General features: G+C 42.2%; 49 protein-coding genes and 1 long non-coding RNA gene across 94 annotated transcripts; 23 read left to right on the top strand and 27 right to left on the bottom strand.

Moving 5' to 3' along the window:
- Positions 1–7,515: 7,515 nt before the first annotated feature.
- LOC311009003 (BPTF-associated chromatin complex component 1) lies at positions 7,516–12,616 on the bottom strand. Of its 2 annotated transcripts, none has more exons than XM_084002980.1 (5): positions 12,286–12,616; positions 11,586–11,680; positions 11,202–11,440; positions 10,854–10,961; positions 7,516–9,949 (listed from the first exon to the last, which is right to left on the bottom strand). In XM_084002980.1, exons 1-5 carry the CDS (start codon positions 12,304–12,306, stop codon positions 9,885–9,887), a joined length of 528 nt encoding a protein of 175 aa, XP_083859106.1. In that variant the 5' UTR covers positions 12,307–12,616; the 3' UTR covers positions 7,516–9,884. The 2 variants fall into 2 exon arrangements, with proteins under 2 accessions (XP_083859106.1, XP_083859107.1); XM_084002981.1 differs by having other exon boundaries at positions 11,202–11,422.
- A 298-nt stretch (positions 12,617–12,914) lies between these two features.
- Positions 12,915–16,077, top strand: rnaseka (ribonuclease, RNase K a). Its single transcript, XM_084002982.1, has 4 exons — positions 12,915–13,872; positions 14,343–14,425; positions 15,101–15,227; positions 15,606–16,077. The coding sequence occupies exons 1-4, from the start codon at positions 13,798–13,800 to the stop codon at positions 15,621–15,623; spliced, it is 303 nt and encodes a 100-aa protein (XP_083859108.1). The 5' UTR covers positions 12,915–13,797; the 3' UTR covers positions 15,624–16,077.
- Positions 16,078–16,168: 91 nt separating this feature from the next.
- On the bottom strand, positions 16,169–23,016 carry alox12 (arachidonate 12-lipoxygenase; the record flags this gene model as incomplete). Its single annotated transcript, XM_084002975.1, has 14 exons — positions 16,169–17,210; positions 17,583–17,753; positions 17,891–17,991; positions 18,469–18,590; positions 18,828–18,997; positions 19,085–19,171; positions 19,613–19,816; positions 20,348–20,491; positions 20,619–20,791; positions 20,938–21,044; positions 21,283–21,405; positions 21,514–21,595; positions 22,562–22,763; positions 22,870–23,016. The coding sequence occupies 14 exons, from the start codon at positions 23,014–23,016 to the stop codon at positions 17,031–17,033; spliced, it is 2,013 nt and encodes a 670-aa protein (XP_083859101.1). The 3' UTR covers positions 16,169–17,030.
- Positions 23,017–28,264: 5,248 nt separating this feature from the next.
- pelp1 (proline, glutamate and leucine rich protein 1) lies at positions 28,265–39,870 on the bottom strand. Of its 2 annotated transcripts, none has more exons than XM_084002286.1 (19): positions 39,685–39,870; positions 39,454–39,518; positions 39,159–39,264; positions 38,898–39,047; positions 38,480–38,551; positions 38,331–38,390; positions 38,034–38,190; positions 37,634–37,766; positions 37,445–37,532; positions 37,055–37,143; positions 36,844–36,957; positions 34,730–34,880; positions 34,030–34,183; positions 33,886–33,941; positions 33,641–33,774; positions 33,376–33,478; positions 31,471–33,087; positions 30,596–30,898; positions 28,265–28,812 (listed from the first exon to the last, which is right to left on the bottom strand). In XM_084002286.1, the coding sequence occupies exons 1-19, from the start codon at positions 39,823–39,825 to the stop codon at positions 28,720–28,722; spliced, it is 3,786 nt and encodes a 1,261-aa protein (XP_083858412.1). In that variant the 5' UTR covers positions 39,826–39,870; the 3' UTR covers positions 28,265–28,719. The 2 variants fall into 2 exon arrangements, with proteins under 2 accessions (XP_083858412.1, XP_083858413.1); XM_084002287.1 differs by having other exon boundaries at positions 30,596–30,895.
- A 44-nt stretch (positions 39,871–39,914) lies between these two features.
- On the top strand, positions 39,915–43,499 carry med11 (mediator complex subunit 11). Its single transcript, XM_084002289.1, has 4 exons — positions 39,915–40,124; positions 41,051–41,181; positions 41,377–42,019; positions 42,078–43,499. The coding sequence occupies exons 1-3, from the start codon at positions 40,055–40,057 to the stop codon at positions 41,605–41,607; spliced, it is 432 nt and encodes a 143-aa protein (XP_083858415.1). The 5' UTR covers positions 39,915–40,054; the 3' UTR covers positions 41,608–42,019; positions 42,078–43,499.
- arrb2b (arrestin, beta 2b) lies at positions 42,942–55,278 on the bottom strand. Its single transcript, XM_084002288.1, has 14 exons — positions 55,149–55,278; positions 50,376–50,406; positions 50,221–50,281; positions 49,039–49,083; positions 48,761–48,957; positions 47,862–47,989; positions 47,639–47,774; positions 47,477–47,561; positions 47,190–47,262; positions 46,166–46,303; positions 45,975–46,058; positions 45,291–45,367; positions 45,044–45,098; positions 42,942–44,449 (listed from the first exon to the last, which is right to left on the bottom strand). Exons 1-14 carry the CDS (start codon positions 55,169–55,171, stop codon positions 44,350–44,352), a joined length of 1,233 nt encoding a protein of 410 aa, XP_083858414.1. The 5' UTR covers positions 55,172–55,278; the 3' UTR covers positions 42,942–44,349.
- A 2,428-nt stretch (positions 55,279–57,706) lies between these two features.
- On the top strand, positions 57,707–72,059 carry cd99l2 (CD99 molecule-like 2). Of its 2 annotated transcripts, XM_084002978.1 has the most exons (10): positions 57,707–57,877; positions 60,870–60,923; positions 61,375–61,440; positions 61,656–61,781; positions 63,350–63,430; positions 64,988–65,056; positions 65,589–65,639; positions 65,728–65,847; positions 66,067–66,132; positions 66,656–72,059. In XM_084002978.1, the coding sequence occupies exons 1-10, from the start codon at positions 57,817–57,819 to the stop codon at positions 66,715–66,717; spliced, it is 756 nt and encodes a 251-aa protein (XP_083859104.1). In that variant the 5' UTR covers positions 57,707–57,816; the 3' UTR covers positions 66,718–72,059. The 2 variants fall into 2 exon arrangements, with proteins under 2 accessions (XP_083859104.1, XP_083859105.1); XM_084002979.1 differs by lacking the exon at positions 63,350–63,430.
- Positions 72,060–72,911: 852 nt separating this feature from the next.
- Positions 72,912–88,444, bottom strand: mtmr1a (myotubularin related protein 1a). 4 transcript variants are annotated; one of them, XM_084002972.1, is made up of 19 exons: positions 88,152–88,444; positions 86,732–86,840; positions 86,630–86,653; positions 85,568–85,591; positions 79,610–79,697; positions 79,341–79,435; positions 79,128–79,235; positions 78,937–79,035; positions 78,395–78,478; positions 77,686–77,835; positions 77,307–77,495; positions 77,037–77,222; positions 76,774–76,932; positions 76,640–76,687; positions 75,341–75,433; positions 75,141–75,254; positions 75,016–75,059; positions 74,806–74,938; positions 72,912–74,692 (listed from the first exon to the last, which is right to left on the bottom strand). In XM_084002972.1, the coding sequence occupies exons 1-19, from the start codon at positions 88,256–88,258 to the stop codon at positions 74,534–74,536; spliced, it is 2,013 nt and encodes a 670-aa protein (XP_083859098.1). In that variant the 5' UTR covers positions 88,259–88,444; the 3' UTR covers positions 72,912–74,533. The 4 variants fall into 4 exon arrangements, with proteins under 4 accessions (XP_083859098.1, XP_083859099.1, XP_083859097.1 ...); XM_084002973.1 differs by lacking the exon at positions 85,568–85,591; XM_084002971.1 differs by lacking the exons at positions 85,568–85,591; positions 86,630–86,653 and adding an exon at positions 83,863–83,931.
- Positions 88,445–89,876: 1,432 nt separating this feature from the next.
- Positions 89,877–108,868, bottom strand: mtm1 (myotubularin 1). Its single transcript, XM_084002976.1, has 16 exons — positions 108,772–108,868; positions 103,437–103,518; positions 101,977–102,049; positions 101,097–101,191; positions 99,521–99,631; positions 98,350–98,451; positions 97,439–97,522; positions 97,194–97,343; positions 96,471–96,656; positions 96,185–96,367; positions 95,802–95,957; positions 95,620–95,667; positions 95,426–95,518; positions 95,080–95,193; positions 94,808–94,984; positions 89,877–94,672 (listed from the first exon to the last, which is right to left on the bottom strand). The coding sequence occupies exons 2-16, from the start codon at positions 103,491–103,493 to the stop codon at positions 94,481–94,483; spliced, it is 1,821 nt and encodes a 606-aa protein (XP_083859102.1). The 5' UTR covers positions 103,494–103,518; positions 108,772–108,868; the 3' UTR covers positions 89,877–94,480.
- Positions 108,869–115,211: 6,343 nt separating this feature from the next.
- nat16 (N-acetyltransferase 16) lies at positions 115,212–141,130 on the top strand. Of its 3 annotated transcripts, XM_084003177.1 has the most exons (6): positions 115,214–115,350; positions 130,314–130,501; positions 138,196–138,421; positions 139,635–139,859; positions 139,990–140,330; positions 140,536–141,130. In XM_084003177.1, exons 2-6 carry the CDS (start codon positions 130,461–130,463, stop codon positions 140,762–140,764), a joined length of 1,062 nt encoding a protein of 353 aa, XP_083859303.1. In that variant the 5' UTR covers positions 115,214–115,350; positions 130,314–130,460; the 3' UTR covers positions 140,765–141,130. The 3 variants fall into 3 exon arrangements, with proteins under 3 accessions (XP_083859304.1, XP_083859303.1, XP_083859305.1); XM_084003178.1 differs by lacking the exon at positions 130,314–130,501 and having other exon boundaries at positions 115,212–115,350; positions 140,536–141,128; XM_084003179.1 differs by lacking the exons at positions 115,214–115,350; positions 130,314–130,501 and adding an exon at positions 135,041–135,114 and having other exon boundaries at positions 140,536–141,129.
- Positions 141,131–146,943: 5,813 nt separating this feature from the next.
- LOC311008997 lies at positions 146,944–150,691 on the top strand. The gene is made up of 2 exons (XR_014596598.1): positions 146,944–148,839; positions 148,911–150,691. It is a non-coding gene; the product is annotated as an uncharacterized lncRNA (long non-coding RNA).
- A 5,157-nt stretch (positions 150,692–155,848) lies between these two features.
- Positions 155,849–168,947, top strand: acox3 (acyl-CoA oxidase 3, pristanoyl). The gene is made up of 19 exons (XM_084002801.1): positions 155,849–155,970; positions 156,589–156,745; positions 157,326–157,423; positions 157,550–157,685; positions 157,770–157,844; positions 158,039–158,128; positions 158,269–158,412; positions 159,461–159,549; positions 161,034–161,130; positions 161,577–161,759; positions 161,927–162,049; positions 163,019–163,139; positions 163,450–163,572; positions 163,735–163,848; positions 163,934–164,049; positions 164,799–164,973; positions 165,062–165,129; positions 165,281–165,367; positions 167,824–168,947. The coding sequence occupies exons 2-19, from the start codon at positions 156,599–156,601 to the stop codon at positions 167,941–167,943; spliced, it is 2,106 nt and encodes a 701-aa protein (XP_083858927.1). The 5' UTR covers positions 155,849–155,970; positions 156,589–156,598; the 3' UTR covers positions 167,944–168,947.
- A 7,360-nt stretch (positions 168,948–176,307) lies between these two features.
- Positions 176,308–189,513, bottom strand: htra3b (HtrA serine peptidase 3b). 2 transcript variants are annotated; one of them, XM_084002308.1, is made up of 10 exons: positions 188,759–189,513; positions 183,254–183,353; positions 182,948–183,080; positions 182,777–182,866; positions 178,572–178,766; positions 178,407–178,439; positions 178,165–178,279; positions 178,024–178,078; positions 177,067–177,162; positions 176,308–176,951 (listed from the first exon to the last, which is right to left on the bottom strand). In XM_084002308.1, the coding sequence occupies exons 1-10, from the start codon at positions 189,171–189,173 to the stop codon at positions 176,783–176,785; spliced, it is 1,401 nt and encodes a 466-aa protein (XP_083858434.1). In that variant the 5' UTR covers positions 189,174–189,513; the 3' UTR covers positions 176,308–176,782. The 2 variants fall into 2 exon arrangements, with proteins under 2 accessions (XP_083858434.1, XP_083858433.1); XM_084002307.1 differs by having other exon boundaries at positions 178,024–178,081; positions 188,759–189,512.
- Positions 189,514–194,039: 4,526 nt separating this feature from the next.
- On the bottom strand, positions 194,040–208,236 carry sh3tc1 (SH3 domain and tetratricopeptide repeats 1). Its single transcript, XM_084003659.1, has 19 exons — positions 208,051–208,236; positions 206,575–206,646; positions 204,022–204,152; positions 203,455–203,560; positions 203,105–203,245; positions 202,785–202,983; positions 202,616–202,692; positions 201,711–201,906; positions 201,498–201,628; positions 201,111–201,149; positions 199,673–201,025; positions 198,331–198,471; positions 197,751–197,972; positions 197,495–197,675; positions 196,929–197,079; positions 196,704–196,826; positions 195,973–196,123; positions 195,691–195,887; positions 194,040–195,536 (listed from the first exon to the last, which is right to left on the bottom strand). Exons 1-19 carry the CDS (start codon positions 208,157–208,159, stop codon positions 195,285–195,287), a joined length of 3,972 nt encoding a protein of 1,323 aa, XP_083859785.1. The 5' UTR covers positions 208,160–208,236; the 3' UTR covers positions 194,040–195,284.
- A 3,365-nt stretch (positions 208,237–211,601) lies between these two features.
- znf16l (zinc finger protein 16 like) lies at positions 211,602–215,386 on the top strand. Its single transcript, XM_084003534.1, has 3 exons — positions 211,602–212,649; positions 213,417–213,641; positions 214,003–215,386. Exons 1-3 carry the CDS (start codon positions 211,899–211,901, stop codon positions 214,701–214,703), a joined length of 1,677 nt encoding a protein of 558 aa, XP_083859660.1. The 5' UTR covers positions 211,602–211,898; the 3' UTR covers positions 214,704–215,386.
- Positions 215,387–229,042: 13,656 nt separating this feature from the next.
- ecsit (ECSIT signaling integrator) lies at positions 229,043–609,949 on the top strand. Of its 4 annotated transcripts, none has more exons than XM_084003175.1 (8): positions 229,043–229,050; positions 606,766–606,941; positions 607,122–607,527; positions 607,610–607,833; positions 608,368–608,425; positions 608,608–608,756; positions 609,234–609,339; positions 609,442–609,949. In XM_084003175.1, the coding sequence occupies exons 2-8, from the start codon at positions 606,801–606,803 to the stop codon at positions 609,708–609,710; spliced, it is 1,353 nt and encodes a 450-aa protein (XP_083859301.1). In that variant the 5' UTR covers positions 229,043–229,050; positions 606,766–606,800; the 3' UTR covers positions 609,711–609,949. The 4 variants fall into 4 exon arrangements, with proteins under 4 accessions (XP_083859301.1, XP_083859300.1, XP_083859299.1 ...); XM_084003174.1 differs by having other exon boundaries at positions 606,763–606,941; XM_084003173.1 differs by lacking the exon at positions 229,043–229,050 and adding an exon at positions 606,349–606,468 and having other exon boundaries at positions 609,442–609,948.
- On the top strand, positions 246,281–248,058 carry sstr1b (somatostatin receptor 1b). Its single transcript, XM_084002816.1, has one exon. It carries the CDS (start codon positions 246,490–246,492, stop codon positions 247,594–247,596), a length of 1,107 nt encoding a protein of 368 aa, XP_083858942.1. The 5' UTR covers positions 246,281–246,489; the 3' UTR covers positions 247,597–248,058.
- On the bottom strand, positions 280,605–285,099 carry cd248a (CD248 molecule, endosialin a). The gene has a single exon (XM_084003165.1). The coding sequence runs from the start codon at positions 284,858–284,860 to the stop codon at positions 282,485–282,487; it is 2,376 nt and encodes a 791-aa protein (XP_083859291.1). The 5' UTR covers positions 284,861–285,099; the 3' UTR covers positions 280,605–282,484.
- On the bottom strand, positions 413,624–418,647 carry rce1a (Ras converting CAAX endopeptidase 1a). The gene is made up of 8 exons (XM_084002916.1): positions 418,327–418,647; positions 417,429–417,531; positions 417,232–417,315; positions 416,484–416,562; positions 416,220–416,387; positions 415,898–415,969; positions 415,749–415,811; positions 413,624–415,043 (listed from the first exon to the last, which is right to left on the bottom strand). Exons 1-8 carry the CDS (start codon positions 418,494–418,496, stop codon positions 414,814–414,816), a joined length of 969 nt encoding a protein of 322 aa, XP_083859042.1. The 5' UTR covers positions 418,497–418,647; the 3' UTR covers positions 413,624–414,813.
- peli3 (pellino E3 ubiquitin protein ligase family member 3) lies at positions 420,539–443,934 on the top strand. 6 transcript variants are annotated; one of them, XM_084003169.1, is made up of 7 exons: positions 420,539–420,854; positions 431,439–431,636; positions 434,757–434,886; positions 435,664–435,765; positions 437,494–437,718; positions 441,182–441,370; positions 443,103–443,934. In XM_084003169.1, exons 2-7 carry the CDS (start codon positions 431,464–431,466, stop codon positions 443,700–443,702), a joined length of 1,419 nt encoding a protein of 472 aa, XP_083859295.1. In that variant the 5' UTR covers positions 420,539–420,854; positions 431,439–431,463; the 3' UTR covers positions 443,703–443,934. The 6 variants fall into 6 exon arrangements, with proteins under 6 accessions (XP_083859295.1, XP_083859294.1, XP_083859292.1 ...); XM_084003168.1 differs by having other exon boundaries at positions 431,436–431,636; XM_084003166.1 differs by lacking the exon at positions 420,539–420,854 and adding an exon at positions 420,875–421,034 and having other exon boundaries at positions 431,436–431,636.
- Positions 447,200–462,598, bottom strand: rab1ba (zRAB1B, member RAS oncogene family a). Its single transcript, XM_084003152.1, has 6 exons — positions 462,292–462,598; positions 457,680–457,752; positions 457,475–457,570; positions 454,038–454,133; positions 452,762–452,893; positions 447,200–451,714 (listed from the first exon to the last, which is right to left on the bottom strand). The coding sequence occupies exons 1-6, from the start codon at positions 462,303–462,305 to the stop codon at positions 451,520–451,522; spliced, it is 606 nt and encodes a 201-aa protein (XP_083859278.1). The 5' UTR covers positions 462,306–462,598; the 3' UTR covers positions 447,200–451,519.
- On the bottom strand, positions 463,242–473,663 carry LOC311009559 (tyrosine-protein kinase receptor TYRO3). Its single transcript, XM_084003832.1, has 15 exons — positions 473,429–473,663; positions 472,367–472,428; positions 471,131–471,749; positions 470,166–470,321; positions 469,751–470,080; positions 468,595–468,787; positions 467,782–467,873; positions 467,457–467,570; positions 467,115–467,195; positions 466,768–466,860; positions 466,089–466,210; positions 464,878–464,987; positions 464,440–464,599; positions 464,203–464,339; positions 463,242–463,963 (listed from the first exon to the last, which is right to left on the bottom strand). The coding sequence occupies exons 1-15, from the start codon at positions 473,532–473,534 to the stop codon at positions 463,609–463,611; spliced, it is 2,730 nt and encodes a 909-aa protein (XP_083859958.1). The 5' UTR covers positions 473,535–473,663; the 3' UTR covers positions 463,242–463,608.
- Positions 477,227–515,490, bottom strand: ehbp1l1a (EH domain binding protein 1-like 1a). 9 transcript variants are annotated; one of them, XM_084003156.1, is made up of 31 exons: positions 515,220–515,490; positions 508,289–508,346; positions 508,089–508,184; positions 507,949–508,002; positions 507,470–507,648; positions 507,239–507,378; positions 505,743–505,811; positions 505,180–505,413; positions 504,148–504,318; positions 503,797–503,982; positions 503,543–503,683; positions 502,509–502,736; positions 502,256–502,315; positions 502,062–502,167; positions 499,095–499,505; positions 488,273–492,765; positions 488,126–488,180; positions 487,700–487,903; positions 486,878–487,426; positions 484,090–486,423; positions 483,745–483,832; positions 483,373–483,539; positions 483,242–483,290; positions 482,656–483,156; positions 482,519–482,570; positions 482,342–482,385; positions 482,132–482,243; positions 481,216–481,315; positions 480,178–480,251; positions 479,596–479,710; positions 477,227–479,166 (listed from the first exon to the last, which is right to left on the bottom strand). In XM_084003156.1, exons 1-31 carry the CDS (start codon positions 515,321–515,323, stop codon positions 479,073–479,075), a joined length of 11,268 nt encoding a protein of 3,755 aa, XP_083859282.1. In that variant the 5' UTR covers positions 515,324–515,490; the 3' UTR covers positions 477,227–479,072. The 9 variants fall into 9 exon arrangements, 8 of the variants coding, with proteins under 8 accessions (XP_083859282.1, XP_083859283.1, XP_083859285.1 ...); XM_084003157.1 differs by lacking the exon at positions 499,095–499,505; XM_084003159.1 differs by lacking the exons at positions 486,878–487,426; positions 487,700–487,903; positions 488,126–488,180; positions 488,273–492,765; positions 499,095–499,505.
- kcnk7 (potassium channel, subfamily K, member 7) lies at positions 521,786–523,548 on the bottom strand (the record flags this gene model as incomplete). The annotated part of the gene is made up of 3 exons (XM_084003106.1): positions 521,786–522,378; positions 522,698–523,093; positions 523,212–523,548. 3 exons carry the CDS (start codon positions 523,546–523,548, stop codon positions 522,062–522,064), a joined length of 1,050 nt encoding a protein of 349 aa, XP_083859232.1. The 3' UTR covers positions 521,786–522,061.
- taf6l (TAF6-like RNA polymerase II, p300/CBP-associated factor (PCAF)-associated factor) lies at positions 524,289–529,887 on the bottom strand. The gene is made up of 12 exons (XM_084003533.1): positions 529,759–529,887; positions 528,947–529,115; positions 527,757–527,843; positions 527,485–527,635; positions 527,326–527,376; positions 527,034–527,128; positions 526,877–526,951; positions 526,452–526,672; positions 526,219–526,351; positions 525,852–525,980; positions 525,241–525,737; positions 524,289–525,164 (listed from the first exon to the last, which is right to left on the bottom strand). The coding sequence occupies exons 2-12, from the start codon at positions 529,091–529,093 to the stop codon at positions 524,819–524,821; spliced, it is 1,932 nt and encodes a 643-aa protein (XP_083859659.1). The 5' UTR covers positions 529,094–529,115; positions 529,759–529,887; the 3' UTR covers positions 524,289–524,818.
- cth1 (cysteine three histidine 1) lies at positions 530,666–532,676 on the bottom strand. The gene is made up of 2 exons (XM_084002898.1): positions 532,339–532,676; positions 530,666–531,926 (listed from the first exon to the last, which is right to left on the bottom strand). Exons 1-2 carry the CDS (start codon positions 532,345–532,347, stop codon positions 530,946–530,948), a joined length of 990 nt encoding a protein of 329 aa, XP_083859024.1. The 5' UTR covers positions 532,348–532,676; the 3' UTR covers positions 530,666–530,945.
- mta2 (metastasis associated 1 family, member 2) lies at positions 534,365–564,299 on the bottom strand. The gene is made up of 18 exons (XM_084003361.1): positions 563,901–564,299; positions 555,006–555,073; positions 551,969–552,062; positions 544,397–544,514; positions 543,094–543,157; positions 542,818–542,935; positions 542,626–542,728; positions 541,324–541,423; positions 540,315–540,503; positions 539,994–540,068; positions 539,845–539,903; positions 539,657–539,757; positions 538,955–539,094; positions 538,612–538,840; positions 538,390–538,479; positions 538,181–538,299; positions 537,370–537,512; positions 534,365–536,891 (listed from the first exon to the last, which is right to left on the bottom strand). Exons 1-18 carry the CDS (start codon positions 563,926–563,928, stop codon positions 536,738–536,740), a joined length of 1,992 nt encoding a protein of 663 aa, XP_083859487.1. The 5' UTR covers positions 563,929–564,299; the 3' UTR covers positions 534,365–536,737.
- Positions 565,053–605,791, bottom strand: eml3 (EMAP like 3). Of its 2 annotated transcripts, XM_084003161.1 has the most exons (24): positions 605,375–605,791; positions 586,071–586,247; positions 585,877–585,991; positions 585,206–585,706; positions 582,707–582,817; positions 582,416–582,444; positions 578,973–579,008; positions 578,139–578,259; positions 577,855–578,004; positions 576,109–576,178; positions 575,901–576,011; positions 575,469–575,564; positions 573,078–573,212; positions 572,616–572,754; positions 572,284–572,435; positions 572,072–572,197; positions 569,097–569,228; positions 568,941–569,008; positions 568,531–568,619; positions 568,231–568,328; positions 567,866–567,953; positions 567,688–567,786; positions 567,483–567,613; positions 565,053–567,026 (listed from the first exon to the last, which is right to left on the bottom strand). In XM_084003161.1, the coding sequence occupies exons 1-24, from the start codon at positions 605,400–605,402 to the stop codon at positions 566,817–566,819; spliced, it is 3,012 nt and encodes a 1,003-aa protein (XP_083859287.1). In that variant the 5' UTR covers positions 605,403–605,791; the 3' UTR covers positions 565,053–566,816. The 2 variants fall into 2 exon arrangements, with proteins under 2 accessions (XP_083859287.1, XP_083859288.1); XM_084003162.1 differs by lacking the exon at positions 585,206–585,706 and having other exon boundaries at positions 605,375–605,785.
- A 339-nt stretch (positions 609,950–610,288) lies between the features above and the next one.
- LOC311009547 (uncharacterized protein) lies at positions 610,289–622,834 on the bottom strand. 4 transcript variants are annotated; one of them, XM_084003813.1, is made up of 7 exons: positions 622,706–622,834; positions 615,775–619,107; positions 614,185–614,862; positions 614,006–614,055; positions 613,853–613,914; positions 613,448–613,765; positions 610,289–612,095 (listed from the first exon to the last, which is right to left on the bottom strand). In XM_084003813.1, the coding sequence occupies exons 2-7, from the start codon at positions 619,018–619,020 to the stop codon at positions 612,079–612,081; spliced, it is 4,371 nt and encodes a 1,456-aa protein (XP_083859939.1). In that variant the 5' UTR covers positions 619,021–619,107; positions 622,706–622,834; the 3' UTR covers positions 610,289–612,078. The 4 variants fall into 4 exon arrangements, with proteins under 4 accessions (XP_083859939.1, XP_083859940.1, XP_083859938.1 ...); XM_084003814.1 differs by lacking the exon at positions 622,706–622,834 and adding an exon at positions 620,560–621,324; XM_084003812.1 differs by lacking the exon at positions 622,706–622,834 and adding an exon at positions 620,567–621,324.
- Positions 612,128–630,995, top strand: zfta (zinc finger translocation associated). 4 transcript variants are annotated; one of them, XM_084003819.1, is made up of 5 exons: positions 612,128–613,149; positions 623,598–624,110; positions 626,059–626,415; positions 626,701–627,156; positions 627,654–630,995. In XM_084003819.1, the coding sequence occupies exons 2-5, from the start codon at positions 623,645–623,647 to the stop codon at positions 628,124–628,126; spliced, it is 1,752 nt and encodes a 583-aa protein (XP_083859945.1). In that variant the 5' UTR covers positions 612,128–613,149; positions 623,598–623,644; the 3' UTR covers positions 628,127–630,995. The 4 variants fall into 4 exon arrangements, with proteins under 4 accessions (XP_083859945.1, XP_083859944.1, XP_083859942.1 ...); XM_084003818.1 differs by having other exon boundaries at positions 612,128–613,159; XM_084003816.1 differs by lacking the exon at positions 612,128–613,149 and adding an exon at positions 621,730–622,646.
- An 830-nt stretch (positions 630,996–631,825) lies between these two features.
- On the bottom strand, positions 631,826–658,916 carry rtn3 (reticulon 3). Of its 3 annotated transcripts, XM_084003478.1 has the most exons (9): positions 658,614–658,916; positions 651,815–651,868; positions 644,891–647,905; positions 639,479–639,686; positions 639,006–639,144; positions 637,965–638,034; positions 636,417–636,463; positions 635,487–635,545; positions 631,826–635,401 (listed from the first exon to the last, which is right to left on the bottom strand). In XM_084003478.1, exons 1-9 carry the CDS (start codon positions 658,702–658,704, stop codon positions 635,353–635,355), a joined length of 3,732 nt encoding a protein of 1,243 aa, XP_083859604.1. In that variant the 5' UTR covers positions 658,705–658,916; the 3' UTR covers positions 631,826–635,352. The 3 variants fall into 3 exon arrangements, with proteins under 3 accessions (XP_083859604.1, XP_083859602.1, XP_083859603.1); XM_084003476.1 differs by lacking the exon at positions 644,891–647,905 and having other exon boundaries at positions 651,821–651,868; positions 658,614–658,877; XM_084003477.1 differs by lacking the exons at positions 644,891–647,905; positions 651,815–651,868 and having other exon boundaries at positions 658,614–658,873.
- A 784-nt stretch (positions 658,917–659,700) lies between these two features.
- Positions 659,701–666,805, top strand: men1 (multiple endocrine neoplasia I). The gene is made up of 10 exons (XM_084003437.1): positions 659,701–659,836; positions 661,135–661,615; positions 661,703–661,911; positions 662,168–662,296; positions 663,075–663,115; positions 663,236–663,323; positions 663,479–663,615; positions 664,672–664,816; positions 665,252–665,425; positions 665,519–666,805. Exons 2-10 carry the CDS (start codon positions 661,180–661,182, stop codon positions 666,041–666,043), a joined length of 1,884 nt encoding a protein of 627 aa, XP_083859563.1. The 5' UTR covers positions 659,701–659,836; positions 661,135–661,179; the 3' UTR covers positions 666,044–666,805.
- Positions 666,806–667,760: 955 nt separating this feature from the next.
- map4k2 (mitogen-activated protein kinase kinase kinase kinase 2) lies at positions 667,761–690,880 on the top strand. Of its 2 annotated transcripts, XM_084003163.1 has the most exons (32): positions 667,761–668,196; positions 675,192–675,249; positions 675,355–675,445; positions 675,754–675,818; positions 676,711–676,766; positions 677,480–677,527; positions 677,829–677,871; positions 677,966–678,038; positions 678,403–678,534; positions 678,664–678,726; positions 678,818–678,899; positions 680,268–680,384; positions 680,558–680,636; positions 683,244–683,302; positions 683,388–683,437; positions 684,983–685,021; positions 685,403–685,436; positions 685,853–686,009; positions 686,155–686,324; positions 686,501–686,542; positions 686,864–686,948; positions 687,096–687,175; positions 687,322–687,382; positions 687,460–687,583; positions 687,655–687,719; positions 687,798–687,901; positions 688,045–688,222; positions 688,356–688,424; positions 688,509–688,595; positions 688,675–688,745; positions 688,833–688,888; positions 689,219–690,880. In XM_084003163.1, the coding sequence occupies exons 1-32, from the start codon at positions 668,104–668,106 to the stop codon at positions 689,304–689,306; spliced, it is 2,619 nt and encodes an 872-aa protein (XP_083859289.1). In that variant the 5' UTR covers positions 667,761–668,103; the 3' UTR covers positions 689,307–690,880. The 2 variants fall into 2 exon arrangements, with proteins under 2 accessions (XP_083859289.1, XP_083859290.1); XM_084003164.1 differs by lacking the exon at positions 684,983–685,021.
- Positions 690,881–691,492: 612 nt separating this feature from the next.
- On the top strand, positions 691,493–695,812 carry LOC311009254 (RNA-binding protein 4.1-like). 3 transcript variants are annotated; one of them, XM_084003306.1, is made up of 5 exons: positions 691,493–691,595; positions 692,530–692,554; positions 692,848–693,277; positions 693,583–694,316; positions 694,549–695,812. In XM_084003306.1, exons 3-4 carry the CDS (start codon positions 692,866–692,868, stop codon positions 694,299–694,301), a joined length of 1,131 nt encoding a protein of 376 aa, XP_083859432.1. In that variant the 5' UTR covers positions 691,493–691,595; positions 692,530–692,554; positions 692,848–692,865; the 3' UTR covers positions 694,302–694,316; positions 694,549–695,812. The 3 variants fall into 3 exon arrangements, with proteins under 3 accessions (XP_083859432.1, XP_083859430.1, XP_083859431.1); XM_084003304.1 differs by having other exon boundaries at positions 694,515–695,812; XM_084003305.1 differs by having other exon boundaries at positions 694,434–695,812.
- A 733-nt stretch (positions 695,813–696,545) lies between these two features.
- sf1 (splicing factor 1) lies at positions 696,546–711,095 on the top strand. 5 transcript variants are annotated; one of them, XM_084003302.1, is made up of 13 exons: positions 696,546–696,695; positions 698,258–698,681; positions 702,817–702,948; positions 704,715–704,790; positions 707,299–707,451; positions 707,885–707,974; positions 708,072–708,255; positions 708,416–708,531; positions 708,679–708,786; positions 708,882–709,077; positions 709,166–709,388; positions 710,115–710,279; positions 710,442–711,095. In XM_084003302.1, exons 2-13 carry the CDS (start codon positions 698,276–698,278, stop codon positions 710,768–710,770), a joined length of 2,178 nt encoding a protein of 725 aa, XP_083859428.1. In that variant the 5' UTR covers positions 696,546–696,695; positions 698,258–698,275; the 3' UTR covers positions 710,771–711,095. The 5 variants fall into 5 exon arrangements, with proteins under 5 accessions (XP_083859428.1, XP_083859427.1, XP_083859425.1 ...); XM_084003299.1 differs by lacking the exons at positions 696,546–696,695; positions 698,258–698,681 and adding an exon at positions 701,768–702,154; XM_084003298.1 differs by lacking the exons at positions 696,546–696,695; positions 698,258–698,681 and adding an exon at positions 701,768–702,154 and having other exon boundaries at positions 709,163–709,388.
- Positions 711,096–712,897: 1,802 nt separating this feature from the next.
- Positions 712,898–721,303, top strand: LOC311009160 (glycogen phosphorylase, muscle form). Its single transcript, XM_084003149.1, has 20 exons — positions 712,898–713,234; positions 715,312–715,413; positions 715,588–715,666; positions 715,767–715,870; positions 716,587–716,718; positions 716,905–717,016; positions 717,096–717,178; positions 717,306–717,449; positions 717,551–717,643; positions 717,992–718,138; positions 718,304–718,467; positions 718,598–718,712; positions 718,838–718,939; positions 719,054–719,201; positions 719,290–719,348; positions 719,552–719,693; positions 719,786–719,993; positions 720,536–720,670; positions 720,838–720,904; positions 721,095–721,303. The coding sequence occupies exons 1-20, from the start codon at positions 712,992–712,994 to the stop codon at positions 721,242–721,244; spliced, it is 2,529 nt and encodes an 842-aa protein (XP_083859275.1). The 5' UTR covers positions 712,898–712,991; the 3' UTR covers positions 721,245–721,303.
- A 2,229-nt stretch (positions 721,304–723,532) lies between these two features.
- LOC311009127 (protein C-ets-1-like) lies at positions 723,533–726,887 on the top strand (the record flags this gene model as incomplete). The annotated part of the gene is made up of 8 exons (XM_084003100.1): positions 723,533–723,623; positions 724,558–724,677; positions 724,759–724,962; positions 725,357–725,410; positions 725,523–725,708; positions 726,035–726,259; positions 726,346–726,464; positions 726,675–726,887. The coding sequence occupies exons 1-8, from the start codon at positions 723,587–723,589 to the stop codon at positions 726,885–726,887; spliced, it is 1,158 nt and encodes a 385-aa protein (XP_083859226.1). The 5' UTR covers positions 723,533–723,586.
- A 4,337-nt stretch (positions 726,888–731,224) lies between these two features.
- On the bottom strand, positions 731,225–733,386 carry LOC311009223 (bolA-like protein 2). Its single transcript, XM_084003243.1, has 4 exons — positions 733,295–733,386; positions 733,038–733,102; positions 732,419–732,516; positions 731,225–731,470 (listed from the first exon to the last, which is right to left on the bottom strand). The coding sequence occupies exons 2-4, from the start codon at positions 733,098–733,100 to the stop codon at positions 731,371–731,373; spliced, it is 261 nt and encodes an 86-aa protein (XP_083859369.1). The 5' UTR covers positions 733,101–733,102; positions 733,295–733,386; the 3' UTR covers positions 731,225–731,370.
- Positions 733,387–733,697: 311 nt separating this feature from the next.
- On the top strand, positions 733,698–735,568 carry slx1b (SLX1 homolog B, structure-specific endonuclease subunit). The gene is made up of 5 exons (XM_084003234.1): positions 733,698–734,120; positions 734,202–734,253; positions 734,396–734,719; positions 734,990–735,205; positions 735,365–735,568. Exons 1-5 carry the CDS (start codon positions 733,948–733,950, stop codon positions 735,392–735,394), a joined length of 795 nt encoding a protein of 264 aa, XP_083859360.1. The 5' UTR covers positions 733,698–733,947; the 3' UTR covers positions 735,395–735,568.
- Positions 735,569–736,604: 1,036 nt separating this feature from the next.
- On the bottom strand, positions 736,605–741,003 carry LOC311009194 (membrane-spanning 4-domains subfamily A member 4A-like). The gene is made up of 7 exons (XM_084003216.1): positions 740,888–741,003; positions 740,554–740,675; positions 740,295–740,405; positions 739,983–740,036; positions 739,014–739,172; positions 738,528–738,650; positions 736,605–737,571 (listed from the first exon to the last, which is right to left on the bottom strand). The coding sequence occupies exons 1-7, from the start codon at positions 740,892–740,894 to the stop codon at positions 737,533–737,535; spliced, it is 615 nt and encodes a 204-aa protein (XP_083859342.1). The 5' UTR covers positions 740,895–741,003; the 3' UTR covers positions 736,605–737,532.
- Positions 741,004–741,533: 530 nt separating this feature from the next.
- LOC311009546 (lysosome-associated membrane glycoprotein 1-like) lies at positions 741,534–750,839 on the bottom strand. The gene is made up of 6 exons (XM_084003811.1): positions 750,704–750,839; positions 748,475–748,935; positions 747,980–748,105; positions 745,575–745,638; positions 745,064–745,237; positions 741,534–744,377 (listed from the first exon to the last, which is right to left on the bottom strand). Exons 1-6 carry the CDS (start codon positions 750,750–750,752, stop codon positions 744,238–744,240), a joined length of 1,014 nt encoding a protein of 337 aa, XP_083859937.1. The 5' UTR covers positions 750,753–750,839; the 3' UTR covers positions 741,534–744,237.
- A 3,142-nt stretch (positions 750,840–753,981) lies between these two features.
- On the top strand, positions 753,982–757,432 carry ing2 (inhibitor of growth family, member 2). The gene is made up of 2 exons (XM_084002999.1): positions 753,982–754,247; positions 756,164–757,432. The coding sequence occupies exons 1-2, from the start codon at positions 754,103–754,105 to the stop codon at positions 756,862–756,864; spliced, it is 846 nt and encodes a 281-aa protein (XP_083859125.1). The 5' UTR covers positions 753,982–754,102; the 3' UTR covers positions 756,865–757,432.
- A 1,651-nt stretch (positions 757,433–759,083) lies between these two features.
- rwdd (RWD domain containing 4) lies at positions 759,084–762,089 on the bottom strand. The gene is made up of 7 exons (XM_084003151.1): positions 761,900–762,089; positions 761,125–761,205; positions 760,785–760,894; positions 760,391–760,541; positions 760,131–760,221; positions 759,757–759,937; positions 759,084–759,667 (listed from the first exon to the last, which is right to left on the bottom strand). Exons 1-6 carry the CDS (start codon positions 761,921–761,923, stop codon positions 759,813–759,815), a joined length of 582 nt encoding a protein of 193 aa, XP_083859277.1. The 5' UTR covers positions 761,924–762,089; the 3' UTR covers positions 759,084–759,667; positions 759,757–759,812.
- Positions 762,090–779,669: 17,580 nt separating this feature from the next.
- On the top strand, positions 779,670–921,447 carry adam19a (ADAM metallopeptidase domain 19a). The gene is made up of 23 exons (XM_084003148.1): positions 779,670–779,852; positions 803,051–803,124; positions 841,054–841,130; positions 863,621–863,699; positions 873,183–873,259; positions 880,057–880,240; positions 884,486–884,551; positions 885,154–885,225; positions 885,435–885,601; positions 887,828–887,912; positions 890,414–890,556; positions 890,930–891,107; positions 894,444–894,533; positions 896,307–896,502; positions 898,007–898,115; positions 901,179–901,383; positions 904,947–905,024; positions 910,279–910,387; positions 911,473–911,614; positions 913,524–913,623; positions 914,405–914,656; positions 917,483–917,691; positions 920,599–921,447. Exons 1-23 carry the CDS (start codon positions 779,723–779,725, stop codon positions 920,648–920,650), a joined length of 2,874 nt encoding a protein of 957 aa, XP_083859274.1. The 5' UTR covers positions 779,670–779,722; the 3' UTR covers positions 920,651–921,447.
- Positions 921,448–925,533: 4,086 nt separating this feature from the next.
- On the top strand, positions 925,534–934,578 carry LOC311009126 (PC-esterase domain-containing protein 1A-like; the record flags this gene model as incomplete). The annotated part of the gene is made up of 6 exons (XM_084003099.1): positions 925,534–925,624; positions 925,950–926,029; positions 926,907–927,139; positions 931,434–931,584; positions 932,481–932,733; positions 934,487–934,578. Exons 1-6 carry the CDS (start codon positions 925,549–925,551, stop codon positions 934,576–934,578), a joined length of 885 nt encoding a protein of 294 aa, XP_083859225.1. The 5' UTR covers positions 925,534–925,548.
- A 7,810-nt stretch (positions 934,579–942,388) lies between these two features.
- On the bottom strand, positions 942,389–988,577 carry lrch4 (leucine-rich repeats and calponin homology (CH) domain containing 4). 2 transcript variants are annotated; one of them, XM_084003752.1, is made up of 18 exons: positions 988,193–988,575; positions 962,988–963,132; positions 961,759–961,888; positions 958,919–959,024; positions 957,736–957,982; positions 956,355–956,451; positions 955,882–956,002; positions 955,646–955,752; positions 955,493–955,545; positions 952,439–952,594; positions 952,075–952,143; positions 951,822–951,876; positions 951,669–951,732; positions 951,456–951,557; positions 951,282–951,376; positions 950,898–951,035; positions 950,511–950,588; positions 942,389–942,712 (listed from the first exon to the last, which is right to left on the bottom strand). In XM_084003752.1, the coding sequence occupies exons 1-18, from the start codon at positions 988,362–988,364 to the stop codon at positions 942,563–942,565; spliced, it is 2,085 nt and encodes a 694-aa protein (XP_083859878.1). In that variant the 5' UTR covers positions 988,365–988,575; the 3' UTR covers positions 942,389–942,562. The 2 variants fall into 2 exon arrangements, with proteins under 2 accessions (XP_083859878.1, XP_083859877.1); XM_084003751.1 differs by lacking the exon at positions 942,389–942,712 and adding an exon at positions 949,511–950,168 and having other exon boundaries at positions 988,193–988,577.
- A 6,181-nt stretch (positions 988,578–994,758) lies between these two features.
- On the top strand, positions 994,759–996,393 carry LOC311008954 (histone H2A.Z). Its single transcript, XM_084002915.1, has 5 exons — positions 994,759–994,902; positions 995,182–995,259; positions 995,417–995,530; positions 995,624–995,753; positions 996,051–996,393. The coding sequence occupies exons 1-5, from the start codon at positions 994,900–994,902 to the stop codon at positions 996,110–996,112; spliced, it is 387 nt and encodes a 128-aa protein (XP_083859041.1). The 5' UTR covers positions 994,759–994,899; the 3' UTR covers positions 996,113–996,393.
- A 12,639-nt stretch (positions 996,394–1,009,032) lies between these two features.
- Positions 1,009,033–1,053,263, bottom strand: mllt3 (MLLT3 super elongation complex subunit). Of its 3 annotated transcripts, XM_084003295.1 has the most exons (14): positions 1,053,141–1,053,263; positions 1,052,279–1,052,459; positions 1,033,441–1,033,523; positions 1,032,426–1,032,569; positions 1,030,134–1,030,172; positions 1,029,311–1,029,439; positions 1,026,260–1,026,841; positions 1,019,307–1,019,376; positions 1,018,932–1,018,985; positions 1,017,843–1,017,981; positions 1,017,043–1,017,139; positions 1,016,862–1,016,930; positions 1,016,335–1,016,406; positions 1,009,033–1,011,382 (listed from the first exon to the last, which is right to left on the bottom strand). In XM_084003295.1, the coding sequence occupies exons 1-14, from the start codon at positions 1,053,150–1,053,152 to the stop codon at positions 1,011,251–1,011,253; spliced, it is 1,803 nt and encodes a 600-aa protein (XP_083859421.1). In that variant the 5' UTR covers positions 1,053,153–1,053,263; the 3' UTR covers positions 1,009,033–1,011,250. The 3 variants fall into 3 exon arrangements, with proteins under 3 accessions (XP_083859421.1, XP_083859423.1, XP_083859422.1); XM_084003297.1 differs by lacking the exon at positions 1,016,862–1,016,930; XM_084003296.1 differs by lacking the exon at positions 1,018,932–1,018,985.
- Positions 1,053,264–1,055,243: 1,980 nt separating this feature from the next.
- On the top strand, positions 1,055,244–1,082,345 carry focad (focadhesin). Its single transcript, XM_084003147.1, has 44 exons — positions 1,055,244–1,055,313; positions 1,058,781–1,058,852; positions 1,059,032–1,059,106; positions 1,059,346–1,059,500; positions 1,060,752–1,060,850; positions 1,065,174–1,065,275; positions 1,065,534–1,065,759; positions 1,066,312–1,066,521; positions 1,066,605–1,066,692; positions 1,066,969–1,067,162; positions 1,067,540–1,067,800; positions 1,069,682–1,069,786; positions 1,070,025–1,070,126; positions 1,070,555–1,070,682; positions 1,071,019–1,071,145; positions 1,071,260–1,071,394; positions 1,071,828–1,071,878; positions 1,072,174–1,072,257; positions 1,072,674–1,072,806; positions 1,072,897–1,073,085; positions 1,073,183–1,073,304; positions 1,073,388–1,073,480; positions 1,073,591–1,073,679; positions 1,074,013–1,074,054; positions 1,074,134–1,074,242; positions 1,074,420–1,074,536; positions 1,074,623–1,074,861; positions 1,074,942–1,075,031; positions 1,075,337–1,075,484; positions 1,076,192–1,076,311; positions 1,076,893–1,077,015; positions 1,077,264–1,077,341; positions 1,077,498–1,077,569; positions 1,077,696–1,077,798; positions 1,077,958–1,078,038; positions 1,078,160–1,078,288; positions 1,078,500–1,078,615; positions 1,078,867–1,079,127; positions 1,079,222–1,079,311; positions 1,079,452–1,079,629; positions 1,080,076–1,080,173; positions 1,080,743–1,080,994; positions 1,081,099–1,081,174; positions 1,082,013–1,082,345. The coding sequence occupies exons 2-44, from the start codon at positions 1,058,796–1,058,798 to the stop codon at positions 1,082,084–1,082,086; spliced, it is 5,421 nt and encodes a 1,806-aa protein (XP_083859273.1). The 5' UTR covers positions 1,055,244–1,055,313; positions 1,058,781–1,058,795; the 3' UTR covers positions 1,082,087–1,082,345.
- hacd4 (3-hydroxyacyl-CoA dehydratase 4) lies at positions 1,082,232–1,086,690 on the bottom strand. The gene is made up of 7 exons (XM_084003150.1): positions 1,086,476–1,086,690; positions 1,085,276–1,085,382; positions 1,084,355–1,084,482; positions 1,084,156–1,084,265; positions 1,083,772–1,083,878; positions 1,083,072–1,083,203; positions 1,082,232–1,082,443 (listed from the first exon to the last, which is right to left on the bottom strand). Coding segments are annotated over exons 1-7 (669 nt in total). The 5' UTR covers positions 1,086,478–1,086,690; the 3' UTR covers positions 1,082,232–1,082,360.
- Positions 1,086,691–1,090,289: the final 3,599 nt, after the last annotated feature.

Genomic DNA, 1,090,289 nt, shown 5'->3' with positions numbered 1-1,090,289 from the left:
CAACAACATGCTTCCTTGTCCCGAGTAACGCAACGTGACTTAGTAGATACACCGGTGAATAATACCAGGGGCAGACTTTACAATTGGGCAAGGATGGCAACCTTAAAGAGCCACAAACAGCTATAGATTTATTATGTTTACATAGCACCAATATTCAACCATGTTACTATTTTAACTCCTTGTACTGTGATATAACTAACAAGAGGCCCCAAAAGAACTTAGAAATAACAGTACACTTAAAAAACACCGAAAACATTCTAGCAATACATTTTAATCTGACATGTTGCTGGTTACACTGCAGATTTTACTCTCAGAACATAAGGATTCAAATATGATGCATTATTGTTCCTTAAACTATCCAGCATCATATTAGAACTGAAAGCAAGTACATTTAGATTTCTTTAATTTTTCAATTGAAGTAAAATTTTGAATTCAGGGCTTGCTGTATTTATAGTTTTACTTCAGAAAGAAAGTTGAGAGTACTTCTTCTACCACTGCCAATAAGTGTTGGAATTAGGTGGGAGCTGAGCTCCCGAGTGAGGACTGACTGGCTCCCATGAACACAGTTAACTCAAATATCTGTGGGGGTCTCTGAAAACACAGCAGTAAAATATTTTAATTACAAATAAAGCTATTTTCCCTCTATACGTCTTGACGTTAAAGATAAATAGCTTGACCTGACAAGTAATAAGAGTAGCCTGGACATGTAGTAAAGCATCATGAATGCAACATGGCTGCTCTACACAACCATGCCACTATGCGTGCAAACCATCAATTTGAGAACTTTTCAACAAAAAATAAAAAGATCAGTTTGTATGCATACAGTGTGTGTGTCTATGTGCATGCACAAGTGTCACACGTAGTCCAACATAGCTGTCACTAAAGTCGCACCTATTTAATTGTAGCCTATACTCCATTTACTGGGGAGAGGTTCATAGATCACTTCAAATTGCCCGTAGGTGTGGATGTTTATGACTTTTTAATATTTTTTTAGAATATTTTATGAAATTGTCGTGTGCCTTTCAACATACTATACTATGACTTTTTTTTCAAATGTTTTCCCGAAAAATTTAAATATGGCATTTTATGGTTGTTTTGGACTCCCTAACACTGACTATGCTTGACCTGTGATACAAAGGATTTTTGTGACTTTTTAATATTTTTTTTAGAATATTTTATGAATTTTGTCGGATGCTGTTTTTTGTGAATTTTCGACATACTATACTATGACTTTTTTTTCAATTTTTTTACCGAAAAATTTGAATACTGCATTTTATCGTTGTTTTGGACTACAATACGGACATTTGAATATTTTTTATGAATTTATCTTAGGAATTTATTTTGACTGGCCCGTGACCCTGAATACAGGATAAGCGGTAGACAATGGATGGATGGATGGATTTTGACTGGCTTTTTCGTGAATTTTCGACATGCTATAGTGTGGCGAGCTCGGCTCGTGTGAAGAAACAACAGAGATAGCTCACTTTTCGAACAGCTTTATTAGCAACCTGTGCTACCACCAACAGTGCATACATGTTAGAACATGGCCCCGGAAACATAACACCCGCCCCCAACTATATCCGCAATGGAGTCCCTCTCAAGTGTACCGGCGCTACACAGCAAGACTAAGACACAACTTTTCTGCCGAACGGGTCAGATGAGAGGCAACAGAGTGGGCGGAGAATGGTCGGATAAGGCAGTTGGACGTCTGGGCGGTGTGTGGGGGCCTTAAGAATCCAGCACAAAGTCCCGCAGGTGTTGAGGCAACTGGGATGGCCGGCGAGCCCGCTGAGAAGGTGCGTCTGTCGGGTCAGAAGAATGTAACGGGGTCTGAGGCCGGACCTCCGGGTCGGCCTCAGCTGCAGTGAGGGTGGGGGCTTCCCTTACTGCCTGCGCCAACGGCTGGTAAGGGGCCAGTCTATCCCGGTGAAGGGCCGCAACCCGGTTGCGCTTAACCATCCGGACCCGGTACACCACGTCAGACAGTTTCTCCAATACCACGTCCGGTAAGCCCACAGAACTATAGGGAGGTGCAGGTCCCAGTCCTGCTGCCGCTGGCTGGTCAGGATCGCGAGTTGAGTCGCCAGAGTCCGGTTGAACCGTTACACCAAACCGTCGCTCTGCGGGTGTAGTGAAGTGGTGCGTGTCTTCTTTACGACCAGTCACCGGCAGGCCTCCCCAAAAACCCGGGACTCAAAGTTCCAGCCTTGGTCGCAGTGCAGCTCCTCTGGCACCCCGAACCGGCAGAACATCTCGTTGGTCAGGTACTCAGCAGTGGTAGTGGCGGTCTGATCAGGAACCGCGTACGCCTCTGGCCACTTGGTGAAGTAGTCCATTGCCACTAGGACATACCGGTTCCCACTGTCAGTGACTGGAAATGGACCGAGGACGTCGACGCCCACCCACTCCATGGGAGCCCCCATCTGGTACTGCTGCAGAGGGGCATGAGAGCGTCGGGTCGGCCCTTTCTGGGAGGTGCAGGAGTCGCATCGATGGACGTGCAGCTCTACGTCCTGGCGACAACCCGGCCAGTAGAACCGGGACCGGAGACGATGTAATGTCTTCGTAACCCCGAAGTGCCCAGAGCCAACTGTTGGAGGATCTGTGAGCGCCGTCGACGAGGAATAAGGAGCTGGTGGATGTGACGGTTCCCCATGGGAGCCTGCCAGCGACGATAGATGAGGTCTCCCTGGAGGACCAGGCTGGACCACTGGGAATAAAGGGCTTTAGTCTCCATGTCCAATGGGGATACGGCCGTCCATGCTGGTCGTTGTCCCTGCTCCAGCCAACTCCGAACCCGGGAGAGGATAAGGTCTTGCCTCTGATCTTCCTGGAGTTGCTGGGGGTCGAGAGCCTCGTGGTCACTGCTGCCATCGTCTGGGGGGTCAGCGTGCAGGACTGCCACTCTAGGGGTCGACGCCTCCCTCTCCTCAACGCGTTGGCAGTGCCTGCATTCCCCCATCTCACAGGGCCGACGGGACAGGGTGTCAGCGTTGCTGTGGAGCCGGCCTGGGCGATGTTGTACCTCGAAGTCGTAGTCCTGCAGTATCTTCAGCCACCTGGCCAGCTGACCAGGAACCAGGAACCTCTGCCCGTAGAGGTAGGGACGGAAGTGGCGGAGCCCGAGGATGATGGCCAGACGTAACCCGGCCTGGCGAATGGCTTTGAAAACGTCTCTCAGGTTACATAGAGCCCCTTCGATATCGGCCGCGTGGACCAGCAGGTCGTCGAGATACACCACACAGCGGCTTGGGGGGATGTCGGCCAGGACCCTCTCCATCAGGCGCTCAAAGGTGGCCGGGGCATTGTAGAGCCCGAAGGGCATTACGGTGAACTGCCAAAGTCCCTGACCAATGGAGAACGCCGTCTTTGGTCGCGCCTCCTTTGCCAACTCTACATGCCAGTAGCCGCTGCAGAGGTCCAGGGAGCTGAACCACCTAGACCCAGCAATGCGGTCGAGGGCGTCGTCAATGCGGGGCAGCGGGTAAGAGTCCTTCCTGGTGGCTTCGTTGAGGGGTCTGTAGTCCATGCAGAACCGCCAGGTACTGTCTTTCTTCCTCACCAGGACTGCGGGTGCCGCCCATGGACTATCAGACGGCTCAATGACCCCCGCCGCTGCCATCTCCCTGATTTTCTCCTCGGCCGCGTTCCTTTTTGCGAAGGGCAGGCGGCGTGGGCGGAGACGGATGGGGCGTGTGTCTCCAGTGTCAATGTGGTGCTGGACCAAGTTGGTCCGGTTACAGTCCTCGTCGTTGGCTGCGAAGATATCAGCAAACAGTTCCAACAGTTCCCGCAGCTGGCCCTTTTGCTCCGGGTCTAGGCCCTCACAGCTCTGCTGGAGCAGATCCTCGACGGCAGCTCTGGTTTCAGCTGACGGTGTTTGGGCTGCTGGAGGGGGCGCGGCAGCCCCCCGTACTAGTGGTGCCAACGGAACTTCGGCGGCCGCTGTGTCAAGCATCACAGACGCAGAGCCCAGGTGAAGCTCGGCCCTGGTGACGTCGATGTAGGTGCCCCACTTGGTTAGGAGATCCAGGCCAATGATGCAGGGGTCTTGGATCTTGGCCTACCAGAAGTTGTGGTTGGTGATTTGGCCAGCAACAGACACCTGAACCAGCCCTTCTCCTCTCATCTTGGCCCGCCCACCGGTGACTGTGGTTATATGGCGTTGTGTGATTTTCCAGCCTCGTGGCCTGGCGTCCTTAGTGTTGGGCAAAACTCCTGGTCGGACCAGGGATATGGTGGAGCCGGTGTCGACCAGAGCCCTGCATGGGGTCCCGTTGAGTGTGCAGTGCAGGTACAGTCCTCGACCGCTGCCCAGCCGGCCTAGTCTTGCGTATGGATCGGTGAGGGGTGGTGCATCGTTCCCGGGAGGCGGTCCCCTCATTGTGCCCCCCCGGACTAGTTTAACGGAGGATGGGTCGAGGGGCCGGGGCTGGGCAGTGGCGTGCCATGTGGCCTGGTTCCCCGCACCTGTAGCAGCCCTCAAAGTCTCTGCGGGGCCGCCCTTGATGTCGCTGTCGTGGATGGGGGGATGTGGACGTCACCTGGCGTGCCACCTCCTCTTCGTCACTTCCTTTGTAGACCGCTTGGCACGCCCAGTGTCTCTCCTGAGGAGCGCGGTCCTTTGGCTGCAGGACGTGCTCCACCCGTTCTGCCTCGGTTAGTGCTGAGGGAAGTGTCATTGGCTCAAACAGGCGAACGTGCTCCTGTAGTCGCTCTGGTTGGAGGCCCCGGATGAACGCTTGGAGGGCGACTTCCTCCTGTGTGGCACTATTGAAGGTTGGGTAGCCCCGTCTTGCGTAAAGCTGTAGGTCAGCAGCGTAGGAGCCCAGCCTCTCCCCTTCTCTCCTCTGCCGGCGAGCCAACTCATTCCTGGCGTCATCAGGGAACATCCGGTGGCTAAACCGGCGCTGTATAGCCTGCTTGATGTCGGCCCTCTGTAGGAGCTCCCCTGGCTGTAGATCAGTGAGGACCTGTCGGGCCTTTCCCTCCAGGGTGCGAGGGCGACGTGCCCTGCTGTCTCTCCCTCAGTCCATGCATTTAGCTGTGCCGCCAGCTGGACTTGGAGCAGATAAGTCTCTGGTGGTTCATCTCCATTGTAGCGTGGGAGTTTTATGGTAGACCCGCGGTGGCCTCCAGGTGGCGTCGTGTCTACTCTGCGCGGTGTGACGCTGGTTACCGTAGCCGCTGGGGTGGTTAACTCCGCTCGCCGTGGCGAGGGTGCGCTGACAACGGCCCCGTCAGGGGGGAATTTGCCGTCTTCGCTCTGCCGGCTGTACCGTCTGTCTAGCGGCGGGGTTGCTAGCGTGTCCTGTACCTCAAGCTGGGCAACGAGCCGCTGTATCTCCTCCTTGATGGTTGTCATCTTCACAATCCCACTTCTGACACCAATGTGGCGAGCTCGGCTCGTGTGAAGAAACAACGGAGATAGCTCACTTTTAGAACAGCTTTATTAGCAACCTGTGCTATCACCAACAGTGCATACAGGTTAGAACATGGCCCCGGAAACATAACACCCGCCCCCAACTATATCCGCCTCTGGCCGCAAGGCGTAATGGGCAATGGAGTCCCTCTCAAGTGTACCGGCTCCCCAGCACTACAATAGTATTTTTTTTTCAGAAAAAATGATTAAGGCTTTTTTTTTTTAAGATTCTCTCCAGGCAAAGGGGCCCTTTTTATTTACTTGTTGACAGAGAGGAAACATGGGGGAGAGAGAGGGATGTGACATGCAGCCAAGGACCTCCAGCCGGGATTTAAACCGGTGTCGTCTGCATATATGTGTACATGGGTAGTTGCATGCACTCTAACCACTCAACCACCTGCAAGCCATGGCTTATCCTTTCCATGACTTATTTCCACTCAATACACTCAGACTTTGATTGACACGCGATATACAAGCATATGTTACGACTTTTAAATCATTTTTACAACATTTTATGAATTTTGTCGATTTTTCACTTTTTTTTCGACATGCTATAGTATGACTTTTTTTTTTTTTTTCTACAAATTTGACCATGGCTTTTTATGCCTGTTTTGGACTCACTACACTCAAACTTGGCGTGACAAGCGATACGAGTGATTTTTATGACATTTTAATATTTTTTATTAATTTATTTTGACTGACTTTTTCGTGAACTTTCAACATCCTATAGTATGACTTTTTTTTCTGAAAAAATGTCGGATTACTTTTTTTGGTCAATTTTCAACATACTATACTGTGACTTCACGGTGGTGCAGTGGGTATCACTATTGCCCCACAGTGAGAGGGTTCTAGGTTTGATTCCCTGGGACGGGTTCAGGTTCTGTGGGGAGTTTGCATGTTCTCTCCGGGTTCTCTGGCTTCCTTCAAAAGTCCAAAGACATGCAGGATGGGGAGAGGTTCATTGATCACTCCAAATTGCCTGTAGCTCTGGATGTTTGTGACTTTTTAATATTTTTTTTAAATATTTTATGAATTTTGTCGGGTGCCATTTTTGGTCAATTTTCAAACACTATACTATGACTTTTTTTCAATTTTTTCCCCCCAAAATTTGAGTATGGCATTTTATGGTTGTTTTGGACTCTCTACAACCAGACCATGCTTTCCCCACGATACAAAGGATTTTTATGACTTTTTAATATTTTTTTAGAATATTTTATGAATTTTGTCAGTGTGCCTTTTTTTTTGTCAATTTTCAACATACTATACTGTGACTTGGGGTGTGCTGCATGGTGGTGTAGTGGGTACGACCGTTGCCTCACAGTGAAAGGGGCCTCCGTTCGATTCCCCCAGACGGGTTGGTGTTTCTTCTGTGTGGAGTTTGCATGTTCTCCCTGTGTAAATGACTGTTTGCTCTGGGTTCTCTGGCTTCTCCAAAAGTCCCAAGACATGCAGGATGGGCAGAGGCTAATTGATCACTCCAAATTGCCTGTAGGTGTGGATGTGTGATTTTCATGACTATTTAATAATCTTTTTACAATATTTCATTAATTTTGTCAGGTGCCAATTTTTGTCAATTTTCGAAACACTATACTTTTTTTTCAATTTTTTTCCTAAAAATTTGAATATGGCATTTTATGGTGGTTTTGGACTCCCTACACCCAGACTATGCTTGCCCCACAATACAAAGGATTTTTATGACTTTTTAATATATTTTTTAATATTTTATGAATTTTGTCAGGTGCCTTTTTTTTTGTCAATTTTCGACATACTATACTATGTCTTTTTTCCCCCAAAAAAATTTGAATATGGCCTTTGATGACTGATTTGGACTCACTACACTCAGACTATGCTTGACATATGATACGAGGGATTTTTATGACATATTCATTTTTCATACCAATTCATGAATTTTATGGAGTGACTGTTTTCGTGAATTTTCTATGACCTCTTTTTTTTCCAGATGGTGACGAGCTTCTTCTCTCACTTCATCGTCGTCTTCGTCTTCATCTTCTTCTTCTCCCGTCAGTCAGAATGGACTCTGGAAGGCTGCACGCTTTAATATCAAGATGTTAATGTGACGGTGCTAGTAAGAAAACATTTCAGAAAATACGTTTAATTCACAATTGTGACAAATAATACATACATATTTAATTAATTCCAGATATTATATTGTACAATGTTCTCTCCAAACAGATAATTCGTACTGATCCTACAAAAGAAGCTACAACAATCAGACATCGCATTTTCTTAAATCAACATTGGACGACAACAGGAGTGTTACAGCATTAAATGAAAGGAATTGATCCACTCAATAAATACTTATGTATTTCTTGCATTATTTAAGCATTTTAGCGTTTAACATCAGTATGTCTGTCAGTGGTGGGAACCAGGCTTAGGCAGGGTTCGAGTTATGATTTAATCTCTGTGGGGGTCTCCAAAATAAACTATAAATGCAGAAGTAAATATAGTTTATTATTAAATAGTTGCGCCTTTAGTGACGGCTACGTTAGCCTACGTGTGACACTTGTGCACACACACACCCACACTGTATGCATACAAACTGATCTTTTTATTTTTGTTGAAAAGCTCCCAAATTGATAGTTTGCACACATGGTGGCATGGTGGTGTAGTGCAGCCATGCTGCATTCATGAGGCTACTCTTATTACTTATCAGGTCAAGCTATTTATCTTTAACGTCAAGACACATGTGGGAGGGAAACTAGCTTTATTTGTAATTTAAATATTGTACTGTGTTTTCAGAGACCCCCACAGATATTTGAGTTAACTGTGTTCAAGGGAGCCAGTCAGTCCTCAGTCGGGAGCTCAGCTCCCACCTAACGCCAACACTGCTCGTATCGTATCTCAAGTCTAGTCTGAGTGTAGTGAGTCCAAAACAGTAAAAAAAAAGCCAGTCATATTTTTCTTTAAAAAGTCATAGTATAGTATGTCGAAATATCATGAATAATTCATTAAAGTAATCATTAAAATTCATGAATTGTTGTAAAAATTATTAAAAAGTCATAAAAATCCCTTGTATCGTATGTCAAGCAGTCTGAGGTTCGTGAGTCCAAAAGAGTCATAAAAGGCCATATTCAAATTCAAATTCGTGAAAAAAAAATGAAAAAAAAGTCATAGTTTAGTTTGTCAGAAATTCACGATAACTTGTCACTCAATAAAATTAATAAATAGTTGTAAAAAATTATTAAAAAGTCATAACCCCCCGCTGGCATTAACTCATTGACCAAGAAGCTGCAAGAAGCAAACTTTCATCAGTGTGTGCTGCAGGTGTGTGTGTGTGTGTGTGTGTGTGTGTGTGTGTGTGTGTGTGTGTGTGTGTGTGTGTGTGTGTGTGTGTGTGTGTAGGAAAGCGGAGTGGATTAATATTGATGTGGGTATTCTCTTACTGATAAAGTGGAACGGATTTGATCGTGAAGCAATGGAGAGTGCTGGACAAATTAGACCCGTCATGTACTAATATTTTTAACGGCAAATGTGGGGGTTCCAAAATACTTTTTTTAACAGGTGGGGGGTCCTGACCTCGGATATATGGTGGCAATGCCCATGTGCTGAGGACAGTCATACAGTTGCAGTTAAATGATGCTGCCGTTATCTACGCTCTCTTCAAAGCCCCTAGACTCCTGATTTAGATTGATTTAGTTGTCTAAAATACGTCCACATTGCTTTGCTCCTCCTGTCTCTCCCATCTACTGAATGTAAAACACTGAGATAAAAAAACAAAACTATTCCTTTAAAATAAAATGAGTGTATGATCTGTCCCTCTGTGTTCTTGTAACCTCTAACACACTTTCACTGGCAGGTTAAGAGGAAGGAAGACATTTAGACAATTTAAAGTTTAAACAATACACTGAAAATATACTGGAACCAATCAGTCATCACAAGTCCAAAAAAGAAACTAGTCAAATATGTTTGGCCTAACCTTGTATCTTGATTTAACACCTGCTAATACAATCATAAGCTAAATATTACTATTTACATTGTTCAGATAAATATCTGCTTTCCGATCCTCGTCCATAGCAACGATGGGTGCATCTGGTTTGGGGAGTGTTTCATCTTGTTGATGTAGCCGAGGTTTCTCTGCTGCATTGTGTTTGTTTTCCTGGCCTCTCTTTTAAGAAACACAGGAAGTAGGAATGTTCCAACAGCTTCCTCGCTGCATAAAGTCACTCTTCTAGGATTTTCCGGACAAAAAGTCAATGAGGAAGAGAGGAAATGGTCTAAAATAAAAAAAAATATTGCAGTAAACAAAAACATGCCAACCCTCTCACAGTAGTGGGATGTGTTGGAATGAATTAGAGACACTACAATATGTTTTACTATATTTACTCTAATGTGGGTGCTCAGCATCTTCTGGCTCAAAGGAGAAGTCCAGTTTATAACAACCTGGCTCTTATTACTTGGCTTGAGTTTTGTCCATCATTTCTAGTCCACAGGAAGTCAAAGGTCAGCGGGAGAGCAGAGGAAGGTCACTGGGATTCATGATGAGGCTCGAGTCCAGGTTCAGGTTATCTGTAGAGACACAAGACAACAACACTTTACATCTCGAGACGTTTTTATTATTGTCAACAAGTTCCATGAAAAGACCAAAACGAACAATGTGTTTTTCTATGAATCACTACTTTCTGACTTCCCTGCCCTGGCTGTGGCTCATAACAGTAAGGCCATTATTTTCCTGGCAGATAAAATGCCCAGGAATTTCCTTATACAGCTGATCTTAGCAGCAAATGTTACTAAAACAGCAGGAAATGCATTTGCAGGGGACTATTTTCAGTAGCGTATTAATTCTGATTCGATGCTCTAGTGAGTATTTGTGGCAGCAGGACGATGAATGTGGGATTAAGTCAGAATAAACTAGTGAGTGTGTGTGTGTGTGTGTGTGTGTGTGTTCATGGTGATGTAGGACCATGTCACCCAGTACAACAATGATCTATTATTAATAGTTTTTTGACAAGAATGGAGCACTATGGCACAGAGGAATAAAATACATCACGCTTTAATACACATACAATACTTGTTAATAGAATACATATATGTAGGTTCGGAGCTAAACTTGGGATTTGTAGACAAGAATAGAAAAACTGCAGCGACACAATCTTGTTTTCCTTTAGCACATTAAGAATGTACTTTTTTATTTGATTATTATTTCTATTTGCTGCTAAATTAATTCACTTAATTACTAATTTGTTATCTGAATTAACACATCAGGTATGTTAGTGTTACTGGCCCTGTTTTACTGTGTTTACTGGACCATTTGACTGTTTATGTAAGCAGTCATCAAGAAACATGGAGATCTCCAGGCACACAGAAATAACTAAAATATTAGAAACTGGGGCGTATTCTGCTCCTGTCTGTCACTCAGACATTCCTTCCTCCTACATCAACCTCTCTGTGTGATGCGTGTCATGAAATTCACCTTGATCAAAGTTGTTGAGTTTTTTGGAGTTGGATCCTTCACCCAATCCCTCGATGTCCACAAGGTCGCTGTTGACATCTGAGTCGTTAAGAGCACTGAGGGTCACATCTACACACACACACACACACACACACACACACACACACACGAGAAAGATTACATGTGTGTTTGCAAAAACAAATACTAGTTGGCCAAATCATAACTGACGAAGGGAAGTTAAATATATACTTGATAAAGTTGATCACTTCAACAAAATAATATGAAAATAAAACTGGCTAGGCATGGGATGATGTGACAATGTCATTAAGGGGTGATGGTGACAGTAAACAGGTCGTTTTGCTGACTAACCTGCGGTCTTCGGTTTCTTCATGGTGGTCTGCCTGGAAGTCTGCATTCCCGACGTGACGACAACCTGAGACGTGGGCACAGTGACGACTGATGGAGCGCCCTGCGCTGCCATGGCAACCGCAGCAACGGTTTTCTTGATGACCTTTTTAGGCCCGTCAGAGGAGGTGGGCGGGGCTCCGTCTTCGTACAGCTTCCTCTTCACTGTGCCCTTCGCCTGACCACTGGAGGGAGGATGGGAACTAAACTGACTTTAGTATTTGACACCAGGATAACAGGAGCATCCATGTTCAGATTCTTTGGACATTTGCTATGAAATTTGCCACAAATAAAGGTCTGTATGCAACGTAAACGCAGTATTTCAGTGTGCATGTGTGTGTGTGTTACCCTGCAGGACTGGAGTCTGCCACTGGGTGAAGCTGCATGGTGAGCTCTCCTAGTTTGGTGAAGGCAGCTCCAGCTGCAGAGAAGATCTCCCCAACCTGTCAAACACACACGTTATCATTAAAACTGGACTCTGCAACGTCCTGGTGACGGTTTGCAGAGAAATGTTAGACTCCAATAATTAGTCAAAGTGGAAATGCAGTTCCATGGGGTATGTATGTATTATTCAACAGGGGGACGACACAATCAAACAAACGTGTGCAATATATAGTGTGAAGAATTATGTACATGACCAAAACACAATGTAGACATTTGAACTTTATGCTGAAGCATCTCTCTTCCCTGGCAGTGAGAACAAACCAGGACAATCAAATGGACAGTGTGTTCACTTCATTCAAACATATTGTGTATGAATTAGATTTGTGGAAACAATGACGGATGATTAAGTGATGACCAATCAGCACGCAGCAGTCGCATCATTAATTAACAAGTGATGACCAAATAACTTTCCTGGGTCCATCTCTCCACACTCAGGTGACCTCACATTCACCGTTATTTCTTCCTGCTCCCGCGAGCGGCAGCGGGAAACGTACTGAGGGGCTCGTGCTCGTTTGCGTACGTCACAAGTAAATAATACGGTTGATACGGGCTAACTGCGGCGGCAAAACTACTTCTCGGTGGTTCGTGTGTAAAAATGACTTACTTTGGTGGAGGCTGAGGTCATTGTGCTGGTCTCCGTGGCACCACACACTGTAAACGGTCTGTTTGGACTGTATACCGGGTAGACGGAACTGCTGCTAAGATGCTAACAGTGTAGCTAGGTAAGTTAGCATCTGGTCCTCCCGGGGAAGCAGAGCCGCTTTTAACGTGCTCTTCCGCCGCTTTCAGCGTCGGTGCCTGGTGAAGACCGACATTTGAATAAACCCCTGCATGGTGCTATAAAAGTAGTTTTGTTTTATCTACGGTGAGTAACGTTACCACTGGGTCAAGTCAAGCTCTGACTACAACAAGGCTAGGGCCGCCTTCAAGGTCTCCTCGTAATTTCCATGTTCAGTAATGCTCTCTATTGCGCCCCATGTTTAACGTCCACGCGTTACAATATAATGTAATGGTGAAAGTCTACGAAGCTTTGGATTTCTTTTTTTAATATGCAATAAAAAACAATGACACACTGAAAATACACACTAATATTTAGACGTGTATCAGGACAAAAGGTGGAAACCATCGACAGTGAATAAAAGTATAACATTACACAATTAACACAAAGAATGCATTCAAGTGATTCATAATGTTTAATGTATTTAAAAAAAATGCTCTGTTGCTTATCAAAATTATTCCGTAACAAATGAAAAATATAGAACCATTGAACTCAGCACGCAGCATAGCGACATCTGGTGGTTTGCATAAATTAAAGCAGCCATTCAAGTTTCAAACCCAAATGAATGCAATAAAAACAATAAAATTAAAAAACATTCCCAGTTTTGTAGGACACAACCTTTGGATCTTTTTACAGCCTTCAGTGTTCCAACATCACTTGCAAATCAGTCAGATGTACGCTTTTACAACATCTTAAACACATAACATCAGTTACAACAATGCGTACAAATATAAAGGTATCAGACAGAGCAGAACAATAGCAGCCACAGAAAGAAATACTGTACGTTTTCTGTTATACGGTCTGTGTGGGTTGAAGATTATAGTAATTCCCGTAGTACATGAACGCAGCGTCGTGTACGTCATGCCTCGTTCATGCTCTCTGGTTAGAACCCGTAACAGGCAGGAGAAACGCACCACTGCTGATTGTTACATCAAAATAAATCACGCCACGTGATTTATTACAAGTTTACCAGCGCAAAAGTTTGCTAACAATCTTAAAGAGAACACGCGGTCACTTTCTTACGCCAATAATCGTTACACGTAAGAGTCTATGGGAGCATTTTTAATCCAAATGTACTTATATGCCGTTTGATTTACGGTAACATCAAACCTTAAAAACCAATATATATAAATTATTAGGTGAATTGAATCTACATATTTGGTTTGAAGTCAGTAATTCAGTTCTTTTATTATTATTTTTTAGTAAGCTGACTAACCGTTAACATCCCGGAAACTTCCGGTGTTCAGTCACAGTCATCTGACGAACCTGACGGAACAAGTGACCGATGTTTGACCAGCAGGTCAACTTTTTTTTGTAAAACTAACGAAGACTTTAATCATGCGGGGCTTGATTTGTGGACCCAAACTCGCCGCGTGTGGGATTGTGTTGAGCACGTGGGGGGTTATAATGTTGGTGAGTGTGATTTTTTTAAATTTTTTTGGTTTATTCTCGGTAATCATACTTTCATTTCCGACAGACAGTCAAGTTACAACCGTCCAACACGCTTCCTTGTAGTGAGGGTTTGGAGTTGAATGTGTTTCCTCGGTGATATAAACGAGTCTTATCAGACCTCCAAAGTTGTTTGGAACATGTTTGGAACACAAGACCCACAGCTTTGTAGTTCAGAGCAAGAGAAGGGAATGTGAAACATCATTTGCCATAACGTTGGTGTAAATCAATCCATTTATATAAAGGATGCCCTTTCTTTTGCTTTCAGTGTATTCAACAATGTCTGTGCTCACACGATACATTTTACCAATCATGCAAGACATCAATTAAATGTAATCTCCGTCCAGTAGCTTCTATGTAATCTACATGTTCTTCACAGAACAAAAGCCATCGACCCTGCATGTGTTGACACCAGTCTCCCTCCTCTTCCTCAGGCCATGCTGGGGATTTTCTTCACCACACATTCAGCAGTGCTGATCGATGACGTGCCTTTGACGGAAAAAGACTTCCATGACGAGTGAGGCTCCAGATCTCTGCCTACACAGCTGCACTGTGGCTTCATGATTGGCCACCTGCTCCAAACACATAGAGGACAGCATTTCACCTCCCCTGCTGGCTCCACACCATCTAAATCTCAAACTAACTACTCACTAACCGCACGACTAGAATACGCAAAGTTCAATCAAACTGCGTGATCTCTGAGAGACTCCTCTCTCATAATCTAAGCCTGTAGTTCAAGTTGTCCATCTGTGGTGTTTACTGCAGCAGTAACCGAGGCTGTAGGCTCCGTGTATGTTGTGATGGTCTGGTTATCAGGTTGAATCCAAAGTGGCAGATATGAGAAAATGGCCAGCACCGTCGCCTTGTCTTGCTCGCCACCAGGACACCACCTCTCCAGTAGAGCGTGTGGTGGGTCCCGGGGACGGCCCTCGGTTGCCGGCTTGTATTCAGCAGGCACAAGGCCTCCTAAAGACTTGCAGATTGAAACGAAAATACCAGGCGTCTTCTCATTTCTGTCACGCACTCTCGCCTCTAGAGGTACATTTGGTATTTATCACGAGGGCTAGCTGGTTAGCATGCTCATTTTGAACAATTCCTTTAATAATAACACCTAAATATGAGCAGTATCATCAGGCTTTTTTTTTGTGAGATGTGCACTTATTTCATCTGCTTTGATGTCTTTGTTTCACAGTCCGAACCCTCCTCTGAAGATCTACGCCCTGTACGACAAGGTGGCCTACAACTGCTTCATAGCAGCCGCCATCTACGTCCTGTTTGGTGTTTTCTCCTGCTGCCAGATGAAGATCAACAAGCAGAAGGTGATTTAATTATTTTCTTTTTAGTTTCTTCACTTTTTGTGGACCAGGTCAGACAGAACGGTTGAAACCAACTATAACACAGTGGTATCTCTTCATGAAGACACTTTCTTCTGCATACATAGGCGTTTAGACCAAAAGCAGGCGTGGCTGATGTGTGAGTGGGCTCCAGGTAGCGTTGAAACTTTAAAATATTAACTGCAGTATGATCAACAACTAGGAATAAAACATGTGTGAATTGTGATAATTACTTTAAAAACAGGAGGGTTGGGTAAGTAAGGGAGCTCTGTGATACGTTCCTATTCTTAGAATCACATTTGTGTCCTTTGAGCTTTATTTAATGATTAAACTGATTAATTTGTGTGACTTGTTCTTCTTTAGGAGTACCTGGTGCACTAGTGCCACCTGCTGGACTGAGGAGCTCCCGGCAGCACTGACTTCCATCTCAGGGTTTCAAACTCTTAATGATAATGTACAGGAGGAGCTTGGACGCTGTGAGAGCAGATCCATGTATTTAAGATGAGATTAATTCGACCTCTGATCACCAGAGCTGCAATGATTTGACTGTGTTTGTAAAAACTACGTTGGAACAAATAGTTGTCCTCCAGAGTCTTTGATTGTTCTTGTTAAAAATGTAAACGGTTGTAAATTATTTTGCCTCAACTTTGATATGTACTGTACAAGAGAATGTATTTCTGATTATTGCCAGTATCCATATTTATGTGCAGTGTTAGTCACTAGATCACGGTATTAATTTATTTTGTCGGATAAATCATGAAGGTTGCCTTTATTTCAATGTCTAATGTCGTAGTCCAGCATCCGTTTCAAACATTAAATGTATGTGGTTAACTGAGTCTGCTTGATTCGACTGTTTATTTGACACAAACCTGAAACATTTCCCTTTTTTTCTACATTTACCCTTACATTGCAACAAGTGCAACTTCTCCACAGTTGGTGGGACTTTCCAGCTTTTCAACACATCGTCAGCATTGTTGCTACAATTACAAAAGTTTAAGGCCATAAAAAAGTGGTAAATACCCAAACATAAGAATACTGGCTGTGTTAAGAAATGAAAAGAGCACAGTGACAAAAAGAATCCAAGTTTAGCTCGAGGAAACGTACGAGCTCTTGGTTGTAACGGACCTTCAGTCACATAACAGGCGGCTGCATATGGAACGGGATGGATATGCGTGCTCCACCTGACTACTGACTCAGGGCCATGACCTTTGACCCCTTCCCAATTAACCACCTGATATTAACTTTTCAGAGAAAGAAGCAATTTTTATCTACAGCATTTCACTCAACATGGTATATTTCTCACGTCCGTCAGTCTGTCTGCCCCCTAGTGGACAGGAATAAAAGCACCCATGCGTTCTGCCAGGTGAGTTTTAGTTTCTCCATGGACTTCAAACACAAGGTACATGTTTTGTGTGCATTAGCAAGTTACGTAAATTAAATCCCACCAACGGTTGCATCACTTTTTGAATAAAGGTTTGAACAGATTCGTGATCTGATCTCTGCTGCCTTTGTCAAGATTGTAATCCTAAATAATCTGTCCGTTTTCAAATAAGAAACTTGGGATGTGTCTGCTCCGCACAACCTGATTGGTTGTTGCCTTAATTATCATGCTCTCGCTATTTCAGTGTGAAAGTACTCATAACAGAAACAATCAACACAGTTAAAACACAGTTAAACTACATTGACGTGGCCCCAGTGTGGCCTTTAGAAATGGATAACCAGAATGTTTTTCCCACTTGCCTCTCAGGGCCTCCATAATTCATGACTGCATGCAGCCTGTGAGTCCTTCTATATGGTGATGCTATTTTCAATGTGGCTGGGCAGCAGGAAAAGGTACTTGAGCTCCAGGCCTTCATTCTGACTCACGATGTGCTCCTCGATCTCCTTCAGCTCTGCTCTGAACTTGTCAATCAGCTCCTGGGCCCGCCCCTCGGTGAAGTACTCCTCTGTGTAGTGGCCCAACGCGATCTAGGCAGGAGAAAACAGGAAGCTACTGAGGAAAGAACAACTGGATTGATATTTCAAATGGCAAAAAACAACTGATATAAACACACAGCATCTATATTTTATAAAATGTTCCCGAACATAATGGCTTATAGTGTCTGAAAGACCAGGGCAGCGTATGCAAAGCCAGTCTTAACACGGCTGAATACAAATAAACTATTGCTGCCTATTTCTAGCCTAATGTCCTTATTTAACTTCACCAAACCTGGTTAAAATGCTTTTAGTCCTAATGAGCACATGGGTGACATGAATGGTTCTCAACGTTTTCTGTCATTCTCCCCTTTGGAAGGGCAAAAGATTTCATATTCCATATAAAGCAGACAGAGGTGGACTCACTGCGTCTGGTTGTGCTCGACCCAGATGCCACGTGATAGCCATCTGCACACAGGACTGGCTGACATCAGGAAGGGTGGCCATGATCATCTCCATGGTAACCGCATCCTTGTCTAGGGGTGGGGGTTGTCTCATGGTGCAGGGGGTGTTGGGAACCCAGGCACACCAGTCGAACTGGAGACACAGAGACAGAGAGTGTGTGTACGATATGTCTGACTGTGGCAGCAACACTTTACCAAGGCAGTGAGTCAATGAGTAAGTGTGTGAGTAAGTGTGTAAGAAAGTGTGTGAGTAAGTGTGTGAGTGTTCACCTGTCCGTTGTTAGTAGCAGCATGCTGGGCTGTGCAGGTGAAGATGGTCACTGACAGCAGGGTGGAGAGTTCCTCTCTGGTGCTGAGCTTACTGGACAGTCCTGAACACGCATCCATCCACCATCAAGAATTAGACGCACAAATATAATGTCATATATATATGTCACTAAGTGACCAACACCAGATCTATGCAGTTTTGTTAGTCAACAATAAAATAGCAAAGGTGTATAATAAACAATTGCTTTCTAGCTAGCCAAGGCAACTGCAACCTACTGTATGCTAAGCTAATATTAGCCAGCTAGCTGTAACTTACTTAGTACACAGCATGTATATGTTGGTTGCTTTGTAATATTTGCTGATGAAGTCATTCCCAAACAGAAAATTACAGACTTTTTTTTACTTATTTACAAAATAGCTTTAGATATACGGTACGATTGTGACGTAATGTCAATGTTTTGACTGCAGTTCACTGAATGACCACCGGTGTCACTAACAACAAGGATTTACTTAATGTTCCACACGTTACCTTTTAAACCTGGATTCATTAAGGATAAAAATGCAGCATGTTAATAACTGACCGAAGTTGGGGAGTTCTGCAAAGCCTTCCTCTGTTATGTCTCGGATCCAGGCTTGGAGCTCAAGGTCCTCCTGCACATCGTGGTCTGACGTGTAGAAGAGGTTTACCATACCTGAGACAAAACTGAAGGAAGATGCACAATGTAAAGCATTTTATACATTTTGATATAATGAACTGGTATTTTTACCAATCAAATCTGAAGTATTTAAATCGCTTTCGTCCTTTAGGTGCCACACTGCACATATTCCATTTCACTTAGAAACGTGCCAGTTATTGAATATACTTTCAATCTCCCAGATATTTAGGTCTTGTGGTTTTCAAAATAAAGCAGCATATATCAGCTGATAGGGTGTTATCTACCCGAGTATGGCCTCCCACAGCAGCAGCGCGTGTTCTCTGTAGAAATAGTCTGGGAGCTGGGAGACTCCTCGGTCAGTGAAGTCATTGTTGGGCTGGAGGGAGCGGTAGGTCAGCTCCTTGTACTCATTCTGAGCCAGAACCAACAGGCCGTCGCCACCTGTAGACACAACCTGCACACAGACCAACCTAACAACTGTCAGCAGACTGGTAACCATCAATACTGTGGCTGTGGTGAGGCGGAGGGCCCAGTGACTCACCCTTTTGAAGATGCCATCTGCTGAGATGAGCTGAGAGCGCCCCCTACAGTTGATCTCCAGAGTGTAACGCAGGTGAGGGGCCAGGAGCTGCAGCATGACGACACAGAATACAGATAAATAATAGTAGCCCGCAAAGCACTGAAGTGATGAAGGTCTAAAAAAACAAGATGTCACTTTCTCTTTTATGCACAAATATTGTGTTCATTCATGTATTATTTCCAGTCACTTTTACTTCTGCTTCATATTTTTGTTTGTCAGGATACCATCAATGAAACAAAGCACCGCAAATGTTTCAAATTAAAAGCTTGCCAGTAATGAAACTCCTTTACAAACATCTCTGCATCTCCAGTTTTTTCTGCGTTTTGAATTCCATTAAAGCTGCATACCGTATTCGTAAATTCGGTAAAGCAGTTTTACAGTCATCATGTAAAGTAAACACACTATTACTCTCCTTTGTCACCAGAATTGTAAACAGACGTGGTGTACATCATCTAACTGAAAACTACAGTTCTGGGTCATACGACTTACCTTAAATATAGGGTGCACAGCAGGTAGCTGTCTCAGAGTGGCCACACAAAACACCTCTACCACCAGGTGAGTCCGGAGCAGGTGAGACAGCACCTGGAACACCTGGAACTCAGCGTGACGCACCCACATCTTAGCCAGTAGCCAGGCGAGGGGCGGGTCTCTGGGCAGGAATATGGGCGTGTCCAGGGCTGGAGTCTGCTCTAGCTGAGGACAAGGAGGTGGAACCACAGACTGTATATAAGTGGACGTTGCCATGGTGACATCAACCATTGGTTTGTGGACTATGGGTTTTGAAACCTCGACTTTGAGATTTTTGCAACCAATCGCCCCCTGCTGGCCAGTAGACAGAACACAAGTTTAAGGAACTTCAGCTTTGGCTTCACTTTTCAGAACCGGAGGTTGCCGCCCGGGGGAAACTATGGGTGCTTTCAATAATTAACTTATGCTTATCAATAAACCTACTCTTGCACTCAGCACTTATTAGATGTGTTTCATGTTGACATATATAGATATATATTAGAGCTGCTCAGATATATCTGGGGGCACCACAATTAATCCGCAGGTCGGGTCATAAAAATGAACATTCAGCAGATGGGTCGCCTGTACAGGAAAACTGAACCCAACATGTCACTGATGTGCATACAAACAGTCACACAGGACCCCTGAAGCTTGATTAGCACCTCTTTGCATGCAACAATCTCATGTCTATGAGCACTATGGGTGTGAATGACATACCTGTATAGCAATAGGTACAAGTCCGTCGTCTGGGTGTTGGTACAGGAGACAGAGAGGAACAGCGATGTACTGAGGTTCGCCCCTGATTACGTTGGTGGGAACCCCTTCCATGACGGCGTAGTCCAACAGGTAGATATTCCCTGCCTGGGTGGGAGGTAAGCAGAAGGAGAACAAGGACATGGGAGGGGCAGAATATGAGATGAAAGAACATAATGACACAATTCTGCAGTTGGTATATTGTGGAGATGTTAATTAGAGTAGAGATCGCCACCTTGAGTTCTTTGTTGAGGTTGGTCCCGGCCGCCATGGAGCTCTGCACCATGTCTGCTACCACAGGGAAGTTCTTTGGCAGCTTCTTGCACCTCTGGATCATCCTGGGGTTAGACCCGTTCATACACTGGTAGCCAAAGAACCAGTCCTCCTTCCAGTGATCCATGCAGTACTCTGAGACAAACGCACACATACTAGATGAGGTCATTGTGAACTTAATGTGCATCAAGTATAGAGATCAGAGGATCATGCATGTAGTGTGCAACAGGAAACTTTTCCCCCATCAGGCTTTGGGAGAAATGTGTAGTGTATTTCCCCACCAGCTATGGGGCTCCGCAGCTTCCAGAAGATCCGTTTGAAATCGTCCAGGTCATCCCAGGACTTCCCAAACCTGATGGTCAGCTTCTTCAGAGACAACTCCAGCAAGCTGATGAGAAGAAGTGTGTTCATCACATTAGAATATTGTAGGAGCTCAACGCTCCTCTTTAGGACCAACAGTCTCTGTGAGGACCAACTCACAGAGGACTGTTTGACGGTTCACACCTGGTTTTAAGGTGGTGGGGTTAGGTATTTGGTGGTGACGGGTTAAAGTAAGAGCTCGAGGCATGTCATCAACGCGGGTCCTCACATGTACAGCAAGACAAACGCATGTGTGCGCCACCTACGCAAAGTGTAATGAATGTTCAAAGTCACTCCTCTTCTCATTGTCAAAGCGGACGTCTTGGGGTAAATCGGATTCTGCTTTGGCGTCGATACATCTGGGGATCCCTGGAGCCCACGTGGCCCATCTGAAGGACAGAACCACACAACAAGATACAAATATGAAGACATTAACATGACAACACATCCAGTCTGGGAAGTGAAGCTGTATCTCTGGGTTGTCATGTGTGTTGGACCTGTAAGTCGCCTGTCTCTCCTGCAGCTCCGTCTTCCTGTGAGCCAGCAACTCAGGTATGGAGTCATCCCGCTGTGTCTTCGCTACAGAGGCAGGAAGAGGAAGGAGACAGGACAGTGCAGCTTTAGCAACAGTTGGGGTCAAAGAGCAACCTCTGGGTCGGAAAGGTGAAGCCAACGTGGACGCGCCTTAATCTTTTCACTGTCATTAGCCACATCTGGATCACATGTTTCTGTAACACCCGGCCTTTAACTTGCATTCTCTCTACTGGCCAGCAGGGGGCGACCCCTCGGGTTGCAAAAAGAAGTCTGATTGCATGGAAGTCTATGAGAAAATGACCCTAAAATAACCATGAAGCAGGGGATGTTTTGGGGCGGGGCTACCTGGTGATTGACGGGTCGCTACAAATGCAGTTAGCTACTAAGATGACTTTAACTTACCGGTAGCTGTAAATTTGAACTTGATTTATGAAGCTTTGTTAACAGCTTCACAACACAAAGCTGTAGTCCACAAACCAATGGGTGATGTCACCATGACAACGTCCACTTTTTATATAAGCCAGTCTATGGTTGTACCACAATGATATGACGCAATATGATGCGTGACATCGTGACATCTCTAACCTAACAGAGTTAAAATGGGTCTCAGCTCAGTGTCTTAGAAATTGCAATCATCATGAATAATCCACGGATCCAGTCAGGATTTGAGTAGCATATATTTATATTGCAGAGGCAGAAAGTAAGGGTGTGGAGGCTTAATCGTGATCAAGTTGCAGAACATTAGCCATGCTGTAATCTTTGCCCCACCCTCCATTGAACAATAGGATCAGTCACAATGTTCTACAGACCCCACCCATCGAAGCACAGGCTGGTTCATAGCAGATTCAAATGCACAAGTTTTGCATGTTGCTGTTGTTGTGCCTGCTATAAAGCCAGCCTGATGCTTGGCTATAAAGAGAAATTTGAATGTCATCCTGCATCCAGTGATAGAGGATGCTGGATGACTAGTCTGGATCAGTGTGGAGTTGCTTCTGAAAGCATCTTTCCTACCTGTTCCCTCTCTTATCTCCAGCTTGACGTCTCCTACAAGCCATCGGTAACAAGGGAAAGTCAGCACGCTGTCTCCACCTGGAGGCTCCACCGTAACGTAGCGACAGAACCAGTTGTCTTCAAACCAGTACCTCTGTTTTTCCAGTCTGACCAGTAGCAGGGAGCCTAAATGGGAATGGCTTGTCACCTTGTACTGATCCACCTGACGGAGATGGAGGGATGGAGAAGCAGATAAAAAAATCTCATCATACTTACTATCACTGTTAAATGATGCACTATTAAGTGATGACATCACCATTCATACTCACCGCTCCGCGACAGAAGTCCAGTCCAGGGTTGTCCAGCAGGGTGCGCTCACTCTCTCCTTTCTCGCCCACCAGCGTCACATAGATGTAGTTGTTGGTGCCTGAATACTCCGATGTACCAGTCGCTACTGTGACCGTGTAGACTTCCATCTAAGGACACAGTAACATTATGTTTATTACTATGTGGAGGACTATGTGGAGGACTATATAGAGGACTATGTGAAGGACTATGTGGAGGACTATATAGAGGACTATGCAGAGGACTATGTGGAGGACTATATAGAGGACTATATAGAGGACTATGTGGAGGACTAAATAGAGGACTATGTGGAGGACTATATAGAGGACTATGTAGAGGAATTTGTGGAGGACTATATAGAGGACTATGTGGAGGACTAAATAGAGGACTATGTGGAGGACTATTTGGAGGACTATATAGAGGACTATGTGGAGGACTAAATAGAGGACTATGTGGAGGACTATATAGAGGACTATGTAGAGGAATTTGTGGGGGACTTTATAGAGGACTATGTGGAGGACTATGTGGTGGACTATGTGGTGGACTGTGTGGAGGACTATGTGGAGGACTATATAGAGGACTATGTGGAGGACTATGTGGAGGACTATGCAGAGGACTATATAAAGGACAATATAGAGGACTATGTAGAGGACTATATAGAGGACTATATACAAGACTATAGAAGACCCCCACCCAACAAACACACACACACACACACACACACACACACACACACACACACACACACACACACACACACACACACACACACAGCTGGTTACCATCAACAGTGCAGCATTAGTATTTATACAACATGATGGTGTTGATGTCTCTGAGGAAGTCCAGATATTTCTACAGGAAATGTTTACTTTGTAGATGCGACACTTTCTTTTTAAACACCTTCGCTAACTTGCAGTGTTTTATAGTTGTTGTTTTCATGTCCAGCATGTCGTAGAAATCATCTGCAGCCGTCACATATTCAACGAGGGCAACATCATCATATCTGATACTAATTTGAATACCATTTCAAAAGGAAGCAAATTTCCACACCAGAACGATGCAAATGAGCAGATGAGACCACAGATAAGTAGAGTCCACATACCGTGACTGTAGTCGGCTTATCTTAAATGTAGTGAGATATTACTCACTAAGCTTAATAATTATTAAATTCGGCTTTGTGGATGAATGTTGCCGTTGTATTCAGAGAAAGGATGTGGTGCACTTTGAAATTGGTGGTAAAATAGTTCCATTAATTCTTCTCCAAGCTCCGATCTCAGAGGAAAACCGTGCTGATGTGAACATATTAGCAGTTAAACAAGTGCATGGATTCATTGACCGGCTCAGCCGTCGCCACGTTGAGAGCCGTGTGGAAGCAATCCCTAAATCATATACTCTGGATTCTGTGTAGCGCTCCTTTAAATGCCAAAACATATTTGTGCGTGAGAACAAACAGACCCATTCCAGCATTTCCGTGTGTGACCCCAAACTCACTAAGCCAGTCTCGTAAGATCATTAACTTTACAAAGCAATCATGGCAGACGCGATGGCAGGTGCCAGGAATGTGACTTACTTTCACCCCATAAAGAGTAAAGAGCCTGAAGGCGTGTTGAAGTTTTCCCTAAAGTTTGAACGGAGGATGCAGCATATAAGAGTCCATGGAGGGGAAGCAAGACAAACACTCACCTTAGAGCAGACTTGTGTTCACAGCTGAGTATCTGCTCTTCTTTTCTTCTGGATTTTCTCTGGCACTTCCCTCTCCTCCCCTTCCCCTCCGGATCGTATTTCTCCTCTTTTAAAGTTTCTCCTCACAGATCTGTTGGACGGTTGTCTGGTCAGAGGGAGGGTTTCCAAAGTGTCTGTTTCTCAAACACTCGCTCTCTCAATCTTACCTCACAGCTCTACTGGCTCTCTCCTCTCACACTCGGGGCTTTGTGTAGTCTCACCTTGTCTGCAAACACACACACACACACACACACACACACACACACACACACACACACACACACACACACACACACACACACACACACACAGTTGCCAAAGGGAAGTTGAGTAAATGCTGCACAGATGGGGTTGTCAGATTACACGATAGCACACCAGCAGCATTTGTCAATAATGTGACATTCAAAGGCTGAATTGAAAGAAAAAAATTAAGTGAAGTTAAATAATACGCCAAGTTCAAGTAGGAGATGGTGCATTTCTGGCTTTTTTATTCAATAGTGACACTATACAAGAAACATTACAAGATTTGGGAAAATACATTGATTCAAGTCTTGTTTGTTTCTTAACTTCCTATTGCTGAATCTACTAAACAGTTCATTGGCCGTCTGGAAGCTGATTTATAAGCATCATCTAAAACATAACTCCCCCGACCTGTGTGATATATTGTGTTGTATTTAATGTCCTCACTAAGAAAATTAAAGAGATAGTTGAACCATTTATTTCCTTGGGGCTACAATAACAAACAATTCATGTTGTTTTTTAACAGACCACATGTTATTATAGGCCTCTACCAAACAGCTGAGATATCACCTTCATGTAAAATATAAAACCACATACTGTAAGTTTGCTGGTCACATTTTAGTTTATAGTTTGGTTTAGCATTTATGTAATGTTATCAAATTAAGTCTTCTGTAAATAATGAAAAAGAGAGAAAAATAAAGATTTATTTTTTTTAATTTCGTAGCAAATATTTTTTTCAAATTTTAATCACATTAGCATAGCTTCACGGAAAAGAACAATTGAACCGTTTGTCATTTATCGGGTTTTAAGAAAATTATTTGTGTTTGATTAGAATTGTTTACATAATTCTGAAACTAGGATACATAAAAAAAAACACCCTTAGCTTTGAAAGGAAACCAAACAGAGGAATCATGTGCTCTTTTCAATGCTAACTTCCCCTGAGGAGCCTCGTGGCGGTTCAAAGGCACGCCGTCATCTAGCGCAGTTTTAGAAACAACAAAACAACGTTAAGTTCAACACATTTTTTTTTGTGACGTTTAAACTCGTCACACAATAATAAGCCTGTGTCACGTAAAAGTGGACGGATGCTGTTGATATCGCGTTTACTGAGCCTCATTCAGACGTCTAAGATGACATAGGAAGGGATGGGAGGCTACATGAGTTGACGTCAGTTACATTTGGAAATAAGAGAAAAAAACTGGATTTTATCACCTCATCCTCCAGATGATGATAAAGAAGTCGGCCCTGAAACACAGATTTTCAGGGTGTATGTGACTGAGCTGGATGATGATGCTTCTCCTCCTCCTCCTCCTCCTCCTCTTCCTCCTCTCAGATCACTTCCCCAGTCATTTTGTGAAACCATTCAACAGAATGCAGAAATGCTTTACAAAAAGTCCTTATAATTTTTTTTTTAAATCAGCATCCAAGATTTTTTTCGTCCCCAGGTTAAAAAAAAAAAAAATATATATATATATATACACTTGACTGATAACCTGTCTCAGCACTTGTACATATATATATATATATATATATATATATATATATATATATATATATATATATATTAGTATATTTGAAATATATTTACATTTTCAATAGTATTTTGCAAATATACAAAGAAGAATCTAAAAATATACTGAAAGGGTACAAACACCTTACCTTTAATAATTTTTAATAACACCTTTATCACACTTTATATAATAATAATCGTCCTATAGGACACGTTCAATACATGCTCATAATTGTTAATGCAACAAGGTATAAGTACATGCACGGCCATGAGTACTAAATATACTTGAAGTTGCTCCATTTTAGCACATAAAAGTACACAAACTACACTTCAAATTTAGCTTTTCTTTGTCTGAACTAAAAATAAACTTGCAATAGCAAACTTGAAGTTAATTAATGATTAGCACACCTGAAGTACACCAATGAATAGTGTCTGCAGGTTTGCTCCATACTAAAAGTACATTCCTTTTTCGCTCGTCTTCCAGGCTCTGAAGAGTTTGAGCTGCTCTTAGATTCCAATCTTTTAGCCCTGAGCTCTTTTTTTCTGTGTTGGAATGTGAGCCTTCGTCCTGCAGAGACAGATAGAACGAGCTCAACAATGTGAGATCACATCACAGATGGGCAAAGCAGGACACGGATCGTTGACCGCGAACAGTCTGGTTCCACCAGAGCCAGGAAGGCAACCAACCATTCACATTCAGGTATTTTTCACCATCAGGCACCAAAACTCAAGTCTGCAGTAAAGTGAGCCCCCAGGTCTGAAACCATGGCAACGACGTCTTCCTCACCATAATAACGATGACGAGCAGTTATGGAAAGTGAAGCCAAGACTGAAGTGTCTTAAACTTGCATTCTCTCTGCTGGCCATCAGGGGGCAACTCGTCACATTGCAAAAATAAGTCTGATTGTATTGAAGTCTATGAGAAAATGGTCCTACTTCTCTCTTGATTTATTATCCCAGTAAACATTGTAAACATGAGTTTATGGTCTCGGTCTCTAGTTTCAAGTCTTCTTCAATCCAGCATGATGTTCATTTACTACATTATGGTCCATTTAGAGTCACATAGATATCAGGTCGTTATCCCATAATCAACATAATCTGTATGTTCATTTCTTTTAAATAGAAAATAATCTTTGTGTTCATATTTATTCTTTAATACAGATCTGCTAGAATACCCATGATTGTATTTCTATGTTTCTCGTGATCATGAATTAACCATTTCATTCCTTGTCTTATTGGTTATTCTTTCACAATACACAATGAGTGATCTGCAGATCTCATGTAAATTTGGGTAACCCAACCGTTTAGAAAGTATTTTTCGTTGATTAAAGTCCCAGTCGGCAAGTCCGACGGATCGAGGGAACTGTCAGATTTTGAATGTTTACAACTCTCGCACTCCTCCCCCACGACCACCGAGCTCCTCCCCCACGACCACCGAGCTCCTCCCCCTCGACCACCGAGCTCCTCCCCCTCGACTTTGTGCCCTTTGAAATCCCTTGAGATCACGCCACCTTTGAAACGCGGGTCCGATGTTGACTCTGGTTTTATCACGGGCACCGTCGCAATCTTTCTTTTTTTCCTTATTTTCCACCGGTGTGTTCTTTTCCTTGGTTGTTTTGGACCTCCTCGTTTCGGTTTTTAACGAGGAATTGGAAGCTTGTTGCTACTTCCCTCCGCCTCCCCCCTGTGATAGTGGTACGACCCGAGGGGGGGAGGGGCTCTGTGTGTGCGCGAACACAGCCCTGCGTGCTGATTGGACAGGATGATCCGGGCACCGTCGATTTTTTTGCAAAACAAACAAACAGGCTCTACGAGCACGTAGCTTTTTTTTCTAAAACCGGATGATTTATGTTGTTCTATCGGAGCGTAGTGTCGGCTTCAGTGAATATAAGGGTACAAAGAAGTAATTAGTCACACATTTATTTATTATTTTACTTTTTATAACAAAGCATATAACAATGGTGACAAAGTAAAGAAGAAACGTATAGATCCAAGAGAAGCACTTACTACACTAAGTGAAGGATACCGTAGACAAGAAAACAGGCTAGTATTGAGAAAGTTACATTTCACCTCCATGCTGGGCGGCTGGGACCAAAGACAACGTTCTGCTTCATGGTGAACTACTTCCTGCTAATTACAAGCTGCATGATGTGACAGTAAAACGTTCCTTACGCTCCACACAGCGTCGCTCCAGGTTGGGAAATGTGTTAAAGTAAAGCAGACGTTGTACCTGTTGATCAGAATGACTAAAGGTACGGATGTTGCTGTATGGAGGCCACTAAACCTTGAAAATATCACTCATGATCCAGTATCTGCTGTGTCCATGGTAACGTCAATCACATGGGTTCACGTTGACAACGGTTTAGGAGCGGGTGGAACCTGAGGCGCCGTCTTCGTCGTCGGGGGGACAGGCGACGAAATCAGCCAACATGGAGGCCATGGCGTCCTCATCCAGCTGAGGGACAGACAGAGACAACAGCTGAGACGTGGTCATTACAGACGTGACAGGGTGCTTCATGGGAAATATTTTCACAATGACATTTTAGAGCCACTGGAAGCCGTGGAGACGCACGTCAACATCTTGGCTAACTATATGGAGAAGTGGTATCATGGGCGACTGAAGCCGCCTCCCAAGTCTCAGCATGCTGATTGGTTGATCCAGCATCTTGTTGTTTTCTCCATGTTTGCTTTTAGACTCTGGCTGTACGTGAAATTAAGTGTTCTCGAGGGCTCATCTGGCTAAAACATACAGTTTAAGGCTGTGAGATTTTACTTTTATACTCTGTGCCATTATTGATGTTGCCATAGCAACTTAAAACATGGCTTTACACACTTCTAACTGAAAAACCTACATTAGAGCTGCATGATATGTCGTTTCAAATTCACTTTGTCATCGCAGGATTTGTGATATTAGCAAATTAAGCCACCTTTCATCTAGGGCTGCAACGATTCATCGAGTTACTCGATTAACTCGATTATGAAAATTCCTCGAGGCAAAACATCTGCCTCGAAGCCTCGTTAAATTCCTATGACGCGCCTATGTGCAGGGATCCAATTGTTCCACACGGACCGTTGTTCAGGAAGCACACCAGCGCGTCATACACGGTCATTCATTCTGAATTTAGTTGGCGCGATGGCGGAAAATCAGCCTCAGAATGTCCGTAAACGACAGAGAGTATCGGGGCTAAACAACGGTATCCTGCTTGCCCATGTGAGCGATTTATTTCTGACAACAAAACGAATGCGTAAAGTAGTAAAATGTGTGACTAGATGTCTCCTCGTCTCCGTGGCGCATTTCTCCGTTTTGTTGTATATCGATCACTTCTCATCCGCCATCTTGCGAGTGACGTATAGAGTTACGCTTATGCATCGGACGCTCGTATTGGCTCCCGTAGCGGCTTTTACAGCCAATCGGAAAGCCTGATTTACGCTTGGCTGTGAGTGGTTGTGTTTGCCCAAACGGACGGAGGAGTTCAAAGCAGAGAAAAGAACGGTCAAAGAGTTACTGTAGTGATAGAGAAAGCTAAATACATAAATGGCACAGAAGAAGTACACTATATACACACATATTTAGGGCAGGGAGAGGAAAGGGCCATTGCTGGCAAAACAAAACGTAAATTAAATGTTATCCATGTTTTATCCAAGTTGATTTAACTGTATTGTTAAATTCTCACTGGCACTTAATAAATGGGCTTAGTTTTGGAGCCAAATTTTGGAGTTGGAATGAATACCTCTGTTTATTTTTTTTAGAAATGCTTGATCATTTTACAGCCACATCATTTTCGTTATGCATTATTTGTTTTGGTTGTTTAAAAACGCAATTTTTTTTATCCGATTCCTCGATTAATCGATCGATAAAGTGCTAAATTAATCGATTACAAAAAGAATCGATAGCTGCAGCCCTACTTTCATCACCTTTGAACTTTTTTGTTGATAAAAGGAAAATTATTCTCATTTCCCATGACTAACCCAGGATTAACCAATATAGAGTTACAGCCTACATCGGCCCGCACCTCACGATGAATATTTTTGACACCGGTGGCTTTGTGTGGGAGCGGTGCACCGTGACCAGCGGATTGGCTCCAACCATGAACTTTACGTGACCCCTCCCCTTGAACTCGCCACTTCCTTAGTACTCGCTTCGCCCTGAGAAGGGAACGCGGCTCCCAGCATGACTGTCAAGAGTGAGAGGGGCCAAAGGAAACAAGTAAATCCAGAAACAGCCATGAGTTCGTTACCTTTTTCTTCTCAGTGCTCCGCCCCGCCTCCTCCTCCGTCTGTGCCTCATCCCTCTTCCTCTTCACTCCTTTCGCCTCCTCTCCATCGCTCTCTCCTCCTCCTTCTGTCTCCTGCTGCTCGGCTATCATTTGGTCTCTCTTCTCAGCGACCGTCTCCTCTTGTACTTTTGCATTCGGGTCTGTTGAGGTTTGGAGATCTGCTGCTTCTCCCTCTGGAACGCCCGCTAGCTGCTCCTCCTCGTGACTGAACGGCTGGTTAATGCTCACACTGACTTCCTGTGCAGCCTCGGCTCCCGGCTCCTGCTGGGTTGAAGAGTCAGTTTTAGCATCCTTGTAACAACACTGCAACAATAACCGCTTCATTTATATGCTCTAAGTGGAGGAAAAACACGTAATAGATCATAGCAGAGGGCACAGAAATACTCCTGTTATATACAGAAATTACTATTTCTGTCAGTCAAGTCTGGTGGCTCTAAAGCGAGCATAGATAAAGGCTTCAGCTGTCCGACAGCGAGGTAAAGCAATGAAAACATTTTAAATATTGCGTACATTTAAACTGATACAGATTATTTTAGGTGTTTACAATACGTCCACAGCAGTCCACTGCTTTGCTCCCAAGTTTTATAGCTGTGTGTTCTTAATGTTTGTTGGCTTTGCTGACGTTAGTTCCTGCATTTTTATGTGGTTTTGGTTGCAGACAGGATACGATTATAGATTGGTATTCATCCGATCAGAAGAGCCAATCAGATAACGATCAGATTCACTTCCTGGTAAAGAGGTGAGAACATAAGCAGCTCTACATTTAACTGACGGTATCCGTCTTCTCATCTCTTTTCTTTCTATTTTGACACTCTGAAAGTGTTGACGCTACCAACCTGTTGACTCTGATTGGTTGTGCATTCTTCTGTGGCGGCCGTCAGCTCAACCTCATTGGCTCCTTGCTCCCACGACCTCGCCTCCTCCTGCAGTCCTGCTGCTGCTCCCTCCTCCTCGGTGTCTTCCCTCTCCTCCAGTGCTCCTCCGGTGACACACAGGATTTGTGGCATGGTGGGGTCGTCCATCCTCTCGCTCTCGTCCTCCTCTACCTCCCCCTCCCGTGCCTCCTCCAGGACGCCGATGCTCTCCACCTTTTGGACCTTCAACCTGTCCTCCCCGAACAGCGACCTGTTGGTCTGGATCTCCTCTATCCCTCCTTCTGCTTCTCCCTCCACACTGAATCCAGCCATGCCTCCTTCATCCACCGCTGCTCTGAGCACATTCCCCCCCTCTCCGGCCTTGTCCTCTGCCCCCTCCAGTGGAGGTATATCCCCATCCTCCTCCTCCTCTTCTTCTTCTTCCTCCTCTTCCTCCAGCTCTTCCCCCTCTTCTTCCTCATAATCATCATACTCCCCATCATATATCTCATCCTCAGGGAAATCACTCGCATCCTCCTCGTCCTCATCCATCCCTTCATCCTCCTCGTCCAGGTCTTCATCTTCCTCCATGTCCTCATCCTCTTCCTCCTCCTCGTCCGTGCTGTTGATGTTGATGACGGCCGAGTCCTCGTTGCTGGCAGGTGGCGGCTGGTGCTGGTGGAGGTGCCGTCCCTGCTGGCCCAGCTGATTCTGCAGCTGGTGCATCTGGAGCGGTAGACCCATGGAGCCGGACTGGCCCTGTGCAGAGGGCTGCATCAGCATCTGCTGCAGCTGCGGTCGGCCAGGCAACGAGTCCCCCAGACCGCCAGGTGGAGCTGTGAGGGTGCTGGAGTTCATAGGTGGAACCAGAGAGACCACCGTGGAGCTGGGAGGAGGGAAGGAGTTGATAGGGGTGGTGGAGGTGGTGAGAAGAGGGGAGGAGGTGGCGAGGTCATTGGGGAGCGAGACCCTGTCTATTGTGGTGGTTGCTGTTGCTGTGGTGGGGACCATGGTGACAGATTCTCCTCCTGGTAGTGTGACGGTAGTGCCTCCTGGGGCAGCAGAGGCCATGTTCTGAGAGTTTGCCGCCGCGGCCGCTTCATCCTGCTGGTTCTCCATGTTGAGCATCCCGGGAGGAACGATGACCACGCTGTCATCCGAGTCACTGGCCAGAGAGATCTCCACGTCCTCCGCCTCCTCCCTGTCATAGCGGACGAAAACGGGTCTCTGCCCCTCTGGAAGGCCCAGCCCGGCAGGGTCCTGCTGGTGGTGAGCGTGCGGGGACAGGATCATGTCTCCCGGGGTGGGTGCCTGACCCGGCAGCCCCGGCACCAGGGAGAGGTGGTTCTCCAGAGAACCCAGCAGGGAGGCGGGACCCAGGCCGAGGGAGTGGCGGCTGGGGAAGGGAGGACCAGGGGCAGGGCCTCCGAGGAGAGTTGGCAAAGTGAGTCCAGTGGCAGATCCCTGGGTGGAGGGGAGGACTGGAGCGGCGGGGGTGGGTTTCAGGGTGAGGGGGGGTAGGGGGAGGGCGATGGAGGGAATGCGGGGATGGAGGATGGAGTTACAGATGGTCAGAGCCTCCGTACAGAATGTAGAGACCTGAGAGGGGAGAGAGGGGAAGAGAGACTCATTAAAAAGTGTGAAATGCAAAGTAGGCTCAATACATTTTGTATTTATAAATGATTCAGTTATTATGTACTTAGTTACTTTCCTATGCTGGTAACTATGCTGAAAAAGGCAATGATAATGTCTGCAACTTTACATTAAACATCAGGAAGGTTGTGTTTATCTGCTCAGAGTGAAGGTAATCCTACTGCCACAGACAAAACATCTCATCTGTTCCTCAAACCTAATCCTAAGTCTAACTCCCTCCCTCCGAGCAGTCACCTGGAGGTTGCGGTCATTGCGCCCGTTGCTGAGGATGGACACGGCACAGGTGAGAGGTGGAGGCCAACAAGGTGACGGGACCAGGACCAGAGCCAGCAACAACCTGGAAATCCACAAGAACACTCATATGAACCCATCCTCACTGCAGTACACCAAGAGTCTTCATCTGTGTCACCTTGGCTACACCATCTAAATGTTATATAACCTTACATCTGGCCCATGAACTAATATGATTTACATTCAAATCAACAACCAAATGTGGTACCTGTACAGCTCTTTCCTGGTGAGGGCGCTGCTGTACTGCCCGCTGATGCACCCTGCAGAGTCACATGACACGCTGCTGCTGGACTGCTGCTGCTGGAGACGCACGCACAGCGGCAGCACGACGTCATGGAGACGCTGTGAGAAAACACACAAATCACACACTGAGTGTTTGTTGTTGGAAAAGAGAACCAGACGTCCTGACGTGTGCAAGTGAACGAGGGGCTGCATGACGACATTGACATTTACCTTGTGGATATCATCTTTCAGCAGTGTGCCGCTGCTCAGGATGATTTGCCTCAGCGCTGTGGAGAAAATCAGAGCGGTTACACCAGATTTGTAGAAGACCAGCAGCCCAATAAGGATCTATATTCAACGTGAGGAGCATCTCACCACTGAGGGCTGAAAGACAAGTGTCCTGGTTAGCCAGAAGGTCTCCTTTCCTCTGCAGCGAGGGCCCGGCGGTGTCTGCTATGACCAATGTTTTTGTCCTCCGTGGACCCGGCTTCCCTCCAGGAACCGCATCTGCTGTGAGACCGGCCCGGAGCTGCAGGACGGGACAACACAGGGGGGACAGCTGAAGACAACATGCTGCTGCACCGACACACAGTAGACGCCTGCTCCTGCAAACTACGGGTTCACCGAAGGTTCAAAAAGCTGTGCTATAAAAATGAGCTATTTTTACTATCGAATACATGCTGGTTTAATATGTCATGTTCTGCTGCTACGGGAATCTCAATCCAAATAAGAACAAAAAACTAAACTTTCTCTCATAACTTAAGATCAAAAACAACCAAGAGGTGAGAAGTTTATCGTAAAAATGTGGCTTCAAGTTGGATAACAGCTTCTGGCAGACAAACACAACGTTAACCGCTTTCAAAGGAGATATGACGCCACAGACGGGACCAAATGAAACGGACCATTACCTCCATTAAAATGACATATTTCTCATGTTTGAAAATTGTTGGAACCTTGTGGCATAATGCTGGTACACAACTCAATTCACTATATAACATAGGTCTACTTATTTTTCTTAATGTGGAACATTTAAAACATTACACCTTTAAATACATTTCAACTACATGGAACTGACCTTGACAGACTCCGCCCCCGGTGTGATGTCACTAAGCAGGTGAGTAAAGAGGAGCTCTGAGTGGCCAGGGCTTCCCTGAAGGATGCTAGCAGAGGCTCCGGCCACCTGCACCCACAGCTCTACGGTCCTGTAGACCGACACCCGCACCGAGCTGTGATGGAGAAGACATACGATAAAATACATAACGCATTGTGTGATTTGTTCCTTCTTATGTGATAATTCCAATGTTTATTTTAAATCAAACTCACTTCTCTATTATGATAGTGAGCGGGACACGCGACACCCCATGAAATCCTCTATCATCCCATCCCAGATATAACCCCGTCATCCACAGCGCTGCTTCCCTCCTTACAAACCCTGAGGTTTGAAGTGTACTAAAATTCTTCCATGCCTCAGCCCCGTACATTTGTGCTATTTTTCAATCTATTTTCCCATGATTTTGTGTAAACAGGAAGATTATCATGAATCAAAAGGTGTCACTGCATAAATAACAGATAAATACAATTTTACAAAGGTGTTTTTGTATCCTGAATTTTTTTAATCCGGTTCTGTGTTTCCACCATTAAAGTGAGCCATACATTCTTTTCCAAGTCACTCATGATGATAATTACGATTATCTCTATTAGGGATGAAAATTATCGAGTAATTCATTAATCGATAGTTGTTTCATCTTATCGATTGATGATCGATTAATTGATAAGCGGCAATTCTTCTGAGAAGCTGAATTTCCCTCTGAATAGGTTCCATCTACTGTATACGTAACATAAAATGCTATCTTCCTTATGATATAAAGAAAAATGCAAATCATATTTTGAATAATTTCATTTTCATGCATCAATTTGGGAAATTTTGAGAACCAAAATATGACGTTTCGTTTCCTGACCAATTTCTTACAAACTGCTGGTTCTGATCCAAATGTTGACATACTAAATGGGGTTGAGGAGTTTAAACATTCAAGAAAAGATGAAAACAAAAATGACTAAAACACAGTGCTGAGCCTTTAAACTACTCGTTTATTATAACTATTATTATTATTAATATAAGTGGGTGACTATTCCTCAGCCTTCCTTGGTGTTTTGGTTTTGACTGAAGCCTCGTTCACATACGTCGCCACTCGCCCATCTCTGAGCGACAACTGTCAATGAATGTGAATGTGTTCTAGTGGAATGTGTCCAGGACAGGCGATGCGATGTGGGCGGGGACGGAGATGAAATAACTTTAACTTTCTGCGATGCGAGTGAAGCGAGTACCAATCGGAATGTAGAAAAAAGATGATTGACAGTTGACGTCAATAGAGAGTTCCAGAGTTGCGGTTTGAAACTCGCCGTCGGCGGCAGTGATTTTTTTTTTTTGTCAGCGAGTAGAATTCAGCGAGAAAGCGAGTGACGGGCGAGTAGCGACGTATGTGAACGGGGCTATACGCGCCGTCAAACTCGCCAGCTGAGGGGGGGGTCGGCGCAGGGGACGCCTTGCCATGGCGACGGTGGAAAACAGAACGTTGATGAGCCAAACCAGCCGCGATACGCGCTGCTGCCGTCCTGTTTAGGCCAATCATTAGAGCCGCTAGTTAAGTCCATTTGCATGGATAAAATAATTGGGCGAACATCGAGACTATGGCGGCCGAAATTAGACTACGGCGGCGCGCCATAGTCTCGTCGTGTGGGAAACACTGCTCCCGCTTCTCGTTTGTCTTGTTGTTGTCGTCAGAGCCCTGCTTCGCTTGTGTTTAAAGTACGTCTGGCGTCAAGCGCGCCCTCACGTGGACTGGCGGGGAATTACGGGTTCAAAACGCAATTAATTGCAATTAATTTATTTTAATCGAGTAATTTCTTATCGACAATTAATCGATAATCGATTAATTGTTTGCATCCCTAATCTCTATAATGGAAACTCACCATGATCGGAATAAAATCCTATATCATCCTATCCCTAGTTGTCAGACACCTGATGATGATGCCCAATTGCCCCCACAGCCCATTTAGCAGCTGCCATCTGCAGCTCTCTCGCTCAATACTGGACCATTTTCAAAAACCGTTGTCCCCATTAGTCACAAAGACCCAAAACCACACCATAACGGAGCAGTTTGTATCCTGTGTATCCCCACTGAGGGTTACCTGTAGGCTCTCTGTTGGCCCAGACTGGATTCAGGTTGAGGCGTCCAGGCAGACAGCGTTTGAGAAAACAGTCTCTGGAGCACAGCAGCGAACTGAACCATGCCGCTACGTACTCTGCAACACACACAGTACAGACCCAGCATCAGCATCACACACCTGATTTATATGCACAAGTCTAAAAAAGTGTGTGTGTGCACACGTCAGTACTCACGCTGTGATAAGAGCTGATAACACCTCCAGTGTGTTGGTGTGTATGATGGGCAAGACCAGCAACCTCACGCTTCCATCTCCTGATAAATTCTGATACACACAGAAACACACAGTCAGCTAAAAAACATGGATTACATCAATACGGTTCATTCTGGTCTGAAGTGTGTTTTCTGACTCATTACAGCCCCGTTGGTGTCTAGACAACGAGTTAGTCCAGAGGATATATGCACTCTATTTGAATGACTGTTTGTAGTTTAACATGTGTATTAAAAATGTCAGGCGCTGGTTTGAGTTCAGTTTGGAGATTGTTTCATGCATTTTGTGCTACAGTGTATTTTAAACCATTAAAGGGTCCTACTGTGAAGTACTCAGTGTGAGCGTTTGCACTCACTATGCTTTTGGAGCTGACGGCGAGGACTCGGCACACCAAGTTGAGGATTGGTCTGACAGGCAGACGGACGGCGGAGGCCGGATCCACCCTGGTGGACAGAGAAAAGATGTGGTTTATTTCTGGATTTCAGTGAACTGGCCCTTTAAAAAGATGGGGGTTTTCCTTGATGGTAGTGTGTGCGTGTTGTACCCGAGTGTGTGTTTGAGTGCCTGGCAGACAGCGGTGTATCTGTGCTGGAGCTGCAGCAGCAGCAGGGGATCCGATTGGTCGAGAGGATGAAAGGCAAGCTCCACGCCCGGACCTTCATATTCCACGGTTCCATCTGTCGCAGGAAACAACAAGAGCTGAACAAACCGCACCATCAACACGTATAACTGTCCATTTAAGTGAGACAGTTATCAATCCCTCCACGAATTTGTGGACTTTCTTGCAAATTTAAATGCCCGATTTCACGGCAGCTTTTTTCCATCTGTCTGACAAGAAACCCTCTTTCATAACAAATATACAGGGAGAATTATTTTGTCCCTGAACCCAGTTCATGAAGACAAACTGAACCTCGACTCTACAGAAAGATTCAACCATCACCTACCTGTTTCTGAACCCTGGTAGATCTGAGCCAGCAGGCCATCGGCTGAGGCCAGCAGGCAGTGAATCTGATTGGTCCAGCCCTCAGCTCTGCCAGCACCCACCCCTCTGTCCAACAGGCCCCCCAGGCAGGGCAGGCGACCGTAACACACACAGGCCATCTGACAGAATGACAACAAGGCAGTTAGACGGAAAAAAATACAGCTACTGCTATTCTGTGTGCAAGCCAGAGAAAAGAACCAATTACACACATATTTATCAAGACATCAATAAAACATTTTCAACTTTGAGAACCACAAACCTCTTGTGTTTTCTTGTTTGTGCTGTCCATTTTGGAAAGAAAATAGGCTCCCAGTTTGTCCTGAAAGAAAAGATGGCTCAGATATTTTATCTAGAACAAGTCTTCAACTCGTGTCTTCTGTATCTCATCTGTCCATCAGTGTCTCTCACCCTGAGGGATCCACAGGCTCTGGGGTAGTAAGTCATACAGGCTGTCATCCCCTCCATGGCTGCCAGCTCACACTGAGATTACAGGAAGGTGGGTTAGTTAGTATCAGGGCCGCAACAAGTGACCATTCATTCACTATTTACTCATCTCTTGACTAGGACTGTGATTGTTTTAGTCATATTCTACGGATATTCCATCAATTATGCAAGTAATCATATAAAAAAACACCTTTGCTGTGTTTAGAACAATAGTTAACAGAAATCATGGAACCAGTTAGTGCATTTAAGTGTGTATGTGTGGTCAATGAAGATTACATTTGTGATCTAGTTTCAAAGAATAATTTCACAGTCGGTCTGTAAGGTGAATTTCTGGATATAAGTGTTCATCTGTAATTGTAATGGTGCTGCCGTGTCTCCTGACCTCTGTCTTAAGGCCCAGCAGAGAGGTGAGGATGCCCAGGATGGAGTTGAGGCCGACCTCCCTGGCCAGCTCTGCCAGCTGGGACGAGTACTGCAGCAAGTCCTTGAGAATGTTCACCGCCAGCTGGATGGTCTGAACGGGAGCCTGAGACTACGGGAGGACGTCCACGTACACGTAGGAGAGAAACCAGAGATGAGGGAGACGTTCAGGTGTCCGGGTAGCAGTGAAATCAGGTTAAATAGACGAGGCAGCTACTCATACCTGTATGACCTGCTGCAGGGAGCGCAGCCAGGAAACGCAGTGTTGCTGGAACAGCTCACTGGAGCTGTCTTTAACCAGCATGGAGAGCAGACAGAGGCCCTCAAACCTGCACACACAGGGGAGACGTTACCTCCATGCTACCACATCATTCATTTAATTATACATGGTGGGTGAAACATGACAGCTGACAAGAAACACTCATTTTACATCTTTAACTCGTCATACTGAGTGTTAATAATGTCGTTTTACTATGTCGGGCTGACTTTTAAAAAAAGGGGGCATGTCATTTTCTCACCTGGTCTTACTCGAGCCCAGTTTGGCATTGCTGAAACCCACGAGACCCCCGACGGCGCTCGAGCCCTGCAGAGATAAACCCACGTGTTCAAATAAAAGTGTTCACTGTTCGTGAACAAGCACCTGAGCCCTGCTGCATCTCCAGGTGTCAGCTCGCTGAACAACAAAACGTGCAGCAGGCTAACAGATAGCTAGCTTCCAGGCTAACGAGCGCCTCCGGGCCGGACCCTACCTGTGTCTGGAACACGCCGTGTTCCCTGTAGTTGGCCAACAGAGCCGGTAGATACTCCGGACGCTGTTCTTTCAGAACCGACACCAAACCTTCCGTTAGTCGCATCGCAGATGGACCACGCAGCCAAGCCGATGTAGCCATCTTGCCTCACTGCCAAGCGCACGTCACAACCGTGCGACGGTGTGACGTCAGTTAAGGGACTTCTTTGTTGTTGTACAGCTTCGGACGTTCATCTTCAGTCTCGTTGAGGTGGACTAAGTACAGCAGACTAACATTTACACCTGGATTCGTTTTTCGGGGCTTCACTAAAGAACCGAAAGACAAACTTGTTCTTGTCGAGCTGCTGCTTGTTGCCACTTCCGGTCCACTGATGGCCAATGAGCGGCTCCGAGCTCTGGAGGACGTGGAGAAGGAGATAGCGACGATCCTGCAGTGTGCCGGTGAGGAGAGTTCCCTGAACGCCACACACAGCTGCACGTTTAAACAGCTTAGATCCTTTATCGTGGTCCTAGAGATGTGGGGCCCAACAAGCCGACTTAGTAGTACTTAGCAGGATTTTATTCATCTCTCATAATCATTACTTTCATATTTTAAACTTGAGCAAGGAAGGATTAGCAACTAAAAGTGGGTAATAGCCCCAGAACCAAAGTCAGACCCCAAAGGTCCCATTGGATGTAAAACATTTTTTAATATTTATTTATAACGTAAATATCACCAAGACAGGGTTGTATCTTGTAGAAGGGCCCAAACAAGTACAACATAATTCAGAGAATGAAAATGCCAAAAGGTATTTCACTGGTTGTTTCATCAACATTTGGTGCCTGAAAGCAAATATGCGGCCCCTACATAGGTTCATCTATTAATAATTATTGAGAAAAATGTTACTTAAAGCTGTGCTAATTCATATTTTGTTATTCAAGGGGAGCATTTAACAGCTAAAGAGTCGGATATTTTTCTCAGGGTTTGGAGGAGACCAAAAACAGAGCTATAAGAGAGCATGAATATTGGACTAACCACTAACATTAATACTAACATTACTGCAAATGAATGATAATGTCATTCTGCTGAACGTGTACAGTAGGGATGGGACAAAATAGGATTTTATCACGTGATCGTGGTGAATCTTCATCGTTGTAAAAACCATAAATATAATGATTTAAAAAATACAGGATACAAATTTCATTTTATATATCCTTTAAGTAGGGAGGCCTTATGATTTATGATCATCTTATGTAACATTTAATAGTTTTTCACAAAAAAAAGATGTCTCATCTGTGACGCAAAACATTTTTTTTCTTAACAACATCTGATGTGATACCAGGATGTTTAAGTGTCATTTTAACAGTTTATATCTGATCCCTGGCAGGTACTATAGTTATGGAGCTCTCCAAAGACAAACACAACGCCAGCCTGCTGGACCGACAGCTGGTCCAGTTCCAGAGCTCCGTCGGCCGAGTGGAGAACGAACTGAGCGGCCAGATCCGCTACCTCACACAGGTCAGACACTCCGTAGTAGTACACGAGTTTTAAGTGCATCATGGGAAAAGTAGTTATTTTTGTTATCTCTAATTTTTGTTGTTTTTGTACAAAAGATGTACTATTGTAACAAATCTAATCTCATTCATCATCAAACGTTAGGAGTGCATCGTTTTGTGAGCAGCCGAACAAAGATTCTCCGGTCTTTTCCTGCAGGTAGCTACTGGTCAGCCTCACGAAGGTTCCACTTATTCAGCCAGGAAGGACTGCCAGATGGCACTGAATAGAGCCGAGTATGCCAAGGTCAAGCTGGGCGAACTGGGCCGGACCTGTGAAGTCATGTTGGAGCAACAGCAGCAGCAGCAACAACAACAACAACAACAACAACAACAACAGCAACAACAACAACAACAACAACAACAACAACAACAGCAGCAGCAGACATGAGAGCAGAGAGGGAGCTCACTGGGCTGACAGCTAATGTGCCAGCAGCCTTAAAACCTTTTCATAGATTTGTCACAAGAAACGCAAGGAAAAACTCTTGTATATAACATTTTTCTCTTTAAATAGTGTAAAGCGATAGTTTGGAGTATTTGAAGTGTGCTTTAATGAGGTTCGTCTTACCTACAGTAGATGGTGTTTGGAGAAACAGACAGGAGAACCAGCAGAGGAGCAAAGTAATGTTCTGCTGTGGAAGTATTTTAGACACCAAAATATCTGTATATTATGTGTGTATTTTATATTTATAGTTGAGGCTATTTTCACCACTTTAACTTGCTGTCTGACAACTCGTTCTGATGTTGAACTTAGCAGCTATATCCATCTCTCTTTAAGCCACAAGACTCCGTTGACATAAACAGTAATTTTACCTCATAGAACAAAGGAGTTGCTAGTCTACCGCTGCCTCCATCAGGTAGTTAGTTTGTGTTACTGTGTGACAATGGTGAATCCAGACTAACACTTTAAAACACCAAAGTCAAGCAATTACTTACTAACTCAGAAACTGATTGAAGCAAAAATGACTGTTTTTGTCAATGGAGTCTTGTGGCTTAAATGGAGGCTTCCAGTTCCCCGTCAGCAATGGTTGGAAGTAAAACGGTGAAAATACTCTCCACTTTAAATGTAAACATAATGTAAATGATAGAGTGATATAGATTTCTTTAAATACGTTGCAGTACACGGCTTTGCTGTCTGTTACTTCAAACTCTGTCTACTGTAAGTAAAACACTGACTACAGAGGAGACCCAAATTCAAGCACACGTCCAAACATCACATCCCTCTCTTTAACAAGAAATGACGTGATGTTCAAAAGGTAAAAGTAACAAAGAAAACATGCTTTAATCTGACCAAGAAAGATCTTCATTGACTCTGCCCAGCTGGTAATCCTGCCTCACTCAGGTTAAATATATAAAAGTACTGATTTGATGAGAGGAATAAAATCCGGCTAACATGAGATCAAAGCGAGTGAAATTTCCCTCCAGGACTTTGATACATTGCAGGACAAATCGGGGCCAAGTGGAAAGAAGCCTGATACTAATGGACGCTGACTGAAGCCAAGTCCATTAACAAGTCTGCTTTGTGTTCAAACCCTCAGTGACGTCGACCAAACTGTCCTCATTAATGCTCGGGACGTCATCCCACTTGTCCTGCACGCTCTTCTATCAGGACTTGTTTAGCTTGCTCAACAATGTTCTGGCTAATGATGTACCACGCAGCTGCCCACCATTCACTGAACCGCGTCATCGCTGAGCCTTTTGTCTTGTTTTACATCAGCAGAAAAAATGACATCACCCATTTGATAGATTTGTACATTTTATTGAGTAAAATAACATCAAATCAATAGAGCGACTTGTAACGTTTTCTTTCCATGTGAAGTCTTCAAATTAAGGGTTTTATACATCTGGTGTTTGATTAGAATGGTAATAGCTGTGGTATCTTATGCTTACATAGCTCACATTTACATCTCTATAGAAAAAGTCGTAGATACAAAAACCACGAGACTGTTAGACACCGACTACGACACAGAAATACTGCATCCAAATTATACATTTATAATTATAAATACAGAAGAATTGAAGCAAATCACAGATACGTTACTATCGGTTTACGTATCTGACAGTGTGTAACAACGAATTAGACTGGTCTGAGGTCAAGAAGAAAGAGTGTCTCCGTTACATACTTTGTCCACCAGAGAGCACTGACAAGCTGATTTTTACACTTTGCAATTTTGGAACTGGAAAAATAAATTTGATTAACTATTAGCCTATTCTGTATAGGTGCACTAAACAAGGGCAGATCTCCAGTGGTGGAAGAAGTACTTGGATAAAGGTAGAAACATAGTCTAAAAATAATTTTAAATACTTTGTATTCTTCTGGGTTGATTACTAGTATAATACTGCACCTTATCATATAAGCTTATATGGGTTTTTATGTAAAAAAGCACCATAAGTGACCATTGTTGTAGAGTCAAAAGTGTAATATTTGCCTCTGAAATGTAGTGGAGTAGAAGTATAATGAAGCATGAAGTGGAAATACTCAAATACAGAAGTACAAGTATGTCAAAAGTACTTACAATCCACCACTGCTGATAGGCCGAAGCTAGATTCACACAATATCTGGCTGTTTAACAGAAATTAAAAAAAACAAACAATTGAAATCAGTTAATTAATTTTAAAGATATTATTTCATTTCAACAAAATAAAATAAAAAACAACTTTAAAAATAAAATCATTCCTGTTTATTTGCCTCGACCCTCTAGCCTGGTTCTGCTCCACATACATTTGACTGATTTCATTATAAAGAGGATAAATCAACAGGAAGTCAGAGGTTCCCCTGAAGAGAACCGCCGACCTACGATTAATATAAAAATACTACATTTATACTTTTGTTTAAAGGCGTCCTGGTTAGAATTATAATTCCTGAATGACAGCAGCGAGGACAATACTGATACCAGTAAAGCGAAACCCCCTTACTGTCTCCTCACTTCGCTGAACGAACACTGACACCATAGTTGCCTGAGTTACTGACCACCTCCTCGGTTTTCACACTAACATACAACCGGTTGGACGATAACAAGACACACAGCTAGTAGCCTGTACAGAATGAATGGCACAATTAAAACATGTGGCAAGACTCAGGGAGCTGTCGTCACACGTTCTTCTTCCTGCAACCTTCGGCTCAGACCGGCGACTAACAGAAGGGGTTGCTCTCGTCCTTTTCATCCTTCATCCCCGTCAGGCCGAGCCGAGCAAAGTCTTCAAACACAAAGTCATCAAACTGTGTGGAAGAGCTGAAAAGAGAAAGAAGAATGTCATCACCTCCGTGGATCATATAGTTTATATATATATATATTTATAGGATTTCCTGTTTACACCACTTTTGCTGCTCCCGTTGCTAAGCAACCAGCTGCGGTTAACAAAAAAGAGCATAGAAGAGGAAACTAACTAAAGATTTTACGATTAAAATGGAGCCAGAGATCATATTTTATTCTTTTTATTTTATACTATGTTGTATTCTGCCGCATCTCCCTCTGCTGATCCGCTTGCAGACGCCATGTTGATTAAAATCCTCCTCGCCGGTGCTCAGTGAGTCTTGGGATAAGTTGGGCTGTGAAGGATCCATCAGTTGATCCTCTGAAACCGGTGAAGGAAGGCAGCATTTCTCGGCTACATTTGAAGGCGTCTTTGAAATGGGACAGCCATGTATTTTGGGATTTTGGAGTGAACTGTACCTTGAAATTGGTTGGTACTCGCTGATGTAAATGTTGTTTTCTAGGTGTATTTCTTGAGTGTATATAATTAAATAGGTGCACAACATGACCAAGTATGTGACCTTTAAAGGGTATCTCCTCTTTCTTTACACACACACACACACACACACTTACTTTGTCTCAAACTCTATGAGGTTTGTATCCACCGCAGCATCAGCCTCTGGAGCAGCTAGAAACAAGAACACATTAAGTGATTAAATCACACTCTAATCCTCCCAGCTCACACAGCTCCACTGTTAACAGTAATGAGGTGTGTGTGTGTGTGTGTGTGTGTGTGTGTGTGTGTGTGTGTGTGTGTGTGTGTGTGTGTGTGTGTGTGTGTGTGTGTGTGTGTGTGTGTGTGTGTGTGTGTGTGTCCTACCTGGCTGTGGTTGGGAGCTGGACTGGTCTGCAGGTTTGGGATGCATCAGGACAAAAGGAAGTTCCACTGCTACATCCCTGAACACACGTCAACACAAATGCAAGAGATACAATCAGCTGAACAGCCTCGTTACCACCATCATATAAAAGCAGCGCCATGTTTGTTCTCTCTATTCAAAGTGAAATAGTAATATATTCAAGAGTTATAATATTACTTCTGATTTAGCATGACACTTCTGTAACAGGGTCGGACCCACAACGGGCAGTAAAAACGCACTTAATTCAAATTGATGCAGAAGAACTTCCTCCTCCTACATTAATCATGATGCCACTGCTAGATTCAAGCGCATTATAACACACACTACTTTGCTGACATGCAGTATTTATTCCATTCACTCCCAGATTGATTTCTTCCCATCTATCACCTGCAGTACGACAGGTTCAGCCAATAAGCAATGTCACCCATGGCAACGGCTACCTGGCATCGTCTAGTAACAACAATGGTGGATCGTCTTTTTGTAGTCGAGAACCCACACAGAGTTTATGGATCTGGTCCCCGGTACATCTAAATCACACATGTTTTTCAACACGATGTCTTCTTTAAGATTTATTCTAGGTTTTTGTATATCTTTCACACAGCACATCCTTTGTTAATTCTAGAAAAAGCTCAAGAGAGTTCACCTACCCTCCAAGAGACACCACCAGTTTGACTTTGACTCTATAGGAAACCAGGATCCCCATCATCTCCTTGTTAGTCCCTTCTTTTACTCTGCAGGAAACATGGAGACATTATTCATATCCATTAATCTGTGTGCTTCTTTGCTTAAAATGTTTTGTCTGTCAGATGCCATTGTATGTATAAATATTTGTATGTACATGGTGCTGGAGGCCAGGTTGGTGTCTTCATGCTTTAGCTTTCCATCCAGGGCCAGGCCCCTCTTTTCCCTGTTGGTACCCAGCGTGGGGGTCAGCGTGTAGACCTGGCAGGAGGTGGAGCTGGGAGAAACCTGGTCACTGAGGTTGGGGGTGGGGGTAAAGGTCAGGCAGAGAGGAGGAAAATGGGTTCAAGTTAGAGAGTGATCCAATAGTTATGTGTGTTGTTACATACTGAATACTAGGAAAACAAAATGAGGATTTGAGATTTTGAACTGAACACATGTGGGATATAACACTATACTAGGCTGGTAAGATACTGTATGTTGCTGGTGTTCAATTCAATGTTTAATTGTGTCTTCATGTGTGTTTAAAATAGTGTCGTCACAGGATATTAACACCATATACAAATATTAACACACTTGTAGTTATTATTATAGATCGTAAAGAAAACAGGACCTAAAATTGATTCCTGGGAACCCCTATCTTAATGTTAAGCATTGCCAACATACAGGAATGTATTGATTACTGAACAGGCCTACCGGGTACAGGCCCAGGGGCCCAAAATGTCAGTGGTCCCCCTGACCTTCACCTACAAACCAACACAATTATAAATCTTCTTTGTGCCCCTTTAATACATTAGATACCTCAGGAGGCTGAGGAATATGCTGTTGGTGTTCAATTCAATGTTCAATTGTGTCTGCTTTTGCGTATATGAAGTGTTGATGACAATTATTAACACACTTTAAGTTATTAATATAGGTCGTAAAGAGAACAGGACCTAAAATGTATCCCTGTGGAACCCCTTTGTTAACGTTAAGAGGTGCCAACGTTCTCATAGAATTAGATGGCTAGGTATGGATGGATTACTGAACGGGCCCACCGGGTACAGGCCCAGGGGGCCCCCTGGCCTTTACCTACAAACCAACTTTATCATACATATCATACAACACAGTTTAACAAAATAAACAATGCCATGACATCGGTGAAACCGGTGAAAAAAGGACAATGGGGTTGAAGAACTCACTCTGCTTCAACCTGGGCAACTGGACACTTATACTGGGCCGTGGAGAATAGACAGATGTCAGCATACTGACGCACTGAGAGAAGGAGAACAGAGGTATTTTAATAATTAAGCCTGATGGGTCTTCTAAGTCAGCTGAGTTACAAAACACCAGATGAGTTGACTTTAATGCTAGCTCCCAATAACAAGACATTGTGGTCCCATGTGGTGCAAACATTCCTTCGCTCATTGATTTGAAGTGATAATAACTGAAACAAGAGTGTGTGTTTGTAAGGGCAGTTGGGAGTTACCAGATATCTTCACCCTCTTCACACTCTTGGTGGAGTTGTTGGTGACGTGGACGTTGACACTGATGGGCTCTCCGTGGTAGTACAGCTGGAGAGAGACAGACACTTAGCGGTGTGTGTGTCTCAGCCACCAAACAGCACGTATAAAGTCTGTGTGTGCGTTACCTCCTTATCCAGCGAGGCCTCCAGGTGCAGAGCTCTATCAGACATCAGGAAGCTGCGGCTGGTCTCCACCATCGGTTGTGGACCTGGCGTCTCCGGAGCGTACTGAACCTTCCGGATCAGCAGCTGCACAGAGTTCCTACACACACAGAAGGGTCATATACTGAAACTACAACCAAATGTATGGTCTCTGAGACATACAGTGTGTCATCTGAATGTGTTAAACCTTTGGTGGATCTTCTCGTCCGCGGTCTTAGCACAGAACGCACGAAGCTCATAGTCCACGCCGCACGCCTTCCCAGTGTCCTCTGCTCCTGGCTGGAGGGTTACTGAGCAAGGCAGGTTCTGGGGGATCTGACACAAGGTCAAACAAAGGGAAACCTAAACAACCGCTCTAGGTGCATGGGAACATGGAACACTATAATGCTAAACATATATTAAAAGATATTTTTCAAGTAACACGAGGATTAAAAAAAGCCTAAAAGTTATAATCATCAAGGTCACAACACTAGATTCTCCTTCTTAACGACTTGGTTGCATCGGTTCTTTCAGTGATTTATTCCACCAGGACAACTGCCAACCAGGAAGCTCTGTGAGGCAAGTGAGGAAAAAAAGCACTTAAGGCTCTTGTGGCTGTTGAGTTCAGCGTCTGTTATTGAGTAAACCAAGAAGAAACACTGTTGATCCTGACAAGAACTGCTGCCAAACTTTGTATCTGTGTTTTCACAGTTGGGGGAAAAAAAGTATGTTTAGAAAATGTTTCCAGGCAAACATGTTGTTCACCAAAACAATTTAGAACAGACTTAGAAAATAGATCCGAAGTAGTTTTCTCACTTGCCTCTCAGGGCGTCCGTAGGTATCACTCTCTATCATTGAAAAATAACACAATATACAACCTTCTTGTGTACAAATTTACATTTTCTATAATCTTTCATAGAATAACACCAAAAGCAACTTTTAAAATCGAGCTGAAACGGCATTTCAACAGTATCCATCTTCCTGATGGTGATGTATTTCCCAGTGAAACAGGATAGGCAGTCATAGTGACATATATGATCCTGTGAGTTGCTGAAACAACAGTGGTGTCTGAGTGAAGCTGAGGTTCGTGTTTAGACTTAGTCTTACGGTGAAGTGGAAGGGGTGGGCATGCTGACCCAACTTCGTCAGCAGCCTCTCCTGCAGGCGGATCAGAGGCGTCTTTTTCTCCTGCAGAGGAGGGAATGCCTGGATGGTGTTGACGTACAGATCCTTCCGGAAGGAAAGGCCGAGGACGTCCAGGTCCTCCCGACCATAACGGAACGCACAGGTCAGAGTCACAAACACTGAGGATGGATGAAGACGTGGATTAAAGGGATGGTTCACTCATCCAGTCAGTCTTTGTGTCCATCTTCACGTTTTCTCACCTTTTCGATCTTTCAAATACTCCGGATCCACAAGGATCACTCCATCTAGAACACACACAAATACAGATCAAAGCATTGTGTATGTGGTTGTGTGTATACGTCAGTCAACAAACGATAAACATTATCCAGACTAGATTCAACTAAATCGGTATTTTAAGGAACAAGCCAACGTTTTGTGGGGAAACTGTCTGGAAGCTGTCTTTCTGCAGTGTGTATATTACTTACACCCCATTCAGAAGCTGCTTCTGTAAACCAAACACACTCATAAAGGGCCCACACTGTCTCATTTCAGGCGCCCTCAAATGCAGTCGAGACATGCGGCCTTCGTTTGCCCAAATTTGGAAACAACTGGTGTGTCCTTTGCAGCTCTCAGAATCCCACAATGCAGTGCCCACCAGTTTGTTGAAGTGAAATGTCACAGCTCTTGATATGAACTCTGAATCATGAACGTTGTTAGTTTGAGGGCATTGTTACTGCCGATAAACAGGTTTTTCTAAGTTAAAAGAGGGACCCTGAATGCACCATTAGTATTGGTCTCTGGGGCGATGGACTAAATACTGAGGGTGGTGATGGTCTTGAATGAGAATGACGGTTTGTGAGCTGAAGTCTAACTCTGCATGTGTGTGTGTTCCTGTTTTTGGTTACTTTCTAGGACACATTTCAGACTAAATACCAGCTGAGTGAGGACTGCTTGTGCAAATGGGGACAAAAGCCATGTGCTCCATTTGGCAGAAGTTGAGGTTTGGTGGTTACGTTGGTGTTGGGTTAGGTTAGTAGAGGTCATCATCATGATCATTTTGAATTTTCTTGGATATTGATTTGGTAGCGTGGTAGTCATCATAAAGTTGCTCCGCCCTAACACATACTCTGCTCTATGGTCTATTTAACTCTAAATGGACCATAATTCACTAAATGAACATCATGCTGTATTGAAGAAGACTTGAATCTACAGATTGAGACCATTAACTCATGTTTACATCAAGTAAATTAAGTGAGAATTCTGGTCATTTTCTCATAGACTTCCATGCAATCTAATTTATTTCGCCCCCTGATGGCCAGAAGAGACAATGCCTGTTTAAGCCCCTTAAGCCTTGGCTTCACTTTTCCAAACCAGATGTTGCCGCTTTGTTGAAAGCATTTCCAGATAGACTTGCATGTATGTTTGTGTGCGTTTAGACTTACCTACAGGATCTACACGGTCTAAGTGATCGACAAAGTCTCGCTTCCCTAGATAAACAGTGAGCTGTGGAAAGACGAGACAGGGATCAGGATAATCCAGGACAGGAGATGTTATAGAGAGGAAGAGACAATTATAAGAACAAACACACACATCCTACCTTGCAGTTGGGACTGGACTTCTTAAAGACTCTGTAGAAAGGAAGAGAAGCGTATCTTGTTAACAGAGTGTTATTGTATCAGCATTCTTCAATGCAGTGCTGCGTTTGAAAATGTCCACCGACAACATTCAAGCAACAACTGTGGTTTCAATTGTAGAAGCGCTGAGCAATAAAACGGATCACTCCCTCTTTGATTGGGGCTTGTGTTTGGTCCAGACTTTAAAGGACATTTTCATGTATTGGCTCGTCATCTACACTCACTGTATTACTGTATGAGACCGGCCTTGTGACTTAGTATTGTGACTCAGTATTGTGACTCAGAATTTTAGGTGTAGGGTGGCAAAACTGTTGGAATATTCAAGGTGGAAACTTTCCATGGGAATCAATGGGAATAAAATGGAAATACAGGGCTTATTTTCTCATGCAAATGCAAAGAGAAACTTTAACGCCACTCTACAAATTTCAAGTTTGATTAGAGTCCCGGTCTGAAGACATCTATAAAGGTAATTCTGAATCACGTAGACTTCCTTTTTTGTCGACTATTATTTCTGGGGATCCAGTGTAGCCGGCAGATGGGACTTCCTCTTTCATGTGCCAGTCAACTGTTTCTAGTCCAATTTGAGCTGCGAGACAGGAGTTGAGAGACTCCGTCTTAAACCATCTCCAACGTGATTGGTCAATGCTACAACTTCAAACAGGAACCACAACGCTACCAGAATCCTGTCTCTGTGGCCTAAAGCTTCCGCTTTCATATGCAGATATCTATTTATGGAGATTATGAGCATTAGGCCCCAGGTTTTTGACAAGGAAGCAGAATGTGCCATTTCTAACCTAAAGCATGAATCAACCGCACAAAAAACTAAAAACAGTATAATGGTCACATGACCACGATAGGGACAACATTTGTCCATGTAGTTTTTCAGCGTGAACAACAGCAACATTAAGGCCTAGTTGGTGTCGAGGATGAACAGCAACAAGCTGGGAGAGTAGGAACTGTGGATCACATTACACCCCAATACACACAGTAGAATGACGTCATATTTCCTGTTCTTCACACACACACACACACACACACACACACACACACACACACACACACACACACACACACAAACACAGTCGGCAGCCACAAACCAATCCTCCAGTTTTGTGTAAACACAAAGTGAGCAGCATCAGCGATGGCAGACTGCTATGAACTGTGGGACAGGAAGTTCACCGTAAACTACAGCTAAATGTGTTCAGGAGTCCTGGGAGATATTTACTGCCAACAGCCGCTATAAGGGCAGCGGAACGGAGCGGATTCAACAACAGTACGTGTCCGTGGCCCGTCTATGACCTCAGCGGGCCCATTAGATTACAGTATGTGGCGTGGAACACCTCTGATCCTCAGGGAGACATCAATCACTATGTGGAAAAGTGAAAGAACAATAGGAGAAATGGTGGAGGAACCATTCAGAAGTCATTCTAAGGAAATCTCCACCCTCAGTGTTAGACATCATCAGCAATGCAAGTTTATTTGTAGAGGAGCATTGAAACATGGCAGCACTCAACACTTCTTATCTTACTTTTTTTTTATACTAACAACAGTTCTACAGTTAAGGTACTGCAGAATTATTTATTATAAACGAGCACAAGAGAATAGAAAGAACAAGCTAATAATAATAATAATAAGCTTTAATGGCCAAGTAAGTTTGAGCACATACAAGGTATTTGGCTTTTTGTCAATCTACACACAGAAATATACATACAGCTAAAACAACGATATCAAAATGAATAAAGATAAACATGAACATTTTACTACTATGTACAGATATAAATATACGTGTAAATACAAGCACCAGACAAGCCTCGAGTTCGCCATTTTGTCTGTCGCCATCTTGGATTTTGGCCATCGCCATCTTGGAATGTTTGCAACCAGTGAAGGAAGTTATGGACTTTTTTACTCTTAATGGAACATAATTTACTAAATGAACATCAAGCTGTATTGAAGAAGACCTGATTGAGATTGAGGTCCATAAACTCATGTTTACAACGTTTACTGAGATAATAAATCAAGAGAGAAGTAGGGTCAATTTCTTAAAAACTTCCATGTAATCTGCAACCAGAGAAGTCTCCATCTGATGGCCAGTAAAGTTCACCACGATCAACTTATTGTGAGTGTTTTTATTGTGACCTGCAATAAAATCCTTTAGTTTAGCTTTACAGACTTTTAGGAATTCAGCTGCACGCAATTCAAAAGTGGCTATATGGTGGAATCTGGGAAGAGCAGCCAATGCGGCCATCTTGCTGAGGTCAGTATGTAAACACAACAATAGCTTGTTTATTGTGGCTGTACATCTTTAAAGATTGTTTTAACTCATACTACTTTTATAATATTGTTATCATGAATTCTTTTGGCCACGAGTCAAGTTGTGGTCTTTTTTGCTAACTCACAGTCGGTATGGAGTTGAGAAATTGTCTCCAGGCAAAGCAGAGAGAAAAGAGCAGTGACATGTCTGCGCTGAAGCTAAACAGGAAGAGGGTGAAGGCTATTCCAGGAAATGTAAGCAGCGAACGCCAGGAATTATTTTGTGACCAAGTGTTGAGGTTGATCAATCAATTGGTCCACGTGTGCGACGGCTCAAAATTTAAACTGTGTCTTCATCATTTACATTACTGTATAAAAACATTGTCACTGGCCTACAATCAGAGCTGTTGTCTACTCCATTCAGGCCAAGTCAGCTTTAGATTTATGCACACTTCTGCAGTTTTACCAACATTAGCATGTCCCTATCCAGGAATGTGCTGCCTTTTACATTCTGAGGAAAGAAAACAGGGGCAAAGAACAAAATGCACATCCTGGTTATCAACAGAATGTCCATTGCTTCCTCAACACGGGTCGTGTGAAGCCCTTCCTGCCAACCCTTTATCCTACAGGCAAAAAACATGTAATCATCATAAAACCCAACTCAGCAGGTCACGGAGCCACTGAGGTCAGCACCGTGGACAGGACAGATCCCCGCTCAGCTCACACACAATATCATTTGAAAGTAGAGGAATCACACCAAGACTAAATAAAGAGATTCAACCTCTAAAATGTGTAATATTTTTCCCTCAACACAAGAAATAATCAAAATCTTACACTGCCATATTCTAAATACAATGAGTGTTTGTCTATTAAAACCTCAGTACAAATAAACTATTATTGACATTGTGGTTAAGATGATAAAACAATCTGACTCCATGTCATTTAAAATGGATGTCCAAGGCTATCAGGTGATTCACATTAGCAATGGGTTAATTTGCCCTTGCTTTAAAACAACTGCAATGGCCAAGCCTCATGCTGTGCAAGAATGTACTCCAGTGTTTATCAGAAGCTAATATGAGGCTACAGCAGTCTGAATTAAACCAATCAAGTGACAGCTTCCAAAGTAACAGTCTTTTAGTAACTTTTTGAAGTAGTTAATGAAAAATAATTTGTCAGATCACATATACTACAACTGTAATTTCAGTGTGTCTAATTCAATGACCACTTAAAGGAGCTGTGTGTAGGATTTGGTGCCATCTAGTGGTGATGTTGCGGATTGCAATCAACTGTACACTCACCAATCCCTTTCCAATCACGTTGGTGATCCTACAGTGATCTTCGGAGACCATAAATACGTGAAAAGCCCCGTCTAGCGCAAGTGGTCGGTTCATCCGTTCTGGGCTACTAGATTGGCTACCTTCCAGTGTTTCCAATCGGACTTGGTTCCGGAAACCGTATGCTAGTCAACGGCGAGAGATTTTTTTTTTATCCTGTTTGAATTGTACTATAAATTACACATAATTCTTGATGTGTAAAATTGAAATTGACAAACATCATCATGTGTGTAATTCATGCCACAATTCATGCAGGATCAAATAAATTTGTGTCTCTCATAGAAAGCTTTTCATACTTTTTTCCAAAATAAGAGCCCACTCCACTGGAAGGGGCGTGACTTGATTTGAGGATTTCGGTCTTTGGCGACTCCTAGTGGTGGCCTGCTGTATAGACCTAGAAAGACATACTCCTGTATCTAAACTTTCTGTCTCTCTTGTATTCATGGTTTAGATCTTTTTTTGTTATTTTATGCATTGGCAGTTATATAAGACACAAGGTCAAAAATAGTCGACAAACAATACCCAGTTTACGAAAAAAAAATGTCACACTAGAAGAGTGGAACTTTATCAGCCACTTCTGAATGGTTACTATGTCGCAATGATGCTAAGTTAAACTGCACACCAAATAAACGGTCACGCACCTGCCCGGTTTAACTAAGTCTGACTTCTTATCATTAGCATAAACTGCATCTAGCCTAAACATGACTCATTATTAGCCTACAGAGCGGCACAAACTGTGGCTACATTCTTTCAACACCCAAATACGCCTCGCTTTCTCACGAGGAAGTTCCGCCGGACCCCTTCCCAAAATGTATACATTTTACGTCAAAACGTTTTACGTTTAAAGTCAAACGTAACCGTTCTGTCAGGGCAAGACTTTAAACTTTTTTGTCTTTTTGCCGTCCACTCTTCAATTCGGCATTACTATCAAACGATATTGATCAATGTATTTTATAAATAAATCTAATTTAAGTGGTCTATAGTCGCGTGAATCAGATTAGGTTTCAGCGAGAAACATATGTGTTGTTTTTGTTAAAAGTATGCTTCCCCTTTTCCCCCCCTCACGAGAAAACGGAGCGGAACGTCAGCTCTGTTTTCTCTTCCCATCCTGTGACCCTGACAGCACACGACACCGCCGGGCGAATCTCCTACCTGGTCCCCGCTTTGTCCCCCATCTCCCCGGTGTGCTGTGTGGACGCGACGTCTCGTCTGTGCCGGTGGTTCGCTGCTGCTGCTGCCTCTGCTGCTGCTGCTGCCAGCTTTTGGAATAATTCCGCCTGTTTCCGCAGTTAAGGGACAATAACCACGCCTACATGTAATATGATGGACACCACAACCACCCACCTGCAAACCACCATGCATACGTACTAGTGGTATAATAACAGTAATAATAAACACTGGTGGCTGAGTAGACTCCTCTACCTCAATATATAGCTGAGGTGGGCTCCTTGTAGTTGCATCAACTGCTTTACTGCAGTCAAAGTATCACAATGTAAAACCAACTAAATAAAAAATCCTGTTTAAAATCCTTAACAGCTGGTTTCAACCTGATCAATCTTGGTCACAAGATTGATCTGAAGTGTTCCTGAGATGATTAAAGGGAGAGGGAAGAGGAAAAGCACCTGATGCAAAAAATCTCCACAGATTGTTGTGTTTAAATATTAATTTATCTTAATTTAATGATTAACAATCTGAGGTTAATAGGGGAAATCTTTATCCGGTGGAACATCCAAAATCCGTGAGATTATTATCTGAAAAGTAGTAACTACAGCTGAAGCCAACGCTGAAGTGCCCCTAAGCTTGCATTCTCTCTGCTGGCCATCAGGAGGCGACTCTTCTGTTTGCAAAATGAAGTCTGATTGTATAGAAGCCAATGAGAAAATTACTCTTCTTGATTTATAACCTCAGTAAACCTCCTTAAAGTCATTGTAACGTTGCCTCGTGACCACGCAGGCTACTTTAACACTTGGCTGTAAAACTTATAATAAGGGAAGCTAACTTTGTTAACATGCTGTTCGGGTGCCGCTCTGCCGCTTGTGTTCATCAGATCCTCCAACTATGGTCTCTTCCTTTAACTGCTTGCAAAAATGCCAACGAAGGCGATGAAGTTGAGGCTTAAAAAACGTAGTTCACAAACTAATGGGTGACATCACGATGACTAATCGGGGTGGGTGTGGCTTAGAATTGTCCTCCAATCAGAAGATAGGTGGTTCCAATCCCAGCTCCTCCAGCATGTCAAAGTGTCCTTGGGCAAGATACTGAACCCCAAATTGCCCCAGAAGGCATTGGTGTGTGAATATGTGTGACTGTGTAAATCCTGATGTGCAGGCGGCTCCTCTGCCAACAGTGTATGAATGTGTGTGTGAACGGGTAAAATAGACTGAATGTAGTGTAAAGCGTCTTCAGAGGCGATTCTAGAGTCTGTTGGGGCCCCAAGCAAAATTTTCAGTGGGGCCCTTCCGACTAAACAATAACAATAATAATCTTCTAAATAATCTGACGCCAACGAAAGATGTATGAAACCAACGTTTTTTATATTCAAAATGTGCATATATAAATGTCAAGAACAATAAAAACAATATAATAATCATTTTCCATCAGCTTCTTTTCCATAGCAGTCCACAGGTTGACGTGAAATCAAATTGATTTTTTAAACATTCATAAAACAGCCCTCGGGCCGAGTCTCGGGGGCCCCCTGGCAACTCGGGGCCCCAAGCAGTTGCCTGCCTTGCCTGTTCACAAACAGCGCCTCTGAGCGTCTTTCTAGTAGCTAGAAAAGGTCTATATAATTGCAGGTCCACTTACCATTTCCATTCACTTGCTACCACTGCGTTGCTATGCTACAAGTGCAATTAGCTACTCAGATTATTATAACGTGGAATTAGGAAGATAACTTTGTGAGCAGCTTCACTTCAAGCAGATGGATCCAGATCCATAAGATTGCTGCTCAGGAATCCACTGCAGTCCAAATATAGTCACCTCTTTCACTGGTTGCAAATATTTCAAGATGGCGACGGCCAAAATGTCGAACTGGAGGCTTCGAAACTGCAGCCCACAAACCAGTGGGTGACGCCATGAAGACTACGCCCACCTCTTCTATACAGACTATTCTCTAAAGGGTGGGTAATTTGGGGTGAAAAAAACTTGAGAATTTGACTTTGATCCTTCACCAAACTGGAAATGTCCCGCCCCCTTTGTTCAAAGCCACTTCCCCATCACCAATCATGCTCGAGATTGAGGGCGCACATTCAGGAAGTAAGCATTGGCAAGACAGGCAATTCTTTTCTCCAGCCCGACTTTTGTGATTGGAGGGGGGGTTTACAGTCCTGCCAAGGCCACAGATGATATTTTTAAAAATGTTTAGTCAGATAATTTAATTGATTTATTACTATGGGTAGCCTATGTTATGAGGATTTCAAGAAATATAGCAGAAAGTATTTCTGGATAGAATCAACTACTCAACCTTTAATCCAAAAATATAGCACATTTATATGTGTTTAAGATGTCTGAGTGGACAGGTCCTGTAGATGCAGGTCACGGTTAGAACTTCATATATAATCATAACATAGTTTGGGATCATCTAGTTAATTTTTTGGCAAATGCAAACCGTTGCACCGAGGGTTTTACTTTGAAAGGCGCGACAGGAAGCGGCGGCGTGTGGGAGTGTCACAGAGAGCCATAGTGAACGCCTTGTATGCGGCTTTCTAGACGGAGCTGAAAACGCAGGCTGCAGACCAAGTGAACGGTGACAGTACAGGCCCGTTATTTGAACCCGCTGCATTATCACTTTGTACCGAGCGTCGTGTGTGGAACCGGAACCATGGCCAACCGCCCTCTGTGGTCACTCTGCCTGCTGCTGGCGCTGCTGCTGCCGCTGGACGGTAAGGCTTTGTCCCGCACACCTCCGCTATGTTCTGCCTTTTGTGCCGCACTTTGATTCAAGGCCGAGTAACGGTCTACCGGCCTGGAAGCAGACGTTAACGGGACCGAGAGCAGAGGCATCCAGCTTTTACATATCCATTCAGAATAATTATATTTTATTATATATATATGTATATATTTACACGCAGCTTGATTCAGTTATTACGGCTCCATTTGCGCCATATGTTACCGATGTTAACCTGCTGTACCACATGCATTATTCATTATTTCATTATGTGTAATTGCACTATAGAGGTAGTTAAAGGAGATACGATCATTATAATGAAATCTATCTCTATATATGTGAAACTAATTATTCATCACAGATCAAAGTGATGGGGCACCACCCACAGTATCCTGTCTGTCTGGACTGCAGCTGCACATGCCATGCTGCTGGCAATGATGTCACTCTCACTCTCACTGACTTATATGAAAAGTTAGCCACTTCAACGTTAATCATTTAAAAGCAGATGATTTCATTCTGTGCTACCGGGGCACCTTTCCTCACCCCCACGAATCCCCCAGCATGCATCACCACCGCCCAGACGACCAGGTCTGCATGGTAACCCTTCCATACGGTATATGGACCGACTGTGTGAAACAAGAAGATTTACCCAACCTTTGGTCGTGCAATGCTATGATGCAAATTATGCAAATGAGATGCTAATTATGTGAATTAATTTAGCCTGAGGGGGGGGCGGGGAGGGGGGGGTATTTGAGTAATTAGTCAGGGTTAGGTAAAGATTTGGTGTTGGTAATGATTGCATTTACATATCCAATAGCAGTGCAGTCTTTTGCCCAAATTTAAAATCAGCGCACGTCACTGTGTGGAGCTCTTCACTAGGGTACCATGTGGCCAGGAATCGCTGAGTTGACCTAAAAACGTTTTAGTGTGGTTTAGTCACATCTGGCTGGTACCCTTGGCGCTGGACAGTATGTGGGTGGGGCATCTTGGAGGATGGATGAGAACACAGCCCAGTATGCCGATATATGCCGGATTGTGGACTCGGGCTGGTAGATGGCAGCGCATCTGACTTTCACGCAGGAGACCAAAGTTTAAGTCACAGATCAACAATGAACGCTTGTGAATTATTCACCGTCATCACAAGGTGTAGTTGCTGATGCCTTATCATAATTAAAATGTGCTAGTAACAAGCTAATTACTTCATGAGCCCGGGTCGGGGCATTTCTTGGCCTCATTATAACATTTAAATTAGCCGCTAACGCTGGCGATGACGTGCCCTTAATTATGCATCATTTTAAGCTTTAATATAATTAAAATAGGTGAGTTGTATATGAGTTCAACCCCTGCACAGTTGTAATAAACGGGTTGAGACCGAACCGTTGTTACCAGGCGGTTAACATGTTAAGGTGGACTCGCTTTTGGAGCCTCAAGTGGCCGTTTGCAGAACTGCAGTTTTGGCACTGCGTTGAATTTTTTCGGTTGCCGCTGTGTGTCACCCCAAGAGGCTTGAACATTTAAAGTTGCTCCATATTCTCTTTTCCAGGAAGACAAAATATTGTATTTTGCTATAAAATATGAAGAAATTGATTTTTGTAATATTTTCTGCATTCATTGTTAAATTGGTGCATAATATGAGAGGGGATGGGCTCCAACATTTTTCTACTCACCCATAGAGGTCAGTGCAGCAGTGCGCTCTCTTCATGCTCACTTAAGTGAGGAGTTGCTCTCTAAGATAATTCATTAGTCCCACAGACATTTACGGTGTTACAACTGAATCAATAAGAAACAAAGCAAGATATAAAACAGACATAAATGGTAAAAAAAAATACCCCAAAATGTAAATGTACACAGACAGATGGATGAGTTCATGGAGATGTGAAATGTTGATATTGCACATGACCGATCTACTGTCAGCAGTGTTGATTTGATTAAGATTCAATCATAGCTCATTCAAGAGAAAATGTCATGATAGGGAAGGCTTTATAACTAGGCTTCATTCTCAGACCTCTGTGGTAATGGTAACCTTTTTCATGGTTTGGTGGAGCGAATCCATTTAGCACTTTACATCAGGCGTCCCAGTGGGGCGAAGTGGTTCAGCTCAATAATAGTAATGGTCCTGGTTCGATTTTAACCGGGTGCCTTTGTTACATCTCTCTCCCAGCGGTTCCTGTGTGTCTGTGCTGTCAACTATTAAATACAGGACAAATGCCAAAAAAGAAATCATCGCTGGCATGGATAAGAAGCCAAAACAGAGAGGCTGGACTGAAGTTATAAGATAAGATAAGAATGGATTCCCGAGGGGAATAAGTTGGGACAGCAGAACAAGAAGAGATTCAAAAAATTGAAAAGTGAAAGAATAAATCAGCATAAATCAGACGGCATGTATACGTCTCATTGTTTACCCTTTAATTCAGGAGATCAGTCTTTTTCTCCAAATTAATTAAAAACCTGCTTATATTTTATTGATATGCGGATCCGATCAAGAAAATGTATTACAACTAAAGATATTTATGAAGTCAAACCAAAATAATGTGTCCTTTTAAAAAAGAGACAATATTTCATAGCATGGATATTAATAAATCTTAAGTTGATCTGAAAGTATCACTGTATCATTATAGTCAATAACTGGTAACAAAGCGTCCTCACTAAGGGTGTAATCAGTTTGGTCCTCACAACGATAGATAAACAAGCACACACACGTACTCAGGCCATGTGTTTGTTTGGGAGGTTAGCGTCTGTTTGTTTGTCTCTGCTTTTGTGTCCCGTCTGGTAAATGATCTCCGATAACAAATAGAGAGGATTAGTTGGCCGTGGGCCCCGTGTGGCTCCTGGTTCATGTCCGCGTGACACATCGACACCAGCAGGGTGTGAAAAACTGTTCACATCAGACCAGTTTCAGTTGTCACTTTACATATTAGTATGTGTGATTTCATTTTGGTTTTATGTATCAGATTCAGTGTAACATGCCTGTTTCCTCTGGACTGTAGTGCTCTCTCAGGACTTCGACCTGTCCGATGCTCTGGATGAGGACAGTAATCCGCGTAAGTACACCAGAACACCATTGACCTGTTTAATGTTGAGGGGCTGTATGGTGTAGGTCACTGATGTAGCTTTACACGCTAGGTTTCTCCAACAAATACAAAACTTTATCATAATTATGAGATCCGTGTCTCGTAATTAGAAAAAAACAAAACAGAATCTCATAAATCTGTATTTTTTTGTACAATATAAAAACGTTTTAGTTGTATCGTCCATGATGATATCAGATCTACATTCATTTGCATCAGCGTTACTCTATGAGATATGTTATTATGAGATAATAACATACAGAAATGACTGACCAATGGCTGCCTGCACTCTAAAATAAAAAAAATGTGCAGCAAAAACATACAATTAGGATTTTTCAGCAATGAACTCAAACGTACAATACAATATCCACTTATTATTTTTATGACTATATACTGTATATATATTATTGCTCTCTCTCAACAGCGACCCCGTCACCGAAGTCAACAAAGTCAACAAAGCCGGCCGTACCATCTGGAGGAACAGGAGGAGGTAAGAACCTCCAGCAGCTACTGATAGTGATCATTTAATTCTACCATCATTGTATAATTTGATGTAATATATTATCCTACTTCTGCAGCAACACCCATGATAATACGGTTTTCCACAAAGTATTTTACATATTACATTTGAATTTCTGTACTGAACTATAATGCTGCTTCACACCGAACCCGTCAGTTTATTTGTGCTTTCTATGTCCTGTGCAGAGTTTAATCTGGAGGATTCACTTGATCTTGGAGGCACCACCACCACGACCACCAAAGCCCCACCCAAGGTTGTGCCCAAAGTCCCCGCAGGTACCAAGGCCCCGGCCAAGCCCAAACCCAAGCCAGGTAAGAGGACCCCCATATAGGTTCATAGCCAGCACGTCAATCACAGACACCACCAGAGCAGCCTCCAGCCACGGAGCTCAATCCTGACAAATAAGCTGCTGTAATGCATAAAGTTGGTGGTAATTAAATGGGTGGGTATTAAAAACCACTGACCTGCACCTGTTAGTTGCAAAATATGGATAAATATATATTTCAGTGCCTTTTTATTGGGCGTCAACCTCACATTTACGCAGATGTTGTCGGAAAATAGACTTGAATTAGTATTATTATTATTATTATTATTATTATTATTATTATTATTATTATAATAAATAAACAATCAACCAAACTTGAACATACAGCATGGTGATGAGAACTCACTAAAATGACAGAAACCGTGTTTTGGGAAAATGTACTTGAAGCCTACTTTTACTTGGCCTAGTGTTGTCACGATACCAACATTTTGGTACCGGTACCGGTACCAACATGTGTTTCGGTACTTTTCGGTACTTTTCGATACTTTTCCAAATAAAAACTGAACGCAAAAAATGTCATTACTGACTTTATTTTAATAGAAAATCTTAGAACGATAACATATTAATCAGCAAATAAAATAAAATACCACAAAGACAAGCTTTTCTAATGCACACAATTTAAAAAATGTTAAAATATAAATACAATAATATAATATAAAATATAATAATATAAATAAACCAGCTTTTTCTTCCAGAGCTACTTTTGTTAAGAGTGAAGGGCGGTGGCGCTTGCTTTTAGCACTGAATGTGGTCGTTCCCTGAGCTCAGTCTGCAGGTCTGGGTGCTGGTCCTTTAAGTGTTTGGATAAGTCGGAGGTGTTTCCGCCGTTAGCCATGCACGTTTTTAAACACCGTTTACACAGTGGTGCATCGGCGTTAACTGCCTCGCCTTGCGCATTTGTTTTAAGCTAAAGTACGGCCATATCGCACTTCGCGGCGCTGGTTTGTCCGCAAGTTGCGGCGTGGTGACGGTTGCAGCAGCCATTCTCCTCTCAGTGCTTCTCTCGCTCGCGCTCTCTCGCGCTCTCTCTCTCTCGCTCGCTCCAAGCTTTCCTCCTGCTCCGTTTGTTGTTCCAGTCCACGCTGCTCGCTAACTTGCTAGCGGTTTCCTCCGGCTTGCCTTTTATCTCCCCAAGCTGCGGCTCGCTCCTCGTCCTCTCGGCTGTAGTTACAACGCGGTGACGTCACGTGGCGAGTTCGCCCCGCTGTTGCGGGCGCTGCCGGCGGCGCTGCAAGTACCGGTCCCGTCCAAATGCAATATGGTACCGTTTTAAATGCCTCAGTCCCCTGGTACCAAATTAGTACCGGTATACCGTGCAACCCTACTTTGGCCCATTTGCTAACATGGAGGGGTGGGGTTTATGAGCTGTACTGCAGCCAGCCACCAGGGGGCGAACAAGACACTTCGGCTTCACAATAGGGGCTCTGTCTAATAAGGTCTTTTAATTCCAGTCCTTATTACCTTCTAAGTTGACGTGTTGTTATGTTCTTTTACACTCCTGCTTTTGCCTTTATTTTGAGAAAACATTGACCACCGACCTTTTGACCTCTGCAGCTGCTGATGACTTTGACCTAGCTGATGCCTTGGACTCCAACAATGACATTGGTGGCAAAGATAAGAACAAGGGGCAGGGAGGTGGGTGGGAGTGTCTCCCGTAGGAGTCATGTCTGTAGCTGTTAGTCTGCATTTCAAAAGAGATCTCAAGTGGATTTAAAGCCACTCTGTGTAGAATATGAATCTCAGAATCCATCATAGACAGCGATGTAGGCTGATTAGTGTTAACGGCTCTAATCACATACAACTTCTACACATAGCGGCTTTAACAGATGGTCCTTATCTGTGGTTTATAACTGACCTGCAGTATATTTAAGGCTGGGCGTTTTAAATTCATTTATTTGGTACCAGATTATAAAGAACCCTCGCCCTTTAATAAATATACTGCTGCTGAACCCGTCCACTCATCTACATTGTGGCTGTGTCCCAAATCACTCACTACTCACTACTCACATCACAAAGTACTTTGCTTTATTTATTAATTTATGAAAAAACTCACAGCTAATACCACTCCTTCCTTTCTCATCTTTCACAATAAAAGCCCTAGACATATCTAAACGCTTACTGGTTACCAGGGGAACTTCATTTAGTCACAGCATTTACATAAGAGGCAACTAAACAAGTTCTTATAATAGGTGTTTATCATAAATGATGATGTCTGTATTTATTATGGATACATAGTCCTCTATATAATCCACTACACAGTCCTCTACATAGTGTATATAGTCCTCCACATAATCCTCTACGTAGTCCTCTATATAGAACTCCCTGGAATGTTGGGTTGAAGTGAATAAGTGAGTGATTTCGGACACAACCTTGGATTTCCTCTGGGCCATGTCACATGTGTCCCCATCAAAGTTCTCCAACTCTCCCACATACGTCCTTCTGAACACCGAACACTTATTTAGTGTCCAGACATCATCGGGGAAATTCTGACAGAATCTGAATTTGTTTTGCAGTATGTGAAAAACAAAAGGACAAAAGCAGTAGACGTATGATTCTCCTCAGTCATTCTGATATTCCTGTAAAACATCTAAAACCATGAAGAAACATACTGCTCATTAAAAAAGGAATTTGAACTTTAGATAATTGCCGTCGGGACAATTGTCCCCACAGTCTGCTAGAATAAGTCCTCTGTTGTGGAGTGCTACACAAGAAGTAAATATCATTGTTCCACGAGGAGAGAAGGAGCTCATTGTTTCCATCCGTTGCTCATCTTCCCTCCCACTGCTGCCGCCACACTGTCACTGTCTCTGCATGCGTAGTCCTCTTTGAGTCTCACAAGTTTATGTCACAAGTCCATCAACACGTGCTTTAAAAAACATATGGTTTATTTCATTCATTATTTTTGCTTGTATATGCCTATATATGCATATTTATTTATTTAGATATTGACTGCTGCTGTTCAAACTTAAAATATATTGTCATGTTATAAATTGGCTGATATCTGCATATCAGTCATTTTGTACATGACAGAAAAAAATAGATCGATTTGTTTGCAATTTTTGCAACATGAGGAGCTTCAACGGCCGTGTGAACGACAAGTAAAGCTCTGGATGGTTTCCTGTACCTGTAAGCAGCTTCCTCATCCCGTCCTCCATCCTCCAGTGGGCTGATTATCTCCGTCTCCTCTTTCAGGGGGATTTTCTGACGGCGATCTGTTCGATGTTGGTAAAGACGATACCTACAAACCTGACAAAGGCAAAGGTAATGACCTGGACCTATTCTGCTCCTTGTTTCTGGTGCATACTTTTATTTAACAGGTTTACATGCTTTCTTGCTGAAAAAACTATTATTTTTCCCATCCGGGCTCTGCTGCTGCGCCTCTTCTCAGCCTCTTTCAGAAATGCTTGTTTGACCTCCTGCCCCTCCCTCCCAAAAAACCTAATGTGCTCTGAGTTTCTGTGGAGAAGAGTAACTCCATTTGCAACATTGTAACTCTGGAGACACTCTGGAGACATTTTACATGCACAAAAAACTATATCACTACACTGTTGCCCATACATTTTGTTTCCAGACACAATCCTGTATTCCTATTTAAATGCATGAGTAATCACTTTTCAAGGTGCAATGATTACACTATGTGTGCCAATGACCAAGGTGAAATGAATTTATGCATAACATTTGTTTGGCGCTATAAAAGACATTTGCAAATTATTCCAACAATGGGCGACCCTGTGTATAACAAAGGAAAGGGAAACAGTGGAAACGCATAATCGCTGCTGTTCTGTTCTAACAGGTGGACGTCAAAGTGATGACGATCAAATAAACCAGTATGACGACAACAATGGTGAGTTTTCTCCTCTAGTGTTTCTGCATACGTGCATGTCTATCCGGCTGCTTCCTATCTATTCCATACTATGTATGTGTGTTTGCAGAGACCACAGCAGAGGTGGGCACCATCGCGGGGATCGTTAGTGCGGTTGCCATGGCGCTGGTGGGCGCAGTCACCAGCTACATCTCCTACCAGAAGAAGAAGCTGTGCTTCGGTATACAACGTGAGTCAGTCCCTCAGGACGCTGAGCTCACCGGTGTGTCACTGCTGCTCAGAATGGCAATACTAGAATCATGCATTTATGCATATAGTATGAATAGCTGGTGCAACAACCGGTAACTCACACTTATCATTGTAGTACGAGAAGTAACAGCGCAGTTAGTAACCATAGTGACACAGAATTTGTATTTGTCGATCCTCACTAAATGTGTTGTTGTGACAGAGAGCCTGAATACTGACATGGTGAAGGCTGAGAACCCCGAAGCCGTGGTGGCGACAGAACCACAAGGTAAACACGTCTCCACTCACATCTACTCAACACTGTTACACTCTCATCTGTTACCGTAGGACACCAAATAGAAAACAATATTTAATTATTTTCTGGAAAATACAGTAAACCTTTCTGCCGGCATTTCATCATTCTCTAAGGTATAACACAGGCACTTTCTGGTTGGATGGATGGATGGATGGATGGATGGATGGATAGATGGATGGATGGATAGATGGATAGATAGATAGATAGATAGATAGATAGATAGATAGATAGATAGATAGATAGATAGATAGATAGATAGATAGATAGATAGATAGATAGATAGATAGTTAGATAGATAATCATTCTCTAAGGTTTATCTATTTCCCCAAATCCTTTTTTAATAATAATAATAATAAGAAGAAACCATTAAGACATTAAAAACACATTGACATTACACCCACTGCATTCTATGTGAAGATACATTGTATTGTTGTCGTGTGCAGATAAAGATGATCTGTGTTTAAACCACTAACCTGCTTTTATTCTGCCTCTGCAGTCCAACAGACTCTCCTGGAGCCACCGAATGCTGAACCTCCCACTGAAGAGAACGCTGTGTAACACACTCACCAACCTCACACATACACACACACACACACACATACATGAACACACACACATACATGAACACACACACATACATGAACACACACACACACACACACACACACACTACCCACCTAACCCCCCCTGCACACTCACACAGACATGCTACAGGATAGACTGTCTATTGAGTAGCATGTCCTTGTTGATCCTGCAGCACTGTGCTGTAAACGTTGGGATTTGTAGTCCTTCTACGCTGAATGTGAACACTTGATTTTTTTTTTGCTGTAAACATGGCCGAAAGCGTGTCGATCCTTGCCAAATGTACGTGTATATAGTTATTTATTGTTTACGATTTGAACACCACTAACTAACGTCGGTTTACAGTCATTCAGCCTCCAGCATGTCCTCTTTGATTTCTCCGCCGTGTAGCATTTTGCGGAGCACACAAGGATGTTGGAATACTAGACAAGAAATTACAAAAAGAAAATCCTCGTAACACCTATGGGTGTCGAGCTTCTTTGAGCTCACAGGGAGTCAGTCGCTGTTTAGTGACCTGGATTTCAGGCGGATTAGTTGAGTGATTGATTGAATTTTAGGACTTGCAGCATGATTAAAGCTGACGTTCGAGTGAACCAGGGAGCGCTCTGAGACCTGCACAGAGTTTCCTTCTTTTTTTAAATGAATGAAAGTCGTGTTCAGCAATCAGCAATATTTCATCTCCTGACTTTGAATGGAATTTAACCCGTTTTAGTATATAACTTGATTATTTGTCGCCAGTCATAGGTGTTACTTTTGTTAAAGTGCAGTGATGGAAATCAAATCTAAACTGGAACAACACTGCACAGGAGCCATGACTTGGAGGTGTGTCTTTGCTCTTTTGCTCTTAGCGAAGGGTGACCGAAGAACCTTTAACAATATTAGATTTCTATTAATGTAATTCATAATTGGCTTGTAGACTGTTGTGATAAAATGGACAGATAAGGTAGCCAACCATTATCACAGTAGTCAGGTACTTCATAGGCGAGGAGACTTGTTTAATTAAGGGCAAAGCTTGGACTCATAGAACTCAAGTTACTTAATGTAATTACGAGGGCACAAGTGAAATGAAATCATGCGTTTATCCGCCCTGTGATTTGGATCTGCTCCCCAAATTGAATGGGTTCTTCCTTAGCCAATGGTACACCTTTCCACCAAATTTCATGAAAATTGCGGCAGTATTTTTTCCGTAATCCTGCTGGCACACACAAACATATCCAATCAAATGATCAGAATGATGTTATAATAAATAATTATGATGAGAATACAATTACTAATCATTATTAATTAAAGTTTCCCAAGAGGTTTCATTCCATTTTGACCCACTTGGTACATGTATTGCCGTTAAATGGACTCTCCTATTAGCTAATAAAGTCCGTTGTGGGACGTACCTCATAGAGCTGGACTTACTGCAGGTAGCGACTGTTTACGTCATGTGACAGTTACATCATTAGACGCTACGTGCCACTCCATGTACACCCTCCTCATGTTGTCGTTCTTGATGTACAAAGTTGCCTTATTCAGATTTGGATCTTTTTGCAGTGGGGAAAAAATAAGGCGTCTTGTCTACTTACAACCTGTGACTTTTTATAGTGTAAATAGATTATGTTTTTTCTTATGTTTTTTTTTTTAAACTAGCCTTCAACGACAATGCCTAATGAAGGGAGTCTGGCTTGGTTTTCCAAAGTGGTGATGGTGAAATAATTGTGATGAAAATTATCAACGCAAATTTAGTTGAAAAAAAACGTTGAGGAAAATTTAACAAATCACCAAACTTGTAGCATAAAAAGGATGCTAGCTAAATCAGTTCCTCTGCAGTTAGAGCTAAAAAAATGCACAGCGCCTACTTCTCTGTCTCTGTTCGTTTGAAAAAGGGGAAGCTATTCGAAAAGGAGAAAACATCAGCACTTTGTTTCTGGGAAAAGCAGACTGTGACGAGGTTCTTGGACAGGCAGAAAATTTGTGAAATGTGACTTTTTTGTTGTTGAAAATGACATTCAAAAGCTAATATTGTTTGTACTATGTTTTATTGTGTTAGCAGTGAGGTGCCAGCTTGTCCCATGGTGGCCATTTTAAATTCACGTCATTATGATTAATTCTACGGCGAAGGTGTTTAAAAGTAGCATTACGTCAACGCACAAGCTAAAGAGAGTTTTGATGGTGTAGCTGTTTTGACAGCATCAACCAATAACAACACGTTAAAGGTATCCTGTGTATCCTCCAGGCCCAACAATAAGCTAGTTATGTTGGCGCGTTGCTACGTTTCTTGGTGCGTAACCACCATAGAGATTAAAAAAGCAGTAGAACAGACATTTTAATCAAAGTCAATGTAGCAGGATGGTCAGAGCGGCGGCCATTTTTATGTGTGTAGCGGGCCACTTCCGCATAAAGCAAACCGACTTACGGCAAGCAAACGACTAGCAGTGGTGTAGTAACGTCTACAAGCGTAGAGAGACGGACTAAAGGAGTAAAATTTAACAACTTAACGCTTCAGCTTCACCCTTATCACACTGTAGGAAAGCACATTGCTATTGTGACTTGATGAGATGATGAGTAATTTTCTGTAACAACTGCAACATGTTGGAATTAGCGGAATTAGCTAGCTGGGAAGCGGACAGCTGGCTAGTTAGCTAGCTAGCTAATTCTTACATTCTTTAATGTTCACTAGTTACAAACGGTCCAGACCTCCTTCACGCCGCTGTGGGGAAGGACGAGCTAGCTAGCTAACTGGAGTTGGCAGCTAACAACTAACAGAAATCGCCATTTTCTTATGTACTAGTCAAACGACCGCTGAAAAACCGTTCCGTGTCTGTTCGACTCCTATTTGATTTCTACGCTCAGCACCAACTGTCTGCGTGGACTTTAAAATGGCCACGATGGAGCGAGATTAGTGGTGGAGAAGTGAGGTATTTGTGACCGATGTGTGACGTCACAGAGGAGTTTGAATCGGTTGGCACCGAGGTGTTCCTTAAAAAACAAGAAGTCTTTTAGCCGTGTAGATGAAGTTAGCAGCAGTAGTTAGCTTTAGCGTCATAACGAGTGCTTATGCAACGTTGTGATGGTTGTACATATTACTGTGAGCGGTTCTGTGTTTGTACTATTAGCAGTGTGTAAGTGAGCGTATTTATGCTCCGTATTATACTCTTCAGTGTGTGTGTGTGTGTGTGTGTGTGTGTGTTTACACTCTCCGCCTGCTCTTTTTACACTTTGTACTCGACTTTCCTAATAACGTAGCTTAATGTTTTTGTAGATAGTTCCGCTTCCTTGTTCTGTACTGCCAACGCTTTGTTGTTTGCCTAAAGAGGTCGTACGGTGTCATGAGCGAGGTCCGGAATCATTCAGCGTTTTTTCTATACTGTCTGATATTTAGTCTGTCTGTCGTTTTATAATGCTGCTCAGAATCTCTGGTGATGGATCATCGATGTGGACTCGAATGATCCCACGTTGTAACACATTGTCTCATTGTCCGCCACGTGGCTCGGCTCGGCTCATTTTTGGTTCCCGGTTTATTTTCAATCTGAGTCGATTGAATAAAGTAAAATTGTGGTCAGCTTGGCTATTGAAAAATGGTCGGTTTGTACAGTTTTCCCTGTGTCGCTCCTCTCTGACCAATCAGAAGTCTGCATTGTCTTACTACCACAGGGGTCACAACCTTTTTGAGACTTCTGAGAGAAACCTAGGGCATCTTTAAACATAAATTTGCTCATGCATTTAAAAATGCAATTTTAATTCTAAAGTTGGGAGCGTTTGAGAGGCACAGCTGGGTTTTTTTTTTTCCAGCTGAGAGCTTTAGTTGCTATGATACAGAATCTCCACAGGAGTAAACATGTCTCTAGAGGTAGAGTACGCTGTCTGGATGAAGGGGAGCTGGCGGACTACCCTGGAACTACCACATACTATCCACAACAACAAAAAAAGAGCGAGCCATCGAGCCGAGCCGTACCACGTAGTGGAAATGCGACAATAACGAATAACGCTGCGTTCACGTCATGGGTGATGGGAGGTGATAGACGACTGGCTGACGGGATCTTTGTTATTTCCAAACGTTCCCAGTCACAATTATAACTCGGACCCCCTTCATGGTTCACCAGTTTCTATAGGGTTTCTGTTGGACCAACGTATGCCTCTAGAAATGCGCATGGTTCCTGGGTCTTTGTTACCCCTGAGCTTATTAATTCACCTTCAAACACACGCTGCCAACCAGCCAGCTGATGTGTTTCTGCAGATCTAGAAGCCGTCACGTGACGTGAACGTGGCGGAAGAAAAATACCTGAGTAGTGTCTGATCGGATGGTCTGTATCGACACGGAGGTGAATGCGTGAAGGATTTTTGCGGAGGCAGTATGTGTTGTATGAGCGCTGCTGGTGGTGGTGTGTCACATATCTGACAGGATGCAGCACAGTCCTATGTTTATACCACGCCCCAGTCTCCTCCACGTTGCCTTGGAGAAGCAGCCGCTTCCACCCACAATCCCTTTGGGCCGCGCCTTCTCTTAAAGACGCTGCTTAAAAGCGGGCGAACAAACAGTGTAGCTGGTAGGTTCACCCCCCTGAGAGTGATGCATGGACGCCTTGTCATTCAAATGGTGCTTCTCTCTTTGCCTTACGCGCTGCACAGTCCCACAGGGACGCGCCACAGTATTCACCCAACACCCCCGTAGCTGCACCCGAGCAAGAGCAGCACCCGAGGCCTCCAGCTCCTTTGGTTGGTCACAGCACCCAGACAACCGGAAGGTGGCGGCGGGTGTTACATCAAGCTCGGGCTGCAGACAACTGAACTCCACACAAAGCAAAATAACAAACCTTTCTGTTAACTGAATGTATTGAATGTCTTAATGTGATACAGCAAAAAAAAAAAAAATCCTTTGGCCTGTAGCAAAAATGCAAATTGACCAAAGACGTAGCGTTGATCGAGATTGGCTTTGGGATTGAATGGAAAAAAAAGGTTTTGAAATCATGTTGATGGAAAAGGATTTGATTTGAACATTTGATGGTTTGGTTGATGGAGTAAAGAGATCCGCTGAGATCTTCTGAATCATGTGTAACGGTTACACGATGACTCAGCTATTATTGACACTGTGGATGTTGATTCGGTGTGACCATACTGCTGTTTGGAGCTTTTTACCAGACTGTACAGGACATACAGTGGTTCATAGTCAGGTGTTTGGATGGCGGCGGACTGGCGAGGAGTTTTACAAAGCGTGCTAAAAATAATCGAGGCCGTCATAAAGACAGTGAGATTTAACAATGTAAAGAAATTCAAACTAACAAATTGCAAGTGCGACCTGACTTAGATTTAGTCCTTAGTATGAATCAAGCCCCCCCCAAAAAAAACTATTTCCCATGATGCAACTTTACAGCAATAAAATCCGTGATTAAAGTGCTCCTTCAAAGGTGCATTGATTTGCTGCTTGGATGGAGTTGGGAAGTCATTCTACCAGCTTTGGTGTGACTGATAATAAACTCTACGTGGTTACAACCAATATCAAAAAAGCAAAAAGATTGATTCATAAAAAGACATTTCAAGTTGTTATTCCACTTGAGATGAATTTTTCTCAGTCATTTTTTGGATTTGGGGAACAAATTGTTCCGATTATTTTGACGCCACATGAATGCAGCAAGTCTGGGCTTGACCTTACCGTCGGTTACCGTAGCAACATACATTTTATCAGTGCAAGCCTGCTTCCCAGGAATGGATTTTATTGTTAGCTCGCTTTGTAAATTGTCAGTATGGTATTATAGGAGCGAGATCACATGACCACGTGCTGCCACGGCGACGGTCCTCCCTCTGCAGTACACTCGTGCCTCACTGTGCCATGCAAAGCCAGAATCCTGTGATTAACAGGCAGATAAACCCAATGAGGCCAGCGAAGCGGTTGATTCAGTGAGTTTGAGGCTTGAGGGTTTGAGGCTGCTGGCTTTGCAGGGCTTCCTGTCACATACAACACATACACACCTCCAGTATTGTGCTCATACACAGACACACTTTGATGCATGCTTTTCTCTTCATACACACGATCTTGAGTGTTGATGACAACTGAATGTTGGACAGTCTTCATTGCTTGAAGTGTAATCGTGAACTCTGCTTTCTCTCTTATTCCACTATGCCTCTGGCAATATCTTACAGGTAATTGTTACTAATATGAAACAATAAAATTTTAAAAGACAAGAAAATGTTTTGAATTCCTCCTTTTTTTATTTATTTTTTTTTAAGTGGAATGTCAGAAGTGATTATGGCTCGTTTGGGAGGTTTAACTTCTCATAATTAGACATTTTACTTACATAAAAGAAAATGATTTGCACAATTGCATTCCGCAGGTAGACAGTGTGTTAACATGTTACATTGCATTTAAAGAAAAGGGATGTTGTTACACTAAAAATAGACGACGGTGAGAATTAAACCTGATGGGTGCTTAACTCTTAACAGGTCTGCACTATACATGGAGGCTAAGTCCCGCCCCCTCCGGTGTCCCCACTTAGGGAGGGAAAAAAATGTAAATTGCGTGCAGAATTATCATTTAAACGGACAAACATCTTCTGTGTAATTCATGGCACAACTCAAACTCAAACAATACATGATTTGTCCGTCACCGTTGACTACCGTACATACGTTTCCTGAAATAAGGTCTGATGTGGAACAGCGGAAGGGGGCGGGGCTTAGCTTCTCTACAGACCTGTAGTTTGGTTCATTCATGAGGAACAAGGATAAGAAACACAAGTGGTTTACAGTAAAGGACAAAGTGGTTGGGAGGATGTGGGTCCAGTGACATGGTTGGCAGATGGAAAGGCAACATAAAGAAAGTAAACATTATGTTTTAAAGACATAAAGGAAACATGTAGAGTAAGGCAGTGTGTCCAGGTGGTGCAGAGAGAAGAGCAGCCGCCCAGCAGTGAGGGAGCTGAGGTCATCCAACACAAGTGCCAGCGTTTGCAGGTGGGAAGCACCAAAAATATATTATTTTCACGTTTTTTCCTCCTTCAAATGATTCCTGCTCATGACTCTGGAGAGAAGTCTGACGTCGCTCATAACGACGACTCTAATGTGGATCGCTGGCGAAGGAAGGGAGGGAGGGAAGGAGCATGTATGGATTATTTGAAGCTTTCTGCAGTCGCGTGAGTAACCGAGCCCTGAGACAAATAGTAGCAAATCTTCATACGAAAGCAAACGCACCCACACAGCTGGCCTTTCTGTGCTGGGAGAAGGTTTGAAGATAATATAAATAATGAGTGCAGGCTTTGTCAGGATTTGTTTTTTTTAAATAAAAAGGTAACGCATTCCTTCTTATTTGTTTTTCACTAAAATGGATGTTCACTAAAAAAGAAGTGATCTCTCTGTGATGCAATAAATAGATGTGTCATTCCATGTTTTAGTGCCATTTTAAAGATTTTTAGGCATATTTTGATAATTATTTGGTCATCGTTGGATAATCGTGGCATTAAGACTTCAGCCTCACCCTTCGGCACTAGGAGAACTTGGCCAACAGGAGATTCTCAGTAGACGGGTGTTGCAACATCAATTCACTGGGAAAAGTTTTGCGTGGAATGTAAAACTTTTCTTCCACCCTCCCCCCATCTGTTTTCTTCTTCTTCATGTCCCCATAGGGACTCATATGTTTTCAACACTTTCTTTAAATACTTTACAAACATCTGGAGATCATTGGACTTTGCTAAAAATGCATTTAGGAATGTTATTTTATAAAATTAAGAATCTTCTTATGAAGCCTCCTTCACATTGTAAACATCAGTATTCGTAGTAACTGGGCTAAAACATGCGTCCAACTGTGTGTGTGTGAGTGTCAGACGGATGAGTGCAGGGGAGTTCCTGTGTGTGAGGGGGAGTGTTCAGAGGAGGAGGACAGGGAGTGGGAGGTGGCCTCTCTCTGCAGCTCCTCCACCCTCCTCTGGAGCTCCGCTCTCAAGATCAGCAGCTCCTTCAGCGTCTGGTGCACCGGCACCTGGAACACACACATCCCATCACAATCGCATCCCAGTCGCATCACAATGAAGGAGGAGTTTTAAAAGCTCTAAAGGTTAAACTCCTCCCCTCCCTCCCTGGCCACCGGCGTACCTGTGGTCTCATGCGTGGGTTCCAGCGGGCGTAGTAGGCCGTCCACAGCTCCAGGTGTCTGGAGGACACCAGCGGATACAGGACGTGGTGCTCATAGTCCACATAGAAGGGGTTGGTGAAGTCCTCCGGCTGGCTGGTAGGGGAAGACATTGAACAGTCAGAGAATCACTCCTGTCACTGTCACTCTTATCAGGCTGCTTAGTGTCTTACCTGTTAACGTAGGACCACAGGGACACGGTGTTGGTCTGCACCTCCTACAGGACACAGGAAGACCTGAATGTGACTCGGCTCTGACAGACATGTTACCGCTGGGGAGGAAGATAAACGGCACGTACCTTCGCTGCCCTCTCCTGCTCGCCGTTAAAGAGGAATGTACCGAACAGACAGCTGTAGAGGTGGTCCAGCACGGTGATCAGGAACAGCTCGTTGAACTCAAAGGCCGATGGGAACTGCAGGTCAGAGGAGAAGTGATCGTGAGCGGCCTCGAAATGATACGACATGGAGCGATGACGCAGTCAGAAGGACGGAGGCAGACCTGTCGAGTCATCTGCCAAACGCAGTCGATGAACTGGACGAAGAGCGGCGAGCGCTCCGAGTTAGCGTGGTTGTCGTCGCCGTGGCCAACGCGCTGAAACAGGAAGCAGACGTGGAATGATGTGTGGAACATTTAAACAACATGGAGTGACGTCAAAACAATAGATAGGTAGGGAAAGTGTTAGAAATAAAAGGCTTCCAACTGTCTTCTCGCTGTGTCCTGTTTTCCTTTAGGTTGCCTTCAAGAGTCGATCAAAACATATGGATTTCACACTGTTGTTCTACTTAAAGGCATTTTTAAACCTGGACCCTTTGTTCCCATGTTATTGTGTCTAAAGGGGACAACAATTCCTGAAACAGGTCAATAGTGATCGACCGCTAAACTCCTCACCGTCAATGTCCGACCACTGAAAGTGCTGTTTCTGCCACTAAAAGGCTCAGATTGTTGTCATACGGGTCTGATAACATTATGGAGAGGAAGCTGCAGCGAGATAAAACCCTTTTATTTACCTTTAACTCGATCCCGTCTGTTTGTTACCGTGTGCCTCGCTCAAGTCTCCTTCTGAAATATCACTTCACATCCACATAGTGGAAATCATTAAAAGATTCAGCAACGACACTGAAAGTCTGATAGAAAACATAAAAGGTATGATTTCATTTCTCCAACATGACAAACTGTCTAACTCCCATAACAACTCTCGATTTCAGACGATGTCTTATTGAGCGACACACAGGACGAACAGACGGGACCTAGGTTGGGTTATTTGGGTTAATACTGGACCTACTTCAAAAGTGGTTGTCCCCATTCGGGGTCACTTAGACACAAAGACATGGGAAAATAGGGTTGAGCTAGCAAAATTATACCTGAAGGGTTTTTCACATCTGGAATGTGTCACGACCATTTATTTTGGGGAGTATAAAATAATATCTGCATTCTGCCCATTTATCTCCAGGGATGTGAATTAAGGTGACAATTAAGAGACCCTAAATGTACTTCTTGCATCTCCCCTCATCACACTATAAACGTATTGATAAGCTCCTTCTAATTGCCCACAGGTGTATCCACAGACTTGAATTCTTATATGTATTATTTTGTTTATTGCATCGTTTTTTCTGACTTTGTGCACCCACAACTGTTTTATCCTCATTATTAATCCCCTTGTTATGCTTCTTACAGTGGTTTTTATGCTGTGTTGGTTTGTAAATGCTTTGAAATTAGTAAATGGAGCATATAAGTAATGATGATGATAAATGAGTTGGTTTCAGACATGGTGATGTCATCACACTCGCTGGTCCTTACAGCAGCAAACCTGTGTCCAAAGCTAATCCACTCTTTCTCCACCAGAACCTGCAAACACACATGCAGGGCGTTACTGAGCTGCACAGACGTAGATGTAGACTACAGGGTGAGGCTGCTGCTGTGCTGCTGCTGACCTGGAACCCTCTGAGGGTGCGGTAGTGACTGTCCAGCATCAGCATGGCCAGAGAGGTGAGCTGAGCCGTCCGGTCCCAGCCGTCACTGCAGTGAACCACCACCGACGTCTTCCCAGACTCCAGCTTATCAGCCACCTTCGCTGCTCCGGCTAATAACAGCTAGACACAACACATGGGGGGGTGCATTAGTGATGCCCTCTCTGAGAGAGAAGGGGTGTGATTTAGCCTCTCTGTAGGGACAAAGACACTTCTGTGTGAGTTACCCGTATGTACTCCAGCCAGTGTGTCTGGTCTATAGCGGAGTGCCAGTGGGCTTCATCAATGGTGGGATAAACCACGTCCTTCATCTTCCTCAGAGACTCCCTCATCACATGGATGTTTGGGATTTCCAGGAAGTTCAGCTCCACGTTTGGGTAGACACTCTCACTTTCGTAGCCTCCGTCCTTCGCCTGCATGTGGCGAGAGAAAGAGAATAAGATGAGTCGACGTGGAACACAAAGGTGAGCAGAGAGGAAACGGGGTCGGCGTTGTACCTTGTTGGTGACGGCCACGCTACTCTGCCGCGCATCAAAGATGGTGAGCTTGTGGGACTGGGCGTTTGCGTCCATGATGATTTGGAGGAAACGTTCATCCTCTTTACAGCGGCGGTCTGCCGGTCCGACCAAAGGCTGGCTACAGCGTATGATGGTGGCCTGGGACTCTGGGTGAATCCAGGACAAGACCTGATGGAGAGAGCAGGGTCAGTTCAGGACCAGGACGACTGACAGGAAACGCATCAATGAGCCACACGGTAGTTCTTCTGTCTCGATCAGCACCCGGCCGCCTCACTAGAGCATCAACTGTGGATTGATGAGTGAAAGATTGTTTTGTCGACGGCTGTCTCCCACGGCAACATTCTCTCCTCGGACTCACCGGGATGCGGTGCTTGGCTCTAAACACAGCTACTCGTTTGATGTCTTCTTCCGTGATGTTGGTGGGGATGACCAGGATGGAGGGGTAGGTGTCACACAGCTCGTAGGCAGCGTTTATCTTACTGATGGTCCAGCTCTCGTTAGGCAGGCCCTGATGACACACATGGAAGGAACCATTACAGGAGGATTCCATACAATACTGCAATACAGTGTTTCCTGCGGAACCGGAGATTTGTTGTGGGATAAATTTATATCATATCTTTCATCGGCAAAGCTACAGAGTCACAAGTCTGAGTTACTTTTCTCTAACAAAAATACTGATTTTATTCAGAAATTATATTTATATTTAAAATATTCTAAATATATCATTTTTTTAGATGTCTAAAATTTGTTTTGCTGCTGCCCCCTGCTGTTGCTCACGTGCCAGTACTCCTGTCTGTTTCTGTAAGTGATATAATGACTATGGACATCCGCCAATCAAACGCAGCACTTCCTGCACAGCCGTTTCACATTAAAAGCCTCCAGTAGCAGTGGAAAAGAATGATCGGATCTTGGTAAGCTGTCTAAGTTGGAAAAAGCAAACATGCACCACTTTAGCCATAAAATGACAATTCAGGATAAGAAATGACACGTTGGTTTTCAGGCCAATTTACATCCATTTTTAGAAAAGTCATACAACCACTCTTCAAAACAGAAGAGTGTGCAGTTACCTGACGACGATACTCTGCCATTGGGTCGTACACCTTCCAGCCGTCCACAGGAAACTGCTCCTTGTACAAGAAGGCAAACAGCGGCTGCCAGAGAGTCACAGGATAAATGTGAGCAGTCAGTCACTATCAGATACACAAGCTGGAGTTCACTTTATATGAAGATTTCATATTTACACTATACTGGTAGGACTTTGAGAAGGATTCTAAAAATTGGAAAAACATCCTGGAGACGGTGGACACAGCCACTCCTATTCAATAATAATAAGTTTATTTATATAGCACCTTTAAAAACACTTTGTTTATTTATTTCAAATAATTAATCAATTGTTTACTATGTAATCCCATCAAAACCTTGCAGACAACAAACCGATATCGTCAAAGTTTATTTTCCTCAACAAAAGTTTACAATGATGTAACAATGACATGAACCCTCCTATACTTCTTTCCCCGCCGTCACACCAACACAAAGTCTGGAGGCCTTGCAGCAATCTAATCAGTACACAGACACGCCATGTTAGTGAAGACATGTGAATGAGACTGACCAGGCTGTGGGACAGGGGGAAGGCATGTTTGGCCAGCAGCTCCACCACGTCCGGATGGCTTTCCTCCGTCTTATAAGCAAACCTGGGACTCCTCATGTCCTGATGCAGGGACGACATCACAACATCAATCATCGTTGTCACTGCAGACTCATCACACGTATTGCTGACATGAATGGTTGCTTCTCTGGTACCTTGCAGACCAGCTCCAGTCCTTTGGTGTTCTCGCCCTGGTTGGGAACACTGATGGTCTCCAGTCTGCTGATGACTCCCAGGTTCACATCAAGAATGAATGGGGAGTCCTGGAAGTGCACGGACAGACATTAACACACAGCTGCAAAACACACACACGTCCTGGGATTGTGAATTAAAGGTATTAATTCAATAATAAATGAGTTCTGAAGTACCCTTTCCAGGCTGATGTAGTAGAGCTTGTAGTCTGTGATGGTCAGGGTCCCATTGACCAGCCCACTGAATGGACAGATATACATCACATCCTTGACTGCACGTCAGCACACAGAGAAAAAAAAAGGTATCAATTTATGGGCAGGCAAGTAAGAAGTTCATTAACTGCAACATTTAAAAAAAAAAAACACTTTCACTTTCTGAGTTTAATACAAATTATTTTATTTTCTTTTGAGGCGAAACAATGGAAAACCATGTGAGGTGAACTTACCTGTGGTCTGGATGGTCTCCCCTGGGAGCAGAGGAACCTGGTTCTGGGACATCGTCACCGGTGAACCGTATCTCAACGTTGGAATGTTCTGTACAGAACACAGAGCAGTCAGTGTGACTGGAGTAATCAGAGTATTACTGACCTGTTACACTAAATACAGTAAATGGCTATCAAAACAGGCTGTTTCCTGAAGTTTCACTGTCTTTTCTCTCAGGAATTGTAGTTAGACGACACCTGCTACAAGCTAACCGGACAAACACTGTCAATGCTCGTAAAAGTAGCATGCACCGGACAATGACAAAGAAATGAACCACGCCCATTCAGGTCTGATGAGACAACAAATTCACACGGATGGATTCACACTCAGAAGTAACAGGATGCCATTTACTGCAATGAGGGGAAAGTTTAGGAAGGTTCTACTTCAAGTCCAGCGCCTTCTGATGCTAGAAACAATAATAAATCATTTGTCTCTCACCGTTGACTACTGTACATATTTATTCTGATAAAGGTCCCATGGGGAACACTGGAAGGGATGTGACAAACAGACTGTTCCAATAGTATTATACTGATGAAAGAAACATATCATCAACTCACTGTGAGTAGCCACAAGAGAACAGATGTTAAGAAATGATAAATAAACAAAAAAATGAAGAAAAATGTACTTCTTTTTAGATTGTGGTTTACAGGCAGTTAAACAAAAACAGAGAATGGTAGAGCCACACTCATAACTGTGATGCATTATGAGCGTGTTGATTTCTTCCTCATCACAATGCACAAATACAACACTGATGACAGAAATATCGTAGTAATATTTCAAAATGTTAGTGGCGTTATTAATTAGGCGACAGAACGTAAAGTATGATAAGCTCCCTGTAAAATCACTTAATAAATGAACTCCAGATTTGTGAATCATTTCCTATAATGTCCTTTTAGCACTGAAATAGAAAAGTACTCCTGTGATTAAGTATCTCACGTCCACAATGACACAATGTCCTGACTTGTAGCCCATACTTGACTGTATGTTATGACATCATTTTTTGTATTATTTCACCTTGTGAGTCACCATGGCAAAATATGGTGCTGAAGACACCTACTGGATGTAGCCCCCCTGTGACCCTGAATACAGGATGAAGTAGTAGACGATGGATTTATGGATGGTTGAGGCTCTATTCGGTGGCCAGAGAGAAGAGAGACGAGTAAACTGCTGAAACTCATTTCCAAAATGAGAACAGGTACTCTGACCTGCTAAAAACTGCTTTAATCAGTTTGAAATCAACTCAACCGTGAATCCAAACAAACAGTCACGACCAATGTTTTCTCAGCACAAATGTGAAGAAAATAACCTCCAGTCACTGAATAATGAACCATGACAGGACTTTCTCACAGTCATGGTTCACTCCTGTAAGCTGCAGCCTTATAGACGTGGGTATTCTGCTGTGTATTTACTGTTGGTATATACTTATAAACAGATATACTTATGAAGGTATATACCTAAACGACGCAGCAGGCCATCTACAGTTGCTGCAGAAAACTCGTCACATACTCTGGATGAAGGGACCACATCACACATCAGTTCTATCTGAATTAAACTCCCCAGAATTTATTTTAAGACTATTGATTCCTTTAAAATCAATGAAAACGTGATTGCTAGTGCGAGGCTAGGCTAACATTGTCGCTGGGTGCCAGGCTAGGCTAACATTGTAGCTGGGTGATAGGGCTAGGCTAACATTGTAGCTGGGTCTAAGGCTAGGCTAACATTGTAACTGGGTTCTAGGCTAGGCCAACATTTTAGCTGGGTGTAAGGCTAGGCTAACATTGTAGCTGGGTGCTAGGCTAGGCTAACATTGTAGCTGGGTGCCAGGCTAGGCTAACATTGTAGCTGGGTGATAGGCTAGGCTAACATTGTAGCTGGGTCTAAGGCTAGGCTAACATTGTAACTGGGTTCTAGGCTAGGCCAACATTTTAGCTGGGTGTAAGGCTAGGCTAACATTGTAGCTGGGTGCTAGGCTAGGCTAACATTGTAGGTGCATCAACACTTCAAATAAGTCAACACTTCAAATAAGTCCTCCAGAAGCAGTCCTCCAGAAGCAGATCTCCATCAACAAGGACCAGCGTGCTGAGATGCAGAAGATGAAGGCAGAGAAAGAGGCCCTTCTACGTGAAAGGGAGGCCAGCTGTCTGCAGCTCAGTGCTGAACGGCAGCTCCTTGCAGTTGCTAAAACCAACGTGGAGAAGTGACAACAAGAGTTGAGCAAGGTGGAGGGAGAGGTGAAGAAGGCCCTGGAGAAACCCCAGGCTTCCCTTCAAAGTCCACACACAACCAGCACTGACGAGGACACAAAGCTGGTCAGAGACTTCCCTGAGGGAATCATCGGCAACCAGGAGGAGGACATAAAAAATCTCACGGATGCTCTGCAGAAAGCGGAGCAGGAGCTGAACTCCGAACGTGTCCAGCGGCAGCAGGAGACATCGTTCCTCGCAGGTGAGCTGGGAAAGGCCGGCCAATACCATCATTTCCACGTTGGCGTCATTGCTTGTCCCTATGACCCTGAGGGCTGTGTTGTCTGGAGCTTTGTGCTCCTGCTAGGGTTTCCCATGGCAAATTGGTCTCAGGCGAGGGGGCCAGACTAAGAATGGTTCAAAAGACCCCATGTCTAAACGAAGAAAAAGAGGAATGACCCAGCCCGGAGGAACCCCGGGGCCCCTGTCTGGGGAGGGAGGGCCTGTCAGCGAGCGCCTGGTGGCCGGGCTTGCCACGGAGCCCGCTCGGGCACAGCCCGAAGAAGGGACATGGCAACCGCTTCTCAGCCATCCTGTGGGCTCACCACCGGGGGAGGAACCTGCAGGGTAGTGTTGCTTTCGTTAACGAAAATTATGACGAAACATCGTCGTCAACGAACCTTTATCACGTGAGAAAAACGAGACGAGATGCAACGCAAATGCTGGTCATGTGACGATAACGATAATTAAATGTATAATGCAATATTGTAGACGAATAAAAACGAGACTGTGGTTTACAAAATAAAAACAATGCTAAAATGTGTCTTCATTTTCGTTGACATAAACGATGCGAGACGAAATGTTATAACGTTGTTTCGTCTCGTTTAGTCCCGTTATTATTAGTAGGCTCGTTCCAGATGAACTGCGCCTCGCCTGGAAAGCAGACGAGATCAGCGGAGCAGCAGGAGGCGGAGCCTAAACGCTGCGCTCCAGTCAGACAGTTTCCATCTGCCTTCGACGATTTGACAGGAAGTCATAGAAAAAGTTACATCCTGTTAGACGCGATCTGTAGGCTATTTGTAGTTTGCGACCTCATTCGCATTTATCTATATTTGTTCATAAATATCTGTGGGAATCAGAATACTTTAGTAATCCCTCGGGAAGTTATGCAGCTGCAGTTATAAGAGAAAGAAAAAGAGTCAAATGAGTATAAAAATAAATATTAGTAATATTTATTGCCATTTTTTTTATTGCCAGTTATACTGTATTAAATGTGTATCTGGGTAGTGGTGCTTTCGTTAATGAAAATTATGACTAAATATCGTCGTCAATGAACCTTTATCCTTTATATGAGGAAAACTAGACGAGACGCGAAAATACTGGTCATGTAATAACATATTTGGTTGGTAAAATAATATGTTGTTAATTCAAATCAGAGCATCTTCTGTGTCTGGAATAGATGTATTCTTGAGTGCATATGGTAACAATAATATAATAATAAGATAACCTTGTTTGAATTGTGAAATGGGTTTGGCTAAATACAATCTTTGACTAAAACTAGACTAGAATGTCATCAGTTTTCGTCGACTAAAACTAAAGTGTCATCAGTTTTCACCGACTAAAACTAGACTAAAATAGTCATGGACAATTCTGACTAAAATAAGACTAAAATGCTCAGAATTTTAGTCGACTGACACTTGACTAGACTAAAAATAGGATGGACATGACTTAAACTAATAAAAACTAAAATGATAGCTTGAGACAAAGACTAGACTAAAACTAAAAGTAAAACAGGCCGCCAAAAACAACACTAGTGTGGGCCCAACAGCATCTTTGATTAGACTGATTAACACACGTCTTTCAAACTCCAGGCTGTTGTTTTTTATTTCTGAGTACAACAGCACTGAAGGGAGGTGAGACACGAGGAGAGGAGCAGCTGGATGAGGCATGCAGACCAGGACAGCGTGAGGAGGAAGGACAGACAGACGGAGAGACAGACAGACGGAGAGACAGACAGATGGAGAGAGACTTGCCAAAGCATTTGAAGGATGCTCAGAATCACTATCTCCACGGTAACTATGCACTTCATCTTGTGTATCTTGCTGCCGGGGAGAGCCAGCATGGAGACAGTGAGAGAGTGAGAGAGAGAGAAAGAAAGAAAGAGTGAGAGAAAGATACATTATACAGTAAATAGACTTTAAGCAGATATCTGCATATGGATGCACCATCTGTGGGCAATGAGAGAAGAATCTAAATAGTTCCGGTGTCAGTTTGTAGGCTGAGCAGTATCGACCAATCACGTTTGAGCAGGTTTGGTTGCATGCAGGTAAACAGATTGAGTGGAGAGCAACGCGTTGACCATCCGTAACCATACAAAGATATCACCTTTTATTAGCTTAAAAATAAACTGAGTAACTGACTGTGAGAATAGGTGATTAGAAAGAGGACACACCCATAAAACACATAAGCCATGATGCCTGTGTGTTCGGTACCAGGATGTAACATTACTCACACTTTCTCTTCCCGGCTGATAAAACGAGTTGCTGGATAATACACATCAAGTAACAGGACGTTACATTTTTACGTGCAAAATAATCTATAAATAAACTAAAAAAACATCATATATGTAATTCATGTCACAATTCCAATTGGATCGAAAAATGATTTGGCCCTCACTGTTTACTACTGTACATGTTTTTTCCAAAATAAAGTCCCATGAGGAACACAGGAAAGGGTGTGACTTAGCCTGGCTATTGTAACTCATCCTGAGTAGGACATGAATGTGATGACAATCCATCCAATAGTTGTTGAGACATTTCAGTCTGGACCAAAGTGGAGGAGTGAGCAACCCAGCCAGTATCTTTTGAGAGTTAAGAGATCCACCCACTGCAGAAAATGTGACACACAGATGAATGAAGTCTTTTGTTGTAAGAGTTCCATTCCACTGGTGGAAACTTGAGTTTCAGATTTACACTAAACTAGGAATAGAATGAGATAATAAAATGCTCTCAAAATAAGGTGAACGTGGTTGGGATAATCATAGATATCGTCACGTCTAGCATCATTGTAGAGAAGGTCAAAAATGTTTTATTCATCCATTTTTTGTGCAGGTAAGCCTCATGATTTATGATCATTTTATTTTTATTTGATTGTTTTTCACTAAATAGGATGTTCATTAAAAAGATATGAGATATGATAAAAGATATGATATGTAATGTGATACCAGTCTGTTTGAGTGCCATTATAAACACATGTTGATGATTATTGGGATAATATCGTGAATCACAATTACTTTGACCAGGATAATTATGACATGACATTGTCATATCGTTCCATAGCCTCAGCGATTGTGTAGGGCTTAAAGACAAGGGAGCGTGAAGAAAGGTACAGAGAAAGAAAAACAGAAGAAGAGATGAAGACTGTTTTGAGCTTTCTATGAAGGGTATAGTACTGAAGTCCTGAAGGTTTGAACAGGAAGCACCTCCCATCCATCTATTTTCAACAACCACGCAATCACATCCTGTTTACTTTACATGAAACAGCCTGAATGTGGAAGAAGTCAAAGACACAGCAACAAACAGTCAAGTATGTGACCACTCACTTTCACTTTCTGCCAAATGTACTGTTCAGAAGGACACTATAGTTAGCAGGTAGCTTTAGCCTTAAGCTAAGCACCACCGTGTGTCTGAAATGTATCGTGTTTATCTGAAGACAAGCGGATGAGACTACAGCCCTTACCCTGGGATTCAGCCGCTTGGACATCTGCAGATTAAACACACCACCGGACACACACACACACATACAAAACAAATGTAGTTCAGGTGAAATGGAAACAGCTAAATTCACTGTCTGATATCAAACAGAAATGTACTTTTACCGCTTTACCTCCATCATTGAACCTGACAATGTGAAGCAGTAAGGATGTAAGCATTCTGTGTTCGGTGACAGACGGCTGCAGCCACACACACACCCAAAGCAAATGCAATGACGCAGATTCCGATATCCGAGCAGATACAGGGACTGGAAGCTGCTACGACGTAAGAGGAGAGCTACAGAACAGCCGAGCAAAAATCTATTTGTGAAGGCACATTGAAAAGCGCTGCGTGCGACACGCCGCCTCATTCCACCGACGTGATGACAGCTCCTTCTGGGACGTTCTGTCTCGTTTTAAAGGTCATTTTTCAACAAACAATTACTTTGGTTAAGGGATGTATGCTGCTGACTAGACATAGGATGATATGTCATGATTACGGGCAACATAATTGCAATTCACAATATTTTCCCGATAATCATCCAAATGTGATTAAAACCCTTAAAACGGCACTAAATCAAACTGGAATCACTTTGTTTTGTTAAGAAACAATTTGGTTTTATTGCATCACGGATAAGACCCATCTATTTTTGGCGAACATCATTTTATGTGAAATGCAATTTTAAAAAATCATAGGGTTTCCTTACATAAATAAATAATGTATTTTTGTACCCTGTATTTTATAAATCAGACTATTTTTCACTTCTCTACAATAATGAGCAAGACAGCTTTTTCAAGTAACTTATGACGATATTCACGACCATCCCAATAATTCACCACGATCAACTTATTGTGAGTGTTTTAATTGCGATCTGTGATTAAATCCCATATTTTCCCATCCCTCCTGTTTACCGGCAGCAGCAGAAGACAAACTGTACAGCAGCTCGACAGTTGCTTAGAAACGAAGACAACAGTTCTGAAACAGTGCATTTACACACACAAAGCTCTGCCCACATACTGAAGTGCACACACACACATTTCTGCCTTACCATGAGCGCTGATCTCCTCCCGGCCTATTAGTTACAGAACACAACGTGATGAGAGATGCTGTCAGCGGAGTGAGTGTGTTTAAGTGTTTATCTGTTAGCTACCTTGTTGTCCCGGTTGTTCGTGATATCAGCTGGCACTGATCCTGAGATCTGACTGGAGATGGTGGCGGCTATCAGCTGTTTACACCACTCTACGTGAGAACCTGTTGGACTGAACAGAAAGAGGTGATATTATACAGTCAGTACAACTAAAACAAGATACAAGTTTTAAGAGTTTTACTAGTATTTTCATGGTTATCGGGATAATATCGTTTATCAGCGGATTATTGCACACTTATGCACGTGTATGCTCTCTGAATGACAAGGAATTAGAATTATAACTAGAATGTTTCTTCAGTAAATGTCTTAATTTTGATTCATCAACACCATGATTAGACACCATTTGATGTAAAAAAAAAAAATGCTATAAAATTGTAAAACACAGACAAAAACACCTATTATTCACCTACGCAGCAGCAAACTGCATGACAGCCACCTTTCAAAACTTTTTGAGAGATTCAAACGATTTTATTTACTTATGGGAGAGTTTCATGCCCAGATCACATTAATACAGCCCTTGCTCAAGGGCACCTCAGTGGTGGTGATGATGGAGGGGTGATGCTTCTAACTTTCCCCGCCCAGATTTGTGCTGCCGTTCTTGGGGATTGAACCTCCTGGTCACAAGCTTGTTTCTCATCATATGACTTTAATCACCGTGTCAGGGAGTTATTGCCATTTCTCCATAAACCATAGACTACAATAAGATAAAAGATACAGAATATTGTTCCAATAATAAGAAAATAAGGGTCATTATAAAGTGTTATGAATAATTTATCTGATAACTTTGTTGCATGATTAATACGCTGCATGTTGTACAGTATTTTTTACACCTAGCACTTTGACAATCTAAATGCAGCAGCTTGTGAGAGGAGTTTCCTAATCTTACATGAAAAACACACACGTTACTTAATTAATAATGAAATGTGATAGTTTTGGACCGTTACTGCCACTGTAGGTTCTCGTAGCCGGACATAGCGCCACAGCACCCTGTCAGCACCCATGAACGCATCTGTCAACACAGAACATCCCTGCGGAGTGCATTAGCTGTGGCTAGCTGTGGCTAGCTGTAGCTGCTAGCATGCTAGCGCAGCAGCTGTGGCTAGCCGTCTGTCAACACTGGCGGACTACTGTTGGACGACAACATATTTCTGTCTTCTCCTTGTTCTCACGGTAATTTAGACACGTCTGTAGCTACTATACTGTCAAACTACGGTGAATAAATCGGCTAATATTTTGTAGCCTTTGCTTTTTGGGAGAACACGTTTTAAATGTTGAAATGGTGAAATGTTATGCATTGGATGTACGCCGAATTAAAGACGCCGTGCTCTTGCTTCGGGAATATTGTGTGTAATAATTCAGGGAGAATTAAAAAGAGTAAATGGACTACGTATGACATGTTTGATGTAATATGGAGCTCACTCACCTGTCCAGAGGTTCACCGGTGGTAGCCCCGCCGGTCGGCGAGCTCCGGAGCTTTCTGTTCGGCCCTGCTCCGTCCGCCGCCCCGGTAGCTCCGGCCTGTTTCTCCATCTGCCGGAGAGGTGTTTACTTTTTGGGTCAATGGGGCGGAGGCGGACGGTTTCCTGTGATACGAGGATGCCGATGAAATCAAACCCTTTGTTTAATTCCAACATCCGCTCTCAGCGCGCGTGCCCGTCACTATTAAAATATTTCTGAGTGCTTCCTGTCATTTAGTTGTTTGTGCTTCCTTCCTCCTCACCCGCATCTCGTCCTCGCGCTGCAGCCCCGCCCACTCACAACAGGCGCGAGGATGAGAGGAGGCAACCGAATACCATGCAAACTGAAATTTCAGAATTAAAACATATAATTATATATTACATTATATATATGTCTTTAAGATAATGAGAAGGGAAAATATATTTATCTACAATTAATTTTATTTTTTGGGGAAAATTCCACATGAGAGATGGACGGACTCCAATGTTTTATTATTATTATTATTATTTTAAATCATAAACGGCATGACTATGGCACCACAATTAAAACCATTGAAAATAAGGCAATTATACTAATTAAATGAAATAAACTAATTGTGTTTGATTAACTAATTTGTGTATTATTATTTATTATTATTAAATTAAATTCCCCAAATCGCCTCCATCCAATAAGGAAAAGCTCCCTAAAAAACCTTTTAACATGAGAAAGGTCAGGGAGAGCAACTGAGGAGGGATTCCTCTCCCGGGATGAACAGAAGTCAAATAGATACAGATAACAAAATAATTACAACATGGAGAATCCATATGACAACAATGATGCATGTAATCACAGCGGTGATATCAGTAGTAACAGTAATCACAGAAAATAAATTAAGATGATTATCACTAATGACACCAGCGGATATAATATAATCATAATTAAGCAGAAATAGTATTTGTATATGGAGCCCTGTTATGGATAGTTTTGTGTGCCCATGCCCTCATGATTTCTTATAAAAAGAGACGTGTTCCATCATGTTTTTAGCGATATGGCATGTTCAGGTGTGGTCGGTCTGTGAAACTCCCCTCTACATCCACACTCATGATGTCACTTCCTTCTAGATGACGTGAACGTGGATCTAACATATACGGCGCCTTAAACAGGGCGTTTCTTTTAGGAAATGTAATAAAATAAAGGGGCCTAAAATACACTGCACCCATCACAATTAAGGTGTTGCTATAACAACCTCAGCTCTTTCTGGTTGCGGGCTTTTCACCACATGTTGAACCGGACTGCATTCTCTACCATTTAGACATAAAATCAGCAGTGAATTTCTAAAATATACACATTTAAGAGGAAACATTTGGCACCGGGGAGATCTGATTAACAGTGATGGAAGTAAAGAAGCTGGAAACATTGTGGTGCAGTGTAGAGAAAATAACACCTGTAAATAATGTAGAAACGAAGGTAAAATGAGATTCAGGTCCATGACTTCATAGCCCTGTTGCATGCTGGGATGGTTCCCAACAAAACTACCTGATCTGCCACTTAAATAAATGCTGATCAGGGATTCAACTCTACTCGTTTTGCCTTTGTGTCAAAATAAAAGCGCACCATTGCTTTAATGAGCTGATGAAGTAAACTAGGACCAACTTGAAAAGCATGAATAAAAACATGTCAAATTACCGAATAAACAACACATGCAAGGAGCCAGTCAGAAATCCTTAAATTAATTTAATCAGTAATATTTACATAACAGGACCCATCCAACAAACAGTGGAGAGGATATAACATGATTAAAAGAAATACATTTGAAATGTATTCTGATTCCGCCTTCCCTTGTTGATGACAAAAAGATCCTGAAACACATTTCATGTGCATTTATTAAAAAGCGGGCTATATTACGCCACAAACCCCCTCAAACTACAATCCCCTACGTTAATGAAAGATTACATTTGAAATGAACGACGACAGGGTGCTTCTCCGATTCATCGCCACAGAGCCGGAGTGAATCTGAAAGCTGAAGATCCCCCAGAGAACCGAGAGGAGGAGGAAGAAGTCGAGGTTTGTGACACGTGAATAATTTCCAGAAGCTTCCGTATTTCATTCTGGGTTAGCGAGTCCAAACCGAAGAAATGCCCTCAAAAATAATAATAATAAAAAATTAACCAATGGAGCAGAAATCCAATATTTATACCAACAATTTCTGAACCAACATTACTTTCCTTTTTTATAAAACTGTAAGATTTTACACTACATAAAATAATTGTATTTTACAACAATAGAACTTTAGACAGTAAAATAGGTTTTGATTGAGGTAATTACATCATGGTTCTTGTACAAAGTAAAAAATAATAAAAATAGATTTTCCTCTGTTTTTTCCCTAAAAACACAACCACCCGACCAATGCGCACGTTTTTATGTTGCTGTCCCTTCTGTCTCTGCTGTTTAACCTCCTTATAGTGAGGTCAGACCTTTCACTGAGGACGTTCAGTCAGAAGTATCCATTTGGTAATTGACCTCTCTGTGAACACAGGACTCAGGTTGCACTCCCTGATCTGCCCACTGTGACCCGCCCGGACACAGGCGGGAGTCATGTTTGAGATTTGACATAGCTGCAGGAAGCCAAAGTCCTAAATCCACTTGAAACTCCATCGAACACCAAGTTTCAGTTCATTCTGACCCTTTTCTGTGGGTCCACTGTTGCCTTAGTGATGGCAGAAACAAAGCTTTGGGGGACATCTACTGGCCAATGTTTGGAATTACATTAAAGGTTTGTTTACTCTAAAAAATAATGAACATTTCATGTCAGGACTCTCTATTAAATGGCACTAAAACGTACTGGAATCCCCTTACATTTAGTTAAGCAACAATTTGTTATCGTGTCACAGATAAGACACGCATCCTTTTTAGTGAAAAAACAATCAATCACTTTTGGGCCCTAGAGGGGCCGGACTTAAGTCGCAGACTGATAAACAACAGCATGACGTCATCCCAAACCAGAAGACACAAGGCTTTACTTGACTTTGGAGGCCTGAACCACAGAGCAGTCGATCTCAAACATGACCCGGGATAGCTAGAGTACGTTTCTCTGGAGAGGTGAAGGTGATTCCCACAAGAATCAAGGCACGAATCTGGACACGACATGACACACACTTGCAAAATGACTTATTGCACCTCATTCACAATTGCAACGGTCACAATGTAAATACGACGCCTCGTCTCAATGCAGGTACACAAGGGAAGTCCCACTCTGCGTCCTGTGTACATCACACGAAGGTGAGTCAACGACAACTCCCGACATCCAATCACAAGCGTTCAACGCAGGTCAGGAGAAGGGTCGGCTGAGTAGTATTGGAGCTTAATATTCATTTGTGAAGGAGGTTTTTTTTTTTTAATGAAATGTTACAAATATAGTGCGAGGTGGACACGATCTACAGCGGTAGACTTCCAGGTGCATCTACCCTGTATCAGTTTGAACCAATTATTCTGAGCACCCTTGGGTCTGGAGCCTGAGCAGCGCACTGCTGCCGTGTTAAGGCTGAACCGCTACCAGGAGCAGGTCTGGAGCTCCTTATAATAGCAATATCTGTTGGTTTTATTCTAGTTTTCAGAGATGGACCTCACAGAACAACACATCCGACACGTTATTCAATACCTCTCTCACACAGCTCCAGTTATTTTAGCAAGTTGTTTTCGGTTTGGTTTGTTTGTTGGCATGATTACGGGAAAACGACTGGCCATATTTTTACGTAGCTGGGTGGAAGGGAGTAGCTCGACAAAGAACCCGTTCATCTTTGGGGCAGATACGTTATTTTTCGCTAATGGAAACGTCCAGTCCACCATGAGAACAAATACGGCGGCAGAGAACTGAAACTGATTGACAGTCTGAGCGTCATCTTGACAGACTGAGTGATACAGTAAAAACATTTGTGACAGACGCGTTCACCAACAGCTGGCCATTATATTTCTCTGATGACTGTTTTTCAAACTAACCAAAATGGGAGCCCTTGGGGTTAGCAGCAAAATCCTCCTATCAGGCAACTCTATTCTCCGTTTCCCAGCATTCCCTTTAACCGAACACAAACACACTGTCGTCCAGGTCACGTAATGAGTTTGACACTGTGGACATCAGCTCCACGACGGCAGCAAAACCCAGAGACGACGACCAAACAAGGTGCTTCTTTTGGACAGGTTGGTTTTCAATTGTTCTTATTAGGGGATGTTAAAGCTTATTTGAGTGAGGAAACCTTCCCAGAATTAATATTCAAATCAAGGTAAGTCAAAAGGATGAGATATTAAATCAGTCAAAAATCTATATAATTAGCCAATTGTTTTCCTTTTTCTGGCGGGTAATATCCTACAAATGTACCTTGTTTTTGGTTGTTGTTTTTAAATAGCTTTCCCCATCACTCCTGTCAGTTATGGTAACATGTTTTGCACCAATTTCCATGTTGATATCTGTTGACATCAACAGTCAATTTGCTGCACAAATTTGGAGCTGACAGGGCAAAAGCATGAGCAGCCAGCCAAGTAAGCAGCTATAAACAAGTCAACCAAATTAGCTAAACCATTTAGAGAACTCAAACACTTTATTTTTTGGCTCAAACTTTCCACTTTAACTGTGAAAACTCTCACATAGAAAACCAACACCTGTCCAAAAGGCACAAGACATCACATACACTTTGAGTTTGGACGTGGGACTCTTCAGTGAGGGCGCACAGAACATCTAGAAACAGTCTGGTTTACAAAAAGTGTATTAAAGGGGGAGTGAGAGCCAACCGGTTTATTCCTGCTCACCGTCCCTAAACCCGCGTGCTGGCTGAAAACATCTTGGCATGGTAAGGCCATCATGGACCTGGGCTGGTTTCTCTAACCAGGTGTCTGCATTTAGTGAGAACATAGAAGCACAAGAGGTGATCCAGGATCAGAGGCCAGCACCACTTCATGTCCCTAGACTATCTTGAGCATCCGAAAAAAATACATTTCAGACCTCATCGAAGCTGCATTCATCAAAGTAAATTACTGATTAATTCTAACCAAACTCAGCAAGTCGGCCAGAACTGCATTCGCTCTCGGCGCCGTAGCTTAGGAAGTGCTGGAAAATACTGCTTAGGTGAGCTTAGCTGATAGCAGTGGCCGAGGCAGCTCTAGCTTTCATCCTCAGGGGATGAGCAAAAATTCCACATCAATCCATCCAAATCTGACACACTTGATATATACACTTAGTTGGAGACGTCCAGTGACGTCCACTGTCGGAGCTCTGATCAACTCCTCGCGGGAAATGGAAACACTCAGCAGCAGTGCAGCAAGTAGGAAGAAGTGGGAATTAAACATCTTGATTAGCATTTCGCTTTGTTCACACAGGACACTGACGCCGACAGGAAATGTGTTGTCTCTATTTTTGTCATGACTGAGCAGCCTTTGGGTTTCTCTGCTTACATTTTAACACCTAGTCTGGTTTAGTTTGACCAAACAGTCCCGACTGCTTTCTTTCAAAAGGTAAAAAAATAAGCTTCTCAGTCAACTAAATAAATGAGAAGCTCAACGTCAGTTTGATGTGCAGCGATAGTTTCATGGTTGTTAGCCTAGCTTAGCAAAAACAGTGGAAGCAGGTGGGAACATTTTACCAGAATTATTTTTCTTCATAATTTCTTTTTTTCAGCTGTGCAAACAAGTGTAGTAAGTGATTCTTTGTTTGTTGTTGTAATACTCATTAAAGCCACAAGAGGCTGGAGTGCTCTATGATACTACAGAGAGGCTAAATTATGCTGACAAAGCCTCCCCCCCACCTGTTCTTTAGTTATAAACACAGGAGAGAAATGTATTTCCATCAAATTTGCCACTCAGGGGCTTCCGTACAGATCAGAGCACGACGACGCACAGAGACAACACATGACTTGGGCTTTGTTCTGCTTCCCGTGTGAACGCCTATACAAACCCACTGTGTGTCCTGTGTGTTCAAGCCCTTGGACTGAAAGCCACTGAATGTCTTTAAGGCTTCCCTGTATGGTATGGTGTGTGTGTGTGAGTGTAGAAAAGTCTTGTAACAAGGCTGTACTGTGACATATTGCATAAATCACCATCATCATCATCACCACTATGGTGTTAAAATTACCCATCAAATCTAAATCTTATTAGCATTCTTTGTTATCAACAGTTAGGACTGCACAATACTAATTAATTCCCTGCGTGTGAGAGAGACTGACAGAAATCTGAGTGAAGGACATAAGTGCAAGTCAACAAGTATATCTGAGAGAGAGCGTGTGTGTGTGTGTGTGTGTGTGTGTGTGTGTGTGTGTGTGTCACCAGCCCTCAGAGGGGAGTTTGTAGGTGTGTGTATTGCTGTGGTGGTGTGGAGGAGGTGGAGGAGGAGGTGTTGGGAGTGGGGATGTTAGCCAGGCGGGAGGGAGGGGAGTCGGACAGCTGCAGCTCCTCCAGCTTCTTCAAGTACTCGTCTCTGAGGGCCAACAGCTCCTTGTAGCGCTGCTCCACCGGACTCTGCTGCTGCAACGCGAACACACACACGTTACTGTCAAATATGAGGCCAATATAAGAAAAAGAAGTAAAAAGTGCGGCAGGTAAGAAGGAAAATCCCATGACTCCAAAGCGACCGACACACAGTGAACCCGGCCGTCCTACCTGCTGTCGTATGCGTGGGTTCCAGCGGATGTAGTATGTTACCCACAGCTCTAGGTGGCGCATGCTGGCGACGGGGTACAGGACCCTGCCGGACTCCGGGGTGTAGAAGGGGTTTAGATACATTTCCATCTTGCTGTTGACCAGAGACCACAGCGACACCGTCTTCGACCTCACCTCCTGCTCAACACAAAGGGTGGAAATGGTGAGAGGCTGCCAGGTTAAGAGGAAGAATCTCAGGGCAACTTGGAGAAGCCAGCGTGTTCTCTACTTACATGCTGGTCTCGTGCACTCTCACAGTTGTAGAGGAAAGTCCCGAAGCAACAGCTGTAGAGATGATCCAGGATTGTCAGCAGGAGGCGCTCGTTAAACTCGAAGGCTGTAGGGAACTGAGAGGAGAAGAGGAACGCCGTTACAAATTCTGTCTGGGTCCCGTCAGCTCTTTAAGCTAAAGGCCATGTTTCTGTTCCAGCGCTGAATGGCATCACCAAATAGTGATGACATTTGCCAGGGCGCTTCTTGTTGACTTCTCCGTATTCTTCTCCTGAGTTCATGATGCTCCGGTGGGAGGTCCGTTCAAATGAGGCGGCGCAAAGAACGTGTTCGATGTGTTAAACGTACCTGTTTAGTCATCTGCCATACGCAGTCGATGAACTGAACAAAGATGGGCGATCTGTCCTGATCCGCATGGTTCTTGTCACCGTGACCTATCCTCTACACAGACAAATCACAGTCAATATCCACTTCCTGTATAAATGTCAAATGGAGACAGAAACACACAGATGATCATGAATCAGAAGACAGGAGTTACTTACCGAGGCAAACTTGTGCCCAAAGCTGATCCATTCCTTCTCAATCAGCACCTGAACAACAAACACAACCGATCTTCACTTTCTGTCTCACTGCAGCTGACATTCAGTAAACGTTCAGCAAAACCACTGCACGGGTGCTTTTAAGGCGTTTTCTCTGATGTGGATGAGCAGTTTGTAATGCTGACCTGGAACCCTCTGAGGGTGCGGTAGTGACTGTCCAGCATCAGCATGGCCAGAGAGGTGAGCTGAGCCGTCCGGTCCCAGCCATCACTGCAGTGAACCACCACAGAGTTCCCGCTGGACACCTTGTCTGCTACTTGGATGGCTCCCGACAACACCAGCTGCACACAAAGACACCGTTTGTGATGCTCCTTTAGCGCCATGCATGATGGTCTATAATGCTTGATGAGTGACCATTGGTTGTCCAATCATTTTCAAGATGAATTGTGGGATATTTTGAGTAAACTATATGGGATATAATAATATAATAATAATAATAATAATAATAATAATAATAATAATAATAATAATAATAATAAATAATATAATATCATATTCCTTTTCATACCTTCACATGTTCTAGCCAGTGTGTGGACTCCAGACTGGACAGCCAATGAGATTCCTCCACATTGGGGTAGACGATGTCTTTGAGTTTCTTCAGGGATTCCCTCATGACGTGGATGTTCTGAATGTCCAGGAAGATGAGCTCTGCGTTTTGGTACTCATCACCCTCGTAGCCTCCTCCTGTGGCCTGGGGACAGCAAAGATGTTAAAGAAGTAATATTCCTTTACATTTTTCTCCCCCTAACGTTTGTCCCCTTTAAGCCCAGAGAGTACTTCCTGTCCTTTCTGACCTTGTTGGCCACAGCATTGACGCTGGGCCGAGCGTCGTAGATGGTGAGCTTGGCGGTGTCGTTTGCCTCCCTGATCATGTCCAGGTAGCGCTCGTCGTCCTTGTTTCTTTTGCCGGACATCCCGACCAGAGGCTGACTGCAGCGTACGATCACCGCCTGGTTCTCCCTGTGGATCCACGATAGAACCTGAAGCATAAAGACCAGTCAGTACTGTAGGACCCGGACTCAACACTGCTCCATGGTGATAGTCGTCAAGGACTGAATAAAACCAGCAGCTCAATGTGCTGCTCAAGTGTATTCTGACTCACATAGACTTTATATAAGTCCTCGTGCCTTTGTGGACTGCAGTTTTTAAGCCTCAAGTTCAGCATTTTGGTGATCTTTAATTTTTGCAACCAGTGAACCGAAGTGTCCATATTTGGATGGGCGGTTGATCAGAACCGAACCCAGACCAGCTCCTGACCAGGAAGTCGGGGTACGGTTCTTCACAGAGGGGTGTGAGTTCGTTTGGGTGCTGCAATTACAACAGCTGTTTCCAAGGCAATCAAACTAAACGCTTTGACTCTCTGTTTTTTTTTGCTCCACAGTTATACTGGCATTTTAAGATTTTTGTGATATAGTTTGCAATCCAACACATCCCACTCAAAAGGATAATATAATTCCTAAACACATCACTGTCTGTTTAACTCTTTTAGTTTACCAAAGAAGAGGTTCTGTGCTCACCGGTATGCGTGATCTTGACCTGAAGGCAGCCACTCTCCTGAGGTCCTCCTCTTTACTTTTGAAGGGTACGGCCAACACAGTGGGGTAGGTGTCACACAGGTCGTAGTTCTTATTGATGAATGTAATACGCCACTTGTAATTAGGTAAACCCTACAGAACACAATGATGGTCGTTAGTTAGACACTGAAACACTGCAGGATTATCCTAAACTTCAGTCCTCGTGCTGCACTTGTTTTCCTCCTCACCTGCCGTCTGAACTCTTCTACGGGTTTGTAGATGTCCCAGCCGTTCTCCCCGTACTTCTCCTGACTCACATATGCAAACAGTTGCTGGATGGAGGGAGACAAGGAGACTTTTTATTTGCACATTGCAAAAGTGTTTTAGCAGCAGCAAGAGGGATTTAGAGGGTAACCTTGTTTTTTCAACCTGGATCCTATTATTTGTGTCTTAGTTGTTAGATATTCTGTCTACATCGACAGAAAACAGACAAATCTGAGACATTATAGAAGATTGATGAATTACTGAGAGCAGACATGCAACAACATCATATGTGATTGGATGGCTCTTACTGAAACGCTTCTCTGGCAATCAAGGTTGGCTTTTCTCCTCATGTTTGTGTCATTTTAATCAAAGAACCAGATACAAGCGACCCAATTGTCAGAGGCCTGATGCCGTCTATACAGGAAATCTCTGAAATAACACGTGAGACATAAGGATCCTTCAAAGATAAACCTGTGCCAGCATTATAACGCTGCTTGCTGGGTTGTTGTCCAATACTGCCTGGAGGTAGTTGGCAGAATAAGTGTGAGGATTTTCAGCATCTCTGCTGACAGTAGCCTGATGAGGCCAGCTCTGACACTCATATTAGCCAAGCAGATGTAGCTGTGGTGTGGACGGCTAGCTGTGTGTGTCGTGGCTTACGAGTGGGCTGTGTTTCTGCATTCAACCTTAGCATGAATGTTGGGCGTTGAGACAAGTGGAGAATGGTTGTAAGCAGGAAAATGTACCAAGTAGATATATCTGCTGCGATAAATACGTGATCTTTTCTATGCATTCCCTTCATGGCCCAGCAAATAAAAAGGTCTCCTTTCTCTCCAGATACAAGGTTACCGTCTGTTCGTCAGCAGATGGCAGTAGAGGTTAGAGGCTGCCTTACCAGAGCGTGTGAGAGGGGGAAGGCGTGTTTGAAGAGGAGCTCGAAGATATCTCTTCTGCTGTGACCTTCCTGCTTCAAGGCAAACCTCAAGTTCCTCATGTCCTGAGGGCGACAGAAGACCAAAACACAAGCAGCATATTAGATCACACAGAAGCATTTCCTACAGAAAATACGGTTTGTGCATCGATGGTCATATGGACTTTATAATGCCATGAAAACTCCCTGATTTTTATATAGTATTCCAGATTTATAATTACACTCCTATAACACTGTATTTAAAAATAAACTAATTACTACACTAGCCAGATATTCCTCCCAGTAATGCCTGACTGAGCGCCGGCTGCAGGTAGCTGCCTTTAGTTCACCCTTGTGCCCCACTGTAATAAAAGTTATTCTGATGTCCTGATGTGAATATTAACCCTTCAAAAGCCAGTTAGTTACATACTGCCACTGTTGTTTTTTTATGAATATATATATATATTTTTTCTGTACTAGGAGAACTTATTTTGTTGTTTTTCACAGAAGGGATCAAAGATTTACAATTACACTGATTTTGATGTGTTTTAGTTTTTTTTTGTATCCAGATGTTAAAGTTCCACTTGTTACCTTACCGTAGAGAACAAACTGTTCCCCCCTGATGATCGCTACTAAATATTCATTCATTTTTAGAATTTTAAACCTTTAAATGTCAGTTTCTGTGATGCCAAAAAGATGTAATGTTCACTAAAGGTTTCTTTTTCTCAGTCTGGAATATGTCAATGATGAGCAGCAACCTTGATTTTGATGTTGAAACCAGGATGCGGCATGCAAAATAATGAGAAAATTGTTCAATATGGTGGAAAATAGTAAAAAAACAAGAAAACGGTTTAAGCCAGGACTCATGATTTAAAGCCTGACGTAATAGAATGCATGATTTATGCAGCAAATTGTGGTTTTAATGGGGACATTTCTGCCCTCAAGGGTCTGAGTGTCTGTAATTTGGCGACACAGTTTATTCTAGCCTTATTATAGGAGCTGTAGTTTAGTATATTTATAGTGTGTTCTCATATATTTTTCATATTGTGTATTCTATATCTAGTGTTGACGTGTAGATTCACTGTGTGTGTACTGCTTATTGTAAAAACAGCTGCAATGACATTCCTTTTGTTGTCCCCGTCTCTCTCACACCTACCTTGCAGGTGATATCCAGCCCGTAGGAGTTCTCTCCTCTGCTCGACGCCCCACCCATCTTCTCCACCCGACTGATGGCACCCAAAGGAACGTCCAGCGTCACCACCACATCCTACAACAGGGGTCAGCATGTTGTTACACTCCCTTACATGCTAAATAGAAAAGTGTACAAATGTGTGACACACACGCCCATGCCATCAACTACATCAACCACCAAGTTCCTGTCTATCAGCTGACAACATTTCTTCTGATTTTACTGATCGGCTCTTCTAATCAGCCTTTAGAGAGACCACCGACCAAACCACGACTATCTATTCTTCAACGCACTACTTCGACAAAGCCTTCAGAAAAATAAATAAAACATTGACAAAACAAAGCATTAATAATGGATTAATATAGCACTTCAAAATGAGGAGGCAGATATCACTGAGTCCATGGCTTTCCAGAGTAAAAGCCTCTGGTATTTCACGTCAATTTGGGTTGTTGTTTTTTTTTCCCCCATAAAAATTAACCGGGCAGTCACAGGTAAATGGGTGTCAGCTGTCAAAAGCCAAATTAACCAGAACTGACATCCTTATTTTCATTATTGACTTATCATATGATATATGGACATTTCATACATCATCAGTGGCATAAAATGATCTTAAAATGGTAATGATATACCTTACATACACTGAGCATATCAATTTTCCTTCATTAATTATTACAACAGTTTAAGTTTCTTATCAAGCAGTTATTATGGATTGCCACAAGGTTCAACTAACTAATTTATTATAAGGCTTGTGCTGGTCGGCGATCAGATACTCTATTAATGATTGAAGAGACAATCACTGATCATTTTTATTACTTCAGGAACTTAATCGTTATAACAAAGTAAATCTGCTCCATGCATTTATCTGCACAAGTGACTCTGCTCTTTGATTTAATGCAACCTCTCGTTCAATGCTGACAACTGCACTTTGCAATCTGACAAAAACCCTGCTGTGTGTGTGTGTCTTTTTTTTTTTTCCGTGTGCCACTATCTTTCCATGCCAGGACCATTCTTGCTGGACCGACTTGTGAATGTATTAGCCCGCAATCATTAACAGTTGAAAAACAAATTCTTACTGATGCATTTTATTTGTTACCGACTTTGTCTTAACATGTAAACAGCAGAACTAGTTTTTCATGTTTGTAATTATAGAGAGACGGAGAGAAGGAGGGAGGGACACCATTTCCTTTGAGCTGCGTAGCCCTTTTAAGCTCATTGTTTGGTTTTTCCAGCCTGCAACATTACTGTTTTGGTTCAGTCTCACCACTCCGATTAGCCTTTTCAGCAGGCAGCCGCTGTTCCAGTGGAAAAGCTCTGACAATCCCTCTGTATACTGCAGCCCAGCACCAAGGAGCAGACAGACTCAGGCAGAGATCTGGCTCATTTAGCAACTAGAGAGACATTTGTCAGGAGGAGCTGGAGACCGAAAATGACTTGCATTCCTCAGGTGGACACAAACAAACTCCAACTCAATGCTCACACACACACACACACACACACAGTTTTGAGGATGTGACTGGCCTCATGTGGGTTTAACGGGACTTACAGCGTCTGAGCTCTTGAAGTGGAGTCTGTAGTTGGTGATCAACACTTTGCCTTTCACAGCGCCGTTGAATGGACAGATGTAGATGATGTCTTTATCTGCAAACACATTAATAAAAACATCATTATGGGATTTGCTTCGCCTCCTCCTGCAGGTCAGATCTTTCACAGGCCTCATTGGTTCACATTCGAACTCTAGTTCAGACATCATTATATTGTTGGTAAGCAGTGAGTAGTGTAAGGGAGGAAACCATCAGACATACAGAGAAGAGGAAGCAGAAAAAGAGAAGAGAGCCATGCAGCAGGTAGACTATAAATACCATCTACTCTGAGTGTTCAATAAGAGACTAATAAGGACACTCAGTACGTGGCATCTTAATACATTGTCAACTGTGAAAATCACTGTTGGAGTTTAATCCGCCAGGATCACAGAATACTGACTGATCAAGTTATAAGATGCGATGAATAACTCAACATATCTGCTACAACAAAGCCCAGTTCAGTTATCATAATTTACGCTGTAAATGTACATAAACGGTGCAATCGCATCATTCCTTCTTTACGTGTTTATGGTGCCTTTTGAAATGAGACAGCCTTGTCGCAGCCGCTCTGATGCTCGGTCTTCAAATGCAGCCTCGAAGGATGCGGCCACCTAATTGTGACACAACTAGTGAGTGAACCTGTAAACCCCACAGCAGGGACTGGATGTGTCAGACTTCAAGCGACCCTCACACAGCACCTCAATCACATGTCTCCAAGGAGTCGAGGATAACTATGCGGTGCTCGTAGCAAAGACTTCTGACGTCTTCTGGTTGCTTTCAGACTGATTCACGTGTTAGATCCTGATATAGAGGAGCGCTGTTCTCTGGGCTGCATGGACTCACCTATAATTCTCTCCTCCCCCGGCAGCAGAGACACGTCAGCTAACAACTCCATCTTCAGAGACTCTCTGGAGGTCTACAAACACAAAGACTAAATATTAGAATGAATGGCAGCAACACATTTATTAGAAGGAATGCTGAGGCTGTAGAAAATAGTGACAATTCTGTGCATTATCTAGAGCTTATGTTTCAGTAGTACTGTAAAGGGATAGGGGGAGAAAGAGCCAGTTTGCTTTGTCCAGTTGAAATGTGGTCAGACGCAGCAGCCAGTGAGATGAGACGCCATAAACACAGCGCTTTCCCTTTGTAAGATGTTGAACTGAGAAGCTGTGACATGGAGGAATTAAGCAGCTTAGCAACCACATTTGACACCGCTGCTCTTCATTCTAATTTGGCATTTTCAGTTATTAATTTAATTTTCCTTCCATTTGAGCCTTTTTGTATTAGTCTTCTCTTATTCAGTTCCATTCAGTGAGCACTGGGCTTTCAATAAAACGTTTCTCTAAAAAAGGACCAGAAATATGGTTTAAGCTTCATTGGGTTTTTATCACCGAAAGTTTTTATTGTATGTCAGGAAAGGGGGGTTGCAGTCTTATATATATGTTTTTTTTATTCTAAAAATAAATGACTTATGACTGAAACAGCTTTTTGCAAAGACCAGTGAGCTGATCATTTTTTCAATCCAGCAGGTTAATTAGGGGATACTGACTGAACAGAGTAAGATTAAAAGCTACTATTACAAGGCTTTGAGAGTTCATCTATAAATGTCTGTCAGAGACCACTTTAAAAAAAAAATCAATATAACGCTTAAGCGCATGTTATATTTAGAATATTTTCACTGCTTTACCTTGCCATCAGACAGCCCTTTCTGACCGGGAACTGAAGCCTTTATCTATTCTCTCTTCAAAGCCACCAGACTTCATTGATAAAAAAAGAGTAATTTTACCTCTCAGATCACAGGAGCTGCTGGTTTTCCGCTGGCTCGATTGGTTAGTCTGTGTTATTGTTTGAACAAACTAACTTATGTTTTATAGTTGTCTAAAATACATCCACAGCAGTACATCGCTTCGCTCCCCTGCTGGTTCTCCTGTCTGTTTCTCCAAACTCCATATACTGTATACAAAACATCCAAACACATCCTTTTTCAAGAAAAACTAAATAATCTTTAATCTAAATATCATAAATCATAAAGTCTCCCTGCATTTATTTATTAAAAAATGTATTTCTATATCCTATTTTCACTTGTCTACCATGATAACAAGCTAGACAGCTGTTTTGAGTCACTCAAGTGACAATATTTACGATTATCTTGATAAAATCCACCACGACCGCCTCACTGAAAATCCTATATCGTGGTGGGCGAGTGATTTTCCCAGTATACCAGGTGAGATTTAAATAAATAAGTAAATGAACATGAACTCGCTGGTACAGGTATGCAGTTTAATACATGTGAATCCACTTACACTGGAAATGTGTGTGTCCAAGGCGTTGGAGTTGTAGACTGAGACTGGTGAGGCCATCGCTCAGGGAGGGGGCTTCCACAGGCTGAGGACGAGAGACACGGACTGTTAGTGGAGTCAGCAGCAACGTCCTGCTCCTAAACTGGGCTCTCATTGTTCTCTCAGTTTTAAACCAGACTATAAATACAGATTAACCAGCTGAAAATATGAGAGATACCAGAACCTTTACATAACCACTGCAGGGCCAGAATACACACAGTAATACTGTAGATACTGTCAACAAAAGAAGCTTATTTAGTAATCCAGGACAGCAGTGTTTTTGTTTGGTTTTGTTGTTTTTTTTACCATGAAAAGATTAACTTTTGCAATGCACATAATGACAACACTGCATTAATATTACATAGCTTTTCATCTTTCCAATGAGCCCAAGTGAAGTCATGACTGAGAGACAGAGAGAAAAATTTGCACTCACAAATGAATAAATCATGCTATTAGAAGCTACCAAGGCTGACCCCAATGCTTCAAAGATTCAACCGTTGCCATGGTAATCAACATCCAAATTAGTATTCCAATGCAATGTTTTTAATATAACTGCATTACCCCAAAAGTCCTAAATGGCCCATGAAATAAGGTGAAGTAATCCCACATTATTCCTTATGCATCAGGATTAATTATCATTAGATATTTTCAGACGGATAGCGCAGTGTGTGTGTGTGTGTGTGTGTGTGTGTGTGTGTGTGTGTGTGTGTGTGTGTGTGTGTGTGTATAGGCCTACACGTGGTGCTGTCCCGGGTACTGAAACGCAGCAGAGGAGATCAATTAAAAGTCTCAACAAAGCCAGATGTCTTACTTTACATGGTGGCATAGGGCACAGTCTATTTATTCTTTCCATTTGTGCAAATATGTTTTCCTTTTTATGACGTGATTATTGAACATTTTTCAGCCGTTTTCAATAAAGAGTATAATATAGGTAAATAATGACTGTAAGTTTGAGGAGCCGTTTTAATGCATGGTCTTACTGGGACTGAAGCCTGATGGCTACTACCGTATGCTCTGTGTGTAATGTTTTGTTTTTATACCCTGACACAACCTGGCCGGAGAGGGGAAAACACACTTTTTCTAGCAGCTGTATCGCTGATTGACTGACACAGTGACGGGTGAGAGGTGATTGACGCTACGACAGGGCTGACACATAGAGACAAACAACCATTCACACTCACATTCACAGCTACCGGCAATTTAGAGTAAACCATTAACATAAATATGAACCATCATGTTAATGATTGAATTACTCGAGAAAAAAAAATTGTTCAAAGAATAATCTGCCTCGTAATTTTGCTGTCAAAGTTCACCAGATCGATGCATTTCACTCTAAAAGCATGTCCACACTGTGCTCCCAACAAGGCATGCAGCTCATCATTCCAGGAAGATCACTGAAGACTTATGTTTTCACAAAGTGATCAATAGCACCACACGTGAAAACCCTATGAGCACCAATGAGCCCGTGTATACCATAACTACCATATGCATCATCAATAATTAACTACCTAGCGCTCTTCGAATAACAAATTACCTCGTCCAAGATTACACACAACAGTTGGTAGAGGCAAGGTGAGTAATAGGCGTTTGTACTGGCAGACGGTAACAGCGCACCACCATGCATCCCAGCTGTCACTTAACTGTAGTCACGGCAACACCTCTAAAAGAAGACTCAAAAGATGGATACAACTGTTAATTCATGACTGAAATTTCAACATATGCACAAAGACAGATATATTCTCATAAGCATTATTACTTTCAGACTAATAAAGCCGCGTTTATGACTGGTTCTGCTTTATACATCTCAAAATAAATGTGAAACTGAGTCTCATTTCCACTCCCACAGTTTGCTAGCAGTTCCAGAAGATGTAGAAACACCCTTAGACATCCATTTGCATATCGGGATAATGATCAAGATATATTGATGGTGACACTGTTTCTTAATTACCACAAACATAGAGCTGACACATTTTAATATTTAAGGGTGTAATATATGACTGAAGTTGTGTCCCAATTCAGCAACTGCAGATGACCGGGCCTTCATACGCTAGATTAGGGCTGTTGGAATGAACTACGGGAATCGAATATTATTTGAATAGTAAAAAAATCTCTACTATTTGAATGCTGAAATTTGTATTTGATTTCCAAAGCTGGGAAAAGAAGGCCGCATTTCTGGACTTTGAGTCTTCAAAAATGGGACAGACGCTTCACATGCAACCTCAGAAAGATGCTCCCGCTGAATTGGGACACAATATACTGTTAGACAATATATGTTTGTCACTCATCATAGTTTTCCATACTGGTTATATTGCAGGAACTAACTCATAGAATAGGAACTCCAGCAACGTGGCTCTTCTTTCATCAAGTTGACAAGAGTCAGATGTAAGAAAGAAAGGCTGAAGCAGCAGGGACGAGACATTTTGACATGTACTGGGTTTATCCAGGGTCAGTCCAACCAAGCCGTGATAACATATGTTCACGATGGTCTCAGAGCCGTGAAAAGCCTGGTCCAACCTTGGCCGACCGGCGATTGCCTCCACCCTGATAGCGATGTTATTCATCAATAAGAACCGGTCCAACCAACCACACTATTTGGTCGGTGGATGAGTTTCAACATTTGTGGCGAGATATTGTACAAACTGTAAAAAAACACAGTTGTCTGAAAAGAGCTGAAGGCAACAGGCTGTTACTATGTTTTGACGAGCACACCTCCAACACATCATTAGGTTAACTATGTCGCCTGCAGTGGAAAAACACTGTAGAAGCACGGCTCGACTGTTCATGGCCGTTCACGGCATGGCTCGGCATGTTTACGGTGGAAAAACCCAGGACCCTACATTTTCTCTTAAGACTCTATGCTTCTTTTTCAAAAACAACATAGGCTGGCAATTTGTATGGTTTGAAGTGTTCAGTAGAAACCAGATGTTATTCATATAATTTCATATTTATTCATACACATAAATTTAGTCGAAAGAAGAACAAGTGTGTCATCACATTTTCATAAGGTATGACAAATAAAAAAGGGTTAAAATAACATCCATTTATTCATTCAATTCAAATGCAAAAGTGAGTCTGCTTAGAGGCTTTAGAGGAAGGGCGAGAAACTGAGAGTCTGCATTTGTTGGTGAGTCAGAGAGAGGGTGCTTTATGGAAAGGGAGAAAAGGAGAAAGAAGTGAAACTGAAACTGTATTTAGAAATCATGGCCATTAAAGGTCAAACTAGCAGAAACCACCAGACTAAGTAATCAGTCATAACATGGATTGATTGATATCAGATAACAACACAGCGGACGTGTTGTATCCAGTCTGTTCTATGATTTGCTTTTGTGGCTTCACAGAGGTTTGTGGTTTGGGACAGTAGAAGGCTTTCACTAACAGACGGAGGCTGGATATGGGGCTTTGAGGGCAGCAGAAATGATGAGAGAGCATGGTTAAACATCATTCTTCACGTCAAATTTTGGGCTTTGGTGACTGGAGATTTGGGAGAGTAGAACAATCAATATACCCATATTTGGTACATATAACTACACGCAATATATGATGCCCCATTATGTGAAAGCTTGTGGCAGGTGGACAAAAAGTACATTTCCAACACTGGTTGGGGTGTCTGCTGGAATCAGATTCAAGACACTGGTATGTGTATATCAAGCTGTGAATGGCTCAGGCCATTTCTGTAGCTTCTGCATTTCTGATGCACCTGCCAATGGATTTGCTACTCTGTCACCACTCAACCAAATCACAAATGTTTGCTGTTCTGGTTCCACAGTGGTGGAACAAGCTCCCCATGAACCTGAGAACAGCAGAAACTCGTCTCTATCTCATATTGTTCAGTTGTATGCACTTACTGTAAGTCACTTTGGATGAAAGCATCAGCCAAATAAATTCAATATAATGTAACAAATACTGTAAGGGTGCCTTTTTTCGTGACCACATACTAGAAAAGAACAAAAACTGTATCCACGATAACTACATGTCAAAGGTGTGGACTACAAAATAAAGGATTTTAAAACACATTGACAAAAAGGGAAAGGAAAGGAATTGTATTTATTCTTTATGCAGGTAGAGCTTATTATTTATGATCATCTTATTTCAAATAATTGAATGGTTTATTCTTTAAAATAAGGGTGTCCTATCTGACACAATAAAAACATTTGATTCCAGTATGTTTTGGTGGCATTTTAAGAGTTTTAAGAATAATTTGATGATAATATCATGAATTGCATTATTTTGGCAGGATAATCGTGACATGGCATTTCATCCCTAACTTAGAAGCCGTACAACGCAATAATACGTGACGAAAAATAATAATGAAAATGACACTAAAACGCATAAACTAATGCACATTTTTGTCAAATTAAATCACAGCCAGGTGTCAACATTAACACATATCCAACATTTACAGTAAATTCATACTGATACATTTACATGTCAGTCAATAATATTGGCCACGCTGCTGATGCGGGGATGTGGCTCCTGTAAACAGAAGCTGGTGCGGTAAACCAGGCCAGCAGCCGAGTCTGCACACGCTCACACTGACAGGCTTCCAGCAGGAATACCTTCGAACCCTAATCATGACCGTCCGTGTGTGTTAGCAGGTATATTCACCCTCTCAAGCACACTGAACCGGCGCACAATGCTACATTTGTTCGACCGACTTCAGCACCGGAGCCGCTTGTGACCCGGTGACCTGATCGTCATAGCTTGGTGACTAATGACGAAACAAATCACAATACAACAAAGCAGAAACACTTTCACTACGACAACAGTCTATATCTGGAAACGAGATCACAGCGAAATAACATCTAAATATCGCGAAACAACGAGCGAGGGGTTGGTACAGTGTAATTCATGGTGGTACGGTTAGCTAGCAGTATCCACGGACTAACCGACCATGACAGCAACGGAGCACTTTGCGGTGTGGATACCCAGCTCCAAGGTATCAATACACAACCGAAGGGTGGATTTGGGGGTTTTCACTACCGTGAACCGAGTCGCCGTGAGAACCGAGTAGCTCTGTGGGCTAAATGTGAGCACACAGAACAGTTACAAGCGGAGTGGAGCAGAACAAAGCTCCGCCAAAACCCCCTAAACTGAACTTTTTCCAACTTAGCCATTCCAATAGACACAGCTGTGGAGTTGCACCAGGAAATAGCGAAGGCCTAGACGGTACGACAGCTTGTTACATCCGAAATCCAGGCTGTTTGTGACCCACAGTGCACAGAAACCTCCGGCAAACGCTTCCGAAGAACACTTTATATGAAATCGAGTGGGCTCGTTGTGGCCAAATGTCTTAACTTACCCGCAAAGTGCGATTCTCCCGTGGCTGAATGTCGATGTGTTTCCCTCAAGCCGCAGCAGGAACTTACCCTACGTCACGTGCCGGGCTGTCATGGCGCGGATTGGCTGGTTGTCAAATTCGAGTCGCAAAGGTTGCAGGGAAAAGTAGTTTTCAAACGGGTGCCATATTCCTTTGCATGGATCAGTATTAATCTACAATTTTGTATGTTGCCTGTATGTTATGTGTATATTTTATGCAAATAAACAAGAAACAGATGCCAGTAAATAATTCAGTTCACGTTTTTTTTTTTAGACTTTTTAATTTGGGCAGCAAAGAGGACAGACATATTCACAACAATACTTTGACATGAGATATATACAGTAGATATCGTGTTTTACAACAAAGGTAATGGGGGGAAGGAAGTCAAGTGATGTCATTTTCAGGGGTGTTTTATTAATGTTAAAAATGATCTTGATGATACAACACAAGCAACAGACTGAAGAGTGAATGCTGAAATAATTTTTTTATAGGGAACAAAGTTCATTGATCACATTGAAGATGACAGAAACTTCAACATCCAAATAATCAGGAAACCCCCACACACTGATCAATAACTGCTTTTTGAATCACATCATCCACTGGAACACGTTAGGGGTCATCAGAACCCTCCAGCATCGGCCCAAAATGAACCCAGAGGAAAAAGGAGAAAGAGCACAAACACATCAGGGACGCTCTAAAAACGTGTGGATACCATAAATTGGCTTTCATCAACAGAACAAAGACACAACACAGACAGAGAAGAAAACAACAAAAAAAAGCAACAACATTGTCATTCCATACATTGTTGTATCTGCGAGACTCAGGAGGATATTCAACAAACACTACATCTGCACTTCAAGCCCAGCAACACCTTGAGGCAAAAAGCTTGTCCACCCCAAGGACCATCTGGACAATGTTGTGAATGTGGTCAGTGAGGAACACACTGCACAAGCGAATGGCAGGAGAGCCAGTTCCTCCAGTCAGGACTCAGCAGTTCATTTGCATCTGAAGGACCAGGGAGATGCAGATGGACTGCATATCCTTTGTCCTTTAAGGACACCAGGAGACAGATGGTTAAAGAAGCCATTTTCGTCAACCTGCCCATCTCTCACCAGAGGAGGCGGTTTAAGACATAACCTATTAAACACACAACAGTCCTCAGATCAGTCCCCAGACAAACCAACAAACATCCACACTCGGATCCATGGTGGCAGGATGGGTCAACGAGTCTCAGGAGACCCATCCAATACATGCATGTGAACAGTTGCCTCAGCGGCTCAGGACCCACCTGCCCCCACCGAAGTGCTAAAAACTCCAGTTTCACTTGTCACGTGCCTCTCATGGTGTTAACATCCCGACATTAAATACCTGATCTCCCCACTAGTCAGTTCAAACTTTAGAAGCCTCTTGGATGAGAGGAGAAACGTCTTCAAAAACCAAGTCTAGTTTCCTGCGATAAAGCTTTCAAAGATAACCACGGATGACTGAGAACCTTTACATTATTTGGTTTTAATATTATTAATAAGAGTTTGCATTGATGATGATTTGGCCCTGTCTCTTACAGGGTAGCTGTACTATTGCAGCCTTGGAGACGCCACAGGGACTTTCACCCTGACCTGGATGAGCCTATGAAACTGTTTAGAGAGCCACCAATAAAGATAAGACATGAGCACGCCTCCGACATTTCAACCGTCTTCTCTGTCTTCTCTTAAACTGTACATTTAATCTTTATTAAAACTGTTAATGTCTTCTCATGTGGGTTGAATATAAATAAGCATATATCATAAAACTCAACCGGACAGTGTTTGAAAAGTGGGAAGAAGTATTCAGGTCCTTTAAAGTACAACAAAAATACAAATGCCAGACAAATGTTAAAAAGTCAAAATAATAAGTCAAAAACTGTCCCAATTGAAACCCACTAAAACCAGAATATTTTATCTTGCGACTATAACAGCACAAAGCCATGCATTCTATAATATCAGGCTTTCAATAGAGCCCTGGCTTCAGACTTGTTTGACTATTTATATTCTCCACTATATTTCCTCTTGTTAGCCCAATTGGGCAAACACATGCTATTGTCCTGGTTTGCACCAAAATGCATCAATGTTGTTGCTAGTCGCAGACTGTGTGAAAATATAAAGCAGCAGTGGGATTAAGCAAACTGGTGTTTAAAGAGTTAAAACAGCTGTAATTTAACATTCACAGCAGTAATGTAGCAGCAAACAGCTATTGTCTATGTAACGATGTAGTGGAGTAATGTCTACCTGAGCAGAGAATGAGGTCACTCTCCCTCTGTGTGTGTGGTGTTATCTGAGCTTCTCTGTGCTTTGTTTACATAGCAGGGCAGGTCGTCCATGCACGGTGCATGTGAGCGTGCCCCGCCTGCTAGCTACACAGCTATCATATACAGTTACAGCTTATAAGACCGGCCGTCAGGGTCATCAGCCAACCCTCTGGTTCCTCCTCCGGTAAACAACTGTCACCACTATCAACATTTTTTACACTGTCAGCACCGTTATATTTATAAGATTATATGTATTTATTTTAATTATTTGTATTTATTTATTTATTGAATTTTTTGTCTATTTAGTATTTCATTGCTGTTTTGGGAAGGGGACATTTTCGTCCTCTAAAGGTAACAACTTTAATTTTTTTTGTACAAAAATAAAAATGCATTTAAATCAATGTTGTTCCTAATCATTAACACATCCAATGAAAAACATTCCCCTAGCATTTAGTATTTTATTTTTCATACAAATAATCAACAGTGGTAGGCTATTATGTAAATGAACTGGCATTGAAAGGGTTTAAATTCTGAAAATGTATGATTATTTGGTAGTTATTATCATGGTTGAAGATGGTTAAAAACAGTGAAATTAATGCATAAATTCATGGCATATTGTTACAACAAATGTTAGGACATCAGAGCAACTTTTTTTTAAAGCAAGACATACATACAGGTCAAATCAATGGTATGATTATATTTCCCTGTTGGTGGTTGAAGAGGATCTGCTTAAATCAATAAAAAAAAAAATCACTTTATTTTAAGTAGTAAAACAATTCAATTACAACAGTCTAAATAGGACTGTCCCACTGTACCTGAAAAAAAAAAACTTACTTTTTGGTTAAAATTCTGATAACAAAAATGAAGACATTTTAAATGGATTCATCTTTTGTTGCGATGACAAATTTCTCCAAATATGAACAAAATACTTTTATCTCCTTTATTTTTCCCCTCATTTGTTCTATGTATCTTCTATCTTGTGAATATTTTCAAGTACGAAATCGTGCAGTAAATATTTGATATTGTGAAGCATCAGCAGGAAGAGAGGGATAAACTCCCAACTGTAGTTCTCATTTGTAACAATAGAGGACAACAGAGAACAGATGGTGCAGTGTTTTTGAAGGACATACGTGCATTGCTAAAGTTTGGCAACATGTTACATTTCATTAAGATCACAAATAACAAAACCCTGCAATAAGCTGACCAACAGCTGGACTGGTTGTTTAATTTAAACTTAAATTTGTAAAATAAGATTTTTGTCAGTGATTTGTGAGTTATTTTGGCAGACAATGAATATGTTGTTTGTGAAAGTTGCTTTGAAAATGTACTGAAAATGTGATTCCACTATAGCATTATCATTTTCCACACACAGTTATTCGAGTCAAAATGAAAATGAAAATGCAATAATTGAGAATTCACATACTTGTATGATGGCTGTTCTATGACCAAATTAGAATGAACATGGAAAAGCTGTTTGAAATGTAATTTTAAAACACCAAACACAAATCTCCTCCACAAATGTCAAATTTTCAAATTGTTAAAAAATTACATTTTCATTTTGACTTAAATATTGCTCGCATAAAACGGAATGTCAGGTTTAATTTTTTTTTACATATTTTATTTATACGTTTTCTGTTTTATAAACATACATCACAACTACATGGGAATCCCCCCCCCCCCCCCCCCCCCCCCTCAGGGATAAAGACATGGGAAAAACAAACAAACAAAACAGAAACAAAATGAGGCTCATAAACAAAACAAAAACATGCTCTTATGGATTCAAAGCAATATAATACAGAACAATCAGCACCAGCCCCTGAATGGTCTATACACATTTGCGGCAGCCAATATACACATCTATATGTACAATACTCACAAACACTTTGGGCCATTGTGTATAAATTAGACAGAAATGGTTGCCACATTTTGTCAATGGTTGCAGAGCTGAGAAAAACACTATATCGCACCCTTTCCATATGTAATGAGTTGGTTATTTCAGCCAGGTTTTGAAAGAAACCACATCTTCATTTTTACAAAGGGTTAAAATATTCTTTTTTGCAGTAAACTTGCCATATTGTATTGTCTTTTGTTGTAAGTGGGATAGACCTAATAGATTTCTGGTCCCACCTATTCACTTTTAAGAACTGGAGGTTGCTGCCTGAGTAATAACAAGCAGTATTGTTTCTCATAGATAGGTTGTGCTCTTTTGTTCCCTTTATAAACTGTTTATTTCTGACCTTAAGAAAGGTTGTATTATTTAAAACAACGTAAACAGTCAAATATTCCACGGTAAGAAGTTGGAACCTGGTGTGTCCTGTGTTTTACTGGTTAAGCATATAACCACAGTTGCCATAATGTCCATAGTAAATAATATGCAATATAGCAAAACAAAAGAAATAGCACATACGAGGATAGAGAGGCCATGATGTCAGAGAGTTTTGGAACAGCATTGACTTTTTAAATCAATGTGCGGTCCTATCAGCAGCGTGAACATTGATTACACAGATGGGGATGTATCTCCCTATCAATACAATATTACCCCCCACAAGGTTCCACTGGTTGATTAAAAGGTCAGTGGGATTCGAGAGGGAGGTATTATTAAATGATTTCATATCTTCAACTGCTCGGGGTCTTTATACACACTATGTGATGTGTCACATACTCAGTGTTTTAACTGCTGTGACCCTCCACTTAATGTGAATCATGGATATCCTAAAATCTACTATAATCTTAGAACTCCAATAAATGCATTAAAAGATAGAAATCAAATATTGAAAAGATAGCTGTGTTTCCATTGAGCTTTAAAGTGAGATCATGGCGGTGTATACTGAAAGTCTTAATTTCCCTGACCTCCAGTATTTTAACTGCTGCAGTGCTGTACAAGCGGATTCCAGGACCCTGTGACACCGCTTCTACTAACAGGTGCATTTTGTCAAAGAGATTTATAAATATCTGTTCCTAAGCGTTTTACTGTTTTCTTGTTTTAAATGAATGAATGAATGAACAAATTTGTATTTATTTATCGATTAATATTTTGAAAATGTTGGTTCAACTGAAACTATTTTAATTTTGTACGACTAAATTTCCACTCGAAGGTAAAAGATTTGTATCATCAGCAAAGAAAAGTATAAAAGGATCTTAAGTCATCCAACTTCAAGCAGGGAATCTCTGTCTGTCTGTCTTTGTGTCCTATGTCTTGATATCTCCCATCTCCTTCATACTTGGCTGTATTACTGGGGACTCGAGGATGTGCAGTGTCAAAACTGTTGCAATTTTGATACCTGACATATTCATTATTAATTACTTTGAATAATCAAGTGAACAGCACCCAGTTCGGGCAGAAGCTTCAGGGCTCTATAGACAGATTTGAGCATGTCGTCCACAGCAGACCGCCCATTGACTGCAGCTCACTATTGCTGCTGGATGCTGATCATAACAACCAAACTGTTCTTCATTTCCCTGGAGTCAATGAACAAAAAACATGTCCTGAATGGTCACACTGGAAACAGACACTGCATTAGTCGCCAACAATTTAAAAGCCATTGGGCCAAGAACAGATCCTTGTGGCTCCCCATGAAGACGCTCGGTCAAATTGCTCTCTGTCAAACATAGCGAAGAGACACTAATGTCTTGAACTCCACATGAAGGTTACCAACATAACAATCAACTCCCTTTGAGCTCTATGCACCATGTGAACATATTTATTTGGAATTTGAGAAAGAACAAAAAGAGAGAGGCACATGTGCTTTCTGAAATGCATACTGACGTTTAAGCAGAATGTTATTTATAGCAGGGCCCTGAGTGTTTTATCCTTTAGTTCACTTTCACAGGTCTGATTGCATTTTGATCCACTTTGTTTGAAAAAAATACAGAGAAAAAAAAAAGAAGCTGAAATGAGATGTGCAATGCAACTGCTGGTCCTCCTTGGAAGTCTCTGCACGTCCCTTTGATACTGACACACACACACACACACACACACACACACACACACACACACACACACACACACACACACACACACACACACACACACACACACTGATAGCGGAGGGGGGGAGGGCTGCGGTGATGAGCCGCTCCAGTGAGTCCAGTACGGAGGCTTGACGTAGGGAACTGGGAGAGGCGGGGCTTGTGGTGGATCGCCGACAGAGCCGGTCTGTCCGTCTTCCATTCATCACCGGAACTGTGCAGCTCGTGCATCAGCCTGTGATACCGCCTGCCATCCCGTCTCCTCCGACCGCCGACACCAAGGACACCGCCACCGGCCATCATCCGCGGTAAGACCCGCAAGAGCAGACGGCTGGAAAGGCGGCTGCCGGTTAGATAACGGACGGCTCGGTGCTGTCCTGTAGGGTCGGGGTGAAGGAAAATTACCAGCCGACAGCATCCCTGCACGGGCTGCTTGTGTGGAGCGCGTGCGGCGTTCAGTAGGCGCTCGGTAGGCCCGCTGGGTACATTGTGACGTATCGGATTTTCATGGTATTGTTTGATTTCAAGCCCCCCGAATTGGTGTTATGTAATATTCTTTAAAAAAAATGTGTTGCAGGCTTGTGGGTGATGACAGCATAGTGGCTCTGTGGGATTATTCCTATCTTCTGTGCTCGCTTTATCACTCATGACGACACGGTGCTGAATACGGAGCTCAAACCTTGAACATGTATAGCATCATCAGGGTTTTATTTTGTTTGGGTTTTTTTCCTCCCACCTCCTCCCCTGCCAGTCGAACACATTGCTGAACACAACACACGGAATAAGGTCATATGGGCAATATTCAATTTAGTCCCATTCATCCATTCTATCCGCTCAGAGCTGCTCCTGCGATACAACGGGATGACAGATGAGAACATGTATAACAAAAGGCAAACACCAAACAGCATGACTCTTATGTAACAACACTACTTTAAACCATGTTGTCGTTGCTGGTGTTTGTTTATTGTCGGCTGGGGTTGTTGTTTTTTGTTAACATGTTCTGGGAATTAGAAGAAAAATAGCAGGAGAACCTCAGTGATGATGAGGATGCAGCTATTTTGAGATGTTAACAATTTGGGGTTTAAGTGGTTTTCGTAACTGTTTCATCCGGGGCTGAAAACAGTATTCAAGTCATTTTTTAAGCAAATCTCCGTTTTCTCTGTTTCACATCATTGCAAAGTCGACATATTTGGACCACTCAGGGGAATCCTGTCTCAATTACCTGACATGTTAGTCATGTTCATGATCCTCGTTTCATTTTGTTGACATATTAGAGTCAAAGGTTTTAACCGAGGGCATCTCTTTGTTGTATCACTCCATAAATCAGAAAACCTAAAAGAGAAAATACATTTTCACCATGTTTTTAGGAATAAAATGTTGTATAAATCAGTTTATGAATGATATAAGAACAACCCCGTCTGTAAAAACTGGAAAGTTTGGTGGATGTAAGTGATACTGAAGTGGAGAGTCTGAGAAAAAACATTTAAAGATACTGATTGTAAAATGACTTTATTACATTTTGAACACTACAGGGGAATCGAGCAAAACGAAGTTACTAATAGATATCACCATGAAATTCTCCAGGCGATTATTTACATGATTACAATTATTACAAGTTTTCTGAAAATGTATGTAAAAATATGCAAATGAGCCATCATCTAATGGTTACTTTTGGTAATTTTAGGAAATGCAAAACAGGACGTGTTGTGGAAGCAAAATCACCCAAAATCATCCAAATCACAATTTCCCTAAAGCTCAAGCTGAAACAAAAACACAGACCTGAAACCGGAGAATGTCTAGTATTTGGCTTGAAACATGACTTGAACGCTGTCAATTCACTTCCTGTTAAAGAATCGACTAATGAATTGTGTCTTGAAGATGCAACGTGTAAAATACAATGTAATAATCATTCAGTGTGGTCTAAGAGGTTATACTTCATACATTTTTAATGTTATATCCTCCTTTGCAGGGTGAGGCATGGAAGGGCTTCACTTTCTGTTGAACTGATTAATCAGCCATTCAATTCATTGTTTAAAGCTCCAGATAACAACTAACACATGGTACATGTTTTGATGGAGTAAGATTTTTATTGAGGTGGGGTTTTTATGATGGGATAGAAAACAAATTATCTTTATTTCTTAAAGTGCATTACTGATGGCAGGTAAGGATGGAGGTCTTCAGGGCTTTCCTTTATGAACCAGTCAGCCAGAGACCCCATCCCGCCTGAACATGATCCAGAACATCCCAGACTGGGATCTGTACTGATTTGATTCGATTTGGCACTTCAGCACTTGCCAAATCGAATCGGCATCTCTGTGATTTGGGGTCATATTTTTTTCTGCCTCTTTCCTGGTTGAGAATTATGGATTATTAAAGAAAGGTTGAGAGCAATGGGTGTGTTGCCATATTCCCTGATTCAAACCGCTATAGTTGATTTGGACAATCAAACACACCTTATGTCAGGTGAAGACGAGGAGTCTGCCCACCAAAACAACATTTGGCGTATGATATTTGTTTCCCCCTTTATGTACATACACAAAAAAAACAAAGAAATAAATCAGGTGTACGGACAAGGAGCACAAAAGAGCAAGGTAAACAAGGAAGGAATGAGATATGGACAGGTGCATTTTTAATAAAAAATGCGAGTGACAAAGTAGCTGGCAAATTGCATACATGAACAGTGAAAGGGGGAGTGGAAGAGTAATTTACAAACATGAATATTTGCCAAAAATAATCACAAGATTAGAAGATTACAGTCTCAAATACTTGCATCCAAGTTGTCCATAAAATAAATTATATTAACGTAAGTTTCATCCAGTGATGGATTCATATGATATTCACCAGCTTTAATTTTATTATATCATGGCAGGATAAGCCTTTTACAGTTTCATATTGTAATCTTATAACGAGTGTGTGAAAAGCAAACAAACCTGATGTCGACTAAAGTCCATCATTCAAGATAACTAAATGTATATGTTCAATATTTCTTACCCGGAGCATACACATATAACACAGCTGATTTATTTATTGCTGGTAATTGCACACATTAAAAGCAATGCATGAGTTGTCTGATGGCACGGACGCGTGCGAGTTGGGACCACAGTTATCAATCTTTCATCCCCCATCAGTTCATTCAGCCTCTGGTTGTAATTGTGAGTGTTTGATCTGGGGTTTCTATGGCTTTTATAGGTGGAAAGGACTGCAAAGGTGTCAACAAGCAGGTACTGAAATGGCTTCAAAGCCACCATTGTATGCAGTCTATTGGGTGTAAAATCAAATATTAAAACTAATGCATTCAAATTTGAACCTAATAGCTATAAATACGCATTGGTATCTGAATTTTGTCAGCATTCAAGAAAACATGTTTTTCAATTTTTGCTGTTTCTGAATGTGAGCGCACACTCGGCTCAATGCCTACATTAGCATGCTATGCTAGCATAAGTAGTGCTGATGATAATGATTGATGTTTAGCATGCAACATTTAGTGTGTTAGCATGCTCACATTTGCGCTTGAACATAGTCACTTTTAACACGTCAACATGCTAATGTACAGACTACGTAACATTGTTAACATGCTCAAAGTTTTACAAAATCGCATTAACGTGTACATTTTGTGAACATGTAGACACAAAGCATGGTGGCGTACTAAAGTTAGCATATGTACTCGCTAACTCATTTCCATTCAAAGTGATTGGGCTCACAAACGTTCTTGTAAGAGGAGATTCTAGACTCTCCTATATGTAGATATAGAAGACGTGAAACAAACACCTATCACATTACTTCTCCCGTTACACTATCACTCATCACAAAGTGCTGTTGATTGGCTGATGGCTCTTTGGTATGGAGCCATGAAGCCAGGGGGGCAGGGGGGCAGATGCCAATTGCAGTAATGGAAAACAGTAACTTCTGGGGGTATCAGACTCCCGACGAGGCTGGAGTCCACTGCATCCACGGCTTCTTTTATTGACACAAAAAAACACACAACAATCGGGTTATTTTGGCTACATTTTGTACACATTTCTCAGTCACAGTTGCAATGTATTCTGGGAAAATTCTTCCCTCACTCGATTTGACTATGCATGTGGAAATACGCCATTTGGCGGACCATCTGGACTCTAGATAACCACTAGCCCTTCATCCCGAACAGAAATGGGACACACCACACTACATGAGACTGCACAAAATGGAGGGGTAGGACCAGGTTTAGCTTCATTCTTAGTGGTCACAAAATATGTCAACTTGACATGAACATGACACGATGTGATTAATGCACTGGTATTATTAGAAGCCTTTTGTTGCATGAATGCTTGGTTTTAGTTTTTTATTAAGGCTGTGGCACAATGTTGGGAGCCAGGGTGTCTGTAGGTGCAAATCACGCACACATTCGAGAGACTAAAAGCTGCGTTCATCGATTATTTGGCCACTTGGGGGCAGCAAACAAGCTGAAACTGCATCTGGTAAAAAAAATATACCCATTTCTCTTTTATTCGAGTTTCCGAATGAAGCGTTGAATCTGTTTCATGATACTTTATGGTATTATCTAAAATAATCCTCAATTAAACTAAAGAAATTAGGTTTAGTTAGTTTGATAATGAGTCTTTCTTAAATTAAATCAACTTTCTTTAATGAATATAACTTTGCATGCAGCAAGCGGGAGAGATAACAGGTTTTTAGTGGAGTGAAAACGTTTTTAAAACATTTAAGGCTAGTTTTTAAAAGGCTGAACACCAACAAATATGGATTGAAGCAGAATATTTTGTTATAAACATGAATTGTGGCAATGAATACATTATGATACTATGCACAAATACCCACTTTAAACACTACGAATCGACATGCTACGCAACAGACCCAGAGCAACATTAGTAATTCATCATGTTACTGTGGAATTTAAAGCTAAATCTCATGAAAGCTAAATTAGCCCCCTGAGTTAGCTCTGGTTGATAACGGCAGCAGTTAGCTAGCTGCCTCATCATCTGTGCATGCTCACGAGTGAAGTTGCTGCTAACAGTTAGTTTGATTTAAAAAATCGCCCAGGTTGAAAAACATTTAGGTCCAATATTTGCTCCCCCTTTTTTCCCTCGCAAGCTGCTTTGAATCCGCAAAACCAAAATCGGAGAGGCTAAAACGCTCCGTAGAGCCGACAGGAACTGCAGAGTGGAGGTTAATTCACCGTGGCTCTGTGACTACTCCTTTCACATTGCACACAGTCATCTGATCCATTGTTCATATAACACTATTGATTAGTGCAGCTTTAAAAAGTGACAGGACGGGTGTATTGTTTCTCAAATTGGCAGCCATCCCTCCAGCATCTTCATCATCATCATCATCATCATCATCATCATCATCATCATCATCATCATCGGTACTCTTACTATTCACTGTTATCAGGAAATTACACGAATGCAAACTTTGCTGTTGTCATGCAAGCTCTCTGTCCAGCTGCTGGAGGGAGAGAGAGAGAGAGAGAGAGAGAGAGAGAGAGAGAGAGAGAGAGAGAGAGAGAGAGAGAGAGAGAGAGGGGATGTGATCTGATGCCTTTTGACAGTTTGGTATTTGGAATTGAAAGCGTGGAGGCATTATTGTATTAATCATGGAAGAGAGAAAAAAAAATAGCAAAGCACAACTTGGACATCCTATTCTTTGCACTTTTGTCAACACATTTACACACACACACACACACACACACACACACACACACACACACACACAGTCCAGCTTCTGTCTTCCTGTCCTCTGCAAACAGAGGCAGGGCGTCCAGCAGCGGACGTCCACACCGCCGCGTTTCCGTACATTCCACACGGGGCTCCGCGTGTTACTTAGTGTGTTGTCATTGCAAGCCCTAAAGTCTGCTGTTTCAAGCTCGCTGATTTTCTGCGGTGTTATCATGACAAGCTTCCATGTTCCTGGCGTCGCATGTGGTCATGTGACCTCCTACCAGGCTCTCGTGTGTGCTCAGGTTTTCTGTTACCTATGCCTCGATGCATGTCACATGATCGCGGCTTTGCTGTGATGTTTTGATGCAAATGGTCTGCAGTTACACTTTGGATATTTTTATTTCTGGATATTATAAATCCAGCGATTATAAATGGATGAAGCATGTCCTTCAACCTACCTTCATCTCATTTTAAATCTATGAATTCAGTGTTTTATTTATTTTGAGAAAGAAGTCGTTTTAACGGAAAACCTGACTTGAATATCTCTATCCATTTTATTTTATTTTAATTCCAAATTGTTTTAATTTTGTTCGAACTTGTTTTTTATATTTGTATATTTTTTATATTTTTAATATATGAATTGATTTTATACTTCTTCACTAATATCTGATGAATGTACAACTTTTCACTTAATTTATTTTTGCAACTAGATGCCACAACCCAATCCCTTTTTATTTTTTATTTAATTAAATTTTTTGTTTTTTCTTCTCCACTAATTTCTGATGAATGTATTTTACTCTCACTTGTTTCACATTTCCATTTCCATGTAGGAGGAATATGTTGTGTTGGTTGGTGTTCTTGGGTTTGTTTATATGCTAAATTAAAATCAATTTGAAGATTTGAATAAATATTTGAATAGCTTGAATAGTGATTTTCCGGTGATTTGTACGCTTTGGCTCTCTGAGGAAATGGTCTCTTTGGTGAAACCAGGCAGCAACCTCAGGTCCTGAAAAGTGAAGCCAAAGCTGAAGAGCCTCAATTTTGCATTCTCTCTATTGGCCATCAGGGGGCGACACCTCTGGTTGCAAAAGAAATCTGATTGCATTAGAAAATGACCCTGCTTCTCAATTGATTTATTATATCAGTAAACATTGTAAACATGACTTTATGGTCTCAATCATCTCTAGTTTCAAGTCTTCTTCATTACAGCATGATGTTCATTTAGTAAATTATGTTCCAGGATAAGCTTTAAGGCGGGGCTACCTAGGGATTGACAGCTCACTTCCAACTTTCCAATGCAGTTACCTACTGAGATAACTTTAACATAGCTGTAAAGTTGACCTTTAATTATGAAGCTAACTTTCTTAACAGCTTCCAGAATCCAGATGGATCCAGATGGTAAGGTTGCTGCTCGGGGTGCTGTTCTGTCTCTTGTGTTCATCAGATCCACCCGTCGCTCCTCCACAGTTCAAATATGGTCACTTCCTTCACTGGTTGCATTATGGCCAAAAATGCCAAACTCACAGCTTCAGAACCGTAGTCCCCAAACCAACGGGTGTCACGATGATACGTTCACTTCTACAGTCTGTGGGTGAAACAACAACGTGGGCAATAATAATTCTGTTTTATGTGTGCAGAAATTCAGCAGCTCACAAACATTTATGCAACCTGTGACACAAAAGTGCAAAGAATAAATCTGCCTTTGACTGTGCATGTGACTTTTCAGCCAGTGTGACATTGCGTTACACACACACACAAACAAACACACACACACGCACTGTGTGTCGCACTACAGGGACCTTGGAGATTAATGACTGTATAGGTGCTGCAGTGCAGAGGGGAGGCCGGGGGGAGAGGACAAGAGAGGGAGGGGTAGATTTAGGAGAGGAGGAGGAGAGAAGCAGGAGGAAGGGGGGGATGGTAGGGAGGCTGAGAGGAAGGAGGAGGATGGGGGTGGTTCAGAGGAGAGATGGAGGTATGAATGAGGATAGGAAGACGTTAGGAGTGGAAGACTGAAATAGAAGGAGGCAAAGAAGAGGTGAAAGGCCGAGAGGAGGCTCGGAGTGTAGAAGGAGACCAGGAGGAGGTGGAGAAGAATGTTGTCTGCCTGAGCAGTTTTATTGTTTGCAGATAGGCCTGACTCGTGATTAACTACTGCAAAGTCAAATAGGGCTCTGTGTATATGTGTGTGTGTGTGTGTGTGTGTGTGCGCGTGTGCATACAGTGATGCATTGCCTTGCTAGCTCCCTCGGAAACGCAAAAACACAAAAAAGCCTTCGTTTCTGTCGTCTCCACATCTCTCCCCTTCCACTGCTTCATCATATTTATTACACCCGCAGCTGTCCGTGGGTGTAATGACACACACGTAATCCCCACCCATCCCCCCACAGCCTCCTCCCCATGACCCTCATTTTACTGCAGGAGCAGTTCAGGGCCACCAGCATTCACTGCGTTGACGTGCATTCACGTTACATCACAATCCAGGATTTCTGGAACCCCGGCGTCTAATATATGCTTTTTATAGTCCAGATGAAAAAAAAGCCCTTTAAACCCTATCACAACAAATATCAAAATCCAATTTTCTTCTTCTCTTCGTAAGTGTGGTTACGTAAAGATTTCAACCAATAAGATAAGGGGATCCATCCATCAATCAACCTGCTCCTAATAACCACAGACCCCTGTAGCTCCTTTACAGTTCAATCAAATGCAAAGCATTTGATTTAAATCCCTCTTGTAATTGAACGGCGCTCAAATATATTGCTTCAGTGGGGAATAATCACAGTACAGAAGATCAAGACGGCCTAACTTCCGCTTCACTGGGACTTCAAGTTATTTTTAGAGGGTATTTTTAACGAGCACTTGTGCATGATGATGACCCAGGACAAATAACAGCAGGACGGAAATGGATCAATCCCTGCTCGCTGCAGTGCATCGCCATACCCCAAACCATGCAGCCCAAAGTCTGACACTGACACTGAAACTCAAATGCAACGATGGTGATATTTTCATTGTCAACAAATCCCACGTGCTCAGCCGAACTGTCATTGAATGTGCCAAATATGCTGAATGTACTGTAAATTATTAAAAACACAATAATGGGCAGCCTGGTCTTTTTAAAAGTCACCTCCCCAGACAACACAATTGTCAATTATGATTTCAGAGGAGCGATAGACTTGCGTCCTGTCCAGGGTGTACCCTGCCTTCGCCCAATGACAGCTGGGATCGGCTCCAGCCCCCCCGTGACCCTGAATACAGGATAAGCGGTAGAAAATGGATGGATGGATTTCAGAGGAAACATTTCCTCCTGTATTTAACTGATTTTGATCCAGCCTGGTCTCCCAAAAATGACGTTCCTACACAACGAAACTGCATTTGGAATTACGCTTGCTCTTGATGTATCACAAATCGGTTTCTAAGGGACTCACACGATACAAACCGGACCCAGGCACGATTGAGCCTCAAGTCCGGATTGTTTGGCCAACGCTCCGTTAACTACTTAAGAACGGTACGCTTGGAAGAGGTGGATTACACATAACAAGCAATTTAAAATGTGTTAATAAGTTAGACAATCTGTTTCATCTGTGGACCATAAATGACGATTAACGAAGCTTCCACTTCACAAGTTTGTTTCCGCCTTATTAAACACTGGATGCAAAATAAAAAAAGCTACTTATTCAGTAAATATGCCAAAAATATGTATTTCTTATATGTATGTCTACTTTCTACAAGCTCTTTTACTTACTTTCCGTTTCTAAGCCAATGACACATTTCTCTACTGGCTGAGCTGGGCCAACAATCCACCCACATGACAGGACAAAAATAATATCCTACATAATATAACGTTATAGCTTTTTTGTAATAGATTGGTATGGAAAAAAAGTATTTCTAGAATTCTGTTGTATTGTAAATTAAATCATAAACTATTTCAACAATAAAATGTCACATAGTAATATAACTATTACTGACTGACTGCGTGTGACCCACAGGTGAACACAAATCTGACCACCGCAGCACATTCTGTGAAAATCTGCTCAAATCAGAGAATTGCACTTGTGTGCTCCAATGTTCAAGTCTTGATGGATGTATTTAGGTGCGGATGGGACAATAACTCAAATTTAAAAAGGGAAAATAAAAGGGAGCCCAAGACGTGTTATGCCAAGCAGATCTGGCATAACAAGAAATAAACCAATTCCATTTCAGATGTACTTTCAGAGCTCTCAGGTGTTAATTTGCGACAGCTGACACCACTGCAAAAAATGAAAGACTGTCACAGTGATTATAAATAATCACATCAGTGCTCAGAGGGGAAAAGCTATTTGGAAATGACGATTTAAAGTACGCCTACGCCATTAATTACTCTGTTCATTCGTTAAAGCCATTACAGTCCCAGCCAATCAGATTTGTTGCTCCCAGCCGGAGCCTCTCTGGCTGCCAGTCGGCTGGAATCACCTTTTCAGCTATTATCCAGCCACTGGGATTAACTGTAACAGAACAGGAGCAAATATAAAACACTCTCAGATTTTTCATTTATTTTTTGTGTTTCCCTTCCAATATTTGAAGGGCCAGTGTCTAGCATTTAGGGGGGTCTATGGCATAAATTTAATTTAATATTAATAACTATGTTTTCCTTTGTGTGTATCAATAGAATTTGGTAGAAAATGAGAATTGCTATGTTATTATGTTAGCGTTAGAGTGTAAATCTACATAAAAATTGGGTCCTCTTCACAGAGCTTGTCGCCATGTTCCTACAGTAGCCCAGAATGGCCACTGTAATTCTCCTACACGCTTGCCACAAGGGAGAAGTTTCAGTTGTGTGCAATCTGCCACCTCACCACTAGATGACACCAAATCCTACACACTATCCCATTAAGGCAGCTGAATAAACAACTGACAAAATACATTTGCATTTACAATCACATTTCTTCTACATTGCACTCATTTTAAACGTAAGGTACCTGCTGCTTTCTCGGTAGTACCAGCTGAGATACTAGAAAGTGGAGTTAAAACACTACGGACCACTGATTGGTCAGAGATAATTGTAACTTGCGTGATATAAAAAATTCTGTACAAACCTGCCATTTTTAAAAGAAACGTCAATGGCAGCCGTCATTTTTGATTCATGTAACCAAAACTTTAGCACAACGCTTCATTTGAAATATGCTGTATACATACACATCAAATGTAAGAACATTTGATTTCAGGGGCACTGGGGTCAATGAAAACCAAGGCAATGTCCATACATGGTGTTTAGGGGCCTTAACCCTGTGACACGCCAATCTACCGAGCATCAGTGAGATTGGTGACAAGGGGTGCCTGCGCAGAGCCCAAAGGTTATAAAATGACAAAACCCAACCACCCACAGCCTGTTCACCCTGCTCCTGTCCAGCAAGAGATACACAAGTATCAGCTTCGTTCCTCTCCTACATTCTTTCTCCACCCGTTATCTTATAATATAGTTTTGTTTTTTGTCTGTATTTTTCTTACCAAATTGGACTGCAGATAAAATTTTGTTGTGCAAATTATACAATGATGATAAATTGAGCCTCAAACCTTATAAAGGAAGCACAGAAAATGGAAAGAAATCACCAACAATATCATTGGGAGCTTGACTGCTGTGGTTGCTAAAAAGTAGTACAATATCTTATCAAAAGCTCATCAGGGGATTTGGAGCTCACAAGAATGCTACTACAGCAACTGGTAAGCCTAAACTTCCCCATTCTGAATCATGCAGAATGCTTCAGATAACACATTATTCATGACCGATGCTACGTTTAACAGGTGGAGGTCTTAAACCATTAAGCACATTTGCTGAAGCGGTTCAGTGAATGCTTGGAGAAAGCAATGCTTCAAACAGTGGGGTAATGCTTCCTCTGGTGCTGGTTAACGGACTCTAGAGTTCTTAACCAAGGTAAGGGCAACATGAATACATTGCTTTTTTTCTCCTTTTTTAAATTTGGCATTTAACTACACAAATGATAAAGTCCATATCTTTCCTATCTTTATTTCTAGGAAAACCTCACCTCCTCCAGATCTCCTGCTTCCCTGGGAGGTCCGATACCAGCCAAAGGTACAGAAGACTGGACGTGGGTGACGTGGATGACATTGCATTGCAAGAACTGTGTATGAACATTAGGACTTTGTACAAAAAAAGAGCAATGTTATGCTCTAGAAATTAAAAATGGTCAACATTAAATTGTCTTTGATTCTTTTATTTCCAGTTATTTTTTTGAAAACGATCATCATTACCGTCGTTATCACCATCTGGGTTATGTGGGCAGTGTATAATACATGTTATTATACATTGCCCAGGCAGGGATTACCTCGTTGCCCTCTTCACGGAAAACATAGAACATGCGCCCGTCTCCGCAACACTGGTATGCAGTGTTGTAGTGTCCTACAAACTACCACTCACTACATGCTAATTTCTCCTCGACTCATTCATCAGCCCACAGTTTACAAGCTTAAGTGGAATGTTGTAAGAGGCCATGCAAGTGTAGATATTCCCCATTACCAAGGTGATGCCACCATGGGGTCCCTCATACACAACTGCATTAAGACCTGGTCACACCAGATTTTAAAACTGCAAAATTCTGCAGCGAAATCGGTTAATTCCAATGGGATAGCTACAATCTGTGAATTCCCTCCGATGAAGTGTGCAAAACATTTACGTGGGTTCAACTCTGGTGAACTTTGACCTGTGTATTTGCACCAATGACCAATAGCAAGCTGATAGAAACAAGCTCAGAGGGTTAATGTGACTCAGGCAGCTTTCACCAAGGATCCAAGAACTGTGGTTGAATTCAGATCATCTACCACATTTGATGTTCTGCATTTCAACTGCTTGTGTGTCGAAGCCCCGAAGTCGTTTGCGGTTTTCTGAAGCTTTCTTCTTCGCGTCTGAAGTTGTATTACGTACGTTTGCCTTCTGTAACTCCAACCAGCAAAGGGAAACATTTTGTATCATTTCAGCTTTTTCAGAGTTCAAAATTCTACAAGCCAACAGATGACTACAACATGCGGAGCTGAAAATATTGTGGCACACTCACTTCTTCCTCCTTACTGCAGTCATCTAATGCTGGGACCAGATCACGCAACATCTTTCCCTATGGTCACGACCATAGAGACACACCGATGATACCTTGCAGTCTTTCCCAGCCTGCATGGCGTGCAAAGGTGATCCTTCAAGACCAACTGACCGACTTCTGGGATCTGGAACTTTAACTACCATGACGACATGGAACGCGTTGTTAACATTGCCAAACTGGTCAATAGAAGGGGAAATATTTGGACACGATCGGCATCCTGAATGAGGAATTTAATTTTGTAGTCCGATCCAATTGGACGACTACTAATCAACTCCACTCCAACTGCAGGGTTGCTGCAGGAGGATAGCAATCAGCTATCAGCTTGAGAGTCAAGACCTGCTAAAGGGATATCAAGTTATGACCAAGACCAGGGTGTATCAAGATGGAGACAAGGCCAAGACTATAGGGATTGAGACTGAGTCAAGACCATGACCCGACCACAATGCCGTGTTGTCTCTTGGATGCTCTTTTGGAGAGGAACTCTGTGGTTTAGGAAGCCAAATTACGTCAAATTAGAACCGTCAACTCAAGTTGAGTTATCAGTTGAATTTGAAGCAGGAACAATTGCACAGGAAATGTAGTTGTGGTCTTGACTGGTCTCGAAATAAAATCCTCTTTGTGAGGATGTGAAAATGCAGTCGAAGACAAGAAAAAGTGAATTAAAATCTAAATATATCTCTTAGTCAAACAAAATATGTTAACGTTTTATAATAATAATATATTTTTTTGTTTTGTTTAAGCCCCAGTAGTTTCATTAATACAATCTCTGGTTTCCTGTACAAGTACGAAGAGTCACTGATGAGAGCAGTGGAAGTTATTATAGACTTGTTTTCAGCACCAGGGACTCTCCACACTGTGACCTATTAAACAGCCTGCTGCAGAATGAGACCCAGTATCGGTTGGCATGCCTCTCCCAACATGGAAGGTATTGATTTTTAGATGGCACATTAAGGTCATTTTCATTGGGCTATATTAAATTATATTTACTGCAGAAAATGGCATTTATTTCTAATCCCTAGTTGAGGCATTCACAAGTAATGCAGTGAATATCTGAATGCATGGATCTTGTAGTGTATAGATACATCATTTAACACTATTTTAGACTTATTTCTAATTGGTGCCCTAAAAATAATCCACATCTTGTAATACAGGTATAACCAAACCCTCTTTATTACAATTTGTTTAATCAATCATTTGATGTAGACCAAAACTTTGGTGAAACAGCTAATTAAGCAATTCTTTTAGAGTCTTTGGAGTTTCATGCTATTTTATTATATATATATTATTAAATAGCCTGCCCATTTATAGAAATCTATTTACAATGGGGGTCACCTTTCTCTTTCAATACCAATAAATCCAAAGGTTGCCACTAACCGTGACCTCCATCTTTATAATGTCCCACTATGGACTCATCCATTTTGCCATAATGGATGGTCGCTAAGATTCAGATGTCTCTGTACATCATTCCACAAGGTCATTTTAGAAGGCAGACCTTGAGTCATACTTTTCTTTTTAACAGTCACATACTTGCATAACAGCTTGTGTGGTCCTGTAAGTCAGTTAGCTACATCCAGTTAACTTCTTATCTCAGGCCAATTTTATATTTAAAAAAAAGTAAGAATCGTGCAGATTATATTAGAGAGAGAGAGAGAGAGAGAGAGAGAGAGAGAGAGAGAGAGAGAGAGAGAGAGAGAGAGAGAGTATAATGGCATTACAGCTGTGAACATTGCAGTGTAGTGTGTGCAATTTATTTGTCAGGGAAAAAATAAATTCCTGTCTTGTTGTCAGCCAGCTGATAATTAGAGTTAGGCCCAGAAGTTAGCAACAACTCTGGCTCAGGAACACTTAAGGTAGGCTGACCTTTAAGGTGGACCAGCCCTATTCATCAAGTGACAACTGCTCCTCTAAGTCTCTTAGCTTTTTTATATTTAATATTTTTGTGTAGCAGATAAAACAGTTAATTATTAATATCTACTGCAAACTCTTCTGTTTGTATCAGCAAAACACAAATTCAAATTTGTACTCAAATTCAAATTCTGGTGCATATAGGCCTTCTGTCATGTATCTTTCTGTTCCCCCAACAATATATACAATTATTATTATATATTTATACAAAAATGTGGCTATATTTACGAATGGTGATTAATCTGATTAAAATTTTGAATAGTTTGACACCCCTAATAAATGTATATATAAACCACGATTAGGGGTGCTAGTCATTTATAATCTCTGTCGAGGACATAGGACTTTTTTTTTTGTCAGAGCAGAATGTATTATAAGAGATCTAATGTCATTAAGCAAATATGCACACGTTATTCATGATGTATAGAAACTGGTAGAAATGTTGCATAGCCATTTTCTTTCTTTCTTTCTTAGCATAGCTAACCCTACACAGAACCAACCAGTGTAGGTGATTAAGTATATATCGCACAGTTGTCTTATTGTCAACAAGCACAGCGTAATGATGGACAGATTCACCAACTAATCATTTTCTGGTGCCTGTGTGTCAATGGTTTGTTTCATGTATAGGCGGGGCAGCGTGGGAAAAATGACATGGAGCCTGCTATCGTGCAACAGAGCGGTTTGCTTATGTGTTTGCGTCCGCATGGAGCCTACTGGCATGAAGCGCTGGAGCCGAGGAACCAGCCCTGGAGACATGAATGATTTTGGTGACCCATGTTCTCATCACACCAACAGGATAATCTACCGAAGACATGGTGTGTTCCTTTGAGTTTTGTATTATTCGGCTGCTCAAGATACCTGTTATCTATTCTGTGTGGCGGTGTGGGAAGGCTAAGAGGAGAGCTGGCAGCATACTCCAAAAGAATCAAATCTGGTTCGTTGAAATGACATGCTCATGAGGAATGTGTGCCACATTGTGTAGTGGCCGGAATACCACTCGGCTTCTCTTAACATGCTGAGTTTTGCTCTCTTTGATAAACCATCAGGTGAACAATCTCTTTGGAGTTACAATATATTATTCCTATGATGCCACCTCTTGGGATTTATGGTTTTGTGGCATTGCTGAAACTCCTCCTCACTATTGGCAGAGTCTTTGTGGTCATTGTTGGCACCATTTTGCGTAACCAAAAAAGTCATCTGACGGAATGCGCTTACATCCTTTTGGATTACGAATTTCTCATTTCCATTAGGTCTTTTCACACCAGAATTCCAAAGCCCCACCCCCCACCCCCCAATCTGGCACGATCATCATCAAATGACCGGACCCCAATCTGCTGCGAAACTACTAGCTATTGCTCGCAAGTGGTGATGGCAATTCTCAACGGCCTTTTGCAAATGTGCCAAATTCCATTTTGTTTGGAGTACACTGCCAGCCCGAAGAGAGGGAGGAAGTTAGAGCATGAGAGAGTGAATAGGGAGAAGAATGAATCAATGAGTGTGTGTGTGTGAGAGAGAGAGAGAGAGCAGGAGAGGGAGAGGGAAACACAAAAACAAAACAAAACAGCATCGCTCTCATTGGCAGGACCAGCCAAGCCTGACACCTCATCTCAAAGCATCAAAGCAGGATGGAAAAATACCAGTGTCCACAGTGTGTACGTGTGACCAGACACTGTTTTCACTACAAATGCCCTTACAGCTCACATGGCCCATTGATAGATTATTGGAACATGTCTAGCATTTCTGTTTTAGCCTCTACAAACCAACAACTCCCCTAAGGGACTGACAAGGCCCCCCTGTCCAATCCCCTCTCTTAATGGCATGAAAAGACAGTGCTTAGACACACACAGCACAAGCTGACAGGTAATGAAAAAGGGCCAATAATAACCAAGTACAGCCACGATAAAGTATGCCCAGAGGTTGTGTTGTACAAATGTATCCCCATTTTCTTTTTCAGTTTCAAAGAAACACTCATCCATTTGTTGAATGTAACATGTGATAGTGCTCTTGTATTTGGGCTTCTTTTCAATAGACAGCCTGTTTATTCAGAACTACTTTGTACAGATTAAGCATTGAGCATTTCAGCATTTTCCAGTATCCCTGTGAAGTCTCACAGTAGAAACAAAATAGGTGTAGAATGGACATCCACACACTTGTAGGCTATTATACCGCTGGAAAGCACATTGCTATTGTTAGATGAGTGACAACTTTTTTTTGGCTCATTTTCTGTAAAAAGTGCAAATTAAAACAGTGGAATTGGCAAGCTAGCTTACTTACTAGTGGACAGCTGGCTAATTAGCCAGCTTGGTATTTTATTAATTCTTTAATTCTACACTGGTTACAGAAAATTAGTTGAGAAGCGGGCTGGTGTACAGCGACAGTGTTAGGTCTACCAGCCCCTCGCCTTACTCCCCACCACCTCGGAGAAGGACAAGCTAGCTAGCCAACTAGTTAACTGGCTAACTAGCCAAATGTCTCTGCAGAGGTGCATTCACTCTCTTCCTGTTGAGCTGCTACAACACTTTCTGACCGAAATGAAGTGTGTAGTCTCAATAACAACTAACAAAAATTAGCATTTTCTTTTGTAGCTATTAGTTAAACACTGAAAACAGTAAGATGTCCGTTCTACTCCTATTCAATTTCTATGGTTACATTCTGATCTACACCAGCAACACCGATCTCACCCCTAACTCGTCAAATACCGACATTTGGTCAGTGGCCCTACGCTTCACACTGATCTACATACCCCTCTACCGTCAGTTGGTACCGTAACATTTAGGCAGCGAAACAACTTGATTAAGATGAGGAAAAGATTGTGGTTTGAGTTAAAATAAGCATTTTGTTAGATAGTTAAGTAGTCTACATTTCCGATGTAGGACGTAGTAACATTACATAACATTGTTACGTAGAAAGTAGAATATGTTACATGTTATTTAACATAAAATAAGTCAAAGTAGACTTTTGGTTTCACGCCAGACATGAACATCTGTCTCCCAGGCAAAAGTTCTGTGAAAGTACTGTGCACCAAAACTACTTTGTTAACACATCATACTCTAGTTTGACTTGTAGGGTCACTGACCATACTGCTGTATTTGACAAGCTGGGAGTGAAAACAGCCCAACAACAGACACATTTCTTCTCGCAAGTTTTCAATTTCAAGATGTAACTATCTACACCTGCTAAATAATGGCATGCACTTCTGTATCAGGTGTAGACTACTGTATTGAATATGTGTATGAGGCAGATGACATAAAAACATGTTGGAAACAGGTCCGGTGTGATGCTGTGGAACTGCCTGTTCTGCTGTGGAGTGTTATCAGCATTTCAGCAGCACTTTAAAGGTGCTACTGTAGCATTTAGCAGACATGGCTTATGTACCAGCATAACCTGTAGACATGTATTCACAAATAGAATAAAAGAGCCTTGTTTTCAAATGTTAAGCATGCTAGACCTGGAAATAAATTACATTTTCAAAACATTTCATAATTTTGTCATTTTTTTGAACAAATTGGTACCATATATATGTAAGTAGGATTTTACTTTTGAAGGCTTTCTCACAACCTTTCCTTAAGTTCATCTGGATTGTTTCTCTACATGATGATTTCTTCAACTTGGTCATGCAAATGTATGCTGAGTAATGATCACTTTTGGTCCTACCTGGATTCTGGTCATTTCTCTTTTTGGTGATGTGGTGCTGTACTTGATACTATCCTAGTCCGGCCTTCTACTCCATTGTCATCTATCAACGGAACACTCTAAACCCAACTCCTACCTTCTGTACTCTGGGACAATGGCTCATCCTTGGAAGGCACTATATTTGTGTACCATTAAGTGGTTCTAAGGAAACTCTCCATGATAGCCACTTAGCCCCGGCCCTTCTCTTTCCTGGGGTCTTTTGGGTGCTGTTCTTCAGTTGGGATCATTCTCTTCTTTCTTTGTTAGGAGCTTCCAGGACTTGGTCTATAAAGTTGTTCTACTTGACTACAGATGGGTATGTCTGGCTTGGATCTAGTTCTTTCTGTTGAGGTGGCGCCTCACTACAGTCCTTGTCTTTCACTAGCTCTTCCTTGCTTCAGTGCCCCATTGTGACTGTGAATGTCTTAAGTATAAAGCTGCCCTGTGTGTCTGTGTGGCCATCTGTTAGTTCAAGCCATTCAGTCCCAGTAATCCTCTCTCTCTTTGGAACCATGTGTCCACAATTGGGCAAATGTGGTCTATGCGGAACAGGAGGCTCCTAGTATTCCTATTCTTGAACCTGCATTCTACTCAAATGCAGGAAAGCAGCGGGGATAGTGTACTGCCTCAGTATATGCCACACTTGATGGTCCTTATGAGTAGTAAGTGGTTCTAAGCTTGGTTTCACAGAAAAACGTGAAATTACCACAACTTGTTAACAGCGCATTACATGGTGGTGGACACGTATTCAAATGATGTGATGGCACCACAGAAACCATGCTAATGGAAAGTCAGGATCCTCTGTCATGGTGGACCCGTGAATTAAACACATCCATGTGACAGACAAAAGCAGGTTCCAAAAACTCACAGGAAACAAGAGGTTGAAGCAATGCAAAGACAAACTGCAGACCAAAGGAAATCGAACGAGGAACAAACACACACCGACAAACACAGCAGGAACATAGACACTGGACTAAAGCAGACGACCTGACACTGACACAGGGAACCAGGAACGAACTAGACAACAAGACACAGGTGGTGAGACATGAGGGCAGGCTGAAAACTAAATGGTGAAAACAAAGAGAGCAGAGCAAGTCTCTTGCCGTTTCTTGAACAGAAGTGATGCACAGAAAAAAGGAGGGAAAACCACAAAGACAGGAAGTCAAACAAACAGGACACGGAGGCATTGGACTTCAAAATAAAATACAAATATTAAATGCAAGACCATAACAGACTTTCTAACAACGTACAAGCAAGTGTTGTTAAGTTATTGTGAAGTTACATTTGTGACCCTTTTGTGATGTTTTGCCTAAACGTAAGTATTTTTTGGCTAAACCTAGCTTTGCTGTCAGAACCCAACGTTAAATTGTTTCCGTGATGGTGGCATTTAGTTTGTGTCTGGTGTCCTGTATCTCTAAAATATTCGATGAGGTTGTGACTATGGTCGTGTTCTGGCTCTGGAATTGGGATTCAGAAGAGATCATGTCTTAAGCCGCTTTCTCATATGAACTTTGAACATTTGGCCTCATGCAGGAAGGCTATAGGAACAAATTTCTTTTAATTTTTGTTTGTATCCACAATTTCTCCTTATTTTGTTAGTACCCACTGCTTTCTGGGATTCACCAATGTTTTCTTATTTTTGCCCTTCTCTTAGGTAAGAGAAAACATTACCAGTGGTCGAGAGCACTTTTACCAACATAAGAAAAAAACAACTGGTTTTCACAGTCCACAAATTGTTTGTCCAACGCAAGGAAACGTAAGTAAAATTGAGGAACATAAAAAAAAATGCATGAACATCATATAATCAAATTGAGATTATTATATGTTTTCAGAATAATCATAATGGATTGCTAAAGAAATACTATTGGTCCACTGATCCCAATTAAGATTATAAAACGCTTAGTTGATGTTGCAGTCATTCAGCTTCTGATGGATCCAATTTCATTCAAGTGGGATTTGTCACTACGCACACCAGGGTGAAAGCATATTTGGATGGTTAAGAACGTTTGGTGCATCTGGGGTTGACTTAATTTATTCTTGTTTTTGATGTAAGAGAATGTTGCTGCATGACACCCTATGTGTGGAGAATCATGTTCAAACGTTGTCTGGACTTTCCCTTTCACACATGTAGCAAAAAAACAGGAGATTGTCCATGTTCTCACTTTTGGGTAGTCCCTTGCTGTTTCTTGAATATGTCTGGCAAGCTTGGTGTCGGCCCCACGATAAAAATATACATGCACCTCTGTAAAGTCTAGATAAGTTCAGGGTAGCAGTAGTGAAAGGGGCTGTATTGACCCACTAAAGTGCAGTCATTCAAGAGTGGATGTGTGTAGCATTGAATTGAAAGGCAGTATTCCAGACTGATTTTTTTTATAACAGTTTTCAGTTTTCCTTCATGTATTGACATATACTGTATATCCATTGAGCTTAGATCAGTAGTGGATAGTTGGATGTTAGTGTTTCCTCGCCATTGTCTTTTGTTTGAGCCTGGCTAGCAGCAGTTGAAATCCTATATCTCAGACGCCTCAGTTATGGACATTCAATTGTGTCTGTCTGTGAGCTAGCTTACTGAATTCTGTGTTGGACCTCCATTACAATTTGCAGTCTCCTGCTCATTATAATTGTATTGGCATCTATCATAGCTAGGGCTGGGTATCATTTGGAATTGTTTGTCATCAGTGCAAATGCAAAACCTCAGTGTTACAGACACATTACTGTTTCTATTTCGGTGCATGTGTGGCACAGGGGGTAAAGTTCAAAGGTCTTGTGGTTCAATTTGTGGTAACTATAACTCCAACTTGGTGTCGAGTTCCAATGAAAACAATTTGCTATCATCGATGTCCACGGCCAGCAAAATTACATTCCCACACAACTAAACTGAATTGTGAATTACGTTTTGAGGGAAAAGTATTATCTCATGGACTATGTTTTCTCTTAACATATCACAAATACGTTTCAAACTAGTCCGCCCGGCGAAGGGAGGAGGTCGGGGCGGGGAATGGGCTGTCACCAGGATACTGTGTTTGTGTCCTCTATGAGTCAAGTATTTTTTTGCCTGAACATAACTAGAACTTTTGTTGCATTTTGTTTAGTTTAGTGGTCATTTTCAAACTTGTTTTTTTTTTTTTACTAAAGCTAAACATGTAGTTTGGTTGCGTTGTTTTTGTATTTCAAACTGTTTAAAGCTGTTACCTTTCGGTCTGGAATAAAATATGTTACCTCGGAAACGCAATTGAGAGTGCAGTTTAGTTGTATGGGAACAGAATTTTGTAGGGGACAGGGATTGCCATAGCAACTCCTTCTACTCGGTCGGGGGACCTGCACGCTGGGTGTCAGGAGGGGGATTAATATGAATCTCCCACGCGTCACCCTTTCCCAGTGAAATGCAGAATTGGCAGGTGAAAAGAAATACTATCCTATCTCAACACAAACAGATGCTAAATGCCCACAAGGAAAACGCAATCACATTAACCATATCATTTTTTTAGGTCAAAATATCTGATCAGTGAGGGCAGCACTTGACAGCTTAATCAATTAAATATTCTTAAACAATTGTGATATCATACCCAGCCCTATCTTTATGATATTGTATGTTAACATATTTTGTTGTATCTTATCATATTGTATCGCTTCTTTGTATGGATTCTTGTGTTTTGTTGCACGTTTCCTTTTTGCACAAGCTTGTTTTATTTGATTTGATCACACTGTACAGCATCATGTGTTAATGCATTGTATCTTAACTTAATTAAATGCAAAAACCTTCATAAGAGCAAGCATCTTGTTTTTGTTTTCCTTAGTGCAGAGGCCAAACTTCTGGCACTTGTACAATACTATTTAATGTGGTTAGCAGCCACAACACTTTGCTTCCAGAACATTTGGGGAACTTTCTGAGCACTTTTCATAGATAAAATGCACCCTAATGTATCTGGATGAGGTAAAAGTATTGTGTGCTTTTAGGGCATATGGGACAAAAGCGTCCGTAGCTTTCTCCATTTTATCTTTGTCTATTTAATTCTGTGAATTCTTTAGCTAACTCCTGGACAAATACCAGTGTTTGCAATGTGGATTGGGTATCAGAGGGTATTAGTGTATGGATTAGGGGGCTGTCGGTATGGATTTACAGGATTTATGGGTAAAGACATAGGGATCAAGATAGGTGCCAGTCTTCTACTTCCTGTGCCTGTTGTCATTTATCTGTTTTGGTCCATCTTTTTGTCTGTTTCTGCCTCTTCAGCTTGTCCCATCTATGGTTTATTTCTCTCTGTCTTGCTATTTTTTAGTCCCTCTGTTCCATTCATCCACTTCCCCCTGCATTTGTCTCTATACTGCTCACTTCTTACCTATTCCCACAACAGTCCAAAATGGACTACATGTTGGCTTGTGAATGCACCCTTAATCTAATACAGCTACCTGGCACTTATCTCTTATCCCGGCAGTCATCTGTTTCGCTTTCCTTTTGGTCACTTCTGTGGGATTGATCCAAAATCTTGCCATCAATAGTTATGTTTTTGGTAATGTTTTGTCACCTTTTTTCTTCCTGTCCTGCTAGTTGTTTTTTTCCCTGTACCAGTATCATCCCTTTAACTCCTATTTATTCATCAGTACAATGTAGTGATGTGTGTATGTTGATATGTTATATTTGAGCGCTTATTTTGTTTCTTGACACAGCTATTATCCAAGCAGAGATATTTGAAGGAGCTTGTATGAATCAAAAGATGTCCATTCTGTGTTTCTGCACCAGCCAGAATTTGTCCACCTGTCAGGAACTCCTAAATCCTGGTTTAAGACAAATAAATGCCATCTACAATAACCTCTCCTTCACTTTATATCTCATCAGTTATTTCAAGATGAAGATTGATACCAGCCTGACTATGCTCCAGCTCCCAGAGGCCCTGTCCCAGGCGGGCCTTCAGTTCTCCGTGGCTACTGAGGAGGACTTCGATGAGATCATGGCTATGAGCCAGGGCATCTATGGGGGCCTAGACTACCTTCCCACTAGATACACCAATTGGCTGCAGGAGACCAACCGCACAGTCATATTGGCTCGCAAACAGGGAAAAGTGGTACGTTAAATACAGCGCATGCATAATCACGGCAGATACAGTCGTATCTCCATCCACTTAGCCAGGATAGTACTTATGATGTACATTTTATCATCCTCACCCAACATCGAGGATCCAATGAACATTTTGAGTCAACTGTATGCAACCTCTGCACAACTGGTGACAAAACCAGTCATAATGGTTTAACAAGCAGCCATATAATTGCTGGTGCCAGCCCTATATGTCACTCTGTGGCTGAGTAAGTAAGTAAGCAATAAGTAAGTGACTGATCAAAGTTGCACCATTGTTCAGTGGAGTGTACTATGTCACCAAGGGGCGTTGAAGGAGTCACTTCGACACGGACACACGGACATCACTTGCTGCAGTCTTTGTAACGTGAAATGCAAAGCATGTCTAGAACATAAAGAATACGATGGATCTAAAAGCTAAAGAGTGCACCGTTTATCAGAGCCTGAAAGTTAAATCCCCCACAACAGCTGTAGGCACAGTTAACGTTAGCAGAGCAGCTGCAGCTAATTTTACCATGCCTGCAGCAGCGTCTAAACAATCTAACTTCACCCCGAATCGACAGCAAAACTCTAAGTGAAGCATTACAAACAATCAACATCAACATCTATAGGTGATTAATTGGCTCATTGGATAAGTTGTAGGAGATACTTAGGCCGTTTACTGTGATAACTGTCTTGTTTGGCTTAGAATTTTTACTATAATTCACCAACAATTAACGGAAACTCCTCACAACATATTTATATATACTGTATTTAGTCACCACAACACTGTATGACATTTATTTGTTTCCGAAACCTTAGTATGAAACCAGTATTTGTGAATTGCAGACTATTAATGGGGAAATATCACAGTAAGACAAACTGTGCTAACACAGTGGTGCTAACAATGCTAACACAGTGGTGCTAACACAGTGGTACCACAAGAATGCAATATTCAAATAACTTTGGAATTACTGGTCACATGTCACATTATTTGGTATGGCTAGCTGTGTCCCCAACCTCTAACTACTGTTCCATGCTAACATGGGATGTATAGTATGCTGCTAGCACAACTAAGATGGATATACAGCAGAAACTGACACCCACTCCATGCTAAATTAATTTGTTCTTATTTCCAAAATCTCTTAAACAGCTACAGGAAAGATGTAAACTTGTAAAAAGGACACATAAGTGTGATTGTTTTTGTCTTCCTTCCTGTTCAACAGATTGCTCTGGAGTCAGTGTGTGTGATTGACGATGGGGAGACTATGCTGGTGGAAGGTCTACGTGTCGCCCCTCAGGAAAGAGGCAAGGGCGTGGCAGGAGTTCTGCTACGCTTTTGCTGCGAGCTGGTCAAATCCAAGTACCCTGAGGTCAAAGTAACCCGCTTGACCCGCGATGATCAGCTTGGGCCCAAAGATTTCCAGAAGTATCGCCTCATAACCAAGCAGGTACCAGCAACAAAATAAGACTTTCTGTGTTTTTGGTCTGGGCTTATGCTTATGACGTTGCAATCAGCCTTGCTTTCTGTTTAGCATTGTAGTTCTTTGTCTGCTCATACTGTGGCTTGCTTCCCTACAGGGTATTCTGCTGGTACGCTTTAGAGCTGAAGACCTCAAGTTCCGTCTTTCTGAGCTTGGCCCTGTTGGAGACATCCAATCTTCTTGGTCCACCTCCTCCAACCCTCCTCCGGTGCATCTCGACCATACAGCTGTCCAACGGCTGTATTTGACCACTGACTTGATGCAGGAGGTCCTTCCAAATGCCACCATCATCCAAGACTGGCAGCCATTCAAGCTTTTGCCCAGTAACATGGCCATCGTACTGAAGAAGGATATTGACTGGGTGGTGGATGATGTGTCCGACCCCACTGTTGCCAGTCTCTGTACCTTCCCTTTCAGGGTGCCCATTGGAGAAGACTGGTAAGTGCTGATTCATAATGCTTGTTAAGTCAGGGATAATTACTGTCCATAAGAAAGTGTCCAGTAGTACTGCCACTACATAGTAGTATACAGAGCGGTCTGCCATAGCACCAACAGCAGTACCATAGGGTGTGTGATTTATTTGAAGAGTTATTCATTTTCAAATTAAGAATTCATTTTCACTGTTACACTTTTGTTTAACCAGGTATTACCTGAATATTGACATGTTCGGTAAAGACCTGGACCGGGTTCGACAGCAGTTCCTGAGCCACCTGCAACGCCACACTGCCACCCTGAAGGGTCATGTGATGTGCCAGATGTTCCTAGACCCACCACTCTGGAAGCCCATGGCCGAATTCTGCCAAAACACCTTGATGGTGGAGCTGGTGAAGGAGTACACCGAGCAATGCGTGGTGGAGTCAGACGTCATCTAGTTACATAAGGTGGATGGGAAAGAGGAGAAGTTGAAGGAGCCAGAATGGACTGAAGACGAGGGTCTAGACAACAAGGAATGGACACAACTCAATTACACTTAACAGAAAAACACAATCCTCTGTACGGAGGAGATAGAAACCAAGCAAACAAAAGAAGGTTCTAAAAATCAAAACTTCTAAGAGTGCAGTAAGTTATATTTAACAATACACAAACAAATATAGGGAGTGGACATAAAACCATGAACACATCATGTAATCAGCTACAATAGGCCATTTACAAATATATTTGTAAAAATTCTAATATTCAGTTTGTGTCAATGGTGTTGATACAATTTTACAGTCATTTTTAAGTACCATTATTAAGGCTGTAGTTTTGAGGTGTACTTAATATTTTGTGCCCCCAATGAAAATAAAGGATGGGGGCTAAATAACATAGAAATCCTTTAGAGGTTTTCACAGGTAAAATCCTTTGGACCAGATCCAAAACTGACCTGTGAAAAACAGTTCAGACTCTGTTTACCTGATTGCAACGTTAATTATTAGCATCCCACTGCAAACTATGCTTACATCAGGAAAGCACAATGTTAAAATGTCAGCAACAGCATCATGTCGTATATTTAATTTGTTACAGTCTGAAAGTGTCGAACATCGAACAAAAAGAAAACATGTTTTTAAAGTCATTGTAAGAACTGTAATGTTATTATTAAGTACGCATATCTGTACTCGGTATCAGCAAGTACTCAAGTGTAAGTACTTGAACTTGGTCTGAAAAAAGTATCGGTGCATCCCTACTACAAACTATAACCTCAAAAGTGACTATAGAGCTGAATCATCCTTATTAACTTTTTTTGAGTTTTATTACAATGATTACAAGCTTGTTCTCGGTATGCCCACCCTCTATATGTTGTATGACATGGAAAGGTGTAATAAGAGTGATGAGTTTCGAGAGGCTTTCTCACACCGGTAGCAGTGATGTAACCTAAAACCTAAAACAGTCAACATGCAAATGCTATTCTTTGAAGAAAAAAATGTAAGTACCCCTTAGGGCATCTCAAACCTTTCATCTCTGTTCTTTCTGTAAATATGAACCTTCTAAATATGTACGCAAGCTGAGTTGGGTTACTAAATCTGCACAACTCTGAAGGCACTTTATTCAAACTACACAGACAAGTTGTGTCTACGTTAGAATGAACATTAATAGTTCAGTATCAAATAGGGGTAATTTACAGATCCCGTCATTCTAATGTGGATGGACACATTAACTAGTATTACTGTAGGAACACCTACAACAAATCTCTGCAGAAACAACAAACAAAGCCTGTTATTGAAATGAACATGTTCAGTCACAAAATGGCTGACAATTATCCTTTGTTATGGTCAAGCTTATGTCTTAGCTTTTGTCTTTTTATTGTTTCAGATATTTTACTGTACATACATATATAAATATATATGTTACTAATTTAATATTTTCACTTAAATGCTGCAATAAAATGTTAACAGGAATTATTAACTTCTGAAGCTGTAAGTGAAATCTAGGCTAATTTTTGTAGATTGCTAGCATAATACCAAACAAAATGCTAATGCTTGAAATTGTTTAACAAACTACTGTGCAGTTTACTACTGGCTTCAGCTAACGCAGGGAGAAGAAATAGAATGCAAATAACTATGTTAGAATTAACAGACATATATGTTTTAACCATCACTAATATTAGTTGGCCTTTTGAAAAATAGTGTTTCTTGTAATTATGCAAGACCAGTGATAATAGAAGCATCGGCCATGTCAGAGCTAGCTTATCTCTATTTTCTGTCCATACATGAACAGAATATTGTGGATTATACCATGGCCAAGCAGCACATGCCCATTCAAATGCTAACTGCTTGGCTATAGGGATGTTGGTTGGTATTGTTGGTTAAACAATTTTTCCAGATCGAAATATCTTGACAACTATGTTCCCCAATCCTAATGACACTGTTTAACCCCCTTTTTCATAATGGCACCAGGTTCAAGTTTTTACTTTAGTGAAATACCACATCTATTACATGGATTAGCCCACAATTTAGTCCAAAATGTAGTACACACATTCCCCAGATGATGAATTGTTCTAAATGTACTGACATTCATTTAGCACCATCATCAGGTCAACATTCAACACTTTAGTTAATAACCAACTACCAAACCAAACATGACATATGTATTAGCAAATGCTAATTTGGCATTCTAACATGTTAAAGTAAGATGGCAAACACAGAAAACATTATACCTGCTTGGCATCATCACATTAACCATCATTGTGAGCATGTTAGCATGTTGAAATTAGCATTTAGCTCGAGCAACGCTGTGCCATGTACAGCTTCATAAAGCTGCTAGCATGCGGTAGACGTGTTGTGGCCATGGTATGAGCACGATACCAGACAATGATGTGATATGTGACATGAAAATAATGAACTAGGTGGAGAAAATGACGATCAACTTCATACAGTTTGGTCTCCACCTACATGTAATCCATTATCACCTACATATTTAACTTACTACTCACTACTAGAGGCATCGCTAGGGCTGGGCATCAGCACTTGATACCTTTATTGTATCAACTAAAAGTACCAAGTAGTATTGAAACTTTTCCAGTCAAATGATACCTGATATAGATTATTTTTGTGCCCAGATGAAGAAAAAAAATGACAATTTGTTTTCTGGGTTTAAGTTGAAGCCAATCACGCAAAAAGCGCACAAGCATTCTCCGATTTCCTGCCTACATATGGCTCTCAACATGGAGATGTCTGAGCCGGCAGCTAGCAGCTAACGGTGTGAACAGCACTAACAGCAGCAACAGTGCTGACAGAGCTGACCGTTTGCAGTAATCTATTGGTATCAGCATCATTTGAAAGGTACTGACATAGTACTTTTGTAAATGATACCCAGCCCTAACCATAGCAGGCTTAAATGTCTTCAACATTTTAAATGTTTTCTCTAGTGATTAATCGCTCCTGTGACATTAAAATTACATCATATTGAGTATCCATAGCACAGTGCACTCGTTACACTCTCCAAAGCTCCCTTTAAATGCCCACGCAGAGGGTGTGTCACAAGACCATTCGTCTGAGCCAGGCAGGAATATCTTGTTGGAAAAACATCTCAGTTTGTATAGAACTATTTTACCTCCCTGTTGCCTTGACCAGCTTTTATCTTTACTTTGATCCCTTCTTCTTCTGGTCTACAATTTTCTAGGTGTGAGGATGACTGGGCCTATTTTCTGAAGAAAGCCTAAAACATTGTACAAAAAGGGTCTAAACGACAGACATCCTTTGAAAAAATATTAATATTTTAGGAAGGACCTATTAAAGTCGTTAATAATCCTCAACATATTCGGTGGAGCAAATCAAAACAATGATCTTTTCACCCTATTCTTTGTAACCAAAGAAATCACCACTTATCTAAACTGATGCCCTATCATTTGCTGCCAGGAGTGAATTGAAGATATGGAAGATTGGAAGGCCATGGGTGTAATTATTTTAACAGTCATTTTCTTTCCATGATCACAGAATTTCTTTTTGTAAACTATTTATGAATAACATTTGTTTAATTGTGATCACAGAATCATTATTTTTGTAATCTTTGCTTAACTTAACCCAAACTGTGTTCTCATGATTCTAGACATACCATCAGGATTAGATAATAAATAATTTTTGACATGTAAACTGATATTCTGGAGTTCCAAAAAAAGTTGCATTCACTCAGATGACTCAGATTGCTGTGTGCTCCTATCGGTCAATGTGATCGCCACAACAAAAGAAAACAAGACCTTCTGTTGGGACACTGTGAGGCATCCCAGATGTGACATCGGTTGTCATTACTTCACGTCACAATTCACAGTATAAAACGAGTGATTGTAGCCCACGACACTCATTATCTGTCCTGATCTGAGCAGACACAGTCATCAGGCTAGAATTGGGCTGATATCGTGTAGTCTGAACCATGAGTAAGCAAGATAGGACATTAGTCACATCCTTCAGCCGATCTTTGGGTATCCCTAGGCATTCCCTGGTCTGGTGGCATTGGTATTCCTATCAGCATGTTCTTTGTCTGCCCTGGAGGTTCCTTTGGGTTAGACATACCTGGATACCATCTAAAAGGAAGGTGCCTATGAGGCGTCCTGAACCACCTCAAGTAGCTCCTTTTGATGTGAACAAGCAGTCGCTCAACTGGATCCTTCCAGATGTTTGAGTTCCTTTCCCTTTCTTTAAGGGTAAGAACAGACACCCTGTGAAGAAAACTCATGCGATCTTAATATTTTGGTCGTTGCTGATTGTCGAGGGTTGTGAAGTAAATCGTGAGCTTTGCCTCAAGAATGACAGTTTCATGAGGCACTGATTTCTCAGCCAATCTTGTGGTCGATTTTATCCTCACTTGGGAACACATAATCAAGTCAAGAGGATTCATTGACTTAGGGAAGTACCTATCTCCCAACCCAAAGTGCCCAATGACCATCATGACAGTAGGTGAAGGCTGGAATGTAGATCGAAGTACTCAGGGCCCCTTTCACCCAGATAGTTTGGTAAATCCATCTTTCCCTCACTTGTTATCAAGTTCCTAAGATATTTGATACTCAGGTTTCTTGTTGATAGCTTATCACTTAACTTATCAACTCAGAGTTAGCAATCCATCAGTTTCTGGTAGAGTACCATTGAATTCATTGGACTTGGATGTGCTAATCAAAGTTGAATTAACACACATCATTTGTCCCCTTTTGTCTCTAAATGATCATGAGAAGTCAGTTTTGGTAGGTTTTTGTTCATTTTTTTGAATCACGAAAACAAAGCATGTTCATTTGATCGTTTTCTTTGGATTTCAAGAAAACAACAATTATCTAAAACCATGTGCTCTACTACCTTCTGTATGAAGGCTGTCTGGGAAGATAAAGATTTTAAAAGCCTTTACCCAGTGATGAGGCCATGTACATATGCAGCCCTTCTCCACCCCAAACACACACACACACACACACACACACACACACACACACACACACACACACACACACACACACACACACTAGTTGAGATGACTTGACTCTAACCAGCTGAGTCATCTTTGAAACATACTCTGTACATTTAGTTAGATATTTTCACAGACAAACACACCCTCTGTTAAGTTACACATAACCCCAACCTTAACCCTAAGATAGCCAGTAGAAGTATCCTTCAACATATTTTGCTATACTCATTTGATTTTTTTCGCTGTCTTGTCATAATAATATGTAATCCATGTAAATGCTGTAAGTTTTGCTGGAAAGCCACTTGAGCTCATGAGATGCCAGAATGAAGACTTTTATTTTAACACTTGAATGGTACAAAAAGCTCACGATAGCCTCATTTGGAGGAAACAAACAGTGGCCAGTCATGAACCTGTCAAACCATCGTTGATCACCTCACTTATAAATAATAATAATAAAACTTTCTATTTTCAATGTTCACTCAATGCGCCCTGCTGCCCCTTCACTTTTAGCACCATTTCAACATGCTTTCTTTTTTACTGAGTCTTGATATCATCAGCTTTACAGCAGGCAAAAGATGTCTTAAGGTTTCTGGCCAATTTCGTTGTAATTTATTTGGGGGCGGGGGGGGGGGGGGGGGGGGGGGGGGATGCTTTGTAAAAGTTCCATCTTTTTCAAAATCCAACCCACTGTCATGGTAGGTCGTAAATGTTAAAATAATTACCCGTTGGTATAGAACTGGAGGAAGGAGATCGGAGTCAGCTCAAGGTCCAAACAGGGATTTAATCTTGATCAAGAGGAGAATTCACAGAGCAACATGCTGGTCTGTTACAATGTGTAGACTCAAAATGTTGTGAGACAAACATGATATTTATCCATCTTCTTGTGGGTGTGTTTTCACTCAGTTCACAGGGATGGAAGTCGTAAACTCAAATGTTTAACCAAACCTTGCATGGGTCTCAAACCCTACCTGGGTCATAAACCACAACTATGTCGCAAGGCACACATGGGTTGCAAAACACACACAAATGGCCACAGGCCACAGGTCACAGGACACATTTACCAAACCTTCTCATGTGTAAGTCTTCAGTTCAGATATCTCTCATCAAGAAGTACAAAATTTCCATATCAGTAAATAGTTACAAAATGCAATTTATTTGTTTTGTGTGCGGGAACACGAAACACATTTTTTCAAATGTTTTCACGTCCCTCAGCACGAAGACAATGCCAATGGAAAGTCAATTAAGATTATTTTTTCGTGATGGACACACAAATTAAACACATCCACATGACTATGCAACAGCCAGATCTAATGGTGTAGTATTAAATATTGAGAGACTACTCAAAGTACTTTCAACTATGAGAGTGTTCAACACCACATGTCCCAAAGTGTTGTGAAGTAACATGTTTGTGATGGTTATCCAAAAACCTAACTTATGTTGTGTAGCGTGGTGCAGGCACGTATGATACTTTCAATTGAAACACAATAATTTAAAAGTCGGGCTGAGTGAAATGAAAAAAATTGAAAGTTTGTATTCATGTACACAAATAAGTAGATTACTTGACTATTTCACGAATTGCCATGAGAATGTTGAAATGCCTCAGTATGCTTAAAAGAGAGTAGGTCGTAATAGAAAATTGTGTATACCTATTACAAATGGGCAAAAATTAAGGTAGGCCAAACATTATTAAGGAGGAGGGCCTCCTTTTCAATAAGTCTGTATATTTTGTGTGTCTTTGTAGTCTGGATTTGATGAATGGTATAAAAAGTGATAATATTTCACATCCCCCCTGGTCCAGCCATCAGAAAGGGGCTTCTAGAAACTTAGAAAAGTACTCCCTTTAAAGCATACTGAGGCCTTAAGATTACAATTTGACGTGTAGTTTTTTGTGTAGCAACACACTTTTTTTTACCCCTCGAATTGCTAGGGTTATTGTGGCCTCAATAAGATGGCCTACACAAATAATTTGCATAGCTCTTATATTAATCCATTTTTGTTCACCTATTACAGCACTCGCATAAAGTTGACTCAGTCATCATTGCATGTGAAAGAAAGCATCCTTCAGATGCTTTTATTGTGGCTTATCAAGAGCATTTTGACATTCCAAACATATTGGCATGCAAATTAATCTCGTTTCTGTGTTTCTTTGCCTTGTTAAGACCCAAATTGTTCCACAAACCTACAAGCCCTCAATGTACATGATACCCTCGAACACCAGAGCCAAAGGGGAAGAGACTCCTTCAAACTTCTTTCACCTCTTTAATTTGAAGTACTTCACACATTTAAAAAAGTATCTGCCACTGAGTTCTGCAGATTGAGATCAATCCAACAAATGGGGTTTGATGAATTTCGCTGATCACCAAACGTTTAAACACTTCCTACTTCACACAGAAAAGGTGTGATCGTTCAACCCAAGGTCTAAGAGTTTCCTACAGAATTATAGTGACTGAATTTTGGAACTGGACTTGGCATAACAGCAGTCCACTTCCATGCTTATTAATAGATAATCTATTGTTATCGATCACTAAAAAAGTAGTTAATAAGGGATTTTTTGGGGGGGGGGTGGGGGGGGGGGGGTGCATAACCGCTAAACACATAGGCTAATAGAGGTCTACCTCTTTACCCCTTTTTTTATACCATGTCTTTTTAAAAGTCATACTTTGTAAATCGTTTACACATTTCAACTAATATATTTCATTATTGTTAATAATAGTTCTATAATTTATGCAGGCTTTATAGGAATATAAAGACAAGTATTAAAGACAACATTTGGGTTGCAAGATTGTGAAAAACCTATTTGGTGTTCATCTTTCATCATAATATATTCTGTATTTTGAAATAGCTCTTCAGCGCTCAGCATATCGTCTTTGACTGCTGAGTATTTAACTCAAATTATTCGCAACTTGATTAGACCGTGTGGCTTTATTAGAAAGCAAGGACTGGAACACACATTTTTTACCGTTCAATTTCAAAGGCGGTGGCACTCTTCTTTGCTTCAACCAGTAAAGATCTATGACATTTCCTTAATGGCCACCACGGTGGTGAAGGTTTGGTAAAGTTTAGGTACAAAAACAACTTGGTTAGCGTGACAATATATTGTGGTTTGGCTTAAACACAAAAACATTAGTTACACTTAGGGGACCTGTTTAAACCAAGAGAATTTCGGGTCAACAAACCTTATGTATTGATAGGAAATGGGAAATGAATTGTGTCAATTATATATTATAGCTAGTGCTGCCATTGCTCTCAGACAGTCTTAAGGGGGTTTTCACAACCGAATAATCCAAAAGTATGTTTTTTTTACTGCTTTATAAAGCATTTATAAATGATTCATTACCCGTTGACAAAGCCTTTAGTAACAACTCATTAAACTTGGAACCACTCTCCTTTTAAGTATTATTTATACGTATGTATGGTTTATGCTACCATACAGCTAGCATGGGGCATGCATTACCAGCATATACAAGTGAGGGATACTAACACAGAGGGTGCCCTTGATGATGAGGAAAATAAGGTTAGATAGAAAAAGGGTTCAAAAACAAAGAATAGGTTACAGACCCTGTAGCGTCCCCAAGTCCCATTAATCAGGGAAAGTATCTTCAGCCATGCAGTCTCAGATGAGTTTTCACTTTTCCAGAGTGCTGGATGTCTATGCTTACTTCAATACAATGAAAATATAGTGCACAAATATACAATATGCTCAGTAGATCGGCACTGGATTTTATAATATTTCTTCGCTGGATGTGTATGCATTGCGTGAGTGAGGGAATCTCAAAGAAGTGCCAAATTTCATGACTGCTGAAACTTCCACGTTTGTCAATTAGCTCACGGTTATTTACGAAAAAGCAGGTTTTTTTTAAATGCGAATGCAAGGCTTTGTTGAAAATTGACATTTGTTTTTTTCGTAGCCCCATAGCACACAAACAAAATTCAAGGGTGATATCATCAGTGGGTGAATGTGACGCTGAATTGAATTATTGAAAGGTGTTTTTTTTGTTACTTATAGCACTTTGTTTAAAAAATGTGATGATTGTATACTTTGTATACAAGTGACTAAAATGCTAACACATTGTGCTGCAAACCCTATATGTTATTATAGGGTTCATTGTTATATAAATGTATGTTTTATGACTTACTGTACAAGCCATTGAGTTAGTGGGTAAAGCAGCATGCACTTTAGTTGTCTTTGGCAATAATAGATAAGCTCCCATCTCCTGTAAAGTAGCATCGACTTCAGCGAAAAAAACATGTTCTTGTCGCACATGTCTCGATGTCCAGAAACAATCATCCTGTGTCATGTGAGATAAGCCTTTCTCTGTCGGTTTGACAATGTTTCTCCAAAGCTGAACCATTTGACAAATGACATGTAGAGCAGTTTGTACATCAGTATATCATGGCACTGAAAATAAGACTATATTTTAACAACTATACACAATAAGAGGTTGAAATGGCTTTGTTCTGAGGGAGTAATGCGGGTTTGGGTTAGATAAGCCACGAGATAAAAAAAAAAAAAAAAAGTAACTAGGAACATTTAGTATACTAGTTTTTAAGTACTTTACTTTTTGTGAGTAATTCCATTTTGTGAGACCTTATACTTTTACATTTCAGAGAGAAATATTGTCCTTCTTACTCCACTCCATTAACCTGACAGCTGTAGTAACTAGTTACTTTAAAGACTAATGTTGTTACATGCAAAATATAAATAAGATGCACTGCTAGAGTTTAAACTAGCCAGTGTGATGATAGAATTGTGTAGGCTTCAAAGATTTTTATTTTAATATGCACTCAGTGATGCAAATCTTTATCTGTATACATGAAATCTTTCTCTGTGCTTGATTTGTAGTGATTGCTTGATTGGTAATGCCTTGGACCTCCACAAGGGGGAACATGAACAAAACTTCCTCATTTGTTGTATTTTAAGTAAAGACGAGTGATGAGTCTGTGTTTTCTTTCACGTTATTTTCCACCTTTTATAGGAATTTCTCAACATTTTTTGAAAAACTTTCTGTTAGCTGAGATTGTAGACCTGTCATGTCTGTGCCTTCAAACCCTTTTGCTTTCGCTCAGAGAGTTGCATAAGAAGATGGACATTAGCTTAGCATAAATACTGGAGGTTAGGGCAAACAGGCACTTGATTCTATCTAATGTTAAAAAAAAGAAGCCATCTTCTTTGCAGTCTCTCTGAATGTGGCCGCTTATTATGTACAGACAGGTTTATTGGGACGCTGCACTCAGTCATTGCACCCGACTGTTAGCTAACTTCCCTTAAAACCACAAATTGTCTTTCTACCATTTCTGTCGAGTGAATTAAAAAACATAGACATGAGCTTCCACTACCTAAAAGAATGTTAACAACTGTAAAATGTTGAACTGTTCTTTGAAGTAAAGGGTCTGGAGGCACATGTCAGGACATGTTTAGCATAGCTTAGCATAAAGACTGGGGATGAGGAGAACAGCTAGCCTGGCTCTGACCAAATGTTAAACAAAGGGGAGTTTTTATAAAATGTTGAACTATTCCTTGAAGGGTTTGACACCAGCAGTACGTGAAAACATATTGATATTTAGAGTCACACGTTAGTCCTAATGAAACAGCAATATAACAATGTGAAAACAAACATGAGGTCTACTGATATTTTACTGAAGTACTTTTTACATGCATAAACTTCTGAATGCAGTATTATTCCATTGTGGTACTGATAGCTTTAATAAAGGACCCAAGTCCTTTTCCACTTCTGTTTATTTATTATGTGACTACCCAACATAGTTTTCATAATTATAGTTTGATATGAAATATTTTTGTAGCACAACACTTTGATTGCTGTGCAGTGGAATATGTATTTATATAAAATATTCTCCCAAGCATATCAATAAATTGGAAGTCGCAGAAAAAAACTGTTCCTATCATGTCCTAAGCAGCACAATACAATTCTCACACATGTTCACTGTACATAATTAATAAATTCATTCATAATGACTCAGGCCTGGACAACAGGATGCTTCTGTATGGAGAGAAATGAGTCTCAATAAAGTGAAAAATACGATTGATGTTATTTGTGGATAGGAAGACACATTTGTGACCACTAAAAATGCTCATACATATTTGTGAATCTTATTAGCCACGCTAGCGGCTAACTGAATGGCAATGTCAGTCTGATGGTGAGTTGGTCCACCACTTTGTGATTATTGGTTCTTGTGATCCCCTGACATTTCTTCTAGCGCCACCATCAGGTCTAAATTTAACCTGCAAAACTAATGACATTTCCAGCATCAGCTGTACTTACAGTATGTATGTAAATGTAAGCATGTTTACATGCAGGTAGTGAATGTCATACCTGCTAAACATCAGCATGTTAGCAATGTTATTGTGAGCATGATAACGTGCTAACACCTACATGCCTAATTAGCCTCACAGGGCTGCTAGTAAACTCTTATACGGCATTCAGACCAAAACGTGATATAAATTTGTTGTGGCGTTACTCGCGTTGTGTTTATACCAAGCAACAAAGCAATCCGGCTATTTGCAATGAAAGCTGGTGACATGAAGCTAAAAACTATCTAGCTCTGAAGTGAACACGCTCCGGAGCAGGTACAGCGTAGGTTACCATGGTGATCTACTGACAGGACTACATCCACAGAGCTTCTGGTCAGTGCCACTGTCAGTGAGAAAAACAGCTGGACAGATTCATGCTCGGTTTGTCCCAACTGAGGACACCAAAATGGACAGCCATTATTTCATCTCACAAACTATAAGTCATAAATATATTTAATTATTGTGAGGTCAAGTATATAAGACTATATCTGCAGCAAACTTGAAATGACATACTGCCTGTCATTTTCTTCTCCTCTTTATATCATACATTTAAAATAGATAGATTAAATTCAAATTTGAACACTAACAATAGGCATAAAAACATACAAATCCTTGGATTAACATGAAGAAAATATTCATATCTATTTTCTAATAATTAAATTCAATTTTATTTATGGTGTCATATGACAACAAAAGTTATATCAGGACACTATACACATTAAGCAAGATTAGAACTGCATTATTAGACTTTTAGGCAGAAATCTGAAGCAGACCAGACTCTTGGGTTCCATCACATCTCCCATTGCATCCTGTTGTGCAGACAGAGGTACATGATAAGAATAGCTTCCTCCTGTCCCTCCTCGAAGTTGAAAGATTTTATTTTTTTTAATTTTTCACAATTGTATGATATATTTCATGTCATGTAATTATTGTACTTTGTATTCGAGGAAAATAAAGATCAAATCAAATCATTCTTAGGCATGGCCAACCACAGGAACTGGATTTATGACTATGCTGCTATAGACTCTGATTTGGAGCAGCCACACTGCAGGATGCCGAATGATCTGATGCCATTTACGTGGCATTTCATGACTCGAAACAGGCTCGAAAATCAATCAAACACCACCTGTTGGTTAATAACTTGTTAAACGCTATGTTGCTCCCTTCTCAACTTGCAGCACACACTACAGGTACGGATGCTGTAACATGCTGAAAGGCGTGGGCTGATGCTGCAGCCAATCAAGCGGACGTTTCCTCTTTCTCCATGGTACACCAACTCCCTTCCCTGTAACCCTGTATCCAATTACTTTGCCTTCCTTTAATGATGCCATGGCAACACAAGGCCGTGCTGATGCTATAGGGAAGTGAATGTTTGAGGTTGTACAAGTCATCAGGAGTCAGGTTTGTGGCGCCACCCCGACAGTAATCCTGTTTGTCCCCGTTCTCTCCTTCATGGTTTGGCCTTTTGTCGCTTATGGCCCCACATTTTGAAAAAAAGGGGAATAAATGACATAATCCGATCTCAATGGTTTATACTAGACATCACACAAATATCACACACTCGCTATTATTATTATCCATCCATCCATCCATCCATTTTCTACCGCTTATCCTGTATTCAGGGTCACGGGGGGGCTGGAGCCGATCCCAGCTGTCATTGGGTGAAGGCAGGGTACACCCTGGACAGGTCGCCAGTCTATCACAGGGCCAACATGTAGAGACAGACAACCATTCACGCTCACATTCACACCTACGGGCAATTTAGAGTAATCAATGAACCTATCCCCATCCTGCATGTCTTTGGACTGTGGGAGGAAGCCGGAGAACCCGGAGAGAACCCACACTTACACGGGGAGAACATGCAAACTCCACACAGAAGGAACCTGGGCCGACCCGGGAATCGAACCCAGGACCCTCTTGCTGTGAGGTGAGAGTGCTACCCACTACACCACCGTGCAGCCTATTATTATTATCATTATTATTATTTGAAAACATACTTGGCAATATACGCCTTTCTGATTCTGATGAAATACATCCTTATGTTTTATAATTAAATGAGAAATATGTTTTGAAAGACAATTATTTCACTTTTTGTCTTTAACAACAATTGATTGTTTTTCATTGTGGCATTTCCATGACACATTAAAAGTCAAATTACAAAAGAAAAAAATGGAGGTGCGGACCTGTTATATACCAGTGTTGTCCAGCAGAGAGCAGCACATATGTACAAAAATCATGGAGCTTTTTGACTTTTGGCCAGCAGAAGATGTGTTTATGAGACCAAAATGAAAAACTAATCGACCAAGAGTGCAGCATATTTTGTACTTTGTTTGACAGATACACATGTGACACATGTCTTTTAAGCACATCAGGCACCTTTTGGTTTATTACACTTGAATAAAAGCATTAAATCAATCAACTATTTCATATCCATTGGCCAATAGCATGGCATGATAACATTTCAGTTTTTTTAAACAAATTATATATAAAACATAATATTAATTACTACAACAACAGCAATAACAATAATAATAGTTTGCAAACAAAACACTGATTCTTAGGTTCAGGTGATTATTCACTAATAAAAACATGAATATTATATTCTATTTCTGCCCAAGAAAATACCCTTAAATTCTACACACCATTCAGTTGCAGTTCATAGTGATGTTGTAGTGTTGAACACACTCTGGTTAATGTAGAAACAGGTCACCTGGATATTTATATAAGAAAGAGCACAGAAATGGGTTATAATCCTAGTGTTTAATATCAGTTAGGACACTGGTGTAGTAAACAGTTATAATTAGAATAGTAGTGTGTACACTTACTGGTATAGACTCACAGAATGCATGGCTTTGATATGTAGAAACATAACAACGAAGTGTATGTGGTCCCCCTTGTCCCTGCTAGGCATTGAGAGACGGAGCTCATTAGCATTTAAAGGTGCAGGCACAGAAACAGCCTGTTCTCAGGAGAGCTCATTCGAGCAACTTTTAGACAGCTGAAATTCAGGACCACGGATGGGTTTGGGGCAATGCATATTGAAAACAGTGTTGTTGGACCTCTGACAGCTGTGTGAAATTGATGATAATCAGTATAATAGGGGACCTTTAACCATCAGTTGTATGTTGCTATGGTTGGCTGTCCATTTTTTACAGGCCTATTTTGCTTTAACTTATGCTTGTTGATATCTAAGTAACTCTCCCAGTTACTGCAGTAACACTGTAAATGTCCTGCTGTGGGAGAAATGAAAGATTATTTTATTTTGAATGTGGACAGCCAGCTCACAGGTTTTATTTAACCTGCAAGGTTGGAATTGACATTCAAAAAGGAATCTAGGCTTCTAGGCTAGTCACAAGAAGTTATTCATTGTTTATTGTTTGTATTCATTGTTAGTTATGGAGAAGGGGTTGGATCTATTTCAATCCTTTTTGGAGATTAATTATGAATGATTTTATTATTTATGAATGTTGTTCATAATCAAGAATTTGTTTGTTGTATTCACATTAATTATGTATTCATAAAATCTAAAAATATATTTATTATATACTGTATTTATAAATGTAATTTCAGACCCTCACAGCCTCTCACACTGTACCAGGTGACTTCAGTTAAGTCCCTGATGGTTCAGGGCTTAAAGCGGGGCATTGGGGTGCCCCTAAAGCTTTCATTCGACCGCCTTGAATGTTCAATGGTGCAACAATTGCATTGAATTGACAAGTGTGGAGTAGGTACTCTTATTTTGAAGAGTACGTAGAGGAAATGGCTAGTTCCGGAACCTTCCGCTGGAAGAGGAGGAGGTAACTCTCCTGTCATACAAATAAACGTAAACCGAAGTGTACACAGGTCACCTAGATAAAACCCAGAGTAGAAACACGGCGACATTAAAAGAGGAAGTTGAGCTATAAGGTAAGACTTAACACAAACTATCAATATTAGCTGTTTAGCTGCTAACAAAAAACAACAACACTGTACTGCTTTTATAGTAACGTTAGAGCTTCGACTCCATTCAAATCAGCAGAAAGTGTTAGACTTATCCGAGTGAAGGTGTCACTCTACTAAACAACACTAAACAACAAGGAGTGGACGGTGACAGTTGTTAATAGCACTTTATTCCGCCCTCTTCGAGGGAAACACACTGGCTGTGTAGCTGCAGGTAAACAGAGATTCAGAGCTCCTTCAGCCTTGAACTCTGTAACAGCAGCTGGAATAATGAACTCGGTCTAAAGTTAACTCTGCTGGGAGATTGCTATCAATCTTTATTGCGTCACAGATCAGACACGCATCATTTTTTCATGTGTCCCTACATACATAACATGTATTTATGTCTCCAGGATTATTAATTCCAGTCTTTATTTTTCAGAGGCAAAGTTTAAGTTTAATAATCTCTTTATAACCTCAGAAAATATCTGAGTTTTTTAAGGCAATCATCTCAAATCAGATGAAAGCTGTTGAAAAAGATTAGGAACCAAATGTTACACAGTTGATCATCTGAAGACCTCATCTGATTCCCTTGGTTCTTCCCAGAGAGACCAACATGGTGCTCCACGGTGAACCCCTTCAGTCTGATGACAAAGTCGCTGATGTCGGCAGTGGCCTGCTGGATTTCTACAGGAAGAAAGCCTCTTTCAACTGGACGGAGATGCTCAGCTTCATAGAGGGAGACGAGATACTGGCATTCAAGGTAGCTGTCTGCATGGAGTGCTTCCTGTAATAAGGCTCTGCATTTTTCACAATAGGTTGTTTACATTTTGACAGAGAGGTATGACATGCAACAAAGGTCCTAAGGCTGGAAATGAACCTGGGTCTGCTGCAGGTTTTAATGTAGTTAATCAAAGCCCCGTTGTGTAGAGGGTGATCATTTATTTAATTGAGTTATCGTCTTTCAATGGGATCATATCAAGATGAAATGGTATATACCGTGATACACTATTATGTAGTGTAAATTGATAATAACGACATACAAATGTCAAATTAAACTGTCTAAATTGTATTTCTCTATTTGTGTGCATACATGCAAACATCGTTATTGTATATCTGGAAATATTTGTTAATTTCTTGCCAAGGTTTGTAATAAAATGAGATATATTTTAATTATTTAATATAGACATTTTTATTATTGAATTACCAGAAAACATGGTGCATTGTGATACATATCGTTATCAAGATATGAAATTGATTTTGACCTTATTTGTAAGGCCGTTAAATGGACGTTATCAGTCCTCGCTGCCATTCTAATGCTCTGATTCTTCTCCGTGCTGCAGCAACATGTGTTTAAGACTCTCGAGGATGACCCTGTGTTTGCACGTCGTCCCGGGGAAGACCTCCCTCTGGAGAAAATGAGAGAGCTCAACTTCCTCAGGTATCAACATGCAGCCACAGACGGTTTCACTTTTTGCACCCACTGTGAATCCAACCATACAGTACAATTACTATATATTCATCTGTATAATTGAGAGAAAATAAAGCTTCATATAAAACTCTACAGGGTGAAACAACTCTTCCGCTACGACTTCCTGACAAAAGACGAGATCATGGCTAACCCCTGGAAGACTGTGGTTCTCAACGATTGTCTGGGCATGTATGACTGGTCCTTGGGGGCCAAGTTCTTCCTCAACAAAGGGGTGAGTGGGCATTGTTGACTGGTGGGAGGAAACATTTAGTCGTCTCATCCCAGTGAAAGATGCTTAAAACATCTTCTGTTTCAGATGTTTGGAGCGACGATTGCCAACGCAGGATCAGTGAGGCACAACAAATTTGTTGAAAACACAGAAAATATGACAGTAAGTGTTGAACACAGTAACAGGAGGGGAGTTTGAAAGCTGACGGGTAATGCTGCATTCTGGGAGCACACTGTCCTCATACTATTTACTAGATATAGTTTATTTTCTCCCAAACTCCACATTTCTAAATACAACATTTTGCTTCCACATCTAATCGGTGTGACATTCATATTCATCGTTTTTCGCTTTTGTAGACGTTTGGATGCTTTGCGCTGACTGAACTGAGCCATGGCAGCAACACCAGAGCCATGAGGACCACGGCAACGTACGACCCCTCCACCCAGGTCACTTACGCACACACACACACACACACACGTTTGTGTACGAATATTACAAAATATTATGTCACAATTTGCATTCATGACCTCATTCAGTATTTCTACATTTCTGGCGACTTTTGTTAACTTAACCTTCGACTCCGCAGGAGTTTGTGATCAACTCTCCGGACTTTGAGGCTGCCAAATTCTGGGTGGGGAATCTGGGCAAGACGGCGACCCACACTGTGGTGTTCGCTCAGCTCTACACACCTGACCAGGTGTGCCACGGCCTGCACTCCTTCATCGTACCAGTAAGACTCTGACCCTCGACCCCAAGCTACACCCAGTTAAAATGAGACGCTGTTATCTGATGTGACAGTCACACAGCTACATTTAAAAAAGGTTTTGCACTTTGGATGTCGTCTGGACAACGATGGGAAATACATCATTTTGTACTTGTAAACAAATAGAAATCAGGAACCATCTCGATCTTCTTCTGAACAGATGGGAGATGGATCTGTTCAATCTTCTGGGAGGAGTTTTTCAAATTGTTCCATACTTGTAAAGGGCATATCGTCACATGATCTATGACATTATCATTGTTGGAGGATTTCATAGCAATTGAGCATCACATATGTCAGAGGTTTATCTGAACCAAATTCTAAATTAATCTGTTTGCATTAAATACACACAAAATTAAAAATGGCTTACTTCTAAAAAGGCGGTGCTACTGAACGCCAACCTGAAATATGTTTGAAATCTCATTAATATCGGCGCAAGTAACTATGGCCTTCCACACATTAGGGGGCGCCAAGGAGCCTGCCAAGCACACATGAACCATATAATTATACTGTGGGCATCATGTTTGAAGTGATACAAGGGCTCTATCATGCTTAAGCCCAATTAAGAAATGAAATCTGATAATTCCTAGTTTATATAGCAATATATTGAATCGTGACCGCTGTATCGTGATGCGTATAAGGTTATAAGAAATGGTTATCCACAAATACATATTTTAATAAGAATGCTTTTGAATCTGTCATCCAGACATAAACATATAACAAGGAAAGTTGACTAATGAATAATAGACAAGTTCACACTGTGAACTTATTATGTTTTAATCATCTACTGTGTATATTAAACAATTGAGCTGTTCAGCCATGAGGCACCACGGTGATCTGTGTGGCCAAGCGGCACCCGGTGGCAACGGTTCAATTCAAAATTGTTGCGTCATCTGATCAGCCTTTAGAGAGACCATCGATCAAAATATCAGCTGATTGGAGGCGATTGGCTATCTTTTGTACAGATATCATCACTGAGATGTGCCTATCCAGTTAAACTATTACTAATGTGCTGCAGGTGAGAGATCCCAAGACCCTGCTGGCTCTGCCTGGTGTGATGGTTGGAGACATGGGCAAGAAGCTGGGCCAGAACGGGCTGGATAACGGGTAGGTGGAGCAGAGGGAGGCGCTGGACCTCATCAACAATCTTGTTTCCTTTTTATCTCACGGTTGTACAATTTTGTCAGTTTCAAACGCTTGGAACTTCATGTAACTGTGTAAATGACCAGCCTAAACATGATGAATGCCACCTTAGCATTCATGAGAATAGTACATTAACATAATTAACAGAATAATAACAACATAACTGTGTAGGGTGATTAATATCGTGTTTTCAAACTTGAAATAGCTTGAAGTGATGAAATATAAACTCAGATTACAGCAGACTAACTGCCCAACGTGTTTGTTGGTCAGGGTTCAGGTAGTAGTGGTTAGCAGATAACAAAGAATAAATTATTATGTTTTATCTATTTCCATTCTTGAGCTTCAGGCTCCAAATTCAAAGCATTAGCTTCAGATCCTGCTCCAATGGGAACAGTTCAGGCCTCAAAATGAACATTAAGTATCATCTCATACTCGGGCGATAATTCAAAGACACACACACACGATGTTAAGCACATGTTGGTCAGTGCCTAAGTAAACAGCTAGATGGAGCTACAGTAACGGTTTATAGCAGAGGAATGTCAGACCTGGAGGCTTCAAGCTTCTTCAATGAAATAATGTGATGCTAATTTCTGCTAAACATCCCAGTAAATAAGGCTGACGTGACCAGAATGCATGTGGAACCGCTTCATGGATTCTGGGGATGGATTGTTGAATTATTCTCAGTCTTTGATTTCATTATTTATTATTTTTAATATCTTTGCTGATAAAAGTTGTTTAGTTTGAGATGTTATATTTTTTTTGTGTAAAGCACTTATGAGTATTTCTATGGAAATAGAATTGTTTGTATTCAATGCTGGTGAAATGATAATTGTGAGTTACCTGTGCAGCAACCAGGTTGACTTTTATTGTCATTAAAGATTCAACATGATGGTTTCTAACATTGTGACCCCAATGTGAAACACATTGTCTTTGACATGAAATTCAATCTTTAGCTTTCTGGAACGTGTAACGCCTTCATTGTGAGACTTTGTCATCTGATACTCTGGTGGTGAATTGTGTTTAGAGATAAAACAGATTCCAGTTTCCAGACCTGTTCAGTTTATTTTCTCAGTCAAAAGAAAATGTCAATTGTTAGTTGTTATGGTGACAACGCACATCAGTGGGGCAGCTCCAGAGACGGATGTCTAGCTAGTTAGCTACATGTTAGTGCCTTTGGGCTTTGTGCAGGCACCTCTTCTCACCAATATCACTGATGCTCGGTAGAGCCCTCCTGTCCCGGGCCGTGAACATCCACCACCAGTTTGTAATGTTTTCAGTCAGGATGCTTTCTATTACTCTTCTGTAAAAGTTAACAACAACTTGGCACAGAAATGTTAAGTTTCCTTAAGAATGACAGTAAATGTACACTATAATTCCCTGTGTGCTGCTTTGGTGTTACACGTGTTGACAGTGTCCGTGTAACCATTTTTCTCTCATTTTCCCTTCAGGTTTGCTTTGTTTTGTAATGTGAGGATCCCTCGGGACAATCTACTGAATAAGACCGGAGATGTTACTCCAGATGGCCGCTACGTTACTCCATTCAAGGTTAGCACCATTTCTACTGGTGGCCAAAGAAAGAGGCATTTAAAAGCACCAATCTCAGTTAATTACAACTATTTTTAACAGTTGGTAGAATGACTATGTGTAATGGGAACGGCATCATAGTGATGAACCTACCAAGGTTACTGTCTTTTTATTAAAACATTTCTTCCTAGCACCCTATACCCTTTGGGTGAACTGACCCGTTTAAAGTAGCGTGGGGTAAGGGTCTGCTTTTCATTGCTGGAATGATTTAATGAGCTCCCAGGGGCCAAATCCATATAGATGTGGTGAGAAGATGGCTGGTAATGACAACCAGGCCTGGAAAATTCCTCTGGAACCCCGTGAGAGGTGTTAATAGCCAGGACAGTCCGGGTGTTGCACCACAGAGTCAGATAAGTCTTTAAGCTTAACTGTGTGGTATCACCCGTTGTGTCTCTCCTCTCCTTCAGGACCCCAACAAGCGTTTCGGGGCCTCTCTGGGTGCCCTGTCAGGTGGCAGGGTGTCCATCACCAGGATGTCGCTGGTCAACTTGAAGCTGGCTCTGATCGTTGCCATCCGCTTCTCGGCCAGCAGGAGACAGTTTGGACCCAAAGACACCGAGGAGATTCCTGTTCTGGAGTACCAGTTGCAGGTCAGGATGGAGGATTTGAAAGAAAATGGGCCTTATCAAACTCCAGTGTAGCTTGTCAAAGTTACAGAAGATCTAAATCTACGTTATCCATGTATATACTGTATATTTCATTCATGAGAGTGGATGTAAATGTTTACCCAAATTCTTCTTCTTCTTCTTCTTCCCAGCAATGGCGTCTGATCCCATACCTGGCAGCAGCGTATGCTTTGGAACACTCCTCCAAATCCATCTTCATGAACTTTGTTGAGTTCCAGATGGGACAGATCATGAAGGACAAGAGTGACCGACAAGTGAGTCATTATGATCCACTTGTTTATGTCTATGTTCAGAATCATACTATATAAACTTAGCTAGCTAGCTTGTCCATCTTCAGAGCTGGCTAGTTAGCTAGCTAGTCCTGGGATCTCTCCTTCTGGCCAAGTAGTTTTAGTCTCTTAAGGCCCCCACACACCGCCCAGACGTCCAACTGCCTTATCCGACCATTCTCCGCCCACTCTGTTGCCTCTCGTCTGACCCGTTCGGCAGAAAAGTTGCGTTGTACACACCGCTTCGACGTGCTTCCGACACCACAGCAGCGTGTACGTTCTGCGCTTGCGCGAGATGCAATAAGCCTCCTTAACAGCGGGTGGCGCTAGTCTCGTGCCAGTACTCCAAAACAGGAAAACAGGAAATGACGGAACGGAGTGCAGATAAAAACAATGCACACACAGTCTTGGTTCAGTATTCGTTCGACTCGAGAAGACCTTTGTGGACTAAATACTTGGCATTTCTGGAAAGATGACTCTGGCTAGGGTGACACTCGCGTTGTGTGCTCTCGGGCTCATTATTTTACGAAAACTTCGTCTCAGTAGGGAACGAGTAATACGGAGTTTACCATCGTCACTTCCGCCCCGCCCACACACCGCCATTGGATACTCTGATTCGCTAGCACACCCCCAATCAGAGTATCCAATGGCTCAGACGTCCAACAGCCCACCTCCTCAGACTTCGTATGCTCAGTCTGATCAGACAACGTCCGCGCGGCTCCGAAAGCTTCCGACGCAGCTGTACACACCAAACATATGTGTTCCCGACCTCGTCCGAGCCTCTCCAAACGCTTCAGACGTCCAACGGTTGGGCCGGTGTGTTCCTGCCTTTAACTTGCTTATACCAACATGCTTTGGTGTGTGTGTGTGTGTGTGTGTGTGTGTGTGTGTGTGTGTGTGTGTGTGTGTGTGTGTGTGTGTGTGTGTGTGTGTGTGTGTGTGTGTGTGTGTCAGGCGGAGATGGGCAGGGAGATCCATGCCATAGGCTGCTCCAGTAAACCACTGGGCTCGTGGACCGCTCAGAGGGGGATCCAGGAGTGCAGGGAGGCGTGCGGTGGACATGGATACCTGGCCAGTCAGTCTCAAACATACCGACACTCACACACACACACTCTCACACACACACACACACACACACACACACACACACACACACACACACACACACACACACACACACACACACACACACACATTCTGCCAACCCCTCGACCACCACTCAAGCTATAAACTAGGACCTAAATTCATTTAACAGCATTTTTGGGTCTCTTTTTCTCTGTGTCTCTTTATCTGTCGTTAACACACACAGTCACACACACACACACACACACACACATACACACACACACACACTCAGAGACCTCACTACCTTCTCTCTCTTCCAGTGAACCGGTTGGGCGATCTGCGTAATGACAATGACCCAAACTGCACATATGAAGGAGACAACAACGTCCTGCTGCAACAGACCAGCAACTACCTGCTCAGCTGGCTCCACGCCAAACGCCACGGTCAGTCTCCCATGGGTTCATTATTACAAGGTTTTGTTGCTGTCCCATGGCGACAGGTAAAAAAATATTCCTTCAAAAGGTTGAACATGAAAGTCCAGTTCTGCACTAGGTTGTCTCCTCATCATCTCACTTTTTGGTGATTGCCGTGATGTCTGGTTTCAGGCGGTGAGCGGATTGAGTCTCCTCTTCACACTGTTGATTTCCTGAATGATTCCCACGAGATCCTGGGAAGCAAGTTTACAGCAAGGACGATGGAGGAGTGCATGGACTCTGCAGGTACTCCCAGACTTCAGAAACATTTCTAAATATCACTGTTACAACAGTTTAACCCAGTGAATTTACTGCTTTTTCATCATCTCAGTGTCACTGGCAGCCTATAAGTGGCTGGTGTGTTTCCTGCTGGAAGAGAGCCAGATGAGGCTGGAAAAGCAGAGGTCCTTGGGAAAGGATGACTTTGAGGCCCGCAACAACAGCCAGGTAAGACGCACACATCTTCCTCCTTCGGGTGGTCCGTCGTGTCGGATGATGACTGCAGCTTTGATGGCTTTAGAGTCCGATGAGGGAAGCACACCCTCTTCCACAGGAAGTACACGCAATGAAAGAGGGTGGTGTTGGAATAGCGGCAGCCTTACATTTTTGTTTGGTCTGACGCTGCTCAGAATTGCTGCTACAGAAGGGGGGTCAATAAGAGAAGATGGGATAAGATGTTTTTCCTTTTGACTAACGTATTTAAGGAAGCCTTCTTAACACCTTGGCCAAGGATTAATTATGGTGTTTTTTTTAAATGTTTGTATTTATTCATGTGCACCGCCCCTTCTCTCAAATACAATAATTAATGTATGAGGAATGATGAGAAGACATATTGTTTCATGACTCCAGGCCAGCTGCTTGAAACAGAAATAAAAGTTGTCTGTCGATGGGTGTGCGTTGTGCTTCTGGAAAATGTGTGTGTCACTGTATCCAGTAATTTTTTGGGAGGTTCATGTTCCTTCTGGGTGGAGTTTGCATGTTCTGTGTTAGCGTGGGTTCCCATGGTCCAAAGACCTGCTGGATAACGGATGACTCTAAATAGCCAGTTGGTGAGAATGTGAGCTTGGCTGGTCGGTCTCTATGTGTCGGCCTTTCTTTCTGATGCAAATTTAAAAAAAATGCACTACAGGAAAGCACTACTGTTTTTGTTTTATTCTGTTTGCAACAGAAATTATAAGTGTTCCCTGTATGTTTAGGTCTACTACTGCCGAACCCTAGCCATCGCCTACATAGAACTCAACTGCCTCCAGAGGTTTCACGATCTGACCACTGACGACGACACACCAGCTGGTCTCAGACCTGTACTAAGCAAGCTCTGTGCCCTGTATGGGTTGTGGAGCCTCAGCAACCACATGGCCACACTCTACCAGGGTACTGCACTCCATACACAGCATGCATCAATCTGGACAACACCTCCTCCTTGTATTGGTGTTCGTAACATCGTTGTGTTTCTGTTCAGGTAGTTACCTGAGTGGCAGGAAGCCCACAGAGTTGGTCCAGATGGCCATCATCACTCTCTGCTCCCAGGTACAGAAACATCCCATCCTCTGCATTTCTTAGTTCCACTCTTTTATACCATTGCAGAGTGTTTATTATGAGTCCTTCTGTACCTCCTACCTGTCCTCGTGAAGCTGGATGATGAAGTTATGGCAGCTGTCTGACTGTGTGTTTCCTCCAGCTGAAGGATGATGCAGTATCACTGGTGGATGTCTTCGCCCCTCCTGATTTCATCCTCAACTCACCTATCGGCAACGCTGATGGACAGGTAAAGACATGCACACACTTTTTTATTTTACCCTTTCCATTTTTGCATTTTTAAGAATATGGTGAGTTATTGGTATCAGGTAATGAGTGTTTAAGAACTCCCACCATAGTGACTCAGTAAGAACTCTCTATTCCCACATCGTCACACTCGGACACTTAGTCAGGTTAAGTGTCGTTCTGGGAAGAAGACTTCAGACTTCTGGCTGCCGTCTCTCTCTCTTCCAGGAAAACACATACAGCGTTGTGTTTGCTCATAAATTGTCTTTGACAGTTGTTGACAATGACTCTTGTCTGCCCTTCCTTTTTCATAAAACGGCTTAACTAATGTTTGTTCTGCTGAGGAATGACGTCGTCATGCCGACCCACGCTGTGTCGTGTTATTGTGTCAGCTTCAGGGTTTGTCCAGTTTATTTTTGCAGCAAATTGGTCCTTTTTTGAGACATTTTTAAGTATATATGACATTTGAGAAAGTTTATACTTTACTATTAATGCTATTAATGCTAATACCACCGACTTCCATTCTGTCTCGACTACAGCTTATTGCTTTCTCCTTCATCTTTCTTATTAAATTCAGTGATATTACATTACATGACTCTTAATTATGGATAAGTCACATCACCAGGCAACATACGGTTTGAGTTTGCTGGATGTGGAGACTTTATAAATCATTAAATACTTTTTTAACCGTTTCCATGAGGGGATTGATGCGATTCATTCTTTATCAGTCTATCATCTGAAAATAAGTTCATTTTACCCTCTTCTATTTCTTTTGTATATTAAAAAAAATTGATACAGTAAGCGGTAACTTTGCACTGCAGCCGGTTTCTCGCAGAGTTTTTCCAATAGCGTTAATAGTTAAGCTGTAAAGCCGTTTTTCCAGGGCCGTGAACTTCGCTAACTGTCTCGCTTTGTGAGTGTGAACTTCTTGCCGTGTCATCACCATTCATATTTATACAACCAAATTAGTTTATGATTAAATAGTTTCCTAGAGCAGTGTCCAATTTCCATTACAGGAAAAAGTCCTGCATACAAGATGTGTCTTATGTAAAAGTCCAAAAGTATAAAACTATGATAAAGTACCAAAAAGCTGTTGGTGATTCATAATCCAAAACAAATTAGCTCTAAATCAAATTACCAGAAAACTGATACACAATGTGGCCCTCGGGCCTTCTGGGTATCTGAGGCCTCAGGGCAGATGCTGCTGGTTAATAACAGATATGAATCGTCGTCATCATGATGTATGATCAGTCTTAATTTGATCTACTGTAGTAAACAACACAGTTTAATCCTGACCATGATCATGTGTCATGTCTTTGTAATCCTCATTCCTGTAAACGTACAACAACAACAACAACAACAACAACAACATAATGAAGCAGAGAGAGTTTCTTCTTATTGAGGCGTCCTGCTGGGAATCCCACAGATTAATCAAAATGCAACCACACAAACAAACTTCCTGTTCTAGTGAGCCATACCGACGCCATAATTCCTCAAATCTGTTTGGGTCGTTTGTCTGAAACCAGGAAGAAACGAGACACAGTCGTGTGTTTCCAGCACCCTCCGGCGTTGCCTCTTCTTGTGGTTGGAGTGGATCCAAAAGTTGCTTAGATTGCAGCTGATGTGATGTCTTGTGAGACAGGAAGTGATGATGACAGCTCAGATTATACATGTAGGGAACTCCGTCATGTTCAAACATGGCATGAAGACTGGAGTTTTACCCAGAAAGTTGTGGCGGTGCACCTATAGCGTGCTAGTTGGTTTCGCCCAGTTAGCCGGGTTAATTAAGCTCAATGGACCACGAGACTGCGTGCTGACAATGTTAAACTGAGGTCGGGTTCATGTGAGGATAAACTTCAGACGTCTTATTTACCCAGGCATCAGCTGAACGTGTCGATTAGTGGAGCGAAACAAAAACAGACTGGAGGGCGAGTCCTTCTCGCCACGGCGTTCAGGCTCCTCCCACATTCACACCAAGCCAAAGTAACTCATGTTAGAGTGTTTATAATGCATATATGCGAATGTGTCCCAGGGTAAAAACTGGGTCACATTCACATTACAGACATTTCAATTCTTTTTAAAATTATTTTATTCATATATTTTTATTGACAATATGCCAGAGTCTTAACTCTTAAATAAGCATTATGGACAATGAGTAACAGTTAATCATTTTCAGAATAAATGAACAAAAAAGTTTTTTCCTATCCCCAAAAACTGAAACCAGAAAACTCAGGTATGGTGAATTTTGTTTGATTGACTTTTTTCCTTTCTTTATTTCGCTGCCCCAACCCGACAGTTCCCTGGGTCAATCCCATTCTCTCAACGTGTTCAACAATAAATCAGTCCTTTTAGAAAATGGTTCCTTTTTAACTCTGTTATATTGAGAGTGAACAACAGAAGATTGAATGGGATCAGGACCTCACATCAATAACACGTTCTCCTCGTTTCTCCTTCATGAAGCTCTACAAGAACCTGTGGTCGACGGTGATGCAGGGCGACCAGGTGCTGGAGCGCCCCTCCTGGTGGAAAGAGTTCTGCTCAGACAAGCCTGTGGTGGGATCCCTCCGCCCCAAACTCTAGCAGCCTCTCTCAACTCCACCCCTACTGGTGGGTCCAACCTGGGACATTTATGTGCCACGCCTAAAAAAGTCCAACCATTTGTCAAATAGCCCAGAATGCAACACTGCACCTCAGTTAAAGGACCATACCAGTGATCACTGTTCATCGGCCACCGAGCTAACATAAACCATGACCATGTTTACCAAAGTTTCTTGATTTTTGAGATTGTTTGTGCGTTTTGGCGATATACATATTAGCGAATAGCTCCACCCGGGCCGAATACGTAAACTGGAAGCAGCCAGACATTAAAACAAGTGAACCCAGAACCTGCTTCTAGCTACGGACGCAGATGTGATTTGATATCAATGTGTGAATTTTAATGTCTTTTATTCGAGTTATACAGTCATTTTATAATGATTTATAAGGCTGTGAGTTTCACAAAGTTGAATTACATAAACCCAATTTCGTAGAGTGTTTTTATACACCGTTTCAACTTGAATGGAGGCTAAAACATGGAGGCTGAGCTCTACTGAAGTGAACACTGATGCACAGAAAGGATCTCTGTTGATGGAGAGAAGTCAGAGTTAAACTGGTATGGTCCTTTCAGACAACATAATGATTATTATCATACTGGGAAACACCACTGGAAGTGAGACATGAATCTAATCCGTCCTCCCTGAAGATCTCTGGCTGGCAGTAAGAGGACCAATAACATGTGGGTTACTGCTTATTTACTAATTAGTTCATTTCTAGAAATATGTATTGATTTAATAATTACACACTAAACAAACATGATTGGTGGGAGGTCGGGAGGGTTAAAGACTTTGTGATGTGAATGTTTTCTTAAGGACAGCAGCCGTCTTGTATAATGTTTTGTATAATTACAACGTGCCGGTTATGATGGAAAAATGTATTTTGTAAAATATGCATATATACCTACAAACCTTAATGTTGCTGCTTACTTTGATTCCGTTGTAAAATATGTAATAAATAATTTCTGTCAAATTCCTGGTGATCCCTAACCCTTGATATCATTTGTACACACAAATTATATTTTTCATATTATTGTCATTTCCTAATTTCACATTCTAAAATGTAACTGACCCTTATTAAAGCCCATGTGATTGTGATTATTAATCTGTAGATGATACAGTTCACTATGAGCCTGCAAAGAATAATCACAGTTCTGTGATTTGATATTTAACACATAGCAAATTAAATCATTTACTCAAACAAGTAATTGTGTAATGGGTTGTTTTAGTATTTGTTGTGCTCCAGTGAATCCCGTAGGCAGCATTAATAAGCAATCATCAGATATGGATGTCATAAAACCGTGTCATAGATCAGGCTGCAGGAGGGACCCATGATAAAAATAACTTTATTTATATAAAGTTTTAGGAAAACCAAGTTACAAAGTGATTTACAGTAGAATTAAGATAAAGTTCATTGAGATCAATATATAATAAATAAATAAAGTACACAACAGATGCTCAGCTGAGGGGCCCCGGACACCTTTCATGATGAGTCTGGATTTTGGGGCCATTAGCAGGGCCCTGCTGGAGGATCTCAAGCAGCCATCAGGGCAGCAAGGATCTGTAAATCAGTGGGTTTTTGTGAGTCGCTGCTAACTCTGAACTTGTCTCGTGTGTCAAGACCAGATATACAGACACAGTACTTTCACCATTTATAGTATCGGACGTCTGCCCGAAAAAGCCAAAACTCTAAATCACACATTGGCTTGTGACAGTTGGTCAAATGAAGATGTTGCAATAAAAGGGAAGAGGGAGAGATGATGAAATATGGGGAGTAGATGGCATTGTGCCAAATGTAAAACCTCAGATTTAGTAAACGACTACAAGACACGTCGCCAGCTCTCCAATAAAATCACCACGCCAGAAAGATGAATAGACTTTGCACTGCGGAACAATAAAAGATGTCAGAATGCAACAATGTGAGTTAGGTTCAGCCTTTCACACACGTTCAGTTTTTAAGTCATTTGTGAGGTCCCATCTTTAGGTTTAGGACTAATTACATACAAACCAAGTGTCATATTTCCATTATTATGCCACTATTTCTGCTCTTTTATTATCATCATCCTATTACATCCACTGCTGCTGCTGTTATTATTTTAAGTCTTCATTTAATGCAATTATTTTTGCTATAGCAGTTATTACTGTTACGCCCCACCCTTGGGTAGCCCTTTTTGGGGCGAACAACAATCCATCACTGACCCCAATAAATTACAAAAAGACACGGTTTAAACCAATAAAATCCACAGGACAAGAGGCAGCAGGACCAACAGAGGCCTCGCCTCCTGCTGCTGGAGCTTAAGTACTTCCTCCCAGGTGCACCTCGTTGTCTGATTCAGCTCACCTGGGCAGAGCCACTAGAGGGGAAAAAGGGACAACAGCACAAAGAACACATACAGCCTAAAACCCCCACCCTTAAAACAATGAATACATCATTTGTCAAGACAACAATGAATTACCACCATAACATTTATTAATTGAAATCAAATGTACTTTAATCTTAAATTATGGAACTTATCGTTACCTACTAAGGCTGTATGTTTGAGTGAAATACATATATCAAAAGCAGTCTAATATACTCGGTACTATAATCAGACAAAATGTCACTCTAGTCAGGAACCAACAGTGTTGCTCAGAGCACCCAGTACTAAAAAGAAACCTCTGCAAGCTTCAGCATGAAGCAAATGTGGAAGCAAGTCACTCAGAATTGTAGGCTACTCCTGAAAAATAGGTGTCACACTTGGGATCAAATGTGGAACAGACAAGATCTTATCACATACACAGAAGGGACAACTACAATGCTGCCACTACGTTGTAGAATCAGCAGCAAGTAGCCAAACATGTGGAAACTCCTCCCACTGGGTACAAAACGGGTACAACCATGAGGTGGAACAGGTAAACCACAAAACACGAAGTTACTGCATTTCCTAACATAACAGTAAAGCAGCTGACCAACCCAAAAGTTGAGAGCAACAGCCACAGAGCTAAAGGATCACAACGAGTAGCCCAAAGACATCCGTTTCATCTCGTTTTGTCCATCCTGATAGATTGATGATTGGATGGAGGATGTTGTACGTTGTTCAGATTGTAAAAACCCTCTGAGGCAAATTTGGGGCTTCATTGATCAATTGAATTGAATTGAAATGTGAGTTTGTAAGACTTGGATACCTTTATTGTTCGAACCTTCACCAACAAGGCGATGCTTTCCATTCAGTTTGCGTGTTTGTCAGCAGGATTACTGAAAAACGATTTTGGCTTAACGAGCGCTACTTTGTCAGAAAACTGGGTGATTCCCCCACATGAAGGATTGTAGGATAGAGGTGGTTTTGTGGATTTGATGGCAGCACAGCAGCAGATGGAGCTCTACAACGGATTGGCCATTTCTTCAGCCTACCCTGGTCTAGTAGTCAGAACAACGGGTTTCCACTTGGTTCCACCAACAAAATCAATGAAACAAAACACATATGAGGTTCATCCCAATCTAGCAGTACAATGGCATGTTTGTATTGTTAGGAGTAGAGGGATTGTAGCTCCTCCTTTTCTTTCTTTGCTTTTCCCTCTGTTTTCACGAATTAATGGACTGGTTTTCATGAGAGATCTAAGGGGTGTGGTTAAGTGGTGCTGAGGTTGAGATAACCTCACTTGGAGAGGGGTGTGGTCTCCTCCCCTGGAATCAAGAAAAGGAGACTCACCTGTGTGTGCGGGGGGGCTGAGTGGTGGCTTGAGTGAGCGCCACGCAGCCGGGGACGAGAGTCGGAAGACGAGACGCACCTGAGCCTCTTGAGAACCAGTCTGGTGCACGAAGACCGATCCACCATCATTCTTTTAAAAACTCTGAACTGAAAACCAAAGACGAAGCTCGCCGCTCCTGAGAGAGCACAGGTCTGAGCTGGCGGTGGTGTCGTCCTGGAAGACCAGCTATCTCCGGTAGGCCGACCCACCTCCGCACTCCTCTCTAGGTGAAAACCAGTCCATCTCCGCTCTGCTTCTTTCCCAAGGTCTTTCTCCTTCTCACGCACTCCAGGTTAGGACTAGCATCATGTTACTTCTGCTTAAATCTCCATAGACCCGACTAGTCCGTAACAGTATTAACACCCACTGAGTCAGTGTGGTTAGCTGGACTGTTTCCCATATATGAGAGACTTTCTTTTGAGGGCTGATTATCAGCTGACATACTTTCGTATTGGGACCCAGCTGTTATTTAAAACAGACCTGATGCCAGTCTCGCATGAAACCAAGCCAAGAGCAACTGGCAGCCAACGTGAAAGCCTGTTATCATGGTCTCACAGGCCAGCGCTCCTTCATTTCTGTGGCATGTGACGTTTATAGCCACTGGATCGCCACATAATGCCTGTTTGAACCCACCGCAGGACGAGTCAGCACAACCGTGTCTGCTTTCACCATACTGAGGTTATCGTCGATGCTTGAAACTGGGCTTTAAGACCCAAATGAATAATGTGGTCTCTAATTAAGGGAGGTTCGCTCATGGAAACGGGGATGGATGCTCTTTACTGTGAAGGGAGACAACAGAAATAGATCTGTAGACATGTCCTCGTAAAAGTTCTACCACAAGCTAAGCTGATGTAGCACAAAGGAACCTCTCCCCAGCCAGCTCCTCCGGCACTTTCTGGAGTTTCCTGAGGTGTTCCCAGGCCAGATGGGGTCAAATCTCTTCAGCGTGTTCTCAGTCGCCTCGTCGTTGTACCTCCACTGGGAGGCGTCCAGGAGGCGTCCTGACCTGATTGGTTTCTCAGTGTGATAGAGCATTGCAGAGCTTCTCACCCTGTCTCGAAGAGGAAGCCAGACACAATGGAAACTTATTTCACTCGCTTGTACCCATGAACTTATTCTGTTGGTCACCAGCCAGAGCTCCAGACCACAGGTGTGGGTTCATCAACTTGTGGAAAGGAAACGTGGAAAGGAATCAGACTTCAGTTCGGTTGTGGCTCCTTGGTTTGTGTTTGATGTAAACTGATGCTTCATATAAGAATCAATACTAAAGTTTCTATTATATTATATTATATTTTTTAGTCCACACTACATTATGACATTTTTATAGCATAGAATAATATGATATACTGTTATTTCCTGACATTTTTACAACTGTTTTATCACAGTTGTAAATGACATGTCTCATATTTTTCTCATGGCATACTTCACTATGAAATTTGTTTTTTTTATAACATGCTGAAATAAAAAAAAATAAAAAATAAAATAATACATTTTGCAGGCATCGTCAAAAAGATTCCGTTGTCTTTGCCACAAACCTGAACCTGGTTTGCCAGATGAGGTAGAAACGAGGTTGCATAATGTTATGAAATATGCTCTATCGCTGATGTCACACTTAGAAATATCTTTACACAGATATCTGCTTGTCGTTGTCAGACAGATTGGTTCAGAGACTACACTTTTATAGAATGGCCATTCTATCCTCTAGGCTTTTATTGGGATGTATGTCATTTTATGTCCGTGTCACCAATCTGATTTGGTCATTATTCAAAAGGAAAAAGACAACAAGGAATTTGCAAAAAAAAAAATTTAATTCAGTCTTCTTGTTTCTTGATTCTGACAACAACAAAAAAACTCTGTTCAGCGATGCCTGGACCATTCAGGCATGATATACTTGACTATTAGGCCAAAAATAAATAAATTAATAGATATTGGGTTATTCTATACCAACTTTCCGATAGTTTACTTTAAGCAGGTAGCAAGAAAGCATGGGGGTTTGAGCACCAGCCCTACAAAGCAGATGTTCCCAGCAATGGGGCTGCATATGTGATATGGTATGAGATAATTATGTATATTTGTGCTGCATTTTTTCTCATCGTGCAGACAAAACTAGTGTACAGATTTTTAACTACAGCAGGTCATCAGTGTCAGAAGTCTGGTTTTAATTTTTTAAATATCTAAAGGCATCATCAGAGAGCTGTTATCCTTCTTTTTAAAATGTTCTCACAGGGAAACACAAGATGTTGGCCACGTCCCTGTCTACCACTAGACTACCCACTGGGTTAAAAAAGGTGATTATGTCTGAAAAGCATCACCTTCTGTCCTCAGTGACTTTATCAGTGAGCCCCAAAAAGAGTCTCCTTTGTGTGTTTTCCCCTCTACATTCCGGCATGCAAGACTTGTTTCCACTCAGGAATGTTTATGACTGGCCACGAGGAGCGCTCAGCCTTGTTTCCACAGTCAGGTATTGTGCTGCTGCGCTGCAAAAAACCGTCCCATGAGTCATTGCCTGTGACCTAGATTTATAGGTGAGGAAATGTGGACAAAACGTTGAAGACATTGGAATTCTGCACAATCAAGCCATTATAGATGCAATAAAACCGAGTTGGTTTGTGGAAACTTTATTTGGTGGAGAACTAAGAGCTACTGCCAGAAGCTCATCGAGAGGATTGCCTTGTTGGCAACTTGCATGTAAACATTTGGTTGTGATGAGGTGATAAAAGCACAAACAGCAGCGGTGAGACTACAATAAAACGTAAACGATAAAACCTACTCTTCATTCCAACAGAGTACATTGTTTAAAACTTCATCAACACACATGTGGTTCACATTTGGTTATGAAAGGACAACTTACAGCAATAAAGAATCATTCCGACCACAAACCACAGACAACATGACATGTTTAACATCGGTTTGGTCACTGTCGCAAACTAACACTGGAATTTCATTGCAATGCTTTAAAATACAATTTGACACAAAGGATCAAGTTTAGCAACTGACCTCACATTAATATTTGAATTGACCCGTTACACATTCAACCTACTAAATGCAGCTGTGGTACAGTCTCTTACATGTCGTCATGGAAAATGATCCATTTGGTTCAAAAGCTCTCACATAAGGGGACATGTGTTTGTTGGCCAACAAACTCACAATCAGATAAAAGTTCAATTCCGTCCTTGTGTCCAGTGCAGCGTTAAGTCTGGGATTAGGTGGGGCATAATGTCTCATACTATTTTGGTAGTGAGCAATTTAGCAAAGAAACAATTGTTTAAGCTGTACTAATGCATATTCTTTTATAGTAGTGTAAAATGAATCAAATGACAATGTGAAAGGGGCACATCTACAGAGAATTAACATCTGTACACTTCTGGCCTGGTACCAAACTAAGACAAACGTACAACAGACAAAGTTGTGCATTAGCTGGAGAACGTAGACCACTTATTAATTAAGTCAGGCGTTTTTCTCAGGAGTTGGTGGAGCCCAAAACAAAGCTAGAAGAGAGGGATATTTTACTAAACCTCTCCAAAATGATGCCAAGTGAATGCTAAGGTTTCTCTGTGTCTGATGGGTGTGTAAACAGGCAGGTTTGCTAACATGTCTACCATAAGGTGATAACTTTGTATGATGATATGTCAGTGTTGTTTACAGCTTGTTCTGCTCGACCAAGTGGCCAAAATAATCTGTTAATGCTATTTTTAGCTGATATCTATGACACCATATTAGGGCCACTGTAAAGTCCTAAAAGTTGGGGTTGCCCTCTAAAAGCCAGAGTGTGTTTCTTCATAACAAAACAGGTTTCATTGCAGGTTCCACAATCGGTTTTAAATATGAAGTTGGCATTGGTGCATTTATTGTTGGGCCAAACTGTCAATCATAAACCACACGTAGTGACTCTCACCATCAGTCCATTCATCCGTTCTGCAAAATCGCCAATGAATTCTGCTCCCCAGACACATCGTCCTGGTCTTCCGAGGGAACACTGATGTGTACCTGGGCCAGATGAGGGATAATAATCCCTCAGTGTATCCTTGGTCTGCCCCGTTGTCTCCTCTCAATTGAACACAGCAAAAACACCTCAAAAGGAAGGCATCCTAGAGATCAGATGCATGGAACACCACGTAACTTTCAACATAAAGAAGTTCTCTTTTCTAAACTCCTTCTGAGTGTTTCATCCTCACTAAGGAAACTCATTATTGAGGCTTGTATCCAAAATTCTTTCATCAAAACTCAGGACCAGAGACAAGGGTTTGAATGTAGATGGACTGGTAAATCAAGATCATTGCTTGTTCTGAGCAGAGATCCCACTGTAGAGGCAATTTTGGGGAGCAAGTTACCTCCCTTAGATTTACATTAGGGACACCAGGGGCCCTACATTGCAAGTGCTGGCCCCACCAGGATGGAAGGTTCAACTGAATTGCCAAATGTGTGTCATACAGTATAATGGTGGGGGCCTTGGCGTGTTGACTACAAAGATGAAAACCAGTTCAATGGAAAAGCAATGCAATGTCTTTCCTGGTCACAGAACAGTGGGCCGGCCCTTCCCCTTGCATGGATACTAGAGAGTCATATGAATTTTGTGGACTTGCAGAGTGCTTATGACCATGTCACCCAGAAAGAAAAATGCAAATTCACCATCATCCCCTTTATTTAAAAAAAAATGTCATAGAATTCAATGGTACATTCATCAACTTTACTTCTATCTTAAAAGTTGCAGCCTAACAGCCATTATTGCCTCATATTAACGTCAGATTTTCGAGGAACAACCCTTTTGTGGAATTCTAGACTGATCAAAGTGAAACAAAACATATGTTAAAAGATTTGGTTTTATGTGCTTCTGTGTGCACTTATTCCAACGTTGACCTAGTCTGAGCAGGTGGAAAGCACAGCTGTACATCCTGGTTAGCAAAACTGCATTTCACCATTTGTCCATGGGCTCCTTTACTCTGGTACGATTAACAGCCAGTTGCAAAGTATCAGAAGAGGTGTGCGCTTGACAAAAGTCCCATTGTATTGGTGCAAAGCTTCCACCATCCACCGTGTTCTTTCACAAAAATAAGGCCTTAGATATTGGTCGAACTCAGGATGAGGGGTGCTTCTGATGTCTACTGCATGATAACGTCAGGTTCAATGTTAAAGAGCAAGTCATCATTGTCCCTCCTGACCTCCAGCAGTAGGGCTGTCTCCTCTTGTAGTGCCCCCTGCAGGTCGGCCGTGGCCATCAGAGGTTTGCCATTCAGTTTCACAATAATGTCCCCATCTTTGATACCACCTCTGGAAACAAAGAGAGGGATGAAGAGACTGTTATAGATAATGCACTTTAATTCGGAAGGAATAAGATTCTGCATGCTGCTTTTGTATGAGGAAAGAATGAATGAAGATAACTCACTTCTGTGCAGGTGAGTGAGGGACAACTTCATGGACATAAATCCCACTGGTAACATCAGGGAAGTCTGGGTTCTGCTGTTTTAGTTCTTCAATTAACCTGGAACCAACAAATAAACCGCTCGTAAAAGAAAGTCTATTATCTAACCAACGTCGCACGCCATCCTAGGCTGAAGCATAATAACAACCAATCCTAAAACAACCCATAGTTGTCCTGTCTAAAACCAATAATAGAGAATAATCTAGAGCATCCAACAAATCAAATCAAGATGTTAAACACATCAGGATATACAAATTTAATGTACACATCAAAGCAACATTTTGAAATGTATTATAACTGATAACTGCAGAGGGTTTTAGGGAGATGGAGTGGTATACAAGCATGTAAGCACTATAAGATGTGTGTAAAGTACATCCACATGGTCAAGTAAAAAATTGTCTGAGACCAGATTTTATTAAGCCAAGATAGGCATTATTCAAAAATTACACTCAATTTCCACATCTGCTTTTTCACAAGCCAATGCATATAGATCTTACATTCAAGAGAGTCACCTAGAACAGATAAAGAAGAAATATGCTAAATAGTGCTCCAATAGCTCCTAAAATGTGTATATATATTAAGTATAAATAAATAGTATTTTTTTGGCACGTAAAACAAAGGTACAAACTATAAAGGTGCATTTCACTGGGACAAATTAGCAAGGAAAGGGATATTATTTAATATTTATATAATACATGAGAATAGAAGAGGACCCATTATAGGTCCCTGTGGGACACCTTTACTACTGCTTTCCAGAGCTTTGGATTTGAATGTTGCTCTGAGCAGGACTTTGTGATTGTAGTGTGTAACACAGTATGATACCATTACTTCCATCTATCCATCCATCCATCCATGCCATCCATCCATCTCAAATCAACATATTTCCAAACAACACAATAATTATCACCAGTTCAAACTTACGATGGTGTGATGGTCAACATCCTGATTCCAATGAAACGCTTCTTTATTGACCTCACTTCTGTAAGAGACTCCAGTTAGTTCCTGTTGATTCCACAGGATACTCGCAGATGTTTAATTCTGTGGCATCACTATCAGACTCACCCTTGCTGTGCTTGTCTAAGGAATCATTGAGGAAGCGAGTGATCCTGTCCGAGGGAATGGCAAATGAGATTCCTGCTGCAACTTTCAGAGTGTTGATGCCAATCACCTCACCATCCTCGAATACAGAGACACAGCAGGGCCATGTCAATAAATATTTACATTTTGAGATTGTTAGGAACATTTTTAAGCAAAGAAAGATAATTATAGCAATCAAGCTTTGAGGTAGGGAACCGAAGGCTTACCAAATTGACAAGTGGTCCTCCTGAATTCCCGTACTGTGAACACACAAAAAACAGTACTTTTATAGTATAGATTGACAGATTTGTCACATTTGTACAAATTGCACAAACATGACAAATCATAATTTTGAGTCAGAGCACATGTTTTCTGCCTTGCTATATTCTCACATTGATAATAGCATCCGTCTGGATGTAGTCCATGTCGGAGTCCTTGAGTCCCAGCTCCTTGCCGTCTCTCTGGGCGGTGCTGACGATGCCGGTGGTGACGGTGTTCTGGAGGGCAAAGGGGCTGCCGATTGCCACCACAAATTCCCCGGGCCTCAGGTCTGCACTGTGGCCCAGAAACAACACGGGCACTTTCATCTGGAAGGAGTCAGGGAACAAACAAAGAGTAAGATAGAATGCTGGAGTATGATATAACATATTTAGGGAACCCTTTACAAGCAAGAACGCACAATCAAATTCAAACCTACAAAGAGTGTCCAATTCACCTAACATGCTATGGGCTGTGAAATGAAACTGGAGCAACTTAGCTGGAGGAAAACCCACAATCACATTAGGAGAGGAAGCAGACTTCACAGAGAAAGGCTGGGGATTCGAAATCGGGACCTGGTTGATACTATAATGCGCAAATCAATCCGTACATTCTGCCCCATCGGTACTGCGCATGTGTAAACTAGTTCTACACACCTGTGGTTAAACACTCTTGTGCACCCTATTTTCCCCTAATAATGCTAAATTTTTAACCAAAAAAATCTGTGTTGAAATTTGAAAGCAAGTTAACTATGTTAGCAACCAGTGGAAAGTACCGTATAGCCAAGCTTTGGATTAAGGAAATGGTCTATGCCACAGTTATTTAGGATTCCTGTCACGGTTCCCCTCTTTCCAGCTGCCATTCTCCCTCCATTCTTGTTCTTCTGTGTTTCCTCTTCCCTTATGTGTCCTCGTGTTGTATGTCTAGTCTGTGTTGTGTTTGTGTGTGTGTGTGTGTGTGTGCAAGCTCTGCTTGCTAGACGGGTCCATGTTTCTCCACACACCTGGTTGATTTGGTGCAGCTGTTCCTTATCTAACTAATCACCTGCCACAGTATAAAGACCCTGGGCACTCACCTCTCTGATGTCAGATCATTCAGCCACCCAGGTGGTGAACTCACTCTCAGGCTCACTTGGGTTTTTTGTTTATACTCTGTTTTTGCATCTGTTTGTCCTCAGTTTCCAGTAGTTCATTACAAAACCTCTAAAAAATACAAAAAATGCGCCTGCTAATCAAAAGGCTTATAACGCAAAACAAACACAACGTACAAACATACAATCCTGGTTGGAAAAAGTTCAACGTCTCATTAATCTGCACTGCAGACTAATCAAACCTCTTGTGCTGCTTCTCTGCTAATGAATCTACCGTACATTCAAAATGTCACACAAGCCCAAACATTTCAGCTTTGCAAATAAGCCCAAATGTATGTCAAAAATTCAACCGCAATGTTCCCATTTTTTGAGACACAATTGCTATTTTAACAGTTCCAAGAAGTCTGTTTGCAAGTACGGAAAATAACGTGCATTAAAAGCAACAAACATGACGGGAACACAATGAAGACCAATGAAATAGTAGAAAACCACAAAGCAGTATGATTATGATGATGATAGCAACTGTAAAACACACAAAGTAAAGTGAATAAAAATACTTTTGAAGAGTAAATAACTATGCAGCTATATGCTAAATCTGTTGTAAAGAGACACAAATAAAAAGAGTGGGGATATGATGAAAAGATGGGTGGAGGAGGTGACGGGGAAGGGAAAAATGGAGCTGAGTAGAAACACATGCTCAGCAGACAGATGGTGTGGCAGAGGGAGAGGAAGGGGTTTCTTTAAGGTGGAGTGCTTTGGATTGTGTTTCTTTCTCTCACTCCTCCCTGTCTTGGTGCTGATCCAACTCTCAGCTCTAACGCAGCGAAGTCAACCAAGGTTCAACTGATATTGGTTCTCGAAAGCATCTCGAAAGCATATTTTTGTTGAAATTAGTGACCCCTCCCTTTGGTGTCTTCGTCTCTACAAACACATCTTGTGTGGGCAGGAATTTTAAAAACCTACAGCAATAATATAGAAGTTTCATAACATACCAAATCAGGCTCTCCAGCTGAACTTTGGGGAAATATCTATACAGTGAGGCAAAAGCCATCTAGAATATATCTATTGATGGAATGTGACAGCCATAAAGAAATATGCCTTGAGTCTAAACATAGTTTGAATAAACTGTTGGAACAAGATGAACATCCACCGAGACTCAAGGATGAACTGATCAGAATTTGGTCACACTCACTGACCTTATACAGAAGTGGCCCGCTATGATGGTTGCAATGGCAACAGTACACACGAAAATGGCCGCCGCTCTAACCAACCTGCTACGTTGATTTCAATAGAACTCCTATTTTTTTCTATGCGTTAGACATAGGCCGGATACCTCAGGAGGCCCAGCTCACACAGCTCACAAACATTGTCCTCTTTGTCCCAACACAACACTGCAGCCATGCTTCAGCACACTCTGCATCAAAGACATACAACACTAGCAAACTAACTTCTGTGCGAATGTCCCAGGTCATGACTTCCTGGAGGAGCTTAACTTTTTTAATCAAAACCTTAATCCCTCCAAAGTACTTTTACAGCCTTATATTAATCACTGGAGGCAGGGCGGACAACTTGGTGTCTGGTGTTAAGAAACTAAATGAAGATTTAATTTTCTAAAATATTATTGAGAAATTGAATAAATAGTTAACATGTGCATCAGATGACTGGTTTATCAAGTGTAGCCGGTATCAGGGAATTGACGTAAGAGAAAATCCCCACTTTTAATCCCAGAGGTGGTATGAACTGTGGATGTGCTGTCCACTCAAGCTGGAAGTATTGGGTGTCACCCGGAGGTTTGGATTCTGACTGTGCTCTATTATCCCACCCTAAAACCTGGATACATGACACACTGTTAATGCACAAGTTCAGTCTGCTGACCTTGATGAAATGCCAGGAAAGACACATTACCCTGACTGAGTTTTACTGTCTCAAGGAGTGCTAATGGAGGCCATGAGGAGGGTGGATTAAAGCTACGCTGGGGAGTCATCTTTTGAAACAGACACTGTTTTGTTTACATCCAAAGTTAGGACTCAAAGCTACAATTGATAACTATATAATAAAAATAGCTTTTTGTCATATTTGCGCAATCTGTCACTAGGCAGCAACCTCCGATTCTGAAAAGTGAAGCCTATGCTGAAGTGCCTTAAACTCGCATTCTCTCTGCTGGCCATCAGGGGGTGACTCCTGGTAGCAAGAAGGTCAATTGTATGGAATTCGATGAGAAAATGACCCTAGTCTTCTTCAATAAAGCATGTTTTTTGTTCAGTATTTTATGGTCAAATTTAGAGTAAAATAAATGATAAAGCAAGGGTATGCCTACTCTGTCCTCGCTACTCTGCTCTGGCCTCACTACTGTTGCTACCATGACTACCAATGCAATTAGGTACTGAGATCCCTTGAACACTTAGCTGCAACGTTTATCTGCTGCTTGAGTTCGTCTGATCCACTCAATGTTTGGAACGCATTCCAAATATGATCACTTCTGTTCACTTTTTGTAAAAATTCCTAGATAGTGACAACCGAAATCCAAGATAGTGATGGCCAGTCTATCCTATATCACAACAGTAGTACATGAGACGGATAGTCTGTGAAAAAATTTGATTCCTCTGCCTTGTTTTAGTGCTCCTAATGGCATTAGCAATATTCTACTGGACCCAAAGAAAACCTCAGAGCCCAGAAATGTCCCAGAAAAATAACACAGCTGTCAATCATGGGCTTAACAGTGGAGATTATTCTATTTACCATCTTCACTTCAATTGTAGACCCGATATTGTTCTCATGCACATTTTTGTTAGAAGCTTTTAGCTGCGTGCCACAAGGAAAAAACGCAATTTGGACCACCGGTGGTGGTTCTTTACAATCTGTTGCTTATTTTGTATTTTCTTTGGATGTATGAATGGAAATGTCTTCCACTCATGTCTGGAAATAATATCAAATGATGCATAAGATGGATAGAATATAATTTGATGGAATGATGCAGCCATTAAAACATGGGTTTTTATTATTTCACTCACATTCTTTCCATTTAAAGAACATTTAAAAAAGGGAGAGGAAAGTTTCAACAAGGTAATCTCTATAAACTGATATCTGCATAAGAATGTAGAATCTGTAGGCAAGAGACAAGATTTTGGTATTGCAAGTCGTCTGGTTTCCGCTTGTAGTCTGAGTAGTATTTACCTTAGAGGAGCAAAATGATTTCCTTCAGTTCTTATTTATAGTTTGGAGCACACCCCATGAAAGCTTTGCACTCACCTGTGCATTGATTTTGATGGTAGCAATGTCTGACTTTTTGTCAATGTCTTTGATGCTGGCTTCATATACATTGCCGTTATGCATCTGGACCTGCAGGAAGGAATGGAAGAGGTTTAACATCTCACATGAAACCAGTTCTAGGTCTTGGCCTATTGGGTTGTATTTCCGTACCTTGAGGTGCTGTTGGCCGGACACCGGTGTGGTGCTGGAGACTACGTGGGCGTTGGTAACGATCAATCCGTTATCTGACATTACAAACCCAGATCCACTTGACAGAGGGATGTTCCGACCGAAGAGAGGGTGCCTTGGGTGTGAATGAAACAATTAGCTCGACTGGTTTCCGACATGGTAAGTCTCAATATGTGGGAACAGAAACACATTTGATGAGTATATATTACACCTACCTTATAAAAACCCATTTACTAAACATAAAAGCAAAGTTGTTTTGATTCACACACAAAGTCAGACATTCAGTACCTGAGGAAGAGTTCGATGTGGACCACAGCAGGAGCGATTTTCTCCACCACGTCGGCTATGAAGTTGAACTTGTAACGAGGACTGGCAGGATTTGAAGTACCTATACTGGCAAGAAGAATTATTTATTTTACTAATCAGTCCACACTTTGATTTAGGAATAAAATAATAAAATTAAGACTATCTTAGTTTTGTCACTTTGGGGCCTCCATACGTAACAGTCTCTGAGGTGGCACCTAAATCCTTTTTCTCTGAGTTCCCTGCCTCGCTGAGATCTGCAGTACTGTGTATACATAAAGAGAGTAAATCTGTCGGGACATTCCAGTCCCCTCTGTTCCACTACCCAAACATTAACAAACCCACCTGATGGCACAAGCCTGGCAGCACTAATGGAAAACCAAGTTTACTTTTGCCAGGATCTTGTCGTAGCCTCCTTTACCGCCCGACCAGTAATGATGAGTTACACGTCGTCTCTACAGCTGCACTGTACAGCGCTGAGCCAAGTCAGCCTTTGAGGAAATTGTGGTTTGTGATTTTTAGACTGAAACGAGATTCTCAAATGACAGGCAGAATCCAACCCAAAGCTGCAGCCACTGGGCTTTGACAATTTCACGTTTCTTATTACAGTCTTTAAATATCATCCAATAACCAGTCAAATATTTCTAGGAAAGATGTAAGGCTAGCACTGTGGCCTCCCAACAAGAGGGCACCGGGTTCAAACCCACTGGCCGGCCCTTCTGTGGACTTTTCTCCTGCTTCCTCCCACAGTTCAAAGACATGCAGGATAACCCTGTGATAACCTGTCCACAGTGAACCCTGTGTAGTTGGCTGGGCGTTCCCATTTAAGGCGGGCAGCCATTTTGGTATACTGTGTGTATGTGACCATATGTATTTGATGTAGTCTCCTCAGTCTTGTTATAGAAAGTGAGACTGTGGGTGAAGCCCCTGTGTAATACAACGTTATCACAATGCCCCAGTTTGACAAGAAGAGGTGATCAGTGTCTGAATCTTATTAAACCATGGTTTGCTTAGTTTCTAGTGTGAACACTTTGTTTGGATTCCCGGATCTGTCACAGGAAGTTCTGGCAGGCTGTCATTCAACAACAAAACTAAATCAGCCAAGAGTAGGAAACCAAATGTATAATTGCCATTTTCTCCAATGACTGAAACACCTGAATAAGAAGCTGGTACAGTTGTATACAGAGGTGCTGCTGGTAGTAAAGCCGTAATAATATTATTTGAACTGCAACAAAATGAATCTGTTCTTAAATTTTTCTTCGAACATCGATGTTAGCTCTACTCTCTTGTCCACAACCAAACAATGTCAAGGAAGAGCTCAAGTAGGTCATGACGACAGGTCTGAGGTATGTCATGCTAAGTTCTTTAGTATGCTGTCATAATTGACCCTTTGCCAAGGCCTGTTGCTTCGAACAAAAAGGGATTTCAGAGAGAATCTGACCATATTCTGCATGTGTCGTCATTCAAAGCTAACTAATGATGGGCTCACGCGGCTCCACTGGTTTTTATGTAGAAATGTAACATTTTATTAGTTTCCTTCCAATCGTTCCAGGTAACAAGTATCACTATTACACAACTTTTAACCATGACTAAAACCAAATCCACAAAACCAGCCTGAAAACAGACAAAATCTGTAATGGAATGGAATAAAATGTATTAGGTCAGGGGTATGATGCTGGCTGTGAATCTGGCAGAAGTTTTTCTCCTTTTTAGCTCAATGTTTGGTCTCCACCAGAGAAAATACTAGTAAAGAGGTTACAATAAATGTCTTTCTCCGTGTGTGAGGATTGGTCTGCGGGCAGGCACACTGAGCAGATGGAGTGTTTTAAAACGGCACATGTGAACACTTTCATGAGCTGCAGGGAGTTTGAATCACTTACACATGGTCATATGGGAAAGAATCAAGAGTAAAAGTGAACTTTACTGTAGAGGGTCATATCCTAGTTCATTAATCCTGTTTTTTTTTTAAGCTCGATTACTGATTTCTTCATTTAAAAGAAAAAAGACCTTGGGACCTGCAGGTCAGTCACCCATATATTTTAAGTTAACCACACCCGTAAGTATGTAATGCTCCAGTGACATTGTGTGTGTGTGTCTGTGTGCCAACCGCATACCCTTTTAACCCAGACAAAATAAAGGGTTTGTGATCAAAGAGAAATGTAAATAGTCTGCCACAACTCTGAGCTGCAGGGACTTCCTGTTTCCTCCGTTGATATCTCCCATTGGTATATCTGTCTGTGTGTGTGTGTGTGTGTGTTTCAGATGACTGTAGTCTCCAGAGTGTGGATTGCGGTGATGATTGTAGCAGTCAGCAGAGCTGCAATCTGTTTCACTCATCAGCACCGAGAGGTCCGTCCGTCTGTCCAACACAACAAACTGGCATCTCCCGTATTGTGGATATGTGATGACTCCAAATATTTCCTGTGAACTCCCTGACCACTCCTTTTGGCATCTGGCTAGTGATGAGAAAAGTACCATCGTTCCCTTTCATAGTGAACGGCGATGATCATACGTTGGTGCGCGCGTAAATGTCAAGCTATGTAAGGACATTAACACCAAAAATGATGGATGCAACCTAAACAAATAGACTTTCCAGATGTGTGAGCTGTTAGTGAGGTTGTAGAATACATTAGCAAGTGGACCAATACTTAGGCCACATGTATTTGGTGGAGCATAAAAGTCACTAGATGATCCAAGAATATCCGAATAAGGATATCTGAATGCCAAACACCAGGACATACACTTTGACTTTATTGAGTTGTAAATTGGCCGCTACAAACAGTCCAGTGGCAATCAACACGTTTAATAGCCATTGATGCCCGCCGGTGTTTGGGTTTAATTGGTGAAAAGATAATTAAATTAAATCAAAAAATTAAAGTGAAAAAATGGCGGTCAACGTGTTTGGCTGCAGTGGTGACGCTCTACTTTTTACAAGTTGGGTACACGGCAGGAAGGTTGAGACTCCACAGTGGGAGAGACAGAGAGAATGTGGCACACATGAAGATGGTAAAACAGCATGTAGCGAACAAAGGATGATTATTTAATGGCCCAGTTACTTTCCTCCCCGTTTGCTTTTGAACGGAGACAGTAGTCTAATAAACTGCAGGCGAGAGCATGTATATCAGTATGACGGAGGAAATGAAAAACATGTGCAGAAGTGTGGACAGGAGGACGACTGTAAAAGCAGCAGATGCTGGCGTCGTTCCACAAGATACTGTGTGTGTGTGTGTGTGTGTGTGTGTGTGTGTGTGTGTGTGTGTGTGCGTGTGTCTCCCATCATGGCCACCATGTTTATTATGTTATATTCCATCTTTGCCAGGTGTGAGCCTGTGGGGAGCTCATGTGTTCCCTCATGTGTGTCTGTCCGTCTGTCCACAGCTAATCTCCCATACTGCTGAACCTATAGAGTTACTTGGGCGGAGCCTAACTGTTGGTAGAAACGGACAATTCTTGAGTGTTTAAATTTTTGTGCAAAATTGGTTGCGTTTTAGATAATTCTAATGTTGTAAAATGTAAATTCAATTTCAATAATATGCTAATATATATATTGCTCATTAATAACATGTCGTTTGTGTTCATCAGATCCACCCGTCGCTCCTCCACAGTCCAAATATGGTCACTTCCTTTCACTGGTTGCAAAAATCCAAGATGGCCACGACCAAAATGCTTGAGGCTCCAAAACTGTAGTCCACAAACCAATGGGCGACGTCACCATGCATGACTACGGCCGATTCTTATACAGTCTGTGGTTCCTATGCTAATTAGGATCAAGATGCCTTCAATTAACCAGCACAGATGGATTCATGGTTATTAGAACACAGGAGGAACAAGTTTAAGAACACATTACTTTTTTAAGAACAAATTTATTTAAAAAAATGTAGGACGATATTGCCGACCAAACATTCTTGCCAATCCATCCCATAGTGCTTAATATATTTCATTCTGAATCAAAGTGGTTTGATGTACCTAACATTGCTCAAAGTTCCTTTAAAAGAGAGAAACTGTGTGACCACACACACACACACACACACACACACACACACACACACACACACACACACACACACACACACACACACACACACATCGACCTCCTCATCCCTTCGCTTCAGACAGAAACGCTGTTTACAGAGCCGGGCCTGCACATGAGCTGTGTTTGGGTTGAGGAGTTATCTAGGTCAGCCTGCCGGACAGAAGAACGACTATACAGGAGGCGTGGTTAATTCCCAACGTCTGCTCAGATACCCAAATAACTGGTTCTGGTCTGCTTTTAAGAGGCTGTTAAACAGCACCTGCCCTCTAACCAGTGTTTATTGGTGCTCCGAAGCATAACTCTGGTGACCGAGCCTTATTAATCCGGCTCTTATTAATGCGGAGACACATTATGGAGGTGGGGGGTTGAGGTCCAAACCACAATCTCCTGATGAGTCAGTATGATGTTCTGGGAAACATTTTTGTGCGAGTAACACCAGACTGAAGTTCATTCTTAGAAACAGCATTACGTTAATTACTGTGGTCGCTAAACTGCTTGAGTGCAGAAGTTATTCTTGTTCTCATGTTTTTTTTTGTTTCCAAACAGTTTAATGTGCGAGACCACCTCCTTCCTGCCTGGAGGAGGGCCGACCCGGATTTACCTTCAGATAAACAAGCTTAAAATCAGATTATTAGACGTATTTGGTATTTGTGTTTGTTTATATTCCTACAAATGGAGGAACGAGCATTCCCACAACTCTCTGCCAAAAAAAACCCCCCTATTGTTGGGTTTTGGAAAAGATTGTGGTTTTGATTAAATAACTCCAGAATTGACATTATTAAGTATGGAATTTTCAGATAAGTCAACATTTGGATTAAAATGACAGTAAAAGTTGCGAAAGTTAATAACGAACGTCACATGACAAATTCCTCAAAGCTCACTTCTGGAACGCGAACTGTGGTCTCCTTGGTGAAAGTCGCCTGTTCACTTTCAAGTCGTCCTCTTCACTATGTGGACATTGTCACTCTAAAACAAACGTACCCATTGTCCTTTTTTATACAAAGTTCAATCTACTATTAAAATGTGGGAAAATATGGCATCAACAGGTTGTGTCATATCGATGCCCCGTTGATTTATCGGCAACCAAGGCAACGGAGACAACTCGTGAGTCGTGATGAAGAGCAAACCATTTGAGTAATGCGAGGAAGCAAAAGGTCAGCCTGTTTATCAGGATCTGTTTACGCATAAGTTGGCTTCAAATTAATTTGTATGAACGAACATCATTCATTTAAACTTGCCTTTTTTTCTTCTGGTCCAAGTCATAATAAACAACACGTGGGATAGATAGGAAAGAAGTAAGTGTTACAAATGAATTTTAATTGATTCTGTTGATTGATTTTGTTTGAATATAATAAAATAATAAGTAGTATGGCAAAGGGCTCTGCTCACTGCCCTACACCCATGAGATCCCTCTTTCTCTCTGTTTTACGAGGCCACCCATGCATGATGAATCGTACCTGTGTTGGTCTCACACGGTCCCTTCTGGACCTGGGTGATGCCGGGGACTCCCTGCTGCAGAGCCTTCCTGCTGGTCGCCTTCAGCTGGCACACGTTGCCGTACGTCTTCCCGTCGCTGCCGCACACCTCCTGGCTGAACTTGCACCGACAGAAGCCCTTGGCGAGCCTCTTGCCGGCCGGGTGTTTGCACACCAGTCCGTCCCCGCAGGGCAGGTCGTCCTTGCGGCCGCACGGCTCCAGCTCCGCCTGCGCGCACACCAGGCAGCAGTTGCAGCGGTCCGGCACATAGCCGCTGGGGCAGCTGGGACTCGGACAGGTACTCACGTCGCACCGGGTCGGGCACTTGTCTTTTGGCTCAGCGCAGGCGGACTCCTTGAGGTACAGGAACACGGCGGCGTACAGGAGGACGTGCATGTTTTAAACGGAGGCTTTTTGAGCGGATAGAAACTAACAAGATACTTTTACGCGGAGATCACGTTCCCTGGCTCCGCGCTGCGCATCCGATCTTCTTTACAGATGGAAATCCACACCCACAGTAGACAGGTTTTGCAAAATACATATAAATAAAGCGATCCTGATCGAAATGAACCCTGCAGTTTGGTTTTACTTGGTGCAGCTGCGCGTAATTGTGCGTCCAGAAGCGAAGCTGAGGGCTGAGAGCATCCAGCGGAGTGAGACAGGCTGTTTTCTGTCTGTATGTCGGCCAGACAGACTGTCCATCCACTCCTCCTCACTTGGCAGGGTGAGCGCCTCTAGCAGCGAAGTCGGCCGGGGAGAGGGAGGAGATGCGGGGAGTCGCTGCGCTCCTGGAGGCGGAGCGACGGAGCTCCGGCGCAGACGCTGGCAGCATCACTGTCCCCGTGTATGACCTCAGAATCACCTAATTCTCCCTTCATACATTCCCGGCAGGTCTGGTGGGGACAGACGTGGAGGAGGCTGTGATCAGGGCTGGAGCCAACGTTTTACAAATGCTGGGGCCAAAGCACTAAACGCTTTCTGTGAATTTTTAAGACATCCCATGTATTCTGCTAACTGTGTATGTAATATCCTAAAGTGATGCTGTGAATGCCGTTTCTATGGAAACATTTTTACTAAACACCTTCATAATATAGGCCTATTAACGTGAAGCATTTTTGTAAAGAACTCAAAACAGGTTTGAGTCTAAACACATTGGACTCTCACCCAGGAGATCACTGTTCATGTCCCGAGTTAAGCCAGAAGGCTGCCAATCCATCCCATAGTGTATATGTCTCAAGTAAATTCTGTTCTTAAATATGCCATTTCTGTTATTCTAAACCAAACCACAATCTTTTCCATACCAATTTTGTTGTCCAGAAACAGCTGGTGTGAGGTGCACAGACTGCACATTTACAGGAAACACCCAGAACAAAAACAAATACCTTGGACACAAGACCAGGCGGGTAGATTGTTAATGAAGGATGAACTCACAACTCAATATTCCAAAAAAACAGGGAAACTATAAAACACATTACTCCATGCAAAAAGGTATGAGGCAAACAGATTGACAACCAAAAAAATGATCCAGATGATTAAGAACTAACAGACAACAAAGTGGGCAGACATGAGGGCAGGCTGGAAACTGAGTTGAAACAAAGGGAGCGGAGCAAGGCTGACGAGAACAACACAAGTGATGCACAGAAAAAAGGAGGGAAAACTACAAAGACAGGAAGTAAAACACGGCACACATGAGGAAGGACTCTTTTTCTGATTTAAACTCAATACAACCCAAGACCACTAGCGGATAGATGCTCAGTAATGCGCCGAGGTTTAGCTGTTTGAGAATCAACATTTGACTGCAGCAGCCCACGTGATCAATATTATTGTGTGTAGAAAACAGTGAAGTGTAGAGTCAGTGGTATTACACTACACAGGTTCCTCTCTCTGCATGGAGCTGTGTCTCGGTGGTGTGTTCAGGCTCCAGGCTGCTCCATGTGCTTTTTTTTTTTTCCTTTCTTTCCAAAACATGAAGTCATTCTTTGGTGTAGACTTAGAATATGAGGACATGCTTTCACACTGTCCCCTTGTAAGGGCAATTACAGACCATGCAGTTACACAACACTCGCACATGCACACACACACACACACACACACACACACACACACACACACACACACACACCTTTGTCGTACCAATTACATAGCTTAATCAGTCAGTATACATGTATTCCATCACTGCTTGCCTGAATTAAAACTACTCTATAAAGGTTTTGCAACAATGACCTGAGGGTTAGCTTGGCTCCCTCGACAGATGTGAAGTGTCAGTGCTGGTGTAGCTTTTCATACAGCTGCATGTGCATCCGCCCCCCTTACTGAATTTACTCCAGAGACGATTCCAACTTTGGTTCCTCTACTTCATGTAAGGAAAGGAAACCTAGAGCAGCAGCTGTGGTTGAACAATAGAAATAGAACAGGAATAGAGGGCCAAGAACTTTCTGCAGTCTCCGCTGGTTGCCTTGCAACTGTTCCCCGGCAACGGCTAGCAGGTGTATTTTGTTACATTTGGACGTAGTAGATTGCTCTTCTCATCTAACGCTGCACCAAAAAAACATTTGGATTTTCCGTCTTACATGCCATATTTTATGTAACAATTTCTTTAAATGGAGAAAGTGTTCTCAGCGGAGTGGAGAGTCTGACACGACCGACCGTCGTCGTACAGATGGAATAGGTGTGGAAATGTACCAACGGACCCAGTGACACCGTAGAAGCAAACACGTTGTGGACTATTGTGTTAATTCTCCCTTTTATAAGATGGTTTAGATCAAACTGGAAGACTGTCTTGGTGTTGTTGCCAGGTGCAGTCATGCATGACGATGTGATCGTGTCCCTGGATAGATGAAGCTGGTGTTCATCACAGCAGCACTGGTCAACACGACAAAAACAAAGACTCGGGTTGTAAAACGTGGAATTTCCCTCGGTCCAAAAATGACCTCACTCAGCAAAAATGTTGTTTCTTCTTGTGTCTTTAAGCTGCTTCTCACGTGGATAGGAGTGTATTGTACGAACACACACACACACACACACACACACACACACACACACACACACACACACACACACACACTATACAGATGTGAAGCTGTTTTTAATTCTTGCTTTCCTCCGATGGGGACGCTGGCTGCAAACTGCTCGTATCTACGGGAAGAAAACCTTCCAAGCTTGTTTGCACAGACGAGAGGCGTGTCGACTGAGACATGTGTTTCTCACCCAGCCGTGAGCGTGTTTGTTTGAAATAGTCTGGTCACTTGAGAGAACACAGGACTCCTTGTTCCAGCAGGAATACACACTTTGTGAAAGTAATAGAGGGATGGAGACGGCACTTGGTCATATTTATCTGACAAATCCTGACTCATTAATTAAGCGCTCCTCCAGTGATCATAAAAAGAATCACAGTGTAGCAGACCGCAATGACGCCAACACCCTTGTTATTCATAATAAATAAAAACGTATCATCAGAATAATTTAAAAAATGAAATAACCACATAAATCCAGACATGAACAGAAAACAGGACTGTGTTGAACAAATGCTCATGTCAGCACGCTGGTATCACTTTGTATCATATTGACCATAAAGCAGGGGATGCTTTAGGGCGGGGCTACCTTGTGATTGACAGGTCGCTACCACGCTACCTATGCAGTTAGCTGCTAAGATGACTTAAACACTTAGCCATCAAGCTAGTATTAAACATTGAGAATGACTACGTATGCTTGGCAGCTCGAGAGGTGAACGGGTCCAACAAGGTTTTTCCTAAACCTAATTAAGTGGTTTCTAACTTTGGTTTCGTAGCAAAATCTCATCCTGACTGACGGAAGAAGTCGTGCCGAGCGGCACAAAGAAAAATGGACAATTCGTGCCGCTCAGCACAAAACCAATAGATTAAATTTCATGGCATGCCATAAGAATGTAATAATTACAGCCACAGTTGCCTGGCTGGCTCTCCGCTTCTCCTGTAATTGAAATCCCATCCAGAGCGACATCCTTGTATTTTATAGTGGATCTCTGATTTATTTTCTTCTGTGTGAGAGCTCCTTCTACTTTTCAGGAAGTCAAAACTTTTGTTTTATATAACACATATAGATCTATTTTGGAACAAATATAAAGATAAAAGCATATTTTAGCATATATGTGTTTACACTTAAATTGACACCATTAAAAGTTTGCCAAATTATTAATTATGTACACATAACTATCACTGGATTACTCTGAAACTGAAGAAAACTTTCTCAGGCAAGTTTTTTCCTGATTTCCAGCAGACGTTTGATGACACACACGGGAAGTGTAAGTCACTCGGATTGATATCCATGTGTGTATGCATTGATTGAGTTATGACTTCAAGAAGGAGAACAGATTTTCCCTCAACTTCACAGCTCCAGACTCAGGATTCAGACCTCACCCAGACACCTAGTTATTTCTTTTCTCTCGCCCTCTGCAGACACAGTGACTTCACATTGTCTCGCGGCCAAACAGACGCTTCCAGAGGACTCTTTGACTAATTTGTGGTCATCATTCAACATGTTCGGCTGTTGAATTCTTCCAGACTAATTGAGTGTAGGGTGCATTATGGGTCATCAACTGTCTGTCATTAGTGTAACAGAATCCTATAATGACATTTCCATCGTCTTTCATGAGAGTAGAGCCACATCTGCTCCTACGCTCATTGAAAGTCTCGTCTCCAACTAGAGCAGAGACTTGTTTGTTCAGGTATGCTACATGCTGAGAAACCGACTAGCATAGCCAGCAGGTGTCACATCGTATTATTAGAGGCAGCAGTGTAGAAATCCTGATATTTAATTTCTGATAGTTTTGGAAAATAACATGGTTTAAGTAAATTCTAGAGAGGCTGTCACGCCCCTTCCGGTATTTTCCACGGGACCTTATTTCAGAAAATATCTGTACGGTACTATTATTTTTTTGGTTCCTGTTTGAAATGTGCCAGGAATTACACGTTTGTCATTTTAAAATAAAATTTTGCAAGAACGTCTCAGTTTTGTGTGAAAACGCTCAGTGAACTACAGCTCTCATGACGCTCAACATATGTCTCAACACGGCCGTTAGCATGTCTTGCTAGCTAACGTAGCTACGTTCCATCACTAATGTAACATTATCTTACTTGATGTGTTTGAGCCAGCGACTCTTTTTATCAGCCGGGAAGAGAAAGAAGGAGCGAGACCTGTTGTTAGCATGAGGAACGTTACATCCTGGTACCGAACACACATCGCAGCTTCAGCAACAGTTATAGGACAAAATGCAACTTTATTGACATGCAAAATTATCTTTAAAATTCACAAACAGGATGAGAAAATTATTTACCATACATATTTTTTCTCAAAATAAGGTCCCATGGGGAACACCAGAAGGTTGATTTAGCTTCTCTATAAAAGCAACATTTCTGATAGACCATATCAATCATGAACTACTTTTCTTCTCCTTTTAAGCTGATTAACTTGACAAAAAGAAACATGAAGACACCAGTTGCGCGCTTCTGTTTAGCCAGCTGCCACACTGTATAGCCTATTAGATAGTTTCTGGGCATCAGGCAACATCATTAAAAATATGCGCCTGCAAGTGGTGTTTGGCCCCAGCCACCCAGGCCAGTTAGCGAGCGTTAAACATTGAATTAAAACTGCATCACAATGTATGTTCAACGTATGAGTTGTCAGACTCATTATTCCAACAGTGACTCAAGTTCTACAGCTCTCTGACAGACGACTGTTTCAGAGTAACACGTGTTTCAGTTTAACTAGACTGTGTGAGCGAACTGGAACTTGCTCGTAGTAACTAAGGTAAATTATTGGCATATATAATAAACATGGAGGAGTAGAGTTTTGAAATAGATTGAATTTTACATGGTCACCTTCGTGTTCTGTTGGTGTTTTCAACAGCTGCCGTCGCTACGAGCAACCACGGACGCATTTGAGAGTCACCAGTTACCACAGTCACCCGTTAAACGAAAACACCGGCGGCGTCTGTGCCTGCAAGCTATTAAACACGTTAACCACCACTGCACTGATCAAAAATGTTTGTTTGTAACTTCCATTTAAAACGCATTAAAGTCGAACCTGGGAACTTATGTCATGTGTTTGTTTTTTTAGGTTGCAATCTCGATTGTTGGTGGTTAATGCCCTTGCACAGTTTGACGAGCTGTCGCACTCAACCAAACTGCATACACACATTAACCTACGTCATCATTGTTTCGAAAAGGGAAGTTTGACTTCGTAAAATTTCATTATATGCAGATGATCTACTTGTGTTTATGAGTCATTGAGCATTTCATTCAAGGGATGATTAGAATGGCTTGTCCTCTTCCTTAGGTCTTAAAGTTGGGTTTTCCTTTGGAATCAGTTGAATTTGTTATCTTTATGATTACAGCATAATAATCCATTAGGTTTCTCATGAAACATATTTTTTTCTGTACCAAAAATGAACATTCATCCAGCCATCTGCTGTTTTTGTTGGACCAAGGCAAAAGTTAAGTTTCTCTTGAGTAAAAAAAGCTTTGAAGTGTCCTATTGTGTAATCTTGTACTGTGATGTCCTTCCATACTGCTGATCTGGCGAGATATTAATCCTCCTCACGTTCAGCTCTGCAGCAAATGCTCTGGCCTTCTGGTAGAAGAAGAGGGAGAGCTCCCGGTCTACTAGGAAGTTGTGGTAGATGGTGGCGAGGCGGGTGCACAGCTTCAGCTGAGACCTCTTGTTGCCCAGATCCATGGCTGCAGCTAGAGCCAGGTGGTAGTATCCTGCAGCATCGAAAGGGTCCTGTAGACAGCAAAATGTACGGCCATTATTTTCACATTGGCAAGAATTGAAAATGAAATGCAAATAAGACCAAGAGAGACTATTTTCAACTGATATTGTAAGATATTTGGGTAATTTCACATATTGTGTAGGTGGCTATCATTGAACCCCTTGCCTTCAGGTCATAGAATATGATGTCCCCCAGTGTCTGGTACACCCTCACATAGTACAGAGTCTCCTCATCAAACAGCAGAGGTGTTGGACAGAGGGTCAGGGCTTTCAGGTAAAAGTGTTCAGCCAGTTCGTACTGGTCCAGAGAGTGGTAGAGAGAGGCCAGACGATGGTAGGCCACCCGCTCGTTCAGACTGTCACCTGTGTGTACAACCAAACACAAAGGTAGATACAGTTATTCATGTATGGCAGGTATATATAATTTAGTGTTGGAGGTTGTCCTTACCCAGAGTGATACTGATGTCCAGTGCAGTCTGAGCAAACTCCACAGCTTCTCCATACAGCTTGAGACTGAGCATCAGTTCAGTCAGCTTATTACACAACCTCAGCCTGGAACGCACACTGCTGCTCTTCACTGCGATGGGCAGAGCCCGGTCCTAAAACACAGAGATACAGGATATTACAATCAGGCTGCTTCATGGTGGAATCTATATTAAAATAAAGGGTGATATTTTAACACCGCTCGTCCAGGCAGCCAATGAAATTGACCAAGAGGCGGACTTTACTACTTACCCACTTCCTTCTTATTTTTTTCCTACTTGTGGTTGGAACGGCCAAAAGTTGATTGTAGGGTTTTTTATTTAATTAACCCAAAACCTCCACTTTTTTATGGGCTTCATAATCAAACAGTTGATGGTGGTGAATTTCAGATAATCATAAATCATCACAAGTGACTTGTTTTCCACCAAATGTTATCTGTGATGCAATTAAAATATTTGTGTTGTTTTTAACAAAATGTTAAGTGAGACCAGTATGTTTAAATGCTATTTTAAGAGTTGAACGTGTGTTTTTCTGATTATTGGGATACTATTGTGAATTGCAATTATTACGGCCAGGAGAATCGTAACATAAAATTCTCATCGTTTAAAGCTGGACAAGGCTGTTCTCTGTGATCAGGGCCTGAGAAGTGATGTTTAAAATGAGTATGGAGTGTTGTCTCCAGACCATAGACCATACCCTGTAGAAGGTGATTGCCTTGTCCCGGTCCTGGCTGCTGTTGAAGAAAATGTCTCCTGCAGCTTCCAGAAGCTTCAGTATGAACCTGGTGTCTCCTGTACTCAGAGCGACATCCTGGGCTGCCTAATGACATCAACAAAAACAGTTATAATGTTCTTCTTCTTCTTAAACTATAGTTAGTTGGTTCTGATGTTGATTGCAATGTGTACACAGCTGCTCTCGGACCTGAACGTAGAGGTCCACCAGCTCGGTCTGGTCCACCAGCTGGTAGATCTTCCCGGCTTGCAGCCAGCCGTATGCCTCCTTCTCCCTGCAGCCCAGGTCGATGAAAATACCCAGACTGCTCTTGGTGTAGTCGAGAGCTACCCTGTAGGCCCTGAAAACATTCACAGATTAGATTAGTCCTGTTGCTACAAACATTAAACTTAAACCCATCATAGGGAGAGCAAGTCATCCTCCCATTGGAAGATCAGCCGGCTCCTCCAGTCCGCATGCCGAAGTGTCCTTGGGCAAGATACTGAACCCCTAACTTTCTTTATATAGCACCTTTTTGAAAACAAAGTTTACAAAGTGATTTGACAGACAAAGCAAAAGCGAGACACAAGGTTCAATAACAACAACGAGGCCAACCAAAAGCAAGACAAAACACTGATAGAAAATTACCATGGATGGAACAATAAAAATACAATACACACAAAAAGAAAATGCAATGAGTGCAAAAGTAAAATGAATAAAAGCGGTCTGTTAAAATGTGTTTTAAGAAGTGATTGAAAAGAGAGAGAATGAGGCACCTCTCTGTGCCGAGGGTGAGGTAGAGCTGGCTGATGGCCTCCAGTGCGTCCCCCTCCCGTCCTCTGTCCCCCGTCTGTGTCAGCAGCTGGACCTGGTGCCGGCTGTAGATGATACACTGGGCCTGGTCTGGACTCTCGCTGCCGTACAGACGACACAGGTGTCTGGTGGCAGCGAGCTGGCCTGGCAGAGAGGGACAGTCCGGCTTATTAAAGCAATAAAACGGTACAAACATGCAACGGAGCGAATGTCACTTACAGTCCAACAGCTTGGCGCCGATCGCCAGCAGCAGAGCCCACTCGTAGCATCCCTTCCCGAAGTCCAGCTGCTGCTGCTTCACGTAGTGCTGACCCAGCTCCAGCAGCACCGTGATGAAGTTGGCCTCGTGACCTTCTTCATGGAGCTCGGAGAAGAGCTGCACGGCCTCGGTGAGGTGTCTCTGGGCCAGGCCTTTAGCTCCGGCCTTCAGGCACAGCAACCCTTCATCAGGAGGAAGAAGCAGAGTCAGCTCACAGGACTACAGCGGAATATTTAACTAGTAGACATCACCGTGGAACTTCTCCAGTTGATGACTTGCAATTAGGACAATTCTTTTTTGTATTACAAGTTTTCCGAAATGATATGAAAAAAGAGACATTATCTAGTGGTCACTTTTGATGAATTAAGAAAAACCTACAGACACAAATAGACGAAGTAGTAAAAAAAACACCTTATAGTGTATTGAAATTCTTTCAACTAGTTTTAAAAAGGAATGTTGTGCAAGCAAATGATCTCAAAACTGACCAGTGTGTGAAAAGCAATATTTTTGTCGTTGATGTCTCTCTTGAGGTGATCTTACCCAGGTTAGCCTGAGCTACAGCCCAGTTGGGCATGTCCTCATACTCCTGGCAGATGTCCACAGCAGCCTGGTAGCTCTCTGCTGCCCTCCGGAGGTCCCCCATGCATCGCAGTGCCACACCACGCATGTTGAGGACCACACCTTTGTGTCAAATTAAACACATGAACTTAAACTGTGATGAAGTAAAATGGTTGTTTGCCTCTAAATTGAGGCTAATTATTGTGTGTCAACGAATCACATGTTCACATTTTTAATGGCCTCCTTAGTAAAAAGCAGCACCAACATTTGAGTCAAAACAAGGTTAAGTGCAGAGAATGTTGATGTTTTTAAAAAACGGCTCAAGACTCATCTTTTTAGTCTGGCTTTTAATTAACTTTCTATTATTTTAAGTCTGCTATTTTATTCCCCAAGTTTTAATCTATTATTTTAAGTTTGCTTATTTTAGTAGTTTATACTGATTTTATTCTATCCTATTTAGCTATTTAGCTTTTTTTTATCTAGTTTTTGCTATTTATTTTATTACTGCTATCTTGTTCTATTTTACATTATTTTATCTCTTTTACCGTCGACTGACGGGAACCAGAGTCCCTCATGGTGTGGATGGCCTTTCACTCACCGATGTCTCAGTGCCGAGCCATGTCTCTACAGTTTTAGCCAATGCAGTGCGTGGGGGTGTGTGTGTGTGTGTGTGGTGTCCATACCCGAGTTGCGTGCATGTTAGTGTGAGTGTGCGAGTGTGTTCCGGGTGGGGGGTCGGGTCTTTCTTTCTGTTGTTGTTGTTTTTATTGTTGTTGTTGTTTTGTTCTTATTTTCTAAATTTGTATTTTCTGTACGGCACTTTGTGTTGCATTTACCTGCATGAATGGTGCCATATAAATAAATAAAATTGAATTGAATTGAATTGAATTGAATTGAATAAGTGTTGAAGAAGGGAGTGGATTCTGCAAATGAGCACAAATAATTGGCAGTTAGGTCACTTTTATCTTTTTTGTCTTACAACAGATGGTGGTTGTCCTGTGCACTCTTAGCTTATTTCCACTCTGTTGATGGACTACTTTAGTTTGCTAGCTAGTTAGCTCACTTGCTATCTCAGAAACAAAAAGTATGTATTTTAGCATGTAAACTACAGTTACGTACAAAAGCAGAAATTAATAAGAATAAAACAGCATTTTTTTTTTGCACACTTATGCAGAATATGCGGCTGAATTGAGCTCCTGCTGTTCAACTCTTCTGTGATCAACGACATGTCAGGGCATCGATGTATGTGGTAACACAAAGAAGAGGGAGAAAGAAAACTGATTTTATAATAAACACCCACATAAATTCATAAACACCCACCGACCTTCCTGAGGGGTAGTGCAGTGTTCTGGCATCGAAGCCAGAACCGAGTCCAGGATCTCCAAAGCCACATCCGGCTGAGCGTAGTCAACGTGAAGCCACGCCAGCCAGATGAGGGCAGCGTTCCTGTCTGGGACGGAGGCGGGGAGCCGCTGGGAGGACGGCCCGTTGCTGTTGATGAGGGCGTGCATGTGGCGGATGGCGTGTCCGACCATCCTGCTCTGGCAGAACATCTGGCAGAGGCAAACAGTGAGCTGGTGGCTCATGATGTGGTGCTGATGGCTTCCTCCTTTGGTAGAAAGGAGGGCTCGGTGTAAATATGGCGCCACCTGAGGCGGGACGGCTGCGTCCTGCTCTGGGATCCCATACAGTTTGTTGACATTGTCGAGCACTAGCAGCATGCTGCTGAGGCGCTCCGCCAGCGTAGCGGAGGGCTGCAGAGACCCTCTCCTGGCCGAACTGACGCTGAGGTGGGGGAGGCTGAGTTGGCCGTACAGCTTCCCCAGGGTGAGGTATGCATGACTGGGGGAGACGCCCCATGTCGTTTGAGCTTGACAGCAAAGAACAAGTAGTCTCTCCAGATAAGGGACGACGCGGGGCCCCTCAGCACGAGTCCAGTGGTGCTTGGCCAATAGATGACAAGCCCTGGCCTCCGCCATCTTGTTGTGCGACAGAACGGCTTTCTTGAGGATGTATTTGAGGGCGGAGTTGTCCTTCAAGCATTCCAGGCAGTCGGGGATCCCCAGCAGCAAGGCGACCAGTCGCTCCGTCACGGCGAAGAAGCTTTCAGTGTTTTTCTGCAGGAGGTAAATGGCGACCAGGTTGGCATAGACGCTGGCGAGCAGCCGGAGGTCGGCGAAGCCTTCCCGTGGCACGCTGAGGGCTTCCTCGAAGTAAACCCTGGCCTGGCTGAACTTTGACCTCCCAGCGCAGAGCTTACCCAGCAGGAAGCACAAACGAGTCTGGGACCAAAAAAGCCGCTTCTTCCTGGCCGTTTCCCTAGCAACGCTGAGGAAGGCAATGAGCTCATCTTCGCTGGAGTGACCGGTGAAGGCGGAGGAGGCGAGGAGTTCGGGGGTCAGTCCATACAGGGCACCGAACTCCACTTTGTAGTCCCGGCCCTCCAGGAAAGAGAAGAGGGGGATGAAGCTCTCCGTGTTGGTGGTTCCTTCTACAACCGGGTGGGCGGTGAAACAGGGAGGACTCGGGTTTGGTGCCTCTGTGGCCTGGACCGAGTCCTCTAGAGTCCCGTTCATCACTACGGGATCTGGCAACGAGTCTTTTCCTTTATCAAGAATCCTCTGAATGTTTCCCTTCAGCTCCGTCAGCTGAGGATCTACTTTGCTTGAAGAGCTGACTGAAAAATAATCATCGGAGGGGAAACTTCAGAAATATAGAGGAGACGGGATACTTACAAAATAAATATAGGTGGCGATACTTACGTGAGGTTTCCTTCTCAGAGTCTTGGTAGCTGATCACATCTGAGATTGAACACAAAGCACAAGAAACAGAATGAGAAAACACCCGTAAGTCTCAACTACTGGTGATTAAATCATGTCAATGTGAATGCTGTGCCAGTCCTCCGTGGGTTAAGCTTTAGATGCATGGTATTTTTAAACTCTTTTCTTACCCTCCACAATAAAAGCCCTAGATGAATGAACATGATGTGAAATGTCATGTCATTTGTAACAGGAAATGGTAACATAAATTATTTTTGACTCTAGGATTATTTTCATAGAAAATGACAAAATATCTACTTTTGATAACTTGTTGAATTTTTTTTAACTCTTGATACAAATCTGTTAAATCAGTGTGACTTTGTGTCTCACCCAGTTTGTAGTTATGGCCAGTATCATTTTGAGATGTCTTCTTCAATAAGGCCGATGTTTCCTCGATGACTTTGTCGTCTTGCAGACAGAAGAACGTCCCGTCCTCTCCGTCCAAAAAAATATCTTCTGAGCTGCAGAATGAGATGCAGTATTTCATAAACTCTACTGTAATAATAATACTTTATTACACAGTAATATTGGTGATACACTCACTCATAAATGTCAGCAGAAGGTTTCACCAGGCTTGTTCTGACCAGACCCACTTCTCCTGTCGCCTCCTTCCTCCCTGTGAACCAATCAAAGCAAGACACCAGAAGTCCCACGATGATGATGCGATCCCCGGGCGCCACGCTCAGCTCATCTGGGCCCTCGGCGTCGTACTCCACCGTGGCCAGACAGGTTCCTCTGGCTGAACGAGGAGGAGGAAATGTCAGTTATGTTTTTAATGCTGTTTAGTACACACTGACCATAAAATATCACAGAGGAACCAACCTGAGAAACTATGAATAATGTAGGCCTTCAGCTTGCAATCTGAAAATGATCTGTATCTTGTCCAAACTATGTCTTATTATGAAGTATTTTAACAATCAAATTGTACAACCATAAACTTCTTAAACATAATAAGAAAGTTGAGTCCAAAAGATCCTGGATAATTATTTTCTTGTTTGTCTACAATAATATGATTTCTATGGTTGGGAAGTATAGTTTCTGAGCCTTCTAATGCACCTGAACGCACCTTGCATCTGTATACACGTTCACTATCATTATTATTATAGTAGGACAGCCTGATCCCTCACAAATATATGGAATTACCCACAATAATGCAACAATAATAAAATTAAATATATATCAAATTAATATATATTAATTTATATTTGATTCCCATTGCAGTTAAAGGTTGAGTAGGTGATTCTATTCAGGAACACTTTCTGTTTTCATCCTCATAACATACCGATAGCAATGAATCAATGAAATGCTCTGACATAAAACATTAAAAAAAATGTCATCTGTGGCCGTGGCAGGACTGTAAAAAGTCCATCCAATCAAAAAGGTTGTGCGGAAGAAAATAACTAGACGTCCTGCCTGTCTGTCAATGCTGACTACCTGACTGCACCTACCAAACTGCAGAGGGAAGTCACAGGAGGGTTTCCCATCACCAACCAAAATGCTCTCCGTACAGGATTTTAGAAACCATCTGTGGACAGACGGGATCATGTTAGCGCCTCATATCCACTACTGTACTTGTGTTCGACTGTGTGGAGCCCAGGCAGGATGGATGGGACTCACTGATGAAAAGGGACGACGGGCTCTAGAGCAGGTTTGGGTGTGGTCCCTCGGGCCCCGTCAGCCAGACAAAGGACGGTCCACCCTGAGCCCAGGAAGGGAGGCTCAAACTGGGCTATGTCTCCCTGCTCCAGGTACAGGTCTCCTCCAGAGGTGGAGCTGTCGAACATCTGGTTGGTGCTGCAACTGGCAAATAATGAGCCTGAGGACACACATGTGAAACGTCAGCATGTCATGTGTCTGTTATTACTTATTATTTTTGTTGTTGTTTACCAGATCATTTTTAGGTCATTTTAAATATTGAAAATGTAGTTTTTACACACCTTCCTGCATGAGGATGCCCTTTAAGATCAGGTTTAGAGTTTCCTCCTGGATGGAAGCCTGTATTGCGATGTCGTCCTCCAAAGAACTGAGCCAGAACTTCTGGTCTAGCAACAGATGCTCCATACACCGACCCAGGAAACCTGGAGGAGAGGAGATGGGATGAATGACTGCTAGCATCTTTACTAGCAACAGTAGCACTAGCATTCCTATCCAGTACACCACAGCTCATAAAGCACATTCCTACATCCCTTCCTGCAGAACTATACTTACTTTAATTGTTTTTTTTAAAATATAAAATATGTTTTGTTTTTGCACTTTTGCCTGATTGCAACTTAAGTTTAAAACATACCTATTGCGTAATATGTGGTGAACTTCCATATCTCCTCAAATGTCTTGAATGTCACATAAATAACTTTTTCTTCACTGTTGATGGAGATGAGATGAGTAGACAGCTCCTGTAGACGGAGACAAGGAAATGGTTTCAGAAATTAGATTTCCTTCTGACACAGAATTTTATGTCTAACAGTCAGAAAATGAACAAACATCATCACCAGAATGTGAAGATGTGTTGACGTTTCTCTGCATATTTACTTTTCCCTGACGCGAATGAATGAATGAAACTACAACCTATGCTCTATGCAGGATGAGGCTTAAAGGAAAGGATAGTCTTTTTATTTTTTAGTCTATTTATTTTAAGTGTCCATTTAACCATAATACATATTAATTTTCAACACAAAACTCACTGTCTGGCTACTAGAATGCAGAACTGCCATCCAAACAGCATTTACAATCTAATTCATTCATAACTCATGGAGGAAGTGGACTTTTGTCCCGCTTAAAATGCCAGGAGCTGAATGTGGTAACCAGTGTGTGTGTGTGTGTGTGTGTGTGTGTGTGTGTGTGTCCAGAGCCGTACCGTGAACAGATCGCTGACCTCGGTGCTGTCGGCTTGCAGAATGCGCAGTTTCCCTCGCAGCATTTCCTGCGAGTCTTCGTCTGCAGGAAGACACTCGGGACCCCGGACCAGATCCAGCAGCACCGGCAGAGCTGAACACACACAACACCGTCACAATGTCACGTCTCCTGCTCACTACGTTTCCTGCCCCACATTGGTTATTATCACTATTATTACTATTATTATTATCTTAACTTTCCTTAAAAAAGTGCCTCATTCTGTTTAGGCAGCAGAACTGCGTGTTTCAATCAGGACAGGAGCATCAGTCAGCGCCACCATCACTTCTTTCCACGTGGACTTCCAGACTCTTCAAACTAATTTGTGATACGTCAAGAGAAAACGTTATCCTCGAAAATCCTTCCCCCTCCAAACATAGTTAGTGAGTTTGTGGGGGGCTGAGTGTTTGCTCAGCTTGTTTCTAATGTAACTGGATCCTTCATTCAGTTCAAATACATAGTTAAGAACCACCAAGATTTAAAAAGTGCATCCTAAAAGACTTCATGAGAGCTTCTGGCAGACGACTACAATGATCTCACATCACTGACAGGCGACCGTTACCTTTATTCAAATGACCTATATTCAAATCTCTCAGGTTTTAAAATTGTTGGCAATATTTGGGTTCTCGACAACTCAACAAAATAAAACATTTTATACCTGTAACCCTCAAAAGCCAAAATAAAGACACTTTTTTAAAGGGTAAGCTGCAGTGGAGTAGTGCAGGAAAGAGTCCAAAACCCGGAAATGAGTCAGCATGTTTCCCTCTTCTCAAAGTAAATGGGTTTTTGGTTAGATGCCTGAAATCAGGTCTAAACACAAGCGTTCTTCTACAAAATAAAAAGACTAGACTACTAGGAATAATCAGACCACAATTAAACTTAAAAAAGGAAACAAAACGGGCACATTTACAATGTAAAGTGACAAAGAAAAAAGTGAAATTTGAAATGCAAAAGCTTGAATTGTGATTCTTGAACTGAACGGATTCACACTTTGATTTGTTAAAATAATAATATCCAAATAATAATCCAAAAGCCACACACCTCCATGAGGAGAGTCAGCTGCTGTTCGATGCCACAGCCTTAGTTAATGTGTGCCAAAAGAAAAAAGAATGAGCTGGGCAATTTCTAAGTGATGTTATTAAACCAGCGTTACAATAAAGTTTTTTTCAACTACAAATTCGAATTGAACACGATCAAGGTCAGAGAGAAGGAACTTCTCCAGGTTCTGAAAGCGTGTTGTCCTTCATCCGCCGACATATTTATTTTAGGACAGAGAGTACACATGCAGAGTAAACAACAGTGCTGACAGGATTTTAAACAAAGCTCCTATGAGGTGAACTAGTGCCACGGTGTGACTGATTAATGAATGACTTCCAGGTTCAAGGTATAATCCCACTTCACCTTCTCCCACATGACTTCCACTTTTACAGGTCTGGTGTTCTCTTATGACTAGTCCAGGTTGACGGATGCTACTAGAGGCAGGATTTTATGACACCAGAACCAGCAGCAGGACTTCAGGTGCCTGGTTTGCTCTATAATAGATACTTTTCAATGCGGACAGCCGAACTTCAGGTTGATCCAAAAAGATAGCTCATCTGTGGATCTGACCTGTCACTCAAAGAGGCCCTCAATTATGCTGTCCTTTAAGGCCATATATACTTTAAATGGTGAGTTGTGTAAAATTGGAGGCATGGATCAGGCTGTAAACGTGTTTATTTCTGCTGTAAAGTTGAGTCATTTTAACATGAGACTCAATCAACCCTTTTACAGCCGTAAACATGGAATTAAAACTGTTAGCAGCATCAAGATGTCTGGGTGTTACATTGTTAACTATTACAGTTCTACAGAATTCAGACAGACGACCATTTCAGAGCAACAGGTGCTTCAGTTTAACTAGTGACCGTGTTAACTGGTGACTTTTAGCTGAATGTGGCCAGACTAATTAAATTGAAGTCTCAATGCCATGTTCTGCAGGTGTTTTTAACAGCTGCAGTCGCTACGAGCAACCAGGGACCGCTTGGTAAATACAATTAAGGGTAATTTCCAACGTGGAACTATTTCTATTTTTGGTGTCTAAGTGTCTAAGTTGAAATTGGTCCAATATTGAGTGAGAGCATTGTGGATGGTGGAGGCTAAATGGGCTGGTCCACTGAAAAGACTTGTTTTATCCACTGACAGGCTCAGATTATTATTATTATTAATAGTAGTATTATTGTATTATTATTTGTATTATTATTATTATAATTATACATGTCTGACAACATTATAGAGAGAACCGTACAGAGAAATGAAACCTTTTTCTTTATTTTCTGTGTCGTTTTTTTGTATCTCCCTCAAGGAGAAGTCTTGTTTTGAAATCTTGCAAATGAAAATGGAGTTGACCAAAATCATTTAGGATATCTGTATGAAACTGTTATCTCAGGTAGCCGGAGGCCAAAATCTCCGTCCTCTCATCCATCACATGAAGGTGGAAAAATGTGACAACAACAAATAAAAACTCAAACCAAAGAAGAGTTACCTGTTGGGAAGCTTTCTTCACATGTTGACACATTTCTCTTCAGACTTGCAGCGTCTCTGGAGAAACCTTGCACTGTTAAAACACCGAGGAGACGACGTGAGCAACATGGAAGCAACACAAGACAACATCCCCAAACAGACTCAACTGACTGTTCGTATATCATTTACAGTGATTGACATTTTTTTTTTTCCATATTTCCTGTTTGAATTGAAACAGCCTATGATGTTTGACAATTTGAAAGAGAATTTTCAAGTCAAGAAAGTCGCATTTTGTCGTAGAACTTTAAATTATAGGTCTGTGAAAATACATAATTAGAAAGTGGACACACCCGACAGTAATTAGCATTTCTCTCTGTGTGTTCGGTACCAGGATGTAACGTTACTCACACTAACAACAGGCCTCACTCCTTCTTTCTCTTCCTGGCTGAGAAAAAATGTTGCTGGATAAAAGACATCAGCTAAGATATCGTTACATTAGTGAAGGAACGTCGCTAAGTTAGCTAGCTAGCTAGCTAGCTGGCAAGGCAAGCTAATAGCCATGTCGGGGGTGTACATAGCGCAACATAAGATGGAATTTAGAGAAAACTCAGTGATACTACGACAAATCTACGACAATTTCTTTACATGTAAAGTTATCTTTTACATTGAAAAAACATTGTGTGGAATTCATGGCACAATTCCAATAGGACTCCAAAATAAGGTCCCATGCGGGGGCGTGGCTTTTTACCCCCCCATGAACGTGCTCATTAATAATCATGTCACTTAGGTATTCTAATGAGATTTCTAGGAGCTAATTGACCAATCATATATCAGACTGTGATTTATTAACATTCCCTTCCACTTAAAAATATATGTATATAACTTTAAATCTCAGTTTATCACCTGGACTACCACCAGGAAGTGTCACATCACAACTGGTTTGGAGCCAATCGTGGTCCAGTATGCAGCTGGCAGAACATATTGTGTTTATGTAAAACTTTAGAAACCAAAAAATATTTGAATATTCATATTCGGGATTTTTTAGAGGAAAAATTGGAGTGGATTACATTTTCAATTGAACCTCATTAGACTTTTAGTCAGGACAATATTTATATGCATTAAAAACATGTCTGAAGGTTATCTTAATAATATTTAATGGATTATCTAAAAGGGCTAAAATAAAAAATAAAATACTTTAATTTTTAACTTATTTTTTAAATTATAGTGAACATTCAGGGATGGCGTTCATGCTAATATAGTCCATTTTAAATAGTGTTACCCATAAAAAGTTAATCAATTTATCCAAATGGCCATATGAAAATAAATTAGGATCATACAGAGAACATATTATAAACTAATAGAGGCTACTAGATTCATTTTGAAATCCCCAAAATAATTGAATACTTGGCCTTTTATAATGCGTTATATTGACAACATAATATCATAGCAGTCTAGCTCTGAAGTTCCTGTAACAGAATCCCAGCAGCAGCCTACAGACCCATCCCGCTGTGTCGACTTGGTTTCTCCGCCACCTGCCGGTGCTGCTGGCCGTCTGTCGAGCTCTCTCTCCGGGTCCCGGAGCCGCCTCGGTCCGCCCTGACTGACATGTCCGATAGAGCCGTACGGTCCTCTCCCTGCTCCCCGGTGATCAGTCAACACCTCGCCGTCACATGCTCCAGCACGGCGCGGCAGACGGAACTCTTCTCAAACTAGAGTTCAGCTGATCACAGGAAACGTAATGATTGTCGTCTTTTCAAAATAAGAGCCCCTTCACAAACGCTTTTGAACTCAATCTACCTATAAACGTTGGTCCTGTCATATATTCCTCCACGTTAATAACCTAATAGCCTATATGGTTATATTAGAGTACACAATGATCTTGTGCTTTGTAATCTAATGTTATATTCGTCAATAGAGTTGAGTTGATAGTATTTGTATGAATTTCGTTTTTATATATTTTCAATTTTTTCTAAATATATTTTGAATTGAATATATATATATATATATATATATATATATATATATATATATATATATATATATATATATATATACTCATGGAGGAAGAAAAAATGAATAGCGTGTGTGTGATTGTGTCGTTTTTGTTGTCATTGATTTATTTATTCCCATTTTTCAAACCCTATTTCTGTGTTGTGGGTTTGCATTGTTGTTAGCTAACATTATATTTGTTTTTTCACTTTATTTGTATTTTCTATCTTTATTTTGTGTTTATTCATCAGTATTTCTTTAATCTGTGTTCAGTATATTAAGCTGGAACTTTCGTGCAGCATTTGTTGTAATCCGATATTTGGCCACAGCAGTGATGTGTGTGCCATAGTAGGATAGAAAATGTTTTCGAATTATAGAAACTATTTCAATACAAACATGATTTGTAATCTCTTATTTTGAAGTACATTCACTGAATTTCCTGTATTAGGCCCCTCTGGTTAACTTGACTCTGACAGGCTTGATCCCTGTTCACACTCATTTGGTTGGTGTTATTTCTTCTGGGTTTTAAAAAATATACATACATAATATATAAAAATTCATATTACAGGTTGTATATCTGCATATCAATTCAAATATCAATATAATTGATTGACTTTTTGTAAGAACATGAAACGTTACAACCCCTCCTCAAAAATCCAAGTGTGCATGCTTTCAGGTTAATAATCACTCACTGAACAAATAAAGCTCCTTTCATTACCAAATCACTAAATGGGACACTCCATTGATGCTCTTACATAAAGACCAGTTGAACTTGTTTCCTAAACATAACCAAGGAGCTCTCATGTTCTCTGACACTCTCCTCTGTTTGGTTGTGGTGTGGGCCTTTCTGGTGAGTGTTTCATCTAGAGTGTGTGTTTTCACTGAAACATCCCAGGAACAGACTCAGCATTTCCTTTCCTCCAGTCAGTTCCTCTGTCGGCTCGGCGTCGCAGCCGCAGTGTTGCTCTAAAAGTGGAGCGACACTCGGGGGTTTATAACAGCGGCGAAGGGACAATCACAAGCTACGTGATGGCTCAGCACAGCACATTCTGCAAGGCATCTAAAACACTTTATTACACTTTGACTCCACACAGGAGCTGTCAGATGACTAACTGGTGTAAAGCACATGACTATTTAGTATTTTATGTCAGTGTGAATAAAAGTATGATGCAATGAGGTTAACTTTGACTTCAATAATCGATCATTTATTTAAAACTGCATCACACTATTTTCTAGTCGTAGGGAAAATGTTAACAAACAGCTGCCATAGCGTTTATTTTGAGTCATCATTGTGTCCATGGATTTAAGTGAAATATTCACTCCACTTTTAGCTTTAGTTTGGTCCCCACCACCTCCCGAGAGCTGTGAAAATGCTCCACTTTGTTCTCCGGCTATCCTCTGAAGCTCAAGTTATACTTTCTGCATCTACGCATGCGGACATGAGGGGACACGTGATGTGAATTTCGTTATCAGACGACCCAGTCTCACGGCAGATCATGAAATAGTGACGATATTCATTCTACAAAAACAGTGGAATGGAAAGTTAATTGGGATCCTTTTTTGTGTTGGACACTCAAATTAAACACATCCATGTGACTACGCAACAGCCAGAGCTGGTATTATATAAAATAAATTAAATATTGAGAAAGGTGGGTCAAACAAACACAGGACTTTCCACCATGAGACTGATGTTCGAGGGCATGTGTCCCTTGAACATCGGTGTTGCTGTTAAGTGATGCATTCCTAACTAAGTGGTTTTGTGGCCTGAACCTAATTGTACATACTTCTTGTAAGTCCAACCACAATGTTTTTCCTCAATTTAAGTGTTTTATTGCAAACAAAAACATAGTGCGGGCTCGAAAGAAACTTCCAATTAAACTACACCCAGACTGGGTTGCATGAGGGTGTGTGCGTGTCGACATACCGCCAATTTGTTGTGACATCGCAATCTACTGCACGTCACAACTCTTGCCCTTCTAGTGGACAGTATGAACACAACTATACACAACTCTGTGTACGCGGCCATTTGGAAGTATAACAGAGGTTTAACGTCTGACTGCTGATTGGTCAGCCTGGTCTCGTTTATTGAGAGTTGGTTTTGGTGAACAGGTTGACAAACAAGCACAGGACTTTCACCCAGGAAACCGCTGTTTGTTTCCTGCATGAAACCAAAAGTCAGTGTCGGCTTATTTCGACTTACATCCATAAATTAACCGCGTGTTAAAATAACGTGACTGTAGTCCGATCCGAGAGGGAACACATTTAGATTACTATTCTAGTTTAGTTGTATGGGAAGATGATTTTCTTAAGAGACAGGGTTGGTTTGGTGCAGAGCAGGTAGTGTTGGTTTATAACAGCTTTTTTCCCACTGAAAAATCTAAAAATCGAATAACGGCTTGTATTTTGCCTTTGTCTCCATTCTGTTAGGTTTGGTTTGCTCACTTCCTCTCCGTTTATGATCTGAGCTGTCACATTTAATTGGTTTAGTTCACCTCTGTTATGGACCCCAGATTTTTGTAAAGCCATCTTTAAACAACAAGTATTGGTTATTTATTATTCCTTATTCATTTCTTTATTTATGAGTTTGTTTGTTAGTATTTCTACATTCAATGTTCTCAGTATATTAAGCTGAATATGAACTTGAGTGTAACATGCATGCCACTGTGGGATACAAAATGTACTACTGCAAATGTTATACAATGATTAAAAAAAAATTACAATATGAAAATCTTTTATAGTTGTATGTTAATTTATAAAACCCATAATTATAAATTAATAGATTACCAACATTTATGACTTAACGGAAAGGAAAACACGTGCAAATGGGAATTTTCACAACCGTACAACCCAGAAGTTGTATTATATTTTAAATTTTTTATTATTAATGTTTTTTTATTAATTGATTTTAATGTATCTATAAAACACGGGTTTATAATATATTAATAATTAATAACGCAATTTAGTTGCAACGTATAAATCCTCTACATTAGAAAGTAATATTGCTATAACTGACAGTGAATTTCCTACTGTATACTTTAGAGGGCGCTACTTATGAAATCTGACGACTCCAGCCACTACTGCAACTCTGCTGTTGCTGTACCAATGTCAAGTCATCTGCTATCAAAACGTGTACTTCCTTTTATTGCTTTCAAAACAAAAGCCTATTCGTCCAAGCCACGGTCAGTCATCTGTTGTGACATGATCGTGCATTTATTTTGAAGACCCACTTCCCTTACATCCGGCCTTACTCCGTCAAACCTAACTGCTGTCTTTCAACATCATCCAAACATTAGCTTGTTGAGTAGCTTTTAGCTAGCCAAACTCTTCCGAAAATAGAGCTCGGAGCCAAGCTAACATATGAGTCGCAAAAGAAACCACAGTTTCGTTGAAACGAGCCTGTCTCCCGAAGTCCACGGCGCCTACATGGAGCCTCCCGGGTCAGCGAGTCGAGCCGACGGGGATTTCCTGGAGCTGGAGCACGACGAGGAGCTGCTGTGCTCGGTCAGCGACATCACCGAGCACCTCGGCAGGAACATCACCGTGGTGCTGGAGACAGCGCTGTCTGAGATCCGCAAAATGGTCAGCATCAGGATACGAGTGCTGAAAATGGAGCTGCGCGAGAAGAGCGAGGAGATCGAGGTGTTAAAGGCGAGACTGGAAACATCCCAGAGGGACGGTCGGGACCTTTTCCCCGGCGCTCCCAGCATGGAGACCTCTGCAGATGCGGGCTTCAAGAAACACGACTTCGGCTCCGGCAGCAAACACAACAGTGTCGACCCCCGGAAAGCCAAGGCTCTCATGCCCGGCGTGAAGAAGGAGAACATAGATGCCATCTGCGACTACCTCATGAAGGATAAAAACTCGAGGGGGTGCGCCGAAATGGACGGAGACCAGAGCAGCCAAGCCAGCGGGGACAGGGAGGCTCGTCCGGATCCGGATCCGCACTCCCTCAACCTGTGGCCAGACAGCGGCATGGCTGGCTCCGGGCCTGGGCACGGAGACTCCGAGGCCACCACAGATGACCTCTTCGGGATTCTCCCCTCGGGCAGCAAACGGATGTACGACTACGAGTGGATCGCACCTATGGAGTATTCTTCAGACCTGAAAGGTAAACAGAGGTGTTGTTGTACCGTGTTCTATGGAAGACCAATGCAGCCAAATGCATGAAAAGTTAGGAATGATAAACAAACAAAAAACAGCAAGAAGATTCTGGGTTTGACCAGTTAAAAGTTAAAATTAAGTCATTTTTCACTATGAAAGACTTCGTGGATATGATTTAGATAGTATTAGACAGTTTTTGCGAATTGAAATATGTGAATACTATTAAATAATAATTAGTTAATTATAGGATTTTGCATCAATTAGATAAAATACTTTAATTGGTAACTGTGTACCAAGATTACCCCCAAATCTCTATAACAACAAACTGGTTTTCTTATAAGATATTTTTCATGCTCTATTTTCTCAGTTGATTTAAACTAAATGTGCAACCTCACTAAATTGCAGCTTAAAATTATATATATGTTTACCAGGTGAGCAACTTTACAGGCTCAAATTATTTCATACTAAATCATAATAACAATATTATTGTATTTCCTATATATGCTCTTTTCTTATTACTTATAGGACCAAAACATTAGTTATTACATCATCATTTGGACTTCTCTCATTTTCATATTGTTTTACCGTAAAAATGTATTTCTTACCTTATTCGTAATTTCTGTTAATTATTTATTACTATTTTTTTTTTTAATCATTGTTAACTTTTTAGCATCTTTTTTCTTTCCCTAGTGGGAGTGGCCTTCTTGGAATGCCAATAAGAAATGAGTATCCTCTTGAGATCAATGTTCATGTAGACATTAAAATGTTTCTCAGTCATGAAGGAACCTGAGTGTGAAGACGCCCCGACTGGTGACACGGAGGATGAAGAGGATGACGATGAGGCGGACGAGTCTTCGTCGAGGAGGGAGGGGGGAGGACTGGAGGAGGCCCAGGCCCCGCTGTCACACGTCCAGGCCTCTGAGTTCTCCATGGAGCTCCAGAACTCTCCTGGGGGGGGAGGGAGTCCTCTGGAGGGCAACACAGACAGGCCTGTGGCAGGTGGGTGAGAAGGGAAGGGAATGATGGTGAAAATGACAAAAACAAGACTGAATGCATGTGTAATAAACTGTTAGAATTCTTTTTTTTTTTGCACCTATCACTGGATTGCAAACTCTAGCAGTCTTTCAGTACATTACCAGTGTTTTTGGACTGGAGGGTGAAGCAAATCTAGTAACTACAGGGTGGAAAAACAGAGGAGCTGTACACAAATAAAATGTACAATAAAATAATAAACGTGTATGAATAAAATGGCAACAAAAGACGAGGCAACAGTGCTATATTTTGTGTAATTTGAATCTGTGTGGTTCTGGACTTGTGTTCCAGTACGCTGTTATGGACTAACGTCTGTTTGTGGTTCCAGGCGGGCAGTTTCCCGGCCACACCTACATCTGCTCTCTGTGTGGAACCTTCTGCCCCGACTCCATGTTCCTCGAGGAACATGTCAAGCTGATACACTCTGACTCTGCCGGTGCTCAGGCTCTCCAGGCCTTGCAGTCCGCTTGCTCAGCGGCGCCCGCCATCGGAGACGGCGGCGCCGACTCCAGGAGGGGCAGCGGGGGCCAGAACGAGGACGCCCCGGGAGTAGGGGCCGGCGTCGGGCTCGGAGCGGGGGCCGTGAAGAAGGAGATAAAAATCGAGGGCGGGTACGAGTGCGGGGACTGTGGACGCCACTTCAACTACCTTGGCAACCTGCGGCAGCACCAGCGTATCCACACGGGGGAGAAGCCCTTCATGTGTCCGGAGTGCGGGGAGAGGTTCCGCCACGCCGCACGCTTAAAAAGCCACAGGCTGGTGCACAGCGGGGCCCAGAGCCCCTTCCCCTGCCCCCAGTGCGGCAAAGGTTTCTCGGTGCTATCTGGACTCAAGAGACACCAGCGGGTTCACACCGGCGAGAGCCCGTACGCCTGCCCCCAGTGTGGCAGGCGCTTTAAAGAGCTGGGGAACCTGTACACCCACCAGAGGATCCACAGTGGGGCCACGCCTTACTGCTGCCAGCAGTGCGGCCGCAGCTTCCGCCACCTGGGAACCTACAAGAGCCACCGCTGCACCCCGGCACAGTAACCAGGGCAACCAAGGCTCCAAGAAATACCAAGAAATAATGTCAAATACAGGACGTGGTGTTGACCGTGGGGGGGACCGGGGGACAACGGGGCTGCTATCCTGAGATGCTTCCCGTCACATTCATGTCATTTCACACCCGCATCAGGCATCATGAAAAGCTGCATCATGAGATTCATTCTGGACCTCGGGAACGGTTCGACAAAACGATATCAGCTGTAGGTCGACGTCTCTCTCCGCTCGTCTTTTCAGTGTGACTGTCGTCGTCCCATCATGCTATCGAGTCCGTACGCTCCGAGATCACTTCCTGCTCGAGGATGAGAGGAGGAACGCGGAGGTCGGCCGTGACTGCTGAGGAAAACGCAACGCTTCCTGATTGTGCTGCTTCGAAATAAAAGATTTTTAATGATAAAATAACTGGGGATTTTTCTTGTGAAGAATTTACAGTAAAGTGTGTTTGTCACCGAATTAGCGGAGCTTTGTCTGCAGCTATTCTTTAATAAAACACATCTAACACTGCAGGGAGGAAGAGTGGGAGCAAAAATACAGGAGACTTTTATTGTGAAAAAATACTGAATTAACAGCTGTGTTGGTGGCTATTCCTGACTAAAATAAGCAAAAATAAGGGGAGACTTGTTTTGAATTATTTACAGGAAATTAAATGTGTTCATCACCATATTAACGGATACTTTGTTAGCAGCTGTTCTTACATAAGACATTACAGCAGAGAGGAAGAGTAAGCTGCAAAAATACTTTTATTGTGAAGAATTTATAGGAAATGAAATGTGTTTACACCAAATATATCCCGTCACTATCCGATCAGACAGGTCACAGTAAGTTCTGAGGACCTAGGACTTGAGTCTCCATGACAACAGAGCAAACTCCATCCACTGATGGACACCGTTCTGCTAGTGACCTTGAGCGGAGGTCGTTTTGGGAAAAAGCTGCATCAGGTACCACATGGACTGTGTAGGAGGAGACATTGAACAGTGTGTAGAGGCTTATAAGTGGACTATACCAGTGGTTTAGCATGTTTCAGCCCATTTGCAGTACTTTCATTTATTTAAACCTGAAAGTATCCTTCCTGATTACTAGTACTTGGGATTGTATTTGACAGGCTGACTTCCTTATTGTGTACAGTCTTTATGCACACTGAGGGGTTATTAATAACTTTTCTGCACATTCCCTTTTAAATTTGACCTCCAAATTAAGTGCTTAAGATCATTTGGATAAACTGTTTGCTTGTTGCCCAAGTTGCAATCAACTGTAATTACCCTGTAACTGTTTCCTGAAGCATTCCACAGCCTAATTCAGTATAAAAATCAGCTTGAATGGCCCTGAAGCTGGCTGGAGGAGAATTTAATGACACTGATGCAGCTGAGAGGGAGATCGGCGCAGCGTTGGGTAGCTGTAAACATTAATGTTCTTCTTCATGCAGAGCTGGAGAGTCCTGCTCTGCTGTTTAGTTGTTAGTATTCCAGTTTGAAGTATTGTTTGGCAACCTCCGGTTCTGAAACATGAAGCCAAGTCTAAAGAGCTGTAAACTTGCATTCTCTCTGCTGGCCATCAGGGGGCGACTCCTCTGGTTGCAAAAAGAAGTCTGGTTGCATGGAAGTCTATGAGAAAATGGCCCTACTTCTCTCTTGATTTATTACCTCAGTAAACATTGTAAACATGAGTTTATGGTTTCAATCTGTTGTTTCAAGTCTTCTTCAATCCAGCATGATGTTCATTTATGGGTGACGTCACCATGACTACCTCCATGTCACTCATATAATCAGTGAAGTGATCATTCCCTTCCCGAAACCAACCACACCTGACTGAATCACATTGTGATCAAGTAGATTTCAGTCGTCTGCAGAACTTCATTAAAAACACTAAAAAATGAGTGGACTCTGGTACGAATGGAAGATGGTGAAAAGGTGTTGAATATGTTCAGCTGTTTTAATCCATTTATTAATTTGCCTTAACCTGCTGAGCCTCCAAGTACACCACCGCCTACGTGTGGACAGACTCTGGAACTACAACACAAAATACCTTATTTGTATGTGACAGACTATATCATCGGTTATTTTCTACTATTTTCTTTCTGTGTGACAACTACTAAAAAAAGACAAGCAGTGAAAGCTCAGTAGAAGAACTGACCTCAAGCATTTCTGTAAAATGAGTTTCAGGTTTATTACTTTTTGCAAAAAAGCAAGAAGATAACTAATCCAAATCTGTGAAACTGAACTGCTTTCCAATAAAGTGTTGTCTTAATGTCATGGATGTGTGTATGTTTTTAATAGAATGGACATATATTCAAGTACTGCATGCAGAAAGTACAACATCTAAGCAAGTACAATACTGCCACCATATACAGTTCTGTACTCATAAAGCCTGACTGGCTACAACATTAAATGTTAATGCATCAGTATTTATAAAAAATATATTTTAGAGAATTATATACCTGATGAGGGTAGTTTATATATTAGTTTTGATATTTAAATACATTTGACTTATAATAATTCAGAACGTTTAATGTAAAGGACCCTAAGTAGGGCTGTCAATCAATTAATAATTTGAACTGAATGAATGAAATAATGTGTGGAGGATTCTGTTGCGTTTTGCTCTTCGTTCTCTCCCCCTCCCTTTTGTTCGGTGTCTCTCCTAGAGCTTGTGTGGAAGGAGGCGTGGCTTCTCTCTCTGCAGGAAGGAGGCACACCTGTTCCCAATCATCACCTCCTCTATAAAGGCCTGCTTTTCTCATGACTGCCAGAGAATGCCGTCGTGTTGGGTCGTCCTCTGTGGTCTTTTCTAGTGGTCTCCCTTGTCTTAGTTGCTACAGGGTTTTGTGGTTAGTTGTTTTGGGGTTTTTGACTTTTGAGGCTTGCCAGTGTGTTTTCCTGCTCTGCTATTAAGAAACTCACTTTGCACCATCCACCAGTTTCAGGCTCTGCTCTGGGGTCTGATAGAAATGCCTCTCTCAAGATATGATGATCAAATTCATCGCAGTTCATGTCAATATTTGCATGAAAAGGCCCACAAATGAAGATATTTCAACTCAAAAACACAAGATAATGAGTAAAACTTTAAATAACAATTTCCGATGGGAATTAGAAATCAATAAATTGTTTTATTTCCAATTATTTTTCCAAATATATATAATTTTTATCAATGAAAGAAACTTGGCCTATATGTGTCCACCAGTTTGTTTAACTATATAGCCGGTTATTTACATGTGCAATTACATTATCCCCACACGGAATTGGCCTTTTTTTATCTCAGCAGCCACAGGCTTCCATAGTTCCGTCTTTAAAACGTTGTTTTGGTTTCCAGTCCCAGCTCGGTCCTCTAACATCTTCTCTGTCAAACCTTCAGGAATAATCAGCAACCTGATTCCTGAGGCTCTCTGACATTTTCCATGCACATATTTAATTATAGTCCTTGAGTCAAGATGGATGGCTCCAGGCTGAGGACTGTTTATTATTTATTATCTCCCAAGTATTTTTTTGTTTGGATCCAGAGTGGTGTGTGAGCAACAGATACTGTCATGTGGTTATCCTACTATAGCTGCACTTTATGATTAATTACCCTGCTGCTGGCTGGTTTTTACATTTGGAGCATTGCTTTCAAATTAATTCAGTAACTTCTTATTGGAGAAAGCAGGTAATGGGTTTATGTTCGATGTAAACCAGCATTCAGGATGCTCAGCTAACATTTTTTTAGGTTCGAGTAAATGAAGAATAATTTACTTAAAGAATCTTCTGATTCTACAGAGGAAAACAAAACTGTATTGGCAGCTTTGATGGTGCTGGAGTCGTCCTGAGCACGGACACTTCATCAATGAAGTTGCTGGCCCATGTATAGATCTCGCCACAACGATTTAATAAAGTCACAGACAAGGAAAAAACATTCTACGTTTCTTTGGAAGGCGTGAGATGTCTGAGCACGTTTCAAACCAAAAGTTTGAGAATTCAGTTCTGCATGAGAACTGCATTTTGAATTCCATTTCGGGGGAATCGCTTGTTTGTGCATTTGGTCTTGACGTATCACAAATTAGTTTCACAAAAGTCCACAAGTCTGCGTAAGGATGGAGTGGTGGATGGGTCAAAAAACACAGGACTGAGGTTTTACTAAACCTAACCAACACGGGGGTAACCATGGTAACGGAGCTTTGGTGGTCTTAAACCCCTGGTCAAGAGATAAAACACCTCCACAAAACTTCATTAGGGGTTCGTTTCTGATCTGGGGGGCTCTCTCCATCCAGCCGGTGACACTTTAAAGGTCCCCTAATTTCCCAATCGTTCATCGCAATATGCATAAAAGTTTAACACAGATGCATCTGTCCTGTACAACGTGTTTTCCTTAAATTTATTTTAATATTGCTAATATTTATAACATTTAAAGCACAGATGCACCTTTCAATCTGGACGTATAGAGAAGTATAGAGTCAGAATACACACCAGCACTAGTCATTCTCTACATTAGATGAGAATTGAATATCATCTCTGTAGTTTTGTTGGTGTGTTTTCACACCCTGCAGAGACACTTCATGCTCATGCCTGTAGGGGGGGCTGGTCCTCTGCACAGCAGCTCTGTGTGTGGACATGAATACATTACAGTCCACCACTGGTAAACAGAAGGAAGCTGCTGCTGGTGATGGTCCTCATAAATTAAATAACTTGAATATAAAAGACTTCTTGTGAAAACAGCTCAACAAGATACAGAAAAGAAAATCCAATCACATAAAAGGCACGGATTTTACAGCGACGCAAAAACACTCAAATTTACTTTTATTTTTATGACTATAAAATGTGAGAAATATAGATGATGGTTTCCAGGGGATTTGGTTAAACATTGAATTGAAGAGTTTTGAGGCTTAATGGCAGTTATTAACAATGGTTAAATGTTTTATTCAGAGAGCGGGGGGATGTGGGAAGATCATGTGAACATCATTATGAATGATTATAGAATCCGCATGGCGGCCAATAACTGACCAAATAAATCCCCAGTTGGAACTGAACGGCAGCAAATGAGCTTCTGACTTTGTGTGGCTTAATGACTTAAAACACGGCCAGGAAACTGATCCAAGGTTCTCCATCAGAATGACGTGGAACAGTATCATGAAGCCAGCAAGTAAAAAAAACAAACAGTTTCCAGCCTGATATGCATGCAAAATAACAGTGCAGGTATAAAAACATATGATATAAATACAATCTAGTTTTTTTAAATAATAGAAATATAAATGACAAGTTAATGTAAATAATATTCATATCTTCTATCAATTAATTAAAATGAAACAATACATTTATTAATGAATATGCTCGATGGAAAAACTCGTCTTGAAATCACAAAGGTGCCATATTACTGAGCAACATGAAGCACTACAGGTGAGACAATCTCCTCTCTAGTGGGCTTTCATCCCACCCACACTGATGCTCTGAGTCAGACATTCATGGTTCCCAGGGGATTAAAATTAATAACTTTCCCTGACCCTTCCCTTAGGTCCACCTGCAAGTCAAATATATTACGTCTCCAGTGAAACGCCTCCACATATTCTGGATGGAAGGGCGTTAGATTTTATTTTGACATTCATGGTTTCCAGATGATTTATCCTCATCCGAGTTGGACTATGACAGCCAGCAGATCAGATGTTGTTGCCAACCTTTCCTGCTTTACATTTAAATGTTATTGTTGCTGCAACTTGTCACTTGCAAACTGTAAATGATTCTTGTTTGAGCTGCTTGTCTGCACTGACAATTGTGGGGCGCTGATTTTTACCCTTGTCTATGGGTGGAGTGAAGTATGAAGTACGTGTGCGTTCAACAAGTTACTTTCCCATTCCTTTCAAAGGACTTGAAGAGTTGTACTAAGAAAAAGTGAACTACAAACAAAAGAAAACATATATCGCATCTTCCAGGAGCGACAAGTAGCGAGACAAAACGAGGGCAAGTTGCCTTGACTGGAGACGACTCACATGTTTGCCTCCACATCAAAAACGTATTCCTATTCTGGGGTTTGGACGCTACACCCGCACATACTTTCCCCAGGTTTAAGACCAGATTGAACCTGTAAACCAAAGTCTGGTTGACTCAACAGTTGGTTCCATCTAAGTCCTGTCTCTGACCAGGCGGATAGACGATCATAGGATAATGGGCCGGCACCCATATAGGCCTACTATACACATGTAATCTGTTTGTATGATGTATCTCCAAAACATGGACATTTTATGAGCTAAGAAAAAAAAGCCCAGTTTTCATTTTTTTGGTTTCAGCGCCCATCTTCTCTCTGACTGATTGTCGAGTCGTGATGCGAACGCCGCTCACAGAAACCTGCCTCGTGGCCGCCGAGACAAAGACACATCAAAGCAGCGCCGATCACCACGAGGATCAGGAGCGAGTGCGGTGACTCATGAGAGCTCCTAACTGAAGCCACCTCAAACAGAATACTAATGAGGTGTCCTGCTGATCGCTGCATGCGTGTTCCCTTATGTGTCATACGTGTACATGAACGTCTTTGTTGGAACCCATTTCTATGCAGATTAAATCAGAAGCTCCAGCTGCTGATTTACAGTTGAATTACAAGACATTGTGAACGGCACTGATACAAATGCAAACTGATGCTTGGCACAAACCTGAAGACTGGTGGACCCATCAAAGACTGGACCAACCATCACAACGACCCTGTCACCTACATTCCATTCTCATACAACTAAACTAAAAAATAAAAAAAAATAAAATAAAAAATGCAACAAATTTACTTGGTTAGGTTAAAACATCATGGATTGTCTTAAAATGAGTCCGCTTGTTACTTTAATTAAGTTATAGGCGTGAATTAGTGGACTTTCCCAAAGGACACAAACTGCGGTCTCCTGGGTGAAAGTCCTGTGTTTATCCACCCCGACCACTTCCCAGAATTCCACGGACTTTCATTAGAAACTTATTTGTGAAACATCCAAAACAAATATAATCCCCCCACAAAACAGGCTTAACTGAACACAGAGATTGTTTCCAACGTGAATGGATCGTTTTAGCCTTTGACATTCAGGACGGAGCATAAATTCTGGTGGTCGACCGGCAAATCCAGCGAGCAAAACAACCACGGACAACAACCAGCAGCTTGCACTGTTTATATGCAGTGACATTTGTCCTGAAAAGGCCAGAAAAAGGAGGAGGAGAGCTCTGATCGTGGATGGAGAGGCGTGTGGGACTGTAGAGTCTACAGAGGGGAGTGAACAGAGCATTAATATACAACAACTAACAACTATTAGCTAATATCTTGCTCTTTTCTTCTAATATCTAGCATATAAATATATAGAGGAGTAATACCTGAGCGGAGAATAAGGTCACTTTGTTGTAGCAGTCAGAAAATTGTTTCAGTTAACATCGATGCATAAATGCATTGAGTTTAGAATAAGAGTAAAATGGTGATTCTCCAGTTCAGCGAAAGGGTTCAAATTAAATGAATCTTTCTTTGTTTAACATGAATCCTCTTGAATTTGAGGTCCAGTATTTTTCTGATCAGACATCTGACAAATATGATCTATTATCGTGGTACATTTCTGTTTTTAAGAGAAAATGATTGAATAAAACATTGAAATATTAATCAAACTAGTTTTGTTTTTTATTTTAAATTAAGATTAAATCAATTGATGGAAAAGGAAATGAATAGTTAATTATATGCATCTGGAATTTCAAAATATTGGAATAATCGATAAATTTGTTGTAAAGAAATAACCATTGGGCGAAGCCTTGTATGTCATTCTGTTCTTGACGCAACCATTTTTTTGGAAATCCTGCAAATTTATTATCTTGCCTTTTTTCTCATAAAATGATTACCTTTTTTCTAAAAATCTCAAGTTTTTGTCCAAGTGACCCAAACACAAAATATGATGAGTGACCTGAACGTCGTGTCTCGTCTCTGCACATCCCTTCTAAAAAATACCCCATTTAAAAATGTTGCTGAATGAACTTTTAATCACATTGTTCACCTTTTACATTACTGCTGTTCATAGTCCAAACTAATTTCCATATGTTTAGGAATGATCTCCAGGAAGCCTTCCCACTCATCTCAATGCACTATTGAAACCCTCTGCTTCCTCCAGATAGGTAATCTATCACAGTAACCTTTTCATTGCATGGTTATACAATAGGGAACAAGGGCTGATTTGAAAGCTACTGGTGCATTCAGGAACACTCTGACATTTGAGCGCTAAGAGTCAGCTGCTGGACAGTGACCTTTTTAAAAGCAAAAAAAAACAACTCTAGTGATTGTCCTCCTCATAGACTGCTAGTGTCTACATGCAGTGGCTTTGAATGGGAGTCATCTAGAGATCGTAGATAGAAGTTAGCATTAATTCCTGTTGGTGTTTTTGCATTTCTCTACTCTCTCCAGCCTTGATGTAATCCTTCCCTCCCCGTTTTGTGGGGAAGCCATCGCTATTCCTAACTGCTTGCAGGTCTGTGCACCGGTGGGAACTGTTGGATTCTTCTTGGCGTGAGAAGGTAAACCAGCAGCGATTCAACCTGTTTCCACGTGGAAGGTCAGGACACGTGCAGGACACCGGGCGTCAACGATTTCTGCCACATATGGATTCGCTCACCTGCTGTGACCGCCGTAACACTCCCCCGGAGAGGATGTGGGGCAGGATGGATGCTGGCGGCTGCTCGTCCACTTCACAATAAGCTCTTAAATCCACTCAGGGACCACATAGCTGATGTGCTGTGACAAAAAACCCATTTACACTTGACATTTCAGGTGTCTTATAACCATATTCAATTAAAAATACCATTGTATGCACTTTAATACTCACATATGACATATGTACGTCGCCATGAGCTGGATAAGAAAGTCCAATCTCAATGTCTCCCTAAAGGCCTAAACCCTGAACCCTCACAAACTTAATGCCTGGTGAGCAGGTGAGAGGACTTGGGATGAATAAAATACAGATACATATTTAACACAATAGGTTATGTAGAAATGAATAATTTAGACTTGAATTTCAAGATTTGGATCTGAATCCATCAACAACACTACTAAATAGCCAGCTACATTGTTGTTTTAGCGAGTAAAAGTAGTTCAGGGGTTTAGTCATTTTTTAACGGTACAAGATCCAAATTCATAGCATCTCAAGTGCCTCCGCGTGGCTTGCAACATGGCAACGGCTGAGCTGGCAGCTAGCGGCTAACAGTGCAAACAGTGTTTACATGAGGGGGGAATCGGGGGTTGGACACGATGCTTCCATGACAACGCTATCGGTCAAGACAGTGCTTTGCTACTCCGAACATGGGGGATCACTGGCAGCTTAATGGATCAGACTACACAATATCAGTAATGCAATGGCCTAGAATGGTTGTTTTGTTTGCCTTCCATGGATGAGTAAGGATGACATCACACACGTGGTGAAAGACACCCAATGAGGGACCGACGGGTCCTCAGTCATGTCTCTTGGCCAAGTCATCAGAAGACTTTCTGACTCTAAAATCTACTAATCTGACACGTCGGTGAACATCGTAACGACACTAATATCGTATAGTCTGACCCATGCATGAATTTAATACACTGACTATGGATAAGTGATGTAATTAAATTAGGCAGACAAATGGGATTATATGATCGAGTGTCTTGGAACAGCATCAACATCGTGGCAGTGATGGTCAGAGCTACTGAAAATGATTTGGCTCAGTTACAACCCCAGCACCAGATCCGGACCCGTTCCACATCCACGATGCTGGAGCTGAACAGCTGATCATGTGTTAAAAGTTATTAAGAAAATGTAAAAACAATCATACCAAAGCAAAAAAGAAGGTTGCTTTCTTAAAATATTAGCATAATTATCGGGTGACAGATGATTGCGGCAAGTTGTATGGGATAATAGTTGTCATGTCTTCAGGAACATGTGATACATTCATACATTATTCAGAGCCAGGGTTGACGGTTGAGCCTGGTGTTATTCTATATTTTTGTTCCTAATAAATCGGCAATAAAAAAAAGCCAAACTGCAACGTCTCCTATCTGTGGCCCTAAAGTGTCTAAGTTTACAGCGAGGCTGCAGTCTGTTATATAAAATCGGAGAGAGGTTGTAATTATTTCTAATCCTGTCATCTCCACAGCAGCAGTTAATTGATTGCTAAGTTGTTTTCCTCCCAGCGCAGGTTAATTACCGTGTAACCTCAAGAAAACAGAAGGTTGGATAACAGCGTTATGCTCTTGAGATTGCATGATTAAAAATATTTGCAACCATTGCCAGTTCTTTTATGTGCCCATATTGGGCTTTGCAAGAATAATGACATGGGAGTAGAAATTACAATTTTTAGATGCAGACGTTGTTTGTTTGGGTCTGCAAACCCAAATTTGACCCAAACAAGAGGGATGTTTGTAAAAAAAAAAAAAAAAAAGTAAAGCACTGACACAGGATTGGAACCCGGGACCCTCTTCATGTGAGCCAGCAGTGTTGCCATTTTCAAGCCTTTTCCAATCCATTTAGTAAATCATGGTCCCATTTAGAGTCAAATTTATCATGAAGCAGGGGGTGCTTTAGGGTGTGGCTACTCTCTGATTGACAGGTCGCTGCCACAGTGTTGTCCAGTCAGGGCGCCGCCCTGTTTTTGTCTTAGGACGTTAACACTCAGAATGTGTTCAGTTCATGAAAGTTAATTGTAATATTTTGTTCCCCTTAAACATGTGTTATTCAGGGTTTGGTTGTAATTAGCTCTATTCTCTTGTGTCACTTCGGGCTTCTAAAATTCAAGATGGTGAGGGCCAAAACAACAAGACGATGACGGCCAAAAACCAAGATGGTGACGGCCAAAAACCAAGATGGTGTCGGCCAAAAACCAAGATGGTGACGGCCAAAAACCAAAAGGGTGACGGCAAAAATGACAAACTCAAGGCTTCAAAACCGTCATCCGCAAACCAATGGGTGATATCATGGTGACCACGTCCACTTGTTATACAGTGAAGCTGATCTCCAATAGTGACCATGAACACCAGTTTGGTCCACGTCTCTAGATCTCTTTTTCTGCTGCCAACTCCAGCATCGTGACATCAATAGCATCCGCTGCCTCTCTTCACAGATTTTCCGTGGAGACGAACCGACCATGAAGCTCAGATACAGGAATTCAGTGAAGGTCAAAAACACAAGCGAGGTCTGAGGAATGAGCTGAACAAACACATTGTCCCTGTACATATGGGACAATAACTTGAAGGCGCCTCTCTACTGTTGGCAATGATTGCCATGGCAACACGCACACACATACAGCACCTGTTCAGCTCAGAGGTGAGCCACATGCTCATTATTCTAACGTTATTATCCGTTCATGCCTCCCACTGCGCAGACGCCGTCTGACACCGTAGGTTTCATTTAGCCTTCAATATGAATCACTGAACGGTAGCATCACTGTTGCTCATGCATGATATCCTTGTGTATTTATGAGAGGGGCCAAAAGGTTGTAAACAAGCACAAGATGGTGTCTAAAGAGGAATCTTTACATCAGGTGACAGATGGCTGATGGCAGATGAGTCTGAGGGTCAAAAATCATCTCAATCATCACTATGACACAAGGAGTGTGTGGTTTGTGAGATGCTGTCTTCTGCCTGTGTTTTCTCACATATGCAACACTTGTGAGTAAATAAATACAACATTCTGAAATAAACCGGCCCGTGTTCAGGCCCGGCTCTCCACTGAGAGCAGGTTGACATTTTAATAACGAACAGGAGGATTTTAGTTTGACAAACAACGTCCACTTACGTGCTTTTTCTTGACCTTTCAATTGCATCTGAAGACCTTCTTCCAACCTTTGGGTATTACGTTCACATGGGGGGGATTTTGAAGGAAATATGTTGCTGTTTTCAGTTTACATTAATGTCAAGTATTTGGTAAATGAGTAAGGGCCGTCGCTGACAATGTATTTCATTTGGTTTCCTCTAAAATATCTATATAATATCCACTCTTACTGGACCAGCATTATAAAACTGTTTCTGGGTCTGTTTGAGCTCTCAGTTAAGCATAGAAGGAGTAGGATCATATTTTCTTTAATACAGAAAACAGTCAGCATGAGATACAAGGTATTCATTAACATTATTAACATTATTAACATTAAAAAGTCACACATGCAGAGACTCTCAAAATATTGCAGCTTCATGTACTTTAATTATGTGCTCTAAAAATATTACTCAAAATGTTTACCTTGCAGTATAATGACCTTATATCTCCATTAAAATTACTTTATCCCCATGAATGCTGATTTTGCAAAAAACCTTATTCACATGTGATTTTCTTGTAAACATAATGATAAAATGTTTAGTCTCGTAAGAGTTTGACTTTGAATGATTTTGAAAATATAACAGCTTTATCTAATAATAGATTGACGTTGACAGTCGAGCTGAAATCCATGTCAACAAAGCAAGGAGAGGCTTGGATAACAACACACACAGAGGGATAGTAATTCTCTTCTCTAGATACTCCACTATATCTTTAAATAGACTTTAGTTGTCTGCTGCATTATTAATGCTGTGGAGAACCTTTAATAGCAGATTTTTTACTTCCTGCATGTATCAGACAAACAAAATTCAAGTTAAATTATGTTTTTCTGTATTTTCACCCCTTCAGGTAGCTGAGCTTTGATTCATTTTTTGTGTCTTTGTGTTTGTCTGTGGTGGATTTCCACTCCTTTGAATGTTCTCCAACTTATTAATAAGTAATTAATATCCAAATTTATCCCCGTCTGTTTGAAATGTTCACTTTGCATTCTTATTCATCTCCCAGTCTTTTCCTCAAATTCAACGCAACAACCCATATTCAGCATCAAACTTTTATCATTTTCCCCTCTAATCTCCCTTAAGATGCATTGTTCAGGGGGGATGAGTGGGTTGTGTCTCCCACTGAGGAGGTGGAGGTGGATACATCAGTTGAAACAGTGGAGACAGAGTGTGTGTGTGTGTGTGTGTGTGTGTGTGTGTGTGAGAGAGAGAGAGAGAGAGAGAGAGAGGGAGCATGTCAGCGTGCAACAAAAACAAGTGTACCGGCAGAGAGAGAGAGAGAGTGGAGAGGCAGAGCTGAGAGTAGCGGCATTAAGCTGCTCAGAGATCAGTGGACGCTGACAGACGCACAGCTGCTGATGGGAAGAGGGAGACAGGAAAGACAAGATTCTAACACAAGAACACACGCACACACACACACACACACACACATGCACGCACTGTCCGTGTTTGTCGCCACAGTGATTAGGATGAGAGGACAGCATCGTTTCCGTAGCTACAGATGGACGGTAAGTTACCAACACACACCTGCAAGAATCTTAGTTAATCAGATTTAGTGAAGGTCAATGCAAACAAAACTGTCTTGTGTTTATGGACAGGTTGCTTTTTCCCCTCATTTTCATGATATTAGTATAAGATGCTCAGTGTAAATGCTTTTTTAATTCCCTGCAAAAGGTAACCCAAACTCAATATATTTAAAATTAAAGAGAAAAAAAAGGGTTTGTTTGTGTTTTGTGAAGCCAATATTCATAATATTCATTAGTGACAGCTCACACTGCATCTTTTTAACTGCTGTCAACGTGTGTGTGTGTGTGTGTGTGTGTGTGTGTGTACCGAATGTGCCGTATATTAACATTAAAAATTCATGGCATAGGGGATATCTACAGTGCATCTATATTTGTATATATAATATATTCATCTTGCAAATGTCAAAATTATGATGCTTTATTCTGCTTTCCATAATAATGGTATTGCAATTTCTATTTAACCAGTAGACCATGAAACTTCCCCAGTGTTTTACTTATACAATCATTTTTTTTTTAGTAGTTTTCTGAACATGTTCAAATTAGGCATTCCTTCAGATGAAGTCAGGTTCAAAATCTTTTTCTTTTTTTTTTTTTTTACATATTGGAGTCAAAAAGGTTTTTAGAGGGAATTTCTGACATCTCTTCGTATCACTCATAAAATGTTGTATAAATCATATATGAATAATATATGAACAGACCCTGCTGTGGAAACCTTCAGAATATTGATTGGAATTAACTTGGAAAGTTTGGTGAATGTTACTGAAGTGGAGATATGTGGAAAAAAAAACAAAAAAAAAACAAGGGGTAACACGTAAAACAATTAGCTAATAGACATCACCATGAAACTTCCCCTGTTGATTACTTACATTAAGACAATTATTTATTTTATTACAAGTATCTGAAATGTTGTTTGAATATTATCTAATGTTAACTGTTGAAGTTTGCTATGGTTCATCATTCCAAAATACAGTATGTAAAAAAATACAAGTAGAAATCCACTTCATGTTAAATAAATATGTAAAAACATTTCACGAAACCCTGTAACAAGCTATACTGCCTTCGGGAGGTGTGCTGGATATTCAGTGCGACAGCATCATGACTTTCCACCAGAGTTTTACAGCAGCTGTTCCCGCTGCGCAGCACCACTGACTCATTTCCACAATCACTGCAATGCCATTGGCACTGCAGGCAGAGAAACCAAGTGGGCCATGATCATCTTTTGAAATCTACGATCGATAGAAACAGCAGATACTCCGAAACAACGTGCGGCCGACCGCGGTCGCCTCAGATCAGCAGGACGCAACGCCATGCATGTCAATTAGTTTATTGATCAGATTTTGCGTTTCTCCTACAGAAATAGCTGTCAATCACCCACTTTGAATGTTATTGAAGGTTATCAAATGCTATTAATGTTATTATGTAGTTGATTGAATGGGTGTTATCAGTGGTTATCAGCCTCATGGTTATGGGAAGGACATTATCATCCATCATACGGGTGAATACTCGATTCTGATTGGCTGAATGGTGTCCATTCATTTCAGATAACGGACACCTAACTAAGCAGTTCTGGTTAAACTGTCATTTAACAATCTATAATTATGCGTTGGTTAAATTCAATGGAAAAAAAACCCCTCTTCAATATGAGTGTAGTCCTTCAGTGGTTCTCCCTCTAAGAAATAAGTTCCACTGTTTTCCACACACCCTGAAGGCACCACTGAAGGATTCAGTAAATAATGATGAAATGATGAACGGTGCTGATGCTACAAAGCGCACCGAGTCAGATCAAATTAGAGCAATGGATGTATAATGGATTACTCTGTCAGACAGGTGTGTCGTTGGTTTGTGAGGCAGAAGAAAACAAAGAAGCTGCCGTGTGCTCTCCACTCAAAGGGTACTTGAAGGGAATTTGTTTTTTGTGTGTATTTTGCATTTTCCCTGCAGCAATAACCTACTTCTCAACCATACAGAATTATACAAATTTATTTTATTCAGCTTCACATTGGAGTTATAGAAATGTAATAATTAAAAAATGCAGCACCTGCAGCAGTTAATGGGGGAAGGGGATGTATGGAAGTTATTTCAAATGTTTACTCGGATAATAAATCAAATGAGAAGTAGGGTAATTTTCTTCCATGCAATCAGACTTCTTTTGCACCCAGAGGAGTCGCCCCCTAATGGCCAGGAGAGAGAATACAATTTTAAGGCACTTCAGCTTGGTTTCCCTTTTTGGAACCTGAGGTTGCCACCTTGTTCAGACCAAATGCAAGGCAAATTTCATCGTGCGTTACCTGTGCAATGACAGCATGTGATATTTTACAACTGGGGGCATTGACAGCCAATGGGAGCTCTCGCTCTGGAAAGGAAGAGGGGCGTACCTCCATGTTGTCCTATTGTTTGGCTCACCAAGCCATCACCTTTTATGTTCCATGTCGCTACATTACTGATGTGGGTTGGAGAGCTATGGATGCCTACTGGCCATTGGGTTCTATGGGGACTCGCTTTTGGAACTAGCCTCAAGTGGCCATTTGAGGAACTGCCGTTTTTGGCACTTTTGGTTCTCAGCACCTGACGTTGCCGTTCGTTATCTGCGTTACACACTAGTTTTGTCATTAATGAAACTCTTTGTGCCTTTTTCTGGCTTCACGCTCATTTACTTTGCACACATAGGCTTTCCATACACCACAGACACCTTAACACTGGTGTTCTTCAGGAAGTAGGTCGAGCAGGTTAGGTGTTAGGTGAGGCGTGGCGTCGACTGATGGGGCGAATGGTACCTGTCCATGACAGCTTGGACAGCGGAGGAAAGCTTTAACACCCTGAGGGCGTAGCGGTGCTTAAAGTTAGTTCTTCCACCCTCAGCATTGCCAGTCCATCTCCTCCGACCATTCTGAAGAAGCTATATATGACATGAATGACTGGAGGACAAATAGGTGTTATGGTAACTAAAGCTGTGCGTTGTTAAGCAGCATTTTTTTGCCCTTTACCAGGTCTAATATAAATGGAGATGGCGGGGGGAGGTGTAGCGATATCAACCAAGTAAACATAAAATAAATTACACTTTCATTTTTTCCTCTCAAATTAACTCAGGAGATTTCAGCGTGCCTTTGCCATCTGCAACATTTAATTAATTCCACTACAAGCATGGCAGGCTAATTTAATCAGCACATTTAATGGAAACTTAATATTCCTCATTCTTAATTCTCTCTCAAGAGAAACCGGATGTTTGGATGCTGATCGGCTTAAATGTTTACACCATTTGTCCCTGTTTCCATAAAAAAGTTTCCTTTTCTTGGCTACCAAACATGTAGATCAGTGTTGGGTGTTTTACCTTTTCAACACCTGACTAGAATGCATCTCAAATCCACTTACCGGTAAATCTGATTGATCCAAGATGCATGAAGTGCAAAGTAAAAACGTGCAGTTCATATCTATACAACATTCGTGTTTTGGGTTAAATTGTTTACAAGAGCTCACTCTTTTAATACCATTTTCGCAAAGAATTATTAATATATAAATACAATACAATATGTTTATTTATTTCTTTTTTAATATTAGCATTTACTTCAAATTGGTTGCCAAAACTCAAAGATTCCAAGCACCGATATATGTCAATATGTCAATGTGGCTACCAGTGTTCTCCAGACTCCAGCTATTGAAACTGGTGAGTAAAAGCATCATGACTAAATGATGGCGTAATAGCTTAAAATAAAACATTTCAAAACAATTTTTTATTTCTTTCTAACCCCTTTACCCACACATTTTGCACAAACTTGCACTTTTTGTTTATGTGCACATTTTTTTGTTTGTTTATTTGTTATTAGTGAAAGAGTTGCCACTAAATCTTCCATACAACAGTGTTCTCCGTTCACTATCAGATGGCTCTCAAACACCGACAGTAGCTGGAAGGCAGCGCTGAAGCCTTTCCATATTTAATCACACGCTGCACTCCAGACTGCAGATATGTCATACGAAATGAGGTGAAAATAGTCTCCAGCATGTCAGTGGTAGCCACCATAGCGGAGGGTGAATGGAATGCAAATGAAAGAAAGAGCTTTTCAAAGAGCTCTCTCCCTCGCAGTTCATTTCTCGTGGCCTGTGCCAGAGGCTGCATGATTATGAAAATAGGGTGAACATTTCTGAAGAGGGCCAATTTCAGCTCTGCTCTAGGGATCAATTCAGTGTTTGACTCTGACGAAATGCTCCTTTAAGTTTTGTCAGATGAACATTAAGGTGCTGCCTTCTGGGAGGAATTGATGTTTGAGAAAGGAGGATAAGAAATCACATATCATGTGAAGCTAGTGGAGTAAAGGTAAATGTGCTTTATTGATACTGTAAGAACAAATAACTGTTCTTTTACAATACGACTCAGAACTCAGGCTATCCCCAGGAGGAGTGTAAGGCAAGGCAAGGCAAGGCAAGGCAAATTTATTTATATAGCACCATTCGTACAAGCAGCAATTCATAGTGCTTTACAGAAAAAAATAAGATAAAAGAATAACATCATAAAAAGGCAACAGAATAGTCATACAATACAGGAAAATGAAATAGCCAGTAATTAAAAATGATAAAATAAGCAAAAAGACAAATGCATGAATAGTAAAACAAAGTCATTAAAACAATAATACGATTAAAAAAAAAGCACATAAAAGTTTTAAGATTAGAAAGTTAAGATTACCTGCATGTTGGGTTATGGAAAGCTGCAGTAAACAAAAGTGTTTTTAGGCCTGATTTAAAAGAGCTGATCGCCTGTGCACACCTCAGGTGTTCAGGGAGCTTGTTCCACAGGTGTGGAGCATAAAAACTGAACGCTGCTTCAGCCTTTTTAGTTCTGACCCTGGGTTTACATAGTAAACCTGTCCCTGAAGACCTGAGGAGTCTGGGTGCTTCAGATCCAACAAGCAGCTCAGAAATGTATTTTGGACCCCGACCATTCAGTGCCTTGTAGGCCAGTAACAACATTTTAAAATCTATCCTTTTACATACGGGGAGCCAGTGCAGAGATTTAAGGACAGGTGTAATGTGGTCCATTTTCTTGGTGTTGGTCAAGACTCTGGCAGCAGCATTCTGGATAAGCTGCAGTTGCCTGATTGATTTTTTACTAAGACCTGTAAAGATGCCATTACAATAATCTAACCGACTGAAAATGTATGCATGAACAAGTTTTTCTGTGTCTTGTTTAGACAGAAATCCTTTGATTCTAGCAATAATTTTTAGATGGTAATAGGCAGATTTGGTAATGGTCTTTATATGGGTGTCGAAATTCAGATCCGAGTCCATAACTACACCAAGGTTTCTGGTTTTGTCTGTGGTTTTCAGTGCGATTAAGTCTAGTTGAGCACTGATCTCTAGCCTTGTATTTTTGGGACCAAAGACAATAATTTCTGTTTTATTTGCATTGAGCTGGAGAAAGTTCTGGTTCATCCACTCATTGATGTGTTTGACACACTGACTTAGTGAGTGTAGGGGACTATGGTTATGTGGTGAAACTGAGATATAAAGTTGTGTGTCATCGGCATAAGTATGGTAGGATATGTTAAAATACTCCATGATCTGAGCTAGAGGGAGCATGTAAATATTGAACAGAATGGGTCCAAGAATGAAGCCCTGAGGAACCCCGCATGTTAGTTTTGTATGTTCTGATTCATAGTTACCAAGGGAGACAAAATAATCCCGATCTTTCAAGTAGGATTTGAACCAGTCCAGCACAGAACCAGAGAGTCCCACCCACTTCTCCAGTCTGTCAAGCAGTATGTTATGGTCCACCGTATCAAAAGCAGCACTGAGATCAAGCAGTACCAAAACTGTTGCTTTTGATGCATCACTATTTAGATGTATGTCGTTTAGGACTTTAGTAAGTGCAGTCTCAGTGCTGTGATGTGGCCGAAATCCCGACTGAAAAACATTAAAAAGATTGTTTTGAATCATGAAGGAGTAAAGTTGTTGGTAAACTGCCCTTTCAATGATCTTCGCCAGAAATGCTAAATTTGATACGGGTCTATAGTTGCTCATGGCTGAGGCATCCAGATTAGGCTTCTTCAATAAGGGCTTGATCACTGCAGTTTTCAAGGCTTCTGGAAAATGTCCCAACTGAAGGGAGGTGTTTACTATGTTCAGCATTTCTGGTGCAACACTGTTAAAAATATTTTTAAAGAAGTTTGTGGGCAGCAGATCAAGACAGCAGGTAGTGGACTTTAGCTGTTGAACAGTTTCAGTCAGAGATGCACAGTCTAAAAGTTCAAAGTGTTGTAGATTCATTAGCGAATCTGGAGGCATAAGTGACATTGTTTGTCTTATCTTCAGAATTTTATCTGTGAAGAAATTTGCAAAGTCATTGCACGACTTGCTGGACAGCAGCTCAGGAGGGACTAATGGCGAGGGGTTTGTCAGTCTGTCGACAACGGCAAATAAGGTGCAGGAATTATTATTTTTGTTGATAACCTCTGAGAAAAAGGACTGCCTTGCCCCTTTCAATTCCTGATTGTAGATACGGAGACTGTCTTTGTAGATGTCGTAGTGAACCTGTAGTTTAGATTTTCGCCACCTACGTTCGGCCTGTCTTCACTTTGTTCTTTGAGCTCTCACTGCTGTGGCATTTCTCCATGGGGACTTTTTCCTTCCAGATAAAACCTTGGTCTGTAGTGGTGCAATAGCATCCATAAGATTCATAACATTGGAGCTGAAACCATCCACAAGGTCATCGACAGAGGCTAAGGGAAGAGTTGGTGATGGTGTAAAGGCCTGCATGAACAATGCACTGGTATTTTATACAACGCCTTTTGATCACCTCTGGTTCTTTTCTGCTACTGCTGGCAGAGATGTTCGTTTTAAAAAATACACAGTGGTGATCGGAAAGAGCAACATCAGTCACCATAACATGAGAAATGTTGAGACCCTTGGAAATGATCAGATCCAGTATATGCCCCTTATTGTGGGTAGGTTCTGTTACATGCTGATTAAGTCCAAAGTTGTCCAGAATGTTCAAGAGTTCTTTTGCACCTCCATCCTCTGCAATATCTATGTGAATATTGAAATCACCCACTAAGGCAACACAATCGAAATCAATACATACAATGGACAGTAGTTTGGCAATCATCATCATGGTTTCAGTACTCTGCCCATATTTTAAAATCAAGAAATAATTCCAGCTCAGAACTTGAAGGAAAATTGGGATTAAAATCAAAATCCAAATATGACTATAAATGCTTGTGGTAATCAATGCCTGAGCCTTTTTAAACATGTTATAGATTTTTTGGTCACTTAAGTCATGTGTGGAGCAACCTGATGAGTGGAAGTCCATTCTCCTTTTAACTCTGGTTTGGTCTCCACCAACTCCTGAGAAAATGAAGATGTAAATGCTCCACAATGCGCATTAGATAATCTATAACTATGTCTATCTGTTGGGTGGTGTTGGACAGGTAGGTAGTTATTAGAGCCTTTTTTTCTTTTCTTTTTTTTTTAACTGAAAACAAAAACGACCACAACTGTAAGTCTAGTCTATGTTCATATTACAGGAACATCTGATATTTTTTCCTTTAAAAGAAATATGTCTGCCTAGACTGTTCACATTCATGTTTGATGATAACTTAAGGGACTGCCCATTAAACCGATGGTACACTATTACGAAAACAAAAGCCCACTGCTAAAAATACCCACCAGAGTATTTGGAGTCCAGTCACCGTCAGACTCTGTTAACAGATGGATTTAACAACTTTGTGTTCCCCGTTACACAGAGGAGACCCCTAACTCATATCGTATGATTTTACAGTACACAAGAAACAAATCAAATCACAAAGGACAGGTGGGCAGACATGAGGGCAGGCTGAAAACTGATTGGATGAAGAAACAAAGGGAACAGAGCAAGACTGCGAGACTATAATACAACACAGAAAATGATAGATGCACTGATCTGTGCCTGTACAGTAAAGAAAGGCATACGATTTCTTAAATGACCGTTCTCACATCGGTCGCATAGGCAGTAATTGGACATGTGTCAGATTTAGGAGCATGTGTGGAAATGACCCAGATTTCATTGGAAAAAATGTCATTTTTGCTGTCAGAAAGAAATTTGATCTGTCAAGTCAAGACAATTTATTTGTATAGCACATTGGAAAACAACTCGATTAGACCATCATAAGATGTAAATAAATACGACGCGAACCAGAAGAACAGAAGAAACACGGAACAGAACATCATAAAATCAGGATCAATCAAAGTGTAAGAAGAAGAAGAGGTGGCCCTTCAGCAGTGTAAATGCTTCTGGTTTCTGGGACGTTTTATAGGAATCAGTAGGTTGTTCCAGATAAGAGAGCAACGAGAGCAATCTTGGCCACATTTACTTGTGATGTGTTAGTATACGGCGGTTGATTCCATCATTTTAATGGTGAGGGAATGGTGGGTGGAGGATGTCATCAGGCGCAGTAGGCGGAGGTGGGGGTTTACTCTGCTGACAGGTAATTGAGAGAGAGTATGATAGCTGTTGGATAACGCAGCATTCAGAATGTGAGCTCCTCGGTTAGTTACTTGAGATTGTGGCTGTGATCCAGTGGTTAGATTTACGACCAATGGTCAATGTATTTCACTCTGTGGGCTCCATATTTTAAAAAGGAAATATCATGTTTATAATACACATATAACAATGTCATGTAACAATGCTTTTTGAATATTTTAGATATGCAGTTATAGTAAGTTATGGACACTATTCACTCTTATGTTGACTGCTAAAAAAAGAGCAAACTCAATAAGCAATTTTAGATTATAGATTTGCATTTTAAAATTGTTTGTATAGATAATGTGATAATATCTGTATCGTGAATTATCATGGAGCAAAAATCTGGTGACAGCTCTAACTAATGGGCGGCAGAAACATTGTATGTTGTGACTGCTTAGTGACGGCCAACACTTCCCATCATGCAGTGCTAGACAGCTCATTGTGTTAAGTTGGCTGTTTTATGTTCCAAAATTGATTTTTTTACTGGTGCAAGTTTGTCATGTGTCCGTGCAGAATGATGGTTTGCTTTGGCATGTTGTGCTGCTTAATGTTTTAAATATTAGTGAGGTAGCTGTTACATTTCTTTAGACCAGCTGCTTTTTATTATTGAATCAGACAATGTAGCTCCACACACACACTTCTTAAGTGAATCTGGCGCCCTTGTCCTGAGTCATTTGTTTTTAAAAAGGCTTGGTTATTTCCTTAAACAGCTGGACACTGTAATATTTAGCAAACTCCAACAAGAAGAAATAATGCAGAGGTGAACTTTGTCAGAGGCTAGAGATTCCACATTTGGTGCTCTAGTGAGTATTTGGGGCAGCAGGACGCTGCATGTCAGATTGAGTAAACATAAACTACAGTATATGTATTCAGGCTGTTCTCAATCACAGCTTGTAATAGAACTATGAAAAGTAATGCATGATCATTCGTGTGTAACCCACGCGATCCTGAGCCAGTACATGTGCAGGTGACAAAGTCCACAAATTGAGGAGGATGGGTCAAACAAACACAGGACTTTCACACAGGAAACCATGGGTTTTCTTATGCAAAAGCCAAAAGTCACAGTTCCATTAGATATATAATATGTGGTCGCAATGTCAGTTGCTGTTTGTTGAGAGATTGAGAGGGAGAGAGCGCACAGAGATGGTCAGGCGAGCATGCGAGTGAATGAAGAGAGGGATCGGCATTAGTGAGAACAAAGCCTTGAATCAGCAGACTCAAATGTTATTTTATGATTTTTATTTCATGGTTGTCATGGCAGTTAGGTTCTCAAGCATAAATAAACACATCCGCACCTCTTCTCAAACCTGCAGGGATTTTGAATGTACGCAGCTCAGGATAAGCCCACCTTGCTGTGACCTGCGAGCCTCGGTACGTGACAACACGGCAGAGTTTCATCTGGGAATGACAATGAGCAAGAGGGATCCAGGCAATTGTTCAATATTCTTTATTTACATTTGAATGTTGGGACCTGATATAATCACTAGCTTGAAAAGGCCTAGAAGGACTTTAATAAGGGCTTTACACATATATTGATGAATACAGTAATCCCTTTTGAAACCTAATCCTGGTTCAGACTGGTGAACAGCAGATGGACTCACTGACAGACCAGCATTTTCATCCTCAGCGCGTCTCCACTAATGGAACAAAAATTCAAAGGCTTCAAGGCATATATCTATAAAACATAGTTGTCATTGAAATATAGCAGTAATGGCAACAGAAGCCTTGGATGTATATCAATGTACCATAAGATATACATCTCTTTTCCATACTCCCGCTTTCTAAACACAAGTCCGCACAGACTGATATATTCCTTCGACCAAGCAGCACTAATGTAACTTCAAAAGGATGATTGCCTGTCATTAAAGCGGGCAGCAGGGAAGGTCGGAACGGAGCTAGCAGGCGTTGAGGAGTGGAAGACTAATTAAGATTTTGGACTCTCTGTTCTTCTTCATCCATCATTGATGTTTCTGGAGGGGTTCTGTTTATACTGCAGATTAGCAGCTGTTACATGTGGAGCGATCACACATACAGGCCTTCTAAACTAAGTGTAAGTCCTCCTGTTGGCCCCCAAAAGGCTCTGTCTCTGTACCATCAGCCCCTCCAGGAAGTCGCACTGGTGCAATGATCGTAACAATTAACACAAATTCAACTAGCAAGTACCACTCACCTATGTGTTTAGTGGTTAATTGTCCAATCTGATAGCTGATACTAACCTGGTTTGGTGTCTCTCTCTGCAGCCGAGTTCTCTGGCATCATATGGTTGATGCTGAATTATTAATTGTTCAGTTTGACCTAAAGTTATATTTCATTTTCAATAATTGAAAGTGACGTTGTGTGACTCCCGTCATTCAATGCCCACAAAGCAGGGCCATGACCTCGCCTCTCTTTGAGTTTGAATATCTTTTAGAACGATGATGGAAATCACTAGCTGTTTTTGACTTTCTCCGATAATTAGATCGCAAAACAACCGTAAATAATTGTCATGATGTTAATTTCCTGTATCTTATCTTTTTAAGTCCTGGAAGCCAAGAGTTATATTGTAGTAAAACTGGGAAGCTGCTGACCATGGCAATGATAATTTCTGTTATTTCTTTTTCAGGTAGTCGAGCGTCTAGAAAACAACTCTTTTTTTCTGTTTCACAAGGGAATATAAATGAGCTTATGCACAGCTTGTTTTTCAAGGTTAATTTCTAACATGCTCTACACTATAATGAAGAGACACATTATTAAAGTGATCAGTCAGTGTCTCAAAAAACAAATGAAAAGCTGCAAAGATATGTGATAAGGTGATTACTAACTTCAACAGCAGCAATTATTTGGGCAGGGTGGATCATTACAAGACCACCTCAGACAATGAGTTATTAGTCAGACATCCAAAAGACCATCTTAGACAATCAAAGACCTGGATGTACCATCAAAAGATCAGTGACATCAATCAAAAGCAAAGCAAGACAATGAAAGCATAGGCTAGACCAACATCTCCGTCCTACGACGCTTTTTCACTTCTTACCGGGGTACATCACCATGGTAACTTACGCTGCAGTGCTAACCTGCTCCAGAGCAGGTTATGTTCCTGATAAGAGAACATAACCATAAGAGAAAATTTGATTTGCCCTCAAGTCCATTTTACACCTCCGGGATTGCAGCTGAAAGAATAAGGCTGATATTGTCATACACCACACCATAAAAATACACTATATTTCCTAAAGTATTCAGTCACCCATCCAAATAGTTGAAATCAGATGTTCCAATCACTTCCATGACCACAGGTGTATAAAAGCAAGCACCTCGGCATGCAGGTTTCTACAAACGTGTGAAAGAATGGGTCGCTCTCAGGAGCTCAGTGAATTCCAGTCTGGTACTGTGATAGGATGCCACCTGTGCAACAAGTTCAGTCGTGAAATGTCCTCGCTCCTAAATATTCCACAGTCAACTGTCAGTGGGATTAGAACAAAGTGGAAGCAATTGTGAACGACAGCAACTCAGCCAAGAAGTGGTAGACCACGTAAAATGACGGAGCGGTGTCAGCGGATGCTGAGGCACATAGTGCACAGAGGTCACCAACTTTCTGCAGAGTCAATCGCTACAGACCTCCAATCTGGGTTTGGCGGTTGCCAGGAGAACGGTACTTGTCTGACTGCATTGTGCCACGTGTAAAGTTTGGTGGAGGGGGGATTATGGTGTGGGTTGTTTTTCAGGAGCTGACTTTGGCCCCTTAGTTCCAGTGAAATTAACTCTGAATGCTTCAGCATACCAAGAGATGTTGGACAATTCCATGCTCCCAACTTTGTGGAACAGTTTGGGGATGACCCCTTCCTGTTCCAACATGACTGTGCACCAGTGCACAAAGCAAGGTCTATAAAGACATGGATGAGAGATTTTGGTGTGGATGAACTTGACTGGCCTGCACAGAGCCTCTTTTATGTGCACGCGCTCATAGCTGCAAAGGGAAACCCTGGTTGACTTACAGAGTTGATAACCAGCGTTGTGTGACCGCTTATCTCTGATTGCCTTTGTTAGGGTTACTTAAGCTGGCTAAAGTGAAAGATACCTGGGTATGTTGAACTCGCTTCGTAGAACAGGCCTCAGCTTAAACAATCACAGTCCAAACTAGACTACCAGTGTAGACCATCAGGATACACAATGAAGAGGACCAACATGGACATTTGAACACATGACCAGGCAATCAAAGCCAGCGTAGGCGAACAAAGACCAGTTAACAGAACATGCTGGAAACCAAAAGACCTGCTAATACCGACAAAGACCAGGTTTGAATTAGCAAAGTCATGGGAGAAATGGGTGAAAATGATTGGGCAGTAGTTTCTAATTTGTTTTTCACTCTGCGTTGTCGCTCTTCGTGTCTTTAATCACAATGAGTCCCTGGAGGCAGAATAAATGCAGCGTGTACCATTGTGCTTCCCCATAGTGTCTCTCACAGATAAGACTGTTTTACTACAACAATGGAAGCCTACAAACCCTTGGTGTTCAGGAATGGTACAAGAATGAATAATTGAAGGCGAAATGAGTGCCCATACCACATGATTATAATGGGACAACATGGCTACACTGATGAATGCGTGGATGAATGTGCTGTAATTATGGACTTTTTTTAATTATGGTCACTTTCATGCATTTACAGCCAACAGGAAGTCGGTCATTTGCCTGTAAATGGATGGTTTATGTAACATCAGTAGACAACAGCGACGTGTTAGCATGGAGGTAATTTGCATGTAATGGATGCAGGTTTTTCCTTTCACTACAGGCAGCGCTTTGATTTAACGGAAGTTCAGTGAGGTTGCTTATTATAGCAGCACCATTACTGAGCACTGTTGGAAGTTTCTCTTCAGACATGCTGGTCCCTCAATTCTTTTATTTTGTCAGTGTTCAATCAAACCAAAGGGAGAGGATGTAGCAGTAATAAACACAGGCATGAATCTTTGCACGGATATAGGAACCGTTAGAAATTCAGGTCACCCCCTCAATTCCAACCAAAAACAAGCCAGCCATGCTAGCAGCACTGTGAGGCTGTACTAATATTTGCTAAGTGCTAACACAAGATACAGGCAGATGAGAAAAATCATTAGTTTGTAGGTATTTGGAAGAAAAACAACTTACAAAGGTCATGAGAAAACTTAATGCTCACAAACCGCTGCTGTCAGCCTACCTGCAGAGGACGAGAATCAGGCGTCATCGAGCAGCGAAGAGCAAACATGTTGAATTGATCCGTTCTTTGATATATGCACAGTGGAAAACCTGGCTTGAGGCAATTCCACTCTGAATTCAAGAGCAACGTCAAGCTTTGTCAGAGAAGGTCAATTACCATATCCTTCTACTCAAACGCTGGGCAGTTCTAAGGACGCTGCTTTCTATGCATGAACGTAGAAAAATCGCTCTTGTGTGAGGTGCATTCATGTGGAACTTTCAAAAACATTTTAGGAAAACATGCCATCAAAGAATATAATCATGCCTCATTGACAAAACTACATTTGTGCTTTGGTGGTTTTTCATGGCTTTGTTAGATAGCCATGAGGGAGAGAGAGAAGGCAAATGACCTACAACAAAGGTCAACAGCAAACCAGGTATGTTGCAATGAACAGTAGCGCTCTCAAGTGCTCCACCAAATCAAAATATGTAAGTCGATCTCTTGAGAAACTCTGGAATGCAGACTGGCCAATCATAGCGTAGCATCCAGCTCCAGACAGTGTTCTTTTGACAATAGAAGTGATTAAAAAAATATATAAACTAAAACGTTTTCATATCATTTGATGATATACATCTTCATATCGCCCATTCCTAAAGATCATCATCATCTTACCACTTCGCCACCAGGGGGCCCTGGCAATGACATTCTTGGTGGAGCAAAAGCTTGAGTATGCATCCAACTCAACTTTGTACACTTATTATCCGACCCCATCTGAAAGTGCTAACAGCTGTTATGGCCACACTGGAAGGCTATGAAGTGTCCAAATGAGGGATAGAAAGCATTTCCTTTCAACAGCAGTGTCCTGGGTTTTACATTCCAATGTCAAACCAGTGGCCACTACTGACTTATTTCAAAATGCATGACGACAACCTCTCTGTGCCGTGCACGGATGTTGTAATGAAATCCAGTCCTAAAAGGTTTGCGGTAAATCTCCATCAGTGGCATTATGTTACTGGAAAGACCCGATGCTGAATAGCTGCATGTGAACTTAATTTGCAGTGGCGTGGTAAACTGATGCAATCCGACAAAAGCTGTCACAATGCAGATTACGTGGCAGGCGGTGTGGATGTTAACACACCAGCGGATGGCAAAGAGGAGGCATTCATTGGAATTGGTGAGCGGGAAATTGACGTGTCAGAAATTACAAGTCTAATGAGATACCATCTGGAAGTAGGCTTTCAAGCAGGTTCGTACAGTGTTGACTGACAAGCTGCCTTCTCCGTGATCATTCTCATCCTGTAGATATTAACAAGATGATGTGACGTGAAAGTATTACAAGGTCAAAAATCAACTTGACTTCGGATTAATGACGAACTATAAGATGGACAACAACAGCAAGGATTTATTGATATGTGTTTTGAATAGGCTTTGACACAACCTGCTTTGTCGTTCTTTCCAGCAAACAGATCTGTTTGTGATCTTTCAAAAGATACGGACAAAATGATGTGATAGAGGCGGGAAGCAATCTAAATGTGTATGCACCTGCTTATTTGCTGGGCGTTACACCTTCATGTGGGATCCAAATGCTCTTGTTGATGCCCAGAAGAGTCCTGCATAAAGCAAGATAAAAATAAAATAGAAAAGAAAGGCAGGGGAATACTGTTGTATAAGGTCGAGCGAGTCATCGGAAGATCAGTGTTTCAAATCCCAGCTCCTCCAGTCTACATGCTGAAGTGTCCTTGGGCAAGATACTGAATAGATTGATTACACCCTGATGTGCAGACGGCTCCTCCACCATGAATATGTGTGAATGGGTAAATAGACTAATTGTAATGTAAAGCACCTAGAGTAGTCGGAAAGACTAGAAAAGCGCTATAGAAATGCAGGTGCATTTACCATATTGTATAAATATTTGATATTGTACTTTTCATACAATGTTTTTTTTCAGGAAAATATTGTATATTTTACTTTTAAGCTTTATTCATAACCCCCCAAGGCACGGTGGCGCGAGCACATGTGTGCAAAACGCAATAAACGAACCACTTCATCGCCTTTATACAAACCCCCCTTAAGTAGTCAATGCATTACAATGAAACAAAGGTTACATTTCCCGTGAATGATTAGACTTGGCTGGCAAAGTATTTAATCAAATGTAGATTTTATAGACCTTCTGCTTCTAAATCCCTTCAAAATCAATGGTTTCAGACGTGCATGACCAAGCACCGCAATACAACTTCACACTCACAAACCGTGGTGGCGTCATTTTCTAGCATGCAAACGGCCATCACTTGTATTATTTGATGTAGTCATATACAAAATAAATGTTTGGAAAAAGATCACTTTTGTGATTGGACGCACCAGATTAAAACTCAGCCGTGTCTCCATATGTGTGTCCACACTTGACAGGGATCTGCCTTTTCGTATAGCAATTGGATATTTCATGGTCAACAGAGTGGCTGGAAAATGGTGGATAAGCACATCATTTTTGCTGTGTACTCATCCTCCCTTAGTAGACTTGTTTTGTTGAACACTAGCTGCTAACAAAGCTATGCATATTCGATGACATAATGAATTTCCTGTAACTAAAAGTCACTTGTTATTTAAAAGCTATTATTCGGACACAACAAATTCAGGAAATGTTGGGTATTCTTCAGCCTAACTTTTGCAATTTCACTTTAATTTTACTCCCAGTAAATAAAATAGCTACTGCAAGACCAGTGATGGGAATAACGAGTAATCTAATTTATTACTCATCTCATTATTATATCGCCGTTATCGTTACTGCAAAAACATGTGTAGCGTTACTTCATTGAAGGCAGAAAAAAACAAATGTTACGCTATAGTAAACAGAGACGTGTCAAGCACTAGGACCAAGCAGAAAACGTCCGCTCAAGCTGAAGCCTGTGTGATTGGCCGTCCCCGCTGTCACTCCATCTTGCTTGCACACCGGTCTGCTAGTCTGCGGTCAGGAGTCCTACAGGAGTCCGCTACTGTGCATTGGGAGTTTGTTCTGCCTGGTTCACGTCAGCTAGAAGGATTGTAATATCAGAGGTTTCATTTACATTAACGTTTGAATCGGTGTCCCTGTGTGTATGTCCGCGCGTGCGTGTGTATTTGGTAATTAAATGCAGTCAGGATATCTAAAAAAAGAAAAGTGGACATAAGAGACTCCTACACCCATCCTGCAACACCTTCACTGGCTCCCAGTAAAGCCGCATATCCACTTCAAGATCCTCCTCATCATTTACAAAGCTCTCAATAATCTGATCAATAAAATGTATTATTATTATTCTTGTTATTATTACTATTGGATTAGAATTGGGTGATAATGTTTTGCTACATGATTTTCCAAAAGATATATTGTGTTATATTTATCAATCCACTCTATAAGCATAGTAATTATAATATCTCCATTAAAAATTTTTTTAGATTTGTGCACTGTGGATTTCTGCTTGTAATGTATTGAGTATCCATTTCATTATAATACTCAGATTTATCATAAATAATTGAACACGCACATGTATTTTAAGTTGGAGATGGAGATGGGGTCCAAATTATTTGACACATCAGTATTTAAAAATTATTTGAAAGTAAAGCAATAGTTACTTTCCAAAGTAACTAGTTACTTTTAGAATTTGTAACTCAGTAACTACTTTAGTTACTTTCTGGGAGAAGTAACTAGTACTTTAACTAGTTACTTTTTTAGAGTAACTTGCCCAACACTGTGCAAGACTAAGCAACTCTATAAGATACTACGTCTGAGCCTGCGTTCCATCTTGGTCAGTAATGATATTGCCTGCAAACCAAACAAACAGATGCCCCATGTCAGCCAAAGCCACTGACAGAAATGTCTTAATGCTTATACTTTCCAGGTAAATGTAGTGTCAGGTACGAACTTGTACTTGTTGTTGTGCTTGATGTCTGTTTGTTGTTGTGCTTGGTGGCAAACAAGGTGACCTAGTTCTTTGTTTTCTCACAGGTTTTCATCATTCAGGAAACAGAAAATGGGAGCACAGCGTATCCCTAAGGGAAGCGCCGGCACAAACCTTGTGATTTCTCGGCACTCTGCAATGGCTGTGAGACTCAACAAGCCAACACACAAGAGCCAAGTGGCAAAGTCTTTAAGTGGACACTCGACATGATTTGACCAGCTGGAAGGGCCTGTTTCAATCAATAGAGTTTCATCTACTGTGGGTGCAAGTGGTATTACCTTGCTTTCGATCAGAACCCCGCACTGAATACAACCTGGAACAGATGGTCGATAATATCTTTACTCATGAAAGAAAATGGAATGCTTCATGATTTCTCACTAAGAACCCAACGGATCAGTGTGTACAGTATTTACCTTGAGAGCAATTGCACATCCTTTTTTTCTGAAGGAGAAAAAAAGCGATGAAAGGCTGACTGGACTTTACAATGAGAATATGGTGACAAGCAAACACACAGGAAACCCAGGATAATCAAGGATGTATGGACCGTGAGAAGAGTGAACATTTTCTTTCTTGGGTTATAGATAAATAAATAAACAAATAAATATAGAAGTTTGTATTATGAACATGGTTCTCGTTTTTGGGGATCATCATAGAAACCCAAAGGACAATAGAGAGGCAAAGTCCTGACGCTACTTCCAGGCTAGTTTTTGTTCCACCAGCTCATATCAGAGATTCCAACTCTCATTATATCAATATAATTCTAAGATAAATGTGTGCCATGAAGTATCCCTGTCTGGACAAATGTACGGGTGAGGTTATGTTTTAAGGTTGGCTCTCTTGTAAGTGTGCTATCCCAAATTCCAAGAACTCAAGGTTTGGTTCCACGTCAGCTCTCAATAGCTCCATCGGCTAGCATCATTCCAACGTAAACATCACAAAACCACCAAAAGTGACCATGGATTTCAATGGGAGCCAGGACTACGGGCCCTATCCAACAGGGCTGCCCTATAATACAAGCATGGACTATGAGGACTACTTCCAGGAGCCTGACGCCAGTAAGATAATCATCCCATCAATCTATGCCCTTGTCTGCTGCATAGGTCTTACTGGCAATGCCATGGTCATCTATGTCATCCTGAAATATGCCAAAATGAAAACAGCCACAAACATTTACATCCTCAATTTAGCAATTGCCGATGAGTTGTTCATGTTAAGTGTTCCTTTCCTGGCCACATCGGCCGCCGTCCGCCATTGGCCCTTTGGGTCGCTGATGTGTAGGTTGGTGCTGAGCGTGGATGGTATCAATATGTTCACATCGATCTTCTGCCTGACTGTGCTGAGTGTGGACCGTTATATAGCGGTTGTCCACCCTATCAAGGCCGCCCGCTACCGCAGACCGACGGTAGCCAAAGTAGTCAATGTGTGTGTATGGGGGTTGTCGCTCATTGTCATCCTGCCCATCATCATCTTTGCAGACACCGTCCCAGCGCAGGACGGTGGCGTGGATTGTAACTTCTTGTGGCCTGAATCAGCGTGGTCAGAAGCATTCGTGGTCTATACCTTCCTGTTGGGGTTTCTGCTGCCAGTGGGAGCAATCTGCTTATGCTACTGTCTAATGGTGGCCAGGATGCGAGCAGTGGGGCTAAAAGCAGGCTGGGTTCAACGGCGGCGCTCAGAGAAGAAAATCACCCGCATGGTGCTGCTGGTGGTGGCGGTGTTTGTTCTCTGCTGGATGCCCTTCTACATCATACAGCTGGTCAGCGTTTTCCACCGACCCCCAGACCCCATGGTCACTCAGCTTTTTGTCATCCTCAGCTATGCCAACAGTGGCGCCAATCCTATCCTGTATGGCTTTGTGTCCGACAATTTCCGCCGCTCATTCCAGCGCATTGTTTGTTTCCGGTGGCTGGAGTCTGGGCTGGATGGAGAACAGGTGGATTATTGTGCTGTAGCTTTGAAAAGACAAGCAACATGTAACCCGTTGGATTTTCCCAAGGACTATATGGCTTCTGATATGGTGTTTCGCAATGGGACATATACCTCCCGTACAACCACAGTGTAACAAGGACAGAGGCAAGTAGCCGCTGACTAAAGAGGAGTTTTCCCAGCTTGGGGTTATAGAGGGGAGATTGTTATTTCATTTTGATTCATATAAGTTTTAGAAACCAAAATAACATACGTTTTAAATATGTTGTTATTTCTATGTATCCCCTTGGAGTGTGTCATACAAAACTTGACTTGACAACATGTAAACTCCTTAATGTAAAGAATTGTGGGACACGGGCCATGAAATAAATGGGTGAGGAGATGATCTGACTGGCTGGAATGTTGAAAGAAAAACTGAATTTAAAATATTGTACATAACTGTAAAGATCCTAAACATTTTTCAGTTTTCAAATAGGCAAGGATGTAAAGCACAGGAAAATGTAAGCACATAATGGTTATAGTTATTAACATTTTAATTCTTACTTACCTACTTATGTCAGCCCTAGAGACAAGGGTCTGCTTTGGTACAACCTTAACAAAATACAAATGTAAAATTCCACGTTCACTTGTCATAACAAGCACACAATGGCACCCCCAAAATCCCAATTTGATCGTTCATGAATGTATTTCATATTGATAAATTACATTTATTTTGGTCTGTAAGTAGTTATATAAACTATTGGGCATAAAAGTAAATATAAACAAGTCCGTATGCTCATAGTCTTCAAGTTTCAATGTCTTTTCCACAGAAGAAAGAACATTTTTTTACCAAGACAAAAATCATTTGCAAATAAAATATTCTTTATTGTCTAGGTACGTATGTAACAAATCTGTACAATTTTTTTTAGGACATGTGGGTGCTATTGGGTATTGAATCAGGAGTTTAACTTATTCAGGAGCTAAATATCCTATTTATGTACCTTTTATAGCAATTTTCAGAATGAACACTGCACACAACAGGTATTGTTTAAATGTCACCACATGCTGTTCAAATCTCTTTTAAATGTTAAATCTTGTGAATTTGTTCAACACAAAGTTAAATTCAAAACTGTTTGCAAATTAATATTTCTGGGCAAACACAACCAAGCTTAATTTCATAGTATGCTAGTCTAGTTTTACTTTTCAATAACACAAATGAATGATTTCATAATATATAAAAAACATACACACACGGGGTGTCGTGTGGCGTGACGTAATGTTGGGCTTGTGTTGGTCCTGCGACATCATGCAGATAAAGAGAAAGTTTAAATTATTATGTGTGTAACTTTCTCTAAATGATTCTTTCTGTGTACATTCCTGTGTTTGCTGTATCAATATTTGTTGATTGTTCGTTGGTGTTTGAATCTTAAGGTTTGTCTTTGCAAAATGAGCCAGAGTAGTTGTGCATCTGTTGCACAACATGCCAGAAAAAAAATGATGTATGTGTTGATTTCATGTTTCTAAATTACAAAGGTTCACAAAATTATCTTTTCATCCGTGATTTCACTTTTATTATTTTGTGCTTTGAAGATTCTCGAAAAAAGGTGAACATTTCATTTTAGAATGACATGATCATTTTGCCTTCAAAAGCTGATAAAGATTACTGCAGAGTGGGATGAAATACTAAAGAAAATTGCCCATAAAATCATGGAACACTTTTCACTTTTAGAAATTCTTTCATTAACAATGTTTCAATCTTCAGATGTCATCAAGTATAATTTCTGTGGACAAACAGGCACCATTTTTAGACCCTTTTATAACAGATGTGGCATTTTGCTCTGACCATCCAAACTAGTTAGCAAGCTTAAAATATTATAAATAAGAGCTAAACAAATCACTAGAGGAATATCCACTGAAATTATCCACCATTGTCCAACTCAAACTTCTGTAATGATTCAAAAACCTTAATGAGGCAGTTTAATCCAACAAAACAGGTCCAATGTCCTTCAAATGCAAAAATATAAACCAGGATGTAGAACTGGGGAAAATAATAATCTGGCATTAGTTTAAGGGTTTGCTCACTGTTTATGCTACTCCATACAGGCTGGTTTATTGCTTTCTCCAGTCAGTCGACCAATCACCATACAAATACAAAATTGTAGCCAATGTGTTAATTAAAACAGTATTAAATTAAATTCAGCCGCAAAAAAAAAAAAAGATAAATAAGAATTGCCAAGATTATTATCATTATTATTAAATGTTACTTGTTGTTAATAAGTTGAGATGTCCTTCATTATGCGGGTGACATCGTCTGCTCTCTTTCGGGACCCTATTGTGTGCTTTATCTTCATGACATCAACAGAATAATAACCAGAACAGAATCATGAACAAAAACGCAAAAAAAAAAGTGTTATTTGTTATGGGGGTATTGGTTTGTGAATATCGATTGGAGCAGTAGTTCTGTCACATTCTGGATTGACGATGCTTCAAGGACTACTACCAGTGTCTGAAATATGCCGTTAAAGGAAAAGGAAAGGCATTTTTGTAGGCCTGTATTTATCAAGCATCTTACTTGTCAAAAAATCCCAGAGTGATGCACGCTTGATCCTATTTTGGACCAATTAAAGCATTTTATTGACTTTCTTAAAATTTTAATTCACTCTTATCCCTATTGATATTTAGGAAGGTTTCAGAGATTCACAGGGAAAACACAGCTTAAAAAAGTCCACCTCTACTCCACTAACTGCTGCTCATTAATCTCATTGCTTTGAGCACTCGGTAATAAGTGAAGGCGACCCAAATGAATGCATTCATTTATTTATCAACATGATCCCAAATTCCCTGGTGGAGATCCCGCCCTCGGAGTGATTAACTTTAATGAATATATATGAATTAATTAGATAATTCAGAATCAGAATTTGGAACAAAAATATGAAAAAGCTAAGTTGTTATGAGCGTTTGTGTTTGATAAGCAGTTACTGTGTAAGCCAGAACAATATGTCAATAAATATTGCCAGATTTGAATCAGTTTGAATATAACACAAGAGGGAACGTCGTTTGTTTTGCTGTATATTTTTGTTGACTCGATGCTGTGATAGCCCTATAAGCCAAATGATTCTGGTTTAGCTCAATCTATGTAACATTGTAGCAGCGAACTAATGACCCGTTGTGTTCATTTCCTGACCACAGAGGCGCAGCTGGATACAAGTCACAACCCCGCAGAAATAAGCCTTTCTTTCCTTTACAAACGTTACGGTCTAATAGCCTATTAAAATATCACAGATACAGGCAACCTCTTCTCTGGAAAGTTCCGTTAAAGCCTGGAACATATTCCACGTAAACACTTGGCACACGTTTACAGGTCGTACAACACATTTTCAATATCCCTATGAATATATTCATGAAAACAGGCAGGTGAGCAGACATCAAATTAACTTTGTTCAACCTGAAGTTGTTGTTACCGACCGTATCGCCACACAGGAAAGTTAATATTGGATGATTCTGCTGAAATCCTTGATCAAGGTCCATTGGCAGGATTCATTTTCTCCCTCAAACAGCTACCTTTCCAGAGCTGGAATCCCCTGAAAGCCTGCTGTCTCAACAAAAGGCTGGGAAATGGTGTATCTGTGCACTCTATCCCCGATGGATGAAAATTGACAGTCATTCATAAAACGATAGGAAGGAAAATGTACAATGGCTGCAGTCTTGTTCCCGTCAGGAGGTCAGGCTTCAATGACAGAGATCTGGGAGACGCAGAAGACGGAGCCGTAAAATTCTCCACCTTTGTGCCCGGAAAGATTTTTCATCCTGTCAGCACTTTTCTTTCGACAGGTGGAGGGATGATGTTCTTGGTCGGTACATGCTGTCATTGGACCCGTGTTGCTGTCTGCTGCAGTGATGCACTTTTCCTGCATCGAAAATAACATCCATCCATTTCCTGTTGCTTCCCATTCAGTACTGAAGGGTACTGGCTATTACGTCTTATGCTAACTTTTCTCATATCTTCTCTATGCGATATCAACAGATGGCAAGGAAATACCGGTCCCTCCAGGATTTCTGGTGGATTGTTGCAGTTTTAGCTGTTGTTTTGCAAAGAAAGGAAAAATGGCCAACATTTTTTTATTGTTGGATAATTCATAACAAATCAAAGGTAACTTGTTCCAGTAAGGATACAACTACACTGTTCTGTAAAAAAAAGTTTCAAGATTGCAAAAATTCTAACAAAATATGTTTTATTTGTAAATGAAGAAGTCTCTCTCTCCTCTACCTCACTCAGTGATGTCTCTCTCTCTCTCTCTCTCTCTCTCTCTCTCTCTCTCTCTCTCTCTCTCATACGCTTATATGCTCATTACACATCCAACTGGATATTTTAATAAAGCTTTCACTGTAAACAATCCGATTTGAGACTCTTTATTCATGAACTATTTGCAAAATTGCAAGCTCACGCCTAATTCCCAAGGATTTTGTTGAATTTGCTGAAATTGTTGCGATTGCAACATCTCAGCTTCCAGAAGGGCTGAACTAGTTAGGCCTATATGTTTGGAGTAAGGCAACTTAAAATACTTAGGGTTAGGGTTTGGAAAGGTGGGGCAGACACGAACGATCCTTCCAATTTCATTACATTAGTTTGACAAAGTCGTGCAGATTGAGACAAAAAAAAAAAAAATTGCGACCTTGTTTCATATTTTAGAAACTGAAATGAGACTGTGTTGGTATGCTGGGTAGCTGAAGGCAAACCTGTCCCAGAAGTAAGAAAACCTGATTTCAAATCCCCCTGACATTTAAAAAAATAATAATAAATACAATATCTTGGACCAGATCCTCTTTTAAAGTATGTTGTGTAGATTGCGTTATATATCTAAGTAAAACAAACAAACAATCTAATAAAACATAATGTCATATAACCAGTTTACATGCATGCATTTAGATATCAGTAACTCCCTAACAATTACTATAATAAACTGTAAATGTGCAATTATGTTTGTATGGGACTCAAGGCCATTCAGAGTTTGTGCAGAGCTTGTATCACTGATAAAAAACAAATCCCAGCCTTAACTCTTGTGATTATAATTAAAACTGTTTACCATCATTAAAGCAAAGGAACCATCGAACATCAATAGAAGTCTAACAACAAGTTCCTCTCTTTGATTTGCCTTTTTTTCCCCCCTGACTGGAAACAGTTGCTCCTCATTAGCAAGCTCTCTGAGTTAGCTCTGCAGAGATGCCACACTGTTTTAAGGCAGCAGAGCAGACAGGAACATGCCTCATGTCAACATGGGGAAAGGAGCCTGTCAAGCTAAATGACAAAGGAACAGGAACCGAACAGGAAGTTCCTCGGGCTCATCAATGATGCAGCATCTATGGGGTATACACTGTTGACAGCAGCGGGATTCAAATCCACAGCAGAGGATGACAAGTCAACCACTTACAATGATACCGTGATGGCCGATGGCCTTTTAAACTATCTGCAAACACAATCTGCACTAACATTTACGTGACTGTGATGAATGTGCACTTGTCCCACCAACAGGTTAAACGGCATATTGAAACTTTGTGAGTCGACATGCACTAAAATATGCTGGTTGTTGCCCCTACTTCTAAAAAGACAGTATTCCTATTAAGCTGTTTACATGGCTGATGAGTCCCTATTCTTACCAGCATCATCTGGTCCATTTGAGCAGCCACATCCTATTAATATTTCATTAAAAATATGTTATACATGTTTATCTATCTTTGTTATAGTTTACATTCTGACTTTGAAGAAGAACAAACAACCCCTTTGTCATTGAAAGTGTATGGCACACATTTGACGACAATTTGGGCTGATTGCCTGTTGTCCTGCAGCAATTTGTGTTTTGTTGCAAAGTGGAATAAATCTATATCAGAATCCTGAACCACAAAGCTTCTCTGATGTTATTGATTGATTTGTTCACGCACACTCATCAAACCTACACCGCTTATGAATTCAAGATGATTGCTTTTCATGAATGTTCGGCAGGTCGTTGTTATATTGATGCCTTTTGCCATGAAATCTTACCCGTAAATGTTATAACAGCATAATCAAGCTGAAGGTTGGAAGATGAAGGTATTGGAGAATGGGGGCAATTTGACTGCAGTTGTCCTCTCCACTTCAGTCATTGATTTGATCAAATTGGTCAGAAATTGCAATTGCAAGCAAAGTATAAAACGATCCCCAAGTTTAAATGAAACACCAGTTTCCGGATTAGTTATTTGATGCATTTCTGCACTTTTAACTTTTTTGATATCTTCAAATATGTGATCTGGGACCAATCACATCCTCTGGATATACACAATATAGGAAATGATATCCACTCAGTGTAATTTCCCCCAGACCGTTAGATTGTCCCAACCACATATTCATTGCTTCCATTCTTCTCTGCACTCGCTGTAGTTCCTGCATACATCTCTCCTAAAGCTACACATCCTAATTTGAGCAGATATGGGAGTGATATCAAGAAAACATGGCTAATTATCAGCAGAATGACATCATAGGAGCTTCCTGATTGTTGTTCTTCCTGGTGGAGGCGTGAACCCCCTCGGTTAGAATGTTAGATTTAGGCACGATACAAATCCTACCATGATAACGGTAAAGTAGAACTGTCCTTGGTGCTGAAAATCTTCCCTCAGTCATTCAATTAAAAAATTAAATCAAATAAAAAAATCAATATTGCAAAAAATGTTGAAATCTTTTACACCACTGATATGACATTTTAGCACAAGTTATTATTATAATATGACTACAGTGTCTATTTCACTGCAGTACTTTGATTTATTGTTCATTATTTTTGATTATTGTGGGCACTGAACACTAATGCAAATTCCTTGTATGTGAAAACGTAATTGGAAATAAACTCCTTTCTGATTCTGATTTTAATATTTTCACTCATGAATCTAGCAAATGCAAACAGCATCACCATGTTTTACACATAAATCTCTCCAACGATCTCTTCAAGAGCTACTGTATGAAGAAGTAAATGAATATACTGTACAATGCTATTAATAAGCAATGGTCCTTCCCCCCACAGCAGTCACAGAAATAATGCAGCCATTATCTCACCCAATAAGAGAAGACAGAGTGTTGTTGTTGGTGTTAGTTGGACGGTGAGGTTCGGTCTACCACAGTGGGTAACCCTGCTCACCACCAGAGGCTGATCTCCCGAGGTGCAGATTTGAGCACTCAAACTGTGCAGTCAGCAGAAAGATCCTTGTAAAACAAGAGAGAATCTTTTCCCCACTGTGATTTTATCCCTAGAGTTACTGTTTTAAAGGAGTGTTTAACCATTTACACACACAGCATTAATTCCACATTCCTTCAGTGCTGTCAAAAAAACAAAAAACAAACCCAGAAGCGAGGCCTTTAGCAATGGCAAACGAGAGATGGTTTGAAATTGTTCATTTCAGATGAGGTGCAACCATAAAAAGGAACTTAATGCTTTTTCCCTGACTCGCCTGAAGGCTGCACGGCCCCTTCATTACTCCTCAGTCTGCCTCCACCAACACTCAGTTTGTTTGAGATGAGATCCGAGTCGACTCCGCTCCGCTTGCAAATGTCAGAAGTAGCCGTGAAAGTGGATGCAATTGAACTGTTATTGTATGAAGATGAACGTGATGAACACCTCCTGCGGCAGTAGCCGTTTCAATTTCAAAGCTACATGTCATTTTCTGACAACTTCACTTCAGATCACTTCAGAAATATTTTACACCGTCAGGTTTTTCTGTAATAAGTCAAAAGTTACTTCAATAAAGAAATAGAAAACACAACACAGTCTCAAAGTCTCACAGTTTCACAGTTTGTGAAATAGTCACACTACCCTGATGACACAATGTTGTACCTCGGTAAAGGTAAAAAGAAACACGGTAGCATTTACCTTAATATCACCGGTTGAATGCACCACCCAACCAGCATTGCATTAAAGCAGTGCATTATGGGTCTTGCTAACATGCTAACTGCTAACCTGATTTTTTTTTTTTTACATTTGGTTTTCACAACATGGTTTTTCTGCTCATACATTTTGCCTTACCAGACGAAATGTAATTGTCAAACAATTTATTTACAATTTTTTGTTAAAACAGCTTCAAAAAGCAAAATTTTTGGTGAATAGATCAGTGTATAACCTCAGCTTGCATTCCTCTGATCATGTGTTTTATGTACCATCTTCTGTGAGTGTGGACGTTGGGATCGAGCCACTGACCCCCGAGCTGCACAAAAACGGGAAAGCTTTTTCCAGAGTCCCAGTTACAATAAACTTTCTGCTGAATAATAAAGAAACTTCACTGTAGGTCTCTCTTCTGTTTCCCTCCCACAGCTCTGTCTCATAATGAAACAATATATTACAGCAGTCAGTTAAACTCAGTGTGAGAGTTGTTTTTTATTTATTTTTGTTATGGTTCAAATTTTACAGAGTGAAACTAACTGTGGTTCATTAACATCCAGTTAAAAGTGTGAGTCTCAGGTAGCTGCACTGATGTTTCAGCTCAATTGGCCAATGGCCATGGTCAATGATAAGAGGAGCCCTACTGTGGCGCTACCTTTTGTGTTCAGTTTAATAGCCAATAGTTTGCAGCTTATCACAGATGATGTGCTTGTTATGTGAATATAAAACCCAGTCAGCCCTCAACCGAGGCGAATGTTGGATTCTCTCACAGCCACAGTGTATCTTTTTACTCATTCTGCCAAACTATTGTTCCCGAGTGGGGAAAAAGAAAACCTAACACAACAATCCAAAAATCTCTATAAAACTGTTTAACACTATTTCTCTCCAGGTTTCAAAGAGTTTTATATTTTTGTTTACCCTGATGGTTAATGCATACATTGGATTGTACTACTTAAAGCAATTGTAATGGATTACCTGGTAAATGAGTACTAAGTTGCATCTTTTAAAGGGAAGTTGTGGTGGTCATCATCCCCTTGTTAAATTCATAGACTGTTTATAAGAAGTGGACGTAGTCGTCGTGACCCATTGTTTGGTGTGGGATAATAAATCAAGTGAGAAGCAGAGTCATTTACTGATAGACTTCCATGCAATCGGACTTCTTTTTGGTGTGCGTTTCTGACCAAACTGAGGGTGGCATGGGTAATATTTTACAGAACTTCCATTTCAACCTAAGTTTCCATAAATCATAAAGCAACAGGGAATGATAAAGACTACTAACTCTGTTCATCTTGATTGTGTTTTATAAAATGAGTTTGGACTTCATGATATAAAACTGGTGGCGGGTGCTAAGGTCCATGGTGGTTGTGGATTTTTGTTGAGCTACTAAAATGAACGAGGAGCAGCACTTTAGTTTGTGGCTCTGTAGCATCCTGAGAGGCAGCTGGGACATTTGGTTTAATCGCTGCTGGTTTAATCACCTTATAGGAGGCTAATGTGTGTTTTATGTTTTCATTGTCTTCCATGGCCAGCACAGAGAATGCAAGTCCAAGGCATTTCCACATTGGCTTCACTTTTCACAACAGGAGGTTGCCTCCTGGTCTACAGCCATGCTGTGCGAGGCTGTCAGCTGCTTTGAGCTAAATGCTATCATCAGCATACCCACAATGCTGACGCAACTCTTAGCGTCAACTATAATCTTGTAGTTGCTAACTTCAAACTACTTTCAGGGCAGCTGAACACCTCATCATCATATCACTCCGTCAACCTTAACCTTCCCTAAAATTACAGGCAGAAGAAGACTTGAGTTATGATGACGAACTTGTCAACCTCAACAAGCTTTAGTGCTGAGTAATCACACGATGTGTCAAATGAGGATTTATGCCAGGAATGAAACAGAAGGAGGAGGAAGACATTTTCTTTGACATGTCCTCCAAGTATCTGTCAGATGAGTGAGTTAGTGATGTAGTATTTCGGGGTCTCTCAATTGTTTTCCCACAAGCACTGATGGACGAATGAGTTAGAGAGACACTTTTTCAATTCAAGTCCATTTTTTTAACATAGCAATATCACAAATCACAAATTTGCCTCAAGTGGCTTCATAATCATGATTGACGGCTGAGGCTCAGAGGAAGAGCGAGTCGTCCTCCAACCGGGAGATCGATACCAAAGTGCCTTTGGGCAAGACACTGCACCACATTGGCATGTGAATGAGTTTGATTGGTTTCGATTCTGGTGGGCAGGCGGCTCCGCGCATCATCAGTATATAAATGTGTATGAATGTAGACACATGTAAAAGCGTCTCAAGTGCTCGGAAAGACTAGGAGACTAAGTGCTTTATAAATGCAGGTCTGTTTCCCATTTACAATCAGCATACAGCCTCGTCTTCTATCTCTGGCTTCAGATCAGCAAAACACTCCAAAATGTTCTTTAATAGGGAAAATATGAAGAAACCTTGGGGAGAGAAACTGAGGAGGAGGGTTCCCTCCCCAGGATGGACAGACTGCAGGAGATGTTTGAGTGTTTTTCAAACCAATGAATCATGTTGTTCTTTAATAAAATATCCATAAATTGTACATGCTTTTAGCAGAGCAGATGGACTCGTGTTTGGTCCTTTAAAACAAATTAGAATTCAGTGTGTTTGGGCAGTGAAGTCTCGCAGAGTCAGCACGGGAACGCAGAGCAATACGAGCTTATGTGGAACTCATCTTCTCTTCATTTATTACAAGCGTCAGATGTGAAAGATGAAAGTGAGGTTGGTGAGTCAGCTGTCGGCATCAGGCTCGCAAACTAACGAGCAATCGCACTCCAACACTGCGTTTGAAGTGTGAGATGCTGAAATGTTGACAGGGGCAGATATTATTCTCATCATTGTAAGCAGAAACTACTCATTTTATACAAAAAAATATGTTAAAACATATTTCAGTCTTTTTTGAAATTATTAATATTATTATTTGCAAAAAAACACCTTTACACACCGGGGAGTATTCTATTTTTTAACAATATACGCCAAAAAAGCACAAAAAAGCATACCAACCCATTTCAACTAAGAGTCCTCTGTAGCTCCACATCATGCTTCATTATAAGCCCGCCCACTTTTTAACAGTCCAATGAAATGTGCAGGATTTGATTTTAATCCCTTTTGCAACTGCTCAAATATTCAGTTTCACTGGAGAACACTCACACAGAAGATCACTGCGCCTTTAAAGCTGACACAGCACTCTGGACAGAGAAATGATGTTGAGCAGGGCTCTTGTGATGATTACCATTGTTTCACTCTTAGCCGCGTGCTACATAATGTTATGTGAGCTGCTGTCGGCCGCATTCAAAGCCGCAGACAGAAAAACCAACAGACACGCAGCCCCCGGGCACGAATACATTATCCATCATGGTCTTAACCTGTTGTTAACACTGCGATGCAATTATCTCCAGAGTGCTTCTGCGGGCGCTGAACCGTGCTAATGGCGTGCCATTAAATCACTCTTTCAGAGTGCAGCCTTGGACGCGGCCTGTACAGCACACTCAGGGAGCCGCGGCTACAGGCGCTGCTTTTCAGTCCATTTTCACTTCTCGTTAAGCGTCAGTTCGGTCGGTTAGGATGAAACCGACCGAATGGATGAGGATGAGAGGCCGAACGTCTTCGTCCTAAAGCAAGTCCAGCAGCCTGCGATCAGGCAGAGTTTATCGATTCCATCAAACAATAAGTAACTCAACTTTTGTGGTCATTTTATTTCCCTTTGTGATCATTTTATCTCCCTTGTGATCATTTCTGTCGTGATCTTGGTTGTTGTAGTTTGCTTTCCCCTCTTATTTTGTAGTTTTTGTCTCTTGCGTTGGTTTCCTGTTTTGTACATCCTGGTCCTTGTCGTTTCTGGTGTCTTGACTCCCCCACCCTCTTGTGTTGATTACTCACCTGCCCTTGTGTTTCCTCAGCTGTCCCTCGTTGTGTTAATCAACTCCTGAGTATTTAGCCTGTGGCTGCGGTCGAGTCGTCTTTTTTTTTTTCTTAGGAAGGCAGCCATGATAAGAGCCGGTTGATTCTCTAAATGAAAAGGAAAGGAGATCCAATGCTTCATTTCACATCTCCTTTAACATCGGACACAACGATCTTCCTTTACGAAAGCAAAGGAGATCACGCAGACCCACAATTCCTTGCGAGAGCAACATTTAAAGTGCCGAAAACGTCGGTCATTCATGAAAACAAACAATATGCCTATTTGCATATCAATGACTTTCATGCAGATGGAGTCATTGGCATTGTGTTGATAAATGTGTGTGGACAGTGATAATAACTGAATGCTATTTGCATTTATTTATTTCAATCATGTTACAGTTGAAAAAAACTAAATTAAAACAACAAATGAAAATAAATGTAAATACAGCAAACGGTCAAATAACATTCTTGGTGATGAACAACATTCATAATCAACATGAATAAATATTAAATCTCCAAAAAGGAGTGAAATAGATCTTACCCCTTCTCCACAACTCAAACAATTAAGAATTATTTTATCATGTCATATAAACTCTTGACTTACTGTCATATTTAAAATTCATATTATTACAGTGTTGGTCTGTTGGTTTACAGAGCAGAGTTGAAGGAGGAGCTGCTGCTGAGCTCTCTGAGCACCGCGGCCGTCTTTTCCTAAATCCTGATGAGTTCTCCTTCCACCTTTCCTTGACCGCGTGACGTTTTCCCAAGAGGTCAAGGAAAAGGCGTTCAGACCTAATTGTTTGACTATTCGACTGCAGCCTGTGTGTTTCCCCGTCTGCTTGTCGGTTCATCGTTTCTTTATACTGGTGTTCCTGGTCCTTCGTGATCCAGGTTTTGTGACGTAGCGTGTTCCCTGCCCTCCCGTGCTTTGGATTCCTCTTTCCCCCGCTTGGAAGTTTTGTTTTGTTCCTTTTTTGTGGATCGTTTTTTTCCCTTGTGGCCTCCCTTTCTTTAGACTCTGTTGCGTTAATTTAAACCCTCATTAGAATAAACTTTTTCTCATTTCACCTTTTTGCCTGCATTTAGGTCCTATACCATTGTACCCTGTTAAAACCGTGACAATGTTATGTCTCCTTGTGGTCATTTTATTCCCCTTTGTTTTATTCCCCTTTGTTTTATTTCCCTTGTGTGTTTTGGGGTGTTTTTATTGTCCCTTTGTGGTGATCTTTTTTGTCTCTTTGTAGTCATTCTGTCTATTGTGGTACACTGTTAGAAATTTTCCTGTAAAAAAACAGTAAAGAACTGGCAGCTGGGTTGCCATTATGTTACTGTAAAATTAACATATTTTTGCTGTCACTGAAAGTTACAGCTTTAAACTGTAAATAAAAAAAACAGTGTGAACTGTAAAAAAACAGTAATGAACTGGCAGCTGGGTTGCCATTATGTTTCTGTAAAATCTACATATTTTTACTGTTACTCAATTAACAGTTTTGTCTTGTAAATGAAAAACACAGTGTAAACTGATATTTAAAATTACTTTCACTGTGTTTTACAATTAAATGACTATTTAGTTTGTATTATTTATACATTTCAATAATCTATTAAAATATGATTGCACACAGTTAAAGGCACTTTTGTAAAGAAAAACATGTTACATGTGACTGACTTTAGGTTTCACTAAATCTCTGTTTGAACCTGGCCACGGAAGGCAAACCATAATAAATTAACCTACTGATATTTCAATCCTGTCATTAAAATGTAAGAGAAAAAGCAGCTTCTTATTGCACTTTACTTTTATTTGAATGTAAAGATTACATGTAAAAACTTCACATGCTGAACAAATTGCATGTTAAAAACAGTATTACATGTTAAAATGACATGTTAAAAACAGTGTTACGAACATTTATATATTAACAGTATTACAAACATATACAGTACTGTTAGTGTGGAAGTCCAAGAACATCGGCAGGAGAGTTACGGCTCACTCGAAGACACCAGGTTTCTCAATCCAGCCTGCAAGTAGCCGTGTGTGTGTGTGCGTGTGTGTGGGTGTGTGTGTGTGTTTGCCTGTGTGTGCCTGTGTGTGTGTGAGAGAGAGAGAGAGAGAGAGAGAGAGAGAGAGAGAGAGAGATCAGCTCTAAAATAACTTATATTCGCAACAACTTACACTTATATTGCATACAAAATTAACATTTCTGCCCCTCATTCCCCCCCATCCTGATAAAAAAAATGTCCCAAGCCATGAACTAACACCTTAGCAAACCATAACATTCCAACCTTAAACATCCTCCTGGTACCTTTAATATAACCTTTTGTTGCTTGCATATGCAGTGGTGTAAACATACCAAGTAGTATCAGACGAGGAGTTTCTGGTATGTTGATGGTCCTCTCAATGTCAGCTGTAGTGGCAGATCCCTAGGACATAGAAAGTGAATTACAAACTGTGTTGTTATAAGATGAGTCATTGTATGACATAGTATATGTATATATAAAAAGAAAACGTACATCTGCAAGTAGGATCAGATCTGTAATGTTCTCGGAAAAGTGAGCCATCAGAAGCTGGAGGACACAATATGACAGCTCATCTTCACAGAGAGAGAACTTCCTCATTACAAATTACCAGAGGTCCCCAGGTAATACTTATCTCGTGCGAATAGAGTAAATTACATAGACGGTTTACACAAACTATCATAAAGTTTCATTAATTCACTGACAAAATGCAGCGGTCAACAAACGTTAACTTTGTAGAAATTAAAATGTGCTCCTTGTGTTGTTTGACTATCAGCTTTGAAAATTTAGCTAGCTGCTAACCATTCTAGCATGTGCATATGCTGTAATCATCAATGCTAACAAAACTAAATCAAAACTAATCAAATCAAACAATAATATAATATGTAATATAAAACAATCAAATAAAGTTGGTACTCACCAAATAATTAGTAAGATGGAGATGGATCAGGAATAGCAGGTAACTAGCTTCACATGTGCAGCTCAGGCAATGCTCTTCCCAGAATGCCAAAAATAATGCATGATACTGTTATCTAATACACTTTAACGGTAAAGTGTTGTATAATAGGAATACATTAGAGTTCCGTTAAAAAAACTGTAAATGAGCTGTAATTTCACTAATTTTCTGTAATATTAACAGTAAAGCACTGTTTATTAAAAAACACCTTACTACTGTTGAAATTCCGCCGTAAATTTACAGAAATTATTTACAGTGTAATTTTACATCTCTGTGGTCATTCTGCATCGTTGTGAGCATTGTCTGTCCCTTCATTAGGGCTGGGTATTGTTTAGAATCTCACGATTTGATTCGATTTCGATTCGTTGGGTCACGATTCGATTCAATTTCGATTCGATATTGATTGAAATGCTTCGATATCGATTCAGTATCAAGTAGAAATACACAAGTAAGAGTACCAGATCATTTTTTCAAATAATTTATTTAGTTTCATGCCTTATGAACAGCCGTGGTATAACTCATAGCATGATAAAACAGGACACTGCTTAAACACTGAACTACAGTGCATGTAACGGGTTCACACCGGCCACGGAAGCTATGGTAGTAGACAGTAGTAGTGCAGATATACCGTTGAAATGCACATATTTGTTTATCTACTCTTCACATTAATTAAATGTATTGTCTCTTCCTGTTTCCCAGTGCGAGTTGAGATACACAACTATGATCGCATTTGTTAATCGCGGAATTTATTTTGAAAATTGCTTTTATTTTGAAAATTGACCGGATTGTCTCGTGTCTCTTTGTGTGATTTCCTGCCAGAACTGACGCGTTCGCTCGCGGCACGCGCAAAAAATAGAGCAGACGCCGAAACGATCGCTTCACGGCGCGGGACAGCCGCGCCTATTCGCGGCGCTCCGTGTCTGGTGTGAACGACACTATCGCTTAACAAGGGCGCCGAAAGGAAGCGGGCTCCGAAAGGAAGCGGGCTCCGAAAGGAAGCGGGCTCCGCTACGCGCCTATTCGCGGCGCTTCCGCGGCCGGTGTGAACGCTGTACTCACTCCGGTCACCATATTGTAATGGTTTGGTCTAGTGCGGCCCCCGTCCGTGCAGCGCAAATCACACGAGGGTGTCGGTCACAGCGCCCCCACTGGCCAGGGGCTTGAATCGATTCAGAAAATGGCTGAATCGATATTGAATTGCGGGGAAAAGAATCGCAATGCATTGCTGAATCGATATTTTTTACCCATCCCTACCCTTCATGGTCATTTATATCTTCATGGTCATTTTATGTCCCTTTATTCATGTTTTTGATCATTTTAAGTCTCATTTTAAGGCATGTTGCATCATTGTGGGCAGTTTATGTCCCTTTTGTACTCGTTTTCTATCTATGTGGGCTTCTTATATTTTCATGGTCATTTTGCATCTCTTTGAGGTTGTTTTGCCTCCAGTAATTTATCACAACACCTTCAGGAATCTTTTGTAATTCTCACAGAGTGGTACGCTAAAATTGCTAAAGCCCATTATACGCTGTAGTGCTCACACAGCTTTTGGCCCATTATATGTATTGTTAAGTGTCAGAGCTGCAATCAGAGAGTGGTGTATGTGAATACGCCGGCTACGCCTGGAGAGAAGACAGCTGGCTGGAACAAGATGCCTCTTTGTTATTAAGTGGAAAATCGATTTCATTGATATAAGCAATCTTCTCTGCCTTCTCAATATTTTATTCTTACCTGTTAGTCAGACCTTTAACTGAAGGCTTGTTGGTTTCCCTGCTAGCTCACCCAAACTATACTGTTCCGTCCACTGCAGTTATCTCCCCGTTATAGACGAGACGAAGCAGAATGTGACAGTTCTGCAGCAGCCGTGTCAGGTGCGAGCGGCAAAATCTCATTTACGACATAGAAATGTGGATAATTCGCCTTCTCCAATTATTCTAATGGTTTGCCAGCAGAAGAAGAGGTTGTCTTGCACTAATAAGCCAATCCTTAACAAGGTTTCCTGACCTGAACTCAGATCCAAAGTTAGTGGCCTGGACTATTATAAGCAAGTCAAACAACGCCAAAGGGCTCATTAAATAAGCTAACTTTCCTTAAAAAATTGTGTCTTCTCTCCTTTTCCTCTATTGACTGAGTATATTTAATGACAGATTGTCTGGCTAAATCCAGAGTTACTTATTTAAACAGCACCAATATTCTAGAAAAATATCTTTATTTCGTCTATTCACACTTGAGACGCGAACGCATTGACTTAAAATGCAACGTACACGCTTGGCTTGATGTGCCGATCAGAACTCTGCAGCGATTGACAGTTTCCCAGAAGAGCAGACGCCTGCTGGCATTTGAACACGTCGTAGGCTGAAGCGTGAGTTCCCCGAAGGCAGGCTGCAGGAAATACCCTGAAACGTTAACAGGAATGGAGGCAGAAGTGAGAACGGCGTCAGAGGGCAGAGATGTTCAGTGTTGGACTGTTGGAAAGTAAGAATATAACAGGCGAGACCTCTTCACCAGCATTTAGGAGACAGTGACTCATAAACTCACAGAATCTCAGGGCCGGACCAGCTTTTCAGCCAAATCATCATCAGCCATATTTCTAGTATTCTTAATGATACTATTACTACTAATATAATAATTCCATTCATATGAACTTCTGCCAATTGTATTGTCCATTATTGTTACTATTCTGCTATTATTAATATAGAACATTACTTGCTTTTATAATTGTAGTAATTGTCATATCTATTATAATTAATTATATTATTATTAATTATATTATTGTTTTAATTATTATATCAACTGCTGCTATTATTGTTTTTTTGTTAGTCTTATTTCTACTATTTATGTACCGTAATTGTTAATTCTATGATTATTATCACTCTTTCACATCCACCATTATTACTCTTACTTTTATTATTATTATTATTTTTATTATTGCTGTTGTGCTCTTCTTGTAGTGGGTCTCTCTCTGGTCTTGCCCCAGGTTTCTACCCATTAAAGTGGACTCTGTCGCTTCAGTGCTCTCTCATGGGGGAAATTGCTCATGAAATTGAACTGAAACTTTTGATCGCCTCATCGTTTCTTTTTTTCTCACCCAACCACCTCTCCAAGCCGGAGGGGCCTCCTCAGTGCCATCACTAGACAACACTTCTGCACGCTTTCCATGAGCGCCAGACAATCATTTTATGTGATCCTAATAAAATAGTTTTGTTCCGCAATTCATTTTGTGTGTATGCGCATGTGCATGTTACGACCCCTAGCCATCTGTCTGTATAAGTCCCGCCCCCACAAGATCTATGTGCATGTGTGTGTGTCCTGCAGAGCATCATCAGTCTGTCAAATATTACAATTATTGAACTAATTGATGCCAAAACACATGAAGAATTGTTATCATCCTCATTGATAACACTGCTGTGGGAGCAACAGCTGGTGGCTTTAAGGTAAAAAAGGTCTTTTTGGGGACAAAGAGTTCACCATCTAAAATGATTGGACCAGCTAACACACTAATGAAGATGTTGAAGGTGTTTTTACTGGGTAAATGAAAAGTATTATTTAACAGGAGATAATGGTGTGGAAATGTCAACAATAATTAGTATTCTCTGTTTCCATCACCAGGCTTAGAGTGAGTATCAGGTTTAGCTGACAGGCTTGTTCCTGCATTGTTGTGTAAACTCACCGACCATGTCAGCAATCATGGTTGAAATAAACACTAATGCTGCTTACTACATGTTGTGGTCTGTGTTCATAGCATCACCATGGTGATTGAGCTTTATTCACTGAGGATAGCAAGACACACATGGGCTGGTTTACACCTGGAGTATGAGCCCAAATCAATCAATTTTGTTCTCATTTAATTGCAATAAACATATTAAAATTATGCAGTAACGACATAATGGCAACACTGTTTTAAAAGTTATGGTTTGTTAAGTCTTTCCACAAGACAATAGGCAAACGACTTTTAAAATGCTCGTTTTCTGAATGCAATTCGGATTGTTCGGAAGTAGGCTATGCTAACATTATAGCTGCTCCATCAACACTTAAAATGATGTCAACTAGACATAAAGTGACGACGATAGGCTTTCGCGTCATGCACAAATTTGCTCAAGTTTTTTTGGAGTATTTTCAAAATTGACAAACAATATATGCATAATTCACAATTCAACCCGTATCAAAAAATGATCTGTATTTTTTCTTGAAATAAGGTCCCATGATGCTCGGTTTGACCTTCAGCAGATCGATGTCCATGTCTACATGCCTAAATGCATGCAGGCCGATTCAATCTTTGCATTAACAAGCAGTGGAACAGCAATATATAATCACATGGAATAGGATATAGGAAGCCACACACAAGAACACATTTACAAACAACCAAAAGGCTGAAAGTGCCGAAATGATCATCGTTTAATGACGATAATAATTTGAATCACTTTACACACACAACCACAAGAGGTCACATCACTTCAGCTGAAGACATAACAGTCCTTGTGTGGGAGGTTTCAAAAAGAACAAAGCCACTCTTGAAGTTTGCAACGAGATAAAACAGACGTCGGGCCAACTATGACTCATTACTTATTCAACAAATGCATTTCCATCGCTACTTATTGCATTTTTCATCAGCAGGAGAATTCCGTTTCCAGAGACTGTGAAAACATTTTAGCAGCACGGGAGGTTTCACAAGCTTCTGTTGTTCCCATTTGATTTGTAAAATGGGGCCAGAAAGAGAAAAGAGTCGCTAGACGGAGTGGATCCCTCCTCCCCTCTCTGCTGCCTTCTCTACTGGGGAACAAAGCTGAACTGTGAGTGAAGAAGGGGGTTGTTCTGGACATAAACCCCCACATCTGGTTTTAATCTCTCCTCTCCCGGTCTGTCTGCCCCTCTGTTGTCATTAGACCAGTGGTTGATTGTAGTTCCAGCCCCGCGGCGCTCAGTGCAGCCGAGGACGGACCAACACGCCACTTTTTTTTATCTCGCTGATGTTCGGCTCACACTTTCAGGTGGCAAAAGATGTTTAAATGCTGAACAGTTCAATGTGTTGGATCTTCACTGGCAGTTGTTCTAAGTTGATGAGAGGTCACCTGGCAGTCCGGGACCCGGGGCCCCTCAGGTTCAGTTCCCTGCAACAGTGGACAGGACCTCAGAGTCAAAAACACAAAACATGACGGATCTCAATGTGACTTTAAGAGACAGTTAAATAAACATTTGTTAAAGGGTCACTTCTGTCAAATTCCAAAATCATAATATTTCAGACCGACCATTGGTGCATATTTCACATGTGTCTCTCTAGCACACAATATGTATTTACTACAGCACATCTACTTCATCTGAGTAGAGAAATTTGATTGACAGCAAACAATCTCCTCAGATTTGGATTAAAAGTAGGGCTGCGTATCGTTTCAAAATGTTCAATAATAAATCCTGATTTACTAAATGTAAAATTGTTCAGTATGTAAACATTCTGTTATTTAAAAATGACAGTTCCAAAACCTATACTCAAATTTACCACTATAGTTTATTTAATTCAATCAGTTGTTCACATATCCTCCCAACGTTATGTTCCACTGTACGATCGATAGTCTTGAAATGTTTCAGCTTGACTTTAATGTTCCATAAAAACATATATCACCCTGTTTGCTAAGTGCTCATTCTGAATGCTGACATACCAAGCTGCAGCTGAGAAGTGTAAAATTCTCAGTCAGATATTTTTCAGCCACAATGGAAGCGACAAAAAGCAAAGAGTTGTTACACCAAAGAGAAGAAAGGTGGAAAAGCATCATAACAAGGAGATGGATGGTGGGAACCAGAAGCCCAGCAGCACCTGTGTGCTTGCAAATGGGTGAAAGGAACTTTAACGGCCTGAGTGCAGTAAGTAGCCACTCAACTGCAGAAGCTGAGCGATCCATTAAGAACCAGAAAGACAGACTTGTGGTGTGTGGTGACCTGTCCCAGGGTGCACCCTGACATTGGACCTAGAACAGGATAAGCGGTTGATAATGGATGATTTGTTTTTACTGACAGAGATAATTATGATTCTCTAGCTTTAATCAACAGCTCTGTTGATTTATTTCAAGCTTGAGACACTTTCGCTTAATCACCTGGTTCCTGTCTTTCACTTCAGGGCTACATAATATTAATAGTAGTATTAGATAACTTCAATGGTGATAATTTGGCAGCACAATGTATGCAGCAACGTTGTCGCATACAGGCAGAACGGTTCATTCAGGGCAGGTGGTTCCAGGTATTTTGTGCATCAATCAACTTTTCTCAGGTTATAAATAACCCTGTGTTTTTATAAAGCTGTCCCCAGGGAACATTGAAGAGCTCTCAGCATCTCCAGAGTGTTACCAAACATAACTGCGGCCCACACATTTTCTACTTTACCTTGGACGCAGCTCTAATTTAGCTTGAAAGCAGCTGCCACCCACATCAAACACAGACGGGTAATAATTCTGTGTTACATTAGAAGTTTCACAAAGTTTTCCTTCCTCTTCCAATTCAGATTCATACAAAATGTGGCATCCACATAAAATAATAAATACATGTTGTTTTAATGTGGTCCGAGGCCTCTCTTTCTTTGACGGATGGAAAGGAACAGTTTTTGTGGCGTGATGGACTGCAGCCTCCTGACAGCTGATGTAATTTATTATTATTAACTTTTTATTGCAGACTCCAGATACAAAAAAACAAGACCTTACATAGAAAACATTACAACACAGGGAACACCTCATTTTTTTTATTATTGCAGGGATTTGGTCATAAACTTCCAAAACAGTATTGGAAAAACTGAAATATTGACCTCATGGTGGCATTAGGTCAAAAGTTAGAGAATCAACAAAGTCAGAAGTGAACATGAATATCTGAGCCAAATTCCAATGCAACCCACTGTCCAATCCAATCCATGGTGGTGAGAATTCATCCTGTGGTCAGATAGAAAGTCTGGACCAAAGCCAATCAAATCACTTGCTGCATCTGTCCTTCATCAGCAACCCAACTGGACCAACATGTTCGTGTTGATTCTCTCTGAACAATCAGTGGCCTGCTGGGTTTTTTGATCCTCGGCTGAGGTGGTCCAAAAATGACCTCCAATCATCATTTCCAGCACTCAACAGAAGCCCACTCCTCATCACATCCAGAGCTTCAGTGTTCTTATCATCTTGGTTTCGGGACTACGGTTTAGAAGCCTCAAGATCAGCATTTTGGTCATTTTTCCATCCAGTCAAAGGAAGTGGCCTTAGTCGGTCTGTAGAGGATCGACAGGTGGATCTGACAGACACAAGCGGAAGAGCGTCACCCTTACTGAGAGTAAATCAAGTGAGGAGTGGGGTCAAAGACTTCCATGCAATCAGTCAAGCAGAAGAGCTGCCCCCTGATGGCCAGTAGAGAGAATAAAGTTTAAGGCATTCAGCCTTGGCTTCACTTTTCAGAACCGGAGGTTGCCGCCTGACTCCATTCCCATCTTCTTCTTTCATCACCTCCTGAAAATCTGTCTGATTGTAATGACACATTTCTCATCTTGTACATGTCAAACATATTCCTTCTCTCCTGATTGGACGGTAAATAGAGAGACAAAAACAGACAGGAAGTCAAAGGTTTCAGTTTGTCTTTATTCTAGTCACAGTCTGACTGAAGCTGCATGTAAAAAAAACAACAACTGGCAGTAAAAATGGTGCATATGTCACATTGGAATGCAGCTCTTCCTCATGCTATGGCCTCATGGGAAAACACATACATGTTCTGATATTGCACCAATCTATGGTCTAATGTATGGTCGTATACATACTCGCATGCTTTTATTTCCTCTGGGACGGAGACAAGACAATCACATGATGTGTTTATGTGGACACGCAGACAACAATACACATCTGTATGCACGTGCACACACACACACACACACACACACACACAGAAAGAAACTCAATCTCCTCCATGTTGTTTGAATTAGAGGACTTTGAGAAGGAACACTACAATATAAAGTGTAACCGGATCCACATCCTCCTCTCTCGCCGTTGTCCATCTCTTACTCCTTGTTTTCTCTTCGTCCTATTCTTCTTCTTTGTATTCAGAACAGCAAGTCCTCCAAACCACAACATTTGCCATTTCTCACTGCCGTCCAAAACCAACCATGAAAGTGTTTTCTGATGCGTCCAATGGCACGACTGGATGGTTTGTCAGGGCCTTCCCACATATTGTATAAATCACTGTGAGATATTTTGCTGCTTTAAGTTTTGGTTTGAGGCGATGCTGTTATTTCTCACATTCTTAAATGGCTTCTTTAAAACAAGGCTGACTTTTATGTTTGTTGCTGCCTTTTATTCTTACTTTAACTTTTATTATTGTATTTTCTACTTGACTTATTCCATGTAAGCTTGTTTTTCATTTCTTTTCTCTTGGCTCCTAAATGACTGTTTTTAATCATGTTTCATTTGCACTTTGTCCTTTTGTCAAAGGAAGGGAACACTAAAATTACACATCAGATCTTGAAAAATGAATTATTCAAGTTAAAAATCTTTACTCATCTACGTTGTATAATTTGTTGGGAACAAAATGATGTAACAACGTTCAATGGAAACCAAAATCATCAACCAATTGATGGCTGGATTCCAACGCACACTGAAAATCAAGTAAAGAATTTAAATCACAAGCTGATCACAGCCTTGACAACATCTTGGTTCCTGATGAGTTGGTTGGATGGTGTCCTGAGGGATCTCCTCTCAGATCTGGATCAGGACATCAGTGACACTCCTGGACAGTCTGTGGCGATACTTGGCGTCTTCAGATGCACCCATGCATAATGTCTTATTGGTGATCAGTAGGATTTAGGTCAGAGGAACGAGAGGGCCAGTCAATGGCAGCAATGTCTTCATCATCCAGGAACTGGCTCCACACTCTGGACGCATGAGGTCTGGCTAGTCCTGCACCAGGGGGAACCCAGGGCCCACGGCACCAGGATACGGTCTGACAATTGCTCTGAGGATTTCATCCCAGTACCTAACAGCAGTCAGGGTACCGTTCGCTATGACATGGAGGTGTGTGGGACCCTCCAAGGATTGGCCTCCTCAGACCATCACTGACCCACCACCAAACCGGCCATGCTGGATGATGATTGTCTCTCTTTCACACCTGTCACATGTTCTCAGTGTGAAGCTGCTCTCGTCTGTGAAGAGAACGGTACTCCAGTTCATTAGCTGTCAACACTGATACCGGTGATTCTTGGCCTTGTAATAATAATATAAAAAAACGAGCTTGAGAAGGACGTGACTACCTAACTAATTCCTTTCAATGTTGTTTGATTGTTTTCAATTTCAAGGAACTATATATATTTTTATCATGTATCATATCTGCTATGATCCACATTTGACGGCCATGTGGATCACGAACCCCCATCCACAGCTCGTCAGCTGTTTTGCCAGGAGGTGTTGATGACGCCCTCTCCCCCCCCTTGTCATGTGCCCACAGGTGTGATTGTACTTGTGAACGTGTCATTCCTTTGACATCAATCTGACCTTTTCCAAGCTGTACATTCCCCACAACCAAAGCATGCTGGGATCCAGTCCTCCTTCAAGACGATAGGCATGGATGGATTTTATGGTGGATATCATTGTCCATACATGAATAGTGCACATAAAATTGCAGCAGACAGCAGCATGCAGTCACAGTGTGTACCTGCCAAGAGCCTCGTTCCTCCACCTGTTGAAGGAAACGTGTTGACAGGATTTACACCTTCACAGGCACCGAGAAGCACAAATGTGCAGGATTTTTATGACCTCCAGAGGAGACCTGGCTCCATCTGCTCTCCTTCCCAGATGGCTGTCATTTGAGCTCGACGTCCTGTGTTGTCTACAGAGTACCATCATAAATTCACTCCCCATCACCCATTGTGTTTTATGAATGCCTAGTAATTCTCCTGTTCCACCACGAGGCACACTCAGGTTCACTGTGCATTGTGACTCTGTAATGTGATTTAGATGATCAGGTTCTCATTCAGGTCCACCATTCTTGATGGCAAGTTATAGTCATGTTATAGACCAGGATACCAACGTCAGGCCACAGAACTGATGAACCATTTTTGAAAACAATTTTTTTCTTTCAGTTTTGCCTGAAATTATGTTAAAAAATGATTTGTTTTTTTTATATACTTCAGTAAGCTTTAATGGGTAAATCCGAAATATATTCACTATTATAGCCTATAGGCAGGCAATTAAAATCATAAGAGACACAAAAGAGACGAGCACTGCTACAGTAATATATTAGTGTATATTAGTAGTTGTGTGACTTCCTTTTTAGATGTTTTCTTCTGGCCAACGAGCATGGGTTAATTTTGATTGCGAGAAGAGAGGTTGTAGAGCCTGGCTAATAATAAATGAAGAGTTGTTTCAGTTTAAACAGTTTTGGTTGTCTACTTTTTTTCTTTTTAATAAAAAAAAAAAAAATTCATAGACTTCCATGCAATCAGACTTCTTTTTGCAACCAGATAAATCACCCCCTCATGGTCAGTAGAGAGAATGCAAGTTTAAGGCACTTCAGGGTTTGGCTTCACTTTTTGCCATCTGGGAAAATTGTGTCATGAGGGAAGCTGACAACAAGTGCAATTAATATACTTTATGATGACTGATTGCAGGATGAGAGACTTAGTTTGGATGTTTAATGTGGGGAACATACTTCTATAACTCAAAGCACCACTCACTCAGAAGTATGAAACCTTTGTTTTTCTTTATGTAGTGTACCTCACTCCAGATGCTATATTCTATCAGTCCTTCTCATCTTGCTGACAGAAAAAGCTTTACAGCTGCAGAGCCTGAGGCAATGAAGGAACAAACCAATCGGAGAGGAGCGAGTGCCAGGTAGACGACCTCAGGGCTTCACTCTCTGCCAAAGATCTGTAGCCTGGATTCCGTTTCAAAACCGATTCCCTTAAATAGGAGATGTCTGGACAGCAGCATGTCAACTTCAGTCAGCCCGTTTAGAAAGACAGTTTGTACTTCAGAGCAATCTGAGGATCCGAGCATGGCAGTGATGTTGATATGGATATGGACGTTCAAATAGCTACATAAATATGGATATTAAACTGATCCATTCCAAGTATTTTGACAACTCAAGGCTGAATGTTTATGACATTTAATGATTCATCAAATCAGTGCAGCTCGAAAAACAGCCTTTACCCCAACAAATATGTTTGCATAAACTTCTTTGCATTGATAGATGGTAACTAGATAGTAATAGCAACCAAATGCGGGTAAGAATTCCTGTTTGTTGTATTTTTGGTGCAAGGGCCCTCGAAAAATGGACGTTTGTTTTCTGGCTAATGGGCTGTCGGATAAATGGAGCGGAGCCAGCAGGTAGTTCAGACAGACAACTCGTACTCATGTGGCATGCCTTTTAGGCTACTATACTCCAATAATCTTCTTCATTCCCATATCCCACTTTCGCTGTAAGTGCCTCTGTTGCCACATCAGTATTGCTGTTGCTTGTTGCTAACCCTCCACCTCCCCATCATCCGGGTTACATCTCTATGTGATCATATATGGGGAGTATTGAGGCCGGAGCCTAGACGCCAAACTCTTACTAAGTTCTGTTGCTACAATAAACATTATAAACGTGAGTTGTTGACTAAAATTGGCTTTTGGTCAATGGGACATTTTTCAGACTATTGGGGTTTTAGAATGATGGGCCGTCGGAAGAATGTCATGGCACTGGTACTGATCTGAGGGAGTACAGACATGCTCCCCAAACAAACAATTGCATAAGTAGCAAGCCAAGGTAAATAATGCTACAACAAACTGAGGCTTTCTTGACTTGTAAAATAATCTTTTAAATTGACAAACATCATATGTGACCATAGGTTCTCCTCACTGCTGCAGGCCAGGCCACACTGCTTGCATTACAGACCTGCATTGTGGGGAATATAGGTAGCAGGGTTTGCTAGTAATGAAATAAAAAACTTTTTTGCCGGCGACACATCTCGATGTGATTGGCCCCTTAGTGAGAAGTGCAATGCTAATCTGCTAAATCTTCATCTGTCTTTGACTTCACAGGGTTCTGCTTTGTCTTTATCCAGGAATCTGGAGGTCATTGTTTTGCAGAGAGAGGAAATTGAGGGAAGTCAAGGGCCCAGATCACACGGCGTAGTGAGCAGATGTCTGTGTTTGACGGTCATGCCACCAATCACAGATCATCTCCTTTGTTGATGAAACTGAAACAAAGAGAACAGTATTATTTATGATTTAGAATAGAGGTTTTGCTTACGGTTACAATAACACATTTGTTTGTCCGACATGAACACTTGCATCTCGTACTCTCCCAACACAACCGTACCTCTGTATCTGCCGCCCTCAGGTTAACAATTGGCACCTTTTCTTGTTCGGTTTCTGTTGAATACATTTCGGACTATCACGCAGCTCCAGGAATGTCTGATGAGGAAAACTGATGTTGCAGCTCCCTGTGTGACTGCTTCACCTTTTGTCCGTACAGATCAGGCTGAAAAGACTAATCACACATCAACTGAGAGGGAATCAGTGCAATTATGAGATTATGAACAATAGTGCAATCATTATGTCCACCTGGCTATTGTGTTGCCCGCCCGTCCGTGATTACACCCTGAGTCATTTCTTCGTAAATATCCGTCGGACTCCCTTGTGCCTCCACATTAAAGGGGTCGATTGCTTTAAGTACATCATTTTTCCATTTACGTGTCCTTTCTCAATAAGGCCGTGTTGTTTAGACTGCCAGCATGTGGGAAGGTCTTTGTTATAATCCTATGAGATTAACAGACACGCAGATTGTTCTTTCTAATAGAAAATAGGCCTTTTGGGTATTATTTTTCTGGAAGGACTCGATGAGTCAAATGTCGGCAAAGTAAGCCAACCAGTTTTTGAGCTCAGATATTCCCTTCTGGAAATTTGAATATTGATATTATGAACAGTCATTGATGTTAGTTCTTCTCTGGTACTCTTTGTTTTCTCCTGCTGTCTCTGTCGGTGGGCGTGGCTACTCCCTCTCCTGATTGGCTCTCTATTGACAACACCTTTTTCTCATCAGCCTCGTTTACTCCTCTGGATTATTTGTAAAAAGTAATTCAAACCCAGACCAAAACTATCATGCAACAATGTATAGCGTTTTCCCTTTTGTTCGGACCAAATGAACCCAGCTACTGAGTTAAAAGCACCCTTTCTCAAAAGGTTTAGGCTATCATGGATTCATTGAGGTTCCAATTCTCATTTTCACAAGGACATTTCCTGCCATTTCAGATGTTCACTGACTGCTCAGAATACGCTCCGCGGCCCCGGGAGGATGCTGCTGAATAATCATAGAAATATTATAGCAATATGACAGCAGCAAGTCTCTATTGTGATTGTAGTATATAGTTTAGAGAATATGATCAATTCGAGATCAAACTGACTGACACAATTTTACCGTTTTGCCTTTAATGCAGTTACAGTCCCCTGCCAGTGGGGGCGCTGCAGCCCCCGCGGGACGTCTAATTCCAGGTCCCTGCTTGCATCCCAGCTGATTCTAATCATGCAGCATCAGTGGGAGATAAAATTAGTGGAGTCAGCTGGTTTTAGTGCTTTTTCTTACTGTATGCAAAACTTTATTTCCTGTCACTCCACTTTATTGCACATGTGTGCACAGCTGTTTAGTCCTTTTTTTATTTTCTCATAACATTTTTTAATGGATTGGAATGTTACAGATTCTTTGTCTGTGCAGTTTTATTGAGTTATCCAACGTCTGGTCTGAATTTCATGTGAATGGCTGCGTTTGAAAGAAAAGTTGACATGTTGAAGACTTTGCTCTGTAAAAGGTGACATAACTATAGATATACTGGTGAATACATATAGATGTAGATACACGTTTATGTACAACCACAGTAAAGTGACTTTCCTGAAACAAGTAGATTAACAGCGAAGGGAGTATATTAAAGGCTTGGCACACATTAATGGTAAACCAACACACACAATTTTAATTATTTTGCTGGAGGCTCTTTCTCATGACTGCACACATTAAAATCCCATTGTTCATACCACCTACAGAGAGGCTTCAATGCATTCTTGCCAGATGTTGTAAATATGTAAATGCCTTCATCTCTCCAAGACCAAAAAACCAGCAGAGAGAATGGAAGTTTAAGGCACTTCAGTGTTGGCTTTGCAGAGGTTGCTGCTCACTGTCAGATTCTCTTAACACATCCCCAGTGTTGAGCCTATTTAAGCTCATTTATTTTGATTTACTGGACCATAATTTCAAGCGTTTTACAGTAGCTTTAATATCAGATTTCTAGTCTCAGTCTTAGTCCTAGTGCAGAAATCAAAAATCCATGGGAGTATTAGTCATATATCTAATTGAGTTTAGTCTCAGTCAATGAAAACCATGAATATATTCATTAAAAGAAGTGCTACAGAAAATCCATCAGTTTAATCAAAGCATGTTCTGACTAGATTCAACTAATGGTCCAGATGAAGATGTCTTTACAACAGACAGCCATCAGCAGACAATCATTACTCATTTTGAATTAATTCTTAATTTACATATTCATTTATGGTAATTATCTTTATTTTTTTAGACCTTGGGGCCGCTGTGTTTCTGTCCTGATAAAAACATCACTACACAATATTTCTGGCATCCAAAGATGATTTGCTCGAAAACAGATTTAGATATACAGTATATACATTTTTTTTAAATAAGATATTTTGTCACAGTTTTCGATAATGAAATGAAAAGTGGTTTCCAGCAGGCAGCTGTTTGCACTGAAAAAGCTCAGACAAACACCAAACAGTAGACACCCTTCACACATACTCGGGACAGATATTGTCTGTTTTTGGTCAACGAAGAGAGAAAACATTGAACTGACGTCAGTATTAATCTCTTCTAACCAGCTCATGACAGCACAGCCGGTTATTATATGCCTGTTTAGTTTTTAGGAACAGCTGACAGAGCATCAGGGAGCGAGTTTGAAGAGCGAGAAGGAGAATCGATGATGGAGAGTCGGGAGGAAGCCGAGGGGGCAGAACAAACCGAAAGGGCAACATCAAGGTTCAGTGACGATGATACGACCTCTCCTCAGGAAGACACATCTCCATGAAGATAGACCACGTGGAGACAGAGGATATTAAACCACACACCACCGATTGTTTCCCTCCTGCTGCTTTCTATGTTGCTCTGGTCAGATTGGAAGAAATGTGACCTGCTATAAATTATGTTTAAATGCAAATATTTTGCATTAAAAACCACATTTTGGAGGAAATGGCCAAACCAGATTCAGACAGAATATTTATAATCCTCCCTGGGGATGCTGGATGTTTTTGTAATAATTTATGATTTCCTCACTAAATCTCTCTGAAAACTTTCGACTAACTGTCCAATCAACATAGTCCACATGAGAGAAGTGAAGAGTTCATAAACAGAGGTCTGCAGCTATCAGTTATTTTAGTAACCAAGTATTCTCCCACTGTATGATTACCTTGGCAACTCTATGTTACTCATTATCTCTTCCTTGTGTTTTATAGACGAATCTTCAGTCCTCCAATGCAACCAATTAGTCTGTTTTTGTAAACAGATCAGTTCCATCCGTTCCGTTTACTTGCCATGGCCCTTAGAGCCAGAAAATGTTACATAATGAAAGCTTGAAAAACAATAAATGGATATGATCTCTGCATAAGAAGCATCCACAGTATGAGGGACATATTTAAAAGAAGATTCGGAGGTGGAATAGTGTGTTTTTGTTCAAGGTTTTTCAGGGTGAAACGACCTCACAACTCCTGGATGAACTGCCTTGGAAAGTATTCACGTCCTCCTCTGCATTGTAAAAACATTTTAACCTTCTCTTTGATTCAGTGAGTGTTTCGAAGCACCTCCAAACCGCAATAGCTCCTCTATTATACATCTTTGATTTAATTTATTTTTGTATTTGACAAAATACAATCTAAGCCAGATATAATATGTAGGCCTAAAAGAACAGGTTTCATATTTGTGTAATAAATAAGTTTGATTGCAGAGCCACAATGGCTGGTGAGAGTTTTTGGCCGTCCATCCACCGACATCTGCTTGTTTAGAATGTTTGGAGTCTCAGCAGCCGTTGAAACAAAGAGCTCATAAAATCACGCTCAATGTATTCTGCTTCCTGTCCACTGTATTATCTCAGCTATTTGATATTCCAACACGTTGTCACTTCAATGTTTCCCATCATGCAACTAGGCTGCCTCAGGGTCACTTTCACACGCGTCAGTGACGGTGTTACATGCATAGTGTATTTTCAAAATAAACTTCTGTCTTCACAGGAAGTTAGGTTTAGGCAACAAAACCACTTAGTCGGATTTGGGAAAATGTTCGCACTGCGCTATCGCATAGAAGGTCAATGCAAATACGCAAATAGACCCAAATTGGGGACGCCCGGAGCCGCCGGGTGGCGCACTTACTGCGAATGAGGCGAGTGGGCTGCAATATTTCAAATTGAGCGGAAAATTCTCGTCACACGAATAAACACGAATGATGAGTAGCGCAACACTAATATTTGCTCGCCTTTGGTGTGAACACACCTTTATGATGCACGTTAGTAATGACTGATGGGACAAAAACTCAACTTTACTTTTAGTTTTGAACGTGAGACCAATAGCGTGTCCTTGACAAACTTCCTGTGTTAGATTGACCGTTCATCTCCCCTCCCTGTGTGGACGATCTCTCTTTATACGCCGGCTGCTCTGCCTCTAATGCAGCAGGTGGGTGCGCCACATAAACACGCTAAAGGAGCGCCTTGGCGGTGAGAACAGGTCGACTATTCCTACAGTCGGCTCACACAGTGTGCAGCTGCTCTCAGGGGTCAGAGAGAGGTCAACAATGGCACGCCTCCCTTGATGTTTTTCATTTGCTTTCATCGTAGTATAATCCCAGTTTATAATAATTTGGGCCTTAGCCATCATTTCCATCAGTTGTAATAACACTGTACTCGTCAAAGTACCTGCTGAGATCTGGAGCCGTGGTGAAGTCACTACAGCAGAGTCAGGCGGGTCAAGAAACATAAGTAGTCAGACGATCGGCAGGTTGGAAACAAGCCAACAGCATTTCTACATCGCTTTATTCTGACATACAGCTGAAAAACGTGTGACTTCTCCTCTTTAATGCAGCGGTTGCCTTCAGCCTCCAAGTATTTCCATTTCAAATGCCCTTCAGTGGTTCATGCAGTGTTAACACACATGTTTAATTGATTCTTTTACCACAAACAAACTAGTAAAGCTGAAGCAGTTGTGCCCCTGCAGGTCTGGGGGCCCTGGATCAAGAGGTTTTTCTTGGTTGGGGACCAGCCTCATTGCACAGGAAACTAAAGTACAGGAGGTCCTGGTCTCAGGTGATGCCTTAAATAAAACAGCAGAAGACTCACTTAACTAAACAGGCCTTTGTGTCAATGTCTTTGACATTCTGTTTTGATTGTTTCGGGGGTTTTGTTTTTTTTAATAATAAGCTATTTAATAAGCACTTTGTGGATCGTGTTCTATACCAAAGGAACAAATAAAGGATTTTTTTCTTCACCGCCTTCCCAAAATGACTTAATAAGCAGAAATGATGGGGAAACCTCACCCAAGACCCATAATGCACTGCAGTTATCCTAAAATATAGCATATTTGCATAATATACATCAGCTGGACTGACTTCATACTGGAGTTACATCTCTAAGCTCATCTCTCTGGTGACTGGATTGTGTCTGTATATGGAGAGCTGTAGAACAGATGACAGTGTTGAAAATAGGTCAGAGGGGGGGAGAGACAAAGAGAGGGAGAACAGAGAGAGAGAGAGAGAGAGAGAGAGAGAGAGAGAGAGAGAGAGAGACCCCCTCTGAGAGCCACTTGCAGAGCCAGAACCTGGTTTTGATCAGCACATTCCATTAGTCAATACAATCACAATGCTTCCTTACTGCCAGTGGGGACTGCGCTCATGTATCCTGTTGTATTTTCCAGTAAAAACAGTTTTTTTCCCTCAAACCGATGGCCCCATGGGGGATCGTGGTCATTTCTTGAAATTACAGTAACCTTATTGTCACACACCCACCCATTCCTTCCCTCCACCCTCATTCATTTCTCCACTTTTCTGAGGTGGTAATTCTTTGTGATGACAAGAACTCAACTATCAGGATCACAAACAGCAAACAGACATACATGAAGCCCTTTGTCTTATGTCTGACACAAAACTTATTCGCTTTCAAAACCATCTTACAGTCTCGCCAAGCAGTTGCTTACTGACATCTGTCTCCATGACAAGTGACCAACCTTTATCCCAGATAAAGACTGTGAGATGCAGTTGAGAGCCCCAGAAAAAAAAGCAAGTACAGTTTCGTCAAACTATTTCACACGTCAATGATGGACTTTCATACTCAACACTTTTTATAGTTTTTTAATTCACAAATTCTTAACATGTAAAGGCATCCAATGTTTCTCATATTTCACAGTCTATCAATAGAACATAGACAAATGTCACACGTAAATGGCACTTTCTTCCCCCAGGCATTAAATCGCCATGTATCCATTAAATTAAATGTGTGTGTGTATTCTTTCTTTTTTGTTTTATTTTTGCTTGATACGATTCATAAACCCTAATATCCAATGGGCACTTCTCCAAAGAAACCAATGTTGCTTTCTTCCTCACATGTCACTGATTATTTTGGAATCTGAGATCTGTGGGTTGTGTTGGTCTTTTATTAATTTGTAAAATATCTGAAGTTGCACCAGCAACTGCAAGGTGTCACACTGACTCCAGCACACCTGGATGTGATCCAACGCAGTCGTAAAACATTTCAGAGCTGGTTTTGGACAAAACCTCCAAGGCTGTGGTTATCAATTAGGGCTACAAGGGATGAGTGATGGCCATATTGTGAACAAGGCCAAGGCTAATGTCAACCACCAGCCCCGATAACATTCCCTGTGCAGTGCGAACATCTGCTCTTTCACCTCCTTAAAAAAAAGTCAAGAAAGGAGAAGTGCTCTTAAACTGGATGTGAGTTTGGAAAAGACTCCCAAGTGTAGTCAGACATTCCATATCACCAGTTTTATGGGGACCATGAATAATAAGTTTGTCATTGAATTATTACAATTGTTAAATTTAAAAAAAAATGCTGGTGACCAATATGATACAAACATAAATACAAAGAACCGCTATATACAAATAAGGTTTTGGTCTCTTATCAAACAATCAACACAATGAATTTCAAATGCTTTCCCAGCGTTGTCACGTGACTGCAGAATGTCTTCACTCTCCAAGGGATATTTGTAGACAGTCTCCTTTCACCCACCGCTGATGTGAGTTCACAAAGCATCACAATCCCTTTAACACAGTTGACAGTACAGTTATCTACAGTGATATGCTATTGAAATGAACTGAGCCTGAGGATTTTGGGATGGGAGAAACCTCACGGTAAAGTTAGAAATTCTACCATAGAAATAGAATAGGAGTAGAGTGGACATTGAACAGTTTAGTTCAAAAGAAAACGCTGGTGTGGCCGGAGAGTGTTGTCACAAGGAAGAGACAGATGTCTGGCTAGTTAGCTAGCTAGCATGTCCTCCTCCGCAGCGGAGAGTTTCTTGATGTTTGTTGATTTTACTAATTAAGTCTGTCTCTCTATGCTTTGTGACGTTACTGCTACTCTTTTAGTCATTACTTGAAAACGTCACCTCAATGAGTCTGCGACTTGCCATAGGTCAGTGTGCTTCAAATGGAAGCGGCGCGTTACACCCGTCGCAACGGCAACGGTCCACATGAATATGGCTGCTGCTCTGATCATCCTGCTACATTGTTTTCAATGCAATCTCTGTTCTCCTCATATTTTATTTCTATGGGCTGAATGCTTTTGCCATCAGTAGGCTACATTGATTTCTAAGGCTTTTTGCAAGATCTGCCTCCAGCTTTTACATTTTGATAGGAATAAATGACACACAGAATTCTCAGATACAAGCAGAGTTTTTGGCATTACTATTGAAGACACTAATATTGTATAGCAATGTGCCATGATGAAGAAATCAGATCTTGTGCTGTGTGGTCAGTGTATAAAACATGAAAGCAGTTTGTACCACATAGTAACCCCATCCCCAAAAAGGTGGTTATCAGTGTCCCTTCCCAACATCTGTCAATTGATTTTGAACAGTTATATCCAAATGTGTTCAAAGAGTTGGCAGTTCCACAGTCAGAGGGGGTAAAACACTTAGCTTGTCCCGTACCAGGTCCATTATTCACTCTTGCTTACCTCCAAGCAGAGCCTGTTTATGTAAATGTCAGTTTCTCTCCTCTCTGTTTAAACATGACTCTTGACCCCTGCTGAGGGATTAGGGGCTCCCTGTTTATCATGAGCCCCAGAGATCCAGTGGTAGCAGTCAGTGGCATTCTTGCTGCGTGAATTAACAGCACAGCGAGTGCAGTAGACTATGCCCAGCGCCACCATCACTATGATGAAGATGCAGATGGGCACCAGGAGGCCCACCAGGAGCCAGGTGCTGCTCTGCGTCTGACCCCTGTCTTCCTGGACAGGACCCACGACGTCTTCGCTCTCTCCACCCTTGCTCGGGGGTGACTGGGAAGTAGAAGGCTGGGTGGGAACAGCTGGGTCTTGGTGTGTGATATCCACAAATTCCTCTTGTGGGAACTGAGTGTTTTCCCTAAGGGGGTACTGTTCTTCTGCACCAGTGTGGTAGCTGGAATCTGTAGGCATGTTGAGGTCTATGACTGAATCCTCTGGATTTCCTGGTTTCTGGCTGGAACTAGTGAACCCCGTCCACCAATTCCAGGCTCCCTCAGAGATTGTAGAGGTGGAAAGAAAAGGCAGAGCTGTGGTGGTCTCCTCCTCCTCCTCCTCCTCCTCCTCCTCCTTGACATCTTCATACAAGTCTGGGATGGTGCTGGAGCTGGTGGTGGGTGAAGGTGTGGTGTAGATGGTGGTGGGGAAAACTTCCGGCTCAGATGTCTGCCCCCACTCCAACCAGTCAGCTGCTCCATTGTCTATGTATTTCTCTTCTTTCTCAGCCTCCTGTGTTGGAGGGTCCGGTGTTAAATCAAAGAGCGGTTCTTCCTGAGGGGCACTGGTGACCCAAATGACAGAATCAGAATCAAATCCTCTGGGCGGGTCAGTCAGCCAGTCCAGAGACTGCTCCTCCTCTGGAGGCCAGTCCAGAGACTGCTCCTCCTCTGGAGGCCAGTCAGTGTGGCTCTGCGGCGAGTTCCAGTCATAGTCCACAGGGTCCCATACTGATCCAGGCTGGTGCGTGACCAAAGGAAAAGAAGGGGTAACAGCCGATTGGTCATCTCCTTCCCCTCTCTTGCGACATGAATAGTGATCAGACATGAGTTCATAGCCTTCCTCGCAGTAGCACTCAAACCCACCTTCATAATTCACACACATCCTCTCACAGGTCCCAAGGGTCTGGCACTCATCAATGTCCTGGCATTGGCTGAGGTCCTCGGGCACCGGGGAAAAACCCAGATGGCAGTGGCAGATATGAGAGCCCTGAGTGTTCTCACAGGCGTGTTCACATGGGTCGTTTACACACTCATCTATATCCTCACATGCACCCTCATCATCTGGATGATAACCCTCCCGACATCGACATTCGAATGTCCCCGGAGCATTCTCACAGATCTGCTCACAAGGACTCTGGAGACACTCGTCTACATCCAGACAGCCACGTTCGTCTGGTGCGAGCATGTATCCTTCAGGGCATGCACAACGGTATCCATCTGACAGGGGCAGGCACTCAAATTCGCAGGGGGCCCCTTGACAAACATCAGACAACTCACAGTTCTGCCCGTTGTCCGCAAGTTGATATCCGTCACCACACTCACAGTAGACGTGAGCACCGGCCGGCCTGCAGAAATGATCACATCCGCCATTATCCTGGTCACACCAGTTGTGGGTTACAGGGGGATCAGAGCAGAGGGGGGAGTCTCTTGACCACCCCACTGAACCATCTTCCTTCAGCATACACAAAACGGACTGTTCCTCCTTGGTGCCTGCGGGGCAGGGCACGGTGGCAACAGATCCAAAGGGTAAATGGGTTAGTAGCGTGCTTAGAAGATTAAATGGTGTGGTGTAGAGGGCATTACCTGCCCCTTCACTCCACAAGGCAGGACACATTCCTTTGTAGTCATAATGGCAAAGATACCCATCTACAGAGACCGAGCAGGAACCATCCAGCCATTTGAAGTTATCATTCTGCTCCTCAACGTTGTAGCCCATAACCACACAGCGTGGCACCGAGCACATGCTAGGAGAGTCCTCTTTCTGCCAGTTGGTATACTCTGTGTCCTGGTCACCGGTAGTCCAAGAGAAACCCCGCAGCGGCCGTGTAGCGGTACACTGGCGAGGCTGCCGCTGCAGACCGATCCATACCCGGACACCGGTGCGTGAGTAGCGCAAGTCCACAGTGGAGAAGAGAGAGGCAATAGTGGTGGCATCCTCCTTGCGTTTAATAGTGGCTAGGTTTCCACCTTTATCCTTGCAGGCCCTCCATGAGTCCAGGAAGGTCTTGCGTTGGAAGTAGACCACAAAGCAGCCATCCGCATTGCATAGTGCATCCCTCTCTCTCAAATCCTGTCCCAGGACACAAGAAAGTCCAAAGAGCAAGGCCAACAGGGATGTTAAGTGAAGCGCAGCAGCACTGCTCACCAGGGAGCCCATTTCTTTTTAGAAGTGAATATATCTCTTCAGTCTCCGCCTGTCTCTCAACCTGACTTTCTCCACACTTTTATCTCCCTGCGTTTTAAAGTTTTTTCAGCTGTGTTTTTCCCTCTTGGCCAACTTTTGTTGTCTATCTGAACTTTTCTCCCTTCATTTGAACCCTATTTTTTCTCCTCCACTGCCTGATGGTGCTCTTTACTCTACCCTGCTGAAACAGATCTGTGCTGGAGTTGAGTGCATGCAGATTGTCCCAAGATTTCAGGGCGGGAGGGGTGAAAAGGGAAGGGAGGATAGAGGGAGGGAGGTATAGCAAAAAAAGGGGGGTTGGGCAGAAGGGAAGAGAGGGAGGGAGATGAGGAAAAGAACTGTATGTTTTTTGAAGGGGGGTGTGTGTCAGAATGAGGGGGGGAGGGGCCGTAAACTGTGCATTTCTTTCTTTTAAGAGCATGTCATATGGTTTTCATAAGCCCCATTCGCGGACATAGCTTGGTGCTCTGCCATTGAGCCGCACTTACATACACATTCATATGCATCAACTTGTGGTAGTTGAAACAAGTCCTTATTTGTAATAACTCAAAGAAAGATGCAACATTTCCAGTCATACATCAATTATGTCTCCTCTCTTCTAACCTTGAACTCTTCCATCTTGCTTTGTGAATCATTCCTCACATCTTTTTTATTGTGCATGACTTAGACCAGCATGTTCCTAACATGCACATCTCCTATGGAGTACCTCTGACAGCATGTTTATTCTGCTTCATTTAATTCGATACATGATGGGAGGTTTTCCATCAGGTTTGTTTGATTATGTTTTATGTATGTACTTTAATGCGCATGGGATTATTGTGTTGTTGACAAAATAGATTTCCACACATCTGGCACATTACACTAACAACACAACCCTGGGCCAGAAAGAAGATCCTGGTTCCTGCACAAAAAGGTCTGCAGCTACATTAAAAAACAACAACGCTGCTCTCTCATGCTAATAACTCTCAGATTTGGACGGGGGAAGTAGGGAAAGTTGTCGGGGTCACCGGTGTGGAGGAAGAGGGCCTCTGGGTTTACTGTGAAAACAGGGCTGATTTGCTGTGAAATGGAGACTTATGTTTCTGAACGGGGAATGTTGGAGGGTAGAGGGGTACGCATGTGTGTGTGTGTGCGTGTGTGTGTGTCTGTGTCTGGGAAAGGAGGTTGAGGAATAGGGGATGTGGGGTGTGGCGGTGGGGCAGTAGCAGGAGTCCGATGAGCCTGTTATAAATCTAGCTGACTGTTGTTTTAGAGCCCACGCTGTGTATTATGCACCTCACTGTTTGAGTGGTGTGAAGTTAGAGAGCACCTGAAGCCACAGGACAGTAAATGCACATGGCTAATTGGGACAACAATTTCTTGTTTTCTTTATTTGTGTATAAAAAGAAAAAGTAGAAAAAGTACTGAAAGCTGGCTGTGTATCTGTAGGATTCATACGCCTATCTACTCGATCTTTGATATATGATTTTAAAACGTTACTGTAATGAGTTAATATTGTACTTTCCTATACTTTGGGGACCTACTGGAGAAACAGTCTGGTCTCCTATAAAGACGTTCCTACAGAGCACACCTACATTGTGAAATACCTTTTGTGAGACGTATTTTGCTTTGATTGATTGATTTGTTATGTTTGTTCTTGACGTTTCACAAATTGGTTCCAAATGAGTCCACTGAAGTGCGTGAAGGTTGGGGTAGTGGATGGGTCAACATCCACCTGGGTCAACATGGGTCAACTTCCACCCGGGAGACGGATCTTTCTGTCATGTTCAAACCATTTTGCTGCCTTGCTTTTTCCCAGAAATACAAGAACTGGAAAACTTATTGAGAATGCAGTTTAGTTGTATGCAAATGTAATTTTGTAGGAGACAGGTTTGGTCAAAGGGACAGAAAGTTGCAAAAACACTGGATCCTACACCTCCCATAATGCAACCATGAGTGTTTTTGTGCTTCCGCACTCATCTTCCAAATGCAATGTCCATACATTTGTAGAGGAGGTTTTCTGTCACAAATTAGTTGAGGTGGTTTTACTTGACAAAACTCCTCCAAAGCCACAGCTGATATTATACGGCTGTTTTCACATGTAACACTCCCGTGAACAAGATCAGGTGGAGGCCCCTTTTAAAGTGTTGAACAGCTCTTTGTGTCAACAAAACATTAAATATTAAATGCATTTGAATTGTTTTTGTTGTTCAGATAAAAAAATAACTTTTGAAAGGAAAATCTATTTATTTCAATGAAATTGCTGCATCAGCAGATTCCCTTGAAGAGGTAAAGATCACAAATCTTTGAGAAAATGTGTTGTTGTACAATAACCATCTTGAGCACTGACCTTTAACCTCTTCTACCCTCCGTACCATTGACCGCTTTTGTATTTTTTAAGGGGGACAAGGGGTTTTTAGGGGGACATAGCAGGTGAACACTGTAAGAGGTGTACATCATCTAAAATGCTCAGTAGTCTGTGTGTCAAGTTATTATAGTCATAAATCTGCAATAAACACTGTTTTCATTAGGCAGCCATTCAAACATTGAAATTTCGAATCGTGGGCTTGGAACATAATGATGGAAACATGATACCGGATACTCCTCAGAGTGCAATTTTTGGGTTGCTAGCATTTTTTTTCCAAAATACCACAGTAAGACACTTAAACCTGTTTTAAATATTTCTATGACAACAACATCTTGATAAATAACCACTATTATTTTATAGACCAGCATCACTCCTTTGTTATCTATTTGGGCTACTATCTTTGTCTTTGATTTTTTTTTCCATCGTGATGACTGGAGGATTCTTATTTCATATTTGTGTGTGTGAGCTAATCACCGCTGAATCTGACAGCGAAAATGATTCATCAGCGATAAAAGCACAAAACTCGGCAGCAACATTCAGTGTTCACCCGCTTCATCTGCTCCACATATGGGCTTTTGGTCTGACAGACATGGTTGAAACAAGCTTCTCCTCCATTTTCCACAGTGACGTCACCAGTTATTTTCTGAAATGTTCAGGAATGTTGAACTTGAGCCTTAGTCTCCTATGATACCAGTATCTTCTAGCATTACATCTACAGCCTTGAAAAAAAACTGTAATGTCAACCAACGAAAGTTGGAAACTATCATAGTTTATTAGTTATGTTACAACATCTGCTCCGATATCGTTCTGAATTTATCCACAAAAACGACTTGGTTTTTAGACACTAATGAGCAGAAGCCATTTGTATAATGCTAACGGCAGTTAGCGTTCAAGCTAGCTCAGAGAGCTGCTGGAGATTAGCTCGACAACTAGCCCCTGAATGCAGTCTATGAAGCCAAACCCTTTTTGATGCAAGCAGGGTTTTGTCTGTGGGTTGAATGAGTATTTTCTCATTTTAGTCAATGACAGGGGAGATTGCGAAATGGTAATTACATGATAGGAAATGAGTAATGACCTCCTGGGGAAAACGGTTCTGGTTATCACAACACCGGGTTTATAGATAAGGAGAGAAATACTGTGGTGAGACATATTCACTTATACTTTAAGAAGACTAATACAAATATGTGAATGTGTGCATTTAAGTTTTCTCTTTCTTGAATCCATTTACCTTGAGTAACACAATTACACATCACACTTACACACATCCGGAGTCTCAGCTGAAATTCAAACGAAGGGCGACTCAGGTCGTTTGTCCCCTGCTGTGACATCCCTCACACCAGGCGATCTCACTCGGCTGGCCGGCTTTTATGACAGCTAGACGTTTTGAGGTTAACTGCTATTTAATGATCACGACCAGCATTTAACACACGTTCACAAAAAACCTTTTAACAAGTCCCTGCACGCCTGTCTCCCAGCATCCATCAGTGCTTGCGCGCTGATAAATACCATGTGTGGGTCGCTATCGCAAGATTGGTGCTACGCTGCTGTGACAACACAAACTCACGCCCAACTCGTCAAATATGGCAGCTTGGTCTGTGGCCCTAGGTTTCAAACTATGACACTCCTCCAGCATTAGTCAGTTTCCGTTACATGCATTAAAAATAAAGACAATATAACTACTTTGGAGAAGAGTGTGGTTTGGCTTAAAATGCGTACATTTCTTACATAGCTACAAAACAGTTACTTACGACATACGTTATATATGTTACATAGCATTAAGTCATTTCATTTTACTTACGTAGATAATACAAAGATGAGTTTTGGTTTTACAAGGGACACATTAAAATAAAAAATGGTGTCCCACAAGGGTCCATATTGGGTCTTATTTTAATCACAGCCCTATATTAAGAATCTGTGCAGTATTGTTATGTATGTTCAGGGTAAATCTTTCAGAAACAGAAACAAATGCTCTTTGTCTTTTACTTCTTGTAAATATTAGATTCAACGCTGCTTTACAATTTCCCTACAATTTGTTTCTGAACAAAGAATGACAATTCTGATGCAATCTCTTCTAAATCTGTTATCTCTTTTATTTGAAATGTTTAATGTTATTCTTAGTGTTGCTTGTGCTGAACATTTATGCTGCCATATTTTTCAGAGAGTCAAAATCTGAATGGGTCCTGGTGAAATAAAATAAAAGTAAAATAAACAGTTTGAAATATATGGCCAGTGACCAAGCTGTCCTATTTGACTACTTGGGAATGAGAACGGACGGCTGTGAACAATACGTGGGCAGGGGTGCATGACAGTCTGGCAGCTTTATTAGGTTATCTGTATAGATAGAGCTTTCATTCAAACACAGGCATCCAGTGACTTCTAGAAAATGTGTCGCCAGCACATGATAAGCATTAATTCTATAATAAGAGTTGCATTTTGTAACGAGTCTGCAAGTTGGGCGCACACAAATTGCATTGCTGGCAATATTCTATTCTTCTTATATTCAATAAATCATGAAACCATGAAAAGACCAAAACCAACTGCATCATGAATATCTGACTTCCCTGCACTGGGAATAGTGGATTTGTTTGGGACTACTTTCAGCGCCATATTAATCCACATTTGGTGCTCTAGTGAGTATTTGGGGCAACAGGATGTTTATGTGGGATTGAGTTCATGTGGAAGAACATGCCACTCAGTGCAACAGTGTCGCTCAATGAAAAGTAGAGAAAGTAGCGTTAGTATGATATCAACTCATAGTTAGGTATAGAATATCACCAGACTGATGCTTTTACCTCTGACAAGCAAATCCAAATCCTGGAAAACAAAATATGATGCATGCTTACATCAGCTAGTACCAAACGATATACACCAATAATATCATCCATCCATTGTCTACCGCTTATGCTGTATTCAGGGTCGTGGGGGGGCTGGAGCCGATCCCAGCTGTCATTGGGCAAAGGCGGGGTACACCCTGGACAGGACGCCAGTCAATCGCAGGGCCCCAATAATATCATGACATTCATTTATCAATCTGCATGGCGACACAGAGCTGGAGAAGGTGGTGAGCTAATCACGTCAACCATCAAATCAACTTCCTCTCAACGTTATGTCCCACCTGTCAATCCTGTTTCACTGGGAAATAACGTACGGAAGATACTCTAATCTACAGTATGAGTCACACCACTCACATTTACCACGTATCTGATACAAAAGGTAATCTCTAAAGGATGACCAGCAGAATCAGAAGCCAGGAATACAATGTAAAGCTCATTACTACTCCGTACATGGAGAACATTATACTGGGTATGGGGGAGAGAGGTCAAGTTGCTGAGCCTATATCGTTGAAATGTATTGTTGAAAGAGGCACTGGAGGGTTCTTATTATTTTCTTTGTTTTGTTTTTATCTAGTGCCCCCCCAAGAACTGAACCACCTGACAAGTGACCTCCAGGTAATTCTAATTTGATGACTTGACATGTTGACATGCCCTGGATACACCTTCCGATGTCCCTACATCCTTACCTTTTCATTTAATGTTATTATTACTGACAGATAAGAGAGAGAGATTTGAAAATAAAACCTGGGTTGAAATATTTATTATTAGCAAGGAGAAGCTTGAATAACAACGCACACAGAGGGAGAGTGACTTTATTCTCTGCTCATAGACATTAGTACTTGAAATCGTTACAGGTAATATTTGTTTGCTGATGTATTAATGCCATATATTGCTCATTTAATAAGTGCAAATGCTTTACAAAGCAATTAGAAACATATGATGAAATAAAATAGCCACATAACTTCTACAGACAAAAGAAAAGCAATATTTTAGTTGTAGCCTCCACATATTCTAATGCAAAGGTGAGATATATCCTGTAATAATCAGAGGGTAGTGAGTCTACGATGCCTTTATGTCCTCTGAAAAGGACCAGCTTCATTGTCTTCCACTTTAAGTGATTACCTCACATTTGTGAAATTGTTTTATAACTCGGCTCAGCAGTAGGCTTTGATGTTACAGTAATGTTAAGGGCCTGAGAGGAATTCTGCAGGAGAGAAAATATAATAATAATCAGCTTAGTCAGGTTTAAATGTCTTATGGCTGCATTTCTGATTGATTGATTTCAGAAGGACGGAAGCAATAATCTAATCATTGTAAATGGGGGACGGTTTTGATAAATGAAACTAAACCTCCAAGGCCCACAGCCGTGAAATTACAAAATTTGGTATAGTTGCAAGCTTGAATGACAACTTTAAGAGCTTCTCTTCAATGTTAGCTTTGTTATTTTAAAGTTGATTTGAAGGACAAGGTCGACATCTTGGGAAATACATTTATTCACTTGTGTTCCAAGAGCTAGGTTGGAGAAGATGGATGCCACTCTTGGGTTAAACTGAAGCTACAGCCAGTTAGCTGAGTTAAGCATGAAGACTGGAAATGGGGAATTGGCTCTGACCACAGGTTACAAAATCCACAAACTAGCTTACTTCCCCCTGCATCATGTCTCTATGCTAAACTAGGCTAACCATGTCCAGACTCCAGCTACATAAAAAACAGACATTTTGACTTGTCATATAGTAGAAAAAGTTAAATGACTTTTGTTTAAACCACTACAATCCTTTGACTGTGATGAAATGAAAAGGTAATTTTCTCATAGACTTCCATGAAATCAGATATGGCCATTAGAGGGAAGTTTAAGGCATTTCAGCATTGGGTTCACTTTGCAGACGCAGAGGTTGCCGCCGGCAGCAATCACCTTTAGCTTAGTGATAAGAGGTGTCTGACAGTCAATAATTAAATTACAACAGGCAATCATTGGGATTTGTGCTTACTTATGTTAGACAGTCTCCAAATATACTATGTTTTGGTGGATTTTGGTAGACAAAGCATAATCTGAGTTGACGTGCTGTCAGTTTCAGGGTTTGAAAATATGGTCATATAACCTAAGCATATTTCCCCAACTTTTTTTCCATTACGCAGATGACATTCAAATCATTTTCTACGTGTTCTGAAATGAAAAAAACAGGAAAACCTAAGCGATACTTTGGAAAATGATCAGTGTTGTAAAGTATACTTGATTTGTGATTAAAATATGCTACAACACCAGGAGTGGATTTAATTAGCTTAATGCTTTATGAATGCAGTGTTAGCATAACTGCGAAGTACATTAGCAGTAATATTAGCTGCTCTTTTACAGCTGGCAAACGGCGAACTGAGTTGAAAGCTGTGGTCAGCAGAGAGACAACTGGGCTCAAACTTCACTGAAGGCCAATAGATTAATCGTTGCTGCCTCAGGGCTTCAGTGGCGTGCCATGACTGTACAGACAGATCCGTAAATCATCAGCTGTTCCTCAGGGAGGGTTTGCTGTTCATACACCTCCCAAGTATATTTTACTCTTTGTGAATATTTGATGTGGAGAGTTCTCAGCAGCTTAAAGTATCTCCACAGACTGACATGAACAACAACACAATGCTGGCAGGACTAAAGATGGAGTACCTTTGCACTCTGCCTGACATTCAACCTGAATCCTTTAATCTTTTACTCTAAAATCCCATTAAGTCAACCATTATAATGATGTCGTGTTGGCAATGTATCCCAGGAGACAGAATTATAACATGGGAAAATGGGAACAAAAACAACTAATGAGTTAACAATGACTAATTTGCCTTATTAATAGATCATTTGGGGTGTTTGGGTTGTTAATTGGAGATTGACGTTACATATTAACGGTTACTGTTAACTCTGTCAGTACCTTTGCCGTAGTTTGTATCATTAGCCCTGTTAGACCTGTTAGCGCTGTTAGTGCTATCAGCTGCGGACGCCGTTGCCATGTTGAAATGATCCAAATCTCGTATGAAAATCAAAAGAAGACAATGAATTAAAAATTGAATTCCAATCTTCTTAATAGTTGTGAACAAATTAATTAGTCAAATGTTTAACTTAAAGATAAAGTCATGTACACTTTAACATCAACTAAATTTGCTAATCAAGGGCTCTTGAAATCAAGCTGTTTTCATTTCATGTCGAAATTAATTATTAATAGAGAGGTATTTTAAGGGACTTTTTTGTTATTTTGTCTGTCTGGTGATAAAAGCGTTTGGAAAAAGAAGAAAGTTCTGAGGGATTTATTAATATCAAGGGGAAACCATCTATATACGGTGCACCTGTAGTCATATTTCATTATAAAACCCCGTTGTCTGCTATTATACTTTTTTCCCTGCACACCTACTGTTTTCTGCTGCTGTGTTGGCACTGCAGATTCCTGCTGATAATTCAAAGTGAGGCTCTTGGGTTGATACGTTTCCCAGAAGTTCAGGGCACGATCAAGGTTTCAGATTCCAATCAGGACCCGCAGGGATTTTGAAAGTTTCCCATGCAGCATCCAGGACTCCCAATGAGTCATGTCTGCATGTCAGGAGCATATATGATGGAGGAGTAGGCTACAGACAGCCACTGTCTATCTCCTTTCAATCATGTTCATGTGCAGCAGAAATTACATTTTTGAGGAAACATAAAACGGCCCAAAGTTGTGTTTATTCTGTGCAAGTAATGTACAGCATATGAAGTGAATTGAATCTGCTCTAGATTCAGGAGGCTTCTGGATGTTATTGCACTTGATTCCTCTCCCCCTGTCTCTAGCTCTGGCTCACCGGAAAACATATTTTTTTATATATATATTATCTTATAATGCTGGCACTCTGGGTCATGGAGGTCCAGATGATTTTCTACTTCAAAACTACTCTGTGACAGGTACAAGAACACCACAGAAAAGGACACGCTATTACCTGATAAGAGAGTACAGCTCAGGATGGGCCAAGAGAGGGAGACTGTCTGAATACATTAACACTGGAGTAGGAGTTTGATAAGTTAAGGTACAAAAAAATGTGAGAGAACTGTCAAAGAAACTACATTTTGTTGCAACTTGGGTCCCATTTTTCAGTTCTGGGCAACATTTCTGTCAGCTATGATAACAATGTGTTCGCTAGGCCTATAATGTCCTGCTGAGATCTGGAAACACGTTTTCATTGCTAAAAAAGATGTATGGCGAGGGAAATAAACTAAATTAAAATGATAATGAACTGTAAATGCAATGTTTTAACTTAGGCTTGAAGACATCTAAGAGTAAATAACTTTATATTTGGGACCTCTTTATTCGCTACATGTAAAAGAGTTAGATGCACATGCCTTTAATTATGCTTTAAGAAATATTAAATTCAATTGATACTTTAAAAACTCAATTTGGAGGAAGGTTTGAGAATTTAATATGTTTTTGTTAACGTCAATGAGGTAAACAAAATACTTATAACACATGTAAATTAAATGCCACATACCTGATAGACCAGACAATATTCCCAGTCAGTATAAGTGTGATCGCTCTGGTGTTAATAAACATACATACAAAGTGTCCTTATACTGCAACAGATGCCAGCTACCATTACTGTCCAGTTCTCTATTTTACTGGGAGGAAATAAGGGCAGTCTGTCTCTGTCTTCCAGCTGTTCTGCCTCATTTCCTAATGCACTGTATATCTGCCTTCAATAATCTGCCGGACTTAATGTACTTCCTTTAAGCAGCAACATAAACATTCTTTATGGAACTATTCAAACCAACAGAGGGGTTTTCAGCCTGTTTGCGCTTTGCATGCCAAGTGCCCCGAGGGAGCTAATATTCCCCACTTCATCGCCTCCCGCTCCCACAACGAGAGCCAGGTTTGATACGACGGGTGTGTGAATGTGCCATACAACACCAGCACTCGCTCTGTGGACAGTGTCTGACAACACCTAAGCTTGTATCTCTGCTCACTGAGCTGCTTCTGCTGTCACAATGGGACGCAATCAGCTGTGGTGGAAAGCCTCCGGGCTGAAAGCAACCTGCCGTCCTGTTTATGAGACGGGCTTATATCTGGGGAAGAGTTCAGTTCACAGAGAAAGTGTTAGCGTGGGACATGTTGGAATAATTTGATGATACTTTGGAGGGTTAACACAGCCTTCATGGACTCCAAAGGAATAACACCAAAGAGCCAAACACTGTTAGCTAATAATTGGGTGTGGATGCTGTAGTAACACTTTATGTTAAGGGTATGTGAATGATCATGAATACATGCATGACTCACGCATTAATTTGTGTACTCCATGTGCTATCAGGTATTCATAAGCGTATCTCGTGATATTTGCGGTATCACCTATGAAGAATGAGACACGTTAATTAACATTCTGCCCTTGCATTTACTCACGTAGGAGATATGCTTGTACGTTCCTGATATTTCTATGACTTGCATTAACTCGTGTATGCATTCATGATAATACATGTACCCTTACCATAAAGTGTTATCTTTCACTGCGTATCCAAATTAGGTGTGGGACATAATCTCTCTGTTAAACAGCAAAATCAGTAGTTTTTTTTACTTTAGAATGACACATAGAAGGCTTTTCGGCTCTATCAGCAGAATGACACCATTTTAGTTGCTGAACATCCATACCCGACTGGTAGACGTGATTTATTTGTATGGTATCAACCAGATAAGCTGGCATTCTCTCCACTCTATCAAGTCCCATTGGTCAATTGTGAGTTGTAATTAGGATAGCTCCGGCTAGCTGACCTCATGGTTGGATCAACATTGTATTAACGTTATTTATAGCTGTGCAGCTGCCAAAAAGACAGAACTTAGCCTACTCCCCTGGGAAAACCGTATGATAAGACTGCAGCGCTGAATGCACTAATCTGCCATGGCCCGAGTATAAACCCCGCCACAAACAATTCTTCACTTTGGACGCGCGCCAAAATACCCATAAATCATGCTGCTAATCTTGCTGCTTCGCTGGAGCTTCGGCCGCCTCACATCAGAGGATGGGGGATCAAGGTCAGCTCCCAGGTTTGTTTTCTCAGTCCTGCAGGCTCTGCCCTTCGCCAAACTTTCAGACAACACAAAGCCCAGATACATTGAGTTGACCCTCGTATTCACTGTGACCTGTCCCCCCCCCCCATGCAATCACATCCACGCATACACACACACAAATAATCTGAAGAAAAGGAGCCTTATTTTTGGACGTAGTCAGCGGATGTCAAGGCTAAGACATCCTTTCATGTGCACTATTCATTGTTAAGCAACTGAAGACGACTCGAGACCGGAGTTGGACTTGAGAGATGACAACTGGCTTGTTTCACAAGTAGCCAGTTTCACAAGCTTATTTTTTGCTAAATTATTGTCAATAACTGGTGGATTTGGGAACTGCATTTGGGCCAACAGGTTCTCCACACTGACCGGTAACCTGTATTCAACCAAAGCTTGCTCAAATGTGATTTGTCAATACTATTTGGACTACAAATGGAAACCATGTTAAAATCTTGCCCTGTCTCCTACAGATTCTTATATCTCAATGCAGAATCTGTTTATCGAGATTACTTAGGTTCCTCAATGTCACCAACCGTGTCTCCTACACAATTGCGTTCCCATGCAACTAAACTGCATTCTCAATTATGTTTTTTCCAATGAAATGGTCGCAGTTTGAAACAGTTTGACTTAGTTCATTTTAATTTAAAAAAAAAAACTCCTCGTGGCTTTAATGACTATGAAATGCAACAAAAGTAACTGGTTGTTTTTAGCTAACTAAAGTACCTGGTTGGAACAGAACACAGGCAGCAGTCTCCTGGTAAAAAGCTCCATGTTTTCTGACCTGTCCACCACCCCAACATCTTTCCTATGTGGAGGACTCATTTGTGATAAGTCAAGAGCAAATGTAATATAAAACATGCTTCAAAACATAATTCACAGTGCAGATTTGTTGAATGGCTTTTATGATTACAGAGAAATAGACATAGCAAAGCATGATAGAACAATGGAAATCAGAGTAAAAGACACCCACACCTCAGCGAAAATGTCCAAGCGTTCCTGCAGAAAACCCGGGTACTTTGTCAAATCTGGCAACCAATACACCGGATTGTATAATTGAATGAAAAGTCCCAAAAAGTGTTGGTTTTAGACTCAGACTCTAGCTGAGAGGAAGTCTTATTGACCAAGGTAATTAAATACTAACCAGTCCTAAATACCCTCTCAGAGCTACTTGTTGTCATATTTGGCAGTCTAGGAAAAACTCACAGGCTGGTCGTAATAGATCTTCAACAACATGGGATGCCAATAAGGGGGCTTAGCGGCTTGTACTGTGCTCTGTCTGCTATTATTGGCAGCCGCTATATATGGCAGAGACGCGGCTACATCCTTGAGAACTGAGTAGGCCGACTATGTTTTATATTGTGAAGCCCATGTATGAGACTGGTCCCTGGTTTTCTGAACGTAACCTTTTATGTATTCTTCTTCACTATGCAAACATAAATACATTGTTAAGCTGTCTGTGTTGTCTGTCACAGAGGAAATTTACCCTTTGCACAATGGCAACACAGCCCTATTGCCATCAAGATTATTGATATTGGAAAATTCGTAAGAGCCTGGATTATGTTACAGATTTTTTTTGTGTGTGTTTTTTGCTTTATACAACATCTGTTCATGCAACTTCAGGATGCTTGGGGAACAACGCTGGATTACCAGCTGGGTATTAAGGAAAGGTTTTCATGGTGGGAGGAAACTGGAGGACCCAGAGGAAACCCACACCAGTACATGTAAGGCCCTGTATCGAATCCTGGACCTTGGGACAACACAAACAGGTTGTGAAGTAGATCAGATGAACAGTTCTCTAAATATCCGATGGACAAACGCTGTTGGGCGGCTTGCATGCAATCACCGCAGGCTTGGTATTCATCTACATGGTGGTCATGTGTTGACCTGTTGCTTCTAGCCTTGATTTTGTTTTGGTGTAAACAAAGCCACCAAGATAACTGGCTAACAACATAATCCAGATCAGAGACTCAGGCCTCGGATTCTGGTGAGTTTTATGGTGGTACACATGATTGAAAGATGTAGTTTATTGGAGAATGTACTTTGACTACACTTGTCCTCTCCACTTAACTCATTGACTTGATAACATCAACAGAAATTCATTTAACAGAAATTGTAATTGAGCATAAATAGATCTCTGAATTATACACGGAATCCATTTCTGTACTCTGACGGGGGCCGACCGCTTCCTCTGGATAGAATTACAAAATGTGTCCATATTTCTTTCTCATGCTAAAGCCAGATAAAAAGTATCAAACCACATGTGGAAATGCATCCGAATACAGGAAACATCGCCTCTGCTAAATATTTTCTGGGAGACGAGTCCCAGACCCCCTGTTGAATTGTCCCGCCCATGGGCTGAACCTCCAGGATGCCAGCATTCATCTGTCTTCACTTCATGAATTAAGGCTTAAAGATCTGCCCCTCCTCTGGTAATCACTGACAAACATATTCACATTAAGATGCTTCTAATCCCACATTGTCACTGCAGTTTCGACACAAAACAAACTCGTCATCCCAACGGGGGATTTGCAACAGGCAGAGAGTGGCTCACAGGGTTTTTGTTATCGTAGAAGGTGAAAATGCCATCAAATGCTGAAGCAGACTCCCTAATAAAGCTGGGCTGGGTAAAGAGTGTGAGAATGAATACATTTGAATAATATCTCTGCACTGCAGCTTCTGAAGGCTCAGTGTGAGCAGCTCTTCAGTGGAAACCGCAGGTTTCCAAAACAACATCTGTTGCTGCTCTTTTCCCAGACATTTACTTTATTAATAACATCTTACCGAGAGATGCAGAACGCCAGATATAGAGAAAACAAGTTAATTTTAAAAAGAAATTACAATAGGAACAAAAAGAATTGCAATGTAGAGAATTTATATTGCGGCAAGACGTGTTTGAGGGTTCAACAGAGATACCAAGTATTTCCAGCAAATGTGTTCATTGCATTGCTATTGCAATTACAAGATACTTAACATTCATATGCAAATCTGATGATGAGCTCGTAAAATACGATGCAATTGTGTTATGTCAAATGTTCGAAGTGTAACTGCTCTCCCTCTGTGTGTGTTGTAATCCCAGCTTCGCTGTGCTTTGTTTACATGTGTGCCTTTTAGTGCATGAGTCCTGCTTAGGGATAGCTAATGGCCACCACTCTGTACTGCCGTCCAGATCTATGGCATTGCTGTAGTAAAGTAGTTCACCTCCTCTGGTTTGAACTGTTTTCGCTGTTGGCACTGTTAGCTGCTAGCTTGCAGTCACCAGCTGTCGCTTTGATGAGAGCTTTGTGGATGCTCGATATTATGTATTTAGCTAATTTTAGTAGTTAACTCCACCTGAACCAGCTACAGCAGTAAAATGCTGCTTACACATGAATGTGCCAATGATACTAATGCAGTATGAAAAATCTGAATACCCAAAAGACGGAAGGTTGTTTGCCAATTAATCCCAAAATGACGACGCAAATGACTTTCATACATAGTTTAAAATGTGTTTAATGTTGTCGATTGAAACAAAACTACTTGGTTAGGTTCAGGAATAAATCATGGTTTGGGTTCAAATAAATACATTTGTAACGTAACTGTGGACATTCACAGTTAAATGAAAATTGAACACAAATATAAATCATAAATGCTGCTGGGAATGATGACCTATACGGTTGTTTTTCCAGGGAGGACGATGGGTTTGATGGATTTTTTTCTCTTCTCTCGGCTACTGCGACTACTTTTGTTGGACATCATTCTCTCCCGGCTTTGAATAGGCCGTTCTTCCCACAATCCTTTACATTGTAAATCAGACTGATCCTCGCTCTTTACTTCACTTAGGTCTACTTTGATACAACATCTGTACATCCTTCCAGTCCCCAGACGAATACATGACACCAGCATGCATTTGGAGGCTTGCTTATTATTCATGAACTGAGGCTAAGACAGTTTATTGGCAAGCCTCAGATGAAAATCAGACTAAAAGTAAGAAGGAGAGTCTTCCTTATGAAGCAATAAGCATGTTGAAGTTTCCCTTGAATAATATCTTATTTGAAATGTGGCTCACAGTATTCTTCAGAGGAAAATACAGCAGAATAGTTTCAGAGGTTTAACTGAATGATATCAAAACCCTTTTCAGCCGATATGCTGCTCAATAAGTAGGCTACACGTATTAGACTACGTTTAGCTGATCAATCACTGGTTATTCCTACAGTAAATCAGCAGTATGTGAAAAATGAATCTCAGAAGCCACAGACTAAACCCAGAGTGTCTTTAGTTCTCTCGATATACGAGAAATACTTTGTCATGAATAAGGGATGCAAGTCTGTATCAGCAGCAGTCAGGTTAGTATATGAGGTTGTACTGGATAGTTTCAGCCAGGAAAGCAATACACCTGAGGCAAGCCCAGATAAAAAAATATTAGTGATATATTATATATATATATTTTTTTGTCACTAATCGCACTGCTTAACACAACCTAAAGTTGCATTATTAAATCACGAATGCTCCTATAAGCTATATATTTCCTGGAAGCACTACATGCTAATAACTAAAACACATAACTAGCATTTAAATCATGTGGGATTCATCAGGGGAAAACATATCCCAAACTAACTCACACTTACACGTGTTTAGATGTCACTACTTTGGCCATTAGAAGCCTGATCTGGAAACGAGTCCCGAGGTGACCTCAGGTGAAGAAGAACTGTACCTACAGTATGTCCCGAATGCACTTAGGATTTTGCGAGTGTTTGATTTTATTGAAACCATGTGGTCCGAGGCCGTGGAATGCAGACTGAAACCCCGGACATTAAATTGCACATCACACTCCTGCACTTTATCTCTTCAGCTCACTCTCCTGCAGCCGAATCACAAACTTCCCAAGGTCGCAGCTGATGGGAGAGAATCTCCTCACGGAACGCCGCTCCGCTCCGATCCCCCGTTCTGATCACATCACACAGTCAAACGTGGACCCCATCACACTCACAGGACGAGTTCGATGTCAGCCAAGCATTCGTCCTCTCCTTCACACGAGAGAGGTATTTCACTTTGTGCCGTCGTCAAGGTTACCAGGCGCACATACCACTAAATATTCCATAGGCAGATACACCCTGCTATAACCTTTCACTAAACGGAGCTCTAACGTATTGCTCCCAGACGACGGAGCAGTGCTGAAAAATGTGTGGGGGTATTTTCTTTTTGGAAATGATGTGATTATTGTGTATAAATAAAAGGTTAGAAAAAAGTGAAACACGTTGTAATAAGAGACCTTGGACACGGTGTTCACTGAGGGGAAAGGCGTCCTGGCCAGATCACTGCTCTTTATCTCTCTCTGTGGGGGGAGGGGAGGATCTCCGGTCCCGGTTCAGTATATCAAACAGGACAAATGAAAGTAACCATCCAAGGGTGGAGGTCTATTCCTATCAGGGAGGAGTTCTTCAAGTAGTAAAAAGAGAACTTTCTAACCTGCAACCTTTGTCAGAGAGTCTGCACCCACGAGAATCCAACATGAGCATCTTCTCTCCTCTGTACAAATAGCACCAAATCTCCAGGAGCTACTCTGATCCAACCCAACACACCGAATCAGAATACAGAATGTCTTTGTTGTTATCGCCACACCAACATCCTCTAGACTTTGTCAAACTAAAAGCCAAAGCCATCAGCACAGAGCGTCGCCGTGGCTGATTTACATGATACTCAAAGCCTTCCTCTTTATACGCCACCTTCCCAGCGATGACACATCGCGTTCAGGTTCTCCAGGATTAATGGATGTTTTCTCCCTTCCAGTGAATAGCACTTTATTGATCGTCACTTTTATTAGACAAAAGGGAAGTTCCAGTTCATTCCTCCTCAGCCATTAAAAGTAAGTGGCAGCAGTTTTCTAGAGAAAGGGAAATAAATGCCTGAAATTGCAGCAAACATGGTCCTTCATACAGCAACATGTACGAGTACTAGTCATTCTCTTATTTCTCTTATTTATCAACACAACAACAGGACAAAGCTGCATTTCACATTTGGGATTTCATGTATGGCCATGTACATACATCCCCCTGGTGCAAGAGGCCTGCTGAACTGAAAGGTGTAGACATTTAATGGTGAGGGGTTTGTTTAGTAAAGTCTGCTCTTCAGACAGCGGAGCAGCAGCTGGACCAGACCAGGACCAGACCAGGACCGAGTCACGCAGGAGGTCATTAGGCCGACACATGAAAAGGGAGCTGGAGGGAGCTTCTTATCTTTCTCCCCGGGTGGGATCAAAATACTTCCTGGAACCCGGCAGATCCAAAGCAACCAGAAATCTGGCCTCATAAATAAATGCGCTGTAGACAATGCATGTCAGTAGCATTAAAATAACCTTCCACTGGAAAATATCCAGGTTCATCTGAACAAAGCTTTTTAAACGGCAGGTCAGACATCTGGTTTAAATGCTATTGTCAGTGAGGAATGACCATGGCATCAGACACATCCATGTCCACACCCCGACATAAGTGGTCGTTTTGAATAATGAATATACATCACCAGCTCTGACCAATGCATTATCACATAAATGTGTTTAATTTGTGTGTCAACCATGAAAAAGTATCCGAAATAATTTTCCAACAGCATTGCTTTCATGCTGACTATCACTAAAAATCGAACATATTTGATCACTAAATACCAAAATCTAGATTTTTTGTCTTAACTGATTGCAGATCTGCTGTGAGACTGTCCAGGACCCACATCCCGGCTTTTACTGACCTGGGAGTCTCTGTGATGAAGATATGGACATGTCTGGGAATTAGTTGTTGGGATTTTTGATAGGGAGGAAGAGGGTGAATATGAGCTCAAATCTGATGGTACCTAATGAACGCAGCCGAGCTAATCCTCTGATTTTATTCATCTTCATTATTTGGGATCCAAGCCTCAGAGCTGCTCTCTCACTGATGGAGGCAATAACTGCTCATTTTGTTGCACATCGTTAAAAAAACATAAAGCCGCTGGCACGTGCGGCTATAAGATGCCTCATTATGTTGTTTTTACCATCATTCTGGCAACAGCTAAATCATATTCCAACATGTGCTTTGGTGTCTATGTGAGAGCTACCAGTCCGTTAAAGGGACACTCCACTGATATTACACATACAGTTGGGTTCACTCGCCACAGTTGGAACTCAGCCTGCAGAAACATTTGTATAAAGTCCTCTGTGGCTCTGGGGGAGCTTTGGCAAGCCTGAGACAACAACCCTGATTTTGTCATAGTGATGTCATCAGGGCAATACACTCCAACATGACCTCACTCCTACACGACCGAATAATGTTGCAAGAGCAAGTTAAAGCTGGAATGAAAAATGCACGCCAAATAAATTGCAAAAAAAAAATGTAAATATCAAAATTAAATGTATCTTTCTCCCTGGCAAACATAATATGACATGTGCTACCATCAGCTAGTACCAACCAAATAAAATGATATCGTGCCATCCATCCATCAATCAACAAGCAAATCAAATTGCTCCCAATGTTAAGTCCCGCCTCCTATCCTGTTTCTTCTGGGAAATATAAAGATAGATACTCTGGAAATGCTGTATTACAGCTCAACTTGTACATTATGTAACTTAACTTAGGACAGGAACAGTGGTCTCCTGGGCCAAAGTCCTGTGTTTGTTTGATGCACCTTGGACTTTGTCGCTCCCATCTAACTTAGTTTTTTGGGGGGAAGGACGTTCTGTACATACATAATAATGAAGGGTTTGATGGATTCACTCTATACTGCATCTTTGTGGATACTTTCACAAGTTATCCAACATCTCTGCATCGCTCGTTGAATACGCTGCTCTTTCCACAGTCCTCTGAGACATTTTTAATGAAAAGCAATTTTCTTGCTATTATTTTAGGCCAAAACGCTCCCAAACACATTCGGCATAGTTGTCTGCTCCTGCAAGAAGCAACGCCAAGCTTAAAGGATTTGACTCTGAGTCACATCACTATCTGTAACGTCTCTCTCTGCTCTTCAGGCTTCGCGGGGAGATGAATAGTGGAGCCAGAAGGTCACATATGGAGGTTTGCTTCACTATGTCATGGATAAAAGCCGAGGTCTTGGCTCCAGTGGGGTCGTCCTCCATCACTGGACGTAGATAGAGATAAGAATTATCAGGCATTTTCCCACAGCCCACGTACTGAAGTTGATCCTCGTGACCCCTTGAGCTTCATTACCGCTAGAAAGTCTTTTTACATTCGGCGTCGCGGGGCAGAGAAAGAAGCCAGGGACCACACACACCATCAGCTGGGAGGAGAGATGAATGGCCAGCGAGCAGAGCTACTGCAGAGGCCTCCTCCTCTGTGTATTGTTGTTTCACAGTCCAATGGCGATGTGTGATCGTGTTGTTGCAGGGCCGGCCAAGCCACGCCGTCTCCTCGTGGGAATGAGTGTGTGTGTGTGTGTGTGTGTGTGTGTGTGTGTGTGTGTGTGTGTGTGTGTGTGTGTGTGTGTGTGTGTGTGTGTGTGTGAGTTAGGTGTCTGCCATGGCTCGGGCCTGGCTAAAGTCTGGTCCGGCGGTGTGTTTAGACTACCAAAACCAGAGAGACGTCCCCTGCAGCACCGAAACCAGTAAATCAGTTAGGTCCGTTTTACAGCTGCTTTACGTTTGGGGTCATAAGTCACTACGGCATCGTCATCACCATCATCAGCTTCATTACTGACACCAGGGGACTTGTTAAGATGTTCATTCAAACTGTCCATCAACATCCATGAAGTCTTAGTGAAGTCCTTTCCTTGTCAACTTCGACCTGCGGTACTTTTTTACAATGATGACGAAACACTCGAAATAAAATAACAAAATGTTTACTTTGTTGAGGTTTGAGGCCCTTTGTTGTCATGGTTACAGTAACAACCATGTAGTTAAGGTATTATTATTAGTTTTTAGTGACATATTAACCAACTTGTAAATTATGCTTTAATAAACAAAACTGTCAATTATGTTTCCAGGGAAACAGGGAAATATTTTCTTTTGGATTCTGGATTTTTAAACCTTTTAAATCACATCCTTGGTCATATTTTGTAGCTGTTGCACAATATATGCCAAAAAAATTACAATTAAATAAAATTCTTTGTGTTTTTATATAAAATGGTAATGTGGTTTTTTTCTTTCTGGAAAACAAAATATGACATCAGCTACCAACCAACAACCTCGTGACCTTTTTGAATCTCGAAACAAAACAGAGATGTTGGTCTGATTCACAGGTCTGGAATGATTAAGCAACAAATCAGCATGATTTCGCAAAAAGGGAATTTCAGAACGCATGTGTCTCAGTGTATTAGAGAGAGATTCTAGTTTAGGTTCAAGGGAGTCAAGTGTTCAGAGACAGGATGCAAGTAGCAGTTTCCCAGCATGTCAGAGAGCTCTGCTGACGTTCCACTCCCAACATCCAAACAGCCATTAATTGGATGTCTGAAAGTGGCTCGGGGGGGCGGACATGGAGTGGAACTAATGTGAACCTGATTCATGTGGGAACGACACCAGCGCGCTTTCGCAGTAGCCGGTCCAATAAGTACAATAGAAGAAGAAAAACAAGTAAATCAACCAAAATAGTTCAACTTTGCGCCACATGAAAGAGACTAAAAGTTTGTATTGTTGTGAAAATTAAAGCCGACTTATTATTGTAACATTAAATGCCTAAATGCATTTATATGTTGTCATTTATAAAGTATGTAACGTATGTGATTGTTTTCAACACATAATTCAAAATTAAGGTGCGACTCATCTCTTCAAAGTGGCTGGTTTATGAAGTCAACATTAATATATTGTGATAAAGAAGGGGATCAGAAACAATCATTTATCCATTAATTCACTCTTCTCATGATGTATGTCTGAGGCCTATTTAGAATTGGGTCATGGTGGTTTGTCATTTTTGAATAGTGGGTCCCTGGAGAAGAAACTTTGCTTTTGATCATATTTAAATGGCATTCATGCTGGCTTGTTTTGTTCCTATTGCTGCAAAATTACAGCATTGCTGCAAGATACATTCTCTGAAAAAACAACTTTGTAGTGATTTGACATTAACAAAAAAGACGAAGGGAACGTTGTCCAAATTTCACTCCTGCCTTCAATGACTAAAAAACCCCATGAGCCTTTAACAGCTATAGCAAAAGGAGCAGAGACATAACAACCGACTCCTTTCAAAGAGCTATTCCCATCTTTGATGACCACATCAGCAAAGATGGAGGCTAAACGGCAGCACTTGGAAGCCAGAGAGAACTTTTATTGGGGATTTCTTAGGGAGAAAGTGACAAAAAGGCGTGAGACCAAAGATTGCGACTCAGAGAATTCCACTTATTCATCTCCTAATCTAATATTCACGACGACTGCAGTCACATATCTTCATGCTATTCACTTCATGCTATTCACTTTTCTGAAGGGTCTGGGAATGTGTGATGGGAGGGAGGGAGCTGGAAGATGAAACACAATCTTGTGGCCACTGGAAATCACCGAAGGGGGTCTGGCGGTCTAGATCAGTGAGGTTTGTAAGCACTCTGGGTGGAGCGCAGCCCAGGAGACGGAGTTCAGCGGTGTCCGACCGTGATAAGGAAAGGAAAGTCCTGATCTAAAGAAGTCGTAAAAAAAAACCTCTGCTCAGTGAAAGCTGACGGCGAGCAGCTGGAACGACGCCATTTCCACGCTCCTCCATTAGCCTCGGAGTAAACAAGATAAGAAGCTGATTAAGTGCCACGATGTTCTCTAATGAGGTTCTTTACTGCGGGACCGAGACCGCCTACATTTAAATCGTTAATGCAGTAAAACGAGATGGAACACTCCACCCACAAAACCAGCATTCATATCTCAAGTACCACGTGTTACTTTGAATATGTGAAGGAAACTTGCGTTAATCAACAGCAAAACATCCATTTACGAAATCTCACACAAGTCTCATTCATTAAGTCTCACACTCATTACTTTAGAAACACATTCATCTTCGACAAGTGAGCACTCGGGGTAAGGCTAGGACATCACTGAAGTCAGTAGGATTCATCCTCTGGGGAACATGAATGACAAGATTTCAGGACAGTACATGTAATAGTTGTTTAGATATTTCACACTGGATCAAAGGTCGACCGGCCAAATGACTGACCGACATTGACTTTCATTCATGAGTGTCTTTTATCCACACTGGCAGCAGAACGAACACCTGTCGAGCTTCTTCAAGTCAAACAGGTTCAAGACACATCACTTGATTGAGCTCAATCAAAAAATTAACTATGTAACAATATCAAACAATTTCCCACAGATCCAATACTGTGTATATATTATACATGTATGTTAAATATACAACTTTCTATTATATGTATTGTACTTCTTGACTATATTTGAAACACTGCGTCTTTAACTTGTAGTCCATCACACTCAGGACTACAACTCCCATGATGCCACACAGCTGAGTGACACATGTGTTCTGCATTACGGCTAATCGAGTGATGAACCTTTGATGCTCCTACATTCACCTGCTGCCTGGTTTGTCTTGAAGGAAGTATCTGACTGGAAGAAATACAGTAAGGATGCTTTTATTTTTCTTCTAGTTTGCCCGTCTATAGCTCCATCACCTGAGTGGGTGAGCTCATTTCTATGCAACTATTATATTCCAGTTGTTTTTGAATGGAATAAAGTTCCATTTAAATTGGCCTTGGAGAAGACGGTGAGTGTTTATTTTGCAATGGGATTACATCCACATCATGTACAGCAGAATGGATTTCTACCGATATGAAACACACATGTGTTAACAAAAGCGATATGCGGTCACGCTGTAATTAAATGTTTGTGTCCCTCAGGCCTGGGTCAGGGGTGTCAGACTGAAGATGGCAGGGTCAGACAGGCATGGTAATGCTGTGCTCTAGGCTGAAGAGCTGGGGGTCTGATTGAATTATGCAGCCCAGGGCTTGTCAAAGCAGGCCTCAACTGAGAGACGGACAGCTTTCAACAGACTTTGTATTTTGCAGAGCAGATGCATTATACTTCAGTGCAGTCTATGAATATGAGGCTGGGAGGTGAGGAGGGAGGGAGTCATTGTTCCAATATAATAAACATACACAGGTACAGGGCTGTGCATATATTGCATCAGCCAGTTCATTTCCTTGCCCTGCAGGAATGGAAATTGATGGAAATTATTTCACCGTTGAAAAATAATGTAGGTTGGTGAGCCAGTCAGTAATACCATGCATCATGTCACCAAACAAAAATACACCAGAACAGATTTGATCTCCAAGGACACAATTTTATTTACTTATGTTCCGGGAACAAGGTTCCCATGATTTCTTAGTAATTCATTTTCTGAACTATTTCATAATATTTTACCCCATTTCCATGGCTACTGTATATGCCTAGGGCTATTTGGAAGTCAAAACACACAATAATGAGGGTCTTACTCCAGTGTTTAGGCCCAGACCGAATAATACCAAATAATCATGGGCATAACGCAGCAGAACCTCATTATGGCACCCACGTTCTTTCATTTTGACCTAATCTTGCTTTTTTTTTTTTGTGAAAGTCAGCATTTGCCCCATTTATCAAATAAAGTAATGATGCATAGACGTTTTAAATTTTTCTGGTCGTTGGTTTGCCAACAAGATAATATCAACAAGAGGTTAGGGTGAAACCCTGGGTGGGAAGAACATGAAAAGTACAACAAGGGGGATACAAGAATGAATGTAATCTCACTACAACAAAAGTAATCAGTTCACGACCCTTAACAAAACGAATGCGTCAGGTCCACAGCAGTGGGACCTGATGCCTGAGGCCGACAGGTGCACAGACCTTGCAGACCCAATCCCATGCAGCACAGAACTCGCTTTTACACCTGTAATACAGGGAACATGTTTTCTATATTCTATCCTATAGTAGATATGTTTGGCAATGAGTTGTTTTTTATGATTGTTACCAGGCAGGCAGCATGGCTCAGACACCAACCTTCTTATGTCCTGTGCTTCAAGTCACTTTCTTACTTTACCAATATTTAACCAGGACCAAGAGATTTCCCAACCATAAACTGCTTTGAGTTTAACATGAAATTATTTCATCATTCACATTGTTCAATTAAAATACACAAACCTGGCACTGCAATATAAAACTGATAGAACAATTCAATGACACAGCAAGTATTATCTGTCTTTTGTTTGGAAGCGTTTGCCTGTGTTATCCATGATACATATTCCTGGTATAATAAGGCAGCGCAGTGGACCGTCACACTAATAATTCAGCACCACTAGAGCCTTAATTAGAACTGCTCTCTGCACCCAGCGAGCACTGTGTGATTGTCTTATCAAAGTGATAAAGCCGTATGCTACGTTTGCTTTTGTTTATTCTATTTGCATGATTGTTAATTTGCAGTGCGTCCAGCTTGCAGGGCCTCTGTCCTCCACCCGGTCTGAGGCTCTCGGCTCCAAGCCCATGGAGGGCTGCTGGGATCAGGACCCTAGGGCCACCACTAAGCTCAAGGCGGATTAGTGTTCAGCATGATGACACTATGTAGTCTCACTGAGCCGCTTGTTAGCAACCGCCTTTTTATAAGACATGGAAAAGTAAAATTCACACGTGGGATATATACTCATTCCTCCAACTCACTGTTGGCTACTGAAGTCTTAAATAAGCGGAAGTCTTACTTTTTTTAAGTATTTACATGTAATTTCCTAAAACAGGTGGACAATGTAGGTTTTATTCAATGTCATTCAAACTGGAGGTAGTCCTGTTTGTTGGGGACTATATTTAGCAGCCGATGAATACATATTTGGTGCATGTGTGAGCATTTACAGCAGAAATGGCGGAGGAATATGCTGTATTACTAATACATACTTGTTAGATGATTTCTTGTTGGTTTTGGACTTTTCATGGCATTTGTTTACAGTTTGCTGATTTTCACTTTTCTCACAATTAATATAATGAAATGCAGCATCAATTTCTCCTGTGTGTTTTTATGTTTACATTACAACTTAGAAGAATATTTCAGTTACTATACAAGCATATTACAAGACAAATAATTAAGTCTTTATTGCTTTTTCTTGAAAATTATGTTTTTATCTTGCACGATTACAGCATTTTTGTGGTAATTTTACTTAAAATTCCGACTTTATTCTCATAAAAATGTTTCTTAAAATATTTTGACTTTTTGAAATCTCTATATTAGATAGATAGATACTTTGTTACTACTTGCTCTTCAAATATATGCGTTTTTATGCTTTAAATGTCTGTATTGTTTTAACTGAGGTTCACCATTCTGGTTCTCATCCCATGGGTTCTCTTTCCATTATCCCATTTCTCTGCATTCCTTCATACAGCCCATATGTTCTCATCTGTAATGGTTCTCTGGAGAGCAACATAAATGTGTGCTGGCTGTCTAAATGCACACGTTGTAATTCCATCTTTGTCAGCAGCTATTTGCACAATTGTAATAAGAAAGTCAGTAAACAAATGCAGCCAATTATGGAGGAATGGACATGTTTGTTGTCATGTGGCAATGGCTGCCATGCAAAGCTATAACTTCAAGCTATATATATATATATATATATATATATATATATAAAATCAGTGTCTTTTTTCGATTTCAATCACAAGGTAGCTACATCCCTAAAGGCATATGCTGTTTTATCTTCTATGTGACTCTTAATGGAACCATCATTTACAAAATGCTCTATTGAGGAAGATTTGAAACATGAAACTTATAATAAATCAAGTGAGAATTAGACTTCCATACAATCAGACTTATTTTTGCAACCAGAGGAGGTGCCCCCTGATGGTGGTTAGAAAGAATGCAACTTTAAGACACTTCAGCTTTGGTTTCACTTGTTAGAACATTTTTTGTCTTACTAGAACTTCCAACATTCCATCATTGTGTCATTAATCATATTCTTAAATGTGATTTGAATATCATTCAAAGCAGCTGGTGATTGCCAGTCTGTTTCTGAAATTCCCCTCCTGCTAATAAACTAGTGGTATGCTCCTACACATCGCTGGTTCATGGCTGAGAACACAGTGTGACATCTTTGTTGGTGGATGTTGTAAACTTGAATAAATAAATTACTCAGTTGGTCTCTTGACCTCGGAGTTTATGAACTTCTGGCTACAGCTCTGTTCATCACGTAGACTTGTTCTAATTTAGAGGAAGCAGACTTTAGAATAGCCTGGGAACAATAAAAATGAAAGATGTTTTAGAGTGGGGCACGTATAACATATATTTATAGGCCAACCTTGGAAGTCGGTAATACATATAGTCAGTATTCGTAACTTCTAATCTAGATAAATCCCAGGGTATCCGATTTCGGAATTCCAACTTGAATACGTGCTCCAGTACACGTTTCAGTATTGGAGGCAGGACAATAGATTGCAGCATTAGCATTGTTCTGGTTCCCTTGACAACAAGTCAATGGGATTCCTCCCAGTCACTGATAGCTGATGGATGTGGTACTGTAACTGATCATCAGTGTAGCTGCTGAATGTTCCCAAATATCCATTAACACTGCTAGCACTCAACCAGGGAACGAACACAATGTGATGGATGCTTTTACAGCATCACATCCATCAGCCATCAGTCGGAGGACACATGAAAAATGCCTGAAATCCCATTGAGGCAATTCTAATTACTTTGTAGTGTATTTTGCTCCATTATGAGGAACTACAAAAGTAACTGAGCATATCAGCACACCTGGTAGGGAGCTGCTGTCAAAAATAATTATCACAGTATACACATAACACAGGACTCATAGACATGAAAGACATAATTACAGCAAACCAGAAACATACAAATGCAGCTATAACATGCCATATTTTTAACCCAGTCGTCTCTGTCATGGATGTGTGAGCGCTTCCATTTCCTCAGAATAAGCCCTGCTGCTACAATAAAAGCGGTCCAGTGTCAGCCTGACCTCTGCTTCGGTGAGGCCTGGTGGTGTAAGCACTTTGTCCAGTAGACATAGTTGTGGTGATTCTGATAAAGGCTGTCTACCAGGACCAGCTTCCAGAAAGGCAGTACATTGTATCCTGCATTAAGCCCTTTTTAAACAATTTCACAGGTGTAAAATAATATCTATGTAAAAAAGTTATAGTGGATAAACTTGTTTCTTGCATCTTTGCTGCCAAACCTGCTTTTGATATTATCTGCCATATTATTGTTGAGATATTTATCATACTTCTATCAAATATTGTGAAAGGTATGAGAAGCATTTAGAAACCCTTGAATCCTCTTCTCTTCTCTTGCGAGTCCAAAAACAGACCTTGTTCTGCACCCCAGCTTTCTCAGTGAAATTAAATTGTTGTTTGATGTCCTCAAATTACCTAAATGAATTACCGTTACAGAGATCCTTGATAACATGAATTCCTTTAGCCATGTATTCCATACAAATGCTTTTTCCCCTGGAGAGACCAGAGGGCTGTTCTGAATAGAGGAGTAGTTTTGTTTGTATTGAGAGATTTCGGTGATTATAAATCCACTAAGCCAGATGGTGCTGTAAGAGTCGTCTCCATCTTTACCCACCCAGGGTTTTATTCATAATTTGCCCAGTGCCATACTAGTTTACTCATTTCAAATGCTATGTTATATTATTCCCTATTTAAGGGAGACAGTCCATCATTATCTCTTGAAGCATTGAGTTTTTTCAAACTGATTCTAGGTTTTGTGTCACACCATAAGAATGAACTGAATTAACAAAAAAATTCCCTATTATTATATTGTCGATACCCCATGGTTAGACATGTACTGCTGCTTCTGGGAGTGAGAGTAATTCTGTCTAATAAGAATAAAAATAACAGCTTTTTAAAACCTTTAAACCGTTTAGACAAAAAGTAGGTATCAGTTTGATATAATGAAACCTTGAAGATTATAGCTTCAAAATTGCTCCTTAAAGAGAGAGAACCAAATAAATGAACTGTTTAAAGGACTTTGCTCCCGTTTCTAACCTTGTGAGAACATTTGGTCTTCATAAGGATGCCGTTGTACATACACACACACACAGTCTACTTGGGAAGTCATTCCACCCCTTTCCACACTGCTTTAATTGCCGCAATGTGGAAAGCCCCAGATTGAGCCGATGCTTTGTTTTTCCAGTCAGTCTGAGATGTATTATTGCCATGATGAAGTAGAGGCAGTTCAGTGTTGAGTGGTGGGAGTTGCCCTCATTGGTCAGACTCACATATACACCAGGACAGAGCGCCTATCAATTAAACCTGTCGTGGGCAGATGGTATGGGCACGGAGTGGTTCATACTCCAGAGTACGACCTACCTGGTTGAATCCTGTGTACCAGAAACCAAACAAAGCAGGGCTGTGTGTAATCAGCACATGATAGGTTGTGTGGTTTCTGAGGCACCTTCTCCAACGCTGTCAATGTGTAGATTGGTGATGAATGAAGCTTCGGAGTCATTGAAATGAACCAAACGTGAAATAATTAAAGCTTTCAACAGTTTATTTTTATTATCTGCACCTGAGTGTGAAAGGGGAGTATTTGTATATTTGTATGTATATGTATATATCCTCATTGGCAAGACAACGTTGGAAGAACCGCCTTGAATGTCTAATCCACCCTTGCAGAGCTACGGCGTTGACTTGGTCACAGGCGTCATCCATGGCCTGAATGAGGGGTACCTGAGCCTGGGCCCGGACATCCTTCCACCGCCATGCAGAGAAAAACTCTTTGATTGGGTTAAGAAAAGGAGAGTATGGTGGAAGGTATACCGTGGATGGTGTTGAAACCAGTTCTGGACCAGAGCAGCACAGTGGAATGACGCATTGTCCCAGATGACAATGTATTGCGTCTGGTGCATTTGGTTACCTGCTGTGACTATGTTGTGCAATCAGTCTAAAAATGTGAGTATGTGAGGTGTGTTGTAAGGGCCAATTTTGGCATGGCGGAGGAGGACGTGATGTTACCCCCTGGGACATTGATTATAGCCCTGTGGCCAATTATGTTTCTGCCTCTCCATCTTGCTTTGGTGAGGTTGAACCCTGCCTCATCTATGCAGATGAATTCTTGCTGGATTTCCTCAGCATCCATCTGTAGAACTCTCTGAAATACAGTGAGAGACAAGATTGTGTAGTTCAGAATAGATCTATTATAGGCTACAGTCAATGTACATGTCAAAAGGCCATGTGTGCAGTATGCTACAGTCAACAGTCAACAATACATACCTCCACATACTCATGATTTTGATTTTGATGTTAGTGTTTGCGCGATCAGAAAAAACTTTATTACAATTTTATTAAATGTATTACAATTTGATCACATATATCCAATTACGTTCAAATATATTTTATGAACACACTGATGACACATTGAGTGAGACTAAAATACGCTCCTGAGTTACTACATTTTCAAAGTCCCAACGTCACACAGGGGCAAGCGTTACAGCGACAGTGGTGAGAAAAAACTGCCTGAATATGTTTTAAGGCAGAAATCTCCTGCAGCCCAGACCCTTTGGTTCCAACTGCATTTGGTGTTGGTTGTAGCATTAGCAGTAGTGGTAGTATTAACAGAAGCAGTATTATGAACAGTTGTAGTATACACACACATTAATACATTGTACGCCAATTAATTCCTAATTTGAGTGTGTGTGTGTCATCATTGTGCACGTCCGGGGAAGAGCTTTTTAAACCATGTCTGGATCTGGCTCTGAGCGTCGTCCAGCTGGGACCTCAAGGATCTTTCTATGGTCTTCAACTCCTCTTGTTTTTCTTGGAGAGCCTGTCTGAGGCTCTCAGTGGCCTGAAGAAAAGATAACTTCTCTTCCTGATCGCTCTTGTGCTGCTGCTTGGCCTTTGCTATAGCAGCCAGTTTCTTTCTCTGCTCCCGCTTGTCGAGGTGAGCCTGATAGGAAGCTTTGTCTTTCAGGTTCTGCTTTACCAGGGAGTCTCTCTCCTGCCACCATACCAGGTGGTCACTGGCCAACTGTTCTTCAAACCTTTTCTGAAGAGCAGCCACAAGGTTGTTGTGATCTTCGTCCCGCATATTAAGCTGGGCCAGATGGTTGCTCTGGGATTGTTCCAGCTGTTGGAGGAACAATGACTTCTCCTGAAAGCAGAGTGAGTTTTTAAGCAGATCTTTGGATTCTTTCAGATCTGCTGCAAACCTACTGGTCTCCACTTTCTGCTGCTCCAGCTGGGCTTGATGGATCTTTGTAGCCTCCTTATGTTGTGTTTGAAGAGAGGCTACGATCTTCAGCTGGGCGTGGTACTTGTCCTGTGCTTCGTTCAGCATTGCAATGAGGGATGATCTCTCCTCCTCCATCTTTGGCATTTGGTCTCAGTCTCCAGCAGCTCTTCTGACTTTTTCAGGGCTGCTGCAATCATGCTGGTGTCTTCTTTCTGCTGCTCCATCTGGGCTTGGTGGATCTTTGTAGCCTCCTCCTGTTGTGTTTGAAGAGAGGCTTCAGCTGGGCGTGGTACTTCTCCTGTGTATTTTTCAGCATTGCAGTGAGGGATAACTTCTCTTCCTGATCACTCTTGTGTTGCTGCTCGGCCATTGCTATAGAAGCCACAATGAGTTTCTTCCTCTGCTCCTGCTTGTGGAGCTGAGCCTGATAGGAAGTTTTGTCTTTCAGGTTCGGCTTCACCAGGGAGTCTCTCTCCTGCCACCATACCAGGCGGTCACTCGCCAACTGTTCTTCAAACTTTTTCTGAAGGGTTGACTTCTCCTCCTGACACTGCAGCTGCAGCTCTTCTGACTTTTTCAGGGCCGCTGCGATCCTGCTGGTCTCTGCTGCCTGTATATCAATCCGGGCTGTGAAGGAGGATCTCTACTCCAAGGAGACCAAGAAAGTTGTTGGTTCGATTCCCCGGAAAAGGCTAGCAGTGTTCCTTCTCTGTGGAGTTTGCATGTTCTCTCTGTGTAAAAGAGTTTTCTCTCCCGGTTCTCATACAGGATAGGAAAAGGTTAATTGATCACTCCAAATTGACCTTAGGTGTGGGATTTTTATCACTTTTTAATATCCATCCATTATCTACCACTTATCCTGTATTCAGGGTCGCGGGGGGCAGTGTGCGAGTTATACCACGGTGTCCGGGGGAGCCGGGGCTGGGGGCGGGCGATCATTTTTTTTTTTTTTTTTTTTGGAGGGGGGCAAAGTTTAAATGCTGATCCTGTCATTAATAGCAACAGCATATGCCTATTATAAAGAGAAAATCCGTTGCACGCACACCATAGGTCTATGTACAATATTTACATGAAACACCCCGATCGATCATCATCACATCATACATCACATGGGCTATAGCCTATAAGGCTACTCACGTGGAGCTGCGGCCTGCAGGCAGCGCCCCCACGCTTCAAGCGCCTCCGACGTGCAAGCAGGCAACACTTTTTTCATGAATCACGAACTAAAAATACAATTTTATTTCTCTTATTTTACACCTTTGAGGGAAAACCATGGCCAAAATATAATTAATTTGGCAATCATATCAATATTTTAGAGCTCCCCCCAAATTTCACAAATCATGTTTCCAGGGGAGCTCAGGTGGCCACCAGGGGAGCCATGGCTCCCCCTGCTCCCCCGTAACTCGCACCCTGGCGGGGGGGCTGGAGCCGATCCCAGCTGTCATTGGGCGAAGGCAGGGTACACCCTGGACAGGATACCAGTCTATCACAGGGCCAACATGTAGAGACAAACAACCATTCACGCTCACATTCACACCTACAGGCAATTTAGAGTCACCAATGAACCTATCCCCATCCTGCATGTCTTTGGACTGTGGGAGGAAGCCAGAGAACCCAGAGAGAACCCACGCTCACACAGGGAGAACATGCAAACTCCACACAGAAGGAACCCGGGGCCGACCCGGGGATCGAACCCGGGATCCTCTCGCTGTGAGGCGAGAGTGCTACCCACTACACCACCGTGCAGCCCACTTTTTAATATATTTTTTTAATATTTTATGAATTTTGTCGGGTGCCATTTGTTGTCAATTTTCGACATGACATTTTTTTCCTGAAAAATTTGAATATGGCATTTTATGGTTGTTTTGGACTCCCTACACTCAGTCTATGATTGCCCCACGTTACAAATGATTTTAATGACTTTTTAATATTTTTTTAGAATATTTCATTAATTTTGTCGGGTGCCTGTTTTTGTCAATTTTCGACATACTATAGTATGACTTTTTTTCAATTTTTTTCCTGAAAAATTTGAATATGGCATTTTATGGTTGTTTTGGACTCCCTACACTCAGTCTATGATTGCCCCACGTTACAAATGATTTTAATGACTTTTTAATATTTTTTTAGAATATTTCATTAATTTTGTCGGGTGCCTGTTTTTGTCAATTTTCAACATACTATGACTTTTTTTCAATTTTTTTCCTGAAAAATTTGAATATGGCATTTTATGGTTGTTTTGGACTCCCTACACTCAGTCTATGATTGCCCCACGTTACAAATGATTTTAATGACTTTTTAATATTTTTTTAGAATATTTCATTAATTTTGTCGGGTGCCTGTTTTTGTCAATTTTCGACATACTATAGTATGACTTTTTTTCAATTTTTTTCCTGAAAAATTTGAATATGGCATTTTATGGTTGTTTTGGACTCCCTACACTCAGTCTATGATTGCCCCACGTTACAAATGATTTTAATGACTACTTTAATCTTTTTTTAGAATATTTCATTAATTTTGTCGGGTGCCTGTTTTTGTCAATTTTCAACATACTATAGTATGACTTTTTTTTCAAGTTTTTTCCCGAAAAATTCGAATATGGCTTTTAATGGTTGTTTTGGACTCCCTTCACTCAGACTATGCTTGCCCCACGATACAGGAGATTTTTTATGACTTTTTAATATTTTTTTAGAATATTTCATTAATTTTGTCGGGTGCCTGTTTTTGTCAATTTTCGACATACTATAGTATGACTTTTTTATCAATTTTTTTCCTGAAAAATTTGAATATGGCATTTTATGGTTGTTTTGGACTCCCTACACTCAGTCTATGATTGCCCCACGTTACAAATGATTTTAATGACTACTTTAATCTTTTTTTAGAATATTTCATTAATTTTGTCGGGTGCCTGTTTTTGTCAATTTTCAACATACTATACTGTGACTTGTGCTGCATCAGGTGTGCTGCATCAGGTGTGCTGCATGGTGGTGTAGTGGGTAGGACTGTCGGCTCACAGCCAGAGGGTCCTCGGTTCGATTCCCTGGCACGGGTTGGTGTTTCTTCTGTGTGGAGTTTGCATGTTCTCCCTGTGTAAAAGAGTGTTTGCTCTGTGTTCTCAGGCTTGCTCCAAAAGTCCAAAGACATGTAGGTGGGGAAAGGTTAACTGATCACTCCAAATTCACCGTAAATGTCAATGTGGGATTTTTATGACTTTTTAATATTTTTTTAGAATATTTCATTAATTTTGTCAGGTGCCTGTTTTTGTCAATTTTCGACATACTATAGTATGACTTTTTTTTCAAGTTTTTTCCCCGAAAAATTTGAATATGGCATTTTATGGTTGTTTTGGATTCCCTTCACTCAGACTATGCTTGCCCCCCGATACGGAGGACTTTCATGACTTTTTAATATTTTTTTAGAATATTTCATTAATTTTGTCGGGTGCCTGTTTTTGTCAATTTTCGACATGCGACTTTGTATGACTTTTTTTTCAATTTTTTTCCCGAAAAATTAGAATATGGCATTTTATGGTTGTTTTGGACGCCCTACACTCAGACTATGCTTGCCCCACGATACAGGAGATTTTTTATGACTTTTTAATATTTTTTTAGAATATTTCATTAATTTTGTCGGGTGCCTGTTTTTGTCAATTTTCAACATACTATAGTATGACTTTTTTTTCAAGTTTTTTCCCGAAAAATTCGATTATGGCTTTTAATGGTTGTTTTGGACTCCCTTCACTCAGACTATGCTTGCCCCACGATACAGGAGATTTTTTATGACTTTTTAATATTTTTTTAGAATATTTCATTAATTTTGTCGGGTGCCTGTTTTTGTCAATTTTCGACATACTATAGTATGACTTTTTTTTCAATTTTTTTCCTGAAAAATTTGAATATGGCATTTTATGGTTGTTTTGGACTCCCTACACTCAGTCTATGATTGCCCCACGTTACAAATGATTTTAATGACTACTTTAATCTTTTTTTAGAATATTTCATTAATTTTGTCGGGTGCCTGTTTTTGTCAATTTTCAACATACTATAGTATGACTTTTTTTTCAAGTTTTTTCCCAAAAAATTCGAATATGGCTTTTAATGGTTGTTTTGGACTCCCTTCACTCAGACTATGCTTGCCCCACGATACAGGAGATTTTTTATGACTTTTTAATATTTTTTTAGAATATTTCATTAATTTTGTCGGGTGCCTGTTTTTGTCAATTTTCGACATACTATAGTATGACTTTTTTTCCTGAAAAATTTGAATATGGCATTTTATGGTTGTTTTGGACTCCCTACACTCAGTCTATGATTGCCCCACGTTACAAATGATTTTAATGACTACTTTAATCTTTTTTTAGAATATTTCATTAATTTTGTCGGGTGCCTGTTTTTGTCAATTTTCAACATACTATACTGTGACTTGTGCTGCATCAGGTGTGCTGCATGGTGGTGTAGTGGGTAGGACTGTCGGCTCACAGCCAGAGGGTCCTCGGTTCGATTCCCTGGCACGGGTTGGTGTTTCTTCTGTGTGGAGTTTGCATGTTCTCCCTGTGTAAAAGAGTGTTTGCTCTGTGTTCTCAGGCTTGCTCCAAAAGTCCAAAGACATGTAGGTGGGGAAAGGTTAACTGATCACTCCAAATTCACCGTAAATGTCAATGTGGGATTTTTATGACTTTTTAATATTTTTTTAGAATATTTCATTAATTTTGTCGGGTGCCTGTTTTTGTCAATTTTCAACATACTATAGTATGACTTTTTTTTCAAGTTTTTTCCCGAAAAATTAGAATATGGCATTTTATGGTTGTTTTGGACGCCCTACACTCAGACTATGCTTGCCCCACGATACAGGAGATTTTTTAATGACTTTTTAATATTTTTTTAGAATATTTAATGAATTTTGTCGGGTGCCTGTTTTTGTCAATTTTCGACATACTATAGTATGACTTTTTTTTCAATTTTTTTCCTGAAAAATTTGAATATGGCATTTTATGGTTGTTTTGGACTCCCTACACTCAGTCTATGATTGCCCCACGTTACAAATGATTTTAATGACTACTTTAATATTTTTTTAGAATATTTCATTAATTTTGTCGGGTGCCTGTTTTTGTCAATTTTCAACATACTATAGTATGACTTTTTTTTCAAGTTTTTTCCCGAAAAATTCGAATATGGCTTTTAATGGTTGTTTTGGGCTCCCTTCACTCAGACTATGTTTTCCCCCCGATACGGAGGACTTTCATGACTTTTTAATATTTTTTTAGAATATTTCATTAATTTTGTCGGGTGCCTGTTTTTGTCAATTTTCGACATACTATAGTATGACTTTTTTATCAATTTTTTTCCTGAAAAATTTGAATATGGCATTTTATGGTTGTTTTGGACTCCCTACACTCAGTCTATGATTGCCCCACGTTACAAATGATTTTAATGACTACTTTAATCTTTTTTTAGAATATTTCATTAATTTTGTCGGGTGCCTGTTTTTGTCAATTTTCAACATACTATACTGTGACTTGTGCTGCATCAGGTGTGCTGCATGGTGGTGTAGTGGGTAGGACTGTCGGCTCACAGCCAGAGGGTCCTCGGTTCGATTCCCTGGCACGGGTTGGTGTTTCTTCTGTGTGGAGTTTGCATGTTCTCCCTGTGTAAAAGAGTGTTTGCTCTGTGTTCTCAGGCTTGCTCCAAAAGTCCAAAGACATTTAGGTGGGGAAAGGTTAACTGATCACTCCAAATTCACCGTAAATGTCAATGTGGGATTTTTATGACTTTTTAATATTTTTTTAGAATATTTCATTAATTTTGTCAGGTGCCTGTTTTTGTCAATTTTCGACATACTATAGTATGACTTTTTTTTCAAGTTTTTTCCCCGAAAAATTTGAATATGGCATTTTATGGTTGTTTTGGATTCCCTTCACTCAGACTATGCTTGCCCCCCGATACGGAGGACTTTCATGACTTTTTAATATTTTTTTAGAATATTTCATTAATTTTGTCGGGTGCCTGTTTTTGTCAATTTTCGACATGCGACTTTGTATGACTTTTTTTTCAATTTTTTTCCCGAAAAATTAGAATATGGCATTTTATGGTTGTTTTGGACGCCCTACACTCAGACTATGCTTGCCCCACGATACAGGAGATTTTTTATGACTTTTTAATATTTTTTTAGAATATTTCATTAATTTTGTCGGGTGCCTGTTTTTGTCAATTTTCAACATACTATAGTATGACTTTTTTTTCAAGTTTTTTCCCGAAAAATTCGATTATGGCTTTTAATGGTTGTTTTGGACTCCCTTCACTCAGACTATGCTTGCCCCACGATACAGGAGATTTTTTATGACTTTTTAATATTTTTTTAGAATATTTCATTAATTTTGTCGGGTGCCTGTTTTTGTCAATTTTCGACATACTATAGTATGACTTTTTTTTCAATTTTTTTCCTGAAAAATTTGAATATGGCATTTTATGGTTGTTTTGGACTCCCTACACTCAGTCTATGATTGCCCCACGTTACAAATGATTTTAATGACTACTTTAATCTTTTTTTAGAATATTTCATTAATTTTGTCGGGTGCCTGTTTTTGTCAATTTTCAACATACTATAGTATGACTTTTTTTTCAAGTTTTTTCCCAAAAAATTCGAATATGGCTTTTAATGGTTGTTTTGGACTCCCTTCACTCAGACTATGCTTGCCCCACGATACAGGAGATTTTTTATGACTTTTTAATATTTTTTTAGAATATTTCATTAATTTTGTCGGGTGCCTGTTTTTGTCAATTTTCGACATACTATAGTATGACTTTTTTTCCTGAAAAATTTGAATATGGCATTTTATGGTTGTTTTGGACTCCCTACACTCAGTCTATGATTGCCCCACGTTACAAATGATTTTAATGACTACTTTAATCTTTTTTTAGAATATTTCATTAATTTTGTCGGGTGCCTGTTTTTGTCAATTTTCAACATACTATACTGTGACTTGTGCTGCATCAGGTGTGCTGCATGGTGGTGTAGTGGGTAGGACTGTCGGCTCACAGCCAGAGGGTCCTCGGTTCGATTCCCTGGCACGGGTTGGTGTTTCTTCTGTGTGGAGTTTGCATGTTCTCCCTGTGTAAAAGAGTGTTTGCTCTGTGTTCTCAGGCTTGCTCCAAAAGTCCAAAGACATTTAGGTGGGGAAAGGTTAACTGATCACTCCAAATTCACCGTAAATGTCAATGTGGGATTTTTATGACTTTTTAATATTTTTTTAGAATATTTCATTAATTTTGTCAGGTGCCTGTTTTTGTCAATTTTCGACATACTATAGTATGACTTTTTTTTCAAGTTTTTTCCCCGAAAAATTTGAATATGGCATTTTATGGTTGTTTTGGATTCCCTTCACTCAGACTATGCTTGCCCCCCGATACGGAGGACTTTCATGACTTTTTAATATTTTTTTAGAATATTTCATTAATTTTGTCGGGTGCCTGTTTTTGTCAATTTTCGACATGCGACTTTGTATGACTTTTTTTTCAATTTTTTTCCCGAAAAATTAGAATATGGCATTTTATGGTTGTTTTGGACGCCCTACACTCAGACTATGCTTGCCCCACGATACAGGAGATTTTTTATGACTTTTTAATATTTTTTTAGAATATTTCATTAATTTTGTCGGGTGCCTGTTTTTGTCAATTTTCAACATACTATAGTATGACTTTTTTTTCAAGTTTTTTCCCGAAAAATTCGATTATGGCTTTTAATGGTTGTTTTGGACTCCCTTCACTCAGACTATGCTTGCCCCACGATACAGGAGATTTTTTATGACTTTTTAATATTTTTTTAGAATATTTCATTAATTTTGTCGGGTGCCTGTTTTTGTCAATTTTCGACATACTATAGTATGACTTTTTTTTCAATTTTTTTCCTGAAAAATTTGAATATGGCATTTTATGGTTGTTTTGGACTCCCTACACTCAGTCTATGATTGCCCCACGTTACAAATGATTTTAATGACTACTTTAATCTTTTTTTAGAATATTTCATTAATTTTGTCGGGTGCCTGTTTTTGTCAATTTTCAACATACTATAGTATGACTTTTTTTTCAAGTTTTTTCCCAAAAAATTCGAATATGGCTTTTAATGGTTGTTTTGGACTCCCTTCACTCAGACTATGCTTGCCCCACGATACAGGAGATTTTTTATGACTTTTTAATATTTTTTTAGAATATTTCATTAATTTTGTCGGGTGCCTGTTTTTGTCAATTTTCGACATACTATAGTATGACTTTTTTTCCTGAAAAATTTGAATATGGCATTTTATGGTTGTTTTGGACTCCCTACACTCAGTCTATGATTGCCCCACGTTACAAATGATTTTAATGACTACTTTAATCTTTTTTTAGAATATTTCATTAATTTTGTCGGGTGCCTGTTTTTGTCAATTTTCAACATACTATACTGTGACTTGTGCTGCATCAGGTGTGCTGCATGGTGGTGTAGTGGGTAGGACTGTCGGCTCACAGCCAGAGGGTCCTCGGTTCGATTCCCTGGCACGGGTTGGTGTTTCTTCTGTGTGGAGTTTGCATGTTCTCCCTGTGTAAAAGAGTGTTTGCTCTGTGTTCTCAGGCTTGCTCCAAAAGTCCAAAGACATGTAGGTGGGGAAAGGTTAACTGATCACTCCAAATTCACCGTAAATGTCAATGTGGGATTTTTATGACTTTTTAATATTTTTTTAGAATATTTCATTAATTTTGTCGGGTGCCTGTTTTTGTCAATTTTCAACATACTATAGTATGACTTTTTTTTCAAGTTTTTTCCCGAAAAATTAGAATATGGCATTTTATGGTTGTTTTGGACGCCCTACACTCAGACTATGCTTGCCCCACGATACAGGAGATTTTTTAATGACTTTTTAATATTTTTTTAGAATATTTAATGAATTTTGTCGGGTGCCTGTTTTTGTCAATTTTCGACATACTATAGTATGACTTTTTTTTCAATTTTTTTCCTGAAAAATTTGAATATGGCATTTTATGGTTGTTTTGGACTCCCTACACTCAGTCTATGATTGCCCCACGTTACAAATGATTTTAATGACTACTTTAATATTTTTTTAGAATATTTCATTAATTTTGTCGGGTGCCTGTTTTTGTCAATTTTCAACATACTATAGTATGACTTTTTTTTCAAGTTTTTTCCCGAAAAATTCGAATATGGCTTTTAATGGTTGTTTTGGGCTCCCTTCACTCAGACTATGTTTTCCCCCCGATACGGAGGACTTTCATGACTTTTTAATATTTTTTTAGAATATTTCATTAATTTTGTCGGGTGCCTGTTTTTGTCAATTTTCGACATACTATAGTATGACTTTTTTATCAATTTTTTTCCTGAAAAATTTGAATATGGCATTTTATGGTTGTTTTGGACTCCCTACACTCAGTCTATGATTGCCCCACGTTACAAATGATTTTAATGACTACTTTAATCTTTTTTTAGAATATTTCATTAATTTTGTCGGGTGCCTGTTTTTGTCAATTTTCAACATACTATACTGTGACTTGTGCTGCATCAGGTGTGCTGCATGGTGGTGTAGTGGGTAGGACTGTCGGCTCACAGCCAGAGGGTCCTCGGTTCGATTCCCTGGCACGGGTTGGTGTTTCTTCTGTGTGGAGTTTGCATGTTCTCCCTGTGTAAAAGAGTGTTTGCTCTGTGTTCTCAGGCTTGCTCCAAAAGTCCAAAGACATTTAGGTGGGGAAAGGTTAACTGATCACTCCAAATTCACCGTAAATGTCAATGTGGGATTTTTATGACTTTTTAATATTTTTTTAGAATATTTCATTAATTTTGTCAGGTGCCTGTTTTTGTCAATTTTCGACATACTATAGTATGACTTTTTTTTCAAGTTTTTTCCCCGAAAAATTTGAATATGGCATTTTATGGTTGTTTTGGATTCCCTTCACTCAGACTATGCTTGCCCCCCGATACGGAGGACTTTCATGACTTTTTAATATTTTTTTAGAATATTTCATTAATTTTTTCGGGTGCCTGTTTTTGTCAATTTTCGACATACGACTTTGTATGACTTTTTTTTCAATTTTTTTCCCGAAAAATTAGAATATGGCATTTCATGGTTGTTTTGGACGCCCTACACTCAGACTATGCTTGCCCCACGATACAGGAGATTTTTTATGACTTTTTAATATTTTTTTAGAATATTTCATTAATTTTGTCGGGTGCCTGTTTTTGTCAATTTTCGACATACTATAGTATGACTTTTTTTTCAATTTTTTTCCTGAAAAATTTGAATATGGCATTTTATGGTTGTTTTGGACTCCCTACACTCAGTCTATGATTGCCCCACGTTACAAATGATTTTAATGACTACTTTAATCTTTTTTTAGAATATTTCCTTAATTTTGTCAGGTGCCTGTTTTTGTCAATTTTCAACATACTATAGTATGACTTTTTTTTCAAGTTTTTTCCCGAAAAATTCGATTATGGCTTTTAATGGTTGTTTTGGACTCCCTTCACTCAGACTATGCTTGCCCCACGATACAGGAGATTTTTTATGACTTTTTAATATTTTTTTAGAATATTTCATTAATTTTGTCGGGTGCCTGTTTTTGTCAATTTTCGATATACTATAGTATGACTTTTTTTTCAATTTTTTTCCTGAAAAATTTGAATATGGCATTTTATGGTTGTTTTGGACTCCCTACACTCAGTCTATGATTGCCCCACGTTACAAATGATTTTAATGACTACTTTAATCTTTTTTTAGAATATTTCATTAATTTTGTCGGGTGCCTGTTTTTGTCAATTTTCGACATACGACTTTGTATGACTTTTTTTTCAATTTTTTCCCCGAAAAATTAGAATATGGCATTTCATGGTTGTTTTGGACGCCCTACACTCAGACTATGCTTGCCCCACGATACAGGAGATTTTTTATGACTTTTTAATATTTTTTTAGAATATTTCATTAATTTTGTCGGGTGCCTGTTTTTGTCAATTTTCGATATACTATAGTATGACTTTTTTTTAAATTTTTTTCCTGAAAAATTTGAATATGGCATTTTATGGTTGTTTTGGACTCCCTACACTCAGTCTATGATTGCCCCACGTTACAAATGATTTTAATGACTACTTTAATCTTTTTTTAGAATATTTCATTAATTTTGTCGGGTGCCTGTTTTTGTCAATTTTCTACATACTATAGTATGACTTTTTTTTCAAGTTTTTTCCCGAAAAATTCGATTATGGCTTTTAATGGTTGTTTTGGACTCCCTTCACTCAGACTATGCTTGCCCCACGATACAGGAGATTTTTTATGACTTTTTAATATTTTTTTAGAATATTTCATTAATTTTGTCGGGTGCCTGTTTTTGTCAATTTTCGATATACTATAGTATGACTTTTTTTTCAATTTTTTTCCTGAAAAATTTGAATATGGCATTTTATGGTTGTTTTGGACTCCCTACACTCAGTCTATGATTGCCCCACGTTACAAATGATTTTAATGACTACTTTAATCTTTTTTTAGAATATTTCATTAATTTTGTCGGGTGCCTGTTTTTGTCAATTTTCAACATACTATACTGTGACTTGTGCTGCATCAGGTGTGCTGCATGGTGGTGTAGTGGGTAGGACTGTCGGCTCACAGCCAGAGGGTCCTCGGTTCGATTCCCTGGCACGGGTTGGTGTTTCTTCTGTGTGGAGTTTGCATGTTCTCCCTGTGTAAAAGAGTGTTTGCTCTGTGTTCTCAGGCTTGGTCCAAAAGTCCAAAGACATGTAGGTGGGGAAAGGTTAACTGATCACTCCAAATTCACCGTAAATGTCAATGTGGGATTTTTATGACTTTTTAATATTTTTTTAGAATATTTCATTAATTTTGTCGGGTGCCTGTTTTTGTCAATTTTCAACATACTATAGTATGACTTTCTTTTCAAGTTTTTTCCCGAAAAATTAGAATATGGCATTTTATGGTTTTTTGGACGCCCTACACTCAGTCTATGATTGCCCCACGTTACAAATGATTTTAATGACTACTTTAATCTTTTTTTAGAATATTTCATTAATTTTGTCGGGTGCCTGTTTTTGTCAATTTTCAACATACTATAGTATGACTTTTTTTTCAAGTTTTTTCCCGAAAAATTCGATTATGGCTTTTAATGGTTGTTTTGGACTCCCTTCACTCAGACTATGCTTGCCCCACGATACAGGAGATTTTTTATGACTTTTTAATATTTTTTTAGAATATTTCATTAATTTTGTCGGGTGCCTGTTTTTGTCAATTTTCGATATACTATAGTATGACTTTTTTTTCAATTTTTTTCCTGAAAAATTTGAATATGGCATTTTATGGTTGTTTTGGACTCCCTACACTCAGTCTATGATTGCCCCACGTTACAAATGATTTTAATTACTACTTTAATCTTTTTTTAGAATATTTCATTAATTTTGTCGGGTGCCTGTTTTTGTCAATTTTCAACATACTATACTGTGACTTGTGCTGCATCAGGTGTGCTGCATGGTGGTGTAGTGGGTAGGACTGTCGGCTCGATTCCCTGGCACGGGTTGGTGTTTCTTCTGTGTGGAGTTTGCATGTTCTCCCTGTGTAAAAGAGTGTTTGCTCTGTGTTCTCAGGCTTGCTCCAAAAGTCCAAAGACATGTAGGTGGGGAAAGGTTAACTGATCACTCCAAATTCACCGTAAATGTCAATGTGGGATTTTTATGACTTTTTAATATTTTTTTAGAATATTTCATTAATTTTGTCGGGTGCCTGTTTTTGTCAATTTTCAACATACTATAGTATGACTTTCTTTTCAAGTTTTTTCCCGAAAAATTAGAATATGGCATTTTATGGTTGTTTTGGACGCCCTACACTCAGACTATGCTTGCCCCACGATACAGGAGATTTTTTATGACTTTTTAATATTTTTTTAGAATATTTCATTAATTTTGTCGGGTGCCTGTTTTTGTCAATTTTCAACATACTATAGTATGACTTTCTTTTCAAGTTTTTTCCCGAAAAATTAGAATATGGCATTTTATGGTTGTTTTGGACTCCCTACACTCAGTCTATGATTGCCCCACGTTACAAATGATTTTAATGACTACTTTAATCTTTTTTTAGAATATTTCCTTAATTTTGTCGGGTGCCTGTTTTTGTCAATTTTCAACATACTATACTGTGACTTGTGCTGCATCAGGTGTGCTGCATGTTGGTGTAGTGGGTAGGACTGTCGGCTCACAGCCAGAGGGTCCTCGGTTCGATTCCCTGGCACGGGTTGGTGTTTCTTCTGTGTGGAGTTTGCATGTTCTCCCTGTGTAAAAGAGTGTTTGCTCTGTGTTCTCAGGCTTGCTCCAAAAGTCCAAAGACATGTAGGTGGGGAAAGGTTAACTGATCACTCCAAATTCACCGTAAATGTCAATGTGGGATTTTTATGACTTTTTAATATTTTTTTAGAATATTTCATTAATTTTGTCGGGTGCCTGTTTTTGTCAATTTTCAACATACTATAGTATGACTTTTTTTTCAAGTTTTTTCCCGAAAAATTAGAATATGGCATTTTATGGTTGTTTTGGATGCCCTACACTCAGTCTATGATTGCCCCACGTTACAAATGATTTTAATGACTACTTTAATCTTTTTTTAGAATATTTCATTAATTTTGTCAGGTGCCTGTTTTTGTCAATTTTCAACATACTATAGTATGACTTTTTTTTCAAGTTTTTTCCCGAAAAATTCGAATATGGCTTTTAATGGTTGTTTTGGACTCCCTTCACTCAGACTATGCTTGCCCCACGATACAGGAGATTTTTTATGACTTTTTAATATTTTTTTAGAATATTTCATTAATTTTGTCGGGTGCCTGTTTTTGTCAATTTTCGACATACTATAGTATGACTTTTTTATCAATTTTTTTCCTGAAAAATTTGAATATGGCATTTTATGGTTGTTTTGGACTCCCTACACTCAGTCTATGATTGCCCCACGTTACAAATGATTTTAATGACTACTTTAATCTTTTTTTAGAATATTTCATTAATTTTGTCGGGTGCCTGTTTTTGTCAATTTTCAACATACTATACTGTGACTTGTGCTGCATCAGGTGTGCTGCATGGTGGTGTAGTGGGTAGGACTGTCGGCTCACAGCCAGAGGGTCCTCGGTTCGATTCCCTGGCACGGGTTGGTGTTTCTTCTGTGTGGAGTTTGCATGTTCTCCCTGTGTAAAAGAGTGTTTGCTCTGTGTTCTCAGGCTTGCTCCAAAAGTCCAAAGACATGTAGGTGGGGAAAGGTTAACTGATCACTCCAAATTCACCGTAAATGTCAATGTGGGATTTTTATGACTTTTTAATATTTTTTTAGAATATTTCATTAATTTTGTCAGGTGCCTGTTTTTGTCAATTTTCGACATACTATAGTATGACTTTTTTTTCAAGTTTTTTCCCCGAAAAATTTGAATATGGCATTTTATGGTTGTTTCGGATTCCCTTCACTCAGACTATGCTTGCCCCCCGATACGGAGGACTTTCATGACTTTTTAATATTTTTTTAGAATATTTCATTAATTTTGTCGGGTGCCTGTTTTTGTCAATTTTCGACATGCGACTTTGTATGACTTTTTTTTCAATTTTTTTCCCGAAAAATTAGAATATGGCATTTTATGGTTGTTTTGGACGCCCTACACTCAGACTATGCTTGCCCCACGATACAGGAGATTTTTTATGACTTTTTAATATTTTTTTAGAATATTTCATTAATTTTGTCGGGTGCCTGTTTTTGTCAATTTTCAACATACTATAGTATGACTTTCTTTTCAAGTTTTTTCCCGAAAAATTAGAATATGGCATTTTATGGTTGTTTTGGACGCCCTACACTCAGACTATGCTTGCCCCACGATACAGGAGATTTTTTATGACTTTTTAATATTTTTTTAGAATATTTCATTAATTTTGTCGGGTGCCTGTTTTTGTCAATTTTCAACATACTATAGTATGACTTTTTTTCAAGTTTTTTCCCGAAAAATTAGAATATGGCATTTTATGGTTGTTTTGGATGCCCTACACTCAGTCTATGATTGCCCCACGTTACAAATGATTTTAATGACTACTTTAATCTTTTTTTAGAATATTTCATTAATTTTGTCAGGTGCCTGTTTTTGTCAATTTTCAACATACTATAGTATGACTTTTTTTTCAAGTTTTTTCCCGAAAAATTCGAATATGGCTTTTAATGGTTGTTTTGGACTCCCTTCACTCAGACTATGCTTGCCCCACGATGTAGGAGATTTTTTATGACTTTTTAATATTTTTTTAGAATATTTCATTAATTTTGTCGGGTGCCTGTTTTTGTCAATTTTCAACATACTATAGTATGACTTTTTTTTCAAGTTTTTTCCCGAAAAATTCGAATATGGCTTTTAATGGTTGTTTTGGACTCCCTTCACTCAGACTATGCTTGCCCCACGATACAGGAGATTTTTTATGACTTTTTAATATTTTTTTAGAATATTTCATTAATTTTGTCGGGTGCCTGTTTTTGTCAATTTTCGATATACTATAGTATGACTTTTTTTTCAATTTTTTTCCTGAAAAATTTGAATATGGCATTTTATGGTTGTTTTGGACTCCCTACACTCAGTCTATGATTGCCCCACGTTACAAATGATTTTAATGACTACTTTAAACTTTTTTTAGAATATTTCATTAATTTTGTCGGGTGCCTGTTTTTGTCAATTTTCAACATACTATACTGTGACTTGTGCTGCATCAGGTGTGCTGCATGGTGGTGTAGTGGGTAGGACTGTCGGCTCACAGCCAGAGGGTCCTCGGTTCGATTCCCTGGCACGGGTTGGTGTTTCTTCTGTGTGGAGTTTGCATGTTCTCCCTGTGTAAAAGAGTGTTTGCTCTGTGTTCTCAGGCTTGCTCCAAAAGTCCAAAGACATTTAGGTGGGGATAGGTTAACTGATCACTCCAAATTCACCGTAAATGTCAATGTGGGATTTTTATGACTTTTTAATATTTTTTTAGAATATTTCATTAATTTTGTCGGGTGCCTGTTTTTGTCAATTTTCAACATACTATAGTATGACTTTTTTTCAAGTTTTTTCCCGAAAAATTAGAATATGGCATTTTATGGTTGTTTTGGATGCCCTACACTCAGTCTATGATTGCCCCACGTTACAAATGATTTTAATGACTACTTTAATCTTTTTTTAGAATATTTCATTAATTTTGTCAGGTGCCTGTTTTTGTCAATTTTCAACATACTATAGTATGACTTTTTTTTCAAGTTTTTTCCCGAAAAATTCGAATATGGCTTTTAATGGTTGTTTTGGACTCCCTTCACTCAGACTATGCTTGCCCCACGATGTAGGAGATTTTTTATGACTTTTTAATATTTTTTTAGAATATTTCATTAATTTTGTCGGGTGCCTGTTTTTGTCAATTTTCGATATACTATAGTATGACTTTTTTTTCAATTTTTTTCCTGAAAAATTTGAATATGGCATTTTATGGTTGTTTTGGACTCCCTACACTCAGTCTATGATTGCCCCACGTTACAAATGATTTTAATGACTACTTTAATCTTTTTTTAGAATATTTCATTAATTTTGTCGGGTGCCTGTTTTTGTCAATTTTCAACATACTATACTGTGACTTGTGCTGCATCAGGTGTGCTGCATGGTGGTGTAGTGGGTAGGACTGTCGGCTCACAGCCAGAGGGTCCTCGGTTCGATTCCCCTGGCACGGGTTGGTGTTTCTTCTGTGTGGAGTTTGCATGTTCTCCCTGTGTAAAAGAGTGTTTGCTCTGTGTTCTCAGGCTTGCTCCAAAAGTCCAAAGACATGTAGGTGGGGAAAGGTTAACTGATCACTCCAAATTCACCGTAAATGTCAATGTGGGATTTTTATGACTTTTTAATATTTTTTTAGAATATTTCATTAATTTTGTCAGGTGCCTGTTTTTGTCAATTTTCGACATACTATAGTATGACTTTTTTTCAAGTTTTTTCCCCGAAAAATTTGAATATGGCATTTTATGGTTGTTTTGGATTCCCTTCACTCAGACTATGCTTGCCCCACGATACAGGAGATTTTTTATGACTTTTTAATATTTTTTTAGAATATTTCATTAATTTTGTTGGGTGCCTGTTTTTGTCAATTTTCAACATACTATAGTATGACTTTTTTTTCAAGTTTTTTCCCGAAAAATTCGATTATGGCTTTTAATGGTTGTTTTGGACTCCCTTCACTCAGACTATGCTTGCCCCACGATACAGGAGATTTTTTATGACTTTTTAATATTTTTTTAGAATATTTCATTAATTTTGTCGGGTGCCTGTTTTTGTCAATTTTCGATATACTATAGTATGACTTTTTTTTCAATTTTTTTCCTGAAAAATTTGAATATGGCATTTTATGGTTGTTTTGGACTCCCTACACTCAGTCTATGATTGCCCCACGTTACAAATGATTTTAATGACTACTTTAATCTTTTTTTAGAATATTTCATTAATTTTGTCGGGTGCCTGTTTTTGTCAATTTTCAACATACTATACTGTGACTTGTGCTCCATCAGGTGTGCTGCATGGTGGTGTAGTGGGTAGGACTGTCGGCTCACAGCCAGAGGGTCCTCGGTTCGATTCCCTGGCACGGGTTGGTGTTTCTTCTGTGTGGAGTTTGCATGTTCTCCCTGTGTAAAAGAGTGTTTGCTCTGTGTTCTCAGGCTTGCTCCAAAAGTCCAAAGACATGTAGGTGGGGAAAGGTTAACTGATCACTCCAAATTCACCGTAAATGTCAATGTGGGATTTTTATGACTTTTTAATATTTTTTTAGAATATTTCATTAATTTTGTCGGGTGCCTGTTTTTGTCAATTTTCAACATACTATAGTATGACTTTCTTTTCAAGTTTTTTCCCGAAAAATTAGAATATGGCATTTTATGGTTGTTTTGGACGCCCTACACTCAGACTATGCTTGCCCCACGATACAGGAGATTTTTTATGACTTTTTAATATTTTTTTAGAATATTTCATTAATTTTGTCGGGTGCCTGTTTTTGTCAATTTTCAACATACTATAGTATGACTTTTTTTTCAAGTTTTTTCCCGAAAAATTCTAATATGGCTTTTAATGGTTGTTTTGGACTCCCTTCACTCAGACTATGCTTGCCCCACGATACAGGAGATTTTTTATGACTTTTTAATATTTTTTTAGAATATTTCATTAATTTTGTCGGGTGCCTGTTTTTGTCAATTTTCGATATACTATAGTATGACTTTTTTTTCAATTTTTTTCCTGAAAAATTTGAATATGGCATTTTATGGTTGTTTTGGACTCCCTACACTCAGTCTATGATTGCCCCACGTTACAAATGATTTTAATGACTACTTTAATCTTTTTTTAGAATATTTCATTAATTTTGTCGGGTGCCTGTTTTTGTCAATTTTCAACATACTATACTGTGACTTGTGCTGCATCAGGTGTGCTGCATGGTGGTGTAGTGGGTAGGACTGTCGGCTCACAGCCAGAGGGTCCTCGGTTCGATTCCCTGGCACGGGTTGGTGTTTCTTCTGTGTGGAGTTTGCATGTTCTCCCTGTGTAAAAGAGTGTTTGCTCTGTGTTCTCAGGCTTGCTCCAAAAGTCCAAAGACATTTAGGTGGGGATAGGTTAACTGATCACTCCAAATTCACCGTAAATGTCAATGTGGGATTTTTATGACTTTTTAATATTTTTTTAGAATATTTCATTAATTTTGTCGGGTGCCTGTTTTTGTCAATTTTCAACATACTATAGTATGACTTTTTTTCAAGTTTTTTCCCGAAAAATTAGAATATGGCATTTTATGGTTGTTTTGGATGCCCTACACTCAGTCTATGATTGCCCCACGTTACAAATGATTTTAATGACTACTTTAATCTTTTTTTAGAATATTTCATTAATTTTGTCAGGTGCCTGTTTTTGTCAATTTTCAACATACTATAGTATGACTTTTTTTTCAAGTTTTTTCCCGAAAAATTCGAATATGGCTTTTAATGGTTGTTTTGGACTCCCTTCACTCAGACTATGCTTGCCCCACGATGCAGGAGATTTTTTATGACTTTTTAATATTTTTTTAGAATATTTCATTAATTTTGTCGGGTGCCTGTTTTTGTCAATTTTCGACATACTATAGTATGACTTTTTTTTCAAGTTTTTTCCCGAAAAATTCGAATATGGCTTTTAATGGTTGTTTTGGACTCCCTTCACTCAGACTATGCTTGCCCCACGATACAGGAGATTTTTTATGACTTTTTAATATTTTTTTAGAATATTTCATTAATTTTGTCGGGTGCCTGTTTTTGTCAATTTTCGACATACTATAGTATGACTTTTTTATCAATTTTTTTCCTGAAAAATTTGAATATGGCATTTTATGGTTGTTTTGGACTCCCTACACTCAGTCTATGATTGCCCCACGTTACAAATGATTTTAATGACTACTTTAATCTTTTTTTAGAATATTTCATTAATTTTGTCGGGTGCCTGTTTTTGTCAATTTTCAACATACTATACTGTGACTTGTGCTGCATCAGGTGTGCTGCATGGTGGTGTAGTGGGTAGGACTGTCGGCTCACAGCCAGAGGGTCCTCGGTTCGATTCCCTGGCACGGGTTGGTGTTTCTTCTGTGTGGAGTTTGCATGTTCTCCCTGTGTAAAAGAGTGTTTGCTCTGTGTTCTCAGGCTTGCTCCAAAAGTCCAAAGACATTTAGGTGGGGATAGGTTAACTGATCACTCCAAATTCACCGTAAATGTCAATGTGGGATTTTTATGACTTTTTAATATTTTTTTAGAATATTTCATTAATTTTGTCGGGTGCCTGTTTTTGTCAATTTTCAACATACTATAGTATGACTTTTTTTCAAGTTTTTTCCCGAAAAATTAGAATATGGCATTTTATGGTTGTTTTGGATGCCCTACACTCAGTCTATGATTGCCCCACGTTACAAATGATTTTAATGACTACTTTAATCTTTTTTTAGAATATTTCATTAATTTTGTCAGGTGCCTGTTTTTGTCAATTTTCAACATACTATAGTATGACTTTTTTTTCAAGTTTTTTCCCGAAAAATTCGAATATGGCTTTTAATGGTTGTTTTGGACTCCCTTCACTCAGACTATGCTTGCCCCACGATGTAGGAGATTTTTTATGACTTTTTAATATTTTTTTAGAATATTTCATTAATTTTGTCGGGTGCCTGTTTTTGTCAATTTTCGATATACTATAGTATGACTTTTTTTTCAATTTTTTTCCTGAAAAATTTGAATATGGCATTTTATGGTTGTTTTGGACTCCCTACACTCAGTCTATGATTGCCCCACGTTACAAATGATTTTAATGACTACTTTAATCTTTTTTTAGAATATTTCATTAATTTTGTCGGGTGCCTGTTTTTGTCAATTTTCAACATACTATACTGTGACTTGTGCTGCATCAGGTGTGCTGCATGGTGGTGTAGTGGGTAGGACTGTCGGCTCACAGCCAGAGGGTCCTCGGTTCGATTCCCCTGGCACGGGTTGGTGTTTCTTCTGTGTGGAGTTTGCATGTTCTCCCTGTGTAAAAGAGTGTTTGCTCTGTGTTCTCAGGCTTGCTCCAAAAGTCCAAAGACATGTAGGTGGGGAAAGGTTAACTGATCACTCCAAATTCACCGTAAATGTCAATGTGGGATTTTTATGACTTTTTAATATTTTTTTAGAATATTTCATTAATTTTGTCAGGTGCCTGTTTTTGTCAATTTTCGACATACTATAGTATGACTTTTTTTCAAGTTTTTTCCCCGAAAAATTTGAATATGGCATTTTATGGTTGTTTTGGATTCCCTTCACTCAGACTATGCTTGCCCCACGATACAGGAGATTTTTTATGACTTTTTAATATTTTTTTAGAATATTTCATTAATTTTGTCGGGTGCCTGTTTTTGTCAATTTTCAACATACTATAGTATGACTTTTTTTTCAAGTTTTTTCCCGAAAAATTCGATTATGGCTTTTAATGGTTGTTTTGGACTCCCTTCACTCAGACTATGCTTGCCCCACGATACAGGAGATTTTTTATGACTTTTTAATATTTTTTTAGAATATTTCATTAATTTTGTCGGGTGCCTGTTTTTGTCAATTTTCGATATACTATAGTATGACTTTTTTTTCAATTTTTTTCCTGAAAAATTTGAATATGGCATTTTATGGTTGTTTTGGACTCCCTACACTCAGTCTATGATTGCCCCACGTTACAAATGATTTTAATGACTACTTTAATCTTTTTTTAGAATATTTCATTAATTTTGTCGGGTGCCTGTTTTTGTCAATTTTCAACATACTATACTGTGACTTGTGCTCCATCAGGTGTGCTGCATGGTGGTGTAGTGGGTAGGACTGTCGGCTCACAGCCAGAGGGTCCTCGGTTCGATTCCCTGGCACGGGTTGGTGTTTCTTCTGTGTGGAGTTTGCATGTTCTCCCTGTGTAAAAGAGTGTTTGCTCTGTGTTCTCAGGCTTGCTCCAAAAGTCCAAAGACATGTAGGTGGGGAAAGGTTAACTGATCACTCCAAATTCACCGTAAATGTCAATGTGGGATTTTTATGACTTTTTAATATTTTTTTAGAATATTTCATTAATTTTGTCGGGTGCCTGTTTTTGTCAATTTTCAACATACTATAGTATGACTTTCTTTTCAAGTTTTTTCCCGAAAAATTAGAATATGGCATTTTATGGTTGTTTTGGACGCCCTACACTCAGACTATGCTTGCCCCACGATACAGGAGATTTTTTATGACTTTTTAATATTTTTTTAGAATATTTCATTAATTTTGTCGGGTGCCTGTTTTTGTCAATTTTCAACATACTATAGTATGACTTTTTTTTCAAGTTTTTTCCCGAAAAATTCTAATATGGCTTTTAATGGTTGTTTTGGACTCCCTTCACTCAGACTATGCTTGCCCCACGATACAGGAGATTTTTTATGACTTTTTAATATTTTTTTAGAATATTTCATTAATTTTGTCGGGTGCCTGTTTTTGTCAATTTTCGATATACTATAGTATGACTTTTTTTTCAATTTTTTTCCTGAAAAATTTGAATATGGCATTTTATGGTTGTTTTGGACTCCCTACACTCAGTCTATGATTGCCCCACGTTACAAATGATTTTAATGACTACTTTAATCTTTTTTTAGAATATTTCATTAATTTTGTCGGGTGCCTGTTTTTGTCAATTTTCAACATACTATACTGTGACTTGTGCTGCATCAGGTGTGCTGCATGGTGGTGTAGTGGGTAGGACTGTCGGCTCACAGCCAGAGGGTCCTCGGTTCGATTCCCTGGCACGGGTTGGTGTTTCTTCTGTGTGGAGTTTGCATGTTCTCCCTGTGTAAAAGAGTGTTTGCTCTGTGTTCTCAGGCTTGCTCCAAAACTCCAAAGACATTTAGGTGGGGATAGGTTAACTGATCACTCCAAATTCACCGTAAATGTCAATGTGGGATTTTTATGACTTTTTAATATTTTTTTAGAATATTTCATTAATTTTGTCGGGTGCCTGTTTTTGTCAATTTTCAACATACTATAGTATGACTTTTTTTTCAATTTTTTTCCCGAAAAATTAGAATATGGCATTTTATGGTTGTTTTGGACGCCCTACACTCAGACTATGCTTGCCCCACGATACAGGAGATTTTTTATGACTTTTTAATATTTTTTTAGAATATTTCATTAATTTTGTCGGGTGCCTGTTTTTGTCAATTTTCAACATACTATAGTATGACTTTTTTTTCAAGTTTTTTCCCGAAAAATTCGATTATGGCTTTTAATGGTTGTTTTGGACTCCCTTCACTCAGACTATGCTTGCCCCACGATACAGGAGATTTTTTATGACTTTTTAATATTTTTTTAGAATATTTCATTAATTTTGTCGGGTGCCTGTTTTTGTCAATTTTCGATATACTATAGTATGACTTTTTTTTCAATTTTTTTCCTGAAAAATTTGAATATGGCATTTTATGGTTGTTTTGGACTCCCTACACTCAGTCTATGATTGCCCCACGTTACAAATGATTTTAATGACTACTTTAATCTTTTTTTAGAATATTTCATTAATTTTGTCGGGTGCCTGTTTTTGTCAATTTTCAACATACTATACTGTGACTTGTGCTCCATCAGGTGTGCTGCATGGTGGTGTAGTGGGTAGGACTGTCGGCTCACAGCCAGAGGGTCCTCAGTTCGATTCCCTGGCACGGGTTGGTGTTTCTTCTGTGTGGAGTTTGCATGTTCTCCCTGTGTAAAAGAGTGTTTGCTCTGTGTTCTCAGGCTTGCTCCAAAAGTCCAAAGACATGTAGGTGGGGAAAGGTTAACTGATCACTCCAAATTCACCGTAAATGTCAATGTGGGATTTTTATGACTTTTTAATATTTTTTTAGAATATTTCATTAATTTTGTCGGGTGCCTGTTTTTGTCAATTTTCAACATACTATAGTATGACTTTCTTTTCAAGTTTTTTCCCGAAAAATTAGAATATGGCATTTTATGGTTGTTTTGGACGCCCTACACTCAGACTATGCTTGCCCCACGATACAGGAGATTTTTTATGACTTTTTAATATTTTTTTAGAATATTTCATTAATTTTGTCGGGTGCCTGTTTTTGTCAATTTTCAACATACTATAGTATGACTTTTTTTTCAAGTTTTTTCCCGAAAAATTAGAATATGGCATTTTATGGTTGTTTTGGATGCCCTACACTCAGTCTATGATTGCCCCACGTTACAAATGATTTTAATGACTACTTTAATCTTTTTTTAGAATATTTCATTAATTTTGTCGGGTGCCTGTTTTTGTCAACTTTCAACATACTATAGTATGACTTTTTTTTCAAGTTTTTTCCCGAAAAATTCGAATATGGCTTTTAATGGTTGTTTTGGACTCCCTTCACTCAGACTATGCTTGCCCCACGATACAGGAGATTTTTTATGACTTTTTAATATTTTTTTAGAATATTTCATTAATTTTGTCGGGTGCCTGTTTTTGTCAATTTTCGATATACTATAGTATGACTTTTTTTTCAATTTTTTTCCTGAAAAATTTGAATATGGCATTTTATGGTTGTTTTGGACTCCCTACACTCAGTCTATGATTGCCCCACGTTACAAATGATTTTAATGACTACTTTAATCTTTTTTTAGAATATTTCATTAATTTTGTCGGGTGCCTGTTTTTGTCAATTTTCAACATACTATACTGTGACTTGTGCTGCATCAGGTGTGCTGCATGGTGGTGTAGTGGGTAGGACTGTCGGCTCACAGCCAGAGGGTCCTCGGTTCGATTCCCTGGCACGGGTTGGTGTTTCTTCTGTGTGGAGTTTGCATGTTCTCCCTGTGTAAAAGAGTGTTTGCTCTGTGTTCTCAGGCTTGCTCCAAAAGTCCAAAGACATTTAGGTGGGGATAGGTTAACTGATCACTCCAAATTCACCGTAAATGTCAATGTGGGATTTTTATGACTTTTTAATATTTTTTTAGAATATTTCATTAATTTTGTCGGGTGCCTGTTTTTGTCAATTTTCAACATACTATAGTATGACTTTTTTTCAAGTTTTTTCCCGAAAAATTAGAATATGGCATTTTATGGTTGTTTTGGATGCCCTACACTCAGTCTATGATTGCCCCACGTTACAAATGATTTTAATGACTACTTTAATCTTTTTTTAGAATATTTCATTAATTTTGTCAGGTGCCTGTTTTTGTCAATTTTCAACATACTATAGTATGACTTTTTTTTCAAGTTTTTTCCCGAAAAATTCGAATATGGCATTTTATGGTTGTTTTGGACTCCCTACACACAGTCTATGATTGCCTCACGTTACAAATTATTTTAATGACTACTTTAATATTTTTTTAGAATATTTCATGAATTTTGTCGGGTGCCTGTTTTTGTCAATTTTCGACATACTATAGTATGACTTTTTTATCAATTTTTTTCCTGAAAAATTTGAATATGGCATTTTATGGTTGTTTTGGACTCCCTTCACTCAGACTATGCTTGCCCCACGATGCAGGAGATTTTTTATGACTTTTTAATATTTTTTTAGAATATTTCATTAATTTTGTCGGGTGCCTGTTTTTGTCAATTTTCGACATACTATAGTATGACTTTTTTTTCAAGTTTTTTCCCGAAAAATTCGAATATGGCTTTTAATGGTTGTTTTGGACTCCCTTCACTCAGACTATGCTTGCCCCACGATACAGGAGATTTTTTATGACTTTTTAATATTTTTTTAGAATATTTCATTAATTTTGTCGGGTGCCTGTTTTTGTCAATTTTCGACATACTATAGTATGACTTTTTTATCAATTTTTTTCCTGAAAAATTTGAATATGGCATTTTATGGTTGTTTTGGACTCCCTACACTCAGTCTATGATTGCCCCACGTTACAAATGATTTTAATGACTACTTTAATCTTTTTTTAGAATATTTCATTAATTTTGTCGGGTGCCTGTTTTTGTCAATTTTCAACATACTATACTGTGACTTGTGCTGCATCAGGTGTGCTGCATGGTGGTGTAGTGGGTAGGACTGTCGGCTCACAGCCAGAGGGTCCTCGGTTCGATTCCCTGGCACGGGTTGGTGTTTCTTCTGTGTGGAGTTTGCATGTTCTCCCTGTGTAAAAGAGTGTTTGCTCTGTGTTCTCAGGCTTGCTCCAAAAGTCCAAAGACATGTAGGTGGGGAAAGGTTAACTGATCACTCCAAATTCACCGTAAATGTCAATGTGGGATTTTTATGACTTTTTAATATTTTTTTAGAATATTTCATTAATTTTGTCAGGTGCCTGTTTTTGTCAATTTTCGACATACTATAGTATGACTTTTTTTTCAAGTTTTTTCCCCGAAAAATTTGAATATGGCATTTTATGGTTGTTTTGGATTCCCTTCACTCAGACTATGCTTGCCCCCCGATACGGAGGACTTTCATGACTTTTTAATATTTTTTTAGAATATTTCATTAATTTTGTCGGGTGCCTGTTTTTGTCAATTTTCGACATGCGACTTTGTATGACTTTTTTTTCAATTTTTTTCCCGAAAAATTAGAATATGGCATTTTATGGTTGTTTTGGACGCCCTACACTCAGACTATGCTTGCCCCACGATACAGGAGATTTTTTATGACTTTTTAATATTTTTTTAGAATATTTCATTAATTTTGTCGGGTGCCTGTTTTTGTCAATTTTCGATATACTATAGTATGACTTTTTTTTCAATTTTTTTCCTGAAAAATTTGAATATGGCATTTTATGGTTGTTTTGGATTCCCTTCACTCAGACTATGCTTGCCCCCCGATACGGAGGACTTTCATGACTTTTTAATATTTTTTTAGAATATTTCATTAATTTTGTCGGGTGCCTGTTTTTGTCAATTTTCGACATGCGACTTTGTATGACTTTTTTTTCAATTTTTTTCCCGAAAAATTAGAATATGGCATTTTATGGTTGTTTTGGACGCCCTACACTCAGACTATGCTTGCCCCACGATACAGGAGATTTTTTATGACTTTTTAATATTTTTTTAGAATATTTCATTAATTTTGTCGGGTGCCTGTTTTTGTCAATTTTCAACATACTATAGTATGACTTTTTTTTCAAGTTTTTTCCCGAAAAATTTGAATATGGCATTTTATGGTTGTTTTGGACTCCCTACACACAGTCTATGATTGCCTCACGTTACAAATTATTTTAATGACTACTTTAATATTTTTTTAGAATATTTCATGAATTTTGTCGGGTGCCTGTTTTTGTCAATTTTCGACATACTATAGTATGACTTTTTTATCAATTTTTTTCCTGAAAAATTTGAATATGGCATTTTATGGTTGTTTTGGACTCCCTACACTCAGTCTATGATTGCCCCACGTTACAAATGATTTTAATGACTACTTTAATCTTTTTTTAGAATATTTCATTAATTTTGTCGGGTGCCTGTTTTTGTCAATTTTCAACATACTATACTGTGACTTGTGCTGCATCAGGTGTGCTGCATGGTGGTGTAGTGGGTAGGACTGTCGGCTCACAGCCAGAGGGTCCTCGGTTCGATTCCCTGGCACGGGTTGGTGTTTCTTCTGTGTGGAGTTTGCATGTTCTCCCTGTGTAAAAGAGTGTTTGCTCTGTGTTCTCAGGCTTGTTCCAAAAGTCCAAAGACATGTAGGTGGGGAAAGGTTAACTGATCATTCCAAATTCACCGTAAATGTCAATGTGGGATTTTTATGACTTTTTAATATATTTTTAGAATATTTCATTAATTTTGTCAGGTGCCTGTTTTTGTCAATTTTTGACATACTATAGTATGACTTTTTTTTTCAATTTTTTCCCCGAAAAATTTGAATATGGCATTTTATGGTTGTTTTGGACTCCCTTCACTCAGACTATGCTTGCCCCCGAATACGGAGGACTTTCATGACTTTTTAATATTTTTTTAGAATATTTCATTAATTTTGTCGGGTGCCTGTTTTTGTCAATTTTCGACATACTATAGTATGACTTTTTTTTCAAGTTTTTTCCCGAAAAATTCGAATATGGCATTTTATGGTTGTTTTGGACGCCCTAAACTCAGACTATGCTTGCCCCACGATACAGGAGATTTTTTATGACTTTTTAATATTTTTTTAGAATATTTCATTAATTTTGTCGGGTGCCTGTTTTTCTCAATTTTCGACATACTATAGTATGACTTTTTTTTCAATTTTTTTTCCTGAAAAATTTGTATATGGCATTTTATGGTTGTTTTGGACTCCCTACACTCAGACTATGCTTGCCCCCCGATACGGAGGACTTTTATGACTTTTTAATATTTTTTTAGAATATTTCATTAATTTTGTCTGGTGCCTGTTTTTGTCAATTTTCGACATACTATAGTATGACTTTTTTTTTCCTGAAAAATTCGAATATGGCTTTTTATGGTTGGTTTGGACTCCCTACACTCAGACTATGCTTGCCCCATGATACGAAGGATTTTTTATGACTTTATATTCATTTTTCATACCAATTCATGAATTTTACGGAGTGACTGTTTTCGTGAATTTTCTATTTCCTTCTCTTCTTTTTTCCAGATGGTGACGAGCTTCTTCTCTCACTAAATCTTCATCTTCATCTTCTTCTTCTCCCTTCAGTCAGAATGGACTCTGGAAGGCTGCATGCTTTAATATCACGATGTTAATGTGACGGTGCTCGTAAAAAAAACATTCAGAAAGTATGTTTAATTCACAATTGTGACAAATAAAACATACATATTTAATTAAGTCCAGATATTTTTTGTACAATGTTCTATCCAAACAGATCATTCGTACTGATCCTACAAAAGAAGCTAAAACAATCAGACATTGCATTTTCTTAAATCAACATTGGACAACAACAGGAGTGTTACAGCATGAAAGGAAAGGAATTGATCCACTCAATAAATATATATGTATTCCTTGCCTTATTAATGTTAGCGTTTAACATCAGTCTGTCTGTCGGGACATTTTCAATACTTGGATGAACATAAAACATAAAAGGTTAAGTGTAAGAGTCCCATAGGGTGTTGCTGTAAGAAACAACCAATCGGAGAGCATTCACAAATGTGCTTCAGTTCACTTTTGAACCTTTCTAGCAGCTGTGTTAAGTTATTCAAGGGATAAATGACTTGTTTCCATAGATGTGTGTCTTCAATTCAGAATGAGCTGAAGTGGCTCAACAAGAAAAGCTGAATGATCTCATGTGAATCAAATGCTGGCTCTCCTGTCTGGCTGGAGGATGTGTGTAATTTTGGGGTCCAACACTAGTGTCCAGAGGACCACCACGGAGGAGGACCAGGTAGTATGAGACATGAACCACCTCCACCGCCACGACTGTGGTTCAGGTGGAGGAGCGGGTTGGCCAATGTTGTCGGCGATTCAATCCCTGCCCTTGTCACTGTGTCATGGTTGTTCTGTCCTTGGGCAAGACACTTCACCCAGCTTGCCTCGTGTGAATGTGTATGACTGCTGTATGTTTGAGGTTGTGGTCGCAGGGGTGGAGAATGGCAGCCACGCTTCCGTCAGTCCAACACTTAGGGAACAGGACCTGCCGTCATCGGTGTTCGTCTGGAAACTCTGCACTCATCTGGGGTGAAGAGAAGGACGACATAAGAATTTTCATCACATTCACATACTTTACATGTGTTCCAACTAATACTACTACCACTACTATGACTTCTCCAACTGCCACGTCAAAAACAAATACTGCAGGATAATATGACATGCTTTTATCGTACTGCATAATTAATCTGTTTGACATATTATGCTTTGACATTTATTACGACATTTCTTCTGCTACTACTGGCATAACATAACATGATATTATTATGTCATACACGACTGAGACATTTTTTCGTATTTTTTTGCCATACTACATTTTTGTAACACTTTCTTGTGGCACACTACACAGTGACGTCACATTTTTATGGTTTAGGACACTTTCTATTACTTATATTACTTCTATTATCATATTTTTATGACAATTTAATGAACTACATTATGACACGTTCTGTGAAATAATTATGGCATAGGCAACTATATTATGACAACTCAGATCTCAGTCATGGATCGAAATTACGTTTTTGCAGGTAAATCCAAACATTGGCAGATTGGATGAAAGTGTCAACATGACTGTTCAAGTTAGGACATTATTGTACGTTATTGTGATGACACACCCAACAGTGTGGTAGGTGGCGTCTCTCCCTGAAACTACGATGTCTGTGTGTTCGGTACCAGGATGTAACGTTACTCACAAAACATCTTGCCAGCTCCATATTAACAAAAGGACAAATCAAATGTGATTCAGTTACACTGTCATATGCAACAACTTAAGCCGGGACAGATGGTCTGTAGCCATCACGGCCATGATAACAAGCCAATTAATAAGAACCAAATCCAACAGAGTCCTCATGGCCACAAAACACCATCTTGGGGGAAATCATCTCTGCATTTCAATCGGACACGGACAAGCTCAAACGGATGCACATACAAATGATCCACAACTTTAGCTGGCATTTTTTTTGACACACGAGCAGATTGTCAGTCAGTCAGCTCGGAGCGATGGGAGAATCTGGGCCAGAGACAGTACAACAACAAGCCGCAGTGCAGAGTCTAATCCAGGAAACTCCCACCGCAGGACATTTGACGCCTGGATCCACAGACGTGTTTACCACTCCTCCAAGTATGAATAATGTGAGAAAAGATTCAGTAGATAGAAGCGGACATTTGTTTGTACATACCCAAGACCGCTTTCTGAGTGGATTCACAGAAAGACGCACGGCTGGGCTTTCTAAATGTAAATTTAATTGCTTTTGCAAACTCACAGCCGCGTTAAGCAAATGGAGACAAATGAGCCGGGTGGAAATTTACCGACCGTCTTTCATAATAAACACTGACGGAAGAGCTAAAAGACATAACAATGACGGCGCTACCAATTTAGAAAACTTCAAAACTCACACATTAGTAAGTGAAGAGGTGTTAATTGTGTTCATCGCCTTGTCCCCAGCTCCCACAAATGTCATCAGCAGGCGTTAATTGCTTCACTGCCTCTTCTTTTATTGTTTTATTTTTATTTCATGGTTGAATAACTCAGTTCTGATCGACTGCAAATTGTTTTGCCACAAACGGCGAAGGTATAAGGACAAGTTGGATGTGTCGGTCTAAGGGAACTCGACATGAGGACCTTGATGTACACATTGTGTAGAGGTTCTGTGTCTCTTTGTAAAGCTTTGAGTCACCTTTTTGTAATTAATGTGACAACTTGTGGTTCTTTCACCCCTTTTCAACGTCACTGTGAATCTCTTTGTGTGCTTCTGCAGCTATTTGTAGTCGTTTGGGTCTCAAAGTAATAATTTTTGTAGTCATTTTATGAGTCTTTTGGTCATTTAGTGTCTGTTTGCGGTATGTAAACGTCTCTTCGAGTGACATTTTTTAGTGAAGCCCAGGGGGCCCCTGAAACTTTGCGCCGGGGGGCCCCTCTATCCATCTATGGATGTAATGCATCACTTTGACTCGGTGTTATCACTGGGCCTCATGCAACAACATTTTCATATTCTTATCTTAACTTTCAAGCTGTATGAAGGGCTCGTACCGGTGTGACAAATTACATTTGCTTAAGGTTACTGTTAATGTCGATTGTCACTTAAATAAAGTAGAAATGGTGTGATATGATAAAGTGCTTTTTAGAGAAAAAAAACCTGTCTCCCTGCAGCAAGGCTGTGTATCCATCATGGAGAGAATAAACCTGCATGTGAAGGTGCTTTTAATAAATCAGCCATGACGCCTGGTTACACTAATGAATACAATTTGAATTATATTTGAGTCAAACAGGATAATGTCTAGTACTATGATTTAGACAATATACATATGTGGATAATAGCAGACTGATTGCACTGCTCCAATGAGAAAATTCCAAATACAAGAACGTTGGTGAACGTGTCCATTCTCCTATATCTCTTGTACGAGCACCTGAGTTCGTACGATGTTTCTTGCTTGAGGCCCAGTGTTTCTGACAGAGGACATCATGTGGAACAGTTGGAGGGCCTTTTTTAAGTGTGTGTAAGTCTTTGTGGCCAAACTGAAATTACAGAACGGAGACCAGCCATTTCCAGCCACCCACAAAACACGACCACCGCTACGCTCCGCCGTCAGCATGACGACCGCTAATCTAACCAGACCGTTGTGGCGGCTCCAAACCAGAGCCTGCAAAGAACGCTGTACGAGGTTGGCAGGGGAGGCGAGGTAACGCTGAGCCCAGGGAAGGCAGAGGACTCTGCAGGGGATGTGGGTCTGTGGCGTGGGAGTGCTGGAGGTGAGCCAGTTGGGCTGTGGGAGAACTCCGGGAGATGTTTACCATGTGAAGGCCCCAGGGAGGTCCAGTCATTAAATCCCACTTTAAATTGGCCAATCTGGGGTCTACTTCGCCATCCCACCTCCAACCCCCCCAACAACCGCTTCCTTTTTTCGGGTTGTTTTCTGGGAGGCATTATTTGTCTTACGGCATGATGACTGGCAGCTGTGGAGTCGTACGCGGGCGGTTATGACTCACCAGCCCGGTGACCCTCTGAGCCGGCTGGTCCATGTCTTTAAGCCACAACGCCGACTGCTGCTACGTACACACGGAAACAATTAACCAAACTCACATGGTTAAGTAATTGGTGCAAACAAGAACGTTTTCTTTTTTCTCTTCTGCTTTTAATTGACTTGAAGGTAAAATAAGTCCATTGTTTGGGTTTCAGAGCACCACATATACAAATCTGGCAAAAAGGTACGATGTGAACGAATCCCTGCTTCCTCACACCAGGGTGAACTGTTTGAAGATATGTGTGTATGTTGTTCCAAATACCACAGCCTGTCCCGAAAGCATTCTCACGCTCCAACTGAGCTTTCCCCAAAATACAACAGGAAGTAGCGGGTTAGACCATGAGAAGAGGGGTCAGGCAGAGGGGGTAGGGGGGGTGAATGAGTGAGTCACAAAGAGTGATTTGAAAGGACATAGTATTCTAATGCCATATATGCCGTTGAGAGGCTGCCGTTTCTCATCCCCGGGTGTATTTTTAGCGTTCCTCCGGCTCCGCTCGCATCCAGTTCCATAAATACCAATAACAACAAGATTCAACCTCAGTCTTGAACCTCGGGGACGTTTTCATATCTTTATCGGTGCAAACAGGCCAATACAAACAGCAATAATCTGTTCTTGTAGAAGAGAAAACTCAGGGAGCAGAAACATGCCTGGCAGCTGGCAGACCTCAGGGCAGCTGTTTTAACGGCCACTATTAAACTAACTCCATTTGATGTATTCAATTAGTTTTAAAGCAGGTTAAACGAACCAATTTGGGGTGGAGAATTCTTACCTTCTTACGCAGTCTTGCCTGGGCGTTTAGCAGGCAGTTTTGCATTTTTGCATTGCATTCATGAACAAAGGCTGTTCAGACAAAAACAACTTTGAACATCCAGACGTCTAGTAAGTGCCTGTGTCCATTTAGTGGTTGTTTTCTGAGCATCAGCATCTTTTTTTGCCAATTGTTCCTAATGAGGATAAAGTGCATTCAGCCACTTTGAGACAAAAGCGCTCCACCCTACGTAGCTCTTTGTCTTGTTTGGGTGCGGCCGTTCCGAGTTCTTCAAGTTGAAAAATCTCTGAACTTTTTTTTTAAAAAGCTGCTGGTGTCACGGAAAATGATGGAAATGTTTGTTTTGGTCAGCTAACAGGAAACTGAGGGTACAACTCACACGGACTCACCAAAATTGGACAAAAAAGTTGCCTGAGTCTCGACTTCTGCTGCGACATTCGGACGGTCGGGTCAGAAATTGACGTAAACAACATGAAAGCCTGGTTCCACGCTGCTAATGGTCTGGGGGATATTTACTTGGCACATTTTGGGCCCCTTAGCAAGAAATGAGCATCATTCCTCCCTGAGTATTGTTGCCGACCATCCCTTTATGACCACAGTGTAACCATCCTCTGATGATTCCAGCAGGATAACCTGCCACAGGGGCCTAATGCTGCATTCCTGCCAAAGTGAGAGGAATTTTACACTCGAAAATTCACAAAGTGAATAACCAAATTGTAAAAACACTGCAGTAATTGTACTTTATTAAATGAACCAAAACAGGCCTTTGTTGGGATGCTGGACTGGAAAAATACAGAACATAATAAATATTTTAAAGTTAACTTTGGTCCTGCTTCTTCATCCAGCCCAGCAGCAAATTATTTTTATTTATTTATTTCTATTTTATTTTTCTTTGTCAAACAAGATGCACCTGGATAAAACAGCATTAGAGCCACAGGAAGCTGTGTTTTACGACAGATGTCCCACTTCTTTAGACATGTCTGACAATAAAGGACTCTCTCCTTTATTGTCAAAAGTCTCTTCGGTCCGGACTCTCAGAACAGAAACTGATTTTCTCATTCAGCTCACTGAAAGCAGACAAACAGGTTTTGATAAAATGTCAGTGTGTTCGTTAACAAGGATCCATTTGAAATCCGCAGCCTCCCACATAGACAGGATGTGACCTCTAAACCTGGGGACAGTCTGGAGGACTGGAAGAACGAGGAGCACATGAAGGGAGCTTTTTAAAGTGACTCCGCTATCTCTCTGTTAATGATATTTAATGAAAGGGTATCTGCTTGTCTGTGTTTTAATGGACGAACCTGTAAAACTCAACTGGATGCAAATACGTGACACAGGCACATAAAGGCACACTTGTTCCTGCTGTGAACATCATTAAGCTGCAAAATCTGCATCTCAACAAGTTATCAGCAGCTGCAGCAGCGGCGCTGGTTTTCACCTTGTCAGCCTGTGTGAGTCATCAAATGCAACATGTGGGAGGAACTCTATTTCTGTCTGTTTGTCTCTTACAGGTGAGTAGTTGGAATCACAATGAGCAGAGAGCTAGGTGTGGTCCGAGCGGTCCGAGCAAGGAATTAGGGGGAGGAAGTAGGAAATGGGTCAAAACGTGCATTGTTAATTAATTAAAAATGAAAAAGACTGTACTCGGGGAAAACCATAATGATAATACTGAATGTGAAAAGGGCTTTTCATTTTCTATCTATGTGCACCTAATATTTAAAAGCAAAATAAAAATGGAGTTTTGCATTTAGACTGTTGCCTTTTGACAGACAAAATAGATATGGGAGAATCCTGCAGTTATTAAAATGATCACTTTCATCATAGCAAACTCCCATTCAACGTCCTACACTTATCCGGGATCAGTAGATTTCAATATCATTACTCTTTCATGCCGTGAAACTGTGTTGAAGAAAAACTGAACTTACAGCCTGCAGATTAAACAAAGTAAGTTTGTCAGTTTTGGATGATTTCAGCAACTATGGCGACTTGTTTTCCTCTTGACTGCAACAACAGATTTATGCTGTTGACTTGCTTTTCTCCATAACTGCTATCTCTAAAAATGGCGATCCCTCCAGTATTCCAACACAGACAGAAGTTATGAGTTTGAGTCAGAGCAATATCGGGGAAATTCTATTTATGGCTGCTTACTCAGGCCTGTGCCTATGTAGTCTCAACAGGCCCCGAGATAAAGCTGAAATCCTTCTATATCATGTGACATCAGCTCAGCTTTATATTTGTCTCTCCAAACATGGTCTCTGAACTCAATCAAATGATTGATCGCGGCGTCCACATCGGCAGTCAAAGGTATCCAACATTGGACTCAGAGCTCCCAGAAATGACTGCACCTCAGCCTTAAATGGGAAAAAAGCAGACCATTTGATTAAAGATCAACTCTCTCCAATCCACCACATTCTCTGCACCTCTGGTCCACTTCAGGCCACATGGGACTCAGAGTCGCCACCGAGGAAATATGCTGGATATTTTCATGATAATTCATCCGCTTGAGGGAGAGGAGCCTAAACAACAGGATGACGGTACACGGTTTCTCAGCTGTAGTCATCATCCGGATGGAGGGAGGAGAGGGGGGATGATAACTGGAGGGAGGGATGAGGGTGTCCTCTTCATCCCGTAAGGACCTGACCTCACTTGCTCCCTGAGCCACTTTTGGGTAGAACTCCTCCGCTCTGTGGCACCAGTAGTCATGTTTGGGCCCTTTAGACGCTCTATAAATAGCTGGCGAGTGGGAACGAGCTGCATCCGTCACCCCGAGGGCCAGAGGGGAGGATGGGAAACACGGAATCCCATGGAGATCCTGTCAACAAGACCCGGAGCCACCATTGAGGATCAACACTAACATATGGTTTCTGGCATCCTCGGTATGTGATTGGTCTCTTTAACGGTCTTCATATGTTAAGTGAAGACTTTGTGATGGTTCTTCTTCAAGCTAAAGCCAGTTTACGATGTGCGCTCCCATCGCTGTTTGACCTCAGACAACCGCGTCGCTATGGCGTCGGGGCGGATGGATTTGCTCTGAGTTCACAAGTAGCCACTCCGACGTTGAGTGGGAGGAGGTTGGACATTTTCAAGTTGTCTGGAACGCTCAAATGATTCACACGAAAAAGTTCAACTGCCAGCAGATTTTGCCGACTAATAAAATGAAACTGATCGTTTTGCTCAAATTGTATAACAGACAAGGTTAGCATGATATAGATCAGTTGTGTTTTATATTTGCATCATGTTTCTGTATTTAGTTATGTTTTCTCCATTCAGTTGTGTTTTCTCTATTCACATCATGTTTCTGTATTTATTTGTTTTCTCTATTTAGGTGTGTTTTCTCTGTTTAGTTGTGTTTTCTCTACTTGCATCATGTTTCTGTATTTAGTTGTATTTTCTGTATTTAGTTGTGTTTTCTCTATCTGAAACTAATCGGTGAAGATGTTTTTACTTTGCTTGTGTTTTGTCCATTTGACTGTGTTGTCTTCATTTTCAGTACATTGTGCTGTCAGCGCCACCATAAGGGTCTGCTTGGTCTCAGTCTTGGGCCGGTGCAGCACTCTGAACTAATCTTCAGGTGCAGAAGAGGAAAATCACGAAGCGGGTCTGTGAGCCGAGGATTCTCAATGTCACGCTGTATTTCAATTATTGAAACTCTGTCATGAAATGTGACACGAATAATAAAAGCCCTCCATCACTTTAAGCCAGATCCAGCTCACCTCTGGAGGAAAGTAAAGAGATATTGAGCATTTTATCAGATGTGATCCATCGACATTATTTGCATGACAGAGCAGCACAAGTACAAAGCAGCTTAAATCCACTTGGGTTGTCCAATAAAAGTCTAAGAAAATTGCAAACACCAAACCAGCTCTACGCAGCAGAATAACAAGCATGTGCCGTTTTTACCTAACAGAGCCTTGGAACAGACCCAGGAGCCATCCCTGGCTTTTTGTTCACCATAATGGTTAATCAACTTTCATTAGTGTGAGTCATTAAGACTTAAATGCCTCAGCTTGCTTAATGGCGGTGATGGATGACAGAGCGGAGGCCTTTTGAACACAGAAACACAGCAGTTAATGAATGCAGATGTGTCTTGTTGCCGCTCCCTTTATTAAGCGAGGAGCCTAAAGCAGCTGTTTTGGTAGCCGGGGCCCCAGCTAGCTCCCAGCTGTTTGCAACTGGGAGTACCATTAAAAGCTTATCCAGCCACTGGTCTGTTTCACTTGGGGTGACTGAGTCAGGATCATAACGTATGCCGGTTGTTGTTGAACATTCTGTTTTATATCGAATGCTTCTGAATCCACCAACCTTTAAATGGAAATGTTTTTTCCCCTATATTTTACTCTGAATATGGAAATGCAGTGCCTTCACAGACAATCTATATACAATGTGGTTGGAGATGTGAGAGTGAGAGATATGCACAGTCACAATCAAACCTCTGAAGTGTGTCCTTGGCAGAAGAATATCTTGATGAAACAGATTTATGTTCAGGAAAAAAAGACATTTTATACTGATGCCATTAATATGCTACAATAACATCTTTCTCAGAGACTTTGCAAACTCCAATATTTTGGAAATAAAGCAATGGCAAAAAGAAGGGGCATGTATTCTGTGTTCTTGCAGCCAATCATGAAACAATATGTCGTGTGGAAACTTGAAGCCTCCAATGTCAAATGAAATTTTGTGTCCAGCTGTCTTTTAAAGGTGCAGAATATGGACTAAGCCTTGAGGGGAGGAGGTGAGGAAAGTTTCTGTAAAACGAAACTGCAATCAAAATGGACCTTGAGTGAGATTATCTTGTTAACAATACACATAAACACTTCTTTTTCTCAGATACAAACACAACCAAATACATCTCTTCAGGCAAGATAATATCAGGAAAGGGGGGGAAATGTTTTCTTAAAGCAATGAATAAATAAGTGTGTGGTAGCTGCTGTGTCGTTGGGTGAAAGAAAAAATTGAGGGTGGTGACGTGGAAATCACAGTGTGAGTCCATCTTCTTTATCTACAACTTAATACAGAGCACATTTTCACGCCTTTGTCCTTTCACAATCACACAGCGACTGAGCCTCTTAAAGTGCTTTCCTAATGCTAATGTTGTTTGGATAACACCTTATGTATGCATAGTGTGCTGCCTGTATGAAGTGTGATGTATGTTCTGTTGAAATGTCAATATATAAATCTTTTTTTTCTCCTGGATTTAATATCAGGAGAGGCGGGAAGCCAGAGAGGAGGCTGGCGATAAGAGACCAGAGCGATGGAGAGATAAAAGCAAGAGTCATGATGAAACACACCGATAAAGTTGAAAGGGAGGCTGATAAAGACCATGTACACGCTGTTAGAGCCTGTGTCCACCAGATACCTCTAAAAACACGTCATTTTCATTCATGTGGGGCTCAGCGCCGCGTCGCCTTTCTGTTAGCACCGAGCTACAAGTGGGATTAAAAAAAAATGGTGAAGAGTAAAAAAAAAAGTGAGCTTGAGGGATGGAGAAGCTCAACCCTGTCCCCTAACAAAATACATTCCCATAAAACTAAACCGTTTCGAGGGAAGTTTTTATTCGTACAGATTACAGTCAACTCATAGTTTTAAATAATAAAATTACTTAGTGATGTTAAGGCAACAAATGACTTGCTTATGTTCAGCAAAACATCATGTTTAAGCTTAAAGTAAGAATGTTTGTTATGTTATTTAAATTTAGGGACATAAATTAAAGTTAAGTTGACTTTTGGTTTGACACGGGACACAAACGGGGGACTCCTTGGTGAAAGTCCTGTGTTGACCCATCCATCCACCCCAACATCCTCACTCAGCCCAGTCCGAGGCCAGTTTCATGAAATGTCAGTATGAATGTGAATTGTCAAATTTTTATGTGTAACTCGTTACAAAACAATTTGGGATGGATTTTTGTTCAGCGAGGATAAACGTAAGGGAGACAAAAATAGGATTTTGATAAATGAGGGGGTCATTCGCAGTCCGTTTGCTTAGCTGCTACTCTGTCAAGCTGGCAGAGCTACTATGGTGCCCACACTGTCACAAACTCAACTGTTGGTGTAAAGCAGGGTAGGTCTTTAATCACTGTTACAATGATTAAAAAGCACCATGTGTATACATTCTGCTTCACAGGTATTTACATACAAACGTAGCATTTCAGAAACTTCAGAGAAATGATTATCACTTTCATAAGACGTTGGGACGGGCAGGTCTGGAATCTGTGGTGAAGCGAGACCTGCTGTCATGACATGAGGATGATGAAAGGCCTCGAATCCATCTGAATCCACCGTTTAGTCGCACTCATGAAGACAAAGAAGCATTGTTAAGAAGTTTTTCAGCAAACAATCTGGCATAAAAGTCACACATACTCCGTACTGTAATATCAGTAATGACAGGTGGAGAACGATGTGTTCCATCAAGATGGGCTCCCATGAATCTGATTATAGGCTGAGGTGCTCTGCAACAGGCCGGCAGTGGAGCTGATGAATGATAACCATGAAGGATGATGCTACTAAAGAGATTCCATCTGTCCGCGGATGTTGCAGCTCCGCTCCTCTTCGTGCCTGACATCAAAACTCGACACTTAGCTGCTTTCAGATGTATTCAGCTGATGACTGCTGGCTTCCTCGTCTAATAACAAATCATGATGAGAGTAATTATGGAAGTGAGGTGGATTGGTGGCAAAAACAAATCGCCAGGACTGCATTAAACTCCAGGGGGCCAAATTACCTGACCCCTATTAATGGGACGTCAGGTGACCCCCATGTTGTTGTTTTTCTTGTTTGTTGACTGTACAACGTATGTGCAAAGTTTGGTTTCACATTCATCAATGTCTCTTAAAAGGTGCATAATTCAAAATTCAGATCATATCTATTGCCTTCACATAGCTTTCAACATGGCGACAGCTCATGGCGACTTGCAGTAGAGCACTATTCTCTACTATCAACAATATTCTGAAACCACCTGATGCTCTACCACCTCACCTACTCACAGTTACACAGTGGGACACCTTCATGACCTTCTTCAACACCAAATTGAAAATATCCACCAGACCCTGACCGCTTCAAATAACCCTGCATCCTCTCTACACTCACTGCCTGCATTTTCCTTTGACTCTCCACTCGCCAGCGTCAAACTCCCAACTCTCCTGGAAACAACTGGTTTTATCACCAAATCCAAACCTTCCACCTGCCAGCTAGACCCCCTCCCTAGCCACCTGGTAAAGGTCTGCCTTCCTGCCCTGCCCTTTAATAACCAACATTGTCCATTCATCACTGACTTACGGTGTTTTTTTTTTTCAGTTATCACTCAAAACTGCTGCAATAACTCTAAAGGCTCGGTTATGCTTCCGCGTAGTGATCACGCAACGGCCACGCAGTTGCTTGGAGACCGTGATGGTTCTGCATTTGGTTTACCTGTCGAAATGCAATTCAATGCCACACCGGTAGAGGGCGCTATGTTTTTTGTAAAGACTGACCAACCGACCGACCGAGACTCTTGGCGTATATCGTCGTTAGCCTCGTCATAGCCTATTCGTTTACCTTCCGGCTTTAAACATCCACAATTTTTCAGTGTTTTATTTCTTTGTGCAAAAGCGACAAGGTGCAAACAATAAAAGTATTAAACGTTTAAATGGCGGTGTTTATGAGTGGAAACCGGAAAAGCGGTCTCCAGTGGTTACCGGACCAATCACAGCCAATGCCGCTGCGTTGGTGTTGCGTCGCCTCGACGCACATCTAGGATTTTTGGGAGGGTCACGTCAGGCCCTTGCGGTGGACGTAAGGGGGGTCCGCAAGGACGCAAGGGGTCCGTAAGCCTCCTTGCGTTAAGGCTAAATAAATTTAGGAAGCATAAATTGGGCTTAACACTCAAGAAACCTGGCGCAGACCCGAATGACAAAAAAAAACTTTTGTCCAATCTCAAACCTGCCATTTCTCTCCTAAATACTTGAAAGAAGCCCAGATAAACACCCATCTGTCTGTCTATCGGACAATAATCTCTTCTAACAATTCCAGTCTGGCTTTCGTCTCCTCCAAAGCACTGAGATAGCCCTGACAAAAATCACCAATGACCTCCTGATGGCATCTGACTCTGGACTACTCTCCATTCTGGTTCTCCTCGACCTCTCATTCGACACAGTCTGTCATGACATCCTCCTTAACAGGCTAGCCTCCATTGGAATCACTGACATCCCCCTGGCCTGGTTCTGATCCTATCTCCTGGGCCGCACACAGTTTGTCCAGATCAAGAACCTGAGATCCAGCTCCTCTCCAGTCTCCAGTGGTGTTCCCCAGGGCTCCGTCCTCTGCCCCCTCCTGTTCATTATCTATCTGCTGCCTCTTGGTTACACCCTTACACCATATCCAATTCCACTGCTAGGTTGACGATACCCAACTCTACCTTTCCACTAAGCCCACTGCTGCAACTCCATTTTCTCCCTTTCAAATCCCGCATTGCCTTTAAGATTCTACTCCTCACTTTCAAGATCCTCCACAGCCTGGCACCAGTGTATCTCTCTGAGCTCATCCACATACACACACCGTCACGCACTCTCAGATCTTCTTCTGCCATCCAGCTCTCAGCTCCATCTGCCAACTTATCGACCATGGGGTCAAGAGCTTTCAGCCGATTAGCCCCCGGTCTGTGGAATTCTCTCTCACCAGACTCTGTCTCCACCTTTAAATCCCGCCTGAAAACGCACTTATTCCGAGTGGCATACTCTGTCACACACTGACTATTGCCTTATTAAATGCATTGACAACATTTGTTATACTGTTTGATGTATTTACTGTTTGATGTTCTGTTGTTTTTATGAAAGTCTTGTAATGTGTCCTTGAGTGCTTTGAAAGGCGCCTTTAAATAAAATGCATTGCAGGGGATGCTAGATATTACTGTTCTGCTATATTAAACTAAACTCATGTGTGTATAAAATTAGCTATGTCTGTCAGCACTTGAACAGAGTTCAGAAGTTTTTTTTATTATTATTCTGTACAGACATTCATAGCACCCAGAGGATGAATCGTAATAACGGAGACTTTTCATTTAGAACCACCAGCAGGTCTAAGTTTTCATTTATCCAGGGAAATATCTCCAAATCTCCTGGATGAATTTGCACTATACTTGGTACCCATATTATTGTTTCCCATATTTTTCTGATCGTAAAATCCTGACAATACATTAGATTAACTGTTTGTACACTGAGATGAATTTGGACATAAAGTTAAGGATTACATTGCTGGGCTGCCAGACTGCTTGGAAGGTAAGGAGACAGCACCATAAGTAGTTTTATCGATCATTTGTGGATTACGACAGGGAATTCTATTTAAAAATCAAAAACTAAATAGATGAGTCTGATTTATTTATAATCATGTACATTTTTATAATTATTATATTGTATTATCTTAGGGGTTGCTAAATATACATGTAAAATAGGAAAAGCATCAAGAAACCAATGTTTTAAGTGTTGTGTAATGTAATGTTGTGTTGTGTAATGTGTTTTAAAACTCAGACAAATGCTTGGACTGAGGTGCAGAAGTCTACATGTGCATTTCATCCATTTCTCTTCTATCAGACAGACCCCAACAGGATATTGAGAATAAATTCACTCAGTGGCATCAGTATGTCAATCACTGAACGCTATAGGCAGCTTATTTTCTGCAAAGAACGTCTCTTCCTGATTTGGGCAAAATTATCGTATGTAGAATTGAAAATTGTGATATTGGTATTGGTATTCATGTCTCGGCATGTAATTGGTATTCATGTCATTTTCACACATTGTCAGAGAAGTCTTTCTCTTTTTAAAAACCTGATCAAGAAAGGCATAATACAATAGGCCAATAGCAAACAACATTTGTTTCACAACAAAGTGGCCTCCAAAGGTTGTTGGGCCTGTTAACATCCCTGGCTGTGGACTAAGGACTTGTGACAGCCCATTGTTCTGACGCCACATTATGTTGGAAGCCCAGTAGTCAAACAAATCCCCAAAAGTCCCATTGGACCGAAAACCCATTTCACCCACAACCCTTTATCCCGAAAACAGGCATTGCTTCATAAGCACATAGCACTGAAAATACACATTCTCCCTGCAACAAACAGAAGCCCATGGCTCATTATTATGCAGAATGACATCATAGAACATTCCTGGTTGCAAACGTTTTTTGTTTTTTTGTACTATTGCAAAGGCAGAGATATGACACTTGAGATGGTTGAAGTTTGGTTAAGAATATCAGAGTATGCCAATCAGGGTTGGAGAAGGGCGGGTCATGCTTTCGTCATAGTCGGAGAAAATATATTGCAACCAGGAAGGTCTGCTGACATAGTTTTGCATAATATTTACCCATGTGCCTTTGTTTCTTGCATAGAGGGAGTGTATTTCTGGAGTAATGGGCCTTCGGAACAATAGGATATTGTTTTTGGGATAACGGGCTGTCAGACAAATGGGCCTGAATGGGACATATTTTGAAATATTGAGGTTTTGGAACAATGATATGGCACCCCAACCAGCTAGTTCACGCCAATGCTGCTTCTCTATAGCCACCATCATAGCTGAACCTGAAAAGTCCAGTTTAAATGAATACCTCCCCTGTGGCACTCACTCATTCTGATGAAGTGCTTTGAAAACTGGTTCAACAGCACATCAAACAGATCCACAGTCCGGAGGAATCCACCGCCCTCCCGCGTGTTGAAAATGACAACAACTACATCAGAATGTTGTTCGTTGATTTCAGCTCAACATTCAACACCATCTCCCCCTTGAATCTGATTGGTGAACTTGAGTACCTCTCTCTGCAACTGGTTAGGCATAGCTTTCTGAGTGTCAGTTTGCCGTGAGGAGAGCCCACATGGAATATAAAAGATCCAGACGTTTCCTCGTCACGGTTCCATGTCAGTTTGTGTCCATGCCACCATCCTTGCAGAAAGTAGAACCAATTGTCTAATAAAAGCCAGAACCCACCCCAGAACCACAACATTACAGAGCAGCTTATTTTCTCCTCTACTCTCCTCCAAATAGGACTAATCATAGACGAGCTCCACGACATCTAGTGTTAGAGCAGTAAAACAAATACATAAATACAATTTTAAAAAATCAAGGGAAATTAGTGAATAAAAAACATAAATTGGTTATTATGGCATGATGATTGGTAAAATAAAATTCTGCACTATTTATATAATCACAACATATGTATGTGTAGGCTATTACATAGGCAACATTTTGTCTTGGGAAAAAAACATTCAAAACAATGTTTTTTACATTTTGTATATTAAACTGTATGTCTGGGTTTTCAAAAAACATTGTTCTTGAGACAAAGTGTATTTGCATTTTTGATTTTTGATTATACACACACAAACACAATATAATCCTGTTTCCTTTGCAGAATTGAAGCTTGATTGGTGTCTGAATAAGTAAAGCAGATTATTTATGATTATTGTTTGTTACTAGCCAGGTAATTTCTTATTTGCTTGTTGTTAATTATTTGAAAATTAAATGTTTTTTGATGGGGTGCTGGAGGGGGGCGCTCACCTCGGGCTCTAAATGTGCTCAGTCCGCCACTGTTTCCACCAGTACCTACTGTATCTACTTACAGAGGACAAAGCTAATCCTGTGTTGCTACTACAAGAGTAAGAGCAGTGCTGGTTAGGTCTCTATTAAAGCTTCCACTATCCTTTGTAGGAGATTTTAGCCTGGTGGATTGAGTTACCACCCTGTGAGGTTGTTGAGGAAAGCCTCGTCTACTGCGTTTATGTGCTCAGAGCCTCCTGAGATCATTGGAATTACACATTTTACAGAGTCCTCCAACTGTTTGGCCTCCCTTATATCACAAGTTAGCAGCCCCAAGGCCCTTCCTGTTAAGAAGAAGAATCAACCCCAGAGAAAGGGGCTGAAGGTCATCTTTACTCTCATACCAGAGCACGAATTCTCTCTAAATTGAATTAGCCTGAATGGGGGTCCATATTGAGAGAGGCCTGGCTGCTGCAGTGACAGGGGTGACGGGTCAGATCGCACTCTCCAAACCACTTGACGTTGTTGTTCCAGGAGAACTCCCCGAGCTGTTTGCTTTGATAATGCAACCGGAGACCTCAGTCTACGAATATGACATGTGCACCCATAAAGTGAAGGAAGTGTTATCCATCATCAGGCAAGGTGAACGTTTAGAAGAACTAGTCCATCAGTTTGTTTCCCGTCTTCGTCGCCCAGTCTGGCGCTCCAAATCAGATCGGCATGGATCCTCTCGTGTGACATTAGAAGGTAAACTAAACTGTAAGTCCCTAATAGAGATAAATCAGATCCACCTTCCGTGTCTGCCCTGCTTTCTTTCTTTCGCACACATAGCTTTTAACCGGGAACCATAAGGAGGAATGAGGGGCCTAATCCAAGCAGGCAGGCATTCCTTCAGCATTTTTCATCCTGCGGAGAGGAGTCATGGCTATCTCCACACAAACAAGGGTCGTGTGAATGCTGCGTTCCTTCTGCCCTCGTCTAATGAAACTGTGACCCGAGAGATGAACGCACCCATCACTTTCCTCCCTGACACACACGTGCACATTCCTGCTGTCCCTTTCATTCTCAACAGACGCTACACCTCAGAGTGCAGCGTCCCACAATGTGTGCCGGATGCAGGAATGATCGGCCTTCACAGCGGATAGAATAACAGGCGTGAGGCCGGCATGCAGCGAGATCCCACTGGTATGTAATCACCAAGCCAGAGAGGCCTGCGGTCACATGTTAAATAGAGCCGGTGTGTATATTTGTGTCTATACATACTGAGACCAAGAGAGAGAGTTGGGCAGAAGGAAGTGGGTTAACCAAACTGTGTGGCTGCTAGCGGTTTATTTAGCGAACCTGGAGAGGAGAAGGACGGCGTGCCACATGTGTTGGGTGCGGTGGGAGACGAGATAACAAAGGGGAAGACAGCTGGGGTGTTTCATTACAGAGGAAACCCAGCGGGATGGAGATGCTTCACAGATACAAGAGTGTGGAGAAGATTTACACCACCTCTCACATCCAGTAATACGGTGGTCAACAGGACACTGGTGTTATGTTAAGTCATGAGGAACAATCCACCAAACTTTATTTTACAACACAGTATCCTACAGTGGTGGAAGTAACTAAGTCCATTTACTCAAGTGCGGTACAATTTTGATGCACTTTTACGCAGGGCTGTTGTTGCCATAGTAGCATAAATGTTTCCTCCATTTCACAGCACCAACATCGTTCCTCTTTTTCTCATCGCCATTGTTTACAGTTGGCAGAAGGCTCTGTGTTCCTATTGGTCAAAGTGACAGCCAATCCCAAAACACTTCATGGTACGACATCGTACTATGACACAATGGGAGAGCAGACCTCCACCAAGGCCATGCCTACCTTCATTATAATCCACTGATATATTGGTATTTTATTATTCTGAAATGTGTCATTCTGAAAATCTTTCACTTTTGTTCCTTTAAGTACACACTTGTACTTACTTATGTACATTTTATGGCTGTAATTTATTGAAATTATTCGGAGGGTCCACCTGACGGATCCTTCACTATATATGGTAAGAATATTCTCACTGAGCATCGGTGACGAAAGGTGCCTGCGCAAGGACCAACGGATGTTCACCCTGCTGCCGTCTGGCAAGAGATTCAGAATTACAAAGCAGCTTCATCGTCTGTACTCCATCATAAAAAAAAAAAAATGTTTTCTTTTATAGCATAAAGGGATGACAACTCGTTGCTGTGCAACCCTGTGTTCGAGAGCGACAGTAAATTGAATGTTCCGCAATTACGGAGACAGTCTATCATCAGGAGGACATTTTAGTTGCTTACTTATCCAGGCTTGGGAATATCAAAGTGCCACAACATGAAGCTTTCCAGGAGCCGTAATGACATTAAATTGGCAATCACTCTTTCCCTGGTTTAACTTTCCTCTCTATCGGCTGTTGAGGCTCTCTTGAGGCCTTTTTAATCTCCTCCATTTTAAATGTATATTTGATTGTTTTGAACTGAAGCCGAGTGATTGGTTGTGACGGAGGAACGTGGAGGACTACGGTGGGGAAAAGAAGGATGGAGCAAAAGATGGAGAGGAAATGAATGAGGTATAAACGGAGGGAGGAACCAGAGAAGAGGGCAGGAAATCAAGAGGAGATGATGGATGATAGAGAGGATGGTGGACGGATGCAGTTTATTGCAGCCAGTGAGCCATTTGCTGTTAAAAAGGAAATGTACAGTGGTTTATTTTTCATCCTGGGTCTTATTTTCCATTTGTGTTCATTCTGACTGTTTTTTTGTTTTTGTTGTTTTTTTTACATTTTATCAGCAATTGCTGATGGCAAAGATTAGTGGAACCAAGGCTACAGTCTAGACGTGATGTCAGGTCTCCGTCTCAGTTAACGATCTCAAAACTGGAATTCAAATCGAAGATTATTTGGACAGTTTCAGGAGCCATGTGCTGCTTATCTATATATATTTAAAAAAAAGCTAAACCAATCAAAGTCCACAGACCTTAAGTCCAATGAGAGAGGGTTCCAAGGTTTGGGATCTATAAGCTTAAAGGCACAGAGTACTTTGGTGTTGAGCCTAAAGCGAGGACCAACCCGGATCAGAGGATCTGAGTGGCTGCTGCTGCTGCTGACATTAGGCTGCAGCTTTAATGTGTGCAGGCGTCTGAGCGTGCAAGTTTCTCAATGTGATCACAAGAATCTCAAACTGGATTCTGACTTTGACACAAGCCAGCACAAAGAAAAACGAGACGTGTTGGAGGATCGGTCAATCCTTTGGCATTTAGAGACGTCTTACCAAGATAGGTGAAAGAGAATTGCAGTAGTCGAGACGAAAGGTCTGGATAATAAATTCAGCTGTGGACACAATGGGTCCAATGTTCCTCCGCTGGTAAGAACAGCAGCGAACCAGGCGATTAAAGTGAAACTTCACCCCCAGGTCTGAGCCTACGTCCACCCACTGCATCATTTGAAAACATGTGGCCAGGGATTGAACGATGACATCACACCACTTCCGTGCGATGAAGGCCTCAACGTACCATCTCAATATGAGAGATACGGTGACATTATGGCACTGGATTTGATTTACACTCGTTGTCCCTCTGCCTCACACCCAGCTGGAAGCTTACTTCAATCCGAGAGACGCCTCCTTCATGAACGAAAGGCTTGCTGATGTGCTCAGCCTGTCAGTCTTGACCATATACTGTATATAAATACTGTATATAAGAATGATCGTGGTGATGTCACCGGTTGGTTTGTGGACTACGATTTTGAAGCCTCGAGTTCGGAATTTTGGCCACCGCCATCTTGCAGCCAGTGAAGGAAGTGACCATATTTGGAAAGGTGGAACTGATGAACACAAGCAGCAGAGCAGCACGCTTACTGGATCTGGATCCATCTGGATTCTGGTGTGAAGCCTTTATTCAAGGTCAACTTTACGGATGCTAGATTCGCCTAAAATGTAGTTTAAAGTAAAATAAGAAATTATTATTATTTTAGTGTTTTTTTAAATGCTGTACTGTGTAGTTTATGTAGATTTAGCATCTATTTTGTTATAGATAGCTACTGTTTATGTTACGAAAGTAATTTAAACCATGACTTTTGGTACCATTTTGAGTTTCATGCATGTACTTCTGAGGTAGCAATCTAAACAACAATCTGAGCTGGACATATTCTTGGAGCCCAGCTCTCCCTCCGGCCCAATTAGGTGGTCATTGGCAAAACCTTTCTTTTATTTCATGACGTAAATCAGGGGAAGAGCGTGGTTGACACCAACTTGACGATGAGAAAATGTAAACTTTAGTTATAGTGTTGCACGAGCGGTCTCCTGGATGAAAGTCCCGTCCTCTATTAATTTGACTTGTCCACCTCCCCTCCCTGTAGACTATCTCCGTCTTTATACTACGTCTGCTGCTCTGACCTTAACGCTGCAGGTGGTATGTCATACAAACGTTGTCATATGCCAAGGAGCGCTGACCGAGCCGCATTATTTGATGCCTTGGCAGTGAGAACGGATTGGCTGGATGTGTTTCATCACAGTACGGTCATATCGTTTAGTTTATAGCTTCAAAATAAAGCTTGCAGATGCAGTTTGTCTTTGAAATGCTGGTAGAACTTTCCATCACCTCCAGGTAAGCTGGGACAGAAAGACTCACTTCTGTTTTGTCAGAATTCAGCTGTAGAAAATTAACTGATACACAATTTGTGGATGAATTTGAGGCAATTTTGTACAACAGACTAAGTGCAAAGTCATTTTGACCCATCAGTCAGAATGACTACAATTATGAGTATATCACCTAGGCTGAAAAATACTGTGATTTCCCTCAGAGCCAACAGCCGTCTCTCGCCGACAGACCATGTAACATTCTGCTCCTTCCCTCTGACGGATCGCCGTCCGGCAGAGGGAAGGAGCAGAATATAGATATATTAATGCCGTGAAAATGAATCCTCTGTTTCCCCACGCTCAACTGTCAATCACAAGTTTCCTTTCCTCGAGTGAAAGCCTTTAAAAATCTAACGGGAAGATCCACAAGCTGAGATATGAGAAGAGCTGTGAAATTCAAACCAGATGAACAAACCAGCAAATGTGTTAGAACTTTACATGCCATGTAACTGGATCAGTTCACCACTACTTGTGTTATTGTTACACTACATTTTACAGGCGTGTGATTTGCAACAATCCAAAAAGCAGGAAAATATACAACATCTGCATTCACTAACGTTTCTTTTCGATTCAACACGATTCACAATTTAAAATTGATTTTTGAATTAGTAAATGCTTCAGGATCTCCTCCAGCCCTCTGTGAGCTAATAAAGGTGATGTGGCAAATTATGGCATGAGATTACATTAAAAAGTTACAAAGTCAAATATGACCAAAGATGACATTAATCCATGCTTAACTAAAACGCAAACTTTTGGTATAAAAAAAATGAATGAATTAAAAATAAAACTATTTTTGGAAGTTATGAATCAATTTTGAATCATAAAAAATAAGAATCGCAATTTTTTACATGAATAGATTTTTTTGCCCGCTCCTATTCTCCAGCGCCAGAAATAAGTCTCAATGTTAAGCGCGTCCTTGTCCTTATAATAATAATAATAATAATAATAATAATAATAATAATAATAATAATAATATAGCAGCCTACAGCCTAGACTCTGGGTTCCCAGCTCCAGACCACCAGGAACCCCTACCTGCACAGTGTTTAGAACATGAACAACATTCATGCATTGCAGAGGATGAGCGTGATGTTTCCTACTGCTGCCCTCTGGACCAGAGGTCACAGTTTCGAGTTCACGAACACTCTTCAGCAATGTTTCTAGCAGCAGGCAGCAGCTTTCAGGGAAAAATCCTGCTCAGTGCCTAACACAGTTAAAGGAGCAGAGTATAGGATTTAGTGACATCTAGTGGTGAGGTTGCAGATTGCAATCAACTGAATATCCCTCTGCTCACCCCTCCCTTTCCAAGTGTGTCAGAGTGGCCTTCAGGCAACGTAAAAAGGTGCTCTCTAGAGCCAGTGTGTGGTTTCTCCATTCTGGACTACTGGACTAGAAACATGGACCAAATCCTAACATCCCCCCCTAAGGTCTAAACCCTGAACCCTCAGGGACATAACAGACATCACCTGGTAGATGGTGAGTGTGCGTGGCTGTGAGGGCTTGCAATGGTAGAAACAAATGGGACAGCACTCGGCATGTCACTTTACTTTGATAACACAGAATATGTTATCTAAAAGTGTGGGTTTTTATTTCACGTTTTACAGCCTGATCTGAACGTCTTCCTGGATCTTATCATCCCAGACCAGACGTACCCGTCACATAATGTATTTGTTTTAGTTCAAACGGCTTCAATAAGAAAAAAATTATAACTGGTTGATGATTAAACCAGGTGTGTAATATAATAGTAATAATTTTAGTAACCCTGTGTTTCATGTTGCAACACTATGAACTGTGGGTAATTCCCTCAGGCAAAGTGAGCATACTTACGGTAAGTGGGCATAAAGGGATCAAAAATACAGAGAGTGAGCCCTCATGCACTTCATGGTTTGACCGTTGGACAACTCTAAGCCCTCAGGCACTTAACGGGAACACGCATCAAAGCCTGAGGGTTCAGGTCTGTCTCACAGTCACGTCGTGAAGTGCACCAGGGCTCGCTCGTGGACTTTTTGAGCCCTTTATACCCACTTTCCGTAAGTCAGCATCGACACCGACTTTGCCTGAGGGAATTACCCACAGTTCATAGCGTTGCGACATGAAACACGGGGTTACCAGGGGAAGCCCGGAGGAATTAAAAAACAAAGAGGACGGTGCGTGTGGAATATTACATTTAAGCCTACACACCTGTTTTTATTATTATTATTATTATTATTATTATTATTATTATTATTATTATTATTATTATTATTACTGCACACCTGGTTTAATAAACAATTACACTTTCTAGTGGAGCATTTATAATCTAAAGAGACCCAGGAGTTGGTGGAGACCAAACCAGAGGTAAAAAAACAGTGAATATTGGACTTCAGTCAATCATCAGGGGGACACAAACAAGACTCCAAATGAATGATTATGTTTACAGAGCTACAGCAGAGACACTCCTAGAAAGACTAAATTAATGGGAAAATTGTTTGTGTTGGATTTTTTTTACTGTAAGATACAATAAAAACAGTTGCATCTAGAAAATTGTCGAAGTGGTTTGCTAGTAAGTAAGAGATGAGGTTAACAGAGAGAAGCTATTGATAACATCTGCTCACATCTGGTTTCTATCAGGTTTTATTTTCATATAGCCAACTATCATCAATTCACTTTAAATCACTTGAGGAGACTTCACACAGCTCCCTCTGGACACACAAATGGAAACAGGATTAATACATAATAGCAATACTAACGATAACACTTCACAATCAGCTTTTTTGGCCAAGTATGCGTGCACATAAAAGGAATTAGACTCAGAAATAGAACAGTGAGGGACAAGGACAAGAACGCTGGCCAAATAAAGATAGACAGGACTATTATGGACAATAAGTAGGGGCGGAACAAAAGGTGTCAATATAAATATATATGAAGACCAACAATACAATAAAGAATAAAACATCTGCAAGTCAAGTGTTCTGTAAACAATACAAATAGAAATACTAGATGTTTATACACAGACGGGCGATTACTACAGTATTTAAGTATGTATGTAAGTACACGTGATTACATACTGTATGATCAGCATGTAGGTTTTATATCAGCAGTGGTTTATTCTGAAGGATGTTGACAGACTGAGTGTTTATCAGTGACGGCCTGCAGGAAGAAACGCTTCTCGTTTCTGGTTATTTTATGTAACGGACCTGTTTGAACACAAACTGCAATATTGTCTTTCTTGTACAAGTAAACCTAAAAACTAATTAAACCTAGAGAGTTTATTTTGAAAAGACAATGTCATGAGACAAAAAAAATGGACATTTCCTGTGAACACAAGATTATTTTTGACAAGATACTATGCATGTTACGAGCAGAAACGTTTCCTGTAAACATGTTTATTTTTAATAGACATGATGCAACGAGAGGAAACTGTACATTTCTTATGAATATGTAAGTTTATTTTGAAAGGCAAAATGCCTGTAATGAGAGGATACTGCACGTTTCCTGTGAACACACGTTTATATTGAAAAGACACTATATGATGAGTGGAAAACTGTACGTTTTGCCGTGAAAGTTTATTTTGAAAAGACAATATTAATGTAACGAGTGGGAAGTACTTTTCCTGTTTATTTTGAAAAGACACTACGTAATGAGCAGAAAGTGTTTGTTTCCTGTGAAGATGGACGTTTATTTATAAGGGAGGCACTGGAGTCGTGGGAATTACCGGAGGCCCATCAAGTCTGCGTAACCAACGCCACCAACAACATCAAAGCACTCCAGCTGAACGACTGGACAGGGCTACAGTGTTTTGGACACTGTCTTCATTTGGCAATCGGTGAGTATGCATGTAAACGTACGTGACTGGTAATCATGTTGGATTTTAATTAGACATTATTCAATGACAAATACCTCTCTGTTGTTTTACCCAAACTAGTTATAAGATACTACACTGTGGTATTTGTATACCTTGGCATTTACAATAATTGGTCTCCAGGGGTCAGTATATGAAGCCATGTTATGTAACCTGGACTTTGTTGAACAGCTGTAAAGCTGTTGAAAGATTTCACATTTTTGAAAAGAAATAAAAATAAACACTTTTTAGAACATAGCACCTAATAGAACATAGCACATAATAGAACATAGCAGACTTAGTGAAACCCCAAGCATCTAATACAGAACATGTAACATATACTGTATCTGTTGTCCTCCCTGTTTTTTTTGTTAGTTTTTTAGAAAGAGTGTCCAATAGTCCACACAGCCAGAACAGGCTGCAACATGGGGGGGGGGGGGGGGGGGTTAAACGTCAGTGTGCCTGCACATCACAGAGCTGGTCTGTGACATTGTCCCTGTGACAATTCTGGTCCCACACGGTCATGTTGTGGGCTTCGTGGATGTGCGATTGCAGCAACAGCAGGTGGGTCCCCTGCCGTGGAGTCAGGAACATAGGTCTCAGGTGTCTGGAGTAGGTGGCGTCTGTTCCTGACATATGTTGCATCTCCAGCCTTGACCTGGTAACTATTTGGTTGTGGTGCTGTTCATAGCACTGTTGCCAACCTGTCATGTCCTCTCTTTGTCTGCATTCTCACTGTCTGCCCAGCTCGCAGTGGAGCCAGTGGCCTAGCTGATCTGTCGTAGTAGGCCTTTCCACTCTGTCTCGCCTGTGTCAGGGCCATCTGGACCTGTGTCTCCACTTCGGGTGAGTACATGGCTTTGGTCATGGGAATGAAAGCCCTGGTGCGCCGAGAAAGCAGGCATTGAGCTGGCGACGGCAACCCGTCCCTGGGCATGTTGCGTAGGCTGAGGAGAGCTGCATCTATGTCCATTCCATCTCGTGTACATTTCTCCAGCAGGTGCTTTGCCGAGCGCACAGCCCTCTCAGCAAGCCCATTGGACTGAGGGTACAGTGGACTGCTGGTGACATGACCTGGAACTCCCTACTTGTGAAGTAAGCAGCATTGTCTGTCATGAGTTGCTGTGGTACTCCGTGAGTAGCAAAGTGGCGTTTAAACTTGGCCACCAATGTGGCACTTGTTGTGCCCGGGAGCCGGTCTATCTCGAACCAGCCAGAGTAGGAGTCAACAAGCACAAGATGCTCCTTCCCCTCCCACTCAAAAACAACTGCTGCGGTGAGGGACCACGGTAGGTCAGGGATGTCATGCAGTTGAAGGGGCTCCTTAGGCTGGTGTGGCTTGAGAGCATTGCAGGGGGCACACCTGGAAACTTCTCTTTCAATGTCAGTGTAGATGGTCGGCCAGAACATTGTCTCCCTGGCCCTGCGCTTCGTGGCCTCGAGACCAGGGTGGCCCTGGTGCAGCTGTTGAATGTAGTAATGCTGGAGGGAGTGTTGAATGACGAACCGCCGTCCACGGAGGAGCAAACCACCGTCACTCGTGAGTTCCTCTCTCATGGCGTAGAACGGTCTCAGGTCACGTGGCACCTCCCTAAATGCATCGGGCCAGCCTGCAGAAACGACCTCAGCGAGACGCCGGCACAGAGGATCAGCCAACGTCTCACGCTTCAGTTCCTCAACCCTGTGTGAGGAGAGGACGTCCAACCTCATAACCTCGTACTCCTCCTTTTCCTCAGCTTGGTCAGTGGAAGGCAAGTGTGCACGGGAGAGAGCATCAGCGACATAGAGCTCCCTGCCCCTCTTGTAGATGACGTCGAGGTTGCAACGCTGCAGGCGGAGCATCATCCTTTGGAGGCGCGCAGAGGCTGTGTGAAGTGGCTTTTTTAGTATGGTAATGAGCGGCTGATGGTCAGTCTCGACAGTCACAGCCCGTCCATATATGTAGTGATGGAATTTAGTGCAAGCATAGACAAGGGCCAGGAGCTCTTTCTCAATCTGAGCGTAGCGCGTCTCTGTGAGGGCCCTTGAAGCGAAAGCCACCGGTCTGTCGTTTTGGAGGCAGACAGCACCCAGTCCGTGCTGTGAGGCGTCAGCTGACAGCACAACAGGTTGGTGCACATCAAAGTACCGCAGCACCGGGGGACCTGCGATAAGTTCCTTGAGTTTTGTGAACGCCGCTGTGTGGAGCTCCAGCCAGCACCAGTCTACATCCTGGCGCAACAGCTCGCGCAGGGGTGCCGTGGCCTCGCTGTAGTCTGGTACAAATTTGGCCAAGTAGTTGGTCATGCCTAGGAACCTTTGCAGACTGTTCTTGTCCTCCGGCGGGGGAATCAGGCGGACGGCAGCGGTCTTGGCAGGGTCGGGTTTCACACCCTGGTCGGTGAGCAGGTGACCGACATAAGCAACCTCAGTGACCCTGAAACGGCACTTCTCAGGGTTCAGTCTGAGATTGACAGCCCGTATCCTGTCCATGACTTGGCGGAGACGGAAATCATGCTCCTCTCTCGAGCAGCCCCACACCAAAATGTCATCAATCACAATTGCACACGGCAGTCCTTCGAAAAGCTGCTCCATGCACCTCTGGAAAACCTCACTCCCCGTGGTGATGCCATAGGGCACCCGGGCATCCGTAGGAAGGCATAGCGGCCCACAGAAGTCATGAAGGTGGTGAGTTTTGAGGATTCTTTGCTGAGCGGCACCTGCCAGAAACCACACTTAGCATCCAGAATGCTGAACAGTTTGGCATCAGGCATGTCAGCGATCACCTCTTCTAAGGTTTTCAGTGGGTGGTGGGGTCTGAGGAGGGCTTTGTTGAGGTTGACGGGGTCGATGCACAGTCTAATGCTCCCATCTCGTTTGCTCGCAGCCACCATGGCTGAAACCCATTCAGTGGGCTCCTGAACCGGTGTGATGACTCAGAGTCGGGTCATTCTATGCAGTTCCGCCACAATCTTGTCCTTCATGGCCAGTGGCACCCGTCTTGGAGCGCATACAGTGGGGCGCACGGTGTCATCCAGGCGCATGTGATACACTACTGGCAGCTTGCCAATGGCGCTGGTGTCGAATAGGTCCTTGTACTCCATCAGCCCTGGCGCTTCCTGCTGGACAACGGCATGCACCTCTGGTCCAAAAGTCACATAGCCGAGCCTGACACTGTCTCTGAGACCCAGCAGTGGTTTGACGTTTCTGTCCACAACTTGGAAACGTAACAAACCGCAACTAAAAACCATGTCTGCCGCACCAAGAGTCTGGATTATATGACCTCCGTACGCTACAAGATTTGCTCTTTTGTTGAGATTGATGTGAGCAGTAGGATCAATGTACTGTAGAAGAGCCCTGGATATGACGTTGCATTTGGCCCCAGTGTCAATCTTCACAGTCAGTTGTCTGCCAGTGTTGCATGCAGACAGCTCAGCAAACCTTTCATCTTGTTCACGCACATCCTCTGGCTTGTCTATGCTCTCACAGTAAAACATTTCCACAGTCTCACAGTGAAACACATCATTTGGCTCTTGCAGTGGCTGCGTGTCAAGTTCACTCACGTGTGTGTATCTGCCTCTGCGTGCAGCGGGGGGCGGAACCTGCCCTGGCCTGTTGGGGGCAAACGGTTTGCCTGATCTGCAGCATCTAGAGAAGTGGTTCATTCTTCCACACGTGTTGCAGCGCTTGTTGAGCGCTGGACATTTGTTCCGGTCTGGTGCATGTTGGCCACCACAGTTTGTGCATGGGTCGAATTGCACTGTGCACACCTCTGCTTCCTTTTTTAGTTCCCTGTTGCCCTTCTCAGATCGTTCGTGTAGCATGCAGATCTCAACGGCCGAATTTAGCGTCAGTTTCTTCTCCTTTAAAAGCTGTGAACGGACAGCGTCACTGTGAATACCAAAGACCAAACGATCTCTAATCAGTTCATCATGCAGTGTCCCGAAGTCACATTTCTTGGACATGACCTTCAACGTGGAAACATAGGACTGGATTGACTCGTGCCGTTTCTGGTCAGTCGTGTTGAATGCATGTCTGTCCATAATTACGTTCTTTACCGGCAGGCATAATTCCTCAAATTTCTTTACCAGCACGGCAGGGTCCTCGCGATCCTCGTCGGCCGCAAAATCAAACGTGTCGAGTTTATCCAACGCCTCCGGACCGGCGAGGTTGAGAAACGTGTAGGCTTGCACTTTCGTACTAGCCGTCGCTAGCCCGGCGTTGCTATAGACATGCCATTCCCGCTCGAACTTCTCCCAGTTGTGAGCGATATCCTCGTTAAAGACGAGGGGGTCGATCCGGCGGAGTCCTTGCGCCATCTTAGATTAGATTCGGCTCACTTCTGACACCATTTAGATGAAGAGTGTAGACAGCGAACGGTGTTACACCCACTAGCTTTATTAGCCCAGTTCAACAACCACGACCACCACAACCAACGCGCCCCAGCATGCCGTGCGTCCCCGTGACGTCAGCACGCCGTAGCAGTAACCATAGAGACTGTCAACATAGTCTACAGGGGTGACGAAGACGTTCTCCTCTGTGGCCACAGGGACACCTCGTCAGTCTCTCTCTCCCTCTGAAGTCGACCGTTGCTAATGGAAACACCACAGTAATAAGAGTCTATATCGGAGAAGCATGGAGGCAACGTGTTTGGCTGCAACTACAGTACATTGCTCTGAGCCCGCGATTCCCACTAGGGGCGGAAACCAGGTGGCTGTTGTAAAACTGCCGTAATGCGGTGCTTAAAGGGCAATGCACCAAAAACAGACCTGAAGCGATTACATACAGCAAGTAACTGTAGTTAACTCTGGGTTACACATTTATTTCCTCACTTGTGCTTGCTTATTGACCGTCATACACCATGTGCCTAATAGCCATGAGGGACTCGGGGACACGCCCCCCTCCAATATATATGAAAGAAATTATGTAGATTCAGGTTCATTCTCAGAAAACTGCACCATTTTCAGGATCTTGTGTAGGACTACACAACGGAGTGGGGGCAGAAGATTGCCAACCAGGTTACATGAGGTATATGAGTATATGGGAACAGCAGTGGGAAGCTATGATGATTGAATGATTGATTTAAAAACATATGAATGATTTAAAAACATCGTAATACTAATCGTGGACCCGCCCTTTAAAGTCAAGCTGAAATGAAAAATGTGATTTTAACCGCACGTACTTAAATCAGCTAGTACCAACGAGAGAGAGAAGGTGGTGAGCTAATTCCTCCCGACTTATGTCCTGCCTGTGTTTCCTTGTTTCCTGTTTCACTGGGAAATAAGATTGTCTGTATGCCAGTTAATCAAGTATCTGTATATCTCTAACCCAAAGGAGATTTAGTAATTACCAGAATTGTATTTGTTTTATGTTAATATTTCACAAATTTTTTTAATATATACTGTATATATACAATTTTGGCATCGGGAGCGAGTTGGATATTATAGACGAGCTGAAGACTCCGTGCCATTCACACCCATTATAACATCTGAAACTTCACCAAACTCAAACTGCGATATCGGGAAAACCGTATGGACCATCGACATGAATGTTTGACCCAATAAAGTCCACAGTCTTGTGAACGTTTTAAACTTTTAATCACGTTTGGAAGTTAAAGTATGGCAAACTTTTGGGGTGCTGAAGTCAATGAAAAACCAATGTAAACATTTTTAAGGGCAGTGGTTACTATGGCAACATGAAAGTTCTTTTCTTTTTTTTTCATTTTGGAATGTACAATGTGCTTTGATGTCTGATGTCTTTGATGACTGGTGACATCACGTGACCCTGGACTGTATAAATACAAGCAGCGACCAGAACTCATCGTGGAGTTATTGGAGTTTGGAGAGAGAGAGACCTTTTGAGAGATTGAGAGTGAATTGAGTGAATTTTTGAACTTTTTACAACTTTGTGAGAGGAACGAAATTTCAACTACGTTCAAACAGATAGTGACAGAACTTTTACATCTGGAGCGGGCTGTCTCCACCAGTCTGCTCTTCTCGTCCATCTGTTCCTAGGCGAAAGCCAGTTTACATTTTATACCATCTTGTAAACCATCACCCCTGCAGCCAAGATGCAGCAGGGAAACAGCGACAGGCCTTGTGTCCAACTGACCCCCATTGCCCTCAACCTGCTGCACTCAAAGCTGTGTGAGCTGACGCAAATCAACGCTGATGAGTACGGCATTAGGATGGGGCTCACTGAGGAACTCGAACGGCAAAAGACCCTGAAGGAAATGCACATTAACCGGGAGAAGGCCGTCCGTGGCGAACTGGAGAGGCTCAAGAGAGGAATTGAGCCAGAGACCCTGAACAAAGTAGAGATCGCCTCTGCAGTCCATAGCACCGTCAAGATCAAGAAAAAGAAAGATCTTCGGAGGGAACATGAGGACCTCAAGGTGTCTTATGTAATCCTTCAGCAAAAGATGGAACAGATGGAGAAGGCGATCCAGACCGTCAGGCAGGAGAACTTTGAAAAGGATAAGGAATTGGAGAAAGTGAAAGTACAGGCCTCAACCAGGCTCCAGGCTAAGGTGAAGGTCCCCCAAGGCGTCAGAGCTGAATTAGTTCAACTCCAAGAAGAGCTCGAACAGAGCACTCTGCGCCAGGACATCGCTAAAGAGGCCCTGACAAAACAAGCCTCCGCCAACCAGCAGTTGGTAAATGAACTCCAGACCGCCACGGAGGACAACAAGGACCTCCGAGCTGTATTATCTCAAAAGACCCTGGACCAGGAGCTGGCGAAGGAGGCCCTGATAAAACAGGTCTCAACCAACCAGCAGCTCTCAAATGACCTCCAGACTGCCGACGAGGACAACAAGGACCTCCGAGCTGAATTAGTTCAGCTAAAGGCAGAACTCCAGCAGAGGACCCTTGACCAGGAGCTGGAGAAGGCATCAGAAGACATCGAGGTTGTGAATGGTGGTCCTCTTCAGGGAGCTGAGGAGCTGCACCAGATCTCACCCGACCAGCTGGTGAGTGAGCTCCAGGTCGAAAGCCTCGAGCATAGTCTTCCTTGTGTGGAGCTGCCAGAGGAGGTGCAGCTCCCCAAGAAGAAGAAATCTCTCTTCCAGAGGTTCAGACACTTTATCGGTCTGCGCAAAAGGCGTTGAACTGGTGCTGTGTCCCAATTTGGCCCTAAATTTATAATTGGAAAATAATGTATGCTGTAAAAAAAAAAAAAAAAAATACAGCTATATATTATTATAAAAAAAGGGCGGCACAGTGAATTGTACTGTGTCGTGTGGGTTTCCCCCGGGAGCTCCGGTTTCCCCCCACTAGAAAAAAAACAATTTGGCACCAAATTAAAAATCTCCTCATCCCCTCCCCTCTCCCCTATTATCCCCTCCCATGTGGGTTTTCCTCCGGGTGCTCCGGTTTCCCACAACTAAAAAAAAAAACCTTTCCGAGAACCATCACCTTAACGCGGTGGAGAGGTTTCCGTGTCCCTATGAGCCTGAGGGCTGTTTTGTCTGGAGCTTTGTGCTCCTGGTATGGTTTCCCATGGCAAATTGCTCTCAGGTGAGGGGCCAGACTAAGAATGGTTCAAAAGACCCCATAATAATCTAGGAAGAAGAGGAGTGACCCGGCCCGGAAGAAGCCCAGGGCCCCCGTCTGGAGCCAGGCCCGGAGGGAGGGCCCGTCAGCGAGCACCTGGTGGCCGCCATGCCACAGAGCCCGGCTGGGCACAGCAGAAGAAGAAGAAGAAGAAGAAGCCACGTGGCAACCGCTCCTCAGCCACCAAAACGGCCGCTCAAGCTGAAGTCTGTTTGTGGACATAAGAGACTTCTTTAGAAGTCAAAGTCTAAGTTACTCAAAGAAATGCGTTACACCCATCCTGCAACACCTTCACTGGCTCCCAATAAAGCAGCATATCCACTTCAAGATCCTCCTCATCATTTACAAAGCTCTCAATAATCTGATCAATAAAATGTATTATTATTATTGTTGTTATTATTACTATTGGATTAGAATTGGGTGATAATGTTTTGCTACATGATTTACAACCAGTCAAACCAAAAAAGGGAACAGTAAACTTAAACGTAGTGAGTGTTTATCAGTGACGGCCTGCAGGAAGAAACGCTTCTCGTTTCTGGTTATTTTATGTAACGGACCTGTTTGAACACAAACTGCAATATTGTCTTTCTTGTACAAGTAAACCTAAAAACTAATTAAACCTAGAGTTTATTTTGAAAAGACAATGTCATGAGACAAAAAAAATGGACATTTCCTGTGAACACAAGATTATTTTTGAAAAGATACTATGCATGTTACGAGCAGAAACGTTTCCTGTAAACATGTTTATTTTTAATAGACATGATGCAACGAGAGGAAACTGTACATTTCTTATGAATATGTAAGTTTATTTTGAAAGGCAAAATGCCTGTAATGAGAGGATACTGCACGTTTCCTGTGAACACACGTTTATATTGAAAAGACACTATATGATGAGTGGAAAACTGTACGTTTTGCCGTGAAAGTTTATTTTGAAAAGACAATATTAATGTAACGAGTGGGAAGTACTTTTCCTGTTTATTTTGAAAAGACACTACGTAATGAGCAGAAAGTGTTTGTTTCCTGTGAAGATGGACGTTTATTTATAAGGGAGGCACTGGAGTCGTGGGAATTACCGGAGGCCCATCAAGTCTGCGTAACCACAGATAACGCCACCAACAACATCAAAGCACTCCAGCTGAACGACTGGACAAGGCTACAGTGTTTTGGACACCGTCTTCATTTGGCAATCAGTGAGTATGCATGTAAACGTACGTGACTGGTAATCATGTTGGATTTTAATTAGACATTATTCAATGACAAATACCTCTCTGTTGTTTTACCCAAACTAGTTATAAGATACTACACTGTGGTATTTGTATACCTTGGCATTTACAATAATTGGTCTCCAGGGGTCAGTATATGAAGCCATGTTATGTAACCTGGACTTTGTTGAACAGTTGTAAAGCTGTTTGAAAGATTTCACATTTTTGAAAAGAAATAAAAATAAACACTTTTCCAGAAAGACAGTTTAAAATTAAGTGACACCTAAGCCTCACAAATAAAGTTATCCTCAGTCAAAAATGTACAATAGTTATGATTATTAATTATAATATATACATAATTGCAAATGCAAAATGATAATGCTTGCCGCTTGTCCTTAAGTGTACAAGTGTAGATGGCGGCGCGTGTACAACGCGAGGCTCAGCGTCTCTCCAGTTTCTGCAAATTAACAGTGATTGGCCTAGTTATTGCAAGTCTGTTCACTCAGAACAGTCTTGCACATACTGCATACAGCCGCCAGGAACTTTTGGATCTGAGAACGAACTTTCCTGGCAACTTTTTCGGCGATCTACGGCTCATCCCAGAGATCGAAAGAACAGCGGATCCCACCGACTCAGCCCTGCCGACCGGAAGGGCTCGCAGGCGGCGTCGAGACCGTAAACAAAGGCGAGGAGCCCGAGGAGGGCTAAAGGCTAAGCTAAAGCTAACTCCTCACCGGCTTTCTCTACCTAGCATCTTCCTCGCCAATGTTCGGTCCCTGGTGAATAAAATGGATGAGCTACGACTGCGGATCACCACAAGCAAACGGATTATGGACTGCAACGTCATGATTTTAACAGAAACATGGCTCAACAGCGGCGTTCCGGACAGCGCTATTCAGCTTCCCGGGCGGCAGACTTTCCGGGCAGACAGATCAACAGATGACTCCGGTAAGTCCAGAGGAGGAGGTCTGTGCATCTACGTGAACGAAGCATGGTGCACGGACACTACTATTACCGAGAGTCATTGCTCCGCTAACCTGGAATACATCATGGTTAAGTGTAGACCGTTCTATCTGCCCAGAGAATTTACATCTACTGTTGTGACTGCAGCCTACATCCCCCCTGATGCTAATGCTAAGCTAGCTATGAAGGACCTTCATACAGCCATTAGCAAACAACAGACTTTACACCCGGAAGCTGCCTTCATTATTGCGGGTGATTTCAATCACTCCAACTTAAAGACAGTACTCCCCAAATTCCACCAACATGTCTCCTGCCCCACAAGAGGTAACAAGACTTTGGATCATGTTTACACCAACATGACTAATGCTTACAAAGCAGTCCCCCTCCCCCATCTTGGACAGTCTGACCACCTCTCATTGTTCCTGTTCCCCAAGTACACCCCCCTCATCAAACGCATCAAACCCACAGTGAGGACAGTCAAGGTGTGGCCTGTGGAAGCTGACTCTCTGCTCCAACACCAGTTTGAAAACACTGACTGGAGTGAGTTTGCCACCAAGGCTACCCGAGACTCCCATACAGACATCAACTCTTACGCCTCCTCAGTTATGGACTTTATCAACTCCACCATCAACAGCATCACCACCCTCAAACAGATCACAACATTCCCGAATCAGAAGCCGTGGATGAATAAAGAGGTCCGCCTTCTGCTGAAGGCACGCGACACCGCTTTCAGATCAGGTGACGCACAGGCCTACAGCTCATCCAGGGCTGACCTGAAGAGGGGCATCAGGAAGGCCAAGCACGGCTACAAGCTGAGGCTCGAGGAACACTTCAAGTGCAACTCTGACCACCGAGGCATGTGGCAAGGCATCCAGGCCATCACGGATTACAAAACCACCAACTCCAGCCCCCCTACCAGTGACGCCTCCCTCCCTGAAGAGCTCAACAGCTTCTATGCTCGATTCGACAGGGACAACCAGGAGGTTGCCATCAAGGCTGTGCTCCCTGCGGACCACCAGCCCCTCATCCTCTCCTCCTCTGATGTGTGTGCTGCACTGAGCCGGATTAATGCACGAAAGGCTGCAGGTCCCGATGGCATACCAGGACGTGTGCTCAGGGCCTGTGCTGGACAGCTGACCGGAGTCATGACCAACATCTTCAACATGTCTCTAGCCCAAGCAGCTGTCCCCTCGTGTTTCAAGACCACCTCCATCGTGCCGGTGCCTAAACACTCCACTGCAGCGAGTCTCAACGACTACCGCCCTGTTGCACTCACCCCCATCATCATGAAGTGCTTCGAGCGGCTGGTCCTGGCCCAGCTCAAATCCTGCCTCCCCCCCACACTGGACCCCCTCCAATTCGCCTACCGCCATAACAGGAGCACGGAGGATGCCATTTCCACGGCTCTACATCTTGCCCTTTCCCACCTGGACAATAATAACTCCTACGTTAGAATGCTGTTCATCGACTTCAGTTCAGCATTCAACACCATCATCCCCTCCAAACTGGTGTCCAAGCTCTGCGACCTGGGAATCAACACCTCCCTGTGCAACTGGATACTAGACTTTCTGACCAACAGACCCCAGTCTGTTAAACTAAACGGCCACATCTCCTCAACCCTCACCCTGAACACTGGCGTTCCACAGGGCTGTGGGCTGAGCCCCCTCCTCTACTCCCTCTTCACCTTCGACTGCACACCTGTACATGGCTCTAACTCCATCATCAAGTTTGCAGACGACACAACGGTGATTGGCCTCATCCACAACAACGACGAGGCGGACTACAGGGAGGAGGTCCAGCACCTAGCGGCGTGGTGCGCCGACAACAACCTGGCCCTCAACACCAAGAAGACCAAAGAGATCATTGTGGACTACAGGAAGACTAAACCGGACACGCACACTCCAGTCCGCATCAATGGGACGGAGGTGGAGCGTGTCTCCAGCTTTAAATTCCTGGGTGTCCACATCTCCGAGGATCTTACTTGGAACCTCAACACTTCCACTCTGGTCAAGAAGGCTCACCAGCGTCTGTTCTTCCTGAGGAGACTGAAGAAGATCAACCTGTCTCCCCAGATCCTGGTGAACTTCTACCGTTGCACCATCGAGAGCATCCTCACCAACTGCATCTCAGTGTGGTACGGTAACTGCTCTGTTGCGGACCGGAAATCGCTGCAGAGGGTGGTGAAAACTGCCCAACGCATCACCGGTTCTTCACTCCCCACCATAGACAATATCCAGTGCAAGCGACGCCTGCGGAAGGCTCATTGCATCACCAAGGACACTTCCCACCCCAAGCACAGACTCTTTACCCTCCTCCCCTCCGGCAGGCGCTTCAGGTCTCTCCGTTCCCGGACCAGCAGGTTCAGGAACAGCTTCTTCCCTGCTGCTATCACACTGTTGAACTCTAAACCACGGTGATAGCAGGACTCACTCCACCCATAGCACCCCTATTTATTTAGCTATTTATTCTGACCATAATGTACATTCTTGTTCACTGGAAATCATATTCATATTAGTATACTCTTAAAGTGTTTTCCATTTATTAGTGTATTCATACTGCCTTAACTTAATAAATGTATATATAGTGTATAATACTGACATAGTATATTCATATGTAAATAGTGTAATCATACTCACCCAGCGTACTTAGTGTTATAGTGTATTTTTCATACTGTTTTCTGCCATATTGCACTCGCACTCATCTAGTGCACCTCCCATACTTGTTCCTAAACTGTATATTTGCACATACTTGTACATACCCCACTGCAATACTCTTATTCTTATTTTTACAGTGTACATTTGCACATACTCTGCACTTTACTGCTGTTTTGCACTTCTGGATGGATGCTAACTGCATTTCGTTGTCTCTGTACTTGTACACTGCACAATGACAATAAAGTTGAATCTCATCTCATCTCATCTCATCTCAAGTGTAATAATTGTCAGCATCTGTCAACAATTTACCATATACATTTCTCCTCTGTGTTTATTGTAAACAGAAAGAAGTGTGAAAGAGCCACAAGTAGAACGTGCCATTGGGGTCTGCAAGAAAGTTGTGAGTGCCTTCTGCAATTCCTGGAAAAGGAAGCGTGAGCTGGCCACTGCTCAGGCAGAGCTGGGCTTGCCTGCTCACCAGCTCATAACAGAGACCCCAACAAGATGGGGCTCTCGACAACAAATGATTGAAAGAATCCTAGAGCAGGAGAAAGCTCTGACACAAGTCCTTCGAGCTGACAGGAAGACCAGGCATTTGGTTCTGACATGGCAGGACATTGATGTACTGGAATCTGTTAGCAAAGCGTTGAGCCCTCTCGTTGCCTTCACAGATGCCTTGTCCGGCGAGCAGTATGTGAGTGTCTCATATTTAAAACCTGTGCTCCATCTTTTCAGTGAGCAAGTTCTTAAGCCACAGGATGATGACGTTGATCTCACCAAGAAAATCAAAGCAAGCCTTCTAAAGTACCTGGATGAAAAATATGCTGACCCATCCACCCAGGAACTGCTTGATATGGCTTCCCTTCTCGATTCTCGCTTCAAAATCACCTACATAAAGCCAGAGAAGGTGGACTACATAAAGACCAAAGCTGCTGCAGAGATAGAGAGTCTGGTGGCTGAACAGGAAATGTCTGCAGGCCCAGGGGGAGACTCCATACCACCAGCTGAAGCTGCCACAGAGGTGCCAGAGAATCCTGCTAAGAAGAAGAGGAGTTTGGGCAGCTTCTTCAAGATTGCATCACGCCAAGACAAAACTGTCCCTCAGTCAGGCAGACAGTCCATTGAACTGGAGCTTAACAGGTACCTTCAAACAGTGGCTGATGGGGAGACCAACCCCCTGGAATGGTGGAGGCAGCACGAGGCCAATTTTCCACAAGTGGCAAGCCTGGCAAAGAAATACTTGTGCATTCAAGCCACAAGTGCCCCATCAGAGCGTGCTTTTAGCACAAGTGGTAACATTATCACTTGTCGCAGATCAGCACTAAAACCAGAGAGAGTTAATCAGCTGGTGTTTCTTGCACACAATCTGTAATTGTTGGATATACGCAATTGCCAGACATTTGCACACTAGTGACAGTGTCCTTCAGAACATTAACAGTTGTATGCACATGTTACCTTGTGTAAAACTTGAAAATACTTTTTTTGTTATTGTTATTGTTTTGTTATTTGTAGTAAGTTAAAGTTAAAGCTGGAGTTCAAATATTTTCCAGACATTTGCACATTCTTTGTGGCTTATTATTTATTATATTATTATATTTTCTTTAAAATAATGTTATGCTGCTGTGAGCAAATAAAAATAAAAGGAAAATGATCGAATGCGACAGTATGGTTATTTTAAGCCATTAATTGAATTTACAGGGGGAAAACCATACCGTGATATATACCGTTACCGTGATATGAAATTATTCATACCGTGATATAAGATTTTGCTCATACCGCCCACCCCTACTGGTTGCAATGGGGCAAGTTGTCCAAAGGCAGAAGGAGCGAAATGTGTTGGTTGCAGTTTGTAAACACAACATTAGAAGTTGGCCCCACCAGAAGTGCAGGCCTCCTGCAAGAGTTAGGGGCTCAGTGGGTGAAAGCCAATCCCAGATTTACTTTTGTTTTGGAACAAGCTATGGTCGTCGTCGTTTTGCATCACAACATTTGCATTTTTTTGGTGTAGTTTCTGCCATGTTCGCTCACCAACCGCGGGAAGAATGGCTGGAGTCGGGTGCGCTGCCATTACAGCTGCTTTACATGTAAAAAGCAACACGCCTACAGTGCTAGTGTAACCAAACAGTAGAATCACTCAGTCCTGATAGCAGTTTACTACCAACCCAGGTTTTATTCACATATTTCTGGGACTGAAATACACCTCACCTCTTTATCTCTTAAGGCGGGCTCACACCGGACCGAAAATCGGCGTCTTTGAGAGAGTCGGCGTCCGTGACATGAGTCTACTTGGTGTGGTCGCTCGAATCGGCCCACGTCGGCGTTGATTTCAGCCGATTCAAATGTGTAATCCGCCATTCGAGTCGGTCATTCTTTTACCATTCTGATTGGTGGGGGCTAGCAGCTTGACTAGCGAATCAGTGAAGCCCGGAAGTGACGATGGTAAACATACCAGATAACCAGTGGAATCGAAGAAGGTGGTCTAGAGAGGACCGCCTACTTCCGGTTTTCGTGTTTTTTGACCCACAATACAGATTAGCGCCGCCTGTTGTTTTGGAGACATTACATCTCGCGCAAGCGCGGAACGTATGGCGTCGGCTGTAATTCCGTAGGTGTGAACCGCCCATGTCGTTGTTCGAGTCGGCCATATTAAGTAGCCGACGCCGAATTTACCGACGCGAGTCGGGCAGTTCTTCCGGTGTGTACACACCTTTACAGAAACACAATTTACTCATACTTCCTTGAAATATCTCAAAATACCCAAATCCCACTGTGAGTGGTAATATTTCAAAAAACAGTTACAGTTATGAGAACATTCACTTTTTTTATATAAAAGGGGGGATATGTCTGTGTGTTTGCCTGAAGTATGGTCAAGGGGGTGACGAAGACGTTCTCCTCTGTGGCCACAGGGACACCTCGTCAGTCTCTCTCTCCCTCTGAAGTCGAACGTTGCTAATGGAAACACCACAGTAATAAGAGTCTATATCGGAGAAGCATGGAGGCAACGTGTTTGGCTGCAACTACAGTACATTGCTCTGAGCCCGCGATTCCCACTAGGGGCGGAAACCAGGTGGCTGTCGTAAAACTGCCGTAATGCGGTGCTTAAAGGGCAATGCACCAAAAACAGACCTGAAGCGATTACATACAGCAAGTAACTGTAGTTAACTCTGGGTTACAAATTTATTTCCTCACTTGTGCTTGCTTATTGACCGTCATACACCATGTGCCTAATAGCCATGAGGGACTCGGGGACACGCCCCCCTCCAATATATATGAAAGAAATGATGTAGATTCAGGTTCATTCTCAGAAAACTGCACCATTTTCAGGATCTTGTGTAGGACTACACAACGGAGTGGGGGCAGAAGATTGCCAACCAGGTTACATGAGGTATATGAGTATATGGGAACAGCAGTGGGAAGCTATGATGATTGAATGATTGATTTAAAAACATGTGAATGATTTAAAAACATCGTAATACTAATCGTGGACCCGCCCTTTAAAGTCAAGCTGAAATGAAAAATGTGATTTTAACCGCACGTACTTAAATCAGCTAGTACCAACGAGAGAGAGAAGGTGGTGAGCTAATTCCTCCTGACTTATGTCCTGCCTGTGTTTCCTTGTTTCCTGTTTCACTGGGAAATAAGATTGTCTGTATGCCAGTTAATCAAGTATCTGTATATCTCTAACCCAAAGGAGATTTAGTAATTACCAGAATTGTATTTGTTTTATGTTAATATTTCACAAATTGTTTTAATATATACTGTATATATACAATTTTGGCATCGGGAGCGAGTTGGATATTATAGATGTGCCATTCACACCCATTATAACATCTGAAACTTCACCAAACTCAAACTGCGATATCGGGAAAACCGTATGGACCATCGACATGAATGTTTGACCCAATAAAGTCCACAGTCTTGTGAACGTTTTAAACTTTTAATCACGTTTGGAAGTTAAAGTATGGCAAACTTTTGGGGTGCTGAAGTCAATGAAAAACCAATGTAAACATTTTTAAGGGCAGTGGTTACTATGGCAACCTGAAAGTTCTTTTCTTTTTTTTCAATTTTGGAATGTACAATGTGCTTTGATGTCTGATGTCTTTGATGACTGGTGACATCACGTAACCCTGGACTGTATAAATACAAGCAGCGACCAGAACTCATCGTGGAGTTATTGGAGTTTGGAGAGAGAGAGACCTTTTGAGAGATAGTGAATTGAGAGTGAATTGAGTTAATTTTGGAACTTTTTACAACTTGTGAGAGGAACGAAATTTCAACTACGTTCAAACAGATAGTGACAGAACTTTTACATCTGGAGCGGGCTGTCTCCACCAGTCTGCTCTTCTCGTCCATCTGTTCCTAGGCGAAAGCCAGTTTACATTTTATACCATCTTGTAAACCATCACCCCTGCAGCCAAGATGCAGCAGGGAAACAGCGACAGGCCTTGTGTCCAACTGACCCCCATTGCCCTCAACCTGCTGCACTCAAAGCTGTGTGAGCTGACGCAAATCAACGCTGATGAGTACGGCATTAGGATGGGGCTCACTGAGGAACTCGAACGGCAAAAGACCCTGAAGGAATTGCACATTAACAGGGAGAAGGCCGTCCGTGGCGAACTGGAGAGGCTCAAGAGAGGAATTGAGCCAGAGACCCTGAACAAAGTAGAGATCGCCTCTGCAGTCCATAGCACCGTCAAGATCAAGAAAAAGAAAGATCTTCGGAGGGAACATGAGGACCTCAAGGTGTCTTATGTCATCCTTCAGCAAAAGATGGAACAGATGGAGAAAGCGATCCAGACCCTCAGGCAGGAGAACTTTGAAAAGGATAAGGAATTGGAGAAAGTGAAAGTACAGGCCTCAACCAGGCTCCAGGCTAAGGTGAAGGTCCCCCAAGGCGTCAGAGCTGAATTAGTTCAACTCCAAGAAGAGCTCGAACAGAGCACTCTGCGCCAGGACATCGCTAAAGAGGCCCTGACAAAACAAGCCTCCGCCAACCAGCAGTTGGTAAATGAACTCCAGACCGCCACGGAGGACAACAAGGACCTCCGAGCTGTATTATCTCAAAAGACCCTGGACCAGGAGCTGGCGAAGGAGGCCCTGATAAAACAGGTCTCAACCAACCAGCAGCTCTCAAATGACCTCCAGACTGCCGACGAGGACAACAAGGACCTCCGAGCTGAATTAGTTCAGCTAAAGGTAGAACTCCAGCAGAGGACCCTTGACCAGCAGCTGGAGAAGGCATCAGAAGACATCGAGGTTGTGAATGGTGGTCCTCTTCAGGGAGCTGAGGAGCTGCACCAGATCTCACCCGACCAGCTGGTGACTGAGCTCCAGGTCGAAAGCCTCGAGCATAGTCTTCCTTGTGTGGAGCTGCCAGAGGAGGTGCAGCTCCCCAAGAAGAAGAAATCTCTCTTCCAGAGGTTCAGACACTTTATCGGTCTGCGCAAAAGGCGTTGAACTGGTGCTGTGTCCCAATTTGGCCCTAAATTTATAATTCAGAAAATAATATATGCTGTAAAAAAAAAAAAAAATACAGCTATATATTATTATTAAAAAAAGGGCGGCACAGTGAATTGTACTGTGTCGTGTGGGTTTCCCCCGGGAGCTCCGGTTGCCCCCCACTAGAAAAAAAACAATTTGGCCCCAAATTAAAAATCTCCTCATCCCCTCCCCTCTCCCCTATTATCCCCTCCCATGTGGGTTTTCCCCCGGGTGCTCCGGTTTCCCACAACTAAAAAAAAAAACCTTTCCGAGAACCATCACCTTAACGCGGTGGAGAGGTTTGCGTGTCCCTATGACCCTGAGGGCTGTTTTGTCTGGAGCTTTGTGCTCCTGGTAGGGTTTCCCATGGCAAATTGCTCTCAGGTGAGGGGCCAGACTAAGAATGGTTCAAAAGACCCCATAATAATCTAGGAAGAAGAGGAGTGACCCGGCCCGAAGGAAGCCCAGGGCCCCCGTCTGGAGCCAGGGCCGGAGGGAGGGCCCGTCAGCGAGCACCTGGTGGCCGTCATGCCACAGAGCCCGGCTGGGCACAGCAGAAGAAGAAGAAGAAGAAGCGACGTGGCAACCGCTCCTCAGCCACCAAAACGGCCGCTCAAGCTGAAGCCTGTTTGTGGACATAAGAGACTTCTTTAGAAGTCTAAGTTACTGAAAGAAATGCATTACACCCATCCTGCAACACCTTCACTGGCTCCCAATAAAGCAGCATATCCACTTCAAGATCCTCCTCATCATTTACAAAGCTCTCAATAATCTGATCAATAAAATGTATTATTATTATTGTTGTTATTATTACTATTGGATTAGAATTGGGTGATAATGTTTTGCTACATGATTTACAACCAGTCAAACCAAAAAAGGGAACAGTAAACTTAAACGTAGTGAGTGTTTATCAGTGACGGCCTGCAGGAAGAAACGCTTCTCGTTTCTGGTTATTTTATGTAACGGACCTGTTTGAACACAAACTGCAATATTGTCGTTCTTGTACAAGTAAACTTAAAAGCTAATTAAACCTAGAGTTTATTTTGAAAAGACAATGTCATGAGACAAAAAAATGGACATTTCCTGTGAACACAAGATTATTTTTGAAAAGATACTATGCATGTTACGAGCAGAAACGTTTCCTGTAAACATGTTTATTTTTAATAGACATGATGCAACGAGAGGAAACTGTACATTTCTTCTGAATATGTAAGTTTATTTTGAAAGGCAAAATGCCTGTAATGAGAGGATACTGCACGTTTCCCGTGAACACACGTTTATATTGAAAAGACACTATATGATGAGTGGAAAACTGTACGTTTTGCCGTGAAAGTTTATTTTGAAAAGACAATATTAATGTAACGAGTGGGAAGTACTTTTCCTGTTTATTTTGAAAGACACTACGTAATGAGCAGAAAGTGTTTGTTTCCTGTGAAGATGGACGTTTATTTATAAGGGAGGCACTGGAGTCGTGGGTATTACCGGAGGCCCATCAAGTCTGCGTAACCACAGATAACGCCACCAACAACATCAAAGCACTCCAGCTGAACGACTGGACAAGGCTACAGTGTTTTGGACACCGTCTTCATTTGGCAATCAGTGAGTATGCATGTAAACGTACGTGACTGGTAATCATGTTGGATTTTAATTAGACATTATTCAATGACAAATACCTCTCTGTTGTTTTACCCAAACTAGTTATAAGATACTACACTGTGGTATTTGTATACCTTGGCATTTACAATAATTGGTCTCCAGGGGTCAGTATATGAAGCCATGTTATGTAACCTGGACTTTGTTGAACAGTTGTAAAGCTGTTTGAAAGATTTCACATTTTTGAAAAGAAATAAAAATCAACACTTTTCCAGAAAGACAGTTTAAACTTAAGTGACACCTAAGCCTCAAAAATAAAGTTATCCTCAGTCAAAAATGTACAATAGTTATGATTTTTAATTATAATATATACATAATTGCAAATGCAAAATGATAATGCTTGCCGCTTGTCCTTAAGTGTAATAATTGTCAGCATCTGTCAACAATTTACCATATACATTTCTCCTCTGTGTTTATTGTAAACAGAAAGAAGTGTGAAAGAGCCACAAGTAGAACGTGCCATTGGGGTCTGCAAAAAAGTTGTGAGTGCCTTCTGCAATTCCTGGAAAAGGAAGCGTGAGCTGGCCACTGCTCAGGCAGAGCTGGGCTTGCCTGCTCACCAGCTCATAACAGAGACCCCAACAAGATGGGGCTCTCGACAACAAATGATCGAAAGAATCCTAGAGCAGGAGAAAGCTCTGACACAAGTCCTTCGAGCTGACAGGAAGACCAGGCATTTGGTTCTGACATGGCAGGACATTGATGTACTGGAATCTGTTAGCAAAGCGTTGAGCCCTCTCGTTGCCTTCACAGATGCCTTGTCCGGCGAGCAGTATGTGAGTGTCTCATATTTAAAACCTGTGCTCCATCTTTTCAGTGAGCAAGTTCTTAAGCCACAGGATGATGACGTTGATCTCACCAAGAAAATCAAAGCAAGCATTCTAAAGTACCTGGATGAAAAATATGCTGACCCATCCACCCAGGAACTGCTTGATATGGCTTCCCTTCTCGACCCTCGCTTCAAAATCACCTACATAAAGCCAGAGAAGGTGGACTACATAAAGACCAAAGCTGCTGCAGAGATAGAGAGTCTGGTGGCTGAACAGGAAATGTCTGCAGGCCCAGGGGGAGACTCCATACCACCAGCTGAAGCTGCCACAGAGGTGCCAGAGAATCCTGCTAGGAAGAAGAGGAGTTTGGGCAGCTTCTTCAAGATTGCATCACGCCAAGACAAAACTGTCCCTCAGTCAGGCAGACAGTCCATTGAACTGGAGCTTAACAGGTACCTTCAAACAGTGGAGGCTGATGGGGAGACCAACCCCCTGGAATGGTGGAGGTAGCACGAGGCCAATTTTCCACAAGTGGCAAGCCTGGCAAAGAAATACTTGTGCATTGTAGCCACAAGTGCCCCATCAGAGCGTGCTTTTAGCACAAGTGGTAACATTATCACTTGTCGCAGATCAGCACTGAAACCAGAGAGAGTTAATCAGCTGGTGTTTCTTGCACACAATCTGTAATTGCTGGATATACGCAATTGCCAGACATTTGCACACTAGTGACAGTGTCCTTCAGAACATTTCGGAGATGCTGTGATTTTATATTGCACTAACAGTTGTATGCACATGTTACCTTGTGTAAAACTTGAAAATACTTTTTTTGTTATTGTTATTTGTAGTAAGTTAAAGTTAAAGCTGGAGTTCAAATATTTACCAGACATTTGCACACAGTCTTTGTGGCTTATTATTTATTATATTATTATATTTTCTTTAAAATAATGTTATGCTGCTGTGAGCAAATAAAAATAAAAGGAAAATGATCGAATGCGACAGTATGGTTATTTTAAGCCATTAATTGAATTTACAGGGGGAAAACCATACCGTGATATATACCGTTACCGTGATATGAAATTATTCATACCGTGATATAAGATTTTGCTCATAACGCCCACCCCTACTGGTTGCAATAGGGCAAGTTGTCCAAAGGCAGAAGGAGCGAAATGTGTTGGTTGCAGTTTGTAAACACAACATTAGAAGTTGGCCCCACCAGAAGTGCAGGCCTCCTGCAAGAGTTAGGGGCTCAGTGGGTGAAAGCCAATCCCAGATTTACTTTTGTTTTGGAACAAGCTATGGTCGTCGTTGTTTTGCATCACAACATTTTCATTTTTTTTGTGTAGTTTCTGCCATGTTCGCTCACGAACAGCGGGAAGAATGGCTGGAGTCGGGTGCGCTGCCATTACAGCTGCTTTACATGTAAAAAGCAACACGCCTACAGTGCTAGTGTAACCAAACAGTAGAATCACTCAGTCCTGATAGCAGTTTACTACCAACCCAGGTTTTATTCACATATTTCTGGGACTGAAATACACCTCACCTCTTTATCTCTTATAGAAACACAATTTACTCATACTTCCTTGAAATAACTCAAAATACCCAAATCCCACTGTGAGTGGTAATATTTCAAAAGACAGTTACAGTTATGAGAACATTCACTTTTTTTATATAAAAGGGGGGATATGTCTGTGTGTTTGCCTGAAGCATGGTCAAGGGGGTGACGAAGACGTTCTCCTCTGTGGCCACAGGGACACCTCGTCAGTCTCTCTCTCCCTCTGAAGTCGACCGTTGCTAATGGAAACACCACAGTAATAAGAGTCTATATCGGAGAAGCATGGAGGCAACGTGTTTGGCTGCAACTACGGTACATTGCTCTGAGCCCGCGATTCCCACTATGGGCGGAAACCAGGTGGCTGTCGTAAAACTGCCGTAATGCGGTGCTTAAAGGGCAATGCACCAAAAACAGACCTGAAGCGATTACATACAGCAAGTAACTGTAGTTAACTCTGGGTTACACATTTATTTCCTCACTTGTGCTTGCTTATTGACCGTCATACACCATGTGCCTAATAGCCATGAGGGACTCTGGGACACGCCCCCCTCCAATATATATGAAAGAAATGATGTAGATTCAGGTTCATTCTCAGAAAACTGCACCATTTTCAGGATCTTGTGTAGGACTACACAACGGAGTGGGGGCAAAAGATTGCCAACCAGGTTACATGAGGTATATGAGTATATGGGAACAGCAGTGGGAAGCTATGATGATTGAATGATTGATTTAAAAACATATGAATGATTTAAAAACATCGTAATACTAATCGTGGACCCGCCCTTTAAAGTCAAGCTGAAATGAAAAATGTGATTTTAACCGCACGTACTTAAATCAGCTAGTACCAACGAGAGAGAGAAGGTGGTGAGCTAATTCCTCCTGACTTATGTCCTGCCTGTGTTTCCTTGTTTCCTGTTTCACTGGGAAATAAGATTGTCTGTATGCCAGTTAATCAAGTATCTGTATATCTCTAACCTAAAGGAGATTTAGTAATTACCAGAATTGTATTTGTTTTATGTTAATATTTCACAAATTTTTTTAATATATACTGTATATATACAATTTTGGCATCGGGAGCGAGTTGGATATTATAGACGAGCTGAAGACTCCGTGCCATTCACACCCATTATAACATCTGAAACTTCACCAAACTCAAACTGCGATATCGGGAAAACCGTATGGACCATCGACATGAATGTTTGACCCAATAAAGTCCACAGTCTTGTGAACGTTTTAAACTTTTAATCACGTTTGGAAGTTAAAGTATGGCAAACTTTTGGGGTGCTGAAGTCAATGAAAAACCAATGTAAACATTTTTAAGGGCAGTGGTTACTATGGCAACCTGAAAGTTCTTTTCTTTTTTTTCATTTTGGAATGTACAATGTGCTTTGATGTCTGATGTCTTTGATGACTGGTGACATCACGTAACCCTGGACTGTATAAATACAAGCAGCGACCAGAACTCATCGTGGAGTTATTGGAGTTTGGAGAGAGAGAGAGCTTTTGAGAGATTGAGAGTGAATTGAGTGAATTTTTGAACTTTTTACAACTTGTGAGAGGAACGAAATTTCAACTACGTTCAAACAGATAGTGACAGAACTTTTACATCTGGAGCAGGCTGTCTCCACCAGTCTGCTCTTCTCGTCCATCTAATCCTCGGCGAAAGCCAGTTTACATTTTATACCATCTTGTAAACCATCACCCCTGCAGCCAAGATGCAGCAGGGAAACAGCGACAGGCCTTGTGTCCAACTGACCCCCATTGCCCTCAACCTGCTGCACTCAAAGCTGAGTGAGCTGACGCAAATCAACGCTGATGAGTACGGCATTAGGATGGGGCTCACTGAGGAACTTGAACGGCAAAAGACCCTGAAGGAAATGCACATTAACCGGGAGAAGGCCGTCCGTGGCGAACTGGAGAGGCTCAAGAGAGGAATTGAGCCAGAGACCCTGAACAAAGTAGAGATCGCCTCTGCAGTCCATAGCACCGTCAAGATCAAGAAAAAGAAAGATCTTCGGAGGGAACATGAGGACCTCAAGGTGTCTTATGTCATCCTTCAGCAAAAGATGGAACAGATGGAGAAGGCGATCCAGACCGTCAGGCAGGAGAACTTTGAAAAGGATAAGGAATTGGAGAAAGTGAAAGTACAGGCCTCAACCAGGCTCCAGGCTAAGGTGAAGGTCCCCCAAGGCGTCAGAGCTGAATTAGTTCAACTCCAAGAAGAGCTCGAACAGAGTACTCTGCGCCAGGACATCGCTAAAGAGGCCCTGACAAAACAAGCCTCCGCCAACCAGCAGTTGGTAAATGAACTCCAGACCGCCACGGAGGACAACAAGGACCTCCGAGCTATATTATCTCAAAAGACCCTGGACCAGGAGCTGGCGAAGGAGGCCCTGATAAAACAGGTCTCAACCAACCAGCAGCTCTCAAATGACCTCCAGACTGCCGACGAGGACAACAAGGACCTCCGAGCTGAATTAGCTCAGCTTAAGGTAGAACTCCAGCAGAGGACCCTTGACCAGGAACTGGAGAAGGCATCAGAAGACATCGAGGTTGTGAATGGTGGTCCTCTTCAGGGAGCTGAGGAGCTGCACCAGATCTCACCCGACCAGCTGGTGAGTGAGCTCCAGGTCGAAAGCCTCGAGCATAGTCTTCCTTCTGTGGAGCTGCCAGAGGAGGTGCAGCTCCCCAAGAAGAAGAAATCTCTCTTCAAGAGGTTCAGACACTTTATCGGTCTGCGCAAAAGGCGTTGAACTGGTGCTGTGTCCTAATTTGGCCCTAAATTTATAATTGGAAAATAATGTATGCTGTAAAAAAAAAAAAAATACAGCTATATATTATTATAAAAAAAAGGGCGGCACAGTGAATTGTACTGTGTCGTGTGGGTTTCCCCCGGGAGCTCCGGTTTCCCCCCACTAGAAAAAAAACAATTTGGCCCCAAATTAAAAATCTCCTCATCCCCTCCCCTCTCCCCTATTATCCCCTCCCATGTGGGTTTTCCTCCGGGTGCTCCGGTTTCCCACAACTAAAAAAAAAAACCTTTCCGAGAACCATCACCTTAACGCGGTGGAGAGGTTTGCGTGTCCCTATGACCCTGAGGGCTGTTTTGTCTGGAGCTTTGTGCTCCTGGTGGGGTTTCCCATGGCAAATTGCTCTCAGGTGAGGGGCCAGACTAAGAATGGTTCAAAAGACCCCATAATAATCTAGGAAGAAGAGGAGTGACCCGGCCCGGAAGAAGCCCAGGGCCCCCGTCTGGAGCCAGGCCCGGAGGGAGGGCCCGTCAGCGAGCACCTGGTGGCCGTCATGCCACAGAGCCCAGCTGGGCACAGCAGAAGAAGAAGAAGAAGATGAAGCGACGTGGCAACCGCTCTTCAGCCACCAAAACGGCCGCTCAAGCTGAAGCCTGTTTGTGGACATAAGAGACTTCTTTAGAAGTCAAAGTCAAAGTTACTCAAAGAAATGCGTTACACCCATCCTGCAACACCTTCACTGGCTCCCAATAAAGCAGCATATCCACTTCAAGATCCTCCTCATCATTTACAAAGCTCTCAATAATCTGATCAATAAAATGTATTATTATTATTGTTGTTATTATTACTATTGGATTAGAATTGGGTGATAATGTTTTGCTACATGATTTACAACCAGTCAAACCAAAAAAGGGAACAGTAAACTTAAACGTAGTGAGTGTTTATCAGTGACGGCCTGCAGGAAGAAACGCTTCTCGTTTCTGGTTATTTTATGTAACGGACCTGTTTGAACACAAACTGCAATATTGTCTTTCTTGTACAAGTAAACCTAAAAACGAATTAAACCCAGAGTTTATTTTGAAAAGACAATGTCATGAGACAAAAAAAATGGACATTTCCTGTGAACACAAGATTATTTTTGAAAAGATACTATGCATGTTACGAGCAGAAACGTTTCCTGTAAACATGTTTATTTTTAATAGACATGATGCAACGAGAGGAAACTGTACATTTCTTATGAATATGTAAGTTTATTTTGAAAGGCAAAATGCCTGTAATGAGAGGATACTGCACGTTTCCTGTGAACACACGTTTATATTTAAAAGACACTATATGATGAGTGGAAAACTGTACGTTTTGCCGTGAAAGTTTATTTTGAAAAGACAATATTAATGTAACGAGTGGGAAGTACTTTTCCTGTTTATTTTGAAAAGACACTACGTAATGAGCAGAAAGTGTTTGTTTCCTGTGAAGATGGACGTTTATTTATAAGGGAGGCACTGGAGTCGTGGGAATTACCGGAGGCCCATCAAGTCTGCGTAACCACAGATAACGCCACCAACAACATCAAAGCACTCCAGCTGAACGACTGGACAAGGCTACAGTGTTTTGGACACCGTCTTCATTTGGCAATCGGTGAGTATGCATGTAAACGTACGTGACTGGTAATCATGTTGGATTTTAATTAGACATTATTCAATGACAAATACCTCTCTGTTGTTTTACCCAAACTAGTTATAAGATACTACACTGTGGTATTTGTATACCTTGGCATTTACAATAATTGGTCTCCAGGGGTCAGTATATGAAGCCATGTTATGTAACCTTTGTTGAACAGTTGTAAAGCTGTTTGAAAGATTTCACATTTTTGAAAAGAAATAAAAAATAAACACTTTTCCAGAAAGACAGTTTAAAATTAAGTGACACCTAAGCCTCAAAAATAAAGTTATCCTCAGTCAAAAATGTACAATAGTTATGATTATTAATTATAATATATACATAATTGCAAATGCAAAATGATAATGCTTGCCGCTTGTCCTTAAGTGTAATAATTGTCAGCATCTGTCAACAATTTACCATATACATTTCTCCTCTGTGTTTATTGTAAACAGAAAGAAGTGTGAAAGAGCCACAAGTAGAACGTGCCATTGGGGTCTGCAAAAAAGTTGTGAGTGCCTTCTGCAATTCCTGGAAAAGGAAGCGTGAGCTGGCCACTGCTCAGGCAGAGCTGGGCTTGCCTGCTCACCAGCTCATAACAGAGACCCCAACAAGATGGGGCTCTCGACAACAAATGATTGAAAGAATCCTAGAGCAGGAGAAAGCTCTGACACAAGTCCTTCGAGCTGACAGGAAGACCAGGCATTTGGTTCTGACATGGCAGGACATTGATGTACTGGAATCTGTTAGCAAAGCGTTGAGCCCTGTCGTCGCCTTCACAGATGCCTTGTCCGGCGAGCAGTATGTGAGTGTCTCATATTTAAAACCTGTGCTCCATCTTTTCAGTGAGCAAGTTCTTAAGCCACAGGATGATGACGTTGATCTCACCAAGAAAATCAAAGCAAGCATTCTAAAGTACCTGGATGAAAAATATGCTGACCCATCCACCCAGGAACTGCTTGATATGGCTTCCCTTCTCGACCCTCGCTTCAAAATCACCTACATAAAGCCAGAGAAGGTGGACTACATAAAGACCAAAGCTGCTGCAGAGATAGAGAGTCTGAACAGGTGGCTGAACAGGAAATGTCTGCAGGCCCAGGGGGAGACTCCATACCACCAGCTGAAGCTGCCACAGAGGTGCCAGAGAATCCTGCTAGGAAGAAGAGGAGTTTGGGCAGCTTCTTCAAGATTGCATCACGCCAAGACAAAACTGTCCCTCAGTCAGGCAGACAGTCCATTGAACTGGAGCTTAACAGGTACCTTCAAACAGTGGAGGCTGATGGGGAGACCAACCCCCTGGAATGGTGGAGGCAGCACCAGGCCAATTTTCCACAAGTGGCAAGCCTGGCAAAGAAATACTTGTGCATTCAAGCCACTTTTGAATGGCCCAGCTTTTAGCACAAGTGGTAACATTATCACTTGTCGCAGATCAGCACTGAAACCAGAGAGAGTTAATCAGCTGGTGTTTCTTGCACACAATCTGTAATTGCTGGATATACGCAATTGCCAGACATTTGCACACTAGTGACAGTGTCCTTCAGAACATTTCGGAGATGCTGTGATTTTATATTGCACTAACAGTTGTATGCACATGTTACCTTGTGTAAAACTTGAAAATACTTTTTTGTTATTGTTATTGTTTTGTTATTTGTAGTAAGTTAAAGTTAAAGCTGGAGTTCAAATATTTACCAGACATTTGCATATTCTTTGTGGCTTATTATTTATTGTATTATTATATTTTCTTTAAAATAATGTTATGCTGCTGTGAGCAAATAAAAATAAAAGGAAAATGATCGAATGCGACAGTATGGTTATTTTAGTTTAGTTTAGTTTAGTTTAGTTTATTTGTTTATTTCGGGCATGTCAGTTAAATCATCATCACACATCATTTTCACATAGTAAAAAAATACACATGGCCGAAAGGGAAAGCGGGAGAAGCCAAGGCTTATCTAGTCCCGCCCCCATTACACACAGGATAAAATCATCATCATAATCTTTTCTTTTCATTGCATTTTTCATTTGACATAACTTTTCCTTTTCCTAGTGACATTTGACACAACATGTTACAGCAGTAGGTGGTACAGAGAGCTGAAGTCCAGTGCATACAGATTACGTGTGTTTGCACACTTGTCCATGTTTATTCATCACAATAGAGCAACAGTCTCAACATGTAGACAAGTCCGAGGGAAAAGAGAAGTAAAAAATAAAAAATAGAAGAATAAAAAAAATAAAAATAAATAAAAAATAAAAATAAAAATAAAAAATAAAAAATAAAGATAAAAAAATATAGTCCAGTGTAGGAGAAGTAAATAATGAAGAAAAAATAAAAAATGAAAAAAGTAAAAATCAAGATAAAAAATAAAGTCCAGTGTAAGTACTAGTTGTTGAGATGGTGAGAGATGGTGTGGGAGCCCCCCCCCCTTGACTTAGCCACTTCCTCCCGGTTATTGGCAACTTCAGCTCGCTTCCGTGACGGGAACTCGCGAAGTGCGGAGAGGTCAGAGCGCATCCCGACCATGGTTGACCGATTGGTCACTATTTCTTCCCGGTTAGTGGCCACTTCAACTCGCACCAGTGCCGTGGAGTCACGAACTGCCGAGATATCAGAGCCCATCCCGACCACAGTAGACCGAGTGGTGGCGTTGTCCGCCCTCACACTGGTCATCTCCGTGGCGATCTTTCTCAATTTCCGATGTAGCATGAAGATTCCACATCCCAAGGCGATTATTCCAGTTGTCATGAACGCGAACAAGTACACGTCCTCGACGTCTTCCACATCCAGAGTGGCAAGGCAGATGACTCTCCACTTTCCCCAACCATCCATGATGTAGCCGGACATGAAGGTCCCATCCGGACACGCAGGTTCACCAGAACCCGCACGCCGTGTTGAGAACACTCTGTCGATAGCATTCAGTGACCAGCTCAGTAACTCCATCGTGAATTGTAGGAGTAACAGTTGCGCTTGGTATTCATACCTCATTTATCTACACATTGTTGATATTTCCTACCACGTACAACTGACATCACACCATACAGTTTCTTCGGTCCAACTTATTGTTTGGGTACAGAATGTTCATTTGTTATGCTCCCATCCCGTCACAACACCATGTCTACTGATTCGTGTCTCAGACACTTATCAACTTTCATGCAATAATCTATACCGGTCAACGGTTGAATATACATACTTCTTCTTAAAGCCACTTAGTGTTGCTGATTTTTTGACTTCTTCTTCTAACACATTCCATTGTCTAACCCCTGTGACCGATAAGGAAAAGGATTTTAACGTAGTTCGTACCTTTCTTTGCCTGAAAATCATGTCCCCTCTAAGATTTTGTCTCTCTCTGTGTATGAAGAGATTTTGTAGGTTCTGAGGGAGAGTTCTGTTATAAGCTTTGTACATCATTTGTGCTGTGCGATAGTTTATTAAATCATATAGTTTGAGTATTTTCGATTCGATAAATAAGTGGTTGGTGTGTGCCCTGTAGTTGGCGTAGTGTAAGATTCTCAAGGCTCTTTTTTGGAGAATTAACAAGGGCTGTGTGGAGCCTTTATATGTGTGTCCCCACACCTCTGCACAGTATTGCAGGTGCGGAGAGACTAGTGCGCAGTATAACAGATGAAGTGCTTTTTGATTTAGGATTTTTTGTACTTTCCAAAGTATAGACACACTCCTGGCCAGCTTCCTTTTTAATTGTGTTATGTGTGGCTTCCAACTTAACATGTCATCTATAATAACTCCCAGAACCTTATTTTCACGGACCCTCTCAATATTAACTCCGTTTACATGAATGTTGGGATTGTTATTGCATCCTCTCTTACCGTATAGCATGTATTTAGTTTTACCAAGATTTAGAGATAATTTATTTGTATTAAACCACACTTGAAGTTTGGCCATTTCCTGGTTTACTGTTCCCACAAGTTGGTTCAAGTCACTCCCCGAGCAGAAAATATTTGTGTCATCCGCGAATACTATTATTTCAGAGTATCTGACACTTTACATATATCATTTATGTATAAGATAAACAGCTTTGGACCCAGAACTGACCCCTGTGGGACCCCACAGACTATGTCCGAGTTCATTGATGTGTTATCCCCAATTTTAACATATTGGGATCTCTTGTGTAGATAACTCTTGACCCACTGCAATGTTACACCCCTAAGGCCATATCTCTCCAGTTTAGCCATTAAAATATCATGGTCAACAGTGTCAAAAGCTTTTTTCAGGTCTATGAAAATTCCTATGGAATAATGTTTTTGGTCAATAGCGTCGGTGATGATTTCCACAGACTCTGCTAAAGCTTGAGCAGTCGAATGGTTCCTTCTGAAGCCGTATTGGCTGTCATATAACAGTTTATGTTTGTTGATGAAGTTATCGAGCCTATTGTTGAATAGCTTCTCTAGGATTTTTGACAATTGTGGCAGTATAGATATTGGTCTGTAATTTGTAAACTCGTGTGTGTCACCGTTCTTAAACAGTGGCACAACCTTGGCAACTTTCATTTTATTAGGAAACGTCCCAGTTTGAAATGACAGATTGAAAATGTAGGTCAGGGGTGAAATGATTCCATCTAATACCTCCTTGATTAATCTCATGTCTAAGTCGTCAGCGTCAGTGGAGGTTTTGGCAACGCATAAGTTGACCAGGTGTCTTATCTCTGTGTCCTTCACTGATGTGAGAAACATTGAGCTGGGATTTCTGTCTCCATCCTTATCAAAATGACTCCAAGGCAAGGATGATTCAGGGATGTTATTCCCTAGTTCCGGCCCGATGTTAACAAAGAAATGGTTGAAACTATTTGCAATGACCTCCGGGTTATCCTCCTGTGTGCTGTTTATCTTAAAGTAGGGAGGGTAGTTTGGTTTTTTACTTTTATTATTAGTCACATTGTTTAAAATATCCCAAAATTTTTTAGTGTACTCCATGTTTTCTGCAAGTAAATTGCTGTAATATTCTTTCTTGCGTTCATTAAGAATGGTATTTAATTTATTTCTATATCGTTTGTATCTCACTTCTGACTGAGCCGTCCTTGATTTAATGAACTGTCTGTACAGAGTATTTTTTTTCCTGCAGGCATTTATCAGTGTTTTCGTAAGCCAAGGTTTCTGTTCCTTCTTCCGTTTTGGATGACTCCTTTTCATAGGACAGTGTCTGTCGTACAGTGTTTTAAATGTTTGCAAAAAGGAATCATATGAATCATTTACATCTGTTACATTGTAAACATTATTCCAGTTTTGTCTAAGTAGCTCATTCTTCAGCGCATTCATTCCTTCTTCAGTTCTGACCCTTATGTATAAGTTTTTGTTCGGAGGTTGGCCCACAGTAAATTTGCAGTCATAGATAGCAAAGATAGGTAGGTGGTCACTTATATCATTTATCATGAGTCCACTTGTTGTGTCAGTAACGTTAGTAAAGATATTATCAATCAGAGTAGCACTGTGTGTAGCATGGGCGAGCGGTCATAATAAGCTATAAATGCAGTGCATGCCCAAGCCCTTCAATAAAAATAATTGAAAATATTAATCTGGCAGTGTGTTCAATTATACAATACCTTAGTTTTACTGTTTTGGTCTTAAATCCGTGCCTAATCTGTCCCGTTTTGCTTGCGAAAAGCTGGAAAGCTGACAGCTTGTTTCGCGCATGCGCACTGTGACCGACTAGTACAGTTACTGCTAAAGGCTGTTTACTGTAGATGAGCATTTTGAATGGCAAAAAAGCTGTCAGTGAAGCAGCTTATCTGCCAACGCGCATGCGCAAAAATGACTTGTTTGAATTGTTCAGCGGGAAACTGTCAGTGGTTCATTCATTGTGTAGCCTGGTCAAAATGACCGAAAATATTAATTATATTCAGGCTTTGCGTTCAGTGCCGTTTTCGCGGAGACCTTTTGAGGAAAAGAAAGCTATAATTTCAAGTGGTCGGCCTACTCCTGAAGGAAATATCACAAAGACTGCAAAGAATTCCGTCCGTCACTTTCAAGCTAGCGCGTATGAGAAACATAAATGGCTAGCTAGCCGACCCCCCTCCCGTCAAACGATCCGGTCTGACAGCGACATATTGCCTGTTCATTCATGAAAACCATCTCGAAACACTCTCAGTCAAACAAGGTGGGGAATGAGAAATCTGCGGCGCTACTAGCCTAGTTCGTTTTAAAAACACACCGGCAGCAGCGCCTACTGATCTGAGACGTGTCAGTGAGTTACTGTAAACGCTGTGCGGAAAACCAGCTGTGGTCTGTGATTGAGGTGCAGACGGGTGAGTTTGGAGCTGACGAGAGGATCGCGCTGACGACCGCTTCGTTACATTTTTCTCATTGAAAAACTATACAACTGGCATTTAGATGATGTTCTCCATAAAAAAATAAGTGAAATACTGTAATAACAATTCGGTTTTAGTAATCAACCGCTTATAGTGATCAAATGTACTCTGGACCAACGTGATCACTACAAGCTGTTTCCACTAACCATATTATATTTTTTATTAAACAATATAATGCCCCCCCACGGGCGCGCATGGTATTGACACTTCAGCATGACCGCAGTAAAAAGTCACCGCTCGCCACTGGTGTGTAGTGATCCTGCTAGGGCGTGTGATGAGAGGTTGTAAGCCCATCGTATACATCATGTTAGTGAACTCATCAATTTCCGTGTTTTGTTTTGGGTTGATTAAGTCGATATTAAAGTCACCACAGATAAAAACTCTCTTCTGGCTTGTTTCAGAAAATATCTCACCCACACATTCATTGAAGTCTACTATTTTCGAGTCAGGTGCTCTGTACACACAGCTTATAACTATATTTTTACCTTTCGTTACACAGATTTCAATTGTCACACATTCCAGCAAATGATCCACAGCTTTAGACATATTTTGTACTGTCTCATACTTGGTGTTACTGTCAATGAATAAGGCTACTCCACCTCCACGTTTGCTCCTCCTGTTAATACATACAAGATTATATCCATCCAGGAAAAAATCTGTGCCTTTGTCTTCATTAATCCATGTTTCTGACACCGCGATGATGGTGAAAGGGTTTTTGAAGTGATTTAGATATTCCTTGATGTGGACAAAGTTGGTGTACTCCTGCTATTAAAGTGGATTAGAGACAGTTTCCCATCCATCTCAGTGCTATCATTGTATTGAACTTCAGTGTAGTACTGACATTTCCCAGTTCTGTTGGAATAGAAGTGGTTGTCCGGGTCAATTCCGTCATTCGGGTCAGATAAGGTATCCGATAAGGTATAATCCACATGTCAATTTGAAGTAAATTCCACACTTCCCTGCTCAGCAATACTTTCAGATATTCCCATCAATCTTTCAGACCGTGTAAGAACCGTTGAACTTTGCTGTGTTGTAGTTTGGGAGTGTTTGTGAGCCATACCTTAGTTGTCGTATTTGTCCAGCTCATCCTTACTCCTGATCTGGATTACTTTGACTTCTTCTGCTGATCCTCCCTGTGTTTTGATGTAGATTCTGCAGTTTGCCGTCCAGGTGTGTTGTATCTTGCCATCCTTCCTCAGTTGACGAGCTCTTCTGGCGATGTCTGCGTTCTTTTTGGTGAGGTTCTCGTTGATGTAGACGTTCGAGCCTTTTAGCTTCCTGCCCTGCCTCAGCAGTGCAGTCTTGAATTTTCTGTTGGTGAATCTCAGCACAACAGCTCGAGTTGCAGACTCTTTCCTTCGGGGTAAGAGGTGACATACTTCAACGTTGTTGAAGTTCACCTCGATGTCTTTGCCAGTCAAGAACGCGGCCACCTGCATCTCCACAGATTTAATCTCAGATTAATCCGGCTCAGGGTTTGCAGCCGCAACCGCCCTTGCATAAGTTGGAGGCTTGATTTTGAGACCAGTCACAATCACTTCATTCAGTTTACCCTGTTGGTCCAGCTCCTTTATCAACTCGTCTTAATCCGCAACCTCCTCCCGGAGTTGTTTGACTTCAGCCATCAACTTTTGGAGAGGTTCCATCTTTTTCTTCATGTCTTTCATGTCTGTCTTCATGTCTTTCAGCTCCGCCATCATCCGTTCTTCAGCCCTCTATTTTAAGCCATTAATTGAATTTACAGGGGGAAAACCATACCGTGATATATACCGTTACCGTGATATGAAATTATTCATACCGTGATATAAGATTTTGCTCATACCGCCCACCCCTACTGGTTGCAATGGGGCAAGTTGTCCAAAGGCAGAAGGAGCAAAATGTGTTGGTTGCAGTTTGTAAACACCACATTAGAAGTTGGCCCCACCAGAAGTGCAGGCCTCCTGCAAGAGTTAGGGGCTCAGTGGGTGAAAGCCAATCCCAGATTTACTTTTGTTTTGGAACAAGCTATGGTCGTCGTTGTTTTACTCATACTTCCTTGAAAAACCTCAAAATACCCAAATCCCACTGTGAGTGGTAATATTTCAAAAGACAGTTACAGTTATGAGAACATTCACTTTTTTTATATAAAAGGGGGGATATGTCTGTGTGTTTGCCTGAAGTATGGTCAACGGGGTGACGAAGACGTTCTCCTCTGTGGCCACAGGGACACCTCGTCAGTCTCTCTCTCCCTCTGAAGTCGACCGTTGCTAATTGAAACACCACAGTAATAAGAGTCTATATCGGAGAAGCATGGAGGCAACGTGTTTGGCTGCAACTACAGTACATTGCTCTGAGCCCGCGATTCCCACTAGGGGCGGAAACCAGGTGGCTGTCGTAAAACTGCCGTAATGCGGTGCTTAAAGGGCAATGCACCAAAAACAGACCTGAAGTGATTACATACAGCAAGTAACTGTAGTTAACTCTGGGTTACACATTTATTTCCTCACTTGTGCTTGCTTATTGACGTCATACACCATGTGCCTAATAGCCATGAGGGACTCTGGGACACGCCCCCCTCCAATATATATGAAAGAAATTATGTAGATTCAGGTTCATTCTCAGAAAACTGCACCATTTTCAGGATCTTGTGTAGGATTACACAACGGAGTGGGGGCAGAAGATTGCCAACCAGGTTACATGAGGTATATGAGTATATGGGAACAGCAGTGGGAAGCTATGATGATTGAATGATTGATTTAAAAACATATGAATGATTTAAAAACATCGTAATACTAATCGTGGACCCGCCCTTTAAAGTCAAGCTGAAATGAAAAATGTGATTTTAACTGCACGTACTTAAATCAGCTAGTACCAACGAGAGAGAGAAGGTGGTGAGCTAATTCCTCCCGACTTATGTCCTGCCTGTGTTTCCTTGTTTCCTGTTTCACTGGGAAATAAGATTGTCTGTATGCCAGTTAATCAAGTATCTGTATATCTCTAACCCAAAGGAGATTTAGTAATTACCAGAATTGTATTTGTTTTATGTTAATATTTCACAAATTTTTTTAATATATACTGTGTATATACAATTTTGGCATCGGGAGCGAGTTGGATATTATAGACGAGCTGAAGACTCCGTGCCATTCACACCCATTATAACATCTGAAACTTCACCAAACTCAAACTGCGATATCGGGAAAACCGTATGGACCATCGACATGAATGTTTGACCCAATAAAGTCCACAGTCTTGTGAACGTTTTAAACTTTTAATCACGTTTGGAAGTTAAAGTATGGCAAACTTTTGGGGTGCTGAAGTCAATGAAAAACCAATGTAAACATTTTTAAGAGCAGTGGCTACCATGGCAACCTGAAAGTTATTTTCTTTTTTTTCCAATTTTGGAATGTACAATGTGCTTTGATGTCTGATGTCTTTGATGACTGGTGACATCACGTAACCCTGGACTGTATAAATACAAGCAGCGACCAGAACTCATCGTGGAGTTATTGGAGTTTGGAGAGAGAGAGAGCTTTTGAGAGATTGAGAGTGAATTGAGTGAATTTTTGAACTTTTTACAACTTTGTGAGAGGAACGAAATTTCAACTACGTTCAAACAGATAGTGACAGAACTTTTACATCTGGAGCAGGCTGTCTCCACCAGTCTGCTCTTCTCGTCCATCTAATCCTTGGCGAAAGCCAGTTTACATTTTACCTTCTTGTAAACCATCACCCCTGCAGCCAAGATGCAGCAGGGAAACAGCGACAGGCCTTGTGTCCAACTGACCCCCATTGCCCTCAACCTGCTGCACTCAAAGCTGTGTGAGCTGACGCAAATCAACGCTGATGAGTACGGCATTAGGATGGGGCTCACTGAGGAACTCGAACGGCAAAAGACCCTGAAGGAAATGCACATTAACCGGGAGAAGGCCGTCCGTGGCGAACTGGAGAGGCTCAAGAGAGGAATTGAGCCAGAGACCCTGAACAAAGTAGAGATCGCCTCTGCAGTCCATAGCACCGTCAAGATCAAGAAAAAGAAAGATCTTCGGAGGGAACATGAGGACCTCAAGGTGTCTTATGTCATCCTTCAGCAAAAGATGGAACAGATGGAGAAGGCGATCCAGACCGTCAGGCAGGAGAACTTTGAAAAGGATAAGGAATTGGAGAAAGTGAAAGTACAGGCCTCAACCAGGCTCCAGGCTAAGGTGAAGGTCCCCCAAGGCGTCAGAGCTGAATTAGTTCAACTCCAAGAAGAGCTCGAACAGAGCACTCTGCGCCAGGACATCGCTAAAGAGGCCCTGACAAAACAAGCCTCCGCCAACCAGCAGTTGGTAAATGAACTCCAGACCGCCACGGAGGACAACAAGGACCTCCGAGCTGTATTATCTCAAAAGACCCTGGACCAGGAGCTGGCGAAGGAGGCCCTGATAAAACAGGTCTCAACCAACCAGCAGCTCTCAAATGACCTCCAGACTGCCGACGAGGACAACAAGGACCTCCGAGCTGAATTAGTTCAGCTAAAGGTAGAACTCCAGCAGAGGACCCTTGACCAGGAGCTGGAGAAGGCATCAGAAGACATCGAGGTTGTGAATGGTGGTGCTCTTCAGGGAGCTGAGGAGCTGCACCAGATCTCACCCGACCAGCTGGTGAGTGAGCTCCAGGTTGAAAGCCTCGAGCATAGTCTTCCTTGTGTGGAGCTGCCAGAGGAGGTGCAGCTCCCCAAGAAGAAGAAATCTCTCTTCAAGAGGTTCAGACACTTTATCGGTCTGCGCAAAAGGCGTTGAACTGGTGCTGTGTCCCAATTTGGCCCTAAATTTATAATTGGAAAATAATGTATGCTGTAAAAAAAAAAAAAAAAAAAAAAAAAAATACAGCTATATATTATTATAAAAAAAGGGCGGCACAGTGAATTGTACTGTGTCGTGTGGGTTTCCCCCGGGAGCTCCGGTTTCCCCCCACTAGAAAAAAAACAATTTGGCCCCAAATTAAAAATCTCCTCATCCCCTCCCCTCTCCCCTATTATCCCCTCCCATGTGGGTTTTCCTCCGGGTGCTCCGGTTTCCCACAACTAAAAAAAAAAACCTTTCCGAGAACCATCACCTTAACGCGGTGGAGAGGTTTGCGTGTCCCTATGACCCTGAGGGCTGTTTTGTCTGGAGCTTTGTGCTCCTGGTAGGGTTTCCCATGGCAAATTGCTCTCAGGTGAGGGGCCAGACTAAGAATGGTTCAAAAGACCCCATAATAATCTAGGAAGAAGAGGAGTGACCCGGCCCGGAAGAAGCCCAGGGCCTCCGTCTGGAGCCAGGCCCGGAGGGAGGGCCCGTCAGCGAGCACCTGGTGGCCGCCATGCCACAGAGCCCGGCTGGGCACAGCAGAAGAAGAAGAAGAAGAAGCGAAGTGGCAACCGCTCCTCAGCCACCAAAACGGCCGCTCAAGCTGAAGTCTGTTTGTGGACATAAGAGACTTCTTTAGAAGTCTAAGTTCAAAGAAATGCGTTACACCCATCTTGCAACACCTTCACTGGCTCCCAATAAAGCAGCATATCCACTTCAAGATCCTCCTCATCATTTACAAGCTCTCAATAATCTGATCAATAAAATGTATTATTATTATTGTTGTTATTATTACTATTGGATTAGAATTGGGTGATAATGTTTTGCTACATGATTTACAACCAGTCAAACCAAAAAAGGGAACAGTAAACTTAAACGTAGTGAGTGTTTATCAGTGACGGCCTGCAGGAAGAAACTGTTGGGGTTGTAGCAGGAGCAGATTTGGTTATCAACAGTTAACTATCAATATCAATATGATTATCGGTATTAATAATTATATTTAATATATTATCATGATATAATCATGAATAAACGGGGCACCACCCTGGGATCAGGGAAAAGATAACCTAAAACTGTATTCAGTCTCAATATGAAGGTTTTATACTCACATGCCAATCATCGTGATCATTGGCATGGAAGCATAAAAACAATCTAACAATTAAAAAGGCGTGAAATTCAAGCACTAGCCTTCACAACCTGCTGTTATCCAGTGACATATACACAACAAGCACAAGAGACCGCTAGTTATAATATAATAAGATTTATTAAAATCAGTAATAATGATCACAATCAATAACACTGCAATTAACAAAGCCTTATTACCTAACTACCTAACACACAAAGCTAAGCTAGACACAGGGAGAGACACACTCGGAGTGTGTGTGTGCGTATGTGTGTGCGTGCGTGTGCATGTGCGTGCGTGTCGAGAGAGAGAGAGAGGGAGAGATGGCTATGTGCGGCCACCAGATGGAGCTATTCCTCGCAGCGTTCAGGGGCGGAGCCACTGATGTCCATGGGGTAGCGAGAGAGAGAGAGGTGGAGCTATTCCTCGCAGCGTTCAGGGGCGGAGCCACTGATGTCCGATGGAGTAGCGAGAGAGAGAGAGAGGGAGAGAGATAGCCGTATGTAGCCACCAGATGTAGCTATGTCCCTAGCGTCCGCCGGGAACAGCTGGCTTAGGACACGTGTGTGCGGCGTGTATGTGTGTGTGTGTTAGCGGGACACAAACAAAGAGAGAGAGGATGCGCGAGCGATATTCTGAGGCCCAGAAGCCGTGCCGCTATCACACGGGCTCACGTGAATGAACTGGCGTTTATTCCGCGAGACCGGTCTTTTAACTGATAGTAGAGGCTTTCTGAGCTCGCGAATATGGCGGAGGTTAGTCGGAAACACTGTTACAGAAATCAACCCAGCTGCGTGGGTACACGATCAGCATTCACATACAGCAGCACATGAACAAACGGACTCGGCGGTCCGCGATCAGAACTTAAAACACATTAACAAGAATTACAAGCATGTCCTACACTATCGAATCTCTGCTTCTGCCCAGACAAATAGCCTCTTACTTTTGTCGATGTGAGATGCGTCGATGTGAGGGTTTCGTCCCGTGCGGTGATGGCGTTCCTTGACGCCGGCAACGGACGGTAGTTTGTGGGCGCTCGTTCAGCACCGGATCCAATTGGTTGAAGAAAACCGTTAGTTATTCTTCCTTCTGCAGGGAAATGATGAACAATCGCGGGGCTCAGCGATTTAGTCAGCTGATTTCAGACAAAGACGGGTCGAGTTATCCGTTCTGCTGGCAGCTGGGACGAAGAAAGTTTTTCTTCTTACCGCGGGGAACGGGAGAGTCGCGCTGTCGCGGTGGTCTCCTCGGGATCCAAAATGATAAACAAAAGAAAGATAAAACGAGTAGAGAAAAAGAGGGGAAAACAGTCTGTTGCTCGTCCAGCAAGTTTGGGGGAAAGACTGCGGCCTAGGACAAAGGGAAACGCTGCAGACGTAATCTTCACCTCCTGGCGTAACGCGAGTTACTTTGGAGAGAGAGGGATCTGGTGGCGCCGGGATTTATAGCTCACGGCTGGTCCGGGGGACCCCCTGGAGTCCCATGCAGTTGTCAGCCAATAGGGCCCAAGTTGTGTTACGTCAGATCTCGCGACCAGGTGGAGGTGACATTAAAATGGTGGTTGTAGTTTTTTATCTCCTTTGTCTCTTTGTCTGGCCGCATTGTGTAGGCTTTGTAGGCCGCATTGTGTAGTCCTAACGGTTAGGTCCCAACAAAACACTTCTCGTTTCTGGTTATTTTATGTAACGGACCTGTTTGAACACAAACTGCAATATTGTCTTTCTTGTACAAGTAAACCTAAAAACTAATTAAACCTAGAGTTTATTTTGAAAAGACAATGTCATGAGACAAAAAAAATGGACATTTCCTGTGAACACAAGATTATTTTTGAAAAGATACTATGCATGTTACGAGCAGAAACGTTTCCTGTAAACATGTTTATTTTTAATAGACATGATGCAACGAGAGGAAACTGTACATTTCTTATGAATATGTAAGTTTATTTTGAAAGGCAAAATGCCTGTAATGAGAGGATACTGCGAGTTTCCTGTGAACACACATTTATATTGAAAAGACACTATATGATGAGTGGAAAACTGTACGTTTTGCCGTGAAAGTTTATTTTGAAAAGACAATATTAATGTAACGAGTGGGAAGTACTTTTCCTGTTTATTTTGAAAAGACACTACGTAATGAGCAGAAAGTGTTTGTTTCCTGTGAAGATGGACGTTTATTTATATACTGATCAGTATTTGACGATTTGGGAGTGAGAAAGTGTTGCACAAAGATGTTTTCGGCTTACGTATGTCCTTAAAATTCATTACAATAGAATAAAAAAAGAGCAAAAATGAACCACTATAAAATCAAGAGACAGATATTCTCCGAATACGCCCTGCGACATCTGGCCAGACGGACATGGATTAAACGAGGCATCAATGACAACACGGACTGAGCGATGTAGAAAAAGGACATTATTTATTTACAAATAGATATTTCACAGAGTGATTCCAAAGTTTCTGTAAAAGATTGTCATACTAAAACACGGCTCTCTAGCTTACAATTGTACAAGAAGTGTGACACAGTGAGCATAAAATCCATGCACGTATCGGTCCACTGTCCCTGTCAGCAAAATAGATCTGAATACAAAAGATAGTGCTCAATATAAACATCTGTGTAGTTCTGTTTCACCAGCTGACTCACTATTCAGGGTTTTTCTTTACAAGTTCTGAAAATGCACATTTTGAAATATTCTTCCTCCGGGCGTCGTGTATTAAAATAACGGAGCTGCTCGAGGTTTGCAAAAATAGACCGCCGTCTCTCGCTGCTGTTCTCTGCATATTAATACAGGTTCACCATCTTCAGCAGCAAATACTGACGTGTTGTTGTTGGCTGAGGATTGCGTTTGGGGAACATGTGAAGTGTTCCTTTTCCTTTTTGTCTATTTTTTCCAGCTGTAAATGCAACACGAGTGTTTCCCTAACCCCCCCTCCCTCCCCGGTTGTGTCTGAGGTTAAGCTGGTGGCAGAAAACCGAAAAGCTCAAGATGAGACCAGAAGAAAAACATATTCAGCCTGTTTGCAAATAAGATCTGGAGAGTTTCTAGGATGAACACACGTTGACGTATAAAGAACACAAAGGGAGAAACTTGACCTGCATCTCTTATATATTTGGATTTTGCTGATTGGGGGATAATTGAGCATAGATGCTGCCATTGTTCCTGTTAGGAGAAATAACAGCACACACATGTATTCGTTGGTGGGGTCTCTTCAGAGGCACATGAGGTTGTGGGAGATTTCTAAAATTGATCCATGCCATCATGAATTTGGTGCCCACCAGTGGCAGCATCAAGAAAGACACCGCCAATGGCAATGATGGAAATTACATGCACAAAATATTCAGCTTTTTGCCCTTAATCTGAAAAAAGACGAATATTCCTACTAAGCTGCTTTCAAGGCGAATGATAAGTGTCAATAACAAGGATTTGCATCTTGTCGGGGGCAAGTTCAACGCCATGTTGGGCGAGTCAATCCAGAAACTCACTTGAATGTGAGAAAGTGTTTGTGGTCCAGGGAGCATTTCAATTATCCTGGAAACTGGAGTTTAGTTAGGTGGCTCCGCATCATATTAATTTACTTTAAACTAATTAAACTTGATCATTTACTTTGGTCTTTGTTTTGTTTATAAGTGGTTTTCAAATAAAATGTGTAACGGGGCAAGTAAAAATACCTTTGGGCAAGTAGATTCCTGAAATACTTGGCAGTGAAATAAACAAACCCTGAATGAAAATGGATATTCTACTAATATTTCCATGCATTCTCAGATTTACACAGATGTGGTGCAGCTAAGACATTTAAATAACTTAAATAATAACTTTATAATGTCGGACCAGAAATGTGGGTTTTTCCTTTTGCTAGCCGCTTCGTGTTTAACGAGCTGTAAACAGGAAAGAGGCCGTGTGTCACCAACTGTGGTAACTGAGACGCATATTATGAATACGCTATATACATGTACAAAGAATGCTCCGAAAACCTGAATAATATCGCCCTCTCAATTGTGTTTTTTTAACAGCGGTTTGTGACACGCGTCCTCTTCCCTGTTTACGTCCAGTCAAACCAGACGATGCTGTAAGAACCAACATCACACTCATTGGAATATGTAAACGGAAATATACGTAGAATATTCATTTTCATCAGCCATGTAGCTCAGTCTGTAGGAATATGATCTTTTTCAGAATAAGGGCAAAAACTAGAATTATTGCATGTAAACTAGTCGCTGTCAGTTTACCAGCAAACTAAAGGTCAAAGTCAAAGACTTTCTGGCATCAGAATCAATTCAACGATGCTGTGATTAAATGTAGGGTAAAATCTACACATAGTGGCTTTAATTAGCTTTGACCCATATCATCATCTCAATATAATCAAATTGAATTTGAACCTATATATTTGGAAAACACACGTAAATGTAGCTGACATTCACTGTGGAATGGATATAAAAACAGGGTGACGAGTAAGAAACCATGCAGGGTTTTGACTTTTTGAGTGAAACACGGACTGAACTTCCAGCTCTCTAAGATGATCCATTTATATTAGTCTCGAGGGAAAGGTAACAAACGTACAGCAGAGCGAGGAAACACACGATGTGGGCGGCAGAAGGAACTTTTGGAGCCGAGCGTCAGTGAGCTTCCCACCACGGGGCTCCTCCTCGACGCATCAATCTCCTCTGCTGGGGAATAATCGTGTCGGAGCTAAAGTGAAAATACGTTAAGAGTGAATTGGTTTCGCGGTGACGGATGACTTGTGTCAGACAGGCTGATAAACACAATGGAGGGTTTCCCCTCAAGAGCCCATGCTTCTGACAAAGTGCTCCGACGCCCTCTGCTGGCAGCTACAGGTACGTCAGCTGGAACTAACATCACAGCAGTTCCACCAGTCCTAGTTTGTAAACTTAAAGAACGATCAATACACACACACGGCCATGTTTCAGCCACAGAATCTACTGCTTTCACATCACAGGACACATGAAACGGAACCAAAAACCTCCCCACAGACAGGAGTTATTGCTGAAGACCAAAGCAGCTCACTTCTACTTCACAGTATAGCTAGTAAGAGTGTTTGGGAGTTATTTCAGTCGCTCTCAGACGGCCCTCAAACATCGGCAAAGTGCGAGCTACAAATAAATTCAACGAGTGGAGTGAGAGGTCAACGAGTCAGTCTGTCGGCTCCCACGGAGGAACTCTCTTATAGATTTACAGCCACTGGCTGACTACCAGTCACTCTACCATTAAATAACATTCTTAAAATGAAAAAAAAAAAGCCAGTGATGCACCTTAACATCCCCTATAGACGGCAAGGAGATCACAAGAGCACGCAGAAGTCTAGTGAACACGACTACAACCGCCTCAAATCAAATGTGGGTCAGAAAAGTTTCAGAAAATGTAACGACCAACTATTGCTGAGGTCTGGTGAAGCAGGGGTCGCACAACTCGACCACTTAAAGGGAGAATTTTAGATTTTGGGGATTTTCGTTTGAAATTGGGGAGAATGCCTCAAAGTAAAAGATCCTAGAAAAAGTTCTGACAAGTAATTACCTCCAGCTTTATGTGTGAAGACGATTCGGGACCCACAAGCTCAGATTGTGGCGTTAGAAAACGTGTCCCGTCTGATCCTAAAGCTTTGGGTGAAACGACACGTGGACATCAGATGTGCTACAATCAGCGGTCTACACACACACACACACACACATCAGCAAGGAGACGACACAAGAAAGGAAACTAAAAGGAAACGGCTCAACTAGAAAAGTTACTCTTACGTGACAAACAGGCTCATTTAGTGCCAACCAGCCGACAACCAGCACCCAAACATGCAGAGGTATATAAATAACCGGGAACACCGACCAACTGTTAAAAACGAGCCTGCGATATTAAAACAAGGAGGTGATGTCGACTGCGTTCCTGGCGTTTATGTCCTACTCCACCATTCCTGCGCTCCAGTGCAGCTACAGCAGCTTTATTTGCCATTGAACCATCATGTAGAGAGAAACCCCGACCAACAGCCTCCATAGACCACAATGCAACTCTGTCCTCACTAGAAAAACTGTTCAACGACCCCCACGCGTCACTCCGGAGACGCCAAACACATCGAGGGATAATTCTGGTTTATTACAAGTTCTACAACAAAATGACCACAACCCGAACCGTGTACCTCGTTGACAACTCCACTCTTATTTTCATCGTTTTGGCCATTATTTCTATTGAAGAAGAGAAGCACGAGCAGGCAGATGATCACACAGTTTATCCAACCATTTCATTGGAGGCCTCACTGAAATGTCCATTACAACTAAAGCTCGATCAATGGTGGAGATTTATTGGTTTATTAGGCCAATATCAATCATTTTTACCTTTTAAATGCTTCTCTTGACCTCCTGATCTCAAAGCTGCCAAATAGGATGGAACCGTTTCCGATAGAATGAGTAGTCCTAATGTATGCGTACAGCTGCTACAAGTAACAGGAACCAGTTTTACGGTTTACACTGGTCTGAGTGGATTTTGTATGACTTCCAAACCTTTCAAATTACCTGGCTATTTTATTATTTCTGATATACATGGCCAACAAAATGATGAAAATAAGCCTTAAAGGTTGTATCAGCGATTCTGGTTGCCCTCACTTCCGTTGCGTTACAACCTTTAAAGTGATGGTTCGGAGTAAAATGCACCCTAGGTAATTTCCACCATGACATCCAGCCAAATACCCCGTCGGAAGCATTTTTAGCGATGGTCAGCATTGGTCAAGATAGCCGCTATCAGCCGAATGGCTTAGTACTAGCGCTATGGTACAGAGGGTATATCTCGTAAATTACCCCACTAATAATGCATGGAATGTTACCAAACTTCTGCAGTAGTACACATAGGGTCTGTACTCACAAAACGAGGCATTTAAAAGTTTGTAAGTACATCAGGAGTTTATTTAAAAGAACCCTTGCCTGATAGCTTCTATCCTTGGCTGCTATGCTACCGCAGCGTAGACGCTACTTCCATGTTTACCCAGCCGATGCCGTGACGCGAGTTTCGCGCGAGAGTATGAAAAAGTTTTGCTAAATGTTTATAAATGCTTGTATTATCAGGTACACACTTGTCAACACTTGTTAACCTGATAAAACAAGCATTTATAAACATTTAGCAAAACTTTTTCATACTCTCGCGTGAAACTCGCGTCACGGCATCGGCTGGGTAAACACGGAAGTAGCGTCTACGCTGCGGTAGCGTTAGTTAGCTTTAGTAGCCGAGGATAGAAGCTATCAGGCAAGTGTTCTTTTAAATAAACTCCTGGTGCACTTACAAACTTTCAAATGCCTGGTTTTGTGAGTACAGACCCTATGTGTACTACTGCAGAAGTTTGGTAACATTCCATGCATTATTAGTGGGGTAATTTACGAGATATACCCTCTGTACCATCGCGTTAGTACTAAGCCATTCGGCTGATAGCGGCTATCTTGACCAATGCTGACCATCGCTAAAAATGCTTCCGAGGGGGTGTTTGGCTGGATGTCATGGTGGAAATTACCTAGGGTGCATTTCACTCCGAACCATCACTTTAAGGCCCCGATCACACCGAGACGCTTCATAACAGGCGCAGGCTTAATCAGCCAGGTGATCAGATGTGGAGCTCTTGATGTTACACTGCTGTTGGACGAGTACGAGAAAACAAGCTGGACGTTTTGGGTTCACGACATACTGAAAAAATGATTAAAAACCACTTATATCAGCCTTTCATCTGCATTTTCCATCGTCTGTTCCTACCACATCTAAAGGTATCAAAACAGGAGGAAAGTGGCTTAGTTGTAAAGCCCGCCTCCGGGGCCAAGCGGGACATGGGAGAAAAACATGAGCGTACCATCAGGAAACAATGGTTTTTGCAGGTGACACGTTTCTAGCGACGCATCGCGATGTGATCGGCTGCTTAGTTTTAATAAACCAGAATGACCCTTTAAAAAGATGAGTGTAGATGAGTACACCAGAAAGGTGCATTAGGGTGCTTCATCACAACCTGATGATATCTGTCAGTGTTTTAACCACTCAAAGTGAAACCAGTAGCAGACCAGAGACCACATCCTGGGGTTCCCTCCCAACAACACGACCCTGCTCTAACAGCTGATTAACTAAAGTATGTCATGTAAATGCATCGAGGGTCCATAGACCAGAGAACATGGCTACAGATTTCCTCAACTCTCCATGGCAACTTAGTCCACATGGCTGTTAGCGCTGTCGGCCCCGAACTGGACCTGACCTGAACTCTAACTTGGCAAAAAAATAACTATAATAAAAACACCCTCAACTGCTTCATCGGGGGGGAGACATGAGAACAGAAGAGGAGTGTGGGGAGGCAGGGATCAGGAGAGACAGAGGGAGCTGGGGGAGGAGGTGAGGGTGCACACGGGTGTGGGGAGGCCGTAGTAGGAGGGGTCGGTGAAGGGGAAGAGGAAGAGGAAAAAGAGGAGGACCCCCATCAGGTAGGAGGAGAGGACGGTGAGGCGGTGGGGGTGTTCCATCGCCGTGCTGATAGCTGGGAAACCCATGTAGTTACAGAAGGAGTGGCAGAGCACCGGACCCATCAGGTGACCTGCAACACAGGAGATGAAGGTCGGAGGTCACCAGGACACCAGTAGGGGGGGGGGGGGGGGGCTTATCTTTTTGTATTGAACATCCCTTTTCGTGTAAAACAATCAAATTATTGTAAATACGATAATCATTAGTAATAAGGTCTCCCTGCATAAATAGAGGATATATATATTTAATGTATTTTTCAAATCAGACTATATTTCATTTTTCTACCTTGACGATCAGCTCGTCACCTTTTTAAAGTCACGTGTGACGATATTGACGATTATCCCGATAATGGAAATTCACCCGATCTAATTATGAGGAGTGTCTTTTATCACAATCTGCAATAAAATCATATATCGTTGCATCCATTTTTTTGGCACATACTGTCCATACTGTGACTGAGGCGATTCTTCGACACATTTGACGCCATTGTTTACAAAAATATGTCCACTTGCATGACATGGGTCGCCGCGTCGCATTAAAATCTGCAGCTAAAAACCTCTGAAGTGTGAAAGTATTCTTTTAGAGAGAGACCCAATATTGTGGTGCTCTACAAGTACAAAATAGAAATATTGTAAAATAAATCAGAAGATTTTCTTTCCTCGTAAGTATGATTTGCTAATCTTTGGTTACGTTGTGAAAATAATCACATTTAAGGATCACACTGGTGTCTGAAAGCTGTTAGCAGGCCAGTATAAACAAAACAACTTGAGCTCCTCACCTGTTCTGATGAAGAGGAAGGCCGTGTAGGCTCCAAACACCGCTGTATAGGAGAACTGGAACACTGTTGCAGACCAAAGAAAGATGGTTCGTCATCACCTCCTTCCTACGACTGTGTCTCAGTGTGATACGATCACAACAAACACTCACCTGCAGAGAGGAAGATCCCTGACAGCGTCCCCTGTCTGAACCTCAGCAGCTCAATCACGTGGTGGAAGTGAGCTGCAGGGGAGACGACAGTCACACAACCAGAAATGCAGCGCTGTATTCATCAGCTGGTTCACGACAGCCGTGTGAACCTAAAAGGTCTAAAAGCGAACAGCTTTTAGACCTTTTGGATCTAACTTCCAGTTAAGCTGCTAAGATTTGCAAAATACTGGTACGGTCCTTGTTTTTTTATCAAATAAATTATACTACTCATTCACATAAACAAGAACATTATGAATATAATACATCTTCCACAGGCACTCACCGACTCCAAAGAAGAGGGGACAGGTGAAGATCGCCGTGACGGGACCAGCACAGGGTACCAGCATGGGCAGCATGCAGGCCCTGAACACCAGCTCCTCCGTCAGCGGCGCCACCACCTGGTTCCTCAACCAGCGCATGTCGCTGAAACACAACATCCAGAACCACGGGTCTAAAAGGAACACACAGACGGAAAGAGGTTTTCACACTGCAGCAACACTTTGTCTAAATGAACGACGAAATGAAAATCCAGCGTGGAATGTCTCACCGAAGGCAACCCGGATCCCGTCTATGAAGCTCCAGGGACAGTCCATCGCCAACTGCATGAGGGGGCCCAGAAACAGGACCTGCAGCACAGAACCACAAACACAGGGTCTAACTTAACAAGTTGGATTTGACTGATAGCAACAAGAAACAACCTATTACTATATCTGATCATTTCCACATTAAAGCAATTAAAGAAAAGTGTAATACTCATCAGCATCCTGCATGGAGAATTACAAGGCGGCCACCTCCGTTAATTTTCCTTCCTTGTTTGGCTGTCGAGTTCAAATATCAACAATCTTTCTGCAGAATCACTTACCCTCCCTTTAATGAATGTAATTAAGATTAAAGAAGAGACTACTAGGATCATCATATGGGTTTGATTGTATGCATCAAAGGCTTAAATTGTGAATTTATGAAGTACTTCAGAGGAGATATATATATATATATATATATATATATATATATATATATATATATATATATATATATATATATATATATATATATATATAGAATATTGCAGTATCACATTTTTCTGCCAGCTCTGTCGCTGTTGTTTGCACTAGCATGCATTAGCACACAGTTAGCGGCTCAGCTCTCACCATGTTGAGAGCCATGGGGAGATCATAGATTAACGCTCTAAAATTGGACGGTTTTAAAGTGACAATTCTGCTTTTGACTTCAGCAGAAGTCGACTTCTAATCCAGCTAATCTAATTAAAACATTGCCATAGAAGATTAGTTTCTGACCATGGTGAGCATCAGAGGAAGTAGGACTGCAGGTATGAGGCCTTCAAACCGGATCCCCATGAGAGCCAGCAACGACGGGCCAGTCTGACACACAAAGACAAATAAGTAAGAAGCCAGACTCAGTCTGATACTACAACACATACAATACAGCTATTGCCTCAGGTGTTATGGTCAGTGGTTCCTGGACGTGGACTCACCCTGACACCTGTGAATTCTCTCCATGCCCACACAAAGAGCGGCGACAGGCCCGACACGATGAGCACACTGGTGAAGCGTCTCTTGATCACAGCGGGATGATCCCTGACAAAGAAGAGACAATAATCACACATCACATAATCAGAAAGGAGACAAAACTCAAGCTGCCCAGCCAGCAGAGCAGCAACGCGTTACAGCATCACATACTTACCAGCCCAAACATGCTTTGTTTGTATGCAGAACTTTACACCAAATTCCATTCAAAAATCGTATTGTTTTAATGCTTTATAGCGTCTGGCGTATCATATACAGCATTCTCACTCACAACTATGCTCCATCCACCCAGTGCTTCAACGCAGACTAGTTATTGGCCAGTACCAAGTAACCGGTAACTTCCAGTCTATGCTGGTTGCCCAGCAACTGCTCCCAACCAACAATAGTCTGCCACATAACCTGTAAACCTGTGGAATATCGTTTCTGGTTTTTGTTTGGATTAAGCTTTCAAAAGGGGTGTGAACATAAAAGATGAGTCATAAAAACAATATGATTAAGTTGTAATGAAAATAAATTCACCACGATAAACTCATTGTGAGAGCTCCACGGTGTGCGTTTGTTTTAAACATCGGGTACACCTCTTATTGCAGCATAAACTGGTTAATCTGTGGGGGTCAGTTCATGAGTAGGAGCCTCAGATCCTGCCCTGCTCGTCAGGTTGAGATACATAAAGCGTTTTATTGTAGGCCACATGGCGGCGCTACTGTCAAATCCGGCGTGAGGGGAGCACGTATAACTTATGGTCCTCTTAACATGTAAAACCCATTGAGCCATATGGATATAAATGTGGCCGAAACACAGAGCAATAAGGTCATATTGTGTCCATGGAGAGTATGACTGGCTCACCTCGGCAGGTCGCTCCTCCACACGTACAAACTGCCCACATAAGAGCACGCCAGCAGCAGACAGGACAGCACTGACACCCAGCATATTCCGTCTGGAGGGACGAAGTCGCCATTGCTGTGTTTCGTCTCCTCTGTCAGAAGGTTTGGTGAGAAATCCTCCTCGTGCGCCATGACGAATGCCGGTCGAGACTTAAGCAAATAACTACTCGGCGTCGGGGCGGTTGGTGGACCATTTAACAAAATAAAACCTCCACCGACATCAAGTGTGAAGCTGTCAAGAACCTCCTTTCAAAACGACAGCTAACGTTGCTAGCTTAGAGTGCTAGCTTCCGCGGCGCTCTATAAAGACGTCATCATAAGAGGCTTTATTCTTCTTCTCCGAGGGATTGACGGCAGCTAGCGTTCTTGTGGTTGCTTTACCGCCACCTTCTGGTTAGGGTTAGTACGTCATTGATCATGTCCTTTGTTGTGATTCAGCCACAAGACCCTTTGTCCTCGCAAAATCAAAAAATCAATGCCAATACTCTCCTAAAATCTCCTAAAACGATAATTCACTTTACATTTCCGACTATGAAGGGTCTTTCAATTCAATGGGGAATCCTCTCCAAAATAAAGGGTGTCTCTAGTTTGGATTGAACAATTATTGAAAAAACTGAATAATAAAAGACAAACTATCAAATCCAAAGTGGGTTTAATGTTGTTTAAGAAAAGGTATCTCTAAGCATAACTCTCCAATGTTACATCCCAATCTGACTTTGAATCAGTGGTGAAAGTCAACACTTTTTGTAATTAATAATAATCTTGTCATTTCTGTAATAAACCACCAAATGTTGATTTCTTTAAAAACTGCTTAAAGGTCCAACTTTTTCCTCCTCCTTCCATCACAGTCTTTATGGTATAATATAATGATGTTCTTTATGGTTTAATTTTATGGGTATTTATTTTCTATTTTTTGATCATGAGCTTTGGTTGAATAGGACAGGAGAAATGCATTTTTATAATATGTTTATTGGGATAAATTAACTTATCATATGAACAAACTTTCATACAAAAGGTTCAAGATCACTGGAGTTGATGGAATCCAACTTTTTTTTACAGAAGACTGCATGATAAGCTGCCATTCAGGATGACTTAACGAGACACATTTGATTTTTTTGTTTTTTAATTATTTATCCGCAGAATAACACAAATTAATTAGGCCTATGTGCAGTTGTTATGAGATTGTGTTTCTATGCATGCATGATTTTGTTTGTAAAAAAAAATGACTTTTGCCACCAGATGGCGACAATGTGAATGTTCAAATCCTTTATGTGTAGCTGCCTTCATTGTGACTTTCACATGAGTATCTTATTAAAGGTGACAATGATTTTTTTTTTTTTTTTTTGTATTGTGCTTTTCATTTGATATTCAAAAACTGGGGGCCAGACGAAGGCTTTGGGCCCTTTGGGCTTTTTTTTTTTATTGGCAAAGACATTTCAGATTTGACACGGAGAAGTCATGAGAAATACTCAATCGTCTGTGGCTTTTGAGGAGTTTTGTCAAATCTGAGATAATAATTAATATAGTCAATAATGTTCTGAGACATGCTGCTGTAAGCCCTGCTGGTCATACTCATGTTTACAATATTTACTATAAATCAAGAGAGACGTAGGTCATTTGCTCATAGACTTCCATGTAAACAGACTTCTATTTACAACCAGAGGAGTCGCCCTCTGATGGCCAGCAGAGAGAATGCAGGTTTAAAGCCCTTAAGCTTTGGCTTCACTTTTCAGAAGGGGAGGTTGCCATCTGGTTTGATTCAGTGATTCTTTTATCTAGGAAGCAAAAACAAGGAGTCAGACCACTTACCACACTGTTGGGTGTGTCATCTTTCATATCATGTATTTGCACTGTCCTACAATTTCTTGTGTTGCAAAATTATCTTTTCAATCGGCGAAAAACATATGTGTCATTCACGGCACAATCCAAACAGGCCAAAAAAAAAATAGCTATAGAAACCATTTATTAGAAAGTTGTATAATGTTCCATTTATGAGTTCTTGAATGCAGCAGAGTTGGAGCCTCGAATTTACCAGGTTCACTTAAAGGCAACGCGAAATTCGTGTCACAGATGTATTTCTCTTTCTCGAGCCAGAGAGAGAGAGAGAGAGAGAGAGAGAGAGAGAGAGAGAGAGAGAGAGAGAGAGAGAGAGAGAGAGAGAGAGAGAGAGACGTAGGCGTGACATCGGGTTGTCTGCTGTTATATCCGGCAGGGATGAGCGCGTCTCAGTCTCCGGTGTAACGTGAACGGAGGAGAAGCGATGCTCCCTCTCCCGCTGCCCTGCGCTGCTTCTTCTTCTTCTTCCTCCTCCTCTTCATCTCCACTCCCATCCTCCGTCTCTACGCTGCCCATCAGGCCGCACGCGGACTGACTGACCGAGCCCGCGCCCCCGCGCGCGCGCACACCCGCCCCGGCACACGCACCCAGGCGGAGAGGGATTACACACAGACCCGAGCCGGTCCCGGAACCTCCGTTGGCAAACATCAGCGGGTACGGGCCTGTTTATCTGATTTGTCCCCATCATCACCACCTGTCTCTCTCCCAGCAGCGGGCCGTCCACGCGAGAGGGAGACGCCGCGCTGCTCGCGGGATGATGGAGGTTAAAGTCCCCTTTTTATTTGTGGATTGTTGACTGTCACCTCTATTCGAGCTGACGCGAGTCTTTATGAGGTAAATTGATTGGTAAGTGATGTCAAAGTGTTGGAAGTGGGGAGGGATGTTCTAGCGGGTTTGTATTATTATTTACTACATGACTGCTGTGTGCGTGTTTGTGCGTAAGGAGGGCGTGCGTGCGGATGTCTTCCCTATATAGTGTGTTTTGTCTGTGCGGTGGAATCCCCCTGTGTATAAACCCAGCCTGATGTTTATGTAGGAATAAATCATAGATTCCCCTCCCCATTATTCCCAGTAAAGCGCGTTAATGGTCAGATCCGATCCGGTTCCTCCGTCGTCGTGTCTAACAGAGGAGGAGACACAGCGTGGTGGTGGGAAAACGCAATCCGCTGCAATCCGCGCACGCAGAGCAGGAATAATAAGAGGAGATGTAGAGGCCATGTTTGAATCATCTGGACCCGAAATGAAGCGTTTCTGGTGCATTAACAATATTTCTCCCGCTTCTAGATGCTTCTGAGAGGCTTCCTCGGGATTTGGTGGGATGTTGGTGTGAGTGGGAGGGTGGGGGGTTTAACTCAAAATGGCTCACAACACAAAAAAAGAAGTAGTAGCAGTGCTTTGTTGTTATTCACGAGCCAACAACAGTATAGTTTGCTGAGTAATGACTCATATTTGGAGCTGGCTGGGAAATGAGGCCTAAACATAGATCCTGGATGTTGTGATGGGAGTCAGCGTGGATGGAGGCCAAAATGTGCCAAAGCAGACGGATTTCAGCGTTGTTTATTAATGGGTGTGATGCTACGAATTCACGTTTAATGTGGGGATTATCCACATGGATGCCTGGCGGTCAAACAGCTGTTAACCTGAAGGGATTTATTCTGACAAGTTTGGACACAAAAATTTAGAATCTCAAAATTTAGCGTTTGAGTTTTAAAGATCGATGTTGGATTAAAGAGACGATTTAAGTTTGGGGGAAAAAAAGAAATTACATTATTTTTCTTATAAATGAATGTATTAATTCACAATAAAACACACCTTTGTTCAATTCAATACACCCTTGGTCTGGTATGACCATTAGCTTATGGTGGCTAATGTTAGCAAAGTTTAAATAGATATTGAGATTTCTATTTAGAGAAATAGAAATCTAGAAATATGAGATTTATTTCTGATATCGTTCATTTTTAATCAGTTTTCCTCTTCCTACAACAATAGCTCTGTCACTGGTTTTATGCCTGTAAATTGGTTGGATACGTTGTTTTGAGCGTCACAGTCTCAAAGTACGACCAGCACTGTTAGCGATGATGGCAGTGAAGCAGCTGATTCCTGTCTTTGGTCTCAGTAACAGGAAGCCTATAATACTGTCTGAAGTTGTAGCACTAGAGGACATGCGCATGAACAGCATTAATAGTGTAGTAGTACCACTTTAGTAGTAGTTTCAGCAACAACAGTTGATAGTTGGTAGTATAAGTGGTGTTACGAGTACTTTAATACTATTGAGCTCAGTGATAGAAGCAGGACGTATATTAGCATGATTAATCAAATCAACAGTATAGTAGTAAGAGTATAAATAATAATGACAGTATAATGGGTTCATTAATTGGAAAACTTAAACTTTATTTATTTATATAGCATCTTTCCTACAAAATTGCAATACAAGGTGCTTAACAATGCAATTAAAATACAACAATACAGCCAAACAATGAAAATAAATATAAGTAAATTAATAAATACAACTATACTACAACAGAAGTAGCAGTAAGCAGCCGTGTACTTCAAAGTAGAAAGTAGGTGAAACCAGTACTGCCGAAACGCATTGTGACACAGCTGTTTCTAGGAAGTTCTGCAACACAGGAAGCTCGAGGAAAACAGACATGATGCAGTTTGGTTGAAAGAGAAGTGTGAGCCATTGTTGAGTAAGCCCAATGTCTGATACAGATACAGACGCACGGCGTGCAAACAATCTGATTCCAAAGCTGCTTCAAGAACACAAATACCTGATAATCACGTCTCCTAAAAGCTCAGCTTGAAACGAGGTGTGTGTATACGTGTGTGTTTGTGTGTGACATAGAGATGAGGTAACACAGCGGTGGCGGCAGCACAACCGTCAGGCTCTTAGCAAGCCTGAGGGGTCAACATGAGAGGAGGTGAGGCTGAGATCTACAATAACAGTGAACAAGTTTGAGCTGGTGGTGAATTGTTCTGAACCGGTTCTTTGAGTTGGAGTTTGATGCGAGCCGGGGAGTTTTTCTGAGACTTGATTGAATTTGAAAGTGATGAGCTTTTTTTAGAAAGAATGCGTATCACATGAGCGTTCATGTTCATGCTCATGCAGGTGTAAACAGGAAGCAGAAGCTCTACTCTGTGGTTGGTTGCAGAATATATAAGAGTGTTATTGTACTTCCTATAATAACATGAAGCACAATAACATCTACTTCTATCGTTATAATAAACAGAGACATATTACTACAGCCCCATCTCTCTCTCACACATCTAAGTTACTTTAACAATGAACAGTCAGATATTAATGTTTTAATATACAATAAATCTTTTTTTACTTTTTTAACTTCTCACTGGATGCGCCGGAGAGGAGGCGGGGCTTACCTCAGTATAGACGCTTCTATATATTGTCGGTGTATAGACACCGACAATATTTCATCAATCGTGGCTGAAATCACCACTATTGCTGCTTTCCACATGTTGTGTCTGAGTTAATAACATCACCCAGAGGTGCTCGGTGACACATCGGCTGGTTTACACCAGTGTGAATCCAAAGTAAACCATTTTGCTAATTGCATTTCATGGATAAAAATGATGCTGAAATAACTACAATGTGATGGTGATTTGTAAAAAGTCATACTTTGTTAGGTCTGTCTGCAAGACGACACGTAACCAGCTTTTAAAACGCTTGTTTTCTGAATGGAGTCTGGATTGATCGGTGCTAGGCTATGCTAACATTGTAGCTGCTCAGTCAGTACTTCAAATAATGTCATCTAGACATAAATACGGCAGCGACGTTGTTGTTTGAACAAAACTGTGTGTTTAAACTGTGTATAGTACAGTCAGAATCATCGCTGTGAGGCTTGGTTTACACAAATGTCTCTCTCGACTTGAACGATGCAAATGAAGCGAATTTTGTGAATTTGCATCTTTGCACTGACTTTGTGTGCAGTAGCACCGTGCAGGATGACAAAATATGGTCAACACACGTCTGTTCTCTGTGGCAGGAAGTCCTTGTGATACCTGACAAAGCATTTTTTTTTTTTTTACTTTGGTCGAGAGTTTCTTTGTGAACTTCACAATAGTTGTCTTGAACAAAATAAGTCTGTCCAGACAAACAGGCAGCTCTGTAGTTGGTAAAACATCTCCGGTTTGGAGGTTTTAAAACACGGTCACACAGTCATATGAGTGTGGATGTGGCGGGAGGGAAGAGCAGTTTGTTGAGGGTTGGAAGACTCCATTAAGGATTGTTTAAGTGCAATAGAGTAATACATGAATTAGTGACTCAGGTCCCTCGTCTCCAAGTCAGTTGGTTTTCGGTTCGATGGCTGAATGAAGGTCTTAACACAAGCTTAAGATATTTACCATTCTGTTCTACGATGTAAAATCAGTAAATACCACTGTCGTGAATTCTGAGTGTTTTTAGTGTAAAAAAGGACGGTTGCAAACAAATGACTATCAAAGCGACTAGTCCGCCTTCACGGCGTCGTATAATCCCACGTTGTTTATAGCCTAGTTAGCTTTTTACTTCTGGCGTTTGCAATTACATTTCAAAAGTCATAAAAGTGTTCATTTGTAAATGATAAGTATCATACATGTTTGTTTGCCACAGAGCATATTTCTCTGCAATAATCCAACAACCAATGGAAGACTCCTATTAGCTTTTTATTCGCTTCCTGTTAAAAATACATCATCCCTGCAACTCGATCCCGGATTCTCATCCCAAGATTCATTGCGTGCCGGGGGCGGTTGGATTTTAATCAACATGGTGTCTCCGAGCAGATCATGTGTGAATATGTAATAAAGCATATCCTCCATCATAATATAAAATAAAATAAAAGAATATGATCACTGGCTCCATTTTAATCACATAACGTTAGTTACCTCTTCTAGCTGGTTGCTAGGCGTGGGTATGACAAAGGTTGTGGGCGGGAACAGCTGGCGAAAACCTTTGTGGATCTGTCTCATTTCGGAAAAAACGCTTGGTTCAGCCTTCTCGATCGGCGGCGACCGCCCAGCAGTCGGACGTAGCCGCGATTGAGGACGCCACGCTGGTGCTGACCTTCTATAAACCGGCCTTCTATTAGGATCCGATTCACTGTAGAGCATTTACACTGGTTCTGACCTACCACCTGCATCTGGATGAACAGCCAGTTCATCTTTGCGTGCCTTATGTTCTGGAATCGCATGGTTCAAAATTGCTGACTCATTTCCAGCTATCAGAATTAAAAACGGCGAGGCAGCTCATAAGCTGCGTAACCATATGGAGCTTGTGGCTCCTAAGATGCCAGCATCTGGCCGTTATGGACTCTGCGTCCCCTTGAGTCGCCCGGCTTCCCTCCATAGATAATAAACAGCGACCTTCAGAGCGCTATAGGGCTGGGAATGGGCTACGTCTGCTTTCCTGTCAGTTGTTCCGTGCCTCCAGTTGACTGCTTTTTGAATCGCAGTGAGTGATGATGGGAGGAGGGAACAAAGGTGACACTCTTCACATTCAATATTCTCCTGATATTCAAATAGAGCCGATGAGTGCTACAGGTGCATACTTTCTCTCTCTCTCCGTCAGAGCGTTTCACATTCTCCAGCTTTCTTGCTCCTTTTCCCCTCTTTTGTTGCCGCCTTGCTGCATCCCAGACAGCAGGGCTATTTAGGAGCAGACAGGACTGCAGGACACACACTCCATCACAGCAAAGCTGCAGCCACACACACTCGCAAATATATGTCTCCGTTGCTAGATGCGTAATACTAAATGGGCTTTGAGCCTCTGGATTATGTGAATTTGCATTGAGCCTACTGATGAAACATGCTAACAGGCTGCGAAAGTGGGCACAACGCACAAAATAATTAAATTTGATGAATGAGCATTGGGGATTGGTCATACTTCTGCTCGACAAACTTGTGCTGATTTCATACAAAACAGAGTTTGTGCGCAAAATGAAGTGCGTTTCATAATCCATTACCAAGATGCTATGGGATGTACACAAGGAATTATAATATTTACATTTTGTCTAATACTGTATGACGCATACCAATTCAAACACTAATGACATCAGATTCAAACTCACTTGCAAAATTATATTTTTAACTGACAAATATCAAATAAGTAGTTAAAAAAAATGATGTCTCTCCGTTGACTACCGTACAATTTCTTTCTAGATTAAGATCCAAAGCTGAAGCACCGGATGAGTCTCTCTATAAATGACCATATCACGTTGCATTATGGGGCATGTAGGATCCAGGTGATAAAATATCAGCCTCTGTTTCATCAATTTTATTCACATGTCGCACCATTATTATAGATGGGTAATTTAGAGTTCTGGAACTAGATTAGATTTACCCCATTAATATAGATTAGATAAGTGAATTAACATTTTTTTTAAATGAGTGGAACCCATAAGCAGGAAGAGAAAAGTAAAAGTGGAGGCTGGATTTAGTCGTGGGAGAGGATAACCGAACCGTTCGTAACACCGGCTTGAAGGATTTGTCTAAAGTGTTGCATAATGTGGAGCAGACATGCTCTCTGACTCAGTCGTGCTTTCAAATATGAAAACAAACAATCTGTGTACGATTGCTTTTTCACACCGTTATACATTTAATTAAAAAAACGCATTCATCATTTTGATGAGATGCAATCAGACTCTCTTTATAGCTGACCAACCGGTTCCAGCGGCTAAGAATACGGGACGATCTTTATTTAAAACAGGTTGAAGAGGAGAAAATAGTGTGACGAGTTTTGTCGTGAGGCCATAACTCACTGCAGAGTTCATTTGTCAACCGGAGTATATTTAGCTCTCTGTTCATTTGTTTCTGGATGAGACAAGTTTGACTCTGCCTTTCTTTCTCTCTTCCGTCTTTCTCTCTCTCTCCCACACACACTCGCCCTTCCCCTGCAGTAGGCGGCGAGAGAGTGAACGCTGGGAGTGAAGGAGAGAGGGAAGCCAGAAAAAGAAACAACAAATGTCCAAGAAAAACAGGATGGACGGGGTGGGAATGTTGAGCTACAATATTAATACCAATAATAATATGAAATTTTACGTCCTAAAATGGCCCTGCCACCAAAGACGCGTGGAATTTGGATCACCAAAGCAGGCAAAAGTAGCCAAAAGCATGGCGTTTTGCTTTTAATTGGTGCTCATATTCTGTGTTTTCATAATTTCTATGCACCAAAATTTAAACTTCATCATGGATATCTTCATGGTTTAGGTGATAAACACGTTTTTTAATAAAATAATTGCGATATTAGCACCGAGTCACAGCAGCTTGTAGAACAGAGGCTAGACAGGAAGTGATGTCAGGACTTCAGCAGTCTTCTGTTACATTGCCTCTTTTGTTTTATGATACATTGCTTCGACTATCAAGTGAAGCCGATACATCCACAATGGTTTATATCATCGACATTATTTTAGCTCACCTAGCTTGTTGGTTAGCATACTGTGGTAAAACTAGTAAATTATTGATAATTGATGTAATTTTTTCTTTAAAGTGATGTCACAACATAGTTTATCCACTAGAGAGCGTGACAAGATTATTTTTACACTGTAAAATGTCCTGCCCGCTACTTTTTTTGGACTCTATTCTGAAATACTGCATGACCTGATTTTTGTTTTTTGGCTGCACTGGTTCAGCTGAACATAATGTTAGTTATGGCTTTACACGATAGAGCTGAAGTGGTGAATGTGTTAGCAAAAACTACACAAGCTACAGTTAGCACAACAAACACAACATGTATTTTTGTTCACCTAATTGATTTGTATACATTCACTCTCCTTTTGGCTCTGGTTTGTTCTCCACCAACTCCTGAGAAATATATCATTCTCTTTAGCTGCTAAATGCGTCATTATGTTCTTTAAAACCAAGAAAAAAACAATTCACTGAAGCTGCAGGATTGGGGATAATTCTCTGTGGGAGTTTAGCATGTTAGCATGCTAGAGTTGGCTTATTAGCAATGAAAACAAAACAAAACAAAAAAACACTAAAAGTTGCTGATTGATGAATGGAAGTCATGGTATTATTGGTTTATATTGGTTGGTACGAGATGATGTAAGCATGCATGATGTTTTGTGTACCAGGAAGAGAAAATTAAAGGGATTTTGATACAAAGAACATAGTTTTTCTGCAGATATGGTTAAATAGGTGCACAATATGACTTGGGATGTGATCTAAAGGGGTTAAAAAGGCATTTTACATTTCAGCTCGACAGTAAGGGATCCTCATTAAACATGCTCGTTTATATTGAAAGAATATTTAACTCATAAATAACCATAAGTCTATTCGTTTTGGCCTTGATGTATCGTGTGTATTGTTGCATTGTGTTGTTCAGGGTTTGTTTGTATTACATCACACTGTATTGAATCGTAAGCTCAACACTGTTATGTGTAGCAGTGTTGTAATGTTGCGTGATTCACAGGCCGGTGTTATTTGCAGTGTGTTTGTTGTGTAACACTGTGTGTGACTGTGTTCAGCCGGAGCATCATTCCTACCCACAAACCCTCCAGCCTCTCCACTCTGTTCATATGGACTGCATTCCCTTTATCTATTATTCTCTCCTTCCTTTGTCTTCCTTTGTTAGACAGCGTCTCTCCCTCTCTCTCTCTCCCTCTCTCTACCCCCAGGATGTGGCTGTGGGTTGATTAGAAAATGCGTGGCACAGAACAGGCAATCCATCACCCTGCCAAAAGCACGCCACTTCCGCGCATGCGCTCGCTCCTCTTCCTCATTTCCCTCCTCCCTTCATCATCCACACAGATCGCACCAGCATCTGCCCCTCCTTTCGTTTCTTTCCTTCACCTCCCCTCGCCCTTCAAACCCACCCCTCTTCCTCCGACTCCCACCTCCTCCTCGTCTAGATCCGCTCATCCACACATGGCAGTCACGCCTCTTTTGCTTTTAGAGATCCTCGTAATAATTCTGCCCAGTTGGATCATTTACAGTGCAGTGACTGGGAGATGAACAAAAGAAGAAGGGCGGCTCTTATGCAGTGAAATATTTATTAACCTCTCACATAATGCCGTGATGAATTCTACTTTTCTAAAGTCCCATTTCAAAGATTTTTAATTCAAATAGAACCACAAGAGTCTCATGGATACTTTGATAACATTGGTTTATGTTATCCGTGATCTTAACCTTGAGCATAGACAGTATAATAGAAGTGGATGTAGTCACCATGACATCACTGTTTTTGTGGTAATGGACTAGTCTTTTGAAGCCTTGAGTATGGCATTTTGGGCGTCGCCATCTTGGTTTTTTAGAGCCAAAGGTGACAATATTTGGACAAAAGGGTGGAGCTGGCAAGGAGAAAGGTACGGTGAGGGCCAATAGGTAACGCTAGCCAGCTAGCTTGGTTAGCAAGGTGCATTAATAAATCACTGGCTTTATTTTCTGTTTAGGATGCATTAATCTGATCTTTGGATGGGTATCGTTGGATTGGGTAGATGACCAATCTACATCACCATATCGGAACAGGAATTAGTATTATGGCAACGGTGACTCCCTAATCTCTAATTTTTCCCAATGCAGACAAAACGTCAGTGGTGTTGGGAAGTTGAGATTTTTAGATGAATCATTTTGTGGCTATAAATACATGTATAGTTCTTTTGTGAGCATCTAAAGGTCCCTGGAAGTTTCCCACAATCAATACAGCACCCGGAGGGAGCCCCCTTTTCTATTTCCGCTCTATTCTCGATCTCTTCCTCTCCCCTCATTTACTTCTGTCCACCAAGCCTCCCCCGAGCCCTCTCTGCCTCCACCTCTTCATCGCTTCCATCGCTCAATATCCAGCCAGGGCAATAGAGAGCCTGGGTAATGAAATGGCCAATGGCTGCCTGGATCTGCCTTCTGCCATCCATCATCTGATTATGAGGAGGTATTCTTCTCATCGGGCCCCATTAGATGGCCAAAACTCAATCACATCTAATAAGGGCCATGCAGTCCACTCAATGTTAGCGTAGTGGTTTAGTATTGTGCGATCTAAAAAGGCCATTCCTTAATGCTGACATGGACAAATCAAACAGGAAAGGAAGCGTCCAAACATGGGATAGTATTTTCAGTTTTATTACGTTCACGTTCCCAGGATGATTATCTAATCTGCTCAAAGGGAGAACAAAGCTTGTAGGGCTTTGTCATGCTTTTGCACCACTCGCTTTCGAGCGTGTAGGTGGTCTCGCCCACTTCTGATTAATAATAGGCTTGAGCTTGAAGAACTGGCTTAGAGACGGGGATTGAGCTTTGTTTGACTTGTGTAAAAACGAATGTCAAAGTATCCACATATTGACTCATACTGTACGTGGTAGAAATGAACCCACTCTTTTCAGCATAATATTCACATTTGCTCTACTCTCTTGCCAGATATTTAAATGCTTGTCATTGTTTTGTTGGTGTATGAGGATGGATTTCTGTTTTCTCTAAATTGTATGTTGAGTTCAAGGTGTTTTCACATCAAGCCCCTTAGTGTGACTTGACGGGACTGCAGTCAAAAGCACCGTAATGCCAGTGTAATAAAACTCAGACCTCAGAACTGAACTCTAATCACTCACCAGAAGTCACAAAGAGCAAATCATCAGCAAATGCTTCATAAAGTATTAGCAGGGTTCATAGACAGGTATCATCTTCAATAACCAAATCTGATACCAAAAAAAGGCAAAATCGACCATCTGCAGGAGAAATAAAAAGGTAAATACACCAAAGACGTGGAACTAAAAAACCAACCAGTATGTTAACATGGACGCCGGACCAAAGCAGTGACACAGGGAAATGCATGGACTAAGAAACGAATGAGAAGACATGACACAGGTGACATGAGGGCAGGCTGAAAACTGATAAGAGGACATAAAGGGAACATAGCCAGGCTGGTGAGACTGAAACAACATGAACAAAGGAGGGGGAACCACAAAGACAGGAAGTCAAACAAACAAAGGACAGGGAACTGCCAAATAAAACAGGAAATTCACCAAACAAGACCTAAGACCGTGACAAAAAGTACCTGTTGATTCATGTTGTTGACGTTGATGTCTATGGTTGTAATTACTAATGATGCTTACAATCTAATGTTGAAATAGTTTCTACATAGAAAGGTGCTTGTACCCTTTTCTTGACCACAACTTGGTGCAGTTCTTTCAGGTATCACCCAGTTGTTTATTGTCATGTTATTCTGAAATTAAATTGAGTTTTTTCATCAGTAACAAAACATTTTTTTAACTCTCCCTCTCTCCCTCTCTCTCTGAACCCCCATCCTCCCCTCCCCAGCAGCGAGCCCCAGCTGTGGCCGGTGGGCATGGTTTTGGAGGGTAGCTCAGAGGCGCTGTGTCCCCCCCCATCTCTGGAGCTGCGCCCGTCCTGCAACAAGAGCCAGCCCTCGCCTCCTCTGAGCTCAAGCTCGCAACCCCACGACGGAGTCTTCCCCGAGGACAAGGAGCCCGTCAAGTACGGCGAGCTCATCGTCTTAGGGTGAGATATTAAAGTGCCACCTCCGCTGATGTCGGCCTGTGGCCGAGTATGTGATAAGCATGTGTGAGCTACAGGACCCGACTGAAGCCGTACCTATTCAGTCTGATTGGGTACAGCAGGGTCACATTGTTGGGTCCGCGACTATGTGTGTCCTTTGGTTCTGGACCCAAAGTCCTCAAGTGTGAGTGTTTCTTTTAAAAAGCAACTGAACCCCTAAACCACGTTTTCCAGCTGAAAATCAATGTATCTGGATATTTTCTAGTGTTTTTCATTGATTCAATTCCAAATCTTGGCCTTTGAGTGCAAAGTATTTGAATTCTACATATTGTGTTAAAAATATGGGACTGCCCTCTATTGGTTGAAACCCATTTATTGCAATTAGATGTTGCTATTGGGCTGATCTGGAGTCAGGCGACTATGTGGAGCCAGTCACCAACATCTTTTAATCAGAAATGATTTGGGTAATTGTCTCTCGCTATTGACTACCTTTTTTTTTTTTTTTTCAAATTAAGGTATGGTGGTCCAGCGCCTTTCTATATGTGTGTTCGAAATCTAAGTTGGCATTTCACTTTGTCTCAAAGTCTATGGGTTTTTGGTTAGATGTCTGATATCTGTGGTTAGCACAAGGTTAAGAGATGTTAACGTTTTGCTTTAAATATATCAGTAAATGCCCTCTCGTGAATTTTAAAGCTTTCACGTGTCTTAAAAAGGTGCTAAGACAACTAAATGTTATAACGCCGAACACTATTCTGCCTTTAGCTTAGTGGTGTTGACGTGAAGTCATGCGATGGCGTTGTAGTTCGTTCATAGCCTTAACAGTAGCTTTTTACTGCTGGTGATTGCATTAACGCTATAATACATGTTTGAACGTATTTTCTCCATTAATCCAAAACCCAATGGAAAAATTTTTGTCGCAATGCTAACTTCTAGATTGGCCAAAAAGAAAACATAATTCCTGTAGCATTCTATATGAAACAAATCAACTTAGGCATAGATGTTTGTTTTGGATTAGTATGATATTTACTCACAAAAACTGCATTTCTCTCAGCGGTGCTTCTGTTGGCTGGGAGCTGGTGAATGTGCCCAATCAGACCCTTAATGAACAGTTAACAACCGTTGGAAAGAGGGAAAGCAGCTTATTTGATTCCACGCAGAGGCGTCGTTCACATAATGAGCCACAATTGCACTGAAAGCACTAATTCCATCATTTGACGCGCGTCAATTGGTGCTCCTGTAGCTCACTGTGGGCATCAGATTTGAAACGTCAGCACCTCACAACCAGCAGTATTTCATAAAACGTCCAAAACCCCAAAAGTTGTTTGGACTACAGAAACACTCAGCTGTTGTGCGGTGGTGTTAGAAGTGACTCTGGACGCTCCAGAATCAAAACAAGGTTGTGTCAAAGGGTCGAAGTAACAAAAGCAGCAACCATTGTGCAACCATTTAAAAAGGCTATAGGTGCACTTCAAAACGAGTACGTCAAACACTATTAGTGCGTTTGGCCTTCAAAGTTGAGTTGAAATGAAAAATGCGCACCTATATAACAAAAATATATATAGTCCGCGTTGACATCAGCCAGTACCGAATTCAAAGCAATAACACCATGACATCCATCAGTCTGCAACCTTTATCGGCACAGAGCTCGTTAGAGAGGGTTGTGAGCTACTGTTAATCTTTCAAATTCCTCCCAAAGTTATGTCCCATGCTTATCCTGTTTCACTCGGAAATACACTACGGTGTGGAAGCGAGACACTCTTGAAGTGCAGTGACTTAAACCTCCACAAGGATCAGCCAACAGGTAGACATGAGAGGAGGATCTCTCTCCCATAGGCATGGGAGGGCGCTATTCCAGGCAGACACTGTGGCGTATGCTTCCACTCGTCGACCTATTGATCCATTTGCTGAGTGATGAACACTTGATGGATGATGAGAATGGCTCGGTTCACTGTCAATGTGATCTCAGAGTGAAGGGGGAGATTACCTGCCACCAACACTTACAGCATCCATCCAATGGTCCCTGTGTGTAGAACATGACCAGGGAGAGTGTTGGTCCTTATAAATGCAGCATAATATGGAAGCATTTGGGCTGGTAAGACTGGAAAACTCAATTCTGATATACATTATTTATTTTCTTGTGGCTTCATCAACATTTGAGAGTTTGGTGTCTATTTAACAAAACACAAGTAATCAGGAATTCATATTCCAGGACGTCAGACCTCGCTGATAGAATCAGGTTCAAGATGGACAGTTGACCTTCAAAGAGCATTCACTACAGTTAATCAATGCAATACATATTGCATAAAATTGAGTATGTTCCACAGGGATCGATTTTAGGAACCTTACTCTTCCTAATTTATGTTAATGATATGATATATACAGTTGATGGTGATGAGTTTTTGCCTTCTGTCAATCAAAAAAGTTCTCCCAAAGTCGCCTGTCTAAAATTTCTAAATAATAAATGGACTTACATTAATGTCTTTCGCATCTTCCGACTACTCAACGGTTTTAGGGAAGCTGTTCTGGGTTCAGCATCTTGGCCAAGGACACTCCGACATGCAGCCTGGCTGAGCCGGGAATCAAAGCTAGCAATTGTTAACGTTAGTTGCAAGAAAATGTTATGTCAATCTATGAAAAAATGTTTTGTTACTGATATAAATGTTTTTCTTGAAAATGTATTTCATTTTTATTGGAACAATACCTGCTTACTGCTTTATGCCATGCCTCACTTTTCTGCATAACATCACATGATTTGACTTAATTTAATTTGATTTATTCTGAACCTCCACTCAATAATCTGCATCTTTCATCATTGGGAAATAGTAAATACTCATGACAAGTAAACTCAGATTTTGTACACTTATGAATCATCAGTGGGAGTCATCATGTAATAATCACTGACCGGTGTTGAATAACAGCACTTAACATATCTACCAAAGGCTGAGCATTATATCGTGGGAGCTTTAGCAAAAAGTAGTTCATACCACATTTTTAGATTTATCGTTGGAGTTTTGACGCCACTATATATTATATAACAAATGAGACTTAGTATCTGGACACACAGAAAACACATAATGCACATTATTATTACAATTAAGTAAATGTTCTTCTTATGCTCCACAGGCACAATGGGTCACTGGCCAATGGGGACAAGGGTCGCAGGAGAAGTCGCCTGGCCCTCTATAAGAGACCAAAAGCCAACGGGGTCAAACCTGATGTTATCCACAATGTCTCAACCCCTCTGGTGTCAAAGGTGAGATCACAGCACTGATCAGTACAGTCTAGGTTGTCATTCAAACTGGAGAAGTGTTTCCCCTGACCCAGAAACAACATTCTCTATTCACGGACACAACAAACATTTATATATAAAGAACATCTGTAGTGAAAGTGTCTATTAGTTCTCTAACAGCAACACGTTATTTTGAATTGTATGAATGAAATAAATGATAGCGAGGGTGGTGGCAGCTCATACTAAAGCAATCTAGACTGATAAATAACTACAGGTAAGTGGAAAAATAGGTATTTTAGATTTTAGAGTGAACCATCTCTTTAAAATAACAAATAAATATTAATTTTACATGTTCAAAAATATATTAAATTAAGAAGGAAACAAACCTTAAAACATGTTCTCTTTCATGAATTATAAACTTGCGTTTAGTTTGAAAATGCATATATTTAAAGATATTTTACCAGTCAATGGTAAAAGTGTGAGAATGTGAGCATGTTAGGATATGACTGAAGTTAGCATTTAGCTCAAAGCCGTGCCATGTATTGTATTGTATGTGTATATTGTAAATATAATGTATCGTATATATGTCCATATATTGTATTGTGTCACAGAGTACCTTTAACATTAGATGATCTCTCTTCATCATAACAATAAAGCAGCTGATGAAATCATATCAGTCATTTTAATTAGAGCTGGCTGGACCTCCAGAACAGGATATGTCCTCCGGGTCGATTTTGCTGGAGGGCCAGACCTTCAGCTCTCCTTGTCATGTGACCTGGATAATATCTTTTCCATTGGCAGGCACTCAGCAACAAAAGCCAGCACAGCATCTCCTACACACTGTCACGGAGCCACTCTGTCATTGTGGAGTACACCCACGACACCAACACAGACATGTTCCAGGTCAGTGTCTCACACACACACACACACGCACACGCACACGCACACGCATGTGCTATGGCAACTCAACATTTTGGCTGAGGGACCTACTGTAAAAGAAGGTTGTGTCCTTCCAACCAGGCCGACAAACCACAGCGACTGTTTCCTTAATGTACGCGTGGATCACGCTACAAAAGTGGTTTGAGAAGCTTCTCTGGACATTTTGACACTATAGGTGGCAGGTAAAGTTCATGCTGGGGAAAGCGAATTTACCTTTTGATAAGTCCCGCCCCTCAATCACATATTGACCAATCGTCGCATAGCATCATCATAGCTAGCTCCACCCAGGCCCCGACAAACTAACCGGCCCTGTTCCATACAGGTGGTTCCCCATTGGACCTTATTTTAGAAAAAAATATTCACGGTCAACGATTGGTTGACGGTGTGTGTGTGCGTGTGTGTGTGTGTGTGTGTGTAAAAGACAATTTTGCTAGTCTTGAAAGTTTCAGCTCCTGTCCTTGTCTTTTTAACCTGTTTTCACTGCTGAATCAGTTTGTCTTCTACAAACACATATTGTCTGTCTTCTTCTCTCTCAAATCACTTTTAGTTTTTTTTCCAAAAATTAGATATTTTCTTCAGGGAGTGCAGTTAGGGACAGTGTGGGTTCCATGGTAACTCTGACAGCGTGATCTGGCATGAGATTTATATCCATATTTCACGCTTCAGAAACAAAGCAAATAAGCACACTCACTATTCCTTTAAGGTGTCTTCCAGAAGTTAATATTTAACAAAGAACAGCGAAGTAGTGAGGGCATCAGGAATGAGGAGGAAGCGTTAAAGTATCGAGCAGAAGGAGGGAAGACAAAAGACTGAGATGTGTGAGAAGATGAGTCAGAATCTGTCTGCTCTCAGTAACTCACAGTTATTTTCCAACCACCTTCCCACCATCAAGGAGCTTCATATGAAGCGTGGACACCAGCAGACATGATCTATCCACGTCTGCTGTGTTAAAAAGGCCACTTCACCCACATGGATTCTTCTGTCCATGTTTATAGGTATTTGCTAGATACAATGCAGGCAAACGGAATTGATAACGTGCTGCTGATATTATTGGAAAATGACATCAATGTCTTCCTTTCTTCAGTTCAGTCAGACATTCAATCTGTTGCTGCTTCAAAATGTTCAGAGAAAAGAAAACCCAATAAATGTTTCAGCCTCGTTGTAATGAAATGACTTCAGGTTTTATTGGCCTCGTTTGTACCGGTATTGGAATCAGTGATGGCATCCCTGTCGATCTCAATCATACTTTTACTAATTTTAGGAGGTAAGAGATTCATTGGATTGAAGTCGTTAACTTTTCATCAGGAGAAACTGGTACAAATCGTGCAAAGAGGGTCTCAAACAGCCTGAAACCATTTTTACCCACTCAAATAATATGTTTTATAAGTAGTCCAAATGGGTGGGAAACCACTCAATCTGGCAACACTGCGTCACATTATGGCGCTTATATTCACCATTGGGAGCTACAAAGTAAAAATTAACTGATTCGGTCAGTGACAGAGATGATTTAGCATTCCAGGGTGGAAAAATCTGAGACAGATCTCTGAAACCCCAGGCAGATAATACTTGCATGGTTAACTACCAGTAGAAGTGAGAAAATATGATTAATGTCATTTGGGTGAACTAACCCTTAAGTTCTGAGCCCTTTGTCATGATTTTATGAAATTGATTCCTCTGTCTTGGTTCTTTCAGATTGGCCGGTCCACAGAGAGCATGATCGATTTCGTGGTGACGGACACGGCGGGCAGTGGCAGCGGGCAGGGAGGCGGTGCGGCGGGGGAGGGTGGCGGCGGAGGCCAGTCGGCCCAGAGCACCATCTCCCGCTATGCCTGCCGCATCATGTGTGAACGCAGCGCTCCCTACACGGCCCGTATTTACGCCGCCGGCTTCGACTCCTCCAAGAACATCTTCCTAGGGGTGAGTGCTCTCTCCCTCGTGGGTGCCAGGCTTCTCCTGGTAAAACTGCACAGGGGACTGGTAACCACAGCAACCATAGTGAAAGCAACACCAGGGACATGGCTGCCCACGTGTGACATCATAGCTGTGAGGATGGTTGTCAGTGTACGTGACCATCTCGAGGAAGCATCGGGAGAGAAAGGAGCAGTGTTGTTGTGTTCTCGTACTTGCAACATAGCGGGGACCGAACGTTTTTCACAAACCAAGTGAGGACATTTTTGGAAAGTGAGAACATTTTGGGCAGTCTTTCCTTCAAACTGTTTGAGGGTTAAGACTTGGTTTTGAGGTTCAGGTTGGAGTTTAGTTTAGTCTAGGGTAAGGGTTTGAGTTGGGGTCAGGCATTAAGTCAATGGTGGTCCTCACATAGACAGCAGTACAGGAGTGTTGTGATGGTTCAGGTAAAATGCATTATGCCAATGAGGGTCCCCACAAGTATAGAAGTACAGGGATGTGTGTGTGTTGACTAATGTACTGCTTCTTGTTGGAGAGATATATTTCTGGTTACATAACCAGTCAGTGAACGTACAACATAACATACTGTACATCAGTACATACTGTACACTGTTTATATGCTGCTGCAGGTCATAGACCAAATCGTTTAAGTTGAGCTTTTTAACGTACACTCCTTAGTTTGGGCCATAATTCATCTCAGTTATGATCATATTGTCCTGACAGAATTAGATAATTGAGATCTGGGAATTAGGGGTTTGCAGTTGGCTTGTTTACAACCTGCTCACTCATTTCTCACCCTGCTGGAACTATTTTTAGCAATGCTCTGAGATCTCAGCTCCCAGTTTGAAGAGTACTATATCATCATAAACACAGCTAATTATGATACCTCAACACTAACATGTATTTTTTTTGCAAAATAACTTACCAGACAATAGTAATTCCCCCTATTTCAAACTTGTGAAAGCTTCCAAACCCCTGCAGAAGCTGCTGGGGTGGGGCGGTCTAAAACGTGGCATCAAGGTGCACCAACGTCATGTTAAGCAATAATAGCCCTTTCTCATGACAGCATGACTTCATCCCATGCAAGATTCATCAGGACCCCCGACAACTAGGCCAGCAGTCAGAGAGATAACGTCAGCAGCCAGCGCTCAACACACAAACATCACGACTTGTATAACTCCCCCAGCCATCAGGACTACATTTACAACGATGCACAGGACAAATATTGTGCTTTTATTAAAAGTCAGGCTCTGTGGTTCACCTCTGAACTGGCTGATGGATGTGAAGTTTGTTATTGTATAATTGATAAATAATGCATGAGACCTTAAAGTTACAAAACCCTAAAATTGCATTATATAAGACTCTGTTTTTTGATACTATTTATGGACAGCGTGTTTTCAGCAAAGGTAGTTAAATATATTTACCCAATTAAATTTCTGTATAGTAGCGTAGTTCTCATTGTTGCTGATGGTCCAGTCCAAGGGTTTAGCTGCGGAGCTCCAAGCTCAGGCCCATCTCATCCATTGGACCCTTTCTAGAACTTACAGGAAGTGATGTCTGTTAAGTGTGCCCCCTACAGGACGCTGTCCTCGGTATGCTGTCAACAGAATAAGTTGGTGCAGGAAATAGTGTTAAAAATGAATTTACCATCCTTTGGAAATCAATACAAAGGACATTTTACTTTTTGCAAAGCAGAACACAGCATCTTGTCGACATGGCGACCACTACCCATTTTAGATTACGCTCTTTTGCACTATAGCTTTGTTTGAGGGCGTGCAGAACTAGCGGCTCGGCAGGTGTGTTACTCACCTCTAAAAGTGTCTTTGAGTATCCTTAAAGCGCTATATAAGTCCTATGAATTATTATTACTATAATTTACAGAAGAAAAGGCACAATTCCAAGGCAGTTCAGGAGCAGCGTTTCATTGGGGGAGAGTAACTCCTTTTACATGCACAAAAAAACTATATGAAGGAAAGAAAAGTTGTTCTCTTAAATATACATTTTTATACCCTCAAGTTTTAGTATATTTTAATGGCATATGAATATAAAGTTACGTGTTATTGCTTAAGTGTACTTACGTCGGCTTTGTTGTCAAAATATATTTTTGTATATTTTTAAAATGTAAACTCTACATTACTATTATAACAATGCACTGGAAGCATTTTTTTTTTAAATATTAATTCATTGGAATAAGCCAGAAGTATGATTGAGCATACTACTAGTATAGGAAGAAAATATTAATGGTATATTGGTTATATAAGACAGTACATTTTCTAAATGTTTGGTGTGTTTTATGCATGTTTGTAATCCTGAGGGCTTTTAAAAAGATAAAGCGTGATAAAGCACATGATGCATCTAAAATATTTTTCTACTCTCTAAAACACAGATAGTCCAACTCCCTTTACGCAGAGATCTAGTTGATTCGAAGCACACTGAGGTCTTTAATCTTTATTGAAGCTAAACATGACTTGACATTAATCCTCTCAGCAAGATTTGTTTGCCTTATTTCTAAACAGATACTCCAGTTGCTCTTCTTCTGGTTTATTTCAGACACAGCAACAGCTCCAGGCAACGTGCCCTGCTGTCCGCCATAGTGCCTTCTTTGATGCTATCACAAGGGGTTTCACAACTAGATCCCTACTTTAGTTTGTCACCCAAAAAAGAATAATTTGGTTGAATAAATGTACACCAAAGCTTCACGGGTAGACATATATGAGGTTTTTTTTGGCCAAAAGGGACAGAGCGGACACTATCTGCTAAGGAGACTCAGGTCCTCCTAAAGAGGATTTCTCTTTATGGATTCATTATTTGACTCATTGTTTATATGGTTTTAATAAGTGCAGCTTGAAAGGAACAGTATGTAAGATTTAGTGGCAGTTTGCAACCAACTGAATATCCCTCGGCTGACCCCACCCTATCCAAGCGTGTTAGAGAACTACGGTGGCACTCAGGTTATGTAAACACAATCCTCAAATGTATGAAGAAGTCACAGTGCAATATGTAAAATAAGAAGTCACAATATAGGATGTCAAAAAATAGATCCCCATAATTCTGACACCCCGGACCTTAACGTTTAAAACTATGGTTCTCTGCCCTTACAAATTAATGTCTAACTCATCCAGTGAAGTCATTCTTTGCTCCAGATCAGCCTTAAACTAAATCTCCAGACTATTTTTAAACTGCCTTTTCCCTTTAAAAGCTTTTTTTAATGAAGTTACACACACCAGAAATGTGCTGTTTCATTCCATCCAGGCTAATTTATGTTCATAACGCATCGTTTGGGTGGGTTCATTCTTAAGCGTGGGTGTGCTTTAGTCAGTACAGTAGTCATTCTGTACCGGGCTAAATATAGCAGCAGAGAAGAGCAGCGTTGGCTGTTTTTCTAGCCAGCCACCTCTGACATCAACCTCCACTATCATCCCTCTGTGCCTCCCCAATAATCCTCTCACCTTTACATCTGTGTGTCTCTCAGGAGCGGGCTGCCAAGTGGAGGACATCGGATGGCCTGATGGACGGCCTGACCACCAACGGCGTGCTGGTGATGCACCCGGCGGGGGAGTTTGTGTCTGAGCCAGCTCCGGGCGTCTGGAGGGAAATCTCGGTTTGTGGAAACGTCTTTGCCCTGAGGGAGACCCGCTCAGCCCAACAGAGGGGAAAACTGGTAAGATAAAGGGGTTGATGGGAAAATGAGTTCAATATTTGCTCCCATATGGTCACAAAGTTTGAAAATACTAACCTTGATTTGACCCATGAAGTGCAAGGGATTTCTGTCGAAAAACTGTCCTGTATACAAACAGTTGTTTTCTTTAAAGTTGACATAAAATGAAAAATGCCTTTTCACAGAAGATCACATCCCTGGTCATATTTAATATTTAACAAAAGATTATAAAAAATCAATTCCTTCATATTTGTATTTCAAAACCCCCAAAAATGTTCAGCCTGGAAAACAGAATATGACAATATCAACCAATAATATCATGACATCCATCTATCCATCTGCAACCTCGGCTCTCTCAATGATCTTTTCAACAACCAAATGAAATTCGTATTTCAACGTTATGTCCCGCTCGCCTATTTCATTTCCGTTTCATTTGGAAATATGTCCCGATACAGAAGCTAGATACTCTTGAAATGCCGTTTCAGCTCGACTTAAAAAAAAAGGGAGTCCCGTATAATGCAATATCAACTTAAACAATAGAATCATGTCCATTTTTCTTACTGGTTTTAACTTGAGAAGGGGGCAGTAACTCCTGGCATGCAATTTTTTCACTGCAAATTCACCCTTTGCTCAGTCCCGCCCCACATGGCCAATCATAGTGTAGCATAGCCATAACTAGCGTTAGCACTTCTACGCTATGCTAGCTACTGGTTTTGTATGTATACATGCGGTTTTTGCTTTTTAATAAATCACAGATGCAGTGTAATTTCAATGCATCTTCAGCATTTATCTTTATCTTTTAACCTGTTTTCACTGCTGTTCCATTTGACATCTTGGAAATATCCTCCAAACACGTTAGACGGTTCCGTCTGCTGCTTTTAAATAGATCATCTCAGGGAGTGCAGTTGGTGACAGTGTGGTCTCCATGGTAGCTCTGACAGCTTGGCCTGAGGGAACGGTCAATTTGCACCACTTTGTCCAGGCATTTCCTGACCTGAGGTTTTGTCAACCACACACCGTGAACATCAGGATTGCATCATAAAAAAAAAAAAGTTTGGATTGACTAAAAAAGAAAAGTCGTCTCCTCAGCATTGTTGTCGCAAAGACTTGCCTCTTTATAATTCTATCCCAAGAGTCTGCAGGTATTTGTTGAATTTATGATGCATTTCTGGTGATGGTGGTAACTAGTGCAGCACAGCGCCATCATGTGGAATGCTACAGGATTCCATGATACAGAGTGTACCAAGCATAGAAATAACATAGGAGTAGAACAGACATTCGCATTCAAATCAACATAGCAGGATGGTCAGAGCGACGGCCTTTTTTTACATGTACCGTTGCCAATGCAACAGCAGCAGTGTTGGGTCTAACGGTGCCTCCACCTCACTCCTCTCAAGGACAAGCTACCTAGCTAACTGGCTAACTAGCCAGAAATCCATCTCTAGAGCGGCATAGACTCTCTTCCTGGTAAGCTGACAACACTTTCTTTTATGCCCATCAACTTGTGTTGTCGCCATCACAACCAAGAACAATCCTCTTTTATAGTCAAATGACCAATGACAACAGTTCAGTGTCCTCTCTACTCCTATTTAATTTCTATGGTACCTTGCCAATGCAGTTTACCAAACCCCACCAGTAAGACCAAGAAGAGATCCATGTTTACTCTGTCCTTGGTAATGACCCTCCGTTCTTCTCTCTCCCATGCTACATTTCCACTTCCTGTTCTCCTCTCGAGGTGGAAAATGAGTCGAACACCCTCCAGGATGGTTCTCTGATCGATCTATGTGGGGCTACCCTGCTTTGGAGGACCCCCGCTGGACTGCGCCACACCCCCACCCTCAAACAGCTGGAGTCCCTTCGCCAGGAGTTGAATGCTGCCCGTCCCCAGTGTCCGGTGGGCTTCAACACTTTGGCCTTCCCTAGTCTAGCCCAGCGCGAGATCGTTGACAAGAAGCAGCCCTGGGTCTACGTCAACTGCGGCCACGTACACGGCTACCACAATTGGGGCTACCGCAAGGAGAAGGGTCCCGCGGGCCCGGGGGGCACAGCGCCGGCCAGCACCGGGGAGAGGGAGTGCCCCATGTGCCGGCGAGTGGGACCCTACGTGCCACTGTGGCTGGGCTGTGAGGGCGGATTGTATCTGGATGCCGGGCCGCCCACTCACGCTTTCTGTCCCTGCGGCCACGTATGCTCAGAAAAGACAGTGGTGGGGTGGAGCCAGATCCCGTTACCCCACGGCACCCACGCCTTCCATGCTGCCTGCCCCTTCTGTGGTACCTGGTTGACAGGGGAGCAGGGCCACATCAAACTCATCTTCCAAGGCCCTGTCGACTGAAGCCCAGACCTGGGAGCCACACAGTGGTGATGGTGGACTGGGCGGAGGAAAGACTGTGGGCTAGAGCAACAAAATCTGAACACTCAAGTGTCGGGATGAAAGAGAAAACACCGATGAACAACTACAGGAAAAGGACTGTCGATGATGAACTGAAAGTGCCATGCAATGGTAGATTGCCAAGGCGTCACGTGGAATATGAGGTGTACGGAGAATATGTAAATAAATTGTGTTGAAATGAGAAGGCGTCGAGTGATCTTTTGTTCCCCTGCTTAGTCCGTTTCATCATGCAAATGGGAGCAGGACAGCAACACCAAAGGCAAGGGTACAGAAGCAAGACGATCAGTCATGTTGGATGCCGGCTCCGAGGTTAGTCGAGCTTAAACGAAGGTGAAAATAAAGGCGAATGGCAAAATGATAAGATTCATCACAGAGGCATCTTGTAAACAAACAAAAATTATGTTCACATTCAGTGCTACTCATCAAACATATTTCCTTCCACATAAAACAGTAACAAAGCAAATATTAGGGTATTTCAAGTCCAGCATTGGTAATGGGCTTGCAGTCCTCTTCTTCACTGTCTTGGCATATTATACTATAGCTCTATCTATTGTTTTAGCACCACCTGTTGATCAGTGGAATCGTTTGAACCCACTGGTAGGACTCGTGTGTTTGTGTGCACCAGATAAACATAATGTGGACCCTCAACAGCTCCGTAGGGGATATAAAACATCACCAAGAAAGACGTAACCTTTCGGCTTTGTGCGTCGAACAAGCTGATTGGTTGATCCAAGGTGGATTCAGAAGTACAAGTATTAAAGTTGTTGTCTTGCAAGCCGGTGCAGAAGCATGTTACAGCCCTTACAGACCAACTTCCTGCTTCAGCTCAGACCATTTCAACTACATCAACCGTTCTTGATGTGGCACAGTTTTCTTGCGTAACAACCAGATGCCAAACTCCAGTTGTGAAAAGTGAAGCCAAGGCCGAAGTGCCTAAGACATGCATTCTCTCTACTGGCCATCAGGGGGCGACTCCTCTGGTTGCAAAAAGAAGTCTGATTGCAAGGAAGTCTATGAGAAAATGGTCCTACTTCTCTCTTGATTTATTATCTCAGTAAACATTGTAAACATGAGTTTATGGTCTCAATCTCTAGTTTCAAGTCTTCTTCTTCTTCATACCTAAAAGAAAATTCTACAAAGCTGCAAGTTCAAGCACTTAATAAAGTGATTCTTGCATGAGACTCAGTGTTGGTAGAACTGCTACAATTTTGAAAATAGGACCAAAGTTGTAAAAAGTGATATTATCCTCAAAGTTTAGCAGCACAGCTGCAAAACTCTAGTAGCGTGGCTGCTTTACATGTTTATATCAAGGCTGCTGGATGGATACCATCACCTCTCCCTGCTGTAGTAGCACCGAGATGACACTGTGGAGCCTTGCTTCCAGTTTGCAACGCCCCCATTGTGCTAAAAATAACTCAAGGTCACCAAGCACCCCGTGCCTCCTCACCAGGAGAGAGAGGGAGAAAGAGAGAGAGGCAGCTTCATCACCTTTTCAACGCCGAAGGAAATGATGACGAAGCCTTCAATTTGTCCAGATTCAAGAACTCCACAAGCTGCACTTTCACGCATATCTCAACCAGATGTAGGTAAAGGTGGTATTTTGGGGATTGTGGCTGATATTGCTTGCTGATCATGGAGTATCTGCTGAAAAGCTGCGGCTGCAGAGGGCAGCTGCAATCCCACCCCGAGCTGCCGCAGGGTTTTTATATCAGAGCCTGAACAACAACTGGCAATATTCAATGTCAAGCATCTCTTCGTTTGCCCTTCCAACATTTCTGTGTGACACAGTGATGTACTACAGCTGAGTCGCCTGCAACTCCTGATGATCGGCCGTGTGTGTGTGTGTGTGTGTGTGTGTGTGTGTGTGTGTGTGTGTGTGTGTGTGTGTGTGTGTGTGTGTGTGTGTGTGTGTGTGTGTGTGTTATTTAAAAGGCCCACAGGGAGAGGAAGGGGTACAAATCAAGGGCGGCTGCCATGAGGCTGACAGGCAGCAGAGATCTACAGAGTGGTAGCCAGGTCCTATAGAGAGCCTGTACTGTATGTGTATGTGTAAAATGTGTATGTGTAAAAGTCTTGAGTATCAAGACCATTTAGATGCATTAGTCAAAGTGCCTGATGTAATGAATAATAATTTGTATTTCAGGCCTGGTGATGACAATATTCATGTATTCAGAACTAAAATATCTCAACAAGTGCAGGCCAGACTGACATAGAAAGCTGACACGAGTCATTACAGTCCATTAAAAGGTCGATCCTAAATGTTTCCTGTACATAGTTGCTGGTAAATTTCATGTGAGGCAGCAGCCATGTTGAATTTTTTCATGCGACCACTAGGAGTCGCCAAAATGTTCAAATCCTACAACTTTAATTTGCACGTCTGTTCAGGCTTAAAATCACTTCACAGTAACGCAACACACTTCTAGCAAAACTGTAAACATTGTCTCTACGTTGCTATGCTATTTCACACATTGATACATGTGGCAACATAATACAAAGTTGTTTTTGTTCATGGTGGTATGGTGGAATGGTAGCGACAGTAGCCAGGTCCGGTAGCAATGTCGTGGTAGCCACACCCTAAATCAGACCCTGCTCTAAATGCTCCATTTGTTCTAAATGGGCCATATTTTATTAAGACTTTTAAGACGATTAAGACTATGAACTCTTATTTATAATGTTTCTAATTTTCTCAGATTTCAATGCAACTGAATTTAATTTTACAACCAGAGGAGACGCCCCCTGATGGCCAGCAGAGAGAATGAAACTTTAAGGCACTTCAGATTTGACTTGACTTTTCAGACCCAGAGGTTTAGACCAGCAATTATTCAGCTTTTCAGCATTCAGGCCTCAATTTCTTGAGTCAGGTTCAATTGTGACGCTTACTTTGTTAACAGCTTCTTACCAGAATCCAGATGGATCCAGATCCAGTAAGATTGCTGCTGGGGGTGTCGCTCTGCTGCTCGTGTTCCTCAGATCCACCAGTCGATCCTCCACAGTCCAACTATGGTCACTGGTTGCAACATTTCCAAACTATAGCCAAGGTCCAAGATGGAGACAGCCAACATGCCTAAGAATGGTGTAGATCAGGGGTCGGTAACCTTTTTGATAAGAATTGCTATTGTTAAATATTTTTGTTAATTAGTGTGTCATTTCAAAGACAAAAAAAATATCCTCCAATGGATTTGTAATTAAGTAAAACAAATGTTTTAAATTCTCCCATAACCAGGAGTATTTTATCAATTAAGAGATTGAAATAGAAATGGAAAAATAGAAATAAATTCCCTCTTGGCATTCCTGAAATTTGTCGATCACAAGAAGGAACTGGACGGACAACCCGAATATAAAGTAAATCTCAGTCCCATTCCAGTTTTGTACAGTCCCTCAGTGTTGATGAACTCGTTATAAGGACACTGTTAAGTAACAATACCAGACCACCTCTCATGTTGACATTGATCTTTTTCATCATTTTATTATATATATATTTATAATATGTACAGAAAAAAACATGATCAAACTCAGCGAAGAGACAGCACCAAAGTGAACAAGCCAAACAGAAAAGAAGACAGAAGGTGACTGACAGTTGAGCTCCTGCGGTGCTTTTTATTAACAAACAACACCTAGTGAGTGCCTTTATTAAGCCATTGAACAGCGATGGACGAGTGTGCAAATGACGTGGAAAATACCCCCATTTAAAACCAAACGGACAGAGAAGTGAACTTAAAAGAAGTCAAGTGTTGTTTCATCAGAATCACATTCATAAGCAAAAGCCCCGCCCCGTGTCTGTTTAACCCCGCCCTCATCAGACACCCCGCCCTACCCAGCGTCCCCTCATACGTCCGTGGATGAGACGACACACAATAGTATTCAATGAATACAGTGAAATCAGTAGGATATCAAGACTTGTTGAAACGAAGATTTAAAAAACAAACAAAAAAAAAATCAGTCATCAAACCCAAAACAACCAGTGTAACCATAAATGTGTGTGTGTGTGTGTGTGTGTGTGAGTGTGTGTGAGAGAGATTTGAGTGTTGAGTTTCAGATGATTGCTTGTTTTGCATCTACTCAAGTGAGACTGCCGTGTTGCTAGGATGTCAACATGTGTCCAGAACGCTCAGGAATGTTACACCATGACCGTGCGCTGGTACCACACACACACAAACTAACACACACACACACACACACACACACACACACACACACACACACACACACACAAACAGTTACTCCTGGTTCCTTCCCTCCCCCTGAATGTCATATTCCAGTCCTGCATGGCAAACATTCTTAGTTTGGCCTAACAGGGCAGAAAAACACAAGGCTAAAAATACATCTGGTGAAAACGCTGCCACCATCACACACACATGCACACACACGCTCGCACACACACACACACAACTCATCTCCAAGTGATGCCGTCGACACATCAGTGCGTCACTCCTATCACCCAAATAAGTGACGTTTTCGGACCGAGCATCAATCAGTGATGAGGCTGTTGTTCTCGACGCCATGCGGACTCGTGTATATTCAGGTTTCAGGGGAACCGTGTTGGTGTTGTTGAACCTCACAGGGTTTTCTTGGAGGGAGAACTAGGAGGGTGACCGAAGCCTGGGCGGGACTCCCTCATCTCGGCGGAGGGGCCAGTCAGGGAGGATCTTAAGGAATTCATCAGTGACATAGTTGGCTGGAGGGTGAGAGGTGGGAGTTCATATCCGGTCAGCAAACCAAGACCAGTCAGTCCCTGAACCTCCAGACGACCCCCCCAAACACAACAAGAACTGACTATGGTCTGGATCTCCCCGCTGTAAGACGGACCTCAGATTACAGAAACAAATAAAACAGAGTTCTCAGAAGAACTTCACTAGTATTCTCCAGTTCTTTGTAAAACGGGGTAGAAAAGTTGTGGCTCAGATTGATGAGGGTTTTACTGGAGGCCCCTCTTTAAGGGTGGCGTTCTTCCCCTCACATTCCTCCCAGTTGCCCTGGAAATACAGCTGAGACCCGCTATGAGAAGCAGAGCTGCTCAGAGCTCCAGGCACATAGACAGCCTCACCCCGACACTGATTTCACCGTTACTACGCCAACCGTTTGAGGTCCACGATGCCCGGCCCACGTCCGATCCAAACACAACGTCGGATCCATTCACATAAATCACCTGCTATCTCCAGTTGGCTCCTCTCAAGTAATCACATCATAAAGACAGTCAATTACACTCGAATGACTCTGAAAAACTATGACAGATCATGAATCACAACCTGAACCGGTTTGTCAAGATGTGTTTAGAAGTTTCAAAACGACGGGAGAAGTCTTCGGGTGTCCAACTGCAGACAGGTGTGTTAAATGTGTTGAATATAAAGGCCTCAGCATACTTCAAATGAAGCGTTGTCCAATCCCCTAACAGCGCCCGACACAACAAACATGCAGCCTAGTTGGTCTGAAGTGTACTCAGTAATTAATGGAAAAGACTCATAATGTAAACAGAAGAATTACACAAGATTAGATCTGATTAGGAAGCTGAACGCACAAAAAGGTGTGAACCACGTGACCAAACGGACACATGGCGATGTTTGACAAACAGGAGGATCTCAGGGAAGGAACGGCAGCCGTTTTAAAGGGCCCAACAGACACACCCACGCCACATCTCCACCTCAGCTTCATCTGCAAACAAGCAACGATGGAATGACATCCTAAAACCTAGTCCGTCACAAACTCAACACGAGAGCTTCGGCTACATGTACAACGTGTTTCTAGTAGGAGCATCAATGAGAAAACAGAACAAATAATAATAAAAACCACGACAACAATAAAACAGTCATTGTAAGATCAATGCAGAGTATTGCCAATTGCTTCTGAGTGTGTGCGTCCCCCCCTCACCGTGTTATCTGCCACTGGACTGTAATATTTAGTGTCACTCCAGGAAGCTAAATGTTACAGCATTTTGTCACATTGCTTTCTTTTATATATGAAATGAAGACTAAAAAATAAAAACTTACACCACACATTCCAGTTCTCACGACCCCCACCGCCAACCCAGCTCCGACGCCTATGTGTGGAGTCAACTGTGGTCCTCTTCTCCCCCAGTATTGAGCAGGGAGTTTGGTTAATGCTTCCCTCAAATCTAACTACAGTCTGTCTTTGCATGCCGATGCTTCTCCTGCATGTGATCTCATCATAGGTCTCAAGTTCTAGCGTCAGAGGGAGCAGGAGAATCAAACTGGTGCAGGCTATCGTCTTAGCTGTGTTGCAGCATCCACTTAAATAGAAACATTCCTCACAAAGACACTAGGTTTGCAGACAGGAGTCAAGCAAATTCCTCTATTAGGTAACCAATAACTTACTATTAGCGACCAAGCTAGCTGGCTTGCTAACTTGTGTGGCTATTGGCTATATGTGCCACGCAACTACCTCCGTCATCCGTGTACAGAAGCTTAAAAAGGTGTGTTCAGACAGCGGTGAAACTTGTGTGGGTTTCGTGGTGTTATAATGAATGCATGACATAAAAAAACCCTCCTCCTTCCATCATTATTCTACAGTTTAAGGCCAGTGGCTGGATAGCATAGTTTGAACTGATCAGGGTCTGGGCTGTGGGGAAAATAACAACACGCAAATCCTTTGGCAATGAAAGCACAAATTGGATGCCAAGTGAGATCGGGGATTGCCCGTTTCCCCGCTGCAATTTGATTGGCTATTTGCCAAGTACTGTTGTCATCATTTGCAGGCAGCTGGCAGGAGTTGGTATTTCCTTCAAACCGACAGCGCATACAAATGAAGACTTGAGCAATACGGCACAAGTTGAGGAGGACAGGTACGTGCCCAGTCAGATTATCAGCGGTGTTGAACTGTGTGGGGCAATTTCACGTGAACGACAAAAACGCGAATTCCCTCCGCTTTCGGTCTGAACACACCTGAAGAAAGAGACAGTGGAAGCTGAGGAGGAGGAGGAGGAGGAGGAGGAGGAGGAGGAGGAGGAGGAGGAGGAGGAGGAGGAGGAGGAGGACAGACGGAGGGAGAAGGGCTTTACCTCAATCTTCATCAGTAAAATGGCAATGATGAGTCACTGTTTGGGAACACTTTCTATGTGTGTGTGTGTGTGTGTGTGTGTGTGTGTGTGTGTGTGTGTGTGTGTGTGTGTGTGTGTGTGTGTGTTAAATCATACCAGGGATGAAAAGTTTGGTAAGACCTAAGATGAGATCAGCAAAGACAGACAGCCTGAGGAGAAAAGTGTTTGGCCAAGAGGCTTAAATCTCTTTTAACCTATTCCACTCCACTACAGTGTGTGTGTGTGTGTGTGTGTGTGTGTGTGTGTGTGTGTGTGTGTGTGTGTGTGTGTGTGTGTGTGAGATAAGCTCACTGGTATCTAAACCTAATCTTCCACTGCCCCCATTCCACTCTAAATCAATAGCAATCTCCCCCGTATCCGTTTTCTTTCTGTCGTCTTGGCAGAAAGTAAAAGTGGCCTCTGTGTCTGTTTCTGTCCCTCCCTCACAGGCTGGTCGCTCCCCTCTCTCGCTCCTTTGATGGGTGGCGGGCCTGAATGAACACTCGTAAGATTTCAATCGCTTTCCTGATCTCAACACTCTTACAGTTTACTCCAACCGTCCCCAGATCTCCTGGTCGGAGGCGAGTCAGGGAGCTGGGTGGGTTCCAGGGTGCTATGGAGTGGGGGTGTGGGAGAGGCGGACGTGATGGGTGGGAACACAGAAGGAGAACAAAAGGGGGGGGGGAAATGGTGGAGGTGATGGTCGGCGGTGGTGTCGGCGAGGGGTCGTTTAACAGCAGCCCCCTCCAGACTGCCTGACCGGGGTGCTCTCGATTTTTAGGTTGGGCTTGTCGCCGGCGGCCGTGGCCCCGGGGCCCATGCGCTTCTTGATCTCGGCGGCCATGGTCATGAAAGCCTGCTCTACATTGGTGGCGTTCTTGGCGCTCGTCTCCAGGAAGGGGATGGCCAAAGAGTCGGCGAACTCCTGCCGGGAAAAAAGGAGGACATTTATAGTGAAACATACCAAAGCCTAACAGTGGTTGTAGATATTTTAGTCCCCCGTTGTGCTTATTTATATATATATATATATATTATACATATTATATATTTATATATTATATATATTTCATATATCATTCTGAAGGTTTTTAAAGAGAGGGTTGTTGATATATGATTATACAACATTTTATTAATAGAAACAAGGCAAAATAGATTTTTTTAATGGCTTGTGACGGTATTTTTTATTTATGGAATGATACAAAGAGATATCCGACATGCCCTCTTTAAAAACCTTTGACCTTTCATATTCATGTTCTAGAAATGTATGCACATATTCAATAATAACAATGCCTTATTAGCATCTAAAAACAGGTCCAGAAAGCTTGTAATACAAAGAATGCCGTCTCACTTGCTTGTCCAGTTTGACAGAAACATTTAGGGCGGTACCTGATCGTTGGAAGCTTCAAAGCTTCATTCATAACAAGTTCCAATACTAAATCAACATTTGAATGCAGCTTTTTGTCCATTCATTGTGTTTAAAGTCTGTATTTGTGCGCCTTTGCAGATAAAGACGAGGCAACATTAATATTATCACTTATATACTAATTGTAGAATTAGATTCCAGTGGTGGCTGCATCGGATTGTTTCCCACTTGTGTGATTCACTAATTCCAAAGGTAAACATTTGTTGAAAACAGATGTACTAATTTCCATGTGATTATCTAAAGGAGTTAAACAAGTCATCATTTCTTTACTAATATATAAAAAGGTAGTGTTTTCAGCAGGGTGATCAGTATGACTGTTCATGTACATTATACTGAATTTACCACTAAAGTAAAATAACTGAAATCACCTCGTTCTTGTCTTTATTTACTTCATTGCTCACCAAAGCCATTACTCAAATACAATTCTATTAGAAGTTTTCATTAATGTTGACATGGTCATTAACTGATTAACTGACTGAGAGAACTGTATGAAATGTGCATCCCTTCCTGATGGAGTCCAATAACAAAGGTGTTAAAAAGCAGCCGTACCTTGGCTGTTGTGTAGTCCACTACTTTCTTAGTGGTCAGGTCACACTTGTTGCCCACCAGCAGCTTGTTGACATTTTCGCTGGCGTAGCGGTCGATTTCCTGGAGCCACTGCTTGACGTTGTTATAAGACTCCTGCACAATGACAAGAATGTGAGCAGGAAAAGCATTGGTGGTAACTGGGCTATGACTGGGCAGTGGTATTTACACAGTTAGACACGTGCACAATATATGTAATCCAGTAAGAAGACCTGCCCTAATATATAATAATATAGGCTGCATTTTAGAGTTAATTATAAGGTTTTATTTTGTCCTAATTATGAGCACTGACAGTCTAAGGGGACAGTTTACCATAAAAGCAAAATATTATATACTAATATTTTTCCTCCTTTTTCCTATCCATCAGTCTAGATAGTTTATGTGTCATGACCTGGTTACTCAAGATGATCCACACACGTTGTGAGTAGTCTGATTTAGGATTTTCTTTCTAATGAACTACACCTGCCAACTGAATCACTGCACAGAAGGAAGCATGCAACTGCTAACCCTCTGCTACCTCATAGCACCACTGAGGTAGCTAACGTTACAGCTAAGCCGAGGATTATATCTCACTGTCTCATGAGCACGAGTCCTCGAGGAGATACACTCTTCCTTCTGTAGAGTGATATGGTTGGCAGGCGTAAAAAAAGAAAGAAAATAGTTCCTCCATGAAACTGCTTACAACACCGTCTGCGGATTAGCTTGGAAATGAGTTCATGATTCCTGGACAAAGACATTGCCGTTGATTTTTTCAAATGTATTTTTTGGCACTTTGTCATCCATCCATTATCAATCACTGCTCATCCTGTTTGGGTCACGGGGGGCTGGAGCGGATCCCAACCGTCATCTAGTCTCATTAGATTGGAGAGAAGTCAGACTTCTCTACGGTCCATCTCTCCAACACTCAGCAACTCACACAAAAACTCTATCTAGATTCATAAATAGTAATCCAGGTTAGAGGAAAGATATGTAGTGTTACCTTTAGTTGATTTCTAAAAGCTAAAATCACATTTTAATTAATGTACTGATCATGAATTAGCTCTATGTGTGTCATGGTGGGACCAGAATCCCTTTGGATTGTGTTGAATCAAACAAAAAAAATGTCTTGCAACTGAAATGTTGTGTTTCCATGAAACGCTCACATTAACACGTTTAAACTGGAACACAAAACCTTTCATTTGTACAGAATTAATACTCAAATGAACAAAACAAAAGTATTTGAGGATTCAGTCTGACTCACCTGGTCTGTCACATCGTATACAACTATGATGCCGTGGGCTCCGCGGTAGTAACTGGAGGTGATGGTACGAAACCTCTCCTGACCAGCAGTGTCCCACTGGGAGACACAGAAAATGGGAGACAATATTAGCAATAACACACTATTTATAGGGCTGCAACGATTCATCGAGTTACTCGATTAACTCGATTATGAAAATTCCTCGAGGCAAAACATCTGCCTCGAAGCCTCGTTAAATTCCTATGACGCGCCTATGTGCAGGGATCCGATTGTTCCACACGGACCGTTGTTCAGGAAGCACACCAGCGCGTCATACACGGTCATTCATTCTGAATTTAGTTGGCGCGATGGCGGAAAGTCAGCCTCAGAATGTCCGTAAACGACAGAGAGTATCGGGGCTAAACAACGGTACCCTGCTTGCATGTGAGCGATTTATTTCTGACAACAAAACGAATGCGTAAAGTTGTAACATATGTGACTAGATGTCTCCTCGTCTCCGTGGCGCATTTATCCGTTTTGTTTATGTATATCGATCACTTCTCATCCGCCATCTTGCGAGTGACGTATAGAGTTACGTTTATGCATCGGACGCTCGTATTGGCTCCCGTAGCGGCTTTTACAGCCAATCGGAAAGCCTGATTTACGCTTGGCTGTGAGTTGTTGTGTTTGCCCAAACGGGAGACACGGAGGAGTTCAGAGCAGAGAAAAGAACGGTCAAACAGTTACTGTAGTGATAGAGAAAGCTAAATACATAAATGGCACAGAAGAAGTACACTATATACACACATATTTAGGGCAGGGAGAGGAAAGGGCCATTGCTGGCAAAACAAAACGTAAATTAAATGTTATCCATGTTTTATCCAAGTTGATTTAACTGTATTGTTAAATTCTCACTGGCACTTAATAAATGGGCTTAGTTTTGGAGCCAAATTTTGGAGTTGGAATGAATACCTCTGTTTATTTTTTTTAGAAATGCTTGATCATGAGCCACATCATTTTCATTATGCATTATTTGTTTTGGTTGTTTAAAAACGCAATTTTTTTTTATCCGATTCCTCGATTAATCGATCGATAAAGTGCTAAATTAATCGATTACAAAAAGAATCGATAGCTGCAGCCCTAACTATTTATATGAACAAAAACTGAATAAATTAATTAATAACCCATCCCTCCTCAGAACCCTTGAGACAATCTCAAGATCTCGTGTTTGTCTGATGTGTAAATGCACATGATGGTGAGTTTAACATATTCATTTACAAGCTAATAGAGCACAGCTCTGGTTTAGATGTTTTCATGAGTAACATTTCTTTGTTCCTGCTCGCCGCAACACTCGGCAAGTATTTGAAGACTGGCTTTCATCTGAGAAGTAACTGTTTCATTTAAAGTATTAATGGAGAAGGAAAAAAACAAACTTGTGCTTTGATGTAGTCGGCGGTTGACTGCGAGTCTGCAGGTGAACGCCAGATTCTAACATTATCAGCTCTATTTCTGTGCCTGTGAAGGGCACACTGGATGCTTTTGTAGTCTTTCCTTTGCTCTGAACGCATGGGAGCACGCACATCATCTGACAGCACAAACCTGATTAACACTTGGTTTAGTAAAACATATCAAAGCCAGAGTCCTGCTCTAATAACCGGATGGTGACCTCAGACTTTGTACATCAAAATAAACAACCTGAATAAAGCTTCTTTTAAACCTACAGCCCTGAATGCTCATAACTGGTCCTTCCCGCTGCACAGCACAATGAAACGTGACGTGTAGTCATTGTCAGGGGTTCGGCTCTTATTTCCACTGTTGTCCGCCCTCTTTGGAGGCGAGTTCCTGGAAATAAATCTGAGCGCTGCTTAGGAAGTAATACTTAATCCAAGTGCTCAGGACTTTTTGGGGCTCAAGCACAACGTCTAACCATTTTAGTCTTGCCTCTGCAAGGAACAGGTCAACCAGTACTTTAAAAACATATGCAGGGGGAGCTGCAGTCAACAAAAAGATAGAACCCAGAGCAAAACAGTGCAGCGGGGGAAAAAAGTATACAACTTTTGAGGATCACAATGCAGACAAAAGGAGCAAATCACAAAACATATGGTTTCGCATGTTGGACGTTGGGGCCAACGTATAAGAAAACCAACAACAATATCAGCTTCACTTCTTCCGTTGTTGTCCACTTACATCACTTACTTGCTCATTAAAATAACACAGCTCCAGTTACATGACAATGCATAGTTGGCTTTTTATGACGTAAGTCTGAAATGTACCAGTTTGTAAACACAAAGAATAACCTAGTAACAAAGCCTGACAAGGTCCTTTAGGTGACGGGAAGCTCCAGGTTACTGCATGTTCAATTTCGACAGGGGCAATCAGCTGAATGACTCACCATCACAACAAGACCAGTTACAGTAACTCCATTTATCTGCAGGAGTGTTCAGCTCACGGGTCACTAACCTTTTTGAGACTGAGAGCTACCTGCAGAGTAGAGAGTGGCTACGTGTTTGATATCAGCTTCCTGAATAACATCAATTTGCTTGATTAAGCTTTAAATAATGAATACTGTGCATTTAAAAGGCTACATATAGTAGGAGACTGTGTGTCTATGTTCACTGATTACTGTTATCATAATTCATGTTTTACCAAGTGATCATAGGAAAACACAGATATCTTTCTATCTATATCTATTTTTTAACATGCAAGTATAATGCTTTCTGTTTCATATGATTTAAAAAAAAGTCACACATTGTCTGAAAACATCCAGCTGAAAGCGCTTTGGAGATGCAGTGGGTTTTTTGGGGGGTTTTTTTCAGCCGAGCACAAGGTCGAGTAGGCCTACTTGCTCTGGCTCTCGCTCCGCATGAAGGGAAGCCTTAAGCATGTATGGGAGGGAGGACCCGCTGGTCCATGGGGGTTTTACATGGTATTTGTCCAACCCTCCTCCTCTTTGATTGGACGACTTGGTAGAAAAGTAACATTGATGAACGCAATTCAAAGTTGAGCATTTTAAACTTTCGGCACCCAGATAAAAACACCAAACGTGCAGCGCCTCATCACGCTGGTGAGGTTTGTAGCATAGTGTAAACACTATTCAAAAATACACTGGTCTCAGGAAAAACAAACTCTACCAGTGACCGTCGGCCAGGTGCTCGAGGGCACAGTGTAGTGTGCTTTTCATGTGTGTGTTTGTGTGTTTGTTTGAGCCACTGTATGGATGTCTTTGGGATGACCAAGCCTGTTTCCTTAATTAACACAGGATCCAGTTACAGCTACACACACACACACACACACAGCATGCTTCTCATGTGTTTTGATAACAATGGTTGGATGTAAGCCTGAGCTCAGGTGAGGTTTACAGAGGGTGTTCTGTGTGTGTGTGTGTGTGTGTGTGTGTGTGTGTGTGTGTGTGTGTGTGTGTGTGTGTGTGTGTGTGTGTGTGTGTGTGTGTGGATACTCACGATCTGCAGTTTGATGGTCTTGCCGTCCAGCTCGATGGTGCGGATCTTAAAGTCCACCCCGATGGTGCTGATGTAGCTCTCCGTGTAGGTGTCATCCTGCGGAGAGGGAGAACAGGGCTCAGGCCGACAGCAGGATGAAGAGCAAAGAGCAAAGGCCAGCGGGGACAGAAACCCGTGTTTTAAAGAGTGAGACAGGACTACTTACAGCAAAGCGCAGCAGAAGACAGGACTTTCCGACTCCAGAGTCTCCAATGAGCAGGAGCTTGAACAGATAGTCACTGAAAGAAAAACAATCCAGATTAGAACCTCCCTGTTTTAGTGCCAGTAGCTGTGGTAGAACAGAAGACGGCAAACGCAGACGAAAAGCTGACATTAGTGGTTTTTAAATTACGATTAACTTTATATTTTTTCAGTATGCCATGATACCAAAACTCCTTTTTCCTCCCTCCTCATCCAGCAGCAGAGTAACAACAAGAGATCCACGTCTCCTTGAATCAACTGATCAGCAGTTTTTTCTTGACACGTTTTGGCTCAGAGGAAGAAGACACACCGAGATCTGGTATGCATGCACACAATACTGTTTGTTGCTATGTATTCATCGTTGGTTTTGGCTCTTCTTGCATGAAAGGAAGAGTAAAGTGAGGTCAAGGTGAGGGCTGCTGTAATGCTCACAGTCGTATCCGCGAGCCACCTTCAACCCGGCCTTTCCATGCCGACCTAACATCCCCGGTCGCGGTGCATTGCTACGGGGAAATGCGCTCGCTGGGGAGAGGCTCCTCCCACACAGAACAGCCGGTGTAAAAAGTGTAAATATAGAGAGTTCATCAAGAAACCCAGGCTGCATGTCATAAATCAGAAATACTGGATTATCCATGAAGAATGAGAATCATGGGAGTTTTCCTTTGTATCCGGCAGATAATAGTTGTAGCATGACATGACTTAATTTGCCAACATCACACGTCCGGCGATGTGACTACAACGCATGCGCACATCACGATGTTGATGCCGAAACAATTAATCATGCAGCCTTACACTGTGTTAAAAAATTTACCTCAGGTAGGGATGCACTAATCCGACTTTTCATATCCTCAATCCAGATTCTGAATCCTCAACTAAAGGGGTCTGCTTATTCCAGTTACCAATCTGATTCTCTTTTAGTCTTAAATCTGCAGACATTATGGTGTAGACCTCACTGGAATCATTTTATGTAAGGAAACATGATGGGAGTCCTTGATCCTTCTATTATGAATCAAGATCTAGATCATGTGTCTGCCAATACAGAGTCTCAACCCAATACTGCGTCTACCTAAATGTTAATTAAATACATGTATGTATCACTATCAAATAACAGCTATTTTTTCACAGGCACCGCAATCTAAATACTGATGGGTTCAAAACAAGTACATTTCTAATCTTCAATGTGATGGTTGATATGATATGATTGAAAGTGAAACTGAGAGGATATGACTCATGAAACCGCTGATGAGCTGATCATTTTACTAGAGAAGACGTTTGACTGTGAGGGTTGCTGAAACTACAAGTACAGGCACACTAACGGCTGCAGAGAGCTCTCAACCAGACATCAGCCAAGTTTGATTTTGTTCCGTCATCAAGTCACTCACATAATTAAAATTAATTAGTGACGGCTGATACAATCTGCCGCCGGTGAAATTTATCATTTCAACCAGTGAAAACGAAGGTCAGTGCAGCAAAGAGTACAGAAAGTAAGGACTGGATGTTAATCTGCCTTATTTTTGCAATTACAGATGAATTGAAATATGCCCCAATCAACCCCAATATAAATAATTCAGATTGACATTGGCGTTAACTTTTGTGTGGGATACATATTTTGTGTTTTAACAAAAAAAACGTTTACTTAAAAGGTCCCCTTTATAGTATTTTCTGAAGCTGTCAACCGCATCTCAGTTGTTGAGGTTGAAAGCTCCAGAAAAAACTAGTGAGAGGACCTTGAGTATTAAATTTAGTCCAACTACTTTGCAGATCAATAATAAATGGCCAGGCAGTAATCCGGCAAAGAAATGGGAGGGTTAAAAGGGACCAAATACACATCGTACCCTGGGCCCCTCCAGCAGGTTAATCCAGCCCTGGAATTAGGACCGGGTATCATGGACACACCCATACCTGACCTGCAGCACTGATACCTAAACAATACTTTTAAAAAACTTTTCTAAATGTTTATGTTTTACTGTTGGGGTGTGAAATTCGCTCTGACTACTAGCAAGTTCTCCCATAATCACCCTCCACTTCACCACCCTCCACTTCACCCAATCACTGTGAGGAAAACAACATCACATGAATTTGACACACAGCACAGACAGCTGTAGAGAATTGCCCAATGCCACTGCTATTCTTGTGTCATAGGAAACTGAGACCTGTATCACAGCCCGACACTGATACAACTGGTGGTGTCTCACAAACAGCACTGTTGCAATCAGCCCAGTTCACCTTTCGACATGGTTGCAGCTTGTGTTGATGTGCACTGATGCTGAGGGCCACCAGGACTGGTTGATCAGTTATCATTCATTGCAACAAGTAATCCAAAGACCATGTTATGTGTATAGCATTATATATATATATAACTGAGTAATATGTAAAAGGCAGCTAAATTGATCCTGCCTGTGAATGTTTTCTCAAAAATTTTAAAAAATAAACAAATTAACATATAATACAGCAACAGAAAGGGTTGCCAGGTTACCACTGGCAACCATTTTGATAAATTAGCAACAAATTCTAGTCCATAGGTTTCCATCAGTGGCATCAACACATAAATAAATAGAGACAGCAACGGCACTGCTGTCACAGTCAGAACCAGACAGTGCTCCACGTGCGTTGGTGTGTTTGCTCAGGCATCTGTTTTACAGACAATGATGAAGCAAATGAAGCCGTCACACTGGAGTTTCAGCCTGGCTAATTATTTTGAAAGTTAAAGTTGAGTCCAGCATAAAGTAACAAATAAAATTGTCTGGAATTGGAAAAATTATCATTTAAATCTAGAACTGATAAAAGATTACATAAATACGATTAGGAATCTGACCGGAGATTTGAAGCCAGCTTTCAAGGACAGATTTTGGTCAGCACCAAAAAGTAAATAAGCAGGGCAATACTGTCATAAACACACTGTTGCAGGCTGTCAAAGATGTATCATTGGGCAAGACGCACCTCATTACTTAATTGGTCTGTATGAAACACCAAACACTACTTAAGAAGACAGTTTTCACTCTCTGATCAGACATCACTTGATCATCTATCACCGTTATAAGGTTATACTAAACTCTCATGTGGAGACAACATTACACACTGATGCATTCAATAAAGATGGCTTATGTACAATATATATTTAGCGATGTAAGACACATTTGCAACACAAAAAAATGTTAATGCGTTTGGAATAAATGTTTTTTATAACAACCCATCAAGTCAGTGTTAATAATATGTTAATAATTGGATTGTTATACAGATCATCTGCAGCTTTTTGACGAGATTTGAGGTCAAACGAGCCATTAAAAATACAAAGCAAGGGTCAGGTTGGAGTTTAAACACTGATCAAATTGATTTTGTTTACAACCCGATAACCCAAAAGATGGTATTGATAGATTCTCATGACTACCCTATAGAGCATTAGTAAACTATATGTTTAAACAATATTAACCCAATAGTTAACACCTTGTGCCTTACTAGAAAGTAGGACCATATCTTTGGAGATGGAGAACCTGCTCCCTATCAGGTGCACCACTGTGTATTGGTGGGCGATATTAAGGCATATCTAACCAGCCACAAAGTTATACAGCGTGTGTAAACATGTAGAGAAATAAAGGTTGTCTGCTAAGGGTGTGGAGGTGTTGGCTAAGCTAATTACACGGGGCTCCTTCGTTAGTCAAAGGGAACCTTCTGCTGTCGGCTCCGGGACAGCCGCTGCTTCAGCACCGAGGCAGATTCATTTCAGGGCTGCAGGTCCGGTGTCAGGCGCCGGCTACCTGCTGCCATATCATCGGGCGTTAGCCTCGACGCGCTAGGCTGCGGAGAGAGGCTTTTACGTGCGAAATTAACACCCATAGCAGGTACGACAGCATTCAAGATCGCCACGTTTTTAATTCGGCATCAACTGAATAGTTAGAACGACCAATGGTAGTTAAATACATGGAAAGAATAACAACACGACACGTCGACTCTGCTAGCCTTGTAGTTAAAAGGAAGCAGTGTCTACAGGCTGAAAGGAGCAAAGTAGAAAGCTGTGTGTAGCATGTATGGCGATTTGAGAGTCACGTTACCAGACGTCTGAATTACGTACATTTAAGTTGTCGTTGTGCTCGTGTCCACAAACACAACGAACTTAAACGTATAATTAAATTAGGGGGCAACAATAAGCTAACGTTTAACGGCTGTTTATCGGGGCTACTGGTCAACCTGTTCGTTACTTGACGTAACGTTACTGTCCAGCTAGATTCTCGATTAAACTACGTTCACTCTGAACGTTTTCACTCTGGTTTCGCACACCGGGGTTTCCGCTTATTTAGCCCCGTGAAAAAGGGTCGCGTGCCACCACCGACACGGCGAGGCACGAGCTAACTGTCAGCTGACGTTTAAAGGAAACACGCTCGCGAGAAACATTAAAAGAAGCCGTCCGCGCCCTGTTCACGCGAGCCAGCTAGCTAATGTTTGACAATGCGTGTATCGACAGAACAATTAGCCTGCATTATTTATATAAGGGTACACCACAAACAACATAACATGATTATTATTTCTAACTGAACGCGAGAGCGGCCGTGTTACAGCGGAGCGGGTTAAATGTAACTCACTATTCGGGATTCATGGTTTCGCTCTGGATGTTTTTCTGTCGGCGACTCGGCTCTTCCTTCCTACTCCGGCAGAAAAGATGACTTGTAGGTCCGGCTATCCGAGGCACTTAGATGGCTGTAAATACCGGCTTCGTTGCTGTCCCGTAGTCGTTCCGCTGTGTTCGGCCTTTATCGTTTCATATATCCTCGGTTCTAGCGGACATATCCCTGTTTCCTCGGGCTAGGCTGCTGTTTTTTACTCCTATTTTTCTGCCTTTCTGTGTCCGTTGCTTGCTAAAGGCTCAAGATGGCTGCGCAGGTGCGGTAGTGACGTGAGGTGACGTGTCGCTACTCAGAAACCAGGACGAACCGAGAATCAGAGTGGTGCTGGGATTTGTAGTTTATCATAACAGAACAACAACTGACGTTACGGTGACAGACTACACTGTACCCTGCTCACTGAGGACAACAGGATATACTGTATCCACAACAAAAGGGCTTTTTTCAGCTGCTAGGCTCTGATGATGTAAACACAATGAATATTACCATAATTATCAACAACCATGATGAGCCAAGATACTGAATTATTTAGTATATAAATAAATGAAAAATGCTCCCCCCCCCCCCATTTTTTTTTAAACATAGGCCCTTTCCCATATTGTGCACCTATTTAAAAATATTATATTTTTTTTAAATAAATATGATGCATGCTTCCATCAGCTTGTACAAACCAATCTAAACATCCATCCATCAATCAATCTGCACCTTTTTGCTGCGCGAGCTAGAGAAGGTGGTGAGAGAAAGCTAATCTTTTCAACCATCAAATTCCTCCCAGCATTACGTCCCGCCTGTCTGTCCTGTTTCACTCAGAAATGCGTCATCAAACGGAAGATAGATACTCTGGAAATTCTGTTTCAGCTCGCATTTAAAACCACAAGTAAACAGTTAAACTCTTGTTCCTGCCATCATGGCAATTTGTTGTCTTTTCATTTATTTCATAAAATAAAGGAATTGTCTTCCATAAACATGTGGACATTTTCTTGTAACATATATTCTCTGGAATCAGATATACAATACGAATATACATACATTTAAAAAGTGCAAAAATACATTTTTGTTTCTGTATCTCACTCTCCATCAGCTTCCATATTTAGTAAGGGGGGCACCCAGTTTTCTTTCCCTGGGGCACCCATGGTCAGATCAGAGGAGCGGAGCCTGTAACGAACGCCACGAGCTGTTTATACACACAGACTCTATATCTCTGCCTCTCTCTCACACACAGTTCATGAGAGGTCCACTTTGATATAGAGTTACATTTTGTAACTTATAAAAAGACAGTCATTTTGAGAGATTATCCTCCCTCTTATCTGCTGATCCAGTAAAATACTTAAGGTATCCATCCTCTATTTCCACATCCTCGTCTTTGGCTGCAGCAGCGCCCACAGGAGCAGGCAGGTAGACGTTTTCCCACCTTCCCCCAGAATCTGTCTCTGGATCCTGAGAGGCACCACCACCAGCAGCGGCAGCGGCAGCGGCAGCGGCTACCTCCAGGCTGTGGTTCATGTAGATGGCCTCTTGGCCGGCCTCCAGCACCGGCAGTTCAGACAGAAGACCTTTCAGTGTCTCGCCCAGTTCCCTGAAGCCAGGCCTGCGGCTCGGCTCCTTATCCCAGCAGCTGTGCATCACTTCATAACTGTGTTTGGGGTGAGATGGACATAACAAGATGAAGTGGGCAGGGTGAGGCATATTATACCTGTAAACTAGGACTTACTGTATGCTTTTGTGAGATGTCCGCCTAATGCCTTCTATTATTTGTATTACACATAAACAACATTCATTTACTTCTCTATCCTCCAGCACTCTCATAATATTTAAAAAGCGCTCATCAAAATATAAAATGAGGAAGGTCCCTGCACGAACACAGGAACTCACAGCCTTCGGTCGCAGTCCTCGGGAGGTTTGAGCCTGTGTCCGGACAGCAGCAGCTCCAGCAGCTCGTGGTTGTGAACCCCAGGATAGGGAGTCCTCCCCCGGGACACGATCTCCCACATGGTGACCCCGAAGGACCACTGGGCGGACAGAGACAAGAAGTCAGTCGTTTTACATTCAGTCAATGTGACGATCCAGAAACGAGTCGATTTCTGATCATATGACGGAGACCGAACGCACCACGTCACTTTTGGTGGTGTAGACGGACTCGGACAGGCTCTCCATGGACATCCACTTGATTGGCAGACGGGTCGCTACTTTTTGACGATAATAATTGCTGCTGTAGATTTGTTTGGACAGGCCGAAGTCAGCCACAGACACCCTGAGGTCATTGCCCAGCCTGTGGATGAAAAGCACATTGACAAGATGCATATTGCATAACCAGCACAGGTAAAGGAAGGCAATGTTTTCAATAACAGATTGAGAGCTCTGTTGTATTTTGTCCCGTCTCCTCTGAGGCCCTCGGTTTGCTTTATTGACATTTTAAGCAGTTTCCTTCCCAGATACATGCCATGGTTGAATACCAATGGTGGAGGACAGAGACGCACTCATATATGAACAAGGAGTCCTTCATTTGAGCTCCCCCTCTCCCTCAACGCCTCCCTCCGATGGACTCACATGCAGTTGCGTGCAGCCAGGTCTCGATGCAGGAACCCTTTTGAGCTCAGATAGTCCATCCCTGCTGCAACGTCAATCATGAAGCGCAGGACACTCTGATGGGGCACAGACTGGCAGAGGAGGTAGAGAAGGGATTATGTGATTTATGTTGACATTTGTGAAGCCAGCCCAGTCTCACGGCAAGGTCGTGAAATTGTCTTGTGTACAGGGACACAACTTGTCCATTGTTCTCGTATCCCTGAGCACGAAAACAACGCCAATAGAAAGTGGATTAGATTCCTTTTTCGTGGTGGACATACAAGTTAAACGCATCCATGTGACCATGCAACCGCCAGAGCGAGTGACTTGGTATTCAATATTGAGAAAGACTACTTATGGTGGGAGGGGGGTCAAACAAACACAGGACTTTTGTCCATGTACACGAGTACAGTCAGTAGATTTCAAAATTTGTGACTATTTCACAAACTGCCGTTGAGAATGTGCAGAGTCAGCATGTTGCGGTGACGGTGTGGTGAAAAGAAAGTCACATCATCTTTACTGTTCAACAAAAAACACAGGAGCAGTGTTTAGGATTTAGTGGCATCTAGTGATGAGGATGCAGATCGCAACCAACTGAATACCCCTCCGCCCACCCCTCCCCATCCAAGCGTGTCAGAGAACTACTGTACTACTTATGTAAAAACGTGAAAGGCTCTCTCTAGAGACCGTGTTCTGGGCTACTGTAGAAACATGGCAGACTCCGTGAAGAGGACCTGCTCCCTCATTCTAAGCCAACAAAACCTCAGTTTCAGGTTATTATACAAATTAAAACAGCATGAATATGATATTCCATTTCTGCTAATTGATCACCATAAATCCTGCACAATGGACCTTTAAAAACAGTTGTGTTTTAATGTCTCAAACATCCTGAAACCGGTGCTGCCAGGATCCTTAATGTGAAGCCTACATGCTAGTTACCATGGTTACAGATAGGTCTCATTTATCGCCAGGCTCACTTAATTACTGCTTTATCTCCAGACTACCAGCTAAACTAAACCTCACATAGACTGTGGATGAGAAATAAACATGAAAGATGGCCAACTGAAAGAAAATTCTGAATGTAATCCATTATAACGGATAGAAAGGATGGCATGGTGGCTCTTTATCATGAAGGAACAAACCACTCCTTCTATCGAGTCAAATGTTCTTGTGTGTATCTGACTGCATCTCACCATGGGTATATCTCCATATCGTGCAGCGATGAGGAAGCGGCGCAGGTCTCCGTGTTTCATGTACGGCAGGATGAGCAGAGGAACAGGCAGAGGAGCGTCCTGCTCTCTCTGTAACGTAACCCCTGCAGGACAAACACACCTGTCACAAGGCTGCTGCTGCTGTCATGGAGGAGAGAAGCCTAAACTGAGTCTGGGGGTACAATAACAACATTTACATCCCCACCCACACAAACGGTGTCACATTTACTGAACTTTCCCCAAATCTGGGTTTTTAATATTTCAGCATTCTTTATAAGAAGTTATTATATGAAGTCAAGACCAAAGTATTACTGTGGAGCTGCAATACAAGTGAAGCTGTTGGGTCAAAAATGTCGACCTTGTTGTAAAATGCACCAATGGCTAATCTAATGAGCTATTGATTTACCCACCGAATGGTGAAGCACATGAGGCGTTGTCTGATCTCCTATCAGCAGGACAACACAAAATTAGGTTCCCGTCCAACTAAATTACATTCGCAATTACCTTTCCAGGAAACTGCCTTTCCATGCAAATGCCAACTCACTCCAAAATTAAACACGATGCAATGGATTCTGGGATGTATCACAGTGGATGTGTCCTACACAGTGCTTAAGGGAAATAGCTGAATGGTACAGCGTTCTGGTTGTGAATTACATCTCACCAAGTAGTCTGACCACGTTTTCATGATCAAAGTTCTTCATGATCTCGGCCTCTCTCAGAAACTCATGTAAGTCTCCCTGGCTGTGGATTCCAACTAGACGTGTGGGAAGGAGAAAAATGACAAAATATAAGACGTAGCAGAGTCACAGAAATAGGAGTAGAACGGACGTTGAAGTGTTTTCAGTGGTGATTTCATTAGTAGGCTACAAAACATTGTTGTGAGTTGTAGTTATGTTGACTACATGAGTCAGCGTTGGCGTAGGAAGAGAGCAGACGCAGCTCTGGAGCCAGATGTCTGGTTAGCTAGTTAGCTAGTTAGCTTGTCCGTGTCAGACCCAGCGACCTCACCTCTCATGGTCTTCACGGCCACCTTGATGTCCACTCCTTCGTCCGGTGTAAAGACCCCTTCATAGACGGAGCCAAACTCTCCTGCAGCAGTGAAAGAAGCACTGAATGTTATCTCTATAGTTAATTCTTTTTTAAACAAAACATTCACTGCTGCACTGTGACAGGACATGACCTCTGCCCTCCAGCATGAAAGTCAACGGTGCTGCTTTGACCAATCAGGAGTGATGTAGGAAGGTTTAGAGACATCGATAGTATTATTCATTCTATTTAAACATTTGCAAAACGATTTCCTGCATTATGAGGCTAAAATGGGATTATTGTTGTGACGAATCGTGAACTGACCTTTGCCAAGCTCCTTTCCCAGGGTGAGTTTGCTTCTCTCTACCAGGACCTCCTGAAGGCTGTCCAGCAGCCTGCCACTGAGCCCCTCCAACAGCTGGACCACACCCTCCACCACTGGAATAAACATAGCAAAAGGCACCCGCATATTGAAATCTGGGCTCCCTTAAAACAGGCATTTTCTGCAACTTTTCAACAAAGGCGGGCGGGAAGTTTTCATATTATTTCACCAGCGTGCAATGAATCTTGGGATGTGGATAAAATAGTATTTGTATGTGATTACATTTGTGTCAAAAGTATTTAGCAGACAAAAGAATGGCCAACTTACTGTTGGCCGACTTGGGTGCAGCCTCCGCTTCCTGTGGACGTCGGTAGGAAAATTCAACGTTCATCGGTAAAAGCTCTACTTCCTGGTCAGACCTGTATGATTGGCGAAAGACTACTCATAATCAACTTTAATTTCAGGATTTACGGGATTATGAAAAAGAGTCTGCACTTTATTTGAAAAATAAAATCTTGAACAAAATGATCCATTTTCCAAGCAAAGCCGTCAGCCATCAGCTCTACCAGCTGTATACAATATTTTGCATGACAATTTTATATCAATAAACGGAGAATAAGTATGGATCTTTTATTATAGAACTATTAATAATGCAAATGCAAGTTAAAGTTTTTGGTAATAACGTTTCCGTCCTCTAGATGGTGCTGAGTATTATCTGGTGTGGTCATGGCAACGACAACGGGAGTGACAGGAAGTTGGTCTAAACAAAGTGTGAGTGTTTGCTGCACTAAAAAGTATTGAAGTCAGATGAACTGAGAGGAAGTGTGTAATTAGATTAAACAGATGTTGACAAACCGCATAATTTGCAGTTTAGAAAATAATAAATCGTAATATACGAATGTTATTGCGATATTGAACATTTCTACCCATCACTTTTCTGATTTGGCACAACAACCTCACATTGATCTCCTCGTAAGCTCTCAGTCCTTCTGGTATGTTCTCTCCTCCCTGCGTGTCATGAGAGTTCACTTTCTTTATGCTCTGCAGTTATTTGGATTATTATCTAACACTCAACATGTCACACAGCGAGCACACACACAGTTTGAAGCATTAGACCCACGAAGCAGAAGGTCACTTTACCTGAGTTTAGTGTAGTTGCTGCGCAGGACGCACACAACAATGGGGACTACAGCTACCAGCAGCAGGACGCCAAATAGAACACCGATTGTCATCCACAGGGAGAAGCGACTCTGGTGCTGAGGAGTTGGCGCTATTTGCTGCTCTGAGCTGTTTACACCCGGGGCCACCGTGATCACCACAGCTGGAACTTTCCCTGTGAGAAAACACAAGTGTTTACAGTAGCTAAGGTTATCTATTTACCCTAAAACAATTTGTGATTGCACCAATGATACTTTAAAGCAAGCCTTAACAACATCCAAAGTGGCAACAAGTGGCAATTACAGCACAGCGTTGTTACATTGGAACAACAGTCATAAACTCAGCAAACTGACTCAGTATCACAAAGTAATATCTATCTAATCATCATAGTCATACCAGACCAAAGGCCTTTACACACCAGAGGAGGGACGAATAATAACACAAAAGTGTGAGATACTCAGCTGTGAATATTTCACATCAAAACTATCCATACTAGTGTTGCACCAAATCCTGTGACCCATCAGATTCTGTGACTGCAAAACTGGATGTGTGGCCCTCACAGTTACAGTGTTAATGTCTAGGGCTTTTATTGTGAAAGGTAAGAACAGAAGGAGTGGATCCTGCTCTGGTGAAGGCCTGACCCACTTTACACTGCTTCTGATTGGCCAGTACATGTTGGCTTTGTGGTTGTGTTGGTAAGTTTTAGGCATGAGGAGTGAGATTGGTTAGGTTTAGTGTAAGAATACAGTAATAATAATAATAATAATAATAATAATACATAGGACTTATATAGCACTGTTTTGGGTACTCAAAGACACTTAACATTAGTTTAGGTCAGTCAATCAGATGCGACACGGGGTCTTGCCTTCACCATAGTAGGATTCGTAATATCCCGATCTGGTCTGCTCTGTCTTTGTCCAGGATTAAGAAATACGCCTCTTAATGGACTGAATTGAGCAAGAGTGTGTTTTCCTGCGTATGACTTCAACTTTTCTTCTGTAAGAGGAAGAATTTTTTCTTTCAAGAGTTACACAGTCGGAGGCAAATATAATATTTGGGAACTGAAACCAGCGCTGAACCCTGAGAACATGTTCACGTCCCACCAAAGTGATGACATCATCTGATCAAGATTACCTACATCTATGCATCGTTAACGTAGCAGTGGATGAAGGCGGCGCCCCCTGCAGGGTGGATATATCGTTCCAGGCTTGCACTGAGAGTCTGTAGTCGCGGTGTGGGTTCAGTCGCGTGACGCTGACTGACGGCTCGGTCAGTCCAGCTGAGTCTGGCAGGAAAACCACATCCTCCCCACACACCTCCAGATGGCCAGAATCCGCTACCCTCTCACACTTGACATTATACTTCACTTCCTGTCTGCCACCCCGGGCATGAGGAGGGTCCCACGTCATTATCAGCACGGTGTCATTCTGGTGATGGCCTGTTAGGTTCACGGGGGCAGAGGGCGGCTCTGGAGGACAACAAGGGGAAGCCAAACATCATTACACTTTCTATATTTTGTAACATTTCCAATAAAGCCACTGAGTGTTTCTTACTGGTGCAGCCGAGGTCAGCGGGGTCAGCTGGCAGGCGGCTGAAACCTTCTGAACAGTCGCACCGCTCCGATCCCTCCCCACGCGTCCTGCTATTGGGTGGGCACAGCCGGCATTCTCCACTCTCATTGGCTGATTTGTAGTAGCCGATCCGACATGCTGGTGAAATAGAAATAGTGATGCTGATCCTGACACTGTTAAAAGGTTCATGGTATGTTCTTGGTTGCAACATACAGGGTTTTCGTACGGGAGACTGCTGTTCTTGTCCCGTATGAATTTAAATGGGAAGTTGGCGTTTTGTCACATCGTGAATTAGTAACGTGTCAAAAGTCACGTGAGTCATTGAGTTAACGTCAATCGAAACTTAACTAAATGGTTTTGTTGTCTAAACCTAACTTCCTATGAAGACAGGAGTTTATTTTGAAAAGACACTGGCATGCAACGAGCGCACAAAAGTGAGAGTAGAGGGAAACGTAGTGTCAGACTTTGAGGCTTTAGAGCTTTGACTTGTGTTCTCCAGCTGCAGCATCAGGAAAAGGTTGGCACTTAAAATATGTCAAATAATGCAATTACTGACTTTGTATACTTTATTCACATTGTCACCGTTCCAAAGATATTTGAACAAAGAGCAATGGAAAAACAAATGTCAACGTGAGAAGGAAGAAGTTGTTGGTGAAGAGGATGTGAAAGATTATTTTTGTCCGGATACGTGTTTGTGTCAGTGTGTGACTTACTTGTTTCGTTTCCAGCTGGAGCAGAAACATTGAATAAAAATAAAATGTGGTCGTGGTGACGCCTGTGACAGTTCATAGTGAATCATAATCATAGTGATCATAATGAAGAACCCTGTTCTTAATTGAGTCGCCTTCCCTTCCATTGTTAGGAATTATAAAAAATATATCCTCAAAGATAAAAATATTACAACAGCTAGAGATTACGAGGCACTAGATGATCCAACAAGTCCTTACCTTGACAGGTGTCATTCACGACTTGATGCCCGGGTTCACAGGTGCACCCCCCCTGCGGTGGACCCCAAACTCCATCCACATCACACTCTCTGACAGGTGGAAAACCCTCCACAGCTCTCCTCACACAGGAACCCATCACCGGACCCGACCCGGCCCCCGTGCCCTTGAACGAGGCCAGCTGAGCCACGGAGTCGGGGCACCTCCTGTAGTACAGTCTGATGGATGTGATCAGCACACATGTCCCCGAGTAGGAGAAGGCCAGCTGGAAGCCTCGGCTGCTGACGGAGCCGAGGCTCAGAGCCAGGCTGCGGTTCAGGTGGCTGGAGATTTGGTTATGAGGAACTGTGGCAGGGAACGGGTTGGAGGTCTGAAGGTTCAGGACTGTCCAACGATTTGGAAGTCTTTTACTTGGTGTGCTTAAGTCAAAAAGGTGAACTTGGAGCTGGCCGAGCTCACCGGATGGCTCCTCTTCTTGGGCGAATGAGATATCCATCAGTAGGTAGTGGGCATCTTTCCGCTCCATCCACTGGCTTAAAATAGATCTCGTCATGCGTGTTCCACAAGCCTGGAGGAGGGGTACCGGACTCTGTGCACCCAGTCTGAGTGGAACTTCACTCCACTAGGATGATAGAGAAGATGCAAAAGAAGCCCTTATGAGACTCATGACTAATCCCTGTGGAATAGCCGACACAATCTCACGGCAGATCCTGAAACAATCACGAAATGTAATCTATGGGTTTTGTGCTGAGCGAACACTGACATTTATTTCTGTCAAACAGGGAACATTACGTTAAAAATGAAAGTTAAGTTTAGGCAACAAAACCTCTCGTAACATTGAGAAAAACACGTCATAAACGTCACATCTCCCTATTAGTAGCCTTTTAATAATAAGGTTGACATAATATGATAATTAAACTGCATATCAGCCATATTATTATTATTATTATTATTATTATTATTATTATTATTATTATTATTATATAATTAGAATTAGAATTGGGAGATAGTTGTTCTTACAAAATCAAGTTACAGGTAACTTCCATATCATAATTTAAATTGGATGAAATGCCATTTATTTGCTGAAATTAATGAATCATGTGTTTACAACGTACCACATTACACAGTTACAACATAAAATAGAGTAAAAACAATGACATATGTTCATACAGTTGTAGCATCATTAATTAAACAAGTGTTTTTTCATAATACCTGCCTTATTCAAAAATGAAAACTTACTTGTTTGGGTGGGTCTGAATTCCAGCTCAGCCTGGTCTGCTTATCAGAATGGAAAATTTCCACTAGCAAATGAAAAAGAAAGAGAAAGTGCACTTTGTTATTAATAATGCTGGACTGATTATTTTCACTAAATATGTTATGTCTTGTCAATTAAAGCATTTCTTTGACTCAAACAAGTGGAAATTCATCTGTAACTTGTTAGTTAAAAACAAGTCTTAGAACAATGTTTCTATCAACAGGAAACAGAAGAGCACTGGAGGAGGGAACCGAAACACCGAAACATTCAGCCCATTCAAGGAAAACTACATATGCGTGGTATGTTTATGTTGTATTTGTGTATTTTGATCATTGTCTTGATGAGATAAATTGTGTGGGTGACCCGGCTCTGAGGACAAGTCAACAGCTTGGCGGGTTTTCAATGATCGTCATCATGCAGCGGTCAAATGTTCACATATATATATTACATAGTCAAATTGTACGATTCTGCCTGGTTGTCAGTCCAAATAATCCGATGTATCGAATGCAACTTTAATACTCTCTACAAACGGGTTTGAACATTCATTGATTGGTGCTCAATGTGAACAAAAACAGTTTGATACTGTAATTTAGTGCATAAAATATTGTGTTTTGGTAACATTTAGCAGAAGAAAATTAGCAACATTTACATAATTCAAACTTTGTAATTGAACATTGTGAACAAAGAAAAAATCTACTTTTATACTTAAACTATGAAATAATACAGATATGTAAGATTTACTTAATATTTTTGGATGAAAGTGATGATTGAAAAACTTGAATTGAATTAACTTAATAATTGTAAATACATTTTACTTTTAACTTAAACATAATGAATATCTACTTAATATCTACATAAATGTTCAGTTTAATTTTACTTGATAGTGAGTTGTACATGATATTATGATGGCAGTACAATTTGCTTTAAAAGTGTTAATTGTTACGAAGATTGTATCAAGTAAATTTTGCAAGTTTTTTTTAATGTAAAATATTACCATCACATAAGCGTGTTGAAGTTTTAGCGAAAACAAACACCTGAACACTCACCCTCCTCCGTTCGGTATCGCATGTCACAGCCAGCTTGCCACATCCAGCTCCACAGTAGGATTAAAGTAGGCCAGACACACCACAGTGTAGTGTTACAAACAGCCATGTTTTCAACTCATTTCAACAAATGTGCATCATAATCCACCGCTGCTGGTCTGTCAGTTAGCTCTTCGGGGGGTCAGTAAAGTGAGTGATGTCTGTGTTTACATCTGCGATGTGATTAAACTCAGAGGAATGTCATAATTTAAAGTCTGCAATGAGCCTTCCTCCTCCGGAACACAGCCCTCCCCTCTATGGGCCTTTCCAGTTCCTGCTTATGTGCTGTTGCTGCTGTTGCTGCTTTCGAGGACACAATGAAAACAATGTACTCCAGAACACACAAAATATAGCAATATTATCACTAACAACACACTAAACAGAACTACGGCACAACTATAAGAAATGTTAGGAAAGAAGACATTTATAAGTAACGATAAGTGCTCAATGTTTAGCTTTATTTGATGAAATGTTATGAAAAATTTAATTATGAAAATACCCCTTTCTTAAATTTGCCTAAAAGGATTAAGCTTAAAGCGGTACTGCACACTTACACAAATGAAATTATAATCATATGTACGGTTCTGAAGTGAAGCCAAGGCTGAAATGCCTAAAACCTGCATTCTCTATGCTGGCCATGAGGGGGCGACTCCTCTGGTTGCAAAAAGAAGTCTGATTGTATAGAAGTCTATGAGAAAATTACCCTACTTCTCTCTGGATTTATTATCTCAGTAAACACTGTAAACATGAGTTTATGGTCTCAATCTCTAGTTTGAAGTCTTCTTCAATCCAGCTTAATGTCCATTTTGTAAATTTTGGTCCATTTAGAGTCAAATTGCTGTTGCAGTAGAAGACCATTTCCTCGTTTTGATTATTAAACCCGATTGACTATTTTTTTTTTAAGTGTACATGTTCACAATAGGGCTGACATTAAACCAGGTCTAGGCGAGGACTAAACTCAAAGATGAGTTCAGAATGAGTCTGGCTCAAATCTAAAGCTTGAAGATGTTAATACATTAAAGGGTTAAAATTCTAGTTGATGCAACCAATTCCAAATTATCTACTTTGTCTTCTTTTGTATTTTGGTTTATTTTTCCACCCAAAACCCTCTCAGTCTAATATTGGGCAACACTTTCTCACTTCCTCGTTCTATTTCTATCATCATCATCATCATTTAGAAATGCTGATGTCTGGGAATTGTTCTCTGTTTTAAAGAGCATTATTCACCCACGGTTGAGAAGACGCCTCAGGTTCAGGTTTATGTGGATTGTAGTTGTTGGCTCTTATCGCTCACTTGCGTTTCCTTCAGCCGCCGGCCTCTTTCACATGAACGGAGGGAGGAAACTAAATCTGGGTTCACGTACGAGTGCAATTTACAACTTAGGACCCAATGATTTATATAAGGGCTTCATGTCATCGTAATGTTAGATCGATTTACCTAAAAAAAAAACATCAGCACAAGCATCTGTTTCCCAATGTTAGTCTATGTGACAAGTCTTTTTGGACCCAGCGGGGTCACATGACGAACCGGGAGGTTGTTATTATTAAGAAACTTCATTAAGAAACTTAGCTTTAAAACCCAGTACCGCCTCACAACACTGCATGTTCATTTGACACTATTAGTGAAGTTAGTTCCCTTGTTGTCTTATATTTTTAAAGTTGCATGTTTGATACTATACTCTCTCACTTGTCTCAGGGTGACCAAACACTGAGTGTTTAAGCCTAATGGTGAATTAGAGTCTCTAGTTCAGAGGCAGCGCTGGCAGGACTTAGCAGGACGCCGACGGGGATCTGGTGGAGAACGGCCAGGACCGGATATACAATCCAACCACACCCTGGTGATTAACAACCAAACAGACAAAAAGGAAGGGGGAAAACACCAGATACAAGAAGGAGAAGAAGGGCAGACTGCCAAGATGCAGCGTCGTCTTATCATTATAGAGACTGTGTCATTTTGTATCGTGTCTATAAATGAAAGAAATGAAGTAATCAACATGTGAACGTCATCTGTTGGTCTACTTAAAGGACCATACCAGCCAGTGTTTCCCCTAGAATTTTTTTCAGGCCCGGTGGTACCCACCGAAAAAACCCTAAACAGACGAGACGCGTGGGATGGTGTATTGGTGCAGTTGGATTAAGTCAGGTGGCACAACAAGCAGTCTGCAATTCTGCAATTATTATATTTGCATTCAACATTTTTGTTCAACCAGAGTGTATTCAAGGTTTTCAAGGATTCAAGGAGAGAGTGACTTATTAAGGTGCCGGTTGATGGAAATGATCCAAAATTAGGGGCCGGAAAAATATGGCTGGAAAATGAGGAGCATCACATTAATAGCTACAGATACTTTTATATGTTATAAAACATTATAACGACATATGAGTGCATATATTGTCTTATTTTATCAAGTAAAATATAAGTTATAGGTTTACTCAACAGCCTAATAGTTCATAGAAATTCAGGTAGGAATAGGTTAACTCAGAGTTCCACAGCTTATCAAAAAACAATCCTTATTTTATTAGGCTGCCTATGGCTTGATGTTGTTTTTAAGGAGCGCCGTCTCTGCATTTATTTCTCGACAACACTCGACCTGCATCAGAGAATGTGCGCACGAGCGGATCTGTGCGAGCAGGCAGCGCGAGGAAAGCGGATTTTGGACGGAGACACAGCGGCATTTTTCTTATAAATGCACCGGTCCGGTTCCGGTACCGGTCCGGTTCCGCTCACACCACGAGTCTGAAGAGTGCAACAGCTTATCAAAATACAGTGTCAACTTTCCGAGTTTTCAAAGTAGAAAGCGACATCGTGGTGGTTTAACGAGGCGGAACGGCATCAGAACAACATCAAGCGCGTAAAGAACAAGAAGAAGAACGTAGCGGGAGCGCGCGGCGAGGATTGTTGCGGCCGCGCGTCTTGCGGAGCAAGTCTACTGTGCTGCGCGGAGGCGCTCCTAATGTAAATGATTATTGATTTATGAATGAATTGATAGGTGGCTTATTTTTGGCGTATTGATTTTTTTTTTGGCCTGGCGGCAGGTCTCCTTGGCCTGTACAATGGTAGGGGAAACACTGCCAGTGGTTCTCACACACCAGTTGATCCGTACTGTGCCGAAGCACTGTTGCCCCTCCTCCCCAGTCCCCCGATGGCTGGCACTCACATTGCTCCAGGCCCAACACGATTTCCTCTTGTACATACCATCTTCCACCAGAGCTCATCTTTTTTTTTAGATGTATTTTCCTTTTAAGTAACAGCTGATGATGCTGGCACCAGAGGTAATTTAACAATGACTGGTTGTTATTCTGTTCTGTATTTGTCTTTTTAAAGTCTAGCTGGGATCAAACAGAGGGAAGTCAACACTAATGTCTCATAGAGCAGTAATTCAAAGATTGTGTATTTTACTCACACTTTTAGTTAGTTGTTAGCGGCCCTCAGGTGAGTACTCCGTACACCAAACAGCCATGAAACCAGGAGCGCAGAGGCAAATCTCAAGGTCGAGGATAGAAGACTGAGGAGATGTCCAGGATTTCAAGCAAGGTAGGTCGACAACAGGGAACCAGTCCGGAGAAAAGTGCTGGAAAGTCTCACACAGGAAGGTCGACGAACAATCTGGCAGTAGGTGTGTGTGTGTGTGTGTGTGTGTGTGTGTGTGTGTGTGTGTGTGTGTGTGTGTGTGTGTGTGTGTGTGTGTGTGTGTGTGTGAAACCCTTGAATCCATGGATTCCTACTAATTTAATAAAATATTAAATAAAACTGCATGAGATGAGTGAAGGCATTCAAATCTTTTGTATTTTCCAAACTTTACAAATAGTGCAAATGTAACATAAAAACCACAAATAAAAACAGCAAACCTTTTGACAACCTTATGGCAACATGAACTGCAAACTTTTACACGTAAAATAAAAAGGCACTGTTACACAACGTCCTCGTGCTGAAGTAAAAACACAGAACCTTTCAGTGCACAAACAAGGAGGAAGTGTCCTTTAATTGTTGGAAGCGGTGGAAGCGCCATGTTAATATAGTGCTCAAAAAGATTTGTCTTTTATATTGAAGAAACTTTGACATGTTCACTTTTCATTTCAGGAAAAAAAAATACATTTGCGTGCTGTAAAAGTATTTTCAAAATAAAAGTAATTTTGTTTAAACACTTATAAAGGAAAAGGGCCTCTAAGCTTTGGTTAAAATGACATCCAATATGGCAGCGATATCTACCAGTTGATATGTCTTGAATAAATATTTAACCCAATAACTTATAAGTTATTTAAAACCTTTATCCCATCATGCAACGTGTCGACGTCTCAAACACCACACTCTGTCTGCATTAGATTTCCAAACAGCTGTTGTAACTACAAACATCTCCAAACACAAGGGCGGGGGCGGGGGGGCAATTTATAACGTAGCACATCCTTCAGTAAGGCAACTCTGGTAACCAACTGTTTCCTCTCAGGACCAATATTAGTTCTTGAACACACGTTTGATGGACTTGCTCGCTAGCTTTATAATAACCTTAAAGGGACAGTTCACCACAATTAAAACATATTTTTCCTCTCACATCTTGTGCTATTTATCAATCTTGACTGGTCTTGTCGGTTACGGCTCAGCTGAGGAGGACGCCATTCTTGTTTTCATCTCACTCTTCCACCAGCCTGTTGTCCATGAGCAGATGCATGCTTCCTTCTGAGCGGTGACACGGTTGCCGGGTGTAGTTTGACAGAAAGAAAACAGTTCCTATGTGGGAAACTCCTCACAACGTGATTATCTTTCATTACATCGGAGAGAAGGCAGATATCTCCAAGACTGATAAATGATACATAGGAAAATAAATTTAAGTTTGGATTTTGGGGTGAACTGTCCCTTTAAGTCCTTTTCCCAAACCACAATCTTTCCGTAAACCTCACCAAGTCTGCTTTAAGCCTAAACTTAACCAAACCTTACCCAGATCATTGGCCATGGAAAGCACTGACAAAGTCTTCCTGCTGATTCAAAACCAAACGTATGGATGATTAACAGGAATCACTGAATCCTTGTCACTATGAATCCATGGAGGTTATTACCAGCAGCTCTGATATCACAGTGTCGGTACTGCTTCACAAATGTCTGGGTTTCTTGGCAGCTATTATCCAACACACACATTTACGTTCTCATACACACTTTCAACCAAACACACTTCACAGTCACAGTCTGTAACGATAGTCGCTAAAAAGAAAAAACACAGCACAGAAACTGCAAAGCAAACAGTCCAAACATGCAAGAAGCTCAAACATCCCGTTTGATTAATGGACATTGCATTGAATTTGTGGAAATTACAACTACAGCCCGCTTCAGTTACCTTTGGTCATAAAATGGAAGCCTAGCGCCACATTTTAAGACACTCAAAAGGGAAATTAAACCAAAATAAAAGTTGATTCCGAGCCCAAACATAGCCGACGTTCCTCAGAGCGTCGCTCCGAGTCTCCATTGGAAACACATCCACCTCACATGGGTTCAGAAGCATCCTCGCTGAGGCCAAACGTCCTACTCAGTCCGACAGCAGGTGAAAGAGGACCGAACGGGTCTTCACCCACTTCCTGTCGGACGGGTGACGCAGCGTTTCGTGGCTGGAGGTCCAGAGCATCACTGCATCACACACTTCTCTTTCTGCTGCTTAGCGTACTTCCTCCTCCGCTGCTCGAGGCCTCGCTCCAGACGCTCGTCCTCCTCCAGACCTCTGAGGAAAGAGGAGACAATATCAAATAATAAGTCATGGGACAATATCAAATAATCATGTCACGTTATCCTTCACAATATTATACAAATAATCAAAATATGCTTAAAACTCTTAAAATGGCAAGGTAGCCCCGCCCTAAAGCCTCCCCTGCTTTCTGGTCTGTTTGACTCTAAATGGACTATTATTTACTAAATGAACATCATGCTGGATTGAAGAAGATTTGAAACTAGAGATTGAGACCATAAACTCATGTTTACAATCTTTTTCTGTGATGAAAAAAAAATCTAATGAAAATTAGTGTCATTTTCTCATAGACGTCCATGCAATCAGACTTCTTTCTGAAACCAGAGGACTGGCCAGTATAGAGAATGCAAGTTTAAGGCGTTTCTTCCTGGGCTTCACTTTTCAGAAGGGAAGTGTGCGTCTTACCCTCTCTCTTTGGCGTCTATATTGTGGACCAGTTCATCTCTCTGGTTGACCAGTGAAACCAGGTCCTGAAGCAGCAGCTGCTCTCTGTGTTTATGGACCTGAGTCTTCTGTCCCTCTGCACCACAAACACAGCAGACACAAACAAAGGGAAAAGTGTATTATCTAAAGTAGACGGTGTAAAGCGATGTACTGCTGTGTACTATTTTAGATCAAATCAATATCAGTTTAAAAGTTCATTATATTTAGAATATTTTCACTTCTTTACGTTGGCGTCAGACGGCCCTTACAGAAGAGGAACTGAATACTGACAACGGAGAAGTTCCCATACAAGCCCACTTCAAACAAATCAGAACGACCCATCAAACATCAAACGGTGGCAAAAAAACGACCGTAGTTTATTTCGAACATGTAGAATAAAACGAACAATAAGAAATAAAATAAACTGACTATATGAAATGATCATAAACAAATAAACCATAAAATAAAAAAACATCTGCACAGAGACAGGAGGTCATGAGGAGGTCGTGGTAACCACAGTGTTGAGTGTCAGCCAGCAGCGTTTGTTAAGCCATAAAGTCGTACCTTCAATCGCCATCATGTCCCTCAGCTCCTGGTTCAACAGCTCAAACTTCCTCTCCAAGTCTTGCTCCTCCAGCCTGTCGATCACAAGGAGGCATTACAACATGCCTGACATAGATTTCTGGTATTTACTAGTTTTCACTGGAAGAAAAAACCTCTAAGTCTACCAGAAGCCTGTTTCCAGAGCCAAACCAGCCGATGGCGTTTTCTCAGTTGTCAGTTGGAGATGGCACGGTTGTCATCATGTGACATTATTGCTGAGGCGTTTCCATGACAACCGAGAAAACTCCATCTGCCGATGAAGATTAGATGCAGTTGAAAGGTTCAGAGAAAGCTCGCAAATGGACGCTAATGTCATTCTATCTCATTTTTACACTTGACGTCACGTTATTATTAGAATTTGATGTTTTTATTTCCTTTTTTTTAAGTGTATTTCAATTTTGGCACCGATTTCAGACAACATCAAGAGAGAGACGTTCAGTGCATTTATACACGTGTAATGTTTAGTTCAGTTTCCTCTGACGAGTTTATAACTACACTGCGTTGAGTTGCTTCTTGAATATCCCAATAACGATATTTGCTGCCGTGACACCAATGTGGGCACGGAGAGCAGCTTCGCTCATCAATAAAATAAACCCCTCATACAATACATGATTTAAAAAGCCACTTAGCCTCAAGGGATTGGTAGAGGGGGAGTGAAACGTCCACGTGGGTGCAGGTATTAGGTCTAATAATTCCTCTGGGTGGGTGGCGGGTGGTTGATTTATGCGTACGCGTGGATTCTGATGACATCACACCCAATGGTTGCATCACTATCACACACCGGATGAAGGGGGCTCTTCGGCTGCATTCACACTAAATCCGGCACCTTCCCACAAGGCTGTGTGGAGGCGTGTTCATTTGGGCTCAAAATAATGGTTTGTGTCTATAATTTGCTCCCTCTCTTCATTCACTGTCTAGCTCACTCGACCACCACCGCCCTCTCTCTCTGATCTCTATGTCCGTTCTATTGTATTGTGTTTCTAGTTGTGGATGACTTACAGTAGCTGCAAATGATCCTGCCTCCTGATTAAGGCGTTCTTCTTGTTGACCAGCGTGAACCACTCCTGAATCAGCCTCTCCTCCTCCACCTTGTCACTGCCTGCAGGAGAAACATCCCATTACTGGAACCCCCGTTAGTTACAGGCGTCCTGCCTCTCCTACACAGGGATAATGGAGTCTTCCAGTGAATAATAAATAACAACAGAACTGCTGACACATTCATACCACCGTTGTATAAATATTGCATATACATATATGTACATGCAGTATATATGAAGGCTTTTTGTATTGTATATGAGGGACAAATTACATGCATCTTGTCCTCGAGCCCAAAACAAGAAATGAGTGCCTTCAATTTACAAGTGATTATTTGCTATTACAATATTCCTTCCCTAAATGTAATAATTTGTACAACTTGTACTTTATTCCCTCTAGATGCGACTTTGTAAGCCAAAATTTCATGTAAGGGTCAGTGAAATGCAAAAAAGGAGGCTGGCAGCTGAATCTAAGCAAAAAGTGAGCTTTAATGACTTTGCTGATACAAAACTGATGGAATGAAGGCAATAAAACGTGCAAAGAAAAAAACACCAAAAGGTACAAAACTGAAAATCAAACCAGGAGGTGATGAGGAGCACGGACACTGGACTAAAGCAGGCTGGCACAGCATCAAGGCAGAATTAAAGACAACCAGACTCAGACACAAGGAAAGACAAGACACAGGTGGGGAGACAAGAGGGCACGCTGATTGGAGGAAACAAAGCAGGGCTGACGAGATTGATACAACACAGGTCACACACCGAAGACAGGAAGTCAAGCAAAACACAGGACGCAAGAGGCAGGAAATAACAAACCTAAACCTAACGACACTTCATGTGTTTTTTATTCATCGTGCACCCGTCTCTAAAGATGATCTTACCTGTTTCCAGTAGTGTTCGGAGTTTCCTCTCAACCACACCTGCTCTGTTATCAATATGATTTTGTTCTGCTTCCAGGGCTTCTATCTGACTCAGCACATACTGGCTGGGGTCCTGGATACGTTGACACACACAGACAAACACAGTTAGCGACAGACAGTTGGGCTCAGTTGTAGATATTCCACCCTGCAAACAAAAGCATGGGAACCGACCTGTCCTTCTGGTCTCCCCTCCTCTTCCACAGACTCTGTTCTCTCTGTGAGACCAACACAAATGAACATTACCGCTCATATGAACGAAGCAACGGTGGAAAAAAACATTCCAAATCACCATGTTCAAATTTAGTCAACCAAAAAATGTGTTTCAAGGTTTTTAAAGTTATATCTAACCAGTTTCTGACTTCCTCCGGGTAATAACACTGTCTTCTTGCCCTGCAACCACCTGCAAACCAAAAAAGTTCCTCATGTATCACATTTTACAAATGAGAATTAAAATGCACAAATGAATAGACAGCAAGGCATCATACCACCGATATTTCTCCTTCTTCTAATGACCCACTCCTCCGCTGTGACCTACGCTTCTTCACCAGATCAGCGTCTTTGACGTGAGAGAAACCAGTCTTGGACGGGAAATGAGTCCTTGGTGGTGCCACTGGGAACTGAGCCCCAGCAACCTGCAGCCGTTTGGTTCTGGGAGGCGGAACGACGTCCTGGGTTTTACCATCCGTTTCTGCCGTGCCTGCAGTCCCATTAGTGTCCAGACTTATACCCTCCTCCTGCAGCCTCTGGGCACAGTAGCGAACCGTCGCCTCGGGGGACTCTTCGGTCTCCCGGTCCACTGCTACCGCGTAGCTGGACTCGCTGCTGTCCCTCTCTATGTGAAGCACACTGAGCTCCTGGCCCATGAAATGGGTGCGGACCTGGTTGAGGTATGTCATGACAATGAGGCGGTCAGGCACTGCTGGCAGGACCATGTCTGAAGGCTCCATGAGCCTGGAAATGCCGAGTTCAGCAAAGCCGTCAAAAGCCTGCAATTTGTAAAGAAATAGATCAGATTAGGAATTATAAACCAACACATGAAAGAGTGTAGATTTTGTTGGTAATTCAGGTCACCTTTTTGTTGTTGTGTTTGATGTCATACGGGTCCAGCATTTCATAATTGCTACAAAAAGAAAAGAAAAAAAGTAAACACTTAAACACATAAAACAGAGGAATAAAATACCAACTATTGAACTGTTTCTTACATCTTTTCTGGTTGGAAGTGATGTAAAATGGCACAAAAGGCAAGGCCGTTCCTCCAGGAGGTGCTGAAGTTGGTGATCCTCACTCCCTTATGATCCTGTGTGACTTCCTGACACCAGTCCAGTAGAGACTGACTGGATGTCACTAAGCTGGGAGAGGGCGAGAAGCTCTGCAACACACACATAATGACAATGTTGTATCGCTACACGGACAAGTATCAATCGTTTTATTATATAAACCATACATATTTCAAATACAAATGAAACATTTTGGTATCAATTGCTTCATAATCGCTTGCTTAGTTTTTTCTGAGTCATAAAGTAATTTGGTCCATTGTTAAAAAATAAATAATGATGAGTGACACTTTAACATACATCCAGAGAGGCAGCCCCATCTGCAGGTCTTTTCTGAGGTGTTGTTGCTTCATTGGCTTGGTGGACGCCAGCAACTTGTGACTTCTCCCTTTGCACAAAAAACACAAAAAAATACAAAGCAAAGGAAGAAATAAATTCCAATTTCTTCAATAGCATGTTTGCCATGGACAACAAATCACTGGTTATTAGTGTTATAATCATTATATGATTTTAAATGATGTTGCTAATGAGACCACACCATGTTAGATCATTAGAAAATACAAGGACATGAGAATGTCTATTGTGGAGAGAGTTAGTCAGTTATGAATACCCCCCCACACCTCAAAGTGTACTGACTAATCTTACCTTTCTTCCTCTAAACAACCAGCATCTACATCTACGGATACAAAGCCAAAGTCCAACTCTTCGTCACTCATTTCCTTCCTTGAGGTAACTTCCAGTGGCTCACTGTCTTTATCATCCTCTACATGCAGCCAGTCATCCTGACAAGATGCAACAGTTGAAGCAATGCACCTATCAACCTCTGCTCCCAGGACTTTTTCAATGTCAGGTAGCTCAGTCACTGCCTCTACAGCCTTCTCTGGATCATCTGTGCCAACAGGCTTTTCTGTAAATGTCCATCCTTCGATGATTTCATCCAGTCTCCTCTCAGCATCTTCTACAGGATCTACCTGAGGAAATGCTTCCTCTCCCATTGCTTCTAGAACCTTCCGCTCCAAATCTGCGGCATCATCTTCTCCTTGGATTGTGACGAAACCTCCTTCAGAGATCACACTTGAATACAGCGATGTTGAGCCTTCTTTAGTTTCCTTGCCAGTAGCAGATGTATCCTCCAGGTTTCTCTGAGAAAATTCCATTTCTAGGGGTTTGTCGACAGGTGGTGTGCTATCTGAATAAGTTGCACTGAGACGTTTATTGGCCCGTGGCAGTGGAATAGGCAAACTTGACTGTTCATTAGGTTGTGCTGATTCATGACCAGTGGTGTCAGTTACTGTGTCTGGCAGGCAGGAAGCTGGTGAGTCAGAGATTGTGGTGGCATCTGGGAATGAACCACTAAGACGTTTCTTTACTCTTGGTTTTGGTACAGGCAAAATATGACCATTCTCTCCTTGATCACTGCTCTCAATAGTCAATTTGCTTTTCCTCAGCTCCACAGGTGTCACTTCTTCTGTAGTTGAAGATGGTTGATCACCCGTAGGAAGAGGGGGGAAGCTTTTGCTGTGTTTAGCTTTTGACAATTCTTTAGTTGTTGAGGAAACTGATGATAGACCACCTAGCCTTGCTGCCTGTGCCTCTTCTCCATGGGAAGCCTTGGATGTGTTCGCCATAGCTGTAACTTCATCTGGAAAGGAGCCACTGAGACGTTTCCTCATGCGAGGCCTTGGGACACGAAGAGTTGTTTTGTCCTTCTCTGCTTCTGCAATCTCTGATGCATCCTCAGATTTCTGAGAAGATATGATGGTATCAACAGATGTGTCACCAGCAATATTTGATTGCTTTATTTCTTCCGTAACAGAGTTTTCAATCTGGACTGGTTTTACAGACTCGTCACTGTCAATTTTGCGAGATTTGCTTGAGGGAAATCTCTTGCCATGGTGTGGAAGACGTATCCTCTTGATGATTGAGAGAGTAGCAGTTTGCTCAACATCAAATATCTCTGGTTCTGCCTTTGGGATGATGCTCTCGATTCCTTTTCTTTCCAAGGGAGGAATTACCTGAGAAGAGCCCTGGGCAGACGTGTTAACGTCTTCCTTGGGCCGTTCCAAAGAACAAGAAGTTTGCTCTGCATCTTTTGAGCTCACCAGTTCTGTGTCTGCATGTAGAGAGACACTTCCAACAAAACCTGTTTCTTGAGAGTGTTGTTTGGTTGTTAGGTCTTTTCTTCCACCAGGTTGCGATGGGATCAATACAGTGGCTTTTTGACTGGGTTTATCAATGCTCTGTAAAGGTTCAAGTGCACCTAAGACACCAGAGCTTATCTTACAAGGTTGAGGGGGAACAGGATCCATAGTTTTCAAAGCAGAGCTTTGGGGTTTCTCCTGTTGGTCATTTGTTTTTGGTACAGTTGTCTCTCTAGTGACACTGTCTTTTCTTCTTAGAGGCTTGCAAGGGACAATTTTCTGTCGAGGCTCAGGGGGCAAACTACCATCTCTTCTTTTCACACGAGGCTCAGGGGGCAAACTACCATCTCTTCTTTTCACACGAGGAGGTGCAACAACATCCACAGATATTTTCGCAGATTCAACTTCACCTTTTTGTCTTGAGTCACTTGTGTATGTTACTTGAACACTTTCTTGGGTATGACCATTCTGAGGTACTTCAAGAGGAATGCTACTGGCGTCTTTCTTTAAGCAAGATAAAGCAGCAGCAGGTTGTATATTACCAGCAGCATCCTTCCTGTGTTTGCGGTCTGGTGTTAAACTATCCTTTCGTCTTAATGGTCGTAATGGAGCCATGTTTTTTTCTTTATCTAACCTTTTCTGTTGAGGCTCAGCAACTTTTTTCTTGGGCTTTCTGCCTCGCTGAGGAACAGCAATGTCAGCTTGCGGTGCAACAGGACTAATGTCCTGAATATATGAGGGTTTGTCCATGAGTATCTCTCTATGTGCTTTGGCATCTGTCAATGACTCAGGCTGCAGGGAAGTGGCAGATATTCCTTCGATGATTGTTTGTTGGGGTCTTAAGGAAAAGAAAGAACAAGCTTCAGAATGTGCTGTTCTTTACTTGTCATATAGTTGTACCATGCATCTCCAACCAATTAATCTGCCCAAAAGAAAGGCAGCAACAAAATCTAATGATACACTATAAAACAACACTGACCGTCATTTACAATATTCTTCTCACTTATGTACATGCACACTGTCATTGGAACAACACAGCAGCACATAAAGGACATCACAGAACGTCAAGAAAAAGTTGCCCGAACAACACCTACGTAAATCACTACAAAAAAGCCAACATTACCATTCCACATAACAATGCCAACATAACGGCCATCGTAAGTGGTTGACCATCACAACTTCCTGAGTAGTAAGCGCTCATAAAGCAGTACAAAAGACAATGTTATCACCAAAAATGCAGAACATATACACTATCACACCGTGCAATTGGGTCATTGTCCCCCAGCACTCACCCTTTATCCAGCTGTGAAGAAGTTGACACTGTTCTAACCTCATCCTGTTCTGTCTCAGTTTGGTGCCTTGCTAAAACATTTTCGAAGCACACAGACTCCAGGCCTATGAGTGACCTCTCCTTTGTATTCCATTGATCAAGAGAGGCCTCTTCTTCCACTACTTGTTCACTATCCTCCTTTGATATTTCCGTGATATCTGCCTCTGTCAGCGGTGGCCATTTCTTCATGCTTGCGCAAACCAAAAACCCATCATCACTGTCGGTAGTTGCTGATGGAGTGTCCAGCATGTAAGGCTCAGTACTCGTTGGATATTCAATGTTACGTTTGGTGTGAATGTCTTCAAACTGGCCCTCTATGTCCTGTATAGTAGTATTGTCCGCAAAATGTGCTGAAAACTCATCTGAAGGGCTTGTCTTGTCTTTCAGATCAATAGATGAGGAAGCCTTGGGTTGGTGCTCCACTTCAGCTAAAGTAGAACTAGATGGCCCCACAATGGATGCTACTGTTTCATAACTGTGAGACATGGATACTGGAGTGAGTGAGTGAAACCTGGAACCATGCAAAAACAATGGTTTCAATTAAACATGTAACTAATTATAGAAACCAGTGAGTATTGGAGAAAGTAAGAATAAATCCCCATGCAAAGGCAGTCCAGATTTTACTTTACCCCAAAATTTGAAAATGTCAAAATCTGAATTTGAAAATAGAATGAGCTTACTGTATGAGTAAAGTGGACGGTGAAATATCTCCATTTAGGGTTACCAATGATGATGCTATGTTGCATGCTTCACACTATTAGTTTCAGGCCAGGCTTACACTTACCCTTTGTGGAAAACACCCACAATAGCCTTTACTAAACCATCTTCCTCTTTTGCTGACATAGAGGTTTCTGCCTGTTTTTCCGTAATTGTTCCCTCTGCTTCCAATAATTCCCAACCCAAGACTCCCACTGGCTCTGATGTGTCCAATGGGTTCTTCCCCTTTGTGTGGGCTTCCTCTGCTACTTTCCTCTCAATGTGTGATTTTCTGAGGACCCAGATACAACAGTTGAAGGTGATTCACAGGCACCAATGCAATAAAAATATGTAATGAAATACAGCCTTCACAGAGATGATAAAATTAACCATGCACTGTCTTATCAAGTTACTAAAGCTTTAGTCTAGAGGTCCAAACAGTCCATGTTAGGCAAGCACTAATCTGACCCCTTTCACAGCAAACAATGCAAGAGCACTGGGCTCTTCTACTTACCCATTATCTACACAAAGGTCTATGTTTTGCTTTGCACCGCCTTTGAATTTCTCCTCTGTCATAAAAGCAAACATAGTAAAATACACAAAAAGAAACAAGACAAAGAAAATGTATGTGACCTCAATCTTCACACTGTGAATGTCTCACCATATGCAAGTTCTGTGCTGGGGAGGCTAAGAGATGTGGAAGGAACACCAGGCATTCTTGGGTCTTTGAGATATGACTGGGTTGACTGTGCATTAAGCGATTGTTGTGGTGTATCCTTCTCAGTAGAAGATGGGACTGGAATAGTCATTGTTTGTTTCTCTGTTGGATTACATTGTGAAATGCTGGGGAGTCCAGGGATTTGAGTGAAATGTGGACATGATGGAGCCATTGCTATGATGTCCTTAAGTTCATTTTGTTGATGTTTATCTTTTGCAATGACAAAAATCTTCTCATTCTGCAGCTTCTCAAACAGGGGCTCAATGTGTGTTGTTCTAGTTTGTATATTTATACATTCATAGCTAAGCGTCCTTGCTGATGGGAAACCTGGGATACATGAAACACATGGAGCAGATGTGTATAAACTGACCATGTTTGGTGGCCTGTTTACAACTTGAGCAGAAGGGAAACCACATATTCTGGCTTCTTTTGGACAGGATGTCACTAATCTCACCATGCTTTTCATGCAATAACAAGATAGTTGGTCCTGTTCATCAAGTGGCAAAGTCATTTCTGCCCTCTTCACCTGAGGCTTCATTAAAATTGGTTTGGTTTCATTTAGCCACCCTGTGCTTGGGATTGTATTCATGGATGCAAAGCCTTTGAGACTTGAAGCACTGGCACAGCAAGGTACAAAGCTTATCATCTTGTATCTGGTTCGAGGTGCAGAGGGGAATCCAGGGATTCTGGATGCTTCAGGGCAAGACGGTGCTATGGCCAACATTGTCTTTGCAGGCTCACCGTCTTGATTTTGGTGGTTTATGATAAAAACTGCCTCCTTTTTTGGCTTATCACACAAAGTATGTTGATCACAAAGCCACTGGAATTTAGAGTCTCCTTCAAAGGATGCCAATCCAGGGAGACTGGATACTTTGGAACAAACAGGCACAAGACTCAGCATATTATATTGGGGGACAGATGGGAAGCCTGGAATCTTTGATGCTCTTGGGCAAGACGGAACCAAAGCAGACATATTGTTGGGTTTGTCTATGTTAATTGGTGAGCTGTTAATCCTAAACTGAATGTTCTTTTGTGCTCTTTGCATCAAGGAACCCGGTTCAGCACACCATCCTTCTTCATTGCGTTCTTCAACTGATGGAAATCCAGGTATGCTAGAAACTAGGGGGCACAAAGGAAGGAGGTTGACTACATTTACACCATGATAGACCATTTTGGAATTGGGAATAGATGGGAAACCTGGGACAATTGACACTTTAGGGCAGGATGGCACGCAGAAAACCATATTCTTCATTATCTTTTTGTTGTCATTTGGTGTGTCAAATATGACCGTCTTCTTTGGAAGGCTCCTCAGCAATGAACCCATTTCTGTAACCCATCCTATACTCATATCCCCATCAACTGATGAGAATCCAGGAATCTTGGAAACGTGTGAGCACAGTGTTAAAAGGCTGATCATATCTGGTGCACTATACAAGGTTCTGGAATTTGGATTAGAAGGAAATCCTGGCATCCGTGCCACTTTTGGACATGATGTCACTAATCTCACCATGCTTTTCATGCTGTAGCAAGATAACTGGTCCTGTCCAGCAAGTGGCAAAGTCATTTCTGCCCACTTCACCTGAGGCTTTATCAAAATTGGTTTTGTTTCATTTAGCCACCCTGTACTTGGGATTATAGTAATGGATGCAAAGCCTTTGAGACTTGAAGCACTGGCACAGCAATGTACAAAGCTTATCATACTGGGTTGAATCTTGGATTTGGTTCGAGGTGCAGAGGGGAATCCAGGGATTATGGATGCTTCTGGACAAGATGGGGCTAAGGCCAACATTTTCTTTGCAGTTTCTCTGTCTTGATTTGGATTATTTATGATAACAATTGCCTCCTTTTCTGTCTTATGACACAAAGTGTGTGGATCAAAAGGCCATTGGTATTTTGAGTCCTCTTCAAAGGATGGAAATCCAGGGAGACTGGATAGTTTGGAACAAACAGGTACAAGACTCAGCATATTATATTGGGGAATAGATGGGAAGCCTGGAATCTTTGATGCTCTTGGACAAGAAGGTACCAAAGCATGCATGTTGTTGGGTTTGTCTATGTTCATTGGTGAGCTGTTGATCCTAAACTGAATGTTCTTTTGTGCTCTTTGCATCAAGGAACCCGGTTCAGCACACCATCCTTCTTCATTGCGTTCCTTAACTGATGGAAATCCAGGTATGCTAGAAACTAGGGGGCACAAAGGAAGAAGGTTGACTACATTTACGCCATAATACACCATTTTGGAATTTGGAATAGATGGGAAACCTGGGACAATTGACACTTTAGGGCAGGATGGCACACAGAAAACCATATTCTTCATTATCTTTTTGTTGTCATTTGGTGTGTCAAATATGACCGTCTTCTTTGGAAGGCTCTTCAGCAATGAACCCATTTCTGTTACCCATCCTATACCCATATCCCCATAAACTGATGAGAATCCAGGAATCTTGGAAACTTGCGAGCACTGTGTTAAAAGGCTGGTCATATCTGGTACACTATACAAGGTTCTGGAATTTGGATTAGAAGGAAATCCTGGCATCCGTGCCTCTTTTGGACATGATGTCACTAATCTCACCATGCTTTTCATGCTGTAGCAAGATAGCTGGTCCTGTCCAGCAAGTGGCAAAGTCATTTCTGCCCACTTCATCTGAGGCTTCATCAAAATTGGTTTTGTTTCATTTAGCCACCCGGTACTTGGGATTATAATAATGGATGCAAAGCCTTTGAGACTTGAAGCACTGGCACAGCAATGTACAAAGCTTATCATACTGGGTTGAATCTTGGATTTGGTTCGAGATGCAGAAGGGAATCCAGGGATTCTGGATGCTTCTGGACAAGATGGGGCTAAGGCCAACATTGTCTTTGCAGTTTCTCTGTCTTGATTTGGATTATTTATGATAACAATTGCCTCCTTTTCTGTCTTATGACACAAAGTGTGTGGATCAAACGGCCATTGGTATTTTGAGTCCTCTTCAAAGGATGGAAATCCAGGGAGACTGGATAGTTTGGAACAAACAGGTACAAGACTCAGCATATTGTATTGGGGAATAGATGGGAAGCCTGGAATCTTCGATGCTCTTGGACAAGAAGGTACCAAAGCATGCATGTTTTGGGGTTTGTCTATGTTAATTGGTGAGCTGTTAATCCTAAACTGAATGTTCTTTTGTGCTCTTTGCATCAAGGAACCCAGTTCAGCACACCATCCTTCTTCATTGCGTTCTTCAACTGATGGAAATCCAGGTATACTAGAAACTAGGGGGCACAAAGGAAGGAGGTTGACTACATTTACACCATGATAGACCATTTTGGAATTTGGAATAGATGGGAAACCTGGGACAATTGACACTTTAGGGCAGGATGGCACACAGAAAACCATATTCTTCATTATCTTTTTGATGTCATTTGGTGTGTCCAATATGACCGTCTTCTTTGGAAGGCTCTTCAGCAATGAACCCATTTCGGTTGGCCATCCTATACCTATATCCCCATTAACTGATGAGAATCCAGGAATTTTGGAAACTTGTGAGCACTGTGTTAAAAGGCTGATCATATCTGGTGCACTATACAAGGTTCTGGAATTTGGATTAGAAGGAAATCCTGGCGTCCGTGCCTCTTTTGGACAGGACGTTTGAAGAGAAACCATTGCTTTCATTGCTCTCTTATCTCCTTCACATCTGCCAATCAATGACACCTCATTAAACCCCCTCATTTTGGGCTGTGATATCCTCAAGGGTTTGAAATCTGTGATCCAACTTTTGCTCAAATGTTCCATTAATGATGGCATTCCTTCAATTTTAGATGTTTCGGGGCAGGAACTTAAAAGGCTCATCATATCCGATCCAGGATGTGCTATAGTAGCTGGTGGAATTGAGGGGAGGGCTGGTATGCAAGATTGTCTTGTGCAAGTTGGTACCAAAGCTGCCATTAGTTTAATCTCATCCTTCTCTTTTGGTGATGCTGTCATTACAACAAGTTCAGTTTTCATTTTCTTCTCCAAAAGTGGTTCCTGTTGAGATACCCACGATCTGTTATTGGCTTCAGTGATAGATGGTGAACCAGGTATACTGGGTTTAGCAGTAGCAGTGACTTCAAATATGGCACTCCCTGTTGGGCATATTGGCAATAGATCTGACATCCCAGCTTCTGTATTTGTCCTCATGTCTTCACCAGTGTCTGACATCATGGGAGAGATTTCTTTTATCATTTCCATTTCTTCATCTGATGCGTTTCTTTTTACCTCTTTGGTCACCTTTGGTAGTTCCTCCCATATTATGGTCTTTTCTTCAGGGCATTTTACTGTAGGCGCCTTTGGTAGCTCCTCCCATAGTATGGTCCTGTTTGTGGGATGTTTTTGTAACTGCTGGTCAGCATTACTTATTGGGGTTTGGGATGGGGGTTGTGTTGGGCATGATGGATGTAGTGAAACCATTTTTTCATGTCTAAAGAGAAGGTAAACAAAATTTACTGTTGAAAGATGCCAAATAAAAATAATAATGTATAACAAACTTCCCATAAACTACATTGTAATTCTACATATTTTCGTACAATGCAAGACCGATACCTCAATCAGTTAGTGATAAAATCAATCTATAAAATTACAACTAATTTACACATTATAGCCAAGTTGAAAAAAAAATGCTATATTACAACTCATTATCATTCCTTAGATAGGTATTTCACTCAAATGCGTGCAATTTCATCATATAATATTCACTCCAAACATCCTGTATTAAAACAACCCTCCACTCCAACTTAAAAGCTGCATTGCAAACCAAACAACATGACACAGCATTTGCTCAGGTCAATTCAACAACTACAGTTATAACAGCCCATGCAGTAAAGCCAGCATTATTACTGAATGAAGGATTAATTCAAATGATTTAACAGCAGTATTCCTCACAGTATATCCCTCTTCTTAAAGTATATACAAAATACACAATATATACAAAACACAAAAAGCAAAGTACCTTAAAGTCAATAATGAACTGTATCTGTCCATGGAAATAATTTTGGATTTCTTAAATTTAAGAATTTCACTCACAAATATGTCTGTTGATGCTTGACTTCTATATTTGGCCCCATGGTGTCTTGGTTGGTTTATCTGTTATTTATTTATGGATGGATTTCCAAACTGACATGCACTTGTATTTGGCTGTTTTGTTTTATGGTAAATATTTTTTTCACCAGCTACATTCAATTACAAATGTCAAGAAAATAAAGCCTACCTCATTAGGACAGTATGAATTAAAACAATGCAACACACATCACTACACCAATATCAAACTGATAAGGGCAGACGCTGTGTATTAGGCTCTCTCAAACTTACCCAATCTCAGAGTATCTAATGCAGCCTTGATCCACAGTGTCATAATGGGTAGTAATGACATTCATTGACTCTACTAACAAAGTTTTATCTGACTCTTCTAAGGGCATGAAGCCATGACCCTCCACAGTCTCTGCTTCTTTGCACTTCTCATACATTGAGATGTGTGTTTCTTGAATATCCTTTTGACCACAGGTGCTGAAGAAATGACAAGTGACAAGAGGGAAAAACTATAAATTTTGTGAACCGCAGAATAACTCAAAGCTACAGAAAGTATGACACACAACAAATGCAAATTTTGCAGTCAGATTGTGTTGAGATAAAGCGGATGCAGTATTGTGGAATTGCATCATATCATTGCATCACTGTGCAAACCAAGGCAACCCACCTCTTCCTAACACTCAAGAAAAGTGGCATGTCAGGATTGGAGTGCCACATTCTGCAATGCAAATTTCTGAAAACAGAATTGAAAAGCAGATATTTAAAAACCTAACGCGCTGACATCACAGAGAGAACTCCAAGGGCCCTAGTTTCGTAGACTAGGCGTAGTCAGCGCGCAGCGCACGTGCCCCACGCCGACGGGGTGTGTCCGCCTGGACTTTGCAAGTTTCGTGCACCGCGCAGGCTCGCACAGGCACACCTCCCGTCTCGCCCACCCGCGCAAGTGGGAAAGAGGGAGGAGAAGAAGGCCGTGAGTGGGAGACGAGGAGGAGACAAGGCGTGGACTGGGATTAATACAGCCAATTCAGATCTTCACCAATCAAATGAGCTCCTCTCCTCACCTTTAATGCATTAGGGGAGGTTCAGTGCAAGTTCCGTTACTTGACAACCCGATGACAGAAGCAGCGCCGCCGCTCCCACCACGAGCATCACGCGCTGTGCGTGCGTATCATAATAATAACAACGCCCATATTATAAAAAACAGGAGAGAGAGAGGGAGATGTTTTGGTCCGAGAGGCTGAGTTTCCGTTACGCGTGCAATCCGCCTTTGATCTGACGTCAGATATGACGGGACAATCTATATAGATATAAATTCACGTGTTGATTCAATTAGTTGCATTAAATAGTGTTTGTTGTGATTATTTATTGCATTTAAATGTGTCTTCCACTCCGCCAGCTGTGATTCGCCTTGAATGAATGGACTTTATTTGCGCCTTGCGCCTTACGCCAACAGTAGACTAGGTTCGAGCTGGCGGGCTTTCGGCGCAGTCTTGGCGAGGCTTTTTGCCACGAAACTTCCGCTATGCCAAGCTGAATCTGTGACGCCTCCCCCTGCTGCGTCGCCACACCCATCTTGGCGCAGGCGATCCACCAAACTGCCAAACTGACCGTGCGCGGGCTGCGCGGGTCGAAACTTGCATTACGCCGGCTCTGTCACCCTCCGCCGCCCTGCGCTGCGCCACGAAACTAGGGCCCTCTCCAACTCTCCAACTCACCCTTTTTCTAGAACAGCTATTTCTTCAGCCTCAATCGGTGTCCAAAAGCCTTGTTCATCGTTTTGTCTCTCCAAAGTTGAGCACACATCCGATTTTTTTTTCCTTGTGTCAAGACATAATTTGGTTGGACTGGGCTCATCCCCTAACATCTTAATCTCATTAACTCTGGAGGATGGCTGGTCCACTTGCTTTTCAGAATTTGATGATGGTAAGTCTTTGACAGTGGTCTCGATGGGACAGGTTGATGACTCAAATATTATTCTTTGTTGTATATCCTCTGGTACATCTTGGCTAGGGAGTGTAAACTGTATGGATCCTTCTTTGACAGGAACCTTACAAAAGTAATGTTCTTCCAGCTGTTGACTCATAAGGTTTTCTCTTTCCTTTCCAATTATTTTTGTTCCTGGCCACTGCTGTTCTGAATGGTGCACATGTGTTGATGGTACCCCAAGAACAGAAGCTTTCTTTGGGCAAGATGGTACAATATTTACCATATTCGGAACACTGTCTATGCCAGGTGGTGGAACTGCTGTAAAGCCTGAACTAAGAGCAATGTTGTGATATGACGGTTCAAGAGAAAGACTTGCCATTATTATATCATTGTAAAGAGAACTATACTTGGTGTAAAATGAACAGCAGCCCTGTGTCTTTATCACCTCGCCTGGCCAGCCCCCTACTTCAAAATCAGAAATAATTGACACTCTTGAGGGAAATCCAATGATACGTGACTGTTGTGGGCAACATGGGACCAACTGTACCATGTCTGGGGGGTTTTCCACAATGGAATCAACATCTTGGGGACGTGGGACAGATGGAAATCCAGGATTCAGGGCTCGTCGTGGACACGATGGAAGCATACTAAGCATGAATTCTTTGTCCTTATGTGATGTGTCTTTAACTGTAAAATCTTGGTGGACAACTCCAAACCTTCGATTGAATGGGTTTTTCCAAACTACATCCTTGTCCACATACCAACCGTCAGAATCTTTTGCACTATTCTTTGAAGGTAGTCCTAGAATTTCACTTTGTTTTGGGAAAGTAGCTATGGATTTTAACATGCTGAGAGTCTCTTTCATCACAACTTCCACTGGTGTGTCTGCTTTAGAGGGAATTCCAGGAATATTTGAGTGTTTTGGACAGGGTGGCAACATTGATATCATAATTCTAACCACTGCCTCCTCTCTGAAATAAATCTTATGGTCATGTATTAATGACAGTCTCCCTGGATTTCCTAATGGCCTTTCCCATACTGGCCTTTTGTCTAAACTCGATCCCGCCTCATCAGAATCACTGTGATATCTAGAGGGTATTCCACATACTGTGGAATGTCTTGGACAAGTAGGCAACAGATTGATCATACTAGGTATATCTGCTAACACCTGGCATGGTACTGATGGAAAGCCTGGTAAACAGGCTGTCCGTGGGCAGGAGGGCAATATTGATACCATATCTATGATCATATCACAATCAGAACAGATCACGTTAACATCCTCTAAATGTAATGTAATTGCAGACTTCTCCCTAGGGAGTAGCAGCGAATTAGTTTCCAGTAACCACTCCAATTGTTTAGTGGTGTCTCGAAGTGGCATTCCGGGAATTCTAGATTCCTTTGTACAACTAGGCAATAAATTCACCATAGTTGGGCCATCTGCTAATGTCGGCGTCAAAGTGGAAGGAAACCCAGGGACACTAGCATTCTTAGGGCAAGAGGGTGATATTGCACTCATTCTTTCAGCAGTGTTCTTATCAAAACACAAAACTGCATTTAGAATCTGCACTTCCTTTTTGATAAATGGACTTTCCCGCTGTAAAGTTTTAGAAGAAAACCATTCAATGCAGCTAGACAAACATTTTTGTCCAGTCTTTGAAGGCCAACCAGGGACACTACTATGTATGGGACATGAAGGCTTTACATTAACCATACTGGGTTCTTGTGGTGGAGCAGAGGGTAAGCCCCAAACGTTTGCTTTTTGTGGGCAACTTATCAACATAGCTACCATATCTTTATGGATTTCTGTGTCTTTTGGTACCCACTGAACAATATAAGCTTGTGTTTTCTTCTCTGGTATTTTATTAATTATTCGACTCCAGGCATGCCAATCTTTGTTCTCTGAATTGCTTTGATCCCGACATGGCATACCAGGAGTTTGGGTCTGTATAGAATATATAGGCGCAAGACTGACAACATTTTGTAACAGCTCCTGGGATCCTGTGGGCATTCCCATTCTCACAGGGGATGAGGGCAACATTGCCATTGAACTAAATATTTCTATTTTGTCTAGATCCTGAACAGCATCTGGGGAACTATCTGGAACAAAGACTTCACATTTACTCAAGGGCTTCTCCATCAAAATGTTCGCAGTTATATCTAAACCCTCACAGACTGGCTCCTTAGAGGGTAAAGCAATGATTTTGCTTTTTATTGGGCAAGTAGGCAAACAGTCTGCCAGGTTAGCATCTTGGCTTGGTGCAAATGGAACACCAGGCACACTTTGTTCTTTTCTTGGCACAGACGGTAAACCAGGGATGGTTTCCTTCCTGGGACAAGATGGTAACATATCTACCATATCTTTTATATGTTCTTTAACCTTGTGTGACTTTTCCTGAATCAGAATATGATGACTTCTCATTGGTATATCTAAGTTGAATTCCTTCAAAATATGCCAGCTGTCATTAAATGCCACAGTTTGTTGTCTACCTGGCATACCTGCAACCATTGTCTGTTTGGGGCATGTAGGGAGCAGGCTGGCCATACATGGAGTATTTGAAGCCTCCCGCAATGGTGCAGAAGGAAACCCTGGAACACTGGCCTTTCTAGAACATGTTGGCAACATGGCCACCATGACATTAACTATATTATGACTAACAGCTTGCTCTTGAACACAAGACATGTGCAAAACAAATTCTTCTTTTATCTGCAATGGTTTCTTCCACAGAGAGGATCTGTCCCAAACATTATTTCCAAATCCAGTCTCTGATCCAGTAGAAGCTATACCTGGGATCCTGCTAATTCTGGGACATATAGGTAAAAGAGAAGTCATATTTGGCTCACGTTTCAAAGCAGATGGGAATCCAGGAACACTGGCAGACCTGGAGCAGGACGGTGTTAAGTCCACCATTTTTACGATTCCTGTACTGCCCTCATAAAGGGAACTAACATAATCTGAATGCGGGAGTAAAGGATATATGCTGCTGGGTAACTTCTGAATCAATAAGCTTCTATCAACAGGTGAAGCTATAACTTGTGACTGATGTAAAGATGGCATGCCAGGAATCTTGGAATATTGTGGGCAGCTTGATTGTAACTTTATCATAGTTGGAGCCCCTCCTTCAGTCTGAATTTTAGGCTGTAAAGTGGATGGGGAATGGGAAATAGATCTTCCTGTTGTACATAATGGAACAAGTTCCACCTCAGATATGTACACACACTTTTCTTCTATAGTGACTGCAGAGCTTGGTAACACAAGTTCCTGTGTCATGCTCCTATCCCTTTCACACAATGGCCTTTTATCCATGGGCCAAGCCACAGTTTCAGTTCTCCCTGTCTCCATACAAAGTTCTGGGTCCAAACCAAGCACATCACAGCTTTTTGTGGAAGATGATGCAAAATCCACTTTATATTCTTCTCTTTCATTTAATAAATTGTCTGTTGTGGGAGCTGAGAGCAACCCAAAAGAGTCCGATCTTGAAGTGACTGGATCTGAGGCAGTCATGTTGCATATGGTTTCCACAATGGGTTTTGGAACAGCAGGGCTTATTTTTTGAGTGTTTCTTTGTGGCCTGTCCCACTGTGAGTTTTTCCCAATAGACCATTCTTCAGACTGAGCAGCCATGCTCTCATTTCTGAAGGAGTAAAGTATACCAAAGATTGATGTCAGAACAAAAACGCTGGGATGCTTTGGAAAGAACTAAATTCAACGTATCTTTACACATCATGATTTACTTTTGCAATGCGAGTGTTAACATTGAACGTGGTGATTTGAGTGACAGAGCACCATGCTACACTTACCCCGAATCCATAGTTACAGCTTCTTTTGTATGGGCCAGTCCTATTCTTCCTATTGGTTTTGTGTCAGAGGTTGTAGCAATTTGAGGAAAGTGCAACAAAGGTCCCTGGAGTGATCTTGAAATAGGTTGGGGGTCAATAGGAGAATCTCCTAAATGTATGGACACTTTGGACAAGTGACTTCTTGGTTTAACCAGAAGCTCTTTGGCTGAAGCAGATGTGTAATCTTGAAAATCAGGGTTTTGCTTAGGTGCAGAAGTGAAGGGAGGAAGTGTTGGCTGGATGTTTGGGAATGTCTTTGTTGGCCTTGATTCTGTTTGATTCATCTGTGTTTTTGGCATCTCAAAATATTTAAGCCCTGGGGCTGTGGGCGTTCTGGAGCTAAGGGGCAGAAGTGAGGCCATGCTCTCAAGTCTGAGGGACAAACAAATGAAGATTAGAGTTATGACGTAAGGAGTCTCCACCGCAGTAAAGCAGCCCATATCAAGGCTATATTCGCAAAATTCCACTGAATAGCACACAAGCAAATGACCAATATGACATGGAACAGGAGATTCAAACCAGAGTCACGAACCAAACAAGCTTTTTGTGATAAATCACAGAAGGAATGATTAGGTCTTGCCTAGCAGTGCCTAAGCAATACATTGAAAAACAATGCCAATCACTTGGCACATGCTACATCAACAAGACGTTGACTAAATTGCTTTTGTTTAAATTTCAATGTAAAATGAGTCACTTTTAAAAACCCCATATTCTAGGCAATTTCACATGCAGCTGCACAGGCAGAGCGATAAGACATTTTTTGCAGCACTGAAACATTGTCACAAGATTAAAAGCAGTAGAAGATGCTCAACAGAGGGCACCGGCAGCTTCATTTTTGGCAACGTGACTGGGCAAACCTACCTTTGAGTTCAACAGTGTTCTCAATTTATCCTAGAAGTCTTTCTAACATTCCCAGAAGAGGTTTCAAGTATTCCTTTATTTTTGCTAAATGTCAAGTGCAAGTCAAACATTTACAGTCTGTTAAATTTTGAAAATAATATTTGGCTCTTCACCAACCACTCATTCACTTTAAACTCCACTGTTTGGCACTGGTCAGCGAACATAACTATGAGCTTATACAATAAGGGTAGCTGTATGGAATCAATTTATACAACTAAAAAACTAAAACTTGGGGCGCCGTTTAGCTCAGTTGGTAGAGCGGGCGTCCCATGTGCAGAGGCTTTGTCCTCGCTGCGGCGGCCCCAGGTTCGATTCCCGGCCTGGACGCCCTTTGCCGCGTGTCACTCCCCCTCTCTCTCAACGTGTTTCCTATCATATCTTCAGCTGTTCTATGACTAAAGCCAATAAAAGGCCAAAAAAAAAAAAAACTAAAACTATTTCCTGGAAACTGCACAAAGCTGCAGAGTCGGGCTACTAACCATCCTTTCACAGTACAGAGAGTAATTTGATTCTATGATCATATAAAAAATATTGCAGCCTCACAATCTTGTATTTGTATTCTTAACATTTAAACCAAACCTCAGGAAATACATTTTTTGTAGTATTTTTTGCTAGACTTAAGTCCTGACTAAGATCCTTGATCATACCTGCAATTACTGAAATGAATCATGATTAAAAAAACCTCATCTAACCCAAAACTTAACTCAACCTCAGATTCAGAGCCATTCTTTGGCAGACTAAAGAGCTTGAGGCTGACATCCCTCTCACACTGCGGTCTGCTAAAAGAGGAAGACCACATACTGTGGGCTACCCGCTCCTTCCTAGAACCACACAAATCACCATTTTAATACAGCTAATAACTCAGTGTAGGGTCTAGCAACATAACTTCACGCTTGTTTAGATTAAAGATAACAGACTGTATCTCTCAACAAACGTCATAATCAGTCAGTGCAGACCTCCTTTGGCTTTGAATAAAAATATAGACCCATGTCCTTCAGTTGCCAAATGGGAATATGGAACAAAACACAATATCATATGCACTGTGCAAATGATTGCCATGTTTGATAACAAGGCAAAAGGTGTTAGTAACACACGTGCAGTGCGATTAACGTAAGATGGAAGTCATATTACGAAAAGGAAAATCTACCCCCAAATACCCTAACACCGTTAAACACACGTAGCAGCACTGTGTTTTGCATTTCATGTGGCATTTAATGACATTTCATATTCTGGTGTGACAATTTGTTCAACTCATCAATAACAGCAATCAGTTGGCAAGACAAACTAATAAAGGTTCCATCCGTGTAGTTAATGTCCACACATGGAAATGTATGAATGTTTTTGTCCACTGTTTATAAGGAAACATACCAGAAGCAACCAGCCAAGGGTTCATAGAGATTGTTGAACATATTTCTCACAACAGGCACAACATGGGGAAGGCCCTCTGTAGTACAATGAAGAGTAAAATAAAGAAGCAGAATATTTGCTCTTCCTCTTATCTTTGAAATTACTCTCTACGGTGCTTCCACATCTTATGCATTTTTAATGATGTTTTCATAATATGGTGTAAATACAGGCTGTACTTAGCCTTGTAAATCTCGGTGAATATGAGAGCCAAAGCACAGAGGCGAGGTTGAAAAGACATCCAGTGCTCCTTAGTGGGTTGTTGTTTCTCTTCATTCTTTTTTATTGCTCTGCTGGTAAATTTCTGTTTGATGATATTGTGAAGGAATTTTTTACTTTTATTTTGAGAAATGCTTTGCAAATAACACAGAACTTTGACAAAACAACAGCAAATCAAGGTCTTCTTTTGAGCATTTTTCAACTCTTTCAACCCTATCACGTGTTCTTCATTGTTCCGTTTTCTCATGATGATCTCTATTCAGAGCATCCTCAGTCGACAACACATTTAATACATCTGACACCACAACTCGATGCTATTAACAGTGTTGGAGTATCTGAGGGTGGATCATACCTTTACAGCCAAGCCAACCATGCATAAAAAGGAAACATTTTATATTTACTCACCCTGCTGTTGCCTTTACAACCTCGACTCCAAATTGTGCATCTCTTTTCCACTCTGACGTCCTGGATGACTCTGGCCTCCGGCTGGCCGGCGCTCTGGGATCAGGAGCTGAACGATCATGAAGTAACATAATGTTAGCTACGCTGTCATTGCATATAGGTGTCTATTAATCTACTTATTGTGTGTTCACGCTCACATGTAGGAGTTGTAACCTGGTTGTCCTCTTCACTCAGCGTACTCAGCTGTCTTTTAAATTCTAAAAGAAAGGAAAAGCAGAGAGGAGATTATATATAATAAGATCAAAGTTGATGTGTATATTTGAACCTGCTAAAATGAAAACAACCAGCAGGGGGAGATGTGTGCTTGTCTATTGGCGGGCGTTTGGTCACTCAGTGTTGATGCTAATCTAATCAAGCAGGAAGAACACGCTTCCTTTTTCCATTCTGTACCTGCATCTTGGTCAGTGTGGGAGTCTGTGGCAGTTTGGGATACATGAGGCTGAGAAGGAAGAGGAGGAGGAGGAGGCCCACAGAGCACAAGGGCAGAGGAAGGACTTAAGGGAGAAGGTGAGGGCGTCTCTACAGTAGGGGCGACCTGAGGTCTCCAGGAAGGAACAAATCCAGACCCTCCCTGAGGTTTCTGCTCCAAAGACTGACCAGCGGTCAGAGAGAATGAAGCTGACGGAGGGGAAACATGTAGAGAGGGATGATGGGAAGGAGGAGAAGAGTAGAGGGGATGGAGGGTGGAATATCAATGACACATAACTAAATGATGCTTTCCAAAATCAGCTCTGCAGGCATTTTCTCCAGCGTTAGTTCTTGTGGCAGAGAGGTGAGAGAGAGAGCAGTAGGGCAGTTCATGGGAAAGGAGCACACGAAGAGGCAGAAGCAAAAACACTGCACAGCAAAAGGCATGTGGTAGACACAGATCAGGGGTTTACGGAGGCAGCAGAGTAGATAGCAAAGATTTGGACAAAAGTAGTAGGAACATTCTTCATCTGTAAGCCCTTAAAACATGAGCCTCACTGCTTAAAGTCAAGCTGAAACGTCAGTTCTATATCCATCCTTTTAGCCTTTAAATGTGCCATCCAAATAAATCAAGTCTGATCTGAATGATGTGACATACAATACGTGTTAGTAGCTCAATGCATTGTCGGTTTGGCTCTGCAGAAAAGTGTCACCAGATTGTTCCTCATGGATCAGTCTATAAAATGCAATTAAATAATTTACATGCAGCATCTGAGCGAGTCTGAATCCAGCGAGTCATCGATGTCTTGACATCTTTAACTGCGTTTGGGCACTGATGCACTAACTAGGCTTCTATATTCTATGTAAACTCATCTAAATGCTGAAGGAAATGAAAAAAGAATGAATGAAAGCCACGTATTAGTACATTAAATGTTTAGGTTTAGATAAGAACACACAGCAGGGAGGCTGAGGCTGATTAAGGGGATTGAGTTGGGTTAAAGGACGGGCAGCATTACATGGCGTCTCTATCTGCTTTCCCTGCAGCGCTGCAGGCTGTCCAGCATCTTTGGCAGAGAGAGGCAGAAACTTGGGAGAGTAGGCAGGCTGTGCTAGAGGGGCCTGAGATTTAGGAGGCCTCCATTCACTCTGCCACGAAGCTGGAAAAAATAAGGAGAAGGGAAATGCACACATGGACGGGTGGAGGGAGAAACACCAGTAAAGGCATACAAAGAGGAAAGGTGTGAACTAGCCTCAGGATCGACCCCTGTACCTGTCTCGGGGGCGGACGGCAGGCTGGTGGGCCTGGTGAGGGCGGAGCCTGGCTCCAACATAGAGGTGAAACAAGCTTTGGGTTGTCTGGAAGCAGCAGGCGGCGGAGGTAAAGGAGGGAAGGAGCTGAGAGGAGCAGAGGAGGAGGACATGGAAGGAAAGGGAACTCTCCAGTCACTGGGACACGCTGAGAGAGGAGGACGGGAAGAAGAAAGTAGCGATGAAAAATGGTGCAACAGAAGCTAATGCTGCATGAACAATGACTACGTTTACATGCACACTTATATTATGTGCTGCGTTTTGAACAGTCTATGAGAAACGAATCGCCACCTTGAATTGAATTGCGTAATACCTGTTTGTGAGGTATCAGAGAAAGCGGGAGTACGGAGAGATGGATCAGAGGGGGAGAGGGAAGAGGTGGAGATGGCTTTGGAAGGGTTGAAGGTAGCGAAAGCCTCCGAGCCCTCGGCTGGAGAGGAGTCGCTGTGGAAGCTATGGGGCCTTTTTGTAGCTGAAATGGGCACTGAAAGGACAGGAGAGGACGGACAGGAAGTGACAGGAAAAGTAAGAGGAAAAGGACAGAAAACAGGTGAGCGAACCTCGAAAGACAGAATGTTTACAGCTAACCTAATCGCTATAGACATGCAGAATCTGTAGGCCACGGGACAAGACTTTGGTATCGGAAGCGTTCAGGTTTCCATTTGTAGTCCAAGTAGTATTGATTGCGTGTGGAGGGCAAAAGAGGAGGAACACATTGGCCAAAATGCAATCTGGCAACCCACAATGATTTAGCTTTTAATTATCTAAAAAATAATAGGGTAAACTACTTGTGAAATAATCTGGTCATAGCCGCTGTCTCTCCGCTTTCATGGGAAGGTGACAGGAAGAAGAGGAGTATATCATGTCAGTTCAAATCAACATCATTCCTACCCTGATAGAAAATCCCTCATTGCTGAACAGTATCGCTACATTATAGACAAGCTTTCTTAAGGCCAAACACAACGGGACAATTCAAATGGATACTGATGGAGTAAATGATTAAAGGGCTGTGTAAGCCTCAAATTCAAAATAATGGCATTCAGACTTATCAACACAGCAGGAGCTTCCTCAGAACAATTAAAAATGTATAGCATATTACACTCTAGATCACATGATTTAACGTGATAGGAACAAATACATTTAACAGATGAACGGATTTCTTTGAGGGGAAAAACTATTCAGCATTGAGCAGAGAAGAAATCTTGAATTATGGATCTAAACTTCTTAAATTCTTGGCAACCATACAGTGGGACAAATGAAAAAATCCTTTTCTAAATAAATACAAATGTTTCAAAATTAAGTGGAAAGAGACCACACAGGATGAGGAATATCTGTTGACCGGTACCTGATCCGGCAGCGGGCTGGAAGATTTTGGGAAGTGCAGGCGGGTGAGCACGTGTAAAGGCTGGCAATGAGTAGGCATAGGGGGAGGGCCGAGCCTGCTGGGTAATACTTGGCGGTCGTGTGCTTAAAAAGGATGCGACATGGGGGTCTGGGGGTTCAGGCAGCGTGGGACGAGATGGGACCGAGATGGTGGAGGAAATGCCAGAGGACGCTTTCCAATCCATCTCTGAGGTGACTGGGTGAAAGATAAGAGATGTGTAGAATGGAAGGACACGGTGGAGAGAGGATGGGGAGAGAGGGATTAGATGAAGGTTTGAAGAAGAAGCAGAGAAGACGGGAGAAGCAGAACAAAGACGTATAGATGAAACACAGAGGAGAGGAAGTGAAAAGAGGAAGAGGAACGAGGAAAAGAGTGGAGGTTTGAAACGGACACTGATAACACTCAGATATGCGTTTCATGTCACAAATACTATGCTGGTGAATATGAATGACGTATGAACACATAATGAACGCTAAAGATGGAACACTGCAAGGTGGAAGCAGGAAGCAGCAGAACACAGTTACCTGTGTGGCCTGATTGAATCACAGGCCTCCAAGCCAGGTCATGCACTCTCATGGCCGAGGAGGCCGAGGCTGTTAGAGAGAGAGAGAGAAAGGGACGGCAGAGAGAGGTTGAAGTGAAAAAGGGGAACCGAGATTTGAGAAGGAAAACAAAAGACGAAGCAGCAGTTTGAGAAAAAACAGTTCAAAGAGAAATGAAAGGTGAGAAGGGAACTCTCACAGCAAATAGAGCTGACAGCGGCTAAATCCAGAGCAGCAACACTTCATTTAGAACAGATTAGTTTGGAAGCTGGTGGAGGGAAGAGCTGGTGTCTACAAGATGTTGAAATTATAATGAAAATAAAGCATTATAATAATTAAATGTGGCCATTTACCAAAGCACAATATCATAACTGATGTAAATATGCTTTGGGTCTTATATCACTGACAATAGCTACTTCTTATATGACGATATAAAATATATTTCTACGTAAAAGAAAGTAGAAAGTACACAAAGAGAGTACGTACAGTAGGCTCTTTAAAAGCTGGAGGTGTGTACATTTACACACTTCTCGTATTTAGCGGGCGTTGACCAGCCTTTCCAGTTTATAATGACGAACGCTGCCAATAATATCAGCTGTGGATAATTAACCCTAAGAATGATTCAACTTAGCTGTTGTCGGGTTTGTACAGAAGCCCTGAGATGCAAGTGAGATATTCTAAATCCCTCCTTCCGGGATCATTTCACTTTTTGTTTCATCTGTGAAAACTGCTCCGTCTTTGTCAGGATATGTTGTGTTTGTTGATGTAATACTCAATTTGGCCATAAGAGGCTTAGGTGCACCACTACTCCACGTTCTATATAGACCTTTTCACAGCCAACATCATTAAAAAAATATGTTTGCACATGTTGGCAACAGAACTGGTGTCCATCCAGACAAAGTAGCACGCTTTAAAGATTGAATTTAAACTGTTACCAGCATCAAAATGTCAATATTCAATATTCCAACAGAATTCACACGGAGATCAGGAGCGTCAAAAACGTAACTAGTCAAAACATTCTTGGTGACTACCCTAGTTTACTTTGCCCAATGTGTCGGTAGCATTGGTACCTTCTGTGTGTGTTCAAGAGAGAGAGAGAGAGAGAGAGAGAGAGAGAGAGAGAGAGAGAGAGAGAGAGAGAGAGAGAGAGAGAGAGAGAGAGAGAGAGAGAGAGGAAATATTAAATTATCAGTCATATTATAGTGTTATAGTGTTATTGCAGTTATAGTGTTATTGCAGTGTTAAGGCTTTTCTGGTTTTTAATGTGTCCGCCCCGCCCCCGCCCCCATCATATAAACCGTATAAACCCAGTGAAATGTCAGGAAGGTGTGAAAACACAGAAACAGCCCAAGCCGACCTGTTAAAACCTTTTTTTAAGTCACTAATTTAAGCTTATCAACTTTATAGTTTTAGTATTTGGATCAAGCAGCTCCTGAACCAATCATCCCAGTGAACCACAAGTGTGTCCCCAGTCTTACCAGTAACAGGAGTAACGGGTCCAAAGCTGGCCCTCCTCTCCTCACCGCCTTCTTCATCACTGTCAATGAAGTCATCCAGGTTCCCAATGTCACTCTGCTTCATACTCAGGAGACTTGCCAGACTCTGCATGTCCTCATCTCTGTGGGGAGAAGAAAGGATGGATGTATCAGATGTACGTATTTCCTGCCTTCGGTTCATGATGTTGACATGCTGCTGACTTGAGGACTTACGTGGCCTTGCCCTCTTTGAGAAAGACACAAGACAAGTTGAGTTTCAGCGTGGCTTCCACCACTTTGACCGACATGGGTTTGAGCTTCAGCGTTACGTCGTACTGGGCCGGCGTGGCACTGGCAAACTTCTTCATGTTGACGTCCACCGACGCCAGCACCTTCCTACGGCCTTTTGTCTCCTGATGAATAAAAAAACAGACAAGAAGGTGAGATTGAACTCGGACAAAATCCTTCTTCCTGAGTTTAAATTAAAAACTCAATAAAATGTAATCACTAAGGATAATGCAGATCCCGCACACAATATTTTTTTATTGAGTTAAGGATTATATGTTCAGCACATCGTGGCTTATTTCCATTTACGCAAGAAATCACAGAACCATATTGTATTCACAGATATGAAGGATAGTAAAAACCCCACGGGATTGCATTTTATCAAAAAGGAGAGGGAAAAAAAAGTGATAAGATTGACGGAGACTCACATTTTCAATGACAAAAGTCCAGTCTTTGTCTTCAAACTCATCTGCAGTAGGTTCCTGTAGGCAGACAAATACATTAAGTTATGCATTTACCAGCTGTGATCAATATAATCTATCAGCTGCGTAGAGGCCTGAGCTCGTACCTTGAAGAGCGTGACGGTGATGTCTAAACTCTCAGGAAGCTGCCAGAGCACCATGCCTCGGTAGGGGTTTTTGATCCCCGGCTGCCAGCTGTGGAGCTGTAACAAAAACACAAACAGGGGATGAGCACACTTTAAATACAGGACTACATCTGAGTGATTCCCGGCGAATCTCATCTCACGTCTCCTCTCTGCGTTATTACCTTTGTGCTGTGACGCCGGTTTCTCCTGATCCACACCACTCTCAGTTTGTCTGGTTGCCTGCAGCAGCGGAGCACAGATAACACGTTATTGGCACAGCGTTTCCTCCATCACTATCTATCCACACCAGCATGTAACATACACACACCAACTTAGATATGCTTAGTTTCTGAAAGGATGTTTATGGTCTATTTTCAGTTTGACGGCTAAACAACCACAGTTGACCAAAGTGCTGAACAAGCATGCATACGATGCAGATAAATACAAAGCAAACAACAATAAGTAGAGAAGAAAACACTACACAGAATGTGTACAAAATAGGAATAAAAAGAAACGCAGCAGAAGGCTCAAATTAATTAAAATGCTAATGAGAAGAGGACATTTAGATGATTCTGTTTTCTGGGCAGTTTTTATACGAATCTGTCGGCTGCTCTGGAGAATAGAGGCGGCCACTGTTTGTGTGTAATCCTGTGGACATCCAGGAGCATCTGATTAAATATCACGTACTGGGGAGCAAACAGGAAGTCATTTCAGATGCATCTGAACACATTAGTGGCTCTGTCTGGCTGCACACAGGGGCCGCGTTGCTTTTGGCTGGATGCTAACTCGGCACGCCATTAATGACAACATAAACATACAAGAAGTAATTACACATCATTTTATGGCGATCCATGTAACAGTTGTTTGGATAAACCGTCATCTGATTTCATGTAATCTAATAACAACGTAGACTGCCGTGTGCACACTGGCCCATCTGAGGTGGAGGGAAACCTTGTGACTGTGTGAGCAAGGACTCCGTGACAGAGCGGAAGTCCCCTGAGGATAGACTGCTGTGATTGGACGTGAGCCTGTGAACAGTCATGCTATATGATGGGTGGGAGGACTCCCATCTGACTCCACTGTGAGACTTTAGAGCAAAAACAACCAAGATGTGGATGAAGCCATGGCTGCGAACACAATATGGCTTGAGGCCACATTACGTTCCTGTTCAACGATTTTTTTTCAGCGCACTTGGCCCTGAAAAAGGATGTGATGTCATGTATCTGACGCAGGGAAATAAGCGAGCATGTGTGTCACAAGGAATGTAAGGAGGGAGTCCACGCAAAGGATTCACTTCAAGCAACATCGTTGATTAAACTTCTCACCCTGCTTGCTTTTCACTGTCAAATTTTCAACCCTTATTCCATTTTCCTCCTGTTAAAGCTATTTACTGAAGGCAGGGAGACGGGGACAGATTTGAGAGATTATTGGGAATGCTCTGATTAATAAATATAAATAAAGGTAAGTAAATAAAATAAATACAGGCGATGATTGATTTTTTTCTCTACAACCATCTGGCAAAGCCCAGAAATGACCTCGCCACCCCCCATAGAGGTCGGGACCCCCAGGTGGAGAACCACTGGCCTAAGGGCCCAGGTACCTCCCATGACTACTATGGTTGGCAAACACAGCCTCTAACATGAGTTGTGTCCCAATTCCGCAGCCGCATCCTTCGTAGGACGCAGCCTTCGTGTCCTACATCGGACGTGTCCTTTCAAGACTACAAACCAAATGGTTTTCCACATGATTTTCTACCGACTAATATCTGGTTTTCTACATAATATTGATTGTAGCTTGACTGCTGTTCAGATCTGTGAATCCTGAGTGTCACGGGCAATAATTGGTTGTTTTATACCGTGTAGCGCGTCACAGCAAACAACAGCTGATGCCGTGTCTTGGACGCCTCATGATGTCCCGACAGAAAGTCTAGCATGTTTTTGTTTTTGTTTTTCCTTCCAGGACGTGTTCCGTGACGGCCGTCATTTTGACCAATAGGGGCGCAGTAAACAACTGTGAACAACTGTAAACAACGGCGAAGCGAAAGAGGAACAATGTTGTTGCTGTGAGGTGGTGTAAATAGAGGAAAGATATGTTACTATGGCAACAACGGCCCAGACTCTTCGATGTTTCCTTGAGGGACTATTACGATAAAGTGAAGAAAGAAAAATAACAGAGGAAGTGGGATTCATTTGCATATTTTTTGCTGATTTTCTGTAAAGTCAGTGAAAATTTACACCACATTTGGATGGAAACTTGACTTATGACAGCCGTCAAAGTGTGACTGTGAGGAACATCATGCTAACTTTCTATCGTCCTCCACCTTTTACCCAAACAGTCCGTTGTAAACATCCGTCACAGTTTACACGCTGACTTCCTGCTTCAACATTAAGCTGCTGAGCAATGACGGATTGTATCATTTCAAGTGTTTTCACTTTCTGTTTGACCTGCAAACACTCTGCTCTATATAACTGCTGGTTTGTTTCCAAATCATCCGATTGTCTGACTTCATGTTTCTTGACCCGGTAGGCGATTTCATCATAACGGATAGAAAATGAGAGATTGCAATAAACCGAAATAAGAAACAAAACCACTGAGTGGTGAGAACAAAGTACGCCATGACCACGTGATCAACTAGTGGCAGCTTCAATCCTAAAAGAATCCATGAATCCATAACGCCAGTGTTGGCGTTGAAAGGCTGCACCTCCTCCTCGTGTTGCTTGACTCCCATGACTGAAGTGAGGATTGGTGAGAAAGGTTGTGGAAGAGAGAGAACAGAAATAGACGTCCGCCGTGCTGAACTTCACAGAGGCTTAATAGCGATCCTCCACCTGCTGCACTATTTATCACAGGCACGTTGCTGTTGCAACAGGCTGACCTACAAATGGACAATAGTGTTTTTGGCCTCCGGTAGTCTGGATTACAGTGATTTGCAAAGTAAAGCTTCTCAAGGCAGCATACGGACAGAACACACATTAAGTGTTTGTTGCCGTCGCTTTGAAGTACGACGGCGTCCGAGCTTCACCATATGAGGGAATGCTGGTTGGTGTGAGGGAAGCTGTTGATCATACTCTTTTTAAATAGCTTTCCCAGGCTGTATAAACACTCTTACTTCATTGTAGGTGGCTTCTGCCAGTCAGTTCAGGGAGACGGCCCATCGAGTTGATCCACATTTTACACATTCTTGTCATGCACGTTCTGTGACTTCATTTATTGCTAATCTTGAAAGCCCCTACACATCCACACGTTTTTAATGATTTAGCATGATGAGTCACTTTAGGACACTTACAGACAGGGTTGTGTCCGAAATCACTCATTCACTCCTCCCTACATATCCAGGGAGTTCTATATATAATACAAATGAAACATGAAACAAAACGACCCAGATTAACGGAGGCTAGAGGATCATTCATAATAAATAGACATTTTTTGGGGAATAAATACCAATTCTGAGCTAATTTCTTGTAATTTAAGTTCCCCATGGTAAGCAGTGATGCTGCACATAATGTCTAGGGATTTTATTGTGAAAGGTAAGTAAGAAAGGAGCGGTACACGCTCCTGTTCTCCAACCATATCCCCATAACAAGCTGCAGATCAACTGGATCTGCATCCATCTGGTTTGTGGTGTGAAGCTGTTAACAACGTTAACTTCATAATTCAAGGTCAACTTTACAGCTAAGTGTTGAAGTAATATTAGTGGCTAATTGCATTGGGAGTGTGGAACAGTAGGGACACTGTGGTCGTGGTTATAGTGCTGGTTGCCAGATACGGTTAGCGAGCACAGGTTGTGGTCTCTACGTGGTACACAGCTGGCCCTCTCACTGTGACGACGAGGCTTCAGGAAGTCACTGTGGCCGACAGCTACGGCACACAACCTCCTAAAACCACTAAAACATCTTTAGAAGCTACTGGCACCCTCACTGTGACATCAAGCCACCAGGAAACCAGGCTAGCTGTTTCCACCTGCTTCCAGTTGTTATGCTAAGCTAGGCTAATGACATCCTGACTCCAACTGTAAACATACAGACGTGAAAATGACATGGATATCCGATATCGTGAGAACAAATGAGAATATTTCACAAGACGAGGTGAGTCTAAAGACACCTTAACATCATTATTATTGTCATCAGATTGATGAGAAGCAACCATCCAGTCACACACACGCTGAGATGTGAGCTCAGACAGGACGCCGTTTGGTGTCTGGCGTATCTATGTTGGTGTCTACATGGAGGTAAGCCCCGCCTCTAGTGCCAGTGACGCGAATAGAAAACAAGTGACCCGCAGAAACGCTGGTTTTGGTATGAACAAGACAAAATGAAATGACACGCATGATGTCTAGGTTCACAGCTGCGTCCTGTAGGCTTTCAGAGCGTGACGTGGTGTTATATAAGGTGTGAACATACAGACGCAGCCTTAACAGCAGCCGCTCAGCTTTCTGTTGGTAAAGAGAGTCAGGATGTACTCACACCGTAAAGCTGAGAGTGTAATGGAAACATTTATCAAACAGTCACATACAACCAGCTGGTCTTCCAAGTCTGGACTTGTCATGAAGCCCTGGGACACCATGATGGTATCATTTCTATTAAAGCCAAGCATTGCAAAATCACGGAAACACATTTCTGCCAAGACAAGAAAAAAACCTGATAAAAGGTAAGGGCTGACACAATACTCATGATAAGTCATAAATATGAGACAGTTAGTTAAAACTAAAGAAAACTAAGAAATGTACTGGGCAGGACATTTTACAGAAGAAAAATAAACATGGTATCCACCAATATATCTGCAACAAACTAATATGCTGATATGACAATTTATTGGTCGACCTAGAAAGTATGGATTTAGAGTTTGGGGTACAAATTAAGAGAAGTTATATTTGAAGTTACTTTCGTGATTTTGACTTAAAAAGACAAAAACTCTGTATCTAAGAATAATTCAAATCAAAGAAATAAGTTAATATACTAATAATTGTAATTATGTTTGTATATTGTTTTTTTATCTATTTCACAACCTTGAATTCATTAGTCATAATGTGACTCACCATGAGTATCACAATCTTTGTCTTTGCTACCATCTGTCCTTGAAAGCAACTTAACAAACCACACAAAGTCACCTCGGGACTGTTATCTCAAAGATCCCCACCCTGTTTAATAAACCCACACTTTCACATCATCTTTCATTTTGTAATAGAATGTATTGCTGTGTGCCTTATAAGGGGAGAACATAAGTGGAGCACAGAACAAGTGTATCAATCCTCTGTGTGGATAAACGCCCTCTATGACGGGATCCACCGTGGACAGAAGCATGTTCATACTGGTGTGTGTGTGTGTGTGTGTGTGTGTGATAATACAGAACAGAGTGACAGGAAGGTGGGCCACTATACAAGCCAGGGCTGGAGGATTGCACATGCTGACTGCACCGTGAGTAATGTTAATGGAATTACAGCAGCTCCTTCAGTGCCAAGAAGACTGAAGCAGTCAGAGTTACAGCTCAAACACTAACAACGTATGATTGTTCTTCTTTGACTCCGTGACGTCACCATGACCCCTCATTGTATCTATCAAGAGGAGGAGACGTTCTTTAGACCAGGGCTAAGTAATGAACATCAAAGTGATAATCAAAAACAAGTCTCGTACTTAAAGACACCGTCTTCCTCTTGTTGATTTAAACAAATGCACCACTTGTTCCGCTACTTTGGCGGCCCATCTCCATCTCCACCCCTGAAACAACCTGCAGCTGTTTGCTTGAAGGAATGGACACAGAACCATGATAAATGGAGGAACTCCTCATCCTCTCTGTGTATTGACTTTATCAACACTGTAGTCCCTTTAACCTGCATTAATTCTAATGGCCATCAGGGGGCAACTCCTCTAATCCTATGACCCTACTTCTAGCTTGATTTATTATCACATTAAACATTGTAAACATTTTATGTTCTCAATCTGTAGTTTCAAGTCTTCTTCAATACAAAATGATGTTTATTTAGTAAATAATGGTACATTTAAATTCAAACAGACCATAAAGCCGGGGACACTGTCTTTTGATTGACAGGAAGCTACCACGGTGTTGTTGGATCAGTGTGTTTTCCATTTATGAATGTTAATTCTCACATTTGGCTCTAAAAATGTCATTCAGCATTCCGTCGGATACTTAGCTCCAACCTCTCGTGTCATTTATGGTGGCAAAAAAAAGTCTTCAAAACTGTAATCCACAAATCAGTGGCTGAATTTATTAATTAAAATTTTTTAAATGTATTGATTCAAAATAATTTTATATTTTTATTTTTGCACCACTAAACAGACACCTGGGTTGAGATATAACAGCACAGCAGCACTGGGCAGCATTATGAGCCCACCAATAAATGGGCCCACTAACAAGTTAATCTGGCCCTGGTGACGATGGGGGTCTCCAGCCCGGTGAGTCCTCTGATGGTGTGGATGATTATCCCTTCTTCGCCTGCACACCTTCCAGGAATGATCACTATTTCCTCCAACCGGGTCATTTATTTAGCACGCCTCTGGGCCGCCCGAGTTAAAACGATGCCACCACATAACAACCACATTGGCAGAATACAGACGCGGAAGTAATGAAGGAGCATCACCATATTTTACACTTCAACACAAACATATCACCCACCCTTCAATCATCACTATTCATTTATATTAAAACACCAAGCAAGGCGCGTTTTCATCACAACTTGAAACGAGAACCAAGAAAGAAGTTTCATATTAAAAGCCTCATCTTTTAGACGCAGTTAGGGTTGTTTACTTCCGTCCTTGTGTGTAAATAGTGGCGCACAGTAATAATGATGGAGTAACAAGTGAATCAATAATAGGTTATCTGATAGTGACACAAATGCTGCTTGGCGTATAGTGTCTTAAACTGAAGAACGGGGTGCGTCTGATCCCTCTAATGCCATTTTGCTCTGTGGCGTACATGACTTTGCCGAAAAGAAGAATGTTAACATTTCTGAATGGAGTTTGGCATCACTTTCTGTTCCCAAAGCTGTCAGTCGCTTAACACTTGGAGGCAACACGTTAAGGTGTATTTATCACGCACACACACAAAAACGCAGCCCATTTCCCCCCCGTATTTACAGGTGTAATAACAGTTACTTACCATTTCTTCGTACACTCTACCGTCAGTTCTTGGAAGGACGCAGCGAACTGGAACTTGGACGCTTTCTTTCCAGCGCGCTGGAGCCGCTTCCACACCGAAGTCATCGTCAACTCCTCAAATAAATCTCTCCGAGACGCGAAGAACCGATGTCCGGACGAAGGGAACCCGTATCCCCGCCACCTCGTCCCTCCGCTGGGACCTCAGACTGAGAAAGTCCACCTGCTTCACTGACAGCTCCACCGCGGCGGCGTGTGACTCCCTCCTCGCCGGGCGACAAAACAAACACACGCCTAGCTAGCTAGCATCAAGCTACACACGGTGGAGCCGGAAACGAGAGATTAGAACTTTCAAAATAAAACGTGGTTAAACGTAGGTTGTCTAAGGTGTGTAGAAAAGTCGGGCTTCATGTTTTATTTACCGATATAACGGTGTAAATGGTGCTCAAAATGTTTCGCTACACTGCCTGAATGAAAACCGGGGTAATACAAGTGTTTATTCATTCATCATTAAGTTGGCATCTAAGTTTAATTTGAAATGTTGAATCTGGCAATACTGGAAGTCGCTTATAAGATACAGAAAGTTATCAATTGAAGAATGTTAATACTAATGTAGTTTATCATTACGTAACATTTGGCCCATCCCACATGGTAAGACACTGATATTTATCATACTTTTTTTTTAAACGGAACATAATTTGTCAATACAGAAACAAAACCAAAAGGAAAATAACACTGGTTTCAACATTATACATACTTTTCAAAAACACATTTATGTGAAACTCAAGGGCCCCTGGTTCCCAGTAAAAGCGACAATAGAAAGCACATCATCATCATCATTGAGATGGCACATTAAACAAATCTGTATTTCTTCTTCCAAAGTGACAACTGTCCATGTTCAGTGATGAGATGTTAAATACCAGACCTCAACTAAGATTATTTACACATAGATCTTCCCATCTTAGATTATTGTAATTATTAATACATTTAATTATGAAATGCTATTCATTATGTTTGTATTAAAAAATAATTACTTTTTCATTTCTAAATTAATAATAATAACAATAATAATAATAATAATAATAATAATAATAATAATAATAATAATAATGTATAAAATATAAAACTGGAAAACTTAATTTTTAAAAACGTTTTACTTAATGGCCAATACTTCCTGTTTCGCAGTTTATTGTGGCTGACTTGACGCCAGGATCAGGATATACTTTACAAGTCACACAATGACTTCATAATCTGCAGGATCATCTAAACACAGTAATAATGGGATGTTGTTATGTGATGCTTTAACTGACGACACCTACGCATAGGAATAATGCAGTAATTCTGCAATAGAAATAACAGCCACTGGAGATCATTTTCAATTAGGTTACTTAGCTGATGAATAATAGATGCAAACAATGTCTCCCGGCCTAATTCAGCCTTCTTCAGATGATACAAAGGGTGCAATATGTAACAGGTGCAGGCCTGCGCAAACAGTCCTGAGATGAGCCAAACAGTGATTAGTGAGTTCCCATGAAGACGTGTTCAGGGCTGTTATCGAGGCCTGACTACAAAATAGAAATTACCTGTGAGCATGTCAGGGAAAGTTTCCCCATGTCATGAGTCCCCTCAGCTGGAGGGACTTTTCCAGTTTAGCCCCGAGTCTATTTATAATGCGGCGCCTAGCAGCTGGGAATATAATGTAGCCTGCGACACACACACAGATAAACACCGTGTTCACACCCTGAATGATCTCATATCAAACATTGATATTCTGGTTTCATACAGCGTCCTTATCATGTTTCCCGAATGGAAAGGACTTCCTTGGATGTACATGATGTTTACTTCTTGGTATAAGGCTTCTGCCTGTAAAATGTCTGATTTGATTTACACACTCACATTTGATGTATATTTGTTAATAGAAAAAATATGAATTACCCCTCTAGCCTACATGAGTGGAGGAATCGTGTCACTTTTGCAATCGGACCGGTTTCTGTTATTTCTGGTGTAATGCAGTGTAATAAGTTACTGTATATTTATGTAATTCCCAGAATTACAAAAAGAACAAAATCGAAGTGAATTCTTTCTTGAATCATATGCATGTGATGAGTCCAGTTTTCACAGGTCACATGATCATTTTATTTTCTGCTTGCAAATGAGTAGATCATTTTCTAGTTTGAAGTAAGCATTAGCCCTGATGCAGTACTTTTGGGGGTCTGAGAACTTGAGAACTGGGTCAGTCTCTGAATGTGTTCTTATCTGGTTCCAAACATTCAGTACGTATGAATGAATGAATGTTTACATTGGTCTTAGTAATCATACATCACAGACATATAGCTTTTGTTTTGGAGTTCCATAAGGAAGTTGTCTGGGTCCCCTGCTTTTCTCACTGCACATACTGATATTATCACACAGCACAATGATCATTCATTTCCACAGCATTCAGTTGCACTGTATGAATGTTAAACCACTTGACATGCCTTGTCTTGACTCTGCAAACAATGCATGGATGATTTATGACTACACACACTCCACATAGAAATAATTTCACTTACCGCTAGAAGAGATGAGCTGCAAAGTGTTTCTTCAAAGAATGTGAAGGGATCAAATCAGGGAGGAAATTAACTTTATTTCTATGGCGCCTTTCAAAACCAAATTTGGAAAGTGGCCTACGTAGCGCATTAAAATACTATACCACAAAACGTTTTTTCAAATGTGGCACTGAGTCAGTTGATCTGATACTGAGGGGAGTTAGTTCCAGTCGTAACCAGTAAAAGTATGATCTCAGGAATATTTTGGTTTGGTTAAGATATCAGAAATACATAACAAAGCCAAATCATGGAGGGCATTGAACAACATCAAAATATTATTAAGTGAATTTGTCCACTCTGAAAAAGACTGAAGAAATAATTTCTCTGAATTTAGTTGGAGAAGGGATTTCTTTTTGTTTGTTTGTGGTTTGTTTAGATTTTGGAAATATTTCTGAACAAATATTCTGTTCAATTGAAGTTGAGGTTTGCATCAAAAAGAACACTTATTTTTGCCAGGTTGTAAGTTAACTGACATACAAGTGGGTGTCATCGGCATAACATTAAAATATCTCCAGAAAAAATGGTATTAGACAACTCCCAGGTTATGTTCAACTATATGTTTTATTCCTATGGCAATGTTTTTTTTTAATTTGGGCTTTCTTCAGTATAAGTGCACGAAAAAAACACACATGACAAAAGGAAGAAACAAGCCAATGACTATGTTGTATCAGAGTATTGATCCCACAGCAGGACAAAGATTCAACAGATGTACTGCTTATAAAAAGACATACGTGCCACATGATCTGATCCCAGCACACGCTGTCCCAGTCTCACTCTGTTGCTAAGTGATTCATCCAGCTGCCGGACCCGTCCCTGGCGTTTCCGTTCTGAGACTGAACCTCCCTGTCAGTGCACCTCCATCCCTCCTCGTCTCCCAGCAGCTTACCCTGCAGGCTCGCTGGGAAGCAGCTGCATTTGGGCGAGTAAAAATAAAGTAAGAAGGAAGAGCGGAGGGGGGTCTCCACATGTGGGAATAGCAGTTTTTTAAAGTTGGTGTTTTGCCAACGCTCCACCATGGCGGGGTTGTGTTTATCTGAAACTATTCTGGGAATTGCATTTCCTCTCCTGTGGTTCAGTGACAGCTCTTGATTTGGCAATGAATGGATGTCGCTCATAAAACAGGGGATGTCCCTGCATATAGGAACCCAGCGGATAATAGACATAACATAACAGAGCAGCTTTGTTTTTAGCTTGGTCGTTTTTTTTTTATCAGTTTGGGGATTTATGGGAAAGGGGAGGGGGCCACGGTGGCAACTATGAGGTGAAGTCATTCCTAAACAATCCACTTCCTATTTGCAGGCCAGCCACCAGTTGGTGTGCATCCTGTTTTGGAGGTTTTCCAGGACATTGCGATGTAATTGAGTGCATACTTTGACCAGTATACAATGCTAATATGGACTGGCCACTCATAATCACCCATTATAGATTCTATGTCTATAGAACTCAAACTTGCATGGTATATTTATTTATATTTTACTCTGCATGCTCTGTTTTCTTTGTTTGTTTTTTTTTAACAACGCATACTCAAACATCTTAGAGAATAATACTCAAGCTCAAAAATCTGTCTTTCTAGGTAAGGATGACCATGTACTTGGGATCTATCTGCCAACGGTGGAGTAATCAGATCCCTGCCGATATCATGCCTCACAGTTCCATCTATGACCTTTGTAAATATAGCCTGGCTAAGCCAAACCACCTGTGAGCTGTCTGTCAGGAGCACAGAGAGGGCGACAGGCGGCGAGAGCATGCGCCACAATATTAATAAGGTCACATTGTGCTGCCCCTGCAGGCGTGATGCAACAGTCTACGGTATATCACATGTACGACCTTTGAGCAGACTCTACACGCCATGATGTACTACGGCATCATATGTCATTAAAGGACACAACGTGTGGTCGAAAGTGTTTTCCTTGTTGCAAGACTAATTGGGATGATTGCTAAAGTGGTACCAGATGGTTGCTAGGTGTTTGCGATGGTTTGGTAGGGTGTTGATGATGTCATCACTACCGTTATAATACTTCGGATGGGGCAAAATGGGCAAACTACATCCACCAGTATATCGTGAAACGTTGGCTATTTTAAATGCGTTGTGAATTAAAGCAAAACTACTTGGTTAGGTTTAGCAAAAGATTATGATAATAATAATAATATATTTTATTTATAGAGTGCTTTTCATGGCAGTAAAATTCACTTTGCAGTTCAAATACAGCTAAAAGTTGTTGTTTTTTTACAATAAACTACAAGCGATTCATTTCACATTACATGAGCCCGTTTAGTGCAGCTTTAAAGTGAGCAGTGATATGAGTAGCATGAGGCTAACAGTTGTTCTGTTGCCGTTAGCCGAGTCAAACGGTCCCCTGTTGAGGCACCGTGGTGTTGATCATGTGACCCGGTTGCGTCTCAATAGGCAGCATGCTAATGGGGACAACAGTTGTCGTGGTATTTGATACGGTGTGTGACCGGCTCTGAGGAGGCTCATGTGTCCGGTGACCAGCCATCACAAGGCTGCCATGACCATCAGCCTTCTCTGTGCCTCAGCACAGCGCGACAAACCGCTGACTGGAGGACAATGACGGCCTTCTACAGTGACTCAGCTGAAGTCAGAAGTCATATTCCAGAATGTCCTGCTTCCTCACTACAGGGAAGTAAAGAACCACCAAAACATATAGAAAAACCAACCAATCAGATGAGAAAGGAGAAGATATTTTGGGACAACAAATATGCATTTTAAGTTGTTATAGAGAGGTGAAGTCCCGCCCCCTTCCAGTGTCTCCCATGGGGATCTGATCTGTTTTTACTTCCGATTTCCTATATTTTTAAGTGGTTCTGGAAATGTTTAGTCTAACTGAGCAGAATGACAATGAGGGCACTCACTAGTGACTCAGCTGAAAACACAACACCAATAAAAAAAAACAACTGATGTTCCACCAGTTCCTGCTTTTTGACTAAGCCACGCCTCTTCTGACATAAATATGTACGGGGAGAGGAAGTACAAATATGTTTGTCAATTTTAAAGATAAATATGCACATCTGGAAAGTCACATTTTATCCCAGAAGAGTTGAAGTGTTAAAGTTCATAATTAGAAAGACTAAACACCCAAATGTTGCACTGATTTATAAATCTCAATGCTTTAACAGCTGCAACAAAGCAGTCGATGTAAAAAGAATGTTTAGACAAGATGCATAATAACACACTACTAAATATGGATCTCCAGCCTATAGCATAAAAATATACACTTGTAGAGACCTGGAGGTGAACAAGATTGATGACCTCATGCATGAGTAAAAGTGTGTGTGTGTGTGTGTGTGTGTGTGTGTGTGTGTGTGTGTGTGTGTGTGTGTGTGTGTGTGTGTGTGTGTGTGTGTGTGTGCATGTGTGTGTGTGTGTGTGTTGCCAGGGGGCGGGAGCTGGCAGTGCTGGGCACAAGACTCCTGGTAGCTCCGTGCCTTGTACAAACACAGCCATAGTAGGAGAACACACAACAAGCCTGTTGCTGCTCGATTAAAACACCTTCAGTTAGCGGTTCATTAAAGGAGCATTCACTCTGTAGCAAATACAGAACCAGGTCTGTGGAGAGGAGTGAGGGGGGTAATCAGGCAATCCTTCAATTTCTGTATTTCATCAGTGTAGTTCATTAGTTTTTGAAAAAGCTAAGGATGCTGGGATTTTCTGTCCACATATATGCAAAGCCACGCCCCTTCCAGTGGACCAACAAGGGGACCTTGTTATGTTAAAATATGCACGGCAGCAAAAGATCATTTTGCATGACAGGCATATTTGTTTAAAGTTTGTTGTAAAGTAAATAATTAGAAACACACCAGAGTGACCTGACATCTAAACACATTAATACCAACATAGCGGAGGAGAAACTTGATCAAATAAAGAATTCATGATGGACCCGTGTGTTTATCAAACCCATGCAGCCCATATCAATAATCTCAGTCTGTCCTCAGACCTGCACCCACATGAGCTAGTTGTGACACCTTGTGGTCAGTTGTTGTCCCTGCAACCAGGGACATACTTAAAGGGGACACATCAGACTGACAGACGCAGATAGAGACATAGTGAATGAGTTGGTGGAGACCAAAGCAGAGCAAAAAGAGAGTGAATGTGGACTCACGTTCATCCTGGATGGAGACACAACTCCAAATAAAGGCTGTTTGTCAACTGGTCTTTATAAGGATATTATAAATGTTGTGTTTTCAGCTTGTTCCGTTGCCCTGAAGCCCAAAAACAATCACACACAACAGCTGTAAGTCAGAAGCCGATGGGTTGTAGACGGTTTGGTGTCCGGCTGTGAAGCTCAGGTGGTTTTGGGAGTTGAGGATCTGGCTCTGTGTGGGAGGGCGGGACGGTCAACTCTAAAGGAGTGGAGGAGATGGTACAGATGGACTGGGAGTACTGGGGCTCCTCCTCGCTGTTGTCTTCCCACAGTGTCAGTTCACTGAGGTGGACTCCTTCCAGCTCTGCGTACTGTGGACCAGAGAAGAGCCTCATCACCGTGCAGACCCGGGGAACCTGCAGGAGTGTATCCTTGAAGGTAATGATCACCACCAGGCCCACCAGCAAGTAACCTGAGGAGAGGACATTTTATTTTAATTTAATGTCAATCTTCTGTAGTGTGGCCCTGAAAGCCCAACACACTGCAAATTAAGAAATCACATGCAAATGAAAAACATCTTCATCCACTTGGCCACATAGGTGACATCATTTAATTTGTGTCTATGTCTATTTTAGCTCTGTTTTGGTCTCCACCAACACCTGAAATCCTTTATTTTGCTGCTAAACGCTACACTATGTTCACCAGCTAGTCTCAAACTATGTCAGCTGCCTGCTGCTCCCATTACTCGCTATTATAATAAAAAATTATATACAAGGACATCTGGCTCTTACAAGTGGTGAGGACTTGAAGTGTGTCCGTGGCCGTTGGACCCCAGGTCCTCCCCAGAGAGTCTCCTCCCTGGCCGACGGTGCTCAAGATGACGAAGCAGAAGAAAAGAGCATCCAGGAAGCTCCAGTCGGGCTCCAGCTCACAAACCAGGAGGGCGGGAAGGAGGAAGAGGAGGAAGAGGACAAGCACGGAAAAGACGAGGACGTGGACGAAGGCTGCGCGGGCGTGGGTCAATCCCAAGTAAGTGTGCAGGTGGTGGAGGGGAGCGTGGGTGAGCAGCGGGAGGAGGAGGTTGGAGAGGAGGGTGAGGAGGAAGAGGGTGAGGGGGATCCCCAGGGTGCAGTAGAAGATACAGAAGAGCTTAGCTTCGTCTGATTTGGGGGTGTAGGAGTCAGAACCTGAGGAGGAAGAGAGGGGGGAGGTCTACGGAGGAGTTTAGCAAATACATGAATCAAAAAATAAAAATGTATGTTTAAGGTGGGATTTCAAACAGGCAGTATAAGGGCAGCCTCTTACCAGCGGTGGTCAGAGTGACGATGACGAAGTAGAGCGATGATGAGAAGTCGTAGCGTCTCTCATCAGCGTCGGCCTTCAGGACGCCGACGTCACTCTGGTGAGCAGCGAGAGTTTTCCCCAGCAGCTGGCTCAGCCTCCCCTCCTCCACACAGGGGTTCTCCTGCAGGAAGGAGCGGTGCAGCTCCTCCACCTGGGCTCTCAGCGCCTCCTCCACCGGCTTCTCCACGGCCGTGAACACCAGACCTCCCAGCAGGATGAAGAGCAGGTAGCTCAGCAGCAGGCAGGTGAACGCGTTGACCCGGCAGAACCGTCCCAGAGAGGAGACGAGCCGGGGCATCGTTGGTTCTGTTTCTCTCCGGACTGAAACCAGACACTCAACGCTAGATGGGCTTTAAATATTTAGAAAGGTAGAGCGGGTCACCATGGATGGATTACTGGGGGCCTAATGGGGCCAAAACCCAGGGGCCAAACGTGTCAGAGGCCTCCTGGACTTCCAACATTTTTTTTAAAATAAAAGGTTAAACAAATGAAATTTGATTGTTAATTCCATTTATATATCACTTCAAATAAAGGGTGAACTTGACAGCAGTTATAGGCTGCATTTCAAGTGGCCGTCTCAGTACAGGTATACTTAATGAAAGACAGAAAGTGTGAATAAAAAGGCACCCAAGTGTGCAAGATTAACACTTGTGCACAATAGAACATGCATCGCTGTCAGCTGCTCTTCATGATGTGGGACGTAACTGTACGTCCTCACACAGGGAGAACATGCAAACTCCACACAGAATGAACCCGAACCTCGCTAGTCTTTTAAAATGGACCTCCTTACTATTCTCAATGTATTAGCATTTCTATTTCTATATTTACTTTGAATGATATGCAGTATTTCATTGTAATAGATGACCCAGTCTGATGTTTTGTTTTGTTCCGTGTACGTATTTGTGTTTGTAAATGTATTTCCCAAAACAATAAAAACAAAGTTATAAAAAATACTACACAGAGAAAGTTTTATTCAGTGAAAACAGCAGCTATATACAAAGATGCAAACACACGGCAGCTTTACGTACCGGCAGTTTGCTCCTCAGTCCAAGTCCATGTGTTTCTCCCCAAGTCTCTGTCCTGGTGGCTGACTTTAGTCTGAGCTGCACAGATCACCACATGGTGCTGCAGGATTTAGTCACTGGACACGGTCGATGAGAAGCCCTTTTATCTTTTAAACACTACAAAATGCCAAAAACGTTCTCTGGCTTTAGCTTCTCAAATAATTTCTTCACATCATTTCAAAATATTTATTTGGCCTTTGGCTGGACACTACTTTCTGAACTTAATGTTTAATCTCACAAATATTTTAAAAATAACCAAATAATGAGAATAATGGTAAATTGTAGCCCTAAAATAATTATTATGCTCAATATCCATGGAAAAGGGGACAATATGCTAATGTTTTTTCGAGCTTGATAATAAACAGAATTCTAAACGATGAAAATATCATAAAAAAAGAGCAACTAAAGCTGAAAGTTAAGAATATGGGCGTGTTAATATGTGTAGCAGTCAAACCCTGCTGGGTGGTCGTTCAGTCTGAAGCTCATGTCTGAGACCGGGCTCCTCTAGAGAGGCAGATGAAGGGAGTAATGGGAACATGCCCAGCGGCGTACAGGTTTGCCCACCCTGCCGATGACGGGCAGTTTGTGGGCGTAGGCGCGTGGCGGGATGGCGGGAAGGGCTGGAGTCGGGGCGAAAGTGGTCTGGAAGGGCCGGCGGCCTTGGCAGCGGCGACCCATCTGCCGCCCGCCGATGAGGAAGGCGAACACTGGAATCCCCGTCTGAGGGGAGGTGAAGCGAGCTTTGGGGAAAACGTCCCGGGACAGACCCGCTGAACGCTGGGCCGACCGTGAGGACGATCTGGAGCGCTGCACGGAGGAAGAGGAGGAGGAAGAGGAGCGAGCCAGGGACCTGAAGAGAAAAGCAACAATCAGTACTCCGAACGCCACTAAGTGGAGTTGAGAAAGGTTGGATTCGTCTGCTTTACCTTCCTGGTCCGGTCGCCGCCAGGCTCGGTGGCGGCGGATCGGTGCGAGGACTCCCGTCTTGCCTGGGGCTGATGTTGAGGTTGGCAGTCAGCTGAGGCATCTTCCGGGTGGTGTCGGGGTTGGAGGCGGGGCCGGGAGGTTCCTTCCTGGCATCAGCGAGCTGGGACGGGGTGCAGGGAGGGTAGCTGCCGAACCCGGGCCCCGTACTAAACCTGACAGCCAGGCTGTCTCCAAAGAAGGAGTAGAGCTCACAGTACATGGCAGGGAGGGGCACCGGGGTCCACTCCTCCCAGGGACAGCCGGCCCCGCCAGCCTGAAGGTGGCTGGCGATTCCCAGGGCGGCTTCTGATATCGGCTCTGGAGGGGGGCTGAGTCCCGGGGAGCTCACCCTGAAACCCATAGCACCCACCACAGAGCCCGGCGGGCCGCTGGAGCCTCCCTCTGCTGGCTGAGACAGAGACAGAGCCTTCATCTTCAGCAGGCGCTCCACTGCCACCTGCAGGACACACAGAACAACTAACTCAGGGTGCAATAAATGAGGTGCTTCATGGTTTCCAGAGCAATGTTAAATAGGAACATGATGGGTCATTTCAATGGTTGCAGTACTGACCAGGATGGCTCCGTAGACCTTATGTCCATCTGCCTTCACCTGAGCGTTGGAAACAGAGTAGTCGTCCAGCACTGCCTGGAGGTTGGCCCAGTAGGCAGGAAGGTGTGGAAAGAGGACTCTCTCCACAGCCTGTTAGCAAAAACACACACAGCTTAATAGTGGAGGGAATTATAGGAGGCCCCATGATAGTTATTGTAATGTAATTATTATTTACTTATACTGGTACTCGGTATCGGCAAGTACTGACATGTAATGGCATCCCCAGTGTTGAATAAATACTTTAATTCTATTTGCAGAAATGTTGTATAATCTGAGATCCAGGATTCCCCTGATAACGTGAGACTACTTGTGATGCAGAAGAACTCACCTTCCATCCCAGAGCGTGAAGCCCCACCACCGCTCCATAGTGGGAGCAGAGGGGCCTCACTGGGTCAGACAGGACCTTTTGAAGCGACAGCAGGATCTGATGGTAGAGACCACTCACCAGATCACCGTGAGTCCTGCAGAGGAAATAGCACAATAATAAACGTACGTACGGAACCCTCACACCAGTCAAACAAACTGGGTTTGGACTCGGGGATCCAGCAGCGGTTTGCTCACCAGAAGATGTGGCTGAGGAGCAGGGCTGCGTAGTCCCGGAGGGTCCAGTGGTCGTTGAGCGGGTTGATGGAGGCGGCCAGCGGCTCCAGGATACAGTACATGACGCTGGAGACCAGGCTGCGCACGTATGAGCCCAGGTACAGGTAGGGGTTCTGGACCAGGCTCTTCACCATGTGGAGGAGCCTGTTGAGTTGCTCCAGATCGTGGCTTACCGACTTCACCTGGACAGAAACGGATGCACAATCAATAATTGGATTCATGTGATTGTGATGTTTTTTTACAGATTATTTTATATACATCTGCTTTATAAATAGGTTAGATTTTACATCTAAATTGAATTAAACAGGACATTTTGTTCCGTCTCCCTTTGTTTGGATTCTAGCTTTGTCTAAAGGTGAGCGGTGGTCTTCGTGGGACAAACCTACCCCACTGATGACATAAACAAAGTAAGGCAGGAGGGCAGCGATCTTGGAGTTGGACTGGAGGTCCAGCAGAGCCACCTGAAACACGCAGAGGACAAGTGTTGAGACATGGAGGACGTTTGTAGTTGTCCGGTCGGCCTGAATGTCTGCCTGGTGTCACCTTCATGAGGTGGGGGTCCTCTCCCAGGATGGCCCGAGTGATCTGCTGGTAGTACTTCAACAGGTCGTCGGACAGAGACTGCACTGCTGTGGGAACTGTGACAAATCAACAGTCAGTCGGACAGCCGGAACACTCCCTCTGGCAGCATTTATTGCAGCAAAAAGATAAATATCGTCATGGGAACAAGGTTTTTCCTGGCTCAAGATGAGACGGAGGTGGAACCGCCCTGATCATGTGTACAGAGGCTGATTTGTGATATTGGGCCAGTGTGTCTGGCGTGGCTGAGTCTTACCTGTCCCCTGAGGCTCCAGGTTGCCTTTCCCATCCAGGTAAGACACATTTACTGACAGGGGAAGAAAACAGCAGAAATTATTTGACCATACCTCCTGATTCATAAACCAGCATGAAGGATAGCTCTATAAATAGCCGATGAGAGTGCTGTGGGTCATACCTCGCACCATGGTCTCAGCACAGCCCTTGGGAATATTAGTGGCCAGAGCCAACTCCACCAGGTTGATGTCCCGATCCTCAATGAAGAACAGCTCTCCTTCTTTGGCTGAGCGGAAGGGAAGAGCGTCCTGAGCCCCGTAGCCACATATGGCCTGATGAACACACAGAGACAAAGAAGGTGGAGGCACCGATCACCGGAGCATCCTCATGTCATATCACAGTGACTGTTCACACCCGGAGGGACTATTGATGTGAGCATTACAACAGTCTCACCTCCACGTTGCTCCAGCGCAGAGCTCTGTTGAAGTCCTCCACTGTCAGCTTCCTCCTCTTGGCATGTCTCATGAACTGAGAGCTGCTCTGTGGGGGGGACAAAACAACACACAACCGTGTTCGCTCGAGTTACGTTTATGTACCAAACACACAGACATCGTAGCTGCAGAGAGATGTCAAACATGACGTTTGGGTGTGTGGTATTTCCAGTTTTATACTTTAAATTATAGACAAACATCACATTCAAAAACATCAATGGTATCATTTTTTCCTACATAAGGGGAACACCGGAAGGGGCGGGACTTGACCTCTATAGAGTGCCGAAGCGGAAGCAGGAAGTAACGGCGCCATGGGTCCTTTCGGAGCGAAAAAAATGAATGATGTTCAATGGACGGAAAATAATTATTATCTGATCCCCCGGTCGTTATGCCTTGGATTACACAAATGTTGTTTATAGGCTTAAATTATAATTTTCCATGTCAAGAGTTTGACCGTTTATTGTGCAATTCTTCAGTTAAAATTCATTGAGAAAACACAATGATAAAGACTACATGTTGTGTCGCGTATGTGACGTCACGTCATCGCCCTTTTCCCTCCCCATCGGCGAAGTTGAGGCTCTCCACATGACCCGACTTATAGTGGTTCTCCCCCCTTTCGATACTTTTATTCTGCCCTTGGAAAAAAGCGGTGAAGTGGAGCAGAGAAACAGCCATCTCGGCGGACTTCGGACTCGGCGGGTGGTGACGTATATCATTCGCGACGAGAACAGCGAGGAGCTGTAGTTCACAAAGCGGCTCACACAAAACCTAACTTTATCAAAACTCTTCGCGCTTAATTGTCGTCTTCTTTGCGTGAAAAATTTTCTTTAAATATCACAAAGAACATATGTGAAATCCATGGCACAATTCAAACGGGACCAGAAAATAATTTGTATCTACCCATTGAATCGCATTGATATTTTTTTGCTTTTGAGGACCCATGTCCCGGAAATGGAGGGGCGGGACTTCACCACTCTATAGTTCCTAATGTAAACAGCTGATGAAGTGTAGATTTTCTCACCAAAATGTATCTTTTGAGTACTAAACAAAGATAGCGTTTCGTGTCCAGGTGGTTGCTTCATGCTCAGAAGATTTTTGGTGGATTGACACTTAAATGTTTCAGTCCCTTCCAGACACCCAGGCAACACTGACCTGCGTCGCCTCCCGGAGCCGGTAACACACGTCCTCCGCCAGCAGAGCGGCCACATCGTCGCCGAGCTCCACGCCTGCACTCTCGGCCATGAGTTTGACGGAGTCCCGGGAAACCTCGGCGAAGCGGCGCTCCTCCCGGTCCGCCATGCTCACGGCGACGACTCGGAAACTGAGAAGGGGAAGCACCGGACGTTAACGCTTGCTGTGTCCGTTCATAAAGGCGTTCACATCTTCTTTAAACACGGAGACGGCGTGGAGGGCGACAGGTCTTTCAGCGTGGGCTTCCGTACACCAACGCTCCCACAGCTGTTTGACGTTCAGATTTAGACGATTGTATTAAAATTGAACCGTACTTGTTGATCAGCCATACCCCGAATTTACAACAGCACGTATTAGATTATTAGCAGGCCTTCACTTTTTGTGTACCGGTTATATGCTAGTGACAGGAAGACAAACCTTTTCAATTACCACCTTTTTCAATGGGAAGTTGCGCAGTGTCCAGGATGCTAACAACATGAACACTGGGTTCCGTCTATCAGCTGGAACAAACAACTTAAAAGCGACTACTGTGCAGTTATTTAATAGTTATTTTAACGCAAAAAAAGCAACCATTATTTAGTGCACAAAACTATGTTACTGTGCTGTTTCAGGTACATAAAATACAGTGAGGCAACGAAATAACGTTCCTAGCCCGAGCCATTATAGTACAGGTTGTAGCTAGCTGCAATCACATTAGACGTTGGTAGCTGAAATTAACCGTGTAACGACCGGAAATACGATGCAACATCTTTAATATGTTAACCAGAGTTTACCTTCTTAGTTAGAACGGCTGAGAGTTTGAGTATCATCCGAGTAAGAGGGAAAGTTTACATCAGCGGTGCTACTCTAAACACTACGCGCCCCCATTAACGGTAACAAGTTAGCAAGCACGCCAGGGAGACATCCGGCACACCCTTCAAAATAAAGCAGCCCTGGATAACTCAAATAGTGCGTCGGAGCTCTGGTTAAATATGATATACTAGGCAGATGTACAACTTCAAATACATTTAATATTTAATATAAAATATTTATGCAAGTGATGAAATTTGACTAAAATGCACAATATCCGGTTTCATTCTGACCAACTTTATTCTGGGTTACATGTCGATATTTTCCGTATACTAGTGACGCGCCAGGAGGAGAAGGCCAATGATTGGTCGATCGCATTGGGCGCTACAGATTGGTTGTTAGACTTGATAACCAGAGAAGTGGAATAACTTTGTAGCATATGAACGTCTGGTCAGTCTCACATGCACTTTGAGGGAGCCTCCTCAGCACCCTTACTTCCCACAGCCATGCCATGTGCATTAATACACATTTAAATCTTAATTGTATGTCTGCATTGCTTTCATTACAATAGTCCTGTATGCAATTAGTCAAAATGCATGGTTCATATGCACCACAAACTGGGAAGACCATTTCTTTATGGGGCTGGTTCTAGTGTGTTGAAGTTGGAACACTGCCATCTAAAATATAACAACTTCCAGCAATTGAACCAAAGGAGCCTTCACGTAGCTAGTTATCGTCAGCATCCAGGCGTTTTACTGCATCTGTAATTCACATTGAAGGTTTCCTTACGCAGCAAAATCCCAGAGTGCCAGGTGTTCAAACCAGGAAAAATACCACATGTTTAATTAAAATTAGTTTATTCATGACTGATGCAATCATCAACTCGGTTCATTAATAAAGTATGTACAATAGTTAAAAATTGCATTTACAAATTACATTCATAGCAGTAACTAGTGATTGAGAGACCACAGACCTCCTGCACAAACTGCTTGGTCTGCGCTGAAGCGTTAAAGTCCTGCATGCTCGCCGACACGGTCAAACAACCTAAATTTAAAAAATATAATAAATGTGCTTGGGGGAAAAGGGAGGGTTTAAAAAACAAAAACAAAAAAAACTAGATATAATTGAGCCGTGGTCAGTGCTGATGCTCATTTTCAAACGCCACATCCAGTTAGAGCATCCTGTTGTCCCAGATCTCCTGGGCCTTGCTGCTCTCCAGCTGCTGCAGGTGGATGGCCAGTGGCAGCAGGAGGTCACTTAGGTGCTGGCTGGAGAAGGTGAAGGCGTTGTGGGCTGTGGCCTCCGCAGGCGGGGTGGCGAGAGGGGAGGCTGATGGCGGAGAAGAGGTGGTGGACGAGAATGGTGAGCTGGAGGCGAAGAGGGAGCTGGGGGAAGGTAAACCTGAACTGCCAAGGGGCGGCTGAGGGTAGAAGGATCCTTCCCGCGTCTGGTCAGACGGTTTCATCTTGTTGGGGAGGCCGTGCTGGAAGCGGCAGCGTGTGCCGTACAGGCAGAAACCGAAGGAGCTGAAGGTGCGGCACAGAGCGCCACGTGCCCGCCACTCTTTCGTCTGCGGTTGGGGCCTGGAAACAGGCAGAGGCTTCTCCTCGCTCACATCAGGCTTCTCCTCGCTCACATCAGGCGACTCCAGACCACTGCCGACATCCCCACCCTTGATGTGCAGGAAGTTACAGCGGGTGCCAAAGGGACAAACGCCAAAGGAGCCGAAGGTGTGACAGGGGACGTTCCTGCGGCGACGTTGGGCCGGACGCTGCTCAGTGTTGTGGTGGACAAACAGGCAGCGGCTGCCGTAGTAGCAGTAGCCAGTTGCGTGGAAGCTGCGACACAACTCCGTCTTGTACTTTGGGTGGCGGAAAGGGACGTGGAGCTCATTGAGGCCATGGGCGAACTGGCAGCGCTCAGCGTACTTGCAGAAACCAGTAGTAGAGTAGGTTGTGCAGAGCTCAGTCTTATAGCGGGTGGAGCAGACCCAGGGGATGAGGGGCAGGGAAGAGGACTCAACCAGGGGGAGCAGGGCCTTAGCCAGGGAGAGACCCTCACCAGCACCTCCATCAGACTCCTCACTAGACAGCAGGTTGTCAACCAACTCCTCATCTTGGTAGGAAGGCAGGAACAAGTCATCGCTACTGGTCTGGGGGTTACAATAAAAAAAAAAGAAAAATATAGGTTTAAACCTTGATCTTTCAGAAAAAGGAGGTTCTGGCAGTTTTGTCCACATGAGTCTAGTGTGCATTAGTGTCCAGGACATGCTTTGAAATCTAAAGCCTTTATGTTTAATGTTTTTACGACAGTGGCCACATTTCTCCAGCATAGAATACAAAACACTTGGGTTTCCTCCCCTTATATCCACCTCTTGTCTTCCTTATTTCATGGAGAAAAACTAACTTTTAGTAATCTATTAAGAAAATAATTACATAAATTATCCAGACACCATACACATACACACCAAGTACATGCTGGGAATAAATGCATTGTCGTAGTGAGGTTACTTCTAATATAGTTCACAAACGGTGTTGTGTACAAAAGCTAGCTTAAAGACTTACCTCAAACATGGCTGCCGACAGATGGAGCTGCTTGTGAGGTGAACCCTGGTAGAGATCCCGGTCCGAGTAGCAGAAGGCCGGTTAGTCGGTTAGTGCTTTGGTTGGTTAGTCGAGAGGCAGGGACCCGAACACAGCTGCTCTGATGCAGAGTCGCAAGCAAAGCACGACTGCGCTCCGTTTGTCTTTTAAACCGGCTCCCACCTCCCGCCTTCCACCTTAAATGAGCATCAGGTGTGCTCGAGGGCTACGTCACGAGCGTGCCCGGAGCGACCAATCACGTCCTAGTGCGGGGGACCGCGTTTACTGACGGACCAATCCGGTTCGCAGGTGCTGTGATACATTTGACATGTATTCGCTTCCAGCTCCAGTGTTTATGATACAAGACGGGGCTGTTTGTGAGACGCCATGATGTTTTTCTCTTCGTAGTTTTATTTCCTCATCGTTGATTCTTTCCTGCCCTTAAAGGGAAATCCCCGGCTAGTTATGGGCCGGCGGATGTTTATTACAGAGCTCAATCAACATCCTCTGGTGAGCTCCCCGTTAAAGGTGAGGGCGGATTCATTACAGGTTTGTCGAAATTAACACCTCAGTCGGAAGTAGTTAAAACAAACCTTCTAATTAAAAGCCGTCTGATGGGAACACAAATAGACAAATATTTCCTTAAGGTCGGCTAATCTTTGTTAATCAGGAACCCTAATATATATATAGTTTTCCCATTTTAAATCACACTGAATGTAATTTAACAGAACAAATATAAAACAGCAAATAATAAGTAGTCACCGCCTAAGAACATTCACACAGTAATCCGTCAAGAAAGTAGTCCGTCAAGAAAAGTTGTTTAAGTCAAGTTGAGTTTTAAACCTTTTTACATCCCAAGATATGTTTAATAACTCCAGAGTCTGACATTATGTAGCAGTAGCATTGCAACTGGAGTATTTCACCATTATGTCATTTTTATTTTTGTAATGGTTATATATATATATATATATATATATATATATATATATATTATATTTCTGCAGGATATGAAAGGGTAAATCACAGTAATATGGATCCAGAGACAAGACATATCCTACTCTCTCATTCTCAATGATTAAATAATTAATCGTAAAAGGTCTACAAACATTATGATTTAAGTAAAGGATGACCACCCTTATGTTGTATTGTCTCATGAGTTGTTGCTGCAATTTTTGGGTTGATATAACTTATTACACAGATTTGGTGCTAAATTTAAGAATTTTCTACCACTCGAGAATTCATAAAAATGATGGAATATCCCTCCAAAATACCATTTTAGGACACAGAGACATTGAGGGAAACCATAGAAGAAGTCGGGCTGTTTGATTATACATTAATTTATCCGTCTATATCAATGTTGTTAACATAATAATAAACAATACATCTCTCTCTGCTCGATACTGAAAAGTGAAGCCAGCCTCCCTGGTCGTCTTAAAACAGTTAGTAGCTGCACAGCTGACAACCATAGCTGCTGCTCATTAGTGGTAGTTGTAGGTTAGATGGCAGACGGTTATCCCATGATTTATGACATAATGTGTTCTATATCTATGCTTGCAAGGACCAATGTTTTGGAACTACAAAAAAGACATCATATACAGCAAAGAGGGAACTGAAACCAGCAAAGACCTCCAACATCTAATTTGCTGTAAATTCAGATCCAAACAATATAACTAGTTGGTTGCAATCTGCAACTTCACCTCTAGATGTCACTAAATCATACACATTGCTCCTTAGATTCCACAAACATGTTAAATAGTAAACTTTAGCTCAGGTCACTCATACCTTAAGAAAAGTAGTTAAAGGTATGACTGTATTTTATTTATTTAAAAATATATACTTTCTATTAGGAAATATTTAATCAAAGAATATACTGACTGTTTTTGTCAATTGCCTGTTATTTTGAATCATATTTGTACCAAAGATGTGCTGAAGTTTGATCCCCAGCCCTACAGAGGACAGTAGCGTGGTCGTGAACACTGAGAGAAACAGTCGAGAAAGAGCCCATGACTGACCACGAAGAAAAAAAAATTCTTTATTTCTTTTCTTATCAAGATACATTAAAGGATACAGAGACATCGGAATAAAAAACACTTGAGAAAAAGTTTCAGTTGTAGCATGTTTGTCTCTCCATCATACAAAAATCAGCACCCTGTCCCTTTTGAGTGTCGCCCCTGGTTCAAATCACCCCCCCACCCACCCACCCCATGAAGGAGAGCAATGTTTCACATGTACAGTAGCCTATTAGAGTCATCTCCACAATAATGGAGCAGAATTACACACTTTGGATGTAAAAAAAGTTTAAAATATGCCAGTTCTCCGCTTGTCTTTACACTGATTAGTATTTGCTACAAACTCGACACTTCAAATTTCTTTTTTGAGAAATATTACAAAGCCCACATTGGGACCAAACTTGCTTATAAAACCCGTGTGAGCCGTCACCGCTGTCACAGGAATTATAATCATCCAATTAACTTACTTTTAGTACTCACCCTTTCATAATGGAAACAAACAGGGGAACCAAAATAAACAAAAGGAAATGAAAGCATGAAAGCTGAAGACTCCTTTCACATCGTCATCATACCCAATCACAATCAAAAACATCATTCTCTTCTGCATCGTCAAGACATTTGCAGAAGAGGATCAAGGCCATATGAAAAAAAGTTATTTGGAGACAAAGCAGGACTCTTTTTTTCCTAACTTTTAACATTATTCCAGAATTTCACTTTTGGCCCTAATTGTCTTCCATACATTTACATATTGCTGCTTGTTTTTTCTAAACAGACTTCATGGACTGACCAGTGACAGAACTACGTCAGTTTCCTTCAAACAGTACATCATCAGAAATGCTTGACTAACATCACCGCAGGTTAAAAGGGTCCACAATGGACGTCAATTCTTTTTCTTTTCTTTTTGCACATTATGGCTTCGTTTTGGACTTTCGCCGACTCCAACATAGTACCTCAAAAGCCAAATTGCATTCTCTCATCATGTCAAGTCACACAGTAACCACAATCATTAGATTTTCCTACATATGATCCCTCCTACACTGTAAACTATAGACTCCTCGGAGCAGTGACTCTCTCCCCTTTTGCTTCCAGGCAGCCTGTTTAAACGCATCGGGGGTCAAGACAACAGGAGCTCGTCTCTTCAAACCGGCTAAAATTGGCTATAAAAGCATGGCGATCGAGTGACGGCGCGGCCCGACTGCATTATTTTTATTATTTGATGCCTGGCGAAGGTGGAGACGGTATGAAGTTAATCATGAACGATCAAGTGAGCACAAAACAAATTTGAGCAGTCGAGTCGGGATTAGTAAGTTTCAGTTCCAGGCTGTAAAACTATAAGAATTTGGTGCATTTGGTGATTATTAACATATTACTATACGACTTTGATGACCGATAATACCTCAGAGTAACAGTGATGTGGATATCTGGGTTTTGAAGCAGTGGTCGGTCAAAAAGAGCCAATTGAAGATTCGCTCTTGGGCTTTGGAGAATTTTTAATGAAGAATATAATCAGCAGGTATAAGTTATAATGCCTTGAAACTGATAGTTCTTGTGATACGACTTGTCAAAACAGGGATTACATTCTTGTTTTTGTCTAAGTTCCACACTACTCACGTTGTTTTGTGCTCACTCAGTATTCGGACACTAAGGGAACGAGGTGGGAGGAGCACCGCCTGTCAGGATTTATTAACCCCTCTAACAGGCTTGGGTTCAGCTCCCGGCTGATGATGGGGAAAGTTAGACTCTGAGAGAAAATAAAATGGGGGCAAATGGATCAGTTCTCACTGACTGAGGGCAGCTCAGCATCTCCTCAACCTCACCAACGAACGTGAGCTCCGTCAGTCAGCTACAGGTCAGGCCAGTCAGACTTGTCTCTGCTGGAATGAACTTCTCTAATCAAATTAGACCTTCAGCCGGCTCCAGCGGTCACACAAAGCCTCCTCACACACGGTGGGCATCGACCCATAAATGGTGCATATATTTACACAAAGATAGAGACGTTGTGGAGGAAAAACAAAGTGTGCTTTATCAACGCTGTTTCAGGATGAGAAATATCTTGATTTAAATTACACATTTAAAAACAGGCGGCATTGAAAAGGGGAGCAAAATAATTCTGGAATAAAATACTACGAAGCCCAAGGTGTTGTGTGTGTGTGTTGATGTGTGTGTGTGTGTGTGTGTGTGTGTGATGGAAATGTACAGTCATCTAAGTGCTTGTGTGTGTGTGTGTGTGTGTGTGTTGGACACATCAACGTTTGGGAAGTAACAGAGGACTAAAGAAAAGAGGGAAATAAAAGACTACTGGTATGTTGACGGCCTGAGCACAGACCCAACTCCCACCCGACCCCCATGTCCTGTTAAAAGACGCCTCCCCTTCAGTCCTCCAGGACGATGGGTTCGCTGGTGCTAGAGGGGAGCAGGGGCATGGCCAGGGAGCGCGGGGGCGGCGGCAGTTTGATCCGGACCAGGAGATGAGGTTTCCTCGCTGCTCGACGCATCTCTGACTGGGTCAGATGTTTCCTCAGAGCCCTGGTTGACACATGAAAGAATATAGAAAGTCTGACTTCTGTTTCAATCCTCAAACCGTCACTTTGGTCGTTACTCACTAATCTCTGACCAACAGGAACTGAATCAACCACAACATATCTTATTAATGCAGCTAAACCAACACGTTCTCACTCTAATGCATCAAATAATGCAGCTTGATCAGAGCGCTACTTTCCCTTCTAGCGTTACTTTTGCACGTTTTAGTGTCAATATACGCTTGTTACATGCATAGTAGCTTTTCAAAATAAACTGCCGTCCTCACAGGAAGTTAAGTTTAGGAAACAAAACCCGTCCACCCTCCCTCTGTGTTTGGACTAGCTCTCTGTTGCTTACCCATAATGCAGCGGGTGGCTGCGTCACATCCAAACACTCACATGCTAAACCTAGAACCTTCCATGCGTTACTCTACTACGACAGTGCTGCTTCATCTTTAAGACCATAGGCCTTTAATGACAAGTACCTGGTGTCCTTTGTAGCCACAAACACCACAGGGTTGGGTGCCTCCCCCTGGCTGACCTTCTGCCGCTTGATGACCGACTGAGAGGTGGTCCTCATACCTGAAGTGTACGGCCTCCCATTGGCTGGGTAGGGCACCCCTGAAGCCTGTGAACCAATGAAAGACCAGGACAGTTATTTAAGCACGTTTGGCAACCAGCAAGGGATCAGACTTGTATCAGAATAACAAAAGACAGGCCGGTGCTTGTCAGCAGCCTCAGGGGAGTTGGAAATATGCTGCGTCTGGTTTCTTTTAGACTGCTGAACATTTCAGAGGTCACATGGCCTGTTTCAGTGTTTCACCATACTCAGCTGCTACACTGGGACTTCAGCTTTGTGAATGTAATGGAGTCCAGTCTTGGAAGTGAGGGAAGACTCTTATTAAACGTAATCCAAGCTGGGTGTCTGGTGGCCTCGTGGTTCGGAGCCATAAGATAAGAAGCCATTTATTAAAAACAGCATTTGATTATCTTTAGTGCACTGTTCTGTTCATTTACCTGCTTTTATTTGAAATGCTGGTTCAACTATGTAAAGAACTTTGAAAAGTGCTTCATAAATAAAGTTTATTATATTATTATAAAGGTTTCTTGTTGTCTCCCCATATTTATAGAAACACTACCCTGTAACATGAAGGCAACATGGTTAGAAACTACCTTTTATTAGCTCAGATTTTTGAGTAAAAGTCAAAGTAAAGGCAGCGAAGGCGGCAGTGGACGTATGCAGAGAAGGGTGTTATGGGTAACTGTATGCCCAGAACTAATGTCTGTAATACTCACGCTGTCGAAGCCTCTCTTTCCCAGCAGGCTTTGTCCCACGCGGGGCTGGCTGGCCTGATTCCTGTTGATGGGGGTCGGCGGTCCTCTAGACGCCTTCAGTTTCAGAGGAGCTGAGATGGCTGCGGAGACACAACAACACTCCTCAACATCCAATCACACTGGACATGGTGGAGTTGCTGAGAAACCATGTTCACATGGCGTGCTCTTACCTAAATCCTTCACTATGTTGGCCAGCGACTGTCGAGGCACCAACTTGGTCTTTAGAGGAGTTTTTGTGGCTTTGGGGAGCCTGATTATACCTGAAAACAACCAATGTACAATGTGATTTAGATGCATCTGCTTATTGAGATGAAACACTTGAAACAGGACATATGATTCACATTAATACTAAATAAACAGCATTAATCAGAATACTAAAGTATGGTGCTTACACTCAGCCTTGACGGCGTTGGCGTTGATGGAGGCGTAGGGCCGCCGTGCGGCGCGGCGTGGCTGTAGGATGTCCTCACACACCCGCCGAGCGATGCGGGTCAGCTTGGTGGTCTGCAGGATGAACGTCTGGCGGTTCTTGGCCAGCAGCTTGGCCCGTCCCTCATTACGGGTAAACGGCGACATGCCCTGGACCTCCTGGCGTGTCATGTGACCGCGGGGGCCTGACTCCTGGATGGAGACGAAGAAGGGTTGCCATGAGGACAGAGGCATTCTGAGATGTCAACTCAAGTCTGAGCTTCTGACTGGTATGAAACCATGACTTAAAGGTTAGAGGAGACTTACAGAGCCAGCTCTAGCAGCGCCCTCTAGCTGTGTGGGGGTCTTCAGGCCTCCATACTTCTTCCAGTAGATCCAGCAGGAGGCGCACAGCCTGCACTGCATGTTGGGAGGCCCCCAAGCGTACCACTGGGGAGACTGGGCCGCTGGGTTGGTGAAGGGAGAATCAGTGTTAGGAGAGAGGACATAAACAGGCTAAATCTGTGGCGCTTCCACGACAAGCTTGAACCCAGCAGCCTTTTATGCAGATTTTAGCAGCTATTCGTCAAAGAGAAGTCCAATATTCAGACAAGATTCAGGCATACCTTTATAATTTCACCTGAAACGCTTGCTGTGGTGCTTAGCACCAAGAGTGGCACAAATAAATAAATACGAATAATAAAATAATCTAACTAATAAAATAGCTGCAACATTGAAAAATCTAAAAATCCAGTTGGATTAATAGTTGTTAACAATAAAACATGAATCACTCACGTCTGTTTATTTTATTTGGAGTGCCACTGTAAACCTCAAAATGCTTCCTCTCTGAGCCAAGAAGGGTCTTCACTTCTGACTGTGGTTAAACGTTTTGATATCAGTCCCGGACGTGGGGTATCATATTACCACCAACTCACTTCTACAAACCAGATCTGGCCTCCTTTTGTCTCTAAAACGGACAGCTCTCAGAACGAGTTCCCATCCAACGCTTCCTGCGGAGCGAGTACTTACTGTGGCAGCTCTCACAGCTGAGTCCTTTCTGAAAGCCTGCTGCTCCGTTCATACCCGGCTTGCTGCCTGGCACCATGATCTGGTTGGGGTTGGGTTTGGTGCTGGCGAGGGAGAAAGTGGAGCGTTATACCGATAGCAGTTCTAACTCATTGAAGGTACTTGGTGGGGCAGTTTACAGAAACACTCACTAGGTGGGGATGTACACCTGCTTCAGCTTGCTGTCTGCCTCGGCTGCTTTTAGTCGTTTCTGTCGGAGAGAACAGTGAATGGGTTTAGGAAAAAAGCAGTCAAACCCAAATCTCTGGTGCTTTTTTTGGTATTTGGCCTCTTACTGTACCTGTTGGATGTAGCGGTCGGTCGTCTTCCACATGTAGTAGAACTGGACCACGCTGGCGAGAGACTTCCAGGGCAGCTGGAAGAAGATATATGTTCAGTTTAGTTACTTTAGGAGCTTGAATACTAAAAATCATCAATGCAAGTTATTAGAATCTGCATTTTGTTTGCACCCAATTGCATATTTACTTATAATGCAAAAGTATCTCTTTTTTTTATCATATTACCCAATTAATCCATGGAATAATCAGTCATATGGAATTTCACATCAATATCACCAACTATTAAGCATCCATATAAGGGAGAGCAGAGAAGAAGAGCTTACAAAGTCCTGGCGGATGTCGTTGAAGTCCTTGCCGTATTTCTCCAGAGCCTCCTCAAACAGCATGGCCTCGGAGGCGCTCCACTCCTCCATCTCATCGCGGCAGAGCACCGGACCGCCCTGAGGAACCAGCGTGGACATGGCTTTGGCCAGGTCATAGTTGTTCTTCTGCAACGTGTCCATAGCGTGGAACTGAGGGCAGAGAGAAGGCACATGTTGGGACGTTAGAGCTTCATCCTCACAGACCATCAGTCCTCCTCAGTGGGGAATCCCAGATTATAGAAGCTTGTCATGTCATTTCACCTGCCATTTACTCCTAAACACAGCCACGTTGTAAAATCACTTTCTGGGAAGGTACTAGTACTAGGATGACCAGGAATGTGATCGAAAGGACTTAAGGAATTTTAATTTTAGCTCGAATACCTTATACCATATAGAAATAGCCAATTATTCTGAGCATTTACTTATGCAGGATTTTCACAACCAGATAAAAACTCCTTGTAGTAACTTTAAGATAGCTGCAAACCTGTTCCAATAAAGATGGGAAATTAAGAACATCACCAGATGCATCAGCAATTGCACCCATTAACTGGAACAAACTATGAGGTTTTCCAGGCACCTCAGCAACAAACATTATCATAAACATTTTCCAACAGTAAAAGACGTGGTGCATGCTAAATAAGGCATTTTTACAGTTTCAAATCATAACCAACCAAAGATATAAGTTCCTCGGCTGTAGCATAAAGATTTAATGATGTTGGGCACCTGAGCAGTTGGCTGGTTGTTAACCCAGCCTTGCTTTGTTTATTTACACAGTAAACTTTACTGTTGTGTACTAACAATGAAACAAGCTGTCCGCCATCAGAATTAATTAATGCAAACCTATAATGTGTAAAAAAAAAAAAATATGACACATTTAGGCCTGCTAATTGGAAATTTCAATAGTGTGGGGAGAAAAACACACACACACACACACACACACACACAACACACACACACAGAATGTTCTCACCAGTGTGATGTCTCTGGAGGCTGCTGCTGCACTCATATGGAGGCTGGGCTGGCGGATGGAGCTGCTGCAGTCCAGGGCCCGAGCAAAGGTCCCCACAGCTCTGAGAAAAGAAATACATACTGATGACTATCACTGATCTATCTGCTCTACTTTGGCAATAGGGAACTTTTTTACATTAGTACTATTTATGAGGTGATCGGGCTCATTCGAGGTGAGTCAGGCCTGCGCAAAAATCAATGACTGGCGATCGCCGCACAATGCATGCCAGAGAGATTTGTGTCTGATTTGATCTGACGTCATGCACATGGGGTCAACAATAACCTCACGAGATCGAGGCAGCTGCAGTCTGCGCCACAGATAGTCTCCACCGACTGCAAGACCCAGGGCATGATGGGAAACGGCTGATGGCTAATCAACGAGCTGATTGGATCTTAGTTTTCACAACAAACAACATGTTTTGTAGAAAATCCAAATTTCTGTGCAATTCTTATACATAACGCAAGATTGTAGGCTACTAGTCTCATAATGTGCAAAAAAAGTGAAGAAACTTGTTAACAAACGCATCGTGTGTGGTTAATAATAGCAATAAAGAATATTTAAATAACACTTCATCAAAACCAGCAATACATAAAACATAAAAACAAAGGATGGAATACAATACACAAACATTTCCACATAGAATTAACAACTATCCAAACGATAAAACTACAGGTAGCCTACAGTTGGACCTCACAGGATGCAACTATTTCTTTGACTTCCTGTAAATTCTTTGAAGGCTGCTGGAAAGTGTCCAACACGACCGCAGCGTTTTATCACCGCCCCCTGGCTGCTGCTGCCGCCTGATCTCCTCTACTTTCCAGGCGAGGTGCAGTTGATCTTGAAGGAGGCTAAAGTGTGTTGAGCTGAATGTTCATTAAATGAACACTAGATGGAGTGTTTGGCTCATGGACAAGTTTTTTTTGGGCAGAGGGAGGATTCCCTCCAAAAGCAAACGTCCTATAGATTTCCTCTGAAAAGCTGTGCTGTCCATCCAAACACTCGGTGCAGTATCATCAAGCCACATGTGTGTTTTTTGGCATATGTCACACAAAATGTGTATATACCCAGATTTTAAATGTGCCTCCAAATGTCCTATAAAACTACACATTCAGTCTGATACTGTATCAGCCACAAATAAATATTTCCAAATATTTCAAGGGTTTTTCTCTAGAAAAGCGGTTCTGTGGATGGGAGTCAGAAGTCGTCATGGCAACAGGATTTAATGGTGATGCAACTGAGTGACAGATGGCAGGGCAGCGTTACCTTGCCACCACCAGGAACTGATCGATCTGAGGGTCTTTGAGCTGGTTGTTGGGGTCCCACACCTTGGTCTCCAGCTTCTCCTGGATCCGGTTGTCTGATTCACCTGAGACGAGGAGAAAACACGTTAGACTTAGGAAGGTTTCTGCTTGGACACATTTACACGGTATCGCCAACTGGAAATGTGCTACTCACCCTCGGCTAGCTTGTCAGGGATCTCTGCCTGGTACTTAGAGCCGACCCGGATCTCGCCCTGGTCGGCGAGCAGGGTCTTCTGGACGGGGTCAAACACCAACGAGTAGAAGAAACAGTCCTGGACAAACACATGTCAAGTTACTACAGCCGCTTGCAAAATGCACTTTGTTCTAACGATTCATTCACTGCTTCTTTGTTTTTGTATTGGCAAAACAGGAAACAGAGGGGTGAAACGGTCAATATGTGCCGATGACTAAGGAACAGATGGTGTCTTACCTCTTTCTCCAGGTAGCCGGCCAACACGTCTGTTTCATTGAGGAGGGTGACGTTACATTTCCCCCTGGAAGGACAAAGAGGAGCAATCAGAGATCAGGATGTCTAAGACAAACGTAAAGACATGATATATACAGGGTTTGTGCTTACAAAGTAAACGCGTTCGTACAAACATCAGTGCTCAAACTATGTCATGATAGCTGACAGTTGTAAGCAAAATAACTATTTGGACTAAACAATTATTGATTTCACTGCTAATATTTCCTTTTGAATCAGAAAAAAAAAAAAAAACATTATTGACACCCTAATATTTTCAGTATCTAAAAATAAACCAATAAAAATACTGCTTAGAGTCGAATGTGTATGCATTTACAAAATGTTAATACAACTTTAAAACCCCTGTAATTCAGGCTCTCTAGCTGTGTACCAAGTCTGACCAACAAAAAAAGCATCATGTGGGAATTAGAGCAGAAAAAGAGCTGTGTGGAATCGGTCGCTGAGTGCTTCAAGCTGAACATCTCCAAAGTTTTCAGAAAAAGCACTGGCAACACGTTTTGGCCGTGTCCGTCAGACAGATGCTATCATAACAAAAGACCCAAAAGTTGAATGAGCTGGGGTGACATCAATTGTTATGGGTGAGTGTTGTGCTTTCATCGGCGTAGGCACCCTCTCAGACAGATCTTCCTCCTTGCTGTCAGACTGAACAGTGACAAGCTCGTCCAAACAAAGTACGGAGCGAGCATCCTCTGGTTGGTAGTCATGGTGTAAAAACCATGTCAAACAAATAGATTGTAGCCAGCATAGATAATAAACAGCAACGGGGTGATCCTAGTCTATCTGACAATGGTGGTTAGATATTGTCATCATGGAAACGCTGGGATGAAACACTCCCACAGACGCATCGGACTTTGGTGATCCAAATCTAAAATGTGTAGACTTGAGATGTCTGTAGGCCTTGAGTGCTGCTAAATACAGTGTTTCCAGAACTGTTTTCGACTCCACCATACTTGATATCTATGTAGAATTCTTGCATGACTAAGTGGTATGGTCATATGTGGTATAGTGTCCCTCTGGCACTATAGGATCACTTATAAATTAATTCATCAACAGTTAAACAAAATAGGCAAAAAGTGCCTAAAAAACATAAAATGGGGTGCAGGGACAGAACATATCACTGGCATAACAGCCGAGGACGGCTGCAGCGAGGAGCATTTACCCAGCAGTTCAGTGCCAACTGTGAACAGTGTCTGTCTGGATTCAGAGGTAAGTGCAGCTCTGTCGGTAACTCCTGTTAGCAAACACGTACCGTATGTGAGTAGCGGGTAGGGATTCAAACTGTCGAGACAGGAAGAGTTCTCTGTGTTTGAGCTGGTGTTTCTGTTGTTCAGACGGCGTCGGCTGCTTCGACTCCTCCTCAAATTCTCCTACAAAACAAACATCATATACAGGGTCAGCAGCTGAAAGAAGACATACAACATTCTGATAGGTGCTGCTGGGGGTCTGGGATTAGGTTGAGTCCTCATCAGTTACTGAACATTTCTACCGGATACTCTGTGTCTGCCAAGCCAGAAGCTTTAGAAATGTAAACCGTGAGTCACGGCAACCACACAGTAGGAATATGGAATATAACATGTCAATTTAAAATAATAGTACTTAATATAGGACGAGCCTTTCTGCTATGATGGTAGGCGCTTCCCTAGCCCTGCTGGCTTAGAGGTCTAAGACTCTGATCTGCAACCTATAATGTGAGCTCTGCTTTGCTGATTTTTGTGTGGATCTTTTTCATTGTCTCTTTAGTGCTCTCTTTCCTCTTTGTCTCAGAGATGATGACCCCATGTCATAACTTTTTCTTCCAGTGTTCATACTAATGGGGTGTGAAGAGGGAAAAGTCCAATAGTTTACAATGAATTATTGTCTCTGCATCGTAAAAATGCAAGGGGCTGCTATAGTAGGGTGTGTTGCTTCAGGCGCAGGCGAGACAATCAGCTTGCAATTTGAAGATCTCCACCAAATTGCAAATTGACCAAAATGCATTGCCGTTGTAAACCTGCCACCCTCCTCTCCATCACTTAGTAGCATAGAGAGTGCAGGGGCAGAATATGTTAGTCTGCCCGACTCATCGATTCTTTATCCGACTGAGCTTCAAGCAGGTTAGAATCCATGACCCGGACCACGACTCTTAAATATCAGTAACTGTCCTGTGTATTGATAAATCGACGGCGCTGTCCTTGGTTCTGAAGTAGCAAATTTGTAATCGGGACTTTTTCTCCGACCCCTGCCTTTCTGTCAGTTTCATCTTGGATCTATTGGAGGATTTTGAGGAATTATTGACTCCAAAACTACTATGAGACTTTACACTTCTGGAATGTAACTACAGTGCCAGTTATTTTATTTAATGTGTCAATAATAGCAAGTAAGGTTTGTGCGATATGGCAATATATTGTATGAAATACAACCAAAAAATATGTTGTTGTAGATTTATAGTTATTCATAGATTTTTATGAATAAGGACACCATCTATGACGCTGTCTTCCAGTACTTGGCCACCGTGGAATTAGACACTCTTATGTAATCATCTTTTACTTTTTTTGTCCTCCGAGTTATTTTTTATTTTACTTTGCTTTTATTGCATTTGCTTCCTGCTGCAGCAGTTAATATTTTGTTAATCCTCTTTAAAGCACTTTATTGGAGCTCAAAGGTCATCAAATTATCCGGTTAGAGAAAATTGGTCCCGAGTGTTCAATGGTGTGAATTAAGACATCTAAAAGAAATGTAAGAATTTAAACAGTGTACTTGATCTTTGCCATCCATTATAATGTGCAGGCCCACAGACACTGTTATTAATGGACTTACTGTAAAACAATGCGACTGTTTCACATGACCAAACCCATGTGACACCCATGTTTTCAGCAAGTAAGATACATGAAAAAAATGAACCCATAGGCAGCTGAGTGGGTGTGCAAAAGTGTGTGTGTTCGGCCACTAGATTGCGCATTCCTAATTTCAAGCGGGTGAGTAATTTGTTGCAAGCTGGGGGGGAGGGACTATATCGCTCCATCTCCGTGGACTCCGCCCCTGCACTCAGCCACAGGAAACCCTGTCAGTGAGGGCAAGGGAGAGAGAGAGAGAGAGAGAGAGAGAGAGAGAGAGAGAGAGAGAGAGAGAGAGAGACTGAGAGATAGTGAGCAAGAGGGACGGTACCTTAAGCCACACCCCTTTTCTGTTAACCTCTCAACCCCCCTCCCCCCTCCTCCTCCTGTCCAGCTAGTCCCTGCCAGACAAAGTAGGAAACCCTGTGTACCAAACCTGAGGCGCCCATCCCCCCCAACATGTATCCCCAACTCCCTCCACACACACGCACACACAAACACACACACACACACACAATCACGAAGACGAAACCACACATACACAGAAGGAACGACAGGCACTTAAAGCACACACAGCATAACAGTAACACACTCCTACAGACAAACACGCACGCATGCACACACACACACACGCACACACACACACACAATTTCCTTGCTCTGACAAAGACAGAAGGCAAGTAAAAATTAACCAGTTGTGTGCCGTGGCCCTCAGGGACAGATGAAGGGCCTTTTGTTCTGCACAGAGAATTGGTGTGTGTGTGTGTGTGTGAATGATGAGGAAGAGGTGTGTGTGTGTGTGTGTGTGTGTGTGTGTGTGTGTGTGTGTGTGTGAATGAGGAGGAAGAGGGTGTGTGTGTGTTTGTGTGTGTGTGTGTAAATGACGAAGGAGAGGGTGTGTGTGTGTGTGTGTGTGTGTAAATGACGAGGAAGAGGGTGTGTGTGTGTGCATGTGTGCGTGTGTAAATGGCGAGGAAGAGGGTGTGTGTGTGTGTGTCTGTGTGTATGTGTGTAAATGGCGAGGAAGAGGGTGGGGGTGTGTGTGTGTGTGTGTGTGTGTGTGTGTGTAAATGGCGAGGAAGAGGACGGGAGCATTGATGGGAAAAAAGTGAGGCAGATAAAGCATGGTTTAGTACAAATGAGCAGCGGCAGACAGAAGGAGCTGGTACACTTCATCACTATTATGCGATCACAACGTGCCAAATGGAGCCAGACCACCAGCATGCTCAGTTAGGGTGTTATCACATAGTCGAGGCTCAGTCCTCTTAATTTGGACCAACAGAAAAGAGACTCCGTTCTATTTGCATTCACATGGTGAGTTATTTCGCAAAAGGACTCGGTTCTGGTTCTGAGGCCCCTCAGTCCTTCTTCTGTTCACACTATAGTTTCTACCTTCATCACTCTGCTGGTCAATGTTTTTCCCTTCAATGGCATGTTGCTTCTAGAGGTCCAACGCTTCATGAAATCGGACTGTTCAGTACAGGAGGTTCGGTATGCAACATCCTTATGGTACTCTGTGACCCAAACAACTGTTTTGTTACGCGCACACGCGGAACCAAAATTCTAGAGCCCAAGTTTTACTCGGAAAGTTATGGCAGTGCACTAGTTGTAGTTAGTTGTAGCATGCTAGCTGGTTTAGCCCATTTCATTATTCTCAATGGACCACCAAACTGTGTGCGGACCCTGTTTAACTGAAGTCAGGTTAGTCTGTGGATACATTTCAGACATTTAATTTACGACGGCACCACTTGAATGTGTGTGTGGCGGGCGAGTCCTCCTCACAGACTTCAGGCTCCTCCCACCGCAGATTCACATCGAGCCAAAGTAATAACTAAGGCTGTAGTGTTTATTAATAGGTATATGCGACCAAACTATCATATAAAATACAGAATTAAAGCATATGATCTGAGTGTTTGAGCCGCTACAATGTAGTACTTTTTGTACAGTTACATTTTCATTATACGATTCTATGATTTATTTATTTTTGTTCATTAAAAAACAAAAATATAAAAATCGCCAAAACTTTCAAAAAGCTGATAGAAAAAAATCTATTTTCAGAGCAAAAATGAATCGATTTGTTACTGGAATTGGACTTGGGATACTCTTTCACATCTCTCAGATTCTAATAGTTATAGATATGTTGAATTACAACGTAATCTATGAATTGTTATCGAATTAAAATGTTAAATATTTGTTAAATGAATGATGCGGTAAAGAATCAGCAGTGAGAATCACTACCCTTAAATAGCACGGACCCACCACCAACACAGCCAATAGTCCTGGGGGGCTGTTTCCGGTCTGAACATATGGTTTTAGACAGTCACCTTCAGGGGTTTATTACAGACTATACTAGAAGCAGTTTTGCCAAAGCAGTGGACACATTTAACATTTCTAAACCAAGACATTTCAAGATTCAAACCACTATGAAACATAATAAATGGCTTGAAAACAACTAATGATGCTTTCAGTAACCGGATACAGCAGAAAAGAAAAAAAACCTAACAATAGTAAATGGCTAGTGTTATGATAGGATTGTCAATTATAACCAAAGCAACCTTTTTATAACCATCCGTCTCAGATTAGGGAAAAGGTTAGAATGGGCCATTTGCTTTTGTTTGGAGACTTCCCGCTTTGCTTTTAAGAAAAGCTGCATTAAAATAGAGACAAACATTGGCATACGTGTCAGTTCAGTTCATTTTGCACTGGTGTGGTTCAACTCTGTCACTGTAACACCTATTAAATCTAATTAGGCAAAGCCACATTTGAAAGGTGGACGGCTCAGCCTCTCTAAAAGAATAAAAACCTTTACAAAGAACGCAGGTTGCCAACAGACAACGAGGCATGATGAAATGACCATCAATTGTATTTTGTCACATCTCAGACTTGTCCACGCAGGACCAGTGAACAAACCAATAGCATCCGACTTTACACACAGCAAGAAAACAGCATTTATGCATCCATTTTGAGGTGTGTGTGTGTGTGTGTGTGTGTGTGTGTGTGGATGTGGATGTCTTTGTGTGGAGCACTGCGGCCCAGGAGGAGGGAGGGGGAGCTGGTGTTGGTGTCGGGGTAATGAGTGAATGTGATCAGGCTTCAGTAGTCTGCATGCCATTAGCACCACCCCACTACCTCCACCCTCCCACCTCCTTGGCTCTCTGATCACACACACAAGACAGAGGACTGGGCTCAGAGGCTGGATCGGGGTGGGGTGGATGGGGGCGGGGCAGACAACACACACTGAGACGATACCAAGGAAAATTATAGTTAGACATCATCATTCTTATTATTAGTATGATGTCACGCCAGAGAAAATAACTCCAGCGGGGTGCGGAATCATTTTACTGCCATATAATTTCATTCAGCAGTGTCTGCAAAACCTGAGGTGACAGCTGCCTCCCGCCACTTCCTTGAATTGAGCTGAGCAGAATACATGAAATGAGGATTATATTTCAACAAATTACTTCACAAACCTTTTTTTCCCCCCACAAACGTCCTAACTGAAAAGTGATCGGTTACATTTATCGATTCAATGTGATTCATTTAACCGGAAATTGATGCAACGCGGCCTGCTTGAGATGGGAACCACTGGTGGTTGAACAGTGGTGTTACAGAGGGGAGGCTCTCCTCTCACAAAACATCTTTGGCAGAATAAAGACACCTTCTGCACAGAGCTCACAAACCTGGCAACAGCCGAGATTTATTTCGCTCCATCATCAAGTTACTCATAGAATTAATGTGTGCCGATATGCCGCTGGAGACGTTTGTCATGTTAACCAGTCAAAGTGACGGTCATTGCCCGTTAAAAATGCAAGCGGAATGTTTCGTCCACTAATCTCTGCCGACGTGATAGAGATAGCAGAGCGAAAAGACTCTTTAGTGCCGGAGTTCAGCCAGCTGTCGTATATTTTGCTAACCTAGGTGTCAGAATTCAGAGTCACCGCTGCGACCAAATCACTTTTCACATTCACACCATCTAATTCCCACTCACATATGCAGAGAAATGCTCGCACTCGGCTGTTAGATGATAGAGGAGTTGCTCTGCAACGCTAGCAGGCTGAGGTGGGCAAACCACAGCAGACCACAGTAGCAGACCTTTCTCAACACTGCTGGACACCTTTAGAGGTTTTCAGTAGTGGTGGGCGGCACCAACATGATTTTAAAGGTTCAGTCTTTGGAGACTGTAAATGTAATTGAAGGATAGCACTTGTTTTTAAGGCTTTATCATTCAAATATAATACTTCTACATTTGTCAAAAACATCACTAATGAAAAATGTGTATCAGATCCTAAATAACATTTATGGTGACCGCTGAGTTTTGAATGACTTTCAAATCATGAAGATGGGAGAATATTTTGGGATCTGGGCGACATTAAATGCTTAATCAGGGAGGGCACTTGTAATCTAACAGAGCAGTAAATAATGGTGTTCATTTCACTGATGAAAAAATGCCCTTTTACAACAACGAAGACGTAGATTAGACAGAACGGGCTTCATTTAACAATAACTGGATACATCTCAATACAGTATCATTGATGAAATAACATCACAAAAACTGAGTTGACAAAAAATAGAATTAATTTTCGCTGACGAAAAAAGAGGAAACAAAATTACCAGGACTGTTTTTAGACAATCATGTCATTCAAATCTCCTCATTGGGTGGTGGGGTTGGGCAACTGGACAAATATATCAGCTACTGGCGGAGTACATAGCTGGTTCTGTTTGCTGCACTATTTTTTATCGTTTTATTTAGCAAATGTAATGGTCTGCCAAAGAGCAAGTGAGAGACAGAGAGAGACAGCCGGGAAAACAGTATTTAGAGCAGGGATATTTCCACATGTGACTCAGTAAATTAAGGGTTCTATTTGACGAAACCAGAGTTGCTGTCAGCTGGAACAGTGCCAAGACCCTTCTGGTGAGTTCTATTTTGTTGCCATCGCCTTTAACATTTCAACATTCGCCATCTCGACATCTGGGCCTACTTTAAATGTAACGCCGGAGAGAACGTGTGTAGTAATGTTATTATCAGGACAGGAACCCTGCGGTTCTCAGGCCTATAAATGTCTGAAGAATTCAAATCAAGACGAGTGTTGATCGTCTGCTGTTGTTGTCGGGAACATTCTGTCTTTTGTAAAGACAGTATGAACCGACACAATTCAACAAATGAATGGAACAAAGTAAATATGCAGATCAGAACGAGCTTTGCTTAAATTGATTCAATTAGACCAGACAGTCTCTCTGCAAAGCTGCATTCTTCATCATAACACCTACTGTATCTCTTCGTTTAGCCTAAAGTTGGAAGACATCTTATTTGAAAGGCAATTTCTGAAGTTTGATCTCTCTCTCTCTCTGAAGCATGCTCATTCTTGGTCTTCACCAAAACTAGACTCACATTTTAAAATGTTTCTCAGCAAAATCTTGATGATGAAAAATAGATATTTTTCATGGTTTTCTTTGACTAAGATGACCTCTAAAGTGTCCAGAGTTTTGGTTGAATAAAAAGGGATGGGGCTCACTACATATGCCAAAAACTAACATGGATCTTTGATCCCAGGACCAAGACTAAATCTAATAATAGCTGGCAAAATCTAACTAATCAATACAACATGAAGCCCTGTAAGCACACAGTATGTTTAGGCAGCTTGTCTGTGTGGATTTAAGATCTATGAGTACTTTTTAATACTTTAAAAGTAGCGCTTTTTTGATGCATATTGATTTGTACAAAGAAAAAAATAATCTGACTAAATTGTAATACCCAACATGTGTGGAATGAACAGATAGTCACAGCTGTCCCATTAACTATTCTTCAGCAATACAAAAGCAGTGGTCTTACTTTAACACCAGAAGCAGGCTTTGGTGAAATTTACAACATAAAAGCTGAAGAGGTGCTTTGAGGCTTTTGTGTGAAACACAATGGGGAACAGGTTCATTAAAGGCAGCGAGCCATATCATACCTGTAGAAAACAAGAGGGGAGCCGAGAGGAGGTTTGGGCTCTGTGCTTGATACTCACTTGCATTGCTGTCAGCCAGGTTGTTGAGGTTTCCTGAGATGTCTCGCCTCCTGAACAGACACACCACCTTCGCCTCCACATTCCCATTGGCTGTCTGTAAGTGGAGAGACAGTGGTTAGAAGCTGGCTTTGTAAACAATAAAGCACTGGTGTCGCAACTTCACTTGTATGTATGAGCCGTTTATTTCTCTGTCTTCAGCCATATTGACATAAGCCCCTATAACACTGCCGTTTCATTGTGGGAGTATCCCTCCTTGTTTCCGTTATTGTAAAAGCTACAGACGTCCTCTTTGAGAATGGAGAGCCGGGAAGCCGGAACAGAAGGTGAAGATGTATTAGCTTTTAATGCACGCCGCTTCCCCATTTTACTTTTGGTTTTCATCAGTTCTTGGTATCTAATTGGAGCAGGCCAAAAATACATTGCAGGTAAAAAAACACCGTAATTATCAGCAGCTGAAGGGTTCCACAGGGTGTTACGCCCACCATATCTATACCAACCACTCACTGATCACAATCAACGATCCCCACAGGTAGTCTGTGATCTCATCGGCTCTGTGCAGATTAGTGATCAAGTCTGTTGCACTTCAAAAGGCAGCTTTGTCCATTATTTCCATCCGTTTTGGTATCCGTCGGTCTCAAAAAGGTTGGTGACCCCTGTGTTAGTGGATCACTTTAAGTATTGACCAGCTGGACTCGATATTTTAAAGTCACTTGATGCAGACCACGTTGGTTTCCAGCTGGTGATGTCAAACTAACTTCAGCCTGCTCTTTGAGTACTCCCTTTTCTGCAATCATTTTCCTCACACAGGTCCTATTAGTTAGCAGATGCTGATGTGTGTTCGGTGTGTGATGTAGCCCTCCTCGCTCTTTTCTCTGAAGGTTAATGTCACCAAACCGCTGCCACAATGCTGCAGTTGTTCCTTTTTTATGAAACCAATTCCTCCACAGTTCCTATCATGGTATGACAAATTGTAATTCACATTCAGATTTATACTGGTATAATATGAAGGCTGTGATATGGCCCCCCCTGGTAGCAGTACTTCAGGTTTGAAAGACGATGAGGTTTCATTCTCACAGGATTGACTGTGATCATAAGAGCAGGGAACACATCAGCAGCACATTAACAGTGCTTCCCTCCACATTCCAGCCTGGAGCTGGGGAGCCGGCCACTCTCTCACTATCCATTCATTGTGCTCAGCAGCCATTAGCACTCAGGACGATGCAGTCCTCCTGGTGCTCAGCACAAGCCCTTCAATGTAAGAGTGTTACATAAATGAGCTTAATCCTTTGACTGGGAAACAGGCCTGTGTCATATGCTGCTGCTGTTATATAAGTGGCTCCTGTACCAGTGTCCTGTGATTACAGTAACCATGGTTGACTATGAGCAGTGTCCAGGAAAGACCAGGAGAAATGTTGCGTTGTTGTTGACTGGAACCATATTTGAGGTGTCATAATTTGCGAATTTTAACACACCAGCTGGTCGATCACATATTCTCTATGCTTTATGAGCTGTGAAAACGCAGCCGGCAAACTAGGGTACTGAACTCGCTACTTTTAAGGGGCACCAATCGAATAACATCAGTACTACCAAGTACCGGGTACCAAGTTTAAGTACCTGAGAGCACATCTGGATGAGAGTAACTAAGAGTATAAAGAGACAGAGAGAGGGGACGCTACGCTACCTCACTGAACTGCTGTGGCTCACACACGAGAGGCTTCCAGACGGACAGTGTTGCTGCTGCAGAGCTGCCTGCCAGCCTTATCTTCGATCTAGTTTGCCTTTAATAATAGACAACTTGACTCAACTTATTAATATAACAGAATTATAGCTAGTACTAATTTACGGAGCCGTGCAATCACATCATTTTCCACAACACAGTCCCGCAAACACAGAAATTAGGGGATTCTGTCCACTGTATTGCTAGCGTTTACTTAAACACATTTAAAAATACATCCCTCTCCCTTTTATTTATATATAATGAGAGACATCAATAGATAGACAGAGACAGACAGACATAGATGTAGATGTATCCCATGTCTCTGACATATCCTACAGATATAGGCATTGAAACTGTAGTGAAAGGTGTTATGTTGCTGGTATGATGTCAATGTTGTGATGGGAATTTTTCATTTAGTGGTTTATTATAGGTTAATTACAAGGTTGAATAGTTTTAACTCATACTATTCCACGTGTCATCAGGTTACCTGTATTCTACACTTATGTCATGTGTTACATGAGTTGTAAAATGTCAATATGGATCTATGGACACTGATGAGTGGCTTCAAACACCACATTCTGGACAAAGTTCTCCGTCTACACAAACAACGGAACAATGCTTCTCTGATGACATCACTTCTCAAGACTGAAGAATTGGTCAGAATCTTAAGGAGTCTTCCCCTATCTGGCCAGATAGTTGGCTCTGAAGCTGTGTGTCGGTGATGCGGTCCGCTTGGACACCCTGTTTGCGAGGGCTTTGACTTATTAGACTTTGTCTGTTTACTCCGACTGCTAGCCTGTTTGTGGACACTTTATAGAATAAATTACTAAAAGCTCTGTTAGGAGTTGTATTCTTATTTCTCGTCAGGTAATCATAAACCGATTTCCACCACAAATATGACCATCAATAGACAGTTTTCCAGAACCATGCGAGTCACACAAAAAATACAGACGACATGCAGAATCTCTAGATGGGCTGCAGCCGAGCTGAAAGGAGTCGCCGGGGGTTACACTTTTTATAACCCGATGGAGACAACGTACGCTGCAATATTTGTAATCAGGGTAACACGTCTCACACGTGCTTCCTCTGAGATACATGGCCGTGCTCTCACACTGAGCCCTGGTGACAGACTGAAAGGCTGAGAAGTTTGGATTTGTAATACTTAAGTTACAATTGTGTTATTAGTGTGAATGTAAAGAACAAAAAAAAAGCTTCTGTTTGGTACTGGCTCAAATGTGAAACGCTCCCAACCCCTGTATTACAGAAACAACATTTCAATAGAAACATACAGGGTTGAAGGTAGAAAGAGAAAGAACCAACCTTGTTGAGCTCTTCTATTCTACGGATCAGGTAAGGGTTGCTGGAGGAGTTCTCAAAGTACACGTAATCTGGAAGAAACAACAGAGGAAACGATTAGATTCATGTCATGTTCACAGGGCAATATTTACACCGATACGCGTCACCTCACAAAATAAATATTCCACAAGAATACATTTCACATCAGCCCCAAATACATCTCAGGTTCGTCAGGTCTTGTTCAGGTCAGGTTAGACACAAACTGTTGTGTGGCTATAATGGCATGTTTTTTCCCCCTTAATCCTTTACATCCAGCCATTATCAATCACTGCTTATCCTGTTCAGGGTAGCGGGCCGGTTGGAGCCAATCCCAGCTGAAATTGGGTGATGGCAAGACACACCCTGGACAGGTTGCCAGTCTATTACAGGACTGACACAGAGACGTACAGCCATTCATTCATTCAACACACTGACACAGGGAGGACATGCAAACTGAACCCAAACCCGGATTCATACCCGTGTCCCTCTTGCTGTGAGGCAACAGTGCTCCTCCCCTCCAAATCATATAGGGATAACTGCTGTAGGGTGTTATCCAAAGCATGTAGCTGTAGTCAGATTTGTATATTTGCACCACCAAGTATGGCCATGTTCCTTTTCATGTTTATACTTAAACATCTTTCCATTCAAATATACTTTCTAGAAGTTGGGATTGTAATATCCACCTTTAAAACAAGATAGAAACAGACTATGACAGTATTGGTACCACTGGAATACCATCTGTTTGGTGAGGTAACCATGGTCTGAAGTGGCTGAAGCAGGAGCATGCAACCACTAAAATCTAACCCTCCTTGCAGGTTCCAGAGGCTACCATGTTTATGTTACCAGAAGCATTAGGAATATTACTCTGGGGACCATGAATATCCACAACAGATTTCATGGATTAATGAATGGGAAACTGCACAGCCACAGAATGCAGAAATATTATTTGACTGGAAGTTTGAAGTTGCCAAGCATGACGGCAATATTACGTCCCATATAAAATGCTGTGGTATTCGGTGGCAACTTGTGCCATTGTTTGATGACTGACAGTAGTAGAATAACTACTTGGACTGAACGTGTCATACATGTTTACATGTTTCAGCGCCTGGTAGTAATACTACTGCCAGTTAGCTCCTGGAAAATATTTATTTCTATGTTGTCGCATAATCTATTTGAGCATATGAGCAATGCAGCAGAGCACACCGTTTTGTCAGATGCCCTGTTATATTGATTCCTGTTGCTCACTTTGCAAGCGGATGAGGAACAGCTGATTGGGGAAGTTGAATTGAGAAGTTATCTATAGGATACCTCCATTTCACGACAAAAACCTGAATGAGGTGGCAGCTGGCCAGAGGGAGATTCCTACTTGCTGGTGGCTATATTGTATGCCATTTCTAATAAATAGCACAATATGAAACATGTGTTTTCTGTTTAAAAAGTACAAACGTCGGAAGATAGCAAGTATTACTCAGCCATCTGTTGGGTGGATACATGTCCAGTCTGATCTTGAGCTCACAGCTGATAGGTATGTGCTTTGTTTACATGATGTAACCTAGCGCTTGCTGTTAGGACACGTTGTCTCTCTATGTGGCGGAGTTCTGTGCCGCCATCATCATGGTTGATGTTGAATTATTCCTCGTTTAGCTTGCCGTTACATTTCATTTTCAGTCAATGATTTTCCCTGCACTATAAAATATTAATTTTCATAATCTGGTTTATTTTACAAAACCAATATACATTTGAATTTTAGATTTTGTCTTCAGCCCAAGCTACCATACCTTAGCGTTTTCCCCTACCAGTATATTGATTTGATAACAAATAAATATATATATATTAAGAAATAAACATGACATTTAAAATAATGTCCCTTAATCATGCTGATACTCTTGACTATTACTTCTGCCAAATGAGAGCATGCTACATGACCAGTGTGCATCGCACTTTTATCCCAACAATGAACAATTAACATTAACTTTATGTTAAAATGTGAAAACAATACACCTCTACTGAAAGTCCATAGCAAATGAAAGTCACAGGTAGGTGCCACCTCAGAATTGGTAGGATAAAAATAAAATATTTATCAGTCACCGTTTTCCTACCTCTAATGTGATAAGTGAGTACAGATTGAGGCATTGATTAGGGGGTGAGCGACATGCCATAACACATCCTGACTTTAAATGTTTAATCAAATCTGTGGATTGACTTCTCAGTTGCTTGGTCAAATTCTTTGTCTGGATTTCATGCTCTTGGATTTATTTTACGCTATAAAAATCCTAATTTTGTGAAATGTATCCATGCATCTTCTTTGGGTGGTGTTCTGGGTTAGCAAATAGGGATGGTAAAAATGAACCGTTTACCCATAAACATTAAGAATTTTGACAGAGCTGAGAATCACTCAGGGGAGCTAACTTCCATTAGCTTGTCCAACTAGTCTCCTTTAAGGTCATCTCACCTTAACTTCAGGACTAACCCCCTTCACTTTAGTACCCGACAGAGGAACTTCACTTGGGTTTTGAGTAATTGTAGCATTTATTCTCTGAAAAATAAACTGGACACTGGATTTCATACTCATCATCACGCATCACGGGTTGCAATACCCAGACGGAAACCTTGCCATGAATAAGTCTGGCAGAGACACAGATGACAACCGTATAGCTAAACTAACTAATGCGGTGGAGACTTACTGGAAAAGTTGCTGTATGCACGACGCAATCAACACGGTGGCTGCTAACTCACAGAGACGTGTGAACTGGGGACTCCGTTTCCTGTTCTGCACGACACCGCAGCTGTTGGCAAATTATGAATTTAACCCGCTTGTGCTTTTATCGTCACAGCTGGGCGTCTCTTGTTAGGCACTCCAACCACAGCACCCCTGCACGCAAGGCACTAATCCTGTCTGTTAACAGTTAATGATCGGTTAATGAGGGTTGGTTGTCAGTCAGATTTTTTTTTTCAAAATTAGCATCCCTAGTGTGTAAACTTGTCAATCTACTTTCTCCACATTCACTCAAAGCAAATATTAGCAACAGCCTTGAGAGAGTAGCCTGTATTTAGTGTCTCCCTCATTGAGAGATCAGTCTGCATAATGTTTGCCATTAATTACCTAGACTGTGGCGGCTCGCCAGTTTCATAATGAACCGAAGATATTTTTACACTTTTCAACAGGTGGGCTAGCTGGCCTTTGTTGTGCACATTTCCTCGATAGCGATGCCCAGAGACCGGCTCTAGTTCGGCTCAGAAAGTTAAAATGGCTTGTTGCTTCAGTCTTGTGAGCTTTACAGCACCCAGCACCTGGACTTTGCGTTTTTTGGCGGCTGTGCACTGTGCTCGCTATGCCCCATTCTGAATTTACAAAGTAGCCTTACTAGTAACTTATACTATCAAATAAATGTAGTGATATTAAAAGTACAATATTTCTCTCTAATATGTAGTGGACTAGGAGTATAGTTACATAAAATGAAAATACTCAAGTAAAGTAGGCTACAAGAACCTAAAGTACAACTACATACAAGTTAATTGTACTTAAGTACAGGAGTAGCCTAATGTATGTTAGTTACTTTCCACCACTGCTAGAACAAGAGCACAAAGTTCTTCGCATCTAGCCTCTTTATTCTCTCAAAGTTTACCAGATTGAGGCATTTCTCTTTAAAATGTACAAAAATCTTCGACTGGATAAGCATGAACCCAGACCACCCTAAAGGCTCTGAGGTCCACCCACCATAGTATCACACAATCCTGTGGGAAACACCGGTTCTATGAATTCACCAATATTCTGTATGTGGAAATGTGTGCTGGCTTCAGCCTCCTCCATCGAATCCAGAGCTCTTCACAGCCCGTTCTGCTCACCACAAGTAATCCTTCCCACACACAGCACTGAACCCGGCTTATACTTCAACTAGGCAGTTATTACCACTGAAATGAATGTGGCTGGGGGTGGAAAAGATCAAGTGGAATGTGGTTCAAATATAATGTACACAGAAATCACAGAAAGGACTTATACTGATAGCACCAATTGTGCCAGAGATGGATCAAATCCAGCAGCTACAATTATTTTTGCTACATTCAGATGTTAATGTAGCAAATTCCCTACCTATGTTACAAGTTACAGCGGAGGGACATTATGAACTTAAAGGACACAAGGAAGGGCAGAGAAAACCTGGAGGCAGGCAGGTGTAATAAGATAAATCCTGTGATCGTGAAATGCTAAAGGTATCAAGTCAACAAACAGTGGGAGAAGCCTGTTGTGACACTGCTAAACGAAACCTGCTGGGCTGAGGAGATGACTGAGTCAGGGCACTTACTGAAGAAATCTAACAAAGAGGACACAATGAAGATCCCACCTGGTACCAACATGACATTAGTATCTGAATACTCATGTAAGTGCAAACAGAGTGGATCGCGATCAGAATGTAATCAGGCCATACTACTCCTAGTGACCGTCTGGCTTACATTGTGATCACATCTCAACAAGGTGTAATGACATCTGGCCAACAAGCTGAACCAAACTGGCCATATATCTCCACCTCCTCCTACTGACTCAAGCTGTCTGAGCTACAGATGAAGCCTCCTCCCTCAAAGGAAAACTGAGTAGAGCACAGACAGCAGCGTCACTTCCCTTGACTTGAGAAACGCCATGTTTACTGACAAGTCCTCCAGCTCTGCCTATCTAGTTTGCATATTAGTGACAGTGCAGGCAGAATCAAGATAACAAGAACAATCGATACCAGGTGTAAATGCCAAGGCCTGACCCAATCAGATGTCAATAGACAAACTACAGGGCATACTGTAAGCCTCTAATTTTTTACATTAATAAACAAAATGATTGATCTACATAGGGGAAATACGTAAGGCACCCGGAAACATGTTATATGGACAACGACTGTCATTTAAAAAAAACGTAATATTTCCATTGGTTTTAACAGTAAGGAATAGAGGGGAAAAGCTCTAAAAAATGATGCGTTTTAATGACAAAGCGGAGTTTGGAGAACAGGCATAATTGGTTATCATTGCACCTATTGGATTCTTTAACAAATGCATTCAGCTTGCACTAATCTTGTCGGTCAACAGCTAAAGATCTGAGTCACTATCTGTCATGAAACAATAAATAAATCAAAAATAAGCATCCCGATGTTCAAATTTATTTTAATAAATACAACATTCAAGGGAAAACTGCTATCAAACTGAACTGCTTTTGTTTGCCCAACTCTACCAGACACAGACAGATGCCCACATATAAACAACTACCTTCAAACAGCTTCACATTATCCATGTAACACTTTAATGTGAAACTACATCAAGGTGTTGCATTTATAATTTTAATCATATTTGGCAGCCATTAGTCAGTAATTTATGCTAATCAGCTGCTAAATCAGTTTTCCATCTAAAAGTGGTCAATTTACTTTGTTAACGACTTGTAATTACTGGATTGTTTTTATTATTTTTTGTAAATATGTTCAGATTTAATTATATTAAATATCTTGCAAAACACCAGCTGTTAACAGTTGCTGACAGCTTTAACTGAGAGATGTTAGCCTTTAAAATATTGATCAAGCCCTACCATTCATTCAGCCTACAACTACCACAGACACAGAGCCTCCTTGTAGTGTTTGATGCAGTTCTGCACAGCAGCATGGCTTCACGTCAAGCTCCATCTGGTCCTCCCACGAGCAGGGACAGAGAGCCTCAGGAGGATATCAGTGGGTTTCTGATGCATCATCACAAGCAGAGATGGAGAAGGAAGGATTCAGACAGGGAGAGGATTTCTTGCTCTACTAAACACGCTGATGAGGAGCCCGACCAGAAAAGCATCACCTCCTTGTTCACAGTGAAGGAACACAACAGCAGCAAATTACATAACACTGGCTGAAGCAACGAAAATGGGATGTGCACTCCCATGTGTCCGACATGCCTGAGTTTAGCTCTGAAGTGATGGGGAACGTAGATCATTTCATTTTTTATATTCCAGCCCTCTGTCTCTACTTCATGCCCTGTGGGACAAATTAAAGAATCATCCAGTTCAACCAGCACTGAGGGCAGCTTAGTGCATCAATGAGCGAGGGGGCTGATGGATCAATGATCCTCAAAAAAAAAAAAAAAAACACCGGACTTCAGAGGGTCCACACCATCTATCCTTCAGGAAAAGACACATCTCAGCTGAACCTGCAGTTCAGCATGATCACAGCAGGGATTCACGGATCAGCTGGTGGTTTTATGTTGATGTATGTATGTAAGTAATGGTGTGTAGAAGAAAAGAAAAAGATCTAAAAAAAAATAACAAAGCATTTGCTGAGGCAGCCATAGGTGTTTGTTGTGGATGTATGCGGCTGGAGTGGCGCAGTATGGCGGCTTCTTGAGGGTGAATGAAGAGGAGGAAGCCCTTTGACTAATCTCTAGGGAAGATAATGATCTTACATTCAGCCTGAACATTGTGTGCTTCTAGAGGACTGGTAATATAGGCTTTTGCTCATACATAACTGCCTGCAGCAGTCAGCTGCAACACAAGAAAATCCTTATGGGATGCACAACCCATGGACACCTGCTTCATTTATATAGGAACTCATTCTAACAACATTGACAGCAATGCCAATATCAAATCCATTTGTTGTTTTTATTGCTTCTACGTTATACAGCCAAACAAGTTGACCTGGTTTCTATAGGGCTACGAGAAAAATTAAAATTCCAAGTCATTACATAATCACATGCGTGCTGCTAACCGCACCATGGAATGGGCTAGACTAGTATTGTAACATTTTAATTTTAATCGCCACACCACACTGCATTCCTACTGTAGAAATTTCACAGCACACTCATGATCCAGCAGTCTGACAAAAAGTGCAAATTGGCCTGAGACCTGGCAGCTCTACACAACTATGGAAAGCAAAGTCCCCTCAGAATGCCTGTTGACTGTACAAAGACAGACACATCACAAGTCCTTAATGGTTTGAAAACATCTCAGAGCAGCAAGCCTCTGTATCTGCCCATCTTTACATGTGTCATGCAGACACATAATGGTAACGTGTGCACCACCACAGTGCACCTGGAACTATCCTTTGTTAGAATAGGGAACTAAACATTAGAGATGGGAACTCAAACAGTAACACTTACAAAAAGGCACATTGAATAAATAATTTAAAAAAACAATTGTCTAAACAATCAATACCTGTCATTTCATAAAAGCCCAACATTCTACCAGTCTGCCATTAACACAGACGAGACATGATCTTGCCATCTGCTGTGAATATATTCGAGACTCAACTGCATCACACTAAAAAAGACAAGACAAAAGACAAAACACCTAGTGCTAATATTAAGCTCGGAAGTACACAGCATATTTTGCAGCGTAGTGTTTAATCAGCATGACCTAAATAGCCCACAGACTACTGTGTGACCTTAGCGACCTTACACAGCAGTAAGACTGTCATACTGTCAAGTCAACCATCTAACCGCCACTAAAAACAGATAAGGTACACCGAGTCCAAACGCGATTATTAGTGACCACAGACAATGCACGTTAGCATTGTAACGACGAGGCTACCGATCATCCGCTGTAGAGTACGTTACAGATACACTCGTACATATATCAGGATCGAGGAAACTGAAGAGAGGGGGGATACAGTGGAGGTAATACCGCTGGCAGTTAGCCGCCGCTACCGGCGTTTCGTTTCTCTCCACAATAATGGTGACGTTTGGAAACCCGGCGTTAGCAAACGACTGTGATACAAATCTTAATAAGGCACCTTGCAACGTTCTTATTTGTCGTCTTGCTGTGAACGTTAATGTTATATCCTAATTTAACTTTGCCGAGAGGCTAGTTTCCATCCAGTGGCAAAGCAGCGGCAACTACAAAATGAAACGAGAAGTCTCCTCGACACAGACGTTGTTGCACTGGTAGCAAGTTAGTGTTAGCTAACTTTGTACCGCATTTCACATGCCGGCGTTTCGTTATAACTACTGATATACGGTATGAGTCGACGTAGCTGCTCTTAATAAACAACTCACTTAACAGCTACATGCTAAAGTTACTATTTCAAGAAGCAATCACATCGGCTAAGGCATATCGCTAACCGCATACAGTACGTGGTGCCAAGCTAACAAAACTTAGCAATCAAAGTTAGCTAGCACGGCTAACGCTCTCCGTTGCATATGAAGTGATATGGCGGAGGGAATAATGAAATTAAGCCATCCAACCGACAAAGCAAGCCGACCAGCTTTAGCTAGCATTAGCTACCCCAGACGTCGCCAGAACTGGATGCTGACCCCTCAACAGCTAACGTTAATTTAGCGGTTTATGCTAACTAGCATTGTGTTCACTTCCAAGACGTTACCATTATGTACAGACTCCTCGACTAAAATGTGACAAATTACGGCCGCGTCGCTTACTTGAAACTACAAACAAGATTGGGCAAACTCTAGTCTCACCGGGGTGCATTTATTTCAAATTATATACCAACTTTCACAACCGGTTCACGGTGCTTTGTAGCCGCCCGCCGTGGGGTAACGTATCTTGGTGGGCACTGGTCGGGATATCACGCCAATCTGTTTTAAAAGTTGATATTTTCTACAAAAAATAAAAAAAACGAATACTGCTTTGTGTACTATATTTATTCAGAATGTATGAGTGTGCAATTGCTAATTACAACCGAGCAGAAACTAAGTAATATTGTTGGACTTAAATGTAATCATTAGCTAATTGTTGGAGGTTTTTAATAGATTTGACGTTCTTCCATGCAAGAGTGGACGCACGTACAGACGCTATGAAAGAGCTAGCATTAGTTAGCGGCTAACCGAACAGACAGCTAGCGGCTAGCTAGCCACCTTGCTGTCGAAACGAACAATCACGTTGTGGGGGGGGGTGTCTTAAAAATGTAAAACATTCCTTACCTCCCACTCGGTACATGTTGGCCGCCATTCTCTTGTAACCTTTATCAAAAGCAGTCCCAGGGTATTCCCTGCTTGGATAGAAAAAGGTCGATGGGGATCTATTTTATTCCTTCATTTATCGTAGACACCCCCGCCGTGAAACAAAGCCGGCTCCGGACACAACAAGCCGAGATGTGGCGGGTAAAAAGTTGAAAGTTTCCGTTAGTAATGTTCCGGAGGTTATCCCCAAAATGTTGAAGTCTTTGTTTTCGGTCCCTCCGACGACCTTCCTCTCCTCTTCCTCACGCACTCACTCATTCACACACAGCTAGCCTGTCTCTTACTCCACTCTTCCTCCCATCCTCCGCTCCCAGCTTCATCCTCCTCTTCTTCACCTCCGCTCAGTTCAACACACACTCTCGCAGCACACAGAAAACACACACTCACTGGCCCCCTTCGCTCGTGCGCACATCGTCATCTTCGGAGATCGTCGACAATCTCCGGTATGTCACAATCAACTTTTTCACTGGGCTCGGTTTAAGAAGCAACCTGTTAAGATTATGAAATATGAACTCACACACACACACACACACGAAAGTTGTATGTGCGTTTTATGTACGGAAGCCCGTTACTGCTGAGTCATGACTTTCTAAATTCAAAATGATAGGTAGTAAATACTGGAAGTCAAAGTTTTGGAAGTCATATTAAGTTAAACACTCAAGTAATTTTGTCATTTTTTATTTATTTATTTATTTTATGTAACAAGTTTAATGATCATCATTCCTTATTGCCTTCAGATAGGTTGTGTATCGTACATTTTCAATTTCAATCATGGTCTTATAAATATGACTTATAGTCACAATTGTAATTGTGTATCAGATCACTTCGACTCACTGTGATTAATTTAATTATTTATTTTTAAGTTTCCATTCGTTATTTTATTTTCTTAGCTTCCATACTGAACAGGTCAGACCAACACAAGACAGAATAAAATACCTCTTCCCTGAACAGTTTCTCAACACTCAACCTCACATGTAGGAAAGAAACTAACTACATTTAATCAAGTATTGTATTTAAATACAATCTTGAGTCATTTGCTGTTACTTGCACCGTTAGCTGCGAGCTGCCGGCTCAGCCGTCACCATGTTGAAAGTCACTGAGAGGCAGAAATGATAAATCTCCTTAAAATATATATTTTTTTATTGACATATTTTTGATTACAACATATGAAACACAAAAATCAATGCAAAAAACACACCAGGGAAGAGGAGTTCCTCTTCCAAGTGTCAATAGCAGAAGTATTATCCATCTGGTTGTTAAACCATCCCATCAGGAGTATATACCAGAACAGAACAGTAACACAGAAATAAAAATAAAACAATGAATATATAAATATAAAGGGTTGTAAGTGAGGCATATGATTTTTACTATGGACATAAACTCACATTTTAGCCAGATGGGGGCAGAATTGAGTGATTCATCATCTGGAGAACCACTTGTCAGTTTGCCAATGTCCTAACATTAGCTGCCCAATAGTATTCTTTAAATACTGGAACACCCAGACCAGATTAGGCCTGAAATCTTTTTGATAACCTTTATATTTCATATATTATAACCCAAAATAAATTCAAAAATCATCATCTTCAGCTTCTTAAAAAACACAGATATCAATATCGGCAAACTTGAGAGAGAATTGACATTTTTTTGATACAATCACAATTGTGTTTACTCTGCCAAACATAGATAGGTTCATATTCTGTGTTCTCATCAATAGCTTCTCACCAATTTCATTTGAGCAACATTCAGGATTACATCACATATTTAGGACAAAAAAGTGCACTTCGATAAACTAAGAGCAACATCAGCCTCATCTCATTCAGATACACCATGAAAAGACTAGCATGTTAATGCATCTGTAATAATAAGAATCCTGTTGTATGTTATATATTCAACTAAAAGTGGCCACTATGCATCATTTTGAGTATTGTCATTTTGTTAGTCAACATATATTTTGTTCATAATACTTAGTAATACTTAGTATTTTATGATTTTAACTTTAACCTTGTGGTATTTTTTTACTTGACTTCAGTGAAGAAGAGTACATCCTGACTTACTCTGCTGTTATCTTCTCCTTAGAAAATACTTTTATCAGAAACGTTTTATTAACTGAACTGAATTAGAAGACCAAGATCCTAATGTTCTTGTGGGGTTCAGTGTTTGGAAACATGCATTTCCTCAACATGGCCCACGATTCCCGGAGCAACACTGCCCACTAGTGACACTTCACACACAATACACCTTCCAGTCTTCAGTTCTTTATTGGGAACTTGACGGATACAAAATCACAGTATTCCCAATGTTCTCTTAAATATATAAAACTGAGCTAAAGTAATCGTTCTCAAGTGTACTTGATTTGTTTTAATTAATTAGTCAGAAATGCTGAGAGTCGACTTCACTGGAGCAGGTTTGTCTCCGTCTGTCTGATGCAAGCGTATAAAAACAGCATCAGTATTAGCTGAGATGTCAACCGAATATTAAAAATAGGTTAAAACATTATGCGCACATCTTAATGGGCTCAATGGCACTTCGGTAAGTTTGATAAAACGAGATGGACTGCAACACAGGAATGTCGAAACCAAAGTCACCATACAAGTCAAGTCATGTTCTGATTCAGCAAACACACACGACCATCTCTAATGGTCTCCACCGCTTAGCCAACAGAACGGCAAACATTCTGCCCAGTTTCACGTGACCGTGGAGGCGAAGTGTAAATGTAATGTGGACGATCCTCCTGGAGAGGATTCCTCTACATGTCTCGTATGAAACTGATGCAGCGGTGGCACCGCAGAGCCCAAAACTGTGGCTGCGGCCCGCCGACTAACCAGCCTCCCCCGGCTGCGTGTCAACACGTCCCCTCCTTGTTCATAACGTCCTTCCTTAGCAGGCGGCGGGTTCCGGAGAGCTGGTGGAGGTGGACGAGGCCGAGGCGAGTCTCTCCCTGCTGCCGCCCGCCCCGCCGCCTCCCATCACCCTCCACTGGAGGATGCAGGTGTCCTTCCCACCCATGGAGAGGAGGTGGGAGTCGCTGTGGGTGAAGCGGACGTTGGTGACGTGGCTGCCGTGGCCCTCGTACTTGTGGCTCGGCGCCTGGAGAGGAAAGAAGAGTCTCTTTATGACCACCAGTAGGGAGGAAACATAACCCAGAGGCATATATGGCAAGTTTTATTCATAGGCCGAGGTGCACAGTCATCGTGATGTCACCCATTAGTTTGTGGACTACGGTTTTGAAGCAGTGAGTTTGGCATTCTGGATTCTGGTGTGAAGCTGTTAACAATGAAGTTAGCTTCATTAGCTAAGTGTTGAAGTCATCTTAGTAGCTAGCGGTCTGTGAAGGTTCTCAGTCGTCCAGGTCCTGGTAATCACAATTTACTGAAGGTGGGCAAAAGCAGCTGTCGTGACAGGCCGTCAGAAAGATATGATTGTTAACACATAAGCCAAACAGGTTTTCCCTCTTCACGGAAGCAGTTAAAGAAAAAAATATTTGCTTTTCATGTGAAGGCAGCCAGAGCGGCCGGCTTGTTCAGTGAAGCGTGGGAGCCGTACCTTGGGTTTGGGACAGGGGTACTGGAAGAGATGCACTTTACAGAAGTCGTCGGCCACGGCCACCAGCCTCTCGCTGTGGGAGCGACACAGGGCGTTGATGTCCGTGCCGTCCGAGCCCTCCAACCACACACCTGCAACGCCACAGCAAGTCAGCAGCCTGACGCCACACAATAACGGCCCTGCGCGTCAGTATTCGGTATCTCACCCATGACATGGAAGCCCAGCACGCAGGTGTAGGAGGCCCACTCTCTGTCTTTGCTCTCAAAGCGATTCCTCAACAGTTTACACCCCGCCGCGATGTCCCCTGTCAGAGAACATTCATCGCCACGGTTACGACGCGCTACAGATCGTCTGAGGATTTAATGTGCGCGATGTTTACTTACAGTAAAGGATCTCATAGTCGCCCGAATTGGACATGATGTACTTTCCATCTTTGGACCAATCCAGGTGAGTTATGAAGCTGGAGTGACCCTGATTGGACAGATAAGCAGAGGTGGCGGATTAATCCATTTTTTTGTAGGTATTTGTACGTGGGATTAAGGCAAAATAAACTACAGTACACACCAAGAGCAACAGTGTGGCTCATTCATGTGTATTAATGCATTTCAATTTGACAATATATAAGGCTTTTATACACAGATAATATACGCGGTAGTCGGCTTTGTTCAAGAAGAAGAACTGAGTAGTTCTTCCAAACAGGAAATGGACAAAAACAAAAAAGACTCAGATTGGATAAAGAACAACTCACGTTACATTTCCCGAAGCGGGCGTAACGCCGGCCGCTCTCCGTCACATTGTAGATGTAGATGAAGTTGTCATGAGATCCGACGGCTAAAAAGCTGCCGTCTGAGAACACAAGAGGCCATTCATGCAGTTCAAGGGAGTTTCCACAAAGTCTTCAGAATCAGAATACTGTCAAGTAGGTTATATCATGTCAACATAAAGAAAAGCAAGTATTGCAAGGAATCAATAAACATCAATATAGAAAAGAAGAAAAACCAGATAGACAATATGTCCAATGAATCTGATTTGAGCGCTGAGGTCTGACCTGGTGAGTATCTCATGACAGACAGCTGCTCGTTCCCATCGATGGACTCGGAGACCACATCCCTGGTCAGCAGGTCCAGGACCATCCACCTGTTAGTGGGACGGACGCAGGTAGAGAGACATCAGTAAGATTAGATAAGATTATGATCAAATGTATAAGGTGAAGTACCACAGTACCATCTCACTTTTATTTCCCAAAACTATTCCTTTCAAATGTTTTGGTTATTATTTATACTGCATATACTGATTATGACAATGATTTTTGCTCTTAGACTAATAGGGAGAGGTGGACCACCATGGGACCTTATTTTGGAAAAAAATATGTATGTTAGACGATAATGAGAGACAAAGTAAAGCCTCATGGGGAACACTGGAAGAGGCGTGTCTCTCCATCATGCCGGGACGTTTTACCTTCCTGTGTTGAGGCCGACTGAAACCACGGATCCATTAGGGCAGAAATCAGCACACAACCCGTACTCCTGTCAGACACACAGGACGAGTCAACGCTGGAAGGAACATCTTTTATTCAAATAAAAAATCCCGAAGCGATGGGGTGTGTCCTCCTACCTCCAGCGTGATGCTCCAGTCCAGCTTGTGCTCCTCCGTGTTCCACACACACACCTGCCGGTCGTGGCCGGAGGTGAGGAAGCTGTTCTGAGCCGGGTGCGTGGCCAGACCCCACATCTCATCCACGTGACCCTGAGACGCACACAGAGCAGATTTCACCTTGAAGCCACATGTTATAGCATGTGTATACGGTTTATTGTCACATGGTCAAAGCGTGCCTTTTGGTAGTTTTGGTTTTAGTCAAAGAAGATTTCTTCAGTTGATCAGTCATTTTTCCGTGCTGGATGGCTTATTTACAACAAAAAAAGATGACATCTCAAACGATACTTTTGTTTATTCTTTGTGGAAAAACTCAGTTTTACAGATCCACTGATTAAATCAGTGTTTGTCTGTAGCTTCCAGATTCCACCAGCGGGGCTTTAGATGTTGGTTTTTCTGTCTGGAAGAGGTTTCAGTTTCCCACCGATGAAAATCGAATGAGAGCATGATGCCAAATTCCAGTGGTCAGTCGGGACGTTGCTAAAATGCATTCGGATGCCAGCGGTTGACTGTAATCTGTTGGATCTGAAGAGATTGAATAAACGTGGATAAAAGATACTCAAGGCTGAATTAACGCGTTAGAGGACCAAAGGGACAAAAATTAGCCTCCCAGTCCCAGTCCCGGTCTCAGTCCCGGTCCCATCCAGAGTTTGAATGAGGTGAAAATGCAGGACTTGCCTTGATGTTACAATCTTTTAAGTTTTGGGTCAGCATTGTTCACTCATAGCCATAATTATCTCTCTCTGTAGTATTTTTCATTGACAGTGGATGAGTCCACCATTTCCGCATTTAAAGGGATAGTTCGGAATTTTGGACATAAGACCTATTTTCCAACTCAGCCGGTGTGTTCGAGACGTCTGGAGACGTTTTCAAGACATTTCATTCAGTTCTTCTAGTTGCCGAGTTCACTTGTGCTATGGCTAGCGCAAGTCAATGGTTCTAGTTAGCATGGCATTAGAAACAGTCTTGCCCACTCCCACCCGAGGCAAATCAATTAAAACACTAGAACTATTCCGAACTATCCCTTTAATTCAAATGGCTTGAGAACAATGCAGCATGTATGTAGCATGATCCCGCGTTACTGTGTGTGATCTTATCTCACGTTACATCACATGGGAGCTGTACGTCACGGCTCAAGAGAACAGAACATTCTGCTGCTGCTTCACATTAAAAGCGTTCATGTGGCAACAACAAAAAACTCTGGCTGGCTTTAATTGGGAAGAAGCAGACGTTCTGTATTTGTTATGGATTTCTGTGTTTTTGGTTAGTGCGGTCATTCATTAAAAACATCAGCGGATCAGTGTGTAATGTGTCAGCCGTGTGCAGCATGAAATCAGGTCAGATTAAAAAGATACAACGAATGGGATTTTTATCAAAAACAATATATTCACGTTTAGTGAAGCGTAATTCGCATTGACAGCTGCTTAAATCACAGAAGTAATCCACTGTGTTTGGTTTTGAATGTATTAACCGTATCTACATAGATGATCAGTGCAGCTGTCAGTCAGCCTGGTGGAAACAGGTTAGCTGTTCACTCGGCTCCCCGGGAGCTGCTGCTGTCAGACGGGCAGAGTGTGGATGGAATGACTGAATGTTAACGCTCACATCTTACTTCCAGTGGGGATCCCAGCAGGACAGAAGCTCCGCTAAATTCTCCCGTCATGTTGTAATGCTGTACTGAATGTGTAGTGAGAATAGTTATACCTTAGTGGACTCAAAGTATCCCACAATTCAATTTGACAAGCAGTGAACACGCAGACTGTGTTTAAGAAGTGTCGTAGTCATCGTGATGTCACCGATTGGTTTGCAGATTACGGTTTTGAAGTTTGAATCCGACATTTTGGCCTTCACCATCTTGGATTTTTTTGCAACCAGTGAAGGAAGTGACCATATTTGGACTGTGGAGGAGCGACGGGTGGATCTGATGAATACAAGCAGCAGAGCGGCACCCTTACTGGATCTGGATCCATCTGGATTCTGGTGTGAAGGTCAACTTTACAGCTAAGTGTTATAGTCATCTTAGTCGCTAACTGCATTGGAAGCTTGGTAGCGACCTGTCAATCACAAGGTAGCCCCGCCCCTAAAGCCTCCCATGGTTTCTGGTCTGTTGGACTCTAAATGGAACATAATGTATTAAATGAACATCATGCTGGATTGAAGAAGACCTGAAACTAGAGATTGAGACCATAAACTCATGTTTACAATGTTTACTGAGATAATAAAGGGAGAAGTAGGGTCATTTTCTCAGAGACTTATTTTTGCAACCAGAGGAGTCGCCCCCTAATGGACAAATCCAAGAGTTGTGGTACAAAAATAATATATTTAATGTGAGCAAAGCATCACAAAACAAACAGACAAAAGTACTTTTATTTATTTATGTATTAATTTGGGAAAATACAATTATTGCCTCCACATTGAAAATGGCAGCATACACCACTCCTTATGTCACAATAAAAGCTCTATACATAAATACGTGGCATCACTGGCTATGAGGGGAACTTAAATTATAAAAAATTAGATAACAATAAGTATTTATAAAAAACAATGATGTCTGTATTTATTATGGATGGTCCACCAGCCACTGATTCTATTGAAGAGTCCGAAAGTGTTTTTTCATTTTGAGCTCATGACATATTCTCTCTATATAGTCCTCTATATGGAACTCCCTGGATAGTGAGCAGGGAGGAGTGAACGAGTGAGTGATTCCAGACACAACCCCAGTGAGTTGAAAGTTCCCACTAATTCTCCGGTCTGTAAACAAAGACTGTAAATACTAACTGAAAATCTCTAAACTGGCTTTGGGTTGGGGGGGAGGAGCCAACTTTGAATGCTGTGTTTACAAACCGCTACGGACAAATCTCACTCATTGTACCTTTAAACTGCACTTGTTGTTACCACCATTCCATGAAGAATATATAAGTATATTACTAGCGTACCTGCAGTATGGCCACGAACCCGTCTGAGAAGGTGCCTCTGAGGATTGCATTACGGGTCGTACCAACGAGCAGTTCCTCCCCATCCACATCCGCAATGGTACGGACCGCTCCGTAACTCTCTGGAATCTGGACACAGAATCACATGAATGAAGGATCCTCTCCCTCCCGTGTGAATGCAGCGTCTCCCACACACACATACAGCTGAGGTTCACCTCACACTCTCTCTCGGGGGCCAGGTCAGCGCTCCAGCGGATGATCCTACGGTCCTTCCCTCCTCCGCTGAGCAGAGCGCCGCCCTGCAGGGTGCAGAGGGTGAACACGCTGCCTTCGTGGGCTCTGGTCTGTTTCATGATCTGGAAGGTCTCTGTGGGGGATTAAGCCGGGTAATCAGCGCGTGCTCGCCCGTATTATTGTTCATCATCTTTTATATATCACGATATTTCTTCAGGGGTTGTTCCAGCCTCAAAGTAGAGCTTTTCTCATTCAAACTGACAAAGCTCATATTGACATTTCATTTGGAGTGTATTTGGATGACAGCACTGACCTTTGGCTCCTTTACCGAGCGTTTTGACATCTGCAGCTGATTTCCCCCACGTCAGGATGTTTCCCTCGGAGTCTCCGGTCAGAACGTCTCCAGTCAGACTGAACACAAAGCACTGGATGAACTTGGGCTTCTTGTATTTCTGAAAAGATTGTTTTTAGAACAATAAGGTGATACGTTGTTAGTACAAGTGTATAAAAAATGTGCTTTGCTATACCACAATTGCAGCAATTTACATCAGATTTACAAATCGTTTTCTCTTCTGGATTTGTATGATTATATTTTCACTCTGAAGAATCTACACGGCTTCATTTTCACTTCTCTTCATTGACGTTCATTACTTCCCGTTTTTAGCCTCAAACTGAAGAAGCTGCAAACTATATTTCACTTGTACTCAATAAGGGAAGTGAGGTGAACGGAAGCGATACTAAGTTTGTCTATGGGGAGAAACTGACTGTGTCTTACTCCGAAGATGCCTTGCTTCTTGGTGAACTGTCCCGCGGTGAGCGTCCAGAAGTAGACGTGGGATTTGCCGCAGGTGATGATGTTGGTGCTGTCGCTGGGGTTGAACTCCACGGCGAACACGGCCTCGTTGGTACTCTGGAAACACAGACACGTGTTTAGCACAATGAGTGGCCCCTTAAAACACCAAAGCAGGATACTGTCTATATGAAGTACCTCATACAACCACACCACATAGCAGTTAGATTTGCTTATTGTCATATGGACGTGGATTTTTTGTGTGTTTCCACCAGGCACAGATGCCTTTGGTGATCACGCCTACGGAGAGTACAGAAAGTACAGAAGCATCATTCCTACACAAAAAGCTCCATTCATGGCCGTGCTGTAAAGTGGCATATGGACTATTCCACTGCTGCGGGGAGAGGAGGGGGGGGCATAATTATCTGGTTCCTGTTGGATGAACTGGTATGTTTGTACAGTATGGGTCAGCACGGAGCTGCCTTCCCACACTGAACCACGCACTCTGGATGCCACCACACACGAAACACACGCTTTTGCAGGAGCCCATTAAATCCCTGACCCGACATGATATACAACACAAGCCTATACATTCCCACTGCCGCATTACAGCACACACGCATACACATACATACATGCAGCTGGACAAATCTGCTGCATGAAATATTTACACGGTTGCCATGACAGCCGTGCTGAAATTGCTCTCAGGGAGGTTGAGGCGTTTTGGGATAAAAGCCCATAAAAGCATAGCAGAGTCACCGCCGCCATCTTCCCCCCCCCCCCCTTTAATCTCTCCAAACAGACTTTCTAAAGAGCGCCGACGCATCCAGCATGCAGCCACGCTGGGCATCTGTCGCCGCGTGGAGCAGCCTGGCAGGATCTCACGCCTCGACTCTGGAAGGGTCTCATTGTTTCTGTGGGGATTACCGATCCCTCGGCGCTGACTGAACATTTGGAAAATGTCCGATAAAATGAGCCGATGTGACCTCTAGGATGATCACCTCCTCGTGAAACTGTCCAATCACAAACTAGAGGCCGAGGGCATTCAGGTGATGTTTCCCTTTCATTGACAATGAGGAGGTTTATGAACAGTTTCTAGAACAGCAGTAGTGCAATCATTTTTGATCAATTCTTGTATAAAACTGTGAAATTTAGCACCAAATCTGTGTAACAAATGGTATTAAACACAACATTGCTGCTTATGAGACCCAATATAAATTGGGGGCGGTCAACACGTACCTCCATCATAACGTTTGTTATAATCTACCCCCGAACAATCACTGTCCCCGACCCCTGCCTCTCAACAAAGGGGGTCAGATATGCTGATGAAATGACCTTGGTGGCGCTCCCAGTCCACAAACCGCCTGTATGTGGAAACCATAGTCTGCTTCTACAAGACCAAAGAGCTGTGTTGCACCAGATGCAAAATGTCTAGTTATTTTTTCCCTTTACATGACAGAGGATCACATAGAAAAGGGGAGAGAGTGCCGGTATTGAACCAGAGGCGTTATATTGTAAACAGTTATACGGCATGCACTGTAACTACTCAGCTAACAAGGTGTCTGAATGGTTTTAACGTCAGACATGTTATAACAGCAGTATATCTCATCAAATCACTCCTTACATTCAACATTGCTGCTACAACTTCCTCACAGAGAAAAGAAAAAAAAAAAAAACATGGAACCATCAAGGATGATGCAACCAAAATCACCGGCACCAGCCGACTCCACCACTTCCTTTCAGCTGCTCCCACCAGGCAGCTGCTGCTCAGCACCTCTGGCCAGAAAGTCTTTCATTCCCACGGCGAGATCAGTTTTAAACCAGGCCCAGCAGGCCTCGCTACATTTAGCACGCCTGCTCTTATTTATTCACGGATTTGTTTGTGTTTAAATGTCATTTTATTTGAGTTTCATGTGTTTTTTTTCATCTTGATAGGTAAAGTCGAGATTAAATTAATGTCTTTTAAAACCTTTTTGATTGCATCTATTTAATAACATATGCAATGACTCGTACTAACCACCATGACGGCCCATCAATCAATAAAAGGGAGGTTGTGTATGGAGCGTTACGTTCTCGGCCCGCCCACTTTTTAAGCTATCCAATCAAATGCGAAGGATTTGATTTAAATTCCTCCTGTAAATGGACACAGCTCAAACGTCCCGTTTCAAGATCGAGATGAAGAAGCTTTAACTTCTGTTTTACTTGCCTTCTTTAGTAATATTCATTATAATAGAATCTGTTTTATTATTGTGCCTTCCAAATATAATTTTTTGTTGTCGTTTTAATACGCAACAGGAGGATAGTTAACAGTATTTCTACGGGTGATAGTAAGTATTCTCTTCATTTCCTGTTGGTTTACACCCGACTGTTCTGTACCTTGACCTCTGCATGCTTGGTCCCCTTGTTGCAGTCCCACACTGACAGCATGTGTTCGTTGGAGTCGTCGATCACACACAGGAACGCTCCCGAGTCCTGAACACGACACGCAGGACAGAGAAACACTCATTTATTCACTCATGTTGTCATATTTTTCTGTTCCATGTTGAGCTACCATCAATAGTCCTGCATTCATGTGATGTCAGAATAATCACGGACATTTTGGTACACAACTTGTTGGAGTTGTTATACAGAGAAACAGTGAATAAAATAATATATTTTTTAATAAATTCAAGTATTGCATGCATGTAATTTGTGATACGCCATCAGCCTGTCTAAACTGAAGAACTTGGTTGAGCTGTGATTGAGGTAAATCCTTTATAAATAACAATTTGAGACAGTATACAGTATAATATATAGAAATAAACTCACAAAGAAGGAAAATGCAACTGATCCCACTCCCCTCTGGAAGGTTCCCAGGCCGATGTGCTGCAGGGTGACCAGGGTGGTGGAGTCCCAGATGTGAACACAAGGCTGCAGGGGCTAATCCAACACACACAATGAGACCAATGAGATATATATAGATATACTGTATATGGTTGATCAAAGGGCATCAGACTGGTATCACAGCAGAAGTCACCTTGCCATCTTTATCCACCCCTGCTGTCTGGCCAGACGCCACTCGCAGCTTGTCGGGATGGAGGGTAAGACTGCGGAAAGAGCAGAATCTATTTAGTATTTAGTAAGTTATTAGTGGAAAAAAATGTACATAAAAAAATGGTTATACATTTCGACAACAAAGCTATCCCAAAATGCACTTTTAGGCGCTGAATTCTAAATAATGGCTCCCAACATGGCAGCAGCTGAGTCAGCAGTTTGCAGCTAAACTGAGGGGGGCTCCCTCGGTGACGACATCGCAGGTTTGGACATCAGCTGCTGTGTGAGCACGGTGCAGAGCGGCGGCCATGAGCGAACCAGTGGGCTCACAGAGAAGCTCAGATAACAACACACACTGAGGGACAGTGAGGTCATTCTCTACTCAGGTTACTCCACTACATCCAGCTATAGCTGCTATATTAATGCCCTGAATATCACATAGCGAACCATTAAAGATGAAAGTCAGCACGTTCACCTAACTCACTGTTCCACTTCATCTCCAATGTGCTGGAGTACACGGCCAAAAGTAAAGACTGTGACCACTGAAGGAGTTTTTACTGCAGGAGCATTTCAACGAGTTCACCCAAAAGGCATTAATAAGTGCCATTTGGAAGTTCCCTATTATTTTAGGAATACACTGTATATGCCTGGCCTCGATATATATACATGGTGGCAAAGCAATATGGTATTCTACACAGCCCCCCCCCCATTGTTATTATTTTATAAATATTAAAAAAGCATCTATTCCAAGTCTCATAAGTTCATGCCAAAACCATGGGACTGGCGACGCGTCCAAGCCAAAAGTTGGATCCAATTTCCCTCTGCTCCCTTTACTTCACTTCTCTCATGTGCACTAGTAACATTTGACACCTCTAAGCCTTTTCATTAACTAAACACTATGAATATGAAAATAAATATGCCCATGTGATAGACTGTAGCTGGTCTGAGATCAGTTTAGAAACTCTATAATTGGGCTTGCAGTTTGGAATTAGGATTCAGTGTGATTTGTTGAGTAAACAGGCGATGAAGGCTGCGTAAATTGTGTTCGCATGCCAGACACCAGTCTTCTGTAGGAAAGTCCCCAATCTCTGAGACCTGATATGAACCCGTTTCCCTTTTAATCCAACTGTCAAACTAAATATCAGATATTCTATTCATCGACCTGAGTGTGATTTTGTGTTGTGCTTCGGGTGGTTTTAGCGGCATGTGGGAACACGTCGGCGTGTTGATCGCCAATGCAGTAAATACTGAACCTGTCGCCAGCAGCCATATGAAATTAAATGAGTGTAAACGGTGTATTAAGGAGCCTACCCCTTTTCCTGACGGTATAAATGTGGTTTCATAAGTAATGACTCATTGTTTTTTTAATAACTGCATTTGAGTTGCGCAAATTGAAAATGACAGAAAATGAAAAAAAACTAAGACCTGGCTTGAGATCAGTATTGGAGTTAAGTAATGAAAACACTGCTTGAAAGGATTTAATGAAGTGGAAAAATGTGACAGGTTCCCGTGGGTTTGATTCCCACACTTTTAATACTACACCACCTTTTTCACAACCCCTTTTCTGAGCGTCCAAAAGCAATTTCAGATTAATACGGTATTTGAGATCTCGCCATCATTCCCATCATGCTTTGGTGTAATTTGTGAGCATTTCAAGTATAAGTGTATTTAATTAAATGGTATTTAATCTTATTAGAGATGAAAATGATATGAATTGTCTTCAACTGACCAGCGGACGCAGTCGGTGTGTTTGCGATAGTGGCGCTGAGTGCGGTTGTTGATGTGATAAAGCACGACGACGCAGGCGATGAAGTACACCGCCTCGCCCGTTGGAAGGAAGTACAGGTTGGCCCGGCAGTCCCGTCCCCGGTAACCATAGCTGGGGTGACGGGGTCAAGGTGACATTCATGATTATTGGTCCGTTTCATTCATTAAAGGAACAGTTCACCCCACAATGAAACCTGTGTGATGGAATAATCTGCATGGGACCATCTGAGGAATTAGGAAGGATACACCCAGTCCAGCTCCAGGCTCTCAGAGGGCGGCTCCATCTTCAGGTCCTCGTAGTTCTGGATGTTGGAGGGGATGTACATGGTGATCGGCCGGCCTCGGATGAACATTTTGATGGACTGTCCTGGAAGGCAAACACAGCGGGAGACCAGGAATGTAGCGGCTAATACAGAGAGGCAGATACATGTTAGCGTTTGTTTCATCCTGGATTGAATTCTTACTTCCTCTTAATGACATTTATCTTATATTGTCAACTAGTCGCCAGGGCAGAGAGAGCTGTTGTTTTTTAATATCTCTTTATTGTCATTGATAAGACTTAATTAAGAAAACCTAAAAAAAAACATTTGATGCCAGTTTATTAGGTACACCTTATTAACATGAATTAAATAATAAAACAGTCCAAAAAATCCTCCCTTCGTGGATTTAACTATATGGTGTGTTTTAGCTGTGTGTACCTAATAATCTGGCAAACATGCCTGGTACACCGTATCAACCCGGCACCAAACAATGGTTTGATGGCCTGTAGCGTGTCACAGGAGCCGACAGCCGTGTCGCCTCCCAACAGAAAGCCTAGCATGTTTGATTTTTCTTCCTGCCTTCCCCTACATCTTCCGTCACTTAGACCAGCTGTTAACAATGGCGAAGCGAAAGAGGAACGACGTTGGTGCTGCGAGGTGGAATTGTGAAATGGAGGAAGCATTTGTGTTACTATGGCAACCGCAGCTCTATTTGCTTGAGAGACTATCAGGAAGAAAAGAGCCGGAGAGGAACGGCAGCGGCAGTTCATCGTGTTGGTGCTCCACATAAAAGAGGTTAAAGACATAACGGCAGGTCTACCTTGGTTGTAGGTTGCTCTTTTGGATCCGGGGGAACCTGTGTGAGAATAAAAGCATGAGGTTAGCCAAACAATTAAACACCAAGACCCTCTTAGCTATAAATCACAGCCGATTCCAGCCACAGCCCGACCAAACCTTGACTTAACGATCCCCGAGGACCCATTCCCATTCTTTTACGGGATTGATCCATGAGCTTTACATTTAAAGCTGGGTTATATTTTCCTTTTCCATTTCTTTTCGGGACGTCTCACCTGTTCCCTTGGCAACGGTTACGGTTATTTTACGAGACTTGGGGGGCGTGAAGGCTGGCGGACTGAAATGTGACAGCCCAGACTCGAGGTCTTAAAATATCCATCTGTCTGACCATAAAGTGGTGGTAAAAAGGCCGGAGAGACACCTTGAGAAGAGACTAGAACCTCATTCTAGCCACAACAAAAGTCACTGAGGAGGAAACAGGAAGAAATAAATCAAGCCTAGCAGGACAAGAAGAAAAACTTGCTCTTGTTTCATCTGTCGGTATTATTAAAGGACAATAAGATCACTGGTTCTCTAAAATGTCTGATTGCAGTCCACGTTAGAGTAAAGATACAAAGGAAAGGAAAGGTTGAAATAAGACAGCAAGGATATTCCTTTTATAATTAAAGTCGATCAGTTTTTGATGTTCGGTGCTCAAGAATTATTTAAGCCCCTAAAAAAAATAGTCAAATAAAATAAAACAGTAGAAAATATGAAAAATATCTCTCCAGAGACACTTGGCTGCTCATCACCATCAGGAATCTAAAAAAGATGGACTCACTTCAAGCACAACTACACTCAATTAAACGAGACTTATGGAGACACCCAGACAGACCGGGAGCAGGGGAAGACTTGAAAAATGTTTTTTGGCGACCTCCTCTGCAGAGTCGGCCATTCATCATCCTGTCAGGCGAGCTGGAGTGGTGCGGCGGCTCGGCTAACCACACTGGATGTGATTCCAAGCGGCGCCCACGTCCAGAGCTGGCCCCCGGCGTGTTTGACTTCACAAGAACTCACATAAAAAAGTGTTGGCCAATTTAAAAAAAAAGGGAGGGGGACGTCCTGTTGAGTGATACTTCTGGTGCTCACAGGGCGTGCTAAGCTAGAAAGGTAGCCTCTAAACGACCCGGTGCTTTCAGCTGGATGTCAAGCTGAAGTTTTATGCCGAGAGTTATCTCGGCAGGTGTTCCTCAGGGAGGAGTGCGGGCTCCCCATGCTTTCCTGTCATCATCGGCGTTATTGCTGCATTTAAAGGCCATTCGCACACGTCACACGTTCACGGGGAGCACAGATGTACCGAAATGTTCATCCCGACCAGGACAAAATGTACTAGAACTGTGCAACGCTTTCATGATGCCTTTGCACCATGAGGGTTTGAGCTTACTTTTTAAATATATACATATGGTAACCAATGACTGCAAATTTAGACAGTGTTGACCCAGTAATAGAGGTGAAATGCTGTCCTCCATTTGTTTGGCCCCGATGTTGCACATTGCACCTTTAAAGTGGGGCTATTTCACTTTTGAATTAAATAAAACAGTTAATTCATAACCAATAATACACCCTGAGTTTTTACTAGTTCTTTAGCTCAGCATCAAGACTGGAAGTGGAGGTAATAGCTTTCCTGGCTCTGTACACAGATTTAAGTCCAAAGATCCGATCGTAATTACAGATCAGATCTATATTTATGTTTTTCCCTTATTTGAGAGGTAAATTGAATTTTGAACAGTGACAGCCCTATTTTTCCCAAGAGCACAGTCAGTCCTGTCAACACAGTAGTTGCTAAGACCTATTTCTATGGTCAATCTAAGAAATAGTTACGCAATTCAACATGTAACATCGTGTGCAGCTGAAACAAGCTCATCCACATCCAAATCTTCCACTGACATCTTACAGATTCCTTCTTTTGCTCAACAACCAATGTGAGAGAGAGAGTGAGAACGAGTGTCCTCCATCGCTCTGTAGTGTAGGAATGAGTCCTAAAAAATGGGACAAGCCGTAACCGGACTGAACGCCAACGCTCATAAAAAGCTACGCTAACCACAAGTGTGGTTGGTTGGGAATTTCTTTTTGCACAAATGACTACATGTGTGAACCAGCGAGAAGCTGCATCGGCACAAGCACAGAAGTGTAGTTCAACTCTGGCCATGCCAACACTAAGGCTGGGAAAACTTGCAAAAAGTCCCTGATTAGAACTAAATCCATGCAGCGTGTCTTTATTTGTTCCCGTCAGGATTATACTTGTGAACAGGAGCATTCATGGGGGAAAACACGGCCTTTGCTGTGCTATTCTTGCATTGCACTGCAGATTAAAAAGTCCACCTGTCAATTAAAGGGCGCTGGGTTCATGTAGACTGTCCTTTGATGTTACAGCTATAGTCAATGTTTGGCAGGCAGAATGCTTATGAGAAGCAGGCCAAAAGCATGACTGTGGTTATTGAGCTGTTTGTTTACAGGACTCTGGCAGGACCCAAGATCCTGTTTGTCTGCAAGTTTATCAAACTTTCCCGTTCACCCCAGCATGTATGCTGTGCAGCATAGTTTTCTTTGTTTGACTGACTGCTACACAACAGTACAGGGCAAAGGTTTATTCACGTTTCTGGAACCAGGAAGTGATGCTAACATATGCAACGAATGTGTGGTACTGATGCAGCCCTTTAGAGGCTGGATGAGATGCAATGGACTTAAACTAACTCCAATGTAAACATATGGCCATTATTAGTATGCTATAGAGTGAGAAAGTCTGCGTAGGGCGGGTGGGAAGTGAGGTTTAATGAGTCAAACAATGACAGGACTTTCACCCAGGAGACCGCTGTCCATGTCCCATGTTAAACCAAGTCAATGTTGACCTTTTGTAACTGTACAAGACAACAAAGTGAGTTGTAATAAACTGAAAAGGCAGTTTGCTCATCGTCAGACGACTGGACACAGTGACGTCCCATCAATGCCAATGTATTCTTACTGGAGGAGAGGAATTTGTTGTTGCTGGAATCAATTCTACAATTCATCATCAAAGTTAACCCCAATTGGCCGTAAAATCACACAATCTGGTGCAATATTGCAACAGGTGCAGCTGCTTGAAAAACACAGTGGATGAAAGCAGACGTGGAGCCCTGCTGTTGGATGAGGAGGAGGGGGAAAGACTAGAAAAAGCTTTTGGGTTCATGACATACTGAAAAGAATATATAGTTCATCGTAATTAGAAACCACTAATATCAACCTTTTGTCCGTTCTTACCACATATACCGGCATCACATCAGGTTAAGTAGTAAAGTCTGAATTTGTTTGATTTGATTGGCTACAGGTTGAAGCCTTCAAGCCTTAAATAACGTGCGTATGTGGCAATTTTAATACCATGGCCATTTGGAAAATCAAGCATGTGATCTCAGTTTCAGGATTAAAGACGTGACAGAAGAGTCGATACATCACCTGCACCGGCGACCAGCTCCTTCGCTCGGCTGTGGAGACAGAAAACGACCGTGTGAGACAGATATACGACACAATTTAAGAAAGCGAGTACGTTTTATACATTAGTCCTCCGTTGCAGCGTCACATACTCTAAGGTTTTCATGGGAATGGAATTTTAATATTATTCATAGGGGCCATCGGTGTTCCAGGAAGTGTCTCTTTGATGAGATATGTGAGGCTGCAGCGGCCGTAGGAAAAAGTGAGCTGTGCGACCCTGTGGTGACAGCTGTGAGTGATGGCGGCGTGGCTCACTTCTCCAGGCTGGGGGAGCGGGTGAGGAGGTTGGCCGAGGACGCCGCCTTCTTGTCCAGACGTTTCCTTTGTCTCTCCGGGTTCCCCAGTTTCTCGCTGTTCCTACGGACCCTGAGAACAGGAACCAGAGGACAGAAGTCAGGTTCGATTTCGAGGAGTAAACACTGTGACACTAAATCCCACGCAGATGCATGCAGTTTTCCCATGCATGCAAAATGGAAGTTTACAGATATTTTGCACGTATAAATAGTCGAGAAACATGCATGTTGGTCTTGCAATGAAATTGTTATTTGATTAAATTCCCAACCTTCCAAAAAGATAAATGTTTGATACAACTTATTTTTTTAGTTTTGGCCACTATTACGCTCCGTAATAATAACAATACTTATTGTGGGGTTTTTTTCAGCAAATATTTAGGTTTACAATGATAATGGTGAATTTATTGGATTTTGTGGTCCTTTTTTTAAAAAAAGACAAAATCAGCTTCTTATTTCTAGCAGGCAACCGTCAGTTTTGCTGTTTAAAATGACAACGATTACATTTACAGATTAGATCAGCATGAGAGACGGTTGAGAATGGAGATGCCGCACTCGAGGGTCATTTCCTGTCTGGGTCACGTGGAACTTGCCACTGCCGTTTGGGGACTTGAGCCAACAGTCAACAGAGAGGACTGTTGACACACTTTCATGAGATCTGGCAACATAGATATCTCTTTTTTCCGCTGATACTGTCCCATCACTCTGGTAACGTTAGCAGGTTAGCGTTAACATTAGCCAAACTGCGTACAGGTTTTGAGCTAACATCATCTACTGTTCCTGAACACCCAACTCACTAACTTTCACAATGCTAAATGTCTGTTAGCTGTTTAAATATATAATAGTAGTAAAAGAAAATAACAAAATATACGACACCATGCATACTTAGAATACAGGTGTGTACCAGTGTATAAAAGAGTATACCATTGGTGCGTTGGCGTCATCTCTTGTGATAGTGCATCTGCGGCTATAGCTAGCTATCTAGCTAATTAACATTAACCCCAAAGACAGGTCTGAGGCAAAACGTTCACAGGATAAGCTCAAGTGTTTGGCAACAATATCTCAGGTACATTTCACCTCACATCACCTCTTAACCCACAAGGTGGAGTCAGCTAAGGTTTGTTTACAATCTGTCTGATCGTGTTTCTCACCTCATCTAACCTCTTGTTAAAAATGTCATCATGTTCCCAGATCTCAGCAAAGAATGTGGTGAGTTCAATGTCACCACCACTGGTAGACGTGTTGGCCAAAACTGGAATTACCCTTTAACTTCCGGCCTACAACGATTATATGGTATTAGTGGAGAGGACTGAATTTGAGGACATTGTCTCTGTGGATTTCCCCCCACTGGTTTCCTGATGACATGCCGTTGTACCAGCAGGAAGTGTTACATTATCTATGACTCTGGCCTCAAGGAAATGAAACTCAAACAAGCATCCAGCTCCTCCCAAATCTCTACTACTAATCTAAAATAAAATGCTGAATGAGCGTGACTTCCCCAGTACCTCAGGTTTCCATGGAGGGGCATGGCAGAGCTGAGGGACTAGAGCACATGTTACCCATCACCAGTAATACCCATTAAGAAGCCACAACAAGGAAGACGGACACAGGCCACATACATGCACAAGCACATAAACAAGTTAACAAGTAATCACTTCAAGGGCGATTGGTTGAGAACAAATCACAGCATGCGAGAATTCCTTGATTCGTTTCAGAAAGACGATGTTAAAAGAGCAGCGATGCATTGCAAACCAATTAAGATTTAAGGCAGTTTTTGTGCTTCTGCAAAACCCAGTCAGATCCCGAGTGGCGCTGTGACAACTCGGCACATCTGCATCATCTTACAGAACCATCGACTTTAATCCGTTGTGGCTACAGTGAAGTTGTAATGGAGCGGACCTCTCTGGAGGTTCCCTTGATGGATATTAACTCGGACGGATGCTGTTTTGGGCAGCTATGCCATTTCAAAACATTTCCTGTCCTTGAAAGGTTACATCTGTGCCGTCGCGCAAACCCCCTGACCTTTCTGGTTCTGTTTAAGTGTATACATGCGGCAGACCTAACCCTTCTTGTACATTATGCTGGGTTCAATTGCCCTCATCACATTTTCCACCGGGCCCAAATCTCTGTGTGCCGTGAAGCTAATCTTGGATGTGTCACGCAGTGTGGACGAGTGCAGCCATTATGTTCCGCTACGGCTTTATGTTTCCCCCCGCCCCCCCTCCCCAAACACATGGAGGAGAAAGCACATGGAGGCATGACGACAGAAGATGTCATCCCCCATCGGGTTTGCTCCAACACCATGGCGGCCTGAGGCTGACTGCTTCATACGGGGGTTTAAGCGCATCTGGGGTTTGCAGTCACACAAGTTAGAATCATGATTGGTCCCTTAAAGCCATGCAATCAGTCTGAAGGGATAAGATGATTATGGAGAGGGGGGGGGGAGGATGGCGAGATGACGCACAGCAGTTTCTTCTCTCCTTCCTGGATGGCAGCCAAGGGGCCGGAGCGCGAGTTGAGGTTCTGGTCTGAGGTCCTGGGCGAAGCCGAGGCGGAGCCCGGCTCTTCTGGGGAGCAGCTTCTGTCCTGGAAGTCCTCCCTCTGGAGGCTTCTGATCGTGGTGGGCTGAATGGGCTCCTCCACCGACGACGTCCAACTCAGCTCCTTTTCCTGCTCCGCCCCACCTTCTTCTTCGTCTTCCTCCTGCTCCTCGTCCTCCTCTTCCAAACCGGGGACGCGGTGGAGCTTGGCCCGCGTCCCCTCCGCTGGAGGGAGGGCGTCCTCTAATTGCAGGCTCTGGACCCGCCTGGGGAGGGGGACCGTGTCCTGCCCAGTGTCCTGCCCCAGGAGGGTGGGCTCCGTCTGGGTTGACCTGTCCAGTGTTGCTGGTTTGGGTCCCGGCTTCATGGACACCGGGCCTCCTATGTGGCCGTTCGCATGGGTCACCATGCTGTCTGACAGTTGGCTAGAGATAGTTCAAAGGTTGAGGTCAACATGGAAGAAGCATCCAAGAAATGACACATTAAATAAACAATTAGACAACCATGCCTCAGAACTAGCAGACAATATGGCTATGAAGTAAAACAATGATCGCCCCTCCCGTCCTTCTGGGCCCGGAGCGAGTAGAACCAGTACCTGGTAGCAGGGTGGCGGATCCCATCGACGCCTGAGGTGGAGGACAGGCGTTTGCTGCCTGTGCAACCGTCCGAGCAGCTCACTTGGTTCAACACTCGTGCAGCACCAGGGTTCACTGGGTAGGATGAAAGTTTATATGTGTGAAATGTATTTGTACTATCTCACAGGGCTCGGTAACGTTGGCGATGCCTCACCTGCAATGAGCTGCTGCTTCAGTAACGGCAAGAGCTGATCATGGAGACGAATCCTGCGCAGAGCGTCAGCCAGCGAGGACTTCAGCAGCGTGATCTCATCCTCCTGCGCCTGCAGACGCACCTCCATCATGGAGGCTCGCTCGGGGAACTCGGCGCTGCCGTCTGCCGAGGCGTCATCTGTAAAAGAGACCAGAAAGGTGGCTCAGTAAAGCAGGCCTTATGGGGAAAAACCTGGCAAATTAAGTCAAACACGTCACGCTACAACTATTATTCTTGATACAAGGGAAAACTCCCATTTTAGGTATTAGGTATAAGGTCGGCTTGGAAAGACCCAGGTTGAAGCATATAAGTGGACGCAGTCATAGTGACGTCACCCTTTGTGCTTTGTGGACTCCAGTGTTGAAGCCTCTAGTTCAGCATTTTGGCTTTGAGAAAATTCCTGTATTTTTTCATATTGCAATAAATATCGTAGTTGTTTTTTTTATTGCAATGTCAGTTTTCTTCCGATATCGTGCATCCCTTGTCTTCACACAATAAACATAAAATATGAAGAAAAGAATATTAAAGCAAAAAAACAACCAAACCACAGCCATAAAAAAAACAGACAGACATTTTTAAGAGGATGTTTTTGAAAAGCGTAATGTTTGTTTGGTTTGTTGAAGCGCTCAGTTTCTAACTATCATGGGCTCAATAAAATAAATTGAATGCTAAGTGCTGAACATTTGTTAAATGGATGTATAAGATGCAAGATGGCATTAAATAACAAGGAAGTAGTAAATAACACTCCAGCATCAGGATATGTATTTTACTGCAAGAAAATGAGACAATTAGCTATTTCTCTCAACTAAAGTTCTGGATCAGTTATTCTTTTTTATTAGCTTTATTTTAATAAATCCACAGCCTACAGCAGTGGTGAAAACCACAGCAACCCTTGATAAGGGTTTGTGTTTCATAGCATCCCTCTATTTTCCCCTGTAGACGAGGCTTTTATCAGAGACATCACTCTTTATTAGCATTAACATTACGTAAGTCTGAGGGTTTTGTCCCAAACAACATTATCGCTGCTTATTTTTCTGCTTTGATACGTTTTCAAAAAGTAATATGAAAATGTAGTTACTGTAAATGTCTCTTTATATAACCCACTATAAAAATAGAAATAAATCGTGGAGCATGCTTGGCCTGTCCTCAACTCACTGCAGCCAAAAGACACAAAATATTTCCAAGTCTACAAATTGGAACTGAATGTAGGTTAAATTGTTGGATGTGTGCAGCAACTTGACAGCACTGAGGAAGGTCGAGGTCATAGATGTTAATCAATACTTTAAAGCGGGTCACTATTTCAAAAAAGGAAAAATAGCATTCAGATTATTCACATAAACAATACCAGTTATTTTCTTAACATGTGTTTGTTATGGAATCAAGACTGTGAGTTGGAACAGAAGAATAACTCCTGATGCTAAAGAACACCAGTAACCTTTCTTGCTAAAACATACTGACATTTGCAAACTGGAAAAAAAAAACTTTGGACGTTCAGGAATGTATGCCACCCCAACTGATGGAAACACATTCACAGTAGTTTTTCCCCAACAGTTTGAAGGATTATGTAAAATTCACCTGACATCTGGATGGAAATAGAAAAAGGAAACACCTGAATACAAGCTTACAATTATGTAATAGAAGACATTTCTGCATTGTGAGGACATTCCTTCAGTGTGAGGACATTTCTGCATTGCGAGGACATTTCTGCATTGCGAGGACATTCCTTCAGAGTGAGGACGCTTATGCCTGCTGAGGACATTTCTGATTTGAGAGGACACTCCTCTTTCTGAAGGTTAAGATCTGATTTTAATGTTACATCATATCTCTGGGTTGTATCCAGGTTTAGGCTAAGGGTTGGGGTTTGGGGGAATGATTAGAGTGCTCAAACAGAGGAGTGTCTCTCAAAGACACCACTGTGTGTTGTGTGGAGCTGCAGTTCTGGTGTGTGTGTGAGTGTAGACGAGGGTCACAGCTGGTTCTGGTCCAGAAAGAGTGTGTGTGTGTTCTTGTGTCACGATGGAACAACGCTGCATAGCGAACACCAGGAGGATATTTTCCTGCGTTTCCTGGTCGTTCTTGCGATTACTCAGCCACTCAATTCTCGCTGAGCCATTTTAAGATTTGTTTTCGCACCGCCGTCCAACAAAGCACGAGTGTTAACGGACCGAGAAGTTCCAAGGAAATGGTTTTCCCACTCGGTAATAAGTAGGTGTGCGCTCCTCAGACACCGCTCCTCTCTGCACTAATCCTTTAACAGGCTGGTACACTCAATCGGAGCAAAGGCTAACAGTTGGGATCCAGAACCAGGAATTACACAGTGCCACTTGTTACGATTCAAAAGGCCCATTCATACTTTCCACGTTCACGGCGGTCCCTGCGACATGAATGTCACGTCTGCGAGTGTCCATTTTTAATTTCATATTTTAGCGTTATTTTATGCTCTGCTTTCTGTGTTTTGATTTTCTGTCATTTCTATTTACTTTGGTGTCCTTGGTCAAGCCTAAATGTATTCAGTTCTTATTCATTTAGAGTTCTGCCTTATTACAAACACACCAGACGTGTTAAACACAGAGCCACGGTGGAAAAACCTAAACAAAGTTTATTCCGCTCACACTGAACGATGTGTCACTTAACAGCACTCCAAGGTTTTATGATGCGGTCAGACCAGAAATGAGCTGACAGAATAAAAGCATTAGGTGTGACTCCAAGTAGACTTTATTCATAATAAAAAACCACATAAGGCCCGAGACCACAACAGCAGTTAGTCTGCGTTGTCACCACTAGGGCTGCCCAATATTGGAACAATGCTGACATTGCAAAAAAGATTTCTGCGTAGATTTTCTGTGATATGAAATAAAACATGAATTTTCACCCTATATTTTATACATTTTTAGGTTAAATGCATTGATGGATTTTGAGAGCTAAATTAGAGCTATGAACAACATTGTGCTCTGCCTAATACCTCTGGATATTGTAATACTGCCTAATAATACCGGATTAGTCTTAGAAGATGAGAATCACAGGAGTATTTCTTTGTATGAAGCAGGAAAAAAAACAACGTGACGTGTTTGACTAAATTGGCAACATCGCACATCCTTCCATCCAACAATATCTCACACAGCCCAAGTCCCCACAAGCAAAACGTTTTAAAAACAGGAAGGGCTGGCTTTTTTTTTGCATATACAGGAATGATTTCTCTGATCACCTGATCTTCCTTGGCTCGTGGAGGTTGATATCATATCGTTATGTTCTAAACGGCTGACTCATCGCTGCAAAAAAACAAAAAAAACAAAAGCTCCTTTCCTAAGAAAACACGCAAACCCTGGTCTGCACTTGGCAGGCAGTCTGGACTGGTTTACTGGAAGATGTCTGTTAAAGTTCGTCTCATTTATTTTCACTTTGTCTCACTTGTCTCTTCCATAGCAGTTAGTTATTATTTTGCTAATATATGCTATAATATACGTAAGATGCTATACTACGTAGACATGGAGGGGAAAACCTGAAAGATCATGCAGTTATGCAGAAACGTAAAAAAACAACAGCAAATAAAATGAGGTCAATGTATTTCCAGCAAACTTTCCGTTGCTGCCGTCAAGGTCAAGATGCTACATCTTAAGGTCAAGATGCTACATCTTCAGGTCAAGATGTTACATCTTCAGGTCAAGATGCTACATCTTCAGGTCAAGATGTTACATCTTCAGGTCAAGATGCTACATCTTCAGGTCAAGGTCTTACATCTTCAGGTCAAGATGCTACATCTTCAGGTCAAGATGCTACATCTTCAGGTCAAGATGCTACATCTTCAGGTCAAGGTGTTACATCTTCAGGTCAAGATGCTACATCTTCAGGTCAAGATACTACATCTTCAGGTCAAGATGCTACATCTTCAGGTCAAGATGCTACAGCTTCAGGTCAAGATGCTACAGCTTGAGGTCAAGATTCTACATCTTAAGGTCAAGATGCTACATCTTCAGGTCAAGATGCTACATCTTCAGGTCAAAATGCTACATCTTCAGGTCAGGATGCTACATCTTCAGGTCAAGATGCTACATCTTCAGGTCAAAATGCTACATCTTACGGTCAAGATGCTACATCTTCAGGTCAAGAAGCTACATCTTCAGTCAATATGCTACATCTTCAGGTCAAGAAGCTACATCTTCAGTCAATATGCTACATCTTCAGGTCAAGATGCTACATCTTCAGGTCAAGTTGCTACATCTTAAGGTCAAGATGCTACATCTTCAGGTCAAGAAGCTACATCTTCAGTCAATATGCTACATCTTCAGGTCAAGATGCTACAGCTTCAGGTCAAGATGCTACAACTCCTGAGGTCAAGATGCTACATCTTAAGGTCAAGATGCTACATCTTCAGGTCAAGAAGCTACATCTTCAGTCAATATGCTACATCTTCAGGTCAAGATGCTACATCTTCAGGTCAAGATGCTACAGCTTAAGGTCAAGAAGTTACATCTTCAGGTCAAGATGCTACAGCTTAAGGTCAAGATGCTACATCTTCAGGTCAAGATGCTACATCTTAAGGTTGGTCTCCGGAGCTGCTGGACGTTTTACTCCCAGCACAGACTGCGGGGTGCACTAGCTAGCAGTTTTGCTGGCTTTTGTCCCTTCTGGGACTCAGTACCATCCAACGACACTGAAGTTGAATTAATTTGTGTTGCCTATAAAGAAAAGATGTCGGTAGGGATGAGGCGATAAAGGATTATGTATTTATCCTTTATTTATGCAGGAAGACCTGATGATTAAAGATCCTTTTTAAATTTGATTGTTTTGATTATTGACGCCACCAACATATTTCCTGCTTACAAACTGCACTTTAGTTTAAATAGTTGGAACACATGACATTAAAGAGATGGTAAAAATGGATACCTGTAAATGCAACCGTCAGTTTACCTGGAGCCGACTCGCTGCTGGCTGACTGTCAACACCACGTCGGTGTCTTGGCCAACCGAGAGCTGTAACAGCAGCCACAGGCCTCGTGTAAGTGTTGGCGCACAAAGGTTGTTATTCACTGCGGCTTTTAAAGCCCTTTTCCTTGGAGCAACCGTTGCGCTGGAACAAGCATTTCATCATCAGCGCTGTTGCAAAACGCCTGGAGCCGATCCAGCTCGGCGGCAGAGGATGTTCCTCCGACAATTAAGGTCGACTTGGAAACGCTGCGTGCTCATTATCCTTCAGAACTTTAAGTGCAGAGTGGAACACGGCAGATTAAACGTAAGAGTAATATCTGTGAGTGATTAGTCATAATACGCTCGTCAGGAACAGCCAATCAGAGACGAGGATTTACTTACTTTGGCCACGTTGTTCATTCCTCATCAGGGATATGTTTTTCTGCAGAAATATCTCATTTAACTTTATTTTAAATGTCAGCTTGAATCTGACTTTGAGCTAAATCATTTTTAATATGAGGAGGTTTTGCTAACAAGGACTGTTTCCTCCTGTGACCTAATAATAAAACATTTAATTTGTATATATCACACAGTGAAATAAAAAAATTGATAGGTCAATGTTAAAACTAATAAAAAACCACATAGATAAAGTGCAAATTAAAGGGTTGAAATAGGACGAATAAATGTATTAACAAAACATGCCAACACCCAGTCAATTCTATGGCAATTCTATTAATTTTATAATACTTTATTATTTTAAAAATAACTTAATTTAACTAAAACACTAGTCCCTGCTACGTCTTATGCTGGATTAAATCCCACTGAGGACATGATACAGAACATAAACTGGTTATTAATATCTCGGTGCAATTCTAACATGGTCAGGTTTCGGGTCACCTCCACACTAAAACGGTCTCCGTCGTGTCCGTGCTGAGCGGATGTCCATGTTTTATTTGAATCATCCTTCATTATACAACCTCCACTGGCCTGCATTCAACTCCTGGTTTTTGACGAAGCACCGTGGGATGTTTAAGACAGCTGTAATTCCAGGTGCAAACATCTGGATTCATAGCCGCTTCCTATGAATCAACAATATCTGGATTAACGTCCTCAACCTGGATCGACTCTGAACATCCTTACTGTTCTTATAATGTCAGGATGTCATTGTGTATCACTGTAAGCTTTTTTTTATTAAACATGCCGACTAAGGGCCTGGGTCCACATTGTGTTTTTTAATATTTAATTTTAAAAAAAATGTTTTGAGCGCTCCGCCTTTTAGGTGCGGCTGATTGGAGCGCTTTAAATTAAAAAGGTTAACATTAGTGGGAGCAGATCGTTTTCTCTGGCAGACACTCCTCCCGCTCCAACGTTACACCTGTCAGATTGTTCACTGACAAGCTCATCCATACAAAGTGTGAAGCAAGCATCCTTGGGAAGTATGATGGAGTGGAGCCTGAAATTAATTACAAAAAGATGTCTTTGCCTCCAGCTGTTCACTCACTTCTGCCTAACATCATTGTTGCTGCTGTTCATAATGACCTCTCATCCGAGCCGCATTCAACTCGCACTGAAATACACTAAAATGGAAAGCGCCACCATTGCCATGACAATAACTTAAAAAAACATCAACAGAAAGACACAATGCAATGTGATGCGATATAATATATGACCTGACTTGCTTGACGTCTCAACATTTCCCTTCAGAGGGTTTATACTTCCTCCCTGATCTGTCAGCCTGCACAGAAACCTCTGGCCAGAGGCCAGTGTAAGAAAAAGGAAGTGGTTGATTAAGAGACACAAACAGCTGTGAGACCACACACACACACACACACACACACACACACACACACTCCTCACAGACATCTGCACAAAAGCTTTACGCATCAACAACTCAGCACAGCTAATGAACGGCAAAATGAACTAGCATTATTGTAGATCAGTCAACGTGGTCTGGCCCAAACCCAGAGCGCTCAATAAGGTCAGGATCAGGGCTGATACCGACACAACAGATCTTGGCACACGCCTAGTTTACAAGCACAAACATGCAAGCTAGTATCAAAGGAGCTGCAGGTTTCAAAGAGCGTCACGTAAGATCAGATACCGTCAGGGTTCAGGTTCAGGGTTAGGACTGGGTGTGGGGACTACTGCAACCCCGGCCCTCTAAACTTTCAGTGTCGTCGTCGTTTGAAAGTTTGTTCAGGCAATGTTTCTGGGGATCTGGTGTAGCCGGGGGATATCCGGGCCCAGACGTCCCTCTTATGGTTGTTATTGAGTTTGTGTCAATCTGAGTGTTCAATTCAGAATTCGTCTTATGATCAGCTCTTTTTAATCAACCTAGCCTAGAGACACCGACGATCAAACTATTTAGAATGAATTTCTGCTTCTTGTACGTCAATTTGCTTTTTGTTTTACAGCAAAATGAACCAAATCTGACATCCCTACATTAAACTAGCTTTTTAAGGCAACAAAAGATGGAAACACTGAGTTTCTTTCTTTCTGAACTCAGCTGCCCGTTACACTTCAGAGATGACCTCTGGTGGCGCCTGCTGGTCACTACAACACATCTCATCAACACAGCAACAACAAGAGTTTACACCCACACAGTGTTCACAGGAATGTAATTCAGCAGGCTAGTACGTCTTAAGAATGATAGGCGAGATACAAACATACTTTACTTCGTCGTGGAAGGCCTCGGGTCTGCACACCGGGTTTTCCTGCCTGCTGGAGCTTTAACAGCAACCCTAAAGCCTCGTCCCTAAACGCTACCTGATGATAAACAATTAAAACATTCCAACTCTCCTTTTGTGAGGCTTTTTTTGGGACGCGGACGGAAAAGGCCGAGGAAAGCAGAAACACATGCTAAAAGCTCCTTCCCACTGTGGGCCTCCTCCTTCCGCGGGGAGCAAAGAGCCTCCATCAGTCAGTGAGGAGCATCAAAGACCCAACATCATTAGCAAATAAACAAGTTTCCCTTCTGAAACCCAGATGAACCTCATTCAACTCCAACATTCAGACAGTGATGGATGGGCACATTACACTCCAAGCTTTAGTGGAAGCAGAAAGCATGTTCTCACTTTGGATTTGGCTCATGTGGGGCTGCAGGCGTTGAGAATTTAGTTCATACTCGTACGTGAGGTTTATACGAGAACGACTTTACATGCTTTAATGTTTCCATGTCTGAAACACTCTGTTTAGGCACCTGTCTGTTTAAGCCTCCCACCAGAAAAAGCCCTCTGCTCTGATTGGTCAGTGTGTTCCGCATCGTCGTTGCAGCTCGGGTCTCATTGCATCTTGACTGTGTAGACTCTTGCAGGAATTAAGTATTTAAGTAGGCCAACAGGAAGTTGGCATCCCACTTGTTCCCTTGAAAAAAAAGCCCAGGGGATTTTTCCATTGCAGAAAATCCACTCTGTTGCAAACAAGCGTTTATGATACATAAATGATTTGTTTAGCAAGATAAGCTAAATAAATTAACGTCTTTCTTATTTAAATGTTATTTCAACCAAAAACATATTTAAAAACACTGACCACTGACTAATTTCTGGGTTTTAGGACCTTATTTCTGACAAAAATACTGTATGTATGGAAGTCATTGGCGAGACACAAATGTTTGATCCTGTTTGAATTGTACCATGAATAATACATGGCTGTCAATTAAAAACAAAATTTGTCTTAGGCTTTTTGTGAAACCGCTCCGTGAACTACATCTCTCGTCGTCAACGCGGCCGTTAGCGTTCCATCACTGACGTAATGTTATCTAACCTGATGTGTTTTATTCAGCGACTCTTTTTCTCAGACGGGAAGAGAAAGAAGAAGTGAGACCCGTTAGTGTGAGTAACGTTACATCCTGGTAACGAACACACAAACATCGTAGCTCCACATTGAGACTCCACACTAACCGTCACCACTTTTGGGTGTGTCGTCTTTCATTAACTTACTGACACTGACATTTTAATAGCATCACACGTATATGCAAATAAATTCTTTATGAGAGCTCTACTGACTAAACCAGACGATCTGCTTTGATATTTCCCAAACCGCTGGCTGGTTCTGGAGGATCGCAGCCTATTCAAGCATCCTCAAAAGAGATCATTCATCAGTACCATCAAATCCCAACTGGACGGAAACCAAGCTCAACTCTCACCAGCTGGCTCCAGTCTTATGGACTGATGAACTTTTACAATGAACACAAAGGCCATTCTTTGCCTTCTACCTGCCACACCTCGCCTGATCAAAGATGCTGGAGACTGGCCCAGGAGGCAAATAACAGTCGTTCGTTGTGTGCAATGCAGCACTTGAATATTATATACAAAAGGGTCTAACAAATAGCTCTCATGCCATTTTCATGACAATTGAGCCATCATGGGAATATTACAAAGACCTTTAGACTGGAAGGGGGAGCTGGAAGAATGTAGTGTTGTCAGCAAAACCTACAGGACATTTTGGACACGTCATGACCTTTCCTCTAGGGCCACCCTCAGGGATATTTCTTCAAAACAGAGGAAATATCCCGACAGGATGACCTCATTTGATTATAATGAACCCTGGTGAATCACTGTCCAGCAACCAGACGGTATAACTGGACACTTGTGACATAAGTGCTCGTTTGCAGTTCTAAATAAATGTGCATCCAATTTTAGGAGAGTAACAGTAAGTGAGGCTCAGCTAGAGTCACTAAAGTAACCAACAAATAAAACAGATAAATAGCTTGTTAGTGAGAGCAACACAAATTACATTCATTCATGTGAAATGTGTTTGATATTTGCCTGAATGTGGACGTTTTACAATGAGCTAAAGCTGTGATGAAGCAGGATATATAACAATCACTGCTGTTCCTGTGGCCTTGCAATAAAAACATTACTGCAACATAAAACAAATATAGAGCTTCTCTGAAGGGACACAAGTGTTATTAAGGAGACAGACGTTTGCTGTACGTTATGAAACAATAAAAAAGAACACCAGCAAATTGTAACAAAAACATTTTGACAAAAAAACATTTGCTGCTAAAATTACTAAAATTATGAAACAAATAACTATTGGTTACAAAAAAATGTCAAAAAGTATCACATTTTTCATCATCGAACAAAAACTAAGTGACAATTTGACAGATGGATGAAAAAGTGAATTAACAGAACGACTGTTTACAGACGCTTCATTTCCTCCCACTGTCCGAAACATCCCCGATACGGGAGCTGCCATCAACAGTCAAGGCCACGCCCACACACTCGCTCCAAGCCAATCGTGGCCTCCTCCCACCTAGCTGCTCCGTTAGCACCACGGTTTAGCTAAAAATACACAACAACTAACCATAACTTCTCTAGAATTTATTGTTTATAATCTACACCAGCCACCAGGGGGCAGTCAAGAGGCTTTGGCTTCCTTCCATCCATCCATCATAAATAAAACTAAATGACATGAAAATGTGACTAAAAGTCATTTGTGTCAGAAGACTAACGACGTTTACTAATGTCGCAGGTGACGATGGATGGTTTAATTCCACGGAGTGTCACAGTGGACGATACCCGCCGTCGCGTCTGGGACGCCTCACGGCACGGCGTAGCTGTCATGTTTGATTTTTTTGTAAACAATGGCAAAGGGAAAGAGGAATGATGTCGGTGCTGTGACGTGGAAATGGAGGAAACATGTATGTTACTATGGCAACAACAGCCCCAGGGAGAGTGAAGAATGAAGAAAAAAAAGCTGGCAAGGAACAGCAGGAGGTACTTCAGAGGAGGCAAAGGGGATGACATCACACATGGTGAAAGACGACCTGCGGTGATTGGTCGGGGCCCAACACGTAGACTCTGACTATAATCACGTAATGTGACATAGTGACCATCGTCCCGACACATATCCTGGAGTCTGAACCTGCGTACCTCTGCGTTGGATGAAGAGGAGCTTCGTGTTGGAAGCCTGAGAGTGGAGTGGGCTCATTGCCAGAGTGCTGCTTCGTTATTGGCTCGTGATGACAGACGTGATAAGCTGGAAACACATTGCAGGTCGGTGCGTGGAGAAACTGGCATCCTCCATGTGATGTCATTTCTACCTATATGACTGTAGTGGTTAAGTGGCAGAGCAGTGACATGTTGCATAACTGGAACATTTCCGAACGTCACACCGTCTACATCTGGCCCGTCCTCTACAGGAAGGTACAGCAGGAAGTCGGACCTTTTCCTCCAAAGGCTCCGTTTACTGCTGAATTTCCCTCAAGGGAAAAAACCTATTAAGCGTCCACAACCAGCTCGGGTCCATCTGCTCACACATGTAGAAATGCCGCTCTGCTGATTAACGCAGATTTTCGCGAGGACGAGCGAGGGCCAAAACGCTCCGATATTTTGGTCGACGCCCGAGTTGTGTTTCTGTGCCGTTTCTATCTTGGGAAAAGCTTTTACAGAGTCCATGTTGTATTTATGGCGAGGCCATGACTGGCAGTTCGGTGGCGCCACACCCACCGCTGCTGTAAAAGAGCTTCTTCACAGGATCTCCTTCTGGCACCGGCATCTTATACTTAGTTAGTCGGCTGGTTTTATACGTGGACTCCATGAATGGAGTGTTTTATAGTCTGGCAGTGGTAATGTGATGGTTGAACACAATAATGAAATAAAGTGTGTTTTTTTTTTTAAAGGCCAACATTCCAGTGTCCAAAATAGACGGCGTCTCCTCACTATCTAGGATGTCTCGTCTTTTCAGAGTGCATGTTAGGACAGTCACAGTGAGTGGCAGTCCTTTTAATATACAGCCGACTATAAATATGACTCTGCGGCTGCTTGCCTCCTTTCAGACTGACCTTCAGGCCGTGTTGCTGTGTGCTGCTGTAACTCTATTAACACCTGCATGGTTTTCTCATTACAGCTGGTGAAAGACGTTTACATTGTCATCAGACGTGGACCAATAACACACCAGCAGTAAACCTACTGGTCAAAGAAATATTCTTTTATATCAATGTAGTAGTAAATGTAGAGGATTAAACCGGTTTCGAACCGGATCGCCAATCAGTTCCGTTTACAAATTAATAAAATGTAAAAGCAGAAGATTTTCAAAAAGACAAAAAGGTCTGAACTCATGAGGCCAGAAATGGGTCGAGTGGGTGGGGTCAAATGTCAACCCTGTCCCATCTGAAAATGATGACCCTGATCTAGACCCTCAGCTCTCTAAACTACACAAAATCCCTTTCCTCGCTTGCAGGCTTCCTCGCTTTTTTATGTTTATTTATGTTCGTCTGTTTTTAATTATTTATGCTGTTGAGAAAAATCACTAAAATCCAAGTATGGAAAAAAACTGGTGAACAAATTAATCTGTTTGGCTGATTCGTTATTGGTGGGACTGGACTCTGACAGTTACATGGAGGGCCCTGGCCCCAAGGGCTTGCGTGCAATGCATCCTGGTACATGTAGGCACTGCGGACACGCCTCCACGAGCACTTTGTGAGGGAAACCGCTGCACTGAGAACATTTTAATTTGGAGGCACAAGATCACAGAAAACACAGAATTAAGTGTTAGGACTTTTGATTTTCTAGAGAAAAAGAAATCAGAAACCCGCAAGCTGCATTAACGACCTACAAACATCCATCCAACTCGAACCAAACACAGAATCTAGATCTGTAATCGGTAAAAAAAAACATTTGTATAAAACTAAACTAAACAACAAGTTAAACAGTCACACATGCTGTGGTGTTATTTTTCTTCTTAGTAGCTTTCAAATCCAATTCAAATCCACGGCTGACGGCTGCTATCAGACATCGGTCTAATACATCAAGTGGAACACAAACACACATTAACAGACAGTCATGGTGGACAACATCTGCACCCGCACATCTGCACACATGACATGGTTTTCCCGCTCCGCTCTGAACTTCTGCTTTTCTTGTTTTCAGTTTATGTGGGTGACTCACAGCCGTTTGGCAAGCGCTCTGGGGAAGCAGGAATTTCATCCACGTTGAACTTCAACAAACCGATATTCAGACTTTGTTATACAACGACTGTAAATATCACTATGAAAAATGCACATCGAGCCACAGTCTGTTTTGAAATGCTCCCTTTGTGCTAGTTTCCACTGGAGGCGGCGGCGTCGGACATTCCCGCACAGAAAAGCACCAGCATGCAGAGGAAGTGACATGCAAATCAAACGTGGTGGAGATACTTATCTTCCTCTGCCTTCCTTTTCAAAATCTACTGTTGAATTATGGAAAACTGCACTTTTAACCAACCCGCTGTACACATGACCGCCTATGAAGGTTTTACATTTAGTGATGGAAATGTGATGATATGGACAGAGATGGAGATTGATGGATGGATGGATGGATGTCATATTATCGGTTTATAGTAGCTAATGCTTCATATTTTTGTTTTATATTTTGATATAAAATTGCATTTTGGGGGGCATCTATCATTAAACAGGTGCACAATATGACCTGAGATGTGATCTAAAAGGATGGAAAAAGCATTTTTCATTTCAGCAGCAGACTTTTTTTTAATCTTTTGTCCTTGCAGGTGCTTAATAGACTCATAAAGTCACAAAGTCGTCAGCCTGCGACCTTCTACTGAACAAGTGTTTGAAGGGAGCTCACCCAACGTCCTTCACTAGTGTGTTGGCCTCGACATAAGCTCAGCTTGGACTTTTACGAGTGGCCAATATTAGCTTTCTTCCTTAGACTACACAATATCTGTGTCGGTACAGCGGTCACTATGTCAGACTATACTCATAAAATCTAGTCGTGACTTGGCGGACCGACATCATGGAGTCCACGTCGGCCAATCACCGCTGGTCGTCTTTCACCACCTTTGTGATGTCATCCCTACTCTGAAGTACCTCTGCTGTTTCTCTCCAGCTCCTTTTTTTCCCCTGATAATCCCTCGAGAAAACATCAAAGAGTCAGTGCTGTTGTTGCCATAGTAACAGAAATGTTTCCTCCATTTCACTATTCCACCTCGCAGCGCCAACATCGTCCCTCTTTTGTTTCACCATTATTTACTGGGGCTATAACAGGACATTGCTGGGCCTGAATCAGGCTTCAGAGATGGGGAGAGGGGCTCGGATGCCCACAGGGAGCTCGGAGCTGCCTATGGGGCCAGATGAGGTTGTCCGGGCATCGGATTCCTCCTGGACGCCTCCCTTTAGAGGTTTTCAGATCACGGCCAACTGGTAAGACGCCACGTGTTGGACCCAGAACCCGCTGGAGGGATTAAATATCTCAAGAGCCCTCCAGGAAGAGCTGGGGGAGCCTCCATGATCCCGACCCGGCTAAGAGGAAACCATCACGGATGGAAGACCTACAGTGAATTGGTTTGGTTTTCTACATCCAGATGAATGTCATTAAAACATATTTGCGACACATTATTAAGTCATGGTTCAGGTTACGGAGAAAAATGAATCAGATCAATTTACCAAAACACATATTTGGATGGTGAGTGATCACACCTCCTCAAGTGAGTGTGAGGCCTCATATGAAAAGCCACAAGCATCCAACGGTCCAGAGAAAGAGAAATTGCAACTCTGGGAATACAAATCTGACTTTTCGGAGAGGCTCGGGGGTCATTCCAGGTCTTGTGGGAGGCTGGCTGCCTGACAGCTGCACAGCCACGCGGACCGATCGCAGACTTTTGTCGGGTTTCTGTACAAAGATACAGTCTCTCGTCCAACTGGTGCGAGTTTACAAAAGCGTCCCCTCTCATCCAGCCTGATCAGAGCCAGAGTGAGAGTGGAAGCAGCAGACAGAATAAGCCGAGCACACACTCCAGCTTGACTTTTCTTCTAATTAAATTACTGCATTTCCTCCAAAACTAAATATCAGAAACGCTCCGTTTGCGTGTAACGTGAGGTATCAGTCTCCTGCAGCAGCTGTGTGACAATCACACCAAGCGTATTCTCACAGCGTCCGCCCACTCCTTCTCTCTACATAATGACCTCAACCACCTACAGACGCCGCTGGTCCCGCAGCGCGCCGCTCGCTGCTTTGGCGTTCTCTCCTTTGATGGCGACGCATCGCCTCCGCTCGACATCCTGTACGCCCCTGCACTCACGTCTGAGGTCCCATGTGAGGAGTGAAAGCGAGGGCAGCGGCTCCTCTGAGAAACACTTTCTCTTGCCCACGCAGTGAATGGCTGCATGGATGACTGTTTGCTGTGTTTAGCATCAGCAGTCAACAGCAAATGAATGGGGGAGGACAGTAATGCAAATCCTTCACATGCATCACTTGAGACATTTGCATGTTTTATGTGTGTGTAAGTGTGTATGTTTTGTCAATGGTGTGAGAGTTTCTTTTTCAAAATCCAAGATGGAGACGGACTTCAAAATAGTTCACAAACCAATAGGCGACTACGTCCTCTTCTTATATCCAGTCTAAGGTTCATCCTCATGTTAATATTCACACCTTTACAGAAGAAATGTATATATTTACAGCCTCACAAAAAATGGCTTTCGTCTCTCCAATATCCCTGTTTATGACAACTGTACAGGAGTGACATTTTATATAACTCACTATTAAGATTTAAGTGAATGTGGAAAATAATAATATATAATTTTAGGCTGATGTGTAGCCATTTTTGTAGTTAAAGGACACTTTAATGATGAATCAAAGGGACTCAATGTAATGTAATTTTATGTCACAATTATCCTTATTTGCAATTCACTTGATAATTTATATTCTCAAAAATGGCAAATAAAGATATCACTTTAGATTCTGAAGAAAAATATTTTCATTGCATCACAGATGAGACTTTCAGGTGGAAAACAATCAAATCATTTTAAATAAGATGATCATAAATGATAAGGTCTCACTGCATAAGTAAATGGATAAATCCATCCATCTTGTGTGCACGTTCCTAAATTTTACAAACCAAATGACTTTTGAGAGATTTGATGTCTATTTACATATTTCAGAAGTCACAAGTCAGCCATTCAAATAACAGAAGTTGGAGTTTCCCACCAGCCCGGCATCAAAATGTAGTTTGTCTAGTTGTGTTGAATCAAACAAGGGCCCTCCACACAGGCTAATCCAGCTATGGTTTATTGGTAAAGTATCAATGCAATGGAATTCAAAGTGTCTTTGTTTAGCTTCTGTTGTTGTGAGTATTTCCCAGTGAAACCTTGTGTGATGGATGGCATGATCAATTTTAAAATGTATGCATATGTTTGTATATAGGTGCTCAATATGATCGGGATGTGATCTAAAAAGGGTTGAAAATGTTTCATCTCTGATTTAAGTAAAAAGCTGATCCCTAAAACCCCAACAATCAATTCTCATCCAAAAAAAACAACTTTTCTCATCTGCACTCAACATTTTCATCACTCAGAGCATTCAAGCTTCTCCATATAATTCAGATATTCAAATTCAGTCTCGTGTGGTGCGTCTGCTAAATCACGCACCAGTGTCTTAGAGGACAAAGGCGTCTAAAAATAACTGTCAGAAAGCCCGAGGAGATGGTGCAGCGCCTGCAGCGGGTCAACGCACTGCCGCTGATTTGCCTGACTATCGGGCTGCAGCAGACGCTAACATTATGCAAGACCACGCTTGCTCTGCGTACAGATAACAACAACAGTGAGCGAGTGTGTTGCCTGCTGATGGGACACTAATCTCTGCAGCGCCGTGATCTCGCCGGGCGGAGAGCTATGAGGTTCCGCTCCTGGATTGATGACCAGGGAGCATTTATCTGCGGGGACTCGGCTAGACTCCACGATGAGTTGTTTTTGTTCTGCTTGTTTTGGACGTCTGGTGGCAGCTGCAGCGGAGACGCATTCCAGTGAAAAGGTCTAAAATGTGGCTCCAAAATCAGGGACTTTCAGCTCAAAGCCATCAAAGAACAACTCACCAAAACACAGCTATCAATCTGACGAGACAAAAGAGTCGGTACGAGGAAGTCTAACAAGCAGGCAGACTCCAGAAAAACAGCATGGCTGCCCTCTGAAAAGAAGCAGTATTACAACATTCTGGGAAAAACACTGAAATAGCTGCCATCTGCTGATGCAACTTCCTGCTGATCTCTGCACAACGTGCACTCTGTTCCAAAGGTATTTGTTATTCACACTGCACAAATAACCAAATTAAAGGATAATTCTACTGTCATGGATATGCGTTTCATAGTTTTATCATTACTGTCCAACAAAGTCAGGGAAAAAAGTATCAAAATAAAGTGTTGAAAAACCATTTGTTTACTCAGTGTGGTTTGATTGGCAGTGGCATTCCAGAGTGGCACTTTGATTGATATCCGGCACATAAACTGCATAATTTCATGTCAGTAAAAAAACCACAAACCATACACTGGTTTCTTATACCAACTGTGAAAATACTGGCAATTACCATATATAGAGCATACTGTCAACTATGTGTTATAGAATTGAGACGTCATGTGCTCAGATAGTCGGTGGAAATGATACGAGATGTGAGTCTACAGGTGTTTTTGTTTGAGGTATGTGTGGATTCCTCCATCAGCACCAACAACGTGTTATACTTCATTCCAGGCAGCAACCTGCGGTTCTGAAGAGTGAAGCCAATGCTGAAGTGCCTTACACCTGCATTATCTGCATTTGGTCTCAATCTCTAGTTTCAAGTCTCCTTCAATCCAGCATGATGTGCATTTATTATGGTCCATTTAGAGTCAAATAGACCATAAAGCAGGGGATGCTTTAGGGGCGGGGCTACCTTCTGATTGACAGCTCGCTACCGCCGCTAACAATGCATTAGCTACGGAGATGAAAATTAGCCATAAAGTTGACAGAACATCTGAGGACAAATGTGTCTCAGACCAGTTTATATCTATGGGTAAAATAAAGCTGCAGTAAAGAAACTGTTTTCATTTACATACATTTAAATCACAGCAGATTTGCATACTTTATATATTGTGGTACTGCATATATATTGATACAATTATTGTTATTAACATTGCACCATTAGCTAAATGCATCTGTTTTAAAAAGCCTACATAAATACTGGACAATATGAGTGGAGGCCATACTGTTCATTGGTATTTTATTATTATCAGTGCATCCCAAACTATGACAGTCACATCATCTGACCTGATATGGTGCAAGCCAGTCAGCTGACAGTCAGACACAGGAAGGGAGAGGAGGTAAAACAGAGTATCATAGCTTATTTAAAGTAATTAAATCATGTTAGAAGCATCCGTACAAGTTAATCACTATTGCAGACAGAGGCCTTCATTGAGCCTCTCGTCTGCACTGTGTTTACTCTTCAGTTCACTGCAGCACTGAGCCACAGCAGCCTTGCCCACAGATGCTGGCGAGCGTCCCCGTATGATATTTACTGTTCCCCTGCGCCTCGCCCCCGCCCCACCGATTTACAAGACGAGTCGACACAACACGAGCAACGTGAGGCGGGACAGCAGGGCCCACAGATGTGCAACACAAAGTCGTGTTGTGCAACGGCATTGTGGGGGCAGAGCAGCGCGAGTCTTTGGAAACACTGGGGAGTGATGCTTACTCACAGTCAGCTCAACCTGGTGTGCAAAGTGTGCTCACTTATCAGCCGCTTGTGTATAAACATGAAGGTCAAATGTCATAAAGTGTATCTGTATCTGTCAGCAGCTTCCTTTGACCCCTTGACACCTCTGCTGGTGCGTTCACGTGACTGCTGGAAACACGTACATCCAGGAATTCACACAACTGTCTCACAAAACTCATTAGGAAAACGTTAATTTAAGCAAGAACTAAACGTAAACTAAACAGTTCATATGGGTGACAGCAGAGACAGATGAAGAAACACAGGGGAGGGTGAACAAAAAGCTGCAGTCACGCCTCAAACTTGACTTAACCCGCGTGCCAACATAAAGACAGCTGTTTGAATGCGGGGCTAAAGCATCACGCGCTAAAAGCGAAACTAGCTAGCAAGCAGAGACGTTTTAACGACAGCAGCTGTTTGAATGCCAACACCGGAGGCGGGCAGGTCCGACACACCTACGCGACAATGAGCGGAGTGTCCACTATCTCAGAAAAAGGAAGGGTTACAAATTACAGCTGAATAAACAAGTTGACAGATGTCAACATTTTGTAGGAGCCCGCCTGTTTTCCTTCTATCTCCCTCTTCCACCAAAATACACTTAGGAATGCGGCAGGAAGCACTGCGAAAAACTAAAACTTTATTTGTTCAATTCAAATGTGAAAGATGTACAGTTGAACGAGCATGACTTTTTTTATTTGATTTTTTAAATTTTTCTAAAATGACATGTACGAAAAGCAAAACAACAAACACAATATTAGGAGTTTTAAAAAAGGTATTTTGGCACAGTCTTAACTCCAAAACCATGTGAGCGACACCGAAAACAGTGAGTTTCCACAAGGCTGTTGTCAGTATTAAATAAAACGCTGAACAGAAAACACAAAAGACGTGTTTTCGTTGCTTCACTCACCCAAACTGTTTGAAGAGGAGTCCATCATCCGAAGTTTAAATCGTGGGGAGTTTCTCTAGAGGTAAAGCCTGGACTGAGATGTGTTTTCCATGTTGAGAGAGAGGAGTGTCAGAAGTCACACTCCGGGGACGTCAAATCACCAGGTTTGGCAACAACAAGACCGGAAACACGGGCAGTCTCGCTATAAATAATGCGTATGTTCTTTATTCAAAAATAAAAATTCTGATAAGCATATTCCTCAATCCCGTGGATGTTTAATAAGAACATATAATTCAGTGGATACAAGTTAAGAAAATAAGAAAATAAAAGAATAAACGCATCGCTAGTTGAGAGTTGAAAGCGTCCTCCGGAAGTCGTGTCCGTCGTGGTGGCTAGCTTGATGCTATTTGCGGGAGGCACCATGCAGAGATGCGTTACGAGGGTCAAAAGTTGCATCTATTGACTCTCTCCCTCCGGCCGCGGTGTGTGACACACGGCAGCGCATCTAGATGTAGTATACCGGAAGAACGTGGCACGAAACTTGTAACACAACTTTTTTCAGGCTAACGTTCATCTTCAGCGCTTGTCAAATGAAAGCTGTGATTGAATTTGTTTGATGGCGCTTTGTCACCACCACGCGGCAGGACGGTGTATTGCACAACCGTGTAGCGGATCATTTAAGACCCCTAAATACGACAAGGATACAATAAAATATGCTTTCTGTGTTCTTTTTAACGTTAGCTTTCACTTGTCACAGAAAGTATGTCGTTAAAAAAACAGTTTAAAAAGCAAAGCGTGCATTTGTTCGTGTTATGCCAGCAAAGGCAATTAATGTTGTTTAATGTCATTAAAAAAACAGATGCAAAAATACCTTCACGACTGTGAACCTTTTAGAGAAGCTAAACAATTTAATACCACAAAAAGTGTATTAACAGTACGGAAAGGGTGTGTTCGGAACTATTATTTGCGCTAATGTTTCTGTTGTTTGGGGGAAGCTCATGTCTGTAGGACCCGGATGTTCAGCCGGCTTCCCATCATGGAGGAGTCCGCAGAGGGCGATTTCTGAAGGAGACGTATTTCTTCGTACGTTCGTCAGCGAAAATGCTGGATATTCAGTAAGCGACTACGAGCTTTATGTGTTCGTCTAAAATGTACATCAGCCATGTGTTATAGAATATAGATTATTAATAATCATTTGCTCTTACATGCGGAACTTCATACAAAAACGTGCCCGCTTAATGTTTTCTTGCATCTCTACAAATATTTATACGTGTTGGAAGTTGACTGACGAACGTTTATGACTAAACAATGACCGCTCTTCTGTTCGGCTTATAGAAAAACATTAAAATGATTTATTTTAGTCAAATGCATTGTGCAATACTATTCCTGTCACGCTGGTTGTCCCTCAGCAGCTCTGTTCCCTGAGACTGTGTGTGATGGCTCCACCATGAAGTGTGCCCGCTGCCTCCTCCAGCTGCAGTGTCTGAGACTGGTTGGCCAGTCAGCCAGGTCTGCCTCCCAGTATGGCGCTCTGCTCCAGTCAACCTCCACCAGTCGGCATAACATGCTACACGCCACCCAGCACCAGGTACGTTTTAATCTCCACTCATAGGACTCAAAATACTGGTTATTTAATGGATACCAAAGGTAGAAAAGCACATAATGACTCAGACCTTTCCTTGACGACAAGTCTTTAATTCTGCACACATTCAACCCACTAAGCGCTTATTTCAATAACAGCCTTTTTCTTTCTGCCAACCAATCGTAGGCGTTGAGACCATTCCACAGCACTCCAGCGTGTGCTAAGAATCAGCCCTTCCCTCCGGAGATCATCAACGAGGACGACAAGAAGAGGGACAAGTCTTTGGCCACCCACGATGACCTGTTTGCGCAGGTGGCCAAAGAGGTCAAAACCAAGGCCACGTTTAACAAAGTGGTGGAGGTGTTCCTCAAGAGGGACGTGAGGCGGCGGGGCCACGTGGAGTTTATCTACGCCGCTTTGAAGAAGATGCCGGAGTTTGGCGTTGAGAGAGACCTGGTCGTCTACAACAGGCTGCTGGACGTGTTTCCCAAAGAGGTGTTCGTGCCCAGGAACTTTATCCAGCGAATGTTCAACCACTATCCCCGGCAGCAGGAGTGTGGAGTGCAGTTACTGGAGCAGATGGAGAACTATGGTGGGTGACTGTGACAGGATGCAGTCCGATCACGGGATTGCAGCCGTGTCGTCTAGCTTCAGTCTAAATGTGTGTGTTTCAGGTATCATGCCCAACGTGGAGACCAAAGTCCTGCTGGTCCAGATCTTTGGAGAGAAGGGCCACCCCATGAGGAAGTACCAGCGCATCATGTACTGGTTCCCCAAATTCAAACACATAAACCCCTTCCCCGTCCCCCAGCAGCTGCCTGAAGACCCGGTGGACCTGTCTCGCTTCAGCCTGACTCGCATCGCTAATGACCTGGACGCCAAAGTCACCGTCTATCAGGTACAAGAGTGAGACGTTCAATGTCTGCATGTTAAGTACAGCGCTGGAGTCAGGCCTAGCGTAGCCAAAACGACACCACCTGGCTGACATGTTGTGTATCGTTTAATTGAGAAACAGATATTTGAGCTGGAACTATTTCTTGACCTATAACGGTGTATCCATCCACCCAGCAACACTGAAAACTCAAGAAATAGTTCCAGTGTACAACTGCCCTCAAAACCACAATTCTTAATGTAAAGGTTTTTTACACCACGTTTTTTTGTACCATCTCCGACCACCCACCTAATGTTGAGTAATGTTCCAGGTCTGGATTTAATTTATGTTGTCAAATTAAATGAAGGATTTAAATAAAGACGTTTTTACTTGTGGATCAGTTCCCAGACGTTCCTGTTTCCCTTCAGCTCTCCACAGCTGAACCACAGTCAGCCGCAGAACCTTTAACAAGAAAAACATTCTTTCTTTAATTTTGACTCTGTTGTCGACAATTACAAAATCTGTCTTTGCCAAAACTGGTGTTTTTGTTCTTCCCACTAGCTGCCCTCTACAGACGTTTCAGAGAGTGGAGAGGAGATCACACTTCCACACATAGTCGGTAAGGAACCTGTTTGTCTTCTTTCACAAATAATTGGAAAATGATTTAACGGGAAAGGAAATAACGCTAACAAAACAGGAAGCTGGTTTCTTCCCAAAAAAAAGTGGTGGGGTCAGATCCATATGTGCATCCAGACTTAAGCTCATTGTCTTTGTTTTCTTTCCTTCCTGTGTTGACACCAGGTATCCAGAGTCCCAGCCAGATGGAGCTGCTGGCCAAGCACAACCCCAACAGGCCGGTGTTTGTCGAGGGCCCCTTCCCTCTGTGGCTGAGGAAGACGTGTGTGTACTACTACATCCTCAGAGCTGACCCCACACCGCCTGACGAGAAGGTAGGATCTATGATAATAACCATTAATACATATCCTGAATAGTTAAGTGTTAAATCATTAGGTTTTAGGGAATCATACACCATAGTATCACAATATCTGGGGATGTAATATTTGTATTGATACAGAAACATCAAGTATCCACTTTTATTATATAAACTAGAAATGTTGCTACAACCTTTTGGTAACAATTGCTTCTTCAGTCCACTAGATGGTGCTAGGTTTTTATCTGGTGCTGTCATGAGTAAAGTCAGTGGGATTGACAGGAAGTTTGAAAGAAACCTTTATCTTATTAGATAAAACAGATGTATGTAAGAGTACCACACTATATTTAAGATCACAGTTACATCTTATCAAGACTGAATTGTCTTCATCTGGCTACACTTATCTTATAGTCAGAGAAGACAAGTCAACAGAAATGTGAAATGTATTAAAGGAAAAGACTGACGTTCATCCAGCTGGTTCTTCGCCCCCCCACAGGTCCCGGAGCCCTTTGATCCAGAGAGGTGTTTGGACTATCCTCTGCAGCTAGACCTGGATTTGGACCGTGACCTCGGGGACGAGGAGAGCTTCGACGTGGAAGACTGTAAGACACTGAAGCAGATGGTCTTGATTGTTGCTCAGAATGAAAGCATAGCGCCCCCACATGTTCAGTGTGTGATGCAGCTGTTGTGTGTCTCGTCTCCAGTGGATGAGGGTCCCGTCTTTGCGATGTGTATGACGGACCGCGGGGAGCAGGCCGTCCTCAACCAGTGGATCTCTGGCCTCCAGGACAACAATCCCATCCTGGGTCAGGTCCCCACGCTGTTCCGCCTGGACCCTGGTCCCCGGGAGCTGCAGGGTCCGGCTGACACAGAGTCAGCCTACGACAGGCCAGACCCAGAGACCCAGAGAGAGGAGGGGCGGCCTGAAGAAGAGGTAATAGTGGACGAAGAGCCGCGGAGGATGAAACGGTGACGAGCAGCCAGACTGCGAGATTAAGACTGAAACATGATAACATACTGTATATGAGAAGTACATGTCCATGCTGGGTGTTAGATCCCTGGTCTAGGGGCAACCAGGATATCACAGGGGGGCTGGACTAGTGGGCCCCCGGGTCATTAAACACAGCAGAACCCATGGAGGACTCTGAATGATGATGGGAAGGATCAGTAACCCAATAAGTTATAATAAAAACACTGTGTGCGTCCTCATTTTAGTCTCTGTCTACGGTTGCTGAGTCATGAATACTTTAGTTAGAAGATACATTGTTATGGCAATAAATAATACATTAAACACAATATAATGACACTGATATAATAATATAATGGCAAAATAATGCAAGTGTACCCTTTTAAAAAGCAAATTGACTTTTCTTAAGAATATTCAGACATTAGAATATGAAAATATCCTAAATAAATGATCTGATCTGAAGCAATGGTTCCCAAATTGGAGACCGATCTATTCATCTATATATTTCTATAACGGGTGCTGCTAGTTGTGCTTTCCAGGTATTAAGCAAATCATGGAAATGAGTGAAGAAAGATCCCACAGAATAAGCCCAAAGGTAGAAAAGGTTTATTACTGAAAAGGCATTTAAACATTCCCTTTGAACTTGGTAAACAGAATTACATTCTCAGAAGGTAAAATAGCTCGGCCGCTTCCAGCCATTTACACCGTGTTGCAGCTGTGCAGGCAGATTTCTATACAGCTTTGTGCTCAAACCGAACATCATTTCAGCGCTTTTTTTCCCCCTCTGAATGACGAATGATACAAAAAAAAGATGTGGGAATGCATTCCAGCGCTCATATCTGATATACAAGTGTTCATCCTTTTACTACTCATGCAGGAAAAGCCTTTGGATCCTCAATACTCACAGATGAGAAACTTCTCTAACATGGTACTCGCTACGGATATGAATAACGCATCATCAATAATCATTATATAAGGAGATTCAATAAATAATGAATGCGGCCGCTCCAAAAAGCTGCGGAGCCGCACAGTCAAAGAAACGTTTGGCATCTCATAACCACTTCAGTATTTTGTGTATTTACAGTGCAGAAGGTTGGCTGGATGTTTGAACTTTTTTTTTTTCTTTCTTTCTTTTTACACGTTTGAGAAAGTTGTACAAAAAGAGGCGTCTTCATACAAAACGTTATCATCGAGAGACGTATGAAAGGGTTTGGAGGACAGCACGGTGCTGCTGCGTCACATATAAATCAGGTTTCCAACACCAACGCAACAATCCAGTAACTAACCAGGCTCGAGAACAGTCTTGGACCTGACTGTAATTAATGTACGACCATCGATGCTGACGACGTGACAAAGTGTTAACTTTCAGCTTCACGCGGGACACGAACAAGGGTCTCCTGGATGAAAGTCCTGTGTCTTTATAGTACGTCTGTTTCTCTAAAGGAACTGATATTTTTCGGCATATTTTTTTGAGTCACAATCTGACCAGGGATGTGATTTAAAAGGGTTGGAAAAGGAATTTTTTACTTCAACTTGACTTTAAGCAGAGCGACCCTCTCTGGAGAAATACAGGATGTCATCATTGGTTCTGCACCAGAGGAACATGTTATTATTAAGTCGGGGTTGCTGGTTTTTGCAGACAGGAAAATATCTTGGGGGAAAAATGAAGAGAAATTTGAAATTGGCTACAATTTACTGCCGAATAAAAAATAAAAATAATGTGTTTTTATTTTTTTTCCTATGTGGTTCTGCATAGGGAATGCCATGGTACGGAGTGACTCAAGAGGATCTCAGGAGATGAGGAGAAATTTCCATTATTGTGTAATTGCTGCTTGTGGCCACACAGAGTCTGTCTATCGGAAGGGTTTTATCATAGAAATTACTAATATTATTATATCTGTGGGTTTTATTCTGCCATGATGTTCGTGAGTCTGTGAGAAACACTGAATGCTTCTCGTAGTCCACATTTTAATTTGGGTTTAGAAATTGGATGATCTTAGAATGTAGAGCAAGAATATAAAAATGATTTCAGTGTTCACAGGTCCAGGATGCTTTTGAGCCTAGCTTAGTACAAAGACTGCTTTTTGCAGAATGTCGGACCTTTACAAATGTTTTAAACATTATCACAAAACCTCCCGTGTGATAGCTTTAATGTAAAAAATAATCCATAGCGATGTTCACAAGTCCACACTACAACCCAGGTAGGAAATGAGGTAAAGCTGCTTTCTGGGCTGAATGTTCCCTGTACAGCATTCTCCTTTCAAGGTGACTCGCTATGACGGTCAACAAACCCAAACAAGTAGAATAAATAAATAAGACAAAGTGTTGGTTTTCTCTCCTGGTCCGCGGTGCTCCGGTCGTCTCCTCCTGCTCTTCAGTCTCTGTGTGCTTCTGCAAAACGGCCAGCAGGTAAATGAGAGTTTTGGGTAAAAAAAACAGCAAACTGATGATTCTGCTCTACCGACGACAGCCAAGTTCACACTACACGGCTTTCAAAGTGATCGATCGCTGCACTGTTCACGGTGCACGGGATGAAATAAAAATGTCATGATAATCCTGGCTAAATAATTGCTAAATATTTGTGATATTATCAACGTATCATCAAAATATGAATAAAAGTGTTTGAAATGGCAGTAAAACGGACTGGAATCACTTTCTGTTTTGTTAAGAAATAAGAAATCTCTTTTCCTGTTTTCGTTCAGTGAAATCTTAAATAACGCGATCATAAATCATAAGGTATCTCTGCATAACTAAAGGATAAATACATTAGTTGTGACTTGTTGATTTTGGTTTTCACCTCACACGCTACAGGATCTTTCACCAGGAGGAATCCCAGGCGAGTATGTCATGAAAACACACGTTACATGTGATACAGGATATGAGGTAATACCACGCCGGATTATTTGTTCCAAAAAAGTGCTCCAAGTTGTTTTTTGTGCTTTTCTAGAAGTCATACTTGTGTTCTGGCTCAATTCCAACCCGGCCCCTCAACCTAAACATAGCGGTAAGCTTCACACTCTGCCGGAAACAAGAAGTGTAACCTTGGTTTCATATCAGCCAGCAGCAACGGAGCATGCAGAGAGAAACTACTCCCCAGCTTCTTTGTGTTAGAACATTTTGCTATCCACTTAACACGCTTGCTGTTTTCTAGTCTAGACATTTGATCATAAATACAAGATATTTATTTGAAGTTGTCTATCTTAGTAGTGTAAGAGTAAATGTTAGTATGGGAAGTCGAACACAAAACGGCGTCGCAGGTGGCCAATCATCGTGGTTTAGTCGTCATCGACTCACCGTAGAAAGGCTTTAGAACCAACTTCAGGGGCTTTTGTCAAAAACGATCAGCGAGTGGTAAATCAGGGCTAAAGTCGTGTGGTGTGAACTCGGCCGATCTAGAAGCAGCACTCATAACTGATAGGATTTCAAAGAAAAAAACATCCTTCAGGTACGTAGAAGTAAGTGTAGTTTGTCATACTTTTCTCTCATCTTCAAATGAAACAGACTCTTTGAATGTAAAACGGTATCGCTGGCCTCATGCCTGTCAGACAATAACAATACTGTGTAGAAAGACTCCTGTGTCAGCGTTGGTATATTAGGTAGAACCCTCTAAAAAGGGTTCCAGGTGGAACCTTAATAAAAAGGGTCTACCGGGAATCAAAAGGGGTTCTTCTCCAAGTCTAAGAACCCAATATGGTTGTGTGGGAACATGGAACGTGGACTGTCTGTGTGCGGTCATTCTGTACCTGCCATGGCCCCGCCGTGCTGCTGGAGCTGGCTGGTGAAGAAGCGCTCCCGCTGGGACACCTGCTCGTCCCAGGCCTCCAGTATTTGCAGTTGCTCCGTGGGCTCCAGGGTCAGGGTCTCCGGGTGGGCCTCGTCGATGTGGGCCCTCACCCCCTCCAGGCTGTGGGAGTACTGCAGCTCCCCACACACCATGCACACCAGCAGCTGGTTGAGCGGATCGTAGTCCATGAGGTAGCTGTTCCTCCACATGGCGTCCGGGACGGGACCTTCCTCGCCGTTGTTGTTCTCGTAGTCGGGGAAGAGAAGCTCCGACTCATCTGAGGAGGCAGTTGAAAGACACACGTTTTAAATTTTAATTTAATGTGCATTCCTTTTGGTTCAGAGAGACTTGGTTGATGCCTCACCTTCGACTGGTGCTGTGTAATGAGGGAATGAAAAGGATCCCGGGTCTGTGTCCTCTGAAGTGCTGTAAATTAAATAAAATAGTTACATTCATCATTATCTCACAACCAGCTGGCAGCAAAAAAGATTTCATGTCAGTGAAAGAAATTTCCCACCTCATTAGATGTTCAGACTCCTCAGAGGAGCTCGCCCAATGACCAGAATCCTACAGGGATTCATCAGGGGAAATTAAAGTTTAATGCATAAATTGATGCTAGATATCTTATTATGACTAATCTGTTCTTCACCATTTAAAATGAACATATTAAGAGCCAGGAAACGGTTTTAAACAGACCTGTGCTTGTAGTTCCTGTGCAGGCAGGATGGGCCTTAAGTTGTTGGAGGTTCTCCTCGGGCTGACCCCCTTGTCCCGGATGGCCTTCCTGGCTCTCTGCTCCTTCTTCTTGATCCTCCAGTACTCCCGCTTCCTCCTCAGAAAGTCCTCCTCCGGCTCCCCTGGGATGGGCTTCGGTGGAACCATGCTGGTCATGAATCCCAGCTTGGCAGGCGACGGTATCATATGTGTGGGACTCTGGAGTTGATCACAAGGGATGTTTATTGGACTCAGGGGGGAGTTTGGAGTCAGAGGGGGTTCAATGAGTTGCAGGTTGATGCTGGAGAGCGGATTGTCTGGGGGCGTCAGAGGAGGGAGCGAGGGGGCCGGGTCCAGATCTGTGCTTCTCGACGTCCACTTTCCCAAACCCGGCGCGGCGCGTTGCGGATTCCCGTGAGCTCCTTGGAAGTCGGACACAATCTGTGAAGTTCTGGGCGAACACGAGACACTGGTGACGGGCGATTTGACCTGGAGCGTGTCGGGTGACTGTTCGGTATTGCGTGCTGCGGGGCTAACGAGCAGGACAGAGGGGATACAGTTCACTGCAGTCAGAGCAGAGATGGATGGCTTGGGCTGGAGGGCTGGTCTCACTCGAAGGTTTACACCCTTAACAGTGTTCATGATATTGAGACCCGGAGCCTGAAAGACAAACGACCCAACATGAACAAATCGTTTTTTTTCACAAGTTAGCGCCATTAAACAGAGAGATCAGCCAATAATCTTTCTGAAACGTGCACATTTGTGTTCGCCTCTAGCTTTAAGTAGACCCCTCTCAGTCACACTCCTCTCTATTTTTGCTGTTCAAGTGTCAAATGCCAGACAGTGTTTTGTGGTTTAGTGACTCAGGTTTCAGCTGGAGAGGGCACCGGCCATGCCTAATCTGTGGGCTTACCAACAAATCTCATGGCACTGATATCTTTAGTCAGCTAGTTAGGTCGTGAGCATGGAAGATAGCTTCGGGTGTCTGCCCTTTTTAAACCATAAACCATTGCATGTGGGTGTAGTTGGAGGAAGGAGATGGAGGAGGAGCCTACCCAGAAGGCTTGGAGGCAGCTCGTCCCATGACAGGGCTTTTTGTCGCCAGCTCTTGCAATGACGGTTAAAAAATAAATGAATACGGCTTCTTTACATAAGAAAATATGATGAAAAAAGAATTCAAAATAAGTTTATTATATTAATTAATAAAAAAAAATTAAAAATTGGGCAAATTGCACTCTGCTGCAAAACTTTATGGGCATGTTTTCACTGTAATATTAACATAAAGGCATTTTTCCTCTCATCTCGGCTTTAAGCTATGTACAGTGTTTGATTGTTGCTTCTAACTCAGTCACGCTGTTTCTCATAAAGTCAAGATTACATGACAATACTCCTTTAGATCACATTCACAGTCATGTGGTGCATCGATTAAATAACACATTTAAAAACTACCAAGAAGTATTTTTACGCTACATTCTAAAGCATTCTCGATGCAATGCTGTATCAAGTATGTTCAATTAGCTCCTTGTTACACTATTGGCACAAAATAAACATTATTCCCACGTGTCATATCACCTGAATGTTCCTCTGGGAAAGACGACTGCTGCTTTCTCCCTGTCTGTCTTTCTGCCTGGCCCTTAACCTGGCTCTCTGCTGCCTCTTCATCAGCTTCCAGTACTCCCTCTTCCTCTGCAGGCTCATCATCCCGCTGTGCTCGCTCACCAAACTGACATATCCTTGTACCGACGGCACGTCGCTGTTTCGGCACACTTCCTGTGCCTGCTCGCAGTGTTGTAGCTGATCCGTGGGAAGGTGGTGCAGCTTCGGCGCCTCTTGGGGACAGCAGCTCTGAGGGCTGGCTTTTTTGTTGCGAAGGGTTCTGCGTGGCAGAGAGGCCTCCATGGAGGGGTTCAGGATGAAGTTGGAAGGAGTTTGGGACGAGTGCTCACAGGTGGCGACCTCGCCGGAGGCGGGAGGAGGCGAGAGCGCCTCGCCACTTTGGGATGAGTCCTTGAGATAAGGGTTTGGTGAAGCTGCTTGTAACAAAGTATCCGGCTGCAAGCTTTTGATCTCCAACATCAAGTCGGCGTCAATAGGAGCCACCTCATTCAGAGGTAAACTCGGCTTCATCTCGTGCTCCGAAGCCTCCTCCGTGGACTCTAATTTAACGGCGGTCTGCTGAAGTGATTCCTCCAGGAGCTTCTTCATAGAGGCCACGGCTAGCAGCGTGGTAGCCTGGGTGTCTACGCTCAGGGCTGGGTCGGGCTCCAGCTGAGGCGCTGGAGGTGGTGGCGTTGGCGGTGGAGGAGGTGTTGGCGGCGGTGGTGATGGGGAGGATGGGGCTTTGATATCTGGACAGATGGCATGTTCTGGTTGAGAATTAAGGTCACACCCCGGTGTGGCCTCACTCTCTTGTTTTATCTCATTTGCATGCAGCGTAATCGGCACGCTGTCGTTGGGGAGCGATTGTGCGTTTCCTGTGCGGTTAATAAGACTTCTGCCTACTGGTGCGGGGGTTACCGCGGCCTGCTTCTGGGCCCTCCTCCTCTGTAAGGTCGCGTTGGCCCTCGCTTGTAAGACGCCCTGCTTCAAGCGAGTGGCCCGAGCTGCTCGCTGCTCTCGTTTCTTTATCCTCCAGTACTCCCTCTTCCTCGCCATCCTCTCCTCCTCGGTCAACTCCGGGTCCAGAGACAGTGCCGACAGGCGGCTACTTGAGACGGACATTTTCATGACGCAGCCGCCGATGTTCGCCGCTGCTGTTCGTCCGGAAATGGCATTTTGAGGGGTTTGAGGATGAGTGAGCGTGAGCTGGTTTGGTAACATGTGTGGAACGGTTGTGCTTTGAAGTTGAGACCGCGGTCTGATTGAAATTAGTTTTGGAGACTTGTTGAGCTGTCCAGCGAGAGGAAATGAGACTTTCACCTGAGCTGGGCGGAAGTGAGAGGAGGTCTGCGTTACATTAATGGGTGTGATGCCTCTCTGTCTATTATTAGGTTTCATAATGGGGGTATTATTAGGAACTACACAACAATCTTCAGTTTTGTGTGCTGCTGCGCTGTGATCTGCAGGACCCTGGGGAATGCTGATGGTCACCGTCCCGTCCTCTTTGATGAACCCTCCGATGGTCTCCGAGGCATGGGTGAGGGTGTTTCCCGACGACTGGCCCAGCGCTCTGGCCCTCCTCATCTCCTCGAGGATCGTCTGGTAACGTTTCACTCTTCGGGTCAGAGAGTCCTTCTCCTTCAGCCGAGACTTCGTCTCCATCGTCAGCTTAGCTCGCTGTTCGCGCTTCTTAACGCGCCAGTACTCTCGCCGCTTGGCTATTATCTGCTCAGGTGTGTCGTTGGGGTCGATTTTGGGGATATTTCTGGAGCCAAAGACTGAAGAAAGAAACGGGGATTTACATCTCAGGTTTCTTTGAATCATGAAATTCTTCTGGGCTTCGATGAACCTCTGTCTAGGCGTTTTACATCGTACGATCCCGCGGGAAACATTAGAAAGATGAACATGACTTGGGAGCTTTCTCTGTGACTCCACAGGCTTTTTGACAGAAACACCATGCCGTGTGACGGCTGGCTGCGTCGTCCTGATCCCATGTGAATTTTGTACTTTTATTCGACCCGCTTGCAAGTTAACTGTGGCAAAACTGGCTGCCCCACTTTGCAGTTTGTCGTTTTCCTTTCTGGCAGATGTGAATGAAGTTTTCACCTGAGTAGGACACTGCTTCTGGCCCGCTCCTCTCAAAAACGACTGCGATGGAAGATGCTGCAGAACCGTGAGTCCCGCTTTTTGTGCTGCTTGCCTCTGGAACGTCATCTCCACGTTCTGCACCCTCTCTCGGGCTTTCGCTATCTGAGCTGCCAGCTTGGCCCTCTGCTCTCGCTTTTTGATCCGCCACTGCTCTCTGCGCTTGGCTGCTCGCTCCTCCTCTGGCTCCTGGGAAGACTGGGAGTTGCTGACACCTTTAACCCCCCTCTGCAAGGTGACCAAGGCACTCTTTGTTCCACTCTGAGGGGTCGTCTTCGCTGATCGGCCCTCTGTTTTGACCGAAACTGGGATGCATGCAGGAGACACAACAATTGTACCTGGCATCACATTGGTGGGGTGGAATTTGGGCTGAATACGTACTGAGACTTGTGTCCTGGGTTGCAATTTGAGGTCCTGCATAGACACACGTGGCAGAGTTGTTGTTTTAGCGGAGCTGCCATTGGTAGTTCTGGTCACTCTGACTGGAGGCACTGAGGAGCGGGTGCTCAGCTGTGTTCCACTGGGCGTGGAACTGCCCACAGCACCCCTTGCTGTCAGGCATTTCACCGTGTTGGTGTTGCCCCGAGCAGCGTTGGCTGAGATGGAACATGATGCTGGCAAGACCTTGTCAAGTTTCAACAAGGGGAGCCACTTTTGGCTCTCGGTGGCGTTAACCGAGCTGGCCCCCGTTGTATTTCCACTCTGGGACGCAGCAGAGACGTTGACCGTTTTGTATGAATCGTCATTGCTCTGCAACGCAGAAGAGAAAGCAGCTAAAGGAGGATTCACCGCTGCAGGAGGAGGCAGATGTAGGCGCTTTCCCCCCTGACCGCCTTGCGTTGCCCTTCCTCTGCGCTCAGTCAGTCGGGCCCTCTGCTCCCGCTTCTTGGTTCTCCAGTATTGTCTCTTTTGTGTGAGCGCGACGTCATCGTATTCTGAGGCAGGCCGGTAGCGGTGGGACGTTGAACCACCTTTGTCTTTTACAGTTGGCATCGCCAGCTTGGACAGCCCATCAGTTCTCATCCAACCGTCGCTGTTTGATTCATCCCCTCGGTCTAGAGTCCTCACTGACATCCACTTACATGGTGTCCTCAGAGTTGATGTTTCCCTCTGCTGGGCAGCTGCCAAATCTCTCAGACATCACATCGGTATGCATGTGTCCTGAGGAACAGAAAACAAGCGTTAGCTGGATGTTATGTTGTGATAAACCTGGTAACAGTCGGGTAGCTGAGGCAACAATCTATCAAACAAGTTGGAGCAAAGACATTTTACATCATGCGTCTTTAAAGATACTTCAAATACATCCGCTCAGCAGTTAATTCCATCCTCGCTACGATTAAAATGCTTAGTTTCTCTACAATCTAATGCAGCCTTTTCAAACAGGCCTCATGTTGGGAAGGTCAGCATGTTTTTGTTGACACTGTCAGAAAGATGTGAATGCAACTACACACTAGGGCAGCAACATTTGACTTTCATTATTGATGAGGCTGCCAATGAATTCCTCAATTAATTGATTCATCATCTGGTCTATAAAGTTGCATATTTTATAAAAGTCTATACAGTGCTGGAAAATGGCTACGCCTAATTTACCAAAGCACATATTGACGTTTTTAAAGTCTTGTTTTGTTTGACCAGCAGTCCAAAACTTAGATTCAGTTCACTACTATTGGACAGTAAGAAAACCAGTAAACTGTCACATTTTAGCACATCATTGGCCAATCATTTTTCACGTAAAAAGACAAGGGTGGGGATAAAAACAGCAATCTAAAAATGTAAATCACGTGACGAAATCACTGAAGCACATGGGCTTCCTCACATGTAAGGCAGCTCTTCACATGTGAGCCATTCACACTATGATTCCCAGATATTACACGTTTGAAATGTCACATGTAGCAACACAGGGTTCTGCATTGGGTTCCCACTATGTGTTTTAGGGGCATTCACTTTGTAACTTCACTCTTTATGCTTCTTCGCAAAAAAACAACATCACACTTGGACACATGCAGGTGTTTTAGACGGATTACATGCAAACCCAGAGACAATGCATATGTAGGCTACTACGACTAAAGACGCCCATTCCCCCTCTCACAACACGGTTTCCACGTGAGACAAGCCTACACGTTACACTCGCTAAATATGGTGTAATAATGTTCAAATATGGATTAATATACCATGGCGCGGCAGCTTCGGCGGTACAAACACCCGTTTGTAGAAATATGTAGCTTAACGTTGAGCTCGAGGAACCAGGAAGGAAGCAAGGCGACGCTGTCCCTTTAAACCTGTCCCTTTCTATCACAAATTGCATCTGTCGAGAGCCATTTTTATCCTTTATTCTGCGTCTGTTTGATTAGAAACGCAGTGAAGCGACTCGGCTAAAGCTAGTTTAAGGCTACACACGGAAACGTAGCGAAAACAATTGCGACATTAGGGCGTAAATCGCGCCGACGACGCTGTCTCTCTCGGCGGCACAATGGACAAGCTCTTCCCCCCTGTTGTCCACACGGAACGGTCGCCTGTCTGTGTCTGCCGCCTGCCCGAAAGAAGCGAGGAAACCCGCACATTACTGTCGCAAAGCAGGACCCTTGGAAACATGTGGAAGAAAAACATGCATACTCGATACCTTTTAGTTACACCTAACTTTTCCGGGACAGTTTTTGTGAACGTTTTTTTGGACAGATACGTTGCCAGGACACTGCAGCTACTTTCCGCCAGCCGGCCGTGCTCTGGGCTGCCTTGACAACGCTGAAAAGTACCAGGATGTGAGACCTGGATGCTTGCTCTGCGTGTGTGCGCGCGCGCGTGTGTGCGCTCACTCGATGGTGTGGACACACAGACCCCCCGCCCCCCCAACTAACCAACTAGCGCGTGAAGAAAAAACACCAAAGGGCTAACAGTCAAATAGCTAACAGTCAAAAAGCTAACAGTCAAAGAGCTAACAGTCAAATAGCTAACAGGCAAAGAGCTAACAGGCAAAGCGCTAACAGGCTACCTCCATGATTCACTGTATATCAGTGTGACTACCCGGATGTTAATTAGGCCTAACCTCATTTGTCATTTAGTGAAACCTGAATTTGGGACACACACACACGGACTCAATAACCACTAATCAAAAGAACACCCAGGCACAATGCACACAGCTCACATTAACATATAGCCTTTTCCAACTTGGAACAGATGGACAAAGAAAGGTCCATTGATTTATTGGCCTTTTTTTTTTCTACAGATGACCTCAATGCATATGCAGCAGCATAAAGAATCAGGCTAAATGTGTATCATAAATAGGTACCGTTTGATGAACACTTGTAGTAGGCTAATGAATAAAAGTTCATATTTATATATTATAAAATAATCTTTTCATAAATGTTGGGGGTAGGACTTGAGTTCTGACAAAAAATATTTTAATTTCAGTATAAATGTACCACATAAGCAAATGTATAATTAGAGCTGACACATTAATCTTCTGTCTGGACAAAAATCATATGAAGCGTATCCACATAAATAAACTCTAGGGGTCCCCAAACAAAGTAGAACTATTATATTCAATGTAATAATATATTAAATGCAAATATATGACAACAAGCAACGGTAGATGATGTTGAATTCTGTTGTTGAATTTCCTGCATGTGTATATATGCTGTTTTCTTTGTCTTCTGTCATAGCACTGATTTTTTTATTGGTGTGTGTGTGTGTGTGTGTGGGGGGGGGGGGGGGTGCATTGTTCAGACAAAACAGGAAATTTGAATATGTAATTTGGGCTCTTGATGGATTGGATTGATAATTCAATTAAATACTCGGTAAATGAGTGAATAGTTAAAATAACTGTTTAATAACGTGTGTTGTTATGTGGTACAGTATAATGTATCTGGTTAAGAAGAACACCAGACGCAGCATTTAGTCATTACAATATAATAGCCTACATCAACCCCCCCTGGATCCCCAGAACCAGATATTATGAGCTGGAGCTCCTGGGGCCCTGATTTCCAGCGGACCCGCCTCGTGATTTAACCGATGCTCTGCCGAACCAAACCCGCCTCTATCATCGCATGATGTTGTAGGAACAACGGCATTAGTATTAGCAGCTTATCAGTATTAGCGCCCGCTGCTCCGTTTGCTCCCCCCCGGGGTGGGTGTGCATTGTCGACGCTGCTACTGTCTCTTTAAATTTACCCAGGAGCCCCTTAAGGAGCCCCAGGGGCCCCTAGTCCGGCTCCCCACCCTGAAGACAAGCAAGAGCCTTAAAATACATTACTGGAGGCCTGCGCCGAGGCGCTTCCACACGGCGCAGCACGGAGGACCGAGCTCCCTTCGCCCGCGGAACACATGATTGTGTGATTATATGAAAAGTTAAGTTGGCTCCCGTGCGGGGCGCGTGGGGGGGGTGACATCGTAGCGCACGGGCTCCTCAGCGATGGGCTCGCGATAGAGCGCCTGCCAGATGCGTGTCGAGCGGTGCCGAGCGGCGTGAACATGTCACTGCTGTAACATGTCGCTGGTGTGACATGTCCCGCTCCAGCGCCGCGCTACAGTGAAGGAAGGAGGAACGCCCGCCACTAGCGGAGCAGCGGCCAGGCCAGTGATGGAAGAGCAAGACACGGGGGGAAGCGAGCCCGTGGACCTCCGGTGTGCCGAGCAGGCTGAGCTGCTCTCATTAATAATAAGCGGAGAGGAGGAAGCGACGCGAGAGGAGAGTGACTTGGGAGGTAAAGAAAGGAGAGAGAAAAAAAAAACCCCAGAGTGTTGTTATTCTTGTGTTTCTCACCGCAAAGTGGGACTGCGTGGCTGTCAGAGCCACGGCCATTGTCAGACAGCCAGTTAATCCGTGTCAGGGACAATGCCATGGAGCAGCATGGCCCCTCCGTCTCTGTGGCTCCTATAAACAAAGGCTCAACAGCACGCAGGCAGGCGGACCGAGGGCAGACACACAGCTGCCACCTAGTGGACAGCGGCGACACAGGCCGCCACATCCCAATGAATAAACAATAATAACGACTAACTGGAATTAATAACCCGTGTTAGATGATGTGTACCATGAGACTTCCTTTACGTAGGAGGCAAATACACACACACGAGTCGAGCAGCATTAGAACCAGCTACAGTGACGGTGCTAAACGTGAAATATGTGAGCTCCAGCTTTTCATCATCATGAGCCAAACAATGACAGCTTAAAATGGTAGATTTTTTATAAATATATATATATGAACATCATTTATTAAATATTTTGTATAATGAATGTATTTATTTTGACCCACCTTACATACACCATAAGCAAACACAAATATTGACATGCAAAAAATACACAATTTTTGTGGCCTACTCCAAACTTATGTATGATATACAATACAATTTTCTTTAATATATGCACAAACATGCATTTTTTTAAAGAATTATGAACAAGTTATGTGCTCAGAGGGACTTTTTCAGAGCGTACAATAGAAACTATTTAACAGTGATTCTATTTCTACATTCGAACAAAGAGATTGCTGCTGTATGAACATGTCTACATATATAATTAGAGATGAGGAGAGATCTGTCAGAAGAGAAAGGAGGAATCAGCCGACTCTACTCATAAAGTATTTGCATGTGCCTTTAAGGTTCCTACCTGTCGTAAACATGTCTAAACAGATATCGCCCTCCTGTCTTGTTTCTGTCAGAAGAGGACGGTCTAGCCAACGGCCATGCTGAGGAACGAGAGGCTGGCATGGTCACGCCTGTCACGTCTCCAGGCACCAGCTACTGGAACATCACCGAGGGACCAGACCACCCGTTCCTCCTCTCCCCGGCCCCCGGGCCCTCCGGACGTAAACCCAGGGTTCAGAGGGCGTCGCGTCCAGGCCTGAGCCGGATTCCAGGACGCGACCACCGCCGCTACTACCACGAGTACTGGCGCAGCGAGTACCTGATGGACTTTGACCCCCAGCGGCACGGGATGATCTGCATGGTGTGCGGCAGCTCGCTGGCCACCCTGAAGCTCAGCACCATAAAGAGGCACATCCGACAGAAGCACCCCGACTCTCTGCTGTGGAGCGCCGCCGACAAGGAGGTCATCCGCTCGGGGTGGGAGAGCCACCTGAGCCTGGGGGGAGGTCAGAGGTCGTACAGCTCTGCAGCTGGGCCGTCACCTAAGAGAGAGGAGGAGCAGCTGGACTCGGACCAACATGCGGCTGGTGGGTAGGACTCCTGACAGGGAGGTTTCTAAATCTCACACTTGGTGGCAGTATGAGGTTATATCTTGGTATGGTGGTGTGTGTGAGGATGATGTAATGAGTCAGGATGTGTTGGAGCTGGAGAGGCTGTGCCTGGGCATGACTGTGCTGAAGTGTTGTATATTTCACAGAATCAAATTACATTTCAACTATGGATTATGATAAATTATTGCCTTTTTTAAAACATATAAGGCAAATAAAGACAATACTATACAGAGGCTAAGTCCCACCCCTTCTGGTGTTCCCCATTGGACCTTATTTGGTCAAATATATGTACGTTAGTCAAGAGGCAAATAATAAGCCATAATTTGTTGTAGGTTTGTCATAGAATCATTAACATGTCCCACCTCCACACAATCTTATCTCACCTGATATGTTTATCCAGCCACTCTTTTTATCAGCTGGGAAGAGAAGGAGCAAGACCTGCTGAGTGTGAGTTTGAGTGGACGTAACACACAAGTATCGTCAACAGTTATGACAAAATGTGTATTTCTAGCCCAGGCAGCCGATCAAGTAGAGCAAGAGGTGGTTTACTACTTGACCACTTCCTTCCTGATTTGATGCTGCTAGATGTGGTAGACAGACAACGGTAGATGCACGAGTTCGGAAGAAGGGAAACGCTAAAGCACATTTGCTAGACTCTAGTCAGCTTACCATGTAAGCATAACTTTATTTACAAGAAGCAAAGATTGTGAGATGGACAGGTTGTGTTTTTTGGGGGGGCTCAGTCTTAGAGATCGGGTGAGGATCTCACACATCCAGAGGGAGCTCGGAGTCGAGCCGCTGCTCCTTCACATTGAACGGAGCCAGTTGAGGTGGTTCAACATCTAATCAGGATCCTCCTGGTCGCCTATCTTTAGAGATGTTATCCAACAGGGAAGTGGCCTCGGGGTAGACCCAGAAACCGCTGGAGGGATTATGTAGCCCATCTAGCCTGGGAACGCCTCAGGGTCCCCCAGAAGGAGCTGGAAAGCGTTGCTGGGGAGAGGGGTGTCTGAGGGGCGTCTGTAATAAGCCTGCTGCCCCCGCGACCCGGCACCGGATAACAAACTAAAACAGATGGATTGATGTAAATAAATCGGGGGTTAAACAGACAGGAGTACCAGCCCGGGAACAAAGCCACGTACTACTGTGGACATATTTTAGACACCTAAAAAACATTAATATTAGTTTAAGTGTAAGTTTTGTTTAGTTTATTTCCACTTTTTTATGTCGGCTGCTTTCACAACTGCAGTTGGGGTCCTTTGCTGACAGGAAGCTCATTGATTGGACAGTTTTGGTGATTGTCATCCTGCATCATCAGGCCAAAAAAAGGGAAACAAACTTCTGGTGACTAACAGTTGCAGTATGCATCACTTCAATGCTTGTTAAGCATTAATTAATTAATTAATTCCCTTTGGCAACAGCAGGTGGAAACCTCCAGTTCTGATAAATGAAGCCAATGCTGAAGTGCCTTCAACTTGCATTCTCTGGCTGCAATAAGAATAAGAAAATGACCCTACTTCTCACTTGATTCAGTAAACATTGTAAACTTGAGTTTATGGTCTCAATCTCTAGTTTCCAGTCTTCTTCAATCCAGCATGATGTTCATTTAGTAACTTATGGTCCATTTAGAGTCCAACAGACTGGAAAGTAGGGGATGCTTTAGGGCGGGGCTACGCTCTTCCTCCACAGTCCAAATATGGCCACTTCCTTAATTAACTCGTTGCAGAAAAACAAGGATGTTGAAGGCCAAAATCCAAGATGGTGACGGCCAAAATGTTGACGTCACCATGACTACGTCCACTTCTTATAAACGGTCTGCTTGGCACCCATCCAGTGGACGTATTAAACAACAAATAATGGCCAACCGCACTGCAACCCAAGAATACCCTTTTAAATTCTCGTCTTGTTTCTTTTCTAAACGCAGCTGAACCCCCGGAGCCGGTGACGCCCCCGCAGCCACAACAAACCCTCAGTCTGCCCCCCTGCTCCGAGGAGGGTGACGCCCCCCAACACAAGCAGGAGGAGCAGGACCTCGCCGGGCCGTCAGCCCGGACCCTGGAGCGCTACCTGAACGACTCGCTGCACGCCTGGTTCCGCCAGGAGTTCCTGATGGAGTACGAGGCGGAGGCCGGCCGGCTGCTGTGCATGGTGTGCGGGGGAGAACTGCCCTCCCTTCACCTGGACCACATCAAGAGCCACGTGCTGGACACCCACCCCAACTCCCTGGTCTACAGCTCCGAGGAGAAGCACTGCATCCTGCAGGCCTGGGCTCAGGCTCACGGTAAGAGCAGGAGGCCTTCACTGCACTGAATCAGCGTTGCCACGGTAACAGGTCGCCCTCTTGGATCTTCCAACGCTGCCTCCTGTTCACAGTCCATGTCAGCGTGCTGTGTCATCATCCAACGATGTCATCAATAGTGATTATTTGTGTTGTTTATCAGGCACAGTGCCAACGCCTCATGGGATCTGTAGTCAAACACCAAAGAAGTACACATATTTTGATGACATCGAGTGTAAAAGGGTCTTTGAATCTCTCACATGTTGTATGATTCTCTTCCCACAACAGAAGAGTCCGAGAACTCAATCAAATCAGAGCCCGACACCAAAGAAGGCGGGGGGAACCTCTTCGCCCAGGAAGTGGAGGCCATCCAGATCAACACTGACTTGTACCCGGAAGGCGACGGCACTTTAACTCAGGACACTTGTCTCATCGGTGAGGACGGCGGCGTCGGCGCTCCGCAGCAGGGACCCCAGCCGCTCCGCCAGCCCAGGAAGAGGCGGCTGCTCGGGGGCGACCCGTGGCGGCTCCGCCTCGACTACATGGTGGCCTACGGGCCTCAGGGCCGGGGCACGTACTGCATGGTGTGTTCTCAGGTCCTGCACGAAATCAAGGTCAGCAGCTTCCGCCGCCACATCCAGCAATGTCACCCCGAGACGCCGACCCTGAGCCTAGAAGAGAGGGAAGCCATGGCTGCTGCCTGGACCAAAGATTACTCTAGTGACGGCACGCAGATTCAAGATGGTGAGAAGCTTTAACCACTTTAAATACAGGTGTTCATTTAGGTAAGCTACAGGGAGAGGCTTCATTACTTATTTGCCTTGTTTTGTATATATATGTTTAGTATATTTTATCTCCATGTTTCTGTTTTGTCTTGATAGTATAATGTCCATTATTTTTTTTCCTACCGATGTGAAGCTAATGTCAGCATAACTGCACTTCCTGCACAGATGTTTCACATTAAAAGCTGATTTTAACATGTGAGCTATTATAGTACAGGTCCTTCACTTCTGCTTCTATATATGTTCATGCAGGCCATAGAAATATGCAATTTATATGTTTGAGAATTTACGACTTAAAATGTTTATTTGTAGTGAATAATATCTGAGGAGGATTTAATTGGATCAATCAAACTGGAGACAGTAAATTGTGACATATTTAACGTTTAGATACAATACTTGCTGGCTCTTGTCCGGTGCTGTCCTTTAGTTTAATAAAGCAGCACCTCCTTGCTGTTTTAGCAGAAATCGACCCGAGTGAAGCCGACGTCCTGAACACCACGGGAGAGACGGACAAGGACGCCTCGCCTGACAGCAAAACGGCGAAGACGGAGGAGGACGTGGGCGGAGGGACGGGTAAAGCGAGGGACGACGGCGCCGCGGCCACGCCGTCCCGTCAGGGTCATTACCCCGGGAAGGACCAGAGGAGGAACTACCAGGTGCGCTGGCGGCTGGACTACTTGATGGATTACGACTGTCGCAGACACGGGCTCATCTGCATGGTGTGCGGCGCCACTCTGGCCACGCTGAAAGTCAGCACCATCAAGAGGCACGTCCAGCAGGTGCACCCCCACTCTCTGGACTACAGCCCGGAGGAGAAGCAGCAGGCGCTGCTGAGCTACAACCAGGCCGCCCTGCACGCCGACGACTGCTTCTCCTCCCAGGACCACGGACACGCCGAGCTGGCCGCCGCTCCGGCTCACTGCGGCACTTAGAAGGGCTTCCGTCCGTCGCTCCTCGCACGGCCCCCGTTCAGAAACAGCCTTCCTTCCTGAAGGGAAATTCAAGTATTTGCCAAACAAACGTATTCTCCTCACAACCCGAATCAAAACTATGTGTCATAACGTTCAAACGTCTGAGGATTTGGGTGACAAATACTGGAATTTCCCTGTTTACTCTGTTAACAGAGAGCTCGCTGTGGCTAACGTGGTGACTGCAACAAAGGAAACCGCCGACACACGTCATGACCTAAAAAGTAAAAGTCCAGCCACGCTCTTTTGAAACTAAAGCCTTTATCTGCTAAGGACCTCCTCAGAAATAGGGAAATTAAATAATGATAACATACAAGATTTATATACTATCAATAAAACACTCCAGAGCTTCCCGCTGGTAGCTAGATAAAGAGGAAGAAAACGATTAAATTAATTGTTGATTCGTCAAAGAGTAAATCTAGACTTTGTACTTTGAGCTGATGAGGTCATCGAGCTGAGAAACCCCAGGGACATGTCTGGCTAGTTAGCATGTTAGCAGTTAGCTCGCCCACTAGTCACTACGTCACCAATCAATCAATGTGTTAGTCGGCTTTAAAAATCTCATTAAAAGTGTCACCAGCATCAAAATGTTTGGTTGTACAGAAATCAGATGACATCGCGGCCGTTTTAGTGCAGCAGGTGTCTCGGTTTAACTCGCGACCGTGTTAACTGGTGACTTTCAGCTGCGTGCGTGCACGGCTGCTCAAAGTAACTGGAGACTGCCGTAGATGACAAACACAGATGGATGGAAATAGACTGAAGGCCTTTACGAGGACACCTTCGCGTTTTCAACAGCTGCCGTCGCTATGGGCGACCAGGGACTCGTCGGGCCGAGAGTCACCTGTTAACACGGTCACTCATTACACCCAAACACCAGCTGCAAGCTATTAAATATGTTTGTTCATTACCACGGAAAACGTAGTTGGATAGAACAATTATATTGATGTGGTCACTAAATATTGGTCCACTAATTTTTCTACACACATGGAAAGTCTATTTGTTTTGTCATCATTTCAAACCTGTAAACGGTTCTGTAGGAAGGTGAATTTAGTTTTTTACACTTCTGATCAGCCACTCGTACGGAAACAGAGCTTTAGATATTCAATCCGAGCGTCTGGACTTTTGTTTGACTCCAAATCGGCGTTGTTGCAGCCACAGCACCTGTTATCTGTCGGGGCTGGTTTCTGCTCGGGGCCTGAGTCTTACGCTCTCAGGAAGTTAGTCTTCGGTGAGGCCGAAGGTGAATTAGTTTTATGATAACGTGTCTGAAGACAACACAGCACTTTGTCCCCAAAAATGTACTAAACCCCAGCTTTCCTTTGTGTACAGCCAGTTGAATGAGACTGTGTTTGATGTTATTGCTGAAGACAATGAATGCCAGCGTGCAGTCGCGTTTCTCTCTATTTAATTCCTTGTTTACAGCGGAGGAGAAGGACGTCCTCCTCCCTCATCCATTATGAGATATGTTATCTCTCCGTCAGTCTGCATCCTTTCCATCATCTACAACTCATCCTAGCTAAAACTGCACAAAAAAATATGTAAATATATGAAAAAATAGAATTATTTTTCCTTTATACAAGTACTTTTATGCACCCTGGTTTCTACAAAGCGTGTTTGTAATCGTGTCTGGTTTTTCTACTTCATTCAAGATCTCAACCAACGACTCGTCTGACATTTGCTTTGAAATGTTTCAATCCAGCTTTGGTACCGCTTCATGTTTTTTTTTCTTATTTTCATTCACTGTAAAAAATGTATGCAACAGAAGACGTTGGAGAATAGCTTACAGCTGTCAGAGGAAGAAAAGTCTGCCATAAAATGTCACATCTTCACCTGGAAAATGTAACTCAGGGATTCTGTTTTCATCAGCAACCATTTCATCAGTAGATTGTTGAGATCTAGAGATACTGCAAACGTGTCATTTCTGGTTGTACAAGTACAACAGAGTGTTGGGGTCGCTGGCAAACGCATTTAAACTAACTGCTAGGTTTTTTTTTTTTTTTTTTAAATACTAATAATAAACAATATATTATATTTTATAAATATTAATTATAAATATCTAATATTTTGAGAAAAAATTAAAAAGTTCGAATTTCGGTTTGAAGAATTATGAAGAAAAAAGCTCATAATATTACGATTTTAAAAAACTTCTAGAATAGTTTTGAATTATAAAGAGAAAAAAAATATTTTGAGAAAAATATATTACGTTGGATAAGTATTATTAAAGTGTGAATTTACTAAAAAATTACATTTCGATAAAAACACATGAAGAAAACTGTGATATTACACCAAAAAAAAGTATTATTTTTATTATTTAGTCATAATGCGTAGGATGAAAATACTGCAATATTTGAAGAATAAGACAAAACTGGAGACTGAGGTTTCAGACGTTGGCTGTATTGAAGCGGTTTGTCCAGACGTCCCACAGTGACCCTGCCGCTCTGTTGTACATGAACAGAATTTACTCAGGTGAAGCTTTTGATACACAGTAACAGTGAAGGACTCCACTCTGACAGCAACGCCGTCACATTTCCACTCGCTTGGTCCACGTTGGCGAAGAACGAGCCCCCCGCGTCACTCTAGAAGAGTTCGGACATAGATAGCACTTAATTATTTAAGATGAAGTAAACTACAGTGAAATGAATGATAGTGTGTGTGCGTGTGCGTGTGTGTGTGTGTGTGTGTGTGTTTAAACTGTGTATGTGCATGATGGTGCAGAGAGATTTCCTCTCTGGCTCCTCATTTCTCTCCACTCTCACCTCGTCCGCTCACCTTTCATTTGTACATGGCCAACGTGTGTCACATGACCATGATCTCTGAATAAATACTCAACACCGCCAGTCTGCCTGCTGTCAACGGTCACTTGTTGTTTCTGGGCTCCTTCAATCGGATCCTGCTTTCTGAGCGACAACGTTCTGGTGATGAATCGGCAGCAAAACATAGATAATTACAAAATAAAACAAAGATTTCAAATGAATGGAAGCAGAAAACATGCTTATTGATTTTTCAGTCAACTCGATTTCAACACTTAAATGCATGAAGTGTGTTTTTTTGGGTTGCCAGGTTGTGGAAAAACCCTTCTAGGTTAGCTCCATCCATCACTAATGAACAAAAATCTATTTATTAACATTATTGATCACATTGTTGATTCATATTTACTCCCACAGACTTGATAAGATTGTCTTTTTTAATGCCCCATTATCATTATGACTTGCTGATAACAGAAAGCGGAAGTATTTATTGTTTTATAAACTACTATAAATAGTTTTTATTGGTTATTTATTGGCTGTTTAGCTGGAATGTTTCCATCAAATCAATCCTTCATCCACTACACACTAACTTTCACTTCATTCAGTATTTAGGACATAAACTTTAGGAATCTATTATGTAATACCACATATAGGCTTTTAATGGGATCTCAAGTCTGCATGTGACCGTTAACATTAATGCTTTTAGTATGCTGCTAAAAATAGAAACTATAATCCCCTCTCCACCCAAACACCATAACAGACAGAAGCCTCAAGTCAAAGCTTCTTGTTTTAGATATTTCATCCAGGCTGCGTTTTTAAAATCTGCAGGCATGCTGGGAAAATAGTTCCTGTTCCTCTGAAGGCCCTGCAGCGACCTTTAACCCAGAGAGAAGAGAACACATCCACCGAGCCACAGTCCTTTGACGTGTTTTTATTAATTTCACTTTGACATCAGTACAGAGACCACATACTTGTTGTTTTTTAAACAGTTTTCTTCTTTTTTTTTTTTTTTTCTGCGACATCTTTCCCAAAGCTTCAAAAATCGGAACCAAAGTCATAGCTAATACAAAACAGAGCTGATGTTAGTGAACGTCTAGAAACCAGTCGAGTCAAAAGCAAAACAAGACTCTCCAGAGACCAAAAAAAAAAAAGTCAAACATACTCCTGCCACACACACTCTCTCTCACACACACACACACACACACACACACAGAGTCATAGCCGATGAAAACGGGGACTAACAGGAGGAGAAAAGCAACATGCTGTGAGGGAACACCGTTTATTCATGTTATATATTAGAATATTACACTCCAAGGAAACAAGCCGACTATGATAGTGAGAAGTAGTCGTGGTTCTGCAGCGCACCAACACACAGGTAACATGAACTCTCCTGAACTACAGTTAAATGCAAAGGTGGGACGCTCACTTGCTTTCAGAGCGCCACACCTCGGGCGTGACAGTGGTTCAGCAGGTTGAACATTAAAGGACCAGTTCAACCAAAAATATGTTCAGATTTAGTTCAGTGTCTGACATTTCCACTTCCACCACAACGGAGGTTAATGGTTAGTTTATTACTTCCTTGGAACTACATTTTACAGAAGAAATAGGGCCTTAAAAAAAGTGCCGACTCATAATCCAGTGCACCACAAATGACCATCTCCATGGTATTGGGTTGGAGGTAGAAATAAAAATAATACTTCTCTGGATGACAGGGAGAGAAAAGTTTTTTTTTTTTTTTTTGATTGAACTGGCCCTTAAAAATAAACGGAAACCAAACTTCTAATACAAATGTGCTTGTATGAAGTTAAAGTCGAGCTGAAATAAAAAAAACAACCTTTAACATCACATCCCTGCTCATTGTTCACCTATTAATTAAAAAAAGAAAATCATTCCCCATATTTCTATATCAAAATCCAACATTCTTTTCTTCCTGCAAAATGAAATATGACGTGGTTGTACATTAGCTAGTACTTATCAAGTACAACCAATGAAAAAAAGAAAAACATACGCCAAAATAATTAAAAATTAGAGAGCAAAACTGTAAAATTATCAAATCAAATTAAATGAAATCCCAACCTCGTCCCGCCTGCCCTTCCTGTTTCATCATAGCTACTCTTGAAATCCAGTTTCAGCTCGACTTTAACCTTTAAAATGACAACTTAAAGCTACAATATGCAACTTCGCCACATTCAAATAAATTAACAGGATGCATAAATTCATTAGCAGTCTCAGTATTCAAGCCTGAAACCCCGACCTCTTCCTCAGGTGAGCCGACGGGGTCGGGGGCGGCTAACAGCTAGCATCTCCAACAGAAACGTTGCATATTTTGGCTTTAACCAAGACATTTGTGAGGCGATCATCACACAGCGGAGGGCATGCGTGGGGAGGAATGTTCCAGAGTATTGGGTACACAGGCAGACGTAGCAGTAGTAGTAGTCTGGCTTGTATTCAGGGACAGTTACTCTGTGTGACTTAATTTGGGGCGCAATGAACTGGACAGCAACACAAACATTTCCTTCTTTAAATTCATCCCGTAAAACAATATGGAGACGTGGCAGTAAGCTAACATATGACTATGGTTTTTCTTACAGAGTTCAAAAACACCATTAAAACGGTCACAAGTAATAATCATATTAAACAAAAGTCAGGGTCGAAGAATATGATACAGCCTATATAAAGGGTGAGAATCGGTTTCCAGCTTACACTATGACATGCGCTTCAAGGCAGTCAAAGAAAAAGGAACAAAGTGACAAACGGACCTCTATAATAAACCACTCCAAACCAAAACCACTTCCGTATCCCCGGCTACACTATTTAACGTCACCGCCCCTCCTTTTGTTACACAAAACCCTAAATCTCAGAGGTTCCTCTCAGGGCGCTGTTGAGGTTTTGTACGGAGTCTACAATGTGCCAAAATAATAGTTAGACTTTAACAGTGGTGAATTAATTAAAATTTTGTTTTTAAGTTCAGTCCAATTGATTTCAATTTAAATTGGGAGTGAAAGAATATTTTTAACTGCATCCAATAAATAAATAAATAAATTAAATTAACACATTTTAACTTAATTTAACTTTTTTCCCTCTGGAGAAAACTAGGAAGCGGACCTTTTAAGGAATAACTGTAAGTCTATTTTTCTGGAGGCACATTTTATACTCCATCACAACCAGCAGTAGATTTTTTTTATTTATTTTTTAAACACCAACAGGGAGCTGGGAAGCCATTCTGAGATTTAAAGGTGTGAACAACACATCAGGGGGAATCTCTTAAAACGTATTGAACAATCAGGAATTATTTCTCAGGAGGCCTCTGAAAGACCCCGTTTTAAATTATGAAGCTCAATAACACTTAACATAAACTCTTACATTGCTGCTGTCAAGCTACTAGAGAGTCAAAGCAGCAATCCTATAATTAATATCAATAATAGTAATAAGCAGTGAGAAGAATAAGAAAAATTGTACAAGTGAATGTGAACACTGTGGCTTGAACAGGTGCGACAAAAGGAGTCAGGACTGCCGTTAAGTGAGTTCCTTTGATATAAAAAGCGACGCTAACGTGTTTCATACAGCAGAGAAAGCCTGCAGTTCGTCTTCGGGTGTATAGATACATACATACAGAAAACTGTTCATCTGATCAAGAGGGTGAACTAGACCAAATTATCACAGCTGGCTCAGTGTTCCAATCCTTTTATTTCAACCTGCTCATGGGTCTCAAAAAGAAAAGTTCAGTGCATTGCAGAAACGTACATACAGACGTGGCTGTGAGGCGAATGGAAACTAACTCGATAAACAGGCCAATCAGTAACAGCAAACCCATTAACATGAACTCATATCTATCCACATAACAGCTGCAGAGCAAGAGAGCAGGAGAAGACTAGCCACAATTACACCCAAAACGTTGGGTTTATTCCTCTTTTTTTTAAACTTTTTTAAACATTTTTCGTTTTCTTTCCGTCTTACATGATGCGTTAACCTTCGGGGGGGAAATGTGTGGTTTAAAGTACAGACATTTGCTTTTTTTTTGTGACGCAGACATCATCCGACCCCCTGCTCGCTGTACACGACAAAAACCAGGTCATAGATTCAGTCTAGTTCACTCGACCCTGCCTCCATTCCCCCGTGGCGTGCCCGCAGACAGCTGGGGGGTCCCGCCGTGGCGCTACATCACTTCCTCGCTAGCGACACGCTTCCTGTCTGCACAGGCACAGTTCTTTTTAATGCTTTGCAAATTAAGCTGCGCAGTAGTTTTACATTGAATATCGAGTATATCGAGATTTTTCTACCTAGCAAGGTTCAGTGTAGTAGGATGGTGGTGGTGGATGGAGAGGGAGGAGGAGTTAGACTGGGGCGGGGGGGAATCTGGAGAGGGGGAGGTAAGGGGGAAGTCTAAGATGGAGATGGACATGATGGTGATGTGGAGGTTTCTAATTGGTGGGGGAGGGGTGATCATTCAGTTTTGCTGCGCTTCACAGCTCCGGGAAGTTTCTCTTGCAACCTGGGGGAGAAAAAAGCAGAACGGGTGTGAAAAAATAAGAACGCTCCATCTAGAAGGCTCATTATTGATCGCATGACGGGCTTACTTGGCCATCGTGGTGTTGACTTGAGTACGTATCAGGTCGATGTACTGATCAATCTGGGTCTGGAAGGGGAAAAGATGAGAGAAGGTCAGCATCAGGCTGGGGGAATTATATGTAGGAAAATATGTAAAGGATCATTTTGTAATCGGAGAGAACTAGTGGATCCTACGGGATGCGACTACGAGCCACTCAGTTAACGTATAAACGGAACGATGTTTAGAGATGCCCGACCCCCATTGACCCGCAACTGACAAACCACAAACTGACATGACATAAAGTAGGCCCTTTTCCTTTCACATCAACGCTCTATTGATTCAGTGGGTTTTACCGCCGCATATCAAAGCACTATATCCATCCAAACATCTGTTTTACCGGGAACAGGAGCGAAGGCTGGAAAATGGAGACTTTATGATGTACAATCAACTTATTATTTATTCTATGAGATTGTTTTTACCTATAAAGGATGCTTAACATAACATGTGCATCTCATCTGTGACGCAGTAAAAATCTTTGTTTCTTAACTAAATGTAGAGCGGCACCAGAATTTTTTAAATACCAATTCAAGAGTTTTAATCTAATTTTGATGATTATCAGGACAATACCATGAATCGCAAGGATAATTGTAATAATTGACATTGGATGTTCATATCGTCCCATACCTACAATGAACCTAACAATACTGAGTCAACAGTTGATGAGTATGAATCCCCTACGCTCATTAAGTTCCCATTTTGCTGGATGGGCATGGCCGTGCTGCTGACAGCAGCCCGGTTTCACCATGACTTCACATTCTCCGTCACTGGATGGCAACAAGCCTTCAGTGTGCGATGAAGACTGGAGGCATTGAGTGAGCTCACTGCGTACGGGAACGTTCCCCAACGACTGAAGTCATCGCTGCTCTGATTTATTCAAACGTGACGCGGCGGGCCTCACCTTATTCTTCTCGTAGACGGGAGGCACAGCAAAGAGGAGGATGTCAGCTGGAGGAGGGAGACGGTACACATGTTAGAAACACCACAACGTGCCGAACACACGTTACGTTTCTGGCCACATGTCTATCATTTATCCTGGGACAGAGGCAATGTATAGGAGGGGTATGAGGTACTTCTCCATAGTCAGTGTATTAGAGATACCAGTTTTTTTACTGCTTTATCTTCAGTTCAAGGTTGAATTCCCGATCAGAAAGGGCTGTCTGACATAAACCAATGAAAATATTCTAAATATAGTCTACACTTAATCCTCTGCTCAGGAAGACATTCATAAATAAAGTAATACATATCATATTTCAGTAATTGAGTGGAGGACATGAAGACCAATTTCATCATAATGCTATTTTTATGGTTGAATCGTGTGTGAAACCCCAGTTTTCATTTAGTTTTACATGAAAATGACTAAACTTAGATGCACTGAGTATTGACATTATTATCGATTATAATCATAGTATTATCTAACTAATATATCTCGTTAGTCGTTAAAAAACAAAAAACAAATTCATGGGCAAATTAAACAGTCCAGTCAGTGTTGATGGTAAATGGAGTCAAGTGATCATTCCTCAGTATGCGCTACATTGACCCAGAAAGCTGGGTTTTGCTGCTCTAGGAGCCGTGCCAGCAATGCCTTCATGTCCCAGAATGCATTGCGTGCAGGCTTCTGAGGCCTGGAGGGACCCCTCTGGTCCACCGTATCCTCTCGCACGGCTAATGCAGCCTCAGCCTCTCTCTGCTGCTTTTCTTCAGCATCTAGAGAACACCACCCTGGTGACTCAGAGGTGGAGACGAAGCTGGAATAGCCAGTCATCGCTTCCATATACGTTAGATGCAGTAAGTACAACAGACTTTGGAGCTGTGAACTCATCAAGGCTTCAAGGGAATACGTTTACCATCAACACTGATCGGACATCCGCATAGAAGTTGGCGGATTTCCCCTTTAACGATCTTTCATCGTTCAAAGAATGAACGATTTAAAGAGAGACACGGTTGGACCACAGCGGGGCAAACTAGTGGGACAGTAGAGTGAATCAGCTGGTCACCACTCCTTACACAACCACGTAGCCTCGGAGTACTTAGTCAACCCACTGCACATCGCTCCGACCACCACACTGAAGGAACATGGTGGCCTCATTAAAAAAACAGTGCATTCTACATTTGCTATGTGTTTATGGAGGATTGTGTTTGAAAACTCCAGCAACAATAATCTGAATCTGGAGATACTTGGAAGGTCACATTCTTCCAGTTCTCACCTTGTGCCCAAAGTTAAGTTCCAAACTCAAATGTATGCAAATGGTTGTTATGATAGAAATGTTACCATTGGTTTAACTGGGAGTTATCCCGATGGAGCGATACCACAGATGGAGAAGTGGACGACCTGACCAGTAGTCCCAGTCCATTAGCCGTCTGTTTGCCATGTCTATTTAGTTTACAGTCAACAACAGCACACTGTGTGAGCTGTAAATGCCACGTTCTCTGCTCCCTCAGTGCTCACCCAGGATGAGGATGGTGATCCCATTGAAGACGGCTCCAACGTAGGTGAACAGCCACATGACCACGGCCAGCTGGTGAACGGAGGAGAGAGAATCAGAGAGGTGATGTTTAGACTTGCTAATGAACGATGATGAATGAATAGAAACTCGTCATGCAGACTGTTCAATCATCCATCTGACGGGCCACACCTCGCTACAACTGCAGGAGTTTATATAAGCTAAACAAAAGCAGCTTTCAAACAGCCCATACAGGTGTTTCATGTAGCGATCAGTCCTCTCCTTGGGACGCTGGGTGTGGACCGACTGAGCTGGACTATCAGCTGCCTGTTCCTCCTGTTAGCTTTGTTGCACCTTCTAGGGAGGGACGACTGTATACGTCTACCTCTTCTTTGTACATAGTTGAGTGACGGCCTGCACAGCTCTGCCACTTTCACCGCCGCTTTAATCCGGCAGATTCATCTAAATCAACAAACAACCTTTAGCTTGGGGCCTATCAGAACTCTGTGAGATATACCTTTATATTTCAGCTTTTATTACTTTATAGTTCCTTAGTTTGCTCCACTGCACATATTATGATATTTATTTGTCTAGAGTCGTCTTTTCATGTGATTTATTACCAAGTACATTGTCTCTACTTTTGTTTTATGTTAAAAAGGTAGTTGTACTTTTCTTGGGTATGTTGCCTGATACAATTCATACATCATAGATCACTACATTTCAGAATAAAATACAAAAGCTTTTACTGCTCTACATTTCAGAATAAAATACTGTACCCTTATCTACTGTACTTGCACTAGATTTCTCTGATAACCATATTTACTAGTTAGATTAGGTGTATACATGAAAACATAAAGATCTCAAAAAATACTGTCAATGAGATATTCCACAAGGAATGTCTTAATTTCATTCAACTCTTTGAGTTCCAATGTCATTAAATTATTATTATTAGCGAATTAGCGAAATGTCAAAATGATTAATTAAGCAAACTAAATGACCAAAACTTGGGTGACAGTGGACAATGACTGAAGGCTGGAGCTGCTCACCTTTAGGGAGTCCACAAGGTCCTCGACCAGGAAGAGGCGGCTCATCTGCTTCAGTCCTCGGTTGATGTGGGTCAGACTGGCATCCACGTGCTTGCGGAAGGTCTCTGGGGGGATGCCGACATCCGTCTCTATCAGTGATCTGCAGAGAAGACGGAGGAGGGGGAGGTTAGCGAAAAGCGAGGCTAAGTGTGGGTCCAAAGTGCTGCAAGGAAACGGGCATAACCAGCCTACGGCGAAGAGCTTTAAGAAGGAAACTAACGGGAGGATCCTTTTTGCCTTAGGGGTTGAAAAAAAAGAAAAGAAAAAAAAGAGGCTTCATACTAGGGATCGGATGAGATATAGGATTTTATCGTGGATCGTGATGGAAACACATGAAAACAAAAAGATCCCAATCCGGGTCACAACAGACCTCATCTATAAATCATGAGAAGAGATACTTTTTAAATAACTACGGAAATAAAATGTGGTCTTACTTGAAGGGGTGTCCATCGCTGGACTTCTGCACTGCCTGGACGACGGACTTGTAGATGCGGAAGGTGATGGTGACACAGAGCAGGGCCAGCAGGAGGTAGGAGGCCACGCTGATGACGCTGAAGGCTGCCAGCGACAGCAGCAGCAGCATGGACAGCCCAAACACCACGCCAGACTTCTTGGGGTCTCGCCAGTGGATCAGATCCTTAACTGCAGAGAGGTGGAGGGGGGGTTAGAGGGTATATCAGCCTACAATGAAATCTCATGATGTCAAACTGTTATATAATGATTTGTCCTACAACCCAGCTACATATGAATAGACACCTATAATGATCTTGTGTTTTTTCATTGAGGAAAAAGTGCCATAAAACAATCTTTAAAATCGTCATAATGAATACTAAAAATAATAAATTATTCGGCCCAATAATCATGAATATGCACCGTAGATCTTCTTGGACACCCACAGCAGAGAATAACCGAGGGAGCTGTAGATGTCCGCTTCATGTTTGTATGCATGTCGTGTGAGTGAGTCGTGCATGCAGAAGTGATGGCCTCTATACAAGGTGGTTATGTAATGCTGGAATGGGTTGGCACTGTCAGACTGCCACACCTTCCCTCTGCGTGGGGAAAAAGGACGCATTTTTAAAAAGCCCTTTGTAAGCGGGGGAGAAAGCACGTGGACTGAAGCCTCGGGGACGATTCAGGCTTCAGTGCTCCAGCTAGTTTAATGGGAACACACGTTATAGGAAACAGACCCTTATTATAGTCAGAAATGTAAGACGCATTAACAGTTTTTCTTTAAACTGACTAAAAAAAAAAGAATTTTCATCACAATTTTTCACTTCTCTACCATGACAGCCATGACAACTCAACAGCTTTTTCAAGTCACTCATGACAGTATTTTCAATTATCCCGACAATAGAAATTCACCTTTATCATCAACTTATTGTGTTTTTTAAATCACGATCAAATCCTATATCCTCCCATCCCAAATGAAAGTAGACAAATCAACTGAGAAGCAGTATTTCTAGTTTGACTGCAATGAGAAGATTAGATCGACTGATACCAAACAAATCCATTGCTTTCCTGTGCCTTGATAGATATTGAACTGATATTATATAAAAACAAGTCCAAGCATATTCTTTGTATTATATTTAATACCGCTATGTGGCTTTTCCTGAAAAAATAAGCAACAACGCTCAGCCTGCCAACCTGTTTATAAGAATTGGAGCGAAAAGCAGCAGCACTGCAGAGAGAAACAGAGCTCCATTGTTACTTATTCTGCCTACAAGGACGCTGTGAGAAAACAACTCCAGTCCAATGTCATTCTCATCCATCAAATCAGTGGTTTGACAACATCCAGGTTGACGTGGATTCATAAAATATGTTGAAAACATTATGGGAGCATTCAACTGCATACAATCAAGCAAACAATGTATTTTTTATCGGACAGCAACAATGAGCGGGATTTCCTCACCCTGCAATGCAAGGGTTGTGTGTGTGAGTGTGTACTCCCAGCATGCATCGCTGCCGGTTGCCACAGTGAGGCACCGAGAATCATCGCCATGCAGACCCACAGTTTGAAACATGCACTAGTTTAAATGCCCTCAAAAACGATATTTTAACGTTGGCTAATTTGTGTTTTAATGTTACGATAACCCTACGCAGTGGTTCCTTTACTGTTATTGAGCTAGCGTTAGCTACAAACCTTCAATGAATGTCTGAGAGCAGTGTGTCTTTTGCTGACATTCAGTCAATGAGCTAATGTTTATAGTGCTAAAAAAATATTCTTCACTGAATACAGCATACACACATTTTATACAATAAAAGAGGAGAAGTGTGGACTATTATGCCAATAATGTTGGCAGCCTTGATGAGAGTTTAATAATCTCTCTCCGTACATCTATAACTGTGGGGGCTCTCCGGCTCTGCAGCTCCATGATATTGGAGGCAGCCGGAGCTCGACGGTCCTTGTTCATTATCTCTCTCTCCCCGTCTGTATGTCTCTCGCCCTGACTCTACTCTGCTGAGACGCAGTGGCCTGCTTTCACTGTGCTGCTCTTAAAGCTGCACACACACAGGCCCGAGTAGAAACAGCCTGGACCAATGCACACAAACTGGACCAGGCAACCATGTTATGCACCCTTCCATTACCTTATAAGTGGCAATCAAATAGAATCCAGGACGTATTTTAATTGGTTATTAGTTTAAAGAGCTGCAGCAGAAGCACAGACGCATACTCTCGGCCACGGAGCTCGCCACACTGTCTTGTCTGAACAGCTCTACTGGTTAACATACAGTATAGGCCATTGGTTAACATATATACTGACCATAACCATTCAAAAATGTGGTGGTTGATCGATAAGCGGTTTACATTCCTAGTATCGATCCCACTACGTAAGACTTCTCCAGTCAACGATACCTGTGAAGAATCCATTTTGTAACCAGACCTAGAAAATACAATTTCTATTTGTATTGTTTTTCTTGCAGGCAAATTTCTTTGATTTTACCCGACGTATGATTGGCCCACTATCTCAGCAGTCAGGATTGCCTGCACACGGTTCTCTACATGGAGATGTCTGAGCCAGCGGCTAGCTGCTAACAGAGCTAAATATGTGCGCTGTGCAAAGCAGTGACCATTGGCTAGCCAGAGGGACACACATGCACACAACTTCCATTCACATGATGGGTATTGCATGATGGACACTATTGGCATTGGTATCTAGTTTTGAAAAATGACCAAGCCCTACTCTTCACCTGCTAAAAGATCCACTAGCTAGTTGCTAACTGGGTCCGCCTGCTGTTCAATGCTGGGTCACCAAGACAATGATGGGTAGCAATGACACATTATGAGCAGTGTAATTAACTAACTATTCCATGGAGTATGTTACAATAAGGTTATTTTAAGTTCTTCTGATGGAAACCAGACTGGTCCTTGTCAGACAGCTTAGTTGGGAGTCAAATACCCGTTCAGTTGGATTCAAGTATTCACATACGCCTTTCCTCCACTTCACACAGAGGATTAACACACATCTGAGCACTAATGGAATGCTGGCTTTGAACTTATCGTTTTACGCCCCCAACAAAAGTCTGGTATTAGAAACTCAAAGAAATTCAGAGAATTACTTTTGCCAACACTGTGTGGATTTGACTGAATTTCTGACAAGGGACCAAAAACGTATACAGCAATGCAGAAAATGACGAGCTCATCCAATGGCAACAGGCGCACCAACTGAAACAAACTGACCCAACCCGCCTAATAACCAGAGTTGTGGAGCAGCACTGCAGAGAAGCACTAAAATAGCTCAAGCTCATGCCCAGAGGGGGAGGATTCAAACACAGGCTCCTCTATAGAACACGACACAAAACAAAGCTTCCTCTTCAACACCAACTCAATAATGTCATACAAACTTCACTAAACAATGAACTTAATGGCTTAAAATGTGGACAAACTTGTATGCCTCTTGTGGACACTGTCCCTGAGTGAACCAGCACTCGGTTCTCTGGTGTGCCAACTCTAGGTTCAAATATTCAACACATGTAGACGCACAACTGAAAGTGTTGGGATTACTGTACATACCAGCCTCTGTGCATGTGTGTGTCTGGAATGGAGATGGTGTTTGCAAAAAAGGGGAGGGGATAGCAAAACTGGCTCCTGTAACTCCTGAAAAAAACCACCCACAGTACTTTGGCCTTGCTCTGGTTACCGTCTAACAGAGCGCAATACCCATCATAGTAAGCTGCGATGCATGGAAGCATGCTGGTTTATATGAGCTCACAAATATTCAAGACTGTTTTTTAAAAGGGGTAAAGGACGGCTGAGTGAGGACTGCCATGCTTCGTCATCATCAAAGTGTGCTGTGGAACACTGCATCAAGACAGAAATCCGACCCTGGGGATTGACTGTGCCCCGTGACTTCCAACGTTCTTGCAAGCCAATACTTGGGCGCCATATTTAAACCCCCACCCATTCTCTGTCAATGGACCACTGCCGAGCTGTAAAGGACAGAGGGCATGACAGGGTCAAACGGATTGGGGATCACTAGACTATATGCAGACTTAGTGTCCATATAGCTGACTACACTGTGATGTGGCTACTATAATCTATGTGACAACTGCAGGCTCTACAGCTTTAGTATACTGTCAAATAGCCTGTATGACTTTCAAGGCCAGAGGTCTTTCTGTATTGGAGTTCTATAGCTGAACATGTAACTAGCAACTTGACATCATAAGAAGAAGAGAGAAAGAAATGCTACTTTGCGTTACATCCAAGCCCAAAGCCGCCATTTAAACAATGGTTTAAACAGTGGTTTGCTACAATTACCTTACTCATTTTTGTCATTTAGTCCGCACATGTGTCATCACTCAGTAATCATTTGCACTAGTAACTATGGGCTGTGTTAATGCCTGCTAGAGGATGATGGAATGTGCTAATGATCAACTGAATCCACAAAACAACTGAATTCTTCAACAGGTTTGGACTAAACAAAAGATAAGAGATGTGTAAAAAGATAAATGTTAGCTGTTTTTTTCATCTCAACAACACAGAACCCCCCCCCCCCCCCCTGGTTTGGTCTTTTTTCCAAGCTGAATTACTTATTTCCAAACAAACTATGAGCACATCTTTGATAACACAGATTGAACAGATAAATAACAGATGGTGGTGCTTTTGTGTGCTTACAGGTAGGACAAGAAACAATCAACTCAAGTCTTTCAAATGGCTCCGCTACATTTTTTAGCCATTATTTGGGTGATAACAAAATGGAAGAAAAAAAAAGACACCTGGCCTCTTTTTGCGTACCTCAAAAGTAACATGTAAAAATTAGGGGTACAACGGTACACAAAATTCATGGTTCTGTGCGTACCTCGGGTTTTTGAGTCACGTTGCTGTACGTTTCGGTACAACAGACCAAAAAAATGCAGAAAACCCTTTGAATTTAGATTTTGAAAACTATAAAACATTCAACAGTTTCTCATTGGCCACAATGATTTACCCAGACCAACACACTTGTGTTTAAAGTGTATCCACAGATGTACTCAACTTCAGTTTAACAGTGTTGGCATACAGTTTGACACAAATGATCCATTGAGCTTGGCTAACTGGGCTAAACCAACTAGCATGCTGCAGTTGACAACACTGGCTGGCTGCTACACTTTCTGGGTAAACAACTTGCGCAGCAGAATTAACGTTCCGTTTGCGAGTAGTAGACACAAACAGCTGTTTGAGTCAGAGGGCATACCGAAATTCTCATTCTGAACCCAACATCCTGTAACAAAAGGTTCCATATACCGTTAAACCCCTAGTAAAAACTCTTTAAAAATTAGGAGGCAGTTACAAGGTGCAAGTGAGAAAGGTATTGTTAAGGGATTGCATGAGGTCAGCAGGCCTACTGCCCATAAGGACGAGTTGTTACCTGATAAGTGGGTTAGTATTGCTGTCAAGACATGCTCAGCAAGATGATAGGCTTCAGCTACCCATTCGTCGATGGCTTCAACCTCTTTGGAATACATGCTGTCACACACACGGTTGCTTTGGGAACACGGAACTGAGGTAAAGGAAGACTGCTGCACTGATGTAGCACTGGGGTTTTCTTCGCTCTGGTCGTACTGCAGAGCCGCCACCTCCTCCTCCTCGTCCTCTTGACTGCTGCCCAACTCTTTGAGAGCATTGATGGTAAGCTGTTCCTGTTCAAGATCCATCACCATTGTTGGAGGGGACTGTGAAGGAGGCAACCCAGGTTTGCACAACTTGTCCTCGAGAGGATCAGCTTGGTGCACCTCGTCAGGTTCTTCATCCTGCCTTGATTTCAGGCACTCTCGCATAAAGTCCACAAAGCTATCCGAGCCGTCAGGGGCAACACTTTCTGGAGTACTTGTTGTGTTAGGTGAATGTTGACTTGCTTTAGTGTCCTGCTGGATAATTGAGCCAGATTTCTCTGCTGGGAGGGAGTTGCCATTTGCCATGTTATCCGTCACAAAGTCAGTTGTAATTTTCTTATTGAAATCTTGCTCATTGATACTGGTCGGTGTCTCAATTTGGAAAGAGGAATATGGGTCTTGGGGATATTCTCTCAGAGATGGCTGACCAACTTGCTTGGGGAAAGTTTCACCATCATTCACCGAAGTGAAATCGTCCAGATTTTGACTGCTTGTATTCAGTGGTTCATTAGGGATTTGACAAGGATCAGAAAGAAACCGCTCCTTAGCATTGATTAACCCTTTGTCATCAATGTCATCCAAGGTAGTGGATGCATCATATTCATAATCAAATGATTGTCTGTCATATATGTCATCTTGCATGAAGCTGGTTTTAGAAAGTGAAGGTGCCTCTTTGGCAGCTATGTTGCTCTTTTCATCCATCTTGGATGGATAAGGATTTGTTTCCATGAATGAAAGATCAGTCTTGCATGGTTTGACCAGAATATCTTGTGCTTCATCAGACCACTCGTCATCATTGTCTGGGAAATCCATGTCTTCGTTTGTGACTATGAAAGGGGATGGGTCATCATTTGCTTTACTAGAAGTGGTCTGTGATTTTTCAGGTTGTGCTTGACTGGGTAGGGCCTCAGGTTTTGTTGCAGATTCCTGATTTGTGACCGTTTCAGGAAGAGATTTGGGTATGCTGTGTTGAGGAGAGTATTCTTCATCAGAGTCCACAGGCGAGGATGGAGGAGAGTAGCCTTCCATGAATTCTGTTTCTATGGGGCGTGATTTGGGTGGTTCACTTTTAGTGTCTGGCTCTGGGGTTTTAGGAGCCTCTCTAGCCAAGTCTTTTACAGGCTCATAATCATCATCTTCCTCTGCTTCAAGTTCCATTTCCATTTCCATCTCCTCGTCACTGTAATTTGGCTCATCTGTCTCAATCACATTTATCGTTGGAACCTGCATTAGCTTCCTCTCAGACTTTGGTAGAGGATTCTCCTTTTCCTCTGTGGGAAGAGTGGAAGCTGCGTCAGCAGGGATGGGATCATGTGAAACTGCTGGATCAGAAGATGTTGCTGGAATAGACGCAGGAACAGCAACACCATCTTCAATGACAGTGTCATCTGACTCTCCTGAGCTGTCAGCTTCGCTTGCCTCTGGTTGCTCCAGATCTCCGGTCCACATAGTCTTCTTGTCATCAGACACATTGTGTTTAGCATCTGTGAAAGTTGTTGGAGGGACAGGAGGAGATGGGGAGTTAAAGCCTGCAGGAGGTGCAGGTGAAGCTGGAATCACAGAATCAAGATTTGATGGAGCCTGGGGACCTGGTTTTTCCTGCTGATCCCACATGTAGGCTGTTGGCAAAAAATCCAGGTCAAACTCAGACTCCTCCTCAGCACTTGGCTGCTTCTGTGCATCATCAAGCTCGTCTTTCAGTTTTGGAGCTTCGGCAGGAGAATCCATAAATGCATCGGGGACACCAGCAAAGGCAGCAGGAATATCGGGTAAAACAACGTCAGACTGCTTCTCCTCCGATGCCACATTGACTGAATTCAGGGTGCCTTTAACTAAATCTACAGCATCAAAGTCTGGCACAGGAGGTAAATGAGCCTTCATCCACTCTTCTGTTTCTTCAAATTCACTCACTTGTCTTAAATCCCCAAGTACTTCAAAGGGAGACTCTGGTGACTCCTGATCCGCTGAACCTCCTCTTTTCTGGACAGTTGGTGTGTGTTTTTCAGTGGGAGATCTTGGGGTCTCACCGACAGATTTTGGCATCTCAAATAGAGATTTTGAGGTCTCGAAGAGATATTTTGGGGTCTCAGTGGGAGATTTTGGGGTCTCACTGACAGATTTTGGGGTCTCAGTGGGAGATTTTGGGGTCTCAGTGGGAGATTCTGGGGTCTCACCGACAGATTTTGGGGTTTCGGTGGGAGATTTTGGGGTCTCACCGACAGATTTTGGGGTTTCAGTGGGAGATTTTGGGGTCTCACTGACAGATTTTGGGGTTTCGGTGGGAGATTTTGGGGTCTCACTTACAGATTTTGGGGTCTCAGTGGGAGATTTTGTGTTCTCAGTGGGAGATTTTGGAGTCCCAGTGTGATATTTGGGGGTTTCGGTGGGAGATTTTGGGGTCTCACTGACAGATTTTGGGGTCTCAGTAGGAGATTTTGGAGTCCCGGTGTGATATTTGGGGGTCTCTTTGGGGGTCTCGGTGGGAGATTTGGGGGTCTCAGTGGGAGATTTTTCATGGTAGCGGTCTCTGAAGTGAGAAAAACCTCCATCACTTCTAAAATCAGGTTCCTTCTTTTTGGCAGCGAGAGCCTCCAGTGCCTTTATTCGCTCTGAAACAGGAGACGTCTTTATCGGTGAATCTGGTTGTCCGTCTGGCGGCCCTGCTTCACTCCCGTAATTACCAGGGGTGAAGGAGCCAGGCTGAGAAGGAAAGCGAAGGGATGTCGCAACACCTTCACAGGGCTTGTCGGAGCCCAGGACCACTCTTTTGTCTGTTTCGCCACGCATGAAGAACGACAGCCAAGAGGAAAAAGGAGGGGAAGTCATGTAAATCACAAGACACTAAACTCCCATGCACTTCTTATATTATTCAGCGAGGCCTTGATGTTGCAGCTCAAGCAATCATGCATTGCATCATGGAAACAAGGCAGAATCATATAATGGATGGGAATTTCACTTTTTGCATGCTGATCTTTACTACTCCACAAAGCTGCCACCAGGCAACGCTATGGCAACTTAAATTATCCAAATGATCAGATGAAGCAGCAAAAGAAATAAATCGCACTGATTTATAGTCACCACGTGTGACAGTCGTGACTGTATGACAATTGCAGTTTGTATAACAAGTATTTCAGCTTGCTATTCACTTGCAGACTTGAAAGAAATGTCTTTTTATTTTATCACTTAACTGTGAACAGTATAGTGTGTAGTATAAATGTGTCAGTTGCAATTACAATTGAAATTATTTAGGTTTAGATTTTCGTTAACTGTTCCCTTCAAATTTTAGAATTAATGAACTGAGGCTACTACCTTCAATGTAAAAGCCCATGTTGATTATACAGAAGAAGAAAAAATACAATGTCATGGGGGGAAACTGCCTACACTTATACAAAAGCCTTTTTATATACTGTAGGATATATTAGGGATGTCATGATACCAGTCCATACAACTCCAGGGAAATTCCACAATTCTTGCTTCTATTTTTTATTTATTTTTTTACAATTAAACACATTACAATTTACCTTCACCTAATAAAATGTTTTACTAAACAGAGCTTGATTGCATCATAGTGAAACTCAACGCAACCTCTGTATGTTAGCTTTTAGGTCCGCAGAACTGTGCTGCCCTATGGCTGCTAACAGCTAATGTTAGCTAGCTTTCCTCCTGACGATTTTAACATGGATTTGTTGCTTAAAATGTATCATTGACCACCTCATCTGGTATCTTGGAAATTAATAAATATTTGTCTATAAAAACTAGGGTTGGGAATCACCAGTGGCCTGACGATACATAATCATCACAAAACTTTTGTCACTATATAACCTTATTGCGATTTAAAACATTTTGCGATGTGCTGGTTACTGCATGTTGCTATTTATTACCTTTTTTAAGTTATACAGTTTTTCTAAATAGATAAAACAGATGTTGACATGGTTTTCACACTGTTCATCTCACTGACCAACCATCTTTGTTTTGACCAACTTCCTGCCAATCCCACTGACCTTACCCATGACCACACCAGATAAAAACTCAACACCACCTAGTGGCCTGAAAAAGGAATCATTACCAAAAGGTTTCATTTGTATTTAAATATAAATGCCAACAATAAAAAGATTGATCCTTCGCTTCCATGTACAGCCACTCAAAATTTGCTGCATTGATTTTCCCACCTCTAATAACAAAAACCTCCACACAATCAACACTTCACTTCAAGTTTGAAGATTCTTTCATTTGTTAGGTGCTACATAAGTTGTATTTGTTAACTTCCTATTATAACATCATCAAAATGATGTAATGTTCTGATACCAAAATGATGAAACATACCAAAAGTTAGATACCACTGCTGTCCCAGTGCAGTCTATCAGGTCCTTTTAACACCACAGTTTCCCAAGGCACACAGCTGAGGGGGCTTTTATAGTCACTATGACGGCAGGGCCCCCCTCCAAAAACACGTAGTCCCTGGCTCTCCTGGAGGCCGCAGATTTCCAAAGATGTTCTCAGCAACTGTTCCAACAATCACATGATCTCCCATGTCACCCAACATCAAGGCCTTACAACAGGGAATTGGCAGCCATATTTGGAAACGGACATCAGCTGCCAGGGTCAACCTGAACGCCAACCTCTACTACTCCAACTTTGACTCCCCTCTAGATCCATTATTTGTGTCTTGTAAATGCAAGGTCCAGGTTCTCCTCATTCAAGTGAACTTTGCTATGTTAGCTGTGGTATCAGCACAATCCCATGACCTCACCCCTCCCCTACTACTGTAGAAACACAGACTTTTCCACTGAAGCAAAAATGACTGGTCCACTTTGTCTTAGACTGCCACCACCCCTGCGCAACAATACAATGCCTTGTTCAAAGTAGGCCACATGAATGGACTTTCCATCTCGCCAACAGCGTTGTAGTTCTTTTGGCTCTGTACAAGTAAACAAATTCCAAAACAGCGCGTGAACCCACAGTTCCAGAGGGAATATAACTCAGGAGCAGCTTTATGAACACGGCTCAGATAAAGCTGTCCACAACTATGCTTTGCAATATGCTACTATTCATGTGCCATCTGTCAAATTAAGCTTCAGTGGCCTTCCACGTCCGATTTATATAATCTGCTCTTTGCACTAACTGGAGTTGAGCGATGGAAATAATTTGTGTCAATTAGCGAAAACATTCTATGACCCTTGTCACTGAAAAGTGATAAAGTGAGATACCCCAAACAGGACTTTAGTTCACCAATGAAGGCATTTGCATTGAAATCCCAGGGATTGATTTGCTGATTAAGTGCTGTAATGTTTAAACCAAGTCAGATATTCTTGCGGAGAAGCAGACGAGTCAGTAAGAGTTCAAATTCCACAGGGTGCAGTCACGTCCCATCATTCCTCGCTTACGAGTGAATAGGTTGGATGCCTGTGACATAAGCCTGTAATGGTGACTAAAATAATTTGAGGCACGTTATCATCTAACCTAATATGAATCTATTCTGAGATTTTATTAAGCAATTGTTAGTTTAGTTATATACCTACTATTGGCTACCATGTGTTCACAAGTATATCGATGAAAATAGCACAAAAAGAAATCGAGAAAATTAAAGATGCCAAACCAGTCAAAGAAAACCTATTTTTTAATGCTTAAGCAAGGATGTGAGACATGCACAAAGCCTACAAAGCCATAAGCAGATAGTGGGGGTGCAGGGTGATCAGCCACAGGCAATGCTGGGCGGTGGGTGATATCTCCAGTGCCACTCATCCTCTGGGGGCCCGGTTGCTACTGGGGCTGAGGGGAGCTTGGGGCTCGGATAGTAGGGCAGCAGGAAGCTGGTGCACCCCCGGGACACCAACCGGATCCATTTTTAGGTTTCTGCTCTTGTGCGCACAATGTGAACTTGAACTTCTCCGCTTTCTTAAAATAAGGTGGCAATCTTGGGATTATCTTGAACCTACAGTGAGTGCTGCTGACCTAAATAATGCTCGCTAGCAGGCGGTAAAAACTGAAATGGATCAGATTGCTAGCAGCTGCAGAGGCATGGTTTCACGGGACTAATTCCTGGTGCGTGTAAAGATGCTGGAGATGGGCGAGAACAAGTAGCGGGGAAGTCTGAGACTTGTTTGGGTTGTTGTTAGTAAATGCTGGTGATTTACGCCAGTTTTATCAAGCAACACCAGGGTAACTGAGTATGTACCATGTGTGTAAATATCTGTATTGCAGACTATGGCTACGCCTGCAGCCCTAACCGTAAACTAACAATGTAACCTGTCAGTAGGTCAAGATGGTTATTTATGTGCTAGAAAGGTTTCATCTCAAGTTGCAGCAGGAGTCGAGGGGGGTGGCGAAGAGAATTACCAATACCATATGTCATTGAAAATAGGAGGAGCTGTGCTGCCTGGCTGACTTACAATTAGCAGCAACTGAGTGTCAGCAGCGTTGGAAACAGATGGAATAGCACGAGAAGTTTTGTAGGAGGAGGGGCGGGTAAAGACCGGTCGAGCTGGGGGTTAGAACTAGAGTTCACAATGTTTCTTTGCAGGTTCAGTCTATTTTTATTTGGGCTCTCACGAGCAGGAGAGGGGCACTAGAAAGAGGGATGAAGAAGAGCGGTACAGCAGCAGGTCGGCGAGAGAGAGAGAGAGAGAGAGAGAGTACAGGACAGAGGGAGAGAGCAGGCGAGCAGCGTAAGAGAACCATACACTTGCCTTGAGGAGACTGAATGAGAGATACAGGCGAAGAGGAAAGAAAGGAATCTGGAAAAATAAAAAAAGGACAGAAGAATGATCATCCTAGAAGAGGAAGAAAAGAAGTCCTATCCACTGAACGCATCCAAATAAAAGGCAGTCAAATCAAGAGTTAACTTAAGCCAGCTTTAACAACTCTATGTGCTATATTTAAAAAACAACAGATAAAGACCAGTAGATATGAACGTTAACTTCAGTAAACCTACAACAACTTTAACGCATGCACTTATATGAGCTATAGAGGAAAGACCAAGGCAGTTTAACGAGCAGGAAAAAGTACTTCCCACAACGTAACGACAACTAAAATACCACCTTTTCTTATTTAGCACATCTCCCATGTTGCCGTAGAAACCAACAGGACGAAGAGTTTGTGTACATATGGAACTGAAACAGAATGCTAATTTAGAAAAAAAATGTCTGACTGATAGGTGACCCTCATTAACTGTTAACTGACAAGATTAGTCCCTTGCATTAAGGTGTGCGGTGGTTGAAGTGCCTAACAAGCCGCGCAGCTGTGATTAAATAGCACAAACGGGTTAAATCCATCCTTTGCCACTAGTCTACGAGTACCAACGGTGTCCGTGCTGCAGTGACAAGAGCTGCCGTTATGACGATATTCTTACAGCGTTGAGTGTGCTTTAGGTGGGCTCACCTTGAACATCGGGCTGAAACGGCATTTCAAGAGTTTCTGTCTTCCGTGTGGTGACGTGTTTTAGAGTGAAACACGTGAAGCAGGCGGGACGTAACGAAGGAATTTGATTTGATCAGTGAAAATATTAGATTAGCTTCGCTAGCTGTTAAAAGTTGCAGATTAATTGATGGGTGGATGTTATGATGCTATTGGTTGAAATTGGTTGGTAGTTGGTGTAAGCATGCATCATATTTTGTTTTCCTGGAAGAAAAAAAAATACTGGATTTTGATATAAAATGACAAAATATGATATTGTTAAATTGGTAGAACAACATGAGAGTTTTGCTAAACTTTATTTTATTTTTTTTCAAGATTTCTAACCTGTTTAACGGAATAAACCGGCCCCAAATTCTTGTCGTCGGTAACGGTTAATTAGCATCAACATTCCTCGGGCCAAAAGCATGTGGGCAGTCCTGTCCAACAACCCTGTCCTTTTTTTTAGGCCATTTGGGGGAAATATCTTATACCACACTGCAATCCAATCCTTCCAACTTTATATCAACACCTTGTTTGTCCTTGTCCTGTTCCAACATGACAACGTCCCCACTATCCATAAAGAAGTCGTCCCCGTTTATTGTGGAAGAGCTTGACTGGTCTGGTTTCAAGGTGAAGAGGAAGTCATTAGGAGTTCACGCCTCATTCTACGTTTGGTTGGGAATGCCGGGACTAAATTATCTTTAGTCAAAGGCTGAAGATGTGTGAGAGTTTCAGTTTAGGGCGGGGCAGCGCGGCGTCTCCCTTCACATCAGCTAAATTGGTGTTTCTACCTGCTGGGTCAGTTGGCTCTGGTGTGTTCTCGCAGCGCAGCATTCCTTCTCTCCGATTCATATGGCTGTTCCCTTCTAAGCACACCACACCTTCACTATTTAACCACATATGCTCTAAATCTTACTTGTTTTTCCACATTTGTGCCTGGGGTTGAAAAGGCTACAAGAAAAACAATCAGCTGCTAAAATAAAGAAAATCTAGAAAATAAATCAATATGAAATTAAATAAGATTCCACATAAAAACATGCATAAATGTCATTCACACTGGAGACACATCTGCACACATGTCAAGTCAGGTCACAATAATAAAGACACATAAAGAATGTAATCATGGAAGAAAGCATTTTCTGGAAAATGCTGATGACGGATGTGAAGCTGTGGAAATGAAACCAAAAACATCGACATACAAGACAGCATGACGGCGTTAAAAACACAGCAGAGTGGGGAAAAAACAGAGCAGAGAGGAATATAAATGAGCCGTTAGATTTTATTTAAAGCTGCATTAAGTCATGTTTGGGGACATCATTCAGTTCACCATTTACAATGACCGGTAACAGTACAAGTACCCTTATAGTGATACAAATACCAAGAGTACTCATTCAATACCGTCATGTGAATGGAAGCTCCTTGTGTCTCATTGGCTAGCTAGCCAGCGGTGGTGATTGGTTGCAAGAAAAAACAACACCGTTGAAATAAGTCATATTTTTCTAGGTCTAGGCACAAAAAGGATCAATCGTAGGCATCGTTTGACTGGAGAAGTTTCCAGCATATATTGTTAAATAAGTGAAAAACATGACTGAGGACGTGATCTAAAAGGGTTAAGAAGGAATTTTTCATTTGAGCTGGACTTTATGGTATGGTTTGGTTCTTCATCCAGTGTATGAGATTATTAGCGTTAGCAAATTAGGCTAAAGCAATCACACCCATACAACTAAAACTACGAGCTAAAATTAAATCTCTGTAGAGCTGAGGGGAACTGCACGGTTGGTGAGAATTCACCGTAGGTTTGTCATAAAAGTGTCCCCTTTCATATACAGTCATCGTCAATATATAAAATGCTGATTCATGCAGCTTTAAGTTGAGGAGGTTGTTTTGTTGTCTGGGACAAAGGTTAGCCGGCTTTCATGCAGTAACAGTGTTCATTCCAGATACGTCATTGGAAGACATGAGCTTGTAGACAGTGATGGTGCAGGGCGGGACTACTGCCGTGCCCGCCGGTCTGTCTATCCTGTACTGTCCATCCCTCTGATTGCCTCTGTGGCCTCAGTGATACGGTCCGCTCCAGCAGGGAGGGGAGGGGGTCTTTTGGCAAGACGAGTGTGGAGAAAGAGGGAGGCTGAAAAGAACTCGGTGTTCCTTGAAGCTTCTTGCTTCCCTTTCAAGTATTTTATTTGAACACCTAATGACGATGAATGAACCAAAAGCATTAGCGATTCACTAAAACACGAGTTCATTAAACAACATTGATGGGAATGATACTCCTGCACGTAACCCATTATTTCCTGGCATGTGTGTGTGTGGGGGGGGGGGGGGGGGGGGGGAATTAGTTTAGCTGTGCGTCATTAGGTTTGGGATACTGCTACCTACAGTAATTGGAGTTATATTCAAAATGGTAGCAAGTAAACAACATCAAAGCACAGGAAAGGAACAAAATTATCTTGTGAACGCTCTCCAAAAGGTAATAAATCAAACTGAAGTAGGGACTGATGTCTCTGGCAATATAAAGGTTTGTCTACTCACTAGAACATTCCTGTGAACTATGAGACAACCCAACTCCAGTAATCCTTAGCTCACCGTTTGATAACTGTCAAGCGTTGCAACAATCTGCGGTATGGCTGAATGATACGTTGGTTCAATAATGGTGCAATAATCAGGTCGCAGGACGTGCTTCACATTTTGCTGCTTGCTACAAAGAAAAACTCACATGATTCTCAATGTTCATGACTAATCCAGTGTTCTGTGTATGACCTCCAGCCTGGGTCGGAGATCAATGCCTTGAGGGTGCGACTGTTTTGCTTTCATATCTGTACAACCAGTGATGTCATGACTAAATGTTTCACTTGAGCACAAAATTGTTTAAAGATCTAGTCTACAAATGTTGCTCTCAAAGTGCACCAAATTGACAATAGATTTCCAAAATTTGAGGGGAAAAAAAATCCTCTATTTGTTCATATTATAAAAGATATTACATAATTTTTGTTGCGATATGACACAGCCCTAATCTGTGGCATAATGATGAACTAGGAAGTACTTTTTTTAGCCACAAAAATAAAAACTCCACCATTTCCGATTACACATGAAGCAGCAATACATGGATTGACTCCGAGGCAAAAATCCCCTGAAAAACGTGAGGCAATGTAGTTTGAGAAACGAGGTCCTCATTTTGAAGTGTGCCACTTCCTTTGTGACTAGTGTCACAACGGTGTACAAGTCGAGTGAAATGGGCTCAGCTACAGACAGTAGCTGGAATGGAGGGCCAGGCCATGTGGTGACGTCCACGGACTAAAAGATAAACTAAGTGTAGATTACAACGGAAAATACTGGGGAATATGGACAAAAGCACATGTCATGATACCTTTGACAGAAGATCAGTTTTCAGTTATGTGGCAACATTTCAGGAGAACTTGGAGTTCAGTGGTATTTCCAGAATAATGGAAATATAAATACTGCCGCTATTTTTTGATTGTAAGCCAAACACGGTAAAGAAAGGACACAGCGTACTGTATCTGTGTCACATGGTTTCACCACTGCCCCGCCCCATTAGGACACTGGCAGCAGGTCCTGGTTCTATTGATCATTTTGCCCCATTGTCACCGGAGTAAATTCTTCTAAATATTCAGACATTAAAATGTAATTTATCAGACAAATGAATCAGGAGATAATTCACTTTGTTGGAGAGCTTTCTCTGTCTTAGCATCCAAATCTTGTGAGATCTGGCAACACAGATATGACTTCTTTCTGTTGGTGATGAACCTTCTGGGGACGTTGCCAGTCTAGCATTAGCATTAGCCAAACTGTGCCGAGATTTTAAGCTATTGTCAACTAACGTTCCCCGGGACATTGGGCAATTTCCATAATATTAAATATGGCTGTTAGCTGTGTAAATATCTAAACGTTAACAAAAGAAAATACAAATTTGTTGGGCCGCAGAGGTCAACTACCCTTTCTGTCCTTATCGGTCCTTTAAGTAATATGTTGCTGCAATTACATCATCGGGAATGACTGTTCAAAGGAACACTAGAATCCTTTCAATCCTGTTTGACTAAACACATAAAAATGATTGGCAGATGAATCCATAACAAATCATTATTTAACGGCAGATAATTTCACATTAAAATAAAAAATATCTTTATTTTGCAAGGTTTTATGTCAAATTATTGAGTAAAAATAATAAAATGCAATAAAATACATATATTTCTTAAAATATAAAACAAAAAAAGGGACATGCACTGCCAAGCCCAACAAATATGTCAAGGTTCAAAGTATTTCTGAGGGAATATTACATCAACAAACACGGCCTTTCTGTATGACATGAATGCAGAGAAGGGCCCAAAGCTCATATTCTGAGATGACTCAGCAGTGCTTTAATGACTAAGGCTTTCGGGAGGCAATGTGTTATCTGTCTTGGAATGTGATCCTTCCAATTCCATTCTAACAGGCTACAGTTATTAGCTCTAACAGAAGCCGATGTTGTGTATGTTTGGTAAATAAACTCTGGGTTATGCAAAACTATCTTCCATCTGATATTGTTAAAGCACCAAGATGTCCAAACTAGCTCACGGCTGCTAATTTTCTGGGACACGGTGGAGTGATGCATAATTGCTAAACAGATAGGTCATTGTGATGTTTTTAAATCCGACGGTAAGTCACATTATTGTCAGCATGATGTGAATCTGTGCGCTTCCTTTTGTGTCCCGGTAGATTCCTAGTAATCTTTTATTTAATTCGCCGCTTTCCTCTACGTTAGTGATATCAACTTCAAAGGCCGGCCTGAAAGTCGGCGTGCCACACCCTGCCACATCCAGGCGACGCCCACGACCACATGTGCTATAATTCTCCTGAGCCCGAGATCCTTTTGATTAACAGAATGTGGCTTTGAAGGATTTTCAAGTGGCTCACATGTAGTGGCTGATTGAGTTCAAATCAGAAAGCTTTAAAAACACACACACACACACACACACACACACACAGACACACACACACAGACACACACACACACACACACACACACACACACACACACACACACACACACACACACACACACACAGTAATAGTGCAGCTGCCACTCCCTCCAACACAATAACCTGTCAATGGGGGCCCCAGGAGACAACAGTGTCCCTTTGTTTCAATTAGGCCCGTCTAGACTGTGGGCCCCGATCATCTCAACACTCAACAATTCCAGGTGGTGACAGTAATCAGGCAGTAATGAAAGATGGCAGGTATAGAGACGTGATGTTTTTGTTCTGGGCCCGTTATTATCAGGACACCAAACGGGGGCGATGCGCCTTTAAGAGGTGCTCCCCTTCGCTGGCAGTTGCCCAGTAACAATGCATCTGCAGTGCAGAGCATCGCGACGTTTAGCACCGATAACGCTTTGTCACGCCAAACCCTATTGTAAAAACTCGTGTTGCGTGTGTTTACTCATCGACGAAGCATACCCACCTCGTAGGAACACGATTTAAGATTATATTATCAGTCTGTGTGATATATATTTTAATTCGGCTGATATTAAAAGCTATTAAGAAGCAAGTATTTTAATAAAATGTGTTTTTTCAAATTATAAATGTTAACCACGCAGGCTCCTCTTGGATGAATTAGTCTCCTTTGGATGTGTCAAACAACAATACTGCGTTTGGCCGATATATATAACATGCGGGTTACTTCAGTGCCTTACATCATGCCCTTTAACATACGGCTGTGGCTCAGACTGCTGCTCCGCTAATCAGATTCATAAACGACGTCCTCGCCATAAAAGACAGCGGCGTCAAAGCGACACGGGGCATGGCTGGTAGCCGATAAGTTCACTACCACAGGTGTTTCCCATTATGGCTTAAACGAGCTTAAAACAACCAAGCAAAGGCCAACAACAGACAAAAGGAGAAAAAAACACACACAAGCGTTTCTACATTTACAGTTGAATTATTGCCTTATGGTGTTAACGTATCTTAAACCTATGCATTCATTAATGCTTGTGCATGGAAACGAAATGGTTTAATAGCGATTCATGGTAAAAAACATTAAGTTAAAATAGACATTTGACTAGCTAACTTAACGTTAACGGCTATTTCTTACCGGAGAGCTTTGATTCTTTGGCAGCAGAATTTTGTCCATCGGCAAGCCCTTGCGACGATGTTATCTGGGTGGACTGAGTCATTGGATCCATTTTACTGTAGTTTCAATGCTACCGCACACGGGCTGTAAAATGTCTGTCCTTTCAATTTAAATTGTCGTATTCTGTCCTTTTGAAGACGTCTATGTCGTCTGACTTTCCTCAAATGTCCCCAAGAGCTGGACTCGGATCCGCACCTTAACGAAACGTCCGAGCACTGACAGATCCGCGGAGATGGAGGGAAACAAGGCGGACTGGAGGAGGGGAAAACAAACATGTCGGGGTGTGATGCGTTCAATGCCTCGACCAAGACTCCGACTTCTTAACTCCGGCCTGATAAATAGTAACTTCTATCTGCGATCGAGGACAGTAACATGAAGAAACATGAAATAATTTTAATGAGCGTCACTCGTTGAAGTGTTCTCCATCATCCCTCCGTTTTGAATCTCGTTTCAGTCAAATCCAACCATTGTAATGTGTAATTTGTTTGTGATGTTCATAAGATTTGGAAATATCCGACAGCAATTGAAGGCAGCAAAGGAATATTCCTGAACACAGACACCGTATTATACCTGCACTGAACAAAAGTGCGATTTTGTGTCGCACATTAGCTGCCTATATTAAGAGATTTCTAGTAAATTATGTAAAAAATATTTCCACTAAATAATAATGGTTTAAGCATTTATACTTGTTGGTTGAATTAACAAAACGGGTGCGTGATAAAGCTGTGTAACAAAGCCAACCATAGCTTTTTAGCCATATTTGAGAAGAATGCTGAACATGTAGTGACATCACGTCTCCAATTTTATACAAGACTAAACGGTGTGGATTTTGTTGCTGCGTGTTTCCCATTATGTAATGGTTACCTTTGTTCCATTTTGTAGCAATATATCAAATGACGGCATCACGTTGCCCTCTACTGGTAGAGGTACGAAAAAACACGCTGTGGACTACATTTCCCAGCATACCCGAGAGGAATCCGTGTGCGCAGCGCTAACGATCTATAACCACAGGGATGGGCCTAAACGGCGTTCAACGGCTACCCACGCGCCGTTGTGAGATCTGCTCCGTTACGCAAACGTAGAGACTTGTAACACGCTCCAAGAGACTTTCGGGCAGACTGAACTGCGCGGCAAAAGAAGGGGGACACAAACAAAAACATGTGGCTGAGGCTGTGAGACAACGGGTATGTAATGTCTTACACGTTGGTCAAATGTGGCGTCGATAAGGAGTTTAGAGTGACTCTGAGTTGCCGGCATATGGTGGCGATATATTTCGCGAGGGCGCTATGGGGTATGAGCGTTATGCAAAAGTGATGAGTTTAGCTAGCGGCTCGTTAGCTAGTTAGCCGCTTCTGACAACAGCCGTCATTCAGCCAGCTGCTCGTAAGCGGTTTGTCGCCTTGTGTGTGTGGCTCACCTACTGTTCCGGGATATTTATATTATTTATCCACATCGTTAAACAACGCGACGTTAATATTCATTCAGCCAACTTAACACCGACACAGCAAGCCTAAATGGGGGAGCTAACGTTAACTTAACTTAGTAAAGTTAGCTAGTTAGCCCACGTCAGCCAACCAGACTTGGTGATTAATTGATCTCACAGAGTATTTCGGCGTGTACCGAAGGGCTACACGCATTTGTGATCTCGTGGACACATTTCGACGTGCTAATCGGAATCACGAAGCTTGAAATCTTCCGTTTGCAGCTTTGAATTGAATGTAGCTACATCTGTAGCGGTAGGAGTGCCCCGCCCACCAAAGCGCCATAGAGCCAGTGTTAGCGTCATTGATGTAACCAGCCTTATGCAACGGGTCAGTGTCTGCTGGCTTTATGTTGTATTTTTAGCCTGCGTCATTTACCATAACGTGGGCTGAATTATTATTGCTGATATTATTAACGGGAAGTTTATTAAATCCGATAATTCCTTACTACCTCAATATAAGTTCAACACAAAATACGACTTAAAAAAAACAAACAAGTTGTGTTGATAAACGTATTACATTTCCATATGCAAAATGACATACGTTTTTTTTTTTTTTTACAGCCATGTTGCCTTTTAAAATGATTATCTGGTAAATATTTCTCAGCATTTTCCAAGAAGTAAATGCTATGCGTTGTAATTGTGACATTTAAAGGATACGTCTGACTTCTTTATATTCTTTTATATTGTGTTGAACACAGAGTAAGTATTGTGTATGTATATCTGTATACACTGTTGCACTGTTCCTTCATTACCACGAACACTAGCTTATTTTGAGTCAATCCCACATACACTGTCCTGCTGCCCCAAATACTGAAAATAGTCCCTAATAAATGCACCATTTCCCCCTGTTTGAGTAGCATCTACTAAAATCTACAGTTGCCTTTGCTGAGCTGTTCCTAAAGATTCACAAGTTCATTAAGAACCAATAGGCTTTGCCTACTTCCTACAGCATTACTGTATGATAATGATGTGGATTGTGAACTATTGTGTATCATTCAGTACAGCAGGTGAGGAGACCATCCGAGCTGACTGACAGTGGACATCATGGGTTTGCACTCGGCCCAGAAGAAGCACTTCCCCCTGCGGGGGATCGACGGTGTGGTACAGCTGTTTGATGCTGAGCTCCGCAAGTCCGAACCAGACCTAGCACTTCTCTCCCTGGTCCTGGGTTTCGTTGAACATTTCCTAGCTGTGAACCGGGTCATCCCCATAAACGTCCCGGGGGTCCGGTTCGAACCGCTGGAGGCGGACTGTCCCAACTCCTGTTTCCCCACAGTGGAGCTGGGCATGATTTCTGCACTGTACGAGCGCTTCACGGCCCAGATCCGTGGCGCGGTGGACCTGTCCCAGTACCGGAGGACTGCTGCAGGGTCCAGCCGAGAGCTGGTAAAGAAAGTGTCAGATGTAATCTGGAACAGTCTAAGCCGATCGTACTTCAAGGATCGTGCCCACATCCAGTCCCTCTTCAGTCTCATCACTGGTACGACATTACAAATCAGATTTTATGAAGATGGTTGTTATGGCAAATATAGACGTAGAAAATAATTCTTTGTTGAAATCTAACCAGGTACCAAACTGGACAGCTCTGGTGTGGCATTCGCAGTGGTGGCAGCTTGCCAGGTTCTAGGCCTGAAGGATGTCCACCTGGCACTGTCCGAGGACCACGCCTGGGTCATTTTCAGTAAAAACGGCGAAGAGACAGCTGAGGTCACCTGGCACGGAAAGGGTAACGAGGACCGGCGAGGACAAACCGTCACAACAGGAGTCAGTGAGAAGGTGAGGCCGACCTCCACTTTCCTGGAATAATGCTGAAACGCTCTCATGGCACTTGGGTTCAAATTCAGAATAGTTGGTGGGCTGTTTGTGACCCAGTTATGTGCGGCATGACCTGCTCTTAGTAACTGGAATGTCCCCTTGTGTGTCTATTGAGCACTGATGATGATCAGCCCACATGATTTCATATTAACAACTTCTAAAGAAACATGAAGGTTTACATGTAGATCATGACCTGTCCTGTTTGTGTCTCCCTCAGAGCTGGCTGTACCTGAAGGGCTCCTACATGAAATGTGACAGAAACATGGAGGTGGCCTTCATGGTCTGTGCCATCAACCCCTCACTGGACCTGCATACTGACAGCTCTGAGCTCCTGCAGCTCCAACAGGTGAGCACTGCCTCTTGTAGTGTGCAGTCAGTGGGTTGTTGCATATCTGCTTTTTTGATCCCCCTGAACAAACCACAGTTTTCAGTTTCACAGATGCCGGAGGAAGCGCTGACCTAAATGTCAGAGCCAATCTAAAACGGAACAATCTGATGTTCTTGCATTTATAAACTGGAAGTTCCTGTTGACTTAGTTGTAGTTGTATTTCTTTTTCACAGCTTACATTGTTTTTTTTTTTTCAATCTATTCAAACGTTTTAAATGCATACAGTTGTATAGTTTGGAAAATTGCATTCCTCATCAGAATTTGGACCTTTTTGTTATAGAGAAATGGTGAAAACATGCACATATAACTAGTGAATTTACACGTAATCTTAATATATAAGTTTATTTTCATAGTTCCACCTTCTCCTCTCACATTCCTTCTCCATACATTTTGTTTTCAGTCACTTATTTTAGTTTTTAAGATCACTGTAAAGTAACTCAACACTTCCTGCAGTCGGTCACATTTAAAGCTGGGTAACATCATTTGTTAACTAAAATCCACCCGTGTGCAATCTAATTGTCACATGATCTAATGACGCACCATTAAATCCGTTATTACAAATTGGAAATAATGTGTCACCACAACAAACCTGCCAGACAGACAAAGGAGGGAAAAGGAAACAAAGAGACCAGTGATAATCATGGAGGAATAAAGTCTCGACTTGTTGGAAACTCTTTTGTGGGATATTTGGTCCGTCTGTCTCTTTTTCATGCGCTGCCTGTGCTACTCTTAACAGAAACTGCTGTGGTTGCTGTACGATCGAGGCGACCTGGACAGGTGAGTTTGTCTTAATGAAGTTAGCAAGGAATGAACTGTCTCTGAAAGTTTCACAGTTTCTATACACCATCTAAACGTGCTAATTTCCACAACCATCACCTTTCCTGATCTGTTTCCCAGGTATCCTATGGCCATGGGCACTCTGGCAGACCTGGAGGATCAGGACCCAATCCCAGGCAAGGAGAACCCCCTGAAAATCCACCTCAAGGTAGGTCAAGTCACACAACAGTAAGACTGACAGGATGTGACAAAGATGTAAACACTCTGCTGCACTGAAAGTTGTGTGTGTTTGAATGCCTCTTGTATATCTCACAGATCAGGATGTTTTGATAGGAAGTAATTCTTCCTCTCTCTCTCTTACAGGCTGTCAATTCTGCTCAGAAGCACTACAACAACGAGCACATCTACCCCTACATGTACCTGGCGGGTTTCCACTACAGACACAGGGATGTGCGGGATGCTCTCGGGAGCTGGGCTGAGGCAGCACAGGTCATGCAGGAGTGAGTTCGCACAGCGTTTACCGATGGTTACGACTGGGTGATTTCAGTGACGTGACATAGATTTGTTGGGGATGCTTCCAGCATGCACTGGGGCAATAGATTCATAGTATTTTTATCTAAGTGGCAGTCGGCTGAGAGCTGGTTGGATCCTCTAAATGTGAAGGAAAGGAGCTTCCTTTCTTATCTCCTTTAGCTTAGGAAACACATGACCATTCTTTACCAAAGGAACGGAGATAACGCCGCCTCACACATCCTTACAGCAGCATCATTTGAAGAGACGCATCATACTGTTCATGACGATAAACATTGCATGGATTTAACATTTATTTTCATACAGACGCATACTAATTTGATTTCAGATCATTTCAGTGTCAGGTGCTCCTCCAGCACATCACCCAGCAGCCTCAGTTGTTATTCCACCAGGTGAACACAAGATGGCAGCAAATGCAAAGCTATCTTCCCTAACTTTTGTTGTGACCCTTAAAAATACATCAGCCTTCTCATGTCAACGATGAGTATTAAAGTGAAGAGACGTGGTTAGTTTGAGTTCTGGTTTAGATTCTTCATCCCTGGTGTCTTTTCCACCACAAAGAAGCCCGGTTAGTTTTGGGAGGGTGTGGCGGTCGAGCCAGGAAGTGTCCAGCATCCTCACCCTCTCTCCTCTCTATTTAAACACACAGATCATGAGCTGCGGCCTAAAAATACCAGCACTGACCCACCAGACCACACATTCCCTCCCCATCCATCAGCTTCCTTTTCCTGCTCCCTCATTGTTCTTCCATTTCAGCCGCTCCTCTGTGCACCATCTAGAAGAGGCAACGTGTGTGTCTGTTCATAACAGTGGATGCTTTGTACATTATGCAGCAGAGTTCACTTGTCTGGACTGCTGCCGTGCCTTCAATATTCAACATGTTGCAGGTCGACATTCATCCTGAAAGACATGAAATGCCCAATCTACATCTCATTATAGTGAACTCAAATACATTTCCAGTGTCATGTTGGAGGTTAAAATCTGACTTCCTCCCCGCTGTTCTCTCCTCTCACCTGCCCTTGCAGCTATAACTATTTCCGCGAGGACGAGGAAATCTACAAGGAATTCTTCGACATTGCCAACGATGTTATCCCGACTCTGCTGAAGGAGACGGCTGCCGCAGCAGAGAGTACCGGGGAGGGAGGAGAGGGAGGAGAAGGCGCTGACAAGGCAAGTATTTCCAGCCAGAGAAGAAAACCGGTTTAAATCAGTATTTGGAATACTGTCACCGCTTTACGTTGAGATACTCCTTTCTGACGGGGAACTGAAGCCAGTATCTATTCCCCATTCAAACCCACCAGCTCCTTTCAGTCCCTGTAACATTTCATCAGACTTTTGGGCGGGGGGTTGTTGTGGATTCAAATTCCTGATTTCACAGCAGCTTTTTTAGTAACAATAATTCAAAAAAAGAAAAACATGATGGCAGAGACGTTGACCAGAGAGAGAGACACCGTGTCCCAACATTTTAAACAGAAAACAAGCGTTTTATATTGTGATACGGGATCGCCACCCTGCCAGCTTACACCTTATTTAGGACATTTACATGTGAACGTGGGGTTTATGTGACCTGTACTCTATAACAAACAGTGGATCCTCTCATTTCAGGATCATCCCAAGCAGGCGGCAGCTCTCTCGGCACTCCAGGACCCAGAATGCTTTGCCCACCTGCTGTGTTTCTATGACGGCATCTGCAAATGGGAGGAGGGCAGTCCCACGCCGGTCCTCCATGTGGGCTGGGCCACCTACCTGGTCCAGTCTCTGAGCCGCTTTGATGCTCAGGTGAGAAACCCAGAATAACTCTGCCTTTGACCTTCGGTTAGAGAGAGGCCTGGTGTGGCTGACGTGTCCATGCTTTCTGGTCTGATTCCAAAGGTGCGACAGAAGGTGTCGATCATCACCAAAGAGCCAGAGTCCCAGGACGATGACGACCTATCCAGCGATGACCCCCGGGAGGGCCGCAGACGAGGCCCCAGGAGGGAGTCCAAGCTGGATGAGCAGGGCTCTCCTCTTGCTGGTGCCCCCACCTCCCCATCCTCCCAGCCGCCGCCGGCAGCAGCAGCAGCTGCCCAGCCCAAGAAGGTGGGAGAGGGAGGGGGCCGCCGCCGCTCCTCCCAAGGTCTGCGGGGCGTAGACGCCGAAGGAAAACCCAAGTCGCCAAGCCCGGACTCTTCTCCCTCATCACAACACGCGTCGCCCTCCCCGGCCGGCCCTGTTGTTGCCTTTCAGAGCGAGAAGATGAAGGGGATGAAGGAGCTGCTGTGTGCAGCCAAGGTGAACTCCAGCGCCATCAAGCTGCAGCTCACCGCCCAGTCACAGGTGCAGATGAAGAGGCAGAAGAGCACGCCGGCCGGGGATTACTCCATGTCCTTCATGAAGCGGCAGCGCAAGTCACTCTAGACGTGTGGGTTATCGTAGGAGTTGTTGAGACTCTGTAGGAAATACTGTGAACGGCGACGCGGAGACCCGATTAACCTCGCTTTTTGTTTGTGAATCTTTTTTACCAGTGTTTTCATCCAGAGGTCCGGTTCAGTCAACATCCTCATCATTCCAAGCAATATGTTTGACTTGCAACACTTGAGTTGAGCATCACATATCAGGTTTGAACGAAGGGATTATTGTTATTATTTAACCCACGCCAGATTTTCTGGGGGAACTGCCTGCTCTGACAGATTGTACGCACTCATTCATCTTTTTAGTTTGTGTTTTAATTGGCAGCCAATTGCACACTGACTATAAACTTCTCATTGACTTACACGTGGATGTTTGAAGCCAAAGTAACGAGGACGACCAGAACACACCGTACAGATGTGTAAATATCAACTTGTACCATTAGGAAACCTGTCCATGACTGAATCCTTGGAAGTGATTAATTTAGGATAGTTACTGTGTAACATTGTCCACTTCTGCTCTATCGACAGCTTCTTTCTTGCTAGCTCTATGTTGCCTTACTTTGCCTTTGTTCTTTTCTAAAGTAGATGGCCTTTCAGTTTTGAGAATAGCTAAGCTAGGCCTATTTCTAATGATTAGAGAAGACCAGGAAGACCATGCACTGTTGAGACCGGAGCCACATTAGGTGGCCCTGTTACATCCTATTTGCTTGATGACTCGTGGTTTTTGTTCTTGTTTTTGTATCTACAAGTAATAAAGACCTGAACGTGATGAGGTCTGAACAGGTTTGTTTCAGGTCACGCTGCTGTGTGAACACAGAAACATGAGGATTTCAGAAGATAAAATCGCATGAACTCAGAGGACTGCTTTACTATTCAACCTCTAACCAAACCGTTATTTTAATTCTGCTTATTGAAGCTGTTGTGACTAAAACAAGACGTTCAGATCAGGCTGTAAAATGTAGAATAAAACCCCACAATTGTACATAATGTGTTTATTCACGTTTAAACATATATTTCTACCTTTTTAAGTCATCGCAGCGTCTCGCACTCAACCGTTGACCACGGTGTCAGTTAGGTTGTTCAGGGGTTAAGGCCTTAAGTGGGACATATATGACCCACTTAAGGCCCTATAGGGACCGGCCGCTGAGAAAAGCTGTGAAGTGAAACTTTGGTGTTTATGTCATGTGGTTTGGCAGCAACATGTCTGTGACACTTTGGACAGACTGAGCAGTGATTAATCGGTGACAGCAGGCACACGAGGGTTTGATTCATCATGAATCAATACGCACACATGCAAGTGCAAGTTTGACCTTGACTTTTGACTCATCTCATAAGACTTTAATATGTTATATATGTATATTTCTAATTTCCAAGACTACAGTTTCGTTTAGGAGATGGGAAAACGTCATCATGAGAAATGTTCTCAAAATAATCCGTGTCCATGGTGTCACATGTCTCTGTCTAAATAATGTCCTAGTACTGCAAAAATAATAGTACCTCAAAATAATGGCTTAATACCTCAAAAATAAGTAGCTCAAACTACCTTCCTTAGTAACTCAAAGAAAAATAATCACATATAACTTCACAATAATGAGAAACTTTCTCAAAAATTAGTGTCGATACTAGGTACGATACTACGTCATTGTTGAGAGAGAGAGAGGGAGAGAGAGAGAGGGAGGCTTACAGGATGTCTTTTTTTTTCATTTTTCTGTTACTGGCGGAAACACGGAGGTGAAGGCGAGTCTTGAATCTTTTACAGTGTGCTGTGTCTTCGCTCATGCGTGTTGGACTCGCGCGCCTCTCGGACTATCGCCGCGCGGACGTTGTCGCGTGTCAACCTGTGCGGAGCTGCGCGTGACTGCCAGGCGGATCGATACACCAGCAATTAGTCGGCACCAATTAGCTCCCATTAAGCGGCCAGTCAGCGGGTCAGGCGGAGCGCGTTGCTCTGCTGCTGCTGCGGTTTTCTCCCCCGGACAACTCCAGCTGGGATGTGCGAGTAGAAAGCCCGCCAGGCTCACCCAGCAGCAACACCAGTAGCAGCAGCACCCTGAGGTGTCTCCAAACATGGACAGGATAGGGGTGTCATTCCTAGACCCTCTGGATGACTACGAGTTGATCCACCGGATCGGGTGCGGCACATATGGAGATGTGTTCAAGGTGAGAGAAGAACGTTTTCTCGTGTTTTCACCCTCCATCTGGATGTGAACAGAGATACACACACACACACACACACACGAACACAGATAGATACACACACACACACACACATACACGTACACACACACTGTCATCAACGTGAAGCTGTGTATGGAGAAGTCTGATATGTTTCTAAGTGCTTCTTGTCTTTAAGTGCTGCATGTGGGAGCTTTTTGATGTCAATAGATTAATCAAGCATCTGGTTTTATTGCCTCTGTAAGGGTTAAATAGCAGATCACACGATCAGTTTCATATCAAAGTAGATACAATGTTAAAATAATGTTCACATAGCAAAGAAATAACAGTTAAAGGCCTAATTTGAGGGATCTCTTGGAAATAGAGACCTTATAAAGGAGACGGAAAACCCAGTATTCCTTGTAAACATGCAGGTATTTTACAAACAGCACACCAGCCTGTGTAGTGGTGCAAAATCTATAAAAATGTCCTATCATGGTGATATTTTATGTTGTGATATTGATATAAATCACAATATGTCTAATTATGGGGGAAATTAACAGATTATAGATAAAATAACCAGACAGGAGAGTTTGTTGTAAAATGCAAAAATGTAAAATGTTCAGTGTTCATATGTCGTGCAAATCAAGCAAACTGTAGTGGGCTAAAAAAAATGTTAGATTTTTTTTTTTTTAACGAATTGAGAAAATGAATTGACAGATTAATGTATAATGAAAAAAATCCTAAATTGCAGCTCTTTATCTGACAAATCAAGGCACTAAATGTTAAAAGGTTAGATATCACAATATATATAAACTGGTGGGGGGGGGGGGGGGGGGGGGTCGATACAGCATCTTATCACGATGATACACGGGCTGCAAATGTTTATATATAAACTATTAATATTGCAAATATAAAATGAACTCCTGATGTGTTCATGAGTCTGCAGGATCAGCAGGAAGTTGGTCAAAAACAAAAGGCACATTTTGCAGCAATGGATGTTAGGGCAGTACTCATATCGCAATACGATGGATATATATATATATATGTCTCCATCAGGATGCACACATCCTGTGCCACTAACCCGCCCTGGTGCCTCGAACATCCTGCAGGAACGCCACTTTATGTCGTCTCTTTTTTTACACCGTCGACCAGAAACATGACTCTCAACACAAACGTTTCTTGCTGCAGAATTCTTCCCAGATTGACCACATTTTTACTGCCCTTTCTTTTTCTTTCCCACGAGAACTTTATTGTGTTTCCAGTTTCTTACGCACGTTATGTTCTGAGCGTTCAATCAGTGCAGCAGGAAGCGGCTCTACACGCAGCCGGGTGACGAGTGAAGCAGCCTCACTGCTGCTTGTTGTGGAGCTGTAAACTCTGCTGGATGAACAGAGCCCTTGTGTTTGTTACATTCTCCACTCACGTGTTTTTCTTTTCGTTTGTCAGCGTCTGTAAGTGAAGCTGTTGGCTGACATCATCAAACTTTGCCTACTTTTTTTCTTTCGAGAAGCTACATTTTTGACTTTTGGTCTTCAATTGTAATCTCTTAAATCTGAATCCCAGATAATATTCTTTTACAAATACACCTGTAGCCGATATGACCCCCCCCCCCACACAGTGAGTCCGAGTCCACAGTGATGTGTTTGTCCACTTGGGGCTCTTAGCAAACTGTTGCTTATTTACACATCCAGCAGGAACAGCCGTCCAATATTCACACTCTTTTACCACTTCTTTGGTCTCCACCAACTCCTGAGAAAAATATGCCTCTTTAGCTGCTAAATGCTTGAGTGTTTGATGTTGAGGAGATAGCATTCCTGTCTCCTACAAAGATCCCACACAACTTAACTGGTCTATGGTCTATAGTCTGGACCAAACACAGTTTGAAACGGTTGGTTAAAGAAACACCATTCAGTTAGGTTTAGTAAATAATAAAATAGTTCGGCTTAAAATGACGATACAAAATGAAAACAAAACAAAAAGGCAACAAAACGACTTGCTTTGAATGGGTCGCGAACAGCAGAGATAATCCATAATCAAACTCATTAATCCATAGAAATGTATTGATTAGTGCAGCTTTAAATGTAAACACAAATAACAAAAGAAGCATGAGCCCAGTTTGACGGACAGGCGTCTCTTCCCCTCTGAGGTGGTGATGAGCTGCAGATTCATACATGTCAGTCACAACGGTCGTACATTCACACTGCTGTCACATTTGGTCATATCGCTGCCTGTGTGTCTGAATGGGAGCAGCACCACATACAGTGACAGACAATAGCACATTATCACTCCCACGGCTGCTGCCGGCCGCTCCGCTGGATGTGCAGGAGCCAAGTGTGAAACCTCTGGACATGTGACCGAGTGGGCTTTTAAACAGACTCTCATTACACGGCTGTTATTCAGAGGAAACACTCCGCTTGCTCATGTGTGACCGCTGACCAGCCACGATCACATTCAGATGGAAGTATTCCTTTAGGTACACAAGAAACTGATATGGTTGCTATTTTTAAGATACCATGCAGTTATACGACGGTTTATTAATGAAGATGTATGAAATTGTAGTTTGTGTTTTTATCAGATACTTTACAGAATTCAACCCTTGATTGGCATTCATCAAAGAGTTCAATGTAAATGTAGATGGTGAGATCAGTGGCAGTGTTTTTGTTTTGTTTCTTCCAGGAAGAAAGTAACCATCTCTGCCCGCTCTATGATTTTACACATTTAGATAATCCTCAACTTGCTTTTAGCCGAGAGCAGCCCCTATCACTTATTGTGGAGGTTAATTACAAAGTCCAGATTATAAATCACAGTCAAAATAGCTTGTTAGACAGTCAACTGTGTAATCACACTTCTGCTGAAACGCATTTCCTGTTGCAGTAGTGTTGCAGTTTTTGTGCCGAGGGGGTGAACTTTTCTCAGAGAGAATCACTGGTTGGACATCTAAACTATAATATCTGTTATAATATCACCTTCTTACAAATATGGAAGCTATTGGGCACAATGAGGTGTACAGGCATAAGAAAATAACAACTGAGTTCTAATAATGTCTGAGTACATTATCATGCAAATACCAGTGTGTTTTCCAAGGGCTAATAATACATGTAAAGGAATAGTTCAACATTTGGGGAAATACTTTTGTTTTCTTTCTTTTCTGAAAGTGAGATTATCAGATCAGTATCAATCTTCAGGCAGGTCTCCTTAAAACATATTTTCTCCTGGATTTAAATCATTTTTAACACATCACAAATATGATTTATGTCCGTATAGGAGGAGGTTGGGGTGGATGTGTGGATCTAAAGGCCTTTACACACCAGGGGTGTGACGTATACACAACATGCAAATGTTAAAATGTTATGGGATTTTATTGTGAAAGGTAAGAATGAAGGAGTGAATCTGGTGTGTGCTGCCTTTGTCAAGGTTGAAAGGAGTAAGTTTGCTGTAATGTTTCAGACTACGCAGCCTCCCTGTTTTTGTTACACAAATATAGACACAATCTGTTACATGCAACGTGATTGGATAAAATCAGCAGTTCACAAAAATATATTAACGTGCAAGTGAATTGCACACAAAATATGCCCCAGGTGTGAAAGGCCTTATTTGTTTACTTTAACATACTTGTTTTACTGAACCTATTTTTTGCAAATCACACCATTCACCACATGTTTAAAATAAGCAGTAATAATAAAGTAATTGTGAATGCAGCTTAGCTGCACTGGAATGTGATTTTTTGTAATTTTGCCATCTTATGTCTGCTTCATGTCATCACCTCAAAGCTCACTTGTTAACACATTGTCTCTCACCTTTTATTACATACATAAACAGAACTGTAAAACAGACTGCATCCGGCAGTAACTTTGTCGTCAGAGTGAGGTTGCCAGGTTTGAGGCCTTTGTACAGAAACCAAAACCAGAACTTGTACTCACTAACCATATTTAGAAACCTGCGCTCTAGCCAGACACAGAGTGTAAGTACAGGGCGGCGAGATACACTGTTGATTTCAGGACATAGTCACAACAAATGAGGAACTCAATTGTAGCATTTGAGGAGGTTTTCATTGTGTTTTAATGCTTTTGCTTCAAACATTTGTAAGCAGGGTGGGCATTAAGATAAATGTGAATACTGCACATTAAAAATATTCAATACCATGATATTGAACAATATGTGAATGATAACACGTTGCAGCTCAATAAAGTCTACCAAAATAAAAGCACGGCCACAGGTTAACTGGCTCGCTTCACCATTAGGCTAGCTTCACAAGTAGGTTAGCTTCAAAGTTGGTTAGATTCACCAGTAGGTTAACTTCACCACCAGGTTAGCTTCACCACCAGGTTAGCTTCACAGTAGGTTAGCTCCACCACCAGGTTAGCTTCACAGTATGTTTACTTCACCACCAGGTTAGCTTCACCACCAGGTTAGCTTCACAGTAGGTTAGCTCCACCACCAGGTTAGCTTCACAGTAGGTTTACTTCACCACCAGGTTAGCTTCACAGTAGGTTAGCTCCACCACCAGGTTAGCTTCACAGTAGGTTTACTTCACCACCAGGTTAGCTCCACCACTAGGTTAGCTTCACCACTAGGTTAGCTCCACCACCAGGTTAGCTTCACCAGTAGGTAAGCTCCACCACTAGGTTAGCTCCACCACTAGGTTAGCTTCACCAGTAGGTTAGCTCCACCACCAGGTTAGCTTCACCACTAGGTTAGCTCCACCACCAGGTTAGCTTCACCAGTAGGTTAGCTCCACCACTAGGTTAGCTTCACCAGTAGGTTAGCTCCACCACCAGGTTAGCTTCACCACTAGGTTAGCTCCACCACTAGGTTAGCTTCACCACTAGGTTAGCTCCACCACCAGGTTAGCTTCACCAGTAGGTTAGCTCCAGCAGTAGGGTAGCTTCACCTCCAGGTTAGCTTCATTATCTCCTGTAGTTTAGTGTACTGTACTATATGCAATGATTTACAACGGTGTTTGAGTCCTAATAAACTATTTTAGTAGTGTTGGTGAGGCTGCATGAATGATTAATGGGAAGTGCTATTTAATTATGTTTTAAGTAGTGAGTAGTAGTAAAATAGTGCGCTTCCAATAATGTATGCTTTATAGTTCCAGTATGTATGACGGCATTGGACCATAAAGCTGCTCTAATCAATATTTTTAGCTTTTGCTAACTGTGTTGGTCTGTGGTTGGTTGGTCCTATACTTCCATGAACACACATTTATGTAAGAGGATTAAAAACGTCCTCTAGTGTTTTTCAATTAGTTTGACCTTTCTATTGGATGGATTTATGTTCCCCTCAGGATAAATTGTAAGTAAATTGTCAAATGCAATGCCATTAGTGTCAGCTGTACTTTGTATTAAGTGCTAATCAACAATGTATACGGTAATGATTTAGCTTGTTAGCATGTGAACACGCTAATGTTGGTACCAAGTAACACCACAAAGCTGCAAGCATGGCTGTTGTCTTGTTACACTAACAATGGATAGTGACTTGTTAAAAAACAAAGATCACCTGACTCTACAAGTCCTTTCAGCTCTTCGAACCTTATTAGCATCTTTGTGCTTATTGTTTAGTTTCTTACGGCCAATGTCTTAACTGTTCTCTCAACAGACAGGAAGTTAGCTGGTGAAGAAAGGGGAACAAGGGCTAAAAGTAGAGTAAATATTATATTAATCAGGTTGGCACAAGCCTGACCACAACTGTGGCGTAAGAGTAGCACAAGTATAGAGTTATAAAGTCAGCAAACTGAAGCAACATATAGCTTGCGAACATAGCTAATATTAGCCACATTAGCTACTGGTCATACATGCACCAAGCAAGGCTGTCAACAAACTTGTGTAAGGTTGAGTTTATGAATGCAACTTTTCCTATTATAAGATGAATCATAAATTAATACTTAATTCCAAAGGTACATATTCTTAATTTAATGATTACAAGTACAGGACTACATTTCCGCATGGTGACGTTTTTCTGACTGAAACGCGACAGGCAGGCGGGACGTAACGTTGGGAGAAGTTTGATTTGATGGTTGAAAATCTAGCTCATGACCTTCTCTTGCTCTGTGCCACTAAAAGAGATTGATTACCAGGAAGAAAAAATGCTTTACATCTGCAGTCAATAGGAAATGTTGTGGTTTCATTATAAAGAAATTCCAGTTTGGCCAAAGACTGAATGTCGTTTCTCACTAAGCCATTTTGCTGTCTGATCAAAGTGCAGCAAAGCTTCCGCTTCACGTTTGTATGAAACCCTAAACTGCTGTTATTTCAGGTTCGGCTATGTAAGACTCAGTCAGAGACGTTACTATCACTGTAGTCACAGGAAGCCCTGCAGTAGAACAGGAAAGAAAACAGGAAGTGACTGCAGCCAAGCCACAGGTTGTGTTGAGGCAACCTGCTTATCCCATTGGTGGCTGCCTCGTTTGTTGTGGATGCCCAAAATGAAAAGCAGTCCATCTGACGTCAGTGCAGTCGCTGAATGGGGGTGACTGATGTTCCCAGAAACAATAGAGGAAGTTGAAAACACAGTATGTGAAAAAAGTTGGGTCACGGATTTCCTCTGACTGGGTGAACTGGTCAGGTTTGCTACAACAGGTGAACCAATAGAGGATTTTTAAAGGCCGATATAATAACGATGGGTTGGAGCCGTAAAAAGCTGTTTACCGATAATCAGTGCGTTTTATTTTGGAGGGATAACATTTGTGGGGATCTGGGAAGAGCTATTTAAATCAGTTGATTACTATTTTGCAGGAAAAGTGGACCTGTAAGCCATTCATATACATAATATGCAGGAATCAGAAGCATTCAGTTTTCTGTGTGTAGTTCTAGTAGTATTGATCAATCCCATTTGAATTCAGGTAAACAGTCTTTCCGTGTGTGTGTACATCTACAATATCCTCCTCTCCTGACAAGTAACGTTTGTGTCTAGCTTGACATCAAGACTTTACATCAAGAAACTAAAGAAAGCAGGGTATATATCTTGTATATTGATCGTTTATTTTCTGTCCCGCCCAGGCTCGTAACATCACGACGTCTGAACTAGCAGCTATCAAGATTGTCAAGCTCGACCCCGGTATGTTACACGTTCAACAACATGCTCACTAATGCATATTTGCAAAAATGCTTCGTAACACCAGACGTATCACACATATACCAAAACTGCCTTTTGTCTCTTCAGGTGATGACATCACGTCCATCCAGCAGGAGATCACCATGATGAAGGAGTGCAAGCACAAAAACATTGTGGCCTACTTCGGCAGCTACCACAGGTGCAGTGTGTCTTCAGCCCGTCCACTGCAGATTCCTGGGATTGTTGGTGGACTTAAATATGTGGAATTTGACTTTTATTTTTGCCACGCACTGCTACAGGATTCCTCTCCCACTCACTCTATCTAGTGCTCAGTTAGACCGTGAATGAAACTGTATGTGTTTTTGGGCGTTTTAGTTTCAGAATATTAGGGAGTGTCTCCTTCTGATACTGAATGCTTCAGGGGGGTCTTTCACAATCCCTGCTGAACTGGAGTAATAAGCACAGCTCATGTCAAACACAGGAGATAACAGTTGTGTGTCTCTCCAGGAACACCAAGCTGTGGATCTGCATGGAGTTCTGCGGTGGAGGGTCACTTCAGGATATTTACCACGGTACAAATACATAAACGTGGTATTCTCTGCAGCTCATTTTAAAAAGTGCCACGTTACCATAGAAAGGAACAATGGAAATTTGTTTCTTACCCTGTGCAAAGTGAAATAGATCCATATCAGTTTCACATGTGTGTCCAATAGAGAGATAATGTGATATTTCTGCCATGATGGCCCAGTGGGAAGAATGGAAAAACCTCTTGTTTTTCTGACTTGGGATAAGGGGTTCCCTTTTTAAAACCATAGAAATAGAATAGGAGTAGAATGGACATTGAGCTGTTTTCATTGGTCATTTGACAAGTAGAACTGAAAATTACATTTATTGTTAGTTGTTCTGATTACAACACACATCAGTGGGGCCGGAAAGTGTTGTGGCAGCTCACCAGGAAGAGAGCAGAGAAGGATGTCAGGCTAGTTAGCTAGCTAGCTAGAGGTCCCTGTCAGACACATGCCCTTTCAGACCAATGGGACATTTTTTGGGCTATGGGGGCTTAGATGGATGGATGGATGGATGCCTGGATGGCTGGATGGATGGCTGGATGGATGGATAGATGGATAGATAGATAGATAGATAGATAGATAGATAGATAGATAGATAGATAGATAGATAGATAGATAGATAGATAGATAGATAGATAGATAGATAGATAGATAGATAAGAAGACACATCATATAATCTATAATCTGGGATAAACATGAGCTGGCCCTATCTCGATGCAAATTGATCTTCTCATCTGGGTAAGATGGCAAAATGTCAGAGTGTAATCACCACGGTAATTTAGAGACATTACTACAATTACTTTTAAACAGATGTGGAGGCACAATGAGCTGAAGCCAGTGAGACTCTATTTTTAGAAAGGTTCCTGCAGGCTATTAATCAACCTGTCCTTCTCAGTGACGGGCCCCTTAAAGGAGAAGCAGATCGCGTACGTGTGCAGAGAAACGCTGCAGGTAAGGCTCTTTTTGTGTGCAGGGCAGCTTGTTGATGTTGCATCGGGAAATCTCTAAAGATCCTCTGTTGACAGGATGACTCATGTGTTTTTTTTCCCAGCCACAGTAGAGCTAAATAGTATTTAACCTCGCCAGACCACTAAATATACTGTGGAGGTAAATGCTGCTGCAGCACAACAGAGTCGGCAGCAGAACGTGCCAGAGTGTCGGTCGTTTGTTAGCGAGTGACCTTCTGCTCACTGCAGTTACTGGACAGTCAGCTAAAACGGGAAGAAATCACAGAAAACAAGTTATACAAAAGGGCTTGTCTGACATTGTTACGCTGGTTTAACTGTGAACTCCCATGCTCTGTCTAATAAGCCTGTCAGTGGGAACAAACACATTTAGTGGACGTACATTAACGGTGAGGAGTTGCCCGTTTAGTGGGCTGTAATCTAATCTAGCACTCTCGCTCAATACTGGAACAGTTTGACAATTGCACAAATCTTGTTCTCAGGCTTGAACTTTACTTTGGTTCATATTATGTTGCATTTTCTTAACCAACATTGCATTTAATTTACACACGACTGGTTGGTTTCTGGGTGTCTGGATGTAACAGCCATGCCTTTCACCTGCATAATAGTTAACAGCCATAAATTAAGTAATATTAGAATAAGTATACACAAAATGATCTGCACAACGCCCTGCTGATTTTCATTCTGTACTTTTTCCAGGGTTTGTATCACCTGCACGAAACTGGCAAAATGCACAGAGACATAAAGGTACAGCACCTTTTTTTCTGTCAAGTTGTGACTGTAAAATTGTGATGATAGATTATTAAACAATGGATTATTTATTTTATTTATTTTATTTATTTTATTTATTTTATTTATTTTATTTATTTTATTTATTTTTATTTTTATTTTTGGTTAAGCATACAAAGCAAAAGTAGTTACAACAAATAGATAGAATTCTCTAACCAAAAAAAGGGAATAGGCTGAAGCACATGGCTTATATATATATATATATGCCTTTCCCAGTATTCCATTTATCGTGTGAACAGTGTGTTTTTTCTCTCTACAGGGAGCCAACATCCTTTTGACAGAGAGAGGAGACGTGAAACTGGGTCAGTGGTGATCAGCGTTGGAGTAAAAGTCTTTAACTGCTTGCTGCTTTAATGGATTCACTCAGCTCCAGTGTGTCTGTCTCCTCTGTTCCAGCTGATTTTGGAGTGGCAGCAGAGATCAGTGCCTCTGTGGCCAAAAGGAAGTCTTTCATAGGAACTCCCTACTGGTAAGATGCATGACCACTCAGTGTGCTATGCAGGGTGGGATTCAACCCACTGCAACACAGTCCTGCTGTGTAGTTTGTTTGTGAAGCTGCAAATTAGTCATATTTTATGCCAATATTACATGTAAAGTGTCTCGACTGCATAAAATAACCAGAAGCTCCTTTTATTTTCATATTGGTGCCAGGGTCAAAAGATGATTCTGTGGACAGCTGTTAATTACTGAGACTTAAAAAGACGTTAAATTATGATATTAAATTAACATGTAACCAATCGGTGTCATATCAGAGGTGGATGACTCTAAAGCACCAGAAGGCTTTTGTCTGCTGTCCAGGAGTGTGATATCCGGTGTTCTGTTTGTCTGTGCAGGATGGCTCCAGAGGTGGCTGCAGTGGAGAAGAAGGGCGGCTACAACCACCTGTGTGATATCTGGGCCGTCGGCATCACCGCCATCGAGCTGGCGGAGCTCCAGCCGCCCATGTTTGACCTCCACCCGATGAGGTGAGCCAGCACAGACGACGGGGACTTCAGCTCAGACTGATGTCATAAACTCTGGTCTTATGTAACGTCTTGGCTGCTCTGCATTTTGTTGCTGGACACTCATGTAAACAATGGAAAACTATGTTTCAGAGCGCTGATGTTGATGTCCAAGAGCAGCTTCCAGCCTCCAAGACTAAAGGATAAAACCAAATGGTGAGTTTCACTGCGTCCTGCATGTATAAAAAACGATCTTATCGATAACCTCTTGATGCGTAATTCATTCATCCTTTGTTGCTCTCTGCAGGTCAGCAGGTTTCCAAAGCTTTGTGAAGATGTCCCTCATTAAAAGCACTCGTAAACGGCCTTCAGCTGAGACACTGCTGCAGGTAAGCCTTCTCATTAACTCGTCTACATAGATGTAATATCCATAAATGCAATAAGTTCTATCCAGAGACGTTTGATTGATGTGAGGACACACGATAAAGCTGACTGATGTTCACAGCTGTTATTTTTACCTCATAATTCCATGTTAAAGTTTAGCACTATGGAAATGTTGCATGACTTTAAAGACAATACAGCTTTTAAATAGAGCTTTTGGTGATAGCAATCTTTTTTCTTTCGCTTTAAAACAACTTGATTTATATCTGGGTTTCCTTCCACTGCATGAACAGCTGCCAGTTTTCTTACGTGCTGTGCCAACAGCCGAGCCAGGAGGTATTATGTTTTTGGGCTGTCCTTCCGTACGCCCGGTCCATTCTTCTCAGGAATGCCTGGAGGGTATTTCTCCACATTTGGCACAAACGTCCCTCTTGGACAGAAGGATGGATTCATTAGATGTCGGTGGTTAAAGGTCAAAGGTCACTGTGACCGCTTTCTGGCCATAACTCATGCTCATTATGACAATCTCACACTAGTGTCTAATAGAATCGAATGATGAAGTGATGACATTTTGGACTGCGACTTGTCTGTTAGCAGAGGCATTTTTGTTCATAGCTCTCTTATGTCTTCTTGACACTTCAGACCAACTTTCAACATCTTTTTTTAGATATTGGATTCAAATGAAATCAAAAGAAATTAATTTATTCAGATTTATGAAAAGTATAAATAACAGAAGACTTCCAGAGAATTAAAATATAGTGAATTTAATATTAATAGATAATAGGTTTGTCTCAAACCCTTATAATCTGTCTGAGTAATTATCCCGGTTACCTGGGTGATTACAGCCAATGGTATTCCAGTTTGATCCCCTGCTGTGTTTTGTAATATATGTATGAAAATGATGAGATGTTCTGGTTGATTGAAACATTGCTCAGTACCAGTAAAAACAAAGATGTGTGTGAAGATTGTAGTTTTTGCCCAGATGTCTCCTGGTTGATCCAGCACGTATGAAGATGTGGGTACATTTTCCTCCAAAACCCATAAAGTACAACCAAAATCTGGAGCTGCTCGGGGCTCAGAAGAACATTTACCAACGACAGCTAGAAACGGTTCTGGCTCCAGCATTTGCTCTTTCTTTCTGTGTAATCACTGTAAACTGTGTTGGTTGCACAAGAACGAGACAAAACATTTACCACAGTCTGTGGACCAAACAATGACTCAAGTGATCATTTTAATCAATAATGATAGACGAGATGTTAGCGGTGATTCTGAGATCTGGAACCAGTTAAGCAAAGACTGTAATTCTGACCGTTAGTTGGGAGGTCAGCGCGTGATTTTTAATCTTGGGGTTTTTGTTGTGTTACTTGTTCCTCCAGCATCCGTTTGTGACGCAGCTGCTGACCCGTAACCTGGTCATCGAGCTGCTGGACATGGCCAACAACCCTGAGCTCCACACCAGCCACTCACACAGCATGGACGACAACGAGCTGGAGGTCAGTGCTGCAAGACATACAGCTGTTCACCTTTACTCCACCACGCAGACTTTAAACTATATACTGTATATACATGTGTGCTCACAACAAACAGCACAGAGAGGCACACTGGTGGATAGAGAAAGTCATAAACGTGTTTTTGCTGGTGTGTCATCTAAATGATCTGTTGACAGGTTGGGGAAGTGGCTCCCGATAAGATTCAGTCAGCAGGGAAACACCTGCCTGTAGAGAGGACGCTGTCTGAAGAACAATGTGAGCACACACACACACACACACACACTCACACAGTTGTGTTTTGACTGGGTTTGTTTTGCCGTATTCCTTTTAAAAGGAATAGTTCAACATTTTGGGAACTACCCTTATTCGCTTCCTCCGTGTCCCTTCACAGAAGTGCTGATCAGGCGAACGAAGTGTCAAGAAAATAGCTGTTAGCATGCTAACATTATACCTAAGCATTAAACCTGCTAAACATGACTCTGCTAGCGTTTAACTCAAAGCACCACTGTGCCTAATCACAGCTCCACAGAGCCGCTGTGACAAACGTATTCTATATTTGCTGCTACGCTACTATGAGTGTAAACGTGTCTATAAATATCTGAAATATTGCTCTAACTCTAAGTGTAGCTGTGCTTGTGACTGTATGCACGCATGTCTAAATATACTGTATGTTGCTTGTACTTGCTGATGAGTGGCTTCATTGTCCCCCCCCAGTATTCAGTGCTGTAATCTCCATAATATGAATGAGGACAAAAGCCTCTCAGTCAGCCCGCTGATGGCTGCCCTCGTCCTGTAACCCGTCCATACATGTGGGACGGAGGATGGCACTGAGAACATGCCGTTGGTCTGTGACAGACAGAAGTACTGCTATGAGGTGGCTGCTGTGACTTCATACCGCTGCAAACTGCCAGGAGGCTTCTTGTGGCGTCAGGGTTTCTGGTGCGAGCGTCTGGCTTCGCACTCTGCCCAGCACCAAATCATAAATCGACCCGACCTCAACGTGCCGTATATACAGTGTGCTATTCATAGACACGCAAGCCACAAACACATACAACACCTGCACATCTCGGTTTGACCACTATGGGCTTTAAAGGCTGCTGTTGCTGGAGGGCTGAATGACTACTAGATCTGGTTTTGACCAAATGCGTCTGCAGCACAGACTCAGAGTAACAGAGACAGTGAGTTGAGGAAAGTTGGCATCACATATATGGCAAGATTTTTACTCATATTTAATCAGTTTGTATTTTATTGAGGTGAAGTTCTTGTACAGCTGTTCGTTTGGACTTTTGACCTTTGAAAAGTTTGGATTATTTTGTTCAGTGAAAAAAAGGTTTTGTAGGAAACTAAAGGTGGAAACCAAAATAAGGTATTGAAACCGTGACATATGAGTACCATGGCAACGCACCACATCTGCATTCATTTAAAAGCAAGGCTAAGAGTCTAGTGGCTGTGTGCGGTTGGCATGGTGACGTAATGAGATGTTAGCATCAGTATTTAGAGATGCACTTTGTGTGTTAGTTTTTGTAGGTATTTGGTCATAATGTATTGGGCACATGAATGAACCAAACTTATTGATATCATCTATTGAGAGCTTGAGTTTCATCCTCTGGGTACCATGAATACCTGAAATAAAGAGATGAATGAAAGGTTTGTTGAGATATCCCAACAACCTTTTCTGTCTGGAGCGACAGGCGTAGACAGAGCTAGGCTCCGTAGGCAACAGGAAACACATTAAATAAGAAGACGTCATCATATTGGGAATAACATAAAGCATGCATGAAGAGTTTGGGGAAGCTTCTGGCTGCTCGGTTACCTTTTAAATCCTTGCAGAGCTTTCCAATCAGCCGTGCCCAGCTTTGTTACCATGCAGCAATGATGGCTCTTTGACCAAAAAAGGAAATCATGTTCACCGTGATGGAATTTGTATTGCAAGCGTCTCTCAAGTCCCTGCAAGTTGGTTTTCATACTGCAGTGAAACCACAGATCGGAAAGAATTCAATGTATGTAAATTGTAGTAAGTGGAGTAAAACGTGCAAAAATAAATAGCAGTGTGGTTTTGATATGCATGGCAAATACATCAAGACACTTTGCATCATCGGTTTCTGATCAGAGTTCTCATATAAAGTTAATAATAATCATAAAGGTTAATAAGTTATTGATGCAGGTATTCAGCAACAACCTGAGAACCAACTGAGCCGAGGCGAGACAGCTACACTTCCTCTTATCTGGTTCAGTAGTTTCCCCATCGAACCTGCTTCTTCCCGTTATCACATCTCAGTCAAGTCAACAGAGAAACCCAAGCTTGATGCTTTCTAAAGGATGGAGTGATCCATCCTCTGGGGAGCATAAATGTGCTCAGAAAACCGGATCTGCCCATTGGATTTAGATATTTTTTGCAAAGCCATGAAAAGATTTTGCCTTCTGGTGGCATTTAAGAAAGGGTTAGGCAGTGTCCAAAAAGGATGGTTTCCCCCCTGGGGACCATGAGAAATGAGAATGAGAAAACGGATGATCAAAAAATCGCAGTAATTATTTTCAGTTAGCACATACATAAAGTACGTTTCCCCTGTGAAAAAATGTAAACAGTCACATTAAAACCACGATGGTGTTTTGTCATTGTCCCACTGTCACGCTGTGTTCATGTTGCGTTGGGTCAGCTCGCTCGTTATCCCCGGGATCAGTGACGTGTGGTTGCAGAGTGCATCCTGTGTCTGATCGATGCACTTGAGAGTGAGTGCTCATCAATAGTGCATGAAAAGGCCCGACTGTGTCGGAGAACAGCTCTTTATAATCAGCTCAGTGTGATTAAACCGCACTCGCTTCATTCTCGGCACGTTTTTCTCTCTTTTCTCTTTTTTGCAGTCGACCAAGTGAAGTTTGGGCCTCCGCTGAGGAAAGTCACCGAGCCTTATCCTGTCCTGGTAACGCTCTTTGTCTGCATTATTTTTGTGACAGTGATCCATACTGATGAAATACATGACCATATGTCCCCCCCATCCTCAACAGGCCTCCTATGATGATGACTGGAGTCTGTCTGGAGATGAAGCCAACTCACCGTAAGACCTTTCTTCTTCGTGATTCTTCATTCTGTAACTGAATGTTATGGTTCTGTTTAGATGTCACAGCTGTACAGGAGGCCTCCCTGGAAGATAAATCCCAGGACTGCAATTTAAAAATGGCCCAAACCCCCTCCTTTGTCAACGGTACACTCTGATTATGTTTCTGTCCAATAGTGTCCCCAAATCCAGAGATTTCCACCCAGCTTGTTGATTTCTAAATGAAATCCAAACAGTGACCTGATCACGGGGGTTTCAAGGGGATTTCATACATTTAAATATGCTGCCATGTGTTGGGGAATACTGCTGCTTATCCTCAATTCTCTTTGAGGATGTTTTGACACTAATGGACACTAAATCACAATCAGAGTGTATCTTGGATGACAGAATTATTGTTATGGAATGTGTTTTGTCATTGAAAGCAGCTGAAGTAGTGTTAGTAGTATTCCTAATATCATATGAGCTATTTAGCGATATCATCATTGGTAATAATATTTTTAGTATTATTCTGGTTTATTACAATTTGGGTCTTGGTTTTGTAGTTTTGACCATCATTTCTATCAGTGATATTAACATTGTACTTGCCACAACAAAAGCAGTCAGACCATCAAGCAGATTATCGTTATATTTCCTGGCGCAATAACAGTAAACCATGACTCACGATTTTGTCCCAATGATCATCAAAGTTCACTTAAAACTCTTGAAATTGTACTTAAACATTCTGGTTTTGTTAAGAAACACATATTTTATTGCATCACTGAGTAAAAAACAATCAAATAATCCTTATCATATGATGTTCCTGCATTAATAAAGGATGAATACAGTTTAAACAAATGTTTTTTAACTTAGAATTTTAGGCCATGACTTTAGTTTGTCACTTCCTGTTGTTTAAATAGCAGATAAAATGGTTACAGCTGCCATATTGAAGTAATATAATGAAATTAATTGTATGTAATACTATTCATTCTCTACTTTGTTTGCCTTTGGGAACATTTATATTAAAATATAACCCCTTTAGGACCCGTAAAGTAGCGAGGGTGCGTTCACAACCAGGTGATCAAATGGAGGTCTTGATGTTGGATGAGGACGAGGAAAAAAAGAATAAAAATGGAGGTTAGGGGTTCACAACATATTGAAAAATGTTCCTGTCGCATCTAGTGGCATCAAACAGGAAGGAAGTGGTTCAGAAGTAAAGCCCGCCTCTTGCATTGCGCCATCGGCAACCACAGGTTTTGCATTTGAGGCGTTTCTAGCGACGCATCTAATTTGCTTTTTAAGAAATTTGAAATAAAGAAACTAGTGTGCGCCGTAAACCCATCTAAAATGCTGCATATAGATCTCATGAACATAGTATTTATAAAAACCTGGCTTCAGTACGTTATCATCGCTGATAGGAATGATGGGAGTTCTAATAATATCCGAATATCAGCCGGCTGAGCCTCGACTCTATTATGGGGCGAGAAGTGGCCCTCTGGTTCCTTCCCTCTCATTGTTGTGGGCCATTCAGGCCCGTAGTCAGATAAACACCAGGTCTTCCTGTTGCAGGAGCCTGTTGGAATGTGTGGAGCAAGCTCTGCAGCTGAGGTAGGCCACGCCCATCAACTCCAGCCTCTCCTAACAGCAGCGCCCCCCCCCATCCATCATGAATTCACCTGAAATAAACTTATGATTTGAAACATCTTTGACATAATCAGTGGGTTTGTGTTCCCTCTCCACTAATGTGATTCAGCACAAGCCCGCTGCTTCTCTGCTTTTTGGGGCTTTTTGTCTGCTTTTTGTTGTTGTTTTTATGGCGTTTTCCTTGAGACGTCGCCGCGCTGCCGTTCCCCTGCCCCTCAGCATCTTCAGCATCTGCCTTTGTTGTCCAGCTTGTTGCCATGACGCTTGATGTGGATCTCATTAGATGACATGATTGTCACATTTTAAGAGCCTGATCAGGAATTTGTTGCTGCTTTTGTCTTTCAGGAGTTTAACCATTAGGAGAGCGCCATCTACTGACGTGAGTGTAACTATGCAACCATAGTCTGGAGCTGTGGTCCAGTTGTATACCATGTACTGGTTCTACCTGAGAGTGTACACCTGGAAAAAAATTATGAATTAAACAACTGGTTGTCTAAATTACACATTTGAATAATTCATCCCTGTGATTAAGAGCTCCTCATTGTCTGAGAGAGGATGTGTTAAATTACAAAGAGAGTTACATCCTTCCAAAACCAAAAGTTAAGTTCATTAAGAAACGTTTCCTCTGAGTTAGATAAGATCAATTGAAGTCTTTAACTACACCCATGCCTGTCATCATTACAACACTCCGTAGGATGAGTATACAGTATGCAATTGGCCCACACGGTGAGACACATTGACTTCTGACTCCATTAGCCCTTCAGAGTGATCCATGTGTTGGCTGGTGTTTTTCAGGGAGGGAGGAAGAGTGGTTTGTTCAGTCCATCGACAGCCTCCCTGCCGGCCTTCAGATCTCTAGCTCCCAGCACAGAGGACAGTGACCCGACGGCGAGACCCAGCTGCACACTAGGCCCCGACGCTGCCGTCACCCCGGACTCCACCTCTGCTACAGGTACAACACTGCTCTTGAGATTACAGCTTGAACCGTGAGTCCAAACCGGCCCAGGGCCAAGTTAAAACTCTGTAGGGCTGGGTAGTGCTTACCCTCACGTAACTCCTCCCTCACTGCCCTTCCCGTCTCTCTTCCATTTGACAAGTGTTGGCCAGGTGCTCGGCCACGCAGGACATCAGACAGCGCTGCAGTGATCCATGTCTGCCTGGCGGGGACGCTGCGGCGGCAGACAAGAGGAAGGGCGCCACCTCTCCGAAGAGAGAGACGCCGCTGTCGCCTGAATGGAGCACGCTGAGGAAAAAGACGGAGGACGCTGTGAGTTGAAGCCACATCAGTAGGAACCATCAATGAGCTTGTGTGATTCGCTAACCGAATAACTTCCTAATGTCTAATGGTGACCAATCATGGAAGCGGACGAGATGTTGATTTGAAATGCATCTGATGTTATCATCCCCTATGATTTGTTATGTGTAACCTTTTGACACTTCTAGAGGGCTGATTGTCATGGACTTCCTCCTACCCCTCATGTCCATGTAAGTAAACACTAACAGCATGTGACCTACGATAAACGCTGACCGGTGACCACTAACCAGATCAGCTTCCTCGCATGGCATGACACGAGCTGCACTAGGAACTGTAAAAATCCAGATTTCATCGCCGCACCGTCCCCTCAAATATTACTGGATGTCTTGTGCTTCATTTACTGCTGGCTGGTATTTGGCGTCGCCAGTGTGCAAAGAGCCTAGTGCAACTTTAAACCTTATTACTCTAACAATAATAAATGCTGTCTTTGTTAGGATAGGATTTTAAAATTGAAGGGTCACTATAACCATGTTGCTGTGCTGCCTCTGTAGATGGGAGCCTGCTTCTCCAAAGTCTTCAACGGTTGTCCTCTTAAAATCCACTGCGCTGTCACGTGGATTTTACCCAAAACAAGAGGTAAGACAACAGGGAGGCTAAGTCCCGCCCCTTTCGATGTCCCAAGTAGGACCATATTTCAGAAAACATGTACGCTACAACCAAATCAATTTCATTCTGGTCTCAGGAAACAGTATTGTCCCTTTAACAACGGCTTTTCCTTCTTAGATCAGTACCTTATTCTTGGGGCAGAGGAGGGCATCTACACACTGAACCTTAATGAGCTTCATGAAGATACACTAGAGAAGGTAAGAAAAGGAGACGTCCATCCATCCATCCATCCATCCATCCATCCATTGTCTACTACTTATCCTGTATTCAGGATAAGCAGGGTCGTATTGCAGAAGTGCGGAGTGTTAATCCATAGGAATGATTCGCTGTTTTCTCCCCACAGCTGCTTCCTCAGCGATGCACGTGGCTGTACGTCATGAACAACGTGCTGATGTCTGTGTCAGGTAACCAATCTGTCTAGTCCGAGAACACGGTGAGTCCTGGGTCTATCTGTTGCAATAACAAAGTGTCCGTCCTGCAGGGAAGTCCTCCCAGCTTTATTCCCACAGTCTGGCGGCCCTGTTTGAACAGAGGGGACATCTGCAGAAGAAACACAGCAGCCTGTCGCTCAGCACCAGCCGCTTCACTGACAGGATCAGCTCCAGGTAGGACAGGACGGTAGTTAGGCCTACGCAACTAAATATCTATCTGTAATTAATTTACATTCTCTCTGAAGCCACAGAAAGTTTGCCATATCTGTGAAGATCCCCGACACTAAAGGCTGCAGGAGATGTAGTGTAGGTGAGTGATGCAGACTCTCCCTCCGCATGCTCTCTATGTTTGCTCAGTAATGACCAACGCCTTTCTTCCCTCTCGCAGCCAGAAACCCGTACACAGACAGCACATTTCTATGTGGGGCCGTCCCATCCGGCCTGGTTCTTCTTCTGTGGTATGAGCCTCTGCAGAAGTTCATGCATCTAAAGGTTTGTACAGACACTCTTAGTGTATTGTGTATTAGAAACATTTAACGATGCCTTCATTTACAACAATACTGCCAGTTACAAGCCACACTTACCTGGTTCCTATACAAACTTCCTCTTTGTGTTGCTGTGTGTGTGCCTTGCAGCACATAGCGATGAGGCTGCCCGACTCTCTGCCCATATTTGAGCTGCTGGTGTTGGTGTCGGATGAGTTTCCTGAGCTGTGTGTCGGGGTGAGAGACTGCAGCAACGGCAACCGGCCAATCAGCCAACAGCTCAAGTTTGATATTATCGAGCTGAACAGCACGCCTGTCGCAGCACCAGGTAGGACGGACTGCTGCGTTTCTCCATTGCAGAATGTCATCAGTTGTTCTACAGAATGTCAGCGGGATCACAACCGTTTTAATGCAACAGTATGACATCATTGTTTACAAACTGTAATCCTGTGTGTCTGCAGACAGCGGAGCCCTCGGGGCGGTGCAGGTAACCCAGATGGACAGAGACACTGTTCTCATCGCGTTAGAAGGTAACTTCCGTCTCACCACACGTTCCACATCCTCCAGCCGTCCGTCACGCCGATTCATCATTTTCTGTATCTCAATCTCGACAGAAACCGTGAAGATAGTGAACCTCCGGGGGCTTCCATCCAAAGAGCTGGCTGCTGAAATGGCCTTCGACTTCCCCATTGAGACGCTAGGTAGAAACCATCACGTGATAAAACGCAGTAAGTGAGACTTTCCCGCTGACAGTCGAGTGACGCGACATTGTTCTATCAGTCTGCTTGCAGGACAGCGTGCTGGCTTTCTGGAAGCACGGCCTTAAAGGGAAGAGTTTCCAGTCAAACGAGGTGATTGGCTTCAAGGGTTACAACTGAGCTCATGTCATGCGTTTGTCAAATAATCTATAAATAGATGAATTTCATCTTCGTCCGCAGGTGACACAAGAAATTACAGATGAGAGTCGAGCTTTCCGAGTTTTGGGAACAAACAGGTGCGTTGAACAGCGATGTCATTCACTGGTTCAGCTTATCATATGTTGTCATCGGACAAAAATACCATAAATCAGGAAAAACAAGACTTCTCCTCTTGGCTCTGTTTACAGGCTTTATCAAATTTAGATTGTTGGCCAATCAGTCATTTCAGAGAAAGTGATAGAGAGGTTTAGCCCCGCCTCTTCCAGGTGTTCTCCATGGGACCTTATTTCTGAAAAATATATGTACAGTTATCAATTGTGAGAGACAAATCTTTTTCTTTTCCTGTTTGAATTGTAGCATGAATTACACATAATTACACAGATTAATTGGAAAGACTTGTCCTACAGGGACATCATCCTTCAGAGCACACCAACAGATGAGCCCTCGGCACTGAGCAACCTCTACATCCTGACCGGACATGAAAGCAGCTACTGAGAGCTTCAACGTGAAGAAATGCACCTCCGTTCTGTAACCCAGTGGTGGAATCGAAGCTGCAGGAGACACCAGCGCCAACTCCCTCTGCTGGAAGTGACAAACGTCAGTGTGGACTTCAGTTGCTCGTCCTGACTCCAACTGTAAGTCGTTGGGCGCCACATGCACAAACGAGTTTCAAACTCTTGCTGATTAAACCTGGAAAAGTCAAGATTTCCATGTCAAAGCAAGTCATCTTTACCAGCTTAAATCACAGTGTGACTGCAGCAGTCAGTATGGATCATAGACTGTAGAGAAACGTGGACATCACATCTGTGACAGCACACAAGCGTTTCTACACCGGTGTGCTACCAATCGATCTTACTTTTCACAATAAAAGCCCTAGACGTATACGTGGCATCGCTGCTGATCAGGTGAACTTAAACCCACTCAAAGCATTTTGCTAAGAGGAAACTCAACAAAAATGCATGTTGGTATTTAAGAGCGGTGACGTAATTAATGGTGCAGAGAAAATGACCCGAGTCTGAAAGTGTTTCTGTTTTTGGGTTGTCTGTCCGTCTGTCTGGTCCATTTTCCTGAATAAATATCCCAGGAACATCTGGAGGGGATCTCTTAACCTCATAAAACATCTGTTTAGCACAAATGCTTAATAGGAAAAAGTGATGTAATTTTTAAAAGGACATGGAAGTAAACTGCTACACGACTAGTACAATTCCAGTTTAATTTTGCTGATGAGTGCACTATATATTCCTCCAACTAAAACTCCCTGCAGCTAACAGTGAGAAATGAATTAGTTTAGAGTCTTAAAAGAAGATCTTTACATTCTGAGAATAAAGAATTCTGACTTTAACCTCAGAACTCAAATACATTTTTCACAAGTGGCTCTAATATATAGCCCAAAGAGCACTTTGTGATCATAGATGACGATACGTCCTCACAGCAGATATCAGATTTTTTTTTTTTTTTTTGATTACTTCCACCATTTGGTTTGTTGATGAAAGGAATATGTGAGGTAAAAAAACGTGACTAGCCAGTACAGTAGTAGACATGAAGGACATAAAGGAATCCTCTCCAGGGCTTCTGGCTCTGTACTTTCCCCATGAAACCACGTGTCAGTGACATTTAGATTGTCAGCTTGAATATTACAAAGAGTGTGTGTAACCAAGTTAACGTCTCAAATGTATACTTACCCACGAATGTAATTCTGAAAAATCACATTTAAATGTATTTTGAATGTGCCAGTTACGTCGTTCAACTTAAACATCGGCTAAATGTGCATTTGAGTACATAGCGCCGTAGAAACTCAATTCAATTAAAGTGTACTTCTTCTCGTTTGACTAAAATGTAAATTCCACTACATTAGAGTTTTGTGTGTCATATTTGTTATTTATGGAAAAGGAACTGTACCAGTAACACTCACCTTTCCCTGAGAGATACTTGAAAGACATAACATGCAAATGGGTTTTTGTTTTTTAAGATTGTATTGTTATTGTGTATACATTTTAAGTATATAACAATGCAGTATGTCTTTACCGTATGGAAGGGTTGTAATATGCACAATAAAGATTTTAATAGTCTTTGAAGCTGAAGCGGATGTTTTATTGTCATTACAAAGATGCACTTGTAGCCTTAACAGAGGTCTAGTCAGATGTCAGAATACAGTGATAACAGTTTATGTCTGGGGGAACTCATACTGACACTCCTTGAAAAAGTTATGGTAGATGTGATATCAAATAAATCAGAATTAAATGTATTTTCTATTTCTGAACAGGGTAAATAAGAAAGCAACTCATGATGATGTGAATGATGTATATGATTTTAATTACACCTTAGCATATATTTAGACTTGTTCAACAAAAGATATAACATAAAGTATACAGTAGGTCAAAATACAAGGTATAATCAGTTCTACTTTTATAAAATTACTTTCTTCTTGCGTACATGGCTGCAGGTGTGTGTTTAGTCTGATCTGTTACCATTAAAATGTCTGTTATCTATACATTAAGATATAAATAAAAATTAATAGTATTATTAGCCAATCACTTTGCAATTGATTGGAGCAACCTCCTAAACCACAGACTGTGATGATAACTCAGTGTTCAAAGATATAGGAAAATGTATAGTAGTATAGTACATGTAGTATTTATGCTCGTAGCATTGCAGTACATACTTCCATCCGGTAGGTGGCGGTAATGACGCAGCGTTGGAGTAGAGGAAACGGTAGCAGCATCACGGGTGCAGCCGCCATTTCACTTTTCATTCATTGGTGTCGAGGCCTACGCCGTTTAATCGGTGAGTTCGAGCTTGTTCGGTTAAAACAAGTAGCGTGATATTTTTGAGGTAGTTAGTGATGCTTAACTGTCCTCGTAGCGTTGTTGTAGACGTTCTCCGAGAGGACGCGGGCCCAGTGGCAGGCGTACGTTTGCTAGAAAGGCGTTGGCTTGCTAACATGTTAGCTTCCTGGATTCATACGCCTTCATTTTCCAAACATCAGAACGCCATTACACTGAAATACGGACGCACTGGGCACGAAACACCATCACTACTGTCACCTCACGTTATCGTCTAAGCAATGGGCGAGCTGGTCAGACTGTAATGTTGGGCTCGCGCAGACTAACGCTAATTACGCTAGTCTTAGCTAGCTAGCACGTACGACGTATTCGCTGACGTTAGGTGTATGAGACATATTTACCCATGCACGTCAAACGTCATAAAAACAGTTGACGTGAACTGCAAACCGACGTGCAGTGTTGCTTTAGTGCTGACTAATGTTGTAGAGGAAATGTTAAACTCGTAAGTTGACGTGCGGACTTGCAGAGCTAGTTGACAGTTGCTAGGTGTGTCGGACGCTAACATTACACCCCGCCGTGCAGAAGCACGACAGGTACACACTCTTGACCCGCATTTGACCCTGATATATACAACCGTTTCCCTTGCTTTGCAAGCTATTTATCTCCTCTTTATTTTGTTTATGCGTGTATAAATAAGTGTCACATTATTAGAGTTCATTCTGTGCAGAGTTTGTGTCCATAATACCGTGAAACATTAATAGAAATAACGTTATACCTAGTCAGGATAAAGTTATTTTGGCCTAGATCCCAATCAGTCCTTCAATACTTGATATCTGCCGATGCTCACTGATCAAATACTTATATTCATCTAAGTTGAATAAATATGTATCTGACACACTGGACTAACTGCTAACTTGGCATATCACTTCTTTCAGGGGCTACTAGATCCAAATACTGAGGGTAAGTTGATCTCCCTATACTTCTATTGTATGAATGATCAGGATGTTAAAATAAGAGACTGAGACTCCTAAAATGTACGAGACACGTCTTCTATAGTCTGTTCAGACATCAATAAATCAATAGTTTGTCGACCCTTTTTTCTAGAAAATAATTCTTCACATTCATGTCCTTTAATTTTATGTCATGTGGTGAGCAAGATGGGCAACAGGCTACTGCCGTTTTGTTTTGATGCTTTATATGGTTGTTTAGTCATGCATTTACAGTATTTGACACCTTTTTTCTAAATCTTCTAGGATACACAGAACTTCATTATGGTGAAAATCTTCATTGGCAACCTTGCCAGCAACACTGCACCCGAGGAGCTGCGCATGCTCTTCGAGAAGTACGGAAAAGTCACAGAATGTGACATCGTCAAAAACTATGGATTTGTTCACATGAGCGACATGTCTGAAGCGGAGGAGGCCATCCGGAACCTCCACCAGCACCAGCTGAATGGCTGGCCCATTAATGTCGAGATCAGCAAAGGGAGGCCCAAGTCCACCACCAAACTGCATGTCAGCAACCTTGGCGAAGGGACCTCCACTGATGTTCTGCGCGCCAAGTTTCAAGAGTTTGGCACGGTGGTGGAGTGTGACATAGTGAAGGACTACGCCTTCATTCACATGGAGAGAATGGAGGATGCCATGGATGCCATCAGTAAGCTGGACAACACAGCCTACAAAGGTGAACTCTTTGGCAGGGCAGAGCTTGATGCTGTCTTTAGATGCAAATTTGGATTCTGTTCATTCCCTGTAGAGCTCTCATGACCAGTAAGATCCACCGCAATCGCTTCTAAGCTTGCCAGTGTCTCTTGTAAAACCAAAGACGGTGTGATTGGTGAACGGGCACCAATCTCCTGTAGCTGGCGCGGTTCATGTCTTTGCTCAGTGATTATCGGTCAATTGCATTAAGCGTGTTTTATAGTCGGTAAGAGCCTTGTTCGTGTCCGAACCCCACGGTCTCATGCGTGTCTTCTCTCTCCTCACAAGGCAAGCTGATGAGCGTACAGCTGTCCACCAGTCGGCTACGCACCGCCCCAGGAATGGGAGAACATACCGGCTGCTATGTCTGCGGAAAACATGGTCACTGGTCGAAAGATTGTCCTGTCGGTCGGAACGGTAGCCACGGTGACGGAGGTCGCAGCGGCCGGGCCCACCCACGCGGTCCACCCGGTTATGGCAGTGGCGGCTACGACATGGCACCTCCAGGAGCTGATTACATGGGGGGCTCTGCGTATAGTCGGGCTAGTTACGTAGGTGGGATGCCGCCTCCCCCTCGTCGGCTTAGCGCTGAGCAGGGGGATAGGTACGCCAGCAGAGCAGCTAGCTCCTACGCTGAGAGGTCATCAGCTTATGACCGTGACCGTCTCTATAGCAGTGTTGACTATTATGAGAAGTACAGAGCTAACCCTTATGGCGCAAGCTATTTTGAGGATCGTCGTATGTCCTATCTTCCTCCTCCCCCACCTCCCCCCTCCTCCCTCTCAAAGTTCTCATCCAGCGTAGATCCATATGACCGTCGGTCACTGCCTCCATCTTCATCCGCCGCAGCCGCGTACTATGCGCGAGACCGCAGCCCGATCAGACGAGTACCGGCCGCCTCGACAGGCTACGAGCGAACACAGCCGTCACCGGATTCCGGCTCCAGGAACGCCTACGCCGCTCCACGACCCAAGGATCAATATGCGCCACACTATACGCCTTACTAAAGCCACGGTGCCAAGGTGAGCAACATAGTAAACAGTGTGTGACAGTTTATTAGAACATTTGGACATTTTACTGTAGAACGATACTGGTGAGTCGGATCTCGCAATCCATTTTAATTGGGATTTTTTTTTAAGGTAGTGAGTCCTTTGACAGTGTGCTGCGGATAATGGGGGATTGAGCCCTGTTTTTGAAAAGGGTATTTGCTCTCTTTCCAGGTTTGTGACTCTGGTCTCTGTTTGTGAACCACAGGACTTTTCCTTTGCCGTCATTTCTTCAAGCTTCGTGATTCCATCAGTCTGCGTGAGGTGCACAAATTTGAGAAGTTGTGTTGGCATCTCCCAGGCACCTGAGATGCCAGTTGCCTGCAGATGAATTGTCCTTTCAGTCACATTCACATAACCTGTTTCAATAAGAATGATTAGCAAACAGCACTGTTTGACATTCATGATGTATAAAACAATAATTTGCTCTGCAGGTTTTCAGCTCAGTTTTTAGCCATGTCTTTTTTTTTTCTTTTTTTTTTCTTATCGGTGTTTCTTCCTCGCATGAAGAAAGTTGTTAAATTCAGCTAATGTAAATTGTTTGGCTTCTGTTTGTCATTTAGAATATGTGTTATTGTTTCAATATATGAAAATGTATCTTCCTTTTTTGAATGGAATGAGGGTTAATGCGTGCTGCATCAGTTGCTTGTTGTGCAGAAGAATCTTTTCTCGTTCCCAAACACATATGGGACGTGAACTGATCAGTGATGTGGATAAATATACTTTTTTTTTTTTTTTTTTTTAAATGATCATCATTGGTGTCTTCCGGTGTGTCTTGTTATGGCTAAACCCAGATGGCCGTTTTTGAAATGTCGCAAAAAAAGAATATGCCGTGTTTACATCAACCAGTTTGAAGCAAAGAAACTTGGCCAGTTTTGTCAGAATAGGCTACGTCAGGAAACAAAACAAGTCATCGTGCCCATCTGACCTCCCTACGAGAGAAAAATAGAGGGAGGTCTTTTTTCATGCAACTGACCTGTCTGAGGACAGAATCACACTTAGTATTTATGCTTGGACAAAAAATCTCAAACATTCCAGCCTCATTACAATTCTAATTTGAATATGTGTCTAAAAGATATCAAATCAATGCTTGTTTTTTTTCCCCCACATGAATTGTCTGCTGATCTGGAGATGAAGTTAAAAAACCATTGCGTGATAGAATAGAAGAGTGTCGACTGACATGCTCGGTTCAACTAAGTAACAGCTTGATTAGGTTTTCTTTCCACCGGTAAGGTCGCACACTTAACGAACAGAAATGAACCCTTCGTCTCTTGAGTTTGAGTGCGGGACGGATGTTCATACTGTCCACACGACGCAGCATAAATGAGGCAGGACTCGGGTCATAGAAGTCATGAGGCGCTTGTGTTTTCTTGAAGGTGCCTTTGTTTGTTTTGCATATAGGTGGGTTTGAAGTTTGTATGTTTTCATACTAGCTGTAAAAGTTCCAGCATACATTAAAAATTTCAAATTAATATGATTTTTTTTTTTTTAAATAAAGCCAAACTTAATTTGGTGACAGTTTTTCAGTTCTTGAAACTCCATTTGGTGGTGGTGTGGGTGTGAGTCGAGGTCATGGTTTATCTATAAATCATAAAATTGTGCTGGATTTTCAAAGAGTAAATATTTGCAGATGGAGACATTTGCACCAACAAAATAATGCTGTATTCTATTCTTTTATTTAATGTGTCTTCAGGTGATAGCAAACATCAAATTGAAATATGTGTATTCATTAAGATCAAGCAGGTCTGAAATATTTAGGTTGAAAATGAGGCATCCAAGAGTAGAAATGGTGTCGTGTTTGTAACACAAATTTGAGAACCGTTGGTCTAGCTCAACGGTAACCAGCCTTGCATTGGTGACCCCTCCAATGGTTCAAAAGGAATGTTTTGGTACAAGAAAGTAAAAATAAAAATGTTTTCATAGTGTATTTTATCAGGTAATTTCGTTAGAAAATACAGTTTATTTTTTATATTTTTGTCTTGGCAAAATGTAAATACCTGAAATGCGTATATTAAATAATATGCTTCAACAATGGGATTCCTGGTAGAGTGCTAGATCTAAAATCCAACGAGGATTAAGTATTGAACATCAATATTTCCCTTTTTCTGCTTTCTGCGCCATAAATTGTATATACGCGTAGTGCTCGGAGCTGTGCCGCTAGCCCCGCCCATCGACGGCATGTAGCCCCGCCCATCGATGGCCTGTAGCCCCTCCCCGAAGCTGCTAACCCAGTTAGCTGCATGTCTTTGCCAGGGTGTTCGCCCGGTCACACTGCTAACGTTGTTGCCAGTCGGTAAAGCGGAAGCCGTCATTTAATTCTCCGAGGGACGAGACGAACACTGCAGCTTTATAAAGGTAGTTAATGACTCCAGTGCCACCAAACGAACCTGAACGTGTCGTGGTTATCAAAGTTAGCCGATGTTTTCGTTTCTGACGCTGTTCAGGCCTAACGAATAGGGGTGTTGAATGGATGCGCTAAGCTAATTTACAGACTAGCTATACGCGCCAAGGCCTCAAACCGTAGAGGTGGACGTTACGTAACCTCGCTAACGACTAAAATCCAACACGGTGATTTAGCTAGCAATAACGTTACCTGTTACACTAGCGGCTATGCCACAATTTTCTATTAAGTCCGCTAACTTGCTATCGCTAATTTCGTTACAGCTATCCACAGTTACGTTTAGATGCCGAGCCCCACGATGGGCAGTTGGTGTCGTGGATTTGTGTGCGACGTTTGTTTTTCTTTGTGAAGTAATTTCATTGTCGGAGAGAAACAGAAACTATTGCTCCGTGCACCGAAAATCTTCATTATAGAGCTAGCGTGTGTTAAAGGCTTTTCAATGTTTGCTTCCTCGTTGTATGTGGTTGCGGGAGCCTGGGCCGCCTTCCCGCTTATCCTAACTTTAGCAGTTGGTAACGTAGGCCTATCGATACCAGCAGCCACGGATAAACAATTCCTGATGCGACGCTTCTTCTGTTTACTGGTAAATAACACGCCAGCCACAGCACTGTCGCCACCAGCCGTTGGTGGATGTCCTAATGAAAACCCAACTGTTGTAACGTCGTTGACAAAGGAGCGTGGTGACAAACGTGTTGTAAATGTACTTTGACCCACAGAGGCAGGGTTACAGCAAATATGCCACTCCTTTTGCATACGGATCCTTCACGCAAAGTTTGCCACATCATTTGTTACCCTTGACTAATATTACTCGCATGGATGATTTTAATATATTGCATTATTAGGAGACTTGTTATGACTGTCCTACCAAGCGCTCTATAAGATTTGAGTGATTTTTGTTTTTGCAGTCAAAAGGTACATAATTCGATTTTTAAAAATGTGTATAATTATGGGATATTTAAGGTCGTGTTAATCCACAATCAATGATAATACACATTTATTTGCTAACGTTTTGTCTTGGGATTCAGAGGCTCAGCAATGGGAGGAATGTAAAGTCTCCCTGTAGAGTTATGCGTTTCAAAACAAACTAGTGGAAGTAGTCTAAATAAAAGTTAAGACCCTACAATAGCTAAACTACAATAGCTGTCCAATTTAAAAACAATGGCACTTTATGTGGTACTCATGTGGATTGGCACAGAATCCAAAACTATTATAGAGAAAATGTTATTTAGGAGCCAAATATATTTCTATGGACCTGAAGCATCTGTATGTATGTATATTTATTCCCAATCCCTTTTACATGTGACATACTTTGATAAATCAGTCAAAACCGCAGTATGTATCACTTGCCATAAATGTGTAAATAGGAGCTCATGTCAGTGATACCAATATATCCGAAGAAGAGTGTGTGCCCTACAAGACTAAATAACAGAGACAACTACACATTTCATGAATGTACTCAATTGAATTTAAATTAAATTGTGGTCTCAAAAATCTTGTTTTTTCTCTCCTCCCCTAGTGACGTGGCAGCTCCACAATGGTGAAAATATTCATCGGGAACTTGTCACCAGACACTACATCAGATGAACTCCGCTCTCTCTTCTCCCAGTATGGCAAGATCGGAGAATGCACCATTGTCAAGAACTTTGGCTTTGTGCACATGGATGACAAAGCGGAGGCGGAAGAAGCCATCAGCAATCTCCACCATTATGAGCTGAATGGCCAGCCTATGAATGTAGAATTAAGCCGAGGCAAGACAAAGGGATCCACCAAGCTGCACGTTGGCAACATTGCCTGCACCAACCAAGAGCTGAGGGCCAAGTTTGAAGAGTTTGGCTCGGTGGTGGAGTGTGACATAGTAAAAAACTATGCTTTTGTTCACATGGATCGAATGGAGGACGCCGTGGAGGCCATTAATCAGTTAGACAACACAGCTTTTAAAGGTGAACTCTTGGGCTGGGATTAATGGGGATTGATTTTGTATGAAAGATGTAGTATCAAGAATATTTAATACTGTTCCTGTGAATCGATAGGTAAGTTATGGACACGCCACAGGTAAGTAAAAAGAGAAAGATGAAGGGATAACGGTAAGCTGAAGAAAGTAGGCAGCCCTTATATTTTTAAAGCTGGTATCCGTAATGTCGTTGGTGAAGGAGAGGCTAAGTCTCGCCGCTTCTGGTGTTCTCTGTGGAACTGGGTTTCAAACTAAAGTACAGACATCATTTGCTTCTGCTGGTTTTAATGCAATCACGGTCGGTAGTAATTGCATACCATACCATTTTTTACAAATTAAACTCAACAGCAGAAGCCCATTAAGGGCTGGATAAACATCAAAACCGATGTGCAGGACGGGGTCTGTCTCGGCAACACGGTCATACGACACCTTTGAAGCTAAACGGGTTTAAAATAATTTGGGCTGTCAGACTTTGCTGATTTAAGCAACCCAACGTGTAACCTACGTCTGTGCTGTAGTATCAACATTGTTTGAACTACCTTTTTGCTAATGCAGCGGGTAAGACTGTGTAGAAAGTTACGGATTTCAGCTTTAATTAAAAAAAATGTAATGCTTTAATATTAACCATGTCTGATTGCTAGTTTTGGAGTATATAGCAGCAGCTTTCTACCAGACTGATTGGTTAGGAGACTTTTATATGCCAGACAGGTAATGTCAAATATATTTAGAATAAATGGCATACGTCCTTATTGAGTCTTTTCTTTTTAAGGCAAACTGATGAGCGTGAAGCTTTCGACTAGCCGCCTGCGTACTGCGCCGGGAATGGGAGACCGATCGGGTTGTTACCGTTGCGGGCAGGAAGGTCACTGGTCCAAAGAATGCCCTCTAGACCAAAACGGCTTCCACAGAAACGGCTCAGAGCCAAAGTCTGATGGATATGATGACTCGAGATTTGGCGAGCGTGCTCGCAACAGGGGTTATCATCCGGACTTCAATGGCGATCCAGATTATGGTGCCGGCTATGCTCCTGTACATGGTTTTGCCCGGGGTGCTGGGCATGGCGGCGCCAGCATAACGGGTTACAGAAGGGGTTCGGGCTACGAGGGTGCAATGAGATACGGGCCGCCCCCAGGTTACGGCATAAGCGGTGTTGCTGATCATAGCATGGCTCGGATGTATGGCAGTGAGGCGGCATACAGGAGCAACGGCTCACTCTATGGCGCGGTACCAGGCTACCCGATGCGACGGTCGCCTTACGAGGAACGGGATCCGTACGGGGTCGTGGACTACTATGAGAAGTACAGGGCCAATGCCTACGGAGGCAGTTATTTCGAGGAACGCCGCGGTGTCCCCTTGCCTGCTCCATCAACATCCTCCTCCACAGCTTTAATGCGGGATCGTGTGCCCCCCTCTAGCCTCGACCCATACGAGTGTCCTCCCCTCCCTCCTCCACCAGCCCCAGTCTCCTCATACTTCGCACGTGACCGGAGTCCGATTCGGAGAGTGCCTGCCGAGGCAGAGGGATTCACATATGAGCGTTCGCGCCTTTCCCCGGTGCCTGCCGTCCCAAGAAGTTCTACCTTTGAGCATCCTGGCACCGATCAAACACGGTACACATACTAATCCCATACAGCCAGCGGGGAGCTGTCTGACATTTAGTGGATAGCTTATTCGCTATTGGAATCACTGAAAATTAAACATTAACCTCATTAGTAATATCAAAAGGCATAAGTCAGACCTCTGTGTAAATGAGGCGTTTGGGTAGTAAGAGTAAAGATTACAACCATTATAGCCAACGAGTAGATTTCAATGTGACTGATTGGATTCCCTCACATGCTGTGATCTCATTCCAGGTACTTCAAAATGCAGTACGACTAATGCTAAGTTGACCCACCTTCTCTGTCCCATTTACGTGTTGTGGTATTGGTGCAGTTCTGAGATGGCTTAACCTAAGTGCAGATACTGGGTTTTTCTAAAAACCGTGTCGACATCTATTCAAGAGCCTGTAATAACTGAATCTTTGCCCCCCCAGAAGTAGCTATATGTTTATACACTATTTAGATTCAGTTATTAGAAGCAATTTAAATTAGTGCATGATGCATGTTTTAAAGGTTAGTCGCATAAATTGAATTTAATTTTTTTTTCAGCAGCATCTGATGTATCACTATGTGCATTTTAGTGTATTTGTGTTTGTGTAAACTACTGCATATGTGAAGCAACGGCAAAACCTATTTTAAATACAGTATGCTTCATCACCTACATTGTTTAACCTGTTGGCTTAAATGTCGCACCTGTACCAAATATGGACCTTCATAGTTTAAAAAAAAATGGTGACACTTTTGTCTTTGAGTATCGAACCTTTTGTGAAGTTATTTTGATGAACTTTTTAATCAAATGGCGTTGTGAATTTTTTTTTCAGTAGGCACATTACTTACATTAAATAGATTTCCACTCCTGTGACAAATATGAACCTTTACATTTTAAACATATGTTGGAGTTTGATAATGCTGCCTGTCTTGATTTCTAATGATGAGGTTAAAATTAAAGTCTGTTTGTCTGAAAATGATGACCGTGTGTTTGTTCCAATGAAGTGTAAGAAGACATAATGGGATGATAATGTGTCACATTCAGTACTCCCTGATTTGGGTATCAATAGCCACATTGGATTGAACATCCATTATGGAATTAATATTAGTCATTATATTCATATTTACACGTTAGTGGTGCTTTGTCATAGGACACCAAGAGTTCCAATAATATAATTCTGACCCTTGATGAGCCGGACAATATATTACAGAACATTCTCATAGGAGGGCAATATTTATTATGACCTATTCAGCTACATTTCAGCAGCGGGTAAATATAATGGGCTTGTTCGAGATTGGTAGCTGTTACATGGGGGTTTACTGTCGGAGCCAATCGGTTTTCAGGAAGAGGAACACATAAATATATTGCCCAATAGAACACGGCCTAAGAGGGAGGGCTTGGTCTGGCCAATAGGAATGTTCTATACTACACGGGGCTCCTCCCCCAACGTCCATGTATCATCCTTTGTGGTTTTCCGTTGGGCGCCATTTTGATTAAAGTAATGTGAGGGTGGATAACGGACAATACCAAAAGATATTTTTCTGAGCTTAAACGAATCTATACCCGAGTCGACTGCAGTCTGACGGAGACTAAGCCATTTGAGTACATCAAAAATGGCTACGGGCGCAAACGCAACTCCTTTAGGGAAGTTGCACCCAAGCATTGGCGCCAAACGAGGATTTGACGCCGGGCCTGGTGCAGGGAACGGGTTGATGCCAACACCGGGGCCGCCTGCAACCTTTCCTGCGCTACCAACGTTCCAGCCCCCGATGCCAACAGCATCTTTTCCGCAACCACATCAGTTCAATCCTGTGGCAGCTTTTCCTACCCAGGTTCCCCAACAACCAGCTGTGGTTGGCGTAATGGCCAAAGCAGGTAAGTTCACCAAACCCCCGCTAACGTTAAAGCCATAATACGGAGTGAGTTGGGGCTAGCCAGGCAGCGTTGATGTGGCTACGTAGCATGGCCAAAGGCCCCACACAAAGCCCCGGCCTTGCGCAAAATGTACACAGCCTGGCTAACATCTGTTAGCAAATACATTTTAACGTTAGTCGTTGGCTCACGCACGTCTGACGTACGGGCATTTCCTCCCACAGTGCTACTTTTTGCCCATAAATCCCAATATTGGAAAGGACCGTAATATTGAAGCGACCACGAACGTTGTAAACGCTAGGTTGATGAAACAACGTAGCTAGGTTATGTGTAGCGCTGTACAAGGTCAACGTTTACTTCCTGTATCGTGTTAATGTAGCCTAATTGTGTTTGTGGCAGAAACTCGTCCCGTGCCTAACTAATTTTAGATAAAAACGCCAAAAATTAGCTATTTTGGCTAAACCATATCATGGCCATTTTGTAAAACCGGGTATTCCTGTATTCAGTCTTGTGGCTACATGTGGCTACCGCTTACCGTTCCAGATAATGTAACCTTTCGGTGTAAACAGTATATTGAGCAGTGCTTGAACTCATGCACATCCCCGTAATGTTAGGCATTGACGCTACTGCCAACATGGATGATAAACCTCCGTTTCTCTCTGTAGATTTCAATAATAAGAAAAACAGGAAGAAGAGTCGTTGGAGCAGTGAGACGCCCGATCAGAAGACCGTCATCCCGGGCATGCCCACTGTTATTCCCCCTGGACTCACCCGGGATCAAGAGAGAGCATATATAGGTAAATTTTTAATTAAAATGAGGAAACAAATATTTTCTTATAATCGAGTTTGCCATATTAATGTAATTATAAATGCAGGTCTGTTTCATAATGTGTCATCAATTACATCTTTTTGGGGTTGTAGTTTTCTTGCGTGGTGCATACTAGTATTAATTTAACATTTATTTCCTGTTTGCTGAATTCCCAACAGTTAGAGCTCTCTAAAGGCACCCACAAGTTACTAACTTTACACTCTCAGTTGTATTTTCAATGTACTGAAAGTGACATTGTGATGTTAAACAAAACTGGAAATGTCTAATTTTGCTCCAACTGTTGAGACAAAGCAATCATTTCTCATGAGCAATGATTATAACTCAATCAAAGTGTTAATTACGGTTATTTCTCCTTTTAATCCTCCTCCTATGGTTTGTATACCATTGGGCACCCATTAGCAAGGGGAGCTTGAGATAGATGATTAAATACCGCTGCTTGCTGATATCTGTCCTGAGCTGCAGGTCACTATTCACACTGTCTTGCTTGATCCCCTACACATCATCAGTATTGTTCCTGTGCATGGAGGCGTTATTCATAATGTTTAGGACATGCCAAAGTGTGCTTATGTTTTATATTGGTCGAAGTGTGAGCAATGCTGCTTCAATGGCAAACCAATCCAACATATTTAAATCATTCAACCAGTTAATTTAGTGGGCATTGCAAATTGGGAAACACTTGATCATTGATATTGGGCTCTTAGTTTGGTTTCCAAAAAAAATCTTTAAAAAGATCATATGAAACAAACTGTTTTAACCACAAATGCCTTCCAGCAGCAGTGTAGCACCAACACACTGCCTTCACAGGCCCTCAACGGGGTGTTCTGAAGTCCTTTTTTGTCAATAACCGACATCGTTATTGATTCTGTTCACTCATTGGCAATGGTTGTTCTTCCTTGGTATGTAAACATTCATTTGTGTCCACCTTCTGTTGGTCACACTTATCGTTTCCTTTGCTCATTCAGTAGATCCCCCTATAACAATCCAAGGGAAGCGATTTATGATGCAATTGCCGTGAAGCACAACTCACAGGGCCTGTACTCATCACTACAACCCAGAGTAATTGTTTCAGTGACCAGTTAATCTGTGTTTGGGGGGTATTTCATTACAGCGTTCATAATGTGCATGGGAAGACTGATTTATTTTCTCATTGCTTTCTAAGTGTAAGAATTGTCTCTGTCACTGCTGCCCCTCAGTGTTAGATCTGTGGAGTGCAAAGAGTGACTATGATTAACTTTCTTTTGTTATTGAAACATGCAAAACCAATAGACAAATCAGTGATTTTTAGACCCAATGTGTCCTCAGAATGCCAACGCCGTTAAATACAATAATCTGCAGTACGTGAAAGCCCATTTTAAAAGAGTAACACAGCGTGGGTCTAACATTGATGTTTGGCTGGTATTTTGAAGATTGGTGGTCTAGACATTTACTGATATGTTGCCATGTTTAATCATTGTCTGAGAAAAAGTAAGTCTGGTCTACGCTAATATAATTGAACATATTCATATTGGTTAATGTGTTCCTCAGATATGAGTAAGTGCTTTCTTGCTTTAGACTCTTACCAGATGTTCGTTTGATCTCCCTTAATTTTTTGATTTAACAGACTCAACGTTTGTCTTTACCTCTGTAATGTATGAGGCGATGCTCTAATGTGCCGAGCGCTGTCTCTCTGATGTTGTTGTGGTAACCACATTTCTCTCCATCCTTGTTTTTCTTTCCTAACCTGAATTCTTCCAGTCCAACTGCAGATTGAAGACCTGACTCGTAAACTGCGTACAGGAGACCTGGGAATCCCTGTTAACCCTGAGGACAGGTCGGAAAAAGATTAAACCCATGAACAGTAACATTTTCTCTACCTTCTTGACTTTTGGAAGACATGTTGATTTTCAGTATATATATATATGTGGTTAGCCTAAATCTCACATATTGTAGTTTTAGCTGGCAGATGTAGAGTTTAGTTTGTGATCTCCTTAGTGAAGGGCAACATTGTTTAAAATGTAGTGTCAAAGCGTAGTGCTAGAGGAGGATTGATCTACATTAATATATTTATTCAGCCCTCAGAGACTGCCCACCATTCCATCACCAGTATACACAATTGTGTATTTACTGGCACTTTTAGCTTAAGCAGTTTTTCTATGCATAGCTCTTTTTTTTAAATCTTATATGTAGGTCTATATGCATAATTTGAAATATAGATGGCTTTGGTCACCTTACATAGACTTTAAACAGTTGGACAAGATGACATTGTTAAACTCCACAGTGGAGTGCACAAATGTTCATCCCATGTATTTGATTTAAAAAAAACAAAACAAAAACAGACCATCTGCAGTGCTACAGCTGCTTTTGAATTCCTCCAGATATTTTTATTTTAATATATTGATATTAAAGATATTGCTTGAATATGATTGGCCAAAGTACAAACTTATATGAACTAAAATTCTGAGCATATTGCTGTCATTGAAAACAAATCCATACAATTTTAAACAATTTTTTTGAGCCTTTGATTGAAGGAAGTTTGCTCAGAGCTGAATAACTTTAGTTGAGTGTTTGTATTTTGGTTTTTATATTATTCAAACATTTAATTGAAATAGTTTAGTAAGAGATAGTGTCCAAAGAGGAAAGGGGCAGGGAGGTATAAACACAGCAACCCACTGTTTATAGGTTACGGTGAGTTGAGATGAGATGTATTTAGGTGAGACAGTTTAACCAATCACTGCCAGCACAGATGACTGTCTCCAATGTTTGTCAAGTAGGATTTATGTATCATGGTTTTCCCCACTGCTTGTCTTATGTGTCTGATGTAGAGTGCTGTGTGAATATACGAATACATATATGATGCATAATGTATGAAGATTTTCCTCTGAAACAGGTTTGGGTTAAAAGAGTTTATTTGTATAGTATAAATTAAAGTATAATTTTAGCATTTCCTAGTTTTTAATCTTGTTAGCTTAAGTTTAAATTGGTTAGATGAATTGGCTCTTTTGAAAAAGTTAGATGTTATGGAAAGGTCCATACAAGTCCCATCAATTGATATTGCCTTTCCTGACTTTTTTACTTCTGGATATTCTATAATTCTTTGCTAGTGATGATTGAGCTCATGGCCTGTAGCCTACATGATAGCATACCATACGAGACTTAACAACATTTTTTTCGCTGGTCATCTTTCAATTTCCCGTAAATCATTTCTACCCAGGGGGGAGGGTTGGGGGGTATGTTCCTGTTTTCCCTCTGGACTCTTGAGGTCTGGAAGAAAACTGCCAGAATTGTATGTGCTCTGAAAAAGCGGCGCCCAATTTATAACATAGTTTCCATAAGGATCTGTTCCTGCAGGACGTGGCCTCGCTCCCAAGAGTGTGTGAAGTTGACCTTTTGTTAGCTAGAGTCCCTGTACACTGTATAGAGTTTGTCTTCATAATCAGACATTTTCACAGCAACCAAAACGTTCATTGCAGAGCTGCAGCACTCTTATATATCACTCCCCAGTCTAACGTGACAGAACTAATGGGGTGTTTCAGGTTGTCACCGTTGGAAGTTTGAAGCATAAAAGGAAAAGCCTATATATATTTTTTTTCTCACTCTTCACACCACATGGACACAAATGTGGCTCTCCGATCGGAGAGCATAGGAAAAGGTGGATATCTAATCTTAATTCCTTTTCTCTAACCCAAATTACCCCACATCAACCTAACTCTTTTTCAAGCACAGAGCCTCCTTAACGCAGCAACACAGGTTTTCAGCATCCAAGGGGAGGTACGGACCTCTTCCGCCAAGCCAACACCAAGCAACTCTCAAAGCCAGCGTTTCTGCTTAGGATTGCGAATTTTGCTTTGGTTTCTTTTTTCTTACCTCCCAGCTTTTCCTTTCTTGTAGGCCAACAATCCTGTATGCAGGTTTAGTTATGGCCGTTTAATTGTTTATTTCTTTGTGGTTGATTCCCCCGCCTTTGTATCGGGTTAATTACCACTATACAGCTTTGGTTGCCCCCTTTTTTTACCCTAAATTGTAATAAAATAATGGACTCTAGCCGTTGAACTGTCAGTGCAGAGTTCCTACATCATTTTCTTTTCGTTTTGAGTTTGCTCTTGCACTGGCCATGAGTCACATAGTCTAACTGAGAATTCTCTCAGTAGATCTAAATTTCCCAAACTGTTTTTTAAATTCTAAGACATGTCGGTACCCATTGATTAAAAATTCCTCATGAAGATTTGAAATTCCTCCAGATTAAGTTAGTTGTAGGGAGCCTGTGTTATCTGTTATTGGCAGAGCTCCACTGCTAGAAAGTTGTTGATGATGTCTTTCTTGTCTTTTGTCTGCTGTTCAGGTCTCCCTCGCCCGAGCCCATCTACAACAGCGAGGGCAAGAGGTTAAACACCCGCGAGTATCGCACACGAAAGAAGATAGAGGAGGAGCGTCACTCCCTCATCACCGAGATGGTTGGACTCAACCCTGACTTCAAGCCTCCTGCTGACTACAAGTATGACTTTATTCCAAGTTATAAAATGATGTGGATAATTGTCTGAAATTCTACAAGTTGGTTGGAGAATTTAATTAATTTTTTTAACAAGTACCGTATCAAAATGTAACATGTAGGCATTGTCATGGGTTCTGCTCTTTGTTTGACATGCAGACTGGCAGGCTTGTGCCAGCTGGTGGTGAGTCAGCAAAATGTCATAGAAAACCACAACAATATCTGCATTTCTTTTCTCGCCAACCGGAAGAGCACAAAAAAATGCCAGTGTACCATTTGATGACAAATACATATTCAAAGGTTAAGTTCCTGTAGTGGATAAGGGCCAGTTGGTGTCATAAAACTCAATGTGATGTAGTTGTAATAATATCCAAAGTGGAGAATCGGCAAGCTGCTCATTGCTTCTAGTAAATGCTCATCTTGTATTTCTTTCCTTCAGACCTCCAGCTACCAGAGTCAACGACAAAGTTATGATCCCCCAAGATGAATACCCTGAAATCAACTTCGTTGGACTGCTAATCGGGCCACGGTAAACTAGATATTTCTTTAATATTGCATTTTTTTCAACAGCTAGTACAGTTGAAAGTGAGCTTAGCTTCCGTCTTCTCTCCTTTCTGTTTTACCAGCGGTAACACACTGAAGAACATCGAGAAGGAGTGCTGCGCCAAGATCATGATCCGGGGTAAAGGTTCTGTGAAGGAGGGGAAGGTAGGACGGAAGGATGGACAGATGCTTCCAGGAGAAGATGAGCCTCTGCATGCCCTGGTCACCGCCAACACCATGGAGAACGTCAAGAAAGCTGTGGAGCAGGTTAGATCACCTCAACTCTTCTGACGCTTCAAACTCCTTGGATGTTACGTCTTCGATCAGCTCTTTACTCTAATGTGACCTCGATATCAGCTTAGTGCTGTGCTTTTTATATTCCCTTTGTGACTGTACATCATTTACTCTAATAAATTTGTGTCTGCAGATTCGCAACATTCTGAAGCAAGGCATCGAGACGCCTGAAGATCAGAATGACCTACGAAAGATGCAGCTGAGGGAACTGGCCAGACTAAACGGCACACTGAGGGAAGACGACAACAGGTCAGTGTTACAAGTCTGACTGTGGTGGAGCTTTAAGCACAGTTGATTTTGGGGAGATTGGTGGAGATGGGAACTGTAGGGGAAAGGTACATTATGCTCAGTTTAAGCTCCAGAGAGACGATAGTCATTGTCCCTGTTTCTTTATAGGATCCTTCGTCCTTGGCAGAACTCTGAGCCACGCAGCATCACCAACACCACCCTCTGTACCAAGTGCGGTGGAGCTGGCCACATCTCTTCTGACTGCAAGTACACAAGGTAATGACCAGTGGATCAATTCACAAAAGTCAGATTTGTCTCTGCGGTGTTGTGACTGTTTTTGTGACAATGTTTGCTGTTTTTGCTTTGTGCAGCTCATTTGCTGCCCACAGAGCGACAGGTGGCGAGCCTCCTCAGTCAGCCCAGGACAAGGCTCGTATGGACAAGGAGTATCTGTCCCTAATGGCTGAGCTGGGCGAGGCTCCGGTCCCCACATCTGGCGGAGGACACTCCTCCAACCAGGGAGGAGGGCAACGGGGCTCAGGACAGAACAATAACCAGCCTCCACCGGTTAGTCAGCAACTTATGATTCCATACTTATCAACACGGTATTGTGTAATAAAAGTGTCTTTAACCAGTGACTGTTTGTTTGCAGCAGAACCGGCCTCCTTGGATGAATTCTGGTCAGAATGAGAGCAGGAACTACCATAGCATGCATGGAGCACCTGGTGGGCACGGAGGACACCACAGCTACCCTCCACCAATGCCCAACATGGGTGGCCCTCCTATGCCACCCAACCCCAACGGCCTGCCTCCCCCCTGGATGCAGCCCCCCCCTCCTCCCATGAGCCAAGCTCCAGGACCTCACGGACACCCTATGGGTAAGAGCTGCACAAGTTTTTGTGGGATGAACATTACAAGGGGAGGTTGGTAATGAAACGTTTTGCTGTTGCTGTTTCGTAATTGGGAGTCTTGCTTTTTTCATACTACAAGATCTTTCACCAGGAGGAATCTCTGGTCTGTCTTGTCTACAAACTTTTTTTGTCCAAGCAATCCATGGAACGTTCCTTGTCGTCATGCCTGCTGAAGTTGTTTGCGCACATATTCAAAATACAAAAGCCTGTTGCCACAACTCTTTACTATTTATAACCTGCTCCCATTAGGTGCAGCAACAACTGTGGCCTTTGTAGCAAATGCAACACATACAGGACAGTTCCTATTATACCGGCGACCCCTCCCCCAGGTTTGCCCTTAAACTTTGTCTTGCGCTGTAGCTGCTCAACAGACTCCTTGACCAGTCCAGACATTTAGCATGCTAGGTACGTGGACTGTGTCTGTGGTGCTCCGGCGATACACTCTGGTCTTTGAACAGGGCACATAGAGCACTGTTGGTGAGTGGCAATCAGTGCAGTGTGAACTAGGCATGATGGATGTGGATGTTCCACAGGAGCCAAGTTCCCCAGTCAAATACTTGTATTGTACCCCTAATAGTATCCACGTTGTCAAATAAAAAGTATGAATGAATAATCTGTGGGGGAAATCCAGGAATTCTGAAATGACTATTGTTAAGTGTGGAAGAACATGTATGACATTTGGTTTCCTTGTAGGTCTGCTGCCACCTCCAATGGGCATGATGCCACCTCCACCTCCTCCCCCCAGCAACCAGCCGCCTCCTCCCCCTTCTGGACCCCTGCCGCCATGGCAACAGCAGGCTCCACCTCCTCCTCCAGCCAGCAGCATGGCAACCAGTACACCGCTACCCTGGCAACAGAGTAAGATCCTACTCAACAATGCAGTTTTGTGTGCATCTCATGGATGTGATTCATCAATGACGTGATAATTGTGTGTGAATGCTGTTAAGTAGCTGACTGTTTGAATGTGTTCATGACAGTAAAGGGTTAACCTCCACTTACCCCCCCCCCCCCCCCCTGCAGATACCACCACCACGTCCAGCCCTGGCACAGGCACCCTGCCTCCATGGCAACAGCCCCAGCAGCCTGCGGCCTCTGGAGCACAGCCCCCACCACCCATGGGTGCCCCATCCATGGTGCCGCCTCCCCCTGGCGTCCAGCCACCGTTGCCCCCAGGTGCCCCTCCTCCTCCCCCTCCACCACCTCCAGGCTCAACTGGCATGATGTATGCCCCACCGCCTCCCCCGCCCCCCATGGACCCTTCCAACTTTGTCATGATGGGGATGGGGGTACCGGGCATGCCCCCCTTTGGCATGCCTCCCGCGCCCCCACCTCCTCCACCCCAGAATTAACCCTGCCACAGAAGAATCGTCCTCCCACACGAGTTTCCACCCTGCAGCACATTGTGGATGTGGGCTAACAGAAAAAATATAATCAGTGCTTTATTTTTTATTGGTCCTCGACATTGTGGAGTCATCTCTGAGACAATGGAAGGTGGTGTTAGTTCAATTTGTAAAGTTGTGTAACTTTAGTAAAAGAGTTATTTTTCCTGTTTTTAACGTTTGTGTTAACACAAAGTTCCTTGTGTGCATACAAACACTGTTGCTCTCAGGCACATGTTCTTCATCGCTCCTGTAGTTTGTCACTTGTATACCAAATAAACTGCTCAAACAGCCAGCCGGGAGTTTAGTTTCTGCCCAACAGTCTCATCGCTTCAACTGTTCCATTCATACGTACACATTTAACTATTATTGGATTTAATATATTGAATTTCAACTTGCATGATCCACTCACAAATTTATACACCTGGTATGTTGGCAGATGTTGAGTTGGGTTGAATAAGATTAATATTTTTGTAATAACCAGATGTGAAGTGTATCTTAGTTCTGTCAGAAAAACCTTTTTGTAGTACTGTCGATTGTTTTCCAGGAATTCCCAGGGTTTGTTTGGTTTTTTTTTTTTCTTTAGTCACTTGCCTGCGTCTCAGTTGTGACGATGAGTTTGAAAAAGGGGAATTTGATGCTGCGATCTGCCATCTTCTGACCCCCTGCACTACTTGAATGCTGAGAATCTGATATATCTTTGTTTTTCTGCATCTCTTTCTGCTCTAATAAGACGCTGTGTGAGGTGTTTGTGTTGCTTCTGCAAGGGCAAAAAATATCAGTTTTGTCCATAGTTTTTCGAGAAGAAAAAAATGTTAGTTTTACTGTTTCTGGAATCAGTCTTATGTTATGGGGCTAGCCTCAATGAAAAGCTGTTGAAATCTTGCTTGATTTAGCATTAAACCGATCTATTTCACCTTTTTGTGTTGGAGTACAGACTGGTTTCTCCTTTCATGGTTGTGAGACATTTTTGTGCCAGAATGCTTGCCAAGATATTTTTTTTCCAGGAGAGGCTGTGTAGTCTGCCTCATTCAAATGCGTTACATAAGCTGGTTCAGCCGCTGCCTCGCAAACTCTCCAGGGAGTCTGCACTCGGAGAGACATGCGTTTGTACAGTTGTATGGGGTTTCTGCTCGTGTCCTCCACTACGGTCATTCACAGCTGAATTTTTTATGTGGTATTTCCCACGGCATACTTAGAACTTGTTGCGATTCTTGAGAAAAGGGCTGCTCTCATCACTGAAGGACAAGCAAACATTTTTAACCACTTTAAATCTAAATAGTTATTTATTAAAGGCTGTTGCTGTGGCAACATATACCAATAAAAGCTAACTAAAAGGCTCTTTTCACAACAGACATTTTCACATGTAATGCAGGGTAAAGATTGGTGTAGTTAATACATATAGGTGAACCCTGGGCGTGTCCATTATGTTAAGAATTACACCTGTTTACTCTCCAAAATGTCAGCTGTAAAAATGCCCTTTTCTCATGCAGGTGCTGTCTTTGATGGCAAAATATTAAAATTCTGCAAACAAGTAAAACAGTTAATTTAATACGTCATTCCAGCAGCTTGGGGAGAATGAATGGGATTTGACAAAATATCCAACTCAACGTCCACTTGTTGGTTTAAACACTTGATCAAAGTTGACCTCTGAACTCAGGTAATTGGTTTTAACAACAGTTTTATGTTTAATGTAGGATTTTTGTGCAAGGATGCTAACTGAGCTACGACAAATTACCCAGACTGAGACCGGAAATTAAGCCATTTTGACGTCAAAATAAAAGCAACATTTTGGTTCATCGATTTCCTTTTGACTAAATAATTTGCAGAAAACAATACAGTCTTTATCTGCCGAGGCCATATTAAGCTGAATACATTAACACCGTAATCATATATACACGTTACTGGTCTAAGTGCTGTTTATAATGGGAAACGTGCCACAATGAGGCGTGTGACGCACTTTCAAATCGTCTGAGGGCTGCTTAGCTGACCGAAATCCGGGTTTTATTTTGAAACTCCAAACCGGAACAACGCGTCTTCTTCGGCGTATCTTGAACGAGTACGTGACATATATATAGTAGGCTGGGCAGTGACATCCCACTGGCTGTCTGTGTTCAGAGAAGAGACGGAAGAAGCGTGGGCAAATTCAACTTGACGTCCAGTAAAAACTCGACATACGACGTCAGCAAACATGGCCAAGCCGCTGACAGACCAGGACAAGAGGAAGCAGATCTCGGTCCGAGGTTTGGCCGGCGTGGAAAACGTCGCGGACCTGAAAACTAATTTCAACAGGCACCTCCACTTCACCCTGGTGAAAGACCGGAATGTGGCCACCAAACGGGACTACTACTTCGCCCTGGCCAACACGGTCCGGGACTACCTGGTGGGCCGCTGGATCCGGACGCAGCAGCACTATTACGAGAAAGACCCCAAAGTAAGCTGATGCCGCAGTCCTGCACGTACACACAGCTGACCGCGGGTCGGTGGGCGGGGATGCTCTGTGCTGCAGTACCACTAACTGATGGCTGCACGCGCGTGTTCTTGCGCGCGCGCGCTCATTGCGTCTTCACAGTTCATATCCATTTATAGTAATGTTCCGACTCATTTGACCCAAATTAGTCGGAAACTACAGTGTGAGAGCTAAGTGTGTGTGTGCGCGCGTGCGTGTGGAGTCCTCTCCACTCATTTCCTCTGTACCGAGGCTGCCTGTTACGTAACGTGCGGCTCGTGCATCTGCTTCTGCCTCAGTAACCTTGATCCAATGTGCGCCATTCAGGACGCAGCGCGGCCTCGGCGCTTCAGATGTGTCCCGGAGCCGCGAGATTAGGACACTCAACTGGTTGTTGAAATATGTGCAGTCTTCTGTTACGTAACGGCCTCCATCCATTCATCCATCCATTCATCCATCCATCACAGGCTGCAAAAAATGTTAAAATGAAACTACTTTTGCATACTTTCTTCCCCCAAAATCTACCAATCTACCTGCAAAATGCCCATAACTCATCTCTCCTATGCTACTGGAGCAGGAGGCTGAGTAGAGCATTTAAAGGGCCATCACCATATTAAATTATGCAAGGCCCCTCACGGTCTGCTGCCACTGTGTGATGACAGTCAGGGATCTGATAGACTGTGAGCTTCTGGCTTAAATGTTAAGTCATCCTGCTCTGACGGACCTCCGGCTGGTCCACTGTGATGAAGCATCACTGACAGGTGGAGACAACCTGATGCAGAATGTTAGAGGGTTTTTTAAAGAGGGGAAAACACACATTTAGAGGATAAGTCTTGTCAATAAATCAGATTAAAATCAACAACAAATGGATCCACGGACATGCATTTTGTGTGCCTCAAAGCCTGATATGTCTTCTTCCTTTGGAGCCCCATTGTTCATTAGCTTCCCAGTTGCACTTGGTGACATGTTCCTTCATTCCCTCGAACACACACACTCCCTCATACTCCGCTGCAGCCCCACTTTGGTAATGTCACCTTCACAAACAACGTAAATCTCTTTGAAAGGCTCTTTGGCACACAACAGCGGCACTTGCCTGCGTTTGGACTCCGGGAAAAAGGAAAAGAACGCCAAGCCATTAACGTCTCTTGGAAAGGAAAGGATCCATTAGATCCAGCTCCCTTCAAAGACACGCATTTCCCATCACTCCTCCAAACAGCACCAACTGTGGATTAATCCCCCGTGGAAAGTAGTCCCCAAGAAATGTTTTTTCCCCCTCCTTGTTTGATTTTGCTAAAAACTACAGTGACAAGCTGTTAAACTGAATGAGTTGAGAAGGAGAACACTGAAAACCATGAGCTGTCTTCAGTAGGAACCAATGGGCTTGGAGCCACATGAAGGGTATAGTCTTAAAGTACTGAGAACACGTTGGTTTTATTAATGGAATTTGATTACGAGAGTGAAAAATGAATAAAGCAGCATGATTAGGAGTCAGTTTGACAGCGGGAACTAGCGGTCAGCAAACATCTATGCTGACCGCTGGATGCCTTTGTCACATACTTTTTTTTTTTCCATGTCTGCTTCCTTTATACGACCCCCACCGATCACAATGTCCGAGAGGCTGCCAAGAACGTCTCGCATGTCCTCACAGTTTGAAGCCTTGTCTCTATTTAACCAGTACGACTCTGAACTCTCACGCTCTCACAGAGCGGCGAGGAGACTTTGTGCTGCGTTCCTGTGTGCTCATGGTTTGATTCCCTCCCCTGTGAGGTGAAACGGATATTGTTGGAGGAGCTGCCATTAATAGAGCCGCTGTTGTTGCCTCTGACAGCAGCTGTTGTGTTCTACCAGAGATAATGCTGCAGGGACACCAAATGGGGCGCGTGGGTTTTTATTATTAGCACCCTGAGAGTTCCTGTTGCCTTTTAGTGCAGAATCATTTAAATTAATTTTTGATCCTGTCAGATTTTGAGATGAATGGATTTTGCGTGTTTTTCTTTTTTTTGCATGTAAGGATATAGAAAATTGAAATCATATTTTAAAGTATGACCACCTTTCCCTGCAGCGTGTCTACTACCTCTCCCTGGAGTTTTACATGGGCCGGACTCTGCAGAACACCATGGTTAACCTGGCTTTGGAGAACGCCTGCGATGAGGCCACGTACCAGGTGAGCAAAGGATCATGGGAGCGGGGGTTCTTCAGTGAAACAGAATATCTGAACTGTGTACATTTACAGGAGGGATTAATATCAAGTCCTGCACATTTGATTGGGCCGCTAATAAAGAGGGCGGGGTTAGATTTCGACTCATTATTCACGTCCACTTGTTGATGCGTCCCTCAGCTGGGTCTGGACATGGAGGAGCTGCAGGACATCGAGGAAGATGCCGGCCTAGGCAACGGTGGCCTCGGTCGTCTGGCTGGTGAGTTCCTGCTTCCTCCTGATTGGCTGCTGACAGACAGTGATGTGTAGTGCTGTGGACGGCCTTGTCTCAAGCAGCCCTTCCATGTTTGTTTCCTCAGCGTGTTTCCTGGACTCCATGGCCTCTCTGGGTCTGGCTGCCTATGGATACGGCATCCGCTACGAGTTCGGCATCTTCAATCAGAAAATAGTTGACGGCTGGCAGGTAGGATCACCTGATTTCTTCAGCTCATTTAAAGTCTAGTGTATCTTTAAACATTGATCTAAAAAGTGCATGTCGTTAACCTCCGAGGTGCTGGGAATCAGGTGTGTGTGGAACAGAACCGTGTTGGCGTGTCGGTGTGCTGTGTTCGGCTGTTCAATGAGATCCAATCCACTTTATTTATACAGCACGATTTTAACAAACATAAGGTTTCCAAAGTGCTGCACAACAAGATAAAGCACAATAAATAGAGAACACAATAGAACACACAATAAAAAGATGAAGTACATAATGGGAAGTAATACATATATATAAATAAATAAAATGCACTGCCCACACAAGATAGAAAAAGTGCACGTATCCACATAAAATCATAAAACCAACACCCTACATGGTGTCAGAAGCCAAAGAAAAGAGGTGAGTTTTAAATGAGACGGTGAGGAGGCCTGTCTAATGTGCAGCAGCAAGCCATTACATGATTTGAATTATGATTTGAATATAGATATGACTGTCAAAACGGATCACTGCATCCAAAGATATACAGGTACGGGAAATGGGTTTATTTTTAGCCCATAACACGCATCCAAAACAAGTTAATCCGCCCCTCAGTGGCTTATTTAATTTGCTTAAAAGTCACTACAGTATCCGTACTACTCTCACGTCTTCCTCTTGGAAACGTGACTTGGATGTCCCAGGTTTTGAGCAGTGTGTCTCCACAGGTGGAGGAAGCAGACGACTGGCTGCGTTACGGAAACCCGTGGGAGAAGGCTCGCCCTGAGTACATGCGCCCGGTGCACTTCTACGGCCGGGTGGACCACACCGCCGAGGGGGTCAAGTGGGTCGACACGCAGGTCGGTGGGAACAGAAACTCACCTTTTTATTTCAGCTCTCATATCACCGATATACTATGGTCTAATAACACATTTAGTATAGAACACTGTTTATTATTGTGGGATTACAAGACTAGCTGGATAATGTTGGAATGCAGAACATAATGGAACAATAAGCAGTTATTTTAATACATATTTGGTTTTTAGGTGGTTCTGGCTCTTCCCTATGACACCCCCGTCCCAGGCTACAGAAACAACATCGTCAACACCATGAGACTGTGGTCTGCCAAGGCCCCCTGTGACTTTAACCTCAAGGACTGTGAGTATTACCATGAATAACCATTATTAATATACTGTCAACGCATCGATGGCTACTAAATCTGAATGATGTCCCACAGTTAACGTCGGTGGCTACATTCAGGCCGTCCTGGACAGAAACCTGGCAGAGAACATCTCCAGGGTTCTCTACCCCAACGACAATGTGAGTGCACTTATGGTTCTTAACGCCTTTTATTTCAGGCTCAAACTGAAAGTTTAGAATAAAATAATCCCTGTTGCTCTGAGAGGCAGAACAAAGAACCGTTTTCCTTTTGGTGTTTGTCCTTCAGTTCTTTGAAGGGAAGGAGCTGCGTCTGAAGCAGGAGTACTTTGTTGTCGCGGCAACTCTTCAAGACATCATCCGTCGATTCAAAGCCTCCAAGTTCGGCTCCACAGAGTTTGTGCGACTAGACCTTTCTACGCTGCCGGAAAAGGTGAGAGACGAGGAGACGTAACTATTAATCTGGTGGAAATGTATTGCGACTTTTTAAAGCTTTAAAGCTGGCTGTTTTCTTAATCTGTCTGCGGCCTGCAGGTAGCCATCCAGCTCAACGACACCCATCCTGCTATGGCCATCCCCGAGCTGATGAGGATCCTGGTCGACACCGAGAAACTCAACTGGGCCAAGGTATGTGGAAATCCAGCAGCTCTCAGTATGCCTCAAACAGGGAGCTTGTCAGATCAATGACTGCACTCTCCGGTGGTGTTTGAGCGTCCCTGCAAAATCTGTACCGACTGCAGTTTCACAGAATTGTCCTGCTGTCACTGGTGTAGCACTTCTGTCTCTTTGCATCCATCAACGCCCCAGTAACAATGACACAGCAGCAGGCAAAGTCATGCACTTGTTCTTACTCAATGTAAGCAAGTGAACTCCTAACGGTCTAACCATTTGAGGTCGATGCCTAACTTAATTATTGCTATTCCACCGTTATTTCAATGTCACAGTTTGAGTTGTGGTTCCTCTGACTGTGTCCAGGCCTGGGACATCGTGGTTCGTACCTGTGCCTACACCAACCACACCGTCCTGCCTGAAGCCCTGGAGCGATGGCCCGTCGACCTCTTCCAGAACCTGCTGCCCCGTCACCTGGAGATCATCTACGAGATCAACAGGAGGCACCTGGAGGTACGAAGGCAGCTGGGCCTAGATCCATGAGAATTGACATTTAGATGAAACCCTTATCTTGACAAACTTGATTTGAACTTTTGATAAATATCCTTGCTTGCCAGGTAGACATTTACATAGCTTACAGACTCCTCCTGAGATGTCTCTTTCTTTCCCTCCCTCCAGCGGATCACCAAGCTTTACCCTGGAGATTCCGACCGCCTGCGCCGAATGTCCCTGATCGAGGAAGGGGACGTCAAGAAGATCAACATGGCTCACCTGTGCATCGTGGGATCTCACGCTGTCAACGGAGTGGCCCGCATCCACTCTGAGATCATCAAAGATACTGTGTAGGGAAAACCAGTCAACCCTCATCTCTTCTCTGCCGTGTGTGTGCATGTTTAACATTCCTGTAAAGAAGCCTCCGGACATAAACTGACTAAAGTCTGTGTTGTAAGGTTTTCCTGTGTTGCTCCTCAGGTTTAAGGACTTCTACGAAGTGGACCCTGAAAAGTTTCAGAACAAGACCAACGGCATCACACCCAGACGCTGGCTGGTCATGTGCAACCCGGGGCTGGCTGAGGTCATCGCAGAGGTGCGTTTGTTCATACAGACTAGACAGAGAAGTTATGGAAAAGCCTGCATGAATGACATTGTTTACACTGCAGATCCCCCTCTATTCATGTCTGTAACGCATGTCGTGGGAATCCTTTTCTTTAGAGGATAGGTGATGAGTACATGCGTGACCTGGACCAGCTGAAGAATCTTCTGGAGTTTGTGGACGATGACGCCTTCATCCGGGATGTCGCCAAAGTCAAACAAGTGAGTGTAGCCGCTTAAAAAAACGTGGCGTGTGATCCCCGACAGAATTATTAGATACATCTGTTTTTTCTGTTGGTTTCTAATCACCTTCGTCTGTATGACCTCATTTTTCAGGAGAACAAGTTGAAGTTCGCGGCCCACCTTGAAGAGCACTACAAGGTGAAGATCAACCCCAACTCCATGTTTGACGTCCAGGTGAAGAGGATCCACGAGTACAAACGGCAGCTGCTCAACTGCCTGCACATCATCACGCTCTACAACCGTGGGGGCTTTTTCTTTGGCAGCTTTCTTAGAACAGAGATATTGGTTCAGAGTTGAGACGAAACACTTTTTTATTGTGTTTTTTAAAGGAATCAAGAAAGAACCCAACAAGTCATGGACAGCCAGGACCGTCATGATTGGAGGGAAGGTAAGGAGAGATTCCACATTTTTCCAACAAAATAAAAATAAAATTCTACATCTGAAAATGATGCACAAAGTTACAGGAAATTGCTAATAATTTTACACTGTGCAAACCTTCCAAACGAGTTAATTTCTCCTCTCACATCCTAAAAAACATCCAGCCTGGTTTTTATTTAGTTTTTCTAAACGTGATATCCTCTGTGTTTCCAGGCAGCTCCAGGTTACCACACCGCCAAGATGATCATCAAGCTGATCACATCGATTGGAGACATTGTCAATAACGACCCTGTGGTGGGAGATCGCCTGAAGGTCATCTACCTGGAGAACTATCGGGTTACGCTGGCTGAAAAGGGTACTGATGCTGGTTAAGAGCTGAATGTCTGCAGGCCGAGGCTCTGTACTTGTGTATGTAGTAACACTGAAGTCTGGGTCTCCTGTCTGCAGTCATCCCTGCGTCCGATCTGTCGGAGCAGATCTCCACCGCCGGCACTGAGGCCTCCGGCACCGGGAACATGAAGTTCATGCTGAACGGAGCCCTCACCATCGGCACCATGGACGGGGCCAACGTGGAAATGGCCGAGGAAGCCGGAGAGGAGAACCTCTTCATCTTTGGGATGAGGGTGCCCGATGTGAAGGCTATGGACGAGAAGGGGTGAGCCTCATTACCATAATGTCTACGCTCGTAACGGAGAATTAGAATTAAGAACGTAATGAAGCTGCACTGGGCTGGATCTTTGGGTTAAAATCCTCCATGTTTGTTAATAGATGGCTTACTGAACGGGCCTACTGGGCCATGCAAAACAGCTGACTCAACGACTATGAAAAGGGCCAAAACATCAACAAAGAGACACAAAGCAACCTTAATCTTTTTTGAAAATGTTAAAAAAAAAAAAATAATAATAATAATAATAATAATACAAACTAAATAAAGCGAATAAGCCGTAAAAAGGAAACCAAAAAAAGAAAAACAAGCAAATGGAATCTTCAGAATCCTAAGCGATAAATGACTACAAAGACACTCAAAAGAGAAAAAAATACCACAAAATGACACAAAACAACCACAAAAAGACACAAAAAATAACTGCAAAAAATGAAAAAAACACCCTATGGAGGAGAGGCGGGGGGCCTTTTACATGTCTGTGCCCAGGGGTCCATTGTCTGATAATCCGCCATGTGTCGGTCTCCTGCCCTCAGCTATGACGCCGTGTCGTACTACAACCGTATCCCTGAGCTGAAGCAGGCCATGGACCAGATCTCCGGAGGCTTCTTCAGCCCCGACCAGGACGACCTCTTCAAAGACCTCGTCAACATGCTGATGCACCACGACAGGTGAGGAGTCAGCACTCTGTCTCTGCCGACACACGTCTGCATGTCCACGGTCGCCTGCAACGAGACTCTGTGAAGCAAGTCACTGACTGGGAACTGTCGATCGTATTAATGTCTGGAATGAATATTGTTTTATGTTCATCCATCTGAACTCCATGTCTTTGCTGCAGGTTCAAGGTGTTTGCAGACTATGAAGCCTACATCGAATGTCAAGAGCAAGTCAGCGCACTTTATAAGGTGAGCAAGAAGAGCTTTATTTATACATCAGCACAGGGGCAATTCCTGAGTCAGCATATTCAAATGAGGTAAAACTATAATACAGTACTAAAATGTATGGTCCTATACTATTGTATTATACTATATTATACAGTACTATACTACCAATCTATTACTTCTCGGGTATTAATCATCTTATGTGCGTTAACAGGACCCTAAACAGTGGACCAAGATGGTGATCCATAACATCGCTGGCTGTGGCAAATTCTCCAGCGACCGCACCATTTCCCAGTATGCCAGGGAGATCTGGGGCATGGAGCCCAGTCTGGAGAAGATCGCCGCCCCCGACGATCCTCGCTAAACCACATCTGCCTCGCCCGCCTTCCTGTAGCTCACCACCTGGTCCAAGCACTGAAGAAACCCCCCTGTAGCTTTTCCACCGTGTACCGTGGCATTATTTCTTGACCTCCTCGACCCCCATTTACAGTAACGTGTATTAAAGCAGGCTTATTCAGATCGGTATTTTCCCACAGTGCACCAGCAATGCATAGTCTCACTTTTGGGTAAAAGCCTCGTATCTCCACGCGTCTCGGCTATCTCAGCCGAGATTTCACCTGGGAATCATGGGATGCATGAAAACATTACAGATGTTGTGTCTAACAATCAAACCTTTTCAAACTACAATTCTGACGACATTCCCCTTCTACTTCTGAGCTGATAACGGCTACAGCAAACACGCCAACAGACCTCAGCACTGTTTGGATCCAACCCACGTCTTCCATGGAAGAGAGAAGGGTCACGACCTCATCGCAGCACTGTGACTGGATGGTTTTGGAAGGAAGCCTCCGATTCGCCGTTCATTTAATGTTTGGTATTAAGACTGTCCAACTGCCTGGTCAATTTTACATGGTGTTTGCTTAAATGTCCATTTGTGTGTGTGTGTGTGTGTTGTTATTCTTGTCCGTGATGGTGCAGATGTATCGCATCTCCTCAGCATGTGTGTGTCTTATTCTGCTGTACTGTCTTCCTAAAAGTGACCTGTGTTAGAAAATCACCTTCTCTGCCTACAGCCTAAGTGACTGAATAAATCTTTGGAAGATCTGTGTGTGTGTGTGTGTGTCCTGTAGTGTTTAACAGACAGGAGTCTGTGGATATCAGCTCCATAGACCTGTTATAACGGAGACGTTTCAGTCTACTTTTGTGCGTCTGCGATGCATAAAAACATTGTTTATGTAACACTTCAGATGAGACCAGAGATTTTAAAACTTTCATGGTCTAAAGATAAAAAAGGATCTGAGATAAAGATAAATAAATACATTTTTTTAGATTAAAATCAATTTATTTTGTAGCCCAAAATCACAAATTTGCTCCGAGGGCTTCTACAACATACAACATCCTCTAGCCTAGGACCCTCTTGGATGATTTAATGAGGGCAATAATAGTTGAAAATGATTACCGCCATTTATAATAGCAGCAGTGGACATGATAGAATGATGATGATAATAATAAAGCAGATGTTTTGATCCTAGTCACAACTCATCCACTATTTTTTTGTTTAAAATACAGAGATGGAAACCTACCAAGTTTCATACTCCAACAAGTGGTCGCAGTCAGTTTGTGATGTAATGCTGTAGAGGTTTCAAAGGTACTGCTCAGGTAAATATCACGTTGGCTGGCAGAGGAAATCCAGGAGCAGAGACCTGAGAGCCCAGAACAAAATTTACTGTACAGTTAAAGGCACTGAGACACTTTCTTCTGACCGCCAGCAGAGGGTGATATTGGTCCTGTATAGTTGTTCAAAAGGAAAACATACAGTTAGTACCTCAGGTCAAAGGCATATTGTTTATTTTTACAATGTAATGACGATGAAGTAAGGAAGCAGCGTCTTAGACTGTATTTTGGGTTGTGTAAAACAAACAAGCTCCTCAAGGAGTTCGTTTTGGGGGTTTGGTGCCTTGCTCAAAGTGTACTCTGTCAGTGCAGGGACTTGAACTGCGAACCCAATGGTTCCCAAACCAAGTCCCAACAGACTGAAGCTACTGCCGCCAAACCTCCCTGCCTTTAAGTCTCGATCTTTTTGGCTTTAAGGCTGGATGCCATTAGCTCCGTTGTCGTGGAAACAGGTCAGTCATAGTGACATTGTGGCAAACAAACCCGCTAATGTAGGTCATGAGGTGCGGCTGAAAGCTCTAGAGGAAGTAGTATGTGGACTTTGAGTCAATAGTTGTTTTAAACTTAACGTTTTCCAGTGTCCTATCCAGGCGGCAACCTGCGGTTCTGAAAGGTGAAGCCAAAGCTGGAGTGCCTTAAACTTGCATCCTCTCTACTGGCCAGCAGGGGGTGACTCCTCTGGTTTCAAAAACAAAATTCACCTGTCGCTCCTCCACAGTCCAACGATGGCCACTTCCTTCAAGATCGCATCCAAGATGGCCGTGCTGAACTTGAGGCTTCAAAACTGCAGTCCACACACCAGTGGGTGACATCACGTCCACTTCCTGTAAACGGTCCTATCATAGTCTTTTATGTACCGACCTGAATGTACATGACTGATTATATGATTCCAGTCTGGGCCTCAGACCTGTCCCTCCTGTCCCGCCCACATCCACGTTGATTGACAGTTGTCCATCACGGCCCTCTCCTCCCCTCCCATCTATCATATTAAAGCCCCGTTCACTCCTTTGTGCTCTCAGTTTCCTCCACCTGATGCCCAACTACACCGGGATGGACTGCACTACTTACGGTAAGACTGTGATTTTTGTCAGTCAACAGCATTGTCTGATAAATATTGAACTTATTATTATGACAACAACTTATTTGAACCACCCTATTAAGTATGTATTTGCAGTATAGTGTAGGTAAACATTGCATGGTTTATGATATACTATAATGTAGTTATAGTTGCTGACAATAGCTTATCCTATGGATCATCTGGTGCAGTTAGCATTATAATCGAAAATATATAATAGGTTTGAAGTCTCCAGGGCTTTCTGCTGCATCTCATGGCCTTTATCATCGTTGTTCTGGAGAGTGAAGAAGTATTCCTAAATAAATACTTAATAATAAATACATATGATAAATTAGAGAAGCAGCTCATAAAGAAAATGCATCTGATTGCCTTGTGCTTTGATGCTGATTCGTATCATTTATGGATGACTTTATAATAATTTTAACACACAAACCTTAAAGGGAGTTTGGGTGTTTTTTTCTCCGTAGTCATTGTATTATATACAGTAGATGGAGAAACCGGAGCCACACAATGTACAGCTGTGGACGTATGAAACTGAAACCATCAATATCAGTGTAAATTATATTTAAAATATTTTCACAGCTTTATTATAAGGGGAAATTAACCCACCAGACTCATTTGACAAAAACAGTGATTTTACCTTGCAGAACACAGCTGGTCTGTGACTTTGGTGTTAAAGGGTGAGTTTGGATTCACCAGTTTAACAGAGTTTTACTGTGAAAATACAATGGGAGTGACTTTATACCACAAATAATAACTCAAGTGCTCAAGTCGTCATTAACAGCCATATGTTGACATGTTATGCAATAGCTGACATATAAATACAACATGGGATTATTAAACAAATACCTTTTGTTAAGGAAAGGATGAGTTATGGTGTGAAGATGAAATGTCTCGTGAGAATCCTTATGTTGTATCGTTGTCCCAGAGCTGGACCCCCTGGAGGTCCCTCCTCTCACCCCGACCAGTAAGGAGGTCCTCAGCCAGGCGGTGAAGGCCAGTTTCGCTGGATTTGCTCAGGAGAGAATCAACCATCACTTCCCACAGGGTACAGTTATTACAGTATTGAGGTGAGGAGCTGTGTGTGGTGCATCCAGAGCTGTCCATTCATTCATGGTTGTGTGTTTAGATCCCACCTTGTGGTCTGAGTGGGAGGTGAACTACTGGTTGGACTGGTGCCAGGCTGAGTTTGGTCTCCACTGCCTGGGCTCAGACCTGAGGGGCCTGCAGGGCAGCGAGCTGTGGGGTCTGGAAAAAGAGGCCTTTCTGGGCCTGATGTCCGACTGCACCGCCGGGGAGATCCTGTGGGAGCATCTGGAGACCATGAGGAGAGGTGGACTCATTTTCAATCAACACCACTTTGATCATAGTTTTCTTAAAAATGTATACCATTTAAAGGTAGTCAGAAGAGTCCACTGTGTACATTCAAACAGATGGAGTCATGATTCAGGTGATTTCAGGAGATTTGACCTTTTTTTTTTAAATTTGATTTACATTTTTTTTATGTTGTTGATGTTTAATATCTAAGTTTTAAACATTTTGAATCATTATTTATATTTATACACACTTTCTTTATTGTACATCCAGTAGACGTAGAAAGTAATGTATCTAAGTACACATGTGCATACAGATATAATATGTTCTTTATTATATTCCTCTTCAATGATCCTTAAAAAATAACACAATATAATAACACAATAATCTTCTATTTACATTTGATTGTCCAGAGAATGAATACGACTGCACAACCCCGTCTTACTGCCAGCTTCAAATCAACAAAGGTAGAAATAATTCATTACATCTTCTTCAAACTTTGGCTCACACCTAATCTTATCACCCTATCACTACGTTGTTGTAATATTATTGTGATTGATACACATTTCCTCTGGTCAGACTACATCCAGGAGCATCCAGACAAACACAGTTACCATGTGGAGTATAATCCCAGTGAGAGGACGGAGCTCCACACGCTGCACCCCGTGACGGCTCAGCATCAAGACTACTATCTGATCAAAACAGAGGATCCCAGCAGGAACATGGCTGCTGAGGCTCTGCTGCACGAAACAGGAGGCAACGCAGGTGACAAACACACTGCAACATACATTAAAAGCTTCTATAGTGAAAATTACATGACAGCAATTTGATACAGTGTTTCTTTGGTGATTGAATGCAGCTTGTTTGATTCTAAAAATGTTGTTTAAAGGGTCTGAATCAAAAACTCTATTACCTTCTATTTAACTATGCAGATTGTTTTGAGATATTCCTCCCAGTTTGTAGTGATTCCATTACCAGTCATGGAACTATTAACTTCTAAAACATTACAAACCACAGTGGTTTGTAATCCAATATGGCCACGAAACACCAGAGAGTCTGATCTGCTTCCCCTGTGTCTCTACTGCCTGCAGAGACTGACTCAGAAGTGGACATTGCTCACAGCGACGACTCTGACATCGTGGGCTCGCTCTCGTGGACCGCTCCGCTCCAGGATATAGAGCCGGTGACGGAGGAGACCATGTCTGATGACATCTTCACGCTCCCTCTCCCACACCGGAGCTTCAGAGAATATGTGGGCAACAAAACTGATCTGGGCAGAGCCGTGATACCAGCAGCCGTCCTCGCAGGTTACACCGGTGAGAATCTTTATGTGTCTCGGATGGATTCATGGATATAAAATAGTGCCTTTAAATCGATTCTCCCCACCATGTTTTTCACACAGGAAGTGGTCCCATTCAGCTGTGGCAGTTTCTGCTGGAGCTTCTCACAGATCGCAGCTGTCAGTCCTGTATAAGCTGGACAGGAGACGGGTGGGAGTTCAAGCTGACGGACCCTGATGAGGTACATAATGCCTGTAGGTTTGATCAAGCTGAACACACCTCAGGAGAATTTCTTTAAAGGTGCAATGTGTAAGATTTGGCCACAAGTCATCCGTTTCTGCCATTTTGGATTTAATCCAATAAACAAACTCAAAATCAAAACGTACACAGACCCTGTATTTCATTCAAATCGTCCCCGGCGACTGGAGTTGAGATGTCGCTCTGTCTCCAGGTGGCGCTGCTGTGGGGTCAGAGGAAGAACAAACCCAAGATGAACTACGAGAAGCTCAGTCGCGGTCTACGATACTACTACGACAAGAACATCATCCGCAAGACGGCCGGCAAACGCTACGTCTACCGCTTCGTCTGCAACCTGCAAGGCCTGCTGGGATACGAGCCCGGGGAGCTGCACGCCATGTTGGACATCAGTAGCAAGAAGCTTTAATGACCTCAACAAACACTGGCAACGAGAGGCAAAGAGACACTTTTTATATTGAAGCCTTCAGTTTATAACTTTTTATCAGTTTCCTTACTTATGAGAACTGGCCATCTGAGGTTTACATGGCGTGTGTGTGTGTGTGTGTGTGTGTGTGTGTGTGTGTGTGTGTGTGTGTGTGTGTGTGTGTGTGCGTGTGTGTGTGTGGGAGAAAGGACGCTGTGCTTTTCTGCTTATGGTTGAAATGTAGCACTTTATCTTGACTGTTGTGACTGTCAAACAATAAAACTCAGAAAAGTAATTCATGTTATTTTTTCCTCCGTGAATAGATAAGACTGATGGGTTTGGTTCATCAACATACTAAATAATACGTTTTATTAAAATATAATAACTTGTTATTAATTACCTGTAAAATCCAACAATAATCATATGTGTTGGTGCTCTTATTTTAGTTACTGTGAGGAACTTTTAATTGGTTATAAACGGATTACGTTTATATAACCTACAAAAGTAAAGGAGACTATCAATGAGAAGATTAACTATTATTATGTAGTTGCTCCTAATGTTTGTCATCGGTGCCACTAGGTCCGATTCTAGTGAAAACTTGTAACGGTCTGAGGAGTCTCCTTGCTCCACCATGCTGCTGGAGGACCAGTCCTATGCTGAGTCCACTGGAGGGAAGGGGAGCATTGGAGAACCAGAACCAGGACTGAGCAGGTCAGGTTATCAGACCCTGCTGCTGTAAAATTATATAAAATTAAGTTTTCTAAAGGGAATCTGGCGTGCACTACCATTTCTGTCCACAGGGACCGCCAAAATCGACACAAAATTAGTTCCTTGTAGAGGCTTTAAATGATGGTTTATCTTTGGGTTGCGTTCCTGTCACTACAGTATAACTGCGTGTAACCCACATTAAAATATGATACAATATTAATATATTTTGTTTAAGAGCATAAATATGTTTATATTGTATTAAAATGCATAAATTTCATTTAGAGCCTGTTAATGCAGATTTGGCAATCATTTAATGGCAAGGATTAAAAATACGCCTTTAAGAAACGTGGTGATGCTTCCCCTTTAAGAGACTCGTTGTTCTCGTGTTTACGCCAAGCCGAGCCGAGCCGAGCCAAGCAGAGGGACAAGCAGCGGAATTAGTAAACAGTTACAAAAAGAGTTGGCTTAAAGCCTTGGAAATAATACTCAATTACTTTGAGTTTCACGAGGACCATGTTTGAATAAGCCACAACGGTTTTGGTGAGTTTTATTGATGCTTCGTTGTAATGTTTGCACTTGAATTCGTGAATGGTCGCTATCAAAGCGCTAATAGCCTAAGCTAATAGCATAAGCTACCATAAATAAATGTGTGGAGAAAGGTCAAATTAAACTGTTTAGCAGCTAATAGTCTCCGGTTAATTAACCAAAGCCAAATATGGATGTGTGTCTTGCTATTTGAAGAAGTTGAGTTGTATTTCATGTTAAAAGAGGAGTTATACGACCCAGAGGAAGGGTTGCTGTGTACATAACAGTAAAAGTATGATTTAAACTCGCTGTAAAATGTTATTTCCTGTGTATGGACAGTAATTTATTATGTTTGTGGCCTGCTTGCTCCTGAATAAGTGACTGAAGAGAGACGCTCTTCCTCGGTGGTGGGATTCAAGATGGCGATCTAGACCCTCAGACTTGATCTTCACCTTCATCACTTCAACAGGATTTGGATGGATTGTTGGTTAACTCGCTGCCAGAGCAGTAGGAGTGTTGGAGATTTTTCTTTTGTACTGAATTTGAAAAATAAGTGAACTTGAACTGAAGCGTTACATGTTGACATTCTGTTTCATAATTGTTGTTGAAACTGAAAAAGATGAAGTTGAATGTCCATTCCTGACCTCTGAAACTGCAGTTTGACTAAACTGTCTCAACTCAAATGTGTTGATACAGTTTGAGCTCTGGAAAAAGCTTGTCATAACATAAATTCCTGAGCAAACACCAAGAAAACTACTAGAAAACTAAACTACTGGCATTCCCAGATCAGCCTCATCCACTTAAAAATTCAACATTGCAAACAGGACATTATTTCTGACGGAGCTGCTTTGCGACCCGCAGAGAGACGTAAACTGATTTTCATTGTAATTCAAATTATTTCTTCCATTTGTCCGCTGGACTGAGGTCGTGAACAAAGATCCAGCACGAGAGAATCCCTGCCAGGAGGTGTTTTAACAGAGATCAGCTGGTGGTTGGACTAATGGAACCTAATTGATGTATTCACACTTGCTGCCTTTCACTTCACTACGTTTGAGAAGAAGGCCGTGTGTGGGTGACTGGAATAGTCGGCTCCTGCAGAGAAATCAAGCGCCGAATTTAACACCGCCGACCACACAAGGCTTGTTTTATTGATTTATTGCCCTCTAACTCCGAATACAGCAGGGGATCCATTTCTGCTCCTGTGGATTTAAGAATGACTGCTTTCAGTCTGACGCTGTAGAGCCGGTTTATGACATAGACTCATGCAGATAGTACACGCAAGAGCTGAAGAAATGTATTTGAGGTTATGTCATTTCTTTTTCTATTTATCTGAATGTAGACGTGTCTAAAGTTGTGTAAAGCAGGTTCACAAAACAGAACAAGGTTATAATTATTTTCCATGATTCTGTTTTGTTTCTCCTTTTTGTAATTTAGTTACTCACAGGTCTCGAGGAGAAACTCCTGTGGTATAAATTACAAGGTCAATGTCATATTCTCCAACCCTGAGAAGAGACCAGCCTGGTGAATAAACTCATGTCAGACACACACTCTCCCCCATGTGGGCTCTTCCATTAGTGGGCCTCGGGAGGGTAAGTGGTGGAAGTAATCTTCACACACTTGATGCTCTCTCTCTCTCCGTTTCTGTCTCCTGGTCACCGAGGGATGAAATCACGTCAGCATTCGGCCATGCTATAAATCTGGAGATGTAAATGATGTGTTGAGACCTGAACGTGTCGTACACAAGAAGGTACTTCTTTATGCACGACAACACTCGAAGCTAGTGAAACAAGTTTTATTACCTGTTAATAGCAAAATTCACTGAAGGTTATAGTTGAAATACATGTTGATCAGTAAAATGTAGATGGAACATGAAAACATAAGAAGGAATTATTGAACCGAATCTTAACCAAAACGTTTCCCATTTGTATGTCAAATAAGAGTCCTAAAACATGCCCACACACACGACATCCAGGGAATTCTCTTACCCTAACGGTAACTAAATATGGCCAAAAATATCATCTCGGTTATGATTTGATTTCATAAATTAAAAATATAAAAAATAAAAATGCTTGATTTACATTTTTAAGAATTATTGGTTGGATCATTAAGGGTTGATTACATATGTTGATTTAGTTTTATAGGTTTGACCTCCACTAAATAATATCAGTTATTCAACAATTCTGCCAATTATATTATTGATCCCCAGAAAACAGAAACACACATTTACAATCACACACACACACACACACATACACACATCTAATGTGTGTTGGACCTAAAAAAAGCACCAGATTGACTGATCAAAGCACACAGCTGTAATGTGGGACCCTGAACACCACCAGGGGGTCTGCCTGGTCTTAATAACACCTCATGCAGACCTCTGGGCTTTGTGTGAGGCTTCGCTGGACCTCAACACACACACACACACACACACACACACACAATATACACACACACGTTGTCTAGGTAATAAATGCATCGTGCTCTACTGTGATGATTTGTATTGTAAATATATTCATCTTATTTATATTCAATGCCCATTCTTTGCATGCTGTTCACTTGATTACAGACCTGTTCATCTGTTGCCAGAGGCTTTTAAATGCATCTCATATAAACATGTCGGTCTTAAATTGGACTTAAGGCCTGCTATCAGAAATGTTTCATGTTGGTGGGCAGATGGGGCGACTGAACATCAACACCAAAAGCCACATAAGGAATCACCTTCTGGTCTCTTCTTTTACAGTTAATGCTACTTAATAGGTGGTATGTAACTAAGTACCTTTCCTTGTGTACTTTACTCGAGTACAATTTTGAGGTACTTGTATCAAGTAAACTTTCTACCTTTTCTAGCCCAACAGAGCATGTTTGTACTTCTGCTTACCTCGTCTTAAAGAGATTTCAGCATTTTGTTCCAGTAAATATCCCTCCTTAAATTTTACGCCTCTTAAAAAAAGGGGTTGCTAACAAGTCGCTAAACAAGACATGAACATATGTCGTATTCTGGCTTTTACTCTTATAAAGTTGCTCTGAAATCCATTTTGACATTGAATAATTCTGTGGCAAATACATTAAATCAGATCTTCAAATTAAAGGAAAGACGAAACACAGCATCCAAGTGTTTTATTTCCACCGGAACATTCCACTGCATTTGATCAATAATGCTGATCTAATATTCTTCCTACATAATAGAGGTGAAAGCTTGTTCTATAGCAGAAATGTTAAACTGATGTGAGTGTGATGGAATGTTTGTGTGTCATTGTGATTTCTGTTTCTCCCACTGTTCTGGTGTGAGGGTCTTCTGTTCAACAGCGTGGATCTCTTCCAGCTCCTTGGCCAGACACGTATTCACCATCCTGTTCAAACACAACAGAGGTTTGGAGCAAACGTTCATCTAGGAGCAGCGCTGTTCTCATCTTAGTTAAGTCCAGTAGTGTCTCTATCCAGAAATCATAACCTGGTTACTCAAGATAATCCTCAGATCTTGTTGAGCAGTTTTATGTTTTCTTCCAACCATAGTTTCTACGTGAAATAGCACTACAGGGAAGAGGAAAGTATACTAAATATCTTAGATTTGGGGGTGAACTGTCCCTTTAAGAGTCTTTAAGGTAGTCGACAATTTTAACTTTTCAAACTACTGTTAAAATTAGATTTAATTAGTAAATTGGAAAAGTGAATCTAATTTGCAGCAATGATCAAAAGGTTTATATGATAATAGTTTAGTTTTGAACCACAGACAGCACAAAAAACACAACATAGACCAACATTTTACAACCACTATGAGATACTATGTGAAAAGATGTTCCCAAACTATTGAATCTACTGTGGTAATGATGTTAAATCTAATTTGGAAACATGTGATGCATGTGTTTGAGTAAGTAAGCCAGTTAACTGCTGACCTGGCAACGGGTGTTTCAACTCACACAGTGTGTTAGTTAATTAATGCTTTATGCAATACTGTATTTACTGTGCCAAGTGCTGTACTGGATCATCATGATATGTATGTTTACATGTGATTTAACAGTTTGGTTAAGCTCAATTAAAGGCTGCAGTTTCATAACCCGTAGACTAGTTAGACTCATAAAGTATAATAAAATATATGGTCTACGATGACGCATTACAGTGTCATTTCCAATAACGTCAGCAGGATTCATGCTGTTTTGCAAATAAACATTTTTAATCCAGGTATTAATACTGTCTGCATGGCCTGCCTCTACTGTATTGCTTTGAACTAAACCGAGACCACAGATCTGAGAATAAACTGGCATCATGCATCATGTGACAGTTCCTACGACGTGTGTTACCTGTGTCTCTGTAACAGCGGCTTGCCTTCAAACTGGGACGACACCACCAGGACTTTGAAGCTGGCAGCACATCTGTTGGATGATGTGTCCTCCACATCCTAGAGGAGACAATGTACAAGTTAAAGCAGACAACTCAATACACTATGATGATGTGATCCATCTCGGCTTATTGTTTATACTATAGATGCCTGGTTCTAGTCAGATTTACATGCCTTAACATTAGCTTGTTAAAAAGAGGAAGTAAGATAGTTGAGGAACAAAGACAAGGAAAATGTTTAATTAGCTGCCTACCACCACAAATAACACAGCTCAACCAAACTCCACTCAAAAAATATTCAATTTAGTGGTGCTTTATTTATTATGGTAACTGATGTACAACTGCGTGTCATTCACATTAAATACCACCCGGCCGGCACTGAATGAAACAGTACTTGTATAAATATTCATCAATAAAAATATATGTCTGTCCTGTTTGTACTTTGTTCAGATACTAATGTACTAGTGATAACGACTGTGAAATGTTTACATTGAGTTTGACGTGTGCTTCCGCTCACAGCAAACACACACATGCACGTTTAGCTAGGAGAACATGTAAGACCAATAATAACCACAAACCTACCACATGTACTGCCTCGAACTCCTTCATAAGTTTATCCCGGATGTGATCCGCTGTAAAAGCCATGTCTGCGTGAACAGAACAGATGCTGTGAGGTTAGCAGAACGGTTGAAGCTGTGCTAAATGTCTACAGATTTCTAGTCAGACAGACATGCTTACACCGGAAGTACTATGTATTCTTCAAGTTAAAAAACATCTCACACATTTCACATATTCACAGTTGTGAAATAAAAATGATAATTTAGGGAGTTTATCATTACCAAATTTGTTTTGTACGGTATTCTTGCTAATTTCAGTCACCGTGAGTGAAAGGATAGGAGACTGGCCGTCATTGAACTCATAACTGACTGGAGAACTATTACCCAATCAGCTGCGGGATGTACACTTTATGGGCGGGACATTTCTTTTAAAGCAACCACTCACAAAAATAGGGGTCTTTACAGAAAGACGAACTAAATGTTAATAGTGATAGTCATATAAATGAAGATGTAGGTTTCACATTGATACAGTTTGAGATGGAATAGTGATGTATTAGTTTTTTTTAATGTGAGTGTTTACATTTTTTTGCAGCGTGACATTATTCCTTTTTAAAAAAATAATTTGATCAGGCAGTTTCGTAGACCACTAAGACAGACACTGTTTACATGCTACGGCCAAGTGCTCTCATCTCCTTTTAAAGTCAGATACGTGAATGCGGGCAATAGTACAAGAATGTTGCCGTTAAACCGGCAGTTTGATCACAACTTAGCTGGCTAATAAATCGTATTTATCTTTCATTTAAAAAAAAGACGAGCTAAAATGTAGCTTAACACAATTAAGCTAACGTTGTGCTTAGGCTAGCTAATACCATGGGCGCTTTATATACGTTGAAGTAGGAGCTACATATTCATACCCTGCTTATTTTTTTTTTACAATGGTGGTCGAGGTAGAAGGCTTCTTTGGTGTGTACATGCTGTATTGCATCAACCCTAAATTCAAAGGCCGTATTTACATCGGTTTCACCGTGAACCCTGAGCGCCGGATCGGACAGCACAACGCTGGACGGCACCGAGGGGGGGCCAAGAGGACCAGCGGGAGAGGACCATGGTATGACCTGATGTTACTGTGCTACACTACATGATAGACGCTGTGTGATATTATACTTAATATTGTCCTTATTTGGTTCAGGGAGATGGTCCTCATTATACATGGCTTCCCTTCTGATATTGCTGCCCTTCGGGTAAGTAAGAGCATGGAGAGTATTTTCAATGTGACTGTATTCCATCCAAAACAGAGAGTTGGTATTCAGTATTCATCTGAAATGTTCTCGTCAGGGTGTAAAAGTCTGACGTTTTTCTATCTATCATCGCTATATGTTCCAGTTTGAGTGGGCGTGGCAGCACCCTCACTCCTCCAGACGCCTGTCTCACGTCTCCCGGCGCTCCAGGAAGGAGTCCAGCCTGCAGTTCCACTGGCGCGTCGTCTCCCACATGCTGCAGGCGGCCCCCTGGAACAGACTGCCGCTGACGGCGCGGTGGCTCAAACAGGAGTACAGGATGGACTTCGAGCCCAGCCTGCAGCCTCCGCTGCACATCCCCGTCGCCTTTGGGAGCGTGAGAGCCAAGAAGAAGCTTCCGCTGCCGTCTGCAGGAGAGGAGGAGGAGGAGGGGACATGCAGGTGTTTGCTCTGTAAAGGGCTGGTCAAGGTAGACTCTTCTGTTTCAAGATTCAATGATATTACTTTTTTATTAAAGGAGTTGGTCAACAACATGTGAGCTCAGGATTTGGTTCTAGTCTGTGTACAAGTATGATGGCACCAAACCTGATAACAAGACTCCATTCCTTCTTCAAGAAATAGTTCCAACACATAACTCCACCTAAAACCACAAATAGTTGCATGTTTTGTGTAGGTCTTTATTCACAAATCCCATGAACTGACGGTGAACTGACGGTCTCTTGTCTCTCCGTTTCCTCAGGTGTCAGAAAAGCTGAGCTGTTTCCATCCGTCCTGTGGAATGACCAGTCATGTGATCTGCCTCGCTAAACATTTCCTGAAGTCCGAGCCGTCCCGCCTCCTGCCAGTGGAGGGTGAATGTCCGGCATGTCGGCGCTCTGTGCTGTGGGGGAGTCTCATCCGACATAAACACTGCTGCTTCGGAGACCTGGAGGAGTTCACACCGTCTGCATCGCAGGTTATAGAAGATTCACAAATGTCCTCTGTCTGTGTGCTAAACCTTTCCTACCGCGGACAGGTTGCAAATTAAAGGGGAGGGAATTACATCTACAATATTTAAAAATATTTATTCCAAGAATGAATATAGCTTACTAATTTTTCCTTTGATGTCCCACAGAGCCACTGGGCGGACCAACTGCAGATATGAGATATTCCCTTCTTAATGAACTGTGGTGCCATGTGACGTGAAGGGCTGCGCCTTTTCAAACTGAACAGGAACCTCCATCGGACCGACGTTCCATTTTCATCATTCTATGAATTATCATGTGTGATTTTAATATTTATGGGGTGAAAAAAACAAATAAAGTGAGGTTATTTTGTAGTGTGTGTGGAACATAAATATCACAGTAGTGATGGTTGAATATGCAGATACTGGTTAGGTTATGTGAGTATCGTCAACACACATCTCAGGTTTAACCAGTGATGATAATGAAGGCAGTAATTCATTATTGTTAATATTATTAAAAAATAATTACATTTATATAACATACTTTAACTTACAGACAAAATCTCAAGGTGCTTCACATAAAACAATTTTAGTACAAGATTAAAACTAATTTTACACAAGATCGATGTGATTCTAAATGTTATAAGAATTTTGTATAACATCATGATTCTAGTGTTCCTTGTTTTGGCCTCAACATTGTCAACATTGTTAAGATTCCAGAGTCTTTGATATATTTGTAGGGTTTTATGACTTTGGCACCTTCGTTGACCTGAGGGGGGGCCATGTTTTCAAGATGTGTTGAATTGTTTATCACTTTACTAAACCCACTGCTGACCTGAAGCTCAGCCTGACCTGACCTGAAGTGTCTGAATGTTATCAGAAGCCTGGTAGTCTGGATGTCTTGTTCTGCACAAGGATTAAACGCCAGTGACGCATCATCTCTTCTACCCTTAAAAGACTCAAGTCATAACAGTGGTTTGAGCACTTTCTCTGTAGCGTCCTCACACGTTGTTGCATTGTAACTGCTCCTCTTGATCAAGATTAAAGTCAGACGTCGACTTTACTTCTGTCTCTGATCTCTTCCTTGGTTGAATTTATTTGTTTACGGGCAAATTCTTTTAATAATAATGGTTGAAATGGGATTAATTATTATAAACAAAGGATTTCAAGTAAATAAAATAAATATTACCCAAATTAACTCCAAGCTTACTGCTTTGACAAGACATTATATCTGCGGGGGAAATGTGTTGAACACTGAATCAAGTTTTTTATGATGATAACAATTTTGCTAATGAGTTAATTTATGTGCAGCGGTGCCAGTGGACGAGTAAAGACGGTGTGTCCCTGTTAGACCCATATGTATGAAAAAAACATCACAAAGAAAAAAATACAACGCTCGAAACTCCTTTACATTTGTTAGCTTTTATTATCCAAAGTTATTAGTTGGAGTGACAAAGAAAACAGCAGTTAAGCATAATATAGGTAGTGATCATCATAAAACAACCAACAATCAGAACAAAGTGATTTTCAGAAAAGCATTAATACGTATCAATTTGTGATTTGAATTGTTGCACATCTTTAATTGATCTGTTGTCTCTACAGAGTGCTGTGATTGGGTGGGTGACAACAGGAAGTCGGTATCACTCTGGTTCCTTCAACAAACAGCCAATAGGATTCTTCCATTGGATTTTGGATTATTGCAAGTACATTTTGGGCAAACAAACATTTATGATACTTGCATGTTTAAATGTCTTAAACTTGTGTTAACCACTAAACTATACTCTGTACATTTAGGATATTTGTCCCTTGTGCCTACTGTCACGCTTTAATTGACAAAAATAGACTCTGATTAAAGTTCACATTAGAGAAGGAGTACATATAAAACATATCTAATGTGTAATTTAACTAATAATACTGAACTTCTTCCATTATCAGCTTATAAAGTTGCTATGGCAAATACATGAACGTTCATGCTTGTGTCCACCTGATGAATGAAAGGTGGAACGCCAATATTTTCTCCCTTTTAGCTCTGGTTTGGTCGCCACCAACTCCTGAGAAAACACGTCTCTTTAGCTGCTAAATGCTCAACTTTGTTCACCATTTGGTCTCCAGCTGTGCCTGTCTGCCGTGTGATGCTGGATAGGTAGTATACAGTGGCTGATAATGAGGTTAATGGCTGTGCGGAAATACAAAACGATGCGTTAAGGGTTCGCTACAACCGACCCCTTTCACATCACATATATTTGATCCATTGTTAATATAAAAAAATATTGATAAGTGCAGCTTTAAATTTGAGTAGCATTTGTGTGTAGCTGAACATCCGCCTCCTGTGCTCGTCCTTACTGTTGGACGGCGGGTACTTGTACAGTGATCACCGGCTGAGAGGGACAGGAAATGGGGAAAAGAAGAAATGAAAGTCAGTGACAAGGAAACGTTACTGCAACCAAACTCTGCTTAGGTTCTCAAACACTATCAGCCTGTGAGAGAGGGGAGGGAATCACCTCACTGCAAGCAGGTGTGTGTGGCACTGATTGGCTGGATTAAGCTCAGGTGTGCCTTCATATACCCTGAGTGTCCGGTGCTCTGTGCTGACTCACTATCTCACCATCAGAGGTAGTGAGAGCGTCTCCCTGTTGTCTGTGTGTGCGTCTCTTGTCATTGTCTGGTTCACAGTGAATACTGGTGGTTCTGGAGAGTTTGTTCCTCCAGCCCTTTTGTTTATCAAAGGTCTGCCTTTGCCTTTTAGTTTTGTCTTTTCTGGGTCTCCTGGACAATTTAGGTTTTGTGTCTGCTGCTTGGTAGCAGTGGGTTAGTAAATCATCTCTATTTCTTTGAGGAAGCCTGAAGTGGCTCCATACAGTTTGGTTGTTTTTCGCTTTTGCAATTTTGTGATTATCCTTCTGGGATAACTTAAAGACACCCCTGGGTCCGCATCTGCATCCCAACCCCAAAATGCCCAAGTTTAAAGCAGAAGTAACATCCTGATTCATGACAACTGTACAGGGGGGACGTTTTTATAAAGAGAGGCTTAGTCACACCCCTTTCGGTGAATAATCTTTTGCTTCACACAAAATTAAATAATAGGACAAATTTCTTGACTTGCAGAATTCAAACGCAATCAAAAAATTATGTTTCTCACCGTTAACTACAGTATATATTTTGTCCAAATAAGGTCTCATGGGGGACACTGGAAGGGGCGTGACTTTGCCTCCCTATACTCACCAGTTCATTTTAAGGCCTAAAGTTAGGCATAATTGAGGCCAGTTTGAGTGACACGTGGATACCACAACCCCAGCTGTCTCACTCCAGCTACTTGTTGTCAGCGTTAACTCACCATTTTGGGAGCTGGCGAGCAGCAGTTGATCACCTTGCAGCAGTAGGCGAACAATGTGGCGGAGATGGCGAACAGAGCAGCCTGAATGAGCATGATCTCCGCAAAAAAGTGTGAATGGGTGCTCTGAAATGAGATTAGCAGAAATGATGTTTGGGTAGAATAAAGGAAGGTAAAAGACCGAACAAACGTGAACAATAATGATGTACGGCGTTCAGGGTTCGAGTCATCTCTGTGGGGGTGTAAAAAAAAAAGCTCTTTATCTTTAACGTCAATATTACTCCATATGTGGGATAATAGCTGGAAAATAGCTTTATTTGTAATTCAAATATTATGCTGCTGTATTTTCAGAGACCCCCACAGATGTTTGAGTTAACTGCGTTCATGGGAGCCGGTCCTCACAACACCAACACTGATGGCATTTACACGGATGCACAAAGCTGAACGTGGACAAATATGACATACAAAGCACAAACCGTTATAGCTCACCTCAATTTGATGGCAGATTTCGGCATCCGTGGTGTTGTAGTCGTCGTGCTGATAGCGCCAGCAGTGATAGGCCATGTAGTCGAGTTTGATCAGAGAAACGATCACGTTGCAGACGGAGGCGGCACCGGCAAAAATCTGCAACGCTAAACAGGCCCTCAGCTGGAAAAACAGGGGACATCATTATTCTTTCAAATGACACCAGATTTGCTTGGTTGTACACCAACAGACTCCATAATAGAACGTGGACTTGAAATGGAAATCCTGAAATTGAAATGGCGAAGGCAAATCGTGTTCAATCCCCATGTTGTCCTCATCACAGCCGGATCAACCAGCTTCACTGTCTTCTTTGGTGCATTAAGTGTTTGCGTCTCGCCTCGGTTGCTTTTCTAAATGTTGCTGCCAGTTGAAGGAGCAACACGGCTGAATCCGGCCACATATGGACAAGTCTGCTGGGGTCAGTGGATTGTGTAACAGACGGCTCAACTCAGCATTACTCATCTGAAGAGGAAGTCACTGAGAGCAGTTCTTATTTTTTTGTAGGAGGGAAAGTCCAACAAGACTTGTTGAATCAACCCGTTCTCACTTCCAACTCGTCAAGTACAACTTTGCAGCGGCCCCCAGGGAACGCACCGAGGCCCCCTTTAAGACTTGACCCCTTACAGTTGTGCCATGGGACCTTTTTTGGGTCTTTTTTTAACTAAATAGTTTTCATTTTATCCAAACACCATGGCATCAATATCGTTGCCACAAAGGAACGAGTGCATACAAACACTTTAAATTGCACTATTTGGTCTGGAAAAAAGTGGTTTCTCTGGAAACCGAAAAGTGTAGCTGTATGGGAATATAAGTTTGTTGGGACTTGGTTGGCTAGGGAGGTTTCGCAGTGAGAATGTGATACGGTCTGGTGGTTCCTGAAGGCAGCGCGCCTGGATCTGTATTTGGCTGTTGTTGTCGGGCCACGACACTCACCGTTGGCAGGTGGAGGTTCTGTGCTGCTACGGCCAAACTCCCAGCTATTATCACCTGTGAAGGTCACACAACAAAGGAGGACCGCAAACATGAGTTAGTCTAATGAGGGTCCAAGTATGTTGGCTAGATACAATCTGCTATAATCTGTTTAAGTCTTGGATCTACTTTATGGAAGTACCATCATGAATCCCCAGACGGCCCTTTTAACTTCCTCACAAGTGATCAGTTTACATTGATCTGATTAACCCTGTGATCGGCTCGTATGTGTGTTCAGATCACTGGTTTTAAGTATGCCATGTGAGTTGTGCTCACCAGTAGAGATGAAACGAAGAAAACGATGTCAGCGCCCCACACACCCATGTCTTTGGTCATAAACACTCCAACACTGGTGATCTGAAACACACTCAGGCCAATCTGAGTGACCTGGGACGCAGAGACAACACGTTACACCCCAAAGATGCTTTAACACCGTTTAAGTCAGACACACACACACACACACACACACACACACACACACACACACACACACACACACACACACACACACACACACACACACACGGGATCCTACCCCCAGTGCCTTGGGCTCAGCCTCCAGGAACTTCTCCTTTCTGCGGACGTTTCTCTGGAAGCTGACCGCGACCAGAGGGCCCTGAGCCGGGCTCGAGCCTTCCTCCACCACCGCTGCTTCATCTGAAAACAGCCACATCTGTTTACCGCCATGAAGTGACATTCAGCGCTGCAGACGCCTTTTGCAGCGGAAGTCCGCTCCCAGCAGGAAAACAACATCTGGATGTCATCACTGCGCACAGACATGTAGATATGTTCGTGTTCTTCTTCACTCTCTGTCAACTCGAATCTAGCTGCTATTTGACATGATTGTATAATAAAGCCTCTTTTTTTACCTGCCATTGCCAAGAAGTCTTTACGATAACTTCTTTTCCGTTAGTTCTCGCGGTCCCAGGCAGCTGATAGGAAGTTTTGCAACAACTGTAGGGATTTGATCGACTCCCGCCCCCGCAGGACCTCGGGAGGCCCCGCCCCCACATCTGGCTGTCAGTCAACGCGACTCCTCCCTCCCACTCACGTTTTACTTTGGTTACTATGGCTACGACAAAGGGAGCAATATTGGCAGCATTTCTGTTGGCCTTCAGACTTATCAGATAGTTTAGTAATGGAGCAAGAGAACATAGCTCCTCAAATAGTTTTATGTTTTTCTTAGTATTTTTCTCTATTTTGTGAAATTCAAATTGCTTGTCTTTGTATTAAATATTCATTTACATGTTTTGACTGTCCTTTTTGTTTTTATTTTACACAGGGTAGCACTTTGTAATCCTATTTTTTGAAAATAACAACATGAATGTTAAATGACTTACTTGGTTTAAGTTAATACTTGGACATTATCAGTGTAAATTCTTCATCTTGCTTATAAAACAAGATATATATATATATAAAAAAGCAATATTACAATTAACAAGTACAGTAGATAAGTCAGTAGAGCTCTTAGAAATGTCTAAAATATATTTAAATCTCAAAACACACACACATGCGTACACTTAGAAATATATCTTGTCTTTATTGGCACAGGAAGTCAACAACAAGTGAAAGTGCTCACACAATGTGGAAAACTGTACAAACAGCAAGGCCCCTGTTTCGGTTCACTTCCTGCCTTCAGAGCATCACCTGATGGACACAAGCTGGAACTGCAGCAGGTCAAACTGTCCTGATCTGCAACTACTGAGGGACATTTACACAGGGACGGACCACAAACATCACATCCAGACATCCTACGACACACGCCTCCTCTTGTCAACACAAGCTCAAAACTCACCAGCGGCTTGTTTTTCCAGACACAATGTCCAGGTTACTCTGTGTAATCTACAAACAGTCCTGACTACACCGGAACCACTCAGCTATCAGGTCCCAGAACTACTTTCTACTAAAGAAGTAGTCCCTGTGAAAATTGCTGACATCTGTGGATTTCACAGAGGTAACCAGGACGTGGATTCTGGCAATACAAACCACTATTTCAGATGTCATACTGCAACGCTTTGAGAAGCAAAAAAAAAATATGTACGGTAGTAAACGGTGAGACACAAATTATATTTAGTTTGGGTTTTAATTGAATTACACATAAGATGTTTGTCAATTTAAAAGATAATTTTGCAAGTCAAGAAAGTCTGTTTGTCATTGTGTCACTTTGTTTTGTGTGAAACCGCTCAGTGAACTACATCTCTCGTCTCATGTACGTCACCAACACTACCGTTAGCTTGTCGTGCTAGCTAGCTGGCTAACTTAGCTACGTTCCATCACTAATGTTTTTATCCAGCGACTCTTTCTATCAGCCGGGAAGAGAGTGAAGGTGCGAGACCAGTTGTTAGTGTGAGTCACCGACATCTCTTCGTGTGTCGTCTTTCTAATTACGTATTTTCACAGTCTTATACTTCAACAGTTATACGACAAAATGCAACTGTTGAAGTAGAAGACTGTGAAAAGTATGTGACTAGAAAGACGACACACCCAAAAACAACAGGTCTCGCTCCTCCTTTCTTTCTCTGATAAAAAGAGTCGCTGGATAAGACACATCAGGAAAGATAACGTTACATTTGCGACGGAACATAGCTTAGCTAGCTAGCTAGCAAGACAAGCTAACGGTTGTGTTGGTGTAGTACGTTTTGTGAGACGGGAGATGTAGTTCACTGAAATGTTTCACACAAACCACATCATACTATGACAAACTGAGCCTTTCTTGACTTGAAAAAATATCTCTGCAATTGACAAATATTATATGTGTAAATAATGCCAAAATTCAAACTTAAAATATTTGTCTCTCCCCATTGACGACTACATATTTCATGGCTTCTCTACTTCCCTAAATGAAAGCTATCCCTTCAAAGCAGTATAGTGTATGAGATTGGACCTGGTGAGGAAAGCGAGATGTACTTCTAAGATGTGATGAATGTTTAACCCATCAAAAATCTAATCCGGATCAGACCAGACTCCTTACTGACCCACATGGACAATCCATCCCTGCATTTCTATGGGAACGCTGCTACATATTGTATGTAAAAGATGAAGGAAGTCAAGTTGTGGTGGCAATCAGTGCAATTATTCTTGACTAGGTTTTACAAAATCCCTGACAAACATCCCGGTAATTTTCCCTTTTATGCTCATTAATAATGCACACAGTATAAATCACCTGTATTGTGAATGGTTGGATAACTTCCCTTCTTTTTAAAAATAAAATCCCTTGCAGACAGAAGACACAAAATTTGATTCTCTCTAAAAAACAACAACAAAGGAATAACAAAACATTTCCATGTAATCCTAAAACAATTTAGAAAAAAATTAGATGTTCTTTGTTGAATATAATTTAAAATGAGCACATGATAAAGGACTTACTTCCCGATTCCACTGCTCAGTATAATGTGGGGCTACGCTGATAAAGGGAACGTTCGTCTCTCAAAAATGTAATATAAAATTGCATCGTTATGGCAGTACTAACCACTTATACACTGGCTGTCTAAACAACCTGAACTAATTCTAATGAGATATTTTGGTCAGTTTTTTCTTTCAGTATTTATGAAGATGTCAGTGTGAAAAGATTTGTCATAGTTTTTAGTGTCCCAATATAGAAATGCTATTTCAGAGGCTTTTCCAGCCTGATGAGAATACCATCAGTGGTATGTTTGTGTAATATCTGGCACAAAAAGGTTAATTAAGACTGGCTAACAGCATGTTAAATCTTAAAAATAATAATAAAAATGTTTTACTCTTCAAAACCCATATGTATGGAGTCTAGTGTGCCACTGGAATAATAATAGAAAATCAATTAAAAAGTAATAATTACATGTGAAAATGATTGCTTGATCTCTCTTTAAATTATTTTTTTATTGCTATTAGTCATTTTTATTTGTCTGCCTATTAAATTCCATGACAGAATTCTGTCGTTCTCATTTTGCATTCTGGTGAATTGTTTTTTATAATAGCATCATTATAGAAACACTTTTGAGGTCTACAATTATTCCAGTGGCACACTCCAGCCTCCATATGTGGGACCTCTATTTAACACACTGTTACTAAGAGTAATTAGGTAAACCAAAGCATACAAGTACAGAAAAATAGCAAATTGGGCTAAATTGGGCTAAAGTGGGAGTGCCCTTTGGCCCCTGAGAAAGATCCTAGCCTCAGAGACTTTGGTTTATATTGGGAGTGACCTCTGAGTGACCTCTGATCAAACTCTGCCCGACCTCCCTCACAGAGACTGGTAGCCATCGGCCCGCCTCCTGCGGCCCAGCAGGTAGGCCACCACCACGATGACGATGAGCACCAGCAACGTCACTCCCACTGCAATGGCGACGCGGTAGTCAGGCCGGTCAGCTGGACAGGGCTCAGCTGGAGAACACACACACACACATATGTGAGACAATCGATAACATCCAGTCACTCATGATCCTCCATCTTATATCATCAAACACAAAATACTCATATCCCTGTAATTAACATTTGTTGTTAGAAGTGCAAATAAATCAATGAACTCATCAATCATTAGCTCCATTGACATACAGTTTCTACGGCGTGCTCATGTAAATGTCCCATCAGAGACAAGCATCAGTGGAGGTTACTATATACCTTTATTCAAGTGCAACACATTTAGAGGTACTTGTATTTTACTTGAGTATTTTTATTTTATGCTACATTATACAACATTATACTACACTATATAAAATGTTGCACTTTTTCCTCCAGAAGCTCGATCTTACAGTAGAACTGTAGCAACGACATGCCTTCCAGATTTAGGTCTTTCATACAAAATAATCAGTTTGTAAAATGAAGCTCGTTACAATACTGTACTATATATACTTACATACATATAATACATGTAATGTTATAAAAAGAACAAATCTGTGCAATGATTACTTTGACTTTTTTGATAGTTAAGTATAATTTACTGCTACTTTTACTTGTGATTATTAGTATTTTTACGTCACAGTATGCTTTTAAAGAGCAGTTACATGTATTGATAAGAAGCTCTCATTAAAAATGCTCCTCCATTCATTTGACTACATGAAGACACTTACGGGAACCAAACTCGTTGCTCTTGGTCAGATTGAAGGCCTGCATCCTGTCCTGAGTGACTTCCAGGGACAGTCCATTGCCCAGGTAGACTGAGTCACTCTTGCAGGAGTAGGAGTGTCCGACCTTTGCAGCGAAGAGATGCATCGAATTGTTCTTGGCAATGTACGGCATATGGCCTGCAACGGCAAAACAAAGCGAAGCTCAGGTGCTGTCAGGGCGCACTGACGGGGTCACATAACAAAAACAATGCTGACGATCAGATGTGGAGCCAAACTTGTTCGACTGCATTGCACTGAAAGTAGGCTGGATGTGAGCGGCATCACATGCTTAACATTGATTCCTAGTCTGTAGAACAGACACACAAACAAGGAAGCTCGAGCGGCTGTCGTCTTTGTCAATATTTGTTTGACAACCTGCAGCCGAAATATCTGCGGACATGCAGCGAACCAATCTTTCTGATAGAACGGCAGTAAATCATGAGACTGTAATAAAATGTGAAGATTCCCAACATACCGTCTTTGGTTAAGGGGTAGGAGAGGGACAAAGACAGAGCATCAACGTAGACATCAGTGGCGGTCTGAGGAAAGAAAACAGGACACGGTTTCAACAAAGTAATGCAACGGTAGTGAGGATCAATGTGCCTTTGAAATCCTTACTGTATTTAAATGTGAGACACTGATTTTGATTTCCATGAATAAACAGTGTGTTGAATGTGGCGGGAAATTTGCCCGGTTCCTTCACAGCATAAACAGAGATCGTACATTCACCCTCAGCTTGGCGGTGGTCAAACGACCCAAAATAAACATGTTGATTGCTGATAGACCCTTGCAATGAATTTGAATTATTATTATTTTTTTTTTATATATATCTAGTTTCAATGTATATTCTGCCATGTACTGTAAAGTGCCTGAATTATTTTTATGACGCGTTTTTTCCCCCAAAATTACCCCAATGAGAGAAAAAGATATTTAAATATTTATTATTTAATTATAAGTTCATATTCATGTAACTTTTGACTGCTGTCAATCAACATTCACATAGAGCTACTTTTGCCATATAGTGAAGGAGATTGGACACCATGGAGTTAAGTGATTGACAACAATTAACAGTTATCTGAAAGCCCTGCTAAATTGCATTGTGGGTATTGTAGTCTTTACTGCTACGCCTCCTCTTTTTTAGCTCAGACTCTTCAAAAAGCCATTCTTTTACACAACTCTGTATAGGCTATTTTTCTTTTACACTAAGGAACAGCATTATATCACTTTGACACAAGTCACTACAGAAGTGACCTGCTACAGACCAGATCCGGTCTGGGACTGGTCTGCTTTTTGTATTTCTGCTATATTTTACATTTGTCTACTGTGTTTTGGGACGATATATCAGACCACCATACTGATTCCTTGGCTTTGGCTTGGTATTTTGGTATTTAGGTATTTGGAGATCCCTTGATCTGAGTAGCTGAGGTACAACAATTCTGTCCCCTTTCATGACAAGGTCTTCTGCTAGATCCCCGGTCCCAGTCTGTTTCTCTGGCCAATCGTTTGATTTGACAAGTTTGTTACAAATATTAGGTTACATCGTAGAAATAAAATAGAAGCAGAATCGACATGGAACTCTTTTCCATCATTTGACTGACACAACAGCATCCACAAACACCAGCTTGCCTTGTTCCTGTTGCGGGTCGTCCAAGGACATTTGCACATACACCAAACCAAATATGACAATATTCTGATTTTCATATGAGTCATCGGTTCCTCATTTTATCCCATGAGACATGTTTGTGAAATCATAAGAGTATGAATTCTTAAGTTATGACAGAACATGTATTTTGTGAGGTAACTGATTATACGTTTTGCAGATGATGTGGTCCTGTTTGCTCCTTCAGAACATGACCTGCAGTGACATTTTCAGTCAAGTGTGAAGCAGTCGGGATGAGGGTCAGTACCTCCAAGTCTGAGGTCATTGTACACTTCTGGGAAATGGTGGGCTGCACCCTCCGGGTTGGGGTTGAGTCACTGCCCTAAGCGAGGCCGTTCAAGTATCTCAGGGTCTTGTTCACGGGTGAGGGTGAAATGAAGCGTGAGATGGACAGGCGGTTGGGTGAAGAGGGAGCTGAGCTGTCGATATACCTGTCCATCTACTTTCCGATTGTCACCTTAGGTCATGAATGTTTGGCAGTGAATGAAAGAATGAGGCCGACATGAGCTTCCTCTGTAGGGTGGCAGGGCTCAGCCTTAGAGATAGGGGGAGGAGCTCAGACATCCAGAGGGAACTCAGAGTTGAGCCGCTGCTCCTGTCCAAAAGGGTCAACCGAGGTGGTTCGGGAATCTGATCTAGACGCCTCCCTTTTCGAGGCTTTCCAGTCATGTCCAATTGGGAACAGGCCCTGAGGTAGACCTAGAATACCCTGGAGGGGTTTACATATCTCATCTAGCCTGGGAACGCCTAGGAGGAGTCGGAAAACGTTGCTGGGGAGAAGGACATCTGTATGAATGTCCTCCAAAGCCTGCTTATATAATATAATATATTTACTAGTTCAACCCGCATTATCTTTGGGTTTCGGGACTGTTGGGCACACTGAACGAGATATTTGAAGAAGCACAGATCTGAAAACTGTGATGGGTATTTTTTTCAGCATTCTTTTCTTAATTTACAAAATCACCAAATGAATCACACAGCCTGGGGCACTCCCTGTCACATGCTCTTAGAACAGGCTAGTCAAGAAAACTTCCCTTTTTAACTCTTCTCTGATCCCAGTTCCTACATAAAGTTAGCAGTCAAACAATGTGCTACTCATCGAAGGACTCAATGAGTTTGTGGCCATATTTAATCGTTCAAGACTGGTCTCGTTGCCTTCCGTCCATTTAACTCAAAATTATACTTCCATATTTGTGACAAATCTACGACATCGAAAGTACCTTGTTGAACATGAAGGTGATGAAGCCCTCTTTGAAGACGAGGGTAAGGTTGGCCTTGGCTCCCTTACAAAATCCTTCTACTGTGGTCATCTTTTCTTGTGGTTGAACAATGAAGGTTCCATTTTCCTGAAAGATAAACAGAGACGAATCAGACAATTGGATGGCTACCTTGTATCAAAATGTCCCACAAGGTAAACAGTGTTTTATTACCATGTAGAATAAGTATTTGTCACATGATCTAACCTTCCACAGTCAATCAAATGTGCAACAATGAGGAAAATGTTTTCTCAACTCCAGATAACAGGATGCTGATTATTGCATTGCTGAAAGATGAGTCAAAGGATCGTGAAGAAGGTTTATCCGTGCAAATTTCTAAATGGCTTAATAAAAACTACTAAATGCAATTTTAATATAAGAACTGGCTCAAAGAAAATAGCTAGGCCTTTGAGCTAACTTTTCTGGGGCTGTTGTTGTGTGGATTGTAATGTAATGTACCTTCGGTGTTACCAGTCGGATCTGTAGTGCCATCTGAGCCATCAGGCAAATCACTGTTTTGTCTGACTTCACGGTGTAGTTTCCTACGGTCAAGTTGGCAGGGGGAGTAGGTTTCGGAGGAGCAGGGGTTGTTGGCTTGGTGGTGGTTGGTGTGGTGGTTGGTGTGGTTGACTTGGTGGTGGTTGGTGTGGTGGTTGGTGTGGTTGACTTTGTGGTGGTTGGTGTGGTGGTTGGTGTGGTTGACTTTGTGGTGGTTGGTGTGGTGGTTGCCGTGGTTGACTTGGTGGTGGTTGGTGTGGTGGTTGGTGTGGTTGACTTTGTGGTGGTTGCCGTGGTTGACTTGGTGGTGGTTGCCGTGGTTGACTTTGTGGTGGTTGGTGTGGTGGTGGTGGGTCTGGTGGTGGTGGCATTCTTGTCAAACTCTTCTGCAGGCGCATCAGTTGCAGAAGGTACTGACAGTGCTTCAGTCAAAAAGACAGAGATGGAGACGCAAATCAATGTCAGTGTTCATACATTCACCAAGAACAAGAACAAGCACAAAACACAATATTTAACATATTTTCGGCTTCAATAAAGTTGTTATGACTAAGCGTTAGCAAGCAATCGTCTGTTTGCACATCAGCAGGCTCAGAGCGGTATCATCCATTTGGAGCAGCGCCACCTGATGAATGTATGTCCGATTGTCTGCTTTTTAGCTTTGTTTTGACAGTAGAGGATTTTATTGTAAATTGCGATATGAAACACTCACAATAATTTCCTTCGGGATAATCGTAAATATTATCACAAGTATTTGGAAACAGTTGTCTAGCTTGTTATAATGGTAAAGAAGTGAAAATAGTGCCTGATTTAAGAAATACAGAACAAAAAAATACTTTAAAGTATATGTAAATAATGTATTTATCCTTTATTTACGCAGAGACCTTATCATTTATTATAATCTCATTTAAGATTATTTTTCACAAAAAGATGTCACAATAAAAGTGATTATAAATAATATATAACAATAAATAATGTAATATATAACAATACAATAATCTTAAATAACATCATAAATCATAATCAAGTAACTCGTGACGATATTTAACGATATAACTTTTTTTTTCATCCTGACCCGTGATTAAATCTGACATCATTCCACCACTAAACTAAACCCATTGAAAACAGCTGTCTGTTGCCTCATTTAGTAAAACCAAAACAATGAGCTGAAACAAGCTAAAAAAAAAACACCCTTGAGCTGAGGAGAAAATGATGTGGCCGTTTGTCACTAAAAGATAACCCTTTCCCATGACACAGCGTTTTTTTAATCCAATGTTAATGTGAAATATACTGCAGCTTTAATGTTGTTGGCTAAAACTGCTGATCTTTGAACCGTGAGCAGCTTGTTTCCTTAAACAAACATAGTAAAATCAGCAGACTGCCATTTGATAACCTCAAATGGTATCGCCACATTCAAGTACACAAGTCCACACCGTGTATTTATGACACTTTGTGATGTGTTTTCAGTGCGCACCTTATCTTCAGGTTCAGGCAATGTCCCAGTTAAGGGTTCAGATAGGTCACTGGGCCTCATACACAGACGGTGGTTTCAAAAGGTGCTGGATACTTTCACATGACTGACCGTGATTTAAAACAGGCATAAAACAGCAAAACACAAGCTGTGACCACCATTCAGGTCAGCATTGAGTAAACAACACATTTATATTCCTATAAAAACATAATTCAAGATCAAATTAGTTAATAATTAGTAATTAAGTTGACTTAATTGCGCTTAAGTATAATATTTATTTAAAAAACAAAAAAAGCAACAACAACAAAGAAATAATTTAATGGAGTTAAGGATCAACAAAATGTGCAGATTCATCCCGTCCTCTAAAACAACACACATCCCTCTTCTGTCAGCAGACATGTGACTCAGACCTGTAACACTAGCCCAAGACTGCGGAAATTTCTGTTCCGTAAACAATCCAGGAAGTAAGTCTCATAAAAAACATCTCACGTGTTTTCTGCACCAAATAAAGCAAACACGAAGACTTCCTGATTAGGCGATACAATCAAAAGGCCAACGTTAAGGCAGCATACGGTCGTTTGAAGTGACGGGAAGTGACTCTGCTATAAAACACGTATTAACTTACGGGTGAAACGCTTTTGTGTCGTAACTTATAAGCTACAATAGAACATATTTTGTTGTGGTTTTAATTTGATAAGGTCGTCGGATTAAAAGAGTCTCACCTGAGACAGCAAAGCAGAGCGCAAGAGCGAAGACAAAAGCGCTCTTCATCGTGGTGACAGGTGCGGACGAGCTGACAGACGAGTCCGAGTTCACTGCTGCTCTTCTGTGTGCAACAACAGCGCGGCGACTGCGCACATAAAGACTCGGCGGCGTCAAGCGAGCGGACGCACACGACGTAACCGGAAACGCTTGGTTTTTCAACGTAAAAGTAGCTCGACCTGTCAAAGAACTACATTACCAGGTCCAGTCGATGACAGATTGATGTGACAGACAAATAGAGTGGCGCAGGGGTGACGTATTTTTGTAGGCCGAACCCGGAAGTTGGCATCCCCCCTATCAAAAAGCTAAATGGGATTCAGCCACTGGATTTTAGAGTATTGCAGAAAATAACGTTTTGGACACTTTTTGGTTCAATAAGATAATCTTCACAAATGAACAATGCTTTTATGTTTTTTAAGGATGAATGCAATCAGCTGAAAGAAAAAAGCTAACGCTAGGTTACAAACAAACCACAACGCTGTGGCACAAGCATTCACGAGGATGCTGCAAAGGCGGACTAGTGTTCTCCGTGATGACACTTTGTAGCCTTTTTCAAAAGACACATAAAAGCTTCAGAATTCACCATGGACATTTAGTGAGTGATCATATAAAATATGTCAGTAAGTACTCCATTGGCTAATTCAACTCAAGAAAAAGACAATGTGCAAGAGAAAAAAGTACAACAATGTGCAAAATGTAATATTTCAAATGTATTTATTAACTGGTTTTGATGGATTTGATGAGGGGATAAAGGTGTTTTAAAAACATCTACCTTATTTCTTTAATTAAAGTGCAAAGTCAGAGGTTCACTACAAATCTGAGATTATATGTTTTTTTTTATAACATATGAAGATATAACATAATGCCCTTTTAAATCAACGCTACCCAACAACGATGATGACAACCAAGTTATTACCACAACTTGGAGTAAAAGTGCTTTTAATTTGACAGCACCAACCGGAAGCGCGTATTGAAACGCTAATGGTGCTTTTTAGAGTTGTAATTCAGCTGCTCAGGAAACGAAAGTGATGTGACAGCAGGAGGGGGAGTCTCTGCTTAAAAGTGGAGCGAGAGGTCGCGCGTTATTTTCCACCCGATCGAAACGAAACTTACACACAAGGCCAGCTTTGTTCATGTGATCTCTTTTCTTTGGTCATTTGTCCACAGAACGAGAAGTATGCTGGCATTTAGAGGATCTAGTAGGCTAGTTAAAGTAGTAATTAGACAGTATGGCCCATTTTAGAATTATCTCCATAGAGATAGATTATCAGTGACCTTTGAACAGCTGCTGGTGGAGCTCATTTCAGTCACTTTGTGTACTGCTGGGTGGATCATACAGTAATATATCACTGTATTTAATCTCATTTATATTTCAAGTAAACTAAATCTGAAGTTAATAACTAGAGTTGTTAAATAAATATAGTGGAGTGTATTTGCCTCCAAATTGTGGAATAGAAATATAAAGTAGTGTACAATTTAAAGTACAAATACCTCAAAAGTGTACTTAGGTTAGTGTGTTGAGTAGCTGTAGTAGCAGTGGTCATAGTAGTTATATGGCGGCAATAGTCCGCCGAGTAGACTACTTGTAGTCAAAGTAGTAGTATTTGTTGTTGGACCAGTAGTGGTGTAATAGTAGCAGTATTCATGTGAGTTTTAGTGACACTATTAGTGTACTAGTAGAAGTAGTAGTTGAAGTAGAAGTAGTGGTAGTGTAATAATAGTAAAGGTTATAGTTGGAGAAGTCGTAGTAAAAGTAGCTGTAGTTAAGTATTGTAGTAGCCTAGTGTAGTGTTGATAATAATAGTAGTGGTAGTAGTTTTAGTAGCAGTAGTAGTAGTTGTTGTAGTTATAGTAGCACTAGTAGTAGTAATCATACTAATATTGTGGACATAGTAGTTGTAAGTAACTGTCGTAGTTCTATAGACTTAATAATAATAGTAGTGGTAGTAGTTATAGTAGTATTATATATAGAGGAAATAGTAGTAGTAGTCACAGTCATAGTAGTATTTAGTCACAGTCATAGTAGTATTTAGTAGTTGAAGTAGGAGCACCTCTAATTATACACGCAGTAGACAAATACATGTAAAGTAGTAATATGATCAGGATTCTTGTTGCTGTGAGCATCTGCAGTAGATAGAACAAGGAGGAAATGTCCTGACATCATGTGACAAAGAAAGAGGAAATAAGTGGTTTCCCAAACAGACACACACACACACACATGCAGATGGTTCATCGTGACACTGTTAGTATGAACTTATCTGACCTATGCAGCCTTGTAACTGAGTGCACAGCAGATACATTTAAATGGACACAAGCATAGGTAATCACCACTGAGGTTGAATATATATCTGATACAACCTTTGGAGGGAACCAAGTATTTCGATAAGTATTACTGTGAAAACAGTGACAGTAAAAAATAAATCCTGATGTTATTCATCCAACTTGTAAAATCTCAAATCAAATTCAATATAATTCCCTGTTTAACTCCCATTTACAAGGGAAGGAGTAAACAATGAAAGTGGCCATGCAGTTGCATTATGGGAAATGTAGGATCTAGGATATTTGGAATTTAACCCAGGTACTAAAAGCCACAATATCTCAGCTTCTGCTGCTTTGATTTTGACCATTCTTTTTTTAATGTTCCTGCAAAATAACTCTGTTATATAAGTGAAATTAGAATCACTAAAAAATGCTAATTTAAAATATGCACGTAATTTATTGTTATTGCATATGTTTTAGTTTCATGCCCAATTTGTATACAATATATATATATATATATATATATATATATATATATATATATATATATATATATATATATATATATATATATATATATATATAGCAGCGACCCCAGCGAACATTCTAAAGATGTTCTGCTATTAAAAGTTTGACTACACTAATGTATAAACACTGCAGTAAAACAGGCTTATATTTTAAATTCTAACCACAGACATGCTTTTCCAAAGGACAAATACGTCTGTGTTCTAACAGGACACAAAAACCAAAGGACAAAATACATTTAGTGTATGTCTAAACTATGGCCGCTCTGTGTTTTCAATTTCCCCATTGGTTTAATTTCCCGGGAAAATGTTATGATAATGAGATCACTCTCTGCCAATCACGGTGCGGCAAACCCAATTGGGCCTGCCTTCGATGACGACAAACGAGAGGAAACTGTACAATACCTTATAAGGCGAATACTCCCGCATGCGCAGTGGCTTGAGTTTTGTTTGAAGTGAACTGCTGCCTGGCTGGGACTGCCCTACAAGCTGCAAAGTCGCCAAGCATTTGCTTTTAACAGCATTATATTTGCACATTTCCTCTCTATCTAAGTGCCTCTATGCATCGCAGAGACGATGTTGGGCCACCACTATCCAAATGCCGACAAGTCGCAACAACTGGTCAACTATGTGGAGGATTATCTGGAATGTGTGGAGTCGCTGCCTTTGGACATACAAAGAAATGTTTCCCTGCTTCGAGAAATCGATGCAAAGTATCAAGGTATTTGCTGTCTATCTGCTTCTATCAACCACTAGCACTGCGTGTGTACAATTAGCCAACAATAACTGCAGTCTAACAGGGTGTGCTGAAATGGTGGAGCGGAGCGAGCCTTGTGTTCCCATTTTGCAAAGAAAAAAAACCCACTGAGCTCCCCTTGTTCCTATCTCACACGTTACTTCGATAAACAGCAAAGCGACCAAGCTATAACGTGGACGGTCAACGTTGCATTGACGAACCGGTCGTCAAAACCGTCAAGTTGCCACAGCCCGGGTACACTTCGTCCTGCTTTGTGTCACACCAAACTCAATGAGACGATTCGCGAAAGTACACACGCAGCGAGACGTGTTACGAGATATGTGTTTAATATGTGGTGCCCAGTGGCTAATTCGGCGTTAATATAATGCCAAAACGAGCACCATATATTAATAAAACCTCAACTTTTTAACAGGTACACATTGCCGCCCACCGCGGTGTTTCCGCGGAGGATTATTGTGCGAATAGCAGGGTAAATAATGGATAAACGTGGGCATTTACGTGAGCCAAACGCTGCTTAGGGTGTTTAATGTATGCCGGAACCCTTAACGTAGGATATAGAGGCGTATACGATAGTAATCTGTGATCATTGAGGTGTGACCCCTCATACACTGCCGTTTCTTGAATGTACAAACAGCCTTTATGTTGACGCAGGGTTAGCTAGCAGCGGCTAACGACTCGCCTTCGTTACCGATAAGCTCCTCGACAACATCGACACACAAAATGACTTGTCGCGACAGAACAGGGACTCGTTGGACTCGGGCTCGATTGGATCGGGATTACACATCCTCGACGAGACCAGAACGGGCTCCGCACCTCCGCTCTGCTCCGTCGAGCGAGTCGCAGAGCCGGATAGCTCCTCTTCCAAGGCAACCCCTTTCAACATCTCACTGACGTCATTTCCGGTGGGCAGGAACTCACTGCGGCTCAGCCCTCTTCCTCCACCTTTTTGAGGCTTTAAGGGCAGTTGGCATCGTTAATGTTGAATTAATCTCTCCCTCTGGACACTCTTGCTCAATGCCCATGTCTAAAGTCCTGTAATTAGTCCAGTAGCTCACATAAAAAAACAAAACAAATGGCCGTTTCCTTCCTTCCACACTCTCATCTCGTCACGTGTCTGCGTGCTACTAGAATATAATTGTCTCTTTATCAGGACACTCATCACAATTATTTTCTCTCAGTGTTTTGCTGTCATGAAAAGTGTTGCTGTTTATTGCTCTTTCCTGTTAGTTCTCTTATCTTATCAAACCTACTGTATTTATGGATCAGCTGGGAATCACAGCGGTGGACCCTGTTGCATTTCTGTTCATTTGATCAATCACTAAATATCTGTAAACCCTTGCAGGAAGATATAGGTGAAGATATATATATATATATATATATATATATACTCATTTCTTTCAGATATGCATGTCAGCAATAGAGCCACTGTTGTGTTGCCCGTCACACTCTTGACCATTAAAATATAACCACATTAAAACAGGTGCTCCACGCTGACACGATATACCACACAACTCATTTGATTGAATTTCTACCTTTTTCTAGTAAGGTACAATTTCAGTTTAAAAAGGAGGAATATTAGGGAATTTACACTTAATTATTTAGATACCTGTTTATTACTATAAATACAGCAGATTTAGTCTACATCTGATTATTCATTCTTACCTGGAAACACTTGTCTAGTGTACACCAGCAGGTCTTTGTTTTTATTTAGGCTCCATCTGTGTCTAGTCAGTGCTCTCTGGTGGACAGTCTATGTAATGGAGACACTAAATGAGCCCAGTGTATTTTTGTATCCTGTATTTTCATATATATGTGACTTGAAATTTGAAGTATCTCCTGTGTCATTTATCAATAAAATACTCTTTGCCTCTATTTTGCAGATGTGCTGAAGGAGGTGGATGAAGTGTTTGAGAAGTACAAAGGCGAGCAGGATGCAGCCCAGAGGAAGCGCCTGCAGGTCCAGCTACAGAGAGCGCTCATCATCAGCCAGGAGCTGGGCGACGAGAAGATCCACGTGGTGACCCAGATGACGGAGCTGGTGGAGAACCGCTCCCGCCAGATGGACTCCCACTCCCTCTGCCTCCAGGAGCCCAGCGAGGCCGAGCGGCTCACTACCGAGCGGCGCACCAGCGTCCAAGACTCCCCGGCGCCCGAACGCACCTCAGCCCGCCGCCCTCGACGCCAGCGCAACAGCGAGAGCCGCGACTCCAGCCACCCGTCGGCCAACGGCTCTCTGGTGGACGACCCGGTGGAGGAGCTGTCCATCCCTCCGCCCCGGGAGAAGAAGTCCAAGTCTGCGAAGAAGAAAAAGCGCAAGGCCAAACAGGAGCGAGACGCCTCGCCAGTCGACTTCGCCATCGACCCCAACGAGCCCACCTACTGCCTCTGCGAGCAGGTGTCGTACGGCGAGATGATCGGCTGCGACAATGACCAGTGCCCCATCGAGTGGTTCCACTTCACCTGTGTGGGGCTGACCTACAAACCCAAGGGCAAGTGGTACTGCCCCAAATGCAGGGGGGACAACGAAAAGACCATGGACAAAAGCCTGGACAAAAACAGAAAAGACCGCAGGTCCAGGTAGTGACCCGTCTTCAGTCCCCCCCCCCCCCCCCCCCCCCCCTTCACTCTTCAGAGGTCTGAGACTATCAGCCGTAGTCCATAAGAGTATCGTGATGTTGTAAGAGCACAATCGAACACCGTTAGTAGCAGCGCTTATTATTAATCAGGAACAAGTTGGGATTAAACTTGTGCTGTTTTCACTGATCGTTCCCACTGGCTAGAACTGTACTGACGTCTGCAGGGAGTCCAGCTGCTGCAACAACCATCCGCTTGAAGGAGCCATCCTTTCTTTTGGGACTTTTCTTTTGACTTATGAGGGGGAAAGCATCTTTTCATTCTGGACGTGGTCCTAATAACAAAAAAAGGCATTCCTGCTAATGATCCTTATTTTCTTAAGTTTTGGCCAAACAAACAATTTCCCCCCCCATTTTTTTTATTTTAACTTTCTTAATAGCACGCAATTATTTGAAATCAGTGTCTGTCTTTACAATATTAAAAATAATGGCTTGTAGAGAATAACCTCCAGATGTAATATGTTTACAAGAGATTGATATTTAATTGAGGAGATGATTGTTGACGGGACACTGGAATAGGATGTCATGTTTGTGGACATAACGTTTTCACTTGTTCACTCTCACTATTGTGTAAATGTCTTTTTTATATTCATTAAAACAAAGTATAGTCATTCAGTGCCATTTTCTCCATCATGGTGCAACGACGTCTCTGCCTGAGTCGAGCCTTGCTTTTCATAATTCACATTCATATTTGTTTAGTCATGTTAGCAGTGGGCCTCATCACAGTACGTATTTACTAGATTGCTCTGACGGACATTAATGCTCCCCAGAGGATGAATCCTGATGACTTTTGTGATCCTGTTTGGTTTGTCCACTCTGGGCTACCGTAGAACCATGTCGGTGCTACATGGCAGACTCCCTGAAGACAACCTGCTCCCAAAGTAGAAAAGAAGAGCTTATTCTAAACAAAACATTCTTAGTTTGGGTGATTATATACTAATGAAAACATAGATATTATGTTCCATTTCTGCCAATAGAGACTCCTAAATTCTACACACTGGTCCTTTAAACCCCACCAGCTCATTAGTGCCAAACAACCAATACAACTAAATTAACAAGATTGAGAACGAGATGATTATTGCCTAAACAAATAATAAAACGTGTTATTCATGAATTTTTCAGCCTCAATAAGTTAAATTTTGTTTTTATATATAATAAAATGTATGAAGAGTACAACCTTCCAACTGTCACAGTCGTGTCAGACCTGAGGTTGAATGTGAACCAGCTAAATGTTTTCAGTATGAGACCAGTATGCTTTGTTTACTAGAGGAACCTCACCTCTCCAATATGGCAGACATGCAGACGGCAACATACAGCAGCAGCCGAAGACGTATCCACACATCATGTGACACCCGCTGGTCAAAAAAGACTGCTTCCTAAATACAATCATTGTGAAGACTGAGCTCTGTGACACTGAGAAAAACGCTATTCAACCCCTCTAAAAGAACTTGTTAAAATCATATTTGAAGCCAATTAAAAGACTGTGAAGAGGAATATCAGTAAACGATTTCCCTCCCTTTCATGTGACAAGTCAGCAGGAAGTCAACCGGCTGAGCCCGACAGCTGAGAGAAAAGGAGTCTGTGTTTAGACTTCAGCACAGCCCCTCATTCATTTGAATGAGGCCAGTGCAGCGACACAGCAGGTTGTCAACGCGGGGGGTTCTTCTTTTTTTTTTTATACACATTACAGGGTCTGCTCACCCACATAGCATTAAACCTAGAATTGTGAAAATGTGGGCAAATTAACCCATTTAAAAAAAACATTTTTACTTTTAACCAATACTCAGTATTACTGGTTTGTGCTTCTGTAGAATTTACTTTGAAGGTAGCTAACACATAGTAGCACAGGAGCTAACACACGTCTTTATAAAATAGGAAAGTAGGTCTTCACAGGAATCAGAGGCGCACATTTATTTGTAAAATAGCATCTGAGTTCATGTGTTTTAAGCTCCATCTTCAAGCCTTAATGCTAATGTGTTAATTTAATAGACCATCCTCTTTGTTTACCTTTATGTTAATGCTCCTGGGTTTTCCCTGGTCAAACCGCTATGAATCGTGGGTAATTCCCTCAGGCAAATTCTGCAGAAATGTGGACTTACGGCAAGTGAAGGGCTCAAAATGTTCTCTGAAATCAAACCAGTAGCAAATTACAATACCAGACAAGCAGTAGACCAAATTTGGTTTTATTTATATATCTATAAAAATTAAGCTCTTCCATTCATAGGGGAAAAAACATTTCTCAAGGAAAGAAAGTGGTGACATTTTGTGTGTTATTAAAATTTTCTCTGACCTTTGACACATTGACCTTTGAGAGCGTTTTTAGCTCCGGTGCCTGACAGCTGGGCCTCTTATCAGACTGAAAACATGGCAGTGACAGCAAGTATCTTAAAACACACTCCACCCCGATGGATGACTGAGCAGAATGGTTGCTGTGTATGACGAACAAAACCTGATGACGTGTTCCTCTTCAGCTGGCTGCGCTCCACCAACACGTTAAACACAGCGGGGGCTTCCAATCACTTCCAGCTCAAAGTCTCAGTTGGCTGGAAGTGTGTGTGTGTGTGTGTGTGTCCTGAAGTCCTCCAGCCTGCTTTGGTTCCCCGGGTGACAGCAGCCGTGCTGAGTTTTGATTGTTGAGTGTTGAAGATGAAGGATGTGAAGGCATCTAGACGACAGCAGCAGCAGCAGCGGCAGCAACAACAGGCTGCAGTGAGTTCAGATTTCATCATCTTTTCCTCCCGTTCTACTCAACTGAAACAGGAGAAACAGAGGAAACCAGTGAGACGTGGCATCGTGTGACGGACCTCAAAGACATTTTTATTCAGACGGTTTTCACTTACATGCTGGATGATGATCAAGTAGAGACGAGGAGGGGGAGAAAGACAAACGGACAGGTTCACGGTGAGCATCGCTGCAGGCTTAAAACTGGATAAGTGCACCATCTTGTGGAGGGAAAGTAAAATGCACCTACTTTGATAACGTCAACCCAGTTCCAACCTCTTGGTAATTCCCCTTTGTTATCTGAAAGCAGAAATCATGAAGATATATTCACAACCGCAACTGACTTTAAATTCCAGCAGAGATCCAAAACTATTGACTTTTTTGAAAACCACATTTCACAGATGTCTTTATAGTCCCATTGATAGCACCACCACACCAGAGCACCACACTGGTCGTCCCCGTCATATCAGTGTCTACAGTCTGACTGATGTACCTGTTCTGTTGATGATCCTCCTCTTCTGAGATTTCGTCAGCTGCTCCTTCTTCTCCTTCTTCTTGGCTGCTGGCACCTCACTGCTGGATATCTGCAACAATGACAAATAATCAATGTCATGTTATCCAATGAATCTGGTCCACAATCATACAATAACTGTCCTGTTCTAGGGGAGGAAAAAAAGACACCAATCCAGAGAAAAGATGGACCCAAGACACAGAACCCTGAAACCGTACTGTATTTAGATAAAACATACTGACCACAGCAGTGACTATAGGCTTGTGGTTCTCCATGAGGGCCTCCTGGTTCTCCTTGGCCCACTCAAACAGAGTATACATCATTGCGGTGCCCAGGTTAGCCTCCACCTGCTCGTCCAGCTTCAACAGGATCTCCTGCTTCGTCTCCGCAGAGCTGTTATTAAATCAACGTGAAAGAAACAACACGACCAGGGTTTAAAGTATGCGTCCAACAACAACCCACAAATTGTATTTCAATTACACTTTTGGGTCATTTTTAAAAATCAGAATCATTCAAAAGAATTAGAAGAACCGGCAAACGGCACTAAGCGTTCTCTTAATTATGATGTCATCTTACATTGTAACCTAATGCATAATGATAATACTATAATGATAATGCACTGTGATTGCAACTTACATTCTTTTGTTGAAAAAGGCATTGAGGGAGATTTCTGGGGCCGTCTCAGGGTACGTCTCAGGCCACGTGAGGTCAAGGATGAACGCCTTGGTGTCTTCGAGTTCTCCTATCTGTTGTAGAGCATTAAACTACAATGTCAAACAAGCTACTGCAATTAAATAAATCCTTATATTTTATATTTTAAAGGTCATGAAGTACAAGTGGAAAAAGCATTTTGAGAGTTTCTTGCTTTAATTTGATGTATATCCTGTTGAAACAGGGTGTTGGGGAGGCATAGGTTATGTTTTTTTTTTAAAACAGGCTTGGTCAGAACATAGGGCAGCACAGGGGAAGCACTCACCCGAAACTGGAAGGAAACGGAAGTGATTTCCTTGAAACACTCGTCCCCCTCATAGATGGAACGAAGAGCCTCCAGCTCCATCTGTGGTAGAAGAAGAGAGAGAGAGCTGCAGGTAAGACTACATCAGAGACGGCTTCTCCTGATCGCCTCCGCGCACCAAACACCATTCAGAAATATGGCAAATCACACGTGACACGTGTATGCAGGACACAACCACGACTCAAGACCTTTTCCCGACATAAAGATTACCTATTTTTAAAATCGGCATACATCTTTACCCTCCAGACTTTGACCTTTCACTTCCTAAGACCATTTGCTGCCTTGCTACTTCCACTGTAACATTACACGCTGTAACAGATGGTTTCGTGAACACGTTATTTAATCGTTATCATGTGCCGTTGTGAGAGGTAACGTACACCGGAGGGATTCGAGGACGTTTTTCATCCACAAACTGTTTTGACTTATGGTTCATGTGGCCCTCGTTCCTCTCTATGGATGAACAGACTTAAATTGGCACCCTTTTGAATGGAGTTTGGCGTCACATTTACTCCGTCATGAACGACGCTAATCGGGGTTCAACAAAGAGACACACTTTTGACACTCGGGCCGGAGCTCTTTCACGTTTAATAGAAGCCGACAAGAGTAGCGAGCAGAGAAGCTGCCAGCAAGGCTCGTCAACCTCGACTAACATGCTAGCTGTCTCGCTTGTATCAAATAGCTAGCAGCTAGCCGCTAACCACAGCTAGCTTACTACTGCATCATCACCCATTCATACCTCCTGGTCCTCGTTAGCTGTCATGATGTTCCTTCTGTCTCTGTGCGATACACTCTCCGTGTCGAGGTCATACAAATCCCAGCGCTAACAACCCATTGCTCTTGTTAACGTTAAAACTTTACTACAATAATAATTTCACAACTTCCCTCAGCTCAGCTGGTAAGTGCCACCATAGTAAACGCATGCGCAGTTAGGTCCTCTACGTGAACTTTGAACCGCATCATGACGTATCTATGCACTGTATGGAAGCCCAGCTCTGCCACGAATAAGAAAACCGAAGAAAGGTGGTAATGGCAAAAAAATACAAAACAAAGATCGTTGAATTGCACTATGAACTACACGTTTGTCATTCAAAAAATAATTCTGCACATAAAAAAAGTCTGTTTATTGTGTGTTTCTCATAGTATCAATTCATTTAGTGTGAAATTCATGTCACCCACACAACCTTGTTCCATCACAAATATAACCTGATCTTATTTGATGTGTTTCATCCAGCGACCAGCCAACAAGTGAAAGGATGAGCTTACACTTTAGCTATAAAGCTATAAGGTCCCATGGGAACACCGGAAAAGGCGTGACTTAGCCTCTCTATAATGAGCTGTTACAAGTAGTTTTAACATATATTATCTTACAAAACAGAGGAATTTAATTTGGTATTTAAACATCTTGACTTTCTATCTCATAATTTGGACTTACGTATTTCTTTTTGGTATTTTAAAATGTTAAATGTATTTTTTTCTGGCAGAAATGGGCTTCCATACTGTGTCTTCCAATTCAGTAGTTATTCTCAAAGCTTTTCTTTTTTTTCTTTCTTTTTTCCCCAGCTATTAAAAAACAACTTAATATCATAATGATTTTCTTTCAGAAATAATTATATTTTGCTGCTGTTTGTATGTGTTGTGCTTTGAAAACTACTGGAGGCAGACTTGTAGAGGACAAGAGTGTTCTCCTGAAGATGTACTATGATATGCTATAACTACATATATATACAGCATATTGTATGTTAGGAGCATCCAATCTATGGTTGTTGCAATACTTGCATAAAGTTACAGTACGTCTGCTTAATTAAAGCCACAGTGTTAGAGTGAATTAGCTTTGATGTGCTGAACCAATAGTACAAGGACTGATGAGAGTGTAATGCTGAATGCCAGCAGCACTTCTCAGTGTGGGGGAAGCAATGATAATTTCCACTGTGCTGCTGAAAGTGACACATGGTGTTTGAGCTGTGATTATGTTGATCCTCCGAGTTATTCCCCTCAGGTGAAGAAGGAGGAGGAGGATCAAGAGGGATGAAGAGAGAGGAGGTCGCGGAGAAGGTTCTGGCTTTCACTTTGAGTGAATTCACTGAGTCGTGATAAGAGGAAAACGGCTTACTTGGTCAAATACGCCTGGCAATGTGTTGGTCCATCTCTCAATACTCCTACTGATGTAAATCTTTATAAACAGCTTTATATATTTATATATATCAATAGGCCGCATCTATAAGAAGAGCACATTTATGCGTAAATGAACATTACTGACCATTTATTGCAAATTCTGCATCACATCATATGATTTTAATGAGGTAAACAAGCCATTTGGAAGAGATATACGTTTTATAAACAACAACTTGTTATTGACAACATATACACATGTTAACAACTTTATGAATGAGATTAATTCAATTCAGCTGACGTTTGCCATATTGGATGGGTATGTCTTGTTCTTTGGATTTCATTTAATCATAAAAGTGTTCAGTTATATTTCCCCTAAATGTTTCTGCCGGCCTCGAACAATTTGAACATATTGGCTCTAAAAATCCTGGAATCAGCTTAATCTTTTAATCCCCACATGTTTATTTATTTTCTTTTTTTTAAATAACCCTCACCCTAATACCATCATTCAAAACCAATCATTCAGCAGTAATCCACCAGCAGGCAGGTGGATTTTAAGATGATGGAAAATACCCACCATGTGTACTTGGTTGTAGACTCACTGGAGGTCAAATAATTATTTTCTTCATCATCAGCATCATCATCATCATCTTATTCTTCTTTCTCTTATTGTTAATCTTTGTGTCTACTGTCGGATTGCAAACAAACATTAAAAGTGTAGAAACTTTTATTTTTTCCGCTGCCGAGGAATTAGTTGAATCTGTGTGTTTGCTTTTCCCTAATCGAGTTTCTCAGAATCCTGACTCTGAATGAGAAAAGCTCAGCAACAATGAAACACTTTATCAGAGAGGCGTTGACTCGACTGGCTTCAGTTTGGAGGCTGCATTTGTTCGTGGTGCGTTTTATTGGACTGCATTAATATGGATTGTTTGTGCCTTCATTTGGAAGGAAGGGTATGTATGAGTGTGTGTGCCTTAATAGGAAAGTACCTTTCAGTGCCTCTAGAGGGCGCCCAGACCTTATATTTCAGGAAGTCTTCACAGTTTGGAGGCCGGGCTGCCTGATCTTGACTCTTACCATCAATACAGGTGAGTATGGACACGCACAGATTCTATTTACATTTCTTCAAATTCAACATCCCAACGTTTTTTAAAGGTACCCAATGTCATAACTGCACAAAACTTTAGTTATACGACAAACTGAGACTCTTGACTTGCAAAACGATCTATTAAATTTCCAATTTGACTAGCTAAAATAAAGTTCCATTGAGGTTAAACTGAGGGGCCGTGATTTTGCCTCTATAAATTTTACTCCAAAATATTTTTTCCTAAAACTCTGAACTCAGGACATTAAAACTGCATTCCTTGATATAGCATCACATTTGAAAACTGCTGCCATGAACCTTTTTAGCATACAATTGCTTCCAACAGACACAGAGCCCCGTCAGGCCTGAGTGCCTCGCTTTACTCCTTAATATTAACGTTTACATGAGAAGATATGGAGCAGGCTTTTATGTCAATTCCAGTCTGATTGAATTCACTGGAAGAGGTACAGTAATTGAAGGGGAAGCCGGTCTCTTTACTCTCCCTGCAGCAGGTATGAGAATACCGTCGGCCCTCCGTCCTCCATACTAATGTGTTCCTTCTGCCAATACCAATGAAAGCTCAGGGCTTACTACATGTTGATTTCCATAATAAGATCCGTTCTCTACAACACAGAGGCAGTGTGTTACACACACACACACACACACACACACACACACACACACACACAGCTGCTTATACGTCGATATGTGTTTCGGGATAGAAACCATGTCAGCTCAAGCTCTTTAACATGTGGAAATATATTAATCAGGAATAATTCCTTCCTCCACGGCCACAGCTGTGTGTGCTGAGCATCGAGCCAAAGTAGTGAAATGTTTACATCCCTCTCCACGAAGGGATTGAGTGGACAGATGGGATTTTCATTGGACAAAACCGTTTTTAAGCAAGTGAACTCTCAACCCAGTAGTGGAATAATCACAAAATGCAATCTATTGTTCTCATGTACTGAGAACCAAATTGTTATTTTTTTTTTCTTTCTTGTGTGACTCAGCACAAAACATGCTAATGGAAAGTTAATTAGGATCCTTTTCTGTGGTGGACACACAAATGAAATGCATCCACGTGTGACGTGGTACTAAATATTGAAAGAGATAACATTTTCTTGCCTAAACCTCACTGTATGTAGTTATTTTAAGCCCAGCCATGAAGTTTTTCCTAAACAATGGCCTATTAATCTGATACATAGTGGATGGATTCTAAAATTCCATCATGTGGGATGTAAAACGGGGGGGATTGAGCCTCCGGGGGAACAGCAGAAAGAGAGGTTAGGAAGTCAAAAGCTGTGCTAAGGAATGCAATAAAGTTGAAATTTCACCTTGTAATAATATAATATATGGGGATTTAAGAGGAAATACCACTATGTATTAGTGTTTAATAGAGAGTTATTGGTTACTGGGGGCTCGGAGCTCAGTATTTGTTAAAATAGTTAAAAGATCATTTCCTGCCGAAGTGGCACTACACACTGCTTAAGATGCCAATAGATAAATACATTCTGCTATTGTCATCCAAAGTATCAGTCAGGGAGATGTGATATAACGTTTCACATAATGTTTACATATCTCCATATATTTCTAGTAAGTTTACAACAGGGACAGAATTGTCACAAAAGCAAGTAATTACTAGAACTAGACTTCATTGTCTTTGGGAATAAAAAAAAAAGAATGCTGTAAAGAAATAAGTGATAGAGCAACAACTGCTCCCTCGTCAACCTTTATGCCAACCGGGACGTATAATGAAGGTAATCAAAGCAACAGCTCAATGTCTTCTAATGTTGGCTAGAAGGGCTGGAAAGACGTTAAGTTGGGGATGAATCTCCTTCTGTTTAATTGAGGAAATCTCTGACGTTGAGAAACCTTATCGGAGGGAGAACTCATCCTTTCTTTGTGAGGAAACAGCCGAACCGTCTGAATCTTCCAGGGATTAAGTTCAGTTTGGCATGAAGATAATTGACTGAGCTCAGGGATTGTTTGGTTCATGTACAACTCCAGTTTCATCCTTGTTTCCCGGACCAATTACAACAAATACTCGCTATGGTGCAGAGTTATTTTGAAAATCCAAATCAATACAGAGAACTTACCTCCCTCAGTTAGCAACGGTACAAATCACTACATTCTGGGACTGTTTTAGATTTTCTGTGAGACTGTATTGGGCACTAAGATCGAGGGGATGTGTTTACTATTCCTAGAGAGATTTAAAACCGAGGTGAAACAAATGTTCAAGAGCAGAGATTCCCCTCCTTGTTTCATCCTATATCATATATTGTAAACCTCACCTTGTTTCATCTGTTTTCATCTCTCCGTTTCTTTTCTGGGTTTGAGTATCTTGTTTAAAAAATGAAAAATCCCCCCTGGATGCAGTCAGCAGCCTCACTTAACCATGCAGCCTGAAACAAACCCCCAGTCTCTGTGAGATACATGACATTATATGAATACATATATGATACATTAGATTAAATTACACTCTGTTTCCTATTTAATAAATTAGGAAACTCCCAAATGAAGGTGCCACGTTTATAAGCCAACAGAAGCCTCATCCTGCGATGATTTTACCGATGGCCTCGATAGTCGACGTGTCGCGGGGCGCTCTTCAATATGCCAACGTGCCTCCTCGCTTCCTTTCTTGCCGGAAGCAACGTCTATTAAATATGAGGTGGGGGTCAGCGGTTCTGTTTTAGGATCTCTTTCAAAGGAGCAACAACAGTGTTCACGACAACTGAGAACTCCAGATCAAAAACGTGACGGAGGAAACAGAACTAAACTCTTAGCTTCTGTAATAATCAGTGGATTGTGCTGCTGTTCATTGTGTGTGAATGCAGAGAACATTTTAATATTTTCCTCCAGCCACAACCCATTCGCTTTAATCAGAATGTTTTAATATCATTTAATGACATGACCCACCGTTAAACTGCCATGCCTGCAGAATAACTTCCACAGATCTTGAAAAAAAATAGATAGAAAATTAAAAAAAGGACAAAATAGAATTGTGTGTGTATATATATATATATATATATATATATATATATATATGTATATATATATATATACATACATACATACATGATACATGAAATACAGCCAGCAAGTTAGTTCTGAATATAAGAGCATGTTTAATGACATCAATGAGTCTGCAGTGGTTGCACTTGTAAATGTCTGAATTGAATGTAAGCTATATTCAACCTAAAAACATGAGTAATATCAAGATGAAATGTCTTGTTTGATCAACTTAAATAACTTCATTTCCCTCCATGCTTTGAGGCTATTCCAGCTGAGTGTCACACCTCTTTTATGTGGCTGAGAAGACTTCAGTAAAGGATACAGTTTCCTCGCTCTCAGTCCAATGTCCCCTCTAGCCCTATTCTATGGCCTCCACTCTCACTAGTTTTAATAAGCTCTTAACTATAACTGTGACTTTGTTGTCCAGCTTCTCTTTTTAGTTCCACACATGTAAATGGAGCAAACCGAGCAAATCACGGCCACAGTTAATGAACACGTCAGGTCCATCTGCTTCAGAGACATTCGCGAGATTCCTCAGTCAATCGGCTCTATTCTCCTCTGACCTTGTGCAATAATGAGGCGGCTTTATCTTCGTGGAGTGCCGTCCTCCGATACACAATGACCCCCTGCCACAAATACCGAGTATGAAATGCAATTATTGTATAGCCGGAGCGGAATACAAGGCCGTTATCATCCCTTTGCTGTTCTTAATTAACTTATCCACTCTGCAAAAGATTTGTGGCCTACAGGGCACATTCTAAATTGGCTGAGGGAGGCATGCTTCCTCCCGAGATGTGATAATCCAAATAAACATCTCTCTCACCAGGATACCTCAGAATAACTCTGTGTTTTTGTGCTCTGCAGTGGAGAAAAGCGACAGTAGAGAAGCTTTGTACTTGTGTTTTAGCAGAGGAGGGGTAAACTTAAAGCAGACTTTCTGTCATTTGGGGATCCAGCTATAAGCCCCTGATTGATAAAACTGGGCCCGCGTTGTGAGAAGTGTGTCACGCTCCCCAGACACGTCGGCTAATAACATTAGCGTTGAGGAAGGAAACGTTTGACTCTATCTTGTCGCAGACAGGATGTCAGCCGCACACTGGGTTCCTCTTCAGAGGAAACAAAGCAAACACACAGAACGCAGAGAAACCATATGGCTTGTATAAATAAGTCATTTGGTGGCGAGAGAGAGAGAGCGTTTTCTCTCCGGGCTACGTTCATCCATCAGCTCTGCGTTAGTGGTTTCCAGAGGTGGGATGAGACTACGGTGACTACGGCTCACACCCAACGGGAGGAGTTTTTATTCCTGCTGGCAACAACAGCCGAGGACCCGTAAACAACCTTGTTGTCCCAACCAGACGATGCACACGACTCATTGCTGTCAAAGTATGACGCGTACCTTCATCAGCTAGTAGAAACCATTATAGACCAGTAGTATCGTAACATCCATCTATCAAGCAATCTGCATCTACCAGTCAGCAAAATTACATTGCACTTGTTTACTTTATACGGAAGTGGCCCGCTATGGTTGCTATGGCAATGGTACATAATCATAAACTGTCTGTCGTTGATTTGAATGGGGGATTGCTCATATCCCCTTTGTGATTTGACTGTTTTTTGGTCACTTCTGGAACACACTAGAAGTTCTTGTTCGTCTCTCTACAAAGCCCATTGGCAAACCCAAATGACCAGCAGCTCAACACCGAGGCAGGGGTGATATTTGTGTCTAAAAACACTTGTCAGAGCATCCTTTGAAGTGCCATTCAGATGGCTTGCTCTTGAATAGGCACCTGGTGGATGAGGCTTCATTCTGGTTTGTTAGTTTACTGGTGGAACAAAGCAGCCGGGGCAGCGGCATTGGAAAATCAGCAGCCTTACTTCCTGTTTCGCCCCCAGCGAGCTGCTAAATGAGTGGAGTTCGCTGGTAAACAGCTCGAGGACTCCCAGTTAAACAGATGCTGCTTATCTTGTGTCAAACCAACCAGCTCAGAGCGGTGTTGTCTGTAATGCTAGAATGCCTCTCCATCCCACAGAGCTCCTAACAACCCCCCCTTTAAAAAACTGTATGAACGCATTGGCTCTTTTATTTTTTTTATATATATATATGCATTCCTCTTATTAGCAAATAAACATCTGCCCCTATTTCCCTTCAGGTGCTCAAGTCTTTTTTGTTGTATTGTTGTGATTGTTTCTTTTTGTTTCTGAGGATTACTTGTGTTACATCCCGTTTAATGAAGAGCTTCAGGCTTCCCTCTGCACTTTGTTCTTTCCAAGAGCACAGGATTCAGCATAATGGACCTCAGCTTTAAAGTTGGAAAACTACAGGAGGAGTGTATGGGATGATTCGGCAGACAACTTAAGCCACAATTGCTTTGAAGATAATGTTACTTTTGCTTTTAGAGAAAGCTAAGTTTGAACTCAAGGGTGAGTCAAAGGAACACAGGTATTATATGAATATTATAGGGACAGCCCGTCTCAAAATCAAAATATTTTTCCACTTCTATTTATCAGTGTGAGTTGCCGAGTGTTGGAGCTATCGAGCAAAGAGATGGCTGCCTTCTCTCCAATATAACGGAACTAGATGATGCTAGGTGAGCTAGCAGAGGGCTAGCAGATACACGCTTCCTTGGGAATACGATTTGCGGCTGTAGTTCAGTGTAAAGAAAATAGTTCCTACATGAGCTGAAACAGCATTTCAAGAGTATCCTGCTTCTGTGTGGAGATGGTTTACAAAACAGAATTTGATTGGATAGTTGAAAAGATGAGGTCACACCCTTCTCGAGCTCTGTGCCATTAAACGTTGAGGATTGATTGATTGATTGATGGACGTCATGTATGAGTCACATTTTGTTTTCCAGGAAGAATAAAACTTTGGATTTTTTATGTAAACCAAAAAACGAAGACATTTGTTTCAATATCAGTGCTAAAAATGAACCACTGATAATTCTCGTATATAATGTATAGTGTATCTTATATAGTGTATAGTGTATCGTGTATAGTGTATCGTGTATATAGTGTATAGTGTATCGTGTATATAGTGTATAGTGTATCGTATATAGTGTATTGTATATAGTGTATAGTGTATCGTATATAGTGTATAGATTATTTTTTTAGATTAGATTAAATTTGATTGTCATTGCACAAGTCACAGGTACACGGCAACGAAAAGAAGATTGCATCCAACCAAAAATGCTTTAGCAGTAATAATAAAAATATAGAATATAGAATATACAGTATTGACATATGTAAATGCTATTGCAACGGTTGAATGGTTACAAACAGGTGATAATATGGAATTAGGGTATTTACAGGTTATAAATATAATAAGTGTATACAATATAAATTAGCTAGCGTATATGTACAGTAGTGCATGGAGATTAAGCAATGTAACAATATATACATAGTATATACAGTATATAATATGAACAGATGAGGTTACATGATAAGAGTGTGTCAGGAGGCAGAGTTCAGGAGAGTGACAGCTGTTGGGAAGAAGCTATTCCGGAACCGGGTGGTTCTGGTCCGGAGGCTCCTGAAGTATAGTGTATCGTACATGGTATAAAGTGTATAGTGTATCGTATAGTTCAAAGTGTATCGTATATAGTGTATAGTCTATCGTATATAGTGTATCGTACATAGTGTATAGTGTATCGTATATAGTGTATAGTATATTGTATAGTTTAAAGTGTATCGTATATAGTGTATAGTGTATCGTATATAGTGTATAGTGTATCGTATATAGTGTATAGTGTATCGTATATAGTGTATAGTGTATCGTGTATAGTGTATCGTGTATCATATATTGTGTTTAGTGTATCGTATATAGTGTATAGTGTATAGTGTATCGTATATAGTGTATAGTGTATCGTATATTGTGTTTAGTGTATCGTATATAGTGTATAGTGTATCGTATATTGTGTTTAGTGTATCGTATATAGTGTATAGTGTATCGTGTATAGTGTATCGTGTATAGTGTATCGTATATTGTGTTTAGTGTTTAGTGTATCGTATATAGTGTATAGTGTATCGTATATAGTGTATAGTGTATCGTGTATAGTGTATCGTATATAGTGTATAGTGTATCGTATATTGTGTTTAGTGTATCGTATATAGTGTATAGTGTATCGTGTATAGTGTATCGTATATAGTGTATAGTGTATCGTATATTGTGTTTAGTGTATCGTGTATAGTGTATCGTATATAGTGTATAGTGTATTGTATATTGTGTTTAGTGTATCGTATATAGTGTATCGTATATAGTGTATCGTGTATCGTGTATAGTGTATCGTATATAGTGTATAGTGTATCGTATATAGTGTATAGTGTATCGTATATCGTGTTTAGTGTATCGTGTATAGTGTATCGTATATTGTGTTTAGTGTATCGTATATAGTGTATAGTGTATTGTATAGTTTAAAGTGTATCGTATATAGAGTATCGTGTATAGTGTATCGTATATAGTGTGTATAGTGTATCGTATATAGTGTATAGTGTATAGTATAGAATATATAGTATGGACATGCATACAAGGAACTCAGGGTGGATGTTTGCCCACTTCTGGCTAACTGGGAGGAAATGAGGCTTGTGTACAAACACCAGTCCAACAATTATTGACATTTCTTTAACACCACCAGGCGTATTAGTGTTATTAGTAAGATTATGCAAATTAGTTTCATATTCATTAAAACAAATATCAACATATGTCTCGTTTAAATGATCCAGAACCGCTGCTGCATATTAAAACGAAGGTTTCGGGGCTCGGGGGCCATCTTTGACTTTTATTCATTCATTCCAGCATTTCACTGGGATCCATCTGCAAAACCTCGCCTGCAAATAAGTAATGGAAAGTAAGTGTATATATAATATTCTGAGAGGTTTATGGCCCTTAAAGGCCAGGTAAATCTCATCTCCTACTCCCCTCTTCGGTTGACACAGTGCGTTACTCTCACTGAGAGCACAGGGTGATGGATTTCTGTGTCTGGGTCTAAACCTTTGACATTTCCATGGAACAAGTGGCGCTGACAATATCCCACCAATAAAAATAAACAAGTCTGCCACAGCTCAGTGAACAAACGTAATGTCCACTGCCCCCACCGGCAGGATAAAGAGCCACTGGAGTGGTCGTATGGCAGAGGAGACATTTTCCAGATGAGGTGAAATAAATCCGTCTTATCCAGCAGCCCCCCTTCCTGCCAGCTAAGTCTAAATCCTCGCCGTAATTCCAAAGTCAAAGAGAGTGAGCGTGACACCAGCACGCTGCCGTAGCAGGGGAATGGATAGACAATGACTCTGGGCCTCATCCAGCGTGCTCCGAGTGCTACACATCCACTCATTATGGAGTAAGCAGCTGGCCAGCGCGTGAGCTGAGAGCCCTGGACGAAACAGATAGCTTTGGTTGGAGCCCGGGCCGAGCCGCCGATGTCATTTCGTGCCGGGCCAGATATGGCAGAGCAGAGGGCAGCGCGGCCAATAAGCCGATGTGAGAGGCGAAGCTGTTTCTGATCGTTTGATTCCGCACAAGGGAGGAAAAACAGCACTGAGAGGAAGGGAGGTGAAATTGGAGTTGCACAAAAATGTTTATATTCAGTGTTGCTGCGGGCGTTGAATTAATATTGAATAGGTCCTCTAACTCTGGTAGTAAAAGGAAGCTGAGAGGCACTCTGCATTATACTTCTACATATAACCCGAGCTCATGAACAGCCAAAACATGTAGGGAGGGAAAGAGTATTACGAGGCTGCAATTAGTATGGAGGCCCTGAGGTGCTCCGAATAACGATGGTGTATCCAACGACTGCCTTGTTTGTGATTGCTTCGCCCACACCTTATCTTGTTCCCCAAAAGTTATCATGTTTGTACAAGATATTACTTTTCTCCCCCTACAGGTTTATTTCTTGTTCGTACAAGGTGTTATCTTATTCACAAAACTTGTTATCTTGTTTGCACAACTTATTATTACTGTCACGGCTCGTCCACACACACAGAGGGAGTTGTTTTTGTGACATTGAGTTCCTCGCCTTTTCCCGACCCTTATCCTAACCTTGATTAAACCTAACCTAACCTTACCTTCCACCTTAAATCTAGTCTTCACCCTTAAATGTAATGATTTACATTATGGGGATGTGCAATTGTATACGAATTGACAAGAAAGTATGTTTACCCCTCTTTTGATGGCTCCCCATGGCCAACAAGTTCACCTGCTTCCCAGACGTTGTCTTTATGCTCATTCCTCAAACATTCTTAAGAAGAAATTTCTTCTTAAACTCGGTTACGCAACATTTTCTTATTTGGGATTGTGTTATTTTTCGAATTTATTATATTTTTGTAATAATGATTTCCTTTACGATGGAAACTGCTTATACTCTATATTCATATAATAAATAAATGTCAATTAGCTTCAACATTTAAATGTTGTTGTTTGATTGATAACCAGAGTTCTTTTTAATCAGATTGGTGAAGCTCAAGTACTGTTAACTGCAATAACTCATACTATAGTGGTATTTTATTATCCATCCAGGCTAATATGTATTTGCCTGACATTGTTTATTCACCATGAGAACTAACTGGAGGATGCAGCTTCGTACTGATTATGAGGAGCTCATCGCCGCTCAACCTGACAGCTGTAACGTTAGAGGAGGAGGGAGTCTGTCAGAGACCATGTGTGGCTCACCAGCAACATTCAGCGTCCGCCGGCCGATCTGCTCCCACTTATCGACCTCTCCCCATCTTTCTTATGAAATATCTGACATCTGACATATAAAGTTCACTAATGCCAATACCAGTATCGGGTATCGGGTCCGATACTGGACTCTGCTTGAATCTATTTGGTCTTCTGGTGGATCACAAACCTCCACTCCACAGTGTGCATCAACAACCAGTGGTGCTGTATCTCAGGTGAGGGCGGTGCCATTGAATCATAAAAGTAACCTAATCTGACATATGGAACAAAAATATAATGTACAGTGCCTCCAATAAAACTAACTGCATGACGTTTTCCCTTTACCTTTGGTGTCTATGTTTTTTTGGTCTCAGTGAAAATAAAACACAATTTGTGTCACGGTTCAAATAAAGGCAAAATAGAAACAAAATTATACAGCACCCAAACTCAATATATGTCCCTTCCCATCCTATACATTTTGCTCTGTTATGTCAACTTAAGATCTCATATAAATGCATAGCAAACAATATATATTCAACCAAGAAGAAACGGCAGCAACCGTCGGCACACAGGAGGGCTGGAAACCGGTCTCGTATCAGTCAAAAATGTCCGGTTGAGTTAAAAATTAATTTCAACCCTTTTTCAGCGTTGTGAAAGGTTCGATATGTTCAAGCGTATCATCTCGATTCTGTGAAACCACATTATCTCCTTCAAGTGTAAACTCGATACTTGTCACGCCTCTACAAATATGCATTTAGCACTTTAGCACCAAGCTGTTTATACACACTTTGAACAAACAGTTGTTTGTGCCAACATCTATCAGGCTGGAATGGATCCCTCGTTATTGGCCGACCTTCATCACTACAACGGGACTCTGATTCTGTGTCGTCTAACGGAACTGGCGACCCTCCAGGTTTCCTTCACTCCTTTCCCCCCCTCTCTACTTCCAGTAATACCAACACTTTAAAATGAATTTTCATATCATCCATACACTGAGAAAATGATGAGGGCACAGCAGAGGCACAGCGCTTTGATTCTGCTTTTATGCCTGTTTGATATGCTGACGTGCGTTTTGCAGCGCTGGTATTATATCAAGCATTCAGCGGTAACAAAAAAAATATATACACACATATATATAGACTGTGTTGCATTTTTCAGTTCAAAGTTAAAGTCATTATTGTACAATTTGAACAACAAATTGTAGTTGGTCGTCCCATTATTTCTACATAAGGAAATGCACACCAAAAGAAAACAATCCAGTGGAAACGAGTGTATTTTGGTATTATATTGGTTATATTGGGCTCCACCCCCCGACCCTGAACGGGATCAGTGGTGATCAATAATGGATGCAAGTCATTTCGTACCATGGCTAGCAATTACGTTCCCAGAATGCATTTCTGCCAATGCTCTCTGTTTCCTGCATTCAACCAAGCCTGCTTGAACGTGATTGGTCAACACTGATAGAAACCAGAATGCTTCCTTTAACGTTTCGGTTATGCATGTTTTTGTTTTAGTGAACGCTTCTCTAAACTAATTAATTGTCATTCTCTTATTGTCCACTAGATGTCCTCTGACTGTCCACCTTCCCTTGTCTGTCTGGAGAAACCACTGTCCCTCCAGTCCCTGAACGTCTCGGCCCACCTCCCCAACTATTATGGCATTCCACTTCTACCTCACTTCATAGTTGCAATCTTGCATTCATAATAATAATAATAATACCAATAACAATAATAATAGCTATAGAGCACATTTTGTGCAACTATGCTCACCAAAATAAAAACAATAAAATGATTAAACAATATAATTTGATGCAATAAAAACGAAACAGACAGTTAAAAGGACTTTTCTAGAAGCTACTAGTCAGTGTAGTGATGTGAGCCGTTCCAGCGTTCTGAATTTACTGTCGTTTTATTTTCTGGGGGACTAATAAAAGAGACCTGCAATAATCTAAGCGCTTGTAATAAAAGCGTGTATTAGCAATGGTCTAATTTTAGCAGTGTTCCTGAAACACCATTCAGATGAGCGTCTAAAATAACTCCCAGATCTGTGACACGCATTTTAATTTGCTTGGACAGGCCAGCAAACACTGAGTGCAGTCTCTGCGTTCCTGTTTCACACCTACGAGCCTCGTATCTTCCTGCCAGCCTCGGGAACGCCATTAACTTCCTGCCTTGTCTGCGGGCCGAGGATGGAGAAGTTTGGCTGTGTGTTTTGCTCTTGAACGTCCACCTGGTCATTAAATCACCAAATTTCTGTTTGTGTCCGCTTCTTGCCCACAGATCTAAATATTCAATTGGACCTTTAATGTGAGTAAATGGCATCCGCATTGACAATGGAAATGCAAGTGTCTCCCTGCGATGCATAATTCATTCTGGCTCATTTTCATAACTTCATGCAAATTAATAAGCAATAATTCATACGCATTAGAACAAGAGGCAGGCGGCGCCGTGTTGCCGACATCCCACCACTCACATGGCCTCTTCTCTTTACAGATTTATTCAGGTGGAATTAAGACGGAGCTGCTGCTTCTCCTGTGTCTCGAGCTCCAAATTAAAAGCTTCATTTGGCAATTTGTTTTCATCACGGGATTGATTGTGACAGGGTTTTGATAAGTTTTCAAGCGGATGTTCATCCATCTGTCCAATACTTTGGTGAAGCTGTGATGGTTGCCAGATGCAGACTGCCAGCAGAGGTTTTACTTTCTGTACAGGCTTGATGCACAGACATGGCGTTGATATCCATCTTCCTCATTTCACTCCGGGAAGGAATGAAAATAGTATTTATCAACCAAAGTATTGAATATGATTAATTAAACCAATGTTTCCAGCAATATCAACATGTTTCTCACTGCCAACTCGCCATCTGGCATAGCGGCCGTTTTCCAGGTGGGTGTGTGCTGACGGTCAAGTTCTCCATAACAGAAAGTGTATATGAATATATATACAGTTTATTTTCAAAGTAAACGTCTACGTTCACAGGAAACATACAGTTTCCCGCTTGTTACACATGAAGTGTCTTTTCAAAATAAAACTTCCAACATAGATTGACTTAGTTTTTCTGTTTACTTACATGAGAAAATTAATTGGTTACATTTGGGTGGTTTGGGTTAAGATAAGTGGCACTTAAGTTATGTAACAAGAGGAAGTCAGTAATGATTGGTTTCACACAGGACATGAACAGCGGTCTCCTGATGAAAGTCCCGGTTTGTTTCACCAAGCCAACCTCCTGACCTCATCAAGTGGAATTCCTCACTTTTTATACAACGCCAGTCGCTCTGCTTATTTCATATTCATACGGATGCTAAAGGGGCTTAAAGGCAGAGTAGGTCATTTGGAAAAACCACATAGACTTTGACTTTGAACGCATCCCTTAACTGAGAAAGAGTCCTTTGAATGCCAAAGAGTGCTTAAAATCAGCAGCAATCAGGAAGTAAGCATTGACAGACAGGGTTTTTAAATTATTTTTTATGTCAGAGCATTTAATTTATTCATTGCTATAAGTATCAATCAATATAACAGAAAATGTTTCTGAATAAAATCTCCCACTCAACCTTATAAGACCCCTTTCATGCACACTACATGCTGCTTTGTTTTATTTAATGACCGATTCAATTAAGCTGCTCAATTATTTTGTAATGTCAAAACGTGTAATGTTTAAATGAATAGGATCATCATGCAGATTCGTTGTCGTTTATAAATGAGAATGAACACGAAGTCTCTGTACATCTTCTGAATTCAAGGAAACATGAAAGCAGCGTTAATCAAACCCATGCCTTGTTTTCTCAAGCGCCGAGTGCCCTCAAGTTATACGCAGTGAGCTTACAACCGGATGTTAGTTGAGTTTGACTTCAAAATAAAAGTCTGAAATGTTGTGGCATTGGTTACACACGTCAGATTACATTTGCAAGTAGGCTCACACTTACACTTGAGATCATTACAGATCAGATCTAGTTACCAAGTAGACAATAAAGCATGTTAATATTACACTTGATGGTATTACAGTGCCGTCTTGTTTCTTTGGCTGAGGACCTGCAGCTGTGGCCGGCAGCAGGAGAGACAGCTGCAGGTTGTCAGGCTGGTTAGCTTGCTGATAAACAGGCCACAAATCAGGGTGTTTACTCTCTGCGGCTTTGCATCAAGGTTACAAGATTATACACAGAAAGGAAAAGGCTCAAATTAAACAGCTGACTGTTAAGGTCAACATTCGTTTATGCACAAAAATTGTTTTCATAAACAAAGCAAATCTGTTTGTACTGTCCAGCCTTCAGCTACAGTTGATCTGAGGACATTCACCCTTTTCCAGTCAAGGAAAATGGTTTGAAACTGCATGGATGCTGCACAGAGTTTGATTTGAATAAAAATAAAGAGAAAATTTCCAGTAATTTACACATTAGATTTAACCGAGAGAGAAAAGGAAAACATCTAATAGTCCAGCAGAAATGTAAGGTCAAAAATCAATTGAAAAATATCTTTTGGTCATGTTTCATAATCTTCAGAGATGAGCATGCAGTATTCACACAATGAGTATTTGAATGCCCAGACACTTACCAGAGTACTTCAAATGTCTCAGATCTTGACATTTTTATTATATGGTTCATTCCTGAGTACAAGTGGGAAAAGTACAGTCAGACACCTGAAACCTGGAATCAAATCAAATTTAACGTGTTTATTTTTGTCAAGTTGTTTGTTAATTTAATGGAAAGCCCAGAGTTTTAAGGCCTTATGTGATGCATTTACTTGCTGGGAAGAAGCTGTGATATCTGAACTTTCAGTGTTTGCTGCGTCACCCAAGTTAACCCAGCCATGATAGCTTAGAACGATAAGTATGGCATTGGAAGCTGGAGACAAGAACCAGCTGCGTTTCACACACTGCTGTCTGTTCAAAATAAATAAAGGCGTATCTTTTTACATTTGTTTTTTTCCTGCTCTTCCAAACTGGCCCTGAAACATGAGTCACACCGTCACTTGTTACACCCCTGGCATGTATGGAATCAGACACAGCTGGTGTTGACCCACCATCTTCTGCATGTCATGATCCGTACCCATCCTTTGAAACAATCCAAATCATTGATAAAATTATAATAATCTAAGAAAGAAAACATTCTTAACAATAATTCTAACTTTGAATTTAGAAGAAAAAATGTAATCAAATTCACATTTGGCCCTAATACTCGATACACGTAGATATCCTTTGGCCACAGTAGCATGCATTTCATTTTCATTAACTACTTATGACCTGCATGCAATTGCGATACAAAACAACAATTCTATACAATTTTATAATAATTAAAGTAAAATTTGAAACAATAACAATAGTCGTTTTTTTAATATTTATTATTAATATGATTAATATTATTGTGAATTAAAAAAATAATAATTGTGTTGTTATATTTTGTATTATTATTGTATAATAATCATAACAATTATTATTATTATTATTATTATTATTATTATTATTATTATTATTATTATTATTATTATTATTATTATCTTATACACTCAATTGCTGAAATGTTCATTGCTTGTTCTGTTAGTTGTTGCATTTATGTTTCGGCGCGTTCTTCTCGTTTTATTGTGATGGTCCGGACCGGAAGTGCTGTATTCGTCTCGCTGGCGTGTTTGACGCCCGGAGGAATCAGAGGGAGGCAGAGTTGAACACGGCGTGGAAAGGGAGGACGGTCGGCGGTACCGAGGGTCACAGGGATGTACAGTAAACACAGGCAGAAAAATGCCCAAATATCACCGGCAAAATGTGGACGTTTGCTCGTTTTTCTTTCTTTTCTGCTGCTGAACGGCGCGCTGGACAGAGCCAGCGGAAACACCGGGGAACAAGGTAAAGAAAAAGAGCGGACATGTCGTAAAACTTCTTTTAGCGTCTACCAGTTGCGTGTCGAAGCCGGGTGAACGCGGGTTGTCACGTTAAAAATGTGTCACAGCGAGTTTCAACTGAAGCGGCGTGTGTTTGGTGTGACAGCGCTGAAACTTTACTTCGGAGTAATTGGCCGTCGTGAAGCTCAAGGCATCGTACGCCAAATCCCATAGAGAAATCTGTCAGTTAAATGTCACGTCGGGCAAATGTACGGGACACACATGCCCTCCTTGATTTCCCCTGATTAGCACGGATCCAGTCTTCATGTTGGACCGCATCCGAAACCCCAGCACGTCACCACCGAGCAACACCGTGATAACATCTTCACTTTGGTCACCCTCTCCGGTTAAACGTTACTCCCGTAACCGCCTCCTCCTCACGTCGGTGGCCGGCGAGAAGGTCAAACTCTTAGAAAGTTGACGTCGTTGAATCACTGCGTTCACGCCGAAATGTACGGAGGGCTTTGTGTGTCATAAAAACAACGAGTGCTGCGTTTTATAACGTGTTTACGTGTCCATGAAAACAGGAGAACATTAAATTGACGGATTTTCGGGTGAGGGTCTCTGAACGCAGCTCCATCTGTACTGATTTAAGACAAGTTTGCATTGTGGAAAAAAAAACAGATAAATAACAGATTATCACGTATTTGTGCTTAACTGTGAATTTTCCGTAGTAGGTTATATAGATTAACGGTTATTAATATTTCAGCCAAGCTCCAGTATAAGCCGTCCTCTTTGTCCATAAAAGGCAGCAGCTGAGACACTGGGATCCAGCAGCCAGTAGTGTACAGTAGAGCTGACTTCACTTAGAGTGTATGTTATACAAGTCCGTTCTTGTGGACTTTAGGGATGACACCACCAGAACGTAGATTCCTCCCTGTTCAGGGTCTGCCTTTGGCTGGGAGTCCTGGCAGCGCTCCGTATCTGAACTGAACCCCAGAAGTTAAATAGAAGGTATTCAGCAGCCTCCTCCTGCACTCAGCCGGCCAGATTCAGGCCAGCGTGTGTGATGGTGGCTGGCCCCCGGGTCAGTCATGTGGACCGAACTGCCCCCGCAGAAAAATAAGTCTCAAACACTGTCCCCCATTCAAGACAGATGTTCCACGTTAATAGAGTTAACAACCCGTGAGTGTGTGTAGCAGCGTTGTGTCACACTGCACTATAATGTTCTACAGCAGGGTTTGTCCACCCTCTCAGTACGGCAGAGGATGAAGTGTGTGATTTCATCCTTCATTTAAGGACTTAATTAGACACTGTTTGCTGCTTTTCAGCGATCAATTTCACAATACAATTCCTAAGGGCATATTTGACAGCGCAGGGTTCCTCACATCACCTAAAGTTCAAAGGCCAAAGGTCGGCGGTTCAATCCATTAGTCAATACCCCCAAAAATGTATCGACACCTTTTAATTTACATGATTTAAATTAATCTGAGAGCTCATTTATGAAGCTTCTCCCATGTGAGGATCTGCCGCTTTTCTCTGTTGTATTTTATAGTAAACGCGATATTTCTGGACTGTTTAGTTGAAAAATGATGATGGACTTTTGCCCACGATTTCTGATATTTCATTGACTAAATCATTAATTGTTAAAAAAATGTATATATATACTATTGAAAAAGGAAGGCACCTCCGGGTCTGAAAAGTGAAGCCAATCAGAATTGCTTTAAGCCTGCATTCTCTCTGTTGGCCATCAGGGGGCGACCCCTCTGGTTGCAAAAAGAAGTCTGATTTCCTTGAAGTCTATGAGAAAATGAGCCTGCTTCTCTCTTGATTTATTATCTTAGTAAACATTGTAAACATGAGTTTATGGTCTCGGTCTCTGGTTTCAAGTCTTCTTCAATCCAGCATGATGTTCATTTAGTACATTATGATCCATTTAGAGTCAAATTGACCAGAAAGCAGGGGATGCTTTAGGGGCGGGGCTACCTTGTGATTGACAGGTCTCCTACGGCGTTGTAGTTTTCGTCTTAGAACTTCACCTTTTCTCAATGCGCTTTCAGGTCAGGTTTGCAGTCCACGAACTAATAGGTGATTGACTTATAAACCATCCATAATTCAAGATAGTCGTCAGCTGCAGCCGCTCCTCTGCAGCCCCAGTATGATGCTTCCACTCAGGAAAACAATATTGATATATCAGCCAATATTAGTTTTATCGGCTGGTACGGTCCGCTGATTCCTTTTGTTGTCCAATCAGCTGTTTTAATTTGCTGTACATCTGTTTTAATAGCTCTGTTGCTCGTCGTGGTCTCTGAGGCTGTTTCTGACTTCCTGTCTTCGTACATCTGAGCCGAACATCAAAATTACACTCCAAGGCAACAAATTCTGTGTTTAATCATTTCCACCACTTAGCATTTCTGAATAACCTTCACTCATTGCATGCACTAACCTGCATGTTTGCTAAGTTCACTGTGTAGGTTCTCACTCTCTTAGAGGCCGTAGTACCCGTTGTACCTCTGCTTCTCTCCTCAAATGTGTTTTCCTTCACTTATGATTTCCTTCCGATCATTATTAAGTTCCTGAGCGCTTCCTGCTCGGATGATTCACGCTAACAGTCTGTCTGGTAACTCGACTGCGATCACAAAAGAACAACGTAGGAGATTGGAAATAACCGGGGAATAAGAAGTGTTTGTGTTCTCGGCAGACTGTTGTTGTACGATCAGAATTAGTGCTCTGGAAATGAACGTTTCTGTGAATTTGCTACGGCTTATTTTTGCCACACGTTGGTATTGTATAAATATTACAATACATGCTTTTATTTGAGAATTTGGCATACTGCAAGATATTCCACTTTCAAGAACAACACGCTTGTTGTTGAAGAACATTCAAGTGCGTTCTTCAGTGTTCTGATAGTCGTAGTTCATTCCCCAGCTCTTTATTAAGGAGTACAGTGAGTGAGTGAGCACTTGATATGTGCAGCTTCTTTATTCAACCTATAACACCACATATCCCTCACTTGGCAGCGCGTCCAACAGAAGAGGACTACCCCCGTCCGTCCTCTTCCTCCCTTTTTATTGTTTATTTTTTTTCTGGTCCATCCATTGCGCCGCGTCAGCGTTTTTCTTCTGCAGCACGGTGTCAACCAGTAATGCACCAGTTAATTGGCTGCAGATCATAACTGGCCAAAAACCACTCTAAATAGAACAGCGATAATTGGCTGTTCCTCTGTTCCCCGCCGCCCGCTGCTCCACGAAAAACAATACATCAGGAAAGTGGTGATTGTGTGCCATTAAAGCCCGGCCGCTAATATGCAGCACTCAGCAAAACCACAGTCATCAAGCCTCACGCCATCAGCAGTTCACGTCTGAACACAGCCTGTGATCATCCTGAGACATGACAGTGGACTGTCACAGCGGACATCACTGATGTCGTTTTTATAGAGTTACTAAACCCCCAAATCAGCTGAAAACCACATATATATGGGTATTTATATATCCTTCAGCTTTTAAGCTGATCTGGAGCCGGGCGACGTATATGGAGGCAGCTTTAGTCACCAGTCGTCACCAACCCAAGGATTTTTTTGATCGTTTTTTAATTTTTTTTTATGTAATATGAAGAAATTCTGAGTTAGATGAACTACCAAACTACCTCAAACATCTTCTAGGCCCAGTATGCAGATCCTACACCTCTTCTGTTCTATTTATTATGATATAATATATTGTATTTCTGCACACAGAACTGAGATAGAGTTCAGAACTCTTTAATAATCCCATTTCAGTTCTTGTAAACGTGATATTTCCAAGCAGAGATGTGCGTCCCTCTCATGTCTCACAGACAACAACATGCTTCTTTATTCAGGTTGTGTTTTGGTCAAACACATGCCGACTACTTAGCGTCGCCCACCAAATGTAACCGGCTTGATGTATTCTCCCGAAATGTTGTACGCCAGCGTTTCTTGCCTGAAGCACATCTCAGTGGGCAGCATGTTGCACCTTAGCAGGACTGGCTTTGAGTGTTTATTCTGGCTCCGTTAGACAACTGTGTGGGTGGAGTCTGCATGGTTGACATGTTTCAGTCGAGTTCATTATGAGTGGCTCGGTCACGGATGCGACTGGAGGGATTTTTTAGATGACAAGCTGGATTTACACCATACACCAGTGTGAAGGTCTATATGGCGTGTATATGAAAAATGTATGGATGTATATGCATGAAAAAATGCAAGAAAGCCGACATTCTTCTACACTGGACTGCAGCCATAACCGCCAAGAAAGTTTCCCACTGCAGCTGTATGGCGTGCTGCTGTGTAGGTATGGGTCATTATGAAAATGTCATGTCATGATTATTCTGCCCAAATAATCACATTTCAGGACATTATCCCTGTAATCATCAAAATGTGCTTAAAACTCTTAAAATGGCATTACATCATACTGGATGGATTTTTTGCATCACAGATAAGGCAGCTTTCCCTGCGTAAATAAAGAATGAATAAATCCCCCCAAAACTACTTAATCACCATAAAGAGCTAGACAGCATTTTTAAGTCACTCATGACAATATTTACAATTATCCCAATAATGGAAACATCGTGAAACATGATAAAATCGTATATTGTCATACATTATTGCCTGATGTGTGACATCATCAACATGCTCTGCAGCCTTCCTTCTTGTCAGTCTTCTCACACTTTCCCGATCGCACACGTGTCATCAAAAGGTTAAAAAAGCCCTCAAAACTCCTAATGCACATTTGCTCTGCCGGGATTCAAATAAAGCCTGCGCTCAGCACTTTCTTTCCCACAATATCTGCCTGCAGCACGGCCCATTTACCAGGCACCGAGCGCAGCCGACCCAGGGCCTGCACTCCACATGCTTTTTTGCGATGCAAGGCCTGTTCCCTGAGCCCAGAGGAATCTGTAATGGAATGATCTGAGGGCTCTTGAAAAGCGTGGGCTGTTATTTCCAGGTGGGTTGAGGCAGCGACTAGCTGCGGAATTGTCGTGGCTCGACCTCAAAACAGGCAAACTTTCATTAGCGACACGTTGCGTGACGATGCCCGGCTCACCTTCTCGCACCGCCTCGCTTCCCATCTGCAAACAGCAGGGCGGCGTGATGGCGAGGTTGCACCCTTGAAGAATATTTCAGTTTGAGTCTAACAGCGATGCATGAATGTTATGCGTAACGCCCACAGACATGACGTGCAGGGTCCTCTCTGGTCCGCTGTGTGGGCTTCCTTTAGTCATTATTCATTTCAAGTATTGTGTTTATGCTTTGTGGGTCTGTGGTGTGTAGGTGAGGGTCTGCCAGAGTGTTCCAGTCTAATGCTATCAGGCTGTAATGTAGTCCTACAACAGCATGTAGAGTTTATAACCCCTTTTATGATGAACTGAGGACATAGATAACCGAGCTGCCTCGTCTCTGACAGCAAGCGTCAGATGCTGTTAAAATCACTTAAAATAGTTTAGCTTTATATCTCTTTATCGCTTTATATGTCTGGTATTTATCTCAACGTTTGTGCAATAAATATCACATACGGCGTCTTGCAAAAGAATTCACCTCTCTTGTGTTTTTCATATTTTCTTGCCTTACAACCTGGAATTAAAAAATATATTTTTTTTGGATAAAAAAACAGACATTTTGAGTATTTTGTGTATGTCCATTCCCCAAAAAATAAATACAAAATAAATCCAATTTTACTTCCAAGTTGTAAGGCAAGAAAATCAGAAAAACACTACGTGAATGCTTTTGTAAGGAACTTAAAATCGCAATAAATCATGTGGAAATACTTACAAAATGTTGAAACTTGCAATGTGATCGGACTGAGACTAAAGTGATAATATTGCACCCTTACTGTTTTATGAACCTTTTATTTGATAGATCCCTTAGAATCTCCTCCAATCAGAGTCTCTGAAGTTTAAACGCTGTGGAGCGATCCCTCCCTCATTCAGACATGAATGGTTTGATGATTTCCCCCCCCCCCCTTAAGGAAGAGCGCCAGGATGAGACACACGTGACAATACAAACCTCACTGTAGTCGCTCGGCTCAGAGAAATGCATCCAGAAGTGTGAATCACTAATCCGTGAGCTGGCGTGCCCTTGTGTGTGGAGGGAGACGGTTGGCAGGTGTACTCCGGGAGAAAATAGTTCTCAATGAAACAGCACAGTGACTCCTGTGGATTATTCTTCCTTTGTGACGGAGTTTCCCCAGAACAAATGTGATTGAGCTTTGTTGTACGTGGATGAGTCATTTCAAACAGGGTAGTAATTAACCAGTATTTCTTATTATTATAATATTATAGTGTTCCCTTTCAGTTAAGGGCTCCAGACCAACTCTCCCCACTAGGAGCTCTGATGCTCCGTCCTGATTGTTTTTGGCCGACTAGCACAAAATTTCAGCGCACCACTCAATCAACATGCAAGGCAACACAATCATAATTTTTCCCATCTCAACTGCGGTAAATATAAATGCTTTGGTAATAAATACAGAAATGAAAATGTGTTGTTTTGATTTGAAGTGAATTATTGCCCTTAGAGAAAAAACATTAAGTGAAATTATGCTTTTTGAAACACTAAATTTGAGTCATATTGTCTTCTCTTCTAAAAGTCCTCATACAGCGATGATGTGTTTGAGTTCAGGTCAACTCAGTATCTTCCTTTAAATCTGTACACTCACTTTTATTTTGTAGCTTGTTTCTTCACTCCTGGAGCTTCTTTTAACGATGGAATAACTTTTACTACGTTTAATTTGTTTTTGAAAGGCGCTTTAAAGCGCTCCTATAACTATGTGTCTCTCCTGTCTCTCTGGGGCCTGAGAGTCGTATCTACCATGAATGAAGGGATGTCCGTCTCTTCATCCACGCCGACACTCTGTCAGCTACAATGAGTGTGTTGGTGATGACACCAGCGGCACTCCTGGGGTGAACGCTGTCCAGAGGCATTACACCATTACAGCTGTCCAAACCAATGACAACAAGTGTTGTGTGACGTCTCAGTTGTCCACCTCCAGTTGATGTGCTACTTTGAAGGCAAAGCCCCGTTGGTTCAGACTCCAGCTGCCCCATGGTGTCTCACGATGGGGATTTATTTACAAATGTTAATAGATTATCTCAGTGAGGGAGAGGGTTGTGTTTGGATCTTCCATCCGGTTGCCATGATACCCAGATTCAGTGGGCCTAATGCGTCTGCTAATCTCGCGTAAAACCTTTAATCTCTGCTGAAAAAAATGATTATTATGACAGATTGTGTCAACTTTAGCTAATCAACGTTAATTCCATAACAGCTGAAATGAAGCTTGTGGTTGATAGACAGTGTTGCTCAGCCAGAGATGGTTTGTGAGGGGAGGAGACACTAAGTCCACTCTAAAGGACAATCTGTGTCTGTGAGACTTTCTCATGTTCAACTAAATACAGCATGTATGTCAGGAGGAGCCCCTCAAGGAAAAGGTCTTATTGTCCCTGGTCAATGATAATAAGCCTCAGAGGTAGACCCTTGTATCTGAAGATGGGCGGTTCGATCCTCCAGTCCAAAGTGGCCTGGTAGACTCATCAGTGTGTGAATGTAGACTTGTAGTGTGAAGTGCTTCGCAAAGACTAGAAAAGTGCTACATAAATGCAGGTCCATTTAACTCCCATACAACTAAACTGCACTCTGAAAGGTTTCCAAGGTAACAACCTTTTTTTTTCTATGACATTTAAACATCATCAAAACTACTGGGTTCTAATGGGACTCTAGCAGCAGTCTCCTGGGGAGTCTGCAGACCTCCTCCCTACGCAGACTCATAGGAAATAATTTGTGTTCCCCTTTTTTATGTAGGAACGTGCCTTTTTGTACAGGTACTGTATCACCAAACCATTGCTACAGATAAAAAAAAAGGCTTTTACCTCACGGTCTGCCAACATTTGTCTCTCCTAAAGAAACGATCAAGGCTGTCCTCTGATAAATGACAAGCGCCGTGCAAACCTGACAGTCTCCATGTAGAATCAGCGGACACCTGGTTTAGAATATAAAGATGAAGGACATGTGTGACCTTCTGTCATTGTGAGACACGCCTCGCCGGTTATTACCACGCGGACCCTGAAAAAAGCTTTTGTCATTTTCCCTCCTTGACATGGAATTAAAGTGAAAACACAGAACCAAGGGAAACACAATTTCCCACAACACCTGGGAGCGGCCGGCCCTCAGCAGAGCTCATCTGTATGGCCGCTGTTACCAAGCGCTCGGCGATAAAGACGAGGCAAACCCACACTTATTTATATGTAAATGTTTCGGCTTTTCAGGAATTTGTGGCGTATCGCCGGATGTGGTTATTATTCCGCCTCTCACACATTCTGAAAGGTGGGTCTCATTCTGACAGGTGAGGGGGGGGGGGGGCGAACGCCCCAATCATGGGCGCAGATAGGGAGCCACTTTCCCCTCGCAGCACTCGCACTGATCCTTCCCACCACTTCAGGTCTGCGGTAGGAAGGAAGGAAGGGAAGGGGAAGTCCTTCATCGAGCACCTCATTAAAACCGGGAAGAGCTCAGGAATCCTTGAAGTGAGAGAGAGATGTGGAGAGATGAGCTCTGTGGGGATTTAGGATATAGGAAATATAAGAGTAAGCTGTTAGAAGGGGCTCGGGCCGCTCCAGTACTTATGTGGGGAGCACTAGTTCATCAGTTCCAGGTCCGTCTGCCTGCATCTGTCACACACAGGCTTTTTAAACCTACTGTCCTTTGATTGGTCACTGAATTCATCTAGTAAGGTATGGGGAGGGGGGGTCTGGTTTGTGTTATTGTGGTGCTATAAATGTAATTTGTGCTTCTGTTTTCACCACTGGAAGTGAGTTGTGAGTGGCTCGTTTTATAATATATAGCGTTTTATAACAGATAGGCTAAGTCCCGCCCCTTTTGGTGGATCACCATTGGACCTTTTTTTGTAAAAAGTGACAAAAGGCACTTCTTCTCCATTGACTCAATGAGCTCCGCCGCCACATTTCCAAGGGTATCCATCCAGTTTGAATGCTTAATCTCTTTTATTTCCCGATGGCTTTGCTGAAGTTATTGATGCATTAATTGTGAATTCAAATAATTTTGGAGGGCAAGCCCCCCCCGCGGCGCCACATCTGTGTCACCTTTGAACGATCCGCTGTCACAAGTACGATCCGGCAGGAAATCTTTCATGTCCAAAGCAATAACTCTCACCTGTGTCTAACAGAGAACTCTCAGCTTTATAGTTTCTGTCTTCAACAACACTGTTGTGCTCCTTCACTAACCTTGAACCCGGTTCATTTGCAAATCTTTATACTCCCACTCTGCCTCATTTCATCTATTAGCTTCCACAAATGTGACACTTTGTCGTGTCGTAGTTAAGAATAGGGTTCATAAAGCCCACGCTAAGGATCGTATCACGGTTTTGAGTTGAGGTTCAGAGAGCAAAAAGGAGCAAATCTAATCTTTCAAAAATCGCATTTTCTTTGCCACCGATACAGATTGCAGATCATCTGTGAGTCACATGGTTTATTGTTGTTCCGTCTTGTTATAGCAACAAGGCTCCAGACGATCCGACATTCCAGTCAGTGCAAACCGTCACACGTTCTACATGTTATCTTTTACTGTGTTATAGTCATATATGGTGGTGATTTGCATGTTTATATTGCCTCTTCAAAAAAAAACCTCGCCAAAAACAAAACTTATCATGATTTGCCCAGGACTCTGTTTTTTGTTGAAGAGAGCCTGAATGCATCATAATGTAACTTAATGAATATCTGTAAAATCAGATTTCTTGTTTAAATGTATCATTGAATTAATTGGATGTGAATTATTAATTTGACCAAATGTGTGCATTAATCAGCAGGACTGGAGATATGATTAGAAGCAGCTTTGGGCTGAACAGAGGATAATAGGCCCGACATTGTCCTGTAAAGCCAACTGTCAGATTTTAAACCAGTGAAAATGTGTTTTCTCGTGTTGAATTCTCACTGACTGACATTGATGGATGCTGTCCAGCCAATCACCGACCCCGTCATCCTTCTCCCATCGTCCCGCCTCCCTGCTTTTCTGTTTCAGCCTCATTCTTCACCCAAACCCACGTCGCCTCCCGGCTTCATTGTCTTACAAGTCATTTGCTTTGTCTAATTCCACATACATAAAGTGAACACCATACAGTAGACCACGTCCTGACTGTTTTATGATTAGATCTCCGGCAGAGACGGAGTGCATTTTCACGGAAGTAACCAGCAAAGTGAATGTGAGTGCTTTGCTCTTTTGAATGGTTAAGCAGTCATTTTGCTTTTAAATGTGAATAGTGTCTTGGGAAAACAGCCATAACGCGACGGTGCGGCGGCATATTCAGGGGGGCATTACTTACACATGTTGATAGCATAAGTGTTTGAGTATTAAGGGAATTATTGATTTATACGGTGCTTTTACCGCTTGATGTGGGCTGCAGTGGTTTAATGGAATCTTAAGAACAATAGAAACGCTTGCCAAAATAATGAAAGGCATAAAAGAGCTGCCATGTGCAAGGTTGATAATGATGAGTGCTTACAGTTCAGACAAAGGCAGTGGAGAATATACGTTCTTCACAAGGTCTAACCTGGATTTAAAGCTTGTCAGAGGGCACTTCTCCTATATCTATAATCTATATCTCTCTCTATATAGATATATATATATATATAGATGCAGGTTTGTTCCAGCTCTGTGGTGCAGAGCAACTAAATGCTGTTTCTCCATGTTTGGGAGTGTTTTGGACTCCAGGAGCAGTTAGTAGATGGCTCCCTGGTGACCTCAGAGGTCAGGGGGGTCAACCTGTTCTCACTGCCAAGGCGTCCAGTAATGCAGCCTGCTCAGTGGTCCTTGGCGTCTGACCCTGATGCTCATTTAATGTAAGATGGTTTGAACGTGACGCGCCCACCTGCTGCATTATGGGTAGAGACAGTCCACACACGTCAGTCCTTAGTAACATGAACTCTCCCCGCTTACTAAAACACACTCGGGGCCGGTCCCTGTCCCGAAGATAGAATTCAAACGCCTTTACAGTCCAATCCGTCTTGTAGCGTCGTATCGTCAGTCATGTCGGAGGCAGCGCGGAGATCTATTAAGATCTAATGATATCGAGACGAATATCATTCAGGAGCTTAATGAGGACAGCCTCAGCACTGCTCTCATTAAGACGGATAGTAAACCTGAAATCATCACCCGGGCCTCTCTGCCATTTCTCAGGCTCCAGTCATATTTATGTCTTGAAGATATATTGCCTTTTAGATAAGTATTCATGCACAACGGTGATGTATTATTCATGATGATAATTCAAATGCTGAAGTTTTGGTCAGCAGTAACACAATCCACTAAAAGCAAAGTTAGACTTCTATTAAGAAAAAACAAATTTGAATATCTATTTCAAACGCGGAGTATAAAGGCACGCATACAGTATCTGGCGAAGTTGAGGAGGATTGTGATTGGACGGGACAGGGGAGGTAGATCTCGCTGCGACTAGCAGCCCCTTGGCTCACGCTTCAGAAGACAGAGATCACAAAAGTGAGTTCCTGCTTTGTGCGGGACTTTTCTGCTTTTAATGAGGTTGGCTGCATTAGAAGTACGTGTCCTCAATGCCCACTGAAAAGGACAAAACCACATCTAGCGGTTGATGTTTGTACAGCAGGAGTTTGTCAAAGTGTACAATCTTTTTTTTTGTTTGGGGAAAACCTTACATCCCCGTTTCTTCGCTTACTTCGTCTCCTATGAACTTCCCACCGCCGTCCCTAGTTCCACAAAAAGTCCCCAAAGTGGGTTAAAGCAAAAAAAAAAGAGAGAGAAAAAGCATTATTCATTCACATTCAATCTGGCAGTGGATGGCAGGGGCAGCATATGCTGTGGCATCTCAGTTCTGTGCTCCACACTGGGCATCAACCCCAGGGGGGACGGAGGAGACGAAGAAGAGGGGATTCAGGGCTGGGCATGCATGATATTCAACCATAAAGCAGCAGCAATGCAAACAGGCTCGAGCTGTCATTACAGGCACTGTTGTCAGACAGCACACGGGTAGATGGTAATAGGCCAAAGAGAGGTTGGTTTGAATCCGATAACATGAAGCAGCTGATTACCACCCCCCCCCTCCATTGAAATTACCCACTTTATCTCTTCCCGTTTTTGGCTCTCTAGAGAGCCCTCCTCACTCCCTCTACAAAGCCAATCCACACATTCATTTCTCAGGAAGATAAAGTATTCACCGTGTATTATTCCTCCTTTCTCTTCTCCCTCCCTCCCTCTCTCCCTTTCTATCTTTCAGCCGCTGGAGTAGATATCAGCCGCTGTCAGATATAGATCACGCCTCTCATTGTTTTCCCCCAGCGCCGTGCAGCGATAGCTCGCCGTGTGCGAGCGTGACTCCTCCGGCTTCCTCGCTTGATGTCGGACGGAGAGTCCCTCAAGGTCCGCGGAGGAAAACCAATATAAAAATAAAGTAAAAACATGTGCGAGAGGTGTTTGTTTAAGAGAGAGAGTCGAATGAGGACGGTGTTTGGACAGGATGTGTTCATACGTGAGAGAAGACTGAACGTACAGTAGTGGCCTTTCGTCTCGCTGGAAACACATCACTCACAAAACCATTGTTTCCATATTAAACTGGCGGGTGCTCCTCTCTTGTGCCTTGTTTTTTGTCACGCATGAAAGTGAGTTTAAAGCATATTTTGATTATCAGGAAAATATCATGAATCACAATTATTTTGGCCATAATAATCGTGACATAAAGTTTTCATTCTGTCCCGTATCTTCTACTTTTTGATGCCAGTCGCATCACATCACTCATCAATGTCACACGTCCAATTAAATCGACCGAGACGCGGGTCTTAACCACTTCCTTCCTGTGTGGATGCCGGTGGACGTGGTAGGAACGGACGATGGCAGACCAGAGGTTTAATTACGATGAACAACGCTGCTCAAAACAAATGAAGGGAACACTTAATCATCAAAGTGTGACACCAAGTCAGTTAAACTTCAGGGAGATCAATCCGTCCATTTAAGGAAGCTCGAGTGAAAAAGCAAGACAAGTCCCCCAAAAAGTGAATAGATAAACAGATGAGAGCAGTCAAGTGGGAAATGAGTGTTGACCTGAGGTAACATGCTTCACCAATAATTGATGATTTTCTTCCCGGTGATAAAACCAGTTACATGATGAGTCGACGGCTGAGACCAGAGCTCAGGCAGACACAATCTTCTTGTCTTATAGTCTGTTGTTTGTAATTCATTATTTTCACAACTATGTAGTGAAGATTACTTGTTTTGCTGTTCAACAACATAGGGATCTAAAAAGTGAAGCCAATGCAGATGTGCCCTACACTTGCTTCCCTCTGCTGGCCATCAGGGGGCGACTCCTCAAGTTGCAAATAGAAGTCCGATTACATGGAAGTCTATGAGAAAATTACCTCTCACCTGATTTATTATCTCATTACGCGTTGTAAACACGAGTTTATGGTCTCAATCTTTAGTTTCAAGTCTTCTTCAATACAAAATGATGTTCATTTAGTGATTCTGACCGCAGCAGCATCTCTTTCCTCGTCTCCATCCTGACAGTTGTGCCACTATAATCATAATATGGGTGGTTTGCAGGTTGGATTCGGCCGGTTGATTATGATGCATTCACAGGGAATCAGGCAGACGGTAGACGGCAAAATGGATTATCGTTTCGGTGGACGAGAGAAGCATGATAAAATGAGTTGAGACCGCCAGAGATTGCAATAGAATATTAAGAGAAAGCTACATGTATAACGAGAATAGCATACAATATTAGACACTAAATCATTCATTTAAATATTTCAAACATTTTATTTCATCCCTATGGCAACATATCATGCTTGTTTAGTTGTCCGTCTGCTGTCTGTCAACCTTTGCTTAGGTTGTGAACTGCTAACCTACTTTACCTGAGTCATTGTTGCAACTATGCGTCACGTTCTAGTGGTTTTCAAAATAAAAGTCCTATGTTACTTTCATGATTTTATTGAAGGGGGGAAGACGTAAATGTTCTAAATATTGAGATTGTCTATGTTGGTATTTATATCCTTCTCCACTTGTAGCCATGCTAGTACAATAGTGAAGTAGCATAGTGAGATGCGTTCAGTGTGCGTACGTATTTTTTGGGTTGGTAACAATCACACTATTGTGGAATAATTAATTTTCAGCGTGTTGAGCATGGTATTAAAATAATGTTTTACTTGAGTCTTTATCTACGACTGCGTATTAGGGCCACTGTAAGGAAAAATAAATAATATTCTGAGAAAAAAGTGGCAAATTTGCTAGTTTTAAAGTGGCAAATTTGCTAGTTTATAACGATGCTAATAACTGGCATTTATGCTAGCTAACTTCCCATGAATGTCGCTTTTATCTGTCTAATTAATCCATCTCAACATTCGACAACGCTTTACTAAGGTCCTTAGGGTGATGGCTGTCGATTGTTATTGTTGGTTCATTTTATATGGGCCAAATTGTCATCTTATGTGTGTTTGTTGATCGGGTGGTTTGGCTAAGCTAGCGGTCATAGAGGAAGTAATCACGTAGCTTGACCCTGATGTTTGCCATTGCTATGACAACAAGTGAAAGCTACAGCTAGCTTTTTGACAGTGGCCCTAATACGCCGTCGTACTTATCTGATCAAAGCAGGATTGAGTTTTTTTACTTATTTTACTTACAATTTTGTTGTTGTTGAATTGGCACTTCAGAGTATCAAGGACACTGTTTTTGAAAAGACATGCTTGATTTCAAGAATGTAATTTCACACTGCCACAGGTGAGCATCGCTTAAAAAGGACTGTGTGAAGACGGAGACACGTATCAGAAACAGAAATGTGAAAACGTTGGCAAAGTCACTGGTTTGTGTCATTTGGTGAAACAACGCTCGACTGCCAAAGCTGATCTGACGTTCGGCGTGAAAGGAGAGACTTTGCAGCCAGACTCAGTCACATCTGGTGTGTCAGGCTGCAGCTGCTCCGTCAGCCCGCTCCATGCTTCCTAAAAGCAGTCGTTACAGTTAACAATCAGCACGGTCCGGGTCCATGCAGTCAGCACAGAGGACTTATACATGCTATTTATGATTATTTAGATATTGTGTGTTTGAAATGTGTGTGGTTGAGCTGAAATGAAAAATGCATTTTTAATCCTTCTAAATCACTCCCTGCTCATATTGTGCAGCAATGCCGAGAAATCAATTACTTCATATTTTATTTCAAAATCCATTTTTTTCTTCCTTGAAAACTAAATATGACACATGCTGAGATCAGCTTGTACCAACCAATTTCCTCCCAATCACAAGCCTTGTTTATTGTAGCCATGGCACAGACTCTTACCCCTGTTAGTATCCACAAGCTATAGCATGTGGCTTTAATTCAACTGTTTTTAGCCTATTTATAACCAAATCAATGCAATTTGGGCCTTTTGAAATGCAAACGACTTCCACCTAATTTCATGTTCTCTAATCCTTGTCCACCATTAAGCTTCCAACTAACATCGGAAGCCTGGATGCAACTGATTCTGGGCTTAAGCATTTCAGAATTAGGGATAATCACATGGACTCAATTCCCATGGAATAAACAGCAGGCGAAACGCCAGCCAGGAAAAAACCCAGCGTGAAGCGCCAGTATAGAAATATATGCTCCCCCCCCTCAGAGCATTCAGTCTTTTAGAGTTATTAGAAGTTTCATAATTTTCTCCTGGGTCACTGAGCTGTCTAATCTACTGTAGACGGAGAAAACGAGTTGTTACCGTGCAGCAATTAAAGGTGGATTTCAAAATTAAGCATCAAGATGTGCTGTGACTGTCTTTGCAGCAGCGATGGAAGATTTCTCCGCTTCCCTCCACCTTCACTTCACACATTTGATTCTGCTTTTATAGGTTATACTCTAATAATGGTTAATTACGTTATCAATGATGTTTAGATAAGTGCTGGTCTATAAAATGTCAGAAGCTTGTGGAAAATGACCAAGATTGTTCTTTTTCACAATGTATCTTTAACATTTTAGTTGTTTTGTTTAATGTACAATACTAGACGGGGGATAAAGTATACCAAGATGAAGCTTCAACACAAGAAGGTAAATAATAAAGCAGAGACTATATTGAAAAATAAGAGAGAATAAGGATATTTAAAAATAAAAAGGCAACCGATGAAGAGCACAAAAGAGGGATTAAGTTGAGACGTTAGAAAAAAAGCAGTTTTTTAGCCTTTCTATTCCTTTTTGACAAATATTTCTGCATCTTCAAGTTAAACATTTCACTGGATATTAAATGATAAGATTAACAATATCTGCAATTATAGCATCCAATAATGAACTAATAATATCAATGTCAGCAAATAACAGTGTTTCAGTTATCAGAGCAGAACAAGTTAGTGTGAGAACAGAAAATTTTGACTTTTTTTCTTTAAAAACCCTACATTATATAGTTACTTCTCTGTAAATCATGTTTTTTTTTGCTCCTGTAATTACCCACTTTGCTCATGGGGATTGTAGTTCCATCTAATTTACAGGAACTTACATTATTCAGCCTTTGAGCTCAGAACACTGTGCCGTATACTCCAGTGTAGAAACCACATGAATGTTAAGCAGACAAAGGACTAAACGCATTATCGCCAAGTGATTAATTATTTCAAGTTATTATGGTACATTTATTAGACGTGCTTTCTGAAAACAAATGATGGAGTCACTCAACCTTGACTTCACATTGGTAAGAAAATAAGAGGACGGCACGTTTTGTGGATTATTTCCCACTGTCGTCCCAAAGAGCCATTTAAAAGCGTCTCATGTAACAGCATAGAATTAAAGGAACGTACCGAATGCAAATGCCTCATAATGAAGAAGGACCACGCTGTGTCACATTACTTCAATTACTGGCTGCTATTGAATTGGCATCGTTTCATTATGGTTTTATTCATGATCTTTTGATGGATATGTGTTTTGGCACAGTGGGGACAAATTACCTGATGCAGAGGGGGAAAGTGTTTTCCTTCTCGGATGATTTCTCAGAAATAGTTCGGTGTAGAAAGAGTGAAAACTGGGACAGACGGGGTGACGGCATGCCGTTAAAAGTCCTGGTCTGGCCTTGAAGCTGATACTTTGCATTAACAGTATTCACCCCGTCACAGTAATCCAAAAGAATGTCTTAAAGCTTAACTGATTCTTCAGTTCGGGAACCTGCGAGAGACAGAACTGTCAAAAGAGGTTTTTTAAGCTGATACATATCGACTCATTTTCACTTTTTAGCTTTTTAACATAAAAGCATATTTTTGATAATAACCCCTTGAATGTGGCAGTTATAGAATTGTGATGCAGTGTGGAAAAATAATGTTCTTTGGTGGACTCCAATGGTGTATATGTGGTGTATTATGGTCATAAGGTAACATTAACATTGGCCTGCTGATGCACTCTCTCTCTGTCTGTGTTTTTATTCTTCACACAATGACGTGTGCCACTTGAAAGTGGCTAGTTACAATAAGTGATGGCCACTGTGGCTTTGTAGTGGGACGGAGACGGAGAGGCGAGAGGAGCTCACAGGCTCATTATGACGATGCGGCAATAACTTTGACTTTTTTCAAAGGTGTCACATTTGATATTCAGAGCGTATCAGTGTTGCACGGTGAACTGAGAAAACAGGAAAACAAGAGCTGTTTCTGTTAGTGGCGTGGATGGAGGTGATGAAAAAATGATATTCTCTTCACGTGTTTACGGTCTAAATCTCTAGTTTCAAGTCTTCTTCAATACAGCATGACGAAAATAATATAAACTCAAGTATAGTAGAATTAATACATTTAGAAAACTGTAATTTATTCATTTCAGTTTTGGTATGTCCAAATACCGATATCTATTCCCTTCACATGACAGAGCAGCTCAGATAACAACACACACAGAGGGAGTGTCTCTGCTCAGGTAGACATTACTCCACTACATCGTTACATAGCTAATTGAGCTGCATCAATGCTCTGACTATCGTATAGAGAACATCTATCCCCTCTATTTACGCTCAGAATGGGGCTAAACTAGCAAAGACATCCCTAATCAGTGATTTCGGTAATGACTCCCCAAATTACGTGATGTAGAACACTTCGTCGGAGCCCTCCGGTTCGTCAGTGTCGACGTTACTTTATGAATGTGGATTTAAAATGTAGGAAAGTGTTCTGCAGTTCTTTCGGAGACTGTGAAGCTTCACCTTTTAACACTTTTCCCGTCATGAGATTTCCAATTTGTGGAGCTACCGACTTGTAGAAGAAGTGAAAGACTGTGTGTGTGTAATAGTATAACACCTTCTTATGCCGAAATTGATTTTCTCTGGACCCACGGGGCGGCCGTTTTGGAAGGCAAACTCAAACTCGGTCCAGCTCATCATTCTGCCTCTGCCTCGGAGTGGTTGTGGAGGTCGGACCGCTGTGAGACTTTGAAGCTGCCGCCGCCGCCGCCTTTCCACACAAGCAGACGCCGAGCCATCCGGCAGCACTAAGAGAGCTGTAATCGGAGACAAGGCGGCGAGGAGCGGCGAGGAACAAGACATGAAAGGCAGCATTTAAAAGATCATTTACCATAGAGAGCTGCATCTCTGCCTCCGAGTGTGAACGGGGCCCCGCGGTTGGGCGTTTGAGCAGGCGGATAAGACGGTGTATCCAATGAGCTCTCTGCTAAACTAGGGAATGAGGTTGAGGTTCTTGGTTCTCATCCCTTTTTGCTTTTCTTCATCCCCATCCATCCATCCATCCATCCGCCGTCTTTCTATTCCCCCCCTGCAGAACGGCGGAGACCGGCTTACCCGGCACACATGCACCACCTGACAGTCACGCACACACACAAAGTGGTTTTATAATTGAAAAGCTTCACGAGAGACTGTGGGAGTTGTTGCAGCCCCGGACGAGTGGAGCAAAGAACATTTTGATTTGTTGACTCGGAGGTTGGGCATCGCATCTGCCTGGTGTTTATTAAGCGCCCCAAAGCCTTCGTGGAGCCGCAGTCGATCATTCAGCGGGAGCGGCGTGATGGAGAGCCTCATCCCCTCCAACCCCTAATGCCTCTGCTGAAGCTATTAGCCAGCCTTAATGTTTTCTGCAGAGAGGATGCCATAACGACAGAGGCTCCAGACCAATGTGTCATTTGTTGATTTTGGCAGTGAATTAATACTGAATCTGGGCCACGTCTTGGGCAGCGACACACATTTACATTATCAGGTGGCGCGTCCCCACACATGCAGGTGAAAAGTTAAGTTGTGCATCCGCAGAAATCCCCCTTATTTTCTATTCTCGGATCAATTCACGGTCTCTGCCGTTCTATCACTTTGATTTTCCATATAAATTCAAGAGGAATGCATTCTTCTTCTCTGAGCTGCAGAGGAGTTATATCTTTACCATGCCTGCTCACTCCAATGTACGGGATAGTATTGTAGAGATTCTCTCCAAATCCAGGTCATCTACATTGTTTTATGATGTTTCAACCACTAAAATATAGACGATAAATTAAATAGGTTAAATCGGTGCCACACTACATGTTATTTCAAAGGGGATGTTAATAACCAATTCATTTCTTTGTTTGACTAGATCGATCTTTATTGAATGAGCAGTTGGCAGGCGACGGTTAATCTCTGTGTCTAAGTCAACACCTAGAAAAGATGAGATTGTGAAGCAATGAGACATGTTGGTTTTGTTTTCTGGATGTTCTGACACCCTATTTCCTCTCTAATATCTATTTTATGTTGCTGTGAAAACACCGGCTTCAAACATCTGCCAAAAGCTGCGATTTACGAGATTGGAACACACCATGATAACGTTATGATTTACCTTCACCTAATACTAATGGGTGTGGGGGCTCGGTCGACTCATTATTTAGCTTACCCCTCTTTTCCTGAAATCCTCGACCGTCACCGAAATGTTCCGACCTCCCCGTCTGTAGCAAAGCCAGACCAAGTGCTGCTGACATTTTATGGATCCCTTTCAGCGTTATCAGTGATTAATGCTGACCTTTTGCTGGAGGGAGGGGGGTAAAGTTTTATCTTCCCCAACCCGGAGAAACAAGGCCGTCAGCATTTGATTTCAAAGTCAAACTCTCCTTTGTTTGCCCTTTTTTTGATATCAGGCAGCAGATTCCTCCACTCCCCTTTTGTGGAGGTTTTATTTAGCCATGCAGATTGCACACAAAGCCCACTCGACGCTGCCATCGCTTAATGGCTCTCTGACTGTATCGTCAGAGGGAGCGATGAGTGCCTTTCAGGGCCCCGTGGGAACGCGACGCTTTTTAGGAGCATATGTGCGAAGAACATGGCGGAGGCCTGTGGTGAGTAGCGAGGCGCCCTCGCTGGGTGCAGTTAGAAAGCAGGGTGATGGACTTTCTCAGTGGGCTGTTAGCCCAGTTAGATGCCAGCTGAAAGAGTGAATGGCAAGGAGACAAGTCTCTCTCAGCGGGGAGTTTGGTGGCGTGTTCTCAGATTTGGACCGTTGACTCTGTGCCATTTTAATAGTGTGAAATGTAGTGATGCTCTACCAAAGCTCAATTTTCAGAGTCAGTAAGAATAAAGCAGTACTCTTTAGGACTTTGTAAGTATACACTATGTATGGGATGGCTTTCACATACACCTTTTATTCAGATAAAAACTTTATTTCTACCAATGGAAGCCAGAAATAGCTGTCAGTTTGTTTGTCAGTAGTTTGATTTATTGCCCCTATAAATGAGCTGTAACAGAAACAGCTGTAATGCCAAAATAATAGAGGTTCTTCTGCATCTATATCATCGGAATCAGTTGCATCATTTACACCAAATATGGCCAGATTCTTCTCCTCTGAATGAGCTATATAAAGAATAAAAGATATCGTGGAATATGAGTGTGCATGTCAATGTGGTTAGTGTTGAATCTGCTCGTCCAATCAGAATACTTTTTACAAAAATAAGTTGTATGTCCTGTGGGATCAGTATCGGCGGGTTTTAATAGATCATATCGGCTAAAATGAATCAAAATGTGAACCTTTGGAGACTTCCCTCTGCTGTCTTCTGTCACCTCAGCCTCCTCGTGTTACCACAGTGTGAGCGCTCTGCTGCATATCCTCGTGAAAATTAGAGTGTGTTAATTTGAGAAAATATTTGGGTGCACCTTAAGTGTCTCTAAGTCCAGACACGGAGGTTGGCTACATGCCTGGACCTCTTGCTTGGGCACAAAATAAACTTGGACATCTCTAGTCGTAACCTTCTAGAGTAAAACTCCAATAATCTAGAGATCTAGATTCTAGACTCATCTACTCTTCAGCTAAATGACAACCAACGTGTTTTCTACGTTGCTCTACGAGTGAGGAAAAGTATTGATTCTGAATTGAACAAAAATTAACTGGATTATGTACAATATTTATCATACAAATCAGTAACTAAAATAAATGGTGTCGTCAAAACATTCTTGGTTCATACAGAATAATGGGTGTTTTGTTGCATCATCCCTTCTTCCATCATGTTCCCAACGACCCCCACAATATCACTCATGTACCCAGAATGCCGAGTTCATGTGACCATTAGTGTCGTGCAGACTGAGCATCATCTCCACGTCTCGGTGTCTGACTCCTCTTCAGCCGCTCTGGGTGGGATTGTGTCTTTCCTGGTGGCCTAAATTCAGAGACGGGAGGATACGTTGTTCCATAGAGGGATAATTAAGATGGATACAGCATAGGGTCACTATATGTTGTGTGGCAATATTGTATTGATCCACACGGCAAGTTATCTTTTATATAAACTGTTAATATTGCAAATACAAATTAAACCTTATGGTAACAATTGCTTTTTCAGGCCACTAGATGGTGTTGAGATGTTTCCGGCGCGGTTATGGGTAAAGTGAGATGAACTTACTATAGTAATATCATGCAGTATGATTCCCATCCCTAGTAAATATGCTACTTCTGCTGTCCTCATGCTGTCGGGTTCATATCATATCTGCTGTCCCTGCAGCTGACTGTCTTCACTGGCTGTGGGAAAGTAAATATTCCTTCTATTTCCCACACGTTTGGTTGACTTCTGGTTTAAAGATCTTCTGTTATTCATTTTGTCAAACATGGTAAAGGGAGATGATTACAAAAGCTTCCTTTGTGCTCTGCCAGCATTGTGTCCTTGTGTGTGTACTTGATTCAAACGCTTGATAAACCGCAGGACTGAGGTCTTTATAAGTCCATTACCATGTTATTGCATCTTGTTCTGTCTTCCAGATGATATCGGCTAAATGTTCCCCAGAGTTGAAATGAAAGTTTTTTTTTTTTTCCCCCTCTTCATTGCTATTCCGGTAAAATAAAGCGGCGATGTTTCAGCGCCGCCCGTGATCGAACGTAAAGCCGGCCGAGGCCGACGTATATGAATCACTCCCTTTTAAATTCACCGTCCTGAGAAGTGTTTTTTGTCAATTTGAAGTGGGCTCATGATTCATCTGCGCTAATCTAGTCACTCTGCCGAGATCCTTGCTGAGTGAAAATGGGAGACATTATTCCACAGAGCCGCTCCGGTGCATCGACTCAAATCAGGCTCGTGAGACAGATGATTAAATGGAAGCGGAGAAAATAATAGTTTTCCGATGACAGTGGCATTTTTACCAGCTGTGACAGCGACACTGGTATTGTTGTAAATCTGTGTGTCAGTCATCGTGGCAACGACCACAGAGGAGGTGTTGAGTACTTTGCCGGGCGAGGGAATTTAATGCCAGGTTCACTCAAAAAAACAAGCCAGAGAGTTTGACCGCCTGATTATATATAATTATCTGCGTCACTTGTGCTGAACGTGCTGGTGAGGAGGCGGGGCTTAACTCCATGTAGACACCTACTAGTGTCATCACTGTTGCTGCTTTGTACATGTCGTGAAGTCCCAGATACACCAGGAGTTCATAACATCACCCAGAGGTGCTAGATGTATTTCACCAAGCTGTATTCACTGTGAATAGCAAGACACATCGGCTGGTTTACTAAAGGTGGATGGACATAAAATAGACTATTTTGCTGTGATTTAATTGCAATAAACACATTTAACCTGATGTGTTAATAACCAAATGATTGCATGATCAAAACAGTTATTGCAGATCTGAATTTTCTTTTTCTTTACATCAGAAGTTTTTAATTTCCCTCCCTGTAATAAGACATTATGTCCGACGTAGCCGTAAATCTACACATGATTTAATTCCAGTATATAATGTGTATACTATATAAACATAGAACTGAATTACATAGAGCCGTGTAATGTGACAGTCTGTAGGTAGTCCCACATCTGTTCCTCTTTCCTGCAGGGCTGCGGAGGGGAAGGACGGCGACGGCACAGTGGCTGTCTCGAAGCAAGAGGGAGGCCGGAGCGTCCACACAGGTCAGACCATTCATCAACCCATCTTCCCTGATCTTTGCCTCCCTGACACCGGTCCTGCCACATCAAAAGCTGCTTAACACTACAAATGTCTTGCCTTTGGCCGTTGGTTTAACTGTTTATGATTACACCGATAAATCTGGCTGGTAATAGGACTCTAAAGTCCGCCCGTGGCCCCAAGAGTTAGCCGTGCTTATTACATCTAACAAGATTAAAGTGGTGTACAAAGCCGGCAACACGGTCGTTTCTCCTGTTGCTGGAGTCTCGCTGGTGGTTGGACTTTAAATGCAGAGTTGTGGAAAGACCAAGGGGGCTTAAAAATGTTGAATTACACCCAGAACTGCCAAGCTTATATGGATAAATGAGAGATGTCTTTACTAGAATCCTGAGGAGACACTTGACTCTGGGTGTATATTTATATGGAGGCTTTTTACTGCCCTGAGTTTCAGCCCACAGACTGCCTCATCATCCACGACCTCCTTCTCCTCCTCCTCCTCCTCCTCCCTGGTCCACATGCAGCCTCAGAAAGTTCCTCACCAGTGTTGCACCAGCAGTCAAACGGACTTAGCACAGCATATTCCACAAAGATTAACAGCCGGACATTTACAGTGTAAGCTTAGTTTGTAAAACTGTCCTTTACAGGTTCTGCGTCAGGAAGCAGCTTGGAGTCAGAATAGCATGGTGTAGCAGCTTTCTTATGGGCCTGAAAAATATGTAGGGTAGACGGCAAGAAACTGATATTTTTTTATCTTGTTTTTTTTAATTGACAAACATCATATATATATAATTCATGGCATAATTAAAATGCAAACAACACATCATTTTCTCTCACCATTGACTGACCTACATATTTCTATGACTGAATGGTACAAACAATACATTTTCATCAAAGACACATAAAATGTTTGTTTCTGAGGACGAACTAACCCAAACTTCAGATGTACAATACATTTCTTGTGACATCACACAATCATAAAATCATAAAATATGGTTGCATAAGATAAAACTTCAGTGAAGAGCTCCCCATGTTGATACGAAGGGTTCATTCTAAGTTCACAAAAACACCACAATTCTTACTTTCAGGTGATCACGCACTAATCAAATCCTAATAATGAATATTAATAGATCTCCCTGTTTCCGACACACCCTTAATGAGCTCTTGGAAAGGTGAACGCAGGAAGGACGGTGAAATTACCGGAGCACGTACCCGAACGTCTCTAACTATAGCAGCACATCAGGCCTTTGTCAGTTCATCCTCATCTTCCTGTTGATGATTCACTGACGGGCTCTGGCCAGCTTCGCTGTAGGCGTCGGAGTGCCTCTCGTGCATCTTAATGCTTATGATAATGGGAGAGTGGAGCCCTGCTGAGAAGCATAAGCACACGGACCGATTTTGAGCCGCGCGTTCATCTGCACAGCCGAGCCCCGCCGCTAATCAGCGTGCTAACGAGCGGATCCTGTGCCCGACGATGGAGAGATCCCTTCTTCACTTACTGTTGCACAAAAGAAATGTGTATTTGTCGGGCTGTGACCATGGCATCACGCCTGTTTGCCCCTAAGTGACATAAATGCCCTGCCCCCCTGCCTTGACCTCGGTGGCCAAGCGGAGACAGTCGACAGAGGTTCGACCCCGGTTGAGCAGTCGGTGTGACAGTGGTACAATATTTCACCATTACTGGGCCAGTTAGAGGTCAAAGGGTGGAACGAAGTAGTTTGAACGAGGGGTCGAATGATATTTGGAAACTCTTGGTGTCAGAATTTCAGAATGACACAAAAATATGGTTCATTAAATGCTGCAAAAGAGAATAAAAAGAAGACTTCTGCCTTCCTTGGTGTGGGTTGAGAGTTTAGACCTTTTAGTGCATCCATACCGTAGAAACAGAATAGAAATAGAACTGTTGTGATCATTTAAAAAATGGCGATTCTTGCTGGACACTAATTGCACGTCTGTTCGGACAGCGTTCACCATCTTCCGTACGCTCACCTCCTTTCATCTTTTTCACGCCGAGAAGAAGCCGCTTTGTCCGGCGCTTCATCCGTCACCGTTTGTTGTCGTACTCCGTCTTATGTCCTTCAATTATTTGTCAGCGCGGTTCAAAGACTCTCGATGGCCTCTGTCAGCTCGGAGGGAGCTCTGCGGTTCGCTCCCGTCCACCCCACACCTACTTTCTGTCTCCCTAGTGATTACATTATCTCCCACCTTGCCAGCGCCCCGGAGATGGCGGTGACATTCACCCTGGAGATTAGGGGAGCGCACACATGGAGCCACACCTGGTGCAGGCGCTGCACTCCACTATATGCAAAGCAGCCCTTGGATGCACACGACGGTCACACAGATGAGAGCCACTTTTAGAAAGCTGCCCATTGTAACAAATTAGAAAAAGAAATAGTTTCCTTGGAGTCAAATATGACTCAAGGTTTCCATTAGACAACTCTCTTAGTATCGACCAGTTCAGCCAATCAATTAGCAATTATTTCTGTTGCATTTCCCTTGCCAAGTATTGATCAGACACAATGACGACGTTTACATACACCCAATATTCCTCTATTATTTTTAATTTGATACACGTCCGGTGGGAGAGTGACGTCATATCAGCGAGATAACACATCAACACTTCAGCAAAGTGCATAAAAAGACACTTTAAAACCATCAAACGCATGTTAATTTCATCATCACAAACAGGACGATATCAGAAAACAGATCCGGAAATGCATCCGTCACAATCCAAATTACATACCGCCTAATTTGTTTGAATAATGATCTATTTTGGGAGAAATTGTTTGATCTCACGCTCTCGATTCAGACCTCTAGGTGTGAGAGTCTGGAGAGTGAAAATATAATAACTTCCTAATTGGAGTAAGAGGGTATTTAAATCACCTCGTCTCCTCGGAGATTAAACCCGCTCGATGCCAACGGATCTGAGAGAGGAGCAGGAACTCATTCTGGAAAACCTGACAAGAGTATGAAACGTTTCAGACCCTTTTTTTTTCACAGAATCTTGGCCAGACGGCTCTTCTTTTGATAGTTTAATAGTTCTTTAATCGCCACCTATTGTGGGAGAAATCGCCCATTTGGGAAACGCTTAGACAAAGACACGTCTGTTATAGCTGAGAGATTATATATTTCCATTCAGTCATCGCTTTTCCCCGTCTCCCTCTTCACGACCAAAATAAGTGTGGAATCACTTTAACATGGTGTAACTTGGAAGCGTCTACATGACTCATCATTCTGCTATTTAGCCGTCATGGATACGGAATCCAGAGTTCTGCTCCCGACCAAAGCTCTCTACGGGGATTCTGGGGAACTGTGTTTGCACATGTAGTCCTCCTTAGAGGAACCGAGCTCAGTCCTCTTAAAGGGGACCAGCGGAAAAGACTCAGTCCTGTTTGTGTCAGTTCATTTGAAAGAGGTTCTGGTTCTGATGGGGCCTCAGTCCTTTTGTCTGTCGTTCCTACCTTCATCACTCTTTCCCCTTCAGTGATGAGATGTTCATCTCCTCCACACACAACACTCTGCTTTTTCTCATTTCCTCTCAAATATCTATTTTATTATTATATAAATGTGAATAACTGGATTTATTCAAGTTTCTCACCAAAAACTGAGCATATGTAAAGCATATTTTGTCAGATTTTTTATGATCTTAAGCCTTTTTTGGTAAAGTTATGTAGAACAGTGCAGTTTTATTCACACTAGTTTGATTTTTAATGAATTATACAACAATACATCTATTTTTTGCCATTTCCACTTGCAGCTTCATTGCAAAACAACGCCTCAAAACATTGCAACATGCGTCGCAATTCTTTTTAAAAAGCCGCCGTGAAATCAGTTATTCGAATCTGCAACAATCCCATAAAAAGCTCATGAAATCCTGGAGAGACGGGAAACGAAGCACTCGATAACGTCGACATGTTTTTTTTGTTTTTTTTTGCGAGGGAGAAGATGAAATGCTGTTAAAGCGTTTGCCTCCTTTTGGTTCCCAGAACAAACAGAGACCCAGAGCTGCCTGTAACCCGGTGTCACAGACACACAGTGGTTGAAGGGAACAGACAAGAGGGCACAGACGTCACTGAGGTGCTGCTGTAGTTCTGGACCGCCGCCCCCCAGACCTGACACTCGCTGCTGCCTCGGGCACCACCGAGACTTAGTGACATACGAGAACGGGAAGATATGAAATGATATCGTTTCTTCCCTTTCATGATTCTTCTTCATCAAACCTCAACTGTCGAGTGTTCGTTCAGGCTGCGGAGGAAGCGGTGAAATACGGCTCTTATCTCCCCAACATGCACACATGCTCCGGTGAAGACAAAAGCAGGCGTTCGTCAACATGTAGACACAACCGGATGACATGTTTGCTTGTTGTGGATGCTTTTCATCCGGCTGTCCTGACGGGAAGGAGCCGTGCTACAGTCTATCTCTTCCTTTATGTACATCTGGCGTTCGCACGCTCCGCCGCTTTGCTGCTTTGTGTGCATTGAGCAAAGTCAGCAATAAGCCGCCGTCTGTATTCCTGGCAGGCCCGGTTTCACCTCACAGCCATTTGGATCGGGATTGATGCTTAGTGCTGATATCTTTGTGTGTTTAAATGGAATTTATCCTTTTCCTGGTTGGAAAGCGTTTATACATCACACGGGACCAGGACTGTAGCCAGGGGAGGATTGGTAACCTATGGCAACCAGTAGCTCCGATGAAGTTTGCTAGTTTTGTTTTTTTGTCGTTTCTCGTTTCTGGAGCACGTGTTGCATCTGACTTGGCATCGGACGATGTCACGATTATTCCAGCCAAACTAATCGTGATTTGTGATTTTAAATAAAATCTTAAAACTCTTATATTAGCACTAAAACACACTGGTATCACTTTTGTTAAGAACCAAATATTTTTGTTGCATCACAAATTAAATAATCTTAAATATAATGATCATAAATCATCAAGTCTCCCTGCATAAATAGAGGATACTCATCCATCGTGGTGTGAAAGCTGATTGGAGGAAACAAAGATCAAGGCTGGCGAGTCTAAAACAACACAGGTGAAAATGGACAGGAAGTCGAACACACACAAGCGGCAGGAACTAAACACAACCTAAAAAACGGTGTTGTTGTGCAGTCGATGTTGTAGTGACAATAATGGACCTTGACGTTTGAATTAGTGTTCCCCACCCTCATCTCCATGCTTGATTATACTTTCTGCAAATTTTAATTAAATGAATCCAAGTAAATTCCTTTAAAAAATGTAATTATAAATGCAACACCACCATCTCCTATTTCTTTTTTTTTTACCTACAATTAGTTCTGGATTAAATAGTTCTTTCGAGAAAACGTGCTGGAAATATTTAGCCAGCTATGCATCCATAAAGTCAGGTAAGGCAGGTTTAAATCTTCACACAGCCGGGAATCAAACACGTGACCTCTCAGTTGACCTCAGTGGCAGCTACACGCCTGCCGGGGACTCCTCAAGTCTTCAGATACGGCTTGAAGGGAGATTTGAAATTGCTTTGTTTACATGCATTTGACTGCTGGCATATATTTTTTTTTTGTCTGTGTTTATCAGCCAAGAGCAGCCAGCAGATGTGCTTCCTGTCTGATATACAGACATCTGCTGTCACAACATCCACGACATACTTCGACTCACAGATTGCTAAAGTCAGCAGAAGCTCCAGTCGTTTTCTCTTATTTCCCATCAGCAGCGTCTCCTTTTAGTTTTGTCTTGATGTTTTAACATTAAATGGTTGTTTCTTGTCGTCTGGGTCAACCAAACTGACTTTACATATCATTTGACTGCTGCAGGTTGTTTTTTTCGCCACCAACCATTGATTTGCACTGATTGCACAATTAGTCAATGGGGAAATAAATTGCCAACTAATAATAATGAATGAATGCTAGATACAGCCTCTACACAATGTACTGTAAAATGTCCCTATAGCTGTATACTTTCATGGCTTAGTCCAAAACTTAGTGTGTTCTTCCAATCTGTTTCTTTTCTTCCCTCTTCATCATGACAACGTTGCCGTTCACAAAGAGAAATGGTTTGCCCACTTTAGTGTATCATTCAAGGTCAAGCTGCCGGGTCAGGAATGTGAGAGTAGGAGGAAAATGTGTTCGCTTCTTCTTCTCCTTTTTTCTTTTCAACCCTTAAATCCAGAACCAAAGAAAATCGAAAACATCATTTCTGCACACAAATCCAAGCTGTCAGTCTTAATTTGAAAAGTTGCAGCACAATGGTGTCGGCAGTGTGGGGTGGAAGAGCACTGGAAAACATTCAGGGGGCGGAATTACATTGCTAGATGTACACAGCTCTTCACCGCCCGACCTGACGGAGAGGAATAACAGCAGATAATTGATTACCGTGAATGTGTTCACGCGATGGGAAAGTATCCGACGTTGCTTGAGGAAATGTCAGGATGTTAGGGCCGTCTTGTTATGAACGCTCCGCAGTAAAAAGGTAAATTAGAGTAGCGGGTTCATTAAATATTCACTCACTTGCAGAATCTCCAATTTCAAATGCAGGCTGAAAGGTGTTTCATGTTTCCTACATTATTGAGCTCCACGTCTTGGATTCTTAGTCGTAACACTGGCTTGGGGGCGCCGGTCTATCCATTCACATCTTAGGGAACTACTTCTACATTTAAACTGTAACTCAACAAACTATCTTTTCATTGATGAGATCCAGGTTGCTCATATAGTTCACTCAGCAAACAACAGCATGGCTGTTACCTGTTACTACTAATTCTGAGGCTGAATCACATTACGTTTTCTAATAAACTTAAGCTGAAACACATGTTGGGCTATACCTCATTTTTAGTCACATTTGGAGCCAATAAAAACATCTGTTTTTTTCTCTCTCTCTTTTGTAAGATTTGTTCTCATAACTTGGCAATCGACTGAAAATAAGTACAACCATGTGAGTGGAGAATCCCCTTTACATTTGTAATACAGTGATATACTACGGTAACCTAAAAAAAAAGTCATATTTTAGCTCATATCGCCCTCCATTGATTTTCAGCTAAAGAACCAGATATTGGTCTCAGGTGGAGACCAAACCAGAGCTAAAACAGAGTGAATACTTGCGTTGTGGGAGTACCATATTGTTTTGGAGGAAGTGCTTCATAATCTTTTTTTCTAGAGAAGTATTACCTCACCCGACCCTGACTGCAGTAGAAACAACAGCGCTAATACATTAGCTACTACAGACAGAAAACCCCTCATAGATAAAACAAACTTGTGACAGTATTAATAATTTGGTCATAAAGCAGCTTTTGCATAAACAATACAACCAGATCAACATGTTTCCATGCAGTTTATTGAGACATCATTGACTATTTATGTGAATATTTGTAAGATTTAAGTGTCCATTTTAAACACCATCTTCTTTGTATGTGACTTCTGAAACGGATGAGTTAGTCTGTAAATATTATAATACATGTTTTTAATTAAAAACTTGACTATCCTATATTTCTCACTAAGTGTAGAATGATGGCGTACGTTGGATTGCACGGCAGAATGCAATACCTTGGAACACAAATCACTAAAGACGGTGAAGGGATCCTAAAGAACTGACTTTCCAGATGTGTGTGCTGTTTGCGAGCAGCTAGAATACATTAGCCAGCTGTTGAAAACACCACCAGAACATGTAGGTGTCACCGGAAAATCCCTCAATCAATTTGAAATGCACCTGTTTATTATCTACTCCAAACATTGTTACCACGAGTCACCAGTTAACATGGTCACTCGTTAAACTGAAACAGCGTTGATGATCCTGATACTGTGACTTGTTGCAGATCCATTAAGGTGAGACAGGAAACCAGTCCACTGACCACGGTTCTAGCACCACTGACACCACCATACTTAAGACGGGCAGACAATATTATTATTATTAACGTGTTTGACAAATCCAAATATCCGCCTTCAGACGGGTCTATTCAGAGGAAGAGCAGACAAAGGAAAGTGTGCCACCAAGCAAAACAAACCCAGACACAAGATCAAAGACATCACAGCACTGCCTACACTGTTTGATTGACAGTTAATCATAATCCAGATGCAGCGAAGCAGCGAGATGCTGCTACAGTCGACGGCTGAGACAGATTCCACAGTCACGTCGACTATTTATGACCGCCGTGTTACTCTCCCTCCCCGTGATTAGATCGTCCCTCTCAAAGTCTAACATTTGTATTGTGTGGACACACTGCAATCCATTAATTTAAATGGGATTGACCCTCGGTGGTCCCTTCCCGACGACTGCCGGAGACGCAGCTGTGCTGGAAGTCCGTTTGTTTTCCTGCCTGATTGACAATGAGATGTTAAGCAATGCGGGAACGGGCTCATCCCCCAGTGTACATCTGGTTCCTTCCCCCATATGACTGTTGTTGAGCAATAAATTGGCAAACCGTCTCCACTAAACCTCCATCTGGACACAAACACATGACACCAGGAGCCAGATGCACAAATGACTCTGTGATTATAAAAACTGACAGTTTACTTTTCAACTCGAGTCTGGAGCTCTGCTAGCGGCCCCCACAGGCTGCAGTTTTATATCACGCCCCACTGTTTTACTGCTCTTACATTCACACAGGCAGTCTGTCCCTGAAATGGTGCGGAGTATTTCCTGCATGGGCTCATGATAGTCTGGTGGGACGACGTGCACAGAGACACTTAACGCCAACGGCTCTTTTGCTTCTGGGATGCCAGCATGCGATCAAAAACCGTTATGCTGCCATTGTTTGGTACAGTGTAAATAAGCCTAATGGTGGAACTTCTTTATGGCTGTATGAACCAATCACAATGCTCCAACGTAAATTACCTATTTGGATCTGCAACTTGTCTGCACGTCCGCCATATTGGAGCGGTCCAGATCCAGGTCGGGAATCACCAAAGGCTCCATAATAAAATATTAACACGATACTTATAATACAATATCATCACGATACTTATAATACAGTATTATCACGATACTTATAATACAATATTATCAAGATACTTATAATACAATATTATCACGATACTTATAATACAATATTATCACGATACTTATAATACAATATTATCACAATACTTATAATACAGTATTATCACGATACTTATAATACAATATTATCACGATACTTATAATACAGTATTATCACGATACTTATAATACAACATGATCTTTTCTTCTCTTTTCTTTTTTGCCGATTTTCCCATTTTGCGATCTGCTTGGTATTGCGATAACCTATAACGTGCTATATTGAGATTTATCACCTTTTTCAGCAGCTTTTTTGAGATCCACTTATTGTCTGCCATTGTTTTTTTCAGTCTGTGGTTAAAAGTCATCAGCGGTCATCAGTAACTTTGACAGCCGTAATGAGGGTGTTTTTATTCTATCACCAGTTGTTTATGAGATCCGCCAACAAAGAGACGTTGTGGGCGCTGCAGAAAGACTTGACTCATTCTCATCACCCCAGGTTCTGCTCATGAGTCATGAGGGATGATGCATCTGCCTGTGCAGCATCCCAAAATTCCCCTCTAATGACTCTGTTAAAATGCATTGAAGTTGTGGGTTTCTGGTTCTCAGAAAAGATGCTGCAAATAAGATCAGTGTTGATCCTGACTATTGGGTCCAGAGGGGGGGGGAACTGAGGCAACCTGATGAATCGATGAATTGAGCTGTAATTGATTTATCTGGAAATTATCTCTGTCAGATTGACCGTTAATCTTACTGCATGTCTGATCAAATAGAGTCTTCCCAGTCCTTCATGAGGAGACATCTGATCAGCTGGCGGCTTGTTACCTTCAAGGCAACAGAGAACATCAGAGAACGCCACTCAGACGGCAATATGATCATTTATTGATCATCCTGTCCAAATGAAAACGGTCCAGCGAGATCTGAACACACAGATACTCTCATAAAACTGCATCGACAATGATAAGAATAATGGTTTCTAAGTGATTTACAAAGTATAGAAAACAGAGCTGCTATTAGTAAATCAGATTAATCAGTCCACCAAAATCAAATTAATCTTTAAAGTGATTTGGATGATCAATTAATTAAATTAATACAAAAAACAGCTGCTTTTCTTTGTCTTAAATGAGAGTACATAAATTTTTTTTCCTCTGTTTTTCACCAAACTCCTACTAATATATACTCCGGTTGTTTTAATCAAATACTTTAACATAGATTCTCAGACGAGATGCCCTTGAATGATCCGTGTCCCTCAGGTGTCACTCATAATATTTTCTGTTTTGGACAGCCTGCTCCAAAAATATTAACATTCCTCCATTCTACTCATTTTTCTATAATCTATTTTACTGGCAGCCGTGCTTCATCACATCTTGTCATATTCCATTAGAGCCTTAAAAAAATCAAATATTGTGTCCCCTTTTTTATCCATCCTTTACAAATTCTGGACACTTCTCGTCCCTCTGCATGCTGAGCGCTCAGGTCAACGTGACCAGTCGGATGATTTCACTAAACACGCTAATGCGTCTCTGACAAACCAGGGAAAGCTGCCAAATAGCAGACATCACAGTTGCTGTTGACACCCTCCATCCATCTGCTCTTTTTGACAGCAATGCCGGTCCCATCGCCCTCTGTTTGTGTGGCAGAAACATTGTTTCCATATGGCAAATATGGAAATTCATTTTTTATAATTATATATATATATATTCTAGATAGACGGCAACACAGGGCTGCACAGTGGAATGCTGTTGAAGTCCTCTTACACCCTGTAAGTGCACCTTGAGTGTTCTGCTCAAGTGTTAAGAAAAGTCCTCAAGAGGTTCAGTTCCATTAAAGCTGAGAAAACATCTGCTGAGGAAGATTTATGTGTTTAGAAGGGTTGGTCGTTCACTAAAACAAAGATCGACTGTCAAAATACTGAACCTCCGTTTACCATTTCATCACAAAACTGTGAGTTTGAGTCTTTGGCAGTGAATTTGGTCGGATCGACGTTGAAATCTGATATTATTTTGCTGGATCTTACTCAGCACACCGAGCTGTTAACTAAATATACTTAGCTAAATATATCGGGCAACACTGATCAAGAAGATGTGCCAGGTACATCTAAATATAGCGTGTCAAAAGTATAAAGAATGCCTTCAAGGTCTTAAACTAAGCTTTTAAACGCAATCACGCCGATTCATTTTACTGCCGCTTGTGTTCCTGTCATTCAAATCAGAAACTGAAGCCAGCTCAGGGGATAAAAGGATTTACAGTTTATATATGAAGTGTTTTGGGTGGAGAAAGGTAGGGGGGAAGAGAGACATTAGCAGACGTAGCACAGCAGCAAAAGAGAGCGTGGATGGATCCGTCGGGAGTCGTGTTTTGATCGCAGCGGGGTCGGCTTTTCTGAACGCCACGGAGGGAGAGTCTACAGCTGTGCCGTTCCAATAGGAGAGGCTCCTTTGATCAGGCTCTCCTCACAATACAGAGACAATGAGCGGGGAGATGTCAGTCTGCTGGGGTTTAGGGATATTTCAAGGAGCACAAATGGGATACGACTTGTTTTCAAAGCCAAATTTTTTAGTTTGAATAGTTAACTCATCGGTGACTCACGAAGAAAAACCACACCCACGAGCCATGGCATGGGAGTTTGACAGGAGCATACCATAACGCCACGCAAACACTTTGTCAACACTTTGTTATATTCGCCATGACAACCAGATAATTTTTCTTCTTGATGAGCAGCTTCCCTTACCATCTACCGTGTCCTTGGAGATGAGGATGCCGGCTGTCAATCAGCAAACGGGCCGCATATGAAAACGCTGTCAAATCCATGAAGAACCTTCCTCCCTCTCCTCCTACACGTTCATCTTTGTTCACACCGACACTCCGATGAGCTTTGTCTGCGGTGTCAACAAGAGTTTAACGCACTGCAGAGTTTCATTAGCAGATACATTTGAAGGAGACATAATAGGCCTGAATTGTGTTTTAACAACATCCTGTAAAAATGTTCATCTTGAATGTGTCTGGAGACCGTTTACTGCCGACCCAGACAATAATGTTAAATATATCTGCAAGACCTTTTCCCTGCAACTAAAGCACTTCTTCCTGGCTGCGTTTGAGATATAAAAAAGTTTTTTTTTTAAAGTTATAGAAGGATGGTGGTGCTTGCAAATGTCAAGACAAAGGGATGCAGGAATACATTTTTTTAAAAAGGACCCACGGATAGTCGGAGCCAATCAGAACACCTGAAGATCATCAATCACACTTCCCCCCTCAGCACATTAGTAGAGATGTGAGATGTGTTTTATAGGACTCGGGAAGTGAAGAGACGTTAAGCAGCCTTGACATCCGGCGTTGCAATGCTAACAGGGACATGGAAGACTTCTTGAGTGCACAGCTTTGGCGAGGAGAGCGTTCCCAGGACCTGAAAGTAACGGCGTAGAGCAGAAGGGAGATCTCTCATATCCTGCTTTTTCCAAGAAGTCTGCCAGCTGCAGAGAGAGCTGACACACCAGGGTCCTGCCTCTTTCCAAGTTCTGCTCTCTAGTCACTTTCCTGAAAACTGTGACACAGTTCGAGTGCACGCGGAGCCAGCAGGAACTCGATTCTCAGATAATCCTGTCATGTCGCATTCGGGATCAGTTATATATCGAGCAGGCTTTGGTTTTGTCCCAGTCCCTCTGCGAGGAACGGAAGCGGTGATCAGACATCACGAGGACTCACCCCATATAAAAAAAAACAAATTGTTCGCCTTTTCAAATGTCTTATTAGCGGCTTGTGGCCAGAAATGATGCATTGATTTGCTCCTCCTCCAGCATCTTAATTCAAGCCATGTTCTCGGACGGCATTGTTTGGAAAATGAAATGGAGAGGCCCCCGAAGGTCTTTTGTATGATAGGAAATTGATTGTGTGGATGGTATTCAACTGTAGAATGCAGAATCGGGAGAAAAACAGAAGAAAATGTAGGGAAGTGATGCGAACGCCAGCCCTCGTTAGAGCCAACGGAGTTGGAGGTAATCACTATCGGCTTCTCTTTCCACAGAATGGATTAGATAAAGATTGATGTTGTTATATCATTCCGGTTTCATTTCCAAGGGCTCTGGGTGTGTGCTGTGCTCTTTGTTTGTTTGAACGTGATTTTTTTGCGTCGGAATTGTCTGATCCGGGGAACGAGCGCCCGCATACGGAAGTCTGTAAATGGAAGAGGCGGAAATGAGGAAAGTCTGAGATATTAATAAGCACTTGATGTCATTTTGGGACGGAACTCCGTCAAAGCCTGAGTGTCTGACAGAAAGTTGGAGTCGGCTCTGGGTTCCCACGGGTGGAGGAGGGTGGGACGTACTGTAGTGGGTCGTCCACTGTGATCCTGGAGCATCATTTAACATTTTATTTTGGACCCAGACTGCTGTTGTGTCCACAAAGCATAGTTTTATCAATTCCGTCTCCCGTTCATCTAAATGAGCATCAGGCTGACATGATGATGTCATTTTCTTGGCAGATGGAAAGTTGGTACAGAAGCTTGACGTATGAATCAGGATTCTGTTATTGCTTTGCCAATTTCTCGCCTCAAATGTTTTCAGGAACGTATTCAAAGTGTATTTTTTAGTTGCAGAAGTCAAGTAAAAGTTCACCTACCGCAGCAAACTTTCTAATTTTGCAGCCAAACAATAAATTAAAATAATTTTCTGTGACATGTGAGAAATAGGCAGTAACAGAATCTTGATTGATATTTGATGTGCGCTGCCTGGTTTGACAGTTTAATTGAACGGAGCTGTTTGGTGCAACAAAGCAAGACAAGTACTGAAGCTGTTAATCAGCACCCCATGGTGTAGAAATATGAAAATATCTGCAGAAGAATCAATATTAACAATCACCTGCTGTAACTTGGGTGGGGGGTTTCTGTTTTTACTTTTGAAGGACAGAAAATGAGTTTCGTCAAAACATTCTTTTAAAACTTTTCAAGGTGGATTTCTTTTTTTTACTCTCTTCAGAATCCTCCAGATCTGCAGTGTGTTTTTGTATTTTTGTATGACTGGTTGTTACTTGCCAACTATTGTGAACCCAGGTCTCCTCACTGCATCTGGAGCTGTCAGGGCCCTCTGCCCTCATAACCGGTCAACTCTGTAATGTATTGCTTTTCGGGAAAAATCCTTGTTTTTGTAGTGAGTGTGTGTCCATGTGTTGTGTGTTTCTGTGTGCATTGACAGTTTGTGGTGGTAAAGTTCATCCCTTTTCCATTATGTCCTTATTAACATAGTGAAACTTCCATCTACATAGGAAAGAACTAACAAAGGAAGACTTAATGAGAACACAGTTTGAGCTGGCCTCGTTGTGAGTGATTGATTTACAATTTCCAGCTCATTTTAGTTTGAACGTGTTCCTCTCGTATTCACAAAGTGAATTAAAAAAGAGTGCAATCTCCTTTCCTACCCTCGCCATTACCCCTGGCAATCACGCTGGATGTTTCATGTCATCACACCATGTTTTCAGTTGCCTGTCTCCGCTTTAATCAGTCCTGCTGGCCACAGCGGCGCCATAGCATGTTTTATTTACACGTTACAGCTTCCCAGCTACTGTCATTCACTCTCAATCTCTTTTCATTTCATAACGAGGAAGGACAGCGAAGTATGTAACTGTTTAATGAGTGCCAGAGATTTAGAGAATGTCTTGATAGGGTGACGTGGCCCAGACCAGAACTTGAGATTGCTTTGTACTTCAGGGTTGTGGACCACTTGTCAGATTGCCTAAACTACATAATTACTCCATTTGCAGAGATTTATATTGGGTGATGCATTCACCTTCTCTGCTGTATTTTAAAGGGACATAGATAATCGGCACGTCCTTGTGGAAGCATGTATATAGAGAACAAAAGAGGACCTAGGATGGAGCTTTGGGGATCACCACAGGTAAGAGGGGACACTGAAGAGGAGGCTTTTAAAGCAACCACTGAAAAGGTTCTGTAGTATGTTTACACAGTTTTCAAGGTGATCCAACAAAACTACATGATCAAGTGTGTTGAATACTGAGGTTTGATCAAGTAGAGATAAACAGAACAATTGCTAACAGCAAGTGAGGTCAGAAATGGCTTGGTCAGAAACGGTTCCAGTTGCTTCTTCAAAATTAAAGCCAACCTGTGTTTCATCAGTTGAACACTTTTAATGTGAATGTATGATGTTCTGTTTGGATTAGCGTTACATTAAATCAGAGCGGATGTTTAATTTGTTTTATCATGTTTTGTGCTGGTTGCCACCCGTACACCAGTATCTGGCTCAAGGATGACAAAAAATGTTGTTTCGTAGGTATTCTTAATGGTATTTTAGAGTTGGTAATTTCCTTGAAAACATGTTTATGACTCGTATGCTAATTTAGCATCCAATTAAACACTTTTAACATAAACACAAGCGTACTATTGGGATGCGTGGCATTTACTAGCAGGACTCCTGGGCGAAAAGCACATCCAGCACTATCGGCTACTGGAGACGCCAATGAAAGTGTTTGCCCAAAAGAGATCAACTTTATGGAAAACACTGCAAAACTTTCAATAAAAAGGGTAAATTGGAAATAAATTCAAGGGTTTGATATCTGAAGGACAGAGCAGCCATGTCCTTTAAAAAGTACAGAGAACATTTCAAAGCGGGTTCTTCTGGTTTCATGTGAGCTCAATGTTGCACCAGAGGAAAGTTTCAGTTCTCCATACCAGCGTGAATATGGAGTTATGTTGTGCAAAAAAGTGTTACATAAGCAGATTTTCATTGACCTCTTCACCCACACAGAGGGAGCGAGCCTTACATGTGGAGAAGTTGTAAGACGATACGGCTGTTATTACATTATCTGTAGCTGCAGGCGTCCTCCTCGCCACGCTGCCACCCCTCCATACTTCTCCACAAACTCTGGAGGTCTGCTTTGGGGATTTGAGGCTTTTTGGGGGAGCTCAGTGCTCGCAGCAAGGTAACAATTCATCATGCAATCCGCGGGAAACACACAGAGGACATGTTTTAATTTGTCACCTCACCAGCTCTCCGCCCACCGTCAGTGCACGGAGCAGCCGAAGCCACTTCAGTAGAAACTCTTTTACTCTCCGTTCCATTTCACAGGCTTTTATGTTATAATCCAATGATGGCTTCACTCTTACATCTGATCTGGGCTCAGTGTTCGGGGGGCACAGAACTATGTGCTCACCAAATGTGGGGATGTTTTACTGTTCTTCACTTCTTCCTCATTCAGGTTCAGGACTAGATTTTCAGATTAAAATTAGAATCAGGACTAGGTTTCCAGATTAACATTAGAATCAGGACTAGGTTTCCAGATTAAAATTAGAATCAGGACTAGGTTTCCAGATTAAAATTAGAATCAGGACTAGGTTTCCAGATTAACATTAGAATCAGGATTAGGTTTCCGGATTAACATTAGAATCAGGACTAGGTTTCCAGATTAACATCAGAATCAGGATAAGGGTTTCATATTAACATTAGAATCAGGATTAGGTTTCAGATTAACATTAGAATCAGGATAAGGGTTTCATATTAACATTAGAATCAGGATTAGGTTTCAGATTAACATTAGAATCAGGACTAGGTTTCCAGATTAACATAAGAATCAGGATTAGGGTTTCAGATTAACATTAGAATCAGGATTCAGGTTTCAGATTAACATTGGAATCAGGACTAGGTTTCCAGATTAACATTAGAATCACGACTAGGTTTCAGATTAACATTAGAATCAGGATTAGGTTTAAGGTTAACCCTTACCTAAAGGATGCTACTTTTTTCTCCTATAAAGCAGATGATTATTATAACTTTTTTCTTTCTCATGCAGATCACCACCTATTTAACATTTTAATATTTATAATATATAATAATATGTAAGTAAATTAAAGTATTCAAGTATTAAATTCATGAAACAGCTTCACTATTGACTGAATGTTTTTTACTTTTTAAAAATGATTTTGAGTAAGTAGCAAATAATTCAGACAGCATTTGTAAAGGAGTGATTCTTTTGCAAGTTTTTTAGTCCATTTAAGCATCCGATCACTCCAACTGTGATCACTGTAAGCAGTTTCCTCTGTAATGAAAAGTGTCATTAAAAATACAATACATTAGAAAAATGATTGCAATTTAAATCCAATATTATAAAACCGTGGAACTGAATAAAACGCAGTCGCCAGTCATTTTGTCGGCACTCAAACGTGCTCTTGAATGTGTAGATTCTGTTCCTGCTGAAGAACAGATCCCAAATAAGAATCATTTCATCATTTTCTTTGGACAAATTAAAACCCGGTAAGAACAGCAGGACCGTGGACACTCGGGGGCGAATTCACAAAAGGACTGCGCAGCTTTTGTGGCTGCTAAATCTGCACAAATAAGACCAAAAGAAACCTTGTCACTCTCAAAGCAGCTGCTGAGGGTGAACTGCAGCTCTAACTCCGCTGCCAAGAGAATGGCGTCTGGATGCTCCTCTGCAGACATTTGGTGCCGCAAATTGGCCCCTTTCTATGCAAATGAGAGTCATTGCAGAAACAGTGCAATTCAGAATGAACAGAGGTGATAGCAGCGCGCAGTTACAGTGAAATTATTAGCGTTTTCACGGAGTTGTTGGTAACTGAAGCACATTTATACTGACAGACTGGGATATTAAATCCTAAATATGGATCCTCGGTTATGTTTAGTTCCTCGACTGAAGCTTTGAGGAATACTTCAGGACCTGCAGCTCGCTGTCTGAATGTTGCTCAGGCTTCCTCCTGAAAGTCCATGAGCAGAATCATCCGTCGGTCTCCCCTCTATTACCGTGGTCAAGATGGCCGCCAGCCACCTTCACACAGGATCTTTTCAAGCCAACCCGGTCGGCCACGGATGATACAGCGCCCAGCGAAGGCCAGCGTCTCAGGGGGAAATTACTTCGGTTCATTATGAAACTGTGGTGGCTGCGTTTGATGTTATTCAATGTGGAGAAACTGAAGTTAATGGATTTTAGATTTCCCACACACTACATAAAAAATAAATAATGAATCTTTGTATTGAACAGCCAAATTTTAATAAAAATTTCCGATTTGGCTAGACACCTAAATAATAACAAAAATATTTTAAATAATGACAAAAAATTATATTTTAAATAATAACAAAAATAATATTTTAAATAATATCAAAAATAATATCAAAAATAATAACAAAAATAATAACAAAAATAATAACAAAAATAATATCAAAAATAATAAAAATAATAACAAAAATAATAACAAAAATAATATTTTAAATAATATCAAAAATAATATTTTTGTTATTATTTATGAAGTACCTTTAGATACAGAGATTACAAAGGACTTTGACAGACAAAGCAAAAGCAATATACAAGTTATTATAACAGCAGGAGCCCAGTGATTCCCAACAAAAGCAAGACAAATTAATGTAAACAATTTAAACACTGATAAAAGAAACAATATTGATGAAACAATCCAATTATTAACAACACAATACATGCAAATAAAAAGAAGGTTCCTCTTCACGGTGCTATCAGCAGCTACGCTCCATTCTTGGTTGATTCGGCCGATATAATGCAGTCGGACCACGTCTAAAGGCAAAAGTGTTTATAGCAGCTGTGAATAGCAGCACTCGAAGTAAGCCTGCTATCATAGAGAGGGATGAGATGCAGAGACTCATACAATGGGGGATAACAGCGCACACTTTCAAGCAGCCTCTCCTCCGAGCTTTTATAGTGTTGCACTCAGTTGTTCACATGAAAAGGGGCAGAAACCGTCGTGTCACAAATGACAGAGAGAGACTCACTTTCACACCTCTGCACAGGCAGCGGTTGCCAGGTTGTTGGCTTCAGTAAGTGATGAAAAAGAGTCACAGCCCCTCCACAGGTCCCACGTGAGGCAGATGATGGGGAAGAAAAAAAATTATATATTTTTGTTCATTTATTTAGAATACTATAATCATTCAACAGTAGCTCATTGGCCATTCCACTGATCATGTGGACGAACATTGTAGCCGTTCAAGCACCGAGCATCATACGCTTTATTGCTATTGTGTGGCTATACAGTATAGTCCTCTATAATGTCCTCTAGATGGTCCCCCATACAGTATAGTCCTCTACATTGAACTTCTTGGACAGTGAGTAGGGGAGCAGTGAACGAGTAGTTTGTACTTTTGGTAGGATTCAGCAATAACATGCCGATCACGAACCGCTTCCAGTTTCCAGGTTTAAAATCAAAACCCACCTCAGCACAAATTGCAGATGTTTACTCCCTAAAATCCAGGAATCACCCAAAAATGTTCCCATTGAATCGTGTGTGTGTGTGAGAGTGTGTGAGTGTGTGTGTGTGTGTGTGTGTGTGTGTGTGTGTTTGTGTTTGTGTGTGTGTGTGTGTGTGTGTGTGTGTGTGTGTGTGTGTGTGTGTGTGTGTGTGTGTGTGTGTGTGTGTGTGTATGCAGTGGAGCAGTCAGCTCTAATATGAAGTCCGGCCCAGCGTGGCTGCTCATCACAACAGTGTCTCATTAGTGGAGGAGCTGGCGATGGAACCCGACACCTGAAGCTGTGTGGTCATTTGTACTTGGAAAGAAGCTCCACAAAGAGAATCATTTAAACCACGACTAATGGATTGTAAACCAGGCATGTTTGGTTTACCAGGAATTAATTTTACATCAATTTAAAAAATATATATTAAAATGGGTCCTGAACTTCTCCGGCAGCCGAAGCATCGAGGCTAAAACTGGATCTACGGCTCGTCCTAGTTTAGAGCCGAAGACAAGTAAAAAAGAGCAGCATACTTCAGTCAAGTATGAAGGTGTGAATGACACGTTCTAACTGAAAAGCCCGGATTGAACCAATTTAATGACATTGCTCACGTTTCAAACAAGAAGAACCTCTCCGTCAACATGTAGTCACCAAACCCTTACATGTAGTCACCAAAGGTTGCTGCAAGTATAGTGAACACACACACACACACACACACACACACACACACACACACACACACACACACACACACACACACACACACACACACACACACGTGTCATGAGTCATCCCTTTTATCCGTGGTGTTAACACATTCAAGCTTATTTGACACGTCCAGGTCCAAAGCACCGCAGCCAGACACCGCTTTCAGTTTCCCTCATTTAGCTGCTTGATAAACGTGTGTGTGTGTGTGTGTGTGTGTGTGTGTGTGTGTGTGTGTGTGTGTGTGTGTGTGTGTGTGTGTGTGTGTGTGTGTGTGTGTGTGTGTGTGTGTGTGTGTGTGTGTGTGTGTGTGTGTGTGTGTGTGAGAGAGGGCCGGTCATGTGTGTTTAATTAGCACACAACACCTGCCTCCATTACGGGGCAATTAGAGTCCACATCCCAGCCACATGCATTACTGGAAGCTTTTAACCTGACGTCTCTTTTCGCGGCCTGCGTTCCTCGTCCTCACCGTGGGTTGTTCTGCAGTCACACGCCAGCTCGGCTCCCTTCATTTCTCTCTGAATCAAAGCCAACATCTCCTTTTTCTCCTTTCATTGCTCATTTACCTTCAGTTGTGCCTGCATGCACGTCTTGTTTCTTCCTAACGCCTCGGCTGTCTCTGCCGTCGGCCGTGTTCGTGTCTCTGGCTGCTTGGACAACTTCTGTGATTCAACACAACTGCAGACTCAGAGAGCAGATTGTTTAATAGACAGAACAAGATAGCAGAAATGTGTGGAGACAAATCTGCTCCAGATGTTGTGCTGATTCATTCCCAGGCCCTTGTGACCACTTGTGATCAGATCTCACTTACCCGTTAATAAACACGAGCATCGCTCCTCTTTGCAAAGACTTGAGGAGTTTCTGTTTCTAGCTGGCAGGAGACAACAAGGCACCTCCCATACCAAACCTCCCTTTAGCCTCTGTGAAGAATCGGGACCTGGAGCAGTTTTCTTGGAGACACTGCATCCACTTTTCTTTTCAAAGACCTTTTCCAGCAGCAGTGTCTCCTGCAGCCTGTGTATACCGGTACTATCTGTAATAGCGTATCAACACATGGCCTGCTCGTGGACAAATAGGAACAGCATTCTATTGAAAAATAAAATTAGCAAAGGTCGGACCCTTTGGCCGGCTGGTTCTGGCCCTTGGCTTGATGTTTGACATCCCTGCTTTTAGGTATCTATGCTTCTATGCACCTCCACAGCCCGTTTTGTAGAATCATGATACCATTATTGTTATAAATCCCCTCTTAAAGAAACCTGCCGCCGGTTTCTTTTAGATCTGTTGCCTCCGAGGAACTCGTTTGTTTTTCCGTTGAAGGATCCGAAACCATTTCCAACGTGTTTGACTTCCAGAAGACTAGATAGGGCTCGACTGTTAGTAATGAACGGTGTTTCTATATTATATGAAGTCACGATGTTACACATGAAATAGGGCAGGCTACTTGTGTTCAGATAATTGGCTCCTTTTTGTCTCTGGCACCTCATCAAATAAGTAGCAGACGTATATTTAATAATGGTGCAGCAGTTCAACAAGCGATGTGAAATGGCAGAATAAAAAACTGACAAAATAGCGTTACTAAATCACAGGAACGTAGAAAAGGGAGTTTTTTTCTGCTGGAATAAAAAGAATGAAGTGTGAAAAGAAGTCATGTTTAGAAATGTATTCTACCCATTGATCTGCATGTATTCTCCTATATATTCATATACTGCTGTAACCTTGAACACCGTGGTGCCAGCTGTGTAAATAGTGTAGAAGTACCAGTTCAGGCTTCACAGGGGTCTTGGTGTATTTCAAGAGATCTAACAAAAGGAATGAATAACTCCCAAAAATATGCTGTGATTCCTTCCTGTTTCTCCCTCTTCTTCTTTTCTTCCTCTTTCTTTTACGCCCCCGCTCGCTGCTCCATCTCCCCTCCGTCATGCGGTTGAAAACACCTTTCTCACTAGAAACCCTGCAATCAGGAAGCTCTCCGCATGTTCCCGTCCACCCTCATTTTTTTTTTACTGGCATGAGCCGAGCAGCAGGATGGATGTCCCCGTTCTGCCCAAAGTAACCTCCTAGGGTACATTCATGGGCACACTCGTTTCACCTCACGCCTTCGGTTTTGTTTTATTCTTTTGATAAATAGCTCCGCGGTGGAATATGTTTCTCCTTTCCAATCCATAGCAGCAGAAATGTGACAATTGTGTTCTTTCCTGTATAGTTGCAGGGAACCTCGAAAAGTATTGTGATACCTAGCTGTTAAAAAGGGTACGATACCCCGTTTTATTGGTTACTTTATGTATGAAAGTGTTCCTGAGTTGCGTGAAGGAGTTAATGGATCCACAAGAGGACGGTTTTAAGACTGCAGCAGCCAAAACATAAAGTCAGGTCCAGGATTTAGCATAGCTAACTAAAAGGATGGAGTCAACAAATGAAGTTGATAACAGATGAAATCGATGTTTAACGCAGGACTGGAACCACTTGGCGGCTGCACAGTCCAGTTCTGAGCTGGAAAATAACAACGCAGCTCAAATTAACAATTAAATGTTCTAATAAACGTCTTCTTCTCACAGAACTTCATTTGAATTTATCATCATTTAGTGTTTTTGTCCTGGAAGCCTCTCTCCGTCTCCCTGCTGCAGTACCACTCTCCACCTGAACCGCTACTGGCGCTGTTTTGCAAAAAAAAGTCAACCAAAGTTCGCTATCAAAGAAATCGCATAAACTAAAGTATAGGGGACATCAGATTACTGCATATGTACATGTTTTTAAATAATACTAATATGTAATCTGTCATCTATCATTCCATCACTTTTTATGACCTTTTGGATTTTGTGCCGTGTATCCTTTCAATATCGATGTCGAGATATTTCGGCAGGGTATCATATCGAAGTCAGAATTTTGGTATCGGGTCGATACTTCTTACATTCGGGCGGTGCTTTCTCTGCTCCTCCATTGTCTGCTTGCTCCATAAGTAAAGGCTGAGGCTCGGAGCATTTCCTCAAGTGGCGACTCAAGTATCTTGTGTAAAGTGTCCATTGTGAGGAGGGCAATGATAGTGATTTTAACCACTACACACACACACACACACACACACACACACACACACACACACACACTCGCAGCATTAAAACAAATCACCAAACCTCCTTTCAGCTTGCACTCAAAACGCTTCTTCTGCTTTTCCTTTCTCTCTTCCCTTGAACTCGTGTTGAATCACTGTAATTTCATAGCCAAACCACACAGTGCTGGTTTTTTAGCGTCCTCTCAGGAGATGGGGGTGGGGAGGGAGCAGAAGAAGAGGAGAGCAAGAAGAGGAGGAGAAAAAAAAAAAGCCAACCACCGCTGACCTAAATGTGGCTCTCATTAAGATGGCCTGCACACGAGGGGAGGAGAAGTGGGAGCCAAGAAATGTCCTCCTTCTCTTTCTCTTTTCCCTCTCTGATTGTAGAGGTCCTCACCCCTTCTCTCGCCTCTCAGTCTTCCATTTTCCTCCTTTGTCCTCACCCTTTTTCCTTTATGTCTCCGACGTCTCCTCCCCCCTCCTCCTCCCCGTTCCTCCTCTTTCTATTTCTCCTCCTTGGCCGGAGAGGCCCAGTGTTTATGTCTAAAAGTTACAACGGGGGAATGTGTGCAGCCGACCAGAGAGGAAAACAAGGATACGGCTCAGAAATGAAACGTAATAATACATTTGAACCCCTCCTTTAAGATTGCTATACATCCTTTTTTTTTATTTTTCCGTTTGTTCTGTAAAATTGAGGTCGTAACTTTTTCTCTATCTTACCTTGCCTGCCGTGGAGTGTGATTTACTATTAACATGAATATTAAAGTTGTCTGACCCAGATTTTTTTTTCAGCTGCCGTCACCAAAAAAAAAAAAATCCATACAGCAGTCAAATAATGAAAGCGGCGACAACGCGGTCCCTCGCCTCTAAGCCCGAATAATAACGTGATGAGCTGAAAGCAAGACGGAGGAACGGAAAACACAAAAAAAAAAGGGCCATAACAATCTCAGGCTCGACTAGAATCTCATAAGGTAGACGAGAATACCCAAGCAGGTTATTAACATTAGAGGACGGTGCTGCGTTCAGGGGGGTAGGAGGAATAGGAAAGCACAGAAACATGACTTTCTTTTGTCCATCTGTTCCTCGCTGGAATAGAAATGATGGCGGATGCCGTCGGATGTATGGATATGTATTTTAACCAACAGAAACTGTCCAAATATCTCATGTACCATAGCTACTGCATCTGGAGATGGTATCCATAAATTAGCGTTTAGCCTCTCTCTGTCTCCCCCTCTCTCTCCATGTGTCCCTCTGCCTGGAGATGAATACGTCTTTGTGCTCAGTCAGGGTCAGAGGCAGAGGCAGGAAAGAGCTCAGCATCGAGGAGGAGTGATTAACTTTTTACATTTATGAGTGCATCCGCAAACCGAATGCTTTTTTTTTCATCATCACTTCATATATTATTCTCTCTAGTTCAATGGATTCATTGTTCTCAAATGTTTATGTTTATTTATGATCATCATTGTTTGTATACGTTTTATTATGTGTTCTACTTATTTGCTGTCATAACAAAAAGACGTCTGTGTTACGACCCCGTTCTTACAGTCGATGTTTGACAGCGAACCCGTCGCCATAGTGATTATGACGGAAGCAAAGGGAGGAAGTCAGATGCTAAACATACAAACGAACACTGGACTTTAACCCAGGAGGCCGCTGTCCGTGTCCTGCGTGAAACCAAAATCACATAAATAAAGTTAGAATATTTAGTTGATAATTACATTATGTTCTAATTATCCAGGTGGAATATATTCATGCATAACAGACGAGACAAATTATTCAAACTTCATGGGCGACCCTGTACATTATTACGTACATAATCATGTCACGTAACAGACGCACTTATTTTCAGTTAAACCATGATCTTCCCCTGAACCCAACCATCTAAGATTTAGGGGAAAAAAAATCCCCGAAGCTTTGTGCAGAGCTTTTTTCCCCCCGATCTTTATTCAAGCATGGTCATTTCAATTTGAGAGCATGACTCATCGATTTCATGTTCACATTCAGTTACGCTTCCCCTCAAAAGCCTGTCCTCGCACTCCGATGGCAGCTGCTTGTGCTCGCATTCATCCTGCCTCTGCTTCGACTGTATGCTGCCTGCACTTAGAACCTTCCTTACTGTCCAAAAAACGTGTACGATCACATTTTTAAAGAACTTTACATTGAATGTAAAATCATGAGCTCATATTTACAAAAACCACTGTCATGTGTTCACTGAAGTCAGTTTTAACAGCGGGGTCATTCATGGTCAACTGTTGCTTTTCAACCACTTAGCAGAGTCAATTTCAGCACACATCAGCTTTAATAACCGTTGTCTGGGCCAGGTGCCACAGCTAACCCCATTATATGACCAGGAGAGGGGGGGGGGACCACGGAGAGCAGGGCTCCTGCTATGGACCACCTGATTATGGGGGATTATAATCACAACTGTTTACTCCTATCTGCTTTTCAGGGTCTGATTCTGCATTCACACTGCAGTTCTTAAGTCTAATCTAACACACCTGCACAAAGGGACAGCAAGGCCAACACAAACCCCGGCTTATTGCACATATAAAGTGGGGGATGCTTTTTTAACAAGCTCCGTACATATGGTGTCATTTAATGTGCATTTGTTCCCGTCGGTGAGTTTGCAGCAGAAACGATAACGTGAAAGAGGTCCTCTAGAGATTCTTTCAGCCTCGTCGGTGCAGACGGGGACTCGGGTGGCAGATCCAGGATTCCTCCGTGACGGCTCCGAGGTCACTCCGCTCAAAATCAGACAAATATTTGGACGGGGACAACATTTGTTGGTTCAGACTCCAGCACGATGTCTGCGTGGTGGAAGCGCTGACTCGCAGCTTTGATTGGAAAGTGTTTACATCGGTACAGATGAACAGTGTAAAGTGGAATGAGAGACTCTGACTATTTGATCTGTTTCACGGAACCATCCAGAATAAGTATTTTATCCATGCTGACACCATCAAAAATTCAAAATGTTAACCTTTTTATTTTGTTATTGTTGCATATAATGGATATTTGCATAATGATAAGGGAATACATTATGATATATTTATTTAAATATTTGCTTTGATTAAAAGTAAATCTCCATATTAGCAGTTTTAACGATGTATAATGAGCTGATTAGAGCTAGTGTAGGAAATTCAACAGGTCATAAGTCCCTCTTTAATATCTATTTTATATTATACAGCGATAACGTCTCCTTTATGAATGTATTTATGTATTTATACATTTTACAAGATTACATTTGAGCACATCATGACAGTGTATATAATCTACATTCGCCCCAATATTAATTTTTACTGTATGAGGGGCTTTTTTTGGACTTGCAGGCAAATTGCAAATTTGATGTCTTCATCAGCCTTTATGTCTTCATACTTGAAATACCTGAAAAACTAATATCATTCCCATCAGCCTTAGCTGCACCTTCTGTATACAGTGCTAATTAGCATGTTACTTGCTGAAGCCCTACTCCCACGGGACTGGTATTACCAGGGGACCTCTTGTGATTTAGGAATCCCTAACGTCTGTATTTCCTGCTGAGCATTTGCACAGGATGTTCTCAAACATAGAGCTGTCTGTCTATAGTTTGAATATCAAATATAAGATAATATTAAGTGAAAATGTCCAGCAATGGTATCAGAGATAATGTGGTCCAGAGTAACACACACACACACACACACACACACACAGACACACACACACACACACACACACACACACACACTGCCACATCAGCTCCAATGAAGGGAATGAAGCTGTAGAACAAAGGCTGCTCTGGAGAATGGTGCTTTCAGGTGCCCGAGTGTGTGTGCTGCATGTCTAAATTAAAGACTAAATCCATTCTCATCTTCTCTTTGGGAGCGTATATGTGATTCCAGTCAGAGGGCGTAATTGCTGGTCAGCTCCTGTTGGTCATCAAGTAGAGTTAGCGAGGCGAGGGTTGTGCGAGCCGTCCATCTGGCCCCCCGGAGCAGAGCGACTGGGATGGAGGTGGGGACGGACTTCGTCGTGGCCCCGAAAGCAATCTCTCCATGCCACGGCGTCGGCGGCTGGGAATTGGGCCTGTCACTCCCCGATAAGGGCTCAGCTGACTCCTTAACCACGCCAGCGCTCATTACCTCATGCTAGATCAACTCGGCTCCCCTCTGAATCCCTCCTCACGGCCCTCCGGCGACTCATTTAGAAATGAAAGTGGAAAGGCTCACCTGTGAACTGAAGCTGGAGGGCCAGCGGGTGGAGGGAACGGATAGGTAGCCGTCACATCTTCACTCGGCCGCTATCTCCGAGCCCTCCGTTGGCATTTAAATTTTTTTTTTTAAATGTGCTTTCTCACAGGATCTTTTCATCTCTTTCTTTCTTCATAATTCATCTCTTTTCCTTTTCCATTCGGTGCTGGCAGAGAACGTTTTCAAAGTGTTTAAAAATTTCCCATGGTGCCCTGAAACCTTGACCCCGAAGGGAAGGAACTTTAAAGCTATGTCCACATCCTGCAGGTCGTCTCTGTATTACAATGAATAGAATATGAGCAGAACTGTGTTCAGTGGTCATTGGATTAGCACAAAGAATGTGATTAGACTGATAGATGTTGTGTTGTCTTGTACACGACCTGCTCAGTAGACGTGAACCCTGTAAATAGGCAGTTCTTTGCTCAGTAATACACAGTAATAATACACAGTAATCCATTGAATCCATTCTTCCAATGACCTTCCAATGTCCAAGAAAGAGAGAAAAACGTGGACCGATATAATTCATGAAAGCATTTTAATTATAACCTTTTTTAACTTGACCCGTGATTGACAGTCCTATATAGAGGATTAAATATTGAGTTAATTGGCAATATGAAAAAACACTTTTGGACACTGCTCGGGTCATTTTTTTATGCGCCGTTAATTACATCACCGCTCACATTACATATATTATGTTCATGGATTTGTCTCTATCGCGCTGCTCTCTGTTCTCTCTTCCATCATTTATCCCGAAGAGCAGTGCATGATGGGACATAGTGGTCGCTGAGGGACCATCGTTTTTTTTTTTTTTTTCAAGATGAATTGTGGGATACTTTGAGTCCACATAGATATCATAGTTCCATAGTTCCAGTATGACATATATGGCACAGGTACTAAGTCTTCAAATTAAAGGGAATGGAAACTAAGCTGGCAAGGTTGCAGAAGTTAAAGTAAAAGATGATCCAGGATCAGCTTTCCATTAGAAACGCACGCTGCCTGCTTACCAAAGAGCTGCTGTTGACTAGATGGAAAACGTGTCCGCCTCTGGGCTTTCAGTGGCAGCTGGTAATGCAGTTCAGTGTAAGCAGCTCTCGTTATTGATCGGTGAATGTCCGAGGTAGAAGTGGTGAGATGTGTTGGAGTGAAACAAACAGGCCAAAGGAGGTCACACATGTTTTCATATTAGCCTGAAAGCAGAATGCTCGGTCAGTTGCTCCCATTTAGTCCACAAACAGACTCTTTATATTTATATGGGTTCGGAGGAGCAGGGTTCTTGTGGTGCCTGGCTCCAGGTGAATATGAAATTGGTAAATACACTGAATATACATATTGCAACCAAGAGACCTCCATCAGCGTTCATCCAGCCAGCCACGTCCAAGGAGAGGAGCCACTCACTTCTAGCTGATTAATTAACCTGAAGGAGTTCATCTTCTTTATTAATGGGACTTACTTCTTTATAGAAGCCAGGAGGCACTTTTATACCTTTATATAGGGTCGGCCCTATAATAATTAGCAAATGTCTTGTCTTTTATAGCACCAAACAAGTGTTATGAATTATTTATATTTGAAAACCAAATATTCCAACTTTATGGACAACAGTGTATTTGTTTTTGGCCATTTAAAAATATTTCTATCATTTAAGTATTTTTTATTTTTCCCATTCACTTCCTTTTCCCTTTTATTCACCAGTTAAAGAATAAACAAACAGTATTCATAATAATAATAATAATAATAATAATCCATCCATCCATCCATTGTCTACCGCTTATCCTGTATTTAGGGTCGCGGGGGGGCTGGAGCCGATCCCAGCTATCATTGGGCGAAGGCAGGGTACACCCTGGACAGGACGCCAGTCTTAATAATAATAATAATAATAATAATAATAATAATAATAATAATAATAATTAAATCGTAAGGGAAGAAGAAAAAATAGACAAAAGAAAAAGTGAGAGGGGAGGAAATTCAAATCTACTTCCACACTCCATTCTCTCCTGTTTGGGCTTCATTCACTCCTTCTAGAAGGCTCTCAGCAGTGAGGAAGTGACCTGAAGTTCAACATGACACAGGTTGAGACTATCGCCGTACTTATTTTGGCCTTGGATGGAGCCACCATCTCTAGTTGTTCATATTTGTTCCCTCTTTGGAAGTGGGATTGTTTTCTCAGAGCCACTCGTCATATAAAAAGAGATTTTCATTTTCCTTCAAGGAGGCGTCACGCTGTGAAGTCGCCCAGTGAAATATTATGTGCTGAGCCACAAACGCTGTGGAATATCGAAGGGGGGGGGGCAAGAGGAAGAACGCCTCTTTGGCTGCAATGGATTTGATTTATATGGAAATTATTTTGTGTGAAAATTATACTTCTGACTCCCTGATTTTGAAGTAAAGTTGTGATGACTGAGCCTTGAACTCTAATACAACGCTGGCGTGATAAACCACGTTAACAAGGGAGCTGCAAACCTCTATCTGGTCACACGGCGTCCGTCCCTTTCATTGTAAACAATATGAGATAGTATGCTAATAACAAACGCGGCTCGGGCTTTCATCTCCGTTCTTCGTGGAGAAAACACATCGCCTTGACTTCTGGATTTCCCTTTGAGTGTTGGAGGCTGAGGACTTCTAAAGCCGGAAATATCCAGACCCAGTGGAGATGAGATTGAATCCCGAACTTAGAGTCGCCATCTGGGTTTGATGTCATTTAAATGCCATGGCAGTGGTAGCCGGTTGGGCATCTGATGGCACATTAATCAGTATACTTGGTGTATTCTCAAAGGATGGTGTTGTATCTGCAGTGTTGGGTGCTGATTACATAGTCTTTGTGCTGGAGGACTGTGAGCAGTAGAAAGGTAGAAAGTGCAGGAAAGCATGGTGGAAATAGGGTTGGAAATGATTATTTTTCTTGCATTGCCACTTCTAGGAATGGCCTTCTGCTTTTGGCGACTGCGAGGGCTCATCTCCTCCAGCTGGGCCGTCTTCAGGGTTGTTACTGCTTCATTGCAGCTGTATCCTCTGAGCTTCTTTTTTACATGGATGTGGCATTTGGATCATTCGTGTTTTTTTATGGCTTCCAATTTAACATTTTTTAGTCCCAATAAAGAAACTGTTAGTTCGGTTCTTTGTGTCTTAAGCATGTTTACGACATACCGAACAGAACATTGTCTGGCCCGTCTCCTCATAAACTAACTTTGTTTATTAAAAAAAAATGATGGCCTTTGCTGTCTCCTGGAACTTTTAATTTTTTTTTATCTTTGTTAGTGTACTCTCCTCTTCATTGGACTTGTCCTCGAGGAAACAAGCAGCCCCAAAGCTCTGTCTCCGATTGGTCGACAGAAACCACAGCAAAACTTGTCTCTGCATAGTTTTCTCTGTTCATTCGACGCTTCTCTTAAATTCTATTCAGAAACACTTTCTGTTATAATACTTGGAATCCTTGTAACAGACTGACGCCAATGAATAAATTAAATTCTCTGACATAAAAAAAAAGTTTCAAAATGTCATCTTTGGCCGATGGCACTCTGCCGATCTCGAGCCCTCGTTTGGCGTTCTGGGGGAGCGGCTTTAACAGGTCTGAAGGAAAGGGGCGGGACTTTGTCGGTTTGGCGATGCGTTCAAAGTCAAAGTCTGTGGTTTTTCCACATGACGTACTCTGCCTTTAAGTCTTATAATGCTGTTTGTCCTGGCATCATGTTAGCTAAATTCTTATGCAAACAAACCAGTAGGGCAATATTAAGGTAAAAAATGATTGAGGTCAGTCGATATAAAAGTCTGGTGGTCTTGGTTCTTGGTTGACCGGCCCATGCAGCTAGTGATATAATGTGGTCGACAATGTAAACGCATGCCCCACATTGTGGCTGGATGCAGACTGCAGAAATTGCGAAGTCTGCTCCTGCGGTTCCTCGCCTGGAAAACACTGCCGGACTCGTTGTGAAGCCGGGCGCGTCCGTTCCCCGGGGAGCGCCTTGTATTGTTGTTCGGTGGGAGAGCAGCATCACAAAAGCTGTTTCACATCTTACTCGGGGAGTTTACTCGGATTGTAAATGGTTCTGTCCAACAGGGGAGGTACTGAGGATGAGTCAGGCGGTCCACGGCAATCTGGACCGGACTGCAGCTATGCGGCTCACGGTCGGAGGCAGAGAATGGACTCGTCACAAGGAAGGGGGGGAAACTTTGTGTGTACTCTTCGAGGAATGCATTCTAATCTTCATTCCGTCGAGGATTTAATCACACATAAATTCTCTTTCAGAGCAGCGCTCGGAGACGTGTCCCTGAACTCTCCTTCCCCCAATCACTGATTATGACTTCCTTTTCTATCCTGCCTCCTGCATCGCCGCCGTCTACGTGATGGAACGTGGCGAAGATGAGAAAAGGGCCCCGTGCCGCCGCCGCTCGTTTTTTTGGCAACGAGGCCAAAATTAACGTTCATTACGAATTTAAGTGATACATTTTCCCCGGGAAACAAAATGCATGTTGCTCGTTGGCATCAAACAAAGTGCTTTTCTAAAAATACAACCGCGCCCAAGCTTTAACAGCAAAGCTGTGCGGTGTGTTTTATTTGATACGAATCCAGCTGTGCCATCACAATAACACACATTTCTGAATTCATCCTTTAGATGGGGTTTGGTTGCAATTAAGCAGGCCATTAGTTTTTGTTGTTGTTTGCTGCATGGGAAATGTTATATATCTGGGTGCCGGGATGCATGTGATTAGCCTGGATACCATGTCTGTCACAGCGTGAGGTGGCATCAGAGCCAGGAGATCCTGACAACACATCAACAGCTGCTGACTCACAGTGGAAGTATCTGATGGAGGCGAGGACGCGCCATTTGTTTTTCGCTCCGTTCGAGTTCATCTTTTGCGTTCGTCTGAGGGAACGAAGCCTTTGAGGATAGACGCTGTGTCACGTTCCTTTTCAGTCAAAGTTTTCCCTTCTGTTATCGTTACGTTCATATTCAAAGACACCAAAAAAAAAGGTCGGGATGGGTATTCAGTCGTACCGGCGCCGTGACGCTCCCGTCGCTCTCTGGGTCTGGCAGACCATTGGAAGCTGTCGACGGCCCACTTTGGCTCGGCGGGGGATCGGAGGGAGCGGTAATAAGAGCCCCGCTGTGCGTCCCCGTACCCTCCACCCCCCCCAGCTCCTCTCCTCTGCCCCTCTGAACAAGACATCTGACACAGATTAATCACAGAAGCTCTTCATGAACACTCTCTCACCAGAGGAAGAGGTTATTCAGGGCCACCTTTTCTCCATCGTCACCCCCGCCTCGGTTCTCACGCCGTCCTCGGCATCGCTCCGTCCTCCTCCGCCCTCGCTCTCTCCGAGGCCCTCTCGGGTCTCCGACGTGATTGCCACTTCCTGTAAAGCTCCATCCACTCACACCTTTGCTGGCCCCTCGCCACGCTGCTTGACTGATCGGGAGAAATTGCACCGGAGACGACTGGAGCTCCTTCAACAATTTCATGGCCTAGTTTCACTCTGATTTAAAAAAAAAAAAAAGAGGAAAAACTGTCAAAAAGGGAAGGAAGGAAGGAAGCAGTGCATCCTTCACAGTTAGTCAGCTCTGCAAAATCCACCCTGGAACCTTTTGTTCTTTTATCTACTTTTCGGTATTTGGGTTTTGACAGATATTTGCAGATGTGTGAATGATCATTTTGATTTCTCATCCATGATGGCTCTGATGTTGGTTCAAGGTTCAGACGTATTCAGTCCTCTTGTGTGTTACATCAATCAAATCTTACTGGTATTCAAAGAACCCAAAAAGCACATCTTGTATCGTTCCAAAGGCAAGAGATTGTTGTTGAGTGTCTCTTTAGTGATATCAAGTCTTTGGGGTCTTTGTGATCAATGATGACACTGAAGGGAGGCTGAAATATTACAATATCAGACATTACCCTCGGCTTCATCCTTCAGGCTGACATGGTGTTCATGTGAGCCATATGTTGTTGGTGGCGTGGAGCCTCGTTTTGTTTTTGTTGTGATTTTACCAAGAGGGTTGACCCCAATGCAGACAAAGACAGACTTTTGAATGAAACAGGAAGTGATTCATTTTTTACGAAGCACAGGGAATACTGCTGGTTTGGAGGATTCCAGGCAAGACGCTACCAATGAGAGACAAACAAACTTAAAGACAAAGAGTAAATCTCCCTTTACTTGCCATAGTTGACATTTCAGCTGCTCACCTTCAAATCAATCTGATTTCAGAGAGTTTATCGTCACCATGTTCACCTCAGATCTCAGGTATTACTTTGGTCACTACAATGGAAATCATGTTTCAAATATTTTTTTATTTAGTCAATGATTATATGTTCAGCACATCGTAGTATCAATGTTAATTTCCAGTTACACAAAAGTATCACAAAACAATCTTCATTTGCATTCAAATTTGAAACGAATGATATAAAAGATACAGGATTGTGTAAAGCAAAAGGGAAAGGAAATAAATACATAATATAATCAAATATGATTAACAGAGAAATGAAATACACACAGCCTAAATAAAAAATAAAATAAATGAGACACATTAAATCTGGTATCCCTCCCTAACATTGATGGAAAGACGACCACGTTGCTGCTCCTCTCGTGTCACCAGATGATGAACATTAACTCTCGCTAAACGCCGGTCGCCCGGCACCTTGTAATGCATGAGATGCGGCGTAACGGAGCGTACTGATCGTCACCGTGGCAACCCCGCGGCCACATCAAAGATCCGGAGGGCGCGTACATCATCACGCCTTTGTGTGTTTGCGGTTCGTAACCCCGTACGATGCTCGCCGGCTCCCCCTTGTCTTCTTAGCGCGTGGATTAGACGAGCTTTGATCCGAGTAATAATCCCTCCTCTGGCACAGAGTCGGCCCGGCTCGGTGCTCCGTCTGATGCCTGGATGCTGCTGTCTTCTCCCCTCCCCGTGTCTGTCCACAGCAGATAAGCATCAGTGACTCTTTGGCTTCCCCTTGCCCCCGTTTCTCACCATCAATTTGTCTTCCCCCGTCCCTTTGTTGTTTCCCTTTCCGAGCGTCCCGGGTGTCTCTTTCCATCGAGCCAACTTCACTTTTCTAACTCCTCAAACACTCCATCCATCCCTCTCGTGCGGCCCATTTTTCATCGTCCTCCAACTAAATCCAAATTGACTGGCGGTGAAACGTCACCACGCGGCTGTTTTGTGTACGCTGCACGTGCATACGCTCAATAAGGTTGGAGATTACAGCCGTGTAGCCGTGACCTCCAGAAGCCTGAATCACAAACGCCGGCGTCTGCCCGTGAAAGATCGACAAATCGCGGCCGTGGGAATGCGAGGGAGCCGTTTGATCAGTAAACGTGAAAGATACCCCCACGACAAACTGAGCGAGCGGAGCCTGTGGACCAATCATTTTGAGGGATGGACCCTGAGATGTGAGCCTGCAGATATGAAGAAAAGGCAGCGAGGTGGAAAAAGGGAGATGGAGAGGCAAAATAGCTGCTCATTTTGATATGCTGAGGTGAAAATCGGATGAGTTTTTGTTTCTTAAACCATTCGTTTCGTCCTCGAGGGAAGCTCCGGCCTCGAGGCCTCGCTGTGCTTCAAACCAACCTGTGACAGTCGTCAGACCTCGGCTGAAAGAAAAGTTTTCTAATGGCCAACCTTGAAGGTGGGACGAAAGCTATCTGGGGACACAGAATCAGACTGAGATTAAGGAGGCGGCGGGGTGAAGCCAGGAGGCTGTGAAGGAAAGCTGTTAAATGGTGCTTCATTTGAAGCCCGAGTGCAGAGCGGGCCCATCGCTCGGCTCCCAGTATTTCTGCTCGTAGCAGTGTAGAGCTCATTCCATATTTTTTTTTCAATATTTGAAATATATTCTAATATTTATCTCTGTGTGTTCGCTGCTGTCGGCTGTTTCTGATTTTATTGTTCATCGGACTGTCAAAAGCATCCGTTTATGCAGATAGGCCGAGGCCGTTACGGTTCTAAAAAGAAAACAAAATGTAATTCGAATAGTACTGATTTTGTTCAGTACTATTCAAATTGTATTTGATCCCCGAAGTTCATTCCAACAGCCCGAGTGTCAGGAGGTCACGGCCTTTTAGGCTGTACATGTCCCAGCTGTGGGACTTATCTATCTACGGTTTGAAATGCTGCACCAAAGCATCGATGGAGCGATGCAGTGCTTCTTGTATTTCACACCAATTTGTTTTTAGATGGAATGATGGAGAAGTGGCATGCAAACAACATTTTTTTTTTGCATTTGGCCATTTTTTGATCCGAAAAAAGGAATCGACTCTTGTGTGCTGCTTTCAGGTTTCGGAGTGGCAAATTAAAGCAGGTGACCATTGAACATGAACTGACGCCAGCTTGTAGGAAAGGGGGGGGGAAAAAGTGTACTTATGTTCACATAATTTATCTTTGGCCACGTTTTCTTTATATGGCATAAAAATGACCTATATCATTATATCCATATTAACCTTATATGAGGTCACACTCCCCCACCTCCCTGTGATCCTCCGTGACCCTCCGAGGTCGTTTCACAACCAGCTGAGACAGAAGCTCCAGAAGTGGAAGTGTGTCTGCGGAGCACGTGTCATGTTGGAACGACAGGTTTAATGATGTGGGGAAGAACGGCCCTGAATACACAATGGCTTGTTTAGTGTGGAGCCGTGTTCACAGATGGGAGGATGAATATAGATCAGACCTGGCTTCTACATCTAGTTTGGAGGTTTGGGCCTCAGTTCTCAAAGTATGTAGAGGAAACTCTAAATGGTTGTGTAAGAACTCCCCGCGTGAAGAAGGAAGTTGGTTTCTATTTCTCAACACAAGTGGCTCAGAACCAGCTGACTGTCATCCATAGATGATAAAATAGCATCTCCATGAAGCTGCAGGTGCTCGGCGATGCGTTCCTCGGAGGGGGGAGGCGGGGTGTAGATGCAAATTAAAAAGAATAACACTTGGGTTTGAAAGAAAACGGCTCCTTGTTCAGACACAAATTCTCCTTTTTCATTCCAGAGCACAGAAGCTGCTAATTTAAATTGAAGCTCATTCTGAAAATAAATGAGTGAGAATCCTTCAGGTGCCAAAGGCGTCAATCTGTCGATTCTCTCTGCGGGTCTGAGTGACAAGAGGAACTCGTCGGGAGTTTAAATGTCTCCGTGTTTGGGAATTGGTTTACCCGCCATCTCACTGCGAGATTTGGAATGTGACGAGACGGCGTCTGCTGGGAGACGCCGCGTGGAGGACGTGCGGTTCACTGACGGCCGCGCGCTCGGAGCGTCATCAAACGCACCGCCCCGCTGAGCCCGCTAGCATGTTAGGATGCCGCGTGGTTTAGCGTGTGCTTGATGCCGTTGTCGGGCCAACAGGCACAAAGTGTCACTTCACATCGATCTGACACACACTCTCCTTTTTAGGGGGGCGAAGGATTTCCTCAGTGGAGACACGTGTCGTGATTTCATGGCGCTCGTAAAGAGTTTATGGTGTTTTAGACGCTTGTCAGCTGTGATGTCTTCCTCAGAACAAACCCGGATTTCATGGCTGGAGCTCTTCCCTCCGAAAGTGTGTTACACTTTGGTGTCTAGACCTGGAGTTCACTAATTGAGGGTTGCATTCATTCAATCACACAATACCGACACACACCTGCACTCTACTTTCATCTTCAGATCTGATTCCCTCCCGTCCCCGGTGTTAATGTCTACATTACCCACGATGCCTCTGCAGCGTCATTACAGCGTCTGATGGTTTCAGATAAGAGAGCGTTGTTTTCTCATCAGTTTGTTTCACAGTGTTGATACCAAGGTTGTTTGCTTGTCTGCTGCTCAGTTACTGAATGAGCATTCAGCTTCCATGCAACTAACGGCTCTTTTCATCAGATTGATGTGCCGATTACTTTTTTTCCAATTAATAATTAATCAGTTTTCATTAAATCATGAATGTCAGATCATTGTGAAAAATGTCCAAAAACCAAAGATGTTAAATTGACTGTCGCCTGAGACAAAGACGCATCAGAGAAGACAGAAGCTTTGGTGCGATTGCTTGAAAACGTATTAAACGATGAATCGATGAACACCATTATACACCTGTAGAGCGCTATACTGGATCATTGACATTTAAGCAATACTTCATCACTTGCTCCTCTTTGCATCCGTGGAATGTTTTGTCCTGAGAAAGAATGAAAGGTACTTGTGGGCTGATTTGTATTCCCCTGGTTGAAGTGTCCAAAGAGGAATTATGAAACGGGTGTTTCCTCTGACGAGATGCTTTAATGAGAGAACATCAAATTGAGGTTTTATTTATAGAAATGAAAAGTGCTTCACATCATTAAAACCACATGGACAAATTGAATTAATGAAATATATATATATTTGTGTTGTTTGTATCAGAGTAAATAATTTCAACTAACGTGGATGATGGGAATTTTGCATATTTGCATGAATTTGTGCTTTTGCATTGACTTTGCATGACCATCACCTTGGCTTCTGGGAATTTGTGATGGGACATTTGGCAAAAATATAAAAAATAATCGAGAAACCATTCGTCAGATTATTAAATAAAAGATAAAAAGTTCTTCTCAGAATGCAGTTTGAAGGTGTATTCCCACATCTCTGAAATCTATACTAAAAAAAGCATTCACACAGCAACTCATTTGGGGAATAGATCAAATGCATTCATTTTCCAGTCAGGTTCCTCGGCCACTCAGCTTGAGATGAAGTGCCTTCGGGCGTCTTGTAGACCTGTGTTACCTGCAGGCTGAACGCTGCTGTAAATAGTGTTTTTCAATGCACTCCAAGCAAAGTGCTCCTGGCGAGCTCCTCTTGCTGCTCTGACCTGATCTGATCCCTCTTCTTAACCCGACAGGAGGAGCACCCAGTCGGAGGAGAGATAGCGCTCCGATCTAATGACCTCCAGCTGGTGCTACAAGTGGAACGTAATCAGTGAGTATTCATCTCTTGTACCACCTTTAATAATCTCCTCTGTCTTCCACCTGAGAGGAGGCATGTGGGGCGAAGCGATGTCTCTTCCCTCTTGGCTATGTCTGTGTTTTATCACAAGTTACGAAACGTTTCCACGTCTTGGAAGCGCGTTAAGGATAGAATGGCTTCGGTGGAAGGGTGTGTCGTTGGCCGAAGCAGCGAGCTCTTACTTGACAAAGAATGTGCAGAGAAGTTTGTGGGGTCGATTGGTCGGCGCGGGCAGCTGGAGGAAGCGCTGATGCTGAAAAGGAGAGCTGATGTTCCATTAGTGCACGTTACCAGGCCGTCACAGGCAGCTGCTGGTGCATGAGCGTCTCACTTTCATATTTGCTTCAGGGGAGATACATACATGAGTGGCACACCTCAGGGCACAAAGAGAGAATCTGAACAGGCAAAGGTTACGTGGGAACAGGGTTCAAGGTCAGCGGAGGCTACGGTGCTCCCGTGATAACATCGTGGGCCGCTCCGTCTGGTGGGTGCACATTAGACGGAGACGTGCCGGGACTCCCAAGGTGGAGAGGACGTGTCTGAGCAGCTCCCCTCTGTTCTCCAGGGCGGATTCAGGACCACAGAGACCCTCGTTACATCTCATTTATCCCAGATATCATAACTAATCAGGGTCTTTGTTCAGGGATGTGTACAGATACACAGACTTTTACTCTCATGGTGTACTCAAGGGAAATAGAAGTAAAAGCAGGGATAACGTAAATAAGAAAACTGACAAACTTATAAATCAAAGTGTAGAATTGCATATGTTCTGTGTAATAATCCAAATGGACTACAACTCAGAAATATGACATTAAACCTGCACGTTTTTTCTGTATGAACACTGTTGGGAAATCTCCCAAAGATTGATCAAAACAATTAAACCTGTTGTAATTCAGACCAGCTTGTTTTAAAGTTGATTTGTGTTGCAAATGAAACATTTTTTTAACCCTTTTGGATCACATCCCATCTCAAATTGTGCACCTATTTAACAAAAAAATCTATTTTTATATTAAAATCCAATAGTAGTTTCATCAAGTTAGAATCTGTAACCATTGAAGCAAAAAAACAATAATGTTAATGTTAATGTTCGTACACAGCAAGTCGTACTTCTGCTGCCAAACAGGAAGGAAGCGATGCCATCAGGACTTCTCTATAAAGCAGACGCAGTGTGAACTGTGGTTTCGTCCCACTGATTGTCGGCTTGTGTCGCTGCAGGTGTGTGATTTAAGGAGTGAGTGCGAGTTGAACACCGACTGGATGCATAGTTGCTTAGAAACAGATTGATGACTTGGATTAAGAGGAGCCGACACAGACGGCTAGAACAACAAGAGGCCCTGAGACAATGGAGGCATACATGGAAGAGACGGCCATGAATGAGACTAAACCGAGTCTGGGCCAGATCGCCACACTGTCTGACACAGTTTATTTTAAACCAGCGGTCCCAGCGAAGCGAACAAGTCTGGACCAGCAAATGTAGGTCACGTTCTCTGGGAGTCACTGGGAATGTTACTGGGAAAGGAGTTTATTTTGTCCACTGGGCCTCTTCCACTGGGACCCGACTGGAACATGGCCAGGATGTGTGAAGGCCAACATCATTACTGTTACATAAGGAAGCAAACTAGACTGTAAGGATCAGGATTAAACAAAGATCTCATTAAACCCACGAGGAATATGTGTTATAATGGCAAAGTGTTCAAACATCTAATCTATCCTGCTATCATAAAGTATGTTTTTATAAAGTAAGTCCATATAAAAGGAAAACATATTTCAATATCGAGTCACGCCCCTTCCAGTGTAGTCAACGGCGATAAATGTCATTTTTTGATCCTGTTTGATTTGTGCCATCAATAACACACATGATGTCAATTAAAAAGATAATTTTTGCACAGAAAACCACAGTTTGTTTATCGTAGTATCATAATCAGTTGTCAACTTTGCTACGTATGGTCACTAATGTAACGTTATCTTCCCTGTTTGTATGAACAAAGCATCTTTTAATAAGGAGGTATAATAAAATCATAATTAATAGATAGATATTGTATCTAATATATGTCATATGCAGCAAGTAAGGACATTATAAACAACAAAGCATTAGAACAGGTTAGAACAAAGACTTTAAATCACGTCGATGACGGGAAACATCGTGTTCCGAAGTACCGCGTTGTCATGACTACCTTCATATGAGTCATCACTCGATCAGATACAGCGTTAAGCTGAGCGGAGACCACGTTGTGAAGAGGAAGCCTCCTGTCATCTCGTGGTCCTCTTTCTAACCTTCGTCCCTCAGTATGATCCCCTGTCTGTCGTCCACTCCTCTTCCTCTCCTCTCTCCCCTCAGCAGCAGCAGCCGGCGAATCGTATGTGAAAAGCTAAATCACGCTGATAGAGAGGTCTTCCTCAGTGTGACTCCTTCACTTGCGTAGTTTAAACTGACATGAGGGAGGAGGAGTGGAGATGGATGGGATGAGAATGAGCTGGGAATGTGATGTGTGTGTGTGAGGGGGGGCTGACCTACACACATCCTGGGAATAGATTCTGTGTGTGTGTGTGTGTGTGTGTGTGTGTGTGTGTGTGTGTGTGTGTGTGTGTGTGTGTGTGTGTGTGTGTGTGTGTGTGTGTGTGTGTGTGTGTGTGTGTGTGTGTGTGTGTGTGTGTGTGTGTGTGTGTGTGTTGTAAGGCCTGACGTGCCTGTGCTGGTTGAAGCCCCCGGAGCAGACGGATGACATAGGATGTGCTGGCAGTGAGTCTGTGAATCAGGCGTTTAGCCGCCCTGCCATCGGTTCCAGCTGATGTCATGAGAAACGCACTCAAACAATCGCTCGCCTGCTCGCGGGACAGATTTACTGCGGAACCGACATTTCCAAGAAAAACGTCGCTCTCGAGCCAAGGGGTCTTAAAAAGAAAATCTACCATTTAATGCGTCACCCATCTGCAGAGGAAGATCATGTGACGTGGCTGGAAGCTCGGTGTTTAGGGTTCAGCATCTTGCCCAAGGTCAGGGGCAATTAAACATCTGGATTTTTGGGAGGACTCACTCTACCTCTGAGCCACAGCTGGATCAGATGTTATCACGTGACCTGAGCATGTAAACATGTTTTCACAGCCCATGGGCTGATGAGATACAGTGGACAGCTCACCTTGAGTTGAGATTATTTTAGGTTTAATATATAATCTGTCTGCCTCCTTATGTGACTGGGTTCATTCTTTTATGTGGAAGCAACAACAGTTTCGATTTTAAGTCGAGATTAAATGAAAAATGTATATTTAACCCTTTAAGATCACATCCCTTGTCTAATAAATCTATTATATATGTGCACAAAAAGAAATCAATTGCTTCATATTTTTTTCTATCAAAATCCAGTCATCTTTTCTTGCTATCAAACAAAGGAGCAACCAATGATATCATGACAGCCTCCGTCAATCAATCTGCAACTTTTAGAGCTAAGAGAGGTTGAGCCATACTCTGATCCCGCCCACTTTTATCATGGTCCAATCAAATTCAATATTTAAATCCCTCTTTTAACTGTCCAGTGCTCAAATGTCCCTTTAAACACTGCTTTATTAAGTTGTTATATTAATATATTAACTTAATTGTAATTAATTATTGAAATAACAAATGTTACACCAACAACTTTCCAAAATAAAATCCTCAAGATTAACAGGAATTACAATTCAGTTGTGTAAACCTTAAACAGGAATGACGGTAAATAATGTAGTTTGGGGCTCAGTGGTAGAGTTGGGGACCCATGAACCGAGGCTATAGTCCTCATAGCAACGACTTGGGTTTGAATCCCACCGCTCATCCCCATCTCTCCCCCCCTTTCACTCTCACGCTGTCCTATCAATGAAGGTCACCAGTGACATTAACATGCATTTGTGATTCATCAGATTCTCACAGGATCATGTGAAAGTTGGGCTTCACTTCCCAGTTAAAACGAGTAAAGATAAATTCCTTGTAGAGGATATACAGTAAGTGTGGGAGGAGGTCAAGTGGGCCCTTTATACTTTAATCACCATTCTACTGTGAACTGTAAACTCACTGAGTGCTACGAAAAACAATATTAATATTCATTTAGCTTTTGATTACACTTAAATGAGATTCTTTGGGGGGAAATTACGAAATCATATGGATGAATAATCTCATTCGTTTGTATTTATTAAACCAATTATCGTCAGAAATAACAATAAAATGAAATAGACATGGCTAATGTTATAGCGTGACTCACTGACAGGAGAAACTCCTGCTCGCATCCAAATGTCTGGAGGCTGACTTCAGATCAGAGTATTGTTCAATATCTGTGATATTGTGATACCTGCCGCCTACAGCTCTGGACATTGATTTTGTGATACGTGTGGAATCTTAATATTTGATATGGATTAAATACTAATTTTCTGTGATATCGATGTTGCGCTTTCACGCTGCTGCTGTTCCCACATAGCCCCGCCTCCTCTCCGTCACTCATCACTCGCTTTCTATGATGCCGTATTGTAGTGCACAGCAAGCGCCACCAGAGGCCGCTATAGCAGGCAGCTGAGCTCAGAAAGATGGCGGTTTTGGGTATCAAATAGAGCCCGACCGGTAAAGGATTTTGAAGGCCGATACAAATGTTTGTTGATATAAAAATCCGATATTACGATATATCGGCCGATATATATATATATATATATATTTTTTTTTTTTCAGAAACGCGTAACAAAACAACAGATTTCCCTAACATTAGTTATTAGTAGTTATTTATGAGTCTTCACAAAAATAATATGATAATGCAGTTTAAAAATAAACTTGTTTATTTTATTGTCACAACGGAACATCAAAATATATTAAAGTTCTGATAAATAAAAATGTATTAAAAAAAAAACTTAAGGTTTAAAACTTTGTCCTTTGAACAAAAACACAATAACAACAACAACCAAACACAAAGTTACCAGTATTAAAAGACTTGGTAAGCTTCATAAATATAACTTCCAACAAGACTGGAGACAAATTCTGTTAAGTTCTATAAGCGTGTTTCATATTCATTTATCGGCCATTAACCCATCTTGAAACGTGGACCCCGTCTTGTTTACGATGTTTTGCGACTCTTTGCCTGTTTTTTTTTTGTTTTCACAGATATAGCTTCATAATTTTACTCCCAAAGTGCACCAGATTGATTTGATTTATTTATTTTAAAAATAAACAAAAGAGGGTCCAAGGTCCACCCACCAGTCTCAGAAACACCGTGGGAAACTCTGCCCCTGTTTATAATTTTAATAAACATTTAAAAAATGTTGTTGGTTTTCCCCTAAGGAACGAAACCGATATTTTTCAAGGTAATGATGAAAGTTAGCATTTCCAGTATCGTAACACCATAAGGAGGTCATTGTCGCATGCACACTCTGATCAAACCCTGAGATATATTATATTCTCCCATTAATAATTATTTCATAGAAAGCAGTGCTACGAAGAAGGCAATTTCCTCAAGCAATAGGACATAATCTCATAATTGTTAAACAGACAAAATGAAACTGCCAGGAAAAAAAAGATGGGAATGATCTGTTTATAAGATGAACTAGCTTAGTTTCATCTTATTACATTCACCTCTGTAATCGCAAGGAAAAACAATTACACAAACGTGTACATTATTAAAGAGGTGCCAGTAGGGTAATCATCATATATTAAATATTAATAGCATCAAAACAATTGGCCGTATCATTCAATTAGTTTGCGTTGGCCGCTGGTGCTCGGCGGCGCTCTAGTGTATCTCGCACACTCGGCTCAGGATGTTGGCATTGCACTTTAAAGAGACACATTTAATTTTAATTGCAAATTTTCTCTGTTGAGGGGTGCTGGATGAAGTGTATCCTCTCTCTGTGTTAATGGAGGCCTTGATTACTCTGCCACCCTGGGATGATATGTAATGAAATGGGCAACACATGCCATCCATTGTACATAATGATGAGGCGGAATGTGCCTAGTTGAGCTAAACGTATTGCTGGACTCCAGGCGGCGGACCTGACAAGGTGTTAATTAGGACCGCCGTCCTCCGAGAGTCTCGCTTCACGGAGACGAGTTGAGAGCGAACGGCACTTTTTTAAGCACTCTCCTGGCGACGGCTTTTATTATCCCGGGTCCCGCATCGATTTTTATCCCCCCCCCCACACACACACACACACACTTTTTTTTGTTTGAACTTGGCTGCAGCCCCACAGTGTCTCCACTTTAATAATGATTAAAATCAATAATGAGCTTTGTTCTGTTAATCTGCTCTAATCCAGCGCGGGACGATGTCAGACGATGACTGGCAGCTCCGCGTCCGCCAGAGAAATCCACTCCGATAGAGAGAGCTGGCAGGCTGAAGGGGGATGAGAGGAGGAAGATGAAGAGGCAGACATATGAGTCAGTACCAGGAAATGAATTGTCCTTCAAAGGCCGCATGGAGTGTGGGAAAGACGGGGATCCTGCTGAGGGTTAGAGGAGCTCACAGGAAACGGAATAACCCTCCAGTGAAAGTTAGTCCTGGAGGTCGAGGAGGTCAAGGAGATGTAAAAGGAGAGCAGGTGGTGCTGGAGCATCAGCCTGCCAGACCTGCTACACCACTCTAGCGTTTCCTGTTTGGCATGTGCTGAGGAAGTCCTGTTCGAGCAGCTGCGCCGCCCTTAAAACATTATATATTTACTCCATATTTCTGCACGGTTGCATATCTGCACAAACACACACATGCGCTCTCTGACATCTGCTGGTGCTGCTCACCAATGTTTGTATCCCTAAAGACGGCGTAGCCTCATCTGTCAAAGTGTGACCTTCTGAAGCTGAATGTCTGAGACAGACCACGACCGAGGCTCCGGCCTGCAGGGCTTTGTTGCCATCTCTCATTTCGCTTCACGGCTGAATTCCAGGATGACTGATAGCCGGCACAAATCACACCTCGCACACCTTTTTCCAGCGGAGTCACGCACCGCTATACAACTACACACAGTAGAAGGTCCTCGATGCCATTAAAATGCCTAGATGTTTCTTCGTCTCCATTCAAAGCCCATAAATACAGCATTTTTCAACTTTAGAAAAGAAAATATTTCCGCTTGCCCAGCTTTTCATTCCGTTTATATTTAACATGCTTGCACACAAGCATTTTGGGCTCATTGTTGCCATGAGAATGAAACTTCAATGTTATTTGAACTGAGACTTGAAAAGCTGAGCCGGTCAATTCATGTCTCTTTTATTTGAAACAATGTCCCTGAATGGCATTTCTCACATCCATTTCCTTTACAAGCCTTGTCTTGTTCCATTTGAAAGACATACAAAGGGTTTCGCTGCCGTCCAGACCCCCAAATGAACCCGCCTCTGTAGTGGTAAACAGAAAATTCACCTTTTATGTGGATGTCTAATCAGTATTGTGGGTGAATGAAGTCAATCAAAGCAATACATTTCTCAGTATCTGCTATATTGACCCAGACAAGTGAGTTCTGCTGCTCATAGAGCCATGCCTACATGTACCAGGATGCATTGCACACGAGTCTGAAAATCTGAGTGAGCCTGAACACTGTATATAGCTGCATGTCATATTCTTTATTGCTCCATAGTCTCCTAGTGGTCGATAGGATGGATAGACCGCTTAGACCCATCCCCCATTGGCCATCTGCCCACTGTTTGGCTTGTTTTCTGTAACCCGTGTAGCATCGAAGCATGGTGGAATTAGCATGCTAACTAGCCAGCAGTTAAATAAGTAACGTTTAACAAATTGATGTCTAAACTTGTCACAGCATATAGAAAAGGCCTTCTTTCGGCTCATTTTACCGCCGTAGCATGAAAGTACGGTGGAATTAACATGGAAGCTAGCTAGCTAACTAACTTTATATTATATATATATATATATATATATATATATATATATACTGTATATACACACAGTTTAGTGATGCTCAGCGGCAGAGGGGTTGGTTTCCGCGTTTAAAGGTATTGACTTATGGTGCTCTCAAGATTTCCCACAATGCACTGATATAATTGTGCATATACATTTGTGATGAATGCATTGCAGTGTCGAGATAAGCTGCTGTCTGGAGTCCAAGTGCTACTCGACCTTGACTGTTTGTCGCTCGAGAATTAAATTCTGTTGAGATGCCGCCATGCTACGTGCTGTTTGTGCACTCGGCTCCGCTCTTCATGAGGCCGCTCAGGAAACTCTCGTAGGTTATTCATGTTATTCACAGATAATAACAATGTCTACTGGAAGACACTTGCATTCTCCTTGAAATGCAATAGTTTGCGATTTGGAAGTTCTTTAGGTCGTCGCAGCACCTTGAATGAAACCGGAACCAACATACAGTATATTTTCTCCCCGAGCAATCATCACTCCTTTAGTTTGCAACAGAAGCCGTCAACCTTGATCCGGTGCCAGGGGCTCCGGGAGCCAACGGCACACTTCACAGATGGGTGACGGGCCGTGAGCAGGCGGTTACGGCCAATTAGAGCCGGTGTGACAAACACGGAGAACGCTGGTCGTCCTCGAAATTGACACCGGAGTGTTTCAGGTTGAGGTCAGCTGTGAAGTGTGCTCGTCGGGTCACGCCTGCTGCTCGTCCTCCTTCAAGAGAAGATACCTGCAGTGTAGATTCTGAGACCTTTTCACAAGTACTTTCTGATGTAGAGTGATGCTGGGCCCCAAATGTACTTTCTTAATATAAAACGATTCACTCCAAATACTAACTTTTGGTTTCACGCATACCAAAGCACAGTCACCACTGAGCTTCCCTCTCTGCCACTTGCTCCTCGTCTCATAGCAGTCATGGGTTTCATTGATTGAGTTATGCTGTCTGCTGCAGTGTGCAATGGCGGCCCCTCATTGGGCCCCAGATGCTAGCTGTGTTTTTCCAGATGTCTCTTAGAGGACCAGGGAGGGCTGCATAATTACATCAACTGCAGCACTGCCATTGATTTTGTTCCCTTTTTTCCTTTCTTTCCAGAGGCCATTAACTTAGCTTAACTCCATCTCAGGCCCGGGAACACTGTAATTACAATTAAAGTATTTATGTGGCGGTACAGTGCAAAACAAAAAGGGGCCGGTAGCTCCGGGAAAAACAGCACCTGAAACCTGACTGTTGTCATTTCTTTGTTGTCTTATCGCCACTGTTCCTGCTCCCAGCAGCCCTTCCTCCAGACGTGATGAATGTCCTCTCTCGGCTCCGCTGTCTTTGTGTCTTTGAGGCTCGGCACAATATTCTCAAATGTTCACTTACCCTTTCCCTTTTTTGCTTCTCGGCTAAGGCAATGAGCCATTTTTTCTTTGGATAAGATTTCTTTCTCTCTCTTTTGCATAGCATTCCTTTCAGCCCCTTATAGCAGAACACAATTTATGGTTGGCCTTAATTGAATCTGGGTCACGGAAGGTGCGGCGTGTGTTGGCGTAATCCATTATGCAAGCAAAGAGGCTGCTTTGGGGATCGTACGACTTTCTGTTGAGGGGAGAGGAGCCGAGAGAGGGCAACTGTTGTGTCAGGTGTTTATCAGCACATCTCAACTGCTCTCTGTGTGGACGAAGGGACAGCGGGAGGAGGTATTTGTTAACTAGATTTGGTCTGAGTATGTGTGAGTAATGATGGGTAAATAAAGAGAGGGGAGAGGGATTAACCACAGATGGCAATACTTAACGTCTGACAAAGTGGGTGAGCAAGAGGGGAATGTGTGTGTGTGTGTGTGTGTGTGTGTGTGTGTGTGTGTGTGTGCGCTCACATTTTGGATGTTTCTTCCCGTCAGTAGGGCAGTGGGTCTCTCTCTCTCTCTCTCTCTCTCTCTCTCTCTCTCTCTCTCTCTCTCTCTCTCTCTCTCTCTCACCCTCCTCCCCTCTGTTATCTCCGGATATGTCTCTGCCATCTCTCTCTCTATATAGATCTCATCCTGAAATCACTTTCCATTTTGTTCAAAAAGAAACATGTTTATTGCAACACAGATAATGCACACATCTTTATTTTAGTGAACTTCATTTCATCATCAAAAACATTCATGTAATCATAAATAAGATGATCATAAATCATAAGGTCTCCCTGCATAAATAAATAAAACTGTGTATATTTGCATCCTCTATTTTCCACTTCTCTGCCATGAAAGTGAGCTGGGCGGCTTCTTCAAGTCATATTTACGATCATCCCGATCCTGGAAATTCACCAAGATCAACTTTTTATTGATATAGACTGACGTAGCTGGAAGACAATGATAACCGTTTGGCACCGTCCACATCGTCCCCACTCTGTTTTAATGGTTTCAGACATTTATTTTTGCAGGTTTCCCACGTTTCCAATTCTAAATCGGTACTCATCTGTCGCCGCTATTTAAATCATAATGGCACTGTTATTGTCACGATGATACAAAACCGTGCCTAAATATCTGGATACCGACACTGAAACGATAACAAGGTAAAATTCTAGAATTCCAGTCTATCGTACAACAGTGGTCTAATGGTGCGTTCCATTTCCCACGGAAGTCGGAAGCCGGAGCTGGGAATGACGTCACGCCCGAGTTATCAGCGTTTCAGTTACAAAGTCGGAAAAAGTAGCCAACGGCCAAAAACGGAAGAGGAAACAAGATGGCTACATCTCCAAAAGTTATTCTCGCGCTTGCCTTGTCCGAATATAAACACCTTCTGGACAAATATGCGGTCCTTCTGCAACCTGCAAACACGGTGGATTAAGAGAAAACACAAAGTCTTTCTACGTATTTCATTGTTTACAAAAAGTATCGATCGCCCTTTGATCGGTCATCAGTAACGTTACCGTTTACAACTGGGGCAGCCATCTTTAAATGTCAAGTCGGGCTTGTGTGGATCGTCCGACTTTCCGAGTCGGCAATCCGAGCTCGGTGCTCGTTCCAGTTGAAATTTCCGACTCGGAGTTCGGATATCCCGATTGCCGAGTACAACTGGAACGCACCAATAGTGGTGATATTTTGTCAACATATTGTTGTCATAGAAACAATGATGCATTTTGATGAAGAAAAATAAACTATATGGGCACAGGTTTTTGCATTTATTCACATGTGAATGAGAACACACTTGTGATAAAAGAAGCCTTGTAGATGTCCTTCTTTGCCAGATGTTCTCTACAGCGTCTGGGTGGATGAGTCTAATGTGTCATGATGGACTCTGTCATCATGACAAGGGGTGCCAGATAAGGAAACACTAACACAACTAGCTGTTGTGTCCTTCAGATTGGAGGACATGTTGACAGAAACGGGCCCCACAAAGTTATAAATCTGCTCATTACACCCTAAAAATTGATTTATGATAGAGTACGGCTTCCTGTTCTCCATTCAAGGGGAACAGTTATTGTCTCAGTAAATACTACCAAAATAGATGATTTATTCCGAAACCATTAAAGTGAAATAATAAAGCAGAAGCCAAAGACAAAGAACTACTGGGACTACTGTCGGCTACACTGCGGTTATCAAGGTCATATGACGGAACAGGAATACCGCCTCTATCGCAAAAAGAGCTAGAAAACCAAAGCCATAAATCAAAACTCATTCTGGGACAAAGAACAAGACTGATTATTGGATTAATGACCCGGACGGTCCGAGCCTCTCGGAGATAAACAAAAGTCATCATTAAAGCCACTCATGAGGCAAACAAATGCTGCTTTCAGACAGATAATAAAAGCACAAAAGCGTTATTGAGAACAGAGGTAGAAGTCAAGGATGCCGTTTATATTAATGAGTTGGCAGCAACGATGCTGTAGTCGTCTGCCGCACCTGGACTCACTGTAGGGGACTTTCATATGCAGACAACCTTGTCATGGCGTCCCCTACAACACAAGAACACAATCTGTCCTGGTTGCAGAAAACAGATTGTCAAAAAAAATCTGAAAAAAAGAGCTTGAATTTCACTGTTAAAGAGACACTCACACTCCGGTGGAATGCTCTTCTAGAGAGGCTTAGTCCCGCCCTTCCCCGTGTCTCCCATGGGACCTTATTTTTGAAAAAAACAGCAAGAGACAAATAATAATGTTTGAATTTTAAATTCAATTAAAAGATAATTTTGCAAGTCATGAAAGTATCACTTCGCCGTAGGTTTGTTATAGTGTGATTTTTTTTTATCATTGTGTGAAAGTGCTTAGTGAGCTACGTCAACAACACCGCCGTTAGCTTGGCTAGCTAGCTAGCTAGCTAACTTAGCGACGTATCATCACAAATATAACGTGTAAATGTCAGGAAAGCCCAAACCACGCTACAATGACGCGCTATAAAATGTTCATGGGAGCTGTAGTTTTTTAAAAGGTAATACTGTCTCCTGTCACAACTTAGAAAAGGAACATATTAAAGGACAAAGAGCCATCTTAGGCTAAAGATATGTATATGTACCGCAGCACTGCAGGCAGAATAATAATATCTGAAGTCTGATGGGATGACTTAATGGGATTGAAAATGTGTTTGGGGTTGGGAAGAAAAAAAGATATTTAGAAAATATGGCTACTTCTAAAGCCATTTTCAAAACCATTGCTTCACTTCTTCCTTCCCACAATCCCTAAGGCCCAAACAAAGGACACAGCGGGGAAAAGACAAACTGTCCTCTCCTCACAACGGTAATCTGCAGCTCCGAAGTGCACCATGAAATCCTGTCAGCCGTCACTGAAGTACAGGATCACTTCCAAAATGTAGAACTGCCCCCCCCCCTCCAAAAAAAACATACTTCAGCCGGGTTAACAAGGATCTGTTTTTTGTCTCTCTTTGTACAAGACTGTACTGGAGCCATTACTGCAAGATCAATGAAATGTGTCAACCAAACACATGATTTTAGTAGGTTTGTAAAAGATTAAATCTTGATTTAATACATTCCCTATGCATTCTTTTGCTATGCTTATTGATTGGCCTTGAGGAGACCAATGTTTTTATTTTATTCTTTTTCAGAAATTGCTGGTTAATCGTCAATTCACTATGGGCATGTCAGGGTAAACAGAGTACTCTGTGTTGTGTAGAAGCTACATAAAAAGATTGAATGCTGCAGAAAACAGCTTATTTTTTACAGTGTGAGCAGTGTTGAGTGAGTGAGTGAGTGTTGAGTCGTGTTTTCACCTACAGTCCTCTTTAAATGGACCAAACCAAGCATCTCAGAGTTTCTTTTTAACACATCAATTAGTCTTATGAATTATCCAGAAAGACAATGGAACCCATTCAATGGTACTGGCCAGTTTTGGTCACAAATCAGAGCTGAAACAAAAGGAAATTCATTGTTTAGTCATAACATAAAAAAAGTTTGCCATATTTAAAAAATAAAATCACTGTTCAATTAACTGCTTCTCAAATGTGAATATTTACTGGTTTTGTAGGCTTCTATGTCGCTGTCGGTCGGACTACAAGCTGTGTGAAGATGTCATCAAAATGGTCTGAATGTTGCTGTGTGTGACTCTTGGGACTCTTGGGATTCTTTATTTTTCATAATTCATAATTTAATGTCTTATCACATTGCGTAAACAGCCATAATGCCATGCGTACGTGGGGGTTTTCGTTTATCTGAGGTCACCACAGCTCAGCGTCTGCCTCGGCCCATCCCACCTCGAGAACAGTTTCACACTGCAGGTTTCATGAACCGTGTCAGGGTTTGTGGTTCACCTCATCCTTGGTGAGGCAGCGGCATGCCGTAACCACGGTGACACATCCGCTGTGTTTCAGAGAAATACCGTTGAAGCGCCAAAGCAGCGTCGACACTTCTGCAAAGAAGGCAGATTTAAAGACAACAAGTGTTACAAGAAGAAGGAACGACGCTTTCGGTCCTCGCTTCCTTTAAAAACTCAGTTCTGATTCTCTGCTGATTCTAAATCAGCTCTTAAAAACACATGTAACTGAAATAAGACCAAATAAAAAAAAAGGCAAAGATATAGACGTGCGTGTCCATAACTACTCTAATTAGAGTTTTGGTGAGCAGCCTTATGCAGATTTGTGGAAGCGTGGTTCGTAATTAAGGATTTAAAATTCCCTTGTGCTGATTAACGGGGCTCAGACATGTCGCTCCGGCAGAAACATCTCTAAAGATTCTAGAGATTATCTTTTAGAACATCTTTGTTTGATAGTAAATTAGTCCAAATGAACATAATTAATACATCGGATTACATTTCCCCTTTCTCCTGCTACCTCTCTCTAATAAAATTAATAGTTATTATTTATATTATTACGGTGTAGAGAAAAAAGAAAGTATATTTATTTGACTTTGGACAGTCAGGCTAGCTGTTTCCCCCCACTTCCAGTCTTTATGCTAAGCTAGGCTAACCCCCTGACTCCAAGTGTCCACTAAAAGACACAGTTTACATAAAGATTTATTATGAACTATTCCTTTGAATCGTCGACATCCTTCACTTGTCTCCAAATGTTTATTTTATCATTCACTGTCCAGCTTTGCTGCTTTACTGTATCAAATAAATGGATCAGCTGAAATAAAGTTAATATGACCAGAATATAACGGCCAGTTATCACAAAATCAAATTGGCAGTTGGATTGAGATCGGGCTTCTATTTTTATTTTTTTTTCGCAAACTACGTGCTTCCATAATCCACTCTGAAGTTGGTCTCTCCTTTATTTATGATCTCTGTATGTATTTTTAATGTTATTTTACGCTTCCACGGAGCAGCCAGCGCTGTGATGATAAGGCGAGGCCGGGAGGAAGCAGGGAGACGGATAAAAGTCAATATTTGTCCAGATTTTCTTCAGGTTACTGACTTAAGAGAGCATGTGAGGTTACTGTTCTGGCCGACACATAACGTGGTCTTCCATGTTGCTGTTGGAGCTGCGTGTTAGAGGTTCTTGCACCACTGGATGTTTATTTGCAGGCTGCACGCGTCTCTAATTTCCTGTGTGAGGTTTATGCATCACTGCATCAATACCAGTTAACTGAGAACTGAACTACATGATGTCTCGCTTGTGTAAAAAGTGTCCCCTGAATATGAACACCTGCATGTCTCAGCTGGAGTGCTGTGGGACAAATTAGCCACATCTGGCTCATTTATTGTTCTTCATCTCACGAGGCCTAATAAGCCGTTCAGCACGTAGACCAGCCGCGCTTTAACCGAACTTTGCAGTTCTTTTCGTTTTGCTTTGTTGCGCTCGTTAACCGCGTGTTTAAAACGGGTGCAGAAAAAAATCCCAGTTTCCCTGGTAACGTAAGAAAGAGTGGAGTTTAGTTGTATGGGGACACAGAAACGCTGCCTGACTGCTTTCTTCATCTGTGCTTTCTCATCTCTCCCCTCTCTCTCTCTCAGTTGACGAGGATGAAAACTAACCTTTCTCACTATCTCATGATGAATGCTTCGCCAGAAAGTCTTTATTTGTACAGTAGAAGAAATGAGAAAAGGCTCAATTTCCTTTCACGCCGCGTCACCCCTGTTCTGCAGTCGGCTCCGTTTATCAGCTGTGCAGAACTGGACGCTGAAGCAGATGATCTGGGTTATCTGCGGCCGTCAAAAGCAAACAAACAATTCTCTTATTCCCGTAATGCCCACGGGCCCTGAGCAGTGGACCATGGGAACGCCTTCTCAGAAGAGACAATGCACTTTCTCGGGGGCATCGTATTGCAATATTCATGGCAATACGTGTAATGGGTCTTGTATTATATATTATATAAACTATAATATTACAAATACAAGTTAACTTGCTTTTTCAGTCCACTTGATGCTTGAGAGTTTTTTTCAGGGGTCTAGTTGGAGGGATTTGACTATGTAGACAAACAACATTAAAGCCCCCCCTACCAACACCACAGAGGGGATCCATACATCCATCCCAGATTGGTCAGAACGTACTTTGCTCCTCCATCCAGCCGCCCAAAGAGCAGTCAGACAGGTGTACAGGCACTACATGGCTCCATGGTATCCTTTACCATTTCCTCAACAGCCAAACCACATGTTTTCTCTGTTAACCAAAGCATTTTTGGCTAACCCCCGGGGGGCCCGCTGAGCACACACATCCAGCCGAGGCCCTCTCGAAGAAGTATAGACACTGGAGAGGTCTTAAAGCCTGCAGCCATTTGGTCGGCCCCCATTGGCTTTCATCATCCCCATTTGATCACAGCAGTCGAGCCAGTACATCTCGGGCCCCCCCGGGAGGCCTGCAGCTGCGGTGGACCTGCCAAGGCCCGGCAAAGGGAGTCAGGCGTTGTGTGTCCAAGCAGCAGTGTCTATTCATGTCCATTCTGACAGCGATGGGAGGCACAACTGACTCGGGTGTTGAAAGAAGAGCTCATCCCTCCCATCCACCGCATCACATCAAGACTAGACCCTCAGAATCCAGCAGGGCCTCTTGAGTTGCCCAACACAAAATGTTGTTGTAGTCCACAGAAAAATCCCCCTGATCTCGTGGTCGGACTGCCATAAAGTCCTCACCGCAGGACACAGGATTTGTCGTTGTTGAGCCTGGTTCAGAGTGATGAGATCAGTGATGTGATTGGCTGTATTTATGAATCACCTCACCTTAAAGGCTATGCTCCTATACCTTCACCCAGCTCTTTTGCACAAACATAAACCAAATAGAAGGTGTGCTTGCAGATACGGTCCGCAGGCACAAAGCTTAAAGTTGGCCCTTTATTGTGATGAACATCGCAGCTGCGACTTTCTATTTCCTGTTCTTTCTATTCAGCCAAGGTCTTTCCCTCCTCCGCTCTCATGTTGACATTTAAACCAAGAAGCCAAGAAATGACTTTAATGTCAGTAATGTCACGTCTGTTTGTTTTTATTGTATCCTTGACACGTTGTGTGTGTTTCTGGAGACACTGGAGGCATTTCAATGTGTATCTTTTTTTTTATAAAGTTGACTTTAAGTGTGGATGGCAGAAAACAACTTTGTGTTCTACTATTTTGTGGGAGTGTGTGCTAAAAAAGTGAATAATACCAGTGCCCTCGGTTGCTTAACACACCACATTTATGTTAATCAGATGCCGTATAGGCGTGTAGTGTAGTCGTACTACATCTAGAAACGACACCGCGCCCTACTTCACCACACCACAGTATCGGTTGTAGCTGTTGGTTTCTCATCGTATCATAATCTCCCCCCCTCTTTTTTGTTTTAATAATAATAACTTCTCAATATATGACACGAAACAAACAAGTGACAATATCACAAAAATATAATTTAGCAGATAATTTAATTATTAAATAGCAAAACAGCTCACAAGAAGCTACTTACATTTACATAAACCTATAACTAAATAATTAAAAAATAAGGTAAATCATCATCATTGAAAACATAAAAACATAATATATCCGACACCCCTACCTAATTGTTTATTTTCTCTTTAATAGGAAATTTGTATGATCTCTGAATTTTTACGACTCTTGAAGACGATGCGTTTTTTCTTGTGGGAACTTAATGTTTTCGGAGATCACGCTGAATATGAATAAAGCTAGAAATGTTTCATCATGTAGCTGAAAAGAAAGCCGACACGAGGTTCTCACCTGACGGCAGCGATACAGTCCCAGGAGGCTGAGCTCGGATGTCAGACATGGATGTTCAGCTGATCTCACATACATTCAGTGAACCAGAAAACGTAGCCTGATCCCGGGATATCGCCATGGATACTATCAAAGACACATCCTACTTCTTTAAAATCCATAAGGAGCTAAAGAGACAAAGAAAGCTCTCAGGGTCCAGCCACGCTGATGGAAAACCCCCAGAAAGCTTCATGTGAGACTTCATATTCAACATGTGATACTTCTATTTAGCAACTATAATGAAGAGCTTTATTTAAACAGAGCAACTCACTGACTCTGGTATTTGCTGTTTTCTGATTAGTCCCAGCAGCATGACTGAACGACACCACAGCGGTATCATGTGATGTGTTTGTGTGGACGGCAGCAACACTGGTTTGTGTGTGTGGCTGTGCTTGCTCATGAGCTCACGGCGGGAGTCTGTTTATCTCGCATTTCAAGTGGACAAAGGATGCGCGGCGTTCCAGAGATGCTGTCAGTTCTAAGAGAAAAACCAGTAAGTGAAAACACCCACAGGAAGTGGCTTTCAGTCCTCCTGATACTGACTGATAAACCAAATAAATGGTGGTACATTTTTCGATATTCGTATGTGCAGCCTGGTCTTCTAATAAGGACGTTTCCAAGCCACGAAAATGCTTCATGAATTACATTTCGAGGGGAACATAATTATGTTGATGATTGCATTTGCAGTTATGACAAATTAGTTTCAAATGACTCGGCTGAAGTCCACATACACACAACACAAATTTAGCAGGGAAATGTATTGTGTTGAGACGTAAATAAGTGGGCCTATACCACAAACTAGCTCAATATGTGGGCTGGAGTATTTTTTCTTTCTTCAGTCGTTTAAGTAACAGAACATTCTGAAAATGTTAATCAACAATTAATTTACCAAACAGATGATGAACAGCCTGACATGTCTTAAGATAAAGTGTAATTTCAGTTTTTCCACATTGTCAATCTTCTACTCACTATGTGCATCTACAAAGCTGCTGATTGACAGTATTTTGCAGAATGTTCAATATCTTTAAATATGACCACAATAAGAATTGTATTTTCATACAAATGTATTGTGGTCCGAATCCCCAAAGCAGCGTTTTCTATGAAGTAGGCTGCTCGCTGTATAACTATAACTCCTCAAACCTGGCACTTCTTGAGCCTTCACGACTACGTCAATATTAGGTGTCAAATCCTGAGCCGATGCCAATTTCATAATGTCATTTAAGTGCCTGTGTGTGAGCCCGGAACGTAATTTACTTTGATTGATGTTCGTCACGAAAAAAAAAGGCTTGTTCGCGAAGATAAGTGGTGCTGAACACGCAGGTAGAGGGGTCGCGTAGGAGATACCGAACTCTGCCGAAACCCAACTAGCATTTCCGTCAGCAGCATCACTGAATGTAGACTGAATGTAGTGAAAGTGCCTCTGTGTCAAAGACACCTCGATGTCTCCTTTACTTAGTTTTTATGTCACTATCAACATTTTATCGATGGAATAAATAACCGATTAATCAAAGCTGAACCAGACCGTAGCCTTGAACATGGCTGGATTATTTGTTCTTGTTGTAAAACAGCGTTTCTCTTGAAGCATCACACATAAAAAGCATCTGATCTCCGGCGTATTTCTGCAGTAACATATTTGTAGCTGAAGATCAGAGAAGCCAACATGTTTGTTTAACACCGAGCATACCTCTCTCTACTGCTTCTATTTGCTTCTGCCCTCCCCTTGTGGTTTCTCCTTATTTAACCAAGATATAGGAGCTTTGCTAACCAATCAGAGGAACATGGGTATAACAACGCAGTTCCTCTACACACACACACACATGGCTGTGTCCAGCTGTTAATCCTTTCGGCCTGCTCATTAGAGCAAATTTTATCAGCACACCAAAGCCAGGCTGCCTGTCTGCTTCCCCTCTGCCTCCAAAAGAACCCATTACTTGTCTTGTTGCAAGTAGAACAGCGGGGTGACCCCGGCTACACTGTGTGGCTTTGCAGATGAGACTCTGAGATGAGAAAAAAGGCTGGGTGTGTTTGTGTCATTATTCAGCATCAGGGCTGCTGATCAGTAGTTCCACATCCACAGGGACTTTTTTTAATGAGTATTCATGTTAGAGATCTGATCTCGTCTTCCCTTACAGAGGTGGGGGAGAAGAATCAACCCTAATCACATAATCATCACATTGTTTTCGGGAGTGTGACTCAACTTGATACCAACTATAATTTGGTATCAAGTAAGGATTTCCATCTTCATTGTTTGTTTTGTTTGTTTGTTCGTCGGCTCGTTTTCTGTAACAAGTGCATTAGTGGAGTTTGCAGGCTAACTAGCAGACAGCTGGCTAGTTAACTAGCTTGCTAATTCTCTCATTCATTAACGCTTCACTGGTTACAGAAAATAAGCCCAGAAGCAGGCTGGTGAACAGCTGTTCTAATGGTCCAGACTTTACTCTCCGCTCTGGAAAAGGACTCGCTAACTAGCTACCTAGTCAAATAGCTACCTAGCTAACTAGCTACCTAGCTAACTAACTAACTAGCTACCGAGTCAACTAGCTACCTAACTAACTAGCTACCTAGTCAACTAGCTACCTAGCTAACTAGCTACCGAGCTAACTAACTACCTAACTAACTAGCTACAGAGTCAACTAGCTACCTAACTAACTAGCTACCTAGTCAAATAGCTAACTAGCTACCTGGCCAACTAGCTACCTAACTAAATAGCTACCTAGTCAACTAGCTACCTAGCTAACTAACTACCTAACTAACTAGCTACCGAGTCAACTAGCTACCTGGCAAACTAGCTAACTAACTACCTAACTAACTAGCTACCGAGTCAACTAGCTACCTGGCAAACTAGCTACCTAGCCAACTAGCTACCTAGCTAACTAGCCAGACATCTCTTCTCCAGATCTGCATCCTCTCTCTTCTCATTGAGCTGTGACAACACTTTGCAACCCCATTGATGTGTGTTGTCACCATAACAACCGACAACAATTGCCATTTTATTTTATTTTGTACTCGTCAAATGATGACTGAAAAGAGTTCAATGTCCTTTCCGCTCCTATTCTATTTCTATGGCGACACCCTCTGACAGTTTTGAAGTAAGCCACAGGAGATATTTGACTATAATCTTTGTCTCTCCACCATCCTGACGGCTTGAAAGACACCTGCAATGAAAAGCTTTCTTATTCTTCCTCCCTTTGATGAAAACGCTGTGTAAATACTCTGCTGAATAAGACGGAGTTGAATTTCACACGCCGCTGTCTGTGCACAAGCTTCAATCGAATAAACGTTAAGAGGACTGCCATGTAAAACGGTCTTTTTATACAGCAGAGCAAATTGTCTACAGTAAAAGGGGTGAGAAAGCTGGATCATGTTCCATTATGATCTCCCTCAATGAATAATACAATAGGGCCCCCAGGAACAAACGGAGATTGGGCTCATCTTTTCATGTGCGTCTTATAGTTGTGCTCAGGGATCTGCTGCCAGAGCGTCTCTCCTGGTCAGTAATTCAGCCACACATGAGAGTCCAGACGTCCCCCTCGTCCTCCTGATCCATACATCTGTAGCACTGACGCGTCCATCCAGGGACGTCGTGGCATTTGAATACCTCGTCCTCCTTTGTCCCCCAGACATGACAAATGTCACCTTTTCTTCTCGCAGACAAAAATGGAGCCAATCCATTTCTGTTGTATGGTGACCTTTTGGGAGGCATCAAACAATAATCTCCATTCTTTTTTGCTTTGTGGCGTTCTGCGAGCCATTTTTCAGCAGAACAGTAGCAAAAGTGCACATTCTTATCTGGTGTTGCCAAACTTTTTCTTTATCAGCACTTTATTTGCATGAGATAAGTAACTCACAGACGCATCAAATCTGGTACAATCTCAGTGAAGGCGTTGGGATATGTTTTTTTCTGTCTTTCCGTTATCATTGCCCAACTCCATCAACATGAAAGACTCCGGGCCTTCTGACATTTAATATGAAGGAGATTATGCTTTTAGCAATCAAGCTTGGCTATATCAGGAAAGCATACAGGGTTGTCAGCAAGCAAAGGAAGAAAGCTATGAATATCATTGAAGCTTTGTCTGACTTTGCACTTTCTTCAAAGCAGAGATTCAGCGGGCCAGGCCAATATGAGATATGGGAATGAGGTGTCATACATCTGGCAACTGACCCTTGGATAAGCCCCGCCCCCTGCTGCTAGCATGGAGCCCACACTGTCACTGCACTCTCGGAAGAAGTATTATTATTATTATTATATATTTTAAAAGTAGGGGGCTGAAAAGTGGATGGATGGATAGATAGATATAGCCTGCTGATTCCACCATGCTTTACTGTTACTCTGGTTACAGAAAATGTGTCAAACAAAGTTGATCATCTGACGGTAGCAATGTGTTTTCTTATGGTGTGATTAGAGCGTGTGGATGAAGCATTAAATTGGTCAATTTTACTCGTTTACTCTGGCTCTCTCTGTTTTGCAACCTGACTACTTCCTGTTTTAGACATCACTGAAAAAACCTCACCCACGAGTCTGCGACTTGCCCTAATCCAGTTTGGATAATATGGAAATTATTTCTATGGATGAACCACTCTGCCTTGACTTAGAGGTCTGCCCAAGAAGCAGCTCAGGAAACATCCCTTCTCATCGCTAGGCAACCACACAGGCAGCTGCTGTCAATCACCAATCTTATCCAGATAATGACATTAGATGTCATCAGCTCATGTCATTGGCCAACTGCAGAAGACACTCCCAGTCTGTTTATTCTATCATGATGTTATCTTGATGATGAGACGAGGCTGAGCAGAAGGAAATACGGCCAACATGGCCTCTAGTTTCTCCTTTTTGATCATGGTGGATATACAGAAGTACTGGATGCTCCAAATGGATAAAGTTCCTGTAGAGTAGAGCCAGTGTTCGTGGTCTCAGCCTCTACTCATGTTCTGTCCTATTACTCCTGCTGCTGCAGACAGCTAAATTACACAGGGATCATTAAAGTAACATCTTATCTAATCATCTCCCCTCTTCTCTTTTTCTTTCCCAGCGAGCTTTTTGGTCCAGACTTTACAGAAACCTACTACACAGAAGATGGGCAGCCGGTGACTGTGGCCAACAATTACACTGTAAGTATGAAGCAGTTCAGGGTTTCCACTTTCTCTCTCTCTGTTGAGGACATTCAGTCAACCAACATCCTGGTTCTAAAACCCTAAACTCTCCTACCTCCTCCTGGATCCTCAGCCTGCCATTGGTTGCTATTTCATTCCGCATGGTATTATAATAAGCTTGCAGGCTTAAATCCTTTATCATATGTATGTGATTTGGCGGTTTGCGTGGAATATAAGGGCATTAAAAAGGATTGCATATTTCAGGAGGACTGCACACCAATTTACATTTGAAATAATCCCTTATTACGGATTCAGACAACCATGATTTTACCAGTGATAATAATGTATTCTGTATTACATACATGCGTAACATTTGGAAGACAAAATGAACGACACATTAAAACTAACTATCAATCGGAGGTGGGTGTAGTGTGATGAACACCTGCGGTTCTTGCTGGTGTTCTGGGTCTGTGCTGGGTCTCTCGCGCTGCTGCACGCGGTGCCGCTGACTGGGAGATTAAGTCGTGTTCAGGCCTCTCGAGGGCGCCCCTCCAGGATCTGAGCCGCTGAGAGCAAACACCAACTGGCAGTCCCTTTGCTCAAATTGCTCTCCGATGCCGACAGAAACTGAATCATTCTGCCGGCAGTTCTTGTTGAAGGTTGTCGCTGACGACGACCCCGAGAGAGTGAGCTGTGTGTGTTACTACGTACGTACGTATGCTCCCCCTCACTGGGACAGACCTGCTTCACGATCCTCAGGATAAAAGGCAGTCGGCAATTTCGGGCCGAGTTTTATCATTGTACTGTTCTAATTTAACGGTCGGCCTCTGAAGGAAGAGTGAGAGCCGCCCACGAGCCGCTACAGCTGTGCAGCTGCTCCGCAGGTAGAGACAGCAGGGATACAGCGTGTAGAGCCGCCATACTTTCACTTACCTTTATTCTGTCCGAACCAGAGAATAAGAGAGTTTTCTTATTAAGTGTTAGAATATTTCCTAAATCAATTTATCAGACGTCTTACATGTAATACATCCTGGCCCAGCTCTGCAGCATGGGCATAAAGAGAAGTGGATCCAGGTTGGAGGCGGGGCCACGTTTGAAAGTTCGCCCTATGAAAGTTCTCCAGGAGCACGTAAAGTTTCGACTCCCTGATCTTCTGGCGATCTTCCACATCCACGGTCCCATAAAGCACACTGGTGTTTCCTTTAACCCCGCCTCCCATCCGCTCTGTCACAGTTTTATTCTTTCCCATCAACAGAGGAGCAAAAATAACTCTGGATTCAGCTATTAGTGCATTTTACTACTTTTAGGACCTTGTGATTTAATTTAGTGCTGTTCAGTTTGGCCAACGAGTGAAATCAGCTTCAAAGTCACACACTCTTCCTGGTCACCGCAGCTTTCTCACTCAATACAGCATGCACTCTGGAATGATTTTTTCCACTTTAAGAGTTGGATTATACCTTCATTTTAATTCATTTCTATTTAAAATGACAATTTGTATGACGGCGGCATCCTCCCCATGCCATTTTTGTCAAATATATCCATAATTATGGCATAAACTATGAGGAGGATTCACTTCAATCAGCAGAGACAAGTAGCTAAGAGAATTGTTTTGTGTAACAGATGATGTGACTGGCAGAAAGTCTTTGGTGCTTAATCGCTACGGGGAGATTTGGAATCGAGGCGCGTCAGCCTCGAGATAAATCCTGCATGAAGTCCAGACTCCGGTGGGGGCTGATGGTTCTGCTGAGACCGGTCGGCTGATGAATCCGGGCGATGAGGAGGGTGGTGACAGCAGGCAAAGGCAGAAAGAATCACATTAAAAGGGAGAGAAGAGAAGATGACAGGCTAACAGTGCAGGTGTGTCGCTGTGCTGTTGGGTGGCTGGGAACGGCTGATGAGAACAGCAGGATGTCTGACAGAGCTTCATTTTCATTATTATGGTAAATGAACTGATATCTGGATATAATAAAAGGATAGCTAAACCCCCAAACAGCTAAACCCCATTGTATCTGGGTATGAAGAACCATTTTTTGATTCAATTGACAGTTAAGGGCAAATTATTTAAATCCTACATATTGTGTGATAAATATATAGTGTTTGCTTTTGGGCTGATCTGGAGACAGGTGACGTATATGGAGGCAGCGTTAGTTTGGTCTGGCTTAAAACTGGAACATTTTTACTTTTACTGCGTTTTAAAAAAGTTCCACGTTTACATAGATGACATTGATCCACAGCCACATGGATCCACAAAAAACAGCCTAAAACACTGTAGTATGCATGCCAGACCAGTAGCTGGCAGTGACACTTCCTAATAGATGGCCCTTCATGTAAATAATCCGTCTCTGCTGATCACAGTTATGGTAGTAATGGATTTCACATTTGAACCCTGTTTCAAAAGTTATCGTTTGCCCTAAAATGCAACAACGCCGTTGTCGTGTAAACTAACAGCCAGCACATAAAAATACTCTTGCCTATTATGTTAAACATATTGTCGTGTCCCTGAGTCCCAAACCGTCACCATTAGCATCAGTGATTAGCATTAGCGCTAGAGATTAGCTTATTGCTAAGAAAGATCCACCATGAACAGTAGGTTGTTTTTATCCCTAAACCTAACAAAGTGTTTTTGTTACCTGAACCTAACTTCCTGTGAAGATGGAAGTTGACTGTGTAAAAACACTTTGCCGTCACTGACTCGTGCAGAACGTAGAGCGTCGCAGTCTGAAGCTTTGGACCTCTGACCAAGCTGCCTTATTTGATGCATTGAAGGGAAAACACGCTGGACTCCAAGCACACACAGTCCAAAATCCCAAAAGTTTATTCTAAGCAAGCATGTGTCAAAACCCAAAGAACCAGGCAAGCTAAGCAGACGGGGAGGAGACAGGAATCCGGGAAGTCAAACCCAGTTTGCTAAACAGGATCCCAATTAATTAACAAAGACTGGAATGCTTCGCTGACTACTGGAAGTGGACCATTATAAATATTACTGAGAGGATCAGGGAAATGGGAAGCTGTCGAGCTGGAGGGGTGAGAACCAGGTCAGGTGGTGAATGAATAATACTGAGAGTTCATGGAGGAGTCTGCTGGTTGAAGGAACGAAGCAAAAACACTTCTTCCTTTAATCATATGTGTTACCATCCGTCGTAGTGTCACAAGGCCGCCGCCATTAGTGATGAATAAATTATGAATCACATTATTAACGCTATGGCCATGTGTCAAACAGACGGTGGGTCAGTGTGGGGAGGAGGGCTTCTCAGACAGGCTGAAAGGGCATTCCACTGGTTCCATGAAAACATGACAAATATATTTCAATACGTGTACAACGGCAGATAGACACATGCAGACATGATTCACACACACACACACACACACAAACACACACACACACACTGCTGACTGAGCAACAGGATGAACTTTATCTACAATGTGTCTCTAACTGTCGATAGATTGCAGACTCAGTGGAGCATTTAGTGTGATTGTGGAAACAACAATATAATGCTTAAGGGTGAGATTATCTTTATGATCCAAAATCAGTGATCATCAAAACAAAAAAGTTATCTTTTTTAATACATTTCAAGAGAAACTCAACTAAACACTGTTTTTAGTCGTATTTAGTCGTGATTGTTGATGATTCGGGTCCAAATCGTTGACATTTAAGTGCAAAATATTGAAATTCTACATATTGTGTTATAAATATGCATAGAAACTGTCCTCTGACTGGTGGAAACCGGATCTTGCAATTTAATTTTGCTATTTGGCTTTCAATTAGCCTGTGAAGCGCTTATGCTAATGCTAACGCTAATGTAATGCACTTTATGTTCTGTGATTTTATGAAATCGGCATGGAATTAGCACGCTAGCTATGTAGCTAAACTAGCACTAAATGAGTAAAATAGAACAACTTAGTGCTTCAAAAGAGAAAATGAGGTAGAAGGATCATTTTTTATAACATTTTATTTAAATTTTAATACACTTTTATTCAATTTAGTCAGTATTAAATGTTTAAAGGAGATATTTGTAAATGAAGCTCAACATTTACGATTTGATAGTTTTAGGAATATCAGCACCTCATTTTGCATTTTCTCTTCATTCTGACTCACACTTTCTTTTACTGGAAGCGTGGGTTGCTCAGCTGAGTTTAACTTTAACTAAATCACTCCAAATACCCAAATATTTGTGAGGTCAATGTCTTGTTCAGATTCAAAATTGGGGAAAAACACTTTTGGTGATTGCCTCTTTAGTCTTTGATCAACGCTAATAAGAAGTCACAATCCTCTTCGTGCAACCTCTTCCACTGAAGTCACTCAATTTCAATCTTAAAAGACTCAAGTTATCAGAATCTCTGCAGACGTTTCCCAGCTGAAGTGTTTTTGATGATCAGTGGTGGCTGAGCACCCTGATTGGCCCTTTGATCAACTTAGCTCTGGAGTGCACAGGAAGTAGATCCTCTGTTGTCCTCAGTCGTCTTTTGGCTGCAGCGCTGCAAGCTCAAATATGAATGCCTGCGCTTAGTTAAATGAAGAATCACTTCTTCAAACAAATAAGAGTCCATTCAAACATTCAATTTAGTTTTAGAGCTGACACCGGCTCTCAGTTGCTTTTATTTTGGTAATGCAAGACCCATAGCTCGAAATAGGTAATTTGTATATAACTATAACTAGCAGAGGTGGAATTTAACGTTGGTTGTTTTTTTGTGTACTTTTTTACAATGTCGACATTCAACGTATTGCTTGGTTAGCAAAAACGTACAAAGCCAACATTTCTTCATTATAAAAGCACAACTTCAGCACTCTCTGGTGGTCAAACTGTGTAATGGAGACACTTTTTCCAATGCTAATAACAGCTGCTACGGTACATCAGACAAATCATCAGTGAGGTTCTAAAAGAAACTGCCTTTCAAAACACTCAAAGCTCTTTAAAAAGTAGTTCAACAACTAATATTGTCTTGTTTGTAAAAGGAGCACAAGGGAAAATATTCAGTTGTTTATATTTTGTTATTCTAAAGAGAGATGGAGCATCTAAGCTTAGTCACTCCACCTTCGTACCTCTGTTCCTCACATGCTATTTTTAGTTTAATCTTGGAGGACAACAATGGAAATCTTACTTATTTTACAACATTGAGGGTTTTAACTAATGCAGTGTAGAGTTAGACAAAAGAGAAATGAATACATCAAAATTAAGCCTTTTTCTGCCCAAAAATCCCTTCCAGTTTTTATATTTATTTCACCTCTTTTCACACTTAAAGGAACAAATACCTGACTTATAAACAAAATGACAAAATGTTAAAAACAACCTAAAAATATCACATAAAGGAGACGTTCCACAAACTCACATAAAATCACATAAAACAAGAGTTAGCAGTGTTCAGAGAGTCCTTAATCCTACTTTTATTATAAAGTAATCCAGTTTAAAGTAACTCTGTAGCTCACACAAGGATCAGAGGGCAAAAAAATGTGATCCACAGAAACCCAGAGTGAAGTGGAAGAACGTTCCGGAGGAGATCCTTTGCTCGTCTGGCGTTCCTCGTCTCCCCGTCCAGACTGCAGAGAATAAATGGAGGCTTTGCCTCATGGTGAAGGTTGTAGCAGAACGTATTTCTGTTCCTTTCATCAGAATCTAAATCTAAATGAAGTCAGTCTTCCCCACGTAGCGCTGAGATTACTCCTAATCACTTGTGTCTCATATTCCAGAAACAACTCATTTGCACAGCGATGTTTCCTGCTGATGGACGGAGCCGACGGAGGATGTGATCTTTAAGGATCTCTGATTCTCTCTGTTCTGAACTCTTGGAGATCAAAGAATGTCTTTAGTTAATTCAGATTTCTCTCCAGTTCTAAGCACAGCAGAGCCGGTCCCAACACGAACCCAGCTTTTATCCCACAATCCACCAGGTTCAACACTTTGTGTTTGGGGTGCATCAGTCCAGTTGTTTATAATATAATGAATGTTTTTATATGATGGAGACATACATCAGCACAGGATTCCAGTAAAAATAAAGAAATTAATTAATAAGAAAGCAAACAAAAGATGCGGTTCCCACCATTGCAGGGAAGCAGCCTCTTGGCACATGTGCAGACGCGTCCGCCCCACAGGGCTGGATGGCCGTATCGGGGTAAGAAGTGCTGGAGGAGCGAGAACACTTCCTGTTCCAGCAGGCTGATGTGTGTGTGGCCTCCGGCGAAGGACAGCCTCCTCCCAGCAGACGCTCTCCCGGGCAACTGAAATTGAATTGTGAATGTTAAGCTGTTGATGTCAAGGAGAGGTTACTATTAGTAAATGACTCACTCAACGAATATTCAGAATTACATGACCCCATGCATGTAAGGACAGATCCTGAGCTTCACTATTATTGTACGATGATTATTAGCATCAGGGTTATATTTTCATTAACGCAGGAAATTGTGTTCATTAATGAGCTGCTGATCTTGTGTTTTTGTTTCCTTTTCTTTGGGATCGGTCTAATTTATTTGCAGCAACGCCTTCATTATTTTGGGCTCTCAGACTTTAAGTCTGTACAAGCTTCCTTTTTTGTATCTTAAATACATTAAAATAAATGAAGATAAATCTATGTCCCTGCTGTATTAACAGCATGTCTGGATGATAATGTGTGTATACAGTATATACACCTAAATCCCTAATACTGTATATTGGTAAAATGATGAGTAAATAGAGCAAATTTATATTAAATATCTTTTGAACTTGTTCTGATCCTCCGATCAGGTGGATGAACCTGCATGACCAGTTTTAAATCTGCCCACCTCTCCTCCTCTTAACAAACCGCAGGCCTCCTTCCCTCTTTATCTGACCTGAGATCAGAGGGTCTTTTTCTCACGCGGCACATCTTCATCATCGGCTGCTTCTCTTTTTAGTCCTGACCGAGCCGGCTCTCGGTCGGGGAGCTGCTGGAAGCGTGTGGCGGTGGCGCTCCGCGGGGTCGCTCCTCGGATCAGGTGGAACATTGAGAGTGGAGCAGGAATCATCGTTCACATCGTCATTATCAGCCTTCCTCTTTAACGCTGGACCGACGTCAGTTCAGGTTTTCAGGTCTGCTTTGATACAAAGGAAAACTCATGATTCTCACTTTCCTGCAGCCTCTATTTTATTTTATTTTTTAACTAAGCACTGTCATCTGGCTTAGATTGAGCCCTTCATATCTACCTCTTCACAGAGTCCACCATGTTTCTACTGGAGCCCAGAATGGAAACACTTGAGAGAGCCATTCAGGTTTCTTTGTTTCCTGAAGGCCGCCGTAGTTCTCTGACACAGTTGGAAGGGGAGGAGTGTTTAGTTGGATGTAATGCTTTTTTTTCTCCTTCTTTGTAAGACCTGATGATGTGAGAGATGTAAGAGTGCACAATGAGTTGAATAGCTTAAATGAAGGTTATGATATTGTAATCCTGGTTCTATGAGCCCAAGTGGAGCCTTGAACTCTCGGTAATCCTCTCCTAGTAGTGTTTGGTCGACCAATCAGGACATGCCTACCGACTGCCTCGTCAAACCTTACAGCTTAGAGCGAGATCATTTCTGACGCTTCCACGTGACGCTTTGCTGCGATGAGGGCGAGCCGGGGCCGAGTTGGACGCCGTTGAGATCCCTGCCCGACCTCCCAGCGCTCCGCTGCCGCCTCCAATCATCCCTGCTGATGCCTCCTGTGCAGATAATGATCCAATCGATGTCCACTGAATCAGCAATTCCACGGAAGCCCACCGCCAGGACTTCCTATAGTGATGACCACTGTGGCGGGACGTTTTGGGCGAATGCTGATGTGGCTAAAGAACACATCCATTCCCCGTTGTGGCTGCCGTTGCTACGTTTCTATTGATCGGCGTGCACTAATCACAGCCCAGGTGTCAATCTCCACACGGGGAGACGGAGGGATCAAACAGCGAAGACTGCTGCTGCGTTTTCGGACGGGGAAGCAGTGATGCATTCAAGTACCTCGTCACCGACTCGACCCTTTCCACATCGGCCCCTCACAGGCCAGCCTTCCGTTCATGGGGAGGGTCTGGCAGTGGAGAGGGCCGGGACAGGATCTCATCCCTTTTTATGGCCAAGGAGGTGAAGATCAGGTGATTCCAGTACATATTTTGATGATTATTGAGGACTGGAATCGCAATCTTTTTTTGTGCAGGATAATCATGATAGGCATATTACCCCATGCCTAGACCGTGGACAGGTTCCGCTGCATATAAATATGCATACTGGATGATTTTTTATTGAGTATGTTGTTTGCACACTGTCGCGAATTCCAATCTTCCACAAATCCACGAGACAAAAACCCAGATTGAGGTTGTATCCAAAGACTTTGTTGCAACCTGGTTAAACAAAGTGAACTGAAGCCGTTCGCCCTCCAACACGTTTATCCACCGACTTTGTTCACCCAGCGTGAACTACAGGTGGGATCCGGTCTCCGCGTGTGCCGCTGCTCCCCCTGCACACTAAGCCCTCACAGATGGTGGCCTAGCGGGCTGATCTCTTGGACCGCGTCCACATCACACCCTCTACCTGTAAGCAGACTGATTGCCGAGGCTTGGCAGGGATGCTTCTGACTGGCAATTGATTAGTATGTTGGCTCCAACGGAGCACTTATGGCCGCCGCCAGATGAAAGAGATCATTTCACTCTGATGAGTCTTTTCAATTGTCCAAAAAGAAAAAATGGAACACAGGCATAGTTTAAATCTCCTGGTGATGAATCCATTTTCAACATTGACAGCAGGTCTTCAGGCCCGAAGGCAGAGTTGCGTTTTAGAAATCATGAAAGGTGTGATGTATTTGTACTTTCAAGGTTGAAGGTGTTAGTTTTTTCATGTCTTTTCTTTTCCCTTTTTGTACAATCCTTTAGTGAGCGGAGAGAGTCAGGTGTTCTGGCAGCTCGGCTGCTTTTAACTTCAGGGTAATAAAACATCCCGTGTCTCCTCCTGCCTTTATTGCAAAGCGAACAGAACCCTCTGGTTCCACATCAACCGTTGCCCTTCTCTGTGCCGTTCATTAGCGTGTAGCGGGACACGCAATCTGGTACGCTTGCAGTTTTCAAGGGAGGTTTTTCAGCAGCGGGGAAAACAAACGGCCTCATTTTTGTCACTTATTTTGGAAAATGTAAACATTAAATGGTTGCTTATTGGGCGTAATGTCAGAAAGGTTGCATTCATTCCTAGGAAAATAGACTTTGCAATCGTCGCAGCTATTTATCGGCTCCAGTAATGGAGATATTTGGGATCAGGAACCATAAGATGTTGTCAATCGATGGTTTTAAACCCGTGTTTTGTTTCATAATAGACGACAACCTTGTGATGTGACATCCCGATGGAAAATTAGCATGTTTGATTTTTTTTTTTTCCACAACCTGTAGCCATGAAATCGCTGCTTCAGGGACACCGAGTCTGTCCCACACATTGATTCATCGTCGGCTGCACCGGAGGCATGTCTGCATACACATTAGCAGCCTTCCTCCAGATGAAACCTTTATAAAATAAGTATTGATTGCATTTCTTATTTGTCTTTCAGGATCACTGCTTCTACCATGGCCATGTAAGAGGACACCCAGAGTCCTGGGTGGCTCTCAGCACATGCTCCGGAGTCAGGTAAGCTTTGTGTTAAATGTGTGATTTGAGGACTGTTAGCTATCCATAGGATCCAGCAGAAAGTTCAGCTTGCCCTGTCAAAACTCCTCTCTTCATGAAAATGAGTAATGTGATCCTCTTTGGGGGATCCAGGCAGCAGTTTTAAAAGTCTTAAATTCTCACAGACAGGTTTTTAATATGGAACGCCTCTCATATCGAAGGCTCAGATTGAAGATGCTGCGCGCCCCGAGGATGTGTGTCCCGAAAAAATGTATTGGAAGGAGACATGAAGTTACGGCTCAGTGGAGCTTTAGCAGGAATTAATTCCAACAGCCTGTTCTGTAAATCTAAACAGATATGAGTTTTTTTTACTACGCTGTAAGAAAATCGTTATGTTTTGCCGCCCAGTAGAGGCGGGTTCGGTGCTGACATGTCCGTCGGCACTCTCCAGCCCCTCCGTCCTGATCTGGGAAGGTAGCCAGATGCTGCTTGTTGACAGCAGCTTTGATGGGAACAGAGCAGACGTGGGGGAGAATAGAGATCTGTAAGCCAGCGGAATGTAAATGCTCTCTAAATGTCCAGTCATTGACAGAACTGTCCCAGCGTGAACCGACCCGCACAAGGTTGTTCTTGGACTGAGAAAGGTCGAATTAAAAGCTTTTCCTCTCCTTCAGGGATGTTGGAGTAAATGAACAGATGGAGGAATTATGTCCCGAAGTCCAAAAAATGTTTTCATTCTGCAAATTGTATCAGAGTTTGATGTTGACGAAACTCTTGTTTGATTTTGTTCTCAGAAAAAAATGAAGCTTAATAATAAATCCCTGTCAAACTTATGAGGAAAGTATTGATCACAGAGCCTGACAAACATTCCCAGAATCCATTAAAAAGCCACGAACACACGGCGACGATTCAAGCCCTTCAGAGATGGAACAGTCACGCCTGTCAACACGAGTTTAGCCACAAATCCAGCTTCATACGGGGCCGGAAGAACCTGGAGTGAAGCCTGATGTCTTTGTCTGCAGGAAATACTTTCACTTTGGCCATGTTTGATATGAACATCCGACACTGTAACATTATACATATAAGTACAATTATGAGACGTCCCCTGTTGTGTAGGATTAGAAAAGTAGAAAACTTCAGACTTTGGTGCCCCTAGTGGTTGTATTAATATGGATCTGAGTCGGGGGACACTGAGATTAGTGGACTGGAAGTCACACATAGATTGCATCAGCTTTCATAAGGATTTGCACAAACTTCTGCAAACTTTAAAGCAGGAAATATCTGATCAAAAAGTCCTAAACAAGAAACAAACTAAGAATCTGGCAGGAAATCATTGTTTAGTATTGCCAGTTTTTGAAGAGAACTATTCAGACTTAAGAAGTTCTGAAGTTCAATGCGTTGCCTTATGCCTTATTCATACAGTGTGAATTTAAATAGGCTGTCCTCTGAGGCAGAGGCACCTGGGAGAGATGTTGATAAAGTGAGTAGATTTCACAAAATGGATGTTTATCCAAAATAGTTGAGCTTGAAAGTGAAAGCACTCAAAACGCTCCCAGTTAATAGTTAACGGGATCCTCTGGTGATTAATACAACAAAATGATGTCAAGATCCACTTAATACAAACCACTCTCACTGTCTACATACGTGAAGGATGAAGTGAGATGTGGTTGGAAGTGTTTGCATTCAAAATGGTATGCACCTTTTGAAGTTTAGCTTTGGAAAACTGTATAAAAACGACACAATTCCATAAAATCTCCTTATAACACAAAACAATGTCACGCTCTTAGTGAACTTAGTCTACATGGTGATTTATTCATGCACTAGGAGACTGAATGAATGAGTTTTCCCTTTTTTATTTGCAGTATTGTTAATAAGTCCGTATATCATGATTTATTGGAAGAAACCAAACAATTCTATGTCGAATCAGAACCCTTATAGAGCCAGAATGGAATCCTTTGTTTCATAACCGCATATTCCCACAATTGCCATGTTTCCGTTATTATATTAGCAGTCAAAAACAAGCTCAATAGATTGAATCCTCGAATAGTCAACAACTTTGTGTCTCCTCTAGTTTCCATTAATAGAAAGTAAACCCAAAAATACATCAAAACACTGCTAATGATGCTGCAGATCAACAAGAGTCTGTTACAAAGCATAAAATATGGCCAAATATCAGGAGAATGACGCTGCATATTCCACTTTTGTTGTGTTATTTTACCTTTATTGTGAGATTCAATGTTATATTGGTGAATTCTATGGCTATTCTTTTACATCAGAGCCCTTTATGCAAGTGGGTTTTAAGCCGTATTTTTCATTCACATCAACAGTCGGATGAACTTTAAGCCCGAAACACTGCAAACACCCGGAGTGACGTCTAGTCATCTATTCCGTCTCTCCCCTCATTCTGCATGTGCGCTAACAGTGAGCGTTACTCCAGGAGGCAGAATAATAGCGGTGCGAGGAAACAAATAAAAATCAGCAGAAAAGATGAAAGAGGTCTGGTGTGACTCAGCGGGGAGAAAGGAGCGTTGTTCTTCCGGAAAGCCATCACTTTTTCATGCTCCGACATCTTTGAACATGTCCTCCGCTAGGCAACAGTGATATCATCAACTATGAATCAACGACATCTCGCACAAAACAACAGCGTGACTCCTCACTCCGTCCCCGCCGCTCTCGTCTGAGATCGTGATTACAGCCGAGACATTCCTGGGTTTTTAACGAGGTGGGGTGAAAACGCAAAGGATTCAGTGTTCAGAAGGCCAACAGAGTGAAGAAGTACCTTAATGAGAATATGTATATGGCTGCTATGAATGTTTTTTTTTCTTTGGAAAGGCCAGACGACAGCACGACCCAGCAGAACTCACAGGGAACTGATGATTATGCAAAATGAAAAATTTCATGATTGCAAAACTTGAGGCGAGCGCTGCCAGGATAACAAATTCCCGGATCCTAACTTTTTTTTGTTTAGGTTTCAGCGTTGACCCGTCTCCGTTCTTATCTGCAGTCCTGCAGCAGCTCTGTGTGTTTTCATTTTCCCTCCCGCCCTGCCGTTTCCCAGCTGGCGACTTTCATGGCTCAACTAGGTGTTGTGTGTGGACTCGGGTTGAATTACACGCTTTCAGGGTAAATTGATAAACAGCCTTGGATACATAATTACTTAAGAAGAAAGGGGGGGAAAAAAGAGCCAAGCTCAGCTGTGCCCAGATCAGCGGTGTGGCTGAACACAATAGCCAGCGCTTCTTTCACACTCACAAAAAAAATGGGATTCTCTTTGAGTCTGCTCTGAAATAAACAGCAACTCTGAAAAGATGTTCACAGAGAGATAGATGAAATGTTCTTTTATACAACCTTCTAATTCATATAGAATCAGAGTCTGCACAAACCATTATTTTTCAATGTCAGGACGGAGATGGATATTCAAGAAAGGCATGTTCTTTTTTATTTTCCTCAAATGTTTGGAGGACAGGAACACTATTTTTATTGATATGATTATATTAATAAAAGAATCCTTATAATTGCTTAATGCTTTTCAAAAAGCATTTACAAAGTGTCCTTTTAATGTCGTGAAGTGGGTTTAAAGTGTAGCTGAAATGAAAAACACCTTTTTAACCCTTTTACATCACATCTCCAGTCATATTGTGCACCGATTTAAATATATATCATTTAAAAAATCATCTATTTCTTCGTATTTTTCAAATCCAACATTTATTTCCTCCTGGAAAACAAAATATGATGCGTCCTTACAGTTAATAACAACCAATTTCAAATAATAACATGACATCCAATCATCAATCAATCTGTAATATCACAGATGTCGTGAGCTCATCTTTTCAACCATCAAATCAAATTCATCCCAAACGTAATGTCCACATCCATTTTTATGCAGATGATAAATACGTCCCAGGTTCCTCCCAAACCCAGTCTGAATCTTTGAGAGGCATCCCAGCATGAAAATCTGTTTTCTGGATGTCTGGTACATAATACAGACAAACTGGGAACGTATAATTTATTTCATTCATTGCATGCAAGCACAAATATAAAAAGAAAATCAAATTTATTTGCATAGTTGGTACTGACAAAGCCTCGCCAACAAGGCTGGGACCCCCACTGACTCTTGCATCCCCAGGATTTACACATCTCTGCAGAAACGTACACTGTAAATACACAGACTGTAATACAGACGTTTTAAATACAGACATTTTAAAGTCGAGCTGAAACAGCATTTCAAGAGCGTATGGTGACGTATTTCAGAGTGTAACAGGTGAGACAGGCGGGACGTAACGTTGGGAGGAATTGGATTTGATGCTTGAAAATATTAGAGGTATACAGACATTCTACACTCAGGTAAAAGTACACATACTTGTGTTCAAAACGACAAAAAAGTACTGATTCAACTTCTTTCCTCAAGTAAATGTGAAAAGTACAGTCTCTAAAATGTAGTATCCTTATGAAGGACATATCTACCAGCTGTTTTTTTCCTGAAAATCTTTCTTAAGTACAGTAACAGAGTATTTGTACTCACTTCTCACCTCAGCTCATGACTTGCAGAGCTGAAGTTGCATATTGATTGAAGGATGGATGTTGACATGACATTTTGTTTAATGGGTTGTTCTTAGCTGATGGAAGCATTCATCATATTGTGTGCTACACAAAGAAAAGTAAGAAACTTTCTGTGTATAATTTGGGGTTGTCCCTCCCCTCGTTAATTCAAACTCTGCTTTCCACATTGATGACGGTTATTCAGAGCTGTCACTACTTCAGCAGCTGAACCCTTTTTTTTTATCAGTGTTATGTTTTATTATCACTAATGACTCATTTTCCCATCACTGCTCTCCTTATCACGTCTCTCAAGTCTAGAAAGGATAAATAAGCATGTCGTGGTGTGTCGTCTCTCAAACTCTACTGTTAAAGCTGCAAAACTGCCTCACATCTCTCATTTAAATCTCGTCATTACACGAGCCAATAACGACGCAGCGTGACATAGTTTCAGGTAAAGTGTTTTTAATGGAAAGAACCGCCAACTGCCCTCAAACTAATTTAGTTATTCCCTTTTGGAGATCTTAAAGCTTTAATGTCTGGCGTTTCTGTAAGACTCCCGTAATTGTTTTAATTAATTATTTGCTTGATTGTTTGGCCTTTTTTTTTATGTCATTCATTTATTTTATTTAAAACCCGCTGCAGTTAAGAGTTGATTCTCCCCGTTTTAGTCTGGTTTCCTCCCGGGTGTCATTGCCTCCGTACAAATGTCCGTCCCCTGCAGGGTGAGCCGTCTCAGGGCTGAGAGGAGACGGCAAGCCATTTTTTTCTGTAAAGTAGGCAATGGTGTGTCCCATAACAATCTGCGGTGATGAATGTGAAGGCTGAGTGATGTACTGCATCTAAAGCTGTGAGAGTGGACCGGGCCTCCCGCCCATAAATAACATCCCTGTGGTCCGATACGGAGAGGGAAAGTGGATCAGCAATTCTCTTTCTCCTTAATAATTGAAAACGAGATTTATCTCTAAATAGGAGGCACAATTTTAATCTGGGCTTTGCTAACATGTCCGAATGGACTTTTTAAGTTGAAATATTTACCGGATATAAACCGGCAAACGTCAAAATGCGGATTCACTGAGGTGCAGTGTGGAAGAACTAACAACAACTGCCGTTTTTGATTCAAAAGGCCTCTCAAAAGAGGTCATGTCCATTCTCCTCTATGTCTATTTATCAGACATTTCTAATAACAATCTGAACCCATCAGTGGCAAACAGGAGCACTTTTAGTGGCCGTAGATTGACGGTGATAAATGACGGAGCACCTGGTTTCGCGGCTGCTGGCTGCAGCACTCGGCCTCAATACTGGACACGTTTCACAAAGCGTTGTCCCCATTAGTCACTCTGACACAAAAACATGGGGAAATAGGTTCCAGGTTGAAAAATACTCTGAGCTTTTTCATACCGTGCAAACGGACAAAGGTAGAGTGGATTTGAGTTTCTTTGAGAAGTTACTGTGGATGTTGGGATTTATGTTGTTTCCACTGTTTTTGGGGTTATTTTGTCTCGATGTTTTTGTGGGTTAAAGGTGGACTCTGGATGCCAGTATAGTTACCTTCTGTTAGTAGGTGTTCCTTCAGGAGTCAAGTAGAGGGTAAAGGTTGTGGGTCAGACATCATCTGGTATTATGGATGAGGGTTCACAAGTTTAATAAAGTACAAGCATGTGTCTGAGGAAGACACACAGTCTGGATGTTCCCTCAGACAGTTATTGTGGCAGAGCGACTCTCTTTTTATTGCTCTGTGTTGTTCATCCTCACGACTTCCCTGTAAGGATGCATAGAGAGAGGACTTAACTTCCACTATCTCTCTCACCCTTTTCCAGTTGAATCTGTGGAGTGAATGAGTGTGAATCAGAGGTTATTACTACTATCCTAATGCTTCCGATGGGTTAGACCTTTCCAGAACAAATGAAATTAACTGGAAATGGGACTAGGAAAGACAAAAGACATGTATTCAACAGTGTCTACCGCATGTCACAGAAGCCTACTTTGGAATCCAGCGGAGGTTTGATGAGTCATATCCTTCCCGGAGTCGTGCGGCGGTAGTTGGTGGGAAACGTGTCCTCACTCTGTCATCGTGGGAAGAAAAACACATTTGTACCAATTTGAAAGCGGCTGAAGGCGGCGGCAGAATAGGCGGCGTTGGTGTCAGTGTGATGGCTGAACATGTGACACGTGAACGCAGCGACCCAGAACACTAGAAAGGACACTCATGGGTATTGGTAATGGCATTTATCATTTTAAATGATACCCAGCCCTAATTACCTCTTTCTCCCTCCACACAGGGGCCTGATATCCTTGAATTCCAGTGACACCTACTACCTGGAGCCAATCAGTGGTGTGGGTCCGCCCCACCATTCACTGTGGAGTGCAGAGGAACTGCCAATTAAAGGTGGACACTGCGGACACGGCCACCACACCTCACAGTCCAACCACGTCTCCGACCTGCTCAGACAGTTTCATTCGAGGGTGAGTCTGGCACACACGAACATCTGCTGGAGAACCTGCTCAGATACGCTTGTATCCGATATAAAGATAAGTACTTTAGCGTTGCAATACTAGAATTATGTCCGAAACACTAACTTTTACAGTCGATTAACTCGGAAATGAACGTTTGCTGTCTTTCCCAAACACAGGCGAGAAGATCGATAACAATTTCATCTGTGCGTATCCGAAGACAAAAAATATTGGTCTGTTGCAAAAACATCTGATAAATGACAGCAACGCCGCAGCAACAATAAAAGGTTTCTTGTAGCGGTGTAATAACTTGTTCTCGAGGGGGTTTTGATGTCATTTAGATTCAAAGGAAATCCATGTTTCCCTCCTGGTGGCTTTTTATTTGGAGAAGCAAATTATGTTTCAATCAGAGTATATAGTCACAGCAGAGACCTGATGTCAGCGACCCGATGACTTGAGTGGAGGGTTGTTTATGGTGTTGGCTTCTCTCTGGAGGTCCTGGAAAATGAAAGCATATCAGTGCAAACAGGCTTCGACGGTTAATGAACAGAAGTCAGCAGAAAACGTTATGAAAAACCCTCTGAAATGTCCCGTGCAGCTTCATCCAAGTGTCTTGGATCCAAATCCCAACTCAACTATTTTGGCTTAACTGTTGCTAAACAAAGCTTGCATGTGCAACAAATTCCCTCACAGGAGGATAGTCTGGAAATACTCCAGTAGCACTCAAATGTGAGTCATATAGAGCACTTATATTGTTTTTGGGCTGAGCTGCTCTTTTAAATCCTATCCCAACCAGCCCGGTGCTCGGTGTGTCTGGGACCAACCTTTCAGTGGGACCATTCAAGCTCAGTGAAGAACCCCAACGTCATTGAGAAGACACAAAAACAGTTGTTTACTGCCTCTTATGTGATGCGAGTCATGATTCTCTTTTGGTTTTAGTTTTATTATGCAGCTTAATGAAATCAGACATCACATTAGGACACTGGGCTCTGCGGGGGAAACGGCATTTTGTCGTATGCAAACACAATATTGAATAGGTCTTGGTGCTATTTCAGGGCACAGAATTGCTCTGGCCCTACGTGGAAATGGAGGGAATTATGGCTTTGACTCTGCTTTTCAGGTCTGTTTAGGCCACGGCTACGAGTCAATTTCCTCTGCCTTTATAGCGGGGAAGAACATAACACAAGTCTAATTTACTCACATGCAGTTATAGATGATAAAGTGGCTCCTCATTGGGCTCTTCTGCCTTCATCTTTCTCCACTGCTGGGAGCCATTCTTTGTTTCTTTTTTTCTATTATTTTCCAGTTTACATTCTCAGTCACTTGAAGCGGTTCACCTGCACCACCTCATATGCTAAAATGCTCTCTCCATCCACCAGGGCATCATCCTTTACCCCAATTCCCCTCTCCTCCACCATCCTGTTCCCTTAGCGCTCCATATCCCCAGCCATTAATCCCGAGGTGTTATGCAGAAACGCCATCCACAGCAGACCTCAGACTGAGTCCCAGGGCCACTAACTGCCTTCCAAATAAACAATGTTATGTGTGAAGGGGTCGGTGTGGATCTGTACCACTCCGCAAGTGCGTACTATCGGTGTTAAGTCCGGGCCGAGCCGAGGCAGCAGTCTCCCCGCACGTAAATCAATGAGTTTTAATTACAGCAGAGCTTTTTCCTAATTGCTGTAATCAAGCATTAGGAGAATGGAACCTTAATGCTGGAGGGATATAAGGAGTCGTAAAGCTCTGTAAACACAACAGCATGGATGGCTGGGAGGCCGCTCCCACATATTAGGCTTTTCACTCTTTATCTGCCGCTTTCAGACCGTGGAGGTGCAAGATTTTAACCAGTTTTATCAGGTGTTATACTGACACCAGAACCTGCCTCCCCGCATCAGTCTTTTAAATTCTACACTTTCAGTTTTTCACGAGAATTGTTGGGGTATCAAGACCAGGCTACACTTAGGACCTGGGTGGTTGTGGATTTCTAAATTACAATATACCATCAGCAAAACTTTAGGGTAGACATTTTGCTGTACTTTACTTTATTTCTTCAGATAACGTGCTGCCCTATTGAATCCTTGTGACTAATACTTTATAGTTATTTAAAATAAACTATGATAATGATACAAAATAACACACCTCACAGAAATCACTAATTGGATTGCAATAGAAAGTAGTAATATTATAGTATAGTATAGTACAGTGTAGTATAGTACAGTAAAGTACAGTATAGTATAGTACAGTATATTATGGTACAGTATAGTATAGTACAGTATAGTATAGCAGTACAGTATAGTGCAGTATAGTATAGCACAGTAGAGTACAGTATAGTACAGTATAGTATAGTGCGCTATAGTACAGTGCAGTATAGTACAGTAGAGTATAGTATAGTACAGTATAGTATGGTACAGTGTAGTATAGTATAGTGCAGTATAGTATGGTACAGTATAGTACAGTATAGTAAAGTGCAGTATAGTATAGTATAGTGCAGTATAGTATAGCACAATAGAGTATAGTATAGTACAGTATAGTACAGCAGTATAGTATAGTAACGTAAAGTGCAGTATAGTATAGTGCTGTATAGTACAGTGCAGTATACTACAGTATAGTGTAGTACAGTATAGTATAGTGCAGTATAGTATAGTACAGTATAGTATATTACAGTATAATATAGTACAGTATAATATAGTACAGTATAGTATAGTACAGTATAATATAGTACAGTATAGTATAGTACAGTATAATATAGTACAGTATAATATAGTACAGTTTAGTATAGTACAGTATAATATAGTACAGTATAGTATAGTACAGTATAATATAGTACAGTATAATATAGTACAGTATAGTATAGTACAGTATAATATAGTATAGTACAGTATAGTATAGTACAGTATAATATAGTACAGTGTAATATAGTACAGTATTGTATAGTACAGTGTAATATAGTACAGTATAGTATAGTACAGTATAGTATAGTACAGTATAATATAGTACAGTATAGTATAGTACAGTATAATATAGTACAGTATAGTACAGTATAATATAGTATAGTACAGTATAATATAGTACAGTGTAGTATAGTATAGTACAGTATAGTATAGTACAGTATAATATAGTACAGTATAGTATAGTACAGTATAATATAGTACAGTATAGTACAGTATAGTATAGTACAGTATAATATAGTACAGTATAGTATAGTACAGTATAATATAGTACAGTATAGTACAGTATAGTATAGTATAGCAGTACAGTATGGTGCGGTATAGTATAGCACAGTATAGTACAGTATAGTATAGTGCGCTATAGTACAGTGCAGTATAGTACAGTAGAGTATAGTATAGTACAGTATAGTATGGTACAGTGTAGTATAGTATAGTGCAGTATAGTATGGTACAGTATAGTACAGTATAGTATAGTGCAGTATAGTAAAGTGCAGTATAGTATAGTACAGTATAGTATAGTGCAGTATAGTATAGCACAATAGAGTACAGTATAGTATAGTGCAGTATAGTACAGCAGTATAGTATAGTACAGTAAAGTGCAGTATAGTATAGTGCTGTATAGTACAGTGCAGTATACTACAGTATAGTGTAGTACAGTATAGTATAGTGCAGTATAGTATAGTACAGTATAGTATAGTACAGTATAATATAGTACAGTATAACATAGTACAGTATAATATAGTACAATTTAGTATAGTACAGTATAATATAGTACAGTATAGTATAGTACAGTATAATATAGTACAGTATAGTATAGTACAGTATAATATAGTATAGTACAGTATAGTATAGTACAGTATAATGTAGTACAGTGTAATATAGTACAGTATTGTATAGTACAGTGTAATATAATACAGTATAGTATAGTACAGTTTAGTATAGTACAGTATAATATAGTACAGTATAGTATAGTACAGTATAATATAGTATAGTACAGTATAGTATAGTACAGTATAATATAGTATAGTACAGTATAGTATAGTACAGTATAATATAGTACAGTGTAATATAGTACAGTATAGTACAGTATAGTATAGTACAGTATAATATAGTACAGTATAGTATAGTACAGTGTAGTATAGTACAGTATAATATAGTACAGTATAGTATAGTACAGTATAGTATAGTACAGTATAATATAGTACAGTATAGTATAGTGCAGTATAGAGTGTTGTCTAAACGAGCAGACCAATCAGACTGATGTCCAGTGAGTAACCATGTTCCTTCCTGTCTCTGTGTTTGCCGGCAGGTTAAAAGGAACACCTGGGGTACAACCAAGTACATGGAGCTGTACATCGTGGCTGACAGCACACTGGTGAGCCGACACTAACTCCTCACATTATCTGATCGTTTCTGCGTACTTCAGCGTGAGGGCCACATTTGTCCCCTGACATCAGACAGCCAAATGACACACCGGGATGGAAACAGGGTCCACATCTTAAACAATTATCTCATTCCAGTTAATGGGGCTCGTTCACGCTGAAAGCTCTGAGCTGGTGATTGTCACAGCGAGGCGGAAGCATGTCGACAAGTAGGCGGGAGGATTAGTCTGCTTGATGGCATGCATTTAGGTGGAATGTAAAGGTGGAAGGGCTTTTAAATAGACACTGAGCTGCAGTGATGAGATGATATATCTTCATAAAAGTCAGTTCAAGTTTTGTCTCCTATATAAATGCCATGGTAACGGCACACGGTGACCAATACGAGTCTGGTCCTCTCCTCCTGTAATTGGCGTAATTATGATGATGGACCTGGCTAGAAGTGGGCAAGCATGACCGGTTGGGTTATAGTTATGTTTCCACGGGTCATTCGTCTCTTCAGGAGCAGAAAGAATTGACTCAAACATTTTATTTATTTTTCTGACCGCTGACCTCATTCACACCACTAATGCCCCCACCCGTCTCCCCTGTCCTGCAGTTTAAGCGGCAGAATAAAGACTACGAAAGGACCAAGGCGAGGATAATGGAAATTGCCAATTATGTGGATAAGGTAAGGCTGATGGGGTCTCCTGCTGCAGACTGCAATTCTCCAGGGAACAGCTCCATTCAACAAGCAAAGTGTTATTGTTGTCCAGTCGCCGCATATTGTGACGCCTCTACCAACCCAACTTTGAAGTTTCTTCATGTTCCAAATAAATAATGAGTGAGAAGTGTCCAGTGTGCAGGTACATATTTGATGTTATGTTGTGGTATGTTTAGTTCTACAGGGCTCTGAACATCCGCGTGCCTCTGATCGGTCTGGAGGTTTGGACCGACAGGGATCAGTGTATCGTCAACGAGGAGCCCAACGCCACCCTCTGGTCCTTCCTCCAGTGGAGACAGAAGCTGAAATCACGCAAGAAACACGACAACGCCCAGCTGCTGACGTGAGCAACACACACACACACACACACACACACACACACAATTACACCTAAGCTACAGCTTCCATGTAGAGTCTTTAAGTGCTGAACAAGCAGATAAATACAAAGCAAACAACAACTGCACAAAACAGGAGATGAAATCAGGCTGAAATCAATCAAATGCTTGTGAGAAGAGGCGGTGTCTATATGAATATGAATATGTTTTATATGAATTAGTAGGCTGAAAGGTAAATGTTGTGCTGACAACTTCTGTCCCCAAAGTGGCCAAAAAGAAGCAGCAATGACTTTAGAGTCGAGCTGAAATGTCCAGAGTATCTATCTTCATATGATGAAGTATTTATAACGCTGGGAGATGCTGGTAGGTACTAGCTGATGTAAGCACATGTCATATTTTATGACCAGGGGAAAATATATTGCATTTTCCTAGAAAAATACAAAGAAATTCATATATATATATATATATATATATATATGAATTTCTTCATTATTTTTTTGGCATGACAGAGGATGTGATCTAAAAGGTTTAAAAGATGATTTTCATTTCAGCTCATCTTTAAGGTCTGTGAAACTTTGAATTTTGAATGTCCTCGGGAATCAAAACTACTTGTAAAAAACTCAAATATTTATTTTCAAATCATGATACAAGTAAAGACTTACTAAGAAATTCAAGTTGTCTACAAGTTGCTCTGTGGCTGCCCAGATTGACCGGGGACTGCTGCTTTACATTCACATCTCTTGAGTGCATTTGAGTGATACAGACAGGCTGCTGTGTGTTGGACTCAAACAAGGAGAAGAAGAATTCGGCCTTCGCTTACTGTTTCTAAACTGTCGTTATGAAAGCAGGTTGCGGCGACCTTGTATCTTTATGCAATACGCTCGATATGATGACATCTATCACAAAGTCAAAGTTTACCAAGGAAATAAAGTTTATGTGGAAACACGGCGTGCTGTGGACGGTGGGAGAGCCAATGAGAAACATCCAACACGGATGATAAAATCACCTGAGAAATTGAACATCTGTGTGTCTTAATTGATCACGAGCCATTAAACACAGCGTCCATCTGACGCTCTAAAGTGTCTGTCTCTCACTTCCCTGACAACCGACACCGGAGCGACAGCAGTGAGTTACTTCACTACGTTACACGTCCTTAACCTCTGAAGCCCTCGCCGTATCCCCCAGTAAAAACGCCGGAGATGATCCAAACCCCACATGAATCAGGAAGAGCTCCTCAACCATGAGGCGTATATATGCTTTTATATGGTCTCGTTCCAAAGGGAAGAAGCTACCTTTAAATAACTCAACTATATTACCGTTGTAGAGAAGCAAGATTACATTTCAGAGGTAATATATTCATTAAAATCAAGATCCAATGGACAATGATACAACTAAACGTCTTCTCCTACTCTTCCTCTTCAACTGTAACTAAACATTTGATGAAAATACACTAAAATACAACATTTTTGACACAATTCATAAAGATATACTCAAACATGAATCTCCCAAGAGCATTAAAATAGAAATAAACACAATAAAAATGTATCAATATTCACTGAAGATCCCCGTCGTATACAGGCTGATGAATGGAGAATTAAAAAATGTGAAGTTTGAAGCATCCGCTGTTTGTTTTGATTCAAGGTGCGTTCAGTTGCATTAGAAAGCTCTGAATTTCAATTTTCCACTGATGACAAGCATTTTATTGTAGACTGAAAATAAATGCATCCAGCGTCTTTTGAATGCAGGTTGGATTTGTAAGTCTTGATGGTTAAAATACTTCTAAGTGAACCGAGCAGCATCACAGTTTGATCCACACACTCCATCGTTGGCCCCTCTTGCTCCGTAATTAGCCGCGCTGCTACCAAAGGGCTCATTCTGTTTTGATTCACCGGGCAGGGCTTGATTTTGTTTTTGGATGCTAAGTGACAAGTTTACCGCCAGGAGATCACATGGTGGACTGTGTGTGTGTGTGTGTGTGGGGGGGGGGGGGGGTCCTCGCACGCCCCTCTCTCACATCTGACAGGCCTCTCCTGTCTGCTGCTGTACTTGCACCACTGTTGCATCTGCAATCAATCTGCATCCACTGCGGAGCCTGTAAGTGAACAGGGAGGAGATTAAGGTTTAAAGTGTGTGTGTGTGTGTGTGTGTGTGTGTGTGTGTGTGTGTGTGTGTGTGTGTGTGTGTGTGTGTGTGTGTGTGTGTGTGTGTGTGTGTGTGTGTGTGTGTGTGTGTAGCGGTGTGATTTTCAAGGGGACAACGATCGGGATGGCGCCGCTGGAGGGGATGTGCAGCCTGGAGAACTCTGGAGGCATCAACGTGGTACGTGGGAAATCTCTCTTCCCTTCCTGTCTCTCCTCGCTCTCCTCACTCACATAAACTCCCTCTTTGCCCTCAATGTTTTTTTTCTCCCAGTGTGATTTTTTAGCATTTATTGATCCATGTGTGGACAGAATGTCTTCTAAAATATAGACTTTTAGCCACTTCTTCATTTCCCATTAGCTTTAGGGTTTTGTTTGGGGTCAAATTAGCATCAGTCCTGTTTATGAAGGTTATGAAGGAGTCATGGTGAGAGAATATTCAATATTTGCACATTATCAGTGGATGGTTTTGGTTCCAACAGCAGCAAAGCTCTCATAAACCCACTGTACACTTCCTAGATTCTCCCATATTCCACATAAGAACAACCATAAACCAAAAGTTTGAGTAAACCTCTAGCAATCAGCTAATTAACACGCCCAGGCAAATAAAATAAAAACCCAAACAACTTCCAACCCTGAGGGGAAAATATGCCGAAAACCAATCAGCTCATTCGTGAGTCTTCAAATGATCAATTTGAACGTTTTGTCAGACAGCTGCTTCATGAACTTTAATTTCCCTCATAAGAAATTACAGCTTCATCGGATAATATTATGACCTTTTATATCATTTTGCGTGTGATTGACTACTTCATTATTTCAAGGAACTATGAGAAATCTGCAGTTATTTAGTGGGACACTGTTTTCTGGTTGGAGGAGGATTTAGACGTCCAGATCTGGCCCTGGTGCGACCCACATCCCAGAATCCTCCAGCCTGTATCTGTATGACTTCATATCCACAGTGCAGCGGAGTGAAAAGACGCAGCCGGGGAGATCGATAGCTTTTCCAAGCCTGATTAGCTTCTAATGGGCTGTTAGCTCTCCTGTGTGCAGAGGTGCTCTGTAGAATCCAAATGTAGTCCGGCTGACCGGGCTGAACCAGAACCAGCGGCGACCTCGCTCACATCACCTCCGTGGGTTTGTCCCCGGCGCGCCGAGCGAAGGATTTCACTGCAGAGCGTCAGCATTTCCAGACAGTTAAAACATCCCTGTTTTATACGGTCTGCATAATTCAGAAGCCGAGCTAAGAGTGAGTGACAGCTTTCAGCGGATCAAAGAGGAGCTAAATACGCGTGGATGCCGTCACCGCTGCTGTGTGCTCATGCACTTTGATCTGTTTCACCTTTGGAACAACAAACCGTGGCTCTCTTTAACTTCCACTGTTCACCATCTACTCCCTTCAAACACACGCATTATGTAACTTACTTTTTGGTCAGTATTAAAAGGTTAATGCTCAGTGTTTAGCTCGTCTAGTGAGCGTTAGATGTGCTGGTCGGGGTGTACAGCTGTGCTGCAACATCGACTTTAAAAATGATTCACCACAGACACAATCTGAATCCTGAACTCATAAAAGCTCCTTTTACCTCGAACACCGAAACTCTGAGTCAAACATCCTCCTTCCCCGTTTTGAAAAAGCTCAAGAGAAACACTCATGTAGTGAAATAAGAACCAACAAGACTTGGTGTTCTTGTTGAGAAGCAGACTCATGGCAGCTGGTGAAACAGTCACAACATGCAATCTATTGGTTTCTATACAGGCACAAACATGAGTGGAATGTCCTTTTTCATGGTGGACTCTGGAATGAAGAGCATCCACGTTGCTATGCAACACCCAGAGCTGGTGACGTTGTGTTAAATATTGAGAAATTATGGTGGATGAATCCAACAAAACACGACTTTCAACCACGACACCGGTTTCACACCGCGTGTCCCAAAGTGGACCTAATGTTTGTGTTGTGTCATTTAGCCTCTCATATGTAACAAGGAGAGACGTTATCAACACTGGAACGACCAACAAACTCTGTTTCTGTTTTAACGTTTTCCCAGAGAGCAATAAAAAAATAAATAAAAAGAAAACAATATGAAAACACAAAGAAACAACAGGTACACAAAAGTGTCCCTCCAGGTTCACTGTGTGGGAATTATTATGGCAATTTAATTCCAAATTTGTTTAATAATAGTGAATAAACCAGAAAACAATAACAGAAATAAAGGGAAATTCAAGGCCTAGAAGCCTTTTATTGGATACCTGATTAAGCAAACCAATGTATTATTAATAATAATTACTATAATAATATAATACTTAGTATTTATTTATTTTTATTGTAATTTCTTCATGAATTAACCTATTTTTCTCCTTAATTTTGTTTGTCATTTCTTTTCTATTTTTCTTTAGCCAGTGGGAGGAATTTGGGATTGTATGAAATGTCACTATACATTTTTTACAATACACAAAAAGATTTGTGAAAGAAAGAAATATTCCCTTATTTTTCTTGACATTTGGGGTGAAAATCTAAAAAAAACAAAACAATGGTTTGATGGGCTTTATTATTTCACTAATATTATAGTGTCCAGTGCATATTCCTAGATAGATGATAAAGGTAACAACTTAGTCACAGATGATACACTAAAACATACCCACAGAACGTGTGCGTTGATGCAGCCTGTCCCTCTCATCGACCCACAGGACCACTCGGAGCTGCCCATCGGCGCCGCGGCAACCATGGCCCACGAGATCGGCCACAACTTCGGCATGAGCCACGACCACGACGGCTGCTGCGTGGAGGCCACCGCCGAGCAGGGGGGCTGCGTGATGGCGGCCGCCACCGGGTGAGCCTGCAGCGCCGCGCCAGGAAACGCTGAGCTGTTGACGCTAACAGCTTGACATATTAAACCACACTTTCATCAGCTGAAGGAAAAAAACAACTTACATATTAATAACCTGTCTGCCGAGAGAACTCGTCGTGTCACTTGAGATATTTTGTTTCGCTCAGATACAAAAACACATACTTTTGTTCCACTTTATTATGATCATCATAGATTTTTAATCACCAGTTTTCCCACGTTGGCCTTTACAATAGCAGAAGGAAAGAAAACACTTCCCCGTAGTCGAAGCCTGTGTGTGTTGTCCTACAATATTTCAACACAACACATAGAAACACAGAACGAGTGTGGCATCAATAATGAAAATGTCCCTCTGCAGGCATCCATTCCCACGCGTCTTCAGCCGCTGCAGCAAACGTGACCTGGACAGCTACTTCCAGAAGGGAGGGGGCATGTGTCTCTTCAACATGCCCAACATGAAGGACCTGGTGGGGGGCAAGAAGTGCGGCAACGGCTTCGTGGAGGACGGAGAAGAGTGTGACTGTGGAGAACCTGATGTGAGCACATTTTATTCATTGATCGCAGCGCTTCTCTCCTTTCACTCACACTTGTGACCTGAGTGCAGCTGGTGCAGGATGAACCACAGTAAACCAGTCAGACCAAGATGCCAGGGTACCAGGGTACTGGTAGAGACACTATTTTACTGACCAATTACATTTAAAAGAGAAGAAAGAGCGAACTACGCGTTCCACATAAATATGAGTAAGTTATACTTACAGGAAAAAGTTACAAAAATCAACTTTAATCCATTGATTTATTCAACTAATGTGGGTCCATAAAACTTACCACCTAAAATTAAATGATTTCCACTGATGGATTATTTTTAAGGGACCATACTGGTCTGCTTGAACGTGATTGGTCGATGCTACACACGACTACCAACGGAAAAAATCTTGTTCTGTTGCCTCCAGATTTTACATATGAACACAGAATCTGTAGAGGTTAATTAAGATGAATGTGTAGTTTTTATGACACTTTATATTTCTCCTTCTCTACATTTCAGGGTGAATTATTGTTGTTTTAGTTCCTATTTTCCAGGTCACATAGCAACATTTCTCATAGAATTCCTAAGATCACTCGTGTGCTTGAAAATGCAGGGTATTTTTTGACCTTGGAAAGTAGCTTGATGAAAGAGGTTACATGCTCTGTTTGCTGATGAAGATGTGGTTGAAAGCTCTGTTAAAAGCTTGTATGTGGACCTTTAGTTATGATTTTGTTAAACAAGTACAGAAAAAAAGAAGCCTGGACCACGCAAATAGACGTTAAAATGATCTGACTTTTTATTCTATCTGTTCATTTTCAAATTTCAAAGCTGGAAAAAGCAGCTATTTTCCCTGCGGTTTGACGCGTCGCCGCCTCATCAATAATGTGCTCCGCGTCGCCACTGCTGAAAGATTACTTAAAGTTTCCTCAAATCGAGGTGAAGTGTTTGTGCTCAATAAACCCAGAGGTTAAGTAAACCTACTTTGGTTCAAGCGGCAGAGCAAATTGAAAAACAGAGGAGGCAAATTGGTAGCTGACAACAGGAGCGCTGCCGACGGGGCCGTTCGCCGGGACTCAAACTCAGACAGCCGACAGTCGAGCTTCTGACGAGACGCCTGCTCTTAGCATCGCAAATGAGACGCCTTGCAAAACGCTGCTTAGCGGTGTCACCCTCTGATTTCCAAATGTATTATTCATATGAGAACATCAACAAAAAAACAAGTAAAAATTATAAAAACTTCATCTTACAATAAAGCCAGGAAGGAATGAGAATGTAAGTGTGTTTGTGGAAAATCACAGAGAGACATTTCAGTTTCCTCTCCGTCTTATTGTTGGGATGAACATCACACTAGAAAATAAAAGAAAAGTGCTGTTTGTTGTTGTTGTGTTCATCCATAATCCCCTCTCTGTTCTCTCCTCTGCTTGAGTAAACTCCCACATTTGTTTCGAGTGTAAACGTAGCTTGGCAGAGGGCGCCATGGCAACAGGAGATGTTTTCTTTATGAACGCGGTACGACACGAGAGCAGCAGCAATATCACAGGCCGGGGATTTTATTTATCTGTTGGAATTGTGTCATTCACAATTGTCAATTGTCTGTAACCTAGAAGAGTCCGTTATATAAGTTACTCTATATAATATGTTTGTCTTTAGCATTTCTAACTGCTGACTTAAATAATAATAATAAATAACAGACTACCATATAGTACTGATAACTTCTCGTTTATTACCCTTTAGGAAGACTTACTAACGTTTCTGACTGCTGCCCTGATTAATTATTTCCCTTCATTAATGACTTTCTTAATGATTTAAGCGTTGCTGGCTGATTGTATTACCCTTAAGGTAATGACCAACATGTATAACTGCTGACTTCGAGCCTGTGTCCACAGATCAATTTCAATTGTTCAACAAGGAGAGAGCTTATGTGGCCACATGATCCGTCTTTTTATGAGAACCACCTTTTTTGTGCGACCGCTCCGAGCGCATCAAGTTTAATATCTGTGAACTTTTCAGAAAAGTGTTGGTGACATCACTGTAGAGCACGGTGAGGCTGGTTGTGGCTGTCTGTCTGTCCTGAGCCTTACATGTCAGACTATCGGAACAAAGACACAAAACCTCATTTGTGGGAGCAGATCGGCCGGGCGGTCGCTGCTGAGTGATGGGCTTTTATCTCCGTGCGTGTCGTCTCTGACAGATCGTCCTGCGTCGTGGCTGTCAGATTGAGTCGTGACAAAGTGTGAAGCAGCAGCCTCCAGTTAGTTCTCATGGTGAAATAATGTCAAACAAGCTGATAGTCGGCCAAGAAGGAAATCAAAGGAAAGGAGTGATGTTCGTCTGGTTCAGTGGTGGTTAGAGTGGTGATACGTTGTCAAGATACATAGAAGCATTTTAAAAAAGCGTTCGGAGCATTTTTTCAATTAAACATTGCGATGAAGCCAGTACCTGTGGGGGCTTTCTGACAGAAAAAGATGCTGAATGTGGACACAGGCCCTCAATGAGCCTTTATTAACAACTTAGTAACAGTTATAACTGCTTACTTACTCTTATGACCCTTTATTAATGACTTAATAACATTTATTACTATTGACTTCATGTTTATGACCCTTTATTAATGCCTTAATAACATTTATTAGTATTGACTTCACGTTTATGACCCTTTATTAGTGACTTTATAACATTTATAACTGCTGACTTAATGTTTATGGCCCTTTATTAATTACTTGATGACTTTTTAACAGTTGACTTCATCTTTATATCCCTTTATTAATGACTTACTACATTTATAACGGCTGACATGCTTATGACCATTTATTAATGAATTATTAATATTTATAATTGCTGGCTTAATGTTTATTACCCTTTATTAATGACTTTATAACATTTAAAACTGCTGACATGTTGTTGACCCTCTATTAATGACATTTATTACTGCTGACTTAATGTTTATGACCCTTCATTTATGACTAACTAACCTTTATAACTGCTGACTTAATGTATATGAGCCTTTATTCATTAATGAATAACATTTATAACTGCTGGCTTGATATCACTGCATTTGATTTTTGTGTTATTAACATTCAAAATTGCACACCTGAATTTTATTACTTCTTTCTCAGATTTATAACTGCAGACTTCATTTTTGTAATCGTTTTTTTTTTTCACAAACGAAGCACTATAAAATGGTTTAAAGCCGATGTGTAAAGATTATTAAAAGGGTTTCAGGCCATTACTGACAACCTATAAACCCTTACGAACATAGTGGGAACATTCGATGTGGGATGTTGGACTGTGGATTCTGTGTTTGATTGGGTTGACTTAGTTGTGATAACGTGTGTGTGTGTTTGTGTTACAGGAATGCACCAATGATTGCTGCAATGCCAACAATTGCACCTTGAAGGAGGAGGCTCAGTGTGCTCATGGAGTGTGCTGCGAGGGCTGCAAGGTAAAAAACGTGCACACACACATGCAGGCAGAATGGTGTAGGAGGGAGCTGGCCCCGTTTGTAGTAGTATCTCAGTATCATTAGTTCACTGTCAGTCATTGTGTCAGTGTGTTGACATACTGTACCCATGGCGTATGTCAGCTCCCATCACAGTAGGACTCACACCTACACCGTTCATCTCGGCTCTCATCTCACAGCACAAATGCAAATCCTGACATCCCATTGTTATACCCACAAGTGGGAACCCAAATCCTGTCGAGCTTTAACTCGACAGACGAGTCAAAACACTGAAGGTGGAATTAACTTCTGCACTGTCTGCAGAAGAGGAGCTATTCTTCCTCTCTGCATCACACTATTATCAAGCTATACACATTCTTATACCGGATGGAATAAATTACTATTCTTACATTTCACGGATGTACACATTTTGTATATTAGCATATTTTTATAATGTATACTTTTCTTCAGTCCTGCTGCCACTGCTGGTAATTTGTTATTAGATTACATTACATATAATACTTATGTTTTATTACTTAACTATTAATGCATTTTTTTATTCCTTTCAAATTTGATCAGATATGAAAAAATCTATCTACCTAAGACTGTTATTATGAGTGATATGTCCCCTCAAATGGAAAATATATTTTTCAGCCAAAAATGTTCAGTAACTTTTGAAAGTTTGGCTCTTAACTGCTGTTATAGTTCTGCAGTTTTGAACAAAGCTTGTCTCCACAACATTTGTACGTTTGTAAAGCTATAACAACCCACCCACCTCACAGTTACATAACACTATAGGTTATTGTATTCCACAGTTTAAAAATACTACTGTGCTTATGTTGTCTTGTTTTTGTGCATATATTCATACTGATGCTATGGTATTTTTCTCTGACTCTTTTCTGCCAAGAAAACCCGCTCCGAGGAAAACTGAGCAAATGCGCTCTTGTTGACCCCCTTCCCTCCACTTACGCCTGCATTAGTCCAAAATAGACACTGTATCTTTGCTGAACTTTGTACCTTTATAATTACAACATTGCAATATCATAACTTGTGATCATTTATTAGATGCTATTCACCATTTAAACACACTATCAAGTGTCGGTCCTTCTCATAGAAAAAGAAAAGGAGTAAAACGGACATCGAACAGTGTTCAGTGGTCATTTGACTCATTCCAAAGAAAAATGGTGATTGATGTTAGTTGTCATGGTGACAACTCTCATCAATGGGACTGGAAAGTGTTGTTACAGCTCGCCAGCAAGTGAGCGGACACAGCTTCAGAGACATGTCTGTCTGGCGAGTTAGCTAGCTAACTAGTTAGCTTGGTTGTCCTTCTCTGCAGCCCCTTGTAGCATTACAGAATAAGCAAGTTAGCTAACTAGACAGCTGTCTGCTAGTTAGCTCGGTAGCTTGTCCTGCTGCTGTTCCTAAGTTAGCTAGCTAGCTTGCTAATTCCACTGCTTTAATGATTCACTGCCTACAGAAAATCAGCCGTGGGAGTTGTTTACTCTACAGCTAGTTGTTACTGCTAAATTTTACTTCAGTGCGTCCATGACTTTGCTGTAGGTTGGTTTAATTTATATGGAATTGCTCCATTACAACAGTACACATAAAAATGGCCGCCGCTCTAACCATCCTTGTACATTGATTTGAACAGGAATGTCTGTTCTACTCCTGTTGTGTTTCTATGGCCCAGGAAGGGTCCAGTATGCATCGTGGCTGAGAGATTAACGTGATTTTATGTTGTCTGTGATGTTCCTTGTTGCTTGTTCCTGCCAGTTGAAGCAGGCAGGTACCATGTGTCGTGGGCCAGCGGGGGCGTGCGACCTGCCAGAGTACTGCACCGGGGCGTCTCCTTACTGTCCCGCCAACGTCTACCTGCTGGACGGCTCCGCCTGCCAGTACGGAGTGGCCTACTGCTACAACGGCATGTGCCTCACCCACGAACAGCAGTGCCTGCAGCTGTGGGGTTACGGTAATGAAAAGCCTGCTACCACACACTGCAGTTCATACACTGGACACATTCACTCAGTACAACAGGGATTTATGCACACGCCCCCAGAGCACTGTTCAGCCTTTGTTTAATCAAAGGTTTGGAAAGCTCAGTGCCTTTATTTTGTAGCCAGTATTGGTGTAAAACAGCCTGAAACAACAGACTTATTATTGTTATTGTACTGGACTGACTGTCAGATTTTCTTAATGCTGTGAATAACATGAGCTGGCACTAGTCTGTCAGAATAAACAGTCATCAAAGCTGCATTTGTTCTGTTCCCTCTAAGAAGAGAGAGCTACATTCACAAGCATGACAGTGTTTGTGTAGCAAAACAACAGAGCACAATAGATAACACATTGACTTTTAATGAGTTGCAGTGCCACTGTTTGAGAACAGAGTTATCATAATGTGATGAAGATAAAGTTTTAATATTAAGACTGCATTGAGGATAAAGGTAAAATAATTACATAAATCAGATAAAAATCAATTGAAATAAATCAATTGAATAAATAATTGTATTCTTTAAATCTTTAATATATACAACTAAATTAAATAATATAGTTTTTTCAACATTGTTGAGATTTCTCAATTCCTTCTTCAACTTATTCACTATAATTATTTTTGTTTTAGGGAGTTTACAGTAACATAGTATTACATAACTCTATTTTCTGTGTGGTTGTAGTTGTAAAATCCTGCAATGGCCAGAAAAAAAAGCCTAAAGCCTTTTATCTTTTTGTTTTGAAATGTGAGTGGATGTTCTGTACTGGAACAATTTTTCAATCAGTAGCAGAAAATGAAAAAGTTGTATTAAGTACTAAAGATAGCAGAGTATAAAGAACATCAGTGTGTTGTTGCTGCTTTGAAATAGCCATTCAGATGGTGCAGTCATATATGTTTCCGGATCCCCGAGCCACCTTATACCCGGGCCTTTCCTAGACCACCTAATATATAATGACCTTGATGGGGAGAGGTTCCCACACAGAACGGTTCCCCATGAAACTGTGGTGGGCCGAACTGGAGGTCATCAATCAGAATTACAGGATTATCCACGGAGAATGAGAATAATGGGAGTTTCCTTTGTGTCTAGCAGCAACAGTCGTGGCGTGACGTGTTTGACTTAATTTGCCAAAATCACACGTCTCAATGTCGATGCTGGAACAATAGATCATGCAAACAAAAGCATATTTCCAAAATTGTCTGGCTGTTCTTAGACTCTCATTCTTGCCACGCGTCTGCTAGCCTTTATTACTTTAGCTGAAGGAGGGTTGTGTGTGTGTGTGTGTGTGTGTGTGTGTGTGTGTGTGTGGTGGGCGCACTGTTCCTCACCATCACGTCTGCAACAAGCAACAAGTCTGTTGCCAAGAGCCTTGCGAGTCAGCAGGTGAACATTTGTTTTCTGTGGAGGAGAACATTGCTAATATTGTTAGGCACAGTAAGTACGAGTAAACAGGGTCCAGAGGGCTGATGGGATGTATTATGTTTCCAGGAGCCCGACCCGCCCACGATGCCTGCTTTCAAGACGTCAACGCAGCAGGGAACGCCTTCGGGAACTGTGGGAAAGATGGACATGGCAACTTCATGAAGTGTTTGAAAAGGTAAGAGATGCTGGATAGTGACGCATCCTAACACACATTAAAATAACATCTTCTGCTAACTTCACGAGTCTAGAAAAACAATTTTGTGAAAAAAAATGTACAGGACTTAGCCTCCTTAAATTAATAGTCAGGGATACATACGCGGACTGTGGCTTTATCTCATTACAAACAGGTTCATATGGAAGTTAATTTGTGCCAGAAAAATATATAAACTGTACGTCAACATAATGAGGCACCAAGTCATATATATATTTCTTTAGTGCAAACATTAATGGATGGAACAAATGTGAGAGAATACCCGCCAACCCTCGCTTTTTAAGCTTCTCTTAGCTCGGTGTTTTGATTTTATGGCCCACAACTTTGCTGTTTGGTACGGCCTTGTCACTTTCTGAAAGTCTATTGCTCTGTCTGCAAGTTAGCCCTAATGACTTTACAAGGCCATATTCTGTCAGACAGCATTTTCACTTTGTTCTGCTGCCCAAAACCTGCAGCTTTTAAGTTACTTTGAGGAACTTTTAACTGGTTATAAAACAGTCTCATTTAATACTGATGCTTTTATATGACCTACATAAATGCTGCAGTAAAACAAGAGTGTAGTAGCCGTTCGTCAAAACAAATAAAAGTTTCAAATCAGACTTCGAGTTATACAAATCAAAGGGCCACTGATGCACCATGGGATGTGGTGTACTCGGGTGGGAAAATGTCCAAACAAATGTCCAATTTCAACAAAAAATGTGGTTTATTTAACGAGAAAGCGAGCAAACAAAGAACAAAAAAAAATCCTGTGCCTCTCCCGCATCGGTAAAGAACCATTTGCCCACCCAGGTGCATGCTGGTCCCTTACCGACAGCTTACCTAATTAACCATAATTTCAGGTTCCCCTCTTAACGTGCCCAAATGAAACAAAACACAAATAAGAAATAAGAAACACCTAAACTAAACAAATAATAAACTAGAATACTAATAGAAATCGAATAAAAATGAAATCAAATAAATTGAACAGCACTAAATACTACTAATAAGTAAATAGCTCCAACAAAGAGGTTTTATGAAGGTATTCTGGCGCTCAGAAACACTACCGCTTTTGTCCACAGGGGGTGCCAAAATCAACACAAAATGAAAGTTCCTCGAAGTAGCTTCAAATAAGTGATAAAGTGCCGTTCTAGTAGTCATCACATGAACATGTGGTTATTAATAAATCTCTGCTGCTGTCAGCAAGCAGACTTTTGCTGAGTGTTTCATCATTCATCCTCTACACATACAAACACTCTCACAGAGTCAGGCCCTCTGTACAGTGTCAACACAGGCCTCGGAGTTAACATGGCACACCGCCAGAGCCAATTATGGAGCCAAATTAGCGACTTAGTTATGCAAATGAGGCTGTGGATTAAAGTGGTTGACGGCTGCCTTGTATGATCCACCGCTGCCCAAATCCATTATGGAGTCCCACAGGAGTCATTAGAGTGTTTTCTGGCCACAGTGAGTCAGGGAGCTGATTAGAGGATATGTAAATGCTGATCCGTCTCATATTAAGACATGTCACGATGTAAGAGGAGTCCACACGGAGCTGCTATCTGCCCATCACTCTGTAATCCTCTCCTATTGCCTTCCTTGGGATAGGCTGTTACTTGAATCACCATATTACTCAGGAAGAAGAAAAAATAAGTGTTTTTCCTCAAAAAGTCATGTTGAGGAGCCTCCTGACTAACGATGGATCCATGTGGGGTTTACAATATCGCTACGAGATACAGTATATATGATCATATCATTTCTATAATTCAGATATCTGGTGATGAATGTTATGTCTTTGTCTTTGTCAGTGCTTATATAATGTATTGTGTTTCGTACATCATAAAGGGGAATTAAGGAAAGATAATTAGGAAAACAACAATTATTCACTTGCTAATGAAAACGACAAAAGTTCCTGAGCTGTGATGGATCGGAAAATGAATACATTAAACAAAGTTTCAACGTGAGTGGAAAATGCATGCTGATGCTTTATGACTCTGCTGCAGTTCCTGTTCTGAGATCAGTCAGAGGCTGACTTGGACAAAGTTCAGAATTCAGGCTTTGTGTCGCTTTAAGACAAATGTTTAGATGATTATAGACTCATAAAGTCTTGTCGTGACTTGGCAGATAGACATGACAGACTACACGTTGCTCCCTGACCAATCATAGCTGGTAATCTTTCACCACGTCTGTGATGTCATCACTGGGTTGCTGAAGTACCTCTACTGTTTCTCTCCAGTTTTTTACTTTCTTCGCTCATCATGATAGTTCCTGAAAGATACGTCAAAGAGGCGGGGCTGTTGTTGCCATAGAAACATAAATGTTTCCTCCATTCCGTGTTGTAATTCCACCTCACCTCGTTCCTCTTTCGCTTCGCTGTAGACCTTTTTCACAGCAGCCATTTTGCAGGGTAAACACAGGTGTAAATGTTATTATTAGGTATGGTCCCTATGGTTCTATTGAGCCAGCAAGCACAAGAGCAGGGCCCCGCCCACCTAACTGGAACACCTGACTTTACCCTGCAATTACATGTCAAAATGGCTACACTGAAAGGGGCCTTTTGTTTACAGTTCTGTGCTCCTGTTGGTCAAAGTGGCGGCTGTGATGGAATATGTTGTTGAAGGCAATAACATAAAAAAAAATCTAATTTGCAAGATCATGTATAAATCGTTAAAAATGCCTCACAAATATAAAGTAAAACATTTTTGAAAGCTCAGTTATTTCTTGGCGTAATAAGTGGACGATGTAGTTTTCCTTCAGTAGGAAGAAATAGGTGATAAATCGTCATCTGGTGCTCCGGCGTGTATTTCTGACAGCAGGATAAATCATGATTTGCGTGTTTTTGATGACTCGCATAGATGTCAATGCAAATATATGAAACACCTGCTGGATCAGCTGGTAGGTCACAGCACAGATTCACTGAGAGAAGTCAGACTTAAGCTGATAAATATCGGCAAACAGAGAATGTGTGACTGTGAGGAAGTGTTTGCTAAAAGTGAACATGGAGCTCCAACGACCCTGAATGTTTCTTTGTGTGCTTGTATCTCTGCCCAGCGATGCAAAGTGCGGTAAGATCCAGTGCCACAGCGCTGCCAAGAAGCCCAAAGGAACCAACGCCGTGTCCATCGACACCACCATCAAGACGGACGGCATCGAGGTGAAGTGCCGTGGCACCTACGTCTACAGCACCCAGGACGGCCAGGGCGATCTGCCCGACCCCGGCCTCGTCATGACCGGCACCAAGTGTGGAGAGGGCAAGGTGGGTCCACACCGGGCTAGCAAGTATTGATTGATAATGGAATGGGGAATCTGTTAGTGTGCTGTGATACCGGCCTGTTACTCTAAGTCTAAGTCAAACTGGGGGGGCGCATCCCCTAGGGGGAGCTATGACGGGGACATTTGCATATTTATGCACATGTTCATGGTCTCTGAATGACAAGGAATTATAATTCGAACTACTAGAATGTTTCTTCAATACATTTGTCATATTTTCTTATATTTTTTTCTTGATTTATTGGATTTTGATTCATCAACTACATGATTAGACACCATTAGATGGAAAAAATGCTCTTAACATCAACTGAAAACATGGAATTTGGGGGGGAATGGCTGCCAGTTTGGGAACCACTGCTCTAAGTGAATGAATGAGTATGAGTCAGCATGCAGTGACCGAAAGGTTAACAAGGTTTGGGGATCAATACCAACACTTGACACTGAAATGACTATATGTGGCTTCCTGCCGAGAACAAGAACACCTGCCTGGTGTGTTGAGCTGACCTGCAGCTGCAGAGGAGAAGGTAACTGGCAGCACAACACGCGTTAGTCACAAAGGATTCAAAGCTGTGTTGGCAAGCCAAAAAATCCCAAAACAAAAGCCAGAGCAGCGTTTCTGCTGCACTATCGATACTACCTCTATCAAAGATGAACCTGGTCTCCTAAAAACGATGGTCCCACACTCTACTCTACATTCACACACATTCATACACTGCTGGCGGAGGAGCGGCCCATCAGGATCTCATCTAGCACATTCAGGGGAGCCGGGAATCGAACCTACAATCTTCCGATTGGAGAACAACTCACTCTACCTCTGAGCCAAAGTCGTGGAATTTTTTTTTGAGATTCGGTTCCATTATATCTGGAAGTTCCAATGCTAACAAAACTTGGATTCAATCTTTTGTCACCATAACAACGATCGGCATTTTCTTTTGTACTAATCAAACATTTCAATGTCCGCTCCACTTCTATTTAAATTCTATGAATATGAACTTCCCGTTGCTATCAGACACAAAAATTCTCCTTCTCAATATATTATCGGGGATTTATATAAACCCACTTAGTATTAAAGGAAAGTTTTGTATCAGGTGTTTGTTTAAGGCACTTTTTGTGATACTGGTTTGGGTTGCGAGTCAGATGCTGGGTGGAACAGTCGCACACAAAAATATGGGCTGAATTATGCATGTGAATTACATATGTATGAAAATGCACACACACACACACAGGAGTGTCTGCAGTCGCCTCCATCCCACCACTAAATTCTATTTCTCTGTCTATATTGCTTTCACTCTGCAGCACATTCAGACCCTTGAATTCCATTCCAGTTATTGTGCGGAGCGCGCTGAAAGGACTGAATAGTGCTGCATGAGTAATATATTATAAATAGGCGGCAGGGAATATTGTTTGCCATCCAGCATGATGAATTTTGAGTCATCGTATTGAATGGGCCTTTTTCTTAGCAATAAATGCACACAAAGCACAAAGCTGCTGCTTCTAATCACACGGTCACACATTCACCTCCCCTAAATTGATTCCCATGCTAACAATGGTAGAGCAACAACCACGGGAAGAGCAGGAAATACACTGCTAATGCAAATGCTAATATTAGTGCTAATACAAATCAGTGATGGAGTGCTACACAGAGTTTACAAGAGAAGCCTCCAACAGGACTTTTACTGCCGTGCACCTTAACCCAGATTACATAAAGCCACAGTGCCACAGCCAATGATTTGATTCTGCTCATCACACAGCAACGACTGCACCATCAATGTTTATGTCAGGGACCTTAAACCCCTCTGTAAAAAGAAGAGTTTGCCTTATTGTTCTCCTTTCTAAGATTAAGACGAGTTGATCGACCGAAAAGAACCGAAAGAACTTATAGAGACGCCGAAGATCAGCGTATAAATCATATTCCTCCAGGATCATAGACTGGTTTCCTTCCCTCACTCTGGCACCACCGGGGAAGACTCGCCACCTGCAGTCTCTGGCCCACATGCAGGTTCCCTCTGTATAACAAATCCGGCCCGTAACTCAGAACACGCCAAAGTATGTCCTCTGTCCTCACCAAAGTATTATTACCCCCTCAGCCAAGGCAGGAAATGCTTTAGAGCGGAGGGAACAGCCAGCAGCTCCATGTGTGGTCCCATCTCCCATCCACTGTTCTCCCCTTGTTGGTGGCACCACAGCCATAGAGGCATCTGTGGTGATCACTTTCCTGGCTGCTCCTATTGGAACACCCTGAATCATAAAACCTGCGCTCTACCACCGGGAGAAGTGCTGATGAAGAGTCGCAGAGAAGATCCAGACCCTTGTCTACATCTCCTGGCAATCAGCATCACAAACAAGCTGACAAAAGTCTAAATATAATCTGTATTTCTTATGGAAACTTAATTCCTGTGTGAAGTTCATGTTTACAGAGGAGCATTAGAAAGCATCCTGACTGGAAACATGTGCCCGGTCCAGGGCAGGAGGCTCTACAACAGGAGATTAAAACCACCCAGAACATCATTGGTACCCATCTACAGAGCATCAGTGGTATTGGTGACAAGAGGTGCCTGCGGGGAGCTCAAAGGATATTAAAAGACAAAAACCCACCCAGTCACAGCCTGTTCACCCTGCAGCCGTCTGGCAAGAGATACCTGAGTATCAGCTGCTGTAGCACCAGACTTCAGAGCAGCTTCATTCCTCGGGCTGAGAGACCCCTTCATCCTCCACCCTTCACCATATTATATAGTCTTTTGTGTGCACTTTTCTTATGTAGCAAAAATGGGACTACACACTGCATTTTGTTGTGCAACCTTGTTGTACAATGACGGTAAATTGAACCTTAAATTGTGCTTCTGACGAGGTCACACCGAGACAGGAAATGAGTGCTGTGAAGAACACATGTCTTTTTCTAGCACCACAATGTCCCACACATGTAGTCCCACATGCTGTTTTTGAATGACCTTCATGTCTTTAAATGGCATCAGTTGGTCTTTTAAGTTGCTTGTTTTCTCTTTAGCACTCTGTGTGCTTTTAAATTCAATTTGTTTCCTGTTTTTAATGTCTGAAAAATATTGTATTGGATGGATGGATGGATGGATGGATGGATGGATGGATAATGTGTGTTTTTTCAGCAAGTATCATAACTTCAGGGGCCAAGGCCATAGAGCTCGAACATTTATGTAAATGGTTATTAAGATGAATATTAGAGCAGCTGTGGGGACCAAATGTGTTTGGTAAAAGCATCTCAATAAACATGATTACAAGCCGTAAAAAGCCAGTCTATAAAAGTAGTGATTTTGGAAGTGATTTAAACCAGGATGCTGATGCTGCTTGGCCGATCTCCTCCGGCAACCAGGTTGTTCCAAAGCCCAAGGGCGTTGGGAGAAGGCAGATCAAAGTCTGTGTATATGTGTGTGTGTGTGTGTGTGTGTGTGTGTGTGTGTGTGTGTGTGTGTGTGTGTGTGTGTGTGTGTGTGTGTGTGAGTGTGTTAAGTGTGTGTGAGAGAGGGTGCACTGTAATCTCTAACACAGTATGTGATCGTTCTGCGTATGTTGCCACAGGTGTGCAGAGACCGCCGATGCCAAAATGCCTCTTTCGCCGAGCTGGAGACTTGCATCGCACGCTGTCACGGCAAAGGGGTAGGCACACACACACACACACACACACACACTCACTCACAAGCATGCAACAGACTCAACTCACTTAGCTGCTGGGCACGGCTCCCTAATCTTATTGTCACACTGTGTCCTTGGGCAAAGGTAGAGCTTTGCAGCGCTGTCACCAAGACTGTCATAAAAGGCAGGAAAATAGATGGCTAGAGTACAACAGCAACTCAAGTGATGAACTATTCATTGGAGCAGTACAAGCAAGCCTGGGGCAGATAAGGAGGAATCCTACATAGTGTATGAGCCAGGAACCAAGCTCTGGAGTGGAGTGTTCAACACTTGTTACTTTAAGAGAAGATTGAGATGTACATGAGGGTCATTTATCAGGGAAATCTGCCTTTCACCTCTTGTTGGAAGGGTGGAGTTTGTTGATAGAGTGTCGGTTCTATGAATGGCCTGTTCAAGGAAACATAACCTTGTATGTAAAAACTAGCTAAAATATAAGAAGGAAGCAGCTTCATTTATAAAATCCAAGCCACAGGCAGCAGTGAGGTGGTTTTAGGCTTCACAATCCTGAGCTAAATCACTTCTGCTGGTTTGATTCTGTCTAGAGACTGAGACGGATCACACACCTTTCAGCCTTTCAGTGATTGGACAATCCCATATTTCCTGGCATTTGGGGACTTGCTTCCATAGCTTAATTAAAAAATATCCAGCAAGTTTGGTGATGTCTGGACAAAGCGTCATTGAGTTATGCCCACAATTCTGCCACACTCATTGCTCATTTTCCTTTTGGAATTAGCGCCCCATAGCGTTCGATTTAAATTAAACATTCAGGGTATGTTTCAGGTACTCTTGTGGATGCATCCAGCCAGGTTTAACAGGGATAAAAAGGGGAAGATAAACATACAGTTTCCTGAGTGACTAGTTTATTGACAGTATCAAGGAGAAGCACTCTGCTATTTTGAATAATGTAGGCTGCCAGCCTTATGAAAACGTCCACAACTGAGTTGAAATGTTCCGCATCAGCAATACATTTAAATTCTGCGAGGAAGGCAACAAGTACTAGCCAATCAGAGACGGAATGCATATGGTAGGAGAAAAACAATTAAACTGCCATAAATAATAGGCCACACAGCTGCCAATGGCTGTGAAAGACATACAGATCAGAGGGCACTTCAACATTTCCAGAAATCTGTCTTGCACGGAGAATGCACCAGTGCCACCAGTAAAGCTACGGCACGCCAACGGTGGCACTCGTCAGGTTCCCTACCACTGAGCTACAATGAGAAGGCAAGCTCGATTCAGATTGATTTTGATATTTTTCTATATATAGTTCCACTGGGCTCAGTAAAACACACAAAGTAGTGCAATATGGCAGTTGTCATTAATGTTCCACCAGTATGGCTTTTTGATAGCTGAGGGGTTTCAGAAGCTGCTGACATGCTTTTGTCTGCAGTGTAATATTTGTGGAGCCCCTGGAAAATGAAACCTGTGTGGGGTTTTATTCCCTTTCACAATTTAACAATTGACAGTTTTCCCTCAGCCCCCTGTCTTGTTATTCCAAGCCTCAGCTTCTCTAGTCTGAGACACATACAGAAATAGTTGAGATTTTCTTCATGCTGTATTGCAGCTACGTTACAAAAGTTCAAGCTCAAAGTTATGACTTCATTAATCTGGCAGATGATATTCAGCTATGTCATCGGCGGGAAAATGGAGCCAATGGTGTTAAAATCCAACTGAAATCCCTCACAGAGCTATTTTAAAAAAGGTATTGTGAATATCTCTTTATCGCATGTGTTATTGAGAGGAGAGCGACGGGTCTCTGGAGATGAGTTAGAATGGGTCCTTCAAGGAGTTCTCAAGGCTCTGAGTGGGATTGACAGCTGAGTTAACAAACGTATACTGGTAGCTGTAGCCAAGGACAGGCAGCCTGGTGAACAGTAGTATTGAAGAATACGAACCATTTAGCATCTAAACTGACGGAGGTTGACATTTGTTGAAGCTGCTCAACGCCACTAATGAGCTATCGAGCCTGCAGACTGATGTTCGTGGTGCACTTGTGTTTGGTAGACTCAGCAAGACGAAGTGTGGGACAAAAGGTGTTCTAGCAGAACAAACACTTTTCCAAACCCCTGCCTGAGCAATTGAAGCAAGACTATAGCCGGAGCAGATTTGGACTTCAACACATGCCATGTGCATAAGGAATGATTGTCTGTATCCACGGAGCTGGAGGGTCAGGTCTTTTTAATTATTGACTCACCAAAGACAAAAAGAACATGGTCTCCTAAAAAATGACATTTTGAAATGACCAAACTGCATTGTGAGTCATCATTTTATTGCGTAGGTTGTCAATGTGTGTTTTCCAGCAAAGAAAGGCTGTGGACACTGAAGTATTTGTGCGAGGACACCTGAATGATCGTCTGTTTTTTAAGAACCCTTGCCTCCCTTGCCTCGGGTCGAGTACCATCTCCTGTTAGCGTCACAGCACTTGATGAAGTGCACAGAAGGCTCCATGTTCTTGGCTAAAAAATCACAGTATCATCATTCATAGCTTATAATCTAGTTTTTGGGATGTACTCCATTGATCATCTTTGGGATTGTCCCATTGAGTCTTTGGAACAGCTGATTTTACAGAGAGCTAATACGTGGTATGCATGTCCTATCAGACCTGCTTCCTGTTCATTTCTTCAGCTAAATGGACAAACCAAACACTGACTCTGAGGAGAACCTTTCACATTTTTCATTTTTACGTTACCTGGAGGACACCGTAGTTGTCATGCTTGGAAATGCTTGATGAGCAGAGTGGTATTCAATCTGCAACCTCACCTCCAGATGCTACTAAATCCTACACACAGGTTATTTAAAAAACCATATCAATCGACCTCTAGTCTAGAGTGGCCATTTCATTCAGCTGGGCAACCCCTCTGCCCCTGCACTCTCTCTGCTACTGGAGGATGGAAACGGGGGATGGATGGCAGGTTAACAAGGTGAATTCATATTGGTCATTAAGCTAAAAGGGAAGGGGTCACATCACCCCCTCAGGCCCTGCGAGGCGATGCTGTTATGATTGACTTCTTCAATAAAAATGGGAGATTGTGAGAGTCTTAAGGGCCATTGGGAATTCAAAGTCCAGTGAACCATCATGAGACCTTATTGACTCACTTATTGATCATGTTTGAGTCGTAGCATGATGACGTTTGTCAATTTAAAAGATAGAAAGTACGTCTTGAAGTATAAGACCGTGAAAATACGTAATTAGAAAAATGTATGATATTATGACAAACTGAGACTTTTTTGAGAATTTTTAAGATTAAGATTTTTTTTTATTATTACTACCGAGCTAATATTGAATTCTAATGTCTTATTTCTTTGTAGTGTGACCAGTCCTAACTACCAAAACATTTTAAAAAGTTTTGGACTCCAGGCCACCTTCATATACAGCTTGTATGAGTCCAACCCTCGGTGGCTGCTCGTTTGTTTTGACCCTGAGCGTTTGAAGCGAACCCAGCCTCGACTAAAACTTCACACCTCAGAAGTCTTTTACAGACTTAAAGTCTGTGTTTACTCCATGGACTCTACTGTATAATGAATGGATTTACCAGGCATTGTTATTTGATTAGGATTTGAAATATTATGAGCCAGAAGAAAAACGCCACTTTCCCTCCTTTAATCTCCTTTTCTTTCCAGCTCGTTCTTTCTCTCTTTCTACGCCGTTTTTCCCAATTTTGTTATAGTAGATGGGTAATAGAAGTGGCTTTGAGTCAGGATTATTCTAAATAGACATTTTTGCTGTCCCCCAGTTTAGGGTCTCCTCCTGTGTTGGTATTTTTCTTTTTATTTAGCATTATCACATTATTTATATTGATCCTCAGGCTTTTTAGAGTGCACTGGATGTGCATTTAAAATAAATAGCAATAATGAGAGGGGGAAGTACTGCGCGGTTTCAGAGCACTGCTGGTTTGCATATTTATTTTTAAAAATTCTTTAAAAAGCTTATTAGAAATCCTGGAAGCGCATATGTAATATGAATAATGGTGTGTTTAACTCCAGGTCACGGCACTCTGTTTTATACAGCTTTTTTCCTCTTATCTTTACATGATATAGAAATTACTTTGAAAAACAACACAAAAGAAACACACTTTTCCTCGTGAAGTAAAAGAGCTATAAGTATCAGTTAACAACTGTGCGCCCTTCATGTCAACCAACTGCTAATGAGGTAAATAGGCATGTTAATCACTGATAGGATAATTACATCTCGATGCGATCGGAGCATGGCGGCGCCTTCTCCTTTATTTAGGGCTGGTAAATTACACGAGACGTCTGGAGATATCAGCCAAGTTTCTCTAAAAGTTTCTTCAAAACGTTTCGAGGTGTTTTCCTGCCAAATGTAGTGATATTAAAGGAGTTTTACTGGTCTGGTCTACTCGAGGTGAAATGGGGCCGTATGTGGCCCGTAAACTAAAATGAGGTGGACGACCCTGCTTTAGATGTTCAATTAAAACTTGACCAATATTGGCTGAATTCACCCAGAGATATTAAAGTGATAACTCTCTGTATAAACAGTGTAGCAAACATATCTCTGGTCTCATGGCGGACAGTATATTTTAGTTACAGCCCTCGCTGGTGCAGGTTTGGACCTGCAGGTCTGCAGTTGGATTATATTTGCTGCATGACATTTTTATCTGTCCTTTATTAAGACCAGGACCCAATTAACCCACTACGGGGCCCTGGGGTAGACATATGGTGTGGACCCCTATTAAACCTCCCTTTCCTTTTATTTTCTGTACTATGTAGATCCTGTGGGTGTACCTTTAACTTTACAGAAGCTTCATTATGTGTTTCAATTAATTTGTCCTAACACACATTTATTAAAGATTTTGTCACCACACACAGATTATGAACTGAAGTAATAAAGGTATATGAAAACTAGATTTGACACAGATCTGTGGGTGTTCTAACACACAATCCACCACTTCAACAGTCGGTAAGAAAAACATACAGATAACGGACACACACAAATGTGAGGTATCATTGCTCATTATGTCAGTGCTCTGCAGTCGGCTCCATTTATAAGGTGAAGGTAGAGGAAGGAAGATCCCATTAAAACACATACAGGGCCAACGGGTACTAAACAACAAATTAGTGCTTTAATTTGGATGGTAGACCTGCAGGCACATACAAGATTATAGTGAGACCGAACAGCAAATCACATCAACGAATGCCTGTGTGTGTGTGTGTGTGTGTGTGTGTGTGTGTGTGTGTGTGTGTGTGTGTGTGTGTGCAGGTGTGTAACAGCAATGGGAACTGCCACTGTAACCGCGGCTGGGCGCCACCCTTCTGTGAGAAGCCAGGACTCGGCGGCAGCGTGGACAGTGGACCTGTCCAGTATGACAGTGAGTACACACACACACACACACATATCGTGTCCAGCTCATGTGCCGAGCAGTCCCTCCATCTGCACACTAATAGGATGAATAAGAAGAATGCATAAATGTGTATCACATTGCAGGTTTTCCCTCCACGATGCTGTTGCCGGATTACTTTAAAACATGGCTTCCTCTCTGACAGACCAGAACAACAGCATGGCGTTTAAAGCTCATCTGCTGGGGATGTGCAGGCCGCTAGAGCCAGCAGCTTTTTTGCCATCTCTGCCAAGCAGCCGTGTTTTCAAAGCTTGCTGTTGTGCCACAGAGAGTCCAAGAAGTAGCCTTCGTCAATTATATATGAAACTTTTTCTTAGAAATGACTGCACATGGTTATCTACATTAGACACATCATTCAAAACGAAAGGCCTGTATGTAAAACACCACCCTCATTATCAATCACCCAGAATGCACCTGTGAAAACAGCAGTTAGACCACTTAGCAATCAGAGCGAGAACATTATAAATAGGGTTCACGTTTGCTCTTTGGTGTGCACAACAACGGAGGCCAATCGTGGAAACTCAAGATGACTGTAATTACAATATTCCGTGTTGAGTTTTCAGTTGAAGTCGTTGTGTGCGATTACTGAGAATAAACATGGAATTTGAGTTCAGAGTCTATATTTACTGGAGGCTGCGAAGACTCTGGATAATTGTGTTATAGATTTGCCATATCATCGTGCAGTCGGCAAGAGCTATTTATGTGGTGTTTTTGTGTAGAGTCACGCAAAAGTAACATTTCTTGAAGAATTTAAGCGTTTTCTTTTGCAAAAAGTTTGAAGATATTCAGTATTTTGACAAAGAGGACGCTAGGTTGAGAAATGGTGCTAGTAATGGCAAAAGAACCCTTTAACATAATCTGTCGGCCCATAGAAGTAGAAGACAGTATTTAGACACCTGATGACATGATTACCATTTATAGATATGTGAATAAGACTGTGTGTGTGTGTGTGTGTGTGTGTGTGTGTGTGTGTGTGTGTGTGTGTGTGTGTGTGTGTGTGTGTGTGTGTGTGTGTGTGTGTGTGTGTGTGTGTGTGTGTGTGTGTGTGTCCACAGGTCAGGTGGGGCTGGTAGTTGGGCTGCTGTTTGCCTTCCTCTTGGTCCTTCCTGCAGTGCTGCTGCTCTTCTACTGCTACAAGATCAAGACTTCCTATTACCATAAGTGGCTTTCCCAGAGAGAGAAGAACAAGAGCAACAGGTACTGTGTCCTTCCTGTCTGTTCGTCTGTCATGAGGTCATGTGGTCCTGGTTGAAAACGACCACATTTACCATTGAAGTAATGCTTCAAATGTTTGCAACGCTACACATAAAAATGGCCGTCACTCTGACCATCCTGCTACGTTGGTGTTTGCTCTGAGATGACGAGGGAGGGGAACAAAGAGTGAGAGAAGGAGGAAATGAATCAGGCATTAAAAGAAGAAAGTATTTTCCGGAAAAGGAAGGAAGGGCGGAAAAGAAAGAAGTAGGGAAACTGGCAGCACAATGGATTAAAAAAAGGTCAAGGAGGCAGACATAAATAAAGGAGAAAAGAAAAGGAGGAAGGCAGGTGTTGAATTACAGGACAGAAAGAAGGAAGGAAGGAAGTGTGCGTTGTCCCGCGTGCCAGCGCTCCCAGCAGATCGATGCGTGCGCCCGGACATCTCTACATCAGCATAAATGGCAGCGTTTTGTGCTGCACCTCACCTCCATCAGAACCAAACAAAATCATGTCCTCATAAACCCCAGAGCTTCCTTTATGAGCGCTGCCATATAGCTCAGCCGCAGAGACAGCCTCGTCATAACACCGGCTGAGTTAGTGCCTCGGAAAAATACTCCAGCGCTCCGCCGTCATTTACAGAACAGGAAATGTGTCTGGAAGGGATCCAGCATCACGGCGGCCCTGCAAAGACCTCCCTCATGAAGACCGCGAGAGGCTAAATATTGGTGATTTTGGGCCTCGGCGGGGTTTTTTACGGTTACTGCATCTAAAGGAAGACAGAGGGGAGAGCAGGACATGAATGGCCCATGCTGTAGGAAATCGAGCCTCTACGATGATTAAAAAACTCCTAACGGCACCAGCTGCACTGAAAACCCGCTGCTTTTTGGTTTTGTTCCATGGAAAATCATTTGAGTTCATATACAGTTCAACAGGGGGACACTGTGTTGCCCAAGCTGATTAAAGGCCTCTCTAAGTATATATACATCCTCCCAATCAGCTAAGAGCCTGCAGTATATATACTTCCACTGGCTTCATGTACCAGTTTACTGAGTACTATACACCTCTACGGGCCAATTTAATCCAATGTCCTCCGGTAAATGCTTTGTACAGCTTCTAATATTAGCAGTCAGCACTAGATTACACGTGTCTGCAAATTCCTGTTGGAAGAAACATAATATATACATGTTTCCATGGCAACAGCATCATTGCAACATAACACCACCACTTGTGTATGATAGACCAGTATCATCCCTTTGGTTTTTATTTTCTATTCAGGCTGCTATCTATTTGTTTGACCTTGTTTTTCTTCTGCTTCTTGCTTTGTTGGGATGAGCTTGTCACTAATCAATCCGACAGCCATAAATGTTAGAGCGAGGATGCGACGCCGTACGGTGAAAAAAGCACAAAACTCACCAGCAACGTTCAGCGATGTGCTCCCAGTAATGGGCTTTTCTGTCTCCGTTATGATAATATCTGTCTGACATATAAAGCTCACGACAGACAGACAGGACAAGCTTGTTGTCCGTGTTCTACAATGACGTTGCCAGCGCAAGTTTAGGGCTTTTCAACTGGAAGCATACGCTCTATCCTCATTGAGAACAATTGAAAAAAGATGGAGGTGGAGGCTTGAAACGATACCAGCTTTGCTGTCACGGCTGATAAAGAGAATGAATACTGGACTCCAAATGGATGATAATGTTGCTCCGTGCCTGCTGGATGTGTAAATAAGCGTCTGTTTGCTAAAAGCCATAGCAGCTTCATAAGGTGATGCGATGTCAGGGTTACGTTTTCAGCAAACTCCTCGCGTCCTCTCACATCCTCCCGGATGAGAAACTTCATGTTGACTCTTTTCCCGACCTGAGGCACTAAAATCAATGTCAAATTAATGAGATCTCCTTTCTCTGGTCAGGACGGAGGCTTCGGTGGAGAAAGGGAAGAATGGCCATCTGAATCCTGCCTTTCACCTGAAGGTGGTCGGCCCTATCAACAAAGCTAGCAGCCACAAGGGGGTGAGTGTGTGTGTGTGTGTGTGGAGGGAAGGAAATGGGAGCTGTGTTTTAGTGAATAATAGAGCGTCCATGTGGTTGACCTTCATATTTAATGGCCTCATTTTACAGCAGCTTGTTGGATTAATCTTGTGCATATTGAGCAATACTGTGTGACCACTTAGACTGCCTCCTCCCACGTCCACAACACTGCTCTCCACCGGTCCAATGTGCCTTCAGCATCATTTCGTCAGGTTGTTATTTCTCTGTATTACTTAATTGGATGAGCTAGCTGCTTGGGGTGAGGGTACATTTGTAGAAGACGAATACAAGATGGAAAATGAGGGGAGGAAGAATGGAAGGAAACAAGGACGTAAACAGAAGAGTCTTAATAAGTACGATAAGAATAAACTCAGCTAGCATCTTTATGGACAAGCTTAAATTGGAGAAATGTATGTTTTTTAGAGACTCAGGGACATAATGAGTGACCATAGACTGTATATTAGAAGTGGCCGTGATGTCATCCATTGGTTTGTGGACTACCGTTTTGAAGCCGAGATTTTTCAGCTTCTGCTTGGAGGAAATGTTTTCTCATCTATTTATTGATTTTCAAAGTTTTAGAGGGAGTAAAGGTCACTGAGGTCGTCAACTGTAGGAGATGAGTGTCATCTGCATCTAGCTTATCATCGATGATAGGGGTCAACAAATCAATATACTTTGATTTGTGATTGTATAGGTCAGACAAATGCATGTCTGTATTTTTTTTTTGTTATACTTACCTTACTTGTGTTTGTTCTTACCCTAGCTTCCTCACACCAGCAAAGAGGTCCTGCCTCTCAGACCAGGCCCTGTGCCCAATGGCACCCAGCCAGTCAACATTGTTCGACCTTTAAGGCCCACCCAGTCACCAAAAGGTGGTTTCCGGGACCCCAAGGTGGTTCGCCCACCTCTGCCAGCTGGCAAGCCCCCAGGGGCCCCACCCAAGTCCCCCGCGAACCCACAGAGACTCAGCCCGCCCAAGAAACCTCTGCCCCTCAACCCGACACGATCTCCACTGGTAAGATGCTTTACGATTGCGGAGCTGCAATTGACTATAATTTAATTTTAAAAACTACAACTGTAACCCAAAGATTATTCCACATAACGTAATAGCCAGAATGGAGTTAAGGAATGTGGAACAACATCCAGGCGGGGAGCCACAGAGGCTATAAGCTTTAGGAAAACAGAAGCCAATGCTTACCTCGTTTCACATTAAGCGAAGAACAGCTGTCTCTTGATATCAAATGTTGGGAAAGGTGTATCGGGATCTCTGTTTATGGTGTTTTAATGTGAAGAAAAAAAGCGTATTATTTCCATCATTTTGCTCACCTACGGGGCATTTACACGAGCTGTCAGGCAGCCAGACAGTTGTTAAATGAATCCCCATTCTAACAATACCATCTACAGTAAGAGCTTCATAAAAGCAGACTACATTTTGTGTGCTCAGCTTTTGCAACAAGGCAGTGTAGCATACATTACCATTAATTTGGTCTTGAAAAAACCTCTCCAGAATCCATTCAGTCAGATTGATACTGGGGAAAATCAGAGAATATTAAGAGAATAACATGACTGAAGCTCCATTTGTATAAGATTAACATCAATAGAGAAGGTGGGGAATAAAATATTCACAGGGCTCCACTGTAACTTAAGTCATTGTTCCGAATGCGTATTAATCAACGCAAAATTACAGGATGTGGTCAGTAATTTGAAGTGGATATTAAGCAGGACTAGCCAAGAGAGAACAGCAATGTCCTTTCTCTTTCTCTCCTGGAATCTCTCATTTAATTTCTGTCGTCATATTGGTTTCCGGATGGGCTTTGTTGTGGGTGTGCCTTCCGATCAGAATAGAAAAAAAACATTTTCCTCCATATTCATGCAGAAGTCAATTTTACACTGAGCTGATATTAAAAAATGAGGACAAGCAGAAAGCTCAAGAGATCCACTTTAAAATACAAGGATGACAGGATTTCAATTACATTCAGTTCACAGAAACGCAGCAGGTAACTGCAGCTGTAATTATTTTAGGGATGGGGTGAGAAATTACACAAACGTGCTTTGGATGGGATTAAAATCACTGACCGGCGCCTGTAGTGTACAAATCACTCCACCTCTACTCGAGTATTAAATCCAACCTGAATGGGGTTTAAATATCAAATATCTGAAATATAAAGGAATACAATTGTATGAAAAAATTGAACAGGAGTAGAACGGACATTGAACTGGTTTTGGTGGTCATTTGACTTGTACAAAGGAAAATTATTTTTGTTAGGTGACAGACAACACATTTCACATCAGTGGGGCTGAAAGTTGTTGTCGCAGCTCACCAGGAAGAGAGCGGACGCAGCTCTGGAGATGGATGTGTGGCTAGATAGCTAGGTAACTAGTAAGCGAGGTAGCAAGTTAGCTCGGTATCTAGTAAGCTAAGTAGCTAGTTAGCTTGGCAGCTACGTATTAGGTAGCTAGTTAGCTAGGTATCTAGTAAGCTAGGTAGCTAGTTAGCTAGGTATCTACTAAGCTAAGTAGCTAGTTAGCTAGGAAGCTAGGTATTTAGTAGCTAGTTATCTAGGTATCTAGTAAGCTAGGTAGCTAGTAAGCTAAGTATCTTGTTAGCTAGGTAGCTAGTTAGCTAGGTATCTGGTAAGCTAGATAGCTAGTTTGCGTGGCAGCTACGTATTAGGTAGCTAGTTAGCTAGGTATCTAGTCAGCTAGGTAGCTAGTTAGCTAGGTATCTACTAAGCTAAGTAGCTAGTTAGCTAGGAAGCTAGGTATTTAGTAGCTAGTTAGCTAGGTATCTTGTAAGCTAGGTAGCTAGTAAGCTAAGTATCTAGTTAGCTAGGAAGCTAGTTAGTGAGGTATCTGGTAAGCTAGATAGCTAGTTAGCTAGGTATCTAGTTAGCTAGGTATATAGTAAGCTAGATTGCTAGTTCTCTAGGTATCTAGTAAGCTTGTTACTACTTGTTAGCTAGGTATTTAGATCTACCTAGCTATCTATCTAGGTAGCTAGGTATCCTGTTCTTCTCCGGAGCTGGTGTTTGCATGTATGTTTTAACCTTATCAAAGCTCAGTAGGGACCAACATCTGGAAAACATCAAGAGCTCATATGGGTTTGTTCTCTCAAATATGCTGTATTTACACAGATGAGGAGGGTCAGACTTACACAGCCACGCTATAAGAGAACTCGGACTGCAACTAAACGCCTCATTTGTAAATGTAATTCAGAGCTATTGCCAAATACACAGAGCTTATGAGAAATATGTTGCCCTCTCTACATTGGAGTACCCAGTATAGTTTAATTTCATCTGAACCTGAAGAAATAATGAATAAAAATGCAGTGTGTCTCTTGATAGCTTTCTTGTTGATCCATCCTCTCCCACCAGTGTTTCTCTCTGAAGTGTAAAATGCCTTTAACGCCAAGTGCTGAATGTCATATTGCTTTTTCTTGTTTTTTTCAAATATCCAGTATTTCAGTTTAGAGTTCAGAGTTTACTTTGTGATCTGATCTCTGCGCTGTAGTGGTGAGTTTAATCTACTGTTATTATTATTCCCTGTATGGAGTGGGACAGCTCTCTTATCAGCTAGCTGAACAGTTTCCCGGGACTACTTGGATCCAGTCCAGTACAGAATCTAGAATGGAGTCCTCCTCCCTTCTGTGTCCATGTGCCGGAGATTTAGTGTTGTGTGTTGGCAGTGATCCCCTGTTCTTCATTTTGATAGCCCTGTATTTTTAAAATGTCACCGTTTGTCTTTTCTTTATACTTTGTCCTCATATTCTGCAGCAGTTTGCCAATGTATTATAAGTATTGTTGACATCTGATCTGGTTGGTATGTCTTTGTTTTCTTTTAGTTAGTGTCTGAGCTGCAGCCCAGATCGTCCCCCTTCCCTCCTCAGAGGCCCCTCCCCCTCAGCCCAGCCAGAGGAGCCTCCCCCAGTGTGAGTCCAGCTCGGATCCTGGTGTCTAAACCCTCCCCGGGCCTGCTGGTCATGATGCCCCCAGCAGTGGGACCCAAACCTGTGGGCAAAGTCTCAGCCATTCCCCCTCTCCGAGTTCTCAGGTTGGTAAACACAGAGGTACTGTAGTTTAATGGGTCTGTCGTCTTTGTCATAAAATGAGAGGCTTTTATTTCTCCTGTGCAGGTGATGTACATGTAGTACACATGTATGTACATGTGTCATAGAGCAAGAAAGGACAATCACATCATTTAAATGCTATGTAATAACTTTAATATGCTATACAGCAAGAAAAAGCCCCTTTCAGACTCAGATTTTCAGATTTTAAACAAGGCCAATGCTCTGAATGAAATGACCAGCCCATTCGAAAAAAAAAATGTACATTCTTTGTTCATTGTATGCGTCTGTAAAGCACAGACATGTTGAATGTGGACGTAGTGCAATGAGCAACCTGCAGAACAAGTGACGTGGTGGTTATTGAAGGTTGTAACTCAAAGTGCATGAAAAGAGTACGGACCACTCAGAGCCCTATTTCTTATCGCTTGTTGCCCCCATCATTGCTGAACCTTTGACACACATTTTAAATTTTACGCTTTTCTCTGGCTCAATTCTCAAAGTCTGTAAATCAGCCTCAGTGTCTCCTCTCTATAAAGGATGTGATACAAACGATATGAATAACTATAGACCTATCGCCAAACTCCCTTGTCTAGCAAAATTATTGGAATGATTTGTAAATGAACAGCTTCATTCTTGTCCATTCAAGTCTTTATCTGGGCTTAGAGCTGGCCATAGCACTATTACAGCACCAACTGTGGTTATAAATGAGATCGTTTCTGCTCTTGATTGTTTATTTGTCGAAAGGCATCTCACACTCTCATTCACAGAGCACATTAGGATAAACCCGCCTTACTGGGTTTTCTCCTTTAAGTGGTTTCAGGACTACTCTCTGATAGAACACATAAATACTGCAGGGTGAAATTCAGAGAGGTTAAAGAATAGTGTTCCACAAGGTTCATATTTAGGCCCATTGTTGTTTAATTCATATATTAATTATATATGTGCCACAGTAGACAACTGCAAAGCATTTTAATGCTGATGATACCATTCTTTATGCATATGCACCATCTGAGGAGCAACCTGTGTCAAATGTGTTTCCAGGATTGTTCAGACAACTATAATGTCAGGCATAGATTACAGTGATAGTTAATTTATGGACACAGCCCCAACCACAACTGGTGTTATTAGTGGGAAAGGTTTTAGAACGCATCGTGTTGAGCTCCACCAGGGTGTGGGAGGATTTTCTCTCAGTGATAGAAGGAAAAAGACTCCGTTTTGTTTATAAGGCATTGCTCGGGAAGAAGGTGGGCCATTAACCTCACTTCTCTTTTAAAGCTCAGGTCCATTTGTTATCACACTCGCTCACAGGAATTTTTATTTCTGAAACTTCTCGGGTCAATACTGAGCTTGGTAAATCTGCTTTTAGTTTTTTTCACCAAATAAGACAAGTATGTGTTGGCGGTACATGTTTTTTATTTATTGTTTCATATTTCTGTATTTTAATGCTGCAGTTGTTGTATATCACTCTAGCCCAATATGATTCTGGTTTCAGGGCATTGCTGTAAAAGAGCTTAATGCTCAATCAATTTCCCATGAATAAACAGTGGTTGATGAAGATTATAACCACACGTGGGTAAATGAATGACTACGAGGAGAGAGGAGAGCTTTTCTGACAGTTTATGGTGACTGACAAAATGTCAGTTTACTTTTAGTTTCTAACTGGACACAAACGGCGGTCTCCTTGATGAAAGTCCTCTTTTTTATTTGACCCCTCTCAAGGACACCTTGGCTGTGAGAATGGGTTGTAAAGGATGCGTTAAATCTCTACTCACTGTGTTTAAACCACATGACGGCATTTGTACTCAACACTGCTCTGTTTCTACTCTAGTTTGACCTCAGGGGAAATGTTACTTTTCTAGATACTCGCTAAAATATATGTAATGATCATAAAGCAGCCATTACTTGTCGTTTTTTCTTCTTCTTCTTTTTTTAACGTATCCTGGAATTCCAACGCTGTTTGGAATGTGTTTTATGATCTACCTATAAAAGTCCCAGGGAGGGGTTTTATCTGTGTGAAATACTGCCTCACAATATTCCTATCTTTTCATTTCATGCTGTTTTCTTTTCGAGGTGGATGTGACCACATAAACGCTCCAGGTTTACAAACCCTGCAGTGCACTGAATCAGTTCTCCATCAGCAATCAATTTTCATTTTTTTTTTATAAGTTACATGCCTTCAGTCTAAAGGCTTGTGCTTCTTTTTTCCAGGTGAAGAGCTTTTCATCTCATGCAGTTAATCCTTAAATGTAGTCAAAGTCAGGGGGAAAACCTCAAGGTGATGATTGTTCTTCAGGTTTCATGTTTCCTCTGCTGCTGTAATCCAGCAGATCGATCAACATGCCTGGTTTCTCTGGTAATACCACAATCAGATTTCACATCTAACTGGTGATGTAACGCAGTAAAAGGGAATAAAAAGGGAACGCAGCCCGTAGCAGACTTTACAAATCCCCAGCAAACTGTGTTTTTGTGTTCAAAGTCAGGTTCAACTGTGCATGGAACGCCATGGAAGGACTTTATTCTCATTAGGGTGGGAAGTCAGTGAAACAGAACTCACATCATGTTCTCTGGAATATAAAACATGACTTCAAGCACCTCTTCAAAATACCATTATATATCCCTATTTTCATGCTCACGTTCTAGATTCTATATTTCCTCATTGTCAATGTATAATACGTAATATAATACGTGAATACCAATTAGTTTGTGACTCGCTGATGTGTTTGGAATAGTTTTTGGACAACAACGATGCCCCGTGGCACAGAGGGAGAAGGTATATCAGGGTTTGATACACATACAGTACTTTGTGTACTTTATTCTTTAATGTCATAAAGTCAATATGCTGTGTGAGTTTGACATTAAGCTAGAATCTCTTCTTTTTGTCCTTCTCCTTCCAGACCGGTCCCAGGTGCCAAACCAAACACAGCCTCGCCTCCGCCACGAAAATGACCTTCTCCCCCCGCCGTCTGAGGAGGCAGCAGCTGACAGCCTATTTGCACTAAAGAGACTTTGGCCGGTAAACCGGAGAGCCGTCGCACACACACCAGACGAGGACGAACACAAAGTTAAAACCCGAGACAAGAAAGAACAAAAAGGACTCTTTCCATTTCAGACTTCAAAATGAAACTCCCCTCTCATTTCCCCCCTTTGTGCCCTCCCCCCTCCCCATCCTCCTCCCAGCGCGCTAACATTAACCACGACGCGGTTTTGCACGGAGGCCTTGCAGACTGAGACAAGTGTTATCGCTGGGGGACGGTCACATTTGCCAAATGAATTTTTTTAGAAATTATTGTTTTCTTTTTTTTTTTAATATGTTAATGCTGTCTATGTGATAAACAATGCATTTTGTAATGACCGTTGTTTTGTTTACAGTTTGTTTTTACGTCACGTTTTATGATTTATGTTCTGTGCCAAAGAGGTCTCTTCATAGCTGGGGTGTGTCCCGAACGCTTGAAAATCATCTTACATCACGTTTAGTTTACCGCAAGTCAACTCCTCCATCTTTTTAGATTTTATAATTTATTGTGATTGTACGAGGAATGTCTAAAATACAAATCTGGGGATACAGTGGCCTATCAGGAGGAAGGAGAGCCAATCACACAGCCGTTTCTTTTCAACACTGTTTACATGGTGGAGGATTCATTTGACGGATGTTTGGGACTTGCAGGACACACCTCAGTCGCTCATGTTGATTTGAATGTCTTTTGCTGTGTTATGACTTTTGAATTGTTACATAAAATTTTTTACAAAACAAGTAACAAGTTTCCTTCATTCTGTTTTTGTTTTTTTTTCATTCCAGCTAATTTTCTGTTAAGAGGGAACAAATATAATCCAAATATGGAGTGATAATCCAATCTTGAGAATGACTCTAAAACATTATAATCTATATTTTTTTCATATTTTGGTAAAATGCTGACCAGTGTTGACCACTTGTAAACTGTTCTCTTTCCGAAGAGAAGAGCGTTACTTGTCCCATCAGTGTCTTTTGGACTTGAACTTGGCGGCATCCTACAGTTCTGCAAAGTGCCTTAAACTTGCATTCTCTCTAGTGGCCATCAGGGGGCGACTCCTGGTTGCAAAAAGAGGTCTGATTGCATAGAGGTCTATGAGAAAATGAGTCTACTTCCCTCTTGATTTATTGTGTCTGTAAAGATTGTTAACATGAGTTTATGGTCTCAATCTCTAGTTTCAAGTCTTCTTCAATCAAGCAGGAGGTTCATTTAGTACATTATGGTCAGTTTAGAGTCAAATAGACGATACAGCTGCTGTGCTTTAAGGCGGGGATACCAGATGGATCCAGATCCAGTGAGGTTACTGCTCAGGGTGCTGCTCTGCCGATTGTGTTTATCAGATCCACCCGTCGCTCCTCCACAGTCCAGATATGGTCACTTCCTTAACTGGTTTAAGAAATTCCAAGCTGACGTCTGCCAAAATGCCGAAACCGAGGCTTCAAAACCGTAGTCCGCAAACTACAGTGGTGACGTTACCATGACTACGTCTACTTCTTTCCGTGTCTATGGTTTGAACCCATGTCCTGTGGTTGTCTGTCTTTATTCCAGCCTATGCCTCACAACTTTACAGCCGTACAATGAAGAATAAAATTAGGGTGAGATAAATTAGACTCATGTTACACCTTTTTCTCAATACTTTTGAAAACAAAGAATCCAAGAGAATCTTTCCTACTGTCATGATGACTTTATAATGTAGTTCCTGGCTGATGAGCAAGTATGAAGGCTTTCGCATCGCGTCTTCGTCTCTCACCTGCCCTCGATGCATTCGCCTCTGTTGGAAATGAGATATCAGAGAGGCAGGTCTCTTCCCTCTGGAGACTAATGCATTCGGAGAGTCCGCGGTTCGAGTGGAGCGCTATCGGACAGCAAGGAGGAATGGCCTCGTGGGGAGATATATCGATGTGGACGTTTTCCTAGTGCATTACTAGAGCAACGGCGCCAAACCAAACCTGAGGGGTGAATTCTGCACCAGACGGCAGACGTGATCAAAATGAAGAGGGCTGAGTTTTTCCGGGACCAGTGTCTATAAATCAAGCTGTGTGCAGCCACAGGCCTGAGAGAGGTGAATAAATATGTTAATGTCTTCCCTCGGGCTAGCCTTCAGTTGGCGAGCCATATAAATGATGTGAGGGGTTTATAAAAACAGAGGTACAGGTTTGGTCGCCTCATAAGCTCCGTCAGTACGTTCTGGATAAGAGCAACAGAGAAGTCCTGATGTGACATATTGTTACTGTTACGTATACTTCGTATAAGAAGCTCGATTTCTGAGGGTTCTCCAGGATTTCACTCGACAGCGATGGGCTTTCCTACATTACTACTTTGTGTCATTTATTGCATTGCATTCTGGGGAATTGTATGCATCAATTCACAGTGCAACTTTCTTTATTTATGTAAATAAAAACACAAATTTCAGGCAGCAGGTGACAACTCAAATATATAAATTTAATGTAATCGAAAACATCTAGGCGTGATTTACTGCTTCATCCTCTTAATTTGCAAACCCTGGTTAAATCGCTCTTTTCAACAAGAAGTCTGCTCATGTTTTAAACGTTTTGCACATTAAAAACATATCCCATACATCTGTGTTTGAGACGTTGAGAATACATGATTTCATGGTAATGAAGACAGAATATTTAATGAAAAAAAGTACCTGACAAATTACATACATAGACTTATAGTCTAGTGGAGCAACTGCTTCTTCTGTACGGCAGCACTACTTGAACAAACCGCAGAACTGCAGTAATACTAGAAGCGACAGTAATAATAACTTATCTTTATCCATGAAAACATTTTCTACCGATGAATGATTTTGGATGGCAGTGAGTCAAGGCATGGCAATTTTTTAAATATATATTTTTTTATCAGCTTTTTGAGTATGTTTGAATATTGGGGGGAGATTATAATTATGGCCTTGAGTCCAAGTGTTTTCTGATCTGAGCTAAAACGTCTTTCTCTTTTGCTGTAAAAACTGTTCCACTAGCAGCCCTGAACTCGTTGGAAATGGTGTTAAAAGTTTAATATTTGGGGGAATGCTCTTATTTGCTTTCTTGCCGAGAGTTATGAAAAGATTGATACCGCTCGCATGTCCTCTCGTTAAATATGAGGCAACGCTCGGCTGCTGATGAAAACGTTATTCCTGCATCTGCCTGGTACATTTTTATATTTCCTGTGCAGATTTGTTTGATAACGACACAAGATGAAATGTTCGGGGTCATCAAAAACGTTCAACACCTGCGGAGCGTGGATATCCACGGCACATTATAGTCTGGCCCCTTAATGTCAAGAAAAAGCAGTAACTTCACAGTAAGCTTAATATCATGCTCCATCCATTTCCATCTCTGTGTTCTTTCATATCATATTTAGTTTTTTGCAGTAACTCTGGCATTATTGACTTGTGGCTTGTGTGTCGGCCTCAGATGGAGGTTGCCACCTGCTATCGAGTCACGTCACTAATGACTGGGACAAGAACAGCGGTCTCCATGATCAGAGTCCTGTTGTTTGACCCTTCATCCTCTGCACCCGGAGTGGCCTGTATCTCTCTATACACTACGTCTGTTGCTCTACATGTTGAAATATTCCTTTAATTGTATAGATTATACGGTAAAACCAAATCCTGGTAGTTTGTTCCATTATGGTTTTAGGCTTCATACATTTGAATTCCACTAATTCCAGGCCGGCAAATAAAAATGATTTACCCAGCACAGTTCTACTCCAGCAGTGTGGCTCCGGCTTTCAAGCAGCATTTAGTGGGGAATTGAAACAGAATTGCACTCATCATAACTGGTCAGTTAGGGATCTTTGAATAGACATTTGAACACTTCTCAGCAGAAAACACAGCTGTAAATGATACAAGTCATTGCTTTGGACTTTAAAACATAATGGAGTTGTCTTTAATATGATACTGTGGTTCTGTAGTACTCCTGCTGTGTAAAAAGCTTATTGGTGAAGGCAAAAATAACACAAACCAAACTGAAACAACTAATAAAATCAGTCTGAATAATTGTTAACACACAGAGGTAATCCAGTCAGGATATTATGCTAATTACAGCCCACGTTTAACGGGATAAATGCGATGTTGAAAGAACCCATGAATCCAAATTGATTAAAAAACCTGTATTTTGGTGTTGGGTCAAACTATTTCAGAGGAGTGGGACCTCCACGTGGACCTATCTCTGATGGCGCTAATTACGACAGGTGCGTTGCATTTGGGCACGAGCCGCAGTGACAAAGTCCCGCATCCCCTGGTTCGGTAAGACCGCTGTGTTTTTACTAAATAACCGAAACTAGCCGGAGCTACATATAGAGACGTCATAACCTCAACAGCTTCAGTGGCTTGATAACCGACATTCAGCTCTTTAATTCGGCGTATATTTGCGTTACGTAGCCTTTTTAAAATTATCTCAACGGTCGGTTCTGTTCTCACCGACAGTGTTGTAGCCTGAAGGCTAATTGCGATATTTTAGCTTGTGACAAGGTTGAAAAATAAGTGGTTTTCATTGAATATCCAACCAGTTTGTTTGAGGGTAGGTCGTTCTAACTTTCAGTCTGTTAATGGATATATTTTTTTGAGTTTGGATTGTGTTGAAGAAAAAGAAAATGAAAAAGAAATGACATAAATTGGAGATTAGGGTCAGTAAAAGACAGGGTGACTTTTTTTGTAAAGGAGTTTGACTCACTCAAGTAACCATGGGAGCTCAGTGAAGAAACCTCACGTCAAATGCAATAAACAGTAAAGTGAAAACATGCTATTAAAATAATACTATCCGTTATGACTCCCTGCTGTTGCCTTCCCACCTCCAACCATTAGTCCAGTAAACAGAGTGCTCCCCTGCAGCCATGACCAGGCGTGTGATGCAGAATGAGGCCCGGCAGCTGCTGCACAACAAGTTCGTGGTGGTTCTTGGAGACTCTGGTGAGACACGAACAAGGAATTCAATATTAAGCTGTATTTGTTCACCTTTAAGATCAACTTGAGTACATTTTGCTCTTTTTCCTGAAACATTTTTTTAGATACAATTCTTGAGAGAGAATTTAGAAGCTTGGATTCAACTTCCTGAGTATTTACCAGAAACAGAATCTTATAAGAGCTTCAAACCTTCGCGGCTAGACCCGTTCAATTCCCTGCAGCTCTTTGACTTTTCAAGTTCTTATTTTTCATCATGGTTGATTTAAATCTTTGAGGTTTTTTTCCTACTGATGTGAGTAAAGCCTGTTGCATTTGTCCTTTTGATTTTCAGTGCAGCGCACCGTGTACAAAGACCTGGTTCTGCTGCTTCAGAGGGACCAGCACTTGACTCTGCCTCAGCTCAAGTCCAAAGTAAATCTTCCCACAACCGTTTCATCCACACGAAACAGCACTAACACACCTGTGGCCACACTTCTCCAAGGCCTCAGGCTGATTTCCATTCTGTCTTCATCAATTGAAAGTCAGTTGTCATCATAAGTTAAATAGTTATCAATATGAAGGCCATATTCACAAAGCATCTCTAGACTAAAGGCAGTGAAGGGAAGGTCCCTGAAAACACTCTAAATAAGAAGAGTGTCCGTTCTAACGCCTCATTAGAGATCTGTGGCAGCGTTCACACCAAACGCAAAGTGAATTGTTTTGCTTTGTATTGTCGATTGCATACAAAGTCAATGCAGAGATACCAATAGGTGATAATTTGCCGCAGGCGATTTACCAGTTTTGTATTCTCGAGATGAAATATTTCAGCTCGAGCGAGAAATTTGCACGATGCCTGTCAGTGTTAAGGTTTAGGTCATTGTTGACCCAGAGCTCTGTGATAGTACTTCATATTAGTACAGACACCAAACTATGTGGAGAAATATAAACAGAATCTGTCTATGGTACAAATAATGACTTTGCTGCCATATTTATGTCTACATGACGTTATTATTTCTGTGTTGATGGAGCAGCTGCAATGTTAGCATAGACTAGCACCCATCAATCTGAGCTCCATTCAGAAAGCATTTCATCACCAGATTTAAAGGACTATCTCGTCAATAAGCTGGAAAACATTAAAGTATCAACGTAAGTCAAATACGTCAAATATCTTTAGATTATACTATTACATCAATATTATACTGTTTAACTGTTGTTAATGAACAAATATCTATCCTATCAAATAATTAATTTAATGCATCTTTGGTTTTCTGGGACACTTGGCATTTAACGTCTCCTCTCTGTGGTCCAGGGGGAGTTTTCCTTTGAGCAGGACGTCCTGGTGGAGGGAGGCCGGTTTAGCCCCATGAACAACGGGACGGGGTACAGAGAGGTCCGGCAGTACCGCTCCGACCACCACCTGCTGCGCTTTTACTTCCTGACACGCATCTACTCGCCGTACATGGAGAGCATCCTGGAGGACTTCAGGCAGGGACTCAAACCCGACGTCCTCGTCATCAGCTCCTGTGTGTGGGACATCAGCAGGTAACGCTGCTCCATGCTCTTTGTTTGAGTCTGAGTGAGCCCAACAGGCCACCGTACTTATGGTGTCTTTAAGATGTGTTTTTAACGTGTTTATACACGTAGCAATAACTCATAACCCATGAGCCAGAAAGCTATTACTTCAAAATAAGATATGAGGATTGAATTAACATCAATAATCAGTCAATTTTGTGTTTTCTTTATACACAATAACTCAGTAGCAGCAGCTTTATCTCCTGAGCAAGTCAATGGGTGTTAACGATAAGAGTGATTGTGTTCTCGTTGCTGGGCCACGAGTGTGGATCGCTCCCAGATCACATACAATGCATTCAGAAAGTACTCAGACCCCTTCACTTTTTCACATTTTGAACCCCAACTCTGACTTGAATCCGATCCAACATCTCTGGAGAGACCTGAAAATGCTAAACAGGGCTCGAGAAGATTAGCACAGAAGAATGTCAGAAGATCCCCAAATCCAGGTGTGCAAAGCTTGTAACTCATCGCCAAGACGACTCGATGCTGTAATCGCTGCCAGAGGTGCTTCAGCTAAGTAGCAGGTAAAGGGTCTGAATGGTTATGTCAATGTGATTTTTACGTTTCTCATTTTTAAGAAATGTGAAAAAACTCTACAATTCGGTTTCTGCTTCGTTATTATGGTGTTTTCAGTGTAGATTGATGATCAGGCTGCAACAATGTGAAAAAAGTGAAGGGGTCTCAGTACTTTCTGAATGCACTGTTTCCTTAAATTTGTTTTCTAATCTTGTCTGTAATTTCACTTTTAAACTCTGGACTTAAAAATGTTTTCTTAATAATTCTTTTAATCCTATTTCAATCCTTAACATTGCATGGTTATTTTGTGTAAATTGTGTTTAAACATTGCACTATAGTTGTTTTTACCCTGTTTGTGATGCACCTTTTGTTGAGATTTTGTTTGTATTTGATATATATGAGCTGTAATAACCTCATAGGACACACCTAGCCATTAGCACAATATTAGCCATCGCCAACTCACCAGTCCAGCAGATGGTGCCAATGCAACAAGGGAGGTAAAATAGAGTAAACTCGCTAACTATCAAAGAAGCAGAAGAACAAAATAACGTTTTTTATTTTTTCCCCGAGTCCAAGGTTGTTTTGTTCAGAGAGGACCTTCTGCTCGGTGACTTAAGTAGACCAGCACAGCTGTTGGATGGACTTTGTTTTGCTTCTCTGACTCAGTGGTTGTGTAAATGTCTTCTCCTGCTGAAGTCAAATTTAAGTGTCAGCTAGAGGACACGATGCATTCAGTAACATTGAAAAGGTTTCTCTTTAGGAAAACAACCTGCCAGTGTATCTTCTCAGGCACAGGGCAGCAGCAAATAACTGATTCTTCACTGAGGAATACAGTCTTTGGTCTGCTGGCTCCTTTCAGGAGCTCCAGGTCTGCAATGAGAGCAGGCCGAGTCACATCCGTTTGCTTCCTCCCACCTGGTTGCCTTTTCTCCCCTGCAAAATTAATTCATTTTACCAAAAATAGATCTGTGAATAATCCAGCACTGCTATAAGCCTGGTAGAGCCAGGACATTGTTCCAACAGCGTGGCATATTTGAAATGGCGTCTGACAGCCACATTCAGGCGACGTGTCACACGGTTATCAGGCCGAGGAATGAGTCCTGGAGTCTCTTTCCAACTCCACTCTTTCTCCCTAAAAGAAATCAAAGTGTTTGCTCTGCCCGTCTCATCAAATACCTAAACTAAAAAAGCAGAAGAGTCAACTGGCCAATCATTAGCGAGGCTCATCTCAGACTGTGTGTGGCTCATGTAAAGATGAAGCCACACTAATAGAAGAGGAGAAGAACGGATACCGTTTTCAGTGCTCATTCGACTAGTACAAAAGAAAAAGGTGTTGTTGTCAGTTGCTATGGTGATAACACACGTCAGTGAGGCCAGTAAGTGAAATTGGTCGCTGCTCTTACATCCTGCTACGTTGATTTAAACGGGGATGGGATGGATTTATTTCTATGATGGAGCATACACGTCATCCAAACGCAGCACTTCCCTTCTTTCTCAGGCCCCGAAAAAAAACCACTTGAACAAAATCTGTATTCCGTCTAAGTCATTTTAATCACACACATCATTTTGATTTAATTTAAAAAAAGTAATCTCACCCCACAACAAGACCCAGCTGCTTAGTGACAGATATTAATAGTCCCATCAACCATGAAACCCCACGCCGGGGATTTAACTGAGCCACCGGCTGGTCATTCAGAATCCTGCTGATGGTCTCCATTTCATCAACAATGTGTGACTGCTGGTATATTTAATGGGCGGCACTGACCCCGGGGCAGGAAAGTAATTAGGGTGATGATCTACTTGACAGTAATTATGTGGTGATGCTCAATTTGTAATCATGTATGTAAATAGCCGCATAATTTACATTCAAACCATCAATATAGGCACAGTCCGTAATGGGCTCATAGCTGGTGTTGAAGTGTTGGATGTAGAGGGTTATCATAGCTGAGAGACGGCAGACCCACCATTACATGTTATCATTTAAAATGTTACTTTGTATTTTGGGATGGATCAATGATGAAGACACGGTAGACAAGGTATTTCTGTGTGATATTTATTTTTAAATCAACCTGTGATCATTGTCCTTCAAAACAGACACAAATCTGCTGAAGACGACGGATGAAATTATTAATATAACCATTAGGTATGTTTTTCTTTTGAAACTTCATCAATATCTACTCAAATATAATAATAATGAACCTTTTTATAGTAGTACTCTTCAAAGAATTAACAGACTTGTAATGTAGATGGATATCCCTGTGCTAGATTAGAAGCTTTTCATCTTCTAGAAAATATGTGCCAATGATTGAATGCTTATTTTGTTTGAATGTTGCTTCATTCATTTCCTCGTTGAGCTGCCTGATTTCACCCAAAAGGCTTGAAGCGTGCTCTTGATGAACACACAGGCTTTCCCCTAAGATGATGTAATACCCCTTTAATAGTATACATTATCAAACAAATAGCTTCTCCCTGTTAATTCCCTGATGAACCAGCCTTTATAAGTGGCTGTAAAACAAAGAACTATATTACGCTAGAATGACATGTGGTTGTTTGTCAGACATGCAAGGAGAGACGGATTTCTATACAGAGACGGGGAGAGAACAGAGATGTGTAGAGCAGCGGGAGGCCTTCATGATTGAACGGCCAGACGCTTCTTTTATGGCTGTAAAACAAAGACGTAACTCCTAATACACACAACCATTACAGGGAGACGGCTGTAGAAGGGAGACATGGACAGACGAAGATAACTTGGGGTTACATTCACACTCTCGGCCCCAAGCAGTCCCAAAATATCGGCTGGTAACGTTGTTTGAGCAGAAATGTCTGAAAAGGACCTGAATGTGAGGATTCCTTCAGCAAACTGATTTAGTTCCTGCTGAGATGGGAGATGCATTTCTCTGCAGGTAAAAACTCGTGTTGCATAGTGCATTCATGGTCTCTGGAGAACTAAGAGTGAAATGGTTTAACAGCACGTGTTTTGGACTGTTTTGGCTTTCATAAAACACTCACCTGTTAAGGAGGCGATGCAAATCTTTGCAGGTACAAAATCTGTATAAAGCATTGACCTATTAAGCTCCAGTGTGAATTTCATGCATGTAACAAAGGAGGGGATTAATTTCTCTGCATGTGATAAATAACACATCCACTGCATGCTGTATCCACATTGTAACTTTATTTATAGAGATCCATGAGTCTAATGTGATTTATCAGAACATATTTTGAGGCAATTTGCCATAACCGTTTAGAATAACTGTATGAAATGCTTAAAAACTGTGAAAAAGAACAGTTTGCCCTCAATGTTTAAAGATTATCCAAGAAAAACAAACAGTCCTGTCACGGTAATGCTACTATGAGCCTGATAAAACTGTTATGACTCTAAATATTTGGAAACTAGAGACCCCGCATCATTTATCACCACTGATAAACAGGATAAAGAAGATTATCGGTGAGGCAGATATTTGGTAAAAACTCAAAAATGTAACCATCAGCATCCAGCAGCCCATATTATCATGTCATGGTCAGGCTAGGCCTCTTAGTAATACTCATTATAGTTATAATAATTAGAATTTTTACTTAATTTTGCATGTTTGGATTCAAACATGGCATGTGGTCTTTCATTGACAGGGACTTCATGAACTGGACATGGAATAGAAGTTATGTAATATATTCAAGTAATAGACGTGTATAAACGAGGTATTTTCACTTATCTGAGTTTCTTTCTCTCATTTCTTTTCTTTTTCTCCGTCAGGTATGGCCTGGAGCCTCTTGAACAGTACAAAGAGAACCTCCACAAGTTCTTTGGTCAGATTAAAACCATCGTTTACGCCGACTGTCTCATCTTGTGGAATCTGGCGATGCCGCTTGGCACGAAGATCAAAGGTGGATTCTTGGTGCCTGAAGTGAGTCTCTCTCTCTCTCTCTCTCTCTCTCTCTCTCTCTCTCTTTTCATTCCAGCCAATCACGACACCAGCTGATTTCCTATTAGCACCTTCATCCAGAGAGCAGGGAAATGAGCGGCTTCATATCGGCAGAGAGAGCTTCGAGCTGCAGATTGGCTTCTCAGAAGATTCTCACCTTTTTGTCACATTCGCACATTAGTTTGAACCTTTTGATCTTAATCCCAGAGACGATGGCAACTTTGTCCAAACTGGGGGTTTTGAGGCGTACACTTTGTGTCAGATGACCCCTTGACCTTGACTGAATTAATGATTTTACTAGCTGCTTAACGAGAGGTGTTTAGTTTTCATAAACACCATTATTCTGTATGCTGATAGAAAAGTAAAAATCAGTACGGCCAGAATGTAGATGTCACGATCATTAAATATGTAAAATACTTGTAATGTAAGAATTTAAAAACGGGAACAGCAGCCGGTTTACAACCAAACTTCAGACCAGAAAATCGTCAAAAGATAATGCGTATGCATGCGTTTTCCCATCCACGACTCGTACTGAGCGACTCCATTGCAGAGGGAGAGGGAACAACGAGGTAACATTATTAAACAGCCATGTGGAATACATGATGTGATATTTCTGTTGGTTGCATGTGTGGGTATTAATCTTAATGTGAGGACGGTTGGAGTCTCCTCGTCCCTCCACACTGATCTCATGTTTTTCATCTCAGTGGAAGCTGGATGTTTAAAGCTTCATGAGTGTCATTTATTCACGGGTCTGTTTGCATTTGCTTTCATCAATATTGATCTTTTTGCACCTCAGTGTATTTCAGGGGAATGCATTGAAAAGACTGCATGGAAATGCTCAGCCAATCTCTAAATACATGATGTTGAATTATTGGCAGGTGAGCCACTTGGCTCCCACGCTGCGTGATGACGTCATCGAGGCCAACTTCTACAGCAGTCAGCTGGCCGAGTCCTACGGCTCGGACGTCCTCGACCTGCACTTCCACTTTCGCTTCAGCCTGCAGCACCGCATGCCAGACGGCGTCCACTGGGACGCGCTGGTCCACCGACGCATCAGCAGCCTGCTGCTGCATCACATCGCCGACGCCTGGGGGGTGGACCTGCCTAACCCCCCCTCCAACCCGGGAGGAGGTCAGTGCACACGCAGCTGTAGGACACACATACCGACTGAGTGCTGACGTGTTCATGGCCTTTGATTTCTAATTGATCAGTGACTTCTGTTATGACTTAGTTTATTGACTCCATTTGTACTCTCCTGTACAACTGATCAATACTTTAACGGTCGCCTGTAGGAGACCTTTCCCGGAACTGATTGATACTTCTAAGTATTTGTAGCACGACATATGCTATAACATAACATTAATATTACTCTGGGGTTCAAGAGAAGATTTTCATGTCTCAATATGTCCATTCCAAGATCAGATGAAGTTATTATAATCACAGGGTTAACAGAGTGCTTTGATGGTTAAAGCAAAAGCAAGATGCAAAACTGCATAAAAACAGAAAGACAAACAAAAAGCAAGACAAAACTTAGGTGAAATTTAAACACTCATAAAACAATAAAACCCGAGTAACAACATGGGTTCTTGCAACGATAAGGATGTCTCTATTTCTGAAAGCTAATACAACATGGAGGCGAAAAAGAAATGTAGAAAGATGTCAGCTGCTGCTAAAAACTCTTGCATTATTTAGATAGAAGACAAGCATACAGACAGAAAATGACATTAAAATTAAATAAGATTATCATCATCACATCGTCAACATAGAGCATGATATTTTGAAGGTAGCATTACATTTTTGGGCAAAATGATTTGGCGTTTGAAAACATGCTGTAATCTTACTCCTATCAGGTTTGCATGAAGCCAGTCGCCTCTGCTCAACTGACTCTGTCATATATATCTGTGAGGTTCAACGTCGTCCTTCCCGACGGTTGAACATCAGTGCAGTAAAGCAGTTCTGCTGTCTGAATGTTTAGAGAACGTTTGTCCACGTCCCCTGATGGACTTAGGTTTAATCTACTTTCTATTATTGTCAGTCATTTATGACTCAGTGGCACCAATTAGAATAACTGAAGAATGCAGTATGTTGTATTAGGAAATATTAGGAATTAAGGTCCAACAGCAGAAGGGCGGGACTTAGAATCCGGTCCACTTGGCTCTGGCATCATGTAGAACAGGCATCTGTTCCTGTTCTTGCTGTTCACACGATTCCAGTCTGTGTTTGGTCTGTTGTTCCTCAGAGGACTGATTGTAAACTCAGAATAGAAGAAGGCTTAGAACGTGATGAGTGGAGGTCTGGGGCTCAGCTTCTACTCAGATACTGTGTTTATAAAGAATAATTGGTTTATGTGAACACGTCCCTCCAGTTTAGTTACATGAATATAATACAATGGAAATGTTTAATTGGTGCACCAGGTGAACGATGTTTTCGGTGACGTTGAAAACGTTTTAGGGAAGAGGTGAGTAATGCACTGGAGGAGAGACGGAGAATAATGGAGGTCTGATTGTCTGCATGGCAAAAGACTGATTGCATTGTTTCGGACTAACAGACCCAGTATTAGAGAATGAGCAAGGCAAATGTTCAAATTTCACTTGCATATTAAAAAATGTTTTGGGAACATTTACCGTTTCTTTTGACAAGAAGAGTTATAAAACGTGCATAATGTTTTGTGTAAGCTCTGAGGACCATAATTATATGAAGTTAGTTAATTAATATGAAAAGCCTCATTGGTACCTTTTTGTTATGTAAATGTATGAATGTGTTTGTTTTTCTGTGTGTACACAATGCAATGATTAATATAGATATACCTGGATAAATAGAGATCCATAGTTTTATTGCAATGTCAGCATAAGAGTTGTGTTTTTGTCCTGTATGTGGATGGAAGACGCAGCAGTGAACATCCGACCCACGCTGGTGCCGACACAGATCACCAATCATCCACCACAGACTGCCGGTCGCCACTACAGAGGTGATTGAACACTTGCACTTCTACATTTCCTTTATTATTTTCTCCAAAACGGCACTCTGCCTGCTTCCTACAGACTTTCCCATTTTAAAAGATACAGCAGGTTCATCACATATGCAGATTTTATACATTTACTGTTAGTCTTTAGTGGTAAAATGTTCATTTGGAACTGGATCTTTACCAACTCAAAGCACTGAACAACATAGTTGTCATAGTTATCATCACCCATTCACACACATTGATGTGATCTTCCACTTAGAGGACCTCTCTCTCTCTCTCTGACTAGTAACATCTGGTGATCAATATTGGGATATTTGGCATGGCCCTTATGTATTGATACACACGGATCATTAATTATATGAGCTATTAATATTGTAAATACAAGCTCAACTTTTTGGCGGGTCATGGGTAAAGTCAGGATTGGGCTTTGTCGACGGTAATAAACAGTTTGTCAGATACATGATTCAACATTTATGACAGGTTTTTATGTGTTGGTCAGGCTGTCTGCGTAACAGAAACCCATTTTAATAAAATAGGTTTAAGTCGGAATGATTTAAGTCCGATGAACTGAGTGGAAACTTTTTCCACTTTATCTTTATTTGTTTTATTACATAAAACAGATGTTGGAAAAAAAAAAAAGCATAATTTGCAGTTAAAAAGGTAATAAATCACCATTTATGTTATCGTAATACTCAGCATATCATAAAAATGTGTCCCCATCGCTCTCTGTTTGATGGTCATGATCATTTCCCAGTCAGACCAGCATGAGCAGTTTGACCCTCCATGTTGTCCATGTTTGGTCCTCTCACTCACATGAGTGTTTGTTATTTAGTGTTACACACTGATCTGTATACAGTTCCACAGTTCAGCTGTCAGAGTGGTGAGCTGAGGAGAGATTTTGACAATTAGTACGCATGCCCAACATGTCATTTGTTGCATCAAAACATGGAAAAGTGGAACAGCAGGAGCTGCTTGTAACATGACCAATATCAAATTCTGAATATTGTCATGTTCTCACTGATGCAGTATGAGTGTTAATGTGGACGTAGTGACTGGTAGTGGTGGTGAAGGGAGGTGGAGCGGGACGTCAGATGAGCTCAGTGGAGAGAGCATGAGCACTGGATTAACGAAGCCTGGAGGTGTATCGGGGGGAGAAAGGTAGCGTCTGTTCATATGAACTGACAGTAGAGAGAATTGTTTTTATTTAGATTTTGACAGCACCTATGTGGTTGGCTGAGGGAGATTGTGGAAAATAAAATGTGTTTGCTTTAACACCCATAGTCAGCTGATGAAGCAGAGGCCAGAGACGGAGAGATTTATGGATGAATGAGAGCGTTACAGGTTTTTCTGACTGAACTTCTGCCAACCTTTATTTAAATCCCCAATCCAGCAAGATCGATCTGGTAGGGGGGAGTGAGAGAGTTATACCTGCCACTCCCTCATCACCGCCACTGAAGTGCCCTTAACCAAGCACATAATAACCCCAAACTGCTCCGGTGGAGCTGCTCCGCGGCCGTCAAACCGGACTGTGGTTGTACTGGCAGCTTCCAGGTGTGAGTGTGTGTGAAACTGTGTGAGTGTGCTCAGGGAAATCCTGCAAAAGAGAGCTTGGCCCTCAACTGACATTCCCTGAAGATATAAAGGTTAGGTAAGAAAAATATCCAGGGGGTGCACAGAAGAATGCCCACAGCAACAACACACCAATGTGGGGCAATATGTTACATTTTACCAGCAGCTATCAATCATTCTTCAGAGGCGGACTATTCAATTAGCAAAATAAAATGACAAATATCTAAACCTAAATCAACACAAGCCTATAACAAAGACCAAAAACCTCGGTTTAGTAGGAATGCAACATAAGGAAGGACAAAGAAATGGAGAGCGGATGAACGTTACTCTGGGTTTTATTATTGCTGCAGACAAGGACACCGCAACCATCCCTTTTTTACTAAGTTGAAGCTTGAGTTCAGGGTGAACCAAAAGAAGACAAACACAACAAACTCAATTCACATCTGGAGTTCTGGTTTATCCCAATAACAAAACAGACAAAAATACATGGACTAAGCCTGATTTTTGTTAAAGCGATTTACTGAATGAACATCAAGCTGTATTGAAGAAAACTTGAAACTAGAGATTGAGATCATAAACTCACGTTGACGATGTTTACTGAGATAATAAATCAAGAGAGAAGAGAGAGCTCTCATTCTCCGTTTTTAGAGCAACACAACAATAATCAATGTAAATAACAAGTAAATACAGTGAAGGCCGTTATAACATAACCTGTAGGGTAAATAGTTAAGAAGGTTGAATGCTGGCACATCTCTCAATAACATCATAAAACTAAGAAAAGTGCCTTTTGAGTCCTGATTACTTCCCTTGTTGTGCTGTATCTCTGATTAGATAGGAAGCTTCCAAAACTACATGTAGACCACAACGGGACATTACCACTAAACGCAGGACGACTAATCACCAGCAGCTGAAGGATTAGGTGATTGGAAACAAAGCAGCTTGGATTCAAACGGGGAATCACAGCAGAATCTATCAACGTTGCTCTGGAAACCTGACGGAGGTTGTAATTTATGTAAAATGAATTGCTTCTACCAAGTCAGGAGGTCGACAGCAGTCTGTCCACCTCATCACTAATTCTGATGAGCAAACGGGGATTTGACGACGTAGTGCGGATCTACTCCGTTAACCTTTATCTAATGGCAAAGAACCACTGCTTTTAAATATGCCCTCCTTCTAGGACAAAACGCAGCTGGAGGCATGAAATGGATGCAGATGAACCCCAGTGAAGTGTGGACAACCACCGTCTCATCGCATTACACCAGGTTTGAGCATGACAGGAAGCGGGCCGCCTCTGTGGACTTCCCATTTCTCAAATAAAAACACACCGAGGCACGCTTGGCATACTTTTACTTTAGTGTGAGTGAGTCTGGCCCAAAGATGGCGGTCCGGGGTGGACGATGACATGTTGGGGAGTCTGGGTTTTCTCTCTCCATGTCCACGATGCCCTTCAGGTCCCTCTAGTTAAGTCCAGTCACTGTGTGTGTGGAGCAGCTTCAGTGGAGAAGATGATTGATGCTCATAAAGCGGTGAATTTGTTTTATATAAGGATGCTGGCTTAAACGCCTCCAGATGGCTCATGATTTCATGTGGACGGGATATTTACATCGTGGCTCAATAAAGCTTAAATATGACTCCACATTTTCATTATCTCCACACATTTGTGGAATAGAAACACAACATTTTTGAAACAAGAACCATTTTTTTAGTTTTTTTTGTCAACAAGCCCCTCGTGAGAAGTAATGCTGCTGCCTATAAATCTCCACAAGCCCCGTGTCTGCTGTTTTCCCTCAAGCGTTTTATATTTTTCATAGCTGTACTTTGCAATCAGACATGTCTGCCCACTCGTCAGGGTCCACTGATTGCATCAGGACCGCCCTACTTCAGAGCCTTCACCTGGTGGACAATAGCTACTAAAGAGCCTTTGAGAGTTTTCAAAGCCTTTAATCAACCAGAGGGAATAATAAACCAGGCCATGCTCTGGTTTCTCAGCTTCTCTTTGGATTTCAGAGGTGCAACAACCTGTATTTTATGTGTTTGGTGGATTCTCAAATTCTTCTTTTTATACATTCCACTGCAGCTTTTTCATAAACCCAACCAACACTTTCATATTGCTACTTAATGTGTACTGTAACGACAATCAGTTGTGTTAAGGTTTCCTCATCACCTCACTTTGTGAGAAAAAACTGAGTGGAAACGTGCACACACTGAATGTAGTGACTGAAATCTACAAAAACTCTCCTTTATCCCCAAAAATAATGATATCACCGTGTATTAAAGTAAATCCTATCAAACCACATCTGACCTGGACAGCAAATAAACAAAAGCTGGGAGGATTTCACTTGAACACAATAAACAAACTCAACCCTGACATTTTTTACCCGGAGCACAGCGTCCCATCAGTCCCAACGTCTCCTTAACTCAACTTAAATAGTTCAATGATGGATGAGGCTCTAACGTGGCCAGGCAGTCCGCTTAGTTGTGGGTCTTGCTTTGCAGCAGTCGATGTTCATGTCGATGAAGGTTCCGGTGTGTTATAAAGTTGGTTTCAATGCTTTCTTGGGGAGACACCTGGAAATCCTGCTCCGTCAAGCCTACTAGACGCTCCATGATCTGCTTCCCGAGTGGATCTTTAATACATTAAAAAACAATTAAAGCCGTGTTTACGTAACGGACGATGATAAAACGTAAAACTACAGTCCTTAAAAAAATGACTGGAAAATAATTCACAAAGAACAAGGTTCTCCATCCAGCTGGCATACACAGAAGTAGACTTGTTGGGAGTTGGTCGTATGCTTTGGCGTTCGGTCTCAAAACCAGCACACGTAAAACCAGGTACATGCACAGAGAAGTCCATGAGCTGAAAGCTTCTTTGCGAGCGAGCATTTCTGCTTCCTCATGCAAGGAGCTGCTCAACAAAGTTGACGTTTGAGACCTGAGGCAGGGATGAAATTGTCGCTGTCTCGCTCCTTTTGATTGCACCAGCCAGGTCAGGTGACGTGTAACAAGTTGCAAACAGATCCTGTCAGTTTACCGTTCACCAAAACGTGTTCAATGCACAACACTGTTTGTTACTTACAGATATTTCAAATTAGCTCTACTGCAAATAAGGTACACGCAAAGTGTACTTTCTGATGAAATCCACACAGTCTATGATTGATGACCCTAACCTAACCTTGTTCTGCTGTACTGTATGTTCCAGCTATACATCCACCCATGCATTACCCACGGCAGCTCCACCGCAGCAGGCAGCAGAATTCAGCTGGAGCTGGTCTTCTTCAGCGTCCTCCTCCTCCGCTCCACCGTTTCCCTCCTCCTGGAAACTGGAGACCTTCCAGGCAGTGTAGGAACAGCACAGTCGGCAAAACATGCAAGTAGTCTAAGACGTTTGGGCGTCGTTGTGACTTCTGTTCCTCTGCTGCCGACAGATTTTCACCCTTTGCCCCCTGACTTTCGACCATGGCAGCAGGGTTATCACCAGGCCAGACCCTCCTGCCCACAGATGAACCCCATGTTCAGAGCAGGTACGCTGCTTTCTCTGTTATAATCAAGTATAATCCAAGAAATCAGACAAGCTGTAGATGTGGCTTAAATCAAAAAAGTCCAATAAGAAAAAGTGTCGTCCTTCCATCCAGGTGGAGGTTTCCGGTTCCCTCCTCATTTCCATGACGATGGCTTCATGCGGTGGAGGTGGAGGACTGCCTTCAGGACTCACCCGTACCCCCCTCCCCTTCCCCGGGTGACACCCATACACCCGAGGTGTGGATGGTGAGCTGCAGACACAGAAACCCATTACAGCAGTGCTTCTACATTAACCGAGTGATAACCACAAAGGATGCGTCACTTTGGGTGCTGAGGAACTTGTTAGGAAGGAAAGCAGATAAGGGGAACGCTGAGTGAATTTGAAGTCAGGCTGTTTCTGGATGTTGGTGAGTTTGGAAGCTGAGGTTGGTCGGAGCACAGTGACGCATATAATACCTGCATTAATACCACTGATCGGTGTTCCTACATGTTGCCCACTTCAATCTAATTTAGATTTTAGTTGAATGGTTGAATATGTACTTGATGTTGTGATGACACAAGATTGGTGGTAATAAAAGTATTGTCTGTGCTCAAACTCTAATACTCAATGCTGCTTCTGAACTGATTTTGTCCGTTTCCTACGTTTTTCTCATGACAGTATTTTTGTTGCGTACATTGAACGTATGTAAAGCCTCCTATAATCAGCGTCCAGCTGCAGAGCCTCACATGTGACTGAGCCTGCGGCCCCGCCCACAGTGACTCACAGACCAAGTGGATCACAGTGTGGAAACAGACTCAGAGCTGCAACTATGATCTGCTGTTTTATCTGTAGCTTCCCCATTTAACAGTCACCTTCTTCACCTCTTCTCAGCCTCGTCTCGCCGCAGGCTGACGAAGCAGGACCGCCGATCCGCCGCTGGCTGGATATCCATCTCTGTCGGAGCGTGGGGGTTCATACCCATCTTCAATTACATCCCATAAATGTCAGGCTGCCTCTTCAGTCCGTTAGCGGTCGGCCTCATGGGGGCATCCGCTCAGACGTGACAGGAATTGGACCGGCAACATTTCCATACACAAGTGCAAGCATTCATTAAGTGTGTGTCTTATCAAGAAGTGAGACGATAAGCCGGTAGCAGACGGTCCTCCAAGGCGGAGCGGCAAAGAGCAATTAAGATGATAGTCAATTAGGCCACGCTGCTAATTGACTCGTGATTAAAGCCAGAGCCGATTAATAAAGGAAGACTCCTCTTGTCTGCCTTGATAGGGAGGAGGTGTGACCGAGCCGGTATGTGATGAAGCATAGCTATGAAACGGGAACAGCTGGATCAGGCTGCCTGCTGGAGAGCAGGTAGATAAAGACATTTCAAAGTTCTAGTGCGTGACGTTTGGAATGTGGGTTAGTTTTAAATGGCAACAGTGTTGAACACTGATTCCAGGTATCCTTTCAAATACTGAGGACAATAGAGACGGTCCTGATGGGGAACATCACAGAGCAGGACTGCAAGCCGCTCAAGGCCCGCCAAGAGCGCTCTACTCTAAAGTATATTTACACCAGGTGCTGCAAGAATCCGGCTCGGGAATCCTGAAGGATCCCACCCGGATAACGGCCTTTTCTCCCTGTTGAGGCGGGGAAGAAGGAACCGGATCCCAGGCCAGCACTCAGGTATTGTCAGATACAATTAATGATCCTAATCATTACACAGTGATTGATGCTTGATGAAGCCCTAGTTCATTATCTTTTGTGGCCTGTTATTGGCTGATTAAATGCTTGGGCAAACACGTGTAGTTCATAATTTACAACAGCGAAGGCTCTGCAGTCAGCGTTGTAGAATCACACTGAGGCTTATAGGTATTAAACACACCAGTGTGATTTCTCTGGATAATCCACAGACCCCACTTTAAATGTCCCTCTGAATATGTGTGTTTAAACACCACAGAATTTCACTGACCTTCATTGTTCTGATATCTGACTGACTGCATGGCTCGACGCCACAAGAGTTAAGTGAGAACATTTGTTCTCTAATTAAAATCACCAGGCGGGCGTGAGGACTGGTTGTTTGACGGAAATGTCAGGAGATAGCTGGACCGCTTCCATCATCATCATCATCTCCTGGTTCCCAGCATGCATCCTGTGGTGCATTCAGTGTTAAAAATAAAATCGTGTTATCCTTTAACTCCAGCATGTTTTCACCCGTCCTAACAAGCGCGTAACGCTTTGCAGCAGATCTTTTTCCTGCTGACGGATGAATGAGTCGGAGGTGAAAACCGTCAGGGACAGACACCAACGCACCGAGCCCAAAGAGGACACGCAGCTGTGTCCGCTTTCACACATTGTGTTCAATTCAATTCATTTAGGACCTTTTGCTAGACTTTGGCAGAGCTGAACAAGACACAGGTTGATGCAATTTTCAAAAATATTCCTGTATTTCACAAACCTCTTTGAATTAAGAGTACTCCATGTATCTACAATGCAGCACAACCAGAGTACATCCTTTCAGAACCTGGTACCTACATTACCCACAATGCAATTCAGCTGCAGACAGTTCGGTCCGGGCTGCAGCAGAGATGAGGAGCTTTATTGATGTGACATCCAGTCTGCCTGGAACTATTTTCTTGACCGTGTGCAGCTTCCTAAGCTAGGCTAACCCAGATCTTCCCTTTAAACTCTGAAAGTGTTCGCTCGTGTAAATTAATCTTTATGAGGAGACATGAAATAATCAAACAGGCTTTGAAGTCATTTACACTTGAAGTCTTTTTATTGTTTGGTCTTTGAACACAGCATGTCTATCTGTATAGTCAACGTAATGAACATGTGAAATATTAAGCATGTTAGAAACCAGCGTTGGCCCCGAGACGGATCTCTTTGGTGTGATGCTGTTGAATCTTTGCAGATGCGGCTACGCTACGCTAGCATTGTGTCGCGCCAGCAGCCCCTGACGTTTCCTGTTTCGGGCCCCGCTGGGAGCCGTCGGCCCCGTCGACCAACACTTGGACAGTCTGGGCCAGCCGACTCAGCCCCTCGTCCTCCATGACGAGTTGGGGGGAACACAAGGAATCCTGGTAAGGCAGGAAGAAAGGAGTGAGCAGAACACATCTAACATACATGCATATGTTTTATGGCACTCATTATTTTTCCATGTCCTAAATTTCATGCCATTTGTTCATTCTCCCGGATGTGAGGAGCAAACCTGATGAAGCTGGAGCTTTGGATTTATTTAGCACCGTAGCTCCCCCCAAAAGTACAGTTTGTTCTAATATTTCTGTATGAGATACGGTTTGTTAATTATTGATCTTCAGCATGGCTGGGTTGAGCTGTTAGGGGACCAGGACCTCGCTGCTGTTGCTGTGTTTTCCTCTGTTGACACTGCTGCCACCCACATCTTCCCTTCTGTGAACTGTCTGTTTGCACCCTGACGCCCCAAGTTGTTGTTAAAGCGTCAAACTAAACATGGCAGCTTCACTTGACACCCAAGACCCAGAAACCAACCACGAAATAACACTCCCTGGATTAATCTGGAGTTAGTTTGTTGTAATTTAATGAATTATGAATGAATTATATTAGGAATATACACCAGAAACCAAAGTAATTATTCAAATGGGTTTTAAAAGAAGCCCATAATAAATAATTTCATTATGAGTTCATAATAAAAGGCCCAGACATAAGCAGTATCACAGCTTACCAGGGGAACTTAAATTCACTCACAGAATTTTGATAAGAGGCAACCTACATTATGTATTTATTACATAAAATGATGTTTGTATTTATTATGGATGGTCCACCAGCCGCCGTTGATCTGACATGTTTTAATTGTGCGACAGCATTGACTTAAATAACAGCACAGAGGAAACTGAACATCCTGGTGAGTGTCTCTGTGTAGTTTGTAGCCTGAGGCACCCGTCTAGTTTCTGGACCGGTTGAGATACTATGGTCACATGACCGTTCAATTTGACACCTATACAATTAGGCACATATGCTTCGACATTGGCTGGTCCCAAAGCTTATGTGTTAGTTTTATTGGGGAAGTGTTTATTTCAGTGGTGGTTAATTAGCTCCTCCATGAACAGCTAACACTTAAATGCACGTTATTCTACTGTATGTTTATCATCAGTCAACTCTCAGGCTTAAAAATCCATCTGGCTGGATGCGTAGTTTAATCGTGCACGCCTGATGAAGTATTTTCATTTTACAGGCAGTGATTCAGACGGGCCCCTTGGATCGCCATCAGTGACCCTGAAACCCCGGGATGAACTCGCTCACCCATGAAAACATTTCCCGGTACGTCTCTGAGGTTAAATCTACATAATCAATGCTGCCGACTATCTTGACTCGACTATACACGCATGACATGTCGATAATGACGCCTGACTCGCAGCTCCAGCAGGAGAACCAGAAAGGCAGCAGCCTATTTATGGGGTTTCCTCCTCGGTGCAGTATTCAAACCTGCAGGCTGGTTTCTCCTTCTCTCTGACATTGACTGAACACTCACCTGCTCCAACCCGGGCCAGCTGGAGTTGGTGTTGGGAAACCTGCTTTTGAAGAGGTTAAAGCACATCCTCTGCTTTAACCAGGGTAGCTGTACGCCCGCTCACAGTTTGACCACCTTTTGTCACGACACTCAGACTTTTCTTGACATATGATCCGAGGGATTTTTATGCATTTTTAATCACTTTTACAACAATTCGTGAATTCTGTGACTAAACCAAATTGTGAATTTTTTTTTGTGAAATTGACAGTACACTATGACTTTTATATTTTTATTATATTATTATTATTATATCATATTTTTTTAGAATATTTCATGAATTTTGTCGGGTGCCTGTTTTTGTCAATTTTCAACATAATATATAGTATGACTTTTTTTTTCTTTCTTTTCTTTTTTTAATTTTCCCCGAAAAATTAGAATATGGCATTTTATGGTTGTTTTGGACTCCCTACACTCAGACTATGCTTGCCCCACGATACGAAGGATTTTTATGACTTTTTAATGTTATTTTAGATTATTTCATTAATTTTGTCGGGTGCCTGTTTTTGTCAATCTTCGACATACTATAGTATGACTTGTGCTGCATCAGGTGTGCTGCATGGTGGTGTAGTGGGTAGGACTGTCGCCTCACAGCCAGAGGGTCCTCGGTTCGATTCCCCGGCACGGGTTGGTGTTTCTTCTGTGTGGAGTTTGCATGTTCTTCCTGTGTAAAAGACTGTTTGCTCTGGGTTCTCTCGCTTCCTCCAATAGTCCAAAGACATGCAGGTGGGAAAAGGTTGATTGATCACTCCAAATTCCCTGTAGGTGTGGATGTGGGATTTTCATGACTTTTTAATATTTTTTTAGAATATTTCATTAATTTTGTCGGGTGCCTGTTTTTGTCAATTTTCGACATACTATAGTATGACTTTTTTTTTCAATTTTTTCCCCGAAAAATTAGAATATGGCATTTTATGGTTGTTTTGGACTCCCTACACTCAGACTATGCTTGCCCCACGATACGGAGGATTTTTATGACTTTTTAATATTTTTTTAGAATAGTTCATTAATTTTGGCGGGTGCCTGTTTCTGTCAATTTTCGACATACTATAGTATGACTTTTTTTTTTTTAATTTTCCCTGAAAAATTAGAATATGGCATTTTATTGTTGTTTTGGACTCCCTACACTCAGTCTATGCTTGCCCCACGATACAAATTATTTTTATGACTTTTTAATATATTTTTTTAATATTTTATTAATTTTGTCGGGTGACTGTTTTTGTCAATTTTCGACATACTATAGTATGACTTTTTTCAATTTTTTCCCCGAAAAATTAGAATATGGCATTTTATGGTTGTTTTGGACTCCCTACACTCAGACTATGCTTCCCCAACGATACAAAGGATTTTTATGACTTTTTAATATTTTTTTAGAATATTTCATTAATTTTGTTGGGTGCCTGTTTTTGTCAATCTTCGACATACTATAGTATGACTTGTGCTGCATCAGGTGTGCTGCATGGTGGTGTAGTGGGTAGGACTGTCGCCTCACAGCCAGAGGGTCCTCGGTTCGATTCCCCGGCACGGGTTGGTGTTTCTTCTGTGTGGAGTTTGCATGTTCTTCCTGTGTAAAAGACTGTTTGCTCTGGGTTCTCAGGCTTCCTCCAATAGTCCAAAGACATGCAGGTGGGAAAAGGTTGATTGATCACTCCAAATTCCCTGTAGGTGTGGATGTGGGATTTTTATGACTATGTAATCATTTTTTTTCCAATATTTCATTAATTTTGTCAGGTGCCTGTTTTTGTCAATTTTCGACATACTATAGTTTGACTTTTTCCCCCCCAAAAAATTAGAATATGGCATTTTGGACTCCCTACACTCAGACTATGCTTGGCATACTAAACAAGGGATTTTTATGAGTTTTTAATCATTTTTTACATTTTTTTTAATAAATTTTATCGAGTGACTGTTGTGAATTTTCTTCATACGATATGAGGGATTTTTACGACGATGGTTGGGATGGATCCATGGTGGCTACGCGTGCTGCCATGGGCTACTACTGTTGATACTCCTTCTACTACTACTACAGATGCAGCATTCAGTGCTTTATAAACCAACAGCAGGATCAATACTTTGACTGCCAGGAAGCCAATGTAAAGATCTCAGAACAAAGTCCGGCTCGGCTGATGTCGTACTTTTCGATGCCAGAAAATAGATCCATTTCAAATCAGCCAGTTTTGATTCATTTGCACCTGTAATAATGGTGCTCTAGTGAAGAGGATGGAGCATCACAGATAATACATGTTAGTGAATACATGGGACTACATGAAAATCTCATCATTATTTTCATGGCCACATAATTGCAATTCACGATATTATCCCGATAATCATCAAAATGTGCTTAAAACTTGAAATGTCACTAAAATATGCTGAAAGCACTTTGCACCGAGAGATGCAGTTGAAAGCTCAGTAACAAGTTAGTAGCAGGTGGACGTTGAGTTCAATTTTTGGGCAAAAATAAGAAGTTAAGCAGCTGCAGATACCCTGATCACGGTAACGTTCCTGGCTGATTAAGCAAAAGCACAACAGCAGGCAAGCAGACAAAGTTTGTTTTTAATAATTTCTTTACAGCGGGATGAAAAAAACCTTTACATATAGATTTATATAAACTCAAAAATGATTCTCAATAATACAAGGGTGTCATATAAATATAAAATACAACTGTATTTCTGTTCCACTAACATATTAAAGAATATAGCTTGGTCTAAGCCAGTGAATTCATTACTGTTTGTTGCTTATCCAGTTTCATTTATAAAATATACATTTTGAATTGAAACAGTATAACATTTCATTTAAAACAGCAGGCTAATAAAAAAAAAAACTTGCGCCATTGGACGGGACATTTTTTACAGTGGACATTATGACCTCTAGACAACGTCTAGCGATTCAGGCATGGGCTGGATGGTGGACTACACCTCGTTAAATCAACTTATAAAACTACTGCAATCTCAACCCAATAGCGTTTAAAGAAATGTTGGGCCCAAAAGTGTTTAATTTTAAATAAACCAAAAGACAGTACTTACGAAACTTTAGTACTTAAGTCCTTAGGAAGACTTAAAAAAACAACTTGTTGAGCTTTCTTAAGGGGAAAATGCCAAATAAACAACAGCTCCCACATTAAGCCAGTTAGCCTGTGTTAGCTAGAGCAACTATGATAATTTTGAATCAACTGGATTCCTGCTCAGGTTTACAGCTTGGCAATGTTACTGGGCAAGTGTAAGTAACAGCAGCAGCTAACCGGCTAAATCAGGGAAACAAAAGTGCTATTAGGAAAAATGCCTTTGTGAAATAAAAATAAAGTTTTCTGTTATGGCTAATGGTATATTTTACAAAATGCATTCATGTTTCATAATACATTTTTTATTTAATATTGAGCACTTTGGGGCTCCATATTTTAAGATAAACAGTCATGCTCAACTATATTAGAGTAGACCAACATATAGTAAAGTCTTCTCTATGAATAAGTCATACTGGTCCCCTACTTGTACTTGATTATTTTGACTTTTAGTGGAAGGTTTTTGTATCCCATTATGGTCCTACATTGTTAGAGGCCTTGATAAGAATAAACAAATTTTTAGGACTTTGTGGTTTGAATCCCAACATTCTCACTATTGATATGAGCTTTCAAACCCCACATCAGTCCATTAAGCATTCTAATCAGATCCATTGTGTGTTTAGTTGCAGACACTGACCTTCTATGAGCAATAAGCCAGACACAGCGTGTGGTAGAAACAGCAGAGGCCCTCTCTTGCTCTGCTAACTGTTTAGCCTTGGGGGAATCAATCATTTACCAATCAAATGAGGAGGAACTTTTAAACAATCAATGCTATTTTAACTCTGAATAACCGAATATTGATTACATTTAATTTGTCTGTGTGTGATTTAAAGCCAGACATCGATTTCACGAAGCTTTATGAGGCTTAAAATAAACTAGTGACGCCACTGCTGTTTCACCTCAGAAACAAAAACAACCAAAATCAGAAGAGATTCCAAAATAAATAAAAACGCAATAATTTAATAGCCTGTTTACATTTATACAAACATGAAGTCAGCTGGTCAAATAGACCAGTGACAACGACACAAAAAAGACACACACACACTTCCTGGAGGGGTTTGTACCGTTTAGACACATGAAGACGGGTTGATGCAGCGACATCGCCCCCTGCTGCTCACAGTGAGCGCAGCCATCTTCAGTGTTCAGTAAGAGGCACTGTATCATCTGTCTCACTGTCACATTGTTGTGATCTCTAACATCCAGGTTCCCCGTTTAACTAACTTGCATCTGTCTCGAGGCTAAAAATCACATTCACAGTTCAGTCTTACTTCACCAGCTTCTCTCTCGGCTTCTTTCAGCCTCCGAACACGAACATTTCTCAGAGGCAGAGCTGCTCTGAACGCACAATTCATCTCAGACTCGGTGAGCAGAGCTAAAGAACAACCGTCTCTCTGGCTGACAAGTCTGTAAACTGGAGGATGTTTGCCGCCTTTTCTCTTCCGAGTATGTTTGACTAACCTGCTTTTCTTTTTTGGTGTGTGCCTGTGTGATCATCCGACTTCCTCGGTGGGACTAGTGATGTCACCAGATTTACTTGGTGAGTATAACTTTATCATCACTACAAGTAATGTACAAAAATAATAATGAACATGGGTTTGCCTTTAAAGTCATCCAAATATAATTCACTTAAACAGCGATTTTAGTGTCATTTTGCCTATGATCATTAGTGTATGCTGTAGTATATACATAGCACAGAGTGTCAGTAAAGTTTCTGAGTTTCCAGGTCGAGGAGTGACTCATAGAGACAAACCCACAGAGAATTATAACACTAGTTTTTCCTCAGCTCTACAGAGATTCGTAGTCTATTTCAGCTTGTTGCTTTATACTCTGCAACATCACTGTTCTGTATTCATGATAACAAACCAGCAGACCGACACAGTTCCAGACTAGCTGGAGCATTTAGCAGCTAAAGGGAGGAGTTGGTGCATAGATTGACCAACTCCACGTGAATGATAACGCTGCTCACGCTCTGCTTCACATCACTTTATTATGTGATGTTAAATGTTACTACACTTCTTGACCAAAAAATACATTTCGAAAAACTGCAAGATAAGAAAAACACGACTCGCGGCGCAAAAGAGCAGCGTGCGCTAGGTGCACCGTACCATAGGTAAACAGCGGTTTTGCGGGCGACGTCCCTCAGACTGAAGATAATCAGGCATTATTCAGGAGTTATTGGACCCTAATCTGTTCTCTAGTGGCAGCCATTGTATCTCTCATGTGCACAAACACAGCAGCTGTATCAGTGTGCATTAGTAAAAAGAAGATACAAATAACATAGGGTAGCATGTGATTCATATGAGGGTCCTTTGCTCCGCCCATTCCCTGTCTCAACCAATGAGATAATTTGTGCCTGCGGAGCAGCTCTGCGTCAGAGTGAAGGCTGTTCATCTGCTGTCATGCAGCGTCAGTGTAGTGCTTTCTATTCCTCTAAATGAAGAGCTGTAGCTTCAGTGTGCTGTAGTGTATTCTGGTAGTTTCTTAAAAGGTGCTCGGCTGCATGCTCTATATGGCTCTAACATCCAACCAGTGTGCAGCTGTGGAGCGTCGACACACTCCGAGGGCTGAGGTCAAAACACACAGTTCAATCTGAGATGACAGCTGTGTGTGTTGGCCTCGCTCTCTACAACTGTGTGTGTGTGTGTTCAGTTAGCCTGCAGTTCAACAGCCGCGTGAATATTAAAGTACTGTGTTGGCTGTCGCTCCTCTAGGTGAGCAGGCAGCAGTAGACGACGTAGAGCAGGGCCATGGCGGCGCAGTAGAAGAGCAGGAAATCTGTGGACAGCAGCGAGGACGATGAAGACGAAGGTGAGGAGTGGCGGGGGGACCGGTCCTCCGCCGTCTCCCCGCCCTCAGCAGCCAGCAGGGCCGTCACACAGCGCAGCACAGCGGGCAGCTTACCCAGAAGCACATCAGAGCACGCACACATATCCCTCTGGACAGCGCGCACACACACACACACACACACACACACACACACAGGAGGAAAATACAAGTAGTTATATTGTTACAACTAGGAGACAAGAGAAGGACAAACAGTACAGTTAGACAAAACAGTGAGGGTTGAGCTGATGGGCCAGAGAAATGCTTTTAAACAGCCCAATCAGTCCAACCCTGACAGGAATAACTTAGCAACACAACTGAGCTTAAAGCACACTGAATATTCCATTTTTAAATTGCGTTACCAGACAGAACGTTGCATTTAGATGCATCAAAGTGTGCATGAGTTGTACTGAAAAGACAGCAGCGCGAGAAACATAATGAGAAGGGTCTTTACCTCAGTGACTCCCAGCTTACGACACGCGGCAAGGAAGTTTTCCACGTTGAGTCGACACTTTGCTGAACTCAGTTTTGGCTGAAAATAATATCAGAAAACACACATTGAACACTTAATAAATCATTTTTCAGTTTTCCCCAGAGAACGAGAGGGTCGCTGAGAGCGCTTCTGTTGGCTCCTTCAGAGAGCTAAAGCACTGAGGCGATGTTGAAAAGACGTCCTGGCTCACTGTGTTGTAATCATTCATTCAAACAGCAGAGGGCGCTGCAGGCACAACCGACCTGCACCTTTCTAGTAACTTAGGAATTAATGTTATTTCTTCTTAAAGTGACACAGCCTTCCTTTTTATACCACAGTGAAAATACCATACTGGTGCAAAGGACTCACCACTGCTGGGGAGGGAATGTGGATGATGGACACGGCTCGTGGTCGAAGGTGATTGGCCAGCTGGCAGAGGACTGTGCCGTTGGACAAGGCCTCGCCTAGATCCTCCGGTAGAGAGATCTTCAGCCGAGACTCCAGAGTCTGAGGAGGGAGGAGAACGCCTTTACGTTTATTTACTGCTGTTTAAACTCAGGATTATGATGTTCGGTGTATGTGAGCAGAAACATGGATGCAGCTTCAATAAACTGAGTTATAATAAATATATGGATGCTTTTTTTGTGAACAGAGTCACCGAAGTCTTCCCTCAGACAACCAGATTAACACAGTTCTAAATAAATACATCAAACCCAACTCCTTCTCTTTCAAAGCAGGTTTACTGGGGTTTACCTTGCGTAGTTGTGTGATGTCCGCTCTCTCTTCTTTAGGAGAACGCAGCACCGTGCGAGACTCACTCCTGCCAGACTCGCCCAGAGTAAACGACGCTGCCGGAGAGACGACAGAGAGTGTTGGTGCGTTTCTGAAGCGCTGAATTAAGGTACAAAGCGGCGTGTCGTTGTGTACCTGTGGGCTTGACGCTGCTGCGGGAGGAAGTGCGGAACAGGAAACTGTTGGGTTTCACGGCCTGACCGGGAGGAGGGGACGATTTCGGGGAGGACGGGACATCTGACAGAAAAGTACAAATGTGGCTTCAAACTAGATAAAAAGTCAATATGATATAACCACAACGCTAATGACAACTAAAAGGTGTGTGTGTGTGTGAGTGTGTGTGTGTACCTGTTCTGCTCATGGAGCGTTGTAGAAGTACTGAAGGCGTCACTATGCTCATCTGATCGGCACTCTAATAAATAAAAAAGAAACCGTTCACATGGTCAACGATGGAAACACAGTCTAGCTGTGTTTACTGAAGGAATGAGGGTCACTACTCACCGCACATCGCTGCCGGAGGCCCAAGTGGGAGTTGCTGTTCTCTGGCGAAGCACCACTAGGGGGAGACAGACACCGATAATTAATCAGGACAGAAGAACAACACTTTCCTCGACCTCAAAGCTTCCCTCCATTTGTAAATCAGGAGGGATGGAAGGAAGGCAAGCATGAATGGAAGTGAGTAGAACTTGGACTGTCACTCAAAGACATGCGTCGTTCTGCTGTGTGCTTTGGCTGTTCACAGGGCTTTACTTACGCTGAGCTACTTCCTGTCTGTGGTGCAGGGGCCACATGACTTCCTGCTTTGGTGGATGACTTCAGCAAACTGCAAAATTAGAGTTTTGACATGGAGAGCGTATAATTAGAAATGACCGACAGAAGGGAGTTGCCCCTGGGAGAGAGCTCCTCCTTACTGCTTTACACATGATGAAAATATATATATATATAACTATGTATAGTGTGGTATGTCATGTGATACCAGTGTTCAATTGATTCCTTCATAACACATAGTTTACTGCTGACAATCATTTGCTTTTCAAAATAAAATGTACACGACTGGTTATTAAAGGTGGCAGTAAAGAATGAGGAGGAGTAGAGGAGAATGAGGAGGAGTAAGTGACCTGGCGTTTTCTCTCTGCTTCTGCATACGCTCCCTCTCCTGCCAGATGAACAAGGTGCCCGGCCTCCTCCGCTCCTCCAGGGTGGGGCTGGAGGGGGACAGGGGGGCGGAGGAGGAGGTCGATGATGGGGGACCCACCTCCACATGGAGGGTGGACCTGGAAAGGAGAAAAAAGGTAGGGAAATATAATTAAAATACCACCCAAAGTTTGACTGACTGCAAATACTAGATAACTTTTCCTTTAACTGGTTAACCCTTTTAGATCACATCCACCATTCATATTGTGACATCTATTTAACAAAAATATGATGAGAATATTACCAAATTAATACTATTATAACATCCAGCCATCAATCAATCCTGAAATGCTGCTTCAGCTCAACTTTAATAACAATATAACAGCAGTATGGCGGTAGGTAAAATAAAGGCTTGGTCCTGAGACGCCCCTCCAGGCATGGCTTTTACTAGTATTAGTTTAGAAACAGCCAAACAACAAAAAGTTATATAAACAAGCTTTTATTACAGAGCTATCCTCAGAGCCAAGACCATTAAAATTGGAAGTGCACTGTCAATCTGCTGTTCTTAATATTACTGCAGACTGGATGCAGCGACAGCATCCCTATCAATCTCTGCCATTCTTGTTTCCCAGTCTTTTAATAAGAGTGTATTCGCACTAGAATGAGCAGACGTTTGGACAGATTGAGTAATACTGTAAATATCTTAAGAAGTGATTGGAGTTTAATAACCATCTAAAAGTCCCCTAAAGACATCAATGTGTCCGTTTGGTGTAGATCTTGTCTTTTTTCCACCCTTCTGTGATCACACCCTAAAGAAACGGTTCCTCTGGTTCTATTAAACATGATGGGTGTGATGGGGGAGAAGGAAACTGATTGAGTCATATATTTACTAACATCCTCCAAAATCTACACTGAGTGACTAAGACTGGGACGAGGTGCGACTGTCTTTCTGTTGCCGTGAAACAGCAAGGGGTGTACTGCAGGTCTTGTATGTTGAGGGTGTGCTCTGTAATCTGGGTCCATGCAGACTTAAACCAGTAACACCAGAAAAACAGTCCTGGGTCCAGTTTAGTTCGCCAACCTGTTTCAAAGGGCAGTGCTGTTTATTCTCATGATTATGACATTATTAATCACAAGCTGTGTTTACTAGAAAGGGATTTGGGGAGTTCAACTGGTTTAGACTGAAATAGGTGCCTGAATCCGGTCATACCATTACTCTTAGTCATCCCTGTTCTTATTAGAGGTGAGGAAAGACTTGTCTCATTGGAATGTTATCTTGAAGTTTTCATTCACTAAAAAAGATGTGCGTCCAATCTGTGTAGCAATACAAATGTGTTTCTCATCATGTTAGGTAAAGTAATTCCAGTGTGTTTTAGGTCATTTTTTCAGATTATCGCAACAGTATTTGCAAATATTTTGGCCAGAATGATCGTGACATGATGACGACACATTGGCTCAAAATTAGACATGAGCTGGATTCAGTTTCCCAGCAGTTAAACAGCTCAAAACGAGAGCAAGAAACCCATCCTATAAACTCAAATCTATTGTAGTGAATTGATAGATGTGCATCTTCATTCTGAAAGCTGGTTTGTGTGAAATCATTATATCATTTAAAGATTAAAGTCCGTTTAAAAGGGTGTGTAGAGTTTCCGTTTTCAGCCTCGCTGTTCTATTTTTACGAGTCCCAAAGGAAATGTTGGAACATCCGTTTGTTCACGCTGATCGTAAAATGTTTGCGGACGAGATTCAGGCTCGTGCTCCTCAGTTTAGTCAGTCCTTAATCATGTCCACTACACAAGGCTTAATGAGGGGTCAAGGTCCCACTGAATGAGGGAGTACAGTTAATAAAGCTCCAGGATTTAGAATGAAACATGCCGGTTGTCCAGAAGCTGATTGATGGCTCTGGGTCACAGGTTTATATACAGCCAATGGGACTGGGACTGTAAATCTCAACACTGTCGTTTTCTTGGTAGCAGAACAAGGAGGCATGGGATGATATGAGAGTATCATGTCACGATTATTATGGCCAAAACAACTGCAATTCCTGTGTTTTTCCATTTTTTATGTGGACCATCAATGTGACTAGACTACCTTTATCTGGATCCGCAATAAAAATCCTATTTCATCTACAACAACTATTATTGGTTGGTATTTTAGAAACTGGAGCCAGAGAATATCTATTTCCTTGATAATTGACTTAAATGAATAAACCATAATCAGAATTGTCGGCATGCATTTCCTTTAGCAAGTAATCAGGGAATAGTTTGAGCATCGTATAATACCATTAATATTTACTAGCATCTGGTTTTACTTTGTTTCACATCCGCTCGCAAAACATATGTTTAAATCTAGACGATGCAATAAAGTCAGGATCGTTAACTTCCCGAGATAACGGCACCCAGAAGTACGCAACATGCAGTTTGAGGGGCACGGCAACTAATGAGAACAGCAGTCTATTGACTTTTCCCAGCTCTCAAATACCCTGTGAAGTGACCTTGTAAAACAAGGGAGGAGTGAAAAAGTGCTAAAACACTGTCTGTCTTTGTAACTCGGAGAGCCTGAGTCCACAGTGTCCAACCAGAGAAACCAACACACTGCTGAGTTAAAGTGGAATACGTTTCCACAAGAACAGTAAACAAAGGAGACCATGGAAGAGGTCATTACTAGAGGTAAACGTGTTACACAGAGCTGAAACATTTCCCATAAACCCTCCTGATTCTCATCCTTAACAGACCTGTTAACTCTTCCATCATCTGTCACTACAAGCTCTCACATCTTCCCCATTTGCTCTTTAAGTTTTGTGCTGAGACCCTATTCCCAACTTTAAACCAATCTTATTGTTTTGTGTTTCATCTAATATTATTGTATTATGCTATAAACCATTTAGTTTTTTTTTTTTTTTTTTTTTAAATATTACCAGTTATTGCTAATGTGTGATTTAAAACAAACAATTTAGTAAGTAAGTTGTGCAATAAACCACTGGCCCTGAATTGTGTTGGCGACATTAGAAGGTATATTTTACAGTGTGTTTCACTAACCTGCATATTGTCGTGTCCTGGGGTTGGGACAGTGAAGAGCTCTCCTTCTGCTCCTGGAAATCAATGACACAATCAATAACTTCCCTTGATCCAAGATGTCAAGCGACGAGACGATCCGACACAATTGCTGATCAGTGTGTGAATGACCGGTACCTGAAGAGGTGCTGTCATAGGAGGTGTGGGGAGATCCATCCTGATCGCCTCCTCTTCCTCGGCCACACTGCCGTCCATGAAGTCCACATGCTCAGACTCTCCATTCACTGCAAACAGAGTACAAGAGCTTTTTATCCACGTGGGCAAACAAATCTACCGTTTCAGTGACCTACTCTATGTTACAGAACACTGTCTAATGGGCCAAATTACATGAAAACAGGTGTGTCCTTCCTCACCTTTGTTAGTTTCCAGAGGAGATCCACCCTCCTCTTCCTCCTCCTCCTCCTCCTCCAGGTTCCTCTGGTCTCTGCTGACCTCAGCTAAGCGAAGGGAGCGCTCTGAGAAGTCATCTGCTGACTGGACACACAGACGGATCGGAGTCATTGATCTGTAGTCGCTGGTTAACACGACACTATAGGAGAGGCTGGCTCTATTTGTACTATGTGTATATTTATTATTTACTAATCATAGAATCATTGATGTGTTCAACAACACTGTACATGGGGTATTTAAAACAAATAATCTGCGTCATGCTCTTCAATAGAGGTGAAGGCACACTAAACAAGTCATTTTACCCAAAGTCTCATTAGGTCCTATAACTCAAGCTGAGCGTGCCTCATGTCCTCCCTCTAACTCGACCTTTTCATCAGGGTCCTCAGATATGAAATGCAGCGATGACGTGATAACGAAGCGCGTCCAGTAGTCTTACCTCGTTCCCAGACCACCGCTTGCTGCCGCTGTCGACACTGTTGAAGCCAGAATCCAGCCCTCCGAACTGACCCGTGAACAGCTCCTGGTCTGACAGACTGCAGGGGAACACGTAGAGCACACATTAGGATAAGCTGAACACACAGCGAGCACACGGCAGTGTTGTACATGGTGGTTCATTAGTCTAAAGGCTCTGACTCAGAGCTCCCTCTCAAATATTCTCTCTTATCTCTGTCCTTGGTCCTGTCTAGCTCATGGAAATGGCTACTAGGCAGCTGAAAGCAGTACATTGAAGTTCATGAATATTTGACAAACCCTGCTTCCTCTTAGTCATCATTTATCTTCCATTTCCCTATTCTCCATTTACTGTACTTCCTGCCATTTATCCCCTCACCTCATGCTGACATTGTTCCTTTAAAAAGGCATAAGAGTGTGTTCGTGAGTACATATAGTATAGCAAAAAATATTCTCACAGCTCTATTATCCTGAAAATGACTAGCAGCAGTCATTATAACAGCAGCTACCACTATCAGGAAACAGTATTGATGTCCGACTGTTGTCGGACTGCTGTCACACTCTTCTTACCTACACAGTCCTCTACACACTCTTCTACTGTAAAACACTTAACCACACTGAGAAATAGAAAGTGCAATACATAATACAAGTGGCCACTTTAGGTTCCAACATCCATTATTGTAAAAAAAAGAAAAACTGTTTGAAATGAGCAGAATATTGTGGTCAAAAAGAGCGTCTCTCTTTGATTCCACTGTCTCTCTGTAAACCAACCGACTGATGTTATATTCCTCCACTATGTGACTACGAAGAGTCTCCATCAAACACTAAGTACGGTAGAATTAATGCAGTCTTTAAGGAGACAAGCGTATTTCCTTTCTTTCTGAGAGAGAGACATGACGATGGATATAAATTTGAGCTAGCTTAGCATGAAGACTCCTCTGTAGCTCCTTGACTAATACGTTAAGTAAGATGGTCATGAATCAGAACGTCTCCCTGCATAAATAAAGGATAAATAAATATAAAAACGTGTATTTGTGCACGCTGCATTTTTAAGTCAGGCTCTATTTGTCACTTATCTATGATGAAAGCGAGCTAGACAGCTTTTTCAAGTCACTTGTGACGATATTTAAGATGATCACTCAACTTATTGTGAGCGTTTTTATCTGTGATCAAATCGGCTCAATATTAACATTCAATATTAAACTAAAAATAACCAATGTGATTTTCCCGGGAGAACTGGAACTACTTCTCGGTTTATCCATCAGTAACGTAGCATCTCCAGCTATGGTGCAGAAATGAGCTTGTTCCTTCATCCTGCTCCTCCCAGACCAACTTGTTTGTTACTCCCTCCCTCCTGTCCTCCTCACCAGCTGTTAAACCCAGTGGGCCTCAGGTGTCTCTCCAGCTCCTCCTGGCTCCTCTTGCAGGACTCCATGTTGAGGTACTTGAAGATGTGGTATTTGCCCTTGGAGCAGATCTGTGCAGGCGGCATTTGCAGCGGGTTGTTGTCCAGCAAGATGCTCTGGAGATGGCGGAGGTGGCGGTAGCACAAGGGCACGTGGGAAATGCGGTTGCAGGACACATCGAGCCGGACGAGGGGGAGCTCGGATATTTCTGGACGATGAAAGAGAGGGGAATTTATTAGTCTCAGTTTGATTTAGGCCTCAACTTTTTGATACTTTTAATACATTTAAAGGGTGTCCTTTGGAGTTTTCTTGTAAACAAATAACTGTTCCGTTTACATTCAGTTTCTCATACATTCTGTGTAATCTTGAGGTTTGACATTTCATCCTTCCTGTAAAGTTCATTCAGGTTTCACAGAACTTTGCCTTATTCATAAAAGATACTTCATTCTGTGCCGTTTCCATACATGTTTACTTGTTTACAGTCTTCTTTTCCCCGGTCTTTGCTGGCTTGTTGCTACATTTCCTACGCATTAACTACCAGGAATGTGTATCATGTCACATGCGTGCATGTGCATCCTCGTGCACGATATAAATAAAAACGGGGACCCAAACATTAATCTCCACTTAGTGAACACTTGACATCAAACATGGTTTAAATTTAGAAAAGGCTGGAGCCAGCAGCTCCTGTCCCCTCGTAGTCTGTTTACTCTTGTTGTCGTTTACATTTCCTCCTAATGAGCTGGAGAATGAGGCACTAATGGGGTAAGATCCATCAGACTTGCAGTAAGTCGGAAGCAGGTCAATACTTCTACACGTAAACAACCAATAGCTCACAATAATGATGCAATTACCATCTAACAATTCCACATCACAATCCATGATGTCCAGAGAGCTACGATCTGATCAGGGTGTTTCCTATATCTTTATAATCTTCTACAGTTATTGATGCACTGAATAGCAATCGGTGATTACCGGTGCAGAATCACTCCATGGGGTCTGGACAAAGACATAGCTGAGGTTTGTAGGGTTAGTTGGCTTCATGAAAGAGCACTGATGAATGCTGCTGCACGGTATATACAGATACTAGTACAGTACTTTAAGTAGAGGAGGTTTGAGGACAGCGGGTGTTCATGTGTGTCTTTACCTTCAGGCAAAGTGGTGAGCTGGTTCCTCCTCAGGTTTAAGTCCCTCAGACACTCTAGCTGGCCGAGCTCTGCTGGCAAACACTGCAGTTCATTACAGCTTACATCCTGGGAGAGAACGACAGAGAGAATCCAGTGAACTGAAACTGACAAGATTCATTAGATCTAGAGGACCTGCTTTAAACTTAGTAACAGTCCAAAGAGAAAGTTTAAAAGTCTATGGCTGTGGTCGAAAGCTGCGTCTTCTACACAGACCTCTACACAGACCCCTACACAGTCCCCTACACAGTCCCCTACACAGTCCCCTACACAGACCTCTACACAGTCCCCTACACAGTCCCCTACACAGACCCCTACACAGTCCTCTACACAGACCCCTACACAGTCCTCTACACAGTCCCCTACACAGACCCCTACACAGTCCTCTACACAGACCCCTACACAGTCCTCTACACAGTCCTCTACACAGTCCCCTACACAGACCCCTACACAGTCCTCTACACAGACCCCTACACAGTCCTCTACACAGTCCTCTACACAGTCCCCTACACAGACCTCTACACAGTCCCCTACACAGTCCCCTACACAGACCTCTACACAGACCTCTACACAGTCCCCTACACAGACCTCTACACAGTCCCCTACACAGTCCCCTACACAGTCCTCTAAACAGTCCCCTACACAGTCCCCTACACAGTCCTCTACACAGTCCCCTACACAGTCCCCTACACAGTCCTCTAAACAGTCCTCTACACAGTCCCCTACACAGTCCTCTACACAGTCCCCTACACAGACCTCTACACAGTCCCCTACACAGTCCCCTACACAGTCCTCTACACAGTCCTCTACACAGTCCCCTACACAGTCCTCTACACAGTCCTCTACACAGTCCCCTACACAGTCCCCTACACAGTCCCCTACACAGTCCTCTACACAGTCCTCTACACAGTCCCCTACACAGTCCCCTACACAGACCTCTACACAGTCCCCTACACAGTCCCCTACACAGTCCTCTACACAGTCCTCTACACAGTCCCCTACACAGTCCTCTACACAGTCCCCTACACAGTCCCCTACACAGACCTCTACACAGTCCCCTACACAGTCCTCTACACAGTCCCCTACACAGTCCTCTACACAGTCCCCTACACAGACCTCTACACAGTCCCCTACACAGTCCCCTACACAGTCCCCTACACAGTCCTCTACACAGTCCCCTACACAGTCCTCTACACAGTCCCCTACACAGTCCTCTACACAGTCCCCTACACAGTCCCCTACACAGTCCTCTACACAGTCCCCTACACAGTCCCCTACACAGACCTCTACACAGTCCCCTACACAGTCCCCTACACAGACCTCTACACAGACCTCTACACAGTCCCCTACACAGTCCTCTACACAGTCCTCTACACAGTCCCCTACACAGTCCCCTACACAGTCCTCTACACAGTCCCCTACACAGTCCCCTACACAGTCCCCTACACAGTCCTCTACACAGTCCCCTACACAGTCCTCTAAACAGTCCCCTACACAGTCCTCTACACAGTCCCCTACACAGTCCTCTACACAGTCCCCTACACAGTCCCCTACACAGACCTCTACACAGTCCCCTACACAGTCCCCTACACAGACCTCTACACAGTCCCCTACACAGTCCCCTACACAGACCTCTACACAGACCTCTACACAGTCCCCTACACAGACCTCTACACAGACCTCTACACAGACCTCTACACAGTCCCCTACACAGTCCTCTACACAGTCCTCTACACAGTCTACACAGTCCTCTACGCAGTCCCCTACACAGTCCTCTACGCAGTCCCCTACGCAGTCCTCTACGCAGTCCCCTACACAGTCCTCTACGCAGTCCTCTACGCAGTCCTCTACGCAGTCCCCTACACAGACCTCTACACAGTCCCCTACACAGTCCCCTACACAGACCTCTACACAGACCTCTACAGAGTCCCCTACACAGACCTCTATACAGTCCCCTACACAGTCCTCTACACAGTCCTCTATACAGTCCCCTACACAGACCTCTACACAGTCCCCTACACAGTCCCCTACACAGACCTCTACACAGTCCTCTACACAGTCCCCTACACAGTCCCCTACACAGTCCTCTACACAGTCCTCTATACAGTCCCCTACACAGACCTCTACACAGTCCTCTACACAGACCTCTACACAGTCCTCTACACAGTCCTCTACACAGACCTCTACACAGTCCCCTACACAGTCCCCTACGCAGTCCCCTACGCAGTCCTCTACACAGTCCTCTACACAGACCTCTACACAGTCCTCTACACAGTCCCCTACACAGTCCTCTACACAGTCCTCTACACAGACCTCTACACAGTCCCCTACACAGACCTCTACACAGTCCTCTACACAGTCCCCTACACAGACCTCTACACAGTCCTCTACACAGTCTACACAGTCCCCTACACAGTCCCCTACACAGTCCACTATATAGTCCTTTATAGAGTCCTCTACACAGTCCACTATATGGTCCTCTACATAGTCCACTATATGGTCCTCTACATAGTCCTCTAGATGGTCCTCTACACAGTCCACTATATGGTCCTCTACATAGTCCACTATATGGTCCTCTACATAGTCCTCTAGATGGTCCTCTACATAGTCCTCTACATAGAGCTCCCTGAATAGTGAGTAGGAAGTAGTGAAGAGTGATTTCGGACACAATCTGCGACCCACCATCTGTACTGCCAGAGAGCCTCTATCACCATAGAAACCTTCTACACACAGAATGAAGCAGTAATGTAAAACAGTAGTGTGTGTGTGTGTGTGTGTGTGAGTGTCAGTGTGTATATCATACCAGCTGTCGGAGGTGTGTTAGGGAGTATATGGAGGCGGGCAGCGAACACAGCTTGTTGTTGCTGACTATGAGCACTCGCAGGAGGGGGAGCTGAAACACCGACGAGGGTAAACTGGACAGAAGATTACGACTGTGGACACACACACACACACACACACACACACAAACACACACAGTGATGTCATTCAGGAGGCCTGGTGCAGCAAAGGTCAATACACTCTTGTGTTTTATATCTTAAATAACCAGCTAGCCTATAAAGAATGTGCCGCTACATTCAGTCTTGTTGTTGTACAGGATATCTGCTTCGAGCCTACACTTTTGCCGCCTGTATTACCAGCCACCTGGACGGCTTCTCTGGTCTCCTAGCAACAGTGAATGATAGCGCCCAGGAGCGTGGTTCTGTTGTTGTAAGGAGGATTGGACAGGATTTGTCTTCATCTCCAGCATAAACAAACACAGAAGTTCAAATGCAGTTCTCCAACAATACATGCACCGCCAAACTGTGAACCTTTGTGCAAAAGTGCAACTTTTAAAGGACAATTACACTCTATTACAACTTGGGATTTGTTTTGTATTGCACATACTTAAAATAATACATTATATTTTTACATAAAATATACATTTTATTGGAACATGTTGATAAATACAAATTTTAAAATAGAAAAACATGAAACAACAAAAGACAAAAAAAGAGAACATAAAGAGAAAGTAATTACATTCACAGAATAAGTGAGAAATTGATTCACTTTCTGCTTCAGAAAAAGGACATAGTGGAGAAATATCTGCTTTAAACGTTTGTAATAATTCATTACAAGGGCAGTGTCTATGTCTATCTAATATTTGAATATACATTTATTTTATTAGGGATGAGGAATGTATTATGGCCTGACCGCAGCTTAAAAAACGCTGAATAATAAAACCCCAAACTTTACAGCCTATTATTGGTTCTTTTTGTGTTAATTATCTTTAACTAGGCACCGTTTTCCCTCATCATTCCTCCCCTCAAATAACAGTGTTTTAACCTGATAGAAATGTTGGCCAAAATTTTAAACCAGGACCAATGACTCGTTATCAGAGGAGGCGAGGAGACCATGTGTTTGACAAGGCTAGGTTTGCTGAGTCAGGGTCTTTCTGAAGGGGACGGGTCTACATATTTAAGACCTGTAGGTACACAAACTACAACAGAATGAGGGCTTTAGACCTGGACCGTGAGTATGGTGTTGAGTTACCTGAGGTTGAGGTAGGTGAGGGCCTGGAGGTTGCCCAGGCTGGAGGACAGTGAACGCATCCCATTGTGGTAAAGGCTCAGAGTCTCCAGAGAGATGAACTGACAAAGCTCCTCCGGCAGCTCACACAGGCGGTTCTTTGACAGATCTGACAACACACAAAATGACCAAACATTAGACCGGCCCATCAGTTTATACAGGACCCAAACCCAATTTCCACATTTTGAGCCCTTAATGCACATTTTACCTACGTTCACATTTGTGCAGACTTTGCCTGAGTGAAGAATGTTTCATTTTCACAAACTGAGGTACATGGGCGTTTAGAGAGCTCTGCAGTCTGAAACTCACATGCACATGTCTAGTAATGTACTTCCCCATGTTGAACCCATCCTTAAACTGTTGTTCCATGTCATTCACCTCTCTCTACACTCATGTTTCCTCTCACTGTCAACTGTCAAATAATAGCAACATCCTTTCACCAAAATCTGTAATAATCGATAAATCCTTGTTGTTCCCAAGACCAAAAAATGAAAAAAAAAAAAAAAAGACTTGGGCAAGCAAACTTGACTTGACTTATAGGTCAAGCAGAATCCTACGATTCCCATGACACCACTTGATATAGTGTCATTCCGTGTCATTTCATCAAATTTCTGAAAATCTTCCCACCTGACCATCTCACAATGTCCTGAAAAAATTTGAGTACAAAGATACACTTGTTAATAGGAAAAATCCAAAATATTAAGTCTCTACTGTCAATAGTTTTCTCATGAAACATCATTGAATGAAGGGTAGTTTAGATGATTTTTGGCATCATGCTCTGAAAAGCCATTTTTAAACAGCAATATCTGGAAAACTATCTCACCTGTGGCCTTCAAAATTTCTACAGTGTATATCTGTTACTAATAGCCTCCAGACATCGAATATCAGGGGTGTAGCTCAATGATAACCTAGTATGGTAGGTACTTAAAATGTGGCTTGTTGAAATAAAGTAGTACATTTGAAGAGTGACTGAGCTCCCATTTTTGCAGATAAAAGACTTCTATCACTTCTGCCTCTATCTCTGGTGTTAGCTTAAACATTCTACAAAATATGGTCTCTCTTAGATGATTAGTTTCACAGATATTAAGGCTCAAAAATGGAAGTAAACACATCTTTGCCCAATTTCAGAGTCATATTCCAAAAAACTGACAACACGTATCAGGTCCAAACTTACTTTTTTTGAAAGATCATATTCTTGTTAAAATCATATTAAAAAATCAGGAGGGTGTTTTGCCTGAATTTGTCGCAGTGATTTTTTAAAATCCTGATATTGGTGGGGTTTTTGTGGCCGTTTTTTGGTACTGCATGTCTTAATATCCTACAAGTAAACATCACAGCAGGGCATTTCAATTGTGTTTTTTACCATTTACCAAAGACTTATATGTGACTAAATACTACTGATGAATTTAGCCTTATTAAAACATTAAATTGTAGCACAGTTGTAGTTATAGAGGCAATAAGTCCTTGGATGTGAGTTGAACATGCTGAAAGCAGCTTTTAATGTCTTAAACCATGAACAAACAGCATAATATTGAAGACTGTACATTTTGTCATACTTTAAGTATATAAATTACACAACCAAATCAAATAATAATCTTAATTTGAGCATAAGATTTTACATTACAGTAGAAAAGTCTCCAAAGTTTGATATTGAATAACAGTTTGTCTCTGTGCTCACTATGAGACAATATGTGAGTTATGATCAGAAATGGTGGATAGGAAGTATCAGAGATGTTTCAGATGAAGATGAAGATGTACTGGTTCAGTTCATGCACCCACATGGCCCTGCCAAGAGTTTCTACTGGCCAAGAAGAGAAGACATGTGCAATGTCCCACTGCAGCATAGAATTGCAAGATTTGACGTTCCCTCTACAGAAACTGGGTGCATGTATGCCATCAAAAAAGATGAGCACAACAGAGCAGAGATGTACATTAGACTATTTTTAAAGTCACTGCCAAATGAATGAATGTGACTAAGGAATTGGATCTAAAAGATGAAAAATGTGTGATCCCTCATAGTGAGCATAGAGACAAACTGTTATTCAATATCAAACTTTGGAGACTTTTCTACTGTAATGTAAAATATTTATGCTCAAATTAAGATTATTATTTGATTTGGTTGTGGTATTTATATACTTAAAGTATGACAAAATGTACAGTCTTCAATATTATGCTATGTTTGTTCATGGTTTAAGACCTTAAAAGCTGCTTTCACCATGTTTAACTCACATTCAAGGACGTATTGCCTCTGAAACTACAACTGTGCTACATTTTAATGTTTTCGTAAGGCTAAATTTATCAGTAGCATTTAGTCACATGTAAGTCTTTGGTAAATGGTAAAAAACACAATTGAATTGCCCTCCTTTGATGTTTACAAGTAGGCTGTTAGGATATGCAGTACCAAAACCAGCCACAAACATTCCACCAATATCAGGATTTTAAAAAATCACTGCGACAAATTGAGGCAAAACACCCTCCTGATTTTTTAATATGATTTTAACAAGAATATGATCTTTAAAAAAGAGTAAGTTTGGACCTGATACGTGTTGTCAGTTTTTTGGAATATGACTCTGAAGTTGGGCAAAGATGTGTTTACTTCCATTTTTTAGCCTTAATATCTGTGAAACTAATCATCTGAGAGAGACCATATTTTGTAGAATGTTTAAGCTAACACCAGAGATAGAGGCAGAAATGATAGAAGTCTTTTATCTGCAAAAATGGGAGCTCAGCCATCCTTCAAATGTACTACTTTATTTCAACAAGCCCCTTTTTAAGTACCTACCATACTAGGTTATCATTGAGCTACACCCCTGATATTTCATGTCTGGAGGCTATTAGTAACAGATATACACTGTAGAAATTTTGAAGGCCACAGGTGAGATAGTTTTCTAGATATTGCCGTTTAAAAATGGCTTTTCAGAGCATGATGCCAAAAACCGTCTAAACTACCCTTCATTCAATGATGTTTCATGAGAAAACTATTGACAGTAGAGACCTAATATTTTGGATTTGTCCTATTAACAAGTGTGTCTTTGTACTTGAATTTTTTCAGGACATTCTGAGATGGTCAGGTGGGAGGCATTTGATGAAATGACACGGAATGACCCTATAGCATCTTTTCTTATGTTCTCTTGCCCCAACATCACTTTGTAGTCTCCAACCCCTGACTGAGATCTTAACCCGATGATATCAATCAAATTCATACTTTGTTTGGTTTTATATTCTATATGTCCTGGTGCCATATGAGAGCATCCCCGCTGTTTTCACAAACCACCAGCCTAAAATGAACAATCCATGCAGGGAAGCCACACTGCTGTGGCAGAGTCTTGGCGAGGCGAACGCTCATTCACTCCTGACCAAACTGGGTGAGCAGAGAATTTCCAAAAGCAGCTGCTATTGGCTTCTTCCTACTTTCTGTGTGCAGGGTGAATGTATGTATGTGTCAGACATCAGAGAACAAGCAGGGGGAAACTGGTGTGTAGAGTGAGAATATTTTCACATTTAACGCTGGGAATTAAGGTTTTATTTTGACCAAACCAGAGTTAGTGATTGTTTGAACAGTGGAAAGTTAAGATGACAGTAAAATTATTGTTTTTGTCAATAGATTCTGGTGTATTTGGCATGAGCGATAAAGCTGCTGTTTCTGGTTAGAAAAAAAGGTCCTTTCCATAATGCTGTTCACACTTAACCATCTGTCAGTGGCAGGAACACGCATTTGTGATCTGATCTGTAACATTAATCTTCATGTTTTTAAAGAAAAAAAACAGTCCGAGAGCTTGATGGAGCGGCAGCGGGGGGCAGGGTTTAGAAAAGGGTCAATTGATCAGTTTCTTGTCCTCCGTCTCCCGATCTCACAATGCAAGACTCCCTAAGCCACACCCACTTTTGAGCAATTTACACAGACATTGATTTTAATTTCTCTTTAAGATAACACCCCACCCTGGTATTCTCTTTCTCTCAGGAAAAGCTGTTCTACCTTCCATTTCACATAATCCTTAATGCACTAAAATGATCTGGGTCAACTTGATTATGAACTTCATCTTCCACCAACATCTCTATTTAAAGTCTCCTTATTTCCCTCTTCTCAAAAATCTCCAATGCCTAGTCTTCCCAAACCTAATGACAGTATTACTGGACGTGCTCTGTACTGACCCTGCTGTCATCAATGTATCACTTTAACTGCACATCAGACTGTGAGTGGGACAAAAGAAATGTGAGCGTGCAGCCGACACAATAAAGCATCAATGGATTGTCTATAGAGCGGCAGTGACTCCAAAAAAGCACCATTAGCATCGAGCTTTCCCCGTCAGCAGGATGAGACACAGGTCTGTCGATGGCAGACAGCCCAATGGCTGTTTATTGATTGCTGCTGGAGGAGGAGGCACTTCCTCTCTTTGTTGTCAGGGCCTTCAATGGGGGCTTTTATTTTGGAGGACTTAAACTGAAAAATTCACAAAGAAAGAAATCTATGACTGTCGTTATGCAGTAAGAAGGAGCTAATAACAATGGGACATGGTGACTGATAGGACATCGGACATTGTGCAGCTTGGCTATGTCCATATTTATTGTACAGTTTAGGGAGCAAGACCATACATGGTTAGTCCATCCATTGGACATGTCCTCTGTACCAGCAGATACACAAGTTCAGGTATCGGATTTGGAAAAGAAAACATGGTATTTGAACATCTCTAAAAAAAGATAGCAAAATCAATCTATTTGTGATGTCTAAAATAGCTCACGACATCTAAAAGCTATAAATGGACAGAATAAGAGATGGCACACCAGTAGACAAAAGGAAATTAGATCTAGCAATGCGTTAATAAAGCAGAAAGGATCCATAAGATACTACTCAGCCATGTTCTACATTAATGAAGAACAAAGAAACCAGACCAAGCGTTTCCAATTTCAGGGCCATTTCACATGGCCTTAATATAAATACGGCCGCGTGGTTCACAGTGAGTTGAGAGTGTGAGTTGAGTTTTCTGTGTACAGTAAATGTGAGGGAGATTAGATAAAGTACAGTGAACTCTCTCCATCTCCACTGTCCCATAGCTGGAGGGGAGCTGTCTGAACAATAGATGGGGGTGGAAATAGGAGAGAGTGAGAGTGTGTGCGTGTGTGTGTGTGTGTGCGTGTGTGTGCGTGTGTGTGTGTGTGTGTGTGTGTGTGTGTGTGTGTGTGTGTGTGTGTGTGTGTGTGTGTTGTTGCAAAAGACAACCAGATATATCTGGAGGCTCCAGTTTGGTTTGAGAAGAAAGCGATGGTTTGAATAGAACGTATTTCTACTGCAAAGGTATTTGTGGTGGAATCACCGGAGGCACTGCAATACGATATCATCACGATACTTAAGTCACAATATGATCTTATTGCGATAACACACATCAACTTTTTCAGCTGAAATCATCAAATAAAATACACTCTCATTTCAATCATTTTCAATGCAGGAAAATGTGTTTCGTCAAGCAGATGGACTGAGCAAATCTCCATCTTTGTTTTGACCAACTTCCTGCCAATCCGGCCCACTTTTCCTATGATTGCACCAGAAAAAAAAAATTGGGAATTAAAAGTTACCAAATTTATTTCCCCCCAACCCCTAGTGTCCACACACACTCACACACACATTTCTAAGACTATTATTGAGCACATTGCAATGACTTCATTCACTCCCTCACCTTAACCACTGATCTCATTCAAAAATATAATACACACACACTAATACACACACACACACACACAGCTGAAAAGTGTAACAGCCTTTCTCTGCTCTCTCTCTCTCTCTTTTTACACCGCAGCAGGCATTTCTGTCCAAATGTCCTCGTAGCTGTTGTTACGAAGCCAGACTGACTCACAAGGAGCATCATGGGAAAAGCATGTGCTGTGGAATGGGTGCTGGCCTGCCACGGTTCAACAGCAGGACACTGGCCTCAAACAGACGTGCTCTATGGATCAGAGCCAACTCTGTCATGATGATGAGGAGGAGGAGGAGGAGGGTCAACGTGTCATCATGACAAGAACTAAGATTCTTCCGGTTAAACAGATGACTCACACCGGCCCTTGCGTTTGGTTTCCAGGTGGCTTCAGTCCAGCTGAGACAGTTCACAGCTGGCATTACAGTAGTGAGTGTGTTCATTGTCAAAACATCGGAACAGCCTTGCAGCCAAACAGCTAGATGGGTGACCCTCACCTCGGGTACACACTTCAAAGCCTGGTTTGATTTGTCCTCAGCTAATCAACTATATTAGGTATTGGTAAACCAATGCCAAGTATTGATCTTTAATCATATAAACTATATTGTTATTATATAATGTTATAAATACAAGTTAAACCTTTTGCTGGGTTGGAAGTTGGAGTGTTAGTCTGTCACCTTTCTTTCCTGGGCTACATTCTCAAGAAATAAACTGAAACTGTTGACATTGACAACTGTCAAAGCTACATATTTCTTCAATCAGTACATCACTCACTGCTGATTGGTTAGAGCAAAACTAAACCACACCCCCTCCCAAACGGGCGGCATGCTGTCAGGCTGGAGGAGTGACGTGAATCTAAGTGGTGTATGACCACACACGGCCAGAGCACAATGAACAAAAATGTACCCGTACTTTGCCAGTCGAAACCATGCACTTTTTTTAAAATCAGAGTAATGCAGGAGCAACATCGTGGCAGGCTGTAAACTTTACAAACCGGTCTCAGAATAACCTCACCGCAAAACTAACTGGGATGGCCGGATGCACTACTTTTTCAGACGCTGACGACCTCCTCTACAGCCGCCCAGCATGACTGACAGTGTTGTCAGCAGCCCAGCAATGGCGTGTGGCCTGCTAAGATTTTATGACTTTATGCTCTGCTTTGTTTGCCTGTGGAGAAATCTGATATTCACATCCAAGACAATGAACAATAGCTTTAAAACGTGTGCCTTGCAGGTAAAACATGAGACTTCTGTGGGTTGATATGCAAGTTTAGTATAAAACAAAATCAGGTAAGACAGTTAAGTTTTTCTCAAATAACGTTGCTTGGGGGAACACCGGTAGGGGCGTGACTTCATCTCTCTATTGCAGAATAGACATCACGAATAATGCCAAACAATCACCCCAAAAAAAAAACATCTACAGATAAGAAAAGGCATGAACCAATGACCTACACGCATGTTTCTGTGTGTGCTTGATCTCCACATGGGCCCTCTCTGACCACTAATAGAAAACACCTGCTATGATATCACTGATGTGGTTCTGCCAGAAGTGCAACGTGATTAAAACATTTCAACCCACACAGCAGAACGGCAGCCGTCTGCCGATGTGCCTATTAGTTAGAGCTGCACGTCACTTGGATCAGAGATTAAAGGGGCTACATGCAACAATCTTTATTGTAAAAATAGATGTGACATCAACAGAGGTCATGCTCAAGGCAAGAAGTAGTTGTGTACCAACCTTAAACAATGGTTCTGCTTACACTTTTAAAATGCATAATTTCTCATAATTAATATTCTATTTTACTTTCCAACACTGCCTCTTCCAAGTATTATTAAGAAACGATAGATTTATTTATGAAAAAGGGTCAAAGTGATCTCAGAAACAAAACATTCAACAAAATAATCCCAATTCAAGGCCCAAACTAGGGATGTCAACATAAGGAATAGGTTCATTTAGGGTCTACATGCTGAACAATTACCCAAAGCTGTTTATTCTCAACTATTTAGAAGAAACAATGGCTGATGGATCAGAGCAATGCGACATGGAGTGGATGCTCAGTTGTCATGAAGAACAGCTACCGAGCTTGCATAACAACAGATCTATTTCCGTGACAACCGAGCAAACTGAAGACCGTGTGAAATGAAGGCTGTGATTGATGTTGGGAATGTTCAGCAGAAGAGAAGAACTCGGTTATCATCTAACCGCTTTAACTGCCTCCCACAGTTAATTCATTTTTACCTCAAATTCAATTTTAAACATTTACAAACTTAAAAACAAAGAGAAGGTGCCACTATGAGACCAGGTCACACAGCTTAAACAGGGTCACAGGATTTCAAAGGATCAGCAGACCAAGGAGGAGCACGGCACTGTGACTAATTACAGGTCAGGATGTGAAGGAGGAGGATCCACTTCAGACGCTTACATCACTGCTGACCCACTGACCTCTAGAACTAAACACCGGTAAGCACCGGAGCAAAGACCCAATCAGTACATTAACAGAGGTTTGCACATTCATTGTAAAAACAAAGGAAATACAGTCAACACCCGTCTCATATTCCAGGTAGTGTTGCATAATGTGGGGCCTCGCTCAGGAACTGTTCAACACACACATTATCAGCCAAGTCTCGACTGCTGATCCAGTCTCACTTCATTTTGCACTTGAAACAATACTTCCAATACAGCTTCACAAGCCTTCAAAGGTTTTCCAGTTTGACTGATAGCAGCACTTTCACACATTCACTGTTTATTATTCAGCTATGTTCCAAATATGACAATATTGTGAATTTGATGTGGGTCATATTCCGTTGCCAATTGATACTATTCAGGTTTTAAGAGGGTCTAAATTGGGGTTTTTACGGCACTTTGTGACAACTCTCATCTGTAAACACACTGTGTTGTATAGAAACCAACTGGCTAACCGTTTACAAAGCTGGAGTAGAGATGCATGGAAAACTATGTCTTAACGTGCCGTTTCACTTTCCATGTCTTGATGTGATAAACTAAATGTTCAGCCATCGACTTCTGTCAAACACAGCCAAGAATGGCGTCCTGTTGATAAGGATGTGGCGGCGAGCTCCTCAAATGGACCAGATGATGCTGGTAAGTAATAATACATATCATATTATAATAATTATAATGACAGGACTGCTCCTGTAAACTGTCAGCACCATAAAAAGCTACAGGCTTCCTCACCGCGTCGCCTGACCATTACGCGTCTCTGAGCTCCAATACAGACTTTTAACTAATCAACTTCTTGTTGCTACGGTGGTGTTTTGTGATTGGGTGGGGGTTTCATGCATCAACAGCTCACCAGCACAATAAGGACAACAAAGTCACAAAGGAGCTAAAAGTTGCATCACTGACAATTTGGTGCAAGTCAAGACAAGTTAATGAACGAGCTGTGTGCTCCCAAATCTGTGTCATTCAGAAACAAAGGTAATATCTGAATTCACCCGTCGGAGGTCGATCCTGCTAGCATCAACCCGAAGGATTTAGTATGCTTTAAGAAGGTCTCAGTCAGGCTGTTTGGACCTGATCAGTAATCTAATATTGTGTATCTGCCGACGTGTGTTCCAATATTATCTTAAAGACAAAGCTGCCCAGAACACCATCAATCATATTACTTGACACTGTGATTATAACAGCAATAAAACAAACTGCACTACGGAGGCTCAGTTTACATAGTAAAAATAATTACATACATAGGAGCAGAACACAAATATTACATGGGACACTGAAATAACAAATTTTAGAAGGCAAAAGACAAACTTTAAAACTTTATGTCACGATTTTTCTGGTCAAAATAATTGTGATTAAGGATATTTTCCTGCGAAAATCATCAAAATATGCTTAAAACTCTTAAAAGGTCAGATAGGACATCAACCGGTAATGACATCAATCAATCGGTAACCTCAGAACTCCACAGAGCTGGAGACGGTCGTGAGCTCATCTTTGCAACAAACTAATCAAGTTCCTCCTTCCGCCTGCCGATCCCGTTTCACTCAGAAATACGTCACCATAAAGGTAGATACTCTTCAAAAGTAAAAGACAATTGCTTTTCAACACAGGAGACGATAAAGATCTAAAATATGCCTCGATTCTATCAAGCTCTTTTTTCCCATCAACTCCTTTAACACAATCTAAAAGAACTGAAAATTGCAAACCTAAAATAGACTATGTTCTGCAGGGTTTGTTGCATGAAGTGGTAAACTACTTTACGATGTTCCTGCTATTTTGCCCGTCTCCTGTGTTTTGCCACGCTCACCCAAGAAATACCTTCAAAAACAAGTGGCTATCAGGTTTCTGAATGCTTTACCTGCTTTAGGGGTTGGGAGTGAGCTCTGAGGAGCACCATGAAGGTATTACCAATCTGTATTTTTCCATGAAAGTGATTTGTGTTACATGTGAGCAGCTGATGAGGGTCTGACCAAAACTGGAGAAAGTAGAATGAAGGACAAGGAAAGTAAAGCCATGCTGGTAGATTTGTACCTTTCTCCCTCAACACTGGTATTCAAAGAAGAAGAACAAAAGGGGAGAAAAGGACTTAAACAGCCCGAACCAGGCCGAGCTGCGAGCCGAGATATCTCAAAAGCAGCAAGCTTGAAGATGTTTTCCAGCCAGAAACCCACGGCCACACTCTGTGTTTGTAAAACGGGACTGTAATCATATCACGTTCTGAAGAAGGGAGGTGAGGTTCGTAAAAAAAAAGAGGTTTAGAGGGACGGGTGGGGTGAATGAGTAACAGGCAGATAATACCAGCAGGAGAGCACGGACAAAGGAGGTGAAAACAACAAAGAGGCCCAACGTGAGGATGCCAAGACAACAAAAGCCCCTGAGAGGAGTAACTCAACAAAAAGGGAATCTTTTCACCGATTTAAATCCACAACGCTGAGGGGGCTGCTGGGAAGACCTGTCTCTGCAAGGCCACAAACAACTGAGTCACAGGGAGAGCACTGTGTGTGTGTGTCTGTCCAATGGTTTCTGTAACAACGCGTAACTTTTACAGATTTAAACATCGGAGGCAACCACATGATATCATTATCAGATATCAGGTAGAAATGACTCAATCCAGTTCTTTGTTTCCTTGAAATAGAAGAGGCGTAGGAGGGACATTCCTATTCAAATCATGTATCAAATCATTGGAGGTGGATGGTCATAGCGGCGGCCATTGTGACCATTGCAGCGGGCCTCTTTCTGGATAACGTAAACTGACTTACGGCAAGTCACGGACTCACCGAGGTGAGGTTTTACAGTAACAACTAGGAGTGGATTAGTAATGTTACGAAGCGTACAGAGACAGACTAGATGAGAAAAATATAACACTATAATTCTTAATCCACACTCTTTTATCAAAATGTAGGAAGCACAATGCTGCTGTCAGATGAGATGGAAAAAGTCAGATTTTACTTCCATCCATTGTCTACCGCTTATCCTGTATTCAGGGTCACGGGGGGCTGGAGCCGATCCCAGCTATCATTGGGCGAAGGCAGGGTACACCCTTGACAGGTCGCCAGTCCATCGCAGGGCCAACATGTAGAGACAAACAACCATTCACTCTCACATTCACACCTACGGGCAATTTAGAGTCATCAATTAACCTATCTCCATCCTGTCTTTGGACTGTGGGAGGAAGCCGGAGAACCCGGAGAGAACCCACGCTTACACGGGGAGAACATGCAAACTCCACACAGAAGGAACCCAGGCCAACCCGGGAATCGAACCCGGGATCCTCTCAATGTGAGGCGACAGTGCTACCCACTACACCACCGTGCAGCCCCTCCGATTTTACTTGTCAAAAGTATTTCCAACTTTGCAACTTGTAGCCATAGTCAACAATGCAAACATTTATATTGTGGTGGAAAAGAAAGGATTCATTTATAAGCATTAAACGGTGTCACAACTTCAATACACTTTACAGCTACAGTCTTAATTGGTCTGGTATGCCAAGCAGCTTTTGGTGGCTAATGTTAGCAAATGTTAGATAGAAAAATGTTGTGTCCACTTGACTCATCCAATATTCATTTTCTTTCATCTCTCAGCCTTCATTGCTGTCATGTGTTCACCAGCTAGTTAGCTGCAGTGAGTTGTATGTCTGCTGTTTGCTGCTGAGCCAGTAGTGTATGGTGGTTTAATCAGAGCTTTGTACTGAAAACTGCCTGCTGCTGCTGCTGAAATAAATAAAAAAATCATCATCATAGCCTAAAACAGTCCAGAAATATTAGTAAACATGGACAACCATCTCCCAAATCCCCCCAAAAAACTAGAGCAATAATCAGTGATGTGATTTACCAGTGGATAAGGTTTTGAATGCTTAGTTCAGGTTTGCTTGCCAAAGATGTGGAGCATTTCTGACACTATGGTTAAAAATAGAATGTGTGCAAAGCCCAATGGGAAGTCTGCTCCGCAGGAGGAAGGACTTCATCCTGACCATTTTATCAAGTCACGTAGCTACAGTAGAGGGATGGAGCTAATGTTATTATCCAGAGACATGACCTCTATTCAGTGTATTCAGTGTTTAATCTCAGATTTAACAGGTTATTCAAAAATGATCACTGTTTGCCTGAATACAAAATAATCAATCAATCAATAGAAATATGACTTCTTTGTTCAAAATCAGGGCCTTCAATCACCAGCCACACCTTAATGTTACCCTGGCTTACTTAAATTGTAAGAGTCTGCCATTCGGTGCGATACTGTTTGGGTTTATTTCACAATGTTGCTAATGACAACGCATCTCTGCAGCTGCTGTAAGACAGGATGTGGTGATGTTGATTCCTGTTACAGTAAGAGGAGCAGAACTGTAGACAGAAGCTGAACAACACAGCTCTGTTGGTGGGTGAGACTGTTGCATAACTTGGCCTCAGCGTGATGGATGGAGCTGTACTACTGGTGTTGGATACTAGTGGGAGTGAGTTAATAGAAATGTGGAGGTTTGGTGAAATACACTTATAATATTAATATTTGATAACAAAACTTCTCCAAGATCAATTATTGTGAGTGTTTTTTTTTAATTGCAATCTACGCTAAAATGATATAAGGTCCTGTACACTGTAGTGTGTCATAGGAGACGACAACCAACACAGTGTGTAGAAGCCACATGACGTCCCAACAGAAAGTCGAGCATTCATTATTATTATTCCCCGACATGCAACGTCACAGCCGTCCCTTTGACCAACAGGAGCACAAAGCCGTCTGCAAACTGTAAACAATGGTGAAGTGAAAGAGGAACAATGTTGACGCTGTGAGGTAGAATTGTGAAATGGAGGAAACATTTATGTTTCTATGGCAACAGCCCCGCCTCTTTGATGTATCCTCGAGGAACTATCATGAAAGAGTGAAGAAAGAACAAAAGCTGGAGAGAAACAGTAGGGGTACTTCAGCAACCCGGTGAGTAGTGATGACATCACAGACGTGGTGAAAGATGATTGGCTGGAAAGCGACGTGAAGTCTGTCATGTCTCTCTGCCAAGTCACGACAAGACTTTAAGACTCTATAATCACCTACTCTGACATAATGACCATTGAACCGACATAAATATCTTGTGGTCTGAACCAGGTGCTACTTGGCTGGACTGTCTGGGTATCCAGCCAGTCTTCTGTAGGCAACAAACTATTCAACAGTAAAGAAAACCAAACTTTTCAATGGCTCAACAGCTTTTTTCACTTTAAATGTGCAAATGCAAACTGTGTTGTTGTGCTTTTTCAGACTTTTCTTGACAGACAACTGCTGGGTGCAGACACTAGTTGTGACGAAGCAAAAGCAAGGTGACTCAGCTAAATTACAAGTCACAACATGTAAATGAGATTGTTTGGGGCTTGCAGATTCCCCTTCAAGCCTTTGTGCTCAGCTAAGCTAACCTTACCCAAGACTTGTTGATTGTGGTTTCAATGCAAACCCACTCATTTTCCAAAACGCGGGGGTGTTCCTTTATTGCTTTGGGCTAAGTATCTTCCAGCTATTATGTCTGACATATTTACTGCTGACACGTTTGTCTGCAAACTCCAAAGTCTCCCAGCCTAAGTCTGGGGAAAAACAGGCCAAGGAGAGTTTTTCCTTCTCAGAGCAGTGTGATTAAACACGGTGGTGTTAGACAGGAGAGATTCATTTCCAGTCTAAGACAGGTGATGGGGCGTAACTCTTCTTCTCTGATGTAATGTACTTGGCAAATCATGGTCTTATTCACTTGCCCTTCCCTCAGTCTGTCTCCTTTCTCCCACACAACTCCTTTTCTCTCCCCTTCCATGCTTACCACTTCCTTCTGTCTTCGTTCCTTCCTACAGACTGTAGGTTTTGCTCTAGCTCTCGTATGCAAAGCTCAGCGTGTTCATGCAAAAGGGAAAACACACTGCTGATGACAGCCAACAAGTGCACAGAAATCAAAACCTCATGGACAGACAATTAAAAATCACTAGAATTACTAGTCATTTAGGTGGTGCATTGTGCCCAAAATGGAATGGAATTAGTATAAATATAACTGTAAGATAACAGCAGGCAACGCATAGCCTTAGGCAGGAATTGTAGCTTGTTCCCTGTCAAAATGCACTGAAGGCGGAGATAGTCTTTATCTGACACTACATAGTGAAAAGTGACACAGATTAATCAAGTGGTAGAAGTGCAAAAGTGTTCAAATCGTCAGCCATGCATGCACAAGACTCTGCACAATGCAGAGGTGTCAAAACCAGTTAGTACAGGAAAAAGAAAATACAGTAGATAGGCTATTTATGCAACACTAGCAAGGTCCCTGAAACTCAGAGACTGGTAATAGACATTAAAGGTTTAGGTACCACATTTAAATGGTTGGTTAGGTTATAGGTCAGGTCAGTGGATAAGAATCTAGGAGGGACACTGGGCTCCATATGGATAGGATTATTGGATGAGGGGTTTAAAGGTATGTTTACACCAAAAGCGAAGCCAATTTTAGCCTTGCACTAGTTTGACCGTAGGATCATCAGATGTATTTATTTCTGGGATCAATTGTGTATATTTGCATCACCCAGGCTAGACCTGGCTTATGTAGACAATGTTTCATCAATCACGGCTGAAATAACTACTATTGCTGCTTTGACCATGTTGTGGAAGTCATGGTTTGTTAGGTCTGTCCACGAGATGATGAGCAAATAACTTTCAAATGGCTCGTTTTCTGAACACTTAAAATAATGTAATCTAGACATAAACACGACAGCGACCTTGTTGTTTTTTACCTTAAACAGTCTCCGGTTTATACAAATAGTTTAGTTTGGTCTCTGTACTAATGGCTCTACCGTAGAGCTCTGAATCGGAAATGGAAACATGTTATGGGCCTGTGGTCACCCAGTGGCGACAGGAAGAGAATCTCACACCGATAGGCTTTCATGTCTGAGCGTCACACGAAGCGTCCCGTATTACTACCAGGGCTGCGATTTTGTAACCTGTGCAATAAAACATGCAATGTCTGTAGCACCAGGGCGACATGCTTAATCAGTTAACATACAGTCCTGCACCGTCACCCCCAGCCTCAGCCTGTCAATACATGTTATGGCACAGGAAGTAACCAAATGAAGTCAGTAAATAAATGCAACTCCCTTCACACGCAACCATCTTCAAGAACTTTGGCAATCTACTAATTCAACACTAATTCAAGTGCCACTTCATACAACTTTCACACACAATGTAGGATAATGAACAAGCATTCAACTCTCATTTGACCCATTTTAGCCAGACTACCGTCATGGGTTAATCCCTGGTCATCACAGTTCCCACAAGTCTGTTCTCCACACATCACTGTTCAATCACACTACGCCTCCTAGAACTCCGACACGCAAGTCTTTCTTTAAAGTAGTTTCTGGACTTCCTTTACTTGGAATCCTTATCAAAGTATAGTAACTAAGTATATGCAAAGCTCATCATTTCAACCCCTCCTAGGACTCATGCCTTCTCCATCGTGTGCCGACTTCCTCAGCGACTTGGCCATCTGGACACCAAACACTGAGGCAGTTAATGGATCCGCTGGGTTGCATAAGACAGGCAGGGCCTCGGCTTTCATTATTCACCAAGCAGTCCACTCCACACCATGAGATTATTTACACACACACTCTTATAGTGTTACATTGTGTTGCGGGAACAAACACAGAGCCAGGAGGAATGGGACTGAGGCCCATTAACTAATGGCTGCATGCTGAGCCTGGAGGACACAGTAGCTACAACGGATCAAGTAAATGAAGAAAGTAGAGACCCTTTCATGCAACCATGCTGTCCTGGTTTTGGTGCCGGTCAGCTGTCCTACAGCCTCTCCATCATCTAGTCGGTCGTTACTACAAACTGTCAAAAGTTTAAAACAAGAGTGCTTGGCTTGGTTTAACTCTACAGATGCTAGTTATATTATTCTTGAGGTGGATGTGATGCCAGTGACTACATTTCCATGCACACTTATATTCCAAATCTGATAATATTTTGAATTTGACATGTCATGTAATCATCATATTATGTTTGGATATTCGGAATTAGGCTTTATTCTGAATGGAGCATTTGTTATATGCTAATATTATTCAGGTTTTGGCAGCATTCTTTGGACATGAGCCAAACTAAATTATTTTTAATTCTATTTGGCTACAGGATCATCTGGGTTTATTCACGTTTTATTAGTCTTACCTCCATGTAGACACCAACGGTGTTACATCATTCATGGCTGAAATAACCACCATTGCTGCTTTGTACATGTTGTGAAGTCCCAGATACACAGGTTAATCAAACAGCATCCAGTCTGAGTTCATAACATCACCCAGAGGTGCTCGGTGGATTTAATTAAGCTGTATTCACTGTGAATAGGAAACCACATATCGCCTAGTTTACTACACTGGTATGCACCAAAATCAAACAACTTCATTGTGATTTAACTGCAATAAATGGATAAAAATAAAGTAACAACATAATGACAACAATTGGTAAAAAGTCTGAAGTCATGGTTTGTTAAATCTGTATGCAATAACTTTTAAAAAGCTTGTTTTCTGAATGGCGTTTGGATCAATCAGAGCTAGGCTATGCTAACATTGTAGCTGCTCCATAAACACTGAAAATAACTGTCTTGGCATAAATACGGCAGCCACCTTGTTCTTTGTACCACAGTCAGTCTCTGGTTTGTACGAAATGTAAGATACTATCATAGAGAATTGTTGCTCGTCAACCGGAGGAAGTGAAGACGTCACTGTTGATATCAAAACTTTTAAATTAGCATGAGTTTCAATTCTTTTGACAACCCTAGTAAGAAGGGAAAAAGCCAACTAACGTTCTGTTAATGTTAATATCCACTGCTGCATATAAACAGGAATATTAATTTTCATCAGCCATGTAAACAGCTTAGTAGGAATGTTGTCTTTTAAGGAATGATTTGAAATATTTGGTGCATGTCATCGTAGTAGTAGTTCTGGCCCAGGCTCCCTCCTCCAGACTCCAGACCAGGCTATGTATGGCACTGTGTATGTGTGTTGGCAGACTGGTACTGTTGTCCTCTGACTTCCCCGTCTGCATCGCTGCCTTTTCTCCAGTTACCTCCCATGGGACCAGGAGGGATTCCCCCCTCCCCACCAGCTGCTGTGCTCTGAGAGAGAAAAGTCACCGGCAGCGTTCAGACAGGGAGAGGAACACGACACTAAAAATACTGTCAATTAATGCACGACAAAACAATTTAGCATACTGCAGCCCCACTTGCCCTCCATTTGAATGAATAACCGACCTCTGGCCTCTGTTGATGCAACAATGCATGAAGATGTCCACACATCCAAGACGGGAGCCTCCTTCTATAATTACACAACCCGTGGCATTCATTAGCCGACACGGAGAACTTGTGCAGTATTTAGCAGTTCATGAATGATTCCTTACAGTTCCTCCATGAATATCTCCTTTCGGAGGACATTTTTCAGTGACATTTACAACAAAAGTCCTTTTTACGGGTCGGACGGAAACATGTTGGCTGACAGAAAGTGTGGGGCAATCAGAAGGGACTCAGAAGAAGACAGACAAAGCAGAAGTGAAGACTGAGTGAACAGGCAGCCCACATCCGCAGCACAGAGGAAATAAAACACAGGGGGTTGAACGAACACACACACAGACACACACGGCAAACAACATGCATGCACAGTCTCATTTAATGACACAGAACAGATGTAAACAACCCAGAGAAGCCATATGTTGAGCTCCGTACTGTACACACATGTGCACACACACACAAAAAACCAGACCATTAACCGACAGAACAGTGTAGTTTTGCAGTTTCTAGCAGCTTAACCGGAGGGCTTTTCAGCAACACGCTTAAAACCAGGCCATTTGTTTAAAGGGCCAGATTATTTACTCTCCCACTCTTTTATATGTCATTGCACGTCATTTTTAAAAACACACCAACCACATGGGCTTTTCCATTTCATTATTAGTATTTTATTTATCTGTCCTTTTAGCTGCTACAAGGAGAATTGTGCGTGACTGGCTGGCAGTACTGGAATCTCTCACGATTATCATGGCCAAAATAAAAGGGATTCACAATATTACCTTGATCAAAATTATGTTTAAAACTCTTACAGAGGCAGCAACCATACTTTACATTTTGTTAAGAAATAAAGATTTGTATGGCATCACAGAAATGAAGCTCATGAAGTACAATTTTAAAATTGCAACATTGTGTCCCAGATAAGATCAAGTGACACTGGTAAACAGGAAGTCTCTCACTTACTTGGTACTAAAACATTACAAATAACTCAAAGATGTTACATAAAGATGGAATAAGGAAATCAAAACTAAGGGCCTTACTTTCCATCCAGCACACAGCAGCACAACTGTCATTACTAGTTTTTTCCGAGTGACAGTTGGCATTTTCATGCCCAGCACCCATGTTGTGTACGACCCATTGTTTATGCGCTGCTATCTTGAGGAATGTAACAAACGATTGCACCATTGACCAACACAAAAACCTGGTCTAAATTCAATAGTGCCGTGTTTTCATGCTACAGAGGCAGGTTCACAACAGACGGCAGCACTCACAGTCAGGGCACTTCCCCATAGACACTTTTACTCATTCTTTTCAGAATGGGCACCTGAGTATGTATGATGGAAAAAATAATTTAAATCTGGAATAGGAGAAAGGGTAAGATATTTGATGGAAGGCAGATATCAAGTCCTCATTGTAAGCCATCTTACAGGAACACGGTATGGCAATGACACACACAGACACACACAGATACACTCACACACACACACACACACACACACACACACACACACACACACACACACAGCTGCCGGCCTTCTCCCTCATGGTATGGACAGTGTGTGCTGGCTGTCCAGTTCCCCTCCTGCTCTAAACAACAAGCTCTTGTATCTCACATCCTCAAAGGTCATATGAGACTGGAGGTCAACTTATTACAACATTTCCATTGCTTCTGCTACTGAACAAACTAAAACATGAGCTGTTGTCGCTCCCAACAGTGCTTTTTTAATAAAGCAAGAACTTAATATCTACTTTATTGCTAAGAGGGATGTGTTATCCCAATCCCAGTTCTTCAATATTGAGTATCTAGATTTGTTTTATTATTTCGTATTGGGTAAGCTTAAATTAAGATTTCCAAAGCAATTTTAATCCATGGAGAGGGATAGTGTGGGTCTTCTGTGGCAGGAAGTTCTGAACTTGGATATGGACACTATGATTTATTAGTTTAATAATAACTAAATCTATCCATCTATACGTTGCATTTTGTTTTGCTAAGCAATGTTTAAGTCAAGCCTGATGCTGCTTTCCAGTAGAATGATGCCAGTTACTTACCACACAGTCAGGCAAACAGCTTATTAATTTAACACTGGTATCAGATCAGTACTTAGTATCGGCTGATATCCAAAGCCCGGGTATTGCTATCGCGACTGATAATGTTAAATCAGTTCATCCCTATGCTTAGATTCCTTGCTTTACTGCTATTTCTGTGCTTTCATTACTCCCCGCTGCTTGTTGACATGTCATTAACTAAGACTGCTGGCTTCTTTTATTACTTTGCATTCTGAACCCTTCACTCATTCTGTGTTTTTTCAGCGGACATTCCCAGAGTAATGAAAAAGGAACCAGGAATGAAGTGGGTTTATATAATAAGCCGGCAACAAGTTACCGGGTCCTTAAAGTATGCTTTAAACAATTTAGTTTCTACGAAATGTCAGCCGGCCACATCTAGAGGCTAAGTGTTTTATACTGTTCTCAACACTGAAATGTTGGGTGAACAGCTTGAGAGGCATTGCAACGAGCCTAGCCACTTCAAAAACACCCCCAAAACAGCTGATCAGCTGATGGAGCGGGTATACGAGCGCAACCAGGCGATCAAATGTGGATTCAAACAGATGTGGACCTCCTGCTGGTGCTCTGCTGGACGAGGGAAAAACACCCATAAAAACCAGAGGTTTTGGGTCAACATACTGAAAAAATATATACTTCATATATTCTGCATTTGCCATCGTCTGTTCCGACCACATCTTTCTACTTTTAATTTGATCTCAAGATGTCCAATGAGGTCAACGATTGACCTTCCATCCATCACCTGCACAATTCAGCAGGAATACAACACAAACAATAACAAAACAAACACCACCCTGACAGAATTTTAGCGTTTTCCTCTATATTGTAATTTTGTAGGGCTGTTCTCAACGAACCTCCCACCTCATGTCATATATTACACATGTACACTTGTGTGTGACAAAAAGAATAACGCTCCTTATTTATACAGCAATTTTTCATTTCACAGCTTCGGTCCAGTAACACAAATGCCATCAATGCCAAGCCCATACTTGGTAAACCTTATTATTAAAGAAGCTACAGCCCGAGGGTGGGCCGTGTGTGTGTATTCACTAGTGGGTCCACAAGGTGCACACAACATACAATAGCTGGGCTTTGTTCGCTTCAACCGCTCTGAGCTACCGGGAAAGACTCTGGGGGAGGCTAGCCAAGTCTCCTTCTTTGTGTGCGTGTGTGTGTGTGTGTGTGTGTGTGTGTGTGTGTGTGTGTGTGTGAACCTTTGACCTTCCTGAGGGAAGCTGCTCCACTGGGGAAGAAGGGGGGCTGATGTTATCATAAACACTGCTGGGCCTCCACAGCCCAGTCTTCTTATCCCAGTTCAACCACCTTATCCATGGATTTCTGTAATATCCTGCCCACTAAAACAAGCTGCACCTTTACTTGTGAAAACGTCTGGTTGTGACGCAAATATGAAAGTGTGCCTGGAGAGAATAAGTCATAACATATGGAGAAAATTCATCATTTCTGATTTCTTTATCCTTATTATTGACTGTATGACCTAATTGTGGACATGTGGACTGAACTAATTGGTTCAACATCTGGTTAACTAATGCTGATTGTTGTAGCTCCACTTATTTGTATTATTTATTCACTTAAAATTAGCACAATTCTGTAAGAGAGTCACAAAAACAATGATTAGATTAATTTGTTTAGTTGCATTAAGAATGATCAACCTACTGTGTAGCTCAACACATCATTAAGCTCAGTGCAGTTTAGGAGATATAGATAATGAAGACAGCATTATGACTACAGCGATATCATTAGCCTCTCTCGTGGAAAACCAATTTCAACGAGCTCAGACAGGTGCCTGCATGCTACCTGTCCAGCACTTAACTCCAGAGATGCAAATTAAACAAACTAGTGCTGGAGAAGGAGCATTTAGCAGCTACAGACAGATCTTCACCTCAGGAGTCAGTGGAGACCAACTTAGATCGGCAGTAAAATCGAGAAATTAGGTGTAATAATACATTTTGAAATAGAGACCGAAACAGCGACACAAACATTCTTGTGTTGCGTTACATTTATAATAATGCGACACAGTTTAAATATCAAGATGCTGACCAGAGAATTGTTGTCATTGCTGCCGTTTGTATTCTTGCTGATGCTAATTTAAGAAATGCACTCCAGGAATGCACTACTGTTTTTGTTTTGTGTTTTTGCATTTTTCTTGTGCGCCATAAAGGGACCACAACTGTGTGTTGTTGTGCAACCCTCTGCTGTAAAAGAAAATAAATTAACTTAGACGCTATGTGAAGCTCTTCATTAAAACGATGTTCTAAGAAGATGCCATCTACCACGGACCGCACAGCCACTGTTTCAAGGAATATGACTGTAAAGTAAATATGCATTCAGAGCAGCAAGAACTGGCTGAACAACTTGTGCTCCGATGACTCGTGGATTAAAAGAGCCTAAAACAATGAAAATGTGGAAGGAACAAATGATGGAATTAGTCGGATGTGAAAAGATGCTGGGAAGACTGAACAGTAAAATCAACATGGTTGAAGAACAATAGACAGCGTTTAATATCTGAACTGAAATCTGCAAGAATCTGATTGTTTAGTAGAATTATGTCATCTCTAGGGATGTAATGGTACACACATTTGTATTGGAAATGTTTGGTTTTTCAGTCCATTGTGCCTAAAAGACGAGTATAAATTCAGTTCAGGAAACGCGTCAGAGTCTTATGATGGAGGACCTTTCTGCGAGTTACTTTTTATTGTTAATATGCCAGTATTTGATTCCCGTTGCGTTTGTGATTACTTAAAACAACTAACGACAGGTATGAGGATGATGAACTGCTCTTTGTTGCCTTCAAGCTCTCCCTGACTAGCAACGCTCACTGCTGAGCTCAGTGTGTAAGCAGAAGAACTAATCACATCAACACTAGCTGAATCCAGTTCTCCAAATATTTAATCATTATCTTTAGAAACATTTATAGTTGCTTCTAAAGAGTTTACAATGTGTAAAGTATCTTCCCTCATTCGCTTACTATGAGGCTTAGTTTAGATCCACAACGAGAGCATGTCTGACAACCACCGTGGAAGTTTGGTGAATCACACTGCTGTATCTAGAAGATGATACAGCGTCTGTCTGGCATAACTACCTCAGTGAAAACGAGAGCGCCTCATTACTGAAATACTAGACATTACCACAAAGATAGCCTAGGTGCTGCAAAAACATGTATTCAAGACATAATGTCTACAATTGGGCCTCCCAGAGAGCCCGACCCTAGAATTAGAGCTGAATGAATAACAAATGAGTCACGATGAGCCGGTGTGAATGACTGATTTCAGCGTCTGCCTGGTTCGATATGGAGGCGAAGCAAAGGCTGAATGGCAAGATGAGCACATTTTTTCATTACATTTCTGTGGAATTTGTGACTTCTGCCATCTTTAATAAACATTGATTGACGTGATTGTTGTTATTATATGATAATGCTGTTGGGTTTTGCACTGTTGATGTGCCGAATCATGAAGCACAACAATGTCAACTTGGACTACATTTAACATGTTCAGTTTCTTAATATTACAGCACCTCAAGAATAATAGTTCATAGCAGGAAATCCACATATGATGTGCTATGATGTCAAAATGTCTGCCGTGGAAAGAGTCTACCCAGCCCTGGAAAACAAATCACGGGTGGATCTAACAACATACAATAAATGTCCAGTGAGCAAGTCAACACAATACCAGCAGGGCCCAAACAATGGCACACCTGAATGGATGGCAGCCATTATTAATCAACTCTTAATTAGCGTCACCTGTGTTTGACAAATCCAAACGTCACCTGTGCCAAAAGTCTCTTACTTCTTAACAATGCCGGACTCTTACCTCTCCCTTATGGTCACCAACTGGATGATGGAGTTCTGACTTGAAAATCAAACCGGTTTGACATTAAGGCAATTCCCAAGTCAAGACAGGCAAGTAATGCCAAGACTGACATGTCCCAAGTCAAGTCCTAAGTCAAGACAGGCAAGTCCTGAATCAAGTCCAAAGTCAAGACAGGCAAGTCCTGAATCAAGTCCTAAGTCAAGAGAGCTAAGTCCCAAGTCAAGTCACCACCCGTTTGAAGACTTGATTGTTATTATGAATACACAGGTTGCAGTTGCAAGTTACTTTTTAATTTGCCAGAACATGTCAAAATGACAAATGCCAGTTCTGTTGGTTTGCATTTAATCAAACCTGTTAAAGCTTGTACACAGAAACTGGAAATCAACCCAACTCTAATACATCAAGCTGCATCTTCCTATGATGCATATCGACAGCAGCATTATACCCCCTTGCAAGATAAATTTGTAAAAACGTACTCAAACACCATGTCACCAATTTCAGAAAGTGCGTTTTCTGTTTAGTCTCCAAGCCCAAATTGAGAACCCTTATGACATCACTATGACATCATCAGGGTTGAGGGGCTGAGAAATACACCTAAATCAACTGTAAATTATAATCCTTACGCGCGGCTTTAAATCTAACTTTCAGAACCACAGTTGTTCTCGTACTGACTTGCCGAGCTGGATTATTATATAGTTTAACCTGAGCTTGGATTAACACATCCTACTGTAACGGCATTAGCGTAGCTATGGGATGTATTCATCACCTCCATAGTCATGAGGGTTGGGTTGCTCCAGTGGCAGGTGCCTGGGTGTGTGTTTATGTGTGCTCAAGGCCTTCTCATCCCACAGGGCCTGGACCTGGGTTGTTATGAGCAGATGGCCATAATTAGCAAAGCACAGAAAGCAGTGGCAGAGGATAGGGGGTGCTGCGTTGCCAGATTGATTGCAGCAACCTGGATGGAGTAATCCTCTTTTCAGCAAGGCGAGGCCAAGGTAGTTCCCTTTAATCCACAGTGTCAGCCACACCTACTTCACTATTAAGTTTTACTCTCTGTCGTTGTTATCAATACCCTAACAATCACCTGGGCAATTTAGCTAAATGATGTGAAGTGAGTGACACATTCAGGGACAGTCCAGGTGGGTGGTTACTGAAGGGTTGCCATGTTGTGAGACTATAAACTCAAAAACTACCAAAACCACTGTTAAAAACAAAAAAAAGAGTAAAGCTGTGATCAACGCAGGTGAATTAAGCTCTAACGTTAAGCACAAAAATATTCTCCTATGTAGAAACGCCTCAGTCGCCTATAAGAGGAAGAGGAACTCGCGTCTTTTTCTTTTAAGTCCACTTTAAGAAAAAACGTCAAGCTTCTTTTAGAAAGCAGGCACTTCACTTGGATTATTTTAAAGAGAGTTCCCCATTAAAATAAGCCCCGGTCCACCAAGCAGGTACTTTTGCTTTTTAAATAAAGATATCACATTGCATGCTAACTGCAACATTGAGCTAGCGCTGCGATTTGGTGAGAAAAAAAGACAGCCGTTATGGCCATTTTTTATTAATTTAACAACAGTTTGAAAGGCACCCATTTGCCGAAATATAAGGTAAGTCCTGGTGGTTTGAAAGAAGTCTTAATTAATAATTTACTAGGTTTACAGTAGTGACAGTCTTCATGGCCATGTAAAAGTGCGGAGTTACTGAAGGGACACTCGTGAAACGTGTCGGGGCTGCGGAAGGATGTGCCTTCCCCGTTAGAAGAAAGAAGCAGGTGGCGATAAAACAAAAGGCGGTTCTCATAATAACAGCTAGCTCGCTGGCGCCGCCGTGTAAGTTAAGTCAAACAGTGGAAAGCGAACCAACCTGCGTGCGTAATGTCGGACAAGTCGTAGTTCCTGGCGCTGCGGGGGAACTCCTTCAGCTTTCGGTTGGACAAGTTGAGAGCCCCGCTCGCGGCAGCCTCCTCGAGCGCCTTCTCCACGCTCCGGCTGGCCGCTACTGTGGCAGGCAGCTGGGCTCCATCCCCAGCAGCCATCAAACGTACGGGTCTACCTCCGCTTTTACTTTGTTTGAGGCGTCCGCTCCACTTTCATGCCCCGTGGATTGTGATAAACTCCCAGCCGAGCACGCTTCCTGTAAAACTTCTTCAAAAGTGCAAAAATAAATCCGAGAAAAATCTGTTTTTGGGACGCGAGTTGTGACTGCCTCGCTCACACACAACGGGAGCTATCGTGTCCGCTAGTCAACTAGAGCGGTACAAGCTGTCAATCTCTCCGGAAGTTGCATCAAGCTGGCAGATTTCACAACAAGATTATGGAAACACTGCTCATCCTTCAAAATAAAAGCGCCAAACTTGCTCCTTCCAAAGACGAAAATCATAGTTTTGATAACATTATTCCTTATAACATTGACTACAGTTCTGTACATGGCACACTTTAAGGCAGAGCAATGATAGTTCTGTTACTGCAGCAACAGTGTACACAACTGAATATAACATTTTAACCAATAACTACAAATAATGTTTACCAATGTGGACACGTTTTTAAAGTTATTACATGTGTTTCATGTCAGTGCTGCATAGCTTTGAAGCGTGTTAATACACAATGGTACAACATGCAGTTAAGAAGAGGGGATTGTTTTGAAGAGTCTCTCTCAATGATGTCACGTTACCTGATACAAAACATTGTTTGGGGTCAGTGAACCAGTGTTTTTTTCTCAAGGATTCAGAATCTCACCACCAAATACAAGAATATTCCTGGTCGCAGGAAAGTGACCATCGTGTTGGCAAGTAAAATAGGAACTAGTCTGTAATTTCCAAATCATTTCATAGGAAGTTGACTAGAAATAACTATGTAATCTGATACTAATTATCCAACAATGTTTAGTTAAACTTCAGTATTTTAGTTTTCAGAAATAATTCAAATAGATTCAAACTTGGAGAAAACATAATTCAAAAGCTAACGCAATGAATAGGCTACAATATCAACATTTTTGATTACTTACTTTCTCCTGAGAGCATTGTGTTGCTTATTTCGAGTTTTATTTTTATGGTAACAACCGGAAGTCGACCAAAACAGATTTTCGTTGCACACTTTAAACGTTTCGGAAGGGTGCAGCCCGGTGTAGCCAGCGCGAGGGAGAGTGGGCGTGGTCACAACGCGAGTATTTTTGACTGACACCCATGGGGGCGTGGCCTGTAATTACATATTGTCCAGCTCGAATTTCCAGGAGAAACAATGCCATAGTGATGCTAACACGCACCAATCAGAATAAGAGTAGTACAGACACAATTAAAACATGAACCAATCACAAAGCAGTGTGCATAATTAGGTAGCAGCCAGATGATCCAATTAATGTCTCATGTATCATGAATGAGGGCTCCTGTCTTTTTGAATGAATTTCAAATTTCTCAATTGTCGTTAATCTTTATTCTCTATTGTTGTAGTACAAACTACAAGATCAGAATTAAACTGCTACACTGGTGTATGTCTGGTGTGTCGATGTGTTTCTGAATACATGCACGTGTCCAAACAGCCATATGAGTGCAAATGCAGCGTCAGCAGGTCTACATAACCCTCCCACCCCCCTCCTCGCCTCCCGTGAGGTTTATAGCCCTTATTCTTATTCCTCCATTCTTTCGGGAACAGATGACTCCCCTCCTACACACACACACACACACACACACACACACACACACACACACACACACACACACACACACACACACGTTTGCATCCATTAGCATTGCCCCCCAACCCTGCATCCATCCTTATCCTTAGCTCTCATGTCCTCCCTCCCTCCCTCTCCAGCATCCCATTGGACCATCTGTCAAAGTCCTGTCGGACTAGTCGTCCAGCTGCGACCAGGACTGGTGTGTGCTGGGTGTGTGGGGGTTAACTTTCACTGCATGCACTTGGAAAATCCATTAAAAGTCACCGGTTAACTGTATTTCTTTGAGACTGTAATTAAGCATAACACCTCCCCCCACCATGGGGATGTTGAGATACTGTTTGGTCTGCTGTTTTAAGTTCTCCTTTGTTTGTTTTTTTTCACCTTATGAACCTATAAAGTTGACGGAGGAGCAATGTGGTTGCTGCAAATTAGATGCTTTATATTGGGTTAACTGGTGATGACATTCATTATGAATGAACATATATGAATAATAAACGACTCCATCGGTGCATACACTCTGGCCTTCTTGGTTTTCAGACAACCCTGGTTGTTAGTTTTTGGAAACAAGAAGTGACATAAGAGGTGGAGCTACAACCGAATGCTGAATAAGACATTTTTCGGTGAATAAAAAAGTACTTTCATGAACTGAAAACACAATGTGTGAAAGGGTTTAAGCTCTAAAACGAAAACACAGACACTGTTGACAATGTTTGGTTTGGTGAGAAATCATGTGAGAAGCAGACTCATTGGCTTCAATGCAATCAGACTTCTTTTTTGCAACCAGAGGAGTCGCCCCCTGATGGCCAGTAGAGAGAATGCAGGTTTAAGGCACTTAAGCTTTGGCTTCACTTTTCTGAACCAGAGGTTGCTTTCTCACACCCACGATGTCCGAACATCCACCGCCAATGGACAAGTGACGGCACGGGCATCTTTTCCACAGAAGGAACTTTTTTGACATTTTGAGGCACAAGAGTTTGCAGGTTTTGATTAATAAGGAGCTGCTTGGTTCAAACAAGTCCCTGTGGGTCCCAGTGGTACAAGATCGCTGATTTAAAAGCCCCTCTGTGTAGACTTTAGACAATTACATTAAACATGGGTACAGTCTGTCTGTTAGACCCATTCTTCTGTGCATCCCTGGCTCAGATCTGGGTGGGGGTTGGAGTAGATGTGCTTTGCCGTGGTCTTTCTGGCAGCAGCGCTGGCTGACGGTATGCCACTCCTGTTGTAGTGGCATGCGGTGATTCTGACTGGTATGTCACTGTTGTTTTTTTTGGGTATGCTGCTGATCCCACATGTGGTCTACGCAAGAGAAGAACAAGAGCGGCAGCAGCGGGATGATCCAGCGATCAACAAGCAGCTGCCATAAAAAACAGCAGCGATACATGTCCTTCACACTTCCACCCAAAATCTGAAGGACTTGGATAAGACAGGGGGCGAATCCTCTGGATGCAAAAACAGGTCTGATTGCATGGACTTCTCACTTGATTTACTATCTCAGTAAACATTGTAAACATGAGTTTATGGTCTCAATCTCTAGTTGCAAGTCAAATCCAGCAGGATGGTCATTTAGTAAAGTATAGTCCTGTTTAGAGTCAGATAGACTTTATAAAAAGCAGGGAATGCATCTGGGCGGGGCCGCCTACACTGTTAGCTTTCCTCTATGATGAATCATGTGTCATGTTGTTTTACTACAAACACACAGGAGGTCAGGAGGAGAGCTGGAACACTTGATCACCGTCGCCACACGAACAAAAGAGGCATCGACATTAACGACAGCCTGCTAATGAGTGTGAATATTCATGCTCCTCATTGACCCACATGCTTTTGGGAACTATGTCGTGGGTTATCACTCTGATAACGATGTTGGTTCAAAGGCCCGAGGTCTCAGTGACCCACTAATCACATCCCCTGTTGAACAACTCTGGAGTCTTTTCCCATCAAACTTCTTTTTTTTCTGTTTTTCTTTCTCCTTGAGTGACATCACAGTTTCTCACGCTCTTTGTCCATCCCTCCTTCCCCTGAGCTCTCCCTCTCTTCCTCTTGTTTTTCCCCCCAGTGGGTTGTAGAGACACTGTTGGTTTCCTGCCACTTCCTGGTCCTCTCTTTCATGAACCATGTACGACAAATAGAACATACTGAGGGGATGTTTCTCTGTGCTCAACTTAAATCTCAGTCCAACACACGGATGCAGCAGCAGGAGCCGATCGGGGGTCCGATACGTGACCAGAAGCAGGGACATCGTGTGTCAAGCAGTTCAACTATTTAAATGGATTTTGTATTTTCGAGGGGAATTTTTTTTTCAGAAATAGTCAGAAATAATCAGTTCACTTTATTTCTGGGAGTGACATGAGAAGATCAATATCTCATGACCTCTGACCTGGAGTCAGAGGTCCAATCCCAATGTCCACACATACAAACTCACACACTGAAGCTCACATTCCTGCAACGGCCGCCGTGGCTCGGGGCTCTCCTGGCTGTCAAATCACAGAGTGCTGGAGGAATCTCTCACAGACATTTTGAGCCCCTTCATGCACACTTTCCATGAGACTTTGCCTGAGGGAATTACCCACAAATCACAGCGTTGTGTCATCAAACACGGGGGGAGACCAGCTGTCCGTTGCTTTAATGTTGCAATGTTGTTCCAGAGTGATAAGAATGTGTGGATGAAGCATTACGTTGTCACGTGTTACTAATGTAGTCTCTCTATGCTCCGTAACTCCACTGTTACTGTAAAACATCAGTCACTTACGATGCAACGGTCACAATGGCAACGGTATACATAAAAAAATGCCTGCCGCTTTGTTCTGAATGGGAATGTCCATTCTGCTCCTGTTTTAGAGAGAGAAAGAGATGTTCTCTGAGCAGTTTCACACAAAACTGAGCCTTTCCTGTAGTGCAAAATTATCTTTTAAATTGAGAGAAATACGGTATGTGTAATTCATACCGTATTTCGGTACAATTCATGCTACAATTCAAACTGATTTGAAATGACTTGCTGCATCAGGTGTGCTCCTTTCACTTCCTGGTTCACCGTCACCAGTTCAACCAGGGAGCCGACTGGACTACGTGAAAAGTTCTCGGCCGTCTCCGACCTCGCAGGAGGATGAGGGAGCGACCGAAAGAAAGCAATAGGCCGTTAAAAGCTCAACGGCAGCGGAAGGAGAGACTGGGAGGAGAGAGGGCGAGCGTAGTAGAGGTCAGGGGAGAGAGTGAGTGAGGGAGTGACTGCTGAAAGGGGAGTATGCCTGGGAATGAATGGTATGAGGTTTAGACGTGACCAGCCCACCACCAGCTGTGCATGTTGTCTCTCTCTCACACACACACACACACACACACACACACACACACACACACACACACACACACACACACACACACACACACACACACACATACAGTCTTATCGAGTCCTGACTAACAGTCCTGAATGGAACTTGCTACACATTAACGCTGCAGTAAAAGTGGATGAAAAGGAGAAAAGGAGACTGAAATCTCTCTGTCTGACAACATGAGTTCTCAAATAAAATCTCACATTCAAATAAAAGATAAAAACGGCTCAGAATATAATAATCCTAAATAGATGTCCATTATATTGATGACGATAATAACAGGAAGAATATAATCATACAATCCTGGAGGTGTTTTCATTTGAAATAGAGTTACTCCAACGATAAAGCTTCGCACCTCCTCGAGGGACTTGGGAGGTAATAAAAAAAGCAATGTTCAACATCAGCACAGGGGGTGAGAAAAAGGACTAGGGGGGGCATTACAGTTTTAATGCTTCAACACTAACAGTAATATTCAAAGCACTATTTCTGAAAGCCAATGCTTTTACCAAGCATGCCAAACTGAGTGGACGCTCTCTGCTTTACACTCGCTCTAATAACACACTTTGAGCAAACCCGTAAACATTGCTCCACTGTTTTGCCTCTCCACATTCACACATCTGAAAACACTTCCAGATAATGAGTTCACTCTCACGTCAGAGCTTGAGCTCTATAAATAGACCACAGGTGAACATTTGGTTCCTTCTGCTGCGCTTTTGTAGTTTGATGAGTGGAAGAACATTTTGATGAATCATAAACGTTCCCCCTTAATTTGTGTTGATAGTTTATATTCGGAAACCACAGCCATACTTTACACATTTGGATGTGTGTGTTCCCCATCTAAAACTTGGCATAACGTTTTATTATAGTGAGGCAGAGTTGATGGCTTGAGATCAAAGACTGCACGTACATTGATGAGCATGCACTGCCCTCGTGTGGCCTAAGCGAGAAAGTACACCAGGACAATACATAATAAACCAGAGCGTGAACATAATTGAAGTAGTTCGTCAGAAACACGTGTCCTGCTTGTTCCATTCAGGCTATACCATGTAGAGAGTGAATGGATGGATGGATGCCATATTTTCACTCAACATTTCAATTTAGCCTAATTTAGAAGCGAACGAAATTACATAATATCTGACGTTGTTGCGTCATATTCAGATACTGTGTATTTCATTTGTGTTCTTAATCAAATAAAGAATGTATTATCTGTTAAAGAAAATAGTTTTGTTGTTTTAAAGTTTTATAATAGTTGTTCTTTCACTGCGAAAAGGGCAACTGAAATATCGTGTCTAAATGTCGGAACTACGTTACCCATCATTATTTTGACCGGAAATGTACCACGTTTCCTGAAAAGAAAGCTCCTTTGTCATTCATTGGCTAAACGCCAAGGCAGGAAACATAGGACGATATATGATTGGCTAGTGCTCTCCCTGTAGTTACCCGGATAAAGCTCGCTTATATAGTAGGGACAATCGAAGGCGGGGGTTGTAGTTCTAGCAAACAGTCGGTTCTGGATAGCGACAAAGTCAATTTTGCTGCAGCTTCAGCCATAACTTGTGGACTTTAAATATGGTAAGTATTCCATGTCGTCTCGGCGACACAGCAGAACGGAAAACTGTGTGTGCCATGCGTTTGTTGGCAATACATGTTGGCCGCGAATGCATTTCGGTTTCAGTTACCCAGTTAGCCGCTAGCTGTTGTACTAGCTTAGCATGCTAGCTTAGCTATCGTTGAGGGTTGGACTAAGCGAGCCATATAACGAGTAAATAATCCAAAGGGGGTGGAAGTTGTCCACCTTCAGCTAATGTCATTCCCCCAGTGATATAACTTTGCGATTTTTGTGCTTTTCAGGCTGGTGGTAAGGCAGGAAAGGATTCCGGAAAGACCAAGACGAAGGCTATTTCGCGCTCGCAGAGAGCAGGACTGCAGGTGAGTCCACTGAAATCCATTCATTTCCTCGACCGTGCTAACAAGCTAACAACCAAGAGGAGGAGGCGGCGGCCACTCAGCTGGTCGTCCCTAACAATCAGGCCAGTGGACCCTTTGTTTCTCTGGCACCAATGTCCGCTCTTTCTTGTCGCCGCAGTTCCCTGTGGGTCGTATCCACAGACACCTCAAGTCCAGAACCACCAGCCACGGCAGAGTGGGCGCCACTGCAGCGGTCTACAGCGCGGCTATCCTCGAGTACCTAACGGCCGAGGTAACGCTAGTCCCGTTTATCTTTTACATTAGCGCTCCGAGGGGCGCCGTTTTCTATCCCGTGTAGGTATCTAAAGTCGGGCTGCTTTTTCAGGTCCTTGAGTTGGCGGGAAACGCATCAAAGGATCTTAAGGTGAAGCGTATAACTCCACGCCACTTGCAGCTGGCCATCAGAGGCGATGAAGAGCTGGATTCACTCATCAAGGCTACTATTGCTGGAGGAGGTAAGGACACTTCTACTCCTTGGTGGCATCAACACGTATTGCACTTTAAAATGACAATAACTGAATAATGCACAGCATTAGTGTATATGTGATTATGTTTCTGCCCATTTTTTTTAGGCAAATTAAAAGTCCAAACAAAATGCATACAATACATAGATGTCTAAATATATCAGCCATCTAGTTTGTGTTGCTGCCTCTTTGTTTTCTGACTATAAACTAACTTAAATGGTTAGTTTTTAAAAGTTTTACTTGCCTGTAACGCTGTTAATGACTCATCCATTGTCTTTTGTTTCCCAGGCGTGATCCCCCACATCCACAAGTCTCTCATCGGAAAGAAGGGCCAGCAGAAGACCGTATAACCTGAAGTGACCTGGAAGTCGTGATGAAGTCTGCATCAAAGTGGTTAAATGTCTTAGATTAGTACACCTTTTTAGAGTTATTTGTATGGTTGAGCTTGCATTTACTCACCTGGGGGTATTTTTTTAAAAGTGGCTTCAGAGAAGCTCATTTTTTTGTGTTTTGGCTGTTTTTTGTTTTTCCGGTGCTGCAGGTATTGTTGAAATTTGCTTTTGTTGCATTCACATGTTTAACGTGGTGTTTTAATAAAGCTCTTATTGGGCATTTGCAGTTTGTGCTTTCAGTTCTTGCATTTCCATGGGTTCATTTCTGCACTAAAGGTATTGATTGTGTTCTCCAGTGTGGATGGGTGTACATGTGTTTTGGGTTTACTGGTCTTAATCTTCCCAGTTTTGAAAGACTCGTCTCGATCAACAAGTGAAAGTCGACCACAGCCTGGGAGTGGAAGGAGTCGTGGCATGCTTGTAAAGCACGCAAACCAATTAGTTTCAGCCTTGTGTATTTGCATGACGTGCAAAGCATGTTTACAATCAGTTAATCACTGGACTGACATGAACTCGGAAAACCTGTTTTTTGGATTGATGAATAAAGACTGCACTGGCACAGTCTGAATGTTTTTCATATTGTGGTGTATGGTTGGCTCATTGTGTGAAGGCAGTTTGATGCGTTCCTCCTTCCATCGTGAGATTGTTTAATAAAGCATTACAGTAAGCAAATAAACTCCTGAATGGACACAAACGGAATAACTTAATAGGGTGATTGGATTTGAATGGCAGGTTTTTTTTTTTTTTTTAAGTATTTTAGAAATTCAGAGTTGAGTGCTTTACTATTAACATGTTTTTTTTTAGGCAATTGTGATTTGTATAAAATACTTGGTCACTTTTACAATGAAGTTTATTCCAACTTTTAACAGAAAACATAATTTGAAACCAAAGGAAGATCTCATGGATTAAAACGTAAGACCACAAATGTCAAACCTCCATGAGTCAGTCCCGATGTTACAAATGCATGGATCTAGCAACTGCTGTTCTCACAGTAAAGGACGGCCTCTTTGTAAATCACAAAAAGGTTAAACCAGAGACGGTTGTTACAGAACGCCTGTTGTTAAACTGGAGGTTCAATATAACTTCAGTGTTCACTTCTGGCCCCCATATGGAGAACTCTCGACCTGTCCCCATGCCAAGCCTCCGTGTTTGGGCTCTGTCCGGAAAATGGTCTGGAAGTTTGGACCAGCTTGTCAAACTCTTTGAAGGAGGAACAATGGAGTCATTCAAATACCCAAGAAACATGTCTTTCTTGGAAGACTTTCTTAAACAACTCCTATGAGAAATGATGTCTTTCCTGTGTTTATGAAAGCTTTAATTAAAACTTAATGATTCTACTGATCACAAAAGCAGCGTGCGATTGATACAGAAAATATTTACAATTTACTAAAAACTACAAAAAAAAGTGTTTGTAATTCTTGCCAGATAACCAGAACCTCAATAAAACAGGTCTTTAAAAACACTGTGGGTCCAGGCAGGAAAGGTTTCAGAGAAACATCTTGACATCCACTTCCTCTTCAGCCATCCATTAACCATAACGAGAGGCCGCCACTAGAAGGCACTACAACACCACTACAAGCCTCCGACTGATTGAAGCCCCAAGCATGTCCTCAATTATTCTGATATATGGAGCCCATATAACCAGAAGTCATCAGTCAGGGCTTGTAGCCATCAAACAACAGTCATTACTGGGAGGTTCTCCTCTGAGAACGACAATATGAGAATTCATTTTCACATCTCTACATATTTTAAACACGCTCTTGTATATTGTTTGCTTTTGATATTCTAATAGTACTTTTTCATGTTTCTATTTTTTATGTTATGTTTTATATTATTGTGCTGGGTTAATGGTTACACCCCTTTCTGACAGTTTTAGTAAAAAAAACTATTAACTATTAAAACTAAAACCAACAACATTACTTGGTTCACCCAGGACATGAACAACGATCTCCTGGGTCTAATCCACCAGCCCAAACACCTCTCTCACAGACTCATTTGAAACTAATTTGTGACCAGAGCTAAATCAACTGACGTAATTCACAATGCAGTTTGGTTCAGAATCAGAATCAGAATCAGCTTTATTGGCCAAGTATGCACACATACAAGGAATTTGACTCCGGTAGAGTGGACACTCTCTCAGACAGTAGACAATAGACGTACATACAAACATACACATACATACGCACAACAATAAAGACATTTTCCACATAGGTAAGATAGACAATCTTATGTACAAAATATACATAGTATATTAATTATGCATATATACATCTATAAATATGGGCTGTACAGAATGTGTAGCGGAAGGGCAGCAGTGTACAGTGCAAGGGGACTAGCTGTTCATTAGCTTGATAGCAGAAGGGAAGAAGCTGTGTTTGTGTCTGGAAGTATTGGCATACAGTGATCTGTAGCGTCTGCCAGAAGGGAGGAGTTCAAAGAGGTGGTGCCCGGGGTGAGTGGGGTCACTGATAATCCTCCCAGCCCGCTTTTTGGTTCTCGCAAGATACAAGTCCTGAAGGGAGGGCAGGGGGATGCCAATGACCTTCTCCGCTGATCTGATGATGCGCTGGAGTCTGTTTGTGTCGTTCTTTGTGGCCGTACCAAACCAGACTGAGATGGAGGTGCAGAGGATGGATTCAATGACCGCTGTGTAGAAGATGGCCATAAGTGGTAGGCCATGTTTCCTCAGCTGCCTTAGAAAGAACATCCTCTGCTGGGCTTTTTTAAGTGTGGCTCTGATGTTCTGCTGTAAGCAGACTCGTCACCGTCCTGGATAAGGTTGTGTGGGAATGTAAGTTTTAGAAGCCCAGGCTGCTGCAATATGCCTCAGTGACAGAAAAAGCTGATTCATACCGAATTATTACTTGATACCCGTAATTATTTTAGCAATGCGGTCAGCAACCTTATCTTCTTGACATGTGCTGGTCCAGCCAGTGGTGGTGGATCCAGCTGTTGCACATTTATATTCGTGAGCTCCTGTATTGACATATGATATGTGTTAATTTGTGAGCTTTTTGGATTCTCACGATGTCACAAGTTCACGCGAGAATCGCCGGATCACATATCATGTGAAAATCCTCCTTGTCAGGCTTCAAATCATGCGTTTGAGTCTGGCAACAAAGTGACCGGACCAAATAGCATCCTACCATCCTAAAGAGGTTAGCTTAGACGCTGCAGCAGCATCATCATCAGAATGGGAGGATATTTATTAATTAAAAGAAGAGCAAGTAACGCTGCTGAAGATGTTTGCTCTTCTCCTGACAGATTGACAGATGTTCATCCAATCCCCTGGCATGTATTTTTTGGTAGTGCCAGCCCCTTTCCTAATAGTTTCCAATGCTGACTTCTCAGATGGATCTGTGTACCAAACCACGAGGTGGGTCAGGTTACTTCCCCCCTGCTTCCAGCCTTTATGCTAAGCTAGGCTAACTCAAAGCACCGAGACTGAAATTGGTCTTCTCATCGGACTCAATCAAACAAGCATATTTCCCAAAATTTTGAGCCATTTCCCTTTTTTTTTTTACTTAAATCGTGGCCGGCTGATGTCATGCTTCCTGTGGACACACAGCATTGTAAATCTTTAATCAGGACAAATAGGGAAATCACAAATTCTTTGTCAATTAAGGAGTGGCAGTGCCCAGGCTTCAGGAGTTCGCAAAGTCAAACTGTTTTCCTTTTCACCCTTTGTGTAAGTGGAATCAGATGTGGCATTTAAAAACAATTAAGGGAACTTTTCGGTGTGACACAGACTTGGCTTGCACCGGAGCTGCTCTTGCTGGCTTGTCCAAAGTAATCAAACATGCAGGAGAGGCGGCGGTCCCTAACTGGACAAATGAGTCCAAACGCTACCTGGGCGCCCAATGTGCCTCATTTATGTGGAAATAATGAGAGGAATAGTAACGAGTAAACTGATCCCATATGTGACAGCATCAAAACCCATCACGCTCCAAGTTAGTCGTACTTAATCATGGGAAAGGGTCACCTCAGTCTACGTTTATTTTTTAATTTGAAGACGTAGTATTACTACTTTGTTTATCTTGCTCAGGGTTCCATGGGGCTGGAGCCTTTCCCAGCATGCATTGAGTGAAACAAAGTAAAACAATTTTCTTAACACAAAAAGACCAAGCAGGCCCTTTTTTTCAAAGCCAAAGCAATAGTTACACATTTTTCCCCCCAAAAGCTCAGGGGATCGATATCAATCTGAAGACTGTGAAAATACATAATTAGACAGACTACACACCCAAAAGTGCAGTAAGTGTCGTCTCTAGCTAGCTAGCAGGCTAAGCTAACAGCCAATTTGGTGTTGTGTGAGACAGGAGATGTAGTTAACTGAAGGGTTTCACACAAACTAAATGATATGACAAACAAACTTTCATGAGGGGTAAAATAATATTTTAAATTGACAAACATCACCTTAAATATTTTTTCCTAAATAAGGTCCTGTGGGGGACACAGGAATGGGCGTGGCCTCTCTATCTGCAGGTGATTGGATGAACCACCTGTCAATCAAACCCTTGCCGAAGCAAGTCGGGAGAAAAGCAAAACCATATTTTCCATCCAGAAAAACCTTCAGTACAATTCTTTGTTTTTTTCTCCATTTTGATATAACCGATGCTAAGCTCACAGGCTAACCTCCTCAGGAGCTTTATTTAAATATAGGCAAATATACGTTACGTTGTCTTTCAGTTCATTTTACAACATATGCTTCCATCATATGACGTCAGACCAATGCTTCTTCATGAAGAAGACTGATATGCCCAGAGTTTAAATTGTAGAAGCCAGGACTTTGAGTGCCGTTCTATTGCATTATTGTATATTAGATTGTACTATTGTACTTTTTCTTGAAGGTAGAACGCAGCCTATCCTTGGTGGATTAAACAAACGGAATATAATCTGTTAATCAGTGCGCTTAAGAGGTGATGTAGCATATTTATTAAACTTTGGAAGGAGCCAGGCTAGCAGATTCCCCTCTGCTTCCAGTCTTCATGCTAAGCTAGGCTAACTGGCATTTTATCCAACGATGGACAGAAGACAGGAAATGGCGCTGGAAGGTGACATGCAACAAAGGATGAAGCGTATCAAGTATCTCTATCAGGAGTAACCCCGATCAAAAGCCTCTCCAAAAGTCAAAATGGGCATGAACTGAACTGCGGTCGGTTTGTGTCTGCTCGCCTATTGATAATTTGTTTTGTAGGCAAAGTTTAAACCAGATTGCTATTCAATTAAAAGTAGACTCATTCTAATTTGGTTGGAGGTAAAGTGCAGGAAGTGAAACAGTGATGTTCACCTACCTTCAGGCTGGAACGGTGCTCTCTGGAAGCCATTAGCACATCTGGCCTCACTGGATGGAGGTGGCATTTATTTGGTTTTACAGAGCTCATAACAGCATGTCATCACGATTTGGATGACGAATTTACAGTGTGTGAAGACCTTATTATGCTGGCTCTGGTCTCCATACTTTGTATGATAAAGTATGCTAGGTAAGAAAGAAATGTACTGCACATACAGGAAATCATGCTAAATGTGTGTTGATTGACCTTGACTTCAAAGTACCATCACCACGGGTTTAGCATGTTTTAGCATATTTACTACATTCCATTTACATTCCATTCATACTTACGTCACAACTCTAGAAATAGAAAAGGATTAGAATGGACGTTGAACTCTTTTCAGTGGTCATTTGACTATAGTCTTAAAAAAAGGATGATTGTTGTGAGCATTATGGTGACAACACACGCAAGTGGGACTGGAAAGTGTTTTCGCAGCTGTAAGAGCGCAGACGCAAATCCGGAGACGGATGTTTGGTTAGGTAGCTAGTTAGCTTGTCCATCTCCGGAGCAGCAGGTAGTGCAGTGGAGGGACCATTAGACCCAATGCTGCCTCCGAAGACGGATGTCTGGCTAGGTAGCTAGCTAGCCTATCTTTATCTGGAGTGGTGCTGCACGAGCGCTGTTCACCAGCCCTCCTTTTCTGTAACCAGTGTAGCATTAACGCACGTCAGAATTAGCTAGCTAGCTTGCGTTCATTTTGCACTTGTTGTTGAAAATGCGCTGAACAAAGTTGTCACTCATCTGACAAAAAAATTATACTATGAGCAACAGTGGAGATGAAGATTCAAGAACTTTCATACACAAGAAGGTAAATAAGGATAACACTATATGTAAAAATAAGAATTAAAAAAAAAAAGAAACTAAGAAAAAAAATCAGTTGAACAGAGGAGGAGCACAAAAGTGTCAGTTAATTTGGTAAGCGAGTGAACTTCACATAATGTCAGTTTCTATCACAACTGATAGAAACGATGGCCAAAGTTACAGAAACAAGACCAAAGTTGAATGTATAAGTGATCAATAGGAGTGTGTCTTATAAAGTACCTTTGTGTTTGGCCTGAGCACACACAAAGTTCCCACCAAGAAATATTCGGCACCGATACAACGTCGGGTTTGACAACACAGTTACAGAGAAAATGAGGCGGCTGCCGGGAGGGCTGGGAAGTGTTTTTTTTTCTCCTTCCCCTTCCTTCCTTGTTCAAGTTCACACTTGGGTCCATCTGGTGGCAGGTGGTTCAGAGCAGCTGAATAGGCAGCGGTCCAGACTCTCCTCCTCACCCATCACACATGGCTAACTTATCAGAACAGACACAATGAAAGCAGCAACGACACTCACTGCGCCTGTAATCTCTGTCAGGGATGAGACTTTGATTCACAGATGCTTTCAGCACATTTGTCGACATTTTTTTTCTCTCCCTCCTTTCCTGTCGGGTTCTGTGGTGGCTTGGCATTGTCTGTTGGTGTGTGTGTGTGTCTGTGTGTGTGCGCTCACACAGACGGGGTGGGCTGGCAGGGGTCACGGTTCGCCGGCCCGCCTAGATCCATCAAGAGGAACAAAGCAGGGGGAGAAGGAGCAGTGCCAAGCCCCCTGAAATCAAAGACCAGGTTTGGGATTGGGATTCGCTCCAAAAGGCCGGACCCATTTCGGTAGTGCAGGGGGTCTCAGGGAGCCAAGGGGAGGGGGGAGGAGAGTTAAAAACAATAATCAAATCCACCACAGCGTCTGAGGACCGGGCCGGTTGAGAGAGCTGGCTGAAGTCTCGGCTTGCAGCATCCCTCCTCGTCCCTCCCCTTTGAAGTCCGCTTTGCTTTTTTGTTCTTTACATAACTTGATCTGATATTTGAAAGGCTAATTTGTATGCATTCTGTGAGCGGCGGTGGAGGGAGGAAGGCAGGAACCGCCTCGCCACCCAGAATTCCACAGGGTAGCCGACAGGAAGGTCAACACGATTGGCCACAGGGGGGGAAACACGGGACACAAGCAAGCCAAAAGCATATGATAAGTGTCTTTGAATTATTGCAGCTCTGTGCAAATTTGATGACAATGGCCAAGTGGTCAGGGGGCTGAAATCCCTTCGCTGACAGAGACCACGCATGCTTTGGTGGTCTTCAGTTTGCTATCAGCTTCCCGGAAGGGAAGAGGCGGCAACAGGCAGCGAAGGCAGATATGAGGAAACACTTCAAAGGAGCTCAGATACGGCAGATTTACGTGAGCAGGATCCTCCACATTTTGTACTTTCCTACCATATCTGTATGTAGGCAGGAGTTAGGGCATCTTTATCTTCTGTACTGTGAGTGAAAGAGAATAGGAGAGCAGTGTACAGAAGGGATTTAAATCAAATCCTTCTCATTTGATTGGACCTCTAAAAAGTGGGCGGGTGTAGAATAGCGTGATACGGAGGTACAGACGACTGTGGCTCCATACACACTAATGCTAAATGTTGCGGTCTGATTGATGGATGGACGTCTTTATATATTATGTGTTGAGATGAGTTGGTACACGTCATATTTGGTTTTACAGGAAGAAAAAATGGATTTTGTTTTTATATAAAAATAAGAAGACATTGATTTTCTTGTATTTTTTTGCGTATATTGTTAATATGCGTATAGTGCACAATATGACTGGATGCGATCTAAAAGGGTAAAATACATTTTTCCTTTCACCTTACAATAAGCATAATACATTTGGACTAAATTTAGTCATTGGACATTAAGCGGATGTATTCCATTGTTGTGTTCATGAGAAAAGATGTTTTCTCTCTTCGACTGGTTGGTTGATATTAGCTCATGATAGACGGAGATAGACAGATGTTTCGTCCAATCACAAACTGCTTCTCAATGGTTCTATACAAAGCAGTGTTCATACCAAACATTACTCACACGTAGACAATGTTTCGTCCATCATGGCTGAAATCATCCCTGTTGCTGCCTTGTACCTGTTGTGAATTCCCAGATACACCAGCTAATCAAACAGCATCCTGTCTGAGTTCATAACATCACCCAGAGGTGCTCGGTGAAGTTAATTGAACTGTGAATAGCAAGACACATCGGCTGGTTTACTACAATGGTATGAACCCAAAATAAACTATTTTGTTGCGATTTAATTGCAAAAAAAACGGATTTAACTACATAATAACGACAATTTGTAAAAAGTCTGAAGTCATGGTGTCTAAGATCTGTCAGCAAGACGACAAGCAAATAACTTATAATAACTAGCTAGGTTATGCTAACATTGTAGCCGCTGCAGCAACACATAATGTCATATAGGTATAAATACGACAGGGATTTTTGGAGAAGTTGAAATATTTTCATATTAAAAATGGCTCTAACTTTATAATGTAAAAAAGCTTGAATAGATAGAAATCTTGATTAAAATCCAATCGTCAATTGCGCGCAATGAATCTTGAATCTCTGAATCACAAAAGCTATTTAATATTATATCTCATTTTGGATGAGCAACTTCAAGACATACGAGTCATTACCTTAAAGTTGGCAACAATAGAACAGAGCCATTTTAAGAGCATGAGTTACTGCCGAATGCATTTGGTTCATTAGGATAAAACCTCCATCATGAGGCCCTGGAAGCTACACCTGCTTCTGTGCAAATAACTCAAAAAGTGTCCAAGCAGCGTGCCTTCAGACAGCGCGGGGAGGTGAGATGAGGGAGAAGGGGAGACTTTTCATCAACCTTGAGCTTTAATGACTTCCTCGAGGTGCTTTTTGACTACCATCCAGAGGCTCGGCGGGGGGGCACCCTTTCTCCTCAGCCTTGGCCTCGTGCCAGGGTGACAATCAATGTCTCTGTGTCTCTTCTGTGGGAGATTATTTCGAAGGTCTCCCCCTTTTTATTGGAGGAAATGGTATTTGGAAGCTCAAACAGGATGTCCTGCTGGTTGGCCTGGACTCTGAACCCCCCCGCTCTCAGTTCCATTCTCTCAGAGGAAAATAGCTTAAATTAATCCAGCAGTCTGAGCAGCCGCTTTTTTCTTTTTCTTGTCTCCATTTGGAATGCCAGCGAACACATTTGGTTACGTCTGCTGTATGCAGGAGATGATGCCACATGAATACAGTATGGCTCCATAATGCTATCATAGATAACAGCGTTTGAGAGGCAAAAAGCCACTAATCCTTTCAATTACAGGATAATGGTGAATGCCAAAATGTAGCATACGAGAAGATTCATAAACTCAGCAAGGTAACTTAACAATGCCAGGTAGGCCTACATGGTAATGTCTATCTGTAATGTCTGTAAAGTTACTTTGTATGTGTCAGTGATGAACCCACAAAGAACTATCACCAGCTAAGTTTTGGCTTTCTCCACACACAGGAGAAGTTTACCTTCAGGGTTTTCTGTTCAAAAGTGTTTATTTTAACCCAAAACATGATCTTTTACTACAACACCTAACTAAGCAGGTTTGTTGTCTAAACCTAGAGAGATTTCTGCCAGAAAGTCCTGAAGGTAAACGTCTCCCATGTGCAATCCACTCCCACCAAGCTGGTTTCCAGCAGCAGCTGGCAGCTGTTTTCAGTGAACTCCCCCCCACCCCCACACCCCCACACCCCCCACTACCTGCTCAGCAGCAAACAGGCACAGTTCGATCCTAGCTGGGCAACATAGTGGAGTATTTAGCAGCTAAAGAGACAGATTATTGGTTGTTGGTGGAGACCATAACGGAGATAAAAGGAGAGTGACTGCTGGACTCATTAATGAGTATGTTGCTTTTTCAATTGGAAATAGGAAATTGTTTGCTAACAAGGTTGCCTTAATAACATTATCAAATGAAATGTCTGATTCATGCACCTGAAATAAAATAAATAAAGACAATTCAAATTAATTGGGAATTTGGTTTGAAAAATCTGAAGTTCAGTATTTTAGTATTTCTTGACAACAGCCAGGTGACGGTGTACAGTCTTGTTGTCAAAGTGAGGTTGCCAGGTTTCCATCCAATCCGTCTGTGAAGTGTGACGTATTTTATTATTTTTCACTTATTCTTCATGTTCACCTGAACGAAATGGAGTAATGGGTGAAGCTTGTATCCAACATATTTTATCTAATGTGTAAACACTTTGGTGAAGCAGTGACAGCACACTTCATTAAAAAAAGGTGTACTGTATATTTCTGACCAAAATCTAAAACTAAATCCATGAATATCAATATTTCAATAACCAAGTTGTGGAATATATGCAACAATCACCCTGTTTCTGGAACCATTTGTCACACAATTATTTCAGCCCCTGCTCTGTGTACAACAAATGTTACACAAGTTCTGATTATCTAAGGGATTGTAATATCTAGTCCTATAAGCGCAAATAGGGCAACATCATGAATGAAATTAGTAATTCATCTTTGTGAAACTACAAAGAAATGCAAAACACGGAGTTCTTGGAGAGAAATCAAGGAGGCAGAGAAGGTTTATCGCAAGCTTTTCACACAAAAGTAGTAAGCTTGTCTTCAAAGTGATGCTGGAGAAAAGGTAAATTAAAAAAAATAAATTTCAGAAGAAATATTCGCCTATCAGGGCAAAAAACGCGCAAAATCCACCGCATGAAAATTGGACTGGAACAACGCAGATTTGCACCAGGACTAAATATAGAAGAACATGGCTGAACACCTACCTACTCCTCCACAGAGGCTTTTTTAACATGCATCCTTCAGGCGGCAGGAGCAGGTTGTTCCAGTGCAGGCTTGGTAAGATCTGTGACATGGAGACTGAAGAAAGCATCCTCGCCCACAATAAATGGGGAAACTGGATGACTTCCAACTTTTCTTCCATCAGACCACCCACTCGGACCGACATAAAAAGAACATGCATGGCACAGTTTCTGTGATCCACGAGAGGCGGGAGATCAACATTTTGATCCCAGAATCCAAGAATTCACTGTTGCTGACCTTTTCCCCCCTCTACTCTTTGTTTCTGGGAGGATCAATCAACGCTGCCTGCATGACAGATACGTATCGTTTAGCGCTGTATTTTAAGGTTTTAAGCCACAACTTGCCATACAAATATTTCATATAAGGGGAAAGAGAAAGAAAGAGGGGCTCCTCACCATACCGCAGCACTGTGTTTCTGATTAGGCCTTCCATCAGTAGCATTCCCACAGACATCGGCAGCAATGCATCACACCAGGTCACATGTTGAGCTCTTTTTTGCAGTTTCATTTAGCTCCGACGGCTGGGGGCTCAGAGTCAGGCCAGTGTGGAAGTGAACCTATTATTTTAAAGTCACTTTTGTCAGATAGTGCTGTGATAGAAGTGGACTGGAGAAGAATCCTTTTCTCAGCAGCAGCTAGAAAGGTGCACTCATTAGTGCAGATCCACCAGGTGTGTCTACAATGACTACTATATTGTGTTATTAATACAACCTCCCAATTGGCCAACCGCCCCCCACCTAGACACCAATGGGCCGTAAAAGTCGTAAAATACACTTAATTTAAACTTAAAAACAGGTTTTGGTGTATGCAGGCAATCAGCTTGAGGTCATGATATAATACACTTATAAAATCATGCCAAAAACTTAACTATAAAATTAAACTCACCAAGGTGTTTGTCCACTTAGCAGCAGCTGAGAGATGGGGATGTACTCAGCACTGTGTGTACAACTAGTTTGTTAGCCAAACACAACGTCCATTCTATTAGCTTTTAGCCAGACACAACTCCATTCCGTTAGCTTTTAGCCAAACACAAGTCCATTCCGTTAGCTGTTAGCCAATCACCCCATCCATTCCGTTAGCTGTTAGCCAATCACCCCATCCATTCCGTTAGCTGTTAGCCAATCACCGCATCCATTCTGTTAGCTGTTAGCCAATCACCCCATCCATTCCGTTAGCTGTTAGCCAATCACCCCATCCATTCCGTTAGCTGTTAGCCAAACACACTGTCCATTCCGTTAGCTGTTAGCCAAACACAGGTCCATTCCGTTAGCTGTTAGCCAAACACACTGTCCATTCCGTTAGCTTTTAGCCAAACACAAGTCCATTCCGTTAGCTGTTAGCCAAACACAAGCCCATTCCCATTTGACTAACACAAGTAGCACTCCAAGCAGCAACTTTTAGCTTCATAATTCTAGGTCAACTTCACAGCTAAGCGTTAAATTGCATTGGTAGAGTGCTAGTGAGGCTCCAGTAGTGATGCTCTGGTACCGACCTGTCAATCACAAGATAGCCCCGCCCTAAAGCATATCCACCTTTATGGTCTATTTCACTCTAAATGGAACATAATTTACTAAAGGAACATCATGCTGTATTGAAGACTTGAAAGACCATAACCTTACGTTTGTTGACTTGTTTACTGAGTTAATAATTCAAGCGAGAAGTAGGGTCATTTTCTCATTGACTTACATGCAATCAGAGGAGTCGCCCCCTGATGGCCAGCAGAGAGAATACAAGTTTAAGGCACTTCAGTGTTGACTTCAGAACCCAAGGAGGTCCAGCCATTAATTTTTTTGGTGAGAAAAGCAGGGTAAAAATCTGTGCCAAAAAAAAAAAAATCTCATCCACAAGTTACTTCATAACTCATCTGTACATCATACAGAATATTTATTGTATGTCCTCAAAATACACAAGAAACCATAAGACAGAACACAGGGTGAGAAAAACCCTTTAAGGTCGTTTGGAAAGGACCTCAATTGTTTATCAGCCCGGCAAAAGTGGCCTCTGTTACAAATCAAACAAAGGCATTCTCCTTGGAAAATTAATGCTGAGCTTTGATTGAACAACTCAAACACCCACAAAATAAATAAAATATATTTTTTTCTCCTTACACCCGTAGCAGTACCTGTCAGCCACAACTCCTACTGGCCTTCTCTGTTGTTCAATTTACCCAAAAATATTTCACACATTTCAGAAATGCACAACACAGGCGCTGTTTCTTTCCACGAAGGGAATTGGTTCTCCGCTTCCTCTTGATGATTTCCCTTTAATCATATTCTATAGACAAACCTTTCCATTGGCACTGGAGCTGAAAATGAGGCAACAGAACAAAGCTTCCTTTTGGTTGCATCCAGTGAGCAGGTGCACGTTATTCCTGGATCAGGTAAAAATGCATTTCTCATTCTATCATGAGAACTTTTACCGTGGTGATTTGGGTTCCACTCACTCTAGCTGTCAAAATATGGGAATAAAGAAAACTCCCGAATGATGTTGCAACTGTATGAAATGATGCGGTGGTGTCATAGAAATAGGATAGGAGTAGAATGGACATTAAACATTTTTCAGTGGTCATTTGACTCGTACAGAAGAAAATGGTGATTGTCGTTAGTTGTTATGGTGACAACACATGGGGCAGCTAGTCGTTCCTGTAAATCGGTTTACTTTATACAGAAGTGTCCCACTAGGACGGTCACAATGGCAACAGTACATAAAAATGGCGGCCCCTCTGACCATCCTGCTACGCAGATTTGAATAGGATTGTCCCTTCTACTCCTATTTTATTTCTATGAGTGGCGTGCTTCAGTCCTGACAGTTAGAGAGCCGATATACGCCTGTGCAATGTCTTTTAAAACCAAAATGTGGGGATTTAAAACCATCACCTGTAGAATTTTATGTCATGACACTCCCTTTAAAAGCTTGTGTTTGTCGATAAAGACTTTTCCAGTGAACTGTTGCAGGTGTGTGCCGTCGTCCCTACAGCAGGAACATTGACTTCTATAGGCGACATCTTGAGATTCTAATTGGGTCTCTATCCATCACGTTTGTGGGCAGCATCCAACCCTCTTCTATTGTCTTGCACAGTCAGCCCACAGACCTTCAAGTCTTCCTCTTGTGCCGTTGGCGATATTTTATTTTATTTTCAGAGCACTACTATTTATTTCTATCTGTTGAATAAAGTGTTCAACCAGTCAGAACCCCAAAACCACAGACTGTGTTTGTCAAAAGACGGCGCTACTACTGGATTGGGCGATCCGGTCCGAACCCCATTTGTATCGCCGTTAAGCAAACCTCTCCCCTTCATTCATTGGCCAGGACTCCAGCTGGATTCACACACAAAAAAAAACTGACCTCACAAGATGTAGGAGTGCTTCTTCAAGGCTGCTCTTTTATGGACTGGAATATATAAATGTGTCAGCGCCACGTTCACACCTGCTGCTGTGGCGGCTCTTTGTTCCCCTCTGAAATTATTCAGTTTGACATTCGATTTCAATTCAAGTCGGAGACGAACCGAGCATCTTCAATAATGCTCGACTCACCGGGATTCAAAGACCCGCCTGCTGTGAAGTGCTTCAACAAAGTCTCATTCTGCTGTTTTTCTTTCTTTTCTTTTTTTACAATTTCAAATACACACGCTCACACACACACACACACACACGCTCACGCACACACACCTGCAAATTAAATTCAATAAATAAGACTTACAATGTTGTAAGGCAATGTTGACCATGCATTTGTCACAATGAACAACAAATCAAGGAACATACATGGTACCAATATGCACATTCTTTAAGAGCAACACGGTCGCCACTCCTCACTTCCTTTTTTTTCTTTTCTTTTCTTTTTTTTTTTTAAGAAATCAAGTGAAGGTTTCAAGGCTTTCTGGGTAATCTCCTGATCCACAGGGCTCGTCCCCACAACTCCTGGCTCCGGGTTCTGCAGCGGGACCGCCTCTTCGATCAGACAGCCCAGTCCAACCAGCAGGCTGGACGCACAGCAACTGGACCCAGCTACGGCGGGGCGTTTTTTGCATTGCATCCACAGCTGGGAGTTCATTCAAGAAAACAAAGGAAATCAAAAGTCTTCACGGAGACAGAGATCCAGCAGCCAGCTGCTCAGAGCCTCAGGACAGTCCGGAGGTTTCCAGGTAACTCTGGAGTTTCCTGACTGTACTTCTGTCCAAGGAGCAAAGGTCGAAGTCAAAAGTAGTGTTTGTGATGTGGAAGTGTCCCGTCTCTTCAATGAGGTTCACGATCTGGAAAACACAGAACACCATGGGTACTACCTCTGTTCACGGCTGTAATCAGGCCTCAAAGACCTGCACATGCAAGAAAGTCACCCACAAGAAATAATCAGGTTCTTCTGAGCTTTACATAAACATAACATATGCATGAAACTAGCTTTTACATGAAACTAGAACATGTTTACACGCTTTAATGTTAAGAAAGTGACCTCGTTTTTCTCATACTGTACCCGATATACCCGTCTCAAAAGACTCATTCAATACAAAGTCATTCAAAGAATCTACATTACACAACACAAGCCACTCGTAACAGGAATGACTGACTCAGAAATGGACCCTGAACACAACTGACCTCTACTTTCATCCATTCTGGGAAGAAAGAACTACTTAACCATCACCATTCTTTGAACGCAACACGCCTCTGTCCTCATCACTGTGCATACTGGGAGATACCACACCTCTACTGGTAGCCCTCACCGTCGCCACGGAAACAGTGCTACTAAAGTGGAAAACCAGTGGATGACTGAGCATCTCACAGCGGTTACAGATATTTGAACAGAACAGGTACGACTGGAACAAAACTCCACACTACGAAAACAACAATCTCAACAATTTAATGAGAAGAGTTCCTTCTGCCACAAACTCATAAATAACATCCATTTACATTAATATACGAGCACAAACACCAAAAGAAGTGCAAACACACTCTTTAGAGGCAGACATTCAAGTGGAAACACACTCAACACCGAATTTGCCAACATTACTCGAATATTATTACTGTCGCATGATATTCTGTCTCCTCTTATTTATTGGTCTATTTATTTATTCATTCCGCCGCATATTTTTCCCTCATTCCACCCACAGTGAATTTAGTTTGTCTCTATTAATGCCGTCACCACAAATGCCTCGCATACTTTCACACACATCTTCCTCTTTTTCCACTCTTCTACGATGTTAACTCGTATCCACCCCGACCTTCTCCTCTATTCAAATTGATTTATATTGCCCAAAGTCACAAATCATAATCTGTACATGATACACCATCCTCTGAACCTGGACCCTCTCATCTGATAAAAAACTCACTAAAAAACAAGATAGGATGAAACCTCGGGGAGACAACTGAGGAGGGATATCAGACAAGAAGGCAGCGCCACGATGTTGCTAGATTAAACGGCCCCTCCAGGATTTCACTGGCTTTTTTACCATGAAATAGCGGAAGTGAGCAAAAATAGTCGCAATTGTTATTGTTGAATAATTCATTAAAAATAAAGGCAACTGGTTCCAGTGAGAATGAAACTGTTCATTACCAAAAAGGCAGAGGATTACAACAATTGTACCAAAAGATGGTTTATATGTAAATGAAGAAGGTCACCTCACTCCTCTACCCTCCATCGTCACACTGGATATTCTCATAAAGCTTTCACAAGATGTTTCAACTATTTTCGACAGACATTCAAATATGAAAAATAACTTGATGCTGAAGAAAAGCAACACCGAATGCGTCGCTTTGATTGAACTGAAACGTTACGTCCACAGAGAGAAAAAGAGACACAGCCAACGTTATGTTTCATCATGTAAACAAACCACGTACCAGATCAGCTGTTGATCCAGATCAGACTGGAGACGCAACCACTTAACAGATGGCTGAGTAGCACTTGGTGTCGACAGACGTTTAAACAGACGTTCAAACACATGTTTAACATTGTGATATTTGTTGGAAATGACAAACAATAAAGCCGCCAGCAAGCAGGAAACGTTCTTGTGACGATCACCACCCAGCCAGCTGACACCTTTACAACAACGCACACTGCGGGCTCCTTCACTGAAACCTTGAATGCTAAACTAACCTCAGAATGCAGAGGCATTAAGAATATAAAATAATATACATTCTTAGCTCTGCATTGAGAGTTTTTTGCAGTTTTCAGCAGCTCCTCTTACCCTCTGTTTGAGCTCCTGCCCCTCCCTCCCAAAAAACCCAGTCTGCTCTGATTGGTCAGCTGGTCCACTTGGAAATGTCACACCCTTTACCTTATCCAGATAACCTAATAGATAGGAGAATCTATTTTTAGCTAATTCCTGCAGGATGCATATAAACATTTCCTTTTGCAAAGTAGAAAACAGCATCTTTTTGGAAATGGCGACCACTAAACAAACCCCTCAGATTCTGCTCCAGCCTGCTCTAATTACCTTTGTTTGAGGGCGAGCCAAATGAGTGGTTGGGCAGATATTATTATTATTATTATTAGAAGTAAAGGCAAGATTTGAATTGTGAATTTCTAAGAGTAAATCCCTTTGCAACTCTGGAGACTTTTTGCACTATAAAAACACACAAAACTGAAGGGAAAAAGCCGAAAAGCATAATAGGTTCTCCTTTGATGCAATAATTAACCCTAACCTGGATGTCAGCAATGCAAGTTGTTCCTCTAATGTGCAGTCATTTTTTTTCTTGAGGTATAACTTGAAGTGATTGGAAAGGATGGCAGGGCAGGTATTATTGCTTTCAGACTTTGTGCCCACTGGTGGAAATGGGAGTCCTGGGGATAACGAGGAACACCATCCCATATATCTCGTTGTAGGTACAGTTCTCAAAAAAACATGGGAAAAATTACAGGCTTTTTTGTTGTTGTTTTTAACGACAGGGCAGATCAAAGTCAGACACTCAGGCGTCACCTCTCTCCTTCCACTTTGGCCCGTTAGCTCATTTTCATTGCTGTTTAGGTTTCGTTTCAACTGGAAACAGCCAGCGAACTCAAGTCATGTTCAGTCTGAAGACATGCCATCTGCATTACAGTGTTTCTCTGCCGTACAAGATGTGGTCCCCCACCAGAGTGCAGGGGAGCCTGGGAGTTAATCATTTCCACCTCTTGGAGCAGGAAGCGGAGCCAGTTGGTGAACTCGGCTAGATTGGCTTGATTGCTGTGCGAGTTAACGGCGTTTTTGAACGGCGTCTCGTCGGGAGAGCGGGGCAGAACTTGGCAGCCGCTGCTGGGAAGATCCACCGACACCGTCATGCGATAGGCCTCGATAATATCAGCGAGAAACACGCAATCTCTTCGGTGGAGAGGTTAACCAAATAATTCATTGCTGCCAGATGAAGCCGCAGATGAACAGATCCCAGCTCCTCCTCTGATCCAACACAACAATAAGGAAACAGCTGAGTAACAGCGCTGGCATGTAGTGATATTATGCTGACAGCCTTTTTTTATCCGGAGTTTGGCAGTTCAGTGCAACTTTTTTTTTTTTTTAAATAATAACGCAGGAATGTAAGTGATAATATCAGTGTCTAAACCTCAACTGTTATAGGTTTTCTTGTTGACACTGTAATTTCATACTTAAGATTGTGAGTGTACGTCTACAGGGAGAGACCTCCCTAAAACACTTTGAAGCCTCAGTGAGAGTTAGAGTGTCTTTATCTTCTGTGCTGTGAGGATTCTCCAGTGAAACTGAATATTTGAGCGGTGTACAGTTACAAGAGGGATTTAAATCAAATATTTCACATTTGATTGGATGCCTAAAAAGTGTGTGAAGCTACAGAGGATTGTGGCTCCACATGCACTTATCGCTAGACGATGCAGATTGAATGTAAAAGCATGTCATGATGGTTTAAATTGGTTGGTATTGCTCGATGTAAGCATGTGTCAAAATACGAAGAAATACATTTTTTTTTTGCACATTTGGACACTGGATGTGATTTAAAAGGGTTAAAAAGGCATTTTTCATTTCCATCTCTTCTCTAAAAGGTGCTAAATTCCAAATTCAACACGGAGACAGCTGAGCTGGCGGCTAGAAGCTAACGTTACCAACAGTGCACATTATGCCAACAGTGCTGGCGGTGTGAACCCGGGTGGGGTGGGGGGGCCGGATGGTGGGCGCCAGGCTTTGGCAATGACGGTGTGGGTCGGGACGGCGTGATGGGTGGTCACCGTCATATGAGCGCAGATCACCAGTGAGCCACGTTCGCAGAGACTCACATGCAGTAACATGCATGTTTCTGCCAGAGCGGCTACGTAAATGGAGCAAAGAAAAGCCCTGATAACAACACACACAGAGGGAGAGCGACTTCATTCTCTGCTCACGTAGATATTGCTCCACTGTATCTTTACATAGCTGATAGTCGTTTGCTGCTATATAAAGGCTCTGACTTTGGAATTTGGCACCTTTAAAACTTTTGTCATTTACTTTCAAGTATTTCCTATTTTTTCTGGCAAAACACGAACAAAATGTGTTCAATCTGACCAAAATCGATGTTATTACTGGCATACTTTACACATGAAAGTGTTGGGAAGTTCCACTTCACTCCACTAACTGTGTGAAGTCTGGTAAATGTCCTTAAGTGATGTCACTTGAGTCAACTTCAGTTGGGTCTGAAGACTCCAAGTATAGAAGCACAATATGTAACTTTCTGCCACTCAATCAAAACAATAGAAGACAGATTTTGGTGAAGTAATGGAGGATATGAAGCTAATGACAGGCGACTAAATGAAAACAGACTATTAACTTGTTTAAAATTACAGATTTGTCAGGTTCGAACTTGTTGGCAACATTTGGGATAATGTTGGTACACAATTAAAAAAAAATACATAACATAGCTCTAGTCTTTTTTGGATGTTTAAATATTATCACTTTAAATATGACAAACATCTGGAAAGAAGTGATGTTAACAGACCTCTGTAGCTCCTCGTCTCTGAGGGTCAGGGCTACATTAGCTGGTACTAGCATAACACACCTGATCCACAATCCAGTTGTTGGCAGTTAGCGTTGCATTGTGGGTAAAGTTTTAACAAGGAAGGAGAATGTGTGGAATAAAAAAAAGAAGACGATCGTTGTGCGATTCTAATAATATCCATTGTGAGACCACCAACGCTGCAGTGAAACGTGTATCCGAGTGAGGCTCAGTGAAAAAGCTGCACCACAGAGGAAACGACAATAATCACCAAGTAACACCTTCACGGGATAATACACACCTGCTGCAGTATGTGACCTTCTCTTAGTGTCATCAGTCTTTTGTGCAGCTCCACCAGCTCATCCAGGTACGCCTGGGAAACACACAGCAACACGTCGTTAGCTTCATGGCTTCCATGTGTCACACAAACCAACGGATAATGAACATTATTCATTATCCGTTCACACCAGACCCGTCCCAGACGGCACTCTTTACATATTAAATGGCATCTAAACAGAAGCACAACATCGGTTTCAAAATAATAATGTCTAAAACGGGAATTTTTTTTATTTATCTTACACATGATAGAATGAGAAAACAAGTAATTATGATTATGTATCCAACCAACTGGAGGCAGCTTTCAGACAATGTTATCTAACTCCACTGTCCAAGTGATTTACTTTGTTTATTCAATCACATTTTTAACTCTTACAAGCAACTTGTTGCCTCCAATTCCCCCTGAAGTATCTTTCAAATAGGAGTAAAAGCTCGGATAATATAATATTTCGATAGAAAACAAGACACAAAAGAAAACAAAGCTTTGCGTACCTTGTCACAATCTATGTTCCTGTTCTTGTCCTGCTTGCTGTGCTTGGTTGGACTCTTCACCTCCAGTATCTTGACAAGAGGAAATACATGGAGTCACTGTGGTTGACTTGGAGCATTAACACCTGGATTCCCTTGTGGGAAATGACAATGCACCAACAAAATACATAGCCTATGATCTTACCTGGTTATTAGTAGTCTTTAGTAAGGGCGGGGCTTCATTGCGGGATGGGGGTGATGGCGAGGAGCTGTCACTCTCACTGCCATCACTCAGGCTGACCCTGGGTATTTAATCACAGCAGGAAAGACAAACAACAACTACTTAGATGAATTATACTTCTGGCCGCCTCCGCACAGTTTCAAAAACAGCATTGTGATACATATAATTTTCAGAAAATCATTTATCGTTAACGTTTTTTAGGGGCACCCTGTTAAATCAAGCTGCATTCATTGATTTTTCTGACCACTTGGGGGCAGCAGCACAAGCTGTAAACACAACATCTGCCCTATTATCATCCTATAAAGCCGATATGGTGAGAATGTTAGCACGTAGTCCACATGATCAGTAGAGAAAGTTGATAGAAAAATCATTTTTTAAGATTTTAAAAAGGGATAGATACTGTGTCTCAGTGTAAACTGAGTCTGCTAGCTGGCTTATATGTTATGTCTGTTAGCAGTGGCGCATTACTGCGGCGCTATAGTCAACCTGAAAGCATATTTACTGGGACCCATGAGAGGGTACAGTGAAGGAAATGGAGCAGAAATTCATACAAGTTCTGACCGGACTCTTGTGCACAGTGTGGTGTTCAAAGCAATGTGCAGAACTTGACTGCAAGTTCACCATTCTGCGTGTGACAACATGCCAACACTCCACTGAAAGGCTATACAGGAAAAAAATAGAACATGCTCCAACAACTCCATGGTTAAAACCCTACACTTTCAAACAAACGTGCGTTACAGACGTCCATCATCGAGCTCACAAACCTGCGCTGGTGGTGTGTGAGGTGTGTGTGTGCCGGTCGCTCCAGGTCCGAGTCCATGTCATTGTCGTCGTCGTCCTCCGAATCGTCTTCGTTGTCGTCCGAGTGCACATCCTGCATGACCGACTGCAACGGGCCCAGCACTGTGAGACGGAGAACCAGACCACGTAGGGGGTTACGGTCTTTCATCATTATGTGGAAGCACAAATATGCAGAAGACAGCGGATCATGCTGTGAGGTGGAGGGATGGCGGGACGGTCCAGTAGAACTTGGAGCTGCAGAATTGATCCAAGTATGTTCAGAGACACATTAACTAAGACTTCTATCGCTGTCTTATTATAGACAACTGACCCCATCAGTGCCTCTCAGCTCAAAGCCTGTTGATTCCTACTGAAAAAGTGGCCCACAAACTTTCATTTTCTAAAAAGCAGACGTTACTCAGACAGGAGCAAATTCTTTGAATCCACATTTGGTGCTCTAGTGAGTGTTAAACCTGAAATCTGTTCAGCAAGCCACCTTGTAGATCTGTATTTAAGGACATATATAAGCATGATATCAGTGTGGGTTATTTTCCCAGATGTTAAGGTCTGGAACACAGTTTTTATCCGAACCTCGTACTTTGTCAGTTAATTAAGTTCCCACAGTAATAAGGCTCATGCCAGCCTCCGTGCACTCCCTGATGTCTGCATCATGTCTGAGTGTGCAAAGGAGCTTTTGCACGGTCCTGCCTCTACCATTATTCATCACCACATGCTGCAGTCTGATAATATTAATGATGCTTATAATCATGTATTAATCAAAGAAGAGACTTTACACATCGGAAGCAATAAAGTGCGGTCGGTCACCAGAATGTTATTTCCCCATGTGGTTTCTGATGGTTTTGGACAACAATGGGAAAGAACAGTGTGTTCCCACACCTGGAAATCACAGAGTGCAAGAGGACAAACAGTGGGGGAAATAATTATTTGATCCCCCTGCTGAGTTTGTTAGTTTGCCCAATTACAAAGAATTGAGCAGTCCATCAGTTTTATTTTAACAAATAGAGACAGAATATCAACAAAAGGGGGTTCGAGAGTCTCGTAGGAACTGTTACCTGTGTGGGTGGTGGCAGGGATAGCCACCCTTTTCCTGATGATGAAGTCCACCACTGCACCCAGAGAAAAAAACACAACAGCAGAGGTCACAAAAAAACAATACGCGTCCCATATTCTGGATCAAAATGTTTATGTTCCAGTAATCTCTCATCTTATATAAAGTTGATTTGATCTCAGAGCAATCAGGTTAGATAATAAATCTCTTTTATGTCCAGTTAGAAATGATAATAATTCAGTTTCCAACACTGGCTGAAACGACCCACCAGATAGTTTCAGCCATATGAGCTTCACTGGACCGCTATGAGCACATCATGTCTGACTGAAGGAGACGAACACGAGATCAGCTCAAACTCAGGGACGCTCCAAATAATTACCTTGCCGTTTGTGGTGAGTGGGAGCAAAGCCTGAACTGGAGCTGGAACTGGCTGGACTGGGCTGTTCGGACTGGGAGGAAGAAGAGAAAACAGTGATGAATAAAATATACACGTAGAATCAGAATGAAGTTTTCTTCCCATTTCACTCCTGATGTTACAACCCAGAGAAAATAATGAAATCTAAAACAAATTTCCTCGACAAAACTGCACTAGTCTTCATTCATGATGAGACCAAGTGTGCATAGAGAATGGTTCATTACCAGAAAGTTTCCCAGTGACGGAGACGGAGAGTGTGCACGTAACCATAGCAACTCACTGCGTGTGCACGGTGTAAGAGGAGAGGTAGAGACGCTGATTGAGACGGATGTGCTCAACATGCATGGGAATGAATTACAATATAATAGACCAGGGTTTATTTCTCACTTCATCACCCCGATGGTCTAAAAAGTTGCTGCTGCTCCGCCATGCTCTGTCGTAGAGCTCGATCCATGACTCATGTGCTGGATAACACATGTAGGAAAGCATCGCTTCACGCTGCAACGTTATCAGTTATGAATTTGTGTGTCACTGTGAGAGAAAATTAAAGATTTATTGTGTCAACGATATCAGGCCGACAGCTGGATGGGGCATCCGTGAAAATGGGACCCAATCTACTCAATTCAGTTCTATGTTTATCTACATTATATACTGGAATTTTAATTCAAATTTAAGTTTTGACCAAACAGGTTTACACACTTGAATTGTTAATCCTGTTCATTTTGAAGATTTTATACCAAGTTGCAGGTATTCGATTTATTATTTTAATAATAAATAAGAATAAATGTATACATTTTGTTTAGGAAAGCAATGTTTAAGTCGAGCGTGTTGTTGCCTTCCACGTAAAGGAATAATCCCACACAGCGAGGCATAAAGCTTCATTAATTGAACGGTCGATAGCCAAAGCGCATCCCTAATTGTCTGCAGCCTTTGAGGTGATGTGAAGTCATGAAGAAGCACATTAATCTGTCTCAGTCAGCACTAATTCTCTGAAGTCATCTCGCACTAAGCCAACATCCAAACCCTCCACACACACAGGCTCTGGCTTCTGGCCTCCTCTGAACAGAGCCGGATCATTTCAGTGCTCCAGACTCATAAACGTCATAAATCACAGAGTCTAACAATGTGCCACACACATGCAGCTAACCGCACACAAACAGAGCTGAAACACAACACTGCTCACTACATCTAGCATCGTGCATGGGACTCAAATGTGCACTCAGATATTCATCACTTGATGAAGGCCGACCACAAAGCCTGGATGGGTTTGTGGTTGGGGGGTTCCATTCCTGCTGCATCCGGCTTGTTGGACGTACAATCACAACAATTTCATGTTGAATTCTGGTTCCATTTAAGTCATTGTATTAATATTTAAGTTTTTAGGATAAAAAGTCACATCTTGGATTTTACTATTTTGATTCATTTGATCTTATTCTTTTGGTTGTCTTAGAAATTCTAACTGGTTGGTTGCTGATCTTGACAGAGTCTTGATTATTGTAATTGTTATTCCTGCTTCTTTATGGTTTTAATTTGCGTGCATCATTTATATTTATATTATGGGTCCATCAGTCAAATGTGCTATATAAATAAAGTTTGCTTCGCTAGTAAATGACTTTTTTTGGATACATTATTTGAAAACAGATCAAGCAAAAAAGCATCAGCACAGTCAAATATGTGAAAAATGTAATAATAATGTAAGATTTCTTCAGGACATATTTACTAAAGAGCATAAATCACGATGAATATTTCTAGCATATTATGGATTTTTCTTTTGGAAATATATTATCCAGCACTATGCATGTTTTTTCTAATATCTGATCAACTGCTTAAAAGTACACGTGCTTTCACAAGTGCTGCACAGACAAGGAAGTGGTGAAAAGCTTCTTCCCTATCCACACACATTCCAGTTTTTTAGGAAGTTTTAGACGCCGCTAATCCGTCAGCCACGTCCGCTCTCTGCAGTGAACCCAGGTGTGCACAGGTGTGAGAACCGACAGATCGTTTTCTCCACATTCCTGACATTTGGACTTCTGTTAGTTCACTACTGAGCTGGCCGTGTTGACTTAAAAATATGCGTACCTCATAATATACTTCCCTACTACCCTTATTAGTACCTTGAACACAATTTGACAAATGCACAGCAGAGTAGCGTAGCGTGTGATCTAATAATTGACTTGTACTTGCTGAACCTTGTATTCGCTCCTTCAGGGTGAAACAAGGGACTCTGGAAATGTAAGGGCCAACAACACATTTAGTTAATTCCATTAAGAGACGTCACAATTGCATTAAATACTACACAGCATTTGTGATCCAGTCTGAACTCTGTAGAACTTGAGAAGAATATTCTGACAACCCTGACCCGTGTTGAGTGGAGAAAATCATACAACACAATGAAATGCGTTCCAAATAAAAATACATGATACATGTCTGTTTAAAGGGGATAGCTGTGAAAACATGGTTCACTCCTTTGGTCCATGAGCTCAAACACACTGCAAAGGTAGCAGGCAGTGACAGTTGACAGTGGAGTAGCATTTTCATTATTGTTTTTATCCTCTTCTTGCATATGAAAGACAGACGTGTTTTAGATGTGTGGACGGATGTTTCAACAGAGATGATCAGAGGAAGAAAAAGCTCACGATAGATGAAATGTAGAAAGTCAGATGTGATTACCTGGCCCCTGATTTGTTGACAGCTCTGAACACCCTTGAAATTGAATACAATACTCTGCCTTTTACCCCCCCATCTTAAAAAGAAGAGTGAGTATGTATTTCCTTAAGAAACAATACAGAGAGGACAAAAAAAACCTCTGAATCATCACTAGAACCCTAAACCCACGAGAAGTGTGTGGCGGTGTCAGTTTATGCAGAGACCATACCCTGGATTATATTACTTGCCGCGTTGCCGGGATGTTTCTGGGAGGACGCAGCACGAAAAGGCATACATATAGCGAGTGGACAAAGCTCAGTCCAAAAAGAGAGTGAACCTGGGATGGCTGGCGTGCAACGTAACCCTCATTGAGCCGGGGAGGAGATGCCAACTTCCTCCCGATGTTGAGTTTATAAACCACAACTGGCAAATCCTCCTCATAGAGCCTTAAAGCCTTGTGGTCTGAGGCAACAAAGGAGGCGTTTTATACAGAACATGGAGGTCCATTAATCAACTAATAAAGGGCAACATTTTTGTTTTTGTCTGTGTTTTATTTAACGGCAGGTTTTCTTTGCATTGCAGTGTGTTGAGATTTCAATCCAGCAAATGAAATAACCGATAAATCACATAGATTCATCTTTCTTTATGATAAAAAAATGTATATGTCAATGTACATACATTGATGGTTTTCCATCAAAATTCATATAATTCCATTGCAGGAGTGAAATAAAACATGTCACAGGTTTTAAATGAGAGTTTCAGGTACTTTCAGGGGCTGTTGATCCTGACTGGGCAAGCACATGTGATGTCACTTAAACAAATACAACAGTAACAACAGTACTTTTGACATGTAACAGTAATTCAATAAAATAAGTGAATCATCACTGAAAACAAAGGCTGTTTGCTGTTGCCTTTTATTCAATCATTTATTACAAAACACTGTAACTTTAATTCCTGTCTTATTATATCTTAGCTTGTTTTTATTTCCTACATACTCTTTGCTGGTTTTCAATTGTATTTAACCGTCTTTAACTATAATGCATTTCACTTGCACTTTGTCCTTTGATGTTTTATGTAAAGCACTTGCAGAAATGTGCCATAAAAATAAACCTGCCTTTCCTTAACGGTTAAATAAATAGCAACACTCATTTTAAGTGTTACCTGATGGGGTTTAACAGTTAAAAAGAAACATCGGAACATAATGGATGGTGGCACACTTAAATTCTTTCAAGTCACTAGCACCACCCACCTGTCTGCACACCACCTCCACATCATCACCAACAAATACCACGAGCAAAATGTACCCAACATGACATCAGCAGTATCCTCAGCATCAGTTTCACCACCATAAAGAGTAAAAGCAGCACACCTCTAATAGTGAGTCCCGATATTGCTTTTTTAATTAAGTGTATCTGAAATGTCGTCGTAAAATATAGCAGAAATGCAAAGAAGATGCCAAAGGTTTACAAGCTGAGGAGAAGGGAAGCCTCATGTTGATCCTGTGGTATAAACAAATCTCTGACAGCCCACATGTAGATTTTCTCATGGTAAGTGGGATAATGTGTGTTAAAACGCCTCATTCTAAAAGGGAGTTTAAATGCACTTGTTGATAAAAGGCGGCAGCTCCTGCAAACCAGAGCCGGGCCGAGAAAACAAAGTGGCGAGAAGCGACCTCGGGAAGAAACATGAGAGAAAAAGAGAGAAGTGAGGACAAAAGGCAGAGCGACTTCAATGGCTGTCACCTCCTGCCAACAAACACCACACAGCTGGTCTGTTGGTTTATGGGACAGCTTCTCCAGAGCGCCATAAATCTTACCTCCACTCCTTTTAAGGGCTTTTGTCCTGCTTTGCTCAAAGCCACCAAAGCTGCCCCCCTCAAAGACAATAAATAGTGTTTAGTCGGAGTTCGCTGGCATCAATCTGGCTTCTTCCCTTAACTCTTGGCACAGTTAGGATGGCCAAGACGAAACGCTAGCAAACAAGACCAAGCTGATCATTTGGTTTGCTTGTCTAATTCAGCGGGGGCTGTCCAAACACAACAGCTTCAAGAAGCCTTTCAGCTCGACACTGTAGAGACATTCAAACGTAGCCATGTATCAGCTCACTTTCTTGCCGCAGTTAATCCCTTCGCGGTTTTCTCCACTGTCAGGTAGTTTGTAATGTTGCAGTAAAAGTTGTGTCAAGTTTCGGACTTTCCTGAACATCCTCCAGCACTCAAGTCAGCCTCCACACCCAGAGAAACCCGGGGGATTCTGGGATTTACGAACCCGACCTTTTAAGTTGGTTAATTTTAATATGTAAAATCATTGGAGTTCCCCTTAAAGTTAAGGTCATTGAGCTAAACTTCACTTTTTATTAGCTCCATTTATTCATCTTTTAAAAAGGGTTCATTACCATGTTATAGCTGAAAACGTCTGAATATTAACACCATTTTCTTTATTTGTAAGGGAGACTAATACATATTATACAGATCGTTAACATGCACATTTGATCTTGATTTTAACTGTTTAGTTAGCTTAAAATAACAGTCAATTAAAACTTTACTGTGACCATCCAAAGGCTCTGAGGAAAAAGCCAGGCATAAATAATATGGAGTCCCTGCAAACATAAAGGATAAATAAATAAAACAAATGTATTTTGTATCGTGTATTTTTTAAATCAGGCTCTATTTTTCACTTGTCGACCATGATAGCTAGCTAAACAGCAATTCACCATGATCAACTTATTATGAGTGTTCTTTATTGCGATTTTAATTTTCCCTAGATGAGACCTTTAAAGAGTTCAATTGTTTCTCAAACCGAGTGCAAAATATTAACCAGAAATACAAATTTTGCAACACTATCAATCAATCATCCTTGAAATACCACAAGTCTCATAAAAATACTTCAAGTCATCTACAACACACGTCTCTGTGATGATGTGAATGTTAACATATAAGGGCTTAGATTTACACAAACTTGTGCAGGCGACCGATCACTCAGCCTGTGCCCGCATCCAGCGTGCTAAAAACAAGGTTCTCATGCTAACGCGCCAGCCTGCTTTCCCTTCATGTCATCACCTACTCCACATTTCCTCCTCTCTGCTGGTTTTGGCCCGGCGCTCAGAGGAAAACACCGAGATCAAACAAGTGGTCACATGAGAAATGAGCGCGGTGCTCTGTGTCGGCCCTGGCGCTCGCCCACCGGAGTTGCTAGCCTGGGGAGAATCAAACACCTGGCATTTGTCACCCCACATCCCCTTTACAACCGACCCGACCCCCAGCCTCTGTATGGGAAAACTTAAAAGGCATTTACATACAGCACAGACAAAAACACAAGTCCTGCTAGTGCTAAGTAATAACTCCCCCGGCTAAACAAGCTGCCCCCACAGAGAAAGATACATGAGGAGCCACGCTTTATACAAGCACCGGAGAATAGAAATGAAAACAGTTGTATAAAAGAAAACCGCTCAAAGCAAGGGGATTTAGACCTTTCTTCCACAAACGCTCACCCTTTTTTCTCCTCTCAAAAGCTAAAAGGATTAAAGGGGAACTCTGTGCTATTCACTGCTGCGTCTCCCCTTTCTCCTCAGGTGTTGTAAAACCATAAATCTTTCTTGTCCACTATTTGGCTTTGAAACAGCCCTTCTTTATGGGCAGGTTCTCCACCAAATGTGCGTGGACCAGGCAACCAAGTCAAATGTCAGCCTATTCATGAAAGGAGCCACTGTCCGCATGAAGTTTTCTAATCCCGCTCTAGAGGTGGAGGTACAGAGGAATACTTGAAGTTTAAGAGCGATTCTACCTCCATATTTAATTAGTTCCACACGTAAAGTGTACAAAATCACTCATCACAAAACGGCATCTTACTACAATTTGGTCCACTTCCTTTTTGGCCACCCAGATGAATGCAGCTGAACGAGTTAACGGTGGCCGCCCCTTCTTCCAATTCTCCTGGCGGGCCCCCTGGAGTCCGCCGGACCACCATTAAAGTAGATTCTCTCCCCTCTGGTGATTTGGTTTTACAGCCCTGCCACGTTGAGCAAGAACTGACCACCAACAAATCCTTCCCTTTAAAGCCTTACAAGAAACGGACCTCTTTCCACCACCCCTCCGATCACTACTTTTTTCAGTAAAGCAGCATGAAACATTAGAGAGCAGGGCGGCCGATGGCCGATCTATAATGCCGATATCATGTTTTACGTTGCATCTCTGTGCACGTGATGAATAAAGAACCTTGAACCTTGTTTGTCATTTTCAGAGGAAACAAAAAGAAAGAAGAAGTTCTACTTACATCTGATTTGGTGGACTGGTCCTCCATATCAGAGTCGTTGGGGTCTACCAGTTCCTGGAATGGCGGAAGTGTCGGCACCTTCCTGCGTTCTGCCTCATCACCTTCCGGGCGCAGTTTACTCGTTCGCATCTGCGATCTATCCTTCAAGAGTTTTTTATCCAAATGGTGAGTGTCTGACCCCGAGGTCAGCTTCCCTGATGGATCCCCAAATCCCTTTTTACGTTTTTTGGTCACGTGATCATCACCGTCGTGGGTGGACAGACGCTTGTTAAGCCCTGACCCATGGGTCGGCCCCTCAGTCCGATGCTCCTTGGACAAAGACTTGGGTTCCTTGAAGCCCATCTTAGGGTTGATATCTCTAAGTGGCTGGTTCTCTTTGGGTTTCCTGGAAGGTTCTTTGGGGACTTTGCTGGGTTCCCAGCCAGAGTCTCTGAAGGCACTTTTGGGCTCTTTCAAGTCTTTTGGAGGCTTGTCTTTGTGGTCCTTGGAGGGTTTGTGGAGCTTGGAGAAGCTGCTGCTGTTGGTGCTGGTGGTGGTCGTGGCGGTGGTGAGAAGTGTGGTGCCGCTTCCTTTGGAGCCATCCTGTGGATCAAAGCCAACAACATGAGAGAGATCATACAACACATCCTACAAAACATGGATTTAGAAACCTAGCATGCGTTGTTATTGAGTTTTGAATTAGCCGCTACAAACAGTCCAGTGGTAGCCAACATGTTTAATAGCTTGCAAACCCAAACACCTGTTGCTCAGACACGATGGTTAAAATATTGTATTCATAACAACCAGGCATTTTGATGCTGATTAAGTTTGAATTTGATGTTTAAAGCTGCTAACTCATCAGGACGGCTTGCCACCACTGCACATATTTTTGATGACGTCTGCTATAAAAGGGTTTATAGGTTTACTTTTCATGGTCGTCTGAATCATGATGACCATACTGCATAATAGCAAATTAAGTCACGTCTGGAAAAACAAAACACAAGAAATCCTAACCAACATTTAGGGTGTTGGAGCAGAATAACACAGAATCATTTAAGCCAGAGAAGAATCAACTTCAGCTCAAAGGATTATGAAGCAGCAGAGAAGGAAATCCCACTTTAGGTCAGCGGGCAAACATAATAGGACAAGCACACAATTAGCCACTGAGAAATACTGTTGTCTGAGGAGGTTGCATGGGGTTGTAATGCTGTGGTAATAATGGACATAAGTTAAGTAAAATAACGCAACAATTGATATGAAAAACGGGCCCATTTTTGGTTGAAATCTCATCTTTTCCAAGCAGAGTTCAAACCCTGCTTTCCTGATTTGGACTGCACTTCAGTCAACATGTACTACTTCTAAAATGCATAACATCAAACAACAAAGTGAGCAAAAACCAGGCAGCCAGGTCAAACGAAGATTAAGCCTCTTCTTTTTACACAAGAGAAAACATGTATGCCACCCTGCAGTTTGGCATTACAATCTGTGAAAAGAGGTCTATTCTTCAAAAAAAAAAAAAATCAAAAGGGTCTTCTTAGTCCCCAACTATGGGCTTAAACAGCAAACTCAGGACTTCTTTTGAACAGTGCTGTTCAGTGGGGTGGGGGGACCTTTTCAACAGTCACACATGCGCAACCTTAGAAGTGGAGCGAAGGGCAACGTGGAGAAAAGAGGAAATGCATTCCTTCTAACGACGGGGGCCATTTGTCCCTGGGTCTCACCTCCGGCCCCCTTGTCAATATTTCATCAATGCAGTAAACCCATTAAAGCAGTCTAGACGACGGGGTGTGTCAAAACTTTGGCCAACCACCTCTAAAACCTTTCATTTGGCGTATCTGCCGGCGACCCTGGGACCTCAGGATGTAAAGCTGTCGGCTCGGGCAGCTCGACATAAAACTGGTTTAGTGCTCCGGAGGGGACACTGTGCATCCACTGCCATCAACATTGAAGAGATCACTAAAGTGGCATTTTTTAACAGACCTTTCAGCACCGTGACATTGGTGGGTTAGCAGGTGACCCACGTTCCTGTAAATCACTGAAGAGCCTAAAATAATAATACTAATACTGTCGGAATTAATGTGAAAGTTAATTATAGATACTGTATTGTTTGTTTACTTTTACTGTAGGAATGTGTTTTTTTCATTTCTTGCGGTTTCCAAGACTAAACCTTTTGTTATAATAAATAAATTAAGTAATAAAAGCCTCCATTACCACAATTATATATCTTTTTTGTTCTTTTACTGTCTTACCCCATCTTCTGTGCTGCTGTATGTCATATGTCATATGTGTGTTATGTAAAATTATCTTAAATACACTGTTTTTATTTCAAGTATTTCAGACGTGACCCTATTATTATAGGACTTTAATAAATAATGGGGGGAAAATAAAGTATTTAAGACTGTCTGTCAAATAGGTATGATTTATGACAAAAATAACTTATGTGTTCTAATACTAGCGCAGTAATTCTCAACATGTGATGGAAAAAGAGAGGGTGGGGTGGGGTGGGGTGGGAGGGAGTCTGTGTGACCTCCTGCTCCACAAGTAATTCATCACACACGCTGTTTAGACTGGAAACTGTTTCCATGTGAATGGGCCTCTCCTAACCTGGATCTTAAATGACACTATTTAAAGGGACTAAAAATAACACATAATGGAAACAACATGGCAGCTTATTGACGTGTATTATTTAGTGCTGCCAGAGATAATGTCTCATATCTCACATGTAGCTTCATGTATGTCTTCTCTCTTCCCCATTTCTATTATATTTATCAATTACTCAAACATGTATGCAAGAAGGACATTAGAGCAAAATATAAGTCTAACCCACAGGTTGTCAAAAATTCACCGCATGTCTCCGAGTCAGTGGACCCAGAGCTTGCTGCTGAGCAGCAGCCAACACATAGTTTGCTTTAGCCAAAGGTCTTTGAAATCCCGGAGTTTAAATGTGTTTGAGGTCTTTGAACCTCCTAAATATGTGGCGGATTAGTGCCTGGATACTTTGAAAGGATAAAAAGTGTCAGAGCTGGGTGTAGAGTACCTCGCTCCAGGCAAGTACCTGGAAACAACACTGACCTTTGACCCGTGGAAGCTTTTGCTCTTCTTTGGATCGGAGAAGGTGGATGTCAGCGAGCTGTTGGGAAGTGTAGGCAGCTTCAGGTGCTGGCCGAACAGGGAGGTGGAGCCCTCCTGCATTACCATCACCTGCCAGAGGGGGCAGCGACAAACCGAACGATCAGAGGATTCTTTGTGTCTACACAGCAAACATTCAAACGTCTAAAGATGCAAGTTTTTGCGAGAATATCATGCATTCATAACTGGGCTACAATCATGGCAGGAATATGAAAGTAAAAGCAACACATTTAAACGTCCCAGCTGGGATACAGGTACTAGCATCACTCAACACTCCCACCCATGAAATCTACTACGACATTTAAATCTACCGATTTAAAATGATTTTAAAGCAAATTTATATCAACAAAACATAAGTTAGGTTAAGGCAAACTAAGTTTAGAAAAACATCACTGTTAGTAAAGTTTAGGAAAACTGTCACTTCACAAAAACACTTTGAACGCATGCACCTCCCCGACCGCGCACCATAAGTACTATGCCATTAGATTTGCAGTTGCATAGTTTTGTCAATGTGTTTAATTGTGAAAAAAAAATATCCCAATTAACTTTCCATTAGCATTGTTTTCATGCTGAGCGACACAAACGAAAATGACAAGTCATGTCCCCCGTAGATGAAAACACAAAATAGCATTTTGTGTCCAATTCATGACCTGCCATGAGACTGGGTTGTATCGCTACACTAAAAAAGCAGTTCAAAGACACTTTCTGGAGGTGTCCATGTGGCCGTTTCATCCTTGAACCCCACAAAACAGGTTGGCAATCTTACTTTTGAGTCTTCTGAACTTCGTTTGCTTGGATCCCGTTGCTGTTAAAGAGGGGAACAACAAAAGAGATGGATTATCATCATCATCATCATCTGCAGCTTAATTCTATAAAAAACAAAGCATTTCAGCATAGCCAAATAATCATTACCTCATTAATGTCCAAAACTATGGGACATGGTGCGGTAAAGTCATTTTTAATTCAATGTAACTGTACAAAATAATAAATAGGATCTCTCGGTTGTGAGACACAATAGAGAATGTGTTATGGTCCGTGTCAGCGCTAGAGTCTTTTTGAGGCTAAGAAGGGCGTGCAGGCCAAAGTAAATAGAGAGCACTTAGCTCCAGTCATAAAACCTCCAGACTACAGGGGTCCTCTGGCAGGGAGCCAACAGACTGACTGAACCCAACACCGAGGAAGCAACCAAGGATGATCCTCGGGATCACATCAGGGCACATATTAGTGGATCAACGTTGGCTAAAATAAAGACTCTTTTCACTCCGTATGAGAGTGAAAACGTGTGAAAGTGAAACATGTGGTTGTGCTAGTGATTGACTCACAGATTTACAGACCTGTCTCTCTTACTGTCTTCACTAAACCTTTGCATTATCTCCACCTGAACATCCTTCTTGACCCCCACCAGCCTGGTTTCAAGGCAGACCACTCACCTGACCTCTCCAATGTGTTTTCATCACAGCCAAACTGGTTATTACATCACACTTCTTCGTCTTTAAAAGAAACTTAAAGCTAACACAACCTCCTAAACAACAATAAAGCATCTGTATATGTAAATAAACTGCATATTGCAGATTAATTCTAAGATCCAGTGACGATGAAACACACAAAAGGCTTCGTGAACACTGGGCGAACAATAACGTCGGCTCTTCAGAGGAGCACAGATAACAGGAGTGGTTAGGTTACAGCTCATATGCTGTAACAGAATGGCATGCTTTTACACTCCTCTAGACGACAGCTGCGGAGCGTTACAGTATTAAAAAGGTCAGGAAACAGTAAAAATAAAAACGTAGTACAAGCATGCAAACATATCCATGACAGGAAATCATCAAACAACCCGTTTGCTATACAGGAGGAAACCATAGAGGTGAAAACTGGTGTTTATTTTGACAGAATGCCAAGTTAGATTTTTTTATATGCTTAATTAAGAGACAAGGCTGGTGATTTACTATCAATAAATCCCATGTGAACTGTGTGTATCTAAGGCTCATATATCTTCTTCCTCTGTGCCTTAGAGCTCCATTGTTGTGAAAAACACACCAGTGAGCAACACTATCAGTTGAATCTCACATACACTGTTCTGCTGCCCCAAATCTATGACAATCTTTGACTTTTTCAGTCCTGGTACCCAGACCGAGATCTGAGATCTGGGCATCGGCCGATGCAACATCAGGTCTGATAAACACTGCTTTCTTAAAACTAAATGTAGCAAATAAATATATAGATATACATTTACTGAATTTATTATTATTATTATTATTATTTTCACGTACACCAGCAACTTGGTAAAACAATCTTCAAATTTAACAGCAATTACAATTCAAGTATAAACCTCATTAATGCAGCAACAACTTGTAAATAACTTAAACAAGCAATTCAAATTCCAGTCTATAATGTATTCAGTATATAAACAAACTAATTGAATATATTGGTAGCAGATATTGGTGCATCCTCCCTACACGAGAGCACCAAATGTGGATTAATCCGCTGCTGAAAATAGTCCCAAACAAATGCACCATTTCCTCCCGTTTGTGTAACGTTTGCTGAAAACTAATGACCAAGACTTTAAAAGATCAAAGAAATTCCATATTTGTAACCTGTTTTTAAAGCTCTCTGCCTTCAGTAGGAATCAATAGGCCGAGAGCCACGGGGAAGTCAGAAATGATTGATAAACCCAGTGTTGTGGGGCCGTCACTGGATCAGGATTTTCCGTTACACAGTTAGTTTTGTGGTTAGGTAATTTGGAGACCGGGTTCCTTAAGTGCTTTTCGTCCTGCTCTGTGCACAATGATGCAGCTAAAAATGATGGAGTGATTCGTTACACAACTACTGCTCTCCTTTGTTGGTTTGACTTTTTCATAGGATATGTTGACAATAAGAAAAATCTGAACACATAATATTTGTGAGCTGCTGTTTGAGTTGCTTGTCTCAAATACACAAGAAAGACACTCGTCCGGTGTTACATCCCTGGAAAAACATACGTTTTTCCTCTGACGGGCTTCAGTCGCTGTATGTGTTAAGAAATGTCACTCAAGCCCCCACCTCCCCTCCGCACACCTACCCCTCCGGCTTTCAGCAGCTTCTTACGAAACTCCTCCGTTGGGTTGTTGAAGGTGAGCTTCTCGCAGCGGAGATGGTTGACAGGTGGGTGGCCGTCCAGGTGGAGGAACAAGTCGTAATCGAAGCGAACTTTCTTCGGTTCTTCCTGAGAAGGTGGGATCCACCCAGAGAGGGGAAAGAGGAGAACGGTCACTATCGGTCTATCTGGAAGCAACCAACACCATCTTCTACCAAGTCAGTGTCCACAGATGATAACTTCTTCTGGTTCTCCGGATAAAAAGCTCTCACAGCTAAACACAGTTTAATAATGCCTTACTAGATCATTTCAGGCTTCTCCGAGAACAAACTGACAAAATGACTGGAAATGTTAAGAGTTTGAGCACATTTTGATGATTATCTGGATAAAATCATCATTCCTTAATATTTTTGCCAGGATATTCGTGACACGACATTTTCATATCGTGCCAATACTATATTCCATTACTGCCAATAGATCCTCTGACTGGTCGACACACTGTTCAAGTTAAATGACTATGAAACCGGAGACGGCATCGATGACTAAAACATCAGAATTACAATATTATATCAAAGTCTGCTGCCAAAGAAAATGGGAGATCCACATTCTGAAGAATCTAAAAAGAATCTAAAGAAAACCAGGAGAAGTTACAATCAATTAAACTATTACAAATCAAAGACTTAAGAACTACCAAAATATACAGAATTTTGAATACATGTAGTTCCACATATTTATGCAGCATAAATACTGTGGCTTAGGAGCATCCTAGTGGCCTAGGTGTTAAAACGCTGGCCATTGTATCACAATCTCTCCCTGCATTTCATGCAGAAATTCTCCAAAAACTATAAAAACCTGGTCTGTGGGTATAATAAGGTCAACAGAGACCTCTCTGTCAAAACAAAACCTGCTGGAAAAAGAGGACTGAGACTCAAAATTAATCCAGTGTTGAAAATGAAAAACATAAAACGGTTTGCTGGGGAGCAGAAAGTGTTAAACGTACCTTATTTTTGAAGTAAACTTCAATAGGCAAGATGAAGCCTGCGTATCCAGACTCTTCCACTTTGTACGGCGGATCCTTGCACACTGAAAAGAAAGAGACATTTTTCATTAGAGAGAGGCCTTCGCCCTTTAACACAAGGCGACGATAAACAGAGTAACGGGTTTGAATCCATTTAGTTCTATAATATGCAAAGCAGCTGCCTCCATTCAATCGCTGTTGATTGAATGGCAGCGGTGGTGTGTGTGTGTGTGTGTGTGTGTGTGTGTGTGTGTGTGTCTGTGTGTGTGTGTGTGTGTGTGTGTGTGTGTGTGTGTGTGTGTGTGTGTGTGTGTGTGCGGTTGCTGGGGGGGACACAGTCCTGATCTTTTATCACATTTTCTCTATTTTGGACACAAAAATCAGGTGATGTGCATGAAAATATGTGTGCCTTAGCTCGTGAAAGTCTTGTTCGTTAATGAACTGAGCCTCTAAACCTGCACCTCCGTTCTCATGAGATCTCATTAACTCCCAATCCCATTGTCTGTCTGCACTGATACAATACAAAAAACTGGCTTAAATTAGGAGCAGGGAGTTTAAAGCGTGTGAATCCACCAAGCCCATGACAGGCTGAAGACACTTCCCCCTCCTCCCCACGGGCCTTTAGAGACAAACAAACTCGACTAGAGCTCAGGTGATCTTCCCTGGAGGTGTGTGTGTGTGTGTGTGTGTCAGCCTCTCTCCCAGTGGACTCGGCAGAAAAGTACCAATTATGTCCATGTATGTGGAGACCTGAGCGTGTTTACGGGAAGAACAGATGAAAGCAGGTCTTAGCTTTGGTTTATCTTTAGATAATGTCACTGTGTGCATGAATGGAGGATATTTAAAATGTCACAGTTCCATAGCAACCACAGTGAAATGTGAAAGTTATTCAGGCTGTAGGTACTATAACGTTGTGTATATAATGTGGCACCAGGAGTCCAGTATTATTGTACCACTGTATCCAGTTGTTGGCTTCCCCATTAGCTTTTGCAGCAGCTATTCTTTCTGGGTCCACGCAGTTAATATGGTTGGCAATAGGGGTGGGGGAAAAATGTATTGTAGGACGCATCGCGTCTTTAGACCAGAAATCTGGAGCAGACCAGGCTCTTCCATCTGTATTTGGTGTTGGTAGTTATATAACAGTAATCAGTGTTTCCCCTACCATTGTACAGGCCTGGCGGCCCGCCAGGCCAAGGAGACCTGCCGCCAGGCCAAAAAAAAAAAATCAATACGCCAAAAATACGCTACCTATCAATTAATTCATAAATCAATAATCATTTACATTAGGAGCGCCTCCGCGCAGCACAGTAGATTTGCTCCGCAAGACGCGCGGCCGCAACAATCCTCGCCGCGCACTCCCGCTACGTTCTTCTTTGTGTACTTTACGCGCTTGATATTGTTCTGATGCTGTTCCGCCTCGTTAAACCACCACGATGTCGCTTTCTACTTTGAAAACACGGAAAGTTGATACTGTATTTTGATAAGCTGTTGCACTCTTTAGACTCGTGGTGTGAGCGGAACCGGACCGGTACCGGACCCGGACCGGTGCATTTATAAGAAAAATGCCGCTGTGTTTCTCCGTCCAAAATCCGCTTTCCTCGCGCTGCCTGCTCGAACAGATCCGCTCGTGCGCACATTCGCTGATGCAGGTCGAGTGTTTAATATAAATATATGCAGAGACGGCGCTCCTTCAAAACAACATCAAGCCAAGTATTAGGACGTGATGACGTATGTACAACCGAGCAGGCTGGAGCAGTGTGAATGCAAAGCCGCGGGGGACCCCCCGGGGGCAACCGTGCCGAGGCACGCTACTGATCGCGCCCTTAGGCAGCTTATGTTAATAAAATAAGGATTGTTTTTGATAAGCTGTGGAACTCTGAGTTAACCTATTTCTACCTGAATTTCTATGAACTATCAGGCTGTTGAGTAAACCTATAACTTATATTTTACTTGATAAAATAAGACATTATGGATATGCACTCATATATCGTTATAGTGTTTTACAGTATCTGTAGCTATTAATGTGATGCTCATCATTTTCCAGCCATATTTTTCCGGCCCCTAATTTTGGATCATTTCCATCAACCGGCACCTTAATAAGTCACTCTCCCCTTGAATCCTTGAAAACCTTGAATACACTCTGGTTGAACAAAAATGTTGAATGCAAATATAATAATTGCAGAATTGCAGACTGCTTGCTGTGCCACCTGACTTAATCCAACTGCACCAATACACCAATCCCACGCGTCTCGTCTCGTCTGTATAGGGTTTTTTCGGCGGGTACCACCGGGCCTGAAAAAAATTCTAGGGGAAACACTGAGTAATAGTAATATTAATAGTAGTAGTTCATGGTGGCAGGTGCAGCCATGTTTAGATGGATTTATGTCCAACGTGTGACCGTAGTCCAAAGAACAGTCAGCGTTAAGCAGCATCACAGCGCTGCAGGTGGAGACACAATATGGCGCCTCCATGTGCCAGATCAGGCCAGGTAGCAGTCGGTGATCGAAACGGCATTTTTCATCTCAACTTTAAGAATCTGATCAAGCAGAAGGTGTCAAAACTCAGTTCTTGACAGATTTCTCAAAAAGTATAGACCCCCACTCCTTCCTAAAGAGAACACAGTTTACTGCTGGAGAAGGAACAGGGAATGTAATGAAAGTCTCAAAGGAAACATGTTATGAGACTGACGACTCGGCTTTCACTGATGCAGGAGACCTTGGAAATACCTTGAGTCATCCTTAGCGCTGACACCAATCTAATAATCACTGCCCCCTCTTGTTTCATTTTGCAGCCCCGCCCCTTCAGGGAGCAGCGGTGATTGATGGCTCGGCTGACTATGCTGAGGTCAACCTCAACGCCGGGGCCAAGCCATCCAAAACCCAATACCACTGAGCAAATATTATGGGTTAGAGTTAATTGTGCAAGTGGGTCAGGTTCAATTACAGCCAGCTAAAAGAGCCCATTCACCACCGGGCCATTATATAAGCCGAGGTGGAGAGGGAGATGAGCTGAACCACCCATTAATGGAAAGAAAAATTCACACTCGGGCACATAAACGCTGTACATGTGTTGGTATATTTTTCTTATTTGCATGCATAACCGGGCAGACGTGATGTCACGCTGGGATATTTATAGTGCAGCTACGGTCAGCTCGCCATTTTATGGGATATTCGATTTAAGAGAAAAATGCACAATCGAAAGAAATATACACGATACAAATTTCTTAAAGAAAGAAAACTTGTATGAGAGAATCTACACACAAGAGCACACATGAATCAAAGAGCTTCGGATAAAATCACTCCCAAACGAATGCCGTTTTCATTATTTGCTTAGGTAATCTAGCAGCTTGCTTATCGTGGTGATTTTGGGGGTTTATCATACATGACAACATGCCTTCAGTTTATTTTCAGGCCTGTTCAATTTTAGAAACGCAATGAAACCAGCGTCAAGCTGTGGGCTGAGAAGCCCTGCGAACATTACTGTATTTGTAGACATCACAATCTGTTTGAGGTGATATTTGAACTAAAGTAAGTCATTTCATACACAGAAATGTATTATAGTGTTTATGAATTATACACAGCACAGTTAACAGTCTTGAAACATTTAAAACAGTCAATAAAATTTAGTAAATAGCTGCTGGTTACACTTTAATTCACTTTAATTAAATAAATATATGAATGTCATATAATAATAATCATCTACAATATTAATTCATGACCCAGAATAATGCCACCACTATAAGATGTTTTCATTCAATTTTACAACGCATAATGGCATTATACACTACACTAACACTTCAGCACTAATGGCATCCCACGCATCTTTTATGTCTTATTTTATATCCGCTGTCCATCGGTGCTCCGCCCTCTTTAGACTTTAGTTTGGGACGCTTACCTGCTGATTTGATCAGCTGGCGACGCCTTCAATTAATGAGGAAGGTGGGATTCATCATCATAAGAAAACGGGTACAACGTTAGATGTGTGTGTAGAACACATGTCTAACGAGGAACTTTTGTTGCTGGTGATTCTTCATCTCATTTTCTGCCATCATTCTACTGTCACTATCTATTTAAAACCATAAAATCTCCCCAGATATAACCATTTTAAAAAAGCCTGGCCAATTTATCAACAACAATTTGCTGCAACAATAACCTGATACACAAACATGTTAAATCCATAATTTATCAGCATCTGCAGTACGAAGCCAAACAGACTAGATGTCTAGACTGATCCACATCAGTCCTCCAAAGTATTACAGCCTGATGCAACGAGGGGAGAGGGAGAGGGAGAGGGAAGAGAGCTGTGAATGCAGCATTGCATTGTGGGTACAGTTTATTTGTAGGTGAATAACTGCTCAGGACCCCTGAGGAGACCCAAGCTAAGTTCCTGTCGTGTTGTCAGCCAGCTGATAATTAAAGTGATGGGGGTTTGCCCTGAAGTTAGCAACAAGGAACTCTTAAGGTGGGCTGACCTTTAAGGTGGACCGGCACTATTCTCCTTTTACGTGACAAGCTGTTCCACTAAGTCTCTTAGCTTTTTTATTATCTTTCATTTAACTGTTTGTATCAGGAACAGTTATAATATCAGCGACAGCATCACGTTGTATCTTTAATATTTTGAATGAGAAAGTGATAAAAATTCAAATGTTTTTACATTTTTTATTAGAACTGTAATTGCATTATTAAGTACGCATATTAGTACTTGGTAAGTACTGAGATTTAAGTCGTTGGACTCTGAAAAAAGTGGTTTTGGTATAGGGGGAATTGTGATGGACATGTTTGACCAAATTATGATTGACAGATTTATATTTAAAGAGTTTGATTATTGTTGAGGCATTACTAGATACAAAACTAAATTGATCCTTAGACAAGACGCCGATTAACACCTTCAGTAGAACATTTCCTGGGGGGGAAACCTTGCAAGTATAGCACCTGCCGGACCTTTTTTAAACAACTTAAAAAAATATGAGTAATCCAGCGCTGAAAGCTGTCTGGATGCAGTCCAAACTCAATAACGGTGCTGTAACTGAAAAGAAATGTAATCCTTCATCTCCACAGATTTCAAATGACAGGTTAACTTATGGTTGAAACGAGAGAAGAAGAAGAAAAAAGAAGAAACCCTGCAGCTTTATGAAGACACAAGAGAAACCCAGCTAATGTGAAGTCAGTGCAGCATCCTGGCCGGGGTTAGCAGTTCAGGTTGAAAAGGTTACCATCTGAAGGAGCGTCGGAGAGGCAGAGATGCACAAAGCAACCACTGACCTGTAACAGAAACTTGCCAGTGGTCACAGAAGCTTTCAAAGAGCGACAGGGCCGTGTTGTTTATTAGCATGGCCTTGGTCTAAACCAAGATGCCAATCACAGAACAATGCCAGTCACTACGTATTTGCCCTTTCTCCACAGACTGGTTTGTAATGAGGCCGGGCTAGACGACAGGCCTGACCATTAAACAAAAGACAAGACTGGAAATAAGAAATTCTTTAGGGAGTCTTGTGGCTCAGATATGAGCTGCTACCGCTCGCTGGTTTACTGTTAATCCGACGTGTCCCCAACCAGCCATTCATCTCAGCATCAGTTGTCCAACAAAGGCCAGATGTTGGTCCACATGTGCGACGCAAAGAAAGAAAAACATGGCTATGTATATCAAGCACAGGAGATGAGATATCGACTGTAATATTTCTCTCTCACCTTGGTCACAATTTTTAGAGATATTTATCAAAAATGTGCTGCGCTACCAAAACTTTAATAGTTTAATAACTGAATAGTTTGATGTGTTTACGCGTACCGTTACACTCCTGGCACATTTTTATTCAAGAGCTGGAACGATGAATTATGTGATAAGTCGACCGACTACATTTTAATTAAAAATGGAAATGATTCGCTCAAGTTTCTCCAATGTGTAGATTTGCTTTTGTTTTTCCTTTGTTTTTACATCATGAATAAAAATCACTGTGAGTTGGAGTTATTAATGCCTCTTCCACACAAATATATTTTGTTTTTCTGTTACTTCACTTGTGAAAGATGTTTGTGCTTCACGGCAGAATGATAAACTGTATGTGCGGTTTTGATGCGCTGCACATATCGCGGTTGTATCCGCAGGCACAACAGTTAATCTGGGGTTTGGGTCTTTAGTTTATAAAATATTCACACATGAGCTGAATTTGAAGTTAAAGAAAGAAGAAAAAAAACGAGAGCTTGTAGAAAATGTGTGAAAAAAAAGGATAGTTTCAGTTCAACCACAACTCTGATTAAAATCGGTCACCGCAACTTCACAGTTGAGCTAACTCGCATCACAAAGACAAATAAGTTTTGCTGCTTAAATTTTCCTCCGTCTCTGATTCAGCAACGCCCCGGGGGAGAATCTGTATGTATTCATTCAAATATTGTAATTTACTTTGCATTGACTTTGCAATCGCTCCAAAACGAACAATTCGATTTGTGTTTGGTTTATTCTGCCTCTGGATTAGAGGAAATACCTCGAGGAAACAGTCGTAAAATAAGAAGTAATAGTCTGTTTTACTCCGAAAACAAAGAGATGAAGAACAAGAAACAATCATTTTGCATGAATCTGATAAAACGTATTTTTGGAATAGAAACGAATAAACCACAATCGTATGAAAGTGCAGCCGTGTAAAACTTTCGGGGAGCCATGATATGAGCTGCTCTAACAATGGCGGGTGGTGATTAGCAGCTCAGTAGGGGTGGCGTCTCTGGTTGAATGAGCACAGTCCCTTAAAAACAACGTCACACTATGGTTTTCTTCAAAGTCCTGCAGGAACTCTGCTGACCCAAACGACCTCACACTAATCAGCCAACAATAAGACCCTAGCATACAAACGGGGTCAAGATTAATCTGCCAAGATTAAAGACCAGATCGCAGGAGACATTCAAGTTTGTGTTGTAAGCCAACTGACTAGATAAGTGGCCCAACAGGTGGCAAGTCTGGGGCAGTTAAAGGTTGAACAGGGGTTAGAAATGGCATGCATGCCCTACTTCTCATCAGAACTTCCCAACACACCAGCAGGTAAAGCATGAAAAAACACAGCATGTTTGTGGAAAAAACAGACATAAACAACACCATCTGCACATCCAAGGCGAAAACCACAGGTGTGAAGCCACGCCCACCTCAAGGGACCAAAAACCAGGGGGTTGGAGGACTGTGAGGGGTTGGGGGTCCCAGACAAACACAGACTTCCGTACCTCCCTTGAGAACCATTATTTGTGTACGTTCTGACATTTGATCTGGTCAAAGGGGTCATTGAGAAAGTCACGCGTCTTACCGGATGTAGCTGTGCAGCTGTTGCTCTATATCGCTACTAGAGTCATTGTCCGACATGAATCGCTGTGTGTATGTGATTAACTCCTGATACCAATACAAACAGCTGATAAAGACCCCATGAAGCGTCGCCGACACTCAGTGTTTAATTATCAAGCCTCACTGTGTGGACTGGGATCATTCCATGGTAACATCTGGCACAATTTAATTGTTAAAAAAATAATGGTATCCGACACCAGATTGGCATGTTGTCACGGATACCCAATCCAGCTACTTGAGTCAGATATCAGATTGTTCCCCAATGCAAACGTGGGCCCTGAAAAAGATTCCTCAGTGCTTTTTATTTTGGGAAACGTAGGATGGGCTGGTTAGGAGCTCGACTCCTACTAGAAACTAAAGGTCAGGGTATCTTAGCCTCGCTGCACAGGGTTTGATCTTTCCTTTTAAAGGTCGTCTCTCACAGGTCCACCAACTTCATGGAAGTGCAATAGCAAATCCCTCAGGTACACATTTAGCTCGGTACAGCTTTGTCAAAGGAAACCCTTGATTTAACAGGTGCAAACAAGTTACCTGAACTTTTAACCCTCATCCTAATATTAATATAGAACCATGACATTTTTAAGTTGTTTCACATCAGCACTGAGAATTTAACTCGGGCTGCAGCAGATGATTATTTTCATTATCAATTTAATAAAATACTTAAAGGAGTCATCACCAGGAAATCGCAATTTCTCTTGTTAAAACATGCATATCTGTGTTTGACCTCAGTTGAAACTTGCCTGAAAGGCTGGAGTTTGAAAGTGGCGCCGTTTTTTCGCTACTGCTCTTTTTCCGAACAGGAATAGCACACTAGGGTGTGCATTCCTAAAGCACAAGATTTTGATTCTGCGCCTTCGGTGACGTCACCGTGGCGGCTACTTGCATAAGCCCACCCCTCTTTCACCACCCAACCCCGCCCCGTCCGCTACCTGAAATCGCCGAAGCGCCGCCATTATGTTTTGGAGTCTGCATGCAGGCAAGCCCCCCCGGCTCTGTCCTTCCTGCGGCGAATCAACGCGCGCCTCATTACATATTATACAATGCACATCCGGACCAGTCAAAACCTCGCGCGTAATCTCGCGTGATAAAATCGCGGTACGAAAAAGGGTCAGAACAAGCTCAATGTTTGATTAAAATTTTTTTTTTTTTTTTCTAATAAGTTTTACGAATTGATCCAAAGCGATCCAAGGGGGGCTGGATACGTATAAAACCAGGTTATGACTCCTTTAAAATTACCTGACAGTTTCCCAGGGACAAAAAGCCATCAGCACATCTGCACAGAATCACTTAGCGATGATATAAAAACAGAAGATGACACCAATCCTCCCATTTGAGGAGCTGCAACCAATGCATGGTTTCCTTGACGAATTAATTAAGGAATGACTTCCTTAATTGACTCTTGGATTAAATGAAACCACTGCAACAAAAATGTTACATCAACAGCTAAAGTTGTGGTCTTATGGATCCGTGCGTTTCACTGATCAGAACGGAGGGCGTCGCTCATTTGGTGATTCCTGACATGAATCTTCCAGCTGTGGTGTGTAGAGGAGCTGTAAATAAAAGACAAATGTTTTATGGCAGGGCCGAGTGAGAAAGGGTGAAAGAGCTGCCAACAGACAGCCCATATAAACCATGCTTCAATAAACCACTTCCTCCAACCTCCTTTCATTGACTGAACCGAGGGAGAGCCTGCATTTACAGCTCAGTTCCTGTTATTTGGTGGTCTATCTGCACCTCCTCCCCTTCCCCGTCCTTTCATGCCAGCAGCAGCAGCCAGCCTGCAGCTTTCATGGCTCTTGCTTTCTTTGTGTCCCATCTATACAACTAGGTATGATTACTGAGGAATCGTAAAACAATTACTGGCAAATTCCTGCAGCTCTTTGATTTCTGCCAGACACTGTAGAGGGAGAGGAAGGGGCTCTCAGGACCCTTTACCCAAAAATGTTCATCCAACAACGCTGCACCACTTACGACATTTAGTCCCCAATTTACACACTGACTCAGAGTCAAACGTGATCTCAGGGCTTTCTCAGATGTTCAGCTGCTGGATCACAAATCACTTATATGTTCTGTGGATTGTTCTCAACATCTTTAGTGAAACTGTAGATCCGGTATCAGCATGTGAAACACTCCCTGCTCCCGACTGACGGGGTCCTCAGAAGTGTAGCAATCATCAATGAGCAACTATGTTTACGTGCACCAAATATTTCCCCCATTATTTCAAAAACAACAACATTCCTACTAAGATGGCTTACATGGCTGATGAAAATGAATATTCCAGTAATATTTCCGTTATATTCAGCCGTGCATATTCCGATGGACGTAACATCTTTTTCCCTATTCTTGCCAGCATCATCTGGTCCGGTGGTGGTGGACTTCTTGAACACAGATTCCCTCTTTCATTCCTTCAACCATCTTCTTGAAGAGGTTGTGATTTTTGTTCATATCCAAAAACCTGTTGATATCCCAGTCCTTCATAATTCTTTTTTTTTTTTTTGTAAAAAAGGTGCATTTCTCCTTCTTTTGGCCATGCGTCTCTACTGCAGCTTTGCAAATGGTTGTGCATCAGTCGATCTGATCCTCACATTATCAGACATTTACCTAAATGTTCATTAAATATGTATCAAACATTGTCAGACGAAGCTTTCAGATTTCAGAGCTACTTGATCTCAACACTGATGGTCTTGATTCAAAACTAAAGCCGATTATTGCTATAAAAAGCGATGATTCATAATTCCCTCGAGAAAAGACGTCTCACTCTGTTGCTTTGTGCAAACTGAGTTCAGACAGCGGCTGCATTAGGTCGGCTTGGAAGGACCCAGCTTGACCGTGGATCATCGATCCGAGTATGACAGAACGCTACGTCTTGACCTCACCCCTTCCTGGAGCTGTGGACTTAGTGCTCGCTTCGCAATCTCCCTGTGGAGAGGCAACTGTCAACCAGGGCAGACTGTCATGTTGCAGCAACGTACCACACCTGTCTTGAAACACAGAGCCCGTCTCGTTAACCTGCTTTGTGGGTGTGACTTTTATGAATATAAACAGAAAATTGTTTATAGCTCAAACCTTATAATTTACCTCTCAAACTCATCAAATTGATGCAATAAACTTAAAAATGTACAAAACTTAGGGTGAAATATCTTGCCACCAAATAAGACATGCATGTGTGATTTATTGCCTTCTTCTTGGCAAATTAATGAATTTAAATGGTATCCCAGTATTGTAAATGACTTAATGACAGAACACATGTGGCATTAACCTCTGTGAAAAGTCACTAGTATTTTACTAAAAAGAAAGTTAGGATGATGTCACCATCGTTCGCTTTTTTAAAATTGCATTCAGACAGGCGCAAACAAGAGAAACCGCAGACGCGCACATGTGTACGGGAAAGCATCCCTCATCTCCGAGTGAGGATATCAATAGTGGTATCATCGGAGCTCAGGGAGATCACATTAGCAAAGCCACAGCAAAGAGCAGAGGAATGCACTGCAGCTTCTGAGCCATATTTCAGCCCCGGGATCCGTATCTTATGTATAGGTCACTGCAGTGACTTGACTTATGTGGTATGTGCACACAAGCCACAAATTAAGCCTGAGCGGAGGATGAGGGGAGTTAAAAGGTTTCATGAGAGCGTTCCGCAGAGCCCAGGAGATGGCCAGAGGCTAACATGTTGGCCCAATCATTAAGGCATCAATCTGTGTGTGTGTGTGTGTGTGTGTGTGTGTGTGTGTGTGTGTGTGTGTGTGTGTGTGCAGTGTAAGGGGCTTGTACTGTCGTCAATCTGGCTAACAGAACAGAGCGCTCTTTCTTTAAGGAAAGGAGATACTCTAAGTAGGTGTGAGTGTAAGGAAGTGATTTTCTATGTTTCGGGGGGGGAAGGCCTTTTGAAAAACTCAAAACAGGAGGTGTAAACTTCAGAAAACTTCCAAGTGGAGACGTTGATGAAGCTCACAGTTTCTCAACTTTCCAATAAGGGGAGCAGTAATGAGCCCATTACAGCTTTGTGGCAAATTAGATAACGTACTTGAAGACACGAGAGGACTTTTGCTTTATTGGAAGTATTCTCAGGTTAATTCCAGGATGGAGTCTAACCCTATCTAACGTTTACACCTGAAGAAAAGCCGCATAGAGCAGTCTTTCTATAGAACGTGTACAGGAGGGGGCGAGTCCCGTCATAAAATAAGCGAGACATAAAACTGTAAAAGACAATTACAATAATTTTCATTGGGTCACATAAATAGATCACAGCCACTTACAGCGTTCTCTATTGGGAGGAACACATGAGGTGACGAGTTATTGCTTTTAAGTGCTGTTTAAAAGATGTGCCTGTAGGGGAATAAGAAGGAGTGAGAGTGAAATTCTATTATGGATGGAACAGTATTACCAGGTATTATCCTGAACTGTTTGGTATAGGAGGTTCACTTTGGTTTGGTTTAGTACGCCTCGTTAACCAAATATTTACTGTTCCTATTTAGTCGCCTCACGCAGTGGTATTAGTCTATAACTTGGCATTTGTGGATCATAAATTCAAAACACACGGTGGGACAGTTGTGATCTGTTAGTCAAACTATGTTGGGTTAGCCGCGGGATAAACAGCTCATGTAACGATGTCTAAAACACGCGATGGAAGAACCTCTATTGTTCAGGGGATGTCACGGTTTCCCAGTAAGTTACAGGGGCGTGCTGCCTATGTCCAGGAATTATCCTCTGCCCTGGATAAATAACAACAACTGGCAGTCATCCAGGAATTACCCCCTGCCCTGTATAGACACGCACAAGGCTAGGCAAGATATTGTTTTTGTAAAGCACCTTTTACACACCAAGGTTATTCAAAGTGCTTCACATAACAATAAAATAATAATAATAATAATACAGTAAAAGGCAAAACAATTCACAATTTGAAATACAATAGAAGAACAGACAAGAAGTCCTCAAAACCAGCATACACTGCAGGCACCCAGGAATTATACCCCACCCTGTGTAAACCAGCACAGGCTGTAGTCATCCAGGAATTATCTACTGCCCTGTATAGACCAGCACAGGCGGTAGTCATCCAGGAATTATACCCCACCCTGTATAGACCAGCACAGACAGTAGTCATCCAGGAATTATACCCCACCCTGTGTAAACCAGCACAGGCGGTAGTCATCCAGGTATTATCTACTGCCCTGTATAGACCAGCACAGGCAGTAGTCATCCAGGTATTATCTACTGCCCTGTATAGACCAGCACAGGCAGTAGTCATCCAGGTATTATACCCCACCCTGTATAGACCAGCACAGGCAGTAGTCATCCAGGTATTATACCCCACCCTGTATAGACCAGCACAGGCTGTAGTCATCCAGGAATTATACCCCACCCTGTATAGACCAGCACAGGCTGTAGTCATCCAGGTATTATCTACTGCCCTGTATAGACCAGCACAGGCAGTAGTCATCCAGGAATTATACCCCACCCTGTATAGCCCAGCACAGGCAGTAGTCATCCAGGTATTATCTACTGCCTTGTACTCACGGAGCCAAGCTACTGAGGATGTAACGGTAACAGAAGTTACAGCGAACAGACGAGTGCAACCATCAAAGAGACACACGATCCTCCTGCTGCTGTGAAGCTGAAAGCACGGATAACTTCGTCCCCGACACAACGCCCTCGATTCGTCTCTCTGCTGACTGGAAACCGTGGCGTTTCATTGGCTGCGTCACAATCAGCATGTTTGACCCACAGTTGCTAACAGCGCATGGCTAAAAGTCTACGTGTGGAACGCACACTTGGGAATTTTGGTTCCACATCCCGAGCATCTACGGACACACCTTGTCTTCTAGCTAACAGCTGTACGAGCTGCACGTGAGAACAACCTGCTGTCGGAGGAGTTATCCACGGCTAAGCAGCAGCTATCACACCGATGGATTGATGTTTTCATTTTTAATCTGAAGATGACAAAAATGTTATCTTCTGCCTTTTTATGTTTTTCTGCTGTTCCAAAAACATACGGAACAGCCCTAATTTATAATAAATACTAATCTTAAAAGCACAAAAGATTAACAGGGGAATGTGGTTTTCAGAGCCAGGCCGAGCTGAAACACCTCCACACCTCCTCTTTTTTTAAAAAAAAGTAAGAGTAAAGTGGGACAAAAGGGCACCTTGGTCTTAGAAAACACAAAAAGAAGCTCAGCTCTTGTGGATCTTTCCTGCGCTGCAAAAACCACAAATCTGAAAGTCTTTTCACCGAGCTTGCCCATTCCTTTCCCATTACACTGTCTTACATCTTTCCATAAAAGTGACAATCCTCTGAAATATCACAAACACCTTTGTAGCGATGCCATCTCCAGAGTAGATTAAATGGCAGCCGAGGCTCCAAATGAGGTGCTTAAGCAGCATGAGTCGCTGCTGCCTATTGCCAAAATAGCACCCCCTTCACTGGTTCCAAAGGGCTTCTTTACCTCCATTTGTTCAAACGGCATTGCCATTAGGCCGTCGCCATGGCAACGCCTCAACGCTGGCCCGTTAACCGCATGACAATAATGAAGCGCAGCGGCAGCTTTACTGACTGATTCGTCATTAATCTTAATGTGTGTCTGGCAGCTCCTCTGAGCCGCACAACAAATCAGCCAGAGTGTGGGAGGAAGTTGCGCTCACGGCCCTCTCATCGCCTGCTCGTTCCGACCACTTTCTATGTTTTGACTGCGACGCCTTGTGTGTGACACGTCGATAAGAAGAACGGGAGAAAACTATTGGTGTGGGAAAAGAAAGAGAAGCTTTTTTAAATCCCTACCTGTCGTCAGCATCTTTCCGGGAGCAAATAAAGCGTGGCCAACACTAAACCAAACAACAGACGCCCCTTAAATTAAACCTGCGAGCCAAGTGGAAATTATACATTTCACTGCATTTTTAATAATCGGTCCAGGGGAGTCTGAAATATGATTAGAGCTCCCTTTCTTTTTAAACCCTGACAGGCCAGTGGGGATCTCTGGTCCACATATCAAACGCTCGCCTGCTGCCGTCCTCGTTGCAGCATCATGAAACCAACTTCACCCGACTTCCATTCATCAAACATTAGTGTCAGTTATATAAGAGGGACTCAGGTGGAGGTGGGGCAGGGTACCGTAACTCAAATGATATACACCCGATTGTCACCTATGACAAAGAAAGGCAGTGAATCGTCTAGTCTGATAAACTGGCTTTTTTACTTGATAAATGACAGAAACGATTAGTTGATTAGCAGAACAAATGAAAATCAGTGGTCTAATCGATGAATGGATGCAACGCTCCAGCACCTGAAATACTCCGTTTATTAACACAAAAGAGAAAGAAAAAGACCAACTGTTCGGAAATGAGAAGTTTCACCAGGATATTCTGCTTGAAAACTTAATTGATCATAAAATTCTGGCTGGATATTTTTTGTCGATGCACTCATCGATTAATAGTTTTAACTCTAATTCATATCAGGCAACATTTGTCTATTTTAATTCACAGTGAAATTCAAAACTACACTTTTACCTGGTGATTTTTCCAAATGCAAAAAAACCTCCATTCCATAAATTACAAATGAATGAATACAAAATGTAGAATATATCTTAAAGATCAGATATCCTCACACGTGTGGAGAAAGAGCTCCAAGTGGTTTTAACAAATAAAAATATGGACTCAATTATGACGTTAGTGTGAGCCCAGTTCGGCAATGGAGGTAGGACTTAAGTGCAACAGCTAGTAAAGCTGTGTGAGAGCATTAACCCCCAAAGATGGTGAATGCAGCCTCAACAAACAGACTATCCAGATGTGTGTTAGTGAGTTACTGGCCACATATTCACATGTATTTAGTGGCAGAATCATGTACACAACGTCAAACACCAGGACATAGACTCTGGGTTTGAGGTCACCAGTTAACACGGTCACTGGTTAACCTGAAACACCTGTAGCTCTGATCCCGTGAGTCGCTGTTAGAATTTAAATTCTAACAACCGAACATGTACGGAGCAGACAGTCGGATGCAGGGACAGTTTGAAGTGTTTAAGGCTTCTAACTGGTCCGGATGGCTGAGGGGAAACACGTGCATGCACATTTCTGATGACGTCCGCTGTGAAGAGGGTCGTTACGTCTGTCTGATCGATTACTCCTGGGCAGCGTTTCAACGCGAAGCGCTGCCCAAGTGCCTGTGAAGACCCGACAGATCAGGAGGCTCTCTGGCTCCCGATTTGTCACCATGTAAAAACACACAGGCCCCCGAAGACTTCACAGACGCTGGAAAGATCTCATGGCATGTGTCATCGCGTGAGACTTATGGAAGGTTAAGTATTCTCCTGCTGGGCTTAAGGTCTTCCACCGCGGATCACATTCATCAAGCCGGCGCTCAGTAGGACGCGGTGCACAAGCCAAAACCTCATTTGGTCTCTTGTAGTCAAAGGCCTTTGAGGAGAAACTTCAAGCTTTGAAGGTTCCATATCAGCAGATAGGAATTTGATTTATAGACCGCTCGAAGGCACCGGGGTAAATCAATACAGCACTACATCTCCAACTTGCTCTGGGCCGCCCTCAAAACACGTCTTCCTTTAAAACGTCTGACAGCTTTGAAGTCCATCAGTTTCTAAGCTGGTGATTAAGGAAGGTGATTTATTGGATATGAGCTCGCCACATTAGACTTCCAGAGCACTCAGGTGTTCCCAGCAGCCCTCGCACATATCATTCTCACATGTTGGGGAGAAAAAGGAATCACTTTGTTGGCCGAGACAGATGCAACAGGCCAGAACCATCGCAGATGTCCCTGCAGCGAGGCATGGGCACGTCTTTTTCCTGGACATCTTTTTAGCAAAAAAAAAACAAAAACATTTTCTTATTTTATATACTGTATTTTTACAATCGGGCTCTATTTTTCACTAGACAGCTACACTCACGCATTATTCACAATTATCCTGATAACGTAAATTCACCACGATCCACTTATTGTGAGTGTTTTTTTACCTGCAGCTCATTCCTGTCTAAATCTCTACAAGGTCCTGGATCACAGGAACGCGCTTCAATTTATTGATTAAAAAGTTTTTTCTTGTGCCACATAAGGAAGGACAGTCTGGCTCATCTCATTCGCGCTTCCAGCCAAGAGGCGTATTAGCATCGCTGCCTTTTTACGGCTAACATTAGAGGTGTGAATCTGCATCGGCTTCATAATTCACCCGTCAGCGATTCCTGATGTATTACATCCTCGGTGTTATCTACAGACATCCTCCTCTCATCAACTCCCGTTGTACGTAGAAAGTGCTTTGGAAAGAAATCAGACGACGCCGTAAATAAATCTGCATCTTTTCAATAAAAGGTATCTGTGTGAGACACATCAGGACCATAAACATCACAAAAACACAAATCAGCGGTGCATTACAAGTGTGTAGTAAAACACAAGCAAGCAGCTCTATGACGAGGCACTTCCTGAATGCCGATGGCCTTTTTTTGCACTGTATGAATTAGCCTAGCGGCTAGCGGACTGGTTGGAACCAGCAAGACAGCACAACGTAGTAGTAAAGACGTAGTAAAGACGTAGTAAAGACCCAATTTCCCTGCATCGAGACATATTGATCAGTGCTTTGGTCCCGTGTGACTCAGCATGTGAACCACGACACAACAACATTCTCCACTGAAGACAGAAGTAACGTTTAGAGTGGAGATTTTTAGCGTGCAGGAACTCTCTGCATGCAGGGGTCGCCAGCGTGCATCAAAATGGTCATTTTTTTATCTAAAAGGCACAAACTGACAAGACTGCTGGTCCTAATTTCCACAACTGCAAAAAAGAAAAAACACCAGAGCGACTTTGCCACATTATAAATTTAGTCCGGCCCATAAATCAAATGTTGATGTGCAACCTGACTCCCGTGCAATTACACGAGGAGCTACAAGAGGAATTTACATTGGGCCGATGCCAATGGTGAGTCTCACCAAAACCAGCCCTGAACTCACAAAAGACTGAAGTGGGGTCAAAAAAAATCCTCAACTAGAAGAGATTTTAATTGATCCCTTCCTGGCCAGATGCTCCAGTTGGACTCCTTTACCTCACACAACGTGATGCATGGCTGCACACAATGACTAAAAGAGCCGGTACACTGTGTGACTTTGGGCTCACAATCACCAGAGAAACGCGGCGGAGTCAATCAAACTGTGGTTCCTGAATGGCTCTGCGTGGGACAACCGGAGAACCATTTAGAGACAGAAAATCTGACAGCGACAGAAAGGTTCTACTAAATTACACCGTGTGACGACTGCATATATTTCATATTTCGGTACAAGATTTGGGGATAAAACCTCCCCCACTCTTCTCATAATCGTGAAAATCTCATCACAGGTTACTTAAAAAAGCCGTCTAATTTGCTATCAAGATAAAATGATGAAGTGAAAAATAGAACCCAATTTAAAAAATACAGGAAGGATTGTGTTGCACAATGTTGACATTTTAAACTTCTTTATCACGTATTTATGCAGGGACATATGATTTATGATGACCTTATTTGTTTTTCACTTTAAAAGGATGTACACTAACAAACATGTCTCATCTGTGATGCCATATTTGTTAAAAGCAAAGCGCAGTGGTCTGAATTCACTATGATGTGATGATTCTAACCCAGATTGCAACCCAGAATTGATCAGACCATCCAAAGTTGCGATGACTCATCGATTATTCAATTAATCCAGAGTGAGATTTAATCTGCAACTATTTTGATAATCGATCAAACGCTTTGATATGTTTTTCCCCCCAAAACAAAATTGCTTTTTCCAGCTTCTCACATGAAGGATTTTATGCTCCCGTTGTGATTTGAAGCTGGACGTAACGAGGTTTTGCACTATTTGAATAAAACATCACACTGGGCTCTGGGAAATTAAGAATGAGGGAAAAAAATACTAATAATCTTGCATGGAACGGAGCGTTCGAGTAGCGTGTAAACATCCTTTTGTGCTGGGGAGACGACTTCACGATGAATAGCAATTATCGGGCTAACCTTCACTTTAAAGACTTCCCAGGTTGCAGTGCGTTTCAGGCTCGCCGGCTTGTGAGGAGTCGAGCGCCTGCGGGCCTGCAACCAACCAGAACTAACACAAATCACACCTGTCACCGCTGCACCTTTACAGCGCCCGAAAAAACCAGGCAGCAACATCGGGGATGACGCTCCAAACCAACACATCTGTGAGGAGTGACATTTACACGGAAATGCTAAAACGTTGCATCATTAAGCATCGTTTCCTACATTCCCACGTCTGAGACTATTAGACAGGACCAGGAACAGCACATAAAACCTTTCCTCCGCTGTTCGCATCACAGCTACTCGTTCTATCGGAAAGAAGACATTTGAAAACAAGCACACGCTGCATGGATGTCAGAGGTCAGAGTGACTCAACGGCTTGATGGAGGACACGCTGTGGGTGCTGAGGCGGGTTTTGAACCCTGCTCATTCGTGCAAAAGGTCTGCCCCTCTCACAATGCGGGGAAACCTTGAAGAGCCAAAGAAGAGCAGCAGAAACATAAGCCTCTTACCTCTTTTTGGTTTGGGGAAGCTTTCGTGCAGGTGAAAAACGACTTTCTCCACAAAGTGCTGAATGTTGCTGTGCTCCGGTCCGCGGACAAACACCATCCAGTCGTGGGTGAAGCCTTCCACGGTGGGTTTCTTTCTGACCTGGGCACGATGACCGAGTTCTAGTTTCACCTGAACAGCACCCTGTGGGACACCACAATGCCAGCTTACTGCTTTGATTTGAATAACTGTTATAAATAATGAAAATGTGTTGTTTTTTTTGTGTATAGAGCACAAAAAAAACCCTTCCATGACTCTGCATGGAGAGAGTCATGCAAACTCCATTCAAATATGAAGCTCTTTTTTCCTACTGATACACACCTGCGTGAACCTGACTTTATTTTGCATCATTATTTTAAGTATGCGGGTACATGCATATTAAACACCACTCATGTAGTACTACACATTTCCAAAAACTGTGTTACTTAAGTGTTTTCTACTATAGGGGTAACCTTAACGTTACATGGCTGTTAAAAGATAACGATAATAACTACAAAAAAAAAACACTTGAGAAAGTTGAAATATTAACCGATTTACGTGCAACACTGTGAAGGATAGACTGACTGCTTCATTTTAAATATACTTAATTTACGCATTAGCACGCAAGAAAAATATTAAAACGCCGGAATTGCGAGCGGAATTTTGCATGACGCTGTTCAATCGGGACGTAGCGGTACGTATCGGCTCTAGCTAGCTGTGCGGCTTGAAATCCTCGTTACGGAGTAAAAAAAACCACCGACTCCCCGGTGACAAAACAGCAAAATGTCCAAAAAATATACTCCGTTGGACCGGACCGGCAAGCAGATCCTCCGAGTGTCTACTCACCGAGTTGGCCATCCTGGAGGCCCCGCGTTACTGTTATTTCATGGAGAGTTAGTTGTAAATGAGAGTAGAGGTGAGTACAGTTTGCCTATGACGGCGGACATGGTCTCTCCTGAACTGAAGTCAGGCTCGAGACTTTCAAAGCCTCGCCGGCTGTCAAGTACCCGCACTCCCCGAGGCGAGTTCCGCTGTAGACTTTCAAAATAAAACCCCTGCAGTGCGGCTCCCCTCCGAATCGTAAACTGCCGAACACTGTTGAAGCAATGTTTTTGCTTTTTTGCATTGAAGTGAGACGGATTTTAGAAATACTGAGGTCACGTGTCCAAGTCCCCCTCATCTCATAGAGAATGTTGATCAACAGAACAAACAGAAATGTGCTTTCTATTTCTTTTAATGAAGAACTAAGAACTGTGCCAGGAAACAATTCATCCAAAACATGGTCAAATATATTGGGTCTTAAAAATACTCAAATCAGCATATAAAAATCCACCATGTGAGAAAGTTGGAAGACTGTTTGCATGTCTGTGGTCCTCAAGATTGGATTATCAGCACAGTTTAATTAAAACATTCATGGGCCCCGTAGGTGTTTAATGGCAAAGGGCCCTGAATTGGAAAACAAAAATGGTTGGGCATTACATTTAATTTATGTCAAATGTTATAGGGAAGCAAATATTGTATAAATACAAATACCTTGAGTCTGTGTAAAACTACTGCAATATAACAGCTGCTTTTTGTATTCCCCTTGTTACGCAATCAATCAACCACTGTTCTCAAATCTCTGATCAACAGTTGTTGATCTTTTAGCATAATCTACCAATCAAAATGCAGATGAGACGCTTGTCTTGATGGCCTGCCATGTGTATTTGTAGCAGTTCAATTCAATTCAGTTTATTTAAGAATAAACTGTTAATGAAACGACGTTTCCCAATAAATAAACGTTTCTTTTCTTTTCACATGTATATGATATACTGATCAGCCAGGTGGCAGAACCTCAAACCAGCCATTGTTAGGAGTATAATTCTTACTTTACTTAAAACACTGAAGACAAATGGATTCTTAGCATTAATATTCATTATGGTTACTGGCTCTGCATTTAGTTCTTCTGCTAAACTATTGATAAACTACTCAAGGACATAAAATTCTTTACTTCTTGTTCGTAATTGTCCGTCATTTTATTGCGAAATCAGAATGATCTTATTTCCGGTACCGCTCTGCCTCGATTCAACAAACCTAACTATGCTGAGGTGTAAAGCGCACGCGCAGCTTGGTTACCCGCTGGGGCTGCAGACAGAGCACGAGACGGAAGGAGCCAATAAGAGAGCAGCAGACACACGGGCCTCCAATTAGGTGGACGCAACCATCCTGTAATTATGTTGCCTTCAGGTCCCAGGGGAAAGCTGGTAATGAATCATGTTTGAACAGTTTCTACGAGATGTTCCGACCCGGCTAAAGCAGTCAAACGCCAACATTTATGTACGATGAATGTCATAACATTGTCATTGTGACAGAAATACATCTGACGTTCAACAAACTAAAATTAAATACAACTTTTACATGCTATTTTGATACAAATATTGTTACTTTTATTGGAAACAGTTGACAATGGGTTTATCTTAACATTATTCCATTCAAAAAATAAGTTTATTACTGGTCTGGATGTGTTATCAACATGTATAGTTAATGAACCTCTAAACTTAACAGGTTAACGTCTTTAACATTTTGAGTCTGAAGGCTTGGGTATACAGCAGCATAAATGATCAAATATGATATGATCACTTGAGGAAAAAATCTCTCTCGATATTTTTACCATTATTCAAATAAAAATAATGTAATACAAGTTAAGTTTTATTTTCTATTTGTTCACACAAATGAGTACGTTTAACTTTCAAATAAGATTTGCAAATTTAAAAAATTTGCAAATCTTAATGGGACTTATTATATTATATCATGTTTAATGTATTATATGTCATTGTAATACGACATGATCAGCAAAGAAAAGGTTAAGGTGTGTGTGTGTGTGTGTGTGTGTGAGAGAGAGAGAGAGAGAGAGAGAGGGAGAGAGAGAGGGAGAGAGAGTGAGAGCGGGCGAGTCTCTATTAATATTAATTTTGGTCCTCGGTACACGCCGTAGTTACACGCGGGTTTGCAGCGGTTTGCAGGCGGCTGGATGAATGAGGTAAAGTTATGGCAGCAACACGTATAACTTTTATTACATTTCAACCGAGAGGCTAAAATGACACAAAACCCACCAGCGGGAGCGGAAACACTCCTCTCGTTGTCTTATTGTTACGGTATGAACGGCGAGTTGAACGGCGTTAGCTTCTGCGCTGCTATCTCCACGTAGCTGTCATTAGCCGCTTCAGCTAGCTATAACTTGTGTTGCTAGCTTGTGTTTCGTTTCATTACAAACACCAAGGAGCTTCTTGTCCTGCTGTAAAGTTTGGTTGACCGGTACCTGGTTATGTGTGACGCGTAGACAGCATCAGGACCGCGACTAGCCCGAGATAACGTGCTGACGTAAACACATCCGTCACCTCTGGTTCCCACCAACTTAATAGCATATAAAGATGGTAACCAACAAAACGTGACAGTGAATGGGGTGATTATAGTAGTTATTATACGTCAATACGCTGACTATAACATATTATAAAGACCTCAGTACTCATCTTTGTTTATTGGTGTGGTCAGAATATCCTCTAAGCTGTTTTTAGAGTTTATATTTCTTTGGTAAAATTACTGCTAGAGACATTTAGTGTTTTTTACTAACCTTACTGCGCATGTGCAGTGTTAGAGTGATTGTTTCCCCCGTTTGTCGTGGGTTTATATGGATCCAGACATCATGCCTTTGCTATTAGGGACCTGGAGAACAGTAATGCACCTGAACATAACTGGAGACCAGTGACGTCTGGTTAAATTTTGCTGCTCATTTGGCTCTAGAGTTGTTTTTTTCATGTGAATATGATCCCACAGAAAGTTTGAACGATAGTGTTCTAATCCTGGAAAGAGCTGTACAAACTTTAGGCCTTTATTAAGCCAATAAGTCAATTAAGAAAAAGTTTAGCTCTGTTCAGTGAAAAATACCCATCACATCCCTCTGTAGCAACCTTAAATTAAACAGCTTGTTTCGACTAGTAAACAGTCCGAAACGCCCAAATAGTCACTTTAAAACTAACAAAAAAAGACATGCAAATCTCTACATTTGATTTTGAAAAGCGAGTGATTGGCATTTTTCCCTAATAAATAACTTTAATAGGATTAATAAGTTACTATGATTGCTGTTGATCAAATGCCTTATCAGTTATTTGACAAATTGACTTAATGTTTTATGGCTAAGGAATAATAAAATATAATAAGCCTATTCTAATGAAGTGATGACTTATTAATCCAATGGGCTCTATTAAAACCTGCTGTGGCGTGTGATGCGGCGGGACGTCGGGCCCCTCGTGGCTGTGACTGTGCGATGTCCCACCTGAAAAGGCCCTGGAACATCCCACGTGCCTGGGCGGCATGTGCAGCGTGCAGCAGCGAGCGTGACACCGTAAAGCCTCCGCGGTGTCATTTCTAAAGCACTGTTGGCTCAACACTGTCCGTGCTTTGTCCTCGCTTCTATTGCGAATGCAGACCTAGCAGTACAGGCCAGCCTATATTGTTTTGCTGTAAGGTACACTTGCCTGTAGAAACCCCTGGAACAGTTTAGTGTACAAACTAGTGTTTTTTTTATTTTTAAGCTTTAGCTGACTACGGACAGTTAAATTAGAGATGAAGCCCTTAGAAATAACAGCTGTCACCTAAACCATACATTAGTTTAGAGGTTTAAAGTGAACTACATGTTACTCCTCAAGCAGGACCATCAAGCTTAGATATGCTGGACATATTTCATGATCAGCAGCCCCGTTGTCCACAATCATCGATGAATAAGTTTTGACAGAGGTCAGTGTCGGTTTGGAGGATAGTGTGTAGAAGCAGACTTACCTGTCTGTGTGTCGCTGCAGCTGAACGGCAGCTGGAGTGCAGAGCAGCAGGGCGGTGGACAGTACAGCAGAGCAGGCTGGCTTATCAGTTAGATAACAGCAGGGGTGGGGGGGGCGCCTCTGTGTTTGGGGAGGGGGTTCGGCTACATGAAGCTCGTGTTTCCTGTGTTTATAGAAATGTTAAACCAATATATCGGTTTACAGATATTGATTAACGGTAAAAAGGTAAAGGGAATGAAATGGTCCCAGTTAGGATTTATATACTTCCATGTATGATGTTGTCTTACCTGAAATTGATATTTTTATTAGATACATTTTTTGCTTTTTCTCTCTCTAATGTTTAATTTTTTTCAGATTATGGCCAATCAGTGACGTCAATTTGTCAATATACTACATTATTTTTAATATTCTTCTTTTTTGTTTTCTGTCCAGATACAGCATTTCACAGTACTGTATGTTCACAAGGCTTTTACTATTATTAGTATGTTTTAGTGCCATTTTTAGCCATTTTTTTCCATCCCATGCCTATTCAACGAATGCATCACCTAGTAACGCACTTATAAGTTGCTCTAAGAAGTTTGCTAAGATTCCCTGCTGCATTGTGAGGTTAGTGAGTATCCTTACGGTGTTTGTGAACACAGCCCGGGGCAGAACCAACCTACCAACACCTCTAAAGCTCACAGATTAACACGCGGCATCTGGTTTGATCTGTATGCAAACAGAAATGTAAACACTACAGTTTGTAGCTTTAGCTGTTTCAGTTTCCAGGCCAAAGCTACGATTAGGAGGGGAAGCGAAGTGTGTTTCTGTCAAACTGTTCCTTTTTAAAGAAAAACATCTGTTATGTGAAAGGAAAAAATATTACAGGCCTTCAGAAATGTTTCTGCTCATACAACATACTTTGAGAAATTGATCTTTTTCAGCAAAATAAAGAAGAAATTCTCAAGCTAGAAATGTGAATAAACTTAAAAAAAACGTAGTTTTAATTTTCATTTAAAGCAGGAATCGTCAGATTAAATAAACAGGTTATTATAATCTGACCATACAGCGTATGTCAGTCTGTGTCAGAAAAATGTAGGTATTTCTCAGGGGTTGGGATACAAATCGATACAGCATCAGGGTTTTCCACATGTGTACAATATTCAGCTGGATGTTATTTCTGTAAAAGGCAAACATGATAATATCGTATTGAGATTATAAGTATTGTGATTTAACTATCCTGATACGATGGTATCGTGGGGCCCTGGTGATTCCCAGCCCTGGAACCTGTATGAGGTGTTTCCCAATAGAAGGTCGCCTGCTTCGGGCTGCAGAGCAGCTGTGGTCTGCAGGCCTCAGACAGCTGGCGGTCAGCACCTGAACGCCACATTGTCAGGCCTAATGAGTCAACCCGAGACCACTCGTCTGCTTAGCAACCTGTGACTGTGCTCATGGGCTGCTAAAACCAATGACTTGTGAATAATTTAACGCAAAATTATGTGATGGCTGGAGGCCAATAATTTGATAACACATGGCGGGGATCAGCTTTCAAAGGGTTGGTCCCTGAATGCCTCCAAGCATGATGTCACCATCAGAGCGGTGAAGCGACAGGTGGCTGCGTCACGTCACTGCTCTGGGATCTTCTCACACGTTTTACTGCCATTAAGTGTTGACTTTCTCCTCCTGCTTTAAGGCATGACCCGCAGATATGATGGAGAGTTTGAAGACACGATTTGATTTCCCCAGCCCCGTCATTCAAGCCCAGGTAAGCTACTGACTCAACACTCTGCATTTATTTCTGTTATAAAATTGCAGTCAGCATTTAAGCAGGATGACCAGTTGCCATGACGCCAAGGAAAAGTGGCGCCTGTTCATATGTAAAGGAGAAGTAACTCCTTACTTAAACTAAAAAATGTACGAGAAGGTCTGCTGTTTGTTTTCCAGACGGTGAGAAGTCTGGTTGCTGCTGTTCTAAAGGAGAAAGATCCCAATGGGCAAATCACACAGTCCTCCACCCAGGTGAGTTAGTATACAAGTATACAAGTCAGTAAACACGTGTTTCTATGTGTTCATGTGGGAACCAGCCCTTTGAACACTCAATGAATAGGAAGGACGATTTTGATTGGATTGATTGGATTTAATTGATCCAGTCAAAGCCAGCATTACGTCCCGCCTGTCGATCCTGTTTCACTGTGAAGTCTGGAAATGCAGTTCCAGCTGCACTTTTCGGCTCAAGATGTGGGTTCTCTGTGCGTCAGGGTCCGGCGTTGGAGGCCCTGTGGCAGCAGTGCTGCAGCGACTGTGCCCCAGTGCGTTCAGCCTGCTGCGATGCCGTGGTGCTGCTGGTGGATCAGGGCCACGCAGACCTGCACCATGTCCTCAACAGGGTCCTCAACCTCCTGCCCTCTGCCAGGTACAGAACACAAACTCACACCTGGTGTCGGCGACAGCATTGGTCAAAACATCTTTGGTGCTTTTTGTTTTTAAAGGAGAATTCCATTTGAATCCACGTTGGGTGTTATTTTTGGAGATGACCAATGATAAAAACGTTATACTCACCAACTTCTGAGGCAATGAAGTTGGAAAGTTTGTTTCCTAATATGAGTAGAAACACGAGCAGCCAATTAGGTATGAATCGGAATCATCTTTTAAGATGAACCTCAAGAAAAAGAAAACTTACTCGACGCTTTGAAGACCTCAGAACTCACATTTATCATTCACGCAAAGAATTTGCTCATATGCTGAGTATTATAAGTATTATAAAGGTCTCACTCAACCCTGTGGGAAACCCTGCCACCAGTCCTCTTTGAACACAGGTGTATTGACGAGGGAGGCCATCTGAATTATTTGCTCTCTCCGGGGCCCCAGAGCAAACACACGGCCCCTGAAGTGAACGCTGGCAGAGCTCGGTCCGTGGTTTAGTGGAGCATCCAGAGTACAGAGTAACCCCGCACCTGTATGCAGAAGCATAATTCAGCTTCTAGTAACAGGAAACGGTCACACTGTCCTTGTCCCCTCTGCTGACGTGAATCCATTAAATCCTCTCATGTCCCGACCATCATAGAGGATCAAGTAGAACTGCAAAGTGACCTTTTCTATTCAATATAATATGACTCATCTTATATGGATTATGGTGAGTCAGCATTTTAAATTACCTTTTTACCAACGGTTGGTAGGACAATAAAAAAAAATACTTTGCTATAATTCTTTTACATGACAAAATAATGGATATATTTCTGCATTTATCAATATAATAAGAAATAAGAAGAAAGTATTAATTATAAAGCACCTTTTTTATAATGGGTATAAAAAAAAACACAATATCCAAACATAAAGCGAATATAAAAAAATCTGCAAGAGACAAATGTTTTCCTCAGGAGTTGGTGGAGAAAGAAAACAGAGATAATAGTTAATATTGGACAAATATAGTAATAATAATAAAAATAATAACACTTTTGATGGAACATCGTTTACAGAGTGCTTGATGAGAATAAAACATAATAAAAAAATAAAAACCATAAAACAGAAAAAAACAATTAAAAGATGTGTTTCGTGACACAAAAAAAATACACTGGGTAGAACAAGGTGACACAAAGGATTAAAGATGGTCTTCTGAACTCTCAAAGAAAGCAAATAAGCTCGTTCACTTTTCCTAACTGAACAGAAACGTCCAGGGGCTGATGAAGGTGATCGGACGGCTGCTGCAGATGCAGGCGGACCAGAGAGACAAGGAAACGCCCTTCACCTGTCCTTACTCCATCAGGTCAGTTCCTCATATACACAGCACTCAGCTTGCACTGTGTAAAAAAATGAATATCCATTTCCTGCATCATTGATTGTGACTTGTGTTGTATAATCTAATCATAATACACACGTATTTGGGAAAGGGCTGTTGGAACTTAAACTTCGGGAATCGAATATAATTAGAATATTTAAAAAATCACTACTATTCAAGTGAAAGTAGAGCTGACCGTGAGACGAGGAGGGTGTAGCCATGGCAACCGGGACGCAGCGTCCCCAGGAGAGCGGCAATATGGTTGTTTTACTTTCATAATTATTATGTATCTAGAAAGCTGTCAGCTGTTGGTAACTCAACATATTTATTGGTAATGTTTTTGGAACGCCTCCTAGTGGACAGGAAGTAAAACGACCACGTTGCCAATAATGGCATTGGCAACGTGCGTAGTGAAGTTAATATTAATAATAGCCTGAATTTGAGTATTATAGAGGAAAATTGACAGCTGTAATTTGTGATGACATTAAAAGTGTAATTTGGATTCTACCTCGTCCTGTCCAATGTAATATAGTGTTTGGATTTATTGAACATTGTCGGGGTGGTATGAGATGCTGCAACGGTCCCAAGACCAGACTCGAACCCGGACGCTGTGGCTCCGTAGCCGCTTGGCTACCAAGGCATTCCAAGAGTCGGACACTGTTTAAGTAGAACTCTGGTTGAACTACTTTTCACTTTTTGATGTATCGGGGGAAATCCTGCACTTACAAACATATTACCATGGTTACCAAATCGATCCATTATCTGTAACCTCTTGTTCAGGGGCGTGAGGGGAGCCGATCCCAGCTGACGCTGGGGGAAGGCAGGAGACACTGGGACAGGTTGCCAGACTATCAGGACTGACACGCCATTCACGCTCACATTCACCCCTACGGGCAATTTAGAGTCTCCGGTTGACATCACATTTGTCTTCGGACTGTGGGTTCGAACCCTGGAACCTGTGATGCAACAGTCTGAACCACTACACCACTGTGGTGCCCTTTTTTTTACCAAATGATCTTGTATAATGCAGGCTATAGCTTTTAAAATAAAGATCTAAATCAGCGTCAGCCTCCAGACAAAGTGTTAACCTGCGTTCAACCGAAGCCTTTTCCAATGTGAGGTCAATATTACTCAGACTACAAAGTCCTGTTGATGTGATGCAGAATGTGTTTTTAGAGATTATGTTCATGTCTCAGTGTCACACTGTCATGGCTAACTGGGACACTTGAATAGAACAGACCCAGAATGATGTTATCATTAATCTCGGTTCACAGATATCTCCATATGAACAGGATCCGGACTAGATTTTGTTGTTGGAAGCGTTCTGGTTTTATGTTTTTAGTCCAAGTAGAATAAACCGATCACATTTGAGTTGGCTTTGCTTGTATGCAGGTTGTATGTGGAGAGAAAGCGAGGTGGAACATATTGGTCAAAATGCAATGTTGGGAGCCTGTCGGACTGTCCAGAGTGGGAGGGGCCTGTGACGTTAACGAGTCTCGTTAACCTGCTTTGTGGCTGTGACTTTTTTGTTTTGTTTTGATCTATTCAACCAGTTTGTTGTTTATATATCTAGCCTCTTCATTTTCATAGCGAAATATTTATTGTTAAAAAACAAATTCAGTTTTCTCCCAATATCGTGCAACCATTTAGTTTGTCAAGTATCTTAACGGGTGGAAGTGAAGGTCAAACTAAGAGGTTGCTCTGATAATGCTGATGATACAGTTAGTATTGAGGGTAGGGTTTGTTCTCTGTGGTACAGGTCAGTTTAACTGTTGACTATAGTGTCGGGCTGTGCTCCTCCTCCTCCTCCTCCTCTACCTCCTCCAGTCTTAGATCTGCACCTCTGCCAAGACCCTGGGGCCTCCTTAATCAGTTACAGCGGGTGATAAAAAAGACTGTGCTGCTTTTGTCTTTTTTTTCTCCCTTTTCCTTCATGTTTCCCTTCCTCCCTCCCACTCACGTTCCTCTCTCTACCTCTACACCTCCTCCTTTTTTCTACTCCCGCTTAACCTCTCTTTTATCCACATCTCCATCCCCTTTTTTTTTCTTCCTCTCCTCCAGTCGTCTCCTCCGTCCCATTGTCCCTTTTCTTTCTCAGTCTGTCTTCATCGCTGTCTGCGTCTGTCTGGCAGCCTCAACCTCCCCGGTGGGAAGATGAATGTGTGGAGGGCAGCGGGGTGGCGCCGTCGGCCTGGCAGTCGGGCCCTCCATTGGTCGCTGGGCCTGGCACTGCTGAGTAACTGTAAATGCTGCAGGATTAATGGAGGATGCACACTGGTGCCCATTGTTGACCGTCTGCTCGCTGCGGCCCCGGTGCAATCTGCCACTGAGACTGAGCCACTTCAGCCCCCAGCAGGATCGGCACTCTGTCTGCCACAACACCACGTTTCTCACGTGGCGTTTGTCTGGCTGTGGTGATGTCTGTCCTGACTGTCTCCTGCAGGCTTCCCCACATACGCACTGTATCTGGCCAGGTGTGGGGAAAATACAATCGCACATTTGTGTTGTAATCTGTATTACAAAACGACATCACGATACTGCGATTCTGCGTTACACGATATATTGCAAGAATGTGTGTATCAATAACGTATCACAGCAGGGAGTGATGGATGGACGTCACGGTATTATTGGTTGAATATTCTTGGTATGAATGCACCATGTTTTGTTTTCCAAGAAGAAAAAAAATGGATTTTGATAAACAAACACAAAGAAAGCACTTTTTTTTTACATTATTGACTGGGGGCGTGATTTCAAAGAGTTTAAAGGGCATTTTTAATTCCAGAAATTAAAGACCGCTGCTAGAGATGTGTTATGATTATTGGCGTTTGCCTGCTGCGGTGCTTTCACGTTGTAAATGAGGTCCGTCTCCCAACGCCAGACTCGGTGTAACCCCAGGAAGCTCAACTTTACCACAGACGGGTGTCACCTGGCCCATTTGTCTGCCAGCACTCTGATTCGCCGGTGAACTTGGAGTTGAACTAAGAGGACGGTCTCTTCAGGACTTCCTGCCTCTTCCTTTGTGCGACAGCTGAAAAGTAGGGGAGGCTGATGGATGGGAAGCGTATCGAAGCTGAGGTTTTGGGAACCTGAGGCGGGGGCACGGAGATGGTCAGACAGATAACACTATGAGGAGAGGGGGAGGAGGAGGAGGGAGGGGGTCTGAGCCCCCTGAGTAGTCCACGTCTGGGCCACGCTATCGTCTGTCACATGCACAGACATGCTCATTGAACTTCCTTCCTACACTTAGATAGGTGATGGATGGAAGGTATTGGTTAAGTGCACCTTACACCAGCCCCCGTTGCTGTGTTAACCTCTGGCCCGTCTGTGGCCGGGAAGCCTTCACAATACACACGGGCTTCACCTTGGATTTGACCCCGCCGTTTTGTCTGGACTTAATGGGTTTTGCAAATTCAAGAGTAATGGAGGCTGTTTGTTTGTCTGTACTCGCGGGACGGGACAGACCGAGGACAGGAAAACTCTGCGGGCTAACAGTCGGTTCCTAACAGAGTGAAATGACCTGGAAGCATCTGAGTGGCAGCCATGATAAGAGCTTCACTGCTTCATCTCTGATCTCACTGGACCATGAGTTAAAGGAGGTCGTGCTGCTGAAAGTGGTAAAAAATGACATTTGGATGTCATTTTTTGACTGCAGCCTAGGTTTTTAAATGTCTATTTTACTGTAAATATTAAGCAATCATGATGATATAATGTGAACATGAGAGATGGGGAAAGAATGTATACGTAGTGAGACAAATATTTCTGATCCCGTTTCAATAAAACATGATGTTTGTCAATTTAAAAGTCACAAAATCCCGATGAGGTCGGTCTTTAGAATGATGTTCCCGACATGTATTGGATGGATTAAGATGGATTCCGATTCATGTTCCCCTGAGGGATGAATTTCCATTACTTTGGTTCATCTAGCAGAGCGTTTTCCAGCTTTGAGTTGCACTTTATTGGATGTGATGATTTTTCCAGCTCCTATGAAGAGCAGGTCGATTTATTTTCTTTAAATATTAGGACTTAATTTTCATAATATTACGTTATTCAACAAAATATTACATTTATTCTCAACACAGAGATGTCAAGGTTTTTTTAATTAATTAAATGTATTAATTTTAACAGTTAACTTCCCCACAAAATAATAAAAACAAAGATTTTTAGGGGAGCAAATTAGCCTACATTGTAATTGATTAAAGGACCTGGATGATGGATGGGGGGGCGCTGGCCCAAAGAGAACCACTGCTCTAGTAGCATCTGGGTCACATCTGCTCTCTGTGATGTGAACACGGCCTCTGCTCTGTGTTGCAGGACCAGCCCTCACCCATACATCACGGCGCTGGAGAACCGGGCGGACTGCTGGCCGTCCCTGCTGCTGGAGATTGATGACTTCATTGGGCAGGCTGCTGACAGGTTAGCATGGCTGCCACAGAGGCCTTGAACCCTCCACCCAATCACGGCCTCCGTCACCGCATGCATTTGGAAGCCATCTGTAGCGAGTTCCCCCCCATCCCAAATAACTCATCAACCGCTGTCAGCTGTTATTACACTGATAACTAATAAACGGACACGCGTGGCACATACAGGCTCGTCCCAAGGCTTGAATCTGCAGAAGTTTCACGACCTCAGAAGGCAGATTGGAATCCATTTCTCCGGATTGTGTTTTTGCAGAAAGGAACCGGCCCACATCACCATGCTGGCCCCGTTCCTGCGGTACCTGTACTGTGAACCTCAGAGGCAGCCCCAGCACGCCGTGCTGCGCCACAGACTCCTCACCAGGCTGCTGCCCCGACACGCAGGAGCTGGATCGCTGCTCCGGAACCAGGACCAGGATCAGACCTCCCCGGTGTCCGACAGCCTGCTGCTCTGCCTCTGTCAGCTGGTGCCACACATGCAGGTGACACACCGATTCAAGAGTTCCTTACACCAATAACTGCCTCAAATTAATTAATGAAGTGCTTTTAAAAGAAGGAATAACAAATGGCAGTTAAACGTACGTTCGCGCTTCTCTTTTTTTCAGGATCTTTGCATTAACTCATAATTCCCTCACGAATATCTCCGTCAAACAACTGTATTTTATGATTCAAGTGTCTTCATTTTACAAGATTACTTTGAACACATCATGACAGCTTTTATTATTTACCCTGACCAATAAGAGTATAATAATAAGAGACGAGCCGGGCACTGTCATTATTCTGAGCAGCATGATGGGGATTAATAAGAATATAAGATGATTAGATTTGTGCCGAATGTGTTTAAGGGTGTTCCTCCATGGCTCATTTTGGACTTGCAATTATAAAAAAAGCTTTATGTCTTCTTGGATGCTGAAGAACTTCCACACAAAGGACATGGTGTGTGTGTTTGTGTGACTCCTAGAGGATGCATAACGCTTCCTACTTCCTACTTAATCATTGAGACGTGTTGGTGTTGTCCCCTGCTGTCCTCTCAGGTGGACAGTGTGGAGGCGGTGCTGGAGCTGTGTGGGTTCATAGAAGCTCTCCTCCAGGGTCTCGTCCCGGCCTCCGAGGAGCGCTGGGGGACCGAGAGAGCCGGGCTGCTCCTGCAGCTGCTTTGTGCCTGCCAGCGCTGCCTCGAGTTAAACGGAGACTGCAGGGCTCTCCTCGACGTGTTGCAGCAGCTGCTGCCTTCCTGTCGACAGGTGACGGTAGCGCTCATGCTCCAGTAAAACCTTGGATTCTTATTGCGTGAGCTGTGCCTGACCTCCAGTGTTTGCATCTGCAGGAGCTGCCGCTGGACGAGCTGCTGATGGGCGTGGCCATGCTCCTGCTGGAGGTCCCTGCAGCTCAGCAGAGCAGCCTGCTCAGTCTGGGTAAAGAACATCTTCAGTCTGTTATTGGCTAAGGGTGATACCTTCAGGACTCCACACACAGGCTTAAAGGGATAGTTCGGGTTGTTTGATGTTCTCACTTTTATAGTCAGTGTTAGGGATGGGGCCATATAGGATTTTCTCTCCTTTGACTGTAAACTTGCTAACTAAATATATAATATCTAAATATAATTGTATCTGGATGACTGGGGTTGATCACAGACAGCTTGTCCATATGGGTTCTTTAAGTTTCATGGGGTTTTGTTCTCATCCACACAGCTCTGAGTTTAGTCCCTGAGGAGGCTGAGCTGTCTCCCTGGTTGAGTCCGGTCCTGGTCCTCCCTGTGCTGCAGCTGCTGTCCTGCTCCAGCCTCATGGAGCCGCTGGCCGACCGGCGGACACACCGCCTCAACCAGGACTTGGCCCACAGACTGCTCCGCCGCGTCAGCAGAGAGACGGAAAAACCCCGGCAGGTAATAATGAGTTTACCTTTCAAAGAGGAGATACGGTACACAAAATACATGGTTTGGTACGTTTTTGAGAAGGAAAAGTAATCTTTTTTTTTAGCAAAAATACTACTAATCCTCCGTCTTAAAACTCTGATTAAGACCTGTTGAAAATTCCTGAACTGGGCTTAGTTGTTCCTATGAAAAGTGACAGAAATAGCTCCTTTCTTACTTTCAAACAGCGGACTAATCATGACAGGAAGTGGGAGGACTTGTCTCAGCTGTTTGACTATCTGACGTATCTGAGGATGCATACTGATTACTGAAGGGAGCTTTTCTGCAGAAAACAGAAAGCTTGTGCGTTGAATCATAGATTTTAAGCATCGTCTCTCTCCTTCTACCAGTCCGGTCCACCATTGGCTCTTCCTCTCAGTCCCTGGTACGACGAGCTCAGCGTGGCTCTCTCCACGCTGCGCCAAGCGGCCGCCAATCCGGCGGCCGCCGCTGATTGGCTGCTGTCGGTCAGCTCGGCCCTGTCGTCCGGCCAGAGCCGGCTCTGCTCCCTCGCCCTCATCGTGACCCATCTCATGATCACGGGACAGGAAGACGTCTGCCAGCTGGCGCTGAAAGCATGCCAGGCCATCGCTGCTGCCGACCCCTGCCAGGTAGGAGATCCACGAGGCTTCTCATTACGGCAGCTTCTCCTCGGCTTGCTGGTTTCATAAAAAAGTCTCCTTTCTTTTATTTTCATTGCATTTTCACACAATAATAATAATAATAAGTAACAGTTCTCCAATAAATGGGGGTACAGTTACCAAAAAGCAAGAGAGATTAATGTTTCTTGATCTTTTCTTGGTGTTTGAAGTTTCATACTACTTTCATACTTAAAAAAAGTTTTCATGTTAAACAAAAAAAGGTTCCATTTACAGTTTGTCCCTCTATTTTTCTTGATCACTATTAGGGAGAAACCCCAGGTGAGTATTTTAAAACATTAACAGATTAATAAATCCCCACTTGATTACTTACATTAAGACATATTTTTTTGGGGCGTTCAAGTTTTTTGAAAATGTATGTTTTGAATATGGAAATATGTACTAATTTGTATACAGACACAAATAGACAAAGTAGTGAAATAAACACCTACATGTGTGTTTTGGATGTTTTCTGTCCGCTGGTCTGGAAGAAAGCATGTTATAGAAGCAAAAAAAGCCCCAAATCTCAAAACTGACAAGAAAACAACAATGTTTTTGTCCCCAACCTGCAATGAAAACATAACACATCCTGCAGGCTTTTCACATTAAAAGCTTACAATGCATTTAAGCCATTGAGCCAGTGGAAGACATTTATTGTGAAATATATGCACAGGGATGTGAATAAAAAAACCTGTGTTAAAAGAGTATGCTCTGATCAATGAAGTTGTAAAATGTGTGAAGTTGATCCTTGAATTCACTCTTTCATTTACAATATGTTCCACGTCTTTCACTAATAAAGTGTCATCCGCTTTAACTTTAAAATCCATTCTTCAAAATGTCTAGTTAAAAACCCCTCTGCATTCCTTCAGTTGTATAAAGTGACAGACTTCCCTCTGACCCCGGGCTGTAAATGGAGTCACCGGCTCCAGAGGCTGATGTGAAATGTCACATTGTGTTATGGGCTCCTCGTTACCGGGGCTCGTTAGATGCCTCTCAGTATCCCCCCGCTGCTCTAATTGCTCCCAGAGTGGCACTAGAGCCGGCCGTTTGATGCGTTCGCTCGTACGTTATCGGCATATTTGAATGCGTTGGACTTCCCTGCTCAGTGTCGCGTCACGTCACATCTGCCTGCTTGTAGTCTTTGTTCCACGAGATGAGGGCAAAGACAAAACTAAACACCGTGTGCAGCCGCAGAGGGAAAAAATGATTTTTCCATCATTAGTGATTCTGATTTATTGACGGTTCAGGGTCAACGCCGGGCCTTTCAGGGTCTCTTCTTGAGGTAGAAAACTCCATTTCCTTCTACCCGCCCATCCCTCTTCCTCTCAAGCAGGTGAAGCGGTTGCTATGCAACGGCCAAGGTGCCGGGCAGCAGTAAGTGCTTTATGTTAATTAGAGGCTGCTACACTGCAGAGCTGTTGACTCCGTGCGTCCAAGGACTGTGACTGCTTCCTGTTTTTGACCTCAGCACTGAAGGGAGTGATTGACTGTTAACCCTGCGTCGTCCTTCATTCCTCCTTCTCACTGTGGATGGAAATGTGGCCACATTGTAACCAGTCGCAAATATGATTTGTTTTTTAATAAGCTTATGGGGCCTCATTCCCCGATATCTCTACATCAGATTCATACCTGTGTTTTTATAATGATGCATCCCAATGTCCTCGTTCATTGAAGGCGTGTGCTAGCGGATCCTAATAAGCAGGTCAACGTCCTGACAATCCCCATAAAAGTCACATCCCTTTTGAAATAGAGTCCAAGTCGAGTCCCCTTCTCTGCCCTGAGACGCGTTAGGGATTATGAGCCCTTGTTCCACTTGGTCGTGTCCTTCATCCAAACCTCCATGTGTATCTGCAGGTCCCGTCCCTGATCCCTGTTCTGTTGTTCAAACTGGGCAAGGAAAAGAATCCAGGTCTGGCCCACGCTGTGCTGAACTGCCTGCCAGACCTCGGGACTCATAAGGTACTGAGCACCTCTGCTGCTTTGCAATAAATATGTTATGACATGAGGTAAAAGAACCACTGCAAGTTGCATTATTTCTAATCTTCATCTTCAAGGATTTCTCTAATTAGCATAATTAATATTCTGGAAATTAAAAAAAGGTTGGTGTCTGCTTACCGGATCTGTGATAATGTGCAGGATGCTCATTTCACTCGACCTTAGCCGTTAACATTAAATGCCGTGTGCTTTAATGTCCCAGCTGTGTGTCCCCGCGGTGCTGCAGACGCTCCACATGCTGGCCGGCGCCCCCAAGCTGAGAGCGGTGACGATGCGCCTCATGACGGCTCTGTGGAAGAAACAGGTCCGTGACAACAAACGATCATCATCACTGTTTCAGGATAATTAATCTAAACAAGAACAAGAGAATAGACAGAAATAACTTAGATATTAACAAACAGTTATAACATATAAGCTGGTTTACTTATGCTGACACTGGTCAATCAAGCTTCATTTCTGCAAAGAAAAGACAGTGTTTTTGACCACTAGGTGGAGCCAAAACACTTCTCAGGAGGTGTTCAAACTAGTTTTACTTCTTAAATTTCAGGTGAATGTAGTTTATAACTGATAAAAAGCTGATTATCCATGTAGACTAGGATGTGTGTAAAACCCCAACAGGTCCTTCCTGTCGGCTGCTACCCTACATGTTGCCTGTAGGAGGTGCCGCCCCCCTGCCTGTACTGCATTCTTTTACGCCTCTGCCTGACATCTGACTTTGTTCTTTCCTGTCAGGATCGGATCTACCCGGAGCTGCAGCGTCTGCTGGGCCAGCAGGACAGCACAGTGGTGGTGGGGAGGGATGCCCAGTGGGAGCAAATCCTCTCCAGAGCCGCCTGCCTCAGGGACATCTGCAGAGAGAGGTCAGACCTCCACACACGGGATGTGTTCTTGTTGAGAAATGAAAGTATTGAGTGAATACAATGAGCACTGACAAAGAACTGAGTAAAGAGAGCTTTTGCTTTGGTCATTAATTTCACATTTGGTTCAAACAAAGCAGAGTTTTTACAAGACTGTTGTACATCTTGTATCTTATGTGTGTGTGTGTGTGTGTGTGTGTGTGTGTGTGTGTGTGTGTGTGTGTGTGTGTGTGTGTGTGTGTGTGTGTGTGTGTGTGTGTGTGTGTGTGTGTGTGTGTGTGTGTGTGTGTGTGTGTGTGTGTGTGTGTGTGTGTGTGTGTGTGATTGTGTGTGTGTCAGGCCTTACCAGCATGGAAGTGACATGTTGGCTGCCATTACACTCACTCTGAACCAGTGCACCAGACCAGACATGGCAACCCCTTCTGCTCTCGCCCTGCAAGGACTACAGGAGCTGTGCCGGGCCGAGGTCTCTCTCTCTCTCTCACACACACACACACACACACACACACACACACACACACAACGTTTGCTGCAAGTCCAGTAGACGTAGCCACTGAGTTCTCTGAGGCGTGTTTTGCAGGTGGTGGACATCGTCTCGACTTGGAGAAGTCTGGGACCGAAGCTGAGCTGTGACTCTCGTCCTCTGATGGTCAAAGTCATCGCTGAACTTCTGGCTCTGGTTCCACAGCTGACTGTCAAGTCAGACGAGTACGAGGTATCTGATCTCAAGCTTCCGTTTCTGTTAGAGCTTTTCTGTCAGTCTGTGTGCTCGTCCAAAAGGTGGTATGGCCGAAATAATGCTCCCATGTGTAGAACATTTCTAACTTTGGCTCCCCCTCGTGGTGGGAACGAAAAAGACACGGACTAATCAACAATTTGTGCCATCAAAACAAATACAGAATCTACACATTGTGGCTTAAAAAGAATTATTTTAGATTAATCTTACTGTTACAGATGTTTTTGTTAACTTTAGACAGAGCCAGGCTAGCTGTTTTCATTGAGTTACAGTCTTTATGCTAAGCTATGCTAACCCTGTTCTGACTCCAGCTCACACACAGACATGAGACTGATATTGAGCTGCAGCCACAGTTTTATTTATAAAATAAAATGTTACTCTTCTGTTCTTTAAACATTCTTTGTCTTCCCAGAAACTGAAGGAGGAAGTGGTCAGTTTTCTCTGGAATTATGCCGTGAGCAAGGTCTGTTTACTGTGTGTGTGTGTGTGTGTGTGTGTGTGTGTGTGTGTGTGTGTGTGTGTGTGTGTGTGTGTGTGTGTGTGTGTGTGTGTGTGTGTGTGTGTGAATTAAAGAAAACAAACATTATTTAAAACGGTCAATTATTCAGCTTTACAGAATCAATATTTACGGCCCCAAAAGTCAGATAGTCATCTGTGTAAAAACAGCCTCTCCATCTCGTACAGTGTGTTTATATTTCAAATGTTGACTCATCCATGTTAAGGAGTTAAAGGGACCGTATGTGTGTTTGCTGTCACAGGATCCAGAGGTGGCCAGCTGTGGCTACAGGGCGTTGGCAGGTTTTCCTGAGGGGGTCCACACAATAAATGTCCTTCCTGAAGCAGTAAGAGTCGACCGTGTCACCTTGAAAAGTGTCTCTCCACACACAACTTCATAGGAGAGGATTTTCCTCCCAAGAATGGAATGGTGCCATGGGTGCCAAAAGCTTGTGTGCAATGCATTCTGGTACATAGAGGCACTGCTGCACGGCTCCTAAAGCAGCAGAACACAGCTTTCTGGGTCAGGAGAGACTAAGACACGCCACTTCCTGTGTCTCCCACGGGACCTCCTTTTGGAAAAAAAATATGTGTGATTTGAGTTAAATAATTTATTGATCCTAAATTTACCATGAATTAAACATATTTGCAAACAGTGAAGAAATACAATCACATTTTGGTCCATTTATAGATTAGGATTTGATCAGATGGTCAGTTTACATAGAACTGTGGTATTGTTAATCTGGTTCTGCTGTATCTGTAGGCCAGACCAGCTACAAAGGTCCCTGAAAATGAGGAAGAGGATGAGGAGGAGGAGGAAGAAGAGAAGGATCTCTCCGTCCCAGGTCCATCGTATGTGAAGCTGATGGCGCTCACCCCCGTATCTGTTCTCCCAGGTACATGACAGTGACGTCAGGCTTCAGAACGGTGAATCAGACTCATGTGTTTTTGAACACAGACTCTCATTTCCACTTGTTTGTTCTCAGCCTTCGAGCTCTTCCTGAGTTCACTGGTGAAGCAGGAGATGAGCCAGATGCCGCGGGGGGTTTACTTCTCTGCCCTGAGGGGGGGGAGCCTGCGTTCGGACCAGGGCAAAACGGTGGCAGGGATCCCCGCCTTCATGCTGAAAATGTATGAGAAGAACAAGCAGCCTGGGCTGAAGCCTGGACTCGCAGGTGAGCGAATCCTGCAACCTCACAAAACATCATGAGTTCATTATGACTATAATAAGAGCTGGCATGTTAGACATGAATGTAAACTTGTGTGCTGCAGCCGGCCTGCTGCTCTGTTACGAGCTGCCCATGCAGACGGACCGCGAAGGCAGACCGATCGATCGCTTCCTCATCAGCCGGAGCCGCAGCTACCAGCAGACCTTGGCAGCCCTCATTCACGAAGTACGTCTGAATCCACTCTCCTCTCTTTGGCTTCAACTATTTCAAACGGCCCCCTCCATTAACTGTCACCTGTTGTTCTGAAGGTGAACATCCAGCCGTCCGAATGGCACCGCGCTCTCCTCCTGCCTCAGGCCTGGCGAGGCTTCATGAGCCGAGCTTTCCACGCCGTCCTCCAGGTTTGTAGAGAGGAAACGTTGTTCATGCGCCGTTAGGCAGAGCATGACGGAGTAAATCCTCAGCTGTACGTCCGTCTCTGAGTGAGACTGAATGAATGGGATGTCTTCAGGGGCGACGTGCTGATTTGGAGCTGCAGCAGAAACAAGGCAAAGAGGATCCCCAGGAGCTCCAGTACAAACAGCACTGTGCCTGGCTGTGGTGAGATAACTTACTGACACACACACGCTAATACAGTAAACACCTCCAGTCTTTCAAATATAGATACTGTATTTATTTATGATGGAAATTTAAAAACTGAAGAACACTGATTCATTATTAAAGGTACATTTCACTACTTCATTTGGACAGTTGATCTGAAGGCTGCTTCAGACACATTTTCACCCTGATGAAAGATCAACAGATTGCACTAAGAATTCGGGGACTTAAAAGAGTAAAAGAGCAAACATCGGCCAGCGATGAGAGCGCAGAGAGTGTGTTTGTTTATACGGCATTGCATTAGCAGCACCGTCTTCCTCCTCTCGTCCCTCTCAGGGCCAGAGATCAGCTGGCAGACGCCATCAAAGCTGCTACAAAGTGAGTCCACTGCTGCACGACAGTTTATTTTCGCAGCGTGAGTGTTGATACTGACGAGTGTATTTGTTGTGGTCTTCAGAGACAGTCCTGTGGTTCAGGGAAACTCCATCCTGGCTCTGAGCGGCCTGGCCGCTGTCCTGGCTAAATACGAGAGCAACCTGCCTGCTGACGGCGACGGCAACCTCCAGGTAACATACAAAAAAATTATATATATATATATATATTATGAATATAATTTATATTATGATGTTATTATATCATTTTCATCACACTTAGGGAAGAAAATGAAAGGATATGTCTGGTAATATTCTATATTTTGACTGTACGCGTAGTAAACAAACATGCCCTCTGACCCCTCGCTGTAGGCGGGACCAGAGTTTGTTCCCACAGCCAGCTGGTTGGCGATGGTTGTCAACACGCTGCTCAGCATCAGCAGCAGCAGCTACAAGGCCAGAGGACAGGTCTTCCCCTGGTTCCTACATGTAAGTGTCATCTGGGGTCCCAACGGTCACTCTAAATATATCGACAGTCTGCAGAGCCAATCAAACCACTCTGCTTCCCCTCGCAGCGCTCCTACTCCGGCGAGAACACGGCGAGTGCCATAGCTCGCTCCTGTGCCAGCCTGGCGTTGTCCCTGCTGGTCCCGGTGCTGGTGGTGTGGCAGAGGGACGGTCTGGTCCAGGTCGTGTCAGCGCTGCAGGCCGGCCTGCCGGGCTCACCCACCGCCGACGACTCCCAGGCCGTCCAGTTCCACTCGGGCCTGGCGCTCGGCATGGTGCTGTCCAGTCTGCAGCAGCAGCGCCTCAGGTAGCGTCTGTAGTAACGATTCAGAACTGCTGAAAACCCGTCGGTTGTTGTTGAGCTGATCGTCTCTCCCTGTTGTCCAGCGAGGTCTCCGTTCAGAAGGACAGCGATCTCCTCCTCAGCTCGCTGGATGCTCTGGAAAGCTGCTCCTTCAACACCGACCTGGAATACAAGTCAGTGCAGAGAGCTTAGACAGGATGTGAAGGAATAACCAGTATGCTCACTGTGTTCATGAGTAACTTTCCAACTAACAAATATGTGTTTAAATTTAATAGAACACTTTTAAACAGTGTTCTTTTTATTCCATGTGATGTCATCTTATTATTTTTATTTCCTGCTTTGTGTCTGAATGTATTGAAGCTTCATTCCCACCTTGATTGTAGTCGGTTTTTCATCTTTGTATACATGATTCCCTCTTTTGTATTCTACACTATCCTTGTTACATTGATGCCAGCTCCTCCTCTGTGCTCCCCCTCAGTACTGGCTGTGTGTTAGGTCTGGGTCTGGTGCTCGCGGCGCTCTGCAGCAGTGGACAGACGGACCAACATGTCCACGTCACCCAGACACTAGACAAGCTACTGTCCAAGCTGCAGGACAGCAGTGGGCAGGGACGCATGCTGCAGGAGGTACACTCCAGTCCTACTAGGATACGGTTTCCACAGAAGAAATATTCCTGTCCTGTCTCGCTGACTGTCCTTTGTTTCTTTATTCCTCAAATGACAAGTCGAAACATGTCCAAAATTACAACATTTATTTAACACACAGTAACCTAAATGCCTCAGATATCCTCACCATACTTGTATTTACTTTATAGGTTGAAGGTCTGTAACTTGATACTGTTCTCTGTGTAAAGTTGCCACATTTTGTAAATATTTCCTTCAGAGAGAATGACATTTTCTGTAGTTCCAAGCGTTTCATAACATCCCTCATTAGATTTGAATGTGTCGGTGCAGGTCTCTGTTTCCAATCGAGGGAGATCAGTCTGCGTGCCGGCAGGCTGACAAACGATACCTTGTTATGTTTGTTATGTTTGTTATGTTACGCTGCTTTCTCAAATGTTGGAGAATCGCCATCAAAGGCGTTCACATCAGGGAAAGTAGTAGGAGAAGTGTTGTGAATCTACCCCTCTGTCATCTTTTTACTTTGGTCAAGAGCCTAAATAACGTTATTTACAGTAAAGCAGAGCTTTTATTTCATCAACACTTTGATGAAGGTGTTTTATAAAGGTTCTACAGCCTTCAATGGGGACGTAGACGTAAATGGTATCGACTCAAAGCGTGAACCTTTTGTTAGAGAATGATTTGTAATAGTGGAACGTATGTTCCGCCTGCAGGTCCTGGCGTACTCCGTGGCGTGCGTGGGCGTCTCGGCCTTCAGCGGAGGCCTCATCGACGCCGCCAAGGCCGAGGAGGTCATGAACACTCTGCGCACCCTGACGGAGGAGAGCCAGCAGGTGAGCAGGAGAGACTCCCGTCACTGATGTTGTTTCAGGTGTTTATGACATCAAGCTATCTGAAACGTCCTGACACCGAAATGGCGAGGCGTTCCCAGACCAGAAGAGACATATAATCCTTCCAGCATTAACCAGACCAAGAGACACTTGAACTCTTGCTTGGGGCAGTAAGTCTTTCTATACCAGGTGGGACTGACATGATTCAGAGGTGCCCTTTTCCAATATTACTTCACACAGTTTGTGCTGAAGGTCACGGTCTGAATATCTATATATATAAGCTATATCTGTTCTTATCCTCATCCTGCTCACTACTGAGCAAAGAAACACACGCTGATCATTATTAAATAATAATAATAATAATAACTTGGATTTATATAGCGCCTTTCATAGTACTCAAGGTCGATTAAAGACGCAACTAACACTCCAGAAAATACTTAAGTCAGAGTCGACTCATTCCACCACATCCAGGTAATCAAGCCTGAAGGTTAGCTTATTAGAATGTTAATTCCTTACGTTCTATCCTATCCTCCATTCTGTCGTCTCACTCTGGTTTTCTATGCTTTTGTTGCGTTGGTGTTCAGACTCCAGGCTTCTCCCTGGCTCTCGGGTTGGTGGTCCACGGTCTGTCCACGTCCGGTCACGGTAAAGCGGAGGACATCCATCCTCGTCTGCTGGCTGCTTGGATCAAGATCTTACTGGCCGAGGTACCACGGCTACACTTCCTCTCCTGTTTACTGCTGCGTTACTGTCCTCCTGCAGCATCGGTCTACGGTGTCAGTCTGAATCACAGTGGAGGACAGTAATTAGGAAAATAATGTTTTTCTGTCTTATCCTTAAAACTAGTCAGGATTCCTGAAGTCTGAAGTTTATATTTCACCTACAAACTCACTAATTCTAATAATTCAAGCTTTCATTTTCATGATACCAACAGGAGTTGTCTTTGTGTTTTCAGGGTTGTCCCACGATGCAGCGACTGGCTGCCGTCAACGGCCTCGTGGCTTTAGTCGGGTCTGAGAGTAACTTGGTTCAGGTAAGAAATCCAGTTAGAAAGGTTTCACAGAGTGAGGCAGTGCAGAGGAAAAAAAAAATATATATATGTTTTTTTATGACATCACATCTGTGCTGTAATGAGGCCATGAATGTTTGTGTTATCACGTATCACTGAGCTTGTTGCCCCGTGTTTCAGCAAACCAGTGAGACGGAGCTGTCCTCCCAGCAGCAGAGCAGACTGAATGAGGTCATACGAGCCATCACACAGGTATGTCACACTCCTTTCACTGGTGTATTATTATGGTACCGTATTATTATGGTCTCAAGATGTCGACCCTTGCTGCATCGAACCGTCCTTTGCTCTGTATGAACATCGGCTTGTTTTCTTTTGCAGATCATAACTTTCTCAGGAGCCATGGGCCTGCAGTCCAACAGTGCTTGTTTGGTTGGACATTTGCATTTGGCTCATATGTCCACCAGTCACAGTCACACAGCAGGTAGGATGGACCCCATGTTATCAGGACCGACTGGGATTACTAGAGAGAGTCCCGCCACCTTTCGTCGTCTGACTTAATTTCAGAAAAAATATATGCAATAGTCAACGGTGAGTCACAGTGAGCAGCTTTTCTATCTGATAAGTCTTGTCGTCTCCACAGTTCCTCAGGATTACAGTTACCTCTCCGAGAAAAGTCTCATCAGAGCCATCGCTGACTTCATCTCCGAGGCGGGAAAAAAAGGTCCGTTGGCACATTTAATAAAGTTCTTTTCAACGATGTAACACAAATTTAGATCAGAAGATCCAAAATCATACAAATTGCTTGCATGTGCTAGAGTTTCACTCTCTTCCTGTGGACCCAGGTCCAGAGTTTGCCCATCCAGCGTTGGTTCGGACGGCTCTGACGCCGCTAGCATCAGTGGGAGCCAGTTTCCAGTTCCCACCCATCAACTGGAGCGCCGTCCTGTCTCCTCTAATGAGGCTCAGCTTCGGTAGGAGTTCTCACACGTGTGGAGGGGGGAGTTTAATACCAGTAGATGGCGATATTTATAACACAATATGTAGATCCCAAGTTTGGACCTGAATCAATCCCTTCTACATACCATGTTTGTTGGTTTCCAGCTGAATGAAAGTGGTTTTGGGGTTTGGTTACTCTTCAAGGCTGGCAGTCGAAGCACTAATCTCATCGTTTGTGTTTGACAGGAGAAGATGTTCAGCATCAGGTTGTGGCGCTGGCGGTGTGTCAAGCTCAGTCCTCTCAGAGCGCCTCTCTCTTTCTGGGCTCCTGGCTGTCGCCGCCCCTCGTGCACAGTCTCAGTGTGAGTTGGTGTTGAACATTATGATGTGAGCAAAATGTATGGAGGAAAGAGTCTCAATTTGCATGATCTACACTTAAAAACAGGGTTTAGGGTGTTCGAAACACAATATCAGAACTTATTATTGACACATTTAATAAACAAGTTAAGAAGATTTCAGTTATGGCCATGTGTTCGATGGCAGCTTTTGGCCTCTGCTGTAACACAGTGAGCGATGACTCGATGACTCCGGAGGGTTTCTGTGTCTCCTCCAGTTCCAGACCCGAGCCCACCTGTATGAGAGCCTGGGTTTGTGGATGAAGCACGTTGCTGAGGACAAGCTGCAGGTCCACATGGAGAGTCTGGGCCTGCAGCAGTTCCAGGAGGACCTCCGTCCCCAGCGCCTGCCCCTGTGTCGCTCCCTGCTGCAGGGCCTCGCTCAGGCCATGGCGCTCCCAAACCCCCCCAACAGCTGCTGGACCATCCTCTGCTCCACCACCGAGAAGATCTTCACCCTGCTGCCCAACCGAATCCAGGTTCAGAACACCAATCACAACCACATTTCAACATATTTTTAACCCAAGCATATCCTCCTCTGTGTTGTGCTGACGATAAACGTATTTGTTTTAGGATGATGAAGTGGATTTGTACGTGGGAATTGCCAAATGTCTGTCTGAGATGTCCGACGCAGAGATCGACCGAATAGCACGAGTCACGGAGGTACAGTAAGACAAAGAGCCAATGAGAACGATCCTCTTTTAACCGCCGAGGTCGTCATAAAGGATTGTTTTTATCTCAAAGCAACAATCAGGACCAACTGTATGTTTGTGAATGAGTGTGTTAAATGAAGCTCTGTTTAGGCTCAGATGGAGAAGACCTGCTTCGTCCTGGCCTACTTGACCTCCCAAGGAAGAGTCCCCCTCCTGGGTCTCAATGACATCATTGCCGGCGTGCTTCGTGGTTGGCCACGCTGCAGAGTCGGCTGGCTCCTCCTGCACACGTTCTATCAGTGTCGCCTGGCAACCAACCCCAACACAGGTTAAGAGCTGCTCCTGCTGCGTTCACGTCGCATACCAAAGTGGCCATGCCAATAAATACTATGCGGAAAAAACACTTTTAGAAGTAAAAACAATGGAAGTTTCAGATGCAACCACTAGGTGGCACCAATGTTAGGAATTTGGTAATTGCACATAATGGAGAGGCTATGGCCCGCCCCTTCCGGGGACAATATTTCAGAAGAACGGAGCGAGAAGAATAGTTATTCCCGTTTGAATCGTAACATAAATTACATGTTTGATATTTGTTAATTTAAAGATACTTTTTTACGTCAAGAAAGACGTCGTAGTCGTAGCATCACTTAGTCATCAATATAATTGGAATAAAAATGTATTTGTCTCTCAATGTTGACTACAACTTTTCAAAATGTAATCCACTGGAAGGACAAAGCCTCTCCAACAACACACAGTATGCTTCTTCTTCTTTAGGCGTTTCCAAGCGGATGGAGTGGCTCCTGGAGCTGATGGGACACATTCGAAACGTTGCCTATGGCACGACCGCCGTGACCTGTGGAGACAGCATACTGGTATGTGGTTTATGGTTTGTGAGCTGGAAACCTGCGGTGAGGTATTTCCATAGTAGTCGGCGTGTTGTTGTCACATGCCAGAGACGCTGTTTCAACACGTTGGTGGGAGTTAAGGGCTCCTCGGGATTAGCCGTCAGTCCAGAGCCGGTTTGAAATGCAGCTCCAGGTTTAAACGACCAGCCTCACTAAAATAGGTTTAATGTGGTTTTTACACTTCAGTTGTATTCAAAATTAAACGAAGCATCTTTTGTTAAAGGACAGTTCTGGTTTATTTGAACTTGCGTCGTAGTTTTCTTAGTTTTTACTACTCATGATAACTGATAGTGAAAGCAGAACAAACATAGTAAGAGAAATAAATAATAAATTAAAGGGTTGTGCAGTTTTTACAATCGTCTTATTCCATACAGCTGCTTCCTTATCAAAAGTTGGCACCTATATTACCCACAATGCAACTTGATAATGCGCTGTAGATGAGGAGCTAGAGAAGTGTTTCTGTTGAGCGTGCACAAAGTAATTGAAAATGTTCTAAAATATCAAACTGAACATAGATTTCCTTTATTTTTCTTTAGGCCACCGACTTCCTGTTCCAGGTCTTTGCAGCTGCTGTCGTTTCCTGGGGCGACCACTTCATGCCCCTCCTCCTCGGCATTAGGGCCCAGTGGTTCCCATGGCAACCCAGCTCTAAGCCCCAAACTCTGCAACACAGTCTGTACGGCGAGGAGTCGCTCACTGAGCGCGCCCTGCCACAGTGCCTGCTGGGTCTGTCCCACAGCCTGACTCTGCTTCTGGACAAAGAGCCCTGGAGCAGCCAGACACACAAGGTTAGGACGTCTGGGATACTGAACTTTGACTTTCAAAGATATTTACCGAGTTATGGGTTGTTGTTTTATTAAGATGACAACATTTCCGTGTGTGTGTGTCTCAGTTCATAGATTGGCTTTTCAGCATCACAGAAGGTCCTGAAACAAGTCTGTCGGCCACAACCGTCAGGGCAGCTAAAGGTAAGAAAGCAAACACCTCAGTACTAATACACAGTACTCAGTTTTAAACGGTATGTAAAGTAAATGATGTGGTATGAAATTTCACCCCCACACACTCCACAGAAATGTGTCGAGGCAACATGATTTCATTAAGTGCTGTTCCATTTCCATTCAAGCTGTTGGATGAGAAGGAGGGAAAATCACATAAAAAGCAACATTTTTGGGTTCACGACATACTGAAAAAATATATCTTTGTTGTCATTAAAAAAAAAAATGTTTTAATCTTTTGGCTGCATTTGCTGTTATCCATTCCGACCACATCTACTGCCAATTTCCTGCCAAACAGGAAGTGGTTAGAAAGTCAAGCCTGCTTCTTGCTTCACGTGGGTTTGAAAATATTTTCATGTGCATCTAAAAACCATGAGAAAAACGTCACCGCCCCACCATTCCATAGGAAAACTATGGTTTTGCTAATGCCAATCCCGCTGACTTTACCCATGACAACACCAGAAAGAACTCAGCACCATCTAGTGGACTGAAAATGCAATTGTTACCAAAAGGTTTAACTTATATTTGCAATATTTGTTTTTTATCATAAAAGATTGCTACTTGATGCCCGTGTACTAACACGATATTGACATGTACAGTATTGCAATACTATGGTGTATCGATTTTCTTTACCCATCTCAAATATACATATACACACATAAAATGATGTAAGAGACGCTGGATTATTAATAGAGTTTCAGAGAAAACAGAAGAAACACTGATTTCTCAGAAACTCATGAAACGCACATTTGATACATTCACAAGAACAAACTTTGATTTTGGCCGAAACGTGAGATTGTTGTTGTTTCAGCTGCCCTGTTGGCCCTGAGGTCCTCCGCCGAGTTCAAGAAGAAAGCCGTGTGGACCAGAGCGTACGGATGGTAGCCCAGAGCCGCCGTCACAGACTGTTACCATGGCTACGCATGCCGGACATGGGTGGAGTGATGGCTCTGAATGTGTGAGACTCGCAGCAGCGACACAGACTTTGCACTGCTTTGTGATTGGTCAAAACAAAATACGCCAATAAAAGTTCATCAAATACATGGAACATTTAATCGTGTTGACTTGACATCACAAAAGGAGTCCCTGTTATCTTTTTTAAGAAAATAAAAATAAAAGGAATTTCCTGAAAGGCTTCCTAACATTCAGTCTCCAGGTGTCATATCCTTTTCCTTTTCTTGTTCCACTTGTGCAGGTGCTGTTTTCTCTCCTTCAGCAGTTGCCAGACTGTTACAGAGGCCCCTGAAACAGACAACGCTACTGTTAGAAAGGGTGTTTGTCTCGCCATTTACGTATGGAACAAATCCAACAGCAGCAAAAACATTGTCTTGCACCTACAACAAGGTATGAACTGTAATGACACTTTATATAGGTGCAAGGATTACATTATGTGTGCCATTTACCCAGGTGAAATTAATTCATGCATAACATTTGTTTGGCGCTATAAAAGACAAGACATTTGCAAATTATTCCAACTTCATGGCGACCCTGTACAGGGATGAAACCATGGTCAGACACGCCCTCAAACACCAAATCTGGCAACAATACTATATAGAAACATAAATACAATATATAGTATTGTTAGATTTGGTGTTTGAGGGCGTGTCTGACCATGGTTTATTCTGTGTACTGGTATGATTGTACCAAACCTGGCAACCTGACTCTTAGACCATTACCTAATGTTTCCTAAGATGATAAATTAAGTGAGAAGTAGGGTCATTTTCTCATAGAGTCGCCACCGCCTGGTGGCCAGTAGAGAGAATGCAGGTTTAAGGCACTCCAGCACTGGCTTCACTTTCTGTTAAAGAGACGGTTCTCTCCAATGCGTTCCCTTGTGTTTGTTTAGTCTGACTGATGGCTAACATCTTACCAAGAGCCAGAACGGGGAGGCAGACCGGGAGGACGAAGGGGACGTGACTGTGTGTCGACGATGTTGAATTCAAGGCGCATGTGTTCGGTTCTGTCGGCTCCAAATAAGGAAGCGCCTGGTATATAGTGACACCTGAGGAAGAAATGGGACACAAACAAGATCTCACTTAGAAATTATTTAAAAAATATTCATACAAATACAAATATAACACAATTCTGTTCGTTATGTATAGTATATATGTTCTAAAAAATAATAAGACGAGTCATCTCTGATGCAACATTCACAGGAAATAATCTGCTCAAAGTCTTTTTTTTGTTGTCATTCTGTATTGTTATTGTCGTGCATTCAACATCCTATCAAATATCCATAAAATATGTCACCTAGTCAGGGTTTGTCAGTTTATCCAATGAGGGAAAATGAGTGTTGTGTGTTGCTGCTATAATAGAGCTACAGTGCTGTTTGCATGTTAAACATGAGCTTTCCTCACACTTCCTGACGTTTTATCATCGCCGCTGCTTTACCAACTCCTTTCCTGTGTGCTCCCACTACTTCCCTTATACCATACCACACATGACTCATGAAAGCAGCTCACATTGAACAGTCTGCAGCCTGAAGCACGCTATGCCACTTGGTGTGTTTTTAGGATCCTGCAGTGTCACAATTCGATGGTAAATATGAAGTAAATAAATGATTCAGTCACCCTCAGTGGCCACTGACAGGACGTATAAGGGGATCCAGAGTGTGTAGCGCGTCCACAGCATGGCGATGGAGGGCGTATCCATCACACACAGGAGCTCGTGTGGGTACCTGTCATTAAACGGCACATTATGATGCACAGTAACTCACTGATCAGATCAGAAGGGAATCATAGTGTGGCATTTTATGCACAATTTTGTTTATTAACACTGAATGAAATTACTGTCATATGAAAGAAGTGGCTTTTCGTGACAAAGAATAATCAGCAGATCTATATTTCCTCTTTAGAGCGTAATTTCCGTTATGAGGCCAGATTCTAGAGATCATTTTTACTCAGTATTCAAGTCATGGCGTTCTACAAACATGTAAAACAAATGTGTGGAAGTACCGTAGGAGGTCCAGAACATTCCACAGGAAGAACTGTGCACACACGACGGGTTTACTCTGCATCTCCTCCAGCTTGATGACCATGATCAGGAGGAAGTTCTTCTCCATCACCTGAAAATCAGACGGCACAAATACATTATCTGATTCCACGTTGAGCGTTTTGTAACATCCTCTTGCTCAGTGATGAGGGGGATACACACTTGGATGAAGCGAGGGAGGAGTCTGGCTTTCTCAATCCCGTCTGCGATATGGAAAAGCTCCAGGATGGAGACCAGCTGGCACAGACTCATCATGAAGCCAACGGAGTAGAACGTGTCTGCCAAGGCATCTGCAAAATCACAATTACAGCTCAGAAGGCTGAATATGGAAATCCTTTTTGCATCCTTTGTGATAAACCAACAGAAATACAATTGGAGTAGGACACATTCCCGTTCAGATCAAGGTAGCAAGGCAGAGTGGCGGCCATTTTTATGTGTACCATTATAGCGGGGCAGCACATTGTCATCAGTACATAGCAACTTCTAGAAATATTAGACTCTATTCAGTTGTTATCAGCGTGTTTTATCACCTGAACACTCATGATTTTTTTCCCATTTCACTTCTTTATAGTGATTTTTCCATGTTTGCAGATCTCAGCTGTTAAGGGACAAAAGGACAGGAATGTGAGAATTCCCCTTTAAATGTCTCCTTTAAATACACTTGGACTTTGTTCGGTTTATTTTATGTTACAAGTGCAACGTAAAGCAGTGGAATTAGTAAGCTAGCCCGCTAACTAGCAGGGCAACTGGCTAGTTAGCTAGCTAGCTTGCTAATTCTTTAACGCTACCCCGCCACTCCTCGCTAACAAAAACAGTCAAATGTCCACTTAAAACAGTCAAATGTCCACTTTAAACAGTCAAATGTCCACTTAAAACAGTCAAATGTCCACTTAAATTGGTCAAATGTCCACTTAAAACAGTCAAATGTCCACTTAAAACAGTCAAATGTCCACTTAAATTGGTCAAATGTCCACTTTAAACAGTCAAATGTCCACTTTAAACAGTCAAATGTCCACTTAAAGCAGTCTAATGTCCACTTTAAACAGGGTTCAAGACTGTTCTATTTCCATGGATAAACCTTACCTTTACCAAATGTGAGGAACCTGGCGATGGTATTAGCCAGGATCCAGGTGTGTCCACAGAACTGGATCAGGTTATAGGAGAAAATGTAGACAAGTCTGAAGCTGAACCTGTAAGAGAGAAATTCATTATTGAGCTTTTCACTCCGGATGTATTCCTTTGCACAGGTGTTAATGCTCATGGTTAACGTTATCAGTTATACTTTCTGCTCTGACGGAAGTTCACCTGATCTACGTAGAACTATTTAGAGTAAGTGGAATTACATGGAAACACACTCTACTGTTCTACTGTCAGTATGCATCAACTTGAGGTACTTTATTTCCTGTCTTGTTCTTGTTAGACTTTACTTCTATATCATCATCATCAGTACATCGGTTTACTTATAAAATATGTGGCTCCTTAAATTGCTTTTCACTTGAGGATACTTGAGACTCTTTAAGACTCCCATAAAACCTCCTCAGTGGACTCCAGTGGCCACTTGAGTGTCCATGAAACCTTCATTAGTACTTTAAAACCCCTTCAGAACCCACAGAGCAAGTATCATAATTAATTAATCTTCCATTTAAGTAGCAAAACACTAAAATTAAAAGTTGCATTTATTACTTTTTTGGCCACTTGGGGGCAGCAGACCAAGTTATTAACACATCTATCACCTTATAAAGTTAATGTGGCTAACATGCTAGCAAAAAGTAATAGCATAAATGTAGCTAATGATACATGAATATTGATTAGTACTTTATTTAAAGAATAAAACAATATTTTAGAGAAGTCCTCCGAGGAATTCTTCTTTTCTAAAGCCTAACATGTAACTAATATTACATGTAACTTGATTATAAAATTAATATAATTTATAAACATACAATATACCATCAGTTAAGAAAAGGCCATTAGATAACAGTGAGTGAGATTTAAAGGAAGATACTGAGTCAGCCTATGTGACGTATGCACAAACAAACATGCAGTGTTCAAAAATATGCATCAATGACTGCAGATAAAAAAAAAACAAGCCCTGTCTGTTCTATTCCTTTTAAATCTAATCTTGGATATAAAACCTGTCAGATACAGTTGAACTCTTCCAGTATTAAGCTGGTAATTCTGGTGGGATGATAGAAAATAAAGCCTGGCATATGATCAGACATTCCTCAACACGCCCTGTAAAAGCAGAACATTCCTCCCACCGCAAGAACTCTTCTGCTCACTTACATGATCTCTCTCTGAAGATTTGCTCCTTTTGTTCCAGGTACAGTCAGAGCGGCTGCTCATAATCCCAGTCTGCGTTGGAGGAGAACCATGTTGCTCTTACTTCATCCTCCCACACAACTGGGAACAGAGAAGCGGCTGCATTATCTGTGTTTTGTGGAGCTTCCTCGGGCTGATGGTTGCCGTTATTACTTCACACCGAGTAGGAAGTGGACATTCCACGTGCGAGTCTGACGTCAGATAGTCTCAGCCTCCCCCCTGAAAATCAACTGAGTGTGGCTCAGGAGAGAGAGAGGAGCAGGAGAACAATGAGGCAAACACAGTACATGTCTGAGAGTGTGAGGATAGGCAGCATTAGCTACTCAAAGACATGCGTGTGACCTATGACCTTTACTTTATGGAGAAATGAGGGAAAGTGTCAAATCTAGCCACTTTGTATTTGTGTTCCTGACAAATAGCTGACACATGTAATGCCCTCTAGTGGAGGAAAGAGTAAAGTTATAAATTCTTAGGTCATAAAACTGACAATAAAGATACAAAAAAAAAAAAACTATGTAGTTGACTTTTAGTTCCCATAAAAACATACAAACCCATACACACTTTTACACACAGGTATAACAATGATAGAATAAATAAATACAAATAATAAGGATAATACATTTATCTAAAATATAAACTAAATCAAATAAAACGTGACCATTATTCACCCTAAAATTTACATATGAATGTGTGCATTTAAAAATCCATCCACCATTAAAAAAGACACGTCATAACTTCTCAGATTGCCAAACAGTTTATCACATACATGACCTAAGTGTAGTACTACTGAGTACTTCTGGTGATGTGCAAACTGATCTTCGTGTGTAAAATCAGTAAGGTGGCCCTTTAGCCGTGACTCATTCAGACACAGTAACGTGTGTGAATGAGTCTCTATTAGCTGCTAAGGAAGACGTCTTGCTATGAGACACAGGTGGCTTTTACAACATACGCCATAACTTCTCAGAGGCTGAAACACTTTATTATATACGACCCGAGTGTTAATGATATGCGTGTATGTTTGCTGCTACAGAGATATACTGTACTGTCACAAGGGTTGCACTATTTGTCCACGCTACTCGTTAACCACTTATGTCGCCTTCCCGATCCTTCCTGAATAATGGCCCACCATGATTGAGTGCCTGCTGTTTTAATGTGGACTCCAGGAGTAACCGTATCTCCTCAAGACCTGCAGTCACCCGGCCGGTCACTAAAATAGTACGCTAAATATATCCTGTTTGAGCGGCTGAGTTTTCACTAATTCAGCTCCAGATGATGTTTAAAGCAACAGGGTTCTTATCGGGTTTGGGCCCACGGAAAACCCGGAAAACTTCATTTCGTTTGGAAAAACTTTTATTGGTGAGTTCAGAAATGCACCTGTCACCTGAAAATGGTGCAAAAAAAAGTTACACTTAACTGTTTCTACACTTGTCAGACTTCTTTTCCCAACCAGAGGAGTCGCCCCCTGATGGCCAGTAGAGAGAATGCAAGTAGGGACCAAATAAGGAGGAAGTGGACACTTAGCCTCTCGATTAGACTCTTATACCATGACTAAAATGTTTTTCAGGAAAAGCAGGAGCACACTTGCAGATATAAGCCCATGGAGGACACATGTTCACGTTGCTATTGGATACGGCTCGGATACTCGCATGGCTCTTTGACACAAGTGGAGCAGAGTTTCACCCAGTTAGGATCGGGGTCATCTCTGGTTTCCCGCTCGGTGTCTGCTGTAATTACACGGCTGGCAGGCGGCGATGTGGAGGTCCTGTTGCCTACCAACAGCAGACATCACAACCCCCCCCCCCCCCCCCCCCTCTAGCTTGGTGGTGAGTTCAGGCTCCCCGCCAGCCAAACATCAGCATTCCCAGTTATTCATTTCAATTAGACTGGACTGTAACCTGCCGCGGGGATTTCCCATCCTGACCCTGAAGTCATATTTATTCTTGTATATATCAGAGATATTAAATCATTGAAGCTTGTTGCATGAATTATTAGGATGTAATTTGACAGTTTTTTTGTTTTTTTTACAGGAAATTTGCATGAAACAATACACAAGGCCTTCTTTATGAGATATCGAACAAGCAGGTTGGATCAAGGAGCTGAAATGAGATGGTTACATGTCATAGGTCAGGTCACCTTTGTGGTCTTAGTAAAGGTCTCTCTGGCATTAAGTGTTTCTTATTTCCTCCATGTAATGAAGGATGAAGATCATCCCAATACAATTATGAAGCATTTAAAGAGGCGTGTCGCGGTAAGTCAATTTACCTATTTAATGTCTTCTGGAGGAGATTTGACTAATCTGACAATATGATCCACCTGAGTGAAGTCACTTCTGTTTGAGCTGTTCTTTTATTTACCAGAAAGCAAACAAAGTGGTGCAGTGGAGCCTGAAAGAGGTCCAGTCCCAACATCCACACTCATGGGTTTAAAGGTTCGTACCTGCAAAGTCTGTTTAGGACTGTCAAATAATCAAGTCCTTGAGGACAGTCTGGCAGATATTTTGAACCCTTCATGCATTTTTTCCATAAATCTCCATTTCTGCAGACTTGCATGAAGGAATTACCTGCAAATGACAGCGTTGTGAGTAAACAGGGGAAGCCCAGAGGCGAAGAGGAGGACACATGAGACTCGTAAATTCAATTTACACATGAGGAGGAATGCAAGCAGAGGCTATATTACCTTCTTTATTCACCAAGCAGTGCTTTTTATTTCTTCTTGAAGCTGTTTTGACAAAAACAAGTAAATAGATTATTTTACAGTTACCGCTCGGAGCCTGGGAGACGTTTGAATCAAAACCCACAATTGTAGACAACATGTTTGTGTATGTGCTGTCCCATGACACCATTTCAAACCCTGCAGCCGCTCACACTCATAACGGTCATCCAGGGTCCCTGGGTTAAGGGTTTGAGGCCTTAGGGGGGACTTTGGGATCGGGCCAGGTGTTTATGAAGCAGCAGACATCTGACAAAAGACTCGATATCTTATGAGAAGTGTAGGATCCATCATTTTTGGAACTTGATGGGTCACAGACTCAGATTTTTGTTATTATTGTACTGTACATCTACTGAAGACATTTCATTTATAATCCCATAATGCTGCAGCACATATTGCCTGAATTCTGTATTCATTGAGAGAAGAGGCACATCTAAAAATCATTAGGAACTAAATCTGAAAAGATCTTGATTCCTCCCTGAAGGAATATGATTAAACTAAATGTGACCTACTTATTCTTTAGACCCCCCTGGCATCTTCCAAAGGCCCCTGTTGGCCCCGGACGCAGACCGGGCCCCGCCGACACAGATTAACCCTGTGAGAGCTTCAGCAGTCGGACGTGGACGGCGGCTCCGTCCTCATGGGTGTGTGTCGTCGCTGAGCTGTTGTCACTTGAGTGTTTATCTGCCAGACGGCCTCCATCTGGGTGTCACACAACCACGCACACATTCCCTCCCATCGGGCATAGCTGCACTTTTCACATGTTGCCTCGGCGCCTATATTTGAGCTTGACATGTATTTTTAAAAACAGTCTCTCTGCTGCTCCGGCAGAAATGTTGCAGTCAGTGGTTGGCTTCCTGTCTCTTCACAATATTCAAATTCATTTCAACCTGTTTTTAATTGAAATCAAAATGCAATATTTTCTTTAATTGTAGTGAGTTGAACTATACAATCAGGGATAGTGCCTCAATATATGTAAAGTAAATGTACTTAGTTACTTTATTTGATGACAATGCAACTTTACTGTACTGTACTGGCTCATTGTAAGCTAACTAAAACATTATGAGTT

This window comes from Eutrigla gurnardus (assembly GCF_963514095.1).
Source record: "Eutrigla gurnardus genome assembly, chromosome: 23".
Classification (NCBI taxonomy): Eukaryota; Metazoa; Chordata; class Actinopteri; order Perciformes; family Triglidae; genus Eutrigla; species Eutrigla gurnardus.
The sequence above is the reverse complement of the archived record's forward strand: the minus strand, read 5'-3'. Positions and strand labels throughout refer to the sequence as shown.

Excerpts from the sequence above, each read along its gene's own strand:
- arrb2b (XM_084002288.1), bottom strand. The coding sequence starts at position 55,171 with ATGGGGGACAAAGCGGGGACCAG. Across the intron at positions 48,958-49,038 it reads GTATTTGAAAGATCGAAAAG|TGTTTGTGACTCTGACCTGT; the intron begins GTGAGAAAACGT and ends ATCCATCCTCAG. Across the intron at positions 47,562-47,638 it reads AGGCCTCGCTGGATAAGGAG|CTGTACTACCACGGAGAGCC; the intron begins GTAACGCACACA and ends GTCTCTCTCCAG.
- taf6l (XM_084003533.1), bottom strand. The coding sequence starts at position 529,093 with ATGGCGGACCGGGAGGAGCGCCGCTTCGCCGAGGTTTCCCGGGACTCC. Across the intron at positions 525,981-526,218 it reads TTCACGCTCTGGGATGGAAG|GCTGTGGAGAGAGTCCTCTT; the intron begins GTGAGTTCTTCT and ends TTTTGCTAACAG. Across the intron at positions 525,165-525,240 it reads GCGGCGACCGGACCAGGAAG|GTCCCTGGCTCGCTCCTCTT; the intron begins GTAAAGCAGACG and ends TTTTCTCTTCAG.
- eml3 (XM_084003161.1), bottom strand. The coding sequence starts at position 605,402 with ATGATGGACTCCTCTTCAAACAGTTTGG. Across the intron at positions 585,992-586,070 it reads GAAGCAGCAGCTCATTGCAG|TGAACCCTGGTGCTGCACGA; the intron begins GTGAGGCATCGC and ends CATCCTACCCAG. Across the intron at positions 576,012-576,108 it reads GGGTGGATAAAGATGGCAAG|CCCCTGCAGCCTTGTGTTCA; the intron begins GTGACTTCTGCT and ends GTGTTGGATTAG.
- ehbp1l1a (XM_084003155.1), bottom strand. The coding sequence starts at position 515,323 with ATGACTTCGGTGTGGAAGCGGCTCCAGCGCGCTGGAAAGAAAGCGTCC. Across the intron at positions 508,185-508,288 it reads ACCGGCGTCACAGCACAAAG|CTCCACAGCTGGCAGCCGGG; the intron begins GTAATAACGCAG and ends TTTTTGTTACAG. Across the intron at positions 502,316-502,508 it reads CCACACTGACCAAGATGCAG|AATTTAAAAGACAGCTGAGT; the intron begins GTACAGAATGGA and ends CCTTTCTTTTAG.
- LOC311009223 (XM_084003243.1), bottom strand. The coding sequence starts at position 733,100 with ATGGCTTTTACAGCGGATCACATCCGGGATAAACTTATGAAGGAGTTC. Across the intron at positions 732,517-733,037 it reads AGTTCGAGGCAGTACATGTG|GATGTGGAGGACACATCATC; the intron begins GTAGGTTTGTGG and ends TGTCTCCTCTAG. Across the intron at positions 731,471-732,418 it reads CCGCTGTTACAGAGACACAG|GATGGTGAATACGTGTCTGG; the intron begins GTAACACACGTC and ends GTGTTTGAACAG.
- lrch4 (XM_084003751.1), bottom strand. The coding sequence starts at position 988,364 with ATGGCTGCTGGGGATGGAGCCCAGCTGCCTGCCACAGTAGCGGCCAGC. Across the intron at positions 955,546-955,645 it reads CTATGACAGCACCTCTTCAG|GAGCAGAAGGAGAGCTCTTC; the intron begins GTACCGGTCATT and ends ATTGATTTCCAG. Across the intron at positions 951,558-951,668 it reads ACGCTCCATGAGCAGAACAG|ATGTCCCGTCCTCCCCGAAA; the intron begins GTACACACACAC and ends CTTTTCTGTCAG.
- rab1ba (XM_084003152.1), bottom strand. Across the intron at positions 454,134-457,474 it reads AGACCATCAAACTGCAGATC|TGGGACACTGCTGGTCAGGA; the intron begins GTGAGTATCCAC and ends TGTGTCTCCCAG. Across the intron at positions 451,715-452,761 it reads TGGACTACACAACAGCCAAG|GAGTTCGCCGACTCTTTGGC; the intron begins GTACGGCTGCTT and ends TTTTCCCGGCAG.
- LOC311009194 (XM_084003216.1), bottom strand. Across the intron at positions 740,037-740,294 it reads TCTTCGTTTCATCTCTACTG|GTGATAATAGCTGGGAGTTT; the intron begins GTGAGCACAACT and ends TGACCTTCACAG. Across the intron at positions 738,651-739,013 it reads AAATCTGCCATCAAATTGAG|AGCACCCATTCACACTTTTT; the intron begins GTGAGCTATAAC and ends ATCTCATTTCAG.
- focad (XM_084003147.1), top strand. The coding sequence starts at position 1,058,796 with ATGATGGAGAGTTTGAAGACACGATTTGATTTCCCCAGCCCCGTCATT. Across the intron at positions 1,073,305-1,073,387 it reads TGGCAGCCCTCATTCACGAA|GTGAACATCCAGCCGTCCGA; the intron begins GTACGTCTGAAT and ends GTTGTTCTGAAG. Across the intron at positions 1,077,799-1,077,957 it reads CAGTCACAGTCACACAGCAG|TTCCTCAGGATTACAGTTAC; the intron begins GTAGGATGGACC and ends TCGTCTCCACAG.
- sh3tc1 (XM_084003659.1), bottom strand. The coding sequence starts at position 208,159 with ATGTCAGTCAGGGCGGACCGAGGCGGCTCCGGGACCCGGAGAGAGAGC. Across the intron at positions 206,647-208,050 it reads AAGTCGACACAGCGGGATGG|TGCAAGGTTTCTCCAGAGAC; the intron begins GTCTGTAGGCTG and ends GTGTTTTAACAG. Across the intron at positions 196,827-196,928 it reads TGGTGGACCTCTACGTTCAG|GCAGCCCAGGATGTCGCTCT; the intron begins GTCCGAGAGCAG and ends TGATGTCATTAG.
- zfta (XM_084003816.1), top strand. The coding sequence starts at position 622,523 with ATGGAAGAGCAAGACACGGGGGGAAGCGAGCCCGTGGACCTCCGGTGT. Across the intron at positions 624,111-626,058 it reads CTCGGACCAACATGCGGCTG|CTGAACCCCCGGAGCCGGTG; the intron begins GTGGGTAGGACT and ends TTCTAAACGCAG. Across the intron at positions 627,157-627,653 it reads CGGCACGCAGATTCAAGATG|CAGAAATCGACCCGAGTGAA; the intron begins GTGAGAAGCTTT and ends TTGCTGTTTTAG.
- mtm1 (XM_084002976.1), bottom strand. The coding sequence starts at position 103,493 with ATGGCCTCACCAGTCTCAGTCTACAACTCCAACGCCTTGGACACACAC. Across the intron at positions 97,523-98,349 it reads TCCCCCTCTCACACGCTCTG|CAACTGTTTGCATATGTGAG; the intron begins GTAAGGCAGCCT and ends CCCTCCATCCAG. Across the intron at positions 95,668-95,801 it reads GCACCCTCAGAGGGTTCCAG|GTGCTGATTGAGAAGGAATG; the intron begins GTCAGCATTACA and ends TTTGTTGTTCAG.
- htra3b (XM_084002307.1), bottom strand. The coding sequence starts at position 189,173 with ATGCACGTCCTCCTGTACGCCGCCGTGTTCCTGTACCTCAAGGAGTCC. Across the intron at positions 182,867-182,947 it reads CCGGCCAACAGCACCTCAAG|GTCCAGATGCATAACGGCAA; the intron begins GTACGGAAATAC and ends TCCTTCCTGCAG. Across the intron at positions 178,440-178,571 it reads AGACGGATGCTATTATCAAT|TACGGGAATTCAGGAGGACC; the intron begins GTGAGAATATAG and ends GTGTGTTCACAG.
- map4k2 (XM_084003163.1), top strand. The coding sequence starts at position 668,104 with ATGGACAGGATAGGGGTGTCATTCCTAGACCCTCTGGATGACTACGAG. Across the intron at positions 675,446-675,753 it reads TACTTCGGCAGCTACCACAG|GAACACCAAGCTGTGGATCT; the intron begins GTGCAGTGTGTC and ends GTGTCTCTCCAG. Across the intron at positions 678,727-678,817 it reads CTAAAGGATAAAACCAAATG|GTCAGCAGGTTTCCAAAGCT; the intron begins GTGAGTTTCACT and ends TGCTCTCTGCAG.
- rce1a (XM_084002916.1), bottom strand. The coding sequence starts at position 418,496 with ATGGCGCACGAGGAGGATTTCTCACCAAACCTTCTGACAGAGGAGACG. Across the intron at positions 417,316-417,428 it reads GAGAATTCACAGGTGTCAGG|ACTGGCCCGTCGTTGCTGGC; the intron begins GTGAGTCCACGT and ends TTTGTGTGTCAG. Across the intron at positions 415,044-415,748 it reads CTTCCTCTTCATCAGAACAG|GTCACCTGATGGGTCCGGTG; the intron begins GTGAGGAGCTCA and ends CCTGTGTTGCAG.
- pelp1 (XM_084002286.1), bottom strand. The coding sequence starts at position 39,825 with ATGGCTACATCGGCTTGGCTGCGTGGTCCATCTGCGATGCGACTAACG. Across the intron at positions 34,184-34,729 it reads CGGGGGCGGAGTCTGTCAAG|CTCCGGGCCGGTCTCACAGC; the intron begins GTCAGTTCCATG and ends CCCGTCCTGCAG. Across the intron at positions 28,813-30,595 it reads GGAGCACTGAGAAGAAAAAG|CTGGATGAGGACGCCATGGC; the intron begins GTAACGAACTCA and ends TCTGTCCCTCAG.
- cd248a (XM_084003165.1), bottom strand. The coding sequence starts at position 284,860 with ATGGGCTCCCTGGTGAGCAGTGCTGCTGCGCTTCACTTAACATCCCTG.
- LOC311009254 (XM_084003306.1), top strand. The coding sequence starts at position 692,866 with ATGGTGAAAATCTTCATTGGCAACCTTGCCAGCAACACTGCACCCGAG. Across the intron at positions 693,278-693,582 it reads GGACAACACAGCCTACAAAG|GCAAGCTGATGAGCGTACAG; the intron begins GTGAACTCTTTG and ends TCTCCTCACAAG.
- LOC311009546 (XM_084003811.1), bottom strand. The coding sequence starts at position 750,752 with ATGAAGAGCGCTTTTGTCTTCGCTCTTGCGCTCTGCTTTGCTGTCTCA. Across the intron at positions 745,639-747,979 it reads TCACCTTCATGTTCAACAAG|ACCGCCACTGATGTCTACGT; the intron begins GTACTTTCGATG and ends TTCTTTCCTCAG. Across the intron at positions 744,378-745,063 it reads GAGCAACGAGTTTGGTTCCC|CTGAGCCCTGTCCAGCTGAC; the intron begins GTAAGTGTCTTC and ends TGTGTTCTCCAG.
- ecsit (XM_084003175.1), top strand. The coding sequence starts at position 606,801 with ATGAAGTGTGCCCGCTGCCTCCTCCAGCTGCAGTGTCTGAGACTGGTT. Across the intron at positions 606,942-607,121 it reads TACACGCCACCCAGCACCAG|GCGTTGAGACCATTCCACAG; the intron begins GTACGTTTTAAT and ends AACCAATCGTAG. Across the intron at positions 608,426-608,607 it reads CACACTTCCACACATAGTCG|GTATCCAGAGTCCCAGCCAG; the intron begins GTAAGGAACCTG and ends TGTTGACACCAG.
- LOC311009547 (XM_084003813.1), bottom strand. The coding sequence starts at position 619,020 with ATGTCAGTGAGGACTCTAGACCGAGGGGATGAATCAAACAGCGACGGT. Across the intron at positions 613,915-614,005 it reads GAGTCTGAACATCTAATGAG|CACTTCAGAGGACACAGACC; the intron begins GTGGGAAATTTC and ends TTTAATTTACAG. Across the intron at positions 613,766-613,852 it reads TTACACAGCACCAGTCGAAG|ATGAGTCGGAGCTTCTCTTC; the intron begins GTGAGGCATCAA and ends CTGCCTCCTCAG.
- nat16 (XM_084003177.1), top strand. The coding sequence starts at position 130,461 with ATGTTCTCATCACACCAACAGGATAATCTACCGAAGACATG. Across the intron at positions 130,502-138,195 it reads GATAATCTACCGAAGACATG|TTATTTCAAGATGAAGATTG; the intron begins GTGTGTTCCTTT and ends ATATCTCATCAG. Across the intron at positions 139,860-139,989 it reads ATCGCCTCATAACCAAGCAG|GGTATTCTGCTGGTACGCTT; the intron begins GTACCAGCAACA and ends GCTTCCCTACAG.
- sstr1b (XM_084002816.1), top strand. The coding sequence starts at position 246,490 with ATGGATTTCAATGGGAGCCAGGACTACGGGCCCTATCCAACAGGGCTG.
- LOC311009160 (XM_084003149.1), top strand. The coding sequence starts at position 712,992 with ATGGCCAAGCCGCTGACAGACCAGGACAAGAGGAAGCAGATCTCGGTC. Across the intron at positions 716,719-716,904 it reads TCAAGTGGGTCGACACGCAG|GTGGTTCTGGCTCTTCCCTA; the intron begins GTCGGTGGGAAC and ends TTTGGTTTTTAG. Across the intron at positions 717,450-717,550 it reads TTTCTACGCTGCCGGAAAAG|GTAGCCATCCAGCTCAACGA; the intron begins GTGAGAGACGAG and ends TGCGGCCTGCAG.
- mtmr1a (XM_084002971.1), bottom strand. The coding sequence starts at position 88,258 with ATGGAGAAACAGGCCGGAGCTACCGGGGCGGCGGACGGAGCAGGGCCG. Across the intron at positions 77,836-78,394 it reads TGGCAGAGTATCGTCGTCAG|GGCCTGCCTAACGAGAGCTG; the intron begins GTAACTGCACAC and ends GTGTGTCATCAG. Across the intron at positions 76,933-77,036 it reads ACTGGCTGGAGTACATACGG|CTGTTATTAGCCGGAGCAGC; the intron begins GTAACTCACACA and ends TGTTGTGTCTAG.
- hacd4 (XM_084003150.1), bottom strand. Across the intron at positions 1,084,266-1,084,354 it reads TCCTCCCTCGCTTCATCCAA|GTGATGGAGAAGAACTTCCT; the intron begins GTGTGTATCCCC and ends TCTGATTTTCAG. Across the intron at positions 1,083,879-1,084,155 it reads AATGTTCTGGACCTCCTACG|GTACCCACACGAGCTCCTGT; the intron begins GTACTTCCACAC and ends GTTTAATGACAG.
- mta2 (XM_084003361.1), bottom strand. The coding sequence starts at position 563,928 with ATGGCGGCCAACATGTACCGAGTGGGAG. Across the intron at positions 555,074-563,900 it reads CAACATGTACCGAGTGGGAG|ATTACGTGTACTTTGAGAAC; the intron begins GTAAGGAATGTT and ends TGTTTCTTCCAG. Across the intron at positions 543,158-544,396 it reads CTACCCGCTACTCACATACG|GGGGAAATGTAACGTCACCC; the intron begins GTACGTGTTTGC and ends TTGTCCTTCCAG.
- med11 (XM_084002289.1), top strand. The coding sequence starts at position 40,055 with ATGGCCAATGAGCGGCTCCGAGCTCTGGAGGACGTGGAGAAGGAGATA. Across the intron at positions 40,125-41,050 it reads GACGATCCTGCAGTGTGCCG|GTACTATAGTTATGGAGCTC; the intron begins GTGAGGAGAGTT and ends GATCCCTGGCAG. Across the intron at positions 41,182-41,376 it reads AGATCCGCTACCTCACACAG|GTAGCTACTGGTCAGCCTCA; the intron begins GTCAGACACTCC and ends CTTTTCCTGCAG.
- sf1 (XM_084003302.1), top strand. The coding sequence starts at position 698,276 with ATGGTGAAAATATTCATCGGGAACTTGTCACCAGACACTACATCAGAT. Across the intron at positions 707,975-708,071 it reads GGACTGCTAATCGGGCCACG|CGGTAACACACTGAAGAACA; the intron begins GTAAACTAGATA and ends CTGTTTTACCAG. Across the intron at positions 710,280-710,441 it reads ACCGCTACCCTGGCAACAGA|ATACCACCACCACGTCCAGC; the intron begins GTAAGATCCTAC and ends CCCCCCCTGCAG.
- peli3 (XM_084003166.1), top strand. Across the intron at positions 434,887-435,663 it reads CAACCCCTCTGGTGTCAAAG|GCACTCAGCAACAAAAGCCA; the intron begins GTGAGATCACAG and ends TTCCATTGGCAG. Across the intron at positions 441,371-443,102 it reads CCCAACAGAGGGGAAAACTG|GTGGAAAATGAGTCGAACAC; the intron begins GTAAGATAAAGG and ends TCTCCTCTCGAG.
- men1 (XM_084003437.1), top strand. The coding sequence starts at position 661,180 with ATGGGTTTGCACTCGGCCCAGAAGAAGCACTTCCCCCTGCGGGGGATC. Across the intron at positions 663,324-663,478 it reads CCCTGAAAATCCACCTCAAG|GCTGTCAATTCTGCTCAGAA; the intron begins GTAGGTCAAGTC and ends TCTCTCTTACAG. Across the intron at positions 665,426-665,518 it reads TGAGCCGCTTTGATGCTCAG|GTGCGACAGAAGGTGTCGAT; the intron begins GTGAGAAACCCA and ends CTGATTCCAAAG.
- LOC311008954 (XM_084002915.1), top strand. Across the intron at positions 995,260-995,416 it reads CGCAGAGAGCAGGACTGCAG|TTCCCTGTGGGTCGTATCCA; the intron begins GTGAGTCCACTG and ends TTGTCGCCGCAG. Across the intron at positions 995,754-996,050 it reads GGCTACTATTGCTGGAGGAG|GCGTGATCCCCCACATCCAC; the intron begins GTAAGGACACTT and ends TTTGTTTCCCAG.
- rtn3 (XM_084003478.1), bottom strand. The coding sequence starts at position 658,704 with ATGGATCCAATGACTCAGTCCACCCAGATAACATCGTCGCAAGGGCTT. Across the intron at positions 639,145-639,478 it reads AGCGATGGACACCCCTTCAA|ATCACTGATAGAGACGGATG; the intron begins GTAAGACCACAT and ends TCTTCTCTGCAG. Across the intron at positions 636,464-637,964 it reads GATCACCATCCTCATCCTGG|CTGACATCCTCCTCTTTGCT; the intron begins GTGAGCACTGAG and ends TCCCTCCTCCAG.
- cd99l2 (XM_084002978.1), top strand. The coding sequence starts at position 57,817 with ATGGCCAACCGCCCTCTGTGGTCACTCTGCCTGCTGCTGGCGCTGCTG. Across the intron at positions 57,878-60,869 it reads GCTGCTGCTGCCGCTGGACG|TGCTCTCTCAGGACTTCGAC; the intron begins GTAAGGCTTTGT and ends TCTGGACTGTAG. Across the intron at positions 65,848-66,066 it reads GCTGTGCTTCGGTATACAAC|AGAGCCTGAATACTGACATG; the intron begins GTGAGTCAGTCC and ends TTGTTGTGACAG.
- acox3 (XM_084002801.1), top strand. The coding sequence starts at position 156,599 with ATGGTGCTCCACGGTGAACCCCTTCAGTCTGATGACAAAGTCGCTGAT. Across the intron at positions 157,686-157,769 it reads AGTTCTTCCTCAACAAAGGG|ATGTTTGGAGCGACGATTGC; the intron begins GTGAGTGGGCAT and ends CTTCTGTTTCAG. Across the intron at positions 159,550-161,033 it reads CAGAACGGGCTGGATAACGG|GTTTGCTTTGTTTTGTAATG; the intron begins GTAGGTGGAGCA and ends TTTTCCCTTCAG.
- LOC311009559 (XM_084003832.1), bottom strand. The coding sequence starts at position 473,534 with ATGGCTGTTTGTAACACTACACTGTGGTGTGTCTGGCCTACTTTAATC. Across the intron at positions 468,788-469,750 it reads TACGTTAACGATGCATAGAT|GGAAAGTTCCAGCTGTGGTG; the intron begins GTAGGTAATCTT and ends GTTTTCTCACAG. Across the intron at positions 464,340-464,439 it reads ACACCACCAAAAGTGACGTG|TGGTCCTTCGGGGTCACCAT; the intron begins GTGCGTTCGGTC and ends CTGTCCGCCCAG.
- adam19a (XM_084003148.1), top strand. The coding sequence starts at position 779,723 with ATGTACAGTAAACACAGGCAGAAAAATGCCCAAATATCACCGGCAAAA. Across the intron at positions 887,913-890,413 it reads ACTCTGGAGGCATCAACGTG|GACCACTCGGAGCTGCCCAT; the intron begins GTACGTGGGAAA and ends ATCGACCCACAG. Across the intron at positions 905,025-910,278 it reads CACGCTGTCACGGCAAAGGG|GTGTGTAACAGCAATGGGAA; the intron begins GTAGGCACACAC and ends GTGTGTGTGCAG.
- LOC311009003 (XM_084002980.1), bottom strand. The coding sequence starts at position 12,306 with ATGACCTCAGCCTCCACCAAA. Across the intron at positions 11,681-12,285 it reads TGACCTCAGCCTCCACCAAA|GTTGGGGAGATCTTCTCTGC; the intron begins GTAAGTCATTTT and ends TGTGTTTGACAG. Across the intron at positions 11,441-11,585 it reads GCAGACTCCAGTCCTGCAGG|TTCCCATCCTCCCTCCAGTG; the intron begins GTAACACACACA and ends AAGTCAGTTTAG.
- rwdd (XM_084003151.1), bottom strand. The coding sequence starts at position 761,923 with ATGACAGCTAACGAGGACCAGGAG. Across the intron at positions 760,895-761,124 it reads CCGTTTCCTTCCAGTTTCGG|ATAGGAGAACTCGAAGACAC; the intron begins GTGAGTGCTTCC and ends GCTCTACAACAG. Across the intron at positions 759,938-760,130 it reads GAGGATCATCAACAGAACAG|ATAACAAAGGGGAATTACCA; the intron begins GTACATCAGTCA and ends TTCTGCTTTCAG.
- rnaseka (XM_084002982.1), top strand. The coding sequence starts at position 13,798 with ATGCGGGGCTTGATTTGTGGACCCAAACTCGCCGCGTGTGGGATTGTG. Across the intron at positions 13,873-14,342 it reads CGTGGGGGGTTATAATGTTG|GCCATGCTGGGGATTTTCTT; the intron begins GTGAGTGTGATT and ends CCTCTTCCTCAG. Across the intron at positions 14,426-15,100 it reads GAAAAAGACTTCCATGACGA|TCCGAACCCTCCTCTGAAGA; the intron begins GTGAGGCTCCAG and ends TTTGTTTCACAG.
- slx1b (XM_084003234.1), top strand. The coding sequence starts at position 733,948 with ATGGTGGTCGAGGTAGAAGGCTTCTTTGGTGTGTACATGCTGTATTGC. Across the intron at positions 734,254-734,395 it reads CTGATATTGCTGCCCTTCGG|TTTGAGTGGGCGTGGCAGCA; the intron begins GTAAGTAAGAGC and ends TATATGTTCCAG. Across the intron at positions 734,720-734,989 it reads TCTGTAAAGGGCTGGTCAAG|GTGTCAGAAAAGCTGAGCTG; the intron begins GTAGACTCTTCT and ends CCGTTTCCTCAG.
- znf16l (XM_084003534.1), top strand. The coding sequence starts at position 211,899 with ATGAGTCGCAAAAGAAACCACAGTTTCGTTGAAACGAGCCTGTCTCCC. Across the intron at positions 212,650-213,416 it reads GTATTCTTCAGACCTGAAAG|TCATGAAGGAACCTGAGTGT; the intron begins GTAAACAGAGGT and ends AATGTTTCTCAG. Across the intron at positions 213,642-214,002 it reads CACAGACAGGCCTGTGGCAG|GCGGGCAGTTTCCCGGCCAC; the intron begins GTGGGTGAGAAG and ends TTGTGGTTCCAG.
- ing2 (XM_084002999.1), top strand. The coding sequence starts at position 754,103 with ATGTTGGGCCACCACTATCCAAATGCCGACAAGTCGCAACAACTGGTC. Across the intron at positions 754,248-756,163 it reads AATCGATGCAAAGTATCAAG|ATGTGCTGAAGGAGGTGGAT; the intron begins GTATTTGCTGTC and ends TCTATTTTGCAG.
- mllt3 (XM_084003295.1), bottom strand. Across the intron at positions 1,026,842-1,029,310 it reads AAAGCTTCCACGGGTCAAAG|GATGGCTCCAAAGGAAGCGG; the intron begins GTCAGTGTTGTT and ends TTTGATCCACAG. Across the intron at positions 1,017,982-1,018,931 it reads CCCTGCCACCACCCACACAG|TGCTGGGCCCGTTGCAGTCG; the intron begins GTAACAGTTCCT and ends TCCGTCTCACAG.